This window comes from Colletotrichum abscissum (assembly GCF_030869225.1).
Source record: "Colletotrichum abscissum strain IMI 504890 chromosome Unknown Scaffold_13.1, whole genome shotgun sequence".
NCBI lineage: Eukaryota > Fungi > Ascomycota > Sordariomycetes > Glomerellales > Glomerellaceae > Colletotrichum > Colletotrichum abscissum.
Window position 1 is genome coordinate 1 of NW_026850021.1, and position 1074920 is coordinate 1074920.

General features: G+C 51.1%; 383 protein-coding genes across 383 annotated transcripts; 196 read left to right on the forward strand and 187 right to left on the reverse strand.

Annotated features, from left to right (window-relative positions):
* Window positions 1-4494: 4494 nt before the first annotated feature.
* On the reverse strand, window positions 4495-7228 carry CABS01_06149 (uncharacterized protein; the record flags this gene model as incomplete). Its single annotated transcript, XM_060539515.1, has 2 exons — window positions 4495-6907; window positions 6987-7228. 2 exons carry the CDS (start codon window positions 7226-7228, stop codon window positions 4495-4497), a joined length of 2655 nt encoding a protein of 884 aa, XP_060404052.1.
* Window positions 7229-12653: 5425 nt separating this feature from the next.
* On the reverse strand, window positions 12654-13022 carry CABS01_06150 (uncharacterized protein; the record flags this gene model as incomplete). Its single annotated transcript, XM_060539516.1, has 1 exon — window positions 12654-13022. The coding sequence occupies one exon, from the start codon at window positions 13020-13022 to the stop codon at window positions 12654-12656; it is 369 nt and encodes a 122-aa protein (XP_060404053.1).
* Window positions 13023-13467: 445 nt separating this feature from the next.
* CABS01_06151 (potassium transport protein 1) lies at window positions 13468-15942 on the reverse strand (the record flags this gene model as incomplete). Its single annotated transcript, XM_060539517.1, has 3 exons — window positions 13468-14262; window positions 14324-14448; window positions 14508-15942. The coding sequence occupies 3 exons, from the start codon at window positions 15940-15942 to the stop codon at window positions 13468-13470; spliced, it is 2355 nt and encodes a 784-aa protein (XP_060404054.1).
* Window positions 15943-17364: 1422 nt separating this feature from the next.
* CABS01_06152 (aspartate aminotransferase) lies at window positions 17365-17913 on the reverse strand (the record flags this gene model as incomplete). Its single annotated transcript, XM_060539518.1, has 2 exons — window positions 17365-17826; window positions 17881-17913. 2 exons carry the CDS (start codon window positions 17911-17913, stop codon window positions 17365-17367), a joined length of 495 nt encoding a protein of 164 aa, XP_060404055.1.
* A 630-nt stretch (window positions 17914-18543) lies between these two features.
* On the forward strand, window positions 18544-19443 carry CABS01_06153 (uncharacterized protein; the record flags this gene model as incomplete). The annotated part of the gene is made up of 4 exons (XM_060539519.1): window positions 18544-18689; window positions 18722-18962; window positions 19073-19132; window positions 19168-19443. Coding segments are annotated over 4 exons (723 nt in total), but the record flags the coding sequence as incomplete, so codon positions are not given.
* A 3718-nt stretch (window positions 19444-23161) lies between these two features.
* On the forward strand, window positions 23162-23862 carry CABS01_06154 (uncharacterized protein; the record flags this gene model as incomplete). Its single annotated transcript, XM_060539520.1, has 3 exons — window positions 23162-23341; window positions 23403-23702; window positions 23785-23862. 3 exons carry the CDS (start codon window positions 23162-23164, stop codon window positions 23860-23862), a joined length of 558 nt encoding a protein of 185 aa, XP_060404057.1.
* Window positions 23863-25820: 1958 nt separating this feature from the next.
* Window positions 25821-26354, forward strand: CABS01_06155 (uncharacterized protein; the record flags this gene model as incomplete). The annotated part of the gene is made up of 1 exon (XM_060539521.1): window positions 25821-26354. The coding sequence occupies one exon, from the start codon at window positions 25821-25823 to the stop codon at window positions 26352-26354; it is 534 nt and encodes a 177-aa protein (XP_060404058.1).
* A 640-nt stretch (window positions 26355-26994) lies between these two features.
* CABS01_06156 (uncharacterized protein) lies at window positions 26995-27610 on the reverse strand (the record flags this gene model as incomplete). The annotated part of the gene is made up of 3 exons (XM_060539522.1): window positions 26995-27288; window positions 27439-27493; window positions 27555-27610. 3 exons carry the CDS (start codon window positions 27608-27610, stop codon window positions 26995-26997), a joined length of 405 nt encoding a protein of 134 aa, XP_060404059.1.
* Window positions 27611-28900: 1290 nt separating this feature from the next.
* CABS01_06157 (uncharacterized protein) lies at window positions 28901-29164 on the forward strand (the record flags this gene model as incomplete). Its single annotated transcript, XM_060539523.1, has 1 exon — window positions 28901-29164. One exon carries the CDS (start codon window positions 28901-28903, stop codon window positions 29162-29164), a length of 264 nt encoding a protein of 87 aa, XP_060404060.1.
* A 3294-nt stretch (window positions 29165-32458) lies between these two features.
* On the forward strand, window positions 32459-33348 carry CABS01_06158 (uncharacterized protein; the record flags this gene model as incomplete). The annotated part of the gene is made up of 4 exons (XM_060539524.1): window positions 32459-32561; window positions 32619-32834; window positions 32887-33183; window positions 33242-33348. 4 exons carry the CDS (start codon window positions 32459-32461, stop codon window positions 33346-33348), a joined length of 723 nt encoding a protein of 240 aa, XP_060404061.1.
* Window positions 33349-33583: 235 nt separating this feature from the next.
* CABS01_06159 (uncharacterized protein) lies at window positions 33584-33975 on the forward strand (the record flags this gene model as incomplete). Its single annotated transcript, XM_060539525.1, has 2 exons — window positions 33584-33732; window positions 33816-33975. 2 exons carry the CDS (start codon window positions 33584-33586, stop codon window positions 33973-33975), a joined length of 309 nt encoding a protein of 102 aa, XP_060404062.1.
* A 1131-nt stretch (window positions 33976-35106) lies between these two features.
* Window positions 35107-36192, forward strand: CABS01_06160 (fatty acid hydroxylase; the record flags this gene model as incomplete). Its single annotated transcript, XM_060539526.1, has 1 exon — window positions 35107-36192. The coding sequence occupies one exon, from the start codon at window positions 35107-35109 to the stop codon at window positions 36190-36192; it is 1086 nt and encodes a 361-aa protein (XP_060404063.1).
* A 1169-nt stretch (window positions 36193-37361) lies between these two features.
* Window positions 37362-37797, forward strand: CABS01_06161 (uncharacterized protein; the record flags this gene model as incomplete). The annotated part of the gene is made up of 3 exons (XM_060539527.1): window positions 37362-37450; window positions 37506-37700; window positions 37755-37797. 3 exons carry the CDS (start codon window positions 37362-37364, stop codon window positions 37795-37797), a joined length of 327 nt encoding a protein of 108 aa, XP_060404064.1.
* A 2066-nt stretch (window positions 37798-39863) lies between these two features.
* On the forward strand, window positions 39864-41120 carry CABS01_06162 (major facilitator superfamily transporter; the record flags this gene model as incomplete). The annotated part of the gene is made up of 1 exon (XM_060539528.1): window positions 39864-41120. The coding sequence occupies one exon, from the start codon at window positions 39864-39866 to the stop codon at window positions 41118-41120; it is 1257 nt and encodes a 418-aa protein (XP_060404065.1).
* A 93-nt stretch (window positions 41121-41213) lies between these two features.
* On the reverse strand, window positions 41214-42831 carry CABS01_06163 (short chain dehydrogenase; the record flags this gene model as incomplete). The annotated part of the gene is made up of 5 exons (XM_060539529.1): window positions 41214-41850; window positions 41968-42136; window positions 42234-42286; window positions 42374-42465; window positions 42829-42831. 5 exons carry the CDS (start codon window positions 42829-42831, stop codon window positions 41214-41216), a joined length of 954 nt encoding a protein of 317 aa, XP_060404066.1.
* A 1304-nt stretch (window positions 42832-44135) lies between these two features.
* CABS01_06164 (uncharacterized protein) lies at window positions 44136-46766 on the forward strand (the record flags this gene model as incomplete). The annotated part of the gene is made up of 1 exon (XM_060539530.1): window positions 44136-46766. The coding sequence occupies one exon, from the start codon at window positions 44136-44138 to the stop codon at window positions 46764-46766; it is 2631 nt and encodes an 876-aa protein (XP_060404067.1).
* Window positions 46767-47357: 591 nt separating this feature from the next.
* Window positions 47358-47747, reverse strand: CABS01_06165 (uncharacterized protein; the record flags this gene model as incomplete). The annotated part of the gene is made up of 2 exons (XM_060539531.1): window positions 47358-47608; window positions 47672-47747. 2 exons carry the CDS (start codon window positions 47745-47747, stop codon window positions 47358-47360), a joined length of 327 nt encoding a protein of 108 aa, XP_060404068.1.
* A 1453-nt stretch (window positions 47748-49200) lies between these two features.
* On the forward strand, window positions 49201-50327 carry CABS01_06166 (uncharacterized protein; the record flags this gene model as incomplete). Its single annotated transcript, XM_060539532.1, has 5 exons — window positions 49201-49432; window positions 49495-49589; window positions 49857-49941; window positions 50004-50210; window positions 50260-50327. 5 exons carry the CDS (start codon window positions 49201-49203, stop codon window positions 50325-50327), a joined length of 687 nt encoding a protein of 228 aa, XP_060404069.1.
* A 565-nt stretch (window positions 50328-50892) lies between these two features.
* On the forward strand, window positions 50893-51133 carry CABS01_06167 (H/ACA ribonucleoprotein complex subunit 3; the record flags this gene model as incomplete). Its single annotated transcript, XM_060539533.1, has 2 exons — window positions 50893-51067; window positions 51123-51133. The coding sequence occupies 2 exons, from the start codon at window positions 50893-50895 to the stop codon at window positions 51131-51133; spliced, it is 186 nt and encodes a 61-aa protein (XP_060404070.1).
* A 445-nt stretch (window positions 51134-51578) lies between these two features.
* CABS01_06168 (uncharacterized protein) lies at window positions 51579-52946 on the reverse strand (the record flags this gene model as incomplete). Its single annotated transcript, XM_060539534.1, has 1 exon — window positions 51579-52946. One exon carries the CDS (start codon window positions 52944-52946, stop codon window positions 51579-51581), a length of 1368 nt encoding a protein of 455 aa, XP_060404071.1.
* A 2120-nt stretch (window positions 52947-55066) lies between these two features.
* Window positions 55067-57545, forward strand: CABS01_06169 (uncharacterized protein; the record flags this gene model as incomplete). Its single annotated transcript, XM_060539535.1, has 3 exons — window positions 55067-55782; window positions 55842-57066; window positions 57123-57545. 3 exons carry the CDS (start codon window positions 55067-55069, stop codon window positions 57543-57545), a joined length of 2364 nt encoding a protein of 787 aa, XP_060404072.1.
* A 646-nt stretch (window positions 57546-58191) lies between these two features.
* CABS01_06170 (cytochrome P450) lies at window positions 58192-59835 on the reverse strand (the record flags this gene model as incomplete). Its single annotated transcript, XM_060539536.1, has 2 exons — window positions 58192-59404; window positions 59528-59835. 2 exons carry the CDS (start codon window positions 59833-59835, stop codon window positions 58192-58194), a joined length of 1521 nt encoding a protein of 506 aa, XP_060404073.1.
* Window positions 59836-60893: 1058 nt separating this feature from the next.
* Window positions 60894-63359, reverse strand: CABS01_06171 (uncharacterized protein; the record flags this gene model as incomplete). The annotated part of the gene is made up of 1 exon (XM_060539537.1): window positions 60894-63359. The coding sequence occupies one exon, from the start codon at window positions 63357-63359 to the stop codon at window positions 60894-60896; it is 2466 nt and encodes an 821-aa protein (XP_060404074.1).
* Window positions 63360-64586: 1227 nt separating this feature from the next.
* Window positions 64587-65558, forward strand: CABS01_06172 (uncharacterized protein; the record flags this gene model as incomplete). The annotated part of the gene is made up of 2 exons (XM_060539538.1): window positions 64587-64619; window positions 64677-65558. The coding sequence occupies 2 exons, from the start codon at window positions 64587-64589 to the stop codon at window positions 65556-65558; spliced, it is 915 nt and encodes a 304-aa protein (XP_060404075.1).
* Window positions 65559-67854: 2296 nt separating this feature from the next.
* Window positions 67855-69489, forward strand: CABS01_06173 (adenosylmethionine decarboxylase; the record flags this gene model as incomplete). The annotated part of the gene is made up of 2 exons (XM_060539539.1): window positions 67855-67969; window positions 68036-69489. 2 exons carry the CDS (start codon window positions 67855-67857, stop codon window positions 69487-69489), a joined length of 1569 nt encoding a protein of 522 aa, XP_060404076.1.
* Window positions 69490-70305: 816 nt separating this feature from the next.
* On the forward strand, window positions 70306-71594 carry CABS01_06174 (uncharacterized protein; the record flags this gene model as incomplete). The annotated part of the gene is made up of 3 exons (XM_060539540.1): window positions 70306-70551; window positions 70611-70852; window positions 70916-71594. The coding sequence occupies 3 exons, from the start codon at window positions 70306-70308 to the stop codon at window positions 71592-71594; spliced, it is 1167 nt and encodes a 388-aa protein (XP_060404077.1).
* Window positions 71595-72233: 639 nt separating this feature from the next.
* CABS01_06175 (uncharacterized protein) lies at window positions 72234-73614 on the forward strand (the record flags this gene model as incomplete). The annotated part of the gene is made up of 4 exons (XM_060539541.1): window positions 72234-72383; window positions 72486-72726; window positions 72842-73076; window positions 73299-73614. 4 exons carry the CDS (start codon window positions 72234-72236, stop codon window positions 73612-73614), a joined length of 942 nt encoding a protein of 313 aa, XP_060404078.1.
* A 151-nt stretch (window positions 73615-73765) lies between these two features.
* Window positions 73766-75065, reverse strand: CABS01_06176 (thymidylate kinase; the record flags this gene model as incomplete). The annotated part of the gene is made up of 3 exons (XM_060539542.1): window positions 73766-74240; window positions 74299-74407; window positions 74504-75065. Coding segments are annotated over 3 exons (1146 nt in total), but the record flags the coding sequence as incomplete, so codon positions are not given.
* Window positions 75066-75436: 371 nt separating this feature from the next.
* On the reverse strand, window positions 75437-76859 carry CABS01_06177 (uncharacterized protein; the record flags this gene model as incomplete). The annotated part of the gene is made up of 2 exons (XM_060539543.1): window positions 75437-76557; window positions 76775-76859. The coding sequence occupies 2 exons, from the start codon at window positions 76857-76859 to the stop codon at window positions 75437-75439; spliced, it is 1206 nt and encodes a 401-aa protein (XP_060404080.1).
* Window positions 76860-78908: 2049 nt separating this feature from the next.
* CABS01_06178 (uncharacterized protein) lies at window positions 78909-79325 on the forward strand (the record flags this gene model as incomplete). The annotated part of the gene is made up of 1 exon (XM_060539544.1): window positions 78909-79325. The coding sequence occupies one exon, from the start codon at window positions 78909-78911 to the stop codon at window positions 79323-79325; it is 417 nt and encodes a 138-aa protein (XP_060404081.1).
* Window positions 79326-79676: 351 nt separating this feature from the next.
* CABS01_06179 (uncharacterized protein) lies at window positions 79677-79996 on the forward strand (the record flags this gene model as incomplete). Its single annotated transcript, XM_060539545.1, has 2 exons — window positions 79677-79759; window positions 79852-79996. The coding sequence occupies 2 exons, from the start codon at window positions 79677-79679 to the stop codon at window positions 79994-79996; spliced, it is 228 nt and encodes a 75-aa protein (XP_060404082.1).
* Window positions 79997-84210: 4214 nt separating this feature from the next.
* On the reverse strand, window positions 84211-84495 carry CABS01_06180 (uncharacterized protein; the record flags this gene model as incomplete). The annotated part of the gene is made up of 1 exon (XM_060539546.1): window positions 84211-84495. The coding sequence occupies one exon, from the start codon at window positions 84493-84495 to the stop codon at window positions 84211-84213; it is 285 nt and encodes a 94-aa protein (XP_060404083.1).
* Window positions 84496-87336: 2841 nt separating this feature from the next.
* Window positions 87337-88427, forward strand: CABS01_06181 (tat pathway signal sequence; the record flags this gene model as incomplete). The annotated part of the gene is made up of 5 exons (XM_060539547.1): window positions 87337-87730; window positions 87788-87918; window positions 87974-88073; window positions 88126-88289; window positions 88350-88427. 5 exons carry the CDS (start codon window positions 87337-87339, stop codon window positions 88425-88427), a joined length of 867 nt encoding a protein of 288 aa, XP_060404084.1.
* A 149-nt stretch (window positions 88428-88576) lies between these two features.
* CABS01_06182 (short-chain dehydrogenase/reductase family Oxidoreductase) lies at window positions 88577-89738 on the reverse strand (the record flags this gene model as incomplete). Its single annotated transcript, XM_060539548.1, has 4 exons — window positions 88577-88719; window positions 88782-88895; window positions 88960-89134; window positions 89199-89738. The coding sequence occupies 4 exons, from the start codon at window positions 89736-89738 to the stop codon at window positions 88577-88579; spliced, it is 972 nt and encodes a 323-aa protein (XP_060404085.1).
* A 2143-nt stretch (window positions 89739-91881) lies between these two features.
* On the reverse strand, window positions 91882-93420 carry CABS01_06183 (acyltransferase; the record flags this gene model as incomplete). Its single annotated transcript, XM_060539549.1, has 1 exon — window positions 91882-93420. The coding sequence occupies one exon, from the start codon at window positions 93418-93420 to the stop codon at window positions 91882-91884; it is 1539 nt and encodes a 512-aa protein (XP_060404086.1).
* Window positions 93421-93804: 384 nt separating this feature from the next.
* Window positions 93805-94488, reverse strand: CABS01_06184 (uncharacterized protein; the record flags this gene model as incomplete). The annotated part of the gene is made up of 1 exon (XM_060539550.1): window positions 93805-94488. A coding segment is annotated over one exon (684 nt), but the record flags the coding sequence as incomplete, so codon positions are not given.
* A 239-nt stretch (window positions 94489-94727) lies between these two features.
* CABS01_06185 (uncharacterized protein) lies at window positions 94728-94938 on the reverse strand (the record flags this gene model as incomplete). The annotated part of the gene is made up of 2 exons (XM_060539551.1): window positions 94728-94831; window positions 94863-94938. 2 exons carry the CDS (start codon window positions 94936-94938, stop codon window positions 94728-94730), a joined length of 180 nt encoding a protein of 59 aa, XP_060404088.1.
* A 3151-nt stretch (window positions 94939-98089) lies between these two features.
* On the forward strand, window positions 98090-98476 carry CABS01_06186 (uncharacterized protein; the record flags this gene model as incomplete). Its single annotated transcript, XM_060539552.1, has 1 exon — window positions 98090-98476. One exon carries the CDS (start codon window positions 98090-98092, stop codon window positions 98474-98476), a length of 387 nt encoding a protein of 128 aa, XP_060404089.1.
* A 416-nt stretch (window positions 98477-98892) lies between these two features.
* On the forward strand, window positions 98893-102780 carry CABS01_06187 (linoleate diol synthase; the record flags this gene model as incomplete). The annotated part of the gene is made up of 5 exons (XM_060539553.1): window positions 98893-99645; window positions 99703-99923; window positions 99970-101031; window positions 101092-102129; window positions 102186-102780. Coding segments are annotated over 5 exons (3669 nt in total), but the record flags the coding sequence as incomplete, so codon positions are not given.
* Window positions 102781-103652: 872 nt separating this feature from the next.
* On the forward strand, window positions 103653-104648 carry CABS01_06188 (uncharacterized protein; the record flags this gene model as incomplete). Its single annotated transcript, XM_060539554.1, has 4 exons — window positions 103653-103697; window positions 103750-103767; window positions 103828-104031; window positions 104088-104648. The coding sequence occupies 4 exons, from the start codon at window positions 103653-103655 to the stop codon at window positions 104646-104648; spliced, it is 828 nt and encodes a 275-aa protein (XP_060404091.1).
* A 540-nt stretch (window positions 104649-105188) lies between these two features.
* CABS01_06189 (amino acid permease) lies at window positions 105189-107070 on the reverse strand (the record flags this gene model as incomplete). The annotated part of the gene is made up of 7 exons (XM_060539555.1): window positions 105189-105310; window positions 105382-105462; window positions 105522-105952; window positions 106012-106361; window positions 106415-106569; window positions 106641-106854; window positions 106915-107070. The coding sequence occupies 7 exons, from the start codon at window positions 107068-107070 to the stop codon at window positions 105189-105191; spliced, it is 1509 nt and encodes a 502-aa protein (XP_060404092.1).
* A 432-nt stretch (window positions 107071-107502) lies between these two features.
* CABS01_06190 (uncharacterized protein) lies at window positions 107503-107935 on the forward strand (the record flags this gene model as incomplete). Its single annotated transcript, XM_060539556.1, has 2 exons — window positions 107503-107683; window positions 107742-107935. The coding sequence occupies 2 exons, from the start codon at window positions 107503-107505 to the stop codon at window positions 107933-107935; spliced, it is 375 nt and encodes a 124-aa protein (XP_060404093.1).
* A 50-nt stretch (window positions 107936-107985) lies between these two features.
* On the reverse strand, window positions 107986-110227 carry CABS01_06191 (fungal specific transcription factor domain-containing protein; the record flags this gene model as incomplete). Its single annotated transcript, XM_060539557.1, has 6 exons — window positions 107986-108375; window positions 108436-108683; window positions 108736-109013; window positions 109071-109493; window positions 109619-109936; window positions 110190-110227. 6 exons carry the CDS (start codon window positions 110225-110227, stop codon window positions 107986-107988), a joined length of 1695 nt encoding a protein of 564 aa, XP_060404094.1.
* A 483-nt stretch (window positions 110228-110710) lies between these two features.
* Window positions 110711-112583, forward strand: CABS01_06192 (aldo/keto reductase; the record flags this gene model as incomplete). Its single annotated transcript, XM_060539558.1, has 5 exons — window positions 110711-111550; window positions 111604-111774; window positions 111836-111979; window positions 112036-112122; window positions 112185-112583. 5 exons carry the CDS (start codon window positions 110711-110713, stop codon window positions 112581-112583), a joined length of 1641 nt encoding a protein of 546 aa, XP_060404095.1.
* Window positions 112584-112912: 329 nt separating this feature from the next.
* On the reverse strand, window positions 112913-115537 carry CABS01_06193 (uncharacterized protein; the record flags this gene model as incomplete). Its single annotated transcript, XM_060539559.1, has 2 exons — window positions 112913-115312; window positions 115376-115537. The coding sequence occupies 2 exons, from the start codon at window positions 115535-115537 to the stop codon at window positions 112913-112915; spliced, it is 2562 nt and encodes an 853-aa protein (XP_060404096.1).
* Window positions 115538-118781: 3244 nt separating this feature from the next.
* On the forward strand, window positions 118782-119471 carry CABS01_06194 (cell wall protein; the record flags this gene model as incomplete). The annotated part of the gene is made up of 1 exon (XM_060539560.1): window positions 118782-119471. One exon carries the CDS (start codon window positions 118782-118784, stop codon window positions 119469-119471), a length of 690 nt encoding a protein of 229 aa, XP_060404097.1.
* Window positions 119472-119869: 398 nt separating this feature from the next.
* Window positions 119870-120761, reverse strand: CABS01_06195 (uncharacterized protein; the record flags this gene model as incomplete). Its single annotated transcript, XM_060539561.1, has 2 exons — window positions 119870-120240; window positions 120290-120761. The coding sequence occupies 2 exons, from the start codon at window positions 120759-120761 to the stop codon at window positions 119870-119872; spliced, it is 843 nt and encodes a 280-aa protein (XP_060404098.1).
* Window positions 120762-120800: 39 nt separating this feature from the next.
* Window positions 120801-121250, reverse strand: CABS01_06196 (uncharacterized protein; the record flags this gene model as incomplete). Its single annotated transcript, XM_060539562.1, has 1 exon — window positions 120801-121250. One exon carries the CDS (start codon window positions 121248-121250, stop codon window positions 120801-120803), a length of 450 nt encoding a protein of 149 aa, XP_060404099.1.
* An 865-nt stretch (window positions 121251-122115) lies between these two features.
* On the forward strand, window positions 122116-122507 carry CABS01_06197 (uncharacterized protein; the record flags this gene model as incomplete). Its single annotated transcript, XM_060539563.1, has 2 exons — window positions 122116-122203; window positions 122272-122507. 2 exons carry the CDS (start codon window positions 122116-122118, stop codon window positions 122505-122507), a joined length of 324 nt encoding a protein of 107 aa, XP_060404100.1.
* A 708-nt stretch (window positions 122508-123215) lies between these two features.
* On the reverse strand, window positions 123216-124289 carry CABS01_06198 (GTP cyclohydrolase I; the record flags this gene model as incomplete). Its single annotated transcript, XM_060539564.1, has 3 exons — window positions 123216-123521; window positions 123584-123888; window positions 123953-124289. The coding sequence occupies 3 exons, from the start codon at window positions 124287-124289 to the stop codon at window positions 123216-123218; spliced, it is 948 nt and encodes a 315-aa protein (XP_060404101.1).
* Window positions 124290-125139: 850 nt separating this feature from the next.
* On the forward strand, window positions 125140-126161 carry CABS01_06199 (uncharacterized protein; the record flags this gene model as incomplete). The annotated part of the gene is made up of 2 exons (XM_060539565.1): window positions 125140-125736; window positions 125802-126161. 2 exons carry the CDS (start codon window positions 125140-125142, stop codon window positions 126159-126161), a joined length of 957 nt encoding a protein of 318 aa, XP_060404102.1.
* A 294-nt stretch (window positions 126162-126455) lies between these two features.
* Window positions 126456-128485, reverse strand: CABS01_06200 (transmembrane amino acid transporter; the record flags this gene model as incomplete). The annotated part of the gene is made up of 4 exons (XM_060539566.1): window positions 126456-127374; window positions 127428-127778; window positions 127832-127903; window positions 127959-128485. The coding sequence occupies 4 exons, from the start codon at window positions 128483-128485 to the stop codon at window positions 126456-126458; spliced, it is 1869 nt and encodes a 622-aa protein (XP_060404103.1).
* Window positions 128486-129887: 1402 nt separating this feature from the next.
* Window positions 129888-131882, reverse strand: CABS01_06201 (UV damage endonuclease UvdE; the record flags this gene model as incomplete). Its single annotated transcript, XM_060539567.1, has 2 exons — window positions 129888-131210; window positions 131265-131882. The coding sequence occupies 2 exons, from the start codon at window positions 131880-131882 to the stop codon at window positions 129888-129890; spliced, it is 1941 nt and encodes a 646-aa protein (XP_060404104.1).
* Window positions 131883-134302: 2420 nt separating this feature from the next.
* Window positions 134303-134980, forward strand: CABS01_06202 (uncharacterized protein; the record flags this gene model as incomplete). The annotated part of the gene is made up of 1 exon (XM_060539568.1): window positions 134303-134980. A coding segment is annotated over one exon (678 nt), but the record flags the coding sequence as incomplete, so codon positions are not given.
* Window positions 134981-135245: 265 nt separating this feature from the next.
* Window positions 135246-136200, reverse strand: CABS01_06203 (uncharacterized protein; the record flags this gene model as incomplete). Its single annotated transcript, XM_060539569.1, has 3 exons — window positions 135246-135759; window positions 135895-136065; window positions 136130-136200. 3 exons carry the CDS (start codon window positions 136198-136200, stop codon window positions 135246-135248), a joined length of 756 nt encoding a protein of 251 aa, XP_060404106.1.
* Window positions 136201-137157: 957 nt separating this feature from the next.
* On the forward strand, window positions 137158-137585 carry CABS01_06204 (uncharacterized protein; the record flags this gene model as incomplete). Its single annotated transcript, XM_060539570.1, has 2 exons — window positions 137158-137179; window positions 137248-137585. 2 exons carry the CDS (start codon window positions 137158-137160, stop codon window positions 137583-137585), a joined length of 360 nt encoding a protein of 119 aa, XP_060404107.1.
* Window positions 137586-139791: 2206 nt separating this feature from the next.
* CABS01_06205 (potassium/sodium efflux P-type ATPase) lies at window positions 139792-143270 on the forward strand (the record flags this gene model as incomplete). Its single annotated transcript, XM_060539571.1, has 4 exons — window positions 139792-140049; window positions 140118-141000; window positions 141063-142525; window positions 142584-143270. The coding sequence occupies 4 exons, from the start codon at window positions 139792-139794 to the stop codon at window positions 143268-143270; spliced, it is 3291 nt and encodes a 1096-aa protein (XP_060404108.1).
* A 381-nt stretch (window positions 143271-143651) lies between these two features.
* On the reverse strand, window positions 143652-144644 carry CABS01_06206 (uncharacterized protein; the record flags this gene model as incomplete). Its single annotated transcript, XM_060539572.1, has 1 exon — window positions 143652-144644. The coding sequence occupies one exon, from the start codon at window positions 144642-144644 to the stop codon at window positions 143652-143654; it is 993 nt and encodes a 330-aa protein (XP_060404109.1).
* A 1934-nt stretch (window positions 144645-146578) lies between these two features.
* Window positions 146579-147937, forward strand: CABS01_06207 (serum paraoxonase/arylesterase; the record flags this gene model as incomplete). The annotated part of the gene is made up of 2 exons (XM_060539573.1): window positions 146579-146905; window positions 146969-147937. 2 exons carry the CDS (start codon window positions 146579-146581, stop codon window positions 147935-147937), a joined length of 1296 nt encoding a protein of 431 aa, XP_060404110.1.
* Window positions 147938-148264: 327 nt separating this feature from the next.
* Window positions 148265-151239, reverse strand: CABS01_06208 (C6 zinc finger domain-containing protein; the record flags this gene model as incomplete). The annotated part of the gene is made up of 8 exons (XM_060539574.1): window positions 148265-148511; window positions 148573-149151; window positions 149204-149365; window positions 149420-150226; window positions 150402-150476; window positions 150573-150601; window positions 150924-151112; window positions 151192-151239. The coding sequence occupies 8 exons, from the start codon at window positions 151237-151239 to the stop codon at window positions 148265-148267; spliced, it is 2136 nt and encodes a 711-aa protein (XP_060404111.1).
* A 755-nt stretch (window positions 151240-151994) lies between these two features.
* CABS01_06209 (MFS monosaccharide transporter) lies at window positions 151995-154149 on the reverse strand (the record flags this gene model as incomplete). The annotated part of the gene is made up of 10 exons (XM_060539575.1): window positions 151995-152153; window positions 152212-152691; window positions 152747-153062; window positions 153133-153226; window positions 153286-153355; window positions 153418-153493; window positions 153546-153716; window positions 153781-153827; window positions 153885-153925; window positions 153981-154149. 10 exons carry the CDS (start codon window positions 154147-154149, stop codon window positions 151995-151997), a joined length of 1623 nt encoding a protein of 540 aa, XP_060404112.1.
* Window positions 154150-155177: 1028 nt separating this feature from the next.
* CABS01_06210 (glycosyl hydrolase family 2) lies at window positions 155178-158427 on the forward strand (the record flags this gene model as incomplete). Its single annotated transcript, XM_060539576.1, has 3 exons — window positions 155178-155757; window positions 155816-157205; window positions 157272-158427. The coding sequence occupies 3 exons, from the start codon at window positions 155178-155180 to the stop codon at window positions 158425-158427; spliced, it is 3126 nt and encodes a 1041-aa protein (XP_060404113.1).
* A 1191-nt stretch (window positions 158428-159618) lies between these two features.
* Window positions 159619-161742, forward strand: CABS01_06211 (GMC oxidoreductase; the record flags this gene model as incomplete). Its single annotated transcript, XM_060539577.1, has 5 exons — window positions 159619-159739; window positions 159793-160136; window positions 160199-160757; window positions 160821-161528; window positions 161591-161742. The coding sequence occupies 5 exons, from the start codon at window positions 159619-159621 to the stop codon at window positions 161740-161742; spliced, it is 1884 nt and encodes a 627-aa protein (XP_060404114.1).
* A 451-nt stretch (window positions 161743-162193) lies between these two features.
* Window positions 162194-162939, forward strand: CABS01_06212 (uncharacterized protein; the record flags this gene model as incomplete). The annotated part of the gene is made up of 2 exons (XM_060539578.1): window positions 162194-162417; window positions 162477-162939. The coding sequence occupies 2 exons, from the start codon at window positions 162194-162196 to the stop codon at window positions 162937-162939; spliced, it is 687 nt and encodes a 228-aa protein (XP_060404115.1).
* A 280-nt stretch (window positions 162940-163219) lies between these two features.
* Window positions 163220-164797, reverse strand: CABS01_06213 (mutanase; the record flags this gene model as incomplete). The annotated part of the gene is made up of 2 exons (XM_060539579.1): window positions 163220-164599; window positions 164654-164797. 2 exons carry the CDS (start codon window positions 164795-164797, stop codon window positions 163220-163222), a joined length of 1524 nt encoding a protein of 507 aa, XP_060404116.1.
* A 2305-nt stretch (window positions 164798-167102) lies between these two features.
* Window positions 167103-168605, forward strand: CABS01_06214 (mutanase; the record flags this gene model as incomplete). The annotated part of the gene is made up of 5 exons (XM_060539580.1): window positions 167103-167198; window positions 167261-167801; window positions 167854-167985; window positions 168042-168066; window positions 168125-168605. 5 exons carry the CDS (start codon window positions 167103-167105, stop codon window positions 168603-168605), a joined length of 1275 nt encoding a protein of 424 aa, XP_060404117.1.
* A 1828-nt stretch (window positions 168606-170433) lies between these two features.
* On the reverse strand, window positions 170434-172537 carry CABS01_06215 (uncharacterized protein; the record flags this gene model as incomplete). The annotated part of the gene is made up of 2 exons (XM_060539581.1): window positions 170434-171698; window positions 171754-172537. 2 exons carry the CDS (start codon window positions 172535-172537, stop codon window positions 170434-170436), a joined length of 2049 nt encoding a protein of 682 aa, XP_060404118.1.
* Window positions 172538-173380: 843 nt separating this feature from the next.
* On the reverse strand, window positions 173381-173611 carry CABS01_06216 (uncharacterized protein; the record flags this gene model as incomplete). The annotated part of the gene is made up of 1 exon (XM_060539582.1): window positions 173381-173611. A coding segment is annotated over one exon (231 nt), but the record flags the coding sequence as incomplete, so codon positions are not given.
* A 4767-nt stretch (window positions 173612-178378) lies between these two features.
* Window positions 178379-179920, forward strand: CABS01_06217 (adaptor complexes medium subunit family protein; the record flags this gene model as incomplete). The annotated part of the gene is made up of 4 exons (XM_060539583.1): window positions 178379-178417; window positions 178483-178611; window positions 178686-179783; window positions 179840-179920. The coding sequence occupies 4 exons, from the start codon at window positions 178379-178381 to the stop codon at window positions 179918-179920; spliced, it is 1347 nt and encodes a 448-aa protein (XP_060404120.1).
* A 543-nt stretch (window positions 179921-180463) lies between these two features.
* On the reverse strand, window positions 180464-181480 carry CABS01_06218 (uncharacterized protein; the record flags this gene model as incomplete). Its single annotated transcript, XM_060539584.1, has 3 exons — window positions 180464-180588; window positions 180655-181408; window positions 181463-181480. The coding sequence occupies 3 exons, from the start codon at window positions 181478-181480 to the stop codon at window positions 180464-180466; spliced, it is 897 nt and encodes a 298-aa protein (XP_060404121.1).
* A 2358-nt stretch (window positions 181481-183838) lies between these two features.
* Window positions 183839-185427, reverse strand: CABS01_06219 (SET domain-containing protein; the record flags this gene model as incomplete). The annotated part of the gene is made up of 4 exons (XM_060539585.1): window positions 183839-184291; window positions 184350-184583; window positions 184642-185243; window positions 185295-185427. The coding sequence occupies 4 exons, from the start codon at window positions 185425-185427 to the stop codon at window positions 183839-183841; spliced, it is 1422 nt and encodes a 473-aa protein (XP_060404122.1).
* A 1052-nt stretch (window positions 185428-186479) lies between these two features.
* CABS01_06220 (uncharacterized protein) lies at window positions 186480-186911 on the forward strand (the record flags this gene model as incomplete). The annotated part of the gene is made up of 1 exon (XM_060539586.1): window positions 186480-186911. The coding sequence occupies one exon, from the start codon at window positions 186480-186482 to the stop codon at window positions 186909-186911; it is 432 nt and encodes a 143-aa protein (XP_060404123.1).
* A 284-nt stretch (window positions 186912-187195) lies between these two features.
* On the reverse strand, window positions 187196-189771 carry CABS01_06221 (uncharacterized protein; the record flags this gene model as incomplete). The annotated part of the gene is made up of 4 exons (XM_060539587.1): window positions 187196-187613; window positions 187683-189114; window positions 189184-189558; window positions 189612-189771. 4 exons carry the CDS (start codon window positions 189769-189771, stop codon window positions 187196-187198), a joined length of 2385 nt encoding a protein of 794 aa, XP_060404124.1.
* A 1116-nt stretch (window positions 189772-190887) lies between these two features.
* CABS01_06222 (uncharacterized protein) lies at window positions 190888-192850 on the forward strand (the record flags this gene model as incomplete). Its single annotated transcript, XM_060539588.1, has 2 exons — window positions 190888-192697; window positions 192798-192850. 2 exons carry the CDS (start codon window positions 190888-190890, stop codon window positions 192848-192850), a joined length of 1863 nt encoding a protein of 620 aa, XP_060404125.1.
* Window positions 192851-193123: 273 nt separating this feature from the next.
* On the reverse strand, window positions 193124-194353 carry CABS01_06223 (2OG-Fe(II)oxygenase superfamily protein; the record flags this gene model as incomplete). The annotated part of the gene is made up of 3 exons (XM_060539589.1): window positions 193124-193183; window positions 193251-193638; window positions 193692-194353. The coding sequence occupies 3 exons, from the start codon at window positions 194351-194353 to the stop codon at window positions 193124-193126; spliced, it is 1110 nt and encodes a 369-aa protein (XP_060404126.1).
* A 1066-nt stretch (window positions 194354-195419) lies between these two features.
* CABS01_06224 (NCS1 nucleoside transporter) lies at window positions 195420-197132 on the forward strand (the record flags this gene model as incomplete). Its single annotated transcript, XM_060539590.1, has 2 exons — window positions 195420-196577; window positions 196632-197132. The coding sequence occupies 2 exons, from the start codon at window positions 195420-195422 to the stop codon at window positions 197130-197132; spliced, it is 1659 nt and encodes a 552-aa protein (XP_060404127.1).
* Window positions 197133-197402: 270 nt separating this feature from the next.
* Window positions 197403-200448, reverse strand: CABS01_06225 (uncharacterized protein; the record flags this gene model as incomplete). The annotated part of the gene is made up of 5 exons (XM_060539591.1): window positions 197403-197701; window positions 197756-198899; window positions 198953-199174; window positions 199225-199631; window positions 199761-200448. 5 exons carry the CDS (start codon window positions 200446-200448, stop codon window positions 197403-197405), a joined length of 2760 nt encoding a protein of 919 aa, XP_060404128.1.
* A 709-nt stretch (window positions 200449-201157) lies between these two features.
* On the reverse strand, window positions 201158-202163 carry CABS01_06226 (ribosomal protein L27; the record flags this gene model as incomplete). The annotated part of the gene is made up of 2 exons (XM_060539592.1): window positions 201158-201828; window positions 201935-202163. The coding sequence occupies 2 exons, from the start codon at window positions 202161-202163 to the stop codon at window positions 201158-201160; spliced, it is 900 nt and encodes a 299-aa protein (XP_060404129.1).
* Window positions 202164-202513: 350 nt separating this feature from the next.
* On the forward strand, window positions 202514-202931 carry CABS01_06227 (uncharacterized protein; the record flags this gene model as incomplete). Its single annotated transcript, XM_060539593.1, has 2 exons — window positions 202514-202676; window positions 202738-202931. The coding sequence occupies 2 exons, from the start codon at window positions 202514-202516 to the stop codon at window positions 202929-202931; spliced, it is 357 nt and encodes a 118-aa protein (XP_060404130.1).
* A 541-nt stretch (window positions 202932-203472) lies between these two features.
* CABS01_06228 (uncharacterized protein) lies at window positions 203473-204379 on the reverse strand (the record flags this gene model as incomplete). The annotated part of the gene is made up of 2 exons (XM_060539594.1): window positions 203473-204212; window positions 204310-204379. The coding sequence occupies 2 exons, from the start codon at window positions 204377-204379 to the stop codon at window positions 203473-203475; spliced, it is 810 nt and encodes a 269-aa protein (XP_060404131.1).
* A 3966-nt stretch (window positions 204380-208345) lies between these two features.
* On the reverse strand, window positions 208346-210790 carry CABS01_06229 (uncharacterized protein; the record flags this gene model as incomplete). The annotated part of the gene is made up of 5 exons (XM_060539595.1): window positions 208346-209953; window positions 210021-210048; window positions 210102-210432; window positions 210627-210650; window positions 210769-210790. 5 exons carry the CDS (start codon window positions 210788-210790, stop codon window positions 208346-208348), a joined length of 2013 nt encoding a protein of 670 aa, XP_060404132.1.
* Window positions 210791-212562: 1772 nt separating this feature from the next.
* Window positions 212563-212736, reverse strand: CABS01_06230 (uncharacterized protein; the record flags this gene model as incomplete). Its single annotated transcript, XM_060539596.1, has 1 exon — window positions 212563-212736. One exon carries the CDS (start codon window positions 212734-212736, stop codon window positions 212563-212565), a length of 174 nt encoding a protein of 57 aa, XP_060404133.1.
* Window positions 212737-212853: 117 nt separating this feature from the next.
* On the forward strand, window positions 212854-214156 carry CABS01_06231 (uncharacterized protein; the record flags this gene model as incomplete). The annotated part of the gene is made up of 2 exons (XM_060539597.1): window positions 212854-213106; window positions 213162-214156. 2 exons carry the CDS (start codon window positions 212854-212856, stop codon window positions 214154-214156), a joined length of 1248 nt encoding a protein of 415 aa, XP_060404134.1.
* Window positions 214157-214637: 481 nt separating this feature from the next.
* On the reverse strand, window positions 214638-216544 carry CABS01_06232 (uncharacterized protein; the record flags this gene model as incomplete). The annotated part of the gene is made up of 3 exons (XM_060539598.1): window positions 214638-214936; window positions 215007-215299; window positions 215352-216544. The coding sequence occupies 3 exons, from the start codon at window positions 216542-216544 to the stop codon at window positions 214638-214640; spliced, it is 1785 nt and encodes a 594-aa protein (XP_060404135.1).
* Window positions 216545-217940: 1396 nt separating this feature from the next.
* CABS01_06233 (platelet-activating factor acetylhydrolase) lies at window positions 217941-220700 on the forward strand (the record flags this gene model as incomplete). Its single annotated transcript, XM_060539599.1, has 5 exons — window positions 217941-217953; window positions 218066-218279; window positions 218353-218799; window positions 219492-219952; window positions 220018-220700. The coding sequence occupies 5 exons, from the start codon at window positions 217941-217943 to the stop codon at window positions 220698-220700; spliced, it is 1818 nt and encodes a 605-aa protein (XP_060404136.1).
* Window positions 220701-221015: 315 nt separating this feature from the next.
* On the reverse strand, window positions 221016-222773 carry CABS01_06234 (xylosidase/arabinosidase; the record flags this gene model as incomplete). The annotated part of the gene is made up of 1 exon (XM_060539600.1): window positions 221016-222773. One exon carries the CDS (start codon window positions 222771-222773, stop codon window positions 221016-221018), a length of 1758 nt encoding a protein of 585 aa, XP_060404137.1.
* A 3377-nt stretch (window positions 222774-226150) lies between these two features.
* CABS01_06235 (uncharacterized protein) lies at window positions 226151-226837 on the forward strand (the record flags this gene model as incomplete). The annotated part of the gene is made up of 3 exons (XM_060539601.1): window positions 226151-226498; window positions 226561-226701; window positions 226757-226837. 3 exons carry the CDS (start codon window positions 226151-226153, stop codon window positions 226835-226837), a joined length of 570 nt encoding a protein of 189 aa, XP_060404138.1.
* Window positions 226838-227675: 838 nt separating this feature from the next.
* CABS01_06236 (uncharacterized protein) lies at window positions 227676-228956 on the forward strand (the record flags this gene model as incomplete). The annotated part of the gene is made up of 1 exon (XM_060539602.1): window positions 227676-228956. The coding sequence occupies one exon, from the start codon at window positions 227676-227678 to the stop codon at window positions 228954-228956; it is 1281 nt and encodes a 426-aa protein (XP_060404139.1).
* Window positions 228957-229326: 370 nt separating this feature from the next.
* On the reverse strand, window positions 229327-232016 carry CABS01_06237 (RecQ family ATP-dependent DNA helicase; the record flags this gene model as incomplete). The annotated part of the gene is made up of 9 exons (XM_060539603.1): window positions 229327-229362; window positions 229428-230252; window positions 230313-230636; window positions 230695-230820; window positions 230874-230985; window positions 231042-231183; window positions 231236-231269; window positions 231340-231672; window positions 231720-232016. The coding sequence occupies 9 exons, from the start codon at window positions 232014-232016 to the stop codon at window positions 229327-229329; spliced, it is 2229 nt and encodes a 742-aa protein (XP_060404140.1).
* Window positions 232017-233187: 1171 nt separating this feature from the next.
* On the reverse strand, window positions 233188-234942 carry CABS01_06238 (uncharacterized protein; the record flags this gene model as incomplete). The annotated part of the gene is made up of 2 exons (XM_060539604.1): window positions 233188-234488; window positions 234561-234942. The coding sequence occupies 2 exons, from the start codon at window positions 234940-234942 to the stop codon at window positions 233188-233190; spliced, it is 1683 nt and encodes a 560-aa protein (XP_060404141.1).
* Window positions 234943-235646: 704 nt separating this feature from the next.
* Window positions 235647-236690, reverse strand: CABS01_06239 (uncharacterized protein; the record flags this gene model as incomplete). The annotated part of the gene is made up of 1 exon (XM_060539605.1): window positions 235647-236690. The coding sequence occupies one exon, from the start codon at window positions 236688-236690 to the stop codon at window positions 235647-235649; it is 1044 nt and encodes a 347-aa protein (XP_060404142.1).
* A 1717-nt stretch (window positions 236691-238407) lies between these two features.
* Window positions 238408-240134, forward strand: CABS01_06240 (uncharacterized protein; the record flags this gene model as incomplete). The annotated part of the gene is made up of 4 exons (XM_060539606.1): window positions 238408-238804; window positions 238888-239204; window positions 239266-239399; window positions 239459-240134. 4 exons carry the CDS (start codon window positions 238408-238410, stop codon window positions 240132-240134), a joined length of 1524 nt encoding a protein of 507 aa, XP_060404143.1.
* Window positions 240135-240557: 423 nt separating this feature from the next.
* Window positions 240558-241228, reverse strand: CABS01_06241 (uncharacterized protein; the record flags this gene model as incomplete). Its single annotated transcript, XM_060539607.1, has 2 exons — window positions 240558-241073; window positions 241124-241228. The coding sequence occupies 2 exons, from the start codon at window positions 241226-241228 to the stop codon at window positions 240558-240560; spliced, it is 621 nt and encodes a 206-aa protein (XP_060404144.1).
* A 1158-nt stretch (window positions 241229-242386) lies between these two features.
* CABS01_06242 (endoglucanase-4) lies at window positions 242387-243814 on the reverse strand (the record flags this gene model as incomplete). Its single annotated transcript, XM_060539608.1, has 1 exon — window positions 242387-243814. The coding sequence occupies one exon, from the start codon at window positions 243812-243814 to the stop codon at window positions 242387-242389; it is 1428 nt and encodes a 475-aa protein (XP_060404145.1).
* Window positions 243815-246127: 2313 nt separating this feature from the next.
* Window positions 246128-246571, reverse strand: CABS01_06243 (uncharacterized protein; the record flags this gene model as incomplete). The annotated part of the gene is made up of 1 exon (XM_060539609.1): window positions 246128-246571. The coding sequence occupies one exon, from the start codon at window positions 246569-246571 to the stop codon at window positions 246128-246130; it is 444 nt and encodes a 147-aa protein (XP_060404146.1).
* Window positions 246572-247471: 900 nt separating this feature from the next.
* Window positions 247472-249022, reverse strand: CABS01_06244 (uncharacterized protein; the record flags this gene model as incomplete). Its single annotated transcript, XM_060539610.1, has 2 exons — window positions 247472-248072; window positions 248133-249022. The coding sequence occupies 2 exons, from the start codon at window positions 249020-249022 to the stop codon at window positions 247472-247474; spliced, it is 1491 nt and encodes a 496-aa protein (XP_060404147.1).
* Window positions 249023-249719: 697 nt separating this feature from the next.
* Window positions 249720-250401, forward strand: CABS01_06245 (2Fe-2S iron-sulfur cluster binding domain-containing protein; the record flags this gene model as incomplete). The annotated part of the gene is made up of 3 exons (XM_060539611.1): window positions 249720-249943; window positions 249996-250102; window positions 250166-250401. 3 exons carry the CDS (start codon window positions 249720-249722, stop codon window positions 250399-250401), a joined length of 567 nt encoding a protein of 188 aa, XP_060404148.1.
* A 380-nt stretch (window positions 250402-250781) lies between these two features.
* Window positions 250782-251639, reverse strand: CABS01_06246 (uncharacterized protein; the record flags this gene model as incomplete). Its single annotated transcript, XM_060539612.1, has 1 exon — window positions 250782-251639. One exon carries the CDS (start codon window positions 251637-251639, stop codon window positions 250782-250784), a length of 858 nt encoding a protein of 285 aa, XP_060404149.1.
* A 99-nt stretch (window positions 251640-251738) lies between these two features.
* Window positions 251739-252116, reverse strand: CABS01_06247 (uncharacterized protein; the record flags this gene model as incomplete). The annotated part of the gene is made up of 1 exon (XM_060539613.1): window positions 251739-252116. One exon carries the CDS (start codon window positions 252114-252116, stop codon window positions 251739-251741), a length of 378 nt encoding a protein of 125 aa, XP_060404150.1.
* A 2505-nt stretch (window positions 252117-254621) lies between these two features.
* Window positions 254622-256345, reverse strand: CABS01_06248 (uncharacterized protein; the record flags this gene model as incomplete). The annotated part of the gene is made up of 3 exons (XM_060539614.1): window positions 254622-255266; window positions 255327-255807; window positions 255876-256345. The coding sequence occupies 3 exons, from the start codon at window positions 256343-256345 to the stop codon at window positions 254622-254624; spliced, it is 1596 nt and encodes a 531-aa protein (XP_060404151.1).
* A 1703-nt stretch (window positions 256346-258048) lies between these two features.
* On the forward strand, window positions 258049-260213 carry CABS01_06249 (uncharacterized protein; the record flags this gene model as incomplete). The annotated part of the gene is made up of 5 exons (XM_060539615.1): window positions 258049-258146; window positions 258252-259755; window positions 259829-259857; window positions 259924-260043; window positions 260105-260213. 5 exons carry the CDS (start codon window positions 258049-258051, stop codon window positions 260211-260213), a joined length of 1860 nt encoding a protein of 619 aa, XP_060404152.1.
* Window positions 260214-260428: 215 nt separating this feature from the next.
* On the reverse strand, window positions 260429-261994 carry CABS01_06250 (cytochrome P450 oxidoreductase; the record flags this gene model as incomplete). The annotated part of the gene is made up of 1 exon (XM_060539616.1): window positions 260429-261994. The coding sequence occupies one exon, from the start codon at window positions 261992-261994 to the stop codon at window positions 260429-260431; it is 1566 nt and encodes a 521-aa protein (XP_060404153.1).
* Window positions 261995-263575: 1581 nt separating this feature from the next.
* On the reverse strand, window positions 263576-265472 carry CABS01_06251 (CFEM domain-containing protein; the record flags this gene model as incomplete). The annotated part of the gene is made up of 6 exons (XM_060539617.1): window positions 263576-264093; window positions 264140-264207; window positions 264269-264651; window positions 264719-264786; window positions 264851-264887; window positions 265248-265472. The coding sequence occupies 6 exons, from the start codon at window positions 265470-265472 to the stop codon at window positions 263576-263578; spliced, it is 1299 nt and encodes a 432-aa protein (XP_060404154.1).
* A 1220-nt stretch (window positions 265473-266692) lies between these two features.
* Window positions 266693-267112, reverse strand: CABS01_06252 (fungal hydrophobin; the record flags this gene model as incomplete). The annotated part of the gene is made up of 3 exons (XM_060539618.1): window positions 266693-266734; window positions 266796-266881; window positions 266941-267112. 3 exons carry the CDS (start codon window positions 267110-267112, stop codon window positions 266693-266695), a joined length of 300 nt encoding a protein of 99 aa, XP_060404155.1.
* Window positions 267113-268737: 1625 nt separating this feature from the next.
* On the reverse strand, window positions 268738-270141 carry CABS01_06253 (the record flags this gene model as incomplete). The annotated part of the gene is made up of 1 exon (XM_060539619.1): window positions 268738-270141. One exon carries the CDS (start codon window positions 270139-270141, stop codon window positions 268738-268740), a length of 1404 nt encoding a protein of 467 aa, XP_060404156.1.
* Window positions 270142-271109: 968 nt separating this feature from the next.
* CABS01_06254 (taurine catabolism dioxygenase TauD) lies at window positions 271110-272288 on the forward strand (the record flags this gene model as incomplete). The annotated part of the gene is made up of 1 exon (XM_060539620.1): window positions 271110-272288. The coding sequence occupies one exon, from the start codon at window positions 271110-271112 to the stop codon at window positions 272286-272288; it is 1179 nt and encodes a 392-aa protein (XP_060404157.1).
* A 5538-nt stretch (window positions 272289-277826) lies between these two features.
* Window positions 277827-279695, forward strand: CABS01_06255 (uncharacterized protein; the record flags this gene model as incomplete). Its single annotated transcript, XM_060539621.1, has 1 exon — window positions 277827-279695. The coding sequence occupies one exon, from the start codon at window positions 277827-277829 to the stop codon at window positions 279693-279695; it is 1869 nt and encodes a 622-aa protein (XP_060404158.1).
* A 1345-nt stretch (window positions 279696-281040) lies between these two features.
* Window positions 281041-281295, reverse strand: CABS01_06256 (uncharacterized protein; the record flags this gene model as incomplete). Its single annotated transcript, XM_060539622.1, has 1 exon — window positions 281041-281295. The coding sequence occupies one exon, from the start codon at window positions 281293-281295 to the stop codon at window positions 281041-281043; it is 255 nt and encodes an 84-aa protein (XP_060404159.1).
* Window positions 281296-281371: 76 nt separating this feature from the next.
* CABS01_06257 (uncharacterized protein) lies at window positions 281372-283504 on the forward strand (the record flags this gene model as incomplete). The annotated part of the gene is made up of 1 exon (XM_060539623.1): window positions 281372-283504. The coding sequence occupies one exon, from the start codon at window positions 281372-281374 to the stop codon at window positions 283502-283504; it is 2133 nt and encodes a 710-aa protein (XP_060404160.1).
* Window positions 283505-284063: 559 nt separating this feature from the next.
* CABS01_06258 (uncharacterized protein) lies at window positions 284064-287110 on the reverse strand (the record flags this gene model as incomplete). The annotated part of the gene is made up of 3 exons (XM_060539624.1): window positions 284064-284543; window positions 284608-284831; window positions 284890-287110. The coding sequence occupies 3 exons, from the start codon at window positions 287108-287110 to the stop codon at window positions 284064-284066; spliced, it is 2925 nt and encodes a 974-aa protein (XP_060404161.1).
* A 2098-nt stretch (window positions 287111-289208) lies between these two features.
* CABS01_06259 (uncharacterized protein) lies at window positions 289209-290465 on the forward strand (the record flags this gene model as incomplete). Its single annotated transcript, XM_060539625.1, has 1 exon — window positions 289209-290465. One exon carries the CDS (start codon window positions 289209-289211, stop codon window positions 290463-290465), a length of 1257 nt encoding a protein of 418 aa, XP_060404162.1.
* Window positions 290466-290690: 225 nt separating this feature from the next.
* Window positions 290691-291889, reverse strand: CABS01_06260 (RNase III domain-containing protein; the record flags this gene model as incomplete). The annotated part of the gene is made up of 3 exons (XM_060539626.1): window positions 290691-290840; window positions 290945-291180; window positions 291292-291889. The coding sequence occupies 3 exons, from the start codon at window positions 291887-291889 to the stop codon at window positions 290691-290693; spliced, it is 984 nt and encodes a 327-aa protein (XP_060404163.1).
* A 362-nt stretch (window positions 291890-292251) lies between these two features.
* On the forward strand, window positions 292252-294003 carry CABS01_06261 (H3 K56 histone acetylation protein KAT11; the record flags this gene model as incomplete). The annotated part of the gene is made up of 1 exon (XM_060539627.1): window positions 292252-294003. The coding sequence occupies one exon, from the start codon at window positions 292252-292254 to the stop codon at window positions 294001-294003; it is 1752 nt and encodes a 583-aa protein (XP_060404164.1).
* Window positions 294004-294268: 265 nt separating this feature from the next.
* Window positions 294269-297651, reverse strand: CABS01_06262 (uncharacterized protein; the record flags this gene model as incomplete). The annotated part of the gene is made up of 2 exons (XM_060539628.1): window positions 294269-297095; window positions 297152-297651. 2 exons carry the CDS (start codon window positions 297649-297651, stop codon window positions 294269-294271), a joined length of 3327 nt encoding a protein of 1108 aa, XP_060404165.1.
* A 787-nt stretch (window positions 297652-298438) lies between these two features.
* On the forward strand, window positions 298439-300179 carry CABS01_06263 (uncharacterized protein; the record flags this gene model as incomplete). The annotated part of the gene is made up of 4 exons (XM_060539629.1): window positions 298439-298632; window positions 298730-298880; window positions 298945-299272; window positions 299344-300179. The coding sequence occupies 4 exons, from the start codon at window positions 298439-298441 to the stop codon at window positions 300177-300179; spliced, it is 1509 nt and encodes a 502-aa protein (XP_060404166.1).
* A 784-nt stretch (window positions 300180-300963) lies between these two features.
* Window positions 300964-303293, forward strand: CABS01_06264 (uncharacterized protein; the record flags this gene model as incomplete). The annotated part of the gene is made up of 2 exons (XM_060539630.1): window positions 300964-302465; window positions 302549-303293. The coding sequence occupies 2 exons, from the start codon at window positions 300964-300966 to the stop codon at window positions 303291-303293; spliced, it is 2247 nt and encodes a 748-aa protein (XP_060404167.1).
* Window positions 303294-303764: 471 nt separating this feature from the next.
* CABS01_06265 (uncharacterized protein) lies at window positions 303765-304945 on the forward strand (the record flags this gene model as incomplete). The annotated part of the gene is made up of 3 exons (XM_060539631.1): window positions 303765-303961; window positions 304032-304321; window positions 304395-304945. 3 exons carry the CDS (start codon window positions 303765-303767, stop codon window positions 304943-304945), a joined length of 1038 nt encoding a protein of 345 aa, XP_060404168.1.
* A 288-nt stretch (window positions 304946-305233) lies between these two features.
* CABS01_06266 (quinate permease) lies at window positions 305234-307031 on the reverse strand (the record flags this gene model as incomplete). The annotated part of the gene is made up of 4 exons (XM_060539632.1): window positions 305234-305391; window positions 305457-305978; window positions 306044-306862; window positions 306932-307031. 4 exons carry the CDS (start codon window positions 307029-307031, stop codon window positions 305234-305236), a joined length of 1599 nt encoding a protein of 532 aa, XP_060404169.1.
* A 665-nt stretch (window positions 307032-307696) lies between these two features.
* On the reverse strand, window positions 307697-311247 carry CABS01_06267 (uncharacterized protein; the record flags this gene model as incomplete). Its single annotated transcript, XM_060539633.1, has 2 exons — window positions 307697-308954; window positions 309560-311247. 2 exons carry the CDS (start codon window positions 311245-311247, stop codon window positions 307697-307699), a joined length of 2946 nt encoding a protein of 981 aa, XP_060404170.1.
* Window positions 311248-311802: 555 nt separating this feature from the next.
* CABS01_06268 (D-isomer specific 2-hydroxyacid dehydrogenase) lies at window positions 311803-313068 on the reverse strand (the record flags this gene model as incomplete). The annotated part of the gene is made up of 2 exons (XM_060539634.1): window positions 311803-312524; window positions 312606-313068. 2 exons carry the CDS (start codon window positions 313066-313068, stop codon window positions 311803-311805), a joined length of 1185 nt encoding a protein of 394 aa, XP_060404171.1.
* A 1343-nt stretch (window positions 313069-314411) lies between these two features.
* Window positions 314412-316413, reverse strand: CABS01_06269 (glutamyl-tRNA synthetase; the record flags this gene model as incomplete). The annotated part of the gene is made up of 3 exons (XM_060539635.1): window positions 314412-315906; window positions 315961-316128; window positions 316193-316413. The coding sequence occupies 3 exons, from the start codon at window positions 316411-316413 to the stop codon at window positions 314412-314414; spliced, it is 1884 nt and encodes a 627-aa protein (XP_060404172.1).
* A 673-nt stretch (window positions 316414-317086) lies between these two features.
* On the forward strand, window positions 317087-318044 carry CABS01_06270 (ribosomal protein L1p/L10e family protein; the record flags this gene model as incomplete). The annotated part of the gene is made up of 2 exons (XM_060539636.1): window positions 317087-317325; window positions 317387-318044. The coding sequence occupies 2 exons, from the start codon at window positions 317087-317089 to the stop codon at window positions 318042-318044; spliced, it is 897 nt and encodes a 298-aa protein (XP_060404173.1).
* Window positions 318045-318253: 209 nt separating this feature from the next.
* On the reverse strand, window positions 318254-319189 carry CABS01_06271 (uncharacterized protein; the record flags this gene model as incomplete). Its single annotated transcript, XM_060539637.1, has 1 exon — window positions 318254-319189. One exon carries the CDS (start codon window positions 319187-319189, stop codon window positions 318254-318256), a length of 936 nt encoding a protein of 311 aa, XP_060404174.1.
* A 3638-nt stretch (window positions 319190-322827) lies between these two features.
* CABS01_06272 (bZIP transcription factor) lies at window positions 322828-324801 on the forward strand (the record flags this gene model as incomplete). Its single annotated transcript, XM_060539638.1, has 1 exon — window positions 322828-324801. The coding sequence occupies one exon, from the start codon at window positions 322828-322830 to the stop codon at window positions 324799-324801; it is 1974 nt and encodes a 657-aa protein (XP_060404175.1).
* A 912-nt stretch (window positions 324802-325713) lies between these two features.
* On the reverse strand, window positions 325714-331059 carry CABS01_06273 (uncharacterized protein; the record flags this gene model as incomplete). The annotated part of the gene is made up of 1 exon (XM_060539639.1): window positions 325714-331059. One exon carries the CDS (start codon window positions 331057-331059, stop codon window positions 325714-325716), a length of 5346 nt encoding a protein of 1781 aa, XP_060404176.1.
* A 3001-nt stretch (window positions 331060-334060) lies between these two features.
* On the forward strand, window positions 334061-334603 carry CABS01_06274 (uncharacterized protein; the record flags this gene model as incomplete). The annotated part of the gene is made up of 1 exon (XM_060539640.1): window positions 334061-334603. One exon carries the CDS (start codon window positions 334061-334063, stop codon window positions 334601-334603), a length of 543 nt encoding a protein of 180 aa, XP_060404177.1.
* A 3050-nt stretch (window positions 334604-337653) lies between these two features.
* On the forward strand, window positions 337654-339019 carry CABS01_06275 (1-aminocyclopropane-1-carboxylate synthase; the record flags this gene model as incomplete). The annotated part of the gene is made up of 2 exons (XM_060539641.1): window positions 337654-338924; window positions 338974-339019. The coding sequence occupies 2 exons, from the start codon at window positions 337654-337656 to the stop codon at window positions 339017-339019; spliced, it is 1317 nt and encodes a 438-aa protein (XP_060404178.1).
* Window positions 339020-339264: 245 nt separating this feature from the next.
* On the reverse strand, window positions 339265-340512 carry CABS01_06276 (glycosyl hydrolase family 88; the record flags this gene model as incomplete). Its single annotated transcript, XM_060539642.1, has 1 exon — window positions 339265-340512. One exon carries the CDS (start codon window positions 340510-340512, stop codon window positions 339265-339267), a length of 1248 nt encoding a protein of 415 aa, XP_060404179.1.
* Window positions 340513-341241: 729 nt separating this feature from the next.
* Window positions 341242-342079, forward strand: CABS01_06277 (uncharacterized protein; the record flags this gene model as incomplete). The annotated part of the gene is made up of 2 exons (XM_060539643.1): window positions 341242-341488; window positions 341841-342079. The coding sequence occupies 2 exons, from the start codon at window positions 341242-341244 to the stop codon at window positions 342077-342079; spliced, it is 486 nt and encodes a 161-aa protein (XP_060404180.1).
* Window positions 342080-344315: 2236 nt separating this feature from the next.
* Window positions 344316-346465, forward strand: CABS01_06278 (F-box domain-containing protein; the record flags this gene model as incomplete). The annotated part of the gene is made up of 2 exons (XM_060539644.1): window positions 344316-345864; window positions 346356-346465. The coding sequence occupies 2 exons, from the start codon at window positions 344316-344318 to the stop codon at window positions 346463-346465; spliced, it is 1659 nt and encodes a 552-aa protein (XP_060404181.1).
* Window positions 346466-347382: 917 nt separating this feature from the next.
* Window positions 347383-349714, forward strand: CABS01_06279 (uncharacterized protein; the record flags this gene model as incomplete). The annotated part of the gene is made up of 3 exons (XM_060539645.1): window positions 347383-348180; window positions 348238-349533; window positions 349592-349714. 3 exons carry the CDS (start codon window positions 347383-347385, stop codon window positions 349712-349714), a joined length of 2217 nt encoding a protein of 738 aa, XP_060404182.1.
* Window positions 349715-350066: 352 nt separating this feature from the next.
* Window positions 350067-350952, reverse strand: CABS01_06280 (uncharacterized protein; the record flags this gene model as incomplete). The annotated part of the gene is made up of 2 exons (XM_060539646.1): window positions 350067-350601; window positions 350681-350952. The coding sequence occupies 2 exons, from the start codon at window positions 350950-350952 to the stop codon at window positions 350067-350069; spliced, it is 807 nt and encodes a 268-aa protein (XP_060404183.1).
* Window positions 350953-352255: 1303 nt separating this feature from the next.
* On the forward strand, window positions 352256-352978 carry CABS01_06281 (uncharacterized protein; the record flags this gene model as incomplete). The annotated part of the gene is made up of 1 exon (XM_060539647.1): window positions 352256-352978. The coding sequence occupies one exon, from the start codon at window positions 352256-352258 to the stop codon at window positions 352976-352978; it is 723 nt and encodes a 240-aa protein (XP_060404184.1).
* A 495-nt stretch (window positions 352979-353473) lies between these two features.
* On the forward strand, window positions 353474-354817 carry CABS01_06282 (uncharacterized protein; the record flags this gene model as incomplete). The annotated part of the gene is made up of 1 exon (XM_060539648.1): window positions 353474-354817. One exon carries the CDS (start codon window positions 353474-353476, stop codon window positions 354815-354817), a length of 1344 nt encoding a protein of 447 aa, XP_060404185.1.
* A 242-nt stretch (window positions 354818-355059) lies between these two features.
* Window positions 355060-356281, reverse strand: CABS01_06283 (short-chain dehydrogenase/reductase family Oxidoreductase; the record flags this gene model as incomplete). The annotated part of the gene is made up of 4 exons (XM_060539649.1): window positions 355060-355699; window positions 355759-355831; window positions 355894-356126; window positions 356208-356281. The coding sequence occupies 4 exons, from the start codon at window positions 356279-356281 to the stop codon at window positions 355060-355062; spliced, it is 1020 nt and encodes a 339-aa protein (XP_060404186.1).
* An 806-nt stretch (window positions 356282-357087) lies between these two features.
* On the reverse strand, window positions 357088-358143 carry CABS01_06284 (uncharacterized protein; the record flags this gene model as incomplete). The annotated part of the gene is made up of 1 exon (XM_060539650.1): window positions 357088-358143. One exon carries the CDS (start codon window positions 358141-358143, stop codon window positions 357088-357090), a length of 1056 nt encoding a protein of 351 aa, XP_060404187.1.
* Window positions 358144-358883: 740 nt separating this feature from the next.
* Window positions 358884-361356, reverse strand: CABS01_06285 (uncharacterized protein; the record flags this gene model as incomplete). Its single annotated transcript, XM_060539651.1, has 6 exons — window positions 358884-359428; window positions 360277-360451; window positions 360519-360611; window positions 360856-360948; window positions 361039-361250; window positions 361302-361356. 6 exons carry the CDS (start codon window positions 361354-361356, stop codon window positions 358884-358886), a joined length of 1173 nt encoding a protein of 390 aa, XP_060404188.1.
* A 1641-nt stretch (window positions 361357-362997) lies between these two features.
* Window positions 362998-364207, reverse strand: CABS01_06286 (uncharacterized protein; the record flags this gene model as incomplete). The annotated part of the gene is made up of 2 exons (XM_060539652.1): window positions 362998-363642; window positions 364058-364207. 2 exons carry the CDS (start codon window positions 364205-364207, stop codon window positions 362998-363000), a joined length of 795 nt encoding a protein of 264 aa, XP_060404189.1.
* A 3027-nt stretch (window positions 364208-367234) lies between these two features.
* On the forward strand, window positions 367235-370845 carry CABS01_06287 (potassium/sodium efflux P-type ATPase; the record flags this gene model as incomplete). Its single annotated transcript, XM_060539653.1, has 3 exons — window positions 367235-367638; window positions 367756-368364; window positions 368421-370845. The coding sequence occupies 3 exons, from the start codon at window positions 367235-367237 to the stop codon at window positions 370843-370845; spliced, it is 3438 nt and encodes a 1145-aa protein (XP_060404190.1).
* A 1109-nt stretch (window positions 370846-371954) lies between these two features.
* On the forward strand, window positions 371955-373171 carry CABS01_06288 (metallo-beta-lactamase superfamily protein; the record flags this gene model as incomplete). The annotated part of the gene is made up of 2 exons (XM_060539654.1): window positions 371955-372320; window positions 372473-373171. The coding sequence occupies 2 exons, from the start codon at window positions 371955-371957 to the stop codon at window positions 373169-373171; spliced, it is 1065 nt and encodes a 354-aa protein (XP_060404191.1).
* Window positions 373172-389674: 16503 nt separating this feature from the next.
* Window positions 389675-391509, forward strand: CABS01_06289 (uncharacterized protein; the record flags this gene model as incomplete). Its single annotated transcript, XM_060539655.1, has 4 exons — window positions 389675-390513; window positions 390568-390801; window positions 390852-391074; window positions 391183-391509. The coding sequence occupies 4 exons, from the start codon at window positions 389675-389677 to the stop codon at window positions 391507-391509; spliced, it is 1623 nt and encodes a 540-aa protein (XP_060404192.1).
* Window positions 391510-391882: 373 nt separating this feature from the next.
* Window positions 391883-392128, reverse strand: CABS01_06290 (uncharacterized protein; the record flags this gene model as incomplete). The annotated part of the gene is made up of 1 exon (XM_060539656.1): window positions 391883-392128. One exon carries the CDS (start codon window positions 392126-392128, stop codon window positions 391883-391885), a length of 246 nt encoding a protein of 81 aa, XP_060404193.1.
* Window positions 392129-392789: 661 nt separating this feature from the next.
* CABS01_06291 (uncharacterized protein) lies at window positions 392790-393540 on the reverse strand (the record flags this gene model as incomplete). Its single annotated transcript, XM_060539657.1, has 2 exons — window positions 392790-392844; window positions 393308-393540. The coding sequence occupies 2 exons, from the start codon at window positions 393538-393540 to the stop codon at window positions 392790-392792; spliced, it is 288 nt and encodes a 95-aa protein (XP_060404194.1).
* Window positions 393541-394633: 1093 nt separating this feature from the next.
* Window positions 394634-395861, reverse strand: CABS01_06292 (PAP2 superfamily protein; the record flags this gene model as incomplete). Its single annotated transcript, XM_060539658.1, has 2 exons — window positions 394634-395599; window positions 395655-395861. 2 exons carry the CDS (start codon window positions 395859-395861, stop codon window positions 394634-394636), a joined length of 1173 nt encoding a protein of 390 aa, XP_060404195.1.
* A 13988-nt stretch (window positions 395862-409849) lies between these two features.
* Window positions 409850-411540, reverse strand: CABS01_06293 (signal recognition particle protein SRP54; the record flags this gene model as incomplete). Its single annotated transcript, XM_060539659.1, has 2 exons — window positions 409850-411358; window positions 411406-411540. The coding sequence occupies 2 exons, from the start codon at window positions 411538-411540 to the stop codon at window positions 409850-409852; spliced, it is 1644 nt and encodes a 547-aa protein (XP_060404196.1).
* A 1063-nt stretch (window positions 411541-412603) lies between these two features.
* On the forward strand, window positions 412604-413968 carry CABS01_06294 (carboxypeptidase A; the record flags this gene model as incomplete). The annotated part of the gene is made up of 1 exon (XM_060539660.1): window positions 412604-413968. The coding sequence occupies one exon, from the start codon at window positions 412604-412606 to the stop codon at window positions 413966-413968; it is 1365 nt and encodes a 454-aa protein (XP_060404197.1).
* Window positions 413969-414226: 258 nt separating this feature from the next.
* CABS01_06295 (cytochrome P450) lies at window positions 414227-415952 on the reverse strand (the record flags this gene model as incomplete). Its single annotated transcript, XM_060539661.1, has 3 exons — window positions 414227-415476; window positions 415534-415569; window positions 415625-415952. The coding sequence occupies 3 exons, from the start codon at window positions 415950-415952 to the stop codon at window positions 414227-414229; spliced, it is 1614 nt and encodes a 537-aa protein (XP_060404198.1).
* Window positions 415953-419177: 3225 nt separating this feature from the next.
* On the forward strand, window positions 419178-420728 carry CABS01_06296 (chitinase-1; the record flags this gene model as incomplete). The annotated part of the gene is made up of 1 exon (XM_060539662.1): window positions 419178-420728. The coding sequence occupies one exon, from the start codon at window positions 419178-419180 to the stop codon at window positions 420726-420728; it is 1551 nt and encodes a 516-aa protein (XP_060404199.1).
* Window positions 420729-421751: 1023 nt separating this feature from the next.
* CABS01_06297 (uncharacterized protein) lies at window positions 421752-423750 on the forward strand (the record flags this gene model as incomplete). Its single annotated transcript, XM_060539663.1, has 3 exons — window positions 421752-422272; window positions 422332-422504; window positions 422582-423750. 3 exons carry the CDS (start codon window positions 421752-421754, stop codon window positions 423748-423750), a joined length of 1863 nt encoding a protein of 620 aa, XP_060404200.1.
* Window positions 423751-423926: 176 nt separating this feature from the next.
* Window positions 423927-424406, reverse strand: CABS01_06298 (uncharacterized protein; the record flags this gene model as incomplete). Its single annotated transcript, XM_060539664.1, has 1 exon — window positions 423927-424406. One exon carries the CDS (start codon window positions 424404-424406, stop codon window positions 423927-423929), a length of 480 nt encoding a protein of 159 aa, XP_060404201.1.
* Window positions 424407-425048: 642 nt separating this feature from the next.
* CABS01_06299 (uncharacterized protein) lies at window positions 425049-425397 on the reverse strand (the record flags this gene model as incomplete). The annotated part of the gene is made up of 2 exons (XM_060539665.1): window positions 425049-425100; window positions 425150-425397. 2 exons carry the CDS (start codon window positions 425395-425397, stop codon window positions 425049-425051), a joined length of 300 nt encoding a protein of 99 aa, XP_060404202.1.
* Window positions 425398-426861: 1464 nt separating this feature from the next.
* CABS01_06300 (fungal specific transcription factor) lies at window positions 426862-431848 on the forward strand (the record flags this gene model as incomplete). Its single annotated transcript, XM_060539666.1, has 12 exons — window positions 426862-426902; window positions 427165-427217; window positions 427499-428061; window positions 428114-428238; window positions 428297-428445; window positions 428519-428694; window positions 428776-428947; window positions 429008-429596; window positions 430039-430370; window positions 430425-431455; window positions 431513-431742; window positions 431800-431848. The coding sequence occupies 12 exons, from the start codon at window positions 426862-426864 to the stop codon at window positions 431846-431848; spliced, it is 3510 nt and encodes a 1169-aa protein (XP_060404203.1).
* Window positions 431849-433870: 2022 nt separating this feature from the next.
* CABS01_06301 (uncharacterized protein) lies at window positions 433871-435520 on the forward strand (the record flags this gene model as incomplete). Its single annotated transcript, XM_060539667.1, has 1 exon — window positions 433871-435520. One exon carries the CDS (start codon window positions 433871-433873, stop codon window positions 435518-435520), a length of 1650 nt encoding a protein of 549 aa, XP_060404204.1.
* Window positions 435521-436542: 1022 nt separating this feature from the next.
* CABS01_06302 (glucose oxidase) lies at window positions 436543-438548 on the forward strand (the record flags this gene model as incomplete). The annotated part of the gene is made up of 5 exons (XM_060539668.1): window positions 436543-436741; window positions 436796-437061; window positions 437114-437243; window positions 437305-438464; window positions 438516-438548. The coding sequence occupies 5 exons, from the start codon at window positions 436543-436545 to the stop codon at window positions 438546-438548; spliced, it is 1788 nt and encodes a 595-aa protein (XP_060404205.1).
* Window positions 438549-438702: 154 nt separating this feature from the next.
* CABS01_06303 (serine carboxypeptidase S28) lies at window positions 438703-440660 on the reverse strand (the record flags this gene model as incomplete). The annotated part of the gene is made up of 3 exons (XM_060539669.1): window positions 438703-438752; window positions 438953-439395; window positions 439447-440660. The coding sequence occupies 3 exons, from the start codon at window positions 440658-440660 to the stop codon at window positions 438703-438705; spliced, it is 1707 nt and encodes a 568-aa protein (XP_060404206.1).
* Window positions 440661-441535: 875 nt separating this feature from the next.
* On the forward strand, window positions 441536-442540 carry CABS01_06304 (uncharacterized protein; the record flags this gene model as incomplete). Its single annotated transcript, XM_060539670.1, has 1 exon — window positions 441536-442540. One exon carries the CDS (start codon window positions 441536-441538, stop codon window positions 442538-442540), a length of 1005 nt encoding a protein of 334 aa, XP_060404207.1.
* Window positions 442541-443576: 1036 nt separating this feature from the next.
* On the reverse strand, window positions 443577-444172 carry CABS01_06305 (uncharacterized protein; the record flags this gene model as incomplete). Its single annotated transcript, XM_060539671.1, has 2 exons — window positions 443577-443664; window positions 443739-444172. 2 exons carry the CDS (start codon window positions 444170-444172, stop codon window positions 443577-443579), a joined length of 522 nt encoding a protein of 173 aa, XP_060404208.1.
* An 848-nt stretch (window positions 444173-445020) lies between these two features.
* Window positions 445021-445296, forward strand: CABS01_06306 (uncharacterized protein; the record flags this gene model as incomplete). Its single annotated transcript, XM_060539672.1, has 1 exon — window positions 445021-445296. One exon carries the CDS (start codon window positions 445021-445023, stop codon window positions 445294-445296), a length of 276 nt encoding a protein of 91 aa, XP_060404209.1.
* A 175-nt stretch (window positions 445297-445471) lies between these two features.
* CABS01_06307 (TfdA family Taurine catabolism dioxygenase TauD) lies at window positions 445472-446792 on the forward strand (the record flags this gene model as incomplete). The annotated part of the gene is made up of 3 exons (XM_060539673.1): window positions 445472-445775; window positions 445831-446166; window positions 446227-446792. The coding sequence occupies 3 exons, from the start codon at window positions 445472-445474 to the stop codon at window positions 446790-446792; spliced, it is 1206 nt and encodes a 401-aa protein (XP_060404210.1).
* Window positions 446793-450909: 4117 nt separating this feature from the next.
* CABS01_06308 (uncharacterized protein) lies at window positions 450910-452463 on the forward strand (the record flags this gene model as incomplete). Its single annotated transcript, XM_060539674.1, has 2 exons — window positions 450910-451258; window positions 451313-452463. The coding sequence occupies 2 exons, from the start codon at window positions 450910-450912 to the stop codon at window positions 452461-452463; spliced, it is 1500 nt and encodes a 499-aa protein (XP_060404211.1).
* Window positions 452464-453009: 546 nt separating this feature from the next.
* On the reverse strand, window positions 453010-454338 carry CABS01_06309 (ATP-dependent RNA helicase FAL1; the record flags this gene model as incomplete). Its single annotated transcript, XM_060539675.1, has 3 exons — window positions 453010-453068; window positions 453122-454162; window positions 454233-454338. The coding sequence occupies 3 exons, from the start codon at window positions 454336-454338 to the stop codon at window positions 453010-453012; spliced, it is 1206 nt and encodes a 401-aa protein (XP_060404212.1).
* A 529-nt stretch (window positions 454339-454867) lies between these two features.
* On the forward strand, window positions 454868-456424 carry CABS01_06310 (splicing factor 3a; the record flags this gene model as incomplete). Its single annotated transcript, XM_060539676.1, has 1 exon — window positions 454868-456424. The coding sequence occupies one exon, from the start codon at window positions 454868-454870 to the stop codon at window positions 456422-456424; it is 1557 nt and encodes a 518-aa protein (XP_060404213.1).
* A 1083-nt stretch (window positions 456425-457507) lies between these two features.
* On the reverse strand, window positions 457508-458515 carry CABS01_06311 (serine/threonine protein kinase; the record flags this gene model as incomplete). Its single annotated transcript, XM_060539677.1, has 2 exons — window positions 457508-458330; window positions 458391-458515. The coding sequence occupies 2 exons, from the start codon at window positions 458513-458515 to the stop codon at window positions 457508-457510; spliced, it is 948 nt and encodes a 315-aa protein (XP_060404214.1).
* A 2843-nt stretch (window positions 458516-461358) lies between these two features.
* On the reverse strand, window positions 461359-461646 carry CABS01_06312 (uncharacterized protein; the record flags this gene model as incomplete). Its single annotated transcript, XM_060539678.1, has 1 exon — window positions 461359-461646. A coding segment is annotated over one exon (288 nt), but the record flags the coding sequence as incomplete, so codon positions are not given.
* A 2093-nt stretch (window positions 461647-463739) lies between these two features.
* On the forward strand, window positions 463740-465404 carry CABS01_06313 (GIY-YIG catalytic domain-containing protein; the record flags this gene model as incomplete). The annotated part of the gene is made up of 2 exons (XM_060539679.1): window positions 463740-464446; window positions 464720-465404. Coding segments are annotated over 2 exons (1392 nt in total), but the record flags the coding sequence as incomplete, so codon positions are not given.
* Window positions 465405-471868: 6464 nt separating this feature from the next.
* On the forward strand, window positions 471869-477613 carry CABS01_06314 (PLU-1-like protein; the record flags this gene model as incomplete). The annotated part of the gene is made up of 6 exons (XM_060539680.1): window positions 471869-472291; window positions 472415-472463; window positions 472522-473355; window positions 473606-473697; window positions 473752-476402; window positions 476455-477613. 6 exons carry the CDS (start codon window positions 471869-471871, stop codon window positions 477611-477613), a joined length of 5208 nt encoding a protein of 1735 aa, XP_060404217.1.
* A 641-nt stretch (window positions 477614-478254) lies between these two features.
* On the reverse strand, window positions 478255-479065 carry CABS01_06315 (DJ-1/PfpI family protein; the record flags this gene model as incomplete). The annotated part of the gene is made up of 3 exons (XM_060539681.1): window positions 478255-478647; window positions 478706-478924; window positions 478988-479065. 3 exons carry the CDS (start codon window positions 479063-479065, stop codon window positions 478255-478257), a joined length of 690 nt encoding a protein of 229 aa, XP_060404218.1.
* Window positions 479066-480904: 1839 nt separating this feature from the next.
* On the reverse strand, window positions 480905-482152 carry CABS01_06316 (methyltransferase domain-containing protein; the record flags this gene model as incomplete). The annotated part of the gene is made up of 3 exons (XM_060539682.1): window positions 480905-481663; window positions 481728-481750; window positions 481819-482152. 3 exons carry the CDS (start codon window positions 482150-482152, stop codon window positions 480905-480907), a joined length of 1116 nt encoding a protein of 371 aa, XP_060404219.1.
* Window positions 482153-482820: 668 nt separating this feature from the next.
* Window positions 482821-483966, reverse strand: CABS01_06317 (uncharacterized protein; the record flags this gene model as incomplete). Its single annotated transcript, XM_060539683.1, has 3 exons — window positions 482821-483318; window positions 483379-483886; window positions 483944-483966. 3 exons carry the CDS (start codon window positions 483964-483966, stop codon window positions 482821-482823), a joined length of 1029 nt encoding a protein of 342 aa, XP_060404220.1.
* Window positions 483967-485092: 1126 nt separating this feature from the next.
* CABS01_06318 (TATA box binding protein associated factor) lies at window positions 485093-486542 on the forward strand (the record flags this gene model as incomplete). Its single annotated transcript, XM_060539684.1, has 2 exons — window positions 485093-485483; window positions 485548-486542. The coding sequence occupies 2 exons, from the start codon at window positions 485093-485095 to the stop codon at window positions 486540-486542; spliced, it is 1386 nt and encodes a 461-aa protein (XP_060404221.1).
* Window positions 486543-487179: 637 nt separating this feature from the next.
* CABS01_06319 (succinate dehydrogenase cytochrome b subunit) lies at window positions 487180-487954 on the reverse strand (the record flags this gene model as incomplete). Its single annotated transcript, XM_060539685.1, has 3 exons — window positions 487180-487624; window positions 487761-487842; window positions 487915-487954. 3 exons carry the CDS (start codon window positions 487952-487954, stop codon window positions 487180-487182), a joined length of 567 nt encoding a protein of 188 aa, XP_060404222.1.
* Window positions 487955-498530: 10576 nt separating this feature from the next.
* CABS01_06320 (multidrug resistance protein fnx1) lies at window positions 498531-500794 on the reverse strand (the record flags this gene model as incomplete). The annotated part of the gene is made up of 9 exons (XM_060539686.1): window positions 498531-498855; window positions 498929-498982; window positions 499036-499101; window positions 499158-499515; window positions 499568-499767; window positions 499833-500008; window positions 500115-500364; window positions 500420-500553; window positions 500615-500794. The coding sequence occupies 9 exons, from the start codon at window positions 500792-500794 to the stop codon at window positions 498531-498533; spliced, it is 1743 nt and encodes a 580-aa protein (XP_060404223.1).
* Window positions 500795-501992: 1198 nt separating this feature from the next.
* Window positions 501993-503851, forward strand: CABS01_06321 (cysteine synthase K/M:Cysteine synthase B; the record flags this gene model as incomplete). The annotated part of the gene is made up of 4 exons (XM_060539687.1): window positions 501993-502378; window positions 502451-502574; window positions 502630-503193; window positions 503252-503851. The coding sequence occupies 4 exons, from the start codon at window positions 501993-501995 to the stop codon at window positions 503849-503851; spliced, it is 1674 nt and encodes a 557-aa protein (XP_060404224.1).
* Window positions 503852-504167: 316 nt separating this feature from the next.
* CABS01_06322 (uncharacterized protein) lies at window positions 504168-505638 on the reverse strand (the record flags this gene model as incomplete). The annotated part of the gene is made up of 6 exons (XM_060539688.1): window positions 504168-504293; window positions 504348-504825; window positions 504881-504910; window positions 504979-505097; window positions 505153-505265; window positions 505323-505638. The coding sequence occupies 6 exons, from the start codon at window positions 505636-505638 to the stop codon at window positions 504168-504170; spliced, it is 1182 nt and encodes a 393-aa protein (XP_060404225.1).
* Window positions 505639-506196: 558 nt separating this feature from the next.
* On the reverse strand, window positions 506197-509743 carry CABS01_06323 (uncharacterized protein; the record flags this gene model as incomplete). The annotated part of the gene is made up of 6 exons (XM_060539689.1): window positions 506197-507614; window positions 507697-508189; window positions 508258-509113; window positions 509174-509453; window positions 509525-509605; window positions 509671-509743. The coding sequence occupies 6 exons, from the start codon at window positions 509741-509743 to the stop codon at window positions 506197-506199; spliced, it is 3201 nt and encodes a 1066-aa protein (XP_060404226.1).
* A 1608-nt stretch (window positions 509744-511351) lies between these two features.
* On the forward strand, window positions 511352-513761 carry CABS01_06324 (aminotransferase class I and II; the record flags this gene model as incomplete). The annotated part of the gene is made up of 2 exons (XM_060539690.1): window positions 511352-512127; window positions 512186-513761. 2 exons carry the CDS (start codon window positions 511352-511354, stop codon window positions 513759-513761), a joined length of 2352 nt encoding a protein of 783 aa, XP_060404227.1.
* Window positions 513762-516579: 2818 nt separating this feature from the next.
* Window positions 516580-517014, forward strand: CABS01_06325 (uncharacterized protein; the record flags this gene model as incomplete). The annotated part of the gene is made up of 1 exon (XM_060539691.1): window positions 516580-517014. The coding sequence occupies one exon, from the start codon at window positions 516580-516582 to the stop codon at window positions 517012-517014; it is 435 nt and encodes a 144-aa protein (XP_060404228.1).
* Window positions 517015-518055: 1041 nt separating this feature from the next.
* Window positions 518056-518514, forward strand: CABS01_06326 (uncharacterized protein; the record flags this gene model as incomplete). Its single annotated transcript, XM_060539692.1, has 1 exon — window positions 518056-518514. The coding sequence occupies one exon, from the start codon at window positions 518056-518058 to the stop codon at window positions 518512-518514; it is 459 nt and encodes a 152-aa protein (XP_060404229.1).
* Window positions 518515-518941: 427 nt separating this feature from the next.
* Window positions 518942-519308, reverse strand: CABS01_06327 (uncharacterized protein; the record flags this gene model as incomplete). Its single annotated transcript, XM_060539693.1, has 2 exons — window positions 518942-519145; window positions 519225-519308. 2 exons carry the CDS (start codon window positions 519306-519308, stop codon window positions 518942-518944), a joined length of 288 nt encoding a protein of 95 aa, XP_060404230.1.
* A 1387-nt stretch (window positions 519309-520695) lies between these two features.
* Window positions 520696-524133, reverse strand: CABS01_06328 (uncharacterized protein; the record flags this gene model as incomplete). Its single annotated transcript, XM_060539694.1, has 2 exons — window positions 520696-521463; window positions 522334-524133. 2 exons carry the CDS (start codon window positions 524131-524133, stop codon window positions 520696-520698), a joined length of 2568 nt encoding a protein of 855 aa, XP_060404231.1.
* An 894-nt stretch (window positions 524134-525027) lies between these two features.
* On the forward strand, window positions 525028-526371 carry CABS01_06329 (uncharacterized protein; the record flags this gene model as incomplete). The annotated part of the gene is made up of 2 exons (XM_060539695.1): window positions 525028-525054; window positions 525127-526371. The coding sequence occupies 2 exons, from the start codon at window positions 525028-525030 to the stop codon at window positions 526369-526371; spliced, it is 1272 nt and encodes a 423-aa protein (XP_060404232.1).
* Window positions 526372-526592: 221 nt separating this feature from the next.
* Window positions 526593-527459, reverse strand: CABS01_06330 (fructose-bisphosphate aldolase; the record flags this gene model as incomplete). The annotated part of the gene is made up of 1 exon (XM_060539696.1): window positions 526593-527459. One exon carries the CDS (start codon window positions 527457-527459, stop codon window positions 526593-526595), a length of 867 nt encoding a protein of 288 aa, XP_060404233.1.
* A 592-nt stretch (window positions 527460-528051) lies between these two features.
* Window positions 528052-529419, forward strand: CABS01_06331 (oxidoreductase; the record flags this gene model as incomplete). Its single annotated transcript, XM_060539697.1, has 1 exon — window positions 528052-529419. The coding sequence occupies one exon, from the start codon at window positions 528052-528054 to the stop codon at window positions 529417-529419; it is 1368 nt and encodes a 455-aa protein (XP_060404234.1).
* Window positions 529420-530135: 716 nt separating this feature from the next.
* Window positions 530136-530738, reverse strand: CABS01_06332 (uncharacterized protein; the record flags this gene model as incomplete). The annotated part of the gene is made up of 2 exons (XM_060539698.1): window positions 530136-530583; window positions 530638-530738. The coding sequence occupies 2 exons, from the start codon at window positions 530736-530738 to the stop codon at window positions 530136-530138; spliced, it is 549 nt and encodes a 182-aa protein (XP_060404235.1).
* Window positions 530739-533144: 2406 nt separating this feature from the next.
* CABS01_06333 (ketoreductase) lies at window positions 533145-533474 on the reverse strand (the record flags this gene model as incomplete). Its single annotated transcript, XM_060539699.1, has 2 exons — window positions 533145-533278; window positions 533336-533474. 2 exons carry the CDS (start codon window positions 533472-533474, stop codon window positions 533145-533147), a joined length of 273 nt encoding a protein of 90 aa, XP_060404236.1.
* Window positions 533475-535110: 1636 nt separating this feature from the next.
* On the reverse strand, window positions 535111-535484 carry CABS01_06334 (uncharacterized protein; the record flags this gene model as incomplete). Its single annotated transcript, XM_060539700.1, has 3 exons — window positions 535111-535119; window positions 535181-535246; window positions 535317-535484. The coding sequence occupies 3 exons, from the start codon at window positions 535482-535484 to the stop codon at window positions 535111-535113; spliced, it is 243 nt and encodes an 80-aa protein (XP_060404237.1).
* A 1444-nt stretch (window positions 535485-536928) lies between these two features.
* Window positions 536929-537776, reverse strand: CABS01_06335 (uncharacterized protein; the record flags this gene model as incomplete). Its single annotated transcript, XM_060539701.1, has 2 exons — window positions 536929-537248; window positions 537341-537776. 2 exons carry the CDS (start codon window positions 537774-537776, stop codon window positions 536929-536931), a joined length of 756 nt encoding a protein of 251 aa, XP_060404238.1.
* Window positions 537777-538598: 822 nt separating this feature from the next.
* Window positions 538599-539846, forward strand: CABS01_06336 (uncharacterized protein; the record flags this gene model as incomplete). Its single annotated transcript, XM_060539702.1, has 1 exon — window positions 538599-539846. The coding sequence occupies one exon, from the start codon at window positions 538599-538601 to the stop codon at window positions 539844-539846; it is 1248 nt and encodes a 415-aa protein (XP_060404239.1).
* A 1781-nt stretch (window positions 539847-541627) lies between these two features.
* Window positions 541628-541789, forward strand: CABS01_06337 (uncharacterized protein; the record flags this gene model as incomplete). Its single annotated transcript, XM_060539703.1, has 1 exon — window positions 541628-541789. One exon carries the CDS (start codon window positions 541628-541630, stop codon window positions 541787-541789), a length of 162 nt encoding a protein of 53 aa, XP_060404240.1.
* Window positions 541790-542258: 469 nt separating this feature from the next.
* CABS01_06338 (major facilitator superfamily transporter) lies at window positions 542259-544429 on the forward strand (the record flags this gene model as incomplete). Its single annotated transcript, XM_060539704.1, has 3 exons — window positions 542259-542426; window positions 542482-542879; window positions 543145-544429. The coding sequence occupies 3 exons, from the start codon at window positions 542259-542261 to the stop codon at window positions 544427-544429; spliced, it is 1851 nt and encodes a 616-aa protein (XP_060404241.1).
* An 812-nt stretch (window positions 544430-545241) lies between these two features.
* Window positions 545242-546371, reverse strand: CABS01_06339 (transmembrane alpha-helix domain-containing protein; the record flags this gene model as incomplete). The annotated part of the gene is made up of 2 exons (XM_060539705.1): window positions 545242-545787; window positions 545847-546371. The coding sequence occupies 2 exons, from the start codon at window positions 546369-546371 to the stop codon at window positions 545242-545244; spliced, it is 1071 nt and encodes a 356-aa protein (XP_060404242.1).
* A 6940-nt stretch (window positions 546372-553311) lies between these two features.
* Window positions 553312-554669, forward strand: CABS01_06340 (uncharacterized protein; the record flags this gene model as incomplete). Its single annotated transcript, XM_060539706.1, has 5 exons — window positions 553312-553512; window positions 553579-553615; window positions 553678-553748; window positions 553810-553991; window positions 554048-554669. 5 exons carry the CDS (start codon window positions 553312-553314, stop codon window positions 554667-554669), a joined length of 1113 nt encoding a protein of 370 aa, XP_060404243.1.
* A 1935-nt stretch (window positions 554670-556604) lies between these two features.
* CABS01_06341 (uncharacterized protein) lies at window positions 556605-558632 on the forward strand (the record flags this gene model as incomplete). Its single annotated transcript, XM_060539707.1, has 1 exon — window positions 556605-558632. One exon carries the CDS (start codon window positions 556605-556607, stop codon window positions 558630-558632), a length of 2028 nt encoding a protein of 675 aa, XP_060404244.1.
* Window positions 558633-559421: 789 nt separating this feature from the next.
* CABS01_06342 (uncharacterized protein) lies at window positions 559422-559676 on the forward strand (the record flags this gene model as incomplete). The annotated part of the gene is made up of 1 exon (XM_060539708.1): window positions 559422-559676. One exon carries the CDS (start codon window positions 559422-559424, stop codon window positions 559674-559676), a length of 255 nt encoding a protein of 84 aa, XP_060404245.1.
* A 529-nt stretch (window positions 559677-560205) lies between these two features.
* On the forward strand, window positions 560206-560938 carry CABS01_06343 (uncharacterized protein; the record flags this gene model as incomplete). Its single annotated transcript, XM_060539709.1, has 2 exons — window positions 560206-560541; window positions 560654-560938. Coding segments are annotated over 2 exons (621 nt in total), but the record flags the coding sequence as incomplete, so codon positions are not given.
* Window positions 560939-562795: 1857 nt separating this feature from the next.
* CABS01_06344 (uncharacterized protein) lies at window positions 562796-564660 on the forward strand (the record flags this gene model as incomplete). The annotated part of the gene is made up of 5 exons (XM_060539710.1): window positions 562796-562844; window positions 562903-562971; window positions 563030-563136; window positions 563211-563855; window positions 563908-564660. 5 exons carry the CDS (start codon window positions 562796-562798, stop codon window positions 564658-564660), a joined length of 1623 nt encoding a protein of 540 aa, XP_060404247.1.
* Window positions 564661-565873: 1213 nt separating this feature from the next.
* CABS01_06345 (uncharacterized protein) lies at window positions 565874-569943 on the reverse strand (the record flags this gene model as incomplete). The annotated part of the gene is made up of 2 exons (XM_060539711.1): window positions 565874-568812; window positions 568872-569943. The coding sequence occupies 2 exons, from the start codon at window positions 569941-569943 to the stop codon at window positions 565874-565876; spliced, it is 4011 nt and encodes a 1336-aa protein (XP_060404248.1).
* Window positions 569944-570621: 678 nt separating this feature from the next.
* On the forward strand, window positions 570622-571479 carry CABS01_06346 (uncharacterized protein; the record flags this gene model as incomplete). The annotated part of the gene is made up of 1 exon (XM_060539712.1): window positions 570622-571479. One exon carries the CDS (start codon window positions 570622-570624, stop codon window positions 571477-571479), a length of 858 nt encoding a protein of 285 aa, XP_060404249.1.
* Window positions 571480-571548: 69 nt separating this feature from the next.
* On the reverse strand, window positions 571549-573264 carry CABS01_06347 (uncharacterized protein; the record flags this gene model as incomplete). Its single annotated transcript, XM_060539713.1, has 1 exon — window positions 571549-573264. One exon carries the CDS (start codon window positions 573262-573264, stop codon window positions 571549-571551), a length of 1716 nt encoding a protein of 571 aa, XP_060404250.1.
* A 683-nt stretch (window positions 573265-573947) lies between these two features.
* Window positions 573948-575840, reverse strand: CABS01_06348 (uncharacterized protein; the record flags this gene model as incomplete). The annotated part of the gene is made up of 5 exons (XM_060539714.1): window positions 573948-574031; window positions 574087-574733; window positions 574799-575015; window positions 575070-575345; window positions 575457-575840. 5 exons carry the CDS (start codon window positions 575838-575840, stop codon window positions 573948-573950), a joined length of 1608 nt encoding a protein of 535 aa, XP_060404251.1.
* Window positions 575841-583035: 7195 nt separating this feature from the next.
* Window positions 583036-583185, forward strand: CABS01_06349 (uncharacterized protein; the record flags this gene model as incomplete). The annotated part of the gene is made up of 1 exon (XM_060539715.1): window positions 583036-583185. One exon carries the CDS (start codon window positions 583036-583038, stop codon window positions 583183-583185), a length of 150 nt encoding a protein of 49 aa, XP_060404252.1.
* A 101-nt stretch (window positions 583186-583286) lies between these two features.
* Window positions 583287-583562, forward strand: CABS01_06350 (uncharacterized protein; the record flags this gene model as incomplete). The annotated part of the gene is made up of 1 exon (XM_060539716.1): window positions 583287-583562. The coding sequence occupies one exon, from the start codon at window positions 583287-583289 to the stop codon at window positions 583560-583562; it is 276 nt and encodes a 91-aa protein (XP_060404253.1).
* Window positions 583563-587864: 4302 nt separating this feature from the next.
* CABS01_06351 (YidC/Oxa1 family membrane protein insertase) lies at window positions 587865-589499 on the reverse strand (the record flags this gene model as incomplete). The annotated part of the gene is made up of 3 exons (XM_060539717.1): window positions 587865-588371; window positions 588433-589356; window positions 589428-589499. 3 exons carry the CDS (start codon window positions 589497-589499, stop codon window positions 587865-587867), a joined length of 1503 nt encoding a protein of 500 aa, XP_060404254.1.
* Window positions 589500-590188: 689 nt separating this feature from the next.
* Window positions 590189-590688, reverse strand: CABS01_06352 (mitochondrial import protein 1; the record flags this gene model as incomplete). The annotated part of the gene is made up of 2 exons (XM_060539718.1): window positions 590189-590299; window positions 590419-590688. 2 exons carry the CDS (start codon window positions 590686-590688, stop codon window positions 590189-590191), a joined length of 381 nt encoding a protein of 126 aa, XP_060404255.1.
* Window positions 590689-591338: 650 nt separating this feature from the next.
* CABS01_06353 (SEP domain-containing protein) lies at window positions 591339-592714 on the forward strand (the record flags this gene model as incomplete). Its single annotated transcript, XM_060539719.1, has 3 exons — window positions 591339-591419; window positions 591472-591899; window positions 591955-592714. 3 exons carry the CDS (start codon window positions 591339-591341, stop codon window positions 592712-592714), a joined length of 1269 nt encoding a protein of 422 aa, XP_060404256.1.
* A 403-nt stretch (window positions 592715-593117) lies between these two features.
* CABS01_06354 (uncharacterized protein) lies at window positions 593118-594310 on the reverse strand (the record flags this gene model as incomplete). Its single annotated transcript, XM_060539720.1, has 2 exons — window positions 593118-594069; window positions 594147-594310. 2 exons carry the CDS (start codon window positions 594308-594310, stop codon window positions 593118-593120), a joined length of 1116 nt encoding a protein of 371 aa, XP_060404257.1.
* Window positions 594311-594867: 557 nt separating this feature from the next.
* CABS01_06355 (uncharacterized protein) lies at window positions 594868-595176 on the forward strand (the record flags this gene model as incomplete). Its single annotated transcript, XM_060539721.1, has 1 exon — window positions 594868-595176. One exon carries the CDS (start codon window positions 594868-594870, stop codon window positions 595174-595176), a length of 309 nt encoding a protein of 102 aa, XP_060404258.1.
* Window positions 595177-596114: 938 nt separating this feature from the next.
* On the forward strand, window positions 596115-599042 carry CABS01_06356 (uncharacterized protein; the record flags this gene model as incomplete). The annotated part of the gene is made up of 4 exons (XM_060539722.1): window positions 596115-596764; window positions 596823-597428; window positions 597480-597772; window positions 597823-599042. 4 exons carry the CDS (start codon window positions 596115-596117, stop codon window positions 599040-599042), a joined length of 2769 nt encoding a protein of 922 aa, XP_060404259.1.
* A 1135-nt stretch (window positions 599043-600177) lies between these two features.
* On the forward strand, window positions 600178-602240 carry CABS01_06357 (uncharacterized protein; the record flags this gene model as incomplete). Its single annotated transcript, XM_060539723.1, has 2 exons — window positions 600178-601850; window positions 601910-602240. The coding sequence occupies 2 exons, from the start codon at window positions 600178-600180 to the stop codon at window positions 602238-602240; spliced, it is 2004 nt and encodes a 667-aa protein (XP_060404260.1).
* A 325-nt stretch (window positions 602241-602565) lies between these two features.
* Window positions 602566-604396, reverse strand: CABS01_06358 (uncharacterized protein; the record flags this gene model as incomplete). Its single annotated transcript, XM_060539724.1, has 3 exons — window positions 602566-603216; window positions 603299-604013; window positions 604077-604396. The coding sequence occupies 3 exons, from the start codon at window positions 604394-604396 to the stop codon at window positions 602566-602568; spliced, it is 1686 nt and encodes a 561-aa protein (XP_060404261.1).
* Window positions 604397-605828: 1432 nt separating this feature from the next.
* On the forward strand, window positions 605829-607622 carry CABS01_06359 (amino acid permease; the record flags this gene model as incomplete). Its single annotated transcript, XM_060539725.1, has 5 exons — window positions 605829-605937; window positions 605990-606298; window positions 606361-606761; window positions 606824-607122; window positions 607187-607622. 5 exons carry the CDS (start codon window positions 605829-605831, stop codon window positions 607620-607622), a joined length of 1554 nt encoding a protein of 517 aa, XP_060404262.1.
* A 716-nt stretch (window positions 607623-608338) lies between these two features.
* CABS01_06360 (glucosamine-6-phosphate isomerase) lies at window positions 608339-609593 on the forward strand (the record flags this gene model as incomplete). Its single annotated transcript, XM_060539726.1, has 5 exons — window positions 608339-608402; window positions 608468-608616; window positions 608680-609051; window positions 609153-609326; window positions 609390-609593. 5 exons carry the CDS (start codon window positions 608339-608341, stop codon window positions 609591-609593), a joined length of 963 nt encoding a protein of 320 aa, XP_060404263.1.
* Window positions 609594-609787: 194 nt separating this feature from the next.
* CABS01_06361 (uncharacterized protein) lies at window positions 609788-611891 on the reverse strand (the record flags this gene model as incomplete). The annotated part of the gene is made up of 6 exons (XM_060539727.1): window positions 609788-610032; window positions 610097-610664; window positions 610719-611121; window positions 611189-611499; window positions 611570-611642; window positions 611722-611891. 6 exons carry the CDS (start codon window positions 611889-611891, stop codon window positions 609788-609790), a joined length of 1770 nt encoding a protein of 589 aa, XP_060404264.1.
* A 620-nt stretch (window positions 611892-612511) lies between these two features.
* CABS01_06362 (hexokinase) lies at window positions 612512-614261 on the forward strand (the record flags this gene model as incomplete). The annotated part of the gene is made up of 2 exons (XM_060539728.1): window positions 612512-612641; window positions 612694-614261. The coding sequence occupies 2 exons, from the start codon at window positions 612512-612514 to the stop codon at window positions 614259-614261; spliced, it is 1698 nt and encodes a 565-aa protein (XP_060404265.1).
* A 482-nt stretch (window positions 614262-614743) lies between these two features.
* CABS01_06363 (uncharacterized protein) lies at window positions 614744-615543 on the forward strand (the record flags this gene model as incomplete). Its single annotated transcript, XM_060539729.1, has 3 exons — window positions 614744-614835; window positions 614964-615229; window positions 615266-615543. 3 exons carry the CDS (start codon window positions 614744-614746, stop codon window positions 615541-615543), a joined length of 636 nt encoding a protein of 211 aa, XP_060404266.1.
* Window positions 615544-616792: 1249 nt separating this feature from the next.
* CABS01_06364 (uncharacterized protein) lies at window positions 616793-618064 on the forward strand (the record flags this gene model as incomplete). Its single annotated transcript, XM_060539730.1, has 4 exons — window positions 616793-616801; window positions 616852-617671; window positions 617744-617888; window positions 618007-618064. The coding sequence occupies 4 exons, from the start codon at window positions 616793-616795 to the stop codon at window positions 618062-618064; spliced, it is 1032 nt and encodes a 343-aa protein (XP_060404267.1).
* A 473-nt stretch (window positions 618065-618537) lies between these two features.
* Window positions 618538-619810, reverse strand: CABS01_06365 (uncharacterized protein; the record flags this gene model as incomplete). Its single annotated transcript, XM_060539731.1, has 2 exons — window positions 618538-618838; window positions 618891-619810. The coding sequence occupies 2 exons, from the start codon at window positions 619808-619810 to the stop codon at window positions 618538-618540; spliced, it is 1221 nt and encodes a 406-aa protein (XP_060404268.1).
* Window positions 619811-620682: 872 nt separating this feature from the next.
* CABS01_06366 (uncharacterized protein) lies at window positions 620683-622551 on the reverse strand (the record flags this gene model as incomplete). Its single annotated transcript, XM_060539732.1, has 1 exon — window positions 620683-622551. One exon carries the CDS (start codon window positions 622549-622551, stop codon window positions 620683-620685), a length of 1869 nt encoding a protein of 622 aa, XP_060404269.1.
* Window positions 622552-625182: 2631 nt separating this feature from the next.
* CABS01_06367 (amidase) lies at window positions 625183-627153 on the reverse strand (the record flags this gene model as incomplete). Its single annotated transcript, XM_060539733.1, has 1 exon — window positions 625183-627153. The coding sequence occupies one exon, from the start codon at window positions 627151-627153 to the stop codon at window positions 625183-625185; it is 1971 nt and encodes a 656-aa protein (XP_060404270.1).
* A 2137-nt stretch (window positions 627154-629290) lies between these two features.
* On the forward strand, window positions 629291-630403 carry CABS01_06368 (NAD dependent epimerase/dehydratase; the record flags this gene model as incomplete). The annotated part of the gene is made up of 1 exon (XM_060539734.1): window positions 629291-630403. The coding sequence occupies one exon, from the start codon at window positions 629291-629293 to the stop codon at window positions 630401-630403; it is 1113 nt and encodes a 370-aa protein (XP_060404271.1).
* Window positions 630404-631296: 893 nt separating this feature from the next.
* CABS01_06369 (uncharacterized protein) lies at window positions 631297-631977 on the forward strand (the record flags this gene model as incomplete). Its single annotated transcript, XM_060539735.1, has 1 exon — window positions 631297-631977. The coding sequence occupies one exon, from the start codon at window positions 631297-631299 to the stop codon at window positions 631975-631977; it is 681 nt and encodes a 226-aa protein (XP_060404272.1).
* Window positions 631978-633505: 1528 nt separating this feature from the next.
* Window positions 633506-634441, forward strand: CABS01_06370 (uncharacterized protein; the record flags this gene model as incomplete). Its single annotated transcript, XM_060539736.1, has 3 exons — window positions 633506-633638; window positions 633696-634050; window positions 634105-634441. 3 exons carry the CDS (start codon window positions 633506-633508, stop codon window positions 634439-634441), a joined length of 825 nt encoding a protein of 274 aa, XP_060404273.1.
* A 477-nt stretch (window positions 634442-634918) lies between these two features.
* Window positions 634919-635935, reverse strand: CABS01_06371 (alcohol dehydrogenase GroES-like domain-containing protein; the record flags this gene model as incomplete). The annotated part of the gene is made up of 1 exon (XM_060539737.1): window positions 634919-635935. The coding sequence occupies one exon, from the start codon at window positions 635933-635935 to the stop codon at window positions 634919-634921; it is 1017 nt and encodes a 338-aa protein (XP_060404274.1).
* Window positions 635936-637048: 1113 nt separating this feature from the next.
* On the reverse strand, window positions 637049-637969 carry CABS01_06372 (uncharacterized protein; the record flags this gene model as incomplete). The annotated part of the gene is made up of 1 exon (XM_060539738.1): window positions 637049-637969. The coding sequence occupies one exon, from the start codon at window positions 637967-637969 to the stop codon at window positions 637049-637051; it is 921 nt and encodes a 306-aa protein (XP_060404275.1).
* Window positions 637970-640116: 2147 nt separating this feature from the next.
* Window positions 640117-641788, reverse strand: CABS01_06373 (uncharacterized protein; the record flags this gene model as incomplete). The annotated part of the gene is made up of 5 exons (XM_060539739.1): window positions 640117-640744; window positions 640801-641003; window positions 641243-641354; window positions 641601-641654; window positions 641718-641788. 5 exons carry the CDS (start codon window positions 641786-641788, stop codon window positions 640117-640119), a joined length of 1068 nt encoding a protein of 355 aa, XP_060404276.1.
* A 1265-nt stretch (window positions 641789-643053) lies between these two features.
* CABS01_06374 (uncharacterized protein) lies at window positions 643054-644415 on the reverse strand (the record flags this gene model as incomplete). The annotated part of the gene is made up of 1 exon (XM_060539740.1): window positions 643054-644415. One exon carries the CDS (start codon window positions 644413-644415, stop codon window positions 643054-643056), a length of 1362 nt encoding a protein of 453 aa, XP_060404277.1.
* A 1449-nt stretch (window positions 644416-645864) lies between these two features.
* On the forward strand, window positions 645865-646794 carry CABS01_06375 (uncharacterized protein; the record flags this gene model as incomplete). Its single annotated transcript, XM_060539741.1, has 1 exon — window positions 645865-646794. The coding sequence occupies one exon, from the start codon at window positions 645865-645867 to the stop codon at window positions 646792-646794; it is 930 nt and encodes a 309-aa protein (XP_060404278.1).
* A 5876-nt stretch (window positions 646795-652670) lies between these two features.
* On the forward strand, window positions 652671-653585 carry CABS01_06376 (uncharacterized protein; the record flags this gene model as incomplete). Its single annotated transcript, XM_060539742.1, has 2 exons — window positions 652671-652850; window positions 652935-653585. The coding sequence occupies 2 exons, from the start codon at window positions 652671-652673 to the stop codon at window positions 653583-653585; spliced, it is 831 nt and encodes a 276-aa protein (XP_060404279.1).
* A 3898-nt stretch (window positions 653586-657483) lies between these two features.
* CABS01_06377 (uncharacterized protein) lies at window positions 657484-658532 on the forward strand (the record flags this gene model as incomplete). The annotated part of the gene is made up of 2 exons (XM_060539743.1): window positions 657484-657555; window positions 657615-658532. 2 exons carry the CDS (start codon window positions 657484-657486, stop codon window positions 658530-658532), a joined length of 990 nt encoding a protein of 329 aa, XP_060404280.1.
* Window positions 658533-658972: 440 nt separating this feature from the next.
* CABS01_06378 (uncharacterized protein) lies at window positions 658973-660286 on the reverse strand (the record flags this gene model as incomplete). Its single annotated transcript, XM_060539744.1, has 4 exons — window positions 658973-659398; window positions 659627-659889; window positions 659980-660052; window positions 660113-660286. 4 exons carry the CDS (start codon window positions 660284-660286, stop codon window positions 658973-658975), a joined length of 936 nt encoding a protein of 311 aa, XP_060404281.1.
* Window positions 660287-660603: 317 nt separating this feature from the next.
* CABS01_06379 (uncharacterized protein) lies at window positions 660604-662130 on the forward strand (the record flags this gene model as incomplete). The annotated part of the gene is made up of 6 exons (XM_060539745.1): window positions 660604-660661; window positions 660846-661100; window positions 661160-661291; window positions 661346-661621; window positions 661679-661800; window positions 661864-662130. 6 exons carry the CDS (start codon window positions 660604-660606, stop codon window positions 662128-662130), a joined length of 1110 nt encoding a protein of 369 aa, XP_060404282.1.
* Window positions 662131-663661: 1531 nt separating this feature from the next.
* On the forward strand, window positions 663662-664552 carry CABS01_06380 (uncharacterized protein; the record flags this gene model as incomplete). Its single annotated transcript, XM_060539746.1, has 1 exon — window positions 663662-664552. The coding sequence occupies one exon, from the start codon at window positions 663662-663664 to the stop codon at window positions 664550-664552; it is 891 nt and encodes a 296-aa protein (XP_060404283.1).
* Window positions 664553-665782: 1230 nt separating this feature from the next.
* Window positions 665783-666673, forward strand: CABS01_06381 (uncharacterized protein; the record flags this gene model as incomplete). The annotated part of the gene is made up of 2 exons (XM_060539747.1): window positions 665783-665993; window positions 666045-666673. The coding sequence occupies 2 exons, from the start codon at window positions 665783-665785 to the stop codon at window positions 666671-666673; spliced, it is 840 nt and encodes a 279-aa protein (XP_060404284.1).
* Window positions 666674-667310: 637 nt separating this feature from the next.
* On the reverse strand, window positions 667311-668489 carry CABS01_06382 (base excision DNA repair protein; the record flags this gene model as incomplete). Its single annotated transcript, XM_060539748.1, has 1 exon — window positions 667311-668489. One exon carries the CDS (start codon window positions 668487-668489, stop codon window positions 667311-667313), a length of 1179 nt encoding a protein of 392 aa, XP_060404285.1.
* Window positions 668490-670652: 2163 nt separating this feature from the next.
* CABS01_06383 (uncharacterized protein) lies at window positions 670653-672537 on the forward strand (the record flags this gene model as incomplete). Its single annotated transcript, XM_060539749.1, has 3 exons — window positions 670653-671038; window positions 671109-672068; window positions 672123-672537. 3 exons carry the CDS (start codon window positions 670653-670655, stop codon window positions 672535-672537), a joined length of 1761 nt encoding a protein of 586 aa, XP_060404286.1.
* Window positions 672538-674657: 2120 nt separating this feature from the next.
* On the forward strand, window positions 674658-676603 carry CABS01_06384 (major facilitator superfamily transporter; the record flags this gene model as incomplete). The annotated part of the gene is made up of 4 exons (XM_060539750.1): window positions 674658-674924; window positions 674988-675301; window positions 675353-675788; window positions 675842-676603. The coding sequence occupies 4 exons, from the start codon at window positions 674658-674660 to the stop codon at window positions 676601-676603; spliced, it is 1779 nt and encodes a 592-aa protein (XP_060404287.1).
* Window positions 676604-678281: 1678 nt separating this feature from the next.
* CABS01_06385 (carboxylesterase) lies at window positions 678282-680507 on the forward strand (the record flags this gene model as incomplete). The annotated part of the gene is made up of 5 exons (XM_060539751.1): window positions 678282-678309; window positions 678370-678397; window positions 678480-678644; window positions 678708-679352; window positions 679418-680507. The coding sequence occupies 5 exons, from the start codon at window positions 678282-678284 to the stop codon at window positions 680505-680507; spliced, it is 1956 nt and encodes a 651-aa protein (XP_060404288.1).
* A 1020-nt stretch (window positions 680508-681527) lies between these two features.
* On the forward strand, window positions 681528-684568 carry CABS01_06386 (uncharacterized protein; the record flags this gene model as incomplete). The annotated part of the gene is made up of 10 exons (XM_060539752.1): window positions 681528-681577; window positions 681764-681886; window positions 681961-682031; window positions 682136-682306; window positions 682368-682945; window positions 683069-683121; window positions 683176-683324; window positions 683390-683562; window positions 683614-683794; window positions 683865-684568. 10 exons carry the CDS (start codon window positions 681528-681530, stop codon window positions 684566-684568), a joined length of 2253 nt encoding a protein of 750 aa, XP_060404289.1.
* A 1039-nt stretch (window positions 684569-685607) lies between these two features.
* Window positions 685608-689195, forward strand: CABS01_06387 (vault protein inter-alpha-trypsin; the record flags this gene model as incomplete). The annotated part of the gene is made up of 1 exon (XM_060539753.1): window positions 685608-689195. The coding sequence occupies one exon, from the start codon at window positions 685608-685610 to the stop codon at window positions 689193-689195; it is 3588 nt and encodes a 1195-aa protein (XP_060404290.1).
* Window positions 689196-689495: 300 nt separating this feature from the next.
* CABS01_06388 (uncharacterized protein) lies at window positions 689496-690185 on the reverse strand (the record flags this gene model as incomplete). The annotated part of the gene is made up of 1 exon (XM_060539754.1): window positions 689496-690185. The coding sequence occupies one exon, from the start codon at window positions 690183-690185 to the stop codon at window positions 689496-689498; it is 690 nt and encodes a 229-aa protein (XP_060404291.1).
* A 732-nt stretch (window positions 690186-690917) lies between these two features.
* Window positions 690918-693065, forward strand: CABS01_06389 (glycolate oxidase; the record flags this gene model as incomplete). The annotated part of the gene is made up of 8 exons (XM_060539755.1): window positions 690918-691211; window positions 691274-691466; window positions 691536-691644; window positions 691704-692234; window positions 692292-692521; window positions 692595-692776; window positions 692840-692943; window positions 692999-693065. 8 exons carry the CDS (start codon window positions 690918-690920, stop codon window positions 693063-693065), a joined length of 1710 nt encoding a protein of 569 aa, XP_060404292.1.
* Window positions 693066-693395: 330 nt separating this feature from the next.
* Window positions 693396-694149, reverse strand: CABS01_06390 (uncharacterized protein; the record flags this gene model as incomplete). The annotated part of the gene is made up of 2 exons (XM_060539756.1): window positions 693396-693677; window positions 693757-694149. 2 exons carry the CDS (start codon window positions 694147-694149, stop codon window positions 693396-693398), a joined length of 675 nt encoding a protein of 224 aa, XP_060404293.1.
* Window positions 694150-694860: 711 nt separating this feature from the next.
* CABS01_06391 (uncharacterized protein) lies at window positions 694861-696905 on the forward strand (the record flags this gene model as incomplete). The annotated part of the gene is made up of 4 exons (XM_060539757.1): window positions 694861-695102; window positions 695167-695748; window positions 695804-696670; window positions 696755-696905. The coding sequence occupies 4 exons, from the start codon at window positions 694861-694863 to the stop codon at window positions 696903-696905; spliced, it is 1842 nt and encodes a 613-aa protein (XP_060404294.1).
* A 186-nt stretch (window positions 696906-697091) lies between these two features.
* On the reverse strand, window positions 697092-698476 carry CABS01_06392 (epoxide hydrolase; the record flags this gene model as incomplete). The annotated part of the gene is made up of 4 exons (XM_060539758.1): window positions 697092-697184; window positions 697237-697525; window positions 697580-697769; window positions 697828-698476. 4 exons carry the CDS (start codon window positions 698474-698476, stop codon window positions 697092-697094), a joined length of 1221 nt encoding a protein of 406 aa, XP_060404295.1.
* A 2492-nt stretch (window positions 698477-700968) lies between these two features.
* CABS01_06393 (uncharacterized protein) lies at window positions 700969-701361 on the forward strand (the record flags this gene model as incomplete). Its single annotated transcript, XM_060539759.1, has 2 exons — window positions 700969-701194; window positions 701276-701361. 2 exons carry the CDS (start codon window positions 700969-700971, stop codon window positions 701359-701361), a joined length of 312 nt encoding a protein of 103 aa, XP_060404296.1.
* An 802-nt stretch (window positions 701362-702163) lies between these two features.
* On the forward strand, window positions 702164-703522 carry CABS01_06394 (short-chain dehydrogenase; the record flags this gene model as incomplete). Its single annotated transcript, XM_060539760.1, has 4 exons — window positions 702164-702230; window positions 702363-702596; window positions 702780-702995; window positions 703128-703522. The coding sequence occupies 4 exons, from the start codon at window positions 702164-702166 to the stop codon at window positions 703520-703522; spliced, it is 912 nt and encodes a 303-aa protein (XP_060404297.1).
* Window positions 703523-704516: 994 nt separating this feature from the next.
* Window positions 704517-708807, forward strand: CABS01_06395 (uncharacterized protein; the record flags this gene model as incomplete). The annotated part of the gene is made up of 8 exons (XM_060539761.1): window positions 704517-704794; window positions 705026-705505; window positions 705557-706245; window positions 706308-707097; window positions 707153-707496; window positions 707565-707625; window positions 707683-708305; window positions 708404-708807. 8 exons carry the CDS (start codon window positions 704517-704519, stop codon window positions 708805-708807), a joined length of 3669 nt encoding a protein of 1222 aa, XP_060404298.1.
* Window positions 708808-709472: 665 nt separating this feature from the next.
* Window positions 709473-710408, reverse strand: CABS01_06396 (uncharacterized protein; the record flags this gene model as incomplete). Its single annotated transcript, XM_060539762.1, has 2 exons — window positions 709473-710053; window positions 710138-710408. The coding sequence occupies 2 exons, from the start codon at window positions 710406-710408 to the stop codon at window positions 709473-709475; spliced, it is 852 nt and encodes a 283-aa protein (XP_060404299.1).
* Window positions 710409-712158: 1750 nt separating this feature from the next.
* CABS01_06397 (oxalate decarboxylase family bicupin) lies at window positions 712159-713842 on the forward strand (the record flags this gene model as incomplete). Its single annotated transcript, XM_060539763.1, has 4 exons — window positions 712159-712539; window positions 712644-712851; window positions 712951-713336; window positions 713402-713842. 4 exons carry the CDS (start codon window positions 712159-712161, stop codon window positions 713840-713842), a joined length of 1416 nt encoding a protein of 471 aa, XP_060404300.1.
* A 220-nt stretch (window positions 713843-714062) lies between these two features.
* Window positions 714063-715180, reverse strand: CABS01_06398 (DNA-binding protein; the record flags this gene model as incomplete). Its single annotated transcript, XM_060539764.1, has 3 exons — window positions 714063-714186; window positions 714245-714847; window positions 714921-715180. The coding sequence occupies 3 exons, from the start codon at window positions 715178-715180 to the stop codon at window positions 714063-714065; spliced, it is 987 nt and encodes a 328-aa protein (XP_060404301.1).
* Window positions 715181-716121: 941 nt separating this feature from the next.
* On the reverse strand, window positions 716122-717058 carry CABS01_06399 (lipocalin-like domain-containing protein; the record flags this gene model as incomplete). The annotated part of the gene is made up of 4 exons (XM_060539765.1): window positions 716122-716205; window positions 716326-716420; window positions 716544-716715; window positions 716804-717058. 4 exons carry the CDS (start codon window positions 717056-717058, stop codon window positions 716122-716124), a joined length of 606 nt encoding a protein of 201 aa, XP_060404302.1.
* A 1111-nt stretch (window positions 717059-718169) lies between these two features.
* Window positions 718170-718841, reverse strand: CABS01_06400 (isochorismatase; the record flags this gene model as incomplete). The annotated part of the gene is made up of 2 exons (XM_060539766.1): window positions 718170-718355; window positions 718434-718841. 2 exons carry the CDS (start codon window positions 718839-718841, stop codon window positions 718170-718172), a joined length of 594 nt encoding a protein of 197 aa, XP_060404303.1.
* Window positions 718842-719365: 524 nt separating this feature from the next.
* On the reverse strand, window positions 719366-720786 carry CABS01_06401 (peptidase family M28; the record flags this gene model as incomplete). Its single annotated transcript, XM_060539767.1, has 2 exons — window positions 719366-720297; window positions 720372-720786. 2 exons carry the CDS (start codon window positions 720784-720786, stop codon window positions 719366-719368), a joined length of 1347 nt encoding a protein of 448 aa, XP_060404304.1.
* A 690-nt stretch (window positions 720787-721476) lies between these two features.
* On the reverse strand, window positions 721477-724152 carry CABS01_06402 (uncharacterized protein; the record flags this gene model as incomplete). The annotated part of the gene is made up of 1 exon (XM_060539768.1): window positions 721477-724152. One exon carries the CDS (start codon window positions 724150-724152, stop codon window positions 721477-721479), a length of 2676 nt encoding a protein of 891 aa, XP_060404305.1.
* Window positions 724153-725235: 1083 nt separating this feature from the next.
* Window positions 725236-727021, forward strand: CABS01_06403 (C6 zinc finger domain-containing protein; the record flags this gene model as incomplete). The annotated part of the gene is made up of 3 exons (XM_060539769.1): window positions 725236-725799; window positions 725863-726235; window positions 726300-727021. 3 exons carry the CDS (start codon window positions 725236-725238, stop codon window positions 727019-727021), a joined length of 1659 nt encoding a protein of 552 aa, XP_060404306.1.
* Window positions 727022-727124: 103 nt separating this feature from the next.
* CABS01_06404 (uncharacterized protein) lies at window positions 727125-729545 on the reverse strand (the record flags this gene model as incomplete). The annotated part of the gene is made up of 5 exons (XM_060539770.1): window positions 727125-727828; window positions 727905-728274; window positions 728346-729011; window positions 729074-729228; window positions 729413-729545. The coding sequence occupies 5 exons, from the start codon at window positions 729543-729545 to the stop codon at window positions 727125-727127; spliced, it is 2028 nt and encodes a 675-aa protein (XP_060404307.1).
* A 951-nt stretch (window positions 729546-730496) lies between these two features.
* On the forward strand, window positions 730497-731605 carry CABS01_06405 (aldo/keto reductase; the record flags this gene model as incomplete). Its single annotated transcript, XM_060539771.1, has 3 exons — window positions 730497-730601; window positions 730675-730953; window positions 731015-731605. 3 exons carry the CDS (start codon window positions 730497-730499, stop codon window positions 731603-731605), a joined length of 975 nt encoding a protein of 324 aa, XP_060404308.1.
* An 858-nt stretch (window positions 731606-732463) lies between these two features.
* Window positions 732464-733960, forward strand: CABS01_06406 (sorbitol dehydrogenase; the record flags this gene model as incomplete). The annotated part of the gene is made up of 4 exons (XM_060539772.1): window positions 732464-732741; window positions 732863-733150; window positions 733227-733695; window positions 733754-733960. The coding sequence occupies 4 exons, from the start codon at window positions 732464-732466 to the stop codon at window positions 733958-733960; spliced, it is 1242 nt and encodes a 413-aa protein (XP_060404309.1).
* Window positions 733961-734312: 352 nt separating this feature from the next.
* Window positions 734313-735958, reverse strand: CABS01_06407 (uncharacterized protein; the record flags this gene model as incomplete). Its single annotated transcript, XM_060539773.1, has 2 exons — window positions 734313-734994; window positions 735573-735958. 2 exons carry the CDS (start codon window positions 735956-735958, stop codon window positions 734313-734315), a joined length of 1068 nt encoding a protein of 355 aa, XP_060404310.1.
* Window positions 735959-738680: 2722 nt separating this feature from the next.
* Window positions 738681-740143, reverse strand: CABS01_06408 (uncharacterized protein; the record flags this gene model as incomplete). Its single annotated transcript, XM_060539774.1, has 5 exons — window positions 738681-739185; window positions 739248-739707; window positions 739771-739807; window positions 739886-739911; window positions 739969-740143. The coding sequence occupies 5 exons, from the start codon at window positions 740141-740143 to the stop codon at window positions 738681-738683; spliced, it is 1203 nt and encodes a 400-aa protein (XP_060404311.1).
* Window positions 740144-742291: 2148 nt separating this feature from the next.
* Window positions 742292-744376, forward strand: CABS01_06409 (uncharacterized protein; the record flags this gene model as incomplete). The annotated part of the gene is made up of 3 exons (XM_060539775.1): window positions 742292-742388; window positions 742460-742826; window positions 742879-744376. 3 exons carry the CDS (start codon window positions 742292-742294, stop codon window positions 744374-744376), a joined length of 1962 nt encoding a protein of 653 aa, XP_060404312.1.
* Window positions 744377-745653: 1277 nt separating this feature from the next.
* CABS01_06410 (metalloprotease MEP1) lies at window positions 745654-746628 on the forward strand (the record flags this gene model as incomplete). Its single annotated transcript, XM_060539776.1, has 3 exons — window positions 745654-745875; window positions 745929-746488; window positions 746553-746628. 3 exons carry the CDS (start codon window positions 745654-745656, stop codon window positions 746626-746628), a joined length of 858 nt encoding a protein of 285 aa, XP_060404313.1.
* A 1136-nt stretch (window positions 746629-747764) lies between these two features.
* On the forward strand, window positions 747765-750544 carry CABS01_06411 (uncharacterized protein; the record flags this gene model as incomplete). The annotated part of the gene is made up of 3 exons (XM_060539777.1): window positions 747765-747821; window positions 747893-748278; window positions 748384-750544. 3 exons carry the CDS (start codon window positions 747765-747767, stop codon window positions 750542-750544), a joined length of 2604 nt encoding a protein of 867 aa, XP_060404314.1.
* A 1171-nt stretch (window positions 750545-751715) lies between these two features.
* On the forward strand, window positions 751716-752282 carry CABS01_06412 (uncharacterized protein; the record flags this gene model as incomplete). Its single annotated transcript, XM_060539778.1, has 2 exons — window positions 751716-751833; window positions 751930-752282. 2 exons carry the CDS (start codon window positions 751716-751718, stop codon window positions 752280-752282), a joined length of 471 nt encoding a protein of 156 aa, XP_060404315.1.
* A 534-nt stretch (window positions 752283-752816) lies between these two features.
* On the forward strand, window positions 752817-754078 carry CABS01_06413 (uncharacterized protein; the record flags this gene model as incomplete). The annotated part of the gene is made up of 2 exons (XM_060539779.1): window positions 752817-753496; window positions 753583-754078. The coding sequence occupies 2 exons, from the start codon at window positions 752817-752819 to the stop codon at window positions 754076-754078; spliced, it is 1176 nt and encodes a 391-aa protein (XP_060404316.1).
* Window positions 754079-757236: 3158 nt separating this feature from the next.
* Window positions 757237-758675, reverse strand: CABS01_06414 (uncharacterized protein; the record flags this gene model as incomplete). The annotated part of the gene is made up of 4 exons (XM_060539780.1): window positions 757237-757336; window positions 757533-757737; window positions 758190-758384; window positions 758537-758675. The coding sequence occupies 4 exons, from the start codon at window positions 758673-758675 to the stop codon at window positions 757237-757239; spliced, it is 639 nt and encodes a 212-aa protein (XP_060404317.1).
* Window positions 758676-759463: 788 nt separating this feature from the next.
* On the reverse strand, window positions 759464-760123 carry CABS01_06415 (uncharacterized protein; the record flags this gene model as incomplete). The annotated part of the gene is made up of 2 exons (XM_060539781.1): window positions 759464-759871; window positions 760103-760123. 2 exons carry the CDS (start codon window positions 760121-760123, stop codon window positions 759464-759466), a joined length of 429 nt encoding a protein of 142 aa, XP_060404318.1.
* Window positions 760124-761523: 1400 nt separating this feature from the next.
* On the reverse strand, window positions 761524-761811 carry CABS01_06416 (uncharacterized protein; the record flags this gene model as incomplete). Its single annotated transcript, XM_060539782.1, has 1 exon — window positions 761524-761811. One exon carries the CDS (start codon window positions 761809-761811, stop codon window positions 761524-761526), a length of 288 nt encoding a protein of 95 aa, XP_060404319.1.
* Window positions 761812-767367: 5556 nt separating this feature from the next.
* On the forward strand, window positions 767368-768414 carry CABS01_06417 (uncharacterized protein; the record flags this gene model as incomplete). The annotated part of the gene is made up of 1 exon (XM_060539783.1): window positions 767368-768414. The coding sequence occupies one exon, from the start codon at window positions 767368-767370 to the stop codon at window positions 768412-768414; it is 1047 nt and encodes a 348-aa protein (XP_060404320.1).
* A 680-nt stretch (window positions 768415-769094) lies between these two features.
* On the reverse strand, window positions 769095-769230 carry CABS01_06418 (uncharacterized protein; the record flags this gene model as incomplete). Its single annotated transcript, XM_060539784.1, has 2 exons — window positions 769095-769139; window positions 769174-769230. The coding sequence occupies 2 exons, from the start codon at window positions 769228-769230 to the stop codon at window positions 769095-769097; spliced, it is 102 nt and encodes a 33-aa protein (XP_060404321.1).
* Window positions 769231-772089: 2859 nt separating this feature from the next.
* CABS01_06419 (chromatin assembly factor 1 subunit A) lies at window positions 772090-774129 on the forward strand (the record flags this gene model as incomplete). The annotated part of the gene is made up of 3 exons (XM_060539785.1): window positions 772090-772246; window positions 772316-773644; window positions 773699-774129. The coding sequence occupies 3 exons, from the start codon at window positions 772090-772092 to the stop codon at window positions 774127-774129; spliced, it is 1917 nt and encodes a 638-aa protein (XP_060404322.1).
* Window positions 774130-775568: 1439 nt separating this feature from the next.
* CABS01_06420 (exo-polygalacturonase) lies at window positions 775569-776975 on the forward strand (the record flags this gene model as incomplete). The annotated part of the gene is made up of 3 exons (XM_060539786.1): window positions 775569-776649; window positions 776732-776823; window positions 776880-776975. The coding sequence occupies 3 exons, from the start codon at window positions 775569-775571 to the stop codon at window positions 776973-776975; spliced, it is 1269 nt and encodes a 422-aa protein (XP_060404323.1).
* Window positions 776976-777738: 763 nt separating this feature from the next.
* On the reverse strand, window positions 777739-778227 carry CABS01_06421 (uncharacterized protein; the record flags this gene model as incomplete). The annotated part of the gene is made up of 2 exons (XM_060539787.1): window positions 777739-778134; window positions 778219-778227. 2 exons carry the CDS (start codon window positions 778225-778227, stop codon window positions 777739-777741), a joined length of 405 nt encoding a protein of 134 aa, XP_060404324.1.
* Window positions 778228-778916: 689 nt separating this feature from the next.
* Window positions 778917-780765, reverse strand: CABS01_06422 (platelet-activating factor acetylhydrolase; the record flags this gene model as incomplete). Its single annotated transcript, XM_060539788.1, has 2 exons — window positions 778917-780360; window positions 780434-780765. The coding sequence occupies 2 exons, from the start codon at window positions 780763-780765 to the stop codon at window positions 778917-778919; spliced, it is 1776 nt and encodes a 591-aa protein (XP_060404325.1).
* Window positions 780766-783415: 2650 nt separating this feature from the next.
* Window positions 783416-785035, reverse strand: CABS01_06423 (endoribonuclease L-PSP; the record flags this gene model as incomplete). The annotated part of the gene is made up of 1 exon (XM_060539789.1): window positions 783416-785035. The coding sequence occupies one exon, from the start codon at window positions 785033-785035 to the stop codon at window positions 783416-783418; it is 1620 nt and encodes a 539-aa protein (XP_060404326.1).
* Window positions 785036-785341: 306 nt separating this feature from the next.
* On the reverse strand, window positions 785342-787392 carry CABS01_06424 (uncharacterized protein; the record flags this gene model as incomplete). Its single annotated transcript, XM_060539790.1, has 3 exons — window positions 785342-785422; window positions 785485-785534; window positions 785604-787392. 3 exons carry the CDS (start codon window positions 787390-787392, stop codon window positions 785342-785344), a joined length of 1920 nt encoding a protein of 639 aa, XP_060404327.1.
* Window positions 787393-789281: 1889 nt separating this feature from the next.
* Window positions 789282-791075, forward strand: CABS01_06425 (aminopeptidase I zinc metalloprotease; the record flags this gene model as incomplete). The annotated part of the gene is made up of 1 exon (XM_060539791.1): window positions 789282-791075. The coding sequence occupies one exon, from the start codon at window positions 789282-789284 to the stop codon at window positions 791073-791075; it is 1794 nt and encodes a 597-aa protein (XP_060404328.1).
* Window positions 791076-791429: 354 nt separating this feature from the next.
* Window positions 791430-794786, reverse strand: CABS01_06426 (EXS family protein; the record flags this gene model as incomplete). Its single annotated transcript, XM_060539792.1, has 5 exons — window positions 791430-792229; window positions 792288-792582; window positions 792638-792727; window positions 792782-794670; window positions 794747-794786. 5 exons carry the CDS (start codon window positions 794784-794786, stop codon window positions 791430-791432), a joined length of 3114 nt encoding a protein of 1037 aa, XP_060404329.1.
* A 1382-nt stretch (window positions 794787-796168) lies between these two features.
* On the forward strand, window positions 796169-796542 carry CABS01_06427 (uncharacterized protein; the record flags this gene model as incomplete). The annotated part of the gene is made up of 2 exons (XM_060539793.1): window positions 796169-796470; window positions 796506-796542. The coding sequence occupies 2 exons, from the start codon at window positions 796169-796171 to the stop codon at window positions 796540-796542; spliced, it is 339 nt and encodes a 112-aa protein (XP_060404330.1).
* A 1746-nt stretch (window positions 796543-798288) lies between these two features.
* CABS01_06428 (uncharacterized protein) lies at window positions 798289-799792 on the forward strand (the record flags this gene model as incomplete). Its single annotated transcript, XM_060539794.1, has 4 exons — window positions 798289-798526; window positions 798695-798920; window positions 798981-799473; window positions 799700-799792. The coding sequence occupies 4 exons, from the start codon at window positions 798289-798291 to the stop codon at window positions 799790-799792; spliced, it is 1050 nt and encodes a 349-aa protein (XP_060404331.1).
* A 178-nt stretch (window positions 799793-799970) lies between these two features.
* CABS01_06429 (methyltransferase domain-containing protein) lies at window positions 799971-801428 on the reverse strand (the record flags this gene model as incomplete). Its single annotated transcript, XM_060539795.1, has 8 exons — window positions 799971-800433; window positions 800486-800623; window positions 800680-800717; window positions 800780-800934; window positions 801016-801057; window positions 801119-801212; window positions 801284-801313; window positions 801390-801428. 8 exons carry the CDS (start codon window positions 801426-801428, stop codon window positions 799971-799973), a joined length of 999 nt encoding a protein of 332 aa, XP_060404332.1.
* A 545-nt stretch (window positions 801429-801973) lies between these two features.
* CABS01_06430 (methyltransferase domain-containing protein) lies at window positions 801974-803470 on the reverse strand (the record flags this gene model as incomplete). Its single annotated transcript, XM_060539796.1, has 8 exons — window positions 801974-802010; window positions 802061-802478; window positions 802599-802693; window positions 802830-803013; window positions 803083-803124; window positions 803178-803271; window positions 803340-803369; window positions 803432-803470. The coding sequence occupies 8 exons, from the start codon at window positions 803468-803470 to the stop codon at window positions 801974-801976; spliced, it is 939 nt and encodes a 312-aa protein (XP_060404333.1).
* A 1640-nt stretch (window positions 803471-805110) lies between these two features.
* On the forward strand, window positions 805111-806258 carry CABS01_06431 (uncharacterized protein; the record flags this gene model as incomplete). Its single annotated transcript, XM_060539797.1, has 2 exons — window positions 805111-805543; window positions 805666-806258. The coding sequence occupies 2 exons, from the start codon at window positions 805111-805113 to the stop codon at window positions 806256-806258; spliced, it is 1026 nt and encodes a 341-aa protein (XP_060404334.1).
* A 1479-nt stretch (window positions 806259-807737) lies between these two features.
* Window positions 807738-808726, forward strand: CABS01_06432 (metalloprotease; the record flags this gene model as incomplete). The annotated part of the gene is made up of 3 exons (XM_060539798.1): window positions 807738-807986; window positions 808084-808598; window positions 808654-808726. The coding sequence occupies 3 exons, from the start codon at window positions 807738-807740 to the stop codon at window positions 808724-808726; spliced, it is 837 nt and encodes a 278-aa protein (XP_060404335.1).
* Window positions 808727-809202: 476 nt separating this feature from the next.
* CABS01_06433 (uncharacterized protein) lies at window positions 809203-810953 on the reverse strand (the record flags this gene model as incomplete). Its single annotated transcript, XM_060539799.1, has 4 exons — window positions 809203-810169; window positions 810246-810602; window positions 810693-810704; window positions 810766-810953. 4 exons carry the CDS (start codon window positions 810951-810953, stop codon window positions 809203-809205), a joined length of 1524 nt encoding a protein of 507 aa, XP_060404336.1.
* A 794-nt stretch (window positions 810954-811747) lies between these two features.
* On the reverse strand, window positions 811748-813545 carry CABS01_06434 (cytochrome P450; the record flags this gene model as incomplete). The annotated part of the gene is made up of 6 exons (XM_060539800.1): window positions 811748-811867; window positions 811927-812431; window positions 812494-812619; window positions 812683-813041; window positions 813103-813299; window positions 813359-813545. The coding sequence occupies 6 exons, from the start codon at window positions 813543-813545 to the stop codon at window positions 811748-811750; spliced, it is 1494 nt and encodes a 497-aa protein (XP_060404337.1).
* Window positions 813546-814411: 866 nt separating this feature from the next.
* On the reverse strand, window positions 814412-815340 carry CABS01_06435 (uncharacterized protein; the record flags this gene model as incomplete). The annotated part of the gene is made up of 3 exons (XM_060539801.1): window positions 814412-814551; window positions 814627-814889; window positions 814955-815340. The coding sequence occupies 3 exons, from the start codon at window positions 815338-815340 to the stop codon at window positions 814412-814414; spliced, it is 789 nt and encodes a 262-aa protein (XP_060404338.1).
* A 483-nt stretch (window positions 815341-815823) lies between these two features.
* Window positions 815824-816638, forward strand: CABS01_06436 (uncharacterized protein; the record flags this gene model as incomplete). Its single annotated transcript, XM_060539802.1, has 2 exons — window positions 815824-816012; window positions 816099-816638. The coding sequence occupies 2 exons, from the start codon at window positions 815824-815826 to the stop codon at window positions 816636-816638; spliced, it is 729 nt and encodes a 242-aa protein (XP_060404339.1).
* Window positions 816639-819751: 3113 nt separating this feature from the next.
* Window positions 819752-824623, reverse strand: CABS01_06437 (WSC domain-containing protein; the record flags this gene model as incomplete). Its single annotated transcript, XM_060539803.1, has 4 exons — window positions 819752-821068; window positions 821129-823128; window positions 823197-824356; window positions 824514-824623. The coding sequence occupies 4 exons, from the start codon at window positions 824621-824623 to the stop codon at window positions 819752-819754; spliced, it is 4587 nt and encodes a 1528-aa protein (XP_060404340.1).
* Window positions 824624-826418: 1795 nt separating this feature from the next.
* CABS01_06438 (uncharacterized protein) lies at window positions 826419-827061 on the reverse strand (the record flags this gene model as incomplete). Its single annotated transcript, XM_060539804.1, has 2 exons — window positions 826419-826792; window positions 827013-827061. The coding sequence occupies 2 exons, from the start codon at window positions 827059-827061 to the stop codon at window positions 826419-826421; spliced, it is 423 nt and encodes a 140-aa protein (XP_060404341.1).
* CABS01_06439 (uncharacterized protein) lies at window positions 827022-827475 on the forward strand (the record flags this gene model as incomplete). Its single annotated transcript, XM_060539805.1, has 3 exons — window positions 827022-827114; window positions 827152-827297; window positions 827406-827475. Coding segments are annotated over 3 exons (309 nt in total), but the record flags the coding sequence as incomplete, so codon positions are not given.
* A 777-nt stretch (window positions 827476-828252) lies between these two features.
* CABS01_06440 (uncharacterized protein) lies at window positions 828253-828531 on the forward strand (the record flags this gene model as incomplete). The annotated part of the gene is made up of 1 exon (XM_060539806.1): window positions 828253-828531. One exon carries the CDS (start codon window positions 828253-828255, stop codon window positions 828529-828531), a length of 279 nt encoding a protein of 92 aa, XP_060404343.1.
* A 745-nt stretch (window positions 828532-829276) lies between these two features.
* CABS01_06441 (uncharacterized protein) lies at window positions 829277-830598 on the reverse strand (the record flags this gene model as incomplete). The annotated part of the gene is made up of 2 exons (XM_060539807.1): window positions 829277-829960; window positions 830110-830598. The coding sequence occupies 2 exons, from the start codon at window positions 830596-830598 to the stop codon at window positions 829277-829279; spliced, it is 1173 nt and encodes a 390-aa protein (XP_060404344.1).
* Window positions 830599-831284: 686 nt separating this feature from the next.
* Window positions 831285-832388, forward strand: CABS01_06442 (uncharacterized protein; the record flags this gene model as incomplete). Its single annotated transcript, XM_060539808.1, has 1 exon — window positions 831285-832388. One exon carries the CDS (start codon window positions 831285-831287, stop codon window positions 832386-832388), a length of 1104 nt encoding a protein of 367 aa, XP_060404345.1.
* Window positions 832389-832882: 494 nt separating this feature from the next.
* CABS01_06443 (trichodiene oxygenase) lies at window positions 832883-834810 on the forward strand (the record flags this gene model as incomplete). Its single annotated transcript, XM_060539809.1, has 6 exons — window positions 832883-833129; window positions 833198-833324; window positions 833386-833754; window positions 833814-833865; window positions 833942-834588; window positions 834648-834810. 6 exons carry the CDS (start codon window positions 832883-832885, stop codon window positions 834808-834810), a joined length of 1605 nt encoding a protein of 534 aa, XP_060404346.1.
* A 328-nt stretch (window positions 834811-835138) lies between these two features.
* CABS01_06444 (uncharacterized protein) lies at window positions 835139-835910 on the forward strand (the record flags this gene model as incomplete). The annotated part of the gene is made up of 2 exons (XM_060539810.1): window positions 835139-835744; window positions 835809-835910. 2 exons carry the CDS (start codon window positions 835139-835141, stop codon window positions 835908-835910), a joined length of 708 nt encoding a protein of 235 aa, XP_060404347.1.
* A 37-nt stretch (window positions 835911-835947) lies between these two features.
* CABS01_06445 (uncharacterized protein) lies at window positions 835948-836340 on the reverse strand (the record flags this gene model as incomplete). The annotated part of the gene is made up of 1 exon (XM_060539811.1): window positions 835948-836340. One exon carries the CDS (start codon window positions 836338-836340, stop codon window positions 835948-835950), a length of 393 nt encoding a protein of 130 aa, XP_060404348.1.
* A 3402-nt stretch (window positions 836341-839742) lies between these two features.
* On the forward strand, window positions 839743-840561 carry CABS01_06446 (uncharacterized protein; the record flags this gene model as incomplete). Its single annotated transcript, XM_060539812.1, has 1 exon — window positions 839743-840561. The coding sequence occupies one exon, from the start codon at window positions 839743-839745 to the stop codon at window positions 840559-840561; it is 819 nt and encodes a 272-aa protein (XP_060404349.1).
* Window positions 840562-840997: 436 nt separating this feature from the next.
* CABS01_06447 (uncharacterized protein) lies at window positions 840998-841744 on the reverse strand (the record flags this gene model as incomplete). Its single annotated transcript, XM_060539813.1, has 5 exons — window positions 840998-841036; window positions 841090-841145; window positions 841291-841356; window positions 841409-841492; window positions 841573-841744. 5 exons carry the CDS (start codon window positions 841742-841744, stop codon window positions 840998-841000), a joined length of 417 nt encoding a protein of 138 aa, XP_060404350.1.
* Window positions 841745-842751: 1007 nt separating this feature from the next.
* CABS01_06448 (uncharacterized protein) lies at window positions 842752-843198 on the forward strand (the record flags this gene model as incomplete). Its single annotated transcript, XM_060539814.1, has 1 exon — window positions 842752-843198. The coding sequence occupies one exon, from the start codon at window positions 842752-842754 to the stop codon at window positions 843196-843198; it is 447 nt and encodes a 148-aa protein (XP_060404351.1).
* An 834-nt stretch (window positions 843199-844032) lies between these two features.
* On the forward strand, window positions 844033-845871 carry CABS01_06449 (uncharacterized protein; the record flags this gene model as incomplete). The annotated part of the gene is made up of 2 exons (XM_060539815.1): window positions 844033-845739; window positions 845797-845871. The coding sequence occupies 2 exons, from the start codon at window positions 844033-844035 to the stop codon at window positions 845869-845871; spliced, it is 1782 nt and encodes a 593-aa protein (XP_060404352.1).
* A 621-nt stretch (window positions 845872-846492) lies between these two features.
* CABS01_06450 (heterokaryon incompatibility protein) lies at window positions 846493-849411 on the forward strand (the record flags this gene model as incomplete). Its single annotated transcript, XM_060539816.1, has 4 exons — window positions 846493-846541; window positions 846595-846939; window positions 846993-848582; window positions 849365-849411. The coding sequence occupies 4 exons, from the start codon at window positions 846493-846495 to the stop codon at window positions 849409-849411; spliced, it is 2031 nt and encodes a 676-aa protein (XP_060404353.1).
* A 624-nt stretch (window positions 849412-850035) lies between these two features.
* On the forward strand, window positions 850036-850923 carry CABS01_06451 (glycoside hydrolase family 16; the record flags this gene model as incomplete). Its single annotated transcript, XM_060539817.1, has 3 exons — window positions 850036-850700; window positions 850764-850816; window positions 850874-850923. 3 exons carry the CDS (start codon window positions 850036-850038, stop codon window positions 850921-850923), a joined length of 768 nt encoding a protein of 255 aa, XP_060404354.1.
* Window positions 850924-852412: 1489 nt separating this feature from the next.
* On the forward strand, window positions 852413-856391 carry CABS01_06452 (UbiD family decarboxylase; the record flags this gene model as incomplete). Its single annotated transcript, XM_060539818.1, has 2 exons — window positions 852413-852529; window positions 852978-856391. The coding sequence occupies 2 exons, from the start codon at window positions 852413-852415 to the stop codon at window positions 856389-856391; spliced, it is 3531 nt and encodes a 1176-aa protein (XP_060404355.1).
* A 448-nt stretch (window positions 856392-856839) lies between these two features.
* CABS01_06453 (uncharacterized protein) lies at window positions 856840-857487 on the reverse strand (the record flags this gene model as incomplete). Its single annotated transcript, XM_060539819.1, has 1 exon — window positions 856840-857487. One exon carries the CDS (start codon window positions 857485-857487, stop codon window positions 856840-856842), a length of 648 nt encoding a protein of 215 aa, XP_060404356.1.
* Window positions 857488-858854: 1367 nt separating this feature from the next.
* On the reverse strand, window positions 858855-859672 carry CABS01_06454 (uncharacterized protein; the record flags this gene model as incomplete). The annotated part of the gene is made up of 2 exons (XM_060539820.1): window positions 858855-859477; window positions 859567-859672. The coding sequence occupies 2 exons, from the start codon at window positions 859670-859672 to the stop codon at window positions 858855-858857; spliced, it is 729 nt and encodes a 242-aa protein (XP_060404357.1).
* A 583-nt stretch (window positions 859673-860255) lies between these two features.
* On the reverse strand, window positions 860256-862321 carry CABS01_06455 (peptidoglycan binding domain-containing protein; the record flags this gene model as incomplete). The annotated part of the gene is made up of 3 exons (XM_060539821.1): window positions 860256-860926; window positions 860983-861321; window positions 861379-862321. 3 exons carry the CDS (start codon window positions 862319-862321, stop codon window positions 860256-860258), a joined length of 1953 nt encoding a protein of 650 aa, XP_060404358.1.
* Window positions 862322-862961: 640 nt separating this feature from the next.
* On the reverse strand, window positions 862962-866372 carry CABS01_06456 (uncharacterized protein; the record flags this gene model as incomplete). The annotated part of the gene is made up of 5 exons (XM_060539822.1): window positions 862962-864668; window positions 864733-864798; window positions 864856-865007; window positions 865087-865706; window positions 865852-866372. The coding sequence occupies 5 exons, from the start codon at window positions 866370-866372 to the stop codon at window positions 862962-862964; spliced, it is 3066 nt and encodes a 1021-aa protein (XP_060404359.1).
* A 799-nt stretch (window positions 866373-867171) lies between these two features.
* On the reverse strand, window positions 867172-868221 carry CABS01_06457 (chitinase; the record flags this gene model as incomplete). Its single annotated transcript, XM_060539823.1, has 1 exon — window positions 867172-868221. The coding sequence occupies one exon, from the start codon at window positions 868219-868221 to the stop codon at window positions 867172-867174; it is 1050 nt and encodes a 349-aa protein (XP_060404360.1).
* A 485-nt stretch (window positions 868222-868706) lies between these two features.
* CABS01_06458 (uncharacterized protein) lies at window positions 868707-869468 on the reverse strand (the record flags this gene model as incomplete). The annotated part of the gene is made up of 1 exon (XM_060539824.1): window positions 868707-869468. The coding sequence occupies one exon, from the start codon at window positions 869466-869468 to the stop codon at window positions 868707-868709; it is 762 nt and encodes a 253-aa protein (XP_060404361.1).
* A 544-nt stretch (window positions 869469-870012) lies between these two features.
* Window positions 870013-873234, reverse strand: CABS01_06459 (uncharacterized protein; the record flags this gene model as incomplete). Its single annotated transcript, XM_060539825.1, has 3 exons — window positions 870013-871246; window positions 871307-872891; window positions 873012-873234. The coding sequence occupies 3 exons, from the start codon at window positions 873232-873234 to the stop codon at window positions 870013-870015; spliced, it is 3042 nt and encodes a 1013-aa protein (XP_060404362.1).
* Window positions 873235-874222: 988 nt separating this feature from the next.
* CABS01_06460 (FAD binding domain-containing protein) lies at window positions 874223-875719 on the forward strand (the record flags this gene model as incomplete). Its single annotated transcript, XM_060539826.1, has 2 exons — window positions 874223-874294; window positions 874355-875719. The coding sequence occupies 2 exons, from the start codon at window positions 874223-874225 to the stop codon at window positions 875717-875719; spliced, it is 1437 nt and encodes a 478-aa protein (XP_060404363.1).
* Window positions 875720-876885: 1166 nt separating this feature from the next.
* Window positions 876886-878151, forward strand: CABS01_06461 (uncharacterized protein; the record flags this gene model as incomplete). Its single annotated transcript, XM_060539827.1, has 4 exons — window positions 876886-876993; window positions 877052-877432; window positions 877490-877694; window positions 877754-878151. 4 exons carry the CDS (start codon window positions 876886-876888, stop codon window positions 878149-878151), a joined length of 1092 nt encoding a protein of 363 aa, XP_060404364.1.
* Window positions 878152-878706: 555 nt separating this feature from the next.
* Window positions 878707-880123, reverse strand: CABS01_06462 (NADH:flavin oxidoreductase/NADH oxidase; the record flags this gene model as incomplete). The annotated part of the gene is made up of 4 exons (XM_060539828.1): window positions 878707-879085; window positions 879149-879422; window positions 879480-879951; window positions 880016-880123. 4 exons carry the CDS (start codon window positions 880121-880123, stop codon window positions 878707-878709), a joined length of 1233 nt encoding a protein of 410 aa, XP_060404365.1.
* Window positions 880124-881302: 1179 nt separating this feature from the next.
* Window positions 881303-883117, reverse strand: CABS01_06463 (major facilitator superfamily transporter; the record flags this gene model as incomplete). Its single annotated transcript, XM_060539829.1, has 3 exons — window positions 881303-881535; window positions 881598-882820; window positions 882912-883117. The coding sequence occupies 3 exons, from the start codon at window positions 883115-883117 to the stop codon at window positions 881303-881305; spliced, it is 1662 nt and encodes a 553-aa protein (XP_060404366.1).
* Window positions 883118-884441: 1324 nt separating this feature from the next.
* Window positions 884442-886531, reverse strand: CABS01_06464 (FAD binding domain-containing protein; the record flags this gene model as incomplete). Its single annotated transcript, XM_060539830.1, has 3 exons — window positions 884442-884734; window positions 884847-886327; window positions 886401-886531. The coding sequence occupies 3 exons, from the start codon at window positions 886529-886531 to the stop codon at window positions 884442-884444; spliced, it is 1905 nt and encodes a 634-aa protein (XP_060404367.1).
* Window positions 886532-887295: 764 nt separating this feature from the next.
* Window positions 887296-889392, forward strand: CABS01_06465 (amidase; the record flags this gene model as incomplete). Its single annotated transcript, XM_060539831.1, has 7 exons — window positions 887296-887516; window positions 887611-887632; window positions 887690-887697; window positions 887801-888065; window positions 888150-888344; window positions 888432-888791; window positions 888844-889392. 7 exons carry the CDS (start codon window positions 887296-887298, stop codon window positions 889390-889392), a joined length of 1620 nt encoding a protein of 539 aa, XP_060404368.1.
* A 437-nt stretch (window positions 889393-889829) lies between these two features.
* Window positions 889830-891141, reverse strand: CABS01_06466 (polysaccharide deacetylase; the record flags this gene model as incomplete). The annotated part of the gene is made up of 6 exons (XM_060539832.1): window positions 889830-889940; window positions 890002-890129; window positions 890206-890258; window positions 890322-890877; window positions 890963-891042; window positions 891116-891141. The coding sequence occupies 6 exons, from the start codon at window positions 891139-891141 to the stop codon at window positions 889830-889832; spliced, it is 954 nt and encodes a 317-aa protein (XP_060404369.1).
* A 1070-nt stretch (window positions 891142-892211) lies between these two features.
* Window positions 892212-893086, forward strand: CABS01_06467 (short chain dehydrogenase; the record flags this gene model as incomplete). The annotated part of the gene is made up of 3 exons (XM_060539833.1): window positions 892212-892220; window positions 892273-892976; window positions 893035-893086. The coding sequence occupies 3 exons, from the start codon at window positions 892212-892214 to the stop codon at window positions 893084-893086; spliced, it is 765 nt and encodes a 254-aa protein (XP_060404370.1).
* A 439-nt stretch (window positions 893087-893525) lies between these two features.
* CABS01_06468 (cytochrome P450) lies at window positions 893526-895043 on the forward strand (the record flags this gene model as incomplete). Its single annotated transcript, XM_060539834.1, has 1 exon — window positions 893526-895043. One exon carries the CDS (start codon window positions 893526-893528, stop codon window positions 895041-895043), a length of 1518 nt encoding a protein of 505 aa, XP_060404371.1.
* Window positions 895044-895795: 752 nt separating this feature from the next.
* CABS01_06469 (zinc-containing alcohol dehydrogenase) lies at window positions 895796-896915 on the forward strand (the record flags this gene model as incomplete). The annotated part of the gene is made up of 2 exons (XM_060539835.1): window positions 895796-895957; window positions 896007-896915. The coding sequence occupies 2 exons, from the start codon at window positions 895796-895798 to the stop codon at window positions 896913-896915; spliced, it is 1071 nt and encodes a 356-aa protein (XP_060404372.1).
* Window positions 896916-898063: 1148 nt separating this feature from the next.
* Window positions 898064-899704, forward strand: CABS01_06470 (acyltransferase; the record flags this gene model as incomplete). The annotated part of the gene is made up of 2 exons (XM_060539836.1): window positions 898064-898450; window positions 898577-899704. The coding sequence occupies 2 exons, from the start codon at window positions 898064-898066 to the stop codon at window positions 899702-899704; spliced, it is 1515 nt and encodes a 504-aa protein (XP_060404373.1).
* Window positions 899705-899847: 143 nt separating this feature from the next.
* On the reverse strand, window positions 899848-901064 carry CABS01_06471 (2OG-Fe(II)oxygenase superfamily protein; the record flags this gene model as incomplete). The annotated part of the gene is made up of 3 exons (XM_060539837.1): window positions 899848-900201; window positions 900284-900951; window positions 901028-901064. The coding sequence occupies 3 exons, from the start codon at window positions 901062-901064 to the stop codon at window positions 899848-899850; spliced, it is 1059 nt and encodes a 352-aa protein (XP_060404374.1).
* Window positions 901065-902214: 1150 nt separating this feature from the next.
* CABS01_06472 (Rieske domain-containing protein) lies at window positions 902215-903588 on the reverse strand (the record flags this gene model as incomplete). Its single annotated transcript, XM_060539838.1, has 3 exons — window positions 902215-902418; window positions 902482-902707; window positions 902777-903588. The coding sequence occupies 3 exons, from the start codon at window positions 903586-903588 to the stop codon at window positions 902215-902217; spliced, it is 1242 nt and encodes a 413-aa protein (XP_060404375.1).
* A 1094-nt stretch (window positions 903589-904682) lies between these two features.
* On the reverse strand, window positions 904683-905125 carry CABS01_06473 (uncharacterized protein; the record flags this gene model as incomplete). Its single annotated transcript, XM_060539839.1, has 2 exons — window positions 904683-904968; window positions 905022-905125. 2 exons carry the CDS (start codon window positions 905123-905125, stop codon window positions 904683-904685), a joined length of 390 nt encoding a protein of 129 aa, XP_060404376.1.
* Window positions 905126-905566: 441 nt separating this feature from the next.
* Window positions 905567-906227, forward strand: CABS01_06474 (uncharacterized protein; the record flags this gene model as incomplete). The annotated part of the gene is made up of 2 exons (XM_060539840.1): window positions 905567-905759; window positions 905815-906227. The coding sequence occupies 2 exons, from the start codon at window positions 905567-905569 to the stop codon at window positions 906225-906227; spliced, it is 606 nt and encodes a 201-aa protein (XP_060404377.1).
* Window positions 906228-907171: 944 nt separating this feature from the next.
* On the forward strand, window positions 907172-909550 carry CABS01_06475 (uncharacterized protein; the record flags this gene model as incomplete). The annotated part of the gene is made up of 1 exon (XM_060539841.1): window positions 907172-909550. One exon carries the CDS (start codon window positions 907172-907174, stop codon window positions 909548-909550), a length of 2379 nt encoding a protein of 792 aa, XP_060404378.1.
* A 1628-nt stretch (window positions 909551-911178) lies between these two features.
* Window positions 911179-912801, forward strand: CABS01_06476 (amidohydrolase; the record flags this gene model as incomplete). The annotated part of the gene is made up of 3 exons (XM_060539842.1): window positions 911179-911879; window positions 911931-911983; window positions 912041-912801. 3 exons carry the CDS (start codon window positions 911179-911181, stop codon window positions 912799-912801), a joined length of 1515 nt encoding a protein of 504 aa, XP_060404379.1.
* A 653-nt stretch (window positions 912802-913454) lies between these two features.
* On the forward strand, window positions 913455-914445 carry CABS01_06477 (uncharacterized protein; the record flags this gene model as incomplete). Its single annotated transcript, XM_060539843.1, has 3 exons — window positions 913455-913718; window positions 913782-914249; window positions 914308-914445. The coding sequence occupies 3 exons, from the start codon at window positions 913455-913457 to the stop codon at window positions 914443-914445; spliced, it is 870 nt and encodes a 289-aa protein (XP_060404380.1).
* Window positions 914446-914891: 446 nt separating this feature from the next.
* CABS01_06478 (uncharacterized protein) lies at window positions 914892-915392 on the forward strand (the record flags this gene model as incomplete). Its single annotated transcript, XM_060539844.1, has 1 exon — window positions 914892-915392. The coding sequence occupies one exon, from the start codon at window positions 914892-914894 to the stop codon at window positions 915390-915392; it is 501 nt and encodes a 166-aa protein (XP_060404381.1).
* A 781-nt stretch (window positions 915393-916173) lies between these two features.
* CABS01_06479 (NADP oxidoreductase coenzyme F420-dependent) lies at window positions 916174-917162 on the forward strand (the record flags this gene model as incomplete). Its single annotated transcript, XM_060539845.1, has 3 exons — window positions 916174-916213; window positions 916277-916789; window positions 916858-917162. 3 exons carry the CDS (start codon window positions 916174-916176, stop codon window positions 917160-917162), a joined length of 858 nt encoding a protein of 285 aa, XP_060404382.1.
* A 2577-nt stretch (window positions 917163-919739) lies between these two features.
* On the reverse strand, window positions 919740-920780 carry CABS01_06480 (phosphotransferase enzyme family protein; the record flags this gene model as incomplete). Its single annotated transcript, XM_060539846.1, has 1 exon — window positions 919740-920780. The coding sequence occupies one exon, from the start codon at window positions 920778-920780 to the stop codon at window positions 919740-919742; it is 1041 nt and encodes a 346-aa protein (XP_060404383.1).
* A 2678-nt stretch (window positions 920781-923458) lies between these two features.
* Window positions 923459-923875, forward strand: CABS01_06481 (uncharacterized protein; the record flags this gene model as incomplete). The annotated part of the gene is made up of 1 exon (XM_060539847.1): window positions 923459-923875. The coding sequence occupies one exon, from the start codon at window positions 923459-923461 to the stop codon at window positions 923873-923875; it is 417 nt and encodes a 138-aa protein (XP_060404384.1).
* A 2229-nt stretch (window positions 923876-926104) lies between these two features.
* CABS01_06482 (uncharacterized protein) lies at window positions 926105-928517 on the forward strand (the record flags this gene model as incomplete). Its single annotated transcript, XM_060539848.1, has 2 exons — window positions 926105-926581; window positions 926649-928517. The coding sequence occupies 2 exons, from the start codon at window positions 926105-926107 to the stop codon at window positions 928515-928517; spliced, it is 2346 nt and encodes a 781-aa protein (XP_060404385.1).
* A 913-nt stretch (window positions 928518-929430) lies between these two features.
* Window positions 929431-929919, forward strand: CABS01_06483 (LSM domain-containing protein; the record flags this gene model as incomplete). Its single annotated transcript, XM_060539849.1, has 3 exons — window positions 929431-929478; window positions 929541-929601; window positions 929681-929919. The coding sequence occupies 3 exons, from the start codon at window positions 929431-929433 to the stop codon at window positions 929917-929919; spliced, it is 348 nt and encodes a 115-aa protein (XP_060404386.1).
* A 764-nt stretch (window positions 929920-930683) lies between these two features.
* On the reverse strand, window positions 930684-932660 carry CABS01_06484 (uncharacterized protein; the record flags this gene model as incomplete). The annotated part of the gene is made up of 1 exon (XM_060539850.1): window positions 930684-932660. One exon carries the CDS (start codon window positions 932658-932660, stop codon window positions 930684-930686), a length of 1977 nt encoding a protein of 658 aa, XP_060404387.1.
* A 471-nt stretch (window positions 932661-933131) lies between these two features.
* CABS01_06485 (ubiquitin-conjugating enzyme E2-18 kDa) lies at window positions 933132-933706 on the forward strand (the record flags this gene model as incomplete). The annotated part of the gene is made up of 2 exons (XM_060539851.1): window positions 933132-933378; window positions 933453-933706. The coding sequence occupies 2 exons, from the start codon at window positions 933132-933134 to the stop codon at window positions 933704-933706; spliced, it is 501 nt and encodes a 166-aa protein (XP_060404388.1).
* A 316-nt stretch (window positions 933707-934022) lies between these two features.
* CABS01_06486 (UBA/TS-N domain-containing protein) lies at window positions 934023-936788 on the reverse strand (the record flags this gene model as incomplete). Its single annotated transcript, XM_060539852.1, has 2 exons — window positions 934023-934124; window positions 934179-936788. The coding sequence occupies 2 exons, from the start codon at window positions 936786-936788 to the stop codon at window positions 934023-934025; spliced, it is 2712 nt and encodes a 903-aa protein (XP_060404389.1).
* A 7800-nt stretch (window positions 936789-944588) lies between these two features.
* Window positions 944589-946307, forward strand: CABS01_06487 (uncharacterized protein; the record flags this gene model as incomplete). Its single annotated transcript, XM_060539853.1, has 3 exons — window positions 944589-944757; window positions 944865-945024; window positions 945083-946307. The coding sequence occupies 3 exons, from the start codon at window positions 944589-944591 to the stop codon at window positions 946305-946307; spliced, it is 1554 nt and encodes a 517-aa protein (XP_060404390.1).
* A 1901-nt stretch (window positions 946308-948208) lies between these two features.
* CABS01_06488 (FAD binding domain-containing protein) lies at window positions 948209-950212 on the reverse strand (the record flags this gene model as incomplete). The annotated part of the gene is made up of 5 exons (XM_060539854.1): window positions 948209-948489; window positions 948623-948831; window positions 948940-949385; window positions 949485-949970; window positions 950063-950212. 5 exons carry the CDS (start codon window positions 950210-950212, stop codon window positions 948209-948211), a joined length of 1572 nt encoding a protein of 523 aa, XP_060404391.1.
* A 2299-nt stretch (window positions 950213-952511) lies between these two features.
* Window positions 952512-954623, forward strand: CABS01_06489 (alpha-galactosidase; the record flags this gene model as incomplete). The annotated part of the gene is made up of 4 exons (XM_060539855.1): window positions 952512-952646; window positions 952911-953304; window positions 953455-953538; window positions 953689-954623. 4 exons carry the CDS (start codon window positions 952512-952514, stop codon window positions 954621-954623), a joined length of 1548 nt encoding a protein of 515 aa, XP_060404392.1.
* Window positions 954624-955829: 1206 nt separating this feature from the next.
* On the forward strand, window positions 955830-958736 carry CABS01_06490 (uncharacterized protein; the record flags this gene model as incomplete). The annotated part of the gene is made up of 1 exon (XM_060539856.1): window positions 955830-958736. One exon carries the CDS (start codon window positions 955830-955832, stop codon window positions 958734-958736), a length of 2907 nt encoding a protein of 968 aa, XP_060404393.1.
* Window positions 958737-959094: 358 nt separating this feature from the next.
* Window positions 959095-960095, reverse strand: CABS01_06491 (uncharacterized protein; the record flags this gene model as incomplete). Its single annotated transcript, XM_060539857.1, has 2 exons — window positions 959095-959701; window positions 959755-960095. The coding sequence occupies 2 exons, from the start codon at window positions 960093-960095 to the stop codon at window positions 959095-959097; spliced, it is 948 nt and encodes a 315-aa protein (XP_060404394.1).
* A 514-nt stretch (window positions 960096-960609) lies between these two features.
* On the forward strand, window positions 960610-961208 carry CABS01_06492 (uncharacterized protein; the record flags this gene model as incomplete). Its single annotated transcript, XM_060539858.1, has 2 exons — window positions 960610-960622; window positions 960685-961208. The coding sequence occupies 2 exons, from the start codon at window positions 960610-960612 to the stop codon at window positions 961206-961208; spliced, it is 537 nt and encodes a 178-aa protein (XP_060404395.1).
* A 2275-nt stretch (window positions 961209-963483) lies between these two features.
* CABS01_06493 (FAD binding domain-containing protein) lies at window positions 963484-966118 on the forward strand (the record flags this gene model as incomplete). The annotated part of the gene is made up of 5 exons (XM_060539859.1): window positions 963484-963779; window positions 963850-964121; window positions 964241-964611; window positions 964673-965349; window positions 965407-966118. The coding sequence occupies 5 exons, from the start codon at window positions 963484-963486 to the stop codon at window positions 966116-966118; spliced, it is 2328 nt and encodes a 775-aa protein (XP_060404396.1).
* Window positions 966119-966279: 161 nt separating this feature from the next.
* CABS01_06494 (fungal specific transcription factor domain-containing protein) lies at window positions 966280-968629 on the reverse strand (the record flags this gene model as incomplete). Its single annotated transcript, XM_060539860.1, has 3 exons — window positions 966280-967333; window positions 967406-968471; window positions 968551-968629. 3 exons carry the CDS (start codon window positions 968627-968629, stop codon window positions 966280-966282), a joined length of 2199 nt encoding a protein of 732 aa, XP_060404397.1.
* Window positions 968630-969246: 617 nt separating this feature from the next.
* On the forward strand, window positions 969247-970947 carry CABS01_06495 (major facilitator superfamily transporter; the record flags this gene model as incomplete). The annotated part of the gene is made up of 4 exons (XM_060539861.1): window positions 969247-969405; window positions 969464-970298; window positions 970358-970496; window positions 970569-970947. 4 exons carry the CDS (start codon window positions 969247-969249, stop codon window positions 970945-970947), a joined length of 1512 nt encoding a protein of 503 aa, XP_060404398.1.
* A 1597-nt stretch (window positions 970948-972544) lies between these two features.
* On the forward strand, window positions 972545-973499 carry CABS01_06496 (RTA1 like protein; the record flags this gene model as incomplete). The annotated part of the gene is made up of 2 exons (XM_060539862.1): window positions 972545-972560; window positions 972622-973499. 2 exons carry the CDS (start codon window positions 972545-972547, stop codon window positions 973497-973499), a joined length of 894 nt encoding a protein of 297 aa, XP_060404399.1.
* A 124-nt stretch (window positions 973500-973623) lies between these two features.
* CABS01_06497 (uncharacterized protein) lies at window positions 973624-974598 on the reverse strand (the record flags this gene model as incomplete). The annotated part of the gene is made up of 1 exon (XM_060539863.1): window positions 973624-974598. The coding sequence occupies one exon, from the start codon at window positions 974596-974598 to the stop codon at window positions 973624-973626; it is 975 nt and encodes a 324-aa protein (XP_060404400.1).
* Window positions 974599-975207: 609 nt separating this feature from the next.
* On the reverse strand, window positions 975208-976588 carry CABS01_06498 (inorganic pyrophosphatase; the record flags this gene model as incomplete). The annotated part of the gene is made up of 7 exons (XM_060539864.1): window positions 975208-975564; window positions 975615-975679; window positions 975735-975801; window positions 975867-975927; window positions 976002-976185; window positions 976245-976404; window positions 976463-976588. 7 exons carry the CDS (start codon window positions 976586-976588, stop codon window positions 975208-975210), a joined length of 1020 nt encoding a protein of 339 aa, XP_060404401.1.
* Window positions 976589-978443: 1855 nt separating this feature from the next.
* CABS01_06499 (uncharacterized protein) lies at window positions 978444-979421 on the forward strand (the record flags this gene model as incomplete). The annotated part of the gene is made up of 1 exon (XM_060539865.1): window positions 978444-979421. The coding sequence occupies one exon, from the start codon at window positions 978444-978446 to the stop codon at window positions 979419-979421; it is 978 nt and encodes a 325-aa protein (XP_060404402.1).
* Window positions 979422-980354: 933 nt separating this feature from the next.
* On the forward strand, window positions 980355-980594 carry CABS01_06500 (uncharacterized protein; the record flags this gene model as incomplete). The annotated part of the gene is made up of 1 exon (XM_060539866.1): window positions 980355-980594. One exon carries the CDS (start codon window positions 980355-980357, stop codon window positions 980592-980594), a length of 240 nt encoding a protein of 79 aa, XP_060404403.1.
* Window positions 980595-982586: 1992 nt separating this feature from the next.
* CABS01_06501 (GPI-anchored cell wall beta-1,3-endoglucanase EglC) lies at window positions 982587-983706 on the reverse strand (the record flags this gene model as incomplete). The annotated part of the gene is made up of 2 exons (XM_060539867.1): window positions 982587-982834; window positions 982902-983706. The coding sequence occupies 2 exons, from the start codon at window positions 983704-983706 to the stop codon at window positions 982587-982589; spliced, it is 1053 nt and encodes a 350-aa protein (XP_060404404.1).
* Window positions 983707-986787: 3081 nt separating this feature from the next.
* Window positions 986788-987798, reverse strand: CABS01_06502 (uncharacterized protein; the record flags this gene model as incomplete). Its single annotated transcript, XM_060539868.1, has 2 exons — window positions 986788-987503; window positions 987582-987798. 2 exons carry the CDS (start codon window positions 987796-987798, stop codon window positions 986788-986790), a joined length of 933 nt encoding a protein of 310 aa, XP_060404405.1.
* A 3328-nt stretch (window positions 987799-991126) lies between these two features.
* Window positions 991127-991750, forward strand: CABS01_06503 (uncharacterized protein; the record flags this gene model as incomplete). Its single annotated transcript, XM_060539869.1, has 1 exon — window positions 991127-991750. The coding sequence occupies one exon, from the start codon at window positions 991127-991129 to the stop codon at window positions 991748-991750; it is 624 nt and encodes a 207-aa protein (XP_060404406.1).
* A 186-nt stretch (window positions 991751-991936) lies between these two features.
* Window positions 991937-993226, reverse strand: CABS01_06504 (nucleoside diphosphate kinase; the record flags this gene model as incomplete). The annotated part of the gene is made up of 7 exons (XM_060539870.1): window positions 991937-992136; window positions 992206-992271; window positions 992328-992372; window positions 992427-992485; window positions 992556-992599; window positions 992662-992692; window positions 992883-993226. The coding sequence occupies 7 exons, from the start codon at window positions 993224-993226 to the stop codon at window positions 991937-991939; spliced, it is 789 nt and encodes a 262-aa protein (XP_060404407.1).
* Window positions 993227-993815: 589 nt separating this feature from the next.
* Window positions 993816-995927, reverse strand: CABS01_06505 (lipase 2; the record flags this gene model as incomplete). Its single annotated transcript, XM_060539871.1, has 8 exons — window positions 993816-993946; window positions 994004-994227; window positions 994288-994693; window positions 994739-994897; window positions 994954-995069; window positions 995142-995287; window positions 995374-995589; window positions 995670-995927. The coding sequence occupies 8 exons, from the start codon at window positions 995925-995927 to the stop codon at window positions 993816-993818; spliced, it is 1656 nt and encodes a 551-aa protein (XP_060404408.1).
* Window positions 995928-997072: 1145 nt separating this feature from the next.
* CABS01_06506 (glycosyl hydrolase family 31) lies at window positions 997073-1000119 on the forward strand (the record flags this gene model as incomplete). Its single annotated transcript, XM_060539872.1, has 2 exons — window positions 997073-997157; window positions 997268-1000119. 2 exons carry the CDS (start codon window positions 997073-997075, stop codon window positions 1000117-1000119), a joined length of 2937 nt encoding a protein of 978 aa, XP_060404409.1.
* An 857-nt stretch (window positions 1000120-1000976) lies between these two features.
* Window positions 1000977-1002443, reverse strand: CABS01_06507 (uncharacterized protein; the record flags this gene model as incomplete). The annotated part of the gene is made up of 6 exons (XM_060539873.1): window positions 1000977-1001192; window positions 1001284-1001657; window positions 1001732-1001916; window positions 1001976-1002003; window positions 1002064-1002198; window positions 1002308-1002443. The coding sequence occupies 6 exons, from the start codon at window positions 1002441-1002443 to the stop codon at window positions 1000977-1000979; spliced, it is 1074 nt and encodes a 357-aa protein (XP_060404410.1).
* A 1031-nt stretch (window positions 1002444-1003474) lies between these two features.
* Window positions 1003475-1006862, forward strand: CABS01_06508 (uncharacterized protein; the record flags this gene model as incomplete). Its single annotated transcript, XM_060539874.1, has 4 exons — window positions 1003475-1003593; window positions 1003662-1003944; window positions 1004054-1004534; window positions 1004614-1006862. 4 exons carry the CDS (start codon window positions 1003475-1003477, stop codon window positions 1006860-1006862), a joined length of 3132 nt encoding a protein of 1043 aa, XP_060404411.1.
* Window positions 1006863-1010610: 3748 nt separating this feature from the next.
* CABS01_06509 (uncharacterized protein) lies at window positions 1010611-1011108 on the reverse strand (the record flags this gene model as incomplete). The annotated part of the gene is made up of 1 exon (XM_060539875.1): window positions 1010611-1011108. One exon carries the CDS (start codon window positions 1011106-1011108, stop codon window positions 1010611-1010613), a length of 498 nt encoding a protein of 165 aa, XP_060404412.1.
* Window positions 1011109-1013499: 2391 nt separating this feature from the next.
* CABS01_06510 (mechanosensitive ion channel) lies at window positions 1013500-1016100 on the forward strand (the record flags this gene model as incomplete). The annotated part of the gene is made up of 1 exon (XM_060539876.1): window positions 1013500-1016100. The coding sequence occupies one exon, from the start codon at window positions 1013500-1013502 to the stop codon at window positions 1016098-1016100; it is 2601 nt and encodes an 866-aa protein (XP_060404413.1).
* A 1898-nt stretch (window positions 1016101-1017998) lies between these two features.
* On the forward strand, window positions 1017999-1019325 carry CABS01_06511 (uncharacterized protein; the record flags this gene model as incomplete). Its single annotated transcript, XM_060539877.1, has 4 exons — window positions 1017999-1018253; window positions 1018375-1018460; window positions 1018528-1018888; window positions 1019002-1019325. The coding sequence occupies 4 exons, from the start codon at window positions 1017999-1018001 to the stop codon at window positions 1019323-1019325; spliced, it is 1026 nt and encodes a 341-aa protein (XP_060404414.1).
* Window positions 1019326-1019803: 478 nt separating this feature from the next.
* CABS01_06512 (uncharacterized protein) lies at window positions 1019804-1020931 on the reverse strand (the record flags this gene model as incomplete). The annotated part of the gene is made up of 1 exon (XM_060539878.1): window positions 1019804-1020931. The coding sequence occupies one exon, from the start codon at window positions 1020929-1020931 to the stop codon at window positions 1019804-1019806; it is 1128 nt and encodes a 375-aa protein (XP_060404415.1).
* A 1944-nt stretch (window positions 1020932-1022875) lies between these two features.
* On the forward strand, window positions 1022876-1026805 carry CABS01_06513 (uncharacterized protein; the record flags this gene model as incomplete). The annotated part of the gene is made up of 1 exon (XM_060539879.1): window positions 1022876-1026805. One exon carries the CDS (start codon window positions 1022876-1022878, stop codon window positions 1026803-1026805), a length of 3930 nt encoding a protein of 1309 aa, XP_060404416.1.
* Window positions 1026806-1027678: 873 nt separating this feature from the next.
* On the forward strand, window positions 1027679-1028346 carry CABS01_06514 (uncharacterized protein; the record flags this gene model as incomplete). The annotated part of the gene is made up of 2 exons (XM_060539880.1): window positions 1027679-1028194; window positions 1028266-1028346. 2 exons carry the CDS (start codon window positions 1027679-1027681, stop codon window positions 1028344-1028346), a joined length of 597 nt encoding a protein of 198 aa, XP_060404417.1.
* A 906-nt stretch (window positions 1028347-1029252) lies between these two features.
* On the forward strand, window positions 1029253-1030323 carry CABS01_06515 (cellulose-growth-specific protein; the record flags this gene model as incomplete). Its single annotated transcript, XM_060539881.1, has 1 exon — window positions 1029253-1030323. The coding sequence occupies one exon, from the start codon at window positions 1029253-1029255 to the stop codon at window positions 1030321-1030323; it is 1071 nt and encodes a 356-aa protein (XP_060404418.1).
* Window positions 1030324-1031209: 886 nt separating this feature from the next.
* CABS01_06516 (uncharacterized protein) lies at window positions 1031210-1031878 on the forward strand (the record flags this gene model as incomplete). Its single annotated transcript, XM_060539882.1, has 3 exons — window positions 1031210-1031603; window positions 1031675-1031731; window positions 1031832-1031878. The coding sequence occupies 3 exons, from the start codon at window positions 1031210-1031212 to the stop codon at window positions 1031876-1031878; spliced, it is 498 nt and encodes a 165-aa protein (XP_060404419.1).
* Window positions 1031879-1032447: 569 nt separating this feature from the next.
* CABS01_06517 (NACHT and WD domain-containing protein) lies at window positions 1032448-1038223 on the reverse strand (the record flags this gene model as incomplete). Its single annotated transcript, XM_060539883.1, has 6 exons — window positions 1032448-1032479; window positions 1033782-1036110; window positions 1036167-1037132; window positions 1037187-1037477; window positions 1037534-1037584; window positions 1037639-1038223. The coding sequence occupies 6 exons, from the start codon at window positions 1038221-1038223 to the stop codon at window positions 1032448-1032450; spliced, it is 4254 nt and encodes a 1417-aa protein (XP_060404420.1).
* Window positions 1038224-1039656: 1433 nt separating this feature from the next.
* CABS01_06518 (uncharacterized protein) lies at window positions 1039657-1040809 on the forward strand (the record flags this gene model as incomplete). The annotated part of the gene is made up of 3 exons (XM_060539884.1): window positions 1039657-1039818; window positions 1039872-1040635; window positions 1040689-1040809. 3 exons carry the CDS (start codon window positions 1039657-1039659, stop codon window positions 1040807-1040809), a joined length of 1047 nt encoding a protein of 348 aa, XP_060404421.1.
* Window positions 1040810-1040901: 92 nt separating this feature from the next.
* On the reverse strand, window positions 1040902-1042649 carry CABS01_06519 (formate; the record flags this gene model as incomplete). The annotated part of the gene is made up of 4 exons (XM_060539885.1): window positions 1040902-1041989; window positions 1042055-1042186; window positions 1042272-1042365; window positions 1042503-1042649. The coding sequence occupies 4 exons, from the start codon at window positions 1042647-1042649 to the stop codon at window positions 1040902-1040904; spliced, it is 1461 nt and encodes a 486-aa protein (XP_060404422.1).
* Window positions 1042650-1043325: 676 nt separating this feature from the next.
* On the forward strand, window positions 1043326-1044662 carry CABS01_06520 (uncharacterized protein; the record flags this gene model as incomplete). The annotated part of the gene is made up of 4 exons (XM_060539886.1): window positions 1043326-1043431; window positions 1043479-1043600; window positions 1043656-1044419; window positions 1044485-1044662. The coding sequence occupies 4 exons, from the start codon at window positions 1043326-1043328 to the stop codon at window positions 1044660-1044662; spliced, it is 1170 nt and encodes a 389-aa protein (XP_060404423.1).
* Window positions 1044663-1047098: 2436 nt separating this feature from the next.
* Window positions 1047099-1047872, forward strand: CABS01_06521 (uncharacterized protein; the record flags this gene model as incomplete). The annotated part of the gene is made up of 5 exons (XM_060539887.1): window positions 1047099-1047331; window positions 1047420-1047456; window positions 1047516-1047585; window positions 1047645-1047785; window positions 1047841-1047872. 5 exons carry the CDS (start codon window positions 1047099-1047101, stop codon window positions 1047870-1047872), a joined length of 513 nt encoding a protein of 170 aa, XP_060404424.1.
* A 156-nt stretch (window positions 1047873-1048028) lies between these two features.
* On the reverse strand, window positions 1048029-1049494 carry CABS01_06522 (acyl-CoA dehydrogenase domain-containing protein; the record flags this gene model as incomplete). The annotated part of the gene is made up of 4 exons (XM_060539888.1): window positions 1048029-1048439; window positions 1048499-1048607; window positions 1048660-1049133; window positions 1049193-1049494. The coding sequence occupies 4 exons, from the start codon at window positions 1049492-1049494 to the stop codon at window positions 1048029-1048031; spliced, it is 1296 nt and encodes a 431-aa protein (XP_060404425.1).
* A 1020-nt stretch (window positions 1049495-1050514) lies between these two features.
* Window positions 1050515-1051498, reverse strand: CABS01_06523 (uncharacterized protein; the record flags this gene model as incomplete). Its single annotated transcript, XM_060539889.1, has 5 exons — window positions 1050515-1050614; window positions 1050667-1050868; window positions 1050931-1051041; window positions 1051097-1051292; window positions 1051358-1051498. The coding sequence occupies 5 exons, from the start codon at window positions 1051496-1051498 to the stop codon at window positions 1050515-1050517; spliced, it is 750 nt and encodes a 249-aa protein (XP_060404426.1).
* Window positions 1051499-1052379: 881 nt separating this feature from the next.
* CABS01_06524 (methanesulfonate monooxygenase) lies at window positions 1052380-1053600 on the forward strand (the record flags this gene model as incomplete). The annotated part of the gene is made up of 2 exons (XM_060539890.1): window positions 1052380-1052432; window positions 1052481-1053600. The coding sequence occupies 2 exons, from the start codon at window positions 1052380-1052382 to the stop codon at window positions 1053598-1053600; spliced, it is 1173 nt and encodes a 390-aa protein (XP_060404427.1).
* A 114-nt stretch (window positions 1053601-1053714) lies between these two features.
* Window positions 1053715-1055528, reverse strand: CABS01_06525 (cytochrome P450; the record flags this gene model as incomplete). The annotated part of the gene is made up of 4 exons (XM_060539891.1): window positions 1053715-1054123; window positions 1054180-1054261; window positions 1054327-1055058; window positions 1055120-1055528. 4 exons carry the CDS (start codon window positions 1055526-1055528, stop codon window positions 1053715-1053717), a joined length of 1632 nt encoding a protein of 543 aa, XP_060404428.1.
* Window positions 1055529-1058886: 3358 nt separating this feature from the next.
* CABS01_06526 (uncharacterized protein) lies at window positions 1058887-1060520 on the reverse strand (the record flags this gene model as incomplete). The annotated part of the gene is made up of 8 exons (XM_060539892.1): window positions 1058887-1058911; window positions 1058963-1059095; window positions 1059180-1059351; window positions 1059411-1059597; window positions 1059681-1059798; window positions 1059868-1059994; window positions 1060078-1060164; window positions 1060221-1060520. 8 exons carry the CDS (start codon window positions 1060518-1060520, stop codon window positions 1058887-1058889), a joined length of 1149 nt encoding a protein of 382 aa, XP_060404429.1.
* Window positions 1060521-1061101: 581 nt separating this feature from the next.
* On the reverse strand, window positions 1061102-1062088 carry CABS01_06527 (uncharacterized protein; the record flags this gene model as incomplete). The annotated part of the gene is made up of 1 exon (XM_060539893.1): window positions 1061102-1062088. The coding sequence occupies one exon, from the start codon at window positions 1062086-1062088 to the stop codon at window positions 1061102-1061104; it is 987 nt and encodes a 328-aa protein (XP_060404430.1).
* Window positions 1062089-1065674: 3586 nt separating this feature from the next.
* On the reverse strand, window positions 1065675-1066891 carry CABS01_06528 (uncharacterized protein; the record flags this gene model as incomplete). Its single annotated transcript, XM_060539894.1, has 2 exons — window positions 1065675-1066627; window positions 1066702-1066891. The coding sequence occupies 2 exons, from the start codon at window positions 1066889-1066891 to the stop codon at window positions 1065675-1065677; spliced, it is 1143 nt and encodes a 380-aa protein (XP_060404431.1).
* Window positions 1066892-1067683: 792 nt separating this feature from the next.
* CABS01_06529 (C6 zinc finger domain-containing protein) lies at window positions 1067684-1068623 on the reverse strand (the record flags this gene model as incomplete). Its single annotated transcript, XM_060539895.1, has 2 exons — window positions 1067684-1068344; window positions 1068490-1068623. 2 exons carry the CDS (start codon window positions 1068621-1068623, stop codon window positions 1067684-1067686), a joined length of 795 nt encoding a protein of 264 aa, XP_060404432.1.
* Window positions 1068624-1068642: 19 nt separating this feature from the next.
* On the reverse strand, window positions 1068643-1069515 carry CABS01_06530 (C6 zinc finger domain-containing protein; the record flags this gene model as incomplete). The annotated part of the gene is made up of 2 exons (XM_060539896.1): window positions 1068643-1068986; window positions 1069089-1069515. The coding sequence occupies 2 exons, from the start codon at window positions 1069513-1069515 to the stop codon at window positions 1068643-1068645; spliced, it is 771 nt and encodes a 256-aa protein (XP_060404433.1).
* Window positions 1069516-1073079: 3564 nt separating this feature from the next.
* On the forward strand, window positions 1073080-1074678 carry CABS01_06531 (tannase and feruloyl esterase; the record flags this gene model as incomplete). The annotated part of the gene is made up of 1 exon (XM_060539897.1): window positions 1073080-1074678. One exon carries the CDS (start codon window positions 1073080-1073082, stop codon window positions 1074676-1074678), a length of 1599 nt encoding a protein of 532 aa, XP_060404434.1.
* Between the last annotated feature and the right edge of the window lie 242 nt (window positions 1074679-1074920).

A 1074920-nucleotide genomic window follows, 5' to 3' on the forward strand; every position in this document is an offset into this window, starting at 1 on the left:
TCTTTTCCCATTACGTTAGCTTCTTGCTTCTGGAGTCTTTGCGCCACGCACACAAGAGAGAATTGCTAAATGAGACGAGATTTGAAGCAAACACATAGGCCAGGGCAAGCAAGCGGTTTTTTTTTTTAACCCTAACCCTAACCCTAACCCTAACCCTAACCCTAACCCTAACCCTAAGTGTCCCGACTGGGAGCTGGGTTGATAGGCGCTTCTTTGTGTGCTGCTTATTAGAGCTCGACCTTGTTGCTTATACCTGCCTCGATCTACGGCTAATTATTCTTATTCGACAATCCGAACGCCGATGGTACTAGCTACTGATGTTGATTTAATGTAATATTACTGAGGTCTATTGATTAAAAGGTGATTGTTGTATTTGATTTGGGGATTTTCTCTTATCTCGGTCCGAACGGAGTTCTTTTTTATATCTCCCTATTATTTTATAAATCCTGGCCTGTATATGTAGTTATTAAAGTAGTGATTATAAGCGGTTAAATTTTATAGGCGAGGGCATTCCTGGTTCTGTTATAACCGTTCCTTATGAGATATTTCGATGCCCGTAGTGCGACTATACGATGGAAGTATATGCGGAATGATAAGCGGTTTAATTAGTCCGTCGTTTTTCTTTTTGTAAATATCGTTGCGCTCCTAAGATATAACTTAATAAAGTGACTAAGTTATTGCTTTTTAAACCTTAGGGAGACTAAAGCCTTACTAGGGCAAGGGCCTACGCACTCCTTTGGATAGTGAAAATGCTAATACTGAAGCCGAAAACTGTCCTAAATAGACTTAGATATCTACCTGAAGGTTGTTTACGAGGGATTTAGTATAACGCTAACGATTCGCTAGTAAGGCTTATTAAAGTAAAGGTGTGGGTGCGAGAGTTACTGAAGAGGCGTTGAGACCTCGGCATTTTATTTTGAATAATTTATTATCCTTATTACGCCCTATAGATTATTACCGACGTTACTGTTCCCCTCGTTGACCGATTCCTAGCTCAAGGCCCTATTAGTTATTAATTAGATCGTAGCGATGGCCGATACTAAGATAGATATCCGAGAGTCCTAAACGCTAGTTAAAGCGACTAAAATGTTTACTAAGCTCTTAGATTAGGTTTATCTTTTCCCGGCGCTAGAGCGAAGTCTTGGCGGAAAAACTAATGAGTAATATGGACTAGACTTAATACTTGTTTATGGCTGGGGCGACGGCCGTTTTAAGTACGTAGCGAAATTTGCCGATGGCTTTCGGGTCCTGTTTCTGAGATCTGATATTATAGTCGTTCTCGTACTAATGTTTAAAGTATTACTTTTAAGCTAGAAATAGCGGATTAGCTGCGTATAGCCAATTATCTACGCGGTATTGCGGCTTAATTCTGAAGGTTATCTGCCGGCGAATGACCTATCTATTCTAGTCTATGTGCTTTTAAATACGGGATGCCTGTACTTTACGGCCATACTTGAAGTATATAAAAACGCCTTTGGTTATGTAATGCTATATTCTTTGCTGGTTATGGATTCCGCGCCCGGATCTGTGGACTACGATATTAATAATATTGGGAAATTAGCGAATGCGATGGCTATTGATGCCGGGGCTAAAGTTCCGTTACTTTTATAAGTTATTAAAGTTATGTGTATTATGACTCTCTATTTCGTACGCGCGATAGAGCTGGCTTATTTATGCGAGAACCTACTTCTTGTCTTTATTAAAATGGTAAACGACGAGGCGTTTGAAACGAAACTCGTATAACGTCTGTATATATATTTTAAAGAGGACCGACTTATTGCGTGGGAGGCTGTAGAGAAGCACGCGAACGAGGTAAAGGCACTCGGCTATAGGGTTAATAGTAGCTTGTGGGAGGGGAGTGGGCACGTTGGGCATATGCGAAAGTGGCCTGGGAAATATTGGATTATGATTAGGAAGGGCTGGTAGGACGCGGTTGTGGCTTTGGTAGTAAAAGCTCGTTTGTAACATTCGGGCGCGCAATTTGGAATAAATATTACCTAATAGATATCCTTCTTCTATTGACAAATATCTAGCTACTATTAGTAGACCCTATTATTAAAAGTTTGATTGTAAGAATGAGTTGGTATTGAGATGGGAGTAAGTTAGATATAAGAAGACGAAACTGAGAAAGGAGAATGGGTGAGTTAATAACCTTTAGTAATGGCTATCACGTAGCAAGTTACAACCCCCCCATACCCCCTCTACCTCTTTCTTCTGTTAACGAAGCATCTTAGTAGATGAAATATTTAAGAAATTATTGCTAGATTTCTTGTGGTTCTTACGTACTGAATATAAATTTCCTCCTCGGGTTTATATTAGCTTTGTATTTATAACGGTTGGTAGCACTTAAGGACTCTTATTAACTTAATTATCTTCATTTCTTAACTCTAGTAAACATATTAGCCCCACATAGCTCTGAGGGAACCTCACGCCTTCCGGCTTAGTGGATTATAGACTTCCTCTTAATTGTAACTATGTACTTCAAAAAGATTCCCTCCTCTTCTGACGAGGTTCTGAGACACTCCTCGGTTAGCTTAGAAATTTGGTTATTAGAATAACGACCGCTCTTGCTTAAAATCTGCCGGATTAACTTAGGGAATGTTTTGGGTACGGCGCTCTGTACGTAGCGACTAATAGCCATACTTGAGGCCGATTTTTCTGATGGAACTATTGAAAATTTGTAGCAACGTGTGCTGAGTACTTCAAAACCCGCACCCTCTATGCGTTCTATTAGGTGATCCGTAGCGCAAATATCTAACCTTACGATGGCTGACTCCTCTAACACTGCGCGATGCCATGCCTAGTTATTACTTAACTTTGTAAATGTTCCCTGTCGATAGTATTCCTATGAACAGTCTTGATGCTTAACAATTCCTCTAGGTTTAAGCAAATCATTCACTCGTTTGAAGTAACCGGGCTAGTCGTCAATGGCTAGGAACAGCATGCGCCTAAAAACGTAGTCGAAGCTCCTATTGGATAGCCCACGCTTATCTTCACCATCCAAGAAATTACCTTGAATGAAAGTGACATTCTTTGGTGCTGCGGCTTTAGTTGGTTCCGGGACCGAAGACAGATCGATGCCGTAAACTTGTTCGGAGAGCGGAACCTGTTTCGTAAGTTGGAGAGTCGCGACACCTATACCACAGCCTATATCGAGAATCTTGGGGGAGCTCGGGAGGAGTCGTAGGTCAAAAAGGAAAGGTCTTCCCCCAATTATTTTCTCGATAGCAGACGCCTGCTTGTCAAGTCGAGACTGTTCTTGGGCGCTGTGACTTTTAACGTCTGTATAGAAGTGAAACGGTCGATGTAGGGCGGGTGTAGAGCGGATGTAGAGCGAGTGTAGAACTTACTTATTTGGTAGTACGTACGGAGAAGATGCGTTGTGATAAGTACGAGCTGGGTAGGTCGTGTGAGTCGCCATGATGACTGAGTGATGGTCCGAGGTGGCTATCGAATAGTATTGATGAAGGTATTTTACCTGCGGAGAACGTGGGATTCCAAGAGGGTTATAATTCACTATTGGGTAATATTATGCTCGAGGCTGTAATTTCCCTTGTTCTGGACCTGGAGCCTTTTAATGTTTGTGACTTCTAGGCCGCTAAATACTCATCGATACCCGTAGCAAAATCTCCTTGTCTTGTCATGCCTAGCCGCAGCAAACGTTGTTTGTTCTAAAATTGGTTAGAGATTAATTTCCGTTCGTGGTAGAAGAGGTTGCTTTTAGCAAACCTTCCGCTCGTCTAGCGATCTCCTTTTGCGCCAGACTAACTAATTGTAGTATAATATGTCGCAACTAGACAAGACGGTATATCGACGGAAGCAAAGTTGTTATTGATTGCCGAAGCTAAACATGTGACTTAAGGAAATAACGAGGCTAATGAGAGGGTCCAAGGGAGTTGAAAGGACAAATGGTTGACTGGTATGGTCAGTCAAAATGTGGTAGGAGACAAATGCTGACAAGCTCCGAGCCGAACTTAGAAAGCTCTTCTTACTATAAGTAGCTCGGCAAGACTTAGAGTAATACATACCCTCAGCGACTTTGGCTCAATGTAGTCTGAATTATGACGAGGACTTTCCCAAGAACGTGAAAATCCCTCGTATGAAGCCGTATCTCGATTGTCCCTTATAATTTCTAACTTTGCTACTCCTCGCTGATGTCTGCTCTCATCCGTACGCGGTGCTCTTCTCGGCGCTACCCAACGTAGTGACAAGGTTGTTAAACTGAACGAAGTGATTGTTAGAATAGTGCTGCTCTTTACTCTCTCGTTGGCGGTCTGCTTCCGGTCTGCTACCCGTGTCCCTTATGAAGTCCGACTGGAACCCTTTTTGCCTCTTCCCCTAAATCGGACACCTGAGAAAACTCCACCCTTTTCCCCATTCCTTTTAGTAGAAGATTCTGGTAGTACCCGTATCACAGGGTGTTTTATGTAACAATATATGAGTTGGTTATTAGAATACTAGATGACTGATAAATAAAACCCGACGTAGTCGAGATTAAGCGAAAGACATGACAATCCTACCCGGCGTGGAATCAATTAGAGTTAAAGTTGCGGCCACAACCTTATTACTCAGAAAGCTAGAACCACCGCCACCTCCGGCTGGTGTACGCTGAACTGTTAAGTTATATCTGTAGTAGCCTGTCGCTCCGCTACCTCCGCCGCGGTAGCCTCCGCCACCCGCACCAGAACCATCGTTAAAGTCACCACCCGCGCCAGCGGTACCGTTTCCACCAATTGAACCGCTTCCAGCGTTCCCATTCGCAAAGGTCCCCAAGCCGGTCCACACACCGCCAGCCCCGGGTGCGATCTGAGAGCCCGGAGAGCCTCCGTTGGAGGTGGACGTCACAGCACCAGTACCTGCTAGTGTAATATTGGCAGAGACACCCTTGTCCCCGGCATTGTTTGTTCCGCCAGCGAATTTGGAGTCCAACTGGGAAGCCCCGCCGTCAAGGTTGGAGGATAGGATAGTGCTGCCTCCGCCTCCGCCAGCGACCACAAGGAGATCCTGGCCGAGATAAAGAGCGGAAGCACCACCACCTCCACCACCGTTATTGGAAGCAGATCCACCGTTGCCGTACTGACTGAGACCAGCCCCTCCGACAGCACCTCTCGTACCTTGGCCACCTTGACCACCGGCGACTAAAGAAACTGATTGACCTGGGGTGACGGGTATGGAGCCGCTGATTGATGCACCTTTGCCGCCTGTGAGACCGCCTCCACCGCCGCCGCCACCACCCGTAACAATGAATCGCATAACAGTAGCGCAAGTCGGGACAGTGACTGCGCCTATCGCACCTGAAGGACTGCCTGCGGAGACTGTGCTCGTCAGGGAGACTACACACGAGATTGTGGATGTTGTCGAAGTGGAAGTGTCAGTTTTCGTAGAGACAAGGGTGGTGGAAGAAGTCGATGATGCAGACGAAGTTGTAGTGCTTGGTGTCACTAAAGTGATGAAGCTGGTGGTTCCAGCAAGACCTGTTGGCATGATTGTAGAAGCTCCCGTCTGAGTGCCGGTCGACGTCACAGTCGTCAGAGCACCCGTGACGGGAGGCACGATTGACAGGACAGTGGTCGTGCCGAAGGGGTCGGTCCGGGGCGAGGTCGTCACGCCCGTTTGTGTGCCGATTGAGACGACAGTTGTTAGCGTGCCCTTGACCGGAGGCACGAAGGTAATGACGCTTGTGGTCCCAGCAGGTTCCGTGGGAACAATAGTAGTGACTCCAGTCTGTGTGGCTGTCGAATTAAGCGTGGTGATGAAACCTAAACGCGGAACAAATGTGATGACCGTAGTAGGGCCACCACCGGGTCCTGGCGGAACAGTGATCAAACCGGTCGTGCTAGCTGTCGAAGTGATCACAGTCACTTGTGATTGTGGCGGAGGGCCAGTCACTGAAATACCGGGTAGCGAGTTGCTGGATGGTGGCGATATGGTCGAAGACGATGTAGGAATGGGGTTGATTGTTGTAAGAATGCCTGTCACTAAAGTAACTACAGTTGATGGTCCTTCTGGGCTTCCAGCAATCGTAGTCAATCCGTTGGTGCTGCCCATGGACGGCGAGCCAGTCGTAATCGTGACAATCGTAGTCGGGCCTTCTAGTCTACTAGGAGTCTGAGTGATCAGGCCGGTTGAGACTCCTGTCGATGTGACGGTTACAAACGAAACGCCGGCGACGGAAGTGAGATCTATTGTCGGATCTCCGGCTATTCCAGGGGACAAGGTTGTCAGACTGGTAGTGATATTGCCACGACCGATGGGTGTTGGGACGATGATAATGACTGTAGTCGGATCTCCGGGACGACCAGGAGTGCGAATAAGGAGGCCTGTACTCGTACCGGTCGACGTAACAGTCGTGAATCCTCCCGGAGGGGGCACGATAGTGACTACAGTATCCGGATCGCCGGGTCGGCCTGTCGTTAAGGTCGACAGACCCGTCTGGCCGAGCTGAGTTCCAGTTGATGTAGCGGCTACCGAGCCTCCCGTTCGCGGCGGCACGAAGACGATCAGGGTGCCAATGCCATCAGTCTCGAAGGGCGGCAAAGTCAGGGTCGACGAAAACGTCCCGGGAGCTGTGATCGTCGTGTAGGGTCCTTTAAAAGGAAGCCTTCTTGTCTTTGGCGTAGGCGTGAGGATAAGGGCCGTTCCGGTGCGGTCGCTGCCACCTGGGGAGACGGTCAAAGTCGTCAAGGTTGACCCTGGATAGGGGGCTCTGGCTGTTGTGAAGCTTCCACTATTCTGAGAGTTCGACCCTGGTAGCCAAGTCTTACTGGACTCGAGAGGAGAGCAGACGTACTTTGTACCAGTGGCTTGGCCACTTTGCGGAGGGATAATAATAGTTGTTGGCTGAGATCCCGCAAGAATATTCGCAGTGACCGTAATACAGGGCCCGTTGTAAGGGGACTCGGTATTGCTGAATGACAAAGCATCAGCACCATTCTGATTACAGAAGGGGATAACCATCGGTATTAGATTTTGATTAGACCACTTACACAGCAGAGCTGTACGTTACAGTAGTCGCGGTGAGGAAGTTAGACTCGACCACAGTCGGAGCATTGGTGACCTCGAAAGTTGTACCAGCCACGCTGAAGACCGTCGTTGAAGTAAGAGAAGTGCTGAGATAGAGCGGTATATAGTGAACGATTTCGATGGGCTGAATAGTGGTTGGAACAGCCTCTGGTCCAGTGGTGGGACAACCCACGCTTGCCAGTCCAGGCCATGGGAGACTGGACATAGTGCTCAAGATTGTAGTCAGAAGCGAATTGCGCCTCATCTTGGTGTTGCTTGGTTCTTCGGGGGACGAAGCTGGGTGCGTTGAAGGATGCGTAGCTCCGAGATCTAAGATGAGACTTGGGAATGGAAGGCCGGTAAGATGTGAGGGTTCTAAGGATTGGTTTTGTGGGAATTCGAGCCCTTGTTCGTATCCGAAGTCCTGAGGAATGTCCGCTTACAGGTTTGAAATGGTTACATGGCGTCATGGGCATTCGAACACAAACGCGGCTTCTCCTCGATTCCTTACTCGGCTTGCTGAGTCGTCGGTAGCTCTCACTATCGACACCACGCAGATCCATGATCAACTCCGAAGCAGCAGATCTGTTCAATGGATGAGTAGAAATTGTGTTTTCTCCGCCACTATGGCGCGACAAAATCTGGTCTAAGATCCAAAGTTCCTTCTTGTCAGTCTATTACTACAGTTGCACCCCGCGCCGAGATGTTTTCAGTGCTTACCGCTCATGAATGTTTCACAAAAGCAGCCGGTGGGGGGATTCCATCTAAGTGGATATGCGACGACATCACGGCGGCAAGTCAGTGTGCTGAAGTGCTAGGGTAATAGTGATGGAAAATGGATGAAAAAGACAAAAGTTTGGGTCTCTTTAGGCTGTTCACCAAGCATTTACACCCCTATACCAAAATTTATACTTCAATGATCTGAAGTCTGTTTGAATCCAAACTTCTGTTTGCATCCTCTTTCAGCTCAGATTGAATCAGTCAACCTTACCAAAGTCTTGAAGAAGGAGAGCTAGATCAAGATGACCGCTGCTTGAGGCTGCCCTCTCGGCATGTTCTATCAGTCCTATCAGTAGTCAGGTCCCAAGGCAGAGAACAAGCATATGCGAGGTGATGACCCGCTCGACTGATCCGTCGCTTCTCTGTCTGCAAACATGCTTGCCCTCATGACAGAGCCATTACATCCAAGCCCCCGAGGATATCAAAAATCATACCGGGGTAAAGGTTGCTGATTCCCAAAAGCAGGCCTGCTGACTCCCGAAGATAGCGGGGATGATAATACTGAAGCCGAAACCCGTCCCTGAAAGGCCCATTTCTTCACCTGAACATTGCCTGCATGTGGTTCAGCACAACGCTAAGAAGATCTAGGCAGAATAAGCTAGGCCGATCAGGGGCCGGGCGCCGTTCTTCTTGACTGGACTTGACTGCAAGAGTGATTCAGGCCATTCGCTTGCGCATACCCCAAATTCCTACAAAAAGTTAGTAAATATAAGATAATCTTCAGTTCATAATAATAGTTTCATGCGCTCCACTCTCAGAAAGTCGCTCTCTAGAGTAACATCAGGAATCATGATCGCCTCCAACTAACCTTTTGGCGCTATCACGTCCCACCCGCAACTTGGCCCTTACATGAAGAGGACCTCTTTCTTGCTGCTTCTGCCTTTCGCACTTGCTGTGACGCCTCACGTCCATCCATATCTAAAGATGTGCGATGTATCCATCGCATTCTCCGCCATAAAAAAGACTGTTCTGCTACCACAGCAGACGATTTTTCTTTTCTGGAAAACTCCAGGCCGAACTGTGCCATCCCTACCGCTGGTGCGGGGGGACATTGTCCCGCAGCCCCGCAGGTCATGAAGAGCCAGGCTCTAGGAAGCAGTCCTCCCATTAAGCAACCGTCTGATGGCACTGCATCCAGTGGGTCCAATGGCAATTTGCTGGACATAGCAATATCTTCCTCGGCGGGCTCTGATAAGCCTACTTTCGTATCGACATTATCCATGCATCGGGTGATTGGGTTTAAATAGAATGGCATCTGTATCATGGGAAGCACGGGAGCAGTCGTGCTATCTCTGGGTCTGATCAATCCGAAGTCTATTCATCCTAATTCAAGGTGGTTGGCTCTGCGGCAGTATGCCACGGTGGCGGAGCACCTCATCGTCTCAAAACACCGTCGGGTCTTTTGACCAATTGAAAAGACTTGCTGGGGGGATTCCGCGAGCTTCCTCGCCCCTTCCCTCCCTCAGCAGTATATGTCTCAGATGGTCCTTCATTAACAATCTCTTGGTTCCGCGAACTAACTCTAAATTTGGAATAGCCGCCGTAAGCAGGCAGAGGTGATCTAGACGGGGATGCTTTCTTCATTCAGTCGTCAATTCATTACGTGTCACATTTTCATGGCAGTCATTATGAGACATCACTCCCTCACACCGGCTTAGACATATGGCGGCCTGGAGTTGAAACATTGCCATCAAAAGTAGAGTGCCCTGTATTGACCCTTGTCCGGAACGGGACTGGCTTACATCCGTATCTGCTCCACCCCTGCGCCGGTCCTCCGAGTTCAGGCATGTTGAGGGGACGACGACCGCAGGCGGCGGGCATTGAGCGCGCTCTGCCATGACTTGACAGTCCATCTATCTCCTCCACTCCCCCATTGTTGGTCAATTTTGTCGCTTCGGTCCATCTCCCGCGGTCCACACCTCTTCCCAGATCCGTTTCTCTGCTCCATCCCTTCAGTGTTTCGTGCCAGCAAAAGCGTGCAACCACCTGCCCTCGGTCTGTCATGGACGTAAGATGTTGTCCGGCAAACTATGCCAGGACCCGTCTTGAGGTGTTTCTGTACCTATTCCGGGCCCGATCGAGAAGCTGTGCGGGCGTGCGTTCAAAGAGTAGCCGTAGAAAAAGTGCCGTTTACCTACCCTTGCGAATACAGGCATCGATAAAGTCAACATTCTCCACATTAACGTTGAATCATGCTCTGCCACCATCTCTAGGCTGCCGTCAACTCCAAACTAACACTCGCTTCCCCGCAGCGACCGGCCACGACTTTCATCCGAACCCCCACTCTTCCATATATGAACCACGACTTCTTTTACAACGAGCCGCAATGGACCATTGACAACAGCCCAAAGCCAGGGTTTCTACTTCAAATTGTCGTATCCTGTCCCCTGGACCTCCATGCTCTGAAGAATCGAAGTAGGCGCATTAGCCCGATTTTCGCAGCCGGTTGCATCGTGTGGGAATGAGTGATGTAGTGGGCAGACCAGACAGGGGTTAGCTAGTTACGCCCTATATCTTTCGATCAAACAAACGACAAGCGGCCGTCACTAGCCTATTAATAAGCCCATAGTTAAAAGTAATACGTAAATAAGATTTTTTATATTTAAATAGATTATAACAAGCTTAATACTAGGTTTTAATAAACGTATATAAGTAATTAAAAAATACTAATAAATAACCTTTATTAACTAAGTTAATTACTTTAATTATATAAGTTAAATAAAAATATAATAATAAAAAGAGGGTTATATAGAACTTATCTTAGTAATATAAATACGTAATATTAATAAACTTCTTTAGTTATTTAATTACGTAGCTTAGGCTTTTATAATACTTATAGAATTAATATAAAAAGTAGCGAGGGCTCGATATATATATTAATATATCTCTTAATATATTAAATATTTAATTAGTAAGGGAAAAAGGCTTTATTATAGGTAGTCTTTTATATTATATTATCGCCTCGTATAAGAATAAATAATATAATAAGTAAACTAAATAAGGGTTAACTAGTTACGCCCTATATTTCTTAATTAAATAAACAATAAGCGGCCGTTACTAGCTTATTAATAAGCCTATAGTTAAAAGTAATACGTAAGTAAAATTCTTTATACTTAAATATATTATAATAAGCTTAATATTAAGTTTTAATAAATATATATAAGTAATTAAAAAATACTAATAAATAACCTTTACTAACTAAGTTAACTATACTAGTTATATAAGTTAAATAAAAATATAGTTACGAAAAAAGGGTTATATAGGACTTATCTTAGTAATATAAATACGTAATACTAATAAACCTTTTTAGTTATTTAATTATATAACCTAGGCTTTTATAGTACTTATAGAATTAATCTAAAAAGTAGCGAGGGCTCGATATATATATTAATATATCTCTCGACGTATTAGATATTTAACTAGTAAGAGAGAAAAGCTTTATTACGGGTAGTCTTTTGTATTACATTATTGCCTCTTTTATAAGTGTATATCTCACGTACACTGAAAAATTCTCAACAATAGTAAGAGAACGTGCCAGAGTCCGCGATGGCTAAGATAGTCTACTAATACTAGAGTCGGTTCCACAGGGTGTCGCCCCAGATCCGTTTGAAAATGCCATCGCAAATATTTAGTTTCGGACCAGCGAATGAGTGACACAGACATTATGCAGTATGCAGGTTGTCACTTGTTCGAAAACCGAACTTCGATTTGTGTAACCTAGGACCTGAGTCCGTAGGGTTTTGTGACTTGAGGTACAACCTATTCTTGACACACCCACCCATCTTGCCTGTTGTGAACCGTGCGATGAGTACTACAACATGACAAACTCGGTGACATGCCAACCATTCATAAGGAGAAAAATGATATTATTGCCGATCTCGACTAGATGACGAGCTTGCCCATGCAGGACAGAGTACATTCGATTCTCAGTCGCCCGGTGAAGACCAGCTGCATAATTGATCTCGCCTCGTGTATCCGGATGCGGCAAACGTGTCGCGGGGATAAGGATCTCTAAGAATGCCCAGAGAGCCGTTGGCCTCATCTTCTCGGCAGAGAACACGGTAAAGGCATGTCTGTGGCTATTCTCAGTCTACCCGAGATGAAATGCCTAGCTCAGAATGTTGTCCCCATCTTAATACGGTCTGTGCCGCTCTCACGAGGATAATGGCACTAAGGGGGATTCATCGCGAGCTTGCTTACTCGTGCGCCAACCCCTCACGTCAGGACTTGGCATTGTGCTTCCCGTCGAATTCTAAGTCGCAGCTGCCATTCTTAACAGAAGCAAGCACTGTTGAAACCATTCCCACGAGACGTGCTCATGGAAACCTGTGTGACCGCGAGCTGCTTGACCAATGCTTCACTATGACTAATGCTTCACTAGAGGTATAAATCAGGCTAGCGAGAGGATCCTGATATAAGGGGATCATCCGCTCATTATTAAAATTCTTTCAATGACCATTCATTCATTCATGATAGTCGTCAATATACATCCAATGACCCCTGCCTGCCTAACTACTGCTCAATATGTATCTAGGTTCGCTCTAGGAGCAATAAATGCATTGGAAGGTCTAGACTGATTCGTTGGTCGGCTGATTGGTCTGTGCAGTCGGAGTCAGTTCAGGTTTCGCGCAAATGTGGCCCGTGGATGATGGAGGGAGTCTCAACTGGCTGTCCACAGAGACTTTGCGTGGCCATTGTCAGCTCGGGCTACGTCTGGCCCATAGAGTTCAAAGCATCTTCCTTTCAATTCGACGATCCGGTGCGCCACTTCTTTACCTCAAATCACAGCCCCTAAGCTATCCTGAAGCCCTACGATGTGTTGTTGGCATCACGACTCTCAAATCCAAACTCTGGGCCGCACGACCGCATTATCAGCAGAGAGTAACATAATCGATGTCTTTCAGCAGGCGACCTGCTACGAATCGTGGTCGAGTCACAAACCTTCCTGACGAGTACGATGAAGCCGATCGTTCAACGCTGCTAGCGTACAAGACCGAAATCACAGATGATAATGCCGGCACCGAAGCTGAACTTCCGGACGCTGGGAGAGCGCCCTTGCGTTCCGCTAGCTCGACTATCATCGACTTAAAACAGCCTCTCATCCAGGCTGAGAGAGCTGCTGCTGACCACGCCAGGCCGTGGTTTGGTATAATGGCGTCTGTCAAGGCTTTCTTTTGAAAGATCAACGACAACCTAGTCAATAACAGCTCGAATAACGCTCGTCTTGACTCTGCTAGCATGACGCCATGCGTGCAGCGGACCGTCACACGCTCTCATCAGGATCCGCGGTCTACACACGACGACGCAACAGTGACCGTGGCTGGCATTTTGGACGAATCTATATTTGTTACTCCGCGCCCACACCACGACGCGACGTCTTCGTCGGATCATCTGGAGGAGCATCGTTCTATAAAATCCTTAAACTCAAACGAATTTTAGTTATTTAATATATATCAAAATGTAAATCGGGATGATAGAATTAAAAGGGTCCAGTTATTAATCTAAATAATTAACAACATAAATACCCAATAATTGAAATTCAACATTTTAAGAATTGAAAATATTCAATCCCAATGAGCTTCTTACATACAAGCTAAACTTTTTATCAACTAGTACTCCATAGAGAAGTTTCGATTATTTTTCTATATAACTTATTAGATAAGAGCTTACCTCATGAAGGGTAATCTAGATATCTAATGTAGTCCGACTCCTACCTAAACTTCGTCTAATCTCAGCGTCCTCATTCTGTTTTCTAACATTGTCCCAGCCGGGCAGCTTGACGGCATGGTCTAGTGCGACCGGCAAGCCCCTATGCCTACCACGAATCATCATAATAATCATTACCAGCTTTGAACCTGTGTACCAGCCGCCCACGAAGCTGAATGAGTAATTTGGCAGTCCCATAGACAGTCCGATATTGGTATATCCCGACACGATTTCGAACAGGAAGTTGAATACGCTATAGGATCCTGGGTCCGCAATTGAATGAGACGTCTCGATAAGTGTGATTAAGAATAGAGAAAACGCAATGGCCCAGATATCGTGTGACAGCTGTCCTCGAAGGTGCTGCGACACGAGGCTTACGTGGCCCTCGAAAGCCGAGGTAGATCCTGACGCCTCGTTTGGGTCGTTGAAGTTAATAGCAGCAGACCGCTTCAGCCGGGGCCTCGCCGTTACGCCTACACCTTGGAAGTTATTCATCCTACTTTGGATCTGCTTGCCCACGAAGGAGGTGCCACGCCTGCCGATGGCGGCTATTTTCTTAATTGGCTTCGTAGAAATGCCCGACTTTTCTTGTGACGCGCCTGGTGCTGAGACTGCTGATCTTTCTAGGCCAAGGGTATGGCCAGACGTCGGTCGAGATAGGAGGGGCCCAAAGGTTGGCAGGAGCTCCTCTGCCGACTCGTCTGGAGTTGAGTTCAACTCCTCGGACTTTTCAGATTGTGTGGTGTAAATTCCCAGTGACCGTTCTTCGTACACCTTGAATTGAGTTAGTTTTGAGCGCAAGTCTCGACTAGACTAAAGAAGTAATGCCACTAACATTTGAGTTTCGCATGACGATGATCTCCGGGTACGCGGAAATATACATTACGATGACCCATAGGACAAGAACGTCGAAATAGAGGCTTGACACAGAAACAACTGCGAAGCCTGAGGAAGGAATGCCTATAGGCAAAACAGTCAGCCAATCTCTAGAATAGAATGGCATCGCCCTCATGACTTACTTAGTGCCTGAAATAGGGCCAGCCCGACTCGCTTTCCAACTGGGTATGCCTCGATAGCAGAGTTGCCAATGCTGAGAACCAATAGAAGGACCCAGTCCATAACAGCAATGGTGCTGAACATTGTGACAAACACCAGATTGGCCTTGGAAGGAAACATCATCATGTACAAACGACGAGGGTACTTCAGGATGAAGTCAAAAGCTTCCTTCCACACGGTGTATTCGTCGCTGTCAACAGAGACTTTCAAGACCAGACTGCAGAAGTAAACAGTGGCTCTGAGGAACGCAGGAAACGCAGCGTTTCCGGCTAGAGAGAGGATGGTTACAATAGTTAAGACGAAGGCATCATTGTCAAAGGCTGTCACGCCTGCGTCGAGGAGCGTCATTCCAGCATTATTGAATGAAGAGACGGCTAAAAAAATGCCAGCCCACCAGGAATTTTGAGCGTTTACGGCTGTTATACTTTGGCTGTGCACGTACGACCAGGCGCCGAGCGTGATGGCCCCAAGGATCTGCCAGAGTATAAAGTAGATGCAGACAATGGTAAACAGAATCTTGAGGGCGCGATATTCGACTCCACCCAGGTATTCGCGCTGTTCTTCTGTGAGGTCGAAAAACTGGCCGTTCCTGCCGACGGACTCCTTGTTCTCGTGGATGAAAGTCTTGAAATCGAAGCTTTCTGAAACGGACTGGCGACTGTCGTCACGACTGAAAGGCCTCCTCCTCGTAGCGGTATTCGACTTGGGCGAGAGCGGCTCGGTGGAACTAGTGGAGAAGCCAAGCCTTTGGCCTTCTTCGATACGTTCCAGCATGCCGGATGGTCCAGACTCTTGCTGGTTTGTCTGGCTATGGCTCCGGCCGTGGCCCTGGGATGTCGATCCCGTCAACTGGAAGGCATCAGCCTCAGCCTGCCGCTCGTGTCTACTCTTCTTTTGCTTCCGCTTGGACCCCTTGAAGGATGACATCACAGGAAGGCCAATCATGGCTCCAGCCATGCCGACTATGGCGCCAGTCTTAGGTATCCTCCTGTTTCGTTCGGCCTCGACAATGTCCTCGAAACGCTTTTCAAAAACGCGAGCACGGAGCCAAATGGTGAAAATGGAGACGAATACAGGACTGCCAAGAACCATCATTAAGGCAATGATAGCCTGCTGGGCGGTAGTGAGTTTGCTGATGTCCACTGTGTTGAGTCCGGATGTGGTAAAGGCAGAGATGACGAGGAAAAGGCTGTCAATAAAGCTAATGCTATCAGCCGAGTGCGAAAGCCCGTGAAAGATGCCGGCAAAGATAAGCCCAGTGAATATGAAGTAGGCGTAGTGGGCTGTGATAAAGTTGACCGGAGGCAGGTATGGACGGACGGCAGCGCATGCTTCAGACATGTGGTCCGCCGTGACTGGATGGTCGACCTTAAACTTCTCCCAAAGTTGCCATGCCATCGTTGTCGATACTCGCTCCGAGGGCAGTAATGGTTTGCGTAAGTGACGCGAGCGGACAAAGACACGAGCAAGCTCACGACTGACTTCGTCGTGAGAGGTTGTCGTTACTTGATAGGAGAAAATTGAAGGATTGACCTTGCAGGTGAGAAGTTTGGCCGGCAACCAAAGAGGAAGCGTTGCACTTCCCCCTGATCGACTCATGCGCAATGATGCCTGCTCTGGAATCATATCCGGTTGGCAGTCTGCAGGGGCGGCTTATCCCGGGCCCACCCGTTTTAAGAACAGCTCATTACCCGTGAACAGGGCTCAACGCACCACCTATTGGGCATTGGACAAGCTCGCCGTTTCGTACTAATTATACCAACCATCCTGGTTAATTGTGTCTCTTCTTCAAGAGCTGTCAACAGCATCTTTTTTTTCTATCCTCTACAGTGAGCCAGTCCCTCGTGTAGAAATTCGTATCCTTCCTCTATACGACTGGGCATTGCCTGTGCCGTGTGTTCAGGTTCAATAGATTGATACTAACCTCCTTCAGAAGTGAAGACATTGCGACCGATGCAAAGGAAAATACCAGGATATTGTGATCTAGCCAGATTACATACATTCGCTTGGCATTCATCCGGGTCAAAACCCGTTGAAATTTCCCTCTTCATCCGATAGAAGCCAGGGGTATGTTGCTGTAGCCATTCGAAATGAACCTTGAGACCACCTCCAAGCCGTCTTTAAGCCGTTGAGATGGCATGCCAAGACCAATGCGGATCCATCCTGCATATTCCTTCCCAAAGCAGGTTCCTGGAACCAAGAGGACCCCTTCCTTCTCATGAAGTACTTTGCACAAGGACAAATCGTCCACAAGTCTGTCACCTCGCGTGAACTTCATGAATCCCAAGGCCGCTCCTACCGGTGCCACCCAACTGCACACATCCGAATGATGGTAAATAAAGGCCTGCACGATGAGTTTGTTCCGCTTTGCTTGCGAAATATTCTGGTGAACGATAGAAGCAGAGCGTTTTGAGTCCAGCGCAAAATCTGCGACATGTTCGTCTAATTGACTTGTGGCGATGAGGCAATAAGCACGAGCGTTAACACAAAGGTCAATGATGTCTTGGCTTGCCGACGCAAGCCAGCCGATGCGAATTCCCGCAAGAGAATAGCTTTTTGACAATGCACTGGTTGCTATGGTTTTTTCATAGCCTAGGGAGATGATAGAAGGCGGTGTTCGACTTTCGCTAAAAGAAGATGGGTAAAAAATTGGCCGGTAAATCTCGTCGCTGAAGACAATGATAGAGTGTTTTCGGGCTATGTCGATGATTTTAAGCAGCGCCGCCTCAGATAGAACTGTGCCCAGAGGATTGAGAGGATTGCTTTGATGCAATACCAAGTATCAGCTCGACTCTGTGCCTCTCTTAAATTGAGGGGAACTCACTTGATGACTATCATTTTGGTATTTAATTTGATAAGTCCTTCCAGCTCATCAAAGTCGAAGTTCCACTCGTTTTGGGGGTCGGCCTTCCAGAAGCTTACTTCTGCGCCCAACGACCCAGGAATAGCCTGAAGCTGAGGATAGCCAGGAGAAGGTACGATGACATGATCTCCAGGTCCAATCAAAGAATAGAAGACAATGAAATTGGCAAGTGACCCGCTGGCAGTGGTCAACACTTTTTCAAAGGACAAGTCCTCTGAATAGAGGTTTGCAATTTTGGATCGCAAGGAGGCGAGACCGGAGAAATCTGCGGGATAATCAAGAGGTTGAGATCTAAAAGAGGAGAGGAAGTCGTCGCAGTTCTCTTGGCCGGGAACAGCTTCAAGATCTGAGATAGATGCCGGATGCGCTGAGGTATGAGCAAGGTTGTGGCGGGTTGACGTTGATCGCTCCGCGAGCCACTAAGATAAACGATGAGTGCCGTTGCTTTCGATTGGAAACACAAAGACACTTACATGATCCACTGCGAAAAATTCGAGCTTGACCATGATTCTACGATTCGATACCAGGAATGGGCGCAAAGAGAGGAGCAGGAAGAGATGCAGGGCAAAGGTAATGAACAATATTTAGGAAATGATCAAGCGATTAAAACAGGCCACAGAATTTTAATGCAAGTTGACTGGTATATATTTCTTTATATAAAGTCCTTCCTAGGGAGATGGCGAGTGTGCTCTGCTTGCATATATTAAGGCGCGCCCTTTTTCCAGCCCCGTGGGGCGCGCCCTTCTTGAGACCAGACATACGGGCCTCGTATATCATCAGGGCGCTAAGATCGCCTGACGATTGTTAGTGGGCTTCTTGACATCCTTCAATTACTGTAGGCTGTGGGCATGATAGTGACCCGCGGGGCAAAAGCTCACCAGAGAAAATTTGTTTGTTTTTCATCAAGAAACTTCAAGTCACTATCAGATCCCCAGCATATCAAGTTAAGGACTTTTCGGCTCGACTGGCGCCGAAATCTCAAACTTGGGCGGGACGCGGCTCTTTGAATAACTAAAAAAGCAGCTTTAATCATGGCTCTGCAAGAGAACAGTTGTCTTGTCTATGAACATTTCGCTAAATTCATTTTTTCCAGAGCAGTTTATAATATTTCCTCTTAACCGTGACAATAAATTATACTGCGGACAATTCTTGATTCGGCGGCAGATGCTTTCGGCTGCACACCTCTCGTGCGCCTAGATCGAATCGCGTCTGCTCTCGGCCTCGATGGAACGATTTTTGCTGAACTTGGCTATCTGGATCCTGGTGATTCGAAAAGGGCCGTGTCGCGTTCGGCATCATAGAGGAAGCGTAAAGGTTGAGCACACTCAGGCTCGGCCAGCCAATTGCTGAGCTTACGAGTAGCAACGCGGGCACTGAGCTTTCGATTGTTTGCGCCAACAAAGGCTACAGATTCGTCGCTGCCATGCACAAGGGACTTTATTGGACGTGCCGCAAGATGGCCGCACTGGGCGCTGAGGTTTTGCTCATTTACCAAATGCCAGACTCGGTACCTAGAGAGGTTTCGAGACCTTATCTGCAACCTGTGGGAGAAAAGGTAAGACAGATCGAAATCAAGCTCAGGGCGTTCCGTGCCGACAAGTGGTTCACTCGCGACGGAAATTGGTAGACCCATTACAACGGAACTGGGACGGAGCTTTGGGACAGAGCAATGGCAATCTTGATGGGTTCGTTGATTACGTCGGCTTAGGAGGCGCATCTGCTTGTGAGGCAAAACGACTCAGGGCACTGAACCCATCCAGCAATGCTTCACTGTCGAACCTCACGAAGCAGCCGTCTTGGCTGATCAGCCTGTTTCTCGACCAGTGCATCCTATTCAGGGAAAAGACTATGTGATGACTAGCGTGATTGCGCGCAAGGAGGGATTATTTGGAGGGTTCTCCCGCGGCGCGAACATAAGCGCGGCTTTTGAATTGCTCAAGGGGCCCGTGCAAGGGTTGACGGCTTCAATCGTAATTTGCAACTCAGGTCAAAAGTACCTGTCAACCAATCTTTGGGCTGATATATCAAAGAAATGATGTACAGCTAGCTATTCTCTGCGAAATACGCGGGAAAAAACTAAGGAAGGCCATTTCCGCCCTAGGAACATCTCTTTGCTAAGTTCGACGCCAGTTGCACGCTTTTCTGTTCTCTTGTTCACCTGAGTCGATTTGACATGATTATCTCGCATCATCCTCGGTGATAGGCAAATATGTCACGAAACAGGAATGCTATCGCTTTGTCCCGTGCTACTCCGCGTGAACCTCACATTCGCTCAGCATACAGACTGCTCTCTTTTCTTCGACTTAGATGAGTTGATTCAATCCACTTTGAACCCACTCCATGTGCCCATTTCTGCGTTCCATAACTCTTGACAAAAGAGTTGCTGGTGACGTTGCCAGCCTGACTGGAAGTAAGTGGACCATACAGTAAGGTAGCCACGTGCTATCAGTACCCTAAGTAGAACTCATACTGAGAGCAACATCGCGCGGCCCTCAAACGGATTGTCTGTCCTTTGTACATTGTCGCAAGTTGGACAAATGCACCACACACCTATGGCACCATTCGTTCCTAGCAAAAGTGGCTAAGCTCTGAGAAATGGCTGCCCATTAACAACAGCCACGAATGGCCACGTAAGCGTGATTCATTTTGAGCGAAGAATGTATCATGTGGCTAGCTGAACACAATATCTCTACAGCCCCGCCTCAAGAGAAGACCTGGAGAACGTTCTTTGACTGTTATCTCAAGAAAGCTAACAACGATTAGAATTTGACCCCCTGTAAGACTTAGCGTTCTCCATGCTGGAGGCCTGGATATTGTCAACAAGCTAGGGAATGCATTTCCCCTTATGCGTTAAATGGAGCACAAAATCTACCTTAATGCGGAAACCAAAGAGCAATAAGAAGTTGCATTCTCCTCAACAAGCCTTGTCTCGCACAGTGCAATTGATGGTTGTACTACATTCGCTATTACTTTCCCTATTCGAATTGTATTTTAAGGATACACCAAGCTTCGTTTATGGGCTTAAGTTGTGGAGTCTGAGGATTTTAACCGTCTCTGGGACGCTTCAAAAGGTTGACAAGCCATTGGAGAAAGTACCTATTGACGAATGTTGGCCACCTAGCTGAAATCCTAGAAACTCAACGCCAAAAGCTGATCAATCAGCACGGCTATTTCAGGCTTTGGGGCTGCATATTTCAATAACGGGCCCATCGGAAACCTGCATGCCTCTCACCGGTATTGGAACAGAAAATGTCAACGCCACTGCACCCAGTCTATACGCCCAGAGAGAAAGAGTTTCCTTTGCCTGACAAGGCAGCATGCCTCGATATTACTATCTGGCTGTTCGGATGGATCATCGAGCCCGAAAAAGAACTGCGCTAGGCCATTCCCTTTCTCAATCCCGATCATCAAATGATGCAAGGCTCCGACTTTGCAGCAGAGGAGTCTACAGGCTTCACGCGGGCAAAGACCAAGGCTCATTTCTGCTATTCCCACTCATGGACTCGTGACTTAGGGACACAAAGGACTTACGTGTGTTGAATCATGGTTTGTTTATCTAATTTTGAGAATGCACACAACTTCGGTATCAGAAGAGCTTAAGCTCTCAATCTAGTCACTAAACTCCAGCAGCTCTGACATCGATGCTTTCAGATGGCATGTTCCATGCATGTTACTGTTCACATCCGCTCAATCGGAGATCAACGGCCACAGTTGATGTTCCAGGATGTGATGCCATTCCCAAAGAGATCGTCGAAATGAGGAGTCTCCCAGGTTCCATCTTGGTGTAAGGCTTGGAAAGAGTACACTGGTACTTGCGACGGCTCAGTCGAAGTTGCAGAGCCGTTGGTCTTGACATTTCTATTCAGTCCCAGCGTGTGTCTAGCACTTCGAGGAAGCATTACTCCAAACTCGCACCCTGTTGTGACGGTAGATGAGCCGGGATCGCCCAGAGCCTGAAAGCCCATGAGCGTAACCGGAGCTGTCGGGGTGGGATCTCCGGAAGTAAAAGATTCTTCATTTCGTTTTCTTGCGCCTGTAGCATACTCTAACCTTTTTACCGCGTTCTGGATGACTATCATTAATATATGAAGAGTTCTTGTTGTAGCTGGCTCCCAAAAACTCTTGAAGCAGTAGGAAAGACTCATATGAGGGCAAAGTCTGCAGGCAAGGATCACTCTGTTATATTTTACATGATACAGATATAAAGAGCTATTATCGCGTTGATAAAATAGGGATGAAGCCATTTGGTAGGAAGATTAGTGCTGTGACCAATGGGAAGTTCAAGTACAGTCAAAGATACGGGAGACAGTGGCAAACAACCTGAGCTTCTTAAAATGATTGGTGTCGATCATTGTATTTACAAGCTGGGTAATAGAGCGGGCAGCGGCTGAGTACAGTATGCCATAACTTTTCATTCTCGTGACCATCGAAATCATGGAACAGATCAGAAGTCTTGAGGTAATTCAAATTTAGTCTCAACTTAGATAGCACTGAACGTTAAGGGGGAACATGCACACTGAGCCGCAATACCAGGCACCAATACTCGACATCACCTTGTTTCTGAGGTTCACCTGGAGGAAATTGGAGTCTATACGAGGTACATGAGGTCAGGCAAATGGAAAGGGAAGTTAAGGTGAAGGGCCGGAACTCGGAGATGATTGTCCAACAAGCCGCTCATAGCCGAGTAGAAAGGATTGAATCAACCAATCAAGTTCAACTCCAAGTATTCCTGTGGAGCATTCTCTGTTGGTCATGTCTTACTGGTTATGACAACCTGCTTCAATCGATTAGACCACCCCGCATAGTAGTCTGGCAAGCTCACTTCGAAAGGCTCTTGACCTATCAACCGCTTACTTCCCTCGATAGGATCCATTCGGATACGGTTGATTCACTCAAGCTGATTGGACTGACCATAGTAAACTGGATGAAGGGGAGGCTTTCACTTTTTTGTCGCTCAAGTATGACGCTTTAGTATGGTGTCGGGCACAGAAACTGCGGGATTTACTTTAGGCTAGCGATCCATCATCTGCGATGTCACATCGTATGCGCCTGGGCAAGCCGTTGTAAGAAAGAGATGCTACGAAGGTTTCCTCGGCGTAAGCGCTATAGGCACCCAAAAGGGCAGTTTATCGTAAACTTGCAGGCCAATGCTTCAAGGATCAATGCCAAGAAGCGGGCAGACTAGAGGCATGTCTTGCACGAAAGGACTTCCCGAGCTCGTCCTATCCGCCGGGCACTTGCCGGACTGCGCGCACAAATTGATAGTAGTTGAGGACAGTAATTGCAATATGCGATCCAGCAAGATAGATTTTGAGGGACCTAACTCGAAAAGATAATGAGAATAGCACGGCACGAAGAGTCTCATGGTTTAAGGCTTCCACTCAATGCCGATGGGGGAAACGCCCGCGAGCGGTAAAGAGAGTTTCACCGGGGCGGTGGCGATGCCCTCACATGTTGTCTAGATATGCATAGGATACTTCAGACTGATGTCAGCTAGCAACTGGCGCCCCATCTGCGATGTAGTAAGACGGCACAGGAGGGGCCACCTTATCATGACTCCGGGCAGTCATCGGCACCTCTTTCTCTTATTTAGAATAATAGAGCTCATAGTACAGACAACTTGGAAAAGAGGGGGTATAAAGCCAGGTTACTTCCTCATCGACGATGGTTCTTTTTCATTCTCCTTCACTATCAATCTCTCATCATTCAAACTCAGTAGTATCTTGACAAACACCACCGCCGCTCGAACTCAATATGTACTTCTCATCACTTCTCGTTGTCCTCGCGGCCACCGCGTCAGCCATCGACATTAGGGCCCATGTTGGCGATAACTGCGCCGGAGGTTCAGTCGCTTGTACCAACATCAATCCAAACGTGTGCTGCTCTTTCAGTAGCTCTGCAAGCAGCGGCAGATCGAGCATTGCTGTGGTTGCCGTATGTAAAAACCTTTTGTTTTGCTATCAAAATTGTCGGAACTAATGAGTGCCGAGCCCAGATTCCAAGCAACTGGCGCATTCGCACTGAGGCATACACGGGCGGTGGATGCTCATTCTTTGGGGGTCAGCGCGATTCGGGCGGTAGCACAACCGTATGTCTGCCTTACACGACGCGCGGCGACCGCACGGGGGGGCAATACTGGTTTCTCAACCGCAAGCGGGCTGTCGACGAGTCTTGCCCCACCGAGCAGCCTGGTGCCGGTAAATGCGAGGCTGTCGTCAAACCTGATACCCTCGGCCTCGCAGACGGCACTGAGTATGACATTGTAGGCCTGACGGATGAGAAACTTCAGGAGCTGGTGAGTTGAATTGAACTCTCAAAAAAGAACACTGTATGCATGAGACTCAGACGAGATGCTGACCTATTTCCCCTGTTTCCAGGAGAATATTGCCAACACTGGTGCTGGTGTCGACGCCGTACCTGCCGAGTATCAGTCTCTACGTAAAACGGAGTCTTGAGGCTATGCACAAGCCCTTGACCAGGATCAGGTATGCTGAATGGAAGCTTGAATCAAGCAGGAGCAAACTGGAAGTATTTTACTGGGGTTCGGCCATGCGGGCTTGTAATGATATATGTACCTTATCTAACAAGGTCCCGGCTAACTATATTGAACCAAATAAACTCAAATCTTGGCGGGAAACGGTGTTTCTCGCTCATATGTGATAGTTTTTATGATTGGAATGCTACCTGTTTACTAGCACAGATCAAGGCTCCAGAGGCATAGTGGCAACCTTTCAAGAGCATCAATATTATGCGCAACTTTGTGCGAAAACCAGAGAGCACAGTTTATAGCCCAGTTCTATGGGCGTGATGCAGTCTTCTGGCTTGTATGGAGCCGCACGGAGCCATCTCAACTCCTTCGCAATAGATATAAATGTCTCAAAGCACGTCACGATACACGGCACGCCACTGTGAATAGGTAGGATACGGCTCGCCTCTATTCAATCCAACTTGAGGAGGTAGCGGGCAACTTTATATCAAAAAGTTGTACATGCTGTGGCAACTCTGACACTCATAGAAAGAGGACGCCATCCGTCCTTTGGGCATTCAGAACGAGAACGGTTAGCTCATAAAGGTCGACCAAACACAGTTAGTCAACCCATAGCCAGGCAACAAAGATTTAGCTTTGCATGAGTGGGTCACAGCACTTCAGTCCTCACACCTGACAGACCACCTCCATCTCCGATAGCCTCACGATCATTACAAAGACGAAGTTGCTCTCCTCGTCTTCGGGAGAACTGGGAAAAACAATTCATACCCTCTCACCCCTATCGAGTTTCAGCCTGTTTATCCATCTCACCTGGGGTACCAAACACCATCATGTCTGCACTATCATCACATGTGTCCATCATAGATTACTCTCCCATCTCGCCCGAAGACACCTTTTTCTTCCAGGAAGCAATCGCCCTCGCCGACCAAACTCTCAAACTCTCCTCTACCGGGCCCCTTTGCCTAGCTATGAAGAAGAAGGCCAAGAACCGCCCACGAGGGCCTCTTCCCAGACTCCAGAACAAACGAGCGCCACACCACAGACGACTATCGCTGCGACGTACGCGATCAGACGAAAGATATACTGGGGTATTTAGCAGATGAAGCTAAGTATCACGATCTCATCATCAAGCTGTGCCAAATATTCCGCGAGCATTATGTCCTAGAGTACACGTACTGTCATGTGGATGACTTGCCGGTAGCGCTTCACAAGCTGTGCTGGGCCAGAATTTATAGTCGCTGCTTGGTTCTTGTCGTATAGTCACAATAGGGGCATCGACGTTGAATGTAGAGAACGGTTGTCTATTCAAAGTAGGAAATGGGCACGAGGTTTCGCCCTGAAATAGAGAGTGCAAGCGAGTTAGTCCTCGGTGATTATGTAACCTGGGTCACGTGACATGCGGTGAGGCCACGGATGGTTGAAGCCACCACGACAGATTTCATACGCACGCGGATGAATCCAACCTGGGATGAGCTGGTGCGGGGAATGCAGGAAACATTACTCATGTCGAACTATGAGTCCGCGCTGAGGGAGCGTGAGCGAGAGTTGGAAAGGAAGCAAAAGCGAGAATTGGAAAGGGAGCAAAAGTCGACTCCTAGAAGTTGGAAATCCACGTACGTGAATCTCCATGTTCCAGCAGTGAGGCCGTGGAATTCCACTGCACCTGGGCCGTGGGACTTCCCAGCGTCTGTAATCCCATTTTCGGAGCTATGTGGTTCATTTGCACCTGTATCATGGGACTCATCAGCGCCTGGGCTGTGGGATTCAACAGTGCCTGAACCCGAGGATTCGACATCAACGGAGCTGTGTGATTCTTCATCACTTGAGGTTTCGGATTCACCAGCGCTCGGGCTTTTGGATTTAGTTGGGGACTGGGACCCAATGAATAGCAACCAGAATTCGATACTGCCTCTCACAAAAAAGCCAATGTCAATCGACGCTGTACCGACGACCGGATTTTGGGAAACAAACGAGGACTCTGAGATAACTAATAGCAAGCAGGATCCCTCCCTATCTCCCACTCTGGGGACAAGCCCCCCTCTCTTCCGTTCACTTACCCCATCAACAGACACCATCAAAAGGATCGCACACCTATTCTGTGAGGACGGATGGACTAACAGGGAGTACGCGCAAGAGCGTGCCGACTTCCTCCAATTCCTTAAAGAAAACACACCCAGCAGCCGCAGGCAAAGGGACTTCAACCGCTTCACGGAGAAGCTCTTGCGTGGAGAGTTCAACGAGATAGCCGGCCACCTCTGCCGCGACAAGAACCTTCTCAAGACAAGGCTACACCGCGCAGAAGACACGAGCCTGCGATCGGCCTTCAGCGACGCAATTCACAAGAAGGAGAAAACCTTGTTCTTGGTGAACAAGTACGTATTCAATGGTCACAATGACCCGTTCTGGAGGGTGTACTCGACAAAGGAGGCGGTAGAGATGAGCGTGTTCCAGGACTACTAGGAGCAGAGGCTTAGACGTCGCACTGACGATGAAGATGACTCCTTTGGAATATTTGACATGGGTCTCAGGCCATTGAGTTAGTGAGCAACGAGTGGTAGTTACGCCGGACAGGACTCCGTCGTGTGGCTGGGAGTTGTGTGGCTGGGAATTTCGGTAGTTACGAATATAAAGACTATGGCTTTCAATATGAGTACAGGCATCGTTGACAAGTCATCGTACCTTGGAGAGGTTCAATCCGGATCTTCCAGACCGGATATGGGGCATGTTTCATACGAAGCGAGTTGAATGTTGGTCCCGGGGTTTGTCGGTGGTAAGCAGTAAATCAAGCTCACGTATCAATCTGTTTGTTCCTTAAAGTACTATTTCCGAAAATTCTTTCTTCCAAGGGCCATCCAGATTCTTTCATTGCGCCTGCAGCCCATCCTTTTTGCCCCAGTAAACATTTCTTCCTTTGAACATGGATTGAGCTCGATATGGGAATGCTTTCGAGAGCTATGTCATATCTGCTAGCCTTCTGTGGTGGGTTGTTAGCATACATTCATGTCAAGTGAGAGGAAGACACGTACAATGGCCACAGACGCCGTAATAGCGATGGTCGGCATCATTGCATTGACGCGAGCCGATACCGTTGAAGTTTGGATCAGGTCCGAACAAAGTTCAACCTTGACGATACGTGTAAAATCCTCTTCATCCCGTGACAGGATAGGTTGAGTGTAGTCTCGGAGGTAGTCCACGTCAACATTGGCGGTGCTCGGATCGAGAGAAAAGTGGCAGTGGTCGCGCCCGTTGTCGTTGTTGATGAGGCACAGTCGTAGTCGGTGGCGCAGATAGTAGACCGCCCAGCGTGTGTTGTGGCGACCTTGGCGTCTGAGCTGAGCTCGTGCTCGTCCATGTACATGACGCACTGATTGCGAACTCTATCCACATCGTCAAGCTAGTTGGGAGTGTAGCGGATATCAGTGTTGGAAGGGAATTTGAGGGCGGGAAGAACGGGGGTCAGGGCCTCGTATTCGCTCCTTCTGTCTTAAGAATCCATCAACGTTCCTTTTGATTTCAGTGTTTAGTACAGCTGACTGGTTCCTACCTGCCCGTCCTGCTTTCTGAAGTAGGCAACCTGCTTATACACGCCTCCTGCCCATCTACGCCAGACGTGTCGAATTACATCAAGGTGGCGGTTGACTTCCCCATCTACCAGCTTACGGTCCCCTACCCGTCTGGAAGAGCGTGATCAGGTATCCGCTCAGCCTTCCAGACATGTACAACGGTAGTTCTGACTGTAATGGAAGTGCGTCTCTCCATTGTGCAGTAATAGAAGGTGGTCGTACCGAAATCGCGAAAATGTTGCTCCAATGTCCAAGTGAAGCTGTTCACCAGCGAACGCAAGCCAGTCGTGGTCGAGAATTCACGCATTTACCACCGAATTTGAAAAGCTTAGAAGTCAACATTGCAGACAAATATGGCAAGACGGCGCTCCATCTGGCTGATGAGTTCAGAGTCCCGAAGACGATCAAAATGCTGTTAGACTACGGGGCCGATGCGGCTATTACTAAAATTCACGAATCTTTGACCAGTCATGTCTTAAATTTACCATCAAAGGAACTCGGAACTCAAGCACTTCAAGACACTCAAGACAGAGGCCGGTATAAAGATGTACTGAGGCTGCGAATGCCTGTGACTAGGAAACATATCCCGTTGAATAGAGCCTGTATATGAGCAGCGGGTGGGAATACATGCAGTACTAGTAGCACTCTCGGATCGCCGGGAATTGCAATTTTAACTGCCAAGGGAACTAGAGATTCAGAAGCGACGCTAAGAACTGAGTGATTGCCTTAATGGCGTTGGCGTGAACTTGAACGACTCGCGCAAAGCCCCAGTTGAGACGGGCACGCGCTCAGCTTCGCAATCGATCCCACTCGGCCCGGAATTTCCAGGTCCCCAATTCATTTGTTGCGTCTAAGCTCTGACGGGCCTAACCAGGCCAGACCGCCGCTGTCGCTGGTTCTGTTATCTACGACTAGATCTCAGGGCGCAGCTGTGCTTTACACGGCCCGGATAGCAAAACTCAATATTATTGAGAGACGATGTGTATGTACTTCAGTATCAACTCCAATCTCATTCCGGAAACACGTTGGCGTGAATTTCCATAAGGGGGTTCCAGCTAACTAGAGAATCGCTGTCAGTATCTGGTGAAAAACTGTTTTGGGAACTAACATTAGGGTAGTTACATATAAACTTTTCGCCGGCATGCAGGGCAGTATCAGATAACGAGTCTGTTGTATCAGTGATATTACACAGCGAGTCAAACCCCATGAACCTCTCTCAAGGCTGCGAATTTAAGCCTCAATTTTCGCAAATAAAAAGCGGATAATGCCAGACCTCAGACGAAGTTGTAAATACCACCACACACCAACAGTTCCCAACTTACTTATCTTTATTAGCCAATCCTCCCTGTCGAAGTATTAACCGACACTCGTTAGGTATGATGAATTCCGCCGCTCATTCCAAAATCGTCGTGTAAACTGATCAAAAGACTACTTAAAGTCACAATGCAGCCCTTCACCTTCGTCCTGACCACCGTCTTCGCCGCCACGGTAACGGCACAGGGTTGCCATTTCTGGGTTCGAGAGAAGTCGACCGGGAACAACGTGTTGCAGAAGTGTCTCCAAAAGAACGAGGGGACAACCGCCTTGATCAATGGCGCATCAAGCGTGTACCTCCAGGCCGACTCCAACTGCCGGGTGACGGTAAGCAATACCGGATACAACACGGCGCCCGTGGGATTCGACGCGTACTACGACGGCTCTTGCTAAAGTATGTTTTCACTCGCCTGACGTTGGATCACTAAAGTTGTGCTGACGTTGTTCGACACAGTGCAACGCCTGTGCCAATATCGTGGCAATTTCTGGTGTTCTTGCGAAGTTTATTTGTAATTTTTTTCCCACCATGTACATACAATTGCGAAGCGAACGGCGTTGAGCGGGGGAAGGATTCGGGGTCGCCAGGGCCAACCTGCTGCCGGATAGAAGCTAAGATACTCAATGTGCTCAATTGGCAAAATCTCCAAAGTGTACGGTCGTTGGTGCTGAACGTTTCCCTCGTGACAATATCTAATTACCCGAAGTCTACTTGGTGAATGGAACATGCCAGCAAGACAGTTTTGCGAATGACATGAGTATGCTTGGAAGCCCGGTTCGAGCGGAGAGACGTCATCCTTGCCCGCCCTGGTTGGGACTTACACGCAGAACCAGGAGTCGTCCACCACCGTAGAATGCTGCGCTCCATCCCTTGTGTAGTAAAGAGCTTTAGATGAACGCTCTCGTTACCTTGGTGCTGGACCTTACTTCAGCCCTTTCAGCAGCTGTTCGGCTGCCCTTCGACTAGATGCATAAGAACCGAATGAAGCTAGAATGTTTGACTTGGTAGCTCGGGCGATCGACGAGGCTTTGATGCGGAAATGTCTCGGCTTGACTTTGCCTCGGAATCTGGAAGCTGGCAAAAGACATGCAGCCAGGAGCGGTCGAATTAAAAGCTGCCGTAGTCGAAGTGATAGGCTTAGCCCACCTGCCAGCTACACCAAGGGTCTTCGAATAGCCGCCGATGGATGAAATGTATCCACAGCGAGGATGCCTGACGGTGCGCCTGGGACGGTCCCGCGTGTCCTAGTGCATTTGCGATGGTGTGAGATCTTCCCTTTTGCCAGGCTGAGAACATCCCCTCTAATTCTGTTGAGTTGGTGGTCATGTAACATTTCATGCCCAGAATAATATTCAATATTTCAGTCGGAAGTCGCGAAGATGGATTCGTCATCCTTTCAACAAGCGACATGGTACTCTTTGCGGGGTTGGCGGTCAATTATGGCGACACCATCGATGGGCAAACCAACAGGCACTTGCGAGTGGCTTTGCAGTGGCTCTGCAGTGGCTCAAATGCAGCAGAGCGGAGCACTTGCGTCCCTTGTCTGGTGGACATGGCTATGGGAGGGCTCAGATCGCTTCGAGCACCAACCATTACATCGTAAGAATATTGCGTAAACTAGGTAGGATTAGGGAGTTCCATGGTGGGAAACGTGCTGATTGATTATTGGTGGTTGGAATGTGTTTGTTGGTGGGGTCTTAGCTATGGCTGGTGGAATTGAGGACTCCCAGTGCTCGTGCTATTTCAGTATTCAATTCAACACAATTGGCGAGCAGTTCGCAGCGAGGTGGCGGCATAGAAGGATCACCACAAATCGAAGACTCTGAGCCTGGGGGCCGCCGCCTGATAGATGGATAGATGGATAGATGGATAGATGGATGGATGGATGGATGAATGAACTTGAGGGCAGCCTGAAATAAACTGATATAAGCTACTAATATAGCACGCACCGTCCGACTATTATCTGTAAACGTCTTCTCAATAACATATACTAACACGCTGTAGCCTGTGAGTTGAGATCCTGTACTCACTCACCCTACTCACCTTGCTCGCGTTTCTCATGCCACCCTAAGGCGGCGGGTGATCTGGCCGCACCTGAGCGACATAGTGGTGATACATTTATCTATAAGTGTGTTTCTATCAGCGGCATACTGTTGAAATGTGCCACACAACTTCACTCAAGGTACATCGACCTGGCTAGTCCGGTAGGTTTGTAAGAAACTGGAGGAACTTCCGGGTGTTCATCCCCAAAGCCTACTTGAAAACAGCCTGAATATGCGAGAGTGGAAACTAAAACTCCCCGGATCATCAACAAGGGAAGCTGCGTATCGCCCGCAAAGATCACATTAATCGCACCTTTTTCCTGCGCTGCCGCATTCTCCTGGCAGCTTACTATTGTTTCCAAAAGTCTTGGTTACTTGCAGTATCAAATTTGTCCAATTTGCCTCCAGGGGATATGTCTACTTTGGTTCTCGTCTACGGGACGTATGACTCTTCATGGTTAGGGAGAAGAGTCCACGCTTGGCATAACGTGAGCCTTACAACCCTAGGCTATGTACTAAGTGCTTCATGCTGGAAAAAGCAAGTCTACTTCGTCGGCCTTTTTTATTGCTCTGAGAACACAACGATATCAGCATAATCGCGGTTCTTCTTTCATCGAGAAGCCGAGGCTGAAACGTTGTGTGACATGAGAGGCATTCCGAAAGAGATGTCCGACCTGGTTGGACATTCTGAAGAGGTAATTGGCCGACATGCCGACATGAGTTCTACGAAATGGTCTTTATGCAATGCGTTAGTGACGAATAGTTTTCTCTTTACAAGTGAGATGGCCCGTCGTGGACACGACATAGACATCACGACAATGCGCTTAGAGATACCTTACGGAGATAGGAGTGACGGTCGGCGTGATACCACTATGAAATCCCAATCAGTAGACAGGCGTGACTTGGTCGAACGAATCTGAGTCCATTGTGAGATTGACATCATCTTCATGATTCTGTACTTTAATAGAGTTTCAGATCATCCTTCTAAGCATTGCGGGCCGAGCCTATGACAGGCAAACTGTGTTATACCCATGGGATTAGGCCAATGCAACTTCAGCTCGGTCAGCCTACGCACAGATCCCTCAGAATGCTTCGATACGATACACCGGCGGCATGTCTCTTCCGTACTAAAGCATGGACACTGTGCCATTCTTTCGGTGAAAGCCCGAAAACAGGCTATTCCGATTTTACCGAGGCCATCGTTGCACATATGCTGACTTTTGAGGCTTACTCATTGGTCAGTCTCAATCAAAACCCGGTTCCGAGCTTCCCCGCTGAAGCTAGGGTCTCGGCACAGGCCCCCTGATCGGGAACATCTTCCATCGTGGGGTTCCCTCAAGAAGAACGCAGGGGTCAGAGTCAATTTCGTATCGCGCAGCTGTAAGCTCGTTCTGGTACTCAACGCGGCCTTACATACGGATATGGAATCGCGTCAAGTTGATCACCATGACAAAAGAACTTCAGGGACCACAATGCTTACTTGATCCCTAGTCTGGGAAGAAGACAAGAGAAAGACTTATCTATGGTCGGCCACCCGGCCAGTTGAACGCAGCTTTTCAAGCTCGAAGTGTTACTTTTTTTGCTCCTCCTCTACGCGTCACTCCTTTTTGCCTTCTCTATCCCTCGCTGTCTCTCCTTTTGCCAATCATGCTTGTCAAATCCACATTCGTTCTCTCTCTCGCTTTCGCAGCGGACGCATTCGCTGTCAGACGCGGGTCCAATGACTGGTTTGCGCCTACTCCCGCCGATCGTAATACTCACAATCAGATGAATATACGAATCTGAAGCTCCTGTTGACACTTCTCAGGTCGTAGCCCCTGTCCAATGGTGAACACTCTTGCCAACCACGGATACCTCCCCCGTAGCGGCTTGAATGTCTCTCTTGCAGACCTCATTGCCGGCTTTACGGCAGCCGTTAATCTGGATCCTGCTGCTACTACTTTAGTGGGACAAAAGGCTCTGCTCACGTCCACGACTGGCAACAACGCGACATTTAACCTGGACGATCTCAATACCCATGGCAGTGAGTCAACTCGACCCTTAACATTGTGTGCATACCCTAAAGTCAGTGGCAGTCATTGAACACGACGGTAGTCTAAGTCGTAATGACATTTACTTTGGCGACAACCACTCGTTCAATAAAGACATTTGGGAATCGGTAGCGGTCGCCTTTACAAACACTACTATCAGCATCCCAACAGCCGCCAAGGCGAGGGTAACGCGTCTGCAAGCCGCTGCTGCTGCTAACCCTGTCTTCAACCTGACGGCCGATGGTACCCAATTCAGCTTCATTGAGACAGCTCTTTATCTCTCTGTCTTTGGAAATCTGGAGGATGGAAATGCCAATACCGAATGGGTGAAGGTTTTGTTTAGTATGTCCAATCTTGCCTTCTTGTTGCCATGGTTCGTATGCTTACACATAACCCTTAGCTCAAGAACGCCTGCCGTTCCGGGAGGGATTCTCAAGGGCAAGCTCGCCAATCACTGCAGCAGGAATCCTGGGCTTAGTTGCTAAAGTGGCCGCTGCAAGTGTCTAATTCAATATCTTCAATTGTTGCAGCTGGTAATTAGGTAATGCAAGAGCCTGCTAAAACAATGTGTGAGTTTCCTTATCCGCATATGTAAATCTATCCAGAAATTTGATTTCACATAATTACCTCGGTGTATGAACTTTGCCTCCCTAGGCTGGAGACGGAATCAAGAAAAGGCTCTCGTCACTCAGTGTATTCCATGCGTTCAAATGTAATCGTTGACGGATCTATTTAAATTACGATGTGTATTCATTTTTATGTTCTGCCTTTGCTGGCTGCTCGGGCGGTTCTCGATATCGATTACACGGTATTAATACACAGTATTAGTGAATACTCTCACTGTCTCGATAGACTAATTATGATGTGCATATTTGATATCCTGGAGCCGTAGTAAGTGAGTAAGGTAGCCAACACAACGTATATGAATATGTCGACTGGAAAACCCGAGGCTTGGGGGTGGAACCATACCCTAGTGGGGCAACTTTTCCCTACAAACAATGGGCTTGCCTCTTATATTGCAAGGAGGAGGTCCATGTCGTGTTAACATTGAGGGATTCATGCACAGAGCTCAAGAAGCAGACCATCCAGGTCCCGTTCCAGATGCAGCAGAACTGCGTTTATGGCTCCTCTTGAAATCTTTAGCCACCTGAACATTGACTTCTTACATTTCGCGGCAAATTCCGGCGACAAGACATCAAGCTCTGTGTGGCTTCAATCTTTTTCTTAAAGTGAGAGAGCGAGAAAGTGAGTAACAGAAGAGGGGTACCACAAACATGAATAGAACATGACTCATTCGGTTTAATTCCAGCCATCGGTACGTCACGCTGTCACGATTTGTTGAGTAAACATATTGACATCAGCAAGGGTAATGCCTTAACGCCTACAATCTACCCCGGCCGTGTCCGCCACAGAGGTTTATGATCTAACAGGTTCCTTGAGATGCGTTAGCACTTAGTGTGTTAAGAGAATCGACCCGCCGGTGTTCATGCGCATGTGATCAGAACACCAGAGTTCTTGGTGCTCCCAATATCTTGCACATGGCCTAGGCGAGCCTTATTTGGGGTTTGAAACTACAGGCTATCTTATGTTCATGTCCTCTGAACAGTTCGGTCCCTTGTCTCCGCCAATGCAAACCAACATGTGACGGAGCATCATCCATTCGGCGGGAAGGGCTAATGTCATCCGTGATAGGTTTTCTGATGGTTAGATGAAAGGTCCCTGAAAACTTCTTCCTACTTGCTCTAGTCTAGCCTACGGGCCAAGGTACATCTTTCATCGCGTCTCATGTGCTCTGACTACGACAGCGCCCATAGCGCTCAGCTCGCACATAACGAGTCAAAGAGACTTCCGCATCGAATGATGCCGATCTTCGATAGCCTCGGCTTTTGATCGACTCGGCTTGGATGTGATGCGTCGCATAGCTTCGCATAGCTTCGCATAGCCACACTGAGCCTCGGAACCATATGAAACACACATTTCTGTACCTACCTGCAATCAAGATGTCGACTCTGGCCCAAGCGCAATGGCGCTTCAATCAGGTGTCAAAAGAAGAAGTCTTGTCAATACTACATAAGGGTCTGACGTGTTGTCCGAGCTTATTTCAATGTGGGGGTGGGACACGTGAATGTGGTAGTGCCGAGGATCATCATCAGATGAAACTATATATATCGTGATTGTAGATCCCCTACCTGGTTGATAATGATAGGGTGGTACAACATTCATTGCTATCAACCTTTAGGCATCTCTGATGAAAAACCTGTCAGTATGTCTTCTACTCTCACGACAACTACGGCGAGCCAAGGCCAAACTGTTAGGATCGAAAGCAAAGATCCTATGAGGTCAACCTGGCGTCGCAGCGACAAGCGTACGTGGAAGATCGGTCACTGGATTATCGAACGCCTAGGACTCTATCACGATGAGCTTGACCGACCTGCGCCCGTCCACTCCAAAACCGAATCAGTGCCTTATGTCCCACACTGGCAGTTCCATCGGTGGATACTGCTACACGCAACAATACCTCTCCTACTTCATCAAGGTTTTGTATCCTTGACTGGATATAACGTTCACCCCGTAGCGGCTTTCGTATTCTACAGCGTGGCGATAAAGGCTGTCGCCATCCACCAAATCAATACCATGCGCGGTCTTGGCCAACGCTACGGATTCCTTGATGGCGACAAGCATGAACGCGACGGGGTCCCCGACAAAAGTGTCAAAACAGTACTCGAGTCACTCATATCTACTGCCACATTTCGATCAATGATGGCTGTGATTCTTTCGTATCGTTCGAACGAGGCTCCGGCCACAATAAATTGGATGCTTCTTCCTCTCGAGATTGGTCTCTACGGTGTTGTCTTGGACTTTTGGTTTTATTGGTATCACCGACTTATGCACGAGGTCGACTCGTTGTGGAAGTACCACAAGACACACCACCTTACGAAACACCCGAACCCTCTTCTCACGCTTTTCGCGGACAGTGAACAAGAGTTCTGGGACATCGCCGGTATCCCTTTCTTGACGTGGGCGACGCTCAAGCTCGTAGGGCTGCCAATGGGCTTTTACGAATGGTGGTTCTGTCAGGAATATGTTATTTTCACTGAATTGACGGGACATAGCGGGCTGCGTCTTTATGCCACAACTCCGACACCTTTCGCATGGCCGCTTCAGTTTTTTAACTGCGAGTTGGTGCTTGAGGATCATGATCTCCATCATCGGAAAGGCTGGAAGACTAGCGGCAACTACGGCAAGCACACTCGATTGTGGGATCGTATCTTCGGGACCTGCATGGACAGAATCGAATGTGCTGCCGATTCTGCTGACTACACGAATACAGCTGTCATTCCACTCTTGTAAGAACAGAGGTAGCTACCCCATAAGCTAGATAGATCCTTTGATCTTACCGTGATGGAATAACTCAAGCCCATCACGGGTGGTGGACGAGAATAAAAGTGTCGTTAGAGAGAAACACCGAGAGGGGTAGGAACCTAGGAGGTAGTGACGTGTTATCACATAGCGAGTAGTGCAATACAAGACTAGAGTATCTTTCCCAGAAGAGCAGCGCATCTAAGTAGAGAGGCTGTTGTACATCACACTGCATTTCTTGCCATGCATAATCGTACTAAGCTAACAAGCAGTGATTTTTCGCACATGATGAGCAGCAACTGTGTCGTGGTGACAGATACACCTCTTCTTGATTGAATCTGAGCGTATTAACCAGACGAATGTGTCAACGCGCAATTCTGACAGGGTTTCTACCCTCCGACGGCTTACCCTATCAAAGTATCAGGGGACCTACGGATCAAATGGGTGTGAGGCTGTGATACTTTTCTCCAAATGAAGACAACTTGCCATATCCCTGTTGGTTGCTTCCTGACTCGGTGCCCGAACCCCTCCCAAGCAGACATGGACTTCTGCAGCAAGACTTCTTCCAAGAACAGCCCCATGCAGTATCTCGCCCTATGAACAAACTACTTATCATTTGTGTTTCAAGATAACCAGATCCTTCAAATACATTAGTCGGTTCGCAGTTTACGTTCACCATAAGCCACTTAGTGTACTCATTCGGCCTTCTGCGAAGTTAGAATTGGGGTAATTACGTGCGCGCCATTGGCAGAGGGCCGTGCTTTCGACCCAACATGAAGGCATTATAATATACCTTCGTATAATCCCTAGCAGTCATAATAGGGAGGAATTTGTTTCCACGCTATGCGACAAAATTACACCTGTTTAGAGTTCGGACTTAGAGTGAATTGCCGCTGAGCTGCTCCCTCGTTCGGAATCACCGGGCACTGGTAACTTTCGGCGGCGGTCAGGGCATGATAACGAGGCATTCAGAAATTATAGACCCCACTACGGCCCGTAAACGTGAAAGTTAAGACTGGTACTCAGAGTGCGACATTATAGTATAAGAACCTCGAGACAATGCGCCCGCGGATGTAAGATATCTTTGCTTGCCATCCGCAAATCGTCACTCGTTGATCTTCATTCCGCTTTACATCTCTCACTCTGAAATAATATTCAAAATGCGTGCCTTCACCGTCGCTGCTGCCCTTCTCGTCGCTGGAGCCCAGGCTGCTCCTGCTCTTGAGAGCCGCCAGGTTGTTTACGGATGGTAAGGGGTCCTATCTCCGGATTTCAAGGCGACCGAGCTGATTAGACGTGCGAAGTTACTTCTCCGGTGAGGGTATCAACAACCAGTACGTGAGCGTCGGCCACGACATTGATGTTACCGATGCCAACGGTAACACCCGCAACCTTGATTGCGGCACAACTTCCCAGCAGCTTGTTCCCAACGTCTTCGCCAAATGCACAGTGGACAAGAAGCAGCCCGCGGGTATTACCGCCAACGAGTCCGACAAGAAGTAAGCACAGTAGCAACCAAAAAGAGACTACGCAACTAACACAAACGTTCCTAGCGCTATCAACTGCCCCGTTTCCAAGAGCAAGGCGGACTGCTAGACACCTCACTACCAAATATCAACCAAAGGGTTGGTAGGAATATAATCATAATTAAAGTACTTTTCGAACGTCGAACTGAAGTCTACAGTCATCAGTATTGTTTTCGGGCCATTTGGTTTCATGCGCGACACTCGCCAGTCTCCACGTATGTGTAGTGCCAGTCCGAAAAGAAATACCATCAACTCCAAGCTTGCCAGGCTTCCAATGCTCTCGCCAATCCAGTCGCTGCAGAATGACCTAATATGAATTCAAAGACCTGCAAAGATTCCAGTGAAGCTCGTGCGATTTGTCTTGATTCTGCTAGGGCTTGAGGTTACTCTTAAAGGTCCATGAAAGCGCGTTCCCTTGCTTCCGCATGTGAGAGGACTAAAGTTAATCTGATTATAGCTACCGTTGGTCTGTGGGGTTAGCATGAATTCGAGCATCCTGATCTAATATTCCGAATGGTTACTTGCTTAGAGTTATACCCCTATCACTTGGAGTGTAAATATGTACGTTCATGAATTTCCGACATTCAGTATAGCAAGAACGTAGTCTTAAGCAATTCACATGGTGACTGCATGGGTCGTCGCTTAGTGTCATAAACCATGCAAAATCGAATGTCACCATGGTTGACTTTGGTCCAATTGAGCTTATGCTAGAGGCCTTATGTGGAGATCTGCGTACTCTACAGATGTTTCTGCAACCCGTACTTGACTTCTGCATCGATTAATGGAGTGACTCCTTCACGTAAGAATATCCCGCCTCGTGATTTCTATCGTGGTGCAAGTCCCTTCCCAAACGGAAACATTGTTTTTGTAGTCTAGAACTTTTGAAGCAATTAGCGTATAGCAACGCACTGTTTCAATTGACGCATTGAAGCATCGGTCCAGGGCCTCGGTTCAATCCCACTTTCCAAAATATGATTGACTTCTTCCGGGTAAATTTGGTAACTAGCTAAATTACATTACAGGCAATACTTCGCAATCAGCAAAGAAATAACGGTCTAGATCTTCTTACCATTCGTGTTCGGATCGGAATCATTCAATAGCACTTATTGAATAGAAAGTCGAAAATTTGCTACTGGCCTTGGGTAATTTGGACCAAAGCAACATTTCAATCCCTCCGGCGAAAGAAGTACAATGCTTTCTGTTTTATTTCAAGGGTTGAAATGGGTCGCGAAGGTGACCTCTCGAGTCTACCCAAAACTGTGCTAACTAATTACCGCTTCCGCGATTAGTACTCCTCCGAGCTGTAAGTGAGAGCCTGAGAGGTTGTCTATCGCGTGATCCTACTGATCCTCGATGTGAAATCTAATCGCTGGTCATTCTGCCTTCACAGATTGCGAATGAACTCAAGTAAAAGAAAAACGCCCAGCCTCGTATCATTGGTGAAGAACGCCGAATAAAGGCCTCCATGCCGGCAAAACAGTGCCAGTGCGTTTTTCCTGAGGGCACCACTACGTATGGAGGCTCAGTGTTTCAAGTGGAGCACAGTGCAATTGGCCTCATTCTCGCCATGTGTAACCTTGACTCGTAGTCAAGGCGGAAGAGCGGCAATGTTGAACAGGGGGCCGACGGACGAGAATAAAATTTTCCTCTGCCTGTGGTGTATTCTCCAGAATTTAGCAAATAATAATCACGAAAATGTTTCGCCTCTCACGTCATATCTAGCGGCCTCAAACACGTGACATTACTCAAGTTTTGCAATAGTTTGGCTTAAACCGAACTTCTCCGACCTCTCCACTTGTAACTCCGAGCTCACAGCCCGAGCAAACTTCACATCGACTGATACACTGTTCGACTTATAAGTCTATCTAGCGTCCACGTTGAAAATGAAGACATTCGAATAGTCCCTTTACGCACGGCATTATTCATTTGGCTACCATTATGTCTTCTGGGCCAAATCATTGGTTATCGCGGCTTGGCGAAGAGAGCGGTTTCGTGTCGATTTCGCAGTCATGTCGCGATACCAAAGTACTCTGCTTACAGCGTTTTGTTCGCCTCTTTGCATACGGCGCATCATTTCTTATCTTAGTACACTTCCTCTCAAGTCTAGGCTACTCGGATGAACGAATCGGCCTTTTCATGACTTTAACTCTTCTCGGAGATGTCGTCATCAGCTTCTTGCTCACCGCCGTTACCGACCAGGTTGGAAGACGAAAAGTCCTGGCCACTGGAGCCGCATTGATGGTTATGAGCGGTCTGATCTTTGCTATGGTTAGAAACTATTGGGTTCTTGTCATTGCCAGTATATTCGGGGTCATCAGTCCCAGCGGCAACGAAATTGGACCCTTCCGCGCCGTTGAAGAGTCAATTCTAGCGCAGCTTACGCAGAAGGAAAGGCGCAGTGATATCTTCGCATGGTACACGCTCTTTGGCTCAGCAGGGGCCGCTCTAGGCACACTCACCTGCGGTTGGGTCGTGCAGGCCCTTGAAGACAATGAGTCTTGGACCCAGAACGAAGCATACAGAGTCGTCTTTCTTATATATGCAGCGATCGGCTTGCTCAAGCTATTGCTTATATTTGCCCTCACCTCTGGTGTTGAGGCACCGCCGGCAGAAATCAACGATTCTACTAGTCCAAGAAACAACGAGACTCAACCTCTACTTGGCGATGTCTCGGACACCGAGCAAAGCCAATATAGGCGGTCACAAGGATCAAAGTCCCATCGGCGAACGGTCACGCAACGCGCAAGGGCTCTACTCCCTTACATCTCTCCCATGTCTCGGTCGATTCTGTTCCGGCTCCTCATTCTGTTCTGTCTCGACTCTTTCGCTTCCGGCATGGCATCACCATCTTGGTTAACTTACTACTTCACTACCGTTCACTCTCTTCAGCCTAGCTCCCTTGGAACTCTGTTCTTGGTCACCAATCTTCTCGCCACAATCTCGAACCTCGTCGCACTTCCTCTTGCCCGCCGACTAGGACCACTCAAGACTATGGTTTTTACACACCTGCCGTCGGCTGTCTTTTTGGCAATGATTCCTCTTCCATTGCCTGGTTCTGGTGGAACATGGACGGCGATGGCATTCCTGTCCTTGAGAGCATGTACCCAAAGCATGGATCAAGCGCCCAGGCAGGCATTCCTTGCAGCAGCAGTTCTCCCTAATGAAAGAACGGCTGTATTGGGCGTGGTCAATATTGTCAAGACGTGGGCTCAAGCGGGTGGTCTAGGTTCTGCAGGCTATCTTGCCGGAAAGAATCTTTGGATCGTAGTATTTACGGGAGCAGGAATCATGAAGGCATGTTATGATCTGTTGATGCTAGGATTATTCTTGGGTCTTAGAGATCGCGAAGATGACAGCTCGAAATCCCGTTCGAGGGATGAGGAAGAGCCTTGAGCTCAAGATGACTGAATTGCAATAGACTTGACTTGGGAAGAATATGAAGCTTTCTAGGCTAACAGATTGGACTAATGAAATACACGTATTTGCCTACTCCACTTTCTTCGCATTTTGCCTACGTACGATTGCCTCAAGTTTGGGCAGATCAAATTTCCGGTAGGCCAATTCATCCAAGAGCCATTCGCCGAAAAGAAGTCTAGCCAGCCAGACTGACCCAGCCATGCCACCAGCCCAGAACCAGTTGGTAGCTCCTCCGACCCAACCACCAAGCCACCCCTCTCCTTTCAGGGCTTCTGCTACTAGTTGTTGGGCAAAATCCCCCGTGGACACTGTTGCGTTGTTTTGGGAAAACGTAAGGCGCTTTGCGTATATCTCTTTGACACGAGTATATAGCGAGTTAGGCGGGAGCTCACGAGTGAGCTTAGCAATCTGACTCTTGACAGTACCAGTCATAGAAATCATGACACGCACACCAAACGGACGAAGCTCCTGGCGAAGTGTACGGCTGTACGAGTTGAGGGCACCTTTGGTCGCAGTGTAGACTGAGCCGAAGACATAGGGAGAGATGGCGGAAAGGCTACTGATCATGATGATGAGACCGCGGGCCGGGATCAGCAGCGGCACAAAAGCCTGGACCATGGCCATGACGCCAAAGACGTTTGTCTCGAAAGTCTGTCGAACTTCGTCCATATTGATGTCGGTTGCAGGAACAGTGTGTGTCAAACCACTGGGAGATGGTCAGTAAGCAGCGCAGCCGTTAGGAGTTGCAAACAAAACCGAGTCTCAATGAGCAATAGAAGCAACCGTCTGGCTCAAAATCACCACGGCATGAGGTAGGCCTTACGCGTTGTTGACCAGGAAATCAAGGCGGCCTCCAGTCAGTTCGGAGACCCTGGCTTTGCAGACTGCGATACTGTCGCTGTCAGTAACATCGAGTGGTAAAGTCGTCAATCCCAAGTCGCTCAAGTCCGAGAGAACTTCGGGCCTGCGGGCTGTTGCGATGACATGGAGTCCTGGGAGAAGAATGCTGTGAGCAAGCCAAATCTCCAGTTCTGGTTCGTTCCATTTACTCGAACACCAATTATTCGTCCTTGGATAGTTGACACCAACCTTTGGAGTGAAACTCTTTTGCCAAGGCGTGGCCAATTCCCCCTGGGGTACAGCTGCAGTAAACATGTCAGCACTAACGCCTCCAGCGATCAGCTCGGCGAGTCAGAGTTAAAACTAAGTTGGTAAGGGGTGTAGCGCACCCTGTGATCAGGACTGTCTTTTTGTCTGCTGGGATGCCCATTCTGTCGATACTGCACTGGAAGTAGATGTCGAACGGTGGAGAACGAGGAAGCTGTGGTGAAAGCGTTAAACGTGTCAGCTCTCAGACCATTTTACGAGATGAATCCCGAGGTAAATTGAGCTTAAATTGGTCAAGAGAGACATGTGGGCCGCTCATGTCCGCAGCCCGCGGATTTCCGCCCAGTACCACATTATTCGGCCGAGTCCTTAGTAATCTACTGGATAAGTCCATGCAATAGGAATCAAGAACCCCGGGCGAAGGGTTTCGACGCTTCGACCAGTCGCATGGCAGAACGACTCCAGTGCATCCTATCGAATGTGCCTTAATTACTACATAGCTACATGTATGGATCCATAACGTGCAAGCTCCAGTGCCACAAGAGCGGAATGCAAGGTGGTCTTTTGAGACACTCACCATAAGGACTCTTGAGCACCCGTAGGCCGTAGCATGGGCTGAAGACTCGAGAAGACACCAAAAGCTTAGCAATATGCTGTTATGTGCTGAGCGGTGACTAGGTCAGAAGCCTACAGTTGACAACTTGTAAGGTAGCGAAGATGACGTGCTGTTAGCTCCAAGGCCTTGTGTGACTTTCTAGCGGCAAAAGTCGTGTTTTTAACGGGCCATTTGTGCCGGTGCGACAAGGTCGGAAAGTCGGGGAGTTTCCAGGTTTCCGTGCCATCATATGTTTTGCCAGCCGACGGGATCAGAGGTTCGCCGCGGAATGTCGGCCACGATCTTTGCTCTCGTGAGAACGTTTTGCGATTGCCCCTCTTGGCTCTTGGCTGGCAGCCTGGCTGCGGTCTATCCGCGTATCGAATGCACCGATAGATCAGCTACGACTGCACACAATCAAAAGTACCAACTACGAGTCTGGAAAACATGGTCGCGTCATGCGTCAGCTGTGTGCATGGCCCCCGCACGTCACATTGCGGAGAAGCTGGGGAAAGGGAGCATGGTGACTGGGTTCTTGGAACTACCGACAAATCAATGCGGGGTCGCGAGTCTCTTGGGTTGCATGCTAATTGTTTGGACATCGGTTCATCCCATGAGGTTCAGAACTCAACCGTTATGCTTATTTGTTGCAAAGCAAGCAATTCTGCGATGGCAGTTGGTCCAGTCTTGACTTACTAATCTTTGCTTACACTTGTGAGCCTCCAAATTGCCAATAAGACGCCAGCACTCGCGTGCCATTGTTATTTGAAGGTTTGGGCAGTTAGATGGGACAAGTACCTTGGTGAGTTCCTTGCCGTGGGCCGGATTATCCGGCTTTTGGTGTAAGGCCAAGAGCCCCCATTAAGATCAACACCCGATCCTAGATGCCGTCAGAAGGTGTCAAGGATCCTACCTCACAGTCTGGGGACCCCGCAAACTGATGGCAAGATCCACAGACTTCGGGTTGATTAAGACGAGCAGAGGGGTTAGGAATTCCTAGCTAAGGCTAGCACTCAAGCATAACTTCGACAACGGGATAGCGACGGCCGAGTAACTGCAATAATGTTTGAGTTATGGCAAGTTCAAGGGTATGGATACACGGGTGAATGCTCCCCGACAAGCCTCGGTGGACTTGGTATAAAATTATATTATTTAATGTCCTCCTAGGGCCACAATATATATATATATATAGCCTAAATTGCGGCATCATTTAGCGGTTGTCGATACAAGCCTTTCTAAGCCTTTATTCGCTAAGTTAGGTGGAGTTATTGAAGTACTCTCTCTTCATCATGGCTGTTTTGATATCTCAGCTTTCTTTCGAGCACCATCGACAAGCTCTTGGCATTGCCGAATCAGAGCCTCGCATCTCATGGCGATTCTCTGGCAATGCCGTTGACTGGGAGCAGAGCGCCTACGATCTGGAAATTCTCAAGGGGTCAGATCCCCCAACCATCCACAACTTTAACTCGACTGAGTCTCTCCTTGTTCCATGGCCAGCGGCAGCTCTAGAATCGGCCGAGCAAGCTAGAGTACGAGCTCGGGCCCACGGTAGACCTGGCCAACTGTCTACGCCCTGGTCAGATTGGGTCACGGTCGAGACCGGGCTCCTCAACTCTTCAGATTGGGCCGGGGCTGTCCCCGTCGCTGCCGAAAGGGAGACTGAAGTTAAAGCTCCTAAACGTCCGGTCTATTTCAGAAAACCATTTCTTGTCAACGCCAATGTCACTCGTGCACGGCTCTACATTACCGCATTGGGGCTTTACGAAGCAGAGATCAATGGCCGTCGGGTAGGTGATTATGTTCTTGCCCCCGGATGGCAATCATATAACTACCGGCATGTGTACGATACCTACGACGTCACGGAACTTATTTCCAATGGAGACAATGCAATTGGTGTTGCAGTCGGTGAGGGATGGTTCTCTGGTAGACTCAGCTACGGTGGCGGTGTCAGAAACAATTATGGAGACACCATCGGCCTTCTCAGTCTCCTAGTCGTCACTCTTGAAGATGGCACCAAGATTATGGTGCCGAGCGACGCGACCTGGAAAGCTAACACTGGTCCACTTATCACTTCCGAGATTTATAACGGCGAACATTACGATTCCACACTAGAGGCAGAGCTGGAGGGGTGGTCATCTGCAGGATTTGCCGCCGACGACTGGCTGGCGGTGCGAGAGTTACCCGCACTCAAAGGCGCTTTAGTCCCTCCCGATGGACCTCCTGTCAGACGACTTGAAGAAAGAAAGCCCGAGTCCATCTTCGCATCTCCGTCTGGTAAGACGCTTATCGACTTCGGGCAAAATCTTGTGGGCTGGCTGAGACTTACGGTCTCTGGGCCTACCGGTACGAACATCACTCTCCACCATGCCGAAGTTCTCGAAGATGGGGAGCTCGCTCTTAGACCACTTAGGATTGCCACCGCGGCCGACTCTCTTATCCTGCACGGTAACGGCACACAAACATGGGAGCCACGTTTTACCTTCCATGGTTTCCGTTATGCTCAAGTCGATGGTTGGCCACAGGAAACTCCTCTTACCGCTGACTCCGTCACTGCTGTTGTTGTCCACAGCGACATGGAGCAAACCGGCTGGTTCGAATGTTCCAATCAGCTTCTCAACAAGTTCCATCACAACGTGCGGTGGTCCATGAAGGGGAACTTCTTATCGATCCCCACCGATTGCCCGCAACGTGATGAGCGACTTGGATGGACTGGTGATGCTCACGCCTTTGCTCCAACGGCCAACTACTTGTACAACGCTGCTGGTTTTTGGAGAGGCTGGCACAAAGACATCTGGTCAGAAATGCAGCGAAACAACTCAATGGTGGTTCCATTCACCATTCCAACGATCCCCCCTGGAGGTCCCGCTACTCCTGCCGCAGTCTGGGGAGATGTAGCTGTCGCGAACCCCTTCAACATTTACCAAGCATTTGGTGATGTTGGTCTTCTCGAAGAGCAATACCTTCAGTCTCAAGCCTGGATTGATACGGGCATCAGCCGTAACGACGTTGGGCTTTGGAACCGCAGCTCTTTCCAATTTGCCGACTGGCTTGACCCCAAGGCCCCCTCAGATGCCCCGGGGAACGCCACCACTGCGAAGCACCTGGTCGCCGATGCGTATTTGATCCATATGACTGATTTCCTCGCCAACATGTCTGCAGCTTTGGGACGTGACGAAGCGGCCGACCAATACCGAATTCAACGGAAGGATCTTATCTCAGCGTTTCACGACGCCTGGATCCAGGATGGTGTCCTCGCAAACCAGACTCAGACTGCGTACGCCGTGGCTCTCAACTTCGGTTTGTTCACTGATGAAGAACAGCAATCAGCTGCTGCCGAGAAGCTGCGACAGATCGTTGCAGACAATGACTACCTTGTTGGCACAGGCTTTGCGGGCACTCCGCCTCTCGGGTTTGCTCTCAGAGACATTGGCGCCACTGAAGACTTCTATCGCATGCTTCTTCAGACTCGAGTGCCTTCTTGGCTATATCAGGTGGTTCAAAATGGGACAACCACTTGGGAGAGATGGGACAGTCTTCTCGCAAATGGTAGCGTCAATCCTGGCGAGATGACCAGCTTCAACCACTACGCGTTTGGCTCCGTTGCCAACTGGATGCATCAAGTCATTGGTGGTATTGCTCCTGCGGAACCGGGCTGGAAGCGAATCACTGTTGCCCCGATTCCTGGCGGCAACATTACCAGTGCTGATTCGAAATACATTTCACCTTATGGAGAAGTTAAGGTCCAATGGTGGTTCGAAAATAATGAGGAAGAAAATGCCGTGCATCGTGATGGATTCCACATGGTCGTCGAAATCCCTCCTAACACAAAGGCTGACATCACGATGCCCAATGGGGGGAAGTCAACTGAAGTGGGTTCTGGATACTATGAGTTCCATGACCCAAGTTATGTTTTAGTTTGATTCTGTCCATCCAAATCCTGTTATTGTCTACCCGTCAACGAGTTCTGCGGTTCGCCCATTCAATTCTGTTTTGTCTCAGCGGGTGAATGATACAATTTTAGGCAACTGAGGTCTGTACCAGCTTGGTGAACCAATGTCCCATGTGCCTCTGACTACCGCCAGTATTTTGGTCTCACCTTGAACTGACGTACGAGTTTAACACTGGTGTAAAGTAGTGAATTGCCCGGAAACCCCTCCTCAGCAACCTGTGGCCTAAGCCCGTTGAGAAGGGGTTTTCATGAGTATTCGGGCTAGGATTTGGAATAATTCAATAGCATGATCGAGCAGTGGTCTTAGACCCCAGTACTTAAGACTTGATTGGACCTCAATCGAGACTTCAATGTGCAATCGTGGTTGTATTCAGTCAACACTTCTCGTTCTAGAGGGAAACACCAACGTAAATATCGCGCTGCGCCCCCAACAACTCAGTATTTGCGATTGATCCCGAGTGATCTTGAGCCTCATTATCCCTGGTTTGTGTTCTCTTGCTCAGACTTACATCGGAGTTGAGAGACCCGGAAGCCAACAGAACCCATCTTGACGTGAGTCTGTCTACATGGGAAGATAGGACTCATCGGCGCTGGTTTCAGCGCGCTTCATGGGGTCATAAGACTCGTCGGCACTGGTTTCAGCGCGCTTCATAGGGTCGTAAGATTCATCTGCGTTCGTCTCTGCCCGCCTCATTGGGAGGTATGATTCGTCGGCGCTGGTCTCGGCCCTCTTCATCGGCAAATAAGACTCGTCGGCACTGGTCTCGGCCCGTATCCTCATGGGGAGGTAGGATTCATCTGCACTGGTTTGAGCTGTTTACACTTAGCTTATGAAACCAATCTCCAGCCAAAAACTCCAGTCTATCACCGACGTACCCTGACCTGAATGAGGAATAGCAGGCAATGCAGCAATGCAAGCCGCCAGTGCCGTTAACAAGACGATCACCTTCATGTTGTAATATACGTAGACTTCGGCGAGTCAAGAGAATGCTTTAGAATTGTAGTGTGAATCAAAAAAATAATTGGTCTGAAAGAACAGGAAAGGTCGAGGTCTTCTAGTTGGAAAATGGCGAACAGCGTTGGAGCTGTCTCTTATGATCGACTCCCCGTGAGACAAATCGGTCACGCTTGAAAATAGTGGAAAGCTTTCGGTTCGTATACAATGCCATCAGGAGCTGGAACCTTGCAAGCTGACCTGCGAGATAAAAGAGGCAGGTGCATTTAGATGACTCTCGCAACTGACGAATCGTGGTTTCACCAGTCAGAATTAACAAACTGTGGCTTCACTTGCACAACTTCCAAGACTCAATTTTACAGGGTAGTCAATGGTGGCAAAAAAGTAAGCTAAATGTTGAAGGATCTGTCCAGTCTTCATTGGCATTTGAAGTAGCCGTTTAGAGTCATGCTTACGAGCACCTCCATCGTTGACCTTCCGAATTGAAATTAGTTTCCCGCCCCACAGCCATAGGATCTAGTTGCATAGAGCTTGAACGGAGACCCAGAGACTTCGTGGTCTTTCAGCCGGCGTTCGAATTCTCAGCCATGCTCTCGACATCGAACTTGCTGCCTTCTCTTGTCCGTACAGGTTAAACTTATCCAGGTCGAGATTCTAATCCCGAAGGGTGGAGCAATCAGCCTTCATTCAAAAGTTTGTTTTCCAGATTCGGGTACAAACGCAATGCGAATTGTTTCGTGGTATAAAGGTTTGTTTACTATGTGGAAAGTGGTTTAGTTTTGTCATACCCACTGAGCGCCAGAAACTTGCTTTCCTCGCTGACTTCCCATTGATCTTCATCGAAGGCAAACTCCATATGCAATGCGACGACAGGGGCACACGTAACAGGATGGTGTATTGGTATCAGATTGGTTCGTCCGGACTCGAAAAGCGAGCCACTGTCAGACATTGGACTTGGTCAGCGGGGGTTCTTCCGGCTGGGTATAGTGTTGACGCTCGAAGGATTTGGATGCACCGACACATTCGTCGTCCGGCCATTCAAGTCGTCTGTTTCACCTCTGACGGAGGTAAGCTCAAAACGCCATCGCAGATAAGATGACCTTCACTGTACAGACCTTCCAGATCTGGCGGAAAGGATTATCATCAGCACATGTCCCGCTTGGGTCGTTAGGCGGGACATGCCCACATCTGTGACTGTGGCGGAGTTTACAGAGCTTTGTGATCCCTCACGAATCCTTCCAGCTTTGATCTGAAGACGCTATCTCGTAGCAATTTGCAACACCCACTCGGCGTCTTCCCTTCATCTGGTTTCGTCTACCATTTGGTCGTTCGGACGGCTCAATTGTCCTAGTCTCCTTCACCTGCAAATCTCATTCTCTGCTGTTGTCGGGCCTTTGACAGACTTCCTATCTGCCTCACCTCCAGACGCTATCGAGAATTCAGCTCAAAGATGGGCCGAAATCACAAAGAGTACGCGCCTGTGTACTCTGATGAGAGTCTAGCATCGAGTCGTGAAGCTGTCGAGGCCGCAGTTGCAGCAGCAAACATACGGCACACATCAAAGCTTCATAGATTCGGGGTGTGGACTCTCCATGCCGTCTTGATCACCATCTACACCGCAATCTTTGCTGTTTCATTATTGCCCAACAGACCATTTTCGGGAGTGTTTAGTTTGATAGATGGTAGGTTTCACATTGTTGAAATGTCTGCTTGATCCCAGGCCCAGAAACTCACTATGGTACAGCACCGCCAAAGGCTGTCGGCGAGAAGACTCATCTCGAAGTCTTCCCTATTCAAGGTCCGCCACATGGCAAATACACGGGTGAACCAAGACCAGAGGTAGATCAAGCATGGAGGGACTTGTTACAGTGTAGGCCACTACTGAATCTACATGGAAGTACATGTACTAATCTGAGTCGCCTACCTCAGATAACAATATCCGAGTTTCCGAAGAATGGGTACATCGTTGGGGACGGGAGCATGAAGCGGTCAAGCTACCCGATGGCGGGTATCTTGGCATGCTCAGTGTCTTCCACGAATTGCACTGCATTGCAAGTTATCTTCTGCCCACGCCGATTATCTGAGTAGAGTTAACCAGATGTACAGAAGCGTCTCTACCAAACGCTGTCGCCCGACTACTACTTTCCCAACGCAACTAAGCAAGAAATCGCTACGAATCGAGAGCATAACCGTGAGTTTGTCAACGAGACCGCGTAGTCGTCGAACCTGGGATAGTACTAATCAACACCACAGAGCACTGTCTTGAGGTCCTCCGCATGGGTGCAGCCTGTCGTGGTGACATTTCCATCATCACCCACATGTGGACTGACATCGACGCGAAGCCCATCGTGAACCAAACGGCGCCTCACCAATGTATTGACTTTGACAAGGTCATGGACTATTCTCGGGACAATACAGTAGATGTATACAAGGACAACTATATCGTCCACCCGAAGTTTGGTGCGTTTGTCACTCCGCAATGATTAGAATGTGCGCTCACCATTAGTAGGACCTTCCTTCCCCAAGGGCAATAGCATCAAGCCCTTTAAGGAGCAGGGAATGGGGCACCATCATTAAAGGCAGGGAGGTTAGGCAGTCCCTACACTTGATCAAAAGTCGGATGGGCCAGGTTCATGGTGCCGCAACTTCCGATTATAGGTCATGCCATTCAATGCTGCAATAGTGGCCTCTAGCCATCAGATTTGATATGTCCATTACCTTGAACATGGCATCGTTTTTCGATTTGCACGATAGATAGCGCCGAGAGAACTCCACGTGTGCGTTAATTGAGACTTCAGCAAGGCAATGTGGCGATTTCCTAACAATCTATAAGCATTCATGTTGGGTTGTGACATTGGGACTCTGACAATAGGCAAGGTACCTTGGGCACTTAGCTCATTACTGTGCGGAATCATCTTTGAGGATCGGGCAGGTAAGGTACCTTTTAGGCTGCCCCACTCCACACCGAGAAGATACCCAGATTAGCCTTATCTATTGGTTGTTGACCGATAGTCACGTGACCTCGAAATGTCTGCATCGCAAAGCCAGAAAAAAAAAGTTTCTCCAGCCCAGGCGTTGCACAGTGATCACCACCCACCGACAATTCTACGCTCAACCCGACCACATCCACCCGATTTCCACGATGCATTTGATGTACACTCTCGATGAGGCGGGCAGCCGTGTCTACACCCTCAAGAAGGTTGTCGACGGCAAGGTCACCAAGTCTGCTCACCCTGCCCGCTTCTCTCCCGATGACAAGTGGTCGCGCCAGCGCGTTACGCTCAAGCGTCGCTTCAACCTTCTGCTTACGCAGCAAAGTAAGTTTTGCGCCTCTTACTCGACCGGAAACCAATCTAATCATGATTTTTCCAGAGGCCGAGTAAATGTGTAAATCGCACAAGAAGCAATCGAAAAACCATACATCCGTCCACTCGATCCCAGCTCGTTCACGACACCATGCGCCGCTGAGAACGACTCATCCACAACAAATAGAACATGAGACATGGTCTGGCGCGGAGGGAGGGTCAACGAAGCCCTTGACAGCTGTTCAAGGCTCGTGAATACAAGCCCAGGTATACAAAAATCGGCGTTGGGGAAAGGCTTGCATTCAGGGGATCATCGGAGTCTTTTTACTAGGTCCGTGTTACGATAGATTGCTCTGCAATTCCTACAATCAGAGCGACACATCCAAAATCCAACCTCGTTTTTTTCTTGTTCCCATTCCGTTCGACTTTTTGCGTTTCGCGGCCCTCTTCCTGCCTTTTAAGGGGTCTATCATGGTATCATGCAGAACATATAAACATCAGCTTCCAACCCACCTACTGCCTCTCATCTCCTCCTACGACCGTTAATGTTTCTTCCTGGACCCAGTCGCACCTTGCCGTTGGCACCGGTTTGGCGGTCACCTGTGAGAATGCTCGGAAGGTAATCCTCGTCCATAAGATCTCTCCGCCGAGCACGGCGATTGTCACCCACAGCCCTCTCGTACTCCTTTTGGTCTTCCGCGAAAATGAGGTTGGTACCCCAGTTGTTCTTGCCGCCGACGTTCTTGGAGAGCTTGCCGCTGGCTGTGCCAGCTGAAGGCTTGGGAATACTGAAAACGTTGCCTCTGTTGTTCCACTGGAAGTTGCGCTTCAAGTGAATCTTGAAGGTGCCGTCCTCATCGGTCGTGCAAGACGTGCGAATCAGAGTGGCCTGTCCACAGCTAGGGCAAAACTGGCGATCCATCTTCTTGCAGACCTGGAAGCACCCGTGGCACCGCAGGACCCACGTCTTGAGTTGGGTGATGCGCGACATGGACGGCGAGAGCAAATTGAGCCCAATTCTCAGAGCGACGTTCTGCATGGCGTAATCGGAGGTAAGGATTCCGACCTTGATGTCAATTGCAGGCGCAGTCGGCTGCAGCAACTTGCTGTCCTTCTCCTTTTGCTTCTTCACATTGGACGGTGTAATCCAACCGTCTTCAGAATCTGATTCCTCTCCCTGGGCCTCATTGGCGCCAGCGACGCTTGTTACAGCTGGCTCGGATGTTGTCTTGTCGTCCACCTCGAGGTTGCTCATATCTTGTGTAATCTGTGCCGTCTCAACGTCCGATGACGAGGCTTCCACTGTCGCACTCTGCTGAGTTTCGATTTGTGTCTCCTCAGCGCTCTGTTCGATTGAAGTGTCCTCCTGGACGTGAGTGGGCTCCGCCACTTCATCGGTTTCGGTCGCGGGCTTTCCCTGCGACTCACTTTCAGCCTCGGCTTCTGGTACCGGTGTCTCGGCGCCGGATGCCTTGTCGTTAGAAGACCGCGCACCCGGCTGTTTCCTCAGATTCTGGTCGCCTCCGGTCTTCTCAAGCTCAAGCTCGTAGGTCAAGGCAAGCAAGTGCAAATCAGGTCTGCTGAGAACCTCGAGATCACCAGACCGGCGTGCAAAATCGGACACGAATTTGACGCTGTCGGGGCGGGGGTTGCGAAGTTTGACGAAAGGCATGAGGGTAGTCTGAACTCGAGTGCGGGTGCTGACATCGCGAATTTCGTCGACAATGGAGGGTAGCATGTAGAGCTCATCGGCCTGTGCGATTAGAGTGCTGACAGGAGGGTCGTTCTTGATCAATGGGCCGGTATCCAGAACAATAGCGTGTATGGGTTTGCGCTCCTCGGCCGCAGTTGGGCTTGCGACCGCCGGGGCGGCCACGGCATCGGTGGACATGATGGCTTGTCGACTTTTCGTTTGTGGTGGGAATGTTAAGCGCCGAAAAGCGGCGAAAAATGCTCTTTCGGTGCAGACAAATCGAGAGTGTCGAGGCAGCAGGCAGTGAGTGCGGCGAATGATTTTGAACGAAATGGGAAATTTCTCTATTATCGCGGGGTTGTGGTGGGGTGTAGTTTTTTCTTCGATAAGACAGCCGCCCAGGCCACCCCTCCCTTTTGGCTCGGTCAAGCCCCGCACCGCCACCCGGCCACACCTTGACCGCCTCATCTCACCGAGTATCCCTGACCGCATTGTCGGTGTAGCGCATCCAAATTCGGATAGAATGTGAAGCATTTGTCCGGTCGTTCAACCAACTCACACACTGTGTCTTATGTCATTGTCATAATTGATCAGGCTCTTGTAACTTACTTTTGCAGGAGGCTGTGATAAAATAGGCGCCACGGATTCGTGTAGACTGCCTTCACTACCTAGACTAGACTGTTTTGTCGAGAATCAACAGAAAGACTTACATTCTCTATGCGAAGCACATAGTACAGAGTTATTACTAGACAATCGAGGCAGAAGTTGACCGCCGTTAGATCCTAGAGGGCGCTACATGTCTACGACACATTCGAAGGATAAAAGAAGCCAGATTCCATGTGACAAAGAGAAGCTGCGGTGAAGCGCTCATACTCCTAGAGTACAAGAGGGGCTTGACTCGGCTCTCGGCAATACTAAGCTTCTCTCTCCATGAGGCAACCCACGACAAAAATTAAATGACCTTGTTGAAATGTTCTTATGAGTCTGGTATGCCTTCAAAAAGAGCGTCCAGTATTGGCCCCAATGCGATTGCGTGCGAAATGCAGAAACAACGTATTTTGGAGGTCACTCATTCGCGGCTTTCGGTGCCGGCAATCGGTATCTATCTCAAAGCCGACAGCCGGGGACTGTCTCTTACACGCTGTTTAGCCTCTAAGAAGTGCACATATTCAGATTGTGTCGCGTGACTGTAAAGGCTCTAATAAGTCTCTACAGCTGTGGCTAGTTTCAAGAACTGCTTCTCGACGCTCGAGCACAATTGAGCGTTCAGTCCCGTTCGCAAAAGTCTCAGAGATCCAAGTTCATCTAGGCCCACTGGGTGCCGACAGCCGCCCCTTGTGCCGGAGTGGTGTTGTGTGGATGGTTCTCCAAATGACGGTGGTCTCTTCACCGTTATGTTGGCATAACCCATGGACAAGGGACAGTTTTGCAGGAGACTCACTTTTGCCTGCTAAAGTCAAGATATTCCGAGCTCAGCCTATCGTTGAATTTGTTGTGTCAGCTTGAGTGGAATCGCTGCATGGCTTTTACGTCTCACAGACTCCCAAGGTCTCTTAGGGTATTTGTGGCGTTGGGTGTTCTAGAAACAAAGTTCCTCGCCCTAACATCCCACCGGAGAGATTTTCGGGGAGCTACGTTGGCAAGTTGGCAGTACCTTAGAAGGGTAGCACACCCCACTGATTAATGCCCAGCAATGATGGATCGGGGTTGCTCAGCTCCGATACCAAGGAACTAATGTCACCTCCCAAGGCTCCCAAGGTCAGAGACACCCCCCGAAAGGGCCCGGTTACGGCTATGACTTGTGCCAGGAACGTACATGGAATGGAGTGTAGGTATTGTCGCCTGAGAGGGACCGTTGCCGGGGATTGAGGATTGAGGAGTGAGAACAAGTGTGGTGCCGAGAGACACATGCACAGTTCACAGTTCGGTCACGGAGCGCCTCCCAGAGCCAATCTCCTCCGTCTCCTTCTCTCTTCCCACGCATTCCCCGTCCTCCGTATCCCCCAACTGACTGCCAGTCCTCACACTCTGCCCTACCTTACGTCAAGTGAGCTGGGACAGTCACGCACAGTGTGATTGTTCCCCGGATTTCTCCTGCATAATTACCTAGGCATAGCTCGGAACGAATACAGTAGCTAAGTAGACACGCTGCCGGCTGCGCGCACGCATTCAAAGAGAGAGACCCACGCCGATTGTTCTCCGGAATGGGCAACCCATGAGCCCTAGACTGAGCCTCATCTGTCTCTCCATGTCTATTGTACGCGCCGCCGAGTTCCGGTGAGCAACGAGGGCGCGCGCCTATCGAGGTAATTGGGAGAATGGCAGACCTGTACGGTAGCAACACCATCGGCAACAGCAGCGTCAACAATAACAACAACGACAACCTTGGACATCACCTCCGACCCGACAGACCACCGACAGCCGCTGCCACCACCACCGCCGCCGCCTCAACGACGGCAAACATAACCGCAGACCTGGCCGCCGCCGCAGCTACCACCGTGACAGCATCAGCCGCAGCCTCGTCCGTGTCTCCGAAACCGACAAAGCGGTCCTCGGCGACGACATGTGTCACCTGCCGGGCCCGTAAGGTCCGCTGCGACGGCCGACGCGACATTTGCAGCAACTGCGAACGCCTCGGTTTCTCTTGTACTTACGAAGACCCATCTTCTGATGCTAATGGTGTTGCTGCCGCTCCCACCTTTCCCTTACCAAGACGCCGTGTCCGACAAGCATGCCAGAGCTGTCACTCACGTAAAGCTCGGTGTAGTGGTCACACACCGGCTTGTGACCGATGTCGTACCCAAGGCATCGAGTGCGTCTACAGAGCTTCCAAGCGCACCCGGTTGAGCATCAATCCCCCAGGTCTCGTCGACCAAATAGTCAGATCACCGACTTCGTCGAACTCGGCACTCGCTACCAATCGTGACGCTCGAAACCGTCGGTCATTGTCCAGGGATGATGTGGCACACGATTCCGATGCCGCCATGGCCGATGCTATGGCGTCCAACACCCCCAGCACCTTTAATCATGATCTGTAGGCTCACTCTTACTGTCCTTACTCACCCTCGTGCCTCATCCACTGACTGAATTCAGCTCGGCACCTGATCCTCAGTTCGAGTCTCTGATAAGTCGAGCTCTGGACAATTTCTTTCGCCATGTTCATCACATTCCCATGTTGTCCTTCCTTCACCGGGCCTCTCTCATGCAGCGGCATAATGTTGGCGGTCTAGACCGGCCGCTGCTGTTGGCTCTCATTGGCATCACGAGCATGCTCACTGACCTTGGGCCGGGAACGCGAGAGTATGGCGAGAAATGTATTGATGAGTCTGAGGGACTCATTTTGAAGGGCCTCGAGAATGCGTCAACGATCAAAGTGCAAACACTTGCTCTCATAATCAAGTATCGGATCTTGACACGACGCTTCTCGAGCGCTTTTATGCTTGCTGCTACCGCGGCCAGATTCGCTACGGCTCTTCGACTCAACTACGACAACCCAGATTTGTGCTTCCTCGCCCAGGAATCAAGACGCCGTCTAATGTGGGCATTATTCATGATTGACCAAGGCATGGCTGGAGGATACCGCGATCTGACCCTGTGGACGCCCGAGACGATTCACATTTCACTTCCTTGCAACGAGAGAGACTTCGAGTTCGATCTTGCGCCGCCATCGTTACGACCGCTGGTCCCTAGTCCCGATGAGTCCGAGAATGACGATATTGGCAGCTTAGCATTACACGTCCGCATTCTCTGGCTCCGCGGCAGAATCCTCAAGTTCGCCAAGCGAGCCTCAAATTGTTCCAACGACGACCTTGGCCGCCTTCAGGAGCAACTCCAGTCGTTTGCAAAGGAGCTCTCGGACTTTGCTGAGCGCTTGCCTGTGTCGTTCCGCTGGTCTGACAACAGCCTGCGGTTGAGAGCATATTCTCCACGCCTTTGCGTCTTCATCATGATTCATGTCTGGTTGCGGCAGTGCAACTGTGATCTCTTCAGGATAGGACTTGTTGGGCTTCGCGATTCTTTGACTAGATCAGCTGCTGAACGGCTGGGGCCCGAATTCATCGCTGGTTGTCAGCGCCAGTGCTACGAGCATGCGATGGAAATGTCAAATATGTTCACCTCCATCAGAGCGCTGGACCACTACCCCGTTGCGGACCTCGATATGCCGGTGTGCGCGTATCAGTGTATCCGTATGCTTTATTACATCTACCATTTGAACGCGGAAGAGTACGGTCTCACGCCAGAGATCCTTCGTAAAAAGGCTTCGGTTTGTCTCGAGGTGACCAAGGGCTGTTGCTCTGGAACAGCTGCAGTCTCGATTGTTAGTAACACTGGCGCTTTTGTCTCATCAAGGAGTTTACTGATCAGTGATAACAGCAAGCCGATCTTCAACGACTCATGGACCACGGTCTCTCGATACAGGCTACCCCTAGTCGGCTGCTTAGTGAAGAGCCCCAGGACGAGAGAAATGGCAACGGTGCCAAGCGCATCCGCCTTGCTCGCGCGAAGCAGGTGCAGTTGGCGGACGATCCAGATAGAGGCGCGCCGGCGGCCGACGAGCTCACCAATCGCCCATTTGGCATTGGTGCTTGGGAAGATATACAGGTTCCCGAATCCAACAAGCCAGACGAGCAGGCGCCTGTGCCATCACAACCCACTGCGCTCGGCTCACTGGAGGTCAATAATGCATTCGAGGGAGCACTTGACAGTCTTGATTTCAACATGGAACCCATGGGGTTGGATTCCTTGGCATGGTTCTCAAATGAGTGGGCACAAGGCGATTTCCAAGGCGAGTTCTAGTGCCGGAGAGGTACACGGGGATGTACACCGGAATCCATGGGCCCTGGAGCAAACTCTAAAGAGATATTTGATGCATACGATTGGTCATTGTATAAACACTTCAAGCTTTATCGACTATATTGGCCAAACCTCCTTTGACCTGAACCCTGAAATCAGACGTTGACCCATCTTATCCCGCCGGCGTGTGGACCATTTCCTCACCGTCCGAGGAGGTCGGGTTATTAACTTATCAACAAGCTTGAAGCTTTCCGGGTGTACGGCAACACTCTTGGTATCTCCGCGAGCCAGACTTGTCCAGTGGCGGCTAACGGTCCAAGCATTTGCAACGTTGCCACAGCTTGGTTCAAAGTGAGAATGGTCGGTATGGTTCAGCATGCATTTGAGATAGTACATTGCAGGAACCATTTACAGTCCTAGAAACTTAGGTAGTAGGTGCTGGTTATTGAAGGTGGCTTTTTTAATGAGACGATGTGACCATTAATACCGCGTGGCTTGAAAATCCTGGGACATGAGCTTGCGAGCATTGAGGAATGAATGAGCTCGAGAATATTGAGTTACAACTGAAAGCAAGTGCAAACGCTAGATACCCTGCCGTGACAATCTAAGAAGCTTCAAGGCCACATTTCCAGCCAAAGAGTTGCGTAATTCACCGCCTCTTGATGTTGATGTCGAGTGCCAGAGGCTTCCTCAGGAATCCCTCGTTGGTCTCCATAATCTCTTGTCTCAGCTCAACTTTGTACCTCCTAGCCCATGTCGCGACGATGAGCTTCATCTCCATCTCGGCCACGTTCCTTCCGACGCATGCCCTGGGTCCGGTGCTGAACGGGATGAAAGCATTTTTCTGCCTCGCCGTAAGCGATTCCCATCTCTCGGGGCGGAAATCGTCAGCGTCCGGTCCCCAAATCTCCTTGGAGTGGTGCATGGTGTACGAAGGAACGCTGAGAACGGTGCCGGGAGGGAAGAAGTGGCCGCGAATGGTGACGCCGGGTGAGTTTTCGGGGATTTGGCGTGGTAGACCGATGCCAGAGGTGGAGTGGAAGCGGAGCGTCTCGTCAATGACCATGGCGAGGTAGGGGAGATCCTTGATCATCTCGTAGGTCGGGACATCGACGGTGGGGGCGATGGCCTCGTCGAGTTCCTTTTGCAGCCTCTCCAATACGCCAGGGGTTCTAGCAGCGTGGTACAGAAGCGCGCAAGAAGAGTTGGAAGTCGTGTCGCTGCCGGCAATCAGCTGCGTCAAGGCCTCGGCAGTAAGCTCCTCTCTGCCCAGAGGCTCTCCCTTGTCGTCACGTCCCTCCATCAGTCGCGCAAGTAGATCTAGTCTGTCGATATCGGGAGGGTTGTCCAGTCTAGCCTTGACACGCGCGATAGCCATGCCCGCTAGATTCTGCACGGCCTCCAAGCCTTGGCTGAAGAAGGGATCCGGAATGTACTTTGCCCAGGGCTTCAGGTCGGGGAGAATTCCCAGAGTGGCAGAAACCTCGCCTCTCCGGTTCAGAATTTCAATGGCGGGTGCGTATATGGGCGGGCTGTTGGGGGATTCGCGAACCTCGGCGATATCAGCACCGGATGCAAGCATGCCAAACGGCGCACCGAAGGCCAAATCGCCAATAATGTCAAATGCCAGGTAGTTGAACCATTTCAAGCAGTCAATGGTGGCGCCAGCTGGGTTGTTCTTGGCGAGCTCATCCCACTTTTGGACGAAGAGGACCAGGTTCTCGTGCATATAAGGCTCGAATTGGCCAATTGACTTGACGGAAAAGGTGTGCGACACAATCTTGCGCTTGCGTGAGTGCTCATGACGGTCTCTGGTGTTGAAGAGTCCTCTCCGAATGGAGACAAAGGCGTCGTAAAAGTCTCTGGTGCGGGGTCAGTATGTCTCGAGTCAAAAATTGAACGGTCTTGGCTCTGGCGACTAGAGCTTGAAGCCCACCACCAAAGGACAGCGCATAGCCCATTTTTGAGTGAGCGAGAACACTTACGACTTGAGAAAGCCGTTGCCGTGACCATAGATGGCCTGAATGGCCTCATCGTCGGCAATGCTCACATGGTTGGGCTGGATGCGAACCACGGGCCCCATCTTCTTGTGGATTTCATCGACGGTTTGGTATCGCGTGCCACGCCGGACAACGGAGAGAAGCCACAGATTGGTGAATTGTGCGGGGAACGGTGCCGGAATTCCACGAAGGGAGCCGAATGTGACGAAGAAAGGGTAAAGGTAGTAGACAACTACGCCTACGACCACCAGGGCCGGTGCCCAAGGCGTGATGAGAAGCTCTAGGATGGCCATAGTCAAGCTTTTCTCGTCATGAATGAAGCTGGTCCACCTTTCCAAGATTCGGACAAGGGAGGTCGAGAGGAGTTGATATCTGAGTAAAAAGGGTCCCAATGGACTTCAACAAGACTTTAGAGTTCCACGGGAATAATCAAAAAGTTGTCGACATGTGGACGCCGGGGGCCCTTCTTGTACTTGTTCTCTCGTGAGTGTGGGTGTGGGTGTGGGTGTGAGAGAGAGAGTATCCGTTCCAAGGTGCTAAGGTTAGTTACGTTTCCCAAAACACAAGCAGCAGCCATTTAAAAAAAGATGATAACAAACCGAGACACCCGTGACGCTACGCTATGCGTTAAGCTTTCTTTGGGACCCTGTCCTGGTGGATATCGCGGGGCGCGGAGAACCGACACGCCTCTTCCCCCGTCCAAATCCTTTGGCTAAGACCAGACGACGCCCCCCTTGACACAGCCATCCCGCAACGAGAGCCCTAATCCCCCCCGCGAGTCCCCGCACGGCACTGAGTACGGCAATCACGGTCGAGACGGCAGTCAAAGTCGGGATCGCGAGTCGGGGCTCTGACACGGGGGATGCCCATCCTTTCCGGTCAAACGCCCCGCTGGCATAACCCACAGGTGGATGTGCTCGGCCTCACAAAACGGCTTGGCCGCACGTCATACGCCTCCGAGATTTGCGTTGCCTCGGGTTTAAACACGGAGCTCTGTTCATCGCGAGCCATACCGAGGCTTGCAAAAGAAGACGTGGTTGAGTAAAAAAAATACTGTCTAAATTGTACAACCACTCCCTATATACGATGTATGTGTGCCAGAACAAGGTCCTTGTCCAAGGTGCCTTTACCATCCGGCCCTATGGGATTTTCCAATGTCCACCAAACGCCAGAATGAATGCAACATACATGTAAACTTTAAGTGTATGGCCAAATGATGAGAGAATGAAGGAAGTATGAGTACAGCAAAACGCTACCTGAATGCCAGCCGTCCTCTCGTGCTTCTACCGTAGCTTACGTCGAGGTCCTTTGTATGAATAGTGACAAAAATGGCCAGAAAAAACAAAACCGCTCATCTAAGCATATACGATAAATCTGGCAGCTCACGCACAAATTGTTGCACAAAATCATAACCCTCGGTGCTCGTCTTGGGCGGTTGCGCCGTGGACGGCGTCTGGAAGCCCGTTGTGCGTGGGGTTTCAGCAGGCCCTCCCGCAGATACGCCGGTAATACCAGACAGCAATGGGTCCGGCGGGTCGTTGAGGTTGGCTGCGATGGATATATTTGCTGGTCGCTTAACCGTAGACGCCGGTCTGAATGTGTATGTATTCGCAGATGCTGGCGGGCTGAGAGGGCCGTCTTGGCTTTGGGGTATACTTGCTGCCGCAGACATTGTGGAGGCGGGGGTGGGGCTGCTGATGACATTGCCAATATCCCACAGTCCTGATTTGTTACGGGAATCATTTTCTTTGTTATTCCCGGTGCGGAGTGCATCGGCTCCCGGGTGACTGCTAGTCAGGAAGGCATCGGGAGGCGGCATGCTCGTGACTTCGGCTAGTGGGTTGGTCGAGAATGAATCCCAGCTAGTCTTGGGAAGGGAAGTGGAATCCGTTGCTTCAGCCGTCGTTGGAGAAACCATGTCTCCCCATTCATCGTCATCCGCATCTACACCCGCATCCGCACCCTCAATCTCCTTTAAGCTCGTAGCGCTGAGTGCTGGTGGAGGTGTCGGCGCGGTCGGCTTGATGAACGCCGGGAGGGACGCATGTGACTTTGGCGCGTTGTCAAACCCAGTGAAGGCCAGAGGTAGTGGTATACCCGTAGCCTGAGGCTTTTGCATCGCCGTTCCCGATGGTGGTTTTATATCCCCAGGCCCGCTGCTCCAGCCAAACGTCGCCAGACCCTCCCAATTGTCGTTGCTTTGTCCCATGGCTGGCGTGCTCCCCGTAGAGCCAGGGAGAATAGGAGCTGCCGATAGCGAGGGCAGGCCGCTTATTGAATGTGTTGGACGGTGGATGGACGCTTTCCGCTTTGCCTTACGGCCGAATACTCTGTCGAGATCGACCGGAGATGCTGCTGTAGTCGCGTCCCAGCCGAAGCTTTTGCCGCCCGCATTTCGTGCCAGTCCTCCTCGGAAAGGTCGTCCTCCGAACGAATCTTCCTCTATCCAACGACGAACAGTTTTCAACGTTTCTTGCCGGAGAGTGGAATTCGTCCAGTTGATTCGGACATAATTGTCGTCGTCTCCCGCATTGTGCTTGCGCAAAGACTCATGGCGGGACAATCGATACCACATCTTGCGCTCGGAGATGCTCACGAAGCTGTCGTGTATGACTCGATCCGGTACATCTTCGGGTGAAACTGATTCATGCAAGGAGACGTCTAGCAGGAGAGCTTCAAGGTGTTGAAGGTCAACCTTGAAGGGCTCGTGTTCTGGGCGTGTTGGCTTGTCAATCTTGATGGTCTCCTCTTCAACTTTGCTCCCTTTATCCAGTGATTCCTTTGCGGTCGGCTCCAGCGTGTCGCGAGATTCCATTTGCTCCTGATCCTCTTCTGCCAGGTAGTCTTCGGTAGTTCTCTGGCAGGGTAAATCTCCTGAGCCAATGTCGGGCCCTCGGCTTACACTACGGCGTAATGAAGGCGCCCTCTCGGGGGAATCTGTGTTTCGCTTGGCAATGCCGTCGTACATCTCAACGAGCTCCAGAACCTTGCCAGAGGCTTTCCTCTGCGTAGGTTTCGGTAACGTATTGTCTTCGATAGAGGTTATAGGGGAGTCAGCGTGCCTCGCGCCTGTCTGTCCGTCGTGTTCGTCATCGTTGTCAGACGAGGCTGAGGCCGAGGCTGATGAATGAGCGACATCGTGATCGTGCTTGGGAGTAGTTGGGAATCGATCGAAAATCGGAGTATCGCTGAACTGTAGGTATTCGTGTGAGGGGTCGGCAAGAGGTTCGGCGAATTGTGTAGTTATTGGCGTATGGGCAATGAATTCCCTTTCAAACGCATTGGGCGTATTCTTTAAGCCCAGACCGATCTGCGCTTGCTCGAGCACAAGCGGCGGGACGTCTGGTATCTGGGGAAGATCGGCCAAGGGTTCGGGGTCGTCTCTTGTATAGGTCGATACGTGGTTCGCCCAGGGGTCAGGTGAAGGCTGGCCGGGGGAAGCGCTGTGAGGGGCGGTGTTGGGAGTAATGGGAGGTCTCAGTCCCGGCGAGGGTGATCGGCTTCGAGGCCACCTGGGTGTGCTGCTCTTCCTTCTAGGCTTGGGCTCATAGCTCGGTGTCAGACCTTCGATTGGCGTGGCATCGTTGCCCCAAGTCCACGGAGATGCATTCGCAGCCTGTCCGGGGTCAGGGGATGCCCAATCGCCAAAGGCATCGTCGTCGAGCCAGGCTGACTGGCTGGAAGGTAGGTTCAGGTTGCTCGGGGTGGAGAGGAAGGCGGGTGGTGGAGGTTCGATGATAGTCTTGGAGGGACTGGTGGAAGGCGCATTTGTATTGTCGGTAGATGATGCCCACGGGGAGCCCCATGGATCGTCCATTGTGCGACACTACAATTCATGGTGCTGAGGAAGTCGATATGAGGAAGTGTGCGGTCTTCCGCAAGTGAGGTTGTTGCGATTGAGGGGCAGACTAGATAGCCATGTTATTGTCTCTTGAATTCGCGAGCCGCGACTCGGTTGGTCGCAGAGCGATTCCCCAAGCTATGCAACAGGAACAGAAGCGAGACTGGAACAAAGAGGGAGTTCCAAAAGCGTGAAGCGGATGGCGTTGTCTCAACGAGTGGACGCGCTAGTGTCAATGAAGAACTCGACAGTAAGGACAAGCTTCGCGAATTGGATTGTTTAAGGTATGGACGGAAAAAAGGGAACGGAGAATTGCGAGATTTGAGATGGGAGATCAGACTGGGAAAGGTAAGGGACGCACTGATTGTTGCAGGCACGGAGATGGAGACCCAGAACCAAGTCCAGAACCAGAAATGGCATGCAGTTGCCAGACGACCTGACCCCGTCGTGGATTCCGGACGTGTCGGAGAGCGTCTGTGCGCGACCAGTAGCCCCTTCAACTTCAACTCACTGCGTGTCTGGGATTGGAGCTTGGCGTTCTACCGGTGGGTCCCACGGTTCCAGCCGCGTCCCTTCCCCTTCCCCTTCGAGTCCATCACCTAAGCACGCTAAGTAAGGTACGGGCTGCACGCACTCCATTCAATGACCCGACGTTTAGCCACACGGAAGTAAGATACTTTATCGATAAGAAAAGGATCACAGATAAGATAACATACCTAAGCACCTACCCAGAGCCACAGCATTCCATTCGCGCCGATTGCGGATGACAGCATGTGAGTGAGTTGAGTGTTGGAGGGGCAGACCAAAAGTCCATGGGATGCCATGGAATTCTTATAGAACACGTCAAACGTTACCAACAGTACCATCCATGATCTACTTACCTAGGTATCTCCAGAGTCGATCAGTTCGGGCATAGGTAGACAAGACTTTTACTCACGGCCAGAGGCAAACTTTCCCCTTCCCTTGGCTTGGTCGTCTTTTTTGTGCTTACCAACCCCGCGGGCTCACACAGTCACACTGCCATTAGGTGGGGAACAAGCATAGCTTGATTTCAAATGATGCCCATTTGACTTGCTCTTCAACCTCACCTTCATCTCTGGTGACATAGGTACCTTACTTACTCGGTGCACTTCGCTTTTCCGACGACTTCTTCTATGCAGCAACTCTCACTCCCATACTTCAAAAGATTCCATTGTCATCAACATGTCGCTTTCTAAAGTGAAGCACATTGTGCTGGTATGACCCCTCATTTTTCTCTCCGTGTAACTGAATGCCGACTGACTGGCCATGCAGGTCTTGTCGGGCAAAGGCGGTGTCGGAAAGTCTTCAGTGACGACGCAACTGGCCCTATCCCTCGCGCTCGCAGGGCATTCTGTGGGTGTACTCGATGTCGACCTTACCGGACCTTCGATCCCTCGCATGCTGTCGATTGAAGCAGAGAAGGTTAAGCAAGCGCCCGGAGGCTGGCTCCCCGTGCCTGTCCATGACGCCGTCGAAGAAAAGGGTATCGGCTCATTCCATGCTATGAGTCTCGGATTCCTTCTGCCCAGACGCGGCGATGCCGTTGTCTGGCGCGGACCCAAAAAGACGGCCATGGTCCGGCAGTTCCTCTCCGACGTCTTGTGGGATGAGACGGACTATCTACTCATTGATACGCCCCCGGGCACCAGCGACGAGCATATTTCCCTTGCCGAGACGCTGCTGCGAGATGCTCGGCCTGGCCAGGTCGCGGGTGCCGTTGTAGTTACGACACCGCAGGCGGTTGCCACGGCAGATGTCAAAAAGGAGCTCAACTTTTGTGTCAAGACCAATATCAAGGTTCTCGGTGTGGTTGAGAACATGAGCGGCTTCGTCTGTCCTCACTGCTCAGAGTGTACCAACATTTTCAGCTCTGGCGGAGGAGCCGTCATGGCCCAGGAGTTCTCGGTACCATTCCTCGGCACCGTACCCATCGATCCTCAGTTTGGCGAACTTGTCGAATCCGGCAGGAGGCCGCAGTACCCTCAGGGGACGCAAATCCACGGTCAGGATATCGGCCAGGCCGAAAAGGAGGGCGAGACAAAGGGCGACACTCTTGTCGAGAAGTACCAGGACTGTTCGCTGTCTCACATCTTTAGCGACATTACTTCCAAACTCACAACAACGGTAGAGGCACAAGCACAAGCACAGTCATAAGCAAAATGAGCCATCTACGGATACAATGTCAACTCAAGGAGTAGACGACAGGCTCAGTCGCTGCACCGTGCCACAAGTCTTTACCCCTGGCGAGATGAAGAGGACGCTCGGCTTGGTGCCCAATTCTAGGCACACAACGTACCAGGGGTTGAGAACAGCCATAAACCCCACGACGGTAATAACTGTGAGGTACAGAAACACTGGGCATGGCGAAGTCAAAGCAGCATGCGAAATTCCAGCTCAACACGCATCTGAGGGATACTAGGGATTTCTAGAGACCGGACAACATACAAAACACCATGCCCGCTCCACGCTGACCGGGCCCGACTCCGCTGTCGTTGACGAAATCCGATGGGCGGCCCAGTCATCGATTCGCAGAAAGGTTGGAAGCACGTGAGGATGCATCGAGATTGGTGGCATCCCGGTGCCTCGGACGGCAAAGCCCCGCAAAAACATGGCGGTACCTGTCAATCAGGTACCTTGCCTAAGCCGCTGTCAAATCCCTGGTACTGCGCAAGAAGCCGCAAGAAGTTGAAGCACGATGACTTTCACCGCATGTCCCACCACTCGTATGTATTTACCGGATATGGTATGAGGAAGAGATGCATTGCCTTTTTCTATCAACTGATCCTTACAATGCGATGCATCGCGATTCGAGCCTATCTATCTCTCAGAATCCTTCACATTTGGTGACTTTGCTGTGCTTACCTTACCTACGTAAGTGTATCCGTACAAGTTACCCCTCCATGACAGGTGGTGTTAATCTTAGGTCCAGGCCTGGGGCTGCGAAAAATGACGTCTGGGTCCCGTTCTTCAGCGACACGTCCCCCCCTGCAGTGTATCTAAGCCACCAATGTCTTTCCCTGTCTGAGCTGTCTCGCAACCTCCAGGATGTCTTTTCCGTCCTTTCCCGGGCATAGCTCTCCACTGGCAAGTGAGTTCAATTGAGTACCTACTACTACCTTACGCGGAGCGATACTTCATATGGTTTGCAGCAGAGTCGAAGGTAGTGGGAAAGGAACAGGTGTTTTTTATCAGCAGGGAGACCTTGGGCATTCCCAAAACGGCTCTCTGCAGCGGACAGTCGGTCAAGAAATACCGCCAAAAAATGTTGCCATCTGAAAAGTGCGCAAATGGAAGTATCCGTGAGACCTGGACTTGGTGAGGGAGGTACTTTAGAGCAAGTACCGTCATGTATGTTTTAGCCAGAATGTCCTCCCAGTTGGCAGTGGCAGCTCCTCGTACCTCACGTAGTAGCTTGGGCTGAAATTTTTGTGTGGAGAGGCCGGGGAGGGGTCGCCCCCATGCCGCCAATTGTCGCTCAATTTGCAGAAACAACTTTTTTTATATATTTTTTATTTTTTTCTTAACCCACCCAGACAACGCTTCCCCTCCACCACGAACCACAACGAGCACATCCACATCCACCACGACGGAATCCCTCCCGGAGCTTCAAAATTGACAGCCTACCTTTCCACGCCGAAATCTTTCTTCGGTTGTGCGACCTGCAAACCTCGTCTCTCGACCCGACGGAAACCTCATGATCAATACACAAACCTAGTACCTTGCGACGGTCATCTTCCTACTGGTGGCATTCACGCTGCCCCTCGTTCTGCGACTTCAGCCAATTTCTGGCCATCTATGAACCAAGTCGACCTCCTCCGCTTCCTCTCCAAGCCCGCAAAGTAAGCCCTTCACTCTTCTCTTGGGTTCCTCGGTGGAAGTATCATCCATCGCATGCTCTATCTACTGATCGATTCAACCCGACAACGATTGACTACCTTCATAACATCGGCGCATCCCGCTAACGTTTCCCTTCCCTAGGCCCAGATAACACCTGCTTAAACACTAGGCACCAAACACTTCCATAGAAGCATCGCTCTTCTACTAGACTCCGTTTCCCACCATCCAACCGACCTCCCATCGCGCAGATAACCTCGTCTGCCGGGTCCGATACTCCACCACAGGTATCGGTTTCTGCCAGAGCGAGGCCCTACAACAAGACACAATTCCGATCCTTAGGGTTATTTTCCTACCCCTCAACGCTCGACCCCCCTAACGTCCTCAAGTGACGTTGCACCTTCTATACACTGTTTGCTGCTGGCTCCGCCAGCCTCCAAAATTGTCCACCCTCCTGTGGGCCTACTCTCTCAAACGAACGCCGCAAAGTTCGTTTGAGCGGTAGCTAGTGTCCCGCGGACTTCTAGCCCTTTACCGGGAAAGTCATCAAACATCCAAGCCTACTCTTTCTCACGCGAGCTCCCGGGTTGCGCCCAAAGAGCTAGTCCTGCAGAAGATGGTCAACCCCTCCGTCCCCAACGACTACGCCCTCTCCCCGGCTGAGGCTACTCCTCATCTGACAATCAATCATGATGTCGCTGCTGACCTAGACTCCACCAACGCCTTTGAAGGTAATACCGCCTAAGCAAAATGACAAGCCTCTAATCCGACCGCTTGCTGACAGACATACTCTCTAGGCCCGGAGAAGCTCCTCGAAGTGTGGTTCGCCCCTGGCCCCGAGTCCCTCCCCGCGAGCGCCCAGCCCAATGGCCTGAAAGCCGTCTCCGCCGACACCTGGGTCACCATGCTCGACATGGTCAACTGCAAGATCCTCTCAGTCCTTGAGTCTGACTCTGTCGACGCCTATCTCTTGTCCGAGTCGAGCTTGTTTGTGTTCCCCCACAAGCTCATTCTCAAGACCTGCGGCACGACCACTCTCCTCCTGGGCTTGCAGCGACTCCTCCACATCGCGGCTGAACACGCCGGCTTCCCGTTCCATAACGCCAAGGAATCCACAAATGTCAAGGCTGCTGCAACCCCCTACCGAGTCTTCTACAGTCGCAAGAACTTTTTATTCCCTGACCGTCAGCAGGGTCCCCACCGAAGCTGGAGATCCGAGGTCAAGTACTTGGATGACCTGTTCGAGGGTGGCAGTGCCTACATGGTTGGCAAAATGAACGGCGATCACTGGTACCTCTATATTACCACGCCGAACAAAACCTTGACGCCCCCTAGGACTCCTGACGAGGCAGAAGAAGCTGCTGCATTCGCCGCCAGGATTCCCACAGGTAGCGTGGCCAGTTTCAGCAGCGGCTTCGAGGAGCGCAGTGACGAAACTCTTGAAATTCTCATGACCGATCTCGACCCTGAAAATGCGAAGCAGTTCTACTTGGCGGACGCGAGTGCGGTCGCTACCGACAAGTTGCACTTGCCGCAGACACAGGCGGCTCGGGACGATGCCCACCAGAGTTTGGGTGACATGTCTCAGGTTCATGAGAGGGCGGGCGGCGAGGACCATGTCGACGTCTTTGAGAACATCGGCGAGTCTGACCTCAACGATGGCGAACGTGCCGCCACTGAGGCTCTGACAACCGAGGGTCACGCAATTGGTACTGTCGTTTCCGAGGGTTGCGGTCTCTCCAGCGTGTACCCAACCAGCAAGTATCCCGGAGCTCGCGTCGACGCCTACCTCTTCAGCCCTTGTGGCTTTTCCGCCAACGGTGTTGTTCCTGCCATTGCCGACGAAGACGATGACTCGAAGAATGAGAAGGGCGGAAATGCTGCTCATTACTTCACTGTCCACGTCACCCCGGAGCCCAACTGCTCATTCGCCTCTTTCGAGACCAACGTCCCTGGAGGCCAGAGTGGCCGTACCACGGCTGAGATCATCGAGCACGTCGTTGACATCTTCAAGCCTGGCCGCTTTAGTGTTACTCTGTTTGAGGCCAAGGGCAAGAGCGCCAACCCCTATGGCATGGGTGATTATGCTTCTCGTGCGACTGCCGTTCAGCGTCTCGTTGACCCTGTCCGCGGGTACCGTCGCATGGATCGCATTGTCCATGACTTTGAGGATTACGACCTCGTCTTCCGCTTCTACGAACGGGATGACTGGGCTGGCGACCGTGAGGCTCGCCTTGGAGAGGAGATGTGAGTTGCCCTCCATGAGGCGTTGGCTATGTTTCTATTCTTCGAACGCGTGATGCATCTAGCCATAGTCTGTCCGGTAGCCATCCCGTCCAAAAACGCTCGCTATATATCATACACATATCTTTGCAAGGTATTTTTATAGTCAGATACTGTCAATCTTTGGATTTAGTTGCAGGATTTGTTTCTGAAAACAGATTGTTTCGTCAATAAATCACGAATCAGAGCCCCCTACACGTCGTCCTACCCACGAGCTTTGTCACTTTATCTGACATCCTGGGCCTGCTCCACTCATTGTCTGATATCTCAATCGACCATGATCCCGATGCGCTCGATTGCTGGGCAGATTTCTTCCACACTCAACGAGGCCGGCTGCAAGCCACAGCCATCCGGTTCAGCTACAAATTCTTGACCAGCCTCGGGCCGTTATTGACATGTCTACTGATTTTGGCAAGGAGAAGCCCAGGCTTGAGTTGAGTCTGCCAACCACGCACAGTTTTCCGAGGCGTTTATGGCTGCTCAGTAGCAGCCGGGCTCTGGAATGCATCAGATCGATAGGCCTTTGAGTCCCGATGCAGCGGTGCTCCAGCCCACAACCACCCCAGATGGCCGTTGGCCCCCAGCGACCAGTGCCTCGATTTGTCTCGGGCTGGAATGTTGAGAGCCCACCCGCCACGCCAGCAAGTGCTGGCAGCCATCGCAAAGACACCAGCCATCCCACTTCAAGTGATATATGAACATGCTCAGAGAAGGATATCGGAGGAGGGGCGATTTGGACTCAAGCAACAGTCAAGCATCAGATCAACCCTCGCCGCCTTCTGCCATGGCTCCTTCTCTCAAAGGCGACGACACCGTCAGTGTCGTCGAGTCGTTGGAGACAAAGTCCTCCATGTCAGGAAGCGATGTTTCCACAAAATCCCCGCCCAAGCCTCTCCCGATTGTTATGATCGCGGTCATGTTCTTCATGATCGTCGCGTCCGGAGGAGGCCTTTGTCTTTCGGCTCTTCAGTTTCGGCCCTCAAAGACTGGCGAGCGTGACTGTCTCAGTCAGAGCTTCATCCTGTTTGGTGTAAGTGCTGCCCCCAATGCCTGTGGCTCAGTCGAATGCAGGCTAACAATTCTTCACAGTCGATGATCTCCCCCATGTACGTGGTGCTACATATTATCGTGTCGTTCCGCAACTACCAGGTTGTCAAGAGGCAGTCACTGCAATCACCTTTGGTGTCATGGGCTGTCATTGTTGCCCGCTTGGGTCTCTTGCTCTGGATTCCGGCCGTGATTCTCTCTTCGGTAGCTCTATCACATTACCCCGGCTTCGTGACACAAAGCCCAATTACTGAGCTGAATTTCTCAGTATCCGTCATCGGAATGTACGTCGCAGCCTGAAAATGCATGCATACAAAATGCGCCTGGGACTAACACTCTTCGACTAGCATTTGCAGCATTGTCGTCATTCTTGTCCTGGAGATTGCATCGCACCCATTCGAGTTGCCCTGCTTCAGACGGCGGGACACGGTCACTTGTCTAGTCAGCGCCTTCGAAAAGGATCTCAAGGACGAGGAAGCCAAGCCTGCAAGCCGGCCAAACAGTCGTCCTCCGACCCCTCCAGCCTACTATTATTCTCCCGCCAACCACCGACACACGATCCCGGCCCCAGCAAGAGCCAAACTCGTCCGCAAAGCCAGCTACCCCCGGCGCCGAGAGCAAATCCCACCCGTCCCGCCTATCCCGTACCCGCACCCGGACTCCCTCGGCATCATGCTGCCCATCGCAGAGCCCCTGCCTCCTCTTCCCGAGCTGGAACAGACTTCCGTCGCGCCGGCCATCAAGATCACTCCCGCCAACGCGCCCGAATGTCTCTGCCCCGGGAACGGTAAGCTCGCCCCGCCGGCGAACAAGGACAAGCCGTGTCCCCCTCCCCCCGGAACGGCGTGGGCTAAGGATTGGGAGCAGCTAGCCGTTGATACCGGCGTGCGACGAAACGGGTCATTGAGCGACTATGGGTCTACCGTCGGAACGGATACGCTTGATGGAAGGTTCGATACCCGTGGAGTTGCGTTGAAGCCGCCTCTGCCTTCGATCATCGTCACACATAGTCCAGAGCAAGTCTGACAGTCGAAATGTTGTGGAAAAGTTGGATAAAGTTCCTTCCTTTGAATGCTGTACTGATTGGTTGTCTGGATAAGGCGAGGTTATGGATTACGGGTCATGGGTAACGGATTACGGATCATGGGTTATGAGCAGATGAAGCGTTTTTTTGTTATCTTTACGAGTCGTCTTGTTGGATTTCTTTTGTAATGAATCTCAATTCCATTCTCTCGAACACTGTCCTCGTACAATCTTTTGAGAGCCTGGTGATGATCTTCTTCCTGGGATCGAAGTTATGCTCCTCACAAGTCTGACGCCCGAGCAAGCAGGCCAGTCATCCCGCGCGGGAGGTCATCGCAGGCTCCGTAGTGAATAATGTGACGATCTGCAAAACACGTCAGATGCCCAATATACTCGGAAAAGCAGACTCGCTAGAGTTGGACGAGGCCCTCCATGCTTCTGGTTCATGATCCTGTACCAAGCAGTCGTGGAGGCTGTTGGGTGGATAACGAAGAGTATATAAACGAGGTCACAGCATCAAGCACATTATAGCCGTTCTTATGCTTGGTACCATTCTTTGACTCCTCGATCTCTGCACTTCACAATCCAATCCATCATCAGAAAGGAGATCGAGCAGGTTCCTTCGCCTGCGAGTCTAAATCCATGAAGATCCAGAAGTTGCTTCTTCTACCTACTGTCTCCTCGGCCACATCGACGGGCTTTCCTACCTGCTTGCTCGGGCGCGGCGGATGGCAACTGGGTCACGGCAGACTCGATCTTTCTGCTTTTGCGGCATACGAAAACATCATTGCCGTAACTCTCAGCTACCGCACAAATGGTAGGATACGCTCAATCTACAATGATCATCATCTACACAGGCATGTATCCTCTAGAGCTAACGCATGTGCTCTATAGTCTTTGGCTTCCCTACTTCACCTGAGATCCCACTGCTGGAACCAAAACCTGGGTTTACACGACCAGCGTCTCGCTCTCACTTGGGTACAAGAAATCATCGCCTCCTTTGACGGCGACCCGTCCAAGGTTACGATCTGGGGCCAGTCCGCAGGCTCCTTTTCGGTGGACCACCACCTCAAAGCCTACGCCAATGACACGCTGGTCCCATTTCGAGCTGCAATCATATTTAGCGGCCAGATGAGTTTCTGAAACCTCGCCCATCCACCGCCCGGAATCGATGCCTAGACAGGGTTTTCCGCGTTCAGTCGGATGTGTCAACGTGACAGATGAACTAAGGTGTATGAGGGCCGTTCCAGCGGAGAATCTAATCAGCGCCATGCGAAAGTATCGCATCGCTTTCGGATCACAATGCGATAACGTGACGGCCCTCAGCAAGCCGAGTGATCTCTGGAGAAACGGGATCGTCGTCAGAGTTCCTCTTCTGACGGGCGCAGTGGAGGAAGAGGGGGGTGGGCTGGTCAATGACAAAGTCAACATGACGGCCTTCTTCAATGCATATCTTCCGCCGGCTCTGATATCATCCGAAGACCTGTAGACGATTGTCTCATTGTATCGCTCTGATACCCGAGTCAAGAATGACTTTGATCTTGCTTCGGCCATTGACACTGATTTGCTCTGGTCTTGTGTACGTTTTCTCCTCAACCGAACCTCCCCAAAACTTGAAGTCGCTGACGAACAGGCGCGGCCTCAATCCACCCTTGCCTCAATAGCAGCCTCGAATAATATCTCTACCCGGCTCTATCACTTCAATAGCTCCATTCCAAATCTCTTCCCTAAAGAGTACGACTGGCTAGGCAAATTTCACGGCTTGGAGATTGTTCTTCTCTTCACCGATCCGGATACCACACCTTACACCCCTCAGACATATGCAGTGTATGAATACTTCAGGGGCGTCGTTGCGCGCTTTCTGAAGAATCCTTCCGCAGGTCCTGGGTGGCCGGCCGTGGGGTCGTCTTATGCTCCAATCGACGTCGCGGTTCTGGGGGATGTGGGTGATACCTCGAGCGTCAAGACGGTGTTGAATTCTACGGCCCTGAATGAGAGGTGCAAGCGTTTCGACATGATATAGCCCAAACTCGAGGTTATATATCGCTATACTCACTCTCATAGGCATCGATGAACTCGGTTCGTGCAGATAGATTCATACCGAATCTCGTATTATTTGACAACTCCTAGCCAAAAGCGCCCCCCCCCCCCCCGAAGCGCTCAAGCAACTTAGCTCACGACACAACCCTCACCGTGCTCCCAGCCTCCCCCTTCTCAACCGCCTCCACTCTTGGCCCAATCTTCCTCCAAATCTCCTCGGCAACATCCTCAAGCGTACCCCCAGCATCGACCACAACCAAATCCTCCTCCTCTTGCCGAAACTCCCGATCGACCCTGCCCTCCTCGCCCAGCCCACCATCAGGCCCAACGCGCCCCAGGCTCAGGCCCCAAAACAGCTCGCGCACCCGCTTCTGGAACTCGGCCTTTTCGTACACTTCGCCGCCCCAGCCCCCGCGCTCCCGGGCGACGGCCTCCTCGAGGTCGAGGAACAGGACGAGGTCCGGTCGGGGGAGGCCGATTTCCGGTTGACGCGCCCAGTGAAGATTCAAGGTGGGGTTCTGTTTCGCGGCGGAGTAGACGATGCCCGAGTGGTAATACCTGTCGCAGATGACGGTGTATCCTGACGCCAGGAGATTTTGGATGTTTTTTCTAGACAGGTGTAAGCTTACTCAGATATAATGATGTACGGGAAAGGGGGACGACTTACACTGCTTCCCATCTGTTTGCGCTAAAGAGAAGGTGGATGACGTGGTCTTCCATCTCGACTGAGCTCTTGAGATATGCATCAATCATTTGACCAATAGGCGTTGTTCTATCTAGAATATGAGTTGAATTAGTGACAACAGTTGATGCGTCATCCATATACAAGTATGGAAAGACCATCGTTGACGTTACAAAAGCTGGATACGTACCCGGAAACCTCATAACCTTGACCTTCTTCCCCTCTTCAATCAACCGCTGTTCAAGCAGCTTCACCTGCGTGGTCTTGCCACTCCGATCGAGACCTTCAAATGCGATGAAAGTCCCGCGGACGACACCCGCCGGCGGTGTGGTGACGGGGAGAGCATCACCGGCCTGTCCGCCGCTTGCGGCCGACGTCGCTATTGCCGCCGTGGCAAGGTCATTGATCGATGCCATTGAGTCTCGATATTCCGCTTCACAGTGAATCCCGGTGCTCCAATCGCAACTTCTATGGTCCAATGAGCGGATATGAGTGCGGGACACTGCGATGGTGTGAGATGCGAGTGTCGCCGAGTGGTGCGGTTCTGGGTGCGAAGGTGTAATGAAGTGGACACATGCGGGCCGAGTGGAGCCCCGGAATACGGGCGTTGGAGCGACCGGGTACCTAGGGTGAGGTGAGCGGCTGTCACGTGGGAGCACATCGCGGACCAACGACACCAGATTGCCCGTCTTGAAGCACCCGGATGGTGCGAGGGATGATGTGACGATGGATGGCAGTGTCTTTCGTAAATGGGCTACACGGTTGCATGGTCAAAGTTGTTGGCCAAGAGGCATGGTGGGCGTGGTGACAAAAAAGGCTCCAAAACGTTGCAGAAATAATAGCTTCAATAGTGCTCTATTGATAAGGACATCAATCGCTCAAACACAATCAAACAATAGCAATACTCCGAACCCAGCTTTGTACAAAACAAGACACCCGAATCCGTTGTTCCTACACCAAGAGTGTCCCAGGGTTCCCCGTCGCTTAGTCCTTGCTCGTCCATCCGAAATCCCGAATAACCGTTGCAAACGCCGCATTCATCATGGACCCGTAATTAAAAGATGGTGAATAGTTGGAAGCGAAGTATAGTCGAGTCAAATGACCAAAGTGAAGCACGCCATCATCAGCATTCAGCAACCACCACCTCTGATTCATCTTTGGCGCTTCCACTTTCCCACAGCTCAAAGCTCTCACCGGTGCCCTCCATAGGCTCCAAGAGCGCAGCCTTGGCCGCTGTCTCTGTAGATTTGCCCATGAGCTCGTCTACACCTTGTTGTTCCAAAGGAACCTCGGGCGGGGCTGCTATGAGTTCCGGGACAGGCTCTTTGAGTTCGGGCACTGCGGCTTGGGGGGCCACCTCGCTCTCCTCCTCTTCCTCTTCGTCGGCGGGGACAATAATGATCGATGACTCGTCGCAGCCAAACGCATAAAACTCGCTGGCATCCATCTCGCCCAGAGCTATCCTCTCCTTTTCAAAGATCATCTCGTCCTCGCTGGTACGACGAGCAGAGCGACGTGCAGATGTCTGGCTCACATCATCGACAGGCGGCACGTTTTCCTTGTCACGACCCTCTGCGCGGTCCCTGCTGGCTTTGCGTTCACTCTCCTCATCAGAGCTTATGTCGAGGACACATGTGCCGTGCTGGAGCATGTTGGTCATTTCCTGCTCTGGCGTATCCTCATGGATATCAAAGAACCAAGATGCCTTCAAATCAGGCTCGTCAACAAGGTCCTTCACGGCATTCCGCGAGGATGTGGCAACAGTAGAACGGGCAGCATAGCTCGGGATAGTCCCCTTGAGAGCAGCATCGAGGCTGAATGGTGCCGAGGAGGATGAAGGGAGGTTGAAGGCAGGCGGATCTACGCGCGTGTAGGGGCCAGCGGTTCTACGGCGGTTTGAAAGGATGCCGGATCTCTTGCCGCGAGTTGGCGAACGACCAGCGGGAGCTGAGAGTGGGGAGGACTTGGCGATAGCCGTATTGATCTTAGCTGAGGGCGATTTGGGCTGGAGTAAACTGCGAGGGCGAGGTAGGGTAGGCCTTGAGGAGTTCAACATAGGGCTGGCAGCGAGAGGCGCGGCCTTGGTTAGGACGAAAGACGAGGGCTTAAGGACATCCTTTGACGGGTAGAAGGTTTCGGAGCTCTTAGATCGCTTGGAGAAAGCAAACGGGTCTACATTTTCGCAATCGTCGGTTTCTACGCTCTCTGAAGCTTTGCGCTTACCGCCAGTAGCTGATGGAGCAGCTGTTGAAATTATTAGCTACCATTTGCGCAAGGATTTTGGACATGTTTGGGGCAGGTGCTCAAGTTGGTGGTTTAGGCGCATTCTAGCGGTATGGCGGGCTGATGTCCTTGAGAGAGCCACATGCAGCGCCCGCCATGTTGCGAGTACACAATATGAGAACATATGAATTGCAGGGAGGGAAACGGGCGTGCTTGGTCGTGGTTTGATCAAACATACCATTTTGTCTATTCTTAATGCTCGTCAGATTCTGCAGTCGGGTGCCGTCGAGGGGCGCAAAAGGTTGACGTGAAATGGACGCCATCGTGTGTGGATCGAAGCGGTTGTGCGCGCAGCAGGGCGAGTGGATGTGGTGTTGTGGTTCCGCTGTACGGTGCGATGGGGTGCGGTGCGTCGGGAATGGGGGCAGCCCAGCCAGCGGCTTTCAGTTTGATGCCTGGGTCCCAGTTGCTCTGTGATCGACAGTCGGCTCGATTCGTGGAGAATGGGTACTCGTGAGTGAGTTCCTGCGTTCCCTCGTCGGTAAATTCCCTGGGAAAGCAAGTCGGTGCCAGACAGACTCGACGGTGTTGAAGCTTTGGGGGCGGCGGTTAGGCGTGCAGTGGAATAGCGTAGCGAGTGTGTGTATTCGTTGTTTATTTGTTGTTCTCTCCCGCGCAGTGGAATCGAGAGAGTTGGTTGCAGGAAGAGAGTGATCGAAACGCAGTCGACGAGCTGGCGTGGGGTGGGAAGGGGGGGATAGAGAGAGAAAAGAGTGCGAGCGAGGTGAGCGTCGGTAGGGAGCAGGGATTACTCTAGGCTGAGAATGAGATGCGGTCTCTCTTGAGTGGGAGAGAGAGACGCGGAGAGGGCGCGCGCACGGAACCGGGGGTGGGATAGAGAAGGGCGTGTATCGGTAAGGCCTGGGTTTGGGTCCTGCCGGGGCCTGGTCTTGGTCGTGGGTTCGACAAGTGATAGCGCAACTACGGAGCAGCAGAGTAGTCTGGCGGTATCTGTTGGACGGATGCCGATGGAGACGGTAGCAAGCGGCGTTGGTCGCTGAATGCAAGGCCCTGGAGCCAAAAAAGTGGTTTGAGGTTGAGCTACGCTACTGCGCGAGGAACAGAGATGGGCCACTCAGTGCCCAGAAAAGCAAGCGACGGTATGGTATGTCGAGGAAGACGGGTGTGCGAGGGGCCAACTAAGGACGTGTACAGATAGTATACGCAGTAAGGGCTAGGAATCAAAGTCTAGGCGTCTTGTCAGCAGTTGGAGAGAGATACTTGGATGATGGGATTCGTAGGAGGGGAAAGAATAGGGCAGTCTAGGGATGGCGGGTACCTTGCTCTAAAAGAGACGCGGAGGCAGCGCAAAGCAAACACGGTCTGGCGTCTGGGTGGAGCAAGAGTTAGTTCTCAGCCGATGGAGACGGAGATGGGACGTGGATTGTGGAAGATGGTGTGCGGCGTGCCAGGGCAAGGGGGCGAGGGATGCCGGGCAGGGTAAGGTAGGACAGTAAATTGATCTGCCATCTGCGGTGTATTGGATCATGGGATGCTTGTTCACTCACCTCGAGAAGTTGGAAGTCGAATGAGTTGGGTCGAATGAAGGCTCAAGTCTCGAAACGGCGATGCGCGTTCAGCTGTGTGCGGGTGCGAGATTAGGTGGTTCCGGGAGTCGAACGATGAACCACTGGTGCCTCGACAGGTAATAATGGGAAGCGTTTGAACGGATAGAGAGAGATGAAAGACTGAGAGACTGGAAGCGCCAGAGACTCGGAGACAGAAAACGACGTGGTAAAACGCGAGAGTTCCGTGACAAGACCAATGGAGACGTCGTATTGCTGGCGTGTCGAGATGGGCCAATGCAGGTGAGAGACACCAAATCGTCCAAAGATCAATTAGGGAAAGTCAGATGCAGCTTTCCTTCCCTTTTCCCTGCGAGTACTGCGGTACCTCACCTCACCTAAGGTACCTAGGTAGTCTGACCGGGCGGGCACGACGGGCAGGCGGGCAGGCGGACAGCTGTGATGGGAGAGTGGAGCAGGCACGTATGTATGTATGTACTTACCTCATTGGCGTGCTGGCGTCCTGCTGAGGAAGGAAACATCACACGTAAAATCCCGTCAGGAAAGAGAGACTCGTCGGGAAAGTGGATCTACGGGAAAGCGACGTTCATGCGACGGGCTGTGTAAGTCATATGATTGGTCGCCGCGAACAGGAAAGGCAGCAGCGGCCTGGCGCACCTCGGCCAGGATGCAACTTCCCTCTCCAGTCTCCACTCTCCGTACCGCGATACACGGCCAATTAAACGCGTCTGCGATAAGCGGGGCAACGACTTGCGACCAGCCAGTCATGTCTTGCCTGTTCTCAATATGGGCGACTGTGCCCTTCCGTCTCTCCCTCTTTACATCAGTACAAGTTTAGGCTTCACCAACTGGCAAGCGAATATCCCTAGAGCGCGGCCTGATTCCAAGGGAGAGTGCGAGACATGCGAATTTGCCCTACGCGCTCATAAAACCCACATAGTCCGTCAGGTTGCCCACTATGCATCCGTATCTGTTCCGTACACTACAGTGATCCTCATCCATACGGCCCACAGACCGGGACCCCTCGCACCCGTCGGCAGTGCGTGTGGGCAGTGGCATTTACATACCTTCCGAAATGACAGCTGCCCATGCAATTGCGTCCTCTCACTCATTCTCAACTTGGGAGTCTGTCACTGCAGCCCATTCAGCAGATCATCTTGGCTACGGATATCTTTACCTTACCTTGCTCTAGTGGGTACCTGATCTGACTGCCATCACTTTCATCTCAACTCACCCCGCGAAGCGTGAGCGAGCACTGTTGAACCTCTGGCCATAGCTCCCACAGCTCATCCATACCTACTATGACTTACATTCATTCATTCTTCTTCATTCTTCCTCCCTTGGATGAATAGGAACACTACTTACTTTTGTCCCGCAAACCATCTCCAAATAATGTCAAAGCACAGATTTGCCACATTGCTTATTTCTCCTCTCTTTCTCACTCACTTCACCTCGCAATCAAATAGCTCCCCTCATTCCAATATGCCTCGCCCCAACCAATCGAGCTTCCAGCCGATGTTGGCTTAGAGCCTTAGCCGCCCTCACTCACACATTATGGCCCTTCCGACGCAGGGGGTAATCCCACCTACCTCAAACCTCTGCTCTGCCACTCTCCCCAACCTCGTGTTGGGACCTTCGTTCGTCAGTTTGCTGAGCGCACATTCTCTGGGTGACCTCATGTCTCGTCCATGGACTTACTTGACCCCACCTCTCATGCTGGACTTGACAGCTGCTCGCAGAACCGCGAGAACGGCACGCCAGGTCTCCCATCATGGCCACCCAACATCACGGGTGGCCAGACGGTCTTTGGCCTCTCGCCTCCCGTGTTCCGGGTCTCTTGCGTTGCGGGCCTCCGCGCTTCTCAGGCGTTCTGATAGCGCAAGTGTTGCCTTAGGATGCACCTCAACTCTCCTCATGCCAACACAACCCATTGGCCTTTGATCATCGAGGTGACGCCGGCCTTTAACCATCTTCGCCGCTAATGGGGAAGATATCTCTTCGTCCTCCATTCTCTGGGCTTTGGGCTGGGCCACGGCCATCGTCCTAGCACTTCGATTCGTCGGCTTGGAGCGTAGCTCTTGTGTTGTTGGCCATGATTCCGGGCCTCCCTCGCACTCATCCACCAACTCGGCATGAGGATTGCATGAAGATTAAGCCTCAGAGTCTCAACATCGCCACGTCAAACACAACACAACGTGCCGTCACAGTCGACTGACGTGAGGCACATCTGCTTCTTCTTCGCAATGTCTGCTGAAGCCTATTTCTCGGATTCATAAGCAGGGCTCGACTATCTAGTTGGTCCAGCAGGCTCCCCCATATGCCTCGCATAATCTGATGCGAAACATCCACCGGCGCCTGCTGAACTTCTGTGAACGAGTACTCTGACAGCATGATCATCCTCCAGGTCTCTTGCAGACACCCAGCGCTATTATTGGACGTAACTGGCAAAAGTCTTTGCCCTCGCTAAGGTGGTTCATGCATGCACAAGAAGTCGACAACCTGATTGAGCCACGTCTACAACCCTAATCCAAAATCACCAACCTCACTGCCGCGCTTCCCCAGACTAACAGATATGACGCCTGTGACATGCAAGGCCCTGACATCGATGCGTCGGACGTCCAAGAGAATGCATGTTGCCCTTGCTTCGAGCTCTCTACTCGGCTACTGAAGCTATTCTTCGCTTCTTCCCCGTCAGGTGATCGAGGGGAGAGGCTGGTCATTGAGACGTAAGTTTGCACCGTTCATTCGCTCCTTGATTCATTCTTGCCATTTTTTTTTTTTGGCTTCCTGCAGGTCGCAATTCCTTCTACAACAACCGATGAACGGTCCACCAGAAGCAATCATCTTATTTAGATGGCGCTGGTGCCGTTGACGCTATAGCGCGCCGAGTAAAGGCGGAGTCGTAATTCGCCTATCCTTTACAAACTTTTGAGACATCTATTGTTCTTCCAACTCATCGAAGATCATCTGGATCAAGAAGTCACACAAATGAGACAGCTTTCGTCTCATTGTGTCCATTGCGGCGAGACATGTTCACCGGCATTTCATCCAGCGGCTGGGAGATGCATCAAGTGGCATAGCGAGACATGGCAACAACCACCGAAACACAATTGCGGTGGTTGGATATTAGCAATAGAGTTTCACTATCAGCTTCTCTTGTGTATCATTTTGAGTTTCCATTCCTTTTGCCTTTTGCTCTACATCTTCATCGATACCCGCTGCGCTACAGTCAATGAATAGTCCCGGCGGGCAATCGGCGCCACGGTGGATCCCTTCGCTTCCGATGTTAGCGGGCGACGTGCAGGGACAACGGTGTTTCAGACGACATCTCGGCCGATAGGGGGCACGAGGGGAAACAAAAAAAATGAGGAGGCTGGGAGAAATTTCAGACCAGGGGCGAGGAATTCCCAGCCTCTTTATTTTCTCGAAAAAGGTCTGGAGATTTGCTTGAGTGTTTAGATATCTTCTACCCCTCTCTAAGCCCCCCTGCTGCGGACGTGTAATGCGGGTTTGTTCGCCCCCTTGCATGACACCATTGGGCTTACACCGGTACACCGTGACGCCGTACAACGCCGCCGGCTATGAGAAACCTGGAAAAGATGGAAACATATGTTTAGTCAATCCTATGATGAGTGACACAGGTCTGCATAATGTTGGACACGTGGCTAGCTTGTGGCAATTTGTGAGACGGAGCGCTCGTGGCTGGAACCTGGCAGCAGTGCACTGTTGAGTCCAGGGCTGCGAGTCTCGGTTGATTTCACTTGACTAGATGATATGAGTGAAATTCGGCTCTCATAATTGATGAGGTAAAGACACCTTGAAACAAGATGGCTGGCCGAACCTTTCCAGCTTCCAGTTAGTGTGGGTTTGTCGCGAAGCTGTCGCCAAATCCACCGCTGTCTCGGTGATTAATAACCAGACTCTGTGATACCGTATAACCCAAGTTTATCACCGCTTGTAACAGTCCCAATACCGAGTCAAGTGAATGTAGCCATCAGCACCTGCCCACAGAGATACCTCAAACAGTAGAGTCAAGTAATCAGGCAAAGCGACCTCAGCGGAGCATCAGTGAACCTCAATATACGCGCTAAACATTGATAATATTGCCATAGATGAGAATGAAGACACAGTAGAAATCGTTAAAGGACAGGCTCCATGACTTCACGAGGCGTCGATCTTGGTAGATGTCTTCGAGATTTCCAACGTCGGTAGTCAGTCCTTCATTGGTGGCTGGTTCAAGCGCTGATGCCGGCATTTTTTGATATCGAGGGATGGTTGCTTGCATGTTAAGACTATTCATCTTGACATCACCCCGAGTGGACATCTACTTCGAGCACATGATTGCATTTGCCTCACCAAGTATCTTCTAAACCTCCACCCGCCACGGTTTCATCCACATTACGCAGGCTATATGGCTGAAGTGAATATCCAGAGCGCGCACAGGACTTTGAAACTTGAAAATTGTATGTAGTTGGTTCTCTCAACTTCAGCTTACTCAGTTGAGCTTGCCATACAGCCCTCAGCCAATACTCCATGGAACGGAAATGAGTAATATCGTTGAATCCGTACATACCTACTCATATTCATCATGGCAAAATGCCTTGGTCTAAGATTAAGTGAGACTAGGTGGATCACCATAACCAGGACATCTGAACATACGTCGTTCATTACCAAGCTTAAGAATCTGCATCTACTAATTATTTCCTTCTCTCAACGCATCTTCAAGCTAAAGCTACTCACACAGAACACCTACGAGAGTCAGAACTAATATATTTGTGTCTTGAAATCCTGTATATTTACACCTTGGATTATACTAAGAGCCTGATACTGTACCTTGTAAGCTCTTTGATACACGGTGGCCAGATGAAGAGTTCCAGTGCTAAGCACCATTGCCGCGCTTCGAAGAGGCCAATCCCAGAGCTTGTCATAAGGACTTCATAAGCGGTTATCAAAACGTGAGTAATAAGACAAAATGGTTGGGTTTATATTGACCTAATGAAACTCGAGACAGTTTCTCAAACTACATGTTCATCTGTTTCTCTGTTGGCATTACGTGTTACAATCATGAGCTTTCAGCTCGTTGCAAAGATGCAATGCAAATAACAGGAGGCAGTAAAGACTTTCCCTAGAACCATTAATACGAGGAGTACATTCCGTCACCTTTACGTTTTCATTTCAAAGTCTGCCTGCTTACCTCTACCGGCTTTAGGTGCCGCCGGTATAACATTTGGCCGCATTCTCAAATCTTGAGTCATCTTGACAATAGCACGTAATCGTATATGTTTAGAACTAACAAGGAAGATGAAGAGTTGACGTGGCGAACAAAGTCAGGTATGGCGACTTAGGTGTAAGATTGAATGACGGTTCAACAAGACGAACCCGAAGTGCTAAAAGTTATGGAATACGGAATCGTACAGCTATAGGATACGGTGTGAGTCTTATTTGCTTGTCAAGATTACAAGAACCCGCAACTAAGTTCCAAGTGAAGTAGCGATTCATCTTTCTAGTCAAAATAAACGTCGTAAAAGCACTACTGAAACTTCGAACGAATTCTCTCCTTCAGGAGCCTTCATGAAAAAGAAAAGTTGCAAGAATGCTGGACAAAATGATTTAGGATTGAAGATGGAGGTTGCATTTGGAATGCCGATTACAACTAGTCCCCGTTGCACTACGCGCCGATGAAATGCCACGAAATCTACCTCATGTATGAAATAATCTGGGGAGGTTTAAGTACCGTAAATTGAGAACATTATCACCAAGTCATTGAGATGTCACAGGCTGTCACGTGGGAACGTCATTGGCAATACCTAAACTCATGACACATGATTTATTTCATTGAGCCTACTGTATGTGGACTTTCTATTATCATTATACCCCCATACCACACAGATCCGTCCCTCGACCATCTCTTGGGTTACATATGGTATGAAAGTCGCCAAGTACCGAGGCCTTGTTGTTGGCCGAGCCAGCCTCGCGTCCAGTAAAGGGTGAGGGGAGATGTGTGGGTTGGTGAAGTGCGCTTAAGGAGTGAGATTATTGCGTATTGCGTATTGCGTAATGCGTAATGTAGAAGATATGTTTGGTGCCTTTACACGAACCAGCTCTTGACCCAGTCGGTGGCGCGCTTGTAGCCCTTGTAAGTGCCATAGGCACTGTAAGTCTGAGGGACCGGCGTGGGGCTCGGGGTTGTGGCCGGCGGGGCACCGTAGGTGCCGTAGCTTCCGTACTTGCTGTAGTCGTACTTTCCGTAGTTGGTGTAACCCGATGTGGCTTGAGGGGCAGGGGCGGGAGCGGCCTCGGCGTTGGCCTCGGCAACAGGTGCGGCGAGGGCGGCCGAGGCGGCGGTCAGGATGAGAATGGCGGAGACCTTCATATTTGCGTTTGGTGAAGAAGAGAAGTATGGAGACGAAGCGGCTTGGCTGGTTGAAGTTACTTTGGCTCTGACGACTTGATTATGTGAGATAATTGTTTGATGGGTGATGAGGATAAGAGAGAGAGATCGTGGGATTGATGGTGGGATCACGGCAATACTTATGGCAGAGCCAAGCTGAGATTCAAGTTGCAGACGATGGTATTGTCTGGCACTCTTCCATGACTACTATACCGGCCACCCTTGAGCCCGAGTGATGAGGGTATACGCGCCGCATCTGGGATCGTGCTGATGACCTAGTAATCGTTGAGATGGCGTTTCCCTTTGGTGGATGAAGGGTCTACAGGCTAATGTGAACGGCTGCAAGGGAGCCCTTGAACCGAAAGCTCGCTAAGATGGAAGACACAATGCCTCTGGAAGCGGGGGTACGCCTTGTAGGCAGAAACTTGCAAGATTACAGGGTAGGCGGTCGAATGGGTTGTGAATGGCGTCACAAGCTCATCCGGATGCGTCCGGGACGGCCTCAGGATGTTAGGAGTAGCCTCACGATGTCTCGAAGCCATCGGGCGATGTGTATACCACGCTAGAAGGGGGGCTCGCATGGCTTAGAGGACTTCAACAACCGGCTAAGAGATCGTCCTCGTATTCTTGCATCTCTGATGGTGTAGATGATGCAGAGATCATTGCATGTGGGTGTCATGACCGGGCAAGGGAGCTCCGAAAGGATCAAAATGGGCTGTTAGTCAAAGCTCACCTATAGATCAAAGATCACGTTGACTGCCACTGCTGGAAATGGAGCTAGGATCTAGTCTAAGATGTGAGTTCTTCACTTAATGCTCGAAGGTTGAACTGCAAAACATGTCTTGTCATCCGGTCACAGACAAGCACGATGCAAGCTCGAGGAAAATCCGATCCGGGCCGACTTCCAAAATACCAGTGACCGACACAATCGCGGACGATAACACGAGTGGAACCGTCCTCATGGCTACCAGGCTGAACCCGCCGTGTCTGAGAAGAGTGTCTGACATTGATGAACATCGTGATACCTATGCGAGGTCAAGCACGCTGAGAAACCCAAACAGGAATAGCCTCGCAGCCTCAGTCCAAGTCGAGCAAACTCCGAGGTGAAGTCTATGGTGGGGGAGCTTTTTTTCTGATTCTGCACGCTGACGGAGATCAGCCCTACTAACACGGAATTGGCTGCGGGACAAGCGGTTGCGTTAGTGTCAGCCCCCGCCCTTCTTACCATGCTATTTTGGTGACTGATTTTCGAAGCTTCGGTGGCTCCAAGACATGGTAGCGTGGATAGCCGGGAGTGGTCATGGCGGGTTCATGATGAGAGGTTGTCTCTTTACTGTAAACTTGAACTTTCCCATCCCGCTACCTCATGCAGATCCATGAGTCGACATAACCATGCAGGAGTCCATGCCTCTTTGGTACACGAAGGTCTCTCGGCAAGGACCGCTTAACTCTTGTCCTTCTCACGCTTATTCCGACGGCATGGTCTTAGCTCAGTTCGGCTCAGCGTAATTGCGACGGCGGCTGTGCTTGGTGCCGGAAACATGGACCCGGACACGACCGAAGGAAATCAGAAGGCCGTCGTGCCGTGATACCTAGATGACCTCTTATAACTTTGCTAATGTCAAGAGCAGATTTTGGGTAAAGTGAAAACTTGACTGAGGCCGGAAACTTGGAGGCTGCCACGTTGGGGGCGGTGGCTCCGTGGGCTGGAAGTTTACTATGTGGATGGCATCTAGCGTTGAAAGAATCCAGTCAGGCCAAGTTAGGGCTGGTGGTTGAGATTCGGTCTTATCGGAGCACGACTGAAGTCGATCTACCGCGAGTCTGCTTGAGCTGTCTGTGTAGTCGATGATCAGGTGCTGTTCCCATCTCACACGCAAGGGATGACACCAGATCCTAACGGATTGTGCAATTGCGCGAGAGCTGCCTTGTCGGAAATGATTCTCGATACGATGCCCCAAAAGTCCCTCGACATATACGATGACTGTCGACAGTGTAGACTGGTAAGCTCCCTACAGATACGAGATCTTACTACCCCAGACCGTCCATCTGGCATCACGTCAGGCGTCGGGGGAAAGGTTCGGAAACTTTGCGATTGGTGCCCGCAGGCGTCGAAGCTGCAAACTACCAGCCTAACAGTAGACAAGCGAGACAACCACCACGCTAAGCATGAGGATCCGTTCGAATTCCTCTCGTTTTCCCCTTCTTTCTTGGGACAGAGAAAGAGTTCGTGCCGAATTTCCCAGCCTTGGCATCGTGTGAGTTGCTGGGATGCCAGCAAGACCGGCGGGCAGCAATTCCCGCCTCGCAGCCCTCGCTGCGTGGGCGTAGCTGCCTCCCCTCCTCGCGCAACCATCAGCCGCATGCGCCGGCGGATCAGCTGCAGCCAAACTATCGACGGCGACATTCCTGCCGCGGATGCCGTGTTCTGATGGGTACCAATTCTGGTGTCTTGGATCGTGGCAGGTGGGGGTTATGTTATTCGTATGGTAGTGTTGGCGGGCGATTGAGTTTTGAGCATTCCAGCTGCTTTCGGTAATCGCGTGGCAACCTTGACGGCGCACCAAATATACAGACGCCTCATCGTTTTGTTTAGCTACAGGGACATGTGTGAGCCGTGCTTGGAAGGCTAGCGAGCATTCCTCATGTCAGACAAGAGTCGTTGGGTAGTCCGTCTTGCCCGTTGCTCCCTCGGACGAGCTTCCCTTGGATCACGATCGCTCCATATCCTTCCCCTCTCTCAAGTTTTTTCTTGACGCGTTGCTGGCGGTTCTTTTATTTTGTCTCTATCTGTTACATCTTGATACCAATTTTGTCGAAACCATGATGCAAGAAAAGGAAGACGAGTCGAGCTCGAGGCTGCTCGCTGGCCGTGTGCAAGAGTCCGAAGAGGATCTCGAGTCCCTTCAGTCTGTTCCCGACGCGAGGCAACATGATACACAGAGGAGGCGAGATTGGAGAAGGACTGCAGCTGTAGTTGTGGTCTTCGCCCTTTCGAACCTCTTTTCCATGCACTTGGGTGCCCATATGAGATCGACTACAGCGGATCTAGATGGCGCTTGTGCTGCTCACACGACGCAATGGTCGCCGGTATTGAAAGACGTGGATGTTGAATACAACTGGAAGCATTTCAACGGATCGTTCCTACAGGAAGATATCTTTAGGAAGGAAGCTTCGCCAGAGGTTGATGCGGCGTGGGAGTCAATGGGTGTAGATTGTGAGTAACATCCATTTTCACGGCTTCTCGCCTACCTTAGTAGCTAATAATCTCGAGATCGCGCTGGGGTCATATCAATTGAAGACGGCTTGAAGAGCGGCCTCGACATGTCTTTTGTAAGAAGGTCAGAAAAGTACGGCGCGGGCTTCTTCGTCAACGTCGAGGGAATGCATCACCTTCACTGCTTGGTAAGTCAACAGCAGCGACTCAGCGTGGAACGTATGGTGCTCATGATTGATACAGAACTTGGTTCGGAAATCCCTTTACTACAATTACGACTACTACAAGAAGATGGGCACGCATGCTTTCGCCAACGAGGAGCACATTGTCCGTCTCCATGTTTGTAAGTGGAAGCCATTCTCTCAACGTCTTCAACCATAGCTGACCCTCGGCAGCACATTGCCTAGACACCATCAGGCAAGTCCTGGTCTGCAACGTCGATACTGGTGTTCTGGGTCAGGTCTGGGCCGGCGACCCTCCGGCGCCATTCCCGGACTTCAACACCAAGCACATGTGCAAGAACTACGAGGCGATACAAGAATGGGCAGAGAAGCTTCAGGTGAGTAGAATTTGGTGTCTGATTTTGGTAGTATGAACGCACGCTGACATCGACGTACAGGCTCCTCCCGTCGATACCCTCCCTGGCGACTATACTGCCCCTCCCGAGCCGAGTGATGTCCTTCCCACAACGCCATAGATACCAGAGTGGAGAGGTAATATTGCTGTAGGATTCAGATAGATGAACGATACTAAAACATAATGACGAATAGAGTTCAAAGCCATGTTGGAGATCCTAGACTTCCATGTGAGACGCCTGCAGCCTCAGGACTACATGTCCCTTGGCTACTAGTAGTTGAATTCCTGGCCAACAAGCTTCTCGCTCAACTTCCACAACCTATCCGCCTCGATTTTGTTGTTCGCCCAAGGGTAGATCTCCTCATCATACTGGTCGGCAATGCGGCAATCATTGAAGTACTGTCCGTTGAGACCTGGGCAGCATTAGCTTTCCGGTACATGACCTGCGACTCTGAAGCACTGCTGATGAACTCACTCTTGATGTCAGGACTGAATGCAGTGTACACATGAGTGGCGATGCCCTGGTCTTCCGTCTTTGGGTGGAACTCCGTCCACATATTCTTGGTGCCCATGATGATTTCCGTCTCCCCTGTTCGCACCGCGATTAGCGACAAGTTCTTCAAGTACCGCGTCCTCACAAGTGCTTTACTCACGCAGTGAATCAAAGCTCTCTAAATGGCCACCTAAATTGGTGAAGATGACGCCCGGATGCAGGCTGAAGCTCAGGAGACCCTTGTCGCCCAGCTTCTCGGCGAGTGAGAGAGCCATGAGGCAATTGGCCGTCTTGGACTGCGCATAAGCGATCCACTTGTTGTAGTGCTTGCCGTCCTGTGCCACGCTCTCCAGTCAGTGTCTGCAGCCTAGGCGCGATTCAAACAGCATGAGTACTGACATTGAAGTTGTAATCCGTCCACCGAATACGGCTCAAACGGTGCCCATCGCTGCTGACCGTCACGACCCTCGGCTCCTTTGCAGCAAGAACCTTTTTCAGAACCAAGTTTGTGAAAAGGAAGGGGCCGAGGTGATTCGTTCCAAACTGGCTCTCAAAGCCATCTTCCGTCTTGCTCCAGTCCGTAGCCATGATGCCCGCATTATTCACCAAAACATCAATGTGAGGCACATCCTCCCACCCATTCACAGTCTCCGCAGCCGCTCGCGCGCTCTTGAACGAGCTCAGGTCCAGCTCAAGCGTCTTGACAGCAACGGCCGGGAACGATGACGTCACGGCGTCGGCGGTCTGCTGGACTTTGGTGGTGTTGCGGCCCGCGAGGATGAGGAGGGCCGGAGAGGCGACGGCGACTGCTTGGGCGAATGCGGCGCCGAGGCCGCCGGGAGAGACACCGGTTACGAGGATTGTTTTCCCGGCGATCTGGGAGGCGTACTCGGCGACGAGTTCGGTGCCCGTTGTTTCACGGCCTAGCGTGGGAGCCATGGCTTCTTGTGTCCTGGTCGTAGTAGAGGGATTGCTGGAATGCCTAGAATTTTGTATGGCAATGGTTGCACGAATTGATGATGTGGAAAGCCGTTGATGTTTCGTTAGAGACAGCATCAGTTGTAGACAAGTGGCATGTTTGTCTTTATAGAAGCTTCATGGTCATCTACATTTCCCGTCGCACTTCCGCATGTGGTAGTACAAGTCGAACGCCGTCATCTGTAGACGCAAGTAAGAAGCCTCTTAACTCCAGACCCAATGGGCATGAGGCGAGTGGGAGCCGAACGCCCAGAACTCATCTCGAGAACCATGGGGCTATGAAGCTGAAGTCCGCAGCTTGCGATCCTTCACGTTCGGTTGCAGCTCACAAGGGACAAAAGTCCAAAACCAATGGATATTCAGGGGAAGCCTGGAAGAACTTTGGTTTAAGTGGCCACCAAATGTAGCCCGGTGGGATGACATTGCCTGTATAGTGCATACTCATCCGGTCTTTACTACTACGAGAATTGAATAGCGGCACGCATCTCGTCGGCGTTAGGTTCAAAGATGCTATCAACAAAAGTTCCGTCTTGTCAGTTAGCTTCCAAATCATCTATCGCCGAAATATTTGAGTCTCGTTTGTCGGACATTATTGCGAATCAAAAGGACGTGAGTAAATAAGAGGCGCCCGAGCCGGAGTTAAGAGATGGAAACCCCTTTAACGCCCGGGTCTTGGAGGAGCAAACGGTACCATAACTTTTCCGTGTGCCCGTCTCCCAAGGCAGAGGGATCAACATTTAACTACGGAGTACACAGCACGGATTTGCGACAACCTGAACCCCATCCCGTCCACACGGCATGCATTCCTTGGCACACCGGCGCAGACACCGTGAATCATTGAAACACGACGGGCCGCCCCGATGGTCCCCCACTCCGGAAACCCACGGACCCCGTCGCAGCACCGTCACTTCCCCCGGGGCGCTTACCAGGTATGAGCTACTGATGGCACTCTCTTCTGGAACAGACACTAAGACTAGGAATCGGTGTTGAACAACAAAACGAACAAATCTCAGTAGTACTTAGGTACCTTCCTCCTTGATAGGTTACTGCTTCACTGTACTTGTAAATGTTCATGGGCGTGATTCTCCGCACTTGAGCAAGTACCAAGGAGTAAGTGAACGGATGGGCTTCCTGGCTGCACAGCCCTGCCTTACTCCCGGGCGTTCCTATCCGCCCATTGTAGGTACTGTACTTTACCTTGAGTACTTCGTGACGGGAGGCTGGAAAAGGCAAATGGCATCTCGGCACGGGAGCACCGGCTTCTATAGTGACACCGCATTTCAATCCTCCAGTTGAGACTCGAGCCTCTGCTAAGGTATCCGATCTATATTCTCACTAGTGCCTCTACTTCGTAATCCCCCCCTTTTCACCAACCAAAAGCTCTTAAAACGTCCTTCGCCCTGATTTAAATCGCCGCAGCCCAGGCCGACTCATCCGTCCGCCATTGACCATGCCAACTAAACTTGCTTCAGCCTCCTTATCAACGCCATTGAGACGTGTTTTCTGGGTCTTGGCAAGGGTACAGGGGGGCGGGTGGGATGGGCCTAGTGCTCCCCGGGTCCAATGAAGCCTCCGTCCCGGGACCGGCGGATCGCTGCCCACTATCTCATTCCCATTCCCATTCCCATTCCCCATCCCACGCGGCCCATCTTCCCGGTTACCCACAGCTATCCGAAGATGCTTGAGCTGTTTATTGTCCCTTCAAACCTCCTTCGTTAAAACATCCGCTTCCCCTCCTTTTTTCTTGTGTAGCCAAAGCTTTTCCGTCTCACGTTTCTTCGTACCTTGTGGCCGGTCATCTTACGTTGGATTTGTGCGACCTGTCTGTTAATCGAAACACGCAACGTCAGGAGACTCTCACCAGTCTACCTTGGGGCGCAACAACTCCTCTCCTCACCTCCCACCTGCTTCACAGAGAACCGTACCCGAGACTTAATGACTGAGAGCTGTACGATAATATTTACTCGAATGTCATCATGACTCTAGGTGTACCCGAAAACCAATAAGATAATATATATCACAGTATTCAACGCCTCCAACGCCGATATGCCATCTACACCGTCACATCCGATGCTGTCCGCCTCGTGGCTCGTTACTCCGACGACTACTCGTCTCGCGTGCAAAGACTCTCGATCCAGCGTGCCAGCTCTACGCTCTTGACGTCGACGGTTCTCCAAAAGACGTCGCTGCCCCAGACAGTCGGCACACCAAGCAAGACAATTCCGAGAAACCACGCCACGAGTCGCCCAATCACGCCAGTCTCGTCCCTACCGCCAACAAGCGCCCATACGTACGGCATCCAGCGATGCGAAAACACGTCGAGAACGGGTCCGTGGACAAGGTAAAGCGCGTAGCTGATGTCTGCGAGGTACTGCGCTAGTGGTGTCACGAACAGGTTCTGCAACGCTTTGATATGTTGCAAAGTAATGACAATCTGGAATGCGCCAAGGGCATACCAGGGGAAGGAGACGAGGTCGCCGCCCATGGTGAAGAAAGGCTCCATGGTGTTGTGCCAGAGTGGTGACATTCCCGGGGTGATGTCGGCCTTTTGATTCGGCCAGCCAGCCACAAACAGGGCAAAAACTAAGTTACCGACGAGAAAAGTCTTGAACACGCGAACTGCAAGGGAGCTTGAGGACGAGTCCGACGCAGTCGAGGATTCCATGTCGGATGCCTCCTTGTTCTGCAGAGCGGCTGCTTTGCGCTCCTGGCGAGCTTCCTCGATCAAACCGACCTCGGCAAGGAACATGCCACCCAGGAACTCAAAGCCGGCCCAGTGGCCGCACTTGAGGCAGTAGATCATGATGGAGAAAACCGAAGCGAGACGCAAGTACGTCTTCATGCGGCTCACGCCAGTGAGAACGACAAACAGGAGTAGCGAGTGGGAGAATTCGATGGGGATGGTCCAGAGGTGGACATCATAGGGCAGAATCTGGGTAATATCCCACTGCCAGCTGAAGGTAATCCTCCACACTGCGTTCTTCCAGTCCACCAGCTGCTCCCACAGTGTAGGCAAGGGCTGTCCCATCCATCCCAGGCGAATCATGACGAGGATCATGAAGGTAGACGCAGTGGTCGGCAGAAACAGGCGGAAACCACGACGGAAGACACTGCTTGACAGGGTGCGATGCAGTCCATCGTAGTCATGTTTCCTTGCCTGCTTCAAAGACTTGAGAGACAGAACGAAGCCCGAGATGATGAAGAAGATGTGGACCATGGGCCGACCGCTGAAGATAACGCGGAAGAAGGGCAATTGCAGCGGGGAGGAAGCGACATGGTCGTTTTCATCGGGAACGCCGTATGCCCTTGCTGTGAACCAGCCAACATGTTTCTCGGTGAAGTGGCAGAAGAAGACAATCAGCGATGCAACGCCGCGCAGACCATCGAGCCACGAGGTAGGATATAAGCGCCGGTGTTTGAAGTCGTTGGGTCGGAGTCGGCGCTGGACGAAGGAGGGCAGCAGGAAAAACAGGATTGCCGTCAATCGTGCGAACAGGGAGCTGGATTGCGCGGGAGGGCTCGAGCCACCAGGTGATGAGGGTTCTGAATTGGAATTGACGTTTCCCAGAGGGGAGTAGGAGTATGCGCTCGGGGAGATACGGGCGACAGCTCCCCGAAGGGAGCGAACGACGAGGGGGATCATGGCGATGATGATGGCTATGTCGTCGGCATGCCCTTGAAGAGGAGTTTTTCAAGGATTTGACGTCGGCTCAAAGGAGAGGTAGTGTTTGCGGAATGTGTAGTTGTCGGCGCGCTAGTCTTAGGTATCGTGGGCGGGCTGGCTGTCGGTTGAACGTGGACTCGATGAACGGCGGATCGTGTGAGGCGTCGGATGTCACAATCGACGTGGCTCGGCAGAGTTCCAAGACCACCCAGACAGACGGACCACAGAGTCAGCGAGGTACGACTGAGGACGAGCCGGGAGCAGCCGGCAGTTCGGCGACGAGGCACAGGCGGAAGCGAAGAATGTTGACGATCTAGAAAGGTGCGTAGAAAAGGTTGAGGGAAAAGTTGAGGGGAAGGAAAGCTAGCCGTACCGGCTACACAGAAGAGGGAACTCGACTCGAGTCGACTCGAAATTGGGTTTGGCGGCAAAAAGGACGCCAGAAGGCAAAGACGGCGGGAGCTTGGCGAGCTTGGCGTTGCGTTGCTCCTTGACAGATGGCGCTAATCTACCCAGGGACAAGGGGGTAAACCGCCAAAACCGCAAGGGGGGAATAGGCCGCTGGTTGGAGATGTCGTACGGATACTCGTGGGTGTGTGCAGGATCGGAATCCTTCTTGCAGGTCGGATGCGTGCTCAAGTGGGAATGGCGGCTTACTGACGCGGGCTGTTGTGCTAGGCCCGAAAAGTGAGTGTTGGAGAAGGGAGGGACTCGGGGAAGGCGGCGAGTGGATGGATAAATGAGCGAGGATTCCCCTTTTTTTTTTTCTCTTTCTTTCTTTTGGAAGCGATGTTGCTCAGAAGCGGCCGTTTGTTTTGATCTGGAGCATTCAGTGTTCAATGCAGGTGGGCAGTCAGAGATGCGATGAATTGCGGCACAGCTCGTGTTTGCAGCCTGACTTGCAGTGTCTGCAATGGCGAGAAGAACGCGCGAATACGCAGTGCCCTTTACGAATACAACGACAAAAGCTGCATTGGATTCCGAGGTGCTTGCCTCGTCTTCGGGTAGGTAGGTACGAGATAGTAAGGCAAGATGAGATGAGATGAAATGAGATGGGGAAGCTACGACTCGCTCAGATTATCCCACTACGAAGCGTCGAGAGGACAGAACAGACGGGAAACGTAATGGAAGGTACCTAAAGTAGGAACAGACAGTGGAAGGGAAAGAAAACCTTTGCCTCAATACTACTTACCTTACTAATTGAGATATTGTCCCCTTTGCATTCTCTTCCTCTTTCTGTTCTATTGACCTTGGTGGTGCAATTATTCTGAGGCAGAGGATGAACTCTATAAGAAAATAGGAAACAGCTGTTGTGTGGTGCTTCCCCAGACATCTCCACCCATCTGCTCCTTCCTTGTCTGATGGATTACAAGTACGCCCGGCGTTGCCCCTTCTGATTTGAGTTCTGGGCAGCTTCCCACCTTCCCACCTTTCCAAGATCCATCCACCGAGGCGGGAATCCACTGGTGGCTCCTGCTTCCCGAGTCCACAGACCATATACCTGTAGCGGTCCTCATCTCTGGACTCTGGAGACCCTGAGTCTAAACTCAAAATGTCCTTAGCCGATGCCACCCTCAAAGTCAATCTCCATTCTCATTCTCTAATTTCGTAACCTTCCACCCAGACACGTCAGAGTAAATGAAATATCATCTTGGTTGTCAGCCAATTTTCTCACAGACCTGAGTTTTTATGCGTGAAGCTGAGTACCTGAGAGAGAAGTCTTGACGAGGCTGATAGATACTCGTTGAGCACATCATGATGACTGGAGGAAAAGCCAACAGAAGAGAGGAAGGTAGCGCGCTTGGGTACGTGTTATTCGTACTTGCCCGGGCGGGTGATCCTCCTTCCCAGTTGAACTGAGGTGACCCGCTGAGACGAGGTACCTTACTTAGGTACTTGGGTTTGTACCTATCGCCGCCCATCTCGGGCAGGCACTCAGGCAACCCAGGCTGCTAGGGAAGGAGAGGCATGGAGGCAATTGAGTTTCACCACCGAGTTGTTTGCAGTGAATACCTAGGTAATTCCCAACTTCAACGACACCCCACCCATCTCCGTCAGGATGTTGCACTTCTTCATGATCAACAATGGACAACTTGACCCGACCAATGTCAAATATCCCTACGGAGCCCGCTCTGCAACAGTCGCATTGCTTGTAATAGCGCCTCGACCCTGCGCCAACGATACCGACGCGTCCCTCGCATTCCTCCAGACCCGGCCCCAATCCCCTTTTCATGCCTCATACCCGAGAACTGCCTTGGCGACCCAGACATAACAACTCGACGTTCGCTGGTGCAGGCTATCAGCGCAAACAGAACCCCAGCGCCGGACTTAGGTGGACCTACGGATACTGTCCACTGCATTGAGTCGGCTTGCTTCAGCCATAGCCATTTCAGACACGCTCTGTTCGAGATGGGTCACCCACGCCATCATCTGCCACTCCTGGGCCCTCAAGCACTACCACCATGCCAAGACTTGACTTCCGCAATACCTCATGGGTATAACTGGGAATATGTCATTCAAACTTTTCCATAGGAAATATTCTCTCTGTCTTGTTAGACTGACTGACATTTGCTGAGCCATGGCCAAGCGCCTCATAGTCAGTCGCACACGATTATTCCTAGCCACCCTTCTCTCAACACTGGCCAGCAGTTACAAATAGCTACTAGACTCTGTCACGCTTTCTCGACGCCTGAAACGGTCTCAGGCTCTATAATCACTGTTGGGACTCTTCAAAACGCCATGCATGGCTAGAGAGAAACCAGCCACCATAGCCCCCAGCGGTATTGAGCAATTGGGGTGGCGGCCAGGTGGTCAACGTTTTGCCCGGAAAAGGCATCCTAGAAACCTGTCTCCCGCCGCACCATGTGCTGCACTGCACTTCTTCTTTGGCCCCCATCTGTCAACCGGCCTATGCAAGCAACTTACGATCCCTCGCCTCGTGTCTTCAACCTGAGCAGCCAGCTTTGCGTCATATCATAGGCCTCCCAGTCAGCGGCCAATTGATACAGACTAAGGTAGTGCCCACGCATCTGCTGCTTGTAAGCTGACTGCAGTCTTGAACGGTGTCATCCCGCACCGGCTCCCCCGAACTGCATGAAGCCGGCCTCTGTGGCCACGCACTCGACTGCTCGCCAGCAGGGTTAAGACAGGTTCGACAGGCACCATCTCAGCCCTATGAGTATACCTACTGACATGGCCTCCAGGACTGTCTGCTATAAGCGGGTTGCCCATAGTGCACTGGCCCCATCGCAACATCGCATTCCTAGCCGACTTGCACAGGTCAGCAACTGGCACTCGACTGGCTCTCAAAAGGCACGCGAGATGTTTGCCCATCATCACAATCTGAGTCGGACCATTGAGGCTACTATGCCAATCAGAATTTGCTTAAATTCGGCGTGTTCTGCCTCGTTCGAACCATTACGTTGTTTTTGTTTGTCAAGCTGGGAGACAATGCCTCGGAGATTTGAGTTCCAATTCCATCAACAAGCCTCTCATCAATTACCCCGGATTCCTTCCATTTCCAATCCGCGGAAAGGAACTGTCGACGGCTGCGGTAGCCCGTGTCTCAGACCCCGCAATCCAAGGGAGTGAGACCACCCCTCCCGACGGAAGGACTTGGACATCTCATCAAATAGTCGGCATTCTATGAGTCTCGTAGATTTGATCGATGCCGGTACGGTCCGGCCAGTCTTTGTGAAATGAGGCACAGGAGCAGACAGTAAGGGCACCAGATCTTTATCTTGTGCCCTTTTTCGGTGACGACGTCCATGGCGGGTTATCCTTGATCTTTGAGTACGACCAGTCATTCGCCAATGCGGATACTGTTGCACCGCCCAGCGGCACAGGACTATGTATGTACTCCGTATCGTCCAGTGAGATGGAGGCGGACGGCTGGAGGATCACTGCGCATTGGTCCCAAATGCCCCCACGCAGAAAAGAAATGGTGGTGCGCCTCTTATTCGACTGGCTTGCACAGAGTGCTGACACCCATCGCCAAGCAGTTGACTTGACCAAACGGGCTCTAGTCGACCTCAACGACTTCACCTCTTCCGCGAGCTATCGAAGCACGTTGGTGCAGAGTTGCAATATCTCCTCACACCGGGCAAACGCAGTGCTACCGTGCAGTTTGTCAATAACTCAGATATCAAGGCTGTTTCCGGAACACAGCAGAGCAGGCGGGGGCCCCTCCGGTAACATCGTAAGCACAGTTGCGGCCGCATAACATGTTCTCACCATTCCAACAACGGCCCCCCCAGCCGTGGTCAACTCCAACTGACCCGAGCCAAACCGTTCCAGGCATTATCAAGTCCCTGCAACTCTGTCAAAAACCGGGGACCGCCAATTCGCAATGCACTACCAGGCCCTAAACGGCCGGGAATGGCGTGGGCTTGAACAGGGTCAACAAGGCAGCTCCCGTGGAACATACGCATTACGGCAAATACGTCCGAGAATGAAGACAGCAAGTTACGAGCTAGATTGGTCCCTGGTAGCCTACGACATTATCACATGTTGACCAACTTCAGCAAGAGATCGACTCATAATACTTGTGGTATCCGTAGGTGTCGCGCAAATACGATCTCATCTCCCCCGCCGGCGCCCATACATTCACCGAAATCCCGGCTGAGACAGAGTCATCGCTCCAACTGGCATGGCACCAAGAAAGGAGGCGGCCTGGCATACGAATCATCTCTTCGATGATTGGTCATTGGCGCATCTCGCTGGCCTCATCAGGAACTCATTGACTTCAGCTACTTCTCTAGTAGCATCATGTCTTGCACAGTGCTTGCTGTTTTCGTTCTCTTCTTGCTCGGCGGAAGAGGAAAGCTCTGCAACTCTTTGCTGCTTCTGTTGTCCCATCCACCATACCCGGAGTCGTAGGCAGGCACGCAGGGGACATTCAGCTGCGCCCTCGCAGCCCCCACGATGCAGAAGTCGGCCTGCGATATCAACCATTATTGGTTCGGCGCCGCACGACAGCAGGGGGGGTTCGTTGGTCCCTAGCTTCGCATCCCGGCCAATCGTCTCCCATGTTTAGTCAACAGACGCATTTCTTCATCACCGTCGACTTCTTCATCAGGCCAAGCCTGGTCAATGATTGGCGTACCTCCATAGTACCTCGGGAGCGAAGCCCTACAAGACGACCAAACTAGTAGCGGGAAGCCTAGGAATACATTTGCTTCATCGTCTTGCGCTATTGCCTAGCACAAACCCATGACGGCCTTGTGGAGCTTCGAGAGCTGACCTCAGCGCCAACGAGGGGACTAAACGAGAAAAAGTATCCCAGCCTGATCCTCAACACCATGTCGCACAGTGTCTACTGGCTCACCCGATTCCACTACGCCTCGTCATGGAAGGGGTATCTGTAATTCCATATCTGCTCGCCTCGGACAATGTTGTCCGCTGTCAATTCCATGGGGCAAGAAGCGGCCTGCTCACACACATATATGAAGGAACCCGTCGCCCCAAATCCGAGCCTGCCTGTGTAAACGATACCTTCCTTTTCCCTTCAAGTTCAACTTTTCTCTCTCCTTCAACTTGCAGTCGACTGGACTATCCGCCAGCATGTCTCAAGCCCAGGAGCAATTCCCCAAGCACCAGCCTCTCCTCACGGAGGTGTCGGAGAAGTTGGCGGCTGCTCGCAACCTCGTTCAGAAGTCCCTTGCGGCAGTCCCACCGCACCCTGAGCCAGTTCCAGGTACCGCTGCGCAGCAGCCTGTACCGACACATCTTTTGCAAGATGTCAAGAAACTCGGCTTCCAGGACTTCGAGACTTTGGCCGAATTCGGCATCACTGCTGTGCAAGGCAGGATCAACGACAATGATTTGCTCTTGGAGCACGTCATCCAGCTTTTCGCTAAGTTGCCTCGCGGCACCATCAATGGCAAGAAACTCGAGTATGGCTTGATCAACCAGCTTTGGGATGGTATCGACCATCCGCCTATGACAACTCTCGACGAGAAGTTCAAGTATCGCGCAGCCGACGGCTCCAACAACAACATCCACAGCCCGGCCATGGGCGCAGCTGGCACAGCATATGCTCGGTCAGCTCCGCCAATCACCTATCAAACCCCCAATCAGCCAGATCCCAGCCTTCTGTTCGATATGCTCTTCGCTAGAGGCGAGGAATTCAAGCCTCACCCCAACAAAATCTCAAGCTTCCTCTTCTACTTGGCTACCATCATCACTCATGATATCTTCCAAACCGTGAGACAATACCCCTCGCGCTGGTGAAACTCGGGTTGCTAATCGAAGACACCATAGGACGGCCTCAGTGGTATCAACAAGACATCCTCCTACCTCGACCTTTCTCCTCTCTATGGTCGCAACCAAGAGGAGCAGGATCAAGTTAGGACAAAGCTGGATGGAAGACTCAAGCCTGACACATTCTCTTCCAAGAGAGTCCTTGGTTTCCCTCCCGGCGTCGGTGTTCTTCTGATGATGTTCAACCGCTTCCACAATTATATCGTTACACAGCTTGCAAGGTTGGATAGTCCATCCCGAAATTCGATCTATACTAATGGAAATTAGCATCAATGAAAACAACCGATTCAACAGACCTCCTGGCGATGCCATCGATCCCGAGGCTGAGGCCCCCAAAAAGCCAACGGAGCCGGAGGAAGCCGTTCCAGTCGGTCACCCAAGATACCTGGACTGGATTGAATCCCCAGCCTACAAGGAATATACGAGCACCCCCGAGTACAAGGAATGGACCAGTTGGACTGCTTGGGTCAAATTTGACAACGACCTTTTCCAAACAGCGCGTCTCATCACTTGCGGTCTCTACGTCAGCATCGTCCTTCGCGACTACGTTCGTACCATCTTGAACATGAACCGCTCGCCTTCTAGCTGGGCGCTGGATCCCCGTACCACTGAGGGCAAGAGCGTTCTTAGAGCTGAGACCCCCGAGGGTACCGGAAACCAGGTCTCTGTTGAGTTCAACCTTATCTACAGGTGGCATTGCACCATTTCCCCCAAGGATGCCAAATGGACCGAAAAGGCGTTCCGCGAGCAACTCAAGATTAAGGGAGTAACCAAGGATGTCAAGGACTACACTCTCATGGAGTTTGGCCACGCTGTGAGGGACTGGGAGAGACGTATCAGTGATGACCCCGTCAAGCGCGACTTCGCCGGCCTGAAGCGTGGCAAGGATGGTGCGTTCCGCGAAGAGGATTTGGTCAAGATCTTCAAGGAGTCCGTCGAGGATGTTGCTGGTTCTTACGGCGCGAACAGAATCCCCGAGATTATGAAGCCAATCGAGGTGCTCGGTATGATGAACGCGCGAAAGTGGAATGTTGCCACCCTCAACGAGTTCCGTGACCACTTCGGCCTCACCAGACACCCGACATTTGAGGACATCAACCCGGACCCCGAAGTCGTCAAGAAGCTGAGATATCTCTATGGCACTCCAGACCAGGTTGAACTGTACCCTGGATTGGTTGCTGAGAAGGCTAAGCAGCCCATGTCCCCCGGAAGTGGGTTGTGTGGCGGCTTCACCATGACTAGAGCGATCTTGTCTGATGCGGTTGCCCTGGTTCGTGGCGACCGATTCTACACCGTCGACTACACGCCGAAGAATCTGACCAACTGGGGGTACGTATTTCTGATTTCTGTTGCGCAGATGAATTCGAATAGCCACTAACTTTTGCATAGTTTCAACCAGTGTAGCTACGATCACAACGTTGACCAGAGCCATGTTCTGTACAAGCTGGTGTTCCGCGCTTTCCCCAACTCATTCGAGCAGAACAGCGTTTACGCCCATTTCCCTCTCACAGTGCCCTCCGAGAACAAGAAGATTCTCGAGGACATCAACAGAGCCTATCTCTACTCCTGGAAGGAGCCAGTCACCAAGCGCAACATGATTCCCATCTTCTCCCACAAGGCTGTCAGCGAGATTCTGTACAACCAGACAGACTTCAAAGTTGTCTGGGGCGATGCCATCCGTCACCTGGTCGCGCAGCCCGGCAAGGAGCACGGCAAGGACTTTTGTCTGGCTGGCGATGGCAAGGCCAACACACAGAACCGCACTCTCGTCAGGAAGGCTTTGATCACGGGTCCTTGGGAGAAGGAAGTGTTCAAGTGGTATACTCATATGACGCCTCGGTTGCTGGAGCAGAACAGTTTTGCCATTAGGAAGGGCGTCAGGGAGGTTGATCTTGTTCGGGACGTCATCAACTTGACAAACACACGATTCAATGCCGCCCTCTTCCACCTGCCCATCAAGAACGAGGACTCGCCACTGGGTGTTTACACTGACCAGGAATTGTATGTGGTTGTCGCCACCCTTTTCCAGTCTGTTTTTCTAGATGCGGACATTGGCAACAGCTTCAAGCTGCGGACGATTGCGCGAGAGCTCGGTCAAGGTTTGGGCAAGCTCATGAGCCTCATTTGCCTGACCATCTCCAAGGCCGGTTTGATCACGAATATTGTCGCCAAGATCAGAGAGGGAGAAGCCTCGCTTCCCACCTTTGGAAATCATCTCATTGAGCGCCTTCTTGCTGACGGCAAGGACATTGAAGAGGTCGTTTGGGGTACCATCATGCCAGTCGTCACCGCCAATGTTACGAACCAATCGCAAGTCATGGCTCTTTGCATCGACTACTACCTTGGAGAGGGTCACGACCACCTGAAGACTCTTTACAAGCTGGCTCATGAGGATACACCTGAGGCGGATGAGAAGTTGATGAAGTAGTAAGTCTAACCTAAACACTTCCTGCATGTTGGAAATTCCTCTAACGTTGTCTCAGCATGTTGGAGGGTTGCAGACTCCGCGGCACCGTTGCTGTTTACCGTGAGGCCGTTACTACCCAGGTCATTACCGACTACGCTCCTTGCCTCCTGGACCCCAATGACCCGACCTCGCGCACGCCCAAGATCAACGACGATATCGACGGCACCAAGTACGAAGTCAAGATCCCCAAGGGCCAAAAAGTCCTGTGCAACCTGATGACGGCCGGTCGCGACCCGACCATCTTTGAGGCCCCCAATGAAGTTCGTCTCGACCGCCCTCTCGAGTCGTACGTCCACTACGGTCTCGGCCCCCATTGGTGTGCTGGCAAGGAGATCAGCCGCGTGGCGCAGACGAGTCTGTTTAAGCAGATTGTTGGACTCAAGGGACTGAGGAGAGCCGACAAGACGCCTACTGGAAACGGAGGCCGTGGGAAGCTCAAGAACATGCCTGCCGGTGCCTGGCCCGGCCAGGTCGGTCTTCCTGTTGGCAGCAACCAGAACGGCGCCAGCAAGAAGGATGAGCCCTGGCTGGGTCTGCGCACCTTCATGACGGCCGATCAGAGCTCATACTGGCCTGTGCCGACGACGATGAGAATCGAGTGGGACGAGTAAGAAGGGAAATTGTTGACTTGATTTGTACGAAAAAAGGGTGTAGGATTATTCATGATGGAGTACTGTATGAGACTGGGTACCGATTACTTGGGTTTAATCAAAGATTCCTTAATTGGCTTTCCATCGTCGTGATCAGTTGCAAGTGAGTTAGGTAGACTTTGACCAGTGCCCGAAGAAACAAGGGACTAACGACAAGGAACAACTAAGCCTGTCTAATTCATGTATTCGGATGGAAACTTTTGGTTTAATAACAAAATCAGTACATAAAGCAGGCTGAGCACCATGAAAACCCCAGCACCGTAACCACTACTCGGCACCTACTCTGTAATGAGATAAGGAGTCACAGCATGAAGTATCGTAGCCAGTTTCTCCGCAAAAGATCCATTTTCATTGCATCATCTTGAACATGAGAGAGATACTTTCTTTTGCCCTTTGACAGACTCCTCCCAATAAGTCCCAATATTTTTGACCGCGCAGTCCAGCTGTGTTGACTACCTATGTGCCACTACCAACAAGAAGTACCTGCTAGGTACCTTGGGTGCAGGTGTCGATTCCTTGCATACATGGGGCGGCTGACTCTAGTTCGATTCTGGAAAGGGAGAGAACCTTATGTTTGGCTTTTTTTTTACGACCGGTCATCCATGTGTTGGGCCGAACTCATTTCCTGCACGTTGCCGATAGCGGATTGATTAATGCCCGGACACGGCAGTACCAATATCTCTCTCAATTGGCAATGGTGTACGTATGTCTCTTGCCCATAAGTCTAATCAATTTGTCGCAATCGAAGGATAGTCTTTCTACAATTGTCATTACGACTAGCATCCTTAGCACTCAACGGAACGTTAGAGTGTCTTTACATGTACGTTGGTGTCATGGACATACCAGCCGCAGCCAATGCCCTCGGCACACTTGGGGCAGTAAGTTCCCGTCGTCACTAGAGGTGAAATAAGAAGTACTCACACTCTGCAGGTCTGCTGGTCTATTCAGGTGCGTTTCGGTCGGATTGAATTTTTTCGGATAGCGTCCTGACGGTCGGCCGTTGCGTAGCTTATTCCACAAATTGTCATCAATTACCGACGCCATAATGCTACCGGTCTGCAGCCTTCGATGATGATGCTCTGGGCGTGGGCCGGCGTTCCGTTGGGCGTCTACAATATCGTCGAGGACTTCAACATTGCCCTGCAGATCCAACCCCAGATCTTGACATTCCTAAGTCTCGCTACTTGGACCCAGTGCTTCTACTACCAAAGAGTAACATCTCCCATACGATTCCTCACCTGAAATTGCCTTACTCACCTCATTCATAGAAATGGTCTATCCTCCGCTCTCTCGCTGTCGTGGCCCCTATCGCAACCGTCATGGCCGGAATCCAAGTCGCCCTCGTCATTGGCCTCCGCATTGTCAAGGCCCGCGGCACAGATTGGCCCATGATCCTCATGGCTTCCCTCTCCGCCGCCCTCCTGGCCGCCGGAGTACTCCGACACTACTGGGACATCTACCTTCACCGCACCGTTCGCGGCATCTCTTTCATCTTCGTCAGTATCGATGCCGCGGGCGACGTATTCTCTCTCGCGTCCCTCTTTTTCCAGCGCCGGCTTGATATGTTGGGGGTCGTCATTTACGCCACTGAGTTTGTGCTCTGGTGCGGGGTGTTTGCGTGTGGAGGATACTTCAATTTGTTGCCCTGGGCGGGGAAGAGATTGCGGGCGAGGGAGGAGGCTGGGAGGTCGAGTGAATTGGAGTCGCCGGGCTCAGATGCTGTGGCCAACGGCATTGCTTTGCATGATTTGCCTTCTTCGACGTCCGTCTTCCGGACTGCGTCCGGAGACGATTCTGGGCTCCGATCTAGAACGGTGGCTTCGCTGTGAGCCCGGAGAAAGCCGACTAGACCATTTAATGCAACGTCTGCCGTGGAAAGCCGAGACCAAGGCAACTCTTCGCCACCTTCATAGGCGTAAGAGACGGTATCAACGCCATCGATGTCCCGGTGGAGCGCCGGGTTGGGGCAACACCAAATCCTAGCTTCTTCAACGAGACCGTATCTGTATGGTTTGGCAAGAGATGTTGTATACTAGTACTGGGGTTCTCAGCACAGGTACTTAATAGGTCGGTACTAGCTCTAAAAGCATTGTATTTTAGCTCTATAGTATTACTGGTTCCTGCAGTACATTGCATTTCCCTCAAGCAATCCCTATTTATTTTCCTATCTTGGGTTCTGTACCTAAACAGCGTGTATTATTCTACGAATCGAATGCTTGAAACCCGACTTCCCAGGCCCATACACTTCTTCTTGTGCCTTCTCATACCGGATTGAAGCGAATTCCGTTTCAAAGTCCATCTCGCCTACCGCAATCACTCGAGACTTGAGATAGAATTTGAAGAAGATGTACAGGACTTGTGACACAGCATTAGCCCATGACCACGGTGTTGAGGAAGGGAGCAGGCAACTCACTTGCAAAGATGAAGACATTGAGATAGCATGTCAAGAACCCCGAGGCGGTAAAGTTTCCGGTTGTGAAGACGTCGAAGCCTGAATGATGGTGTGAGTTGGGAATGACTCGAAATGCTGCGGTGGTAACACGAATATTCGCGGAGGCTTACCTGAAAAGAAGACAACAAGAACAACCATCACTAAGGCCGCCCATGATATATAGGGCTGCCCAGAAACCTTGTATGGAAGCTCTATTTAAAGGTGTAAGCGTAGCATGCACAGTGAACGGTCATCACGAACAGTCTCTTACCATTTCTAGAGTAGCCTTGTGCCTTGAGCCCAGCGAAAAACCGAAGATACGTGATCTCAATCACAATCCAACCGATTAGACCGGCAACCGTTGTAATGTTGACGAACCATCCAAAGACGACAGAGGTGTTGTTGGCCACGTTGAGATAGACAAGCGGCATGAGGACGCAGGTCAACCCTACCGCGTAGTGAGGTGTCCCGAACCTGTTGCAGCGCTGAAGGACCCTAGGCGCGTGCCCATCGCAACTGAGACCGTAGAGGGTTCGAGACGCGATGAAGACGCAGGCGGAGCCGCTGCTAATGGCCGAAGTGCAGACCACGGCGTTGATGATTGACGGCAATACAGAGACACCGGAGCGGGTGAAGGCGATGACGAAGGGGGACTGCTGGGCGGTACCGGTCGAGATGCTGAGTGACCGGTCGTTGGATGGCCTTCTTCTCGTTAGACAAGTCCCTCAAGTAGTGTCCCTACACAGATACGAGCTTCTTACACAATCATTCCCACAATTAGAATGCTAAGAACATAAAAGAAGAATACGCGTAAGAAAGTCTTCCTCGTAGCCGCTGGAATGATTTTTCTCGGCTGCCGAGTCTCGGAGCCCGAAATAGCAACGACTTGAATATTGCCGTAGCTGAAAGCCGCCGAGAGCAAAACTTTCCAGAAAGCCAGAAAGTTACCAGATGAGCCGGTGACTAGATAGCTGTTGAAGGCGCCGGGGTTCTGCCAGTATCGGAAACCTATACGGTCGCCATTGGGGCCGCCACCGAGATCAATAACTAGGCCGCCGATGATGAGGCCGATGATTGTCATGATCTTTAGAGAAGCGAACACAACTTCGGTCTGTTTGTCTTGTAAGTTGCAGAGTTCTTTTGAGTTGAAGAGTGGTATCTTACTTCACCGTATAGCCGGACGCCGCAGAAGTTGACTGTGATGATAAAGACCAGAAAGATTGTGATCCAAACCCCTCGGTTGACGGAGGTATTCCAGAACTGGATTAAAGTTGCAGCGGCGCTGATCTCAGCAGGAACAGAGATCGACATGGTGTACCCTATTCTCAAGTCAGGACTGTGCTTAAACTATCAGCACTTACAAAGCTCATGGCTTTGCACTTGAACTTACAAAAGTTCCAACCAGTGGCTGCACCGAGTGCTGGCTCAACAAACTTGGTCGCATGTCGAATGAAACCACCAGTCGACGGCATGAAGGACGTGATCTCCCCCGTCGTATACGAGACGCCGGCGGTGACGAGCCCCATAACGATGTAGGCCAAAAGTGCTCCGGCGGGGCCTGCAGTGGCTATGGTTGTACCAGAGCTCAAGAACAAGCCCGTTCCCTTGATCCAGTATCAGGCGACAAATCATCCCACCAAATGGTCGATACTGAGTAGACTCACAATCATTCCCGCAATTGCAATCATGTTAATATGCCGAGACTCCAAGTCACGCCTGATCCCCTCACCATCTCCGGGGATAGAGGTGCTCTGGCCGGAGCCGGAGTCCACTTCGGGAGTTGCACCAGTAGTGGTCTCGCCCTTTTCCTTCCCCTCCATGATGGAAGAGTTGAACAGAATAATAAGGATCTGTAGGGCTCAAATAGGATGGCCTCGTAAATCTATTGAAGTTCCAGGATGCATCTCGCTGCGACTTCTTCCGAGTAACAAGACGGGTTGATCAACATTATGAATGACACAAGTGTAAGCACCCAAAAGTCGGTCCTGATAACGCCCCCGGAGCTGCCATTCAGGGTCGTAGGATATCCGCAGCCAATCGGGCGCTGGGTCGCTGTCAACGATCGACTTTGAGTTGCCGGTGCCAGGATCAAGCTTCGGTTTGAGACGCCGGCCGGTTGATAAGCCCCGTTGCGCGTGAGTGCGGGGATAGAACGGCTTCAAAGATTGGATAAAAGCCTGGGGAACGCGATCCCTGACTTGGCAGCTCTGTCACAGGGCATTCAACGATAAGACTTTCCTAGGTCAAGCATCATGGCACCCATTTCTTCTTCAAGTTCCGAGGACGCCTTTCAGTTATTCGACCTGCGGGTCGAGGTCGTCTGTCCACCAGGCAAGAGGATTATGTGTGGTGCCAAAGAAGGGGATTACTTCACGCTGAAGGGTGAGATGTTGCATTTGCCACCAGATCAAGGCATCAGCATATACAGCTTATGTACGCGAATACCGACCCTATCTACTCCAGAGTCATAATTGCTGATTCTCGAAAACAGCATCGGTGCTACCCCTACTCGCTGCAAAGCAACGAGTAACTGCCAAGAACGACTGGATGACAACCGATGCGTTGATCGCATGCCCGGATCCCTGCTGTCCTTCCCAGCTGAAGATTGTCCGAGAAGGCATCAGAACGTTCCGTCACTCAGAGACTACTGCCGTTCCTTTGAGCAACGCCGATGCGCCCAAGTAGAAGTCTTACACAGACACACGTACTCAACCTCATCTTGGTCTTATCGATGTTCAAGCAAAAAATACACCATCTTGAGTATTGAAACCAGCTTCAGCCATGAGTCCAACCCAGGTCTCATCATCTGCGAAATCCAAACTCAGTGCGCCTTCCGCCTGGCCGAAAGCTCGACCTGAAGTTGCGGCATACCCGATCTCGCGTGTCGTGTCCCGCTCGCCAGCCCGAAGCTGGTCACGATGCTCAGGAAGATCTGTTACCGTCGACGCCTCGGCTGAGGGCTTGGAGATTCTAGCCAAGATGTTGTCGAGAAACCTTGACTGAAGTGCGCAACTCGAGCCCGGCGGCGCAGCTTGCTGGGAGAAAACCAAGGCTGCACCCGAAATTGCACTTTGAATGGCTGGTTGAATTTGGCCGGCGATGGAATGGGACGTAGATAGCATGAGCTAGATTCCAGTCAGCCTTCAAATAAAGAAGAACAGTAGAAAGTTTCCCAATGGTCTAACCTTGATCAAGAATGCTGCACTATAGGCAGTCATCACATGAACAGAGTCTTGGGTAAAGTAAAGCCAAGAAGAGTGACGGCAGATGAGATGCAGCATCTCCAGGGCACTTGAGTAGCTAACCCAGAGAGCCTCCATATGGTAGGTCATGTTTGGATCCGACTGTGCTAAGATGTCCTGTAATGGCAAAGAGAACAGTTGTAACTTGAGATGTGTGCCATAGAACTGGATTAAAAAAGGATGGCAGCTGTCTAGTTGGAGGCTTTAGCTAGCTAACTTTCACGGCTTGGGGTTTGAGCATACCTGTATCTGCGACCCTGAGCCACCTCGACTCCCACTCCTCGATTCTGCTCTTGATAATTGCAAGGAGAGATTCGAGACTGTGTAGTTGTCTGGCGCGAACTCGACTTGACCTCGGTCCCAGTAGCCTGAAAACCTCTGAACTCAACAGTCGTAGTGTTACCAGCGCACCGAGCAGGCAATCACCAGTAGTAGCCATTGCATCTTTACACCATGGCTCAATAGACTCGATGAACTCACTTCGTTCAATCATCCACGGCTTTCCAGTTTGTAAGCTCATGCTACGCCCTGTTAGCTCTTGAGCTACCATCTTCGCTCAGTCTTGATCTCCATCTTACCTTCGATCGTAAACAAAGAGAATCAGCCAGGTTCTCTCGATGTTCCTGGCTTGACGTCGCTCCAAGTCCATGGCCGCGTTTGATTGCGGCGAATAAGGAGCCAGCCGATGCCAGCCCAATTCCATGCCCATCCTGATCACGTATCCCAGGAGCATCCAGGCACGTGTGTCTTCAGACTCTTTCCAATAGGTCAAGATCATCACCGCTTGGGCAGTCTCAACTGATTTGGTTCCTTTTCTGAACGTAGAGGCAAGGATACCTTCTGCATGGTCGCGGAGTCTCTTGTATAGAGCAGGATTGAATGCCTTTGAGGCTGCGGATAGGATTGCCGTCAGAAGGAATGAAGACTCCTGTCGGATCCGGCTGAAGGTGTGCAGGTACGGGTCCAATTGGCTTATGTATGGATTGAGAGATTCCATGAAACTATTCACAGGTTACTCTTGTCCTGTCGTGGCGAGAGCGGAAAGGGAGAAGCTAGAGACGAAGATGCTTCAAAGTGGCGGGGTGGAACAGGGTTGTGACAGGTGCGTTGGCATTCTTGAACTCACTTTTCGAACAGAGACGAGGCGATGGAAGAATTGAGGAGACCAAGTTGAATTGGATCATCTGCAGGGACCCGCGACTCTTCTTGCTGTGCCTCTGAAGTGGTCGATTCTGAAGCATTCAATATGCTTCCAAGTGAGAAACTGCCTCGAGTGGCTGCACGACTGAACAGCCCAGCAGGCTGCAGGCTTCCGTTGCTCCAGTCTGGACTTCGTTGAATTGCCTGCGCCAGTTCACTTCTCTCCTCAATCTGCCTTTGTTGTACCGACTGAGAAGAAGCGGCTGGTGCTGTCGAGATCTGGGCTTTGCGCTTGGGCGTGATTCTTGAACTGTTAATCGCTATAGCACTGTTTCTCCAGGTGGTACGCACCGAGTCCCTGGTTTTCTTCCACGGCGGTGATCTTGGAAAATGCACGTTAATGACTTCCGGGTACATCGATCGCAAACCGTTGCATCATCTGCGGTGATGCATTTCATCTTGACACTCCTGCATTGAAGGCACGCCTTGGAACTGATCGAAGGCATGTCTGTCAGTCGGCGCAGATGTTGCTGGCATCACAGACCGCTGCGTCTTACACGGGCTTGAGAAATGGCGATGCTTGGGTGTGTTCCATTGTGTATGCTGCTTTACTCCTGCTTTACTGTGCTAGATCGCCGGCTACCATTCGTGAAGTCAACACTAAGGATGACCGGCAGTTGGACTCGATAAGGCTAAGGGATGGAATTCGCCGGCTTCGGGGGTGCTGAGAACCCTTTTCGGATTTCTTTCCCTATCTTCACCCACTTTTCTCCCCGCCGTTCCCTGTGGTGTGACGTGGGTAAAGATAACCGAGTAATGAGCCGGCAAGCTACCGTCAGAGTCATTGATCGCCGATGGCTACTGGTAGTTGAGATGAATGCCGGCGTATGCTGGCTCGAAATCAGGGTTCAGCTTGTCCCTGCAGCAGCAGCAGCAGCATCGTCCATTTCGTTGGACACCGAAGAGAAGGCTTACATGGAAGCTGTCGAAATCGAAGACTGAAGAGAGAACATAAATTTTGTCAAGAGACCTTCAGAAACACATAGTCACTCACCTTCCAGAAGACAATACAAACGAAATGGCGGCAAAACCAGAGGGCCAAAGCGCCAAGACGGCGCACGTCAACATGATGACGGACACCATTATCACGAATCTCCCCGCTGCGAACCTACGGGTCATCATGCGCTCACTGTTGGCTGCGCACCCGGACGTCACCACAACTTTCGAGGCCGAAACCCGAACTTATGTCAGAGATGCAGCGTTGCTGTCAGCTCAAGGCGAGTTGTCTTCGGAAGCAACTTTGAGAAAGACTCAGGCAACAATTCGTTGCATGCTGGGATGCGGGCTCAGTCTTGAGAGCATTCCGCTCATGACCAGGGTGGTAAGGGGCGGCATTAAGCTTCTCGTCGATCCAGAGACTACCAAGGAGAAAACGCATGCTGTCTTGGCATCCGTGGATGGTGATATCGTCCAGATCATGACCGCCGTTGAGAAAAGGCTGCTATCTGCTGCGCGCGAAAGTCTGCTAGACGATGAGCGCGACGCCGTGACCAATTTGCACGAGTCTCTTCTCGAGTGCAGAGCCATAATAGAAGAGAAAGGAATGGAATATCCCTATACGAGGGCACTTTTTGCGACTTCAATGCTTCTTGGAGTGCCACTTCCAGTCCTCGATATGCCTTTAATCGGTACATCGGGCCTAATCGCATCTCTTGCAGGCCCTGTGGATGCGAGGGAGACGTTTGAGATGAATGGCTTCAAATTGCCTAGATTATTCACCGGGCTTTGGCAAATGTCTAGTCCATCCTGGGGCTCAGCACCTACATCCAAAATCATTGCCCAGTTCTCCAAGCACATGGAAGTAGGTCTTACAGCCTTCGATATGGCGGACCACTACGGTGATGCGGAAATCATCTTTGTGAGTCTCATATTAATACCATTTCCCCCGAAAAGTGATACTAAATGAGTTAGGGTCGTTTTCGTTCGGCGTATCCCTTCAGCGACTCGACGTTCGCAGCGACCAAGTACTGTGTCTTCAACCCCATGATCGTTACACGTGCCGCCGTGCAAGCCAACGTAGCTGAAAGGTGCCGGAGATTACAGACAGATAAGATCGACCTGCTTCAATTTCATTGGCAATTCGTAAGTAGCCATATAGGCCTGCCCGGAATTTTGATGGTGGCTAACTGAGGCCCCATGACAGTATGAGGACCCTCAATATGTGGAGGCGTTGCGATTTCTTGAAGAAGACTCGCGCGTCAAGGCTTTGGGGCTATGCAACTTCGATACTGAGCACATGCAAGTCGCCATCGATAAGGGCGTCAGAATACATTCAAATCAAGTACAGGTATACTGAACTTCCGCCAACTGAAAGGCTAAGGGGCTGAAACTGATGGGCCCTAGTTTTCGTTGATCGATAGCAGGCCCGAGGTCCGCATGGGCAAGGTCTGCCAGGAACATGATATCAAACTCTTGACATACGGAACACTGGTAAGCTGCAGGAGATGACTGGCATGATTCGTCCGCTTGAAGGCTAACAGCTGTCGATGTAGTGTGGTGGGTTCCTCGCCGAGAAGTGGCTAGGAAAGGGGCAGCCGGATCTCTACGACGAGGCGATTACGCCGAGCCAGCGCAAGTATTACGCTATGATCCGAAGCTGGGGAGGCTGGGATCTGTTCCAGGATCTCTTGAAAGTGCTTAAATCGATCGCGTCAAGACATAGCGTCAGTCTTTCCAACGTGGCCACTCGTTGGGTGTTGGACTTCCCCTACGTTGGGGCAGTTATTGTTGGGACTAGGATGGGTATCAGTGAGCGCGCGGATGAGAACCTGGCGAGTCTGGGATGGTCTCTAAGCCAGGAGGATCGAGACCTGATTGAAGAGGTATTGAACAGGAGCAGGAGGTCGGAGATGTTTGACGCGATGGGAGACTGCGGAGGGGAGTATCGCTAGTACTCAGTTGTTGATACGGGTCTTACTTAGGAGCCTTTCGATGGCGAGAAGAGTTTTATAGCTACCGTGAAATTATTCATCCCTGTTTTACATAAGACCCATCTGATTAGAGGCCCTAAAGACGAAGATAGTGTCTGGTCGGGAACTCCCTCAATCGCTGGCAGGGATGGGCACGTGAAGGGTATCAGAGGCAAGATCCTTGAAAAGTAAATGATTTACATTCTGTAAAATCACACTCTGGTAGATATTGATCTACCAAGTTCCTAAACCATGCTGCGTTGATTCGAGGGCAATCAATCTCAACATTATCCACTCTCAGGAAAAGGACTCTAGCCTCGGCTTAACTCTACTACCTGTCTCTCCTGGATACTTCCCGCCGAGAATCCCACGAGAACCTCATATTGACCATCTACAAATATCCAGGCCTCAGTCAAAGTGTCCCACACCATGAGATCCTCAATCTTCACCAACAACTCCACAGCCTTGGTCTCCCCAGCTTGGACCTCTACTTTTTGAAAAGCCCTGAGCAACTTTGGTGGCTCCTTCGCAGCGTCCGGGAATCCAACGTAGAGCTGAACGACCTCTTTTGCCTTGCTATTTCCTTGATTCAACAAGGTCGTTCTGACGAGTATAGCGCTGTAATTTGATGATACCTCCAATCCGGATAGACTAAAGTTAGAATACGTCAAGCCATGACCGAACGGAAATAACGGTTCGATTCCGCTCTGATCATAAGCCTTGTACCCCACATAGAGGCCTTCTTCGTAGGGCACTTCGATGTTGGTACTGATACGTATAGTGTCGTTGAGGTTCTTGGGGAAGGTCAATGGCAACTTCCCGCTCGGGCTTACATCACCGAAGAGAAGACGCTCTAACGCAAGCCCAACCTGTTGGCCAGGATACCAAATCTCCATGACGCCTTCGACTTGCTCAAGCCAAGGCATCAGAACTGCCGAGTTTGTGTTCAGGACCACGACGGTTTTCTTGGAAATACTGGCGAGCCGGCTGATGATCACGTCCTGGTCACCAGGTAGAGAGAGTCCAAGGCCGCTATCAGCTCCCTCAGATATCCGGTCTGAGGCGAAGATAAGGCTGATATCTGCCCACTTGGCCAGCTCGTCGGCAGTTGTGTCTCGGGTCTGGTTGCCGATGTCTACTCCAAGACTGATCCCATACGCACCAGTAGACAAAGAGTAGCCCATGTCGTATTCCAACCGAAGCTTGACCTCGGATCTCGCTTCAAGATACGCTGCGCCTTGGATATAGTTCCCAAAATTGGCATAGGACATGTTGGCCACGAGTTCGTCATCCAAATAGAGCATCGCAGTACCCTGACCATACATGGAGAAATAGTACATTCCTGTCGTGTTTGGAAGAAATACCGCCTCATAGACAGCCGAGAAAACGTCTGGATATGCTTGCCAGAGAGCTGTCGGATACGTAGCGATGGTAATGTTGGGAATAAGGTCGGTCATGTCGACAGGCCCGGTGAAGTCGGTTGTCTTGTAATACGTCACGTTGACGCCTCCATCTTTAAACATGTTCGAGGGAATCGTGGGAAACTGTCCAGTGCCAGGGTAAGCCATGGAGTACTTGGCTGTGATATTTTCTGCATCTCCTCGACGTTTGATCGCATCGAAGGGTGCTTGAACAACCATGGTAGAGTCAATAACAAAGCCACCGTGGTTTTCAGAGACCTGGTTCTCAGCAGTTGCTCCAATGCCAAAGACAGCAATTTTAGAATACTTTTCAGGAGAGAGAGGAAGGGTACTTTCGTCATTCTTCAGCAGAACTGCGCCCTCTTCAACCATTCGCTGCGCGAGATCCAGATGCTCCTGGGTACGTACGTGGGCCGTTGAGTCTCCAGTCACCGGATCGTCGACCTGTCCAAGCTTGAACATGTACCGCCAGACCCTTTGAACCATATCGTCAAGTCGCGCATGGGGTATCGACCCATTATTGATGGCTTCCACCAGTAGCTCGCCGTAGTAAGCAGGGAAGCCGTAGCTATCCGTCAAGTCTCCGCCGGGCATTGAGATGTCGAGCCCAGCCATGACAGCAGCAACGGTGCTTCTTGTAGAGAAATACCAATCTGCGACCACAAACCCTTCAAACCCCCAGTCTTGACGAAGAGTCTGGTTGAGGAGCCAGTCGTTCTCACAGGTGAAGAAGCCATTGAGTCGGTTGTAGGAGCACATGACGCTCGCTGCATCTGCCTCTTGCACACTGGCTTTGAAAGCCGGTAGATAAAGCTCATGCATCGTCCTTTCGTCGACCACCGCATCGACTGTTACCCACTCCGGACCGTTGCCGAAACGATTCGTATCCTGGTTATACGCAGCGAAATGCTTCGGGCACGCCAGAGCTCCTTGACTTTGGATGCCCATCGTACCGGCGACCGCCATACGGGCTGTCAGCCATGGGTCTTCGGACAGAGTTTCGGCAGCGCGAGCCCACAACGGAGAGCGAAGGATGTTGATGGTAGGCGCAAGGACGATATTGCGGCCTTTGCCCATGTGCTCTTGTGCGAGTGCCTGGCCAAACTCATACTGTATCGATGTGTCCCAGGAGCTCGCCGCGACAACTGGAGCTGGGAAAGCGGCCACATTATCGAGCGAGTTGCCGACACCGGCAGGCCCATCGCCCATGCAAATGCCGGGAATGCCAAGAGATGAGTTTCCTTGAATGTGCCCGATGCAGGCGTTGACGCCGGTTCCGTTATCTGTCAGCTACGGGTTAATTAGCATGAGCTCTCTCACTTTTCATGGGTAATATGGAGTTGAAAGTCTGACTTCAGTATCGCCTTGAACCATGGCATGCTTTTGGGTGTCATTTAGCTGGGCGATGAAAGACAGGAGACGCTCCTCGTAAGGCAGGGTCTTGTCGAGCCAGGGGTGGACCGCGGAGGCAGGTAATGCCAATGAGGCTATCCAAAATGCAGAGTTTACTCTCATCTTCATTCGCGTACACAACTCATGAGGGAGGATGAATCAACAAGAACCCGCAAAAACATTCACCGGCGTCGGTACACTTTCATACTTGAGAGCTCTTGCAGGTCCCTTCACCGTGGCTCCATCTCCCATCTTATCGCGTTACATCGCATATCATCACTTGATCAGCTTCTTTCAAGCTTGTTCAGATACCTAGCCCTGCATCGGTCATTAAGGGATGGTCTGGGGCAGTAGTAGAAGGCCGAGGTAAGTATCTTCCTTTACTTTTGAATGCCGGCGAAGAAGAAACTTCACCGATAAGCCGGTATCGTAGTGAAGATACTCTGGAGATTGCAGTGCGGGGTACATAACTAGCAGTTAAGAGAACGCGGAGATGACTCTGTGGGTCTGGCCATCAAAAAAACCCGGTCGAGAAATATCCTGAGAGAAAGCGATCTTGGAGATTCGACCCTGGTTAGTGGGATTAAGAGAACCTGTTCGTTGGCTGTCTGCTTCTTGTCAGCACACAAAACGGGGGGTTTCCGGTCGGAGATCCACACTTCGGCTTCGACAAGCCGGCCCTGAGGCCAGACACCCGGGCTCGCGCCGAGAGCTAATCGGCGGCCAAGGGGTTCCGTCTCGGGAGTAGCATTCTAGAAGACTGGAAGGACCACCCACGAGCTTGAGTTCGTTCAGACCTCGGTACTAGGACTAGAGCTGTAACATCTCTTGGATAGGATGCTACGCTGCTGACTTGCGAACCAAACATGGATGAAGCCCGCAAAAAGTATCGAGGCGAGACCGAGACGGGAAGGTCTGCTGGGGTTTGATATACCAGAAACGACACAGAATACTCAAGAAACCAGCAACAAACAGGCACAGGTTCCCTTTTTGGCCGTCCCGATGCGAAGGGGCGCGGAGTTGAGCAAGGCACGACTGGTTTGAATCTCGTAGACTGACACAAGGGTGACAAGCGATGGCTGCTGGCACGAACACTTTGACGCGCCGTGCGTACGGTGCTGCAGATCCGGAATCCAGTATATCGACTCATCCCTTCCCCCCTCGCGTTTCTAGCGCGGCAGAGTCGGTCGAAAGTCGGAAGTTTTCTCAACCACGGGCACTCTGATCGCTTCGTGTCTCCGTGGGGAATGTGGTCTAAGCCGCAGCTTGTTTCACCTGGATTCTGATACTCGTACAAAGATCTTTTCCCCCTCATTATTCGCACCAAAGGTTCAGATTGTTGAGTCTCCCTGCCTCTCTTGCAGACTACTGGGGAAGTTCTCTCGCTGAGACTCGAGACACATTGGCGCGGTTCGTCTACGATTACGGTTCTCATTCCACTCAATCTTCTTACCCTAGCACCCCCGCGGTCGTACGAGCCGTCGCGTAAGTGGTCCACCGCCTGGCCACACCCACTGAGCTGCGGGAGAGTAAAAAAAGACGAGTTCATACGAGACTACACACCATTACCAGTCTTCACGGAGACAACGCGAGGTCCTGCGGAAGGAATCTTGGCTTCGTACGCCGGGCCGCGGGAGTGAATTGAGTGTTTCCTGAATCGACTCGTGGGACACTACTGATTTGCGGGTCTCGGATTGCACTCTACCTGAGTTTTATTTCCGGGCGTCACCTCACCTTAGGCTTTCCAACTAACCCAAATTTGAGCGGAAGGCCGTGTGGAAGGCAGACTCTGACTTACACGCTAGGCCATCGTCAGTGCCGCACATGAAGCTATGCATCGTGAAGACGCCAAAGACGGCCCGTCCTTTACGTCAATCAACCGGTCGGTCATCTGCCATCAGGCTTAAAGAACGTGCGATATCCAACGTATACTATCGCTTTGAGAATGAGAAGAGGCCTGAAAACAGTTTGATAGGACCCTCGAAGAGACCCTTCACACACAAGGCAGATGGCCGGCCGACCGAGGAAGAATTAAGCTCGCACCGACGAGCGGTCTGACCTCTGCCGGCGTATCCCGCTCTCGTTAACAAATCCTGCGACGGCTGGCCTGGATGATCCCAACAACCCCCGGTTGACTTCTCGAGGAGCTTTTTCCTATCAGAGGCCTGGAGAGAACTCCGCAGCAAAGCAAGTCGGAAGTTCACAAGCGAGAGGTTTGTCTTCTTTGGTAGTGGTGCCGTGGGGGATCGCCAGATCCGCCAGCGCGGGAAGAGAGTTGAGCAGGGATCCGTCCGCACGTTTCACGTTTCACTTCGGCGAGCGACGTCGTGTCAGGCTGTGCTTGGAAGGGGGAGGCTCATGGGCTGGAGAGTGTTTAACACCCCAGCTTCGGGGACGAATCCGTTTTATATCTTTGTTTTAAAATAGCTCCGCCGCCCGGTGGTGGTGTTGGTTGTTTGGCTGAGGGGCAATTCGAAGAGGCTTGGCTGCTGAGAATGTCGAAGAGAAGACGGAGCCCCGCGCCTCAAATATCAGTCGAGCAACGCATAGAGAGCTCGAGGGTTTAAGGTAGTGCACAGCCTCCACCATCGAGAAAGTGAGGCTTGAAGGAAGGCCAGATACATCGTCAATATTGCCCGAACCCGCAAGTACGGGTCGAATTTGCGGGCTACCCGTCGAGCTTGTGTGAAATAAGCGCCGGACCTTAAACAAGGATGCCATCCCCCATGTTGACGATCAGCCTCAAAGGTTCATCCATCGGCAATGGGATGCGGGTCACGCCGATTCGCGCGATGCGAGTGGCCGAACAAAGTCATTCATATCCCATCCTGCCTCGAATCTGAGTAGGCCTGCCGTGCCAGGTACTCTTCCTGATCCATGCATTGACGTCAAGTACAAAGACAGCAGTCAATGCGAATAATGGCCAGAGGCATGCCCCGGTCGAGGAAGACGTGATGGAGGGCCAGAAGAAGCGTCGAGTCGAATCTTCTTCCTCGGGCCTCTCGCCCCCTCCTCTACCTCCCACTCCCCCAAACCGTACGAAGGTGGGCAAATAGGTACGGGGGTGAACCGTGAGTAACTTGTGAGACGGATTACGCTTTTGGGAAGTCGATGAGCTGAGATTTCATATAATGTTACTGTCTGTGCGAAGGTTGTTTTGCCCCTCCCGTATGTGAGGGTCTGATCTAGTCTGTGCCAGTCTATAAGCCTCCGAGATCCTTCTTCCCTCACTTGCCTTCCAGTTCTCTCATGCTTGCTGGCCAAACACGTCGATATACCCTCCGTACGCTATACACTTGAATCTCCGGAAGATCATCACCATCAACACCAACTACATTCACAACCCCCGGTATCCTCGACCGACAAGATGAAGTTCACTACCGAGATCACTCTCCTCACTCTGGCTATGGGCGTCTTCGCCGAGCCCCCCACCAAGGTCGTCGCCGAGCGTGACTTGGCCACCATTCAGGGCGTCATCCAACAAGTCGGCAACTCACTGAAGGACCTCAACAAGGCTGTGGAGGGCTTCAACGGCGACCTCAGCGGCCTCGCCGGTGCTGCTGGCGCCTTCACCAACACCCTCAACCAGGGAACCCAGCAGGTTATGGGCACGAGCGAGATCACCCTCAACGAGGCTCTCCAGCTCCAGCAGTTCGTCTCTGGACTTCAGAGCGACGGCAACGCCCTTACCAAGAACCTCGAGAAGAAGAAGCCCGAATTCGAGAAGGCCAGCCTTTGCGGTATCATCTCCTCACAAGTCGGCTCCGTTGGCGATGGCGCCAAGAAGCTCATCGATACCGTCGTCACAAAGGTTCCTCAGAGTGTCCAGTCCGTCGCCAGCCAACTTGCCGGCAGCTTCGCCACAACACTCTCATCAACCCAGCAGTCATTCGCCGCAGGCAACTGCACCAACGCAAACGGCATGGGTGGCGGCGGCAACGGAACCTCCAACAACGGTACACCCAAGACTTCCTCCCCGGCCAAGGCCAGCGCTGCTACCCTCTCCGTCGGCCTCGGCTCTATCGCCGCGGCGGCGTTTGCTGTCATGTTGCTGTAAGCGGGTTTGGCGTGGAGATGGGATCGGAGTTTGGGGTTTGGACCGAAGATCAGCGGAGGATATGTGGGAGATTTCAAAACTTTGTCTATGATGGCCTTTTTTCCTTTCTTATAGGCATGCTGAGAGTTGTATCATACGGGCTCAGGTAGACAATGCGAAGCCTGCTTCTTTGCACATTAAGTGTACGCTGACGTCTACCTTACCTCCTACGTTGCTGATAGGTTGACTATTACAGAGTGTCATGTGGACTGCGGTAGCTAAATCACATCGGCGGTTTACGTGTATGGGTTAGGCTCAATGCACGCGTTGAGGCGTGAAAAATTCGCTGTATAACCCTGAACCTTTGTCCCCATCTGAGGACCGCAGACAATCTACTACTTGTTGGTTGGTGTCGTTGCTCACTCTATGAACCAACTTGCCTCCTCGTTACCGTCCTCCTCCTCATCTTCCACCTCGTCAAGACCTCTGGCGATGGGCATGTGCCCGATCCAACCTGAAGACATATCGTTCAGTGTCTCCTCATCGATAATCATCTCGTCATCGGCCTCGTCATTCTGTGGATTGCTCTGTGAAGCGGTGGGTTCGCTCTCGCTCTCCTTTGACTGCTCGGCCACGATGCGAAGATACTCCTGATATTGAGAATCGCTCATCAATTCGAAGTTCGACCATGAGAGATCCACATAATCGTCAGGAACCCCGACGGGTTCCCAGAGACTTGCTTCAAAGGTGGCGGCATCCTCATTCTCGCGGTCGTCATTGTGGGACTTGTCTACAACCGGTTGCTTTGGAGTTAGGCTTCTCGGTAGCAATGCCCTCACCCTTCTCAAACTCGGCGTTGGGGGGCATTTCATCGACCTTGCGTCGACGCCCTATGTTCATAAGGTTAGATTCATCGCCCTCGTAGGCCTTGATGAGCTTTTCTGCCCACATGAGGTATCGGAAGTGGGCATGATTCTTGACCACGAGGAGTGCCTCATCAAGATCAGTCTTTGACAGCAGCCCCAATTTCCCAACCCCATAAACCTGGATACTCGTGACTTTTTGAATGAGATCCCATCCCTCCAGTCCAATCAACCTTCTCAAAAAGTCTACCCACGTCGTGGAGTCTGCCGGTAGACCAAGGAAGGGGCTGATGGGATTGCCAAAAGCAGAGACAAGATCTGCTTCTGCAATTGGCACCGATTTTGCTCCCATCTTCGCAAAGATCTCGTGCCAGACATCTATGGCCTCCCTAACTGGTTGTATGGCATCCTCGAAGTCTTGCTTGGCGACAGGGTATCCATCTAGCATTTCTGCCAAATCCCTCAGCTTGGTCAGAGATTCGTGGTATCAGTTGTCACCCGACAGCTCCTTATCGAAGAGCTCCTTCAGTGCCTTGATATGCTGGTCGGCTACTGTTTTGGATTTCTTGTTAGAATCGTGCGAGACTTTGCCATTACCCGACCACTTCCACAAAGTCTTCCCTTCGCCCGGCTTCAGATCCACTGGATCAATTCCCTCCCACCAAGGAAGGCACCATTCAGCGTCTAAGTAGATGTCGTTCCACTGTACACCGGCTTCGTGCGCTTTGGAAAGCTGTAGTACCATTTGTCTGCGATACTCGGGAAAGTCGTCCGGAAGAATACCTCTGCTCCATGGACGTTCTCTGGCAACATGTGATCCATTGAGAACTTGCCTTGAGGGGGTTTCGACAATGCTGGGGCGTGGCTCGCTTTCCTGCAGGGGCAGACGTGGTGTGCCGTCCAGAGAGGACGGGTCCCTTGTGTTGGCGTCAGTCATATTGAGGGTGTCGAAGAAGTGAGGATGGGATTCCTGAGTCTTGGGTTCGTCAGTACACCGAGCACGCCTTACAAATATGATACTCACGTGTATTTTTGATGAACGATTACTGGGGATAACCGGTCTATTGGTATGGAAGTAGGTAAAGCTGAAGGAGCTGAGCCTCTCAAGCGCGGAGAGGATTGGTGAACTCGTGAGGATATGGAAATGACAAGATATCTTCATCTTTGACATTAGTAGGATGTGTTGAAAAAGAAAAGGAAAATGAAAAACATACCTTGGAGTGCTTTCCTGCCAATTATTGTGTGTGTGAGGCTGGAAGGGGCCCGTTGACACCAGACTCCTTCTGTGGGTAGAATGTGAGGAGAGGAAGACGAAGAAGGAAAAGAAAGAGAGAAGACTCGAGTATTAAATCTCTGAGCCTTCTCCGGGCAGGACCTGAAGACCAATTTACACTATTCGAGGAAGGAACCACCCCACATTTCACCTTGAGTGAGAGAAGAGGGAGGGGGTATGGACTATAGTCTCTACTTGACAAGTAACTCTCACCTCGCTTTGACTAAAGAGACTGTTATCAATCTTCTGCCTCGAACCCCTATCTTGCCCTCAACCCGGGGAAAGTGAACAGTCTATATTGAGTACGCTTATTGCGATACGCGCAGCTTGACTTCTAAACACATTGCCAGATGACATCAATTCAAGGCCTAAGAGTTGTCCGAGTTGAGAGGAATGTTGTCTCTATCTTGCTGCTTGTTGAGGTTCAGAACCGTGCGCTTTAGCCGGGTGGAAGCAACTAGTTGAACACCACTATTTCTCTTTGCCGGTCTACTTACTCTCTGCTGTCAGTTTGGTGTCCATTTCCGTGATGGATATTGGTTGCTCGGGAACTGCTGTTCAGCTTATACAACTCTTGGTCTGGTTTCTCGGTCTTCTTGGTGATAGTGTCCTCATTCGTGTCAGGTTTGGCCTTGAGAGACTTGAAATAGTAAGTATTTTACCGTTGAATACTTTGCCTCGGTAGAGATCATTCATTCTGTCCCACTCATATGTAACTTTCTTACCTTTCTGGCCTTTATTACTCTTGTTATCTCTATTATACTTATGACTATCATTGCTCTAATTGTCATCCTTGTCGCATTTCTTACTTCTCATCTTTCAAATATTCACCAAAGATTGCTCTTGAAGAAGTGGGTTATAGTAGTTCTAATGATACTGGCGATATTAAGAACGAAGTTGACTTGTAACGTTCGACTGTAATGGTTCCATTGTTATCGAAAGGTCTCTAGTTCGATTCTGGAAGGTGAGATGTCTCTCATTTTTTGGCTTTTGCGGTGTTGTGTTGTGTTGACGATGCCTTCACCAAGAGGTTTGTGGGTGGGTCGTGGTATGTGCGGGGTTCACTTTTGCTTTTGCTTCCTTCCCTCAGCGACACTGTTCCCCAACTCGACTCGCTTCCGAGTCAATGCCAATTGGCCTTGTTTCACTGCCCCTCCATGGCGGCATGACGGCATAGCTTGCGCTCCCTTGCAGCGCATATCAATGCAGGGAGACGTCTCACCGCTTAGGTGCCAGAGCACGATGACGGACTACTATGCCGGTAGGCGTGAGGATACGGTGGATGTACATAGTACGTAGGTAGGCGTGGTAGGCAGGCTTGAATAACCCTTGGCTGGACAACGAGCAATCTAGCCAGCCCGCAGCCAGCAATGTAAGTGTTGTATTTTGCGCTTTGAAAAATTCTTTTAGTCCAGAACGAGCGTTGAGCTCCCTTCTCATGAAATCTACCCCCCCAATAATCGCCAATGCTTGACCCAGTGTTAAACATGGTCTTTCCAATTCGTGATGCATGCCCGTGTAAACCAAACGCCAAGAATATGTAGAACAAAATATCAGACGGGATCATTGCCGCTCGGAAGATGTTCCTTTCGAGGAATGTCTCAGAGTGCCTCTGCGCAGCATGCCCGTCTATGTCTTCAACCCCACCAAACTGAGGAACTCGTTCCGGGTCTTCTCCTTCTTCTCGAAGGCACCGAGCACGCAGCTAGTTATCGTGCTAGCCGTCGTCTTCTGCACGCCGCGCATGACCATGCACAAGTGACTGGACTCCATCACAACGGCGACGCCCTGGGGCTTCAAAATCTCCATGATGGCGTAGGCAACCTCCTTCGTCAGGCGCTCCTGGATCTGGAAACGTCTGCTGAACATTTCGGCAATACGGGGCAGCTTCGACAGGCCAATGACCTGGTTCTTGGGAATGTAGGCAATATGCATCTGCAGACACTTGTAAGCCGGGGGTCGCAATTGTCAATGGGCGAATATCGGGGTCTACAAACCTTGCCGGTAAACGGAACGAGGTGGTGCTCGCACATGCTAAAGATCTCAATGTCCTTGACAATGACCATCTCGTTGTGGCCTTCTTGGAAGATGGCATTGTTGACAATGTCCTTGACGTTCTGCTGGTAGCCGCGGGTCAGGAAGAGCATGGCCTCGGCGTAGCGTCTCGGGGTGTCGAGGATGCCGGGGCGGTCGGGGTCTTCGCCGACGCATTCGAGGATGGTGCGGACGGCGCCCTTCATCTTTTCGAGACGAACGGCAGCCTGCTCGGGGGACTCGTCGAGACGTTCACGGGTTCCGAGGCCTGAAAAGACATTGCGCATTAGTCAATTGGGGTTGCGCGGGGTCGGGAATGGCGTGACTCTTACTCGGGCGACTCAGGCCGTCAAAGTCGATCACCGGGCTCGGTGACCTCGTTACGACGCCCTCGGATTTGGGCTTGGACGACTTCTTCTTGGACTTGGATGTGGTGGTATCACGGGGATCGCGCGCAGGCTGGCTCAGGCTTGGGCGGCGCTGCTTCTTGGAGTGGTTGCCGTTGACTTTGGCATCGTCGTCGCCCTTGCGCTTCCTGCTGCTTCGCTTGCTTGACTGGCTCGCGGTCTCGGCTTCACTCCCGTCGCTTGAAGCGCTGTGGTGGCCATTCTGGTGCCTGCTCCGGCTTCTCTTCCTTTCTTTGACGGCTGCGCCCTCTGATTGGGTCATTGTGATATCTGGATCCGAGGAGAGGAGAGGGAATTGGTTGTCAAGGTCGGTGGTTGTGGTTATGAAGGTGGGAGAATGGGAACATTTGGGTGCTCCAAATGAACAAAAGTCCGTACCCAGGCGGCCCCCGCTGCGCTCATTCGAGACTCTGGAGGGAAATCGGAGCAGAAAATTCGGTTACGGCCGGCGTTATCTTATCGGGTGGTTTAGCGCGATTTCAGAGGTACCTCCCCCAGGATTCAGGATTGCAACGTGCTGCAGCAGTGCATTTCTGCCAGTCACCGGTGCAGCGGCCAGCCACGTTCAGCGCTCGCTGCAGTGTAAGCTTGGTACTGCGAAAAATGGCTAGTTACCTCAGGTATCCACTTCTCCGATTCCCGTCTGACGCAAGGGTCCATTCCGGGTGGTACGTGCCTTCAGTGGAACCTCGCTCAAACATCCGCCCGTTTGTTTCTAGCCTGCCGTGCACGATCTACCTTAGGTACCTCAGTGTAGCTCAAACCTTGACACTGCCAAGGGCTGGCCACGGTCATGTGACAGCTGGCCGGGGAAACTCAGGAAACACTCGACCTTAGTCATCCGGGATCCCGTGCTCCACTCTTTCCAGATCCATCGACCGCAGCGCGCCTTTACACTCCAGACTTTAAGCTGGACATGATATTCGACGACCTTGCCGACTTCCACCAAATTTGAACCCAAGCAAACGTAACGACTCCCCTACCGACACCTCCCTCGACTACACCCTATTCTCGACTCTTCCGAAAGGTGCCTTCCCTCGCTCCGATATAGCAACTGCGCTTGCCGGCGCTCACCACTTATCTTGCGATCCACCTAGAAAGAAGCCTTCGCGATGGCTTCCCCTCCATACTCGTACTCTCCAACCGCACACTCACCACCGTATCCGTCACCCGCGCAGCTCCCCATGTCGAACAAGAAGCGAGCATCAGATGGCGCCCCTCCCGGGTCTGCCAAGCGCCGAAAGGCCTCGACACTCTCCGTCACCTCCGCAGCCGCCCACCCCCTTCGTCAGACTTCTTTCCCACCCGAAGCCGGCTCACCATTCCCACGTTCACCCTCGGCCGACAACGCTAGCGTCGTCAGCGGCAGCCAAGTCAGTGCGCCTCCTAAGAAGAAGCGCGGCAGGAAGCCCAAGAACCAGACCAACGTTGAGACCAGAGAACAAACGCCCTCTCTTGTAGGCGGACGCGCACCTACAACTGTCAGCGGCGCAGGCGCTGGAGGCGACGCACAGGAGGAAGGCGCCAATGATGATGAAGACGATAACGATATGCGCATGGCGCTGGTGGATTCTACAGTCAGGACGCAGGAGCAGAAGCAAGAGGAGATAAGACTCCGTGCCATGCTCGTGGAGTCCTTTGACCCAGAACAGTATGATCGCTACGAACTCTGGCGTGCGGCCAAACTCACAGAGTCCGTAGTCAAGAGGGTAAGATTCCTCGACCCGGTTGCCGGCTGGCGCTATGCCATTGTACTGACGAAAATACCACATAGGTCGTCAATGCGACAGTATCGCAATCCGTCCCACCGAACGTCGCTCTCGCCGTCAAGTCAGTATCGAAGCTTTTCATCGGCGAGCTCATCGAGAGAGCTCGAGATGTGCAAGGAGAATGGATCAAAGGTACTGGCGAAAAGCAGGCAGACGTACCCACGCCGCCGCCCAAAGACGACGCGACGCAGACAGAAGACAGAAGAGGCCCCTTGCGACCAGACCATCTCCGCGAGGCATGGCGACGTTACAAGCTATCGGGAGATGGAGGCTGGGTGGGAATTCAAGGCTTGTGGCATGAGCAGCAGAGCAGCGGCGTGGAGAGATTCCCTGTGCGAACTGGTGGACGACGAGTTTTCCGGTAATGCCATGGCAGAGAGTCCATTTGTGACATGACGGGATGGCGGGGGCGCGGAAGGCAACGGAGAAGCTTGGGAGCCCACTTACATGATACCCAGTCTAACAAACAGTTAGCTCATCGATGGCTCAGCGCTGTCATAATGAATACAGTCTTCAATATGAGAATCATGATTAAAGTATCATGGACTGGTGCAAATTCACAAAATAGTACATTTCCAAGTAAGTAAGATGTACGCTCCCTATCCAGCAGCAACTGAGGAATCCTCACAAAGCATCATTCCCAAGGCAGCCTAAATTATCTAGACTGGACTTCCACACCCAAAGCTCGTAGCCTGGGATTTGCCATTGAACGCCGCAATCAACCCTTCAATCGACGAGTACATGCCCAACGCCGTCGTGACAAGCCCTCCCAGCATGTAGACGATGTTCCAAACATTGAAGAGAGGTCTCTTCATGAACCCCCGCCGGTATCGCTGAAATCCACTGTCGACATACGCATACCTACCAGTGGTTGGGTCAAACGTTTCCTGTTCCGGCACCATTGCATCCTTCCGAATCCAATACCCAAGGCCCAGCAGCGCCGGCAGAGTGTATGTGAAGCTCAGGATGAACAGCGCCCCGATGAACCCAGATACCAGCGAGAATTGCGGCACAGCGGCGCCGATGATGAAGGCGAGAGCCCAGTACACGGGTATCACCGCCGCCCACAGCATCTTGCCCGCAGACTCGGTCAACGGCGGCGCCCCAAAGATCTCCTGCAGCAGCTCAACGTAAAGAACCTTCATGCCGATATTCCCATACAACCCGGCCGCGATCAAACCCGTCACCAGGCCCAGAATGTTGGTCGCCGTCTGCCACCAGTACGGCGATAGACTCTGCATGGCGGGGTTGAAGGCGTACTGGCCCTGGAAGGAGTACACGTACAACCCGAAGACAAGGTAGCACACGTAAATAAAGACCTCACCGCAGAGAAGGGCCTTCCAAAAGTCCATGGGGTGCCGCATCTCCGCCATGAAGGCCGCGAAGATGAGACAGCCGCCGTACGAGTAGACGGCTTGGTTGAGCCCGTTCATGGAGCCCAGGAAGCCGGAACCGCCCGAAGCCATGCCGGGCGGGGGCGTGCCGGCGTAGGTGATGACGGGTCCGGGTCCGAAGGTGTCGCCGAAGGAGGCCTGGGTCGCGGCGAAGTTGGGAGGGGAGTGTGCCACGACGCCCATGCTGGTTGTCTTTGGTCAACATCAACCCGAACCGAAGACCATTCCAAGACTTACCAGATGAAAATGATGAGTAGATTCACCCACACGGCCAAGTTTGCAATCCACGAAAACCGCTGCAGCGTCCGAATCTGGCCCAAGATGAACCCGGCCGCCATGAAGATGACAAGACAGGCTACGAAGCAGATTCCCGCATTGCCGTTGGGGCCCTTGCTGATCTGCGAGATGGACTGCCCGTTCGCGAGGATCAGGACGGCCACAAACAACATTAGCTGGAGGCCTTGGGCCAGGTTGATGGCGTGTCTTGCCTTGGCGCCAAAGACGCGGAAGTAGAGGTCACCGTAGCCTTTGAGGGGGTATCTGTCCGAGTCGAGGCCGAGGAAAGCTTTGTAGAGGATCCAGCCGGAGCTTTAATTGGTCAGTCACTTGTTGTCCAAGAGGGCGGTCTTTGGGAGACTTACTACAACGACATGACGCCGAAGACAGTGTAGAGCGCGATACCAGGGCCGTAACCCATCTGAGCAAAGGCCCATCTGGTTTCTCGTGTTAGTTACGCTTCAGTCAAGGTCTGAGAGTAGGTGAACCTACGGCGTAGAAAATGGCCCAAGGATATCCGTGGTGATGAGGTAGAACACGGCGCCCCAGCCAGCAGTCCTCACCGCCCTACTCGCTGTCTTCCACTCCTCGAGCGTAACGACACCGCCGTCCCTGCTCTCCGCAGATTGCAAAGCCTTATCGCTTCCAATCCCGTTCTGCTTCTCTCCAACACCAGCACCGACATCCTCATTTCCACTGCCCTCGCTGCCCCCCTGGAACCTTACATGCTCATCACCCTTCCTGAACCGATCTTTCACAACACTCTTGAGCGTCAAGGGTCCTCGAGAGTGTAGATACCGCTCGTTTGCCAGCTTCTCCTCGGCACGCGTGACTTCGGCCCAGTAGAGGTACTCTTCAAACGTCACGTTGGGGTCGTGCAGGATCACCGCCGGCGGCTCCATGGTGTAAAAGGTTTGTCCATCTTGGCGGGATGGGGTTTGGTCGAGGAGGGGCTGTGGTTTGTTTTGAGCTTTCTGGATGTCGTCTGTGGGCGCGGGTGCAGTGTGATGGGCAGACATTGTTTGTGTGGTTTATCGTGTTTCAGGGTTGGGACGACTTCAGGCGCGATGAGGGTCAAGGAGGCACTGATGTCGGGGAAGGAGATGTTTGATAGACCACACATTATCAAGGCTCATTAGTTCAAGTTGAAGATGGGGAGTGGGTTTCTTATGAGTTCAATCGATCGTAACGTAGCAGTTCTGATATCGGCCAGTCCAACTATCGCCGCCGATACCACAGTCGCGTAGGTAGGGAGAGTGACATTTCATGGTATCACTTCAACTCAGCCAGAGGTCAGATACCCTGAACCCCCTCGATATGCCTCATGTCTCTGTCAATCTTCCGGAATAGATTGGAGCCGTTCAAGGATAACCCCCCCCTCCCCCTCTCGCCATCCTATCTCCTCCCGAGCTAAGCTTTCTCAACCCCCCGGGCCTGCTGTAACCCTGATAAGGAAAAGTCGTTGCAACCCTCCTTGGCGCGAATTGACGACAGACGGGCAGTCGGCAAAGGTGATTTGATGACTACAGTGCCAGGGGACTGTTGGTTGTCAATTTATCCCGCGTGACTATCACAATCATCTGGTCATTGACTTTTTTCTCAGCCCCCTTCTCGAAGCCTGAAGGTGTCAGTTGTGGGGTGACTCGGCTCAACTGATCCGTCTTCTAATCTACGATGGGATCAAGACTTATCAAAGATGTGAAGAGTTCTAGCGACTGCTGGAGAATTGTCACGATTGTGATGAGCTGAGGGGGTGGGTATTCGGCAGTTGTCGACATCAATGACGTTCTCGATGGCAGGTATATGAGAACACGCAGATTGGTTGCGTTGTTATGCAGCCAAGTCTCATGGGTCCTACGAGCTCATATCTTTCATTGGAAACACTTCCACCTCATCATGGTCCCAATTGATATATGAGTGCGATGGGTGGATAATTTTCAAAGGGCATCTATCTCCACGGTCTACAAATCCAACGTCGAGGTAGGTCGCTTAGAAGCTCGCCGATAACGACGGGCCGATGATTCTACCAATCGATGTCGTATGCATCATCGACTTTGACTATACAATTATTATTGAATTCCTTGACGGATGCACACACGTGCCCAATTATCATCCATGCTTTGTACTCTACCAATGTCGGAAGGGGTGGTCTCAGGACCTCCTTTGCCAATACAAGCCGAGGGGTGCCCTTCATGGTTGACCACATCAAAGACATAAACACATCATCGCATAGATCTTATTACTTCCTGTTATCATTCATGGCTAGTATGATTGAGGATGTTTCTCATCTTCCTTGACATTATGATTCAAACTTCATTTCTGCTATGTGGACGGATGTCTCGATGATGATGCGTCAGCCTTGTCTTTATACAGATTGTACATGGTGAACCCCTCCAGTCGTCATGCCATAAGGTTACGGCATTAATCATCTTCCTTCTTGATCTCCTCTTTGATTTGCGTTGATTTTGCTTTCTTGACCTCCCGCTTCTTGGGCCTCAACCATTCCTCCATACCCTCAGGCCAATACACCCTATGTTGCGGTCCACCCATGCCGAAATCCTCAGGGGCTATGGCTTTCTCTTCTACAGGAACGGATTCAGGTTCCTCTGGTTCCTCGTCTTCGTCGTCGTCATCCTTCTTCTTCTTGGATTTCTTAGGCTTCTTTTTGCCATCCTTCTTAGCGACCGCCTTGTTCGGTCGGATTTCATCCAGTCGCTCGTGTGGCACCACGTTGTTGGATAAGTCCCATCCCGGAAGCCTGAATGTTCGCATGAGTTCAAAGACAGCCTGCTCCTTATCTTTGGCCTCGATCATGAGATCTGCGTCAGGAGGGCACGGTGGAAGAGTGCGCACTCGCGGAGAGTGTTTTCTTCGGTCCCGGGGTGTGGTAGCGCTCGGACAGGATTCGCTATAGTGCATCTTTTGCTTGATGTTCTTGCGCGTCCATGTAGCACTGATCCTATCGTAGATCTTCGTAATATCCTCGGTACCCTCACGCAATTGGCTTGCGTCGAAAATGATGTTGTGGTGATGGAAGTCCAGAACCATTGGGATGTTCAACTCCTCGCAGATAGGTAGTAGGTCATGGACAGACCAGGCAACATCGTCGTTCTCGAGGACAAGTCGGTTCTTGATAGACTGTGACAGCTTAGCATAGTTGGCACGGAATCGATCCAGCGTAGATGCTTTGTCGCCGTAAGTGCCACCCATATGCAATATCATGATGGCGTCCCTATTTTGCTGCTCCGGGAGACGGAGAAGGCCGAGCAACTCATCGTGATATTCAAGATCGCGAATTGCGGCTGTGATGACTTCTTTGCGTGGTGAGCCGAGCTGAGTAAACTGGCCGGGGTGCGTCGTCAGTCTGTGGCCTAGTTGTGCAGCGACTTTCCCGGCTTCTGCAAGAGGCTCCGCAGCGAACGGGGTGAGGCGGTAGCCGTATTCTTCATGGCTAGCAAACGGAAACATTTCTGAGCTGAGTCGCATGAACTTGATGCCGTACTTGTCGTTCCAGCGAAGCATTTTCACAATATCCCGAGCATTGGCCAAGCCCAGTTCCTCAACATACTTCTGACCGCGTTTGATATCGGCGGGCTGGTTTTCGTCGGGGCGATTCTTAGTAGGGTGTTCAGGCTGAGATGGATCAGCAAGCGGGTGACGATGTTGTAATATGGAGGCTATGCGGCAAGTTCTTGAACTGAAGACGGGTGGATTTGCGGCGCGGAGATAGGTATTGAGACAGGCCTGATCCAGTATTAGTCAACGACAACCAAAGCTAGGATGTGGGAAAGATCATACGTAACCCAACCTTCCAGTCCATGGGAGAGGCAGGTAGCTGCTGTTTACAGGCGGCTCTCGTCCAGCACCTCTCTCCGGGGCGTTCTCGAGGCGCATCTTGTCGTCCTCGACGTCACCGACTGCGCCTTCCCCGTCCGGACCTTCGATTGGGGCGGCATCCAAATTGGGGGTACCGGATCGCTCCTCTTCAGCCATCCGGGCGAGCTTCTCTGGATCTGACGGATGGACTGCCAAGTGAGGTTTATACGCGTTTTTGTCTGAGTGAGGCTTGGTTGAACCAGGCGGGACATGGCTCGTCTCGATGGCAAGACGCTGGTTCCTGGTGGAATTCTGTAGACGGTTCTCCATCTCAGTGAGCTCTCTTATGGCACGGCGCACGCCATTCTCAGACTCGGCCTTCTTGCGGCTAATCTGGCGGCGCTTAGCCGGTGGTTGGTCTTTTGCAAGATCGGCCTCGGTGGGACTCATGGCGGCGCCGGGCTTGGTGACTGTTTTCACGTCGCTGATGTTTCTGGCGGATCGGCGCGGAGCCGGAGTGTCGGGGACAGGGTTTGCAGCCTCGGTGGTAGTAGGTTGTCCATTTGTTATACCGGACTTCTTTCGCTTCTGTGCGGCCATGGTGATGTATGGGCAGCAGTTAAGTAATATAAATGGTCGGCTGAGCGAGTACTGATGGGGGTGGGAGACACAAGCGAGCGATGAGCTCAGGAGCGGGATAAGTGACGGCACGAGGGGGCTCGTGGCACGAAGAAGTCGTCGCGGATACAACAGATGATTGGCCGCGGCGGAAGAAAAGGTCCTCATGCAGTCAATGACGGGAGCAGCGGGCGAATCTGTCGAGAAGTGGCCCGGCAAGGTGATGGATACGGAAGCGCGTAGTAGTATAGAACCCTAGGATAGTTATGCTCTAAGGTGGATGTTTGCCATGTGGGAACTAAGGTAATGCGGATGGCCGGGTGTCAGATGGATGCGAATTACGTAGAGACGCTTTGGCGTAACTGCAGGTGACCGAATTTCGAATCGAGTGAGGTACCCCGAGGGATGAAGTGTGTGTAGTAGGGGTGCTCTGTTCAGGATGATGCTCTTCAGCGAGGATGGGAAGGAAGACGATGACAGGGACAACGAGACTGTAAGGTATGGTTGTAAGGTATGGTTAAGTAAGAGAGGAGTATGTGATTTGATATGAGTTGAGGCTGAGTTGAAGTGAGATTTCTCAAATCACTTGCAATGCGCGTCGAGTGAAGCAAAGGAAGAGTGTGTGAGAGGGCGGAGAAAGGAGAGGGAGAGAGACGGGAGTGGGAGAGAGAGAGGCAAAGACGAAGAGATGGAAAACGTCGATGAGGTCAACGGGGCCACAGACCGAGCACTGCGCGCTCGAGAGACAGACGTCGGATGGGAGTGAGGTACAAACGGCCATGTATCTTGAAGCGAGCGGGCTAGTAATAGAGGCGAGTATCTACCTGAGCCCAGCTTGAGGTAGGTACTCCGAGCTAAAGTAGGTACCTAGGTAGGGTAGGTAGGGGAATAGACGGGAAGGATGGGAATTGGAAAAGGAAGCTAAGACGGATGCTTTCTACCTGACCTTACCTTAGGTACCTTAGGGTCCCGATCGTGTTACCAATCACTTAGTTTGACTCTCGCTTTCTTATGTTTGTGGCGGAAGAGAAGAACCTAAGGGACGATATGAGGTAAGGTTAGGGCAACACGATCTCGAGGATGCCTCCCCTCTCCATGCTATGCGAGACTCTACTTTCTTCTCTCTTATTTTTCTTGTAAATATGGATCAGGTCCCATACGGTACCACATTCCGGGTCGAAGCTCGCCCCTTGAGGTATGACGCGTGGGATCAATAGAGTCGGGCAGGAAAGAAGACAGCCGAGTTGAAGAGAGTACGCGAAACCGCCACACGAGTAATGAGGCAGTTGAGACGCCACAGTCGACGCTCGACTAGAGATGAGGAAGGCGCTTACCTGATGAGTAAGGATGATTCCTCACTGTATCCCAGCAGATATGCAAAGAAGAAGGAGAAGAAACAGAAAAAGAAAGAAGCGCGGGAGGGAAAAGCGCGTTCGCAACCGTGGATGTGGAACAGAGGAAGGGACGATACAGAGCTATGAGGTAGGTGTGGAGAGCACAGACCACACATCGTGCGTCATTCCTCCAACAGCGCAGACGCACCTCGATTAAATCGACGGCAGGAGCTCCCGACGTCACCACCACGACACCTCTCCTGAGTCCTGTGCCTTCCTTCTGCCTCACCTACCAGTCAGTACCTTACCTTACTATTGAGCCATGTGCATGGCAAGTGCGCAACCAATTTTTTTTAGATTTAGGAAAGAACTTGTCATCGTACCAAATTTCAAATAGCAAGCACCTTCCTCTCCTCCTTTTCTTCAACGTAGCGTCCGTACCTTAGAGGTAGGTAAGTACCTTGCATCAATGGCAGGTGAGAGCCATCTTGGTCTACCTTAGTTCCTTCTCCAGTCTAAAGTAGGTATGAATGAAGCATTTGGAGACATCCGTTACACCAAGCAGAAAGTCAATGGAGCCAAGCGGGTAGAATTTGCATAGTTACCTTCCAGTTCCCCGTCTACAATTCTCCATTTTGTGACATCGCGACATTCCGTCTTCATTGTAGATTTGCCGCACAACTTTGAACTTCTATTTCGGCACGCATCGGTAGCAGACATTGCAGAGTCCACCCAATTCCTCCAGTCTCTCCACACATCTTGCGTATGCGGAGTATTGCCGGTATTCAGCCTCACGGACATGACCTCATCGTCCCATTGCCAGAGACAGAGGCTGAGGCAAAGACTTTCACTTTGTTATTCACCAATGTCACCGCACGCGCTGCAGTGTAGACAGCTATTCGAGCCGTGATTGGAATCTGCCACACTCTGTCTGCTCTACCTGAGGTATACGAATGCCACCAGGGAACACAAGCTCCGTCGTCCACTCACATTCGGCTTGTTCCATCACTAATTCATCATCCCAGCAGATAATGCGCGCCTTCTTGCTAGCTCCGCCCAAGTCAAGCTCACCGAACCCAGCCAAAGTCTCACCTCCCTTGTCCAAGAAAACAACCATTCGGACTTGGGACTCCACCTCAAACGATACACACCGAGGCTCGCGGCTTGCTTTGCAGTACCGTATCGTATTGTCTACCTACATCGCCGCCGCTGTTTACTGAGAGAACTGCAAAACAACGGCTCCCATGGCACTCTCGATGCTGGGCTGATATGTACGACACTGTATTCTCTATGTTTGATTACCTATCAGCAATCATGAACACAAGCAGCCATCCGATCGTGGCATTCTCGTATCAACTGTACATCTTACCAGCCAATGTACCATGCAGCCGACCCCTGCGCCTCCAGCTTCACCGTGCGCCACCCCCAGACCGTCTGGTCCGTGAGCTGAGCAAAACCTCCGGCTCCATGACGATGCGATCTCGATGTCATCCAACTCCCGCTTACTGGCTTCCCCGTGGTTGGGTTGCGTTTCCGATATTTTTCTGCAATATCTGCAATCTTCGAGACGTTGCCAGTCCTCTCGTACGAGGAACCAAATACCTAGGTATCTGCACCGACGAAGCCCCCATGTATCTACTTTCTCGATCATGGCACGATTGCCATCCATACGCACCCAATGATTGGGCGGCTCCCTACCTCAGACTCACTCGCCGCATTGGAGCGACGAGATACCTGGCTGGTTGAATAATGCCCAACTAGCCATGCCGCGAGATCATACGTAACAACATAGCACCGCCCGTTGGCTCTTGGTAAATAGACTGTTGCAGAACGGTTGCACAATTGCGATTACACATGACGACTGGCAAAGGTGCTTTGAATTCCAAGATTACATAGTGAAAACTAAACAACACCATAATGCAAGATTCGACGCCTGCTCCATCGCGCTAGGGTATCTGGAAGGCCACGTAAAGAAAGGAGGCGGACTATCTTCCAAGCCAGCACGGCCCGGTCACATCACACGCACTGCCATCCGCCCGGCCGCAAGCCGAGCCGGGACTGGTGGTGTGATACCGGGTCCGTCTTCAGCGGACCCGCCCTCCGGTACCGGCGGTGCCGGTGCGGTCGCTGCCCTCGCTCGGGTCTCCCGCGTCTGCCAATATTGACTTCGGCAAACGGGACAATCAAATCTTTCAATCAAGAACCACGACGAGAGACACTTGGCGTGGAAAGCATGTTGGCAGTTCTTTAGCGTCAAGATATCATCATCTTCGGACGGTTCACTTGCAGACGCGGACAATTTTCTCTTCCACGGCCACGGCATATTCCAGCTTCGCAGTATGGCCTTCACATCACGAACCTCATCCGTACCTCCGACCGTAGACCGGCTTGTCTCTTCCCCACTTCCTTCTAGAACACGGGTGTGCCCACCGGAATCGGGGGCCTTCAGGGTGATCCCTTGCGTCGGTACTGCTCCGGCAGCATTGCAGTTGCTTGAGACGAACAGTGGACCGATACAGATGGGACTATTGGTGGCAGCGTTAGCGACCTCGGTGTATTATGCATTGGCGAACTCTGTTGTCGGCTTCCCCCGCGAAGATAGCGCACGCCTCATACCCAAGGCTTTCCCCGCAGTGACCAACTTGGCGAGAGATACTCACCATTCCGGTTCCGAGTCATGCCGATTGAGCTTCGACTCGAGATCCAATCCGTCGAGGGTAGTGCTATTGCACTCGGAAACTGTGCTCAATTTTCGTCGGGCGTCTTGGAACTTTGATGTCTTGGGATGATATTTGCGACGGTCTTGTATGCGCAGATATGTGAGGCGGACTCTAACGACACGCATGCTCATCAGCTCCTCGTAGCTATCTTGCTTCGGAGAGGGGGGTTCAGTACGGTCTGTACAGCGGCCCGCAGACGAGAAGGACCATGAAAAGCGTAAGCAAAATTATGCCAAGTTCGTCCATGCAGCCGGTGGGTGCCCGACGAGGGGCATGCCAGACTCCTAGACCGACTTGAAAGTGATAACGGGCACTTCTTGCGCAGGTTAATCGCGAGTTCTTCAATGCCAACAACAGGATGTGTTGTGGCTTTCAAAAGCTGCACATCGCATCTGTGGTGAGAAATGCGGCGACGGCGACCATTTAACTCGGCAAATGTCGACAAGCGGCGGCGCAACCAAGGCTGATCAGATGACAACAAACGCTACATAGGCCGACGAGGCACACCTACAGAACCCTCGTGAATGGCTGGAGTCAAGAGCCGAGTTGGTGATACGCCAGATGCGAGCTCTCTGCCATCAGCCACCAATACCCCTCATTCACCCAAGAGCACCGGCGTTCAGCTATGGTGTTCTCACAGCTGGGCGCCCAGTCTTCCTTGCAAATGGCTGTTTGCTTGAGATAACAATGAGTCGACGAGTTCCAACTTCCAACAAGGCCACACATGGCTCATTATCTTTGATTTTCTCTATCCATACCTGCTCAAAACCCTCACGATATCGTTCTTCGTGGGCCAAGAACCTTGGCTGCAAATTACGCCGAATCAGACGCCTGTCCAGATGCAACTCTTTCTGGGGGTTAGATAGAATGGCCCAGGTTTGTGACGTAAAACTGGCGTGTGATACTGGTCTTGGTATCCTTGGTAAGCGGCGGGACGCCTCTACTACCTTGCCTCCGTTTTCCCAAGAGAGGCCGATGAGTCTGTCTGGACTCCTGGGCAAAGAGACTGAACTGCAACGGGGCAGGAAACGAAACGCAAAAACGAAGCAACGGAGGGGTTGATTGACCTTACACAGTAGATACCCTAACCTTTTCAGTGGATGGGCGGGGGGATGTTGGGGTGACGAGGACTTTCACCAGGGAGTGCCCCTCCATATCCCCTTTACCCCCTCCGGAAAGTTGGAAACTTTTGAATGAACCGCCATGGAGACCCCGGGATTTGGAGGTGAGAAACATCTACGGAGTACTCCAGACTCCAACTATCCAACACCAAGACGCATCCACGAACCCCAGGAGAGCCGGCGGCGGCGCTGGAGGAGAGGAAAGTGGACTTTGGAGGAGCGGCGCCGGCGCCCAGCAGGCCGGCCAAGAACCGCCAAGTTGCCCGTCATCCCTTGGCTGCCAGACTGACCTACCAGAGGTTCAACTCTTCTCATTTGCAACCCACCTCATATGTCCACCTCGGGGCGGCCAAGACGTCCGCCGTCCAATACCATCAGCTGACCAGTGTCTCTTGCGACACCGAATGGAGAAATGCGATCAAGCATGCTGGAGAAGGGTTTGGCAAAGACCCTGCTCCGAGTATCCCGCAAACGTGCACTGGCATGATGAGCTGGAAGGCGTGGTTGTAGCTGGATAGGCCGGGCTATTCGCGGCCTTGTTTTCTATGCCCAGAAAACATCGGCCTATCTGAGGGGCTCACGATATCTCTCTACACATTTCGATAAGTCTCCGAATTGGGCTCCTACACTTCTCGCCCAGTATCTAGGCGTCTCACTCGGGGTGGCTGTGTTTCTGGGCGGACCCGTTCTTCCCCCGCCCGTGTTGCGCCCGAGTTGTCGTGAGTCGGTGATAGTGGGTCAAGATCCCGGTTCATGTTCGTCCTCTCCACGTTCCTCGCAGCCGTAATTTGTGTAGACTCTGGGCAGGCGTTCTCGTGCGCGGGGTTCAAAGCAAACCATGAGGGGAGAGAGGTTGAGAGGAATAGCGACGGAAGACTTCGACTGACGTTGTCAAGTGTAGATGGTGTGAGTTGAATATGGTCGTCCGGATTAACGGAGGTTCGGAGCCCACCGATCAAGTTCGAACCCGCATATTTACGGCGTGTGAATCTTCGGAGAGTGACCGAAACTATCGGGAACTTTTGCGACTTTGACGGTGCCGGCGTCTTGCCATCGGCGTCGAAGACGTTCAATAACGCGTCCGCTCACCTTGAACGACCTGGACAACAGACGGCGCTTTATAGTTGTGCAGAGCACTGAGAGGCCTCCCAAGCACATGGTGCGGCAGTTGTCGTATGCTGTGTGCGTCACCTTCTGGCGCCCGTCACTTACAACTCCGGATCTGGCATGTCTAGGTCCTGGCCATGAGAAGGAGCCGGAAGAGCAGGATGAGCCAGTTGACCGTCGTGCAGCCGGCAGCAGGGAGAGTGGAGAACGGCGGGGGAAATGGCACAGAGAGCCCCTCGTTGAGTCTTGAAGAGCTGTTTCCGACGTACGAACCGCGCTGCCCAGGGAACATGTTAGCTTCTGGGCACTTTCTTTGGATGTACACATATCCCTGCGACAGCTATGATCATCACCCGGCGGCGTATACCATTTCTAAATCTATTGTCCCTATCCGTACATATGGGACACCCCGGAGTCAGCTCAGCGACACTGAGCTAGACTCGGCCTTACCGCAAGCCCGCCAGTGTTACACTTCAAACCTGTCAAGCCTACAGCCTACCTTAGACTTTGAGAAAATTGTACGGGTACGGTCTACGACCAACCACAGTATACGATCTTGGCGCTATTGCAGATACACTACTGCAGAGGTGACAGCACCCCTGCAACTGGCAACCTTCTAGAAGGAGGGCACCCCCACAATGGATGTTTCTTGGAAGGCAGAGAGATGTCTTACTGGCCGGAGGCGTAGTGGAGAAGGCAGAAACTCTCGTCTTCTGTCTTTCTGGGCGCAGCCAAATTCATCACCGAAAGCATCGATCCCTCAACCTCACCCACCCCCTCCTCCATGCTCTTGTCTCTGGCGGGTCCAATTGTATTCTCCATTACAATGCCCAGCACCGCTCTCAGCCTCTCGAGGAGCGGGCTGCCCAGAATGAGGCCCGCTGCCCAGAGTCTCGGCAGCTCAACATGGCAGGCGAGGGCGTCGAGATCCAACCAAGATCTGGATTGCGTGCTATTGAATCGCTCGCGTGTTCACGACCGATTTTCGGTCGAACAGCTTGAGATTGCCCCAACATCATGGAAAGCCTGAGGGTACCCTTGAAAGAGCCCCGCGCAGAGCCGCCAAGGCTGAAGGAATGCGCCCTCGACACCCATGAGAACGCTTGTCACGGACCGCGAGGAAACTGATAGATGTGGGCGTTTTACGCCCCCCTCGTACTGTCCGTCTATCTTGTTATGAAGTCATAACGCCCAGAGATGATTCCCGTCCCGGGGCACCAAGTACATGTATACATGTTCTCCCAACTCCCCTCTCGAATCTTTGGCTTTTTGTTCCTCGCCTCTCTCGACATACTCTGAATCAAGTCTTACCACGAACTTTTTTTTCATTGTCTCATCTTTCCTACTCATGCTTGACTGTTCTCTTGACCTTAAGGGGGTAGAAGTGCTTGAACCTGGATAAGAGCAGAGCACTCACACCTTTGCCCGTTACAGCTCGTATTTGTCCAAAGACTTACACATCCCTCCACTCCGGTTGGTCCCAGCGACCGCTCTTGGAATCTCTTGGAGAGCTTCTACCAGGTGATTCGGAAGTTGGTCCATCGTTACCTGTCTTCTTGCTGTTCACACTCAATCGATTCAGCCTTTCCCCCGGTGAACAACTGTCAACATGGGAAAGAAAGATCCCGAGGCTGAGGCTATGGCCAACCACATCTCTGGACAGTCTAATAAGCCCATGTCCAGGCCGGCACATGCTTTGGCTACCGAGCAAGTTGTCCAGGAGCTGAGAGCCAACCCAGACGACGGCTTGACACCCGAGGACGCCAAGACTCGTCTCGAAGAATATGGCCGCAACGAATTTGGCGCCGATAAGGGCGTTCAACCCGTCAAGATCTTCATTGGACAGATTGCCAATGCAATGACCTTGGTATGGCTTCTTCGCCTTCTTCATTCTTCCATACAAAGAACGACAGACTGACGCAGACATCAAATTAGGTTCTGATCCTGGCCATGGGTGCTTCTTTTGGTATCAAGTCTTGGATCGAGGGAGGTGTCGTCGCTGGTGTTATCTTTCTTAACATTACTGTCGGCTTCCATCAAGAGTTCAAGGCCGCAAAGACGATGGATTCCCTTCGATCACTTAGCTCGCCTACTGCTCAGGCCGTACGAGAGGGCCGTAACATCACCGTTCCCACCGTTGAGATTGTGCCTGGCGACATGGTCGAGCTCAAGACTGGTGACACCATCCCCGCCGATGTTCGCATAATCGAAGCTGTCAACTTTGAAACAAACGAAGCCTTGCTCACGGGAGAGTCTCTCCCCATCCGCAAGGAGGCTGCTCAGACTTTTGATGATGAGACTGGACCTGGTGACCGCCTCAACGTCGCATACAGCTCCTCAACCGTTACCAAGGGGCGTGCCCGTGGTATCGTCTTCGCTACTGGCATGTATACCGAAATTGGTCAGATTGCTGCCGCCCTTCGGGGCAAGAACTCACGCCGCCGAGAGGTCAAGCGTAAGGAGGACGGCTCCGCCACCTTTGGGCGCTACCTTCAAGCATGGACTCTGACCCTTTCCGATGCTGTCGGACGCTTTTTGGGCGTCAATGTTGGAACACCTCTGCAGAGGAAGCTGTCTAAGTTGGCAATTCTTCTCTTTGGTACCGCTGTCGTGTGCGCCCTGATCGTACTGGGAGCAAACAATTTCAACACAACGCAGGAGGTTGTGATTTACGCCGTTGCTACTGGTCTTGCGATGATTCCTGCCTCGTTGGTTGTGGTCTTGACGATTACCATGGCTGCTGGCACGAAACGAATGGTCCAGCGTCACGTTATTGTTCGCCAGTTGAAGAGTTTGGAGGCCCTCGGTGGTGTTACGAGTAGGTTCACCCCAAAAGCACTGATGATATTAAACCAATGACAGATGCTAATCCACCCGTAGACATTTGCTCTGACAAGACCGGAACTCTTACTCAAGGGAAAATGGTTGTCCGCAAGGCCTGGGTTCCTGGAAAGGGTACATTCTCCGTTAGCAACACTAACGAGCCCTTCAATCCTACAACGGGCGACCTCGGTCACAGTTCTGGCCAGCCCAAAGACATCAACTTCGGTTCCAAGGAGGGTGATGGCGAGCCATTCTCCAATGCCGAAGCTGAGGATCGTGTGAAGGAGAGTACCGTTCTCACGGACTACTTCAACGTCGCATCCCTCGCCAACTTGGCCAATGTCCACAAGACCCCTGAGGGAGAGTGGCACGCCCGTGGTGATCCTACCGAGATTGCCATTCAGGTTTTCGCATCCCGTTTCAACTGGAACAGGCTGCGTCTCGCTGGCGAGTCCAACCGGTGGCAGCAGATTGCCGAGTTCCCCTTCGACTCCGATGTCAAGAAGATGTCCGTCATCTTCGAGGACACTCAGACAAAGGCAGCATCGGGAAACAAGACCTGGCTCTTCACCAAGGGTGCCGTCGAGCGTGTCATCTCTTCTTGCCCTACGATTCAAATGGGCGGTGATGTCGTTGAGCTTACCAAGGACATTGAGCAGGACATTTTGGCCAATATGGAGGCTCTTGCCCGCCTTGGACTCCGTGTCCTGGCCTTTGCGAGCAAGTCTGACATCGGTACCGTTGATAACCATGATAACCTTGATCGCGCCAACTTCGAAAAGGACCTCACTTTCCGTGGCCTCATCGGTCTCTATGACCCTCCCCGTCCCGAATCCGGTCCTTCGGTCAAGAAATTCCACGAGGCCGGCGTCAGCGTTCACATGCTTACCGGCGACCATCCCGAAACTGCTCGTGCCATCGCCCTCGAGGTTGGTATTCTGCCCACGCGCATGAATGAGATTTCCGCGAGCGTGGCGAAAACGATGGTCATGGCTGCCCACGACTTCGACAAGCTCTCAGACGACGAGATTGATAAGCTGCCCAACCTCCCGCTGGTCGTCGCTCGCTGTGCCCCTCAGACTAAAGTTCGCATGATTGAGGCTCTTCACCGACGTGAGCGCTTTGTGGCCATGACAGGCGACGGTGTGAACGATTCTCCCAGTCTGAAGCGAGCTGACGTCGGTATCGCTATGGGTGAGAGCGGCTCTGATGTTGCTAAGGAGGCGTCCGACATTATCCTCACTGACGACAATTTCGCATCGATTCTCAATGCCGTTGAAGAAGGTCGTCGCATGTTTGATAACATCCAGAAATTCGTCCTGCACGTGCTGGCCTGTAACGTCGCCCAGGCTCTGACTCTTCTTATCGGCTTGGTCTTCAAGGATGACAGCGGGCTTTCCGTGTTTCCCCTTGCGCCTGTCGAGGTCATGTGGATTATCATGATTACCTCCGGTCTTCCTGATATGGCTCTCGGGTTCGAAGTCGCTGCCCCGGATATCATGGACCGACCTCCGCAAGACGTAGGTTTCTCCGGGTCATTTCCTTTCATGCCCGTCGCAAGACACTAACCTAGTCTAGATGAAAATCGGCGTCTTCACCTGGGAGCTGATGCTCGATATGCTTGTCTATGGTGTCTGGACTGCTACTCTCTGCCTTGCGTCTTTCGTGCTCGTCATGTTTGGCTGGGGCAACGGCCAATTCGGTAGCAACTGCAACAACACATACTCGGAAGAGTGCGATACTGTGTTCCGCGCCCGCGCAACCTGCTTCGCGAGTTTGACCTGGTTCGCCCTCTTCCTCGCCTGGGAGATGGTCAACATGCGCCGCTCTTTCTTCCGCATGCAACCCAAGAGCACAAAGTACTTCACCCAGTGGTTCTGGGACACTTGGCGCAACAAGCTTCTCTTCTTCGCCATCCTCATCGGCTTCATCACCATCTTCCCCCTCACCTACATTCCTGTGCTCAACACCAAGGTGTTCAAGCACGCACCTATTACATGGGAGTGGGGCATCGTCTTCGTCGGCGCGGTGCTCTTCTTCATGGGCGTAGAGTCGTGGAAGTGGGCGAAGCGCGTCTACTTCCGTCGCGTGGCGCACAAGGCTCACGGCGGCACCAAGGACCTTGAGAGCCGTGTGTTTGGCCACTACTATACCATTGGCGGTGTTGCGCTTGACTCGTCGCCTACCCTTGGTAGCCGGACGATGACGAACGAGAAGGAAATGCGGGATAAGGGCTACGGGTACTCTAGCGGAGGCAGCAGGTGATTATGGGTAGGTGATGCACATTCTCGTTCATAGCGGAAGATTGCAAATTTGAGGAGAACAAAGTGTAGGAGGCGAAGTGATGATTCAATGAGTTCATATTAGATTTTCATGGATAAAGATAGGCGGTTGACAACAACCAAGAATGAAAAGCATGTTTTTTTTTTAGTACGCCTGCCGCAAAGCACACGCGAGAAAAGCAGATTTTTAATTATTACTGAATAGATTACTATGAGACTATCAAACCTATTGATCAAAGGTAGAGATATAATGCTCCTGACGGTGAACGGACATCAAAACCACGGCACTTTCAACCACTCCTAGTCATCGCTCGCGCATACAATCTTCTTCCTCCTATCATTGCCATACCCATGTTCGATATGACTACATGACTGTCAAGAACAGGACCTGAATACCGATCCACGCCACGAGCATCGACCACATGATGGAGGTAGATGAGCCCTTGGAGGTTACATATATGGTCCTGGTGGGCTTGACCGAAGAAGTAGTCCTCGTCGCCTTTGCTTGCTTCTTGTCCGAGGTTGAACGGGCTGTCGGTGTAGGCGTGGTGTCGCTATCAGCGGTCTTTGTAGTTGAGTTCTTTGCTGACGACGAGGATGAAACGCATTTGGTGACCAGCCTCTCAACTGTCGCAGTGACGGTAGCAGTCTTATCCACGGCGGTAGCTTTGGCGTCGTTCAGCAGGACGCGGTAGTTCGAGGCTTTTGCGTTGAGGGTAGACGCAGCTGCCTGCAGTGAAGACGACAGCGCGGCTTGGATTTTGGCGTAGCGGGGGACTCTGCGTGCGAGGGTGCATAAGGAGTCCTGAGCCGAGCTCTCCTCGGGCTTGCAGGGTCTGATTGGCGTGTTTGCCATCTTGAGAGCTGCTGCGGTAGGGGCCGGTGCTGCTGTGATCCCACGAGGAGAGAGGTTCTTCGCAGGCTCCTCGGGAGGAGTTGGCTCGATTTCCATCTTGGCAGTTTCCGTCGCCACGGGGAGAGCAGGAGCCTGAGATGGATCAGGAGTAGTGGTATTATACAGAGGAGGAAGGCCAAGCTTCTTCGCGAGGGCTGCCATCCGTTGCTTCTCCCGCTCCCTCTCCTGCAACCTCGCCTTCTTTCGCGCTGTCTTTTCGAGCTGATGGATGTTGGCCCATTCGTAGTAGGTGGGGAGGTGATCGCACGAGACCCTGCAGGCGCCCGTGTTGGAGACGTGAAGCCCGACGCGGATGCACTCCTCCTTGTAGCGCATACCGATGTTTTGGGCGTAGTTTTCGTAGTCTTTGTTGAGGGGGCTACATCTTTGCTTGTCTCCTCCGGCGATGGCGGAGGGTGTGAGGCTTAGGAGAGCCAGAAGGAGGGCGATAGGGGCTATCATGTTTGTTGTAATTTGAGGTTGCTCTTGAGGTGATTGTGCTCGAGATGAGGTTGGGAAGACTTTGTATAGGCAGCTCCGCGTGAGGTCTAAAGATTGTTAAAAGAGGAGAGGTTCATCGAGCAGAGGCAAAGAAAGGCGCTCTAGATTTAAATATGCAGAGTTTTGTGCGAATTCTTCACTCGAGGCTCCTTGATGGCTTACTCCGGTGTATGGTTCTCATCGCAAGGGTTCATGATGCCGGAGTTGACTTTTGCTCACAAGCGGCAAACATCAATCAAGGTACTTTGGCGTCCCGCGATGGACATTCCGAAATCCTTTATCTTGATCTCGCCAAGTTTCTCAAAGATGGACTCGTAGCCACACGAACAGTTGGTTGTGGCATGAACAACCTCATCCATGTTCTCTTCTTGCAGCCACAAGGTCGAAGCATGTCAACTCTTGTCAGTCAATGTAAGACTCTCACCGAAAACCTGACAAGGTCAGCGAGCGCTCCACCTCAGAGATTTCATCTTGTTGGGCAGACACCGTTGGTCAAGAGCGGATAGAGTTATCGCACAGAACAGACTGTTGGCCACAGCTCCCCTAAACCTTGGACCAACCAGGACTTTGGCCGTTCCCCAATGGGGCATGTGAGCTATCGCATCAGCCGTGGGCCCTCTAGTCTCGGTGCTCCCTCCATCCCTCCGGAGTCCGGATAGAGTCTGTTTAGTCCCATTTAATTGACTCTTTTCTCATGAACCTGGTTCATCACTGCTCTCAAGGTCTTTCATCTTGTCTTTGTGCGGGAGCTAGCCACCGCGCCGGCTCAAAGTTGGGGTTCTTGAATGAACTCTGATCCTTAGCGCGTAAGGAGTAGGCAGAGATTTTGATCGCATTCTTTACCACCACATAGGTGACGGAACCTTGATGTTGCACTGATGTTGGCTTTGCTCCCATAACATCTTTCCATAAGGCTACAATTTCTACGTTGACTCAGTACTACACAGCCAAGCAGAAAGTGGCGCCGATGGAGCAGAGACAACGCAGACGGATTTCGTGAAATTAGTGTGCCCTGATTTTTTCCAATCTTCAACCCACTTCATGCTGCAAATGGCTCGCAGATCTCGCCGAGGGGCCGTCCGTCACCCACCAAACCCACCAAACCCACCGAGATCGTCCAGCCTCTCCCAATCCTCGCTGACTTCTTCTCATTCCCAAGAAATGTGTACATCAAGCTTATCCGATATGGTGTAGTGGCCAACATGATGCCCTCTCATCACTGTGAGAGGTTAGGCATAGCCCCGAGTTCGATTCTCGGTTTCGGAAATATCATTCGTTTTGACCCTTTTGACAACTTCGCCGACGGTACGGTTCGCAGACAAACGATATGATTCACCATTCTAACCTTCAAACCGAATGCATGCAAAGGTGGCTTACTTTTGATCCTCTTGCTTCCTTGGCTTCCATTTGTTTCGTAATCAGAGACAAGGCAGCATTGACTAGGTAAGCCGAGGTTAATTTGGACTTTGGAGAAGCGATCTACCTATCCGTAGCTAGCTTCTCAGACGTTCTCCTTACCGTGTTCTGCATAGCCGGGAGAATACCCTCAAGCTTGGTGGGATTCCTCCGCACGCGTGACGTATTCAGTTCCCAGACACCTCCACTCCCGCAACCTTGAACGCTATTTAGCGGATCTTACCTGGTCCCCGAGCACATCTCTCCGTCCACATCACGGACTTTTCCCCCTCACCGTGAGTCCTTGACTGCTTGAAACCCGCGAACCCGGATTTCGGCGACGGGCAACCATTGAACCGCCGGAGCAGAGTTGTGGATACGACCTCAACTCTTCATTTCTTATATAGCATACCTTGAAACCGAGTAAATCATTACCTCATCATACACTACCCTTCTTTCAGTACCTTGCCTTACCTTTAACATCGTCGTCAACGAACAACATGGCGGCATTGGTTCCCGTTTTGGTAGCCGGCCTCGCCATCTTCGGAGGCTTCAACTATGCTCCAACAGTCAAGAGGTCAATCGCCCTTGCAGGAATCGGACGCGAGAAGCTAAACACCCCCGTGGCTCAAGCCGGAGACTTGATCTACATTGACGACACAATTCATTGCGAAGATATCCATTACCACGAACCAAGCGGGCTCCTCTTCACGGCTTGTGAAGACAATGAAGAGAACCGTGCCAAATGGTTCCCTGGCCTCGGAAACCTCAATGATCCACTCGTGGGAAGCAAACAAAAGGGCTCTATTCACGTCATTGATCCTAAGGTATGAACATGAGATGCCAATGGAAACTCATGCCTTGTGCATTTGACTTACTCGCTGAATTAGGATATGACCCAAAAAAGACTCAAGTTTGAGAACTTTGACTCGACCTATGTTACCCATGGCATCGATGTCATCACGGACCCCAAGAGGGCCGATGCAGTTTACATCTTCGCCGTCAACCATGTACCACACCCAGACTACCTAGCAACCAAGATTGGAAGCCAGGACTCTCAGCAAGTCACCCAAAAGTCTCAATCGCGCGTTGAAATCTTTCACCACATCCTCGGATCATCCACCGCCAAGCACCTGCGAACCGTTATTCACCCGCTGATCAAGACTCCCAACGACATCTTCATTAAAGACCCGTACTCATTCTATGTAACTAACGATCATTATTATGCCGACGGTGTCGGAAGACATGTCGAGGATATATGGCCAGGTACAACCTGGACCGACACCATCTACGTTCACATCGAGGAGATATCATCTTTGGTTGCCACAGAAGGCATCAAGGCCGAGGTAGCTCTCTCGGGGATCCGCAACAATAACGGCCTAGGCCACAGTCGCAAGACCGGAGAAATCCTAGTTGTCAACTGCGCCGGCGGCGAAATGCTCATTGGCGAGCTATCTTCAGACCCGAAGAACACCACCATCAACATCATTGAGTCCGTCCAAGTGGACTCGTATATCGATAACCCCAGCTACTTTGATGACCCATATAAGACTGACGTCTTCGACGCTAGCGGCTTCGTTCTCCCTGGCCTTACGCGGCCTGTCGATATCCCGAAGCAAGTTCACAATACTACATCGGACATTGGGTCGATTGTGTGGTACGCCAAGCCAGCTGCGGGCAGCAACGGAGGCTATGAGAAGAGATTAGTATTCGAGGATGATGGCACTAGGGCCAGATCCGCAGCGGCGGCTGTCTTGGTCGCTATTGATCCGGCTCAAGAGAAGGGAGAAAGAAAGGCATGGCTCTTTGTCACTGGCTTCATGGCTGGTAGTGTTGTTGCCGTCAAGATTGATCTTTGAGGGCGCGACGGATGATCAAGGAACACGCCCCATGTTTACAGCACCCATTGAAGACTGAAGCAATGGGGCTAGTATCGATCGATTTGCATGGTTTGAGTCACTCGTTGGCATAGCTCAGGGGCGAGGATTTGCAGGGTCGGGGAACATTGGCCGTATTTCAGGATTGAAAAGCGCAATGCCAAGCTTGGCAGACGACGATGAAGCATACTTGCATGATTTCTTTAGTTTTGTATTCTGCCCAATTTCCATACCCTACTCTGTATGTACCAGACAATGAATATTTACTTTGACATGACTTGCTTTGTCAAAAACCTCTCCTCACTTGAGCTATGGATGCCGCCTCATGGAATAGGAATCCCCAGCCCGATAGACCTCCTGAATGAAGCGGTCCACGTCGCTGATGATACGGATCGCCTGGTCGACGCTCGGAGACGTAGGCTCGCCCATAGTACTCTGCCAGCCTTGTAGTAGCTGCTTCAAGTGGTCGCCAGCTCCCAACACTTCCGGCCCGATCATGTCTTTTAAAGCCGGGATACGGCACGCTGCGAGCAGAACAAGCATTGCACCAGCCATACTGCAGCCCACACATTAGTCATGATATCTCAATGCAGAACAGTCATGAGTGACAAACTTACGAGAGGGAGCAGATCCACGTGTCGACCATGACTGTCTGCCCAAAGCCCCTCAGATTGAGGATATGGAGCAGGCAGGCATCCAGGCACGCCTTGCAGTTCTTCAGCGCATCTTGGCTGACCAGCAGCTCAGAGCTAGCTCCATTCCCACCAGCCATACCACTCAGCATCCACATCAGGTACGGTCGGTAAATCACACTCCTGCAGGTGAGATACCTCTGCCGCAGGAAACCGCCATGCTCCGTCGCGGTACCTTGGCTGTTTCCTAATTCGTTAAACCCGACACTGAATGCAAACGCCGGAGGAAGCACCTCTCGCCAGTCGTCGAGCTGGTGGTTCAGCTCCGCAACGACATAGGGGAAACGGGCGTGGTCGAGGGCAGCGCCAGTCCCGCGTGCGTAGAGGAGCTGATGGACGCGGTTGAGGAGGCGGCGCATGGAGATGCAGGCGAGGAAATAGAGGGAAGATTGCTCCTCGACTTGAGAGTCTTTATGTGTGCTGTACTCTCCTGGGAGAGGCGTTGTAGACTCGATGCGGGCGACACCCGATTGTGGAAGCCCAGAGAGCTCTGCAAGATAGTCACTTGAGATTTGTTAGCTGCAGGCACGGCAACGTACTGGGTCACGGCTCGTACCTCTCAAGGATGTAACAAGACCAAAAGATCCTTCGGATTCGTTCTTGGTCCTCCGCGGACTCGGACTCTGGCGGGTAAGACAGAAGCAAAAGGCATTTTGCGGATGCTGCGTTGATATATTCCCACGCCTGCAAAGGCCGACGGAGGAAGGCAAAGTACATCCTGAAGTATCATGTTAGTGACTTTCTGTATTGAGAGACGATGCTCGATACTCACGCCGTGAAGAACAGGCAGTGGGTTGCAGTGCTTCCAACATTGGTATGCACCACATGCAGCTTCTTCAAGACACTGTCAAAGTACATGTCACCCATGGCCCTCTTGGAAGCCCTCCGTTTACGGTCCTCCTCGCTCAAGGAAGACGTGCTCGCCAGCCCCGTAGTCACTAGACCAACACACCCCAGCGCCATTGTGAGCAGCGCAAGACAGACAAGAATGCTGTCTCCCTCAGGAATGCCATCGGCGATTAGGTTGCGGACCTGCTCAAGCTGGTTGCGAGACATGGTCGGATACCAAAAGTTGATGGTGTGCTCAAACGATTCGATGATCTCGTCAATGTCCTCCGCAGTCACGTAGGGGTACACGGGTGTTGCACGCGTCTTTACTGCCGGCCGTGACTGTTCGAGGTGGAAGATGGGGACATATCCATCCCTCATATTCGGAAAGGCGTCAAAATGAGGCCATTGTAGCACAGATTCTGTGGTACTCGTGTGCATAGAGTCGAGCACGGCATTCTCAAAGTTGTTCTGATACTGCGGCTCCGAGATGGGGGTCCGTTGTGGGTGATGGATCTCGTTCAGAGGCGACCCGGAAAAGGAACCCCGCGAGGCGGATCGGAGGGCCGGAGAGACCACGGATGGACGGTGGTCGGCATACGGCGCCGTCCCCTTGAACACACCATCGTGAGATGGGTTCGGTGGAAAGTGGAATGTAGAGGAGACGGGACTGACGATGGTGGCCTTCATCTCATGAAGGAACTTCTCCACCCGGAGTACACCCTCAAGGATGAGGTCGCTCTTCCCGCGCCTAATGACGTGATGGTCAGAACTTAGACTCACAGCAAGAAAGCAAGTTTTCCTCCTACTCTCCTCGCGCCCCCGAGCTTGCGGAAGTCGGTGTTTTGCGCCGGGGATCACGGCTCCGGGAGGCGTGAGGAGACGGACGAGTGTGGTTCTTTTGAGGGCCGGACTCCTTAACTTACGAATTAGCTTCGGACCCATAGGTGCATTCCTGATGCGACGCAGAGCAGGATGCGCATGGCGTGTTGCCATTGCATCTGTGCAGTGAGGTCTCGTTAATCTTGATGCTGTCCCGAGAGACTGGTTCGGTCTGGGCCTGGGTTGCTTGGCCGGCTTGTCTTGGTTCCACGTACCTGATCTTCCTTGCGCGGCATGTGTCGCACTGAAGTATGCGGTGCGTTGTCAGCGATGAGCTTTTCGGGGTTTCGGCTGGGTACCCGGCCAGAACATGTGGGGAGAGAAGAGTTTAAGCTTAGAGAGATGACACTCGGAAATGAGAGAAGATCTTCGCGATGGCGGAACGAAAGCAGTTAAGCGTGCAGTGTTTTTGGTAGTCGCAGTGTTCGTGAAGAACTCTTTTGGCGGTTCAATGTGACAGTGAAATGATAGACACGAGTTGTCACTTTGTCCTACGCCAAAACGATACTTACGAAAGAGGTGAACTGTGTTGCTTGCAGGATTCTAAGAAAATGCAATTCACATACCGCATGACTTGTCCTCAACCTCTTCCTCGACGGCTCATTGATCGTGTCATTATCCAGTGACTCCATCGCAACTGCTGGGTGGCATGGCGTAGCAACAGCGTCCGTAACAGCAAGAAAGCCTGGTTCCGCAGTGAAGGGGATCCTCGATCCGAAGCGGACCGAGTCGGAGCAGAGTTTGGGGGCAGTGGACTGGAGAAAAAAAAGAATGGACGGCACAAGGGGGTCAAAGGAGGAATCCCAGCAGCAGGACATGCATATATGCACCCACGTGTAGTGCGGGGGAAGGGCGATGATGTGGAGAAGGGGGTGAGTTCATTAGGAAGAATTTGGAGAAACGTAGACGGGGGCTTGGCTAGGAAGGGGAAAAGCTTGTGGGATCATGAGATGGTGGGATGCCGGGTAAAAATTGGACTCAGTCTAGGATCTCTATGGCTTCCCGTGGTTTCGCTCCGTGCAGCCCCGGCACGTCTATGAGGGGAGCCCACAAGGTCCCAGGCGGGGGAACATCAACATCGCTTGGGTCAAAGACGGACGTATGTCCCATCGTGGCATTCGTCTATTACGAGTTGGAGAGAAGCACATGTGACGATGTGACAGGTGACTCTCAACTCCTTCTAAGCTGTGCCGCTTTGCCAGTTTTCTGTAGGGATACAATAGGCGATTAAGCTTTTCCTTCATTCCTTCAGACGTGACCGCGGTACGAACACTTAAGTAAGACTGTTGGTTGGGTTCGCCTGATGTGGCTGTTCATAGAACATGGCGCCGTTAGCCCATTTTCTTAGTCCAAACGGTGCCGCCCCAATCATAGTGAAGGACGCTTTTTTGCACGAAGTACCATCAACAGACAGACGAATCGACTGTCTCCATGAACACTGGTTTTGATGTTGCACTTCGCACATAATGGAACATTTACATCGCAGATCATCTGAACTTTTATCAGAAACATCTTGATTAGAGTCTTTAGACAGCGAGATAGACGGCAAATGCAGGTGAATCCTAGCTCTAGACCCAGTGTCCGGACCGGTATCGCCCCACAAATGCCGCTCAAGCCCGGCCCGGTACAGATATCTACTAGACATACGCCACCTTTTCGTCCTGGCCGACCTGCATAGTCTTCAGGACAGTCTCGGCCGAACGAGGCTCCAAGCTCTTCTTGACAGGGTTCGGGGCACTGAAGACCTCCTCCAACTCCTCAAGCGTGCGATCCTTGGTCTCGGGCCAAAAGAAGTACTGGTAGTCAATCAGCGGAGTTCTGGCATATCCAGTTAGGGACCAGTGCGAAACTTACAATGATGACTGCTTCAAAGAGGTCCCAGAAGATGAAGACAATGTAGAAGTAGTACTTGATGTTGAGGAAAGCCGGTCCACTGGCGTACTGGATAACGGTGCTTCCGACAGCACTGGCAAAGTTACCGACTGCGGTACCCTTGGCGCGAGTGGAGGTGCTGAGGGTCTCGGCAATGTACATGCTCTGAAGAGGAGTCCAGCCGAAGCTGAAGACGATGCCGAAGATGTAGATGAAGGCGATGGTTGTGTTGGCAGCAGCAACGTTGTTAGCATCGTCTGTTGCCAATTTGGAAGTTCCCGTGATGATTGCAAAGCAGAACGAGCAGAAGATGATGGAGTAAATCAGGAGGGGTCGGCGACCGACAACATCCGTCATACGAGCTCCGACGAGAGATGCGAAGAAGCACAGAATCGGGTTGATCGCATTCAATGCCAAGACACGCTTCTCGTCTGTAATGCCGGCGTTCTTCAGTACAACGGTCTAGAATGATGTTAGTCATTTCCAAGTAATGGAAAGAGAGGGAGAACGGAATTACCAAGTAGTAAGAACTCAAGCTGTTACCACTGATCTGGCCAAAGAAGGCCATGCCCAACACGCAGATGAGGCGGCGACGGGCGGAGTGGGTGCTCCAGAGCTCACTGTAATCATACCAAGACTTATCCGATGCGTCTGTGCTGATTTGAGATACCATCTCCTTCAGCTGGAGCTGGACGATAGGGTGATCGATAGAGCCCTCGCCATGGTACTTGGCAAGGACTTTCGCGGCTTCTTCGTGTTTGTCGTTCGCCATGAGCCATCGCGGAGATTCGGGGATGAAGAAGACGCCAACGCAAACGATACCAGAGGTAACCCTGCAAAGAAATGTGTTAGTGCCTGAAGAAGGATTACACGAAGAATTATTTTTTTGTTGAAGAGACTCACATCTGAAGCCAAATGGGCAGGCGCCAAGCACTGGTGCCCTCACCGCCATCGATGTAGGCGCACCCATAGATAACCCAGGAAGCTATGATTGAGCCTGTATGTAATAATTAGACCTGGAGTCAGAGAATGTGCAAGCGACCAAGATAGACATACCTATGTACCAAGTGCAGTTGTAGATGCCAGTGATAGTTCCTCGCCATGCCGGGTGTGCCATCTCAGAGACCTCAACAGATGACATGTTAGTTGACATGCACGACCAAGACAGACGCGATCCATAAGACTTACATAGGTCGGAGCAGAAACGCAGCAGAAACTGACACCAAATCCGAGAACGAATCGTCCAGCAAGGAATTGGCCAGAGCTGAGAACCATTAGTAACCGGTATGCAACCATAGTAGTAAAGGATTTCGTACGTTTTGGTTGTAGCCTGAACACAGGTGCCGATGATGACAATGGCAGCCCCGATAAACATGCCCCATCGGCGACCGAGGAAGTCGTTTGCAGGTCCGGTGAAGAAGACAGCGGCGACACTTCCGATGTTGTACATGGCGAAGATGATTCCGGTGCTCTCGTCAACAGTTTCCCTGACGGATTCGCGTCAGTCTTGTCGTCTAATGCTTAGTGAGTTTTGTTTTCTGGGTGACTTACTTGTGGAAGTAGTTCAAGTAGGACTTCAATCCGTTCAAACCTCCCATCTTTAAAGGTGCTTCGTTAGATGATGATGATGGTGCTCAGACTCTGGGTTTACTTACCAGGGAACCATCGTAACCGTTGAGAGCTCCATTGAGGTAAGCTGTCGGAATTGTTGTTAGTAGGCCAACACTAATAAGAAACACCAAGGTGCGAACCAATAAAGAGGACGGCGTAGAGTCGGAACATGTGCGGCGTCCAGGGCGAATAGGCGCCAGACTGCGTCTGATGGGCAATGTGGACGGCAGTGTCGATCTCGGCAGCAGCATCGTCACGGCGCTCTTCGGCGTGGCCCTCAACCGTGGGGTCTGTCTTCTCGTCGGACATGGTGGAGGATGGACTGCAGACAAGCAATACAGCTCGGGAGGAGTGGACCAAGAATTCTGGAACAGTGGAACGGTGGAGAGATGGAGGTCTTGGAAGCCTTGGGAGGGTATCATCGATGGAGACGAAAGAATGGAGAGGCGATAACACGGCCGTCTTAAATGTTCTGACTGCAGACTCTCAGGCTTCTCTGCAGCCCATCAGAAGGCAAAATCTTCTCCCCGCATTCGGGCCATCATACCATCCAAACGAAGGTCCCAGGAGGCAGAAAATACGAAAGAACCTGGGGTGACATGACGGACCATCAGCCATGAGCCAACACCACGGGCGCGCTTGCAGTTTTCAGTCAACGTTAGCCGGGGTCTGGACAATGTCAATCCGGGGTAACAAACACACAACAACCTTTCGTCCATCCAAGAGATGGGGCCCATGGGGGGAGCAGACGAAAGGGTGGAAATGGCTGGCAGGGTTGCATCAACTTGGACCGGCTTGTATCCGGATGGGTGTGCGGGGCCGGCCCCGACTTCCCCGGACCCAATCAGAACCACACGGGGCTGGGGGAGACTATCCCTCATGCGTCCTCGTGGTGCGGAGTTGCCAGGAGTTGCCGGGGCTCTTGTAGGACAAGAGTGAAGAGTCTCTCTGGCAAAAGAAGTCGAAGGAACGCCAGGATAGGATGGCCTCGGGGTCGTACTACACCGACACCACCTGACTCGGAGCTACCCCGAAACTGCTCCAGTCTTTCTGCCCCACGCTCCCTCGTCATATGGCGGGACAAACTTGAGTGAGCTTCACGAGAGGGAACGGGTGCTCGCAGTCTGCAGATTATTTCTGGCGTTTCCCTCGGCCTTGCGTCCGACGTGTTACTTCGCGTGGAGAAAGTGAGGACGAATAAATAACGACTCAACCTTGGTAGCTGGCAAACTGATTGTACCCTCTTGCTTCTCTCTCTTCACATTCCTTCTCCCCTCTCTCCCTCCACCCCAAATCCGTGTCTCAGTCTATCGTTACCCCTCATCCAAACCGCCACGATGGCCTCTCAAAGTTTGTCTCTCCAGGCCGAGGAGGGAGTTCACGACTACGAGAACCCCTCCGTCTTCAGGCGCAACACCCTTCCTCCGCGCGCATACTTCATCCCAGAGACGTCCATCCTTCTCAATGGCGTTTGGGACTTCCACATGGCCGGCACTCCCGAGGAAGCACCTTTGCCAGAAGACAAGGAGGACGAATGGGGCACCATCAACGTCCCTGGCCATTGGCAGCTTCAGGGACACGGCTTTCCGTGGTATACCAACACACAATTCCCTATCCCAGTGAACCCACCATACGTTCCCAGCGAGAACCCTACGGGCACCTACAGACGAACATTCCACGTCCCTTCCACGTGGGATGAGAAGTCGCAATTGCGCCTCAGATTCGATGGCGTTGACTCCGGATACCACATCTGGGTCAATGGCACGCTCATTGGCTTCGCTCAGGGCTCGCGAAACGCGTCCGAGTTTGACGTCACAAGCATCCTCAAGAGGGATGGACCCAATGAGCTGTTTGTGAGAGTGTACCAGTGGTCCGATGCAACTTACATCGAAGACCAAGATCAATGGTGGCTTTCGGGTGAGTGGCCGCTTCGTTGTCAACCTGCTTGAACAATCATCTAATGAGCTAATCACAGGTATCTTCCGCGATGTCACTCTCCTCGCCGTACCCGAGCAAACAAGAATCGAGGACTGGTTCCTCCGCACTGATCTCGACGAGAAGTACGAAGACGCGACTCTCCTGGCGACGGTCGACGTCAAGACCGCCGAGAAGAGCACCGTCAAGCTCACTCTCAGCGAGCTAGGCAAGAACGGCGGTGCCGTCATTGCGACCAAGGAGGCAGAGGTCACTGCCGACAACACCAAGGTTGACATCAGCATCCCCGTTACCAACCCCAAGAAGTGGACTGCCGAGACCCCTTACCTCTATCGGGTTGACATCACCCTGGGCTCCCATGCTGTCTACCAAAACATTGGTTTCCGCAAAGTTGAGCTCAAGAACGGTCTGATTTCCGTCAACGGTACCCCAATCCGCATCAGAGGTGTCAACAGGCACGAACACCACAACAAGTTTGGCCGCGCCGTGCCCATCGAGTACGCCAAGCGCGACCTGCTCATTATGAAGAACCACAACATCAACTCTCTGCGATGCTCGCACTACCCGCCCGACCCCCGAGTCTTCCAGCTTGCGGACGAACTCGGCTTGTGGGTCATGGACGAGGCCGATCTCGAGTGCCACGGCTTCTACGATGCTGTTGCACGCCCTCAGGATGTCGACGAGGCGTCAGACTACGAGGCGCGCAAGGCCATTACCTTCCCCCTTGCTGGGAAGTACACCAGCGAGAACCCTGAGTGGCGTGAGGCCTACCTCGACCGCATGGTTCAGCTGGTTCAGCGCGACAAGAACCACACCAGTATCATCATGTGGTCGCTTGGTAACGAAGCCTTCTACGGTGAGAACCACAAAGCCATGTACGAGTACGCCAAGAACTTCGACTCTGGTCGCCCGGTCCACTACGAAGGCGATGTCAAGGCCGAGACTGCCGATATGTACTCTTACATGTACCCTCCCATCGACCGCCTCACCAAGCTGGTTGAGACTGAGGGTGTAAAGGAGGACGGCAGCTACGAGAAGCCTGTTGTTCTCTGCGAGTACGGTCACGCCATGGGCAACGGTCCTGGTGGTCTCGATGACTACATTGAGGTCTTTGAGAAGTTCCCTCGTCTTCAGGGTGGCTACATCTGGGAGTGGGCGAACCACGGTATCTGGAAGGAGGATGCCGATGGCAAGGGCTACTATGCCTACGGAGGAGACTTTGGCGAGCGTCCCCACGACGGCACCTTTGTCATGGATGGTCTTCTTCATAGTACCCACGACCCTACTCCCGGTTTGATCGAGCTGAAGAAGGCCTACCAGCCCCTTCAGCTGTCAGTTGAGGGCAACCAGCTTGTCATCAAGAACAAGTACGACTTTGTTGGCGTTGACCACCTTTCCTCCACCTACAAGGTCGAGGAACTCGGCGAAAAGTAAGTCATTCTGGAGGAAGCTCTACTGATCTAGAGAAGCATGATTACTGACAATTTGTAACACAGCTCCGCTCTCGTCGCTGCCGGAAACCTCGAAATCCCCAAGATCGCCGCCGGCGAGACCGTCAAGGTCGGCCTGCCCTCGAGCCTCGCGAAGATTAAGTCCGACAAGGAGGTCTACATCACCGTGACCTTCAGTCTCAAGGACTCCACAAACTGGGCCGAGCCCTCGCACGAGATCGCTTGGATCCAGCACAAGCTGTCCGGTGTTGCGGCAGCCTCTAAGCTGCTTAACAGCACCCTCACCTCCAAGTTGCAGGTTCAAAAGTCTCGTGCCAAGGCCACCGTCTCAGGCTCCGACTTTGCCATCACCTTTGATACCGCCCGCGGATATATCACATCTTGGACGGCTGCCGGAGTGCCTCTTCTCGTGAAGGACGAAGCCACTGGCGCGGCCATTATCCCCAACTTCTGGCGCGCCCCTACCGACAACGACAACCCCAATGATGCCCCCTACTGGGTTCGTTTCGGTGTTGACGCTTTTGACAGCTTCCTTCGATCATTCAAGATCAATGAGTCGACCGATAAGGTTGAGGTCATCACAACTACCTACCTCTCCCCTCGCGTCCTCGACTGGGGCTGGGAGACCACCACTACTTACACTATTGATGCCACCGGTCGCCTCACCGTCGCCGTTGACCTGAAGCCCCGCGGCATCAAACCTACCCACATCCCCCGCGTGGGCCTGAACCTGCGCCTGCACAAGTCGCTCAACAACGTCAAGTACCTCGCTCTCGGCCCCGGCGAGTCCTACCCAGATAAGAAGTCCAGTCAACATCTCGGCGTCTTCAGTGCCACCGTGCCGGAGTTGCACCAGCACTACGAGGTACCCCAAGAAGGCGGCAACCATCTGGAAACCCGCTACGTCAAGCTCACCGAGGACCACGGCCGCGGCCTTCGCGCAACGCCGGCTGACGCTGCTGTCTGGTCTGAGGAGGAGTGGCGCCAGTTCAGCTTCCAGGTCAGTCGCTACACTTCCGAGACGGTGCACAAGGCCGCGCACCCGTGCGATCTCGTCGAGGAGGATGCAACGCTTCTGCGTCTTGATGCCCGTGTTGCTGGTGTTGGTACTGCCGCTTGTGGTCCTAATGTCAGGGAGGACTTGAAGGTGCATGTCGGAGAGTTCAAGTTTGGATTCGTTTTGGAAAGAGTTGGATTTTAATGACTTTGGGTTACGACGAAATGGTTACACTGGTGTCCTGAGACTTGGACACATGTCACGGACAGCTAGAGCTAGAATTGGAATGAATGATTATGACTTTAACAGCCTCTTGCAAAGCTTCTCGAAATCGTGAAATGCTGCCAATTTTGAAAACGCAACACGCCTGTCTCTCAGGTTGATCGAGCGCGCTCCGAGGGTCCTGGCGGGCGGTGGGCCTCGCGCTGGTGGCACGCCGCGGCGCTACAAGACAAACTTTCAGCCCCCCTCAATCACAACCGGCCGGTTGGCCCAATGGCAAGGCGTCTGACTACGATTAAGCGGTTCCCCGACTTAACATGTTATCAGGAGATTCTGGGTTCGACCCCCAGGCTGGTCAGTTTTTTGACTTCCCTCGGGTCCCTTGAATTTTTGTTTCTTCAAATCAAGTTGGATAGAAATTGGGATTTCTGCTTGTCTTTGGCGCCCCTCGGTAAGTTTTCATTAGAAACCACTACTTTTCAGCCTGGAAACGATCTAGACTTGTGGTCGAATTCAATAAGCGCATATGTCATGTTCTCTTGAGGTTCTTCCTCATTTGCACTTGTCATCCCGTTAGTTCCATGCAGAGGTCATCTACGACTGGAATTAAGATGGCGCAATCAACAGAAGCTGAAGAGCAAAGTTCTGAGCTCGCCTGCTGTTCGTCAGCTCGGACTCAAGTCTTTAGTTATTCGACTGAACAGCGGGGATGTTACGACGCTGACCGGCGATCGACATTCCTGCAGGTGGCATTCGACTTACATTCCTGGACTTAGTATACCATTAGTAAACTCTTTTCATGAATCCAAGCAGTAAACCTGGTATTATGCACCTGAAGACTATGCCAAGTAAGCTAGGAACCTTTTCTACAACGTCGGATGCATCCCCCGCCTCTGCGATACGACACTACTGGGCCGTTCCGCCTGGGCCGCGCTGAGCGTACTCCAGACCCGGAAGTTATTGAAAATCGGTTGGAAGTGCTTAAGTAGACCTTTGAAAACGTACTTCGTAATGGAAGCAGCCGACACCGGAATGTCTTTCAGGTAGCCAAGCACTATTTTCTTCAAGCTACCGTCCAGCTAGACAAACTTCGTCAACTCTTCATTCCCTTTGACAACAACTTACAGCGCTAATACTTGTTTCACTTACTTCACCTGTTGCACACATTCAATCATGAGACTGAAAGCCCTGGAGATGGCTTCTGTAGCCGCAATAGCGCTGGCGACTGCGTCTGAAGGGTTGTATACTGAACTTCCAACTAATCTCACAGAGGTCGACGTCATCATTGCTGGAGGTGAGTCTATTCTAAACAATCCTCCAGTGGCCAAATTCTCATTTCGCACGTAGGAGGCACTGCGGGCAGCATCGTTGCCTCACGACTCGCTGAAGCAGACCCCTCCCTATCGATTCTTGTTATCGAGCAGGGAAAAGACAGCTTCAATGTCACAAACGTCATCTACCCGGCCTTATTCGAGCGGAATACCCTGCCCAATTCGGATACTGCTCTGTTCTGGAAGGCCAAGAAGTCATCGCAGCTGGCGGACCGTGAGCCGGTTGTTGAGACAGGCGGCATTCTCGGGGGTGGATCAGCTATCAACTGGATGGTGTACACCCGTGGGCAATGGGACGATTATAACTCCTGGAACACGACGGGATGGTCAGCAGAAGAATTGCTGCCGCTTCTGCGGAAGGTTTTTGCTCCTCCATCTTCTCATTGCTTTAAACTATTCATGATAGCTGATGCATATTCAAGATCGAAACGTATCACGGCGCAACTAACAATCAATCCACTCACGGGTATGATGGACCAATCCATGTATCAAAGGGAACACACCAAGCGCCTCGAGCTGAAAGAGGTTGGATTGATGGGGCCGTAGAAGCAGGTTGGTCAGAGGTAGAAGACCTTCAAAGTCTGCACTCCAACAATGGCTCCGGGCCCTGGTATCGATATGTCTCGCCTACCGACGGCCGCCGCCAAGATGTCGCACATCGTTACTTGCATCCACTTCTGCAAAGTGGCGACTATCCTAATCTGAGTGTGCTAGTAGAAACCCAGGTTCTCCGTGTTCTGTTTGAGGGAGAAGAGAACCGCGCCACTGGGGTGGAAATCCGACCCAACCCTGCATTCGCGAAGGATGCCGGAGACAATAGCACGACTAGAGTCAAGGCGAGAAAGCTAGTGGTTGCTTCCTCGGGGTCTTTTGGAACTCCATTGCTTCTTGAAAGATCCGGAGTTGGTGATCCTGCAGTGCTGGAAAAGGCGGGATTACCGATTATCGAAAGTCTCGATGGAGTGGGCAATGACTTCCAAGGTAACTCTGATCTCACTCTTTGGGTGATTGCTGGCGTTTCAACGGCTTCCTAATATCTCATAGATCATCACTTTGTTGGGTACGTCTACCGCACAAACCTCAATCGGAACGAGACCATCAACGGTATAGCCCGAAATGATAGAGGACGAGACGTGGATGCGATGATTGCCGCCGACGACAAGCAGCTTGGATGGAACGGCCACGATGCCTCCAGCAAGTTTAGACCATCCCCTGCTGATATTGCAGCTTTGGGGCCAGAATTCCAAGCTGCTTGGGATAGGGACTTCAAAGACTCGCCCAATCGTCCTCTCATGATCATGGGACTCTTTAATGCCTACTTTGGCGACCCTGCCACTCTTCCCGATGATGCCGAGTACGTTACCACAGCACCCTGGGTAACATACCCATACGCGAGGGGCCACATTCATGCTACTGGGCCGAGTATAGATGATGAGTACGACTTCACCACTGGGTGGCTACTTGACGAGAATGACATCGACCTGAGGAGCCACATCTGGGGGTACAAGACACAACGAGCCATCGCCCGTCGAATGGAAATCTTTCGAGGCGAGCTCGCACTGGGGCACCCTAAGTTCGCCAACACATCGAGCGCCGCTGTCATCGAGGTGGCCGAAGGACCGGTCACTGATTCGATTGAGTACTCTATCGAAGACGATGCTGCAATCATCCAGTACGTTCGTGAAAACATCGGGACATCAAGACATCCTCTTGGTACCTGCAAGATGGCGCCCCGGGAGAATCGAGGGGTTGGTAAGTAGCACAGCCCTGCTTAGCTTTGAGGTTGAGCCTTATACTGACGTCAGATGTCACAGTCGACCCCCACCTGAACGTCTACGGCGTGTCCGGGTTGAAGGTTGCGGATCTTAGCGTGCCATCTCAGCAAGTCGCTGCTAACACTTACAATGCTGCACTGCTGGTGGGGGAGAAGGCTGCAGAGATCATCATCACAGAGTTAGGACTCTGATACGTTTACGTAACGTTGAAGCACATTTAGCAATGACACCTTGAATGAAGTGCGTGAGAACAGGCTGACAGGAAGCGTAATCGCGTGATGTGATTGAAGATGAGAAGTTACACCGTTAAGCTCAGAAGCCGTAAGACGACTGACTATTCACCCTTCAACTGATAGTCATCTTGCAAACATAGAATTATATGACAATAAGCGCTTACTCACATTAAGTGTGCAAAACTTCAGGCATCAATTGAAACGTCAATATGTCCGAGTGAGATACAGCAATCGCTGCCTACACCCCGCGTAAGCAGTTACGAGTCGAGCTCAGGCATCCATTATGCGCTTCTAGTTCAAAAGAGCTGAAATGCTGTGGTTTAATCTGAACCCAATACCCTCGATATCTTCAATCGCATCTCGTCTTCCATATATCAACTAAATACACTTCCTCCACTGGTCTTTCGCAATGATCGTCACCGAGTTTGGTGCCGCGGGCGTCAAGCCCGGCCTCAACATCATGGATGAGTCCACACCAGAGGGCCAGACATACATGAGCGTCTATCGCAAGATTATCGTGGCACCTGGCGCTCCCTATCGATTGTATCTGGCAGTCGAACTTGAAGATTCATCCATGTCCTGGGGCTTCTTCGATTGGGACTCAATTGAGCACCACGAGAAGTTTGCCAAAGAGTAAGTCAAGCCATTAACCACATACCATTTTCCCAAAAGTCATTTCTGATGAGTAAAAGATATGGTGCAGAGCTGTGCAAAGACTTGCACAAAGTTCTGACATACGGAGAATTCTGCAAGCACATCAACGCCACGTCAAGCCTCCCAGATGCGCTGAAGTCCGTCGTGACTGATGTTTTCATCATCTACTTTCCTTCAGACATCACCCCTGAAGCGAAAAACGTGGCGACTACACGGTTGCAGGAGATTATTAAGGAAGGTTTCGGACAAGTGCCTGAGGTGACCGCCACCAGCTATGGTTGGGGAGTTCAGGACAATTTTCCCGTGAAGGGAGGAGACCCCAATCAGACAGGGTCCATCTTGGCAGCTTTCGTCGGCTGGTCCAATCTTGAGGCAAATGATACCTTTCATCATTCAGAGACCTATGAGGACATTGAAAGAAAGCTTGAAGATATGGAAGGGTTGATCAAATTGAGACCTTTCCGGCTCAGATGCACTGTGCTTGAGAAAGAGGCACAGTAAATTTGGCAAGGAAATTGGGAGGCAACAAGTGATTGAGAAATGAGTAGCTGCAAGGGAATTACACAGTCACTACAGATTATGCATTGTTTGAATCTCTCCAAATTCTATCACACGGTCATTTACATACATTCAATATAACAAAACTCAGCTGAAAGCAATCAGTGACGCAATTCATCCCCAGCTATGTGCTGCATGAGTAAATACGTAAGGCAATCTGACCTCCATGCTATCCCATATGCCTTCATTCCATTGCCTCCCAGAGTAAGTACACGAAGACACCTTAGACCGTGGGTGTGGCCATTGCAGGAGCTACCATATCAGCAAGTGGAACCGCTGTTCTTTTCATCCCATTCGGCCCGCACGTGCTGACCTTCAAACCAGCATAGATGGAAGAATAAGCCGCTGGGAGAAGGTTGTCTGCGCTTCCTGCTTTGAGAGTTCCGACGTAAGGGTTAAAGTTATAAATACCACAAGGGCAGTGGTCCAGAATCTGCATGCCAGCAGTACCAGAGAGAATGGAAGATCCTCCTCGAGCCATATTGAAGGCGACAGTTCCCGGCTTCATATCAACAGAGAACTTGGCAGCACCAGCAGGGGCTTGGAAAGTCTGACTGTTGCCGGCAACATTGACAGTCAAAGATGCGGCCTCTTTCAATAGCGTCACGATGTAAACCTTGTCCTCCATAGTTTGCCATCCATCTGGCCTGCCCTTGAAGTAATTGCCAGAAGAGTTGTTGGCATCGCTCATTGTAGTGTCAGTCGCGTCGCAGTTGATTCCTCGGAGAGTCGGGCGGAACCAGTAGACAACCTTTTCCTCGGTGATGTAGGTCTTGGGATCACTAGCGCCGGCTTTGAACGCCTTGATGAACGGCTGTGCCATGTCGAGCCATCCGTTGTGGGGGAATCCGTAGACCCATTTGGAGTTCCCGTCATCACCGTGCGGGCTGTCAAGACGTCCGACGTAATGACTTTCGCCGTAGTCATTCCAAGTCACAATCTCAAGGAAGCGCGGCTTAAGCAACAGAATCTGTTGCCACCGATCGTACCAGAGGGTATCAGAGGGAAAGACCCAATTCTTGGAATAGGGGACCTCGGGGCCAAAGTGGGTGAAGAACCACGGTGATACTGGTGCAATGTATGGCTTGCCTTTGAGTGCCGTTGTGTACGCCGCGTCGCCCTGTTGGACCGAGACGTTGCCTCGACCGTCGGGAGCCTTGTTGAGTCCGTTGTTAGGCCAGCCGAGCCAGTTGAGAGCACCGTCAATAACGCTGAAGTCTGTGCCAAATTCTGGATGGAAATTGGGTGCCCAGAAGACGGGAACGCCCGCAGCACTGCGCATAGCACCGACATCCAGGCCGTCTCCCGCAAACGAAGATGCAAACGCCTTGCCGTCAACGATGAGCTGAGCGGGACGAGAGGCGTACTTGGCGATCATCTGGCCGACGCGAGTTGCCTCACTAGTCTGGTACCAGTTGAAATCGAACGAGATGAAGACCTTCATGCCATTGTTGGCAGCAGACTGGTAAGCCAAGTCGAGCTGGGCCTCTGTGTAAGGGTCAACGCCAATATTGAGAGCAAAGGCGTCGATGCCAGCCGCCTTGGCGTTCTGCATATCAGCATCGTACTCGCTGGGCGAGCTACGTGCACCGACGATACCAATCTTTCAGAGTGTTAGCTAGGAACTGCAGAGATGGAAAGACTGGGTTAAACTCACCATGAAGTGACAGAAGACAAGCTTCTCACCACTATCTTGGCGAAGGCTGAGGGTGTCGCCATGTGTGGATGGAACCGTCAGGCAGGTGGCCAAAGTCAACATGGCCGTAGCCAGAAAGGCCTTGAAAAGACGAGTGGAAATCATTCTGGATCGTTGTGATGGCCTCAATCCGAGCCTGCTAGTTACACAGAAGAGAAATGAAAAAATCGAGGAACTTCCCTTTATAAGCCCGGATTACTTGGCGCCTTCCGAAGCGCTCTGTCTCTCGCTTTGGCTCTTTCTTCGTCCGTTCTCCCGTTTCCCCTGCTCATTCCCGTCCGCTGACAAGCGTGGCAGGCCGCACTGGCATCCCGCATGATTCTAGGTCAATGTCATGGAGCTCTGCATATCGATTTTGTGCCTGAGATGCTCCGCAGATCTGTTACCTCACTCAAAAGAGAAGGTCCGAATCGTATGTCTGTCATAAGCCTGATGATGCCACAATGTCCACACCGACAACCCTCTTATTCCGGTTAATTGCTCATGGGATGCCGGCAGTTTGCATGATCAGGCACAAAGCCTTCCTGCGGTCAACTGCAGCCAAAATACCAGTGGCATTAAGAATCTTATGTCACGTTGCAGCCATGCCTTGCTCTGGCACATGTAGTCTCTCATTACATACTTGTTCTCGGAGAAAAGGGTTGAAGTGAGGATAAATCTCCGTTTGACGAACTTCGAGAGAACAAACAGAAGGGTTTGCTCTTTTCATACATCATTCCGCACAAGCGACAAATCATGGGCAACCACATATGTCACAGGGCCCTAGATCACCGTCCCTAGAATCTTTGAAGTCATGCTTATTATCTCCTCTGGCCGCTGAATGGGCAGTTGAGAATCCATGTCATTCGGCCCGCGCTGACTGCTGGTCTCCGAATACAACCCTCCCAACAACCCGACTGGCGTCTCCTTGGCCAAAGTCATTTATCTGGGGTGCATACGGAAAAGGTGGAAACTTGTGTCCAGACCGTGCCAGATGTCAGTAAGCACCACATGACGGAATGTCTCGTCGGCTTGCCACATGGTTGGTGTCAACATCCGGCAGTGCGGAGTAGTCGAGACAAATCACAAGCACAAAACATGAACGACCCTCCAATCAACATCAAAATCAGACCCTACTGCGGTAGTTGTACTCCCTGCAGGTGGTATTATTCCGACGCCAAATACTCCCAAGATGGGATGATTGTAACGGAAAAGATTGGGGGGTTCCTTAAACCGACTTCAACTCTGCGCGCCGTCGGGTTGGAATCACAGAAGAGAAAACAAAGAGTATCATATGAAAGAGATGCAGAATTTTCGTGCTTATACAGTATTAGAGTTGGCCAAGATCTAGGACCGCGTATAGCATAAAATTGTGACGAAATCCCGTCATCATCTGCAAGACTATGCCCGGTCATCATAGAAAATACCACTGACTTGCAGTAAAACGTAAGCACATAACATGCAAACAGTGAGTCGGTCAGGAATGCCCACTCCTCGACAAATCATTTTGTGGTTTGGACCTTTGGTAGAAATGGTGCCCTTGAGATGTAACCCTCTTTTGCTGAAATCTTGTGACAACGATCAGGCCGCACAAATATCGCAGAGAACCCGCCACAAGCTCCTCGGTCTTTTCCAATATTCCCTGTCCTGATAAAAAGTTTCATGACATCTCTTAGAGCATGGTGCATGTCGAGGACGAGGACCTTCTCTTTTGGGAAGCTTGAATGCGCAATTACTGGCACATCATCTCTCTACCCAATCGTGAGGTTGATTTTGACCCCCTTTGACCTCGTGAGGTTTCACGGCTCCATCAAGCAGAGTGATTGACAAACTTCGGGCCTTTTTTCTTTTATTTTTTTTTCTTTTATTTTAGAAGATCGTTCCATGGGTTACTGTCCAAACAACATGTGGCACGGTGAAGCTTTCATGAGAGTAAGGATGTCAGGCGGCAAACGCGCATCTCTATTGGAGGCATCCTACCAACAAGATCTTCATTTCATTCAATTATTCCCCCAATGATGGAAATGCCGCTGATGATTCTCGCAGTGTCTGATGATGTTAAACTTTCGGCCCTTCAGAATCTGGTCACATTTTGTACTTGTGATTGATGCAGTCCGCGCCGTGACCGCCCCGGACTTCCGTCCCATCTGCAGGTGGTAGGACTCAGAGGCTGTACCATCACACTTTATTCGTCATGTCACGTTGTCTCAACTTCAACGACGGTTGATGAAGTTGTTGAGGCTTGTGTTGTGAGTCTGTGGAGTCACATTTCGAGTCTTATTACTCGATCGGACAGTAGAACGACAAACGTTGGTTATATATCGTTGATCTAGACGTGCAGTCCTGGAGGAGATTAGATTAAAGGAAGTTCAAATCGGAAAACCCCTTGGAATTCATTGAATAATTCAGAATCGTTCGATAGGCTTTCGAAATGGCGCCGGTATCTCAGATATGCCTCTCTCTGCTGGCGTGGATGCTTTTGCCGGTATTGGGTCAAACGGCGAAGCCCGTCTATGCGCACTTCATGGTGAGAACATCACCTACTAAATTGACGGGCCCGCTAATAAATCTCTTTACCTCGGTTTGAAGCTCGGTATCGTCGAAAACTACACCATATCAGACTGGCACGTCGACATGACCCAAGCCAAAGAGATTGGCATCGACGGGTTCGCCCTAAACTGCGCTCCAGCCCGCATCGACAGCTACACCCCCAAACAACTCGCAAACGCCTACCAGGCAGCCCAAGACCTCAACTTCACCGTCTTCATCTCCTTTGACTTTGCGTACTGGTCCACGGCCGACACCGCAGAAATCACCTCCATCGTTGGTAACTACAGCGCGCACCCGGCCCAGGCGCGGTACGACGGTGGATCCATCGTGAGCACCTTTGTCGGCGACAACATGAACTGGACCGCGGTGAAGAATGGCATGCCACCCGGACAGAAAGTTACTGCTCTCCCTATGATCCAAGATCCAGCATGGCTTTCTGTTGCGAATACGGGGCTCGATGGCGCGTTTTCGTGGTATGCGTGGCCGACGGATGGGGGTAATAGTATCATTCCCGGTCCGATGACGACTATTTGGGACGACCGGTATCTAGCAAATTTGGGGAGTCGTCCGTACATGGCTCGTAAGGAGGCTCTCTCTACCAAGTACAGACATTATACTGACACACTGCAAAGCCGTTTCGCCCTGGTTCTCAACTCACTTCAACACCAAGAATTGGGTCTTCATCACGGAAGAGCAGCCCACCATCCGCTGGGAGCAAATGCTTGCTATGAAGCCTGCACTCATTGAAATCATCAGTTGGAATGGTGAGTCTCATTGCATGCATGCCTTGTCGTCGAAACATGACTGAAGGTTTTGATAGACTTTGGTGAAAGTCACTACATCTCGTAAGTGAACCCAAGATAAATCAAATGATGCACAGAATTAGGAGCTGACATCTTCAAGCGGCTCACAACCAAATCACTCCGACGACGGCTCCTCCGCCTGGGCAACCGGCTTCCCCCACGACGCCTGGCGCACCCTTATGAAGCCCTATATAGCAGCCTACAAGTCCGGAGCCGACAAGCCCACCGTTGTCAATGACGAGCTGGTCTACTGGTACCGCCCAACGCCCAAGAACACGGTATGCACAAACGACACCCTCGGCGCCCCCAACGGGATCCAGTACCTCGCCGACGCGGTCTTCGTGGCCACGATGCTTACGGAGCCCGCCACGCTCACCGTCACCAGCGGCGGCCAGGCGCCGGTCACGGTGCCCGTTGGCGCGGGGATTCAGACCACTAACTTCACCATGGGCATCGGTGCCCAGAAGTTCTCAGTAGCCCGGAACGGAGTTCCGATTCTCGGGGGCACGAGCAGCAAGGAGATCAGCGGTGCTTGTCAGAAGTATAACTTCAACGCCTTTGTGGGCTCTCTCAAAGCCTAAGCTGACTGTGGCGTTCTCGATCTGTCTGGAGAGTAACGTGATTCAGTTGAAGCAATGTTGTGTCTTTTCGGGTTATTAGGGACGAACTGTAATTGCAACTCTTTGTCTAATCTTGCAGCCGTATTTCAGGTAATCATTGAAAGAGTACATGTGTCAAAGAATCGTGGGTAAGGGCTCTGCTTTCTGTAAGCACTGAGTTGTTGTTGGAACGGCCTGTTGGCTGAGTCATTACGTGTGATCTATGCAGCTAGGTCGACGGAAGCTTATCTCAAAGAACATTCACCTCCATTTCACGTGTCTCTGTCGAACTCTAGAGGATAAAGTCCATATCAAGTATTCCCACGTTCCGTTTACTGTACAGTACCACCGTCGCCGTGCCTCCTCCAGTGGTCATACGTTCGCCGACCACGCTGTCAACCTTCTCTGATGCCACGAGGCCAGCGTTGATGTCTGTCCACTTTAACTAAGGCTCTTGTGCTCGTTTCTATTCTTCTCATCTCATCAAGACAATATCCCTTGGCCACATGCATAAGAATCTGATAGTCTGGATTCTGAAATACTTCGCCTGGGGTAGACGAAAGCTGTTTGATCCACCGAATCCGATATCCGCCCGTCAACAGACGAGAATAGAGCCCCGGATTCTGAAGAAGCTTTCTTTATTCCGAGGTTCAGACAGGATAATCAGACTATTTAGGAGCCTTCCGTATCTGGTGGCAGACAGGACAACGGATAAAGAGATCGCAATGCTCAAAAGGTCTTTTGGACGGAGGTTTATGAAACCTCCGCGTGCCTTGCCCTATCAGAAGCTCAGAAAAGAGAATGAGAAGGCATGGTGCCGCGGAATAGCCCTTCAATCGCCTGGTCCGTCCGGGACATCAATGCTCTTCCCCGGATCCCGTGCACCAATCTTGGCTCGACTACTAATCTCAGCCTCGCAGAAACTCTCAGGACACCGGTCTCAAATTGCTTCCCGTCGCCGTATTCGCAATCCTCGGATGCTAATCCCTTCATGGGATACTGCATTGCTGAGTTTAAGGTCGCAAATACCCCTGGACTCTGCCGCGCGCTGGGTTCACCAGATGATGTTTGGCCTGCGAGGAGGGAACACGTTTGACGGCACGCAGCGTCCCGGCAGGCTTCGGAACCATGTTTCGTCGAAATCATAGGAAGGCTATCGTAGCCATGAACATATCTAGCGAAGCCTTTGGGGGAACCTTACTTGGTCGAATCACGGATATCGTCGAGAACTCAGTAAAAGGTGTTGACAAGTGTTCATATTCTTGACACATAGATTGGCTTTGCTTTGTGCAAATATTGCGCAAGCTCTGTACATAGCGAATCCAAGCTTGAAGCTAAGTGCAAATACGAAGACGCCCCAGGACTCTGTAGACCGTCCTATTAATACCGTGATCCAGAAAATGACACATTGAGAACCGGGCAACAAAGATGAACTGCCAAATGAACAAGAATCATAGCATAATCAACAAAATATGAGAAGGAAAAAAAAAATGTCCGTGTTGGATGTGTTTGTAGTTTTGAGGAAAAATTGATAGTAGTAGGATGTGATATGGTATACTGGAAGAGAAGTAGTAGTAGGTAATGGTGAGGGTGTCCTCTGTTTGGTATCATTGTTGTGAGTCTTGCGTCTGCTGCGGCAGCGCATTTTCGTCCACGTTTTGCTCTTGTTTTTTCTTTTTCCATGTCCATTTCTGCGCCGTTCAAATCATCCACTTGGTGGTTTTGGGAAGAGATTATAAAAGGAAAGAGTAACCCGACCGCCTTGTCATTTGTGGTTCTTGGACCAATGTCGTAGGAAATCGTTGCTCACTCAAACAAGGGCAACCTTGACATCACCCTCTTGAGGTTGAGATTGCGGTAGGACAGCCTCGCGTTGATCCCGCTTCTTCCTCCCAAGTCTTTCACACCATTCCTCGGCACTGACAATGGTGCCATCAAGGACTCCACTGACTTGCGACATCATGTCGAGACCCTCTTTAGCTAGAACAAGTACACGATGAGCGCCTTCGCGCATCGCCTCCTGGTCACTACCCTTCTCTCCCTGTTGGTGTTCAACCATGCTAGCATAACGGAATCGCTGTGGCAGCGTAGTCAGGTGACGGCGAACCAACAGACGAGCGTTTTCGGGGAGGGCCCCGCCAGCGTATTTGGAAACGGTGACGATTACATTCTGTAGTGTCTTCAGAACGTCACCTTTGAGTGAAGCAATCTTGGCGGCCAGGATTGTGCGCTCCTGCTCAGACATTGGCTCGGGATGGCTGTCAGCCATGACATGGTCGCCATCGTTAGTGACTGCAGTCTGCTCTTCCTGTTGGGGCTGACCCGGCTTCTCGAATTGTTCAAGAGTCGTCTTGAGATTGTTGATAACCCCACCAATATGCTCGTTCGCCCACCGCAGCCATCGTAGACAATACTTCAAGCTCCTGAGACTCTCGTCGCTCATAGCAACACTGAGACCCGAGGTAGACATGATTAAGCGAGACTGCCAAGCAGCATTTGATGATGTGGGTCGCTCGGCCTTTTCGTTCTCACTGTAGGCCGGGGACCGGTAGTCGTCATACGCCGGCAGGGTATCGATTGTGCTAGCTCGCGAAAGTCGACGGTCGTGCTTGAACACATATGGATCACGGGGAGAGTCCACGTCAGGCATCATGTTGCTCTGTGCATCAATCATGAGCCTAGCCAAGTCTTCTCCCGTGTCAACCTTGCGCCGCTTATGAGACCCTCCGTCGGCAGCTTCAATGTCATTGGACTGATGCCGTCGACCGGCGCCGAGAAACCAGCGTACGCCACCTTCAACACCTGTCTTCCGTCCAACCGTGCCGACAGTGTTGGCAATGGGCGTCAAGTAACCCTCCACATATTCGGCGCTAGATTTGAATCTCGGGGAAAAGTTTTTGGAGTTATTGTAAGCCGATGTGGCACCTTCGATAGTGGTCGCGAGTAACGGGTGGGATGTTGTCAGAAGTGAGAATAAGGGTTCTTCAGACTTGAGTTGTGGATTCGAGGTGATTGACACGGCCGGCGAGGCTCTCGGTAGAGGTGTGTGACGGGCGGGAGGGGAGTTAATGAAGTCTAGACATGTTAGCTTTCGTCATTCGGCACAAGAGGAGGTTCGCAAACGACGAACCGGCTCGCAGATCCCCAAGCGCTTCAGCTGCCATGCGCACGTCGGGGTCGTCCAGACTGACACTGGCAGCGCGTCCTTCGTAAAACCGGTCTGGGGATGCTGCGCTCATGGCGCTATTGCTGACTACGTCGAGATCCATTCGCGCAGGCGAGTCGGCGGACTGGGCATGACTAGGTGTATAATACGTTGTGAGGGGGTTGAGGCTCGGCCAGTGGGTGAGGGGTACTGTTGTCGTCGAGGACCGCTTCAGGGAGGATGTAGTTGGTTGGGGTTGTGATTGCGGCTGGTGATGCTGATGTTGATGTTGCTGCTGCTGCTGCGCTTCGATAGGTTGAGATTGGGCGACGATGGAAGTGAACCGCGGGGGCGGGGGACCTGTCACGGACGAGAGAGATGGCAGGTTGTGACCGACGTTATCATTGTGTTTGGCGGCAGGAAGGATGGGTGCAAGCTCGGTAGTCGGGGCGTCGGGAAACCTCAGCAGGTTGGAATCGTGGGATTGGGCATGCGCATAGCTCGGGGGAGCATATGAAGGCAGCTGGGACGGGAGATGTGTCGGATCAAAGCGAGCGTGAGAGAGGACGTGCTTGTTGGGTTGAGAGGTGGTGGAGATGGAAGCAGAAGCCGACGTAGAGGTAGACGCAGAAGCAGAAGCAGAAGCAGGTGGGCGGAAGTGGTGCGTGTGGGTGAGGGATGAGGAGGATGGCGGCAGCTGGCGGTCTTCAGGCGCAGGCCCGTGCAGCATGTGATTTTGGCTCTGGCTCATGCTCTGGCTCAAATCCATTTCGCAAAGTATATTCGGACGGCGGCTCGAGACTTCGCGGGGAGGGGGTCGGCAGAGAAGCAGCAAGAGAGGGAGGAGCGAGACCGGCGCGGCTGTCTCAGCGGTCAACTATGGACTGGCATGAGTGGAGATATGACTCTCGTGTCCCGAGGCCGTTGTGGTTCTGAATTTTTTGCAGATTTCCCAGTCGACTTTAGGGAATGTTGTAGTCTGCCTCGGTGCAGCAGTGTGCAGGCGCGCGGGTCAGAACGAACGTGAGGGAGAGCAGACGAAGGGGTGAAAGTGGCTTCGGGCGGCGCAAGAGAGGTTCATGTAGTACGGTTTGGGCCAAAGGTGGCGAAGGACAGGCAGGAGGATGGAGCGGATTTCGAAGCCAACGAACGAACAAGGGAGCGAGGCGGCAGGAGATGTGGTTTCGGGGGACGACCGAGTGGAGGGCGGATCTGGAGAAGCGAGGTAGGGAGGGATGGTGGTGGTAATCGTAGGCGTAGCGTGTGGTGGTGGGATGAGTCCGGTCCGTGTATCTTGTAAAGTAGCGCGGAGCGTAGCGCTGGGGGGAGGGTTGGTGTGCGTGTACCCGTTGGAGGGCACCTCTATTATTACTATACGGTAAATAGTATGTTCCCTCGATCGAGGGGAAAGGATTGCGTGTGTTTGGAAAATGCGTGTGTAGGTATGTGGGTGTAAGAGTTGAATGGGAGTGTGTGCGGCAAGCGGGAGACCAGGAACCGTAGTAGATGTCGAGGGTAAGAGATACCGAAAGGTGGAGGGAGGTATGCCGGGGGGTGGTGGTGTTCTGTCGATTTGGGTGACGGGTGATTGATGGATTGACGGATTGATGAATTACTTGATTTGATTGACGGGGGGTGGGAGAGAAGAGGTGGATGTGGTTGTGGTGGCGGTGGTGGGAGGATGATGCCGCACCAGAGCGCACCCAGGGTGAGGATGGACGGACGGGACGGGCGACGATGGGGGACGGGGGAGGTCGAAAGACTCGGGACAGGAAGGGGCGACGCTCACAATGCGAGGAACGAGGTAGTCACGTACCTCGTGCCTCCCCAAAAGCGAAAGAGAGGCAGGAGGCAGGCGGCGACAACACCGCAGCTGGCAGGCACGCGGGCCACACCCATTGCGGCGGGAACGAGAAGGGGTCACTGGCGCATGTGGTGGGCTGGGATACTTGAAGGTACCTTGGTTTCTCAAGTCACTTCTGTCTTTGCTTCACACTACAAATTGCCCCCATCTGGAAACCACATGTACTTGGCTTGCAGTACCCGGCTCTGTACCTTGGCCAGTCTCATGGTTCCAGATGGTGAATGGATAAGGTACAAATGGGGGCCGGGGGGGACCACAACGGAGTCGGTCTTGGGTAAGGTACGGGGCCTTTGGGCACTTCAGTACCTAAGCAATGGAAACAATCAATCTGTTATATTCAATCAGAGCTTGCTGTGGAAAGTCGCTCTTGTATTGAAAGCTAGGTAATCACTTGCCCCTTCAGATCTTGCGCCAACTAACTTTCTCCAGTGCTAAACTAGAAGCTTTCCCGTGGGGAAAAAAGACATGAGACGGACACGGGAAAGTGTCCGTCAGCCGTACGCATACGGGGGGAAACAGGCGGCTAATTTCCTCAAGCTCTGTCACTCGGCTTTGGTCTCTCGCAGTACGGAGTAGTGCTGGTTGCTCCGACTTCCGAGTTCCCCATGTGAAGGTCCAGGTAATAGGTCATGCTATGCGCTGTTGTTGGTACTGTTTTCTGCCCGTCCATCTCGCTGCCCAGCCAGCGAATTGACCAAGGTATTGTGCCTCTCGCTTGAGTCGTTCCGTGGGGGGCCTGACCGGAAGAGACTTCTCGGCACCGTGATTGTGGCTGACTTGACTTGGGCGGGTACATCGCACTCACACTATTCGTCTATGTATAAGCAGATCATGTGTGAGAACCAGCATCAAGCCAGCCCACATCCCAAGGCCCAAGCATGGCCCTGAGGTTCCTATCTCGTCGTCCTGTGTCTCGAGCCTTTCGACTCCTCAGTGACGGTAAATACAGTGCTGTACTCCGGATAACGCGAACTACGCCGCTCGACGAGCAGGGGGGTCGACGGCAGACGCAAGACCCAATCATCGCCCACACGCGAGTCCACGTTCCCGTTCGGGACAGGTCAGGCGGCACCGTCTGCGGTCCATGTCGCTGGAGTCTGCAGGGTCCGAGGCACTGTTTCGCACTGGCAGCCGCTAAACTCGAGACAGAGATACGGGCCAACGCTACGGAGTACCTTGCTGCTGACATCTGTCAGTACTCTGGAGACCAATGGAAGGCAGTTGGGAACTAAGCAGACAAGCCGCGACTCAATAGTGTATCCTAGGTACGGAGTAGATACTCGCAGTCTCGCGCAAGGTAGCTAGCTCATCGTATGGATTTGTACCCCGTACCCATGTAGAAGAACTGAGGTGGTATTCGTGCTGGATATCCGTATCACTATCCAGTATCCGTTGACCATATGCTTTGCCCGGGCCAGCAGCAAGAAAAATAGCCGACGATGATGGGTGGGAGTCGGTTACAGAAACAGACACGAACCTTAGCAGATTCAAGGCCAGACTCTGAGTCTGCAGGAATGCCGTGACAGAAACGGGATTCAGAGAGTGCCATTGCCACAGCTACCGTTGGGGTAGGGGTACAGTGTGAATATAGCCATACACCAATTGGTGTCTACATAGGTTGTAAGGGTGTGCTGTCGGGTTCGCTCTTGTCTGACGATGCGCCGCTGGCTGGCCTGACGTCTGCATAGTGCAGACCGCATTTTGGGTTTGCCGACCAAGACCAACTGACCTCGTTGTCGCATGGAATATTGTCTTTCTTTCTTTTTTTTTTCTTTTTTTTTCTTGAGCCACCATCAGGTTTTGACTGCAATGACCGGAATGTGAAGACTACTAGGCTGAGACCTTGGACTTTTAGTTGTCAGTTTGCGCCCAGACCGCTTGTAACAAAAGTGAGGATGACCGTTTCGCTGATCGTCCAACAACGAATCCTGCAAGCTATTCTTCCAGCCAACAGCTGATGGCCTCTTCCTGGTTGTGACTTATAGGGATTCGTACTGTGGTGCACCGGGTGCCTTCGCCAGTAAGAGACCCTACCTTTAGCCTGTGATCTGGGACACACAACAGGGGGCAAGCCTGGGAAAGACTCGAGGGGGGGAACAGGAGATCAGGGCCAAAGTTGGGGAAGCACGTGTCAGAGTTGTTGGGGCCGTCATCACATGCATCTGGCCGGGTTGGACGGGATGAACAAGTAACTTAGCATGTGCAGAAGTGGGTTGTGTTAAGCTTTCTGCCGTGTTTCTCACCTTGATGCTACCAGGTTGGACTCCCGGATGTCTATGTCACAAGGCATCAACTGACAACGGGCGGTGGCCGGGTCGCCCAGCCGGCATTCGGCCCCAGGCACAAACGAGGCTTCCTCGCTGTTTGATTGGACTGTCGCTTTCTTACTGCTACGTCACCCTGGGGCACGGACTCACCCTTTCCATGTGAAAACGAAGGAGAAGAAAAAAACTGGAAAGAGACATACGGGGCACACACAGAGGGGAAGAACCCACGGCTCAGGAGCCTTCCGCAAGTTAGGGATTCCCAGCCCGCACTTGAGACGCGTTTCTGGTCACCTGTCTCTCCAAAAAGGCATCCGCAACTTGCAGCTTCCGCCCTACCTACCTTGAGCCTCGCAAGTTTAGTTTGGTTCTTGCCTTTCACTGTGTGTCTGCCAGTTTTGCCTGCCCCAGAAAGCTTTCTCAACCCGGGCCTCACAAATTCGCGATACCGTATCCGTAAGGTAGCTCAGGCAATCATCCCACAGCTGCCGTTCAAGGCCCATATTCACGTGCGATTTGCTGCCACTCTGCTGACTCTTGATTCTTGGAGGGGAATTGGTGGGACTTTGCAGAATAGGTTGCCGGATGACCATGGTAATTTTCTCGAGATCCGCCCAAGGGTCCAGTTGTTCCCGCTGACGTTCTTCTCTGTGACGCCTTCTTCATGGATCTACCATGCCCTTCTTCGTTTTTTTCTTCTACCACTCCGTCATCCGAGATTCTGCCGTTGCCGTCTGTACGTAGTACACCAACACCACATGCAAATCAAGGTACACCACCACACGTCAGGTGTGTAGCCGTTGTGGTCTTTCCGATTTGCTTTGCAAGAGTAACAGCCGGTAACCTGTATTGGCTGATTGGATTGCAAGATCCAATTTACACGAATCTTGCGAAACCGACGCCCAATCACGCACTTGAAGCACCAATGCAACCTCTCTCACCTTAACCCACCAGGCCTTATCAGTATTCACCATCGACATCGAGGTGCCGAGCTGCGCTGATTCCCACAATGGAAAACCCACAACTTCCAAGCTCTTCTTTCAAGTTCCCAGCTGCTGCCCGCCGGCTTACTTGCCTGCTCGCCTTGCATCGCACGACTCAGTTCTATCTGCTACCCGCCCGTCCTGACTAGTTATCTCCCACAAATGGTGGCCATGTGATGGCATCTCAGACCCGAGCTGGTGGATCAGCGGCGTTTCCACGGCCCTCGGCGCACGCTGCACGAGCTCAGAGCACGCAAGAGCCAGCTGACATCGTCGAAGACTATTCAAGCCTTTCTCGTACCTTTTGGCACTTCCCCGGCAGTACGTAGTAGGCTTCTTATAACCCCCCGAAAGCCGAGAGACATTAACCATCTTGGTTCGGGAGGCGTTTGTGTTTTTTGACTGGTGTCTCTCTAGATCTGACAACCGGCGAGCCGGTCGTGCATTGCAACCTTTTCCTTGTCGTAGAGGCTGTCAGGAGGACATGGCATGAGGCTTCCCAGCTTAAAGAGGACCCTTAGCTTCAAACAAGCGTACGAGCACCTGTCAAGACTTGTTGAGCTTCGAAGCAGGAGCCTCGGCGATTGCTTCTGTCAGGAACACAAGATGTGTTCCATGCATGGAAGCTTACTCGTCAAGTGCGTCTACCGAGATCTTGTCTTGATCAAGATCTCCTGCTAAGATTTACCCGAAGTAACTGCAGTCCAGCAGTCGGTAAATGTAGCAACCGTTTCGTCTCGTAAATCACAACAGAAATAAGACATCATTTTGATAGTATGTATGGCACCTCTGACGCCGCCCTGGCAACTGTTCTCTTCACTCGAAAGCGAAGAGAAATGCATGGGCAGCTCTTATGGAACCGGAAGGTTTCCTCTGCGCGTCACGAAATCGCAATTCACATCAACGACGACACGAATGAGCCCAGCAGAATGCCAGTCCAAATGTGGTTGTAATAATGCGCTGCACTGTCTAAAAGGACGCGGTAGTGAGGAAAAGAAGGAAAGGAAGAAACATCGTGAAAATTTTGGCCCGATGTAAGCAAACCACAGACCCACTCTGAGAGCTGCAGGTCATGTGACTTACCTCTGAAAACTTACCTTACGTAAACCTACTTTTGCCCTTGGGATGTTACTTACATAAGACAAGCGGCAACAGCCACAGTCTGACCCCCAGCCATATGTGGCTGCACGACAGCTTGCTTTCCCAAGAGGTAAGGCTGTCATTGTGCTGGTCCGTGCCCTTCCGACTCCAAGGAGACATCGTGGTTTCAATATCGCCAGCTATCTGTCAACGCGCGGTTCATCAACTGCACGACCCGCGAATAATGACAGCGTCCACCTCCACCATTTGATCATTTAATACCATCACGAGCTGCCCTTCTGTACCAACTGCATGAAAACATCCTCCTCACTGCCATAATTCCTCTGGCCAGCGTGCCAATTGACTCCCACCGCCTCTGCGCCTGCCCCTCGATCCCCCGCCTTGGCAACCACTTCATCATGGCTTCCGCCGTGTTCTTCCTCGACTTGAAGGGCAAGGTGCGCACTACGAAACTGACCTGATATCTGAGACGTTCAAAAATGCTGATACTGGCTTGCAATAGACCCTTCTTGCCCGAAACTACCGCGGTGACATTCCCATGTCAGCTGTCGAGAAGTTCCCCGTCCTTCTCAGCGAAGCAGAAGAAGAATCATCAGCTGTCCCACCATGCTTCTCGCACGAGGGTATCAACGTACGTGCCGAATTGTAGCTATCTGCGCTCCAGCGTCGCAAGTGGCATCTTGACTGACGAGACGCGAATTCCAGTACCTTTACATCCGACACAACAACCTATACCTCCTTGCCCTGACGAAACGAAACACCAACGCTGCCGAGATCCTCCTATTCCTTCACAAGATTGTCGAAGTCTTCACCGAGTACTTCAAGGCCCTTGAGGAAGAGTCCATCCGCGACAACTTTGTCATCATCTACGAGCTTCTCGACGAGATGATGGACTTTGGCTACCCCCAGACTACCGAGTCCAAGATCCTCCAGGAGTACATCACCCAAGAATCCCACAAGCTCGAGATCCAGGCCCGCCCGCCCATCGCCGTCACAAACGCTGTCTCATGGCGTTCCGAGGGTATTCGCTACCGCAAGAACGAGGTCTTCCTCGACGTCGTCGAGAGTCTCAACCTTCTCGTTAGCGCCAACGGCAACGTCCTGCGCAGTGAGATCCTGGGCGCCATCAAGATGAAGTGCTATCTCAGCGGTATGCCTGAGCTCCGCCTGGGCCTGAACGACAAGGTCATGTTCGAGACAACAGGCCGAACGACACGCGGCAAGGCTATTGAGATGGAGGACGTCAAATTCCACCAGTGTGTGCGGCTGTCACGCTTCGAGAACGATAGGACCATTTCCTTCATCCCCCCGGACGGAGAGTTCGAGCTCATGAGCTACCGCCTCAACACCCAGGTCAAACCCCTGATTTGGGTCGAATGTGTTGTCGAGAGCCATAGCGGGTCGCGAGTCGAGTACATGCTCAAGGCCAGATCGCAATTCAAGAGGAGGAGTACGGCCAACAACGTTGAGATTATCGTTCCAGTCCCCGATGATGCCGACACTCCTCGCTTCCGCACCAACATTGGCGCCGTCCACTACGCCCCTGAACAGAGCGCCATCGTGTGGAAGATCAAGCAGTTTGGAGGCAACAAGGAGTTCTTGATGAGAGCAGAGTTGGGACTGCCTTCGGTACGAGGCGATGACGAGCACGGTGGTGGTATGACTGGTGGTTTCGGCGGTAGTATGGGTGGTGTTGGTGCGCCTGGCAAGGGAGCCAAGAGGCCGATCCAGGTCAAGTTTGAGATCCCCTATTTCACAACGAGTGGTATCCAAGTGCGGTACCTCAAGATTACAGAGCCAAAGGTAAGTCTTTCTCCTTCGAGGAGTTCCAGTGGTTGTCATTTGCTAACTTGTCACAGCTGCAATATCCCTCGTTGCCTTGGGTCAGATACATCACCCAGTCAGGAGACATAGCTGTGAGGTTGCCTGACGCAGTATGAGGCGAGCGGGTATCGGCTTAGTTGTAACGCAATACGAGCTCGAAGGGAGTACATTTTCCATCGATGCATTACTATTTTATTGAGCGAAAAAGTGAATTGAGGTTACACAAAACACATGTTGGCTGGTGGGCATGGGCCATAGACACATCCGTTGGGGGCGGGGTAGATGCGTCAACGCTTCGTGGCTCTCAAGAGCCGTTGGATGAGTACCTACTGGGTCAAGTAGATAACCCGCGTTCACTAGGACAAGAAGGAGAAAGCTTTCAATGATGACGTAAAGTTCAATATTTCAAAGATGCGTGCGCCTTAGGAAACATGTCCCGCATGTGCCTGCCCCTGAAAGAGCATCATCTCTCATTTCCGATGCCATTCATTGAACCTGAGCATCACAAGATTTCCTTGACGCTGAGAGCACTATACTTGATAGTTGGGAATTCGTTACTGCTGGTTGAATTGGGTATATGTGCTGTCGAGACAACGCCGGGCCAAAAACAGAAGACACGATGAGACGTTGTGAAACGGCATGAATGAGAAAGGGGGAGCTCAGCCGAAGATGACGCAGCATCTGGCCTCGAACCCTTCAATCATCTCCGTAGTCGAGTTGTCATTGCAGGAATCACAACAGATCTGCACCATTACACCTCTCGGAGAACCAGTGGGATCAGGGTCTATTATAGTCAGCATATACTTTGACGTGTGTAATACGGCGTTCCGAGAAGAAGCAATTTACTGACCAGCACGAGAAGATCGCCGCTCATGAAATCCGTTCCTATTCCAGAGCCCATCCCAGAAAACTCGCTCTGTGTCTCCCGGCCTTTTCATCAGAGCCAAGAGGGCGAGGATGATAGGCAAATCACCGCCCAAACCTATGGATCGGGGAGCTGAAGAATCCGGCGTGGCGAATGTGTGTGGCAGGAGATGGGGTATCCAAGACGGCTGGGTTCCAGATACATGTCTTTGGGGGCCGCCGGGAGAGACGATCCGAGTAACACCTGGGGCTGTTTGGTCTGGCTTTTCAAAGGCGATGCTGTGAAACCCACCTGGATAGGGCTCGTCCACAGCTGATATATCAACGTTGGTAACCAAGCAAGGAAGGAACCGCCAACAGTTGAAGACGCTATAAGTCTTGTATTCCTGCAGGGCAGTCGGCTCTTCCGCTCCAAGTAGCTGAGAACAAATTGCCCCAGGACGTCCCATTGCCTCACGGTTCCAGAAGAATTCATTTCCAGCCGGAGCGATGACCCCGTCCGTATACCGCCAAACAATGCCCGCTCTCTCCTCACCATAGCCATCGGCGGAGTCAGGTGGGCGAGTGTTGCCGCAGGAATCGCCAAGGTTGTATCCATCAAGAATATTGAGTTCGTTCACTACAAAGAGAAAACTGAAGTAGATGTCAGGGACGGCCTCCTGTCTCCCACTGGATTGTCTTGGCTTGTGATCTTTGTCCTTCTTGTCACTTCGCCTCCCGTGCTTACGGCTTCCACTCCGCTATCTCTGTCAGTCATCGTATTAGTCCGAGGTAGGCAGGAGGTGGGCACTTACACTCGACTGAGAATGCATTTCTTGTTTCCACAAAGTTTCAGCAGGCAGTGGCTCGGAGTGCTAGCGCTAGAGGCTGGATACCAAGCCCACGATGTTTGCTGCTATTCTAGCTGGATGACAGTCGCTACTGTCAAGTGAGATTTCAGTGATCTCGTCAGAAATGACAGAGATGATGGATTCCCGGGTATTAAGCGACTATTGCACCTTGGGGCCTGACGACGTCGTCGACCATGCCCGAAAAGGTGGTCTGATATTCTTCAACTTGCGATGCGTCAAGGATGCAACCCATATCCTTACTTGCAGCGCCGAGCATGCTACAAGTCCAGGCTTCGATTGGGACAACCTGGTTTTGACGATCACAAGTGCCCAATCCAAAGTTTCTGACGCCTTGTTGACGACAATGGACACGCGTGAGACAGAAACGCAGTGTTCTGATCGACCTCAAATTTCCTGATCGCGACGGAGGCGTAGGTCCCGTGGTCACATGTCGTTTGGTCTGCACTCGGCCACGTTGCGCCGGTGAAGAATGACTGCATGGCGCACTGCAGAGACACAGGTATGCGATTTCAAGATGAGAAGGCATGGGATTCTCGAGAATGCGGGTTTCGCTGTTTCCTCGGCTGTGGTTGCCTTTGAACCGTCACAACCCAACGAATAGAACTTGGCTGACTCTTGTGCCGCCAGTTGCTCATTGGGGCACGTCTGTCCTGGAGTAATACAATGGCCTGCTTGCTGTTGGGTTGAAATCCAGGTCCAAGATGCTCAAGTCCTCCTGCAACTCCAAGTGTGGGCGTTAACATCGTCGAACGTGATTGCAGGAGTGCAGGCATCGACACTAGATCAAGCGTGTAAGGTTGTCACCCATGAGGTGGATGTTGGTATGACTTGCATGACGCTAAACCAATCAGGTCCATGTGTGCGATTGGGATGAACGAATCTGGAGCCAATGAGGTTGTCGACGATTTTACTTCTTTGGCCCAGCTTCGGGAGCTCGGGCTCGGTCGTCGACGCTGGAGAGGTTCGGACAGAAACTGAATCGAGGTGGGATCCGTGAAGGATTGTGGCTGTCGACTCGACAGCCGTATCGACGAGCTGATTCTTCTTCGGTCATGGATCCCTAGTCGAAGGAAACATAACACCTCCTTCCCTGGCTATGACCTGGCCACAGTCGAGGGGCCAGATTCCGCCATCACTGCAATAGAGTGCAGCGTTATTCGTCCAAATGTCCCTCAGATCATGATGCCCAACAACCACCGGCTGCCTATTGCACCGAATGAAACCTTGAAAAGCGTGATCGGTTAAACATTCCATTTGTTGTGAAGGCTCGACGTGGCATCTCTGGGACATTGCCGAAGACGCGAAGTAGGCAAGGTTGACGCGCGGTGGGGAGCGTGTAGCGGCCGCAGGAAAGATTGGGTACCAAGCAGTGCATACGACCTTTGAATCGCACCAAACGCCAGTTGGTTTCGTCTATCTCGTGGACTAGCATAGGAGAACTTGAGAAGCGAAATCAGAATCATGCTCGACGCCACTGTCTATAGAGTGCGAAATGACTTGTTTTATGTCCTCCTGGTATTTGATGAGATCAAACGTCTCTCTGACATCGTGGTTTTTGAACTCATCCGGGACGAGATATTGGAACAACATTGGATGGGCATGTCTGTGTGATCTCGGTGAGAATCCTCCTCGTAGCACTTCGCTGAGAGAAAGAGGTGGCACAAAGCCTTCAAGGCCTCGTCCTTCAAGATTCATAGGCCTTTCTGGAGCAAGCGCCATCGATATTTGTTCCAAGATCCTATCAAAGACTCATGTATTCATGAACCGGTGTGTGGCAGGCTGGCTTGGAGTGTCCCGTCCATCCGTAGTCCTTCGTCATCGACTGTAATCGGACGATATCGGGCGTCCAGAAGGGCCTATCGGGTGGAAACATCCCCCTCTAAGCTAAGAACCGGTCAGCTCAAGTGCGGGGGTTTATTTGGAGTGACGCCAACTGGTTTCGCTGGCCAACAGCAAATTATGGCGGACCAACGCCATGTTGGGAGGGCCGCAGTTGGTGGGCATGTCTCTGACTACCGGTACGGCGACATGGCCAGTGGCTTGGTACGGCCAGGATTTCCGATATATCCGACGAAATGGGCTTTCGATTGCGGCACAGAGTCGAGAGAAATGCACTGCCAATAAATAATAGAGGGAAAGGAGACAACAACTTGCGTTTCCGGAGGCACACACCATCAAGCGGTGTAAGTTGGAATGTTTGTGTGACGTTGAATTTGACATTTCCCAGCCAGGCAACTCCCGGCCGGTTGAGTACAAGGCAACTACATACTTTCCCGCCTGGCTTCGTTCCTCTACTCGTTCTGTGCGTGCGGAAAGAGACTAATGCCGCACCCTCTTGGAAGCTCTGTCCGCCTCTTCCTCGCCAGCAGCTTCCTCCACAGAACCGCTGGTACCCACCACTTGAAGGGCCTCCTTCAGAAGGCGCTTCTCGCCGAGTCTTACCTCAACAGCCATTCTCTGTCGAGTTGTCAAGCTGCCCGATGCCAGCAAAGCCTCATCTTGCTCAGCTGTCGTCGGGTACTGCGCCAGAAGCTTTTGCAGGGTGGACACAACAACGTGCTGGTAAATCTCATCGCGTTTCCGCTTGTCGGGAATAAGATCAGCATTCATCTTCTTGAGAAGCTTCAGGATACCCTTCAGCTGCTCCTCAAGCTCAGCAGAAACCTCTTGGACCTTGGCGGGTGTTGTGAGTCGCCCCTCCGAGTCTGGCTCTCCTGACTCACGCTCGAGGACAAATACATCCTCGAGGTCTTCAGGATCTATGTATTCTCCCTGCACTCCCGTTAGTTTGATTCATCTTTTCCTCTGATTGAACATTTTCCACACGTACCACTTGCTTCCAGACCTCGTCAGTGAGCTTCAACTGTTCATTGAGCACAGACTGGACCAGGTCCCACGGAATCTCAACCACATCGTAACGAGAATGCTTGGGAGTGACATAGCCGTATCTTCTGAGCAACTCAGAATTCGGGTGAGGCCCGTAATAGTTCAGAATCTCCTCTCCTGCACGAATTGTTCGCAGAGCGGTGACGCTGAGGTCATCATCACCGTGATTGACATGAGCCTGCCAAGACATTAGCGTTGGTAAAATGTCAGAAGGACGAAAGAAGAGAACTACTCACGTTGAACTCTGCATCAGCGTTCAAAATATCAGCCATGGGTACCATACCCAGCATTGACTTGCCCTCGCGGTCCTCAACCCATTCCTCTTCCTCTTCTTCCGGCTCCTCTTCGTTCTCCAAGTCAAAGGCATAAGCCATGATGATGCTGCCCATGCGGTGAGCCAATTGCAGAAGCTCTGCTTCGGCCATTTCAGAGGCACCTGCAGGGTAGAAGACGGCTGGGTTGGCTGCGATGACCGACAGGATACGCGAACGGAACATATCATCGGCTTCCTCCTTTCCAATCTTTGACAAACTAGCGCTTCCTTTGAGATATTCGAGCTCAGAAGTCTCCCAGAACATGAGTGTGTCAAACTTTTCGGGAAGGACCTCAAAATAAGGCTTCCAGGGTGAAGCATCGCCCTGGAGGTACTCATAGATCATGACGAGGATAAGAGAACCCCACGAGTCGAGGGGCTCATTCTCCATATCCTCGTCGTCTCCATCGTTGCCGGTAAAGACTTGAGGAATCTTCTTGGGAAGCTCAGACGTCTCGACATTGATGATGCTTTTTCTCGGGATGGTGAAGAGGACCGTCTCAGGTGCGATGTCCTTTGTGGCCACTGGGAGTTTGTTAGTCAACAGCGTGACGAGAAGAAGGCAAAATGACCTACTGATTCCTCGCCCGGCGTTTTGGCCTCTCAGGTCAACGATCTGAATGTCATCATGGAAAGTGGCGCCCGGCAAAGACTTGAACCACGACAAAAATCTTTGCGATGTCGTCTGAAAATCACCGCCTGCAGCCATGACGCCAACCAATTATGAGTACGAAGTCAACAGTGCAAGTAGGTGGAACCTGTGTTATAAGGAGGACGGCGTGGCTGATGTATCGCGATGTTTCTTTTCTTGCGCCAACGATTCTATTAGCCTCGGGAGGTCTTGCTGTCTGGTAATTGGAGGCCAGAAATTTTCACTGGGATAGAAGTACTGTGCGCAAAAGACCTCTTTGTCTCTCACACCGTGCTCGCTGAGACCCACTTTCCTAGAGTCTAACAGACTAACACGATGTTCAAGCCCCATCAATTAACATTTAATGGTAAGACGATTTAATTGCCCATGACCTAGGAGATTGCGTTGTTGTCAATGAGTTTTAAAGTATTATTTAATGAATATTAGGAGAAGGGGTGAGAGTGTATGATTTCTGGGTAGTTCCAAAGATATCAGCAGGAGAGCGATGAGTCAGTGGTGTCTGGCTGATGAATAGTTACCACTTCAAGACGAATGAACAAGAAGACGTGGCCTTCTATAAGTCGATTGCCTTCAAGATGACCATTCTCATCATCTATTTTCAGGTAGATTATGATCTTTCGTCCACTAACTATCTGCTTCGAGGGTCGAAAGAGGAAAGGAATGGAACAATGTTTGCTAACCGATGTTTACTCAATGTTAGTTAGCCCGAATACTTAACACGGCATTCAACTGCTTGAAACTTTGGATCATTACAGGAGCACTAAAAAATTTCAGTGGTCGGATTTATTTTATGCTTAAATCCTAACTGCAACTACACCCTACAGAATGATGGTATGACCATAAGGTAGTCAGGCATCCAAACAGGTGCCTCAGACAAATGGGCGCATGTCAGCACTTGTGATGAGAGCTGCCTCATATGGCCTAGCAAAGCTCCACCACATTGCTAAAAATCCATTGGATGCTTGGAGAATTTCATGGAAAGTGATACGAGTTGGAAGATTCCCAAACATCAAACAAAAGCCAGCAGCGCCATCATCATCGCTAGGAAGCTCAGCTAGCATCCAATAGCAGCACAAGAAGTATCAGTCAATCCCTCTTTACTTAAGAATATGCGTCCTACTCCTCTCGCACTGCCAACTTTCTTGTTGACAGTTGGCTTCGACCAGCCGAACCCAACCGCAACTCCGCCACCGCTTCCATCGGACGCTACGCCTTGGATACCCCGTGCCAAATGCCTACATCGAATGGGTGACGCCATCATCGCTGAAACTCATTGCGGTGACAAAGAGATATTGCGACCATGTTTTCTCGATGCGCCTAGTAAGCTTCCGGAAGGCTACATCACTCAATGCTTGCTGGATGCTGGTTGCGGTACCGGTCACGCCAGCATGGAGGACTTGTGGATCACCGTTGCTTGTCTTCGAACATTCGGCAACGACTGGATCCATCTTGAACATCCCGATGATCATGACGCAGAGTTAAAACTGGGCTACGATGATCTGAAGCTCAAGCGGGAAGATATCCTTGCTAGTGAGTACTGATTCAGCTCGATCGCAGCCTAGGCGTCAAAGACAGATGAAGCTGACCTACCAGTAAGAACATAATACATGAGCTACCATATATTAAGATGTTTGTCGATGCGATGTGCTGCTTCCTTCACTTCGGGTGTTGATAGTATTACACGAAAACCATGGTGGCACACGGGGCATTGTTATTATGGAATGCCATGAGCCACTGGCTCTCCTTCTTAAGGTGCTAGTAACTTCCATGCAAAATGCTACATATATATCATCTGGAAACAGACCTAAATTTCTCGTTGAATACACTAAATGACACGATCGCCGACTTCCGAGGTTTCGATAGTCATCTCATCAGCCGTGACCATTTGGCGACCCTCAAATCGAACCTTTAGAGCCTTGGAAGCGCTTTGAAGTTCACCCAAAGGCCGGAGTCCACCGCCTGCTCTAGCACGAGAGTCTTCGTCCAGGGCGACTAGCATGGCCAAAGACGAGCTCTTGGCTTCCCGGAATGCACTACGTTCTTCTCTGCTCGATGCCTGTCGACCATTCAGTTTCATTTGGCTGACGATTGTAAGGGCAAGAAATAGCAGAGCCATCACGATCTCGACTGCAAGCATAGATATCCATCCCCAAGTGATGTGAACGTATGAGACCTGCGTTAGTGCTTTGCCAGAAATGTTGAAAGAGTTGAAGGCGTAACTCTGCGGTTGATTGACTCGCATGCTGGTAGCAAAGTTCAGAGAAGTCCAAGCTTTAAGAGCAATGCCACAAGGGGCTAACGAGCAGACTTACATTGTTGATACACTGGTCGCAACATTTGTGTGTATATTGTTCAAGGCGATTTGTCGAAGAGTAGAGTTGGCGATGTTTTTCAAGTCATATATGACAGTTTGAAAAAGAGTCTTGAGAAACTCTTGTCCACGGAAGAAAACGGCTGTGTCCTGATACTCTTCGGTGACGTAGCTAGCACTCGCATAGCCCATGATATCGGTCTTTAGAATGGTGGATATCTTCTCTAAAGAGAAATAGCTTGCACTGTAATGTTCCTCCTCGAGAGTCGATTCAGCGTCAAGCTTTGTCAAAAACCTCGGATCCTTGAGATGCAATGTTTCGTGCCAACGGTCGATGCTCTGGTTGCACGTACGCGATGCTTCTCCAAGGAGTGGCCGGCACCGCATGTCCAGAAAGAAGGGTTTCTCTTGTTCAACAGGTACAGCAGACGTCTCGACAAGAGTAGTTCTTTCGATACCCATAGAAACCCTTGTCTCGAACGTTTGAACGCACAGATGATACATGACCTCCATTGCTTCATGTCGAAAATTGTAAATTGCGCCGATGAGGTCGGACGCAAACGGCGCTCCGGCGACTTTAGAGAGCCCGTTATACCACGTCTCGTTCAGCTCGGTCGGGTTGGTGTAGATGACGGTGAAAGAAGATATCCTAGTTTGCTTGAGATCTTCATCGTCTTGGAATGCAAAGGTCTCACTCCCGTTGAGCATGTCAGTCATGGCCGCCAATGGTGTTTGATGAGCCATTTCCAAGCCACTAGGGAGAGATGCTCGCCACACCTTCGCATCAGGCTTTGGGAAGCCCAAGACAAGGGTGTCGATCATGTCTGGGGAATCGAACTCCTCCACTTTCAGGTGTTCGGTGATGTTCGCCGTCTTCATGCAAATGCCCAGAGACTGATACCGATCAAAGGTGCAATTACCTGTAGAGCAGAACGCGCCTGCGGGTGCGATAGGCTCCATGAAATCGGTGCTGTCAGACAAAGTGGCTAGCACTAAAGCTCGGCGTGCCCCTAAGTTCATGCGGTCTTCGTCCGACGTCATGTTGCGTACAGCCGCAGCTTTGGCTTCCTCGTGCAGGGCCACAGAGTCTCGGACAGGATATTTGATGGCGAGTTGCGTTACCGGTGAAGTTAGGGCGCTAACGATCATCAGAAGGGCACCAAGAGAAACGAAGTGTTTGTATCTGATACGTTTCAACAGCATTACGGAGCCCCATGGCCCTCTGCTCGCCTGGTCGAACAATTGCAGGTCATGAAGAGGTCGGTCTTTGAGGAACCACGACCATTGCGTCTGGCTTATTGCGACAGATACAGGAAGCATGAAGGCTGCTTTTGCCAGTGTAGTAAAGAAGGCGAGGAAGGTGTTGAGCGTGATATGCAGCGGCCAGTCTGGCAAAGGTTGTTGGTCATAGCTGCAGAGGACCGCAACGATCACTAGAGTCAAAATTGTTAGTACGAAGTCTTCGACGGTATTCTCATAGAGCCAAACTTTGGAAAACGTACAAAAGAAGGAGGATATGCTGAGAAATATGTAGAACACCTCCCAGGCCCATATTCGCCAAAGCGGCTTGGCCGTAAATGGTTCACACTCTGATTTTCTAGGCGGCTCATCACTTGAATAGCCCCGTTTCAAACTTTGATAACCTTGGCTATCGATGGTGTCGAACGTAGATGTAGCTACTGGCTTTCTGTTGATTGATACGTTCATAGCAGGCGTGCCAGATTTTAACCTCGCTGTGGAAGGCTGATTGTCTGGAAGGCCTGTAATCAGGGGATTCCCCTCAATGTTGTTAAGCGAGCGTCTGGGTTGGAACTGTTCTCTTCTCGCCATTGCTGGGCGCATAGCGCTACCAAAGTCGTCGCTTGACAAAAGGGTTCCTGTTAAGTTGTGAGCAGTAATTCAGTCTGGTCAACTTTTATTGAGCGCATACCATGCCCTTGGTCAAGGTCAGTTGAGCTTTGCCTATTTCTCGAGACGAATTGTGGGACAGCTTCTGCGGACACTGGCCTTGAGAGTCGTCCACGAGGTGCTTCTTCGGGGCCAGAGTCTAGCCCACTTTCTGAGAAATGGCTGTATCTTTGGCCAAACATGATGGATTTGGGTACGGCGAATCGGGGGCAAGATTTCAAGTTGCAACGCTCAAGACGGTGCCAGGGCAACTTTTCAATTCTTTTTATGACAGCGAGTTCTTGTTGAACGGGTGTTGGACCGTTGTGGAAAGACTCAATGAAGCACTGCAAACGGGTCCTCCCGTGGTCGCCAAGTACAACCTGCAGTACACCAGCCCCCAAACCGCAAACACATCTGCGGTAGAGTGCCATTTGCTCTCGACTCCCACCAATGAAGCCTATCTACTATTGCCCCACCTAAAAATTCAAGGTTGAATTGCATACGAGCAACCGCAAACTGGAAGGCGATGAATGCAGGCTGCCACGGCACGAACAAAAATAACAATGTCTGCGTTGAGGGCAGGTGCCGGGATGAGAGAGAACCGTCAGTGGTTGGTTATGGCCAAGCACTCAATTCGGACAGAGGTTCGACTTCTAGCCGAGTGATGCGGTTGGACCTCAGTCTACCTGCCCGAATCGGCTCGTGGCAGAGAGCTGAAGTCAGACAAACGACTTACGAGCGGGAAGAGCTGATGATACCTTGATCCGTGATGACTGATGAATCAATCGCGGTGGAGAAGAATAGACATTCATCTCTCCTTAAAGAATGCACCGTTTACATTTCCTCTGTAGCGGTTCTTCACTTAGTAAGGTGTGATATCGAGTCAGTTACCATTATAGCTATCCGGATTCAGTTAACGCAAGCTAAGACAAGAGACAACTTCACAGCAACTCACCTGGTCGCAAAATGCCAAGTCTCTATGCCGTTTCCCCTTTGATTTGCATCTATGGGCCGGCTATCAGACGGATAGATTGTCAATCAGCACTACTGCAATGCCAGTGTCACAGCCCCACGTGATACCACCCTCTTCTGCAGATGTAATGCAGGCATCGAGCCATGGAGAGTCTGCGAGCGGGGTAGTGATTCTAAAAATTGTTCATGTTCAGCAGTCATTCTTTGAAATCAGGCCCCCGATAACCGACTTGCGTTGATTTTCGGAGTGTTTTCTTTCAGCCCACATCAGGCAAACCTATCCATACCCGAGTTCCAAGTTGTCAATTATCCCTCCTGGCTAACCATCTTGTAACTGCTGCACCATGTCATCGCTGAGGCAGCGGCTTCTGCCTGGTTGGATCTACAAGACGGAAGAATGCCCGATATGCCTGTCCTTCTTCTCCACTGACATACCACCCGGCCCGGACCCCCGAACCGGACTGGACCCCAAATTCAAGCCCGATCGCCGCTTACTGCAACCAGAGTACCAAAACCGTTGTCACGGCTGCTGGATAGCCCGCTTCACAATCTCATTCTTCAGTCATGTTCTCGACAACGTAGACTCCAATAACATGCGAGATGCCCTGTTCTACATCGACGCAGACGTTGACGGCACGAACATTGTTCTTACCGCAAGGAAAGGAGGGCCAAGAGGCGGTTATATACTATCGAAATTGCAACTGCTTAAAACAACGCTACCACCGGCCCAAGGTTATATGCAGTCCTGTCTGCGATACTTGATCTCAGTCCTTGACCCCAACGCTTACAACCCGCTGCCGGTGTATGTAGCCCATGCCTATGAGTCTCCACCCATCGTAGGCCACACGGGGTCTCCAGATACTTTCAAAAAGATCTTTACGTGGTTCGAGGAATGTGTCGCGCAGCATCCGGACTGTGGCAGTGGACTCAGCATACACCCGATGCCAACTCGTCTGATTAATATCTCAGACAAAGGCAATATGCGATTGGTTGAACATGTCACCACAAGAAGCCACTACATCGCGCTCAGCCACCGATGGATAGAAGCTTCCAAGATGCCGCGATGTGTGAGCACCAACATCGAATCGCTGAAGAAGAATGTTCCTTGGTCTGCTCTTACCCGGAACTTCCAGGACGCCATCATATTCATCAAAGACTTTGCCTCATGGTATGCGAAAGACCACCCAGAAGAAGAACCCATTCGATACGTCTGGATCGACAGCCTGTGCATCATCCAGGATAGCGTTGCAGACTGGAACGCAGAGTCAAAGTTGATGTGTTCTGTCTATGAGGGTGCACTCCTCACTGTTGCAGCAGCGGCCGGGCCCGATGGCTGCTTTGCTGAAGCTGAACGCGTCTACAAGGGATTCGATGTTACCAATCCTCAACGCCAAAACCCGAGACTGATGCTGCGAAAAAGCCTACCGGATCATGAGAATGAGTATGAGATGGCCGGGAGGGAACATGTCATGCAGCAGAACGGTCTTCGTACGCCTAGCAGATTGGATCTGATGACAAGAGGATGGGTGATGCAAGAAAGACTACTTTCTCGCAGGTTCGTCGTCTTCGCCCCAAACGAAGTCATGTGGGAGTGCTACGAAGGCTCCCGATGCGAATGCGGCAGACTCTCTGGCATGACGGGCCACTTAAACCTTGAGGGAGAGGAAGGCAACATGAGTCAGGTTAACCAAAGATCCTATCGTTTCCACGACTCTAAGCGGGTAGAGGATCCGAATTATGCACTCCTGCCGATGCCGCTCAAAATGGCGTACTATGCCTCATTAGACGACATGGGTGAACATGCGGCACGGAACCTCCGCAACTGGTGGCGCCGGCTGGTTGAGAGATACACGACATTAGACCTAACTCAAGAATCAGACAGGCTGCCCGCGATAATGGGTCTCGCAATCCAATATAGCCGCCGAACTGGGCAAGAAATGAAGGATTACGTTGCAGGGATATGGAGGAAGTCACTTCCCTTAGACTTGCTATGGCATACAGAAAATCCCTCCAGTGAACCTATCTCCAAAACTTCGAAGGTCAAGGAAACACCATCGTGGTCCTGGGCAAGCTGCCGAAGTCAGGTCAGAATGCCTCGAGAGGGGAGCATGGAGAAACCGATATACTACGCTGAACTGACTTATGTCAACGATGGTATGACTGTCGGTCTGAGATGTGCTGTTTTCACTGACTTGAGTGAAAGAGCAAGAGACGAAACGTTCCCGATTACTGTGTTGCATGACTTTCCTGACAGAGCGGCAAGTCTTGCTCCTTCAATCTGGGAAGCTGGGGCCGTATTTGCTCTAGTGCTCAGAGCGGGTGAAGGCGAAGATACTACTTGGATGTACCTTCACATCAAGCCCATCAAGTCTGTCCAAGGTGACGTGATCAAATACAGCCGGGTAGGACTTCTTGAACTAGGGAGGCGCAGATATTTGCGAAATAAGATCGCTTGCTCAGACGAATTGGTAGGATCTTGTTTCAAGTCGGGAAGAATTGAAGAGTTAGAGTTAATATAGGTAATGTATAGTAACATGCAATGAGGTCATGAATCAACTGAGATGGCCCTTTCAACAAACATCATTTGGAGTCTTTAGACCTTGAGAACTCATATGTTCTCTCAAACCTCAAACGACACCACTGTGACCAAATCAGTCTCACCACTCAGTAGTCTAACATTGTATCAAAGGGGGGCTTTGTAACGTACCTCACCACAGCTGATCGGCTCATATTTGGGCGGATTCTTCTCATCCGTGCAAGTAGGAAGCACAGAACACTGTTCATTATGATTAAACCCAAAGAAAAAGGGCATAGAGTACCGGTCCTCGGGAGCGTAGTTGAAGACCCGATGGACCGTTGACTTGAATCTATCGTTGGACAACCGCTGCAAAAAGTCGCCAATGTTGATGACAAAGGTGCCGGGAACTGGCGGCACCTTGATCCACTGCCCGTCTTTTGTGAGTACCTGCAACCCGCCCACGCTGTCCTGCCAGAGGAGGGTGAAGCACTGCAGGTCAGTGTGAGCGCCCAGGCCAACGTCGATCGTGGCGTCTTGCGCTTCAGTGTTCTTGGGGTAATAGTTGCAGACGCTATCACTGTAAGGTTGTCAGTCTATGCTCACGACCTCGTCAAAGATATTATCACGTACCTTCCGGGATATGTAATAACATCGTCAAAATAGTTCTCAGGAACATCCAACGCTAATGCGAAAGCCCTGATCAAGCTCCTCGCAAGCGTCAAACAGCCCTGCCAGTAGGTAATCATATCGTCCTTGAACCCGGGCAAATGGCTCGTACCCTCCCACACAAAGTCCTCATGCTTCATCCATGGCTTCACCTCCTCTGGCACGGCATCCGGATCCTTGGTCTCGGGGTCATACCGCGGATCATACCGAAAACTGAACCCCTCACGATGATCCTTTGTCTCCGTCGGCGAGATCTGCGCAGCGCGTTTCTCAGTCCACCCGTTGAAGAATTTGCTCTTCTTTTGCGTCGCCAGCGCCTTCTTCTCATTCGGCTGCGAGAAAAAGGCCTGCGCCTGCGAGAAGGCCGCGTCGATGGTGGCCTTTGGGATTCCGTGATTCTTGATGTAAAAGAAGCCCGTGTTCTCAGCCGCGTCACGGATGGCGGCGGCGAGGGCTTTGCGCTCGGCCTCGGTGCCGTGTATGGTGGAGAGGTCGATGACGGGGACCTCAGATGCGACGCAGTCTCGGGGCGGGGTCTTGAGCACGTCGCGGTAGACGGGGCCGTAGGCGGACATGAGCTCGAGCTTGTAGCTCTCTGGAGCGGTCTCAGTCACCGTGGTAGTCATGGTTGCGGGTCGTGAGAGTGAGATTAGTCCAGTCGTCGGGTTGTTGAGTTGAGCTATCTTGTTCTTGATCTATGTTGAACAAAATAGTGGTCGGCAAGCTTCAGAGTAAAGGCAAATGATCCCCTTTTGAATTACGCAAATTGTCTCTTTCTTGAGATCAACACTCAAGATAGGTTTCACTGCACACGAATTAGATGTGTCAACTCCGATTAAAGCCTCCGGATGAATAGCGTGCTCAAATGGAACGGATCACCCGCTGTCGGGTAGTTGAAATGTTTTCCGCCGGTCTTAGCCGGAAATCGTCTGAGATTTGAACGACGGCGAATGACACGATAGCCAAAGATAATGGCGTGCGACACGGTTCGCTGGAGACAATCTGCAAATCCGCCCAGCACGGCCGCTTATCGCTCTCGGGACAAATGCGCCGACAACGGACCGTGTGGGGTACGGGGTTGATCCCCGTCTTCGGAGCCACCAGGGGCCCTTTGCTTCCCGGGGGCTTCTGTTTTCTCCGGTCGACTCTAATACTTATATGATGCCGATCTACCAAGATGCTTGGCATCAACTGAGAGGTCTTGGTGATGCTTGAGTTCACTTCGCTGTCATCTTTCCAACAGTAGAATATCTTCAACCAGGATTATATCCACTCTATACACTGGCGAGACTCCATACAGCAGTGCACAAATCTCTTCTGTGAAAGGTTGCACAATGTGTCGACTATTGAGACTCGTCAGCATCCCTGCAGTGCTTATCTCCCCCACATGAACCGCACGACCCCGGTATCTTGAAGAGTATCATGGCTATCAGCACGCAGCAGCCGATCGCGACTCCGTAGCCGATATTATTACCATTATTTGGTATAAGTCTCTGTCATGGTAACGTTGAGCTCCTCCGGATATCTCCCGTTTGCTATTCAGGCAACTTGTACGGGTGGGCGGGCATTGCTTCTTCAACGGTGATCATTACAGCTGAGTTTCTAGAGACGAGCATCAAGACTCGAGAATCTCTGATCGCAAGCCCACCCTCGGAGCCAAGTCTGCCGACACCGGCAAGCCGCATACACAAGATGGGCCTCCTCAACCGCCTCCGCGTCCCCGCCGCCGCCGGTACCTCGGACATTCACGGCCGCGACGCCCTCCTCAACAACGACGACCTCCGCCCCCTCAAGCTCGCCGACCGCACCTGGACCCAATGGACCTATTTCACGTTCTGGTTCTCCGCCACCGCGACAGTGTCCAACTGGTACGCCTCCTCCACCGCCCAGGCCCTCGGCCTCTCCATGTGGGAGTCCCTCGCCTGCGCTTTCGGCGGACAATGCCTCATCGCCGCCATCATCACCCTCAACGGCCGGCCGGGCAGCTGCTATCACGTGGGATACCCCGTCGTGTGCCGTGCTGCCTTTGGCATCTACGGCGCGTGGTGGCCAACCTTTAACCGCGCCGTCATGGCTATCGTCTGGAACGGCGTTAATGCCGTGCAGGGGGGACAGTGCATCTACGTGATGCTCCACGCCATCATCCCGGGTATCGCAAACATCCCAAACACCATGGGCGAGGGCTCGGCGCTCACGACAGCGGGGATGATTGGCTTCGTCATCTTCTGGCTCATCACCTGCGCGTTCCTCGTCATCCCTGTCCCAAAGATGCGCGGGCTCGTCTACGCGAAGCTGTGCGTCTTCATCATATCCGCCGTAGCTATGCTTGCGTGGACGGCCACAAAGGCAGGTGGTCTCGGTCCTGTAGTACGCCAGGGCGGTACGGCGACGGGATCAAAGAGGGCGTGGCTGATCGTGCAATTCCTGATGCTAGGCGCGGCCAACTGCGCCACCTTTGCGAGTAACGCCGCGGATTTCCAGCGGTATGCAAAGAAGAAGAACGATGTTATTGTCGGTAACCTCTTCTGCTTCCCTGTTGCCAACTTCATCGTGGCAGCGGTGGGAAACCTCGTCTGCGCCTCTAGCGAGTTGATCTTTGGCGAGTTGATCTGGAACCCCGTGACGCTGCTGGATAGCCTCCAGACGGCCGAGTACACGGCAGCCAACCGAGCCGGGTGCTTTTTCATCGCCGGCTGCTTCGCATACTGCTGCATCTTCAGCTCCATCTTTGAGAACTCCTTGCCGGCTGGTAACGACATTGCGGCGTTGTTCCCCAAGTACCTCACAGTTCGGAGGGGCTTCTTTGTCTGTGCCGTCATTTCGTTCGCCATCAACCCTTGGTTCTTGCTGGTAAGTCCTACTCCAACCTGCTCGAGTGTGAGTATGATTGCTAATGAGCACTAGGGCTCTGCCTCCGTCTTCGTATCCTTCCTCTCCTCTTACCAAATCTTCCTCTCAGCCATTACGGGCGTCTTGCTGGTAAACTACTACATCATCGGCCGCGGTCGCATCAGCATACCAGATTGCTTCACGTCAATGAAGCCAGGGGCTTACCACTACTTCCACGGCTGGAACATCCGTGCCTATGTCGCCTATATTGTTGGCATCATCCCCAACTTTTACGGCTTCCTCAACAACATGGGTGTTTCAGCCCCCGTTGGCGTCACGAGGTTCTACTTCTTTGCGTATTGGGTCGGACTGTTCCTGTCCGGCTTCATCTTTTGGGTTTCCTGCAAGATTTGGCCACCTCCGATCATGGAAGAGGGATGGGTCGAGCCGAAGGACTATGTCAGGCCCGAAGAGCTGGAAGGCGAGGGGCAGGTCATCGAGGCTATCGACATGCCCCAAAGCGGCGAGGTGGTGGACCATGAGAAAGGTCTTGGTGAAAAGGTGGCCAAGGTGTAATGTGACGAACCAGAGGACCGCCAAGAAGATAATACGGCAATGAGATAGATCCGTCCTGATAATGCTAGTACGAAAAGGTCGTCAAGGTCTCAAAAAAGCATTGCAATACGTTTAATGATGGGAAGCTACCTGCTAAAGCTCAGCAAGAAGACTCCAAGCAAGTGGCTTGCGATGCGTAAGGCCTCAACCGTATCGTCATTGAAAGACTGGGCAAGGTATACGGGCCTCTGACTCCTAACGCCTCCTAATCCACGCTCGAACCCTAAGAAGTTAAAAGGACGAAACAGTGGTGACATGCACCACCGCGTCGATATATAGCCGGTTCAAAACAGTGCACGTTGTACCGGGCTTCATCTTGAACATTCCGTTCGGGCCCATCGAAAATGGCTCCGTATTCTCGAGTTTCACCTTAAGTTTACCCGCTGCCAAGGAGCAGATTCGGACTTTCTCTGGTTCGGCGGCCCATTCATGCGACTCTCCGGGCTTGATGACGATGACGTTGAAGGATATCTCCTCAGAGACCGTCACAGCTTGATTGCTCGTGAGATAGGAGTTGGAGAAGGCTACATCTGGGACAAGATTAGCATCGCAGTATAGCATCATATGGACGGTACAAGACGTACTTGTAGGGGATTCGCTGCGTTCATCACGAATCCGCCCTGGAGCAATTTCCCAGTCTTCCATTTCCAGAGTATTTAGTGGCATGGCGTTGCCGCTAAGTGAGGAGGCATGTCCGACGGGCGTCGATATTCTAAAATCGGCAAGAGGCTTTGCGATAGCCGCTGAGTGCCTCGTGGTGCGTCTTGGCGGGCTTTCAGGTGGGTGGCTATCGACTTTGTGGACGCTCGGCGCCGGTTGCGTGGATGGCGGCAGGGAAGAGGCAGACACCGGAGTTGAGGTTTTGGGAGGTGGTTGAGATGCTGGAGGATATGGCAGGGCATAAGCGTCAGCAGCCGTTGTCGCAGATGCGGAGCGGGTTGCGATCGTAGATCGTGTAGGGGGTGCTATCGGGGTCACTTGTGGGCTTGATGTTCCCTGGCCCGAGGACAAGAAGGAGCAATTGTTCCTTTCTCTGCGGAAGTTAGACCGCCACTGACATCCAGAGCAGGCCTTGTTTCCAATCTCCTTTAAGAACCCAGGAGCTGCGGCAGACATGACGACGCATGGCTGCAGAAAGTTCTCAAAGGGATCATTGTGCTTGTAACAAAAGTGGCAACATGGCATCGCAACATCGCCAGTAAGGAATATCAGAAGCGCAACTGTTGCGAGGGGTGGCAGGTGTCCGATGCCACCGTACTTCAACTTCCACGTCTGAGGTAATGGACGCCGTTGGGTGAGTTTCAGCAGCGCCTTCACGTCCGGTCTTTCTACCGGTATCTTGTAAGCGGGCGAAAGGCAGCCAGAAAAATACGCAAGGAGCGAGCCATTCGAGGCAGAAACGCTTTGACTTAGAGGCGGAGCCACTGAAGGTGGTTTGATAACCGTCATATCGTTCTTCAAGTATGACTTGGGGATGGCCCGGGACGGGGCTGGGTTCACAGGCTTCGAAGTCGGGCCCCACGGAACAGGGTTCGGAGCAGTGGCCGGGGCCGACACCGGCTTATAGCCTGCAGTCGCTGGCTCCGCCAAGGGTGGCTCGTCGCCTCGGAGGGGATTCTGGGAGACCACGATAGGGGCCGCGTACTTGGTGCCTGCCCTCTTATAGTAGTCCACGAATGACAGGGTCCCGTCGAGGTTGTCGTTGAACTTGGAGCTACGATGCTTTATCTGTATGTTGTCAGTGTCACAGGACTCTGGGATCAATCGAAGAGAAGACTTACGCAGAAGTGCGCTCCAAGCCCGTTCCACTTTGGAAAAATGACGCGACAGTTGCGGACTGGACAGATGTAGGGGATTTTTGGGTCCGAGTGAAATTTGTAATTCGTAGGTATGATGGCGCCGCAGGTGGATTCTATGCCCTGGGGCGTTCTCCATTGCAGATACCCGCGAGGATGCGGGCTTTTCGTGAATGTGAACTCTTGATCGGTGCCTTGAGATGGCGGCTGTATCACTGTCAGTCACAGTCTTTTAGGTTAGAAGGCACTTCTCTTACGAGGGCGGCTTTTGCAGATGGCGTGCCTGTAGTATTGATCTCCAGGTCTCCTTCAGTCTCTCCGCCTTCGTCTTCGTCTTCGTCCGTCATATCATCAGCATCTGCTTGATCCTCGTAGTCCATATCCTCGTCCGAGGATTCGATGACTTGGGCTTCATGCGTTGCTCCTGTCGATGATGAGGCGCCTTCGGTACTTTTCAGGATGTCTGGCCTGGAACCGGGTTGTCCAAGCCCGAGGACGTTCAGTAAGTCTTGTTCCGTGGCAGTTGAACTTGTTCCTTCTTCGGGCGATTTCCTAGTCGATGGGCCCTTAAGACCAGTATCCGTTGCCTGCCGCTTAGCATCACCCCCAGCCAGATTCTCAATCAGAGGATGCTTTCTCTTGGACGATGCTTCGAATGCAGATCCTGTAGACGTGTCAGCAAGTGGCAATCTCTAATGACTTCCTCCATGAAGCGCCGTCAAGAAGGGCGCTCAAATAGAGTATGCTTGTGAGACCCAATCTGGCAAGAGCTGGAAGGAGCAAGTCAACTCACCACCAAGCCAGTCCTTTGCGTTCGCCGACTGTCCAGCAGAACCCGATTGGCCTCCAGATGCGTTACTAGAGGCCCATGAATCTTGCAGAGCCTGAATCTTGGAATGCTGCGCAAGACTCTTCTTCTCGCGCGCCATGTCTGATTCTGAACCACCTTCCGAAAGTACCGCTTCGAGCTTGACTGGTAATGGATCTTCAGGATCGGGCTGAGCAATGTCGCTCACGATGCGAGCTGGTTCCGGGCTGCCTGACCTCGTGCTGTCACTGTCGTCAGAATCTTCAGTGCCCGAACTTGGTTGAGCGGATTTCAGCTCTGGTGTGTTGATTTTGCTTTCGGCTTGAGCCTGAGCTTGAGCTTGAGCTTGAGCTTGAGCTGGGAGAGGCGCAGAAGCTTGAGCAGGGGTGGAAGGTGATGGAGCAGGCCCCGTAAATGGCTTCCCGCCCAGTAAGGAAGTCGCCCAAGGTGGTGCCTGTCCTCCGTAAAGACTCGGTCTCATGAGCGGTTTCGATGCTCCGGTCCTCTTCATCTTCCTGCCTGAAGTGTCCCCGCTGCCGGAGGCTGAAGAAGGCGACACTGTGCGGGTGGCATTGTTTGCCTGGGTTGTCGAGGTCGTATTGGCCGGTGACGAGGTGTGCTTGAATGAATGTGAGAGCCCCGATGGTTGTGCGGCCTGAGCGTTGGATGCCATTGTTCTATTCCTTTGACTTGAGAGACGAGGTTGCTGCCCACCTCATGCAGCTGCACGCGCACTTCTAGATTGGAGATGCTGCTGCGGGGGTCGAGTCCGAATTTCATAACTTTCAACTGCTTCGCATCTGGGCGTCTGGGCGTCTGATTGTGAAGAGCAACGAGAGAGTGAAGTGAAGGTTGAATGAAGATTGAAGATGGACGTTGGAGGAGACGCGACGGGACACGCGACTGCTGGGGGCGCAGGCCAAAGGTTCAGGTACTCCTTCCCCCAAAATTGGTGGTTCAGTACATTGCAATTCGGCGAGTGCCTCCCCCACACGCGACCTCGACGGGAAGTCATTAAAGAAGCAAGTGCCTACGGCTGCCCCATAAAGCCCCCTTTGCAACAAAGCAGACCTGCCGTTTAGGTAAGGCAACTCAAGTTGTCCAAGTTTCGATTTTGAATTTCTCAATCTCTCCAAGTCGAACACCTTAGCCAGGGTTGATAGGAAACTGTGGATCCTAGCAGCACTGTAGTAGCAGTCAAAGTCAGAGAGTATGACACCAAATCGTGGATGCTAGTATGGATTTGTACAAGATATTCTACACTCAAGATGACCCCCATGACATTTACGCCTCGGTAGCCATGACACAAATCATCCCAATTCGCCTACTCTCACACGTATTTCTCACCCATGCCCCCAAGCAAGCAAGACATAGTTGATCGATTACCGCTTCTTCTGCGACTTGGCAGCCTTGGCCGCCACCCTCTGCGCCTTCTGCTTCTGCTTCTTCTGCTTGGCCAACACGGCGGCGTTCTTCTGCTCCGATAGCCTCTTGGACGCAGCAATCGTCCACTCGTCCACCTCCATCTCGGCAAACTTGGCCTGCGCTGCCCTCTGTCCCGACAAGTTACGCTCCTTGGCGTATCTCTTCTGCCTCAGCTTGGCCTTGCGGCTCATGCCGCCAATGTTCATCTTGACCAGCCGTCCGATGCGCCAGTTGTCCTCGCGGTACGAGTAGTCGTCCCGCAGCTTCAGGATTCTGGCCGGCTGCGTGGGCGCGCCCTTGGCCGTCCGGGGCGCGGGCCGCACAACCTGCGTGGGGATGCCAGAGGCCGAGATGGCGGGCGTCTCGACAGGCTTGGCAATGGTGTGCGCCGACATGTTCAGCTTGCGCTTGCGTTCGGCGTGCGTCGGGTAGGGGAGAACGTCGTCCTTGTTGAAGACGACGCCAATGTATTTCCGGTCCGGGTGGCGCGCGGGATCGCGGTAGTATTTGACGTAGCCCGTGGCCATGGCGTGGATCGTGTGGTCGCGGCCCATGATGCAGTTCTCGCCGGGCCACCAGAGGGAGCCGCGCTGCTTGTAGATGATGTTGCCGGGGATGACATACTGGTCTGCAAGCTGTTAGTATCGAGCTCTTGACCGGCCGTTCTGGTGATGAATATGGAGCTCTCCACTGAATCCAATTCGAGACATATGAGGGAGATGGAACAAACGTACCACCAGTGCGCTTCGCTCCCAGCTTCTTCGGTATCGTCCTTTTGGGTGCAAGCTTGTAGGCACCCTGCGACTTGACGGAGGCGTATCTTCGTCCGGCCACGAGGGCATTGGCGGCATCGGCGCGGAGCAGCTGCGCGGCGGTTGAGGCCGTGGACTGGATCGGTGCGGTCGTCCGCAGGAGACCGGCGGCAGCGGCCATCAGGGGCCGCTGCAATTGAAATAGACGCATCAGGTGTGCTTCGTGGACGAGTTGCCCATATGTCGTTACTGGCAACTCAATTCGGTATTGCGTTCTCGCCAATTGAAGCTTTGCGTGCATCAAGGAACGGGAGATGGGCTGAGAGTATTTTTCCGGCTGAGTCAGCGGTCTGCGATAGCGATAAGGATTTTGGGGTGGGTCCAAGGTGGTCTTTTGGACAGCTATCCGTAGGCGCACTGGCGCATACCTACAGTAGAGGGCCACATTGAGCAAGACGACGAACACCTCGAGCGAACACTACGAAAGGAACAACAAGGGTAAAGCAAGGGAAATCTTCTCGCCTTTCTTTCATATTCGCCTGATACCAAAAGACCGACGAGATGCGCTTCTTCGCCTCCCTCCCGCTGGTCCTCCTGACCTTGATCAGCTCGGCCCAGGCCCAGTTTGGCTTCTTCGACCAAATGTTCGGCGGCCAGCAACAGCAACAACAGCCTCAAAATGTCCCAAGTGACCCGTCACAATACCAGCAACGATATGATGGCTGTAAGATACCTCCTTCATACCTTCGCAGCTTTTGCAAGCACATAATCACTAATTTTTGTAGCCTACTGCGAACACTACCTCTGCCCCGACACCCTCGCCTGCGTCCACTTCCCCCACCACTGCCCTTGCCCCTGGCCCGCGAACCAGGACAAGTTCGAGCTCACAGACGGCAACCGGATCTGCGTTTCGAGAGGTGGCTTTGCCGCAGGCGAGGCGGCGAGGAAGATTGAGTTGGCGCGCAAGGGTCTTTTGTGAGGAATGAGTTGGATGGGCAGCAAAATGGATAGGCATTGCATGGCGCATACATAAACACCAAAGTTGTTTTCATTTTGGGGCTTTGGACTTCTTTTCACATGAGCCACAAGAATGATGGATACGACGAGATAAACAGAGCTTGATAGGACATTTCAGACTCTATTGAAAATGCCAGGTTCTGGCCGAAGCAAAAAGCCTACTTAGTCGTGCTGAAATACTTCTCCCCCTCTCTGACGGCGGCAAAGGTGCCGACGATGAAAAGGAAGCAGGCTGCTGCAGTGACTGCGAAACGCGACGATTACAGACACGAAGGCCCCGGAACGCCGCTAAAATTCCCATCCGTGATATCCACCCAGAACTCCTTCGTGTGCCACGCCGTTGCCGGATGCTAATCTCCATCTCAACCCCAAAAAGCGTCAACAGTGCGTGAAAATGCTCGTAATGCGTCTCCCGTGTAATCCTCCTCGGGACGGCGTGCCGGCTAAAGTTGAACTCAGCCAGTGATACCCGCCGCCACCCAAGCTCAGACTTAGACTGAGGCTCAGGCCCGGCCGTTGGTAGCCTCGCTAGGCCTGGGAAGAGCAGGGACGGGAGGCGGCCCGCGGGCGGAACGCTCCTCGTCGTCTTCCTCCTCCAGTTCTTCGGGGTGGCCCAACAAGTGGGCCACATCCTTCATTTCGTAGTGCTTCTTGCGCAACTCCTCAAAACGACGATGCTTCTCCCGTTCCTCGGGCGAAAGGCCGGCCAGCTCATCGTCGTCGCCGTGGGCGCTGGCGCTGTCGTCGACGTGGACGGCCTTGAGGGCTTTTTCCTTGGACGACTCGCTTTCCGGGACCGCCTCTTCCGGCTCGCCAAGCGACATGATAGGGATATCATCTTCCACGCCAGGACCAGCACGAGCCGTGCGAGGCTTCCTCTCAACGTTGGGGTCTTCCGACATTTCCTCGTCGTCCGAGGGGTCTTCGGTGGGATCGTAGTGCTTCGCATAGGGAGTCTTGGGCTCGTCAATCTTCATAGTCGACGAGCGCTCTTGCTCGGTCAAGTAAAGGTTGGCCTCGTCCCACTTGAGGCGCTGGGACGATTCGAGATCTTGCTCGTCGTCGCCCTGCTGGGAGGGGGTTCGGCTGGATTGGCGGCGGGAACCTGAAGGGCGGGCTGCGGAAGAAGAGCGGCGGTGGCCAGCGTTGTATTGGGTGTTGACGAGAGTGAGCTCCTTCTCGGTGAGGTCGGCTTCACCGGGTGATGTTGGGGGCGACTTTTGGTACGAGTTCTTGAGAATGCCTGCGATGGGTGGTGGTCAGTAATTGCGAGCTTCTTGTTCAAGACCAGCTGGCGTTGAGGTCTCGGACGACCGGCGCCTCGCAAAAGTATTACTCACCTCTGGGTCTCTTGGGATGGGGACCAGGAGGGGAATGCGTAGGTGGGCTGCGTTCGACGATGGCGGCCATTTTGAAGGTTTAAGCAACAACGACGGACTAAGCTAAGGTAGTGTGTGCGAAGAGCTGGAATTTGGTGAAGCAGAGGTAAATGGTCGTGATACGCAGTCTCGTGAGATGTGTCGGTCAGGACGTTGGGTTTTAGTTGGGGTTTGGATCAGTTTGGCTGTGTTGGTATTAGGTGAGGTGGGTAGAGGGTAAAATAGCGGGGTTTAGGAAATCTGGTGACGAAAGGCGGTGGTTTTGTTTGCTGCGTGTTGCGTGCAGGCTCAGGCTTGCAGCTGGGTCCTGAGGATGACGAGGGGTGGTGGTTCGTGACCTGCAGGGTGCGGGTGCTTGTGCGGATGCGCCGACCAGGGGTGGGCTGAGCTGTGCTGGGGAGCTAGCACGGCTGGGTAACCGTACAGAGTAGGGAACTTGGGACGTCCCTCTTTCTTTTTTGGGGGGGGGGGGGGGGGGGGGGGGGGGGGGGGGGGGGGGGGGGTGGGGGGGGGGGGGTGGGGGGTGGGGGGGGGGGGGGGTGTGGGGGGGGGGGGGGGGGGGGGTGGGGGGGGGGGGGGGGGGGGGGGGGGGGGGGGGGTTGGATGATAGAGGGGGCTCGTGATGTTTGTGAAACAGGGAGATTGTTGGATTAGGACGAAGATTGTCGGGATGTGTCGAAGAATGTGTAGAGGTTGTCGGAACGATCAGGGTTGAAGAAGATTCGGCAAAAAAAGGAGCCTAGGACAAGCAAAGATGATGAGCAGATAGGTAGAGGCGTACTGAGGGACTTTGTTGCCATCAGGAAGTGGAATGTTGGGCAAATGACGGCGGTGAGGGGGGCAGGTGAGCAGATGCAGCCAGATGTGCTGCCTTTTGAAGGTTGCCATCTTGTCTTATACCACCGGGCCACAGGCAATGGCAGATGCAGCTCTCTCTCACCCCTCACTCCCTTATTGGCACATGGAAGAGAAGTCTGGACTCGGAAGCCCCCCCCCCCCCCCCCCCCCCCCCCCCCCACGCCCCCCGGACTGCCGTTGAGCAAACACGCTCAGGACGATTTCTTTCTGGTCTTCTCGACGCTCTCGCCCTCCCCCCCCCCCCCTTTTTGCGCCAGGGAAAGGAGACTGGGCCCGGAGACCCCCCCCCCCCCCCCCCCAAATGGCAGATGCAGCATCAGGTAGGTAGCTCATGAGCAAGGTTTTGTGGGTTCACTCTGTGACTCTGTCACCTCGGGCTCTATTCTCGACTACACAGCAACAATGCCTCCATCTTCCCAGCTGAGGTTACATCTTCAGACTATTTCATTCCGGCTTGCCTGCAGGAGTGCAGACACACGTAGTACCTTGGGTACATAGGTAGATGGTGAAAGATAGCACAGGACAGGTACGGATACTTGGTAAGGTACTTTGACTATACCGGTAGATGCCTGGCACTAGTTACTTTTGCTCGTGTGAGTGAAGTGGTGTGTAAGGTACCTATCTGAGTTGCGGCATGCGGGGATGAGAGAGAGGCTGGGGTGGCCTTGGAAAAGAACTCTACGAGTCCAAGTTACCTTTTTCGGGGTCGCTGTCCCCTCGTCCCACTCGAGTCGCTTTTGGGGGCCTCTCACCGGCTCACGTACCAAAGGGCCGCGTCTTCCGCGTCTGTCGCTTCCGACAAGGTGATGATGGATCATTGACGTCGGGTGTCACTGCAGCCGTAATTCGCTTCGAGCGTCTTCCTAAGCGACCAAGGCAAGGCACAGCCAGGTAAGGCAGGGCATGTAAGACACATCAGACCTGCGCTGCGAGTGTGCTTCTCACGACGTACCCATCTATCTACCGTACCATACTGACCTGTATCTTCAAGCTTGTGTCGACTACATTAGCCTATTGCGAGGTTGGGCTTGCTCGGGCGTGTTTGGGCTGGGAGCCGCAGAGAGGAAAAGGCCGCCATGCGTCAGGAAAAGGCGAGTGGTGGAAATGCCGGAGCTCTGGCCGCCAAAGGTAAGGTACCGAGTACTCTCGAATCGATAAGGCACCCATCTTCGCCCTGAGGTATCCATTGGGATGTGCCCTTCCATTGTACCAAGGTAGGTACCTTGTGCCCTGATTCATTCCTGAGGTTCGAATCCTTCCAGGTTCTCCATCGTCTCCATCTGGAAGTGGCAGGTGCAGGTGTGGACCCCGACCCCTGGGTCACTGCTTCGCCGTTGGTTGGTACTCGACGTGCAGCTGGTCTTAGCGAGGAATCGCGATCGGCCGCAGGCAGGTGCAACTCTCATTGCGCGCATTGGAAGCAGCAACGTGCCAGAGACACGGAAGGAAGAGGCGATGAGCGGCTTCCCGTTGCTGCTGCCTCGTGCTGTGTCGTGCACCGCCCCGGTGTTGTTCCTATTTCCAGATCTCAATTGCGTCTAACTCTCACTCTCACTCTCACTTACACACGTCGTGTAATTCACTTCAGCCTCTCACTCCGGGATCCTGAGCTGAGCCATATTATTGATTTCAGCTCACTTGTACCAAAGGTAAGACGTAACTACTCAACAATCGTTTCTTCTGCGACTTATGTTATGGTGATAATGGAAACCAAGTAACTCGAAACTTTTCCCCTCATCTCCCAACCTCCAAACTCATTCCGCTAATGAACTAATGAAGACACTCTCTTGTCTGACTTGCCCCCTAGCATTTTACCTACTTTCCGTGACTCTAGAGGGCTCCCCACCATCGTGACGACGTCATCCGACATGCATCACCCCTCGTCAACATCCAGCACCATCCACTCACCTTACCACTTCACCCCGATGGCTCGCTTTCTCCTCCCTCACTTTTCGCACTTTCCCCTCACTCTGCTCACTCCGCAGAGCAACCCGCGCCTGTCATCCCATAGAGTGACCTCATGCCGCATCTTACAAACATACACATCAACCAATCCAATTCCCCCAACCTCACCAGTAAGATCCCCAGAGTTCATGCACTCCAGCTCAGACCAAGGTCGCGCAAAGTCATGATCGCTCGCTCCTCCATGGACCATTTGGACTGAAGCCCATCGGTCCATCGCCCCGTCATCAAACGCCTCTGGCGCGGCCCACTAGACTCCCGTCGCATGGCAGCGTCATTCCAGAATCCGGGGTGCATTGGTCCTAGTGCTCATCCACAGTAGTTCTCGCGTGCATCCGTAGCTCCTCATCAACCAACTTTGTTCAACGTCAAATCTCACTCATCGCCATCTTCTTCACCGTTCGGCGTTGAGCGAGATCATCTCACAATTGCCGGGTTCCCTATCCGAAGCAGGCAGGGAAAGTTCCAGTGTTCTACTACACTCCCCTCCCGGCATCCAAACTTCTGGCTCGCATTCCTTTCGTCAACGTCGTTGCACCTCATCTCTCCGAAACGCCGGGCCCCTCTCAACACATGTTTGCTTTGACCTCCGATGAATAGAAACCCTAAATGATCCACTTCCCACACGGCCCGGTCTCGGCCGCCGTTGACTTTCCCGCTTCCGGCTTCCAACCCCCGCGTGGTTTGTCCTGCTTGATTTCTCCGATGCCCGCTGTGGTAGTTTCGAGGATTCTTTTCTGGAATGATATAAGTCCACAAAACATTGGACGAACACAAACAAACAAAGATACACTTTAGTTTGGTTGTGAGCGAAGTGTTTCGGCTCTCACATCGAATTTTCGAGACCCTTGGCAAGAGGAAATACAAACATCATGTCCTTCACAGGCTCGAGCCTGTTGGAAGCGAGGCTACACCAAACGATGACGAGAAATCTCACTTAACCCCATCGACATGGAGTGCTCTGACCTATTAGGCAATCTTCAATATCTAATGGCGCCCACAGCGCAGTCATTCAATCTAAACACACAGCCCTATAGATATTTGTGAGACAGGCCGGACAGGCTACCTACTTCCGGCGGCTCAGTAAGACCAGGTGGCTAGGTATGCTCGTTCATGCAGATTTGCTTACACCATCACACTGTGCGACCCTAGCCTCTGTCAAGATCCTCCGATAAACCTACTCTTTGGTTGATGCAGCCTTGACGGTGACCGTCAAGCCATCTCCTCCCGCTTTGACCTGGCGAACCATTGCCTGGAACTGGCCCTCATTCGCCAAATCCTTCATCACAATCTCTCTTGTCCTCTGAAGACCCTCCAACTCATCGAGTCTCTCTAAGCTGGCTTCAAGAAGCTCATCGAATCCTTCCTGCGCGCATATCTCCTTGAAGGCGTTGTGCATCGGCACAGAGTCCGCCCGAACCATGGAATTGGAATCGATTGAGAAGATGTTGAAGTGGTCATGCTTCTGGATAAAGTCGAATCTCGTCATGAGATGTCTTGCCTCGTGGAGAGGCATCTCCGGCAGCTTTCCGGCCAGGAGCTCTTCTGGCTTCATGTCCTTCTCCTTCTCAATCAACGCCTTGGCCAGTAAGAACGCCGTGGTGGCGTGGTCTTGTTGATCCTCGGCATCGGGATCCATGTCGGCGCCCAACATCCAGCACTGGCCTAGGAGCCAGCGTTTTTCCCTGTCACAAATGAACTTACAGGCTGCGAGCATGTCTTTTGATCTCGCAACGTGGTCAAGGAACCTGACGCGCCCGCCAACCAACTTGTAGACTTGGTTCAAGATATCGCTGGACACATCCTCCTTGAAGACCTTTTGCCGGAATTCGTGAAGTGCTTCAACAGCAGGATCGCGGGGCACATCGCGGACGTCTGTCACGGATATCCGCGTGGCCTGCCATTTGAGGTGCTCAGTGGTACTGTGGTCGTCGCTGGTGAACACCACAGTGACGAGGCGACTTGCCGCCCACATCTCCGCCCGCTGTTGGATCAACTCCAGCAGCTCGCGTCCGTCGTCGTCGTCTCGGAGTACGTGGACGCGATTGATGATCAAGACGAGCGGCTTCCGGATGTGTCTCTGCCGCATCAGAGCCACTTTTTCCATCTTGTTGAAGGCTCTTTCAATGTCCAGGATGGCGGTCGAATCGCGAGGGCCCTTGAAGCTGAACAAGCTTCCGATATAGTCCTCGTGGAACTCAAAGTCGAGAGCTTTTCCCAGGCGGAGACGGAAGACTTCGAGATCGCTATGGGCTTCGAGCATGGCGATCCCCGAGCCGTTGACCCTGCGCATCGCCTTGAGGATCATTGAGCTCTTCCCCGTACCCTTCTCTCCCGTGATTAAGTGATACTGACCTCGGATGGACCCGTCAATGATGCCGTCAATGTGTTCCTGCTCAGCCCGAGGGATCCATTCGTTCTCACCCTCCAAGCCCGTGAAGTCATCAATAGTATGGAGCTTATGAGGAGCCACGTGGCGTCCTAGAGCTGTCAGCTCTGGTGTCGAGAAGCCAACGCCAAAAGCATTGTCCATCTTCCGCAGGACAAGGTCCTTGTAGTAGGCGTGATAGGAGTAGCCAGCCAGACCGAGGACCGCGATGGAGCCAAAGGCCGTCGCGCTGCCCTCGACGACCCTCCAGAAGGTAGGTTTCCAGCCATGGGGTGAGTCTTCAGGTTCACCCTTTTCGTGCCGTTGCTTATCGTAAGAGGAGCCGTACGTCGGACCTTGTTGCTCCACGACGATGAAGCGGGTCCGCGTATGGGCTCTGCTAGATGCCTGGTAGGCCTGACCATCGATGAAGGCATGAGATTAGCTAGATGCCACGTGAGATAGTTTTGGCGGATGTGCTTACCCTCCATTGTTTCGAGAGAAGGTAGCGTCTAGCCATCCGTGAGTTGATGTCGTATTTCAGGCTGGAGCAACGGGATCTCACGCGTTGTCACGCGGAGGTGTCACGAAGGTGTCACGGAGGAACTTGGCACTAAGAACGGTGGCTGTTTCCAGAATCCACGCTTTCTCATCAATGGTCCCAAAGACACACACGGACGTCGACCTGCTTTGAGCAGATGTCGGGGTCGACACAGGTTCCAGGCCTTTCCAAGAGAAGTCTTCCGAATTTCTTGGCAAAGCATGCGCGTCCTGCGATGGACTTTGGGCCAAATGGCCGTTTGTGTCGTCAAAAAGGACGGAAGGTGCAGAGGCACGTTGACGGGGCCCGCCAATTTGGATCAGGGCGATGATGTAGAACCTTAACGGGACGTGGCCTGGATATAGTGGCGGAGTGGTAGAGGCTACCCATGGGCGGGTTCATGCGACAAGCCAAGTAATTACAGGGACCTCCCGCGGACCGCCTCCTGGAACGTCTATCGTTAGCGAGGATCCATAAACCCCGTCTTCGCCATCCAGCTTATGAATGAAGAACACCCGACGGGATATCCCATCAACTGCAAATACGTACTGTTTTGGTTTTCATCTTGGGTGACTGTTGTTTCCGTCAGTTTGTGAAGGCATTTCTGTCTTTCATCTTCAATTTGAAGAAATGCTATGCGCCAAAATTTATGGATCATAGTGAACCCGCCTTGAAGGTGAAACTTGCTTACACGTAAAATCAAGACTACGCATCGTTGTCGAAGGGGAGTTGGGCGGTGAAGCTTCAGATATATGATGCTCACTCTAGCATTGACATATTACATAACTGGAGATCAAATCCTACCGATAGCGGTTGGCTGTCAGTTTAATGTGAGATATTGACATGTTGACAACAAGCCAATTCTTAGTTAACAACCACCCTATGACAAAACTTCGGCTATCGCAGGTATCAAGAATGAACACAGAAACTTCTACCACAGATCTAAATATATGGATGGGGTTCCATCGTGAATATGTCATTGGTGAAAGCACTAATGTCCTGGTAAAGATCAAAATAGAGCCCTCGGACAGTGGAAGGACTGGCTGCCGTGGCGTCGTCACCAGCTATCCGCAGGGAAATCCTCAATCACGCACCCAGAGTTCTGATAACATCTGCAAGCTAAAGAGCTCTATGACGGTGTGATTTAAATGGGCTTTCTGCAATCAGGGGCTTTGTTCCAGCTGATTGCAGACGGTTTCTTATATCCGCTTGGCGATACGTTACACGTAAGCTTCCTGAAAGCAAACTCCCCAGGAGGGCAGCCGTCAAGGTCATTTAATACGACACATCAGTCACAATACGAACAATTCCCTAGAAGACAGCGGCATCAGAGTTCACCAATATTCAACTTCTTGAAGCTTGTAGCTTGTGAGCAAGTGATGGTTCATGATTCAACAGTTTCTTTCGAATAGATGTTACAGAGAACTGGGTTTTGTGAGGGTAAGTCAGGTTTTTATCGTTGTTAAAATTATCTAGGTAAATATATCGTGGAATATTTGCGTTAGTCAATGGGAACGCCTACAGCTGATGCTATACTACGAACTGCCCTAGTCATCATCTCTACCTCGGCTGTTGCCCCGGGAAGTGTTCCACGATCAAGACAACGTCAATGTTAATAATTTGTTGTCGCAAGAAATGTTCATCAAAACTCCACGATAACTGATATTCGAGGAGAACACAAGCTCAGAGCACTTAATGCTTCTTGATAGAGACTCACTATGTGTCTATGATATTTCGGAAGGTGGTGCAAACATACTGAAGTCACAAAGGTTACAGGCGTACTGAACGTGGTCGCAGAATCTCGATTCATGAATACGCAGAGGCTTCAGCTGTAAGGAAATCCACCGCGGAAAATGACTCTCACCCGAGGAACCGATTGACTCTTAACCTTTACCGTCACTTGCCGGGCCTGTAAAGTAGGCATACGCGTACAAGACAGAAACTAGGCCTGGTGGAATCTCTGTGTACCCCTAGCTCCCGAGATCAAGGTTGGTTAGGTGCTCCTGGCATGTCGGTGGCTATGACGCGAGACACGGCTGGACCACCGAGGGCGCGATAACGTCCGCAATGCAAACGTCCACGTTGAATATTTCTGGCTACTCACCCGAGACAAATTGAATCGGTAGAGACTAGCAACGCCACAAAGGGAACCGCCGACGGGTTGCTAATCCATAATCCATTAATCCACATAGACCCCCCCACATGGCATTACGCTTGATTTTATCTTTAACCCTTGGCTTAATTACCCCTTAAAAGGTCCGAACCATTCGGAAAGGAGAGGGTGATTTGATTGAGGTCTCTGTGATTCGCCGGCCGTTTCCCCGCAAAGTAGCAGCGTCGCACTAAGATCTGCCCTCCGCCGCCCAAGCTCCCACATACCGGGGCTTGGCATCCGACTACAGCCTCAATCCCTCCGGTAGACGGTGCGTGACTGCAAGTCGATGTGAAAACCCATGCGTTGGACCGAGGACTGATGACGAGTCACTCATACGTACGCAGTTTGCAAAAGATTGCGATGTTGTTGTTTGCCCTTGTTGTGTGATTCGGAGGCGTGAACGATCAAGCGTGACGATATCTTGTTCCCTCCCGGAGATGGCATACATAAAGACGTTGAGCCATGGCGAAATTCAACAGTTCTTGTTTCTTTTCTCACCACCATCAGTCATTCCAGGCACTTCTCCTTCACTTCTTCACTTGAGCAAGACCTTGAGAACTTACATTCTTTTTTCACTTCACTTTCGCTATTTTCAACTTTGACATCTCGATTCAACAAAAAATGGTTACCGTTTCCCGCCTCGCGTTGGCGGCCATCGCCCTCACCGGTGTTACTGCGCACCCAGGAGAGAAGCATGATCCTCACGTCCATAAGCGCGAGATGGCCCTGCGCCGATCTGTTGCCGCCAGCACCCGCCGGGCTCTCGACGCCTGTGCCGGCTCGGCTGCCGACATCGCCCTCAAGCAGCGTGCTATCCAACGTCGCGAGGCCAAGCTCAAGGAGCTCCGCGCCAAGAGAGCCATTTCTGCGACTGGTGAGATTCCACGGGAAAATCTTTCAAAATTCCTGGCTGACATGTGATTCTTTAGCTCCGATCCGCCGCCGTGCTGAGAGTGACTTGACCACCTGGGCAGCTGTCGACCACAAGTCTTCCGCTGGATACACTCTCGATACCGACCCTGCCACTCTCTTCGCCCAGAACACCACCTGCGTCGTCGTTCCCGAGACCACGATTGGTCCCTACTGGGTTGCCGGCGAGTTGATCCGCAGCGAGATGACTGATGGACAGTCCGGCGTGCCTCTGCATCTCGACGTCCAATTTGTCGACGTCTCCACCTGCGCGGGTGTGCCCGAGATCCTGATCGACGCTTGGCACTGCAATGCGACGGGTGTGTACTCTGGTGTCTCTGCCACCGGCCAGGGCGGTCTGAACTCGACCTTTGGCCGCGGCGTGCAGCAGACCGACGACGATGGAGTTGTCCAGTTCGATACCATGTTCCCGGGCCACTACACCGGCCGTGCTACCCACATCCACGTCAAGACGACGACGGGCGCCACTGTCCTGGACAACGACACCTACGTCGACGGCGTGACTAACCACGTCGGCCAGCTTTTCTTCGACCAGACCCTCATCTCGGAAGTCGAGGCTGTCGCGCCTTACAACACCAACACGCAGGAGCTGACTCTCAACTCTGGTGACAGCATCGCCTTTGGTGAAGCGACTGCGGACTACGACCCCTTTGTCCAGTACGTCCTGCTCGGTGACGACATCTCCGAGGGTGTCTTGGCCTGGATCACCGTTGGATACAACACCACCGCCGACTACTCCAGCTCTGCTAGCGCCGCTGCCCACTACTATGCCGACGGTGGTGTCGATACCTCTTCCGGAAACGGCGGCGGTGGCCCCGGAGGTGCCGGTGGTCCTCCCAGCGGTACTTTCCCCAGCGGTGCCGGTCCCAGTGGTGCTCCCCCGAGCGGTGCTGCTTCTGGCGTTCCCCCTGCTACCTCTGCTACTTCTGCTGCCGCTTCCACCACCACGACCGCTGCTTCCAAGGGTGGCTGTGCGCGCAAGCGTCACTTGTAAAACTTGGTGTGAAGAATGAAGTCTCAAAAGGTGGCGAGTGACTCTGTCGGCGATATCATATTGGTGTCTGCCGTCAAGGGACGTTGAAAGAGTCATTCGAGGGTTGATGCGGATTGATGGTTATTGCTTTCTGAAAGTTGAGTTTTGGCGAGAATTTTTGTTTGTACTTTACCAGTAAGATGGAGGAAAAGGCGGTAGAGATCAGTATGAATCTTGCCTGACGCCGTCCTGTTTGATTTATCGAATCGATTGAATGCGAGTTCTCTAGCATTGGAAAAGCCCACAATCAGCTTTGAATAACAAACGGCTACACTATCCAAACATTTGACTTTTCGCTTCCAAAGTTCCGAGTTCCTCATTAATCATCTTGAAATACATGTGTGGTTGAAGGGGAGTTGTGAAAGACAGCAATATCCGTGCTCGTACTTTCCGTTGCATGGATGCTTGGCTCACTCGCGCTGGTAGCCATCGTAGACATTGTTCAGCTATCGCGATACTGACGCACGAACTCATGCAGTTGCACAAGAGAATCGTGTCCAACTTTCTGCATGTACGCAGAACTCTTGTCTCCCGAGATGGAGACGTGAACGAGCTTTCTTGCTATCCAGCACAGCTCGCTATTGTACCGGATCATGCCTGCTTTTTCGAAAATGGCGGGCTCCATGCGACCCCTGATCGTGTCCCACATGACTTCCCACCTGGAAACGGCACGCAATAGGGCTGGTGCACACGCAGGTAAGACGCCCATGAGATTGGCCGATGCCAACATACCGTTAAGTGCTATTGTCATCAGATCCGTCCACTTCTTGCGTATGCTTGAATCCAAACGAGGCAAAGGGGCCGAACATACCGAAAATTAACAATTGTAGGTCGGATCCGCTGATATCTTGGAACGGGAAGCTCCCCATGCCGACCCAGTTCTCAGCCATCAGCGCGTCGGTGCATTGTTTGACGGAACAAATCCGCCTAGAACCGTCGGCCCCGAGAGCGTTGGCCGCTTCATAGTACTCCGCCGCGTCTTTAGCATCCCAAAGTTCCAACGGACTTGGCAGATCACAAGTCAGCTCTGCAGGCGTCATCGATGGCGGCGTATTGAACATGCCGCATTGCTGCCAGTCTCCTAACGCCGTCCAAATGGCTAGTCTGCACACCTGTCAGCAACGATGTGTCTACTGAGGGGGAGGAAAAGGCTTACCTGATTTTTGACTCATTGCGCACGAATTCTTCATATTGGAATATGGGAGCATGTTTGGTCTGTGCTAGACCGAGAACCCGTACGGCCGATACAAGCTGCGGGAGTCGCTGGGTTCTGTTCTTCCGCCGCGATGCTACGTCGTTTCGGAAGAACTGAACAGAGTGGATCATGAGGGCTGCCTGTAGTGTCTCTTCAAGCTCATGGGTGAACTCTGGCGCTGAGCCTGGGGGCATCAGACGCTCAAGGCAGCGAAAAATGTATTCCTCGGCAAGCGTGAGATAGCCACGGGCTGCGAGGGCATCGTCGCTTGGGGGTGATCTCAGAGACCCAGAGAGTCCAACGGCCAAGAGCAGCTGTTTGGTTGTATAGTCACTGCCAAAGTCTGGCCGATGAACGATGGGAAAGTCGAGGTGACTGACTCGGAAGTAGGTCGCAGCAAATTGGCACAGATTGCCTGCCGAGAACACCGAGTTTGCCGTGTCAAGATCAAAGGTGCCGTCATACCATTGATTTGTGGCAACCAGAGTATGATGAAGTTCTTGCAATCCCGAGATTATTTCGGCTGATCGCGGTTCTAGGCTTTCAGGCACAAGAAACGACATCCTCGTGTTGGATAGTATGTTTTCTGACAAGACGTCCAAGGAATTGAAGTCTATCAGCTCGGGAGCGAATGTTGATGCAAACCCATAAGGGAGGAACGTGAAGTCATCATCGATCAGCATGTTTGGAGGGTATTGCGTGGGCACATGCATGTCCTTCATTGTTGTATCGATTCCATCGCCCTCGGTTCTCGCAGCTGCTTCACTGGCGAGGAACTCGAGTATGTTCTCCGAGTTGGGATTTGTCAGACCGAGAAGGAAAGCGACTGTGATTTTGGTGCGGTCCTTGTCATTATCAGGTGTGCCTACCGCGGTTGTGGCCAATGATGAGGATGGTGTGGATGAGGATGCATCTGTGATCACGGATGTGCTCTCTTCCAACCGGTGATATGTGCATTGGAGCTTGCGAGAGACGCATCGCACGCAGGGATCAGAAGTATCGCATGACTGCTTGCTCTGAAAGCAGGCGTCGCATGCGCGGGGTTTCTGGCCGCGCTTGAGGTTTGGAACGGTTTCTTGGTCTTGTTTCTTGGGGCAGTGGATTGTGTGCTTACGGCACACATCTCTGTCACGCTTTAGTGTGATTTTCGGCATGGATGTGCGCAAGATGATACGAACCGTCTGGCGAACGCCTTTTCGCAGTACAGGCACTTGTACCTAGCGGATTCTACGTCTGCGAGGTTGTGAGTACCGAGGTCAAAAGAAAAATCCCGAAGAAGTCAATCAAACGCTAAAATGTAGCTCGGGCTGGTTGATATACTACGCAAAAGCTTGATTGAGATGAGGCAAGGTGAATCCTGTCACGTTGAATGCTGGAACGAACTGACAATACATTGATAACGACAACCGATAAATCCGGGCAGTCATCACTGTCAGGCGGGAAGTAGGCGAGATCGCCCGGAACAGAACAGGCTGTAGTCCCAAAAGGGCAAAATATTGACACAAAAGAAGAAATACGGAAAGGATGAAAAAACGAAGAGAGGAAACAAGGAGACTGACTACCTACGCGTGGATTCGTGCCGGCGTAGATGAGCACTTCTTTGATACTGCTTCCCGCAAATAGCACATGTATGGCCACCGGTTGAAGGAGCGGCCATGGCGGGTCCGGCTGTCTACCGGCGGCGTAGTTGAAGAATCCCAGTAGTGATAGCGGCGGGCTATTCGAATTGGGCTTAGGATTCTCAGTAATCAGGTCGCGTTGGTTGGCAGTGGGCTTGGATGAACGACAGAGAATGTGAAGATGGTGGGTTTAAGCCGATGAACGCGTTCGGAATGACGCGGGATGGCAGGATGGAGACCCACAAGGCCGCGACAAGGGGCTTGAGGGCAGTCTGTATGTATGTATCTATGCGACCGGAGAAATCCCACCCCCGGGATCTCGGTGAGCCCCGGTTGTCCCGCCCTGAGGTCAGGTGGAATCACTATCCCGATTGGGACAGAACCCTCGCTGTCGCAGCCCCACAATCCACCTTAGTGGATCCCTTGGCGAATCACAGCGTCTTCGGCCTTGGCACAAAATAAAGGGAAAGAGGCTACTCCCCCAACTTCAATCTGCATTTCGACCTCTTCCTTCCTCAACTTCTCACCATCATCAACGTCAACTGCAGCACCCGGAAACCCCCGCAATATGAATTTTCTCCTACAACCATAGTATCATAGCCATATGTATCAAGTGAAACAAGTCACTTCATCAGTAGCACCTTTTGCACTAGGAACCTCTTTAAGATACCACACCCTGCACCCACTTTGCGGCTACCGCAATATAATGCATCGATGGGGGGTTTCCGTGATTCGAATACCGTATAAAATGACCAATCTTCTTGATGTTTGACGCATTACTCTCGGCCTCCGGTGGCCTGTTATAATGTCCGAGGCTGCGCTCTTTCTTGCAAATGATTGAATTGACCTATCTGATACCTACCCTTCTGCCTTGCTTAGCTTTCCCTCTGCTCGATGATCGATCTTGACCGACCCTATTGAATCGTATAAGATGTCCAGCCTTTGTAAGTCCGTTCTATCTCCAATACTTCCTCGGGCTCTCAGGGTCCTCAGTCGTCAACGGCCACTTCTCTCGCACACGCATGGTCTTAATACCATGGCTCACCATCTCACTAGCTGTTTTGCGGTATCATCCGCTGAGACTGGCACCTCGAGCACAAGTTTATGCCCTTCATCTTTCATCTACATCATCTATACTTGGACCTCAGCATCATCGCCATCAGAGCCATGCGAGATCACACTCTACGAAAACTAGCATCGTGCCACAGAACACTCTCCCCTTTGACAGCCAAATCATCAAACCACCATCCAACGCCGTCGAACATGTGTTGTAAGTCCATCAGAACATCACGTCTCGACACTCCCATCTCGACACTCCCATCACTGGCTAACAGCAATAACAGAACGACCTTGGATAGCATCGTCAATTGGGCCCGCCAGGGTTCCTTCTGGCCCTTGACCTTTGGTCTAGCCTGCTGCGGTATAGAGATGATGCATGTATCCATGCCCCGCTACGACCAGGATCGTCTCGGCATCATCTTCCGCGCCTCACCTCGACAAGCGGATGTTATGATCGTTGCTGGCACGGTCACGAACAAGATGGCACCTGCTGTTCGACAATGCTACGACCAGATGCCCGACCCGAAATGGGTTATCAGCATGGGCAGTTGTGCGAATGGAGGTGGTTACTACCACTACAGCTACTCAGTCGTCAGGGGAGTGGATCGGATTGTACCCGTCGACATCTACGTGCCCGGATGCCCACCCACTGCAGAGGCTCTACTACATGGCGTGTTTCTCTTACAGGCAAAGCAGAGAAGGACGAAGATCACGAGAATGTGGTATCGGAAGTAGGCTTATGGCTGATGTCATGTCCTTTACAGAGTAGTACATGTATACCATCCCTGTTCCTCTCTCGATCGCAACCTCCCCATCTCTCATGACAGCCATCGTGCTGGCTTGTTGGATCTGTCTTTCATTTGTCCTGCCTAGCAGAATCCAGGACGCATTTGATCACAGCCTGCAGCGATTCAGATTTTCACTTCGCACAATTCCTTAGACTCAACTTGAAGCCTTACACCTTGGCTGCGCAACATGGAGCTGAGTGCCGGGCAAGATATAAGATCGTCAATCCATGATGAGGCTGACAATTATCCTCAACTAGCAACGGGAATCTAAGGCAGAGTGACCACCCGGCCTTATATCACCCGACCTGCTGTCAGCTTACTTGCACTCTGATTGCCAAGACGCTTCGCAGGCCGTCCCCCACACTACGCGCACAATCAGTTGCCCGACGTTGCACATTTTGACTCCTGTCAGCATAACGGTTTCCCCAGCTGCCTGATTGAGCTAAGGCTAGTTCTCGTAGAGACTGCAAACTAAGCTGATTTGACTGCGCCGCTGCATTGCGTCTGGCAATGAATTCCACCTCTGCACCGAGAGGGGTTCGCGAGGCAAAAGCTCTATGCCAAGAACGACGCCCATATCAGAAAATATATTTAAATTCCCCAATATCGCATCAGGGAATACTGATCTTGCTCAGTGTATTGAACGGCTTCACTGCGCCGTCGACCGCCAACATGAAGGTTCAAACCCCCAGAGCCCTGGCGATTTGGTTCTGCGTGTCGCTCGCATGTACGGCCCTCGGAGAACGACTCCCTGATCCTACGGGAGGATACAACGTCGGCGCTCAGCGTTTCGTCGTCCCCTTCTTGGAAGATAATGATGTCGTGTGGCCGAACGGTGTTTCGACTGAGTACCTCGTCACGCTGTACTATCCTACCGAAGACGAGAAGCCTTGCCCAAAGCCGTACCTCGAACCCGAGCTTGCCGAATTATACACCGACCTGTGGAGCTACAATATTTCTCACTTGACGTCAACGCTGAGATGGAACGCGACTTATCTGAATGAAGAGAGCGGCCCAACACTTCTTTTCGGACCTGGCGGTTGGGGTGTTCCGACGGATGGCGACTACATAATCATCTCGGAACTGATATCACATGGTAAGCTCGCGATCCCTCAATGTGTCGCTGCTCAGAACTCCAGACTAACTTTGCATCATCTGAAGGATATGTCGTTGCTGCGTTTGATCACGTTTATGAGCAGCCTTTTTTGCGGTACCCCAATCGCACGGGCGTCTACGGACTGCCACCGAATTTCAGCAATTATTCCCTTGCCTGGGTAAAGGACTTGCATGCCGTCAGGGTCAGACAGCAGCTGCACTTCATCGACTACTTCCCCTCACTCGTGGCAAGGCTTGAAGCTCCCTTTAGGACCACCGACTTCGGCACATTCGGGATATCGTTAGGAGGCTCTGCTGCTCTCACCGTAGCTCTCGAGAGCGATGCAGTAGCAGCCGCTATAAACGTCGACGGTGCCAACTGGGGTCGATTGAACAGCACATCGGACTCGGATCTCAAGAAACCCTCGATGATTCTAGGCTTTCAGGGCCACAACGCGAATTCGGACCGCACCTGGAACAACTACCGAGCCTGGCAGACTGGCTGGTGGCGTCTGTTCTCGGTGGATGGAAGCTTGCATCCTGACTGGTCTGACCTGGGGTTCTGGAAGACTTTCGGCACGACACGTACACAGGGGCCAATTGACGGAAGGAGAATGGTCCATATCTCAAGGACGTTCATTCGGGCCTTTTTTGACGACATCTTGCGTCATAATGACCAGCCTCTTTTGGACAGCCCTTCTGAAGACTTCACTGAAGTGCATTGGGACGAAGTTCACAATGGACCATGAATCCAGTGGGTTTTCAAACTGTACATGGAAAGATTGATAATGAATACACCCACCGAGGTTTTGCATTAGAAGACGTATCGATTGTCAGCGAAGGGCATCATAGCTCTCCAGCCTTTTGCCAGCATGATTGCGAATATCAGCATACACAGCGATTTAGCTTTGGTCTTAGGGATTGCCTTGGGAAAAGCAAACGGATAGTCTTGGGCTTATCGGAGACGTGTCGATTTCGAATTTCAATCTTGCTTGGGCAGAGATGCACATAATTCCTGCCCTCATACATTTACTATTAAGACTTAGAGAGGATTACACCCATGCCTACTGTCGTTTGGTTGATGTTGGAACAAAGACACTGTAATCCACCTTCTGGCCAATCGGTTCGTATCTCCACCTTCCAACGTACCCGTTGAAGGAGCCATTCCCACCATTTGTAGTAGCATAGACACCGAGCAAACCACCGGTTGTAGCTCCATCTCCGGCCAACAACGCGTTATTGAAGACCCAGAGCGACTGCTCAGAACCTACATGATCTGCCGAGCTTCCAAAGAACTCATTGTGAGTCTCATTCCTCGGAGAGATCCTAATCCTAATAGCTCGGCCCAACAGTTCTTGCGGAATTGGTACGATCTTTGGATCAGGAGCTGTTGAGTTGTTGATTGAACGAGCCCTGAGTTGGAAGTAAGGCTCGAGCTCGTCTCCCTTGTCAGACACAGTGGCTTGGTAAATGATACCGAGATCGACATGCTGATTAGGATTGACATAATTGGAGACTCCGACTTCGTCACCGACAGTCTTTCCAAAACCTAACTCGATATCAACAGTAAAGTTGAAGAAAGTGTGTTCCTGCCGTCGAAAGACAGATGTGACACCCTCAGTGGTGACATTGAAGACAGCATCTCTTGTGAGATTAGTGCGAGAGGCAGTCATCTGAAGAGCATTCTCATGACCCTGGGGAGATACGGTGAAGTATGAGGCATTGAATGGAGCTCTCCAATAGACCCAATGCGAGGGAATCGTGGACCCCGGCTTGAAATCTTCCACATCTGCTTCTCCAACAAGAGGGCCAACTCCTCGTTGAACAGAGGACTTGTTGGGCAACGGTCCGCTCATGTTTCCGCGAACTGTATCTGCGATAGGCCAGCCTCCTGCCAGCCAAGAGACTGGAAAAAGAACAGTCTCTCTGCCCATGGGATAGTTAAGACTGTTGTAAAGATCCGGTCCTCCGCGAGTAGACAAAGCAACCCCCCACCAGTTTCCAGCCGAGTCTTGAAAGAGATCAGCATGGCCAACAGTTTGAAAGTATTCCTTGGTGCTTCTATTGGAAACAAGGGGGTTATGGGGTGCCGCTTCCCAAGGTCCTTTGATGCTCTTAGATCGTGCAATAGTCGCCGAATGATTTAGTTGAGTGCCACCTTCAGCAATCAATAAGTAGTAGTATCCATCCTTCTTGTATACATGGGGGCCTTCGGCATTTGCGCCTCCAGTCCCATTCCAAAGGTCCCAAGGCTCACTGGTATTGCCGGTGGAGAGATCAAGGTAAACTGCCTTGATGGGTGTTCCGGAAGAAGCAACAATAACAGAGCCGTCATCGTCGAAGAAGATGTCTGGATCAATTGTGTCGCCTGGTGTTTCTGGCCATATCGCATCGGACCATGACAGGTCGTCAAATGGGTCCTTTGTAGTGAAGATGACAAACTTTGGTCCTCCGAGCTGGGCACTGACCCAAGTTGAGATCAAGTAGAACGTGCCATTGTTGTAACGTAAAGTACTTGCAAACATGCCAAGGTCTTCACCTTGACTTCCGTTGCGAATCAGAGGGAACTGGGACACCCGGTTGACTGCATTGCTTGCAAGTTTCCAGTCGATAAGATCTTTGCTGGCATAGACAGGATTTCCTGGGAAGGTGATGAATGACGACGTCGTGCAGAACAAAGTCTCATTCCACTCAGGGACAAAAGCACAACTAGGATCTGAGTGCCACCCTGGAATGATTGGATTTGTGTAAGACGTATTTGCCAGAGAGCCTAGGACACCCAACGGGCATGAAACGAAGGATATCAAACGCAGAAACTGCATATTCAAGGCTGAAGAAAGCTTCCTGTCACTTTGATGGCGAAGGATTCTATGAACATGCAGCTGCCGCCTGCTTTATTTCCCAAACAGTTTGATTCCACCCCGGTCTGTGCTAAGAGCTTGAGTAACATTGATTTGCAGATTCTCTCGTTTGCCCGCCCCGCGTTCCCACTTCCCCGCCATAGTCTAAGGCGGACTTTCCGAGATGCGGATATCCCGGGCCTTCCCCGAACTTGCAGCTACGAAGAGGACAACGGTGGGGCCGAACCGAGCCGAACAAGCCCCCGTTGGCTGAATTTATCATTTCAAAGAGCATAGGGGAAAACAGAGTTTTATCGGAAAAGCCTGGAAAGAACTTCAGACTGGGTTCCAGTTTAAAGAGCCTCTGGGAGATAACAAGCTGACCTGGAGCACCTTCTTTGAACAAAATTCGCCCACGTAACATTGATATAGTATTAGTGCAGGTGGTGGCGTCGGGCGCCCAACATCGCCGTCAATGATCCGCGGTTGTGAACTTTGCAGGAGGGAAAGTTGGAAAGATGGAAAATCTAAGAGAAAGAGTCTATTGAGACAGTGAGAGTATTCACTGATACTGTGTATTAATACCGTGAAAACGATATCGAGAACCGCCCGAGCCGCCAGCAAATACAGAACTTTGAAACAAACAAATAGTATTAGTGCGAGCGAAGTCTCTCCAGCTAGCCTCACAAATGTAGACCCTCACTCCAACGTTGAAGGAGTCGGGAGATGAACTCAACAAGGGACTTGGCATAGCAGTTCTGCAGTCTATTGGCCACTTAGTCTTGTTTATGGCATGCCATGATGGAGTTTGGCGATGTGGACCAAAAGACATGCTTAAAGACAGATTTCTGCGCAACATCTAGGGTTCCCTCGCGCTACACTATCAAATTGGCATAAGCTCCTCCGCTTGCCTTTGGCCTGCCAGTCTCATGATGGCTGCATCAGTCATTGTTGTGATGCCGTATCTGCATGTGTTGACGGAAAGGGGGGTTTGATATCATCTACCTATGTAATGTGTGCATCATCTTTTGGAGTCGGTAAACCTCCATATCTGAACTGGCCACGTTTAACCATAAAAGTATTAATGCTATCTCCTGCTGAGCTAGCTACTTCATCCTGGTGACCACAGTGATGTTTCAAGCTAAGTTGTCTTTAGTGACTCAAGTGACGACGGCGAGGGGAATGAGCAGGTTTGTTATGGGCCTGCGGAAACGAAAATGAAGAACCGAGTCTGGACGGAATCTTTAGTAAGGTTGTCTGAGTCGGCGAGGCATAACGTGTCTCAGCTTGATGATGTGTTAGCCCACACCATCCCACCGGAGGCGATCTCCGCAGGATATCTACCGATAGGTAGGTACAGCCGGCATATGATCGACTTGGTCTGGGCTCAGTGGGTTGGACGACCAGCTTGCCGGAATTCCGACCACGCGTCAAGCCGAAAGCGGTAGGGTGATCCGTGTGTAAGCCTCAAATCCTGCTCGCCTCGTCGCTTTCATAGTATTAAGCGTTGAACAGCCGCGGCAAGTTAGTGTGCCGATGTCCTGAGACTCAAACGTCGTTAATAAGCTCTTGCTAGTGCCGGGTCTGCCCTAAATCCAACCTTCTCTAGGCATGCGCTTGGGATAGCCTAGGGCTAAGAATAAGGCCGATGACCCGTCAGCAAGGCTTTCTACGGACAAGCTACCGGAGAGGACTTGATGGACCCCCAATGCACTTTGACTGCTACCTGTGATTTGAGCATAGATTATGCGGTGTCTGTGATGCGTGATGGTGACAGCCGCTCAGACAGTGTTCTTTGGCTGTGCCGTGCTAAAGGCAGCTCTTGGCGATGTACTTCTTGGCAGCGCTTTTTGGACGACGAAGATCATATTGCAAATCATCTAAGGAAATGGTTTTCAGACGATGATCTATGATTGACGCAGGGGTTCCCTAGGGATCCAACCTCAAAACTGACTGTCGGACTTTATTTTCTCTCTGGTCATTCGTTTCTCCATCAGGATGTTTTGTTGAATAACTCATTAGCTAACTTTAAGCCTCCAACGGTGCTAAAACAAAGATGAAAAAGAAGCTTAAGTATTCCGGCGCTAGTCAGGAGTTTCGAGCAAATTACCGCATGTCAAGAGAGCTTAAACTTTCTTTTGTTCCACCTAGCGCGGGGAAGTGGTAGTGCGGACAAAAGGCGGAGGCCGGCCCCGCTGCCCGCGCCTGACAAGACGGGAAGAGCAAGCATCGTGGTTATAGGCTGCCGCAAGCTTCACAAGCTTTCTCCTCTTTTATGCAAGTGTATGGTCTCAAATTGATCCGCGTTTGGCTCTTGCAATGTCCGCGAAGCGAAGGCCGTTTTCTAGATGGTAAAGACATGCACGAGCTTAGATCTACCTGCAGTGACACGGTGAATGAGGCGGACAAGACAAGAGACACTTCGTTTTGCCATGTTCTTACACCATCGTAGAGTTCATACTAGTTGGATGATAATCTGATCGGTGTGTGAACTTGAGACGCAGGGGAATACCGTAGCAGCCCTGGAGTGGTTCCAGCTCCATGCATCCTTCGTCTTGCGTGCATTCTGACTCTCTCAAATTTACCCGAAGCGGTAGTTTGCCAGTTTTGGCTCGAATATAATGAGAGGTTCTAAATACTTTTGTAATGACTGTGGGATAGTCTCGAAGTACGACGTATTCGTTCTAAGGGCCGAGACATAGAACATACAGGTATCGTCTCTCCAGGCACTTGGTGTAAGAACCATAATCGTTCTTCCCATGTTCCTTTTCCCTTCCGTTTCCGCGTATAATCTGACCAGCCTCGCGCTAAACGATACTTACAGTCGAGTCCGATCTATCTTGGCATCTATTGTGGAATGTGACCCGAACATTCAGCATGGTGTAAAAGGTCTTGGCATCTAGGTTCAGCCCAAAACACTTATGCGGCTAAACTTTCTTCGTTTCGACCCCACCCAAAAGCTTGTCACTTGTCAACAGTCGTTTGACTTCAGATGGCTCGCGGGCGTAATTGCTCTCGTATGCGACACAAGAAAAGCTTCCTCTGCTGCAGGGCGAAACGATCACGAAAGCATCACGACTTCGGGCAGAAGAACGTTGTCAATGTATGGTGGCTAGATCCGTCGACATCCCTCGGACGAAGCGCAAATACCTAGGAAATGGGATGATGACTCGCAATAAGCTCTTCCATTGACCGTTGAGTCCAAAACTGAGCGTATATAAGCTGCTCAAAAGTGCCATCACAATCAGTAGTTCTCATCATCATCTCCTTCTCATCTCAGTTCATCGAGTTACAGTCTTGACGGCGTCGACCCTTAATACCTTATTCAAATCATTCATTAATACTACAAAATCGCCAAAATGCGCGTTCCTCAGCTCATCCTCTCTCTCTTCCTCCTCTTCACCTTCGTTGTTGCTCTGCCCGTGCCGGCACCGGTAGACGCACTTGTTGAGCGGGCGCAAAGCGCATCTAAGAAGGGTAGCGCGGCGGGAAGAAAGAAGGAGGCCGCTGGCATCGACAAGAATATTAATATTCAAAAGCAAGAGCAAAAGGACGTCAAGAAGGTCCAAAAGGCCGAGGGCACCAAAGACTTCAAGAAGCAGTCGGGCCAGCTCAACAAGGACATCGCCAAGGGACAGAAGCAACGCGAGAAGAACCAGAAGAACGCGGATCCCAAGAACAAGCAGTTGAATGACGGTCTCAAGAAGGTATGGCAAATGTGTTTTTCATTGTCATCTCGAGCGACCTAGATCTAATTGTTCGTCTCTAGGTTCAAGGTGCACAGGCCAAGGAGGCAAAGCAGGCCAAGGGCCTGAAGGGCAACAACTCTAAGCAAGACCAGGCTACTCTCAAGAAGCTCTCTGGCGAGTTCAAGGGTGGTGAGCAACAGAACAAGAAGAACAAGCAGGCCGTGAGTGTAAACGTCGACTCTTTGAGCAGAAATAAATGCTAACAGGAGACTGTAGGCGCTCAATGGAGGCAAGGGTGGCAAGAAGGGCAACAAGAGGGACATGGAGGAAGCCGAGGAGATTGAGGTGATGGAATAGGAAATACTCTGAAGACCTTCACCGTCAAGACACATGCCACTGTGGCCCAATGTCCTTTGACAAGTTACAATCCACAGGGAAATGGATTATACTGGAAAATTGCTGACATGGACATGTGGGGATGGTACTGAGATCGATGAACTGAGAAAGGAATCTGCCACCAGCCAGAACCATTGCTAATACGAAACATACTCTGCAGTTGCAGTTGACAACCTCGGAGAATAGTTTCATAATGTCCAAGAAAAGCCAAATTCCTAGCCTGGTTGGCGCGCAACGTTCAATGTGAACAAAAGTAGGGGAGCTTCCTCCCTTAATTCCGCAGAACCATAAAAGTGAATATGGCAGAGCATCCATCGACGATGGTAGCACGTCCCCGTTTTGGCCGTGGTTTGAATGTACGGTCCTGTAACGCACTTCTGAAAGTAGATCTACGATGCAAATGTGAGCTGGCCACAGAGACCAGAAGATCTTGACGTTATTCATAGTTCGAAGCTCGGATGCTAAACTTTGAATGCCAGTACGTGTCGGCATGTATTAAGACCGATGGATACCCTAGATTCGCGGACCTTGAAGACCAGAAGACTACACAGGTTACTGATTTGACAGAAACAGCTAAGTGACTTGTACCAAGTCCATCTTTATACGGTCGGTCCGCATAACAAAGTTTTCTGAAATACACGCCATAGATGGGTCATGAAAGAAAACATCTTTGACGAACAGCTCCTCTGAATACGTTCACCAACTCTTTTACCTCCAACACTTACTGCACTTCACAACATAACTAAGTTCCACACGGCATTTCATGCATCTACGGGAAGATACCTTCACAAAAAAGGCAATGGTGGGGATTGCAAAATTACCGCCGGAGGTTATCCAGCATATTTTTGATCAGCTTTCGACTGCGCCATCGTATTCGCACCTGTACTGGGTAGACGCCAGTTTCAAGAGCAAGCTGTCAGATTTGGAGGCACTCAGTCGAACATGTCGAGCTTTTCGACAGCTGGTCAGGCGAAATCTATTCAGCTACGTCTGGCTGGTGAAACCCGGACATAGCCACCTGATTTCTCTCATTAGAGGTTGGGACTCCCGCCCATATTGTACACAACATGTGCGACGTGTGTGCATTCCTATCCACGCTCCAGAGCAATCTCCTCGGCAGCAAGAGATGAGATTGTCAGATGACGAAGTTCTGTTTATTGAAGAGACACTCAGTAAAATGAGGCTTGCAGTTCACCCAAAAGGATGGAACCGTGGCGGCCATTTCAACATACTCGCCATAATGGTTCCTCTCATGGCCAAATCGTTGAGAGAACTTGAGATTGAGTACATCTTGAGTGAAAATCACCGAAACCATGATGTCTCGAACAAACTTCTCCTGATGGAAGATGACGTCTTTCCAAACTTGGAAACCCTACGCATCAAATGCACACCTCACGTGGGACGATTTCCAATGGAGCTTGTCAAAGCTATCTCAAAGAATGCCCCAAAATTAAGATCTCTCAAGATACAGCATTTCGACGACGCATGGTTTGACGGATCGCAAACTTGGGAAAAGCTCACCGATATTTCCATCTGGTCGAGTTTAAACATGCAACCGTTCATCATGGAAATTATCTCGACGCCAAAGCACTTATGTCATTTCGGACTTGACAGATGTGTGTCGAGTGTCAGTCAGATGGTGGATATGATTGACGCGTTGGTCGAGCACAAAGAGACACTTAAAGCTCTAAGTGTCCGGTTCCCCGATCGATCGACTGGAGAAACAGCGAGTCTGCTTCTACACAAGCTCTGTAATCTGGAAACCTTCACGACGCAGTTACAGGACGCCGGCACACAGGACGAAAACATTCTGCGCCAGTTCCCAAAATCTTTACGAAAGCTGCGTATCGTACGAGCACGAGACCGCCACCATAATCATTCTCCATATCGTTATTGGTTGGAGGAGCACCTTCGGAGACTCAGGAAGACGGGCAAATATCGTAATTTGCAAGTGTTTGTTTGTGATACTTGGGAGGAAAAGGAAGGAGAAGAAAAACTCGACTTTGATGGACGAGATGAGGATTCCGTCGAGAAAGGTTATTTGGGAGAGGCAGTCGACTGGCTGTACTTGATGCCGTGATAGATTCAGATCAAAGACTTGATTTCCTTTGAATCCCCAGCAAGGCTTTCTTTGATACAGATATCAATGACAGCGAGTGTACTTCAGTTTTTGTACTTGGTTTTCAGTTCTTGATCTACCAATCACCCCACAGGCGTTTATGATTGAAGTTCAGGGCGATTGATACCTTTAGGATACACGATATAGTTGAGCATTCTAGTTGAGTATTTGCCAGGGCCTCGTAGTCGAACTAAGGTATCAATACATACATAGCTCGGCAATTCATCGTAAAGCCAGGCATATTGCCGCTACTTTGTGAGCCTCCAGCTGTACTTGACGTTTGTCTGATAGTGGAGCCATCAATTGAGACCTCGGAAATCTATTACTTCATTCATTTTATCATGTCTTCGAATTTCTGAACGAGATCCTGATCCAAGGTCAGTTCGATGCTCATAGGGAACGTTACATCTTGGCTTTCCCGAATGTACTTACGTTGAAGTTGCAGGTGCTCATTGTCTCAAACACGGCCTTGTTGTTGTGCAGGCTCATGCTACTGATGCGGGGTGTCCGGATACCGAAAGCCACGCAGGCCATGAATCGGGCATCGTCTTTGGCTGTGCTGTTGGCCAGAGCCTGCCTAGTCTGAAGTGCTGTGGTCTTCGGTTTACCACCTTTGGCCTTGCTCGCCTCTTGTTGACATGCTTCTTTGCATACGGCCAACACCCTTCTCATGGCCTTTTCATCTAAAGGTTTGGGGGTAAATCCCGGTAACCTGACCTGCTGATGTGTTTCGCACCATGTGCAGTGGCCACATTCCTTGACTGAAGAGTGAGTCGTATCGGCAAAGTAAGTTGCAAGCCCACGAGTAAGGCAGCTTTTGCCTGTCAGCAGGTTGACCAGGTCTTGAACGCGCTGCAAATCCTGCTTTTCCTTCTTCACAATTTCCTTGTCTATGTCGTCGATGATTTCGTCAATATCGGCCTGCTGACTTGGGAGTTTCTTGCTGACGCGGAAGACCTTTTGGACACCGGTCTTACTGAGCTTGATGATGCCAGACTCGGCCCACGAGTCTAATTTCCGCGTAATATCAGCGCGACTTACTCTGCCGTTCCCAATAGGAACGTCAACATCGATATTTGTCCAGGTTTGCGCTTTTCTGGAGTGGGATAAGATGTACTTCGATGCTGGTGAGCCGTCGATCTCAAGAGCACGATGCTGCAGCACCTGATATTTATATTCAGAGTACTGAGGAGTGCTAGCCCGGAGAAGGCCGAATTTCAATTCTAGGTAGGCGTAGATGATGGAAAGTTGGGTCTCCTGTCCACCATTAGTTGAGATGAATGCCGACTAAAGTCAAGGAAAATAGATTTGACAAACCCTAATGTCTATCCGCCGTGATTGCGACGTGATAGCCACGGAGAAGGGGTCTCCGGGCTTCAGCTGACAGTTCTCCTTGCTGCAGATCTCCTCAAACAGTGCGCGTAGAGCCAGCATGGATGGTCGTTCGCCATGGATGAAGACGTTTCTGACAAAGAAATCTTTGTCCGAAAGATAGAGCATGCACGTGCTTGGCTTGCCGTCTCGTCCAGCCCTTCCAATCTGTTGGCTATAGGCTTCAAGGCTGCCTGGAAGATCGAAATGGATGATGGTCCGCACGTTCTCCTTGTCGATACCCATGCCAAATGCAATTGTGCCAACAATCTGATAGTAGATGTTAATGTCAGAACTTCCTCCTCCGGAGGCTGTCGGACCAACTCACGATCATGTTTTGACTCTTGAGAAATGTGTCTTGTATTCCGCCCCGTACGTCTGCGTTTAGTCCTCCATGATATGCGCGAGCATTGAACTTCTTTTTAGACAGTTCATTGGCTAGAGTTTCTGCAGCCTGTTCGTATCAAGGTTAGTAAGTTCACCGTTGTGAGGTGAGTAGAAGCTTACCGCATGGGTTGTGACGTATATAATGGATGGGCCGGGGTGTTTCTTCAAGAATTTAGTGCATATCTCGACTTGGTCGTCATCTGTAGTGATAGGCTCGACCAATAATCGGAGACTAGGAGATGTGAGCATGATGCTAACTAAAAGAAGTATTGTGATTGCCTGACTGACTTGGGTCGGTACATGCTTGTCACGAAAAGACCCTCGGGCGGGATGTCGAAAGTAGTTCGAATGTCTTTCGCAACGGCTGCTGTCGCGGTCGCTGTGAGACAGATGACTCTGTCCACATTGGCTTCCTTCGCAAAACGAGCGACTAAGAGCTATCGTCAGTCAGAGCGGAAACAATGGCCGCGTTAGAAACTGACTTTTCAGGTAGTCTGGGCGGAAGGAGTGTCCCCACTGCGATTCTGTCAGATGATGGAATTCGTATTAAGTACTAGTAGGGGGTTTGTGACAATTTGAGACATACTTCTGAAATGCAATGTGCTTCATCAATCGCTAATAAGCGAATGCCACCACGGATTGACTTAAGGGACGCAAGAAAGCCCTCGTTGTTGAGCCGCTCTGGTGCGCAGTATAGGAGATCGAGTTTGCCGCACGCCAGCTTGCTGTGAACATCGACGAACTCTTCGCGACTTTGCGTCGAATCCAGAACGGCTGCAGCGATGCCTCGGCGTCTCAGGGCATCAACTTGGTCCTTCATCAGTGCTATGAGGGGAGAAATGACGACCGTGACACCACTTTCTTCTGGGCTGCGCGATCCTGTTTCCTTGTCGAGCTCCTTTATAGCCACGGCGGGGACCTTTTTATATTAGACAAAAGTAACTATTCTGAGCAGAGCCTCCATACCTGATAGCACAAACTCTTGCCTCCGCCAGTAGGAAATACTACAACAGCGCTGTCGCCACTGATGATGCGATTGATTGCTGCTTCCTGCTCCAGACGAAAGCTTTCCAGGCCGAATCGTTCTCGCAAGACTCTGCGGGCCAGAACCGAGTGATCGGAGGAACCTCTCTGTCGTTTCGGTCCTGGTTCTTCACTCTGATCCGTATCCTCATTAGGTCGCTTGGCTGCAGAGGGAGCAGCGTCCACTACAGCGAGCAGATCGGCTTCATCGGCCGAGTCGAAGCCGAAGTCGTCATCCATTGTCGGCGACAATGGAGGCCACGATGGAATCAATCGTTCGTACAATTAAGGTAGTATAGACCGTGGAATCCCTTGGCGGAGGATGATTGAGGTCGGAATCGATGACGTCCCAATTGGGAAAGTACCTATGCGTGCTGGACTTGCCCGGCAATTACGATTGAAACGCGTCGACGCGTCCTCTGTAGGAGGCCGCATCGCGTGGGTCATGTGACTACCACGCCGAGACCCACTTATGTTCACTCACAATGGAATGAATCTCACCTCATGAATCTCATTTCACAACCCACTCAACGTGTCTCGATGCGCTCGCCAATACTGGTCAAAACTTGCAATAAGCGGTAAAGTTCAATCATTGTGATTCTTTGACGTTATCTTTTCATAAATATCCAGCCAAGCTGGAAGCATTTGTTCCGAGGGCCTGCTGGGGCCTCCGTTCCGTGCCAAGTGTAGGATACTGTACGGGTCGGTCACCCTCACCTACGACTCATCATGGAGACAGTGAAGAAAGTGGACCTTTAAACTGTGGACCAACAGAAGAAGACTTGCCATTATGAGGGAGGGCTTCTTCCCCTTTGCATTCCGTCACGCCTCGGCCGATGTTCCCTAAGGTACCTTAGTAAGTACTTGATGAAGGGCAGTGGATCTCTCGGCTCGGGAAAGGCTGCCGTGGTGTGAAGAGCCAAGCCGAACCGAGATTGTATAGGGCGACGATAGCGGACCGGGAATCTTGAGTTGCGTCCAGCAACCCAGATGAACGAACTCGATCAACCTTATGGTTCACTCTTCTCTTGATTGAAGACCAGGGCCTGGGTGCATGTTACATTCCGATCTGAACCGACCTAAACCAGAGACGTCCTGTCGGGTCGCCGCACTCCCTCAGTCAACAGGTTCATCCTGCTTACATGGGCACAACTTGGTCCTGAGGTTATGGCCAAGAACAGCCAGGTTCCGTCAAGCGCGACTCTATGGCTGGCGTCGATGTGTGAAAATACGAGCACATTGTTTGGACATTAGTCTTGCAAAGAAATGACGCGAGTCTCGCAATCTTGTCCATCATTGTAAAGTACATTGTCTACTAAATCCGGCTGTACCCTATTGGAACCGTGGACCTCTCAATAACGTAGCTGGGGTACACTCAAAGTCATGGATAATGGTAAGTGACGACCTATTTCTAGGCTCTGGTCGATCTGCTCTCTCTTTCTGACATGTAAGCACGCCACCTCGGATTGAGAAGATAGACAGGCACTCCGAGTAGGAAGATGAAGCCAAAGATACCAGCCAACGCACCAAAGGCAGTTTGATACCCCCATTTCTCAACCATTGGAGTCAACCCATAGGTCACACCGAACGAGACCACGTTCTTAGTTCCCACAACCACGACCAGTGCCGGCCCGGGATGTTTGGGCGCGGCTTCAGATGCGAAGCTAGTGGAAATGATAAGAACAGAGGTAAAGGAATACTGGAAGATGGTCCAGCCGATGTATGGACCCCACCATGTGTACCCTCCTGACGCGGTGTAGCCATACAGTAATAGCATTCCCACACCGATGACGGCAGGTAAAGCCAAGACGACCAGGTGGTGTTCCGGGATGTGAACGCCTCGATTCCGACGGGCGAGGTACATGACCAATGGATTGCCGACGAATGTGCAGAACAACATGCCGAGAACGGCGCCAATGACGCCGCCAACATTAATCAACCCAACATCTTCCGACTTCCACTGATAGTTCGTCACCAGAACAGTGTTGTAGGTCAGTGACATGCCAACACCGCAGCCAAGAGCAATGGAAGATGTCAACACCGCATAAATGATTCCCGGGGACGAGAATGATTCCGCCATGTGCTTCCAACTCAAGACCATTACTCGCATTGGTTGGGGATGCGGTGTCGACCAAGGTCTGATGCGCTGTAGATACGACTTTCTCTCCAGAGACTCGGCCGCCTGATCGGCGCCCGGAGCCGTGAGTCCAGACCGATTCATCTCCTCGAGGTAGGCCTGGGCTTCAGAGTCTGGAATGACACGCGTGACACCAAACTCGTCCGTGATGACGACTTGTCCATCGAGCGACTCGGGTTGACGGGTGAACTGTGTTTCAAAGGCGAAAAAGAACGCAATGACCAGTCCGACGGCAACGGTGATAACGAAGACCCAGTAATACCAACGCCATCCCAGGTCATGGTTCAAATATGACGAGGTCAAGTTGATAGTAGAGGATATCGCGTTTTGTGCCATCCAGTAAAGACCAAAGATTTTGGAACGCTCGTGAAGAAAGGTAACTTCAGTGAGCATCAGCGGGAGAAGAGACTCTGAGGCACCCGTAGCCAAGCCTTGAACCACTCGGGCAGCAAGATGCCCGTTATAGCTATTTTGCAAAGCGGCAGCAATTGTCGCTATCAGAAGGATGACCATGAATCCTAAGAATACTGGGCGTCGACCGTATGCCAGAGCAAGAGGAAGGATGATGTAGTTGCCTAATCGTGATGCCTTCGTTAGTTCACTAATCAACCTTTAACGGCAGCTTTTTGAGTCAAGATGGATCTTACCGAGACCAATGCACAAGGTTGGAATAGTAATCAGAAGAACAATGTCTTCGGAAGAATAGCCTTGAGGGCCATACATCGCAAAGAATTCATGCAAAATTGCACCGAGACCACTTGCAATCGACAAACCCATACTAGAGAACCAGCAGCAGCAGAAGACAATGCCGTACTTCTCCCAAGGTCTGAAGCGGAGGGGATCGTTGGGATCCGAAGACGGAATTGGAATCCTGCGAACCTCTCCATCTCGGTTGATGAGAAGTGCGTTGCCTTCGACATGGCCATCGTGTTTGTCCTGCAAGCCCGGCTTGTTGAGGTCTTCGAGATGTTCGATTTGGCTGTTGTGCTTCGCGTCGCCACTGCTTCCGGGAGCCAGAGATGAAGACATCTTGAAGGCCGGTGGAGTTCAAGTGCGTTGAAGATTGTTTAGGTGATCTGAGGTGTTGGTGAAGAAGAGAACACCCGCGGGTCACGACTGCGAGCAACCGTCGCAACTGCAGGGAAATTTGATGCACCCAATGTTGTCTTGATGGTGATGATTGGGGATGGACGTCATGATTCCTGTGTATTCGTCGCGGCTGACAGCCTTGTTATTTCAATATCTTGACCATCGTTGAAGATGTTGACCCGAATGGAAATCCGGGGTAGACATGGGCCACCCCGTTCCCCGGAGTGGGGGGTTGCGAGGTAGTCTTGATTCCCCCGCAATCTCTCTTCGGTTCGGCTGGGAAACAAAGCGCCATTCGGTTCGGGATCTCAAGCTTTTGAAGAGACCACGGCGCGATGAACTAGTACAAAATCAACGTAGCTCGTATCTTCTCTTGACTATTTCTTGTTCATGAATCCACAGACCAGTCGACAGTCTCGGGCTACGACCTCTCAGTATCGACCTCTTCCACTACGATTATTGAGTGACTGTATCCCACCGGGGGCGGGGCCGGAACTGGAAGCCAACAACACATACGGGGCGCGAAGTCCCAGGGTTCCAACATGGTATTCCGGCCAAGTAATTACGGCAGGCGGTCCTTTATTTCTCGGTCTATGGCTAACTCCCAACATATGAATGTTTCCGCCTCAGTGCCTCGGCGCTGACTAGGACTCGATATCAGGGACATGCCATTGGTCCCCCACTCTGAATCCGGTAGGAAAGGGGTCCTCTGGATCCAAGACGACCTGCTTGTAGCTAGTGATCCATGCTCTGCCCTTGATGATTGGTACCACAGCATCAATATCTCCGACTTTGACAGTCCGAGAGATGCGGCACTCGAAGGCTGTGTCAATGACGCTAGTGTGCTTGAAATATTCTCCAACCGCCAGCTGGCCCTTGGCATGCAGCAGAGCCATCCGCGCACTGGTGCCGGTGCCACAAGGGCTGCGATCAAGACGCCCGGGAGACACAACTACAGTGTTCTTGGCGACCTTCCCAATGGTATCTTGGTGAAGCGGCTCTGTGAATTCGAGAACCGAGATGCCCATGATTTCTGGGTTCTCCGGATGATGAGGCGTGTAGGCAGCTTTCAATGCTGACTTGATCCTTTCGCCAAGCTCCACAAGCTTCGCGCCCTTGCTCGGCTCGATGGTCATCCCGACAGATGCCGCATCCACGATAGCGTACCACATTCCGCCCCAGACAATGTCGGCGGAGACGGTCCCGATCCCCGGGACGTCAACCTGCAGATCGAACCGGTCCACGAACGCAGGCACATTTTCAAAAGCCACGGATTTGCATTTACCACCTTGGCACTCCGCAGTCACGCCGACAAGACCAGCCGCCGTATCTAGAGCGAACTTGGTGATTGGCTCTTGCATGGGGATCATCCCTGTCTGCAAGAGTACCGTAGCCGTGCAAATGGTGTTGGATCCGGACATTGGCGCATATTCTTCACTTTCCATAATCAGGAATCCTGCAGCGGCTTCGGGGTTGCATGGCGGGAGGATCAAGTTCGTATTCTTTGGCGATCTTCCTCTCGGCTCATTCAGTAGTAGCTGACGCAGCTCGTCTTTATGCGTCAAAAAGTGTTGTAGTTTGTGCCACATGCTCGGGGCCGGCACATCTAGAACACCGCCGGTGATTACATCGCCAACTTCACCCTCCGCGTGGCATCCGACCACGTTGATAACACGACCGGCGCTCATCCTTCTGTGTCGAACAAGGTTGAAGTGACTGGTGGCTAAGTTTGTACTTCAGGTGGTGCCGTGGAGCTTGCGCTTGAGGTGATATTAGATGACCAAGAAATGATGAGTTGAGATGAATAACAGAAGAATGAGGGTTCTGACCATCTCAGATCAAAATCAACTGTGCTTGATGCTATTTAACAAAATGGCAATGGAGCTCTTGTCACCTACAATGCCCCGCGTTCGCGTGATACCCCGCAGAGCATCGCGGAGACTTGCCCAGTTTCTTAATTTTTGCTCCAGAGATGTTTGCTTGATATGTAAAGCAAACCAATTTAATTCCCAGCAAGTACCAATAATTCGAGGGAGGAGGAGCTAATTGGCTATCAGTGATAGATACACGGGTTATCAAACCGAAACCAAGTGAGACTGCTTTTGGGTTGACGTTCAGCTCTCAAGCTCGTCCACGCGACCGAGGAATTGCTGCCTGCCCTTTTTACTTTCGTAAAGAAATTGAGACGATGTGGATTGGAAAAGCGTCGGTCAGTCATTTTCACCTCTGCCAGTTCAACATGATTTAGAAGTCAGAGCAATCATCTCAATGGCGTACTTCCCATGTCCACGCTCAAGACCTTGGGGGAAACATCTCGAACCCATTAAGCGATGTCATTTGATTGCCGCCATTGGCGGCCCACTCTCGCGCGGTGCCAAGAGAGCCATTCGCTGACAATCGCATAGCTCACAACCGCCAAGGTAAGCATGTTCGTGGCCACGCTTTGAGAGTGGCTTGCAGGCAAACCATCTTCGATCCAATTCCTCATCTTCCATAAATAGGTGTTGTCGAGGTGTGAAGTCCCGGGACGAAACCCGAGACGGCCGGCGTTAGGCGCAGTTTACATGGCGCGCGGGTACTTATCGTGTTGATCTTGCCATCCCCCCTTGAGTACCAGGGCTAACTTTCAGTGCATTTCGACACTTGTTGTCTGGGCCTATTTGATTCATGTGTGGCGAAGTGTTTTCAGATCATATCAAGAGCTCACTAGTGTTTAGCTCGACCGAGGTCAATTGGCCATATTCAAGAGTATCCGCCTACCGCTTGGGTTGAGAGTGGGAGCAGCAAGCTGAGAACAGGGGTCCTTTTCTTCCCTCTAATACAACCCACTTCCGCCACGAGAACCGATGCAGTAGGTCTGCGGATTGCTTCTGCCTAACTAACCCGTCGGCGGGCCGACTCTATGGCGGAGAAAGACAATGATATCATCCTTGAGACATGAGCAGGCGCCCGTGATGCTCAGTGATTTGTCGGTTTGCGATACCATAAGCCCCCACATGTCTATCATCCCTCCCGCATTGGCTACAACGTTGAGTCCTCTAGGGCTGAGGGGATGTTGATCAGCGGTTGTACCTGTTGCCCCCAAGGCGAAGCACAGCATGACAGTCTTTACCCAAATAGGAAAATACTCTGGCCAAGACCTTTTGCCAAGCGAATCGTCTTACCTGGTGTTCTACACTGGGGCTCAAGCAAGGCAACCCGCGCACCCGGAGCATAGGATACTTAAGATATCCAAGCCTATGCGGATGTGGCCTGAGTTGAGAGCCCCCTCCGCAATCAAACCCTCGACCCCTTCGTCCCATCGACTTCTTCTTACTCAATCTGGTAACGCTGGTGCATATTAACCTGTCACTCGGGTAGGGCTGAACTGCACCTTTTGGGACCTGATCCACGCCTCGCAACACAATGTTACCGGCGCCTCAGCCATCATTATCCCCGGAGATTCCAGGGAAACGACGTTGCTGGGAGTGCCAACGTCGTCGACTTGTTTGCGACTCTGTCAAGCCAGTCTGTAACAAGTGTCGTGCTTCCGGCATCGTTTGCCCTGGCTACGACGACAGAAAGCCACTGACTTGGCTCGCACCTGGGAAAATCACCTGCCGTACTCGACGCAAAGGGCGCGTGGCAGACAAAGACACAGCGACGAAGAAGACCATGAAGATAAAGCCAAAGCTGGATAGCCGAGGTAAAATCGAAGGTACCGAAGCCTTGACTAGAAGCAGGAACAAATATGGCGGAGAGCTCGTCCTTCATTCAGCTCTGAGGACAGACATTTGCGACGTATTTGAAGCCGTACAGTATTGTGAGTTGCAACCCACAGAACTTGAAAAAATATTCAGCTGTTACCCAGATTTATCGAACATCTCTAACATCACAATTGTTCAGTCAACGACGTGTTCTACCCATACACCAAGTCAGGCCATCCGCCAACCAGCAACGTGTTCATCGCCGAAATTCCCCTCAAGGTCGTGAAATATCTGCCGATCTCGATTGCGCACAACTTGGTTGGCATCGTGTACCATCATCGCATGCATGTGCAGAAAGAATGGAAGAATGATTGTCCTTCTATATTGTATGCCCAACACCGAATGCACCATCATCGAGGCCTGTCGATACGGGCTATCAACGAAGATCTCGCCAATCCGAAGACGCAGAGTAGCGATGTTGTATTGACAGGGGTCATCCTCCTTCTCCAGTCCGAGGTCAGTCGAAGTCAACAGTGAGGCTTCTTGTCTACAATGATTGCTGACCCAACACCAACAGATCAACGCATGCATAACTCCTCAGTGGCGACAGCATGTAGACGGTCTCCTGGCTATTCTCGCATGTCGAGGCGGTGCCCGGGGATGGGCCATGTCGGAGCCATACCGCCAAGCCTTGCTCCTGTCTTTTATGATGTAAGTCTAGATCCCGTGGGTAAATCAAAGCATTGATGCTGACCTCGACAATGACACAGTGTGATGACTTCGGCGAATACAACGAGTCCACCTGACAACCAAGTTACAATTTGTGATCAACAAGAGTTCATTAATTTGATCCAGGAGATATATCCACTCGGATTGCATCCACACATTCCTTGTCCGATGCCGCTATTCTTGGAAATTTCGCGAATTAACCATCTAAGAGCTGAGGTCTCAAAGAAGTCGATGGACAAGTCAACAGCGAATGCAGTTGCGGAGGACATTGTTGCAAGGATCGAGAGCTTTGATGGGACGGACTGTGACTCCTTCTACGAGGACAGGGATCACCGTGATCTCATCGCTGCGATATTTCACTCTGCAGTGGCTGTCTTCTGCATTTCTTCGCTGCAGAGCGTTGGAGCCCTGCCCAGAGTCCACCGACTGACAATGCTGAGAACCATGCATGGAAATCGCCTCTATTCTCTCATGGAGGAGACAAGAAAACATCCACAACTGAAGAAATCCGTCCAATGGCCTTTAGTTGTCGCTGGCATCGAAGCCTCGGTTCGGGTAGATAAGCGTCGGCTTGTTGCAGAGCTTTACTTGGAGCAAGCCAAGGACATCGCCACGCCATTGCCTCTGCACGCTAAGAATGTTATGCGCACCTTCTGGGACGGAGACGCTACAGATTGGGATGCATGTTTCGACCAGCCCTACGCATTTGTTTCATAGCATGAAGTGGGAACAAGGCTTAAGTTCAGAGGGACAGATAATTGGGAAGGGAACACGATATCATTACTAAGTAGGTAGTGTGATGGCCTTTGCTCAGTTACATCAAAGGAAGAAATGGTACTCTGACAGCAGTAAGCACTTGTATTTGTGTTTTAAGTTGATTAAATGAGTGACAGGTAGTGCCGCTGGCGGCTTAATATTAAGGAAGGTGATGATGCCGCCTGGTCCGGACCCCAACGACAGCTCTATGAACATATTATGTCGTCCAAATGAGTTCAAAGTCTGATTCATATATGTGTACGTTGTCTTGTCTTCAGCCCTAAGAATCAACGGTGTTATTCCCGAAGTTGAAGTCTTCTTCTCTATTCTATTGACCAAGACTTGACTGTTCTCGAATGGGGTGACGTTCCTTATACTCCATCATCAACAAGTTGACGCCTTTACGTTGACCTTGAGGTTGTCCATGGCCGTCAAGATCGTGATAGTGGTTCCTGTAATGGGACTGGTGGTTTCAAAGCTGACGCTCTTGAGATTCTTCTCATTGACAAGGTTGCACTTTGCCAAGCTTGATCCAAGAATGTCGGGATTATATGAGCAGAATTCAGTGATGGTGTTACCGTTCACGTCCACTCCCTTCACGGTGAGCTTGCAAGCCCTCTTCATATTCTCGAGGCCAGTGCGAACACACTGGAAGTCGAACGTCTCCAGCTCAAAGCTCGCTACCTTTGATCCACCGTAGTCTTTGGTGATCAACGGGTTTTCCAGTGTCGAGGCTGTGGTGATGGTGCCGTACACCAGAAACTCGTTCTCGCGGAGGTTGGGGTCGAGCGCCCCACCAACGGACTTGACTCCGAGGCCCGAGTACTTCAGCTGTTTGTAAGGGGTAGGCGGGAACACAGGGTTCAAGATAGGAAAAGCACTCGAGCCAATGTCTTTGTACTGGAGTGTCGGTCAGGAATACAGTTCTTTACCAGGAGAGAGTGACTTACGGTGAGCACGTAAGGGGTGACTTGCTCGCAGCTGTTCCCAGTAGGGGATGCCATGCTACTTCCCAAAAAGAGAATGACAGAGATGATTTGGGCAAGAGGAGCCATGATGGATGGAGTGACAGAGTTGAAGTATCTGATGCTGGTAGTTGGGTCCTAGCTGGTGATGCTGATGGTCATGTTGACAGGAACAAGATGAGAGTGTAAGGACGAGCGAGAAGGCAGTGTCTTTATATTGATTCGTCCAGGGAGATCATATTCCAGAATTCAAAAGTTTCATCTCGTCAATATTAGTCTATTTGCCAGTATCGAACGAAGACATGATCAAGCAAACAACAGTCACGACAGAAGCCTTGATATTGCCGTATGCCGATCATCCGATGTGAAGGCTTTCGATGTTCACGACGCCTGCAGTCACATACTGGGTCTTAGACTTATTGGTAACACAGGCAGTTGTTGCTGCATCATGAATCAGATCGTTAAGTACATGGATAACTAGCCTCAACTTACTACTTCTTGTCTCTTGACTTGCTTCAGTGTGGGCTCCCACCATGAATTCGTTCAACGATGTCAAGGATTTCCGCTCTCTCTATGGTTCTAGTTGAGATATCAGATAGCCCATTAGGTGAATATTCTTTTCCTGGTACTAGATTCAGTGACTGGAGCATAGAAGGCCAAAGCAGGTAAAGTTACTTGTGACACATGCGATCTGAGACGTGTGGCAACGACTGGAACTAACTGCCGTGTTACACTGTTCGACACCAAGGGTTAGCCTGCGAGGCCTAGAACACGAATGGCTTCCTCATCGACGATCGATCTACAGAGCTGGGGAGGCCACTAGCAGCGGTTCCGGGTCATTAGCATATTTCGATTACTCGTAAAGTTTTGGTCTAAGTCTGTATACTTCTGGACTAGGACATCATCGAGATTTCTCCATACTTTTGGTGGACAAGATCTCGACTGCAGACATACCACGTAGACTGGCATACACCTGAGACGGAGGTTAGGTATCTACAACGGAGAAGACCGAGATTGACTGACATCAGAGTCTCAGAATAAAATAAGAAGGGCGAGTGAGATACAGATGATCTCTTGGAGTCCGATTTATTGAAGAATAGTTCATCTATTAACATTCGATGACTTTCCGAAGAAGAAACAAATAGCTGAAAGGAAACAACACAACCGCCCAGGCTATCATGCAACGCTGAACCACATCAACTCTCATACCGCAACACCATCCAGTGACACAAACTAACTCTATACCACTCATGCCGGAGTACATTGGGCGTAGTACGGGTTGGCCGTCTTGCAAGTAGCGCCAGGGACACAAGACGTCGGGCTCTCAGCAGGCCAGTTGATGCCGCCACACTGTCCGTACAGAGACTGAGCTCCCGCAGGTACAGGAGCCGGAGAACATTGCGCGTAGTACGGGTTGATGGTGGTGCAAGTCGCGTAGTCTGGGCACCTGGTCGGACCAGCGTAGTTCATGCCACCGCACTGGCCGTACAAGTTCTGACTCGGTTCTCCTGCGGTTGGTGCCGTCGTGGTCATGGTCTGGAAGGTGGTTGGCGATGGTGTCTGAGACGGTGTTCTCGTGGCGCTGGTTGGAGAGTTGTTGCTGGTGCTGATTTTACTACTTGAGCTAGGGCTTGAGCTAAGGATCGAGCTGGAGCTTGAGCTTGAGGTCGAACTTGTGCGAGTGAGAGTGATAGTCGTCGTAGCAGCAGTAGTAGAAGTTTGGATCAGGGTGGTAGTATCCGAAGTAGAGTTGCCGAAGCTGATTGTGCTTGAAGACCTGCTGCTGACAACAGCAATAACAGAACTTGAAGTTGGGGCACTAGCTGAGGCCGTGATAACTGAGCTTGCACGAATCGTTGTACCGTAAGGGGTAGCACTACCAGATGCCGTGATCTGAATCCTAGATTGAGGGAGCATTGAAACACCACCTGAGATGATGGCACCACCAGGAATGACGTAGTCGTTGAGATTGTCTCGGTAGATGTTGTACAGGATACCGGGGTCGTTGGCGCCATAGAGAGCGGTTCCTGGTACTCCAGCAGGATTATCCGTTCCGGAGCCGGTGATCTCCAGGTTGATGCACTGAGGGTAACTTTGCGCTCCATTCTGCTGGCCGGCACTGTGAAGGGCAATGATGTCGTGACGAAGAACGTAGTGGCCTGGAGCAACATTGGGTGGGATACGGACGGACCAGGCGTTGCCGTTATTGATCAACACGGTTGCTGCCCACTGGTTTGTCTGCTGAGGAGGGTTGATCAAACCTGCGCCGTCAATCTTGAAGAACTTGAGTGCTGTCTTATCGATGGCGTTGCAAGGTCCATTACAGTTTGCCAGGAAGTCCATAACGGGGCCCTTGTGACTGTCAGGCCATTCCGTCCATTGGAGCTGCACAGTATCACCGGCAGCAACTGTGATTCGACCCTTGCCAGACACTGCTTGTCTGTGGCAGATGATGTCCGGAGCATTATAAGCGTCAGGTGCGACAAAGCCGTTGTCGCGTTGATCTATCGTCCAGCCGGCTACGAGAGGAGGGTTGTTGGTGTATGGGTCCTGGACGGGGATGTAGTTGCGGTATGAGACGCCGTTGACGACAATGTTGGTGACATGGCCGTGAGCAGCGACCGAAACAGCAGATGCCAAGATGGCGAGAAGGCCACGTGTCTTACGGTTGCCCATGATATAAAAAGAATGTGAGCCGGCGTTAAAGAACGTCCGAAAGAGGAAGGGATGAGCAACGAATGAAAAGAACGAGTGTGTGTAAACGAAATTAGAAAGAGTGATGATCCTTTCGTTCGGAGTCGACGCTTCGAGAAGCGTTGATCTTGATACTTTATACTCGATGACCCCGCTGAGCACTGAGTTTATTCGCGTGAGATCACCATGTGGGAGCCAGGGATAGGGTGAGTCAAACATTCCAAACATCGGTGTTCCCTCACATGGTCTTATATTTTGCGAAAGGGAGTCTCGCCGTCGTCTCCCTGGCTAGCTGAAAGCTCAAGGCGCGCCATGAGTCCGCCACCGATTCTAGGCTTCTTGGGCGTGCCTCAATGTTGCCCTCTTCTGTCACGACCCATGAGGCACGATGAACTCTCCAACATGATGCCGGAAGTAGGGGCAGCTTGAAGCCCATCACACGCCACGTGGATCAGACTAAGCGCCTCTCCATCAACCTCAAAAGAGAGGCTACTGGCATCAGAGAGGTGGATCAAAGTCCAGATCAAAGTCTAGCCGCCCGTCGCAAACGTCTTGACTCCGTGCCGCCAACTGCGGAACCGGTCCGCGGTTGGAGCAGAAGCTTGAGATCCACGGTCTTCCCGGAATCACGTTTAGCTCCTGGATAAGCGAGTGTTCGATGTGCGGGAGCTAGACGCAGCAAAATCTGCAATCAGGGATGCAAGGGAGAGCGTCCCGAAGAACCCTTTCCCCAGAGCACGTATTCGCAAGTGGAGGTTGGCGGGCAGTGAGAGGCAACCGAACCCAGGTTCCGAGTAGTAAGATATCATGACCGACCAGTGAACAAGACAACTCTGACCTTCCCAATAATTGTGTATGTGCCCTCGAAAAAGCTCAGTCAAGACATATGGGGCAGCTAAATCTGTGCCGTGAAGTCTGAATACACGACGAAACGCTGCTTAATGACTAGCGCCTTTGCCCGACAGTCTAGCCTCCTGTCAAGCTCGATAGCGTGAAGATATGTAACCATTTGTCTTAAAAATGCTCATCGGCGGCTTGTGTGACTCAATCGCGATTCCGCGGGCTTCTTCGGACTTTCTTACTCGATCAACTTGGCAGGGCGGCAAACCCAGGCCATTCCCTCGCCGAGTAAATGGCAGGCTGATTCTGCCCACAGAATCATTGCAAGCTACTGGAGTCGAAGCCACACCTGAAGGTTGTCAGATCATGGTGGAGATGTCTTCAATCTTCATTCCATTTGAGACACTGGGAAAGAAATCAGGAATCACAGCCTCGACATCGTACCTCAAGTAGGACGATACGAGGACGTGGCTGACCCTGACCATGTGAGCTCACGTGAGAAGATGCACTAGGAACAGGCGACAATATGCTATAGAGCACCCCTTGGAATGACAAAGACTTTAACTTGTCAGTCTCCGCCTACTGCTGATCTTATCGGCTCATGGGCACACCACTCGCCCAGTCCACATGTTGCGCATAGTGCAGGGCTCAGTGAGAGTGTCTCTCTGCGAGTCCCTACCGGGGACTGAACTGAGCTGCTGCCTGAATCACTCATCGGCCTTGCGATTGGGCCTATCTCAAACGAGAGAACAAGCAGGCTAAAAGGGGGACAAGCGGACCTTGGCAAAATACTTTGGCCAGTCATGCACGTAAATGGTTGTTTATTGTTCAAAGTAAGACACATCCAATGCCCCATGCTCAGTGATGTTGAAGAATTTCAGGTCACTTCTCCAAATTGGAGGTTAGATTGCTGAACAACGGACGTTTTCATCCAAGAATGGCCCAGCCATGCTCAGCGGGTGCTAACGTTAACGCCTCCTTGAAATTGAAAGCTGGAAAAGAAAACCCCCCCAGCAAGGTGTAGATTGCCTCCGAGAACGGGCTCTAGCTTCCCAATTCCATGGCCTTGTATCGTGACGGTACCTCGAAACAGGCGGTGGCCGGCGTTAGGAGTGCAGCGATGCCATGTGGATGGCCCATGGCACAGGTTTTCGGCGGAGCACTTCCTGGCGGATTGACACGCGGGAGCGTTACGGACCGGGAAAGCAGTGGTACCACCGCTGTTGATGCTGCCTTATTGTTGACAGGTAGTTGAAGTATGCCCCGTTGCCTATGTGGATGGAAACGGCGACGCCTCGAATCCGAACAAGGGGTGGGATGTGATACGATGTTGCCGATGGGCGTATTGGTGATGTGCGTATGTTTGTTTACCAAGGAAAGACACATCAGTGGCGGTAGGTCCTCAATGTTGTCATCTCCGTCTTACACCGCGGGCTTTCGCCCACGACTGGGGTCTCAGCCTTCGATGATGGCAATGTGGAAGAACATGAAGGGCATGAGAACAACCAAGCAAGCATTGCGCATTGTAGAACGCGCGACGCCCAACGCAACATGCTTGAGGATGATGCAGGTGAGGAGTATAGCGTTCAAGGCAGAGCTAACGCGGAAGATTGAAGTACGTGCCATGGTCTTGGTTTGAGGTGAATGGGGAAACTGGGGTGGTTCGCAATACGTGAGAAAGCGAGCAAGAACGAGTTGAGATGTGATGTGTGAGATGATTGCATTGCAACAGGACCGTTTACGAAAGGACAGGCCGCGCTGGTCCCTTTTTGAAGTTTCTGTCTCATCCATCGGACGTCGTCCCCCTTTTGGGCGCCTCCTATGAAAGAAGACCAAGCAGGCGGACCTCCTATTGCAATAAACAACCACGGTAATCCAGGTACGATGACATCCTGTCATCGGACGAGAACCCACGATACCGGCCCTTGTCTGCCTTAGGGTCCATGTCCCCTCGGATCCTGAGGGAGAAGGCTTGCAGTGTGCATGAAGGGCATGTAGACAGCTGCTGGGTAATCTGTGGCGCCCATCTTGCAGACGGGCGCTCGAGCATCCGGTGCCTGAAAGCAGAGGAAGGCTTCGGGGGCTCTGCCTCTGTCACAGGCGCGGAAATATCCTGACATTGACTCATCGGCGTTCCTGGAGGCCGGCGGGGAGAGAAATGCCCAAAATCCTCAGATGACCTGCCACGATGAGCCCCTTGGTGCTACTGACAGCTGCATTTTCCATGCAGGCACCCTGCACGACCTGGTGGATAAATGGGTTGGCACTCTCCTCGAACCCAGTTTCTGGCGTCGTACGAAGAAAGTTCTAGCGAAATCCCACAGATACGGACGTATTTAAGTCTGACGGAGGGGTAACACAACCTTGGAATTCGCACGTAAATTGGGATAAATGGGAGAGTGTGACGAAAAGGACTAATTTTAACGCAGAATGTTCTATTAGGAGTAGTGGCTCGGTGGCCCCTGAGACTATGGAGTTTGGATTCCAGCAGGACGAAATAAAGTACAGAGAGTACAGCGTTTCGATGGTTGGGTTTTCCTTTGCGTCGTCGCTTTGGTCAAAATTTGAAAGGAGGATATCATACCGTATCTCATCATGGTCGTAGAGGAGAGAGTTGTTCAGAGTTTCGAAAGTTTCCGTTCCCCATAACGCCAAGAATCTCGTAGCCCAAGTACACTTCTAGTACAGCAAAATTACATTTGGATGTGTTGTTGTTCGCGCTCGCACTTTGCAGTCGGCCGTTGGTTGGATGTGTTGTTGCATATCGACCGTTGGACGGCTCGCTTGAAAATCCCTTTTCTAGAATTCTCCCTCGGCACTGTTCCCGATGACCCCGGCAGTCCAAAGTCCGACCAGGCCCCACCAGGAGACCTTCCAGCCGCGCCATAGGCCGTCGAGTCCTTGACCCTTACGGTAGACCGTTTCTGCAACCTTTGGCTTGCCGCCCCTGGCTTTCTTTACCGGTGCGGGTGCGGTGGGGATCGCCCGGGTGCCTTCCTCATTCATAATGTAGAGCATGGTTCCGAGAACACCTTTGTAAGGCCCAGCCGGGACAATCGTCTCGAGCTTTTGGTCCTTGCCTGATAGGGCCCGGACGTGTGCGGGGGTGGACAGAACGGCAACTTGCCCGCGCCGGAGAACCGTCTCCAGAGGAAGCTTGACGAACAGTGCCACCGAGGAAGCGCAGAATTTGGCAACTGAGAATGTCGTGGGAGAGACGCGGCTGTCGATAAGGAATCTAGTGCGCAGGACAAGTGGTGTCGACAGGGTGAGGATGGGGTGAATGAGCGAATGGAAGATCGTAGGGATGGCGAGCGAAGAGGGGCAGACGTAGGATGGGAGAGTACGCAGGGTCGAAAGTGTTCTCCTAGATCCCTTTGAATTTGGTGTGACGAGAAGTCTATGCCGGAGTTAGCACTGCTTTGGGATCCGAATGAATACGAAACAGCCAGTGACATACCTTGTGCGCACCAGGTCCAGAGGTGCGAGAATGAGGCCCGTTGCAACAGCCGCAGCAGCGGCAACGCACAGGGAGGCCCACGGATAGGGCGAGGCAATATCAATCAGCCGATCAATATCCTCCTTGACGCCGAGATCTGGCACATTGAACAAGGCGCTCAAAGCACTTCTGGACCAATTTTCCAACAGCGAGGAGAGCACAGAGTATAAAAATGTTGCGTTCGATCCCTTCCACACGCCCCAAGCTCCCTCCTTTTGCCACAGTTGGCCAATAACTTCCATCAACGAGTCGGATCGACGGATTGTGATCTGATGAGCCGGTACGGCCTGCTGCTTCGCTGCTGGCGTCTGTGGAGGCGTTGAGGAGGAGGGAGACTGGCGGCTCCGGTGTTCCCTGGAGTAGGACGGGGTCGGCGTACTCGGGACGTTGGAGGTGAAGTAGGCAGGTTCGTCGAGATCCGAGTCGGAATCGGCTTCCTCATATGCAGCGTTTCCATAGCCAGAACGCTTTCTCTCGGAGACAGGCGTGGCCAGGGGCGTAGGTACTGCTGCCAAAGTCACGTCATCGTGACTTCGGACCTGCAGAATCGTCTTTGCAACCTCGAAAGGCTGGGCCATCAGGACGGAGGTGTACTTCCATAGTAGCTCATCGACGAGGTCCTTGACAGTCTGGACGACTGAAGGAGATGGCTCACTGATATAGTCCTTGTAGTCGATGTCGGAAAAGATGTCGCGTGCTTTAGACGCGTACCGTTCGCTCGTTGCATTGGCTCCATGACGGGCAAAAGGGTTCGGTGCGGATGAGGCAGATGTCGGATCAGGAGGCTCTCCTATAGTCGGCGGCTTGTAGTATGGTCTCAGGGGATTCACCCCTTCTCGATGAGTAGCCATGTTCTCGTTTGGCGTTTGTTTATGGCTCAACTCCCGTGATGCATGATTTCGTGAGCTTTCCACTTTTGCTACCAATTTTGCATGATGAAATGGAAATCACCTCGGAGATAAAGACTAGCGGGGCCAGCACACGACAGTCAACGCGCCTTCCCTGGTGCTCTCTGGTGCTCTTGCTGCTTGGTAACAGCTGAAAAGAACTCCGCTGATGAACCGACCAATGGGATTCGCCCCTTTGAGGATTCTGACGGCAGGAAAGGCCCATGGCACCTTCTCCGTGCCTTAGGTACCTCCGCTGCAGTGGGCCAGGGTCTCCGGAGGCGGAACATTGCGAATCGCCGGCCGATAAGCCCGAGGGGTGGGGGCCTTATCGGAGCTCCTGCAGGCGTCCGAGCCTATAGAATTTTCGCTGAATCCAATGCATCTCCACAGTTCCCTCGCGCATTTATCGAAGCTTTCCAACAACTTTTTGTCATTGCTCGCGGGCACCCACCACCCACGAACCGAGCAAGCCAAACAACTCATCTGACTGCTGAACCCTGGTGTTGCTGTGTACAATTGCCTCACAACTCTGCGTTTTTACTTGTTCTCCTTCCACCGTGCTCCCGAACTCGAGGGTGGCTTCGATCGATTCCCTTGACACTGAGAAGGGCAAGCAATCCCGGCTGTGAAGCCGAGAACGGACTCAAACCCAGCAACCATGTCTTCAACCAGACTCAGCACAAGCCTCCGCAGGATGGCTGCCAGCGCATCCCGACTGGCCCGCCCAGTGCAACGGCAGACCCGAAGCATTCACAACCAGATCACATCCAAGAGGACAACACAGCTTCCCTCCAGACAGCTTCAGTGGCCCTCAGCGCGTGCTTTCTCGGCTTCGGCTGCCCAGGCGCATGGCCACATCACCCCTCCGAAGGCCGGCGAAGAGTGAGACCGTCCACAACAGTCTACCGAGACTTATACTGATAATCTCCCATAGGTTGTGGGTAACATTCGTTGACAAGGACGGAGACGAGTTCAAGATCGCTGTAAGCGAAGGGGATAACCTTCTTGACGTTGCGCAGGACAATGACTTGGAGATGGAGGGTATGTCACAACGCTCTTGGCGGCAACGTCAGGGCATGTAATATGCTAACTGTGTATCTTTAGGTGCTTGCGGAGGCTCTTGCGCTTGCTCAACGTGCCACGTGATCGTTGCCGAAGAGGAATACTACGAGAAGATGCCCGAGCCCGAAGATGACGAGAACGACATGCTCGACCTGGCCTTTGGATTGACCGAGACGAGTCGATTGGGCTGCCAGATAACCATGACAAAGGAGCTAGACGGCCTCAAGATTAAGCTGCCCTCGATGACACGGAACCTTCAGGCCAGCGACTTCAAATAAACAAGCACCCTCTTTCAGCATTGCGGCGTTGGAAGCGGCATACCACACAATTATTTAATCATCTGTACTATATCATACATACACCATGTCAGAAAAGGAAAGGAAAGGACAGGGAGGGTTAGCGGGGAGAAAAAGCTGGGGAGGTGTTCTTCATCAATCAAGCGCGGCATCACGGATGGAATACATCGGCTCGGCTCGGCTTATGCTAGATATTGGCGGGTATCGAGGGACGGTGGGAGGGAATAACGTCACTCCTCTTAAGCTCATAAACCTTGACAAGTCTGGTGGACCAATCTGGTGAACGAAGTGATGAAAAGAAACAGTCACGCCTGTACAAAGGCGTTGCAGAATTTTGGTTTGCCATTGGTATCCTTTTTGAATTAAGCCTCCTCCAATCCGCCCTTCTTCAGGCCTCCTCCTCCGGACGCAATCAAGTCCAAGAATCCCTTCTTACTCATCTCGTTGATCTTCTCCTCCCTCCGCACAACACCCACGACGCCATCCTTGCGCGCCTTCTTCTCCGCCTCAGCAGCCTTGACTTGCGCCGCTCTCACGGCGTTGAAGAGCTTGACAACACCTCTTTGCGCGACCTTGCGCAGCCTCCGCTCCGTCTCAATCATCTCCCCCGTTGACGTCTCCTCCGTCTCCGGCGCCACAAGGACATTGCGCACGCGGCCCTTCTCCATTGCCTCCTTCTTCTGCGCCCTCATCTGCTTGCGCGCCTTGGACTCGAGCGCCTGGTCGACGGCCGCCTGGGCGGACTGGTGGGCCTCCGCACTGCGGGCGAGGACGGGGTCTGATCGTTTCGCGTTGGACAGTTTGGTAGACAGAATTTTCGACATTGACGTTGAGAAGGCAGACGGATCATTGCGTTTAGACTTGATGAAATTGGGATTGCCACCATCGTCGCTCTCGTCTTCTTCTGAGTCGGAATCCGAGTCGGTGCCTACGGGCGCGTCTCTGCTCTTCTTGGGCTTGGGGGCAGGTTTTGCCTTCTGTTTGGGTGCTGCGGGCTTTTCGTCGCCTGAGCTGGCTGAATCATCGTCCGAGGCAGCGCCGTCATCGACAGCCGCGTTATGAATATCATCGTCAGAATCGAGAAGGTTTACCGCATCGAATTCTTGTTCTTCGTTATCGGAGGCGGATTCGGCTTGCTTCTTTTCTTGTCGCTTTTGCTTCTTGGTTGGGGGCGCAAGACGGCCATCATTTGTCCGCTTCTTCGTAGTTGTTCCGGCCATGGTTGTGGAATATGTGTCACAGTCAATTGGTGTTGATGCAGTGTGGTGATTCGGATCCTCGACTTGGCTGGAAAAAGTTCCCCATGCCGTCTTGCAGGGTCAAATTTTTGGGTTCGGCAGGTGGGGCCATCTTCTTATCGTCGGTGTACTTCCTCCGATAAGCCTGTTCTCACCGAGACGCCGAGCGACCCTCACCGAGTCTACCTTGGTCCCACCTGTTACGCCGCAAGACCCACACAGCGGTCGAGCGCCGATGTTCACCGCATAGTGCAGCAAATTCGTCGCATTGATGCGGCACTCACACCGAGGTGAAGGCGCCCTCCCCATCGACAATGTTTGAAAAGTCCACCTAGGCGAATCCTCAAGCAGTCGACATTGTAAAATGATCAACGTCGAAGCCGGCTGCAAGTCAGTATTATCCTGTAGACAACGGCCCAAAGAAGTCACACAGTTCTTTTGGAAGCTTACGCAACTCATTCTCTGTCTGGAGAGCCGCTGACCAAATCATGTTATAAAAAATAACAAAAAAACAGCAGTGACCTAGCTGCCTATCCTCAGACACTATGGATGAAGCGGAAGGGCAAGACCACATTTACTCGGGCAAGTATTGCGGCATGTTGTCATCGTCGGCTTGACTTACCCTCCCAGAGATTTTTCGTACAACTTATTCGTAAAAGTCGGGGAGGTTCGAGCTTCTGACCTTACCATTTCGGGTCCCTGAAGCCGATAGAACACTGGGCACACCAATAGCAACATTGGATGACCCCATGTTTGTCGGCGACGCATGCCATCACCATCTGAAGCCAATGTCACTGATTTACGCCAAACTTTTTGAACAAAAAAAAGACACCAATCTTAAACACAGTTTCGTTTACCTAGCTTGGGCCCGCCCTTACACTGAATCTAGGTTCTTGTCAATTATAGCATGTTTTGTAACGATGGTTCTGTACATCGTAGCCAATCAAATGCCCCTCTACGGAGTCGGAGAGCTTTAGCATCCATTAGACAGAGCGGATCGGGTCAGTCTTAGGTCTCGCTTCCGTTCGACTCAAACTTTATGTTCGGCGAAACTCCTGCTATACATCACGTAGAGGGAAAGCTGTGCTTGCCGAATAGACCGCACTGACGCATCCCGCGTGCTTGCTGACTGGTCCTCCCATCGATCGCTTGTCATGGAAGGGCGTGATCGGTACGCAAGCCATGTTCTCATAGCCATACACCCCCTGGTCTCATCTGTACACAACAGTTCATGACGTTAAACTATGGGAATCCTTATCCACTATTGTATCAAGACCACAAAGCCCTTGGAAAGTGCCCCGATCCTGAGATCCCACAGTACTTCGCCTGCTGGAAGCTTTGATATTCCAAAGAGTTGCGTCGACGATGGATCCAATCTCGGCAGGATATAACTGATGTCTATCCCTGTTTGGCATGCTCTGTACGCTGTCTCAATCAGCCTCGGGGCAAAGCTACCTGTGATGACCACCTCAGTCTAAACATGAATATTTCCAGCCATGAGGCAGGTGGTTCACTCGTGACTATCTCGGATTTGGCTTGGTTCAAGGCCGCTTTGAGTGGAAAATAACAACGTATCGTTTTTCTTGCAAGGTGGATTTGGGCACAGAGGGTCGACTTTCGTCGTCGACAACCATGCTAGAGCCAAGCCTTACAGAACTCGGCTCGAGGCGCCTGGGTTCTGCATATCGAACGAACCATCCAGAACTGAATGATGTAAATGCCTAGTAGCTTCAGGTCGGTGAATACCCCTGAATTATGGATCTGATTCTAAAAAATGAAGACCCTTCTTCGATCCTTTGCGTTCAAGAGGCTTAGGTAGTATGTTGATCACATCAGGCAGGGCACATCAATCTTTATGCTTGCTTCTAATTCCCTCTTGTAAAATGGATTAGGTGGTACCCGTGATTTCCTAAGACTAAGGTACGAGAGGCTAAGGTATGAACTACGACGGCAAACCTCTCCGGTCTACAGTCGGCATGGCTTGCCGTGAGTGCATGACACAGTTCTCCTGCCTGGCAACCAGCTTTGAGCTCGCGTAAAATTGGTGGAGCAATGCGTAAATGTCTGGAACTGTGGCATAAATTGTCTGAGACTACGGAACTGCAGCCGAAGGAGGTCTACATGTACACACCCTAAGAGGTAAGTCTTCTACTCTGGGTAGCTTCCGCCTAGAGCAAAGAGGAACCCCTGTTCGCCCGCCCCCAAACCCGTGCCGGCAGCGGACACTAGGGTGATAATGTCGCTCGAGGTAGGGCGGAACATTGTAGATCTCGGACTCATGGATCACCCAGCCCGACCTTGGAAGTGATATTACAGTGGCTTGAGGTCTCTCACAGGACCGGATCAAAGATTGCTAGACCGCCAACGGTGATGGTGTGATTCCTACAAAAATCTCCCTGACCAAAGGTCTCTCACAGCCTGCCTGTCATTTGATACTTGCTGGTTGGGTTCCGCATCCCCCCCCCCCCCCCCCCCCCCCCCCCCCCCCCCCCCCCCCCCCCCCCCCCTCCCCCCCCCCCCCTCCTTCACTCCCCTCCCCTCTCCCCCTCCACCCACGCTCTTGCTCCGTTTCCTCTCCGTGGTTGTGGCCCCCCCCCCCCCCCCCCCCCCCCCCCAGCGTGCTTTACTCCCTTCTTCGTTCTTCATGAACATACTCGACTTCATGATACCGCTGGAGACCATTTCGTCGCAAAACTTTCGTCCGTCTGATTTGGTCCAAGGCCCCGGCCAATAACACAACAGATGCGTAGACATTTTGACTTTCTCCATCGGTAGGTGGGTGGCTAGCCTTTATTCTTTCTATCCGCCATTTAACTTTAAGCTTTCGGGCTCTACAGGAGTACAGATCACAGACCTTCGGACTCACCACGTTACCGTCTAAACCATCTCGAAACGTAATTACTCCAAGAACAACTGTCGCTTCGACCTTCTGCAGACGCAAGCCCCAAACTCTGTCAGCTCTATCTACACCTTGACGTTTTCATCCGAAACCGATGCCATCTTTCGATCAGCCTTCATCTGCTTCTGAAGCTCCCTGGCCCGTTTTACACCGAACCCGTGGCTGAACACCTCGCGAATATCCTCAAGCGTCATGTTCTTGACCTCGGGGTAGCAGAAATAGATCGAGACCCACCCGAGCACACAGATGGCTGCATAGAATCCAAACGTTCCAGAGGGTGTGGTGTTTTCCATCTGTGTCAAGAAGGTGGAGGCGACGATAATGTTGGAACCCCAGCAGCTCATCGTCAGCATCATGGTGCCCATGGCGCGCACCTCCATCGGGAAGAACTCGCTGCTCAGCCAGGCTGTGTTGCCAATACCCGAGGAGTAGAATCCGACAAAGAACACCATGCTCACGAGAACGATGATGGCCGGCGGTCCAACTGTAGTCCCCTCCGCAAGGGATAGATCATGGTTGACGGGGATCCATTTAAAGGCGATCGCGGCCACAACCAGGAATAGACCCATGAACTGCACTGTGCAGAGTAAAATCCTGCGACGACCGATTCGGTCTACGAGTAACAGGTTGACAAGCGTAAAGATGAAGTTGGTGCCGGCAATGATAGTGCCAACTGCCACAGGGTTACTGAATCCAACAAGGGAGAAAATCTGGTTTGCTATTAATCTATACTCTTTTCAAGGAATTAGGGACTTGGAAACTTGACTTACGGTCGGCGAGAAATACATGAGCGAGTTGAAACCGCTAAGCTGGCTAATGGCCATGAGTCCACACGCCGCAATCAGGGCGCGGAGGTTCGCTGGGACAACATAGAGTTGCTTGAGCACCCACCATTGCGACTTTCCGGCGTTCATGTTCTTGGCCTCTTCGACGTGGATGGTGATGTGACGGACTTTCATCCGGACTTGCTCGTCCGTTCCATTGGGGAAAATCTTTCGAATAACCTTCTCGGCCTCTTGTTCCTTGCCGTGGTAGATCAGCTGTCTTGGCGACTCTGGGCAGAAGGGCAGCATGCACGCCAGAATGATGGCTGGAATCGCGCCGCCGCCAACCATGTAACGCCACCCGCCTTGTACGTGCGCGAAGCCGGCACCGACGCCATAGCTGACTAGTTGGCCGCCCGTGATGCACATGTTGTCGAGACCAATCATACGACCGCGGTATTTGGCAGGGGACAGCTCGGCAATGTACCTGTTTTTCATGTTAGCGAGGGTCCATCACCATCGAATCTTGCGCCATTTGATGCTATTGTAACATACATCGGAATGATCATGGCTGCGGAGCCGACGCCAAACCCAACGACCAGACGACCGACGGTCATCAAGGCCAGCGAGTTGGCGGCAGCTTGAATGATAGCGCCGGCAGTGAACAGAAAGCTGCCGACGTAGATGGCAATCTTGCGCCCGAAGCGGTCTGCCGTGGCTCCCGCAAAGATGGCACCGATGAAGGCGCCACCGGAGGTGATAGACGTGATGAGCTCCTTTTCAGACGAGGAGAGGGTGTGCCCGAGATCATTGTCGATGTAAACCAACACGGCTGATATGATGCCGGTATCGTAGCCGAAGAGCATGCCGCCGATGGCCGCGGTGATGGACACTAGCCATGAGAACTTGCCCGTCTGGGTCTGTTCGATAGAGTCGAGCCCATCAAGGCTGACTTGAATCTCAGAGGAGCCGTCAGCTACGGTTTCCTTGTGCTGGGTCAATTCTTTGAAGTCTTTGGTTTCCATAATGGCGGTGCGTTGCGTACAAGTGGCCGAGTCAAGGTATGAGTTGTTTTGTGTTTGAATGGGGATGGCAAAAAGAGGCGATTATGACTACGAGAGAAGGAGGAAAGGTCCCAATTGGCTTGAGGGGCAGTACTCCGTAGATTGCTGTGATAATCTGGGGAAGAGCTGGGGTAGAGTGAAGTCTTTATATCAGCAGTCGGAGTGAGGACCTGAGGGCGTGCAGTGAAGCAATAGGATTGCCCCGAGTAAGGTGTTGGTTCATCAGTGGCGTCTTGCTAGACTTTGACGAGGGCCCAATTAGCTGGTAAGAAAGTAGAAAGCTCTACTCGAGTTATCTTCAATGGCACCCTAGTTCGCGCAGGTTGGCTGATCTCGAGGGAGATGGAAGGTCACGATACTGTGTGAACCAATCGTAGGATGGCAAACACCGAGAAATACCTTAGTCCTTCATCCATGTCGGTAGAAGTGCCAAGCCAAGTCGAAGTCTAGACAAGCCCAGCCATTGAAGCTTCCCCCGGATTTTCCCCAGATTCGTGTAATGAACAAGATAAGTCGTATCCCGCGGGACTCTTGTCCCAGCCCGGTATCCATCCGGAAGTTCAAACCAGCCTAGGGGTATGTGTAGAAACCTCCATCTCATCACCACGAGGGCGAGTTAGTCTAGTGCCGGTGCTGTACGGCGCTGGTGGAGTTCTTAGCGGTGTATGCAGGGCGCGTGCGGGGGAAAGTTGCCTATCCAGTTTCAAATAGGCAAGTCGGTCTTATTTCGCTCGCGTTTCCTATTTGACCTGCTTTCATCCATGTCCACTTCATCGTCTCCCATGTCTCCCGCCTACCGCCAAAACCCAACGACTTTCCCGCTTTGGCCGGGTTGCCTAAATCCAATGTCAGTAGGCCATTGTTGCAAGTTGCCAACCTGGAAAGCAGCCGTTGTAGCAGTACTCGTCAGTCGCCGTTCTACGTTTCTCGTCCCCCCCGGCGCCCCCGACACCAACTCACCACTCTCACACAATACCGTTTTGAGTCTTTCTCCCCCCTATGAACCGTCAAATCAAGGCCCAGGAAATCTCTGCCCACCGGCTGGTTTTGTTGTATGCCACTGTCTGCGCGGAAACCACACGTATCAGCGCATATAATCGACGCTGGACAAGTCCAGTGCGCGGCGGGTCCAGAATATGAACCGAGTACAGACCCGGACAAATCCGTGTAACGTCAGTATTCTTTCCAATTCTGTCACTTCCCTCAACCCCGTCGCGTCCCCTCGTCTGTCTTAGGGCCGGCGAACATGTCCATGTCTGCGTGGCGTAGGATCACAGTTTTTACCCGATGGAGCCATCTGCGGTTTGTGATGCCACCAGGAACAGTTTTGTTGACACGCGTGCTGTTGTAGATCTGCAGGTTAAGGTAAGTTTCGATTCCGAAAGTTGTGTATTCCGGCGAGATGGACCTGGCAAGGCTCATGGTTCACGATTGTTCCCGCACGCCTTCCAAACCCGGTCTTTCTCAGCTATCATGAATGCCTATCCTAACAACATGCTTGGTTCTCCACGCTAGACACCTCAAATGTAAGCGACCCGATTATCCATTTTGCGGCTCCTTTACCTCCCGCCGGTATCTGTACCATCCCACCGGGAATTTGTCTGTGGCTGAGGCCCTTTGGCGCCGTATCTCAAACTCGGCGAATATTTCCTTGATTGCGGTCCATGCTTGTCACTAACCGAGACCACGTGCAGGTGATTCAAGTCGATCAACGTGTTCCAATTGTCGAAAGTCTGGAGTCGAATGTACCCGTGGATATAGTGTACGCTTTAGGCACACACTGAACCCTAGGTTCGTGGATCCAAGTTCAGTAATCATACCTCAGCCGAGCCCCTCCAGCTGACTTGAACCTTGCTTCTGCGATTAGTGTCCAGCCAGAGAGAGGAACTGGGGCTGCCAAAAGCGAGTACAGCTTCTCAGAACAGCAAACTTGGGTACGAACAACGAACCGCTCTTTCAGCTTTGTTGACGAGACCGAAGATGTGGTCAACATCCATGCTGTTGTCACCGGGGAGCCCGGGGCCGACGACGGCAGCGCGAACACCTACTTAGGGACTCCACATAGACATGAAAGTCCACAGGACTACCTTGCTTTACTATCTGCTGCTTCTTCTCCAGTTCCAGATTTGCTGTCTCACTCTCGAAGCTCAGGAATAAAATCGCACGCCTCACATGATGCCCTCTACGGCCGGGATGGCATCAGGAAGCAACGAAGACACTTGCGACCCAGTCCAAACACGAGCTCTGCAACACAAGATGCCAGACAAAATCCAGCCAAAGAGTTCCATCATCACGACGACACGTCTGCATCGAGCGGTCATACTGGAGCCTCGATACAATGGGATCTACTTCACCTTGGAGAAGATTTGACACTAGATTTTCCAAACATCCAACACATCTTTGAAGCGATAGATCCCCAACTAGAAGACAAATCCACCGGCAACGACAGAACCTACGTCGAAACACCACTATGGCCCCTTCAAGACCGTCAGGAAGCCTTCCTCTACAGATACTTTGTCGACAACCTCGCACCTCTCTTCGACATGTGCGACAACGATAGACACTTTGCCAAGGTGGTGCCGAAGAGAGCAGTCTACTGCCCGACACTACTGAACGCGATGTTTTCAGCTTCCGCAAAACGTCTTAGTCGAACAATTGGCGTTGATGGAGTCATTGCCGACCGATACCATCAAATATGCCTTCGCTCGTTGATCCCGGCGCTCTCGTCCTCTACCGCCGTCGTCGACGACAACCTTCTGGCTGCTGTTGTAATCCTGCGCTTCACGGAAGAAGTCGATATCGGTTCCATGACCCTCGAGTCCCATCTGATGGGTACTAGAATCCTGCTGGCCGCCCAAGAAAACGCCGCCGATTTTAGCGGTCTGCGACTTTCTGCATTCTGGCTCGCCCTGAGGCAAGAGATATATATGGCCTTCGTTCACACACGCCCAGTCTATCACAGCTTCTTCCCCAGCATCAAACGGATACAGGAACGCGGTAACAGCGACGAGAATGCCGTGGATTGCCATTATGCCAACAAAGCCGTAAGCATTTGTGCAATGTGTCTAAGCTACTGTTACGGCCAGGAAGACAACCATGTAAGGAGTTATGCGCAATTGAAAGAGGACCTTGATGTATGGTGGAAAGAGAAGCCATGGTACTTCGACGCCATGTGGGCAAATCCAGAACCTGGTTTTCTGCTGGAAGAACAGTACATCACCGATGCCGCTGTCGCTGGGTTACAGCACTATCACCTGGCGCGGATGCTCTTGATCGCCCACAACCCTAAGGTTGCGAGGCTTGGTACGGCTTTCCGGGCAATGGAGGAAGAACTCAAACAGACCGTTCGTGTGATATGTGGCCTTGCAGTGGTAAGCTTGCGGTTCATCAACGCCATCGATTTAGGGGAAGTTGCCCGCTAACTGCCTGCTTCTCCGTAAACAGGCGAACGAGAGAACACCTCCAGCATACGTGTAAGTGCCATCAAGTGGCAAGCAAACACCCTCCTCAAACATCTTTTGACCGACGCGATACAATAGGAACGCATGCATAGCAATCACCATGGCGGGCGATCGTTTTACAGATCGGAAAGAACAAGAGGAGTTGTACAAGATCCTTGTCAAGACTGACAGGCGGTTGGGGTGGCCGACTCATGCAGCGTAAGTAGACCCTCGCGCCAGCCCTTTGGCCACTGCAACACAACACACTAACAGCGAGCAGACAGTCTCAGATCAGAGAGGCTTGGGGCTGGGAAGACTCCCCATCACCCCCTGCGATGCCTATTGCGGCCATGTTAAACGCCCGCGCACGAGCTGGGACGGCGGATTGATCAGAGTCAACCAGCGAGCAAAGCAAGCTCTAGCGTTCTGTATAAACCTGTTAGTTGATAACGACTCGCACTTGCTCAACCCTTGCAACTACTTCACTTACTTGCGTAAGGGGTCGAGAAACAATTTACTTGGCATTGTCTATCAGATGACCACACTCTTTGCAAGCCTTGCTCCGTCTACCTAATTACGTGTTTACATTGGTGACTACATGTGATTATTCTTCCTGCTTTGACTCCCTGCGCCAAACCTTCAAAGGCATTGGACTCGGCATCAGGTTCATGGCCTCCCGCCTCTCCGGTTCCCACGCGGGGAAGGGCAAGGCGAAGTTATATCTGTGCAAGACACTCGCCAACAAAACCGTCTGCTCCAGGTAACTGATATTCCGTCCGATGCATCCTCGTGCGCCGGCACTGAAACTGACAAAGTACGGTTGCAGTTCCTTGCCCTTGTCACCGAGCCAGCGCTCCGGGATGTAGGACTCGGGTTCCGGGAAGATCTTGGGATCTCTGTGGACGATGTAAGCCGAGATGGAAACCGTCGTACCTCCAGGGATGAAATCTCCAAGAACATACGCCCCCTCAGGCGGCGTTCGTCGCGGAAGACCAAAGGTCGTTGGCGGCACTATCCGGAGAGACTCGTCGAGACACGCCCTGAGGTACGGCAAGTGCTTGACCTTGTCGTAGGGCGCAACCACCTCTTCAGGGTCCAGAACGGCATCAATTTCCTCGCGCAACTTTTCCATGCATCTGGGATTCTTCAATAGCCAGTACATGACGTTGTTCATGGCGATGGCTGTTGTGTCTGAGCCGGCATTCATCATGATGGACACCTCTGCGACAATCTCGCCCCAGTCGAGCCCATTAGGGGTTCCGTTTTTATCCTCCATCAAAGCCTGGAAGAAATCTTCCAACTTTTCACCAGCCTGGTAGCGTTTCAGTCGTTGGGTTGCGCGGTGGTAGACGATGCCATCCCATCCCTTGTTCAGGTTCCACCATCGACGAAAAGTTGGCGAGATCAGAGACGTCAGACGATGATTGAACTTGTACCAATCACCAGCCCAAACGGTGATGGACTGGGCGACGGCAGTGGAATGCAGGCAGGCTCTGTAATTCACCTCGTGAATGGATCCGTCCATGCGCTCGGCGCGCACGAGATCATGACCCTGGTCTAGAAATCCCAGTTTCTCAGACAGACCTATATCAGCGATAGCGTCGAGAGTGAAGTAGTTCGTCCACGCTCGGTAATCGAAAGTAAGATCGGCCGCGTCTGGACGAAGGACCCCCTTCAGAGGTTGGGTACAGGCCTTGTCGCAACCGACGATGAAGCGTTCAGTCTTGTCAGCCACTTTGTGTTCCCAGTTCTCGAGGTTCTTCAATGCGTATGCCGCCGACAGAACCTTGCGTTTCCGGGCGTGGTCTGCCTTATCGACTACGTCGGCTAGGTGGAAGTGAGTTCCAGCCAACGTCTCGTAGAACTCGCCCTTGAGACACTTGGTTCCGTGCCCGTAGATGTCCTTGATTGCATCAATGGTACCGTACGAAAGCGAGTTGGGCCCTGTCCGAAGCACCGGATGTTTCTTGTGCTTCTCATAGAGAGTCTTGGATCGGAAGCCGAGTGCAGCTTCGCGCATGAAAACTAGATTGGTCACGCCGGCTAAGGGCTTGAAAGCCGGAAATCGACGAAGTCTTTTGGGGTCTCGGAAGTATTCGATCAAGGGATAGACGATGAAGTAGAATAAGACGCTCAGCAAAGCTGCCAAGGGAAGTACAATTGCGTACATGATGAGGTCCTATCTCAGCTGGCTTGGAAGGCTTGTTTGCAGAGGTCTGGTGTAAGGAGTTTGATACTTCGATTCCGACGCTAGCTAGCACATCAGCACGGCATCTCACTTGTGATAGCGAGCTTTGAAATAGTCATTCTGTCCAGTGCAATCAGCTGACTTCAAGATCAAACACAAACGCAACGGGATATGTATCCCGCGGAGTGCCAGCTTTGGAGACATCACAACAGTCATTCTCATGCTCTTCAGGCGCCTCTAGTGCAGGCGGACAAAAGCAAGAGGACGACAAATTGCCTATTTCGTCACCCAAGGGGTCCCTGTCAGACGAAATTGGCGTCTTCTGATGGGTCCAGATCAATGCTCACGGCACATGGCGACGTTGACCATCTCTAGTCTCACGCACTCCCCGCATGCCAAGATCGAGTTGATCGGACCCAACTTTCCTATCCAAGACGTCTCGGATTGGAAGTTGCCTATTTGGAGAATACCCCACGTTCAGGCGTGGCGTTTGTTCAGGAAAGGAAACTTGTCAGCCGCAGTAGATCGCGCGACTTGCCTATTTGACTTCAGATAGGCAAGCCCAGTTCCAGTCTAGGCAAGTCGGCAGTCATGCATCGCGCCGCGTGTTTCCAAACTCGATGTCCCGCCCACATGGATAGTTACACAAGCGCCGGGAAGGTTTGGATGAAAGCCCGACGACAACTTACCTTGGAGACCTCGATTTTTAATCCCTAAGTACAGGTACTTGATGACGGGAGGTAGCTTGTTTTCACCCCCTCCCCCCGATGTCCAACTAGCCACTTGCAATCGAAGGGCTCTTTACGTTTTTGCTATCAGCTCAGATACGCCAACTGGAGAAGACAAATCCAATAAAATCCTTCACGAGTCCATCGATACCCACGCGTTATTGGCCTTTTCTCATTCGCTATCAGATGACTACTGAAAAGCCACAATTGATTTCTTTCCGAAAAGACTTGTCACCCGTTGGAGTGGCATTGGCCTAATCCTTGTTGTTTTATTGCACCTGAATAGCGTGATGCTGACCCATCGAGTACTCGCCTTTCTAACACGGGCCTTTCCACTCAATTCAGGTTTGTTATAGTTACGATTTCCGACACAAGATCCTATTTCGGGACCTTTCGCCGACTTTTGTAGTTTTGTCTCACCGGCTTGAGTACCGGTCAATAATGATTTGCCTCCCCTAACCTAAGATATGATCACCAACTCTTCCATACTGAGTGAGAGTCATCTCCTTTCAAAACAGTCTTCATCTTTCTCATCATGAAGTCGAGCTTCTAAACTTATTCCCATCACCATTTGTCTTGTCAGGGTTGCCGAAAGCCATACTGACGAGACCTCTAACTTCCTAGAGGAACAACTGTTCCAATTCCACACATGATACTTATCCGCTGCATTCTTATAGGTACCTTGATTATTCTGGTTATTGCCAATTCCCGGAACACCTTCGCTTAGAGAGTGTTACGAACTCAGCAAAACGATGACTACAACTCCTCCACAACACTGATCTGCCTTTTGTTTCCTCTTTTACCAATTATCCCAGCCTTGATGGTTGTGAGTACTTCATCGGGGACTCTCACTCCTCCTCGGGAATTGAGCATCTGAGCATCCGCCATTTTGTTTACGTGTTCCTTCAGAGACCCACGGTGCCAAATGCTTCAAGTCACCAAGATCCACTTCTTCGGGCTGCTCGTCCGGTGGCCTATTATCACCATCCCGACTTGAGTGATTTGCAGCTAGTGCTTTAGTATCGCGTTCATCCTTTACGGCGGGCAAAACACCGGTTGAATGGTGTCCGATTCCCAGATCCACATGGCTTATATCCCGAAGAGAATGATCAGGCTCACCGTTGTCGTTGTCAACAGAAATTAGTTCGTGCAACCGATCGCTCGGTCGCAAGACACTATCCCCAAAAGTCCTCATTCTCGGCCTAGCACCAAATATGGAGTTTAAATGTTGAACTGTTCGTCTCCGTCGTAAAAATAGACGACGGAAATAGTCTCTAAAGGCAGGCATGCAAGAGCAGAAGATGAAGCCGTTTAACTCGACGAATGACCAGTTAGAGATTGGCACAATGTCCCCTAGTAAGCGTCAGTACTCGCGTTTGCAACAAAACAACCAACTCACATGTCGGATTCGAAGTCTTCATGAAATCTTTGATAGAGCTGAGTCTCAGAATGGAGACAAAGGTGATCCTACAACGTATATTAGCTCTTATCAATCCCACATTTCCGGGTTCCGCAGGGCACAACTCACAACAATGCTACAGCGAACATCATACCGGCCCCAACCTTCTGTCTCCATCGCCAGTTGAGCCTGACGATTTGAGAAATGGGCATCGCTACTACAATAACATCAAGAGCAATATTGACCGATGCATGGGCCCAAGTCTGAACATTAATATCGTGGCAACGGCCTTGGTGTTCTCCATCCCACTTAGTCCAGGTGTAGCTGATGGGCCAGCACTGAACCGAAGTCGCAACTAGGAATGAAACGGCTGATATGACGCATGCCCATATGACACCCCAAGTCAAGCGCCTAAACTTTTCATCGGAAAATAGGCGCAAGTAGAAGAACAGGAAATTGGTCTTCGCAAACATGACGGTGAATGCGTAAAAGTGCTCTCCGATGTAGAACAGCTTGCCGAGTCGGGTAAGCTTGGACTCTTCTCTTTTTGCGAACCTCATTGTCTGCCATTGCACTTACTTTGAAGAACTCGTTGATTTGCTCCGGTGTGAGTGTCCAGATGTCTTTTCCGAGGCCATTTTGAACCGCTGCAACACGGGTTAGATTCCATTCCAGGATTCTTTCCTCCGTGTATGGCTGAGGACGGCTTACTGAACACAACAACCACGCTCATAGGTACTGACATCAACTAGACCAATTTTACTTTAGTCAAGGTACAGGTCAAGTCGACATTTTGTCGTCATAGAGAAACATACCATTGAGAAAATCAGGGCATAGTCATCCAGTCCAATTATATAATCCAACCGTGAGAGTTGGGAGTACATGCGGACACCAACACTGAATACAGCCACAATAGCCCCTGCTACGGCACTCGCAGTGGCTGAGGGACCTCTATCTCGATTGGGAAGTCCACAAATGTCGAATATGATTCTTTGGCTCTCTGCATTCATCAATATGAATCCTGTTAAAGGCGTCGAAGGCGGAGAGGCACATACTTAGTCCATCGACGACAGAGCAGTTTTGATAGCTGCAACCGATTATTCCGTACAGTTGTTGCTCTGCGCAAAGAAATTTGATGGCGGCTTGTGCACTCGTCGCTGATGCGATTATTGTCGAGACGCAATGACTCTGAAAAGCGGCATAGCATTAGTAGTCGCATGAAGACTCGCGACTTTGGCGTGACGATCAGGGAACTTACCGCGCATTCCGGCAGAAGGCTCTCGATACCCAAGCCCTGGGGTATGGCACTTGACACTAGAGTTGAGTCCATCATTCATCTCGGTAAGTCCGGCCAACGACAACTTCGACAAGACTAGGGATTGGCGACAAACCAAGCACATTGGTCGCAACGTCTTTCGATAGAGACGTTGATAGTTGCAGACGTACACAGGAGCGTAACTGGGCCGATCCGTATTTGAAAGATCTTTTCTTCGAAGAAGATTCCCCCATGTTCGCCCTGAGATTCCACATGACGTTGCTTCTCTATTTACGGCGGTGCTTGAATCAGGGCTACCCCATTTCATTGTTGACATTTGGTCAATCTAAGCTCTATTGAGATTCAGAGTGCAACGGCTCAGTCTGGATCAGGCTCTTGCGCCAATCAATCATGTCCGATGTGCACTTATAGTTCAGCCGGTGCCATCTTAGCTGAGTGTCGGATCACTTTGAATTTCAGTAGTGGGCAAAGTTGGGACTAGCACGCCATAGCACAGGGGCCAGCGTGCTGTCGAATGCGTGCTTCAGGGGACAGACAGGCTTCTCCGCAGGGCAGAAAATATACTAAGAAAGGAGAAATAAGAGTTCAACGTTTCTACAAGCATCAATCAGATGACTCTTGGCAACACAACCAAGGTCAACCCATATCGTTCTAATGTAGATGCAGCAAAACAGTCGCTGTTCTGCGTGTTGATCTTTCTAGCTAGAAATTGCACAAGTTGCAGGGCGAATGGGCACAATAGCGTGATTCTTTTTTCCCTCTGTAACTCTTCCACCTTAGCGACAACTTGATGGCAAGATGGCAAGACGAGGAATTCTAGACTTTCTAGATTGCAACGCGTGCGTAGCTAGAAGTAGTGCAGCAGCGAGATGTATTTGGTTTTGACCAAGTTAGTACCGTCATACAATTGCTTCAGTGACATGTTTGCGTTCTTGTTTACCCTTCTACCTGAAACCCGTGGCTGACTCACTTTTAGCTACGTTGCAGAGGACAGCGACAAAAGAAGCCATGCATAACGTCACAACAATTCGAATGATGACTTCGAGCAAGCCCTCTGAGCGGCTACACGGTAATGACTGAACCTTCTGTATAAAAGCTAGCATAACGCTCTTGAGCTTGCAGCCTCAGAGCCAAGTATTCCCCTCCGTCGATCCCGGCACAACACGCCATCTAACTATATATATTGCGGGGGAAGAAGAGGTGTAAAAGTTTCCGAAATGTGTTGACAGATCATCGTGCTTTGATAATTCTCTTGGTCTCTACCTCTGAACACCAATCTAAACACCAACGGGAGTCTGGCAAAGGACAGCCTGGCCGAGCTGTAGTAATAATTGTTAGAAAACGAGAAATAGACGTTGATCTTCGATTTATACTACTCACAACGGAAATGACACAGCAGCGGGCACGCTGACCAACATTGGCACAGATGCTTCTGAAATTGCTGGCCGAAGTCGGCACGTTCGTAGCTGTTGTCGGAGCTATTAGCATCGTTCACTTCACCTCTCTCTGATTAGTTCTGACTTACGAGAATGACAGTCAAGATCAGCAGCTCCCAGAACATCGGTGGCACAGCACTGAAGGCTGCTGTAGAGACCAGAGCAAGCAACATAGGGAGCAGAGCCGCCGCCAGTGTTGCCGGTAGGAATGGCGATGACGGCAGTGGCCAAGATCGAAACGAGAGCGGTAGTGAACTGCATTTTGAAAGAGATACGATGATTGAGTGAGAGTCTTGAGTGACCGAAGAAGAGCTGGGAGCTGCAGGTTGCTTTGAGTAGGAGATAGAAGAGATGGTTAATTATGATGACTAGATATTGATTGAGAAGCCTGGCAACTGCAGACATTATATATCTGAGTCCAATTGCCGCCGTCACTGCTCATACGACTAAACAGATCAACTTGATAAATGGTCCTCTTGCATTTCCGCCACCATGTCACTGTTTGTGCAAAGTCCTGCGGCATAACTTCACCTCACCATTGACACCATTTCCCAGTCATCGCCGGACCAAAGGCACACGATGGGGTTCGTGAAGCTTTCGGCAATTCGGTAAGAAGAACTCATTGCCAACGACTTGTGTATGCTTGGCAATATTGGCTTGGCTGTCCACTTTTAGTCCGAGAAACTGAGGTGTAGGTAAATCCACCTAACACGAGCTACATAAGACGGGAGCGGCTGCTCCCGTGCGGGTAAAAACGTGAGAAGTGATAAGGAATTCTGCAAAATTCCCGAAAAAAGTAATGTCCAACTTCATGATGTTGTTCGGGGATGCAGTTCGTCTGAATCCGGGTGGTGTGAAGGCGTTGGTCTGGTCCGGGATGATAATGGAAATTCGCCTACAGCCGCTCCCGCCTGTCAAATGCAACATTCCCCGCCCTCAGCTCGACTAAAAGCGAATCAGGGGAAGAGGCGATTCTCAGCCCAGCCTTCGACTGGGAATAAATCACAATTGTGGCGCTGCAAGTACAGGCATGCCTGCAGATGATCAGCGCTGTCTACTGCCTCGTACCTTGTTTAGTGAATCAGGAGAGTCTTTCCGCAGGCGAAGTATAGTAGAGCAGGAAGGTAGGTATATGCAGCTAAAGTAACTAACCATTTGTGCAACGGGTATGCTAATGTGCATAAGGCTGGGCCCGTTGCTTTGAAGAACTTACTAGGAATGTTGAGTATCTTTCAAGACGTATTATCATTGTAATTAAACCTGCGCTTTGGGACTTTGCTGCTGCTGCTGTAAGCCACTTTCACGTTGCATAAGACTACGAACTGATGCGATGAGCTCTGAATCTGGGTTCCCCTTGGATACCACCACTCCCTTTCCATAAAGAAAATGCCCAAGGTATGAGATATGTGCAAATTAAGCCAAAAGTTCAGAGATGTGTTGGCAATTACCCATCCTGATTCATCAATCATTTCCGTGGAAAGAAGTCCTGCATGTTCGACATTGAAATTTGAAGATCCACACCGGTTGTTCACGCATGATCAGTCACACTACTATGCATGGGTTAAGCGTTCAGTCCTAGTAAACGGTGCTTTACATGGGTTGTGGACGACGCGGGTAGAGGCCTGCAGCAACCTAGAACCTAAATGCAACAATAATATTCCCAATGCTACCGAATCAATGATCAAGACCCAAATTTGCAGCGCAAAGATTTTCTAGGCAACGCACAAATGAACCAGGTGATGTAACATAGAGAGAGCTAAAGCGGAAACCACTGCGATATCTGCAGACCATGGCCATCTGGTCCTTTTCCGTCTGATCATTAATCGTCATGCTTTTACAACATATTCCAAGAAGTTGACAGGCAACTGAGACCTGTGGATCATGGCCTAGGCTTTGTGTCCCACAATTTCCGCCACCTCGTGCATCCGGTCTTGCATCCGGTCCTGCTCTTCGAATTTTTTCACAACTTGCAGAGTGGCAAAGTAACTGAATGGTAGAGCGATGAACCAAAGACCGCAGTTGATGCTTGCTGTAGCAATAAGGGGGGTTGGAACGGCTTGGATCCCGAAACCCACTGCTACCGCTGCCGTCTCGATGCCACGAAGCAAAGAGCTATACCGAATCTGGTCGCCGGGCGAGTCCGACAGATTTCCGATTGCCCAGTAGATGAAGTTCTCAATCATGCCAAGAGACGCTCTTTCCAGCATATAGAGCCCAAATCCGCGTCCGAACTCGCTCTGAAAGGCCCAATCCAGGACAGGGAGCGTGAATCGATACTCATTTTGGATGATGACAGCCCATATCCAGGTTGCAGTGTTGAGACAGACTATCAGCGAATATGTTGCTAGAGCTCGTGTCTGGCGATTCTTGGACCACGGGAGATCCACAAGTGATCCTCCGAGCCATGTCGAGAAAGTGCTTACGATAGCTGCAACGAAACCACCCAGCGCTCTCGAGCGCACGCTGAAGTATGTTGCAAGGTAGGTGCCAGGGTATGCTTGAATCCAGCCAAAGTACCAGAATAGAGGTGTCAATAGAAGAATTGAACGGCTTCTGACTAGCTTCCACATCTCGAGGAGCTCTGTCCGCCAATGAATCCCTGTCGGCGCTTCGATGCGACTTCCGTCATCCCGTATGACCTTGTCGGGGTTGGATAAGAAGAGACCCAGGAAGAAACCGAGACATTGTATGCCGATGAAGGCAAGGTACAGCTCGTATCCAACCTTGCCCTTCTGATTAACCTTGTGGTTGAGCGCTAGCGAGATGGCGCCACCAATAATCATGCCAAAGTTGCGGAAGGTGAACCACGTCGCGACGTAACGGCCTCGCTTGTGGTTTTCAGGATATCCCGTGGCAATCGCTCCCTCGACACTGTAGAAGAATCCAGCACTTATGCCGCAGGCAACCGAGCCGAAGTAGACGAGCCATGTTCCACCTGTCCGATTGTTGACGTAAAGGCCGGCTGCATAGAGGGGATACCCAAGAGCACCAACTGCCAAAGTCCAGCGGAATCCAATCAGGTTGGTAAGGAACGGGCCAGCGAAGCAAGTCAACGTCATAAAGGCGTAAAGGAGAGCATTCGCTGCGTTGACCAGATCTGGACTTTGTGAACCGCCGACGCCGAGTCCATTCATAGCACTCCATATTCCCGGTGCACAGAAAGCACAGAGACCAACGATGAGTATCTGAAAGAGAGTGCTCCTGAGAAACGATATGGGTTGCGACGGAGGCAGCGGCTGGTTGCCGGGCTCGATTTCTGGCTGGCGAAGGTCGGCCACCTCGATAGACATGACTGGCTAAGTTGCTGACTGGTACGATGGTCGAATTTTGACTCGAATATGCTTGATGATGAATTGAAAAGGTTTGACGGCAGCGAGACAAGACCCCCTCTTCGAAGACCTTGATGGTTGCAGTTGCTGGAGGGCCAACCTTTATGGGCTGGTGTAAAATCGGAACCTCCTCAGGCAACTATTTACTTCACTTAGGGACTTGAGATAGACCTCAAATCCGCCTCTGTAAAATTCCCACTGCATGAGATTTGCTTGCAGGGTCACGAATTACGTGCTCAATTTTCGTCCCAACGTCGCACCAATCGACAGTCCTGAACCAATCTCTTGAGCCTTACGAATGGTAACGCAGACCCCGCATCAGGGGCGGTCGGAAGCAGTCAATACGAATGTTTATCCGTTGGGAAGACTTGTTCGTCGTAGATCATATAATTATGGAAGAGCCGGCGTGTAGCCCATTCGCCGTCGATGAGTTGCCTAAATGCTAGCAACATGGAGCTAGCAACAGGATCGCATGTATCCATCATACAAAAGAATTTGCGTTCTCTCTTGCTTAGAATACGGCACTCGGAATATCGCGATATCGTTTCAAGCATGTATGAACCCTGAGTCCATAACGAAGAGCGAAGTTAAGCATGTGTTTGGGCCTTGATACATTCAACCTCAACTGAGGTGCAATGAACCAATCCTATCGGAGGACGCGGGTATTGATAACCGGGGTAGAGATATCGATGCGACTCTCGCCAATTGGCATGAAGCCCAAAATAACGTGATTTTAGCTTCGAACGCATCAAAGCACATGCTACAACTTCCTCGGATAGGTATATAAGTTCCCGTTCAACCAATCTGACGTCGCGGGCGCTTCCATCAAACCCATCCTACATCCAGTACCTGCACGTTGTCCCAGATTGCGATCATCGGCATCGAAGCGAATACTTCCTGCTACAGTTGCCGCAAGGCACGCAATCACAATGACGACTTCACTCATATCGAATGTTACCGAAGGCCATAAATCAACCAATCAACTCAATCCCTCCATCGTATTTGAACAATTTCAAGATTTACCCCAGACAAATCAACGACTTCTGGGCGAGCCCCATCCCACTGGCACTGTGAAACCACTGGCATTGAGGCCTTCTGGTCAGCACAAAGATGTTCAGTTGCATGAGGTCGTCCATGCTGTAGAATCTCTTCAGACGAAGGGCGAACTCACCAAGAAACTCGCCATTCACGGGGTGCTTTTGTTCAGAGGTTTGCCAATCCATGGCGCCGAGGATTTCAGCAAGTTCGCACACGCTTTCGGGTACAAACCACACGAAATCATTGGCATTGTAGTCGACAGACCGTTGTTGGCACCAAACGTGGCACCTGCGAACGAAAGCCCAAAAGAAGTTCTCATCTACAACCACAATGAGTCACCCCAGGTCCCGCATGCGCCCGAATACGTTTTCTTCTATAACCACAAGGCGCCCGCAAAAGGGGGCGAGACCCCCATTTCTTCATCACTGGAGCTCTTTCAACGAGCCAAGGATGAAATCCCGGAGTTCATCCAGGCACTGACGGAGAAGGGAATTCTTAGCAGAGTGACCTATAAGTTCGACCAGCAATACACAGGAGGCTCAACCCTAGCGCAAGCTTTTGGAAAAAACTTCTTGGACGGTGACAGTGCGACCATGAAGCGCGAGAAGATCGAGGCACAGATTGCTAGATATGGAAGAGGCCAGCATACGACGTGGGAATGGATAGACGACGGCGTGATCCTGACGCATAGGCTACCCGCGATTCGTACCCAGCCAGGCACGGGACTTCCGACGCTCTTCACCGGATTAGCCGCCTACTGGAAGAACTCTCAAGGCGGACAAGGGGCCAGAAAGGAAGTCACCAAACAGCTCTACGGCGACGGCACGCCAATCCCAGACAGGTATCTAGAACACTTGGCGAAGATCACAGATGAGATCCGAGTACTCCACAAGTGGCAACAGGGCGACGTTCTCGTCTTCGACAACGTTATTGCTCAGCACGGCAGACAGCCTTGGGAAGGCGAACAATCGGATCGTGTGGTGCTAGCTAGTCTATTTGATGGAGACAGTGTGCCTGGAGCATATGGTGACGGCGACTGGGCCCAGGTCGTTCAGGCCTTGGACGGTTGACGATGTTGAAATTGGATGGGTATCTTGACAAGAGGCGACACACTTGACTTGTCTTCACGCTTAAGTCAACGGAGACTCTTTGAAGAAAAGAAGAAGATGGGGTGACTATGATTATATTTCGACTGATGACCACATTGCTTTCTTCAACAAAACATGAACGAACTGAACCCAAATGTGCTGTTGAGGCTGTCAGAGGTGGTTGGCAATTTGGGCCATGGCCCAGATTTTCGTGCAGTCTAAGGGGCTACTACTGTCAGACTAGTCTCCTCGAGCTTAAACCAGGTGTGAAATTTTGATTGGAACTGAGGGAGTCGACTGATATCCCAATCATTCTCCCTTGCAGCACCCTTTCGTTACATGAAGTCTCCATTAGGATTCCTAAGCTCACCCCTTGCCTCGACCATAGGAATGGGGAGCTCACACCATTTCCGAGAGCTCAGGCACCAGGCACGAGGACGGTTGAAATCGTCCCGTCGTCAAATTTTACAGTTGGAGCTTTTTATCCATCATACCTGCTGCCTAGTCTCTCTTGTTCCCTTTGCGAATTGCACATTGGTGATCCGGTCTCTCAGCCCCTTCATAGTATGGAGTAGAGCTCAGCCTATGCTCCCTAAAAGCCTGCGACACATCCTGGAAGCTCCAATATCGAGACGCAAGAAGAGTGAACTTTCATTATGTTTTCAATGCTAAAATGTCGGGGGCTTAGAGAGAGCCACAGCCAGTTGCTATTGAAGAATATGAAATAACGACCAGTAGCTGTTCCGCACATCATTAAACTACTGAATACTTCACACGGGGCAACAAAATGAAAAGTAAAGAATAAAGCAATTGATGTTTATTGTGTTGTCGGCTGAGTCTGGATCTACTACGGGACGCGGGTTAAAACCTGTACAAAGAAAGAGCATTCAAGTTCACATTTCATGGTTTTGCTACGATGAGCTCCCTACAGAAAGGGCTTGATGCTCTAATTGGCCTTTCTGGTGCGCTGGGGTAGTACAGATCATATCTTGTTTCCAGAGCAGGACAGTCCTTCATCACTTCAAGGCTTCTTCATCGATTCATGATGACGACATACTAAGAATCCTAGACCGGAGACGGGCATTGATCCATAATGAATTATTCAGGAAATCTTTCCAAAAACGACAAGATATTAGTAAGATCTTAACTGATCATACTTTGAGGTCCCCGGATGTACACTGGAAATTCAGTAGACAATTCTTCCATGGGCTCGAGAATTGAGTTTCTATCGTGGCTATGCCAACAAGGCCGTACCTTACGGGGTTTCTTCACATAATTACAGGCAGTGGCGGCATGCCGTTCCCAAGATACCAGTAGTTGCGGATGGCGTATCGACCTCCTTCTCTGTTCCAGTATGGACCAGACGATAGATGCATGATTCTACTGAGACCGCATGAACCTTGCTGTGAAAAGTCTGAAAAGCGTTCGGCCTAGCGAATTGGGCCGTGACATCGGGACAAATAGTTATCTGCCTCAATACAATTGGTATCGCAATCCAGTAGCACCCGACATGATGTTTACCCTGTTGTCGTTTAGCGTCGTTTCGAGCTCCAGGTGCGAGATTCTTCCGCGAATGTGTGCGTGGCTCAATGGAGGCCGAGATTGATGGCTACATGTACAACGACTTCAGAGGTGGTCTAGCTGAAGATATTTGGGAACAGTGGATGAAACTGAAATGTTCAAATAGAAGGAAATCTTAAGGACTCGACCGTCGATCTGACACTACGGACAGGGCATATTCCGCAGTCGACTGCACCGCCAGGGTCGTGAGGACACGTTGAGTAAACACATCTTGCATTGAGATGGTTTGAGGGAAGAGAGTGGTTATTTATGTCTGAATACTAAGTGTCTCCCTTGAGTCGTGGTAACCCCAGTGCCCTGAGGCATCTTCTTGGATGTGGTGGGGGCTTCGGCTAGGAGCAAGGGAGGGACGAGGCGAGCAGTCAGCCCGTAGCTCCACGGACGACATGTGCCAAATCAGGGAGTGCACGTGACTTTGAGGCTTGGGAAGTGTCAAGAGATGCATATTGCGAAGGCGTGTACAGGATTTAGGTATCAGAAGATGAGAAGGGACATCGAACTGTTGTCATTACCCAATCTTGTTTGTGATATAGGTAGTCGCTTGATGAGATTGCTAACAGTTGAATAATATCTATCTTAGTTGATTATGAGAGTTGATGTGCATTATCTGCAATGTTAAGATATGAATAGTCACCCAGAATATTCTCCAGGGATCCAACAAATACTACTCAGATCATGATTCACTCGAAAGCTGTCCAAGCCAATACAAATATCAGACCTAAACAATTGAAACAGCACTCACTATGCCTGGCTTCATCGACGAAAGGATAAGCGGCCGATATCAGATACTGAGGTTATACCCAAAACGTAAAACCATCAAGCTCTTTAGCCTTGCGAGACCAGGGCATAGATCTTTCATGGTATATTCTTTGAGAAAACATTATTCCTTGACTTCTTGTTTTAAGACGCCATGACATCCTTCCGTTGTCTCGGATCACTTCAGGTCATGATAGGTGACTTGGGGATCTGCCTACTTTATTCGATGACCAACATGGTAGGATATGAAAATCGGCGTCGTACCAAGGTTCATTCGATTGAGTATATGAGAGGGTCCCGACCCTGGCATTTTTTCAGGATCTTCTCGACATTTCGATGAGACCCCTCAAAGGTTTGGTCGCAGCTGCCATCTACACCAACATGCGGAATCCTCGGACATCAAGAAATTAGCATGTGCACAACACCCCGGAAGCCTATTGATACGTCTAATACAAATTGATTAATGATTCTGATACCTGTTATCTATATATGAGGACCATAATCGGAAATCACCTTCGTCTATTGTCAAATTACAGGCTTTGACTATCTAGATTATAATTATTGCTACATGTGCCTCAAGTTACACGTCTACAAGGAAATGAAAGAATGGTTGAATTCTAGCACAATTAAGCAGCCATCTCAAAATAACAGCTGCCTTAACCAGAAGTCTTGCAAGCCAAGCTTCATCGGTGTTTGGACTCCGTTAAGATGGTACCCTCAACATATTCGATCCTCCACCATCGACTTCATAGTCAGATGCCAGCAGAAGCCTTCGTGATTATTACCTTGTTAACAGGGCTGAATAACATCAGTTTACATCAGGTCCATGTAGTTACAGACAAATGCGTTGGTTTGTGATATGAATCGACGAATTAGGAAAAGCTGTCACCATTTTGTTCTCGAATAACAATGGTCATGTGCACGTAGTCCAAGGATTCTGCCAGGGGAGCGTAATTCTTCATGTCACCAACAAATACTGAGGTTTCCAAAATATCTCATCTTATCGCATCGTCATGCAATATTTACATATTAATTTACGTTGCAGCCAATATGTACTTTGCATATGTATAAGAACTTCTAACTTCACAGAAGTCTATTTTGATGCGAGCAATAAGCGGACCTGAAGGCTGGATGCTCTCATTTATGCCTCAGTCAAAGCTCGATGGTCTCTAAACCAATGTATCTCGCAAGACTTCTCGTATACCATTGATGTCTATCAAAAAGTCATAACGGAGAATAGGGAACGGCAAACTCAGGCTTTCTATACCTCACTACTTTCTCGTCAAGCCTATTCCCACGAACAACATTCGGCAAGAATTTCCAGCAATGATATCGATTCCAGGATAGTGACGCAATTTCTGTAAGCTTGAGTTGACCCTTTCATATGGATTCTACATCTGACATAACATTGTTGAGAGGTCACTTATGGCTCTCAAGAGAAATGAACAAAAAAATGGCTTATGTCGATGAAACCAGGGAGCAATAGAAACACCATGATTACTACGTATACCTTTCATATTCATCCTACCGACCTTCCAGCGATTTGAAGAGAATTCTTGGACTTGCACCTTTGGTTGGGTTCATGTATCTGAGTTGATATTGTTGTCTTCCAGACCGGCCTCCGGTTTTCAGGTGCCAAGCGTCAAGTGCATGCACCAAAAGGGCCATGTCTAGATGTGGACCGTCAAGTTCTCACTCCTCACCGGTATTTCGAGGCGATCAAACATGATGCAAAGACACTCCCTCCCTCTTGTGTAAGAGGAGTTGACTCGAGCATACTCCATTTGTCCACGACCTGAAGCTATTCTTGTCTTATGCCCTGCATTCGTTGAGATGCTGACAATGTGGATGTCGAGGCATCCACAATCCATTGCAAACACTGGAGACTAACAATGGATACGAGCGAAATAGGCTTTCCTGGAATCTCAAATATGTCACTTCCGCTTTTCGAAATTATCCAAACATTCAATGGCCTGCATCCGGAATCCAAGGTTGGCTCAACGAGGGACAGAGTGTGGGGTAGTCACGAGGGCAACCAGCCTTTATAATGGCTCGCTTATGCAAGGACAACAACAGAATCCTCTCGTCTCGTAAATTTAAGTCTGTTTGGGGAGAACTAATGCCGTCATGTTCCCTCTCTGCCCCATTTAGTGCCGAGAATAAGAAAGAATGCACCAGCGAGGGATGATATCGTGCATTTTGCCGCTGCGGGCTCCGTCTCCACTTGATACACTCAACGGGCCGAGACCATCAAAACCAATGTATGACTCGCTGACCGGCGGTTGGTTCCAATGGATCGGAAGATCGAGAGCCGCACGGTGATAGACAGGGCCATATCGGTTTTGGGGACATGACTGGAGTCACCGGGGCGGGGCCGGTGCGACGAAAGGAGGTCGGGTGCCCGAGACTGAGAATGGATACGGGCAATTTGGCAGATTCCAGGTGGTAAGATCTGGCCCAGGGATTCCGAAAATGTTCATTGTCGTCAACGAGAAAGCTCGGGAGGGCGCCGGGCGGAACGCCACAGACAAGACCCAATTTCCAAGCTTAGCGGACGGGAATGCACGCTTATTGAAATTTAGCGATGTTGGGTTTTGTTTTTTTTTGCTTTCCTTCGTCGGACCTATTGATTGGTCCCTTGTTGAGGCGGTCTCCCTCGTTGGATTGCGGAGAAGGTGAGACATTGCCAGCTGATGAGTTCCTGACCGAGGTGATCCATTCCTAACCTCCTGACTAAACTCAATACGAACGACGAGGAACGAGACATGAGAGCGGAAGAATGGGAGAAACGAGACACGGAGACTGAGTTTGGTGGCGCTTGCTGTAGGAAACTCTGTGTTCGTCCAAGGCATGCAAACTCATCTTGTCACTCAGGAGACAATGCCCCATGGCAAGGGAGAGAGGCATGGCCCAAGGGCAGACTGGAGTTGCCAGAGACGCCAGAGACATCGTTTACGATGAGATGAATATTTGCCTGACATGAGGGACCCAAAGGGAGTTTCCAGAAGGTATAAGAAAGACAAGATTCTCCAGCTTCTATCCAACTTTCCTTTCCCTCCTCACCCTCATCATCATTACACTCCGCATCCTTAGCTCCTCTCTTCCTCTCTCTTTACCTCGTTTCACTCGTTTACGACCCGAGGTCTAGTCATTCTTTTACTTGCTTTCGTCACTCGCTTAGTCATGCGTCGCACGGCTCTCGTCGCCCTCATGGGCCAGTTGGTTATGGGACAGAGTTCTTCTCCCTTGTTCCCCAACACCACCACGACCTCCACCACTCGCAGCTCGTCGGTCACCACCTCGTCCTTCTCCACAACCCTCTCGGGTTCCACGTCGGTGACCACCATCCAGACCACCTCAACCGGCCAGACTACAATCAGCAGTCTGACCACCTCCACTGGCTCGGACACCACTGCGACGACCGAGGTCCCCATCACGACTTCCGACATCGTCACGACCATTGACACCACCAGCAGCTCCGAGGTGCCTCCCATCACCACCGATGGCTCCGAGACCTCCACGGTTGACACCACCTCCGCCACCACCACTGGCACCGAGACCAGCTCGACTTCGTCGTCTGCCACCCCGTCCGCCACGGTCATTCCCAACCCCAGCAACGTTGGCAACTTCTCTCTTCTTGGCTGCTTCGGCTCCACCACTGGTTTCCCTACCTTCGACCTGGTCCTGTCTGCCTCTTCCATGACCCTTGAGCTTTGCGTCGCTTCTTGCCCCGCTGGAAAGCGCTACGCCGGTCTGTTCGGCTCCGACTGCTTCTGCGGTGATATCGTCAGCGATGCCACTGCCACCCGTGTCTCTGAGGATAGATGCGACATCACTTGCCCTGGCAACTCTGCCGAGCGCTGTGGTGGCCGCAACACCAGCGGATCCCTGAAGCGCCAGCTCATCTCTGCCGAGATCCTGTTGACCATCTACATCCGTGTTGATGGCGGTATCGATGTCACAACCACTGCCACCGTCACCACCACCTTCACTGCCACCACCACTGCCACCATTGACGGTACCGCTACCACCGGCGTCACCACTGTCACCACCACCTACTGCCCTCTGTGCCAGGACTGCCAGGGTCCCTTCTGCTACAAGCCCACTCCCAACCCGTGCTCCAACGGCAAGTGCTTCGGCGTTCCCTGCTACGGTGATGACTGCTACAAGAAGATCGTTGCCTACGGTGACTACTGCGGTTACGACTACCCCTGCTACGGTCCCGACTGCCAGCGCCGTCTCGTCTGGGTTGATGGCACCTGGCACCCTGAGGTCTGCTCCGGATACGACTGCGGCCGCAAGATCAAGTGTGTCTCCGGCAAGTGCGACTATGTCATCAAGGGATCCGACTTCGATTCCGAGAAGATTGTCTGCTACGGCAACGTCTGCAAGGTCGAGTCCTGCTCCGGTGATGAGTGCAACAAGAAGTACGTCTGCAAGGACAACTCCTGCGTCTTCGAGTCCTGCCCGTACGCCGATGCCAACAAGAAGTACGAGTACAAGAACGACAAGTACATCGAGGTCAAGGGCTGCAACGGCTCCTGCCCTGTTCCCCAGCCTCCTTGCTCCGGCGACTCCTGCAAGATTGTCATCCCCGTTCCTCCCGTCACCACTGTTGGCTGCGACGGCACTACCTGCAGCACCATTGTCATCCCCCAGCCTCCCGTCACCAAGACTCCCTACGTCCCGGCTACCGAGACCAAGCCCGCCGCCAACCCCCCTGCCACTGGCGCTCCCCCCGCTGGTGCTCCCCCGGCCGGCACTCCTCCCGCCGGTGCTCCTCCCGCCGGTGCTCCTCCTGCCGGTGCTCCTCCTGCTGGCACTCCTCCTGCCGGTGCTCCCCCTGCTGGAGCTCCCCCTGCCGGTGCCCCTCCCGCCGGTGCTCCTCCTGCTGGAGCTCCCCCGGCCAACTCTGCTGCTCCCCCCGCGGGCGGCAACCCCACCGGCACTGCCACTGCCAAGCCCCCTGTCGTCACGGCCGGCACCAGCAAGTTCGCTGCCAGCTTCGGCGCTCTTGCCTTCAGCGTTCTTGCTGCCGCTGTCCTTCTGTAAGGGACTCGCCTGAGCATGGATGGATGTTCTCTTCTCTTGACTCTACTATGGGTCTGTTAATGGTTATCAGTGGTGGTTTGTGGTAGGAGTAGTGGTTTTCTTCGATAGTGGCCTAGCGGTTTTTGGGAGCATCTTCGGATCTCTCTGCTCGGCTATGGATGGACCTTTGACAAACGATTTGACGATATAGATAATAAAGCGTGTGTTTCGCCACATAAAATACTTTGCTTGTTCTGTGAAATCGGCCTCGCCTGTGACTCTATGGATGGCAGTTACGAAGCTAACAACGCCTCATCCTAGACCGGAGTGTTTACAGGCAACATGGTATACATCAACACTGAGAAGTCTATCTTCATTTGCAATTACTGCTCTGTGGAATCAAAGCTCATCCTGGTTGCGTACCGAATCAGTCAGTATGTAAGTCGCCTGTCTTTCCATTCGGCGGTCGGCCCCGATTCCGGGCCCACTTCCCTGTGCAACACCCGGGATCCACACGGGTCCGGGTGCCCGGCCGATCGAGGCTTGGTTCGGCAATATAATGGCAAGAAGACCAAGACTTCAAGTTCTTCGACGGCAAACGTCCGGCTGCTGCCACTTAAATATTCTGGTATCTGCATGTTCGATCGTGCTCATGTAGGTGAGATGCTGCTCTTAGAATTTGTGTCTGCAGCGGCCGGCGCTCCAAGCGTGCACATGGCCATTTATCCATTTTATGTACAGACAGCAGCAGGATATATATTCTTCTCACCACCGCAAAAAGTCGGAAGGCAAGAAGATGTAGGCATCGGCGTCATTCTTCCGGCCAAACGTCGCATCCGCCCCCTTTGCACGTTTCAGCACGTGGGAGGTCCAGGCGGGCGCTGTAACGGCGTTCCAAGGTTGAGATCAGGCACAGATGGTCCGTACTCTCTCGATTCCCTTGGAGACGCTCATGTGAGAATAGATGGGTAAATCGAATGGAAGAAGCAGCTTGCAGCAGATGCCGGACGCTATTGGAAGGGGCTTCGTTTGACTAAAGTGTACTAGCAAGACTTGGCAGGCTGACAGGTGAACTGTTAGCTACTTAGTTGATGGATTAACTTAAGCCTTGAGTTGTCATCAATGATCAAGCTGAGGGAGGCTGGGCACTTGGAAGAGCTGACTGCGAAGAGCTGACTGCGTCTCTGGTTGGTTGCAGTCCCAAACATTCCCCTTCTCCGTTTCCAACAAAAGCTTGTCTCAGTGCGCGTTCCCCCTCAGCTGGCCACGGCCTGCGACCAAACGACTGTCAGGCCAAGGAACCACAATGTGGGAGGAGGCCACAGAACGACCCGGTACTGCAGTGATCGCACCGCATCTCGGACGGTCATGCCTGCATGTCGCAAAGCCAATTCCTTGCTGTGCCTGTGCCTGTGCCTGTGCCTGTCTTCCTTCTTCGAATCCTGCCCAGTTCTTCTGTCACATATCCGTCAGTCCGACTCTTCATAACCGCCCAGCGCATTCCTGTGAGCTGAGCCGAGCCGTGAGCACGGCAGCTGTTGAGTTCCATAACCGATGAACATGTTCTGTGCCTGGGAGCGTGCGAGCAAGCTGTTCCGAAGACGACCATTGACCACCACATCACATCGGCTACACACCGACACCACCTTACGACGTGACTGAACATTGACCTTTCCAGACGCGGCCGTGGCTCATGGATGAACTTTAACTTGACCAACATGTCCTCCTCCTCCCCCGCGTCTCCCACCCGCACTACTACCGCGTCTCCTCCCCATCATCCTTTTACCACCCGATTCTCGCTTTCTAGCTCTTCTTCCCCCTCGAATTACCCAGAGGAACCCCACTTCTCTCATCCAGCCTCACAACAGCCATCGGCGGCAGCGTCAGCACAGCGCATAAGCAGCGACTACGGCATTCGCCATCTGGGTTCTCAACAAGTCACTGAAAAGCAGAATCTGACTTCACCACCGGCGAAGCTGTTGCGCTTTATCGCTGTTCTCACAGCACCAAAAGAGGGCCATCATTGGCGGTTCGGGAATACGAGGGAACACCGACGGGAGGACGCTTCAACCGGGACGAGGGCTCCTCGCCCGACTCACACCGCCATGGCGCCCGACGCAAACAGCAACTTGAACGGAGTCACATCCCAGCTTCGGACCAAAGACCAGAATCAGGATGGCGACCAGCAGCAGCAACTGAAGAAGAAATGGAAGAAGATTTGGCTGAAGGGTCTTTCTGTTCGTATCCGGTCACGCAAGGATTCGCCGCGAGCAGCAGGAGCAACAGCAACATCATCAGCAGTACCACCGCCACCTGTAAATGTAGGAGGGGAGACGGACCAAAGCGTTGAGAGAGGCACCCAAACCGCAACACGCAATCACAACCAACACAATGTTCGCAGCAGCCAGAGTCGCACGCTACGGCATTCAGGAACGCTTGCGCACCCGAGCGAGTCAGACGCCGTGACGGACTCCGGCCTCTCCTCCTCAACCGCTGCCACCTCCGCCTCGCACTCGCCCGCTACATCAACCACCGCTCAGACCACCGCCGTACCCTCGAGTTCGTCGTCATCCTCGTCCACTTCTCTCAGTGTGAGTGTCGGTGCTTCCATCGGAAACTTCCCATCGTCCTCCGCGCCGTGTCCCACGTGCGGACAGCGCCGCCATGTTGACCTCCATCGGCCCCCGACGCCGGTCAAACCCGAGGACCGGTTCCAGTTCCGGTCCGGGGTCCCGTATGGGCCTTGGACAATCACACACCCTCCTCCTGGTCCGCCGCCAACAGCTGCGCCATCGCAGATTTCCTTTGAGCTCCCCGTTGTCCAGCAAGTGGCCTCCTGCTGCTCTGCCGAGACCCCTGGACCCCTCACTGCATTCCATCCCTTCGCCCGCCTACCACCGGAGCTTCGGTCCAAGATCCTGCGCTTCTATCTCGAACGGCCGCGCATCGTTGAGATTCGATGCATGAACGACTTGAAAAAGATTCATTTCGCGCCAAACGCGCTCGGGAATCTCGCCTCCAACATTGCATGGAGCGCAGACAACACGCTCCCGGCCCTGATGTGGGTAAACAGGGAATGCCGCGCCGAGACACGCGCATTTTACCGCGTTCAGCTACCGATGCACCCAACCAACAAGATCGCCTGGCCCGTCATCATCAATCCGGACTTTGACACTGTCATTTTTACGTTCCCCTGGAGCAGCGAGATACCCCTCGACATCTTCCTGAGCGACTGCCTCGCGTTCGACCCGCTCGGCGTAGGGATCCGACATTTCGGCACCCGCGACAGGGGCGGGCCGGAGACGTGGGACCTGACGCCTGTTCCGGGGTGTGCGCCGCTTGCAGAGAGCTTGGCGAACCTGGAATCTTATACGGAAGCAATCCAGCTAATGGACGATCGTGCGGCGGCCCGGTTCCCGGTTTGGATGATTCACGAGGGCTACCTCACCAGCGGCATCCCGGCCAAGAACGCATTCTACCGCGATGTGCCGCGGCTGCTCTTGAGCAACGACTACGAGCCCCCCGATGCGATGAATCAGCGCACGGCACTAGAGGCGTTGCGGACGCAGCTTGGGGACTATCTGCCCAAGAACGTGGCTGAGAACCTGGTCATGCAGAGGATGTTTTACCGCAAGTATTTCCGCCATTTGAGGATGAAGTGCACAAAGACGGATCTTGCTGGGCTGGGGATGGTGAGGCAAATACCCGATTGCGAGACGGAGGAGTTCTTTTTGAGTAATGGCCGTGAGGTTGCGGGACCGCGGAAGAAGAGGAGATCGGTACTGGATGTGAGACCTAGTAGCAGCTGGCATTTATGGGATGACGACTGAGTTGACGAGTGGTGAGCGAGAGAGTATGAGTTGACTCTCTCTTGACAGAGTCTTCGAGTAGAACAAGAGCTGTGTCCAAAGTACCCAAAAACAGCAAGGTGCGGGCAAAGGGAGATTTACCAAAATACCAGAAGAGATGAGTTTAGAGTTTTGAAAAACATATTCTGCGATACATATGCCTGTGTCCCTTCACCAAGCGAAAGAAGCAAGACGTTCTGAATCGGCCAATTGGGTATGAAATTCAAAGCCTGCCTCCTGAAGCAAGCTTGGGTATAATGAGAGTCAAGGCCGCCCCGTTTTCCGCAGCACTAGAGTCGTCAGGAGTATCTCCGCCGTAGTCATGTCCGTTATGTCAGAATACATGTGCCCTGCATGCAGTCTCAGCGCATCCAAATTCATACTCCTACCCGTGATCCCGTCCCATGTTACATGATTTTGCCCATCCGCAAGACCATGCGCCGGTGGGTTATGTAAATTACCAATGAGATAAAAAACAAAATAAGGGAGACTGAGCGCAGCTCAGAGTCTCTCAAGCTCGAACGAACGAAAGCCCGGGCAGCTATGCAAATGCGCCCTTCTCGTCCACCATCGTTGGCTGCAGAATCTTGCTCTGCATGACACCACCTCTCTCCACGCCTCTTTCGGCGGCGTTCGTCTTATCGTCACCTTTCAGGGCCTTCTTGTATCTCAAAAAGTCCCGAACAGTAAGCGCAATATCGAGTCCGGAGACGGTGGACCCTAGGACGAAGACTGTTGAGAGACTAAACCCAATAACCAGCGCCAGGTCGAAAGGAACAACTTGCGTAAAGCATAGAGCCACTGAGCTGAGATCGGCAAATCCAGTGATGACAGAGGCAAATGAGAGAATCAAGAAGAGCTGATTGACCATGACGCGGATATTGGGGAGACTGAGGAGGGGCGCCGGTGGCGTGGGGCCGGAGCGGGAGGTGTGTGGAAGTCCCGGAGGTGCGCGGGCCTTGATAGCGAGGTGCATCAAGAAGGCTGCCAAACCGACCATGGTCGTAAAGAGGCTTATGATCTGTTGAGACGCGGGTTAGGAAACGATGCTTACCGCACCAAGGTTGTTGGAGGGGAAGACATACACCGTGGGCAGTGCGAAAGTGAGATGACTTCGCAGTCACGAGTATGCCAAATATGAGAACGACAACCGCTGAAGGCCCCATAATGAAGAGCCACATGATGTTATTCCATTTTTCGATCTTTGGCAGAATTGGAGGGGCGTCGATGCGGAGCAGGAGGTTGCGCATGTGCTCCAGCCCGATGGCCAAGGGCAGGACGTTGATGTAGGCGATGATGGCGAAGAGGACTAGTGAGGTGCGGATGTTAATTGAGCAAAAAGAATCCAGGGGTGGATTCAGACTTACTATGAAAGACCAAGAAGGCGATCCAGCCTGGTAGCTTGAATCCGTTGACTACGATGCCACTCGCAGCGTTGATAATCGAGTTTCCAAGAGAGTCCCGGATCACCTGTCCGTCAATGGCGTACGAATGCCCCTCGTTGGAAATCTTGATGATCCCAGTCGGAATCACTTGCTTCGCAGTCTTCGTCACGTTACCATTATTGAAGGAATCCAATGCGATGGTCTTGCTGCGGATCAATCCAAAGCCAATGAGGCCCAAACCACCCACGCCTTGACAGGTAAGGGCGTTGACTCCGGCTTGAGCAGCCATCGAGATGGTCTGCGCGTTGATCACGACGGACAGGTTGAATCCCTCGGTGGTGTTGACGGAGACGACCGGCGGGGGATCCTGTCTCGAGACCAGTTCGACATCTCGGCGTTGGGCGGGCGTGCTGGCAACCGGTGCCGCCGGCGCATTCGCGGCAGACTGAGTGTTCCCCCGCGGCTTGCTAGCCAGTCCATACGCGACGAGGACGCCCTGCCCACCGATCCCAACTCCAAAACCACTGGCAGCTCCGCCGAGCGAGTCGTCGAATTGGAGCTTGGCATCGGGCATCGCGCCGGTGGGCATGGTGGCGTTACCCTCGAAGAGAGACTGCACCCCGCCCATGCCCTGGATCGCATCGCCCGCGCCCTGGAGGAACCCGCGAGCGAAGCCCTGCGCGACTTTGCTGACTTGTATGTCCATGCCGTTGAATTTGATGGTCGCCGGAATTCCTCCACCGTTCTGGTTCATGTTCATCGACCCACCCACCTTGTTGAGCAACTCGGTCGCGGTACCGTTCTGGAGGAAGCTGCTCGTCAGACCCTTGGCGAAGGTCTGCGAGATACCGCCAAAGTCGATCTGGTCGTCGGGCATCTGCTGCATCGGTACCGCGGTGTCGGGCTGTAGGCCCAGTCCTACCGTCGCTCCTTGGCCAAGACCCTTGCCGAAGCCCGAAGCCGCGGCCGGGAGGATACGCATGATTTGTTTGGTAGTGTTGGGGTTGTTGGCCGAGTTGAAGAGCTGGTTGATATCGAGGTTGGCTGTCACGGTCTTTGTGAGACCGAATCCAAATGTACCGATTACGTTGGGGATGGACGAATCGTTTACGGGTTCGAGGTTCGCGGCGTTTGCGTTCAGCTTCAGGCCTGCGACTGTGCCGTTTCCGAGACCTGTTGCGAGAGACAGAGCGATAGGTTGCAGCTGGTTAGTGAGATTGCCGCCTAGGCTGTTGAAGTCGATGGCGCCGATGAGGGTGGAAGTTAGCCCGACGCCCAGGTTCTGGATGGCTGGGTTGAGACCGGTGGCTTCCATCTTGTTGTCTGCGGCAACCTTTGCTGCCACTTCCATCGTCTTTGCTTGTGTGGACAGGTTGAGCCCCTGAGCCGCTCCGGCCCCGACACCAATGCCGAGGAACATGCCTGGACCGTTGAGGTTGGCGACAAGTTGGTTTCCGACGTTGCTCAGCCCGTCTTTCAGGGGTTGGAGGAGGCCACTGAGTATACCGGCTGACATTCCCCCTCCATCGGCACCGCCGCCGCCTGGAGTTGGGAGGCCAGGGAGGCCTAGGGGACCGGTACCGCCTCCGGGAGCGCCGCCTGGAGAACCACCCGGTGCCCCAGGGAGAGGAAGGTTGAATGGGTTGGGAAGTCCACCGCCTCCTCCTCCTCCACCACCACCATCGGCGCTACCTCCAGAGACGGCAGCTCCAAAGAGTTCTCCAAGACTCGGAAGCTGTCGTTTGTGTAGTTGAGGCGAGCTTTGTTCGTCGTCTCTCAGACCTTCGAGGCTCCTCCTGATCTGCTCCTTGTATTCTTGCAATGCTTCTCTTGTCTCCTGGAGCTGAGGAGATTCATAGCGGGCGGCTAGTTGATCTGTGAGGTCAAAGGTGTAATCGACCATGGACATTAATGTCCTTCGTAGCCTTAGGTCGTTGCCGATGGCTTCGACAGTGTCTGGGGTTACAATTGCGTCGATGGCTTGGCCCCAGGAACCTAGGTCCCGTCTTGCCATTGATCGGCTGCTGAGGCTGTGGTCTTGATAAAAGTAGTCTTTGATATCCCTGCCGACGCTGAAGATGGAGAATATCATCAAGAAACCGATACAAAAGGTTGTTAGTCTCTGGTGCCTTGGGGCTGGTGGAGGTGGAGGAGCCTGGGATCTCTCCGTAACATCCTCAGGTGATGATATTTTGTCGTACATATTCATGTTGATGTGAAGTGTGAAGTAATGGACTTTGCTTGATAGGCGTGAAAAGAAATTTCCCGTGGCATTAATAGAAACAGGGTGGGGTATCAAAGGCAGTCAACTAGAAAGAAAAAGGGCTGCCAGCAGTCGTGTACGAACGAAACGAAGATGTGTTTCTTGAACCAACACCTATGGGAATGATGACCAGATGGGTGAAAGAACCAACGACATCTAGTAGAAACATCTAGAGACGGATAGGGACGTATCTATACAAGAAGCTCTGATGGTCATGGTCCCCTCGAGCCTAAAACATGGAGCGTCGATCTTTCTTCAGGGTAAGTCGAGATGCCACTTGCCATATGCGGCGGGATTCCGCTCCACTCAGACCCTGACATGGTCCGCACCGGGGTGGACTGGAGTGGAACACGGAAAGGTGGGAAGCTCCTTGCGAGAATCCCAGACATTTCTAGCCGGAGCCAAATCATTGAAGGGAGTGGCAGAGTTGCAGCCACGGCCTCGGGTCTCACGACGTTAATCGTCCAAGTGGCAGAGTCATCTTTGGAACTTGCAGTCATTATCGGGGAGAAGCTGGGGTATAGCCTACAGCCGCGAGAGTTCTGTCATTTTCAGGCTTAAGAGCGCACAGGTCGAAGCCAAGAGCGTTTCTGCAAAGTTACAGTAAGCCATAGGCTTGTGTCAAACGAAGTCAAAAGAAAGTCGTGTTCAATTGGATCGACCTCGACGGCTATGTTGTTGTAGCATGGTGTCGATGCGTACGAGTACCGACAAGGGCCGCGTGGAAGACATTGAAGCTTGAACAGAGTAGTTTGGAGCGATGCGAACTAGAGAGGGAATGCGTATACGAGATACGGGCCCAATAAGGCAAGTCGTTCATTAGGATACTTGGTACTAGTAAGTGAACGTTGTAGTTAGGAGCGTGGCGCCAGGAAGGGCAAAAGGGGGATGAGCAGAGTTTGAGATGGGAGCCACAGACGATGGAGAAGCAGGTTGTCAGTTGAAGATGCTGGTGTTTGCAAGTTTCAGACGGTTGTGTGAAGTTGCAAAGACTCTGCGGTGATTGGCTCATGGCCATGCCCATCGTCCGTAGACTGTAGCTGTAGCCCGGCTGAGAGTACCTAATGGCGATTAAGGCTGTTTGCAATCATTCCAAGACGACCAAAGAGGAGGTTAAAGCCTGGACAAGGGACCCATGTAGCACATCATAACGGTTCCCGCCGTGGCGATGAGGATGGTGTCGGGCAGACACATGCTTGTGTGCCGAGTCTGTCTGTGAGTGCTTGATGGGATCTGACACAATCTGACAGGGGAAACCAGCAGACACAACTCATGAACAACAAGGAATGACTTGGGCATTGGCGGGTCACAGCGTCATTCAGGCGCTAAGATGCAACTGCCAGACATGTCAGCCGGGCCTCTTCCTGGTTGCCCCTGGCTTGCGGTAGAATCTCTCCCATCAGTTCTCGCAAACTGCCCGCAAACCATTTCCAAAAGCGGTAACTCCCTGCAAAGGGGTCTTTTGCTGCAAAAGACGGAGCCGAGTACGGTGCCTCTAGAGGAAGTTTAGTCAGCCGGTTGACCGCAGAGGTTCCCTTCTAGAACGAGGTGGCGCTGATTATTAACTCATCGACAACTCCCACCATCCCCGTCTCTTCAACTCAAAAGGGGAACCACCTCATCGTGTCCGCGTTCGTATTGTGAAGCCCAAACGCATCACGCATTTCACTGTCGTGGAACCTTCTCCAACTGTCAGACACACGTCGTCCCTTATTTCCACTTCCAGTGCCTTTGCCCCCCACCCCACACTTGAGGCTACACCACGATACAGACTGGAGACTGAGGCTGTACGGATACACTCATATTCAACTTGATACAGTTGATCCAATCGCCAATCGGCATCTTCCATTGCGCAGTGAAGCACTTTACCTTAGTTCAGAGGTCGTCTGAGCTCCCGCTAGCGTCGTCCCCCGAACTTTTCAGAAACTTAGCGTTTGTCTGACACTTTGATCCCGCGGACGCAATAAGGCCGACTCTCAACGCCGTTGACGCTGGCAGTCTATCAAACTCAACGGCGTCTGCCCCGTCACATCAGGCGATGGATCTACCAGTTCGGTCAACATCACGCCAGCTTCCGCCTCCCCAGGCTGAAGACGAGCATGACGCCGAGGTGTTTGAGGCCGAGCACCAAGATGGGGGCCTCCGAATCACGGACATCCATGCTCCGCCCGCCGTCCGGGAAACGCCCTCGACACCCTGGAAGAATTTAGAGGCGTGTGAAGGTTTCGACCTGCGGACCTGGGTAGCCGCTTCGGGAAGCGAGCCGAGGACGACTACTATGACCACAGCTACAGACACAGCATCGCTAATCCCCAACAGTAGCCGCAGCAGCTGCGGGTACGAACAAGATTCAGTCTTTCATCGCTTCCCAGACCTGCCTTATGAGCTACGACGCAAGATCTGGCGCATGCACCTGGAACGGCCACGCATCGTCGTGATCAGAGGCGTACCAGACGGCTCGGGCGTTCAGGCCTCCGGCAACAACCTGGGCAACATGGCATGCAACGCACACTGGTACTGCGAGAACAGGAGCCCGGCGCTCTTTCGCGTGTGCGACGAGTCACGCCGCGAAGCCGTGTCCTTCTTCAGGATTCGGTTGCCGATGAGGTCATTGGCGCCCGACAGCCACGGGTTCCCGGATCTGAAGCATAGAAACCCGGCGTGGGACCGGATCTACATCAATCCTGACTGGGACCTCGTGCTCTACCAGGGCGCTACCAGGTCTCTCACTATGCCCATCCTTGCCAGCGACCTGCTCGCCCACGATCCATTGGGTAGAGGGGTCGCGCATTACGGATCGAATGACTGGCCCCAGAGCATCTGGCAGGTTGATCCAGATCCAGGGTTTGGCATGGCTACCCTGAATGAATCCTTTGCCTGCCTCGAAACCTTTGTCCTCTGCACGAGATCCACGTCTGAGATAACCCGTCCACTCGGCGAAGGCTATGTACACGCTGTGGCCGGCGATGTTGGTCTCGCTAGTTTACGTGACTCTGGCTCTGGGTCTCACATATTTGACTGGCACCGTGCCTCATCCGGCATGGCCGCAAAGACCCCGAACAACAGTATGGTTCGAAAGGCGCTGGTCTTTGGCAAAGGCGTCGACCAATCGGTTGTGAATAACCTCGTCACGATGGAAATGACTACCCGTATCCGCGATGGAGACCTCGCCTGGGCCCTCCACTCGACAACCGACGGATGGGTCATTAGGCTCGCCTGGCAGCCCCCGGACTGCACCATCTCCCACGTCATGCACCTGACCACGGGTCCTATCAAGGAACCCAGAGTAAGTTGAGTGGCAAAGCGTCTTCCACATTGGGATATACTTCTATATTCGTTCATCTCTGATCCTTTTGTTACATTTGTTATGCGCGGTCCGGCGACAGCACAGCGTCATGACTGCGGGAAAACGAGGAAAATATTGCTTCCGCTGCCTCTCTTGCGCCGCAGCTGGGATTGATGTCCTTTTTGTCAAATGTTTTACACCTATGATACAACAGACGTCTCTCTTCTAGCGGCTTTACCGGTTCGCCGAGAGCGGCCTCAATATTCTGTCCCTGATAACTCTACCTGCCACTTCGGCGCCGTGCTGGAGGGTGATGGCTCCGACGATAGCAAAGACTGCCGAGTTGAGAACAATTTGCTGGCCAGAGCCAGAAAGGTTTTCGGGCTGGAGACGACAATTGTTAGAAAAAAGAGCCAGGAGAGGGTGTCGTCGCCTCCTGAGGGAAGCCCGATGAGGCGGAGGAAGGGAGCTATGAGTTTTAGGCTTACCTTTGCCGGCTTCCATCGCAAAACTTTGTCAAGACCGGCAGCGAGCGCCAGCGCCTCGACCTTTTCTTTCGTAACGACCTTCTGGGGCTGCTCGGCGTTGAGGTTGTCGACTCTCGTGAGAGCAGGGTGCTCAAAGGGTGTTCGCTGATACGATTTTTCCGGAACGATTGCCTTCTTCGAGGAATCGGTCCCCGTCACTATGCGGTTCGTGGTCTCGAGAATAACCGCCTGTCTACCTGTAATGCGTTGCCCAACGGCTCGAGTCAGCTTCGTGTGCCTTTTTTTCCCCCTCCGCACTTAATTGTCGCAACTGAAGCTTGGTTGGGAGTAAAGTCGTGTGTCCTTACCCAAGTATGCCAGCTTGTCGTTGAATCCCCGGCGACCCTGGTCGAAACTCTTGTGCGTGACCGCCAGCCACTTGGTCTCATCCGGCAACATCTTGTCTCCATCTCTGCCCAAAAGCTTCACGTACATCTGATCCAGCTTCTTGGGATCCTCGTTGACCTTCCAAACACTGCGCGCCGGGTTCTTGGTGATATGAGGCGAGAAGGGTGCCTTCATTCCCTCGGGAGTGTATGACCATCTCGGGCGCTGTCTGATCTCATCGGGCCGCTCAGCCTCTTCGGTTTTCCGTGACAGTTGATCGAATTTGCTCTCCGCCTCGACCTCCTTTCGGGAGCTGGTCGTCGCAAAGGATCGGGAGAGGCATTGGATAGGAGAGACGACTCGTGAGTTTGCCACTGATTGGCAATGCCTCGCGGCTTGCCTCGTGAGGCTATATGCTGACCGGGAGCCGTTGATTGCCATTGGGGGCGGTCGGCGAGGGAGGGACGACGGTGTGGTGCGAATTTCGGTGTGGGCGTACCGTCGTATAGCTAGAGCTCCTGATGCTGGGAACTTTTTCGCGATGGGCGCTCGGAACAATTTCTCGACGTCACGTGGCATCGCGCGGAAGGCGGATCGGGCAGCGACCGGCGCTAGTCGTCATGTGGCCTAGTACCTTTCCGAGTCGAGCACGGTCCCCAGTGACTTAGTGAGTACGTCCCTTACTCCGTGGCTTAGGTAATGCTCGCAGCTTCCTTTCAATTAAACCCAACGCGTTTCTCCACTTATTTCTGACACGCATGTGAAGAGCTACGACGCGTCCCTCAAAGGAAGGGAAGGGACGGTCCTGCAGCTTGCTCAGCCTGCTTGACCAACCCCTCAAGTTCAATTCCTTTCAGTCCTCTCCTCAATTGACAACTATGGCATGACAATCTCTTCGGGAGAATCAATTCCAACTGAACAGCTTCCCTTTCTCAAGCATCATGGCGACTCCAAGCCGAACCAAGGCCACCGCCCAGAGCAGTGCTCTTCTCCTTGAGAAACTGTCCGCTGTTCTGCCCAAGGGCTACCGCTTTGGCATCTACCACCTCTCAACTCCTCCGACCAAGACGGACGCCCTGTACTCAGCTCCTCCCGAAGAACGAGAAGACAAGACCTTTTGCGAAAAGCATTTTCTTGCAATATCCATCGATATTCCCTCAATCACTACCGACGCTGCCCTTGAAGCAAAGGAGACTACCTCGAAGCAAGTTCTTGTCCTCGCGCTAGAGGTCTACATCTACACGACTGCATACTCCAGCACTTTCTTCGTTGCCAAAGCCGATTCAACTGGCTACCTGAAGCTTCTCAACCTTCCCAAAGGCACCTCATCGCCAGTCAAGGAGATTAGCAGTGCCTTTGTTTCGTACCTGGTCGAGCAGCGCAGGCGCAAGGGCATTCAATCCATCGTTAGTCTCTTCGCTCGGGCTCAAGATCAATACCTCTTCCCTGGCTCTGTCGAGTACAGTGGCAAGCATGTGCTCGATGACAGAGGACTAGTGAAGTGGTGGTGCAAAGTCCTAGACTCTCTCTTGGAGAACCCTCCCGTGGGAAAAGGAGCTCCATGGGGTACTGTCAAAGGCTACCTCGTCATCCCGGGACTTGACAATTACGAAACCAAGGCTTTCCTGCCCAAGACCCCAAAGAGCGCGTCAAATTGGGTCCTGGGTCACGCTCTCGAGAAGATCTCGCATTACACTAAGGAGTACGATTGGGTACCCGCACGATGCCTTATCCCCCGGTTCCCAGACGATCCGAAATCCCGATTCCGGGACGAGCTGGATGAAGAAGCGGGCAAGTCGAAGCAAATCAAGACCACTGGACAATGGAAGAGCGTGAAGAGCTTGGATACCTTCTGGGAAATGATGGCATACAGACAAGAGTGTTCGAGCGGTCGGCTCACGGGCTTCATCTGGGTTGTCTTTGATGAGGAGGCCGAGCAAGTGCATACTGACAGTGCCTCTGCAAATCTCCCAACGCCGAACCCTTCTTTCGATGCGTCCAACCCGCCCGTCACGCCTAGCAAGCAGAAGGCAGTACGGCCCGTCACACCCATGTCCACCCCTCGCAAGCTGTTCCCCGTGCCACCTTCCGGCACACCGACTAAGACCAAGACTAAGCCAGAGAAGCCCGAGAGCAAAAACAAACATAAGAAGAACAAGTCCAATTTGACGGGAGTTGTTAAGTCAAGACAGCCACGCATCAAAACCCAACAGCGTAACTACCTGCTAGACAAGCCAATCTCGACTGCCTATTACTTCTGGCCTGCTGAGGGTAGGGGCCGCAAGATTGTCGATGAGAACGATTACAAGAGAGTCAATGAGCTTCTCCTACGCCTAGACTTTGCCAAACCAGAGATCGCAGCTAGCGGCACGCGGCGATGGATCAGCGAGGTCGGCATGGGAGACGATTGGGGCATGCAGGTTGTGGGTAGGAAGGAGACTCCAACGCCAGCGTCAAATGGCTCTTCGGCGAACGCCGTGAATGTCATCTCGGGCCTTATTAAGCGCAAGCGCCCGGAGGACTCCGCGACTCCTACTTCAGATGAGCCGCCGACCAAGGTTAACGTCCTCAGTACGGGGCTCATTCGAAAGAAGTCTAAAGACGAATCAGCGGCCGCAGCGGCGAACGGAGGGGAAACACCGCAAGTCAACGTGTTAGGAGCCGGTCTCGTCCGCAAGAAGCGTGACGTATGACTTCGAAGGACAAGGAGTCAGGCATCTTATGGGTACTAGCAAGGCGTTGGATCAGGGATACCAGGTAACAGGATGGTTTGTGTTTACCTACGGATACTGGGATAGGTTTGGGAAGGCCCGATGAGGACAGGACATCAAGGGCACATTATTACGTTGCCCCAAATTGATCAAAATGTTGTATTGAGGCAGCAAGTTTACCGCATTTGTAGATCTTCATTAAACACGAAATGGTCTCGATTCGCATAAACCACAGTGCCCATACTCATCACAGCCATTGCGTATCATCTGAACCTAGCGGCTTCGGCATCACATCCCAACCAACCTCGCAACCTTCGACCCGGGCACTATGTCTGATTGCAGTCATGGGGCCGAAACCCGTCTTTCGAGTCTCGAAAAACTCGCTGGGGACGTCCTCAGGCTTCTCGTAGTCACCAACTCCTTCAAATCCGCTAGCCCCTGAATACTGTCCCAGACTTCGCAGGTATTTCATCACGCCCGCGAGGGAAACGTCAACCTTGTACGATCCGCCCGACTTCGCCCTCTTGTATAGAGCTGCAGTGACACCTGTTGCGAGCAGGTATCCGCCAGCATGGTCCAGAGCTTGACAGGGTGTCGGGCGGGCAGCTTCTCCCTGCCCGGCGTGCTCTGCCTCGGAGACATTCATGCCCGAGCAAGTCTGCACCAAAGAATCGTAGCCTCGACGGTTGGACCAGGGTCCTTGGGGCCCGAATGCAGACATGTTGGCGATGATGATGGACGGGTTGATCTTCACCAGCTCCTCGGACGACAGACCGTAGCTGGCCAGGCTGCCGGGGCGGAACCCCTGGACAAATACGTCGCACGTCTGGATCAGCTCGATGAGCTGGGCCTTGTCAGAATGGTTGTGGATATCCAGCTGGACCGTTCTCTTCCCTCTGCCAAAGTCACGATCCATGGTCGGAAGGTCGGGCAGGTTCGGTGAAGTGACCCAGATTACGTCCGCGCCATGAGCTGCGAGCGTCTTTCCGCACAAGGGCGCGGCGATCACTCGGCTCATTTCGACGACGCGGAGACCTTGGAGGCATTTTGAGTTGCCTGCTGCCATTCTCTCGGGAAGACCCTCAAACCCGGCTGATGAGAGTTGAGCAATTTCGATGGGGAAGTCACTGATGGCTTTTGACTGTGGAAGGGCGTCCCACTGGCGATAGGACCTCAGAGCATATGCCGCCATCTTTCCCTCCACTGTGGCGGCCGTCTCAAGGTCGATGCTGGCCCAATCGACAACCTTGTCGGAAAGTTGTTGTCTGTTCGATCCAACAGGCAGGCCTACCATCTTAAGAATCCCATCGGCATGATTGGGAAAGGAATCGTGGATCCGAACATGGCCGTCCGAGGTCTTGTGCAGTCCGCCAATGGGACCCCATGGTGATGGTGTCGGCTTGCCGTCGAGGGTGTAGAGTCTCTCTGACTTGAACTCAACTGTGGCGTGCTGAAGGGGAACGTCGACCTTGGGAACGGCAGCGGCATTGCGCAGGGCGTGAATTTGTGATGCGGCAAGAGCTGATAACGCGATCGAGCTCTGTGCGAGGATGCCAACCTTGAATGATGATGGCAAGGTCGGGGCACCGCCGTTCTCCAAGTTCACTGAGCTCAAGGAGTCGGAAGGGAGTCCGAGGCCTGCCCAGATCTCCTCCACAACACCTTGCGCCGTGAGATCTCCTCGCGAAACGGACTTGGTCGTTACATTGACAGCGCTATTATAAGCCCCTGTGACAGATTGAACCCCATTTGTTGTAAATCCATTGACTTCTTTTGCCGCAGGAACTCGAATGCTAAGAAGAGGTGCGTGCTGCTGAGTCCCGAGGGTATCGCGCTCGCCAACGCTGCCTTGGGGCCATGGTCGCTTGATCGTGCATTTCCAAGCAAGGGCTGGGTCAAAGTACATATTTGTCAAGATGTCGCTGTCGTCGACGCGGTACAACTTCTTGATCGTATCGTTGGTGAAGATATTGGAGTCTTTGACGCGCCTGTAAGCGGCAGGGTCGTCAAACATGACATCAAACGTCATCTCAAACGGTCCAGAGTTCTTGGACCGGATAATGCGTGCAACCTCATTGAGCGTGGTCTCCTCTGTTGTCACCGTCTTCTTCGTTAAAGGTGCAAGGCTACCATTTTCAAGTTCCCCAAACTTCTCCTTGGAAAGACTCGGCTCAGGAGTTGCTGATGACTTGGAAGAGCTGATGGACGTATGCTGAACGGGGAAGATTGACGACTCTTCGCCGACGTCTAAGTCCACCAAATGATACAGGCTGAACTTGAACACAGCCCCGGCATCCTGTTCATGCGGCGACAGGGGGCTGGCAAAATTTCCTGTCGTCGCGACTTGATCTGGATACGCAAAATGCAAGATGGAAGCCCGAACGTTGTTCGCGATCGTGTGTGAGAGTTCAGACGTGGGTGCAACGACCTCTCCCAAGACCGCAATCTCGTGGGGACGGCCCTGGACTGGCTCTAGAGGGCCCATCACACCATTCTTCCCGTAAACGTGGTACAAGAGTTGGCATTGTTCCGTCTTGTCGAGCTCCGGGAACAGATTCTGGGAATACTTGCGGACTCTCTCCAAAAAGTCGTCAATTTGGTCGATCAGAATGGGATCTCGGATGCCACCGATGAAGATCGTGCGATATCCTAGATGGGTAACGCCTTCGAGTTTGACTTGATATGGCGTCGTCTCGAAACGGGCCCCGGATACACGACACGTCTTTGGCGTGATTTGTTCGTACTTGGCATTGTCGAGGTTTAGGATGCCGCCTGGGCCGGGAAGGCGGTCTGGTCTCGTCTTCTCATAGAGAGTATGGGCTGCAACGGAGAGAGGAGTGCATCGTTCTGCTGGTGACAAGGGTGTGAGGTCAAAGGACTCCTTTCTCATGGTTGCTACCATTGATCGTCCCTTGGGTACGGCACAGATGCCGCCGCATTCCATAATCTTGCCCATGTGCCACGCAACGTCGGGCAACACTCCTCGGGAGATTGAGAACGCAGCAAAGGGGGCAGGGTCATAGGATCTTCCGCCTATGATGATGTCCGGGTCTCCCTTCAATGCCTCGATGTATCTTCAACTCCATGTTAGTTAAGAGTATCCAATCCCCAATTCCATAAGCAGACTCACGGCTCAGATCCCATTTGCGCAACAACATCTACAGCACCATCCACAACCTCGGAGACCAAAGGTTCCACAGGACCACACGGCCCGACTCGATTTTGAGAGATCCTCGACTTGATCCATTCGCGATCCATTCCCGCCTGGATCGTCGCCACTTTGAATGAGTATCCGTTACTTTCCGTGATTTCCTTGACCAGATCGAGCATCTCAGCAACATGCTTGTTGCTGCCGTCACCTCCGGCAGAGCCAATCAGGACTTTGATCTTATGGTGATAACATGCTGCGAGAATGGGCTCGAGGTCTCGCGTGTAGGAGCCGCGGCCGCACGTCATCTTGCCCATGCCGAGCTTATACGGCCCGCCATCGGTGGAGCCGCTGTCGACAATTATGGCGCTGGGCTTGTACTTGTTAATACCGTACCAGAAATGATTCGAGTCATATCCGTAGCCAAGCATGGCATTCGGGGTGAGTATAGTGAACTCATCTGATGGATTAGAGGTCGCCATGGCAAAAGCGAGCAATGTACGCTTGACAGACAATTGAAAAAGGTTGAAATCCCGATGCACTCAGGAGATCGTTGAAACCCTGGCAGGACGCGTTCTTTTTGACTTGTCAAGTTAAAACCGCGCCTTCGAGATCAGTTGAGCGAAATCGGGTAACGCTCATGAATGCCGTCTTTCGGAAGCTCTCCGATGTCCTCAGCCAGTCTATTGGAGGATATGACGTTCTTGCTTAGCCTTCCATTTGCCCGCCCGAGGGCTCAGATTATTCTGCGAAAGCCTGCGCTACAGGGCTGTTCGGAATCTTACACAGCAAGCTCGGTAACTCAATCCGATCTGCGGGGTTCTCCTCGGTATCTCCCCCTCCATCTCTTTTGATTATTCGGTATCTCCCATGGACACATTTATTTGACCAAATCTGTATTACCAAAAGTTCGTGCCTCCTGGTCTGCAGCACATCACTCGGCATTGATACCGAGACCTAGTGTGATGGCTTTCTTAGTCTACCCACCTAGTATGAGTTGGCTTGAGATTTTGGCGGGGGAACCTTCCCCGTGGGGTAGGCAAACCTCTCTCCGGATGTCTGGATGATATTTTGGTCCACTTGAGACAAGCTCACAATGACTGGAATAAGTTGAACATAAGTCCATTATGATCTCCTACGAAAGTGTGCGAAAAGCCGTCCTCAAGAAGCTCAAGTTGTAATTTTGAGAAGCCCTTCCTCGGCCGTATCGACTCTAACCAATTCGCCCAAGAGTTCTTCACGGGTTCTTTACAAGACTTTGCTGTTACCATGTCAGCTACGCGCCAAGAAGCGAAGCAGGATCCAACCCACGTCGAAGACGCCAAGCCTTCTTCCGGCGGTCGAATGGAAGAGATTGATGTTGTTGACGACCTGAAGTCGGGAGATGGTACAGCCACGGTCACTTGGACCAGCGAGGAAGAGGGCTCTGCCTTGAGAAAGCTCGATTGGAGTCTGATACCCCTGTGAGTACTCTTGGCCAGCAGGAAAGCTCTGGGCGTCTTCTTGGCCAGGACCTTGCATTAAGACAGTTTCTATTTACTGACAACATTGTCTACGCAGGCTCGGAGCCCTTAATTTCTGCTCTTACATTGATCGCGGCAATGTCGGGAACGCATACACTGCGGGCATGGGGAAAGACTGGGGTATTACTTCGGACGATTACTCTTGGATCGTGACCGTTCTATACATTGGCTACATCTTGTTTCATTGGGTGAGACTCTCTCTACAGACTCTCCAGTCTCTGGCTTCTTGTCGCTGACAGTCGAATCCCCCAGTTGATTATTGTCTGGACTTTCGTTCCCTTGCCATTATGGACTGCAATGATGGTTTCTGGATGGGGCGCCATGAGCATGCTGCAAGCAGTCACAACCAATCTCGCAGGCATGATGGCTCTGCGCTTTTTGATTGGAGCTTTCGAGGCTGGATTTATCCCAGCTGTCGCACTATACTTGACCTTCTTCTATCATCGTGGTGAGATGGGTCTCCGATACGGGCTTTTCATTTCATTCGCACCGCTTGCGAGCTGTGTTGCCTCTGCAATTGCCTACGGCCTGCTGCACGTGAAGGCGTCTATTCACAGCTGGCAACTCCTCTTTCTTGTGGGTAAGTGTGGCAAGAACCATGTTCTACCTAAGTGATACTCAAAGTTATTGACTGACTCATTAATATTCTAGAGGGCGCCCCAACGATAATTCTCGCCGTCGTGGCATACTTCTTCCTCCCTGCCTCCCCAGCCGAGTGCCGTTTCCTCAGCTCCCGCGAGAACGAGATCATCAGTCATCGCGCCATAAAAGGCCGCGGCGAAAAAAGAAGCGGAAAGCTAAACGGAAAGCAAGCTTTCGCTGCGTTTTTCGACTACAAGAACTACTTGCAAGCTATCATCATCTTCAGTCTCAACACCGCCTTTGGATCCCTTCCGGCATACCTACCCACGATTCTTGAGGCCATGGGCTTTACTTCACTTCGTGCTCAGGGTCTATCCGCTTGCCCCTACCTGACCGCGTATGTGGTCTGTGTCTCTGCCAGCTTTGTTTCGGATCGTCTTAGGAGTCGAGGTATCTTTATCGCCTTGTTCTGTTCCGTGGGGGCCATTGGTTATGTCCTGCTTGCAACAATCCACAGCACTGGGGTCCGCTACTTTGCAACTTTCCTTGTTTGCGCGGGAGTGTTCCCGGCGGTTGCCATCACCTTTACGTGGGTAACGGATAATCAAGGCTCGGCATCTAAACGCGGCGCAGGTTTGGCCTTGTTCGGTATGGTTGGACAGTGTGGGCCTATTCTTGGAGCTCGTTTGTTCCCGAAATCGGCTCAACCTTGGTATTCCAAGGGTATGTGGATTTGTGCTGGACTATTGTTTGGCGCGGCTATCATAGCTGCTACTCTCAGTCTTTGCTTAAGATTGCAGAACAAGAAGCGTGACGAGAAGTACGGCAAAAGCGATCTGGACTATGTTCCTCCAGAAGTTTCCGAGGAGGGCGATGACCATCCTCTGTACCGATATGTTCCCTGATCTCAGCTGTCAAGGACTACATAGAACACACTTAATCAACTCAGAGGTGCCGAAGTGCCTGGATACATGATCTTGGTGCAGAGCACATAGTCAGGAAATCCAACTTGGTTACAACGCTCTTGAGCACTGTGTAATGATTTCAGTCACATTCGCTCTTTAAGCTTTATTGGAAGGAGTAGTAATTATGTCCGAGCTGTCTACATGGGCACCAACCTTGCTGGACCTTGTATATATTGATAGGACGTAGTGCCTAGCCTGCGGCGCCAGGCATGAGGATATGCATCACGTACAATAGATGTAATATGTATGATCGCTTCGGCATAAGGATGATGAAGTTCTAATATGTGCATCAAATTCTCTTTTGCTTGACACGGCCCCAGTTCTCAAAGCTACTATGTGAGGATACACCTCTTCGCACTTCCCCTTCTGTCTCTTAAAGCCCATGCTAGTGGGGTTGTCAGTCCCTGATGGTTCGAGCTGCTGAACAAAGAAATTGGAATCAGTTAAAAAGGAGGAGGGAGCGTTTATGTTGGCCTAGGCAAATAGGATCACGTCTACGTTGTGTGTTAGCGGCATCCCGTCGGCATCTCCTCGCTTCCCCGCAATGAGGAGGCGGCTTGTGGGGAAATGCCGTGAATACTGTTGAGACTTCACATCTCACCTTCACAACTTTGCCAGTATATTCGGCTCGACTTGCCACATCTTTGCCTGATCTCGGTCTCCTCACTTTACAGTAATACTGGATACTCCTCAGAAAACCACCGAATAACCTTCTGTCCGGCCTATGGCAGGCTCCGACGGAAGTGAAGATGCCGAAGCCGGTCTGCAAACGCCGAAAGCACAGATAGCCTCCGCCTCGGCATCTTCTGCTGCCCGGAAAGCTCGCCGCTATGGATTTGCGTGCTCAAGCTGCAAAGCTCGCAAGGTCAAGTGCAGTGGGAATCGGCCCATCTGTACGGGATGCCGCCGGTCCGGGGAGACTTGCAGCTGGCCGGCACAGAACTCGACCGAGTTCCGACTTCGAGAGGCAAATGCTCGCATTCGGAATCTAGAGGCATCAATGAGGAGTCCGATTCGGTCTTCCAACGAGCCTCAGCCAGACCTCGAGACACCTGATACCGATATTACGAATCCCGGTACGGCTCGCAGCCACCCATTATCTCACGATGGTAGTCGTGCTGCTGAAGCCAATGCCGACACGGAGGGTTCGCTTTGGTTCCAGGTCGGCCTCGGAGAGGACGGTACTGTCATCTACAATGGTCCGACAAGTCGCTTTCATGCTGGCTCCCTTGAGGAAACCCACCTGACCGGCGAACATCAGGATAGCGACCCAAAGCGAGCACAAGTAGAAGTTTTACAGTCTCAGTATGCTTTGATGGACTCGGTGTGGCTGCCTCTGATCGCTGCGAAGCCAGCAATGAACGGCACCGGCATCGACACCACTCTCGGCATGGCTCTTCTTGATATCTATTGGACGTGGCTACATCCACTTCATAGCTGTGTCTACAGACCTATCCTAATGATGGATCTGGCTCTCGGAGGACCATATTGCACCGATTTCTTGCTCCTATGTATCTTCGGTCTAGCAGCTCGACATCTGCCTGAGCAAGTTACCGCAGCAGCTGGAGTGGGGAGAGGCGACCAATTCATCGCACGTGCAAGGGAGCTGTTACTGAAGGAAATGACGGCCATGAAGCCAGCGATTCCTACAATTCAGGGGTTGCTGATTCTAGGCGGACGCCAGTGTGCCATGGGGAAAAGCTCCGAAGGTTGGTTATACACCGGCATGGCAGTACGGATGATGAAAGACATTGGGCTTCACCTGGACATCACTAAGCTCTCCAGGCTTGAGAGATGGACAGCTGCTGAGATAGAGACTCGAAAGAGGCTGTACAACTCAGCTTACATCTGGGATAAGACACTCAGCCTGGCCCTAGGCCGTCCGCCTTCTCTGATACGACGTCCTTACCCTGCTCAGGATATACTGGATAAAGTTGACGATCAACGCTCCTGGAAGCCTGTTCAAGCTACCGAAGTCTCCGAAAACTTTGTTGCTTCGCCTTCCTGGACGACATCAGCCTTTTGTGCGTTTTGCCGGCTTCATGAAGCCACTACAGATATGATGTTGCTGTTCTCAAGCACAAGCAGGAACGAGGAGTTCACTACACAGATGGAGGAGCTTGACAGCAGAATATGTCAGTGGTATCATGAGATTCCGAGTCCATTGAGAATCGAGGACGCATCCATGTTGGATCAAAGCCCTCCCCCACATATTGTGTCATTGAAGTAAGTTCTCGTCGCTCTCTCTCAGTAGACCCGGTTTTGACACAAGGAAGTCTCCTTTACCATGCTCTACACATTCTCTTAAGAAGGCCGTATTTGAGCTCTTTCGACACCACAATCAAGGAGAAGGCGCTCGAGGTCTGCGTACGCCATTCGAAGAAGATTCACTCGATTCATTCACTATTCTCAACGACTTTCCCTCATCGACTAATGACGTATCAAGTCAGCTACTGCATATATACAGCTGCTACAGTTGAAGCCGAAGAGCTGAAAAGAGCATCAACTGGTATCGAGAGAGAAAACGCGGCAGCCAGGCTTGCAGCCGCATGTCGTATACTCCAGCAGGAAGCTTCACATACCCCCGGAAGCGGAAGAAGTCTCGATACCATTCGTCGGCTATTGAGCAACGGGCAACCCCGAGTTGTAGACGTTGGCAACAACTCGGATTGCAGACACAATGCTATCTCGAATTCTTCTAAGAACTCCCATCAAGTCGAGCCGCGTCAGACAGGGTCACTGAACCCACGAATGGGTGGTGTGCAAAGAGGCAGTATGGGCCGTCATATCACTTCGACTAGAAATCACCCGGCGGCACAAAATGCCTCACAGCTTTCTTCTGCTGTTGATCCAGAGATAGATGAGAATGCGTTCTTCACGGAGGGGGGTAGCTGGAGTAACGATGTTAGTTACGGTGGGACAAATACAGGGGCCGGATTTCAACCGGACGCGTTCCCATGGGGAGTTGCAGATCACATCTTGGGCGATTCCGGCATGTCGTTCTCCGGCACGAGTCTAGTTTGGCCATCTGGATCCCACCTCGATGGCTTCTAAAGGGAAAGCTAGCATATTGCCGTCAACTACTTTGTAATACAATTGATACTGTAACATTGAAGCCACTTTCAATGGAGAGGGGATGATAAGCCGGTGGGATACCGGTAAGCTGGCTTGTTCCCATAGCTCCCGGAATTGTGAACGTGGCGGAGGTTGTCCGAAGGCGTTGAGGCCTCGAGTTCCTCTCTGCGGAGCATTCGGATGCATTTGAGAACATGCCGAATTGCCTTGGACTTGGAGGTTGGGGGTTGGTGTCAGTCGGAAAGAATACCGATCTTGCCGAGATCGCCGTCACTCCTTTGTCGCAGCCTGCGGGTCTCCCCAAGCCGATCTCCAGCTGACCCTCGGCCTGTGATCTCGGTCTACCTATGAGCATGTTCAGTCTTGGGCATTATTAAAAGCTTCTTTGGAATAGATACAATGATGTTTGAAACACAAGGGAATTCACTGTCTTCTCCAGCTGATTCAGCCATGGGCAACTTTAATTCAACCGAAGTAAGCACCCGGCCAAGCTTTGACTCTTTGCCGCTCCATGTGGGAGATCCGAAAGCATCGGCGTGGGGATTATGGGGCGATGAAGATGAACTCGGGGCTCTCAATCTTCTGAACCCAGCTTTGGTCAAGAATGCCACGAGTGAGGTGGTCATAGGCGAGACAATAACGCTCAAGTAAGGACACTTGATAGGCCATGTGAAAGCTCTCTTCAGTTTCAGCGCTAAACAAGCTCTCATACAACAGTCTTCCATTGGATGCCTTTATACAGCCAATGAACCCAGTTCGAAAGCCGTGCGAACACCGTATCATTCCAAAAGGCAACGCTAATGACGACGAGGTTAGTCTTCTGAGCCATGGCTCGCGGTCACGAGTCTCTAACAAGTTGCGGGAACAGATCTCCATCAATACGCAAGGCGCAACGCATTGGGATGGGCCACGACATTATCCTTACCAAGAGCATATTCAATATTACAATGGCGTGACTCAAGATGATATTTCAGGGCCCGATAACAACACTAAACTCGGTATTCAAAGTAAGAAGAACAACGCCCAAGTCCTGCTTCCTTCACAGTCTCTAAGACCGCTTCCTAACGCTTCGCTCACTAGATATGGCAAGGAAGTCCATCACTGGCCGCGGTGTTCTACTTGACTGGTACTCCTGGGCAACCGAGAAAAACATCACCTTTGACCCATTTTCAACCTTTGGCATTCCCCTGTCTCAACTCCAGGCCGTAGCAAACGCTCAGAAAATCGAGTTTCAACAAGGCGACATCCTGCTAGTCCGAACAGGCTGGCTACCGGCGTACCGTGCGCTCACCGTCGCTGAACAACTTGCTTTACCCCAACGGCAAGTGCGAGCAAGTTGTGGCGTCGAAGCAAGCGAAGAGGCGATTCGCTGGCACTGGGATCATGCGTTTGCTGCGGTGGCCTCGGATACTGTTGCGTACGAGGCCTGGCCGAGCCCAAAACCATGGGGCGTTAGCATGCATGAGGTGTTCCTGAGTGGTTGGGGCATGCCGATTGGAGAGAGTTTCGATTTGGAGAGGCTCGCTGTAAGGTGTAAAGAACTCCAGAGATGGTCCTTCATGATGGTCAGTGTACCTTTGGATATCCCTGGCGGGATCGCTAGCCCGCCTTCAGCAGTGGCTATCTTGTAGTCTAGGCACCTGAAGACTTCGGTGACCATCATGTCTTGAAAGTATCGGCGAACAACAAGATTTCATTGCCTCATTCATTTCGCTGCCATGCCTTTGCCGTGAACAGTGGTCTTATGATAAGATCTATATCCACGCACGTATCATCTAAGTCAACCGCAGATTGATAAGAGACCTAATTGCTTGTGTCTACGCGTAAAGCGGACTTGTGGTAATAAATAGAGCGTCTTTCGGTCAGTAATGCCAACAGACTCTTCTTGGAGATGAGAGGATGCCGTGGTTGAAATCGCACTAGGCCATGTCAACCACCTTGACTTCGCCTTTGTCTATGGATCCTCTGGGCGACATTGGAGTATTCGTCGACAGGATCGGCCTTCCCCTGAGCTGTGCCCAAACAACCATATGTGTCGGCCGCGAAAACAGAATGTCCATATCCTCCAGCGAGCGACCTATGGTAAGATTGTCAGCATAAAACATGAGCGTAGAGGCATTCTTGGCGATAAATAGAACTGACCTTTTGTCTCCGGAATGAAGAAGAATGACCAAACGCCGATAAAGATCAAGAATCCTCCAAACATGAAGAACGTCCCGTACCCGAGGTCGGTAATCATGAAAGGAGTGGCTCTCGCGACAATGAAGGAGCCCAACCACGTACACGCGGTAGACATAGCGACACAGAGCATCCTGATATCCAAGGGGAAGATCTCGGATGCGTATGTCCACGTGATTCCCTGGATAGTGGAGCAGATGATGAAGGCGTTGAGGTAAATGCAGACCATGGCAAGATAACCCCACGCATCTTGTTGAATGACACCGCTCGCTGCTTTGGCGGTCGGATTAGCAACCATGACATACCCGCCCACATACCAGAGGGGAATGCTGCCAACGAAAGCACCCCATAGAAGTCCGCTGCGACGGCCGAGGCCCTCGATGACCCATACTGCGAACAGAATCATGCCCAACATCTTTGCGATCCCGTAGATTCCGGTGCTGAATAGCTTGTTGCTGGTTCCAGTGATTCCAAGGGTCTCGAAAACTGATTTAGGGTGTCAGCCTCGGGTACGGGGACAGAGACAGATGGTTGTCCTTTAGAGTCATTACCGTAAACGCTATAGTATGTCATTATGTTGACACCTGTGTAACTTTGCAGAAACATGAGAAACGTCCCAGCACCCACGCGGTTTCTCGTGCCAGGAGCAAGGAGTTTCTTTAGTTGTTGCTTCTTGCTGAGTCGAACGGTGCTTCGCTCCTCAACTTGTTGTCTTATTTCGCTCATCTCATTTTGGATATAGGGATGATCGGCGGGGAGGCTTCGCACGTATACCAGAACCTTTTCCGCGGCCTCGAAGTTATCACCTCGAGCCAGCCAACGGGGTGATTCTGGACAGAACATGATGCCAACGAAAAGAAGAAAGGCCGGAAGGAGCTGTAAGGCCAGCGGCACGATCCATTGCGCCTCATTCTCAACTTCGATAGTACGGCTCGTGCCGTAGTTGATCCAGAACCCGAGCATCCCGCCGCCCTGAGAGAAGATCTCAAAAATGCCCACGAGGCGTCCGCGGATACTCGGCGGTGACGTCTCAGCGATGTAGACCGGAACCGTCATGGTAGCCATGCCGATACCAAGGCCGCCGATGGCGCGGCCACCGATGACAAGTTTGAGGTCGCCGTTGGCTCCGGACATCATGGCTCCGCCTACACAGAAGATGAGAGCCGCCATCATGATGGCCTTCTTGCGACCGTACTTCTCGGCAACGGGGAAGGTGAGGAGAGCACCGAAGAAGGCGCCGACTTGAAACATGGAGGCGATGTTGGCTAAGGAATTATTCTTTTCTTGGATGGTCATCTTGTCGATGCCAAAGTCGCGGACGAAGGAGTCGAGAGCCATTGTGCCTCCTATGACGGCCGTATCATAGCCCACTGCAGATTTCTATTGCGTTAAAGAGGGCAATGAACTGAATATTCGGGTTCTCCCAAGACCTCACTTACTGGACAAGGCCGCCATGGACGCAACGAGAGCAATGAAGTGGATTCTCCAGTTGCGAACCTCGGGGGGGTCGTTCGTCCCCTTTGCTGAAGCGAAACCCATGGTGAAGAAGGTATGTGCCTGAGATATCAACACGATTCTTTGTGAAGTCGTCCGTCGTCACGTTTGCGGGCTGATGGGCTCAGATAACCAAGACGCCCCTTTACGATGGCTGACCCATATTTATAGAGGTGGCAGATACCAAGACAGAAATCTAGACCTGGCATCCAATCGACACCAGCCAATTAACCTTGAACGAGGATCCGGGGACAGATCTGGGGCCCCCGCGGGGTATCGTGCGGAGAGAGAACATGCACCTTGTGAGTTTTCCCCCCGCAGGATTCTGTTTCGCGTATGAAGAGTTCGAAGAGTGGCTGTAGTGCCATGTTTCTCAACGGTATCGTGCGTGTGATGTTGGCCAAGACAAAGATACCGACGCTCATAACCGGACGAAAGGCGTTGCTTGAGGATTGGGCGGGGAACATCAGGAGTTGGGGGGGCTTGCATCTTGTGTATCTTTCGTTGAGTAGTGATTCCGAAGTGTCGATGTAGATCAAGATGCCGAAATGCTTGGCCAAGGCGGACTCTTCGGCATTGTAAAGACTCCTCGGGAAAGAAGCTATCTACGCATGGGAATAGATGCGAGGGAGATGATTGCAAGGAAAACTGTCACCGCGGCGATGAATGAGTGTCGGCTTGTATTTACTTGCTGCTATCTCGTCACACAATCAATGCAATAGTGGTGTCTCCTCGCTAGCCGAAGCTCTGCCCTCTTCGTTAGCCTCTTCTTGACTTCCAACGACATCAGAAAGCCACTGCTTCAGACTCTCACGAATCTCGGTATCTCGGTATATCCATGCGATACAAATACCGGCACCCGGTCCGAGTGGGATGGCGCCAAGGACTGCGACCAAGGGGACCTTCCAGCCAGTCTCAACGAAGAGCCAATACAGGACAGTCAAGCCGATGAAGAACATGTCAATTTCAACGAATTTGACTGTAGCACGTGTCATCTCCTTCCTGTCGTCCCACTGAAACAGGCTCCAGATGAAGTAGACGTGAGAGACTGCGGAGCAAAGAATGGGGATGAGGTAGACGAGCAGAAGCGAGACCGTGTGAGACTCGAGGTGGAAGCTGCGGTGCTGGCGCTTCTGAACACGCAAGACGGCCCATCTGACGGCTTGGCGGATCAGTGACACCCAGACGGGAAAGAAGAGCCAGACAACGATGATGACCGGGGAGTTGTAGATGAGCATCAGCAGGGAGGGCAGAATGAAGCCCCACGCGACACTGACGGGGATGGCGATAATTTCCGCATCGACAACGAGATGGCGCGAGTCCTTGCCAAAGTCGGGATCCTTGGATGCGGCGCTCTCGACGGCCTCCTGTCCGGCCCTCTTCCGAGCGAGCAGGATAGATCGCGAGCGGTGGAAAAAGGCGGGTAGGATGACAAGCTGCCAGACTACAGCTCCACCGATGAGGTTGAAAACTAGCCATGGGCCAGTGGGGTTCGCAATAACGACGTTGGGCGCGTTACAGACGCGTGCGGCCTCGATGGTGGTAACGGTCATGAGGCCTGCGATGAAGGAGAGGATGGCGGACATGCTGGCAAAGGTCCGCATGGAATCGAGCGCGCTCTGGAAGAAGCTTATGGCGAAGCAGACGGGCGGGCCGAGAACGGGGACTTTGCTGACAGCCGGCAGGCGAGCCCGGGCATCGCATTGTGAGTAGAGGAGGGCGACGTTGACATCGGAGTGGATGAAGAGCGCCGCGAAGGTCGCGATGGCGAGGATGATGGGCACCACGAGTAGGGCGCGGTAGGAGAAGACGTGGATGGGCGCCGGCCAGCGCTTTGAGGAGGCCATGATAGTTGACGTCAGCACCGATGAGGGTACCAGAGTAGTCAGTATGTTCTGGATGAGTCCGTAGAGTCGCAAGATGATGCCGTCTCCTGTCTGGTTCACGACATGTTCATTCCAACTCTCACTGTCTGCGCTCAGCTCAGCTCAGCTCAGCGCACTTTGAGCTGAGGCTCGTGACAACATTGGCGCACGTGCCGCCTGCTGCCCCTCATTCTCAGTCATCTGCCTACGCCTCCCTCTGCTGCACTAAAACTGAATGAGATGTCTCTCAAGAGTGAGATGCGCATCACTGAAACCCCCGTGGATTTCACATAATAATCATCAATGATTGTCGCTATGAAGTAATTGGATGCTCTAGCTAAGCTCCGACGTGAAGACTCACACAGCAATCTCAATCGTCTGTAGGTTTCTCAGAAGACATTGGGAGACGGCCGCTGAAAATACAGTGTTTAGAAGACGGAACGCAAGAATTACGCTGTCGTTGATGCTGCACGAGCGAATGACGCCTATTGTTTGACACAGCTGTTGCATTGTAAGGCAAGCCTTGACGCCAAGTAAAATTGTCTTATGAGATCTTGATCTCATACCCAATGTTATGCCCCAAAGCTAGGACTGAAGAAACACGTTAAGAGATCTTTCCAAGCACCGATGGTAAGACCATCATGAGAGCGGCGTCAACACAAGGTTACGGACGAGAGCTGAAATCCACCAGAAGAGGCTTCTCCGTACATGATGCCGTAAACGAAGCAATCCCCGACGAATTCCCATAAGTCCGCATTACCCCTTCTCTTTGAGACTTGACGGAGTAAGAAGGGATGGTTCCCGCCCGAAAGAATCCAAACATTGTCTTCTGGCTTCAAATTAGGCGGACCAAGGCCAAGCCGATTCTCCTGCGTGATGAAAAGAACTTGGTAACAGAGCATCCTGTCCTCCCACCACGGACCCCCGTGCCAAGACTCGTCCGTGACGCGCTCACGATTCTCGCCAAATTTGCCCTGGATAAGGTTGTTATATTGATACATGATATCGTCTTTACCGGCTTGGTCCTTGATAGCGTCTTCAAATCCCTGTCTCCAAAGGGACCGTCGCGTGTGCCTCAGGTCCATCAAGATCGTAGCCACTTTGTCAACGCGAATGCCGTCCAAAGTGAGCAATGTGAGATCTTCTGCTTGCTTGACTGGTGGCTTGAATCGTGGTAGTCCACTACTGGCATGAAATTGCCTCCAGGCAATGTCATGTGTCCAGAAATCGCTGGTGCAATTAGAGTCCTCCGGCTGGGCCAAATCCAGGACCCAGGTAGGCAGACCGGCCGTCTCTCTTTCCCCTCTCCAGCCAATAAGAGGCTTGAGGCTATCAAGAGATCTCAGTAAACTGACCATGAGTCTTGAGAATAAAACCACAATATCGAGGACGTAATCCGTTGGCCTGATATCAGGCAAATATGTCTTGTTGAGAAGCGCCCAGATGCCAAACAGCTTGTCTTTCGGATATGTGGACCTCCTGTCTCGGAACCGCCATAGTCTATACAGGGAGTCGGTTCTGGACTGGTTCCAGAGTCTGGCGTGAGCAATGCTGAGGACGGGTATCGTGTATGGACTTGTATGAAGCCTTGGGTACATAGCGGTGCCCTCTTGGAACAGATCGAAAATGTTGTTGCGTTGCGGGTGCTCATCTGGTTGCACCATGTGGCTCGCTGCGTCCATGATTGCTTGGAAGCTGATCTCGAGTGGTCCCCAGAGAACCGTGGCTTTCGGAGGCAGACAGACTTCCTGGACTGTCCAGATACGCTGCCACCATTCGCAGTCCATCATCGATTGTAATGCTGCCCCGGCGGTGAGACCATTGCCAGCAACGCTTGTAGCAATTGGGTTCTGTCCAGGCCAACCGAGATCCTCGTCGTGTGGCTGCCTTGCGATGATGCGCAAAGCGTTCAAGGCCGCTCTTGCAGCCAGTTCCGCTGCGACGCTGCTATCCCCTTTCACTACTATGTCTCCCATCCAGACCAAACAATTCTCGCACTCGCCATAGATGCGATGCATGAGATCGATCTGATACTTCTTTTCGTCTTCGTCATTTTGGTTGATACAAAGAGCATCTGCCCAGATAACAATTGGCTCTCGATCATGGCGGATACGTCTCAAAGCTCCTGCCAGACTCTTGTTGATGGTAACTTGAACGCCGTTCACAATTACTTGAGCCTTTGCCTCACGGTTGCCCCAGACATACGACAGGGCGTTGTACTTTGGCCTGTCATCAAGTCTGATAGTGCTGCAGGTACAACGAAGTTCCTCTGTCTGTCGACCTGAGAGGATCGTGAGCAGGCGAATGTGGGTTTTCGGATCGGGCAGCTTTGCGATCCAATCAGTTGGATTGCTTTGCACATTGCTGCGCTCAGTATACTTCTGAATGTTTGCCATTATATTTCGCAAGATTCGTCGTGTCCTTGCCACTGAACAAGTTTGATGTGCTTTACTACGAGGCGTGTGTTTAAGGCATGGGACAGGGCTCCCTTTGAAGCCTGAAAGACAGGCTTTTGCTCACCATCTCCAGGCAGACACGCAAGGCAGCCTCGTTGGGCTGAGGAAGCTAGTTTGAGTGGCTGAGCGAGCTGAACAACCGAGATCAAGGTCTAATCAAGTTGAACAGGATACTTGAGATCAATGTCTCACCAAAAATAATGCCTATGTAGCGGATATGCGAGGTCCTTACTCGCGTTTTCCGAACCTATGAACAAACCTCTTTCGGGGACTCACCTTCGATATGTTTTGCTTCTCTTCTAGATTCAAAGTCCACGATATGAACATGATTGCTCTAGCCGTCATGTAAGTCAGCAATAACTTTGCGGGTACTAAGTCGTATGTATCATCATTCAAGTTGAATAAGTAGCTTCTCTCTCCTGCAAAGATCAAACCCTCTATGCAGCTTATTTGACTCCAAGGAAAGACAGACCAAGTCGTATTCTACCTCACCCTTCACTGCTTCAGATAATGCAGATTGACAGGCGTAATCGGCTGCCCTCCCCCCAACACCGCCATGATATTCCTCATACTCAACTCCTCGAACCCCTTGTGCGTCTCAACCGTCCCTCCAGCATTGTGACATGTCAACATGGCCTTCGTCCCCGCCATCTTGAGCAACCGCGGATGCGGCCTCGGCTCATCAGCATGCACATCCAACGCAACAGATCCAATCTGCCCAGACTCCAACGCATCCGCCAAAGCCTCCTCGTCAACCAAGCTACCCCTTGCGATATTCACAAACCTCGACCCAGGCTTGATCCAAGCCAATGACTCAGCAGTGATAACCTTACCACCAGCAGGTGTGCATAGCACAACACAATCCGAGACGCGCAGCAAGCTCTCCATCGTCTCGTGAAACGTCGCGCCAAACTTGGCTTCCACGGTGACTGGGTCTTTGCGGACGACGTCAAAGTAGTGTACTTTCATACCAAAACCGACGCCGAGACGCTGCGCGATCTGCTGGCCGATGTTACCCATGCCCACGAGGCCGAGGACGTGGCCGCGAAGGGTGTGCGAGGCGGCCGTGGCGCGAGCGTGGCAGTCTTGGAAGGCGGACGGGTCTGCGGCGGATGCCGTGCACCAGGGGAGATGGCGGAAGGTCGAGACGACAAGAGCGACGGCAAAGTCTGCTACTGCTTCGGCGGCGGCGAGGCCTGAGTTGCAATAGATGATGCCTTTTTGTGTTAGTATTCCCAAATCATATCTGATATGTTTCACTCAATAAAGAGCGACCTGGGAAAAGGGGGAAGGCCCACCTCGTTCACCGAGAAGTTGCGTGTCAGCCCAATCGAACCCGGCACCCGCACTCGCAAAAACCCGACAGCTCGCCGGCAGCAGCGGAATCAGCTCGGCGTCCCACGTACCCATCTCGCCGCCCGTGCCCCAGAAAGGCCGGAAGACGGCGGAAAACTCGCCCCACTTGCCGTCCCGTAATGCGGCAGCGAATGCGGGGCGCTGTCGTTCGGGCGTCGAGGGGCGGATGATGTCGCATTGCGCGGAAAAGGCGGCGTAGGTTTCCGGGTTGTACTTGATCGGGTCGCCGATGTGTAGGACGCGGAGCTTATGCGTGCCGTTTTTCGTTGCTGCTGATGCTTGCGATGCTGCCGTTTTGGGTTCTACTTGACCGCCAGGATGGGGGCGGAGGACAGGCGACGCGGAGAGAGGGGATTGAGATTGTGGTGTTGCTGGGGGCCAGGGTGTATTGTTGGGTTCGGCCATTTTGACTGAAGTTGGGTATGTGTTCCTGAAATTCTTGTAGAGGGGGTCTCGTTCCCGAAGAGCTTGAGTTGACTTGGACGGGATTGACCTTAATAAAGAGCGGTAGTGAATTGGTGGACTAGGGTAGCTCATTAGCTGCAGGAGATAATGCGAGATTCCAGCAAGATACGTGTACAACTCGGCGTCTGATAAGGTTATCAAGAAGTGACCCTGATTTCCAGGATTGCAAATCCCAAGAAAAATTGTCACGTATATAGCATCTATATAAAGTGGCACAAGACACTGGTGGAGGATTGGTGGAATCTCATGCAAGAGTGTCGGTGTGAGGATGAGGCGAGATCAGGTACGCTTCGTGGCACGATGGGAGCTTCTCCCGATCTTGGCCGGAAATGTCGCCCCACGCTTCCGGTTCGGCTGCATCGAAGGACTACGCCTTTATTATTCTGGGGAATTACGAGGTGAAGAGTCGTTTGGCTGGGTAGGCTCCCAGACATGTATAATTTGGTGCGCGGATTCTACAACCGGACCGGAACCGGTGTCCTCAAGCCGGTACATCCAGACTGAAGCCAGACATGAATGAGCCGGTCCAGTAGAGTTCGAAACATTCAGTAAATGGCTTCTCAGTCTAGTGTACAAAGCTGCTCGTCATCAGGCAGCTTCGAGGCACGAGGATCGAGGTAGCTGTTGGGTCACCGAGGCTAGCCACCAACGGCTCAACCCAACCCACCTGGCTGTCAGTGTTAGACCCCACGATTGGCGATCCTTGCAGAAGTCATGCGGGAAGCAGTGGGGTGAGAATAATGAACGTTCTAGGCCGCCTCAATCGCGGGGATGAATGTCTGGGGTTAGAGTTAGCTGATGAAGGCGAATGGTCTGATTGTCTCTCCATGCTCGCCATTCACTGCTCAGGGGTCTGCAGGACACGCAACAGACATTTCTTACTTTTCGGGCGCAAATTCCCCGTCCATACAACTATGGTTCTCACTGACAATATACTGCTGATGCAAGGAAGAGTAAATAGAATGCAGACATGTAACCTAACTCCAACACTAGAAGCGATAGTCTCGAAATCGATCTCATTCTCTCTAGATATTCATTCCTCGGCGAAACGTGTGACTCTGCTTGTCTTTGTTTGTGCCTAGCATGATAAAACTATGGAGCGACACACAACAAGCACTAGATGACGAAACACTTCACAGGAATGTATCTTCTGCGATATTTAGTACGCATACAGTTACGAGGCTTCAAGAGTCACAGTGACCAGATCATGCTTTTACTTCATACTTCAATTCTTCATGTCTTTCATGGCCTGAATCTTCCTACAAATGAAAAAGCGAAATAACTTATTTGGCCTTGCCAGTGGGAATGTTGAACAGAACAACCACGTCACCCTCATCCAGACCCTTGTCCACGCGGTAGAAGCCCCGTCTCTCGAGCTGGATAATGTCGTCCTTCTTCAGCTCACCGACACCAGCATCGCACAGCGCCGTCTCCATGGTCGACGTGTTGGGGTTGAGCACCTTCTCAAGCACGTCGTCCTCCTCGAGCTTGTCCTTGTTGATGAGATAGTCAAAGTCCCAGAGCTCAGCCTTGACGAGCTTGGTGCCGGCCGTCGACAGCCACGTGACCTTCTTCTCGGTCGTCTTGAAGTCGCCCTTGAGGTTGAGCTCGACGCTGAGGTCGGTAATGGGGTCGGTGGTGCCAATATCGCGGGCGAAGGCGTTGCCCCAGCCCATGAGGGTGAACTCCTCGTCCTTCTTGAAGCTCTTGACGTCGGCCTGGTCGAGGATGAGCTCGTTGGAGAAGACAACCTTCTTGGTGCCGACATCGGGGTTCTTGGGGTGCTTAGGCTTGTCCTCGGTGCGAGGAGTGGCGGGAGCGTCGGCACCGGTGACCTTGACCTTGACGGCATCCTTCTCCAGAATGGCGGTGTGGCGGGGGGCGATGGGGTCAATGACCTTCTTGTTGATGTTCCAGAACGACGCCCAGTCCATGTTGACGACGTTTCGGGAAGGGCCCTGCTTGATGATGAACTCGCGGAGGGCGGGGATGGTCATACCGCGTCTGCGCACACCACGGATGGTGGGCATACGAGGGTCGTCCCAGCCCCAGACGGTGCCCTGAGCGACGATCTTGGCGAGCTTTCTCTTGGAAAGGAAGGTGCGGACGAGGTTGATACGGCTGAAGTCGTGCATGTAGACCTGGCGCAGCTTCAGGGTGTCGATGAACCATTGGTAAAGGGGGTTACGGTCAGTGTACTCGGTCGATCTCAGGGCGTGGGTGACGCCCTCGTGAGAGTCGACGACGGGGCAGGCGAGATCGTACATGGGGTAGATCTTCCACTTGTCACCGGTGCGGTGGTGCTTGTTCTCAACGTTGCAGCGGTAGATGACGGGATCTCTCAGGGCCTTGTTGACGTTGTCGACGGAGATCTTGGCACGGATGCAGTTATTCAGGCCCTCGGGGGTGCCCTCTTTCATGGCCTCGAAGATGCGCAGGTTCTCCTCGACGGAGCGGTTACGGCACTTGGACTCGATTCCATCGGTTCGCTCGTTTCGCATCGTCTCCTGCTCGGTGTCGTCGGCGTAGGCGTGACCCTCCTTGATCAGGCGAATGCAAGTCTCGTACAGATAGTCGAAGTAGTCGGAAGTGTAGGAAAGGGAGTCGGGGGTGATGCCCATCATCTTCAGGTCCTCAACAATAGCATCCTGGAACTCCTCACTCTCCTTGGCGGGGTTGGTGTCGTCAAGACGCAGCAGAAGCTTGCCCTTGTAGGCCTCGTGGGCGAAGTAATCGCTGAGAAGGGCGGCCTTGGCGTGACCGATGTGAAGGTATCCTCTGTTACATGGTTAGGAGGTTGTCTATCAGGTAATGTTTTGAGGGAGGACCAACGAAGGCTCGGGAAGGAATCTGGTGACAACTCCGGCCTCGGCGTTCTGAAGAGCAAGAGAGTAGCTGGCACCCTTCTTGCTAGCGGCAACGACCTTGGCCTTGCGCTCAGCATCGACAGCGTTCGTCTCGGCTTGGATCTCGGGGTAGGTGACTTCGACAAAGGTGAACCTAGCAACGCGAGTTAGCGCGGGATGGACATTGATTGAAGCTAGGAGCACGAATCACGACGCACCAACGAGTAAGGTTGGCCATAGTTCCCTTGCGAATGAAGCCCATAGCGACCTTGTTCAGCTTCAGGGTCTGCCAGATCTTGGTCTCGGTCTCTCCCAGCGAGTACCCCTCAACAAAGGTGCGCAGCGTCAGGTGCTTGTCGAGGGCGCGGAGGTGAGGCTCGATCGACTTGAAGTCGCCGGCCAGGGCGGTGGGGAGGGTCTGGAGCTCCTCGGCCTTCATGATGGCGGTGTTTGGTCCAATTGAGGCGATGAGACTATCGGAGGGAATCGGTGGTCAGGACGGTCCTGGTGTCTCGTGAGTCAAATGTTTAAAGTGGCTGATATTTCGTGGTGGGGTTAAAAATCATGGAGGGGTAACATGACGGCGCACTCACCGAGAGCACTCGGCCGAGACGGTCTGATTGGTGGCACAGCGAGGAGCTTCTCCTGTAAGTCGTTGTGGTCTGAGGTACCTCAATGTTTAATAGCTTCGTAAGGCTCTTTCTCTCCCGTAGTCACGAAATAGTTGATGCACTTGACAGAAATTAAATGAAAATGATTGCACCTTATATAAACATCTTTCCAAGTTTCTTGAAAGCCTTTCAACTGATGGCAACTAATTATGACTCTTCATCCAAGGTAAAGCTCTGATGACAATGGTGTGTTTCGAGGCAAAGTGTACGTATCTTCACACCGGGACCGGACCGGTCGTAGATACGTACCTTTTTGGAGGTGACCGGGAGGTGTGGGCACCACAGCTCGATAAGATAGCCGATAAGATACCGACCTTGTGCCTGAGCGGTTAGGCCATACCAATTTTTCTGCAGTCTTTGGCCAGAGCTTCACGCGAGACGATCCGAGGTCAGCTCTGGCGTAGCAACCCCAAAAAGATCACAGATACCCAGAGCCCCGTGATGGCGTCAACGAACCAGTGCATGGCCTCAATGGCCCGGCTCAGTCTCTCAGCTTCAGCAAGACCGACAGCCTCCACGATACCACGGTTCCTCATCCCTTCCGTCGCTCAGCAGACACGATGCGCGAGTAACCAGGGGGGGAACAAGAAGACGGACAAGAAGAAGAAGAAGCTCTCCAAGGACTTCAAGACCTACAACGTCAAGAACTGCCCTCAATTCTCTCTTTGCGATGCCATGCGGTGTGTATATCCTGTGCAAAAGATGTCTTCCAATTGGTTCTTCCAACTGACCTCGACGTAGCTACCTCCGCGCATTCGAAGTCGGCCGCCCTCCCCAGTCCATCAAGTACGAGATCCACGTCCACCTCAAGACGCCCAGAAATGGCGCCGTCGTCAAGAACCGCATCCGCCTCCCCAACCCCGTCAAGTCCGATATCCGCGTCGGAGTCATCTGCCCCGAAGGAAGCCCCATCGCCCAGCAGGCCCTGCAAGCCGGCGCCGTCGTCGCGGGCCAGGAGTCCGTGTTCGAGGCCATCAAGAACGACAACATTGTCTTCAACCGGCTCATTTGCCACACCGACAGCGAGGCGGCGCTCAACAAGGCCGCCCTGGGCCGCATCCTCGGCCCCAAGGGTCTCATGCCCAACCGTCGCATGAAGACAATCACCGACAACATTTCCAGCGCCATCCGTGAGACGATGGGCGCCGACAACTACCGCGAGCGTACCGGTGTCATCCGTATGGCTATCGGGCAGCTCGGTTTCACGCCCAAGATGCTGTCTGCCAACGTCAAGGCGTTTGTGGCCAGCATCAAGTCTGATCTCGCGGAGCTCGAGACGCACAAGGAGGTTCACGAGGTTGTGCTGAGCTCCTCCCAGGCTCCGGGCTTCAGCTTGAACGGAAACTTTGACTCTACAGATGAGGAGGTCACGCCGGCTCACCTCTCCAACGTCATGTAAAGATGTATAAAATCCAGATGAAAAAAGGGCAAAAAGAAAAGGGAAGGGTGTTTAGATGAACTGTATCATAGGTGTTTGTATTACACGTGTATCAAAGTGGCATAGCGCTCTAGAACATGTTTGGAGACTTTAATTTGGGTATCATACGCATCGCTACTCTGTGACTGCTGGCCTTTTTGTTCTGTTCGTCGTCTGCTGCTCCGATCGGCTCAGCTGCTCTTGAGGGCCCTGATCGCCTCAGCCTGGGCGTCAAGCAATCCGTACAAGCCCAAGTACTTGACTGTCCTCGCCTGGCCCTTCTTGCCCGCCTTGCGTGCTTCCTTCATCGCCGTGCCGAGATCCAGGAGAATTGTGTTCCGACACCTCACCATTCGAGCCTCAGCCTTGACCACAAACGGGGTATCCCTTCCAATAGCGTCCGCCAGAGCTTCGACGATGCAAAAGTCTTGCGTAAAGCCAGCCAGCTTCGCAGGGCTGCTACCCACCAGCCCGCCCACATCATCATCATCCTCTTCCTCGTCAGACTCCTCGCTATCATCCGCGTCCCAGTCATCATCTTCTTCCTCTCCCTCGCCGCCGTCACCCGTCTTTGCCTTCCCAGGCAGACTCGCAAGCGAAAGCCGCTCCTCGAGCGAAGACACTCTCTCATCCAGCTCAAGCATCTTCCTCCCGGTCTCAATACCCCTCCTTACCTCTCTCAACTCCCCGCTCAACCCCTGGACCTCCTCCCCGCGCGTCCTCACTTTCCCCTTGATCTCCTCCACGGCCCTCCGGAACCCGAGCATGGCAACACGCACATTCTCAACCCTCTCTTCGCCGCCACGCAGCTCGTTGCCCAAAGACAAGAAGGCGGTGTAGTTCCCATTGACGAGCTCCAGCAGCTCGGCGCTGATGGCGGCGCTGCGGTCGCGGAGCTCTGCTTTGAGGTCGTCGAGGGTCTGGTGGCGGTGCGGGAGGGCGGAGAGGTAGTTTGCCGGGTGGAAGCCGGGAGCGAGGAAGTCGGATCGCGGGAGGGCGGCGGGGAAAGGGAGCGGGGCGTCGTCGTCTTCGTAGCCGGAGCCGGAGGCGACGGAGGAGGAGGATGAGGAGGGGAGGTGGAAGGCTGCTGTTTGCCGCGTTGGCGATTGGATGCCGAGATTGGCCATTGCTTCTGTGTGTGGTTCGCCGGTTTGCCCGTTGCTTTGGGGTTGGGTTGGTTGGTTTGTGCTTGCAGCCTTTCAGATGGCGACGGCGGCTCGGTGGTTGAGGTTCGGCGCAGAGATGTCGTAGCTCGGAGCAAAAGCGACGTCAAATCTAGGCAAGGTAGCTATCTCGAAGCTAGGGGACCGGGATCGGGAATTGTTGAGGAGCGTTGCTGTCGAGAGGTGGGTGGTTCGAATTGCAGCTGTTGGTCGATTTTGGGCGGGATGGAGTTGGATAGGTACGGATAGCTTAACGCAGCTTTCTCAGAGGTCCACAGCTTGAGTTTCGCGGGGGTCACTGTGGGAATTGGAAGTGGTTGAACAGTGCGTGGGCCACACGTAGTGAAGTAACTGAGGTAAGGTACCTAGCCCCCGCCAGGATTCCCACAGTTCTCACTGCAATGTGGACACGGTTGCGCAACCTTCAAACAACCCAAGTGGTCACTTTTAAGTCTTTGACCAGTCTTGAATGAGGATTTCGAGTGAGCGAGAGATAGTCACAACGGAGAGTTGGTTCAGAGATGGAGTCGGTGCTGGGATTGGATAAATCCAAACCCTGCGGTCTCTCTGGCCGTGACGATGCGGCGATCAATCTGCTCGGCTCTTACGACGATGACCGCACATCATCATCTCTGATGCGGTCATTGGCGAGAGACAGTAAAGTCATTATTCAAGACGCGCTCACCCAGTTACTCCTCGAAGTCTGCTTTGTGTAGAGCATAACAGGTAGTCACCTCAGGTAAGCGGCTAGGATAAACGACATTCCCGTTGTGAAGAGCTCAACTGGACTTGGAAAAAAAACAGACGGAGGCCGAAGTGCCCGCTGCGCTTGGCGTTGCCTCGTAAGAAGGGGATCCCTTGTGAAGCCAAAGCGTTCTCGGAGTCCACCCTTGGGCCAGCCTGTCAGCCAAAGACAAGTTCGTGTAATTAGTGCGAGCCGATTATTGCCGCCGTCAAACCTCGTGAGATGCGAGGTACCGCGGCAGCCATAGACGGACGGGTCCAGTAAGGGTAGCATTGTAGTACCAACCTACGGATACCTGGCTCTGAAGCACTCCACGATGTACGTAAATGTTGCTCTTTTTTCTCGCGTGGCTCGCACCCTCCCATCACCCACTTCCGGGGCCCTCCACTTGAGATCAGCCTATGTGGGATGAAGGGCCGATCTGATTACGCACAGTCACGAAGTGGGAAGTGTTGGGTCACGGGTGGTTGGCTCGTCAATAGTATCCATACAGCAATGGAGACTGGGAGACTGGAGACAGGGTGTAGACGATCCCGAAAGCAGACGTTTCAAGCGATTCTCCTAAGCCTTAAAAGTAGACTGGGAAAAAAATGAGCGTCTCATGTGAGCCTGCAGAAAGGAAGCGGCGGCTGGGGGTTCGGGGGGTGAGAGATCAAATGGCCCAATGACGGGCGAGTGACACGAGGTGTGAGTGGGATGAAGGATGCAGGCAGGTAATACGGATTGGAGCTGGAGGCGATGGTGGGTGGTGACATCTTATCAAGTACCTCTTGATCTCCCTGATGAACTGCTCCAAGGCCATTGGACGACTGGCGGTGACACCTGAAGCAGGTTCCATTGAGGCATAAATCCCCGATTATCAGGTACCTTTTTTTTTTCGGCTCAAGTTACTGGATGGATACAGATCTTACGGTGCCATTGATTGTGTGTATTTTATGCGACTGCATTGTGCAAGTTCAATCAAGACCTCGGCGATCCTGACTCGTTGGTCTTCGCTTTTGCACTCCGTAGACACTGCCGAAAAGCCTCATCAAACTTTGTGTCAAATTGATTTCCCCCGCTGGTTTTTGTCTTTACGGTTGTTTACTCATGCCTTACGGAGTACTGCAAGGTAGATTTAGAGTAGAACCACGGGCGTCTCGGCTTACGAGGGAGTCATCGGACAAAGGGCCGCTCTCATTTGTTGATGGAGCGACAGGCCTGTCCTACACTGTGGTATTAGATGCAACTTTATCCCACGGTCATCACTGGTCACGCACATCATGCACTCGCCCGGTGGGCAAGGGCAGCGACATCGGCAGACCCTGAGATCAATTCCCTCGGGATGTGGCTACGCTTGGCACCCACGCAGAGTAAAAGACACAGAGTCAAGTGGTAGGTAGTTAACGGAAGAGTGAGAGGCTGGCATGGATGGGTGTTACGACATGGAAACTCAGCCATCAAGGGGATCAAAGCCCATCGATGGTGGATCGCGCAGTCAACCAGGGCAGTGATCCGTGGGAGAAGCCGGGCTGTGTAGCCCTGAAAGTCCCTACATAGTAACATTCATAGTGTGTTGTGGCCAGCCAAGCCCAAGAAACAAGGTCCGAGATCGCAGGGTCGGAATGGGGATGGAAGCCGGAAAGCCACAGGAGCCATCGAACGATTTCCCCAGTGTGGGCTGGAGTGTGTGTTTGTGCGAGACACTGAGAGTGAGTAAAAACTATGAGTGAGAGTAGTGCATTTACTGTGCGGATGTCGGGGGCATTTTCCGAGTGAGTGAGAGTGTGAGAATACTGTGACTGAGGTCTGCGTGAGACTGTGAGTGAGTGAGTGAGTGAGTGAAATGGATGAAATGAGTGGGTAATGACCGGGCGAGTGAGAAGGCGACGTACCTCTGGCAGGCAGTGCCCGGGTAGGAAACAGCGAGAGAGAGAAAAAAAAAAAAAAAGAGAAAAAAAGGCTAGCGCAGGCCCTGGTGGGGGCCTTGCGAGCAAGATAATCTTATCAATCAGATCAAAAATTCCTTTTTGAATGTCGCCCTCCCCCCCTTCCCCCTTCGCCTTGGGCCCTTTCCCCCTCCACTGTCCAGTTCCGCGCTGTCGCTCCAATCCCCTCCTTCCTCCCCACTATCCTCCGAAGTGTCGGAAGAAAGAGGAACAAGCCCGCAATCCAAACATATCTTCACCTCATCAACATTGATTCTCCCACTTACACATACCGACTTGACGATTCTATTTCCTGGCCTCACTTACACAGCCAAGTACCTATTACAACAAAGTCAGCTATCCGAACCTCGCTGCCGACATCATCTTCCGGAACAGTGTCTGTTCTGTCACCCACTCGGCAACACGCGCGCACCACCACGCCCGTCTGCATAACACTACTCCGTACAGCGCAGACAGACAAACAGACAGACCTATCAGCTGTGCATCTCGCTGTAGGGGTATCTGCTCGATTCTGCTCGGCATCAGCCCAGATCGCCAAACAGTAGCATCATATCAACTTATACAGCGCCGATTGCTCTCCGAACAGGTCAATCAGTCAAACAGGAAAGCAAGCATCACAACTAAAAGACGAACAAGAAGAAGGACACAAGAACAGGAAAAAACAGAAGACCCAGCACCATTCAGCACGTCTCGGTCTTACAACCATCAATTCGTCCCATTTTCTTATCAGATCTCAAGAGCCGAGAGAGCGCCGAACCGCACCCTCGGATTTACCAGCTGGCAAAAACCTTAGCAACCCACACCCCGCCAACTGGCTACCAGCTGTTAGCGGCGATATCCCACCACCTGACAGCGAATGAGCGGCCTTAGCGGACCCCGCCTGCGGAACACTGCTGCTCGTTAGGTCGTCCCTCTTCCGATCCACCAAGATGGCCGCCTCAGGTGTTTCCACCACTGTTCCCTCCTCATCTACCACCACCACCACCACCAACAACTCCTCCTCCTCCTCCCACAACCAGACGTCGCAGCAGCAACACTCGTCGTCGACCTTTTCTCCCGTCACCTCACCTCCCGCAACCGACGCCCGAAGCGTCTACTCGGCCGCATCTCGCTCCAACTCGGTTGTCTCGACCCCCGTTTCCGCCGCTTCGCCTGCCGCGAGCACACCCGGCGGTCCTTCCACACCAAATCCGAGCGGACCGACAAATGCCTCCCACGCCCCGCACCAACTACCTGCCATCAGACCGAACGCTGCACAGCAACCCATCTCAGCCAGGCCGCCTCAGGTCGTGAACAAAATGTCCATGGCCTCCGTAATCAGTCCCCCGCCCGTCACAGAGGCGCCCAAGATGTCCATGACCACCAAGGAATGGGTCATACCTCCCAGGCCCAAGCCCGGCCGCAAGCCTGCCACCGATACGCCACCCACCAAGCGCAAGGCCCAGAACCGTGCCGCTCAGAGGGCATTCCGCGAGCGTAGGGCCGCCAGAGTTGGCGAGCTGGAGGAACAACTAGATGAGATCCGCGAAGGTCACGAAAAGGTCGAAAAAGACCTCAAGGACAAGGTCCACGGCCTCGAGATGGAGCTACAGTCCTTCAAGTCCCGCTGCCTCGTTCTCGAAAATATGCTGGATCGCGAGAGAAAGGATCGTGTCAAGGCCGAGTCCGAACTTGAAAGTCAGAAGAGACGCTGGAACGAGCAGCAGGCCGTCGCCGCCCCGAGACGCCTGCCGTCTCCCCAGCGCCGAGGTTCCCAAATCGCTCACCACGAGCATCCCCCCACCCCATCGGCTGGCCACGCAAACCAGCCCTTTTCCATCTCACAGATCGTCTCTCCCCAAGACTCAACTCACATGGAAGACTCTCCTGCCCCGTTTGGATGCGGGTCATGCGGCCCTGAAGGATGCTCCTGTGCCAACGAAATTCTTGCCGACACCGTCACAGGATGTGGCGGATGCACTCTCGGAGGTAGATGCCAGTGCCTTGAGGAGACTATCAAAAGCGCCATCATCTCGGATCTAAAGAGAGCTCCCTCGCCCTCGGCGCCGACATCCTCCGAGAAGCGTGCCCGCGTCGAGCCCACTCCGCCTGAGGAGGAGACGGAGATTGACTTCACCGCCATGTTCTCCAAGAAGGCACCCGTGCAACAGGTGCAACAGCACCAGCACCAGCAAGCGAACCTTGCCATCGTGCAGCCCCAACCCCAGCTGCCTCCCGTGGCCTTCAAGGACTCGTGTGGGTTTTGTAAGGACGGAAGCTACTGCCTCTGCGCCGACACCTCAATTCTCGGCCCACCCGCCACCACCCCTTACGGACCTCCTCCCGCCTATTCCCAGCAGGTTCAGACTCCCCCTCCCTCAGAGAACGATGCCGTCCCTCCCCCCATGCCAATGGAGATCGACGCCGACGGCGCCGTCAAGCTCCGTCCCCGTCCCCAGACCACCCAGCCCGTCGCTCCCGTCTCTCGCGGCTGCGGCCCCAAGGGCCCCGGATCCTGCGCCCAGTGTCTCGCCGACCCCAAGTCGGGTCTCTTCTGCCGCGCCTTGTCCGCCAACTTTGAGCGAAGTGGAGGAAGCGGCTCCGGGGGTGGCTGCTGTGGAGGTGCTGGTGCTGGAGGCGGATGCTGCAAGTCCGAGTCCGCGCCGGCGCCGCCACCCCGTCTCCCCTCTAAGGGACGCCTCGGCCTCAGCCTGAGCTGTGCCGAAGCCTACCAGACCCTTTCCAGTCACCGAAACTTCGAAAAGGCTGCCGACGACATTGGCTCCTGGCTTCCCAAGCTTCGCGCCGCGCCCAAGCCGGGCCAGACGCTGCCGTCGCCTTCTCGTCTACCCATTGAGGTCGAGGCGGCGAGTATCATGAGCGTGCTCAAGGACTTCGACATTCGCTTTGGCAGAGGCCAGTAAATTCTTTCCAAAGTTTCTCTTGCCTCGCTAGAGGTAGGCATGCATATGTTCATGAATCTGGGTCGGTTATCTAAAAGCTCTGTATGGTTTCACACACATTACTTGTGAGACATGGTCGATGTGGACATGAGCACTTGAAAAATTGGGCGGCGTTTGGGGTCCTTCGAGACACTATTTGATTTTGTAACACTCAAACTTCCAGAAAGTGAGGGCTATTCATGCAAGAGGAAGCTATTTTGAAGCTTGCTCGTCAGGGGGAACAAGAGAGGAGGTCATCTCCTTTCGGTGCATCGACCCAGGCCAACGGGGCCGGGCTGTCTTACCGTAGTACGCATTCTGATTGAGGCCTCGAACGGGGCTCGATGCGAATACATTATTGTTTGAATCATCCTAGCCTGCCCTATGATTTCCGTGGCGTAAGTGAATGTCTTAGTTTTTGAAGAGAACGTCGTACCTCAGAATGATGCCAAATGCTGTTTGTCGATATTGGACATCAAAGACCTGTCACGATCACCACAAAATTGAATACATTTGCAAATCAGGAATCATGGACGGAGTATGAATGCTAATAAATGTCATCTAGATTGGCCCAAGCCTATACTTCATACCCAAGTCATAATCGTATGTAGAAAAGTGGTATATCCTCCATAAAAGGCCGAGTGCCTGCTACCATAATGTCCCTCCCTTTCTACTGTAGTCATCTAAGAGGGGGGGGGGGGGGGGGGGATACATTGAAAAGATCCCGCAGCTTCCCAATATGATCAAAGAAAACCCATGTAAATGCCCACTGGATATGCCCGCGTCGTACTAGTGAAAAGGAAAATGTTCAAAATAAATATGGAAAAGAGCGCCCCCGGCGCCCGAAATTTGGAAAAGAAATTATCGCCGGGTGCAAATCACACTCTCAACGCTTCAGCTCATGGCATTAAACTCATTCTGTCGGAGGAAAGACGTTGCGAGCTCATCGCCGCCTTGTTCTGCTGCCTGGAAGAAGTGGACTGCCACGCACATCAACGCGGGATCACTGCGAACATCCCCGTCTTTGGAGCCCGCATCTTGTCCGGGATGTTGGGAGCCAGCAGAGCCACCGAGCCCTGATGCGCCTGCCGATGTGCGACTTCTGTCTCCAGGGTAGAGTCTGGCACCTGGGCCTGTGCGTCCAGAAGGACCAGCATACTTGTCCATGACGGCCTGCTTGAAGACCTCGCGTGGCTTCGAGAGGGGCAAGGTGGTCCGCTCCACGAGCTCAGGGTTCGACAAGTAGAAAATTGCGAGCTCTCGCTGGGCCGTGGGCAGACCCTCTTTGGCGGTGATGGTCCACATCTTTCCTGCTTGTGCCAAGCTATAGGCTGTCGTGACAGGAGGGGGTGACTCTGTTTCCAGCCGCTCGGCGTCTGGAGCAGGCGCATCATTGGTCGTCTTGCGTGTACTGGTATACACCCCTTGGACCTCGTCCGCCACCTCAATCATTGTTCGGCAGACCTCTTGCTTCAGATTCAAGGCGGCGAGACCAGTGTCCCAAAACGCCGTGCCCTTCTCTGTGTTGTCAAGGATTGTGGGGTTCACGAATGCCGCAATGAACTGAAGATCGCGGAAAAGTGTCTTTGGCCGGATAGACGCATCCCGGAACAATGTTCGCAAGACGTTGGTGACGGCATCGGTTGTTGTCGGGTTGCTTGTAGCGCCAGAGCGAACATCATTGTTACCCTGACGCATTGGACGGGGTCCAACCACCGGTGGCGAAGTTGCGGGTGCTTGCAAAAGGGTATGCGAGCGTCGTCCTCTGACGTTGTCGATAGCCTCCTCCAACGGATTGGCGCGGCTAGAGCCTGTGGGGTCATCAACGGCGCCGGGCAAAAATTCTTGTCGATTCCAGCCCATTCTTGACCTTTTACCACTCGCCAAAGATGCTACGATGAGTTGCTGCAGCTCGTATAGGGCGTTTAACTTGGCATGAGGGTTGGGATGAACACTGAACATGCGAAGCAAGCGCTGGAAAGCCTTCTTGAAAGGAAATTCAGGAGTTGACTCCTTAGAGGTGGCCTTGCTTCGCGCAGGCACGGTGTCGCTTGTGGAAGGACTGTCGTTTCCCGGAGCACTGGCAGTTTCCGTGGTCTCGGAGTTTTTGTCTGTTTCGCCGGCACCTCGCAGATTCCCAAAGCTCTTCTTCTTCTCAATGACACGAGGTCTCAGTGACAGTTTGCCAGACTTGGCAGACCTCCGCGCGCGTCGGTCTAGGGAATCACGCCTGTCGATGCATTCCTGGCCCAACGAGGAGAACCAGTCATCTGTCTCGGAACCGCGGGAAAAGACCAATGTGCCCAAGTCGGACAGAAGAAGACTGACTAAAGTCTGACGGAGCTCGTTGAGGAAACGAGACTTCTCTTCCGACAATCGCTGTTGATGAATCGTCTCGTTGGACGATGCTGATGTGCCAGGTCTGCCGGTAGAATGACTCGCATGCGAGCCTAGATGGGAATGAGGTGACTGGAACACACTGGACAGATTTGTCATGCTTGTCGTGGGAGACTGGGCGCGGGACGTTGTCGAGCTCGGGGATATCGCCGACTGGAAGGGCGACCAAAACGTAGAACTGGAGTCGATGGTGTGAACTGGCGACGAGACGCCAAAATAGTCCTGTCCATCAATGATGTCGGACAAGACTGTGCTTGCCCTTGAAAAACGGTAGCTGCCAGAGTCAAATGACTGCTGGCTAGAATTGTGAGCTGACATTGCCCGCAGGTCCCGAACAGAGCTTGGACGACCGGTAGACATGAACCTTCGATCTGGGTCGCTCATGACGCTGGCCGTATCGTCGAATGCGTGGTCTCTGTCTCGGGGGCCTCTGCTGCCTGTCTCCAGATTGCGTCTGTCTCGTTGGTAAAGCTCACTCGACCACAGAACAGGGCTGTCCATGATGGATTCGCCAACCAATTTCGAAATGCAGGTATCCACTTCACAGCCGAATCTGTGAATTCGCTCCTCCCCACAGCAGAAGTTCTCAACGCCAGCTTGTTGAAGCCATCGGGAGGTCTTGTCTGCCTGATCGTCACTCAACTTGTTAGGCCCGCCCTGCTCTTCTGATGCTGCAAGAAGATCCATGATCTGAGTCTCTGTGCGATACAGATAGCTTGACGCCGGTCCCCGTGCGAGGTGGGCGCGGTTGCGTTGGTAAGAATTGTAGCGTCTCTGCATACCCATTGTTTTGAGGGCAGCGCAGATGTTTCGACTCTGCTCATACGGTGCAGAGTTCCGTACGTCTGTCACATACCACATCTTGTCGCGAAGAGCCCTGAGTCGCTTCATCATGGCGTCGATGAGCCCCTCGTGTCGTTCTTGGCTTTGCTTGAGCCAGACGAGCCAGGCGTCGTATTCTTCAATGGCCGAAGCACAGCGGCGGATTGAATCGCGAGGCCCTCGGGAGAAAATGTTCAGAAGTATGGCAAACCCGTTTCGTCTCAGCGACCCTGAGCTGAGTGCATTTAGTTGCTGTAGTGTCTTCCAGTAGAGGTGGGCCGATACGAAGTCAGCTTGCGCTCGCGACTGAGCCGAGGCAGCTGTAAGCATAGCAATGAGAACTGAGGACGGCTCCGGATCTGCATCCCCTGTCTTCTCTGCCGTCGTTGGCGGTGAATCTTCCTTGGCTTGCGAGTCATCAGCCGTGGCACTCGCTTGTACCTCAGCGTCTCGTCTGCGGTAGGGGTTTCTGCTTGGAGATGACTTTTCAGCGGTGATGATCTTATTCTTGGATCGGTACTTTTTGATGCCAGTCGCCCGGTTGCTGAACTGAGCCCTCGTTGCCTCTGGCTCAATGCTGGCTGGGATCTCGAAATCCTCGACAAGCTTTAGGATCGAATCTCGCAATTGATGGTAGTCTTTATCGAGCTCAGGCTTCTCATCAATCTCGTCATCGTCAGTCTCGCTGGTGGAAGAGTGGTCCTCGTCTTCGACATCTTCGTCTGGGTCGTAAGTCATCTGGCTTGACAGGCTATTGCCATCTGCCGAGATAAACAGCACGGCCCATCGTTCGGCACATGGGTGACATGAGCCTTGGACAACATCCATGCCGACCTGGGTGCCCATTTCGCGGAGGGCAAAACGAAGACGATACCCGTCGTCCTCATAGTTACTAAGACGTCGCTGAGCCAGTGGATCCAATACGGGGGGCGAGTACCGCTGAGGCGAGCCAGTCCTTTGATCATCCATATTTGTTTCTCTGGAAGTTGTGGCGTCACTGAGAACAGACGAGGCACTGGTGCTGAGGATCGATGCCGTGTCAAAATTGCTCCGCGCGGCGCCCATCGAGATGGGCTGTGAGATTGCCGAGAACCCAGAGATGGAAGGTGCTCCGGATCTAAGCCCGCTGGACTGAGCTGACATGGGCCGTCGCTCCGGGAACAAGGCGTTGACGAGGGTGACTAGATCTGCCGGACTCACCACGAGATAAGGATGAACCTCGACTGTTTCTCGAAGTGATGTGATTGAGCGGGCCGGAAGGAGCTTCGCTGGAGGTCTCTGGGAACGGTTTCGTTTGAAACGATTCAGGATGCTCTCCACGTGTCCTTGAATCTTGGGCGGGGTTGAGACCGTTCCCTTCTTGTTCCAGGTCACCTCGACTACAAGCTGCTGTGCTCGCATGGCGACCTGCTTGAGGATCTTCTGCCGGCCATACTCGGTGATGTGGTAATCGCCCATGAGTCCGTGGCTTTCCGGGTGGATGACAACACCAAGGAGGAAAACAGAGAAGAGCCACTTGTAAACAAACCAATTTCGGGTACCATCGACGAGCTTGGAGTCAAGCTTCTTCAAGATGGCATTGCCTAGCTCGATGAGGCCTTCCGGGATGCCAGTCGCATCCTCGTCGTCAATGATCTCAAAAAGCTCGTTAACGGCCCGATCGTAGAACTCCTCAGCCGCAATGCTGTCCTTGGCCGTCCAGTCCGCGAGATTGAACCTGGTACCGTGTTGGTCCTCGGCCTTGTCCAAAAGAAAGGCACCATCCTCGAGTATTTTCATCAGGTACCATTCCATGTTCGACTTCCCGGACCAATCCCGCATGGCCGTCCAGACATTAAGAACAGAAATAAGCATGGGCTCGCTGCTGGCCTTGGATTCAGTGATAAGTCTTGCTAGAGCTGTGCCCCATATCTCGGTTCGACGTCGATCCTCGGCGCTATCAGGACCAGCCGAGTTGGCGAAGCATGTGTGAACCAGGGCGGACAAGGGATCGTGTCGTTGGAACGACAGCAAACGCTCGATGGCGTTGGGGGAATGGGCGGGCGCTCGACTACTTGGTCCACCAGCATGACTCCTGGCTGTAGAACGGCCGTGGTAGGGCAGCACGGATTCTACAGGTTCCAGTCCCTGATGGAAGCCGGTAAAGACATTGAGTTCTGTAGGGGTTAGAGAACATAATCTTGTGGCCAAGTAGTCTGGGTTGGTCCTGATCTGGTTCAGAAAGTTAAGAAAGATTTCCCGGACAGAGGCGGGCAACTCGGAAAGAAAGGGGGTCATGGATCCGAGAGAACTAGAGCCCGAGGTCGATTTTGGTGGCGTGTCCAGGCTTTCTGAGGAGGCCAAGGCAGGGGACTGGAGAGAGTCCATCTCGGGTTCCAACAGGGCATAGCGGCGCAGTTCATCGCAGCTCTTACGCACATCGTGAATGGCGTTGAACAGAGAAGCAAAGGTCTTCTTGTCATCGGAGCGAAAGCAGTCAACCAAATTCTTCCGGGCAATCTCACCGCAGCGGTTCAGACGAGCTGACAAGGCCGTGGAGATGAGGTTCCTCTGCAGACGTATGCGTGTGTTTGCGCGCTTGCGCTCCTGGTACTTGGACAGTCTAACCAAGTGGGCGAGCTCCTCCAGGGTCGTTGTATCAGGTTCGGGCGCAAGATGAGGGTTCGTGTACATGGATGGATCTGGGAGCAGAGCCTGGGGGAGCGCAGGCGAAGAGGCCGTTGCCGCGGTGGAGGCGAGTGCCGTATCGGATGAAGAATCCATGGTGGCTTTTACGGGAGAGGTGGCAATGGGTGTTGACGCTTGGGCAATCACGGGCTTCTGGTGCGACCGAGAGGCGGGTCTCCTCGGTGTGTCTTCGCTACGACGAACGGGCAGGGTTACGGCCTCAACGCTTCGGGTTGGGCTTGGAGACCTCTGGCGGCGGGATCTGAAGGACGTATTGTACGTTTCGGAAGGAGGATTCGAGGATCGGGGCTGGTTCGCGTCATCTTGAGAGGCAGCTGAGGCGCAGAAGAACATGAACAGTCAGTACCTTTCAGGTAGGGTGGGAAGCGGGAGGCTACGATAGAACAGAGCGCTTTGTGGGCGATGTTCAGGGTGTTTGTTGGTGGAACATACGGGCAGAGACTACGCGAACTGGCGAGGATAGGGAACGCTGCATGGAAATCATAATGCGAACATGAGGATTCCGGTCGAAGGGCGAGCGGGCAGCTTCAGCAACAGCTCTCGAACAAGCTGATAGCTGTTCTGTCGCAATCGCGTGATGTCGTCGATTGTGCGCTGTTGATGATGGGCGCAAGCGGGTGGGTACGGTATCTGCTGGAGCGGGGCAGACTCAGCGATAAAAGACGGCGGAGGCAGAGGGGGAAGGAGAGAAGAGGTCGGCGCAATGCCAGTGCCTCGAGAGGTGAGGTAGATGTCGTCGTGTAGAGGTTGAGTGTTCACTACCTTTTCCGATATGTTTACATGGAAAGGAAATTCTATTGTCAAAGAAGAGGAAATGAAAACAAATCAGAAACCCAAGCAAGGCGAAGGCCATGGGAGGTTTGGACGTGGTTTAAGGTAAGGTAAATGCGGGAGGAAGGGACGGAACAAGAAAGGAAGGCAAGGGTCGCAAGGCGAGGAAGGCACAGCAAGGCAAGGAAGGCAAGACCAGGCACGACACGAGGGTGGGCTGGTCGGGTCAGGTACGTACTGTAAGGTACCTCACCTCACCTCATCTGCCATCTGCCAACAGCCTCCCACGCCTCCCAGTCGCCAGGTTTCTCCTTCCACCTCCCATCCTACCTTAGAGATACCTGGATACATCATGTACCTTGGTACCTATACCTAAGAAGGCATCTGTGTACAACCACATGTAAGGTGTCTTGATGCGGAAGACAATACGGTAGAGAAGAGGACAGCAAGACTTCCATAATCGTGGACTTGTTGCAAGTTGCATGCTGTTGCTCCTCAGTTGCTTGGGTATCGGTACTTCTCACGCTGACCGGGGTTAGAGAAGGAGACAGAGAGAGAGAGAGAGAGAGAGACAGCTGCAAGTAACAGACACTGGAGCTGGGCGTGGGTGAGCCCTGAGGTGCCGGCAGGGAGACTCCACGTCCACGGCCACGACCGACTCACTGGACCGACCCATAGCCATACTCGGTACGGTACGGGTACCCAAATAGCCAAACAACAGGCCGGGAGGAAGATGGAAGCTATGAGCTGGAAGACAGGGGTGGGACGCTGGGGCCGGAGACAGGACCGACAGGATAGCCAGCGAGCGGCCAACGGCCAGCGGCTAGGAACCCAAGAAAGACTTTGATTGGGTTTGGTGCGTGAGACCTATGCGATGCGTCCAGTCCCGTCTCTTCAACGTAGAGGCAATGCGTGGCAAGAGAAACGGAGCAAGGTAGACCCAAGGTGCAAAGTTGTGCCCCAGTTGCTGGTTCCCTGTATCCGTAGCTGCGAACCGCTGGATGATCCTCCCAGCAGCAAAACAGAAAAAAAAAGGAGGGGGCGAACTGCTGACAAGGATGGCCACACTCGCACATGGCAGCTTTCTCTCACTCCATCACACACACACACAAAAACACAACACACATGCACACACACATACACACACACGCACCGCAAGTATTGAAGTCAGATGATGACTTATATGCGTCGAGTATGTCTATCAGCACTCATAGGCTCGCGTCCTCGGTTCCTTCGGAGCAGTGGGTTTACCTAAGACACACGTTCCTGTCCTGACCTGACCCGCTGCCTTTGCCCAAGTACCGTCCATCTACCTCCCGTCGTTCTTTCCATGAACATTCGTTACATCAGGTACTTCAGGTAGAAAGTGTCGAGGCGGGCAAGCGTGGGGTAAAAGGCTGGAGGGGAAAAGAAGGAAGGAAGGAAACACGGAGGAGGGATGGAACTAAACCAAACAAAGCTAGAAGGAACGGACGGGGCACGCCTCTCCCACCTGCCACCTCACACAAAATGCAAATGCGATCCATGAAAGTGGGAAAGAGGCACCAGCTTCAATCAGTCTATCAGAGAAGGTGCAGGTGGGACAATCAAAAGGGTCTAAACATTGGACGAAAAAGACGTTGCCCGCCAACGCACACCCAAACACACCCCCCGTCCCAGTCACCCAGTCTTAACTTACTGTCTAGCACCTGGCTGCTTGGATGAAGCCATCCCCGTTGTCGTTTCCGCCGCCACTCTTATTACTGTACACAGTCATGAGTACGCTATTACCAAGTATCACTCGTTGCCATTGTTTTTGTTTCTTCTCATTGCCACGCGAACCACATCCAATAAAAGCAACAGGCCGGTGCCTACCTACGAGTCTAGGACCACCTAGCCATCTAGTCCGATATCCTCAGCTCCGGCGGATACTGCCAGGAATACCAATAAAAGTCCCTAGATCCAGCTGGAGCTCAAGATTCAAACCAGGACCGGGATCGCCAGACCAACAAAGATAGCCAACCACGGCCACTGCACGCCATTGCTTCTGATTGACTTTAGCATCGTCATCTCCCCCTGCTCCAGCTCCAACTAGTCACTCGCTACGTCGAGGTTTCCAACACCTCGGGAGAAGCTTCTTCTGGCCGGGCAACGTTGGCAACCCTCGCTCTTGAGGGCTGCGATGTTTCCTACACAGGCACAGGTTCGCGACACTGCGCATGCGAACACGCACACGCACGCACAACAAGACCAGACCCGATCGAGTCAATGTTCGCTCGCCTTATTGCCTGTTCCACGACACGAGCCGCCGCCCTCGTGCGTCGTTGCTCGGCGTACCACGTCGGACACAGCTGTCACTTGAAGAATACGTACTGCGCAATCATTCGCCCGCGATACCGAGCATGCATCGAGCATTGCCCTGCAGCAGTGCAGAGAACACCGCCGCCCGCCGCCGGACACTTGCCGCCGACTTTTACTTCTTGCCCACCGAGAGACCTTTGTTGCGGCATATCTGTCCCGTCAGCGACGGTCAACCCAAGAAGAGAAGCGGTCTGCAACATGAGTCCCGTTACAGCGACTGACCATGCCATGCCGTCCACCTCATCAGCGTCTCTCGTGTCGCCCCAACAAAAGTCGGACAAATCACTACGCACACCGACGGGCCAGTCAACGCAGCGACAGCGACAGCGACAGCGGCACAAGCAAGCAAGCACCGGGGAGGGGCAAGCAGAGTGAAAGCAATAAAACAACTCGGGAGAAAAAAGAAGTCACCTCTGCTTCCGGCCGCCTTGATGAGTTGGCATGCATAGCCTTTGGTCCTGTTGTTTTACATGCTCCAGTACACCAACAGAGAGAGGCCCATTTTCGACTACCTCACGGCTTGCCCGCCGCTCGAGACACTGCCGTACAGCGCAGCGCCCCCCTGCTCACCCGCCGTCCAATCTGCATCGTCCACGAAAGCGGGCACGCCATGCCAACGCATCACAGGGCCCCAATCGGCCACCCCTTGACCAACCCAGCGAGCTTCAACCAGCATCAACCCACACCGTCTGCTACACCACATCCTTCTCCAATCTCCATCAACAATTCCCGTTTCCAGGGGGCCAATCGTCGACTACCAGACTGAGTCCTTCCTGCCACTCTCCTGCAGCAGCTTTTGAGGTACCGCCAGCCCCAGCCGTTGTCCTCAAACCTGTCCAGACAAGGTCGGCAGACCGTCCCCCGAATGCCACCCGAATTCCACACCGCAAAACGGTCAGCTCATCTACCCGCGCGCCGGATGGGTTGCATTCTAGCTCTCTAACCACATCATTCGTTGCACTCGCTGCATCGTGTACAACTTGCTCGTACCCATTCAGCGCCGCACGAAAACCTTCACGATCTTGTGTTCGTCCACTACCAGCAAGTAGCCGCCTTCATTCTCACCGTACGAGGTGTCAACTACCACTGCTGGTCTATTCGGTGTTGGTTTGACAAAAAGTACATCCTGTAGTCCTTCGAGGCTGTCGCGCTGAAATCTATATCGCCTTGCCCAAACCAAGTTCGCCAGCTTCGCATACGAGGTGCACCTCGACAACAAGTCGGGGGCACTCATTCCAAAAATCAGGCACTTTGTGCCATCCACAATGACCAGAGCGGGATTTTGGGCCTCTAAATTGGCCTCTACCGCGTAGCTGGGTAGATCCAGCCACTCTGCGCCGCCAGGCTGGTATCACGTTGATCCCGTACCACTGCCGCCTGCCAACCCCTCGATGCCACCATCGATGGTACCAAAATACCTCTCCATCCCGGTTCTGGCCGCCCACAGATCGCTCATCCCCATGCACGTCAGATTCGCCAGTCAACCAGTCTTATTCGTCTCAACCTCAGACCCCCATTCGCTCCGCTGACCCCATGTCCACCTTGCATCCCGCCTCCCGCCCGCCTATTGAGCCCCAGCCGTCATCGGTCCCTGCGACTCAGGCGCTGCGTCTCTGTTGCCTTTCCGGCTTGTATTTCGTCCTCCTGGTGAGGCCAGGCGGTCTTCTTCTGTGATAAGCTGTGCGTATCATGCCTTTGAACTGGGCCTAGCAGAGATGGAGGACGATAAACGGTGAGTACTTGACCCGAAAAGATCCGGCTGGACGGATAATACAACGTAGTTCTTGTGTGGGAGCAACCAGGTATTTGCCCAGGCCAGGTTGTATCAACACGTGGTAGATATCACGCTCGGAAAGCTATTCAACCAGCGCGCCGGTGACAACAAACATGTTGGACCCATCAGCCAACGCTCGACCTTTGGTCCTTGGAGGCAATCCTGCCGGATTCCCATTAATGCCGTCTGCTAATGGGCCACTGGGATTAGGGCTGCATATGCCATCGTGGCTTAATCTGCGCTCCCGACACTAGTGCGCAGGCATGAGCCCAGTTGACGGCCCCGTTGTCAGCATGCTGTGTGACTGTTTGTTGTCATTTCCGTATAAGACGTCTGGCCGCTTGGCCGCCTTGTGGCCACTTCCGGTGTTATTTGGGCTCTTCTAAGCTATGGCCATAGTGCCCAGCTGAAGCCTGACAGCTTCTTTCACCCCTCGGTGGCCATTCTTCTTCTCCCTTGGCGTGATATTGCCAAGTCACTGGTTTATGAGAGAGATCCTCGTGTATTTCCTTAGACGTCTGACTGCTTCTTGCGCATAAAATGATGTTGAAGCTCACTATCTTTCGCTGAACATGGAAAGGCGTCGTTCATTGTGTCCCGTCATTCTTCTCGTACTTTCGGACGCGTGAACATGAGAACATAGACACGATGTATGTATGTAGGTATGAGAATACGAAATTGAGGGCAAGATCCTTTATGTGACAAGCTTCCTTGGTACACAAGCTGGCTGTAATAGCACTCCTTCTTGTGAGTATCTCCAGCGTGTTCTTTCTTGTGACCTCACATGTCTGTTTAGCAAGCTAGAGGGTGTTTCTAGACCAGGAGACCAGCCAGTCACGCTACTTGACTAAGCGAGAAGTGCGTATGGATCAACTAGGAGGCTTCATTTGCAGCCTCCCCATTGCTTTTGGCGGTGAATACATCCCGGTGAGCCTTTGGGCGCTGCAGGATTTGAAAGTTCCTAATGTGTTTATGTTCTAGAGGTACTGACATCCAGGAAGACTGCATGTGTTCATAGCTGCTGCCATTTCAGTGTAAAAATTTGGCATTTTTCGATGATTTTGAGTATACAAGTTGATTGAGTATACAATCTTCCTAGTTGCGCCAGAATATTAGGCTCAGGTGTATTTTTTCGGTACAGAAAGTCTGGAAATATCTCTTCGTAGCGAGCACGATAATTCTGGACATCTCCTCAGACGAAAGTAAACTTTTGCCCGGACTCGGCGGTCTAGGTTCACAGTCTTTTTTTGCGGTATTCAAAAAGATTACTGGTGGACGAAAAATATCTTTTGATTGCGTATCCTTTTCCAGTCTCGTACAAAAGGTGGTTAAAAACAAATTTCATGAACTATTTTGTTTTACTCTTTTGATTTCACTAAATCGGGCAGCACTCCCCAAGCACTGACGAGAGGCAAAGAGAGAAAGGGACTCGAGCCTCCTAGTAGATAGTCGCTTGATGAATAAGACTACCTTACGTCAGGACAAGGGTAACACGAGGGGGGCCTTTGGTAGCACGCTGGGGCTATCGACCGAATGCCGGAGCCGAGACCGGCTGCGGGGCCGCGTCTGAGCATCAACCGCCGGCCCGGAGTTCCGTGCAATGTCACGTCCTCATACCGTCAAAGTCAGTCCGTCTCTCCCATGAAACTCATGAATAGAGCAGCAATTGTGAAACGTGGTAAAGCTTCACAAATACCTTAGTATGCAAACGCATCGCTTCAGAGTGGGAATTGAGTGCTTTTGCGCAAGTTGTAACGAAACACATCAGCGCCCATCAGTGGAACCCGTCGGCCGGTCATGGATGGGTGCTGAGAGGCCGTAGAGGTGCGCAAAATATGAACCCTTCTCTTGCCCCGCGCCGGATGCCGGTCGCTCGGCCGGAATCTATTCCTCCGAGGCGCCCTTCCGAGTACATCAGCAACCCCAAGTCTCTCGAAAAACCCATTCTTGGAAAGACAAGCTGATTCGGACTTTTTGTGAGATAGTTCACCATCAGCCAGGCTTTCGTTTCCCAAAAACCACACTTACGCAAACAAACACAAATGACCTGCACCACGTCCCCCAAAGGCGCGATGCTCTCGCCCCGCGCCGCCAAAACCGCCTCGGCCCTCCATCGGCCGTGGCGCTTCGCCCCCGTCCAGACCTACTCGGCCTCCACCAATCCCTCGGGCCTCATCTCCTTCGGCAGCGCAAGCAACGCCCTCATGCAGCCCGCCGTCGCCGCCTTCGCCGCCACGGTCCCGCTCCCGCCCGACGTCTTCGGGTACGGCTACAGCACCGCCGGCGGCGCCCGTCTCCGCGCCGCGATGGCGGGGCATTTGAATGCCACGTTCAGTCCCCATGCGCCGCTGAACATGGAGCATGTGAGGGTCGCGGCGGGGGCGACGGCCGTGCAGTGTATTCTCGCGTTTGCGCTTGCGTCGCCTGGTGAGGGTGTGTTGGTGCCGAGGCCGGTGTATGGGCGGTTCGAGCTCGATTTCGGGAACGAGATGGGGGTGGAGGTCGTGTATGCCGATACCACGCCCGAGACGTGTTTCCTGCCGGACGTGGTGATTGAGGAGATGGAGGCTGCGGTGCGGAGAGAGATGGGGAAGGGGGTAAGGGTTAGGGCGGTGATGATTGTGAATCCGAGTAATCCGCTGGGACGGTGTTACCCCCGCGAGACGCTTGTGGCGATTATGCGGTTTTGTGGGAGGCACAAGATTCATCTTGTCAGTGATGAGGTGTATGGGCTTTCCGTGTTTAGGTCTTGTGAGGAGATGCCCGAGTTCACGTCGGTGCTGTCTATCGACCCGGCGGGCATCACCGATCCGGACCTGGTGCACGTGGAGTACGGCCTGGCCAAGGACTTTGCGTCGTCGGGACTGCGGCTGGGCGCGCTCGTGTCGAGAAACGCGGCGCTGCACGAGGCGTTTTCGAGCGTGGTGAGGTTTCATAGTCCTGCCGGGCCGTCCGTCGCGATCGCGGCTGCCATGTTTGAGGATCGGGTGTGGCATGATGAGTTTATTGCTAGTTCGAGGCGAGCCATCGCGGGCGCGTATGGATTTGTGACGGGGAGGTTGAGGGAGATGGGGGTTGGGTATGTGGAGGCGAATGCTGGGTTGTTTGTGTATATTGATCTCTCGCCGTGGTTGCCGCCGCCGTGGGAGGAGGGGGAATATGAGTCAGATCGGGACAGAGAGTTTGCGTTGGCGGAGAGGTTTGTCGAGAGGGGTGTGTTTTTACATCCGGGGGAAGAGCATTGTCTTGCGCCGGGGTGGTTTCGGTTGGTTTATACGCAGGAGGAGGATATCGTGGCCGAAGGGTTGAAAAGGTGAGTCTACGGGGAGACGTGCTTGAGAACTTGGCTAACATGACTACAGAATCGACGATACTTTGAAGAACCTGCCTTGGCAACTGTCACACTAGGCACCCAGACAACAGACAGAACATCACGCATTACGGAGACGATCAACACATAATCAGGGAGAAACGAATCTATGTCCAGATAAACGAGGGAGAAGAAAAAAATGTACAGACGCCCCCAGAGGAGGGATTAAGAAATTAAGTTTAATTCATGTACACGCTTGAGGGCCATGACTCTTTGATATCATCGACCGTATGCTTCCGTCACGTCTTTAGGTTTCCTCCTAGACACTTCCACCCCTACTCTCTTAAAAGTGGTAGCGGCGGTTGAAGGTGCGGGGACCGCGGGGGCCACGAGGGCCACCACGGGGACCACCACGACCGGGGCCGCGGGGACGGCTGCCACCTCCGGCGGAGGTCTGGTTGAAGGTCTCCCACTCGTAGGAGGCGAACATCCAGGGGCCGACGCCCTTGTAGTCGTTCATGGCGATGGGGACGGAGGTGTAGTACTCGAAGCTGGCGTTGCTCTTGAGGGAGCCGACCTCAACGGTGCCGTTCCAGTTGACGGTGCCGTTGGCGTTCTCGACGACAAAGGTGGTGAGCTCCTGGTAGCCCTTGGCGGCGGCGGGGAAGAAGCGGCGCTCGGGAAGGAGGCCGAGGCGGATACCCTTGAGCCAGGAGAAGACGAAGAGGGCGGAGGCGGAGGACTCGATGTAGTTCTTGGGGCGGCCGACGTAGGGGCTGTCCATGATGAGCCACCAGCCACCGGTGGTGCTGTCCTGGGCGTTCTTCAGGCCCTCGGCGAGGGTGACGAAGAAGCGCGAGAGGGTGGTGACGCCGGGGTGGCCGCGGGGGAGGAGCTCAAGGACCTCGAGGAGAGCGACGGCGTACCAGCCGACGGCACGGGACCAGGTGAGCGGAGAGGCGCCGGTGATCTGGTTGGCCCAGACGGCCTCCATCTTCTCGTCGAAGCCGTGGTACAGGAGACCGGTGGTGTAGTTGCGGGTGTGCTTGTCAATGACCTCGAACTGGTTGACAATGTCGTTCCAGGCGGTGGTGTTGTCCTTGTCGAAGAGGGAGGTCCACTTTGCGTAGAAGGTGTCGGCCATGAAGATGCCGTCGAGCCACATCTGGTAGTCGTAGTCGGGGCTGCGGTGGAAGAAGCCGCCCTCGTCGGTACGGGGGTGGCGCTCGACAAGCTGGTCGCGGATGGTTCTGGCGGCGGTCTTGTACTTCTCCTCACCGGTGCGCTCGTACCACCAGAGGATGTTGTTGCCGATACGGTACTCGTCCAGGGAGTAGGTGGTGGGCTTCCAGTTCAGAATGCTGCCGTTGGACTGGACGACGAGATCATCGATACGGCTGCGGTACCAGTCGACGAGGGCGTCATCCTTGGTGAGCTCGATGGCGGCCTCGAAGCCGTCGTAGAGGACGGCCTTGGTGTAGTGGTACGGCTTCTTGTTGTCGATCTCGTGCTTGGTGAACGAGTCGGCGGTCCAGGCGAGGTAAGGACCGGCGGCCGCCGCGGCGGTCGCGAAGAAGAGGACGGACTTCATTATGGACTTTGGTATGAGGGGTTTTGCTTTGCTTTGGGAGGTTCAAAAGAGTGACTATGTCGAGATTCGGAAATCACGACAGGAGGAGTGAGAAGCAAGCGGATGAAGGAGCCAGATCTGAGTCGCCAAGCTTCCTCAAAAGACGGCTAAGGCTGGGGGGAAGGGAGCTCTTTTGAATCCAAGATCGGATACAAGCCGGTTCGTCTGCGCCTCCATGTTTGCTGGAGAGCACCCGACGGGGGGGGGGGGGGGGGGGGGGGGGGGGGGGGGGGGGAGGGAGGGGGGGGGGGGGGGGGTGGGGGGGGGGGGGGGGTGGGGGGGGGGAGGGGGGGGGAGGGGGGGGGGGGGGGGGGGGGGGGGGGGGGGGGGGGGGGGGGGGGGGGGGGGGGGGGGGGGGGGGAAAGGTGCAACGGTGCAACGAAGGATCCATCGACGGGGTTCTGGGATGAGTTGGAGTGATTAGGGACGACAGTGGGGGGGTTGCGCTTATTGATCATCACCAGAATGATCAGATGGGGATAGCCAAGCAGAGCATGGCGACTGCGAGGACGAGGGGTTTGCAGATTGGAGCAATGAACAGCACTGGGCTTGAGGCCGGGAGATCAGGGAATCAGGGGTTGGAAGAAAGGCAGAGGATTGCCAAGTGGAAGCCAAGGGCAGGGCAGAAAATATCCAGGAACTAGAGATCCATCATGGTCATCTTGTTTCTCATCCCGCACCGCCCGCACCATGTCGGACAAGTCCACCGCTGTCGAAGAGGAATATGATGTGCTTCTATGCCCTGCCCAGTACTCTGCAAAGACAGATACGCCAGCGGCTATCTCGAGGTCGTCGCCAGCACAGTGGGAGCTTGTTTACGAGCCAGGTATCGTCGCATCCCACCCCCTCTACGGTTCATCTCCGCCTGCTTGGCCCGTTCTGGCGAAGAAGTGGATGGGATGTTGGACGGAGGATGGAGAAATAAGGTCCGGATCCAGTGAGTGATGAGAACGACGGTTGAGGCTCCCCACGTACGCGTCTTGGCAACGTCTTGGCACGTCTTGAGAAGATTGAAAGACGGCGGGCCTGCTTCGCTTCTCAAGTGCTACGCCGCTCCGTTGCTAGTCGTGCTAGTCGTGCTAGTACCTGAGTATCCGTAGAGACTAGCTAGCATTCGTAAGAGCAGACCCGTCCGCAGTCCTAAGCGGCCCCGGGAGTTGCAGGGCGTTCACCTTCTCTATCAGTTTAAACTTATGGGTCCGTCGCCGCGGATAAAGGCCAACAAGTATTGACTTTCTTGGGCATTTGGACAATTGAGATGACCTTTGATCTTTTCTGCTAGGGCCAAGCCCGGGCGGGATATGCCCGACACTGGATGACCGTTGGAGTTGGCATGGACGAAAGGGAATTTGAGGAGCTCAAGACCACAATAGGCACAATTTTTGCGCGTGATGTGGGCACCGTCGGGGGCCCTGGACGTTGCGTTGCCAAGCTGCGTATTCGCTGCACCCCTTCATCTCAGAGCTCGCTCAACGGGATGGCCCCACGTCGGGTGCGACTCTTCAGCCCGCGCTCATTATCGATGTAAGACTGTAGGTTCGGGATGAGTGTTGGTCTTGCATGTTCTTGGCTTGTTTGGTTGGCCTCCCGGGCTGATGATTGATGGATCATGGAGCGCCCAGCCGGACAAACTCCCAATATGAAAACATTCGAAGAGAGATATTCGGCGACGCGGTGTGGATTGTGGACTCTGGCCGAAATGCGCTGCATGGGCATGAGTGAGCCTCCAACGACTGTTCTATTAAACAGTCCAACGGTCAAACAGTTCAAGAGATCAGCTTTTCTCGGCCGGCTGCAAAGATGCCTGGTATTTGATAACGATTGCGCAATATTTCATGGTCGGCCAAGTTCTGTTGATTCTTTTTGAGAGCTTCCGCCGAATGGTCCTGTGAGTGGTCAAATAATCACTTGATCTCGCCGTACTATGATAAACTCCCTGCGTGTCTTTTCGCGCTGTTGACGCCGGCACGTTGTTTAATCGATGAAATTGGCCATGTATTTTAGCTTCATTGCCAAGACAGTCGCATCGAGGTGTTGAAGTAACCCTGCTGGGGACAGATGTCAGCAGCGATAAATCTGCGACACTTCCGAGCCAAACGTCGGCGCGATGAACCGGATCTCCAGTCCAGGGCAGAAAAAAAAACAAAGAGCATGAAAGAAAATCAGCCACCCGTTAAGCAAACATGGCTCCCGTGCCGAATGTGACTTTGGCCGGTTGATTCCGAGAGAGCAGACCAAACACATTCTGGTCCATCGTGGCTCCAGTCTTCGGGAGGCGAGGTATGTCATTCAGGGGCACAGGGGCAGCAGGCTCGGTGTATATCCGTACGGATACTGTGTGATGAGTGTTCTGCGTGGCACGGTGGCAGTGATGTAATTCGCTTTCGTTCTGAGTGAACTCACTGCCCAGTGTCAATCTGTATAATCAGACAGAGTGAGGCGTAGTGGCGAAATCTGCGAGTCGCCATCTCCGCCAAGGAACTGAGTGGGTGGATTGGTGGTCTTTGCTTTTCCGTTCCCTCTCCTGTGAGTCTGATCGGCAGATAAGACGTTCTTGTCTTGAGTCGAGTGTTGGTCACGCTGTCTGTGGGTGAAAGTGAGACTGATTCAGACGATTGAAGATGTTCGTTAGTGCGCCAGCCGACTGCCTACCCGTCAAAGTCAAGACGACGATGGATTAAGCTCATATGGCGTCAAATAGCCGCCCCCGAGAGTCTGTTTTAACCTGAGATGAGCAAGCCGACGGGCTGTTCAAGGATCGCTCGATTGCTGAATTGCCTTGATTATGCAAAAAGGGCAAAAACGACTGCTTTTGCCGACGATAGAGTTTGAACCCAATTTGCCTAGGAAGCATGAGCCACATGGTACAAGCCACCTGTTCTTGTGGCTTGACTACCTTATCGCCTTGTCCACAGGCGTGTGTGGCTGGTGACTGAGGTGGGGACCCGAAGACCGCCCGACTCGCAAGTCATCAATGGAAGGTGCGCTGCAGGTTGGAGTTGCTCCGTGCTCCCGGCGGGAGGGCAGGTGGGTGATGGCCCAAGCTTCTTCCATGTCAATCTTGAATGTCACTGTGGTCGCCCTTGCCAATTGGACGCAGCTTCCTTTGCCAGACTGGAGGCACCAAACTTAATGATGCCTTACAGCAGCTTTCCGGCTAACAAGGTCCCTAAAAAGGGCAGACTAGGACAGCCACAAGCCAATCAGCAACAACGACCCAGCGCAGTCTGCGCCATTGGTCGCACCTTCCAGCAGTTGTGCGACGTCCTCATACTGCACGTCACCTTCCAGAACTCGACTACCATTAGGCAGGAACGACCCAGAATTATCGACATACGGGTACCGACAGGCAACGATCGGATTTGGCAAGGCTGAAGCAGCAACAGCTCCTTCCTGCCCGGCATCTGCAACTAGGTAGGTACCTGTCTCGTGTATACTGGTACTGAATTACTTTGAGTTGTGCGAATCTTCCAATCTCGGCCAATTCTTTCCCGCTTCTGACACTTCCGAAAAGCATCAGCAACTCACCTGCGAGTTCCCCGCTTCTGCCTGGATCGTGAAGCTTCGCCCCACCCACTCTGATTCATTGGACTTCCATACTAATCATTACGTCCATCGACCCAACTATCGGGAGCTGCTGGCAGGATATCATTGCCCTTGGTATTTCTCGCGTCTTTGAGTTTCTTCTGTTTATTCTCTTTGTTTATTCTCTAGAAAAGAGAATACTCTCTAGAAAAGAGAATACTCAGCTCTCAATATCAGTCATGGATGCGCCGGCAAACCCTCAGTCCAAATCGCCCTTCAACAAAGTGCCTCTCGAGGTTCTCATTCGCATATCGGATCAATTGTCAACTCCCGACCTGGGAAGCCTTCGTCTGACATGCAGATCCATAGAGCAGTCCATGTTCAATATGTTCATGAAGGAGTTCTTTACTCAACGCCAATTCATGCTCACCGAATTCAGCCTACAGACCCTCATCGACATCAGCAAGTCGCGGCTGAGTGATTGTCTCGACTATGTCATCATCGGCCTTAATACATTCACACGCCATTACTTTTCCCCAGGAGAAGAAGCCCAGGAAACCCGCTATCGCGAAGCCCAATCCGATCACCACACCCTGGTCAACAGCGGTCAAGACGTCGCTATGCTGACGGAGGCTTTCAAAAACCTCAAGAACCTCAAAACTGTGGGCATTCGTGACTACCATTCCGCGGGAAGGGGCTTTCGGGATGGCTTCGAGGTCAGCTGGGCGAGTTACGGCGCCACCACACTCCGCCAGGATACCGGAGTAGATCTTCTGCGCATACCTATCGATGAGATGGTCGCCTACACCAACAAAGTCTTCATCACCCTTTTTACCGCACTTGGTCATGCTGGTGCCCGGCCCAGTGCCTTCGAACTGCTCCGCCACCAGCAAGGCGTGCCCTCTGACGACGCTTACAACCTCTTCACCAAATACCTCAAGCCCAAGCTCGTCCCGGTCCTCGAGGGCATCGAGACCTTTATGAGCGTTGTGAACGTAGCGACCGGCCCCTTCCGAGTCACGTCACTCACAGGCAGCGCGGGAACTCAATTACGACGTCGACACGATTATTCCCTGCGTCTCTTCTTGGGTCACATGCCGAACCTCAAGCATCTGCGGTTGAACTTTGCGCACCCAGGCCATAACTCTGATGCTGTTGATGAATTCATTGACTGGCTGGGTACACCTGTCCTCGGTGCTCATTCTGAACCGGACGACAACCAGCTACCGATGCCTCCAGCTCCGGTAGCGTTTCCCCATCTGGAAGAGATCAACTTGGGCTTCGTTGAAGTTGAGCCGAAGCGGCTTCTCCAAGTCGTGCGAAAGCTTACACCAACACTGAGGAATCTCGAGCTGTGGAAGGTCACGCTCCGCAGCCGTACAGGAGCTGTTCAAGGGGACTATAACGCGAGAGGCGACATTTCCATTCTCAACATGTGGGCTCGATTTCTCCAGAGTCTGCGCGACGTCCCCGACCTCGATCTGAAACATATCATGGTCGGTTGTCCTGCTCAGCGCATGTCTATGACGAGCGCCAGGGTATGGGTTCAAGCCGCAGACGGGGTGCCGGACAAGACTGTGAGCAGACGCGAGTACACAGGCATCGATTGGAGGCATTTTGTCGGAGACTTGGCAAAGCAAATCATGGTTGATATCCCGCCCGAGCGTAAGCGCAACCCGGAAACGGACGAAGAAGATGACGAAGATTCGAACGATGGTATGGACGATGAGATTGACGATGACATGGACAACGACATTCTGGAAGATGACATAATGGACGCGATACAAGGTCAGTAGTTACGTGCTGCAACTCCCTTTAGCTCTTGCGTTATCCCGAAGTTACGGATCTGTTTTGCCGACTTCCCTTATCTACATTGTTCTATCAACCAGAGGCTGTTCACATTGGAGACCTGCTGCGGTTATGAGTACGACCTGGCGTGAGAATTATTCCTTCCCGCGGATTTTCAAGGGACGTCGAGAGCGCACCGGACCCAACAGAAGTGCTGTATTGACCGGCTTCCCTTTCACCATACGGGGCACAAGTGCCCCTTTGAAACGGAACTTCCCTATGGTTTAGGATCGACTAACCCATGTCCAACCGCTGTTCACATGGAACCTTTCCCCACTTCGGTCCTTCAAGTTCTCATTGAAGTATTCGCCATTCTCAGAGTACTACGGTCTAGTCAACGTGGTCGCTGCTTCAGTGGCCGTGGAATAGGATGGCGGAGCTGGCGAGGGGTGAATACTACATAATGGCTGACGACTTGATACTCGATCCAGAACAAATGGAGTCAGGAGGCTACTTTCCAGATGGAATTGAGGAAGCGCTGGATGGCCTCGAAGACACGATAGCCTACGAGCAAGGCTTTTACCCGATTGTGTTTCAGTAGACGATGGTATAGGAAACAATTAGGCCTGGGTCGTAATTCTGCTCGACTTTTCTTCCTATGATGGCCACTTTTTTGGGGGGGCAATTGGAGAATCTTGGTGGCTGAATGGGGAGTCTAGCCATCGAGTCGAAGACTTGAGGTTTCCCGTCTGGTGATGCTGGCCATGCATTTGCTTCTGGAGGTGTATTACAGTCGGTATAGAGTATGGAATTGGGATGAAAGGACCCACCATGTAGATATCTAGGCAGCTGGCCCGCTCAAGGAAGTCAATCAGGGTTGGCATACGGATGGGCATGAAGCGATTCGGATACTTCAGATGGCAAACTTGAGGTACACTGCAATTTGAAGCCAATACCTTGCTCCAGGCAGGAGCTCCTCTAAAACTGAAAAGCGTCTCCAGGGGAGAAACATCGTCAAGTATCTAGGTACCTTGATTGGCACCTAGAAGTGGTTGACAGTGAAGTACTCCGTTACTTGTGGTGGTACGGCGGTACCTTGATGTTGAGACGGCACGTGAACTCGCGAGGACCTCGACCAGTCGCGGTGGCTCGTGCGCCAGGCACCAGCGGCGTTGGTGCCTGCAGGACCATGTTGGTTCGTCCAGAAGGAGCTGAAAGCGTGCGGCACCTTCCACCCAGGTCCCAAGGCACTAGGTGAGGTAACTCCAATTGGCAATGAGCTGACTTGCTTTTCTGATCCAAAGTCAAAGGAGGCACAGCGAAATAAATCATCTCGACTCCCTTTCATCTTTTCGTCTTTCATCTTCACTTTCTTTTCCATCTTAGAATCTCACACAACCACCATCGATTGGACTCGGTCACTCAACACGGGGACCCCTGTCATACTCTCCAAGCTCTGTTTCCCTGAATCAAGCTCCCCTGTATACATAGCCGCATAACCTCCACATCCCACCCACAATGTCCGCTCCAAGGAGATCCGGGAGAACAGCTGCAGCAGCTACAAGCGCTGCTCCCACCACCCCTGCGGCCCAGCCATTGGCTGGCACTGTCATTGCCATCAGTGGCACCTTTGACAAGAAGCGGACGGATCTCGAGTCGTGGCTCTCCTCCCTCGGTGCCGGCATCGCCAAGTCAATCACCAAGAAGACTACTCACCTTATCACGACACTCGAGGAATTCAAAGCTGTAACCACCAAAGTTGCTTCCGCTCAGAAGAATGACATCTTCATCGTCACCCTTGATTGGGCCGAGAAGTCCGAGTCTCAGGGGTCCAAGGCCGCCGAGAGCGATTTTGAGCCCGGCAAAACCACAACGACCAAGGCAAAGGCCGCCCCGGCTACAGCCACCAACGGCTCGCAGCAGAATGGCTCGCAGTCGCAGTCTCAAGTCAGCGCTGCATCCCAGACCAGTGCCGCGAGCAAGAAACGCGCCAAGGCAGATGCTCAGTCTGACAATGACAGTGATGCTGATGCCAAGCCCGACGTCAAGAAGCAGAAGGCTGCCGCCGGTGTCAAGGGCAAGAAGAAGGCTGCTGGTTCTGCGGCCGTGGCCGACGATGCTGACGACAAGACCGACGTGAAAAAGAAGGCTGCAAGTGGCGATGCCCAGACAGCCTCCAAAGGAATCGTGGTTCCTCTTGACGAGGGCTGCAAGGTCCAGGGAACCGTCTACATTGCACCCGACGGTGTCATCTACGACGCATCTCTGAACCAAACGAATGCTTCAAACAATAACAACAAGTTCTATCGTATTCAGGTATGTGCACGCCGACTGATGGTACTAGTCCAAGCCGCCATCTAATCGTACCCGCAGCTTGTTCAAGATGGCAAAACGTTCAAAACGTGGACCCGCTGGGGCAGAGTCGGAGAATTCGGCCAGTGTGCTGTCCTCGGCAATGGTAGCCTCGACGACGCGTTGAAGAACTACGACAAGAAGTTCAAAGACAAGAGTGGTATCGCGTGGGCCAAGCGCGCAGACCCTCCCAAACCCGGCAAGTATGCCTTTGTTGAGCGTAGCTACGAGCCAGACTCGGACGACGATGAAGAAGACGATGAGGAGGGAGCGGCCGGCGACGTCAAGAAGGAAGAGGACGACAGCGACGACGAGATGGCAGACCCAGTCAAATCCTCCCTTCCTCAACCGGTGCAGGACTTGATGGGCCTCATCTTCAACCAGCAATACTTCCGCGAGGCCATGACCTCCATGAACTACGATGCCAACAAGCTGCCTCTCGGAAAGCTCAGCAAGAATACCATTCTCAGAGGTTTCCAGGTGCTCAAAGACTTGGCCGCTCTTTTCAACGACAGCACGCTTGCCGACTCCGAATACCACATGTCGGTCCCGGCTGCGACTGAGCACTTGTCCAACTCGTACTACTCGCTGATACCCCACGCCTTTGGTCGCAACCGTCCGCCCATCATTGGATCTGGTGCTATGCTGAAGAAGGAAGTCGACTTGCTCGACAGTTTGTCTGACATGAAGGTCGCAGCGGACCTTATGAAGGTTGATCGCAAGAATACGGACGTTCACCAAGCCGACAGACAGTACCAGGGTCTCGGAATGGAGGAGATGACTCCCCTTGACCGCAAGAGCGCCGAGTTTACCCTTCTTGCCGAATACCTGAATGGATCCAGGGGCTCTACCCACGGCCACACCTACAAGATTGAGGACATCTTCCGGATTGAACGACAGGGCGAGCTGGAGCGCTTCGAGAAGAGCGAGTTCTCATCCATCAAGTCCGACCGCAGATTGCTGTGGCATGGCTCCCGAGTCACCAACTATGGTGGTATTCTCAGCCAGGGTCTCCGAATCGCCCCTCCTGAGGCCCCCGTGTCGGGCTACATGTTTGGCAAGGGCATTTACCTTGCAGACATGTCGAGCAAGTCAGCAAACTACTGCGCCTCCTATAACTCAGGGGGTCAGGCGTTGCTGCTGCTTTGCGAGGCTGAGCTTGGTGACCCAATGCAGAAGCTTACGAGAGCAAGTTATAACGCGGGCGATGATGCAAAGGCAGGCGGCATGTGGTCCACTTGGGGTCAGGGTAACACCGGGCCGAGCAAGTGGAAGGATGCTAGCTGTGTCAACCCGGACCTTAAGGGAATCCAGATGGTGAGGACAAGCCGCACCTCAATTGCAACGCAAAGATCTATTACTAACGATTTCGCAGCCCGACGTGAGCGTTACGCCGGGCCCCACCAATGTTCCAGGCGCATCCCTCATATACAACGAGTATATTGCTTACGATCTTGCTCAAGTCCGTCTTCGGTACTTGTTCCGCGTCAAGATGTGAGGTAGCAGGTGGAGAGGCTAGAAATATCTAACAGCATGGCTTCAAATGAAAGTTATCAAGACCCTCGAGGCAGGGTTGCATATTTGCAAAAGAATCGACCAAGGTAAAAGGTTTTTACTTTCTATTTCATTACCACTGACAACTGGCGTTCGATGTAGCTAGGTAAATAAAAGGAACAACTAACTTGTTAGTATTTTACACGTTGTCTGCTTGCCCATTGCCAGTAGATGTGAATATGCTCTGACAATATCCGATATCGCCGTGCCTATGGGCGGCTCATTACCAGCCATTTCATTGACTGGTCCCCCGTGGGTTTGACGAATTCAATTGAAATGCAGGAAGCTACTGTCTATCAATTTTCCAAGTGTCTCGATCTCTGCCCTCCAGACTCGACGAGATCATCCACTTCACCAGTATCTTTCCCACGCACTGCCTCCACCTGCTCATACACTCTATCCAGCCCCCAAATAGTCCACACAACACACCCCAGTACTGCAAACTCCATCAAGACCGTCATGAACAGATATGTTGTCGTATCCCCACTCACCGCACTAAACCTCCTCTCCCCGGTACTCACATAGGCAATCGTATACGAGATCCGCATAACCATGAAGGGGAAACACCCCGCGAACCCGACCATGGCCCGCCTCTCTGCCTGCGGAATCCGCCTCCACTCCTTCGCTAGAAGCACGAAGAGGAGGACGCCCCAGAAGTAGAGCGCGGCAAAGAGGCCTACGCCCGCCCTCGTGAGCGTGCCGGGCGCCGTGGCGTCGGATGTCTTTTTGGCTGCGACGATGTAGTCTGCGATGGAGATACCGAGGCCGGCCCAGCAGATTAGTTCGGGGATGCGGAAGTGCCATTGTGTCAGGACCTGGACGAAGGCGTTGCTGTTTCGTGGGTGGTGTGTGTGAGCGTTGGTGTTCTCTTTTGTAAAGCAGTGGACACTGGATAGAGACGGGGACTTACACCCTCTTGAGCAGATCAAGCAGTACAAAGGTCAAGAGCACGAGACCGAGGGATTCGCAGACAAAGATGGCGGCCCAGACTGCGCGCGAAGAGTTTGTGAGTGTTCCCAGCATGCAGCCGGCGCCGACGATGCGGATGGCGGAGATGAAGGAGATGCCGAACCAGCCCATTTTCTTTTGGATGCAGAAGAGGACGCCGAAGGCGAGGTAAACTAGGAAGACGATGGTTTGGGCGATTGCTACGCCGTCGCGGTATCGAAGGGAGCGTGTCATTGCGGTGTTAGTGCTGATGTTGCCGGGTGTAGGTTTGGCGATGTCGAGAGTAGCGGGAGAAGGGCCTCTCTGAACCAGCGTGAAGGGAAAAGCTACCCAAGCTCAATAACGGAAATCTTTTTCAATTATCTGATTTCATGGCGCATTTTTGTTTGAACGTGATGCCTCCGATCATGTAAGCTCTCGCCGGACGGACCTTCGGCGCAGATCTGCAATGTCCCCCGGCCCCCGTTCGGGAGGCCGCTCATGTGGGACCCGGTTTATTGCGTTAAGCGAGTGCGAGTGCGCTATGGAGTGTTCGCACCAGGCAAGGCAGTGCTGCGGATTTCTTGGGGTAACGATTAAGGTCCAATGAAAAGCAATGCGACATACCAAGACGGATTTATGAGGATTTGATCTGCTAATTTGCTGACCTTTCAGCCCCTGGATGATGGGCGGATCGTCTGCTCAGCCCTGCTGTAAGGTTGGACAAGCGTCAAAGGAACATGACAGCCATCATCCATCCCTCAGCCAAGAAGAATTTACCATGAGACAAGTCGCTTTTCAGATGAGATGAAAGCCGCTGCCTGTAGTTGATCGAAAAAGTTGGGCTGACAGCTAGCGGCTTTGGATGGAAGGGCAGTATTGTTGAACACCCGCCCTCTGAGTCAGTCTCATCTCGTCGTGCACCAACAACTGAACATCCAGAACTGGCAGGGTTTTGGCGGAATATTTCATTTTTCCCAACGAAATTGACTGACGATCCTGCTACGATTTCAACAACTTCTAAATTTGCCGACATGGCTATTCCAACCATACCTTAGCTAGGTCCTACCGTTGAAAGACAACATGGATGGGGCTAGTAGCTATTTCCACCAACATGCCCTTTCCTTATGAAGTCATCGCGGGGCATCGGACGCCGGATTTAGGCCCGACGCTAGAAACTCTAAACTCTAAACGCCGGCAGTGGCTTCCGATTTCTCCTTTCCACCTTTCCACCTTTCATCATCGCACCCCGTCTCAGTGATTGCCACCATCCGATAGTCACTTAGACTTTTGCGACAACTCGAATTGCTCAACATCTAGGAACAACCGTGCCTGTAGTCGTGCGGGATGCTTTGCGACATTTGGGAGCCTAGCGACAATTGGACTGGCATATCTAATCAAGCGCGAAGAAAGAAGTTGCAAAATAAGCTCAACCAGCGCGCGTATCGTTAGTACTGCTCCGGAAGGATGCAAAGTCGCAACAAACTCACCCTGGCCAGGTAGGAGACATGGAAAAAAGGGCGACCAGGCATCATCGGGTTCAGGAGAATCAGATGACATGGGCGTGATCTGCACGATAGTCAGAGACACGGCCATCAAACAGCACGAGGCTGGAGCTGAAGCCGCCAGCCTCAGAGGTGCTTATAGAAACGACAAGAGCATTTTGACTACGCTATTGGCCGGATGCAAGCTCATCAGGTGTCCTCGACGGCAAGCTTTAGCTCGAACACGCATACAGCAAGTATACGAAGACTACTCTCTCCACGCTCCTAGGCCAAAAGCTTTACATATACTCGTGCGGCTTCGAGTTCTAGCCGCCCTCGCTCACAATGCCTCCTGCATGGGGTTTCCTCCAGAAGGCTTGTGCCGAGCAGACTACACCTCACCGTATAATTCCTACGGCCCCTTGATGCCCTTTCAACCACGCATGGCCAGTTCAGCCCTACAACCCACTCCTTTACAAAGAACGGTCCTTCACCATCCCTGGATCGATCTTTTTCCTTTTCCCCGACTGCGGGACAACGTTCTCGTCGGGCTCGCCAAAGGCGATCTGGACGACGACGAACTATGCGCTGATATCTTGGAGGTCAAGGACGAGGACCTCAGCGACAAGCCTTCGCTAATTGTATGGGGCGAACCCTGGGACTGGAAGGCATGGGAGGCGAACGAGGACTTCTTTACGAAGTGGGGATTCTTGGTTAAGGGGTGTCCGGAGCTGTTAGAGGCTACAAACTCCTGGAGGGTCAAGCGGGGTGAAGAGAGGCTTGTATTTGAAGTCTGAGCTCAGCCCGGAGTCGATGGCGTGGTTGTCAAGGCACTGTAAGCCTAGATTACGGACAAGAAAGGTTTTGCCAAATGGGATACTTCCGAGTTCTCAATTTGCATTTCTTTTGCTACTTGTTGCATTGGAAAGCTTCAATATGTTCTTCTTGAGGCTTATGAGGTAAAGACCATCACTGACAACATTGACTGACTACCAACTTAAGAGCAGGATATCGATGTAAATGTTCTTCGAGTGTACGTGTCAGGCTTCCAAGGACGATGTTCCATGCAAAATCGTCAGGCCGCGCCTCGTTGGCCCGTGGGCACGCGATTGATTGAAAATAGGAGTTGCATCTCCGCAGGCAACTCCGCCAGATCTCCGCGTCTGACTTAGCCCCCGTAGCTAAACCTTGTTTCGGACAACACAACCTCTCTCGAGACCTCCAACATCTCAGTCTTCTCGACCACCAGAGGATTAGTGACCTGTTTGGCTTCAACAACCCATCAGCTCACCATGGCCCGCAGATCGAAACAAAAGTCCTGCTTTGCTTGTGTGGAGGCAAAGAGGCGTTGCGACCAAAGTCTCCCGGCCTGCTCACGGTGTCTGGACAAGGAAGTCGTTTGCACGTATCCCACTGTCCGGCGAAGTAGACAAGCGCCTATATCGAGCCATGTCAGCTCGCGACTGGGATCCGGATGGGATATCGAGGCCTCGTGGCCAGGAAGCAACATCGACAATATCGGGGTCGTGCTGGATGAGGCCCTTTTTACTCCGGTATCCGCACCCGGGCCGGCAGCAAATATCGCCGCAACGACGATGACAGCCACGTCGTCTTCCTCCACCTCCTCCGCCGTCATGAGCCAGATCACCTCCGATAGCGCTTCGAGGCCTGATGTCCCCAACGCGGAAGGCTTGAACTGGTTTCTCCAATCCACCTCCTGGACCATCGACTACCAACGCGAAGCGCCGGTGTCAATTCCGCCAGCCGCAGTCTTTACCAACTTCATCCGCGGACTGCAATCTTGGCTCGTCCGCTTCCTCCACAAGGGGTGCAATCCTTTCATCCACCAGCACCTCTACTCCGAGACGACCATGCCCCAGTGTATCCAGGATGCATACGCAGCTATTGCTATAGCACAAACCATCACCCCGGGTAACGAGCACGTGGTAGACGCAGTGTCGTCGAATTACATCATGACCCTCTTAGCCGCCAACTCCGCAGACGAGGCTCCGTTTCTCCCGATTCTCTCGACAAGGCAACACCTGGCGCGCACTCAGGCTCTTTTGATCCACCTGCTCTTGTGCCTCTTCTCCCCGTCAATACCTCGGAGAAGCAAAGCGGAGAACTTGATAGACACCCTGCGTCTCTGGGCCCGCCAGCTGTGGGAGTCGGCAGCGCTAGATGCAACGACGTCCCCAGTTTTTCCCAACTTTCTATCGAGGATGTCATGTACTCAAACCATTGAGACGGACGTAGTCACCAGCTTGTATCAAGCCTTCATCCTCTCCGAGTCCATCCGTCGCACGTTCCTTCTTACGAGTATGGCTACGGGGGTATACACCAGCCTGAAAGAGACTTGGACTCATGACTGTGCCGGTGACGTCTGTATCACGCTCCGCGGCGAACTCTGGGAAGCTTCCTCCCCTGCCCGCTGGGAAGCCGCCGCGCGGAAAGAGGACCCTTTATTTCTGCATAGCCTAAAGGGACAGTCTCTGGTGGCCCGAGGAATCCGGGCTGCTGAGGTTGATGAGTTTGCGCGGCTGATGTTCACTCTTCTATGGGGATTGGAAAAGGTGGATCAGTGGGTTGTGAGCACCGGAGATTGTGTTTCTGTAAACTATGGGACTTGTGTTTGAGCTCTACCGAGTTTGGCGTTATGGGTTAACTAGCCTATTGCTCATCATTGCAACGAAATCAGTGAAGTGGTGCAGTGCTCATCTAGTTACAGTGAGACGTGCATGTGGCTTCTCTCGAGGATCCGAAATAGCAATTTGTTTCTAAGTTGTTGACTGCATACATATACATACACATGTACTCTACATGGAAGCACAGCAACAAGCGAGCTACCAAAAGTGATTCGAGAGACTTCAGCACCTGATTACCATGGTTGAAGACCAGGGAGTCCGTGAGCGCGAAGCTGCGAATTCACTTCCTCATTGGCGTTGCGCCATAATCCAGTAACTTGCTCCTTATTCGAAGCGACTGGGTTCGGGTCTCCGATCTTCCCACCAGGGAACACAAACTTGCCCTTGTATTTGGAGGCATCCTGGCGAATCTCCTTCGAGACAGCTGCAAAGACGGGCGTCGCAGCGCCCTGCTCTGGGGAGATGAATGTCCAACGCGCAATCGTCTTGATCAGACTAGGATTGACTGAGAAGACGCCCTCAGTGGCGACTTCGCCGGGGTGTACTGCCATGGATAAAATCGGCAGTTTCTGCTCATCCATCCGCTTCTGCAGTTCCTGGGCGAGTATGGCATTGGCAGCTTTGGATACGCCGTAGCGGATCGTGTCGAAGCCGAATATGAAGCGACCGACATAGCGCCACTGCCAGGGAGGCGAGGGGACTGGATTACAGAAGCAGTCGGGAGAGTTGAAGTTGAATGGAAATTTGCCCGGTACCAATGCGACTTGAGCACTTGAGCTCATCGTGACCACTCGGACGTCGGCGTCTTCATCCTTGAGGGCGTTCTTCAGCAGCGGGAGCATGCGGTTGGTGAGGAGAAAGGGGCCGATGAAACTACAATGTTTAGTACCTTATGCTCAACTTTTCCAACTAATCGAGACTGGTTGACATACTTGGTAGCCATATGTACCTCCCATCCAGGTCCAACCAATTCCGTAGACGTTGTTCCTGCGGCCGCATTGTGGACTGGACGATCTGCATGTGAGAACCAGGCAAGAAGGAGAAAAAGGATCAGTGATGAGACGTACCTAGAATGTCGACTTTGTGCTCCTTCGCCTTGAGCTTGTCCACTGTCGAAGTTACACTACGCATGTCGGTGACATCCATTGTCATCCACTGCAGATTCTCGGGGTCGATTTCGGGATGGGCGTCCAAGATTTGATTGCGTGTTTTGATTGCTGTTGTATCGGAGCGTGTGGTGAAGTAGACCTTTGCGCTCTTCTGTGCGAGAAGTCTTGCCATTTCGCGACCAATATCGCTGCTGTTGACCGTGTCCTGTCAGATACCCGCCTGAGGGACGAGGATTTTACAACACTTGGGTGATTTGGAGATAGTTGCGTACTTGCCGCCCGTCACGACGGCGATCTTTCCTTTCAAATTAGGCATATCCTTCAGAGGCATCCACTGATTAGCCATTCTGAAAAGATTGTGTTGAGGATGCCACTTGAGGGAAGACTCAGTTTCCAAAAGATCTGGAGAGTTGCAGGGGAGGGCTGTCTTGAGGCTGAAAGGTTTGTGATGCGATGGAGGTCTGGTGATGAATTTGGCATCGGTCCATCGTCATTTATACTTGATGCGCTGAAATAGTTGCATAGAATTGAATAAGTGCCTTTAAGCTTTAAAGCTGAAGATAGAGTCCGAAGTCCGGAAGTATCGGGCTTGAAGTAAGCGCGCGCGATGATAGTTCCTCCGCTCGGTACTATTGGAACTTTGTAAATTCTTGAGACGCACACGCGAAATGCTTCGGAGACATGTAGAAAGCATGATGTCAAGCATGGAGGCTGAAGCTATATCGGTAGACTGTCAGAATGCCGACTGTGTATCACGTCAGGCACAGTACACAATGCGGCGGAATTGCTCCGGAGCACTAGCGGAGGAACGGCGGATGGATAGTGGAGGAAAGTGGGGACCCTGGCCGTCCGCCGACCGGGAAGGGAACCTGAAGATTCAAGCACTAAAATTACTTCAAAGTCCGCTGTCCCTGTATACCGTATAAGTCAGCACCTTATGAACCGCCTCTTCTAAAATCTGATGACTACCAGATTGTGAAATCAGTACGCATCGTTTCCTGCTTCTGACATCCCATTCTTCCCTCCCAGGATTTCCTTCACCTCTGGGATGTTCACTTCCATCACTTTCCTGACTTGTTCTTCGAAAGAGAGAGATGGGTTTGGCAGCCGCCCCGGACTATTTGCATGAAAACACCAGCCCTAGCGTTAGCATCACTGAAGGGGATGCTTCAGCACGAGCTTCCCAAAAGTTCCTTGCTTGGACACCGTCTCCATCTCTTCCAGCGCCTTTTCTCCCGTACCCTCGAACACACGCACGACAGGAAGCTCGAATCCCTTTCCGTAACTCTTGACTACCCAGTCGAGAGCAGCCCACATGTTGGAGGCCTTTCCAGGTTCTGCGGGGATGACATGGCGACCACCGGCAACCTCGAAGACAATATCGTAGTCTCGGGATCCGAGGACTGATTCGCTTGGCGGACGCTGCGCACCCGTTGCATTGACCCAAGAAAATTGAGTATCGGCATTGATGTTGGTAAGCGCACCGAGCAGCAGCTGACTTGATTCGAGCGACCCCGCGGTCTCGAATCCCCATACCCGAGAGTGGCCTGTTTTGATGACCGCTTGTCTGACCTTGTCTGAGACATCGGCATCCTTGTAGTCGAAGCATTCGGTTGCACCGAGTCCTCGGAGAAGATCATGACGGGGGAGAGATGCCGTAGTGATGATGTTGGTAACCCCGCTAGCTCGGGCCAGCTGGATGGCGGACAGGCCGACGGCCGTTCCTCCACCCCATACAACCAGCGTGCCCTCAACAACATCAGTACTGGATCCTGGGAGAGGAAGTTTGAAGTTGTTGTACAATGCGTCGCTGGCGGTGTGGCTGACGGTGGTTATGGCTGCAGCGTCGGGGCGGGGCATGTTCTCAGGGACTCTGAAAAGGCCAAGTTTCGGCGTGGAGATGCGCGGCTTATGAGCGCCGTACTCTTTGGAGTATTCACCATGGGCAACACTCTGACCGGCCACGATGTCGCCGACTTTGAACCCAGAGTCGACGAGCGCGGGGCAGTCTAGGACCATGCCGCAGAAGTCGGTTCCCGAGACAGAGTTGCGGAAGTTGGTGAAGTGTACTATCTTGAGATCCGCAGGGTTGACTCCCGAGTAGACGACATCAATGAGAATCTCGTCGTCTCGTGCTGTGACTGGAGGGAGGTCATGTCGAGTAACGACTTGTCCATCACTTCCGACGAAAAGAGCAGCACCTGTCATGGTTAAAAGTGAGTGTAAGGCGCAAAATATCAATGGAAACGCGAAATGATTGTTTGGTAAAACATTCAACGTACTAAAAACTCTCGCGCAAGTGTTATTTATCTAATCTTCAAAGGTGCAGGTGAAGATACTTAGTTTCAGCAACAGGATTGCTCAAAGTCCGCCAAGTCCGCCTCTCGGCAGTCATGCTACATGCAGTGTCACAATTGCGTTCAGCTGTGACTGCCACAGCCACATTTTGGCTTCACTGAGAGGGACTTCAGTTGAAAGTCCGCAAAACCTGTCGGACTTTGTCAAATACTACGGACTTGAATCTGAGCTATGGAGCTAGGATGTCTATGTTTACAACCTACACAGGTATGACCTTGCGACACGGAGAGGTTTCTGCAAATAGAATTCTAAGCCCAGAGAGCGACTGAGAGAAGCAGCAATCTCTCAATAATGTTTCAATACATGATACATTCATTGATATCTACCTATCAATAACTGAGTAGTCATCGAAACATTACTTGCGACAGGGTTGGTGCAAGTTGATGGTGGCTGATTTAGCATAGGTACCTTTCGCGGGGACCGCATCGAACATGGGATTAATGGCTGGTGGAAAAGCCTCGTGTAGTCGCCAACATCTTGGCCGGTGCCGACTGACGCGCATCCCTCCGGACGACCATATCTAGACTTTGATATCCATCCTCTCAGATGCCACCAATCTCGTTCAGAAGCGGTTCGTCGAAGAGGGTCTATCAGCCGTGGAGCGGAGGTTGATCTTCCGGAATGTCATCTCCAATTCCATTATTCTCATTCCACTCATCGGGAGCCTCAAACGTCTCATCCGAGATCCAGTTTCTCGAATGAGGAGGTCGAATAGGTTGACGATCATTAGGCAACCAGTACGCCTTGCGATAGCCATTGAGAAGGTTCATGCCCTCCTCCTTGACATCGCTCCACTCGCACATGTCCCAGTGCCAGACGGCGAGGTCGATCCACTGGATGCTGTTATCGCACTGGTGCTTCTTGCACTCGTCCAAAGCTTTGCCGAAGCTGATCCAGTCCGGCGTGTGTGCGGCGGTTTTCGCGCACCATTCGCCGGCGAGCTTTGGGAGCGTGGCGCCTTTGATGCGCCATTGGGTCTCTCCAATGCAGTATTGGATGCAAGTGGGGAGTCTGTCGATTCTGACGTGGCGTGCGCTGGTACGTTTGGGGGGTTTGGCGAAGACTGCCATGGGGGCGAGAAGAATAGCGAGGGTAGTTGACAGCTTCATGCTTGCGGTTGCGTGGGTGTACGTAGCTGTGTATGTGAATGAATGGATGGCTGTGAGTAGATTCTCTTGATACGTTAGTTATACCCCTGACAGGATGGAAAGGAGTATATGTACCTTGTCCAATGTGGTGCAATGGGTGAAAGCCAAGACCAGTGTGGTATGAGGGAGATGAGAATGAGATGAAGCATGGGTGGGAAGAGAGCTCCAATGTTATACCAATGCTCAGATTATCTCCGGTAGCATGGGAAGGAAGTTCAAGGAAGCAGAGTAATTAGGTTGAAGATTTCAGGGAGTGGGCACGCTGGACATCGTAAATTCGAAGGCGTTGCGTTTCGGAGATACCCTGAGTGGGGGACCATACCTGACAATGGTTTGATTAGAAGCTTGGGTTCTTTGATAGGCATTCTTCGATAGATATCAAGGTGTCTACCTCGCGGACTAAGGTAAGTAGATATAGCATTTACGTGCAGGAAAATAGGAAACGGGGTGGTAAAGAGCTATCAACAGCTGTCATATTGATGAATGCGGCAGTAATTGAGTCCTTGTATCAATGGCGCTCCTGGATAGACTGGCCTGAATTCTGTTGAACGCGTAATATGTTCATATTATCAAACTTCCCGTAACCGCTGTGTCGGAGAGTAGAGCAGAATACAGGCTGTTGGTGACATGGAAAATCAAGCCTCCAACGGCACTGGACCTTATTTCCCTGCACAAGCCTCAAAACACACACCCTTGAACGTTTTGTGGCTCTTGTCATCAGTAGCCACCGCCGAGCAACAAGTCTTGTCTCTTCTCGCACACTTCTTCCCCTTGCTATTCTGGCAATCTTTATCAGAATTGCACATATCCTGACAATACTGCCCATCGAACGCACCGCAAAACGGGTCGCCTTCAACAGGCTCCATACAGTCGCACAATTCGTCTTCGCCAGCACCGCAGCTTGATCCGCTGACGATGGGGTCTTGACAGCTTTCGAGAAGGGAAACGCCTGCTTTGCAGGTGTGTGGTTCGAGGCAGTGGCCTGAGTGGCAGTTGAAGGTTTCAGGGCACTATTGTCGTAGTCAGTCGAACCGTCTTGTACTATGGGTAATGGACCGTGTTGGTCAAGAGCCTCACCATGTTTCCGCATTTGCTGCAGTTCACGGGATCGCTCTGAAATGTGTCATTGGGTAGGCACTCGGAGTTGCAGCACGTCGTGCCCTTGCCGCACTAGTAAAGTCCAATTAGCCTTCAATACTAAACCGTGATACTTGCATCTACAAGATGGGCTTTATGTCGAGGGTGACTTGCCTTGGTACCGCACTTTCCGCAATTTTTGCCATCACTCTGCAACTGCGTCGTGCTCATACACTTGGAATCGCAACAAGCTTGACCTTCGTCACACTAAAGAAAATGAGTAAATGATTGGGAACGTCGATTTTAGAGGAGAAGATGCAACAGAATATCCACGTACCCTGACGCCGCATTTGCCACAATTGTTGACATCGGCCTGAAAGTTGTTCTCGGGGACGCACTTCGAAGTACAACAGCTTTCCTTTTCGCCGCACTTTAGTGTTCAACATGTCAGTCCAAATACCGCATATCTGGCTACAAGGTAAAAAGGATGTATGCAAGTTATGTAGACAATAACACCTACCTTGTTCCCACACTTCCCACAATTATTGACGTCAGTGGACGTATCGATACACTCGGCCGTCTCCCGAGTCTTGCAAAACATCTTGGGCTTCTCGCATGTCTGGCAGAGCGTATCACAGTTCGGGAAGACGAGTTTGAGCGGTAGACAGAGTACTGAGCAAAGGGCAGGAAGCTCGTCGGTGGATATGGTGTCTTGAGAGAGCTCTTGAGCATCTGGAAAGTGTATCAGTTTTTGTCCAATTGAGGATATTGCGCAGGACTTACAGCTCACCGTCCTGGCGATGAGAAGACAGAGTGCTGTGGATTTGGGGATTCTCATTTTCACTGCTGCAAGCTGGCGACCTGGCAGTATCTTCACTATCCTGGCCCTTTCTAGTGAGGGAAGGTACGTAGGTATCGGTCAATGGCATTGGAGACTGGTTGAATAATACATCTGCACACCTTATATAACCGACATACTTGCGCAACTCTTAGCGTTCTGACCGACTTTTCCTTTGTGGCGTCAGGTATTACACCGTGAAACAGATTCGTAAGTGCAATGTTGACCATGAAATAAGTTGCACCGTACTCTGGAAACCATCTACCTTGAGCAACGCATCCGGAAGGCGCAACTAAGCTCTGTTGCGATGCTTTACTGGGCAAGCGACAAATGTCTCGACGCTCGTCGAACCCAGGAGCTTCAGCAATGATCAGTGGCCAATAGAGACGAGTTGTACCAGTCAACAAGTATCACATGAACTGGCCAATAGTCTCAGATAATGTTACTCAATCAATAACCTGGGCCGATCCTTGGCTTGGACGGTTGAACCAAAGCCAATGGCTCACAAGCTTCATACCCCATCGGCAATCTTGCAATATAACAAGACCTACATCAAAGACTTGTTGACAGATAAGGTGTGGCAACACAATGGAACCAAGCATGTAGATCTATAGCTCAATCTGTTTTCCCTCCTGCTGGATTTCAGCTGATCGCCTAATCTTGGCAAAGCCGTTTTACAACCTTTTGATCTGGCCGTTGGTCAGCTTCGCCAAGGCCAAGAATATCCCAAGAGCACCAAGCCTTGGATAAAGTCACAGGTGGAGAGGAGGGCGTCGGCGCAGCAAAGGACCCCTCAAAGCAGCTCCGGTCTGGTCCTTTGAGAGATCCTTCATCTTCTGATCGAGTTGCGACTCGGTGGATACTCGTCTCTGCTGCTTTATGTATGATGACGGCGCTGCGGCCAAGCGTCAAAGGCAAGGTATACATTCTGCATGCCTCCAACCCCGCAGGACCGGCAGACAGACGCTTGGGAATGGGGTTAATTCCATCATCCAAGACGTGGGTACATGCATAGTGCCGTAATACAAGCTCATGGGAGGTGGGAGGATAAGCAAAGGTCAAGCTTCGCGTGGACCATTCCGGGAACGAGGAAAGGGTAAGACGGGCAAACGGATAGCTAGAGGCTTAGGTCGTGACTGCAGTACCGACTATCATCGCAAGCGAGTTGCTGCTGTAGTGACCACCCTCAAAGTGTGTTTGTGATGGGCGAGCATGCTGCCACCCACCGGCTAGGTGTCTCATCCCAGCTATGTTGCTACAAACGTGCGAGCAACGTGTTGTTTTCTCCAAGAGAAAAGTGACTTACGCTAATAGCGCCGTAGGGGAAAATCGAAAATTAGAGTCTAACATAGGCCGTTCCGAGGGGTTGGTTCGGGACGATGGCCGGTGGCGCGAGATGACGGCATGGAGAGTGTCAGTGAGCATGATTTGGATTCTCTACGAAGCTATACACGAACCCGATCTGTGGTTTCGACAACACCAGGGACTACGGCGACGGCTTGGCGAAATAGTTTCGTTGCCAAGAGCATGCGAGGAAGAACTAGTGGTGTTCTGGCCTGAGCGAGCGTGGAACGAGAGAACCGAGGGGCTCAAAGGGGGGGGGGGGGGGGCGGAAGGGCGCTCTGGGTTGAACCTCCTACGTCACTTGGCCCGGTCCACACCATCTTGCGCGGTCGCGAGAAGCCAAGCGCTTGGCGACCCCACCGAGAAGATTGTGACCGTGTCAGACCACACAATGTTGCACTTGGTGAACAAGAATGACAACAATTGGAAACTTGAGCTCGGCGTTGGGGAGGACGTCGGTTTGAAGCAGTTCGGATGAGGAAGGGGGAGTACACTAGCCGCCGGGAGCGATAATTCGATCTCGGATGCCTCGTGCGCATATACGGGCGCCGAGCGCGGGGTGATGGGCGACAGACAGCACAGATGAGGAAAACCGACAGAAGGGACCAGCATTGCGCTTGGATCGTCGACGCAACCCCTCCATGTGTGCGATGTAATGTCTCTCGTCCCCTCGTTCTGGTCTGTGTGTGATGGGTGGTTTGGTAGTGCGAGCTGCGATCCTGTGTCCTCGGGTTGCGGGCTGCAGGCTTCGGGGCCGTGAGTGGTCAATTGACGGCGATGTGGGATGATGGGGTTAAGGGGGATTTTCTGGGGTCTAGAATGCCTGGGCCCAGCTTCGGTCATCCCACGTCGGAGCTGATCCAACGTCGTTGAGTCGTAGGACAAGAACCGCCAAGGGCCGCCAAGTAGAGCCGGCGCAAACGGAGTCGCAATGGTGGGTAGCTAGGTCCTGACTGTAGTCATGCCATGGTAGGTATATGATACGCGCGAAGCATGGACAGGAGGCCGTAGGTAGAATAGTTGTCGCCTTGCCAGTTGATCAGGATGGGTCTATTTCTAGAGGATTCGGTATCGATGGTATGTAGGCTGGGCACGACTGCCAGGAACCCACATTCCAGCGTGAGTGAATGGTTGTAGCGGTTGCAGAAATGGCAGGATGGCCATCACATTCTTCGCTTGCAGTCGGAATAGACTTGCTTTTTCTTCTGCCCATGTCCGGGGCGGCACGGCGACGTTCGCCGGCAATCGTTGTCCGGAGGATGGAGATGTTTCCTACATCGCCCGCGCCGGCGGCTCGCGGTCGAACCCCGGCCCACCTTGTCCAGCCGTCCAAGTCTGCCTAGCCAGACCTTCTGATTTGCAAGATGGCGTTAGATGGTGTGAAAGATAGTGTACGACCGACGGCGCGGACGAACTGGTGTGGTAAAGGTCGGATTCTTGGCAGCGGACGGAGTTGGGCGAAAAGTGATTGAAAGTGGCGTGCCGTGTTGCCATCCGGTGTCGCCATCTCGCTCCGCCCGGCGGAACGCGAAGCCAGCGTCTGGCTCCGGCTTTCTTCGGGTTCGGTGATGGAGTAGACAACGTGTTTGGGTTGCAAGCATCTTCCATACGAAGAAGACTGATCAGCTGACGCGTAGGGAGGGTACACGTGATATCAAAGCTTGCGAAGAGTCAGAGCAGAGCCTCTCTCAGCCTCAGCGCTCGGAGATATACGATGAGTGGGTTTGGCATGTCGTTCCGGGGTGCAAGTAGGAGTTCGGCATCTGGAGAGGCGTTGTTGAAAGGATCACGTTGTTTCGGGTCTTTTTTTGTTGAGGTGAAGCCGAGAGTTGTTCCATTTGGGTGTACCTCCCCATTCGTATCCAGGCAAGTACCTATGCGTGGCCGGGAAGGTGCAACGCAAACGGCCAAACAAAAACATGACACCGCAGCGTATAGGCGTCCAGTCCCAGCGGCTCTCAGGCTCTCAGGGCAGCCAAGGCGCCATGATTCGCCCCCTTGCAACCAACTTACGGCGGATAGTCGCGGCGAGTCCGCTGAGGTGCGTAAGTACCAAGGCTGTGCATCTTGGCTGGCAAGATACCTCCACCCGCTGTAACCAGGTGCTGTGGTATCTGGACTAGCTGGAGGCAAAAGCCAAGAGAGAAGGAACCCAGTGGCCAAGAGATGACAGGCCAATCACACAACATGCTTGTACCAAAGACCCCATATAAAATGTGAAAATGTCTGTGCGTCTGGTTCGAGCATGTCCAGTAGCACGTGATGCATGCCCCCATGGCGCAGTTTAGACTGTCCATTGGTTTATCGCATCGAATAACTTTATTCGCCGAGAGGCGGCCAATGGCGTCACTGACATGAAATGGGTTCGTTCCATTCCATTGCCTTCGCAGCGAGAAAAGCTGCAGAGTCACACTCAATTTTTAAATATGTGTGCACGCTACAAACTTTCTGTCTGTTTGCAGCTGCAATGGTCCGTTCGTTTTATAGTCATGTTTCTGCTGTTTTGCATGGAGGCTCCAATGGCAGAACACCGTCCTCCTGCTACTGCAGCTCACGATCTGTTGGCCGCTTGACACAACTGGCCCATATGAGCAAGCAAATACCATACCTCCAGTCTCTCCTGATGAAGTTCCATTCTTTCGATAAGATGTCATAGAGAAACAACCTGCAACCTGCCTTGATATATCAATGAGTAAGGCAAGAGAGCAAATACTCACATTGCGTACCCCCGGGCCACCCTCCGGCCCTTCTCTCCAAAGTTCCTTCTTTCTAAGTACCTTATTATTAAAAAAAGTTAATTCTTTTTAAGTTATAAATATAAAAATACAGTTTTAATAAAATAGTATAGTATTTACTTAGTATTTAAATTAAAATACTTTTTTAAGCTCGCTATAAAAAAAAGATAATTATATTACTAATTACTTATTATTAAGGTTTATAACTAATACTATAGTTTTAATTATAATAGCTTTATTTATAATAAGTAAAAAGTTTAATTATAAATCCTTTAAAAGCCTCTTTTTAAGGGCTATAAGAGCCTCTAAGTTAAGTTAAAATACTTATTAAAATATTAATAACTAAACTAACTTTATAATAACGGCCTTAATAAAGAAATTAAAAAACGAATTAAGAAATAATATTAAAATCCTTACTAATATTAAATATAATTTATAAAAAATAATAACGTAGCCGTAAAGTATTAATAATATATTTTATATTAAAAAGACTATTATTAATACTAATAAAATAAATAGAGCTATATTAATATAATACCTCGGCTTTTTTTTATAGCTTAAAAACTATAATTTTAAATAATATTAAAAATTTATTAAAAAGCTTTTTTAAATACTTTAGTATATTTATTACTATTTTTATAATAATAAGACTCCTAGTACTTATATATAAGCGTAAGTTATTTATTTTTAAATAATAATATTAGCTTATTAATAAGTTATTAAAATTATAATTCTAACAATCCCTTAATAAGGGAGAGGGTAGAATAAAAGAAAAAATAAATAAAAAAAGGGTTAAGGTTAAATAGTGCGGAATTTGAGGGTAGGGTAGCGTCTATATATACTGCGGTAATCCTCTAGTAATACAAAACGATAGAGTTAAACAGTGGAGTTCCTTCCTTCTCCAGCGCCCCCTGCTCTTTCCCTACCTTAATCCATGCCCCACCACCGGACCCCACTCCCTCTGGGTGCCCCACTTCCGTCCACGCCGCTTCCTTCCGCCAAGAGCTCCGCCAAGGTCATCGTCACCCGAGGACCACCACCCAACCGGACCGTCTTTGCTCTCAGTCTCTCTTTTTTTTTCTGCCTTTTCCAATTCCAAACCAAACTTCTCAGGAAACTGGAACGGTCTCCAAAAGCCAAGAAGCTCACCACCCGCCAAGTTCAGCCAAGTCAAGCTTCCATGTCTACCGCCTTGGTACAACCACCAACGCCCAATCACACACTTTCAGTCGGCACAATGACCGAATGCCTTTTTTCTTTTGCAAGCTCTCGTGCCAATGTTCCCTTCACGACAACGCCCCTCTACGAAGGGGGAGGGGGGGCGTGTTATCATATGCCCAGACCTTGGCATCTTTCCCAGCTTTTTCTTTCTCTTTCTTTCACTTCCCCAGTCTGACGCTGATGACCTTGTGGGTTACGAGGCACAAGCTTCCAAACTTTTCGAAACCCTGCGCATTTCCAAGTCTACCAGTCTCCCGGCTGTCAGTCTATAAAGGTAGCCTTGTCCCCCCCTCAACCTTTGTCATCTCAAACTCTAGATCTGTCGGTCAGATAGCTTTCCCTCTCCTTCCTTCCAACCACACAACGGAAGAAGAAGCTTTTCCAAGGTTACCAAGCCAACCATCAACCATCCTCTCTGACCTCATCCGCGAGTGAGAGGCATCATCACTACAACCGCCTATCTCCAGCCTCGATTTGGCAAGTTCTACAGCTGATTCAAGCTTCTCTCCACCTACCACCCCGATCGTGAATGGAAACATCCTACATCGCATCAACGTCGCCAGCTCAGACACGACACAATGTCTGGTGACTACCCAAAACACCCCTTCTTGCTGACGGTCCAAGAGACCGCGCAGGCGCTCGGAGTTGACCCCGACAAGGGATTGTCTTCGCAGCAAGTCCAGCAGGCTTCGGACAAGTACCCTCCCAATGAGTTCGAAGTTGGCGAGTCGGTGCCATGGTACACAATTCTTAGCAAGCAGTTGTTCAATGCCATGGTGCTCGTTCTCGTCTTCGCCATGATTCTGAGTTTCGCCATCAACGACTACATCGAGGGCGGCGTTCTTGCCTTCGTCATTGTCGCCAACGTCACCATTGGTTTCTGGCAGGAATACCGCGCCGAGAAGCAGATGGATGCTCTCCGCACTCTTTCTGCCCCCTCTGCCAACGTTCTCCGCGACGGAAAGACCAAAGTTATTCCCAAGTAAGTATGCACAATGCGTCAACGCGCGGTCCCCCCCGCTTCCTCTCATCTTGGCTCTCTTGGCTCTTAGCCGCCTTGCTTGTTTTCCCTTGGCAAACATGCTAACCGTTGCAACAGCGCTGAAGTCGTCCCTGGTGACATCATCCTTCTCAAGATGGGTGATACAGTGCCTGCCGACATGCGCATGTTCGAGGCTATGAACCTGTCTTGCGATGAGCAGTCTCTTACCGGTGAAGCTCAACCCGTCGATAAGACCACCGAAGCCAACATCATGGTCCCTGGCTCTGAGAAAAAGGCCACGGAAGAGGGCGAAGTCGGTATCGGTGACCGCCTCAACATCGCATACGCCACAACAATCGTTCGCAAGGGCCGTGGTCGCGGTATTGTGGTTGCTACTGGCATGCAGACCGAGGTCGGCAAGATCGCTGCATCTACCCAAAAGAAGACGCGCAAGCCCGGTCGCTCCATGAACTACAAGAAGTACGGCAAACGTCAGCCCGTTGTTGGACTCTCTAGACGTGTCTACGATGCTGTTGGCAAGTTCTTGGGTCTCACTGAGGGTACCCCTCTGCAGAAGAAGCTGGCCGCTCTGGCCTACCTTCTTTTCGGTTGTGCCATTATCCTGGCCATCATTGTCTTCGCTGCTCACAAGTTCGATGTTACTGGCGAAGTCATCATCTATGCCGTTTCTCTCGGTATTGCCATCATCCCGGAATCTCTCGTCGCGTAAGTCCTGAGTACTTCTTTGCCAATCAAAGTCACCACTAACAGTAGCCTAACAGGGTCCTCACTATCACAATGGTTGTCGCCGTGACGGTCATGCGAAAGTCTAACGTCGTCGTCCGAGACCTTTCTGCTCTCGAGGCCCTTGGTGGTGTCACCAACATCTGCTCCGATAAGACTGGAACCCTTACACAGGGTGCTATGATTGTCCGCAAGGCTTGGCTTCCCTTCTCCCACACCTACACTGTCCGAGACTCGCAAAGCCCCAACGACCCGACCAAGGGTCGCGTCACCCACTCGGAGTCAAAGGAGCAGGAGAAGGTCGTCGATGAGGCCCCCAAGCGCGACTACGATCAGGAGCGATCTGCCGCTGTTCTCAAGTTCGATGTCCCCGAGGAGAAGCTTCAGAACAAACAGCCTGCGAAGGCGCCTGAGACTGAGAATGAGGCCGAGATGACCCCGCGCCTCAAGGCTTTCCTCCTGTCTTCCGCTCTCTGCAACCTGGCCACTGTCCGATACGATGAGGAAGAAGCCAAGTGGCAAACTACGGGCGAGCCCACAGAGATTGCTCTTCAAATCTTTTCACACCGCTTCAAGCTCGGAAAGAAGTCCCTCGAGGGCCTGGGCTGGAAGCAACTTGCTGAATTCCCCTTTGACAGCTCCATCAAGCGTATGTCTGTCATCTACGATATCCCCGAGAACGACGAGACTGCCGATATCTGGAGCCCCGAGAACAGTTTGGTCTTCACCAAGGGTGCCGTCGAGCGCATCCTTGATCTCTGCACCCACATCGGCTTTGGCGAGGACAGACAGGAGCTCACCGACGTCTTGAAAGAGGACGTTCTCAGCCAGATGAACGAGTTGGCCTCCCAAGGCCAGCGAGTTCTCGCCATCGGCTGCCGCGACTGGAATGGAAAGTTTACCACCAAGCAGGCTGACGTCGCCCAGGAGAAGGAAGATGCTCTGCGTACCGAAGTTGAACAGGGTCTTACTCTTCTTGGTCTCGCTGGTATCTACGACCCTCCCCGCCGAGAGACTAAGCCATCCATCGCCGAATGTTCTTCAGCCGGTATCAAGGTCCACATGCTTACAGGCGACCACCCCGAGACAGCCAAGGCTATTGCCAAAGAAGTCGGCATCATCCCCAAGAACCTGGGTGTTCTCCCCGACGAAGTAGCCAAAGCTGTTGTGCAGAAGGCCACGGATTTCGACAAAATGACTGATGCCGAAATTGATGCCATGCCCGAGCTGCCTCTGGTCATTGCCCGTTGTGCTCCCGATACCAAGACTCGAATGATCGACGCCCTCCGTCGCCGCAACGCCTTCATGGCCATGACTGGTGATGGTGTCAACGATGCCCCTTCCTTGGCTCGTGCTGATGTCGGCATTGCCATGGGCTCTGGTTCTGATGTTGCCAAGTCGGCCTCCAAGATTGTGCTCACGGACGACAAGTTCAATTCCATCGTTTCCGCCATTCGCCAGGGTCGTCGCATGTTTGACAACATCCAGAAGTTCATTCTCCATCTTCTCAGCTCTAACGTTGGTGAGGTTATTCTTCTGTGCTGCGGTCTTGCTTTCCGCGACGGTGCCGATCTGTCCGTCTTCCCAATTTCTCCTCTTGAGATTCTCTGGATCAACATGGTTACCTCATCCTTCCCCGCCTTCGGTCTGGGTCGTGAGCAGGCTGCTTCCGACGTTATGCGCAAGCCCCCTCAGAATAAGAAGCGCGGTGTCTTTACCAACCAGATCATCATTGACATGATTGTGTATGGTATCATCATGGGCGCCTTGACCCTGGCCACTTTCATCATTGTCGTCTACGGAGCCAACGGCGGAAACCTGGGTTCCGAGTGCAATAAGACCTTCACCGAGGCTTGTAGACCCGTCTTCCGTGCCCGCGCCGCTGTCTTTGCCGAGCTCACCTGGATCATTCTCATTTCTGCCTGGGAGTTCAAGAATCTTCGCCGCTCCATGTTCCGTCTCAACCCCGACAGCAAGAGCAAGTTCCCCTTCTTCAAGGACATTTACGGCAACAAGTTCTTGTTCTGGGCCGTCATCATCGGTGCCCTGTCTGTGTTCCCTGTCATCTACATCCCGACCCTCAACACCACACTTTTCAAGCACATTGGCATCACCTGGGAGTGGGGTATTGTCGTCGGATTCACTCTCCTGTACGTCGTTGGCGTCGAGGCTTGGAAGTTCGTCAAGCGCACCTTCAACCTTCTCGACGACCACCAGGTCGTTCGCGGTGCCTTCAGCCAGGGTGGCGAAGACGAGGGCCGCGACTTCAAGAAGACCATCACCTTCAGTTCTTTCAAGAGTTGGCACTCTTTCGGCCGCAAGGATACTGGCGAGTCGACTGGCCGCCGTAGCCGCTCCCAGCACCGCACCAACACCAACCTCTCGGGCGATACCCACACTGCTGATGCTTCCCCGAGCAACAGCAATGACGAGAAGGCGCGCATGGCGGGCGGTGAGTGCTGAACGGCGCAGCCTATTTTATTGTTTTTCTGTGATTTGATTCGCAAAGAGTTAATGATACCACTGTCACGAAGAGGATTTGCCGCATAGCGCAAGATCCATGATTTGACGGCCTAGTCAGAGGAGGAAAGAGGCAGGTCGTGTTCCAGGTGGAGGATGATTGTTTTGCACCCTTGAGAGGGCTTTTACACGGTACTAAGGATTAGCATCACGATGGATCGATAGACCGTCCTGATTTTGATAGGCTAGAATAATAATGATCTTGAAACAATCTTCGTCTGTCCAAAGTGAGTGCACATTAATCCGCATTTGAGTACAAGCGGCGGTGGATTAGAGCCTACACAGGTGACATTATATGTGAACATCTTAGATCTCCAGATCCGCTCGGAGGATCATGCAGAAAATAACTGGTCCTTGTGGAAAAGACTTTCATACAATTGCTGTGTGATTTCATAAATAAAAAGAGGACAAAGCACCAGCGGAAGGGTGGGCGAGTGCTCTTACTTCGAGAGCCCAGGTACTGTCACACCGGTACCCGCGGAGGTGGACCCGACCAGTCACCGGTCAGCGGGCACGGGGTTGGCCCGACTGGGAAACGGTGGCTGACGGCCGGCGAGGTGAATTGGCCCGGGCAGTCATGGGGGATCTCCGATTGTTTCCACGGACGTTTGGCGTCATTTGCCTTTCTCGAATCCGATTGACGGGATCGACGCCACGGATACGGATGACCCTTTTGGGGCTTGAATTGCGGATGCCTTGTTAAGCCGCGGATGATCCGCGGATCCGCCGTCTTGGTCAGCCCGCATGTTTCCGTGGCTATGGTTCATGTACCTGTGCTATGGTCCGAGTTCGTCCGCCTTGTCCGGATTAATCATCGCCGGCGCTTGCTGTTGACTGCATGTCGTTCGGCCCGGCGAGCAAGCTATGCCTGACTAGGGCTGACAAAGAGCAATACGACCGCTATGGCGCGCGTCCGCGCTTCTTGGCTTGCTTGGGCCTGAACCTTTGAGGTGAGATTGGTGAGACTCATATAAAAGTCCCATTTGCCCGGTACAATGTTGTTTCTATCACACTTGCTTGAGTCTTTGAACTAACAACAACTATCCGCAACCATGTCTGCAACTTCTGCCTTGAATATCCCTCCTTCAAAGTCGACGGTCTCTGTTTCCATCATCGACACAACCCTCAATGGCGACCTTCCCACGGCACCCTTCATGGGCCCTACCATGAACGGCTTCGAGAGGTGGTACGGCGTAGGCTACGCATTTCTGGTGACGCACCAGGACTCTGCTGGAAAGATTAGACGCGTAGTGTTCGATCTCGGTCTGCCGAAAGACTGGGACAATGACTTCTCTCCAGCTGTATTGGAGATGGGGAAGAACTTGGATGGCACGATGGTTGCCCAAAAATACGTTTCCGAAATTTTGACCGAGGGCGGTCTTGACTTGAGGGAGATTGAGGCGCTCTTCTGGAGGCACGTAAGCCATGTTTGCTTTTTTGTGCGCAACAAAAGAAACTTGAGAATGTGATGGCTGATATTGCCCATAGTCACGCACACCCGGATCACATTGGCCGCCCGTCACTCTTCCCCTCCACGGCATCGCTGATCGTCGGCCCAGGGGTGAAGGAGGCCTATTTCCCTGGCTACCCAACCATCCCAGACGCACCCGTCCTCGCTCGCGAGTTCGAGGGCCGCGAAGTGCGTGAACTAGACTTTGCTTCCACTCAGATTGAAATCGGGGGGCTCAAGGCGCTGGATTACTTCAACGACGGGAGTTTCTACCTCCTCTCGGCGCCGGGCCACGCTATTGGGCACATCAACGCCCTGGCTCGTACGACGGAGGATAGTTTCATGTACTTTGCAGGCGACTCCTTCCACCACAGCTCCGTCCTGAGACCGCACGGCGGCGCGACGCTACCAGAGGAAATACAGCTGCCGGGCCACAGTTGCTGTCCCGGACGGGCGTTTCACGCAGTCCACCCCGTGGCTGGTAACTCTGCCGCCCTGGGGCCCTACAGCAAGGTCCTAGGGGAGGCGGGGAGCGACGCGAATGGGATCCCGTTTCATGCGCTGCCTGAGGGTGGGATATTCATGGATTTGGAGGCTTCGAGGGAGACGGTGCGTGCTATTCAGAGGTTTGATGCGAGTCCGGATGTGTTTGTTGTGGCGTCGCATGATAGTAGTTTGGTTGGCGTTGTGGAGGTTTTCCCGGCGGATGGGAGTGAGTGGAGGGCGAAGGGGTGGAAGGAGGGTGGAAAGTGGGTATTTCTGAAGGATTTTGAGAAGGCGGTTGAGATGGCTAACTCTAACGAGAAGTTGCGAGGGTGATGATCATGGTATGTTTTAGTAGCTTTGTATTTGTAGACCTTCTCCTCTTTGATCCTATGTCTACTTCCATGTTGTCTGTGTTGCAGCGTATGCTGAACCTGATACCTAAGCCTCATTGTGATTATATTTTAGGTGTTCTCTTATTTTGACGTAGGCTGCCTCGATCACATTTACACCAGCAACATTGAAGATTCTTTGCCAACCAAATACTTCTGGTTCTTGATAGTCGATACAGAACCCCCATTCTCACTTGACGCGCCCATTGGTCTAACAAGTAAAAGAACATCCTAACGCTGGCTACGATAATTGAGGACGGTGCCAGCACCCAATCGGGGATGTTGTTGCGCTGGATGTCCAGCTCATAAACGCCGTCGATCGTGCCAGAAGGGCTAGCGCAAGCCTCGACGCGGTCATCGAAGAATTGTTTGAAGGCAATTCGACCGAAACACAAAGTCGGCGTAGTTAATGTGGCAGAATTTGGCCGTGGCTATGGAGGCCGGTACCGGTAGAAGAGTAAGACTTAATGGTTTCACTAAAGTAAGAAGAGGACATATAAGTTGGAATGTGACCCTATTGACTGCGCAGGACTTACAACTATTCCTGCTGCGTCGATTTCTTCTTAGAGACATGTTCATCGGATTAGAAATTCGACTACTCTTACCATTCGATAGAGGCTTCATCAGGATTTATAAAGGAGGGAGATGATTAATTAGTTCCCGTTAGAGTTAATAGGAAGTCGGAATTCTCTCGGGCCACCTCAAACATATATATGATCCAAAGGATTATGATATATTAGTACTAGATATTAGTTCGACGAAAGTAGTAAACGAGACTCGGGCGTAGATCGAGCTTCGTAAACAGCGAGCAATATATTTAGTAAAACACTAAGAGATCAAAGCTCTAGTCCTAGTTAATCTTAAATTCGTTATATAGCATAACTAATATAAAGAGATATAGTTATAAACAATCTAAATCTCGGACTTATCACAACACCTATTAACATTACAAAAAATGTAGTATCAAAGAAATTAATTTAATCATACAAAGCTTTATCAAATATTCTTTTCCGCAATTAATCCCGCCTAATTACGTATATAGGTAGACCTTTAAGCCAATTAGACAACGGTCCCCGGTCTTATTTACGCCCTTTAACTTATCAGTACTAACCCTTAAGGAGTAATTTAATAAACTAATAATAACCCCCCCTAGTTAAGGTAAGAGTCCCGTATATAATAATAAGTACTTAGTTATTAATAAATCCCTAGGTAAATTTTTAACTAATTAGGGGCTAAAAATATTTTACTATATAATCGCTTTATTACTAATTTAAATATTACGAGTTTTATATAATAAGGGAATATACTACTTTACGCTTTATTAAATTATTTTAAAAATATTTTTTAATTATATTTCTTCTTAATTATACTAAAATTCGCTTATTATAACTAGCTTTATAGAATTATTTTTATAAGACTTATTTATTATATATAATAATAATATTATTTTAATACTTTTACTTTAATAAAACGAATTTAATTTATTATAAAATATTTAAAAAGATTTAGATTACGATAGTATATTTACTTTATATCTTAATTTTTATAAATATTAAGCTCTTATTTATAAAAGGTTAATTAAACAAATAAGTATTATATAAATTAAACCTCTATACTAAATATTAATATAATACTTAGGTTATAAATAATAATTCCGATAATTATATTATTATTTTTAATAGCTTAAATATCCGTACTAAAACTTAAAATAACCGAGGTATTATTATAGTATAATAGTTTTAATATACGGCCAGTATACTTAAGTTTTTTCTAACTATTAATAATAGAGTTACGCTTATTATTTTAACTAAAGCCTTATTTATAAAAGAAATTAAGTAGCTATAGGATATAGTATATTTAACTTTCTATTTTTTAATATTAGGAATTATTAAAGAATAGTAAATTTAATATAATACTTAATAAAGTATTATTAGTTTTCTAATAACTAGTATTATTCTAAGAGATATACTTATAACGTAATACTATTATACTTATTAAAGTAGTAAAGCCTATCTATATATACCTTATAACGACTTTTATTATATAATTATTTTAAAAAACCTCGTTAAGAAATATAATATATTACGAAATAGAGTTAAGATATTTAATATTATAAAAAAGATTATTAAGTAAGTCTAGTTATCTAAAAAACATTTTAAAAACGTTTTAAAAACGTTTTAAGAACATTTCTAATCGTTTTCTTTTTAAATAAAGTATTATTTATGCTATATATACTAAATTTAAAAAAAGTATTATATATTAAAAATAGAATATAATATACTTTTTTAAACTAAAAAAAATATAATATAGTATATATATAAGATTACTTAATAAAATAATATAAATAACTTATAAAAAACTTAATAAGAGCTTATTAGTCTTTAGTAATAGATCTTAATATACTAAAATTCGTATCTTTTATAAAAACTTATAAATTACTACTTTTATCTAATTTTATTAAATTAGAAATATTATATATAATATATTAAAATAGCTATAAATAAAACGGATATATAATTTATAACAAAAAGGGGTTAAGAATACTATATATTTATATCGAATTATTAAAAACGTCCTATTTATAATAAGCTTATTAAATATTTTATTAAAAAATAAGGCTAAGTTATTACTAATTAGATAAAACTTATTTTAAACTACTACCTAAACTTAAAATAATAAAATATTTTATTAAATATCGATATTTTATTTTAAAAGATATTAAGATAATATTATTTATTATCTTAATATTTTATAATAAATATAACTATCCTTTACTATTACTAAATAAAACTCTAAAAACTATTATTTAAAGTATTTTTTAAGTTCTCTAAAGGATTAATAAACTAAGTACGAGTTTAAATACCTTTTTTTAATCTCCTTAACTCTAAGAATTCTTAACTAAAAATAAGGGGTAAATAATTATAAATATTTATTAAAGCCTTATAAAAATAGACTTTTTATAATATATTATTTATAAATAATAGATTCTTCTATTTTTTAAGAGAAGTTAGACCTTAGCTTTTATATTATAATAATAAAGAGAAGTAAATAAGTAAATATACGTAAGTTTCTTTATAAATATAAAAAATAGCTATTTTAATATTATAATAAATATATAGTATATCTAGTATATATACTAATCTAATACTAATTATATAGTTATTTACTTTTTTTAAAAATAAGCGGAATAATAAAAGTTCGATAATATAAAGTCGTTTATAGTTAATATAAACTATAAATATATAAAAAGTATAAGTTAATAAGAAATTATCTAAGGCTAGTATAGCTAGAATAGCGAAAAAAATATATTATAATATTAGAAATATTTCCGAAATATTTCTTAACCTTTATTCTAAAATTACTAATATATTACTTATAAAGCTTTATTTCTTATATAGGTCTATATAAATACTAAAACTATAAATATATACTATTATATATTTCGAGCTATATTTAATATTTTAAAGTAAAAGTATTAAGTTTAGGTTTAATAAAAATACGTTTATAAAACCGGCCTTTTTAGAATTACTTTAAATTAAGTAAATATAGTAATTAAGAGCTTAAGTAAATACTTTATTAAAAGGTTTAATTCTTAATAAATATAGCTTATATAAGTCTAAAACTATATATACTTATATTACGTATATTTTAAAAAAGGTATTAAAAAACTCCTAGGTAAAAATTATTCTCGTAGTATAAACTCTATTTATAATATATTAATATCTTTCTTAAAATATTAAATAGTACTTAACTATAACGAGCTATATAATACAATTTATTATAAATATTATATTTTACTATATATAGTTTATAATAAAAACATTTTAAAAATATTTTAAAAAGGGAAAACGTTTTTAAAATATTTTTAAAATATTTTTTATTAATACCTTACTTAATTAATAATAACTTATTATTTTATAAAAAACTTTTCGTAGTATATTAACTAGGTAAAATATAAACGAGAATTATATATTATAACCGGGTTTTATAATAAGATAACTAAGGTTTTTTTAAAAAACTAGCTTTTAATACTTAATAATATAAATATAGTTAAGATCTTTTATTTAGTTTTATATATTTAAACTAGCTAGTATTTCCTTTTACTTATTATAATTAATAAGTACGTATTAATAATTAGCTATTATAAGTATTAGCTAACTTTAATAATACTCGTAACTAAGATTAAAATTTAATATCGTAAGATTTTATAATACGTTATAAGTATATTATAACTTTATATTAAAATATTAGTATTATAAGCCGTTTTTAGTATTTAATATAACGTTAGAGTATATTTAAAATGCGCTTTAATAGATATTTATTAATTATTAAATTAAAAAAAAAAAATAAGAGATCGGGCTAAGAGTTTATAAACTAATATTAAAGAACTATTTTATACTTAATAAAAAACTCGTAAAGATTTAGTTATTAATTAATAAAATAGTTCTTAAAATAAGAATTTTAATAGCTTTAGTTTTAATAATTATAATAATCTTAATAATACTTAGTTTTAACGCGGAGTAAGTATTTTATTTTTTAAAATACTTTTTTTATTAAATAAAAGTTAAAACCCCCCGAGTTCTTTAGTACTTTATAGCGGTTTATAAAAATAAACTACCTAATTATAAACGTAAATAAGTATAAATTATTTTATATTTAAAAAATAATAAATAAGGGTTAATAAGATTTAAGAAAATAAAGAATAAAAAGAATAGGAGTTTAAGCTTAAATAAGAACGTAAAGAGCGTAAGTTTTTAATAAACTAGGCCTATAAAAAGTATAAGTTTATTATTAAATAAAATTACTTAAATAGGGTAATAAAAGTAAAAATAGTACTTAATTAACGAAAATAAGAATAAGAAATAAGCTAATAAAATAAAAGCTTTTAAAATATTTTTATATTTTTTTTTTAACTTTATTTTTATTTAAGTAATTTAAAATATTTTTTTTATAATATTAATATAAAGTATAAATTAATATTTATAATATTTTATTAAATTATAAATAAGAATATTTTATAGGTTTTTTTAAGTATTAATAATAAGAGAAATTATTTTTTTAATAAAGTAATTTACTAGGGCCGTACTATATATTACGTATTAAAAAACACTAAATATATTACGCTCTATACTTAATTATTAATTAAAATTAACTAACTCGACCGTTATTTTCTTTTTATTAATAACTTTTAACCTTTTTTTATTTATTTAAAAAGCGAGCTATACTTATTTAAATATATATAAAACCTCTTAGTATTAGCTTATATAAATAATTAAATCTTATATTATATATTCCTTTTTATTAAGGGTTAAGGGGCCCTTTATATATTTACTTACGTTTATAATATAGCTTATATTAAAAGGACTTTTAGCTCTATAAAGTATAATTTTTAAGTTAATATTAATATATTAAATCTTAATATCCGTATTAACCTAGCTATTTATAGTACTTATATTATTACTTAGCTAAATTTTATATTATTAAAAAGTACTTTATTAATTCTTAAATATACTTATGTTAATTATAATAATTATAGTATTAAGCTAACTAAGGGTACCTAGCTTAAGAAAAGTAGACTTATTAATAAGTATTTTTAACTTACTAATTACTAACTATATACTAAGAAATTCTTATTAAAATAATATTTTAACTAGCTAACTTCTTAATTAGTTATTTAACTAGCTATTTAAATAATAATTTATATATTAATAAGTTTATTTAATAAAGTTATTTAGTAAATCTATTTAATTTAAATAAAGAGTAGCTTTAGGTAATATTAAAAGTAATAAGAATAAAAAAAATCTTTATAAACTTCAAAAAATAATAAATATTAGCCTATTTAGCCCTTTTTTTTAAAAACCTCTACGTTATTATTAAAGTTTAGAACCTTTATAATTAAAAAAGGCTGCTTTTAACTATTATAACCGATTATTATAATTAACTATTATAACTAATTTTTATTATTAACCTTTTTAATTAGTATTATTATATAAATATATTACTTAGCTTATTATTAATAAGTAGTTAAAAAGGGTAGCTTACGTATCCTAAATTATATAGTAGGTTTTATATTAAAATTATTATATTACGTTAAGCGCGTACTTAGGGTATATTACGTATATTATATAGTTAAAAAATATACCGTATTATATAACTTTTTTTAAAGCGTAATCCCGTTAAAATTAATTTTTTATATTTATAAAGTTCAAGAAAAACTACTATATAAGAGTTAATAAATTTAATATTATAAAATAGAATAAATATAAAGCTTAAGGCTAAATTATTTAATATACTTTTTAATATAATTAGTTTAATAAGCCTAGGCTTATATAAAGCGCTAGTATTTAATAATATAAGTTTCGTAAATACGGTTATAAATAATAAATTATTATTAAGGCTTAAGAAAAGAATAAGTAGTTATTATATTATTATTTAAACCTTTAGTATAATTAATATAATTATAGCCCTAGTTTTAAAGCCTTTATATACTTTTTATATTATAAATTTACTAAAGTAATTAAAAATATTATTAAAACTATAAGCTAATAAGTTAGGTTTTAAGCTCGTAATATACGTATTATTATTTAAAAATAGTTCTTAAAGTCCTTATTTACTTAGCGAAATATTTATAATACTAGGGCTTATATAAACTAAAAAAAACTAGCTAAATACTTATTAATTATAATATTAATTAAACTATTTAATAAATAAAATATTTTATATATAATAAAATAGGTAAACGACGAGCTAAACCGCCTTATTAACTTTAGTTAAACCTTTTTTTACTATTTTTAAATATAAAAACGATTTTCTAAAATAATTAGCTTTAATAATATTTATAATACTAATCGTTTTAAGCTCCTTTTTTTTAAGTTACTAAGTAAACCTATTTTAAATCTATTTATAACGCTATATTTAGTTTTATTAATAATAAAAAACTAAAAGGTTTCCGGTTTTTCTTAATAAATATTTACTAATTTATAAACTAATACTTAGTCGGTTACCTTATTATTATTATTATTATAAACTATAATAAATAAATAAAAGCTATACTAAATAAGTAGTTTTTAAATATTTAGTAATAATTTTATATTTATTATATTAATTTTAATATTATACTTAGGGCTAAATAGAAGTAGGTTAAGGACCGTAGTTATAATAATAATAATAATAAGTTTAATAATAAAAAATATTAATTATTAATATAAATAATAATTATACTAAGTAATAAGGATAAGGCCTATATTAATATACTTATTAATAAGCCCCCCCTTTATATATATTATAAGGTTTTTATAATATAAAAGCTTATTATTTTTATTAAAACTAAGTATATTTTTAAAAAAGCCTAGACTAAGTTTTATAAAAAGTTTAATAATTAATACCTAATCCTCTAGTACTTTTATATAATATACTTATTTTTAAAAATATAATAAGCCTATTATTTTATTTAAAAATACTAAAACTTTAATACTTATATTACTTCTAATACTAAGTTAAGTAATAATAATATTAAAAGTTATTTTTTAAATAGTTTTAGTTATTTATATCGGCTTATTAATATTATATAAAATATAATTAGTAATTAAGAGCTATACTTTTACTAAGCTTATATAAAAAACGAGGTATTTATAAATTAAGAATATATAAATACTCGTTTTAAGTACTTAAATAAACTTTAAATAATACTTCTTTTAAAATATTTTATTTTAATTAAGATATAAAGCCGGCTTATAAAAAAAGTAATACTATTTAATAAGAGGTTATTTTTAAAACCTCTCGGATTTTATAATTTAAATTATATTATTTTAATTAAGATAAGTATTTTATATTACTATAAAATCTATTTTAAAATATTAAATTTAGCTACTTTTAATAAGTAAGAAGTATATTTTTAATAACGTTTTTAAAAAACGTCTTTTTTAAATTTATATTATTAAATTCTTAACCTTAAGATTACTATATCCCTCTATAATAAGCTAAAGAATATAATATAGCCTATTTTATTATAACTAACTTTATTTTAAAAAGGCTAGTTAATTAATTAAGCTTATATTACTTATAATAACTAAAGTATTAATAATAAAAAACAAGGCCGCTTATTTAAAAATAAAAATAAATCGATACTAACTAAGTTTATAAAAAAAATAAGTTAACTAAGTTAAAACTAAATATTAAGCTTATTTTAATAATAAATAAAGAGCTAGTTTAGCGTTTTAAATAAAAAGAGGATAATAGGGAATTATATAAATAAATAGTTAATATAACTTAATATTTAAAAAAAAACGGAGCTAATAAAAAGTAATTTATAATAATAATAAATTATTATAATTATATTAAAAAAAGTAGTTAAGCGGACGTTATTATAATTTACTTTTTATATATTTTAAATATATAATATAAAAAAGCCTTATTTATTTAAAATTTATAAAAGCTTAGATTATTAGTTTATTTAAAATTTATTAATTTTAAATAAGTAATATAGTAGTTCTAAACGAGTATAGGTATTATAATAATATTCTTATTTTTAAAAATTTTAAACTAAAGCTTAAATTAGAAAGGATAATAAAAATAGCTATATTAATATAATTACTTTTATTATTTTTATAAAAAGGTACTATTTTTTTAAATTAATTAAAAATAGAGAATATTATACGTCCTTAAGAGTTATACGTTTATATTAATTCGTTATACGTCCCTATTAATTCCTAAAAATATTTAGGGTTTTTTTTTTATAATATAATAAATAACTATTATTATTAAAAGATTTTTTTTTAAAAAAGTTCGAACTACTCTAGGGCTTACTTTTTAAAAAAGGTTATTACGTAAATAATTCGTTTAATTTTATTATAAAAATTAGTAATATAAAACGTTTAATAAGTTTTATTCTAAATTAAAAATCCCTTAAGACGTTTAGTAATTATATTAAAAATAATAAGTATATTAAACTTAAGTTTTTTTTTATTTATTTATAAAAGTTTTAATAATACTAATAATAGCTTAAAGAGTTCTAATTTTTTATTTTAAATCGTTTACTTCTTTCTTTTTAATTCCTAAGTTAATTATAGCTTCGTTAACTATATTTTAAAAAGTAATAATATATTTATTATTTTTAATTAAAAATATAACTATTTAAGTAGAGTTATTATTAAAAAGCTTTATAAGTTTTTTATTTTACTTATTATTTTATTTAATAATACGTCGTATTTTTTTATAAGAATTAATAGGGACGTATAACGAATTAATACGGACGCATAGCTCTTAAGGACGTATAATATTCTCTACCTCTAATTAGTTTAAAAATTTATTATTAATATACTTAAATTTTATTACTTTTTTTTAAAATACTTATCCCTTTTTATAATTTCTTTTATACGATTATACTTTAAGAGAGCTTTATTACGAAGCTATTATCGACTTAACGTATCTTACGTCCTCTTTTTTTTAAAACTATACTAGTTTATATAATATAAAATAGCTCTTTTAATAACTTATATACTAAGCTTATATTACTAAGCTTAATTTAATAGCTTAGATAATTAAAGCTATTTTATAAAACGCTAACGCTCCGATAATAATAATATATTATTATCTCCTATTTTAAATAGAATGTAATCTTTATATATATAATAACTTAATAAACGATATTTTACCTAAGCTATTACGAAAAACGTAACTATTATTTTACTATTTATATTAATATATTAAAATAGAACTAACCTTCTATTTTAATTAGAAATTCTTTAATAAAACTAATACTCTCTAGCTTTTTACTATTCTCCGATTTTTATTAGTACGTAGTCCTCTCCCTTTTAATAAAGAGTTTAAATAGCTTATATTTTACTTTACGTACTATTTTTTAAAAGGGATATAAACTACTTAGTATACTACCCTCCCCTAAATATTACTAAAGCTTAGTCCCTCTCTTTTTTTTAATAAATCTTAATAACCTACTTAGCTTATTATAGAATAGTTTAATAATATTCTTTAGCTTATTATATAAGTTATTAAGACTAATAAAAAGTTAATAACTAGCCTTATTTAATAATATAAATAAAGCCGTTTATAATAAAAAACGTAAAGTTCTTAAATAAACTTATTACCCTATTTACCTCTATAATAAAACCCTTTTTTAAGTTTATTATCTTTTTAAACCGTAGTTTTTTATTATACTTAAAGTAATAAATCCTCCTCTCCTCTCTTAAATAAAACCCTAAACTTATTAATTCTTAGTAGCCTAGAGCTAATAACAAATACTCTTTTCGATTAAGTTAATACTTTTACTAAGGCTAATAGCTTTAGTATTATAAAATATTACGGGTATAAGTAAAATAAAAAAAATATTCAGTATATATTTTAATATAATTAATATAAATATCCTAAGCTTAGCCGTAATATAAGTTTAAAATAACGGAGATCCTAAAAATATAATTATAAATAAAAGTTAATTACTAAGGCTAAGGTCGAGGGATAGTAATTATTATAATAATATAAGAATCCCTAATATAGCTAATATAACTATAGGCCTAGTTTTAAAATATCTATATACCCTTTTTATTATAAACTTACCTAGTTAGTTAAGGATATTATTAAAACTATAAGCCGATAGGTTAGGATTTAGGTACGTAACGTACGCGCTATTATTTAAAAATAGTTCTTAAAGTCTTTATTTATTTAGTAAGATATTTATAATACTAGGGCTCGTATAAACTAAGAGAAACTAGCTAAATACTCGCTAATTATAATATTAATTAAGCTATTTAACGAGCGAAATATCCTATATATAATAAAATAAGTAAATAACGAGCTAAACTACCTTATTAACCTTATTTAAACCTTTTTTTATTATTTTTAAATATAAAAGTAATTCCCTAAAATAATTAGTTTTAATAATACTTATAATATTAATTGCTTTAAGCTCCCTCTTTTTTAAGTTATTAAGTAGACTTATTTTAGATTTATTTATAATACTACGTTCGGCCTTATTAATAATAAAAGACTAGAGGGTTTTTAATTTCTCTTAATAAGTATTTACTAACTTATAGACTAATACTTAGTCCGTTACCCTATTATTATTATTATAAATTATAATAAATAAATAAAGGCTATATTAAATAAGTAGTTCCCGGACGTTTAGTAATAACTCTATATTTATTATATTAACTTTAATATTATACTTAGGGCTAAATAGAAATAAGTTAAGGACCGTAGTTATAATAATAATAATAATAAGTTTAATAATAAGAGATATTAGTTATTAATATAAATAATAGCTACGCTAAGTAATAAGAATAAAGCTTATATTAATATACTTATTAATAAGCCCCCTTTTTATATATATCGTAGGATCCTTATAATATAAAAGTTTATTATTTTTATTAAGACTAAGTATATTTTTAAAAAAGCCTAGACTAAGCTTTATAAAAAGTTTAATAACTAATACCTAATCTTCTAATACTTTTATATAATATACTTATTTTTAAGAGTATAATAGGCCTATTATTTTATTTAAAAATACTAGAACTTTAGTATTTATATTATTTTTAATACTAAGTTAAGTAATAATAATATTAAGGGTTATTTCTTAAATAGTTTTAGTTACTTATATTAGCTTATTAATATTATATAAGATATAATTAGTAATTAAGAGCTATGTTTTTACTAAGCTTATATAAAAAACGAGGTACTTATAAGCCGGGAGTATATAAGTACTCGCTTTAAGTACCTAAGTAAACTTTAAATAATACTTCTTTTAAAATATTTTATTTTAATTAGGATATAAGGCCGGCTTATAAAAAAAATAATACTATTTAATAAGAAGCTATTTTTAAAACCCCTCGGATTTTATAATTTAAACTATACTATTTTAATTAAGTTAAGTATCCTATATTATTATAAGATCTATTTTAAAATATTAAATTTAGCTATTTTTAATAAATAAAAAATATACCCTTAGTAACGTTTTTAAAAAACGTCTTTTTTAAATTTATATTACCGGATCTTTAACCTTAAAATTATTATATCCCTTTATAATAAGCTAAAAAATATAATATAGCTTATTTTATTATAACTAGCTTTATTTAAAAAAGGCTAGTTAGTTAGTTAAGCTCGTATTATTTATAATAACTAAGGTATTAATAATAAAAAGCGAGGCTACTTATTTAAAAATAAAAATAAGTCGATACTAGCTAAGCTTATAAAAAAAATAAATTAGCTAAGTTAAAGCTAAATATCGAGCTTATTTTAATAATAAATAAGGAGCTAGTTTAGCGTTTTTAATAAGGGGAGGATAATAAGGAATTATATAAGTAAACGGCCGATATACCTTAGTATTTAAAAAAAACGGAGCTAATAAGAAGTAGTTTATAATAATAATAAATTATTATAACTATATTAAAAGAGGTAATTAAGTAGATATTACTATAATTTACTTTTTATATATCTTAAGTATATAATAAAAAGAAGCCTTATTTATTTAAAATTTATAAAAGCTTAGATTACTAGCTTATTTAAAATTTATAAATCTTAAATAGGTAATATACTAGTTCTAAATAAGTACGTAGGTTATAATAATATTCTTATTTTTAAAAATTTTAAACTAGAGCTTAGGTTAGAAAAGATAATAAGAATAACTATATTAATATAGTTACCCTTATTATTTTTATAAAGAGGTACTATTTTTTTAAACTAATTAAAAATAGAGAATATTATATATCCCTAAGAGCTATGCGTCCGTATTAATTCGTTATGCGTCCCTATTAATTCCCTTTTTTATAATTTACTTTTTTAAAAACTATATTATTATTAAAGTTATAAGTAATATTAAGTATTTTATTATCCTCGGCTTTAGCTAGTTTATTAATTAAGTTAATAAGTTTTTTAGAATTAAATAAAAAAGTACTTAAGGTTTTAAAAAATATCGTCGTTTTTTTTTTATTATTTAGTAAGTTTTATAAAGTTAACTTATTAAATAAGAGTAATTAAAATATTATAACTAGCTAATTATAATAAGTATATTAATAAAAACTAAGACTACGAGTACTAAGTAAATAGTATTATAATTATAAATAGCTTCTCTAAAATTATATTTATAAATTATAAAATAAATAAAGCTTTAGTAATTAATTATAACCTTATTAAAAGGGGTTTTTAATAAGAATAACTAAAAATAATTATAAAATTTAATACTAAGTTAATTATTAAAAAAGCTATAAAAAGTCTATTCTTAAGCCTAGCTTAAGTTTATATTATATATAAGTCCGCTTATAAATATATCTTTTATTAATAATTACTTTTATTTATTAAATAATTACTTAATAAATACTAATAAGCGATTACTTAAAGTAATTATAATAATTACTTTATTACGTAATTACTACTTTTTATTTATATATAACTTATTTATAATTTTTTTTATTTTATAAGAATTACTTTATATTCTTATATTTTTATATATATAATATATTATAACTATTATAATTTTATAAAGTAAGTCTTAGTTTTAGTTATATATATTAAGTTATAATAGTTATTATTAAAGTTTAAAAAGAGAATAAGTAGCTATTACGTTATTATTTAAACCTTAAGTATAATTAATATAATTATAGCCCTAGTTTTAAAGCTTTTATATACTTTTTATTTATTTTTATATTCTACTTTTATTAACTACTCGGGCAGTTCTTAATATTAACTATATAGTATTAATATATAATATTAGTAAATATTTATACTATTTTAATAAATTTTATATACTTTTTATATTATGAACTTATTAAAATAGTTAAGGATGTTAATAAAATTATAAGTTAATAAGTTAGGATTTAGGCTCGTAATATACGTATTATTATTTAAAAATAGTTTTAAAATCTTTATTTACTTAGTAAAATATTTATAACGCTAAGGCTTATATTTGTTTTAGTATTCTGCTTTTACTAGTTACTCGGGCGATTCTTAATATCGGTTATATAGTATTAATACACGGTATTAATAAATACTCATACTATTTCGCTAGGCTAAGGCTTATATAAATTAAAAAAAACTAGTTAAATAATTATTAATTATAATATTAATTAATTATTAATAATAATAATATAATAAGATTATATATATATATATATATATATTATTTATTATAATAATAAATATATATATTATTATATAATATTAATATTTTAATTATAAATAATTAGTAAATTATATTAAATATATAATTATATAATAAGCTTATAATTTATTAAAATAAGTTAATAATTTATTATTTTATTATTTATTAATTAATTTATATTTATAAATACTATAGAAATTAAAAAAATAAAAATATTTAAAAAGTATTTAAAATATATTAAGGAAATATTTAAAATATATTAAAGAAATATTTAGGAAATTCTTTAGAAACTTTTTAAAAAATTTTAAGAAATTCTTAAGAAACTTTTAAGAAATTCTTAAGAAACTTTTAAAAATTTTTTAAGAAATTCTTAAGAAATTTTAAAAAATTCTTTAAGAAAATTTTAGGAAAATTTTAAGAAGATTTTAGGAAAACTTAAAGAAATTTTTTTAGGAAACTTTTAGGAAATTTTTAAGAAATTTTTAGGAAATTTTTAGGAAATTTTTAAAAAATATTTATAAGTAATATATTATTTACTTAGTATTTATAATCTTAACCTCTATTTATATATTTATTATAAATATTTATTTATAATATTATAGTATTTTTAATTTATATAATACTATTTTAAAAAAATAAGTAAAATACTTTTATTTTAATAAACTCTTTATTTATAAACTTTCTTAAACTAATTATTCCCTATTATCCCTTAACTTTTAATTATACTTTTTATTTATTTATATCTTTAATAAAAATTTAAATAAAAATAGCGGGGTTTATTTAGGAATCCGTTTTATTATTATTAAAATTATTAGTAGGGGTAAGTTAGACCGGCTTATTCTTAATTATTTTATTATTCTAACTTATTTACTTAGGGGTCTTAAAGATTTTTAAAAATAATTAATATTAAATATAATAATATATAAATATTAATAAAATAACGTATTAAAAATATCCTCGTTTAGTACGAGTTTAGGGTAATAATACTTGTAAAATACTAAATAAGTTAGCTCGTATATATTAAGGGGAGGATAGGTTATAAAATCTAATTAAGAAGAGCGTTAATTAAAAAATAAGTTATACTTATTATAATTAATAATATTTTACGATTTATAAACCTTATAACTCTTCTCGGGGCCGAGCTTAATATTTATTTTTATCTAAATAACGTCTTATTAAAAATAGTTAGTCTTATAAATTAAAAATATTTTAAAAATATTTCTATTTATAGTATTATCCTTTTTAAAAAGGATAGTAAATAATACTTTATTATTTATAATAACCTTAGGCTTTTAGGGGGTATTTAGGGGCATATCCTAGCCCTTTATAAATAATATTATTTTAATATAATATCTTATAAAAAACTATTAATAAGGCTAAAAATATTAATATATAATAAAAAATAACTTATAAATAACTTCGAGGTTAATAGTAATAAAAAGGGATTTTTTATAAGAAATTATAAAGTTAATATAATAACCCTTTTTAAAGTACTTTTTAAGTATATTAAAAAACGACTAATAATAGTTATTAAAATAAAAGCTATTAGCCTCTAAATAATAATAATAAAGTTCTCTTAATAATAGGATTACTTAACCTTATTATTATAAAAGTAAGTAAATAAATCGTATATTTAATTATAATAATAAGGATAAAACTTATATTATCGGTCTCGAATATAAAGAGATTTTAAGGCCGGCCCCTCTTATTATTAATATAAAACTTAAAACTATTACTATTATAATAATAAAAAAGTATTATAAAATTAATTTAAAAATATTTCTAATTAATTATTAATAAATTTTAAGTACGATAGTAAGTTTTATAATAAAAATTCTTAATAAAAGTCGTAATAAAGGGTAGAAGTTTAAAAAAAGGAACGTAACTTAGCTAGGATAAAAGAAAAATATAGGTCGGAATTATTTCTTATTAATTAAGTAGTAGTACTCTAATTAGTTATAATTTATTTTTAAAATATTTCTAATCTAAGTATCTTAAAAAAAAAAAAAAAAATCTAATTAGTTAAATTTAGCCGGGATTTATTAATATCTAAGTACTTATTATTATATACGGGACTCTTACTTTAACTAGGGGGGGTTATTATTAGTTTATATATAGACTCCCCTTAAGGGGCGGCGTCTCACTTAACTTATTAGTAAAAGAACTTCGGTAGCAGGCTCGCCAGGGCTTTTGACTCACTCGGCATCTTTGAGACTTTGTACATGTACTTTGCTCTCATCCAAATTCCGTCGAGTCTGCTTAACTTAAGCTCGTTCACACAACCAAGGGGTTGTGGAGGTATTGAACTTTAACTACCAATCAACATCGACCTCTATAGCAAACATGGCAACGCAAACCGCAACGGAGTTGCAGACATTCAAGCCTGCTCCGTCAACACCAGTCACCTTACTGCGAAAAAGCCATGACGCGCCACCAGACTTCCAACAAGCCCCCGGCGGCCTAATGACCACCGACTCAGAAGAGGAAGCAGCAACGAACGCCCCCGTCCTGCTCTCCAAAACCCGAGCCGGCATCGTCATCGCCCAAGTCTGCGGTCAGCTCTTCTTCAGCAGCTTCTGCAACGGCATCATCGTCGTCGCCCTACCCGCCATGCAGCACAACATAGGCCTGGACGAAGGTCTCCTCGTCTGGCCTAGCTCCAGTTACTTCCTCACGGCCGGATCGTGTCTCCTGCTCGCCGGCTCCGTCGCCGACGTCGTCGGGAACAAGCGGGTGAACCTGACGGGCTCGTTCTTCAGCGCCATATTCGCCATGGCGTGCGGTCTGGCGCAGACGGGTGGCCAGATCATTGCGTTCCGGGCTCTTCAGGGTGTGGCGTATGCTGTCATTACGCCTTCGTCCATCTCCATCATCTCGACCAACATGGAGGAGGGGCGGCCGCGCAATATGGGATTCGCATGCATGGGCTTTTCCCAGCCGCTGGGGTTCTTGTTTGGGCTGGTTCTGGGTGGTGTGTTTACTGATAATGTTGGATGGCGACCGGCTTTCTACCTGGCTGCGGCTGCAAGTGCGGCTTTGTTCTTGGTTGCCATCTGGGCATTGCCGCGCGACCTTCAGACAAGAAATGACCTTTCTATCTGGAAGCGACTTGTCAAGGATATTGATACCGTGGGAGTAGTCCTGGTCAGTACTGGCCTAGCGACCTTGTCATATGTGTTGGCGTAAGTACCTGATCTATGCACAGCTCGGTGAACGAAATGGTTAACCTGGCACAGATCATTGTCAGCCGACATCAACAATATCCGTAAGCCAACTAGCATTGCGCTTCTGGCAATAGCCGGCTGCTCTATTCCTTCATTTGTCGGGTGGATGCATCATCGGGTGAAGAACAATAAGACAGCTTTGATTCCCAACTCGCTTTGGAGCAGCTATGTGTTCACCAGTTGTTGCGTCATGGTACTTCTTACCAACGCTCTCACCAACTGTATGGAGCTTTACAGCAGTTTGTTGTAAGTCGTAATGGCACTGTTTGGCGGACTTCTTGAGTAACGTAAACCAGCTTCCAGCAGGTCCAGGGCTTGTCAGCAACGGTGGCATCAGTCCAGGTCGTTCCATCTCTCGCCGCTGGTGCACTTACAAGCATCGCAACCGGTATCTTCGTCCATCGCATGCCCGTCTTATGGATGCTATTGATCTCATCGGCAATGAGCACAGTTGCGCCGCTTCTCATGGCCCTCATTCGCACCAACCAACTGTATTGGGAGAACGCCTTCTTCGCACAGGTAAGCAAAGAGAACGCCCGTAACCTAGACTATTTTCAGGCAACACCCATAACCTACGACTTTCATCCGTTCAGTCTACTTTTCGGCAACTAAGATATCCCCATGTAGATCCTCACCCCCATCAGCTGCGACATTCTCTTCACAGTCGGCCTCCTCATTGTCTCCGACGTTTTCCCCAAACGCATGCAGGCCCTCAGCGGCGCCGTCTTCAACACGTGCGCTCAGCTCGGCACAGCCCTCGGGCTCAGCGTGGCGCAGGTCATTGCCTCGTCTGCGACTAATGCCTCTTCGTACGCTGATAAGTCGTCACCTGATGCCCTCATGGTAGGTTACAGGGTTGCCTTCTGGGCCATGTTTGGCTGGATGATGTTTGTCTGTCTCGTTTGTGTGTTTGGAATGCGCCGGATAGGTGTTATTGGTGTGAAGCGGGATTAGACTCATCCAGTCTATCACAACCTGCACGGTTCAGCCACCTTAAGGAGCACATATAACGAAGTTTCAAAGCATGGCTGGCGTCTTTAGACCTTGCGGACAAGACAAAAAGGCATATTGGAATCACAAAACGATAGGCAGATCAGATGCATGATACTGGAAATACAGATGACGCATGTAGAAGTAGGATTATTTTGAAGCAAAGCATGGAGCCTTTTGCGTTTCGACCTGAGTCGATTCTAAAAGTCCAAGCAATACTAGAGAGTTGACTCGGTAGAAACATGTAAATCTTCTGACCTAACACTCTAACTGCAGACATAACCCCTTCCAGAGTAACTCGAACATCTGTCGCCATACTGCAATTCCAGTTGAGGCCTTAGTAGTAACGACGACTGGCCTCACTATCCCGGCTAGTCTCAGTGCTCTGCTGACTTCCCCCGCCGCTCACATTGACAACAACAAGCGGTTGCGACCTTTGCCGCTCCTGCTCGCGTTCTCTTTCACGCTCGGCTTCGCGGTCAGCTTCTCGCTGTTCATGGTAGGCATCTTGGCTGCATCCATAGACGCAGTAGGTCTGAGAGTCCTTGATCTCGCGGTTGCAACCGGGGCAGCCTTTCGTCATGGTTGCGGTTTGGTGTTGTAGGCAGGATTGAAAGGTTGAATTTTGGATTTCAGTAAGGGAGTAAGCAAGACTTTTAGCAAGTTCAAGTCGAGCTCGTTGATCTGGGCTTGAAGATGGGAATTTGACTTTTTGAGGAGAGGAGGCAAGTTTAGTTTGACGACTTGGACGGGACTTGTTGTGGATTATATACCCTCAACTTCAAGCTGGATACGATTAATTACATTTTCTTCATCCACATGATTCCTGGTATGTATGACAAAGGAGCACAGAGACAAATGTACCAACCACCACACAGGTCCAGGTACAACTTCAAGTGCACACGCGGCCTCCCAGCCTGATCTTTCAATCAGGCTATGCACTGTTCATTGATAGTCAGTCTGCTTCACCACTGATAAGATGGCGTGAGGCCAAGGAGGGATCGACGTTCATCTCTCGGGTATTAGGTGCACCCGAACCTCTAGACTCATTCATGTCGGGCGCTGTAAAAAAAAAAAAGAGGTTCGGGTATGAATGATATATCCGATGCCCGGGATTTTCATGTTCTGACGGCTCTGAGCTCACATGGCAAGACAAGGCTAGACGATAGGGTAGGTGGGTGGGTGTTGCTGCCTACGGTAGGCTCTGGCGGTGCGATTGCCACAAAGTCACTAGAGAGGGGTAGTTAAGGTGGTGGAGGATCCGCAGAGGACTGGATGCGGTGTCCTTTTGTAATCAGCCTATGAGGCGTGGCATCGAGAAGGAGGTGTCGGGACTACGTTATAGGGGCTGCTTACTCTCGACACGTCACAAAATACGACAGGATACCATTGAAGTAGAAAAATGACCACGTGTGATTGAAGACCTCGGCGAATTCTGACATTTTATATACGCTCTCTACATGTTAACACTTTGAGATTCAAATGATGCGAGTACGTATCTTAGACAGATAATGTTGCCGATTTGACACGAACATAAGGGCAAAGTTGGTTCAGCTTCCAAGACAATTAGATTACGGTTTTCTATCGATTTCCCTTTGAGCGAGCGCGAGGAAGATCAAATTGAGAATCTTTCAACGTCAACATGTCAAACGGCAGGTTCGTTTCGTTCTCGAACCAGGATCTCCACCATTTTGCGAAATTGACAATCAGGTCCTAATAATAATGACGAGATCCATGATGTCCATGATGCCCATAACCATACCCGTGTCCCCGATTATACCCTCCTCCTCCTCCTCCACCACCGCCGGAACCGAGGTAAACAAACACAGGCGGCACCCTGCTCCGTTCCCTCTCCCGCATCCTCTCCATCTGGCGCTGGCGTTCGCGCTCCCGCCGACGTTTGTTCTCATAGTAGGCGACCTGGCTGCATCCGTAGACGCAATAGGTCTGGTAGTCTTTGATCTGGCGGTTGCATCCCGGGCATCCTTTCGTCATGTTGGCGAAGCGAGGGTATGTTGGCGTTTGAGATTTTGGAGTTGGATGTGTGTTTGGTTTGAGGGATTCTGGTGGTATGATAGTTGGCTTGATAAATAAGCTTTCACTCTGAGCGATATTGTTTTGAGCGTAATTGACTGTTTGTGATTACTAGAAGAGTTTCGGGGGCATCGACCTTCGCATTTGGGCGGAAGTCTCCCGGTCTTTATGCCCCCAAGACCCGACCCTTCGACGCAAACGCCAACAGCATATCCCTCACGCAGGATCTTTAGACCCGACCATGTGCCATCGATCCGCATGCCAAGCCTGAAACGAAATTCGAAGCGTCCTGCCGTGAATACTTCCCTTCTTGTTCTGGCCAGGATGCGTACGTCACAAGCTAATACAGCAAGGACACATGCTGGGTACACTGCGGCTGATAGGAGCCGAACGTACGAGGAATCTATGCAAGCTGACCGTCTCAGACGACCGCTCGTGTAACACCGCATGCAAAGACTCAAGATATTAGTAGGCATTTTGAGGTCGTAGTGGTGTCTCGGACGAGGCTGTAGGATTCACGGAGTGTTGAATAACCGCGCGGGCTCTTATGTGATTCTGACCAATGTGACACGGTACAGCTAACTGCCAACGTGCGACGTTCTGTCAAGAAAAAGGTGAACAGCAGCTGAATGATCACCCAAAGATGACGGATGTATGAACCTTACTAAATGGTAACGTTACCGTGAAGCAAGTGGCTTGACCCGATGGGTGAAGACTTGTCCAAGTACATCCACAGACGGATGTGATCACAGGAGAATATTGTTCGCAAGAGATTTATTCTCTTGACAACATAAGGTCACCAAGTACTATTGTTACACCAACTTAAAACGAATGTAGATCAAGTATTAAAACTTCCATTAGGTGTAAACACCGGATAAAGACTAATGTACAAGCTTGTGCTGTAGGGTATTGTAGTTTCTTCAGCGAGGCCGTTAATCATAACTCTCAGACTCCAAGACTCCAGCTGAGCTTCTGCGGAGATGATAGTCTCCATTCCTGTATTTCATGGTGTCAAAACCATTTGCCATCTAGGCATGCATTTCTCAAGATGGGATTAAACCATCGCATCGGGGTGGCGAGATCCAGAGCCGACGGGCTTGCGGGATCCAACGGGCTCGCCATAGTCGTTCACACCGGCGCCAGTGGAAGCACTGTGGCCGTGGCCGTGGTGCTTCTCGCGGTGCAGGATACCACCGCCGCCACGCTTGCCCCAGCCGGCCTTACGAGTGAAGACAGCATCGTACAACTCAGCCTCGGCACCATAGTTGAGGGCCTGGCCGCGGTTCAGGGGGATGTGGTTGAATCGGAAGTCCCAAATGGCAGCGTAGGTCATGCGGTAAGAGGAGAAGGCGAAAGTGATACCGATGGCGGCACCAGCGAAGATGTCGTACCAGTTGTGGAACTCGTCAATTGTGAGGGCGCCACCGATGAGGACGGCACCGAGGATGGGGATGTAGGTGATGATCAGCTTCCACATGGCAGGGTGGTAGTCGGAGAAGACCTTGAACTTGGCGTTAAGGTACAAGTAGAGGTATCCGAAGCCGGCGAAGGCAGCAGTGGTGTGTCCACTGGGGAAACTCTCAAGAGAATCGTTGATCTCCTTCATGTCGCCGGTGCAAACCTCCTTGGTGACGTACAAGCTCTGGAACCCAGCGGCGCTGTAGCCAGTACGGGCGATGCCACCCTGGCTGCTAGTGACACGGGACAGGTCGGGCTGGCAAGCCTCCAGGAAGTGAGGGCGCAGACCGCCGATCAGGAACTTGATGAAGACCTGGAAGACGGCGGCGCAGATGAGGGAGTAGAGGAGGCCGATGACGGCGTTGTTGACATCCCAGAAGGAGCGGATGCGGATTTGCATGAGAAGGATGATGCAGATAGGGATGACGGAGGCCAGGAAGGCAGCAAGCCAAATGGGGACGACTTCGTTGCGCATGGGGTAAGCGAACTGGGGGTAGACGACTTCACCATCGGCGAAGGTGACGGCGAAGGAACGGTTCGGGGCGGGAGGTGCCATGTAGATCTAAACATTGTTAGCGATGCTTGGAAATGCGATGTTGAGACGTAATGTAACTTACTCCGAGACCGATGGCGCCCATGCAGATCATGGTGATAATGTCGATGAGGGTGCCCTTGAGCCATTGCCCGAAGCTGGGACGGGTAGACATGGAGTAAGGCTCAGCGCCACGACGCTTGCTAGAGACGCCGTTATGGTGACCGTTGGCATGGCCGGTAGCAGCAGCGCCTGCGGGTGCCGCCTCGCGACGTTTTCCAAAGATGCCCATGGTGATGTTTTTTTTGATGATGTTGGTGTTGTTATTTTTGGGTGTTGTGCAGTGTCGTATTAGAGGTCTTGCCAAGCTTTGGTGAAGAAGATGCCAAGACGGGATGGCTGTGCTTGACTGCTTGTGCCTCGCCGGGAGCTGCAAGAAGTGTCTTGGCGAGCTGTGATGGATGGGAGAGGGTGGCTTGACTGTGAGGGATGAAGGGAGAAGAGAGGGCAGAGGAAGGGGAGGGAGGTCGACTTTAAGCTTAAGGAATAAGGTCCGGGGTCTACAGTCTGTGGCAGGCAAGAACGATGTTGAAGTGACTACCGCTGGTGTCTTCCTTCCTCTGAGTGTTCATGGTTAGGTACCTTGGTACCTCGCGAGTTTGGCTTGACGTCATGTTTGTTTAATCCCAAAATGGGACGAAAAACTTGGGAAGGCGCACACTGTTGGAGGAGATGTGGGATGTGGGATCGAGGGCAGGCGCGACGCACGGCGCACGACGCACGACGGAGCCATACGCAGCCATACGCAGCCATATGTCATTCCAGCCGCGGCTTCATTTCAGGCTTTTGCTAGGGGCGGTAGGTAGGGCGCTGGGCCGTTTGTTACGGTACCTCACTTCTTGAACCACGGAACCAGTCGAGACCCCAAGACATGGGGTGTTCTCTGTGTGTACCTTTGGACTGTAGCACGACGGACATTGGTTCACTTTCAGCTTCGGGACCTTTTGGGAGGGGGGACATTTCAAGCCAGGGCCGTTCCTGTTACGCACTAAAACCCCGGATTGTGGCTAGTGACTAAACTGGCCCAAAAAGTGACTTGATTGTCTTAGACATTTTGGTCGCTGAATGTATGTATCCGTACCGTATCCATACGAAATGCCAGCAGAAATGATACGAAAAGAGAGAGCAAAAAAAAAGTCAAGCCACGCGCCAGGTACTTAGCGAAAGTAACGTACTGCATCACAAAAAAAAAATAAAAAACACCAACGACGTCATGCCGCCTCGGACGCGTGGGCGGTGGGCACATCTACACATCCTTGGCAACGACCGGGTCTGTTCCCGCACTCCACAGAGTGAGCGAGCTTCTCAATCCCTGTCAACCGGCACCTCAGATCCGACGTCTCCAATCAGAATCCCGGACGACATAAGATTGGAAAAGGTCTGGACTTCCATAGGATGGTGATGATGCGCTACTCTCTGCCAAAGGGCAAAGGCGTCAAGCCACGCCATACGAGATGAGGCGTAATAGTAGGTACTCCGTATCTGTTTTTCTTCCTCTCTTGCGTCTGATTCACAGTGGAGAGCATAGCATAGCATAGCCATCAAGATGTACATGTACTCAGACAAAAGTCTACGAGTGGCATAGGGCAACCTATTTCCAAGGACGTCTGTCTGCACCTGAACTACGGCTGACTGCATTGGGCTTGACAGGGTAACGGGGCGCCAAACGTCCAGAGACATCTCCCGCAAAAGCGTCGCCGATCCCTTCAGCATGTCCTGCAACCTCCGTATCAGGCTTTACAGGCATCCTTTTGGTCTGTTGGCTCGGCGGGCCTATCAAGACATACATGTATCCACTGTCCAAAGCAGACATGTCATCCTCGGCTCCGCTGTGACGATTCTCGTAGAGGCTCAATCGTTTGTCAGATGAAAACCTCAGAGCCAGGACCTCACGTACTCACGTAGCTACTCAAAATTTGGTTCTAATCCCTGGTGACCGGACTGGGGGAGGGTCGTCCGTAAGGCATCGTGGTACACGGGCATTCCAGGGGTCGCTCTCGAGGGGGACCAAAAGGTCCGGGACGTTTGTATCGACGATGGCCTGTGTTGTTAGCGCCCTCGTGCCACCTAACTACCACTTTGATGTTGCACCACCGACAGGGGAACTTTGATGACCTGAACACATTCTTCTCCGAATGGACACGGCAAAGATTCTTCTTGCTGGTTTCGCTTTTTTCCGCACTTTGCATTGGCAAATGTGAACCTTGAGGCTCACACTATTGGTTGCTGTTTCATCAATCTCGAAAGGGGTGAGCCGGTCACAGTTTAGCTCCAGCTCTGGTAGCTTAAACCAGCTTCATGCATTCATGATTTTAGACATTTTCAGCATTGAGACCTGGGCAACTACACAAAAAAGCAATTCTCGATAGCACGTAACAAGTTACCTAAGCCATTGATTGTCCTTGCTTTCACTGAGATTGATCAATTTGGTCAATATCTAGAGAGATACAATCGGACAGCGTTCTAGACAACTATAGCGCTTTCGTTTAGACTTCGTTGCATTCTAATTTCCGAAAGATAATCATGGCTTGTTTCAGTTCGGCTGGGACTGAGATTCGCTGTAGGAGTAAATTTCCCTACCCATGGTTGATGGGCTCTACATTGTACATTGTACGATATTGAACTCGGAAAGTCAAGTTCGCCAAATAGCAAAGAAGGTAATGAGCAAGCTCGGAAACGCACAACTGATACATGGACAGGAATTCCTCACGTCAAAAATCGCGACAGCGGAGCAAATCGACGTCATCCCGCCCCCAAATAAGGCACCCTCCTCCATGTCACGGCACACGAGATCCGACTTTACCAATCACATCCTCCCTCACCATACCTTAAGGGGGAGGATATTCTGCCAGCAGCTCCCGCTATTCTGCCACTAAGTGTGGCTACGGCTACTACACAACCGCCGGTCTCGGGTATATATATAAGCTAAGTTTTACGTAGTTAGTATTTAAATAGATTAGACTAATTAGAGGCTATTAATTAACTTATAGTTAATTAAATTATTTTAATAAAAAGTACGGTAATTAATAAATTAGCTTAATTCGATATAATTAACGAAGTAGCCTAATTAACTATTTAATTAACTACCTAATTAACTACCTAATTAACTACTTAATTAATTATTAATTACTTTATATAGCCTATAGCCCGTAATTTAGCGACTTTTTTTACTTTAGCCTCGTGCTCTATTTTAGTTTTATACTTATTAATAAGTCTATTTATTTTACTTTTTATTATAAGATTAATATTATAAATATAATCCTCGTTAGTTAGATTTTATAATACGTCTAATTATATAAGATTATTAATTAATTAGGATTACGACTTTATAAGTATTAGTAACCGAGGAGCCCTTATAAAATTAATCGTATTATTATTAATTATATTAATTACCTCGTTAATAATAGCCTATTAGTACCTTTACTATATTTTTATACTAAGCTCGTATATATTAAAATTATATATAATCTCGAGGCCTCGTTAAGTAAAAGTAGCCCTATTTAGTATTAAAAATATTATTAATAATAGCGGCGCTAGTACGGGTACTACTTTTACGTATTTAGTAGCTTTTTTATACTTAAATATAGAGAGCTTTTATTTAAAGGAGGTATTTTAATTAATAACTAGCTTTTTTAACTTACTTATTATAACTACTATAATACTTATTATAGAGCCCTATAAGTAACCCTTATTTCGGATTTATAGGGGATTAAATAGGGGGATAAAAGTATTATTATTAATAATAGGCTCTAAGCGTTACTAAAACTAATATAAATAGATCTTTTTTAATAATATTAAGGTACCGTTCTTAATATATTACTAAAGGACGTAATAATAAAGTAGCTTATAAGTAGTTTAAATTAAATAGTATACGTACTTTTTTAATAGCTTTTTTAATAAACTTAAATTTAGCTATTTACTTAGCGTATTAAGTTTTTATAAGGGTTATTTAAAGGTATTATAGTATATATATAAACATAGTTTTTTTTAAAATAATTTTATAATAGTACTTAATATTTTAGCTTAGTAACGGGTTTAATAAGTACTAATTATAACTACTTAACTTATTTAAAAAATAACTAATTTATTAAATACGGCTTTAAAGTTACTTATATAATAATAAACTCGTATTTTAATACTTATATATAAGGATTTAATAATTAACGTAGTTAAGTAACCGAAGTACTTAATTTAGTTAACCTAAGTAAGTATAAGTTTTTTATATTATAACTTAAACTAAGTATTAATAATATAATTAACTACTATTATAAAGTACTTAATAATTTAAAATTTAAATAATTAGTTATAGTATATAGCTATTAATTAGTTATAGAGGAGATTATTTTAATTTATAAGGAATTATTAAAAGTAAAGGTTATATATAATTATACTAATTTCGTTTTTCGTAACCGGGCTAAAGTAACGCTAGGTCTAAGCTAGTACGTTAAGGTTAACGTATTAATAATAAAGTACGTATAGTACTATTTTAAATTAGGTATTATTATTAAAGGTATTAAGTAAAGTAATCTCGCGATTTATATACGTAACTTATAAAAAGGGAATTTTATAGGCCCGGAATAATACTAATAACTAGTTAATAGCTTAACTATAATTAGCTTCTTTTTTATTAAATAAAAAGTAGCTCGTAATTTAAAAAGTATAATTATTATTAGTTATTTTATAAATATTAAATAATAGTATATTAAATTAGTTAGTTTTATATATAGAATTTATTAATAAAATATCTAGATATTATTAAAGTAGGGAAATTGTAGTAGTAAGTATAATAAATAAGCTCGTAATATAGCCCGCGTTATTATATTAGAAGCGGTACTAGTACTTTATTAAATTACGTAATTAGTTAAATAATTACTCAATAAGGGTCCTATTATTTAATTTATTATAGTAATAAGTAGCTAATATATTAAGTATATTATAAATAATAATATTATTATAATTATTATTTTTTAATTATAAGCTCGAAAGGATTTAAATAGATCGAATACCCTTATTTTATTAGTTAATAATTTAGTCCTTTTTACTATATAATAATACGTAGTAGTAACGTATAAAAGTATTAGTATTACTAAATAAGTAGTTATAATAATTACGGAAGTTATTAATAATAAAATAAAAGAGCTAATTACTATTTAAAAAGTTAATAATAATTTATTAGTAGTAGTTTATAAATAAGGTTAAGGATTTATAATACTTATTTAAATAGGTTAATATTACGACTTAATACGCATAATAAGGCTAGGGCCTCGCCCCATAGGACCTACAGTAGCTACTATACTATATATATAAAAGTACGGACTTAGGGTAACTCCCCTTAGGACGGAAGAATTATAAATAAGTTACGTAACTACGATTATATAATAAAATAAAGAACGGACGCCCGTAAATAAGTAAGATAAATAATCGTAAATAAGTAGGACGGATAACCGTTTAATAAATAGTTAAATAATAATAAATAAAAATATTATAAAGGATATATTTAAAAATAAGACTTATATATAATATAGATTTAAGCCGGGCTTAAGGATAAACTTCCTATAGCTTCTTTAATAATTAACTTAGTATTAGATTTTATAATTATTTTTAACTATTTTTACTAAGAACCCTTTTTAATAAAACTACGATTAATTACCGAAGCCTTATTTATTTTACGACTTATAAATATAGTTTTAAAAAAGCTATCCCCGATTATAATACTATTTACTTAGTATTCGTAACCTTAACTTTTATTAATATACTTATTATAACTAGCTAGCTATAATACTTTAATTACTCCTATTTAGTAAGTTTATTTTATAAAAACTAACTAAATAGTACGAACGATATTTTTTAAAATAACTTTATTTACCTTCTTAACTAGCCCTAAGGGTAAGGGACCTACTCCTCTTAAAAGCCTAAATAAAAAAATAAAAAATACTAAAGATTCCGAGGAAGAACTTAACTTTATTTTAGAGATCTATACTACTATATAAAAACGCTTTAAAAAAAACGACGAAGATATTACCTAAATATAAGTTATACTTAACGAAGCTATAAGCTATTTAAAAACTAAGACTAGGGAGGCTAAATACTTAACTTAATAAGTTAATACGCTTTAAAAAGCTATTAATATCGTTACTACTCCTTTTTAAAGAGGACGATAAAAACTTAAGCTTAATACGCTAGTTACTTATAATAATACCCTAAGAACCCTTAAGGGATTTCTAATCTAAGTTAAGAACTATTAGAACTTCTATTACGGGGATTTTACTAATAAAACTAAAAAAGTTATATATGCCGCTAGCTTCTTTAAGGGACGAGCTTTTAAATAGTTTAAACTAATTTAAAAAGAATACCTTAATAAAAAAACGTTTAATAAATACTTTACTAAAGTACGTAATATTTATTATAGCTTTAACGGGTTTAAAAAAGCTCTTAAATCCTTATTTTAAGATCCTAATAAAAAACGATAAGCTAAACATAACCTTATATAGCTACGATAGACTAAATTAGTAAAGGAATACTTTACTAAGTTTAAATATCTTAGCGTTTAGCTAGATCTTATAAATAATACTAAAATATTTATATTTTACTAAGGACTAAAGGACGAAGTTAAGGACGAACTAATCCGACTTAATAAACCCGACGACTTCTTTTAGTATAGCGAGCTCGCTATTAAGCTTAATAACTAACTCTATAAAAAAAGAAAAGAAAAGAAAGAACGTAAGTAAGAACCTAACTTAGGACGTAAGTACTAATAATAACCCTAGCGTAGTTTTTAAATAAACTAATAACCCCGTAATAATTAAAATAATAATTAATAAAACACTACTTACAGATAATACGGAGGACCTATAAACCTTAGTATTACTAAATATAAAGAACTATAATAAAAAAAAGACTTTAAGTACTATAACTATAATAAGCTAGGATATATAGCTAAAAACTATTAATAACTTAAGCGTATCTAATACTAACCTATTTTAAAAAAGCGAGCTAATATTATAAATAAAGAAGTCCCCTATAAGTAACTCTCGTAAATAGCTTATTACGATAATAACTATCTTACTTACTAAAATAGTAAAAAATAAATAGAATAATACTTAAAGTAACTTAAGAACGACGGACGATTAGGGTATAATACTATACTATTTTTTATTAAAACCCTAGCGGTAATAGTAAAAGAAGTAAAAATACCTACTTACCGACCCTATACTTTTAAAAAAAATAATATTAAATATATTACTATACTCTCTTAGATTTATAAGAATATAGAAAAGAAAGCTAAGACGGACCCTATTATAAAAAATATATTTTACCTTTTTAAAAAACGAATTAAATAAAAACTCCTAGCTAGTATAAAAAAGTAACTCCTTAAATTTAAAAAAAGAGGACCCAATACTAAAAAAATTATAAGTAGCCTCGTTTATATAGCGTAACGAAACTATATAAACTAAGAATAATTTATTAAGTTTAAAAAAGAGCTCGATTTAAATAAAATCCTAACTAAATCTATTTATATAATATAAAAAGTAGATAGTAATAAAAAATTTATTTATAAAGTTAAGGAATAACTTAAGGACCTCGTACGTAAAGATAAGATCGAAGTACTTAAAAAACTAACTCTTAACTTCGGAGTTATAAAAAAAAGAAAAATTAATTTTAACTTTAAAAAAGAAGATATTAAAATAAGAACTAGCTCTTTCTATTTTAATAAAATAAAATTATTTTATAATTTAGACGAACCTCGTAACGTTACCCGATAACATACTTAGATAGAAATCGATTATAAAGTACTACTTAGTATTAATAATACTAGTTCTAAAGAGGATAACGATAAACTATAGTATAAATATATTTATTTATTCGAGGATAACTAAACTATTTAGTTCTATAGAACTAAAGAACGTAAAAAGATTATAATAACCCCCTATATAAATAAAGATTATTCTCTATTTAACCCTAAAGACCCCTTTTATAAGGAATTGTTTTGGGTAGAATACTTAAATAATAAATACTTCTTATACCTCGTATATAAATAAAATAGCCGTTTTTATTTATAAAAACGTAATAATAAACCTATTAGGGATATTTATATAGAGGACTAACTACTTAGCTAGATATTACTAAGCTTTGATAATAATAACTAAGTAATATTTAATCTAGACCCTAACTTCTTTATAAAATACTTTAATAGCGAATATATAGAATAGGAAGACTATAGATATAATTAATACTAAATTTATTATATTAAGAAAGCTAAGGTATAGAGGGAATAATAAGAATTGTGCGAGTAAGGTACTTAATAAAAGAAGCGTATATTAAAAAACTAAGAAAACTAATCGTAAAAGAACGATAAAAGGCGAGAATAGAAAAAAAGTTCTTATATATAACTAGATAACGTAACGACGTATACTTACGAATTAACCTTAATATTTACGAACGAGGATTAAATACTATTATTAATAATAGCGTATAAAAAACCTATATCTTATTAAGAGTAATAAATAAACTTAATCTACTATAAGTATAAAAAAATAACTTATATTGATTATAAATAGTAAAAAGAGAACGAGTTAACTATAACTATAGATATATTAATCGAGAGACTATATACCTCTCGATATATATTAATAATTAGCTAGAATAACTATAATATAATATTATAAAAATTAGAAATATCGACGTTATCCTAGGAATCTTATAGTTACGAAAGTATAACTTACGGATAGATTAAATTACTAACTAGGTCCTCTAGGAAAATCTAATTATTAAACGACCTAAAAAAAAAAAGGGTTTAAACGGATTTTTAATAACTCCTAAAAAACGGGAATAAGTACGATATATAGCTTTTATTAAAATAATAAAAAGCTCTAAGAAGTTCGCACGTAGTAATAACGATCGAGGATTATAATAACTCTAAACTATACCTAAAGAGTACTAAATATATATAAAACTATTTATAAAACCTAAAGAAATAGAATTATTAGAATATAGTAGCTAGGATATAAAAATCGAACTTAAAGAAAGAGCGCAACCTAGGTTCTATTTAATATACTTAATGAATTAAAAAAAACAAGAATATCTTAATAAATATATTAATAAGAAGCTTAAAAAAGGACATATTCGACTATTAAATTCTCTTATAAAATTCCCTTTATTCTTTATACTAAAGAAGGGTAAGAAATTAAAACCTATTATCGACTATAAAAAACTTAACGAAATTATAAAAAAGAATTATTACCCCTTATTATTTATTACTAAGCTTAGAGATTTATTTTACGGAGCTAACTAGTTTATTATTATAGATTTTAAAAAAGTATTTAACTAGATTCGAATTAAAAAAAGAGACGAGTAGAAAACGGTATTCTAAACTTATAAAGGACTCTTTAAATACCTCGTTATACCCTTCGGACTTACTAATACTCCGGTAACTTTTTAAATAATAGTTAACTACGTACTCCGGGAGTACGTTAATATCTTTATTATTATCTATATTAATAATATTCTTATCTTCTCCCCCGATTTTAAAATATATAAAAAGCATATTTATATAGTATTTTAAAAACTCTAAGATACTAAGTTATATACCGAACTCTCTAAATATAAGTTCTATATATAAAAAATAGATTTCTTAAAATATACTATTATACTAGGATAGATCTATATATAAATATTAAAAGTAGAAATAATTAAGGACTAGCCTATACTATAAAACATTAAGGACGTATAAGGATTTTTAGGATTTATTAATTTCTATTAACAATTCCTTAAGGACTATATTAGCATAATTAGACCTCTTAATAACTTAATATAAAAAAATACCCCATTCGTTTAGGATCTTAAGTATAAAAAAGTATTTATTAAAGTTAAGAATATAGTCGTTTTTAAACTAGTTATTATAATCCTAGACCTTCGAAAACCTTTTAAAATCGAGACTAACGCTTTAAACTTCGCTATAAGAGTAGTTTTAAAATAATAAAATAAATAAAAAAAGCTTTACTTATATTACTTCTATTCTAAAGTATTTTATAGAGCAAAGTTAAATTAGTAAATTTATAATAAAGAACTTATAGTAATTATCGAAGTATTTCGAGAATAGAGATTATAATTATCTAGAACTAAGTACGAAGTTATAGTTTATATAAACTATAAAAATTTTATAAACTTTATAATAAATAAAAACCTAAATAAACGATAAGTTAAATAGAGCGAGTTCTTATCCGAATTTAACTTCCGAATTATTTATTAAAAAAGTTTAGAAAATAGTAGAGTAGACGCTTTTAGTAAAAGGCCCGACTACGAAGTCGTAGTTCCTAAAAAAATATAAGTTATTTTTAAATAAAAAAAGGACGGTAGCCTTATACTAATTACGAAGCTTTTTATAATAGTTAAAAAGATTAATATTAGCCTGATTAAAAAGATAACCCCTAAGCTTATTATAAAAATTTATAATATACTAGTATACGGTTACTAAGGAATTATTAAAACGTAAAAACGGATTCGCTAATATTATAATAAATCCACTATACGTACTAAAATTATAGAAATAATTAAAAATTATGCGACTTATAAAAAGAGTAAGAATAGCCCGTATAAACCTTATAACGAGCTATAACTACTATAACTATTAATAAAAGCATAGTATTTAATTATATAGGACTTTATTATTAAACTACTAAAGTTTAGAGAACTATTTATTAAAGTATAGTACGATAGTATTTTAGTTATAGTCGACCGACTTACTAAGTTTGCGCACTTTATTCTTTATAAAGAATTAAGTACTATAAAAGACTTAGTATACGTATTTATTAAGGTTATATTTTTAAACTACGGTTTACTAAAAGAAATTATCTCAGATAGAGATAAGCTATTTATTTCGAAGTTTTAGAAATCCCTAATTTCGTAACTCGGTATAGATTATAAACTATCGATATTATTTTATTTATAAACCGATAGATAGATAAAAAGGATTAACTAGATCCTTAAAACATACCTCCGTTATTACGTAAACTACGACTAGGACGATTAAGTAGTACTTCTATTAATAACCTAGTTCGTATATAATAATATAGTTAACGAAAGTACGAGAGAATTTCTATTTTATTTTAATTACGGATTTTAGTTAATAGTATATAGAGAAGTATAATAAGGACTATAAGCTATAAAAGCTATAGTAGACGTAAGTAAATTTAAAAAAATCTATAGGTAAGCCTTACTAAACCTCGAGTTTATATAATAATATATAAAAAAGAACGTGGATAGATTAAAAATTAAAGGACTATTTTTAAAAAAAGGGAATAGTACCTATTTCCTTTACTATAATATTAAAATAAAATAACTAAGCGATAAATTAAACTATAAAAAACTTAGACTTTTTAAAATTATTAAAAAAGTCTTATTAATTAATTACGAATTAAAATTACTAAATACGATATAATACTATCTTATTTTTTATATTTTACTACTTAAACCTATACTAAAGGGTTTATATATAGAAGATTATATTATTATCGAATTAAACTAACTAGAGTACGAAGTCGAACGAATTATTAACTATAGAATTAGGAATAAAATACGAGAATTCTTTATTAAGTAAAAAAACTACGGATATAAAAAAAATATATAAAAACTTATTACGAACTTCTAGAACTCCCAATAATTTCTCGAGGAGTATTAAAATTAAAATTAAATTTAGAACTCCTAGCTATTACGGCATCCTAATTAATAATTTTAAAAGTATTATTAACCTATATTTTACGGGCTACTAAGGAAGTATTTTTAAAATCCTTAGGGAACTCCTCTAATATAATACGACTCTTTTTAAATACTATTCGCTTTTAAAAACGAAGACGCTCTAACTTAGATAATAACTTATTTAATTTAGCTTAGGTTTATTAATAAGCCTTAGCCTTTTTTTATAACTCCGTAACCCTTTTTTAAAACCGTAACTTTTCTACTTTTTCTTTACGATTAAAATAATTAGACTCCGTTACTAACTAATTAACTATATTTAGTTAGCTAAGACTTATAAATAGAAACGTAATACTTATAAGTATAGATAGTATTAATAAACGTATTATATAAAATACCTAAATAATAATACGTTTTATAAACCTCGAAATTAAAAAGAACTAAATAACGGACCCCTTATGAACGATAATTTAAATAAAGTATTATTTTTATACTTTTATTAAAAAAGCGAATAATACGTAATAATTTATAACGAGACATAGTTATTAAAGATTTCGATTTTTTAATTCGACCTAATATTATATTAGTATATTTTAAAAAATACTTAATAATTCCTTAACCTAAGAATAGACGACCTACTTATAAACTTAGAAGACTAGACTTTTAAAAAAAGAAGCTAATATTACGACCTAATATATATAATAAGGCCAGGGCCTCGCCCTATAAGACTTATAGTAGCTATTATACTATATATATAAAAATACGGACTTAAAGTAACTCCCCTCGGGATGGAAAAACTATAAATAAGTTACGTAACTATAATTATATAATAAAATAAAGAACGAACGCTTATAAATAAGTAAGACAAACGATCGTAAATAAGTAGGATAAACGACCGTTTAGTAAATAGTTAAATAATAATAAATAGGAATATTATAAAGGATATATTTAAAAACGAGACTTATATATAGTATAGATTTAAGCCGGGTTTAAAAATAGACTTCTTATAGCTTCTTTAATAATTAACTTAATATTAAATCTTATAATTACTTTTAGCTATTTTTATTAAAAACCCCTTTTAATAAGACTACGATTAATTACCGAAGCCTTATTTACTTTACGACTTATAAACATAGCTTTAGGGAAGCTATCCCTAACTACAATACTATTTACTTAGTATTCGTAGCCTTAACTTTTATTAATATACTTATTACGACTAGCTAGCCGTAATAGTTAACTTTATAAAGTATTATTATTTTTAATTATAATACGGACTATAAGTATAATAATAAGTAATAATAGTTAGTACTTTAGTAAAGGGCTTATATTAAATAATTTAGACTACGAAACTAGCCTCGTAAGTAGCCTCGTTAAGTACTACTTTAGCTTTAAATAAGCTAGAGAAGTACTAATTATAAAATAAGTAGTTATACTTTACGTAACCGTAATTATTATAATTAATAATATATTAATAAATAAAGGGATTATTAACTTCGTAATTATTCTCTTTTTATAGTATATTAACGTTAGGAATAGCTTTAATTAATGGCGGTAGTAACAGCGAGGTTAACGAAGTAGTAGTTATAAGTAGGTAGGTAGGTAGGTAGGTAGGTAAGTGGGTAGGTAGGTAGGTAAGTGGGTAGGTAGGTAGGTAAGTGGGTAGGTATGGGTAGCTAGGCTCCGTGGTCGGAGGTAGGGCCTGCCGCAGCCACACTTGGTGGCAGAATAGCGGGAGCTGCTGGCAGAATATCCTCGCCCTACCTTAATTGCTTGTCGTTTTCTCTGCCCATTATTCCCGTTTTGCTACTACACTACTTGCTACCGCACGCGCCACAAATCTCGATGGAAAAGTCTTGCCATGGCTCGCCTGGCTAATGCGGCACCGCCACACCGCCACAGATTCAAACGCGGCCGGTTCACTGTGACGTTGGTACGCTATGCTGGCCGCGGGTGATGGACCCAAACGCACGTTGATCGATTGACAGAATCCACCGGTCTAAATTCTCCGTCACAGCAGTATCAGGGAGCGCATCGGTGATTGCTGGTGCGTTGGTGGTTGGTTGAGCCAAGTATCTCTCGAGACGCTTGCGGGCTCCACTGTGAAGCAATACATTGCGCGGCTTCGTAAGATCTTCACATCCTTCTTCCCAAAGGTGATTTTCGCTCGTCACCTGCTACTGGAGAGCAAGGCGGGCAGGCCTACCAGCCAGAGATGCAACCATCACGTCAATCAAGGGAAGCCGCTGAATTTCACTATGGCAGCAGGTTTGGATCAACATGGCAAAAGATTGGGAAGTCTTGTTGTATTTCCACCCTCTTCGTGCTTCTCCTCCCAAAACGCCAAGCCTATGAATAAGAGGGTTCCGAATGTGATCCCGCCCCTGGCGACTCCAATAAATCCATCATGCCTTCATCCATGCCTCCCCACTCGCAGTTGCTTGTCATCATCGACGAAGCATCTTTTTGGTACGGATTACTCTTTTTTTCTTTGGTTTAGACATCATCATCTCTCCTCCCCACAAGATTACATCAACGACGTCCGCCGCGGCCCCGGCCGGCACCAGGCATTCCGCCGCCCATGCCCGGCATACCACCCATACCACCCATACCCATCTGCTGCATCATGGCCTGCATATCGGGCATGCCACCGCCGCCTCCGCCGCCGAGCATCTTCATGAGGCTGCCCATGTCCGGCATCCCGCCCCCGCCCATACCTCCGGCGCCGCCCATGCTCTGCAAGCGCTTCTGCATGGCCGCCATCTGCTGTGCCTTGTTGCCGCCGCCCATGGCCTGCTGCGCGCGCTGCATGTTCTTCATGTTGCCGCCCATCTTCTTGGCCATGCCCGCCATCATCCGCTGCTGCGTCAGCAGGTCCTCCACTTCGCGCACCGAGGTTCCCGACCCGTGAGCGATTCTCGTCATCCGCGTCGGTTGCTCGATAAACATCTTGCCGTCCGAATCAAGCTCCTTCTCCGTCATCGAGTCGCAAATGTAGATCATACGCTTGAGCTTGGCGCTACCCTCCTCGTCGTCCATGCCCTGCATCATACCGCTCATGCCGGGAATCATGCCCGCCATCTTAGATAATGGACCCATCTTCATAATATTGGATAGCTGGTCCCGCAGGTCGCGTACCGTAAAGATACCTTCCGTGATGTGTTTTATCGTGTCCTTCTGGTCGAGCTTCAAACTTTGCACGTGCTCCACCAGTCCGGCCATGTCGCCCATGCCAAGCAGCTTCTGTACGAATTGTTGTGGTGCGAAACGCTCAAAGTCGAGCATGTGCTCACCCGTACCGATGAATACGATAGGGGTATGTGTTGCTGCGACGGCGGAAATGGCACCACCACCCGCTGCGTGACCGTCCGTCTTGGTGATGATGATGGCTCCGAAGTCTGCTGATTCCTTGAACGCCTTGGCCTGCGACTCGGCCTGCTGACCGATGGATGCGTCGAGCACCATGATCGTCTCGTCGGGTCGGATTGCCGTCTGGATGTCCACCATCTCCTGGAACAGAGCCTCCTCTTGCCTGTGACGACCTGATGTATCCACGATGATGATCTCGAACTTCTCCTTCTTGAACTTTTCGACACCGTCTCTTGCTACCACCGCCGGGTCCGTCTCTGTCAGGGAACCGTAGTATGGAATCTTCGCCTTGGTCGCGTTCTGCTTCAGCTGGTCAAAAGCACCAGCACGGAAGGTATCAGCGCACACCAGGCAGGCCTTGAAGCCTCTCGCCTGGTAGTGACGTGCGAGCTTGGTACATGTTGTCGTTTTACCGGCACCCTGCAGACCGACAAACATGATGATGTTGGACTTGCCCTTCTTAGGCTTGAATGGTTCGGCATGAGGATCGACGAGCTTGACAAGCTCATCGAAAACGGACTTTTGAATGAGGCGCTTCTTGTTGACGGCGGGCGGGAGCTCCTTAAAGTTAACGGTACTCTTGATCGATTTTCGCAATTGGCCGACGAGGCGCACGTTGACGTCGGCTTCGAGAAGGGCGGAGCAAATCTCCTTGAGCATGCCATCGAAAGCCTGCGACACGGATACAGATCTTGTTAGCAGCTGCTGATGCATCTCACGGCGGCATCGTGTGGCGACGGCGACGGATGGTTCTGCGGGGTAGGAATGCGGCGCACCTTTTCGTCGAGGTTGGGCTCTCTGGTGAGATTTGTGACGGCCGTGTTGATGCGACGACCGAGATCTTGAAGAACCATGGTGAGCGGTTTGCGGCTACCGAGCCGACTTGGGGTATCTCGAAGGGGGTTCTTTTGGCGATGCTCTCGAGTAACGGGAGGACGACGTGTTGCAATTGGGAATTTGGCTTCAGGGTGGGATGTGGATTGCTGCGCTAGCCGTCCAGTGCCACCACGCCGGAATCCATGGATGTGACTGGTGAAGCGCCCAGTGTGGGGTTGGTGACCTCAACCGCGGGACATCGGATGCACCGTTTCTCCAGACCCCAGGTATCGCCGTATACTGTGCCTAACTATCTGCACTGTAGTGCCTGGTACTGTGAAGCTATTCCCAGATATCACAAACTTCGTCAACCTTTGGCCATTTATGACCCCTCTCTTTGGAATCTAGGCCTAGTATTTCTCAAATTCATTTAAAAAAGTCTCCTCGCAGAACAATGGTCGTCAAGGTATCGATGTCAGCCACCCCGTCTAGAGTCCTACAAATTCCATCGTCACAAACTCTCAATTAAAAATTCAGCACCTCGACTACTAACGGAAAGATTTGTCAATGTTCTGGCCTGAAGCCTTTTAGGTGGCGCTCAACCTGCGGTCGTTTTGCATACGCCTCCAAACCTCAACGGCCCAGGGTCTCTGCACATGTCTAAGGCTGCAAACTTACGCCCACATTTGCTGGTTTAACGCCCCCTTTCTCCCTCGACGGCGTCTGCAGGAATATTATCTCAAAGTATAAGTCAGCTCAAGTGATCTTACGATACTTTCTGTCGACCAGCTTGAGCGTGTTGGCTTTGACTATCAACCATCGGGAATTGGAAACACACATTAAACTTTTACCTTTATTGCAGAAAATCCTCGTCGACATGCAGCCACACGATTTAAAGCCAGCAATGTTCACACACATAGCTCCATACTATCTCGGAAAGGTCCTGTGTGAGAATCGTGCAGACCAAGACAGAGTAGACTTCCGAGAACACTCGGCTCATATATAGGTCATCATGCTCTTTTCAAACAATACCTACAAGATGAGAATTCTTGAACCTAGCTCTTCTCAGTCGTCAAATCGTTACACGGAAATTCCAACAAGATGGGAATTTACAAGGGTCCGGTGACTTCTTTCAAGAAGATCACCAAGCTTATCGTTACGGCCCTTCTTTCTAATGGAAAAACCATCCAAGACTATCGCCTCATGGATTCAGCAAAAGTCAATACCATTGACCGCTTCCATGAAGGCGCCAGATTCCCTAGAGGCATCGGCACCAATCAGAGCAGCTCTCCCGATGACTACAGGACCGTCTTCAACGGCTGGGAGGTGAACAGCGCCATGAAGGGCCTCGAGAGGGAGTACGGCGTCCAGCTCACTCAAGCGCCCTTCGATACCTATTGGAAACAAAAGTCCACCGTCGCCTTCCTCCCCGTCCCCGACGGTGTCAGCCGCGTGGAGCGCAAAAATTACCGCGTTTACCTCACCGCCGGCGTCCAGGCCCGCGAGCGCGGCGGCCCAGACAGTCTTCTTTACTTCATCTCTGACCTCCTTTGGGCCGACAAGCACAAGGCCATGCTCGTCTACAACACAACCACCGTCTTTACACTCGCGCAAGTCCGACAAGTACTGTCCCTCGGCATCGTCATCTTCCCCCTGGTCAACCCAGACGGCAAACTATGGGACGAGCGCTGGAATAACTGTTGGGGCAACAACATCAACCCTACTTCCCGCCCCTCTGAGAATGGCATCAACGGTATCGGCGTCAACATTGATCGCAATTTCAACTTCACTTGGGACTACCGCAAGATCTACAGCCATCAGGCTCTCGACGTCGCCTCCGACAAGCCCGAGCATGAGCTCTTTCACGGCCCCGCACCCTTCTCCGAAGCCGAGTCGCGGAACATGGCGTGGGTCATTGACCAGTATCCATCCATCAAATGGTATCTCGACGTCCACACGAAGAACCGCATCGTGAGCCACGCGTGGTCGGACACTCCAATCCAGACCACCAACCCCGAGATGAACTTCCGCAATCAGAGCTACGATGGCAAGCGCGGTGATGTGAACACACAGTACGGCGAGTACATGACCCCTAAAGACCACGACATCTACAAGGATATCTCGAACAACATGGCCGAGCAGATGGAGAAGGTCTCTGGCGAGCCTTTTTACAGCATCGACAAGCTCCGCAAGAAAGGACGGGTCTTCCAAGGCTCTTCTGGGGCTGCCATCGACTGGGCGTACAGCAGACATGTCGTGAACGAGGCGGCTACCAAGATTATGAGCTTCAAGCTCAAGTTTGGCATTTCGGAGGAGGAGGCGGCGGAAACTGGGCAGAAGGGCGGGTGCCAGTACTACCCGTCGCGCAAGATATACAAAAGGGGTATCTCGGAGAGTGCTGTGGGATACATGACCTTCCTTCTCAATGTCGCCAAGTATGAGAACATGAAGGGTCCTTGGCCTTGAACTGAAAATCGTGAACCAAATAATACAGCTCGGGCCGCACATAGAGCAGGAATCAACTACTCATCCCCTCCACTTCATTTTATGGCTCTGGTTGATCATTTTGTCTATCCTGGTACCTCTATGTAGTGTCTCATGTCATTCGTGTCATCTCTCATGTCTCAGCCATTCCAACATAAGCCGTATCGATGGTTTACGCATGACACTGTTCATACATTTCATGAGGGCGCCTGTCCAAAGTCTAGCTGCTGTAACAGTCCGTCATGAATTTCCTGCTTTCTTGGGCAAGAACCGGGCTTTCACCCCAGTGAGCATCGCCATGAAGTAGTACTGTATCTCTGCTTCAGGCGGCATCTCAACCTCCAAATCGAAGTGCTCCAGAAGCGCCGGTATCGTCTTGTAAACGATCAGCTCCGCAAGGTGTCGTCCGGGACACATCCTTCCGCCCCCGCCCCAAGTAAGATTAAACCGTTCCATACCCTTGAGGTCCCTTTCCGTGTCCAGCCAGCGGTCCGGATGATATTCTTCCGCGTCTGGGCCGAATATTAAAGGGTTCCTGTGTAGTGAGACAGGGTTGCAGCCGACGGTAGTCCCGGATGGAAAGGTCTTTCCATGGACTGTAAGTCCTTCAGGGGGCACCGTGCGGGGCAGAGCCATCCCGAGGACAGGATATAACCGTTGCGCTTCTTTAATGGCTGCTTGCGTATAGTCTAAGCGGATGGCGTTATCATACACCTTTGGGTCTTCGGCCGCGGAGCAAACTTCCTCGGAAATCCGTTTCTGCGCCTCAGGGTGTGATCCGATCATGGACATGATGGACGTCAACGCGGAACACATGGTCTCATGTCCGGCCCCGAAATTGGTGATGGCCATCCGACGGAGATACTGCTCCGTGAATTCGGGCTTGTCCTTGTGTAGCTGAATCAGATCCACGAGGAAGTCTTCTTTGCGATCCTTCTTCGAGACCGGCTTGTTCGCCAGGGACGAGGTGACCCTCCGCGAAACCTGCCGGTAGACGCCGGTGAAGAATGGCTTAAAGTTCTTTGGCGTCTTGTACGTCACGCGCCAGAGGTTAGCAAACGTTCTCCCGCATGCTTTGGAGAACAGCTCCGCCTTCACGGCAACAGGGAAGAGCCCAAAGACGGATTTGCGTCGCCAGCCGAGGTAGCCGTGGGTGCTGGAAGAGTGGTCTGTGTGGTCGCGGAGGTAGTTTGGTGACCAGGTTAGGACGACAGCTGAGAGGGACTCGACGGCTATGATGTGCATCCATTCCTTGAGGTCTACTTCGGCGCCGTTGAGAGAACGGAGCGTGGCTATCACTCGAGCTAGGACTGCGTCGAGAGCAGGTTCGTGCCGTTTGAGGTATGCTGTCTGGTAGAGCGGTCCGATGAGACGCCGTTGTAAGCGGTATCGTTGCGTGTTACGTTCGGATAGTAAGTCTAGTGTATCTGGGGACGAAAAGTTCGGAAAGGGTGTAAAGGTGATGTCTGGTCTTTGGAGGGCAGTTGACACTGTAGACTTTGTGTAAGCTGGGGGAGTGAAATGAGATGAGGATTGTCGTAACGTACAATAGAAATCGGACTTTTCATAACCACTACCGGCTCCTGTAACCGAGTAAGCATGAGATGAGACCTTCTTCACAATATACAGTCAACATACGATAAATGTGCTTGAATGCATCTACAGAATCGAACCAAACGTCATTCGGCCCAACTCTCACGACCGGCCCGTACCGCTTATGAAGCGTCTTTCCCAGCGTGAGCATACGCCCGTTGCGAACATGGTAAGCATACCACACATTCGAAATGGCAGCGAGTCTGGGTCCAGGTACGCGAGCCAAAGGGTGAAGAAACAGACGGTACCCGACGACAATGAAAGCGACGAGAATGAGTGAGGATGACGTGAGTAGCACTACGTTACGGAGAAACGATACTACGCCGTAGACGCCGAGCAGCGGGCTGTATCCTCCGAGCGCCGGAGAAGGCATCGCAAACCCGGCGCTTCGGACGGGAGCGCGCGATAAGGGGTTGGACGGGGGCGAGATGTAAGGTAAGGTAGGATGAGTGAGGTAATACGGATAATGTGGGTGAATATGTAGGCAGGGTGCGCGTGATGCGGCGGTTGTGGCTTTGCAGCAAGCGGCGCGCCGCAAAGCAGAGAAAAATTTCGCGGGGGGCGCTGGTGGGAGAGCTGCGGCGCGCACACGCCATTCGGACCGGCCCCACTGTCCGGAACGGGGAATCGAATAGGGGGCTGAGCCAATTGGCTTTCGGGCGTCGCCGCTGGGTTTCCCTTGCATTCTTTACAGATACAATAATGCCTACTACCTTAGTCTCGACTGTGTATCCGTAGGTAGTGCTACGGTGTATTGCATCTTTACCTCAGCTACGACTTGAATGGCAAGGCAAGGCGGGAGAAGGGCTTCGCTCGGGGCTAGATTTCTTGGTCTGCTTTAGAAGGGACCTGGGAAGCTTACGCTTGTGCAGCTGGGATCACATAGGGCTCTTATGCGCCGTCTCAGGGGTGGACCCTGCCGTTTCGCTGCTGGAGAAGCCCCCATGGGCCATAGCTCGCTCGATGGACCGTCTGTGGGTTGCCTCCGGCTTTGGATGCCGAACTTTCACGCTACGCAGGCCATGATGGATCAACAGTACTCATTGTGATGCAATTCCTATGAGAATTATAGTCGGTCTCTAGTGTTGCTATTCCCATCGCTGGTTTTGTCGGTTTATGAAGTCCAAGTAAGCACTACCCTTCTGCAGTCGTCGTATGTCCGGGGAGATAGGGGATCCAACAGACCATGAACAATCAAGTTACTGACTTACTCGAGCTGGCGGCTACAAGGCAAGTGCCACTTCCAAGTTTCGATGACAGCTCCGTTCCCGGTTCATCCTGGATCGACCAAGAAAGATTACCGTTGCAGTGAGATTCGCTCTCAGACCTCGTTCGTCCGTCTGGAATTGATCATCGATCTGGTGTGCCACGTCAACTCGCCTCCAATACCCAAGTACTCCCGAGACCCTGGAATGTTCAAAATAGCTTTATCTTTAAGATCCCGTCATCCTAGGATGTTTCAAAACTTTAGCCGAATTATAAGACGGATCATATTATCTCTCATCACGCCTTTGATACTGGCTTGAAAGATTGGTGGAAGAACATCTCTGATCTCTCACGTATCATCGTGGCCAAGTTGTTTTTTGTCGAAGATGAAGAGAAATTGCTAAACGGAAGCCAGCTTCCGTAAAATGGCACTTTGTTGGCAATGAAGAAGAAATTCGATGAAACCTCCTGAAGATCATTGGAATCACATGTACTCGTAGCCTCCGTCGAACATTACCTTTGGCACGCAGAGTCTAGGTTGGAACGGCAAATCCCGCTACGGGGAGACAAGAAGCTGAAAATCATCATCTAAAGAAAACCCGCAAACGGGGCAACTATTGGATGGAGAAACTTTAGTTGTCGATCTGAACATGGCTTCATATTCTCCGTAATGGTGTGATGCTCCAGAGACTGCCGTCAATTATGCTTCAACTGCACGAGGCTAAAGCTCTACACAGATAATACCACGGTACAAACACCAATGATTGGCGTGAAAGGCGGACACTTGCAGACAGCTCCGACCCATGTCTCGTCAATTTGATCCCACATCTCGGTTGATCGACGCTTCTTGGTGAGCTTGAATCAAATTGATTGTGGTGTACGTCGCCCTGTTGGAGTAAATCAAGCTAACGGTTTCATCGACTCTGCAACTCCACTGAAGCATCTTACCACAACTGGATACAATGATTGGAGCACGTCAATCCCAATCGGGATGAGCCTTTCGAAAACCAGCTCAACTTTGTGACGAACATGTTCTCTTCCAAGAATAGATGCACGCAACATACGTACGGCAGGCTGAGAACATCAGGCTCAGAGGTGCGTACGCAAAACCTAAAGCTGGACAACTGGCTGGTAGGGAGCTGAGAGTCCACGTCATCGAGGCAAGCTCCATTGTAAGGGAGCATAGGGGGGCGATGGCATCTTCCGTAGTTTCTAGCGCTTCTTTTCCCAGCCTGTCTCACTCCCTTTGATCTCGCTTTGAGTCACAAACACGCAAATGCTAGTTCTTCTTTTTCCCGGCCTCAAGGGTCTGGTGCATGACAACTCCGAAAACTCCCTTTTGGGAAACTTCGGCCATCATCGTCCGATGTCTGTACAATATGCAAGCAATTTGGAGGATAAAGTCTCCAAAAAAGTGACAATTGGTGTCAACGCAAGCAATTCCGTCGCCACATTCCTCAAAGCGGTCGACTAATCCGCCCCTGGCCCCGGGCCACCGGCGCAGCCCTTCGGGGCGCTACCCGGGATCCTAATTCGGGAAGTGGGCGGGCTTGCGTGTCCCAGCCCCAAGTGCTGTCTCGGGAGAGCTTTTTTGGCCTGTTTGTCCCTGCATAGGATTAGGGGGCCAGAACAACTTGTCAGTGACAGGCGTTAACAGCGTCGAAACCAGACGTTTCGAAACAAACGGTCTCTCAAGGCCAATCGTTACCAAACTTTCAGACGCACTAGACCCGACGAACACCTCCTGTAGTCCCCCGTTGCTGGATACTACCAGGCCCCAAAGTGGCTTACTGTGCTGTGTAAACCCTGGTGTCCCTTGTCGGGGCTTCATGGAGCCATCTCACTCAACTTGACACCGCCCTATCGCGGCTGGGCCAACGATGAACCAAGACGGAAAGCCGCGCAAGCAGACATGCCACAGCATACTATGTTCAGTCAAGCATTGGAACAGCTCCCCACAGTGACAATGGGGCTTTTCTCCGTGCTTTCTCGAGAGTCGATCATAGCGTCACGGAATATTCCCTGATGGGCCCAGCCCGCGATGGAGCCACTGGGACATCGAATTGCGGAGCTGAGCCGCGTTGTCGTCAACTCCTCGACTCGAAGACGTGCTGAGCATGTCACTTGGGTGTAAGTCGAGAAACTCGAGCTAAACCATCCCATCATCGGTGTCAGTATAGTATCGAAAAAAGATATAAACGCATCGGATATCCAACTAATCCAGACTCTTCTTTTCCTTCTCATCACCACACTCATCTCATCTTATCTCTTCTGCATCTTCTTTCTTTTCCTCAACAACCTCACTTGTTCTACCGCAACCCCCCTTCTTTCTTTCTTTTTTACCTCGACATCACCCTTTTTTTCAACAACTTCACTTCAATCATTCGCCAGGATGCGTTCCAACCTCATTTTCGCCCTTGTTACCGCCATCGCGGCCATCAGCTCAGCGGCGCCGGCGCCCCAGGCTTCTGGTGCGCCCCCGTCCGGCACTGGGCTGGCCCCCCCGCCCCACGGCAGTGGAGCTCCCCCGAGCGGCACTCCTCCCCCGCGCCCTTCCGGCACCGGCCTGCCTCCCAGCGGTGCCCCACCTTCCGGCACACCCCCGGCTCAGCAGCAGCGCCGCTTCCGTGGTATGATGAACCGTCGCCAGAACTCTGCCCTGCCCTCTGGGCCCCCGCCCTCCGGCGCACCTTCCGGTGCTCCCCCGAGCGGCACTCCCCCTCCTCGCCCCAGCGGCGTCGCTCAGCCCAGTGGTGGCGGCCACGGCGGCTTCGGTGCTCAGGAGGCCGGTGCTAAGCCCACTGGTGCTCCCCCGTCCGGTGCACCTCCCTCCGGTGTCCACCCGAGCGGTCCTCCTCCCTCTGGAGTTCCTCCCTCTGGTGCTCCCCCCAGCGATGCACCCGCTCCTACTGGCAACGCCAAGCGTGCTGAGCCCTCCGGTGCTAAGCCGTCTGGACCTCCTCCTTCCGGCGTCCGCCCCAGCGGTCCTCCCCCGAGCGGCGCACCCCCCTCCGGCCTTCCTCCTTCGGGCCCTCCTCCCAGCGGTGCCCCTGCTCCTACCGGCAATGCTCGCCGCGCCGAGTCTGCTCCCGCAGGCCCCAAGCCTACCGGCCCTCCCCCGTCCGGAGTGAAGCCTTCCGGTCCTCCTCCTTCTGGCGCTCCTCCTTCAGGTGCCCCGCCTTCTGGAGCTCCACCCTCTGGTGCTCCCGCTCCTACTGGCAATGCTCGCCGTGCTGAGTCTGCTCCCCCAGCCAAGCCCTCTGGCGAGTCTGGACCTCCCCCTTCAGGAGTTCGCCCTAGTGGCCCTCCTCCCTCTGGTGCTCCTCCTTCTGGTGCTCCTCCCAGCGGCGCTCCTAAGCCCACCAACGCCAAGCGCGCTGACGAGTCTGCCCCCGCCGGTCCTAAGCCTACCGGTCCCCCGCCTTCTGGAGTGAAGCCTTCTGGCCCCCCTCCTTCCGGCGCTCCTTCCGGTGCTCCTCCCTCTGGTGCCCCTCCCTCCGGTGCTCCCGCTCCTACCGGCAATGCTCGCCGCGCCGAGGACGCCGCTCCTACCGGTACCAAGCCCACTGGTGCTCCTCCTTCCGGTGCTCCCCCCTCCGGCGCTCCTTCTGGAACTCCTCCCCCTAGACCTTCCGGTGCTCAGGCCGAGGGTGCTGCTCCCTCCGGCACCCCTCCCCCTAAGCCCACTGGCACCCCCACCGGCCCTCCTCCTTCCGGCGCACCCTCCGCTCCCGCCCAGAAGCGCGCCGAGTCCGCCCCTCCCTCCAAGCCTTCCGGCACTCCTCCCTCCGGCGCTCCTCCCTCTGGCACCCCTCCTCCTCGTCCCAGCGGTGCTCAAGCTGAGGGTGCTGCTCCTAGCGGAACCCCCCCTCCCAAGCCTACCGGCACTCCCACCGGCCCTCCTCCTTCCGGAGCTCCTCCCGCTCCTACCCAGAGCGCCTAAATAGCTCTCTCGCTAGAGAGTCACGAAGACGATCATCAACGATAGACTTGAAGTCATCGGTTCAGCCCGCACAGCAGCAGCGAATTTGATACCATCTTGAGTCTGGGTTTGTCTTACCAGGAGACATTGGGCCATGGCTGTCAAGCATTGAGAGCAGAGAAAGAAAGAAAAGGTGGATGTTGACACGAGACATGGGACAGTTGACGACGATGGCGGTGATCACTTGGCTAGTCATTTTTGCTTTGTAGATATTGGTTGAGATTTTTGTGGGCATTGTATCATAGCATTTCTTTGAGAAAATCTGAGAATAACAGCGCTGTTACTCGAAATCGCTTCTTCCCTTTTCGGCTACTTTACTATGCAATGATGACCCAATTGATGTTGAGCTGCACTGAACTTGTGGATACATCCTTAAACTGTTGCCTGAAGGTTCCCGGTTTTGTCCTACGCGTGGCTAGCAAAATTGGGTTACGACGAAAAGATAAAGTCTCAGCTCTATCCGTACTGCATTGTGGAATAAGAGGAAAAGGTAGGAGGGTCGTATTGCCAGCCGTTGTACTAATGCATGCAGTCATCAAGGGGCCCCGGAATATCAAACTCTTCTCGTCTTGCATGATTGGTAGAGAGGTACGAATTCCTGATTTACAGGGGACCTGGTTGTCAGCTTGTATGCATGCGCCAGGGGTAACAACCCATGGTATCACATGGCATCATTAGATCCTTCGATTCCTTCAGTGCGATAGCTGGCGGCTGTCGCAGTTCAGCTCGGAATCTGGCTAGGGTTCTCAGAGACACAGTGACAAGCCCATCAGGCCATGTCCCAGGCAGCAGGCTTAGCCAAAACTCAAAAACTTTAAGATAGACACTATCCTCGCAAAATACGCTAGGGAAGAGGTTCCTTCGCGTTGTGGGCTTGACATCTTTAATGATCCCTTCATGAATAACCTTCCACGACCCTAGGTTCTAGCTCCCGCAAACGAGCAGCCCTGACTCGGACGATCGCGCAGTTCAATAATATCGACAATGATTTCTCAAGCTCATCGGTCGACGAACGGCCCGCAGAAGGATGAGCTGATCCATCAAGATGAGGCAGGGCATCGAACTTCTCACAAAACCGTGCCCAAAGTCGTGGAATCTCATCTGGGTGATTATGACATTTTGCCAGCCAGAGAGAACACCCTTGACAGCGTGGGGGAGCCTGACACATACTCGACTTTGAGATGGTGGTACATGGAAATAGGATGTTGTTTTCTCGCCGTTGCAAGTCTCGTCGCTCAGGCAATCGTCCTGTGGCAGTACGATGGCAAGCCGCAAGATGCATGGCCAAGCACGATCCTGACCCTCAACGGTCTGATCGCGATTCTGTCTACCGTCTGCCGCGCGACCTTCATGATTGCTGTGGGTTCCATTCTCAGCCAGGCGAAATGGAATCATTTCTCTGGAAAGAAGGGTGGATACCATAGACTGGATGACTTTACGTTGATCGACGACGCCTCGAGAGGTTCATGGGGTAGCTTGCAGTTGATGTGGAGGTTCAAGGGAGCGTAGGTCTTGAATCGTATTAATTACACCAGAAATCTACCAATGCTGACAAGGATTTTAGGCACATTGCTTGCGTTGGAGCTGTGTTGACAATGTTGTCCCTTGCTTTGGGCTTCTTCTCCCAGCAACTGATCACTTTGAGGATAGACCAGGTTATGAGCAACACGCAAGGCGAAGCAGGTACCGTTGCCAGAAGTCAATGGGCAAGCACGGTGTCGGGATACTCAAACTCTTGTAAGTCGCTCTCTTCTAGAGTTGGAGACGCAACTCTTCTGTTCGTCGCATGATCATAACACTTTATTTTTTCCCAGGGAACCCCCTATCACCCACGAAACTTGCCATGTACACCGGATTCATGTCTACGGAAGTCAACTTGCCGCAAGTGACCTGCCCCACTGGTAACTGCACTTGGCCCATCGTTCCGACCGTCGGTGTCTGCGGCTCCTGTGTCGACCTAACATCGGAGATCAAAATGAACCGAAGCTCTTCTGCGAGTTGCGTTGTGACTGCGCCTGACGGTGCGCGTCTTAGTGGTTACTGCGGCACAGGATCCGACTGGATGCCCGTGTTCAACATCAGCACTGGCTCGAACCGCACCTTCGAATCCACAGATCCTCGAATGATCAAGGCGGACGCGCCCAATCTGATTGCGCAATTCAGCGGTCTCGGTATTCCTGGCGGGATGCCGGCGACGACCCCACTTGATGACTCCCACGCGGCTGAGTGTGCTCTGTGGTATTGCCTCCAGGCGAGGAATATCAGCGTAGAATCTGGACAGCTGAAGGACGAGATTGTCGATACCTGGAGTGAGGTGGATGAAGGCTCGACTTCCACCGGGAGAAATGTCACATTCGTGAACATCCCGGCCAACTTCAATACCGAGGCAGGCAAAAGCTACGGAATGGGTCCATTTCAGATGTACGCCATGAAAGCATACGCAAAGACAAACATTATAGGAAACGTCAGCGCCGATGGGACTTTGGGGATTGTCTTCACCTCGGCGTCTCCCTTTGCGGACGGAATGCACGCCAGTTTCGGGGACGTCGGCAGCTGGATGGAGAGACTTACAAGAAGCTTGACCAACGACGTACGCCTGAACAGTAACGACACTACAGGCAACGACGCTTTCAGAGGTACCGTGATGGCTACCCAGGTTGTCATTGTAGTGCGCTGGGCTTGGATCGTATACTCTGTCGCCCTGGTCGCTGTGTCGGTGATTTATCTCGTAGTTGAGGTTCTGCGAACGAAAAGGAAAGGGCTGCTGCCATGGAAGTCCGACGTACTTTTGCCAGTATGCATGAACATGGACGATGAAATCAGAGAGAAAGCAGCCGGCGGCATAGTTGAGCCTGGCGGCCTCAAGAGACTGGTCGGAGATGTTCCGGTTCAGCTCAAGGCCGATAGGACAGGCGTCATCCGGTTCGCGCAAGAGGTCAAGACCGATGGAACCCATTCGCCCAGAGAAAATGCGAATGAGTGACTTGTTAGGTATACCTGATCCTGTTCTAGGGCTCGGTTTGAGGACACGATGCGGGCATGTCAAGTAATTGAGGTATGGAGTGCAATGATATCAAGAATTCATGATGGAGATATGGCATGGAAGCTCCTACCAAGAGATGACTCTACAACGATCTAGCTAGCCGTACAGAAACCTCATCACGCCTTAGCATCTAGGACGTGCGATTCGTTCGCACTGACCTTGCTATGCATGAGCATCACTGAATCCTTGTCGCAGAACTCGATAACCTTCGTGACCTTGGAACCGTCCTCGTTGAAGTCAAAGAACCAACTGAATTCCAATTGAAGATTCTCCGAGCCGTCTTTGAACTTAATATCCGAAGAGGACGTAAGTGCCGCCTTTCGAGCTTCGGAGTCGACGACGAGGTTCGAAGTAGTAGTGGCCCCGACTTTGAAGACGGCGATATCCTTGGCGAACTGTGTTTGGTAGGCCGCGTTGTCGAGGATGAAATCGCCCGGTATACCAAATGCTTTGGTCATGGAACGGGGGAGCAGTTGGCGGGTGCAGTCTGGGCTGACCTCGCGGTTGATGATTGAGGCGTCATTATGCTTTTCGCCGTCTGTGTATGCCTCGAAGAAGGACTTGATGGTCGCCTCGACTTTTTTTCGGAATGCCATATTTGAGGACTCGGTACAGCGATTTGCGTTGAACTGAGAGTGGAAAAGTGAAGGAGAATCACCTGCGAGTGCCTTCGAATATCACTGATGTGTTGGCATCTTCTTATAATTATGCATTCCTGGCAGGTGTCTCAATGATCTCACAGGATTCAGACTCCTTTCATCTCACGTCAGCCTATCATTAGCTCCAGAACCATTAGCAGTCCACACACCCCGCGAAGTGGTGATTAGCGTACCAATTACGCCTCCTTCTGCATTAGGCATGAGACACTCGGCATTTTATTCGAGGGCTGCATACGATGTTCCTTTGAGAACTTTTGTCAACCAAAGGCCCTACGGCATACCCGGTAGGATTCTTGATCACTTGATATCAAGCCGCCTGCAATTACTTTTCAAGGAGAGTTAATAACATGTTTTTCAGTTGGCGTATTGTTCGACACTTGCATAACAGGAAACCTGTCAGGATTGCTTACTTCTTCCCTGAAGCCGTCTAATCACGGGCCAGTAAGACCCATATGCATCACGTAAATGCATGATGAATGGCCATATTCAACAGATATGTGTCAAGTGTCAAGTCAAATGACACAGTGACGTTGTGTAGCTGACCAGATCTACTTTCATACCAATAGGCTGTTTTCAGCGTCATCTTACTCCATTGGCAGATGATCCGATGCCGAGAGTCAACTTCGATGAGCTGTTCATAATAAGACAGTCCAGCGAACATGTCCCCTTATAGTTATTACCTTAGTCTCAGTGAGATATGATGGCTAGGGTGACGTACAGCACAAAAGCGTTGTTGGACCTCTGTCAAGCCTCGGGGTAAGAGATTGCGGCCAGTGGCATTCAATGATACAACAATGGCTTTGATACGGGCCTGAAGAAAATGCGGAACTTCACTCAGAATATTAGTGCAGTGTTTGCCGGCCTCAATGGCTTTTGGGATCAGCCCGGACTGGATACAGATTGATGAGTACGTAAGTTCGGTGCCCATGAGTCGTCTTGTTGCTTAACAACAGTGTAGCCTCAGGCTATGCCGAGTTCATCCTCGTTATTGGACCTGAGACGTTGCATAAGCGATTCAGTGAAATTGAATGCGGCAGACAAAGTCACTACTGGGCTCGTCTTCCCAACTCAAGTTCATATTGTGAACTTGGGAGTTACGTCATGTAGCTCTGTGATTTACGTGCGTATGGCTTCGACTACAAAACGCCGACGAAAAGTTCAAGCTGTATCATCATGACCTGCAAGTGATAGATGTGATTGACTTGGGATTGCAATCCTCCGTGCTTGCAGTGAGGTTTGCGACATCTACCTCTACGTTAGTAATCGACACGTGGAGTGCAGGATACCTCTCGAATCTGCAAACATAAGACTAGATATTCTACTTGCGTCACTCACGGTTGGTTTCCACTTAGGCCGGTAGGTGCGCTATGACAAGCGAACATAAAGGCAACACCAAAGATACCTATTCCCTGGCCGAATGTCTCGAATAGGCCGAGCATAGTAGAGTGAGCAAAATCTGTGCACAGCAGTTGCTTGCCATTGAGACCACATAGAGCAAAGATAGTCGGGAATATGAACCATACGAGGGAGAACGTCGTGTTTTATTTGCGATTTGGTAGATTGATCAATACCATGACAACTTTGGTAAAGGAGATCTCCGGCTATCCCCACAAGACAGTGTCGGACATCGGCCAAGACCGGCAGTCTGTCTCTCGGAAGGGAACCGACGTTCAATCATTTCGGCTTCTCTGCCCTTGATCTATCTCATCTATAAAAAGGGCATCCCGCGTCGTAAGAAATCAGGACTAAGGTCGAGTGTCCTTCAGAACGGCATTTTTTGTTCAAGCTCTCTTCCAGCCTACCTTATTGGCTGGTGCGTCTTATCAGCGATGTTCGGAGCTGGAAGCCGATGGTGGGTCCTGGCTACAAGCGGATCGGATGGCTGCCGAAGGGCGAATGTTGTGATTAAGACAGTCTTGCCGCCTCTGTGCCATGTTACGTCGCGGATCTTTCTTTTTGACAAGCCAAGTGCTCCAAACATTCCATTCAGTACACTATCCTTTTGGGAAGCTACACAAATAATACAGTACTTTGTTGAAGATTCTTGACAAGATCATCGCATCATTCTCCAGCGCTCAATCTTGAACTCAGTTGCTGCATCAAGTGGCATACATACATGACTTGCAGTAACCGGGTTACCGAACCGCATAGTAAAATGTCGAGTAGCAGCTACCGGGGGTCGTTATCGCCGACCCCAGACCCCTCATCCAAGGCAAGTTCGGCTCTTATCAGCCCCACACTTCCAATTGCCGCAGCGACCTCCATCACATGAAGACTTTGCAAACTTACCGGTGAACTGAACGGGCAGCAGTCTCACAAGGTGTCAGGAGCCTCTTCTTCGAGCCGGAAGAGGAAAAGACGCATCAAAGACGAGGTCGAGGAAGAAGGCGCGATGCCTCAGCAAGCTGCCGCCAAAGCACGGTCCGCGAACGCGTCAGTCACCACCACCCTCAATTCGCCCGCCCTTCATTCACCCCCACCAAACTCCACCGCTGTGACGTGTTTGCCATGCTGACTGCCGGCTTAGATGCAACACATGCCGTAGGCGCAAGGTCAAGTGTTCGGGAGAGCAGCCTTGCAGGAATTGTGCACGAAACAACCTAGACTGTGAATTTGGCGATGGGAGAAAGAGATATTCAGAGGCGTGAGTCTGCTCCGAGGTCGGACTTCTCCAACTTGCTAAGCCAGTGAACAGATACGTCTCGGAATTGAGAGCCACCTTGACCCGATATGAGGACCAAATAAAGGGTAAGTTATCACGGCTGATCCCTTTCAGGCAATTGTAGGCAACTGCTTGCGGTAGGAAGAACCCGGTCTAATATCAAGCAGAGCTCGCCAGACAACCACGAGCACAACCTTCGCCACCCGCCCGGGGGGTCTCAACAGGGGCATCAAATCCGAGTCCACCAGGCATTGCGCCCTTTGAGCCTACTGGTGAGGTACCGCCTCCGAGTTATGGTGCGTAGATCTCACCCAGACTGCAATTGGATCCTGAACCAAAACTGAAGCGAAAGCAACAGCATCCATAGAACGTGCTCCCGGCCCGCTCTTCGAGCAACGGTTGCGGAGTCTCTTCCACGAGAACAATGGCAAAGACCCAGACTCTCCGGAGAAGGATGCTCCGGAACACCTGGAGAACGAGGATCCGCGTGACCTGCCATTTACCCCTGAATGGACTTCAACAAATGAGTTGATCAAGGGCATCCCTCACCAGGCCTTCCCCAAAGAGGCCGAGTCTAATCGTCTTCTGAACCTCTTCAACTCCTACATGGGTGTCACACAGCACTTCTTAGACCAGCGGACATTCACAGACAACATGACGCTGCTTTTCAACAGCCAAGCATCTCGAGCTCGGCAGATGGACACGCCCTGGTTCACATTGTACCTTCTCGTCATGGCCATGGGCAAACTGATGGAGGAGGATCCGCGCGAGGTTCGCGGACCCCCGGGAGCGTTCTGGTTTGCTGAGGCCATGAGGCGGCTCCCGCCACTTCACAGCATCAGCGAGTATGGCATAGTTGGGCTTGAGATTCTATGTCTGGCGACGACATATCTGCAGTGGAACGACCGGAAAAATGATGCATACTTTTTCGTGAGTCCCGATTCTTTCATGCTGGATGAGATGAAATACTAACAAGCTATAGGTGGGAACAACAGTCAGACTTGCCCTGACTCTGGGTTGCAACTTGCCATTTTCAGAGCAAAAGTGCCTACCATCAGAGAGAGCACACAGAATGCGGGTGTGGTGGACTGTCTACATGCTGGATCAGTAAGCCTACCACCCTAATCCACCAAGGCTTCTAAGCTAATCGTCTATGCACAACTAGGCGCATATCGGCAGGCCTCGGGCGTCCAGCTTCCGTTGATGATAGGCACCTTTCGTTCGATCTCCCTGGCCCCTCTCCAGGGTTTGATTCTCCAGAGCCTCTCAATGTCAACGTCAAGATTGCCCGGACAACGGGAGAGATCATGTCATGTAAGTTGACTTCACAACATGTCCGTTTTGGTTGTTACTCGTATGGCCCACAGCTGATCATCGTGATCAATAGCATTATATAGTCGAGGCGCACTATCGCAAGCCGATCTCGTCAGGAAGATGAGAAACTTGCTCCAATCACTACACGACATTGGCGGATCTATCCCGGCAGATCTTGCCATTGACTTCAGCAACAAACAGTTTGAGGTCACCAGAGCTGGTGCATCACTATATCTGAGGTTATTCCAGGTAAGCACCAACTGCCGTGTCTCAATGGGCAAATCTTGTGGCTTTATCGAGGCAAACGGGTGCTAATACAACCCAAATTAGTCCATCATTCTCTGCATCAGACCAATTCTTCTCCAAAAGGTCAAAGACAAGGTTCAGAAAACACAGAAGCAGGCTGTGACCTCGGCAATCTCTCAACTGTGCCTTCTGTGCAACGAGTCGGCTCTGAGAATTATCCGCATCCTCATGGCTATGCAAAGGCAAGAAGAAATTGGTAAGGGCTTGATTCTCCCCGGGTGGCAAATTTGAAGAGCGAATTACTAACAAAGGGAAGCGCCATTTGCATTCTTCGATCTGGATGCTGCCTTTTCAGCCGCCTTCGTCCTAATCATGCGCGGCTTCGCACACAAGCAGGATAGTCAAAAGCCGCCACCGCAAGAACTGTTCCAGGCCATTGATTTCTTGGAGTATCTGTCTTCTGCAGGAAATCAGGCGGCAGCGCAGCGCCTCAAGGATGTTCGGCAGTTTTCTGCACACGTGTGGGCCAATGTGGTAGCGTTCGATAAGGACCATGACGTGCAGATGGGAGATTCCGGGGCGTCCCATGGGGTACCCCAGGTGGGGAACACACCCGGAGCCGGACTACCGGAGCAATCGGGACCTTCACCAGCCCAGATGCCCTTGACTACGCCGACGCCCAGTTCCTCTGTGCCGTCTTGGGAGGGAGAAATGTTTGGAGGACCTGCTGACACCTATGGATCAGACACGTTGTTCGGTCTGAACTTGGATGAGAATCTGGAACAAGCCTTTGGGCTGGAAGCGGCGGAGGGTATCTATAATAGTTTCAACGACCCTACTCTCCCCTTAACGGGAGTTGACCAGCTGGATTGGGCTGAGCTGGAAAAAATGATGGCACCGGGAGGGTATGGTTCATAGTCGCTACAAATAATGTTAAATGGAATCGAAACATTATCAATCAACGCAAATAACTCGGGAATTATCGTTCGCCAGTGACGTATGAATTGCCTCTGCATTGAGACAGTGTCCGAAGTGTAACGTCTCCGTTCGACCGTGGTGGACGATCTGGGCGAGTGGGGCCAATCGGATGACGGCCGCCTCCGGTTCGGGTACCGAGCCGAGAATCTTCACCAAATTCCGCAATGATTCAGAACACCATCGGAATAGAGCCGAGCTTTCAATGATGCGCCATTAACCGTGAGAAGAGTACTTAATATCTGGCGATAGCCTCTTCGATATCACGAGTGACTATAGAGCCGTATTATGAAGTTAAAATCAAACGTTGAATAGATCTGTATTCAAATATCCACGTCGAAATTTCACAATGGTTCAATCAATATCAGACAGTGTCTCCATCCTTGGCGCCGGCAACGAAGCTTCTCGCCGGATCCTCACCAAGGAAGCCGTCAACTTTCTCGCAATCCTGCACCGCAGTTTCGAGCCGACTCGCCAACACCTTCTCAAGCTCCGCCAACAACGTCAAATCGACACAGATAACGGACACCTGCCAGATTTCCTCCCTGAGACTAAGCACGTTCGCGATGATAAGAACTGGAGAGGCGCCCAGCCAGCGCCTGGTTTGGTAGATCGCAGAGTTGAAATTACCGGACCCACGGACAGGAAAATGGTTGTCAACGCGCTCAACTCTGATGTTTGGGCCTACATGGCTGATTTTGAAGGTGAGATAGGAAGCCCTTGAAACAGTCAGTTGTATTTTGACTTACACCGATCAGACTCAAACGGTCCTACATGGGACAACATGATTCAGGGCCAGGCCAATCTCTACGACGCCATCCGCCGGCAAGTTGACTTCAAGCTCGGCGAAAAAGAGTACAAGCTCAGAACTGATCGCACACTTCCGACTTTGATCGCCCGCACGCGCGGATGGCACCTGGACGAGAAACATTTCACCGTCGACGGGCAGCCCATGTCCGGCGCCCTGTTTGATTTTGGACTGTACTTTTTCCATAACGCCAAAGAGTTGATTTCCCGCGGCGCCGGCCCCTATTTCTACCTGCCCAAGATGGAGTCGCATCTCGAGGCGAGGTTATGGAACGACGTGTTCAACATGTCGCAGGACTACATCGGTATCTCACGAGGTACCATCCGCGCTACCGTGTTGATCGAGACCATCAGCGCTGTTTTCGAAATGGACGAGGTTCGTATCACTCAATCATTGCAAGAATCAGTCCCTTCACTAACATGCTCTAAGATCATCTACGAGCTCAGAGATCATAGCTCAGGCCTCAACTGCGGCAGATGGGACTACATCTTCACTTTTGTCAAGCGCTTCCGCAACCGCCCCGGCTTCGTTCTCCCCGACCGCTCCGACGTAAGCATGACCGTCCCCTTCATGGACGCCTACGTCAAGCTCCTCATCAGCACATGCCACGCCCGCGGCGTCCACGCAATGGGCGGCATGGCGGCCCTCATCCCGCGCAAGGACGATCCGGCCGCGAACGCCCAAGCGATGGACAGCGTGCGCGCCGACAAGCTGCGCGAGGTCAAGGCCGGACACGACGGTACCTGGGTTGCGCACCCGGCGCTTGCGTCGATTGCGTCGGAGATTTTCAACGAGCATATGCCTACCGCGAACCAGATCTTCAAGAGGCCCGAGGTGAAGGTCACGCGCGACGATTTGATCAACTCTGTTGTTCCCGGAAAAATTACCGACGAGGGTGTGAGGAAGAATCTGCATATCACTCTGGCGTACATGGAGGGTTGGCTTCGTGGTGTGGGCTGCAGTGCTATCAACTATCTCATGGTACGTTTCAACTGCTGCTTTCGGCCTCTCTTGGGGCATAACTAACCGGACTTGCAGGAGGACGCCGCAACAGCTGAGGTATCGCGCTCACAACTGTGGTACTGGGTACACCACGGCGTCAGCACCGCTGAAGGCACAAAACTCGACAAGACAACAATGCTCAACATCCTCGACGAGGTCACAAAGGAGCTGCTCAAGTCTGCGCCGGCGAACAACAAGTTCGAGCTGGCGGCGAAATACCTGCGGCCGCAAGTTACGGGCGAGGACTACGCCGACTTCCTGACGACGTGAGTTACTACTGCTTCTGTATGAATGCCGTTCAACGCTAACAGCTCCATTTCTAGACTACTTTATGATGAGATTACTTCTGTTGGGCCGTCATGGAAACTCTAGATCTTTCTCCAGCGATGCTTTTGTATGAATAATGAAACCGGTTGAATGGCGTTGCCCTCTGCAATGGATGCTCCGAATGACTGAAATATGAGTGTCGGAGCACTTGTGAGTAAAATTAAAGGTTGCTACCACTTCTTCTCGCAAATCCAAGCCAAGTTGATTGCTAGGAATGGCAAAAATCGACTTGGGCCTGATTCGAACAGACGCTCCCGAAGGAACAAGATTTCTAGTCTTGCGCATTAGACCACTCTGCCACCAAGCCGTGATCTCAGATCCGCTGATGCGGGCTGGTTGAGAGAGGAACCCAGTTTCGCAACCTTGTATCCTGGTCGGCACCGACTGGAGGAACAGAAAATGTCCCTGCGACTGTAGCGTTGATTGCCACAATGTTCCAACACCCGAGATGTGACTTTGCCGTCATGTTAAACCAATGATCATGAAACTTACACAGATTTTAATTGGCTTTTCTTTTCCGTCCAAAGTAGCTGGATTGGGCCGTCTGAAGTCTGGAATGGCTTCTATCGTGCATGCATAGTCAAGGTACTCGTGTTCGAGCACTGCGGACACTTTGACTTCTTCAACGGGGCTTCGAGGAGGAAAACAAGTGTTGAAACCCGATGTTTGATTACAAATTCATAAGTAATAAGTTGAGAAGAATTCTCATAAAAGAATTGGCTCAATAAGCAGTAGGCATTATTCAGAAAGTAAGGCGGCCAGGGCAAAAGTACTGAAAGTGAGTAAGTCGAGATCAAGTCGAGAAACGCTTCTGAAAGCCCCTGTCAAATCACCACGTGGTAGACCTTAAATGTGGAGACCAAAACCCCTACCGACTGAGTTCTTGAGAACCGCGTTGGGCTTAGTTTCGTGACACTCACTTACCGACTCCCAGTCTTATGCGACAATCAACTAGGCTCTTCAGAGGCCCTCAATCGATATCAGCATGGCCTCTTCTTCATCCCAGTATTACAGAAAGTTTCAGAAGCTGGAAAGAACCGTCGCTAAAGCGCGCCAACTAGGCTTCGACTACGATTGGGACAGTGGCCTCCTGATGTTTGGGGATTATTGGTGCATGGAAGTCGAACAAGGAGTCGTCTTTTTCGGGAGAATCATCTACATCTGAAGAGCCATCTACGTCGGGTAACTCTTGCACATCGGGAGACTCATCTTCAGAGTCTGGGGAGTCATCTTCAGATGACGACATGACCTAAGGAACCTGCAGGTTTCAAGTTCCAATGAGGAGAGCTGAGTTATGATGCACTTTTCTTTGGTGGATTCATTTCATGGATGTTGGTGTACTATGCCCAATTCTGAAGCCTCGGTCAAGACGGGGTTATGGCCTAAAATGGCACTTATGAGGCGTTAAATATGGTGCTCTTCTAACCTAATTGTCGTTTCGTCTGGCTCTAGTGTGCAACCTCATGCTCGGGTTTGATTATCTCTTCTCGATGTTACGAGTGTGGTAGCTTAGGCGTCGATCCTAAGCATTCAAGAAGAAGGATATGAGGATTTATGTCATAGTATTTCAAGCAGATCCTGTTCATATATGTAATAGGTTAAACTGATCGAAACTTACTAAATACAGATTTCGCATACCGTTGGGTGATGTCAACAGCCCTTCTAGGTCATTTGTTCCCTTTCCTGGAGAGTAAATTTGTCATTCCGACGATTCTTGACTTCGTGAGTACATGTAAATTGGACAAGACCCTGATGTCTTATTAAGTCGAAAAGCCGCGCATTAAAAAATTCGAAAAACTATGTAACCTGGCTGGTAAAACCTTCCGTTCAGGGACCAGAAGGGTAGTGAGAACCAATACCCATGTCCCTTGCGGCTGGTCAGGAAAATAGAAAACCAATGTTTCAACGTCTTTACATTCTGTCTCAAAAATCGCACCGTTGACTGCAGCTAGCAATCAACGTCGTTTCTACCCTACGATACATCCAGCCGTGCGCGTTCCTGCAATGCTGCATTCATACACGATTTCCAACTAAGCTACTCCCACTCCGCCGCTCCCCTTCAGAAAAATGCGCAACCAAGACTTGAAGAAACCGGCGAAATGCGTCCTTCCCTACAGGAAAGGTGATGAGCATCAAGACACATACGAGCTTATGCCCCTTTCAAGTCCGCCTCCAGATCCGAATCATCACAGGTTCGCGGAGGTTCCCATAAAGATCAAGTCCAAACGCGCCAGACTCGTGAGAAGGCTTCAAAAGAAACCACAATTATACAAACTTGTGCCCATCCCAGATTCGACTTTTCACCAATTCGCGAAGTTACCTGACAAGATCAAGTCCAAGATTTGGCGCGAGTTTTACTTGGAACCTAGATACTACATCGCAGAGCTTCATCCAAAAGACGATGAGATAGAAGGCAAGGATTACGACTGGGGCCTCGAACCTTGCGATGAGGAATTGTCCGGCGAAGAGCCTTGCGAAGAGGAAACGGCCGAAGAGGATGCTTCCAAGAAGATGACCCCGGAGGGTAATTCTTCAAAGAACAGCACTCCGCAATCCGACGCCCTACATATCAATACTCCCAAGGGGCAACCATATGACGAGTATCTATCCGATGAGTATGGTTCCGAAGAGGAATCTTCGGAGGATGAAGCTGCTGATGATGGAGAAGCTGAGGATAGAACCGCAGAGAATGGGACGGTTGAGAATGGGGCTATCAGGGATAGAGCCATCGATGATCCATTCGACGAGCTAGGATTCGACCAAGTAGATGATGAGTTAGACAACGTGGAGGGCCGCGACTCCACTGATTCGCTCATCCGGCCATCAAGCAACGGCTCAAACTCATGCAATAAAGAAAACGAGGAAACGGAGAAACCAACACATCGTACGGTGTTTTGGATTCTGTCCAGACAGGATGCAGAGTACTCGGATGGCTACTACGACTCCATCGACCTGAAGATCGATTCTTTGTCGAGATCCGTGGCCCAAAGCGTCAGGTCGCCGTTCTGGTTTCCAGCATTCACCAAGGACGAGCTTGAGGAAGGCGAGGAAGGCCCCTGGATGGCGATCCCTCCACCGAAAGATTTGGCATCAAAAATGGGAGAGAATGTTACCATCAACTGGGACATCGATTTTGTCCACGTCAAGGTGCGCTTCCGCACATGTGTCACAGAAAGCATCGGCTGGATGCAAAACATCCAGAACATCGTCGTCGACACGAAGCCTTTCGTAGCGCGACGCCCGCACCATGTCACAAACACATGTTTCTGGATGTGGACTAATAAAGCAACACTCTCAAACCTCAAGACTATCCGACAAATCGCCGCGCCAGAGCACCAAGTTCCCTTCTGGCATTCAGAGTGGTGTCACTACCAGATGAGACATCTTCTCCGTTTCGCGCCCGGAACTCCTCCCCAGTGGCGCGATATTCAGTCCAAACTGGTGTCTGATGAGTTCTGGCTTCCACCTGACAACTTACCACGACAACCCGAGTGGAAGAAATTCGTCCGGGACTTTTTCGGCAAGTTAAGACACGCGGTTGGGAGTCGGACCTTCAAGAATTACATGAGAGTCCCCCATCGCTCCGATAAGGATGAGGCGAAAGGCGCACGTGTGCTTTTTGATATCGTCAAGCGGCATCCAAGCCATTTCCACGGCGTACTCTTCCACTCGCCTGATAAATGCGGCCATAAATTCACTGCAGCAGAAATAGTGTAGATCCAGGGCTGGCTGTAGTAATCAGGAGAGGGATGGTGTTTTCAACGAATTTCAATATTGATAACGATTTATGAGGAAACCCGGCTGCTGTATACCTATACACTTGAAGCACTTACATCACCTCGAGAACCTCACGTATACCTTCTACGCTGGCTCTAGAATTAATATCTTAGTTGAATCTCAACATTATCATGTTTGGGTTCATAGGCTTTGTTCCTGACCCATTCTTGATTTTATTCGAGGTGCCTGAGGATGCTGCTCGAAACTAATTCCTGCCAAGAGTCTCTGAAATCATAAAGTATCACGCCTGTCTCTCCTGCCTCATCAAAGTACCAAGTCATACATCCAATGATGATACTTCTCGATCTGCCAGACTCTGTTCACTTAGCCGACACCTCGCTCTAGGCAAAATGAGACCAGTCCGGTAGCTCATGACTCTAGGTTCTGCTTTGATCCGGCCTTGGCAACCGGATTCAATCAGGAACGATATGAAGTCGTCGATAGGATCCGGCTCTTGGCTGCAACGTGGCAAGTCTATATACCCGATTGAGGTTGAGCGGCGCCTATTAGGTCCCTCTTCAGTGCTTGTCCCCGCACTTTGTATATTAGGGGCTGCGGCTCATACGACTCTGGTGCGCACTGCCGATTCGCTCCCCGCATGTTGCTCACTTGCCTCCCTTGAGCCTATTATAAGCTTAATGAACCACGTAGATAGAGCCAATGGGATAATCGTGGTACTCCTGGCTCGTGTGAGACATTGATAGAACCAAGGAAGGTGATTCCTCCGGAATGGTACGACTCACGCCCGGCCAGGTCTGGTAGTTCAACATCTCCAGCGGGACTGTATCTGGGACTCCAGGTCGTACAGCGTGGACTATTTTCTTGAAACGGTGAAGTTTTAACAGCGCAACTCAAGTATTGAAGTTATAAGATGCCCATCTTTCCCGGTTCTCTGCCTTTTGTCTCCATACCTACGTCAATTCCCTTTTTGCACAGTTCTTTCTTCTTCCCAAAGGCTAAAAATGCCTTCCATCAGAAACTTCACATTATACTGCCTGAGCGTTGCCACGCATCTCACATCAGCGTGGCCAACCCAGCATCCCGAACACGTCCAGATACTCACCCGAGCGGAGCAGCTTGCCACCGAATACGACTATGTCATTGTCGGCGGTGGCACGTCTGGCCTGACAGTCGGCGATCGACTCACAGAGGACGGCAAATGTCAGTTTCCAATGTGTCTTGTATCGCACAAAGCTTCAATCTAATGCGGAGAAGACACCGTTCTCGTAGTCGAGTATGGCTACTACGATAGCCAAACTGGCATGAACCCATGCCGTATGTTCAACATCACGTCCAAGCCGTGTCCCAATCTCAACGGCCGAAGCTTCGATGTGGGTATTGGATGCGTCGTCGGTGGAAGCTCTTCCGTCAACGGCCAGGTATTCCTGAGAGGAACCAAAGATGAGTACAATGCCTGGAAAGAGCTTGGTGGACCCGGATCTACCTGGGACTGGGACAATCTGCTGCCATACTTCAAGAAGGTTCGAGCTATCAGGCGAGGGCATGAGAACATACGAGATTTACAAGTCCTAGGGCATCACCCTCGCGCCTCCTGACGCAGCTCAAGCTCAGGAGTACAACATCACCTACGATACCAAGTACTGGGGCACAACTTCCAAGATCTATGCTGCCTTTGGCAAGGGCCCTCTTCAGTCTGTCCTAAGTAGGTCCCAGTTCACATGAACTCCTACCGTCACTCACAAACCACTGACCATAGTTCAAAGAGATCCTCTACAACGCAATGGCAAAGATGCCCGGCATGACCATCCCCGTCGATAGCGGCGCGGGCGAGGCCGGCCTCTACTGGTACCCAATGTCCCAAGACCCCGTCCAGTTCCAGCGATCCTACGCCCGTACCGGCCACTGGGACGGCCTCAACCGCGCAAACTACGAGATGATCGTCGGTGCCAAGGTCAACCGCATTCTCTTTGACGGTGACACAGCTACAGGAGTGCAATTCGTCTCTCGTAATAACACGGGAGCCGCTCCTGTACAGATCAAAGCCCGTCGCGAAGTCATCCTGGCCGCCGGATCCGTACACACGCCGCAGGTCCTCATGCTCAGCGGCATCGGGCCACGCGCACACCTCGAGCAGGCGCGCATCGCTGTCAAGGTCGACTTGCCCGGCGTCGGGTCAAACTTCCAGGATCACAGCTATATCCCAAGCATATCCTATCAATGGGGCATCCAGCCACCCAACTCAGGCGGCGGTGGCTGGGGCGGCGGCGGTCCGCCCTCCCTCGCCTCCATGATCGGCCTGCCCGTCGTCAGCCCCGATAGATTTGAGGCCTTGGCCAAGGCATTTGAAGCTCAAGACCCCAAATCCCACCTGCCCTCGACCTACACAGCCGAGCAAACAGAGGGCTACAAGCAACAGCAGAAAGTCTGGGGCAGGCTCATGCGCTCCAAGAACGTCGTCTTCTCCGAGATGATGATGTACGGCCCCGGTGGCTCCGTGCAGAACCTGCACTGCATGTCCCGCGGCAACATCCTCCTCAACACGGCGCAGCCCGAGAGCGAAATGGTCGTCGACTACCGCGCTGCGTCGAACGCCATTGACTTGGACGTTATGGCGGAGATTATCAAGTTTATGCGGCGGTACATGACTACCGGCGACCTCGCGCAGTATCAGGCGCGCGAGACGTCGCCTGGCACGGGCGTGTCGTCCGATGCGCAGCTTGTGACCTGGGCCAAGGGGCAGATTATCCCGTCCGTGTATCATCCTGTCGGTACCACTGCCAAGATGCCGCGCGAGTGGGGCGGAGTGCTGGATGAGAATCTGCTGGTGTACGGCGTGAAGAAGTTGAGAGTTGTTGATGCTTCGATGATGCCTACGACTGTTGGTGCGACCACGTCCATGACCGTTTACGCTGTTGCTGAAAAGGTATGTTCTGATGATTCAGGGTTCATGGAGTACTGCTAACAGGGATGAAAGGCCGCCGATATGATCAAAGCGCAGACTCAGTAGTTGATGTTGGCCTTGTGTGGAACTTCTGAAAGGCTTTGATGGGCAGACACGTTGGATTTGGGACACATACTGCGGTTATCTTATCACATTCGTTGAGGGGGTTTACATACCACGCAGACGACTCTACCCCGTTTTCAAGCCCGTTGTTAGAGGGTCAAATGATGCGCAGCCATTCGATCGAGTAGTCGTATATTGACAATACTTCTAGTTTCATTCAATGTAAAGCTTTTATGTTTCTAGTAACTAAATGTTCCAGCCAAAGGCAATGGAAGCATGAACGTAATGATGATTCGACGGGCGTTGCCATCTCAAGTCCTCACACACTGACTTCTACTAAAGCTCCTCGGAGACTTCTTTCGCTCTCGTCAGCTTACCGAATGATACATGACTGATAGAAAACATACCTCCTTTGGCGCTGTCCTTGCTCTGCGCCTCCTCCCACTCCTTCATCCAAGCTTTGACAAACTCAACCTCCTGAGCCTGAACGTTCTTGATGGACGCAGGCGGGAAATCCGGCGTGACATCCTCCGGCTTCAATCCGTTCTCATCCCAGTGATGAACACCCAAATCAATGAGAAGGAAGGGTTCGCTGGTCGTGGACTTGCGGTTCAGGCCAATTTTGTGGGGTGTGGCAGCTCTCCAGGGATCAGCTTCGCCATCGACGATAGCGACACGCGGGTAGCTAAAGTTGAAGCCGCCGTGCTTATTGATGGCGTCCACGTTGGGGGGCTCAGTGATGTTGAACGCTTCGCGGCAGTAGATGGAGCTGTAGTCGACGTCGATGAGGCGCGAGATAAGGGGAAGCTCATCGTCGGGCACACCCGATCCGGTCTGAAAGTAACCCCATCTACGAGAAGTGTTAGAAGTTGATCGAACTCGCTGACTTGGAAACACTCACTCTGTGCAGACCTGGTAGATCCAGCTGCGGCCAGGGCCTTGGCGAATAGAGGTGTTTTGGTGTTCTTCACTGTTGCGGCCCGAGAAGCACTTGACCAAGTCTCCGCTTTTGCAGCCCTTCTTGACGTAGTCCTTGACATAACCGACATAGTTGAGCATGCGATTCGTCAGCTTGGCGTCTGAGCCACTGGCGGACAGCAACTCGTCCACTGACGACTTCAAATGACGGGTGCTGCCAAAGAGAACACTGTCTGAGCTGACAGTGGCACAGTACGTTCCAAAAGCGGTGGTATCCTGGGCAGGGTCCCAGTTGGTTGACTGCAGTCCCGAAATGCCGTACGACAGGGTGCTAGCAAAATCATCATCTTCAAGAGGGCCTAGACCGAAGAGATCCTTGAGCTGGCTCTTATCAGTTTCAGACTTTCCAAGCAAGATCTTGTCGACGACCTCAGTAAGCTTCTGGGTGGTCTCGGCGCAGTCACCTGGCGAAAAGAGCCTGGCACCTTCGTAGTACTCCCAGTAGTCGATGATTGCTGCCGTGACACCTGACGACGAGATGCCGCCCCAGAAGACCTCGGGATAGAGCTTTCTCAGGAAGGCCGCAAAGGCTCCAGCGTACGAGCCTCCATAAGCAAGGTAGGGCGTGTCAGGCGCGGTAAGGTTCAAGTCCTCGTGACCAGGGAAGCTAATGTGCTTCGCGAAGTAGGCCGTATCGGCGAGGGCCTGATCGGTGCTTAAGAAGCGGAGGTTCTTGGTGCTGAGGTCGGGCACAGGGAAACTCTTGCCATAGTAGCGATGTTCAAGAACGACACCGACGCCACCGGTGGCCTTGGCAAGGATGGAAAGGATGCCGTGGTCGAGGAACGGCAGACGCTCCTTAGCGTCCGTCTCCCCGGCCGCGAGGATGATGACAGGGCCTCCCTTGCGATAGTGCTTCGCATCGAACCAGTAGCGGAGGTCAAAATACTCGTCCGAGTGCGGCTCGTATCGCGAGTCGTTGTGAAAGTGGTCAATAGGAACAGAGAGGTTGTACTCGGGGTACTGCTCCGCAAAAGCAGCCGAGGCGATTTCCACCTGAGACTCTGACTCCACCCGGGCAGCCGACTGCAGCGCGTTCCAAGCCTCGTGGCCCGCCAGATGTTGCAGACCGAGTCCGGCAGCAACGGCCCGGCCCGCGGCCAGCATAAAGCAAGCTCCGGACTTCCAATTCGTCATATCGCCGGCGTGTGATGGGGAAACCAATGATGTCCGTCCCGCAGTTGGAGGCGGCGCCGGGTGTTGTTGTGACTAAAGTTGTGGAACCCGGTGTGAGTGGTGCGGGGTCGTTTCTGTGTGAGCATCGCGCCCAGGCCCATCCTCATTTGAGCTTACCTCATCACCTGTTGCTCTCACCGAAAGTCATCTCATCTCATCTCATCTCACTCTCACCATCATTCATCTCGAGAGACCACATTGAATGGGGCCACATCAAGATATGATCCCATCCTTTTGAAATGTGAAACTTGTTCTTGGTAGATTGGGGCACAAACAGTAGTGGTGATGCATACGATTAACTGTCTTTGACCAAGATGACTCCGAGAGAGAAAGACTTTACAAATTTTTGATTTCCGCATTGAGACGCAGAGCTACGCTCAACATGCCAGAACGTTTGGTTCAATCTCATTTCAGTCTGCCGGCTGAGTCACCGGCCATAGACCCAGCGTAACATGCCCCGCTCGTAGGCTGTTGGCTCATGAGGGCTTCAATCGAGCCATCAATGCTGCAACCCGATGCAAGTATGGAGTTGTGTGACAGAACAGCTTCAAATTCGACGGTATTTGAAGGTCGATAGTGCTTACAGTTCATTTTCAATGGCAACGTGACGCCCTCGGCGTGAGATTTGTGCCCTTGGCTTGGATCAGTAGGCCGCCCAGTGGCACCACACCAAGAGTGAAGCTTTGAAATCTGGCCCACAGGGACTGGGTGATGGAGTCTTGCTTGAGCTAGCTATACTCTGAAGAGGCTCCCCAGATAAATCATCTTCATTTCGTTTTTGATGGCGACCTCATTTGGTCAAGCTAGACCTAAGAGACCCCATCTTCAATTCCGAAATGGCAGCTCTGAACCTTTCAGCGCTGGCCAAGAAGACGCTCGACGTCTCTCGCGGCTTCACCTACACCTACTACACTTCGCCCGCTCGCAACTCCAAGGTTACCCTCCTCCTCTTTCACGGCTGGCCTGACACGGCGCGTCTCTGGGCCGGCCTCATCAACAACTACCTCGTCCCAAATGGCTACGGCGTCGTGGCACTAGATAACCTCGGCTTCGGTGATACCTCGAAGCCCACCGACCCAGAAGACTACGCATGGCACCGTCTTGCAGCCGACGCTGTCGGGATTCTCGACGCGGAGGGCTTAACCAAAGTCATCTCCCTCGGCCATGACTGGGGCTGTCTCATCGCTCAGCGGCTATACAACTTTCACCCCGATCGCATCTGCGGTCTCGTCACGTTGAACGTCCCTTACATGCCGCCCACTGGCCACTTTGATCTCGAAACAGTCAACGAGATGACGAGAAAGGTATTTGGTGTCGGCATCTTTGAGTACTGGCACTTTTTTCTCGCCGAGGACTCGGTAGACCTCATGAATCAGAACCTCGAGTCTGTATATAGCGTCACGTTCGGCGACCCGCAAACCTGGCTTGAGAACTGGTGCACGCCCGGCAAGATGCGTGACTTCATCACCCACGACCGCACGCAGCCAACATTACCCTTCGCCACATCGGAACACAAAGCCGACTTCATAGAGCGCTACGGCAGAGACGGCGGGTTTGCTGCACCAAGGTGTGTTTACACTGTGACGGGCTCTGGGATCCAGGACAAGTCAGAGAGGATGTTGAGTGAGGAGGCGAAGACAATTCGGGTGCCGGTGCTCTATTGGGGCGGGGAGCAGGACTATGTGTGCAGACCTGAGTTGCTTCAGCAGAGCATAGCTGCTGGCGTGCTGCCGGATGTCAAGAGTATCACGAGGGAAGGCGGCCATTGGGCTCTTCTTGAGAACCCGGTTGTGTTTGGAGAGGATATGTCGGGATGGTTGCACGAGACTTTTGACTCTTGAGCCTGGACGGGGAGAACAGGGACAACCCCACCGACAGCACAGAGTTACCTAAACATCATCTCACAGTGAAAACAAAATACAACCACATCAAAAAAGCAAAAGAATGATCATCACGAGTTGTGGTGAAGTTGTTCTGGACGATCAGGGGATTGAACCCTGGGCCTCCCGCAGACACTAGGTGAATGCAAAGCGGGCGCTCTACCACTGAGCTAAACGCCCTGGATGGGATGCGACACTTGATGCCGCTGTGGGATGCTCACGATGCTCGCAAGCGGGTTTGAGAACCCCGCCAGACACAGCCGCATGCATGCGGGCGGAGACAGAAGCCATGATATTAGTAAGAGAGCAAGGAGACAATCGCTGATTCCACTTGAACCCCCACAAGTTCCGCTGAAGTTGCTCGAATGATTAGGAACATGGCAGAGAGTAGAGATAACCACCCGAGAGAGATGCTTTGCTACAAGAGTGATGGTGCCGCCTCTTGAGGGTGTTGAGCAACCCTGTAGTTATGGGCCCTGTTGAAGTACTCTCTTCTGCCAGTCTATAGTAATAACTCCGGAACTGCAAACTCTATTCTTTCGTCGACTAGTTTTTAACACTGGAGAGAGGAGAAGATTTCTTGATTGCTGAGAAAACACCTGATGGCGTATCACAACTGAAGGACAACTCGAATTGAATTTGATGTGGAGAGAACCCCGCTCTGGAGTTGAAGCTACTTAGGTCTACCGGTCCCCCCAATTTTCAACACCGAGCGGAGCAATAGCTCCGATCCTCCCCTTGGTGTAGTTGGTTCATCACGTTCGACTGTAATGGTTACATTGTCATCGAAAGGTCTCTAGTTCGATTCTGGAAGGGGAGAACAACTCTTTTGGTTTTTTGGTTGAAATGTCTCTGCAACTACTATACTGAAGACATGCGTTAAATTTGCTTTTTAGATGATCATCTAACGTAACACAAACATGGCACGGTGTTGTAGTTGTCTAGGCGGCAAGTAGGTGATGCTTTCTTTACATCGCAGCGTCCCTTATATATGCTTTCATGATTTCCCAATACCATCGACATCCACCCCTTCGCTCCTTGCCTTCTTGATCGCATCTCTCGCCTCTTGTTGTTCCTTCTTCTTCCTTTTCAATAGGTTAATAATCAGTAACTTGGCTCACGTGTTTCACCGTCCATGACTAATGAAGGGCATACTCACTCCTCAATCCCACTCCCAAATTCCTCATTAACTATCTCTTGCCCCGGCACCTTTTGCGTACCACTCTTCCTCTCCACCGCGTCAGCAACCTTGCCCTCCGCAAGCGTCGCCATCTGCTCAGCCTCGACGTTGGGGTTCTCCAGCTCTCTGCTGCTGCCGCCCTCAGACACGTACGCGGTATTCCGCCGCTCCGTCTCGTCCACGGGGCCGGAGGAGTGTACGCCCGCGCCCAGCGAACTCGGCGTCGCCTCGTCGACGGAGCGGGACTGGGATTGCGGGAAGGGCGTGCGGCCTAGCGCTGCATCGCGCGCGGCAGTCTCGCGATCGGAGGCATTGTGTGCTGCTGCGTTTTCGGCGGGGTTGCGAGTTGTCGGATTCGAGGGTGCCTTGTAGGCTTCTGATGTTGGGGGTTGGGGTGGTGCTGAGGGTGACATCTTGGCTTCTCCGGTCCAAGGTGAGATGATTCTTCGGGCAAGGTAAGATTTACAATACTAGAAGTGCAATGAGTGTCTGAAAAGTCAGAGTTTCGCGACTGTAGTTATTCACAGGGAAATTCCGTGTCGCAAAGTAGTCTGTTGCAGAAAGCTCAAGAGCTCTAGAGCAATGACATCGGTGACAGGTCGATGACGTCGGCGGGCAGTCGTGGATCGACGCTTAGTCTCTCCCCGTCTCCGTCATCGTAAATTGTAAACCCGCCTTCAGTGATTAGCATGTCATCAGTCATTGTCATAAGGGTTCGTTTCTTTCATGATAAGACTGCTGTCACTGTCGAATTAATAGACGTCGGCTGCTGCCATGCCTGCTCACCCTGGACTGATTGAAATATCAGGCTGTGAGGAACGGTGCCCACGACCAAGACCGGAGCCGATGTAGGACAATGCCAGGCGTTCCGTCAACCGCTGTAAGATGTTGTGCTTGCTTTACTCAATTTCGAATTATCAACTCAGCTCGGTTAAGATGCAATTGCGCAACTGGCATCATATTTGATAGGGTGCTCGATTGAGCCCAATGAATTTAATGTCATTTGCAATGCGACCTTAGTCCTCCCTCAATGGTCCCGTTATTGTCTAAAGCCTCCTCCGGTCAAGCTCAGCCCTTTCTCTCTCACCTGAGATACTCCAAATGAAGCTCCCATAAGATCGCGCATGGCACGTTATCCTTGGCACAAGCTTCATCTGAAGAACTGAAGCCTCGCGATGAATACCACAACGGCGCCGATTTGTTCAGCCACAGGCAATGCAACCTCCAACTCATCCCATCTCCACAAACCATCTCGCTCCAAATGTCGACGCCGCCCAGATCTTATTGGTCTACCCCGCCCATCGACACCGAAGCCAAGACAGAAAGCTACCCCAAACGGCATAGAGAAATGGGCACACCGGACGAGGGGAGGGCAACACACGGCTCCGATTCGGCCTCGACATGTGCCGCCGAGCTCCGGCGACCCGCCATTTGCCCGTTTCTACCGGTGGTCGTCCCGTCTTTCCTCTGGAATCCTGCTGACCCCCGCATGCATACCGTCAACCCAATTAGAGGATCCGAGTTGCATATGGTGTGATGTCGCGCAAACTTTCGCCTTTTTCACGGCCCGCGCGGTGGTGGTGTGGTGATCGATATCGGAAGGGCGTATAAGACGTGTCCAAGACCCCTCTTCGACCCCGCGATAGAAAGTGTCCAAGTGTCGAAGTCGCAGTAAACAAACTTCCTTCTTTAGCGCCAGAAGACATTCAGAAATGGCACCATCCGCAACAGAGACAGCTGCCGCCAAGCAGATCGAGGATCTCAAGGAGAAAGACCCCCCAGCGAAGGAACAAGTCAAGGAGGCAGTATACGCAGACGACTTTCCGCCCCTGGATGAGGAGCTCCCAGAAGTACGGATAGGCCACAAGGAACCTCTCAAGACGACGGGGGTTCTCGACCAGTTCGAGCATTTCGAAGTGACGCCCGTCATCGGCCGCGAGTACCCGACTCTCGATCTCAAAGAGCTGCTGCGTGCGCCCAACTCTGATGAACTCCTTCGTGACCTAGCAATCACCAGTGAGCCGGGCCTTCACCGACATACTCATCTCCCATACTGACACAAGTACCACAGTCTCGCAGCGCGGTGTCGTATTCTTCCGCAAGCAAGACAACATCGACAACGACCTCCAAAAGGAACTCGTCCAACGTCTCGGCGAGCTATCCGGGAAGCCCTCGACTTCGAAGCTCCACATTCACCCCGTCAACAATGCCGGCCGCGGCGACACCAATGATGATGAGATCAGCGTCATCTCGTCGGCGCAGGCCAAGCGGCTGGGCATACACCGCTTCCTAAACTACACCAAGAAGCAGACGCAGAGGTCACAGTGGCATTCCGATATCACGTTTGAGCCCGTGCCGAGTGACTATGCGCTTCTTCGTCTAACACAGCTGCCCAAGACGGGAGGAGGTGAGCACTTTCGAGCTTTCGCCGCCAACTTTGGTGTACACTTGTACTGACCAAACATAGACACGCTCTGGGCCTCGGGCTATGAAGTATACGACCGAATATCGAAGCCGCTCCAAAAGTTCTTCGACGGCATGACAGCCACGTACGCCCAACCAGGTTTCAACGCAACCGCAGAGAAAAACGGCTTCAAACTCTACTCGGAACCGCGCGGCGCGCCCGAAAACGTGGGCGAGCTCCTGGAGGCCATCCACCCGGTAATCCGCACGAATCCGGTGACGGGCTGGAAGAGCGTCTTCGCCGTCGGCCTCCACGTCCAAAAGATCAACGGCCTGTCGGACGAGGAGTCGAAGCACTTCCTCGACTGGTTCGTGCAGCTCATCATCGAGAACCACGACCTGCAGGTGCGGCACCGCTGGCAGAACCCCAACGACGTCGCCATCTGGGACAACCGCTCGGCCTACCACGCCGCGACGCCGGACTACATCGTGGATGACCTCGGGGAGAGACAAGGGTCTCGTGCCGTGAGTCTCGGGGAGAGGCCGTACTTTGACCCCCAGAGTCAAAGCAGACGGGAGGCCCTGCGTGCCGAAGCTATTGCCGCTTTGAAGGCGGATTACAGCTCATGAAGATTGTTTGTTTCCGGAACCAAACGACCTGTTTCTCTGGATGGTCGTGCTCTTGAGCTTTGGTATGACAATTAAACGACGATGGACTCTTTTTCCTACACGGGAAGAGGTTACCGTAGCAGTCAAAACAATGATTCTCCCCAGAAAAGAGGAAGAGGCGGTTTCACTCTGCCCTATCGTGGCTCGGGAGTTGCTCCCGAGCATCTTTCAGCTGTGCCTGTATCAAGTAGACTTTATCCCCACTTAGGGGTTGAGGCATAGATCAGACGAGGTCGTCAACAGTGGCCCAGCACGAGACTTCTGATACTGGACCCTCCCATCGGTTCTCTTTAGAGTTCAGAGCCAATCTCGAGACCGTCGCATCTGCCGGTCAGACATGGCACGGGCGTTGCATCCAGACCCTGAGAATGGTCGGCCAGATGATCTTCCTTCTTCTCTTCTTCTCTGCATAGAAGGACCTGTTTCCTGTCGACTAGTCAGTCGGCAAAGGCCCCGACGCATAGGCGCTGCTGACTGTCGCAGCCGTCCCCGTCCTAATACCCTCCAAGCTTAACTCGGCCGGCTGGCTAGGCATCGAATCATTTTGCCGTTCGGCAACGCGTGGATCATACGCAGACCTTGAGTCGAGTGGTTCAGACGGGCGATCCAGACTTCTTGCGACGTAGGCTTGACGCCAGACGCGCGCGTTTCAACGGGCCTCTGAGGGTCTTTGGTACGTTCCTCGAGTCATCGCTATGGGCCTTTCTTCTTTGTCGTTAGATGGGAGATGCCGTTTTGGCATTGGTCCGGCGGCCACGTTGAAGCTTTGAGCGGTACTATACGAGGTGGTATTGGCGCCTTGACGTGAGGTTTTGTTCTGCTCGGGTCGTTTCTCGTTTCTGCACCATTGTGGAATAGGAAGAGGTCAAAGTCCATCTCCCATCGAAGCCGGGCACTTTTCACCGATGGCGATTTGTTCTTGCAACAGTCCTTGTGTTGGAGGGAGACGTCGGCTAGCGTCAAGCGAATCTATGGGTAGTAGATCCCGTTTCCATCCACAGAATTCTGAGGACGTCGTAGAAGAGTGGCTGAATAGGCTTGTCTCCTCCTCCACAGCCATGGTTGCTAGGCGGCAGTGACCCCGTGACAGCAGCCAGCAGCACGTAAGCGGTTCATCAATTCTCTGCGGCTGGCGTGTGAGAGATGGTTTGGGACAGATGAGCACCGATCCCCTGGCGGTCCCTCCGTCAGCCAGTCTTAGTCGGCAGAACCGACATGGGTGAGGGTTGTGAGTCGTGACTGTTCACTAGTCTGTCACTAACAGCATTCAATGGCAACCAATGTTGGGCGAGTTTTACCGAGCAGAAAGCCGCGAGAGTTTTGGGGGACATGTTCTAGACGCCTTGGATGGCACCGTATCCGGACGCTCACGCACCTCCATTAACTGCATTAGTCTACATGATAGAGAATTAAGCTCGCAGAGACGCGTCGATGAGACGGCGTTGTCTGTGTGGAAGTCGCAATGGCAGGACTCAGCCAAGCGTAGCGGCAACTGTAAATCGTGAAGCTAGCAGCAATAAGGTAAGCCAAGGTGTGAAGCAGAATACGAGGCGGAAAGTTTCAGTGGGCAATCTTCATGTCGCTTGTGCCGTGAGTTACCTTATTCGGAAGCTTATTGGAGAGGGGCCCGAAAGAGGAAAAGATGAAGAGATGAGAATTGAAGAGGCAAACTGAGGGAGAAGAGAGAAAATGAAGATTTGCACATTAGTTAGCAACTGTGACTCTCGTGAGTGATCATCTGCTCCTTCCGTTGTGATTAAGATAAGGCAGGTACAAGGTACGAATACGGTACGTAGTACGTACGGTGCTTACCAAATCACCCACTGAGCTGAGGCCATCGCCGCGTTATTTTTGGTCGGTGGGTTGCTGCAATCCTCCCGAACCGACCTGCAGAGCCCCAGGAAGGGAAGAATGCATACAGGTGCAGCCCACCTATCCGTAGTTCAAAAGCGTGAGTGAGCACCCCGCCCGGAGCCTCGTCCGCGTCGGTCGCTTAGCTTCAGGGGCATCGCAGCCAGATGCGTCCCGAGACAGCCCAAAGAAGGGGGGGAGACCCCTGGTTGCACAGTGTCTCGCCTGTCGCTTGTCTTTTCTTCAGGTAAATTCGGCAGTGTCTCACCTCTGGCTGGCAAGGTCCTCCCTCACCCTTCACCTTGAACTCACTCACTCATCGGGGGCCCCCTCACTCAAGCACTCGTTACTCACTCGCTCGCTCATCTGACCTGAAATCCACACACTCACTCTCTCACTCATTAACCTCCACCATTCACTGTATTTTCCGTCCCTTCGCCTGATATTGGCACGAACACACACTTTCTCATCGGCACACCATCCACGTCCTCTTGCTTGACCTGTGCCCGTCTCACTGCGGCTCAAAGTCAAATGTATTTCAGGCCTGCCAGACGACCCGAGCGTAACAGTAGAGCCCAAGACAGGTAGGGCAGACAAGATCAACTGAACCGACGACTCTATATACCCTCCTCTTCGATGCCTCCCCCATGTCGGACCCTGTGGATCGCAGGCCGGAGCTGAAACGCTCTCACCACGCAAGGCCATTATCACCCCTAGGCCCATCTCAAAAAATGGTCCGAGAGGCACACTCTCCGGCCGAGTGGTCTCATACCTGCCCTCCGTAACTTTTCTCTACAGTCTTTACACCTACTGTCTGGCTCGAATACCGTAACTCTGCTGATCTGGTCTTGGCTTCGACCCAAATGCCTGGGAAACTATCTTCACTGTCTTTCCTAGGATGGACCTCGCCATAGACGACAACAAAGTTGTTGTCGTTGCCGCCCGTCTGACGCGTCCCAACTTCATGGCCCGTCGGTGAGAATGTCTAGTCTTTCCGGTCTACGAACTAGTCCTTTGTGAATCATCAGCGTTGCTTGAGTTTGTCCGCAATTGGGAAGAAAATGAGAAAATACTGGTGTATCCGTGCGATCACCTCGGCACATATACCCGCCCAATAACTCTCGGCGATGCTCATACTCAGTCCTCCAATATGGGGAGGGCGAGAACATCCTCCAGGCCTCCTCATCGGTCACCACTTCACTCAACGCACCAATCGCTCGCATCAATACAGACTAGTCCAGACTGAAAGATCTGCTGCCCTCATCCATGATCACGGCCCGGACATGGCACCACGACCACAAACATGTAACCAAACCGGCACCCATCATTACAACCCCCTGCCAAACACCCTTGAGAGAAGTGGCCAGTGACCAGTCATCATACACAAAATCTCCGTGCCCTGGTGTGCTCTCTCCACCGTCCGGCGCCTGCAACCACTTCAGCCGCGGCCATATTGGTTCATGGGCCGGCTATCCAAATCCAACCAATGCTCTGTCCCTCTTCCACCCCCGTCCAGCGGGACACTCTCCCGTAAATCTGGGGCTGCCGGCGGCTTCCAAGGCCGCAGAGACCAGAATGCGGCCACCAACGGGGGGTGCTCTCACAGTGAGAGGAAGAAAGTACATGGGTTCCTACGTCTGTCGCCCGTCACAGATTCTGATCCACTCCTCCACCCCTGGTTCATCAACCCCTGGCCCGGTGCGCGGCCACATCGCGGCCACTTCTTGTCTCCCACTCTGTCTGTCTCTCTCCTCTCTCCCCGGCCCCCTTCACTCTCAGTCTGCCTCGTCTCCTCCATGGGGCCTGGTCGAGATCAACAGGGGCTGTTTGGTGTTGGTGGTTGGATGGCCCTGCTGGTATAAGGTTGAGTGACCCGCCATTTCGTCTCCCCCCTTGAGACATTTCGATCGTTTCTTTTGTCGTCTTTTGGATCTCAGCATCTCTTCTTGATATCGACATTAGCAATGACGAGCTAGATCTCGCATTGGTCGACGGGTTATCTCCAAGTGCGAGCCACCGGTGGCGTACGAATCGATATCACAGCAATAATCCAACATCTTACCTCGAAACATCAACGTCTCTCACTCAATCTCTCTCAACTCATACAAACAACTCATCAAACGCCGCTCAGAACCGCTCTTCACCAACTCAACCAACAATGTACTCATAAATAAAAACATCTCGCATCAAATCCAGCCCCTACGGCAAACCGCTCCTGAACGCAAATATGCCGCCCCGGGCCACCGGCAACCTCCCCTACCTGGTTGACCGCTCCATCATCCCTTATGTCTCCAACTCAGCCTCTACCTCTGCCTCAGCAGCAGCAGCAGCGACAACAACCGTAGCAGCAAACACCACGATCCCGCCCTGGCTCATCCTCCCGAGACCCGACCCGAACGAGTGGAATGGCGCCTCCGTCGTGCCCGTGGCCGTCCTCTCGGCCGTTGTGGCCACCGCTTTTGTTGCTATGCGCTTCTACACCCGCGCCAGGATCCTGCGCTCCGTCAAGTGGGAAGACTGGACCATCCTTGCCTCTCTCATCTTTGCCATCGCCACCAGTGGAGGCATGATCACTCGTAAGTAGAACTTACTGTCAGTAGAGGAACGAAAACAGAACTAACACCCAACAGAACTCAACTTTGGCCTCGGCCAACATCTCTACTACTCCTACCCCTCCTTCGCCGCCTACATCGAAGCAGGCATATTCACAAATCTCTTCTACTCCGTCAGCCTCACCCTGACCAAGATCTCCATCCTCCTTCTCTACATCCGCATCCTCACCTACGACTCCATCCGTCTCCTCGGCAAGATCCTCCTCGGCGTCGTCGTCCTCTCCCACGCCTGGATCATCGCCAGCATCCTCACCACCTGCGTGCCACTCCACTCCGCCTGGGACTACGACCCTCTTAACCCGCCCGTCTACTGCCACCCCATCTCCGTCTTCTGGGGCAACGCCTGCCTTCACCTGGCCACCGACTTTCTCATCTTCCTCCTACCTCTGCCCGTCATCCACACCATGCGTCTCCCCCGCCGGCAGAAGACAGGGTTATACATCGTCTTCTGCCTCGCGTTTCTCGTCTGCGCAATCTCAATAGTTCGTCTCGTCCGTCTTTTCCACACAGACGAGACCCCCCTTCAAGTAATGGACGTAACCTGGTCCGCCGTCCGCATCGCAAACTTGACCTGCGTCGAGGTCCACGCTGCCATCGTAACAGCCTGCCTCACCACCCTCAAGCCTCTACTTTGCCGCCTCTTCCCCCGCTTCATGGCCTCTGCTACCGGCGGCAACACCACCGGGGGCGGTATCATGTACAGCTCCTACAGCGCCTACGCCGCGGCGGCGGCAGACGCTGCCCGCCGCGAGGAGTGGGAAAAGAACTTCTCCCACGGCGACCCGGAGATGCACTACCAGCGTCCCCTAACCATCGGCACCAAATCGAACCGCCCACGCGTGCAGAGGGACACCTTTGCCAGCCTAGACGACCTCAAGTTCTCCCCCTACGAAGAGGCGACAGAGCATGAGGAGCACATCGACGTGTTGACGGCGATGAAGCCGCTGGCGCGGAGCAGCGTTCGGGGCGACAGCCGAGGCAGCCGCGACGAGTTCCGGCTAGCGGAAGTCGATGCCGGCGCGCCGTTGCGGTGGCCGTCCACGCTCGTAAGGAAGTCGAGGCTTCAGCCGCCGCAGGGCGCAAAGACGCGCGGGTCGATGCTGCGGTACGCTCAGACCGTGCGGTCCATGCGCTTCAGCTCTGCGCCGATGCCCGAGAACCGGATCTAATGAATAACATGTATAACAAGGAAATGGCAAGGCGTTCATGGGGAGTGATGGGGAGGACATTTTGGCAGCGAATACTTTTATGATTCGCCAGCACAACCACAGCCGACCAAGCAACAGAAAACCACTGAGCTGTCCTGCAGTACCAGCTTCACATATTTCAAATGGCGTTGGAACGGCAAAAAGAAACATGCGTGGGAGGGTATCGTGTGTTGTATACCCATTCGGCACAGAGCGCGGCTGTTCATAGTACTACGAATAATGACATTTTCCCAAAGCCATCAATCCACTTCCTTGTTTTGTGACGCCTTTCTTCGCCCGCAATCCTATCATTGACTGACAATCTAGATTTTTCACTTTGAGGGATGTGTAAGTCAATCATGCATAGTCTTCCAAGACGGGCTGTATCTTGCTCACCTGCTGTTAAATCAAGCCCCCTTCCTCCACAGTCTCATTGGCATGACGACCTTTTCGTCTGCCTCATTTCATTATCCTTGCCGTCTGCTGGCACAGGATCTGAGCATTTTGGGTCTTCTAACAACCATTTGCTTAAGAGATGAGATCGGCCACGTTCATGGGCATCTCATCGATCTGGGTAGAGTAGTACACTATTATCGTAATTAGCATCTTAACGCTTGACAACTTGGAGACAAGTACTCACACTCAATGTCCCGCAGAATGCGCACATCCTCGCTAGTAACGAAGTTGATGGCAACACCCTTACGTCCAAAGCGACCACTGCGACCGATACGGTGGATGTAGTTCTCACGGTTACTCGGCAGGTCGTAGTTGATGACCAAACTGACCTGCTGCACGTCGATACCACGCGCCCACACATCGGTAGAGATGAGCACACGGCTGTTGCCCTGGCGGAAGTCCTGCATAATGCTGTCGCGCTCCTTTTGCGGCATGTCGCCGTGCATACTGCTGACGGTGAAGTTGGCCTCGCGCATCTTGTCCGTCAACCAGTCGACCTTTCTGCGGGTGTTGCAGAAAATAACGGCCTGGGTAATGGTCAGGGTGTCGTAAAGATCGCAAAGGGTATCAAACTTCCAGTCCTCCTTTTCGACGGCGATGAAGTACTGCTTCAATCCTTCGAGTGTCAACTCGTCACGCTTGACCAGGATACGAACGGGATCGGTCATAAACTTGGTCGTCATGTCGAGTACATCGTACGGGAGGGTAGCGCTGACGACGACGACCTGCGTCGCAGGGGGCAGGTATCGGTAGACGTCGTAGATCTGCTCGCGGAAACCGCGGTTGAGAAGCTCGTCGGCCTCGTCGAGAACGAGCATCTTGATGTGACGTGTACGGAGATGACGGCGACGGATCATATCGGCGACACGGCCAGGGGTGCCGGAGACGATGTGCTGGCCGTAGTCGAGCTTGCGGATATCCTCGCCCACGTTGGTGCCACCGATGCAGGCGTGGCACTGGACGTTCATGTAGTCGCCGAGAGCCATGACGACGGACTGAATCTGGGTCGCGAGTTCGCGCGTCGGAGAGAGGACGAGGGCCTGGGTCTCGCGCACCGCCGTGTCGATAACCTGGAGCATGCTGATCGAGAAGGTGGCCGTCTTACCCGTACCGGACTGAGCCTGGGCGATGGTGTCGCGACCCTTGCAGACCTGGACAATGGCGCGGGACTGCACGGCCGAGGGGGATTCGTAGCCATAAGCGTAGATGCCGCGGAGGAGGTTCTCTGAGGACGGGATGTCAGTAAGCGCCAGTTCCATGGCATCAAGTGCAGTGATAATACTGGGCAGCCTTACCCTTGAGGGACATGGACTCAAAGGTCGGGTGAACCGTCACTTCCTTGGAGGTCGAAAACTCCATCCTCTCCTCCGCCTTGCGATCGATTCCGCTTCCTTCCGCCATGATGATGGTTTAATTCGGTGGTGTGGCGGGTGATGGTGCTGCTTAGACAACGTGTCGCGATGATGTGTGTGTGGTGGTGGTGGATTTGCAGGCGGACGATGCAAGCAGATCGATGGAAATTTTAGAGGGGCGCGCTGAAGCTTCTACAGCGCGACTGCATGTCAGTGGCCACTGCCTGTATCTAGCGCTGGAAGGATGTCTTCCATCCACTGCAAAAGCCGGGACGGAAAATCACATCCGCCGACACTGTGAGAATCTTGTTGACCTTTTCACAGGGTATCAATTGTTCCACAGTGTGCTGAGTGCCCCGAGCAGCTTGCCATCGCAAAAAACCCAAAGCTAACGCGACCTTATTCGGTGGACCGCTCACCAGCAAACGTGCGTCCAGAAAGGCTGCGATATCGATTTTTCTAGAGCCTCGTCCTCTCAGCCTCTACCCTGACCCCGAAATCGGCTACAGTCTAGCCCAGCTCAGCCCCCTTCCCCCCTTGGATATTCATCGCGCGCGACGGCGGCGAACGACGACACAATGGGCGTAATCGAAGAGCAGCGCTACCTCCACGAGGACCTCGAGCGCCTCGAGCAGGGCATTGCAGACCGCATCAGCGAAGAACCAAAACACATCCGCGACCGCCTGAACCGCGACCACGAAATCGGCCAGCTCCTCGACCAGATCCAATCCCAGTCCGTCAAGCTCCTCGACATCTACCGCGACGTCGACGGCTCGCGCAGTCGCGAGATCCAGACCATCGGCACCGGCGACCCCTTTGACGAGTTCTACAGCCAGCTCAAGACGGCGCGCGAGCACCACGCTAAATACCCAAACGAACAGGCCGAGAACTCGGAGGTGCGATACCGCGTCAAGAAGCCCGACGACGGCGACGTCATGCCCTACATTGTCGACCGCCTGTTTACTGGCGAGGAAGGCTTCGGCCGCTTCTTTGACCTGCACACCGCCCACGAGGCCTATCTCAACCTTCCCAACGTGAAGCGCCTGTCGTACCTGCAGTACCTCGAGGTCTTTGACAACTTTACGCCCGGGTACGGCGGCCTGAAGCGCGGCGACAAGCTGACGGATCAGTATTTCAAATACGTCGGCGAGCTGGCGTCGTACCTCGAGTCCTTTATGCGTCGCACGCGGCCGCTCGAGAACCTCGACAAGGTGTTTCTGGGATTCGATGGCGACTTTGAGGCGGCGTGGGAAAAGGATGAGGTCCCGGGCTGGCAAAAGGAGACGAGTGGCGGCGGCGCGAATGGTACCGCACGGGAGACCAGTTCAGCAGACGCCATCTGGTGCGACGACTGCGAAAAGGAGTTCAAGAACGAAAACGTCTACAAGTCACACATGACGGGCAGGAAGCACATCAAGGCCGCCGAAGCGAGGAAAGCGCGCCGCGAGGAAGAAGGGGAGGAAGAAACTATCGGCAGCAGCACGAACAAGGTATCAGCAACGAGGCTGAAGGAACGGGCCATCGCGGAGCGCGAGTACCGCGTCAAACGCCTCGCGGCAGCAATGAGCACGGAGCGCGGCGACACGCGCGTGAACGTCGAGCGCAGACAGGGCATGACGGAGCGCGAGCGCCAGCAGGAACTGGAAAACATAATGAACCTGTCGTACTCGGCGCCCGGCAGCGGCGTAGCGCACCACAACGGCGGCGGCGCGGACGGCGAAGACGACGACGAGGACGGTGAGGACGGCGAGGAGAAGATTTACAACCCGCTCAAACTGCCGCTCGCGTGGGACGGCAAGCCGATTCCCTTTTGGCTGTACCGTCTGCACGGGCTGGGCGTCGAGTTCCCCTGCGAGATTTGCGGCAACTTTGTCTACATGGGCCGGCGGGCGTTTGACAAGCACTTTAATGAGGCGCGGCACGTTCACGGGTTGCGGTGTCTCGGTATTACGAACACCAGTCTGTTCCGTGACATCACGAGCATCGAGGAGGCGGTGAACCTGTGGGACAAGATCCAGCGGGAGGCCAAGAAGACCAAGGTCGACGAGGGGAGCGTGGTGCAGATGGAGGACGCCGAGGGAAATGTCATGCCTGAGAAGGTGTACTACGATTTGCAGAAGCAGGGTCTTTTATAAATATGGGGTCTCTGAAGAAGGAAGTAAAAGGGGCAAAGGAGATCAGATGGTCCGGCGTGGTGTACAAGTATTTCAAAGGACATGGAGACGCGTTGATGCCAAGACGCGCTACGGAGATTGTAAATTGTAGAAATCAAAAAGACTTACATCGAGGTTTACTTGGATGGGGGATAATCGTATTGCGGTGATGACAGTCATAGAAATGATATCCTTGAGGAACCTCGTGAACAACGATTCTTGATGGCGGCCTGAGCCTTGGTTTGGCAAACTCTTCGAGACAAGTGCGCAACAAACGTGGATACCCATCCAAATATCCCCAATATCAGCGGAACTAGAGACTTGCTTGCTAAAGACGGTTGCATTCATTGACTTGGAACTTGCACAATCTGCGTGTCATGGTATGCTAAACATCATCTTCAGACCTCACGCCAGAAGCTACCGTACAGGCAATACTATGCTTGCAGCGCTTGACCTATCCTCCCAAAACGGCCTTTGCGGACCTATCTACTGAGATAAAGATCAAGGATTGTGAAACAGATTTGATCAGCAGAGAATCACTGATGCAAGCGGAGGATGTGTGTATGGTTTCAAAGTGAGCCATCCTTGGAGGCCACTGTATATATGGGTTGTTAGTCTATGTGGTATGGCCCATTCTAAGGCATCTATCTCTTTGTACAGTACCGCCTGGGTGGTTTCTTTTCATCGCTCCGAAAACATTCGCTTTCCCCTAGTTGCCCCGTGTAACTTTTCTGTCTTCCCTTTGCGATCTTTTTTCCATGTTGACCGTGTGACCCAAATCCCTGAGTAATTCCGTTTAGGCGATATCCAAATGCCGTTGCTGAAAATGACAAAAAACCCCGCCTGTAGTATCCAGGTGCCCCAAATACACAAAGGAAATGGAGCTCAATGGCTTTCGCCGCTTTTCATCCTCATTAAGTTCTGTCCTGTAATTCTTCCCCTGGTGTGTATAATGCTGGTGTCCGTCTGCCGGTACACGAAAAAACAAAATCGTCGATTATCCCTTGTGGGGATGTCTGTCATGCGTCTCCAATAATCGTGAATGATCGTCGAGGGTCTTAGAATCTAGTCCTCGAAGAGACCAGACATCTCCTCGAGAAGCTGGTCGGCGGTAGGGCGCTCGGCGGCGTCCATGCGCATGATGCGGTTGATGAAGTGAGAAGCGGTGCGGAAGTCGAGAGGCTCAACCTTGCGGCCAACAGTCAGTGCCTTGGCAGCCATAGCCTTGCCGGGACGCGCCCGCTCAAGGTAGGTTTCGGGGATGGCACCGAAGCGTCGAGACTGTTGGCGGAGGACCTCAAAGATGTAGCTGCGGTCGTGATAGCGAGCATTGGTAGGGCGGAAGGGGTTGTAGTCGCCACCGTGGAGAAGAGCAATCATCATGGAGCCAAAGGCCCAGATATCGCTGGCAGTTCCCCAGGGAACCTCCATGAGCACTTCAGGGCTGGTCCAGATGGGAGCGCCGATGAGGAAACCCTTGGTGGCGACGTCAGAGTCAACGGAGTAGGAAGCCCCCAGGTCACCGATCTGAACGTCGGAGAATCGAAGATCGGGGTCGGCTTCAGAAGCCGAGGCGTAGTTGACGAGAATGTTGTCCGGCTTGATATCGGTGTGAACGTACCCATCCTTGTGGAGGGTGGAGAGGCCGCGAAGAACAGCGCGGGCTACGAAGCGAATCTCGCGGTTGGTCAAGGGCTTCTTGATGGTAGCGTTCAAAAGATGGTCGTCCATGTGCTGGAGCACAATCATCGGGGCATCTTGCTGGATCTCGTCGATAACGGGGCGGAGGAAAGGGTTGCCCTGGAACTTGCGGAGGACGTTGTGCTCGTTCTGGGCTCCGGAGATGCCCTGAACACCCTTGACGATGGACTTGTTGCCCATGGGGTTACTGTTGATGCCGTTAGTATAATGCTTCTCTCTGAACGATGCTTGATTATAGTAAGCTTACGTTGCGATCCAAACGCCCTCACGGATCTTCTTCTGGATGGTGTATCGGCTGGCATTGCCGAGCAGGATCTGGCCGATCTCGAGGGACGGGGTCCCGAAGGCGGAAGTGAGACCTCTGGGGATCATTGTGTTGTTGTGTGTGCGTGTGAGGATTGAGAGAATGAATCTCTGTCCAAAAGTTGCTGCGATGAGATAGTCTTCGGCGGGTTCACGTCGTCGAAGTTGACTTCTTTATGTGACAGCTTGCAGAGGCTGTCGAAGAAGAACCAGGTCGATAATGGTCATTAGGTGATATATGCCCGATCGAAGGTTGTGGAGAAAGCGTCTAGCACGAGATTCCAGTCATCAGGGTGGAATTCTTGTCTAGACAAAAGCCGGTTGAGGTGTCTGAGATGGGCGTAATCGATGGTCTCGAATCGATGTCGAAGTAGGTCGAGTTGGTTGTCGGAGTGAGAGTGACAGAATCGAGGCAAGCTGAGTCGGAGGAGCAACGCTTCTTTAACGGGCAGTCGGGCACTTTCAGGCGGTACCTTGGAATAAAAAGCCAAGACAACCACCTCAAGGGCAAGCCGCAGACCGCAGGGCAGGGGGCGTGGCGTGGCGTGGGAGGAAGTGGGTGGTGTGTGATGGAAGTGGTGGGGGCGTGTTGATGTGAGAAGACCGGGACCCCCACCACTCTGCATACACAGTACATAAAGGTGAGGTATCACCACCCCCCCACCCCCCTAAGAAGCAAGCTTATTAGCAGCAACTGGCACTTTTACTTCCGACTCTCTCACTGGTAACCTGTGTGCCTGTCACTGTCACACTGTTCCTCTCTCGTTCTCTCTCGTCTTTCTCGGTGTGTGTGTGTGTGTGTGGCACACGGATCACCCAAGTCCCTTCAGCGGTTTTCTCCCAAACCGTTCCAGTGAGTGGAAGGGAAGCAAAGACGAAAAGAGTCCAGACTTCTGATTGCAGCGGGATGTGCGAGCCGGACTTGGCAGCGAGCAGCAGGGGTGGCAAGGTACGTACTCATATTCGTGTTCACTATTCGAACACAGTATTTTAAGTAGAGATTCATCTCAGATGGTGTTTGACAAGACGAGACGAGGGACAGTCTCGCGGGAAATAGAAATGATACGTCTCTCTCTATAGTCTTGACTCTTGACTCCTCTCGCTCAGATCACACACAGACGGACGGACAGGTGGATGTGCCGGCTGGGCATCGAGGGCCTCGAGGGCTGGAAATAGGACTTTAGCAGCTGCCACCATCTCACCACGCTCACCTTACTTCGACTCTTACTATTCGTAACAAAGCTAGCTATGCGTGCCACGGGTCGAGCGCGGCGGCGGTGAGGCAAATGAGTTCGCTCCAACTCTTCCTAGTTTCAACTTTCAGTGAGCCAGGGGGGGCAGTCACCCGGGTCCAGAATAATCACGGCACCTCCACCCACCATTTCATGGAAGGAAAAAAAGATTTTTCTTAGTGCGACGGCACACTCACCTTATCCGCCTGCCGCCTGCTTCATCCACCCCCACGGGTCGTCTCCTCTCCTAGGGTAAACGTGCATGGTTGAGGGGGGCCGAACTGTGTACCTACTGAATGCTGGTGGAGGGTGGCCTATCGGTCTGTCGGTCTGTCGGTCTATCGCCATAGAACGTGCAGCGGCCGTGGACAGTAGACTGCGGTCTAGATCACTCCTGGTGCTAAGTCGTTCCCTCTCGGCGCGTCGACAGCTTCTAGATAGACAAAACGATGCCTAGTCCCAAGCTGTTCTGTGTGCCCAGCAATCGACAGAGACCAACAGAGACTGAGGGTAACCCAGGAGGGAAGGTCATCTGCGTGCGGCTTCTGGATCGCAGGTCTAGGACAGGGAATTTTGGCGTCTCGAATAGCGATGGTGACAAGTCCTTCTCCAGCCAGATCCAGTGTGCTCCATGATTGACCTTGGAACCCTTGGCCTAAGGTAGGGATCGGCAAGGATGGACCGTATTTGGAGGCGCTCCCAAATCCCATTATAGGGGTCCCCTCCTCCGGCCCAGGTACGCGCCCACACCCCTCTAGGTTGCGAGTGCTGACTGGCTTTCTTTGCAATCCACAAGGACACCCTCAGTGACCATCGGTGTGTCCAGGTGGTGAATTGGTTGGCTGGCATGTCGCTGCCACCGAAGGGCCGGATACATGTGTCTGCATCCGTTGCCTGCCTGCCCAGGTGGCCTGGTGGTATTTCAGCATGATAAGACGTCTTCGGCGCACGGGGAGCTTAGAGAGCATCCGGCCTCTATTGTCACGCAACTGCAGGTAATTGCCCGTTCGAAGGGTGGTGTGCTTGTCTGGTGCTTCCTTTGCTGCCGCGTCGTCTCTGAATCAATCGGGTTCGGCTATCAACTGCCACAATGGTGTGCTGCAGTGCTGTACACCAACTGCAGGCTGACTGCCTTAACGGTGCGAATAGGCGGGTGATCTGAAGTGTTCAGAGGGTGGGTTGTTGACTGATTAACTTCCAAAGTTAGAGATGAGGTGTGGGTAGCAAGCCGCACGCCGCACACCGCACGCCGTAACCCGTATTCCACTACCCAAGCCATCCCAGCGCCTCCAACGCCGTGGTCGGCAGGCCCAAAGCCGTAAAGCCGCAAGCGTTACGCCAGTCAGTTGAGGAAGCTGATGGCTCTCTGGCCGTACAGTCGATGGGCTTTTGCCAGGGAAACAAGCTGACGAGTGTTGTTTGGTGGCTGTTTGTTCGGCTCTCATAGCTTCGAAGCAGTGAGCCTGATGGCTTGGATGCTTCAATGCTTGGCTGCAGCTGTGGTCTACACTCGCGCATGCATTACTCACACAGAAGGCCTGCTCGCTCGCAGCAGCGGAGCACAAGGGGGAGGAAGCTTTTTCATGTCTCGGAAACTCGGTCAAGACTCTCGAAGGCACAGTCGAAAACGTGGGGTGCGAGGAATGGCACTGGTGATCCAGCATACTGTGTGACTGTGTATTACTGTTGCTCGCTCCCGAGTCGGAAATAGGCGAACGTGGCAGACCTCATCGGATCAGCGAGAGCAGAGGGACCAGCGTCAACCCACGCGTGCCACGGGCATTGTGTGCCAATCGAAGACGCCAATTGATGGGCATTCTGTGGATCTGTGACGGCGGATGCGGATTGAGCGGCGATTATGTCTCGAGTCGTAGGGCAGGAGGCGAACTGATGTGCGCTGGGAACGACTGAACAGGACACTCCGTACGTAGTTTGTCTCCGTACGGCTCTAGCGCCAGCTCCAGTGCTTCACTCCATGTATCTGGAAGCCTCCATCGGTGCCTTTTGGTTTTTTGTTGAAGCAGGGAATCTTTGCTCGGGCATCTGGGGTGCGTGGCTCCTTGACCTCTGGAGCTGCACAACTGCAGCCGACAGTCGCAGGTCGGTCAATCAACTGCTCGATTTCTCTTCTGTCGCACAGGCTGTGTCACTGCACTGATGCAGCTCTTGGGTATGGCCGAGTGTTGTGCGAGGTACTAATTGGCACAGCCAACGAGGTCCTGATGGCTACGTGAGTACCTGAAATCCACAGTATACGAATGTGGCTCGGTAATCAACGTAGGATGCGTCACTCTTCGTAATGGCAGGTGATCTATGCTCTTGTCAGCATCAGTGAGATCTCGTGCCCTCGATTCGTCTCGATTCCCATTTCATTTGTACACCTTGGCAATCTGAGAAGGCATTTGGTCTCTCGAGTGACACTTGGTAGCCAGGCGTGCCCAGGCAGAAGATTGGTGGTTCTGTGAGTAATAACAAGTAAATAGCGGTATGAAGGGGGTTTGCTCATGTTGAAACCGGTATCGTCAGGCACGCATCCGCTTGAGTAGTTCTGAGTGCATGCAGGTGGTTAATTAGACGGAAGCTTGGGAGCTTGGAGGTCCACGATTGCGGTTGCGGAGTGCAGCATTGGCTGAGTTCCGCGGTCGGTGTCGGTGCTGGTGTCGGTGTGTCGTGACCCCAAGCTGGCGGGAAGCTGGGGAAGCTCTGCGTAAGGCGGTAAGGTGGTAAGGTAAGGTACGAAGTACATCGTGGACAGCTTCACCCCCCGAGCTACACAGCTGACGAGGGTGGCATTTTTTTGCACATCACGGGACGAAATGTTGCGACACGGGAATCTAAAATTGAAAAACATGGGGGAATGTTGGGGCCCTTGGCGGGTGGAGGGTCCGGTAGCCGGGGGGGGACGAGGGACGAAGCCGGGCGACGATGCTTCAGCTGGGGGGAAGGCACGAACGGTACGAGACAACAGGTACCTCCCTTTGGAGGCAGGAGGGCAGGAGGCATCGTCAGGAACAGCAGGAACGGCAGGCACTCACTGGTACCTACTGGCGGCAGGAGGCAGGAGCAGAAAGTGCGAAAAAGTGCAGGTGCGAGGTGCAAGTGCAACCGCCAACCGCCAACCGGAAGGAACCACGAGGCGGAAGACTTGGGGTCAGCTTCCCCGGTGTCTTACCCCCTGCTCCCGTCACCGGCTGGCCCTTCACGCCTTCCCATGGAAGCCCAAGCCTCCCATCCTGGCATCCCCCGACAAGAAAAACATGACTGGGAAAAAAAAAAAAAAAAAAAGCAAGGTGAAGAAGGTGAGGTGAGGCCCCAAGGTGAGAGCAGGTGAGCAGCCACAGCCTTCCCCGTGTCCCAAACAGGACTAGCCTCTCCTCAACTCCCGACCGAACATTTCTATTTTCAATGCAGCCGTCAGCCATCCAATTTACACACAGATTTGATCCAGATTTCCAAAGTGAATCAATATTGGGTCCCACATTATTGTTCTAGGTAGGCCCCCTCAAATTTTTGACACTTTCGACACTTTCCGTGTACATTGCTTGTTTCCTCCGTGAGTCGTGACAACATCCCGTCCCCCGTGGCCAATCTCGATTCCCTTTCCATCTCTTGACTCACCTTCATCTCTCACTCCCTTCCATTCTGCGCCAACTTCCCTGCACCCTCGTGCTACAGTTTACGGTGCTTCACTGCAACTTTTAACCTGGAGTAACCTGTGGCTGCTGCCGCTACTGCTGCACTCCCACCACCCACGTCAATTCGTCTCACCGTGACCTGCGTTGCATTCTTAACCCCCCCGACCTGGCCTCGTGCTCTCACCTGACCAGATCCAATTTGTCGGTCCCTGGCCGAATGTCACCCTGACGCCAAAAAAATTCCGTCTCCCCCCCCAAACTTGGGATTCACTTTACTCAAACTCCGCGACCATCCCACGCTCCCACGCCCTCTCCCACGCTCTCAATCAACAGCCTGCAGTTACCCGAGTCTCCGACCCCTCGGCCGACATCGCTCTCTACGGTTAGCCTCCAAGAATTCAACCAACCTTGGAGCCGAATCCAGACCTGGAACGCAACTCGCCTCGCCTCGCCTCACACACCGCTCTCTCACCTGGCCGCTGCGGCGCCGTCCAGTATCATCGCCCCGCGGTGCATTGCCAGCAGCACCCGGAACCACCACAACTGACGCCAAAGTTCACCAACAATAGCACAGGCGTTCAAGCATCGCCCAAGCCTGGCCTGGCCTGGCCCGGCCTGTCACCCATACCTATCCTTCTCTCTCCCTCCAGTGTTCGCCCTGTGGTCCGACACCCATCTATCTGGACAAACTCAGTCACAGACCCAACCCCGACCGCCCCGACACACGCTCAAACCCGAGTCCACGTATGCGCCCATAAGCAAAAGACGAGTCTAGACTGCCCGGCGGCCAGCACAAGCACTGAGTCTCGAGTCTGCACCGCTCTCTCTCGTCCCTCCATCCCAAAACACGTCGCAGAACAACATGTCCTGACTTCGTCCACCGTCCCCTGCCGAGTCATGCCTGTCCAGTCCAAGCCCATCCCCGCCCTCTACACGGTGTACATCCTCCGTTCCACCGTACGCCACGCGTCTCTCTACATCGGCTCGACGCCCAACCCCCCGCGCCGTCTGAAGCAGCACAATGGCGAGGCCCGCGGCGGCGCTGTTCGCACTTCTCGTCTAAGCCTACGGCCCTGGGAGATGGTGGGGCTGGTATCCGGCTTCCCGGGCATGGTTGCTGCTCTAAAGTTTGAGTATGATCTCCGTCCCGTTCACGATCCACCTTGACCTTGAGGCTGTTTCCCTCTTACCATGCTTTCAAGCATGCTCTCAAGCAAGGTGCTCTGCTTCAGATGATGTTTCCCCGCTCCTCCTCCCCACCACCCCCCTAGCTTGCACATGCTCAGGTTCTCCTGCATGTCTAGATTTTGCATATTGCACCATTTCGATTTGATTTGATTTGATTTGATATCACATTCTGTATCAACATCAACCTTCTCAACCATACGCTGACAAAGGAACAACAGATGGGCGTTGACGAACCCACATTTGTCTCTGCATATACCCTCCACGTCTCGCATCACCGTCTCAAACGGAGTAAAGAAGAATGGACGTCCCCGCCGACCTCGTGCTAGCCTCTCCTCGATATTGTCCAATCTACAGCTCCTGCTAGGAGTACCGAGCTTCCGTCGGTGGCCGCTTACACTACACTTCTTTGCAAAGGATGTACACAAAGCATGGGTTTCCTCCTCTACCAAGTCAACCGAGCCTCTGCGAAACACCCTCAACATAGTCACCGACTTCGGCCCCGACCCCGCCGCATCTTCAGACGACGTCGCTTGGGGCATCCATGCCTTGCCTGTGGACTACACGCACATGAAGCCATACATTGAAAAAGCACAGTCCGTCATCGCCTTTGAAAGAGAGGGCAGCTGTGTAGTCTGCAAAGAGGCACTACCTCAAGGTCAGGGATTACACGCCGTGTGTCCAAACGAGTCCTGTGAGGCTGTTGGGCATCTTTCATGCTGGAGTCGTCATATGCTCCACCATGAAGAGGATCGAGAAGTGGTCGTCCCTATTCAGGGCCGTTGCCCACAATGTGGGGGCCACATTCAGTGGGTCGATATGATGAAAGAATTGTCACTACGGGAAAGGGGTGCGAAAGAAGTCGAGGCTCTTTTGAAAGTGAAGAAGAGGCGAACGAAGACTTGATAAGATCCACGTGGGTCTCTGTGTCAAACACGGATCTGCAAGATCCATCTGCGAGATAACATCTTTTCGGCCCACAAAGCCTGTTTCTCCCAAATGCTGCGAGTCAGCCTGGGTCTCTACGAACCAGACGGCCAGCGTCGAATTTTTCGCATTGTCGTCATACCAGTGTAGTTCTACATTTGCGGTAATATCGAACTGTTTTCACATCTCGGCTACTGTCGATTCGGAGTGTTGAGAGCGAGCATCGCTTGGGGCTCTGAGGGTTGGTCTAGAAGCGATTCTGCATGCAAATACGTTTGCCCAATTCTGCAAGCTCAATGGAAAGCTTGGATTGTTGTGCATCTCCGCAGGCTTGCCTTGACTCTTGCGTACGCTGCGTTCTGGCTAAAGTCTAACGTTCGGGAAACCCACCCCAACAGTGCTGGAACGCACCGTTGAGGTTGGTTCGGGAAAGTTGACCATCCAGACTACGCCCAACGCGATGCACATAGCCGGATGCAAATAGCTTCGGGCGGTGCATGAACGCGGATAATCCAGCATCGTTTCTCGGCATGTCTGGCTCGAGAAAAGGTCAGACACTGAGCTGGCGCGAGGCTGGTGACGGCCTGGGGATCTGCGACACCGGTAGACTCTGACGCCACCATCGAAGACAACGCGACCAGCTCCCGAGAGCTGTGGCCGCAACCATGGGCTTGATGGGCAACAAAGGGGTCGACTAGCTCAGAGTCCTGTTTTCCATGGCATGGCCTAAATTGCCAATCTGGCCCGAGAGCAACCACGCCGAGGCCCTAGTAGCTGTGATATTCTCGTTATCCGACTTGGCTCTGGCGGGATAGTAGTACATAGATGTCTGTACCATGAAATTGAATTCGGATTATGTCTTACCTATGAGCTCTTTGCGTGCTTCCGTATTGCATATAGATATGGTTTGATTGAATGTGATCTACAAGAAACCTGCTCAACCCGTAGCCAGATTGTATCTCAGTCTCACTGTTTGTGAAACCACATCGGTCTTGAACCACCATTACAGGTCGAATAACGAGATTGAATTGTCGTGTCCGAGGTCAGTCTTGTAAGTTGACTTTGATGTCTTCGTAATTTACAGACTTGGTCGATGCTGGATCTGCACTCCCGCGAAACCAGAACTGTGAATTACGCCAGGAATCGTGCTCACATCAGTAAGAGCCGTGAGCTACTTTGAGCTCTCCCTCATCAACTCCATGACTGGCTAGCAATCCTGTGAAGCTCTGTGCGAGGCCTCGCCATGCCAAAACCAAAGAGAATGTGCCATTATTGTCAGTATGTATGCTTGACTGCGTACGACGTGTTCTCATGGGATCGAGCGAGCGAGCTACAGGGCACGGTATTTCTGGTCTGACTAGAGAGAGAGAGAGAGAGAGAGAGAGAGAGAGAGAGAGAGAGAGAGAGAGAGAGAGACTGGGAACCCAGAGTCGAAAGTCCGACGATGCCCAAGTGGTTTCGTACTAAATCATTGCCGGACTACGATGCTCTAGTAATCATCTCTCCGAGTTGAACCGTGACACCATCTCATCGATAGAAAGAGATATGCACAAGAAATTTGCAATGACAATGGCTGATCTTGGTGATGTCCCCTGAATCTTTCTGCTTTTCAAGAGAAGAGCCCCTTGGACTCTAGAATAAGAGGTGGGAAATCTCCTGAGAAGCTGTTGGCCTCATAAAGCTCATCCCACTTTCCTAGACGTACACGGGTTGTTACACGTCCACCTTACGAAGTAGAAGATCACTGTCCTCGCAGCAAACTAGGCTCCATATGCCCGCTCCACCTCAGAGCTGTGAAGGAACCTCTTAAAGAAGAAGGGGTGTTGTCTACGTAGTCGGTAGACCTTAAAGCCATGTCTGGCAGGCATGTCTCCTAGACTTTGGAGAATTTGGGAGTCTAGGGGTGATTCTCGTCTGTGGCCATTGCTTCTTTGAGTTTGGAAAGAAGCTGAAGAGGTATGGTCAGAAGCAGATGAAGCAGCTCGAAGAGAAGACGTTAGATGGGACCGCAATCCCGACACAGACTTAATCTCTCCGAAACCGAATCCCGCTCTCCGTTCTAACGGAGCATATGACGTCTTAAGCGAAGCAGTGTCTTGTAGATACGAGCTGCTCAGTCCCGTGCCACAAGCCCAAGGAACGTCAACTGCATAAGATACACGAGTCCAGCTCTCCGAATGATGAATACAGACCCAGGCGACTGAGTACAGAGAACATCAGTCGTTTCGGTATGAGCCAGGAGGTTCTTCTTGCCATCGTGGACGATTCCGAAAATGCTGTTCAAACGAACCACCCCAATTAAATGAACGCAACAGCGGTTTCAAAGAGAACCCCGTGAGCATGGGTACAGATTGTGAGCTTCAAGGTGCAAGCCCACCATGAATTCAGGCTCCAGGCTATGTCTTGCGGAAGTTGTTGAATGTAGAGCGGCATCTGGCCAATCTCATATGCAATAATCACTTGTAGTTTTGTGTGTGTGGTTTCCCGGAGCCATTTCGCTCAAGACGAAGAGAACTCACAAAAGGCCAATGTCAATTGTGTCTCCAGCATGCTACTTTCCGTGTCTAGGTACACCACCAGCCATCACGAGTGCCTATATCGCAACATTGCAATGTCTCGTACCTTTAAACTCTAGTTTTCATATGAAACTTCATGTTGATGTCCAGTTGTCTGTTACAGTTGCGGTAAATATCTGCATCTAAATCATTAATAAAGGGGCATTTGGCAATGACATGGAGAACAAGCAGACTAATTCAGTATTTTCAGGCAGAAACGTGAATTATTTGGGTATGCGAAAATCACTGTCAGCCTGATCTTATCGATCTGGCCTACGGATAACAGCTACTCCATCTGGATTGCGCCTGCTTTATTTTAGATGCAGGAAAGAGGTGGTTTACATGAGCATAATTATGATGATCAACCGAGGGAAGTATAATCAGTTTCTCTGAATGCTGGTATCTAGCAGTCCTTGGTGGCCGATAGTTCATGATACTCAGAACAGGTTGAGAGGAACTTTTTTTCTTTCTTGCTCGCGTATGTTGGAACTTCAACATGATTTCTGTGCAGTGTCTCAACAATGCTGGGGGTAGTAACCCTCTAGACTCTTTTCATAATTGTATGAATGGCCGAAGAGAATCTACCTTAGAGATGGCAGGTCTGCTGTAGGTCTCATCGTCACCTCTGGCTTGATATTCACCCGTGATCAACGTTGTATACTGAGCTGACTGGTCATTCTTGATGGAGTCACAAATGGGAGCCTCTCAAACAATCTCCAATAGGCGTGCCACGGAAGGAACTAGACAGATAAGCTTGGCGGGACTGGTTCAATCATCTTCTTGATAAAATCATGTTGGTAATGTGAAAAGAATATTCAATCTATTCTGCCAAAGCTGCCGGGATCACGAGATCCTCTTTAAAATCAGTCTTTGACGTCACCTAAGCGTGCAAAGCGACTTCCATCTCCTTTATCCATCTCATTTCTCATTATCATCATGCTCAAGACTCGATGTTCGCGCAAGTTCGTTGTGATTTCTGCTTGTCATTCTCTACTTTCTCAACGAGCCCTGATATGAAATTTATTTCTGAGAAAGGTACACGACGTGAGCTCAACTTAAACTACATTTCGTGAAGATATCATTCTGGTGATAATCAGTCGTGATATCAGGAGTTGGCGGATGACTAAGCCATGGTGGTCGTCAAATTTCGTGCAGGTCATCTGAGGAAAGAACAAAGGAGAAAAAAAAACAATCAGAAAATGCTAAAACTGAGTCGCCCGTCCAGCGCCCGCCCCCGCAAGCAGGGATGAACCTCGCCCTTGAACCGATCTGGGACGTCAGGGTGGGTTTCTCCAACGTCATACTGTCGTGATTGGCTCGCTAAGCGATTGATATTGGCGTCCCCCTGTTGAGTCAGCGCGCGATATCAGATGTTGGTTTCTTGTGCATGGGAAAAGAGTGGGCGTGCAGCAAAGTCTCATGGTCCGTGGCACTGTATCCTTTTGCCTCACCCAGGCAAGCCAGGCATTCATTCACCTTAGCCAGGGCATGCCGTCCTGGCAGGGCAGAGTTTAGGCGTTTAGACGCAACACTGAAATGCAGCAGTGGCAAAACTGTCACAGGCTGGACAATCGGAGACAAAATGGTGCAAATTCGGTAAGGCAATATGACTTCTCGAGGAATCCCATGTACAGAATTCCGTACTGCCAAGTGTAGCCTCGAAATGCCATCCGAAGCACGTAAGGCTCGGATGTCGGAATGACAGCGCTGGCGATGCATCAACGCCTTGCATGCATCCTTCTGGTCTAGATGACAATGCGCCAATCACTGGAGACATGTCGTACGGCGATTGAGGGATGGCCCTGTTACGAATGTTCGGTCGATGATCGAGAGCAATTCCAGGCTTTTCACTTAGCCCTGGGCGATGCGGAGTTTTTGCGGCCGTGCACTCCAAACCAAACGATTCATGGGCCGGCATTTGCGACGTCTTCGGGCGCTGCTGCGATTAATTGTGTGCGAGCGCGCGCGCGAGTGTGTGTGTGTGTGTGTGTGTGTCTGATGTCGCATGTCGACCGACTTGGATGTCAGGATTGGGGGCCATGTACCGGTGTACCTGAGGACGGTCGGACCACAATGTACCTCGGACTAAAGACCGTAGAATGACACCAGGGCAAGTGCATCCTACTCTCTTCCGCCCGTCATCAAAGGGAAGCAGGAGGCTTAGCCGGGGAACTAATGGATCGCTCCCTTTGAAGGGTAAAGTCATATTGGCCGTCAAGTAATGCCAGCCGAGCATCCAGATCAACAGAGTCGTTTGGTTTGATCTTGGTTGACTGTTACTAGCATGGTCCTGGTATGGATTCGAGGGGTCGTCAGGAACAGACGATGATATTGGTAGACAGACAGTCTTCTGTGGTTGGGCCAGGATGCTTGTCAGCTCAGGCTTCTGTTGGTGAGGGAGGGAGAGCGACTCCGTGGACGTCATGGAAAAGGCACCCGAGGAAGTACCGTGTACTTCCAGTGGGTGGCCGACGTCCAGTTCGGACCCACTTGTAGTGGGATTTTGCACCGACAGACGTGAGCTGTCCCTTCCGTTCCGCCCTTGGTCACCCTCGCACCTGCCGTTCGACGGTCGTCCTTCTTCCTCAAGTTGAGGTACCTTGGCAGGACCCGTGGAACTTCCGTCCCCGTCGGTGCCTGCCTGTCGCACCCTCTGCGCTTTCCTCTCTTAGCTCTCACCAGATGCATGTATTTTCCTCAATTTCTGCTGTTGGTTTAGACTTTTGCAGAGGCACCTTATTGAGCAGATAAAGTAGTCAGAATATTGAAAAAAAAATGAAGACAATGAAAAACACGAGCTCTCGTTATTTCAATCGCTACTGCTATCGCTACACTACGGGTGCCATGCCGATGCATGTTGTCCACGTCCCATGTCCACTCCCACACTTTGCATCGCACCTGCCTTGCAAGTTGCCGCGCCTGGCCTTGCCATTTTCCTCTTGGACGCACCGGCACAGCACATTTACTTCAGGTCCCATTTCCGTCCATTTTCGCCCACCCCAAGTTCAGTTACCTCCAGGTACGGAGTAGGTAGGTACCTCGAACCCAAACCTGCCCGTGCATCTTTCCTGACCTGAGGTTCCCTCTCTTTCCTCCCACGTTGCCGGCCATCTCCATCTCTTCTAAGGTAGGTACTCGCTTTTCCCCGTTCATTCGGTTCTTTCCCTTCTGCGTCCACTTCCATGTCCGTCCACCCGGCCCGCCGTTCAGTTCCTATCCACACCACAACCGACCTGCACCTTCCCTTCCCCTTCCCTCACCTTTATCCACACTTCCCACTTCACATCGTTTCCTCCCCCCGAACCCCAGCTTCCCTCCTACATCTCATTCTCATGACTCGGATCCTCTCCTAATCCGGTCATCAAAAGGTGCTGAAGACTCTCGCTCGTAACATATCGCTTGTGCGCCATCACCATTCAATCTTCCATTGTATGCAACCACACATGGTAGGTACCAAACGCCTCCCCCAAACCCCAGCTTCTTTGCTTGTCGCCGCTAGGTACCCCGTTGGTCACCCACATCTTTAGCCTTTAGCTTTTCCACCGCACCATTATATCTGACATATCCCGCTCACCCCCCAGATCATACTCTCCCTCGCAACCGATCTCTGTCTGATGCGCTTTATCCAGTGACGACTCTCGAAGCAACAAATTCGTCGATCAATCGAACCGCGTCTATATTCTCACCGGCGAAAACCAACCTCTAGGATCTGTCATGCGACAATATCCATAGCCCGCCCGTCTACATCCGCTCGAATGATCTCTCACGGAATCCGCCGTCTACCCGAATACCTGTGACTGCGACAGAACCGAAAACCGTCGATCGTTTTTCACCTCAACCCGCCATTGTGCCTGTTCCACAGGTCTATCGGCAATCCCTATTTGCAGTATGGTGTCTGCACCTACAGCCGGCGGCACCGCTGCCAACGGCACGGGAAGCGGAAATGCGAGCTCGCGAGGCTCTCCAGCCGTCGGCTCGAACACAGCCTCGGCCAAATCCAAGGCCGCCCAGGTCAACTCCAACGGCTACCACCCGACGAACCCTCAGGTTCCTCTCAGCTCGATGCGAAGCACTCCTCTAGAACTCACCTCAGTCGAACGACGGGGCCAACCGACAGCGATCAAGGAGCCGGTCAAGAAGAAGTCGCGCCCTCATGGCCTTGAGGATGCGCCCACATACTGCCCGACGGAGGAGGAGTGGAAAGACCCGATGGAGTACATCAAGAAAATCTCCCCGGAAGCTAGGAACTACGGACTGTGCAAGATCATTCCGCCCGACTCTTGGAACCCGGACTTTGCAATTGATACAGAGGTTCGTCTTCATTTTTCGCACCCGAGAGGGCCTGCTCAGATGCTGTTGCGATGCCTGGTCGCGAAGCTGCCAGCCAGCCAGCTCGATTGCGAGCCGAACTCATACTGACCAAGAACTGTGCAGAGATTCCATTTCAGAACCCGTAAACAGGAGTTGAACTCGGTCGAAGGAAGTCAGTCACGCATGCCCACCTTGTGTTTTTTGTAGGGAGGCAATGCTAATTATACTAGGCACCCGGGCAAACATTTCGTACTTGGACGCGCTGGCCAAGTTCCACAAGCAGCAGGGCAGTAACCTGCATCGTCTCCCGTATGTGGACAAGAAGCCTCTCGACTTGTATCGTCTGAAGAAGGCCGTTGAGGCTCGTGGCGGCTTTGACAAGGTCTGCAAACTGAAGAAGTGGGCCGAGATCGGTCGTGACTTGGGATACAGCGGCAAGATAATGTCCTCACTGTCCACCTCATTGAAGAACTCATACCAGCGATGGCTTTGCCCATACGAGGAGTATTTGAGGCTCGCCAAGCCCGGAGTGCACCAGCAACTCGAGTACGAGAATGGAGGACCCTACACCCCAAGCCCAGCGGTCACTCCGATGAAACGATCCAACGTCAATACTCCATCGAGCGCCCGAGGCGACTCGCCGGCCCGCCACGCGTCAGATGCCCTGCAAGCAAGCATCAATGGCCTCAAAAAGGAGGCTGACCGAGATACTCCTATGGCCGATGCACCCCCGACACCCGCGCCCGCGCCCGCCCCTGTCACCTCGGGCTTCAAGGCCATCAACACGGGTGGCTTTACTGCGGTAAATTCCGGCTTCAAGAGTGTCAATCGACCTGCTCCTCAGGCTCAACAGGATGAGGTGGCTAGTACTCCGCCTCCGAAATCGTTCAGTCCAGCCAACTCGGCAAAGAACACGCCCGACTATCGGCCTTCAAATCTCGGTCCAGCCGCTCTCAAACGGCAAATCAGTTGTGAAAGCCTCGATCTTGCAAAGAAGGATTCTGGAACAGACAAGGACGACGGAGACGGTGGAAATAGCAGACGGAGTAAGCGTCTGAAGAAAGGTGAGTCCTTCCCCTCATTGCCCACAAGTACCGGCCAGCACCATCGTTCCATGTTGGTGGCTGTGTTGCTAGCTGTACTTGACCATCACGGCGGGCTCCGCATGCAGCGATGAACCACATGCATGGAATTTACAAGGATTCCATTGGCTTCAAAGACTCTTTTCCCCAATTGAGCGAGGCAACCTTTAGATTCTGCTACCAGCCGTACGATGATTGGCTGTTATCCACATGCTAATACATTGACTTGCAGATACTGTGCCTACCGTGGCAGGATCTCACATGTCTCTGTTCCGTCCTTCCGTGCCCAGAATTCCCCGAGATGAGGCCTTGGCTCCTGGCGAGGTAAGCTACGAGGCATCATTGCGTTCTCTTTTCCAATACACTGACTTGAAGCAGAAATGTGAGCAGTGTGGCAAGGCGGAAGAAGCCGGTGCCCTAATCGTCTGCGAGTCCTGTGACCACGCATACCATGGGACCTGTCTCGATCCTCCCCCTAAGCACAAGCCCGACTCCGAATGGAACTGCCCGAGATGTCTGGTCGGTGACGGACAGTACGGATTCGAGGAGGGCGGCTTGTATTCCTTGAAACAATTCCAGCAGAAGGCGGCCGATTTCAAGCAGGGCTATTTTGAGAAGAAGATGCCCTTCGACCCCGTTCTCAACTGCCATCGCCCAGTCACGGAGGAAGACGTCGAGACTGAGTTCTGGCGTCTCGTTGCCGACATTGAGGAGACTGTGGAGGTCGAGTATGGTGCCGACATTCATTGCACAACTCACGGCTCCGGCTTTCCAACCGTCGAGAGACATCCCAACAATCCTTATTCGACCGACCCCTGGAATCTCAACCTGCTCCCTCTCCACCCTGAAAGTCTGTTCAGGCACATCAAGTCAGACATCTCTGGCATGACCGTGCCGTGGGTGTACGTCGGCATGATCTTCTCGACTTTCTGCTGGCACAACGAAGACCACTATGCCTACTCTGCCAACTACCAGCACTTTGGCGCAACCAAGACTTGGTATGGTATTCCGGGTGAGGACGCCGAGAAGTTCGAGGCCGCGATGCGTGAAGCCGTTCCTGAGCTCTTCGAGACTCAGCCTGACCTTTTGTTCCAACTGGTCACCCTTTTGACCCCGGAGCAGCTGAAAAAGGCTGGCGTCAGGGTTTATGCACTCGATCAGCGCGCGGGTCAGTTTGTTATCACCTTCCCCCAGGCTTACCACGCCGGCTTCAACCATGGTTTCAACTTTAACGAGGCTGTCAACTTTGCCCCTTGTGACTGGGAACCCTTCGGGCTGGGCGGTGTGGAGAGACTGCAAGTATTCAGGAGACAGCCATGTTTCTCGCACGACGAGTTGTTGTGGACCGCCGCCGAAGGTACGACAAACAGCGGCTTGACGATCCAGACGGCAAAATGGCTTGCGCCCGCTCTCGAACGCATCAAGAAACGAGAGTTCGCGCACCGGACCGAGTTCGTGGCAAAGCACCTCGAGCCACAGCTGCACGATTGTGCGTTGGCTGGCAAAGAAGACACCTCCTGCCCTCTGAAATTTGAAATTGACGATACGGACGTGCCCGAAGAGGAGTATCAATGCTCGTATTGCAAAGCCTTTACGTACCTCTCTAGATTCAAGTGCCTCAAGTCCGGCAAAATTCTTTGCCTGGCACACGCGGGTTATCAGCCATGCTGCGAGTCAACCGAGCACCAGCGCTTCCACGGCGAAGGACATGCTGTCATCTACAGACAGTCCGAGGAGGACATTGAAGCAACATACGGCAAGGTTCTCGAAAAGGCGCGTACGCCAGAGGCCTGGGAAGAGAAGTACGACAAGCTTCTGGAAGAAGAGGCCACGCCTTCTCTTAAGACTCTTCGGAATCTCCTACACGAGGGTGAGAAAATACCCCATGACCTACCCTCGCTCCCTTTGCTTCGGGAATTTGTCGATCGGTGCAACGAGTGGGTGGAGGAGGCCACCAACTACACGATCCGGAAGCAGCAAAACAGGCGCAAGAGCGAAAAGTCCATTCACAACCGAAAGAACTCGCTGGACCAAAAGGAACGCGATGCGCGCAATGTTTCCAACGTGTACCGTCTTATCAATGAGGCGGAGCAAATAGGATTTGACTGCCCTGAGATCACCCAGCTGAGGGAGCGGGTCGAGGCCATCGAGGCCTTCCGAAAGAATGCCGCTAAAGCGCTGGAACAGATCCACCTCGCCGAGCTCTCCGAAATCGAAGACCTACTTGAGGAGGGCCGGACTTTCAATGTCGACACGCCAGAAGTCGACCGACTCTCGCGAGTCCTTGAACAACTCAAGTGGGGCGAGAAGGCTCGTAACAACCGAAACAGCCTCATGTCACTCAACGAGGTGCGCGAGCTCATCGACGAAGGAAAGAGATTGGACATTGCTCCATACAACGATCATCTCGTCTACTACATTGAACAGATGACTGCTGGTCAACAATGGGAGAAGAAGGCTAGAGAGTTGATTATCGCAGAGGTCATCCATTACCCACAGCTGGAGGCCTTATCGGTGCAGGTCCAGGCCAATTTCCTACCGGTCACTGCGGAAACCCTGAATGCTGTCGACCAGATTCTTTACAAGCAGAGGGAGGCACACCGTCAGATCATGGACTTGACTGAAAGATCACGAGACCGGGACATCCGCAATCGACCCAAGTACGCAGAGGTGGCTGAGATCATGCGCCGACTCGACGAGCTGAATTCGAAACCCAATGGGACTTTGGACCTCGAGCGGGAGCAGAAACGTCACGAGGACTGGATGCGAGAGGGTAAGAAGCTGTTTGGCAAAACCAACGCACCGCTCCATATTCTCAAGAGCCACATGGACTACGTGTTGGAACGCAATCAAGACTGCTTTGACATTGTCAATGACAAGCCTCGCATGCCTGCTGAACCTGCATCGAGGGAAGCCAGTCCCGACCAAAAGGTGCACCGTTGGGAGGACCCTCGGTTCCGCGAGGTATTTTGCATTTGCCGAAAGGTGGAGGCTGGCATGATGATTGAGTGCGAGCTCTGTCATGAATGGTATGTTTTGATGTGGCCTTCTAAGATCTACTCAATTAGCTAACGTCTCTAGGTACCACGGCAAATGTCTGAAGATTGCTCGCGGCAAGGTCAAGGACGAAGACAAGTACACGTGCCCCATTTGCGATTGGCGGGTTAAGATTCCGCGAGATGCGGCGCGACCCAAGATCGAAGAGCTCATTGCTTGGTCTGATAAGATTCCCAGCCTCCCATTCCAGCCCGAGGAGGAGGAGGTCCTTACCAAGATCATCGACAATGCTCAGGACTTCAGAAACCACATCACCGGCTACTGCAATCCTGTGGTCTCCACTGAGTCTGAGGCGGACACCCAGCGCTTTTACTTGCGGAAGATTGAAGGTGCTGAAATCTTGCTTGCCTACGAGACCAACTTCTTCAGGCAAGAGTTGCACAAGTGGTGCCCTGTTGCACCAAACGCACCACCGGTTCTTGAGGTCTCCAAGAGTACTCGGAAGCCGCGACCGACCAAGCTTCAAAAGCTTTTGGCGCAGTTTGGGGTGGACGATGCAGAGGACCTCCCGGAGAACATGAAGGCCAAGGCTGCCAGCTTGAAGCGGAAGGCTCAGAATGCCGAAGCCGCCGCTGCCGCCGCTGCAGCAGCGGCTGCCACTTCTGCGTCTGGCGCAACTGTGCTGCCACCTGGCCTTCAACATGGCCACAGTCGGAAGTCGGAACAATCGTCTGCAACGCCTCCTTCTACCTCCCACGGCAATGTGGGCCGTCAATCCATTGGAAGCAATCATGATCCCATGGACATTGACAGTGCTCCGACACTTCACCCAGGCCTCTTCATGTCTAATGGTGCACCGGGCCCCCAGCTTGTCGGCGGCAACTCTTCGATGTCTCTTGAAGAACGCCTCCTCCAGGGTCAAGAAGATGGGCTTAACCTGCACACCGAGGCTGGAAGGAACCACGCCCTTGACATACTGCGTCGGACAGAAGTTGGCCGTAAGAGGGCAGTAGAGATGTTCGGTCCCGACGTGTTCAAAGGGGACGTTGGCATGCTCAACGGCAGGGATGTTGCGCCCCATTCACAAGAAGATGAGCGAGTTGTGAACAAGATGTTTGATGACCTTACAAACCAAGATGATGACGAAGTCAAGAGGAAGCAGGAGACCTTTGATGGCCCCATCACAGCGGAGAGCCTTGAAAGTGAGCGAAACGGCATGGATGCATTGCTCGACGGCGACTAGGACTTCTGGCCTGCTCCACCCTGCTTCAGCTTCTGAACTCTTCATTGGCGACAAAGGCCATTGAAACCAAAGGCTTGGAGTTTTATTTCTTATGTCTTGGCGTTTGTGGACAAGCTCTTGGAGCCCCTGTGAAGGAGGGGAAAGTATCGAATGGGTGGACTGTATAATCAGGTGTCCGGAGATCAAGGCATACCACTTTGCATTAGATGGAAATGGGCGTTTGCGAGTGTGCCAGATGCATCACTCAGTTTCAGTTATCGTTCGTAATGGTGTATCGCATTGTCAAAGAAAAGTTAGTGACGAATGGAAAAAGTACTAGTAGTTTGTTTCTTTTGGACTCCAATGATACAATCAATGTGCGCCGTATGAGTTTATTTGTCAAGTATCTGAGTTTTCCAGTTGCCCAGGCCTGACGATGCATGGTGTGTGTTTTCTGGTCAGCCCGAGAAAAAGACTCCTTAACACTCTAAGCTATAGGAAATCCGCAATCACGAGGCAACTTGACGTGATCCAATTGAGTTTGGCAGAGGGTCCCTTTGTGGTTTGGCAAAAACGCTTCAAATTTTGACATAATTATATAACCTTCCCTAGATCCCATTCATGATATTTCATACGACACGTTTTCTTCCAGAGGGCTTTCCTTACAAGCCAAGAGCCTTGGCAATGGCCTTGCCGACGCCGTGAGCGGAGGCCGGGTTCTGGCCAGTAATGACGATGCCGTCCACGACTACCTTTTCGCCCCAGGGTTCGGCGGCGAGCTCGTACTTGCCGCCGTTCTCCTTGAGGCGGTCCTCGAGCATGAAGTTCATCTCGGGGGTGAAGCCGGCCTGGTCCTCCTCGGTGTTGGAGAAGCCGGTGACGGTCTTGCCGGCGACGAGGTAGGTGCCGTCGTTGAGCTTGGCGTTGACGATGGCGGCGGGGCCGTGGCAGACTGAGGCGACGGGCTTGTTTTGGGCAGCGAACTCGGCGATGAGGGCGTGAGAGGTTGCGTCGAAGGCGAGGTCGTACATGGGGCCGTGGCCACCGGGGTAGAACTGGTTGTGGTGTTAGCTGTTGGTTCCCAGGTAAAATTGTATCGAGGGGGAAACATACAATAGCGTCAAACTCGGAAGCGCGGCCGACAAAGTTGGAGAGCTTCTCGGTGTTTTCCCAGATGGCCTTGTGGTTCTCGAGGAAGTTCTTGGAGGAGGGGTCGCTGGCGAACATCTCGACAGAGGCCTGGTCGAGGGGCGCGACACCGCCCTTGGGAGAGGCGAATGTCATCTCGACGCCGGCCTCCTTGAGAACATCGAAGGGGTGGGCGAGCTCGGGCTGGATAGACAGTTAGCTCACCGGAACTTGACGTGGGAAGACCAGCGGTTGATGGGAACGTACCAAGTACCAGCCGATGGGCTTGCCAGACTTCTCAGTCTTGTCGACGGAGGTGAGAACGATGAGAACCTTGGGAGCCATTGTGTATGATGTTGTGTGTGTGTGTATGAAAGGGTAGATAGAGAGTTGATGAAAGAGTTATTTGATTTGGTTTGAGAGGGTATCTTGGGTATCAAAGTTGAGTGTACTGAGTTTCTGTTCCAAGCACTCTATTCGCGCGGGGCATCTAGCTCTTTTGTAGTTTCGTCGCATCCCCATCATACACATGGGTAGCTCCATCGACGGTCTGGCCATCATGGTAATCATCTTCAGGCCATGACCCCACAATTGGGAAACAAGCAGCTTGTCCGAGATGCCATTGAGCTTATCCCCCTAGCACGAAGCGGAATGTGCTGGCTAAGGTGCGGAAAGGGGGGAGGGAGTGCATGAAGAGCTTCACCCCGCCAATTGGTCAGGTTGACGTCACGGCAGTGATGGATTTCTCTGAGTTCTGCCCCTGGCATATGCTTCGCCCTCTTCAAAGCAGAATGATGACTGAGTGACATGTGTCGGGGTTGAAATTCGGGCCTGACAGCGTGTACCTTTGGCTCTTGGTATGACTCGCTCATGTCTGTAAGCTGGCAGTGAAAGAGAGAGACTATAACCCCGCGCCAACAAATTCTTCACAGCGGTCCCACGGAAAGAACTCCACAGCTTCTTTTTCGAAGAAGTGCGGCGTACGCCCGCGGTATGTCTGTCAATCAGAGTGTTTACGCCGGGGTGACAAAGCAATGCGGGCGAATAAACTCTCCGGCTGCTTCCATGCCTTGCCAGAAGGGGCATCCGAGCATTCTGGAGGGGGGTCAAGGGTCTGGGGTTAGCATGTTGCAAATACGACGAGCCGAGTGGATGAATCGGTCAGAGCGAGTGGAGTTTGAACAAGTTTGACGAAGAAGATCGTCTCTTTTGATCAAGTTGGCCCTCGTTACATGGTGGAAATTGGAATTGGCAAGTTGATCGAAGACATGGCTTACTAAGAGTCTAATAAAAAAAGTCTTAATGCCGATGGGCCGAGTCGCTGTAACGCCGATGAATGTATCTCGTACCGCTGCGTGGAGAGGAGGCAAGAGCCAAGATGCGCCCCTCCCCACCGGCGTTGATGCCCTTTCCGGCACAGATTCGCCGGACCATCGGCCAACTTGGCATGAACATCACGGAACCCAACGACACAGTGACACGAGTGATAGCACCGCCCTTTTCCTTGTCGGTTTTCCCAGTGTTTCCACGGCGGTATGGGACCATCGGAAGTGGATCACCTACTCGACGGCCTCGGCTCGAATCCACAAGGCCAGACGGCATGACGGATAGCACTTCGGGGGTGCCGCGGTATGCGTGTATCGCGCGCACACTTCTTCACATACCTGAGGATACCAAGACTCTAACCAATACTTCAAAGGTGTGGTAAAGGTCGTGTTTGCAGCTAGGTTTTTGGTTGGCTTGGGTTCACACATCACTATCAAACGCTCATTCTTCAGCCAAGGTAGCTCTTACATGAGACGAACGGAACATGAATCGTGTTTGCATAATAGGCTGAGCAACTGCCCCAACGTCTTGGACGACAGCTGTCGCGGCAAGTTATTAACAGCAACTCTTTTTCATCTTCGACTCCGCAACATGGCGGAGTTTCAATGCGATGCGAGAACGAGATGAGCTTCAACACGATATGATGCATGTCCCCCATACGGATACTCTAATTCGCGACGGATTTGAGGACATTTCTTCTTCCGCCTCCTCAGAGACCTGAAGACTACCCTGAAAACGACACTGTCTCTTCAGACGGCCGACCGTCCCGGTTCCTGGGGTTTCTGCCCCCAAACCGACATACTACATCCATCATCGTCAGCGCGAGTAGCAGATAACCATCAAACGCGAAGGAAGGACTCACGTCGTGATATACGCGTGGATATTCTTATCCGCCATATCCTTCCTCACATCCATCAGCAACATCTCGGCGTCCTCTCGAGTCCAGCCCAGCACCTGGCAAAAGATCTTCATCGTGATACCCTGCACCCCCTCAAGGTTATTCGTCATCTGCATGGCGCCCAAAATCTTTTGGTTCCTCCCCTTCGCCCAAGGCGACGCCGGTACCGCGAACCTCTTCTGCTCAACGTTATGGAACCCCGCGTCCGTCATGTGCCGCGCGTACTCAAAGGCAGAGAGCGCGTCCCGCCCGGCCTTGCGGATCCCCTCGAGGAGGTGATCGTTCCACCGCCGCAGCGCCGTGCCCTCGAGCGACCCGTCCACGGCCTTGAAGTCGATGACGGTCTCTTGGAACTCGACCCAGCCGCCCGGGTTGAGGTTCTCGTAGATCTGCCCAAAGAGTTTAGGAAGGTCAAAGATGGAGGTGCACATATACCGGCCGTGGACGTAGTCGAATTTCTGGCTAAACGCCCACTCGTCCTCGGCGTCATCGATTTCGAAATGGCAGTTTGCCGGCACGTATTCCGGCTGGATGGGGCTCAGGTCCGTGCCGAGGACCTCCGATGCCGGGTACCTGTCGGCGAACTCGATGGCCCAGATGCCGGTGCCTGTGCCGATGTCGAGGACGCGGTGGGGGTTGGAGACGGGGGCGAGGCCGAGCTTGTCGTTGAAGATGCGCAGGGCGATGGCGTGTTGGAGGTCTAGGCGGCTTTGCTCTTGCTCGGGGGTGTGTTAGTTTCACTCACGGGCTTGGCAGTATCGCATGTAAGGGGACTTCGCAAACCTCATCGTTGGGGAGGAAGTATTCTGCGGGCGAGGTGTCAGTCAACAGGCTTCCAAAAGGTAAGTTTCTGCATGCGGTCGCGCAGACTTACTTCCTTCTTTATATGCGTGATACGTCCTGCCAAACTCTTCCACGAAGCGATACACGCTCGATGCTACCGAGGCGGACGAAGAGGCGCGGCCAGGATCAATTCCCATGGCCGAGTCGGCGTCGCTGATGTCTGTGTCGATGCTTAGCGACACAGAAGTGCTGCTGTCAATGTGCGACGCATTGAGCTCGTCGAGCGCGCTCGACGTCAGTCTGCTGGATCGATCATCGTCAACCGTCGATTGCATCGTTCGGAGGCTGCCTTGCTCTTCGTTGGGTTCGTTGGATCCCTCTGCCGGCGGCTCATGCCTCTCATCTGTTCCGCTTGAAACTTCCATTGTCACTTATATCAATGACTACAGATGTTGCAAGTCGCGACACTTCTGAAGGCGAGGCTGAGCTAAACAACAATGTCGCAAGCGCAGAGCGAGCCTGACCCCCATACCCAAAAGCTGACCTTTTCCGGTGTCTATTCGACCATGGCGTCAGATTCCCTTATCTGGCAGTGTCTGTCTGGTTTCCTCCAATTCCAGCCGAGGGGTTCTGCTGGTACCGAATCCGCTAAGAGGTCAAACCCCCGCGAGACTCATCTTAGCGGCGAGCGAGCCCGGCGAATCAACATCCGAGACATCAAGTCACCATTGTCTAGATGATGACGCTAGACTCGATAGTCACTCTTGCAGGTTGGGGAATTCCTGCTGAGCTGCTGCTTCTGTTCAGGCGCATGACGTGCATTTTGCCGATGCCGATGCGGGACAAATGTGAGGATCTGCCTGCATGAAGGGCTTTGTGATTTTCTTGTGTTACCAGTTGTCGGAACTTGCTGCACTTACATGGAATTTCTTGGAACTTTGATAGGTATGGGGAAAGTGAATCCCATGTAAAGACCATCCCTACTTGCATACTGCCCACGCGTATGAATCTTGAAGAGAACAGGACAAAGGCAATTAGCTGACTCGATTGACAAAACTTATCCCCAAATGCGGCACCACAGTAATTGCAACACCTAGAAAGGCATGGGCAACTTCGGAACGTACACCTCCTCGAGATAGTCGACCTCCTCCTCAGACAGCTTAACCTTTGAAGCGCCCACGGCCTGATCAATCCTCTCCCTGGTCTCCAAACCGCAAATGGGCATGCACCCCTTTGAAATAAGCCACGCCTGGGCAACCTGCGCCATACTCACGCCCTTCTTCCCCGCCAGCTCCTCGACGCGCCCAACAATGGCCCTGTCGGCGCCGTTCTCCGCGCCGCGGAACAGCATCTGCAAAAAGGGGTCCTTTTGCTCGCGCGGGTCCGAACGGTCGGTCCACGCGTGCGTGAGGACGCCGGCGGCGAGGGGTGACCAGGGGAAGAGGCCGACGCCGGTGGCGTTGCAGTAGGCGTTCATCTCGCGCTCTTCTTCGCGGTAGAGGAGGTTGTAGAGGCCTTGCATTGAAATGAATTGGTGCCAGCCGTTGCGGGCTGCTACGTTTTGGAGCATTTGGAATTCCCAGGCGGCCATCTGCTGATTGTTAGTAACTGGAGGGGAACAGTGAGAGAAGCGTCCTTGTCGAAGACTCACTGAGCTGGCGCCAATGTAGCGGACCTTGCCACTCTCAATAACATCGTGAAGGGCCTTCATAATCTCCTCGGGGGGCACGTCGCGATCCATCCTGTGGATCTGGAGCACGTCAATGTAGGTGCCGAGACGCTCAACACTACGTTCCACGGCCTCGAAGATGTGCTTTCTGGATAGGCCGACCTGGTTCACGCGGGGCCCCTCGTTGCTGGTCAAGTTGGCCGGGTCGATGGGTCCCTTGTTCTCGTCGACGAACTGGAAGCATTTGGACATGACGACGAGCTTGGAGCGCGGGATGTTGTACTCCTTGATGGCGGCGCCAACGATTTCCTCGGAGCGGCCATTGGAGTACGTGTCGGCCACGTCCCAGGTGTTGATACCGCGGTCAAAGGAGTATTTGAGAATGGGGAGGGCCTCGTCCTTGTCGAGAAGCCAGGGCTGCCAGTTCTTGTCGCCGAAGCTCATGCAGCCGAGGATGATTTGGGAGACTTTGAGGCCGGATTTGCCCACGCTATTGAGAATGTTAGAGACAGTTGCTTAGGGCAGTTGGAACATGTGGAGAGCCTACCGCACATATTTCATAGATTCCATGGTGAAAGCAAGCTAGATATTGATGTGGAGAGCAACGTGAACGATAGAGGAAGGCGATCAGAACAAGCTCTTGAGCGTGTAAGAGGTTGTAAGAGGGTGTGAGTGTTGTGAATGCTGGAGTTAGAGAAGGGATTCTCATCATGGTCTAGCAAGCCCTTTATACTTATCAGTCCAACATAGAGCTCCAAGAGGAAGATAATCGAATACACCAAAAAACCAACCCTCTCGTCGACTTACACGTTCGCTCTCGGCATCACAGCATGGGTGTTGCCCGCATCTCCGGGCCCGGGCACCGGCTCTGGACCCATAAAATAATCCAATTGCATTAGCGCCGTTCCGCTCTTTGTCATGACACGGCGCAGTTACAAGAATCGGAGGAACATGGAGTTAGGGGAGTTGGCTGACTCTCGGCGAGATTTGGTCAGTCACAAACTGATATACCGGAGACACCTTACGACAAGTCATAATGCCTGACTTCGTTAGGCCTGGAAGCCATGATATCGTCGAGCCAGCAATACTAAGGCGAGGCATATCCCCATCCAGGATCACAGACAGTGCCAAGAACGCCAGAGATACGGGATGAGTGGTTGTATTGAACAGGTACGCAAGGCTTGCAAATTCTGCAATACCGACCTCGACATGTGAAGTCAATAAGCTTGGTCGTCTTCTGGCTGACTTGATGAAGCCAGAGACGAACAATAGTGGTGTAATTCCTTCCCCACCATCCTGATAGCGTTCAGTCAACCCTTGACCAATATATTCATAAATATGATTCAGGCACTCTACGAAGCAGGATCGGCGAGTATTACGCAAGAAAATAGACATTTCTGCTAGATAGGTACTATCTGATTTGAAAGTGATGGAAGAGTTACGTATCTGCATGCTTCTATAAGGTAGAACTTGCTGACCGCACCTTCCGTTGCCGATTCCTGTTGGCCCCACACCGAGGATCTCACCTTCCACCGTGCAGTGGGCTGAATCTGCGCTGCGGCGTCTCGAGCTCATCCCCTAGCTTAGCCGTGCCCCGTCCTACCCCAAGTTTCCATCACTCAGCCTCGTCTTCTTCCTCCACCACAAGCATCTTCGTCGTCGCGTTCACCATTTGAACTTATATACCACCGGCGCGATGGCGCAACAGGACGCGCCAAAGCTCCTCTGGAACCCAGACAATGTCAAAGACGTCGCCGAGTCCGTCGGAATTCCCAACCTTAACGACGATGCATTGCGCTGCCTGACGCAAGATGTCGAGTATCGAATCGGACAAGTCCTCGTCGAGGCGCTGCGCTTCATGCGTGCTTCCCGTCGCACCACTTTGACCGTCAACGACATTAGCACTGCGCTCAAGGCTCTCAATATTGAGCCTCTCTACGGATACGACTCGACGCGTCCACTGCGATATGGCGAGGCTAGCTTGGGACCCGGGCAACCGCTCTTTTACCTCGAAGACGAAGAGGTCGACTTTGAGAAGCTCATCAACGCTCCTCTGCCCAAAGTGCCGCGTGATATGAGCTTTACGGGTATGTTACTTCATCTTCTTTAGTTTGTCTCCAATGTATCGTCTGCTAACTGCTGTATTTCCAGCACACTGGCTCGCCATCGAGGGCGTCCAACCCTCCATCCCGCAGAACCCCACCACGGCCGAATCACGAAGTCAAGAACTCGTACCAAAGGGCCAGGGTGCTAACCCTGCTCTGGCTGCCCTCGCCGGCAACGACAATCTCTCCTTCCGTCCCGCCGTGAAGCACGTCGTATCCAAGGAACTCATCCTCTACTTCGAAAAGGTTCAAAACGCCGTCCTTGATGACAATCCCGACGAAGAGGTGGTGCGCCTTCGTCAGGCGGCCCTCGAATCCGTTCGCGACGATCCGGGTCTGCACCAGCTGATCCCTTACTTTATAAACTTCGTCGCGAATCAGGTCACCCATCGTCTCGACGACGTCTTCACACTTCGCCAGGCCATGGAGCTTACGGCCGCCCTCATCGCAAACACCAAGCTCTACCTTGACCCCTACGCCAACTCCATCGCCTCCCCTGTGCTCACGTGCATCCTTAGCCGTAAAATCGGTGCCGAGGATGGTGCGGACGCCATGCGTGAGCAATACCAGCTTAGGGAATTCTCCGCGTCGCTCCTTGGCCAGATTGCGCGCAAGTACGCCGCCTCGAATAATCTGCTACGGCCCAAGTTGGTGCGCACATGCTTGAAGTTCTTCATGGACCCCGATAAGCCGCCCTCGACGCACTTTGGTGCCATCACGGGCGTTGCCTCCGCTGGTGGCCCCGAGGCGGTGCGGGTTTTGGTCCTCAAATGCCTGAGGGCCTACAACGATAACATTCTGCAGCCCCTCAAGGACAAGGGCGAGAGCATCGAGTTTGAGATGCTCGTCGGTGGAATTCTCAAGGCCATTGCTACAATGATTGAGGACGACAGAACAACCGTCAATGGCATAAACGGAAGCGCCAATAGCTATGCTGCTGAACTCAACGAGTTCATCGGACCCATCCTCGGAGAGCGGCTGAATAGTCTAGGCAACCGGAGACTGATCAAACATGTCTTGGATGCTAGGAATATCGAGTAGCAGTCCGGCTAGTGGTGACGATCTTTGGAAGGCGTAACGGCGTTTGGATCAGGCATGGCAAAACATGGTTTTAGGGAGGCATACCACATAAATTGAGACCCTTGGCGTCTGGCAGTTAACCCATGATTTATTCACTGTCCCTCGAATGATGCCTGTGTTTTGTAGTCCGTAAGAGAGGCTGACGATGATGTTAATTTGATCCACTCTGCTGATATCATTCTGTCCTGGCGCGAATCTTGCCCTGGACGTGGACACAAGCTTGATATGCTCTTCCATTTATGATGTCCCCGAGGAAAGAGAGTTTGCAGCCAATACTCAGTGAACGACCACACAGAATGTTTGGAACAATTGATTAACATGCTTGTTACTCAAAGGAATTCGTTTTACAGCTTTCAGTCTATACAATCCCTCTCGCTTTAAGCTTAGGGAGGCCGAACGCCTAGCAATTTCCAGGCGCCAACCAATAAAACTCCAGGTTACCCCCCAAATCTCCCATCACTCTTCGTCTTCCTCTCGTCCCCCTTCAGTCCTTATGACCAGCCGTCGTCTCCTTGCCGCGTCCCTGTACCCGATTACCACGTGCCACCACATCTACTGATCCTTTTGGCGCTCTCTGACCCCCAACTTCCTACTCAATTTACCACGCAAAGGCGAGGCCGACAGCCGCGACGAGCGAGCTGGACCAGATAACCCAGCCCCACTTGACAATCTCAGGCTTGGCGAAGCCGAGAGCAAAATCGTAGGTCAAGTGGCGGATGCCGTTGAAGAAGTGGAAAGTGAAGGGCCAGGCGACAAGGAACTTAAGGCCACCCTTCGCGGCGAGCGGGAGGGCACCGAAAGCAGCGATGAGGGATTGGCTCTCGACGTGCCATCCCAGGAGGGGCGCGACGAGGTAGGTGCCAAAGTAGACGTAGAAGGCGGCTGAGAGACCGCCGCCGGTGATACGGGTCCAAATGGAGGCGCCGAACCAGGTCTGCTCCATCTTGTAGATTGTCAGGTGCGGGGAGATGGGGCGGCTGAGGCGCTGCTTTGCGAGGAGCTCGAGGCCATCTTGGGGGGTGAGCTTGGTGGTTGCGACGGGACTGTGACGATGGTAGATCATGTTAGGATTTGATACTGGTTTATCGAGTGTCTGGGTGTTTGACTCGTTTGTGAGGGAATAGTCGGAAGCAAGTGCTTCAAAAGCAAAGGGAAGACGTGGGAAAGCCAATTGCGTACCGAGACTGGCTCGTCGACATGCTTTGTGAAGCAACGATCTTGGGGATCTGCTGGTTGAAGAAAACGGAGGGCTTCGCTGCCGCTATCGATTGCATCTCTCGTCAGCCTTCCATTGTCCTCTGATCCATTCGGGGCATCGATGATGTAAACGAACCTCGGCGCATGGCCGACACGCCCACCCTTTGCGCAATCATTGTGTCGGTATAAAGCGTGATTACTTGGTGATCGGTACGATTTCGATATCGGGGAGGGCGCGTAGGGAATTCGGCCGCAGGCGGAGGGGATTCGAGTCGTCGGGGGTTTGAGGGTGTTGATGTCAAGCTCCTTGCACCAGAGAAGAATAAATTGGAGACTCTGCACCTTGGATCGCTGGACTCTCCGATTGAAGCGAAGCACGGGAATCCCCTCGGCTTTTCGGCTACCCGTTGACCAATCAGCGCAGACCACTTCCTAAGCTTTCTCGACCACGTGATCTTCGCCGCAAAGGGACAGGAACCTCGCTGGGCGCTGACCGGAAAAAAGCTTAGACGAGAACCTCAGGGTAAGGACGGGACCCACTGGGCCATTATTAGCTAAGCACCACCTCCCGCACAGACCAGCCTGGAAAATTCTCTCGTGGCACACAAAACCGCGTCGACCTTGCGCGTGTTTTCCTCTCTCTTTTCCCTTTTCCTCTCCTCAGATAGCAACGGCCGCCCGCCGCAGCATAACTAATGGTGGCCTTCTCTCCCTTGGGAGAGAATGGTTCACCCATGAAAGGCGCTGCTGGTAAAACCCTTGGGTTGTGGGTGGTTGGAGAGTAATACTGGGATTGGATCCTTCGTTGATCTCGGGTTCTGGTTTGCACCGTCTAGAAACCGTTTCATTTATAGGCATCTACATACTTTTGTCCTTGACGTGATGTATGTTTCTGTGGTCTTGTGAGGGCATGCCGTACGCGCTTGTCTTCCTTAATTGAGTTCAGCGGTGTTGAATTGGTCCTTTTTGGCAGCAGCTTCTGTCCGGGGCTTATTATCGTCGGTTTCCATGAGGTCAATCTACCCGTGTACTGCTGAAGCAGACAAGTGCGCCTGCCTCATGAAGTTAGGAAGGCTTTCGTACCTCCAAGACCAGGCGCTACCGATCTCGATGTCGTTAGAGACATGCTGCAGGTGCTGTTCCGCGTTGCCACCCACCAGAGGGCATGCTGAGCAAAAAGCATGAACCTATCGATCATCAGTCTGGCTACCATATAGTGGTCTCGACATATCTTATTTCGTTGAATGCCTTGCACGTCTACATGCGTTGGAGTAAGCCCAAATTGAGGAGTAATTCTTCAAAGAGGCCAGCTATCATTGGTGATGGCTTCCTTCTTCTTGTCATGGCTTTCCCGACGTCTCAACTTCACGTGAATACTCCCCCATTTCTGATCTCGGTGTAATATGGATGATCATTGACATGTAGGACCGTCGGTCTCGGACTTTTCCCAGGTAGGGGCACTACCAAGTCGTAGTGGCAGTTCCGTCAGCCTCACATCTTTGGCCAGTAGCTTAAGTCAGGAGTTAATAAGAATAAGCTTCGAGGGACGATGGTCTAACTGAGTTTGCGGCCCGCGTTGGCTTAACATGGGCTTTACATCAACCTATATCCAGGCGATATGTAACTGAGCCCCTAGAGTTGTGGCCTGTGCAACTTCCCTTCGCTTGGGGCTTCATTCAATTCTTCCAAGTATTGGATTGTGGTCAATACGCTACACTGAGTGATCGATCGTGTTGACTTGCGGCATGAGTAGAGGTTGTCCTATCGGCAGTGCCGAAGATGGCGCCGCGCAACCGGTAACGCGGACAATAAGGTTTGGGTCTATGGAGATGCCTACGTCTTACATCAATCTCTCATAAAGATCAGGAGTAATGATGAACTGTGCGAAACAGAGCGATCTTCAGGGAATACGATATTTAGCTGTTTTTGGTACCGTGAGCGAGTCAGAGCGACCAGCTGGACCACAGACGCAAAGACTCTGGTGCCGTCAATTGATGGGTTGCGTTACCAGATTTCGGCAACTTACGCCGTGCGGTGGCAGCTGGTGCTCTGCTGTAGGTACAGACCGTTACAGCGGACCCTACAACTGATCCCCCGATCGCTCCTTGTCGATATTTCAATGTTGCGAGAAAGTGCCCACGCATCAGAAGGAAATAGCCCGGTTCACAAGCCTACCGAAGGAAGCTTGTATGACTGAGCATGTTTCGCAACCGGCTTAATTCAGTTAACGTCGGTTTTGGGCTGGGCGACATGTACATTTCTATCAATTGACGAAATAATCTCGAATCATGGTACGGATAGCCCGCACTCTCTGATGAAGCATAATGTTACGTAACAGGGATAGTAATCGCACCTCACGAAGTGCCTGTTACGTACTAAATCACGTATTTATCTTAAATATCGTATATATAGACCTTTTCTTTTTATTTATTTCTATTTTAATAATTAAGCTACTTTTATTATATTCTATATACTTATTATTACGTACTATAACTCGTAATAGTTATAAGCTTAGTTCTTAATTAAGACCTTATATTATAATAACGTATTTATTAATATAATTCTTATGATTTTTTTAAAATAATTAACTTATTTATACTTATTTTAGCCTAAGCTAAATTAACTAGTTACGATAATTAAATTAAATAGTTTAACGTATTTTATATTATAAATAAGAGCGTTAGGGTTTAGAAATACGTTAACCTAAACGCTCTAAACTTTAACGTATTTTTTAACCCCTTTATAGCGCTTATTTTACTTTTTAAATTCGGATAATTAGTTATAACTTATAATAAAAAAAAACTACGAGCTTATTAAGCCCGTTATAAAGTATTTAAAAATAATTAAAAAAACTAAAAAATCCTTTATTAATAATTTCTAAATATAATTCTTAATATAAACTTTTCGACTTTTTTAAATACGAGTAACTTATAGGACTAAGCTAAGTTTCTTTTTATAAAATTAGTTATACTACTTATTTTATATAAATAAATCTATCCCTATATTATACTTATAAAAAGGATTTATATACTCGAGAGTATTTAGAAATAATAAGAGCTTAATACTAAATACGAATAACTTATAGCTTATAAATATAATATTATTAATATATATATTAAAGTCCTCGCTTAGTAATTAATAAAATTAGTTAATATTATACTATATAAATACGTATTTTAAAAAGCTATTAAAAACGGCGCTAAGTTTAGTATAAAGTAAATCGTTAAATATTTAAAATAGGAATTTATACCCCCCGAATTAGTAATAAAAAATACGGTTCGAAAAGAATATTAATAAGTCCTTAATAAAGCGAAGATTAGAATTAACCCTTAATATTAGTATAAAGAGTAGTAATTTACTTATTTCTAAGCTAAAACGTATAATATTTTAAAAATTAGTAAAAAGATTATTATACTTAATTTCTTAGTTATAGTTAAGTCTAGACTTAACTTTATATAAAACTAACGTATATATAAGACCTTTAGTAAATTAATAGCTTTTAAAACGTATATAAGGACCCTTAAAGAAATTACGTATATATTTAGCTTAGTAACTTAGGACGTATATACTAAACGATTTTTAAGTTAAAGAGGGGCTTATTTTACTTTTATTAAACGCTCTAACTTAGTTAATAATATAAATAATAAGGGTAACGTTATATACCCTTATAATTATATATACTTATAGCGCCCTACGGCGTATTAAAAATTAAAATAGGTATTTATAAACTAAAATACTAATAAGTTATTAATACGAATATTAAAGAGCTATATAAAAGAAATCCTCGCTATTATTAAATTAAGTAAATAGAAATTATTTTATAATAAGCTTAAGAAAGCTAGTTAGTTAAGGAATAATAGAACCCCTAAGAAACCTAGACTTTTAAAAAGATTCTCTAATTAACTTATAACGAGCTTATTAATAAACTAAGACGAGGGCTACGTAGTTATTATATTTATAAAAAATTAGGATTTAAAAATAAACGTAATCTTTAATACTTCTATAAGTAATACTTACTCTCTTTTTTAAAATACGGTAATAAATAGTTATAGAGTAATATATTTAGTTAATAATAAGAGCTTATTTAAACCTAAAAGTTATGTATTATTAAGTAATAAAAACTATATTAAATTAGGAACTATTATACTATTTATTATTATATATAGTACTTATATTATAAAGGGCGTTTTAAATAGACCTAAGGGAAAGGGAACTTATAATTTAAAGCTCTAGAACGTTACTTATATTAAGGGATTTTATATTAATATAGTTTTAAAAACTTTACTAAATAGAAGCGTACTTTAATACTACGGTTTAGATTATACTTTATAATAAGGAACGCTTTATAAAAGTACTATTAAAAAGTAGCTTATTTAAAAAAATAATCTAATCTTTTTTAAATATAAGCTCCTTTAATCCTATCCTTTTTTTATAAACCTTAAGTATATCTTATAAAGCCTAGTTAGTATTATATTATTAGTTAGTTATAGAAAATTCCGTTACTTATATTAATATACTTATAAGAGGTTTAATAGTACGCTCTTCTAGTACCTTAAAATAAGTTATTTTAGACCTAATATTCTTTATTAATTATTATATAAGACTTAAGGTATATATATTAAACCTTTATTATAAGTTAAATATAAAGTATATATATTATTTAAAGCTAAGATAGTAGTTTTAAGAGGACTATCCTTAAAAAGAACTTTATAATTATAGTACTATATATACTAAGATCTCTTCTATTTTAAACTATTTTTTAGTAAATAATAATATATATTTATAGTTTTTAATAAATATAGTAAGTAGCTTAGGGGGTTCCTTTTAAGGACTAAAATAGAAAAAAAAGTACTTTTCGTACTATAGAGCCTCGAGGTAATAATTCGTTATTAAAAAGGGATTCTAATTTACTTTTTTAAAAATAATAATAAAACCGCCCTCTTAACTATAAACGTTAGACGCGTATATAAAACGTAGTATAGTAAGTTAAAAATCGGAATAGAACTTTTATTTTTATATATAAAAGAACCCGTAAGGAACGCTAAAAGAGTAAGTTAACTCGTAATTATTAAAGCTCGTAAGATATACTTTTTAATAAACCTCCCTACGAATTTATAAGATAAAATAGTACTAGTAGTAATTTTTATTTATAATATTACTCTACGGGAGGCTAATAAAAAAGATTTGCTTATTATAATAAAAATTAATTAGTAAAAGCGGTATTAATATTAATAATAAACGGGTTATTAAGTATAGGATTTTAAATTAATTACCCCGTATTTTAGTAATTTTTATATATATAGTTACTAAGTATACTCTTTTTATAAGGATTATAAAAGGGGTATATGTTAAAAAGAGTTTAAAATACTTCCCTATAAGTATATAAGATATTTAGTTAAATATATATTAAAAACGTATAACTTATATAAGGTCTAAGTACCCGTACTTAAATAAGTATTTATTATAAAGAATATTAAGTTTAATAAAAAAGTCTTTTATAATCTTATATATAAAAAGTAAGCTATTATAAGCGAGTAAGTAAATTTAGTAATCTAAGAAATATAAAAACTTTTTAATATTAATAATAAGCTAGTTCGAGTACTTAGGGAAGTAGATCTAGACTTTAAAAATACTAATATTTAAAATAACTTTATAATTAAAGATAGTATTATTATTAAATTTTTAACTATTTAGAACGCTAAGTAACTAATAAACGTACTTTAGGGTATAGTTAATAAGGTTAAAGAGGTTAATATAGTCTTATTATTATTATTAACTCTTAAAATAACCCCTTTATATAAGCTTAGGGATAGAGGTAAAGAAGGGGATATAATAACTAGGTTATAAACGGCTCTATATAGTTTATAATCCTCTTTATAAGCGCTTATATATATTATAAAAGTTCTTAAGTTTTTAATTTTTAATAGTTCTTAATAAAACGCTAGAGTACGTAATAAATAAGGTACTAATTATAAGAAAGTAATTCTTAATACTAAAGTCGACGTTAGTAAAGAACCCTTATAATAAACCTCTATTATTATATAAGAATAGAGCTTATAAAAACTACTTTATTAAGTACTAAGTAAAGCTTTATTAGGTCCTAGATATTTAAACCGGGCCCGTAGACCTCTATAATATTTTAATAATAGTATTTTTATAACGCTCTTATATTTAAATATAAAAAATAGTAATTATTATAACCGTTTTTAAGACTATTTTTTCTTTATTTTTATATTTAATTAGTAAAAAGCTATAGAGGAAAATAATATAAAATATATAATACTTTATTAAATAATAAAAAGAGTAGTTTATAAGACCTACTTAGAGCGCTCTAAAGGAGTTTAGAAACTATAACTTATTAAAGTTAACTTTTAGAGCTTACTAAAAAAGTTTAGCGATATTAAATATTTCTTATTATAATTATAAAAGCTACTTAGGAATATTATAAATATAAAAATAAAAAAGCTAAGGGATATTAATATATAAAAAGAGGTCGATTATAATCCTAAATAAAGGATCCTATTTTTATTAAAGTAGGTATATATTTATAAGTACGACGTTAATAATAAGGTTAGTAAGGTAAAGGTACGTATATATATAAAGGGGGATATATAATTACTTAACCCCTTATAAAATACGTACGCTTTAACGCTTATTATAAAAGCTTTTAAGCTTATAATAATAATAACTACTTAATTTAACCTTAAAATAAATTAGTATAATATTATTAACGTATTTTTTAATACGCCTCTTAAAAGCGAGAGGCTAGTAATTATTAAATTTTTAAAGGGATATAAGGTTATTAATAAAATAAATAAGCTCTAACGCGCTCTATATAGCCTTTAAGACTTATTAATTTTTTAGTTCTAAACTTTTATTTTTATATTTTATAATATAAATATAATATATAACTACGAAAAGATCTATATTTATTAAACTATAGATAGGAAAGTAATATTAATATTCTATATTAACGACTTTATTATTTTATATTATTAAGACGATTAAAAAGCGGCTTAGGGGATTATTAATAATATAAAAGAATATATTAATTTTAAAGAGAATAAACTAATTAATTACTTTTTTAAAATATAGATTTTATAAAACCGTATTATTTATAAAGTTTATTTTATTTATAATATATATATTAAGCGAGTTACTAAGCGCTTCGACCTTATAAATTTATTATATTTAGCTACCCCTCTTCTTTAAAAAGAGTTTAAACTAAACGAGGGGTAAGTAATAAAAAAGGAAATAAAGAGTTACTAAGAAAAGGTTAGGAGTATACTTTATATAGTTATTATAATTAGACTAGACGTTACTTTTACTTACTCGTAATTATTATAGTTCCTAACTAACCTAAGTATAACTTATATTAAAATAATTAATTATTATATTTAATATTTTTATATAATAAGATATTTTATATTTTATTACGGTAGTATACTAAGTACGTAATTATTATTTTTAATTAGAAATACTAATTTTATAAATAACGAGGTAATACGATAATTATTTTAAAAATATATAATATTCTTTTTTAGTAGCTTAATTTAATAAAAATTAGTACGCTAAGTAACGGTTATAATATTAATTACTAAAGCTAAGCTTTTTTATTTTAAAAAAACTATAAAAGAGATTATAGTTCTAAAGCGCCTTTTTAAGAATATTACCCTTAACTTAAGAGAAGTATAGTTAGTTAATTACGATAATTAGTAAATAATTTAACTCGTCGTAAGGGAAAAAAAAAGAATAACTACTTAACTTTACTATATTAATATATAAAATATATAACTAAGATAAAAATATACTAAAAATAGCTTTAAGGTTATTTATATATTAATAAAAGATATATTAATAAATAGACTTATTAAAAACCTTTTACGAGCTAAGTTCGAATATTTCTGTATACTTCTTAACCTTTATAATACGCGAGAAGCTATTATAAATAACTAAAATAGTTAAAAATAATTAATTTAGGCTATACTTAAAAAAACTTAATATTTAAAAATAGATAATAAATAGAACTTAGAGTGCGGCTTAGAGGCTTAAAATAAATAAAATAAAACTTTTTATAATTTAAAGGCCTAAATTATTAAAATAACTTAGCCCTATAGAGTATACGTATATAAAAATAAGACCTAGGCTTATATTTATTATTTAAACTCCTAGTTTATAAAGTATATAATTACTAAGAGTATAGCGTTATTAAAGAGGAAGGTTAGTATATATATTAAAAAACGCGTCTTATACGCTTCGAAGTTTACGAAGCTAAGAATAGTGAGGGTAATAAGTAATATAAGAGCTAAAATAACTATTAAATTAATAACTTAGGGTATAGAAATAAATAGTATAATAAGAAGTTAGTTATAAACGATTATAATAAGTATAAAAAAGGACCGGGGGCGTAGGTTAAGGAAGTCCTCTATATAAAAGTTAATATAGTTCTTATATATCCTCTAGTTTTTATTTATTTAATAAACGATATTACGGAGCTTAGTAATATCTTATTAAAACTATAGTTAGAAGTGCGCTTTTTAATAATAAAAAAGGATAATATATTTATAAAAAAGGGAGCGCTATTTATAATAGCCTCGGTAAAGGCCTAGGCTATTAGCTATAAAACGACTAGTATATTAATATACTCTTTAGCTAAATAGCTATTAAAGTAGCGCGTATACCGGCTACTACTTTTTATAAAATAATAATTATTATTTTTAAAGTCGGTATACTAAAAGGCTATTTTAAAATAGGGTAGGTATTAAATTTCTTATTCCTTAAGAGCCTCTCTTTTAAGCTTTTTAAAGACTAAGTATATATTAAATAGGCCTAAAATAGTAAAAAGAACTATATTTATTATAGGGGGTATTTTTATTTTTTAGCGTTTTTTTTTATTTTTTATTACTTTTTTAAAAAGAGCTAGCCTTATATTTTTTAAACCTTAGAATAATATTAAATATAAACTTTTAAAATAATAAGTATATAATATACCCTTTTTAAAGGGCTTATTATCTAAACTAGTTTTATTTTTATTTTTAAACTCTAAGGGGGGGATAAGTAAAAGCCCGTTAGAGCTTTTATTATTACTATTTATTTTATTATTACTTTTATTATAGTTATTAAAAAGAGCTTTAAACTTAATAAAGTCCTTAGTATTTTAATTAGTAACCTTAATATTTTTTTAATTAAAAAAAGAGAGCTTAATAGCCGGGCCTTAGTAAGTAAATAAGAAGTTATAGGGGGGAAAGACGACTTAAAAAAGCTCGTTAGTATTATTACCTATTTAAACTCTTAATAAACTATATAATATATATATAAAAAGTATTATAAAAATTGCGCAAAACTTATTATTATTTCTAAATATATTAAATATTTATATTTAAAATAAAATTAATAAACGATTTAATAGTATAAGCGCGCGCGTAGTAAATAGGAGTATTTATAATAATTATAAAAGATTAAAAAGAGAAAGAAAAATAATAACTAAGCGACGCTATAAGAATTTAGATATATATAAAGTAACTAAATAGCCTCGCTCTTAATAATTTATATATTAAAAATAGTATAATACGCGCTATTTTAAATTAGGATTCTATTTATTTTAAATAAAGGGATATATTTATAATAAACGCGGTTTAAAAGATATATATCCCTTACGCTTATTTTTTTTTTATTTATATTTAACTAAATTAGGCCTTTATAAGGGTATTTAAAGATTCTATTTTAAATATAATAGCTCTCTAGCAGTAGTAATTAGGGGGTATATTACGTAATAAGGATAGTAATTATACCTTACGAAGTACTTATTACGTACTAAATTATATATCTATTTTAAATATTATATATATAGACCTTTTCTTTTTATCTATTTCTACTTTAATAGTTAAGCTACTTTTATTATACTCCGTATGCCCATTGCTGCGTGCTATAACTCGTGACACATAACGCCAGATGGGTCCACAAGACCAGTCGTTGACAACCTGGGACCTGGTTAGTGACAACGGTGGGAACAGCTGAAATGACCATGGCATGAGTCCGATCACGACAACTCGTATAAACAGAGTTTCTCTGACTTGGACTCAGCAAATTAATGACCGAAAACCTTGGGTGCTAACATCTGGTAACGTGAGTCTCACTACGCATTTAAATAAAGGCGTCTCCTTGGGGCTATGAGTTTACACTGCCTGTCAACCTTACATCACCTCTTCAAACAGTCTCATAAACCGTCGATTTTGACCCAATATCTTTTCTGTAGGTCATCCGCCAAGAGGTATAACTTTCCACAGTATGCTGTACTGACCTGAAGACAGAAGATGAAGCTGTCTCTCATCCTCACCGGACTTTACGCAGCCGGTACTGTCACGGCAATCACCAAGAGCTGTCAACCCTTCACATTTTCGTCCGCGGGAACTGCTTGCACAGACGACAACGGTGCCTGCACAATGGGAAGATGCAAGGATAAGTTCCTATGGCTCAGGTGCACTTGCCCCGATGACTACCCTCACGTCCACTGCGGCCAGAAGTGCAAATAAGCGCGATTGTGAGAGAGATGTTTTCGAAGCTTGTATGTTTGGATTCCAGGGTGTATGACAGATGTGAGGATCTGAATCTAGAGCGAGCGTATCATTGCATTACTGTTGGGAACAGCTCTGGAATTTCGAGTCCAAGGGAGCGGATGCAGACCATTGGCAAATACTCGACATGAAGTCTTTGCCTCGTTGTCTGTTCACTTTTTAGAAATTACAGAAACTTTCAAGCCTTTGTTTCCGTCTCATCGACTGGCGTTTTGTCATCCTTTCCACGGGCCTCCTCCTTCAACTTGGCATCGTCAGGCCTGCTCAATTCTACTTGTGGCATCAAGAAGAACGCTACAAAGAATGCGACGGCCGCAAGCCCTGCCATGACCAGGAAGATGATACGAAACGCCCTTCTGTAGCCAGGCAAGATTGCAGCCCTTAGCCTTTGTGCCTCGGCTTGAGGGAGGCTGGACAGCACTTGCTGAGGATTTGCGAGCAGCTTCCGAGACTCGTCATCTCCCAGCCCAAGGCTAGCTATATTGCTTGCCAGGATATTATTGCTGCAAAGCATAAGTCAGTTATGCTGGAGGATATCGTGGGTACTTGTGGAGTCGGAAGAATGTGTAGACTCACATGATGGTCCCGGAGATGGCAAGCCCAATAGTGCTTCCGAAATTACGTATAAAGCTATACATTGTCAGTCATCTCTTACCACAAGGAACGATATGAAGATGGCTTACTTCCTGAACGAGGTAACCACAGCCATGTCCCTTCTACTCACACCGGCCTGGATCGCGATCAGTGCCCTGAAGGCGCGTCAATTAGCTTGACTCAGTGATTCGAAACGGGCTTTTTCACTTACGGCTGTAATGTATTGCCAACGCCTGCACCAACAAGTAGCGAGTATCCAACTTGCTTCCCCACGCTTGAAAACTCGTCGAGTGTCGACATCAAACCGATGCCTACGGCCCACATCACCCAACCCAGCAGGATGCACTCTCGGTAGCGCCCGACCTTGTGTACTACGAGACCTGCCAACGTGCTGAAAAGCGTCTGCGTCAAAGTGACTGGGAGAAGCATGGCGCCGGACTTCGTTGCCGAGTACCCGTAGGCTAGTTGGTAGAAGGCGGGGATGTAATAGACCTGGACAACAAAGTTCCATCCGTTGATTGCCATGGTGATACATGCGCCATTCACGATCTTCGACCTGAATATGTGTACTAAAAGCCTCGATCAGTTTCAACCCCTCGACAGTCAATGAACTCAACTCACATGGCACGAGAGGGAACTTGGCGCCTTTCCACTGCCAAAGGATGAAGCCGATACAGACAAAGAATCCCACTACGAGAGTGGCAATGACGTGCGCTGAGTTCCAAGGATGGTCACCCCCACCCCACGTCAAGCCGAGCATGAGTACGGTTGTTCCAGCCAGAGCAAGGAAGCTTCCAACAAAGTCGACAGCTTTGAGCTTGCTGGGCATTATGTTAGCAATGTCCCGGATTCAACAGGTTCCGTTCGGATAGGAGTAGGTACACACATTTTCCAGTTGCCTTCCACCTTCCTAAGCGGCATGAAGAAGATGACGCAAAGTGTACATAGAAGAGTGAGTGGCATGTTGAGTCGGAAGATCCATCTCCATGAATCTTTGGACTGGGAAGCAAGAGCTCCGCCGATGACTGGCCCTATGCCATTTGCAATAGCAACTACAGAACCCTTGAATACTGTCAGCAATTGCAGAGAATAACAATGATCTTCGTGGCCCGTGGAAAAATAATATTCTCACTCAAGCCCTTGACTTCCTAGGTAGCGCAAGACTTACCAAGATGCCCTGATACTTGCCCCTTTCCCTGAGCGGCACCACATCGCTCACGATCATTTGAGCGACGGTCATCAAGCCGCCGCCTCCGATACCCGTCCAAGCTCGGAAGACGATGAGTTGGGTCCCAGTATTTGAGACTGAACTGGCGAGAGACCCGATGAAGAAGATCGCCAAGCCAATGAGGAGGATTACTTTCCGCGACCAGATATCCGACAGTCGTCCGTAGAGGAGCTGGCCGACAGTGGATGTTCTGGTTGAATCAATCAATTACCTTACTGCTGCGACAGATGATCGCCTGTACTTACATGAAGTATCCGCTGGCAATCCATGCTGTCTGATTACTGGCATTGAGAGAGTTGCCGATGATGTTAAGACTAGCTGCGAGCGTGGTCTGGTCCATGAGAGCGACGAGATCCACGCTGGCGCAAGCCAGGAAGATCTGGAAAGTGATAATCAGTCTCAAAAAGCGTTCAATACGTTTGGACTACAACTTAAATTACTGTGATGATAGTCCTTGGACGAACATAGTTTGTCTGTTCGTTGAACTGATGCGTAGGTTTCTCATCTTCGGAGCTATTCGCCAACTCTTGGCTAGGCCCAGCTGTAGGCTGTCCAACTGCTGGAGCATCAGGAGCAGCTTCAGTCAGGATGCCACTTGTCTTTTCGTTCGAAGCGGCCATGTTGAAGATAGAGCGTAAGCATCGACTTACTCAAGAAGGAAAGAAGAAAATGTGGCTGCGTGCGCCCAGCTCAAAAGATGCGAGCAACTAGGCTAGGAAGAAAGCCCCCGGCTTCGGCCGTTCGTAGGATCGGAGACCGAACCCCCGGCCATCAGGGTAAATGGCGACATGCCCAAAGTCGCCTCAGTGCGTTGTTAAACACGAGAACCCCTGATCTGTGTCTCTATACTGCCGAATGCCAAGTTGTGACTACTGCTTGTTTCCAAGACTATCGTGACGGTAAGTGGTCCTGTGGAAACAGAACCCCTGCGCGGACATCTGACGATCTGACCCCGTCCGACAGGGATTGGCTTGGCAACGAGAACCCTTGTGGATTGGCTGGATGCTCCCGCGAAACATGCTCAACTTGGGGAAACGAGCGCAAACTGACTCCCCCAAAACTTCGCAATTGAGCTCTTCTTATATATCGTCGAAGCGTAACGGTTTTGGATCCATTCAGCACGGCACCTTTGAGCCGGATTACGACTTTCTTTAATTGTCTCTTGGGGTCTGTTGTTACTCCCCAGGAGGATGATCGGCACGATGTCGTTACGTATGCCCTTGCAGGACGCAAGATGTCGCCCGTCTCACAAGGTACCTTTATGACAAACATACCTGGTGTCAGCAAACGTGAATAACCTTGATGACTCGTGTCGATCGGCTTTCTTTAGTGTGGTGTTGACCAATGTTGACAGGGGCATCGCGTTAGCATAGGCTCTGAAGGTTGTCGACGTCCGTCATTATTGGAGAATGGTCGGGAACGTGGGATGGAAACGAGCAGAAAGGATGCCCGACATTACTGACAGGCTGAGTTTCATGCGTCTTGATTTCATGGTTACCCTCTAAAAATGTCACAGCAGAGTTACATTGCCAGATGACGGTCCACTGACCGCGGGTATACGCGGCGTGTAAGAGTGGCCGCGCCTGGGAGGATGATCAAGCGATGCTGTCGAATCATAACTTGAGCTGTATAGCTGAGTTATTTCTCTCTTCCGTTGACCCCTCAGACGATGGGTCAGGTAGTCCGAGAGCAATAGAGACTATAAAGTAGCACTCGCAGTCTCCGATAATGAGACCATCTGATAATCAGTGCCGTTCGATATCACCCTTCTTTGTTTCATAATTCTTCCCAAAGTCCTCCGAAGGAAAATCAGAAGTAATGGCCCAACCCAATCACTTAAATGTCTATACAGGGCCAGATTCCGTCAGGAACTACTTCGATCCTGATGTTGCCCCGCCTCTGCCACTAGTCGAGGTACCTGAAGCCTTGAACCCCTATCGTCAGCATGGCGTCCGGATTTATGCCAAGATGATGTCGATGCATCCTGCGAATAACGTCAAGGCTATGCCAGCACTCAATCTGCTCCAGAATGGGGTTGTACCAGGAAAGACAGAGACCATCGTCGAGTACAGTTCCGGCTCGACGGTCATCTCTATGTCATTGGCTTCCAGAGTCTACTACGGTGTGCCAGATGTGCGGGCCTTTCTCAGCAACAAGACTAGTCAAGCGAAGTTGAGGTTGATGCAGTTCTTCGGACTGGACATGTAAGATATTCTGCCTCTATCATTAGGGGCTCGGTGATCCATGAACAGCATAGCTGACTACTTGGTCGTTAGTACCCTGTTTGGTGGCCCTTCTCAACCTGAGCCTCTGGACCCACGAGGAGGCATTTGTGCCGCAAGAAACATGGGCAGCGATAAGGGCACTGCGCTCAACCCAAACCAATACGAAAATGACGATGTAGGTGTAACCTAGCGCCTATCAGTGATGAGGAGGCACTGACAAATTTTGGTAGAATTGGAAGTCTCATGTGCGGTGGACTGGACCCCAAATCTTCAAGCAACTGCCCCAAATTTCTCTTATTTGCGCAGGAATGGGTACTTCTGGTAGGAAAGATGTCAACTCCGTCTCGTCGACAACGCCTAACATACTAATAGGCACTCTAACTGGTCTTGGAACCTACTTCAAGCAGGCTAAGCCGTCAGTATACCGGCTGGGTGTCTGCACCGCGCCTGGCGATCGTGTTCCTGGCCCCCGATCCTACGCTCTTCTTCAACCAGTAGAGTTTCCATGGAGATCCGCAGTCGACCACGTTGAGCATGTCGGTTCTCAACACTCCTATTCGCTCTCGCTGGATTTGTGCAGACAAGGCCTCATCGCCGGTCCGTCTTCAGGTTTCAACCTGCAAGGCCTTTACCAGTTCCTTGATAAGCGTATCGCGGCCGGCAATCTGAATGAACTAGCCGACGATTCTGGCGAGATCCACTGCGTTTTTGTCTGCTGCGATTTGCCTTACCAGTACATCGATGAGTACTTTGCGAAATTGGGACCTGAGCATTTCCCTGCAATCCACAACGAGGTATGGACGATCACATTTTCCATGATATACTCAAATAGAAGACTGACCTTTCTCTTAGAACCTTACAAAGGTTGACCTTCACCGCTATGATGAGGCATGGGAAAAGACTGCGACTGAAGCCTTCATGCAAATTCCGTCTGCAGGTGCTATCCGGACCAACGAGACCCATTTGCCGAGTACACCACGCTATGTCGATACGAGTAGTGCTGCACTTATCCCCCGCCTTCCAAACACGATCATTCTCGATCTGAGACAATCCGAAGACTACCAGATGCACCATGTCGCAGGTTCCGAAAATATTCCGATCGTCGAGTCCAGTGACTGGAAACCGTTCTCTGACTCAAAGGTTCTGGAACAACTATGGCTCAAGCTTGAGACGACATTTGACTCGAACAAAGACGTCGGCAAAGAGTTGGAAGAATATCGACAGAAGCCTATTCTAGTGTTGTGCTACGACGGCGACAGCGCCAGGGTAGCGACCAGTGTCCTGCGTGCAAAGGGCTTTGAGGCTGATAGTGTTCGAGGAGGCTTCCGTGCTTTGAAAGAGCTTGAGAGAACTACCAAAGCTACATCGGGGGGTTGTTCCAAAGATATGCCCGCCACCTCGAGCGTTGAAGAATTGGTTGGTCATCGCCAGTCGCATCTCCAGCTGGCGTGAGACAGAGGCGTATTCATGATTTGCTATTACCTTGACGAAGACACGAAATGATGGTCTGAAATATTTACATGAACAAAGGCCGGGGGGGGGGGGGGGGTCAATTGAAAAAGGGGCATAACGCTTGGGCATTAGCATTTTGGTAAAAAGAACATCGAATCTCTGACCACACCAAATTTGCTCCGATGTATTCCGACGACTACCTAGTAAACCTCGAGATCCCTTCCCCCATGTTTGCATGTGCAATTCGTAAAACTTCCCCACCAAGTGATCATAGCTCTCAGGATTACCAGTGCAGCCTGCAGAAACACAAAGATGCCTAAGCAGCAGCAATGGGCCAGTCATTATAGTTTTGATTTGGTTCCTCAAATGGTCCGTAATGAACGTTATTGCCTCGATTGTTCTCTGCAAAAGGAATGCTATGTTGAATTCGAAAGATGACATCCTGTGACAAAGTCAGAATGCAGCCTGGAATTCACGATGAATTAGACACTCTCACTGGGTTGTAAATGAAGGGCCGGCCAAACGTGATCAAATCCAATTTGCCTTCTACTACCAGACAATTCGCCTCGTCGACTGTATAATCGTAGTTGGCCATAAGCATCGAAGGACTTCCGGGAAACTTGACTAAAGGTCCGAAGTCAATAACCGGATCGTAACCCAGTGGTAAAGGGAAGCCATCCGGCCGTGTGGTGTTCCCAAAGAAATCTCCTGTTCCTGTATTGTGATTTGCACCGCGCCGCGAAAGATTGATGATGCCAATCCGCCTTTTGACAAGCTCTTTGATAAGGTGGGTATAAACATCCTTCATCTCTTCATAAGTCACGACAGAGTCATTTGTCTGATCTGTCGGACAGATTTTAATACAGACGAACTCGGAACCGAACACTTCGGCCAGAACATCCGACACCTCCAGGATGAATCGGCACCGGTTTACGACAGAGCCACCGTACGCATCGGTGCGGATGTTCGCGCGTCTTTCGCTATGTCAGCGCGATACCACAATGAAAAACAGTGGGCAGGGGCACTTACGAGTTGAGAAACTGTTGGGGAAGATATCCGCTGCGCATGTGTCAGTGATCTTCATCATATTCAGCGAGGTATCGTGCCACGACTACGCCGGCGCTTACCCTTGAGCTAAGAGCTCAATACCGTCGAAACCTGCCCTTTTAGCGAGGATGGCAGAGTGTCGATACATGTTGACGAAGTCGCGCGGATTTTCAATTTCAGTGATGTTATGAGTGTGCCCCTGAAACAAAGTAGATTAGTCAATAGCATTTTCTAGAACGTCGTGAGACTTATACCGGAGTGCCAGGAAGATCACGGTATTTGCCCCCTCGAGCCGGGATCTTGGAGGGTGCAACAACCGGATGATTCTTTGCTTGCATAATAGGAATCTGTTCATTTTGGCAGCGACCTAGATAGTCAAAAGTTAGGGACTTCAAGTCGTTACGTCTCCAGTGGTTTCACTCACCAAGATGCCATGGCTGGAAGTAAATCTTCCCACCCTGCGTATGTACAGCCGTCGTCACTTTCTTCCATGCTTGCGCATGATCCTCGGTGATCATGAGAGGTGCCCACTTCCAATCACAGCCTTGCCAGTCGATGAAAGTGCCTTCTGCGATGATAAGTCCTGCGCCATGTTTCGCTCGTTCTGAGTAATGCTGAATTTGTTCACCGCCTGGCTTGCAGTCATTCACGCAGCGGTTGCGTGTCATAGAACCCATAACCACGCGATTGGATAGATGGAGTTTGTTCCCGACAACAACGGGCTGAAGGAGACTAGACATGGTGGTATGCGGAGCCTAAGATGATATTAGAATGGGTGTTGGTTGAGGCGAGTTATTGGGTATTATTGGCCGGGAGTTCATGATAGCAGTTGAAATTCGACAAGGACTAGATGAGAATTCGTGCTTATATCTATGAATTGGCCTTGATTAGGCGGGATCTCGAAAGTAGTGTGCATTTACTTTTGCTGACGTATGAGTTTGTCGAGTAAAAGGCGTCATGGCGGATCGGCGGCAGGGCGCTAGTCGGATGAAGGGCGCAGGTCTTCGGATGATCGGTCAGCTAGACAGAACGTACGACTGAGCATTGGAAGGCTATGAGAAACTGAGAGTTGATGTCATTCTTTCAGGTCAGCGCAAACGAAATACATAATTTGCAAAGTAAATGGGTCGCCTCTACGAAGGCTTATGAACATCCACGGTTGTAGATACTGATGGACCTTCAAACAGTTCTCCTCTATGCTGCATTGATTGTGGCACGTCATGTTGCGCGCAATAGCCCTGTCAGATTAATAGGCCTTAGCATTGGAAAGTATGAAGAAAACGAGCAGTATAATCTACTCAATTGAACACATCTACAACGTATCTGCTCTTCGGAGCCATACCAAAGGACTTCTGGACACTATTTGCTGCACCTGCCTCTTTCCCTGTATTTTCCTCATCCTTGAACAAGGCGATGCGAAGGACATCGAACACAGAATCCGAAATCTTCTTTCCACCGCATACATATAACTTTGCCCCTGCTTCCCACAGAGCGGAGACTTCCCCTAGATGGTCCCGAAGCTGATCAGTTACATGCTTGCATGACATATCTCCGTCTCGGCTGAAGGCGCGGAAGACTTTGACAGCATTTTCAGTCTCGAAGTCATCGAGTTCATCTCGATACATGTCATCGAGAAGCTGTCCATGGCAGCCGAAAAACAAAAGCGCCGGCGCCAACGTAGCACCGGAACGTAGTGAGATTGCGCGGTCTTGTATGAAGCCTCTGAACGGGGCTAGACCAGCCCCCGCAGCAATCATGATGACCGGCGTCGTTGCTTGAGTCGCTGCGCTTGGAAGGCAGAAGTGAGGTGTCGACGGCAAGGGTGAAACGAAGAGTATACTTCCTGAGCGGAGTGAAGCCAAGTAATTTGAAGCTACACCCTTTTTCTCAACAGTGTAAGTAAGGGTGGCGGAATTGGGTTGCCAAGCAGGGGAAGAGGAGAAAGAGTATGTACGAGGACGCATCCGAGGTAACATGATCAGGAACTCCGAAAGCGGGAGATTGAGATCCGGATAGGACTCCAGTACTTCAAGGACACTGAGGCCCCTATTGCGCGGCTCCGAGCTAAGCAAGCCTTTTGACAAGGTCTCTAAGGCTCTGCGGGTCTCATCTGAGACTGCCAGCTCACTCATTACCTGAATATTTCCAGGAGTTGCCGCACCTGTCAGCTCGACATAAGATGCAAACAGGTCCCATGCTGTCACAGGGGTATTGCTTGGGACCGGGAGTGGGCGTCCAGATTCAGACTGAATCGTGAGGACAACATCGCCGCTCAACCTGAAATACGATAGAGCTCGGCGCACTAGCTGTGCATTATTCACCGGCAAGATGTGGACGTGACCACCAGCCTCATAAGATGTCCCAGGTGGCAGCTCTAGCTCAAGATGTCTCTTTGCTGGGACTCCCTCGGCCGACAAGGCTCGGGAATCCTTGACTGTGGCTGCAACAAAGCCACTGCGCAAAGTAACCCGTGGGGGATCTTCAAGCGTGAGCTCCACATCGATATCCGACTTTGGCCTGGTCGCTCTCATGGCAGGATATCCCAGGAGAATTGGCCACAAGTCGTTCATCAGCCACTTCTCAACTTCGAAGAAGACATCAGTAGCTGCTGTGTCTGCGACTCCCAGTGTGCACAGCCTCTGTCCTCCGGCTGTTTCAAGAATCGAATCAAGAGACCTGGGAACTTTGAATAGAGTCGCTGGCCAATCTCTGTGACCTGTGAAACTTATCGTCAGTTTGTGTATGAATACGAAGCCACCAGTGCGTATCTTCAGGGGCCTGCGGGAACTAGAACATACCACAACCAAAAACGGCATACTTCAAATGCTGCAAGTCTCCGAGCTTGAGACCTTGAACCCAAGGCACAAACATGGCTGCGTTGCGAGACGGTAGCCCGTTATAGGAAGCAGAGACAAGAATGACAGGCTGATTTTGCGGTAGCTGATCAACTGCGTCATTCATAGGCATGACTACTGGGTTGTATCCCTTCGACCCAGCTTCAACGGCGATTCTCTGAGCCACTGCCTCGCAGGTGCCTGTATCTGAACCAAATAGAATGGTCATTGGGCCGAGCAACGAAGGGCTGATCACCGTAGGATTGGCAATGGGCTTCGGCATGGGCTCCGGAATCGTTTTCAGGCTTTTCAGGAAGTCCGTCGGGCGTTTGTCATTTCTTAAGCTAACACGAACTTTGAAGTTGGCGGGCTTGATGGTGAGAAGATGCTTGACCTTGAGTCTGTAGTCGGGGTCGCCTTTGGAAAGGTCGAAGTTGCGCAAAATCATTGAGATAACCTACAACAGTCGTGAGCCACCAGGAACATGAGGAAAAAAGTCAGGATCTGAAGGATTGGGCGACTTACGAGTTGGGCCTCCTGCCAAGCGAAGGCTCGACCAATACAACCACGCATACCGTTGCCGAAAGGCTTCCAGGCATTCTGAGGGATGTCTTCCAGGTTTCTCATCCTGTCAGGCCTGAATTCTTCCGCATCGGAACCCCAAACTTTGGGATCACGGTGAAGTGTGTGCAGGAGAACACACAAAGCTTCACCTGGCTTAACCAGATACTTTCCACCGATGATCTCGTCCTTAAATGGGGTAACATAGTATCCAGGCGCTGTGGGCATAAGACGCAATGTCTCTCGAAAGACGGAGTCCAAAAAGGGGAGTTGCTGAAGATGGTCCACATTGATTGGACCATGACCCACGACCCTGTCCACCTCCTCCCGTGCCCTCTTCAACTCCTGGGGATGCTCTACCAAGTAGTAGATGGCGAAAGACAGAAGACCTGAAGTAGTCTCGTGACCAGCGACCAGGAAAGTGATGATATTGTGTACGATTGCCTCTTCGCTCAGAGAGTCACCAGTCTCCGCGTCCTTGCCGTTGAGCATAGCATCGAGGAGGTCGTTGGGTATCTTTTTGCCGTTAGCCTGACGCCTCTGAGCAATGATATCGCGACAAGTAGCCTGCATCTGCTCGATGTTATTTCGAAACTTGGACATCGCTCTGGGCCGAAGGAGGCTGAAAACGTCAGGAAGAACGGCTTGTAGATCCGCTTCAGCGAGGACTTCCACCATGCTCTCCACGAATGGATGAGCCTTCTTGTCGAGATAGAAGCTATTGAAGCGATAGTCCATGGCGCAGAGAGAAATGGTGTCCAGTGTCAGCCGAGTAAAATCATCGGCCACCTCAATAGGTGCAGAATGACAATGTCGGGCCCTATCGCTTGTTAGCCAGTGGGTCACGAGATGTCCGGATGTTGCATCGTAATCTGCTCACCACTTGAGACATAACTGCTCAGAAAGATCGTTCATATCGTCAAACATGCTGCGAATTTTCAAGGGTCCAAACACCGGCATGAGGATGCGGTGTGCCACACCCCAAGTATGATTATTGTGCTGCGCTGTGAAGAGCCCGTCGCCGGCTGCTGCTCGCATTGTCTCAATACCACTCGTGACGATCTTGCAAAACCGGCTCTCATCGCTGACTTCATTCACAAGCTCGCGACTTGAGATCGTTATTTCCCTCGTGCCGGCGAAGGTAAGAGAGAAAATGGGGCCTGGAGAATCAGCACCATGAACTCGCACAAGTGTGTTGGATGGAAAAGAACAAAAAACGCCAAAAGTTCACCGTATTCGCTAACAAGCCCAATAAGGGAGTCCAGAGGGCTGACGAGATCGATGTCCAAGATGTTGCCGAGGATAGGCAATGCTAAGACCTGATCAATATTGTGTCTCTTGATTCAGATGGAGGACTGTTTGTTGCAAACAACATACGTTTTGGCCCGGGAATAGGGACTTCAATGCCAAGAGAAAGCTTGGCTGACTCTTCATCAATACCTATGTGCATGGCTGAGACTCGGCAGGAAATGATCTGTGACAGATTTGCTCTGAGGATATCAAGATATAGAAGAGACTGGATAGATATTTCACTTGAGATGGTTTAGAATCCCAAGGTTTCTAGACCGTGGGTTGAGGAAAATGTCAGGAACAATGCCGAGATTTTACACAATGACTTCACTGACAGCTTCGCTAGGGGATGCGCAGGATGCCTTCGAAGGCTCTATTCCGACGGAAGCCAATATGCTAATTATCAGTCTCTCCAGATGCTTCTGCGCTGCGCGGAATACGTCTCATGATCGAGACAAAATAAAGTTTTCAATGAAGGAGCAAATAAAATCAGACCATCTCAGCTTCGGCAGCTACAGCCGTTAATGGTTTCTTCAGACCCACGAGGGATTTTCGCCAAAGGCGTAACCTCCAAACCTTCCCGCGTTGAAAGGATACATGGGAATTCGACAGAACCACTAACTTACAGCACCGTTTGCGGAAATACTCTGTCAGAAGGTTTGTCTTCTTGGATAGGACTTTGAGCCGTGTTCGAAATCCCGACTAGTCAAGCCGCGGGTCACGTTGGCGAGAGAGCATATGTCGGAGCTCGCACAACGTCCGGCTTCACTGACAGTCATACGCGAGGTCATATCATTGTGACGAGATTACTAAAGTCAAGTTGAGGTATCTTTCAAGATGGCCTTCTCATGTGAAAGGTATTTTTTCCTTCTAGGAGAATGGCTGTTTACAACGCGGAGGCCTCCAGATACACAAAGGAAGACTTGCCAGGGCCACCGCATGGAGAACTGCCGTCAGAGCTCCAAAGACGTTGGAGATTAATACCGCATTGCATATACGCACAACTGCCCTGCACTTTACCCCAGACAGGAAAGCCGACAAGGAGTTGACTGGCGAATGGGGAACATGCTAAAGTCAGAAAAGCTTACTGCTCCCCATAAATAAGTAGTGTCAAGCGCCCGTCCCCCGAATCCCCAATTGACTAGACCGCCCAGACAAATCCCTCATACATAACTCGCCCAGATGCCCCCGTTGTACTTGTGTGAAGTCTGAAGAGCTCGCGATACCTTCTCTCGAACAATTATGCTTAGGCTGGTCATTTATGAGCAACCGCACTATGCCAAACAAGTATCGACTTGCGGGCGCACTTCGTCGGTAGCATGTGGCACTGCTCTATCCTCACAAATGTGTCAGAAATCGCTCACGCGACATCCACAATCAAAGCAACAGAGCCACAGAGGGAAAGGAGGTCAGTATTGTGAGGAGAAAGCAAAAAGATGGAGGATGTGGCGCTTAGGGACTGAATGAATACCCAGGTGATCAACTTTGTGTCTGATGAGGATGGATCCTGGGCCCTTTCGCTCGCTCCTGCGAGCACTGAGTATCGTGGAGCAGTGCCGTGTTCCACTGCCTCGACCGTATCTAGGGTGCGCGTCCGGCAGGCGAACTCACGATAATTAGAAAAGGCTCTCTGTGTCCCCGAAGGCAGTATTCTACCGGCACTTGGATCGCCTGCCTCGTCCCAACCTATCCTGCCTTTCGATACATACCTTGCTCACTCTCTACATTCTATTCTTCAGAGGGCGACTGGAAAGTTTCTGGGCAAGAAATGGGTGATATCAAAAGTGTCGTTGTCTCGATCTCAGCTGTCTCTGAGATTTCGGAACGCAAGCGTACTTTCTCAAGTCTCTCGACTAGTACCACGTCATCCCTCGCCGCCCCCAAGACACGTCGACCTCCGCGTGTGACAAGCACCGAGAAGGTCCGCGAGCTAGTTCGATTAGCAATCACAAGACTCCGAGTCCTGTTGAACGAGAACAAGGGCACGCGCAGGCCGATCTCCCAGAAAGGCCTATTCTCCTACAACTACGTCGAGCCCCTTTTCAATTGGTGGGGCGCAAACTATCGTGTTCTCACCACGCAATGTCTCGGCCGAGTCGAAGCCTCCGACGCACTGGGTTCCGTGACGAATCTTGTCAACGGAGCTTCTCACAACTATGCTGGCTTCTACAAGGCTACTTCCCAGGCTGAGGAGTTGCAGCGGCTGTGTTTGGAAGCACTGCCGGTGTCCGACACACAGGCTGTTCCCCTTCTCCGAGACGAAACGAATCCTGCAATCGCAGACTTCTTTGGAGCAGACTTTTGCTTCACCACTAGCACTGGATATGGATCTAACTATATCGCGCTGCCGTCATTGATCGATTGCTCCACTGTGGTCATCATGGATGAGAATTGCCACAACTCGATGTTCACCGGCGTGTTTCTGGCCCCCTCACCAAACTTGCGAAAGTTCAAGCACAACAATATGGAGCACCTTGAAACCTTACTGAGCGGGTGTTTTGATGAGTCTGTCAATGTGATAGTGGCCATAGAAGGTCTTTACAGGTCTGTGAAAATCATCTTGTACCTTTTGTGGGTTGGGTACTGACTTAAGACACCGCAGTATGGAAGCCGATGTACCCCCCCCGGATCTCCTCCATCGTTTGAAGAAGGACTACGAATTCACTCTTTACTGCGACGAGGCTCACTCCTTCCTTTCTCTTGGGAAGACGGGTCGCGGATGCCTCGAATACTGGAACGACCACCACCCAGAGAGCCCGTTACCCTGGGATCTGATTGACATTCGCACTGGAACACTTTCCAAAGCTGTCGGTGGTATTGGAGGCATAATCGTCGGGAAGGCTGTCTTTCAGGACATCATCCGTGAGCACATCGACGGCCTCGACGACCAGAACAATGTCTCCTTGCCCAGCTCGACAATGGTCCAGACGTTATGGGTACTGGGGCAGCCACATCGAATCCGTCGTAGCCTCCAACGGCTTGCTGAAATTGCCCGATTCTGTCGCGAGGAACTGGAACGCTTCGGTATATTCGTTTATGGTGACGTCGGTACACCGATTCTGCCTATCTACACCGGCAGGCCTAGCCTTTCTGCGAAGCTCTCTTACGCCCTGAGATGCGCCGGACTACTGGCGACACCAGTTTGCACTCCAGCAGTGCCTTTCTGGGAGAGCAGAGTTCGAATCAATCTTTCGGCGGACTTCACAGACGAGGAGGTGAACAGGCTTGTTGATGCTGTTATCCGCGCTGCAGCAAGCGTTGGTATGAGGAGGATGAGAAAGATATCTCGTTCTTTCTTCAAGACCAAAGTAGAAGATTTCGATGGGGAGGAGGATTGCAACGAGGCCTCCAAGGTCTTTGACTGGGTACGCAGCTTGATCAAGATGGACGCTGCCATGGGACCGCACAGCGACCAGAGGCAGCTTTTCGATAGCACTTGCGGTCCTCGAATTCTCGACATAGGTCATGGATCTCGTGCTCAGTATGGCATTGGAGCAGGCGGTGCCAGATGGATCTGCGGCACGTTTCCTCCCCATCTTGTGGTTGAGGACCTCATTGCTCGTGCCACGGGCATGGAAGCCGCCTTGACCTATGCGGACGCCTCTATCGGGTTAGCTTCCACTATAGCAGCGCTTGCACGCCCTCTGATAGGACATACGAAGCATTTCATGCTGTTTGAACGAGGCGCATCCCAGTTTGTTCGGGATGGCCTTGCAATGGCATCAAAAAAGGATGCCCCTACTTTACTGGGTTACGTCGATCTCTTTCAACTTGTACAACAGGTTAGAAAGCTCTATCGAAGAAACAAAAAGCTATGTCTTACGGTCTATGTCCGCGTTGGAGAGGATTCGGCACACCATCTGCTTTCGTCTATCCTCGAAGAGATTGCTGCCATCACAGGTCCAGAGTCCGTCATGACCATCCTCCTCCACTGCACTTCTCAATACTTGGACCCAAGGCAACTCATCTCTTTCCCCTCGCGGACGAACATTCACGTCTTGGTCTGCGGATCTTTCAACCGAATTTTTGGCTTGCCCGCGGGGTTTCTCACCGGACCACAGAGCTTGATTCGAGAGCTCCGATACACGAGCAGGGGTTATATGTTCACTACATCTCCACCGCCCTTCATCATGGACATGTTGCGAGGTGCCCTAGAGTGGAACCTCACATCTATCTAACAGCTCTCAAAGAGGCTTGAGACTCATACTGGTGTAGGGCGCTGGGAGCGAGGAGAATGGCATCACTATGCTCTGCTTGATGCGAAGAACCTACATCTTTCTCTGGTCATCCATTTTATTGAAACAAATCTATATTTAATCCAATCTCAAAATCAGTCGCCACTGTTAAGTTGAGTTGTTTCGGGAAAACACCATACCGTTTGATTTAATGTAGTCTGTGATTCTTCCTAGTGAGTTCGCAAATGCCCTGAGGGGCAAAATGTCATTATTGCCGCCCACGTGCCGCCCAAGAAAGGTTTTGACTCCGAAGTGGAGAGACCCAAATCTCCACAAAGTTTCAGTAAGGCAAGCATAGAGAGTTGAGTTGAAGACACAAATATAGACATGATAGCCAACTAGTTAAGCCAAACTATCGCTCAAGCCACACCCAGCTCTGTCCAATTCGGCAATCGCCACATAAAAGCTACATCTAGCCAAGTTCGATCGCCCAGTGTAGTCCAGTGTGCCAATGTGTGGAATCAGAATAGTTCTTCTGAAGGCTGTCGAAGTTTCAGATACTCTTCATCAAGAAACCGGAGATCGATGTTCCGCAGAGATTCTGACCAGATGAGATCTACCTTTCACCGATTTCTTGAATTAAATATGGAAAACTATGTCCAAAGCGGGAGATTCATAACCTGGCAAGCTTCGAAAGGGGTGTATTCAGATAAGTATGATCGTTTGGCAAGATAAGTTTGCTGCCTGCCTGGCAATGGCGGTAAGCACTTGGTCGGCCAGCTGTGGCAGACGACTGCAGCTTAAAAAAACAAAAAATGCTTAGGAAAAGTTAGCAGAACTTGAAAAGCGTGGATGGATTTGCCGCACAATCTTGAGGTGGTACAAGAATTGGTCGAACTGACAATGAATGTTTAGCTGCATCCCCATGACGATTGGCGACTACTACAAGATAATTCTTGGTCCGGGCAAATAGTAAGTCTCGGCCGACCGCCTAGCCGGGCATGTTGCGTTGACAAATTCACGACCCTTGATCCCAGACACAAAAAAGCTTAACTGACACCAAGCGGGCGTGGTCTAAGTGGCGGGGTTACAGGCGGGGACTACGGGGATTTCAAGGACTCAAACGAGGAGCTAAGAAGTGTTTAAAATGATTGGGGCACTGGCATTGGACGAGGCTAATAGATTGACAGGGGGGTAACAAATCAGACTCCTTCATGGCATCGGCGACGCGTACGTGGAAGCTGGAACTCTGCCTTGCTTTACAGGAGTCAAATGACAGCAAAGCATGAGACGCATATCTGGCAGAACTCTGAGCTCGATCTGGCAGGTCGACTCTTTTCTCAAGGACAAGCTGAGGGTGACGCCTGCTGAACAAAACATAGGCATGGTTCTAAGTGTTATGTTATGAGTTATGGAGAAAATCGAACGAGCACGCCTGAACAGCGTACTAAGTAAGTGGGCAAGGTGAATCTCGGACTCGTGAACCGACAGCGAATAGCGTGTGGTTCCGAGCTTTACTATGAAATAAGCATACAATTAGAGCACATTCGGCAGCACCTCAGTGCTACCCGCCGACAGGGCAGATCAAACGCCGAAGTCATCGTGTAGCAAAGCGTGGTCGCGTCGGCAATCGGTTGGGGGATCGCCCATTGGGTTCCAAGGCGGAAGCGCACTTCGATGATCGACGGCTTCCCGTCTCTACCACCCCGTCGGGATCGTCGGCAGGCCCTCGCTATCGTTAACTATCCACGGAAAGTTACGATCGAACCGGAGACCGCGTGGGATGCCCGCCAACCAACATGTCACGCATCGACCTCTTCTAGACCGCTGACGATCACCCGTTAAGCTCTGGGCTATGCAAGTTATGTCGGCAAAAGAGACCCTGTGGAGACTAGCGTGGCGTTTCTAGAAATGTCGGCCACTTGCCGCGTACGACTACTAGGTGCTCCGAGCGAAGGGAATCAACGTTTCGCCCACTACGCCGAAGTTTCCGCCTCGTTTGCTCTAACCCCATCCTGTCTCCCCCCCTAGAGAACGTGTGCTGCGCGCAGCCCGTTGGTATGTGCCAGCCCTACCTGCCAAGCCTTATCCAGTTTCGTTTCCATCTGTCGGCGGGAGTCATGCACGGTCGTCGACCGGCATCCTGCCTGAGTCGCGAGCCTCCATGTTGCAGTCGTCACCCCATACCTAACCGTGTTGGTCTATAATCTGGCTGTGCCCGGAGAAAAAAAGCTTAACCCCTCGCCCACGGGCTTTCGCTTTCTGGCTAGCCATGAGCAACTCCAAGGGCTTCATCCGAACTTGCTACTGGCACAATGGCAACTCACGAACGACAACGGTCCGAGCGAGGCGTGATGTTGTATGTACCCGAGCGTGCCGTCGGCCTGCCCAACGCCCAGTTCCCTCAAGGCATACTGGAGATGGAAACTTTCGTGGTCGCCCTCGTCGCAACAAGTGGAGAAAAATGGTTACCGCCGATGGCATGCGGCCGAATTGTGATGGTGTCACCTACCTCACCATGCCGAAGCTTGTCGGCCAAGGCCACTCGATGTGCATGATAGCGTCGAACGTACTCTGCCTAGTCAAAAGACTAAACGGGGAGATTTTGATGTGTCGGTCTCGGCATCAGTAGTTTTGACTCTAAGAACAGAAGAGGTACATAAGGAGAGTGTATTTCCACTTTCATCGATAATTTCTGATCAGCAGCCTCATCGAACAAGCTCATCTCACTCAAGACCACCTCACCTAGAAACATCTCCGTAACTAATCAAATCCTCCTACACTTCGCCTCGAGCACTTGCCTTGTTATAACTCCAAGAAAATGGTTGCCATCAAGAACCTCTTCATCGCCACCCTCATCTCCAGCGTTATCGCAACACCACTGTTGAGTGGTCGCAACGTCCCAGACATTGAAGTCGATTCCGTCGCTTCCATCGAGACCCGAGCTGAAGCTGCCAAAAATGTGAACACTGCTGCCACATATGGCAACGGCGGATCATTCGGAAACGGCGGAGCATACAAGAACGGAAACAACGGTGGTGGCTTCAACTCTGGCGGTGGTTTCAACTCTGGCGGTGGCTTCAGCTCTGGTAATGGCGGCGGTAACTGCGACTACTCCGAGAAGAACAGACTCGACCAGGAGATTCGCAACAGGGAGCGCATGAAGGACCGTCTCGATGACGAGATCCAGAGACGCCAGAATATGAAGGATCAGCTTGACCAGGAGATTCGTCGCAAGCAGAATGGCGGGTGGTAATTGGCGCTACGGGAATTTTGGAAAAACCCAGGCATTTTGCTAGGTGGTGGCGTTGAGGATTAATTAGGAGTTTCAGAGAGCGAATTGGTTTCTATTCATGGGGCAGTCGATTAAACATGGTGGCTTGGAGGATTTCCTACTAGAGCCAGTCCTTACAGGCAGACTAGGACCGTAGGCATAATGAAAATCTTGAAATAGTATGATTCACATAAAGTTACAAATTTCGTCCTATTATCTCCGGATCAAATTGATCTTGAGATGCTGCCTTCGGCTGCTATCCCGTCACGCCCGACTCGAACATTGGCGCCAAATCAGCTTTTACTAAGCGTGGCCCGTCACCACTTAATCTATTCAAAATGTAAATATCCATGGACAAACGCGTGACTCTGCATGTAGTTCCTTCAAGTCAAAATCCCTTAAGAGATTATCTTCGGCCCTTGCGGTGGGTGGTTGAAGGTATCCGGTTCTTCAGAGGTGGCCAGTGGCGGGTTTAGTTCAACAACCTCAGGCGAAAGACAAATTGGGGAAATATTATAAACCAAGCCTCTATTGATAACAGATTCTCGTAAGGACATATTGAGAAGGAACCGAATGTAAGTGAAGCTATTAAGCATACATAAGAAGTCATCCGAAGACAAGTATGTTCCATGTACTTGTGTTGGTATCCCTATTACAGGGTAATTGGTTCGAACCGTGGGTTGACGAAGAGATCAATTGAACTATATGAATTTCTGCGTAGGTGTAAAAAGGAGGTTCCAACCGTAGGTTGGGCTGGCTACGATAATCGTAAATAGGGCCCCTAATTGGCCCCTGCGCAGTCGGCCGTACGCCGCGGTCGAATTGGACTTCCAATCTGACAACTTGCTAAGACTTAAGAGCATGTTTTGAGTGTTGATCTTCACTGCGGCTACTTCTCGATATTAAGTATGGCTTGTTACTGGTCTGAATGGTTGACAAGCTTCTCACGAGGATCGGAAACACTCGCCAGGCTTTGGGCCTTGTATCCTTGTTGCCACTTCAAGCTAACGGCAATTACGCGAGATGGCGAAAAGATTTCTCATGAAAGCCTTAGCCCGCATCAACGGGCAAAGTGCCCCAACAACCAAAGCCCAGGAAGAGAAGATTGTCAAGAAGAGCTCATTGCAGCCGCAGCTGCTCACGACGGTGATTCATATGGCCAAAGAGATGGTCTTGGCAGAATTCAAGGGGCCTGTCCCCGTGGCGCGGATCAATCACTTTGCCATCTTTGACCTGTGTGTCAAGGTCCCCGAGAACTTTGGCAAGATCATGGACGAGAGCGATTTGAAGGATGCAGTGAAGTTTATTCCGCCCATTGAGATCCACGCAATTCGTGGAATGTCCATGGTCAACTCCGTGCTTGACATCGTTGTTGAATATTCCAAGACTTACCGCAAGAGAAAGAAGCTGTCGGAACTTCAACGGTTGGTGCATGCAAGGAAGGCATTTGACGTTGTAGATAGGGACGCAACTTTGTCGTAATTCTTGTGGAAAGTTTGATTAAGACTTTCTTCTCCATCATCGAACGCCATTGGGGAATCCAACAGTCATAAATAAGATGCAGGTGGCAAAGAGAAACAACAACCGTTACGATTCTTGCAGAAAGCCCAATGGATACTGGCCTTTTCTGTGACTGAGCATCATTAACGTCTTGAGAAACTTTCCAGCCATAGGGAAGAGTTATAAGGCGGAGGGAGCAAATGGTATGATTCAGCAGGTTCGAGGCCTAGACTTTTGGGGGACCTTACATACACCTAAAAGACACAGGTAGTAAATGGAATCCAAAGTCGTTGCAGACTCGCAGTACTGTTGAATGTGCTTTTTACATTGCTTTCGTAATCCAAATATCGAATCTTACTCGTACAAGCCCAATCGTAATACAACATCATGGTACCTTATGCAATGAGCCCTACTCCTTCTTACTTGCAGCACCCTCCGTCTTCATCCCCTCACACCCAAACGCCTTGCCAGCAATCTCCTCCGCCTTGCCGTATCCCTGTGTTGATGCATCGCGTTGCTCGCCAGCAGCCTTCATCGTCGACGCGGCGTGCGCCTTATCTTGCTCTCCAGACGAGGTCCAGGCGTGCGAGCCCGTAACGCTGCCAATTGCGGCCTGATTCCATTCTGTAAGTACTCCTACTCGCCTAGTCGTTGCAGAAGAAATTTAATGCGTTGCACGTCTGTGAACTTACCTCAGCGGCGCCTTTGATGTACTCGGCATGGCCGGCGATGAGGCCGGGTTGTTGGGTGTTGGTGTTGGTGTTTTGGGAAGACATTGTGTGGAAATACGTTTGTTTCTTTCCTTTTGAGTTATGGGGAAAATTTGAGAAACTAAATGGACAGTACAATCAAGTCGAGTATGTAGATAAAAGCAGATGAAGTCTTTCTTGTATGCATTGATCTTTGAAGCAGTGGGATTGGACTAGTTGGGGATTGACTATAGTCGAGCGACACCCAAGAGATGACGTCAAGATACACATCGACGTCATTCATTGACAGCCACATCACATGATTCCCTTCCTGCCCCGAAACGCAAGACCACCGCAAAAACAGCCACCGCTGCTCCGAACTATTGTACGGGTACTGATGTAGCAAAAGAATGAATCACCATTTCGGCCGTACGTCATGAAGAATACCCGGATTAGATAGCAGAGTCGAATGTTGTCGTCAAAATCACCTACATTTTGGCGCAAGGCAATGTAGGAGTAACTTGAAGTTAAGAGAAATTGACTAATAGGTAGATCATCATTGGCAGGTCTCAACAATGCCCTGCGAGCCTCAAGAGCAACTTACGTTAGTTAGGTACATACCTTAGCGAGGAAACAAGCAGGACGGGAAGCAAAGTTTCCACATTCGGAGCATTTGATGGAACAGGCACATACGTCTTTGGTCGCGACGCCACGCTCCCGTCGGTCTCCTTACTCGCGGCAGGGCTACCTTACGTGATCCACGTTGGCCCGAGACGCTCGGAGAACGTGGAAGGTAGGAGGCCGGCCCAGGCTTCAGCACCTCTCCTCGGACCTCCCGTCCCCCGTTCCAGGCTCTCCTTCGATTCCTCCCGGCTTCCATGATTACTCAGCATGGCCACGAAATGAGTTGGTAAGCAAGGTGCTGAGATAGTTCTGCTGCTCAAGAATGAAACAAAGGTAAGGTAGATGGTGTCAAGAGATGCGAGGAGTCCCTTGAGCAAGAGCGCTGGGGCAGGCACCACGGAGGCGGCCCCACTGACACCTTCCGCCTTGCTTTGATCCCTCCCGAAGAGAATACGTGTTGGCAGGAGCATTTCCTTCCATCACCATGGTCATTCCTCAAGGGACAGATATTGCGAAGCATCGCGACGGCTGTTGAACGGAGTCAAACAAATTTCATTTGTTATGTCCTAATACCCACCTACGAACTTCTTGAAGCCTACTGCGTCTCTGTGGACGTTGTTCTTACCTCTATCCCAAATAAGTCATGCTATCGCTCAAGCCAAACTCCATCCTGTAACGTGAACCGTGTCTGATAAATCTCTCTTTCTCATACTCAGGCAGCTGGGGCAGATGGCCCAGGGCCAGGCGGCCTAGGGGCACTGTTGGATCCCGCCGGAGCAGCACCATAATCTCTGTGATACTCCTCCAACCATGCATCAATCTTTGCAATAAGAGCATCGATACCCTGTATCTAACGGTCAAAGCCCCTCATCATGTCATTGAGCGACCCACTCATCTTCATAATCGGCCTGCTCTGTTCTTGACCTGAAAGTTTTCTGAAGTCGTCCTCAATACGAGCCTGTTCAGCGACTGCGGTATGTCGATTCACCATCATGGTGGTCTTGATTCGGCGAATGACCGCGTATTCCAACGGGGTCTTGAAGCTTCCTTCGTCGCCTCTGGCCTTCGTGTTGCCAAGGGCATTTGACAAGATCTCTGCCTCCATTCCCTGGCAGATGTCCGTCAGGCCTTGAAAGCTGTAACGGCCCCTTGGACCGGGATTGGGGGGAGGCGGGTTGCCCACGTGAGAGGGATCGGCTATCTGAGGAATAGAAGGGCCGGGTTGAGTTGGAGGTGCGTTACCACGACGCGTAGGAAGCGGCGGTAACACGGCAGGAGGATTCAACGCCCGTGCTTCGATGACGGGGCGAGGATTGACAGCGGAAGGGGTCCGGTCCACTGCGTTTATGAGGGGAGGATTCTGGTCCAGAGGAGCAAAAGCCCGGACTGGGGGGATGCCTGGATGATGGAAATGAACCGGAGGCGCAATGACTGAAGAAGCCTGTGCCAATTGATCAAAGACTGGAGAGGCCTCAGATGGCGCGTTGTCGATTGCAGAAGCCTCGGCCGGAGGATTGTGGGGAGAAGAAGACAGGGGAACAACGTGAGGAGAGCTCTCAACCTTAACAGCCGGAGAGGAGAACTCGATCGAAGGGAGGATAATGGGATTCTCCTGTTCCTGCCGGCATGTTAGCACCTCTTCCAAGATGTCTGCGACTCCGAGCTTCGAAAGTTGGGGATGTTCAAACCTCTCTTGACTCAGCCATATTTAACACGATGTTTTTTGCGCGACTTGACGATTCGAATTGAGTCTGTGTTTTGCCGTTAGGATAGCTGAAAGAGCTGTTCCAAAGATGTTGGGAGTGGTGGAGGTGGTTTGACGAGATGAGGTTGGCAATCGCATGCAGTCAAGGATGTAAGCAAAACGCTGTTCAACGTGTGGCTTCTTTCCAACTTGAGAACTATTTTCCAACTACGTTCTTCCCTTTCCAAGCCCAACTGATGATAACTTGACTCTTGCTTCACTCCTGCCCTGTAATGATGGAAAGACGTAATGTCATGAACCAGAATGACCAGGAAGGATACTAAGGGAAGGAGCAAGGTGCTTTGAGTTTCAGCGGGAGAAACAGCAACCAAGCCATGCTCAACCATCGAGGCCAACCAAAGCTTAATCAATCCCTACGAGCTTGCCACTGTCTGCATACAAGTTTTGGCAGCAGCTGCTGCGCATAAGCTAGTCTAGGTCTACAATCATCGTGACGAAGGAAGCTCAGACAACATCATCATTGAATTTTCACATCAAGACTATCTCATCCATGCTCTGGCCATCCTGAACAGCCTCTCCTCTCATAATCCCATGCACGTAACACTCTCCAACTAGTCGATGCCTCCTGCCCTCAACTTTCCTCAGAAGGTATGGAATATGGCACCCATCCAAAATGTGAATTTCGTCCCCCACCTTGCTTGTCTCCGACACTAGCCCCAAGTAACCCTTAGCAGTGAAGCACAGCCTGCGATTCCGCATAGCATGCATCATTGAGGTCCTTACATCCTGAAACGTTTTTCCTGCTGTGCGTGTCTTGAGATTAGCTAGCTCTAGCTTCCCCTTGCCTGCCGGCCGACTTTGTCGTGCAGAGTACGTCTGCCCTGGAAGCGACGGGGACAGCCCCGTGGATGCGTCGAGGAGAAGGGAGATAATCTCCTCATAGGCTATCGGCGCCTTCGCCATTTCGGTAGCATCTTTTCCGGCGACTAGTGTCTGCCAGAAGGCAGAGAAGACGGTTTCGTTGCCTGGATATTCTTGTAGCTCTGCGACAAAGGAGCACATGTCTTTCAAGTCTCCGTTGGCAGTGATTGGATCTTCGAGACTCAGCTCTGGATTCGTAAATACGGTACTGACTTTTGCGATGGCGTCAACCGAAACACCATGCAGTCGCAGTTCGTCCTTATTTTTGCGTTCCAAAGGTGGATGAACTCTGCCGATTTCGATCGTAAGATGACCGCATGCCATGTACGGTGTTGTTGTGGTAGTAGAGTGTCCCAATGAGTGTGTTCGACGGGGGTTTCTCCAGTCTGGTACCCACGATGGCAGATCGATAGACTCATGGTCTACGCAGGTAAGGACCACGCCGAGTCTCAAGCTGCCTTTGTTGTTATCCAGGTGACGTATCGCTATGTCGCGATAGAGATGAGTTACGGGAAATTCGTCTGCGTAGCTTGGTCTAATCGCAGACCTGTCCTGATCTTGACAGACACCAAGTAGACCATACACCTTGTCCCGATTGTCGTAACACTTGGCTTCTCTGGACTCTACCAATAGGTCGAACAGCGGCATGGCCGTACTGTGGTAGCTTGACTTCATGCTGCTGAGGTGCTGTACCGACTCACAAAGATCCCTCTGATGGTCAAGTGCGCGGCTCCCAGAATTGAACTTCTCCCCTAGCCATCTCGAGATGCCACAGGTCCAGAGATGCAGACAGGCCAATGACAAGACGTCCCACGTAGCCATATGATTGCGGCATACGACCCAAGAGTCAAAGGAGAGGATGACTTCCTGAATGATCCAAAGTCGCGTGAACCACGGGCGCGAGAGAAAGTCCCACAGGGCTTTCCAAACCTCCGAACTTTCTGAGGGGAGATTAAGCCCCTCGAATTCGTCCGGCCCAAAAGTCTTCTCCGTAAACTGCAAGAGCAACCTAACGTCTTCCAGCAACTTAATGGCGGAAGCAGAATTCGAAGTTGATTCACCCAACCAAATGACGGTGTTCATAGCATTCTGATAGATCCTCGACATCAAGGGTATCTGCTGTGCCTTCTCTTCGTTGTCGTCTTGGTTGATGCAGATCTGGTCTATCCACATCACAACTGAGCGGTCATCTTGACGGAAAGCCCTCAAAGCAACCGCGAGAAACTTTGTGATATTCTTGACGTGACCTTCGCACTCGATTGCCTCATCGAACACGTTCGGGCCCCATGTGTAGCTGAGCGCCGTGTACACTATCGGCGTGGCGGATCCATCGACAGCGAGAGCAAACCTTGCCTTGAGTTCGAGTGAGCAGTGACGAAGGCGGCCACGTAATCTGTCATCGCCGGTGCCTGGCAAGATCTCGAGCACGCGAATCTCGAAAGGATCGAGTATGGGACGGTACAGGGACGAAGATTGAGTTTGGCCTGGGGCTGTCTTGGTTGCACCCTTGGTAGATGCCCATGTCCGGACCAGTTCCTTGTCCTCACTATCGAGCTCGGGTTCATCAACTCCGGCAAGACTGAACTTCTTGTCGACATTGAAGTTGATCCAGTATTCAGACCTCAAGGATTGTTTGAAAAACTGCGTATCGTTGGCCGACATCTTGACGGTCCAAACGGGAGTTTCACTCGGCAAAATTTGGCTGCCAGATTCATGTAGAGGTAGGAAATGCAGCAGGTGTCAGCTTCGTGCACGAAATGATCTGGCGGGGATGGGGGGACTGTAAGCTGCAGCCTTTCCTTCGCTGTGAGTGGACAGTTAAGTCTTAGCATCGCTTGCCCCTGCGATCCAACGCCCATGCCACCTCAGGCAGACTTAGTCCAGGATGCCTAACATCACCAGATGACCACGACAATTGACGCAGGCTATGACTAGCACCATCGAAGTTGGGATAGGCATTTCATTTGACTCTAATTTTCTGAAATTTCCCTCGGGCATTTTGGGCGGGGACGGAAGACGTGCATGGTTGTATATCCTCGGCAGGCAACTTACCACCAGAATAGCTGGTTTACTGCACCAAAAGGTCCAAGAATCACTTGCCTTAACATGGAAGTCACGGAAGCAAGGCCTCAAAAGTCAGCTCAGTGTCAGATATCAAGGGGAAAGAGATTCATAACATACACTTGATTTTGACTGGGAAAGCTTGACATCGGCCGTCCGAACGCCGAAGGTAGGAATCCGAATCGGAGTTTTTGGGATCGGCGAAAGCCCGACGGTGTGAAGCTATGATATAGACCCGTCCCGTGCAACACGGCAACAGGGCAGGACGGTGGCAATTTGGTTCCCGGGTTTCGGCATTAGGTTTCCTTCAACGATCTACAATCGCATGATTTGGTGTACTTGCGAATCTGCGGAAGGCGTTGGACTTGTTGTGAAAAGGCCGACAAGAACCATCATGCGTGCCAAGGAAGGGATAAAGGCAACTTGACCACTCGCATCAGACGAATGTCAGAAGCAACTATTCCAAGCAACACAAACTTACCAGCCATAAACAACATGACTGCAGTAAAGGAAATCAGAAAGGTAACTACTTGATGATCTTCGTGTTTTTACAGCCCGATCCGTTGGAGTATTTTCTGACAACAACATGCATAGATCATCATCATCGGCGGTGGCCCAGCAGGCATACTTGCTGCGCTCCAGCTGAAAAAGGCCAATGGAATCACGCCGGTAGTCTACGAGATCCGCCGCCAGCCAACAACACTCGGCGGAGCAATTGGCATTCCTTCCAACGGTCTACGACTACTCGATCGCCTTGGACTGTACAATGACGTTGCAGCTCGAGGTGCATTGACGCCGAAGCTCGTCTTATACGCTCTGAAAGGCTGCGTTATGGGTGAGATGGATCTATCATCCTGGAGTGAGCAGCAAACCGGCTTCGGATACTTGCGCATCCAACGAACCGACTTAATGGACGTCCTGCTAGGCGCCGCCAAGCAAGCAGACATCCAAATACATTACGGCAAAGCCGTGGAGAAAATCGAAGACCAAGGCCACACCGTGACCGCGCGGTTCGTCGACGGGACGGCAGATACGGCCGACTTTCTCCTCGGCTGCGACGGGATCCACTCCGCCGTGCGGAAACTCTACATCGATCCCGGCTCCGTGCCCGAGTACTCCGGCTTTGCAAACATGTTCGCTCTCGTGCGACCAGACGAGGTGTGCCCCAGAGCCACGTCTATCGATACCATGAGCGCGACGCTCACCTCTGACGGACTTTTCGTGATTGCCCCCACGACACCAACCCGCGATCTGCTCTACTGGTTTTTCTCCCGCGAGGTTGCTCTTCCGGCTTTTGGCAATGTCCGTGACGGATGGGAGGAGCGCGGAAAGGAAGCGGCAGACACATTCAAAGCTACCCTTCTCGATCTCTTGGGAAGTCAAAAGTCTGACTGGATGGACATGGTGCACGAGATCATCAACACCACGAACGCTGTCCAGTTTTATCCGATCTACAAGATGCCGCGGGGAAGACCGTGGTCCAGGGGCCGTTGCATGGTTCTTGGTGACGCTGCGCATGCGATGCCACCGCACGCCAGCCAGGGTGTTTCCATGGCTTTAGAAGACGTCTTCTTGTTCTCAAAGATGTTGAAGAGTAACACTGATAGCTTAGAAGACGCGATACAGGTATATGAGAAGAAACGAAAGGTGAGGACGGAGGCGATGCTGGACAAGGCGGAGTCGAATGGATCCTTGCGCAAGTCAACTGCACCTTGGCGTCTTCGAGCTATGGAGTTGGCTATCTCGGGGGGACTGTGGGTCTCGAAGACCACAGGTATCGACAAGATGGGCTTCGGACAGAAGCCTCTAGCTTATGATGTCGAAGAGGAACAGTTTTGATGCAGAAATTGGAGACATCAATTGCGTGTTTGAGTTCGTTATGATGGGTTGTATGGATACCTCATGTCACTGTAATAAGTTTTGACTTACTTTTGGTCGCAAATATGTTGTTTGAATACTATCATGTTGAATAAAGCCCTTAGAATGGCATTACCCTCATAATACGATGAGAGAGAACACATCATGTTGATATCTCCGAGGGAGGTAGTCCGATAACTTCTTCATGCTTTTCCTGCCGAGCCAAACCAATGCATGTAAGTTTCGCACGCCTTCTGCATTTCCTTTGTACCAGCTTCAATCGTCGCCGTAATCGGGCGACCTCTTGCTGTTTCTTGTGTCGGAACATAGTGATTATTGATTCCCTTGTTGATGTTGATCTTTGTCACTCCAGCTTTGATGCAGCGATTGTAAATCTCCTCCGTAAATGGATCCGCCCCGTGAAGGATGAGCCTAACCCGATCTCCGACAGCCTTGTTGGTATTTTCGAGCCGGTCATACTCCAGCTTGATCCCTCGCGGACCATATTCGCCATGAACGTTGCCGAAAGCGGGTGCCAGCATCTCAATCCCAGTCGCAACAAACTCTTCAGCTTGCTCTGGTGTAGTGAGAACACCTTCAAGATCTATCGTCTCAGCCACACCGTCTTCGCCGCCCTCGATTCGCCCAGGCTCTGCCTCCGTCGCGATACCGCGTTGGTGGCAGTAATCAACCAGCTCTCGAGTAAGAGCCAGGTTCTCTTCCTTCTCGTAGTGGCTCATGTCGACCATGATACTGTCAAAGCCGTCGGGGATGTCCGCAGCACGGCGAACCAGCTCTGGTGTCTGACAGTGATCGAGATGCAGTGATACGGGGACTGAGGCACTGTGGCAGAGTTCTGCTGCGGCTTTGACAAGGGCACTACCTGCGTACTCCATTGCCCACGGAAAGAGCTGCACGACTGCGGGCGAAGAGGTCGCCTCTGCTGCTCTGACGGATGCCACCACAGCTTCGAGGTTGTAGCAACAGAACCCCGCAACTGCATAGCCGCCTTCATTTGCAGCATTCACAATTTTCATCGTTCGGTTTTCGGCGAGAGGAGGTCGAACCATCTTGAAGACTGGAGTTACTTGCGAGACTCGGGGTAGCTTGATAGTGTTCAGTGAGTTATATTGGTAATAGTGGTGTCGGATCGGCGAACTTTGTTGAGTCCTTTAATTCAACTTCGGCAAGGTACTTGAGGATGTTGACAACCACTATAACGGGGGTAGAGAAACGGCCTTATGTTGAAGTTTCAACGATGAAGCACTCAGAGAAGCTAGATTCGCAACTGTTGTCGATGTGTGATGTGGATTGCGGGGGATTCTGGGATTGGGGCGGAAATGGGCCGATTTTCCGCGCGAGCCGTGGTTACGGAGTGAAATCGGAGCAGTACTCGGTTCGGGAAAAGGCCGTTGTCACCCCGAGCTACCGACTTCTACCGAATCAACGGGTTACCTGGATCCGAGGCCATCCTTCATTCGTGGTCACTCATCTGTCTGCTCTTCCTACTAGTACTTAATCTTTGGGGCCCACGTCTCCGGTCACGGATTGCAAGATCCGGTACCCCCATCAGCATCCTTGGCTCCTCGAACTGGTCTCGACTCTACTCTTAGACATTCTAAAACACATACACGCAACACATTACCCTCCGTCGAAGACACAATGGACCCAAGCAAGCAGCCCACGGCCTTCATTGGTCTTGGGGCGATGGGGTTTGGAATGGCGACTAATCTTGTCCGCCTTGGATATCCAGTCACAGGATTCGATGTTTATGGACCGACTCTGAACAAGTTCAAGGCAGCAGGCGGCCTCACAGCGACAAGTCCAGCCGAAGCTGTCACGGGCAAGGAGTTCTGTGTTGTCATGGTTGCCACAGCGGAACAGGCGCAAGGCGTCTTGTTTGAAGGTGACGCTCCGGCCCTATCGGCCCTTCAACAAGGAGCAGTGGTGCTGCTGTGCTCGACAGTTCCATGCGCTTACGTGCAAGGTCTTCAGAAAGAGCTGGTTGCAAGAAATCGAGGTGACATCGCTCTGGTGGATTGCCCGGTGTCCGGAGGTGCTGCCAGAGCTGCGGCCGGTACTCTATCGATCATGGCCGGCGCAGAAGAGGAGGCTATCCGAAGGGGCCTTCACCTATTGCAGGCTATGTCGGATCCCGAGAAGCTTTATATCGTCAAGGGCGGCATCGGCGCTGGAAGCAATATGAAGATGTGCCATCAGGTACTCGCAGCCAACCAAATCCTCTCGTCGAGCGAAGCGTTGGGCTTTGCAACGCATCTTGGCTTGGATCTCTCAAGTACTGGCGAAAAGATCATCAAGTCAGAGGGTTGGAGCTGGATGTTTGAGAACCGGCTACCACGCATGCTGGACGCTCAATTCGGACCTCTTGCCAGTGCGGTCACGATCATTCTCAAAGACACTAGCATCATTACTTCAGAGGCGCGTCGGGCCGTATTCCCCACTCCGATGACCTCTACGGCGGAGCAGGCCTATTTCGCCGCCCTCGGTAAAGGCTACGGCCCGGACGACGATGCCAGTCTCATTCGACTATACATCGAAGGAGCGGGAAAGGTTGGACCGGTCAAGCCTACCGTCACGTCCGAAGAAGGCAAGCTAAGCCTCGTCGTCAACCTTCTCCGTGGCATTCATCTTTGCGCGGCAGCCGAGGCAATTGCTTTCGCACGCTTTGTTGGTTTGCATTTGGAGCAGGTCTTTGAGCTCTGCATTAACGCTGCCGGCGGTAGCACAATGCTTTCCGGCGAGGGCCGGCGCATTGTGGATGCCATCGCGGCCGGTAGGTCTACACACGATTGGGCTGCCTCCGGCAACGAAAGTCTGCTTCAGACAATATCAAGCGATCTCCAGGAGGCGGTCGATGAGGCACAAAGACTGAAGCTACCGCTATTCCTCGGAACGCAGGCTCTCAACTTGATCCGCAGTGTTTTGCTGACTGCCGGGCCAAAGGCGCCTGGTTTGGCACTTGGATCCGTCGTTAGTGGTTGGACCGCAAGAGGTAACCCCGCGGCATAATGAGGGATTACGTAGATGGCCCACATCTTGGCACCATTTCAGTATCTTGGGGCATGTTTTGGACGTCAGCGTTCGGTGGTTGATGCAACGAGATAGAGCCACTGGTTCCACGCGGAAAAGTGTTATCCGCATTTCCGTCTTATACACGAGTCATCTCAGAGCTGGAGAGCAACATTGCCAACACACCGTTTGACTTTGGCAAGTTTTGATTTTACTGAGCGCGATCATCAAACAGCTGCACTAGTTCAATTGTAAATCAGTTATTTCCGGATTCCTACAAAATAACTTTGAAAATAACTTGCACTTTGGGCCTGTTGTCACTAGCCAGGTTTGAAATTTGCAACAAGTCTTTATCGAAGCAGAACTTTGCCCTCGAGTTTCAAAGCCTTGAGAGAAGTCCTCACATGTTCGGTGACCATGCGCTTGAGGTGATCGTTCCACTACAAAGTTCACATACACTAGTAGATTTATATGGCCGCTGGTAGTTGACTAAAGTACCTTAGGCAAGGTGAGCTTTGAGAGAAGGAACTTTTGTATAATTATTAAACGACAATCCTGTATCAAACAGTATGACATGACTAGAGAAGAAAACCGCCCGACACCTCTACCAAAAAGCCCTAATGTTGAACCCAGCAACTATCGGCACCCATGTTCTCCAGTCTAGCACCAGTTCTCCAAACTCCAACTAACTCAATCTTGTCAAGAATGAAATGCGACTAGGCCTTGAATGCCTTGGCAACCGAGCGAGGAGCCGCCGGCGCTGGGGCGGGTGGGGGAGCAGCGGCTGCAGGTGCTCCGGGAGCTGGTGCCTTGGCCGGGGCAGCGGCCGGAGCGGCACCGGCTGCGGGAATAGGCTGGGCACCGGCTGCGGGCGCAGGTTGAGCGCCAGCAGCCGGCGGTTGAGCTCCATCAGCCGGGATGGCGTCCGGCTTCTCGGGCTTCTTCTCCTTCTTGCCCTTCTTCTTGCCCTTCTTCTTCTTCTTCTTCTTTTTCTTGCCCTCGGCTTCGACCTTTCCTGGATTCGTGACATCGTCGACTTCCTCCACTTCTTCGAATTCATCCATGTCGTCTTCAGGTGTTGCGTCGGGAATCAAGGCCGATGGAGGAGGCTGAGGAGGCTGGGCCTGGCGGGCTATGATGCTGGTTTCATGCAGAGACATGTCACTAGCTTAATGTTAGTAAAAGAATACAGAAGGGGTGCTGGAGTGATAGACTTACTGGAAAGTCTGGGCATCCTCGTCTTTAGTTACCGAGACTGGAAGGGCGTCGATGCTGACCGCCAGGGCCGACAACGTGAGAAGGGCGTTGAGGATCTTCATCTTGAAGTATCTCGCAGTCGAAGTGAGAAGCTGAGGATGGTTGTTCAAGAGAGGCTGGAGTGTGAAGTGTGTTGGATGATGAGGAAAAAGGACCGACTTGAGGTGGAAGGTCGTCTAGATCTTATAGAAATCCTTCCAAGATACTTCACGACGAGATAGCATACAAATTACGACTTTGTGGCGGCCACAAGGGAACAGCAACGGCACTGACGACAGAATCAGTCGTCTCAACACGCCTCTCAAAGGTTGTCGGCGGTCCAACTGGCTGAGGAACTCAATCAGAGAGCACCGGCCGCCCCACGGAGCCTCCGTGTAATGGTTCGCGAACTCGACAAAGTTCCAAGGCTCACGGTCACTTGGACCCGGCTTCTCCGTGAGGGCCGTTGCTGAGCTGGGCAATTCTCCTCGAAGACCAGTGTTCATAGGCAGCCCATAGCGTGACAGTTCACCACCTCTTTGCGAGACTGTGGACGCTGGGGCCACGGCTCTGGGTTCTACGACCACAGACATTTGGGAACTAAAAGCCGTTCGTCCAGTCTCAAAGTCACTTGACAGACCGGTTTTCTATCAAAGGTGTGCTCGCCGCTCGTCCGCGCGGTGTGAAAAGCTTCTCTTATCCGAAATATTGCAACAATTCTTCGGCGAATACGAGCACGCCGCACAGGGAGCTTTCGATCCCCATCATGAGTTGATGTACATGTCCCCGCGAGAGCCCGAGTGACGTCGTAAGCTCACGTTGGAGCCGCCCTACATGAGCTTCCATGCATAGTTCTATGCATCTTAAATCCATCTTGCAGACCAACTTCCGTCAAGACGTGCACAGTCTTCCCGCTAATTAATCTCGACCGGTACCTTGCGTGCTGCCGCCGTTGAAAATGAGTTGGCTTACGTTGTGTTCAGATCAAAGTTTGCAAATTTAAATGGGATTTTCCAGCGGCAACGGTCTCTTCCGAAATGTTCGGGAGCGCCGTGGTGTCCAAGCCACCATTAAAGCCATCTCCTGAGCCAAGTCATCGGGGAAGGCTTCCCGACTTGACCGCACGGTTTGACTCTTTCATTTTGGGGAATTTCAATTGATGATCAAAGAGCTTGCGACTGAGGGACTTGAAAACCTTTTTCGCGACATCTTGATTTTATCTCAGTTCCTACAGGCCGTCCACCAAACCCTAGCATCCAGATGACTAAGGGCAGAGTATCGACCGAGGTGGAAGCATTACCATTGGAGTTGGTAATTGTACATTTGCGTCTAGCCCGTACGTTACTTCTTTGTTGCCAGGTTGTAGGGAGGCTGCCTCTTTCATTGGGAAAGTGTGTCTGTCCATCGTTCTGACTGAGGATGTCCCGAGCGTCATAGTACCGGACAAATGCCTTTAAGAGGCCTTCTCGGGACGACTCAAGTAAAGTACTAGCCATAGAAATCTTAACTAAGATTTAAAATCATCACAATTCTGAACTTTTGGTGTCCTGAAAGTCGGCAGGAAGCCGAATAGGTGGACGATGCCCACTGATAGCTCACAGACATAGCCGCATGCGCTCAAGTTTCGCCACACGAGATGATCTGGATAAGAGCGAATGGGATCACAGGAACACTATGCAAGATTTTCAATGGTCTGTAAATCGAGCCATGTGTGCATGACGCTATGTGTGTTTGCAATTCATCCCCGTTTAATCCCCCGACTTGAGTGTATGTCCATCTGCACGGTTCGGCCCGAGAACACGAATGAATCAGGATTGCTTGCAACGTGGAGGCAGAAAACAGCCAGAGGCTCTTTTTAAGAAATGCACGAGCGACGCTGCAATCAATCCACGTTGCCCGGATTGAAACATCACGCGATGTTGATGTTTTCATCATTTTTGATTGAGTTCTAGAAGAGTGGCTTCGGAGGAATCCGCTTCGCGTGTGCTGCAGTCAAAGAGTACATGATGCATGGATCATCTGATAGACTGAGCATATGACAGAAGCGGCCGGTGAGCTTAAGTTCGGAACTGATTGCTTTACTTTCGGGTTCGGTATTATATCATCAGCAAAGCCGTTGGCATAACCTACGGTCTTTACTGGGGATCTGCGTGCCTTCTACTGATTCAAATCCATGACGTACCTTGTCGAACGGCTTTCGTGGGTTGTTGAGATTTCTTGTGCTTAACATGGGTTTCCCTTTCGAATGAGCGATGGAAATATATTGTTTCACCTTCTACGTTTTGGTGTTGTCGGAAACAGCTTGAACGTTGTGGTTGATTAAGCTTAGACATGATAGCGGCCCAAATTTTCGAAGTATAATTACTGGTAATCTAAAATTCCAATCATCAAGTGAACCATAACCCTGAAAGTTTATGGCCGGTCTCCCAGCTTCCTGTGTCGAGCTCGTACAGTTTCCCCCACGTGTGCTTGTGCTCTTCAGTCCTTGCCTAGGTGTCTCGCGACTCTACCGCCGCGAAAGATTCGACAGTGTCGGCAATACAGTCCTCCAAAGTCCTACATTCCATTCCTAAGATGTTCACCGAACGTTGGGTGTTGATAGAAAACACGTCTTCTGGCAATTCTATGCTGTTGTCAGTAGTTGTCATTATCACGGAGCCTGTGTTCTCATAGCACTTACCACCACCTGGCAAATGTTTCGATGGCAGACTGACGCGGTATTTGGCAGATCTTTTGCGAATTATGCCGATGATATCACGGTTCGAAAAGTGGTCGTTGGCGACGAAGAAGCGTTTGTTCCCGGCCTCGGGCTCTTCCATGGCCCGTACGTGGGCCAAAGCTATATCACGGACGTCGGCAAAAACGGGATATCAGTAGACATGAGCATACTTCTTGGTGAGTTAGGGTAATATGGGAAGCTAGACCTCGGCAGCGGGTATTTCGTTGTTCATCGATCCGTTGAAAAAGCTTCCTATGAACTGGTTTGACTCGCTAAGGGAGTCCAAATTGTTCAGACGCTGCAGCACCGGACCGAAAACAAGATGTGGCAAAATGACGGACAGCGTGAAGCTCGGAAACTCTTCACTCTGAAAGTTCCATGCCGCCTCCTCTGCCAATGTTTTGCTTGCTGCGGCATCTCGTTAGGGGCAGATGTGCGGGCTGTACATCCAGTACAGTAGACTCAGGATCGATATCTGAGGAGAAACGCGGATTTGATTATCTCCATGGTGGTTATCACTGACTACCGGGTTGCAGCGACGGCGAAAGTCTTTACATCCGGATCATGGGCCCAGTCTTGGAGGGGCAAGCCCGGACAAGGTGTCCAGAATGAGGACAGGGACGGAGCTATCCGCACTCTAGCCTACCTTTACTGGCTGCTTCGGTTGCTCGGGCCTGTTTCGAATTACTGCCATCGTACAAAGACATCCGCCATCTTCACGATCTAAAGTACGTTAGCGTCTGCAACAGTAAGGTGGACAAATCTCTTGGCTGTTGGGTCGGATTGCGGCGGCCATAATGAAGATCTTGCCATCCCCCAGCTATTTACAATCCTGATATTCTTCTGTCGTCTCTACCAATACTATGCATTGAGCTAAACGTTTTATTTTATGTATCATGTATCAAGCTTATCTCTTGCTGGACACTTTTAGGGACTGGAAATTTGCCTCGTGGGGTTGCCATGATGAAGGTTCGACATGAGCAGAAATATTGCTTCATCATTCTAGGAGCAAGATGCAGCTGGAATTTATCCTTTCCACGTCGCGCGATTGTCCAGAAAACCCCGATATGTACGGAGTCGACACAAACATCGTCCGCAGATGTCCCATGGTAGCTAAGAGAAGTTCACTTTAAAAGTAATCCTAGAAGTCGACAGAAGTGCTCGGTCTATACAGCATTATCTAGGACTTCCGGTACCGTCATCGTGCCCAGGCCTGATCCAGCGCAGTCTGTCTCGTGCGATGTGCGACGCAGCGATACTTGTTACCCTCCTACATCCAACTGCCCCCGAAGATTGCGGCGCGCTGTGGATCTTTTCAGCAACAGACAAAGATCAGTTCGTAAGCTTGCTACTGGGATGTTTCAGGGCTCAACGCAATAAAGAAATACATGTACTCGTCGAAGCTCATCAACTAAGGTAGCGAAAAAGGAGCTCCGATGATAATGCTCTTGTACTTCTCAGGTGTTTCTAATGGCTAAATATGTCGGTGAGAAGGTTTGCACCGTAGGATAATAGGTGAATATATCGCTTGTATAACGCTACACGGCGAGGGCATCTCCACGCCATCCATCGTGGCTCCCCTGAAAATATTTGTACAGGATAGTGAACGCGGCGTGACAACTTGGAGTGGAACCTGAGCACCATTTGGTATCTAGTATTTACAAACTCAAGATGCGATCAGGGGATCCCGGGTTGACCGCCCATTTCGCCATAGAGGGTATTAGTGGGCAATCAGCTTAGGTGCACTAAGAAGCGTCCAAAGTTAGCGGCCGTTATGGTAAGTCACAAAGACGAAATTGTTCTTACGCTGTAGTAGGGAAGGTCAGTCTTCCACGAGTACTTAGTGCAAGGGCCTGAGGGGGTTTCGTAGCACTGCAATAACGGAGTCATTAGTATAGGGCCTGCATAGTAGCTTCTGTAGGGGACTGGAAGCCTTGCGTACAATCCATCCACCGCTACCGGGGATTTGGCCCGTGTTCCAGGTCAACTTCTGGTTCGAGTAGCACGGGCTAGGAGCCGCTCTCGCCTCAATAGGGGCGGCGGCCACATCCACGGCGGGAGCAGCAACTGCCAACGAGGCAAAGACGAGGACTGTGTTGAGGAACTGCATGGTTGCGATAATGACCGTGATGTAATCCAATGGTTTCTGATAGTGGGCTGGAGTGAAAGAGGCCCTTCAATGGGAGTAAGTATCCTCTTAAATATGTGTACTTGGATGTTAGTTGAAAAGCCCGAGGCGACCTCGGAATGCCAAGAGGAGTAGCAATTTAAGTCATCACGAGGATCGCAAAGTATAAATTATGAGCCTCATGTCCCTAGTTTCACGGGGGAAGCATACTGAATGATGTACGCAGTACTCCGTACGGATAGCTCCTTCTCACTACCGCTTTTAGTCGAGGCGGTAGGGGTATTCCGGGAGTCATGAATCGCACTGGTGGGGCTAGAGCGATGGGCCTCCCATGTTTTTGCGATGGTTTGGCTAAGCCTAGGCGTGTGAGAGGTCTTCAGCGCGTACTTTCCCCGCCTTTTGCTTTTTAGTAAGTGTGGCCGCAAGACGGCGAGTTCATCCCGACCAAGAGGGCTAATCCTGGAAATAGGTCGAATCGTGGAAATGATCGCGGGGCGAACCCGTGTCGCTAAGCCTGGCCCTTCATCTAAGTGAATAAAGTTAAGTTGTTCGGGCTCTGTAATTCTTGTAATAATATATTTACAGTGCCTATATTCACAACGAAAGTGTCGACAAGTGAAACAGGGGAGAAAATCGCTGCGTACGAGTCGCAACGTGTGGAATACACTACTCATGGTGGATTTGGAAGCTTCGGTCTCGGATTCCTGCAAAAGGCCGTCGCTACCGGCTCCAACTCGGATTTGGATTACGAAGGTCTCCTCATTCTGACATATTATCGCTCCGCAGATCTGTATTTTCTGTTAATTACACCATGATACTATACCCTTAGCCTCTTGAGCCGTGGTTTACTAACCCTACTATCGCCGGAGTGTGGAAGTCCAGTTCGGCCATTGAGTTAGAAAGCCCGCAAGGACCACTTTCATGTATTCGTTTATTTCACGACTCACGGGACATCAAGTGACTCCAACGTAATGATGGAAATAGCGAGACGGATTAGGTTTGGGTCACAGGCTGTTACTCGATACTGGAAGCCATCACCTGCCATCTAGAGCTCAGAGGTCGTTCTCGCAAGCATCCATGTCTGCACCAAGCAGAAGAGGGAGACCGCCTACAGCCACAACTATACCAGCAGCACAACTCACCTAGCGAAGGGAATGCAAGCTTATTTAGAGGCAAGACTAAGTACCTTTAAAGGTGAAAAATCAGCAGAACACAGTCCTTCTCATCGACGGAAAGTCCGGTGGTAGATAAGGCTGTGCATCTTTCACAATCCTGGGCAAAGATTGCCAGGACCATACTACCAATTGTATCACATTTTTAGGCGAGACAGTATTATTCGCTTGCCAGTCTCAGATACTCAGATTAGCGCCAATCTGTACTTGGTTCGCGTTCCAACCTTATGAAGGTGGCGGAGAGGGCTACCGGATCATTGCTTCTGAATGATCCATCTCATCATGTACTTCTCAACCTCATGTTTCCCCCGATACGTTTGCGCCAAGCCCTCATTGCCCATGATTCCAAGCTCGTCCTCATGTCGGGCAATCTCCTTGGACCAGTAGTCGTTATCGATGGTCCAGGTTCCAAGGTCCTCAAACCCCAACTTCTTGTACAGTCCATATCCTTCAGCCGAAGCAACAAGGAAAGTCGGAATCTTCTCAGCATCACTGATGTCGATGACTGACTGGAGCAACTTTGCTCCAATGCCCTTTCTTTGATGATGAGGGTCAACCATTATGTTCTTCACATCTGGCACCGATGTCAGCACTCTCATCACTCTCGTCAACAACAAGTTGGCGGCCGGATCATGCCCTGGCCGGTGCTCATTCCGTAGTGCCTACAATTATGTTTCCGTCCATCTACTGCCTTTTCGTAACATTCATCCATCTCTTCCTCCCTTGGGTGGCCGAAGCGCTCCCACAGATCTTTCATGTGAGGTTTAATTGCGAAAATGGACGGCACGGTAGGTTCGGTATCCGCACTTTCCGTGGGCTTCTCCACTGTGGTTGCAGCAGGCGGCTGCATCGCATCGACGACGTGGTATCTAATGAAACCCACGACGGCATCTGTGTCGGATGCGACAACAACCAGGAAGTGGTTTTTGGGATTCTTCAAAGCGAGTCGCGTTGAAAGTGGGAGGATTTCCCTCGGATGACGCTCGAAGAAAGCTCCATAGAAGTCGTGAAATTGCTCTAGGGCTGCATAATGTACGGCAGCGATGGCATCTGCGTCTATCGTGGTCGCTGGCCGGACGTGCATTGAAGTTTCTGGTGTCATCGAGATAAGCGCGGCACAGTCCCTGATCGAACAAGACGCAATCTGGGAGTTTCTTGTTGAGGACTCTCGGGGCTTTTAACGCGTGCTGAAGTTGGGGCTTTATGTAAGGCGTGAGGCTCACGCACGACCAAAATGCTTAGTGTCGCGGAGTATTATCGCGCCAATCACTTTACGGTTGGCCGCTCCTGCCGTTTCGAGTGCAGATTGGTCCGGAACCGGGTTGTGGAGCATACCGGGTGACTCACCGGCCGAATATCCGCACAGCCGGAGGAGTCTTCCAGACTCTAGACGGACCTTCTCAGCTAAGATGGATCACGTGCGAGCTGAAGTCATGTTGCAAGTGAAATTCTCTTACTGACCAGAACAACTTCCGGCTTCAATATTCATGAGTTATCTAAACAACGTTTCGTGATGGGTTAAGAAAGGTCACAAATCGTCGGGACCCGGGACCGCTCACGTATCCCATCCTGACTTTTAAGGCGGCAGTGTCCAGTCTTGCAGTTGAGACTATGTCTTGAGAACCTTGACTGTCTGTCTTCTGACTAGCTAAGGATACCTGGAACATTTGCTTGAGAACCTTGATGTAGGGCTTTGCAGACAAGGTTCGAAGCTGCCTCAGGACTGCTAACGCCACGTCTTTGATGCTACGTATTTCTATCTCCGATTCTTTACAAACATACTATATAGATAAGTGCTTCCTTCTCAAAAAAAAAACCATTTGGCAGGTCAGGCCCATCAGCTCCATTAATTATTCTACCTCACAACCTCGAAAATTAGCCACCGCTGTTCTCATTTGACTTTGATCGAATCCACCACTCCATCATGGATAGCCCGACAAAGAGCAAAGATGAACGGACACATGCGACTATTAGTCACACCAAAAGTCAAGAAGCAGTTGAGATGTTGTCTTCATACCTGTCACTTTCAACACGACTTGATTCCGATTCACTTCTGAGACTGCAAGAAGGCCAGGTTACTGAGCGACGAACCGCAGAACTTGAACACATCGGCGAAGGATTCTGCGCTACCATCTATGATTTTGGGAGCACAGGTCAAGTCATCAAACAGGCAAAAGAGCTGAGAAAGTTTCCAGAATTACTGGTCGACTATGTCGCGCATCAGAAAGTCTATGCCGCCGGCCTCCACATGGGCGTACAAGTCTCCATCCCCCGTCCAGCTGAATTCGTCAGACCTGAACAGCTTGGCCAGTGGTATAATGAACACAGGGAGTCGGGCAAGCTGCCAGATGATCGAACCCTCATCAGCAGGAACATGGCAGTCCTCATATCTGAGAGAATCCCAGCACTACCTATGGAGGTTCGCAGAGCCCTCATCGAAGTTTTCTGTCCTGAGGAGCAGAGAGTAGCAGCTCGTGTTATTCGAAGAAACAACAACTGCCTTGCTCGATTGTACCTGGGCCGGCGTCGACAAAACACCAGAGTCGAGGGAGGATTCGAGCTGCGTAACTTCGAAATGACCTTGGACAAGATGGAGATTCTCAACATCGATCCACTTCAATATGTGGCACCCATGGCAGAAGCATTGGCAGTCATGCACTGGGAAACCAAGCACGATGCGTTCGACGTTGAGTTCGTCCTCGCCTCATCGCCAAAACCAAGAACTCGAACTGCGGAATGGGCATCAGTCAAGACCACCCGGGAACCAAGCGAAGGATCTGAATCTCAGCAAAAGGCTGTGAATGTATGGCTTCTAGACTTCAATCAGGTTGGAGAAATCACAATGGACAACAAAGGAGTAGGAAAAGCAGTCAGAGGGTTCTGGGACAATGATCCGTATTATCCCAGGCCAACAGTGGAGGAAGACTCGCACACTATTGAGGCAAAGCTGTGGCACAAATTCAAGCAGGTGTATCTGGCAACCTCATCAAAGATCTTGAAGGACGACGCATTGGCTATGACCTTCATCGAGGCGGTTGAACTGGAAGGGAAGAAGAGGTTGGCATGCCCTCCTGTTCTCCAGGGTCCACCGAAGGCATTGGCAGCTGTATCTATACCACCAAGATCTTCTGGCAAGAAGAAGCAGAGGAGTTACGTTGACTTCAATGAGTAGAAGTGGCCGTTACATAATCGGCGTGTCTATTCGGGGCCGGGCCTAGAGGCAAGTCGAAGACCCGGGCTAGAGTAACTTAATAGCTCAAAAGAAAAAAGGCTCTACGAGAAGTAGTCTCGAACCCCAGACCCCTACAATAATATGAATCAACATTCAATCCTTCAATGCTCAGCTTTACCACTTGACTAAATGCCCTGTCACCTGACCAGGAAGGCGCGAGGTACCTGGCCGGCCGGCGGGGCGAGATCGTGCAGTGGGGCCGGGAGACCGGATGGAATTTACTCCACCGCCGTGAATCACCAGATGCCGAACAAAGGTTCACTGGGAGGTACACCCTCAGTCAGCCAAACAAAAGTAAATGGACAAGTATCTTTTGGAGTGAACATGTTAATAACACAAAAAAGAAAGGCTTGGCTGGAATTAACTCACCCTCGCCGCACTCAGCGCTGGATCTGCTCCCGGCGTACCTCAAAGCATCCCGTCGAAAACTGAGGCCAATGTTGAAATTCTCGCTCCCTTTTGCAATTAAGTACCCCCTCCTGGCCATCGAGGAGTCGCTTCCTCAGCTTCCGTCTCTTGCCATAATAATGATTGTCTTACAGCCCCACCATACTGCCTGCCCGATAATATTAACGTTGCATAGTAGTAACGCATTTTTGGGAGAATGCGCAATACAAGCTATATTGCCCTTTGTTTGTCACCATCGCCATCGCTAGGTGCTTTGATTGATGATCCTGTAAAATATAATGATGTCTTATATTCTCCGGTCTGGCTCAAGACCGCCATAGGCAAATAGCTACATGCCATATCTTCTCCGTCATCTTCTCTATCAATATCCTGTAGTCGTATTCGAGTGCAAGAGTCCTTTGTCACACACCAAAGGCATGCATTGAGATGAATGCTATTTGATATGATTTGACCAGTTTCTTTGTGTCTATAGAAAATTAAGCTTCAGTAGAACACGTGTAGACTCCCGCAAAACTGGGGAGCTGCTCTGATGTGCTGGGACACCTGACACTACCTAATCGGACAGCCACCCCTGCGACAACAAGTACCCATAGTACTGCAGCTGATAACATTATTGGTATCTACGGAAAGGTAATTGCACCACTTCTTCTGTTACTCCATTCATTTTGATCTCTGACAACGCGAGCTCATGGTGCTTGCAGTCACCAAGTTTGCCAAGGAGGTGATCAGATAGGCCAAATAGAGACAGATCTGCCGAGGACCACCGGCGCCTTTTTTTTGTCCGCAAAAATATGTCATACAGCGATAGAGCGAGACTTTGGGAATATATGAAGCTGCTCAATGCGTTGTTGGCAACGGAAGTCAATTTCTGGCAAACCTCTAGCTCCACCGACTTGGCCTTCTTAGCACCCGGCAGTTTTGAAGCAGAGATCGCATTCTCATTGAAACGTGCTGGCGACCGATACTAGTTCCACAGCCAAACTAGTTGGAGTATCAGCAAGGCTGGTCCCAGTAAGATTTCTTTAAGCCAAGGTGTCCACTTTCTTACAGCAACGGCAGTCAGCTAGGTCTACGCCAAATCCTTGCCGAAAGACTATGTTAGAAGACCGTACAAGATTGTCTCCCAGAATTCCTAGCACATTCGCATAAATCAGGTTGCCGTTGGCATATGAAAGACTGAATCAGTCAACAGAAGCGACCTTTCTTGTCTGTGGTTGATAGAACTTCCCCTCTTACATCAGCGATACGATGTAGGCAGCGAAAACTAATCACTCATCTGGCAAATACGCAATCTGCACCTCGGGAGAGACGGGATGACACAGCCCATAGAAGTCGAATTCTATCCAACTTTCATGGTGAATTTGATCAAAAGCGGACAACTGTCAACGCAACATCGACCAATGGAACACCATACAGGCCATACGATCCCATTTCCAGCCGAACCAAGAAACCCAGTGAAACTATCAATCAACTAGAGCGGCTGCCGTCCCCGACAAGAAACTTTATTGTAAGAAGGTTTTCATGTAACAGTCGAGGTTTTGCAGTAGTCGTATCTGCCGGCCCCTCCCCTCCCACATCGACGTCGTCGCGCTAATCAATAACAGCTTAACCCCCCCAGGTTGCATCGAAATAAGGGGATCAACCCCGGTCCCGTACCCTTCTTGATGGCACACTCGACGTTACTCCAATCACACGGCGACGTCTCTTCAAAAGTTCAATCAGCATTGCTGCTTGTTGTTAAGCTTCTGAAGTGTTCCCCCGCTCGGACCAAAGCTCGGATACTCTGAATCCAAATCTGTATATGAATAGCCCGTGCCATGTCGCGGCTTCTTCGAGATGAACCTTTAATATTCCAACCGACACGCTTCTAAACTACTATTGAACAGAAGCAAGCCGGGTTTTCTCATTATTTTCAAGAGTTCAGTCTCTTTGCGCAACTTCAAAATGTCATATAACGAATCATCCAACATGGGCCGAGACCGAGAGATGAAGATACGGATGGCCCAAGAGGCCAAAGCTGTCATCGAGTTTGAAGAGGATCCTCACCGCGCAGCACTTGAGGATAACCCGTCCGAAGCAAAAGTTGGCATCAAAACATGGATTGCAATTTTTGTAAGACCAATGCATCTCTGCAGCTTCTCTGGCGCATCTTGGCTGACATACATAGTCTATGGCTCTATCCTTCGGTCCATGTGTCGGACTTGCGTTCCTCACGGTTGCCGCCGTCGTCGTGCAGATTGCTACAGAGCTCGGTGGGCAGGACCAGTTGGCTTGGCTTGTAGGAGCATGGTCTCTTTCGACAGCATGCTCCTTCTCCCTCGCGGGACCTCTCAGCGATGTTTTCGGCCGGAGAATGTTGGTCATTGGTGGCCAAGTCACAGTTGTCATCGGCTCCATCGCCGCGGTCGCCGCGCAGAATATAGGAACGCTCATTGCCGCCGAGACACTCATCGGCATTGGGACTGGCTTCGTTTTCGTCTCCTACGCAGGTGTCCCGGAGATGTTGCCTAACAAGTGGCGTTCTCTTGGTCTTGGTATCTTGGAATCTGGCATCGCTGTTCCCTGGTAAGTCTGAACATCTGAGCATCTGACCCTTCTTTTCCCGTGTTCCATGTCGCATGGTTCGAACGCCTCCCCGAGTCAAGGAACTTTCTTTCTTACCCCAAATCCTCGGCACATATATCTGGGTGCCGACTCCAGGCGCCCTGCCGACCGCACCTCCTACACAGATCTGAACGTGGGGAACCCCCGCACTTCGACTAATCGATCAAAACCTGGGGTGTTCGTCTGCCGAGAAAGAGCCAAGGTAGCTGACATTTAGAATTCACAGGGGCATCCTCTCCGTCCTACTCGGCAATGCGTTTTTCAAGTACGCTTCGTGGAGATGGATATTCGGCCTAAGCATCATCATTGAGGTCATTTCCATCGTCGGCACTTGGTTTTCCTACCACCCAACCCCGCGGCCCCGGGGCGACTTTGACAAGACTCGCATGCAGCAACTCAGGGATGTAGACTGGATTGGTCTGTTCCTGTTCACGGCCGGTCTGGCCATTGCTCTCATCGGCCTGACATGGGGTGGCACCCCGGCCTACCCTTGGAATAGCGCCGGCGCCATCGCACCCATCGTCATCGGCTTCGCAGTCTTAGCCGTCGGCTTTGCGTACGACTTCAAGGTTGCTGCTCATCCGATGTTTCCGTTGAAGCTCTTTGTCATGTTCCGTCGTTACTCTGTCCTCCTTGTTGTCCTCTTCGTCTCGGGTATGAACTTCAACTCCATGTCAGCCCTCCTACCTCAAGGATTCCTCTACATGTTTACGACGGATGGCATTGAGATCGGTGCGCTATCACTGCCCAACACCTTGATGATTGGCTTCACTGGTGTCCTTGCACCCCTCATCGCCCACAAAGTTGGCTACATCAAGTGGCAGCTTGTTATCGGCATGGCATTCCAAGCACTGTTCATTGGCGCTAGTGCTGCGACTGTATACCCGAACCACAAGTTTGCATATGCTTTCGTCCCTGCTTTTGGTGTACCTATGTTTGTCTGGGTCACTATCTTGTCTTATGCTGTTGCTAGTCTTCACGTTCCGCACTCAAACCTGGGAGTGGCAATGGGCTTGTTGGGTACCTTCAGATCAGGAGGTGGCGCCGTCGGCAACGCCATCTTCAACACAATCTTTCAAGAAAAGTTCCGCGAATTCGCTGGCGAAGAAATCGCCAATGCGGCCATTAGCAACGGGTTGAATCCATCTGACCTTGGTATCATCATTCCTGCGGCAATCGAGTTTAACTTGGGCAACCCTCTAGCATTGGTCAATGTTCCGGGCATCACTCCAGAGATTCAAGATGCCCTGAGAGAGGCCGTACGAGAGGGCGCAGGCCATGCCTTGAAGATCGTCTTCTACATTACGATTCCCTTCAGCGTCATTGCCTTGATCTGCTCTTTGTTTATCGAAGACCCCACGGCATATATGACGAACCACATCCAGTCTGCTATGGGTCAAGAGATGGCCCAAAATCGCGGCAAGCGGGCCACCACTCCTGAAGAGGGCCAGGCAATCGAGTTCGAAACTGTGAGAACGGTTCAATCTGAACAGATTGTGGTGAAGGAATAAGAACTCGCCTGAAAATCAAGACGTCCTGGATCTAGGACGCTGATTTCATTTGCGTTCAGGTCCTATAAGACAAGGGGGGGGGGGGGGGGGGGGGGGACTTAATGTTTAGAGTCAAGATTTAGGTTGGTATGTATTTTATATGCATGAGCAAATACACTGTATATGATTGTCACATGGCAAAAACCCTGGACATATGAATAATGAAGCTGGCATGTTAAGGCGATTCTCGCTCCGAATCAGACTGCCAGCGTGTGGGACCGCGGATGCCGGCCGCTGATCGGCGGTCGTGACCCCACTCGGAGGTCATCTACGGATCGGTTCGCGCCTCAGCCTATTTTCATGGGAATTCTATGTCATAGCAGGAGTAGGTGTGCTAGTAGATAGAAGCTCGCTCCTACTACTCATTCTGGTTTGGGAACCTTCAAGTGACAGTACATGTGCACATGTACCGCTGGATAGAGAAGAGACACCGCATTCGAAGCTGTCTCTAATTATTATCTTAAGCATGATCTAAAGATCACAAGTCTCAACTTCCAGCAACGACAAGCAATACCTGGTAAACTGATTCAAAGTTTTCATCGATGGGAAAGGAGGAGCGTACGTCAAAAGAGCCGTAAAATACTCGGCTCAAATTCATTATCTGCGTGTCCAGCGAATCCTAACGCCTGGCCCTCAATATTCACATGGGCCGTCTAGCCCTCTCGACCCGCTGGCACTGAATGGTATATAAAAAGAAGAGAACGCTCTTATGCCCAAGTCCCCACCACGCCCATTCCATCGTATTGCGGTTTCATTCCATCGTTCTGTTTTTTTTATCTTCTTCCATGGTCGTCAGGGAGTTGAGCTGGGCCAGTGGGTGATGTGTGGTGTCCCGAGTCTAATTCGTACCGGGCCTCGGTGGGAGCTTCGTAGATTGGATTTGCGTTGGCTTCGGCGGCGTATGAGTGCGGCTGTGTATGACCAAGAACCTTCGACTCTTGTCCGCCGTAGTAATCGTTTGCTGGCGAAGGCGAAGAAAGTGTCGAGGCGTTGATGGTACCGGGGCTGTATTTTCCACCGACCGTGCTGCCATCGTGGCCAAGCTCGTGGTGATGTTCGCTCGGCTCAACGACTGCCTCCTTCTTGGCCTTTCTGCGACGCCACCAGAAGAAGAAGCCAGCACCTAGGAGCGCGATAGCCCCGAGAGAAACACCCACACCGATGCCGGCGGCAGCGCCCGACGACAGACCTCCTGAGGACGACCCTGCTCCCGCGGTGGAGCTTGCGGTGGCGGATCCGCTGGTAGCTGTAGGGGTGACGGCGCCCGATCCTGTTCCGGTTGCTGTGGCTGTTGCTGAACCAGTGCTAACGGGCGTAGTCTGAGCTTGTAAGTTAGACTAGAAGTCCATAACTTCGTTGACAGTAACGAGAGACTTACGCCTGCTGAATAGATGGTGGAGTAGGCACCATCGTTGACAGCTTTTGAACTTGTCATAATCCAGTGCTGAGCAGGTTGACGAGCCGACACATTATCGGAGCCCTCAATTTCGCTCGACATGAAGAGATTGGATCCTGGGTGAACATCGAGCACATAGCCTGTGCCATTTGCAACATTGGTGAACTTGTATGTGCCCGGTTCGCTTGCCCATTCAGTAACGTCCCATTGCTGAGTCTCATCCGACTCCGTTTTTCTCAAGCACCCTCTTGTGCCACTAGGATGCACCTCCGCCGAGCTCCAGCACACGGAAAGCTGTTGGCTCACGCCGGCCGAGCTCAGTCTCATGAGATACCGGCCGGTGTGATTTGGCACTGGCTGAAATTGCCACACCGCATCTGTCTTGCCGAAGACCCTGAGACCATTGTTGGTATCTTGCAGGTTGTTGTTGAGTGGTGTTGAGACGTTCGCGACACGCCCCTCTGAGATGGCGTACCAAACGTTCGAGTCCAGCGTCACGGCCGACATTGTCGCTGTCTCGTTCTCGACTCTGTAAGCAAATGCTACAGTAACTCGATTGTCGTTGTCGACTGGCTGTTGCTCTATCCGCGTATATGCAGTGTTCGCAAGACGGCGAGTGAGGCTCCCAACGTCAAAGTCAACCAATATTCGAACGATCACTCATCAAGAAATAAATCCCCAAGAGACAAAAGATGAAAGGGAGAAAGAGGATTCAAAAGGGCAGAAATGCATACAGACATGCAGGGGGCCCCGGACGAGGTGCCGACCCCATTATTAAAAGGCATCAGCATTTGAGGCAGCAGGGGGTCAGATTGACTACACCATCTCAGGCGGAGAGGAGCGGGAGAGAAACGCCAGTCAACGGGTGGACTGGGGATTGGCTTATTTGACACTCCGCCCCTTGACGCCACGAACCAATTCATGAAGGATCATCGTCTCTTGAGGTGGCTCTGCAGCGGTAAATTAGGTTCCTACTGGCCGACGAATGGTTGGGTACAACGCTGCCGGTGCATCTGCGAAACAATGTGGCCAGGTCTAGGAAGATCGAGACTGGCGACATAAGCACACCAAAAGCTCACACCAAAGTCCCCTTAGGACGGTGAGACAGCATAAGATGGGCGTGACTTTCAGGCTTCCATAGTGGTCGATGGTCCTCTCCCTGTTTCGCGGAAATCCTGCAGGCCCACTCGCGCCGGCATTTGCTTGGCAAACCTGGGCGTCATCCTGTATACTAAAAGAAGAAAAGATGGACGCGGTTCTCGTGATAACCGCGACTTAGAAAGGGAAAGAAATTTCACCAAGAGGCGCCAAGTTTATGTCGAAGCTCCACGGCGTCAAAGCCAACTCTAAATTCCGATAACCTTAAGAAAGAGTCAGCCACGCGGCCGTTGATGACAAGAAGTGAAACAAAACACAGAGAAGCCAGAAAACCAAAGGTGGGCGATAGCCGCCACTCGAAATTTAGCAGCGGGAGCTCGAGAAACCGAGCCAAACCGCTTGTGGGCGCAATTATAAGATAGTAAGCGCTAGCAACTCAGCCCTGTCTATTTGGGGGCGCGAAATGGTCGTCAAGGCAAACCTGCCACCAGGGAAATCCCAGCTGGGTCGTCATCCTTCACATCCGGCCTTGATTGGATAAGATGGGCGACAACCGCGCCCGTCCGCAGTCGGAACTTGGACGCTGATCAGTCTGCTCGGATGCCAAAGTCCGACGGGCCTTCAAAGTTCAAAGAATTGAGGACGTTGTGGGCACGGGAATACCCCCTCGGGATCCCGTCGGGGTCAATCACGTAAACTGTGCTGCACTCTCGAGGCTACGAGGAAAAAGATCAGAAGGCCTATCCCTTACTTAACATGTTTATCCGTAGGGCCCAGGTTCTCTGCCAGGGCCCAGGGGTAGGTACCCAACAGCCATATGCATGCTCGTGCATTTTGGTTGCCGAGGGCACAGCAATATCCCGCAGGCCTGCCAAGCTCGTGCGCCATCTTACTGGGTTCTGCCCACACGTTGAGGACCACGCGAGAGTTGAGCTTATTGCCGCCCCAGCGAGCTCCATGAACTTGTGCCGGATCGTGCTGAGCTTCAAAAAAAAAAAAAAAAATCAGCAGCATCTCATCATTGATTGTGTCTGCTAATGATCATCCTTCCTTGTGTCCACCTCACTTTCGCGCGAGAGGTCAACGAATTTCGACGGCTCATAATTCCAACCTTTCTTATCTTCTGTGTCTACCAAGTTCCGTTCGACTACCTACCTTTCGAGTACTATTGCCATGTCAGCTCCTCATATGACTTCCCGTCATTGCCGCTTATTCCCGGGATTAATCCCGCTCCCACTATCACGAAGCGTTGCGTAGACAGCTGCGAAGGAGAGGCAAATGGACTGCGTACCTTTGTCGGCCCAGGGTTTGTGTAAAGCGTGGATTAGGGAAGCAAAGGTCTTGGTTGCTCAACGGCATTGGCCTGCTCGCATTCGTCAGATCCGACGAAGGAAGGCTTTCGCGACTGATCGGCTCCTCCTGGAGTGGCCAGGCGGAATCGGACAGACACGGCTTCCGAACAAAAAGGGTTCTAGAGTCCAAGACAGTAGATTTTGGCCCCTGGAGATTGGTGTGTGTTCTTGCCAGCGTCCTTCCTCTTCAAGAAAATTCAACTCTACTTTTGCAATGGAAGGCGGATTCAAATGAAGCTGTCTACTTGTAGCTCGGTCTACCTCGCTTTTGCCCCATTTTTTCAACTTCGCTTGCGGTCTGGAGGAGTCCAGGATTTGCAGAATCATTGACTTGGCATCAGCTCCAGCGGATGCTCTTCCGGCTGACTGCATTGCTCATGTCCACTGTGGTCATGGAACTTGACTTCACAATAGCGCGCGGGCTCTCAACGCAGTAGGTAGATTTGTCATCGTCGCGAGCCTGATGTCATTCTCTTTGGCGCGGTTTCATCGTGCAGGTGGGCGAGCTCTTAAGTTAAGTTCTATGGCCTCAACCGTTTGTGAAGTTTGGAAAACACATTGACCACAGCAAGACTCTCAGAGGCAATCATCCCTTCAATCACTGTAGCTTCCTTTCAAGCTGGCTTGAGCAGATTGTCGGCGCTTTCGCAGTGCTCTTGTCTTCTTTTTCCTTTCTGAGATATCCTTTAATCTTGTGAACAAGCCTTGGCGCTTGGAGGGTGTGGCATCAACCCGTGGAGCTGAGCTCACCAGATTGACCCATTTCAATGAGGTTCATCAGGCAAATCCAGTCTCTCTCATAAGGTACCCGCCAATAGCCCTTTCAGATCATTAAAAACGTGTATTTGATTGAAGTAGGTGCGGAAGTAGGTGCGAAGGATCTCCACGTACTCTCGTCAATCCACTTATACACTGGATGAGACGGATTCTTCGTGGTGAAGTGAAAGTCCCAGTCAATCTCAGATTGCACGCTTTCATTAGGTAAAAAACGGGAAAAAAAGAAAAAAGAAAACTTTGGACCGGCTGCACCAGTAGACCTGAAAAAACAACGTGTCACCCATATTTCAGTCATCATCCACATCACTGGTACATATCACTGCATACAGGCTTGATCGGGCAGAAGTAATGTCTAAGGCTACAGAAGAAACATAGATTCTTGACTCCGCCGTTAATGTCTGTCGTTCTATTGAACTTCTCTCCTGTCGCTGTCACCGTCACCGCTTTTGTATCGTTATATATCGAAGTGACTATGCAAAGTGTTGTTTTCGTTTCCCTCTGTTTCTGATGCATGTACCCACCAGGTAGGTAATAACAATTGTTCAAGGTTACGGTGTTGTAAGGCCTCGATGTTGATACGTCATACAGTTGTAAACACTGAGCTAGGCATTTACGAAGTACTTTATTCCTTGAGCATAAAGACTTAGAAACCGTCCTAGCGCATTTTGCTCCCAGAAAGTGCAGCATTCATTCCGCGGTGTATCTGTGGTCGACCTGATAGCCTCGAATATCTTCTTGTCTCGGCATCTAGACTTCCTCGGCATGAGCTATGGGTTCAGCACTCATAACCTCAGCGGGACTAGATACAATGATCGTGAAGCCCTATTCCTTGTCGCTGGACTACTAGCCACAGGTTAATTACATGTTTGTGGTATTACTTATGATAGTACATGTAGATAGGTAAATCAGCAGGCATGGATTTCTTTGGTCGCTCAAAAGGTTCATCGGCAACGGCGACTGAAGTGGTCCGCTCGGCAAGGTGTCGGCTAGAGCAAAGGTCACAAGATTGCATCTTTGGAGATCGATCAAAATCCGCTATCAAACACTTCAAAGCAACCTAGTAGACAATATTACAACTTGATGATGAAATCATGATTCAAAGAGGACTTGACACTCACGGTGATGAAGACTAACCATGTACGAGCTCGAAAATGGCATTTTGTCTTAGATCCTGTACTTTGAAAGGCTGTATCTGTCCGAAAGGGTCTTTTTGAATCTTACCTTAGCTTGAATCAATACCCCGGGACCAGGAGATTGCGAGAAGAAAGAGCAAGTTAAACTGCGCGCCTAGGTACTCTATGTATAACCGGGAGAGATTTAAGGTTCCCTTCTGTTTGCTTCACCACGACCTACCACTTCCATTCATATAAAATTGATTAAGGTACGTTCAGATGATCCTAGACACCGCATTGAAGGTACGGATGTTTGTTGGACATGAGCTGCGAATGGGGCGGATTTATAAACCCTTGAATAAACTTCAAGTATGCACTAGCATCGTGAATTGAACAAGTAGGTAAGAGCGCGCCGGAAATTTGAGATGCTGTTCAAGCCCGTTTCCCAAAGGCCAGGCTAGTTTCGGGCGACATGCTCACACTTACACTAGAGCCTGAGAGCTTTGACGGAACAGCCAGCTTCTACATCCTATTTCATCTTCCGCAGTCAAAACTGGAGACTATGTTCGCAAAGGTCACAGAGCACTGAAACCCGGAGGAGTTTCTTCGCTTAGCCTTGCAACTATCGATGAGGAGGAGATAAATGGCGAGTTCCTGGATAAGGTATGGAATGTTCTGGAGCAGCTATGGCGTGGGCGGGAATCAAGCACTACTGGAAGAGGTCGGATTCGACATCATGAAGGTGGAAGTGTGTAAACAGGCGATGTGAAGCTTTGAGGAGGACGACCGAGACTTCGATGCCGAGTTTACGTGGGCTATGCTGTGAAAGAAAGATGCTCCAGCTAGATGTAGTGACGGTAAAGCCGGACGAATAGCTCACATGTAACTGAGTATGGACACAATTGAACTGAGATCTAACAAGAACAATGATCGGACTTTTTGGAGCACTGCTCTCGACATTTTTGCTTTCGTGGTGCAACATCAACGTTCTTTCCAAGTGAAGCAACTGCTAAATGCCTCTCCGTGGGTTGGGCTTCTACTCAATAAAGTACTTCTGCAATTGACAATGCCTCAAACTTTCGGAGACCGCGGAAAGCCGCTAGGTACTATAGTGTCAATTTCGTCTGCCTAGGATTTGATATAATTTAGCGTGATTCGTGAAGAGCTCCGCCAACATTCTTTGTTCACAACCTCTTGTTTCAGCCATTAGACCATCTACCGTTCTTAGCTAAAAGTCTAACACCGACCTTCAAGACCTGCTATCAAATCGTAGGCCTCTCTATTCGTGAACCTGGCCGTGCAGTGGTTGACACATGTCTACCACCAGACAGTTTTGGGATATCGAGTACTTCATCGTCAGCTGTCTGTCAAGTTCCCTGGTTCTGGCCAATGCAACGTTCTGAAAACGAATTTACCCAGGCTAGTTCAGAACTAGCGCTGTTGGTGTTTCACTGTTCCCCCACGCTTGGCTCTGAAAGAAACACTGCAGGCCAGTGCAAAATCCCCACATCTTCAGTTCGTACTCCGTGCTGGTCGAGCTTTTGGACATGGCCCCTGGTAAGTTGCCCCCTTAGAAGGGAGAAATTCGACACAGATCTCGTCTGTGGGCAGGATATTATTATCGTACTAGCTTGGTCTGTAGAGGCACATGCACTTTTACGCCATCCGAACAGTCACATGCGCGCACCGTCACCGCCCTTGTTCAGGGCTTCCTTCGGCGTGAAGATCGTACAAGTAAAGTGTTGAGGTTTTGCCTCGACGTTGATCTGTTCGGAGCGACAGCCCCGATCGAGAAAGTTTGGAAACTTCTGGAGCTCAAATGGAATTATGGCCGCGTGGCACGAAGTTGTAAACCTTATAATCTGTAGCGCAACGAAGTTGAGCCGTTCGATTTGCCGGTCTTTGGACTAAGATAGCTGTTAGCGGTCCAAGCCGTGGCGAAGCATCTGGTTCCTAGCTTACGGCCAACGGCTGCGGCAGTTGACAGTTCGCGCGTTCGACTGTGTGGCCCGTCGCCTCCCGGAATACGGAACGCAGAGTGTTCTTTGTCATGCAGTTCGTTGCCCCGTGCATCCTCTGACTCTTTTGCAGCTTCAGGCTCAGGCCATCCGGAAGACCGGAATGTTTTTTCTCCCAACGAAGCTGCCTCGGCTGGTATTGAAGACAGTCCGGCGCGGTAATGCTACCTTATGAGGGCCCTCATTTGTCGATCAGTGGGGGAGCTTAGACTGCGTTCTGTGCGGCATCGCGAGGGCCTATCCGGGTGATCATGGTGCCCAACGAGGGCTTTTTTCTTGAACTTCAGGTCATGACGCAGCGATGCCTTCCACATCTTCTTGTTCTTGAATTGAATTTCTCGTCACATCTTTATACGATGAGGCCAGAAATTATACATCCTCAGCTTGTATCTCGAGGAAAAGCGCCCTCCCTGCGTTGTGAAAAAACCATTGACCACTTCAAACCTGCCAAAAAGAAGAAGATCGACCCTGCAGCTGTACCAAAAGCTGAGAGTTTAGACCCTCGATTCTCTCGCAGATGCAGGGTCATGACGCGGGACGCCACGGGGTTTGTTGTAATGGTGTCTACTAGCGTTCTTTCCGTCTCAAATAGGGCGGCATATCCTTGACTCGAATTTGACTCAAGAGAGACAAGCTCCAGCTTAGACCGCCATAACTAGCTTCTAAGTGGGACCTCGACAACCTCGAGGCCTATGAGCTTCATCTCTGACCACAATTAGCCATACAATTTTGGAAAGCAAAACGTAGCGTGAGCGACGGTAAGGTTCTGACGGGATCTGTCAAGTTTGCCAAGCATGAGACATACTAGGCACGGAACAGGGACAGCGTCTACCGGTGTCGAATCTAAACCGTTGACACATTGAAGGATTCCTCACTCCCAGGCACACCCGTCTCTGTCCGTTTGGCCCTCTCGATTATTCTTTTACATAAACCACCCACACCACCTCTACCAAATCGTCTCTGCAATGAGGGTTTGGGGCTTTTCTCCCTCTTCACTATCGTTGAACCCGAAGAAACATTACACCTGGATCCCGACAAAACTGGACCTTCAAGCTTGGACATGTGACCGCCTTCAATCTCGATATCCACGATGAGATTCCCCCCGGCTGAAGTCATCTTATCATGGCCGGCTCCGAACTACATTGATCCCGTGCAAAGGGGACCGGCACTTCTGATCATCGAGCTGACTTCGCTGAGCGTGGCTTTGATATGTTTGGCCTTGCGACTTTACGTTCGACTCTTTATGATACGCAGGAGCTGGTGGGATGACTGGCTGATGGTTGCTGCTGTAGTAAGTACGACATGCTTGGAAATCTTCACGTCGATAAGAGCCAGGGACTGATTGCCTTGCTTAAAGGTATTCTGCATATCCGTTACAATTTGCGTAATACTTGGTAAGATTGCTTCCTATTTTCGGTGTTATTCCATAGATGATAACTGACATTACCTGCTGTAGCAACTTCACTGTACGGATGGGATCTCCACGTGTGGGACCTGACACCCGTACAACAGAGACTGGGCCGCCAAGTAAGGTTCATCGGGTTTCAGCAGCTCGAGGTTGGGCAAAGAGCTGACAGGAATAACGCAGGTGTCTATCGCTGGCCAGACTCTCTTTCTATTCGCATCAGGCCTCTCGAAGCTTTCCATCCTCACAAGCTATCTGAGAATAGCCCCACTCGGATCATGGTTCCGAAAGCTGACATGGGTCACCATGGGCTTTGTATTCGCCTTGATATGGATCTTTCTCATCGTTCTATGGACTCAGTGCATGTAAGATTTCTACTTCGTGCCATGAATCCTTCGGAACAATGACTGATTTCTTGCAGACCCGCGTGGCACTACTGGGACCTATTCGTGGAGAATCGCCACTGCATCGAAGAGTGGCCCCCTCTGGCGGGTCAAACCATCACCACAGTCTTGACTGATTTTGCCGTCTACATCCTGCCTATGCCTACGCTCTTCAGACTAAGGCTACCGATGATGCAAAGACTTATTCTAATAATCCTTTTTAGCCTCGGCACAGTCGTTGTTGTGGCTGGGATTATGAGGACATATTGGGCCCATTTCGTCGAAAGGGAGACTTACGATGTGACATGGGATGGGTTTGAACTTTGGATCTGGACGGCTCTTGAGGCGAATCTTGCTGTGGTATGCGGATGCGTGCCCGTTCTAAGACGTCTGCTGCCGTCGATGTCAGACACCAAGGACTCGCATGTGTCTGAAAGTGCAGCTCCGCCGACGATCGGATCCGGCAAGAGGCGTCAGCAAAAGCTGGACGATCTCGAAATTGACGTAGAGAGCCATGCGCTAGATCATGCCAGTGCACCATCAACTACGGATGGCGAATCTGTTGAGATGCAGCCAGCACGTTCAAGTCCTGGATGGTCCCCAATACGGGATCCTTGGGGCAGGTCAAACCTTCAGCAAACTCATATGGGAATGCACTGATACTACGTATTTGAGTACATATAGCGCTAATAATCTTGTAATGACGAGTCCTTACTGTTTCTATGGAAGGAGAAAACAACCGAGACATCGTTTTGGAAAGACAGCTTACGGACTTCTCTGTGCAAACTAGCAAGCGTATTGAGTCTCATCCGATTTTCTGTGTTCGAGAATTATGCAATGGAACCCCCTTTCCCAAGGGAGCTGCTCCGAACGAGGAATATATTGCAGCTCTCGGATCCTTCGGAAAAGTGCACCGCGGTCCGCGGATTAGAAACAGAAGCTTGTGTTACAATCATAACCAAGTTGAAAAGCATCCAGCTTGGAGATTCCAGCTCTAAATCAATCACGGCTTCATGAGAACAGGAATTGGTCGACGTTCTCATTTCCTCTTTTCGCGCGCACAGGTCAAGATGTGGCTTGTACGATAACTGCGAGTGTGCGTGGCGAAATAAAAGTCCATCAATAGCAATTGAGGAGCTTAATTCTAGCTTCCGTCAGTCTGTCTCGTTTTCAAACCCAGCAGTGATTCCAGGGATGAGCCCAAATCAGCCATGGATTTTTGAAGTCTATGAGAACGCGTGGCATTAGGAGATGATATTCCGAGTCAAGGAATCTCCTACGGTTTTGCGATGTTTGATGGGCTTTGATAGAAGAAATACGTCCACCACCCTCAGTCCGCATGTAGAAGCCCATCTACAGCATCCTCCAGTGTCGGAGCCATGTGCAGAAAGTTAACATCCTTTCCATAAGTAGTGCAAAGTGTCTGCAGACTTCTACGAGCAGCGCCAGCATCTCATTCCCGTCCTTTACTTCAACACAATTATAGGCTCGATCTTGTACTGACTTCGACGTGCTTGCTTGACCTCTCATGGCAAGGTCACTTGGCCCGAGGTTAGCACCTGTCGGCTAGCACGAGACACGCAAACCTCACTTGGATGAGGTAAAATAAGAGTTATGACCGCTAGGGCTCCAACAGAGGTAGCCAAGACACGTGGGAACAACGTCGATCCGTAACTGTATGCAACATGTTCACGCATGCGCCATCCATGCCGAATGCAGGTAGCCGCACGGGTTGACCCGACTGACTTAAGCGACGGCTCACTGCTCAGGTGCAAACTCCCAATGCCGCCAACGTCTAGTCCCACAGGTTTGATGATGCTACGGTATGTCAACAAATTAAAAGGCAGCGCATGCGGCTCGTACAAGTATATGGTTGCATTGTCGCTTGAGGATTCCATGTCCGTCTTGAAGCAATCACATTGATGATTGCCTACGGTCTACAGACCTTTTCGTATTGCCCCACAGCACAATTTCTCGTGCACCCATGCCCAGAGAAACCGTTCGTGATAGCCTCAAACCTACCTCTGTCGTCTCGTATCTATGAAGGAGTAAACGTTGATCTTTTCCTCGATGACCGTTAGTCGCCCACCCCCGCGAAGACCGCGTCTGAGTCGGTAGCGTCCCATTCGCGCGCCAATCGACCGAGATGCGGGGACCCCGGTCCCCATAATCACCCCAGACCTGCCCCTGCCAGTCGCCATCGTCATCGGTTCTGCCCGTGTAAGGTCACGGCAGTTCTGGATCCCGTCAGGGGAAGCGGCTCAGTTCGATTGGTACGGGTGTGGTTTTTCAGGGCAATCTGCAGGCACTATGCAGGTTCTCATTAAGCGCAAGTCTGTTAGACACGGAAACTTGAGTTGCGAAGCCAAGACAGCCGGATCATGGGACCACGAAGACGAAGTGGCCCAGTTCGTGTAGCATTCACGAAAACATCGATCTAATCAAGTGATCTGCCATCAACAGCCGCAGTGCGGGCTGATATATAATGATGGAGCCACCTCCTTGTCGAAAGATCTAGAGCTTTGGCCTCAGCAACCTCAAGCATTTCACTCGGCTCTCTTGAATCAGCTCAATTGCCTTACCAATTCTGACAAGATGAGGTTCTCCGCAACCCTAGCTGTGGTCCCTCTCGGCGCTCGCCTTGCGCAAGCTGCCTTGGATGTCGACGCCATTACCGAGAAGTACTTTGGCAACGACGCGCCTTGGTACAAGAACCGCATCCCTCTTTTTGAGTCGAGCGATACGGAGATCACCGACGTCTACTACTACCGCTGGAACCTCTTCCGAACTCACCAGCGCGATGTCGGCACCAAGTACGGCTACATTACCACTGAGTTCATCGACAACGTTGGCTGGCAGACGCAGCCATGGGCCTCCAACAATTGCGCCGCCATATTCCACCTGTCCGAGGGGCGGTGGTGCCGCGACCCGCGCTTCAAGCAGGATCACGCGACCTTCATGTACAGCGCGGACAGCAACCCCCGCCAATACTCCGAGAGCTTAGCAGACGGCGTCTGGAGAAATTATCTGGTTGACGGCGACCCGGCCCTCGCCATCTCCCTCCTCGACGATATGCAAAGGGTCTACAACCAGTGGGTGGGAGACCACTTTGACGAGGCCAAGGGACTCTTCTGGATCGAGCCGATTGCCGACGCGACGGAGTACACCATCTCGAGTATCGATGCCTCCGGCGGCTACGATGGTTTCTTCGGAGGCCAAGCATTTCGCCCCACCATCAACACCTACCAGTACGCCAATGCTCGTGCGATTGCCAAGACTGCTGCTCTCAAGGGCGGCCTGGATAGCGTTGTTGAGGAATACAACACTCGTGCCCAGAACATCAAGGACACCCTCCAGAGGGATTTGTGGAACTCGACCTTCGAGCACTTCATCGATCGGTACCAAGTTAACAACGAGAATGTCACCTACTGGGACTTCATCCGCGGCCGTGAGCTCGCTGGTTTCGTTCCTTGGGCCCACGACCTGCTAGATGATGATGCCAAGTTTGGTGAGGCATGGAAGCACGCGCTGAACTCCGAGGAGCTCGGTGGTCCATTTGGCCTGCGCACTGTTGAGCCTTCGTACGAGTACTACATGCGTGTTTGGAGATACGAGGGCACTCACACCGAGTGCCACTGGAACGGTCCCTCTTGGCCGTATCAGACAACCCAAGTCTTGACTTCCCTTGCTAACGTTCTCGACCACTACCCCAACACTGCGGCCCACGTTACTGTCGGAGACTACACTCGCCTTCTGAAGCAGTACGCCAATCAGCACTACAACAAGCACTACGGCAACATCCTGGATATTGAGGAGAACTACGACCCTGACACCGGTGAACCGATTGTTGGCCTTGGACGTTCGCACCACTACTTCCACTCTGGTTACGTTGATCTCATTGTCACCGGTTTCGTCGGCATTCGTCCCCGCGAGGACGACGTGCTTGAGGTCAACCCCCTGGCCGACCCCTCCTCCATCTCTTACTTCCGCGCGGAGCGTATCCTCTACCACGGCCGTGAAGTTGCCGTTCAATGGGACGCTACTGGCGAGCGCTACGGCGAAGCAGGTCTCCGAGTTGAAGTTGATGGACAAGTCGTCGCCTCTTCCGACAAGCTCGAGAGACTTACCGCCGAGGTCACACGCGCACCAGTCTCCGTCGCGCGTCCCTTTGACCAGTCCGTCCAGCTCCAGGCTACCGAGCCCCTGCCCATCATCAACGCCTCCGTCCCCAACTACGACATCAACCGTGTCCACGATGTATTCGACGGTCGCATCTGGTTCTGGACCCAGGACACCATCGCCAACGGTTTCGATACTCCCGAGGGCAGCACCGCCGAGGAATGGGTCAGCATCGAGTTCGGATCCGCTGTTGAGGCTGCCCGAGCTGAGATTGCTTTCTTCGCGAATGAAGAGAAGGGATTCGATGTGCCCGCCAGCTACAAGTTGCAGGTTTTGAGCGGTGAATGGACCGATGTGGCTGATGCGACGTACGATGCGCCGTTGGCCAACGGTATTACCAATGCGAAGTGGACTGGAGTGTCTACCCAATCTCTCCGCATTCTCGTGAAGCCTCAAGATGGCAAGCGCGTCCGTCTGGTTGAGCTGAAGGTCTTCACTGAGTAGAGCATTAGACTTCATTGAAGTTTACAAACGAAAGGTTCAAGGGGCACATAAAAGTAGATATTTGGATGGGAGACCAGTACATGTTATTAATTCTAGTATATAATAGTTGAAGATGGAGTATTGATGCAAGCGCTTTGCCATGGGCAATTCCCTAAATCCTCCAGGTACACGGTGAGAAAGATGTAGGGACTTTCGTCAGGAGATTGTCACTCATGAGATTGCAAGGCCGGGCAACAAGTTCGGCTCCTTGAGCCTTTTGATACGGGCCTTGGAACATCCCTTGCCCAAAAGCTGTGGCCCGAGAGCGAGTCGCCCCCTCCATGGAAGTCAGTGGGAACCCCGCTTGTGATCATCAACTCCGGGGTATAATGAATCCATTAAGCAAGCGAATGCCAACTCTATTATTCACTGCGCCAACATTGGAGGTTGCGGGACCCATATTCGCGAACATGAAACTTCAGCCGAACTATAAAAAGGCCACCAGATGGGTCCGACTGACGAACGACACTCATCGCATTAATATCTGTAGGGCTTTGCCTCGCTCGACCGAGTCAGCCAACATTCGGTCTGCTCCGAGTTCGTCCTTATCCCACGCGGAAGGCCGCCTATAACGAAAAGATTAAGTCGCTTCGGAATTAATTGACAATTCTTACTTAAACTTCAGTGTTCCCATTTCTAAGCTTGACTGCGTAGTACCACATTTAATCACCTATTTCCAGCTTCCACTTCCGAAAAGGGCACGGTTTTCTCAGCAATCAAACATCCAAGTAAACCCACTTTCAAGTAAACATGAAGACAACATCTTTCTTTCTCCTTGCAACCCTCGTCTCGAGCGGCCTTGCTCTGAGCATCCCTTTGAGACTGCCATCGAGTCTCGACAGTCGGGCCGAAACATACAACGCCATCGCGCCGGAAGACATACTCAACCCCGTTGTTCGACCACGAGAGTGTGAGGAGCCAGCTGAGCCCGCAGAACCGAGCGAGGCGGATAGGAAGAAGGGTGCCAAGAGACCAGCGAGGCCTTCGCGACCTACAAAATGCTGAGATCTGCCCTAGCACGTTAATTTGATCAAGACAAGGAAGGAACCTAGACCATCGAGGATTAAACACAAGTCGCTGATTATCGCCACCCATATCTCATTGGAATTAGCGGCTTGTCTCTTCTCGTAATAGTTCTCTCAATACCTTCAGTCGAGTCTTCGCAATTCTGAGCATCGACCAGAAGCCTGCACGCATTTGATGATCAGCTGAATTTTCGGTGAACCCATCGGTGAAAATTCGCTTTTTGTTCAAGTGGAAGCGTACAAAGCCACACACAGGCGCCCACTGGAAGATGCTGCCCTTTTCATCAAAATGTTTTCTTCAACACCTGAAAGATGCATCAAACCGCCAAGCCACCAAAGCGCATCATAGTGTTTAGTACAGGCAGAATATGCAGGTCACACCAATAGGGTGCCTGACTGTGACTTCATTCGCTCACGCCACGGTCCTCCGGTTCAACTGTGCAGCCAACCCGTGTAACCCGCTGATCACGCCTCTTTTCCCGCCACACTAAGGACACATAAGGCCTAGGTCCTCCCCCCGCAGCCCATTCTTCCGATTGATTCCTCAATTGCCTCGGCCAGTCTCTCAGCATCAAACGTTGCTCTTTGCTTCGCCGCAAGCATCCGTTTTCAGTCGTCAAATTCACAACACATTTGAACTGGACACGAACCGAACGAACATGGAGAACAAGGTAAATCCTTCAATGGAGTCCATCTCATCGCAAATGGACACGGAGGGGAAAAGCCGGGAAGAAATGATAGCCGAATCCGTCAAGAAAAACGAGGACGTCCAAAATCTTTATCCTCAAGTCGACTTCAAGGGAGCCGTTCTTGAACCTACCATTCATTTGACTTATGATATTCAGGTATTTGTTTTCAGTCCGCTCAGGTTCTGTGTCCATCCGTCGTTCTCGAAACAAAGATGGCTTCCAGCATCAGCCTTCTTTGAAAGCCTGGTGTTATTCTGACTTGTTTCAGGAACACGTCGACGAACCGAATCAAAGGAGGTACAACACGTTGATCGCGGAGATGCTAGAACGGACCGCAGAACCAGATCTAGCTGAAAGATTGCTTTGGGAAGCGAGGGAGTGTCTCACGGGCTACCCAGACATCTTGGCTCAGTTCGATGAGATATTTTTGGGCCAGCGATCTGCGTCAAGCGTGATAAGGGAATTGCATGAGTGCATGATGATCAAGAAGACAGTAGAGAGGAGAATGAGCCAGCAAGTGAACGACGCGTCAAACGAGGAACTTATCCAATGATGTTCTATGGAAGGCGCGGGTAGGTCCCCAAACACATTACACCACCGTGTCTGTTAACACTGGTACGATATTCAGCTGACCATTGTCATTCCATCAGCATTGAAACATGCTTGGGAAATGAAGTACAATACCTGGATGCTAGTAGTTCGAAAGCTCCATGCGAAGCTCCGAATTCTATCATGTGCCCAGGTGCGCTCTTGAGGATTCAGATCGCAGATGCCCATGATATATGTTCTCAAAACAACGCAACTTATGGAGTGGCTGGTTCCTCAAAGACCTTAGAGAAAGGCAAGTCGTTCTAGGTGCACTTCTCATCAAAGCAGATCCAAAAGGCTAGAGGAGGTGATTGCACTATAGTTGTAACAACAACAGGTATTATTTTGGATATCAAATATCATCGGAGCACCCGACTTATTTAATCCCTGATCACGCATCGATATCTCCTTGGCTATTGACCCTAGAGATCTAAGTCCTCGGCTTTTTTTAATCATAGTCTTACATACGAGCTACGCCCCTCAGGCATCTACTTGACGTTTCTGATAGGCAGGAACCAACACCCAGACCATTCTCATTAGTAGGCGCTTCGATCGCGAACGAGCTACGGCACATACTTGCATCGCTCAATAATAGAAAGAGTGGCACGCGGAGCAAATGTACTTCTGCCGATGGTGACAGAAGTCGCAATGAAAGTAATGGCATTTCCAAGCAAACCCCTCGGACTTCTTGGCTAAGGGCCTGTGATAGGCTCTTGTTTACGCTTGGCGGAACTTATCTCAATTTCTTGGCCTGCGTAAAAGAACGGCGGGACTCGGCATCCTGTCTCTTGGCGACATTTCCCAATTACGCGCCCTCCTGCTGAATGATCACCGCGCGCCCCAACTTGGCGGAATTCTTGGCAGTTTTGAATCCGACTATCGAAACTCAAGGCTCCCGCCTTTTCGTCTCTGCCCCTGATTCTCCTGATTTCATCCGCTAAGGATACTTTGCTAACTCTGGTAAGTAGCTCCTCCTTGCTTCATACCTACCTAATTACATGTCAAACTCCTCTAAGGTGATTTTGGTCAATCAGTATGTCTTCTTCAATGACACGGAAACTTTTGAAGAAGTTCCAAGCACGAAAGCATTTCTAGACCTCCTAAGCAGCTTCATTCATCCAGTTTGCTTTCCCATCTGTTGCTGCGAGCTTAAAATCATCAACATGCCTAGACAAGTAAACGTTTCTGCATGTCTATCCCTCAGGCGGGCAGGGCCCAGAAGTATTCGTTTGGAATCATGAAATCATTTATTCAGAACTACTATTTTGAGAGACTCGGGGTGCGCAGCCGCCAATGAAGGCCTTTGTGGCGTCGGTTCCTCGCTCACAAGCCGTCTCACCGCGGGCTGGGCAGTACGGCCGGTCTTGGTCTTCACCTACTAGAGGTATGATCGGCTGCGCTGAGGTCAGTGCCTGTCAATCTGTGTAGTACTTTACCAAGACCTCTCAATCCGTCTATGCCTCGAGCGAAGATTGCCCGTTCTGGTTGTGTCGGGTTGATGTGGGCAACGAATTCGACATGGTGGGTGATCCACGATCGATACCACTTTGGTCTACCCCTGAAATTCTGTCTCAGCCTTCAGAGCTGGAGAAAATCCCAGTCTTTCGAGAGCGACTTAAACACCCACACAGGGCCACTTGGCTGACTTAATACGATCTCTTCCTTTGTCGTCTTGATTTCCTGTTGTTATTTTTTCGGCCCGCCTCTCTTTGTCTTTGTGTTCTGATTTACAGCGCATTCCCGAACACAACATCAGCCGACCTACCTTGCTGGCCAAGGTACAACATTGCATTCGCGTTCATTCCAAGAGAATCACGCCAGAATGCCGACTCTCGATGTCAGCGAGCTGAACATTGTTCTAGGAGTATTCGGTAAACTTCAACAACAAACGCCCATGACATGCTCACTCTTGTTTCTGACCTCAGATAGGCCTGTACATCCTGGCCTATGGCATCATTTCGGTCAAGATCAAGAGCAAATGGTATCTTGGCGAGGCTTGTAGGTCTTTCATCGTCACGCTTTGGTATTCTAAGAAGACGAGGCTAAGTCTATCCAGTGCCTGCTGTCGTCATAGGAATTTGTCTTGGTCCCCTAGCAGCCAAGTTTATCGATAGCGACCGATGGGGTTCCGCATCCGAAGGGCAGACCAATGCTATTACTCTAGTATGCCATCCCTCTTCCACCTTTCTAACGATTCACTTCCGCCTGTCGGCCCATGACTGACGAGATTTGGGTAGGGCCTTGCTCGCGTCATGATTGGCGTCCAGCTAGTGATTGCAGGCTATCAACTTCCCGCCAAGTATCAACAAAAACGCTGGATGGAGATGGCCCTGTGCCTGCTTCCCATCATGACCATCATGTGGCTCTGCACTACCCTCTGCATGCTCGCCACGGTGCCAAAGATCAGCTTGCTAGCTGCACTCGTTATCGCCTCCTGCGTCACCTGCACCGACCCGATCCTATCACAAGCCATTGCCAAGGGCCCATTCGCAGACAAGTTCGTGGCCCGAGACCTGCGTGAGATTATATCCTCGGAAGCGGGAGCCAACGATGGCTTCGGTTTTCCGTTTCTTATGCTCGCTGTCTATCTGATTCGCCATGCCGATATTCCTGGGGCCGGTAAGGGAGATGAGACCGATGCTTCGGTGGTGGAAAGGGCAGTCCAACTGTTCAATCGCCAAGAAGAAGGAGTCGGTCGCCTTGGTGGCGGAGTTGGCGTTGCTCTGACTAACTGGGCCGTGGAGACTTGGCTGTACATCGTCCTGATGTCGGTGGCCATTGGCGCTCTTGTCGGCTTCGGGTCTGGAAAGGCTCTGAAGTTTGCCTTGCGGAGGAAGTGGATCGATTCCGAGAGCTACCTACTCTACCCAACTGCTATCGGAGTATGTTGCATCCTCTTAACTCCAGTTCATCGTACTGATCATCTTTGTTTAGTTGTGGCTCGTTGGCATATGCGGCATGCTCGGCACCGATGACCTTTTGGCATGCTTCGTGGCCGGCAACGCCATGAATTGGGACGGCGACTACCTGGCTGAAACTGAAAAGCGCCATGACGAAGTCAACTCCTCGGTTGACGTCTTACTCAACTTTGGAGGATTCATGTACATCGGCTCCATAATGCCTTGGGACCAATTCAACCAGCCTGATATCACGGGACTGACATGGGGTCGTCTCGTCGCGCTAGGTGCGCTAGTCATCGTCTTCCGTCGTATCCCAGCCATCTTCATGTGCTACAAGGCCATGCCTAAGGTATGCAAAAGCTGGAAAGAGGCCCTCTTTATGGGCTACTTTGGTCCCATCGGCGCTGGGGCGGTCTTTTACGTCGAGCATACGCGCCATCTGTTTCCAGAGCTTGGTCACGGTGATACGGAGGAAACGGATCTCGTCCGAGTCATGATGCCAGTTGTCTACTGGCTGGTGTTGTTCTCTATCGTGGTACATGGCCTATCGATTCCCGCCCTGAATCTGATCTACAAGTACGCTGGCGTCAAGCCTATACAGGAGGATGCCGTCGAGCTGCGGCGCGCATCCATCTATCAACCAACCCCCAACAACGCTCTCGTCGGTAATCGAGATACCTTCATCGCTTACAACCGCTTCTCTCGGCCTGTTTTCAACACAGCCGAGCTGCCCTACATGGGAAAAGACATAAGGACATACAGCGATGCCAAGCCACTCGATGACTAAGGAGACAACTTGGATACGTGTACAGGAGGAAAGCATGAGTTGATGGGGTGCAAGCTAGGACGTTGGCCGGGCCTGGATCATGTTTAGAATTTGGCCAATGATTGACTGCTTGTCACTTCTCGGACGTGTATGCCCAGCGCACATTAGAAAGTCGTGATCGTACTCCATCCAAGTCGGGTCAGCGGGCTCTTGAACTATGATTCGATTTTGTGTTAAATGAAATGAAAAGAGTAAAGCGTTTCAAGCCCTGCCAAGGAATATACAGAGTTATGGACAAAAGCTCTGTCTTTACACAAAGTTCAACACGAGCTGCGAAGAAACACGCGCTGAAATATCGCACATGTTACCAAGGCTCTATATCAGCTTATTGCAGCATCAAAACTAGGTCTTCAGATGAGTTTTCAACAATTGCAATGCTTTTTTACCAACTGCGGCATTCAATATCCTTTTTGGGAGGCCAGTTTCCGAGAAAAGTAATAACAAGTCCTAGAAGTGGTCCTCAAGCCTGTATTATCTACAAATCAAGCGCTTACTCAATGCGTCGAGATGTGACACTGCGAGTCACCGTTTTTGCACCAGTGGCGTGTTAAGAAACTTGAATACTCTGGTTTAGGAAACCATCGTTGGAACAAAGAAAGCCCAAAATGTCGTCTATTGCTCCTCGACATCACCCGAGGTCTCAAAACATCGACTCACCTACCAAGCTCAATTTTTCATCCTCGTTGCCCTCGCCTTGGCCCTCACTACGATCGTCGCCACACCTACTCCGTCCTCTGTCCCAGAAACTACTCCTTCCAACAACCCTCACTAGCTAACGAATTTTCATGGCATAATGGTTACAAACACTAGCTATTGGTTCTCTTTTCACTAAGAATCGAGTACTCGTAGATTTTCGGGTATATTCTTGACGGATCTAGGGCAAGATGAGCACATGAGCTTCTGTGCCACATCTTGTCTTCAGAAACGATTCTATGGCCGATTTGTTGTATCTTCATCGTCATTTGTACAACTAACACAAATTTAAGGGTTCAGTATACATCATAGGTACAGTAAGTTGCTACATATACGGTACAACGGCTACGGGCTGACTACCTTGTCGTGGGCACAATACTGCTTGACATTTCTTTTCCTTCAGGGCTTTGCCTCACTTTCTCTAGGACACAACATAATCCTTCTGATCACGGTGTTTATTTTATATCTACTTAGAAATCCCTCACGTATCGCTTAGCCTTTGGAGAAGCCTAATCAGCCAAGCACTGCATCCGACCTCCCTTGCTGCAGAGAGTGGCGTCATGCCAGCCTGTTTTGAAAGGTTCACATTGGCCCCATGCTCGACCAGATCGACAGCCATGTCTTCATGACCAAGAAGTATGGCCAGAATCAATGGTGTGTACTTGTACCTGTTTCCTGTCAGGTCAACATTTGCTCCATTTTCAAGGAGCAGCTGGAGCAGTTTCCTATCGCCAGCGGACACAGCATTGGTCAAAGGTGTCTCGTCTACATCGTCTACTACATCGAGAGCTGCCCCACTATCAAGAAGAACTTTGGCAGTAGCATGGTTATCATGTTTCCGCTCGTCCGACAAGTGTGCAGCTCGGCCACCTTTCGCCACCTCAACAGAAGCATTGTCCTCGACGAGAAGTCGAACGATCTCTTCATAGCTAAATGACGGAGCTAATTTTGATTTTGAGTTGCATCGGTTGGCGCCGCTGTTGACATTTAGTTCAACCTCAACGAGAAGTTTGCTAATGACTTTGTCGATTTTTTGAAGTGTTGCGTCGGATTCACCCGGCGTGTCGAGAATGCTAAGGCTAAGCGGGCCCCTTTCTTTAAGCCTTTCTTCAATGAGAATGTCCGTTACCGTGTGTGCGCTGCAAACGCAATGCAGTGCTGTCATTCTGTGTTCATAGTTCTCTGCGTTGACAATTGCGCCATTTTCAATAAGAAGCTTGGCAATCCTCTCGTTGCCTGCTCTCGAAGCTGCGTGTAATGCTGTATCGCCGCTGTCGCATCTAGAATTCACATACGCTCCATTTTCGATTAGAAGTTTGACAATTGCTTCTGGCGGGTCCACCCTCCAGCCTGCCTTTGAGGCTTCGTACAACGGCGAAGAGCCATTTACGGCGTTGCTCGCGTTGGCGTTCGCGTTGTACCCAAGGAGAATCCTTACTATCACTTCCCGACGATGCACAACAGCAAGATAAAGGGGCGTACGCATACATTTGCCCGTCTGGTCGATTTTTGCCCCATTCCGTATGAGGAGCTTAACAACCGACTCGTGACCTTGCTTGGCGGCCCGATGCAGTGGGGTGTATCCACCATAGTCAGATTCATTCACATTGTAGCCGGCTCGGAGGAGAAGCTTGACCATTTCGAGCCGGCCATCTTGTGCAGCCCAAGACAATGGCGTTCTTTGCTTGAAGTCCAAAAAGTCCCTCCTGTGTGTCAGGCCTTCCATGATATTCGTTCCGTTGTAGATCACGGACGGCATCCCAAAGAGCGCGGCTACCGAGTTGCAATTTCCATTGGCCAAAGCAGCAAACAATGGATAGTTGTATCGGTCCTGAGAATGACGTGCCCAATTTCTACTTGGTATCGTGCGAATGAGCCTGGAGCAGTCCATTTCTGAGAATATGTAGACAAGGCTCGCTCGAGGCCCGTAGCGGCGGATCCTATGCTTCTCATAGCGATTGTAGATGCGAATCCAGTTCTCGAGGGGAAACTGAGACAAGAATTGGAGTTGAGAAATGCCGGCGGCTGCGGCATCGGCATGGAAGAACACCTGCTGACTTGCGTATTCCATGAATGGAAACTGTCTTAGAGATTCCTCTGAGACCGAACCCGATGCCAAGTAGTATTTTATGTACTTGATGCAGCAGGCTTTCAAGTTTTCATGACTTGAGAGCTCCCAGTCAAAGCCTAGATCAGGCCACAGCTCCGCAAGTCCACCAGCTTTGAGAAGATAGTCTCTGACAGACTCATGTATGAATTGGACCGTTGGCTGTGTAGATTTGGTAATTTCAGCCAACCCCTTAGAGAAACCAATTACGCATCTTGTGGCGCTGTCTTCGTCTTCCGGGCTGGTGACGTTTGGAGGATCGGGGTCCACGAGGTCGCTCTGAGATAGACCAGACCAAAGTGCATGGTAAAACTCTCTTGGTTTCAAAGGTCGCTTGGCACAGAGAATCCAGATGACGCACAAGAACAAGTGTTCAGTGTTCTTGCTATCACGCGTTAGGATATTCTTGAACAGGGCGCCCAGGTCGCTCGGTATCTCAACAAGCCTTTTCTTTAAGGCGAGCCCACCCTGCGAATACTCAGTGTTGAGGATGTCAACAACTAGTATGATCCAGAGAAACACGCCCGCAGCCTTTCGGAGTATTTCTGTTTGCAGTTCTTCGACAAGAGGAGGATTGTTGAACCGGAGACGACTTTTGATGTAATTTTCCATATCCTGCGTGTGACCTGGCTGGTTTTCGAGAATCATTGTCGCCCCCCTTTTGACGACTATGTATGGATAGTGACGGCTGGAGAAGCAAATTCGGAACGCAATCCCTTCTGTTGATGCGTCTTCTGCCAAGTCCTCAAAGTCTCGGACCATGTCTGTGACTTGTTGCTCGTCACACTCGTCCAGAGCATCTATGAAGCAAGTCAACCGAAGCTGGCCAAGGCTAAGGACAGCTTCAGAGAACATATCTTTCAGGACTTCTAAGCTTGGACAAGCCTCATACTCTTGTTGATTTGAGTACCGTTCGTTAAGCACAGATCGGAGCTGAGGGTATCCCTGAAAGAGCTGCCACAGTAAAGAACGGTACATCCCTTCAATCGATCTTTCCAAATAGTCGCCTCGGGCATTGAAGAAGAACGAAATGACGAGCGGGGACCAATGGGAATCCTTTTGCATTCTCGCCAAGGCAAATTTCATGATTGTTGACTTTCCTGCGCCCGGCTTGCCGCGAATCCAGAGAAGCCCGTGGTGCAGCTTTAGCTCGTCTTCGTTGAGCCATGTTTGGAAATCTGGATGTTTGATGAACCATGCGCATGTCTTCACATGTGCTCTTTTTACAGTAGATCTACGGGAGTCCATTTGATCAAACTTGAGAGTTTCCAAAAGCTGGGCTTGTCTTTGATGCTGGTCCGGTAGGGCTCGGGCTACGAAGGGCTGTCAGTAATACATTACGATTACCAAATGATTACATCTGAGTACATACGAATTTCAAGACGAGGAACAGCTCGTGTTTCATGGTCGGCCGAGGGAAGTACGGAGAGTAGTTCTCTGGCGCATGCTGCCGCCGCAGCTGCGGCGTATCTCTGCCAGGCTTTATTCTTGTGAGAATCCGCGTAGTCGCAGATTCCGCGGATTGGCAGGCAAGGAACAGTGTCCATGATTCCAGCAGCCTCCATTTCGAAGCATATAACGTCAAGGGAACGAGCAGCAATGTCCCTCTCAGTAGCATTCTTCATGACTTGGTTGCCGGACGCAATCGCTCCATAGTGAATGACGAGATCGTTGTCCGATCGCGTGCGTCTAGTCATTCGCTTGGTTTGATCGCAGTCGTCACACGTGGCTGCTGATTCCGGGTGGTTGTAGTTCGAGAGGAAGAGACGATCAGCGTCTGTGGGACGACCGTAATGTGGGAGCGTCTTGAACCTTTCTTTGAGAATTGAGGGAACTTGACTGGGAACTCGATCGTGCTTCGCTCTCAAGACTGTGATGGCTTTGCCAAAGGAGTGGTGAAGAGTCCTAGCAATTGCTGTGCGTTGAATCTCGGCACCTGCGACAATCTTTCCTAAGTCGTATTGCATCGTTCTTGTACCAACAACAACGTCACCCAGTCGAATATCCCTAGCACTGCTCGGGACGCCACCTCCAATGCCAACCATCAATGCTAGTCGAGTTGACGGAAAGGTACGAACTAAGTTGGTCACCACGTTCGCCGCATTGTTGGTACCATATTGGTCCGCTGGCAGGCATGCGATGATAACATTATGGCCTTCAATACTTCCCAGCGTGTAGGTGTTGGTGTCGATCGTGTAGGAGTTGCCATAGAAAGCGCCAGACGGGAGAGTGTCGTGCTTCTCGTCTAGCATAGCCTCTGCAGCTACCAGCTCCGTGGGCAACGCGCAGATCCAGGCGATTGTGTAGCGGTGATACTCTGGCGGGACATCATCTATTGGCCGTCGAGTCTCGCCGTCCCATTTGCCGAGGAGCATTCGTTGCCGCTTGGGTATGGCAGATGGGCTACAATCACCGTCCTCGGACCCTCGACGCTTGCCGTCCATCGCGAATGATTGACTGAGAGTCCTCTTGTCACCAAGAAGACATCAAGAATCAGTTTTCGTCTTTGTTCCGCTAAGCATGTAGTAAGTAGTTGAGAGAGCAATCGGAGAAGGCGGACGGGATGAGCAGGTGTGAGGAGAAAAGATGAGCATGAACGCGCATCAGGCTGTGAAGACCACAGCCACGCAGCAATAGACAGTCTGTTGGTATCTGCCACAATCCAATACCTGCCAATCAGCCATCCAGGCGCAGCAGGGGTAAGCCAAGGGTAAGAGTGAGATGCAGGTTAGCCTGCATGATGACCACTGGGTAAGGCAGACTCACCAACACGGAATGCCTTACTAGCCTATAGCAGAAAAAGAAGGAAAGAAACGTTGATTGAAGATGAGAAGACGTGAGAATGAGGCAACATAAGGAAGCGCCTTGGTTTCATTGTTTAACGCAATCCTCAATTCCCTATTGGGGGATTCGGTCCTTACAGAGAGTATACCAAGAAGGGAAGGTCATCAGCACAACCAACCAAACAGTTCCCCGCCACCATGCACGAGGAATCCTTTCTCCGAGATGTCGCGAATGGCACATGAATGCTGACTTCCGCCGCACTCTGATTTCACTGCTGTCAACTCTTCGTATTACCAACACGACAGATACAGATGGTAGATACTGGCGGATGTAACTCGATGGAGCATCGGAGCGCATCAATACCACGGCAATCAGCCTGGGAGAAGACTCGAAACGCCGAGGATGACGACGATGATGTGAATCTGTCCCTCGAAGCAACATCCAACGACCCCGAAGAAGCATCGCAATCCCTCCTCTCCTCCCACGACACCAAACCCTCTCGCCAAGAACATCACCAGCCTCGGCCGAACCGACGAAGCATCACAACAACCTACGCTCGTCTCGCCCTCCTCCTCGCAGCAACCCTTCTTCTAGGCGCCGCCCTCTCAGCCCTGGTAACAATAATCCTCACAACCCGCCTCCGCACCGCCAACACCTCCCACAGAAACGACAACACCCTCGCCTCCCCCAACGACCCCTCCTCCCGCCCAGTAACCTACCTCCAAACCGCCCCCTGCGGCTCAACACCAGCCCAAGCCCGCGCCGCAGGCTGCGAATTCGACCTCATATCCTTCAACTGGCTCCCGCCGCAATGCCACGACGCCGCCCTCGCCGAAACCTTTGAAGCGGAGCTCGTGGAAGCGGGACAACTCGCCTGGTTCACGGACGCGAACCGTACGGCGCCGTCGTTGACGAGGGAGCAGATTATGACGGGGGAGTATAGCGGCGTATATGTGAGCTTGGGATACCATCTTCGGCATTGTACGGCCATGTGGAGACGGATGCACCGCGCGTTGATGCAGAGTCGCGGTGGGTTGGAGAGGGTTGATAGTTATATTTGGAGTTATCATCATACTAGGCACTGCGAGGAGGTGCTGTTGACGAGGTTTGGTGAGGTTGATGTAGGAGAAGTGTTTACCACGGAGGTGAGGATCAAGTATCCCGACTGCGGCGTCGTCTTGGGGCCCTTAGATTGAATAATGATGATGGTGAAGTTGTTTCCGAGATCGGTTATGCTGGGTGAAGAATTCCACAGAATATTAACCTCATTTCCCATCATCTATCGTCATCTTGGCAATCGTCTCCGCCCCCTCACTCGAGATCCAACTCTGCAAACTCGCCTCCTTCTCAACCTTCCTCTCCTGCCTCGTCTTCAACCTCCACCCCTCCCCGTCCTTCTTCTCACCACCACCAGGCGGCATCACCTTGGGCTTCGCAAGCAACTTTCTCGAAAACGGTATCCGCCAAATATGCGGCCCGACCTCCGTCCCCGTCACCCGGTTCGTCTCAATCACGGTCCTCAGCCTCTTGGCCGCCTCCCAGTTAGACGTCACCGTCGTCAGCTTCGCCTTCCACCCGTACAGGAACGACGAAACGTTCATGGCGTTCAGCCCGGACCCCTTTTTCCCGACGGCCAGCGCGACGGCGGGGAGTTGACCCTCCGCTACCATCCGCTGCGCATCATCCCATGAGACAGAGTCAACGATCTGCACGGGGAGGCGTAGGTCCTCGGGGACAGGGTAGACAGAGAGTTCCTGGAGCAACCTCACTCGCCGCGCGCGATCTCGATCTGTCTCCTCTGCCACGGCAACCTCGCCCTTCTCAAACAATATCCTCGTCCTAGCCTTCTCCTCTTCCGTCCCAATATCCCCCACGATCTTGAGAAACGTATCCGCCGCCTCCCTCGTACACACCAGCGTCCGGCCAGTGATGGCAGGGTACAGCGTATTCACCAACCGCGGCCCGTTCTCCACCTCATCCGTCGCGTCGATCCGATGCTGCTTCGATCTCAACAGCTCCGAGTCCGGTCCAATAGCCATATGACTGAAATCCGACGCCAACGCCATGAACACCGAACAATCCACATTCACCGTCGCCGTGAAATCCTTGTAATAATCTGCCTCCACAAGATTCGCAATCGCCCTCTCCAACGGCGGTGTCGCCTCCGTCAAGATCCCAGGACCATTCGCAGTCTCAACCACAAGATCCACGTCCCCACCGCCCATCTTCCGCACCAACCTCAACAAATGATCCACGGCGTCATTCTCCCCCTCAGATACCCTCGACATGAGTATCCTTACCCTCGGCCTTCGATAATCCTGATACGACGTCCTCGCCGCGGCAACCATGTGCCTCGCGACCTTGGCGACCTCGATACTATCCTCCGTCTCGTCCCTCAAAATCTCCAACATGGCCTCGTCCGCGCCCTCGTCCTCGAACTCCTCCTCCCAATCCCATCCGGCGTCCGCCATCTCGTAAAACAGCCTCCGCTCCGTCGTCGTCACGACTTTGACCCAGTCCGCGCCGCCATTCACGACTAAATCAATCACGGCGCTCACGCTCTTCCCGCCAACAGTCTTGTAGCTCAAGTCCCTCCTCATCCCCGTAAGCTCGCAACACCTCTTCGTAACCTCCCACACCGTCTCATAAAACTTGTAATTCGACGCATCGAGCCTTAACCGGATCCGACTATCCAGCGCCTCAGTATCAACTCCTTCCTCCTCGCCACCACCATCATCATACGCCGCCACCATCTTCTCAAGATGCTTCTTCTCAGAAACGATAAGCCGTTCAAAGAACCCAAGCCCCGGAACAGCCTGGTTCCACGCCACAGGCTTATGCCCCGAAGCTGGCCGCCTCTCGATGGCGGCCTTCAGCTGCTCAAGCTCATCAAGTAGAACCGTGATGCGGTGGATGATGAACTGGCATTGCTGAAGCAGTGAAGTCTCGGGATCCGGCCCGAACTGCGGAAAGATTGCCATGCCTTCTGCTCGGCGACGGAGATGCAGGTGGGCAGATTCCCGGTGCTGGCGGGCGTAGATGCAAATTTGATCCTGCGCGGGGTCAATGATGGTCTTTCAAGGGCATGGATGATAAGTTACCTTGGCGCTCTTGGAAGAGAGTTTTCCTATGCCCACGTGTCAACTCCCCGTGCCTTGCGCAGTTGGACAGTCAAACTCCGGTGAAAACTGACGGGTATGACTGATAGATAAACGTTGATACAATGGCACAGCGCCGGGCCCGTGAGCAGAATAGGCAGCTAAAGTGTGTGGGTCCGCCTGTGGGGCTCCGACGCGGGGCCGAGAACCGGACCGCGAATGGAAGTCTGAGCATGGGACGGTGAAAAGGAACACTTCTCTCACCAAGCATTCCACACTCGGCAGGCAATTCATCCATATGAGCGGTTGAATGGCGAGCAAGGCTTTACGCCGAGGTCTTCGCATTGCATTAATCTTCCTCGCTGGCGTCCAGCCAAGTCATGTTCATTAAGGCGCATAAGCCGCCATCCGATCCCCATCATACAATGCGCCCTTCATCCACTGTGGCCATGCAAGGCGAACCTCAGCGCCCATCATCCAATGCATAGCGGCGCTGTCGTCTAATCAATGGCAGAAAAGGTATAATGTCTTGGTCCAATGCTTCCATCTCAAACATGAACCACAGTCTAGAAAACAGTACCGTCGCTATCGATCAAAATTGGCGGTTCTTTCGTGTTGGGTCTGCTAAACTCTGCCATCTCACGACCTCCCTGGAAGATTGTATTAGCGACACGTTCGAAAATCTAACAGTTCGGGCGAGCTTACCTTCCAGCTTCCGGCTTCGAGTATTTGCGCGAGAGTCAACTGATTGCCCTTCAGGTCGTTCTTCATGTGCTTGTTGACTTCTGCGCAAAGCCTATCCAGGAAGCCGACCGTGACACCACGCCACTCGACTATCACGTCGTCGCTAGGCTCAAACATTGGTGCAACTTCAACTGGCTTGACGTTTGTCCTTCTGCAGTACTCGTCGTAGTGCTCGAGGCCTCTCTCGGAATCGCCTGCCTTTAGCGTAAGAACTCCCAAGTCGATGAACAAACCGCCGTTGCGGTACTCAGGCAGGCCGGTGAGGAGTTCAACGCCAGCAAAATGGATGCGAAGTAGTGACTGCATAGGCTGCATCAGACTGTAGCAGAGCCACTGTGTAAGCTTGTGGAACGGCAGAATAGACTCCCATGCCGCGGTCGAGTTCTGGGCAGACGGCGGGAATGGTGAGAATTGTGAAGTCGTCGGACTCTGCGGTGGTTGCGGCATTGATTGGCAAGGCCAGGCATCGCCGAGAGATACGCCATTAATCGAGGTGCGGGAAGCTGGCCAGATGGGCATGAGGCCATTCATCAGGAGATTCCACAATGTAGGGAGAATCACAATGGGCATCGAAGAAGCTTGAGTCGAGGGGTGCGATAGGAGGTAGTCTGAGGCGGGTCAGTCCAGTCCTGGCACATCATTTCCACCGGACTCGGAGAGTTGTCAAACTTACCAACCATGTGACCTGGCCGTCCGCTATCGCCAAAGTATTCCCTCTTTTCGGTCAGGGCATTTGCTAGCCGTTGGAGCAATTGTGTCCTGCCTTCAATGCCTGCCATTTCGTTGCCCGGTTTCGACTGCAAGCCTGCAGATACCCTCTCTACGGTCAGGTTGCGCAGTCCCTCCTTGTCAACCTGGAACTTGTTTCTGCTGTCGCTGGAGAAAAGACCCTTGACGACTGTCAGTGAACGCACGAGTCCACCAGAATCGTGAAATAGACTTACACTCTTGAACATCTCCAAGCTGGCTACGGCGATGCCTTCTGACCGGCGGTATATGCGTCCGTTCTCGGTGCTCTTGTAACTCCACTTTGTGCCTGCGCCAGCGTCGAGAAGCACACTCACGAGGAAGAGGTCGATCATGCGCCGACACTTTTCGCTGTTGTCGACATCTTCGGGGAATGTGGAAAGAAGCTGTGCAATGCGGTCACGACCGCCGACACAGAAGTGCTGGTGTCTTCCGTGGCTAGGAATCGAATTGTACGGGGCGTCGTAGTCTCTCTACAGGGGTTTGCAAGGTCAGTATACTGCTATTCGCTGACCCAAATAGCGTGTTGGTGGGCGGTGCCAGGGCACGCAAACACCTGCAAGCGCCCCAAGGCTGACTCGTACCTTGATGATCTGAGAGACGAACGTCACAACGTCTGGGAACTTGCGCATGTCCACGTCAAAGTGCTTCAATTCGTTGCGGATCGCCTTGTCCGTGACGATTTTGCTTCGTTCTCTAACCGCCCCCAAGCTTCTGAGGTATCCTGCCGGGTCAAGCTGCGGGTCAGGAGGACGCGGCATGTCGACCTTGGGTATCGAGGTAGGCGAGAAGGGCGTCAAAGGCGTGCCGGGCGTCGTGCTCGTTCCGGAAGACCTGTTCATTGTAGTGCTGCGTGGCGGTGGTGATTTGATGCTGGAAGCACCAGAGGCGATGCTCACGTTTGACGTGTTGATCGATGGCTTGCCCGAGGCTTTGGGGGCCTTTTCCTTGCGAGAAAAGAGGCCCATTTTGGCTGAATGGGTGACCGCTGGGTCGAGGGGCTCGTGAGATGGCGGTTGGTGGGGTTTCGCTGGGGGGGGGGGGGGGGGGGGGGGGGGGGGGGTGGGGACGAGGGGGGGGCGGGGGGGGGTGTGTGGGGGGGGGGGGGGGGGGGGGGGGGGGGGGGGGGGGGGGGGGGGGGGGGGGGGGGGGGGGGGGGGGGGGGGGGGGGGGGGTCAGGCGGTGCTGAATTGAACTGAACTCGGTTCAAGGCGAAGCTTCCGAGTGGCCAGCTGGTGGTTCGAACTTTGGCCAGCTACAAGCTGTGCTGTGGCGACACAGGCCTGTTGCGACGATCACCGTGGCCGGGGGGTGCTTCGCTTCCGGATCCGTCAGGTGAGTGGACAGGCGTGTTGTCCTTATTCGCTTGGCCAACGATGCTGAGATGGCGAGAGAGAGAGATTCGGAGGTGGACGACGTCGATTTGCAGCAGCGGCGGCGACAGCAGCAGTGGGAACAGCAGTAGGAGCAGGGACAGAAGGGAGGGGAGACCAGAAGTTGATAAGTCGAGGGTCTGCCACGCAAGTTTAATAGGGGGCGGTTTTCTGGACTTGCGGGGAACAATATCAGCAGTCTGCTTCTGGAGCCGTGAGCAGCTGGTTGCGCACGAAATGTCCAGGCCCTCTCTTGTGCTGGGGGGGGCTTGTCTTGTCGTGCTTGTCGGGGGGAGGGCTACTCTGGGCTCAGGGACCGATTCCCTTATTGGTGTTAGAGTTCTGGCCGACGTCGATCTGGATCAGGGATACCCGCTGGAGCTAGATGAACTGCTTTTGGCCTGGTTAGCTGGAAAAATGTCGAGCCACCTTGAGCCATTCCCACTGCGCCCACGCCGGACACAGACAATGAACAGACACGCAACCGCCGGAAAAATAGCACATGAAGAAAAAGAATTGGGGCTAATTGGGGTGGCATGGCAAGAGGATAGTTATGCAGACAGTGGCAGTAGAGGCGTGTTAATGAGTAAAGGGCGACATGCGGTCCGTAAAGTAGATAAGGCAAGCTGCTGCCGCGTTTCCTTTCTTTGTACACTTTTCATGTGTCTGTCTTGTACATGAAATCCTGTATCCGTACATTCTGGATCTGCCTCGGACTCTTGAAGTTCACCATCGTGGGGCACACTGGCTCGCAACCTTGTTGTCGGCCATCTGGCACACCCCTGGTGCCCCCTCGCAGCGCTATGCAAGCAATGATCCGGGGCATTTGCCAGGAACGCAGAGCATAGACATTGGGTGCGAATTGCGGCTTTGCGGGAGGCGGGGAAATGACTGGAAGGAGGGTCTCAACACTTACGGATACTTGGATCACCTCTGACGTGCTCGTTTTCAGTCTTCTCTCAGAAGGTGTGGGTCAATGAAGCAGCAATTGATGTTTTCTAACAGGTGGTCTGTCGCAAAGGGTCTCGTCCTGTGTCTCGGTGGTGTAGCTGGCTGCCGTGGCGCGTAGAGAAGGAAGCACGCAGACCGTTGGGGCGCGACAATGATGAGTGCAGCAGCAGTAGTAGTATATTAAGACTTGAAAGTGAACGCCGAGACGGGGTCGATATTGGCGTTGAATGTCGAAGTCCACCGGGACTGTGAAGCTGGATCTCGGACGGTGGGGTTGGCTTTGCGGAGAGAGATTTGGCAGCGGGAGCGAGGGCGATAAAAATGATATCCGTCCGTCGACCGGATCTGAGCTAGGCCAAGCGGGATCTCAGAGGCGTCCAATGTTTGCGGTAGTGGAAATGAAGATCAATATGCGGCCAATCTAGCAGGGGATGCAGGCGCGGCAGAGTTGCTTGACACCACGGAACTTTCAGAAGCTGAGTGAGAGAAAAAGCAACCTCTTGGAGACAGCGCGGCCAACAGCACAACGTCAATGGCCAATCGGGCTCGGGTAAGAGGCGAGCGGTATCAAGCTTAGCCTCTCGGAGGCTAACCGCCGTCTATATCGGGTGAGGTGGTAGCGTACGTGTATGATGTTGAGACAAGGCGACAGACGGGCCAGGTGGGTGAGGCCAATGCTGCTGCTGTATTAGATGGAGTTAGATGACAACGTCTCTGGTGTAAGGAACTCTCTGAAGAGGCTGCAGATGCTCCGCGCAGGGTGTATCGTGTTGACAATGAGGTAGGAAGAGAATGCCCAGGGAAGAGTACAGAGGACAAGAAGAGGTGCGAGTCAAGAGGGAAAGGCTCCTCCAGCAAAGTGGGCGGATGTATCTGCAGAGGGACAAGATGAATGAAGGAAGCTCTGTGTGGCACGCGGATTGTCGATTGGGGACGATGCGCGGCCCAGGCGAGGCCAGGAACGTGGGGACAGCCGTGGGTGTGTGAGGTGGGCGTGGATAGAGAAAGCTGCGGCGAAGCAAAGCAGAATACCTCAGGTACTCCGTACTCTGTGTCCGTACGGATATTAAGCAGGCAAGTAATGTACCTTGCGCCGTGCGGATACCTCTCCCTACCTTACCTCAAAGCTGGGACAGGATGGGGCAGAAGGAGGAGCAGAATGACGGACGAGGATCGGATGGCATAAAGGCAAGCCGAGGAAGACAAGGAGCAAGATGGGGACGGGGCAAGATGGGGACGGCTGATGGGATGGCAGACTTGGGGGTCGTCGCGGCAATAGAGTCAAAAAGACGAGCGAGAGAAAATATCGAAAAAGAGCCACCTTGACTTACTGCGTACGAGTTACGACCTTGCAACTGAATGGATCTTCTTGGGTCGATAGGTCGGGGTCTGTCTGCAGCTCTGACGACCGGGAATAGCCCTCCCTGGTCTACGGTCTTTTTGCTTTGTTTTTTGTCTCCTTCCAACGGGAAAAAGAACTGTTTGCCAGTGCGCTCTCGGCTTGGTATATCTCGCGTCAAGAAGAAACAAATGGAGCGTACGATGGAGAAAGTTTCTGATGGAGTGAAATCGAAAACTTGGGATGAATCTTGGTAATTTCAGACTGAATCAACCTGAGAGATGGGAAGGAGAGAAGGAAGGAAGGCAGCACAGTACGTACCGGGGACTTGCCTCGCACCCGACTCCATCCTTCCCGTTCTTTCCACACCACGTAACGTACCTTCCTACCTTCCTACCTACCTTCCTGAGATGCTCCATGAAGCATTCGAAGCACCTTCCTTGGGATATGAGGACGGCCGAGATACCTTACTTGAAGAAGTTCCCGGGTCCTAGGTACCTTACCTATTGAGACGTGAGGAGGTACCTACACATCCAGTAACCTTTCACTTGCGTCAAATCCCGTACTTTTTCCATGCCTGATTTCTTTCTCTTCATCCCAAGTTCAATGGACTCCGTGATCTCACCTAGTAGGCTACTATTACAGACTCATCTCGCAAGGGACAGACAATGGTCCCAAGGCCATCAAACCGATCTTCAGACAAGTCAGACTCGTCCCCGACCTTGGGGACGGCACGGGAAGGAAGCCACAAGACTCCAGAGTCTGGCGGGGGCGTTGCAGGGAATCCTGGACCAACATACAATGAGGGACTTTACCGTCTTGCGTCTGCATCCAGGCATATCCACCAATCAATACTCCATACAAAGATCTTGGTAAATGTACATCTCGAGTTGAGTTGTCATGGAAGTATGCTGCCGTCTGCATATGCCTACCTTACACTAGAGACTCGCGAGTCGCAGAGGGCCCATGTCGAAATTTCGAGGTACGAGGCTCAAGGCTCTAGCTGCTCGGACATGGAGAGGGTCTCCACTTGATCACTGTACCTGAGAAGCTGCCACAGTGTGTCGGTTCCGATTCTCCTCAAGCTTTCAGTGCATGGAGCCACTGGATTGGAATTAGGCGAAAAAAGTGTCGTCCAATGTCTGCAGCCCGCTAGACAGCCCCGGCCAGGGTGGGTCCTCGGCTCCACCAACGCGGACTTTGGACAATTGAACACCGGACGGTCTGGCCAACAGGCGGAAGGCTTGCGGTCCCACACTTGTCCCGCGAAGTACGTTCAGGGTACTTCAGTACTTGCCTCTATGTACCTATCTTTACTGAGTGTCCACCTTTCAACGCGTTTTCCAATTCAGATGAGTATTTTCTTCCATTTCGCTATTTATTTCCAGACGCAAAGATAGGTGCATATTACCAAAGGCCCCTTTCATGGTCAAACAAGTCGTTATCTCCGCTACTCATCTCTACCGCAACACTTCCAGAATATTGAGGCGCCATTAGCTTCCACATTCAGAAACATGGCATCGACGCCCGAGGGAAGCCACCACTGGTGCACCTTCCATCACCTCCCTCACCTCAATGAATGCACAGACCGATTGACCGAGGTACTCACAGTGTCTTTTTGGTGCCGTCATCTTCCCCAGATCATCACCTAACGGATACCCATTCATCCATCACCCACCCGTCCATCGTCATCCTCAATCACCACGCCACCAACAACCACCAACACCACTATCGCTGCGACCTCACTGCTGATCTGGCCCACCTCTGCAAATCACCAACTGATTCAGTTCCTCATCTGCACCCAAAGCTTACTCTCCAGCCAGCCTCCAGGGGACCTCATCTCTTCTGCATGCGCCTCGTCAAGCAAGGGACCCCCCTCCGGAATCACTCCCGGCGGCCCATGACATTGTCTTGACTCTGACTACTGCAGCATCATCATGCTCCCTCCTCGTTGCTCAACCACGCCTCATACCTGCGAGACTGCGACAAGTCATATCAACACTGCGGCGCCCCAATAGAGGGCCACGATCCATGACACTTGCTGCAACGCCCCAATGACGGCTGCTGTACCCATACAGTGTGATCGATAGACGTGCTACGATAGAGCCCGGCAACCGATGCTTTTCGTCGAGATTTTCTCTCCTTCTTTCTGAACCCATCCATGCTTTGTATGGATGGACAGACTCCAGTCGAGCTGTAATCATGGTACGATCGTTCCATAGGTCCCATATTCAGAGCCGGGGGCGCTACGGAAAGCTCCCTAGTCACCAGTGGAACGCAAAAAACCGACCAACATGGGGCTCTAGAGGCCGAGGCGAAAACGTGCCCAAGCACACAAGAAAACGCCTAGCTCTACACAGCTGTAGCGAGTTTGCCGCTGCCTGCAGCCCAGCATGCCCCTCGACTTCGCTGTGTGCTCATCATGCTCCATTACGACCATAACTCGCCCGACCCTTGGGGCAATGTCGATTTCTAGTGGTCCTTAACGAGTCGATTGCTGCCATGGCAAGCTGGTAACAACGCAAAGTCGTGGAAACCAACATGGGGGGTTTGGGGGCCAGGCGTGGCAGAAAATCACATCGCGGCGCGGAGAGGAGTAAAAGCCCTGCTAAACGTACTTAGGCCATGCATTACCTACATGCGCCCACCGTCCTGTGTGAGCGTCGCCGGCATCTCGGAACCACATCCTGCTCTCCGGTCCATCAACCACGGCTCACACTCGCCTCCTTGCCTGCTTCGCGGCTTCGGTTGGTCGAAAATGTGATGCCCTGGCTGCTCAATGCCTATGCAGTACGGATCACAGTCAGCTCCAGTCTGGTTCTGTCCCGTAAAGTCCCCGGCCAATCATTCGCAACGCGTCTTCGCACCGGGCCGAGCAGCAGGAAACCTGCGAAATAAGCGTACTCCGTACCGAGGTCGAGAGAAGAGAATTCAACCAAGTCGGCTGCCTAGAGTTGGTCGCCGGCTCGCCGTTACCCCTTCTCCACCTATGTCTGCCATTCTGGTTCGTGGACGGTGGTTGGCAAAGGAGAAGGTTGTTTGCTCCCGAGTCCCAGATGCAACGTCGGCCGCCGCGCATACATGCAAGTCCCAGGTCCATCTCACTTCGGCTACTTGGTCCTGCAGCTGACCGCAATCGACACTCGGGCTTGCGGACAGGCAAACAGGAAAGCAAACGACCCGGTAGGGAGTACCCTCGAGGGTCTCTCCCAAGAAAAAATCTCAAAAAATTTCTTCTGTTGTCTCTGGGGGCCTGGAAGGTTCAAACTGACAGTCTCCTTACCAGGGACCTGGGCTCTGTGGGATGGGAGGATGGCCGGTCTGTGTTGCAGTGCAGCCGAAGTCTGCAAGGTACGGGAGACTGTGCACGTTTCTGGAATGGCCCGGACTTTAGCTGCATGCCGCAGTGCGCCGCCCTACAGACTCGAAAGTTGAGAGCCAAAGAGCAGACTTCAGACGTTCGCATGGTGGTTGTGGACAGTTGGCAGCCATTTGCTCTAGTGGTGCCTCGCAACGTTTTAGCATTGGGCCACGGGCCGCAGCGAGCTGTTCGCAGAAATGAACCAACTGCCAATCCCTTTTGCTAAAAGCCTGCACTACGGTGTACACTGGCAACCAAGTAATCGTACGAAGTACGTCTGCGGCACGGCGTAAGGTCACATCGAGATGTGCATGCGCAGACAGACTCTAGCAACTTACCGTCACATCGAGGACCTCGATTGCATCAAGCACCTGCTTTCTCTACCGGATGTTCTATGACGCGACGCAGGACGGCTTCACCTCTTCTGTCACAGCCCACGGCCTTTCCCGGTTCAAAAGAGCCATGGAGCTCCCACCTCGTCCTTGGGGATTCAATGGAGGCACAATTAGTCAAGTACATCCCTAGAACGCGCACCAACCAACCAAGTGCCAACCAACGCATGAGACGCCACAAACTCCAAGGGACGGACTTGAAAGCACAAAAACGTGTCGAGACCGGGATGAAAGGAGCCTCGTGCGCACTTTGCCTCGTGTTCTCGGCACACAAGCACGGACATCCGGACCCTTGGGCGTTTGCTCAACAGCAAATAGACGTCTCAAAAATCAGTTTCTGCAAATTCGTACTACGAAACCGAGGTGAGAGGACCATGATGATTGACTCCTGATCATCTTGTTACTCCGTAGAGTGATGGAGCTTTACCCCTATTGCCTACCAAGTTCATGACTCTCTGGCTTTCACTTGCGCTCAGGACCTTCGAAGAGGATCCCTCCGCTGTGGAAACACGTCGATCCGACCGCGCTTGGCGTTGCTTCTGACAGCTTGCTCGGTGGACGCCAAATTCAACGACAGATCAGGACAGTCCGTGTTTGCGGCACGACAGCCTGACATAGTTTTTGCTGCTGGGCCCTCAACGCAGCAGCACGGAGACGATATCGTATCATGACATCTGGTAGAGCCTCAAACTAGAGAAAACTCAGTGTCGCTCATCGGCTCGTGCCACTTTCTTCACCACACCGAGTATGATCAGGCCCACTGCACTCCTCCTATATCCTTTCAATGCTCCCATCACGACGCCGCCCTTGGCCCGGTCATCGAGGAGCTTAGGCCCAAGGATGCTCAGTGTTGCCCTGGACCCGGCCCCCAAGGATGGCCCAGCTTCTCGAATTTGAAGAAGAGCCCCAGACCGAAGGCGGCTAGCCGGAAAGGGAAGCTGCAAAACCAATCTTACAATTTAAAATCGCCTGTTGAACTTTGCCATGTTCTTTGTCCCATGCGCACTTCAGCATGGCTCCGCTCCCGGCCTGCCTCTCTATCGACGATATTTCTGCTTTCGGGTTATCTCGCTGGGCAGCTGGACCTCCTTTTCGACTCCCTGCCAAGCCCATCTCGAATACGCAAAGAGGCTTGCTGGTTGACGAGGGCGCACGCCTCCTCTAACACGTTTCCGGAGAAAACTCCGCTTTGCCCGACGCTGCCACGAGGTGGCCATGCTGAGCGCACCGAGGGTCTGGTTCGATGGCGCTCGCTCCCAAGTACTCCGTTATGACATTGCGCATTTGTGAGATCAGCTGTGTCCTATGCCGGCAGTTGACCCAGTCGTATGCGGCGCTGGCATGGCTGGCCAGTGCAAAGCCTGTGAGACATATCCAGCACGATGAGTAATTAGTCACCGGTCGGCGTGACCCTACGATCACCAGGGAGAAGATCTGCCAGTTTAGTGACCAAAGGTGTTCGGCGTTCGCCCGCCGGTCCAATTTGACGTTGTTCGGTCATTCGGCGAACGCCCAGTCTATTGCTTGGGACATTTGACGTCGTCACTAGACCGTGTCTCATTTGTAGCCGGAAGAAGCTCAGACCTTTGGTGTCGTCGATCACCACGGTGTGTGTTTAGGGATTATGACGGGATGCCATGTGAACAAATTCCTCGATATCAGGACAACGAACGGTCATCAGAGCACCCTGTGCCAGAATATGTCCTATCCATACTCCCGTCAAAGTTTCGGAGTGCCTGTTTACCATGGCAATACGGGATTCAGAAAGCGCGATGGCATCGCCTCCCGGCTTGCGGAAATTCAGAACCACATCCTACGCCCACAGAAACCATTACGAGGTCGAGATGATCAAAAAGATGGACGATCTGGGAATCGAACCCAGGACCTACCGCATGCTAAGCGGTCATTATACCACTAAACCAATCGCCCATGGCATGATCTAGCCCGGACTTGAACCGGAGACCTTCAGTGTGGCAGAGCGGAGAGACACAAGGCTCTCGTACTGTTAGACTGACGTGATAACCAACTACACCACCAGACCAGTTATTGTTGCAAGCGGGCGCCGGTTTCTGCGTCCTTGGCCGCGCGAGCGCGAGGTGGTGTGGGTTGAGGGTTGCAAAAATTTGCAAACGGCTTTGGCAGGGTGGGTCGGGACGGGAGGTCCCTTGCGGTGGAGGTCGGAGCCGACCGCCGCCGACCGAAGTGGAGTTGAGTTCCGACGAACTTGTCGCTATTTTTAGGAGTGACGGAACGACCAGACGAAGGTTAATGTCGACGCGGCATGAGGATATATTACCAGAGCGCCTTTCTTCTCTCAATGTTGGAAACACTACTGGCTTCTGGACTTGGGTATTATGGTATCGACTTGACTGAAATGGACAAGTAACTTTGTTTGATGGAAACGAATGCTGTGAGATTAAATTGCTTCCAAGGTAGCTTAGGATATCATGCGCAGCATTACCGTTTAATGTTGGAGACGACACCCTAGCATAGTCATACTTGTCGCTCTCAGTAACTTCCTCAACTCGGTTACTTTGATCACGATAACGTATAGGCCAGCGTTCAGTGTCGGAGTGGTTGGTTCTTCTTGATACACCGCACCAGTCTTGCCACGAATGGCTTGCTAATGGCTCGCCGCCTCAAGCCGTTATCTCACTTCAGCGATCAAGTCGACCACGTTTATAGTTTGCGAGACTCGGATAGACTAGCCCCGAAGACCCTGTGCTGCTACAAGTATCAATCGCAGGTGCTCTGCTGAGAAATCGGGAGCAGGGCAGTCAACGGGTCGGCGCGTCCAAACGGCGGACGGGTAACAGGCGATGAAGCTAGGGCAAAGTCTCCACTGAGAGAGGGCTGAGATGGTCGTGAGATTTGTACATGGACATATCATGGCATTTCACAGTAAAAGATCTCGCCCATCGTTGACCAGTGGAAGTCTCTGTCGGGCTTTAGTCCGAAATGCCAGAAGATGCGATATCTCGTTTACTGGTGGGCCATGGAGAAAAGTGTAGTACGGAGATAACATTAGATAATAGGTAAGAAGCCCCATGCCATGTTCTCGCCTCACGTACCTATTCGTTGCCAGTGAAAAAAGTCTGATGACTGTGGTGGAAGGAGCGTGGTAGAAGGGGTTGCCCAGGTGACGCGCCGGGTACCCAAAACAATCACCACCAGCACCCTGAGGGATCACGATCTCGTCTCCGCTACGTGTATTCATCCTATCCCTCTGCACTAGGCCATTGCCACAGGCAGGAAGGGTATATACCCCCCTTCAAGTCCAATTCCGTCACCAGCACAGCAGGCGCCCTCTAGGTCGGGGGTCAGGTCAAACTGTGGCGTGGGTGGTGGAATGGTTCAAGGTCGACGGTCAACTTTAACGCCAACCAGCCTACTCGACGACAGGCTTAGCGAGTACCCGAGTTCGAATCCCAGCATGAGCGCCAGAGATGTAGCCCCCAAATCGGCACCGGGGGGGTGAACTCTTTTGTCAGTTGGTATTAAGTGTTTTGATTATTTTTAGCTTCTGTAAACTCTAGATTAGATGTTTATGATGAATGTGACTCGGGGAGTTGATTCCGACATTTGGCATTCTACGTTTCTCCCGCGACTTGTCCACGGTGGTTACCTGATGGTGACTGGTCTAGCGGCAGGTGCCTTGCAGTATGCCCTTATCCCATGGAGATGCTTTCTTATACACTCATATCCCAGAGCGTCTGCTGCATCATCGCCGAGTCTAGTAAAGTAAGGCCACGCAGCTCGAAGTTGAAGAGAGAACCACGGCCGATGTCTTTCTCGTCACGTCCAACTCTTGTGCCAATGTATGATTTCTTAGCCCAAGAAAAGTATGTTCGAGTCTCCATAACGACGGGAAAAGAGCTGTCACCTAAGAGCGTTGAGCGAGAAAAGGGGGAGGGGGACTGCAATCAGAAGGTGACGCTTCTCATTGATGGCCTTTCATCTATGGTATCCAGAATTGTCAGTGACATGCAGTCGTCGCTCGGAAGACTAGGATTAGACCTGGAATTTCAACATGGATGTATCGTAACGGCTATCCTCGCCAAGACGGCCAAAGCCAGAGAAGCCCGCGACCTGAAGGCCACTGTGACGATGTCAGTACAAAGACCAGAGGCGCCAAATCCGTCCGCATGCGCATCGAATGGAGCCGGGCCGATGGGGAACTTGGCTATGGGCTCGAACATGAAGTTGACGACTCTTTGTGCTTGAAATGTTCATTCGGGACTAGACGAGGTGTGTAGAAACATCCATGACTCCAAGCACCTATTATCCATCGACGAGATAATGCGAAAACATCACTTCTGGCGGCCATCTTTGCTGATGGGTATCTCACAGCGGTGAATGAGTCACGTGCATCAAATTCTCGTGAGCATATACCAAAGATATCCTCAGATGGAGCGAGTTTGAAATATTCGCGTGTGAGTACCTTATGGGCCGAAGCAGGTCCGAGAACCAGAGGGCAAATACACTCGAACTACTTCACATATCTTGGTGGATGCCTTGAATGGCACATATCTGAAAGTCAAAAGGAGCAGAAAAGCAAAAGCTCAGGTGCCCAGTTCGTGAATTGAACTGGACCCCCTACGAAATCCTCCATCTATTGCGACTTCTCGAGATTTCATACCAAGTTCGTTACTAACGGACCAGGGCGTTATACCGCTCGACCATGGGGATCGATTGGGCTTGGTTGACGAAAGAGCGACCTCGATCTGGATATAAGGCAAGGCAAGGCAGGCACCAGGGAAGTCATAGGAGATATAGAAAGAACGATCCTATTGGAGGCGCGGGTTATAGATCGAGGCAGGTACGGTCAATGAGCCACCACCTCTCGCTACCTTCCTCATATGCCTCAGGTACCTAGCAGGAAGGAGATGGGAGGGTAGTTGATCGTCCTCTTGTCTCATGCTATCACAAGCGAAAGGGGCAGGTGGTCAAGTGGTTAAGGAGGCGCCAGTGGAATCCATTCTTCCTTGACCGCCCTCAACCTTCGCTCAATGCTTTTGGTTCAATTCCCTATGAATGACCTTTTTTTGCCCTCTGTGAGTATTACGCCCCAGGAATAGCCCTCGAGTATCGAAAGTATGCGGCCTAGTGATATTCTAGTGCATGAGACGTCGAGAGCAAGGAAGGATTGGGCTTTGCATTAGCCGTGACGCATCTGAATGCTGACGACAATAAGGCTTCAATACTTCATATTATTGCCATACATATCTTCACTCCAAGATGAGAAACTAGCCGAAACGTAGTTTTGGAGTCCTGGATAGGTAGTCCTGGACGTTTCATGGACATCATTAGTCGCAATTCACCGTGATCGGCGACATGAAATTTAGGAGAGTAATTCTCTATTATTGCATTGTGGCAGCATGGTACCCAGATGATTTGTCTTTGTTCTACACCCATATGGTACAGTATCTCGAAACTCCTTCTCTTCCACATGACTCGGGAGTTTTCCGTCCGTCTTCTTTTTGATATATTACAAGTGCAAGGTACGGTGATCCCAGTCAATGCTCTTCCACCGTCAGGTACTGATCACCAGTATAACAACCCCAAAACGCAATCATTTACTTCTTCCGTGTCTCGCTCCAGAACTTCTGTCTCTCCTGCTCGCCTCTCTGCTCAGCGTACTTCTTAGCAGCCTTCTCCGCCTCGCGCTTGCGGCCGGCCTCGAGGTGGTTTCCGGCACCGCCCTTGGCGTTGTGCACGGTCTGCTTCAAGTTGTCGACGATGCCCTTGATGCTGCCGGCGTCAGCCGCAGGGGTTGCGGGGGCAGGAGTCGTGCGCGGGGCCTGGTAGTTCAGACGTGTGGGACCGGAAGCGATTCTGGTTGGGCCGGCAGTGGTGCCGATGGCAGGGCCGGGAGTGGCGATGGGTGTGAGGTTGAAGAGGGAGCGGAAGGCGGCCTTGGAGAAGAGCCAGTTCTGGGCGACACCGATGAGACCGGTGATGAAGAAGTAGAACTGGACGCCGGCGGGGAGGTACGAGGTGAAGATTACGGAGAGGGGTCCGAGGATGTACATCATCAGCTTTTGCTGGGCCTTGGCCTGAGGCGTGGAGTACTTGGAGCCGAGCTGAAACTCAACATGTTAGCATCTAGATTGAAGCAAGCTGGGTCGCCTGGGTTTCACGTACCTTGACCATGGCAAACATGGCCATCGGACCGGCAATAGGCAGGAGGAAGTAAGGGTCAGAGACGGTCAAATCCGTGATCCACAGGAAACCACCAGTTTCCATGCCGGGGACGGGGATGCTGGCAGCGCCGTTGAGGACACGGAACATGCCGTATCCAAAGGGGATCTGGAGGAGACCCCAGAAGGCGTTGAGGGGGTTCACGCCGGCGCGCTTGTTCAGCATGGACAGGTCGCGACGGGCCTCAGTCATGGCGGCCGAGTTACCGCTCGCCATGGCCTCCTGCATCGCCTTGCGGGTCTCGTCGTAGGCCGGATCCTGGTGGAGCTTCTGCATCCTCGCCGAGGTGTCTTGGGACTTGAGGAGCGGCTTGAACATGATGAGACGGAGAAGGATGGCCGTCGCGGCGATGGAGCCCCACCACGGCATGCCGGAGAGGACGTGGACGTGTTCGATGGCCCATTGCATCACGCTCGAAGGGCCCCAGCCGAAGTCGAGGCCGAGGGTCTTGAGGAAGCCGATTTGTTCGGGGAGATCGAGGAGGGAGGCGGCATCGAGCTCGGGAAGGGAAGAGGTCGAGGGGGCTGCGGCCTCGGGGACGACGGGTGCGACAGGTGCGGCCGGTGCGGAAGGAGGGATAGATGAAGCGGATGCTGAGGCTGCGTCGACGGACCCTGAGGGCGCAACGGGGGTAGCCGGTGCAGCTGGTGCGACTGGTGACGGTGCTGATGGTGTCGGCTGGGGCTCAGACTTGTCCCAGAGGGAGATTGCTCTTCTCGTCTCGAGGGAGCCGCCGATGGCTACTGTGCCGGCAAGGCCACCTGGTCTGAAGTTGGTCGATCTCAGTGCCGCCCAGGGCGCACTGCCGTTGCGAATCGAGGTTCCAAATTGCCGTCCATCGCCGAGTCGTCTGGGTGCCCGGGAGATCTGGTCACTGCACGTTAGTACTTGATGCGCATTGGATTCCGAAGGCAGAGGGTGGGAGAGGAAGAATGTACACTTTGGCGGGTTATGCTGCTGGCCGCTCTCGTGGAGGGCAGCGAACGAAGAACACCTCTGCTGGGCAGCATGGTGGGCAGTTTCTGAGGGAGGAGGGTTGGGAGGGTGTTGAGAATTGCAGACTGACGCTCCAGTCAGCGTCTTTCTGTCTTCAGCGCGAGTTGCTGGAAATTTTTGGGGACCTCGCCATTGGAACCGCAGACGCGCCGGGGAAATGTCGGGTGGGACGGGAAGCGGGTCCAAGCTCCGGCTCCGTTCCGCGGCCAGGGGAGAGTCACTCAGGTTGAGTCTGGGGGACGAGACTCAGGAAGGTCAGCATTGGATATCCATGACACCGGAAGGCTCGATTGTAGCTGTGTAGTTATGGGGAAATTCGCAAAGCTGACATTGTTGGCTAACCATCAATAAATGAGGGAACATGCTGTATTTTGGTTTCTTTTGATCCTTGCATATGTACGACCCTCGAGTCTTGAACTCGTCACTGTAACCTGGTCCACACCAACACCATCTGTCCAAGGGCCGTACTTTGTAAATGCCTCTACTCTCCCCGTACGCCGATGTATGTAGCCTTGCCTAGGTAAGTAGTATATCTGGCTGGACATTGTTTGTAATGATTCCGACACCGCTTGCAGTAGCTTTCTGTCACTGAGGGATGCCGTCGTTTCTTGTTGTCTTCCTTAGAGCAGCTTGCGACCTCACACGCGGTCGGAAATATCCCGTCTTCATAGGTGCACTCGTGCTTTCATTCCCACCCGCCTAGTCACTCCAAGCTCGTCAAATCGTCGAGACCGGTAGAGGGCCTCCGGTGCTTGTCGCGAATCTCAAGGCCGGGGCCAATAGCGTGCGCCGTTCTCCGGGACAAGGGGAACACCTGTAATATGTGTGTTAGATACTATTGCAACATGTGTCGCCATCTTCGGCTGAAATCTCGCAGTATGCGCATGCTCTGGGGATGCATGTATGCGAGCGTCTAACAAGTCCGTTTCGTACCTTGGTGCCGCCCCATCCTAGCCTGAAGGCAGCCTCGTGTGCAAATAGCTCTCCGAATCCCAGCATCATGCCATTGATAAAGGGGAGGAACAGGTTGATAGCGGCCCCGCGAACCAGGCCCCAGAACGTAGGCGGCTTGTAGAGGATGATGGGCGAGTTGGACGAGGGAGGTGATTCGGTGAGATCCTCGCCTTGAGAGTACTGCTCGCTGTCGGACCGGATCGTCACGCCGGACTCGGCAAGGGGGTGGAGGGAGTCGTCGGAAGCCATAGTCGACGCTGGCTTGGGGGTTCGGAAGGTAGTGATCGTGGGGATGATTGGAAACTTGGTCGACGAGCAGGTTTACCGAGATTCGGCGCAGGGCAGTTCGATGATGGGACGGGGAGCTACGGCTACGGCATCACCTCGGAAAATCACACCGCAGCTGCCACCTCCCCCAACGTGTTGCTGCAGTCTGTGGGGTCTGTGCGTAAGTATTCGACTTTCTTGTCGAAGCTTCAGCCACAATCTGGAGAGATTAGATAAGTTGCAAATGTGGCGGTGTACCTATGGTGGGGTTGGGGCAGTCGGTATGGGCGGTGGCTCCTCCCTCACGTCACAGGGAATGTGCTAGACGGCCAGGTACCTTTCGTTACGGATGCAGCTCCAATGCCCGTGGAAGCAGTTACGACCACTAAGCTGCCTGCTATTCGTCTCCCACTTCGCCTTTCAACCACTGCACAGCGCAACCTTCAAAGAAAACTGAGCTTCAAAAAGATCACGGATTCACTGTTGATATCTCTACCTACCTTATTAAACGACCACACCGTTATACACTAGGTTAAAAGACCACTCCAATTCTCTTTTCATCTTCCGTCCATTTCATCCTTCCCCATCGACACCTCACCCTCCCCCGCCATACCACATCCAGTACCGCCAACATGTCTGGGAGCTCCAACAGCGCTTCGCGCAACAATATACTTCGCGACTTCAAGAGCCTGACAGGCATGCCCGAAGCTAGGGTAAGGTGTTTGGGAAGAGCGTGGTGAATTACCTGACTAACTTTGCGTTAAGTGCACAGAGTACCTCGAATCCGCAAACTGGGACATCGGCCTTGCCGCCCAAGCCTACTACGCCGACCACGACTCCGGTGAGGAAGAAATCGAACCCGTTGCGCAGGCTCAAGCTTCTGCTCCTGCTCCCGCCGAATACACCGGTCCCCGAACCCTCGATGGACGACCCGCGCCCGAGTCGGTCGGCAGAGCGAGCACCGCAAAGAAGGCAGCGCCTAAGAAGAAGGGTCTCGCAACGCTTAGCTCTATTGGAGGCGGCCACGCACACGACGACGATGACGATGAAGATGACGAGGACGACGATGACAGAGGCCGCGGCGACCTCTTTGCTGGCGGTGAAAAGTCTGGACTGGCTGTGCAGGACCCGTCTCAACAAGAGGGCGGTGGTGCTAAGAAGATCATCAGCGACATCCTCGCCAAGGCCAAGGCGTAAGTTCACAATGCAAGAGAATGCTACGAGGACGACAGGACTGACGCAGATCAGGAACGCATCCCGGCCAGAGACTGCATCACCCGCGGGCCCTTCGCGCTCCGGTGCTTTCCGCGGAAGCGGCACCACGTTGGGTGGCGAGGGCTCCGAGAGCCGCAGTATTCCCGACCCTGATGCTCAGGAGGGTGCGGGTGGCTCAGCGGGCGCGACCGGCGAGCCTCAGGAGCGTACACTGCACCTGTGGCAGGATGGCTTCAGCATTGACGATGGCGAACTTCACCGATTCGACGACCCCGAGAATGCGATGGATCTCAACATGATTCGGGCTGGTAGAGCCCCTCTGCACTTGATGAATGTTCGCTACGATCAGCCGGTCGACGTGAAGCTTCATCAACACCAGGAGAACTACCACCCGTTGCCCAAGACATACAAGCCGTTCGGCGGAGAGGGTCGCCGGCTCGGTAGCCCCGTTCCCGGTGAGGGCAGCTCTTCGTCCACCACAGCCGCCCCTGCTGCTTCGGCCTCGGCCAGTGCCAGCTCGACTGGCCCTCAGCAGGCTGTCGATGAGTCTCAGCCTACCCTGACCCTCCGTATCCAGTTGCCTAATGGCACCAGACTGCCTGCTCGCTTCAACACTACCAACACCATCAATGACGTCTACGAATTTGTGCAGCGCGCTTCTGCGGATACCCGCAACAGGTCCTGGGTATTGGCCACGACTTTCCCCAACAAGGACCACACCGATCGCAGCTTGGTGTTGGGCGAGATGTCTGAGTTCAAGAAGGGCGGCACCGCGGTCGTCAAGTGGGCTTAATGCACGAGGCAGACGGAAAAGAAAATGGCGGGAACCGGGCGGCGTTTGGTACTTTGGGGCCCTGACCCGCATTATAGCCGGGTGGCTTTGGGTCTGGGCATTTGAGGCCGTTTGCCTCTGCGTGGAATGTAGACTTTGCTTGAGAAATAGACACGCCCACATGAAACAGTAACATCAGGTCGGCAAGTCCTTTATTGCTTGCTGCCAAAGTACCTTTGTGCTAAGCGTACATGTACTTATTTGCTGTACAGTTTTGAGGTCCTTCAACGCCCCTTCAAATGGTATCATTAATCATCCCTTGCCATACGCCGCTGCGGCAAACTGTTTGTTGCCGATACGTATAAACCAACTAGAAACAGATCCGCGAGGTTCGCATTATTTACAGCCCCTCTTTGGAATACTCTCATGCTGTGCTGCCGCCGCCTTGCGAGATCATGGTAGCCGGACCGTCTAGGAATTTGAAATGCTCAATCGCGATCTGGCAGTTGAGCATGGCGGCGTTGAACCTAGCCTCGCCGGGTGGCAGAATGACCATCAGGTAGGTATTCGTCGTGAATTTGAGGATGAAGAGGTTGAAGCGCGTGCCGGCTTTATGCTCCATGCGCACAAATTGCTCTGCGTTGCGCGGGGTGCCGGTGAAGCGGCTGATGGTCTGCTTGAAGTGCTTCATGATGTTGGACATGCGCTCCAGCCTGTCCTCGGTGGGGTTCCGCTGGCCTTCTTCCGAGGTCCAGGAGGAGACGGCGAGGAAGGAGGTGCGCTCGAAAAGGAGGAGCTCCTCTGCCTCGATGGCGACGCCGAGATTGGCGAGGTTGCGTTCGATCGTGGCCAGGTTGGGGACGAGGTCGTGGATGATGCTCGCCCAGGCCTTGTAGAGGCTCTGGTCCCAGATGCTGGTGGCGAAGGGAGTGATGTCGAAACCGCCGGCGGGGGGCGCGGTCGAGGGGCTGGTGGGGTCGTCGGCGGCGTCTGGATGCTGCTGGTGGAGGTAGCCGATGCTGTTTGCGTACTCTGCGGTGCGCTGGCGGACGACGCGAACGCGGTCGTCGTAGACGGATTCACGGTGGGCGGGGACGACGAGGTCCATCTTGTGGATGAGGACGTAGATCTTGGCGCCCGGGGAGAATTGGAGGAGGGCGGAGATGATGGAAACGTAGGTTGCAAGGTCGCGGTCAATGTCGCGGGACTCAATATCGAAGACGTAGATGAGGACGCCGACGTTGGAGAAGACATGGACGCGCTGCTGGGAGAGGTAGTTTTCCATAAAGGCCTCTTGGCCGCCGCAGTCCCAGAGGTTGAGGGTGAGGTTTCCGAGGAATTTGACGTGGGAGAGGTCGATGTCTATTGTTGCGCCGCTGTTTGGTTCCGTGGTTAGTCTCTACACGGACGAAATAGCTAAAAGAACCACCAGGTATAGGAGAAGAGGGCTTACAGTCTCCGGGTATCACGGGCAATGTAGTTGCTGAAGATGATGCTTCGCATGCTCGACTTTCCCGAGCCACTCTTTCCCATGAGTAGGACCTTCTTCTTCTTGGGCTTCTTGACCTCAGCCAGGGGCGTGTTGCCTGGGCCATTGGTATAGCCGGCGTCAGCCATGTTGTATATAGGCTACCCTGTGCTCGCGATCTGGAGAGCTCTTCAGCACGTGGTGAGGAGGGGTTCGTGGATTGGGTGTGGTGGTGTTCAGCAATTGGGAATTTCGGTGTCGTCGGATTCTTGGTTACGCGATTTGTTGCCGGGGAGTCCTGGGGCTTGCGTGGAGATCGAACACTTCTGAGGATCAAAACGAGTGACTGGTATGCGGTGCTGAAGAAGATGGCTCGATATCGATTGAGTTTGTGTAGCCTCGTTGCGATGTTGGATTTCCCGATGGGCTTGAATGTTGATCATGGCCGCCTATGGGATGGGCTCTCGCGCATTTCCAGGAGCCTCGCAGTACGTACCTTTACGGTGACCTCCAGGTGAACCGGAGCTTGCGCGCTCCGATAAGATAAGCCGCTGCCTGCCTGCCCTGGAAGCCCCCCACCACCCACCAACACGACGGCTGAGTGCTGCGAGACTTTGCTTTTCGCCATTGCTCGGTTCTCCATCTTTCAGCCCCAGGTCTACTCGTTCATCCCGTCTATCTGTTGTTTTACCCGCTGAGGAATACGATGTCGCGGGACTACCGAAGACTCGCATCCTCACGGCCGGATTTCGACACAATTTCCTACAAATTCTGGTGTAACTTGCAAGTTCAAGGCGTGCGCATCCAACACTGGGAATGCCATCACTGGAACGGGTGCGACTTTGTCGTCGATGAAACCAAGAGCATCTTGACTTACACCAATGTCGAGATGTCTGCCAAGGAATCTCGTCAATGGGACAATGGGGTGACACGAAGGGCCACGAAAGCGCAAGATACTCATGGCCTCAAGATGCCCGATGAAAAAGTCTATGCCGGCGAAGACGACATTGTGTAACGGCGCCTTGCTGGTCATTCTCGACAGAGGTCGGCTTGACAACCATCGCACGCTTCCCCCGCGACAACACCGCCGATGATCTGATCATCAGATACGGCGGAATCAAACTTTTTTTATGCCCATGGGCCACGGGACATGATCTGTCATCGAGCGATGCAGGTCTTGGTTGTTGCTACTCTGCCACAAAAGTCAACATCGTCATCTGGAAGATGAATCTCGCTGGCAAAGTTGCCCTGCACATGGTCTATGGTGTGTCGAGGCCCAGCCATCGAGGGAGTCCAACCTCTTCTATTGTGTCGTGCTCAATGGAAGGGATATGCTAGAGCCTAGCAGTCCAATGGTCACTGGCTTGACTGGCAAAGCTGTCGAAAAAGGGACTGTTTTGGGGTGCCACAGATGCCCCGCCGCAGGCTGGACTTTGAGACCTTGTCTTGGTTATCGACCCTTAGACTCCCGTCTTAGTTCGGCTCGCTTCTCCCTTCGACTTCGGGCCAATGGGTGCGATGCAGTCAACGAGTCTCGGGATCCCGTCTTGCGCATCAGTGTCTGAAATGATTTTGACTAACGATGGGACTAGTGACAGGTTGTCTGTTGGATCCGAGTCGTGCCGTCCGCCCTCTTGAGCATGTTCTGCATGTTCATCCCTCCAAAGCATGAAGCTGCCGGCGTACACAAAGCGAGGACATATGACTGTTCAGATCCCCCACCAGGCTGGCCCTGGCCATGGTGTTTGTTGCTTCGTGAAATTCGGTTTCAATCTACACGCTGTTCGTTTCGTGATTCGTCGCTGTTCTTTCTCGAACGAGTCTTTCTTCACAGGCATAGTTGTGCTTGGTTGTGCCAGCGGTATTCTGCGCTGAAGATTTCAAGCTCATGTTCAATACGCAAGACGTAAAACAACAGGGATAGGGGCAAGAGACCATCACAGGATGCCCAACATGAACCCCCTGCACACGCATCAGCAGCAGATCCCGCCACGCCGGCCGGAACACCCATCCAGTAGTCGATCACGGGGAACAACTGCGCCAGGTCAAAGAACCAGAGTCGAAACGCAGTACCGCCCACCGCTGCCAGTCAGCAGACCTACCATTCGATCAAGGTATACCTCACCAGAAGATGCACCAAAGACTGCTGTGCCGCCTGTCCCACTTCAGCGGTCGAGTGCCTCTTCGGGACGCGTCTACAGCTCGTCGACGAGGCCATTTGACAGAAGCCGAAGCCCGGTTATGACGCTGCGCATCCTGTCACATAGCAGAGAAGGACACCGAGACAAGAAGAGTCAGGAGGAGGACCAAGAGAACCGGCTGGTTCACGACTCCTGGGAGTTTCCCGTTCCGCCACGGGGCCTTGTACGATCTGGGAACGTCAAGCAGACTTCACCTAAGCGTCGACGTCTGCCGCTAAGAGACTCGATTCTCTTGAAACGCAAAGACTCCTCTGATTCTTCTAAAGCTGGCGGCGTAGAGACGTCAGCCAGCACGCCTCGCAAAGCTCCCCCTTCGTCGGAACCACAGACACCGTCTAGGCCGACGCACTCCATGAGCATGCCGGCGACCCCATCAAAAGGAAGGAAGCCGGAGATGCCTAGGTATGCGTGCCCATCGAGGACAACATCTTCAACGTTGGCCAGCTAACCTGGTAACTAGGCTTGGAGCCCATCCTAAACATGAGCAGCCCAGTGAGAGCCGTTCACAAAATCAACCTGCACGTTTGCCGCCAAGAGACTCCAACCTGGAAAGCTATCGGAAGGACATCAAGGCGTCGAACGATGCTCTACCAGATGGTGAGAAGCCATTGGTGTCTCGTATCTGTTCCATGATATTGGACGAGGAATTTGGCGCTGGCGCCGACAGATCCTCGACTCCCCTCAAAGTCTGGGACACTGTAGCACGATGTCTCGAAGACATCTCCCGTCTTGCACAGACAGGAGGCGCTGACAGTGGGAGCGGAGGGCCTGCGCAAGCCCGTCTGGCTCTGGAATCGAAGTCGCTCCAGGAGACCGCAGGCAGAGCTGGTGGTCAGATGAAGATGGCCGCGACAGACGAACGCAACGCGCAGTCTTCCAAGCAGGATACAAGGTCCAGCGGGGGGTCATCGATTGTCGACTACTATTCCTCGAATAATCAAAGAGAAAGCAGTGGCCAAGGTGGATTGCTGCCATGCCCTTACAGGCTGCGAAATCCGGCACGATTCAACGTCAATGACAAGTGGCACTGCGCCAACGGAAAATGGAAAGATTTCGCAGACTTGCAGTAAGTATCAAATCATTGGCAGAATAGCGAGCAATAACTAAATGGCATTAGGAAGCATATCGCAAAGGATCATAAGCGTTGCGGCGATGCTCACCTCTTTCAGTGCCCGCGGTGTGAGGATGGTTTCTCGGAGCCCAACGTATTCAAGCAACACTTGATGCTACCTAGAGAGCAAATGTGCGAACCAAGATCGGATGGCGACTCTGAATGGGCCGATCCAGAAGATGGCCTCAGTAGTATGAAAGCACAGAAACTATCTGAACAGATGGGCAATAAGGTTTTCGACTCGTGGGATGAGCTGTGGAGGTGGCTATTCCCTCTTGACAGAATGGTACCGAAGCCTGGTGAGTATTCTAGATCCAAGAATGCAAACATATTCACTGACAGGCTTAAGTTGCCTTGCCCGCCGTAGAGCTGCCGCTGGTAGAACAGGAAGTCTTTGCTGCCGGCAACATGTCCAACTTGAAGGCTAGCTTGGAGGAACGGCTTCGGTTTCTCGCCTCGCAATCGGCCGACAGCGGCTCGTTTTCCGCGCAGATACCCGTTATCACTGCGTCCTTATCCCTGGATGTTGAAGCGCATCTCAGAAGCGTCTTCATCTCTTGTCGCAATCAGCCGCCTGTTCACGCGGGAAAGTCATCAGCGTCACTGGACACAACAACTGGTCGACCACGTAACCTGTCGTCTGCATCCAGCTCCAGCACCAGGAGTCTACAACGATTCATTCAGCGTGGTCCTACGATTGCGGTCAATGAAACCAAGGGTGCGGCTTGGGACGGCCCCGGCCTCGAACGTCAACGTCAACGCCAGACAAGCAACAGCAACGAAACGAGGCGGGAAAAGCTGACACGGGCCGCAACGCTTCCAGTCCCAACAATGCTCACGATACCGTTCCCGCGCATATCAGCCTTGACAGAGCACTCTGACATGGGCCCTAGCCCAGTCTCGGAACACGACACCTCACCGAAAGCCCACTCGGACGCAGAGTACTCTTCAGGTGTCGAGTCAACACCGAGCAGCGCCGGCGGCTACCGTGAATCTAGCAATAGCAACACGACAGCAGACATCCGGTGCAGCAAGTGCAACATGAGAGAGAGTCTCCGACCGGGCGAAGACATCTTCTCAGACAAGCGCCACTTCAGCAGTTCCTCGGCTGCGGCGCAGGGAACACTGAAGTTGACGTGTAGGTTCTCCGACTCGGGAATTGGGATCCTCTGCAAGAGTTGTCGGATGCTTGAAGAGTTGATTAGTTCGTACTCGCGGGCTTCATCACAGGCGTCGGCAAAGTCTGAGCGACTAAGTCTGCCGATGGCAGGTGGTGGTGTTGGTGGTGTTGCCGGTACCACCGCGAGGAGTACCACCACGAGCGCGACAACCAATACGAGCTTGAATACAGCCCCGACGACGGCGCCGCCGTTCTCGCCGAACCCGTCTGTCTCGGTGGACGAGAGCGAAGAGGAGACGCTGTTTGATTTGATTCTCGACTCGGCGACGTACCTGGATGAGGACGGGCAGCGCAAGACAGAGATTGTGTCGCCCATGTTCCCGCCTCCGCAGATTGGGTTTTCAGAGTACGATCGATATGGGGGCCACGGCGGCGGTAATTGGTTTTGATTCTTTGCCGTTCTGCTCTGTCTCCTTTTAGGATGTTTCTTTTGTTCTTCATCGGGTTGGGGGCGCGGAAATGGAGTGGTGTTTGGCGTTTGGGAACCGGCGTCGCGCACTGCTTTCGGTTTCAGCCGGTTGGAAGTAAAATTGTTTGATTATTCCCCATTTGTTATTGTTTGAACATAAGCTTTGATTTGGTATTTGCTAGGTCATATGGGATACCGAGGCTTCTATTATGACATTGTAGATACCCAGAAAATCCGTGTGATATTGTTCTCTGCCTCTTTGAATACCACATTTCCACTCGTCATTCGGTGCGACAGTGATCTTTTAAAATAAGTATACAGGTGCTCTTGTTATTTTACGCCAAGCACAGCTTTTTGGAGACTTTGACTATCCGTCATGTCAGATATTGTACGAAACCTGGGGTTGGATACCCGCCGTGTCCGAGCAGAGGATCCGTCAGCCCATGTTCCTGGCCAAGAATGCAGGTGCTCGTCGATCTGCACCAGCAGACCCCGCAATTTTAGTGAACTCCTGTGCGTACGTACCTTGGGTAATGAAAGTATCGTGTGAGTCGTCTCTCTCATTGAGAAGCCTCACAAACAGCATCCGGCGCAATCCCTAAGCTATGTATTGAGCTAGACATCTAGAGGATCCATACAATAATCTATCAGTTTTCGTATCATGTTCAATTCTTTACAGAAGCTTTGCTGTTTTGAAGCGAGTGACGAGAAGACTTGCAGTGGTACTACCCAGACCTGCGAAGCTAACCGCATCAGCCAATTCATCGGATCGGGACGCCCAGTGACGTCGAGGAACAAGGGGTAACCCGCCCTACCGCGGGGTAGACGTCATCCTTACAGCACAGCTTTAGAGGCGAATTGGGGGAGGTAGGTAGCAGTTAGCTGTAAGTAAGCTCAGAGCTTCCAGCTTTCAGATGTAAGGGCCATTCGGAAACATGCCACCACAGCTCGTTCCGGAGCTTCCCCTCCTCCCTGTTTACATGTGCCATTCAAATACTATCTAGTACCCTCTGCCCCTTCTCTTCTTCTCCCTTCCCATCGAAAGTTTCATTGACGGTTTCCTTACGTTCGTCATACGATACCATTGAGTCCAGTCTACGACAATCCAAAGCACAATGACGGACCGGGGAGAGGGCTACAATGCCCGCCTAGGCGTCAATACTAACGAAATCCCCACGGCACAACACTTGCCCATGGCATCAGGCGCCGAGCAGGATCGGTACGGCGGCTGGTTCGGTGGCAAAGCCGATAAAGCTACCGAAAAGATTGAACATGCCGCCGACAGACTCAAGGAGAACCTCACCCGCGGCGCCGGCGCCGAACAAGAGCGCTATGGGGGTTGGTTCGGTGGGAAAGCTGACAAAGCCACCGAGAAGCTCGAGCACGCTGCGGACAGGATCAAAGAGAACCTGCCCCGAGGCGTCGGTGCCGAACAAGACCGCTACGGAGGCTGGTTCGGCGGAAATAAGGGAGACCAGGCTGCCGAGAAGCTGAGACAGAACCTCCCGCGGGGTTCTGGGGCCGAGCAAGATCGCTACGAGGGCTGGTTTGGCGGCCACGAGCTTCCTTCTGTCGACAAGCTCGGCGAGAAGTTGCCACGTGTGTCTGGCGCCGAGCAAGATCGGTATGATCGCTGGTTCGGTGGTAACAAGGGACAGCCCGCCGGCACTTGGGTCAAGGAACACTTGCCCAGTGCCTCGGGCGCCGAGCAGGACCGGTACGCTGCGCACTGGGAGGGCGTTGTCGATCAGGTCACGGACAAGATCAAGAAGAAGCTGCCTTCTGCCTCCCAGATCAACGAGAAGCTGCCCAAGGGAACTGGCGCAGAACAGGATCAGTTTGGAAGTTGGTTCGGAGGCGACAAGTTGCCGTCTGCCTCGGACATCAAGGACAAGATCCCAAAGACGTCCGGGGCTGAGCAGGACCGCTTCGGCGGCTGGTTCGGCAGCGACAAGCTGCCCTCCGGATCCAAGGTTAACGAACACCTCCCCCACGCCTCGGGAGCTGAGCAAGACCGCTTCGGAGCCCACTTTGGCGGCAAGGCAGGTCCAGCTGCAGAGGGGATCTCAAGAAGACTGCCGAGAGTCTCCGGTGCCGAGCAGGATCGTTACGGCTCGCACTTCAGCCTCCACCCCAGCAACCCCGTCAATGCGGCTACAACATCAACCCTCGGCCTCGTACAAAACGCCTTACTCCCATCCTTTGGCCTCCACGCCGGCTTGAGCACCGTAGTCTACGCCGTCGCGCGGTACACCGACCGCGCAGACACGAAAGACTGGCTGTGGCCCTCTGGTCAAGTCGCCAACGCCTGGTGGACCGCCATCGGCGCCCGCATAGTTCACGATGGTCTGTCAGTCCCCTCGGCATGGAACTCTCTCGGATACACCCAGAAGCTGCTCCTCACTGGTATTAGCGCCTGGGGTGCCCGTCTATTCTACCGCATCGCCACCCGCAGCGTGAAGCGTGGCAAGGACGACGACCGCTACGTCGCGTTGAAGAAGAAGGACCCCAAGTTCTGGGACAAGGCCTTCTTCAGCATGTTCTTGCCCGAGGCTGCGCTGCAGACACTCATTGCTTTGCCGTTTACGTTGCCTTTTAGTGCGCCGTTGACTAGCGCGCGGTCGTCTGCTTTCACGGAGTTCCCCGAGACGTTCCATAGCTTGGCTGTCTTCCTCTTCACCGCTGGTCTTGCCCTCGAGACCATTGCGGATAGCCAGCTTGAGGAACACTCTAGCAAGAGCAAGGAGATCAACCGCGAGGGCGTCTGGAGCATTGTCCGCCACCCGAAGTAAGTAATCCATGGGTCTCAACTTCTATCATTGAATTATGAAAGTTAACCAAGCATAGCTACCTTGGTGACGCCCTCGTCCACCTGTCCTTCCCTGTCCTCCTCTACAGCGCCGGTATGATGCACCCCCTCGCCGCCCTCGGCCCCATCGTCAACTACATTGTCCTCCGCTACCTCGGCGGCGATAAGGTCACTGAGGCCAGCCAGGAGGAGCGCTACGCCAAGGAGAACCCGCTCAAGTTCCAGCAGCTCCAGGAGTACAAGCGCGACAAGAACAGCTTCTGGCCCAGTCTTGGGGAGTACGATAACCAGTGGGTGTGGATTGTTGCTGCTACTGGCGCAGTTGGTGTCGCTGTTGAGCGAGGCCTTCTTGCTTACTTGAGGGGTTGAGTTTTATGAGAAGCACGTGTAAAACATAAATGTAGTGTAATACTCTGCGATTGATTGATAATCGCATCCAAAATTGAGGAAATCGTCAAATATCATCAAGATTACTACTTTCTCATCGACGACGAAGAGCATGATGGAATTCAATTCCACCCATTTTGATTGCGTCTATCGACGACCTTTGTTGACGGTAGAGGTTCCCTGCCATTACTACCAATATCATTACTTCATTATCATGAACATCCCAAGCCGGAATGCTCAACTATGTACACCATAAACATGCCTAGCCTCAAGGAGCCTGACATCTAACCCCCCACCCATCTCATCCTTACAACAAGTTCAAGTCGAGGACAATGCTCGGCGTGCCCTCGAAGCCCTGAGGCAGCGTGTATGTAAAGTTCCAAAACTCAAAGTCGCGGATGGGCGAGCTGGTGCCTCCCATGGACCCAGCAAACGACAGCGCGTACGTCTCGTTGACGTTACCCGAGACATTCACAGACAGGCCCTGAACATCAGCCCAGCTGGTGATGGTGGGCTTCTTGATAAAGGTACCGACGACAAACGTAAAGATGGAGTCGGCGGTGCCGTTGGGGTAGCTCAGGCTCAGCTTGTTCGGCGCGACCTCGACGTCGAGCGACATCTCGGTGGGGTACAGCGAGATAAAGGCGATCTCGGCGCCCGTGTCCCACTGCACGACGGCCGGGTTGAAGGACGCCTGGTTGATGGAGGGCCCGCCGACGACGTTCTCCTTGAAGGATTCTGCGCCGATGGTGAGGTTTTCCGAGAGCCAGGTGCTGATGTTGCGGGGGACGAGGTCGTAGGGCGGGTAAAAGGTTGAGGCGGAGAAGGTGCGGTCTTCGCTGCCAAAGGTGGTGAGGTTCGCGACGAGGCCTTCGGGGAGGAGGCTTGCGTGGAAGTCGGCGAGGACGGCGAAGAGGGGGGCCCAGGCGTAGTCGGCGGCGTGGGACATGACTTGAGGCTATTCGGAGTTAGTATGCTGTTTTTATACGAGTGCGCTCCTGGGGCCTTGGCCTGAGGAGCCACTTCGAGGATAGACTTACAGCAGAGATGAGGGAAGAGTTCTCCTTGCCAATCAAGGTCCAGAACCAGAGCGCCATCAAGCTGACGTAGCGGTTCATGTCGTAGCCGTAGGCGCGGTCCCAGGGGCCGGCCATGTTCTTCATGCCCGGGTGCCACAGCTGCGCGACGGCCTTCCACGTGTCGGCGAGCATCTGCGGGCCCTTTTGCGTCATGACCGAGTCCTCGGGGAGGTATTTGGACCAGAGGATCAGCCCGAAGAGGGAGACGCCCGTGTAGGTGCCCGAGTTGAACTCGGAGAGCGTGTTGGCGCGGTCAAAGAGATCGATGATCTCCTGGGCGTAGGACTCGCCCGAGGCCGTCATGTTGGCGTCGTTGAGGCGGCGGCCGGTGTAGCCTGAGACGAGGGCGCGCATGATGGCCTTGGTGGTGTTAGTGCCTGCATTACAGCTGTTGTCAAGAAGAAAGGCGCTTACAGGATTGCTGTAGGCTGGGTAGAGGTTGTCGTCGTCGACGCCGCCGACGCGGTACTCGTCTCCCTTTGTGGTGTTGTGCAGCGACTCGAGGATGAGATCCTGGGTGTCGTTGCTCAGCAGGTGGGGGAACTCCTCCAACGCCATGACGAGCGTCGTGCCGACGAAACCTCTCCAGTTGGGGTCCCACGAGTTGTAGATGCTGTCCTCGTAGTAAGGCGATCCCACGTACGGTTCCCCGTCGTACTTTTGGTAGTCTCCGTACCTTTGTGTTGAAAGTCAAGTCAGTCTCTTGCGCCCGTCAACTCAGATGTGAAGAAGCTCTCACCATTGCTCCGAGACGTTCTTGAACTGCGCGCCAATGGTGTTCTTGATAATCTTCTCGGCCTCCGCAACGTCGTCGCCGTCGTTGCGCGCAAGCAGACCCAGGGCGTACCAGACGGAGCTGCGCGTCTCGTGCCGCAGCGCGGACGCGGATCCAATGTCGTAGAGGTACCCCGCGGAACGGTCGTAGTACTGGTCCATCCACGTCATGGACTCAGTCAAGAGGCCTTGGGCGTTGGTGGAGAGATTGGCGACGTATGGCGACACCGCCATTGTTGAGCTGGCGAGGGCCAGGATGCCCATCGCCTTGAAGGTGGCTGCCATTGTGAAGAGAGGAGAGGACGAGAGGGACCAATTGACGAATGACAGAGGAGTTGGAAGCTCAACAGAGATCTGGGGTAGGGGACTCAATTGCGAACCCGGGGATGCGGTCTCAGGCTACCTTAATATACACCATCATATCGAATCTCGCTCTCTCTCAGTCTCTCTCCGCGGCCAAGACCGCGGCCAAGAGTTGCCCATATCGCGCTGGGCCCCCGGAAGATCGTCGTCATTACACAGATACGGATACAAGCTGCGTGACCGGCGACGAACGGGCAGTGGGCGAGTACCAAGAGATGTCATGTTCAAGCAGGAAAACCCCTCCCCCGGGGTCCCGACCCGGGTGCGCAATCAATCAAGCAGGACAAGCTACTTTAGCGGCGGTGGCTGGGTGGGTTCCTCTCTCGACTTCGGGTCGGTGATGTTGGCCAGGTTAGGTAAGAATGCGGAGGTGATAACGAGGGTGGGAAGACATGGAGACCTTTGACAACCCGTCGTCCTAGCTGTGGAAAAGGCGGGATGAGAGTCGTACTCCGTACACTAGTCTCTTAGAGAAAGAACATGAAGGATTCGAATTCGTAGACCTTGGCTCAGTGGGACGTTGTAATTCCCAACGGCGCGAGAGACCCCCTGTAGCCGAGGAAAGGCAGCACGAAGAAGCATTTCGGGGCATCCCCGAGCGAAGAACAGGTGATTGCCCGGAAGGACAGTGGTATCACTGGGTTACGGGCATGAACCGGGGTCGTGGAAGAAGAAAGCCGGGGGAGATGCGAGATGCCCGGTTGGCTCTAACAAGGATCGTCCCTGACCGATGACTCGGTGCCCCCTGCTCGCCTCTTCTCCGCACTTTTGGCAGTCCAGAAGGGCAGAAAAGAAAGTGTTCAGATGGTGTGGTACGGTTTAAGGTCCGATGAACGGGGGAGCTTGGCCTCTTGGGAGAAGTTGGAGGACCCGGTCCGATGTTTACCGGGTGATCAACCACGGCTCTAATGCCCGTATCTTTGCACTAATCAACTCCTACGAATACTGGCAGAAGATCTGACCGGGACTATGATTTTATCTGCCCCATAGCTTTAAGATGGACCCGTGGTATCGGATCGCGGCAAAGCACGGCTTGTTTCCGGGGGACACACGAAAAACTGTAAACACAATCGTTCTTCATTCTCAATTGATGGGGTAAAATCATCTGATGGGTCTGGCTGAAGCCAGACGGACCCCATACGTACACTATCAATTGTGGACTAACGGCATTCTGGGGGCGAAAAACACCGTAAGGGTCCTACGGGTCTGCATGGGTATATGTTGACGATATCGCCCACGCGTGACTATGGCACGCGAAGACGACTTGTTGAGGTGTCCTGTCGACAATTGACAATTGAAGAGAGCTTGCAATTGTGAACGAACATCACCTTTGGCAGAGTTCAAGAGAGACATCATGGCAGACGTCAAGACACCCACCGACATCTCGTCGAGTCCGAGGCGGAGCGTCGACGCTGCTCCGGAGAAGAACCTTTCCGCAGACGAGATCCGTTTGGCGCAGATGGGTGAGTTTTCTCAGCATCATATCCTGCAATCATCTACTAACACACGCACCAGGTCACACCCAAGAGCTCAAGCGCCATTTCAGCACCCTCAGTCTCATCGGCCTCGCCTCAACGACGACAATCTCGTGGACCGGCCTCGGCCTCGGCCTCATCACCGAGATCAACGCCGGTGGGCCCGGCGCCGTCATCTACGGCTTCATCCTAGTCACCCTGCTCCAATGCTTCCTCGGCGCGTCGCTGGCCGAGTTCGTCTCGTCGTATCCCACCGAAGGCGGCATGTACCACTGGATTGCTGCCGTCGCGCCGAGGAAGATGACGGGTGTCTTGAGCTTTTTCACAGGCTGGTTTAGCGTGCTTGGCTGTAAGTTGTCTCGCCTTTCAATCGCATGTTGGGATGGGGAGGCTGACAGGCGTTGACCTTAGGGATCTTCACGACTGCGTCAACGAACCTGATTTACGCTCAGGTTCTCATGGCCCTGATCGCGCTCTACCACGGAGACCTCGAGATCCAGGCGTGGCAGACGTTCATCGTCTACCAGGGGCTGAACCTCATCACCGCCGGGATCGTCATGTTTGGTAACAAGATCATTCCTGGACTGAACAAGTTCTCCCTCTTTTACCTGCAAATCGGCTGGTTCGTGGTTATGGTCACCGTGGCGGCGTGTGCCCCGACGCACCGCAACACCGAGTTCGTGTTCCGCACGTGGATCAATAACACTGGTTGGGAGAACCAGGTTGTCTGCTTCATCACTGGGCTAGTCAATCCTCTCTACAGTCTTGGTGGACTTGATGGAGTCACCCACATCACGGAGGAGATGCCCAACGTGAGTTTCTTCTTGTTCCTTCATTTGCTCAACTGTCAGAGAGTGTGCTGACCCTTGCTTAGCCATCTCGCAATGCACCCCTGGCTATCGCCATTACGCTTTCCATCGCCTTCGTCACGGGTATCACCTACCTCATCACCCTCATGTTCTCCGTCCAGGACTTTGACGCCCTGTCTACGACCAACACCGGGCTTCCGCTGGCCGAGCTGTTCCGCCAAGTCACGCAGGGGGCTGGGGGAGCGTTTGGTCTAACCTTCATTCTGTTCGTCGCTCTGGGGCCCTGCGTCGTCAGCTCCCAATTGAGTACTGGCCGTGTCTTCTGGGCCTTCTCCCGTGATGGCGCGATGCCCTTCTCCCGGATGTAAGTTGAGCCTTACTCAACTACTACACCATTAAACTTAGTGATTCTGACATGTTCGTGATAGTTGGTCGAAGGTCCACCACAAGTGGCAAATCCCCTTGAACTCCCAGCTCGCCGTCACCGCAGCTGTCGCAGCTTTGGGATGTCTGTACCTGGGTTCTTCCACCGCATTCAACTCTCTCCTCGGTTCCGCCGTCACCATCAACAACATTTCCTACATGTTCCCCATCGTCACGAACCTCTTGACGCGCCGGAAGAACATGCACCGCGGCGTATTCCACATGGGGCCAACGTGGGGCCCCATCGTCAACGGCGTCACCGTCTGCTGGCTGACGTTTGCCATTGTATTCTTCTCTTTCCCGTACGTGATGCCCGTCGAGCCCGCCAACATGAATTACACCTGCGTTGTTGTTGGCGGACTTACGGTTCTGGTCGGCGCATGGTGGTTCAAGGCTGGCTCTAAGTATAGCGAGAAGATGCTTCAGGCGAAGGAGGAGTAATTAGATCCAAGTCACCGAAATTCTATCTTCCGGAGCCGTGGAGTGACTGAGAGTTTCCTCGTCTCTGTCGGACTCTCTTTAAAATGCGATGGGGTAAAGGAGAGGAGCACATAGTATAGACAAGGTACACCAAACGTTTCCAGAGCCGGGTTAGGGTTACCGGATTTCAATAATTTGTCCCTGCGGGTGTCACGTTAATGCATGCAACTATCGCGTAAACTCACGGTCCCACAAAGCTCAAAGACCAGAACCATGAGGTACCACTGCACTGTTCTTAGTTTGCATGGATGAGGTAAGGAATTTAGTGTTCGAGGTTGATGCCACCCAGCTACCGGATCCTCGGGTTGCACCACGTGGGGTTGACGGGTCCAGAGGACGCCCCCCCCCCCCTTTTTTGCAATGTGCTACCGGTCAAGTCGGAGAGCGAACACCGGAGGACAAGAGGAAGTCGGCGACGTCGGCGGGTAGAATTGCCGGTGTGATTTGTGAAGCTTTGGTTGTTCACTATAGGTATAGTTGCGTTGACTGCATGTGGTGTAGGAGCTGGTTGGCTATCATCTGAGGATTCATATACCCCCATTCACCATCGCGTTCCACATTCACTGATTCCCTGAGCGATAACAGCCTTAAGAAATATCAAAACTCACGGTTCCTTTGTCATTATCGTTGCTATCCTTCTATTCTGAATCAAGTTGTTCAAGACTACAACCGACACAATGAGGCTCATCATCAGGCCTGATAGCGCATCAGCATCTGCCCATGTTGCACACTACATCCTCGGTATGACCTCTGCATTGATTGGGGCTTTGGAGATGATAATCCGAAAGAGTCCTGACACCTCTTAGATCGCATCAGAACCTTCGAGCCAACGCCAGAGAAGCCATTCGTTCTCGGTCTGCCTACGGGCAGCAGTCCGATCCAGATCTATGAGATCCTAGTTGCAGAGCACAAGGCCGGCCGTATTTCCTTTCAAGATGTCATAACATTCAACATGGTTAGTCCTCTTTTTGTCAATTCACCAAAGTTCGAATGCCGCCGTCTGACACAATGACCAAAGGACGAGTACGTCGGCCTGCCACAGACGCATCCCGAGTCATACCACAGCTTCATGTTCCGCCACTTCTTCTCACATGTCGACATCAAGCCCGAAAATGTCCACATTCTCGACGGCAACGCGCCTGACTTGGATGGCGAGTGCGCCTCCTATGAAGAAAAGATCAGAGCTGCCGGCGGCATTGACCTCTTCCTCGGTGGTGTCGGTCCAGACGGCCACATCGCTTTCAATGAGCCTGGATCAAGTCTGGCGTCTCGGACGAGGGTGAAGACCTTGGCGATGGATACTATTAGGGCGAATGCTCGATTCTTTGGCGGCGATTTGAACAAGGTCCCGCAGATGGCTTTGACTGTTGGTGTCCAGACAGTAATGGAGGTGTGCATTTGCTCCTTTCCAACCACAGCCCCCCTTTTTTTTTTGGGGAACATGAGACACTTGTGACTGCAGAGAACACGCTTGCTGACAACTATGCACAGGCCAGAGAGGTGGTCATCATTGTCAACGGAGCGAGCAAATCGATCGCTCTCCAGAAAGCGATTGAGGGTGGGGTGAATCACATGTGGACACTGTCGTGTTTACAACTACACCCCTATTCCATGATCGTTGCAGATGAGGACGCAACATTAGAGTTGCAGGTCAAGACTGTGAAGGTATGGATCTCAAACATTAGAGCTGTTTGTGTTGATGTTTTGCTGATTTGTACACCTCCCTAGTACTTCAAGAGCATTGAAAAGGTTGGCCTTGGAAAAGGTTTCGAGCAGAAGCTGCCTTTGAGACTTAGAACGACGTCACTTGTCAGCCCTCCTCAGACGCCCCGGACACCGTCTAACACAAAGCCGACATTTGACGAGGATCACTTGGTGGAGTTGACGCCAGACAGCATGTCTTCTCGTATTGCTTCATGGCCTGTCATCTAGTTGACGATGATGCTTCGCGCGGGGTTATACATGCAGATTGGGAATGGATGGGCATTTGTCATTTGAACACCCATAGTTTAGAGTGCAGACAATACCAAAGTCAATCAGTCAATGAAGTAACAGTTCTATAAAACCTTCATCACGACGTAAGTGAGCCGCTCCAGGATGATTGAATGAGTGAATGAATTCAAAGGCTATCCTCCCTGGTTCTCGTACGACCAAAGCTCATATCCTGCTTGCAGACTCGATTGGTCAAAGATATACCATGAATTATCCAAGTTCCGGATCTCTTGCTCGAACACCTCGGCGTCTCCAGAAGCGGGCGTATGAAGGCCCTGAAGTTTCTGTTCCAGTCGTGTCGCTAAAATGCCTCGCAAGCTTGGCTTCGGCTCGTGCATTTCCTTCAGCTTTTGAAGATGAACTCCAACGTTCTCAAGATCTAAAAAGTATCATCAGATAAGTTATGGACCCTTACATCAGTCACGAAGTGGGCATCGACTTACCGTCTGGTTCTCCTACTCCACCGTCTACACCTTGAAGTACGATGAGAGCAGCCCAGGTGATCATGACGAGATCCCAATTCGACCATATCGAAGCATCTAGAATTTGAAGCTTGACCGCCGCTCTTGCTGACACAAGCAGCTCATGCTGCTCTTTCGGCGTCGTGTTCGAAAACAGGTTGCATCCTCGGGCAGGGTGGTAGATGGATAGCACGAGAAGCCTGTGCAGGATATACTGCCGGAACACCAGCTTCTTCTCGTGCTCCGACTCAAAGTCCTTGTCGCTGAACTCAACGAGCCAGTCGTCTAGCTGCCTTGCCCAGTCGCGAATGACAGCGCCGTCGACGCCGCTAAACTGAACGGAAGAGATCTGTAATACGCTAGGCTCGCTCTCGAAACAGGACCATATCGTTGGCAGACCTCTGCCTGTGAAGTGAGTTAGGCCGGTGTGCATCATCCTCGAGAGCCGATAGAGTTGGTCCTGTATTGGGATCTTGAGTCGTGGGAGAGGCGCCTCGATTGGTATGACTGGGCATGAGAGATGTATTGAGGCGTGCTCGAGGTCAACGATCTACTTGATGTTAGAAAGATGCAGAAAACCGCTGGGAAAATTTGTCCATTTTACCTGAAGGCCAGAAAACAGGCGTTGCCACTCGCGGGATCGCTCATCGGTGTTGGAGGGACAGTGCTCGAGGATGAGTCTGTAAGCGAGAGATATCCAGACCCCCGTCTCTTTAACGACGGCTTCTCGTAGCAGTCCGGCGAGTATGATTCCCAGAACGGTTTGAAAGGCCCATTCTTCAGCTGAAGCTGGGTCATCCGGGGCTTGACCGACTTCGCTCTGTGGTATGCACAGCTGTGAAATGGCACTGCACAAGACATTGAAGTAGTCTGGCGCCAAAACTGCGACTTCTGGCAAGCCTCGTATACTTGAGCAGTATAACATTGAAGCTAGCATGAGTGGTCTCGGCGATGAGAAGGTTTGCTTGGTTGGGAGGAAGTGGAGCCCTGGCATGGACTCGTGGAAGCTGGAGGAGTATCAGATGTGTTGGTGCAACTACGAGGTATGGTGTCGAGCATCTGGGGCGAACGTACGATAACCATAGTCTTTTGATCAGGGATTTCTCCCAAATATTTGAGCTTGCGTTTGATGAACATGTCCTTCGCAAGACAGATACAGCGCTCCATAGAGCACCAAGCGATGTCTCCCCTGGTGTGTCGGGTTCGAATGTTGGTACATCTGGGGACACGGGCGAGTCTGCTTCTTCCAAGTTGGTGAGGACTGGCAGACCCAAGTGATCTTCCAGTCGCTTCAACCGAAGAAACACGGATTTATTCAGTGCTGGGGCATGCTCATTTGCCTGAATCAACGAAGCCAGCGAGAGACTTTCACGATGAGACGCGGACTAGACGATTCGTCAGACACGTCTTGGGAGGGTTACAAACACAGAATGAGACGCTGGGATAATTGCCTACATTGGCTCTGGGCACGAACACGCACGGCACTCCCGCACGGAGGCATCTTCGACATGTGGCCCCATTCTCAATTCTACATTTCATCTGTGGTCACGAAAAGGTCGGTTAGACTATTCGCCTTCACCAGAGGGCCAGGTCCAAGGCCGACATACCTTTTGCCTTCTACAATTGACTTGAAGTGGGCACACCCGTCAGCGTCTACAGTCGCATGCAATGAGACGGAGTCCACCATCTGCTTACCGCATGCCTTCCGGGCCTTGCTCGGGCCCGACTCATCCGGCCCATCGGCCGACGCTTTGTCCCTCATCTGGTGAGCAGACATTATGAAAGCGGTATGTTTGTGCACTGATACTTCGATTGCGTTGTTCGAGTCCCACTGTATCAATTGCGACAATTGCGAGAAACACCGGTGTCCATTGGCCTTGTTTTCGGCCAGGTTCGATTCACTGTTGCTTTCTTCGGCGGGTACCCGGTGAAACAGGTGGGATCGGGGTAGAGTTAAGATTCACCGGTCGCACCGGGGAACCGGTCTTTTTGAAGATTTGGGTGACGAGTGCTAACGTGGGGTCCTGGACCCGGTCCTTGATAGGCCGGGGGTTTGTTATTGGAGGGATTTCTGGCTAATTCCAAGCGGTCCACCGAGCCAACCCGGTCCGGATTCACCGAGGCATCGATGGTTGTGGTAGACTGCGCCAGCTCTGAGTGTTCTTAGTTCTTACAGTACATGCCGAAGAGGTGACCTTCCTTTTCTTTCCGAACGGTTGTATCCTAGCTGCAGGAGTTGGTTCAAGTTCCGGTGCCAAAGTCGTTCTTTTTGCCGCGGGGGTTTGGATACTTGATCGGTTGCCAACCTGCTGATAGGCGCTGGCACCCATGAACCTAGCTTTCCCACCAACAACAGCCCACGACTAACATTGTGTGTCGGAAGAGTGGTGTGTTTCAATGTCTTCAACTGATTTTCAGCATGACAGGGCGTCTGAGTTGATAGCTCAGGCCCGAAAAATCGTACATGACTTCGATTTTCCAGCGGAGGATGTTCGTCGCGCCACAACTCATTTTTTGAAGCAGCTAAGTGAGTTTAATCAACTCTGGGTTGTCGCGCAGCGTACTGACACCACTGAAAGATGAAGGACTTCAGGAAGATGGCACTTCAATGTGCCAGATCCCTTCATTTGTGACCAAACTTCCCAATGGTTCCGAAAAGGGCGTCTGCTTGGCCATTGATCTTGGCGGTACCAACTTGAGGGTATGCTCTGTCGAATTACACGGAGACTCCACCTACTCCTTGACTCAGTCCAAAGTCGTCATTCCCAGACACCTGATGGCTGCGCCAACATACAAGGATCTCTTTAGATTCATCGCGCTGCAGATGAAGGAGTTTCTGGAGACGCATCACCCGGAAGACCTCACAACATGGTCTCAACTCCTAAAAGAGGGAGATGCAATCACTGAAGAAATAAGACAGAAGCACTGCAAGAGCCTTGGTTTCACTTTCAGTTTTACTTTCGATCAGCATGCTATCAATGAGGGAACACTACTGTACTGGACAAAGTCATTCGGTATCGCTGATGCAGTCGGCCGCGACCCGTGTGCCATGCTGCAAGAGGCTCTCGACGAGCAACACTTGCCTCTTCTGGTCACAGCGCTGGCTAATGATACCGTTGGCACTTTGGCTGCACGAGCATACACATCTCCGGGACGTTCTAGTAATGTGGTAGGCGCCATCTTCGGAACCGGCACCAACGGAGCCTACATGGAGCGTGTTTCTCGCATCACCAAGCTGCACTCACGTGTAGAGTTCTCAACTTCGGCATCGGACGCAATGATGGCGCTGAATACCGAATGGGGAGGATTTGACAACAAGTTAGAAGTACTACCTTCAACACGATTCGACCGAGACTTGGACAGAGATTCTGTCAACCCAGACGATCAGCATTTCGAGAAGCGCATATCCGGCATGTATCTTGGTGAACTACTTCGGCGCATACTAATCGACCTGTCACAACCTGGACAGAGCCTATTTGGCTTTCAAGTCTCGGAAGACTCCCCGCTTTACACGCCGGACAGCATTGATAGCTCTTTGCTGTCAGCAGTTGTCAAGGACTCAGGCCCAGCGCTTGAGAGCGCGCGTGAAGAGATTTCACGAGTACTCAACGCTACAGGTGTATCGACGGACGATGCAAAGGCTATACAGATTCTTTCTGCGGCCATTGGGCGTAGGTCAGCCAGACTATCTTCTGTCGCAATCGCTGGTGTTGCTCTCCAATCTGGGTTGTTTACGCCCAGAAGCGTCAGCAAGCCAGCAGCGACGATATCACGAGGTCTCGGAACCAACCTTCTCAGACCTTTTCTCTATGGGGCACGGAGCCTGTGGAACCTGCTTACGAGTTGGCTTCATGTAAAAGTTCGATTCGCGATTTCATCAAAGGGCACATCGGGCGACTTCTCTAGACCCGGGGACGGGGATAGCTCTCCGGCGGACAATGATGGCGAGGACTCGAACGAAATCATCGATGTTGGGGTTGATGGTTCTTTGATCGAACATTTCCCTAATTTTGAAGAGAATCTGAGGGAAGCGTTGAGAGAAATTCCAGAGATTGGTGTCATGGGTGATAAAAGAATCAGGATCGGCATGGCGAGAGACGGTAGCGGAGTTGGGGCTGCTTTGATTGCATGGGCGGCGAGGGCATAATATCTGAGGTAACTCAATCAATGGACGTTTGAGGTTCTGAAACATTAGAATAAACTGATTTACCATCATTACTAACTGACTAAATCATGGGGATATGATGCGGCCCGGTTCTAAGGCAAAGCAATGGTCTATGGCTTTAGCCTTTCGGGCGTGTTGTGATGCTGATTTCGCAGGGAGACTCGGATCTTCATTCACTGTAAGCCGCCAATATTATTCGAATACAGATGAATCAAAGTAGGCCCTCGAAAATCGGCTCATTCACGAATCTGATTTCTCTATACAGGCTCTTAAGCGAAGATTCTTCACTCTGCAGCATAGGATGTGATGGCATCTCTGATAGAAAGTTCGAACCTTACTTACAAGACAAAGGTCAAGTCGAGCAAGTCACTGAAACTGCTGCTAGAAAGAAAATCTACTTTCTTCCACTTCGCAACAAAAGGCTTCGCGCTTTGCATTTGAGATACTGGTTCGGGCTAATGTTCATGGCCGGCAGAGGTTATGCACACATGGCCATGACTGACCAGCCCCCAATCAAAGCTAAAGGAAATCCGAACACCTCACCTGAAAATGCCAACTGCAGCTACACACCCCATTATCCTCAAGCGGTTCTGACTTTCCTTGGAAGGGTTACTTGAGCCTTCTGGGCTCCTCACAGGCGGCGCCCGTCAACAATTGGACTGCCGGCAATAGCTACTCTGTTACGATTTCTGGTCATGCTGTGCACGCAGGAGGATTATGCCAAACCAGCCTCTCACTAGACGGCGGCAATTCATTCAAGGTTCTCCGCAGCATCATCGGGGGCTGCCCAAGGGGCGATGCAACCCAACTAGGATTCAGACTGCCAGACGACACGCTGTCTTCTGACCATGCGGTGCTCGGCTGGACGTGGTTCAACAAACTTGGAAATCGGGAGATGTACATGAACTACGACATCATCAGCATCGTAGGCGGAGGTGGACATGACCATGGTGAGAGTTTCAACAAAAGACCGGAGATGTTCAAAGCGAACGTGGGTAATGGATGCAGGACGGTGGATTCGAGAGACGTCATGATTCCGCATCCGGGGCCGGATGTGGAAGTCAACAATTTCGATGCTGTGCCGCCGATTGGTGAGTGCGAATCCGGGCCGGGAGCGACAGCGGGGTCCGATTCGGGGCTAGGATCGGGGAACGGGGGCAATGGAGGCGGCGGTGGTAGCGGTAGGGGAGGAATCTACAAGCCCGGCAGTGACTGGCCTGCAGACTTCAACCCGAATTGCGGCAAAGTTGTGGCCGATGAATAGGTACCTGACCTGATTTGCACATGCTTTGTAGTCATTTGAATATGTTTATATTGGGACATTTGGACGATTGGCTTTCTTACAGGCCTGGTCTTGCTAAGACGTTAAATTACCTTCGCGTCGGCACTGCTACTAATTAGTTGAAGAAACAAGTGAAGAAAGGAGATTTTGGCACCAAAAGATTGCGGCTTAATCATCGATCCGCCCAAAGCAACAAGATGCATGCATCTCATCGCTGTCGGGAACCAAAAGGGAAAACGGCAAAAGAATGAGGTCGTACCCGGGTTCGAACCGGGGTTGCCGGAAAGGTTCGATTTTGATGTTATCAAAATCCGGAGTGATAACCACTACACTATACAACCCTTGATGGAGGACCTGGGTACCTTCTGCAGCCTGTGTAGGGTGTGGGGGAAGCGGTCGCGCGAATTTGGGGCGCCCCGTTGGGTGTGGCGGTGGTGGCTGATGGAGAGAGGATCCCAGGGGCACCTGACCAATGGACGTTGGCATAGCTTCAATGATGACTCATCACAATTTCCACTTGCGCCACAACCCAGCACCCTCAATGTTCCCCTTCTCCCCTGACTGATGATCTGCTGGCTGTTCTATTCGCCCCATAGACTCAGTTTTCCCCTACAACGGCGTGGAGATCTTGACCGACTGGTGATGTTAATGATGTGTTTCAGATCCCTGGCGACTCTCCATGCGAGAAATAACGATTTACGAATGACGCCTTGAGCTTGACCGGATACGTGAGCAAATCCGACAAGGCAATCTCGGGGCGTTTAACATGAACTCCGGTAGATGCCCCGCCGCTACAAGTTTCTGTGGGGAACATCAATAACAGTCCGACGGTATGCCCTTCTACATGGCATGTAATCGCGATATGTGAAGATGATGGCTCGAGGGATATCAAACCTTACGGATCACAAGATGTGTGCAGTAACGTTGGTTCCCCGCAAGGTACTTGTGAATGCAACCCCCGCATTTTACCCCAGATGTTGTTGAACTTCTGGCGCGTAGTGACTTTCTGGGGATCTCCGAAGCCGTGAACTCTCGCCATTGCACTCCCGGCCCGCAACCTCCCCCGGCGCCGGTTGTGGTGGAGTCAAAGGTGTACCCCGTGAACACTATGAAATACCCGAAAAGATCTCAGCCAGAAGTGTCATGACGAGACGGAGCTTCCAATTCCACGACTCAGCATCGATCAACTCCAAAGACCCGCTTACTGAATCTGTGTCTCACCAGTTGCAACATGATGAGGGTAGGTCCCGCTCAGGATTCTCGAAATGGTAACGTGCTCATGACTCCTAGGTCTTCTCATCACTGTCAGCTCTGCCATGGGTCGCTATATTCGCACAGCCATGCCTTGCCACGGTAGCCGACATCCCTGGTGTGTTTGGGTCAGTGCCACTTGTATCCGCGTCTCCCGTGGGTGATATCTCATCATACCTCAAGAGCCGGCCAAGTGACTTCGTTCATCCCGGTATCTGGCATACGCACGAGGATCTAGAGCGCATCCGCAATGGGATACTCGAAGACAAAGATCCTTGGGCGTCAACCTATGCGGTTTTCAGCAAGGACAGCTACAGCTTGTCAACCTATGAGATGAAGGGACCAAAGCCGGTCATCTCACGTGGCAGCGTCAGCAACTACACGTCCTTCGCCTCCGACGCCCGAGCCGCATGGCAGAATGCCCTGATGTGGTACATCACCAAAGATGACGCCCATTGGAACCGCAGCACGACCATTTTGGATAGCTGGGGGTCTACGTTAGTCGACATTATCGGCACGGACCGGTCCCTCCTCATTGGCTTGGATGGCGATCTCTTCGTAAATGCCGCGGAGATCATGCGCTGGGAGGGGAACTGGACTGAGTCTGGAGCACGCTGGCAAGGCGGATCTGGCTTCAGCATCCAGCTCTACTGGCTATTCTCACGCCAGTCTATCCCGATTGGTCAGGCAAACTACGGAATGGCTAGTATTAAGGCGCTCTTGAGCTTTGCTGTCTATCTCGACGATGTTACTCTCTACAATTATGCCATCAATGAGTATTTGAACAACCCCTGTGCGGGGCTCTACTCCTTCTTCGACCCCGAGACGGGCCAAAGCTCGGAGTCCGGCCGCGACCAGAGTAAGTCACCCTCAATTCTTCGACGAAAAAGATGACTGCTGATCGTCAAAGGCCATGCAATGTCCGGCTTAGGCTGGATCGCTCAGGCTGCGCGGGTAGCCCAGAGTCAAGGTTCCGACCTCTACAGTCAAGGCGACAACCTGCTTCTGAAAGGTGCAGAGTATACGGCCAAGTTCAACCTGAATGAGACCGTTTCATATGATCCAAAGTGGTATAGGTGCGAAGCAGTTCTTGTCAATGGGCCTTGGGCAATCATCTCCCAGGACAAGCGAGGTGTAACGGCTACGAATCCAATGTGGGATATTCTGTACTACCAGTATGTTGTAAAAAGACAGCTCGAAGCGCCTTGGATCACAAAAGCTAAGCAAGCTGTCGGAGCTGAGAGCCGTTTGACGAGCAATGATCATCCTAGCTGGGGTGGGTTGATATGGGCTTATTGACCTATCTAGGATATGTCACATGTTGGAATATACATACTCAACGTAGCAATCAAAGCAAGACAGATACAGTATAGTCAACGTTGATGAGATCGTTGCCTTGACAAGGAAGATTCGTTCTTCAGAACCATGTATTTTGGCAAGGTTATCGTAGGCCTTGTGCGGACACGCGTCTTCCATAGAATGGAGCCAGACAGTCAAAAGTGGCAAAATGTAGAACGAAGGTAGATGAACACATCTTATGGTATATATGGGAGTGACAATAGAATATAGACAAGAATTATATGCCGTCGGAAGGACAGTATGAGCAATCGAAGAGACAATGGAATGGAAACTAATGAAGGTGGCTACCAAGGTGGCAGAAAAACGTGAGGGATGCAGATCAGTGCCAAGCCGAAGTTCCCAGAAATAGAGCAACTGGCTCCGATCCTACTCCAATCTGTAAAGAAGGGTACCAAATCCTAGCTGGTCGTAACCGCCGCTGGTTGTGCCGTAGTCGCCGCCACCTCCCTCGGCACCACCGGCTTCTTCAACCACGTGGTCGCGCATTTGCTCGGTCCAAGAAGCATTGAGCCCCTTGATGACACCGTAGTGATTGTAGAGCAGCTCCCAGATGGGTCGAAGACCGCCACGTCCAGATTCGCTGATATTCACAGCCGTGCCGTGACTGTTGGTAAAGTTGGTAAAGGGGACATCAAATCCGAGGTTGTACTTGGCGGCGTACTCCGACCTTGGTCTCGTGTTAGTATTCATCTCATGTTACTGTGGTAGACCTTACTTACCCTGCCAAAATTCTGTTGTCGAGGTACGAAAACAAGTCATCACCCTGGTTGTAAGACTGTTGCGCAAAAACGCCCAAGAAAGCAAAGTCCAGCAGAGCATGCCCTTGGTCACGACCAGCCTCTTGGCCTTGACCAAGGACCTTGCCAGACCCTTCCTCTTCATGCAATTCCCAGATAGCAATCTTGATGGCGCCATTGCCAGCACCGTTTTTAAAGTAGTTGACTGCCTCATTGTACATAGTCTTGTTGTCTGACAAGATTCCGATAGCCTGCATGGTGCACATATTGGCCAAGTCCCAGTTGGCCCAGTAATGGTCGATGGATGCGCCATTGTGGTTGACAAGGAAGTTGTGGTTCATGGGGTAGAAGACTCTCTGCAACATCTCGGTCATCGCAGACAAGCCGTCCCATCCCTTCCACTCACGCAAGATCTCGGCTGCGTTGGCGAGCTGGAAGCCATAGATACCGGAAGCCAGGAACTTGTCGGAAGAGCCATTGATGTAGACGAGCGAGTCACTCCAAGCATCAAGAATGCGAGCCGACGCGTTGGCGTGTGCCTCGTCGCCGGTGATCTTCCATACAATGGCATTGGTGTAGGCGGCGTGGGCATCGCGGTAGAGAGACGGATAGTTTTCGGGGTTACATTCGCGACCTGCGCCGCCACGGCACACCGTTTCCTTGGGATTGGGGGTGTAAGCAGAGTTTGCGCGTGTCTTGAGTTTGCTCCAGCCGATCGTCCATGGCTCCTTCTGGGCGTTGACGAGACCGGTGATGCGGTCAAAGTCTTTGGCAGTGTGAAGTAGGCCAGGGTGTTTAAAGGTTGATCGGGAAGAATTGGAGCAGAGGGCGTTTGCCTCTGGAGCCCATAAAGAAGCCCCCAAAAGGATGACGAGATGACTGGAAATGGAAGTGAACTTCATGTTGTCGATAATTGGGGCCTGAGACCAGCCCAAACTCTTTCGTGAACAAGAATCCAAAGAACTGAAGGTGCGATAGCCAAGATAATCCTAGAAACCCAAGTGATGGCTACGTAAACCGTTGGGTTATATAACCTAGCTGCTCAATCACGAATCAGAATGGACCCATTCTCAGGACTTATTTCGATATCTGATATGAATTTACTGCCCATTTCTAGCGCCCGGGACTTATCCCGACCATAGTGGCAGTATGTACTTTACTAAGGTAAAAGAACTGGAATGTGATAAAGAACACATCAAGTTTTCGTCGGCCCCTTTCCAGGTAGGGCCCGACTGATCCTTGCATGCCGAGAACGAGATTTAAGGGGTGTGTCAGCTGAGACCCAAGGTCTATTGTGTGGAGTTGAACAGAGTGCCGAGCAGCCTAGTTGCAGATCCATGTGGCTGTCAACGCCATTGACGACCGGGGTCGTACGCCGGAAGCTACCCCGGACAAAATATCCACCGTATAACAGACACCGAAAAGACAACTGCGACAGTCTACATGAACATTCAATCGAGTAGATGCGTTGTGTTAGATGACTCACTCCACCCGCTAGAACTCTCAAGAATGCATGAAAATTATACAAGATATTATAGCGCTAAGTCTAAATTTGCAGCTTTACCAGATGAAAGAGTTCATCACGATTGGAGTCTTAGTTACGGGATTTGGAAAACATTAACCCATCAAGAGCTTGTCTTGAGAACGTGGCAATGCAAAGCGTCTTAGACAGCTGGTGTTCATAAGTGTTATGAGAAAACGCGCGTGTTTAATTGAGTCTACCTGATAGTGGTATGATGAATCGAAGATAACCAAGGAAATCATGAGTAAATATCTAGTACTGGTACAAGCCAGACCCAAGAAGAGCAGAAGGTGCCAAATGAGCAGCCGCCGAGTTCAAAGTTCCAAACTTTTCCAAGACTGCCGAAAGAGTGTTGTGAGCCGGCTGGAGGCCACCGTCTACCCATCCACCAAGGAATGAAGTGCAGTCACTGTTGATCAGGACCCGCGAAGTCTGGGTCTGGTTGATTCTCTCCCAATCATAGAAGAGAGACTCAATGCTAACATCCTGGCCCGGGAATCCCAGAGAGAAGGCACCGTACGAGTAGCGGTCAAGAGGCCAGTGAATGAGGTAAATATCGTCATCAGTGACGGGCTCAAGGAGGCTGGCATACTCAGGGAAGTCAGACTCTTGCATGATTCTGTCAATCTGAGTCTTGAGTTCAGTGAGAAGCTCCTTGGGATCCGAGATAGCCGTCATCTGCAGAGAAAGGTCCTCCCAGGCGTAGGTGACGAGGACCATGCCGTAGTCGGGGTGTCCATAGTCCAGAGTGTAGGTCTGCGGCAGGTTCGTGTCCGAAAGAATGACACGAGGGAAACCAGCCCCCTGAGTTTCCCAGAACTTCTTGGTGCGGATGAACAGCTTGGATGAGGCGGTCATGTGGAGATCATTAATGGCTCTCTGAACTTCCAAAGGCATGATCGGGTCCTCAGTGGTCTCCGAGACCGGAGTAAAGGCGTAGTTCATGGCGCGGTTGCTAGTCCCGACAACGACAAGGTCGTACTCGACGTTGGTGGAAACACCTCCAGAAGTCTCTCTCACACCAACGGCAAGGCCTCCAAGAGCATCACCGCCGCCGCTGGTAACCTCGGCGACAGTCGAAAATTTGGTCTTGACACCGAGCTCAGTCGCCTTGTCCCAGATTGTCTGGGCAAGATCACGGATGCCGGCAGGCTGCAGACCGGAGTCGGTGACCTTGGCAAAGACAGCTTGGTCCGACTCGAGGCCGTTGACAACCAGGCGGAAAACGGAGTTGAAGCCCGCAGAGTAGACAGCGCCAAAGCCGCCAGAGCCGATTCCAAGAGTGCCGAAGCGCTGGAAGTCATCTTCGGTCCAGACTTCACCCCCCGGAACGTCCCACTCGTGGCCCTCGCCGAAAATGCGACGGAGTCCAGTGTAGAAGCTGTCGTCGCCGAAGGTGTCCAAGTACTTTTGCCACTCAGGAACAGCAAGGTTACGAGTGGCAGTGTCATTGGAACTGAGCCAGGTCGTAATCTGACTGCCAGCGGCTAAGGTGCTGCTGCCGCCGGTCAAGCCCTTTGAGATAAGCTGAACCCAGCCATTGTTGACCTTCTCAAAGCCGGTGGGAGCAGTGTTAGAGTCGGTCCAAGAAGTAGCCTTTTCCTGGTAGTAGACGATGGTAGGGACCTTGCCGGGGTCGGGAAAGTTCTGAATGAAAGTGTAGTTGAACTCATTGGCGTAGTAGTAAAGAAGGTCTTCCGAGGGAGGGAAGCGCATAGCGCCCATCTCCGCCACGTTGACGCCGTCAGCCGTGGGAAGGGACCGAAGTCGGCCTCCGACGCTGTCAGTCGCCTCAATCAGAGTGACATTTGCGCCGGCCTTGGCCAGGTTGAAGGCCAGAACCACATTGGTGATTCCGGCTCCGACAAGACCAATCGAGAAGTTGGAGGGTAGGCTGCCAAGAGGCTGGTTGATGTCGCCGGCTGCCTTGTTCCACTCAGAGTAGATGAGCTGAGGCGTGTCAACCCAGGCTTGAGGACGAGCCTTCTGTTCGGCAGCGCTGGATGATTGCCTCTGAGCCAGACGGGAACCAGAAGTGCTGCCAAGAGGAGAGAAAGGAGTGCGCTTGTTGGCAGAGGCCTTGGAGGCGTCCTCGCTCTTGAAGCTGAAAGAAGGGAGCATTTTGATTGTGGTACGTGAGTTGTTGAGGTGCTGAGGGCCTTGTGAATGAGAGTGTTCTGAGTGAGACTGTGAGCGTGATGTCCTTCAAAAAGATGATATCATCTGGGTGGGAGATGATCTTCTACTTATACATCGTGAGAATCATACATATAAACATCAAACTCCAGGCTTTTCTGACAAAGACGAGAATGCCGACTGGATTGCCGGCGGTTAAGCCGGCAATCGTCTGTCTCGTTTCCGGCTGGAAGAGATATCGCCAACATGCTACCTCGCCTGCGTGCAGCATGAGTTGCAATACATTCCACATCAACATACAATAGGCAAGTTTTGACCTTGCCACCTAGGTTGACCAGCCTTCTCATGAAGAAAACGTAGCATTCTCTGAATAATGTCATTTTTCTGCCCGCCGTGGCTCAATCCTGGGTCGCTCATGGTTCGAGAGAGAATTTTCGGAATTGGGTTCGCGGCGAGTCATTGCCGTAGAACTATGGAGTTGAGTCAACGTTCATTGAGGGATATATCTATCAACTTCGTAAGTCATCTCGCTTATTGGGACGTCGGATTAGCGAGTCTCCGAAGCGTAGGACGGGTCTACTTGTTTCCGGTAGTCGAATGGGAAGAAGAGCAGAGGTCAAGCAAAGGTCAAGCCATGTGATGATGGTAGGTCAGTGTTCAGTACCAAGGCATTAATAGGCTTCGATAATTAGTACATCTAAACTAGTACGAAGCATTAAGTGACTTAGAATAGAAACCAGCTGTATGACGTTTCCCGACCTGGTAAGACCCAGAGATCAAAGCAGGTTGTAAGATAACGGAAAATAGTTTCACGAATCCTAAGCTGGAACGGCCTGGTAGCTTGTCTCATTGAGCTTCAACCTCTCAGACGAATGCATTGTTTTCGCAGTCTCTGTTACAGAGATGACCGTCATCGTTTGCTACCTCGTTGGTCTGCAAGGAATGCTCAGACCAGCTTCGGGTTTGATGAGCGCAGACCACTTCCCCATTGACTAAGATGCTTCGTCAGGCCAAGGACACCTGGGGGCCGAGTTGACAATACTTGTGGGCACTTGTGGAAGACTATGAAGTTTGACCCTGACTCTTGACATGGATTGCTACATCTGATCCATTAGGCACATCCTGAACATATGCCAATCCACTAAGTAGATATCGTTCGACATATTCTCAGAAGAGAATTTTGGTCGTCTGACTGCTCGGGGGATGTTGCTTGACATATCAAATTTTGGTATCCTAATCATGCGATGGTCTGAGGGCTGAAGCTGGTGATGAAAACGATACGACTTCAAGTGACGAAAGTTTGTTTGGCCTTATGACGACGCCCGATCCCTAGGTCTTCCCCTGACCTCTTTCATCGTTCCCACAAGATTGTGCCAACTCATGATTCATAACTTGTTTCTCACTGTGAGTGAAAAGTAGAGTATCATCCCGTAGCGAGTGGGGCATACCCACGCATAGTCTAGGGGCATGGCAATTATAAGGCGGTTGCTTGTTTGCCCATACCCCCCGAGCAACGGACTTGGAGTATTGGATGAGATCCAGATTAGGGAATTACGCCGAGCTGTCAGATAACTATGTCTAGTGGGACCTATATCCGGGAGGAGCCGTTGCGGACCATCGACAAGGGCACCATGTGCGTGCGAAAATAATAACGAGTGGAAGAGCGGGCCCGCCCTCCATCAGTTCCCGACACGCGCGCGGGGTGTTTTAACTATCGCAAGACATCGTGGCAGCGGTTATTGATATTTAGGCTTGAAAGACGGTCAGTAATCGGGAAAATCAAGACCATCTGTGTCATACTCCTGCATCTTGCAGGCATCTCGGATTCAAGCCGGAGAGCACCCAATGGCCTCCACACTTGAGTTATTAATCGTCAACTTGAATCCCATGCGCTTTCCCCATGTTAACTTCCAAGCCCCTGGTGAACATCCTGCTCTTTGATTCTTGTACCAGCGTCAACGGACTTCAGATGGTTGTAGTTTACATAGAAAGTGAGGAATGCAAGGTTGGGTTATCGTCGCGTATGTGCACGTGAACCTTCGACTGTGGGCAAATGAATGGGCCTGATTCCAGGCCGTTTTAGATTTGATACGACTCATGTTGAGATGACAGCCTCTGAACACCCACCTATCGCGGTTGTCCAGATAGAGTAACCCGAGCAAATGCAGAGGTCGGATATCGGGCCATCAATATCTCTAGAGATCAAGACTCTGACAAAAAGGACGAAGACCGGAAAAGGAGCCGTAAAGGTTATCCTGAGGAGCCTGAGAAGTCATCCTATAGCTCATTTCAAGAGACAAGTATTGTAAGTGAATAGAAAATGCTTTTCGAAATGAGATTTTTTATTACAAAGCTGTCTTCTTTCTTCAATCATATGGACACGTGGTATTCACTGCAAAAATTTCACGAAAGAGTCGCCAGACATGATTTAATTGGATGGCTGAATGATATTTAACAGATTTATGTGGGATAGGTTTGGTGACATTGGAAGGATTTACGGGCTTGTATAGTCCACAGCACAATCCGCAGTAACCATGACCATGGCAGCCACCTCGTGGCCGCTCTGAAGTTCACTAAAAAATCTATGGAGCCATCTATGAGCTACCTATTCTAGACCTAAGAGGCAAAAGCCTGCTTTCCTGTTAAGACCGTCTTCAAGATGCCCTTGTCGGCCAAGTCATTGACCAAGTTGAAGAGAACAAAGTCGCAGCCGCGCTTAGCCACGAGATTCACAGTGACAGGCATGAACTCTTCCTGGAAAGTCACATTGCTGAAGTAGGAGACTTGGCCAATGGGAACAGTGTAATCGGCATCGCCAAAGTAAGACGCCACAGTCGACCCAGCTTGAGATGTTGTAGGGTTCACAGGGGCTGTGGAACCAGGGTCGCTGTTGAGGTCCTGGGATCGGAACGTAGGAATGCCGCCAGTTCCGACATCATAAACAAAAATTGCCTCAGAACAGGATGTGTCCGTGGAGAACAGGGTCTTGTCGTGCCACAGGGCCGCATCGCGGGTCCGGTTCGCCATTGCCGCCTTGTAGACGTTGTCGTCAATGGTCAGGGAGTGGAATGCCCCGCGATACGGTTGGTCAAGGGGCGGAAAAGCCGGAGCATACTTTGCCAGGAGGGGCTGGGCAGTCTCCGTGATCAAGTCGTGTGTCCACAGAACAAGCAAGTCTCCGAGGATTTGCGAGATGGGTCGTCCGGTCACATTCTCGATCGTCTCAGTAAGGTTGACCTGCTCCACAGTGGCGCCAAGAGATGCCGACGCGTCGCTTAGGAACTTTTGAAGAATTGTCTCAGCGGCGGGGTTCTGCAGCGGGAGATGGTCGACCGGGTACAGAATTCGCTTAGGGAACGTACGCTCGTCGGGAACTGAGAGAGCAGGCAAGCCGTTCAACGACGTGTCCTGATGGAGTGAGGGGTCGTACCAAGCCTTCGCGAAGGTAGTCCACTTGACAGGGTCGCGACAGAAGACTCCGGCAGTATCGGCATTGAAGGCATTTGTGATGATGTTCTCCATTAGGATCATTCCCTGAGAAGGTCTGTTGCCATATGTGCCCGAAAATGCAGCCGGCTGTCGCACCGAAAGACCAGTATCGGTACCAATGGCAAAGTCAAGCCAGTCGTAAGCAGCGATGGAGCAACCCGCTCCAGAAGAAGAGCCTGAGCAGCTTAGGAAGGTGTCTCCGCGAGGGCTGCGGGGATAGAACGCATCATTCCAGTTCCAGGGGCTCTGAGGGGACGCGAACTGGGCAGTCTTCTGCTTGCCGACGACAACTCCGCCGAGGTCGAGAATTTTCTGGAGAGCAGGTGCCGTCTTATCTGCGACGTCGTTGACGGCAGCGTAGGATCTGCTCCCAGCGGTCGTCTGGATCCCCTCAAGATCGTAAATGTCCTTCACTGCAACACGCTGACCAGCCAAAGGTCTTGTGTCTTCCGTGCTGTAAAGCCTGGAAGGAACGGGAATCATAGGGTATCCCCAGTCAGCCTCGGACTGGGTGAATGCCTTGTATTCTCCGTTTGACTCGTACGTGCCAGTCACAAAGGTTCTGTACATATCGACGTACATGAGGAGGACCTTGCTGAGGTAGAGACTGTCTCCATCTGTGATGGCAAACAATGGACAGGGAATAAGCGTGGAGTTGCCGCAAGTGGATGGCCCATCACCAGCACCGTAGATAATGTTGGATCCGAGACCTTCCAGATAGCTGATGACCGAATCATCGAGGTCTTCGGAGCTGCTGGCACTAACAAGAACATTGCTTAGAAAGCCCTGAACGAAGACATCATCCTTTCCGAAAGAGTCATTGATGACTTGTTTCAGCTCATCTCCGGTGGTTGTGGCAGAAAGGGCGGAGATGTATGTGAGTGGTCCCTGAGAGGGGTCCAGGACACAGGAGACGGTGAATATAGGATCCGAAGTCACAGCCAGATACTGAGTGCTCTCAATGAGGAAGGACTGGTCTTGAGTGTTTGACACAAAGGTAGATTGGAAAAGAGTGCCATTTAGGGGCGTAAGCGCTTTTGCTACCTTGAAGTAGAGTGCCATGAGGCAGAACGCGAGGAGAAAAGCAGGGAGCTTCATGATTATTCTCAATGTCTTGGTTTGATGATCTGAGATCTGATGCTTGGAGGAGCGACTTTGCCATGTCTTTATAACAATACCTGACTGCTTGCTGAAGACCTCCTCATCTCAATCACTGCGGAGCTTGCTGTGGCATCTCATGATGTGCTGCCTGTGACACCTTGGAATAGTTCATAACAACAACGAAAATGCCTCACAATTATGAAAGACCCAAAGCCTGGTAATACAAAAGTTGAACAAAGACAGTGTGTGCGTGTAGCTTGAGCATAAGTTTAGTAAAGTCGCACCGAAATCACTATACCCCGCCTACCAGCCCCTGGATGAGTTGAGGGAATTACATCCATAACGGACTTCTCCGCCATGTCAGGGCTGTTCCACAACAGTCGTTGTGATACCCTGAAGTCTAGGATTCCACTGAGAGAACTTTTGGTCGTATGTTGTTTCCTTTGTGAGCTGCCGACTCGAGGCATCCTAGATGTGGTAGCTCAAGTACTACAAGGCGTGGCTACTTTGGAAGCTGACGTGTCGAAGATGAGTATCATGAGTCTCCTACACCTTTCTCAATAAGTCTGATCCAGGGCGGTATGTGCAATGATGTTGGCTGTCTTGGCCAACTCAGATGACTCGCACTGTTGTTTGGACCCTGCATGAAACACCAAGATGAATTGGGCTTCGTGCAGAACGAGCCACGTGGAGTGTCCCCTAGTCCCAGTAGTTAATGGTAATCATTTTGATGAACCCTTGAGTTAATCTGTCAAGGTTAATTAAGTACGATGGCAAGCTCGTTCTTGGCCCATCAGTACGTAAAATGACCACGTGCATGCGAGAATTATAACGGAGTTGCGCCGAGCTGTCAAGATAACCATGTCTAGTGGAGACTTCGGGAGGGGCCGCCAGGGACCGCTGCAGGTTGGGCGGCTATCATTATGATATATCCACCTTTGACGCTTACGTGAGAAGTTGTAAGAACGCCTTGAACTTTATTGGATAGCGGAAGCTTTTCGATCTCATCAGATTGAACTGCGCAGATGCTCTATTTCCCGGTGCCAAGAGAGGGCGAGCGGGAGACGGCATCTTGCCGGGTGTCACCTACTCAAATACACTTTCTTGCCCGGCCGCGATTACGTGCTCCGTCAAGCGATTCTTGCACGAGGCTGGAGAACGACTACAAATGGTACAACTGATAGAGTTTATTCAGGCGGAGAGCGCGCCAACAAAAAGTCCTTGTATAGAAATTTGCCTTGCCTAAGGTTAGTTGTCCTTGGTGAGAAACTGGTCTCGGTGAGTGTGTTCGGTGAAGTTTGACCGGAGTGGGGCCGGATCGGCTCAAGACGGCCGGACAGTGCGTTGATACGGACCCGATGTATGTTGCCTGGTCGGAGCATTGCTTCTTCGATGAGCCGCATTTGAGTAGTCCATCCTCCTTGATTTGCAGAAACCCGGGGATTATCTAAGGAATTTCAACGGACTCAGACTGGACTAGCCACATCACTTCATGTACTAATCGCGTCAATACTTCATCGCTAGATGCTTAGCAATCAGGCATCCGTTCTCGGAGGTCCTTTATAACGTTATCACCAAGCGATATCAACACAAGGGCGACCCATTGACTAATCCATCTCTTGACGGCTATGTCGCTGCGACTTGAATCATTCGCAGCTATCACGAATCAACTGAAACGACTGACTTCCTGGGTGCATGAACTCGTCCGCTGCATTGTGGCCCATACTGAGAGGCGCAATACGTCAGAAGTCTTCACTATAACTTGTGAGAATATATCAAACGAAATGCTACACCGAGATAAAGAACGGACGGCGACGAACTAAAACCACCTCCCTCGGCAATACGCTACATTAGCTGGAATAAATCATAATGGCACAAAGCAATTTTCCACTGGGGGCCGGTTCCCTATGACAAATGAGCATTTTCGTCGGCCATGAGTTGCGCCGTCTTTAGTCACTTATCCCACCGGTTCACCGCTAAATATTTTCCGCCTTTACCTTGTACCGCCCGATCTGCACTCTGGGCCCAGGGCCGCAGGCGAGACAATCAAGTCTAGAGGCAAGACTACAAATAAAAAATGTTAGGATCGAAGAAGACAACTACAAATAAATAGCACATCATTCAAGATCTCAAGATGACGAGACGGAGAGCATCGAAATCAAACCAGGTAATCAACATAGCACCCAAAACTGTTTTTATCACTGGCGCAAACGGCTACATTGGCAATGCCGTAGCCCGCTGCTTTGTGGCCGCTGGATGGACCACCTACGGTCTTGTCAGGTCTCTTTCGGCGGCAACAAGTCTAGCTCAAGAGGAGATCGTTCCTATCATCGGAGCCATTGATGACCTCGACGCGCACGCCAACATCCAAAGCCATCTTCCAGCAAAGCTCGATGCTATTGTCTCAACCACGGAGAACATGATGGACTACATCCCGCACTATCAGAACACCATCAAGTTGCTCCGTACCCTCGGAGCCGCAAGTTTGTTGGCCGGCACAAAGTCAATTGTCATCTTCACTTCTGGATGCAAGGACTACGGCATCGGTCCGCACTTCGACGGAGCCCCGGACCTGGCCCCACACACGGAGGAGTCACCCATCGGGACAGTTCCCATGCTCACCAACCGAGCCACGTACGCACAGAAAATCGTTGAACACAGCGACGTTTTCACTCCGGTTCTCGTTCGACCTACAAACGTCTACGGACGTGCCTCTAGCTACTACCAAGCCTTCTTCAATGTCGCTTCCAAGGCCGCCGCCGAGGGGAAGCCGCTCATCTTGACCGCTCCGCCCACCACAATCCTGCATGCTCTCCATGTCGACGACTGCGGAGACGCCTACGTTGCCATCGCCTCTCACTCAAACGTAGCCGAGATTGACGGCCAAGCGTTCAACATCTCGGCCCAGAGCTACGAGACGCTTGACAAGGTTGCGCAAGCACTGGTTAAGGAGTACCAAATCAAGATTGGACTTAGATACATTGACGAGGCGGATGCGAAAGAAGGGGAGACGTGGCCGCCGGGCATCATCAACTTTCCCCAGTGGACAGACTCCACAAAGTTGACTAAGCTGACTGGGTGGAAGCATCGTCGTCCCTTGTTCACCGAGTCTATCCACGACTATCGCCTAGCATACGAGGCTACCAAGGCGGCCGGGCACGAGAATATCAAGAAGGTTGATGGCCTGTTAGAGGCTTGGACTAAGACCAAGACAAGACTGAACTTGAATCCAGGGAAGATGGGCTAAGGAGGGAATGCGAACTCAAGAATAACCTTACATCGTCTTGTCAGGCCGCAAAGATAAATGTTCACTTTTTGGGCTAAGTTCATAGTCGCGAGTTGATGAATCTCAACCTCCGTCAGAGCAATTAGACATCTGAATTAAAACCTCTTATTCGACTTTCTCATAGTCCTGTCCCAAACTTGGAGAAAGTTCTGTAAGGCGTGAATCTCAATCAGTCAACACGTACCTCGTATTGTTGAATAGGAATATGAGGTGCTATCGTAGTAGAGAACGTTGGAACTATGTGCGAAGGAGCTTACACGGTGAATCTGTTAGCTATTTGATGATCACGGTTTGTACGACCCCCGGCTCACGATGACTTCCAGATTCACTCAATCAGTGCCCAGGGCCCGCTATTACCAAGTATAAATCAATATTCTCACCAAGTCCTCTCGCCATGTGTGAGTGAAAGATCATTGAAGTCATTTCAAAAATTGTAATAACTCCGAATCAACCTCCATCAGTAACGGTATGTCGTTGACTTATGGGTGTAGCTTGTTGCCACTGGAACTTGTATGTTTAATAGTCTCCGCTCGCAAGTCCATTCTCTGGGCTAAAGTGATAAAGCAGTCTAAAATAATCCAAACAAATGAGAAAAAAGAGATTCATCTCCCTCACTACTTGTGCACATATGTAACGTTGAGGTCATCCTGGGCGGCATTCCCCACATTTGTTTTCACTTGAGGACTGATGCTCATGCTCCCGGAGGTTTGCATCCACTCTCTTTCTTTATTGTCGAAGAATCAGAAGATGTTCATCGCACAAAACCGCTGGTTGAGATGAAATAAGATGCGGCATGGCTTATGATGTCTGAAGGAAAGCGCAAAAATGTGAACTCAACGTCACAGTTGGACTGAATGCAGAAAAGGCTCCACCCCCACCATCCGGACATGCGACACCTTCGGCTTCGTGTGCCAAGCATTTCTTCGTCTTGTATGCGACTCTCGTATAGCCCCAAGCACGCTTCTCGTCCGGAGGGCGCGGCATGCGGATCTCTTTACATCCCAGCAATGATGTATGCGTGGAATACTAATTCCAGATTCAAAGACTCACGAAGCAGCACCATCGTCAATAGCTATTGGCAACATAGCGCAATATTTCAATCGACTTTCAAAGATCGTCGATCCTACCAAAGGCAAGAACAAAATGATTGCCATAGTTCACATAATCCCTACACAGCAGTTCGGAGATTTGATAAAGCAACCATGACAACTGCTGTTGGTGTTGTTTCGATATTTTGTTCATTACATGTGTTCTTAGTTGCCGCATCTCCTGGTGCTGACAGTTCCATTGATGCGGCCGTCTATCAAGACATGGCAGCTGTGTTTTTTTTTTTTTTTTTTTTTTGGCAGATGACGCCGATAGGCCTGCGGGCTCACGTTGGAGATCGGATCGTACCGGAATCAGAATGCCTGATCCAAGCTAAGGCGGAGTCAGGCAGCTTACAAACCACGTGTCTCATGAAGTCGCAGCTCGTCACTGGCTCACATCACCCTTCCCCGTTGGACCGGCTGTTGGAGACAATGCTCATACGCTAGGGCTGAGGTCCGGACATTCTGCGAAAAAACCATGGTGCCCAGGGGTCTCCTCGTCAGCGAAAAGCATGGACATTGGTGTTGAGGAAACAAAGGCCGAGCGACGACAATCCGAGTTTCGAGTTGCTCAACTAAGTCCGACAGGTCCAAGTTGACTTGGCAAATCAGGGCAGGTGGGGCTGTTGCGATGGCGCAAGAGTTCTCAAAGGTGAGATGGCAGCTCTGAAGTGTTTGTAGACTCGTATTTGAGTCATCAGCGCAAAGCCTCTCTTGGCTATGGACAAGCCGTCGCACCTCAGAGGTGAGGACGTAATCTCGACGCGGCCTCGTGGCTGTGACAGGCTATAGCACTGAGCGTGCGAAAGAGCAGAAGAAACTGATACGGCTTCAGCGTCGATCGTCCAAAGTGATGTACTCGGGGTCCCGTCGATGTTTTCAACTTTCGATAAGGGAGCCCGCGGGCATTTCAATACGGCCGAAGCGCGCGCGCTCTTCGGGATAACGCCGAATAAAAGGTTCTTCGTCTCATCTAGTCTTCGTTTCGCCCAGCGTTGTGGCCTGACTAAGCGGGACAGTGAGGCCTTTTGGCGCCCTGCCGACGCTTACTGCCGAACCATTGACCTGTCCTGGACGGTGAAGGATGTCAAAGGCCTGTCACTTACACACTGACAAGCCATGACAAGCCGTCGCAAAGTCCAGTAGTGGAGTAGACAACCTTGAGAACTCTTGGGATGTCCGTTACAGAAAAGTCCGAAGGGAGGGTAGAAAAGAACTTGTCAACGGTGAATGGGGTGACCTGAAGGCGAGATGAAACCTGGAAAGCTACCGAATGGCGCCCCCTACCGGCTCCATGCGCCCACTCCGGCCCCACTGACATCTCAACTCGGAAACACAGACTTACGCCATCCCATGATCCTCGGTGGGGAGAACAGACGGCGACGATCCAATCGACATGATCTCCCGCTAGATCGTCACCCTCCCTGTGAGGCTCTGACTTCCCAAAGAGGTATCGTCTTAAAGAGCCTCAAACCATCACGGAACATCATCAGACAGCTTGGCAGCACGAGCCTCAACGATGCCCAGCATCGCCAGTTGGAAAAAAAAAAAGTCTGGTTGCGCTGGTCAACGTCTTGGAGTGTCTTGAACCTTCGCATTCTGCCCCTCACCTCCACTATCTCTCGGCACTTCATCATCATTAGTAAAGCCCCCTAAAGCCCCGGACAAGAGCTTCTCGTGTCTTGGCTTCGCGGGTATTCCGATGGCAAATATGTACTACAGCCGGTGCTAATCTAATTCAAAATTTAGACTTACTCGAACTCTAAGTTCTGTCTCCATTCCCATTCCTTTCTCTTTCCTTCAGGTTCCCTTTAGTCAAAATTCCTCCTAGTGAGGTCTGGCCGTGATTTCTGTCGACACCGGCATTTCCAGTCATTTACGCATTTTAATCAATAGGGGAAATTCACTGCTGAGCAGTGTTCGCTTCATTCATTTCAAGAATTTTACTTTCAATACTTCTCTTTCACCGCCCAGTATGAGAGTCTCTTCGGCTTGGGCCCTTGTGGCAGCCGCCACGGTCACTGCCATGCCTCAACCAGTCTCCAAAAGAGATCCTTTCCCGGCTGACGGTACTGTTGTGGGAGGTGTTCCCCATCGCCCATTCAGGAGTGAGTCTTCTACGCCTTTCAAACTTTGTTTTTCGCTTTCTAATGACGGAACCATAGTCCGAAGACAAGCCGCCGCACCAGCGACCCCTCAAGGCAATCAACTCATCCCGGTGGTGGTTGGGGGAGCGCAGGATACATTCGTCCCGAACTTGATCATGGCTCAGGTCGGCGACGTCGTTCAGTTCCAGTTCAGCAATGGCAACCACACTGTGACGCAAAGTGCCGAAGGCGCCGCATGCCAACCTCTTCAAGCTCAGGTTCCGACGGCTATCCACAGCGGTCATGTGCCCTTCAAGGACGGACAGGCTATGGTTGGAACGTTCAACATGCCGATTACGAGTGCTGATCCAATGTTCCTATACTGCGCCACCGGACCTCATTGTCAAGAGGGACAGGTCCTGGTCATCAACCCGTACGTTGCAGAGACAGATTGGATATGTGAGTTTCTGCTAACATCAGTGAATAGCACCAATGCGAACCAAGTCGTCCAGTACTCGAAGTTAGCTGCTGCCGCGAAAGCAAACGTCGACGGAACCACAGTGAGTGGCGGGGCCGTTGGACAGATTCCCCTCGCAAATGCCGCCTTTGTCCCAGCACCGGCCCAGGGAGCTGGCGGTGGCGGTCCTCCGGGAGGCGGCGCTGGCGGTGCTCCCGCTGCAGCCCCGGCGGCTCCAGCTGCACCGGCTGCACCGGCAGCGACACCCGCGACACCGGCAAACCCGGCTCAGGATCCTGCGGCAGCACCTCCAGCCGAAGCGCCCGCTGCTCCTCCGGCAGAAGCTCCAGCAGCTCCCCCGGCTTGAATAGTGTGTGATTTGCGACCAAACTCAGGAAGTTTGGGCCCCGCGATAAACAATCTTCACCTGGTTGAGCAATCGTAGACAACTTTGAGCTGCGCGCTCGGAAGAACCAGTGCGGGTGTGCAGAAGTCGCGTTTTGTCAATGGAGGGAGGAGTAATCCATGTGTATGTAATATCAGTCTTGTACATGCTATTGCCGCCCGCGGCGGGGGTTTTGACGTTGATCGTTGTTGGTTCACAAACGTACCACGACAATCTCAGGATGGGCGTTGTGTTCTGGGGCCGAGGAGGAAACCGAATACCATACACGAATCAACGAAGCTAGATGCTTGAGGATTTCACTTATTTTGAAAGTTGCTTCAAGGTTAAGTATTTGATTACCATGGCATTCATTATGCCCCGTTTTCCTTCCTAGCCAAGTATCCAACCAAACAGCCCATCGCCAGAACCTTATCCCACAATCGGCCTTCCAATTTGTATTCATGGCTCCACGACAACCTTTAATCCACTGACCCCCTTAAACAGCACATCCACAGCCTTGTTCAGGCCATCCAATCCATCAATCTTCTGAGATGGCAAGCCGACAATCTTGTTTGCAGCGATGGCCTGAGCAAAGTATGTCTCAAAGGACCACTTTAACAGACCGGCGTTTTTCTCTTCTGCGAGTGGTGCCGACCAAGACCCGAAACTAACGGTGACTTCCTTGGGAACACTCTCTGGATCAGTGGGAGGTAACAACGCATACACCTTTCCTCCGCCCTGAGCAGCCAGGACTGCGGTGGTGATAGCAAATGTCGGTTTCAGTGAGATGGAGTCCACGACATATTCGTAAGGCCCTTGAGCAACGAGTTCTTTGATAACAGCGTCTTGTGATTGAGTGTGGTCGACGACGTGAACGGCACCCAACTTGGCTACAAAGTCCTTGTGCTGTGGGGATGTGGTGGTGACAGCATCGTATCCAGACTGAGACACATATTGTGTCGCAAAGCTGCCAAAGCTAGATGTGCCGCCGTAAACCAAGATCTTCTTGCCCTTGGAGGGCAGCTTGTTGGCCGGATCGGGCCTGTCTAGGCCTAAGTGCTCGTTGAATAAGCCAACGATGGTACTGAAGTTGCCTAGCAGACCGACGGGGGTGTGTAGGTCGACGCTGCTTGGAACCTTGATCGCAGTGACATCTCGCGACACTACTTGCTTTTGGAAGGCGCTGTACTTGTTACCGTTTGCACCACCCGTTTTGACGGCAGCTACTTTGTCGCCGACCTTGAAGCCGGTGACTTCGGAGCCGACGGCCGCTACGGTACCTCCATAAGATGAGCCGTGGATGGCGGGGTATGGGATGGGAAAGATGGCGAGCTTTGCGATTTTGGCGTCAATGGGGTTAAGGGCGACTAGCTCGTTCTTAATGAGGATTTTGTGGGGCCCAGGCTGCTCAGTGGTCACATCTTGCACAGTGAGCGGGGCTTTGGGTTCGAGTTGGACCGCGGCGGGGTGTGACATCGTGGAAATCGGACGATTGTGGATGCTCGTGATATTGGAAGTATGGCCAATAGCAGTGCTGTGAGTTGTAGGAGCTTGTTGATTTGGTACGGTAGTTTGTGAATACCGGTAGTAAGATCTGATATGTTAATGAGACTGCTTTGCTCTTACTTGACGAGATGTCTGATGGCCTTAAGTATCTCTGCTTCGACTCGGATTTAGACTATCGGGGAGATTGATCGTGCACCTAAACGCTATTATTCCGAGCGATTGCTAAGCGCACACAGCAGTCGAACGCAATTGAAGGCGCCATCTGCGACATTCTTCACGATGAATCTTGATTGCTAAGCTTGAAAGGGTAAATCCCCACCACCGGGACACCCGGAGGTGGCGTAGCCTTTCGGTGTCACCAAAGCGGAAACAAATACCGAGTGTAGATTTAGATGCCGCCTACCTACTTACCAACTTATATGCACAAGGAAGAGATGGATTACGTGCTGCAGTAACATTTCGTGTTTGTCACACATCTTTGAGTGCCTGTTGGCGCGCGCATAGACCCCGCATTGTGTGACAGCTTTGGGCTCTCATTTCGCGCAAGACTGAGTTCGTCCTTACAGTGTAAGCTCAACTCGAATGCACCATAAATCGCCCATTCGACGAATGCCGTTGGAACGATAGCGAACACTTCGGCCAAAATCACGTCATCCGTAACTCAGGTTTCTAAGTGCGATATCATGAGATTGGTCTGAAAATCGGACTGCGAGGCTAGACTTTATTCAAATCGCATATGACCCATTTGGTGACATGAACCAAAAGTTTTCCAACTCAAACGTGACTGCTATCAACAGTTGCGTAGGCGGATTGCTTGCGTGGAAGCTTTGAAATGCTTCTGGTCCCAAATATGGAAGGTCGAACAAGTCAGAATTAGACAAGAGGGATTAGACAAAATCAGTGCTTGGGATAAACATGACTGTTGCACATGTACACTGTCATGACTTGTAATTTCCACATCTCAATTGGTAGAGATGGTTGATGCTAAAGCCAAATATAAAGCGACGCGTGAATCACAGCATGGAACTTTGATGATTTGTATCTGCAAGTCTTCAAAGTGCAAAGCCGATGCGGCTGGCATGATTATATTTCGTTGTCTCGTAAAAAGTCTTCGAGAGACGTGGCTCGAACATCCAGCTTATCGTTGTCGACTTTCGCCATATCCCATGTGCCGTTGTTTGTATAGAGTTGGTAAAAGTACGACATGTACTGGAAGAATTGTCTCGGTGTAGCTGCCTTTCGAGCCTCAAATGCAAGAGTTTTAAGGTCTTCATCAGTCCCCCTGATTTTAAAGCTGACCTGTTTTCCCTTCACCCTTTCGTAAGCAGCAGCAAGCTCCCTGACTGAATGGATACCGGAAACTGTATCCCAGCATCCGCCCTCCTCAGCATCGTCTCTAGAAACAATCGCAGCAGTGAACTCCGCCGCGTCCCGCTCCGTGGTCCATGGAAATGGCTTATTTCCATCACCCCAGAAACTCATGGACTTGTCTCTACCGTCCCAGTAGCCGTTCAGCTCGACAGCTCCATAGGGGTGATCAGGAAACACCCAAAACACCTCAGCTAAGACGCCTGTGAAGATGTATATCGGCCTGATGGGCGAGCTGATCTCGGCAATCCGACGGAATGCGATGAAAGGATCGTAGCTCTCATGCATGCCTAGTGGATCGCGACTCCAATCATTGTTCCACGTAGAGAGGACAAATCGGCGAATGTTGGCGCGCTCAGCGGCCCGGAGCAAGAGAAGCTGCCCATCGAATTGTAGCTCAGTCGGGAACACTCCATAGGCACAGATGACTGCGTCGGCTCCTTTGCAGCCGTGATCGAGGGCCTCAATGTCATAGTGAGTCTTGGTAACGACGAAACCCTCCAACTTGGCTCGTCGGGCATCTGTGAGTTTCGCGGGGTTACGACCTAAACCACGAACTTGATGCCCTCGAGCGTGTAGGGCGTCGACCAGTCTTTGGCCGATATTGCCAGTTGCGCCAGCCACAAGAACAAGCATTCCCACGACAAATGTTTTTTGATTAAAGAAGTTCTAATGTTGATATAGGTATGGTGAGCTGGAGTTGCAATCAAAAACCGTTGACGTAAAGGGTGTAGTTTCTCAAATCCATCAAGAAGGATGGGGAATCCAGTAGGCCATTCTTCCGCATCAGTGCGGGGTTTTACTGATGAATCGGGGTCACATCTTGATTGATGCAATTTCAGAAGAAAGTGGTCACCATTGCATAAAAAGATGGAGAATAAAGGGCCTCTTGCGTCACTTCGACATCGTGTTGGTGTTGAACATCTAATGTTTGCATCCCCCCCATGTCTAGCGCCGGGCGGCAGACCTTTTGCAGCATCACGTCCCGGCATGAGAGAGGCACATGTGAGACTAATACATACATGTAGGAATAAGTCTTAGAGCCTGAGAATGCTTTTAGGCATCCCAGAGAAAATCAAGTCTTACTCATTTGGCAATATAAAAGAACGGAGAAAACTTGGGCAACGAAGATTACAGTGCTTCATAGGGTCTTCATTGGCTCTTGTGGGGTTGCCATGAGCGGAATGAAGAGGAGATAGTATATTAAGGGATAGGCTACGAGGGTTGTTGTGCCCTGCGTGACGTGAAAAGGGGTTGAAAGCTTACTAAATAAGTCCACGTAAATCTACGAGGTGAACAGTTCAACTTCTTGACGGACAAAGTGGGGATACATATGCTTGAGTTTCTGGGCTAGACCTTGATACGGTCGACGAGTGTTGACTTTCATCATACTCTCAGCATCTCATGAAATGCCTTAGTGCAAATGACATGACGTAGGTATGATCCTTAGGTCTGGGAATACGATAATCACCTAGTTTTCTTTTTAAAAGTTGTCACATGTAGCAAATGTGCGGTGCTCCTCCATTCATCGACTCCAGGAGAAACTAGTCACCGACCAGCTGGTATTGCAACACCTAGAAATCTCGAGCAATTATGAAGCGGGATATTGGGGAAAGCTCGACGCTTGGATTAGCTACTAATCTAAGTACTGTGCTTAGTAGTCGAGGAAGACAGGATGATTCGGCCGTTTGAGACTCGGTTGCCAATAACGCACTCAATACGTCAAGATGCATTTGAAAGACCCAAGCCAGAGAGCTATGCGGAAAAGGTGAATTGAAACTCAATCGACCCATTTCACCCCTTGTACCGTCTCTCCAAGCTCGCGGATTTCTAGTCTTACGCACGAAAAGATTGACTCGACGGTTTACTTCTGAAAGATGTGACTATGCCCAAGACATATCAGGCAGCATCCTGTGAGGCAATTTCAATAACACTTAACTTGGCAGACTGATTGGATTACAACTATTGGTTCTTGGCTATGTGGTGTCACCCTGGAGATAGAGTGGCATCTGCAGGCTTCCATGTTTTCGACAATGCAAGGGAGCTGGAAAGCAGAACTTCTCCCAAAGTAGAAGGCCACCTAAACATTGCTTGAAGGGCAGTTTGTCGAGAAACAACAATTATACAGACACGCTACAATTCATGATTATGCAGCTCGAACACAAACAATGCAGTGCCTGTAGCGATTGCAACATCCAGGCGAAAGATGGCAACATCGAGGTTGATTGAACGATACTTTATGTTGGAACATACTGATACTAGGTATGCATACTTCAAATCTAATTAATGCAGCCTCCTATGCACATCAAGCAGATTTAGATGAAGAACAAACACTGAAGGAAACTCCCCTGCCCACGGATGTCGCCGCGGACGATCACTTCCTCTCCCAGCACATTTGCGAATAAGAAAGCCACGTGTGAAATCTTAAGGAACCGAGCCAAGGCAAACGTTTCTTTTCTCAAAGGAAATGAAAGGGGATGGATCCCCCAAGCCCTACAAACCGGATCTGATCCGAGCTTATCTTTACGATACCCTAACTGCATGTCACAAATTTATGGTTGAAAGCTTGAGTGGCGGCAGAAACTGTTGAGTCAAAATGTGTCTTGATCATTTACGAGGAATAAGCAACTCCAAGGCCGCCAGTGCGGGCGAAAACAGAGTTTTTCGGTAACTGCAAGTCTATGAAGGGTATTTCGTTTTCTCGTGTATGTACAAGGGTGTGCCAAACATCTCCTGAATCACCCAATCAATCTCCCCAATTTGTTGCGCATGGCAAACAGAACTTAGGCAAGCTTCTCGATGTCAGCATCGTGGGGTACCAAGCTGAGGTGCTGAAGGTCACCGCGAGCCTCCTTCTTGACCCACGCGGCATTGCGTCTCTTGAACATCATCTTGGGCAAGGCCTGGTTGAGGCAGACGTCGACCTTCATGCAGGTGCCGCCGGAGCAGCAGCTCTGCTTGATGCAGACCTCGCCGTTGCTGCAGTCGTTGGTGGTGTCGCACGAGGGGCTGCAGTCGTTGGGCTGGGCGCAGACCTTGCGGCCCTCGACGGTCTGGAAGCAGACACAGCCGGTCTCGCTGGAGCACACGGGGATGACGCGGTCGCCGCAGTTCCAGGTGTTGCTGCACTCGAGAGCCGGACGGGTGACGTTGACAAAGGGGGCGAGGGTGGTGGTGGAGACGAAGGTGACGGTCGAGGTGACGATAGGGGTCGGAGCGGTGGTGGTGGCCGCGGAGGCGCCGAAGCAAGAGCAGGCGGAGCTGTAGCGCCTCTCATCGACGCAGGCGGAGGCGTAGGCCGGGATGGCCTTGGTGGCGGAGATGGGAGTCTCGGCAGCCTGACGCTGGTAGATGGTCTTGGTAGAGTTGGCTGTGATGGTCTGAATGCTGCTCTCAGTGATGTAGACGGTGCTGTGGCAGATTGGTCAGCTTTTCTGATTGGAGTGATACTACTTGATGAAGCTTACGACGTGGCCGGAATCTGGGTCACGGCAAGGAACGAGCTGCATTCTGCCATGCGAAGCTCCATGGTGGCCGTTCCGAAGCGAGTTGCCCGCACGGCGCGGAGGCAGTTATCGGCGTTGCAGCCATTCTGACGGCCGGCAAGGTTGGCAACCTCGGGCAGGGCCGCAGCCGCGGCGGCGAAAGCAGCAACAATGTAGCACTTCATCTTGGAAAGAGTGGGTGAGTGTAGTGTTGTAGTGACTGTGAAACTCGTGGTCGAAAACGACAAGAGACCTGTGAGCAAGTGAATGAATGAAGAATGAAGATGTTACTCTGTGTGGCTTGTCATCTCTTCTTGTTTTCAAAAGTCGGAGACCAACACATCTATCTTATATTCCTCCGATCGTCCCTAGCTCAAGCTCCCTCGCCGCGTGGTATGCAAACCTTAGGGAAGATAGGACACACTATGCAAGGGGAAGACGGGTCTAGTAGCGCCTCGGCAACCAACGAGAAAAGCAAACGGCCCTCAAACCTCGACGTCTTAGGGTTGATAACATGCGTGTCGCCGTCATTAGTCCTGTGTCCAAACAAGCTTAGATGGTTTAGCAGCAAACGAGACATTGAAAAAAGCATCTGAGTGCCCCCTTTCATTAGTGGGATAAGAAAAAGTGGGAATACGTCTTGTCCCTCCTCCGGAGCTTAGGACGGCACGCTGCATAACTGACGGGGAAGAATTCGACTCCGAGCCGGAATGGGCGCCGGGCGTTATGTTTGCTGTAGTGAATGGTCCGAGGGCGTGGAAACGTGCAGCTAGGTAACTTACATGAGAGCCTCACCGCTGAGGTCCTGAGCTCTTCCGCGGTCACCCCTGGCTTGCCTGGCTCATTCCCGAAGTAGTGCTGTTAAGTTGAATGTTTAGAGGCTCATGTTTGCCAAGGACCTGCAGTAGCGCGGCGCATCGATGTCGACGGCGCCGTCGAAAGCCCACCGAAGCCTCCCGCTAACGCCCATTTTGGGCATTTTTCATAGCCCGCGGCTTTCAGGTATACTTGGCCGTGCGTTTTATGTTGAAGAGGACGGAATCACCAAAATCGTCCGTGGGCGATAAGCTCACCTCAATCATGTTCCCGCGCAACCATGGACGAGAACTCACACCGCTGTCTAGAAATAAGCTACCGGAGCCTCCAGTTCTGGGTTATGCAACTCTGAGTATAGTCTGTCGGTTTGCATTTGACTTGTGCCCCTTCTCCCTAGTGTCTCTAGATCAGTAGACTGACGTCACTCCCAAGAACCCAATGTTCCATGACAGACAGAAACATTGTTTCTGACTTTGATCGAACTCCCTTAGCTTCTCTGTCGGCACTACTTCGCATCGCGGGCCTACCTGCGACTCGGTGACTTGGCACTTTGTCTACCCCGGTATTACGGTTATTCTAGGAACCATTAAGCTCGCGGATCTCAAGAGCACCCCCAAGCACTAATGTACCCCTGCTGGGACGTGGCCAATACGCAAGTACCGATATGATCGGCAAGAAACCCCTGCTTACCTTAATTGACGACCAGCATCAACCAGCGAAACCCCGACCGATATGCAACCCTTCAATATAACATCACAAACCAGACAAACACGGAAAAGGCCGCTCATGACGCGGGAACAGACGTTCGTATCGAGCGCGACTGCGGCAACGGGACAGCACGGTCCAGAACAACCAAGACAATGCCAGCTGGAGGCCCCCAACATCTCCCGCTTAGCGCGACTGTGGCTGATCTAAATCTGAGCGAAGACTACCGACCTGGCGAGAGACGGTGACCATGAGCCGTTGTGGCTGCCCTTAGTGTCGTTGACTAGTACCTTGAAAGGTTAATCACGAAGATGTTCCTTGGCATTTGGAAGCAAAGTAGTGAAGTTGAGAGTTCCGTGTGCCATGCGGCGGCGCGCTCGTTCAGTGTCGGTTAGAAGCTCTTGCGTCGCGGCTGGGAATGATGGCATTGATGCAAACTTCTGCTTTGTGGTAGAGATCAGAGTCGTCTTGGCAACTGAAGTCATCGTAATGCTGAGTGACTATGTAGGATTGTGGTCTGCAGCGAAACCGGCACTTTTGGATGAGTGCCCTTTGTTGCTTGTAATCAATATGAAGAGGGTAGGATTAACTTGGTCATGGGTGTTATTCAAACAGGCAAAGGATGAAATTCTGATTTCATCTACAATCTCAAACTAAGTACTCACTCGAGACTAAGGATCAATAAACGTAAGAAGTTCCATATTGGAGTAATTTTCAATTTAACCCTAGATCAGCCACGTGCAGACCCAAGCTGTTTTCTGTGCTTGACCCAGCCAGAGACTGAGAGGCATTGCGGTAGGAAAACGCATCCGCATGAGCCCGGGCAGGTGAGAAGGGCCACGGTAGCTTAGCAGCAACCTTTCGGACTTCGAAAATCAGACCAACAGGAGAATGTGACTTGGCGGCATCTATCCACGCCGCTTTTGTCGCTTCTTCAATCTCGAAGTCCCATGTACTCTCCCATGTGAAAGTTGGGGTATCACCTTTCTCAATGGAGTAACGGAAACAGCCTGCCGAAATAATATATTGCTCCCGCGCGTTCCAGAGCTCCATCACTCTTAACTTTGGCATCCGTCGGGCAGCTCTCGCGGCTGACAACAGGAGCTTGTTTGTCATTTCGGGTGCCTTGTCCCAAATAGAATGAGACGTCAGACTGATGACCTGTAGTTCAGGCCAATCAGGGCCAGCGACGCTGTCCTGAAGGGAAGGGACTTCGTTCTTGGGCTGGTCCATCATGTGCGAAAAGAAGTCAGTAGCGTCGATGGCAAACGAGACACATAGGTTCTCCAGCCCGCGGCTCTGACGATACAGTTGCTCGGGGATGCCCTGATGCGTGCGAATGTATTCGATCCAATCATGTTGCGTGTTCAAGTTGCTCTGGTCGCAGGATTCTCGGATAGTGAGCGACTTCAGTTCGACCGGCGCAATCTGCCAGTCCGTGACTAGGCAAAGCTTGTGCTTATATCCAGGTCGGCAACCGATTTCGTAGTTGTAGTCCAATGTGTCCAGACCAGGCGCAAGTCCAGTCAAAATAAGGTCGGCAAGCTCGGGCCCAGTACTGCGGGAAATGTAAGATTGTGGTTTCACGATGCGGAGCGACCGCACGCAACCGATTGACCACTTTCGCTGCCGCAAGAGCTCTAGTCCGTACTTGAGCAGCGGGGGACCGCAGGGCCGGACTTCGACGATTTCCAGGCCGATCTTGGCATCTTCCGTCCTCCAGGTCTGCAACAAGTCGAACAAGGAGACTACAACCTCCGCAAACGCCCTCCTGTAGCTTTTGGACGTGTTGGTGGCATCATAGTCGATACGAACACGGAGTCGTTTGAGGACTTTCTGGCGAGTCTTGGTTAGGATGTTGCGGGCCCGGAGAACTGTTCGTCGGCTAGCGGTGGACTTTTGGGAATGAAGTGAGATGTATATCTCTTCAAAGACGAAGGGTTCGATGATTTTCTGCCATTCGGAAGAGATGGAAGCGTAAGAGGCCAATGGATGGTTCTCTTCCCGGCCGCATTTGAGGAGATGGCCCCAAATTTGGTTCTTAAGCTCATTAGGTAGATCATGCCACCAAGCCATTGTAACAAAAGGCCTTTGTGGGCGATGAAACCGGTACTACGTGTATCAGTGAGAGCCGCTGCCGAGTCTGCGGACATGTAAAGAAAGAGGGGATGGTATCATGGGAAGCAGAGCGCGACAAACGATAAGCTTCGAGCTGTTCCAACATGGCCACTTGGCCACCGAGGGTCAAAGCTCAACGGCTCTCGGGTACCTACGTACCATCAAAGTGATTGAGTAATCAACATCCCTAAACAAAAATCTGCTGATGCTCAACTACCACGGTAGGGCAGACTTGTGTACACCCACTTTCTTTGTGTTGGGGTGATGAATGTGAGATTCTGATGCCGAAGTGGAGTCTATTGGTGAACGGCTGTTCAAAAGATAAGGCAAAGCTTATACCCGGTGATTAGCTCAGATGCAGTCATTTCCATAGCTCATGTGCCTTGTGCATGTAATCTGAACAGTTTTTGGTTGAGCCTTTCTACGAAACGATGTCGCGATGAGCTTGTCATCCGGCTCACATTCCATAGACACTCGATGAAAGACACACAATCCTAGGGAAGTAAATTCTGGATGCATGCAGATCCCCTGCTGGTCTTTGACGCGATTTCTCGCATGCGAATACCTATCAGCGTGCTTGAGGGGCCGACGGAAATCACAAGCCACTTCGGTCTCTGGCACCCTCCTTGCTCACGGCTGGCTGTTACCCAGTTTCTGTCTACACTGCGCGTGGTCAAAGTCAACGGCTAGGTATGGGTTCTGAGGTGGCTACATCAATGATACTGTTCAGTCATGGTCACCAAAGGTCTGAAATACCAATGATGTGGTCGCTGTTCAGTAAAGCGTTGATGAAAGCTACATATGTTACGTTGGACTAGGTCATCCATGGTGATGCAACGTTAAGTGGGCATCACCAGCATCAACATTCCTTCATCACAGCTTTCATGAAAGCTTGAAAGCCCCCATGAAGCCAGTTGTCTTTCAGAATTCATGCGAGATTTCAAATCTCATGCGAGAGCAAGGGACGGAGGGTTTACGGGTCATTTACTGTCTGCACTGGTGTAAAGAACATGTTCAGAGCTTCAGAGTTGGGACCCTGACATATAGAAGTCCCAATGCAAGCTCAGAAAAAATTGATATAAACCTCCAATGCCCGTATGGGGATTGCTTTATGATTTGGTGTCATCTCCTCACTCTTTTACATAGCTTGCTTAACACAGAACTTGATCTGCTGGGTAGATCGTCGTACTCTCACTTCTTATTCTTTACTGCGATTACCGCGCGTATTCGCGACACTTTTCTGGGTTATTCGATTCGGGTTGAGATATCAAGTCGAGGTCCATCTCTTGATTCGTTTTAAATCCGTTGGTAAGCCGCATTCCTGACGACACTTGGCTCATATCTATCACCAAGAAGTCCCGCTCATGACCTCCGTTCTAGAAAAGAGAATACCCTCAATCACGCATCATGGCTGATCAAGATAAAAATCCACGAATTTGGACCATCGAAGAAGGTCAAGCATACTTTGACGACTTGATAAGACTTCTTCGTAATCCAAATGTAAGTGTTGACGAAACGGCTGATACTGGGCACATCAACGCAACTGCGAATCATTTTCCTTTCCAATTCCAGAAGGGAGCACCTGTCACAAAAGCCAAGGCTTGTTGTAACAATCTCGTCAAACAGGAGCAGCCGGGTAGCTTGTTCATTTACGATAATTCTCTCTGTCTACAAGCTCCCAGAGAGTCGCAGAACTCTGATGACACCCATCGCATCTGGACCTTGTGCAATGGCCTCAGAGTGACTTCATTGTCAGTGGCCTGCAGCACTCTGGTACAGGAGTTGCGACGCGGTCAAGGCATACAATATCACGAGTATCGGAATATCATCAGTCTTGTCTTCTATTGCGGTCGGGAACCACATCAACGCGGCGTCAGTACAGGACTGCTCATGATACGCTCTCTCTTGGCCCAGATCTTTGAATACATCCGCGTCTTTATAATCGAATACAAAGATGTCATATCGGGCGGACACGAATTCCGCGAGGAAGTTGAGACAGATGATCTCGGTCAACTATGTGGAATGCTCGACATAGTGATCCGGACGCTCCCTCCAGTGAAGGATCATGAGCAGCCAGAGCGAAGGATTGTCTGTTTCATTGATGGTGTGGGTTCTCGCAGTGATGTAGAGGATTCTTCCGGAGTGGCCAAGGTCATACAGACCTTGCTGAAGATGGTCCGTCTAAGTCACACTGGCAATGACTACGTACCGACATTCCAACTGATCTGTACGAGTCCTCGTCTAGGCGACTGGGATGATGCACTCTTCCCAAATGGAGACACTTGCCAAATTATTGATTTAGCACTACCACTGCTGGCATCTGCACCCTCGACCTGAGGAGGGTTTCAAAAGTCCTGAAGGGCACCAGAATCTGTGCTTCAAGGTCGATTTCGGCAAGCATGATGGGTTTCGTCCATAGAATTCCTTTCTTTACATCCTAAATTTCAAGACCTGAACAGATCATCATATTTGATCGACCACAGAATCGTATCAATTAGAACATTCTTGATTTGCTACAGTGTTTCTCCAGATGTGCTATATATTAAAGAAGGAAAGTAACCAGTGTTCCCCATACTATCTCTTGATCTCTTTCAAGAGAAGAACATGCCGGTACCTCTGTTGACACTCCACCATCGACTGCCCCACTAATTCGTTGCCCCATCGACAGCGAATGTGCATTAGGACTCTCCATTCATGTGTTAATTTTGTGACTACCGCCAAAAGAATTAAATAAGGGTACTTGGATAATTCAATCCAACCTAATCTCGAATTCGTAAGAGAATGCATAAATATCTGAGAGCAAAACAAATAAGAGGCCTTCGCTAAGGCACTTCTTGCTACGTGGAGTATCATTCTAGGTAGCTACACCAATGAGAAATTAGGTGTAAGTGCATCCATCTCAAGCCAACGTCTCTATTGCTAAGGCGCTGCAACCTGTATGCTGCCAATAGCCGGATTACTTGATTTCAATTCCTAGCGTTATCACGAATAGTGGTCAGAAGTGTGCAATGGCAGCAATAGTCCGTTCGCCTACAGGCGGGTTGTAAGGTCGGTTGCCGGTGTAGTGATTGAACATTTACTAGACAGAGAGGGGAGGGATGGTATTATCACAAGCTCCAGACTGTTCATCACAGCCACTCCGCCACTCTCACACGTCCAAAGCTCAGCCAATCATTGGAAACTATACATCCAATACTAGCGTGGTGATTTAGTAATTAACTCCTCTGAACGAGAAGGTCGCGGACGCTGAACTATGGCGGAAACGCAGACATGAACCTTGCCCTTCCCCCAATGTGCTGTAATCATGAAGTTGAGCACCCAGACATACGACGCGGTCTATTTGTGATGGTCTGTTCAAACTACAAAGAGAAACGCGATCTTGGTGTTTGGTGGTTGATTTTCAGGGGAGCTAAATGCAATCTCTCCAGTCCTATCGATCCAACTACGTGCATCATGGACGTACTGAAACAAACATCTGTCGATCCACCTTTTCAAGAGAGCAGGCAAAAGTCTCATGGCAGTTTATCTTCGACTCACCGCCGACAAACATTGTAGACAAAAAGAACAAAAATCATGAGGCCTTATCTGTTCCTTACCGCCTCCAAACACTCCATGCTAAGAGACGCTAATGACAAAGGTGGTATTGCAGCTTGGATACTCTCATATCCGATCTTTGTTTACAAGGCTCCATTTGGACTGCAGCACAGCAAGAGTGATTATTACCTTCTAACCGCCAGGCTTCAAGCAAACCTTTTCCCAGTATTCTACTTCACATGGCCAAAATTACATTCGAAACAAAAGCAAAAAAAGAAAAAAAAAAAGGCCCGAGCATGACATTGAAAGGCGTACCAAAGACTTTGTTCGTTCTTTACCTTGAATTTTGAAGACTTTGCCACCGTCTCATGGAAGGACTTTGGTAAAGAGTGTCATGCAGGGAAAGATTCCTTCTAGCCAAGATTTACATCGCCGCCATGTATCACAACATGCTTTGAATGGTGTGAATGAACGCAGTACTAGATCAGATTTGAACCCATGACATTCAAAGTACACATACCTTGGCTTTGATACAAAGAAAACATTCAAACTTTATACTTATCATTATTTAGAGCAAATCTGACGCACTTTGAAAAGTAAGTCTGCCTCATCACGCTTTGAATTTGTGAAAGTTGTTTCTTGCGGAGACTTTAGCCCTCAGTCTTCATTCGACTTATCTCATATTCACCCTTATATCAGTCATACAAACGCTCTTTCCCAAAAACCCTTCTACAAAACGGCAACTAGCGTGCCACAATTTCAAGTACCAATATTGGAGTTATTGGTAGTCTCAACTTTCTCAACAAGGTGTGTGATGGCCCCTATACCTTGTGTCATACTGTCAACCTAACTCAATCGATAGGAGAAAGTATCTTGAGGTTGCTCATCATGCCCACCGAGGCGGAATACTTCACATCATTGCAAATCTTGCTTGCCCCTGATTATGGTTACACAGGGACATGCTACCTTGCCTTGAAGGAACGATACAACCAAGAACGTGTATTCGTTGAGCTCGGTTTGGGCGGCTACGAAGATGACAAAGGCTACGAAGCAGGTCGAATGCTAGTCGACAGGATCTTCAATCAATGTCAAAATCAAAACTGGCTTGTTAAGGGTTCGGATCGTAATCGTTTTCTCTATGATAAGTCGCTTGATATCATGAACGCTCCCCGAACCCATCTCTCTGGCTACACTTTGAACCAATTATACGGGGTCCATGTGTATGAACTTGAGCTGAACGTCTCGATTGACGACTATGTTGTCACCCCCTTTTCAATACTCTGCGCTAAGTTGATCGACGACGTTCGAAGCAAGCATAATGTCGGCCTTATCTTCTTCTGTGGCCTACATATAGAAAAAGACGGGCCCCTTAGGGGAAGCACTATAATTCGGGCCCTCCTGCACCAGATATTCCAAGAAAAACTTGAACTACTTCTCCGCGGACGATATCAAGTACATGTATACCGACTTTAAGGCAATGCTGGAAATACCGGAAATTGGATCCCTCGCATTATGTGAGATGTTCTTGAGGGTAGTTCAACTGGCAGAACCCCGGCTGAACGAGCGCGACAAATAGATGATCTGCACTATTGACGGTCTCGGTACCCGCAACAGCGATACGTACTCTGAAGATGTGATGCAGGTTGTGCTGGCCTTGGCTAAAATCAACGAAATCGCGCCCTTCTTTAAATTGATCTGTACAGGTCCTGCCGTTCCGAAAGTTTTCACTGAGAAATCTTCCTCTCAACCTTTTGACAAACTTTTTTATTGGTACGATTTCCCTCTGAAAGAATCTTTGTAGAGGGTTCCTGCTTGACATAGACGATATCATTCGGCATATTATTAGTAGCGGCGCCAAGAAATTGAGTCTAGATACAAGATTTTGTGTTGTTTACATGACTATACATAGATCTTCAGTTAATATACCTTACTATATATTAAAGTAATCAAACGGAACAGTAGCTGCTTTCCTATTTTCGACGTAAAGCGAAGGACTGGGATGTTTGGCGCTTTTCTTACTTTCACTGGGAATTATGTGGGTCGGCTTTCAATAAGATAAATCTGTTTATAGTAAGCTTCTAGGTATTGATGATACCGGTGCTGGCTATTCTTAAGTAAAGTACCTATGTGGTAATAGGTGACACAAGGTAACAAAGAGTGTAAGACTTTGAAACTTTGTAGGAAAGCCATTCATCAGACCTAGCGTTCGATTGTACATTAACCATGGATTTAGTAGAATGTCACTGAGCTCCGGTCCTAGGACAATGAGAGCCACAGTAAAACAAGGTGCTTTGAACGTTACTTACCTAGGATTCATATTGATTGAGTGTCTGAGCATATTGCGCGTAATATGTACCTTACTCAACGAGTGTACTATAGTAGGTACCCCGTGATTTTCGATCTTTTGCGCTTAAAAAAACGAAAAAAACAAATATGTCTTTCTTATTATAGTGATCGACACTTTTGTTTTCCCTCGAGCTGCGTGCCGTCCTTGTGTTTGGGATACTTCGATAAGCATAAAGAGTCTTCCGTAATATACGTCGTTCTTCGTCGTGTGTCTCTTTCTTGGCTGAATTGGTCAACAGATTCATCGCCTAGGTGTCCCGGCTGCTGTGGCTGCAGTTGATGCACGGACGGGTGGATGGCAGTTGAGGCTTAGGGGCGACTGTGTCCTATGACGGGCGGTAGCATCCTTGTTACACCAGATCTTTCAGCGGGTGGGCATGCCCTGAAGAAAATTCTCTGCATACCTAGATCAGGTACCTGTACTCTGCTGGGTTCAAAGTGGATAGGGATGTGACACCCGCCAATCCGCCTATTTCATTGCAGGCAAAAAACACCAAGACGTTGTCCATTTCTTTGGCCGGAACATACTCGACCAAATGTTTGCGCAACTGCAACCTCTCCCGCCCACAGACAACCCAATGGAGTATCGACCAGTGCGCGCATGACTGGAGACTCGAACACTGACTGTTCTTGTCTTTGTTGTAGCCGTGTGATCAAGACAATGCGACGTTGAGCATGCTTCCTCTACCGCCAGTCCACAGTCATGCCTCAGTGTGGGCTTTGAGACCTTGGGTGTCTGATTTGTTTGAATCAGCAGTAAGCTAGGAAGAATGGGCATGGGAGTCGGCAAGGGTCTGAGCGGTTAAGATTCAAGAACGAAGCTAGGGCCAACAAAGAACTGCGCTGTTTTTTGACCCTGGCACGAAATGAGTATCTTTGGCACAAAGGCATGTCCATTTGACAGCCTGATCACTAATACCTCGGCGGTGCGAACAAGTTGTTTGATGATTCCACCACAAACCTGTTTCGGCTTTTCCGCAGAACAAGCTGGCCAAAGTCCAGGAAAATACATAGAATAGGTCGCATTCCGGGATTGGAGATATGCCATACATAGAATGGACAGCCCTCGGACTGATGGACTCTCTTTGCAGCGCCCATGCATACCGCAATTGCTGCCACTTGCCGGTAATTGCTGCGTTTCAATTGGTGCAATATGCTGAACAGCCAACAGGTCACACACATCGTGACTTCGCAGGCGCTGCCGTACTACAATAGCTCTTATCTGATCGCGATGGTCTTGCCGTCATGTGGCGACGACGGCGCCGAAGGTGATGCGATGAGCGCAATTGAGTCGGGTGTGGGTTAAGATTATTCAGATATTTGGGCAGGCGCCTCTTTGCGAATTGTCTCCACTCCAGAATGAGGTGTGCCAACGACATGCATTATCCACATTGACTTTGACATTTCTCTGGCTGAACTGTCGTCCCGAAAAAGACGTTTGAAGATGGAGGTTTGCATCAGATTGAATGTGTGCTTCAATTCAGCCCGTATGACAGGTCCTTTGAGCCAAAGGTTAATGGGACTTTGATGTGACTTTCGCAGTCTACCTTGCCAAACCTTTCATGTCAGTTTTTGTTGCACATTGATCTCTACCGCCGATAGCCCGCAAACTGTCTATCAGCGGTGCGAATGAACTGCCAGGTTTCTCACTGTTCCTATCTTTGATTTGGCCTAGTGAAATTTCGCGCATATGCACTCTTCTCCTTACTTACGTACACAAATGATCAAGTCACAAGGCAGCATTGACATCATGTCATGAAATGTAGATTCCTCAATATCGACCTTTCGGACTTCGCAATCTTGGTATCCTCGGTTCTAGAAACGTGCTAGCGGTAAGCTCCTTTGTATCTATCAAAGCTGGGCCTGGTGGTCAAAAGTGAAAAAGGTAAAGGTTTAGAGTGAATTGCAAAATTTCACGACTCACGAGAGGTGATCATCTGCCCGGAGGCAGACAACACATGGTTTCTTGATGGATATATCTCATAAGAAGCGTGTTTTTTTCACCAAAAATAATTATACTCAAAGGACAGTCCACCATGACTCTTCGCAATTCGATTCGTGTACTCTTGAGGGCATTTGAGCATAAGTATCTACAGCTTGATCGTCTTACTGCTGGTGAAAAGAAATTCGGTCGACAACCTCGTCTCATCAGAGCTACCAGAAAGCCCCAGAAGCAAAAGTCTTCACTACCTACAGCCTACCCATAGCATCAAGTGTCGATACATAGCGCCGTCAGTCACAAGCAGTGAGTTCTGTATGGCAATTATTGATAGCCCCGCGCATTCTGACTTTTGATGACTGTTCTAGGACGAGGGTATACTTCATCGCCCACCATGACTGCACCTGAACCTACCGATCCGAAAGGGATATGGGGTACAATGCTGACGATGATCGGCGATGATGGAGATATCAAGACCATAATAGACCGCGACACGGAAGATTTGGATTGGGTGGAAAAAAATCATACACAACATCGAGATACCCGTGAGCCACTGTATCTGAGATATGAGGAAGTAAGAGAGATTAAAACATGGAAGGGGAGACGAGGGCCAGGCGTATTGCACATCAATTGCAATGACCTGAACAGTACTCCGCAGTCAGGAAAGCGACACGCAACACCATTATCAACCTTTTGCTGGGGTTGGATTAACGACGTGCGGGATGACTACGCCGGCCCGACGGACAGCTCCCCTGGTGCCCTCGTCTTCTTCATGGGAGGATACTATCGCCGGGAGCGGGAGGGTCATGAATCGAGGCCCGTTGGCTTGACCTTGATGACATCCCTCATCTATCAAATGATTGACCTCTACGGGAGAAAGATCTGTCCAGATAAAGGAGGCGAAACTCTGAGCTTCGAAAGGAACAAACGCAACGATATCGAATATCTCTGCGACTTCTTCAAGACGCTAGTGCAAAGAGTAACCAAGTTGAGGTCACTAGACTGTGTTATCGACTTCCTTAACTTATATGAATCAGAGAGCGAGGTGATTACTGCCATAGGCAGGTTGATCACATTGGTTCAAGATCAACATGCGGGGGTGCCGGTTCCACAGCCATTCAGGTTGATCCTCACTGGTCCCGGGCCGTCTGGGACACTGTTAAGAACCCTTGAAGAAAAGAAGGCCATTGCATCATCCTATAATTTCATCTCGATAGGATCGAAGCATGCTGATAAAGCTATACTGAAATTAGATCTGGCCCGGAGTTTCTCAATATTCTGTAGAACTGACAGCTGCGATAGTCCATAGGTGGCCCCTTTAGTCTAGTCATGAATTCACCTTACCTTAGGTAGGTACCTAGTCTACACAAAGATCTACTACATCATTACATTCTGGAGAAAGCCAACTACAAAATTCTGTTACCTGGAACGTCTTCATGCACTCGAGTACACCGCCCATGGACCGGCTTGTCTCATCCTCCGACAACTTGACTTTCATTCTTGCCTCTGGACTTCATCTCATCTATGTTATTTCCCACTGAAACTTAGGGTTGACTTTTTTTCACTCTGCAAAGAATTCCAGCTTTGATTCAGATAAGTACTTATTTAGCCAATGCCGCACAATAATCATCGAGAGCGAATACTTAGTCTCTCAGCCTACAAGCTAAGATTGCAAGTGCGGCTGCAAGTTCCGACTAGCCCACGAAAATTCTCTGGTCAAGTCTTTCCGATTAGCTCACGCCTAGTCACAAAGTAGACAGGAACTAAGATAGCACATGGTCACGGTGACCCAAAACAGTATCTTCTTCCCTGACGAGATAGCACGATGTAGTCTAATACCCTGGGGACTCAATGTCTGGATCTCCCACAGATCAGCACCATTTGTACAGATCTTTGCACTGTGAATAGAGTGTCTTGAACAATCAGCACTAAAGCTGCAATTCCTTGGAAATATAAGTAGAAGGATTTGTAGCCATGACAGGATTCCTTAACCTAGAAGTCAGCGAAGTAATCAGAGTCGACTCGTAAGATGAATATTGCCAATATAGCTTATTAGTGCTGGAACACGTCAGGTAGAAACGGCTGGTTCTGCCTTCATTGGGAGATATGGTAAGCCGGCAAGTGGCCAGCCTGATGGATACAACATGAGTCATGCCAAATGCAATCTTTCCTGGGGTGGAAGCACCACAGATGAATGTGTGGTGACAGGGATCATTCAACCAAGTAAATGTTTTCTCGGTACAAAGGATATATCATGTCATGAGATCTTATCTTTCTAGTTTACCGCCCGTTGATATTGACAACGTCTTGGCAATTAAACGTTGGTAAACACTACAAAGCAGGACAGGAGGGTGTGTCACAACGCCAAAAATTTCTTTAAAGCCTTTGCAAGGCTACGAGAACAATCCCCGCTACCTTGGCGAATCCAGCACACGTCTGACACTCAGAATAGAACAACTTGACCGACACGAGAGCTTCCCTATTCAACGAAATCGTTTCCTTGGGTATTCTGAGCTTCCAATTGCACCTAGGGTCTTTAACGATGGGGGTCTGTGTCACCATGAACATACAACGAGATTGTTCACTGAATGTCACTGAGGTCCTCACTGCGAAAATGACGCGGATAAGATGGTGTGTTTCACACGTGCAGAAATAACGCCTTTGACGCCGAGAGCATGAATACCGTCGCTTACATCTTATCACAAGTTATTCATGAAATTCTTTAGCGCCAATACCATGTTCACTAAGCTTTTCTTTTAGTTGCATGATGGCATCTGGACTTGAGAACTATATACATGACTGGGCCTGACAGACTCCAAGATGGGTTCTTGTTTCGTAGATTTCCAAAGTCTAGTACCAATTACTTCTAAAGCCCTGATACAGATTTCTTCCCGTCTCTTGGAAATTGATCCTCAACACGTTATCATCCTCATCGGTAGGAGTCTCCCGCGACTACAATAAGTACTTATGGATCACTGCTAATTGCCACATGAAGACTGAAGGACAAAACATCTCGTTGAGAAACCCCGGTCGAATTTTCGCTTTCAGTAAGCTCATGGGGCCACTTCTCTCAATCAGCATGCAATTTTACTTATAGCTCTTACTTCAGAAGCACTACTCTGGCAACCGCTCACCATGGCAAATCCGGGACATTCACCTGAGCGCGTGCCAATCGATCGTGCTGATCTGGCATATTTCAACCACAATACCACATCTTCCCGCATCTTCAACGATTACGGGATACCAGGGCTCGAAGAACATAATGAATATTCCGGAGTATCGGAAGAGATCGCCATATTGCTTTCCGACCCCCAGCCGTTGAAACGTCTCTTTTACGAACCCTTGGGTTCCCCAGTCAATAGCCAACATTCTTCGATTGTTAGAGAAACGCCACTATCTGTAATCTGCGCCAACTGGGTGGACTCCTTTCGAAAGTCTATGGATTCTGGACTGCCAATTTTGAGTCTAGTTTTCTTCTGTGGCCGGCGGCAAGAAATTTGCCAACATGATACCGGTGGTATTATGATTCGGTGTTTTCTCGCTCAGATTATCACACTGGACCGGGAACACAACTTGGGGTTATTTTCCCCGAAGGCGCAAGACTCCACGCTTCAAGCAGCGTTCAGTCAAGAAGGCAGTGTCGAAGATCTTTGCCGCAGGTTCGAGAACGTCATCAACCTCTTGGGCCCAGCGACAACTATAGTCTGCTTCATCGAGGGGCTCGGTTTTTGTCGGGAGGAAGTCTCCTACGAAGACGTCGGTAAAATTATGTGGTGTCTGAACAGGCTGGTCAACGAAAGCAAAGAACAGCCCAACGTCAAAGCAAAGTTCAAACTCATTTGTACAAGCCCTCGAGTCAAATGGCCTAGCTTATTTTTCCTTGACCAGGCGGGTTTGCCGGCATTCGATTGACAAACGAGACTTAGCTTTAAGATGCACCGTTTCAACTGCACTCGTGCCAAATCGATCAGGGCTGAGAACAGAAATCATCCGCTCTTATTGAAAGTCTATATTAGTACGTTTGCATTGATTGTTGGACATGGGATATAAGCAACATGAAAAAACAATATAAAAAGGGAAAACGAAAAAACAAAAGTGAGAAGGAACAGAAACAAAGGATTCAAAACGCGGAAAAATGAATTATGTTAGTATGAGCTAAGCTCTAGTCTTTGCTATTAGTGTTTTGGTAATTTATATTACTAAGAAAAAAGTGTCGAATTATAATCATCATTATCTACTTACTTTGTGCACTACAATATGAAAGAGTGCTGGATAATATGACATACATATGTTTTCTATACCACTAGGAAGTTTCAGCACGTCTTGCGATTAGTAAACCACGCGTGCGATGAAGACTCTGGATGTTATGATGGACCAGTATCGGCTCCAAACAACTTTGTTATCTGCATGCGGGTTGCTCAGAGTACGTCTCTCAGTTTTACCCGCAGCCTAAGTATGACGTATCACTTGGGGTCAAAGATCGATCATGATGTACGCCTATCGGTGAAGCCTTCTCAAGATATCTAAGGTAATTAAAACGGGGAATTTCGCGAATAGAGCGGTGCAGTTCCCCGGAGTCGAGACCATAAGACTATAAGCGAGGGGCTCTCGCCGATAATCATACATTGCAACCCTTAGTACACCATCGACGTCAGTTTCATCGTCTTGAGGCAGGAGCTCATCGCCCCAGAAATGGTTCAGAATTATGCACACCCTCTCTGCTTTGCAGAGGGACGCGCACTAAAGACTGATTCAATTGTCGGATTGTCAACGCGATTGTGTCGTCTACGCGCTACGATAGTGAACAGGTGCACATACTTTGCACCCGTTTCCCGCCCTGTCACTATGAGCCGAGGTGCCAAACCCGGGATGGGTCCACCCCACCGGTTTGCTTTCCCACGCCGATGCGAGATCCATTGTTCAAAACTAGGATTGCAGGCAATTCGACCGACTTTCATCCGATCGGCCGACCATTTTGTAAGCCAATACGTAGATTCGGGCTTGAGGTTCGTCCGCGACGCTACAAACTTGGAAAAGGAGGTCTTTTGGATTTTATCACTCGTCCAAATTGCTTCAAAGCTGAAGTTGAAGAATATTACATGTATGAGTCTGCTTCATTACAGTTGGAAACCATCTTTCCCCGTGTCTGATATCATAGAATATTCCGAAGAAAAAGAAGAAGCAAAAGAAGAACGATTCTAATCACTATGGCACAAAACCTCACCCATTCCGATAAGTCCCCGACATCTAGTCATCCCCGGCACGTTGCAATTGTTGGTGTAAGAACAATGTTACCCACATATACCCAAGGTCATTACATAATCTCAACGCACAATAGGCAGGAGGAGAAATTGGCTCGCATATCACTAGAGAGCTCTTGAGAACTAAGAAACACCAAGTCACTGCCTTGACTCGGGCGGAAAGCACTAGCACAATTCCTGATGGGGTGCTTGTTAAGAGAGTCGATTATGAAGACCGGTCCTCTCTTGTCGATGCTCTTTGTGGAAAGGATGTCCTGATTATCACTCTTGCCGGAAATGCCCCGCCGGAGCAGGAAGCCAAACTTATTGAAGCCGCAGCGGAGGCTCACGTCGCCTGGGTCATTCCCAATGAATGGGGACTCGACTCCGACGATAGATCTTTGGCCGAAGATTCGATCCTCGGCGAAATGAAGCAGAAGACACGCCGTTATATCGAGAGTCTCGGGAAGAGTTCTTGGATCTCACTGGTCTGCGGCTTCTGGTATGAGTTCAGCTTGGCCGGCGGCGCAGAGCGTTTTGGCTTTGATTTTCCGAATCGTACAATTACCTTCTACGATGAAGGCTCAACAAAGATCAATACCAGCACCTTGGAACAGTGTGGTCGAGCCATCGCACAAGTACTCAGCTTGCAGGTACACACCGCAGAGAACGAGAAAGACGGCCTCACTCTTTCGCAGCTCAAGAACCAGCCCGTCTATGTCTCATCCTTTTTGGTGAGCCAACGAGACATGTTTGAATCTGTCCTCCGTGTCACTGGTGCCACTGAGGGAGACTGGAAGATTAAGTACCAGGATGTCCAGCAGCGTTACGCCGAAGGGAAAGCAGAGATGCAGAGGGGAGACATGACTGGGTTAGTCAAGCTACTCTACGCAAGAGACTTTTTCGTCAATGGCGGTGGCAACTTTGAAGCATCGAGGGGTCTGCATAATGGCACTTTGAGCCTACCGAGGGAAGACTTAGATGATCATACGAGGACTGCCATAACGAACGTGTAATGTGTCGCAACGCCGCCCGTGGTGCTGCCCACTTATCACCGTACGAGACTGCTTGCTACGAGACGAATGCCTTCTTAGTACGGTAGTTAGTTACGACCCTTTAAGGGTGCCTCACTTAGAAGAACCAAGCCAATTTCTACTGTATATGTCTTCCACTTAGATCCTCGCTTTGTAACATAATGATCATAAGGTCGCCCCCGATGATGCATGCGGGGACGGCGGATATAGCGCCCATAGTGAATAGTTTAGCGATGCAGACAGCGACGTTGATCAAGGTGTGACACGTCGCTCAATCCAGAATAGCGGCTCTGCGAATGCCAAATGCTGAGTGCCACAAATTTGCGACAATACCAATGTGACCGATCACCCATATTTCACATCCAGAGCTCTAGTGTCATAGCTAGAGCGAGTAATCAAGGTTTTTTTGGATGTTATCTCAGCTAGAGGCTATTCTCTCGCAGAAAGTCCTCCCAAGTGCCTAGCGAATGGCTGCCTGGAACCCCATGTAGTTGCTCAAGAGTCCAAACCACATCTGTTGGCCCTGCGGGTCCAAAATACCCAACCTCTTCTACGAAAGCAAGCCCTTCTTTGAAATTATGAGCCAGCTCTTCGGGGAAGCCAGGAAGGGGCTCGTCTGCACCAAGTTGTTTGTAAACAACTTCTGTTCCCTTCACTCTAGTCCAGGCGGCCGCCATTTCATTCATGCTATAGTATGCGGTCGCGCAAGCAAGATTCTTGCCATGGAATACTGCCGGATCAAGAAGTGCAGGGGCTAAGAATTTGCCAGTGTCGCGGATATCGATAAGGGGCAGTTGAGTCGATGGTGACCAGGGCTGGCTAAAGATATAATAGGTCCCGTCGCTAACCTAGGGAGGATGGTGTTAGTCAAGAACAATGGTTTTAGGGCTGCGGCTTTCTTCCCGCGTGTTATACTCGTTGGCCTCAGCTTGAATCCCCTCATGTCGTTGGAAGAAATTGCAGCAGCTGGGCTTTCTGCAGCGTTGTACGAGCTACGCGCAATGGCGTGCGGACTTTTTGAGCGACTTTCAAGGGAGAGAGAGAGGTGGAGGTGGGAGAGGAAGGGGGCGTCTTACAGGTAGAAGTGCTGGGACCTGCGCGTAATTCTGCATGAACCAGCCGGCCATATAGAAGGTGCTCATGATTTCGAGACCCCGAATGTATTCCTCAACCACAGCCTTGCTTTCAAAGTGCCGAACCACATCAATCCGGCCACCAGAAATCTTAGAAATGCTGGGTAGCGAAGACCAAATGATTTGGTCAACCCCAGCGGCGACGCAGGCATCGGCGATGGCCTTGCCTTGGCGAATCTCTCTCTCAACGCCAGGCTCTTCCCAGTCTGTGTTTGCGTCAAGCAGTTAGATTCGGGCGCTGTAGGACATGAAGGATTTGACAGGCTTGAGTAGGTGATGGATGATCATAGACATACAATTCGTTACTGCAAACACCACCTGTGCACCGGCAACTGCCTTTTTCAATGATGCCGGGTCGTCCAGGTTCGCCTTGGAGAATTGTAAATAACGTTAATAACGCCAAGTGTTTGAAGATCAAGGACTACTCACCTCCACTAAGTCGACACCTTGACGTCTGAGAGCAACTGCTGCGGGCTTGGAGGCATCTCTGGACACTGCTCTCAGCTGGAAGAAGGATGAGAGTGCTGGTGTATTGAGCACGTGGTTGACCAGAGCACCACCTTGCTGGCCCGTAGCTCCAAAGACCGTGAGGAGCCTAGTCATAGTGGCTGGATACACTGGACTGTCTGTGTTCAAGACGAGTATCGTGGGGTCTCGTACACAAGGTTGACGAAAAGGCTACTCATGACTAGAGGGACACAGTGTAGGGCTTCATGCTATCCATATCATTATATAAAGTTGAGGTTCGTTGTCTGGGACCAGACGAGGCTAGTTTTGGCCAGTCATGGCGCCTATCACAGGTGGTTTACCCAATCAATTACACAGCGTGGATATCCGTAGGTCAAAATTTTATTTATCAGCATGGCGATCCAGTTCTTCCGTGAAGATGCCTGGAACTTCAGAATAGGTGCCGACTACAGATGCCGAGCCCGGACGCCGAGCCCGGACGCCGACCACCGGCCCGAATCCCGTTTTTACGTAAGATATTGGCGACGACACTTTCTCCACAGGGGATCGCTTCCAAGGTCCTACAGAAACCTGTACCACTACCTATAATAATCAAGCATGATTGCATCTATCAAGTCCCAAATATCACGGCCAGCTCTTGACGTCTGGTATCAACAGTCAGGACGACCTTTTCAAACGCTGCAAGTTTCCACAGTTCACACCAAACGGCTTGTTTCCAAGATGCGGCAGCCGAAAGTTTTCTTAACTGGAGTTTCTGGTTACGTTGGAGGGCACTTATTTGTACGACTCGTTCAAAAACACCCAGAGTGGAACTACTCAGTTCTCGTTAGGACAGAGAAGCAGGCTGTCGACATTTTGGCTAAGTACCCAGACATCGAGGTCGTAATTGGTGACTTGGACAACAAAGATATCCTGGTCAAGGCTGCTTCGACTGCAGATATCGTTTTGCGTTCGTGGGCACCCATTCCTTTCAGATAGGATATGTGTGCTAATTCTTTCTACCGGCAGAGCTTGCATCAGCTGATCATCTTTCTGGAGCTGTGTCTTTGGTCGAAGGCCTCAGCCAAGGGCAGTCAGCTCCGGGGAAACTGATCCATATTTCCGGAACAGGAATGGTTCTTGACGTCTCCAAGGGATTTGGTAAATTCACTTAGGCTCATCTAAGCTAGAATGAACTACTCACCTCTCTACTAGGCGTTCTTAGTGACAGAACATGGAATGATGTCGACGATATCGAAGAAATTTCATCCTTGCCGCTTGAGGGACACGTACACAGAGACGTCGACGAAGCTGTCCTCGAGGCTGGCGAACGATTGCACGTGCCAGTGGCAATCATCTCGCCCTGCACGATTCACGGCCTTGGTCAAGGCCCTCTGAAGAGCATGGGCTTCTCTGTTGGTGGATACATCGAGAAGGTCATAGATCGGGGCAGAGGTTTTCAAGTTGCAGAGGCTCAAAATCAGTGGCATCGTAGGTCCACGTCACCTTTATGGCCTTACACACATCCAAATGCTCACTACCGCGCAGAAATCCATATCGACGACTGTGCGGATGCTTTCATCCTGCTTGCTGAAGAAGCAGCAAAGCCTGATGGAGGAAAGGCGCAGTGGGGGCGTAAAGGATATTACTTTGCTGAAAGTTCGCCATATGTAAGTGGCTGGCATGGGCTGTGCTGAAATCTCATTCCGTTTCATCGATTAACAATTCCATAGGATCTGAAAGACATAGCCGAAACGGTTGCACAAGTACTTTATAAGCTAGGGAAGATCAGCTCACAAAGAGTTGACAAATTGTCAGAGCAAGATGTGTCCGCTATCCACCCCATTGGACATTTTGTCTGGGGTGGTAATTCCAAGGCCCGAGGGGATCGTCTCCGCGCTTTGGGTTGGAAGCCCACCGGACCAGATATATTAGCAACCCTGCCAGAAGTAGTGAAGCTTATAGTGAAGTCGAAGGAGGTGAAGTCTACCATCATGTAGATCCACCCCTGTCGAAGCTCATGTCGCTATCAGTGGCTGCTGTGGGTGAATCACTTGTAGCCCTTAAGTTATGGTCAATAGTCACGCAACCTGTCATAACACTATAACACTTCTCTTGCCCACACAGAAGCTTTTTGCCAGACTGGGCAGTGCAAGTAATCGAGTAGGCACTGCCTGGAAGCAAAATTCGGACATGAGTGTGACTGATATTCGCTCGCACCGAATCGGCTAAATTTCAGGCAATAGGGTCGCATTCTGCTTTCGTCAACGTGCAAATCGTCTTTACGCTAAAGTTGAGTTCAATATGTAATCAATTCACAGCTAACACTAATGCAATTTATCCCCATATGTTATCAATTTAGTTTTATTCCTGAAAGAATTCTCGAAATGAAATTCTATTTTCATCACAATCTTCATAAGGCTGTGGTTTTAATCGCCTAAACGTTCAAATAAATACTTTATGTCCCCCTATCACATCGTCGGGTTTACCAAGACTCGAGATTATACTTCTTCTCGAGGAACAAACCGTTTTTGAAAGGAAAGACAGCTGCTGCCCGAATATTTCATGCAGCCAGATGCCGTGCAACCTCAAGTCTTACCACCTGCTACTCCTAAAGAAGCATTAAAGAGCTATTGCCTTTGTTGCCTGATACCGTTAGAACCGCCTGAGATAGACCTAGGTACCACACCCAAATTGAGCATGAACCCCGATCTAAGGCAGGCCTTGAAACATATCACAAGGAACTGACTCCCGCGAGGCGCTGCGTGGGCTTTTTGGACCGCAAAGACTTCTTCCTATTGGACCGAGAAACGCCCAAAGACAAGCAAACACGGTTGAGAGCGCTTAGGGGTCTGCACAGGTGAGGAGGAACAGTGGCTATCAATGAACCATGCTGTTTCACAATACCAAGGAGAATGGTTACCGCCCCCAAGTTGACATCAATGCTGGTGAAAAGGAGATTGGAACACGCGTAGATCACTCACTGTACTACCTTACATCAAGCCATCACCGCCATCGATGTTCGTGTTCAGAGCAGATGTTCACAAGGTTCTAGTTGAGCAAATACAGTGTGCGCTTTTAAGCCTAGTCACTGCTGGAAAGGTAGCTCAACATCAAAAGGTCAGTCCATCTTGGGATTTGGTATTTGTAGGATGGGGGGCAGCCGATTTGGAGCAGAGATTACTATAAGTTTCAGCAGCCGATCTGTCGACTTTTCTTCCTGATCAAGCCTCAACCAACGAATCTTCACACCTCCACTGAAGACATTCTCAGTGTCCCAGGTCCATATCTTCGCAGCTTGCCAGTCCTTTCGCCGGTGGTAGAAGACCCAACAACCACCTTCTCATACAAGAACTGTCAGAAAGCCGAAGCCACGCGACCCAGCTGCAAGTTAATTTCAAACCCAAATTTACCTGAAGACATACTGCCGCTGGTCAATTAGTGGTGAGCTCGCTGCAAGATCTTTCCCTTTAATGTCTCCTCACCTGATGGCGAACTGACATGTAAGACCAGGACATTGAATTGCCTATCATGTCGTCTCCGGAGTCCACCTCTGAGAAAGGAGTCTGGGATAACATGCAGGACCTCATTCTCGAGAATCAACGTCCCGACATTTGGTGGGTCCACGGCCGCGACGAGCAGGATCTTCAATGGGTGGGAGACAATGAGGTCAGGTTGTACCATGCTTCGCGTGAGGTTTCTGGACCACTTTGGTCTCAAATTCTGGCCTCACGCGAAATAGCCGCATGGGAACAAGTCAGAAAGTCATGCATAGTGCTCATCGACTGCGACATGGACTCTGATCTTCTGTGGGACAAGTATCATTTGAGTGAACTATCGGTGTTGTGTCGCAGGTTGGCCGGGCAGAAGCGGAGAGAGTTCGCTCAAAAAAAGCCCTTCGGCTCTCTAGTCTTCTTTATGGGTGGCTCGGAGCATCATCCTGAACGCCGGGAGGCCGAGTCGGGAATCGTTGCTCTGACCATGATGACATCCCTAATCTACCAAATCCTTGAAAGGTACGCCAGACAGTGCTGCTCGGATGAGGGTGGTAAAGTCCTTGCCTTTGAGAGCGCTAAAAAAGACGATGTCGAATACCTATGCAGGTTCTTCAGAGATTTGGTTCGTAAAGTGTCCTTGGAAGTCGAACTTACATGTTTTATCGACTTCATTGGTCGACATGACACAGAAGATGGAATGGACATTGTCACAGAAAACTTGATCGGTCTGGTCGAAGACCAAGCAAACCTCGAAAAAGAAAGAAGTCCGAAACGTCAGGCGTTTAAATTGGTATTCACGGGCCCAGGACCCAGAGGGGGTCTCCAGATTCATAATCTCCTCTACGAAAAGCGGCACATTGCTGCCTCCTACTACGTGAAGCTTCCAGTTGTAACTGATGAGGATCGGAGCTTCTCAATGACATGAGAAAGGTCGCTTCCGACGGGTCTGGCCTCTGGAGAAGTTCAGGCTCACAGGGACAGTGCCCAAATCGATAAAGAGCATTAGGCTTCACAAATATCAATTGAGTCATTTCATACTTTACCCTTAGAACCGTAACGACCACCATGCGTTCATGCCTTAAGGTGCAACGACCTCGAGCTGCGACATTGCTTGTAGGCAACATCCCCCTCCCCTCCCTCACCGAAAAGGTCAATTTCGTTCTTTTAGTTTTGGTACTTGTCTCTATCAACGCGTATTCACAAGTGAGGTAGGTTGCCCTAATCATCGTGGATGTATAAGCTCCCAACTTATCGAGTTCCCTTCATGTTTCTTTGAATCACTTGCCCGTGGATCTGGTCTATATAATAGTTCCAAGAATCACTCCATCGTATCCAAGATAAACCTAGACGTCGTATTTTTAATATTGCAAGGTGGCTACATTGGAGTTCAGCTTACATCCAGCTCGCCAACGTCGTAAGTAAGAGTGGCGCTTTGCAGTCATGTGCAGCTGAGAGACTACTCCAGGAGGTGCCTTACTTTTCTAGTGAGACTCCAGTTGGTAAGATCAGCCGAGGATAGACCAAATGTCATTTGAATCTTTGTTGGATAAGAAACAGCTGCCATGCTTGAATGTCTTTCGCCGTACTTACCTTTGGCTCTTCAAACTTCAAGGTCAATGGACGTCTGTGCGGTTCAGTATGGTGTCCACCTGCGGCACAAAGAAAAGTCTTCACCGCGTTCCGGTTAGACAGAATGATACGGATCAGCTGTTCAGGAGAATTCAGAAATGAGGGCACTCTCCCATATTCTAGGTACAATAGGACAGCCCCGGCTAACGAAACAGCACACATACAAAGAAGATGTTTGGAGCGAATAGATCACCGCCCCGGAAATCATGGTGCATTCATCGAAGCCTGGCTACGGATGTCATTTATTTCATTCCTACTTACAAGGAAGTCAATCAACTTGTCTTGGCGCTGTACTAGAGATCACCTAGTAGATATATATACCGGTCACCGGAGAGCTTTTTAGCTTCCGGCAGCTTCCATCCTCAGCAGCTCACTTTGAATCTACCTGATATTTTGCCAGTCGACTAGACCTTTGATCAAGACGTACACCTACTATTCATTTAAGGTCACGAAGTATGAAATTCTTGCCATCTATATCACTCTACCCTCTGTACTAACTACCTTACTGAGGATCAAACACAACAGAATGCTCCGAGTGTTTGACCTTCCTGATTATGTAGACCCAGATGCGGAACGAAGACGCAAACAATGGGAGGGGATGTCGCTTAACTTTTGGGCTAGGCGCTTCGATACGCGTTGTTTGGAGGATGTGGGACGCCACGTAATTGGTTCCGCGGAGGATCAAGCTAGAACGATCTCTGCAGATAAGAGGATCGTGTTCACCTACACCGGCTCCAGTACGACATCCGAAACTTCAAACCCAGTGTTGATCATCAGGAAACATTCCTGTCCCGATCCCGAGACTGCATGGACGGAAACCGCATTATCAATGGTCTGCAAGATATATGTCGAAGACAGTCGAACGCAGCTAAAGAACGAGGGTATTATTCGCGGACAACCAAGAGACCAGTTCCTTAGTCTTGTCATCTTCTGTGGCCACGAGTTCCCAAATGACGCAGAGATCGAGTTGACGATGGTTCAATCCCTCGTTGGCCAGATCTTGAGGCTATGTGGGTTCGACTTTTTTGACAATGACGCGCAGTGCACTTTCAAATTCTCGGATGAGTCCTGGCTTGACCATTATTGGGACGTTTTCAAGCGCCTGGTACGACAATTACCAAGACAGATGACCGTCATCTGTTATATCGACAACCCCGCCGAACTACCAGCCGAAATCTTCGACTCTTTCATTCTAGGAAAGCTGGTGGCTCTATACAAAGAACAAACGGAATTGGCGAAGGAGGAAGAAAAGGCGCAATTCCTAATTATCGCCACGGACCCGTCTGAATTTGGGGATTTTCGCATTTCTGAAGCGGTAGAGAAGGTGGGGTTGAAGGTGCAATCATTCTTATATTACATGGAGAGCACAGAGACCGGGGAATCACTTCGTCACTCACAAGTTATTGGATCCAAATGAAGTACGACTGGCACCATGTTCCAAAACATCACTACCAATTTGACAAGAGGCTCAAAGCCAGTATCACGAGTTATGGAACGCATCGACAGCTATACTGAGTGGCCGGAAGGAGCGAATACCAACGACAGACCCTTTTATGGTGCAAACATAGGTCCAGTCTCATTCCGTCGGTGAACTTCAAGTCGCTATTTCAAGTAGAATTATTTGTCTGTTTTGCTTCAAGAAAAGAAAAAACAAAAGAAAAACAGCAGAAAACCTAAATTTAAATAAAAAAAAAACTATCGCATTATTATAATTTTAATTGTATTGTTATGAAGCCAGCGCTCTGTTGGATTTCTCAACGTACATTTTCAAGCATCCGCGAGTGTGATTCAACGTAGTTTAGAAACCTCGCCTTTCCTAACTATTTTACGTAGATGACTTTTGTAATAATTCACTGTCTTACATTTACCACCTTAAGGTTTATGTCGAATTAATCTCATAGCGTATGGTGGTAATGTCCTTGGTATATTGATTAGCTAAAAGCCTTGATGTTACTCCTCGTAATACTGCAAAACAGGGCTAGGTTTATCTAAAGTAGATACGTAATGAATTTCAGACATGTCCGTTTAGAACAACCAACCTATAACAACTGCCTTCAAGGCTCTGCCTCTACTTTGAGATCGGAAGTCTTCCCTTCTTCACTTTTGATCTTTTCATGGCGGAAAGCCTTTCTCAACTCGCATTTTCCAACACTCTTACCACCAGCTTTGCACTCGCTGCATACCTTGCCGTGCTTTACAAGCAGGATGTGAAGCCCATACTTGTCTTCATCTGGGATTCTAACATCGAGATGTGCGTGGGTTTCGTCCCGCGAGGCGCTCTTCGGCCGCCACCCCATGAGACCGGTGATTCTCCACACATGGGTATCCACTGCGAACGACTCCCTCTGCAGACAAAAGAGAAGAACGCAACTAGCAGTCTTCGGGCCGACGCCCTGAAAGCTAATGAGCTCCTGCATCGCGTCTTCATTGCTGACATTGAAGAGATGATCGAGAGAATACGAGCCGTACTTCTCCTTGACCTGGTTCAGGATGCCGACAATGACCTTGCTCTTGACTTGGCTCAGCCCACCGCACTTGATGGCTTCCTGCAGCTTGGGGATCCCGCCCTCGACAATCTTCTCCCACTCGTCGCTGCCACCGTAGACGTCGTCCATGCTCCTCTTGGCGCGGGTGGAGTTTGTGTCGCTCGTGTTCTGGCTCAGGATGGTCCTGACCAGCGCATCGAGGACGGACGGCGAGTCTCCGCAGCCGGCGCGGGTTGAAGATGCCTTGACTTCGGCAGGGCGTTCTCGTTTTCCGTGCAGTTTGGCCAGAATGCGGTGGGCCAATTTGCACTCGTCCGGTGTCGGGTGCGGGAAGTCAGGAAAGGGTGACTTGTCAACGTATTGAGAGTAGGCCTTGAGCTTTTTGGACTTTAAGTCTGCAGGAGACTTTTGGACTTTTGCTTTAGTGTCTGGGCTTTCAGATTTGACGTGTTCCTTCTTGAGTGGTGTCAGGGCTGGTACGTTGGCGAAATCCGGGGACGCCGTGTGGTCCGCATCCTCCGTCTTGACCTTTTTGGCCGGTGTTGAGCTTGCAGCTTTGCTTGTTGTCCGTTTCCTTTTCTCTGGCTGAGGCGTATTCTCCTTGTCCGACGAAGTCTGCTTCACAGACCGACCCTTTTTTGTTGCGCCATTGGTAGCACTCGGGGTGTCTGATGGCTTCGTGGCAGTCGAGGCCAAACGAGCACTCGAACGGGTTGCTCTCGCCATCGCGATGAAGACAGGTCGCATGCACTGATATGAGTGGATTGATGAGCGGTACCTTGAGGCAATTCGATATGAATTATACACGAAGCGAAGTAGTCAAGATGAGTGGATAAGGCAGGCTGGAAGGTGAGTTTAACGCTGCATGGCCGCTGTCGCTGATCCAGGGGTCGAGCAATGACGATGCAGAAAAGCACGTTGCCGACGCCATCACCGCGCCCTCAGTGGTGATGTCAACGAAATGGACCCACCGAGATCCACCACCCGCCTCGACAGTCAATGAAAACGCGATGGTTCCTGGCCCGTGCCTGGTCGACACGCACAGACCATGCGATCATGACCACCAGGTTGAGCTCCGAGGGAAGGAACCTACCTCAATTACTCCGTAACGAACGTAGGTAAGGCAGGAACATCGCGTCGTGACTTCTTCATCGTGTTTTTCGTTTACCATTAAGTTTTCGGAGTTGCCATTGCACCTTCCTTTCTCCAGTTTCTGAGACTCCACCCAATCTACCTATGGTACCTGAGGTAAGGTACCTTTAACGTACCTACTTGTACGTCTCTCTCAAACTGGAAAGACGAGCAACAAGAAGAAGGGGAAAGGTCCCCCCGGCCTCCGGTACATACGGATCGTAAGTACGTACCTCCACCTTGCTTGAAGGCTCCCGTCCAGCTCCTCTAGTCCTCCTCCAATCTATCCATCAAATGAATATTTGCTTTTTTCTTCTTCGCGCGACCAGCACTTGCGACTTGGCGCATTCACGACCAGCTGATGCTGCCCTCGAGAAAATCTGTGCCAACGAGTGCAACCTGAGTGCAGCATACCCAGGCCGCAGCACCCTAAGCCTCTGAAGCAGCCACTCGCATCTCGGCGAATCGCCCTCGTGCCTCTCTCAGCCCTCCATTGCCAACGCATTCCACTTCTTGGAGCACAACCTGTCCTCCACGCACGCACGGCATCATAGGCACTTGGGGGTCGGAATTGATACCTCACCATCAGTGATCACAGCCGGCGACGGGCCCGGAAGGCATTCCCCGTCCTTACGCCGTGACAGACCCCCCGCATCATACACCGGACATCCCTGAGGACTGGCACGTCGCCCACGTGCATGATGGCCCCCTCAAGTGGACTCGCCTCCATCCTAACGGACGTATCTCGTTCAAGAGGGTGTGCTGCAGGGATGGAAGAGCACTCGAATCTTTCCTGAACAGGACCTCCTCTTGCAAATACTCAATCGATCTGTAGCAGAAGGCATGGATCTCCCATGCTATCGGCCGAACATCCAACTATTTCCTAACCCACCCTGAAGATCAAAACCGTTTTTTTATCGCTTAGAAGGCTGATCGCTTCGGCGTACTGATTCGAATGCGTTTGAAGATGTCTTGCGCTAGGCCTGCGGCAGAGGATCATCGAGAACGCCTCAACAACTCTGCTGTGCAAATCTTCCTCGTCTAGAGACCAGATCGATTGATCAAGTGCCTGACGCAGATCGCCAATGGATCATGGGCGCCTAGAATATGGCGAAGCGTCCAAGTTGCGCTACGCAGGAACGTGCCATGTACGGATTCGAATTTCGACGCGCCGTCACAAGATTCGCGAGGAGAACAAAAGGCCAAAATGCCATGTCCAACTCTAAATGAGCCGGATCATTTGGCGCAAAGCTTCGCATTCGAGCAAACAATGAGCGGCTAGCCCCTACAAGCCAGCAAGTTTGAACACTCGCTCTCGACCTCGTCAACCGTAAGCCGAGGCAAACGCAACCTGCAAACGACCTGCTGGATGGTGGCCAGAGGACTGTTCCTCTCGTCGTCAGCTGGCCGGTTCGCCCCGTATCTTTTCTATTTCCACATCGGCATTCTGCGTGTCGCAGGCGAAAGAAGAAACTCCCCCTCTCTCAACAACGCGGGTGCCAGCATGCCAATTTCATCCACCTCGATTCATTGGACAGTCCTCACCATCCCCCAAAGGAACTTTCCCCGCCACAGGCTCTGAGTTGCAAATACATGCTCTTGGCGGTGGTGCAATGCAACCTGGAAATGTCTTGGACACATGCGGATCACACCTAGCAGAGTCGCCAAGATCTGGAAGCGGCTTAGAATGCCAGCCTAGCTTGTATTCGGCCAGCGTCGTGGGCGCAATAAGCGTGCTACTCTCTTGAATGAAAATGCTGCCGCTCCCTCGCCTTCTAGATGCGCTTCCCATCGACTCCAACAACCATTTCATTGTCGGCAGTTCTTGGACCAAAGACAAGCCATCACAAGCACCTCACAAAGCCCCGAGAAACCGTCGAAGCCTCACCCAATCGCTCGGGCCCGCCAACGAGATATGCCGCTGACGACTTGTACAACATGAGTGTCAAGTCCGTGAACGTCGGCCGCTTGAACGCCGTGAACAGCATAGCAAGTACGAATAATTCGGAACCAGAAACCAACCAGCATGGCCACCTTACTCTGTGGCAGTCAATCAAGAAGTGGCGTCGCGTCGTTCTCTACTGTATCGGCATGACTTCCGCCATCCTGATGTACGGCTACGACTATGTCATTGTTGGCACAGTTTCAGCAATGCCCAGCTTTCAGTATGTTTCCTTGCCCTTTGAGGCTCCCTGTCCTTGGTATTGAACCGTCTGGCTAACAAAACCTTACCAGGCATGACTTTGGTCAACAGCTTAATGGAAAGTGGATTCTGCCTTCACTCTGGCTCGGTCTCTGGAACTTCGTCAGCCCAGGCTGCTCCATGATTGGCTCTTTGATTGGAGGTGTATTCCAAGACAGATATGGTCGTCGAGCGTCGCTTGCATTGGGATCCTTTCTGTCAGCCATTGGTGTTGCTGTCTGCTTCGTTTCCAACCTCTCTCATGATATCCATACCCGGCGAATCATCTTCCTTGCTGGCAAAGGCTTCCAAGGAGGGGCCATCGGCATGGTCATGACGACTTCCCAGACGTACATGTCGGAGATCCTACCGCCTAATCTCAGAGGACCGCTGCTGGCCTTTTTCCCAATCTTCACGCTGCTTGGCCAGTTGACTGGTGCCGCAGTCATCTTCGCGTGCCTTAACCTGGCGAACGGATACACTATTTGCTTTGCATCGCAATGGCCATTTTCTGCCCTTCCATTGTTAATGGCGTTCCTGATCCCCGAAAGCCCGACGTATCTCATTCGGAGGAACAAGAATTCCCAGGCTCACAAGGCTCAACTGAAGCTGGATCCCGCTGGTGCCGACCCTGAGGACACTCTCGACACCATCCGCCGCAACATCGAGCATGAAAGGCGACTGACCAATGCGACCTATGTCGACTCATTCCGCGGTGTCAACCTTAGGCGCACCTTGATCATCATGTTCTCCAACTCATTGCCAAACATCTTCGGTCTGACGTTGCTGTCAAAGTCGAGCTACTTTGTGCAAGTCGTTGGCATGAAAGCCAACCTAAGCGTCATCGTTCTTATACTCGGCCTCGTCTGTGGTTTGGTTGCCAACATCATGAGCGTATGGGTTCTCTCAAGGGTGGGACGTAGGCGGCTCATTCTAAGCACGCTATCCGTCTTGTTCATCATCTGGACCGCCATGGGAATTGCCGGCTGCTGGTCGAGTCCAGTGATACCATGGTACGTTAACCATAGCCTCGTGGTCGTGAACACCGCCCTAACTGACTGCAACAGGTACACATCCATGACATTGATAGCGGTAGTCATTGTGGCGGGTCTGGGAGTTTGGCCTGCCTCACACGTTGTCGGTGCCGAAACCTCAGCGCTGCATTTGCGTTCCAAAGCCCAAGCTATCGGTTGGTTTACTGCGGGAGCAAACAACTCCATCTTTGGATTTGTGTTGCCATACATCTTCAACCCCGACAAAGGCAACCTTAAAGCCAAGACCGGTTTCGTGTTCGCTGGTCTTTGTGCCCTCGGGCTTGTCATTGCCTTCTTCCTGGTACCCGAGATGAAGGGACGAACGCCGGCTGAAATTGATCGCATGTTTGAGTTGAGGCTACCGGCACGACAATTCCGCCACTGGACCAACTCAGCCTCGGAAGGAGAGAAGAATGGTTCGGCTAGAGTTGAGAACTCTGCCGCGTAGTATTCGGCTGCTTTCTCCCTTACCCTGAATGAACATACCTGCATTTCCATCGCCATCCAGCGACTGCAATGAAGACCAGACTGCGCCTCGCACCCGCCGGCCCCATTGACACTCACCTCAATCCGCAATGAAACCTGTCTGCACGCACTGGCATGGCGTTGCTTTTCATCTGATGATGTCTTTCGCCAAGCTTTGCGCACCGGCCTTGGAATCATCTTTGTCCGTGACCATGAGCTTCTGTTCAACGGCTTTCCACCCATCGAGATTATTGATTAGGCCCCTAGTTCATTTCACCAACGTAATCAAATCAATCGATGCATTGGTGCCGTGAGATATTTCCAGTCATCAGCACAATCTATGCCACGGCATGAAGTAGACCACAGCTCTCTCACCCGGAGGTCAGCAGTCGTGCAGTGTCAGTCGGGTATAAAGCCCGCCTCTGACAGCGCTAAACCTCGACTAGTGACCGAGCGCCCGAACATCAGATCAACATCGTACGTGTGGCTATCGAAGGCTAGTGGTGCATGTTGCCGCGCGCGCTCAAGCAATTGGCGACTGGGGAAAGGAGGACTCTCTGCAGGATCCTCTCGCTCAAGCAGTATCAGTGGCTGTGTTCCGTTTCTGATTGTCAGTGACGTGAGACGACATGGTCGGGCATCCACAGTCAGCAAACATATTTGCGAATAGCCAGAAGTGGACAAAGCGAGCCTTAGCTTGAATGGAGCAATTGGACAGCACGTCAATTTGCAAGCTGGCCGCCTCTTGCGCTTGACAGGCGCCGGATAACAATACTTACCAACCAACGGACCCAAACACCCTCAACAACCTTGCTTTGTACGACTTACCCGCATCTACCCAGAAAACATATCTTGTAGACAGCCACGTTATCATTGAATAAGCGCACGGAAGCGACCGCCCGCTCTCCTCAGTCACCCACCGTCCATGGCCCAAGCTAAGTTCGATGAAAGGGCACATGCCATCAGTTCTCACTTTTGCCGGTAATCCCATCCGGCTGGGAAGTTCCAAGACTGTCTGTTCGAGATCCCGGCCCGATCGTCTGATATCGGAGACAGAAGAACAATAGTCTAGGCCGACTTTCCCATAAGACAGTTCGCGATGAAGCACCGCCACTTGATAGCTTAAAACCACCATGCACCAATGAGGCACGCACGGGTCCCGTCTGTCGGGTACGGGTACGACGTCTCTACCCGGGCTAGCCCCGTCCAGCTTTTTGAGGTCGCATCCCGGTGCTCAATTCCAGTGTCGTGCTTACACCCGCTGGCCTGAAGAGGATAGCAAGCGTCAGGATGGCCGTCATGCTACCGAAGAAGCACCATGCTTGTCGAGAAAGGCGTGCTGGCGTCGCTGTCAGCACTTGAACAGACACACGAGGAAGTTTACACACAATACTGGCCACAGCTGATGTGAGAATAGCCTGTCAACGGTTATTTCGTGAAGATATCAGCTCAATCTTATCAGAACTCCTGAGCGACCCGATTTGCAGGATCCTACCAAACGCTCAGTGGCATGAGTCCGAGGCCTTGGGACCAGGATTTCAAACTCTGTGATTGCGTATGCCAGAATCGGCGGTACGTCTCCAGACACCCAAAGCTACCGCCTTTCATATCAGTCCAGCCCTGGACTGTCGATATGGTATCAAAGAATGTTGTTCCGCACTGATCCGCGCGGCATCAACCAATGAAACAATCGAGAGATGAGTGCGGACGACAGCAAAGCACTCACCGAGCTGCAAGCAAGCAGGCTCGCAGCCCGGCAACGTTGGTTAGCTACTCGCCCCCGAGGACCCGACTGCCCTTTATGGCCCGAACTGTGATACTCTTTGAGGCTCAAGATTCTGCAGTCTGCGGTGGGGCGTCAGCCGGTATGTACCTCGCCAATGTGAGATGCATATGCCAGCGCACGGCAAGCCGGGCCTCGAGCTTGGTTGCCACCCTGAGATGCGAAGCAAGCACCGACAGGGCATGTGCTTCCCAAGATACTAAAGAAGGGCGAGCACCTGCAGTTCTCGTTTCTATGCTCCCTGTGTCTTCAGCTTGTAAATTCTCTCGATATTCTTTGCAAGTTTCGTGCGGCATTCGTCTTGAGCACGATTGCCCAAGATGGCTTACCGACAACAACATGAGAGCGTCCTCTCGACGTCGTCTTACTCTTCGACGGCGTACGATCCGGCCGCCGCTTCGTATACCGCCCTCAAGGAGCCGAAGGAACATGACCAGCGAGGAATCTCCGATCCCATGCTCGTCGACGAGTCGGACAGTATACCAGAATGGAAACCTTCCAAGCACCAGATGGTCATCATCACGACGTTATCCATCATGTCGTTCGTGATTGCCTTGGACGCGAACGTGATTGTCACGTCTTTGAGTGTAAGTCGGCCTTCGTAGCGACGATTTTTGGTAGCTTGATGCTCACATGCTTCTCTTGCGCAGTCAATCATCCAAGATATTGGGGGAACATCCACGCAGGCTTTCTGGGTTGGCACATCCTACCTGATATCTTGCGCAGTCGCAATGCCTTTCTTGGCCTCCCTGAGTGACATCTTTGGCCGTCCCATCATTCTGATTGGCAGCTTGGTTTTCTTCACTGTTGGAACTATCCTTTGCTGCGTGTCGAACGGTATCGGGCTGCTTCTCGGAGGTCGTGTTATTCAGGGTATTGGTGCCGGCGGCATGTATGTGCTCAGCTTGGTTGTCTTTACCGACATTGTGCCACTCCGCCATCGCCCCAAGTACTACGGAATCATGTGAGTAATGATCTACCCTGCGTGCGCAATCATAACTGACACCATCTTCAGTCAGATGGCGTGGGCTATCGGCTCCCTTACCGGCCCCATCATCGGCGGTGCTGTTGCCGAGCACACTACCTGGAGATGGATCTTCTACCTGAACTTCCCCATCTGTGGCTACTCCCTGCTCGCCATCCCTATCCTCTTGACCTTGAAGCCTCCCACGGCAACTTTCAGCGAGAAGCTCAAGCGTGTCGACTGGCTTGGAGGTTTCTTGTTCATCGGCTCCATGGTGACATTCCTCGTTGGTATTTCCTGGGGCGGCAACGACTTCCCCTGGCGCAGCGCGCAGACCTTGGTGCCTGTCTTCATCGGCGCTGCCGGTTTGACAGTGACTCTGTTCTACGAGCACAGCTACGCGAGATACCCGTTCTTGAAGAAGATTCTCTTCACCGACCGCAGCGCCATCACGGTTTACGTCCTCGGCCTTCTTCAGGGTTTCATTGTACGTACATAACACAAACACGCCTCCGATGATCATTCGCTAACCCCTCGTAGCTTTATGGCCAGCTGTACTACATCCCCTTTTACTTCCTCTCCGTCTCGCAGTACAGCCCTACCATGGCTGGCGTAGCCATGCTTCCCGTCACCCTTCTCCTCCTCCCGGGCTCCATCATCTCCGGCATCCTCGTCTCCCGTTTCAACGCGTACCGCTGGTCCATCTGGATCGGCTGGGCCCTGATGTCGATCGCCTCCGGTCTCCTCATCTACTGGGACGTGGACACCTCCTTGCCCGTTCACATCGTCACCCTCGCCATTGGCGGTATCGGCCACGGCTTCGTCCTCAACGCCCAGACTTTCGTCACGGGTGCCATCGTCGAGCCCGAGAACTCGGGTCACGCCGCGGCCATGTACCTCTTCCTGCGCATGTTGGGCTGCGCCATCGGCGTCAACGTTGGTTCCACCACGTTCCAGAACGTCATGGCTATGAAGCTTGAGCGCAAGGGTATCGCGCAGGATATCGCTCAGCGCGCCGAGGAGTATCTTCTCGTCATCAAGGGCCTAGCAGACGGCACGTTCAAGGATGCTGTCTTGGAGTCGTATGCGTTCGGCTTCAAGGGCGTGCACGGCGTGTACGTCTCGTTGGCGGTGATTGCCTTCTTCGCGAGCTTCATGATCCGTCACTACGATTTGAACAAGATCCACGAGACGGCGCATACGTTGCACCAGAACCGGGTGTCGAGGATGTTTGATACCCGCAAGAGCGCGAGCCAGGGACGACCTCAGCCTATTCCCTCTTCGCCCGGTGACAGTTCGTAGACTTCCTCGGGGTTACGATCATTGAGCTGCGTGAGTGTTATCAGACGCTCAACAACCAGCACCCTTTGCAATGGTATGCATGGATAAGTAAGGATACTTGGGGTCGGGAATACGGATACACGGACACACTTGGCACTGAGCATGGAGTTGCGGTATCATAGACACAGGATATGCTGACGGGGTTGGAAGGGATTGTCATGGGTCATTAAGTCTTTTACACGGATAATCTAGCATCATTCATTTACTTGCATATCATCTCATCGCTTGCTGCGTCTTGTACGTGACGATTGTTCATCGCTCTTGAGCATCTGGCTGCCTACGATCCTCGTGATGTCTTTGCGCATTACGGTGTTGTTAGAAACACTGCAATCCTTGAGTGTTCTCTCAACAGGTGGAGAGCACTGAAGGCTACAAGTAGCTGTTTTAAATCCTTACGGATACTCGCCGAGCTGCAAAGACGTCGACTGCCTTAAGCAATACCAAGACGACGATCTCTCGTAATCATAAACTTTATACAATTGACAACGATATGCGTGGCAAAGGTTTGGTATAACAGCAAGCCTCTGACCTTCCGAGGTCCATATCCGGAGCAGCCCATGCTTCAAGGCACATAACTAAAGTAGTGTAGGAACCAATTGCCGGACCGTTCTTTTCCCCTGCCCTACGGATACAAAAAGTAAGGCGGAAAAAAGGGACTAGCAAACGCATAAGTCTGAGTACCTTATTATCAAAGAAAGTTAATTCTTTCTAAGTTATAAGTATAAGAATATAGTTTTAATAAAATAGTATAGTACTTACTTAGTACTTAAATTAAAATACTTTTTAAAGCTTATTATAAAAAAAAGATAATTATATTATTAATTACTTATTATTAAGGTTTATAAGTAGTACTATAATTTTAATTACTATAGTTTTAATTATAATAGCTTTGCTTATAATAAGTAAAAAGTTTAATTATAAATCCCTTAAAAACTTCTTATTAAGAGCTATAAGAGCCTCTAAGTTAAATTAAAATACTTATTAAAATATTAATAACTAAACTAATTTTATAATAACGATTTTAATAAAAAACCTAAAAAAAAATATTAAAATCCTCGCTATTATTAAGTATAATTTACGAAGTATAATAATATAATTATAGAGTATTATTAATATATTTTATATTAAAAAGGGTATTATTAATATTAACGAGACGGATAAGGCTATATTAATATAATACTTTAGCTTCTTCTTATAGCTCGAGGATAATTATTTTAAATAATATTAAAAGTTTATTAAAAAGCTCTTTTAAGTATTTTAATATATTTATTACTATTTTTATAATAATAAGATTCTTAGTACTTATATATAAAAATAAATTATTTATTTTTAAATAATAATATTAGTTTATTAATAAGTTATTAAAATTATAATTTTAATAATCCCTTAATAAGGGAGAGGGTAGAATAGAGGAAAAGATAAGTAATTTATAAAAAAGGTTAAGGTTAAATAGTACGGAATTTGAGGGCAGGGTAGCGTCTATATGTACTGCGGTAATCCTCTAGTAATGCAAAACGATGGAGTTAAACAGTGTAAACGCATGAGTCGGGCGGGATTGAGTTATTCACATCCTGGCTGGGGTTGTAGTGCGTTTGATGAGCTACTCAAACTCTATTGCGTGTTCCCCACGTTCATCATCATGGATTCACCCGAAGGCGCCGATGTCCGTACGCCGTAGTCGGGGTAAAACTTCAATGAACTCTCTCGCTAGGCAGGTCTTTCTGTAGCTGTGGTCGCCTTTTTTGCGTCGCTTTCGTATCGTCCCATGGTCCTCTGAGGTGGCGATATTTCACTCGAGGCACACATCATTAGGCTATTCAGTCGCTACCTAGTCCAGACTCATCGGGGTAGCTACGACAATGAGAGTCCATTCACTCTTCCACATTGCCGTGCCTCTATTGGCAACTGCAGCTTCGGCCGCGGACGGTCCGATAGTCGACCTGAAATATGCCAAATACCAAGGAACATTCAACTCGACCTTGAACCTCAACATATTCAGAGGGTAAGCCCTCTCAAACAAGCTCTCTCAAACAACAACTCCCTTCACGATCTGACCTCACCCCAGAATCCGCTACGCAGCCCCTCCAACAGGCGACCTCCGCTGGAAACTCCCCCAAGACCCAACATCCAGCGGCACAAACGCATCCAACGACACCGTCACCCCAGCCACAGCAAACCCGCCGCGATGCCCATGGGCCCGCCGCTCCCTGCGATACCCCAAAACAGCAGCCGAAGAAGCCGCCCTCCAGAATTTCGCCTTCGCCGGCGACGAAGACTGTCTCTTCCTCAACGTCTTTGCTCCGGCCGGCGCCACGGCCCTGCCGAAACCTCTCCCCGTGGTGGTTTGGATCCACGGCGGCGGGTATAACCTCGACTCGGCGTCCTCCTTTGACTTTTCTTCGCAAATTGCGACGAACAATAACAGCTATGTGGCGGTCGTGATACAGTACCGTCTGGGCGCGTTTGGGTTCCTTTCGTCGGAGGAGCTTCTGAAAGGCGGCGGGGTCGCGAATGCTGGGTTGTGGGACATGGTCCACGCGTTGAGGTGGGTGAAGACGCATGTGGGCAAGTTTGGAGGGGATCCGAGGAGGGTGACGGTCGCGGGACAGTCTGCTGGTGCGGGAGGGGCATTGTTATTGGCTGCGAGTGATGAGGCTGTTGGATTGTTTGATGGTGTTATTGCGAGCAGTCCGTACTTGACTACTCTGCCGTGAGTGACCCCCTTCACCCTTATTGAGGTCTATGTGTAAAGCAAGAACTGACACGTCACAACAGAAAACACGACGGCGATAGACCGACGAGAGCATACAAAAGCCTAGCAGAGCGTATAGGCTGCTCTGCAAATGCTACATCCTCATCCCTCCTCTCCTGCCTCCAGAAAGCAGACTCCCTCACGCTTCAGAATGCAAGCGACTGGGTAAGCACCCAAGGCCGCTACGGCCAATGGGAATGGCGGCCCGTCATCGACGGCAAACTCATCAGCGACACCCTCACGCAGGAGTTGTCGCAGGGGAAAGCCGGCGTCAACGGGCGGCGGGTCCTCACCAGCAACGTCGCGGATGAAGGACCGTATTTCACGTGGCAGAATATTACCACCCAGGCACACTTTGTCTCGTTCCTGCAGAGCAACTACCCCGCGCTGTCGGGGGGTAACGTGACGGAAGTCCTCGCGACGTACGCGCAGAAGCACGAGGCATTCTTGACGGCCAACTCAAAGGACGCGAACAACACGGACCCAGGCTTCAGCACCAACGGTCTCGAATCGCCGTACGCAACGACGGTGTCAGACTACGCTACGGGCTGGCAGCAGGTCGCCAACAACTTCTATGCTGAAGCGACGTTCGTGTGTCCCTCGCACTGGCTCGCGAACGCGTACGCCGCCAAGGATGGGGCGAGAGCGTGGCGGTATCAGTATAGTGTTCCGCCGGCGTACCACGGCGTTGATATTGGTTCTGGGTCGGCTGTTGATGTGTTGCTTGCGCCGGTGGATACGCCTGGGACGGCGGTCACGACACCTTTGCGGCTGGGGTTGCAGAATGCTTGGGGGCAGTTTATCACGCGCGGGGAGGGGTTGGTTCTTGGTGGCGAGGCTGGAGGAAACGCGACGGTGTGGGCGCAGTGGAAGGAGGGCGGGAGGGGCGTTGCGAGTATGTTGAATGCGAATATGACTGGCGGTGTACCGGTTGGTAAGGCGTCTTCGTTTGATGGGATGGTGAGTCTGAATATTACCAGCTATGCGCCTGGGGATGCTGGCAGTCCGCCGCTGGAGGCTGTGTTAAAGGTCGTTGATGGGGATAGGTGGGAAGATGGACGGGGAGAGAGGTGTCGGTTGTTGGCGGATTTGAGCCCTTGGCTGGCTGATTGAGTTTAAGAGTCGCAGACTAGTTGTGATATCTATCGATCATGACATTCAGAGCCGATGAGGAAATGGATTATGGTTCCGTCAATATAAACCTCTGAGTTTGCCCTCGCGTCAACACCAAAATATGCTCGCTAGCGAGGTCTCTCATGAGCTCAATATGCAAAGAACTGACTCAATTCCAGCCAACGGCCCCAAAACTCCCTTCTCCTTCATCATGTCTCCAAATTTGGACGCAGAGGTTACTCTCTAATAGGCCATCTTTTGGTTAGTTGATGCAGTTGAAGAGTCAAAGGTTCGTTGCCGTTGCCTTTGTTTTGATTCGGCTAATTACCTAATTAGGCATAGCTCCGGATAGTCCCCTCGGCATCTCGGCCCCGCGCCAACGGCCCTCGATTCTGTATTTGAAGCGCTACATGCCCTTGACGGTAAACGTAAAAACGCAATCCTCTGAGTGGATGTTCGTCTTTGATTTACTTTCAAGACAGCAAAAGGCTTGCCCTGTGTGGCGATGTTGACGTGGGCTCTGCCATCCCGCTGGTTCGAGCGGATGAGTCGAGATAGGTTCATTGCAACTTGAAGTCTCCTAGGTTCGATCTATACGTAGCCATTGCTTTGGACATAATCGCCAAAAGTAAGAAAGTGACCAAATGATTTGCGTCTTCGTATTGTATCTCGAAGATCGAATCTGGAATGAGCTTTATAACATGACTAAATCAACTTTGAATCGATACGAAGAGGGAAGCCCATTGTTGGCAGCGATAGGACGATAAGCCTTAGTACCGGCGTGCCACTCCCCGCTCCGAGGTTCGGCGAAGCGTCCCTTATCTCCCGTCCCCTCCACCTCCGCGTATCTCCCCTCACCACACTTGCCTGACATCCAGCCCCCAAGACTTCGGGGTCAACAACCATAGACAGGCACAATTCGGTCAGAAATCATCAACCGCGCTGCTTGAATACGTTTCATTCTGTAATATTAGAAAAACCATGGATTCGGGATCCCATGCGTCACCGAGGCGCCTGTCAATGAGCAGCAGACACGGCGTAAGTCGCGAAGCGGCCAAGACCATTTCGGCGTGAGTCTCCGAGACCCCTTCCAGCCCCGTGCCCGTCCGCGCACCCGGTCTCGATCACCTCGGGAGCACCACATTGCGTGAGCCTGGACCGTCGAGACCCATTGTTTCCATCTGCTTTTCTAGGCTTTGCATGCATGCGTGAAGTTGTTCGATTGTTGGTCACTGACGTATTGGGGTATCCGGCAGATGTCTTACGTGCAGACGGAAGAAGGTAAAGTGCTCCGGCGAGGCGCCGTGCACGTATTGCAGCAAGCGGGATCTGGAGTGTCAGTTCCCCGAACCGGGGAAGAAGCGGGTCTATTCTGTTACGTGAGTTCATTGATACCCAAAGTGTAGCGTATGTTTATGCACATGCACTTCTGTGTGCTGACGAATCTCCATAGGAGGATTCAAGATCTCCAGGAGAGACTGGCACGGTATGAAGGCCAGGGGTTCGGTCTCGGACCGACGCTATGTAAGTGACGCTGTATAGATACCTCCCAGTTGGCAGTATTGACGGAGTTGTAGCTCGAGACAGTGAGACTATCAGAGTTCAGACCACTCAAGGAGCGTCGCCAGACCGGCCACCGACGAGGGCGACGGCGCAGACACCCACGGATAACGCCACGCAGGTAAATGCTGCCTCGACGCTTCTGGGATTAGCCCTAGATCAACTCACGTCACCGACGCCGACCAATCCAACATCTGGAGGCCATGGTAACAACCATGTTGCATCATCTCCTGGCTCCGGTGAGTCCGATGCTTCGCCTCGCATATAGCCTTGGTTCGTGTGCTAACGAAACTTCACCAGCCATCGCGGCCGACTCGTCACTTAGCTCAAGCCACACCTTTGGCTCACGGCTGCAAAACCTCTTGGAGCATCCGCGTCTAGGCCGCCGAGAACCAATGCAACCACCCGCCCGCTCCCTCTCCCAAACGACGACCCTAAAGCCCCTCGACGATGGCCCCGCCGGCGTTGGAGGCATCGCCCTGCCCTCGGAAGACGAAGCCCGCCGTCTCTTCGAGAGCATGACCTTCTTCATCGGGTATACACAGCACCACATCGACACGCGCGAGTTCTCGGACCGCCTCGCCTTCTTCTACGCGAATTTGGGTGATACGTCACAGGCTATATCACAGGCGCAGATGCCGTGGTATCTAGAGATGCTACTTGTTTTTGCCATTGGAAAGCTGTTCTCGGGCGGCTTCGATGGGGAGGAGAAGGGCGGGGGCTCGCCGGTTCCCGGGGCGAGCATGTTTGCGCACGTGCAGGCTCGGTTGCCGAGCTTGAGCGAGCTGTACGGGCTGGGCAAACTGGGGATCGAGATTCATGCTTTGGCGGCGGTGTATTTGCAGAATGCGAATCGGAAAGAGGAGGCATATCTTTATGTGAGTTGTCCCTGTCTTCTTGGTTTGTTATGGGGATACTAAACTGCGTAGATCAGCTCAGCCCTTCGACTGGCGACAACGCATGGGTATCATCGCAAGTCGGGGACGCAACACTTGTTACAGTCGGAGAAGGTGCATTTGAACCGTCTCTGGTGGACTGTGTATATGCAAGAGAGGTGAGGAACGAGGCGCCGAGGAATCGATGGGGGATGAGCTGACGCGGTGTGTAGACGACTGGCGGCAGCAACTGGCAACCCTGCCGGGATTCTGGACGATGTTATCGAAATCGATATGCCGACAGACTCCCCAGGTTTCCCACCGGCGCTTCCTCTGCGAACCAATATCAAAATCGCAAAGGTTACCGGAAGAATCCTATCAAGTAAGATGGCTGTCGTGTTCGAAGCAGACGGTTGGAGCTAACTCCATCAGCGATTTATGGACCAGGGAACCACCCGGAAGAGACGTTCGTTCCAAACGTGCAAGAAATTGTCCAGTCGTTATACTGGATTGCCAAGGAGATCCCGGGCGAGTTCTCGCCCAAGCTGTCTGATATGCCATCCATGGAAGGAGACGTCTCTTTGAGAACATCGGCGTATCTCCACATGATGCTATATCAGGTAGGTTATTTCTGCAGCATTGTGCCTTGACATCGCTAATGACTCGTGTAGGCGATTCTCTTGACGATACGGCCTGTGATGCTCCACGTCTCGAAACTGATCTTTGACGAGGAAAGTGGAGGAAGTCTAAGCTTGGGGTCCTCGCCACTTGGGAGATTGAGTCGAACGTGTTCAGAAGCGGCCCGTCGACTGTTGGAGGTCCTGATGCTGTTACGGAAGAGGAACATCCTAAGTACGTCGAAGCGATTCCCGATCCATGAATCCTCTTCTGGGATCTTGACTGACCGATGACCACGTTGTAGCAACTTTTGGCTTCTTCGACCTCGACGCCATCTTTTCGGCTGCTTTCATCATGATCCTGACGATGACGATCGACTCGACCTGCGAGGAGAGCCAGAAATTGGCACCCAGCCCAGGATTATCAGAGGCACTAGAGATACTCGATTACCTGGTAGGTCGCGGCAACGAGTTCGCGCTCCAGCGAGCTCGAGAAGTCAGGCGAATGCGAGACCATCTGTCGACGTTTCTGGACATTCCCAAGAACAGCCCAAGCGAGTTTCGTTCACATCCCCCAGTGGCTACAGGGTCAGGGCCCAGCGGTGGGCAGCAGTCGCCCGCAACGATGGCGGTGTCTACGTCGTCAGAGGATAAAGGTGCCGGTGAGGATGCTAGAGCACGTCAGCAGAGCTTCAGAGATTTGACGATGCGGAGTTCGGTCGAGAGAGGGGGCCTGACGCCGTCGGGGAGTAGCAGGGCGAGCCAACTGGGATCGCGGAGTCTGCTGGACTCGAGTTTGTGGAACGATATCTCGTATCTTTGGATGCAGCCCGCCCCAGGAGCCGAGGATGCACAGGCGTTCGAGCAAGCGGAAGGGATGGCTGATTTGTTGCCCGAAGATGCGTACAATTGGAACTCGATCTACCACAATCAGGATCTAGCCCTGACGGGACAAGATCTGGGGGATTTTGGAGAGTTGGAGAGACATATTCTAGGGTTTGGCGGATAAAACCTCGGGATTTGCTGTAACGACAATGATACCTAGTATAAGATGAGTCAACAAGAGTCAATGGGGGTTGATTGTGCTTGAAAGAAGATACCAAGAGTCTCGAGCAGCGTCATTACTTGCTTGGCTGCGTTGTTGAGCACCAAGGGCAAGCTGCAAGACACATCACTGCGCTGGATGAGTCATCCTTTGATTCACCTGTCAGGCAACCACATCAGTTTATGCTTAACTGGGAGCCTGGGCAGCCAGACGAAGCCATTGGCGAATCAAAGGTCGAGAATGAGAGAAATATTGACGAAAGAGGGAGAGATGAAGTTGAAAGAGCAAAATGCGAGAGGGCGCATTACAAAGCAGGTGGCAGAGAAGAGGTCTGATTGGCTTTGCGTGGTGGTGGAAAGTCAGCCTTGGGGCGGAATACGCAGCGGCGCACAACGTTCTGGCGGACAAAAGTGGGGATGGCAGCCGATTACGGGGCGATGACACCCCTGTACGTCAGTGAATGCCCCTGTACGTCTCGGTCTTCCCCTGCTAGCGTCAAAACTGCTTACCAAAGGCAGCTTTGGAGCTGATCACCTCGGCCAATCATATTCTTTCATCCTGTCTCAAAGCGAGCGATGATTGGCTCTTTGTGGTAGGGAGCTGTTGCCTGCAATTGCCTTTGGTACTTTGGCAGCGCTAAGTGACGCTTGACGAACGACCGAGAAGGAGCGGCCGCCAACGACCGGTCCTGCCTTTGGTGATGGATGCATATAAGAATCCTCAGGTTCTCTGGTCTCTGTGTGTCTTCTCTTCTTTTTACTCCTGTCCATATCAACCTTGCACCAAGCTTCATCACCGCCTATCCTTTTGCGGATATTCATCCAGACGTTCCTGGTATACGACGACACATCCCAGTGGCATCTCAGTCAACAACACCATACGGGACGTTCCCAACAGCTAGCAGAAAACAACTCAATCTTCTGCTACTCACGGCCACTTAGCCATCCCGATGAGTCTTTTTCATCATCCCACATCAAATCGACCCGACGTACCTAATCCCATCATGCTCTTCGGTCAACCCCGCCCCAGTGGCGGACCCGGTCTGTTTGGGGTCCAGCCTACATATCAACACATTTGCGGTCTCTACTACATCGACCCGCATCGGCATCAGAAACATGCGCGGCAATATCTTCCCACACTTTCACAGTCGGTGCACGCTCGCATCATTGCATCGACATCTCGGACAACTCTCACCCAAACCTTTGTCAACCCCTCATCGACGGCGCCCATCCCCGAGCTTCGCTACACCTTTCCCCTCTATGACGGCGTGTCCGTAGTTGCTTTTACCTGCACCATCAACAACGATCGTGTCATTCGTGGCGTTGTCCAAGAGAAGACTGCTGCTCGCAAGACATACAACCAAGCTGTTTCCAAGGGCCAAACTGCTGGTCTCTTGGAGCAACTCCCTGATGCGAGCGATGTCTTCACCACCACCATTGGCAACGTGCCCGCTGGCGCCCAGATTGCCGTCGAGATTGAATACCTCGGCGAGTTGAAGCACGATGCCGAAGTTGACGGCATCAGGTTCACCATTCCCACTGCTATTGCCCCGCGATATGGCGCTTTTCCCGGCGAGTTACTGGCCAAGCCCGCCAATGTCTCTGCAGAGGACGGTATTCGCATAGTAGTTGATGCCCAAGTGCCGGCTGGAAGCTTCATCAAGTCGATCCAGTCGCCTTCACATCCCATTTCTGTCTCTATCGGCTCAACGTCCACTATGCGCGCCAACGCTACACCATCTCTCCAGCTTGCGAGTGCCACACTCTCTCTAGGCACTGCTCAACTGGAACGCGACTTCATTGTCCAGGTCATCGCGACAAACACCTCCAACCCCGTTGCTGTTCTCGAGACGCACCCCGCCATCCCTCATCAGCAGGCCCTCATGGCCACCCTTGTGCCCAAGTTCAAGATTGCCGCCACCAAGCCCGAAGTTGTCTTTATCTGTGATCGCTCTGGTTCTATGGAAGGAAACAAAATGCAAGATCTCAAGAATGCTCTTAGAGTCTTTATGAAATCTCTACCTGTTGGTTCCATGTTCAACATCTGTAGCTTTGGCTCCAGGCATGATTTCTTGTTCCCAAAGTCCGTCGTGTATGACCAGAACACCATGGAAACTGCCATGCGACACATTGACACCTTTTCCGCCAACTACGGAGGCACCCAGATCTATAACCCCATCGAGTCAACTTTCAAGCGACGCCACATCGACCTTGATCTTGAGACTTTCGTCCTCACTGACGGCGAGGTTTGGGACCAAGATCGCCTCTTCGGCATGGTGAACAGAATGGTTAGTGAATCCAAGGGCGCCATTCGTCTCTTTACCCTCGGTGTCGGCAGCGGTGTCAGCCACTCTCTCATTGAAGGCCTCGCTCGAGCTGGCAATGGCTTCTCGCAATCTGTCTCCGAGGGAGAGAAAATGTCTGGCAAAGTCGTCCGCATGCTCAAGGGAGCTCTCACTCCCCATATCAATGACTATACCCTCGAGGTCAAATATGCCGATGCCGAGTCTGAGACGGAGCCTGAAGATGACTTTGATATCATTGAACCAGAAGATGCGGCTCGCGAGAAGACAGCCGATGGCAAAGAATCCGGAAATCCCGCCAAGCCGATTTCCCTCTTTGACACCACCGCAGACGACGATGTTGACATGGAGGATGCCCAAGCTCAAGGCGACGGCTCGGGCCTGGAGCGGTACTCACACATTCCGACAGTCAAGCCTCCCAAGATCCTTCAAGCTCCCTTCCAGATCCCGCCTCTTTTCCCTTTCAGCCGCACTACTGTCTATCTCTTGCTTTCTCCCGACAGAGAGCTGAGATCCAAGACTCCGGAGGCTCTGGTTCTGCGCGGCACCTCATCCCAGGGTCCCTTGGAGCTCCAAATCCCCATCACCCTGCTTGACGATAAGGCCGAGACGATTCATCAGCTCGCCGCTCGCAAGGCTGTTAAGGAACTGGAAGAAGGCCGTGGCTGGATCTATCACGCCAAGGGTAAAGATGGCAACCTTCTAGAAGCGCAGAATCCCGGCCGTTTCCCCAGCATGGTTGAGCGAGAGGCCGTCCGACTTGGCGTCCAGTTCCAGGTAGGAGGCAAATGGTGCTCCTTTGTTGCTGTTGAGCAGAACGACACTCCAAACATCCCCGCCGCCAATACAAAGCAGGTCAACCCAGAGCAGGCCAAACCTGGAGCACAGAATCTGTTCTCAAATCTCCAGAGGGGGCCAGATCCTAGATTAGGTGGTCGGGGAGGCATGGTTTCCCGATCACGGTCCCGAGCTCCTGATGATGGTCAAAACTCGTTATTCGGCGCCGCTTCCCCATCATCAACACGCGCATCAGAGTTCGGTATGTCAACCTCAACGGCTTCCTCAAACCCATTTGCACCACCCAACGGCGGTTCGTTATTCGGCGGATTCGGTTCTTCCACTCCCCAGCAACAGCAACGCTCGACAGCGCCTACGGCCTTCTACCAGTCCACTGGATCCTTATTCGGCCACCCTGTAGCCCCTGCCCCGTCGTCTACCTCAGCTGCCGGTGGCCTCTTTGGTGCAAGTTCGTCTGTCACTGGTGCCTTTGGTGCTGTCCCGACCGCTGGAGGATCTGGACTCTTTGGTGGATCTGGCGGGGGCTTGTTCGGACATCCCACGGCTTCTGCGCCACCCAATCCAGCTTCCACCAGCCCCTTTGGCTCACGTTCTTCTACCACTGATGCATTCGGCGCATCCCCAGCCAGTGCAAGGCAAGCTGGAGGATCTCTGTTTGGTGCAACTGGATCTGGTGGAGGTTTGTTTGGACAACCCATGGCTGCCAATTCTGTCTCGTCCGTGCCCCCGACTGGAGGTCTGTTTGGTAGCGCTTCTCATCGGTCTGCCAGTGACGAGTCTACATCCTTCGTTCCACAAGTTGGAGGTCTCTTTGGCAGTGTATCTCAGGAGTCTGCCGGTGACCAGTCCATTTCCTATGAGACTGAATGTCTCTTTGGCAGCTCAAGCGTAGCTCCCCAATGGTCTGACAGCGGAGAGCCTCCCATCGTCCAAGCTGCCGCGCTGGCCCCTCCCACGGCCCAGGTTGATGCCGCTCTGCTGGATCAATACTGCCGGGAGATGTCTGAAGCGGCAAGCATGCCCCTCCCTGGTGAAGATCCTGATGATGATTGGGAAAATGAGACTCCTTCAGCCGCTGCTCCTGTTGTGAAGTCTACTCTTGACCTGTCGATGAAGAAGAAAAAGTTCAAAAAGGGCCAAGATTCTCCCAACATTGTGCTACCGGGATACGACAACTTCTCATCACCTACCGATCCGTTCTCTGCCATAGTATCGCTCCAGAACTTCAACGGTAGTTGGGACTCTTCGAAGGAAATCTTCAACATCATTGGCACTACTTTAGAGGTGGTGAAGAACGCTCTGCGCTCGCTTGGTATTGATGACGAGGGAGTCATGTCTACCTCTGCAGTCGTTGCCTACCTGCGCAAGGTCCTTCCAGAGGAGCGGGACAGCTGGGAGATGCTGGAGGAGAAGGCGGTTGCTTGGCTCGAGGGGGAGTTGGGTGAAGAGAAGGCCCAGAAGGTTTTGGCTATTGCCGAGGGTCTCTATTGAGGATGTTGTTTTGGACATGATAATGAGGTATTTGGATCTCGTGGGTAACCGAGAGGTGCGACGGACTGGTAGATTTCCAGCAAGTCAGGGATTGATGAACTAGTACCCAATTAATATAATGCTTACCAAACACAATGCCTCTCATAAAGTGAATTTGTGACATGACGTACATCTATCTACAATAATGCTCTCTGCCTCCGTCTATAGTCATCGGCAGCGACCTTTTTGCTGTCCAAGCCAATGCTATCAAACTGATGTCCAACAAGTTATTTGGGCTTTTTGGTCCGCATGCAACGATTATCAAAGGTCAACCGTCATAATCGCCGCCTCGGTCCTCGGTTCCCTTCCCTCACGGTAATCATTAAACCAATACCGACGAACAATCTCGAATCCGCACCTCGCATACGTCTTGCGGGCGGGTTCATTGTCGTAGTCCACGATGAGTGATATCCGCGCCCTCTCCTTCTCCTTCCCTTCTGCGCGAGTAGTTGCTATTTCTGAAGCGACATGGGCTTTGGCGAATTCGAGTAGCTTGGTGCCGAGTTGTTTTCCTCGTGCCGAGGGTGTTACGAACATGCCGTTTATGACGTATTGAGATATGGGGACGTCTGGTGAGGATTGGTGCGGTGGACCAAAGTCTAGGAGGGAGGCTGAGAGGGTTTCTGAGTCGAGGGGGCCGGTGATTGTTAGTGTTGCTAGCCATTCTGCGATGAGAGCCTTGTCTAACGAGGTGGAAGGGGATTCATCGGTGGGAGACGGTGATGAGGCCGCATCCTCGTAGATGATTATTGTTGTCGCGCCGGGGTTCGTGAGGCGGGAAACCCATTTTTCTGGGGGGAAAGCGACTTCGCGGGCGTGGGTTGAGCCGAACCAGGATGGGGAGAGGAGGAGGGATGAGAGGCGGAGGGATTTGTAGCGGTCGAGGAGGGCTTGGAATTTGGTCGGAGAGGGGTGGGATTTTGGGAGGATTAGGGGGGTTGAGGGCGGCATTTTGAGGTTTGAGATTAATGATCGCTTTGAGTTATGGGAGTAGAATGTGTGAGATTCGTGGTGAGGTGAGAGAGTAAGGGATGGTGAGTGAGGTCGTGAGTGAGTCACTGCCGTTGATGACATTCTGGCTGACTTATTCGTGATGACCTCGGCGTCTCATTGGAGCGAATTGGCGACGGATTCTCATCCCAGTTGAGGTAGCATGAGTACTGATGTTATGCTGTAGCTCGAACGCTTCTTCATTCTCTCATAAAGATAAAAATTTTGACGTGTCACACTTACTTTATGAGAGAAGAAGCCTCGGATAGTCAAAAACTGGTCGATAACGTCTTATAGACGTTGAGCTACTCTGAATGGCTGGCCCTCGCTATGAGCACGCGCGGCTTGCCTCGGCCCAATCCTCGTCCGGTTTCCGGGGCTAGGGGAGGGAGATTCCCCCCTTGGTAGTTCCGGCACTCGTTGCGCGCGGCCATCAACGTCGCTGTCTTGCGACTCGATACCATCAATCAATTGACAAGCCTTCATATACATGGGCCTTCATGTTCCAGATTTTGCAATTTGCTCGTACCTGAGGGTCTCCTGCTTGAGTTGTCCGGGGGAACGCGTCATCTGAGCCCCCTCAACCTGTCCTGAGGGCGGACCGTATCGCGGCTCATCAACGGGGCATTTGACTGACCACAACATCCTTCAGTCAACTTAAGAAAACACACCGGAGCATAACAAGTCGAATCAATGGCGTTCCGCGGACTCACTCGCTGTCGCGCTCTGACGAGCGGCACCGCTAGACGCGCGCCATTCCGGTCGATTGGTCCAGGAACCAGTTCATCAAGAGCCAAGTTCTTCCGATCAGCTCACACGGGGCCACAATCCAAGAGAAGCGGTAAACTCATACCTCTCCAACTCTTGGTTCTCGGCGCAATCCCGCTCTTTGTCGGATACCTCATTGGCCGATCCAGCACCTCGGGACCAGCCGTCGAGGGACAAGCGAAGCTATCTCATGTGGATTTCGCGAGCCGGAAGGAGATGGTAAAGGTACTGTGAATCCCGGGATCACAAACCACGAAGATCTATGCTAAATGAGGATCAAGGCGGCCCAGGAGATCTCAAATGCTCTGGGTGAAGGCGCAGTCAGCTTCGATGAAGATGAGATTGAGGTGCATGGACACTCTGACTGGTCTACGTCCAACTCGAGCGGTCGTCCTGTGGCTATCGTGTACCCCAGGACGACTGAGGATGTTTCGCAGATAGCCAAGGTTTGCAGCAAGTACAATGTGCCTATGGGTAAGTCGCCTCTCTAAACATGGCTCTATGGGTTATCACCACTATCATCGAAGTACTGAAAAGTCCTAGTGCCTTTCGGCGCTGGATCTTCCGTCGAGGGAAGCTTCTCATCGCCATACAGCGGAATCTGCGTTGACTTTGTGCACATGGACAAGATCATTGCTTTCCACCCTGACGAGTAGTTCCCCTCCTCCTTCTATCTTACCACGGAGTTCTCCAGTCCTAACACAAACCCAGCATGGACGTCGTCGTCCAACCAGGCGTGAACTGGGTAACCCTCAACAAAGAGATCCAATCCTCTGGCCTCTTCCTCCCGCTCGACCCTTCCCCCACAGCCTTCATCGGTGGCATGGTCTCCACAAACTGCAGCGGCACAAACGCCTTCCGCTACGGCACGATGAAGGACTGGGTCGTCAACCTGACCGTCGTCCTTGCCGACGGGCGCATCATCAAGACGCGCAGGCGGCCGCGCAAGAACTCGGCCGGGTACAACCTGACGAGCCTATTTGTTGGCGCCGAGGGCACGTTGGGTATCGTGACGGAAGCGACTGTGAAGCTGGCTGTCGTGCCAGCAGATACAAGTGTCGCCGTGGTGTCGTTTGGGACGATTGAGGAGGCGGCGAGGGCGGCGACGGGGTTGATCAGGAGCGGGGTGCCGCTTGGGGCGTTGGAGTTTTTGGATGAGGTGCAGATGGAGGTTATCAATCGGCATGGGAGTGAGGCCGTGAGGAAGACTGCATGGGATGAGAGTCCGACGTTGTTTTTGAAGTGAGTTGTCACTTTATTCTCTACCTTCCTTCATAAGTGCTGACTTTGGTTGCTCAGGTTCGCGGGGACTACAGACGGCATCAAGGGGGATATTGCTAGGGTGAAAGAGATTGTGCAGCCGTTCAAGCCCCGCAAGGTCTTCTTCGCCAGAAACAAGCAGGAAGAAGCCGATCTATGGGCCGCGAGAAAGGAAGCCCTTTGGACAATGACGTCGATCAAGCCAGAGGGGTACTCTCTCTGGTCTACGGATGTGGCTGTGCCGATCTCGAGATTGGCCGAGATAATCAGTAAGCCTTGGAAATCTGCCAACGTTTTGTACTTAGTCTCGAGACACATCCGCTAATCAAAAACGGTCTACAGCATTGTCGAAAGAAGACTCTGGAAAGCTCGGTCTCTTTGCGAGCGTCATTGGACATGTTGGAGACGGCAATTTCCACCAGGCGGTCATGTATGACCCGAAGAACAAGGAGCAGCGGGCTTCGGTTGCCAAGTGTGTTCATGATATGATGGGCAGAGCATTGGAGATGGAGGGTACTGTCTCAGTGAGTAATCTTTTTCTGCGACGATGAAAGATTTGGTAACTGCCCTGCTGACTCTATCTGTAGGGAGAACATGCCATCGGCATCGGGAAGAAAGATTGTCTTGTTGATGAGCTCGGCGTTGATGCTATTGATTTCATGAGGACCTTGAAGCAGGCAGTGGATCCAAAGTAAGTCTATCGACGGTCCGAACGCTACGCTTGCGCCATGCTGACTATTTGTTAGATGGATTATGAATCCTGGCAAGGTGTTCGACCTCCCGAGCAACTCGAAAGCTGTTGCTGCATCATGATATCTGTACAAGCCTTTATTTAGAAGCCCGGCATTTAGAGCCAATGAAGTTAAAATGTCTATTTTGCTATCAGTCAGTAAATCATTGACCCCGTTGCTGGTAAGATCAAGACAACTTCGTGCGAAAACCAAATGCTGTTCCAACACCGATAATCACAGCCCGCTTCCCATGCAGTTGGTCGCGTTGGTCGCGACTCATGAGCCACCACCAAACCTGCAATAAACGTGCCTGAAACATGGAGCTGCATACGTGCGACCCTTGAAATGCGAAGCGATCGTTGCAGTAGGCTACAATCAAACAACCAACACAACGTGGGGGCCGTCACGGCTCCTACGTCTCCATGTCTTCGTTGTTATTCTGGCCGGCTGGGGTCTCCATGTCCACTTCATCCACCTCGGCCTCGGCCTCGACGTCTGTCCCTGCTCCAGCTTCTACCACTGGTTCGTCCTCCACCTCTGCCTGACTTCCCGTCACTCCTCCAGCTTCTGTCGTTTCTCCAAGCTCTGTCACTATTCCAGCTCCTTCCCCTGCCCCATCCTGTGCCGCTGCTCCAGCTTCTATCCCTGCTCCGGCCTCTGCCTCTCCCGTTGCCTGTGTCTCTGCTACCTTTCCCTTCTTATACCTATTCCCATCGTTCCTCAGTGACTTCACTGTGATAGTAGGATGCCGTCCCAAAAAGAGCTCAATCCACCTCTTGCAGCCCGCGGGTGTCACTCTGCGCGGCGAGCACCTTCAACACAAACTCCTTGATCTGAGGACGGGTGACGGGGAATCCCAGCTCCGCCTGCGAAATGGCCCAGGCAGCCGGAGAACTCTCCTGAGATACGCTGAGTCGTTGGTACTCCTGCTTGGCCTCTCTGCACGTCTTCCTGCCGGGCGTGAGCTGGTGGTAGAGGGTGGTGTAGGGGATGACCCAGGCTTTGGCGGCTTTGCGTCGACACGTCTTTTTTCGCGTTTTTGATGTCTTGTTCCGTCCAATTTGGCATCGGTGATGGTGTTGAGAAAGGTTAAAAAAAGATTCGGCTGAATGCTCCTGCAGTGATCCCATGTGGCCAGTGGGGTGGTACCGTGGTGTGCCCCTCATGCGGTTTTAGTGCAGCAAGCCACTCTTCTTAGCCTTGTCGAACACAAAATAGTGTGGTCACGACATGCAGGATGCGACGAACTAACCTGACTCGAGATACTGTTGCCTATCACCACTTCACGTTTCAAATCTGACGTCCCTACGAGGGTCTTTTTCTTCAATAAAACGATAGCTCTAGATTCTTCACAGGAATGCCACTACCAGGAGCATCTTATGTTCTCGTTGGCGCCCTAGCTTCGATTGTCATCTTGTTATAATCTTGCCCATCGCTCCACGCCTTGCGAAGACGATGAGTCGCCGACTAGAAGTTAGCTGTGATTAACCCAATATTGGCTGCAACCCGTCTCCGCCTGGAAGAAGGCTGTGACATTCTGGAATGTCCAAGGAGATTGTGACCCCAGTCATGCAGCCATCGCAGCACCAAGTTGCCCCCCTGCGTCCGGCCGAGACATGAGTCAAGCCGGGGTTCTGCTACTGCGCCGACCGGCGAACTGCATGGGTTGAACCAACAAACTTCACGTTTTGGGAATCAGGCTCGTGAAGCTCTGTCGGGAGTATGTACCTCTTTGCACATCAAACCATAAGACCGGGGATGGCAAAATAGTCAAATTAAGCATCATTTCCACGCCTTCTCCATGGAGTTCAACCTCGAGAAACAAGTAAACTCCTCTCTTCGGCCTCTCACTGTCAGAACCCAGTGAAGTGTACACAATGTTGCCACAACTCACACCAATTCTTTTTTGGACACTTGCTGTCTGTTGGCTTGTTGCCGCTAGCCAACATGCAGCACCGGTAGGTCTGGTGGTGCGAAGCAACCCTGGCAAGACAGCTTCCAACACACTGCTAGCCATCCGACGGTATCTCTCCAGCGCGAGGCTTGAGAGAAGAGAAACCAAGTTCAGTAACAGTACTTCACTTGACACCGGGTTTGACAATGCGATCCTCTTCAAGTAGTAAGTAATTACACTTCAAGCAAGCAACTCATCGGGTGCACCACACTAACAGTCTCAACCATAGTGAGCAAAAGGCTGAGGCTGGTGCCAACGTTACAGCGAGTGCGGGCATTGAAGTAGTGTGCACCAAGTGCTACATCAAAGGCAAAGCCAGTGCTCACCTCACGATCGACGGCACTTTCAACGCAACGAAGGTCGCAACTGACATTGGAAACGAGTTTGAAGAGACTTTTGACAACATCACCGCTTACGCAAAGAACTACGTTTCCGGAGTGGTTAATAACTTGTCTGACGGCCTAGATGCTAATGACTTTGATTTTCCACCATTGAACATTACATTTGACCTCGATGTGCCTTCATTCCCCGAGGCGAGCCTAGGCTTTGGGTTTGAAGATTTAGAGATTTACATGCAGCTTGATACCACCCTGTCAGCTGGCTTGTCGTACACGCTCAACCTCTACACATCAACTACACCCCTAGGCTCAAAGATTGGAGACGACTTGCTTCTGGGCGTTGTCTTTTCCATCGACCTAATCTTGAGTGTTGAGAGTGAGCTTCAGATGAGTAGCGGCTTCCACCTTCGGATGGACGATGAAGTCGGCTTTGATATCGCACTCTTTTCGAAGAATGTTTCCAGTGTCAACTTGTGAGTTTCTCCTTGTTTCGCATTAATCACCCCGTCGCTGATCCAATGACTTTAGCAAGGGTGGTCGATTCGAATTCCTCCCCGTCATCATTGAGAGCGCCGGCGTAGAGCTCAAGGCCATCCTCCGCGCAGGCTTCAGTGCCGGCATCGAGATCTCGTCTCCTGTCGACAGCAAGGAAATTGAACTCTTCAACAACACTATCAAGGTCCCAGGTGCCTCAGCCGGGATAGAGGTCAGCGTATTTGCAAATATTGCTGAGTTGAGCACCAACGTCACGGCCCTGTCGACTCCAGACGAGAACGGTTGCGTCTTGCGAGCCGTCAACGCGTACCAGTTTGCACTTGGTGCTGCGGCCGGCGCTTCGGTCCAGATCGGTGACCGCATCTGGGGTCCGGTACCAAACACCCAGATTCCACTATTCTACACCACGCTCGGAGACGCTTGTGCCAGCACGCGTGTTCCGACTACAACAGCGACCAGTGTCTCTGCCAGTGCGACTGATAAGGAGAAGCGTCAAGAGGAGCTTACCACGACGACGCTGAGTAAGAAGGTGACGTATACTGGTATAGAATGCGTAACTATTGGCTTGATCAACTGTCCGCCGCAACTTCAGACTCTGCGAGAGTTTGTCGCTACAGAGACATTGATCACGGCCGTCGCATCAGGGGTTGAAGCGGTCTTCCCGGTGGCAACGAAGGCTGTTGTCCAAGACGTAGTCAGCTTCGGATCGAATGCGCAGTCGTTGACCTCGAGCAGCGGTGCTCCGAAGGAGTTCACGCCGAGCCCAAGTGCATCCTCCACTAGCACAAACCCTCCTGGCGTGCTCGATGGCGATGTTGGTGGTGTCAATAAGAAGACAATTGTCGGTGTCAGCATCGGTGCCGGTGTGCTTGCCATGGCTGTTATCGTTGGTGCCTGCATGTAAGTCGCCAGCAAGCTCCAGCCTCTACTTGAACTTTCGGGGCCCGAAAGATTGAGCAACACTAACAAGGTTGACTATCACAGGTTTTGGCAACGGAAAAAGAGATACAGCCCCGTTTCAAGGACGAACGGAGAAGTTACTTATGTCCAAGACTTCCGTCCGTCGGAATTCCACGACCCTATCAAGAACCAAAAGCAACCTCAAGTCGATGTGGTCAATGTACATGCAAAGTGAGCCACGACGCTCCAGCTAGCAGTAGAAAGGGCATCGAATTGAAGACCAAGTCACAGGCAAGACTTCAAGTGCAGGATGATGCACGGAAGAAAGTGGACAGATGATTGAGTACTTAGTAGTTTTCACGGTGTTTACGAATTTACGACTAGATATACCAAATGTGTTTCGATGTCCTTAAGGTTTACGTCAGAGCTTGGAAGCGGCTTTGAGAGAAGCCAGGAAATCCTCCACATCTTGCAGCAACAATGCTGGCTGCTCAAGCGCCGCAAAATGTCCTCCCTGATCACACAATCAGTGTCGCTCCATTAACACAGAACTTTTGATGTCTTACCTTCTCATGCGTGCGATACTGCGTGAGATTGGGGAATGACTTTTCTGCCCACGCCTTTGGCATCAGGCCAATCTCGGCTGGGAAGCACGAGTATCCCAACGGCGTTTCCTTCGAAGTAGGGATGATTGTGCCACCGCCTTCACTAGACATGGCCTTGGCCAATGGCCGATACGGGTAGATACTCCTTGGGAACGTGTCCGTGTACCAGTACAGGCTCACAAGCTCGAGAATGGTCTCCAGCTGAAGCGGGTAACGCGAGTCCACCCACTCGATGTACTTTTCGCCAATCCTGCAGATTTTCTGTAAGTCTAAGATATCAGATGAGAAAGGAAGGACATCATACCAAGCCAATAACGCCAGTGGACTCGCTGACAATACCAAGCCGATGGTTGCTGGTCGGAGACCATGCTCTAGGGCATATGACATTCCAGTTGAGCGCCATTTCAACATCCTCCCAGTCTGTTCAAGTTCTTGAGGCGTCAATCCATCGGTGCCACCAGCAGCATCCTCGGGTGAAGGCATCAACATGTTCACTATATCATTGTCAATACCTTACCCTAGGCTTCGCTCGATATTGCTAGTTTTACTCACAGTGGAATGCTTTGCACTCCTTGTAGCCGGACATGATTCTAGCCATGAAACTTCCCACATCACCGCCTTGGGCAGCGTACCCGCTGCCGAACCCAAGGTCAAGCATCAGTTGATGCAGACTGCGCGCGACAGCCTCCTGTTGAGTCTCTTTCTCAAGCGGAATCGAGCTAGCAGAGAGTCCATAGCCCGGGAGAGACGGCACGATGACATGGTACGGCAGCGTATCCGGGGTGTACTTGCTCACGAGCAAATCGATCATGGGGAAGAACTCGAGGAAAGAGCCGGGCCAGCCATGCATGAAGATAACTGGTGTTGCGTCCTTCTTGTTGGAGAACAGCGCGGCGAAGTGGATGTCCAACGTTCCAAGATCCGCATCCTCGACTTTAGCTTTGAAGTTAGGTACGGAGTTGATGCGAGCCTCTTGTTTGCGCCAGTCAAAGTTCAACCAGGCTTCTTTGGCGTCAATGAGCCATTTGCGAGATACGCCGAATTGGCCGTCTTCTTGTTTGTTGTACCATGTCTCCGGTCCGATTTTTGATAGCTTGAGTAGCTGCAGGAACTCATCCACGCTCTGGTCTGGCACATTGAGGGTGAACTTCTCCGGAATCTTTACGACTCCGTTGGGCAGGTTTCCGAATGCATGGGCCATGGTGAATGAGGGTTGGATAGGTACGGTGATGCTTTGCCTCCCACAGTAAAGAGATGAACAGGTCGACGACATTATAAACTTGAGATGACTGGGGCACCAACACACGAAAGACACGGCATTGATAGCATCCCCGCACCGGGATTGGGCAAGGCCTGTCTCTGTAGTGTAAGGTTTCGAGGTTCCGTGCCATCATGAGTGGAACTTTGTCCCACCCGGCATGCAGTTGATCAGCACCCGTCCCGCTTGTGCATCACCACCGGGGCTATCCGCCTCCTCTCATTCGATCGAACGTCCCGAATTCCGCGGAGTCGAGGTGGAGCAAAGGCGACAAGACGGACCGGACGGGTCAGTGTTAGAGTCCGGATGTGTTAGTCATGAGCTTAGACATGCTTGATTGGGGCCTCGCTTGGGCCCTGCCATGATAGAGTTTAGCTGTCGGTTGAGGTGTACGACCAAACAACGTCGTATGTGCGTGGGACTGTGTCGGACAAGCAAAGGAGCCCGAATTAATAATCACCCAGCTAGGTAGTTCGGATCCGAGTACGAGAATCTCCAACACTGTGAGGAAGGCTCTTCCAATATTCGTCCGTCGAATGGAGTTTTGTGGAAAGGCTTGGCAATCAATATCAGTCCTAGCAGAACGTTGTACGAAAAAGCACTACAAGCTGTTACTTGACAAACTAGTGTACATCCTTGCTCAGCATGCGGCTACCTTCTTGTAGGCGGTTGACTTTCGGATGAGTGCCTTGTGCTTCACTGGAAACCTGGTCGCACAAAATCGAACATATACGAATGGACGCTCAAGGATAGACTTACTGTGAGAGATCCAAGTAGACAATGCAGTTGTCCGAATAGCAACTGCAATTATCTACTTTCGCCATAGTTGTTCCCAACATTGAGGAAGCAGGAAGTTAGGATGAGAGGTGTTAGAATAAAGCTCTTCTAATTATGATGTATAAGGTAAGGTACCTAGTTTGGCGAAAACGACGCCGTTAGTTGCAATGGGCTCTCAACGACATGCATCGTGCCGTTCGTAGCCATTGTGACGAAGTAATCGATTTCTTTTGTATTTGATCACCTAAGGGGATAATGGAGGCCTCAAACTTTAGTCAACTTTTCCTCGTCTATCGTATCTTCATGATCTGTTGTCACCTAACTGCTCAAGCTATGACATAGCTTCACGCAGCTATCTGAGTGAACACGGGGAGAAGTAGATGGGAAAGTGATTGCTTGTGAGTGTAATGTGTTCGGAACTCAGGTCGAGAAAGAGAGAATCTGGAACCTCAAACCCGGAGTTTAATCAAAGCCAGGCGCTTCATGAGTTCCACTCCCTCAATTCGATATGTGCAAAGATTGGTGGTGAACTAATCAGACTCCCAGAAATATGAGGAGACTATGACCCGTGTCCGAACCCCAGTCTCGATATTCTCCCGTTCGGAGATCCAATGGCATCTATTCACCAAACGAGCGAAAACAAGGCACTTTAAGTAGATTCCCAAGTAACTACCCTGTCGAGATCTTACGCTTTCAATGTCTCTGTGACGGGAATTATTTCCCAGCCTGTCTGAAAATAATCTCAATAGAGTAGAGCGTGAGTGCGTCTCTCATCCGAACTTCCTGCAGAGGATTCAGAACTAATGGTTGGAACAAGTGAAATGATCGTAGTAATAGCTGCCGATAGCGTCAATGGGCGCGGACTCGTAGAGACGGCGATGCTCAAAATGCGAGCGGAAACTAACCTCAGTCTAAAGCCAAAGCCTGAAACTGCACCGAACGTTAACATCCGGCAGTGCGGCATACGCATTTTGTCGGACTTCAACTTTGTCTAGGGTAAGACTTGTGCCGGTGTCGATCGATTGAATGGGGGGCTCCGCCAACCCATCTTCGGCCTCTCAGCTGAGCAGTATTTAAGATGATCTACACCATGAAGTGTTAAGAAGTGGGAAGTTGTGGAGCTAGCATTAGCAAGGCTTCAGCTAGGCTTCGGCAAATCTATGCTGAACCCGTTTTAAGCAACCTTATTGAGTTGAGCCAATGACTATATCCGTGCCAAAGCCTGAGAAATCGGAGGATAAACGACCAACTTGCTCCTAATTTGGCCCACAAGGGTTAGCAAGAGAAATGATTATTCTCACCTTCTGCGAGGAAGACAATCCTTGAGTGGATACAAAATAGTTTGGACTGCTAATTTTACACATATGAACCAAGATGCGATACACGACTTGGTCAAAAGTTTGGATGCTATCACATCAGACTATTGCGGATTGAGGATGCCTAGGAAATCGGAGGGTATGATGTCCATATGTACCTCATGAGACAATAAAGACTACTATAAACATCTCGTATCAAGACCACGGAAATGGAACAATTACAACGACCACATCACACTTCAAATCTCCTCGGAAAAGAGACGTCTTAAGACCCAACGGCGCCAACTTCACACTAGCTTTGACATTAAGACAGTGTCACATCTTTGAACGATATTACCAAAGATGGACATCATGTGTTCCTCCGTCCGTTTCGTGTTCTTCGGAATCTTGGGCATCTTAACATCTGCGTACGCCGAGCACCTTCGAGTTGTCTGGTCATCCGGCGCCTACGGCGCTATTGGTGGCCCCAGCGGATCTGGCACCAATGGCGGCTACACCGGCTTTGCCATCATCAACGACGCCGGTGAGGCTGTCTACGATCAAGCTTACCCCAACGATCACTCTCCCTGTTAAAACACTGGCGACGGCCGTACGTTCACCATCGAGGGCGACTGCTGGGACACTGGACAAGTCTTATACTGCAAGTCAGACCTTGGTGGCGCGCCCAAGACGTGCGAGGTGAAGGATAGCAACGGCAATGTCCTTGGTAGCGGCACGTACATAGCAAAAGGATAAGCGAATCTAGCTTTATTCGTATGAAAATCATTTCCCTTGTGCCACCTAGTGCTGTTAGACGAGGAGCGCATGCTTGAAGGCTTCAGCAGCCAACATTAATATTATACAGACCAAACTTGATTTTTTCTGGCAACCTTAAGCATAGGAACTACTTCTTAATGTCTGAACCCAAAGAGTACGATTCCAGCGTCGTCCTCTGGTATGGTTTGCAGGTTCCTTCCAATCTGAGCCTATCGATCTTCCAGCTTGAACAACGAAGTCAGAAGTCTACATGTACCCTTACGTCTAGTATCTTGAACCAGAAGATATAGAAGCAATCTACAAATTTGTAAGAACCTATCAAAGCTGGAAGTGATGAAGAGACGAGAGGGCAAGTGGTTGTTATCTCCTGCATTCCAATCTCCCCGAAGGCCCAAAGGGTCCGGTGATTCTGCCACCACCCGCTTCGGAAAACATCGTAGCATTCTTGCCCACCAATGATAGTGGTTACAAACTCAATTTTATTACTGACAGCTACTTAGTCCCTGGATTCAGTGGCGAGATCTCGAGGAAGCGGGGTGTGCGGGGTGGACAGGCACCTCGGCAGGCCGCGGACGGGATGAAACAAGGTTTCTGTGACAATCATCCGGTCTCCCCATATTCGCCGACGGAGTTCTTTAAGCGCAATGATATCAGGTGCATTTGTATAAAACGCCCAAGGCGGTGATATGAAGCGAGGTCTGAGGACATACAAAACGCCAGGCCATCTACTACAGAAGACTAACCGAAATAAAGCTGACCAACTCAACGTTATATCGGATCAATGTCGCGCTTCGAGATCAACGAAAAAGACCTCGTCGGTCTCAAAGACAAGGTTGTCTTAGTGACAGGTATGCACACCTAGCGACTGTCTTGTATTCTTTTCTGAGGTTGAACTACATGATGGTGCAACCAGCCAAAGACTCGAATTATCATATCAACATCTGTTTGAGGAGGATACATGCTGACCAAGCAATCATCAGGCGGATCCTCGGGTATCGGCCTTGGAACGGTCAACCTTCTTCTCTCTCTGGGTGCGCGAGTTACCAATGTCGATCTGAGTCTTCCCAAAGCTTCGGAGCCTGGCGATCCGTCTCTAGTGGAGTCTCGTCTAACCTTCGAGCCATGCAATGTTTGCGATTGGCAAGCTCTTCGTGGCGTATTTGCGCGAACCGCAGAGCGAGAAGGTCGCATTGACGCTGTCTTCGCGAATGCCGGTAAACATGCCCACCTGGAGATATCTTTAGCTTGTCCTTGAAATTGCCATGACCACTTAACTGTGAAGTCATTGAAGCCGCTGCTACTGCAATCTAGCCAGAAGCTTCATTGAACCCGGTGGAATGAGGGCAATACAAAGAAATATTCTGTATGAACACGAGGGCTGACAACGGTGGTATTAGGAGTTGGTGCCCGGACCCGGTTTATCGACGACGAGATCGATCCTACTGATGGAGAGTTGAAGGCACCAGACCTGAGTTGCGTCGAGACGAACCTTTTTAGCGTCATTTCAACAGTCAAGCTCGCTGTTCACCACATGCGCAAACAGGAGACCGGAGGTAGCATTGTTCTCACTGCATCTGTCAGCTCTTGGTCAAGATTCAAAGCTGTTGATTATAGTAAGTGTCATTCTCTTCATGATCTTACCTCTGCGGCCAGGCAACATCTTCGTTTGCCTTGCAACAAGGATAATGTTGACTCGAGAATACTTCCAATTTCGTTCGCAATACTGATACAACCTGTCACACTAGCCACGTCTAAGCATGCTGTGCTTGGTCTTATGCGCAGTCTTATCCCGCATCTAGAAGAGCTCCCTGTTCCCATCAGACTCAATTCTCTCGCTCCAAACTGGACTAAGTCCGGTATTGTCAACGAGGAGATGGTGTCTCTCACGGGACTCGCTCTGAATACGCCTGAACATGTGGCTCTATCGGCTGCTTTACTCATGAATGACAACAACAGAAATGGAGAGGTTATTTTCATCGACGGCGGGAAATACTGGGAGATTGAAGAATCTCTGGGCGGAGCTGGGGTCGGTAGCTTCGTTGGATCCTCACTGCCGATCGGTAGCGACCAAGGAACGGACTGGGACCGCTACCTGGAGTTTTCCAGGAGGATGAATTTAGCTCTGAAGGGTCTTCAATGATATGCAAAAAGTTTTTTGCAGATGGTACATAAGGGGAAACACACTCACGCTATTCAAGGCATCACGGCACGGATTGGTGATGAAGGTACGTACAAAGAGCTTTCCTCTTACCAGTACATGTAGGTAAGTAGGTCAAGAAATGAAGCTGCGAGGTAGCCCTTTAATTCAGGAAACAATTGAGGATCTCCGGCGAATTACCTTTCAAATCAAGTCAATCCCCTCCAAACGTACGTGCATTCGTTGGCGTGAGCAAGTACAGCTGTGTATATCCACTTTCGCAGAGTAGGATAGTTCTAATGTCTGGGTACAGCTACGAAACGCTCGTGTTCATTTCTTAGTGCACGTACATAGAATGTGAGCTGTGAGTGTCGATCTTCAGCCCTTTATATTCCGTGTAACTCGGTATTCAATCGGTATTCAATCAGCGTGGCTGAAGGTAACAGCAAGGCCGCGGACATACGACTAAGCAATTGGGCTCGTTACGTCATTCCAATGTGTACAAATTGGTACGGAAGGGACAGTTCATAACAATTTCCAGAACGCCGGGTTTGAACTTGATTACCAAGAGATGAACATCAGGCTGGGTTTCCACACGAGCTGAATCTTACATGCATACTGTGGTGACGCGCCGACGAGGGTTCGAAGTTCGAACCACTCCTGCTGAAGACGCCACAACTCTGAAAGATGGTGGGCTGAGTCTATCAGCTCAACACTATTGGGTAACGCTTTCAGCATCCAAGACAAGAAAGCCTCACGGCTTCCAATCAGTCTAGTTTTAGCCCTCTTTTGCTGACCCAGAGGCACTGGTGGCTGCAATATTGCAGCAGGCGCGAGAATGCCCGCGGCCGGTTGCCTCACAGCCTTACTTCAAGTGTCGAGGTTGCGGAAGGGATGTTCCTGAGTTCCCTCTTTATGTCAATCCGGGCCTCTCATTCTTCTTTGTTTCCTTCGACAAGGCCATTCAGTCCTTGGAGACTGCAGCGCACTAGGCACCATGACAGACACAGCTCGCAAAGCACGCTCGGCAATCTGCCACAAGTGTCGCGCTACGACCAAGAAGCTTTTCACCTGTATTCAATGCAACAATCTAGCATTTTGTGATGATTGCTGGTCCGAATGGGAGCTTCACGAGCCGGGCGCCGTCGGCTGGGATGGTCGACCGCACGAGAAGTCCAATCCCCAAGTTGTCCAGAGATTGCGGGAGATCCTGGAGCCCACCCGCTCGGCGACAGAGCACGAACTCGAATTCCAATCGGATGAGGATACCACATGGTTTGGAGTTGGGCGAGACTCATCCAACCAACCCATATTGCAGGATTATGGTCGATTCGCCACGTTGATGAGCGATAACCTATCCTCAGACCATGGGAACCGCTATCCTCAGCTCGTGTCCTTCATTGGACAAACAGGCTAGTACTCTCGAAGTTCTGTTTTTATTAACATATTTTACTGATGATCCTTAGGGGCTGGGAAAAGCACGTTGATCAAAATGCTGATTGATAGGCTTGCTATGCTTGACCGCGGGGCAAAGTATCCGTCGCCCGTTACCTCGTCCAACAACGACCGCCTTCCGACGACTGGCGACGTCCACCTGTATGCTGATCCGATGTCTTACAATACCCAAGCGCCTGTGTTATACGCAGACTGCGAGGGCTTGGATGGTGGGGAAGCTGTACCGGCAGGTCTGCGACATCGCACAAAAGGGAAAGAGGAGGCTCTGGGGATCCTTAACGATGTCACAAATGTCATGGGCAAGACCGGTCTAGGCAGATCGCCGAAACCATCAACTGCTAGCCGTTCTTCGGGTGTCATTGATACATCCTCGAAACGTAAGTTCGGAAAGTCGCGCTACGCATCTCAGCGGGACCTCGAATGGGCAGTCACCCCAGAAACGAAGAAAAGAGAGTACGCAGTCACGCAGCTCTATCCCAGACTACTCTACACCTTCTCAGATGTGGTTGTCTTCGTCTTGAGAAACCCTAGGTAAACTTTCCTATACTCCTTCTTAAGGAATACGCTCATGAATTGATATAGGGCTTTTGAATCTACCGTCCTCGACAAACTTTTGGAATGGGGCTCGGCTTCGATCGACAAATCGCTGAACCAACCGGCTCTTCCCCACGCAGTCATTGTCCTTAATGCAACTGACAACGTGGATGATGATGAATGGAATATTGAGACCGCAACTGCTCGTCTTCTTAATGATATTAGTGGAGCGATTTTCCGCGAGCCCCGATTCGAAGAGCAAGCCAGACTTTGGCAGGCAATTGGTCGAACCATCAACACGACCAAAGACTTACTCGACTGCTACTACGCTTCTATCACCGTGATTCGAGTTCCGTCTCGTGGTCGCTACATGCTCATGGACGATCAGATGGGAAAGCTCTTTGAGCTGATCAACAAAAGATGCCAAGCGTCTCTGCTTACCAAGAAGCGTGTTCGGATGCTGGCCACTGCAGACAAGTTGCAAGTCTACCTCCACGCTGCTTACGATCATTTTTCCCGCGATCTGGATACTCCTTTTGACTTTGTCAAAGAAGCGTTGAAACACAACCCCATTCCACAAGATTTCAGTGGCAACATCTTGAACTTGGCGATCTCCATTGGTAATAATTCGACAAAAATTTCGCAGAATGGCGGCGGAACGCAACAGATCTTCGAAAACATGGTGCCGATGATATCGTCTTGCATTATGCTCGACTCAGTTCGCCAGAACATTCTGGGTTAGTAGCGATATCTCTCTCTGGTCTTTCAAGTAAGGTACCTTAGTATTGACAATCTACAGGAACCCCTGTGAGACTTCTCGACGACGCGTACGTGGATTTCTGCAATGTTGCCCTCGAAGGCTATGCAGATTTCTATGCGCCATGCACCTTCTCTCATCCCAAATATGGAAAATGCTACAACGTCAAGTTTGGACACGATCCGAAAGGTCACCAAAACAAACATGGACGTATATTTGCAGCGGGAAATTATCAGTCAGACGTTGACCTGCAAGACTTTGCGGGTCAGTGGATTGATCAAATTCGAAATCACCTGCGTCAGCTTCATGCCAGGTTCCAAGAAGCCACCTCACGAGTGCGCGAGCAGAGCGAGCAAAAGGTCGCTGCTGATCTCCACAGGTATCAACTAAACGACTTCTACTTCTCTTTGGGTAATGTAGGGGACTTTATCAGTCACTCCACTTGCTTTTCGTGTCTAAGAGAGCTCCCTGAACATCCATTGCCCTGCGGTCATGTTCTGTGTCTACCTTGTATTCAAGCCTACGGTATCAAGGCTCATACGACAGTTGAGATGAAAAGGTGTCCTCTTCACGAAAGGGAAACAATGTGGGAGCCTGCATGGACGGTTGTGGTCAAACCACAATTTGCGGGCGCTCGAGTACTGTGTCTTGACGGGTACGATGCCCCCTCAGCTGCCATTCTTCCCGAAATAAAGCTTTGCTCACTAGCTGACGTTTCGTATAGTGGTGGAGTCCGAGGGATTGTAGAGCTTCACGTTCTCAGAGCCATTGAAAGAGTCTTCGGTGAGAGACTCCCGATACAGCTTTTTTTCGATCTGATTGTCGGTACAAGGTATGCTCGTCTCATTTTGGGGTCGTTACGGAAACCTACCTAACCTTGGCGATAGCACGGGAGGAATTATTGCTCTTGGACTAGGAGTCAATAATTGGTCCGTGGAGGAATGTATCAAGACATTCAAACACCTTTGTGCAGACGCCTTCAGGCCACGCGAATTGTCGGGCATTCCGCTGCTTGAGAAGCTTGTCACGATCAATCACGGAAGTATCTACAAGACCAAACCATTTGAGGCTCTTCTGCGGGAGAAGTTCCAGGATCGGCCACTCTTCGGAGGAGCCAACGACCATAGCCAGAGCGAAATGCTAACGAAAGTGGCTGTAACCTCGACAACTTCTATTGACCAGCACTCAGTTATTCTCACGAATTACAACAGACCTGATTCGATGGATGATGGTAAGTACTCCCCCCATGTGCCGCATGACTCTCTCGGCTCGCATAAGATACAAGACTAATTGAGGCAGAGCTTCCTTATCGGCTCTTTCGATCCAACGAGCCAAGTCAAGAGTTCAAAGCATGGGAGGCGTAAGTACCATAGACTCCATGCTAAAATTCATGGTCTTGAAACTGAACAATGAGAAGGGCTCGAGCAACATCCGCTGCACCTCCATTCTTCAAATCATTCACGAAGGCAGACACCAAAAGTAGCTACCTCGATGGTGCGCTCTACCATAATTGCCCAGTACTCGTGGCTCACCATGAAAGACGAATGATATGGCCCGACATCGCCGACACTGTGCCTGACATTCTCTTATCCATCGGTACGGGAATGAACGGTCTTGATAATGAGATCCAGTCTACTGCCCATAGAACGGAGATATTGAAAGGTGGCGAGACCGTGACCAAGCGCAAGAGAACCTTCTTACCTGTACAGCTAGCTCAAATTGCTGCCGATCGCTTCGATCGAATACTTTCCTGCAACGCGATATGGTCCGATTTCAAGACTGATATCCTATCGCAGAACTCACATGTGACCAGAGATAGTCACCGCAGACATATCCGTGTCAACCCTGACCTGCGGTTCAAAGTCCCCCGTCTAGATGCGGTCAACGAGTTGGACAGCCTAGAGAGAGCGACAAAACGGTACCTCAATTTGAACCGGGGCAAGATCAAGGAAATCGCACACAGACTGGTCGCAAGCTGTTTCTTCTTTGAGAAAGATGTGGGATCAGTGAGACAAGTGAAAGAAGGTTTCGAGTGCACAGGTAAGCATATCATGGATCCTGTTTACAGAATTTTGACCTTGTGGCGTTTTGATGGCGCTCAAATGTATCATTACGAAAGACTGACATATGTACCGAAGGCCGCATCCACTGCAGATTTGCCAATTCGTCCAACGAGATGAAATATTTAGGCGAATTCCTCCGCACATGTCTGAGAGGCGACTTTGAACCATATTTTGTCGTAGAAGAGGCGGGGACGCTGCCTGACGATGCCTCGAAGATACCCATGCCGGAAGCAAACATCACTGACATGTATCTCCGAGGCACATTCAAGCTCAAGAGGATTCGTGTCGTGGTCAGCAAAGAGCTATCAACCACAAACATATTTCTGTGTTTGCGGACAGAGCTATACCCCCACTCCAGCAACGCCTTCCTCCCAATCAGTGGCTTTCCTAGAGAGATGATGAGCGAAGACAGCCAGAGAAAGAGTGAGTTCCTTTCAGTCCGCTTTGTGTCAATGTTCACAGGCAACATGAGTGGCTAAACAACTATTCAATCTATAGCACAAACGCCTCGTTCAAACAAGCTTCTGAAGAGTGTCGCTGAGCTTCGCAAGGCGAATACCCAACGGTATAAAAGTATGAGGGAACGTACTGGCGCCGTGTCAGGGTTACATGATCATTTGCATGACTCTAGTTCCTCCTTAAGCACCAAATCGCGAGCATCAGGAGATTCAAATCGCTCAGCTCCAATGACTCCAAGCGACGTTGGCAAATGGTCGGCAGCGAAAGACGAGTTGCTGAGCCCTGAGAAGTTCATATTTGAATTGGAAGCATAGCTGGTTTGCTAGGAGCTTGGTGTTTACCCAGTTGAAGGAAGTTGTCGAGTAGGGGTTGGCTTGTCCAAATTTACGAAAAATGCGCAAACAGAATAGAGGCGGAATAGGTGTAGAGTCATAAGAAGAAGATGCAAATAAAGAGGACCGCTCATTCATTCAGTTTTGGAGTAGCTCAGTTCTTTGATTCATCGCTGCACACGTTGTAACATATTTCAATAGTTCGTGTTATCTATATGCCACTACTGAAGTTTTGTGGGCTTAAGTCTCGAGATCGAGCTCCCCGGGCTTGACTTTCAAATCATCTAGCCAGCAAGTGAAAGAGAGATCATTTTTCAGATGGCAACCTACATACAGTCCAGTATACACTTTATCTACTCTTCGTCCGAAGTCGGTTCACCCGGCCAGAAGAACCACGACAAGACGATGAGGAACTTCAAGAAAGCGGCCGTCCACAGAGCGCCAGCAATTCCCAGGGAACTGTGCGCAAACAAGCCGCCGCAAATGGCACCAACAAGAAGCAATACAGGCGCGCCGACTCTTCGGTTTCGCTCAGCATTGTGAACGCTAAAAAGCTCAGCGTCAGAGAAGAGGTCGCAGTAGATACTTGTCAATACAACGCTGGTGAGCGCGTTATACTTCAGCGCGCGGCTGGTGACAGCCTGACCGCAGCTCTGGAAGGCGATGAGGGCGATAGGCACCAGGACGTTCCAGGCGATCTCGTCCTTGCCGGCCGCAGGACCAACGGTCAGGATGACGGCGGCGGCGACGCAGAGGAGGGTCTGGGCGATGAAGGAAGCGCAGAGGACCCAACGCTTCTTGGGGGAGAAGAAGCGATGGAATCGGCTGAAGAAGAACGAGCCTAGACAGAATGAGATGAGCGAGGTGGCGGATTTGATCCAGCGGGTGGATTCGGTGGGCGCGGCGAGGCCGAGGCCGATGTAGACTGTGTTTCCTGTTTTTTGTTCCGTGTCAGTGATGTGTAGCACGATGCTTCGGGCCGTTATTGTGGGTAACGAAGGCTTGGAAGGGATCTTACCTGTTTGCATAGACACAAAAGATCCCCAGATGGAGATGGAAGAGCTGTCGAGCAGGCCGGTGATGATGTAGCATGCCAAGAGAACCAGGTCGGCCCAGTCGCGCTGCACGTCTGTAGTGAGCTTCTTTCGCAGAGACTTGGAAGCTGGTTTCCGGGCGCCGCCTCCGCCGCCAAGCAGGGGCTGCTCTTCATCGGCGTGGGCGTGCGAGTCGCCGTTCACGACCGGAGCCGAGTTGGTGACGGAACCGTAGCTGCCGCTCGTTGAGCTCATCTTTACGGTGTTGTCGGTGCGTCGTTCCGATAGGGCGTCTCAGATCGCGACGTAGAAGGGTGGTTGAGAAGCAGTAGCTTTGGCTTCACTGAGAATGGGATGTTCCTCCAAGAGACTGGAAGCTCTGGCCAAGTGACGTTGGCTGGCGAAGAGTTATGCGGATATAAATAAAACTCTCTCTCAAGTTGGCATGGATGTGCCGAGGATGGGGGAGAAAGACAGCCGGTGGGTGCTGACGCGCAATGTTTGTAGTATCCGTTAGCACTTTGCAAAAACTGAAGAAAAGCCCAAAGGCCAGAAACTCGAGCACTTCGGATCTGCCGTGGTCCACCCGCGAAAAGTTTCCAGGTTTCCAGCCTGGTTTATATGGGCCAAAGGGCGGAAAGCAATGCCGAAAGAAAGCCAAGACCAAGAGCGATCTATCCCCGCTCGTAAATCTCTCGGCGGACGGTTCTCGCGGATTTGAAAGATGCCATTCGACGGACCCGGTATGATCTGTGACTTTCGGGCCTTTAGGGGGCGTGGGATTCGAGCAAAGAGAGTGAGGGGGAAACGCGAGAAGCTGGGACAAGCATGAGCAAGCCCATCAGAAATAGCCTTGAGGGACTCGAGCTAAGCTCAGTCAGAGAAAGGATATGCAGAATGTCACTGCAGTCACGCAGTGAAACCGGGGGCCTGACAACGCCTGGCCGCGGAACCAGCTTTTTCTCCAGGATCTCCGACATATGCCCCGTCCAATCGATGGTTCTGGAGTTGCATTGGGAGCAGAGCTCAAGGCGCAGGAACCTGCGTCATGGCCTGCTGCAGACATCCCGCCAACGTCGCAGCGAACCGAACGATGGAGAAGAGCTTCAGCAGCTCACCTGAAAGGCCAATTGGGTTTCGTTGAGTGAAGAGCTTAAACGCCAGGCCACCTCAGTGCGTCCAGATTCTCATAATAGACTAATCAAGTAGTCTGTTACTACTCCTCTTCCCCTCCCTGGCCCTGGTCTACGGCAAGCGTTCCTCTCTTCCCCTGGTACGCCGGCTATCACTGGGGAGGCAGGTTGACTGGTTCATCCCCGCATGCGCAAGACGTGCTATGCCCATCGCTCTACCGCGTTTCAGCCAGTGAGGGGGAGCTTTTGTTGAACATTCCATGCAAGGTGGCATGCAGCAGCAGCAGCAGCAGTGCCAGCTCTTGAAGCTGCTTGGTTTGGCAAGGTACCCTACTACCTTGCCATTGTTGCTACAGCTGTGGGGGAGCTTGAGTCTCGGGGGTGGTTCGGCATGTGCGTCGACGGATTGGTGGGTGTGTGGCAGACGTGGGATTTTGGTGTGTGGTGTGTGTCACCGTTCGCTTCAACCTGCAGACTGCAGCGATGGGCGGGTGAGGTGATGCGCCGATGACTATGACGGAGGGATGGTTCCCTTTGTAAGCTCTCCGTGTTTACGTACTACGAGTTGGTTGCGACATTGGCGAGGCCGAGGAAGAGGTCAAGGCATTAGTATTGGCATGGCTAAGTCGGATGATGAGCTTTAGAAAGGGGGTATAAAATAGCCTCTGGCTCCCAGTGTCACGAGCTGAACGTCTTGCTTCTTGAAGACTTTTATTCTTGTGTCTTATTCTCAGCCATTGAAGAAAGAGAAAAGTCAATTGTAGACCCAATTGACCCCATTCCCATTCTCTGCTGCGAGCTACCCTCTTGGCACATCGCATACCTCCAGTCCCGTCGCATCGATCCCCATCACCACGAAATCTTGGCCCAGCATGCATCTCACCCAACCCACGGCAGCCAAGCTGTTGCTTCTCTGGGCGTCAGCCAGCGAGCTGTGCTCGGCGGCACCGCACTTTGACAGCCCTCGTGAGCGTCTCCTCCGGGGCATGGACATCCCCGCGAGCTACAAGAAGAAGAGCACCAGCAACCCGTACGTTCCGGGCTTCAGGGATCCCAATGACGGCGCCGTCGACTCGGTCGGCGACGGCCTCGACCCGCTTCCCTACCGCAATGGGCTCGGCGCCTCAGTGCTGGGGCCCTGGAACAGCGAGCGCTCGCGCCAGAACCCGGATATGGTGCGGCCGCCTTCAACGGACAAGGGAAACATGCCCAACATGCGCTGGAGTTTCGCGGATTCGCATATTCGAATTGAGGTGAGTACTTACTGATTCGAAGCCAATTGAGCTGTCAGAGTGGCACTAAAGCCACCACGCAAGCCCAAATCCATCCCAGACTAACAACATTTGCCAAATAACAGGAAGGCGGATGGACCCGACAGACAACTGTACGTGAGCTGTCCACCAGCGTCGAGCTCGCCGGTGTAAACATGCGTCTTGGGGAGGGCGTCATTCGAGAGCTTCACTGGCACAAGGAGGCCGAATGGGCGTACGTCTTGGACGGCGAAGTTCGCGTTACAGCGCTCGACTACGAGGGCGGTAACTTTATCGACGATCTCAAGAAGGGCGGTAAGCATATGCCTCCATAACCTTTTCGATTGCTTGAAGCTGTTATCAACATTGATCTTGCGACGATGGCAATGAAAGCTAATAATCAATACCCAATAGACCTCTGGTACTTCCCGTCAGGCGTCCCTCACTCCCTGCAAGGACTGAGTCCCAATGGCACCGAGTTCCTCCTCATCTTTGACGATGGCCGTTTCTCTGAGGAATCGACCTTTATCCTGTCAGACTGGCTCGCGCACACGCCCAAGTCAGTCATTGCCGAAAACTTCCACCTCGAGCCCGAAGTCTTCAAGCACCTCCCCGAAGGCGAGAAATATATCTTCCAAGGCACGCTCCCGGGCCCCATCGATGAGGAGCGGCCCAAGGGCAAGCACGCCAAGAAGTCCCGCTTCAACTTCACCCATAGGATGCTTGATCAGGAGCCCGAGCAGACGTCCGGCGGCGAGGTCCGCATCACCGACTCCAAGAACTTCCCCATCTCTAAGACTGTAAGGAATTGAAACCTCGACACGCTTCTAAGGATGTTCGAGACTAACAATCATGTCCCTTACAGGTTGCTGCTGCCCACCTCACGATCCAGCCTGGCGCGCTACGCGAGATGCACTGGCATCCCAATGCTGACGAGTGGTCCTTTTTCATCAAGGGTCGGGCCCGTATTACCATCTTCGCGGCTGAGGGCACTGCCCGCACTTTCGATTACGTCCCTGGCGATGTTGGTATTGTGCCTAAAAACATGGGTCACTTTGTTGAGAATATCGGCGATGAGCCTATTGAGATGCTCGAGATTTTCCGGGCTGATGAGTTCCGCGATTTTTCTCTCTTCCAGTGGATGGGTGAGACGCCCAAGAAGCTGGTGATTGATCACCTGTTCAAGGATGACAAGGAGAATGGTGAGAAGTTCTGGAACCAGGTGAAGGAGGCCGAGAAGGATCCCATCACCAAATTCCAGAAGGATACGAGTTCCTCGCAGTCGGAGAGAGTGGAAGAGTTGTAAGATGGATCATGTACGCCGTGTAAAATGTTGTATAGGAGTGTAGAATTGTAACATCGCATTTCAGATCAGGTTTCATTGTCCATTCAATCACAGCACTTCAATTGAAAAAGGTAGTACACTAAACAATAACAGTACACGACGCATCTATACATGCTTTCTGACGTAAAGCAGACCGATCGCGGCGAAGAAGTATGCCTTCTCTACGGCTCCGTAGCTCCCATCACTCATTCAACTCGTGAGCAGACTTGATTGCTTTCGACTTTCCAGTGTCAATGACAACGGCCGGATCCTCAGGATCTCCATCGCGAGACACTTCGTTTCCGCGTTTCGTCGTGATAGACGTCCTAAGTATCGCGTTAGTCCTGTCTTCATTATGACAATGAGACCTCTCGATTGACTTACTTTTCGCCCTTCACGTCAAGGACCTTGCCCTCAGGCTGACCACTGCCCCAGTTCCAGCTGACGGTATCGCCCTTCTTAGGTCCTTTCTTGGCCTTACCACCGCCATTCTCCTTGTCGTCGCCGTCCTCCTCCATCTCTTCGTCACCATCCTCATCCTTCTCCTCAGCCTCTTCTTCCTTCTCATCATCCCCATTCTTCTCATCCGACTTCTCAGTCGACTTGCCCTCGCCCTGGCGCGTCTGTCGCTTCTTGCTAGAACCGTTCTCCTCGCTAGCATTCTTGCGCTTGTCACCGGCCTTCTCTTCACTCTCGTCCTCGGCCTCTTCGTCAGCAGCCTCCTCTTCCTTATCATCTTCGGCCTCTTCTTCGTCCTTCTTGGAACCGTTTTGCTTCTTGGACCCATTCGACTCGGCCTTCTCTTCGTCGCCGTTCTCTTCCTTCTTGGTGGACTTTCCATTCGACTTTGATGCGCCATTCTCTTTGCCCTGGGCCTTGAGGAAGTCGTGCCCCCAGTTCTTCAGTGAAGCATACGACTTGCTCTTCTTCACTTCCTCGGGCGACTTATCACTGTTCCCCTTGGACTCTTGCGCCAAGTGTCGCTTACTATTGTTGCATCACTCGATTAGCTTCTAACTCATCTCATGCTTCGCCCCGTCTCTCGCGAAAGTATACTCACCAGTACGCCACGACCTTGCGCATGTGCTCAATCTGCTCATCCGTGTACTCGTCCTCCTTCTTCTCGGGGTTGGCTTGGAGGATCTCGACAATCTTGCGCCCGCTGTCATGTCCGACCGACTCGCCCTCGCCCTCGGCGTCGTCCTTGGGCCAGCCCGCGCTGTTTGAGTCGTCCGACTTGAGCCAGGACTCGAGGTCCTCGGCCGTCATGTTGACGTACTCATTGAACTCGGAAATAACCTCTTCCTTGGCTTTAACCATTGTTGCGGTGGTAGAGTGAAATAATGGATGATATAGCAGTCGTGGTAGGGTGCAGCTACTGTTCAAAGTTTCGTTATATGACAATGATCAATTTCACGTAGTAGTAACAACAGCAGGCACTCGTGAGCAAGCGTGAGCAAGGTGCCCCTCGCAAGGAGGACCCGAGAGCTATTTGAATCAAAGTCAATTCATTACCTCACTCATCATCATCCCCGTCCTTGACCTCCGCTCTCAGTCCTAAAGCTCAGGTCCAGCCTTTCCTATTTTCTTTTTCCCAGTCCTCTTCCACAATTCATGGGTGCCCACAGATGCGTTCACACAAACACAGGCCGGACGCGGCCACATTCGTCATGATGTCTCGGGCTGAGGGTGGTGTCGTCATAGAAACCCCTTGCATAAGTGGCACAACTTACGCCGTGGGCGCGCCTGGTGGTCGCACTGGTGCAACATGGGGGAAAAGTCAATGAAGTTTATGGGGTCATGGTGTCGAAGCTACAGCTCCAAGCTCCAAAGTTTAAAGGTGAGCTGATAGCTGAGAGCTGGAGCTGGAGCTGAGCTCCGGGGGCTTGCTGTGAGATCTACGGCCATTGACCAATGACTTAGAAGCCTCGATTATGAGCTCTGACTTGTTTGTCTGCTTCAACATCGAGGTCTGAGCATATACGGTCAGTTCTCACATCTCAGTCCCCCCAGTTTATGATCCTGCTTGCGAATGTCACCGGCTGCGACACTGACATTGACAATGACACGAGACATCCGGCATTTGCATGGAATTCTCGTCTGTTTTTGTAGGAATACCACTCTTTTACCTTTGGCCCCAAAGACCGCTCTGGGACACTCGAAGACCCAAAGTCTCACCTCAATTCTTCCGTTCCAGGCCAAGCGCCAGGCACAGATTCTTCGCGATCCCCAGATGCAGCCTTTGGCGCATTCCCCATGTCTCATGCGAACTGGCAACCGGTCTGATCCGTCTTGACAACGTCTGCGAGATTCGAGCCGAGCTGACCGGCGCGCGCGATCCAAGCCTGTTGAGAATTTATCCCGTTAGCAATTACATGCGCCTACATTACTGGTTGCAACGCTTGCGGAAGATATTGTACCATTCCATTGCACTGTATGGGAGAGAAAAGAGAGGAGAGACTTACATCGAGGACCGCGTCCTCCGGGTTCCGCTGGCGACTGAGCACGAACAGAGTCGTAAAGTTGCTAGCCTGCACGAGCGCAAAGTCTGGGGTGTAGTCTGTGCAAAGGGAATCACATTGTCAGCTTATAAGGACCTCGACAAGGTTTCGACCCCAACGTGGAAGAGCAGCTCTGTGCCTGAGTACGCTCTCCCACAATTATAGGGGCGCATTGCGCGTACCTTGAACAATGTAATTTGGGCCGGCGCAATCGGGCCCGGGCTGGCCGGGGAACTGAACGCGAAGGACACCCTTGGCTCCGTACGACGGATCGGCTGGCGCGGCGGTGCCTAGGATGTTGATGGCGCGGCCCCCGGCTTCGCAGGTGTTGTTCACCTTGACCGTGCCGTTATCCTAAACAACGAATAATAGTTAGACCGTCACACATGCCCTCAAAGACAGCTACTCAAGTCGCACAGAATGGGGAAGAGCGTGTGCGCACATTGAGAGAGTACTGCGCAAAGATGCACTTGCACCCGGCAGTGAAGGGTGCAACGGTGCCGGCGACCTGGTACCAACGGCCGAGGTAGGAGTCGAGGTCGAAGGCGGCGTCCGGGGTAGGGTAGAAGCATTTTCCGTCCCAGGTAGACTGGACGACGTTGGGGATGCTCGGGGAGGGCGAGGTCTCGTTTGTGATGGCGACGGCGGACGCGACGGCTGCCCAGGAGAGGATCGTGGAGAGGGTGGACAATCTCATCGTGATGGCTTCGTCGGGGTCAGATGTCTAATAACTAGAGACAAGTCTAATAACTATGGCCGTCGCGAAGAATGTGTGGCACTTGATATTGATTTGCAATGATAGGGTGATGCCATCGCGAGTTCATCCCATTGTGCGGCTGCTTATACCTTTTATCCAATTCATCTTCCATCGTGGGGCCGTCGCAAGACAAGAACAAACAACAGTTTTCTCAGATGGTGATGAGCGCGCCAATGCTTCGCTCGCAGAACTGAGTTGTCCGAGGTCCGAATCCCAAGCTGTTAAACCCGCCGCTTTGCCCTTGCAACTTTGTGAGTATTCGAGCTATTCAGTGGGACATTGAGAGCCCAACAGCTTGCTCCAGCTGAGCAGCACAGAGTGGTGACGACACTGATGCCTCTTTGGGCTATGAATTCGTTCTTCGCCAAGTCGGTTAGCTGCGCGGCCCTGCAACGATGGAGTTCCTGTGGGCTCTCATAACTCTTCCTCGGCACTCCATGTTTGTTCTTGAAGAGCGTAACCAATGTCCCGTCAGTATTCGAATCAGTAGCGGTTGCTGTGCCTCTTTAGTGGGCTTCAACAGCTCTGGGTACGCCGCGCCGATCGTCAGGGCCTTGATGGCGTGGTGCCGTTTTCTCCGCACTATGGCGCCGCCAATCGGCGATTTCAGCTATGGATCTGAATTTGGATGGTTCGATGTTTCTTCTCTAGATGCTGAGCTAGTTATCGATTTGTTTTCTCGATGCACCTTGAGAACCACACGGCTGGGACCGCGTGGAGGAGTTCGACTGTTAGGATGGGGCCTCTGTCGGGCCTAAAAAGACAGGCCCTGTTTACATTAGTATAAGAGTGAGTGGAACAGGTTGAAAGAGCTCCTTGACAAATATCGTTGTTAGGAACGTCACATATGGTAAAGTTGAGTCGCAACTGTTGGCCTGTCCGTACTAAAGTATTGCATTCCCTAATCGTTACCTGGACTGCTGCTTCGTCGCCATGGATATTGTTGTGTCTTTCCCAGACCACTGGAAGTCAGTTGTAATCGTCGACCAAGTATATATAAATGTCAAGTTGAACCAACAAACTCATAATGTACTTCAATTCCTGAACAAGGCTAAACAATGTCTTTGCTCTGCACAATAGTACCAAAAGCATCACCAATCTCACTCAAAGCAACCTTGACGAGCTGCGCTGCATCGACGCCAGGAATATCACGATCGCCGACCGCATCCTCAGCGATCAGAACGTCAAACCCACGCTGGTCAGCTTGTCTAGCGGTAGTAGACACACAAACGTGAGCCTTGAAAACCACACATCAGCATTTAAACTTGTCATCTTGCAAGGGTAGATTCCCGCATGCGAAATGCGCCAGACTCACCATGTACCCGGTCAAAACAACCTTCTTCCCCCTCGCTCCCAACCCCTCCAAATGCGCCTGCAAATCCGTTCCCGCAAAGGAACCAGGAAACTGCTTCCTCACCACCTTTTCACCGTCCTTGGGCTTCAGCTCGTCGAACTCCTCGGCCAGCTTGGTTCCAGGCGTAAAGAGGGGAGCGCCTTCGGGCGTATCGTGGACGACGTGCACGATGCTGCTGGGCTGGCCGGCGTCGCGGTACTTTTGCAGCAGGGCAGCGATAGCCTTGCGTGAGGAGGTGACGTCCCGGACGGCGAGTTTGCCTTCTGCGTACTCGTTTTGGGCGTCGATGATGATGAGGGTGCTGTCCGTGGGTGAGGCCGTCGAGGGCGGGGCGCCGACGATTTGGCGGAAGGATGTTGCTGAGGCCATCGTTGAAGTGAGTCGGTAACGTTTAGTGTGAAGCTGTATTTGCTAGAACCGTTGGATTCTTAGCTTTCGTAAGACTAGGAGAGTTCCTTAGCTTGATGAACGAGGAGAGATCAAGATTCACTTCATGAGATTCTTCAGCTTGTCTTGCTCAGCTTACGATTACATGTGGGAGCCGAAGGCGCTGTTTGTCTCCGCACTTTGTCATTGAGCCCCCCGCAATTTGTCATCGATCGCATTATGCATATTCAAGCTATTGTTGACGCCATCAGCTAAGGCTCTTGACAAGCTAGGTGGGCGAGAGCTCTTCGGAACTGGCTCGGAATGCGATGAGGAACTGGCCGCGATGCGAAATTGGCTTCCTCAAAAATCAAAGTACTCGTACACTGAACAGGAAATGGGCGGTTGTGATTGAACTTGCTCGAATCCCTCCACAATTATCATGGCTCTCAAAGACACATCATCAAAGCGATACTATCATCAGAACTTCGCTAGCATCAATCTATGGTCCTCCTTACTACCGCCCTTTACCTCCACTTGTTGTCCCACCCAGCCTGCTCAATAGCAAAGGCAATGGCCAGCTCAGAGAACCTCGCCATGTGATCAATAGAAAACACACCCGTCTCATCATCGACATCCATGGTATCCTTTTCCGTATGCACGTACGGGTCAAACTCGCCAGGGAATCCACCCGCAACGGGATTGCCCTCGGATGCAAATGTAGCAGGGAACCCGAGCTTGGTGTATGACATGTAATCCGATCCGGCGCCGGGCATGAGCTCGTAGACGCTCGTCGTGATGTTGATGTACTCCTCGCTCAGATCCACCGCCCACTTGGTCAGCGGCGCGTCCGCATCCGTCTTGATGAACCCAATCGACTCGGTAGCGTTACGCGCGATAAAAGCCGTCATGTCGAACTCCATCATGGCGCCAATGTTGGCACCCTCCTTCTTCTTGTAGGCTGCAACGGCCTGGCTACCCAGCAACCCGCCCTCCTCAGCCGCGTACCAGTGGAACTCGACAGGTCCCTCCTTGGGCACATAGCCGCTCGTCGCGAGAACGCGGAAGGCCTCGAGAATGCTTACGGTACCGGAGCAGTCGTCGTCTGCGCCGGGGGCGGGAAGCAGAGGGAAGAGGTAGTTTGCCGAGTCTTGGTGGGCGCCGATGATGGTTAGGGGCTTGGAGAAGTCGCGGACCTTGGGCTCGAAGCGGGCGATGATGGAGGATTGGGGGAACTCGTGGGTGAAGTACTCGAGCGAGATGTGGGCGTGGAAGGGCGACTGGGCAATGATCGAGGCGACGTGGTCGTGCAGCCAGACGGAACTCTCCTCGCCGGTGACGCCGCCGTAGTATCTGTTGTAGTAGCTCGTCATGTGCTTGAGGACGTTGTGCATGTTTGTCTGGTTGACTTTGGGGAAGAGGGGCTTGATGAGGCTTTGATGTGTGATCTTGGGAAGGTCTGCGGTTGCGACGGCGTCAGCTGTCCGTATTGTACGAGGAGCAATCTCGACGAGTATTATGAATTGGACTCACTGGCTTTGCCTGCAAAGGTGTTGACGTGGTCGGCGTAAAGCTCCTGGAAATCAGTGATGTCGCGGAACTTGCGTCCCTTGCGCCGAAGACGAAGCTTATCGCCCTCCGTCATCCATTCAGCCATTTTCTCGCCATGAACGTGGATCAGTCTCGGCTCAGCGAGCGTGTCCGCCATATCGGGCTGAAGAGAAACGAAGGCGTCGACGGGGTCAGCGTATCTCTTGAGCGCCGCGAAAATTACGTCTTTGTTCTCGATCGTGAACATGGGGGCCTTATCCCAGCCTAAGTCCGCGGCAATATCGTTTATCGCCTGTTCCGTAGCGGGAGCGAGTACGCGTTGGTCGTCGGAGGAGCTGAGCACGAGCTGAGAAGAGCCCAGCAGGAGGAGCAGCTTGGCTGAGAGGGAGTAGCGCATGATGGGCAGCTTGACAAATGGGCAATGTCGATGGAGGAACTCGAGGAGAGAGCAATCCTCAATGGTATATGAGAAGAGGAGGAGGAGGGTAAGCTTTAGTTTATCAGAAAGATGAGCAAGTGGTTAGCGAGTAACCGAGCTCGGAAGGTCACCAGCGGCCGCAATGATGCAATTCTACGGCACGGAGATCCGTCAGACGGTCAGAGTCAGAGATAGCAGGGGTCTGTCGCAAAAGTCCCCTACTCAAAGTCCCCGAAGTCCCTTTGGATGGGCGCATTATGCGGTGGTCACAGCTCCAAGTCAAGGTTTCTACAGCAACAAAACGGCAGTCCACCTGAGCAAACACTCATAAGACGAGCTTCAAGAGATTTTTGCAGCCTTGGGTAGGACAATAATACAAGAATGGGGTGAAAAGATAGGTGACGCTTATAGCAACCATCGCAATTATCAATAAAAACCCAACAAAGGTTAAGTTTACCGTGCAACAAATTTGTCTTGCAATGATGATTACTGTGAGTTGCGTTAAGTCACGGAGTACCTATCCAAGTAATACGCGGGCTAACTAGCAGCCCGTCTTACAGTATTGTAAGCTTAAGATTTAAGCATGTCGACATTCGCGTTGCGAGTTGCAAATCTACTGAGCCTCCCATCAGAGGCATATCAAAGTCAATATTGTCCACTCAAACGACATCACAGTCCAAACTGCGTCAACAGAGCTTTGGGAGGCCACGCTTCCCTCAGTCCCGGAGCCAGACGGCTCTCGAATACATGACTTCCAGACCCAACCGTCCTCTCCTCCCCGCCATCCGGCAAAGAAACTACAGCAGACGTATTCAGCGGCACCGTCAGCTCTAATACAAACTCCTCATCAGTTACAATCTCCCATCGACTCCGGACCAAGCCGTGCGGGCTCAGGTACTCGACGCTGGCGTGTCGCAGGTCCCCTCCGGGCCGAGGCCGAACCCGGAACCTCTTCCACCCGGCCTCGAGCGGTGACAGCCCCCCAATACCGGCGTGCATCCAGTCCGCGACGCTACCGAGCGCGTAGTGGTTGAAGCTTGTCATCTCTCCCGGGTTGATTGTCCCGTCTTCCAGCATGCTATCCCATCTCTCCCAGACTGTGGTGGCACCCATACGGATGGGGTATAGCCAGGAGGGACACCCCGTCTCGAGGAGCATACGATATGCGTGCTGGACGTATCCCGTCTCTGACAGAGCGTGAAGGATCACGGGTGTGCCGGCGAAGCCGGTGGATACTCTGAACTTAGAATATTGCACAAGTCGCGCGAGTCTTGCGGCTGCGGCTTCGCGTTGGGCGGTGGTGTCGTGTAAGTCAAAGAGTAGGGCCAGAGCCAGCGCCGTCTGGGAATCCGCGACGATAAAGCCCGCTTTGGTGATGTACTTGTCCTGGAAGAGCTGCTTGAGCCGTTTGTGTTCGCCAGCGAGTTCCTCAGCCTCAGATGGAAGATTGATGATGGTGGCGATCTGAGAGACGATGCCCGTGACATGAACCAGATACGCGTCCGCGACGAGGGTACCGTCCGTTCTAGCTAGACCTGGCTCGGCGGGCGGCGCATTGGGATCGAGCCAGTCACCTAACTGCCAAAGCGAAGAATCCCATAAGCCGTCGTCTCCACGCTTGATGGACTTGAGGTAGTCTCTCATACCCGGATACGTCTCTTCCAAGACGCCCGCGTCGCCAAACCACTTATACAAAGTCCAAGGCACCAGTACAACAACATCATCCCACACTGCCTGCGGCACAGAAGGCCAAGGTCCGTCCTTCATAACATTGGGCACCACAAGCGGAACGATACCGCCGGCGTCCTTTTGATCCAGGAGCACGTCTCGCATCCAGTTGCTCAGCATGCCCGCACAATCGTACAGAAACGAGGCCGTTGGACTAAAGATTTGGATGTCGCCCGTCCAGCCCAGGCGCTCATCGCGCTGCGGACAATCTGTGGGGATAGAGACGAAGTTCCCGCGCATGCTCCAGACGACATTGTGGTGGAGCGTGTTGACGTCGTCGTTGGAGCAGGAGAAGAAGCCTGTCCGCTGCATATCCGTGTGCATGACGACGGCGGACAGTGAGTCTAGTGTCACATCGTCCCAGCCGTCCAGCTCGACGTAGCGGAAGCCGTGGTAGGTGAAGTGAGGGGACCAGTTCTCTAGGACTCGACCGCCGCTGAAGATGATCGTATCGGTCGCCTTTGCTGCTCGGAGAGGGCGGGTTCCGAGTTGGCCGTTTTCGAGGACCTCTGCGTGGCGGATGGTGAGGCGGTGACCGTTTGGCTTTGCGAGCTTTGGGATGACGAGTTTGCCGACGAGATTCTGACCAAAGTCGACGAGCGTTCTGCCGTTGATGTCTTTGAAGACTTTGATGGGTTTGAGGGTCTCCGTCGTACGGACTGGTGGAGAGGATGCTGCTATGAGTGTGGATTTTGGAAATGGTAGCGTCTCGACGGGGGTCCATTCGCTGTGGTCGTCGTGATGCCAGTCGTTTACTTCGAGGCCGAGATCGTACGTCTCACCGTCGTATATGTCGCTTCCGACGATTGGCGAGGACCTGCACTCCCATGAATCGTCGGTCACAAGCTTCAAAGCTGGTCCTGTTCTATCGTCGTCGCGGATCTCGAGCTGAGCCAGTACACCGATGCGGTCGCCGTAGAAGCAGGTTAAGCCCTCGCCCCAAAGAATTCGGCCCGCATACCACCCTTCGCTGACTTCCACTGTGAGAACGTTCCGTTGTCCAGGCTTTAGGAGATGCGCTACATCGAAGACCTGGTATTGAATGCGATGTTGGTAAGCAGTCCATCCGGGGGCGAGCCACTCGTTTCCGATGCGGTGGCCGTTGAGGTACGCTTCGTATAAGCCTAGCGCTGTGATGTAGAGTCTGGTAATACCGCCGCCTTTCACATCGGGGCAGTCAAATACTTTACGGAATCGGACCGGCCGGATTCCCCGCTCATCGGGGTGTGAAGCGGTACGCGGGGGCGTGGTGATGGGCGTAGCTTTCCAGTCATCGAGGGAGAGCAGAGCGGTCTCTACTGTCGCCTCCGAGGACCATCCAGAGTCCAATTGGGCCTTGTCGGAGGTTCCGTGAGACTTCACGACAACTATCGCCCTTTCGCCTGTTGCCAAAGGAGTGTCGGGCCACGGAACGAGTACTGTCGAAGCGCTCTCGATGTGAAATTCCCGGGCCGGCGCAGAGCCACGTGAGATTTTGATATCGTACGATGTCTGCTGCCAATTCTTTGCTATAGGGTCGGACTCGACGCGCCATGAGACGCAAGGGGTAGGAGAAGAAACACCAAGTCCGGTGGGATGGTGCTCGAAGCGCAAAGACGTGATCTTGAGTTGAGCCATCTTCACATTCTGGGCAAAGGGTGCAAATGTATGTACTCGACTTTTAGGGACACACAAGGTTTAAATCAGCCAGGATTGCTCTCCGGGCTTTACACCAACGGCTTCTCCTGTAGGGTCCCGCCAAGGGGGGGTGAACGATGGTAAACATGATCCACGCCCCCCGGGGATCGGCTCATGGCTTCGGCTTCCCTTTTTGACTAAAGAGTTCATCGAACCCCGCGGCCGGTGACATCAGCACCGAAACCCCGAGGTCCTGGCCCCGCCATGCCGGAGAAGTTGCGGCCGAAGACGAAAACACGTCGGCCGATATCAGTAAAGACTCTCTCACTTATAGAAACCCTCTCTCACGTATGACACCGTTGGGTGACAAACTTCAGCTATAAGATATAAGTTCTAGCCAAGGGTACGAAAAACTATTGGTAAACTCTCACCCTGTGAGTTCTAGAGGTTCATATGGCAGTGCCAAGAAATCACATCTGAATGTTGTAGGCCATGAAGCCCGATCAAGTTGGCTCATCGTAAGTATCAAGAACCCATACGATTCTTGACGTCATGTGTGGGTTACACAACCTGGCAATGTTGCGAAAGAAACACCCTTCTTCCCACCGTCTGTCACCGACACTCACCGTCACAGCCTCTCGGTAATCCCATCTCACCGACATGTCGGTCTAGGTCCGTCCCTGGAGACTTGAACACATCAAAGCCAGTAAACGCCCCCTTTCTAAACCCCAAAGGCCAATCATCAGCGGTTAACTTCCCCGCAAGTTCCGCTAACTTGGGTTCCCCGCAGCAATCAATGCGCCATCTCCCCCAGGGTTCGGCGCACTTAGCCATTGGACGCCAGCAACATCCGAAATCCGCTAGTCGGGCAATTTTCGATGGAAGCAGAGCCCAGAGGAGGTCAGAGGTGAAGAGGAGATCCAGTCTTTTTTCTCCTCCCGCATGACCTACCGAAACCTTACGATCCATGAGGTGGACTTTGGCCGATTTCACGATACTTGGTCTGGGCTTCACTTCCATGTATTCAAGACTGATTTTAGCCGGTGAGCAGTTGCATCAGCACCATCAACTACGTTTCTCACAATGCTCTCGCCCATGGCTAAGGATGACGAATCAACCGCGGCACCCTTCGACCGGGTAGAGAACACAGGCTCTCAGTCTCAGTCACAACCTCAGTCTCAGTCTGAGTCTCATTCTCACTCTCAGCCTCATTCTCACTCTCACTCCCGTTCTCATGCCCAATCTCACTCCCAATCCCAAGCATTTTCACACTTCGGATCAGCCGTGACACCAGGTGCCTCGTCAACATGGGGCCTCGGCGAGCCAACACCCTCACACCATCTCTCATCCGAAGCATCAACGTCGCCGGCCGAGTCGTGGAGGCTGGATGAGTTCGTCACCGACCCCGGCTATCTCGCGTACCAAGAGGAACTGAGATGCCTCATCTTCAACACGGCGCAAACGGCAGCTCCCACGCGAGAGGGGACGCCGGAGGCAGCTGATGGCGGCTTTTCTGCTGGGGGCTTCGCGGCGCCGGGTACCATCTTAGGCGACGAGGGAGCCGCGCGACGGCAGGCCGGCCAGATTCTAGGGACAGGTCGGAGGTTGGAGTATTTGAAAAACTACGTCGGAGAAGTCGCGACATGGGTGAGTTTGCATCACATCTAACCTATTTACCACACCGTTGCCGATCCTCATTCTTCACAATAGCTCGACATGTTCGACAGCGACAGGGCTTTCGGCATACAAGTTCCTGTCCTTGCCCGAAGCTCCCCTGCACTCCTCTACGCCGTCCTCGCCCTCTCGGCGCGACAGATGGAGCGAAAAGAGGGGAAACAAACATCGTTTGACAGCCTCGAGCTGTACCAGGAAGCTATCCGCCTACTAACGCCATTGCTGCAATCACGAGACCAAAAAATCATTCCCATCTGCACGATTCTATGCTGTCTCGAGATGATGTCTGCCAGTGCCCAGGACTGGAGGAAACACCTCGAGGGGTGTGCCGCGCTCTTTGAATCATTCTACGTTCACGGTTTCAGCGGCGGACTACTTCAAGCCGTCTTCTGGTGTTACGCACGAATGGGTGTGTTCCAGTCCCTTGACTTCTTGATTCTACAACTGAATATTCTCTCTAACACAGTCAACAGATCTTTGCGGTGCCCTCATTTCTGATGGAACAGAAAGCACCCTTCTCACCCCCTCAAAATGGCTCCCCAATGGCGCCTCACACAACGAAGCAAGCGAGCTCTTCCACCAGTCCGGAACTCCCGACATGCACGCCAACTACGCCGTCTACCTCTGCGCCAAAGTCTGCGAGCTCGTCGCCGACAGGACGCGCTACTTTGAGCTCGGCGACGCCAGCAGCTGCAGTAGTCCTGGCGAGCTTACTGACCGCTGGATCCGCCTTTGGGAAGACCTCCAAGCCTGGACGCGCGACCGCCCGCCAGAGCTGCTGCCAGTTCAGAGCATCCAGAGCAGCCCGTTCCCTCAGATTCTGTTCCTGCACTGGGCGGCCATCTCTTCGAATCAGCTTTATCACACGGCCTGTACGCTCTTGCTCGGGTCCATGCCGCGGCCGCTTAACCTTAAGCTGAGTGGCGTCACGGGCTCTGCCATCTGGCATGCGAAATGCATCTGCGGTATATCGCTCGCGAATCCGCACCAGGGCTGCTTGAATAACGCCATCCAGCCCCTTTGGGTCGCGGGTCGACTTCTCAGTCACAAGTCGGAGCACGCTCTTCTCGTGAAGCTTATCCGCAGCATCGAGGCCGTGACGGGATGGGGTACATGTTGGAGAATCGACGATCTGGAGGCCGCTTGGGGCTACAAAGTCCGCAAAGAACTCAGGATCGCGGACATGGTTAGGTGATTTGATTTTCATTATCATGATAATTACTTCAACTGCTTGTGTGGTAATGGTTACCTTGACTGGAGGGGAACGTGGTGTGCCCGCGTCCACAAAGCATGACTATCTACATCAACCCCCAATCCTCTCGAACTTTCGTCGAGAAGCCGTCGACGTTCCATCCAGTCATGGATTTGATACGATCAAAGCACCCCAAAATCGCCTTTTGCTGAGGCTCGTACGTCATCCGCTGTGCGGCCAGGTATAATGACGCGACCAAGCAAAGATCCCAACTATCTCTCCGGTCATTGTTCAGCGCGATCCCACAGACGCGCTGAGCATGCCAAAGCGGCGACATGGACGAAGACGACGACTTCTTACCCGCCGCCGTCGCCGCCTGTAACGTCCGTGGTTTATTCTGAAGCAGCAGCAACATGGCCGTATGATATAGCTGATTCGCAAAGACCGCGGCCCCGTTGGTGAAGAGGACGACGGGGAACAGCGTCTCGTCGCCGCCATCCATCTCCACCATGGGGCGAAATTCCTGCGCCCGGTTGGTGTACCAGGACCCGAGGGCGTCGCTGAGTATAGTCCAGCGGTGGACGGGCGTGAGCGGGACGCCGCCGCCGAGGTCGAGATCGGCTGGGGTTTGTGGTGGGAAGCTGCCTGAGCAGAAGTTGATTACTTTTGCGCAGAGGAGGAGGGGTTCGATGGTGTATTGAAAAATTGTCTCCGCGATGGTGGAGGAGTTCCACTGTTGTGGGATGGGCTTGTAGGATAGATGTTCGGGGATCGAGATGGGAGCCCCGGTTACGAGTGCGGCTGCAAGTTCTACTTTTTATTAGCCTTTGACTAGCTGTGATGTAACTGATACATCAAGAAAGGGATGTTGGAACGGCGAGTATACCTAGTCGAACCAAGACTGATAATATCGAAACGGTCTTTGGAGTTGCTTCCGCCAGTGCCACATTCCAAAAGTTGTGATCTATGCTACTCGACAGGCTATTCCAGCTGCTGGGGATGTCGGAGATGAATTGGCATGCCTTAGATAGAGTCAAGTGGGCCAGATCGCTGTCGTTGATGACCGGTCCGCTGAGCTGAAAAGCTTTCGTCTCAGCCAGAGACTTGAGGTGTCCGGCGTCGCCGGATACGATGCGCAGATCGGCCTGCTGTGCCGTTGCAGCAACGGCAAGAAGCGAGTGAAGCACCGATTCGGATTCGATGGCGAGGCGAGAAACGTAGAGACCAAAGGTTTGTCCCATATCACACAAGTCAAGCTGCGAAACAATCATGATTAGCAATTCAACGACCAAACCCTCATACACACAAGGCTTGGTGTTGGACTCACCCATGGCGCGAGTTGATATCTAAAGTGACGCAACAGCTGCAGCAGGCGATCTTGCGAAATGCCGCCAGCAGCAGACACGCCAGACCCTCTGCTCTCCTTCGTTGAGTTTGGCGACAGCGACATCATCTCTCCGGGGCTCACCACACCGATACTATCACCACCAACAACCGCAAAGGACCCGGAGCCATGATCAGGCGACTGACCTAGCCCCGCTGGCCCTTCGTTTCCGAGCGACAGCAAGACATTCAAGGCCGTCTCGTAGGCAGCGTCATTATTTGGTGATGGCCCCGTCAGCTTCCCCGTGATATCAAGATTTCGCACCGGTGATGAGAGGCTCTCATGACTCCCGAGGCTCAGACTCTGGGGTGGCCGCCATTGCTCGAGCGGTGGGTGCTGGCGGCTGTGATTCAGCGTCGCGAGGCTCGGCTCGAGAGGTGATGGTTTAGTCGTCGCCGCTGGCGATGGTTCTGGGGGTTGGGTATCTGCGTGGAAGGTTATCACCGTTTGCGTTGGTGTTTGCGAAGGCGGCGGTGGCGGTAGAGATGAGTGGTTGCGGTTCAGATCGTTTGCGACATTCCCGTTGACTCCATGTTGCTCGCGCGGCGGAGACGATGCATGTAATGACGGATCTTTGGCGGCTTGTTTGGACGACCCGGCACCTACGAACTAGATCTATGTGTAAGTCGAAAAGCACTAAGCCGGGTGATGGTTCCTAGTAGTTTACGGACCTGAAGGCGCGAGTATTTTGGCGTTGTCGCATCGGGCACCTTGGGCGAAGGTGACACCGTCAATGCATTCTTATTCAAGAATGTCAGTCTGGGGCCGTAGTGGCACTCAAAGTTTCCGTCGATGCAGCGCTGACATCGCGGCTTTCCTTCATCGCCTACATTTGGTCAATAAAGAGTGTCAACAGTAACTTGATGAAGCGTCACCGAGTAAACATAGCTAAGCTGCAGTGTCATGCGACGTCATGCCAGCTCTACTCGGTGAGATAACATCTCAGTGGGTCTTGAACAACATTTACGAGCATTACAAAAAGAGACATGGAGAAAGTGAGAGAGGCTTACATTTGCGGCGTCGGACCCGACATTTCATACACCCCGTCCGCGTCCTCTTGTGCCTCTGTTTCGAACCTCCTGCTCCTGCTCCTGCTCCTGCTCCAGAGCCGCTTGCTGATACTGCATCCGTATCATCCGTCATTATCGCAACCGGCTGCTATGTTTGGGGTGCTTGTTGTGTGCCCATGGCTGAAGAACGGACAACGGCGGCTGGAGGGGATAATCTTGTCGGATTGGGAAGGCGGAAAAGGTCCCCAACAAATAGTGGAGGGTTTCCCGAGGTACGGGCTCGACTCCAGGAACTCTGGGGCTATGGATGGGGAAGAAAGAGCTTTGCTGGAGTCTCTGGAGAAAGTTGGTGTGTGTGGAACAGGGGAAGGACGGGTTTACAGCGACAAGTCGGGGCTTAGTTGACGCGAGTGCGGTTCGGGATAAGTGTTTGCAGGGACAATGCTGTTTGTGGATATTACCCGTGGGGCTTGATCACTGATGGGATGATTCTCATGCTTTGGCGGGTGAGACGATGTTCAGTAAGTCTGCGGTAAATACGCGACGAGTCTTAAATCTGAGATTTACTCTGGCCGGACATCTTCCGATACGATCCGTGTATACTTCTCTTGAGTCTGTATACTGATAACCACTAGACACTCAGCTCACAATCCCCATTCAACTATGAGGTGGACGGCAGAGAAGCTCATCTCCTTGAAGCGGGCTTCTAACCCCTCGTAGAACCCAGTCGAACACGAGTCAAACCGGGGGACGCTAAGCGCGGGGATACATGCTCTTTTCTGAATCATCAGTGCTTAAGATTGCCATATCCGGTAAGCTCTGCCACCTTGCCTCTCAGTCTCAACCCCTCCATGATGATGCTCAGAAGAACAGCCGGAGGGATGGGTGCTCTACTGACGGAGGCGGGGTTGTGTGCGCTTTTTGACTGAGGGCGGGGTTAAACGCAAGAAAAAAAAAGTAGAATCTTGTCACAGAGCATATTAGAACTCAAAGCTCGTCATTCTAGAGCAACCTCATCTCATACATCACGCAACTTCACTTCCTGTCACTCTAGTATCTATACCCCCTTTTCAAAATCTTCATAATGGGCAAGGACACCATCACTCTCGCTTCCGGCCGTGAGATGCCCCTCGTGGGCTTCGGTCTGTGGAAGGTTCCCCGCGAGACCTGCGCCGATACCGTCTACAACGTGAGTTTCATCCAAGCGCTCAGCTCTACGCACAAGTGAACATGTTTTCTCATCCGTGACTGTAATCAATTAGGCTATCAAGACCGGTTACCGCCTCTTCGATGGCGCCTACGACTATCAGAATGAGAAGGAGGCCGGCGAGGGTGTTCGCCGCGCCATCGCCGACGGTCTGGTGAAGCGTGAGGACATCTTCATCACCACCAAGCTGTGGAACAACTACCACCGCAAGGAGCATGCCGTCGCCATGGCAAAGAAGCAGAACGAGACCTGGGGCCTGGGCTACATTGACCTGTTCCTCATTCACTTCCCTGTTGCCCTCAAGTACATTGAGCCCTCCAAGCTCGAGTACCCCGTAAGTTCATGAATGCCATCATCATTTTCAACCAAAGATTTGCTGACTTGGAGACCCCAAGTGCTGGTGGATGGACGCCGCGCAGACCATCGTCGAGCCCGACAACGTCCCCATCCGCGAGACCTGGGAGTGCATGGAGCAGATCGCAGACGAGGGCATCGCAAAGTCCATCGGCGTCTCCAACTTCCAGGCCCAGTCCCTCTACGACATCCAGTCCTACGCCCGCCATCCCATCTCCGCCCTGCAGATCGAGCACCACCCGTACCTCGTCCAGCCCGACCTCATCTCCATGGCCCAGGAGAACAAGATCGCCGTCACGGCCTACTCCTCCTTTGGCCCCCAGTCCTTCCTCGAGATCTCCAACAAGCGCGCCACCGGCGCTCAGGGCCTCTTTGAGGTCGATGCCATTAAGGCGATCGCGGACAAGTACAAGGTCACTCCCGCGCAGGTCCTGCTGCGCTGGGCTACCCAGCGCGGCGTCGCTGTCATTCCCAAGAGCAACAGCCAGCACCGCCTGAAGCAGAACCTCGAGGTCAACGGCTTTGACCTGACTGCCGAGGAGATCGAGTCCATCTCTGACCTTGACCGTGGTCTCCGCTTCAACGACCCTGGGTTCTACCTGCCCCAGCGCCCTCTGCGCATCTTCGCATAAACGAAGTCTGAGATGAGAGTTGCGGTATTATATGGATCTGGATAAAAGGAACCTTGACGGGATTGGTAGTCATGGAACCTGCTACGAATTAATGAAAACAATTTTGCCCAACTATCACGCCCTCGTTCGTCTTTTCTTGTGCCTGTGTCTGATGAGCGACAAGTATCCATTCCAACAACAAGAGTGAATGCACTTGCTCGTCATCTTCAAGTCTAGGCTCTGATACTGCCGCGATTGCGTCGAATTGGCCATGCTGTCTGTCGCCGAATCCGCATCGATGCCGGCTCGGAACTCGGCGGCTTCGGGGTGACAAACCCAACCGCTTTCCATAGGTAGTCCAGAGCCAATCATCTGGACGAACTACACACAGCCGGCATGTTCCCCGGCGCAACGATCTAGAACTGCCGGGCGGTGCTTAACATATCCAAATCAGGCAATGACTTGACAAGGCGCGACAGAAGAGGCATTCTTAGTCGCTCGGTCGGTTCCCCGCATGTTGCCCAGACCCTTAGCTAGGTTGAGCTGTTGGAAATTCGGACATTGTTACCGGCAGAGGGGTATCACACGACGATGAAAAAAATAATAATTGTTTGACGGGACAGTACTCATAGAGGGTTGTAGACTAAGAGCGCTTCCTCAACGAATCCTGTCAAATTGAGATGTCTAGCCGTTTCCCCTTTCACATCACGTTTCTTCCAGCGACTATCCTTAAACATTGGTTTCTCTCTTCCGTGTTGATCCCAACTACATCGTTTCGACATTGCTAGCAGTTGTCCATATACTTGTAAAAAGCAGTCGTTCCTCTAAGTCACTGTCATCTCCCTTGCATTGTATTCCCGGAGGCCAATCACCTGCAAGATGGTCGCTACCACGATATCGCCAGAGGCGCCTGTCAATGGCATTGCGCCCGCAAAGTCCAATGGCGTTGTCGTTGTAACAGAATTGAAGCAACACGACCACCACCATCACCACGAGCCTACCGCGGTCAGTGCCAACCAAGAAACCATCCGGGCGCCGCTACCGAACCCTTCGCTGGTAGTCACAGCCGATCACCAGCTCAAGGCAGAGGAAGCGCCCGTTCTCGCACCAAAGGCGGGAGAGGCATTGGTCCACGTCAAGGCTACCGGAGTGTGCGGGTAAGTCTTTCTAGTCTCGTTCAAATGCGTCGAACACGCAACCCGCCTCAGTTCGACAGAGCTCAGCCTTACTTTGCGAAAGATCATGAAGGCAAACGCTGACTTTCGGAACGCTCTGCAGGTCTGACATCCACTTCTGGAAGACGGGCCGCATCGGAACGCTTGTGTTCGAGGGAGACTGCATCATCGGCCACGAGGCAGCAGGTGTCGTCATCCGCGTTGGCGAGGGCGTCAAGAACCTCAAGGCGGGAGACCGCGTCGCGATCGAACCAGGCGTGCCCTGTGGCGAATGCTTCCTCTGCGTCGACGGACGGTACAACCTCTGCGAAGATGTCCAGTTCTCTGGCGTTTACCCATACCATGGCACGATCCAGCGATACAAGTGCCACCCGGCCAAGTGGCTTCACAAGTAAGTCGAGCTTGCCCTCTAAGAAAAACTCAATTGGATATATGTAGACATGTACCTAAACCCGGACTCTGTTCAGGCTCCCCGACAACATCTCCTACGCCGAAGGCGCCCTCCTCGAACCCTTGAGCGTTGGCATGCACGGCATCCGCACCGCAGGCCTCTCTCTCGGCGTCGGCGCTGTCGTATGCGGTGCAGGCCCCATCGGCCTTGTCACCCTCGCCGCGGCGCGGGCCTCGGGCGCTCACCCGCTCGTCATCACCGACATTGAGCCCTCCCGCCTCGCCTTCGCCAAGACGCTGGTCCCGAGTGTCATTACGTACAAGATTGACCCCGCGCTTGGCAACGAGGGCAACGGCAAGGCTATTCGCAAGCTGTTTGGCGACGACGAGTACAGCGCGCCCAGAACGGTGCTTGAGTGCACCGGTGTCGAGAGCAGCATCTGCACTGCCGCTTTCACTGTTCGTCGTGGTGGTACGGTTATGGTTATTGGTGTTGGAAGGGAGATTATGAACAACTTGCCATTTATGCACATTTCTCTTGCCGAGGTAGGTCGACATGCATACAGACTTGAACCAGAGCTGGGGACTAACAGGATTTCTCTAGATCAAGCTCGAGTTCATCAACAGATACCGCGACACATGGCCTGCGGGTATCGCCTGCCTGAGCAGCGGCATCCTCGACCTCAAGAGCCTCATTTCTCACACTTTCCCTCTCGAGAAGGCAGTCGACGCCCTTACCCTCGCGTCAGACTACAGAAATGGTAGCATCAAGGTTCAGATTGTAGATGAGACTGACTCGCCCATCTTCTGAGGCGATATGCAGGGAGTTGAGGGTTTAATATTAGGGGGCATGGGCTAGTCTAGCCAGGTAATAAGAATTGCATGAATTAGCATACTCAGCGTATATGGCGTTATGATTTATCAGTTATATATATACAAGCAATTTTCTTACGGATCCATTCGTCACAATTCAGCTTTGATCCACGTTCCATGGTCATGTTCTTCATTGATACGGCTGGAGACCTCGGGGTTTGGGCTCAGATGAGCAGAGCTTCTTGCAACTTCATGCTACCCTGCTACGCTTTCTATTGAACTACCTTAGACTGTGGATCACTACTGGGAGTAACTTGTTGTTCCTCACCTACTCATACTATGTGTTGGCCTCACTGACCAGGCCTGTCCTCGCGGATGACATGGACGTCCGACCCATTGTATACTGCAACCGCCAGAACCTCCCGGTGACGATAGTCAGCCCACCCTTCGGTCCATACCATGGCATGCATTGGGGGGTGTGGGTCTTCAAATTGGTCAATGATCTGGCACTTCCAGGGCCTATCTGACTGTTCCAAGTGAATTTCTTGCGACATCATAGTGTGGATAATCGCCGCGTCAAGCTGTCTGAGCACTGGGAGGAAGTGAGGAGAAGCCTCAGGGGTCGGAGACTCCATCCACAGATCTTCAAAGTGCTCTAGATATCTCTGTTCTGCCCGTCTTCTTCGACTGTCCGGAAACCGTGAGACTGGAGGCGGGTACCAGTAAAGGATGAACTCGCACATCTTGGTGCCGTAGCGGATCTTATAGACCATGTCCATTCTCTTCCTTTCCGGGTTTGACGGCCAGTGTTTGTTAAGTGCCATATATGGTGCTGCACTATCCGGCCATGTTGATAAGCCAAATGTTACCGATTCTATGATTGGGACCTGCCGATACTCATCTTGGGTAGGAGAGGTCTGCACTTCTTCATAAGCAGGAGGGGGTGGATCGTCAGGCTGGCGGTGTTGAGGAGGACGGCGAGGAGTGCCATCATTCTCGTGGCCTAAGCCAGGGTAATTGGGTGGTCGTGCGCTCATTGTTCTTGTTGGGTTAGAAATGTTTGATGCCCTTTCTTAGGGCTGCATGAGTGTGGTCATGAATTAAGTCTTTATACTTGGTTTAAGGTAGTTCATACCTCAGCAACTCGGTGTTGGTGAATCAAGGCAATACTGGGTCATTCAGTGGCAGTGGACAATTTCACTTCCTAGGAACTTAGCCTAGTTTCCATTCACGACATGCATATATCTCAGATAATCAGGTTTGTTTCAGGGTCTGATTAGATGAAAGCTTCTTTCCATGTTGCTTTGCAAGATTCAAGCTACTTCAGGTAAGTTGGCATCGAGTGTAGCTGAATTAGACTCGCAATATAGATGATATACGGGCCATTTGACAGAGATTAGAAGGATTTCATGAGACCGTACATGATTCTCCCAGTTGCTGGGCAAGTACAATCCAATTTCCAACGGAAGTGGCATTAGATATCAGCCTTGTCGCCAGATCAATTCGGATGATATCATTTCCGGTAAACGCAACTGGAGTTCCAGCCGGTACCGTTCTTGAAGCAATGTTAACCATCTGTTTTCTCCTTGGCTCATAAGCGTCAGACTCACGAGTTATAACCAGTTGTAACGGCGGTGTACTGCCAGTTGTACGCAATCTGGTCGCATGCATGTAGCATAAAGTTAGGCGTCTGCGTCACGTTGGCTGTCGTCGCGTTGCCAGGTGCTGTCAGGGCGGCCCAGAGTCCATCGATGCCGATAGTTGGAGCCCCAAATGCGTCGTCGTAGCTCGTGAGATTTTGAGAAACGATGGTCGCTAGCTCCGCCTTGCTAGAAACGCCAGGGGTTGAGAAGACGCTGAGCCATCGTCTTGTGATATCCCATGCTTCGTCTTCGCAGAGACACAATGCTATCTCTTTTCTAGGAGATAGAAATGACCCAGTGGTCACCGCTGCAAGAGCAGTGAGTAAAGTTGATACTAAAGCAAGAAGACGCATGATGATCAGGATAGGTACCAGAATTACAGACACTAGTGGTGTAATTGATTTTCTCTCAAGGAGGCCCGTCCTCTTAAATTTCCAACATCTTCCTTTCCACGTGGCATAGATTGTAAGCTCATTCCTAGAGCGGAAACGAAACCATCAAAACAATACCGCGGGAATGCGCAAATTCAGTAGCTTTCGGCTGGTCCCGCGAGAATATCAGTCGATACTGATTGAGAGGAATGTGGCGGTTGAACTTGCCTGCATCCGGAGGTCCTCGAGGCGCCACAACAGTAGACACCGGGCAAAATGAACTTGACTGGCAGCCATTTTGCGTTTCCGGTTATTTAATACATATCTTGAGCTAATCAGATAGGTAGCAATCATGCCATCTGTTTGGTTCAAGTACGAGTGAGACATCTTTTGGCGTCTCGTATGATTCTGGGAGTTTCTATTTTATTTTCAGCCGCACGACAAGACATAACAGCGAATCATCATGTGGAGATTAATACTCTAGAGACTGAAGACAACGGTGCTATTTTCTACGGACTATGATCACGTCTAAGCCTGCATACAGAAGTACCTTTGAGATCTGGATTGCTCAATGTCAAATTACTTTTGTATATTCGAGACTCGTATGAGCATCAGCGAGACGGTCCTTGGAGTTGATCGTCGATACTGATATGGGAAAGATCCGGCTGTAGAACGCTTATGTATCGTAAAACATCGGCACATCATGGATGACACACCTATTACCCATAGGCTTGTCTACTTTACGGACCCGTTTATCAGAAAGAGATTTTGGTTTTTTCTCTTCTACTAAAGTATGGCAAGTTGGAGAATGCAGAAATTCTCTATCTCGCTCGCGGGAAGGTAATTGGGGATCCATCAGCCAACGCGACTACAGGCCCTTGGGTTCTATCAGTCACGACTGTGCAAGATCTCAATTGTGCGGGGATAGACTTTTCAGTTAGACATCGATGGATAAAGCCCATGTATCCCGGGTCGCCTAACCAAAGCCTCAGTTCGATGCCCTTGAGACGCTGATCAAGCCAAGCAAAGATCAACAAAAGCCTGTTCGCTTCGCATTCTGATCTGCCCTGAGTCCTGTGCATCTGGGCATCGCAAATGCAAAAGCCATTCAGCGGTCAAGTTCGAAGTCTCTGGACCGATCCCCACGAATCCGTGGGAAGGGAACAGAGGGAAAGATCAGCGGCCTTGGCCTGCATCCCAACCTTGCAAGTTGTACGGAAAATGGAGACTATCGATCCCCAACTGCAGGTTTGAATTTCGGCAGCTGCACACCGGAGCGGACTACGCATGCTGTTGTCTCTTTGGCTGGATGCTTGTGAGGCCCAATAGGCTTCCGGACGTTTGGTCGTGTTAGTACTGGCAGGTTTCAGCAGTCCACGCAACATTGAAACCGCGAGATGCGGGCGCCCGAAGCATCACGGCCAACCTGTCAAGTTTCCGCACGGAATAGTTCGTCTGAACAAGGTTAAAATTACCCTGGTCTCCGTCGACCCCGTCGTAGTATCCCTTCTTTCTCCAAAGCCCAATGGCACCGAGCGTCTGCCCACGTCGGCGCCCGCCCACCTGGGCAGCAGAAAATAGGTGGCCAGTCCGAAGAACATTCGGCAGGCAGGGGAGTTCCATTTCCCATAATCCCAGGATCTAGGTTCTCTGCACCGCTAGTCGTGTCAGACCACAGCGGGGCCGGCTCTTCTAGTGTCGGGGTCCTGGGCCCGTCGCGGGCTGTCATTGCCTGTCAAAATTGGCTAATTCCTTGGGCCGACACTTGACAAGGACCCTCTGCCCATGTCCATGTCAATCACTGCCAGAAGGAGTCTCACTTGCGGAATCTCCATCGCCTCATTTTCTCTGAGTTGGGCGGGATGGGGCCGAAAGCGCGTCTTTCTTGACGAGAAGAAAATCGCTCCATTGTGGGAAGGTGACTAGCCAGAGACTACGATTCAGGTGAAGACCTCTTTCTAAGAACTCCTCAAATCTCAGCCAGTGTGTGACAGTCTGGTTCTATCACGTCTTCTCTAGTGTTATTGAAACCTTCGTTGGAAACCCTTCTGCCGGGACTATGTAGCTCCTAGCCCTGCCTGCGGTCTAAGTGCTACCCAAATACACTCTGTCAGTTTTCATAAAATCGCTGACTGCACATAAGGGGATCGCAAAGGATGGAGACAACGCGTAGACCCTGTACCAATCCCTCCACTAAGCGTTCGAAGGCACCGACGCCAAGCCCGCATCATGTAGTTAAGTTTCGACCTAATAAGAAAAGCCAGGATGGGCAAGGGCACAACCACTGAGAAATCGAGAATTAGAGTTGTAGTCGGGAGGGAATGGAGTCGGACTCCGTACCTCTTTGGCAAGGGAGAACGAACTCATATCATGCACTCACGCACTATGATTCAGTCAGGTTTTTGCGGAGTAGACCGCCGAGAGATTCAGGTCCACTGATAGGCAAGATCACACGATCATCGATGGCGTCTTGAATCTCAGCAGATCAACAGTAAAACAAAGTGAGATTATAGAAGGGTATCCAAGGTATTCAGTATAAACGTGCAAAAAATGGCAGCGAACTGCAGCCGTGCATGGTGCAGACTAGTAAATGGTTCCTTGCTCGCACCCGGCAGATCCAAAAAGTGGTATTATTGAAACCCTGGCGGGATGTCCCGCGATCCACAACGCCCAAGAATATCGATTAAAGTTTCAAGCATCGTCTTCAGAAAGCTGTCCCCTTCGTTGGTTTGTCGATCGTTTTGTACTCGCTTGAGTGTCGAGATTCCAAATCGTTTACGCTGGTGTTGGATTCGTACTGGACGTTGACGTTTGTGGTTCTGACGATTCCGTTGTATGTCATGATTTCCTCTTCAGAACCCGATGGAGAGACACTGCGTATTTCCGTGCAGTGCGCTCTTGAGCGCATCTCTTTGAGGGTAATATCGTTGCTCTCTTGCACCCCAGTTGGATTTCGCAATGAGCCGGTCGCGTATTTCCCGTAGTATCCTTTACCGGTCGTCTTCTTCGTCGTGCCGCCGAACAGCTTCGGCATCCATCGGCGGAACAGAGGGCGCAATGCAGGAATACAGGCACAGAAAATGGCCAGATTAACCTCAACGGTAGAGCTCACAAGGCCAATGTTGTGGAAGTGATCGGTTCCTGGAGGTGATGGGACGAAGAATAGCTTGTAGATCTGGATGACTCGGATGACAGCAACAACCGTTACTCTATTAATCCGAACACAATCAGCTTTGACCAAGGGTTATTGTCACTTGAAATTATCACTTACACAAGACCCATAAGGAAAACCCCAATGACTGCCATTTTGGCCGCCAAGGGCATTTTGAGCCCGAGAAATATCCAAAAGGGCAAGGCGAGTACCAGAAGGTCCGAGACGATCGTGATACAAGATGCAATGACGTGAAACGAGTTGTCGACGCATTTTGTGCCTGGCTGGCCTCGCAGAGAAAAGTCCCAGTTGGCTTCCATAGGTAGGCATTGGAATAAGGCGGTAAAGAATACGGCGACTGCGTGGCATGCGTTGAAAATGTTGAGTCCGATGATAGCGGTTCGAACGCCTCGCTTTTGGCCTCCTAGTCGAAGTAGAAATACCAATACCGATGCTTTGACCAAAGCAAGCACTGGATTGTAGGCCATCTGTACCAAGAAGTTCCACCACAGCCCGGCCTTGTTATCGAAATCCTTAGGGACATTTACAGCTCTCCATCCGAAATAATTGAGTTTGACAACTGAGTTCCGGCAGTGTCAGCTTGCTGGCTGGGTCGTCATTTCTTAAACATAGTTCTACTTACACATGAACAGAGGAGGTGTCATTAAGACTGCAAAGAGCTGTTTAACCATTAGCTACATCTTCACCCAAAATCACCCCCGTATGTTATATGGAGAAATATAGAGTGAAGCTCGTACCAAGGCTAAGCCACATAGCCAGTCATCTAATAAATAGTCTATTGTAAGCTTCAAGCAACAACGAAGTTATGCTGACATCGTACCTAGTCCCCATTGACGCGTGCTTATCCGACCGTATGCCCGCAGGCCAAAGGTGCAAATCGATAGAGCTGGAAAGAAGAAAATGATGATGATTGCAGTCTCCTGGAGTGGAGGTGTGGGTATCGTCAAAACATCGGGATGCGGCGGCGCGCCTCGAGGTAGTAGATGAAATGGCATCTCGGCCGGCCAGATCTTTGACGGGATCCGCTTCGGAAAGGTCGATTAGTTGCAAGAACGCGCAAAAGACTCGGACTAAAGGTTTGCGGCAGGCAGTCGGGACGGAGCGACTGGGACTAAGATCACCAGTGGAAGAGGAAATCCGGAGAAGAGGCAACAGATCCCATCGCAGCCTTATGGGAATCGGGAAATCTTTTAATGTTCTATACTCCGTACCGAAATCTTTTTGCTGCCCAAGACTTTCTCGTTTCGTGCGGATTAATAGCACCAAGGCGAAATACGACCTTTCTCTATATTAGCCAACCAGCACCAAATGGCAGATCTCGACACACGGATCCGACAGCCTGCCGCCTAGAGGAGCTGAGCAAGTCAAAGTTTTCGGCTGACCCGCGGAAGGATCCCCTCTTCGGTCTCTCCCTTCATCATCTCTGATCAAGAGGGATCGCCCTTCCATTCCCCATATTCGCTTGTTATGCAGAGCGCCTCACTTCCCCGGGCCAATGAAGTATGCCAGCACATTCCAAGACACGCATTGTCTGGAGGGATCCGAAATCTGCAGTGGGCAGGGTTCAGAAAGTTACTCAGAGTGGTTTGAGATGAACAGAGGGCAGACAAAAGGGCCAAGTTCGACCAACCAGTTCCCAACCTGAACCAACAGAGTTTACAGGCAACAGAGAGTCAGTGACTAGAAATGCGTACGTCTACGGTTGGGGTGTGTATCTTTGCAAAGAACAGGAAAATGGATCCTAGCTGCGCCGAGCTTGACTAGCAGCCGTGGCGTTCCGTTGAAGAAGGCAGACGGGCGGCGCAGAAATCCTCCGAGTTCCCACCCGTTCGACTGCCTTGAGCGGCGCAGATTTTCCAAACGGCCGGTGGGCAGTATGGTTGCTCGGTGTGATCATTGTCGGGGTCCGGGAGACCAATTTGGGCTGCTCATAGATCAAAGAAGTGTTCGAGTCGTTGTCAAAGGCGCACGGTTGTTGACGATATTACTCTGATCGGGTCTATCCCGAGAGTCTTGGTATCGATGAGGGGCCCTCAGTGCGTGATTTTGACTTCACAAGTGCATTCTAGAACGATAAGAAGCTCCAGAGCACTCGCTTCCAGGTTCAAAAAAACCTCCCTGCGTTGCCGACTTCTCTTTGACGTGGGTGTCAAAATAGGCGGCTTGGCAAAGTGGCAAGGGAATAAGCTAGTGCCCCTGAGATGATGCAGGACCGGCGGGACATTGTGCCCCGAGGAGGGGCCAGTAGGCAGCCAATGCCATTGAAGAATCTTTGGATTCCACTCCAACATTGAACTTTTCGGCTGCTACGTTGCAGTTGCGAGAGGAGCTCTGATAGGCTTGACGAGTTTGCAACTTTTGGAGTTGGAGTTGTGTGTAGTAAGGTAGTTTCATCTCATATCTAAACGAACCACAGACGTTGAAAAAAGGATGGCCTCCGCAAAATAAAGCCCAACATCTACAGCGCGGCTCCAGGTAAGGCTATTGAACCAACCCGCAGCAAACTGCCGCGAGTGCCGTGAATATGCCGCTGTGTGTCGACGGAAACGGCGGTTTACTGCGTACTAGGAAGACGTTGGGTGTGACTTGGGGGCTAGACAGTAATTAATTTCGCCCAAACCCTGGCCTGCCAAGTCTTCGTATACAGGCATCCCTGCTAGGCCATTGCGAAGCCCCAAGGAAGCAGAAATCCCATTCTCCATCGGCTCGGCTGGGAGTGAGAAGCCACCCCTCGAGGATGATCATCCTGCTTTTTGGTCCTTCCAGGTGCCGCTTCTTTGATAGCAGCTCCTGGCGATGGGGTCTTCATTTTGCCTATACGGACATAAGATGCGCATCGGGTAGCCAAGGCCATGTTCCTCGTGGCGATAGCGTGGATCCCGGCAACCTGGGAGGCATCATGCGGCTGATAACCAATAGCTTGCAAATGCTGCATGTAGCCACGTGTGGGGGGAGACTCGGGGGAGAGAACTGACAGGACATGGAATGGCCCGAGGCCGTTGATGATCGTGGACGTATATATCTCCAGATGAGGAGCACGTCCATCGTGAACTCTTTTTCTTGTCCTTCTCCTCATCCCACTTGCATCCAACTTGCAAGGATCCTTAATCCTCTTCGACAAGCAGATTTCCCTTCTTGTCAAGATGCCTTCTCTCGGAAGAGCTCTGCTGCTCGCCGCGGCCATGCCGCTGGCCAACTTCGTCGGAGCCCAGAGGCTCGTCGTCGATGGTGAGACCATTGGTAAGCTGCCTCCTCCCCCAGAGTCACCCTCTGCCGATCTCATCAACATCCATACTGACCACGTTTCCCAGATGCCAACGAGGCCACTGTTGCCCCCGCCGCCGAGGAGTTCCCCGAGGCAGACATCCCCGAGGAGACCATCCAGTTGACTGATGCCGTGCTGGCCAACCTCACCCAGCTCGAGCTCAGCAACATTTCGCTCTTTACCTTCGCTGACGCGACAAATATCGAGAAGCGCACTGAGCCCAACAACAAGTGCAAGCTCTTCCCCGGCGACTTCTTCTACCCTTCCGAGCCCGTGTGGAAGGTCTTCAACCTCTTGACTGGCAACTCCCTCATCAAGACGGTTCCCCTCGGAGCTGCTTGCTACGCTGGTGAGCACTACGATGCCGAGAAGTGCCAGTACCTCCTCGACAACTGGACCAACTCCGACACTCAGTAAGTTACCTTGCCTTGACTGATACCAGCACCTCAGACTAACATCCCAAAGCGATGAGGATCCTACTTCAGTCATGTCCCCTCTCTACCAGGGCTCTACTTGCCAGCCCCAGAACGCCGCCAACAACCGTACTTGCGAGATTGGTGGCTTCCCCCTCTACTCCGTCAAGGCTACCAACGTGGCCCAGATCCAGCTTGCCGTCAACTTTGCTCGCACCCTTAACCTGCGTCTCGTTGTCCGCAACACTGGTCACGATTTCTTGGGCAAGAACACCGGTGCCGGTTCTCTGTCCATCTGGACCCACAACCTTAAGGGTCTCAAGTTCATCAAGAACTACAAGTCTGCTGGTGGCTACGAGGGTCCTGCCTTCAAGCTCGGTGCCGGTGTCCAGGTCTCTGAGCTGTACGAGGCTGCCAACAAGGAGGGCTACACCGCCGTTGGCGGCGAGTGCCGCAGTGTCGGTGTCACCGGTGGCTACATTGCCGGTGGTGGTCACTCCCCCATGAGCCCCGTCGCCGGTCTTGGTTCCGACCAGGTCCTCAGCGTCGACATTGTCACCCCCGACGGTCGCCACATCACTGCTGATGACAAGACCAACAGCGAGCTCTTCTGGGCTGTTCGCGGTGGCGGTGGTGCCACCTGGGGTGTCGTCACCTCCATGACCGTCCGGGTCTACCCCAAGACCCAGTTTGCCGGTCTTACCTGGAGCCTCAACACTGCCGAGAAGAACATCTCTTCCACCGTCTTCTGGGCCGCCATGGAGGCTTACTGGCGCCGCTTCCCCGACTTCTCTGCCAAGAAGACCTACGGATACTCGACTCTCTTCCCCGCCGGTAACGGTGCCTACCTCTGGAGCATGCGCCCCTGGTTGGTCCCCGGCATGAACCTGGCCGACTTCAAGGCCATGGTCGAGCCTCTCTTCACCGAGTGGGCTGCCCTCGGCTTCAGCGTCGAGCCCGAGTACTTTGAGCACGACAACTTTTACGCCACCTGGAAGAACCACTTCCCCATGGAGAGCGTCGGTACCGACACCGTCCGTACCGCTAACCGTCTCATTCCCAAGGCCAACTGGGAGGACCCCGCCCTCCTTAACGAGACTATCGCTACCCTCAAGGGAATTATCACCGAGGGCTCCGCGCTGATCCAGTACAACATCAACGCCGCTGCTCCCTCCGACGTCACCGCCAGCTCTGCCAACCCGGCCTGGCGTGAGGCTCTCATGTTCGCCATCATTGGTGGTGGCTGGAGCGCTACCGCTACCCAGGAGGAGATCAAGACCGCCAACGTCCGCATCACCCAGGACTGGATGGGCCGTCTTCGCAAGATCACCCCCGGCGGTGGTGGCTACGGCAACGAGGGCGACGTCATGGAGCCCGACTTCGGCCAGGCCTTCTTCGGCTCCAACTACGCCAAGCTGTACGCTCTCAAGAAGAAGATTGACCCCTGGGGTGTTTTCTACGCCCCCACCGCCGTCGGCAGTGAGGACTGGTACATTGCCCGCCAGGAGGATTGGCTCACCAAGCAGACCGATCGCCTGTGCAAGAAGTAAATACAGCTTAATCTTAGTTGATGATGACGGACGTAGCAAGCACGGAGTTAAGGGGCCGGCTTTAGTGTATATACCTAAGTAGACTCATGTATAATCGCCTTCTCTTCACATGTCTATATCGCTCGCACGTCTATATTGGATAAGGGCATGTGTCCTGGCATGGACTGCTCATAGAAACGTTTGTTATCTGACCTGTATTCATTGGCATCTGAAGTCAGTACCTGTGAAAAGAGTTTCAAAGCCGATGCTAGTTGGTGTGACGTCTTGAATTATCCAGTGATGACCATTGCCCTCAAGCGTTGACGCTGGGCCAAAGATTCATGTCATGGCTTCGGGTGGGGTGAAATGACAGTCGTCGAAGGCCTGAGAGGTGCCATGAACCTCCCTCGCTGTGAATCCTTGACCATAAGAAGTCCTCGTTTGGTCAGACACCCGATTCAGACTATCAGAGCGCTATGAATATCCGGTGCCATTGCACGGCTTCATCGGTTCGTGTCCGGATCCGTTCCGGACCTCAAACTCCAATGATCTTCGTCTCCTCCGACATCCGCAGCCCCGTAAACAAGGCTTAGTCGGTCTCGACTGTACATATCTAAGTATTAATAGGATAATTGATGTGCTCAATGGAGCTGAACGGACCTTAACCTGGCCTCTTGGCTACCTGTATGCAACAGGCGAGAGCGGCACGGTGAAAAGGCGATCAAAAGAGGAAGCTCGGAAAGATTTAGTAAGAGGCCAAATTTAGACTTCAATTGAGTTTCCGCGGTGACAGGATTATCATGGTTGCAGCGCTCGACAGTGCTTTTGATCATTGGAACGCATGATTGAAAATTACACCATCAATTGCCGTTTCCCTTCTTGTCTGTCCCTCGACTGACCGTCGCCATCCCCAATTGCACGCACGAGACTCAATACGAGAGTTGATGCGGTTCTCATGCGCGTTGACTCGGGCGACGTTGCTCATTTCGGCAGTTCACTGGAGATCCTTGCTGTCCTGGGGATCCGAACGTTGCCCTGGCGGTGGAGTGGTCGACCTTTCTCGCGATTTAAGCTTGTCCGCCAAGCTTCCAAGGCCTCGTGTTCACGATGGACTCCTCCAGTGTTGGACGTCTTGCCTTGGCTCGTTGCCGTCATTTCCCTCTTTTCTGGGAATATTCTATGTATAAGTAGATGAGGTAGGTAGCGATGACGGGTTTGGGGAATCGTGGAGATCTTCTTAGGGTGTCGCTCCTCTGCACGAACCGCACACCCAATTTCCACCGACTTTCGATACGATGATGTCGCGTGCCGCCGCAGCGCTGCTGCTTTCCTTTGGAATATCGTCGGTTTTCGGGTCGCTCCGATGCTTCAATGATGACTTGGCCGCTATTGAGACGCCGACCATCGCGCTTCCGGCCTACGTCAAGCGTCAAGAGTCCAAGCCGGTCGACGTGTACTTTCACGTCACCAGCACCGTGGCCAACAAGGATAGAATCACCGACGCAGTCGTCGATGCCCAGGTAAGACCTACTCACGCTCTCACCAAAAGCCAGTACTGACCGAATCCCACAAGTTTGAGGTCCTGCACTCAACCTATCTCAAGCACGGCTTCGAGCTGAACCTCGTCAACGTTTCGCGTATCGTAGATGACGTCCTCGGCAAGGGCTTCTACGAGGAATCCGGCATCGGCATCCCCGACTTTGAAGGCTACGTCGCCTGGCGCACCGCCACACGCCGCGGGGGTTACGATGCGCTCAACGTCTACTTCTTCTCGGATCTGGGTGTCAGCCTTGGCGGGCAGTGCGCGCTCGCGGGTGTCGTGCAGGAGGGCAGCCAACAATTCTATACCGATGGATGCTGGGTCAACGGCGACTCCATGCCTGGCATGACGCCCCGCAGCGGCAACGACACGACACCGCGGAAGGGGCATGTTGCTATCCATGAGGTCGGGCACTGGTTTGGGCTGCTCCATACGTTCCATGGGCGTTTCTGTGAAGGGATCAATGATCAGGTTGCCGATACGCCTGCGCAAGCTGGTGGGAGCTCGGGGTGCCCTGTTGGAAGGGACTCTTGCCCCGATTCGCCTGGTTTGGATCCCATTCACAACTTCATGGATTACTCGGATGACACTTGGTGAGTGAATATGCAGTGATCGAAGCTCTCCCATTGGTGTTGAAGATACTGACTGTTAATCTAGCACGACTGAGTTCACTCCTGGACAGGAAGAGCGTATGCACCAGCAGTTCGATGTGTATAGAAGATGGCAGGGTTAAATTTTGGTGGTATGATGGCGGGATGCTGCTATTTTTCTACCAGTGTTCGGGTTTCTCCATCACTAGCTTCATGCTCCGACCCGAGAATAATGAAGCCATGAGTATTAATGCGTTAAGCAACTCAAGTGACCGGGTTCGATGCTTGGACTGTACAACTCTACCTATCTCTCAAAGTCTGCAACGCCGTCTTCAGGGCCATCATTAAATGTCCCAGTGTAACTAAAGTGCTATATTGCCGCGAGCAAAGATTACAGAACGTTTTGAGAGAATATCTTCATCGAACTTCGGTAAGAAAATGCATTGCCAAGGATCTTCTCCGCGACTCTAGGCAGAGAAAGGAGGACGGGATCGGGCTTATTCGGGCCCGAAAGCATCGTGGGCCTCGCCGGGTCGGCGTGACCACCATTCTGACGGACGCCCAAGGCAGCTCAGGCGTGAAGAGAATCCTTCCAGGTTCTGAGGCTGGCAAGTGTAATAAGTAATACGAAACTTATGCGCAGTGCTTGTAGACTTGCAGGTTTATAAGTACTAAGGATGCGCCCGCAACCTTCGGTTCTGCCGTGTTGCGACACAACGATAGCAGCAGCCAGGGGGCGAGAGATGCTTCTGGGTTGCAATATGAGGGCTGCTCTCGTAACTTCAGCAGGTCAGAATGCCGGCTTGCGGCGTGCGTCACACCGAAGACTCTTGGCCGTGTACACAAAGTGAGTATGCAGCGAGAGTCCGATGCGCCACTTCTAGCCTTACGTCGCCCTATGTGGCGCCTGCAACAGAAATCATTGGCTGTGTAGTTCGAGGCATCCGATTGCCTTTCCAAAGATCCTTTCGTTTCTGCCTTGGGATTATGGAATATTTCACGACTGACATTTGAGTCATTCACCTTGCATGCGAGGTATTTCAATGCGGGCTGGATGGTTTTCGGCTCTGCATTTCCCGGGACGACTCTCCCTCTTAGGGCGTTCAGGCAGAGTCGAAGGCATACTTTTCCAGAGTCGCACGATTAAAGAGGTCTATGATGTTTCTGATCGATATACTCAGCGTAAATCCTTCCTGGAAATGGATTCTTGATTCTTTTGCTCGTAGTGACAGGGTCACCAAGCCAACTTGCGTCTGCCAGTCTCTCCTCCAACGTGAACATGGATCCGCTGTCTATCACAGCTTCGATCATCACCCTGATCGAGGCATCGGGTATCGTGAGTTAATTTGAAAGTCTAAAGTGTAATTTCAAAATGTAGGCTAACGAGGTGTATTTCGAACATCGCAGCTCACAAAGTCCTTGCATGGCTTCATTCATGGTCTGAAGACGGTGGATGCCAGGGTCACTAGGCTCTGTGAGGAGCTCAAGAACCTGACAAATCTGCTGGAAGCAGTGGAAGGAGCCTTGAAAGATTGCCGATCCTACGACCTTGCAAAGGTTGAAGAAGACCTGCTGCAACAAAGCGATATCGCGCTTGCAGACTGCCAGACTACCCTGAATGACTTGAAGATGCTCATCGAGAAGATCAAGAAGGCGGCAGGCTCTCGAGCTCTTGGATGGAAGATCAAAGCCATGTTCGACCTCTCAGTCCATGGCAATGAATTAGTGGCATTCCAAGAGAAGATTCACAAGTCTAATGGGGCTCTGCAGACGATATTTCACACCATCACTGTGTCAGTATTTCAGTCAATCTGTTGATTTATACCCCCCTCCCTTCCCCCAAACCTAGTTAGAGCCGCCTTGTGCTGAAGCCGGTCAGCTAATCCGTCAATTCATAGATCGCTTTCTCTCAAAAGCAAAATGTCCCACACTCTGATCATGGACGAATTATTCAGATTGAGGCAGTCTATCGACCGAGCTCATGAAATATCGGCAAAGCCATCCGAAGTGTTTACGCACAGCTTCAGTCGCCTATCCGACGCAAGACTTTCTAGAAACCTGAAAGCTCTGGCGAAAGCGGCCGATGGCTTTTACTCTACTGCAAGCTCATCTGCCGGCACATCCCGAGGAGACCGTAGCGAAAGAACCTGGAAACCCTCGTCATCCGCCGGTTTCAGTGGGCCAGGTCATCTTTCATCGTTTCAGCGAGAAAGAATAGAGCGATTCATCGTCGACGGTCGAACTCGAAACGGATCCATGACTCCACAGCTGCTTCCGCAAGTAAATACTTCGTTCCACAACCCGTCACCTCCAGAAACTTGTTTTTCACCAGTCAAAAGCAATCCTCCAGCTCCAGATGACGGGGATGAACTAAAAAGTCTGGAAGTTGCTGCTAGTGGAGACGACAAACCAGAAGAAGAAGATGAAGATGATGATGATGACGAAGCTGCGTTCAGTAGGGAATACATCCTCTGCATTCGCCAGATTGCGATTGAGAGCATCAAGGCTCGAGACTTCACCAAAGCTGGTGACCTGTTGGAGAAAGCTCTCGCACGATGCGAGAAAGCTACCGCAGACAAGGAGGAGTACTGCCAGAGTAGCTACATCTCGATGCGCAGCCTCAAGGTTCAGCTTGCCATTTGTTACTTCTTCCAGGGCAACCGGAAGTTGGCTGAACCTGTCGTTATGGACTTGGCCTCTTCCAAGTCCAGCAGGGATAGTGTGGTGTGCAACTTATTGCATGCTCTGGCACTTGCGTACTTGTCTGAGTATTCCTTTGACATAGCTCTTGACACCTGCAAGCAAGCACTCAGGGGACACGCACGATTATCCAAGCTACGCAAGACCGATGTTATCATGCAAGACTTGAATAATAGTTTAGGGTTGTTGGCTACGACGTACGACATGACTAGCGACTACCTCAGCGCAGAAGTCTTTCGACGCAGGCTATCACCGGGATTCAAGTACCGGCATCCGGCCAATGTTGCGGATTTCCTTCAAAATCACTCTGACTTTCTCACTGCGGCCCTGGGCCCGTATACCCTTGATCCAGCCTGTGTGGTTCTACCAGACTCTCCGATAGGACAGCCCAGTGAGCAGGATGCCACCACGAGCTCACCATCTGAACAGGAGGTGTCACAAGTCCGATGGGATGGCTGGGGGACCATCAACCATCTGCCCTCGAATCTACGACTCAACATGGCAAATCACCGTCGGCTCGAAGTTGATACGAGCAAAATAGTAGTCGCACGTTCGAGATCGTGCACCATCGAAGGCCACACAGTCGATGGGAGTTCGCCGACGGAAACAATCCCGACAAGCCCTGCGACAACAGCATCTTCACCCAATACCACACCTGAGAGTTCTCCTGTGTATGGTCGAATCGCTCGTTCATTCAGTGCCATGGGGTTGAACAGGTCAATAGCTAGGCCAGAGCCTGGTCTTGGCACCGTTTCCGAGCTATCACTGCCATGCGATTCTCGCCGACAAAGCACCCGAGATACCAGACTGCCTCTGCGTTTGAACCGAGAGACCTGGAGTGCAATCGAACTGGAACGCCCTGCAATACTACCAGCGGCAAGGCATACAGAAAGGTGGGCATGGATAAGAAATTGGCGGATGCCTCAATCCGACGGTGTGCTCGAGGAGAGACGCCGGCCCACCAAGCTCCAGAGACGATCTGCGACTCGAGTCCCGGGTCGAAGTGTGACTGTTGGCGAGTGGTTCACTCCCGCAAAATGGTTCCGTACTGGTCGAACCGTTTTGAGACAGGCAAGTTCCTATCATCGCGTTGTAGTAGCTGCGGAACCCCGGCGTATGCCTGCCGGACCAGAATTCCCAGAACTCAACGGCAATGCTGTATCGGAGCTGGGAATTACTAGTCCTACTCCGGAGCTCGAACAGCATCAGTCGTCGCCAATCTCAGCTACACCTCAACAGGTACATTTCTACGTACCACACTCTCGAGACAGATCAAACGCAACTGCACTTATGGAAGTCCGTGAGCTGGATGCAACCCCGGCGATCTCATGCGTGTCGAACAATGCTACCCAGATATAGGCACAATACGCCTTGGGAATTTCGAGCTCAAATTCAATATTGGAAGGATAATGAGGTCTCCTTGGAAGTTTCACATAGATCAGTCACCATCCAGACGATGCAGGGCATCAAACCAAAGTAGGGGCTTGACTATGAGCTTAAAGTCATGATTATTTCAATAGTCAAATACATAGCCGGGGGTTTTCTGTAGAGAAACCACCCCGATTTTTTCATAATGCTCAAGTAATGATTTCTCGCATGAGGTGATAGGCACGTACTTCATTCCCAGCGGTGCCGCATCGTGATCTCGAACGACCATGACGGCCCGGAGAACGCCGGGCCCCACCAGGCCGTTGCAGCCCGGTTCGCTGTCTCCACTCTCATCGGAGATGGCCCCACACAGCGGCGGGATGACGTCGCAACCCGCAATCTCGATCTGGGCCAGTCTTTTCCCATTATCTTTATTTTCTTTTCGCCCACTTGGATACCACGTCCCATCCCACCATCTCTCTCCCACTGGGTCTCTCTCCCCACGTGCTCCATCACGAAACCAACCAACTCGAAGAGTGTGAGAAGATGACTCTAGCTCGGCCAGAGAGGCATTTTCCCACCACTCGTTCCCCAAGGCGTAATCTGAAACCCAAAGCCAACAAGAGAGCAGCTCGCTTGCGCTGAGTGGTCAAAGCTAGCCAGGAGGACTCCCCCCCGCGTGGCGCATCTTTCACACCACTCTTGATGTGGCTGCCAACTTCCAGGATTTGGTCATTGCGCTTGATGATGCCGCTGCGCAGGGGTCCTCGACGGGGGTCCTCCCCGGCTGCCTGACAGCACCTCGAAGCACGGCAGCCTATGGCATCGCGCCTCGACGCCTCCATCACGGACCCGTATGACGTATCCATGGGCATCTTCAGCCACACGTACGCACATGCGTAGTAAAGTAGGAGAAGGGATGAGCGAGTGACGACTCTGATGATGAAAGTGTGTGCGAGAGAGCTGCTGGTGGTGCTGGTGCTTGGGCTCGGCTGGGCCTTTTGGATGGACGTATATCAGGCTGATGGTCCACGTCGTGTTTCCCATCCGTTTATGGTGTTCATCTCGTTGATCTTATTGCATACTTGATTGTACTTTCCATCATCATACAAACAGCCAATATTACCACATCTCTTAGTACTCTTTATCAGAATCATTCATAATGGCAGAGTGGGCAAAGCAAACATACAACACCCAGTACGAGAAGTGGGTTCCATGGCTCGAGGACGTCTACCTGAGATGGTTCACCAAGGACAACAAGGCCAGCTACGCGACTAAGGGTAAGCCACCAACGCCTTCACGAACCTCTCCCATCACACTAGTACCTGGGCTAGTGAGTAGCCGTTAAGAATCCGTGCTAACGTGTTCGTGTTCAGATACCCTCGACAAGAGCAAGGTCACTGGCGTCGAGCAAGTCGACACTCTCCAAGACGGCGTGCACAACCTCGCTGCCGGCCAGGTCGGCCAGGGCGGTCTCCTCCAGCCCGTTGGCGATATGGTCTCCAAGGAGGGTGTCAACCGCGCCGAGCGCCAAGGCAAGGATGACGAGGGCGGCTACGTGCCCACCGCTGTCCCCGGCTCGGGTGCGCTGAACCAGGCGGGCAGCGGTGTGGCCGAGGGCAGCAAGACCGTTGCTGGCAAGACCACTGAGGGCGTCAAGGGCGCTGGCGGCTTCGTCGGTGGCCTGTTTGGCGGTGGTGCTGGCAAGACCAAGCCTGAGCAGAAGTAAATACCCCATCAACAACAAATATCGACTCTGCGAGGCCGGAAGAGCTTGCACCTTGTTGGCAGCCTCTCCACTTGCACTTGAACGGGGGAACGCAGCGTTTTGATGCTGTCCTTGGATTACTGGCGTTAGATTGCAACGGAATTTTGTCGATTAGCTCTGACCACAATACCCACATACGGTCTTTGAATTGAAACTCATCATAATTACAATGCCTTGTCTTAATAGCTGTGACATATCAAATTTGCATAGCCCATTTTAAGCAAACATTATTCCCGCTTCTGGATGCGGCATTGACGAAGCAGCTATTGGTTGGCTTACTCTCATAAATAAATTGGTAGAGACTGTTTTTGCTCCTCTGCATGTCTGGTTGGCGGGACTGAATGTTGGTTCATGACCGTTTGCTAGCCTTCCAAGGTTGTAACAAACAGGCTCATATCTCTAGAGTCTTCTCATTTCAAATTTCCACCATCGACCTGATTCCTTCTTCCTTCTCCCTTCACTGAGCCTTCCGTTTCCGATTCACTCCCTCCCAAGATGAGTGAACAGGTCCATCAGCCCGGCCATACTGGCGCTCGCTCAATAGCAAGCCCAATCGCCCTGGCTAGAAAGCTCAAGAGGAGAATATCCTACATTCGATCTGATATCAAAGCCAGAATGTCTTCGAGTGCGGCCGCTCCCAAGCTACATGTATTCACCGGCAGCGATTCCTCAGAGACCCTCGTGGCGCCCGACGAGATATATCGCGCTTCCGTCGAAGACCTATTGGGCGACGTATCTCACCATCACAATCACAACTTACACAGGCAATCCCTTGTTGACCGATCGAGTCTGGGTTTACTGGGCAGGCTTCCAAAAGAGATCCGAGAGATCGTATATCAAGAACTATGGCGTATGTCTGGCTTTGGTCTGCACATCATCTTGACTGAAGCCGGCTTTGGGCATTCCAGGTGCTTACTTGAAAGACTCGAGTCTACCATCGTTGAGGGAGATGACGCCTGGGAATTCACTTGGATGGGCTCTGATTCTGATGCCAGAGGGTCAGTATCGCTTTGGTACAAGCGAGAGATGTCAGCGTGGTGTGATCACTGGAAATGTCAAGAGGCAAGGGATGAAAGAGAGATATGGCGAGATATTGCGCGGCGCCGAATAGGTCACGGAGTCTCGGTCGGCGCTTCTTCGCCGTATCTGCCCATGATGCTGACCTGTAAGACGTTGTAAGTTGGACTTTCCACTTAAGAGTATGAAGAGGGCTTCCAAGACTCCCACACATTATTACAGTCACTTACATAAAAGCATATAGATATGCCGAATGTTCCTCATCAATCTACAGGTCTACCGAATTCACCATCACCGACATCAACCTAGCACGGAACCTCTTCGGTGTCCGATGGAAGACGCCCATCAGTCACCCACTCCGGCGCATCAACTTCTCTTTCAGGCGCCAGGCAGACCAAGGGAGCACGTTCGAGCAGTGGGTAGAATCATGGAGCGCGATCCTGAGGCTCCTCGACACTCCACAGCTGATGACTGTCAATCTCTGGCTGGACAGTGACATCTACTACGAACGATACTGGTTATCCGTGACCGGCAACGTCCTCCGGCGGGTCCCGGAAGCGCTGGCCCACAAAGTCGCCGTCAGCCTTCCGCCGGACGGGCATGGCGACCGCATTGCGGGGGCCGCGTGGCTGACGGGCCTAGACGAGGTGCCGTGGGCGGCCTCTAACACTGGCGTGCGCTCGCTGAGGCGCGAGGGAGGCGAAGTTGTTCATCCTGATGTGAGACGGGCGCGGGTTTGACTTTGCGGGAGAGGACGGACGGGTCTGGAACTTTTGGGTTTCTCCTACCCGACCTTACGTGAGAGGAGGGAAACATGTGAGATTGGCCCGACGGGATGGGTGCCTTTTGAAGTGGTGATGGGACGACGCATGGGATGTGATAGCCTGGGGGGGGGGGGGGGGGGGGGGGGAGGTGGGGCGGGTTTGTGGTGGGCGGGGGGGGGGGGGGGGGGGGGGGGGTGGGTGGGGGGGGTGGGGGGGGGGGGGGGGGGGGGGGGGGGGGGGGGGGGGGGGGGGGGGGGGGGGGGGGGGGGGGGGCTGAGAATCGGTCTAGATTTGTGTAGCCCGGGAGATGGACGGCGGGATAGCCAATGAATTCGTCTCGTGTATCTGGGAGATCTGCTCTGCCGGCATGCGTTGGACGTCGATGATCCCCGTCGTGAAACTGCGAAACGCCTCATGGGCTGAAGTGCTGTGGCCTAAGAGCTTGCGAGAAGCTTGCTAGGGAGTGCCGCGGAGGGGATCCCAGGTATCCATCATCACACCCTATCCGGCGGAAGCGAAGGAACACTTTGTCGCGTTGGCGAAGTGAGCGAAAGGCACGGCGGGAAACTCTAAAGTCGGTCCATCGTCCTGTCAACGCCCAGAGGTTCGATTGACGTGCGCGTAAGCTCTGGATATCATCCGTACTTAGTGAAGTGTAGTCTACATGTAGTGTTGTGTAGTATCTGTAACGAAAGAACCTTTCAGGTACCGCGAATGTAGCCCGGTGCGTCTTCGGCGAATTCGCATAGGCAACTTCGGTATTCATTGTCAATTGGTTGGAGGCCGTAGTCTCGGAGCTTACGCCGCCTCATCTCTCGGTCGAGTAAGAGAGCTTGATGGTGGTGATGTTGCAACGATGCGGGGTACAGGTAGCTTCCGGTCAGCGACAAGATTGCAGAGAAGACTTCGTCGTTGCCAGCCTGTCAGGATCTTGGCGTGAGCTTGTCAACACGTTATGGGACGGTGTTTCTCGTTCGTTTGCATAGCTGATCCGTCACTGCCTCGTTTCGACACGGCAACGGAAGCGGACGGAATGTTGTAGTTCAGTATCCGTACAACAGTATCCGTACGCGGAGTTCACATTATCACCGGATAGCGCGGATCATAATCGTTGTCTATCAAACTCAATGCTGAAAGTAATTGGCCAGGGGTTCGGGGAGCATTTCCTCCGAAAGCGATAGAAAAAAGCTTGGGATATTGAAAACATCGTGAGGGTCCGAACATCATTGATTGAAGATGATCCACCGGACAAAGTGGGATGGGGAGGGGTCCCGGCCGGTGCAATTCATATCCTGCCCCAAGTCTCCGGAGCTCGCGACATGTGTTCGACGCCCACCGAGAGACTGGGTGCCCGGCCGATATGGGCCGCCATGATACGACTGTTTGATGAGAGTTGATAATCACGATGAGTTAGCCTGTCAGCTGCATTCATCGAACCATTTCTTCGCACTTCCCGGTTCTTCCCCGTTCCAAGAACCTGCATTAACGCGTTCGGTTCTTCGGAAGGGGGACCGTTTTGGAGACATCTGAGGATCTCGGATAGAATGCCAAAGACTCTCTCACAAGCTCGCAATTGCCTCTCTTCTACTCCGTACAGGGGAGAGAGAGCTTTCGGTTCACGGCCGAGAGTGGGAAAACGGGGTTCCATGCGATAGACAAGACAGCACCAGCGCAGGCGGGACACCCCGGGGGCTAGTTTCGCGAAAACTTCCATCAGGGACGGCCGAAGTGGGCACGACAGGCTCGACAAGATCGGAATCCAGATGGCTGATCGGCGTTCTGACAGCAACTTTCCTGGTCTGGCAGACGCAAAAGCGACAGGAGGCTCTGCTTGGGTCTTCTTCTAGCGCCTATATCGCTCTCATACCCGGAGCCGGGGGCGTTGCTTAGAAGCTGCATTTCGAGCTAGTATAGTATAGAAACCCCTCGAAAGTGGGAATTCTGCCTTGGGTCAGAGCTTCTATGCATATCTGCCGACTTTTCTAGAGAGCCATGGAAATCAGGTTTTCAATGATCCGGACGACAGAGGAAAGAACCGGCCTAGCTCAACACGGCGAGGGGTGATGTTTCGGGACGGCGTGAGCCAGAACTAGACATGCAAGCCATTGGAATTTCCCAAGTTGGGCGCAAACACTGTGAGAAACTAGCCAGACCCAAGATTCTGTGCCTTTCTTGGCGAGTGTACAAGGGACTTTGGTGCAGACCCCATCCTTCTGGTGGGGGTCGCAAAAGCGAAGCTATTCACAGTTTTGGAGCATTTCGACAGAATGTAACCTCACCCTGACCACTAGCCTTAGCACCAGCAGCAGCACCTGCCACCTCACCGAACCCATAGCAAACCTGTCCACCAGGGGGTCGATGGTACCTCGCCATTAAGCTACCTGCAATCAGATAGGGCCGCCGAGGATCGAGACCGCGCGGAGGCTGGAGGCTTGTCTTGAAAGGTCCCGAAAGCAAGATTCTTGCTGCATGGCCATGACTACGCCGCGGCGACTTCCTGTCATTCTCTCACACATCGTGACTCGAGAGGGATCTCATCTACATCTCGCAACATCGGACCATATTGGCCTTATGCTTCTAACCTTTTTCTTCCTTGCTGGGCTTGCTGCATGTAAGCCTACCCTGTCGGCCGTTGGCTCCCACATGAGCTACGTTGCCCCGCGGCGTGGGCCCTCTGCCCGCCGGAGAGTATGGACGAAAGTTGGATATAGCTGCCGTATCCGGATGTACCGTCCAAAGCGAGGAAAGAAGCGGGCGTGTTCCACGATGCCCCGAAACCGCGTTGCCGGATATGGTACGAAGCAGAGGATGGGGGAGTTGCGCCCGCCACGTTCCCCATTTCAGCCACAGCCGACAGCATGTCGTTGGAGGGGTTAACAATTACACTAAAGATATGCCTCGCGCATGGGCAGCAAGGAGTATAAGCGGCGTGCGTTTGAGTCCCTTGAAGCTCATCCTCCTAGTCGGAGAATAAAGGCAAGCTCTGGGCTGGAACTTGGAAGTTGGAAGGGCTGGACCTCTATAGACCTTTGAGGGACCCTGCGACTCGCGAGAGGCATAGGTATCTGTATAATCAAGTTACACAATCCGGAGGAACCAGGTGCATCGAAGCTACGGATTCTAGGAAAGCTGTGTTAATCCTGACGCTGGTACTGCACGGCCCAACGATGTTTCGCAGGGGTCTCAACGGCGCCAGTCAGCAATGCGTCAAACATGAGTGTTCTGTGCTCGACTCTGCATCAACCATGTTGCCCTCCGAGCGTTTGTCAGTTTCCCGCCCAAGACACAGGTGAGGCTGGCGCAAGAATGTGGCACAGAGGCTATTGCTTACGCCATCACCTGTCATGTGAGAGGAGAGGCACAGAGGGCAAGCGGCATGAAGCAAGATCCGCAGATTCGTGAGCATCCGTAGAGTCAAAGATTCCGCAACCGTGTACCGGCGCCGGTTTGTGCGGGGAGGGGCTGCTGCCGACAATCCACCAGCCTCCCCTCTCCGTCCGTGTAATGGAAAGGATCAGGGGAGCAGCGGAGGAACAGAGTTGTGGCAGGTAGCTTGCTGTCAAAGTCGATGTCTGGATCACTGGTGCGGAGGGCTAGCAAGTTGTGCGAGGCCGGGATCAGGAAAGATATTCGGTCTGGCATATAGCAAAGAGGGAGTGAGAGGTGAGGTCCTGGAGTACTGGGGGTTGGTGTCATCGGAAGGGTATGGTACGACGCCTAATAATCTCTATCTCGGACTAAGCTCACGATGGCTACACTGTATCCGTGACAAACAGTGGCAAGCCGAGTGCGGGGGAGCGATATCCCTGGAGGCTTTGGAGATATCCGTACAAATAACTTGGTATTAGCAAACAAAGATGCGACGGACGAGCCCCTGTCGGTTGGCGCCGAAGGGAACGTTCACTATTCACTGCAACTGGGCTGGTCGGTGCTTCTCGAGATTCGCGCCGTTGTGACGATACTCTGCCCTTACCCTGTTCCTATATCACGAGGCATCTATAGCCTGGTGGGAATTTGACGACAGTCGACACCGCATCATTCATCAAGGTCCACGTTGCGAATCTTGTTCTGCGGCACCCACGCGCACCGCCAGGGCCAGCGAAGCTGGAACCACTCTGCCAAACGCCGACGATAGTGAGGTGCCATTGTAACCCCCTTGACGCTGTCATGACGTCCCGCCTGCTACCTTCTGCTTTTCTGTCAACGATGACACGGGCCAGGTTAACGGCAGCGAGGATGGAGAACAGGATGAACGCACCTCCCGTCGTCGCCTGGCTGTCAGCTCTTGTGTGAGATCAGCCTGCTGTCAACAGTGTCGCATTGTGAGGTAGACGATGAGCAGTCAAGGACCGGGAGGGCACGGCGCGATACGTGCCATCAACGGAGTGGACTTTGACCGCCGCCCTGTCAGTCAACCGGTGCTGCTTTTCCCACCGCTTTTGAGGTCGATGACGGGTGATGTGACGGCCTGTACTGTAGGAGACAGAGCGAGAAGCCCCGGGATCCGCCAAGGTCGCGCCTCCGGAGCTCTTGAGATGATCTGATTTGCGGCATGGCGCTCGCCTTGCATCATGTGAATGCAATGATGAGGTTAATTGTCTCTACGTTGGATCCTCCCAACACCCAAAGCCCTGAATCTAGAGCTTCTTCTCCTACAGAGTCTCAGCTTGACTTGCATAGCTGAGTTGTCTCTGCGCCGGCGATGGAAAATCCCGCTGCTTAGGCCAAAACTTAGCTCAGCTCACCCAGGATGAGGGCTGCTGCTAATCGACGTCGCATTGGGGGCGGCACATTTAGAAGTCTCCCCGCGGTATTTGTTTGCTTGTGCTGGTTCTGCACCGCTCGGCCCTGTGCGAGTCTGGCCAAGATTGAAGACCTAACACCCGGGAGGAGGGGACGACGAGTATCTGTCGACTTAGACTTCAACTCCAAGGCTGCATCCTCTCAATGGGCTGGTCTTGGCACTTTCAAAAGTTCGAATGAACGAACGATAGTCGAGGCAGAGCTCTTGTTAACCGTTGTATATGCTTGCCATGGAAGCCTTCTCCTGGCGATGTTTCCCTCTAAAACGACAACCTTCCCCCGTGAAGATCCTTGCCATGCACCGCCCATGTCGTTCGGGCCCATGCTTTCTTGGCGTAGCTCTCGACAGAGTATCATTAAAGGAACTCCGTCGACGAGGATGGTGACGAGCGGACAAGCTTGAGCCATTGGGCCGCCTCTATTCGGTGATTGGGATTCCTTTCTTCGTCTGTCTGACAACTGTGTAAGGATGTTGCAACTACACCATTAGGGCAGAGCAACGATATTTTTTTTTTTTTTCAGGATTTCTGTCCCACGCTGAGACATGCGGCAGCCTCTTCAGCCCGCGGCCCTCGTGGCAGCATCTCCCAGGAGGACAAGCGTGGGAGTGGGAGGAATGCAACGTCGGCGAGGGGGGATAGAGGTCTGACTATTGGATGCGGGCGGGCTTACACCGAGGCGGTGACTGCGTAGATTCAAAGTGCATAGTGGCGGCGGCATTGTTGAACAGGTTTGCGTACACCAAGACTCCCAAATCGTCTTCGCCTGGTATCTGCTCTCGGTATGCTTTACACCCGAGATGAAATTCTCGGCGTTTTTATTTCTCAAATCAATGACATCGGGACTAAGAGGAGGTACGGTGACAATAAGCTTCATGTACGGAGTAGCGGCTTCAGGCAAGGCATATAGTTTAGTAGACAGCATGGGAGATTGCGATGAAATAAAACCGCGCTTCTCTTTGAACCACTGTCGGTTGTCGTTAGACCACTACGCTTCTCCGAGTCGGGCAGCTAGAAAGCGGACATGAAGGGGGGAAGACGAGGGGGGAACAGTAGCTGTCTTGGACTCTTGGTATCGTCGAGCGTTGCTTAGCATCAACGAGAACGAACGAGAGTGGTCGCTTGATTAGCGTCGACGAACCCAATGTGCACAACATTGGCATAGCGTGGCATCCTATCGCATCTTGCCTTGCCTTACCTTTGCCTTGCCTTGAACCATCCTACACAAGCCAAGCTAGGTATCTGCATGGGCAGAGATTCTGTCCCTCCCCGGACCAGTAAGACACGTCCTCTAGGCAATGGAGGGGGAGGGGTTGAACCAGATAGTTTAGCCTTCATTCCTCGTGCTTGGGGAGCGGGTTGGAATGCTGCCGGGGGTCCGGGGGAGGAGGAGGTTATCGTGGCTTTCCCCAGAACGAGGGGGAGAGGTTCCGCATGCGTCGGCGGCAGAGGCCAAGATAGAGAGTCAGAGTCATGTCTTGTTTCCGCATGACCCCTCTGCGATAATTGTATCTTCTGCTTTAGGACAGAGTGCCCTCGACGATGGAGTCTCTTCTCCTGCTTCAGGTAATCCATCAAAGGTTGGGTTCTGAAGGGTTACTTTTCTGATAATGCACACGGATAGGACTCTGCAGCTCAGCCCCTACATCCAATATTCAATATTCCACACCGCATCGAATGGTGGCTCGTTCAATGGCTTGGTGTAGGTTCGCCGGGGCCGCATGGATCGCCGACGCAAAAGCAACCAGCCGCGCGCTATTCATCTTCCCCAGATTCTGGAGCTGGCAATTGTGGCCGTGCTTGCAGCAGAAGTGCGCCCATACCGGTATCCTCTGGATTACCTACATCCCCCTCAGCTTTCAGGAATGGAAATCATAGTTCGGCCCCTCCCCGCCATCCCCGGGCAAGCCGGGGTCTCATAGCCGTCTGACCTGGTCGCAGCCGGGACCCGGGGCGTCTGTTGGCCGCACGCAGTACCACGTTCGGGCGCTATCCTGTGAGACTTGGCTTGCTATGTGTGCTACCACGCTGCAACATGCTGTTGGCTGTTGGCTGAGAGGAATGTCACGGGTGGGTGTGTTCGTGCTTCAGCCTGCTTGAACTGGTGATCAGTTACACTCCACTGATGGATGATTCGGGATGGGCGCGCTGCTTTGTGGTTTGCAAAGTGAAATGGTCAAAAAGCGGCCACGACGATTGCTCCTGATGCGGGTGTGACGTTCGGGTGTCATTGAACCAGCAAACCCGTTGAGGCTGCAATGACTCTGAACAACTCATCGTATGTGACCTCATATGGCTCGAGGCCGTGGTAGACGGGAGATTTGTTGGTCGAATAAGATGAGCCTGGTTAATATGGGAGACGTATCATGACTAAGAAGCGAAGCAGAAAAGCCAAGTTTCTCCCCTTGTCTTGACCTCATGTCTGATCAAATCGCGTGTGCGGTTCGTTAGTCGTCGCACGGGGGAGTCCAATCAATGACCGTTTCGCAATTCCATTTTCTCGCAGTCCCGTCAATGCCGTCGGGACTGGAGGAGCTGTAGAGTAGTGAATATAGACAAAACGCATACGTACCGGCGTATTTGTACCGCACTGTATTTCTCCTACGTCGGTCACAAGAATCAAGGTCCTACGTCTCTTCTCAAGGTCCGTAGGGAACGCGCCACTTGGCCAGCCGAGCCGCCCTGTCTGAGTCCTGAGCACTTGCAGTATAAATGTGAGCCGGTCCAAGAGCGACTGAAATTGTTCGGAGGCCAAGAGGCTTGGAAGACGAATACTCGGAGCGCGGCCGGATCGTGGTGCCTTGGCGGGTATGGGCGGGGTGGAGTCGACAGAGTCCGCTTCGGAGGAGCAACACCACCTTCGGTTTTGGTTGCTTGAATATTGTGCAAGTTCGCCGCTGTATCCATAGCGGCCGTTATTGAGCCTCAAGGTCTGCTTCCTGTTGGTTGGCCCGGGGCATGGCGCGCCTTGTCTTACATGATGGACTCTCACCGGAGGACCGCACCCCCCCACACGAGCTTGCACGTTTCTCTCACCAGCATGGGATTGTGGGCCTGGAGAAGGAACGTCGAAGGCATGGAATCATGAATGGAGACGGCGGCGGCGGTGGTGGTTGAGGCGGATCCGGAGTCGGGTGCTGTTTTGAGGTCCTATGCGGCCATGCCAGGCTTGAGCTGTGGAGTTTCCCTGCAAGTAAGGCGAGATAGTTGCATGTCAAGATGGGCCAATGGCTTTACGATGGCTTGAGAGTGCGTCTTAGATATCACGATGCTCAATCGACTTGGTGTTGTTTGTAGACAGTGCCTGCCTAGGGTGAGATACTAAATCCAATAGCCGCATATTCGTACATAGGTTGGGTCTCTCCTATCGCGGAGCAAGGCCTACATGGAAGCAAACATGCCGTTTTGGGCCTTGGCAACCAGAGAACGGGAATTAGAAGCCGAGACTTGTGATTACGGTTCCGAGTTTCGTGATAACGACTTCTTGACTTGCATTGGCGCTGCATTACGGCCACATTATCTGGGCCCCCGAGCAGGGATCGTGTCACTTGCCTCTCCGCACATCGCAACGCAAACATCGGACGTGGCACTGGAAAGCAAATATGAGATTCTTCGCGTTGTTGCGTCGGTTCTCCAAGCATCATATGTCATTCAGGATTCGGATGCCGGATCAAACGAGAACAGCACTCCTTGGCTAACGTTCCCTAATTTCGTTTTTCCTCATAGCGTCCGGAAAGGGCATACCGAGAGTGCGGGGGGAACATAAGGTCATGTCCATGTTCATCACGGTCGAGGGGGCCTTCTGCTCGAGATGATCTGAGGGAAAATGGTGCTTTGAACGCAGTGCTGTCATCTGTCACATTATTGGCGAATGGACGGGGCGACATCACTAAAGCTCCCCGGCGGACGGGCGATTGCCGCATCTTACATCACCGCCGTCGCAACTCGCCCCTGACTTGCCCTGTTTGGCCAGCGCTGGATGTTGTCCTGAGCTTTTGCCGGCTGCTGGAAGTTGCTGCCCTTCACCGCAAGCCCTTTCGGCAGTGTGATGGAGGCTTTGGTTCTCTGACCGAGCAATATCGAGAACCTGGAGACGGCAAAAAGGGGGGTTTGCATAACGGCACGGAAGGATCTTGTAGGGGTAATAGTGCGAAGATCACTCGAGAAAGCAAGGTAACAGAGCTCAGAGACCACTTAAGCTCCAGCGGTGACCACACCGATCCAATCTCGTGGGAAGGATTCAGCCCTCAAAAAACAGGGAAAAACAGAAGGAATGAGCAAAGACTACGGGGTTGATTACTGCATGTAGGGGGTTGTTGTAGGACAGACCAGGGGTACCAGAGTGGCAGAGAGTCACTGGACAAGGGGACGGACGGCAGCCGAAGCGAGGGGGATCATTAGTGACGAAGAGGAAAATAAGGAAATAAAAGAGGGCAGAAGAAAAGGCCCTGGAGATCATTACATACATACAGAGTACAGGACAGGGCCATCTCCGTACGTGCGTTGAAGATCAATAATGGGAAACCTGGAAAAACTCGGTGACACCAGGCACGCCGCACGACAGGACGGAGGACATTGCCATTGCTAGTAGACAGCGCGAAGGCGGCAGAGCATCAGTGTCCACTGGCAAGACTGGGCCGTCAATGTGCCCCGGAGAACTGGGAATGTGTGTCCTGGAACTGACCCCGACTCCTGGCTGGCTATGGCGTTGGTTATCCCACTCTGGAGACTCGAGTTTGGTTCCTTGGATTTTCTGGAAGGGGTAACTTTTATTACATCAACGTCCATGGGAATGATTGGCCGGGCCAATACTCCGCGACCTTAGGGGGCGATGTGAACCGTGAACCTGTTCCGGGCTGAATCCTGACGCGACGGGCTGGGATGAGAAGCGCGTTGGTGGGATTTCTTCGGTGGATTAGGAAGATCGATCGAGATTTGGGGGTGCGATTGTACAGAGAGGAGCGTAATTGTTCGCTGCCTTGATGTCTGGCCCTCTAGTTTCTACGCGGTACTGTAGTGTACGCATACTAAAGACGGCGCTTGAGGGAACCAATATTGGCGGGCACTAGAGCGGCAGACAGAACTATTGTGTCGGATAGGGACTCCATAGCTTGAGCGTTTAAACTTGTAACTCGCAGTAGAGCCGAACAAGACGGCAGTCATGATGGTGACATATTCTCCCGGCATAGTGTAGTCCGGAAGCTTGGGCCAGGCGAGGGGTTTACGTGCAGCATAGCAGTACAACAGTAGTCACGGATGTGGATGTGCGATGAGTGGAGAGAGACGGGAAGAGACTGAGAGTGGGAGACGGTATCCAAGAGGCTTTGGTGATTCCCATTCCCATTGTCAAGCTGGTGGTGAGAGTACGCCAGCGAGCAACGACATCACGACGACCGCAGCGCCGCAGACTGACAACCATTGTGGACACTGGAGGCCCGCGAGGGAAGGGTAAGAAGGTGGGCTATGGCGCCGTGGGAAAGGCAAGCTGAGAGAAGGACTCCATGGTAAGGATATCCATAGAATATCCAAGATAGACACAGGGTGAACGAAAGATGGCCAGGAGAGACAGACGGGTTCTCGTTGAACTTTGTGGATCTACCTACGAAAAAGTGGGACCCGGCGATGACAAGAGCGACGAAAGGCCCTCTCTCTCCTCAAGAGGGGAGAAGGCTACGGCGGCAGCGAGCCAATAGAGGAGAGCGGCGCGAGCACACATCCAGAAGACAGAGTGGGAAACATGGGAGAAAGAGACACAGACAGAGAGTGAGAGAGACATGGGGGAGAGGGAGAGACACTAAGCAGCAAAAGAGCTGCCCCGGGCGCATGCAACGTTGGACCGGGGCCCTTGTCACCATTTTGTCACCCTGTCCAGTGTCGCCTTGTCACACTCGTCCTTGGCCTGTCCCTGTCCCAGTCTGTCCAAGTGTCGTCCTGGCCCCTGGTCCTGGCCTCTTTTGTGCTTGCGGGTGCGGTACGTGCTTGCTTGGGCTTTCTGTCTCGTCCCTCTTTCTTGTCAATGGGTTGTGTCACTCCGGTATCCGGATGGATATGTGTATCTCCAACAAGAAGAGTTGGTCATGATATCAGCTGTTGTGCTTGTTTGCTCTCTTTCAGTCACCGAAGCTATATTACGGTAGACATATACGCTGTGTGGAAGTTCATCCCGCATCGGCGACTTACCATTCAGTCGTCACCATGCGGTACCACCATGTTGGGCATTTGATTTTGATCTGGCAGTATTTAGTTCGTAAAGTTGGTAAATCCTGCAGCTGCTTGTTGCTTATTGCTTCGGCCGGCCCTTTGCATCGCATCGCATCGCATTCAAACCCCAGTTCTGTCCTGTCCTCAACTTCTTTGGACAAGAGTGCTAGTCCCATCTTGGAGTATCCGTATTCGACTCTGTGGTGTATTCCCGCACATCCGTACAAATCCCACGTTCTTGGGTTCGTCATCCGAGTTCGACGCTTACCTAGCACATAGTTCTTCCTTGGGCACCACCACCATCACAACCATCGCCTCCTCCACCTCGGCGAACCGCACCCCTCACGAACGGGATCAATTGAGGTTAATTCTCTCAAGAGTGTGGTGGGTGTGAGAGTGAGTGAGTGAGTGAGTGAGTGTGTGTGTGTGTGTGTGTGTGTGTGTGTGTGTGTGTGTGTGTGAGTGGGCATACTATACTCTATCTCAGGTTTTCATCTCAGACCTGCAGCGTCGGTCTGCCTTATCTCGGCCGTGATCTCACACCCACAAGAAACAAAACAACAGACACCAACACCGACAACAACATCTGCGCGTTAGGATTCACTTCTCCCTCGCCTCGTTGTTGTTTATTGTTCTCTCGCGACTCTGCATCTTGGCGAAACGGCATCGCCCCTGCGACTCTTGATCTCCCTCCGGCCTCAGCCCTCCTTCAGCCCTCAGCTCCCACTATCGACGAAACGTGCCTCGTCTAGCATCATCCCTCTCTCTTCATCTCGCGCTCCAGCACGCTACCCGTACCCGAACTGCGGTGATCCCACGGATATCAATTCTTTTAGCAATACCAAGACAGGAAAAAAAAAGGGCACAGACGATCGTTGGCCGCCCTGTCGTATCGTTCCCTTGGGTTTTCCCAAATTCCCCTAGCTTTTCTAAGTACGGAACTGGCACGACTGGGATTGCCGACTCTTCCATCATCATCTGTGCTCCACAGAGGGTCTGGCTTTAAGCGCGACGACGGACGGCGGACGGCGGACACGAGCAAAATAGAAACCCGAGACCCTCTGGTTCGTTTATCAGCCTCTCTCACCGGGCCATTGTCATTGTTCCCCGTCGTTTCCATCCAGGTCGCAGATCGGGTGCGAGGACCCGAAGTGTGGTGAACAAGTTCCTTGTGTCTTGTTGTTCGTGTTTACTGCGTAGCAGCTCGACAGGCTCGATAAACGATCTGTCTTTGTACAGAGTCGGTGTCTAGTGACAGAGTTACTCGGTGTCTAGCCAAAAGTCTAAGTGGGAGACAGAAAAATAGAGGCGTTGTTCAAGACGCGAAGAAGGGAGGAAACATCACCATCATTCATCGTCACCGTGGTGCTGGATCCCTCTTCAGGCGTGGCTTGGCTCGCTCTCACTTTCTGAACCCACGACTTGCCGGAGGGGAGAGAAAAAAGGTACATTTACCTCGCAGGCTCCCGAGCAATTTTAGCACTTGTCGCTCTCGGCTTTCCCGACCCAGGGAACCTCCCACTCTCCCACCTTCTCTCCACCACTCATCCACCCACTCACTCTCACTCTCACTCTCACTCTCACACAGGCCTCACTCCTGTTTTCACACACCCCTCTCACCTCACTCTTCTGGCTCTCTCGCTCTCAGTCTCAACTCTCACACCTCACACCTCACTTCACCTCACACCCCCCTCCCCGGTCACTCACTCTCACTCCCACTCCCACTCTCTCTCACTCACAATCCCAGCCAAAGGGGACCCCTCCCAAAAGGCCACAAGGTGACGGAGCGCTAAAAGGCACCTCCCATCCGGCTGCCGCTGGCCCTGAGAGCTGAGCTGAAGCGCCCAAGAACTCCCCTCAGGTCTTCCCCCAAGTACCCAAATCTCAACATTTCGCCCCGTCGACCCGCGCGAAACTTAAGGTGCCTTACTCGCCCGCACGGCGCCTGGGAACCCGACCTATAATCTCCCTCCTTTGCCCAACTTCCCGCTCTCGGATTATTTCTCTCCAAATCCCACGACAGCCTCTTTCTACCTCACAACCTCACCCTCCTCCTCTTCCTTCTGGTCCTACTCTTGTTCCTACTCCTACTTCTACACGCCATCCTCTACAGGTGTATAAGACTCCATCCTATCTTGACGATCTTGAAGGAGCAGCAACACCACACAACCTCCACGAAAGACACCACCTATCCGAAGGAGGACGACGACAACATCGACAGCAGGATAGAGCCTGCCTCACAACCTCACATCAACCGCAGTCATGCTGGACCCGTCAGCGAGCCGGCGGTATCAGCCGATGGACTCGTCCACAGTCTACTCCCACTCCCGCACGCGCACGACATCCTCAAACACATTCCCTATTCAGAGCCCGACGCCGATGCACCTCCAGCAGCAGAATGCCATGAACCCTCAGCAACATACCCGCCGCTCACCGTCAGTAAACACCTTCAGCACCTCCTCGAGCATTCCTCCACCCGCCGCCTACCGCACCTCGCCCACCACCGATCTTCGTCGCTCTACCTCCTCTCGCTCCGGCGGCGGCAGCCCCCAGCCGACGGGCTATGTTGCCCTTCTCCGCAAGCAAAAGGCCACCGTCTGGTGCGACCGCGCCCAATATGAGGATCCTCGCCTCTTGGCCCAGCAGCGCGCCGCCAAGATGCGAGCTACCCTCGAGGTCATCGGCGGCCAGCGAACCGCCTCTGGCCTCTCCGCTCCGTCCGGCGGCAGAACGAGTACCGGCATCAGTGCTACTGGCAAGGTTGCCGCTAAGATCCGTCACCACGGGAAGCCCGCCGTAGTGGGCTACGCTCCGGGAGAGCACCACGTTGGCGTCGGCGGCGTTCCCATGCGGCTGAGTGCTACCGAGGTTGAGGGCGAGGACAGCGACGACGACGACGCGCGCTTGCATCACAGACGGACCGGTAGCAGCGGCCGCAGTAGCACTGCGAGCCGTCGTGGCCCGGGATACCGATCATCCGGCGGCGGGCGCAGATGGAGCCCCGGAGATACGCCCGAGAGGAGTGGTAGCATGGTCGAGGACGTACCGGAGGACGCCACGCTGGGCGACAACGCGAGTGGTAGGGCCATGACGACGGGCTCAGGGAGCAGCGCTGAGCGGGCGGACAATGTCGGCGAGCTGGGCAATACTGCGGCGGCGAGATTGGCGAGCAACTCACTAATGCATTCGACCGTCACCCGCGAGAAGAGCGTCAAGGGCGCCGATGACCTACGCAGGAGGGGCAGCGTCGACGAGCGCACCACCACGCTCACCGGAGGCCGTCTTTACATCGCTAACCCCGATTTGTGAGAGGCCACGCTGCCCTCGCGGCCCCATACATATGTGTATGGATAAGTCGCCGACTTTCACAATACGTTACGAGCCCATCGGGATGGGCTTCATTCGCTTTACCATGACGTGCGGAAAACGATTCGACATCTCTCCGACTTTCCTGTTCCTTCCTCGTCATCGCCAATCTGTTCGAATGTCTCTTTAGGCATACAAATACGGTCGCTAAGGGGGGGTGGGGGTGTTTGGTGATTTCTTTTACTGTGACAAACCTGCATCACTCGGCGTTTTACTTGGGGATTGTTTTTTATTATGGGTGGGATGATACCATACAGAGACCATCCCGAGATGGCACAGTTCGGTTTACCGGATGTGCCGGGGAGAGGGATCGAAATTCGAGTCTCCTTGTCAAAGATTTTCCAACATTGTTTCCGCTCTACGATCGCTTCCTACGGGCCTCTCTACCTTTGTTCCTACCATTTCCTTAGCTCGGACTCTTTTTTTTTTTATTTTCCTAGGCCGCGACGCTCCTCACATGGACAGACCATACTGCGATCTGTTCCCTAATCTGTGGACAAGACATCAAAAGCGAGATGGGAGGGGGAACGGATGTCAGGCAGGACAAGGGGAAGACAAAACCAAAGACGAATTGGGCAGGGTAAAGGGGGCGGAGGATGATACCACGGTTGAGGTTGAAGGCCCTAGTGGAAGCTGTTTGGAATCACGGGCAACGGGGAAGGCGAGAGAGAGAGAGAGAGAGAGAGAGAGAGAAAGAGAGACAGAAAGAGAGGCTGAGACAAACAGAGAAGCTCGAAATGCTCGAATATGAAAAGCCATTCCTGGGCATCACGATTGAACAACCCTTTTTTTACCCGTATTGACTTATGCCATCCTGTCAAGTTGGGTGTGTGGCCAATGGTGCCCAGGAACGTCAATTTCGGGAGAATTGCTTACCGAAAGGTTGATTCAGCCCAGCCAGCCGACCTTCTGGGGGTCAGAGACATTGTCTTCAAAGCTACGTAGCTGTACCTAGAGGGTCGTCTTGGTTCGTCACGGAGTAAAGGGAACACCTTTCAGCCGACCCAGTAATATGATATTACCGTAATGCTTCTTCAGCCGCACGCCGTTTTCATTTGCCACATTTTCTTAGGGGGTTTTCCGATGGGGGATGGTTCAGGCTGACTTTCCAAGCATGGCAATCTGTAGAAAACTCTCTGTTGGACCAACCCATTCCCGCGTGGTTGAAATGGGAGACGCCAAACCCCATCCTGCAAGATCCGGGGTTGGGAGGAGGATGTTTGACTCGATGGGCATGTGGTGAGCCGCTTGCAGTGCTACCTTTTTACTTGGTCTATCCGTAATGAGCTACAGATACACTAAACTATCTAACTTACCGGCCAAACCTGTCATGTGTTCCAAAGATAGTACACTTTGATAGATCTAACCTCTTCCTTAGCTTTCCCCCCTCCCCTTCGGACTTGAGGCCGCCTCTCAGAGTCAATCTCTCTACTCCGTACGCTATCTCTTACCGTAGGTTCATAGGTCAGGGATTGCCATTGCTACCATACCATAGGTACCATTTTAGACTATCGCAATGCGCAGGAACTACTGCGACACTGTCAGTTCGTCTTTGACACACATGCGACCTCGTGTTTCGAGGAGTTTCTGATGGTTGACTTGTCCCAACTTTCCGTATGGTTGGCGCCCCCCTTCATTCTTTGGGTTCGAACGGAGACCCCGTACCCCAAAACTTTGTTTCTCAGGGTCTTTTGGCCTGTGTCTTGTCGATGACATGCATATCCTGGCTCCCGTGGCTATCTTCTGTAAACAGTACCAAAGAGTGCCCAAAGCGACAGGTGGTGGGATACGAGAACTTCTCAAGGCAGACGATCGCCAACGTCGCCTTCGAGTGCCCAGCAACACCACCCAACATTGATCTTCAAGAGGTAAGTTACATAGCAAGGATGGGCGCCAACGCCCAGCACTCGGGAAACGCGGCGCCGCAAAATCAACCACTTGAGGAAGTTCAGCACCCACGGCACTATACGAAGTGACTGCGTACGGGATATGCCTCCTTCTGCAGGCCATCCCGTCCCTGGCATGAAGTCCTCGCTTCTGCATCTCGTGCGTCTGCTGATTGCTGGCTTCCTCTGTACCCTCTTTTGTTTACCTGCATTTTTTGAGCGGGTATCGCTGCGAAAAAAGAACCACCGCCACTTACCGACAGGCAGGGATCCTTTTTCGCAGGCGGCAAACAATCATCATCATCAGGGTCCTAGTTGACAGAGGGACCTTACGCGCAGGGCGGGCGGCGTTGTCGATCACTTCGTGTTTTTGCCCACCAAAGAAAGAAGAACAAGACCCCTAGGTTTTTTCTTCCATTTCCACCTTTCCAACTTTCCTTGGTGAAGATTATCGCTCTTGTCCGTCGACTCCGTCTGCCCCGATTAATAGTGATAGGCAGAGACAGGCACAGGGTCGCGGGGACATCGGGGTGAATGGAGTAAACGTGATGGCAGGTGGGAAAGGATAGCCAGAGGGTGGGAAAAAGAGAAATGGCATCATGATGTAACGTTCTGACTTGAGCCAAGACCGATTGACACCGAAAGGCGGGTCTCCTTTTGCTGGTGAGGTGTGGTTGGATGGTTTTGTCTTCTGTCTCCATTAAATGTTTGGTGGTCCTTGTCAGCGTCTGCCTCGGTGTAGTGCGAAGGAAATGTCAGACCGAAGCTGCAGACCGAGATCTCACCGAGAATGAGGTAATGCCGCACTGACCAACGCAGGCCTGCTACATACCAGCCACATAAGGCTAGTGAGAATAGACCGTCAGCCACAGTGCGGCCTTGGTCGTCTTCCTGCTGACATAAGCTCCCAGCTGAGCGAAACGTGTGCAGGTAGGGGCTGCGTTTAAGAGGTTTTGTTAGTGCGCAACTCGCGGGAGCATTGAAAGTAGTGTACTTGAACAATTAACCAAAGCAAAGGTGATGTCTCTGATCTAGAATAATGCCTTGAGTAAATTGTTTTGGAGTCTCTTCTCAGATCAACTTCTATGTTTACTCGAAAGTAGAATCGAAATTACTGGGAGTGTTCTCTTCTACGGAGTACTATGATAGTTGTTTAATTGATTCTAACAATACCTATAATTCACACCCGTCGTCCATTTAACAGAGTTTCCCCTTAACGCGTCGCCCAATACCCTGTCGCTCACCATTGGCAAGGCCCAATCTCCCCTTTCTGCACCAAGAAGGAGCCCTGCCACTAATTCAAATGGTAATGGTGCCTATCGGCCCAAAGACACGACCCCCCGGCCTCCTCAACGCCAAATTTACGCGTCAGTCGCGTCCCGGCGGAACGTCCCAACCTTACCTGTCAACCTCCACTAACGGTCTTTTCCACTTTGCGAGACCGACGACCTGACCTGCCGCCATTGAGCCTGCCATCACGGCCCTTTCCTGAAGCCGAACGACACCTCATTCATTGTTCGAAATACCTGACTGTCGTCCTGCCAGCGATTCACTCACCAAGTACCTATTCTCTGGTCTGGTTGCGGGATACTCGATCCATTTCAATCTTCCCCACCACACCAACTGCCACGGACACAACTTCAGCCTCATTCTACACTTTACACGAACACGACCAACCGACGAGCACTGTCGCGAACCTTGCGACACCCGGTGTCCGATGCCTCTATTCGAGATGTCATCCAACATCAAACGAGAATCAGACATGGAGGCTAGCGGCCTGAAGAGAAGTCACGATGATTTCTCCGGTGACGAGGTCACCATTGAGGATCGTGGCTTGCAGAACGGCGTCAAACATCAGGCCACCGAGGCCGTTGTTCAACCCAGCAAAGGTATGAGCTACCTAACATGTCCACATTGTGGCCATCATTTTGCTCCGATCATCCATCTAACCTTCGCAGCTGGGTCTCCCGCCCGCCAGATGCCTACCCGCGATATATCGCCAGCCCCCAGTAGCCCGAGCTCACTGACCGATGCCGGCACCCTCACACCAGAGCGCGGCTCGCCCTCACCCGACCTCACACCTAGCAAGAGCACGACTCCCCTCAAGCAGACCACAACAAGTGCCAATCCCGCTTCATCATCAAAGACACCTGCCTCAACAACCCAACCCACCAAACGGAAGCGCCGGACCGCAGCCGAAAAGGAGGCCGAAGAGAAGGAAAAGGCACAGAAGAAGAAGGAGCGTGAAGAAAAGAAAGAAGCCAAACAGGCCGAAAAGGCAAAAGCCGACGCTGAAAGACAAGTCAAACAGGCCGAAAAGGCAAAAGCCGACGCCGAAAAACAAGCCAAACAAGATGAGAAGCGCCGTAAGAAGGAGGAGGAAGAACGCAAAGTGCAACAGGAAAAGGAGAAGAAGGAGCGCGCCCAGCCGAAGCTCATGTCCTTTTTCAAGGCACCCGCCACGCCCAAGAAGGATACATTGGTGCCTATCATCAAGTCAGGGAGCCCTTCCAAATCCGCACTTACGCCAGACGCCAAATCTCCCGCAGTCAAGAAGGAGGAGCTATCAGAATATGAGAAGCGGTTCAAGCCGTTCTTTGTGCAAAGCAGTGTTCGCCTGGCCAAGAGCCCCTTCGAGATGGACGACGAGGCACACGATGCCAAGACGAGGATATTGGGAGAGTACTTTGATGGAAAGAGAAAGTCAACCCAAGCGGGCGGCTTTGATGCTATCGAGGTTTTCCAGCTTCCTGGTCGTCCTGCTCCGCGAGGCAGAATCTACCCGCCAGTGCGGTTCAGCATTGAAAAGATGCGAAAGCTCACACAAGAAGCAAGCAGCGAAGAGGACAAGAAGGCGATTGTAAAGGATATTGCAGATGCGCTGAGGAAGGTCCCTACAAAGTCGCTCAAGTTCTATCAGGATGTGCGGCCTCCTTACAGGGGTACCGTCACCCTCAGACCCTATCAAGCAGGCAAATCTGGCATGCGACGCCTCGCCCGAAACCCCATCCGCCGCGACCAACTCCCCGTAAACTATGACCACGACTCGGAAGCCGAGTGGGAAAGTGAAGGCGAGGACGTCGATATCGACGATGATGACGATGAGGATCTCGATGCCGACGGCGAAGACATGGACGAGTTCCTCGACGACTCGGAGGACAACGGCCCTGCTCGGTTCGTGAGTGCCAACGGCCTCGAACCGGAGAGCACCGGCCTCTGCTGGGAGGATCGCACACGCAAGGGTCCTAACCGCACCGTGTACGAGCACAGGATGGAATTCATTCTGGGTAAGCTATATCCCGTCTCCCGCTCATAAAGCAGCGTTAACACATGTTTTGAAGAGAGCCTCGAACACCACCACAGTATCGATCCCTTCTCGACGGAATACTGGGAACCCGAACCGAAGCCCAAGCCTGTCGGTCGTCCACTTAAAGACAAGACTGCCAAGGCTCAAGCGGCAAAGGACAAGCCTGCTGCAGACTCGAAGCCGGCCGATGCCTTCAAAGCAATCACCTGCGGCAGCACAAAGAACAGCGTACAGTCGCTGCCGAAGAAAATCTTGGAGAACAACAATCTCCAGGAGCTCAAGAAGGTTATCGAGGCGAATCCCAAGATCGCCAAGGGTGGCCTGGTCGACCTTTCGTACGTTGCACTTGCTCACGCCAAGATTTCCCGCAACGACCTGAAGGAAGCCATCGCCATGATTGCCGAAAAGGTCGGCGGTAAAGGGCTTGCCGGCTCCTGGGCTATCAAGTCAGGTTTCGACGTTTGAGAGAGAGAGGGGGAGGGAGAGCATTGGCATGCTGTGAGAATTCGGCGTATGAAAAAAAGGGAAGGCGTACTATTCTGATTCGATGAGGATACCTCGGCGGACATGTTTATCCCACCCACAGTTTATTGTCCGCCATTGTTCATGTTATTTGGGAGGAGTATGGACTTTGTTTCTTACTTTTGTTCCGGGTCTTTGAAATTGTTATCGGTTGAGGGAAGGCACAAGCCGGATGTGCGAAGGCCCCAGCATCTTTTACGAGCCACCCACAATAGTGGTGGATTCTATTGCACGTACTACATGCCTTTGCGCCTTTCGGGCGGTTATGATATGATGGCATAAGGGCGGCGTATAGTGGATTATTCCATTTTCTTTCTCTCGGACGGTATTTCGCATGGATGCATAATTGCTCTCTGGGCCACCGGTGGCAGCGGCGTTAGTAGGCTTAGTAGATGGTAGGAAGACAAAAGTCTCAACATGCCTATGTCTCTTCGTGTCTTACGCATGAGATTCCCTTCGAGTACTGGTGGCCGTTAGTAGTTTATCTGCTTTGATTTTAAGCCACCGCCCAAGCTTCAACAGCCGTCATCCGATAGAGTGCTGCTGAAACGCCTGCTTCCTATGTGAGAGAACTCGATGCTTGTGTAATATGGTTCATGACCGGGCTTTCACAATTTGACTGGGCACGTGTGAGAAAGATAGGTAAGCGTCTAAGTTGTCGGGCCCGGGAAGTCGGCAAGCGGCGAAATTGAAGTAGATTACATCGGTAGTGTCGGATTGAACAATACGAAAAAGGCTTCTCGAGAGAAGTCAGACGAAAGAGTCAGGCGAAGGTTCATTCGGCTGCGTAACATGTAGATTGCAGTTGGTGCGATTCAGAACTACGAGTCGCGCACCGCTGGCGGGCTGGCCAGGCGTCGAACCCTGCAACTCGGGTTTATGAAGACGAGACAAGCTTTCTGCGTGAGTGCTTCTCATCTGGGGCACCTGGCTGCGCTGCGCCTATGTTGCCTACTTTGGTCACAGACAACGCTGTTTATTCACCGTGCTCTCCGACTCTCAGGCCGATTATCCGGAGAACTTCTGCCATTGGGTTCCGGGCACTCCACACGTGTAATTCGTAGGCTATGTTGACTCGTGAGCGATGAAGGGAGGCCGCTTGGGTTGGAGGTGTCGCAGCCCGCGCGAAGACTGCTTGGGATGAGGGTTCGTCCTTTGCTTCTTTGACGCAGGTGCTCAATCTAACCCAGGGAAAACCTACGCCCACGTCGCGCCAGTGAAAGTTAGTTAGAGGAGTTCATCATGGCTTGACAAGATGATGGACTAGAAGACCTTGAGTTGCCAAGCATGCCAAGACATATATAAGCCAACATGCGTAGCGTACTGAGATGTAGTAGACAGCAGCTCTCCAACCACGCCTTTCTTTAACAGTAGTTGTCACCATGCAACATCCACTCCTTAGCATTGCATTCCTCGCCTCTCTGGCCTCTGGCTACTGGCTACCCGAGACACTGGGCAAAGACCAGTTCAAGACCTGCGTCGTCCCCAAGTCCAAAGGCGACGACGCCCCGACCATTCTCTCGACAGTCAAATCCTGCGGCAGCAACTCCCGCGTCGTCTTCAGCGCCGGCACGGAATACAGCCTCCTCACCCCTCTAAAGTTCTCCGGCCTCACAAACGTAGAGTTCCAAATCGAGGGCAACCTCACCCTCTCAGACGACCCGGCCGCCGTCTCCGCCGTGGTCAACAACCGCTCCATTTACCCGGGCCACTGGATCACCGTCGCCAACAGCAAGGGCGTCACTTTCACGGCTTCGAATGCCCAGGGCGGCGGCTGGATTAACGGCCACGGCGATAAGTGGTGGTCCAGCGCCAACGTCAGCAGCAATAATGGGCGCCCGCACATGTTCTCGTTCGGTGTGACGAGTTTGCGGCTGCGGGGGCTCAAGATTCTTAACCCCGTCGCGTGGTGCTTCTCGATAAGCGGGCAGGATGTCTACATGACTGACACCGTGCTGGACGCGCGGTCCAAGACTGCGTTCCCTTTCAACACGGACGGTATTGACGTTGGCGGTTCCGATATTGTCATCGATGGGTGGACCAGCTGGAACGGCGACGACATCATCAACGTCTCTCCGCCGGCTGTGAATGTGACTATGCGCAACGTCGTCGGATACGGCACGCACGGAATCTCGGTCTCCTGCGCGTCTGGCTCGGGTAGCGGGTACCTGTTTGAGAACGCAGAGATCCACGACTCGCTGTTGGGAGCTCGCTTCAAGGGCTCCGTGGGCACGACGTGCCAGATTTCTGATGTTACCTGGCGCAACTTCACAATCACCAACACTGCTTACCCCATTCACTTTATCGAGGACTATGTCGATCAAGAAAAGGGCGCTGCCGGGAAGGATGCTTCGCTGGCTGCGTTTGCCAAGAACTTCCGCTGGGAGAATATCAAGGCGCATACTGGCTCGGGTCTCAAGGACGGCAGCTGTACCTCTAGCCCATGCTGGAGTCAAAGTCTAGGTGAGTACTAACGAGTTCAAACTATACCTTACTCAACGACACATCTACGAGGAAATGCTAACACGTTACTTTTGATTCTCAGGCGCCTCAACCAAGAAGGGGTTGTACCTTATGTGCAAAGACGCGGCGCATTGCCAGGACTTCACCTTCAAGGACATCACCCTCGTCGCAGCTGTAAGTCTTCACAGGGGAAACTATGATGAGGGATTAGTCTTGCTAACAGTATATAGGATGGCAGCGCAGGTGAGATGGAGTGTGTTGGACTGGAAGGAGCTACAGGCCTCGGCATCCCTTGCACGAACGGCACTTTGACCGGAAGCAAATAGTTGATCCCTGAACGATACTTGCAGACGTCGAGTCTCGAGTCCTTTTAAGCGAATAAAGCAACGTAATTCGAATCAACTAGTGACGCAAGAGTTAAGCGTCTCGCGAAGATCGAGTATATGCGCATCGACTGATGGTGAAAACTTGTTGTGTTTCTGTGCCGCACCCGCCGACGTCTTAACCAGTCGGAACGAATCCACTGTCCGTCTCTCAGTTCCGTTGTCTGCTGCGTATTCTTGTAGGTATACAAAGAGAGGGAGCTGAGTTGAGAAGATCCATCAATTGTCGAAGTAGGTCAGTTGTTTGCATTGAGACCATCTATGGGTGAGCGTTGGAAGGTGATTCATCACAATCATACTAGGTGGGCAACTGGGATTTCGGTAGAGACTCAGAGAGGAGGACATGTGTTGGAAGGGAGCCAAATCGGCGTGAGCGCCTGTCTTGGTTGGCGGTGGGTGGCGTGCTAGCTCGAGGCCTACCCTCCGAGATGTTTATCATGAACACAGGAGAAAGTGGCTTGGCCAGCCCGGAGCTAGTTAGAGAAGTCAACCCTTTTACTGTGCGGCGATATATTTCTCTTAATTACAAAGGTAACGGGAATATCGGGCGAAGAGAACATAGCCTCATATGGCCGGCTCCAGCGCGGCCAGGCTTTGAGCCTATCCCCAAGTCACTGATTAAGTGAAGAGAAACGAACACTGAAAACGACCAAAAACGCCACAGATAACCGAATCATAATCAATTGCTACAATACCACGAAACCCATCACAGCTTAGATTTCTCAACCCTCTGCCCATCAGCCCTCCCCGGCGCCGGATCCTTCTTCGTAACCTCAGCCTTGAGACTAACGGGATCCCCCAGCTGCGACGGGTTTCCGCTCTCGAGGTCCTCCTTAGCAACGTCCTTCAACCGTCGCTTGTCGTAGTCCTGGACGGGGGATCCATCCGAATTCTTCGCGCCTGTGGGACCACCGTCACCGCTGCTGCCCTTGGACTGCGTGCCGGAGCGCGGTTTCGAGTCCGCTGCCGCGCCGAGGTCACCTTCCGTCGGCGAGAGCTTGGAGACTTCGGCCTTGAGGGAGACGGGATCGCCTAGTTGTGATGGGTTGGAGGAGTTCGCCTTTGCGGCGACGTGTTTGAGGCGTTCGGGCTGTTTTTGCTGCTGGTGAGGTGGTGTTGGTATGTAGGTACGTTGAAACGTGGACCGAGTGCAAGCCGGAGATGTGCTTGAGAGTGAGCAACTTACGGGAGCCATTTTGTCTATTTCTGTAATCTAATCGTCTCTATCGATAAGTAGAGATATCGAATTCTAGCAATAGGGAAACCAGCTCCGTTTTAAACTACTCTCCTACCAGCAGACGAGGCCGTTGCAGAATGACAGAATGCCAGCCATGGCGTCGCGCGGTCTTTGACGCCTTCATCTTTGATGACGTGTATGACTTACAAGCCGAGGGCCACAGCGTGGGACACAAACCACACCTACAGTACCTTACCACCTTACTTACCAACGCGGATGGTCCCGTCATAGGTAATTAAGTAGAACAAGCCTCATCGGATCTTCCAATTGCGGAGAAATGATCTTAGATTGATAGTAGATGGGATTTGAAGACATGTGAAGACGAGCTAGTGGATTGGACAAGCTCCGGGCTGCAGTAGACTTACACGAATTCCTCGTGCATTTCATCTGCTTCGCAACACACGTGCAATTCCACCTTTACAAACTAACATCTTCAAGAAACGAGATGTATATATATACTATTCTAATCGTGGTATCTGCAGGTGCTCTTCAAGACGCACAGGATGCTAATTACGCTAATCTCCTAAAAATACAACAATAATACTCTCGTGATGCAGTCAATCGTGGACCCCGTGTGGTTTATACAACTCACCACCTCGTACCGAGGTCTCCTTCTCCCTAGTCATTGCTCACAAGCGCACACGAAGTCATGACCTCGCCGCAATCTGCGCCGCGCTCGCAACAGCCTGAAGCGGCTCCAACTCATCCTCCATATCGCGATCCGTCTGCTCCACCCCCGCAATCTGCGCGTTCACACCCGACCCGCTACCACCACCATTTGCCGCTGTCGTAGCAGTGGCTACCGTCGAGCCGTCGGCCGGCGGTGGCGCCTCCTCCTCTTCTTCGTCAGGTTGGCCCATGCCAATGACGTCGATCCAGTTCCAGTACTGCACTTTGCCCTCGCAACGTTCAAAGATGACTTTATCGTCCATGACACCATCATCAGGCCCGTTATCGCCGTCCTCGTCTGTAGAGATACCCAGCTTCCCGGACCCCGTGCCGTCGACGAGGTCACCTATCCATGTCCGCGCCACGGGGACGCCGTTTGCGCGCATGAGCTGCAGTTGCGCGCGCAGGTTCAGGCGCAGGGCGCGCTCCGGCTCCTCCGAGTTGAAGATCTTTTTGGTGAGCCAGGGGAAGAGGATACCGAAGTCGGACTGAGATAGATGCGCAGAGGAGCGGACGTAGAAGAAGTTTGGCTCGGGCAGGCTGACGCCGCTGCGGCGGAAGATTTGTGGCGTGATCACCGACGCTGAGGGTTGCGGAGAGAGGACGCGGGCGGTGACATGGAGGTGGTCTGTCCATTTGTAGAACGCGTCGGACTCGACGGCCAGGATGGCGTTGCCGCCCGGCGCGGTGGACGTGTTTGCGTAGGCTGGGAGAGGCAGATTGAAGAGGTCTGCGGATCCCGGGGCGAGGAGCGGGAAGCACCACATGTCGAGGAGCATGGTGACGTTCTTTGGTGTGATTTGCCTGCACAGGGCCGAGTCCGGTCGCGGTGTGAAGAGGGGTTTCTGGACGTGTGCGAGGGCGGAGGACTCGGCGTAGTAGGTCGTCTTAAGAAGCTGGACAATGGAGGCGGAGCCGAAGCTGTGGCCGCCGAAGATGATGCAGCCCGGCTCATGGACGTGGAGCTTGTTCTTGAACTGGGTCAAGCTGGGTGTGGACTTGTTGAGGTTGGACATTGCGAGACCGAGGTCCATGTTGAGGGTGACCATATGGATCATGCCGAGCTCCCAGAGACGGATCCGCAACTGATCTTCACGGGCTTCGTAGATTTCGGGGCGGGCGTCGTGATCTATGCGGACGTAGGGAATCACGCGGCGGGTGTCGCGCATGAAGTACTGGTCTTGTTTACCGGGGATGCGTACAAAGGAAGCCACGGCGCTGCCGTCGCGGTGTTCGGGGCAGATGACGACGATGCCGTGGGAGGCGAGGGAGCCTGCCAGGTGGGAGTATGTGTTCCGGTTGCCGCCGAGGCCGTGGGAGAAGATCATTGTCGGCCATCGTCGGTTCGGGGTGTCTGGATCGAGGATCTCGGCGTTCTTGTGGACGGGAATGGTGGTATAGTGCAGATGTCGCGGGAGGAATCTGGAGGCTCAAGTCAGTACAGCACCTTTTGCGCAGGCACTAGAGGAGCGTTCGAGGAAGAGGGGATACATACGAGACAATGTCTGCGAGCATGGGCCGGATGCCAATGAACTGGGTGTAGGCAGAGACATGTTGCCGTTGGGGCGACGGCAGCCAGTTGATGCGCTTGCCGTTGGATTCAGGAACCGCGGGGTAGAAGACGCGGCACTGGACGGTGTGGATGTCTGTTGCGCTGTAGGGGGTCGGGCTGGGCGACTCCAACTCGGAGACGGGGATCTCAATGTCGACGGTGCCGACCTTGTGCGGGCCGGTGTAGTCGGGGAAGGACGGCACGGGGCTCATGCGGGAGAAGAAGGACGCGACCTTTTCGGCGGCCGTCGGGGGCGCTTGCGCGGCAGGCGACATGGCTGTTGTGGTGTCGTCTTTCTGTGTTTCTGGTTATTAGTTTTCGAGATGCGACTGTCGCTATGGTGATTGCTTTGCGCTGGGTTGCGTTGCGGTGCGTTATGTTGCACTCTGCGCGTTGAGCTGTCGGTCTGAGGTGTGGGTGAACGCAAGGGATAAATCGAAGCGCAAGCCGACGTTGGGAGGAATTAGGACGCAGGGAGGGGGAAAAAATCACGGGATCGAGTCCGGGGGTATTCGTAATTAGGTGAAGAACCAAGGTATTCATACGTATGGGATTGCGCCGGCAGGGTGAGTGGTTCGTTCAAGGGTTGAAAGAGAAGAGAGTTTCACGTTGAGTCCGACAAAGTTATTGCTGGTCCTGTGTTCTGTGTTGCTGTGTGCCCTCTTGCAAGCTCTTACAAGCTTTTCGCGGTCGGATATGCGTGTGTCGCGATGGTGTTTTAAACCAATGTTTCCGTCGATGCAAGTTGGTCCCGTCTTTCAATGCGGTGATCAATGCAAGCCGTCGTCAGCTGAGGTGCTCAGATGTATCCGTCTAGACCGTTGACAGCGTGTACGAATAGCAGGCCGATAGCAGGGATATTATAATAGGGGTGGGAACCGGCGTATTCTTTAGGGATCGATCGAGATGGGATTGCTGTAGCCGTACTTCGTCGGAAACAGATGAAGCTTCGGCAATATCCGGCGGGAGCTTGTATAGCACTAATGTATTCCGTCGTGTATTGAGTTTTTGCAGCTAAGCAAGCTCTAGATGATGTATCTGTAACGAGGCGACGAATAAAAAGTTGGAACTTATGGTCGTGGCAGCTAAAGGATTGAAAGTCAAGCAAGGTGGGAGAGCGGAAGCAGAGCGAATTAGTCGACAGAAGCGCAGTGTCCCGATGGGATTTCGAAACCCGATGACAATTAGCTCGGAGCAGTGTTCCCTGTTGGCAGCCAGCCTCACTCCAAAGTCAACAAGGTACTTCGTAAGCTGGTGCTCCAAAACTTGTCTGTTGTTGATTTCAATGCCGTAATGTTCCTTGCAGAAAAGTTGCAAAAGTCATTTCAACTTCCAAGGTAAGTGTGAGCCAACAAGTCAGACAGCGGACAGACCTCCTTTTGAATATGAGAGACGGCACGAACACCCCCTCCCTTGAACCTCTAGGAAGAGGCCAGTGGAGAAAGGCAACTAGCAAAGCAGAGAAACCCGACAAAAAGGCTGCTTTCGTCTCTCTGGAGCCAATCACGCACTCTGGACCGAGATGGTCTTGTGGCCACTTGCCCGAGGGGGAAACGTCATCCATCTGTTCGTACTTTAGGTAAGGTACGGATACCACAGGTGTGTTGAGTCGTGCGAGCTGGAGCTTTGTGCGCCAGAAATTTCTTGCCTCGGTCAGCCAAAACGGATTAGCAGACAGAAATGAGGCGAAGCTGGAAAAAGCTCTGGCGTTGGTTCATCGCGCTGCTGCTCTCTGTATACTGTGTAGTGTGTACTCTGTGGACGAAGCTTCTTCCCATTTGCGGCCATCCCGAGACCGAGATGATCAAGGCACGTAGGAACGAGTGGGACGTGAGTAACGGCGGCTCCGGTTCCTTTTCCCGCAGAGTCTATGTATCCATCGAATGAAGAATATTTCTTGGCGGTGCTCTAGTTGCTATCCGCGATTGACGTGTTGTGGCGTGTGTGGTTCCTTTTGGGGCGGCGCATGAACGTTGGGTTCTTATTAATCTCGGTCAGGTATTACTCTCAAGCTTCTAAGGCGCGCATAGACTCGCTGGACTTAAACGTCTCGTCGTTCAAAAATCGCCAACGTCTTATCGCTATCTCGATCGCGATCAGTTTGGTTCCCATACCCAAAAAAAGATGCGACCACCTTAAGACTCCATCACGGCGGGGAACAGGGAGGTTCCTTGGTGGCCGAGGTGCGTGATTGACGGCCGAAGCAGCCCAGACTCTTTTGAAGACCTGGCATGTTGAATTTGGTCTGTATCGATCGCATTCTCGAACTAGTAGTCCTCTCAATTGTCGAATTGAATTGGTCGATGGTCCATTCATTCAATCAAAGTGGACTGCGAAAAGGAAGACTGACGAGAAAAAGAGAGAAAGCGAAGGTGACAGGGAACGAACGTCATCGTCGGTCCCTGCAGCCTCCGACCCCCCGACCCGCCTCCCTCTGTATACGTACCTAGGGCATTGGTCTCATTGGCTTCTCGCTTCGGTCCGGACGAGGACCCACTCAGCCCCGTCGAAATTTTCTTTTCTTTTCGGCTTTGCCCCGCCACGGCCAGTCGGCGGCTTCTTTTCTTTACGCGGGCACTCGAAGATCTGCGCACAAACGTGGACCACTACAGATTCCAGGAATGATTCTTGACTCCTGATTTTCGTCTGTCTGGCATCCAAGATCACCTGATTATCGTATGGAAGGGTGGCCGAGTTGGTTATGGCGCCAGGTTAAGGTCAGCTTAACATCTGTTTCCTGGTGGGGCAACCCGCGCGAGTTCGAGTCTCGTCCCTTTCATTTTTTGATTCTTGACCTTCTATCATGTTTGTATAAGTCATTTTTGACACAAGAATGGCTCCGGCCAGTGACTATTTGTAAGGTGTGCCAATACGACCATCTTGTGAAGTATAAACCGTACGTGGACGGATATCTTGCAGGTATTCTCAAAGAGCTCTACGATCCTCTCCAATCACCAAGACAGACTTGCCACTACCCACCTCCGCCTCAACTTCAATTTCCACAAGCACCTCATCCCCAATCAGTCCAGCCGTGATCGTAGTATTAGCCGGCCGAATCCCATTACACTTGAAAGCCCACCCATGGGCCTCTGATACCTCCAAAACATCCTCTTCCCGCCGGAGCATCACCCTCGTCCGCACCACATCCGCCATGCTCCCTCCCAACCGCTTAAGGCTTCCTTCGATAATATCCAGCGCTGCCACCGCCTGAGCCCGAGCAGAAACTCCTCCAACCACCGCAGCAAGCCCAGGCTGGAGCTCAGGTGGCGGGTTCGCCGTCGTCCCAGACACCCGTAACACGCTCCCAAATCTCACGGCACGCGAGTACCCAGCAACGGGCTCCCACTTCCCGCCAGAGCGGAATTCAACCCTCTCCCCCCTAACAATAGCCTTTTCCACCTCGTCCAGCTCGTTCTTCCTCGGAAGGTGATGATGGCTCAAATCCCCCGAAGCCGTCAAGAACGGTGGCCTCCTGTACTCGTCACCGCAATCACCCGGTATATCCTCCAACCCTTCCTGCGCAGCCTCAATCTTTCTCCTGTCTTCTTCATCCAGTGAGAACCCAAACGCCGCGAGGTTCGCCTCGGCGTACTTCCCGCTCTCGGAAGTCAACCTCCCCCCGATGATGACTGCTTTCACGACAGGTATATCAAGCACCCACCTCACCGCCACCGCCGCAACAGAAACGCCATGCTTCTTCGCGATATCGGCAACGGCGCCCAAAGCACGCTGAAAGGCGTCCCAGCCTCCCGCGGCGTGTATAAAGCGAAGATACTTTCTCAGACTCCAATTCATCCCCTGCCCGTCATCCTTAGGCTCCGGCTTGCCAACCCACTTCTCACTCAGAAAGCCTCCAAGTAATGTCCCATACGTCAAGACACCAACCCCGTGCCGCTCACAAACCCCCGCCATCCGGCCCCTCGTCAACCGGCGATCGATAACGGAGCACGAGACCTGGTTCGTGGCGATTTCGTGGCCAGAGTGAAGGAGAAGCTCTAAATGCGCCGCGTCGACGTTGGTGAGCCCTATATGTGCAATTTTGCCCCGTTGTTGGAGGGCGCGCAGGTGAGATAGGTTGTAGAGGTACGTGTCGTCGGTGTAGTCCCAAACATGGTACTGCATCAGCGCGATCTGCTTCTGGCCCATTCTTGTGAGGGCGAGATCGACGGCTGCCTCTGCTGTCTTGAAGGACCTGTCGCCTGTCTCAGCGGGACACCATTTTGTAAAGGCCGTGATGGGGGGTAAAGTGTAGTTGTCATTGTGGTTGTGGTGGCCGATGACGAGCTCTGCGGGGCCGTAGTGGTCTGCCATGTCGAAGCCATCGAGGCCAGCTTGGATTCTGCCAAAGGATGTCAGTAAGCTTCCGTACAGTTGAATTTTAGGATGCATGTCGTACAAGGGCTTCATCGCGTCTGCTGCTGCCGCGACGTTAATATCTTGGTCGTGCCCGCCGGCGAGTTGCCAGAGGCCGTTTAGGATGCGGGGTATCTCGATTGACCCCGCGATGGTCGTCCGCTCGACTTTTGGCAGCGATTTCGCAGTCATTTTTCTTGATGTTTCTGGAGTGTAGGCTTGCAAACTGACTCCCAAAACCAGAGTGTAGTGAGGTGAAAGGTTGTCATGTTTGAACCAGTCACAAGGTGAGGGGAAGTTGTTGCTTAACAATAAAGTCTGCCCAACTCTGGCCCCCAAGTGGCCTTCATATCACATCTCAAATTCACAACTGTGAGTAAAGTTTCATCAATGATTCTATTGACAATATCGCATACAGCACCATCGCAAATCCCGGGATTTCTCATGTTCTAGGGATATTCTCCGTCGGTCAGAAGCCGCAGAATTGAGCGCTGAGCCTCACTTCAAGTAGCTACGATTATATCTCTCCGGAAATTGTCCAATGATATCAGCTAGCACCTGAACGGCCGTGTATCTGGACTACAAATAACAAAGTCAGCCAAGATCATATCGCTAGTGTTTCTCCGTGAGTGAGGACTTACGCTGGTTCGGCACTGAGAAATGGCCATGCCGGCAAAGTAGAGATTCGAATCTGTTCAAACTCAAGTTAGCACCGTGATCTTTAAACACCAACACCAGAAAGAGAAGCAAAGATACTCACGGCCAGAAAACGTTGTAAGCCCAGGAACCTCGCCCTCCTCATCCACCCCAAAAGCACTCACATTCACCAACTTGCCCGCCGTCTCCTCGTCAACGAACCCACTCCTCTTCCACCTAGCAGGCAAATCCACAACCTCATACCCAGTCGCCAGCACCACCCCATCCGCCTCAACAACACTCTCGTTCCCCGTCTCCCTATCCCTCACCACGACACCCTCCTCCACGAACCCAACAGCATCGCCCCTCGCAATCTGAATCCGCCCCCCAAACACGAGATCAAACGTCCCCGGCTGGTCAACGTAGAACGAGCTGCCTCGCTCCTCAAACACCTTGGTCATCAAACACGTATCCCGCTCAACGGCGTACCCCAGCCCCTCGAGCGCCAGACTCCTATCCTCCGCCCCCGCGATCGCCATCCCGATCGCCCCGCGCGCCATGTCCCGCATCATCCCGACCGGCAGCGACTCCTGCAGGAAATCCGCCGTGTCGACGGGTATGTCGCCCTGGTACCGCATCATGAGGATCGGCGCCACCGTCGCGAAGTCGAGGAGCACCGTCGGGCTGCGCTGGAGGATCGTAACGCTTTTGACGTCCGGGTCTGAAGCGAGGTTGCCTGCGACATCGTGCGCCGAGTTACCTACCCCGACTATGAGGACGCGCTTGCTTTTGTAGTCTGCCGGGTTGCGGTACTCTGACGTATGCTGCACCGGTCCCGTGAAGAGTTCCCTGCCTTTCAGCTTCGGGACGCGGGGGTTATCGTTGCCGACGAGGAAGCCGTTGGCAAGGAGTAGATTCTTCGCCTTGAGCGTCATCTCCTCCCCCGTCTTCACGTCCCTGACCTCCACCGTCCAGACCTTCTCCTCTTCGCTCCAGGTGTTCTTCGTCACAGCGACCCCGCCGAAGAAAGGCAACCCGAGCTCCTCAACCGCCGACGAAAAGTACCGCGTGAGATCCGTACCCTTGAGATATTTGGGATACCCCTCGGGCACCGGGAACCGCGGCAGCTGGATCATGAAAGCGGGGTGGTGGAGCGTGACGTTCTCGTACCGCTTCGTCGACCAGTTCCCGCCCGCCTGAGGCTCGGCGTCGAAGACGGCTACGTTTGCGCCCGCGGCGTCGAGCTGGATTGCGTTGGCGATACCGGTGCAGCTTCCGCCTACGACGACGGCGTCCAGGACTGCGTTGCCGTCGAGGCGGGGGAGACCTTGTGCGTGGGGGTTGCCGCGCTGAGAGGGCTCGATTAGGGATGGGCTTGTTCGGGGGAGAGTGCCAAAGGGTTTCTCGTCGAGTTCGACTACGGCTGTTGTCAGGACGCAGATCTGCCAGCCTTTGTTATCCGGCCCGGGGATGAGTTTGGCGAGGCCGATGCACTTTGACGCCGGCGCCTCGGTACGGAAACTGAACGGCACGTCTAGCGTCGCGAACACGGGGCCCAGACGCGCCCATACGGCGTCCATATCCATGTCCTTGTCCTTGTCACTCGAGAAGGCCAAGGGCCGCCGTGTTTTGGAGAGAGTCTTCCACGCTGCAACGACATCGTCCCGTGTATGGATCGTTCGCTTGTCAAAGGTGAGAGTCAAGTGGTCTCTCCAGAAGCACTTTTCGGCAAAAAGGTTTCCAAAGGCGTCCCAATCGCCCTCGCGGATGGCGGAGGAGAAGATGTTGAGGAAGGAAGCTGCTTCCTTTGCGGCGTTGATGTTTTCTTCGCCGTCGAGGGGAGGGACTGCGGGGATGTGGGAGGGGAGGGTGCGGACTGGGACGCGGGTTCGCTGCTTTGTCTTTGTCGTCATTGTCGCTAATGGGACTCTGGAAGTTTGAAACTGTGTAAGTTTGTATGGTGAGTAGGAAAGTTTTCAACTGTGGTTGAGTTTCGTGTAAGTCTGTCCTCGGAATCTTCAAGAGCGGGAGACGGCAGCCCCTTTTATCGTTTCCTATCAAGACACGTAGTCTAGTCCAAGGGACTACTATGCCCTTACATTTTCGCACCGTCCAAAGCTACCAGCAGTGAGACTTCCATAATGAGGAAACGAGGGGGGTTGCGTTCGTCAGATTGGAAAACGAACAAAGCCACGAGCGTTTGGTGGCTTTCTCTCACCCGTCGATCCCCTCTGTACGGAAATATCGGAGGTATCACAAGAATCTTACACGCAGCGGCCCTGCAAGCTGTTAGTGTGGCGGGGAAATGGGGTTGGTGGTTCGAAGCTCCTACGGGTTGCCCGATTCGGAAATGGGGACGTATCATGTTTGAATTTGGTATGTGTGTGTACCCTTTCCAAGGTAGGGTGTGTAAGAGATGACTGCCGCTGGTATAGTCTAGGTGAATGAACGTCAAGAGCTCATCGTCCATGCCCGTAAAAAGACTTCTAGAAGGAACTTCGTGAGGGACCGTCTTGGAATACGAGTGCGGGTTAGTGCAAGCGGAGGAAGAGTAACACTGCAGAGGGGCCGATCCGGAGATACCCACGCGCCCCGCTTCTCCGCCCGGCCGCCGGTGCCTCCGCCCGCATTTCTCAGTGCCATTGAGCCAATCGCCTCCGACACCTTTCCTTGGCTCGTATTCCTCCCGGGCTTATGACGCCGGGCCGGATTATCAATGTCCATCCTGATGCCAACAGCTCTAAGCGTTACTGTTCACGCAATACACGTTGTCTGACAAAGGTTACGTGGAAGGTATCCAGGGACCTACATAGGTACCTTACTCTAGCATGAACTTTGTCATCAACCAGTGCTTCATTGGATAGCGGGATCATTTCTGGAGTAGGTGCAGTTAACGCGCTGCTCGGATACTATCTGGCCTCTAGATGATGGCTTTCCCCTGGTCCCATACGGACTTAAGATGGAGGGACCCATTCAAGAGAAGAAGACGAGTAAGGGATTACGAAACAAGAAAAAAAACATCCACCTTGCGATTGCTAATGATATCAGTAGTAGTGGATGGCTACTTGTTCAGAATGCATACAATCCATTGTTTCCACGCGAGGTATGGCACCTCTACCAGTCAGGTGTTTACGTGATGTAAGGTACCTTAGTTCAAGATAAATTAATGAAGCTTCAGTGACTGAAATCGAGGGCGATCATGATTGTCCACCTTGAAGTACTGCGTAAAGGTACATCACCTTGCGAACTTGAAGTCCAATGACGCCATTGTAACCCAAATTGCGCAGAGTCATTATCGTGGCTTAGCTAATCATATTACCCGCCAGCTGCGGCGCAGTGACCTGCTTGAAATGGCCAAGCTCTGCCCCGTGCCCCCTCACTGGGCCCCATGGCAACGGATCCAACGCTGTGCGATAAGCACCTCTTCTGCCTGCTTAGGTAAGAAACCGCGGGCGATAAGACCAAAACCCCAGACATGTCGGCCCGTATCGGCGTAGGCTCATTCGTCGGAGCCAATCGAAGCTTCCGGCGGGTCGCAGATCCGCTCGGTTCCAGCTGCCCCGTGCCTCTCGTTCCTGCGCCTGCCGTGTTGTGCCTGTGACTCGGACGGGAAGCTCCAGCTGAGGTGTCTTCAACGGCCAACCTCTACGATTCCCACTCCGCCTCTTTCTACCTTGTCACCTTGACTGTCTGACCTTGATTCTTCTACTCTCTACAACATCAACCACGCACCTATCCTCCACAGCATCGCGCAACCTCACCCATTCCAATCCTCAGGCAGCGTGCATCGCATTGAGGGTCAATGAACCGCTTCCTTATCACCAACTCAAACGCCACCGTTCAAGCAACACATCCTCTCCACGCTTCGCCCGCCATGACCAAGCACACCCCCGACTCCCTTCGCTCCCGCGTCTCTTCCCTCTCTCTCCGCCTCCAAGCAATGGAGCACGCCGAAGCTCTCTCGCGCTCTCAATCTCCCGCGCCCTCCATGTCCGCCTCCACTACCACCACCCTCGCCCCCGGCCCGGCTTCGAAGCACTTCCTCCTCGCCGACATGAACGGTCGCCCAGCCTCCCAGAACCCCGTCTGCGAGTCCTGCTGGAACACCCTCCGCTACAGCGAGGTCCGCCAAACCGTTCGCGCCGCCAACCCGGCCGCCTGCAAGCTCTGCGCCGTTGCCGCCAGTAAACCAGAGGCCTATACCCAGCCCTTTGTCGACTTCCTGTCCGAGAACCCCACAATCTTCCACGCCGTCTCCTACTTCAAGGACAAGCTCGCTGCTGCAGGATTTACTGAGCTTCCCGCCCGCGAAAGCTGGGCCTCCAAGGTCCAGCCCGGAGGCAAATACTGGACCACCCGCAATGGTTCTGCCCTTATCGCCTTCTCCGTCGGCGAGTCCTACAAGCCCGGCAACGGCGTCGCCATGATCGCCGGCCACATTGACGCCCTCACCGCCAAGCTCAAGCCTGTCAGCTCCAAGCCCACCCGTGCCGGGTATCACCAGCTCGGCGTCGCCCCTTACGCCGGCGCTCTCAACCAGACCTGGTGGGACCGCGACCTCTCCATCGGTGGCCGTGTTATCGTCCGCGATCCCGAGACCAACAAGACGTCTACCAAGCTCGTCCGCCTCGACTGGCCCATCGCCCGCATCCCCACCCTCGCACCCCACTTCGGCGTCGGCATGATGGGCCAAAACAACCCGGAGACCCAGGCCGTCCCCATCATCGGCCTCGACTCTTCCGACCCGGACGCTGCCTCCGCCACCCCCGTCGAACCCCTCGGCCCCAAGGGCGCCTTCGTCAACACCCAGCCCCCCAAGCTCGTCAAGCTCGTCTCCAAGGAGCTTGGCCTCGCCTCCCCTACCGAAATCGTAAACTGGGAACTCGAGCTCTACGACTCCCAGCCCGCGCAGACGGGTGGCCTCGATCGCGAATTTATCTTTGGCGGCCGCATCGACGACAAGGTTTGCTCCTGGGCCGCCCTCACCGGTCTCCTCGCGGCCGACTCGGACCCTAAGGATGGCATAATCAAGCTCGTGGCTCTCTTTGACGACGAGGAAATCGGATCCCTCCTCCGCCAGGGCGCCCGAGGCAACTTCCTCCCTCTCACAATCGAGCGCGCTGTTGAGGCCCTGAGCGAACACGCCGACGTTGCTTTTGGATCAAATGTTATCGGCCAGACCTTTGCCTCCTCCTTCCTCTTGTCCGCGGACGTGACCCACGCAGGAAACCCCAACTTCCTGGGCCTGTACCTGGACGAGCACATCCCCAAGCTCAACGTTGGTATCGCCATCTGCGGCGACAGCAACGGCCACATGACCACCGACGCCGTCTCCACGGCCATCCTCCAGCGTGTTGGCGAGCTGAGCGGGTCCGCGACGCAGACGTTCCAGATCCGCAACGATACCCGCAGCGGCGGCACTGTTGGACCCATGCTCAGCTCCGCCATGGGTGTAAGGGCTGCCGATGCGGGATTGCCGCAGTTGAGTATGCACTCCATCCGCGCCACGACCGGTGCGTTGGACCCTGGTTTGGGCGTCAAGTTCTTCAAGGGGTTCTTGGATCTCTTTGAAAAGGTTGATGCGGAGTGGCAGTAGTTGTTTCGTGATTATACCAAGATGGGACGGAGTAGAAGTGAACGTATATAAGTACTCTAGATATTTGTTAGGCGGGGGGGTATCAGTGGGTTGTTCAAGCGTGGCGTACTGCGTGGGCGTCACCGTAGAGGAGCACGAAGTTACGATTGCTTGTAGATTTATACAATATGTACCAGCACAAATTAGACGCATCATTTTGGATACGTTCCGAGTCAACATTCACGCAGCCATTTCTGAAAGACTGTTTCTGTTCCTCCTGTTATCCTGACAAGAATGCTAATGCGAATTAATAATGCTCCAAAATCTACTCATTTAGCCGTAAGCAGACCCTAGACCGAGACCCTATACCAACTCCTAATTATGATGGATCGACCGTCCCCCACGATCGCGCACAAGACTGTTCACCTGCCGAATCTCCATTGAATCCGCCTCCGACCCGCCCGACCGGACCCCCTCCTCATCATCGTCAGAAGCAGACCCTTCGTCGTCGTCATCGCTCGCCATCCCGCCCGCCTCTTCGAGCTGCTCCGTCTCCGCGTCGACGGGCTTCCTCCTCTTTTCGAAATCCTGCCTGTGCGCCTCGGCAATGATTTTGGAGAAGCTGCGCTGGATGGGCGTGATGCCGGACATGACTCTCTGTCTTAGCGTGCCGGATTCCTCGGCGCGGGGGTCGGATGATGCCGCCGGTCTGGCGGTTGTGGTAGCTGATGTGGTCGTAGCGCCGCCGCCGGTAGAAGCAGCGGGCGCTACTGCGGCCTCGCTGGTCGTTTCCTCTGGTACCTTGCCATCTTTACCAGCGTCACTTTCAATCGAAGACCGGGGCGCGACGAGGGGTTCGATGCGATAGGGGAGGGGAACGTCGCGGGAGGCTTTATATTGCGCGACGTTTGCGCAGTGTTCGTTTTCGACGCGGAAGAGGGTCCACATGCCGCGGCGGGAGACCTCGGCCATGGCGACGAGGAAGGAGACGATGGTGGAGTGTTGCGTGTCGTGGGTGAAGATTGCGTAAAAGATCCAGGCGAAGCGGAGGATGGGGTCGATGACCATGATGAAGTAGTAGGGCCAGCGTTTCTTGAGGGCCGTGATGTCGCGGAGGAGCCAGTGCCGGGATTGGGGTTGGAGAAGGGAGAAGTCCATGAAGAGGTCCCAGATTGCTGGGCTTTGGTTAGTATACGTACGACCGGCGATGGCATGAGGAAGAGGAGGGCTTACATGTGTAGATTGCGTTGATGGAGGAAAAGGTTATGAACATGGCGAGGTGGCCGTGGGTGTTGTTGATGCGGTACATGGAGAGGGAGACGGCGGCCATGATGGACATTGTGTATTTGCCGCCGTTGACGAGGTGAGGGAAGATGTTCCTCGTGTCCTTGTAACGACGCAGACATTGTAGGAAACGCCAGATCGGAGGCAGGGCGCCTAGGAAGCCGAGCAGCCGGGAGTGGCTGGAGTTGCACTGGGCTGGGTTCTCCCAGGCGTTGGCATATATACAGAAGAACAGCTCGACGTTCTGATAGAGGGTCAGTCGAGAACATCAAGGGGGGGCCAGATGGATGAGAACTTACACACATGGCGTATGTCAAGGAACAGTAGATATCGCCGAGGAAGAAGTCTCGGAACTCGACTGGGTACAAACCAGCCAGCAACAGGCGCCACTACATGTATCATTAGATTATATCTGTAGCAGAGAGAGGAGGTAAACAACTTACATGAGCGTACGTGAACCACCTTCGACTCCTTGCCATGAAAATGGGCGCGGGGAGGAAGATGATGAACACGGAAATAGCAATCAGGACCACGGGATAGTATTCATACACCTCGTTCGTCCCGTACTCGCTAAAGTTGAGCCATATGAATACCCCAAAGATGAAAGTGAACAAGCTAGGGAACTCGGCGAGCTGCCGCCAGTCGAGATTGTGCCGGGTATCGAATTCGAAGATAAAGGGGTAGTTGATCTTGTTCCGCGTCCAGATGGCACAGTTGAGACAAAACATGCAGAACAGGAGCAGCATCAAAAAGTACCCTCCGTAGATCTGCAAGAGGTAGCTGGTGCGTGACCGTACCTCGGGATCCTTGTCAAAGAGCAGCTGGCCACCAAAGACGGCGCCCTGGATGGCGAAAACCAGTCCAGTACCAAGGAGGATTCCGCAGCGGAATGCACTCCCAGATTCGTCTCCCGGTCTGCGGCTCAGACTTCGCAACTTGCCGGCCGCGAGTTTGTGGTTGCCACGCTCAAAGTACCGAGCATACAGGTCTTCCACCGCCTTGATATGGCCGTCCACAGCGTCACTGTTGACGAACCAAGACTTGCTGACTTTTTCGTTCATGTAGCGGTACTGGGGCCGGGCGTTGACAGCCTTGTCGTACTTTTTGTTCAGTTTGCGGAACGCAGTCCGATTCAGGAGAGCATAGGACTTGAGCAGTTCGAGCCCGCGGTAGAATTCCTGCAGAGCGAGCTTGAGCTTGCGTTTGGCGGTTCGGTACGGGACGTCATGTTCGTGGGGTCGTCGGATGTAGTCCCGTCCTGCGTCGCCGCCTTTCGGGCGCATGACTGGGGTCTGGGCCATTTTCGATAGTGCTTTGGAGTTTGGCCCCGGGCGGAAGATCTTGGACTTTACAGGATCGATCCAGCCGAGGGGGCCCTTTTGGGGACCGTCCGAGACGCCGTGTCCGCCGTTTAGGAAGTCGATCTCTGCCTGTTGCTTCTGGACATGCAGCTCTTGGGTCCGCCGGTTTCTCATCTCGTGCAGTTGGTCCTTGAGCAGACTCAGCCGTTCTCCGGCCTGGTCCTCCTTCAACTTGTAGAATGCCTCCACCTTTTCCAGCTCAGAGTCCAAAAAGTCAAAGAATTCCTTCTCCTTCTGCCGGACTAGGTCGATAGCCAGCCCTTGAAGCCCGTACTCTGGGTTCGTTCCTGATCGGTTCAGAGGTGACGCGTTCGAGAACAGGCGCCTGAGACCACCCCTCGGCGACGCATTATATGCAGATCCAATTGTCGCAGAGTGGGGGAGCCGTAGCGATGAAGGCGTGTTCTCGTGTTCGGTCGGGGGCGGGCCAGAAGAGCGAGGGGCATCGGCAATCATGGAGGCGCTTCTCTGCAAAGCCTGGCGGGTGGGCTGGTCGTCCTGGGCAGAAGCGGGCTGCGGGCTGGCATCACTCTGGTGCGACGGCACGCGCATTGCCGGCCCGGGCAGCTCAAAAGTCGCCTTGCGGTCCAAGGGGGCTCCAGTGTCATGATTCGGAGGCGTATGGACAAAGCTCCCGTATTGTAAATCGGTCGAACCGTTGTTTAACCCCTGACGTTCGTGGCTGGTGGAAACGGGAATCGCTCGTGCTGGTGTTGCGGGCTTTTGCCGTGCTGAGCCAACTGGAGCCGGGCTGTGGCGGAGCGACGTCCGCTCGTCGGGATTTCCGCCCCTCGAGTGTCCATGTTTCTGAGTATTGAATGGCGAATGGCTGTGGAAGAAGTTGGCGGCGATGCGGTTTTCACTCTTGCTGGCATTGTTTTGGGGGCTGCCGTTGGCGCGATTGATGGCGCGGGAGACGGCCTTGACGTACTTCTTGCCGGCCTTGTAGTTGAGGTACTTGATGCGCCATTCTATTTGAGATAATTGTCAGTAAGAGTAGAAGAATAGCCGAGAAGCCATTCGCAGAGAGACAAGGGCGGCGCGCACCTGGTACGAGGTCCTGCTCGAGCTCCTTTGCGAACTTCATGACGTAGTGGCGCCCGTTGCGCAGCGCGGCCTAAGTAAAAGGTACAGGAAAACAGCGTTTACCCAACGAATGGAAGAGGCAACGCCATGTAAACTCTATGAGGTGTATTGAAGTAGGAGCATGTGTGTATTTCGAGTTGAGTCGCACCGCCTCGTTCTCAGGTCGGCCCTTGTTTTTGTCGACGGGGATGGGGGAATTCAAGGTGTTTTGTTTTAGTCTTGTTTTTTCTTCGAGGTGCGCGCTTGGACGAAGCGTTCGCCTGCAACTTTCGGGCAGCCAAGCTTTTCGTTGCATCGCTTTTCAGTGCTTGCAGCTGCCAATTGCCCCCCGCCTTTTCTTTCGTCTGGTGTTCCGTTCCCTCAACTCTCATGTCTTATCGTTATCTGATTGCCCGAGTCAGTCCCAAACTGTCGATAAGGTACCAGTAACGGCTGTCGCCAATCGCAATCCAGTGTTACAGCACGTCTTTGCTATGACTGCCGATACCCGGCGCTGAAGGTCGCTGTATCCCGGGCTCTGGTGTTACCTAACGGTACCTGATAACGCTCGTCCCAGGCGACGGGAAGGTAAACTCAATTGACAAGACCCAAAAACGGTGTTGCTTAGGTCAGCTCGGAAAACGCGCCCCGAACGGTACGAAATACTTCCGCTTGCCCTGTAAGTGCCGTCCGTGCAACTGCCATTGCTTTTCCTCGCTGCGGCTTGTGATCCCTTCATCTTGACGTTTGACCACCCTTCCCAACCTCCCTGCCGACTTTCCATTAATGTGTCATCACAATGGGCTCAGCGGTCGGGGACACCATAGATCTATGGTTTTTCCTCAAGCTTCTCACTTCATGCCACTCAACAAGACCCATCTTGCGCGTACGAATTATCTCATTCAGAGAGCACCATGATGAGACCTCGGATCAGAGTTCAAGGGGTTCATCCGACCTCAGCAATGCATCTTTCAGGGCCCTGGACTGTCACGCTACCATCGCCATCTGGCACTGCTCTTCCCTGGTCACATCTTGGCTCGATCTGGGCTCGGCATAGACGGCCTGCTGATATGTGACTTGTGCTGCAACCAACTAGCAAGCAGACAAGGACCTGCCGCCTGCATACATGAAGCATCCATGACCCCGTCACGCCAGCAATTTCCTAGACGCTCTGGCTCCAGAGATATTGCCTGAATGGCCTCATGCGAGTCCACTGCTGTGTCAAGCAGCCTGTTGATCACAATCGGACTTTCTTTCCCAGACACAAAGGATGGACACATATTTACGACGGGGAGACGGCGAGGAGCTGTGGCTCAACGACCCATGCAGTTTTCACGATACGACGCCCTCAGCCGTCTGAAGAAAGGCAGACTAACCATAAACCGAGACTTGGCCCTTTTCAATATGCAGACTTCCAACAAGCACTCAATACGGCCTGCCCATCGCCAACTTGCAGCAAGCCAATGCACGGGTCGTTGGGCTGTCTCGACCCATTCGATCCTCTGGGCGCTTTCTGCCCCCAGTGGTCTCCAGTGCACTCCACGCATGTCGACGCGGCCGGGCGGAGCTGTCGTCAAGGATAAGCCTCGATGCCCTGCACTTCACCACATCGGGCAGCCCGTCGACCGGGCGGCCCTCCCCCAGTTCCCCGGGGCAAGGCAGCCTAAGCCTAGGTCCCTAGGACTCAGGAGGCCAAGGCCACAGAGGGTGTACGCTGTATCGAATGGTCCACTTGACGCGGTTGCGCCGAGAGGACATGGGAAGTCGACGGATACTGAGGAGAAAAGAACGCTGTCGACGGGAGCCGGGCCAATAGTCGATTCCCTTGAACGCCTTCGGGGCCGCCATGGGCAGGGCCAAGCCTTTCAACGGTCTGACGGCGGCTCATCATCAACTACCTACTCCAGTGCACGGAGTATTCACACATCTATATCCGCATGTGCCAACGGCGAGGTGGCAATGACAGCTTGACGCCATGCAGCCTGCACATGCAACGGGCGTGATCTCACCAGAGGTATTGGCTTCCAAGTTGCAGCTGCACGCAAGGCCGTTGCCCTTTGAACTCGCTTAGATCCAGGAATGTCGAGGGCGGAAAACCATGCGATTTCTATCCGCGAGACACACACACACATATACACACACGGCTGTGTCATGCTCACGAGGCGCGGGATCACCCAGGCCGAACCAAGACATTTCTTGCCTGTTTCGGCGCCTCATTCCCGGGCAAAATTGTCACATTCGCCGACGAGCATCACTCACTCATCTGATTCGATAGTACTGGCCACCTTCTGAGCTGTGAAGATAGCTGCAGACTCATAGCTATTCCGTTGCCCAGTATCTCGACATAAGAAGCTACAGGTGACCTGGCTTATAAGTGGGCGCGATTTGTGGGCTTCAAGGGGGGCACGGTCTCGCCCCCGACTTCGCGGTGACACCAACCATGAGTTCGCAAGTTGAGCAAGTTGTCACGGTCGTCAAGTCTCAAGGACTAGAGAGGTGAAGCGAACACAACCGATGATCTTTGTCTCACCACGGGAAGCGATCCGCAATGAATCCCGCGCCAACTCGCCCCCTTTCGTCAACAAGGTACGCGATCCTATCGCTGTGACAGCGCCTGCAGCGAGATGGCAGTTGCGCGGTCTCAATGTGCCCTGTGTGCGCATGGAAACGAATGTGCGGCAGACAGCGGAGACTCTCCCTTTGGGTACCAATTTTGTTTGGATCTGGTTGGGCTGGTTGGTTCGTTGGTTGTAACCTTTTTCCCCTTTTCTATCTGTTGGAACTTGGGGCTTTGGAGACGAGCTCCCCAATATGGGACAAGATGGACCCCATGTGCCGCATTATCGCATACGCCGCATTCAGTCCGCCCAACCCCATCACAAGGAAGAACCGGTCGCACTCAGAGGGTGGGCTCTTTTTGTTAGGAAGAGCCTGGGCAATCTTTGATTGTCCTTGCTTTTTTATGTACGAATCGGCGCATCTTTCTTTATGGAGGGGGAGAGATGGGGCGTGCCATGGCCCATGGGTAATGTGCAAGGCGTGTTTGTTCCTTTTCCCTCTCCGCAACACCCCCGTCAAGTTTGCTCGAATTCCCATAACTGCAACTCTGGTTGGGCGAAGGCGAGGGCTTCTTTACCAAGTTACCGGGTCAGTTGAACATCCCACAGCCTTGATTGGTTGCATACGGCTTGCCTCGAGGGTGCAAGTAGCTATCCGAGACACTGCGAAGCACACAACCCATCTATATCTGGTCTGGCTTCCCTCTTAGCCCCCCAGAGATACCCTTGCCTTGCCTGTCCTCACGTCCTCTTCCTGCGTCTCTCCGCACTCTCTTGTTGAGAATCAAGACTCTTGAAACGACGACAACTCTTCGACCTCTCTTGATCCCTCAACTCCATACTGTACGGCGGACCACCAAGATGACGCTCGAAACCAAGACTACGAATCTTGATGAGGCTATGGATCAGCCAAGTCTCTTACATAGAGCCTCTCAGAAGTGCCTGCGGGTTCTCAGAAAAGCTTCAATGAGAGAAAAGTCACGGCCTGACGACAAGTCAAGTACTAGCGCAAGATCTTTGGCCAGCAGATCATCGTTCAGGTCATCGTTCTCAACGTCATCTCTGTTCACGACGAAAACTATAGAGGAGGATCGTATGACCTTGGACCGGCCCATAGCAGAGGAACCTATAAGGGAAGAAGTCAGCTGCGATGGAAACAACTTGAACGAAAACCCCGCCGACGAAGAGTTTATGCAACAAGCGAGTTCAAATGCACCGAGGAAAGAGCATCACCAGGGCCAGTCGACCTTCTTTCGGCAGCTGCCCCCCGAAATCCGGCATCAGATATATAGACATTTCTGGGTCTCGGCTGGGGTCGAACGACATGCTTTTCTACGAAATAGGAAACTCTTGTTCTCTCCCTGTATCACAGATCATGAAGCGCCTGATGAGCGTCAAATCGGGGTCGCCAAAGACTTCCAAAAGTCCTCTTCCACAGCGGAGGTCCAGCCTCACCCGAAATGGTTCAAAAGGATGACGTCTCCTTGGTGTAATCACTGGAAATGCGAGAGGTTATGGGAGGACATACGAGACGGACGCGAAGTAGACGGGAACAAGAAGCAAGCTTACATGTCTCTTCTCCTGTCCTGTAAGCGGATGTGAGCTTACCCTCCTCTCCCTGCCCCGACGAGCAGTCCACTAATCATGACTCCCATTAGATACGACGAAAGCATAGAGTCCTTTAGGGAAGCCAAAACCCTAACAATAACCGACGGTCAAACCCTCCACCGCATTCTCCGCTGGCCCCGCCCCAGGTACCTCCATCAAGCTCGCCGCCTCAACATCTCCCTCCGCCACGACAGCGGCAACTTTCTTTACCTCAACGGCGCCTCCATGTGGCACATACTCTCCGAGCAGGAATCGTGCCAGGCGGAGAGCATCTACCTCTGGCTCGACGCCGACTGCCCCGTCACACGTCGCCTGCTGCCCGAGTTCCGCGAGCTGTACAACTGTGTACCGCCATCCGTCGCGGCCCGCTTGACTATTGATTTCCCCTGTGACGCCGAAGACGGGTTCTGGGCGTGGGAGGACGGGGTGGAGGTTGAATCGCGGGAGGGCGGTGGACAGCTGGAGAGGTTGGGTCCGCTGGTGCCTGAGTTCCGGGTCGTTGCGAGGGGGCGGCAAAGGTTTAATGAGACTTCGGCCGGATATGTTAGTTGTGTTGATCGGGGGAGCCCTAGGAGGAGAGTCTTGAGGGCGAGTAATCCGTTTGAGGATATTTTGCTCTATGGGAGAGGATTCGTTGATGGGTCATACGTCTAGTCGAAATTATGAGTCCATCACCGGTATTGATAGAGGCTACTAGGAGTTCTAATCTATGTTTCGAGGACGAAAGTTGCACCAAGGCTAAACTGGTAAGTTTCTGTCGGAACGAAAGCTTATTGAGAACCCTGAGCAGGATGGATCTAGCTCATTGCCCGAAGTGAACGAGAACTGCGATCTAGTCCCAGATTTCAACGCCATCTTTTAACTACTCTACCTTGCACCACGAATTCTCAGTCAATAGACATTTGTCACCTTGAGCTATTTCAAAAACACAGTCATCATCCATTCGACACGGCACCAACAGTCTACGTTCAGGGACTATTCAACAGATGGCTAGACCTATGTAGTCGTCATTGGCTTCCTTCCATGGATAGACCAACTACTCAAGTTAGCTCAATGATAAGCCGGATAGTAAGAATAACCCACATGTTATAGTAAGCATGAATGTTCCTGTTCGCAAAGTCTTTCCGAGCCTCCATGGCGAGGATAATGACCTCTTCTTTCGTCCAGTCGAGAGCTCGGGTCAGCGGCGCCATAAGAAAGCCCTCCCAATTAGGAGCAAAGTTCTCGTAGTTCCAGATCCCAATCTCCTTGTGCTTCTTATCCTTGGGCCAACTGTTGGTGGGCCATTTGAATCGCTGGATGTGCACGTCTTCGAAGCCAATCTCCTTGAGAACGCCCTCGAAACGGCTGAAATGCTCGTAGGGGACCCCTAACTTGGCGATCGCTTCACAGCAGAGACGAACGCTTTTCATCAGCGAGGTTTCCTCCGTGAGGGTCCCGTCGTCTGAGACGGGTACGGCGTCGATGTCGTTGAGCTCAAGGTAGCCGCCGTGGTTGAGGTTACTAGGATCATTTCTCAGCGTTCACAACTGTCTAAGAGAGACGTGGGGCTCACTCGAAGCAGTTCTGGAGGAATTGTCTCCAGTTTCTGATGCTGCCCGTCATCATGCGACTATGGATGTAATCGAAGGGCCTCGAGAACAGCCACGGCTCCTCGATGTCGTCAATTTCGAACTGCACATTCGGTGGCACGCTGAAATGCACTCGTCAGCTGAGAGCTTCGCTTGGAGGAAGCACCCTTCTTCCTACAATAGAGGCTGTATCGCCGACAGATCAACACCAATGACCTGTAAAGGAAATAAGCTTGTGTGAATTCTCTTACTGATACTGAGAAGATAAGTCCTCCTACCTCGGATTCTGGGTGTTCGTCGCCAAAGTCAATGGCCCAGATTCCGGATCCGGTGCCGATGTCGAGAACTCTGCCGACCTTTGCGTCTCGATCGTTTGGTGGCGCACTACCGAGTCGATCATCAAACGTCCGGATGAACAAATTGTGTTGAAGGTCTGATGCGGTCGTATCAGTCTCATTCTCGTTAAACTGGAGGCATGTACTAATAGCATCAGTCTAATGAGCAGATGACGTACCAAGGCGATCACTTTCTCTCTCGTCGTTAGGGGCGGCGTACTCTGGTAAGATCATAAGCATATTTCCTGATTGTTCCACTCTTTGCGGAGACTTCAAACTCACTGCCGTCCTTATACTTGTGGTAGGTTCGCCCATTTTCAATACGATACTCCAGAATAGAACTGGTCACACTCGTTGTAGACGAAGCCAGGCTTGCCTGTTGAAGCAAAGATGAGTTCAGAGTGTATATTGCTGAGGGATCAGTAGTAAGGCGTAGTAGTTGCTTACATTGCTCACCGATGAGCCATCGGTGTCAGTCTGGAAGGGAATACAGTCTCAGAATATGGAATCTCTACACCTTTTCGAGCACTTGAAAGGTCGCGAGAAATCATACCTCGTCAGCCGCCAGATGTTCATCATTCGTTGTTTGCATGGTATGACTTATGTCTCTGGTAGTGGGATGGCCTGATGGATTCTAGAGATAAGAGTGATTTTGCTATGTGTTGAAGAATTCCGTGGGGTTCCAACGAGGAAGTGGGAAGAGGTTCCACTGAAGAAGCGGGAGCGAGTGAGTATCGGTTCATTCGGCAAGGTAGCATGCAATATCTGCTCTCCATTGCTACCCCTCTTCCGCTAGGGTAGACAAGAAAATGTAATGTTCGATGTCACCCCTTGGTTGGTCGTGGTTGTGCATATCACCCCTGCAACTAGGAACAAATGCATGCGACTATGCGCCTGTGCGGCGTAGATACCAAACCTAGTGTCAGAAAGGCCACACACCGAGGTTGCGATGGTGGCTATCTATGTTGAGCAAAACGAAATCGAAGCCAACTTATTCTCCAAGTTGAGATCACCGCACCTGCACACAAGGAGAGAGAACAATTCTAGGTCCAAGAAAATTTTCTCATGTTGGAGCCTACGTTTTCCATTTAACACCCGTAGAGAAATGAGATTTCTCGCCCATTGTAAGTTGAATTCTCAAGCCTTCACGGGCTTCTTCCCATAGATAGACCAGCTATCAAAGTTAGTCATACAAATATCACGCTATCAAGAGAGCTCACTTACATCTGGAAGTAAGCATGTATGCTCGTATCATCAAAGTCCTTTCGCGCCTTGACAGCAAGTTCGTGAACTTCCTGCTCGGTCCATTTCAATCCGCGGGTAATCCCAGCCATGAACATGCCCTCCAAGTGCGGCGCAATATTTTCATGATTCCAGATCCCCAGCTCCCTGAACTTGGGGTCTTTTGGCCAGCTATTCGTCGGCCACTTGAACCGCTCAACGCGAACGTCCTCGAACCCGACCTCGGCCAGGACGCCTTCTAGGCGGTTAAACTTCTCAAACGGGGACCCGAGGATCGCGATAGCTTCGGACCAGAGGCTGAAGCTCTTCTTAAGGGTGCATTCCTCGGTGAGGGTGCCGTCATCGGAGGGGGATTGCATCAATGTCGTTGAGTTCGAGGTAACCTCCTGAGTTGAGGTTGCTGCGAGAGTTACGTGTGTTAGACGGCGGAGATGCTTTGTGCGTGTTTGTAGGAAGGAAGATGTGGGCAGAACTCACTCGAAGCAACGGCGGAGATAGATCTTCCAGTCTACTATGCTACCCGTCATCATTCGGCTGTGGATGTAGTCAAAGGGCAGCGAGAAGTGCCAGTCCTCTTCGATATCTTCGACCTGGAACTGCACATTTGGCGGCACGCTGTAGTGCAACGTTAGTTTTCGCATCAGAGACATGATAGTTGGTGTGGACTTAGGGAGGCTCATACAATGTTGGCTGAACAGCTGATAGGTCGACGCCAATGACCTGCGCATTGAGCGGTTATCATCTGTAAGACCTCGTTCCGTGACCCAGTCTACGACTTGCCTCGGCATCGGGATGCTCATCACCAAAGTCGATTGCCCAAATACCCGAACCGGTGCCCACGTCCAAGACCCTCCTGACGTTAGAGTCTCGTGCGTTGGGTGGTGCGGTTCCTAGTCTGTCGTCGAAGGTCCGGATGAAAAGGTTGTGCTGTAGATCTATTCCCCCGCGTGCTAATCAGTACCTAGAATTTGACCTCGATGTGTTGTTTTGAGGGAGAGCCTTACCGAGTCGATTGATTTCTTTACCGTCGTTGGGCAGATTATACTCTTGTCTTGTGAGTGATGCTGCAGCATGAAATTAGTTGCGTCCGAGAGCTTACTTCCGTCTTTGTATTTGTGATACGTCCGGCCGTTCTCGATGCGGTACTCGAGAATTGAGCTGGCTACGCTTGTTGTCGATGAAGCGAGACTTTGCTGTTCGATTATGAATGAGTTCCATGACAAACACGCTGATGAGGAAATAAGCATGGACGCTGGCTTACATGGCTCACGGAGGAATTATCGTTGACATTCTGTAAAGGAGACAAAGAATTAGTATCGGCATAGATGGCTGAACGTTTACATATCATCCTACCTCATTGGCCGCCAGTACATCATCGTTATTAACTGCCATGGCTGTGCTGAACCGCCAAAGAGCTGAATATTGCGAGCCTCTGGGATGCCGAAGGCGCGGGCTTTATCAAGTTGGTGGGGGCGTTGCGCTGAAGATATAGGAGTCAACCTGCATCTCGCATCATACCATTGCTCTCTGACCTCGGGGATTTACCCCCATCAAGAGTTGCCCTTCGCCCTTCCCCTCTTCTTGTCAGACAACAAATGCATGTTGGTTGTGAACATGCTCTCGATTCTGCATCTCGACCCTGGCACGTCCGGTGACAGGGACTGGCTGCATGGAATAGCATTTGGCGAGTGGCACGGGCAGTACCGGACGGCTACGCGGCTTGCACCCGCAAACCCTCGTTCCTCACCCGTAACTTGACACTCCCATCTTTATGGACTCGTATTAGGGTATTATACACTCAAAATACTGTGCTATCAATTCACATATGGCTCGTAAAGCTCTTTCATTCATTTTCGTGCGGAGTCCCAGGAGTCCAGGGAACTCCACTTCATTCTCCTTGAGTTCTGAAGGGTGTGGGACAAAGGTGCCTGGGCATGAGATGGTCTCTAAGAAATGCATATGAGTTTGGTCGTGGTAAATACATGGTAAATTGGGAAGTCATTATTGAGCCTTGAAGCTGTGATAGCAATTAAGTTGAAGGAAAGTTAAGTGGTGGCATCTTACGGGGGGAATGATAGTCGGCCGACATTCATATGTTTACCTCAGTAAGGATACGAAAAAATTGTATCCACAGGTTCGGCTTTCTAGATCACCGACAGATTTCTAGAGAACACAAAAATTGATTATTCGTAGGCTACAACTCAGTATAAGCTATCATTGTAGGCCAAATTGGGATTATCGAGTTTTAGTTCCACTCTTAGTCTTCGAGTCTCAGTGAAGGTCTTAATCTCGATGTGTCAAGTGGCACAACTCCGCATTCGGCTTGGCTTCCGAAGTCTTGGTTGCTATGCGAACGATACGAGCACTGCCTCGCGGAGCTCCATCGGCTTTAAACACCGTCCACCCATTTCTTCGGCCGGCGTCAACGTCAGCATCAGCGAATGGAGGCTCGGAATCTTGAACTCCCCGCCCTTCCGACTTCCCGCCAATCTTGGATCATAAACTCGAGATCTATAGAAAACCTGCTGAGTGGGTGTGTCTGCTGCCGGTAGATCTCACCTCTCTTTCCGGTAACATCACATAGGTGCTTCCAGGGGTTCGTCCGCGACTTCGGATAAGAACCAGGCCCATATCCGGCACGGAAGTGTCAAGGAGCATCGGACGGGATGGAGATCCTTCCGGAGCGGAGGATCGCAGCCAAAATTTCGAAGAAACCGCACAGGAAATCCAAGCTTGGATGCCACACTTGCAAAAGACGTAAAATCAAGGTTCGTCTGATGATATATTGCTACCCTGCACGCCATCTCTTCTTTTAGTGATGGATCCTTGGGCCCTACTGGGCTTAGTATCGTCCATACACCAGACCACAACACCTCGGCCGAATTCACACAATATGACCCATTCGCGCACCTCATATCCTTGACACTGCTTTACCTGCTAATGCTGGCTTTCCATAGTGTGACGAACTGAAGCCAGCATGTCAAAACTGCGTGCGTCACCTGGTGACGTGCGACTTCCTGCAAAGTCGCTCGATGGCGATATCGATGCGCAGCATGCAAATCACCTTGCAAACAAGCCTTGACGCCAGAAGCGCAGACGACCCAGAGACACCTATCAGACCGGCGCCAGCTATCGATCAAGCCCTCAACTTTGTCGATTTGGAGCTGATCCACAACTTCACTACCGCCGTATACATGACACTATCAACAGATGACCTCGTCCGCCAGATGTGGCGAGTCTCGGTAGTCCGCATGGCGCTTAAATGCGAGTATGTCATGCGAACTTTGCTCTCCATATCGGCTCTACATCTAGCCCACCAGCGGCCAGAACGAAAGGAGGCTCTCGTGGCTAAGGCCCTGCTTTATCATCGATCAGCCTCAAGAGAAGCAATGGAGTTGATGAGCGCTCTTGATGAACGAAATGCAGAGAACTTGTTCTTGTTTTCACTTCTTACAATATTTTTCGGTAAGTGATCACTACGTGATCGGATCACGAAATGAATTGTTGCACCTCGTTTTCCCCTTCCTATCTTCCAGTCAATTCGAAATTTCGCCTGCACGGGCAGTACGCTTACTTACGAAACTCAGCTCTGGCATCGGGACGCTATCTGAAGGAATCAGTGGTTGTCTGGGAATCCGCGTTCCCGGACTGGACATTCCTCCTATCCGGAGCTTGTTCTCTCATCAAACTCCTCAATTCGAAAAACTACGAGGGTCCCTTGACCCCTCTGTTGACATACGCAAAAGAACGATTCTTTACTGCGCGTGATGACTTGCGAGCTCGACCAGCCGCCTTGGAAAGTCTACGAAAGCGTGTCAGCAGCAGCAATATTGACAAAGAATTGCTACGCATCCACAATTTGGCCATTGACGAATTAGGTTACCCTCTTTCTCTTGCTCTGCACAGTGGGGGCCGTGGTATGGACATCATGGATATGTTCATCTGGAAATACTTCGTGTCGGATGAGTTCCTACCTTTACTTAAAGAGCCGAGGGCGAATCAAGAGGCCATTGTTATCTATGCCCACTTTTGTGTTGTGCTGAAGAGATTAGAGAGTCAGTGGTGGCTTCAGGGCTGGTCGATTCATCTTATATCACAGGCGTGGGAGTTGCTAGATGAGAGCCACAAGCCTTGGATCCAGTGGCCGATGGAGGAGCTAGGATGGGTGCCCCCAAGCTAATCATAGGGAATAACGTCATGAGCTATGGGACTTGGAAGCCAGTTCATGAAGATGAAACGGGTACCAAGCCGGGTAGTCGTAGCTTGTGTAACTATGGCAGCATCATGTAGGCGAGGCTGTCACCACAATCTTTGCGAAACCAGCAATGTAACGACTCAACGAAGAGACATATTGATAACTCAGTTGCACACAGAATAACCAAAAATCCGTGAGCGCGGTGTAATAGCGAATGCTGTGCCAGTTAAGGGGTTTACGGAATATACAATCAAGCACCACACACTGAGGAGCCAATGAGGAGTTACGATGCCTCCACTCCTTACGGCAATCAATTCCCTCGTATCGCATATCTTCCAACCTTGTTCGGCTAGGACGCCGCATATTCGAAGGAGACACCTGCTAAGCCGTCCATTTCTCTTATGATTCAACGGGAAACCATCGAGAACCACGTCCTTTTATCTTCCTGCAAGCAGCTCCATTTTAGGGCAAGCAGTCGCTCTGCTTCAGCCTGATACGCGGAAATCAATACCCTCATAGTTACCCCGAGACATTGATTAGTTTTTGTCCCGTTCCCTGCACCAACGGCCGATAATGGAAGAAGCAAGCTCAGTCATCAGTGTTACCAAGTTATTGCTTAAATAGGCAGGTTCTATCGTGCTTCTACAGTTGGACGAAAGGCCGTCTTGGCAGCGCTTGGCATACTAGCAGTAACAAGCAGTTGAATTAATACAGTGCAACCACACACCGCTAGCGCTAGTTATGAAGCTTGTCTGCCATTCGACCAACACCAAGACTCATCCCACGTCTTCCGCCCGGCCCCTCATGAAGGCCAGGTTGATCAACAGATCAATTTAAGCTTATCGGTCGAAGCCGGCGCCCGACCGTATCACGACGAGCATATTGTCCCCCTCAGCCTGATCGCTTCATGCAAGGAGAGAACCTCTGCCGGGCCACAGGACAAGTCCCCACACTAATCTGACTCTCTCTCGCTTGGCTATCAATAATACTTACTAACTTGACCACAGAACGGAGAAGGTAGCAGATATCGAACCCCGCGGTTTCCACGGGTGCTTTTTTGGAAACCCCGACTCAACCTCAGCTGCAACTGAGTCTTGGTATCAGCCAGATGAGGAAGGCGTATGAAGCAATGGAAAGACAAGTCTCGGGCTCGTTTCCGGTTTCCTTCTATCAGCTGACGCGCCTTTTTACTTTTGTAGTACAGTTGTCATTGGGCTTCCTGTTAGGGCATCGTTCCAAGCCGATTCAGCTCGCTGCAACGTACCAGGCAACTTTCAGAGCCCCGAGAATAGAAGCCCAACAACGACAAGATGACTTACATCAAGAGAGACTTAGGATCGAGTATATATAGCCTAGATCTCTTGCCATCAAGGTTCCCCTTCTTAGCTCGACATCCCTCTCAGTCTCGCAACTCCTATCCAAGTCGCCTGTTCGCTCCCCGGTCCCCGGCTCACTCTTGTCAATATGCACTTCAACCTCGCCCTCGTCGCGGCTCTTGCCGCCTCCGTTTCTGCCGCGGTCACCCCCGCCGTTAGATTCGGCTGTGCCACCGAGGAGCCGTCCGCCGAGCACATCGAGATCTCCAAGAAGCTTGCTGAGGAGGAGGCCGCCAATAACGGTACTGTCAGCCTGGCTGCTCTGGCCACCATCACCGTTCCTACCTACTTCCACATCGTGGCTTCCTCCCAGACTGTGGCCAATGGATACATCACCGTAAGATCTCTTAGCTTCATAGCTTCATGTTCTTTCTCCAGCTTCACTTTAAGCACGTTTCACAGAGGACGGTCACTTACATGGGATATGCGTGTAGGACAAGATGGTCACCGACCAGTTGGCCGTGATGAACTCCAACTTCGCCCCCCACGGCATCCAGTTCAACCTGGTCGAGACTACTCGTACCATTAACTCCGCCTGGGCCGGCTACAGCAGCCAGACCGCCATGAAGACTGCACTCCGCAAGGGTGACTACGGCAGTCTCAACCTGTACTTCCTCAAGAGCGTCGGAGGTGCTTTCGGAATCTGCACGTTCCCCACCACCGCCTCCCCCGGCTCCTCTGCTTTCATCGCCGACGGATGCACCATCCTGTCGTCCACCGTTCCCGGCGGAAGCGAGACCAACTTCAACCTTGGAAAGACTGCCACCCACGAGATTGGTCACTGGTTCGGTCTGTACCACACCTTCCAGGGCGGTTGCAACGGTGGAGACTCCGTTGCCGATACCCCTGCCCAGGCTAGCTCTTCTTCCGGATGCCCTGTCGGCCGTGACTCTTGCCCCAGCATCGCCGGCCTCGACCCCATCCACAACTACATGGACTACTCCTACGAGTAAGTTACTACCCCGCTTGGAATAACAAAAGCTTCTTGCTGACTTATGAAACAGCTCTTGCTACGAGGAGTTCACCGCTGGCCAGCAGACCCGCATGCTGAGCTTCTGGAACAACTACCGCGCCTAAGCTGTCCGCGTTTGCGCACCTAATTGACTTGGACACTGGCACGATATAACTACAGCTTACACCATGTAGCTTCTCTTGTGTGTATGTAGTTTGAATCCAAAGTTGTGCCTAAAAGAGCCTGAACTTCACGTTGTCAAGTTCTGTCTTCAAGCCTCAGACTATTGTCTTGCGTCCAGAATTACGGGGTTCCCGATGACCTTACCTTGTTCGTCGATATCATTGCAGAGTTCAACAGTAGACTTTAGGAGTTTTCTGAACAGGGAAGAGCAGAGGCAACTTGTAAGTTGCATGCCTCCCAGACAGGTGCTCTACGCAAGTTCTTCGCGTTTTGATCCACACCTTCTAAGTTACTTGAGGCTTTATCGCATCTTTTTGAATCACACAATATGAACTGCCGACGGAAGCTACTAAGCGCATTGAAATATTTGGCATCAATTTCCTTAGAGACTCAATGTCATTCATGGCTTGTTTAGGCTTTAGCCTACGGATAACTGCAACCTTGTCCCTGGCGTGCCATTCTCAACTCTCCACTTGCCTTCAAACTCTTTCCTCGACCGTACCGTGATAGGAATCGGCTCAGCAGGAGAATGCAACGCTACAAAGAGACCTTCAACCTTGGGCATTCTCCACTCCCTTCCAGACGGGCCTTCGCCCTTGAAATCTGGCGCAATTTCAAAGTCGAGTTTCAAAGTCATCAACGCAATCAGCGTCATAGTACCAGTAGTCGCAAACCACCGTGCAGGACAGACGTGAGGTGCCACGCCCCAAATGGGAAAGGAGTGAGGTGCCAAGTCCCCTGGAGAGGCTACGCCCGGCGCATCAGGCTTCTTCTTCATCTTTATGAACCGGTAGGCATCAAAGGAGGTAGGGTCTGGACCCCACGTTTCCTCGTTGCGGAGGATTGGAATGCCGTTGATCTGGACATAGTTGCCGCTTTTGAGGAGCTGAGTCTTATCGTCTACAGTGATTGTCGTGTCGCGAAGAACCTCTCGGATGTGTGCGTGGATGGTGTGCAGGCGCTGCGCCTCCTGAATCGAGGACAGTAGTAGCGGACATGCCGACTTGATGGCGGAGATGTCCAAGCTGAACTCGCCATTTTCGTCCTTCTTGACTGCCTTGCGTACTTCATCGCGGATCGCATCGACAAGCCACGGGCGAGAGAACACCTCAAAGACGGACCACCACGTTGTTGGGACGTAGTTGGCCAGCATGGCAATGTCAAAACCAACATTGATACGCCCAATATCGCGCGGCGATACTCCGTTTTCGGCCATAATCCGTGATCGACCCTTGAGAAGGCCTGAGGCTGTCTCTGTGCCCCCGAGGCGAACATATTCTTCGTATCGTAGACCGTTACGTTCCCGAGCTTGCATTGCCTTTTTCGCAAACAGCTCTGCAATGATACCTCCCGGAAGAAGCAAGTGTGCCTTATCAGCGAAGGTCCTGTAGATTGTCAGCTTCTCATCTAGAACTCAGTCCCCTCACACGAAGTCGTCAAGGGCTATCAGAAAGTACGTACCAAAAGTCAGCCTCATGATCAGGATTCTTGAAGGGGTTCAGAGGGCCGAACATCCCTTCCGTAGCTGATAGCCCAACGGCATGCTTCACCCAGGCGAATAGATCGATCGGAACACCTGTTTCGGGTGATTCGAGGGCATTTGCGGCTAATTTGTCAACAATTTCGAGTTTCACCTGGGTTGCAACGAGGCTCATGTCATCGAGCTCGGGACCAGCTGCCAGCGTCGTGCGCTGGACTCTATCGAATTCCTTGGCCTCCGGTCCACCTCCTAGGTGATCTTGCAAGTTGGTGGCCTTATCATCGGCACCGCTAAAGTTGTGAGCCGCCTTGGCTGCAAAGGGCGCAAAAGAGATTGTCCTAGCATTGCGCTGGATCGATTAGATGAATTTGCGTTCTGCGATAATGTAGAATTTGAAGGAGAAGATAGGTGCAGAAAAGATCTTTGACTTGGCGTCGGCCCTGTCGTATCAAGTCAGCCATAGGGTCACTTAATCCTTAAATCAAACAAGCGTGAACTTACCCAACCTTGGTAAAGTAGTTGCCAGAGCCGTACTTGTTCAGACCAAGAAGATGACCAATCAATGGTATGCGAGGTCTGATGTACTCTGGCTCTTGCGGATTTTTGGAGAGGAAGAAGAAGGACTCGAGCAAATAACAGCCGATGACGACAACCGCGAAGGCCGTGCCGGCTAGCGCAGGGAGCTCCATTTTGCAATGTTCTAGCCGTAAGATCTGTCGCGAAGAGAATGAAAAACACCAGAAAGCCAATAGGGACAATCGGGGTCATATATCAAAACCATTGACCTGCCGCAGATCCTTCAAGGGGCCATTCGTAATCGTATTGGGAGTTCGGCAGTCGGCTGTCAGCATCCTAAACCCTGTCAGGCATCGAGGATGCTCATTGATATCCCACTGGAACGTCTACACGAAAGCTGCATTTAGTTACTCCACAAAGCAGGGGTTGCGCTAGTTCGATTACCGGGCTGCGATAGACTAAGGAACCAGTCGAAGTCAGTAATTGCGTAGGATTGATTGGCTTGATGGACCGCCAGTCTATTGTCTCACGTCAGAACTTTCGAAATGACTGAATCCCCTTAACAGGCAACTGATATGGTTTGAATCGAAATCCGGATTCGCACATAATTCTGTAGCCACATGAGTGACTTGCCGTAAGTGCGTGTCTTGATGGTCGTCGAGTACTCGAGTCGAACACTAAGACTCTGCAATGCACAGGCCCTTCGGGACATTTCGCTTATAGACGATGTGACTCTTAAACTTCCGTCACGGTTTCCGCGGTTTCCACAGGCTGGTTGTTAGTTTCGCAGCAGTAACCACTGGCCGCAGCCCCAGCAAATTGTGTAGCTCGTAATCCATGCGAACCCAAGTAAGCTTGCGTCTTGCATCACCCTAATTATATGGTCACCTATAAGATACTAATCCATCATTTAGGTATTAGAATAAGATATGACTGGAAGATAGGAATTTCAACTATCGATGTCTAGCTACCACCTGCCTCTCTGCGTAATCTTCAACCAGAAGTCATGCGTTATCCAAAATCCAGCACTCCACAATCTCATCGGCTTTTCAGGCTTTGCAATAGCAAAATCGTACCTGCGCAGAAGCTGCAGGTAAAGACGTCAGCAAAAGGTTTGATACAATAAAGAAAAAAATAGGACCTTACCTCAACGAAGATCTTGTTCAACTCCATCAACGCAATATTTCTCCCCATGCAATAAAACTTGCCATACCCAAAGACCATGTCGGTAGTTGACATCATCGCCTTATATCTTCCTTCATCATCGGACATTGCTGCCTCTATCCACCTCTCTGGCCTGAACAGATGTGCGTCAGGTCCAAAAATGTCCTTCGATCGGCCGATGCTGCACACGTTCTCCCCCAGTTGTGTATTAGGGGGCAACCGATATCCATGGACGATGTCTCCTTCTGATGGGACCTGCTTGCTGACGATGCCAGTAGACGGTGGGTATAGACGGAGACCTTCGCGGATTACAGCTTGAAGATATGGCATGAATCTCGCTTCCGAATCTTTGATCGGAGAGCTAATCATCTTCTTCGAGACTAGTGTATCAATCTCGGCTCGGAGGGCTGTGAAGGCTTGCGGGTTGGATAGGAGTGACAAGAGAATCATACGGATCGCCGTTGCTGTGGTATCGGAACCAGCAATGCTATGGAAAGTCAGCTTCTGAACCTCAACCGATCAAGCCCTTCATGTGAAGACAGCACTCACGTTTCAACGTAAACTTCCTGTGTAAGCTCTTCTCTTGTCATACCAGCATTTATAAATGACTGGATCATGTCCCGGCCGGGCTTCGTATCCGGAGCCAACCGTCCATCAACAAAGGTTTTGGCAAACCTGAGCCAAGTATGTCAGTCCTCCCACTTACTCAAATGATCTAGGTGTTCAACATCCACTCACCCCATAAGCGCCCCAAATCCAGCTGCGTCTCCGGACTTTGGCAGCCCCAGATTGAGAGGCCAACTGTGCATAAGCGTAGCCAACCATGGCACGTTTCCCATAGTGATCATGACCGGAAAGAAGGCGTCTTTCGTGGCAACATACTGATACAGATCTCGATCTTCTTTCAGGAAGCCGTATGGGGTGCCGAAGCCAAGCTCGCTGATAACATCAAGGGCAAAGTAAGTTGATTTACTAGCCATGTCCATCGGTCTAAAGTCCTTTGCAGTGGAGATATACTTGCGGTCGATGAGGTCAACGAACGCGGTGATATTCTTATCTATGCCGGCTTCAAAGCCTCCGTTCTCCAAGCCCGAATACTGCAATTTTCAGTCAGCAAAGAAAGAGGTTCTGACACACGCTGAGTACAGCGAAACTTACACCAGGCCCCATTCTGCTCTTCAAATACTTGCGCTTCTCTTCATCGCGCATCGAGAACAAATGATCCTCTCCCGGAGTGGTTCTTCCGACTGCATACCACTCGCCCTTGGTGTACTTACTGCGAGTGCCGGCGATCTTTTTCAACGTGTCTCCATCGCTGAACATGACGGTATTGGGACCGATACGAACCAAGGGGCCTTGAATTTTGGGTCAGCTTATCCGCCGCATCGGGCATGAGATGTGGAAATGCTCCTACCGTATTTCTCATGCAGTTCCATATAGTACTCATGAACCGACCCATTTAATGCAGCTCGCGCCATCGAAAACCCAGTGATTCCATGCCAGAATGGCCCAGGGACATGGGACAGCCGATACCAAGAGTAGAATTCCTTCGCCAGCAGCCCCAAGAAGACTACGACGGCGAGTATCAGAACAACAGCCATCTTTTCGGTCGTGATATCCTCAAAAACTCGATGGATTTGATGGATATTGTAGATGTTGAAGAGTCAAAGTAAGGTTCTCTGGCAATGGAAAACGGCGGAGGGGTTGGAGTCTCAGCTGCTAGTCGAGAGCTACCTTAGTGCCATGTGCCATCCATGCAGACGCCGCTTTCGGTGTAACCCCACGTCTCCAAAGCTTCAGGTCGTCACATTTCGCTTCTGAGCCGCTCAAGTGACACCTCATTTAAGACGCCTCGCTGACTAAAATGAGACGTTCGAGAGGACCACGAGACCTACCCGCCAGCCCAGGCCAAAAGAGGTAAAGCTGAATAAGATAAGATGGGATTTCCTGCACTCGAAAACCGCCAGAAGAATCTCGACTGAACATCAGCTGACGCTTCTGAGTGTGCGCGCTTATCAGTCCTCCAGCCACGTCAGGTCTTAAGAATTCCTTCGATACTGTAATCATGAGACCTGGTTCGACTAAGTCAGGTTGAGGATAAAATTCGAAAGTCCTGAGATAAGGCCCTCACAACAAATTGTAACAACAACATTAAGGGAGGAATCTGGCATCAGTGCATCAATGCCTGCCGCCGACAAGGGCCAGAAAATCGATACAGGACTGGTTCGCCGCATTATTAACAGAAAGGTGAGTTTTGAGTTTTCAGTCGAGATTTATTGCAGTTATAGTCAAGCTACCGCCAACACGTCCCTTTGGCCCAGCGACCCGAAAATTCCATATTAACCTCTCGATGCACACCGATATATAATCGCCGTCCCCACTCAGGCATTTCATCCTGATGATTTCACACACAACCTCAATCTCGGCCCGAAGCTCACCGATCTTGGTCTCCTGTGCGCGCGCGAGCCTAGTATAGGCCAACGAGGATGTCACCTCGGACCCGAGCCGTGAGGTGAACCTCGGCTTCAAGGTCAAGCTTGATACCGACCATGAGGCCGGCGTCCTTGAGCTTGCCGTTGTCGTCAACGGGACCTTTGAGGAGGTTTCCTGCCAAAGTGTCGTATCAGTCTTTTGTTCATGGACTATGAGAAGAGTGTGAGATAGTAGAGGGGAAGACCTTACCGATGGGTCCGTTGGCGGGGCCGGAGAGACCGGGCATGGGGAGAGAATTACCGAAGCCGCTGTTCTGGTTGTTGGTGTTGTTGTTGTTGATGGACTTGGTGTTGTTAGTGTTGTTGAGAGACGAGTTCGGGTTGCTGGTGCTGAGAGAGTTGTTAGGGTAGCTGCTGTTGCTCGTGCTCGAGTTGAGGGGGTTGCTGGAGCTGGTGGTAGTGGTAGACGGGTTAGAGGTGCTGGTGCTGGTCGGGGGAACCGAGTTCTTGGTTCTAAAAGGGGAGCAAAATTCAATTGGTCGTGGATTCGGACCTGTTGGGCTGTTGGTCATACTTACGGGGAAGACATGGTTGCGGTGGTGGTTGACCGGGGACGTGGAGGGGGTAATAGAGGTGGAGTGGATGGACGAGGGGTTGAAGGTCGAGGAGACGAAGGTCTAGGAGACGACGGGCGGGAGGGCTGTGAGAGCGAAGATGGCGGACGGGGCGAGGCCGGACGATCAGGAGATGACGGTCGTGAAGAAGACGGCGATCCTAGGCTTCGTACGTGGATGAACTTGAGCGATGGTCTCTGGCGAAGCTCAGGCTTTTCAGGCGGTGGCTGCTGGTCCGGCGGAATCTTGTCGAGAGACTGCTCGGAAGGAGATCTTTTGCGAGAGTGCCTGGAGGCCGAGGTGCTATGAGACTGAGGAATCTTGGTGCTGCCGAGGAAGAAGACGGCCATGACAGCTGGGCATCTGCTTCCTCTTTTATCCTCTGCTCGACGGCCATGAAGTGAGACATTGTCGCACAAGACTAATATGAATATTGGAGAACATCATCCAATTTTCCTTTCGTCCGGACGTCGCCGTCGTACGCTGCTGTAGCCCTGCTGCTGTCGCCGCCGCTGGGGGGATTCTCGACAAGGATGCCATAGGAACCTGGCGGTGGAGATTTCTGCGATGGAGAGACAGCTCATTGACTCTCTGTCCGACGGGATATTTCCCGCGCAGCTCCCAACAAAAGAAAGCATATCTTCGCTTTTAGGGGTGATGCCTGCTGATCGGTGAGCTTTCCACTCCAGGGGAAAGGCTTGAGCGGAATACATCGGGAGCAAAGTTCTGCCAGACACTGGCATAAATCCATCCTCCGTTGGGCTGCATTGACACCCTTTTCCTACCTATCGAATACACAACAGAGACATCACCTAGACGATTGGAGAGAAAAAATGGTAGCACAATTTATCGTCGCCTTCTCGGCTGTCTTCGGCATGGCGGAAGCTATCCGACACACACAACAGTCAGCCAGGAGGAAAGAACATCGCAGCCGGAAGAATAATCTCATTATCCGTTGCCGCAAGTCAACTTCTCACTCCCCAGATATCCACGGGAAACATGTAGTCCTCTCAGGAGACAAGGTATCTCAGATTCCAGTCACACCAGTCTCGTTCCCTTGAGTCCTGAAATAGATTTGCTAATGAAGGCTGCTTGCTCTCTTTCTTAGCTATTTGTCGACACCGGGACTGATCCCGATTCTGCATTTGGACACCAGTTTGCGGGCTACTTCCTGCCGTACCCAGACAGCCAATACGCCGGTCTGGTCTCAACTATTTGCGACGAGCCGCCCATCATGAACTGGATTTACGTGGATCGTGACACGTACGAGGTCAAGTTCGGGACCCGGCCGTACGCTCAGCACAACTACACGGGCCCCTTCGATTGCACTAGGCAAGACAAGCGACTCACATTCGCCAGTTGGGAAGGATTCTGCGTCGTGAAAACAGGGAACTTTTGGTCTCTCTACTTTGACGTCGAGCAGGATGGGCTCAAGTCAAAGCTCCCTGAGGGCGTGACTGCCCTTGAGGTGGATCTCTTGCGCGTCGAGGTGCCTGTTAAGCCGGTCAAGCCTGAGGAACAGGAGCAGACTGACGGCAAAGAGAGCAAAGAAAACGGTGGTAGTGACAGCAGCAACAATAACGACAGCGGTACCAGCCCGCAAACGGGAGCAAATGAGGTGGAGTTGGAGTCTCCCGAGGTTGACTGATGTGTGGAGATACCGGGGGGCGAGGGCAACAAGGGAAGGCCGTTCATTGCTTTGAGGGAATCTTCCGAAGTAGAACAATCAACGTGTTGTTCAGAACAGCTTCATGAATGGAGAAACAATTTCATGTCATTAATCCCAGCTAATGCCTTGCCAAGTCTGAAAAGTGTGGTCCATCGGACGATTCCCGCTCCCGATTCGCAAGGATCCATGTATCACATCTTTTCCACGGCGAAGAAAACCACGATCTTCAATGGCAAAAGGGGGAAGTCCCAGCCGCCCCAACCCCGGATTCCATATAGGTACCTTTCTTGAGCCTTGCCCCATGGGTGTTTCACCCAAACTTGCAGTTGCCCGCCCTGCCACGGTGAGATATCGCATCCTTCGTCGAGACTGGATTTACGACCCGGGCGCGGTCTGCGAATGAACAGGGGTCATGCAGATCTCCCGCTGCTGGTCTTTGCTCGACTCCATAACCCGCGAGCTGAAGTCGGGACGAAGCAGTCCCTGCGGTCAGGCCTTATCCCAGCACCGATCATGGAGCCGTCATCGTAAATCTGAGCTTGACTTCCGGCTTTTACCTATACGACACGCACATCAAAGCTGGTCTCCATACCCTACCTTACGGGCACCTCACATCGCGGCGTTGTGGAAAGTTCTTTCGTCCTCATCTTGCCGAGATGATACCCGCCCTATTGTCCGTTGTCCCTGAGACATTAATGGCGCCAGCCCTGCTGCATGGCGTGACTTTGAAGGTTTGTGCCCACCTTTTCCCGGTTCCGCTGCGAGTGCGGCCGACGGCTGAGGCTCGAGAAAAGCAATGCCGCGGCGCTTAGTCCTTACAATGGGGGACCCGCATTGTAATATCGTGCCAGCTAACCGGAATTTGAATTCGCTGTAGAAGTCACGCCACATTCGAGGTTGATGATTTCAATTTCATAATTTTTGGGCGGTCAAGCTGAACTCGGGGTTTCCTAATCGACTCATTCATCTTGTATTTGCAATTCACTGGACCCTTTCCTTTTGTTTTTGTTATTCAAGTCCTTCATACTCCGTGCGAAATCACAACTCTTCGCCTTACTGCTTGCAAGATGATCTGGTCTGACAAATCCACGTCCGAAGAGAATGAACCATTTTCCTCGCAAAACCCAGCAAATCAACGTTGAACAGTCGCAAGCCTGGTGTGTTGGCAGATACCCACCTAGATCGTTACCCCACACCCAGCCTCACCCGCACTACCTGGCGGGATCAACCTCGCGCATGCCGGGTCCCTACGGCGGTGGAAGCTCGTGGGAAGTATTCTTAGCGGGACCAAGACTCACGACTCAAAATCCAGGAGCAGGAGAGGAAAACAGAGAGCGGGGTGAGACCTCAACCCGGGCCGGTCCAATGTTTACAAGCCTGAGACCGGGCTGTGGTCTTTGCACTTCGCAGAGGCATAGGAGTGGACTTGCCGCTGCGCTAAGAGATGCTACTATTGTTCTTGTACGATTGAGAGCGCCATTGGGAAACCACGACGGACCTCTCAACTCCCTTTGCAAAACTCTGCAAAATTTCATGTCTTCACAACAGCCCATTATGCCAGACAGAGCCGTCAAACCCAGACTTTAGTCTTTGCCCGGTGCTCAATCTCCTCCGTGCCAGACTCCGCTGGATTGAGCCGGCTCCTCCCGGCCCTCGACCCCGGCGCCGCCGAGAGGCCCCAAGATCCACTTCTCGGGATGTTGTGCAGAAACTCTAACCCGTTGCTTAGGGCTCCTTACCTAGCATCCCGGAAAACATCTTGACTATGCATCCACCTCCAACGTGCGTAAGCCGTGGCAGCTTCGACCCTGCCAGAAGCCTTTGGGTTCAGAGAGTTTCGGGGCTTGGCGGCTCAGACATTGGGAAGCATTGCAGTGTCCACACCGGAGCCCGGCGAGATCCAGCCACACGACAAACTCCCAGCAAGGCCCAGCCTTGTCTAGATCTTTCGCTTCCCGCCTCGTCGGACTCGCTGGCCTCGCCGTCTCAGCCGAGTGACTCGCAAGGCCGTGGGAAATAAGACGAGTACGCTGGGCCGACATCACCCGAGCGGCGAGCTGGAGGAGGGCCCGCTATTTGATCCTGCAGCCTGCCGCAGTGGCCTGATTCCCCAAGGCTTCGTGGCCCTTGGCAAATGGTATATCCTGGTTGTGTCTCGAGCCTCGAGGCCTCGAACTTGTATCCTTGCCAAGGCTTCGTAAATATTATCCAGAGAATAACTGGCATTGAGTTTTCTCCGACAGGCGTTTAGGTGAGACGCGTACGTGCTGTTGTACTTGCCTCGCTGATGCAAAGTCATCATCCAGTCTTCACAGTTCACATCTTGAAGGGCCACTGCATGATCATGCGATCATGCTCGGGTAGATTCAAGACTCCCTAGAGTCTCCCTTCTTTGCTTGTTCCTTTCTGTGGTCATATCCCAGCCAAAGTTGAATGGGAATCAAAGGTGCCAACCGCGCATAGCGGGCTCACAACCCTGTCTACAGTATTCTCCTTCCAAAGGGGCGGGACTCTCGCCGATCACTTTCGGGAGATTTACATGCTCCCACATGAGCATGATCTGATCTCGGGTAGGTACATTAAACACTTGCACCCTCATTGGCCCAACAGCTGTGGAATTTCAATGACGAGACCATAGGTGCATATTCTCGTTAATTTCCAACGTGTCAATGGCGCACCTGCAGCTCGGATAACTGTCGATCAAACAGAGATCGTCTCCCGCGGCAAGAAATTCGGCAGTGACCGCTCTCTCAGGTCTCATGGTAAATCGTAAGACGATGTGAGCTTCCGCAGTGAATAGATACATGTATATGGCAACATCTTGATTGGGTGGCCATCAAGGTTGCCTTCACGGCGTAAGGGGTTCTCTAGAGGGGGGTTAGAATGTGGTGCAACAGTCATGAGCAGAATCGTTGTGGAAGAATAAGGGTCAAAGTGGACTAAGACCACTCTTTATTAAGACTAGAAGGTAGTAGGTATCAATATTATATTTTAGGAAAAGGCTGCATTCGTTTGCCGTGCAGCACGGAGACCGTGGTCCTCTATAGGTAATTACATAAGAATAGACATTAGACCCCCCGCTCAATCGTGATTTATGTTGACTTGAAAGAAACCGTCGCATTGGACTTTTGCAACTTCTCGAGCTCATCCTTGAGGATATACAAGCTCAATCTCACACCGGCACCACAGTACTCGGTACTGTTGCCAGGACACTTGAACGAGCAGTCCTTAGCCGTTACGTTGGCCGCCGGGGTGGTGCCACCTCCGCCACCGATGTTGAGGGCGTCGCCGCACCAGCACTCACGACCGTACTCGACACCAGCGTAGTTCTTGTTGTAGCAGGCGCTCAGACACATGCTGATCGTCATGTTGTCGCGGTTGATGATCTGGGCCGGGAGGAGACGGCCGACTTGCGGCTCGGAGAAGCAACCGTAGTAGGTAAAGTTTTCATTGCCGGTGGAGATGACTGGTCCGGTCGGGGTGGGGGTCGCGGAGGAGGAGGTTGATGTCTTGGTTGACGATGTGGAAGTGGAAGGAACCGAAGGGGTGGCCGAGACCGATGAAGTAGCTGATGTGACAGACGAGGTGGCCAAGAGGCTGGTGGTAGAAATAGTGGATGAGGTGGCCGAAGCCTTAGCAGTCGCTGGGACGGACGAGTTGCTTGCTGAAAGAGTGGATGCGACAGCCTCGGCCGTCACTCTAGCACTAGAGGTGGTAGAGTTGGATGGAGTCAAGGAAGTGGTCGTGCTGATGGTGCTGTTAGACGCTTGCTTCTCGGCCAGAGGAGTTTCGGTGGCGGTCGTGGTCGTGGTCGTTGTTCCATTGGACGCGGGTGCCAAGGAGGCAAAGGCAGCGGCAGTGGTTGTAGTCTCGGCCGATGTGGTCGTCGCAGCCACCGGCGAGTACATGTAAACTTGGAGTCGGTCACCGGCACCACAGAATTGTGTGCTGTCGCCCGCGCAGGGGAAAGAGCAATCTTTCTGGTTCGCTGCGAGAGCGCTGCCCGTGCCGAATTCATCGCCACACCAGCACTCCCGTCCATACTCCGTACCGAAGTACTTGAGGCCCTGACAGAAACCGCCGCAGGACTCAAGGGTCATTGAGTCATTAGCGTACGTCCGAGAAGAGAGAGCGCGGACGCCAGTTCCCTCGGTATAACAACCTTGGAAGAGCCAGTCGCCAACCCTCTCGTTTGCTGGAGGAGCGGTCGAAGTCGGGGCGGCTGTAGTCGTCGTGGTAGTGCCAGTCGGGACTGCACTGGTAGGCTCAGGCAAGGCGCCATCGAGCTTGTACAGGTTGAGCCTGGAAGGTCCACCGCAGTACTCGGTGCTATTATCCGCGCAAGCCATGCTGCAGTCGGCAGCAGGGGCGGCAACTGAGGCAGCGGCCAAAGTGTTTCCGCACCAACACTGTCTCATCGTTAGTTGAAGTGTTCTCAAAGTCATTTATGGGAAAAATTTATAACTGACCTCTCCACCGTACTCCAAGCCGACATAGGTATACCTGCTAGCGGCACATGCTTCGACACACAGAGCAACAGTCTTTCCAGTTGTTGTGACTAGGTTAGGCAGGGCGCGTGTGTCGGCGGGCTCAGTGTAGCAACCCTGGCTCACGTACTGACCGACACCAGGGTTCACCTCAGGGCCCGATGGGTTCGGGTTCGGCGTGGGAGTTGTCGTGTTACCGTCCCATTGTACAGAGTCAGCAAAGACGGAGATGTAAGCTCCACCTTCGTTGGCTCCGAATCCGTTACCACCGCAGATTTGGTTGAGGTCGCCGCCGCAGTCGAAGTTGCAGTTGCGATCGTCCACCTTCAGCGTGGGGATGTTGGGGCCACCCCAACATTCAGTGTGATACTGAGTACCGCAGAAGACGGACCCCTTCTCAGCACAAGCAGCGATACACTTGCCGTTGGTGCTCGTAGCGTCGCCGTACAACTGGTTTGCAAGCTGGCGGCCGGGGTTGTTTTCCTTGTAGCAGCCGATGTAGCGGTACTTGCCCTGGCCATTGCCGAGCAAAGGAGGTGCTTGTTCGGCAACAGCAGTACACTCGAAAGTGAAGAAATGCTTCTCAAAGTTGGGGTCGTTGGTGTTCATGGTCCAGGGCGCCGTGCCACTGTACGGGTCGGTGTTCCATTGTGCCTTAGGAACAGTGCACACCAGGGTTGCCGTGGCACTCTCGCCAGGGGCCAGAACAGTTCCTTCGGCAAGATCAACAAGGTTGGCGGCTTGGATGATGCCGGCAACACCAAAAGGCGGCTTGGAAACGGTGAGGGAAAGCTTGGCACCACCCTCAGCAGCAGCGTTGGTGACACGGAACTTCAAAGACCGGGACGTGTTCTCGGTGACGTTGCCAAAAGTGAAGTTCTTGGTCGCGTCATACTCTACCCATCCGGTGCCATCGGGCGTCTGGAACTCGACGAGCGCCACAGGCGCAGGGCCTGCAGAGCCAGCAATGGTGAACGCCTTGGTTCCGCCATTGGAAACAACCTGAAGATACGCGCCGAAGGTGCCGCTGACAGAAGAGTCGAAAGCGATGCGAACGGTAACAGCAGTATTGGCAGGAATTGTGGCCGGAACGTTGGTGAGGGTGAACTTTCCGACGGTAAGGGTAGCAGTGGCTCTGTCCCAGCTGGTGAAGGGACCCTGTGCGCTGCTGGTGGAGAATTGGACGTCTGTGATGGAGAGGGCCGAGTTACCCTGGTTGGACAAGATGACACTCTCATCGGTTCCACCCGCTTGACCGGCGATGACGCCCTGGAAAGTGATGGTCGGGGGAGTGATGGACAGCAAAGGACCTGAGCTCTCGCCAGTACCAGTGAGTCTGATATGGGTACCTTGGCTGTAACCCTCGGCCGTGTTGGTTGTGTTGACGACGATGTCGGAAGACACCAGACCAACGGTAGTAGGCTTGAAGGACGCGCCGATTGTGAATGTTTGACCGGCAGTCAGAGTGAGAGGCAGGGTGGGAAGTCCGGAGAGGGTAAAGTCTTCAGCCTCATCTAGGCCGATGTCCGAAACGGTGACACCAATGACGGCCGTGCAAGTAATCGTGCGTGGGTCGCTCGTGGTTCCAACATCAACGACACCAAATTCGTTGGTAGCAGTGCAGTTGATAGGTGTCGTGACTGGCGAGCCAAAGGCGTACAGGTAGCCTAGGGTGGTACCTTGGTACATGATGCCATCACCAAAAACGGCTCTTGTGAACTTGGTGCTGCCCGGAACACTGAAAGACTTGATCATGTTCAAGTAGCCATTCTTGGGGACGGCTTCGAAGATCTTGAGCTGAGAGCCCTGTACATCCAAAGTCCAGAGAAGACCAGTGCCAGCTTGGCCGTTGAGAGTAGTGACAGTGCCGTGACTGACACCAAGGATGTAGGCGTTGTTCTGAGGGCTATCGGCCACCTTGGTGAAAGAGGGGACTCCGGCCTCACAGGAGAACTTGAAAACGTGGGTAGGGTATTGAATGACTGTTCTTGTTAGTGGCTCTGTTCGAATACGCGGATGCCATGAGAGGCAGAAGGGGGCTTTTGCTTACCATTGATGTAGATGTAGCCACCCTCGCCTGGGTACACACCGGCACCGGCGTACACCGAGTTCTCGTTCTGGTACACCTGGATCACGTTATCAAGGCCATTGGCGCCATTGCGGTAGCCACCCAAGTCGTCCAAGTTGAGCCAGTACGTCTTGCCACTCTTTCCAGTCACCACACCAATGCGCTTGACGTCGCCACAGGAGAACGTGCTGGGCAGAATTTGCAGAGGACTCGTTCCCAAGTCCTTGTCGGCGCCGTCTAGAGCTTGCTTCTCCCATGGCATAAAGAAATCGACCAAGCTCAAACTTCCATCGGCGTTGATTGTCATGTGAACAGCGGCTTCTTCCAGAGATGTCGGGGGCGTGCGGCCGTTGACGGGAATGGTGCTGAGCTGGGAGGCGTATCCGTTACCAGTAGCGTAGAACAAGGAACCTGCGTCGTCGGAAGCGAGACCGCCGCCAGACATCCAGACACCACCGCCCTTGACATCCACGGGGACACCGTCACCTTCGGTAGCGAAACGCTCGACGTTGGCACCGCTAGTCTTGTCGAAGCCCATGATCCAACCTGTGAAGTTGTATTGGACACAGTGAGAAGCAAAGCCAGCATAGATGTAGTTGCCGACGTGCAACAGAGCAGGTCGCTGATGATGGATACCGCCATTGAAAGAGCGGATAGGGTTGTTTCTCGCTACGGTGCCTTCGAGGTTGACGGGGAAGTTGGGTTTCTCGCTAAGGTCGTTGACATCCAGGGCATGGAGATAGTAACGGCCGGCGGGTTTTCCTTGAGCAACGCCGGTCAAGGTCTGGTCGACGTACGTCTTGGTGGTGAGGTAGAGGGTGTTGGTCGAGGCATCAATCACACCAGTGGAGGTGACTCCGACGTGAGGTTCGATATCATAGCAGCCATCCAGATCGGCAGACAAGAAGGGAATGGCGAGACTGCGGGAAGCGATGATGCTGCCCGTCTTTGCATTAATTTTGTAGACATTATTTTGTGTAGTCGCGACGTAGACGTATTGCGTGCTGTCGCCGTCAGGCGTGTAAACGAGTGGCTGAGAAAAAATCTGCTCTGCGACGCCGCCATATTTACCGGGCAGAGGTGTGCGGAAGAGCTGGCCGAACTGGGAGCTCCCCACGACGGAAGGGTCCATGTTGTGGTTTCTTCATGATGGGATGTTGCGTTAGATCTGTTTTCTTGGTTTTCATGACTGGCCTCGCTCTTCCCCCACCGAGCGGATCGCCAGAGGAGACGATCGACGCCGGGCAGAGAATGTGTATAGAGAGATATGGGGATGGAGGGAATGGATCTTGAACTTACGTCTGGTACCCGGCTCTCGAATTGTCGCCTCCCCAGGTGATGGTGTCTGTTGAGGCCAGGCCATTGGCAAGGCCAATGAGGGCCGTCATCACCCACGTCTTGAAAGCCATGATGAGTGGCTTGTAACCTTCACTGGCGAGATGGCCGGTCGAAGTTGCGGCGGTTTGGCTCTAAACGAAGGAAGCACAAACTGGTGTGAGGGGATGGGAAAAAGCAGAACACCATCGGCCTGGAGGGAAAGACGGGAGGGCGGCTCTCGATATTATCTCTAAATTGGATCTTTGGCTCTCGAGCGCGTTCGGCTCCAAAAAGCTGCTGAAGTACTGCGCCCACGGGCAACGAGAAGCGTGGGACCCATGCAGGGCCGACCCATGGATGATTGGCGTGGCATCAGCAAGCCCACCCATGATGCATCGCATCCCGGCCCGTTCTCGAAAGCTAGCTGACAGGCCTAAAGTCCTAAACCACCCCGGACGGTCAGTCGATGGGGACGGCAGCACGGATCTGACCAGTGAGCCGGCGTCTTGTCACCAGGCCGCAGGAGCTGGGCAAGCTAGATAGGTCTGGGATGCAATATGCGGCAAGGTATGCGCAGGCGAGGCCGGGGATGGAGGGGATGTGCCAGTCGTGGATCTGTTCGAGGCTGGCCTCGAGCAATATTATCATTGGCTTGGCCCTGTGCCAATGCCTTTGCCATTGGAAGTCGCCGTGCTGCTCTTGAGTATTTTGATAGGTGTCTGGAGAGAATGACAGAGCACAAAGTCTCGATCTGTGATCCGAGCTGCCGGCTTGTCACTCGCGAGAGGCGACGAAAGGTGAGCAGGCCCCTGACGACCGCACTGAGAGCCTATACTACACAGTAAGAGCCTAAAAGGTACCTAAAAGTAGGTATTGACACCGCCTCGTCTGCCCTTGGATACTGGAAGGGAGCACGAAGAAAGTCCAGCCTCAGCACTAGAAGGCGACACGAAGGCCATGCTTGCTGCGATGCAACGACAACGACAACGGGTGTCGGCTTCGCTGGCGTTGGCTGGCGCCGCGCGCGATGCCGCGGTGCAATGCTGCAGTGACATGGTGGTATCTTTTATTGGGGATCGGCGGAAGTATGCAGGCTGCCAACGCCACGCCGTCCGGTGTTTTGGGGCACACTATTCCCAGCCAGGCCAAGGGTTGGAGCTCGAGAAGGTTCGGATGATTTTTGCTCGTTTCTCTGGCTGCCTTTGTCTGCCTGTCCCTGGTGAGCCTGGCTTGAAGCAGCGGCTTGGAAGGGCGGACAGACATGGAAGACTCGGCAGTGGCCCGAGCGATACACGATGTGAGGCTTGGAGGCGTCCGACGGCGCCCGGCGAGACGGACGGGAAGGAAACGGCTGCTCAATACGGTTACTTGTGGATAGATGACGCGAAGTCCAACTGGCCATCAACGCAGGGCATGATGGATAGATGGATGGACGGATCTGAAGGGGTGTGATGATAAGGTAGTCAATGATGGGACGAAATTCAAGGATCGAGGGATTGACGGATTGCGACTCGCCAGCTGGTGCAGCTCCGAGGCGTGAAAAGACACCGGCGATGAGAGATGGGCATTGCGAACCTGCATTCGTTCGTATTCGTCGTTGGATCTTCAGAATGTAATAACACAGGAACAGTGCTAGGTAGGGACTGGGAAGAGCCCAAGTAGACGGGAGTGTTGGTGCCGGGATGATTCAGGTTGTGTGTGTGGGCGAAGAAATGCAGCGTTTTTGACGACTTTCCTGAAAGAGAAAGAGGCAGCAGGTACGTACCCACCCAAGATACGGTTAAAATGAGGCACCGTGGACCGTCTCCACTTCTCACAGTACGTATCTCAGTACGTCCCTGTTCTTTGCCCCACATCACCACCTGCGCGCTGCGAGAGTGGCTCGGTCTAATCGCCGATGACCCGACAGACTCCACCAGCCCCCGCCAGGATGTTTTTTTGCTGGAGTCGGCCCTCAATCGCCCTCCTGCTCTTTGTGCTCCTCTCTGAATCCCTCCTCACTTCCATGTGGCTGACCTCCTCGTCCCTGTCGTCCATCATCAGCCTGACAGTCTCCGAATCTCCATAATCCACAATCATCGCGCAAAAGTGGTTCGTGTTATGGTCCGAGATGTCCTTGTCTTTTGGCCTACCTTGCTCATGTTCATCTCTAGATACCTTGTACACAGTCCGAGAGTCGACCTTGGTGTTTGCTTGTCTATGCCAGCACCCGAATGATCCTCCCTCTTCGCTGCAGGGACCCGTGAAGAAGACCCCAAGGACTGGTAGCGAAACAGGGCCTCGTCGAACAAAGCAAGAAAAACAAAAACCCAACAAAACAGACAAGCAGATAACAATATCCCATCGAGCCTGAATCACCAACGGTTTGCCAAGCACACCAGCCAGACACACCTACGTAGTATACGGATACACAGTACGCATACGGCAGACATCTTCCCAAGAGTCAATACATGATGCCATGCCACCGGCTGCGCGTCTTACAGCATAAAGCAGGCTGCTGCTGCTGCTGCTGCTGCTGCACGACTGGCATTGCAGCCAATCCCCAAAAGCCAAGGCCTCAACGCTGGAAATAGCACTCTCCAAGTAACCTGACCTGCAGCTGCCCCTAATCTCCCTCAAGCCTAGCGCCACACGCACGCGAGTCTGGCAGAGACAGGTCCATTTTGCAAAGACAATCTCGACATGCAATGCCAACGCCCTTGTTCCTGGCAAAAGTCTTCCCGGTGACTCTTGTCGGTTTATGGTGTCAGTTATTCTTGCTGTGGAGTGAGTGAGTGAGACTTCGGCGCCATCAAACTAACGACACATCAAGAGCCCAAGGCCCCGTTCGTTTCAGGCGGCAGAGAGACACCAAACAATGCACTAACAGAATAGTACAGGTACCCACGACGCCAACGAAGGAATCCAGGAACAGATCGGACCTGAAGATGCCGCTACTCGCTAGCAAGACGCCACTTATGCAAACTCAAGCCCCTTTGCCTTTTGCCGTTTCTTTCTCGCTGCCCTCTCTGGCTCTTTGAGAAGCGGCGTTGGCAAACAATCAGACCGTCGCCCACGATAAGCATACAGCATACTCCGTACGGATGGATCGAAGGCATAAAGGTACTTCGCTAGCGCTTCTCGTATTCCACCCATCGCCGAGACGTCACCTGTCCTTAGCTGTTCGGCGTTCCTGGCTGCCGTATTCTTGCTTTTGTTCGCTCTATCTGCTGTTAGTTCCCACTGCCAGTATCTCTTAGAGCGTCAATTTCTCACCAATTCCCCATTGCCGGTCTCAGTTTGCGTATTCGTCGAACCCCCTAATTTGCGGTGTTTCCTCATCCTGTTCCTATTCTTTCTTCTGTGGCAGAGAGTCGCTATTGTCTTGACTCCTGTCTCATTGGTCCCCTATCATCCGCAATGTCTAAGGGTGTTCTTTTTTTGTCTTTCCCCCTTTGACTTTCCTCCGGCCGGACATGTTCCGCCCGGACAATATCCAGCGTCGCCAAGAGCTTGTCAAGCCTGACTTGCAGTAGACCATTGATTCCATGCCTGGGGTTTGCAGCCTGTCACCCAAAGAGACCTCACCGAGCGACCAATCTCGGTCAGCAACACAGTCGAAATCTGGTGTTCAAAGTTTGCCCGGTTTTCCACGACTTGCTAATTACAATGGGTGCTCCCACTACAGGATGATGATCTTTCTCTCATCAGGCCACACAATCTCACGAACCTCATCTCCCTAATGCACTGCCTTTTCTCGACCGACGCAGCCTCAGCTCCCCTACATCGCCTCAGCCGAAGTTACCCAGCACCACCCCGGCTCTCCGTCCTTCCCAAAATCGACAAGCACCAACAAACATCGGCACACCCGCACCACGGGCCGGACGGCACGGCGCCCGGCAGAGAAGAAGCGAAAAGCCACCCAGCACCACCCTACCAGCACTTCTACGAAGCGCTTCATGGACAAGAGGCTAAGAGCCCAATCGAACGCCTCATCGCAACCCTCACCGCGTGGCGTTAGAACACTGACCAGTGACCCTATCAGGCCTTGCTTCTTATTGACTCGCAACGTGGTGTCGCTCAGACGCTGAGGTTTACGGAGGTGCTTGTCTGCCCTAGCGTTTCTGACTTTCTTCTTGTCGTCTTTTTCGTCACCTATTTTAGGTGCTTTCATCCCAAAGGGACGGATCGACCGGCAATCTCTAGCTAGGCTAGCTGAACAGCTGACACTTTGGGATGGGACCAGACCAATGCCAGAGACAAGCGACGACAGCTTCACACGCGTCCTTTCCGTCCCTGCGGTTGTGGCTGTCTTGCACATTTGCTCGTGCACCTGTCTGCCTCCCTGATGCCACGAGCTCTAGATCACGACCCGAGGTGGATTGAGATTTCCTGAATGGGCCAGTGCCGATTCAATTAGCCGACTTTTGCCGTAAGACGGCGTGGGTTGCAGAGTGCAGCACTGCAGACTGCAGCACTACAGATTACAGGCACCTTCACTGTCTGACCATGCGGTCAGCACGACCCTTGGAGGGTTGGAGCCTGCTTATCACAGCGTCTCACTGCCAAGTGCCTGGACCAAGTTGGAAGTGGCGAGTGAGCAGTAGATAGGCACTTCAGGTCCGGCCGTCTGATTGTTGGACGTCTTTCTGACCGCCTTCGATCTGAGTTTTTGATAGAAGGGGTATATCTCGCGGTCCATATGACTTCAAGACCTGCCAGAACTCATGGCCGGATCGTGCGTCCAACTTCTACCCTTGCATCCCTTACGATTGACTGGCGGGTGAATCTGAATCATCACGATTCACCCGGTGGGCGATCCGTTGGAAGAAATTGTTGAGTGAAGTATGGCGCGTCGCCTCTCGATGCTGCTGCAATGCCCACGTATCGTAGTGCTCCTCCCCCACCTTTTCCAGCAGCGACAGGAATCGGTCTTCCAAATCCCCAAAGTTCACGTTCAGATGTCCAGCCTCGGTGGCGGAAGAGAGCCCGCCACGGTAAAAGAATAGAGGTGCAAGCCGATCCAAACGCATTGCTGACCCTCGAAGCGGCCTATCCGGATGAGGGTCGCACTCCAGAGGCTCATCCTCCCGCGTCGGCCTGCTGAGATCCAGGGCTCCGAACCGCGTCAGTACGCGCTGCTCATCGACCAGGTTCGGGATGTTCTCGCCGCGGTTGAAAGGCGTGAGGAGCAACTCTGGGATGCCGAGGCGCTTCCACTGCCCTCCGAAGGGGAAGGCGTCCCAGTACATGGGTAGAATACGCTGCCTGACCATCATGTAGTTCTTTTCCCAGTCTATGAACTTGATGTTGAGGGTTCCTATGGCCTTGAGGGAGCCGAGGAGGCGCGCCACGTCGTTGGCCTTTGCCCAGTGGCAGAGGAACGGCGCGTTCCACTGGCGCCAGAACTTTTCGGTGTCGAGGATGGGTTCACCTTGGCATCCTCGATTCTGGGGTATGTTAGTCGATATGATGTGACATGTTGAATCATGCATGGATTCGGGACCATGAAGTTAGGCGGAAACGGAAATCAAGTGAGAGTGTCGTGAACTCGAAAACATACTAGTGAACTTCGGATCTGGGTAGAAAGATAACGTACATTCTTGTCAATCATCATGAAGCGAAACCCGCTCGTCTTTCTAGGAACATGGTGTGGTGAATACCACGGCGCATCAGCCGGAAACCACGGCCCCCGAAACTCCACAAACACATTCTCAATCTTGTCCGCGTCTCGCAGCTCGTCGAACACGGGGTTATCCATATGATTAACATGAATATACCGCGGCGCCGGGAAATCCGCGCTCTTCACGCTATGCGACGCGGCGATGGTGATCCACTGGTCCTTGCGACATGTCGCCGTGATGCGGATGGTGAGGCAGGGTATCTCGCCCGCTTTGCTGCGGGGAAACAAGTGCGGCGCGAGTTCGCGAGCTGTTTGCTTGCAGGTGTTGATGAGGCCTAGGACGGGCTGCTCGTCGCAGTTGAATTCAAAGTCGACGGGGAGGGGCGCGGCGACGAGGGCCCAGATTGTGTTGCGGAGCTCTGGGGGGAGCTGGAGGAGGGGCGAGTTCTGGGTGGTAGAGCCCATGTTTTGCGCCTGGTGTCAACTTTGTTATCAAAGATTTGGCTCAATTTGCTTTCCTCTCTGACATGGAGATATCACAAGATGCAAATGAAGCATCGTCGTTTCACTCGTGAGTGAGCACTCAGCTTCGGTTGGGAGCAGATTGTGAAGGTCACGTGGCGGGCGGTCGCCTGCTGCTAGATCACGTGGGGGCTCTGCTGCCTGGAGAGACGTCTCACAAGAAACTTCAAGAGCCACAGCATTGCACTAACTTCAAGGAACATCTGAAGACCTCTGTTTGTACAGACTGTTCCAACTTTGATTCGGACTCATCTCGAACTTTTAGAGAAACCGTAGAAGTCAGACCGGATCGTGATGGACACCTGCCGTGTAGTTGCCGGTTGACTTGGACATCTCCCAAACGGCTTCTTTAACCTTGATAGTTGAAAACTGTCCTCAGTCTACCAAGGTGGACAAAAAGCTAGAGTTTAAAGTTTCTGATTTATTGTCATGGACGCGAAGATGGGGGTACCTTGGGTTTCTCATATACCTCTCGAGGACGGGGCATTACTTGTTCGATATCCTAAGCGCTCTCTGACCTCAACAACAATAATCTTCGGATCACCCCGATATCGAAAACATATTCTCGCACTTTTTGACCCACAAATAATTCATTTTCTTCGATACCAAGATACTCAGACATCGCAAACATGGCCGAGACTTCTTTACTGGACAAATTACCTGGAGAAATCCGCAACAAGATATGGAAACTGATCTGCACCCCGCCACCATGCCCGCCAAACCGAGAGAGGTCCGGGCCGACAACAGGCATCCTCAGCTGCAGCAAACGCCTCTCGCAAGAATTCTCCTCATTCCTCTTCCACCAAAACTCAAATGGCGAAATCCCGGATCTCACCATCGTCATCACGACTACGTGTCGAAGAGACGCCTGGCTATCGTTGGCAGTCGAGCCCGAGTGCACAGTGCCCGAAAAATGTATTCACTTTTACGAGCGTATCGACAAAGCGCGATGCTTCGACGTAAACGACATGGACAACCCAGTCTTTGACGTTCTCCGCGAAGCACAACAGATCAACATGGTTCACGTCCGCTTCGACGGCCCCTGGTTCGTCAACGAGGCGCCACTGTATTCGCTGCCGGGGACGCGCAGAGCTCGATTTGGAGAGGATCCGATTTACGATGTAGAAGCCTTCTGGCGGCAGTGGGACGTTCCGTTTCTTTGTCACTGGGCTAAGGCCCGGGACGTTGCTCGGCTACTCGGGTCGTGTCAGAGGATCGGGGAGATGGCGATACATTTCAACGATTGGCGTCGGGACGGTCGAAGGGACGGCAAAAAGTATTGGCATGCAATACCGTTCTACACTTCTATCAAGGACTCGGAGCTGAGGACTCCGATCAGGCTGTGGCGGCTGCTGATAGATTGCTTCTTGCAAGGGGATGGAGACGGAATGAATATGCTGAATCTGGGTTTCATTGAATGCGAGACCCGATTCGGCATCATCAAGTTTCCCACTAAAAATCAGCCTGAGGGAGAGCTGACCCTCGACGATGACCACGGCGATGGCTTGGCTAATCGACTCGAGGGGCTTGGGCCGATCAAGAAACCACAAACTCTTGAAGAAGCCCCCAAGCACCGTGTAAACCGTCTCTTCGCCGCGTTTACATCGCTTTTGGAACAACAGAGTGACGACATATACGATATTTGGGCCCTTCGAGAGCACCGAGCGGCGACATCGAATTCGTCGGCCAGGAACTTTTTCCATCGAATGCAACGTCAAGAAGGTACTCGATAGTTTAATTTCAAGTAGGATAATGACAAGATCACAAGACTCTGTGAAGAATCGCGGTCTACGACCGGTGTGAAGAGCATGAACGATACCGTGCATGTATTTGGATACCCCCGTCTCCACGTGCACGATAGACAGTCCGCCTGCCTCGTTCAGGCATGCTATTCATGTCGCCAATCCTCATGCAGCGGTCACATCTACGTTTTCGGACTTCTACCCAGCGGACGAATACGCGATAACCAATCCGACTTTCCTCATTGACGGGCACCCATGTTAGCTCCGCAGTACAAAGCGGACCGCAGCCCGGAATGCAACGTTTTTGAACCCGCTGTCATCCTTAGCTCGCTTACGTTCCACAACATCGCCTGGCTTGCATCAAGTCGTCTCCTCGTGATGCGGGGGGCATCGAGGGCTTGTAAAAACATCGTGGGAGAGGCAAATCGTAGCAGAGTTTAGAGAATTGCAACATTTCTGGGCTTCCATCTCACTTTTTCGTGAAGATGAGTTCCATCCCTGAGGCTATCACGCCGACGTCCGTCCTGTCGTGGCAGTGTGCAGCTACGCTCCTCGTCATATGGATTACCTGTTGTCTAGGGCGCGCCATCTACAATGTCTCGCCTCTACACCCCCTCAGCAAGTTTCCTGGTCCCAAACTGGCTGCCGCTTCGTATGCTCCCGAGTGCTGGTACGATTTCGTGAAGAAGGGGCGGTATACCTATGAGATTGTCAAGATGCACCAAATCTACGGTACGTGATTCATGTTGTCGTGAGACTCAATTTCCCTCAGATACATCGGCTGATGGAGAATAATCTAGGACCCATAGTCCGTATCAACCCTGACGAGGTGCACTGCAACGACGTCCGCTTCACCGACGAAGTCTACGCCATCAACGGGAGAAAGAGGGACAAGCACATCCACCACATGATCAACCTACCAGACCCGTATAACTCCCACCAGTAATTCTCATGCATCTAGCTTGCTCGACTCTGACTCCCATCACAGCGCAACCTTCGCTACATTTGGCACCCTTGACCACGATCTACACCGCAGACGGCGAGCCGCCGTCGGCAAGTTCTTCTCCCGGCAGCAGATGCTCAAGCTCGAGCCGCAAGTCCACGCATCAGCGCAAAAGCTCTGCGACAAGCTTCTCTCATTTGCTGGTCCTGATGGCGAGGTCGTGCCTTTGCAAGACGCCTATAGCTGCTTTACGACGGACGTGATTACCGAGTACTGCTTTGGCGAGTCGTTTGGATTTCTTGAGCAGAAGGAGTGGACGCCTAATTATCGTTCGGCTGTTTATGGGGCACTGGTTCATACGTTCCTATTCAAGTTCTTTCCGTGGACGAAGATCGTTATGAATGCTGGGCCGTAGTAAGTGCAGTTGCATACCTGCAGGAGCGAGAGTCATCAATAACAGCTGACTTATCTAGTCTCATGAATTACCTACCTAGGGACACGGCCATCTTCATCAATACCTACGCAGTAAGTTCACTCGGGTTCCTTGGTCAAAACGTATGAAAGAACTCCGAGAACGGCGATTGATGAATAAGCACCACAGACCGTCATCCCAGCCCTCGTAGAGAAGGCGAGAGACCGCAAAGTGACAGGCACAGATATATACCAACACTCGCCTAACGTCTTCGCCGCCTTATTCGACTCCGATCTCCCGCCCGAAGAAAAGACGGTTCCACGACTCACGTCCGAGGGTGCCATCATGATAACCGCAGGAACGGAAACAACAAGCTACACGCTTACAATGATCAGCTTTCACCTCCTGTCGAACCCCAAAATCTTGGAAAGGTTGACACAAGAGCTTCAAGGGGCGGTCAAGGATCCGAAGCATCTGCCAAACTGGCCGACGTTGGAAACATTGCCGTATCTGAATGCCGTCATATCTGAGGGTCTACGGCTGGCGCCCGGCGGGTCGATGCGCACTGGCAGAGTCGCTACCGAGGAGGATCTCGTCTATCGCGGGAAATGGAGGCCAGAAGGGTCAGATGTCGATGTGGATGTGTGCCATGTCATTCCCCGCGGGTGGGCGGTTAGTATGAGCGCCATCATCTCACATCTCGATGAGAGGATGTTTCCGAACGCCAAGGAGTTTATACCAGAGCGGTGGATCGATGAGAACGGTCAGAGGAGGAGGGGGTTGGAAGCTGGGTTCATCCCCTTTTCCAAGGGAACGCGACAGTGTGTGGGAATGCCGTAAGTTTTTGACTACCCCTTGCGAATTCCTTGTTCATCTGTACTGACCTTCTGCGTAGACTCGCATACTCTGAGTTATATATCGCTTTGACTTCATTGGTGCTGAGGGTCTTTCCGCGTATGAAGCTGTACGATACTACTTTGCGCGATGTTGAGTATGACCATGACTTGGGCGTGCCGATTCCCGCGACCGAGAACGGTGTGAAGGTCAAGATCATTTAGTCTGTTAGAATAATTGAGGATGAACTATCAAGTAAATATATTTGTTGAGCATGTAAGGTGAATTGCTCATGGACTTCCATTCCCACGGGCCAGTTGAGTGCAACCACATCACCAAAATGTCGATTGAACTTGAAAACTCACAGTCTTTGTGATTCACTACCTAAATATAGCCAAATCCCATCCTCAACATTCACTCAATCCATCTCCCTGCATTTATAAAAACAAAGAACTGCAACCTTGGCTTGATTCTCACAACATTCTCCGCTCCACCGTCTCTTTAACCGTCTGTTCAAACTTAAATTTCCCAGTCTATCTAACTTCCTTCATCATGAAGCTTAACGTTTGTGTTGTCGTGGGGTTGACTGCCATCTGTCAAGCCGAACAGCTCTCAGTAATCCCCATCAATGAGACGACATGTCACTCTCTTCCGAAGGCTTCTTCGATTGAAGTCATGCCTATAAATGTGACTACAGCTCACTCAACCCTCAAGCCTTCGTCAATTGGAGTCATTCCCATCGACGTGGTGACAGGCCACTCCCTCCTCAAACCCTCGCCAACCCAAGCCCCGTCCAACTGCACATGCACGCATGAGGACACGAACAAACCAATCACCCATAACCGCCCGGCTGAAGTCCCGTACTGGGGCTTTAAGCAAAGCTGCACCGAAATCCACGGCGACGGAGGCGAAGCAGCAGTTATTTGGGCCTGCTGCGACACGACCCACGGCTACGGCATCCAGAATCGGTTTCGTCTAGGCCAGTGTATCGAGAACGCGCGCGGGAAGCTAATCCCGCGCAAGAATGGGGGGTTCTGGCGCACGTGTGAGGATTGTGGGCTCAAGGATCCAGAGAAGCCGACCGTGTATAGCTGCAAGTGCTGGCCTATGCCTAGGCATGGGGCGAAGCATGAGCGTGTGGAGGCTGAGATCGAGTTGGTAAGTCACGGGGAAAAAGGTTTTAAGAGTGATGATATGATTTTGGTGCTAAAGATATGTGTAGAACGACTTTATCGGTAACGACCATGGCAAGTTGGTTTGCTTCGGCGTCAGGGAGCAGCGCTACTGGGGAAATTGCACCAACAACTTTCCTTGGGATAAGTAGACTTCAAGATAGCAGATAGATACACTGAGTCTACTCATTAAGATTCATAAGCGTGAAAAACCTTTGCGATAATTTTCCAACCCCCATCAACCTTGATCAACGTGTGAAAGTCTGTGTAGGCCGGTCCATCGGGGGTGTTTTCCATGTCCACCTTGACGACGGCGGTCGTGGGCGTAATACCAATGACGTCGCAACGGGTCTTGAGGGACGCGCTTGTGCCGTATGTGTCGAAGAATGCCTGAAGGTTGGTGTACGAGCCTAACGAGAGCGTGCCGTCGGCCGGGATCCAGCCGGTCATTGTTGCGTCCTTGTGGAATGCAAGGTCGAGCAGGGCGCGATCTGCTTTTGCGACACTGTCGACATAGAGTTGGACTGTCTTGATGACTTCGTCATATTCTGACGTTGAGATTGTCTTGATGTTTTTGGACATTGTTGAAGGCTGGTGTTTTGGATGTTTGAGGTTCGAGGACTTGGTCATCACACGGGGTGTAGTTAATTATTCAAGCTTTGGTGTTTGGGTCTGACTTCTGTACACCACTTGGCGTTTCTTTTAAATACCGGACGTAAAAACTGTATCTTCTTTCAGACTAGGTTTGCGCAACCAGCCGGAGGTGCTTTCAAATCAAGCTCCGTGGAATTCCACATAAGGTAATGTTCTTTTCATGCCAAGGAAAGCACCTTGATGGTACCACAACGAACCCCTCCGAGGCCGTGGAGCAGCTGCCGATTGTTTGGTGTTCATCCGCGGAAACCTGCCAAAACCGGAGAAGGACAAGAACCACCTCCACGATGTGCTAGAATACTTCAAACGAGTGTCGGTACTTTCTAAGCTTAAGTTACAGCCAAAGGGATATTTCACTCGATCGAGAGAATATATCTTGTGTAACTCCAGAGAGTTGCGAGATAGTGATTAATGGAAAAGGTTAAGAGATCAATAGGTATTTCGACAATTAGGCGTGTTTACGGAAGCCCACAAAGCCTTGGAGGCCATGTCATGATTTGTACAAGTACCTCTCTCGCATCCTTCAGTTGAATACCACACGGGCGGTCATACAACATACGACGATCATATGGCTTGGCAAGTTAATCCTTCTTCAAGAGAATCCATCAATGGCCACAGGTACCGTCAGAACGTCCAGACACATGGGCTAAGGTAATGTTGGATTAGGATTAAGACCTCTAGATCAGACTGGAAGGATCAAGACTTACGTCTGCATTCGGCGTTGAGACAGCAATCACTACTTCCAACAGTACAATCGCCTGTTATGCAAGTAATTAGTCGGCCAGGATGGGTCGAGGCCATCGTCATCTGCGATGGCACGAAGGAAACCTACCGCCAGCTGGCGTGCAAGCTAATAGAGGGAATCGAATTAGCAAGGGTTCAAAGACCTTAAAGATAGTGGATGAATCCTAGGTAGTTGCCAACTTACCCAGAGAAGATGCGACGAGAGCGCTCATAACCGTGAAGATGGAGAAAATGTTGACCTACATGGTGTCCTAGGTTTCGTATTGAGTTTCTTGTCGAAGGCGGGTTGTAGGGCAAGTTGAGGTCAATAGCAAAGGCTCTTTACAAATATTTGTGATTCCGCTTACTACTAGAAGCTTTACTTGGCAGACTAACCGCCCTACTTATAGATGTGAGAACTGCCATTTCTTCCGCATCCACATGTTCGGAAAGAGCGGACTTGAACATGCTCGTTAGAAGGCATTATGTTGACTCGAGTCATTGGTTCGTGATTTGACTTTCAAACGGGGTGGATAGCTTCATGATTCAGTGGACAAAGGTACTAGGGAGTCACGGAGGAAAGCGCAAGCATCATCGCGTATGGGCCAAAATCCCTGGGGTCTATTGGCGAATAACTGACCTCGGTCTCGCATTATTACTAGTGCGGACACAATGGCCTCGTCAGAATGGTGTGTAGAGTTTCAACCGCGTAATACGGGAAACCTTAATAGATGGAATTAGGCATTTGGACTAAGGTAATGGCACTCAGGGAGTACAATCTCACTGTGAAGCTCTAGGTACGGAGACTTAGTTGAGGATCTTGTCTGCAAATACAATCCCGATCGGGAACTATTTCCCGCCCGATTTAACATCTCGCTACGTTTATGTGATCACAACACCACTGGCACCGGTTATATCCTTTGGTAAGAAATGAGAGCGCCGTCTCTGGTGTCTCAGTAAGGTCTCTCAAACTTCGCCATAAAAACAAACCATGAGCTCCTGAGGACGGTCCTGAGCCATCCGAGATGGTCTTGCATATATTGTGAAAGAGCATCAACCATCAAAACTTTACAGCTTTAAATTCAAACTTGAGAAGATGCCGTAGTCAAAATTATAGTCATCATACTCACATCTTGCCGTTGTATTCAAAGTGTACATAAAGTAAAATTCACCGACAGCCTGGCATAAGGTAGGTGAGTAAACACACAGCATACTAGCTTGAATAAACACACTCCGCACTTTTAGTTCTGAAGAGGGTTGGAAGCTAGCGTACGGGCCAGTGGGTTGCAATTAAGACAATACGTCCAGACTACTCAATGATACTTGACGAGCGATGCAACCATTGTTTGGGGGAGATCCGAAATATGGAATCGCAAGTTTGCCCACACTTCTCCTGGAATTATTAAGTTTTTGAGTACTTCAGCTTCAGAATGATATCGTCAAACACGTCTATAGGGGAGTACTTTGTGCAAAACACGTAGACGGAGGTGGAAACCTATCAAGTGAAATCTGGCACCGAGGTGAGAAAGGATTTATAAAGAGAAAATCATCATCTAGATATCACCAATACCTGATGTAGGGAAAAAGAAAAACAAAATATTGCACGACCTAGGTCGTGATGAAACAATTGGAGATGGAGGCGCGCCACGAGTTCATCCATGATCTGGTCAATGGCGGCGAGGATTTCATGATGCGCGCCAAAGAGGTGCACAGTTCAGTCATCCGACATACATATGTTGTGGATATTAAAGTTCTCGGCGCTTAAGAATCACTCCAAAACTTCCGTCGTTAGTATACACCCGCATCTCCGATACTCAATCTTTCCGCACTTAAGCACCTTACCTTTCACGAGCGACCACGTTTTCCAATACCATTTCTTGTTTTACTCATTACAACCCTAGCCTCGGCGTCTCAAAATACTTCCATCCTATTTTGTGACCTCGACAGGAACTACAACCAAAAATACCCGAAAAGTTCAACGAGATGGACCGCCAGTGTCCCCAGAGCAATGCACTGCATAGAAGTTCCCTGGAGAGACTCCCACCCGAATTACTTATGGAAATTTGCAAAAGCCTAGACAACGTATGTTCTACAGATTCGCGTCACTTCGGGAAACCCCTCAAAAGTCTTGCGTCACTCTGTCGAGCATCGAAGCTTTTGCACGCTATTGGAACAGCTGTGCTCTATCAGCGATTTCAATTTCGCATCAGCAGAGAGGAACCCAGCTTGAGAAGACTGATACAATTTATATTGACGACCCGGCGGAATTCTCTCCTGGCTGTGCATGTGAGAGACCTGACTCTTGAGATACATAATGCAGACTATCTGAGCTACCGCCGAACGACTGTCCACGAATCATCAAGAAACCTAGACTTGGAACTTGTATCGTTGGCACCCACGCTTCGAATGCTCCGGTATTCCACCTTGACCTTGCAGTTCGCCATTATTCTAGCGCAGTACCTTATCATACGGCTGACACAACTGAGAAGACTATCAATGAGGTCTCATTGTCCTAGCTCAACGCACATAGTAGGTAATTGGGCCTATCTTAGGACAAATGGACGACCAGGGAGCTTGCCACATTTACGAATCGTGGCAATCCAAGCAATGGAAGCACCCGCAGCATCCCAAAAATGGAGCTCTAGTATTTTACAAGCTCTTTGTCAAATCGCGCCAAACATCACCTATTTAGATACTGAGCTGGTTATACCGTTGCCAACATCTATCGACATGGCAAACGCAACCTTTCACCTGCGCAACATTGAATACCTCAATCTAAACGGGACAGAGATAGGACCTGAGATGTTGTCTTCATTGGTCCATTCCTGTGGACCACTGAAAGGTTTCAAGTATCGACCAGCCACCTGGAACATGTATGGATGGCGTCCTCGGACGCGAGAAACTGCCGATATCACCGCTGGGTCGATACTGGATGCACTCAGACCTCACGCAAATACGTTAGAGTCTTTGGAATTAAACATTATGGAAAATGTCTTCCGTTCAGGCCGTCGGGAGCAGCTGGAATCCATGCGACATTTCGAAACTCTCACATACTTGGGACTGGATAGCTTCTGCTACGACGGGCGACAGTCCCTAGGCAACATTCTCCCAGGCAGACTGGAGACTATAGAAATCACATGCATGCATGAAACGATGCATGAAGATGTCTTGGAGCTGGCGCGTTTAGCCAATTGGCTTCCCAACCTCCACACGGTTAATTTATATCCTTGGCCCAATAGCACGAGCTGCCCTACGAGTATTCTCAAAATCTCGGCCATTGCTGAGAAATTTCGACAAAGAAACGTAGTATTCTCATTCTCTCACGGAACTTACCTCGATCGCGCATCCAAATGGGGGTGTGCCAGCTTTCTAAACCGCTTGGCCCCGTGGTACCCTCCTCACGGACAGCTTGAGACAACAGCTTAGCTAGAAAACGATTATCTGTTTGGGCAGCACTGATGGAGAATAGCCCCGCTTCATAGCTGCCGAGCCGAATAAAGGCCGGTATGATGATTTATCTACAATGGACTAATCACTTTGTCCTCATCATCCATGGTATAGACTATGCACAATTATTGAGGCAACATCGGCCCTAAATGGTATTGGTAGTTGGGTAATCGGGATGAATTGGTTGAGCTGCTAATTGATAGAAACTATGGCCCAATACAGCATGTTCATAGATGTTGAGATTTAATTGCAACAATATCTTCATGTGAAATCACAAATAGGGCTGATGAAATCAGCAGAGAAGTGTATGTTGAGCTCCAAACGACCAGAATCGCAAATCCAACCCTTTCCGATCACCTACTTCATGAAAACTTTCAATCACGGAAATACTACCAAAGGGCCTCGAAACCTCTTTTCAGAGGTGACCATTGACACACAACTTGCAGTTGTTTGACTAGAGAGTTTGTAAGCCTTCTGACTGAATCGAGAACGATCGAGATGACTAACAGCTGACAAAATAGTGGCTACAACAGCGGCTGAGCATTTGGAATCTTCCTTCACATCTGTTTTCAAATTCCAGATTAGCAATTGGCAAGAGGGATTGTTTTCCGCTGTTGTTATTGTTTCACCCTGAGTACCTGGTTAAGGTGCTGTCGGAGGCGTGAATCCGAGTAAATAGAGGGGCGACATCACGGTGGAAATGCTTACCGAGTCCGCGAGCAGCGATCGCCCACATGCAGGTGACACCACCCGGGGTAACAGATCCAAGGCAGCCTTAGCAGGTGTCAGTAAAGGACAGGAAATGTGAGACGAGGGACTCTCTTACTAAAAAAGCGACGCCAGCCACAGTGCATGAACGGCACGTTGCTCCTCTTGTCGAGATCTCTGTTCTCAAGGTCCAAATCGGTGTCTAGCAGAGTTGTCAGTTTTGTACTCTTCAAAGGATCTCTTCCATCACCAAAACTTCATTCCAATTTGAAATGACGATACCTTTGAAGTAAGCCTCGAGGGCAGTCTTCCAATCATCAGGGAGGTCCTTCGGGATCTCAATGTTCTCAGCAGCTCTCAGGGCCAAAGCACCTTCCGCAGAAGGCAACTCAGCTGGGATGGCCAGAGCCAGGGGTGCCAAAACAAGGCAGGCGATGAAGGAGCTGAAATGCATTTTAAAAAGTTTGACTCGAAGAAGATTCAAATACTTTGGTGATGAGATTGTGGGAAAGGTTGTTGTCGATGTCGAAAAGTGTTCACGAGGAAACGAGGCTACTGGTGCTATTTATATTAAATCTTTGATATATCGCGATACTTGCAAGCTCAAGACAACTGATATGTAGTATGTTCTACCACTATTGGGAATGTATGGCTGGTTGCCATCATGTCGCTGCTCCATGGGCCCCGACGTCTGCACTGAACTGATTCATCACGAGATGCTTCCTTGCCACGCGCATTACAGTCCACTCCTTATTGGCCAACAACGCTCGTTCGTTCTATTGAGCTTGTTGTGGAACTTCCAAGAGAGTTTATCGGAAAATAAAAAGCTTCTCACATTTAATTTCATTCCAGAATTAGGTAAATCAGTGTGTAGCTAGCCAGTTGACATGTCGGCGAGTCAAGATGCAGCCGAACATCCGAGCCGCAACTGACTCCTTGACGATCCATGCGCGAACTCAAAAAGTCAAAGACGGATGAACTATGGCCTGGGCTTTGTACTGTCCACTCAGAATCTCTCAATAACTCCACGAGGACTTGCTGTCATCAAACTCTGTCATATTTATCGGCTGCTCGGGATTCAGCCATATAATAGAGAAGAATTAGCCATAGTCTTCACGATGACTGAGTTCGGGATCGTTGTGAAGCAACGCAACAACGTGGACACTGGCGAGAATCTCATAGGATGTTGGGCAATCAAAGAGAATACGAGTTTGGATTTGAACTCGGAGAAGACAATTGTGTTCGTGGAGTTGCGCTTACGATTTGTCAAGTAATGATCATGAGTGTCATGAACAGATTGCATACAACATTGCATAAGACCTGCGTATATAACGCCCAGAAAGCTCCCAACGAAAACAAAAATATTGTCCATAACAGCAGAAAACTACCACCGCACACTCCCAACTCCAAGCTTTACTCAAGATTTCTCTTAACCCCCCTACCTTACACAACAAAGTCACAATGGCACACTTCAGCCGCCCCGTTCTTCTCATCCTCACCACTCTCTTCCTCTTCTACGGCTTCAGCACCGCCTTCCCATCTCTCGCGGGGGCTCTCGAGCCCCGTTGCTGGCGCAAAGCCTGCGATCACTGCGAGCGTGTCACTGTCACCATCGATCACCCGGGCTCCTGCAACAGCGTCAACCGCGATAATCTCAAGGCAGCCATCGACAGCACCTTCGTCAACTATGCCGGCAACTGTAGAGGCGAAGAGGCCGGCTTCAGCAACCAAGCAATTGCTGGCATTCAGGGAATCGGTTGCAGAGTTACTGTCAACTTCCCTCGTGGCAACAAGGGTGTCGACTGGGGTGGTTTGATCGGTTCCAACCTGGTTGGAACGGGAAGCTGGGCTGTCTCTGGCACCTCTACCGATGGCAGCGTGCACTGCGGCGGTTCATGCCAGTGGTAATCACATTGACATCACAATCCTTCGGCTTGATCACTGCATCATTGGTTTCCGGAACGATAGGTCCAATGATTGCGCAAACAGCGCTCACATGGGATGGGGTCCGGGTGTTGAAACCAAGTTCCACAGACAGTTGGACTTGACTGAATATGTTTCGCTTTTGTTCAATACGCATTTCAATGCACCAACTTGAGTCAGATCATCATTTACATTTAGTTTCTCAAATTCACTATTATCATCAATCGTTTTCCGTTCTTATTATCGAGACAAGTTTGCTGCATTATTGAAATTCCAAGTTACTAGCACACCGAGAGTTGGAAAAAGGACACCATAATGCAGTCCCACACTTCCACCCAAGTCGATCTGATAGGAAGCTGGGCGCCTAGACCAGATCGAATGACCTTATTGTGGACTATTCGGTGGCTCTATCCCCTGCCGCTTGTTGGTCCCGTCTCCGCATCCCGCGGACTGCCCATCACTCTTGGCTGCTGACATGCCAAGCAGGAGCTGATAGGGTGTCAACCTCGAGATTTGCTGCAAAAGCGAGTGCGAATTCACAGCCACAAAGGATGCTGTTACCTGCACGTTACCTAAGGCAGTTTAAAAAACTACGAAGTTCCTAAAAACACAGTTTCGTACAAGACCACTTCACCCTCTAGATTGACGAGTGACGCGATATGATCTTGCAATCTGACTAGCAGATTTCACCCTCTTCCAGTCTTCAATCTAAAAGCAATCGACCTCTCTGCAGTATTCACCAACATTTGGAGACAAGCCTTCCAAACGTTCCAAAATCACGGTCTTTCTTTCCCAGATGATACTCAGCCGAGTACGAATATGTTGGCTACCATAGGTAGTGAAAGCAGAAAGGTGGCCTCCCAAACAGCCGCCAGCTTGGTGCAAAGCGTTTTGAAAGAACGGTATAAGGTCGTCGTAAAGACTGGAGGGATTAGCAGTGGAAAACAGCATGGCCTGGTGGAAGAGATTGCCCAATCGGCGGCTGCAGGTATTGGTACCATCTCTGAAGCCTTACATCACAGGAAAGAGAAGAAGTCCAGAGTACTAAATCCAGAAAATCCCTCAAGCCAGCCAGACAGTATCAGCAACGCGGAGTCTACCCCGATACAGCTTGATGAAGGAACGGGATTAGCGAACACCACTGACCTTGGAGCAACAACGCCCGAGTCAACTTCGCCACCTTCTCAAGACACAGATGATCTTGCATTGGCTTTCATCAAGCGACACCCGTTGAATATTACTGGAAGTTCTGAGGATGGGCAGAGACTCTCTTTGCCAGTGCTTGTGCCCCAGAGACGGCCCGAGAAGCGAGCGCGGGGTTTCATACAAGCCTACGCACCAATGCTAGTCGACTTTAATATCAATCAAGATACTTTCCTCGACTTTATCGATACCCTCAATAAGTCACTGGAACCCAACCCTTGGATCAGTGCCGTCAATTTGGCGGGCTTTGCAGGAGAAGCACTGCCAGATCCTGCATCGCTGCTCTTTGGATTCGCCCTTGAGGCTGCCACCGTGGCCGCCATGGAGGGACAAAGTCTATACTGCTCCAACAAGTTCTTGAACTGCGTCAATGCAGACTTCTTTATTCCACGAGGGTTGGTCTGCCTCGTTGTTACATGGCAGCCCGACAACGACTGCGGCCCATTCGCAAACAATTTTGTGGAGGAAGTGAATGCGCTACAAACCAAGCCTGATTTAAAGCAGGAAATCTCAGATGTTGTCGCAGGGAAAAAGAAGCCTTCAAAGGGCTGGCAAGAGTTGAAGACACAGATGGGTGACTTGATGAAGCCCACTCGTGGCGACTTCAGTTGGCCTGAGCCGGCGCCCCTTATCTTCCCGGACCCTAAGAGCAATCCCAAAAAGGCTGATGTTGAAGCAAAAAAGAAGAACACTTGGGACAGAATGGAAGATTGGATCAACGACCACTCAGACAAACGCGCTCAAGCTACCTGGATCGACGAGAACAAGGATCACTCAAGGATGAACTTGATGCCGCAACCAAAGTTCAAGTCACGATACGCTGACCCGAATCATCAAGTATCTAGTGGTGACCTTGTCTCTTTATTCACAGGAGGTCGCTGGAAGCTTGCAAGTACAGATGAGAAAGCCGAGTCCAGCAAAAAGCCGGAGAAGCGGGTTCAGAAGGATTCTGAGAGAGTGAAGAGAGACGAAAAGAAGAAGAAGGAGGAAAGCAAGAAGAACATAAAGGAAGGGGAAAAGAGAGGTACATGCATTCACAATGCGGAGCAAGGAAAGAAGATCGATGACGAAACCAGCGAGACGGCAGACCATCAGGAGAGGGCGGATGAGATCGTTGGCCTAAGAAGTCACAAAGTGAAGGAGACCAGTACAAACAGTGTTGAGAAAGATGATGGAACGAAATCAAACAGCAAAGCCAGAATTCACGACGTGGAAGATGACCATGTTGGGGGACTCGCGGGCAAAGGTCAATCCCAGAAGGCGAAGAAGAAAGCTGGTTCTTCAAGCATTCCAAGTGATGTCTTCAAGGGTCTTTTCCAAAAGGTAAGCGCAGCGCCCAAGTATGTATTGACTGAATCATTCAGCTAATTGAGACGAAAGGATGTACTCTACCTGGCTATCCTCGATCTACCATGCAAAAGGGCGATTGAAGACTTGGGTGATCAGCCGCAGTAGTGAAGTTCGTGCAAACCAACAGAAATCTCAAACTTTGATGTGTTGTGATGGACGATGGAGACCAATGGTGTTTTTTTTTGGTTTCTGTAGGCGCGCGCGGATGCGTAGCGCTTACGGATTCAGACCCTGTCAGTTGATTTGATGTTCTTACCAACAGTCAACATCATGTCGAACCTCTTGAAGCTAGTCTGGATTTGGACGGCGCATCTTGGTCAAGACAGCTCTTGATTGGGAGAAGGGGCTTGTTTGCTCCACTAAAATGCATTTGATGAGCTGGAAGTTGGAACTAACAACAACATGAGACATCTTGAGTCTGGCGGCTAAACAGAATTCGATTTGGCGGAAACAGTGTCGTAAGAGAATGTTGGATCAGGCCGGGGACTAGCTTCGCTGAGATCTCTCAGCAGCCAAGTGGGATTGATATAAATTGACACAGCATGACATGCTTGTGGTTGCCCCTGTACTAGAGTTGTGCAACACATGAAATTCATCGATACAACTCAAACAAGTCATTTCACTGTTGTAACATTCTGAAGCATACTCTTTTCGTGACTTTGATCTACAAGCTATTTTCCAATTTTCAACCGTTGCTTCACCGCGTCGTCTATTTCAGCTCTCGAGATGTCGACTACTACCTTGATAGCGAAGGTCGGAGGCCCACGGCTCACCGGTACGTACGATGTTGAAGACTCCAGTCAATCTCTTTTCCTAACACACTCCCAGCGTCGCAGTTCTGGACTACCATCGCGTGCGTTCAAAAGCTTAAGTTCGGTCCAGTTACGATTCCGAAACCGTGCGAATGGTGTCACAATCTTCGTGTCAAACAAACGCCCGTCAAGGCTGGGTACCAGCGCACCGAGTTCCGTACCTTCATTCGCTCAAAGCATGACTTTGAGACTGGTTCCGCCGATGGATGCCGCTGGTGTACTGCTATTGTTCAAACTCTTGACCGTCTTAAACTATCTCCTTTACATTGTCAGCGAGTTGTTCTCTTCATGTTCAAGAGAGGAGGTTGTCAGCTGAGCGTGCCCATGGCACGTGTCACTGTACAATTCTACACCCCTACTGGTAAGCTTACTTAGCATGGCAGCCATATGCACCGGTCTGACGATGACTCTTAGGATACCCTCCTGTCTGGGATGGCATCACACAGGGCTACGAGATGAGTACCTCTGGAGATGTTGATCAAACGGCTGAATTCATTCGTTGCTGCATCCGGAACTGTGACGAAAACCACCCTTTCTGCAAGCCTCAATCCCCAACGATGCCAACAAGAGTCATATATGTCGGCAATGCGGAAGATACCCAGGTACGACTGGTTGAAACCGCTGGCATTCACCCAACTCCCTACACCGCGCTCAGTTACTGTTGGGGCAAGAGCGGGAATTTTGTGACCACAAAAGGAACTATCGACGATCACAAGAAAGTCCTCAATGTAGATGACTTTCCACAGACGGTCAGAGACGCTGTGAAAATCACAAGAGGGCTTGGCTTGAAATACCTCTGGGTAGATGCGATTTGTATCATTCAGGACTCCGCTGAAGACTGGGAAAAGGAGGCCTCGAAGATGGCTTCCGTATACAGTGACGCATATTTCACCATTTCCGCTGCAACAGCTCACACCTCTACTGAGGGGTTCATCTCTCAGAAACACGAGGTGGCCCTTCAACAACAGCCATTCCGTATGAAATGGCGCACCGATCGAGGCAAGCTGTCCATACTTGCAGCTCGAGTCATTCCAGAGGCAGATGATCATGTGAAAACCATTACTGGAGATCGCAAGCCGAAGCTTCCGCTCATGACGAGAGGTTGGACTTTGCAGGAGGAACTTCTCTCACGCAGGACTGTGACATACACAGAACATGAGTTGTGGTGGACCTGCCAAACTGAGAGAGACTGCGAATGCCACACCTTCAAAGAAGTTTCTACAAACACCCAGACGACTTTATTTTCCCCCAAAGATATGACCAGTCCGCATGTTGCGTTTGGACAGTGGCGTGATATTGTCAGCGAATTCTTTCAACGTCAACTTACGTTTGGAAGTGACAGACTACCTGCGTTGTCGGGTCTGGCAACCGTTTTCCAACAGAAGACAGGGTCTCCTTACATTGCCGGACTCTGGAAAGACAAACTCATCAACGACCTTTTGTGGTACACTCCAAAGAGAAGAATCGAGGAGTTGGATGATGCGAATACCCAAGACCGGGTCAACTGCCACATACCAACATTCTCATGGGCATCAGCTGGTGGCCAGGTCGACTTTTTCAAAGGACCGTATGCTGAACCAGGTTCAAAGGCAAACCAGTGGGTCTCTAAGGCTGTCGCTGTTGATGCCAGCACTACTACCAGCAACAATAACCCGCTAGGAAATGTGACGGCCGGTTACATTACTTTGCGTGGTCGGATCTTCCAAGCGACCCTCGAAGTAGTTGCCACACGCCGTGGCAGGTTTAGGTCGTATGGAATCAAGAATAACGGAGACTCGGTCGAGTTCCATCCCGATGCACGTCTGGAGAGGTTCCAGTTGGGCTTGAACGATACCATGAAGGGGGAAGATGCCGCGGTTCGTCGCTCGCCAGCTCGCTCTGAGGTTAAGCCGGCTGACACAGAGTCGCCACTCATATTGCTCCATCTTGGAGACTGGGCTGTCGCTGAGGAAAAGCTCGTAGACATGACCTATCTTGTTTTAGGAAGATCTCCAGCGGATACAAGTAAGTATGAGAGGCTGGGTCTTGCGTATCAAGAAGTACAGCTTGGTTGTGAGGAAGATGCCGTCAGGGATGCATGGGAGGGAGATGTCACTGTCTTGTGACGGGCTGGATGGGGACGGCTAGAAGATAGCTTAGGAGATGGAAACCTATTGGCGTTGGGTTAGTTTAGGGTATATCATTTCCGAAGATTCGAGACATCAGAGTGTGGAAGGTGAAGTGTTGTTTCCAGTGTATAGATGACTGCAATACTGGTGATGCCAAAGTCTCTTTCCATCTCTTCATCATCGAGGTCCATGAATCGCCTTGGTGTGTGCCTATTGGACTTGGCGAGTGACTTCGTGACTTAGGTCTCGGACCGGATGTCAGACAGTAGGCTGCAAATAACTTCTGGCGACAGAAAAAAGCAGTTCTCATGTCAAGTTCATCAGGCTCATCATCTTCGCATAAGGCTAATGTCAAATTACCATTGTCTCCTGAGCTTGCGTCCAACAGCAAGCAGTCTCTGCCGCCTCAAGTCCAGGCTCGCTTAGACGAGTGGAGTCGTCTCAACTCAAACCCCATTCAATTTGCTTGAAACAACCTTCTCCCAAAGGCTCGTCTACCACGAACATTGGACAACACCATCCAAATTCATATTCGAGGACTTATGATATGCTCTATTGCCCATGAAAACCCCCAATCATGCAACTCTCGGGTGAATTGTCGGGGTTCTTGTGCCGGAAGGGCGCAGGATCGTCCGGCCGCCCGTTGACCGGTCACCCGAGCTGACATGGCGATCACAGGCACAGCCGACGCATCCCACGGGAACCTGAAGAAGCTTAACCGGTGATTTTATATCCTTTGCCAACGGCGACTGGTGCAAAATCCAGTCCTGCTTTACCGCCAAATAGGCAAGTGCCGACAACTCCTTCACGATACGACGTAGCAATGCATGGTTGCGGGGGCTAGGTGCAACCTTCGGCCTGATGTGCCATTAAGTTCGGACGACCATCGTTCCCACCCCGGTTCAAAATGACCCTGTTCAGTTCGTGTTTACCCTGAGGCTTTTGGTTGGAAATCCCGTTTGAGAATGAAAGTGCCCTCCAATATCCCTATGTTGTTCGCCGTGAGAGCCGTCTAAGTTTAGCGGCCCTCGGATCGTCATGTCATAGGGGGGCCCCTGCGTCGGAGTGTTTCGCCTCTTTCCAAAAGCGATGTTTCCAGTCCCTGGCAGTGGGTGGAAAAATTGACGGTGTGGAGGTAAGTTCATCTATCTCGAGGGTTTGGCGGGGCTTTGACAGGGAACGTGAAGCCGAGCTAGCAATAGACATCAGCCGACTGCCATCAACTTGAAGCTTGGTTGAAGAGGTATTTGACCAAGCCCGTTTCCCGCCCGTTCGTCTGGTCTATTAGTCGAAGGAGCTTCATCGCCCATCTCAAGCGCGAACAAGTCTTCAGTCTCTCTTTGAAAAAAATGGTCTGGTTCAACCAAGCCGCCCTCTTCCTGGGCAGCGCGCTGCTGGTGGCAGATGTGCTCCCCGTCGGGGCCGTCCGTACCATAATCCCTAAGACGAGCTTCGACTCCCAATCCAACTTCGACGCCGACTGGAACTACCTCTACCCCTGGGGCACCGACCACAACGGCGGCGCTCGCATGACAAAGGACAACGTCAAATTCAGCGGCGGCACGTTGACCATTACAGCCAACAAGGTCAGCGGGCAGCCTCAGGCGACGCACGGCGGGCAAAAGATCAACATCAACTACCTAAGCGGAGCGATCCATGCAAAGGAGCACTTCAACGTCTCACGCGGGGGCGGGTACGACTTTAGCGCCGAGATCAAGGCGACGACGACAAAGGGCACGTGGCCCGCCTTCTGGCTGACGGCCGTCCAGGGGTGGCCGCCAGAAATCGACATGGCGGAGTGGAAGGGCAGCGGCAAGGTCAGCTTCAACACGTTCAACACGAGCTCCATCGTCGCCGCGAAGGACGTGACGTACCCCAGCCCGGGCAACTTCCACTCGTTCAAGTGCGAGACGAGGGACTTGAACGGCAAGGACGTGCAGGCCAAGTTCTACATGGATGGCAACCTCATCACGACGCAGGTGGGCGCCGGGTATTTTGGGAAGCCTATGTACTTGTGAGTAAAAGCTTGGTTTCTAAGCGTGAAGTTTAACAGATTGCTGACACGAGCGGTAAACAGGATCATCAACTTGCAAATGGAGGGTTCCTCCGGTTCGCCCGGCCCAACGAGCAGTAAGCTTTCCTTGCCAATTTATCCGCGAACTCAAATGGCTGACAACCCCACCACAGACACGGAATATCAAGTCCGAAACCTCGAGGTACTGAGTTACAATCCTTGAAATGACGGCATGAATGATTCGAGCGAAGCGGCATAGTTCATGAGCACATTTTGCGCTCTACCTTTCCTGTATCTATTTCCATACCTAGGAGCACACTCCACGTACATATCTCTGCCATAGGAAATACCATGGATGGCGCTGTCAAATGCAGTATTGAGTGACGTGAAGTTATATACCCGCCTGTGGTAATAGCTGAGGCTTGCTTGATTGTACATGTATCTACGGCTGTCAGATCGTAGATGTCAGTCCCATGAGTGAATATTTGGCTTGCTCAGCCGCGATGCTTGGCAATTTTCTCTGCTGCGATGAAATCCCGGTGATGGTTTACATGCCTTAGTCTTGCAACTTGATTCGGTCAAGGCCATGTAACTTAAATCTATAATACTTGTCACTTCCGTGGGTGAGAGGCCGGCCGACAGCGGCCAGGAGCATTGCTTGCTGGTGTAATTTGTCCTGTGCTCAAGATATTAGCATATTGACATATTGACAAGAGGAGTAGGAGGAGTAGGGAGAGCATAGCCGGTTTGGGACTGGCCACCCTCCTAATGATTCTGCTTTCGTCGGCGGTTTTCCAGTGTACTTGAAAAGGTCTTACGTCCTTTGAACGTAACCTTCTGTTTGAGTAACGTCTTACGCTTGCTCAAATATCTATGTTGCATGGCTGAGGGACTGGTCAACTACATATTGATATGGATGCGGTTTCTACCTCGTCATTTCCCCTATCGCGCATTCAGATGTCAGACTTGTGGGGATACTTACCTGCGAGAGCGTCTCCTCTGAATGTCAAGACAAGTCAACAGCAACTCTAGGTTTCTGCGTTTCTACTACCTGAGATGGCCGGCCTTGGCTTAGTTATGTTTGCATTCCGATACGTTGGGGCTTGCGCTGCATGGCGAACATAAGAATTCTTTGAACCATGATTCTCACCAATGATCACTTAATGCTTTGAAAGATTTACTGTCAAGCCAAGGACCCTTTGATTGAGCTGCGACAAAGCCAATCCGTGATCTGCTCCTTAATACCGAAGCCTTCCACCCTTCAGTACAGCTGATAGGGGCCCCATCAATAGACGCAAAATAAGTAGAATCCAGGCTTCTTTGTGCCATACAATGATCTATGTGATTGCCTCTCCATTGTGAAAGCTTTTGGATTTTCAAACATTCGAAGATTTCTCCGTCAAATCCTAAGAAGCTCTTTCCTGGCTAGCAAGGTAAGGTACCTTCCTCACTTTATTCAAAGGAAGGAAGCGCTGAAAGACGCAATGGCAGGAGCGAGTGGTCTATGCAGCGCCGGGCTTACGTAAGTGAGCTCCGCCGCCATTACGTAGTGAGGCTGGTCACGTGATACCGTGTTGGTCTCGTGTCTGATCCGCTCGCGTCCTCGACCCCTGCCACCTTTTCCCTCCCCCACCATCTTTGAATACCTGACTGTCGCGTCATTCACATTGCTGTTCACCAAGTCAAAGCCGGTTCGACAATGGAATGTCACGATGCCGCGGTCCAAAACCCTTCAAGCGGCAGAGAAGAAGGCTATCGAGGGCAATAACGAATCGCAAGACAGCCAAGCCATTTTCGACCGATATGTGGCAGAATACGGGATCGGCGTGGTACGTACGGCCATGTTTGCTTTTTCTAGGGTGGCGTTTCCCCCAGTGGAGGCGTATTTTCTGCCTGCCCTGAGCATGTCTGGTGGCTCTGCTGCTGGGCAATGGATTGGATTGGACTGGATTGATGGCGACAATTTAGCACTGCTACGACACAGGCCTTGCTGCGACTTTGCGCTAACTATTTCGGGCACCACCATAGACAAGCAGCTCGCCCCCAAGAGCCTCGTCCACCGCGTCGCGATACACTTCGAGAGGCAATAAACGACATCGCGACAGTCTTCTTTCGCGCCATTCCGATCCGTTAAGCCAAAGCGAAAGTCAGCGCACTGCCCAATCTTTCCCCAGCACTGCTCCCCTGGTAACGAGTACAAAAAACGCGGTTTGTCACACCCCCACCGACTGGACAAGGATGTCTCACATGGGGCTGGGATGGCACTGACCAGAATAGCTACCCCAGCACGACCTCGACCACGAAACTCCGTCACCCGCGTTGCCTGTTGTCGCTACCGCTGCGGATGCTGCAGACCCAGATTGCGGCCCAGACTCCGACACAATTCCTGCGAGCCTGGCCTTGACAAGACTCAACATTCGAGACCACTCGAATTGTCTTGCAGCAGACCCAAACCCTCATGTCGACTACGACGCGATAAATCCGATACCTGAAGAGGTCCCCGCATCATGCACTACCGACAAAACCGCGAGGAAAGTCAATGCCCTCCCTAACGCTTCGGGCCCCGCGCTCTACACGAAAGTCAAGATGGACGTCTCGCAGCAATCCCCGACGCAAGATAACAACGATCGGGACTACGAGAACTACTACGAAGGCCCTTCATTTGTCGAGACGAGTCCTATTTCGCAGGACCACAGCGCCGAGCAGCCAGCGATACACGAGGAGGATTCCGCCGTTGTCGACTTCGGCAATCTCGACCATCTGATTCAAGGCGACACCCAGGGTGATACTCAGGGCGACGAAGAGCCTTCATCTTTCCCTGACCATGCCGCCCCTGTACACACCCGTGGAGCTTGGCGGAATCGCACTTCCAGTTCTCAACAACAATCCTCTGTTCAGCGTACCGACGGCCAGTCCCCTTTGCTGCCGACCGTCCCTCCGCCACAGACCCCAGCGCAACGTCATAACCCTTTTGCTGGAAAGAAGCTAGGTGACCCTGCCTTAGCAGGATCCCAACTTTTTGGCCAGACGCAATTTTCATCCGCAGTGAAGCATTTCAGCCCTACCTCTTCGAGACCATCGCCACACGTGTACGCCCACAACTCCATATCACCCAACATAGCTGAGACGTCGCCTCTTAAGAACCGGTACAACGTCACATCACCTCCCGATTTGCTTTCTTCGAGCCCTCAAGCTTTGCGAGTCCAAGGCCCGGCGCCCTACGACCGCCAACGTAGCCCGAGTAACTCTGCGCCTCTCGAAGATGGCACCATACCGGAGTCACCGCAAATGCCTGCCACAAACACACGGGGCTTACCGGAACCGATGGACATTTATGAAAGCATGATGGAATCACAAGAGAGGAAAAGAAAGAGTGCTGAGGTCCAGCCCGAACTTTCGGGAGAGGAATCCGACGACGTGGCCACGAAAATGGAGCGGAGGAAACGTGCTGCAATGAAAAAGAAGGCAGCCGCGCAAGATCTTACAGCTATTCCTGTGCAGCGCGAAAGCTCTAATGCGTCTGTCGAAGTGCCCTCAACGACCAGAAAGCCGAGGAAACCCCCGCCGAGGAGAATGCGATACCGTGCTCGACGTGCTGACGAGGACTCGACTGCATCCGAAGATGAGGGCGACGGGTTCACAGTAGCCGATTCCCAGGGCCACGCAACCGATCAGCAAACTCGTGCCAGAAAGTCGCCTGACACCGTGGAAGTAGGCAATGGCACGAAGAATGGCCTTGTTTCGAGCAACGATGCGGTGCCCGACAGCGCCGGGCCAACCCAGAAGTCTGCCTCAAATGGTGGGGTACCTGGAACAGAAAGTTCGGGCAACGGATCTCGGCCCAAGGACCTCCTTATACCGGAAACCAGTCCCAACAATACTCAATCTCGGCCAGAAGGGAGAGATGATGTACCGCTAGACGTGTCAGTAGACATTAAGAAGTCACAACAGGAAGAGGAACCAGGTGCACCGATGATCCAGCCAAACGATGTAGAAGCCGAGGCCGAGCTTCTACCCGAGACCCCAGAGCCCTCTCTCCCTCAGCCTTCTCGCCGCTCGAGCCGCAAGCCCAAGCCAACCCTCAAGGCACAGGTTCTCAAAGGTACTAATAGTGCCGTCGTGTCCTCAGATGCCGCCGCAACCAACGTGGCTACATCGCCAACTAAAGAGGAGCCAGATGAACGTCGACTCTCGCAGCGAAACGGTGCTAAAGTGGTCGACGAGGCGATAGCTACAGATGTAATCCATGCAGTAATGAATTCGACGGTGAACGGCGAGCCGCCTATGCCATCTTCACCGCCCCTACCAAAGGCTGTCAATGGTGTTGGGCCTCCAGGTACGATTCTTAGTGAGAGTCTTGCCGAGCAAGGTCCGGCAACGCCCGACAATCGTATCAATCCCGCCGCTCCAACAGCTCCTGGCTCAACAACATCAACACTCAGCGTACTCACAGCCACGCCGGTTCCATCCTCCAAGAGTCCGACCGCATCACAAGAATCGGTGGAATTACCACCTCTCTCACCAGATAAGTCCAAACGTGGACGCCAGCCTGCCAAGGCCTTGCCTAGACTCGTCACTGGATCGAGAGCTCCCAAGCAAGGAACCCGCAAGCAGGTCCGGAGGGCAACTCGACTTGATTCGGCGTCGACAGATGAGCTGCATCGATCACCATCTGTCAACGGATTCGAGAACAGCATCATTCAACCTCCGAAGACTAGCGTCAGAGGCAGCCGCCTATCGATGCTCTCTCACACATCGACGTCTAAAGACAACGCTAGCAAGCCTCCTATTTTTGCTGGCATGGCATTCGCGATATCTTTCCAATCGAAAAAGGACGGGGAAAAAGCGGATCACTTCGAGCAACGAATGGGTCAAAGTCGCGAGATAGAGAAGATGATTCTACAGTGCGGAGGCTTGTTGTTGAGCAATGGCTTTGACGAGCTCTTCGAGCCCAACGCTCTCGGAAGCATGGCAACCAGCCCAACCTCAGAAACGAGGGACGAAAATCCACTGACGCTGACCCCGTTTGCGCAGACCATTGGTTTCACCGCCTTGATCGCTGATGGTCACAGCCGCAAGGTCAAGTACATGCAGGCTCTTGCTCTAGGGCTGCCGTGCATTTCGGACCGTTGGATTGCTACTTGCGTTTCGAAAGGGACTGTGGTCGATTGGCTCCCATACCTGCTCTGCGCTGGTCAGTCCACTTTCCTCCGCGATGCCATCCGATCGCGATATCTAGCGCCCTATCCGGCCACTGACGCACGACTTGTGGACGTCATTGAGAGGAGGCCGAAGATGCTGGAAGGGAGCCAAATCCTTCTCGTGATGAAAAGATCTAGGGCCGAAGAAAAGAAGATGCCATACGTGTTCTTGGCGCATGTCCTCGGCGCCACACTCTCAAGGGCGCACAGCGTCGATGAAGCAAAGGAGACCTTGAGGCAGCGAGAACTACTTGAAGACCCGTTTGATTGGGTCTATGTCGACGAACATACCGGATCGGAGGAAGGATTGTTCAGCGCTGTTGCTCCCGCATCGAAGCCTTCGAAAGCATCGAAGAAGCGAAAGAGGGCTGCGACATCAACAGACGACGCTCCCCGGCCGCCAAAGAGAATCCGGACGTTGAGCAATGAGCTTGTCATACAGAGCCTCATTTTAGGACGGATGATTGAAGAAGGTGAAATGGAGGTCTAAGTCACATGAGTGACCTGAATTGTATTACTATGTGAGATCTGGGATGGAAAAAAGGACGAGGGGAGTTGTTACAAGGCACTTTGACGGCGTTTGAGCATGGGACGGACATGTTATGGGGATGATACCTCAAAGCGAGAGGCAAGCCTTGATATACTTTTGGTCAACGACCATTATCACCATAGTGATTCGAAATGAATCAACAGGATTGAAGTCATGTTTCCTGCGAGATGATGAGTGGGTTCAGCAGTGTTTCACGACGAGCACAAAGTAAAACAAGTTATTTAGCGCGAAAACAGTAATCAATTCAGTGAAGTGATAGAGCCAGCCATGCCTTGTTAACAAAACGCCAAAGAACTCCTGGTAGTAGGTACTTAGTTGCCCATCATTCCTGACCAATCTCGACACCTTTTGGCATTTTATGCCCAGGTCGGGGTCCCAATTCCCACGATTACTGCTTCCTGCTCACACTCGAGCCACGGCTGGGCGTGGGCGAGGGGGTGGTCATGCCAGTGGCGGCAATGGTGACCTTCTTCTTCTTCGGCTCCGCGCTGCCCTTGGCGCTCGTCTCGACCTCTCCAGCCTTCTTGACTCGGAGAGGGACAGGGAGCGCCGTGGGCAGGAGGCGGACGTTGGACTTGCCCACCCCCAGCTGGGCTCGGTGGGCTGCTGCCGCGGAGCCGAAGGAGCCGATGGCCACCAGGCCCTTGGGGAGTTCCGTTCTCTTCTTGGTGCGCTTGGTGACCCTGTTGCTTGTCTTTGTACTGGTGGGAATAGGGGCAGGGTCACCAGAGGCCTTGGCGGATGGGTTCTTGCCCTTGGTCTTGGGCTTCGGCGTCTTGGGATCGGTCTTGGCCTTGGGCGACTTGGGCTCGGTTGACTTGGCCTTGGTCTCAGCCGAGGTCTTCTTAGTGGGTTTGTCGACCTTGGCAAGAGCCTTGGGCGACGACTTGCCCGTGGCGGAGGAAGGAGACGACTTGGTGACGTGACCGGGCTTCCTCACTCCGGATGAGATGGGCTTCAGGACGTTGATCTTGACCTTGGCCACTCTCTCGATCCGAATGTTGGTGGATCGAGGGGCGGGCTTCAAGAAAGGCATCTTGAGTTGAGGTGAATGGGTATGGAGAGAATAGAAGAGAATAGGTATGGTTGGATGGAAAATCGTGATCCGGTTCTTGAGCTCTGTAGAGTAGAAAGATTTAGTCCTGAGAAGAGTGGTGGATGTGCGAGCAGGAGTAGCAAACCTTTGGATGGGATGATGCTGAATTATATAGGATGATCGAGGGAACCTCGATGGCCGACTGTGAGGATAAACTCGGGAAACGCAACGGGCTGGCCGTGATGGCGCAAGAGTACCAGACTCTTGAAAACTATCGCAGAATATTAGCCCTCCCGGTCTAACAGGGTATCGTGGAGGGGATGCTTGTGATACTTACGACTGAGGATGAAGAAGGAGCTTTGGTACCGGACCGAAGCTGAAACGGTATCGGAGAAAAGTAGCGATTCGGAGAAGACACTGTACGGCTAAGTTAGGTTTGCTCTTTCCTTGGTAGCTGATATGGTGTATCTTACCTGGTTCCCGGATGGGTGAGGATATTGCGATGGGAAGTAGGTGAAAGGGCAGGTACCAGACCGGTCAAAAGTATCGTAGAAAGGGGGAATGAGAGAAGGCCAGTCAATGATCTTGAGAAAAGAATTAGTTCTGGAAAGCTAGGAGACTGGCTTAAGACTTATTGGCGTGGAAAGTTGGAAAATTGAAGGAAGAGGGAGAGGTACCTGCTAAAATTGAGGAGAATGGTGAAAAGTCGACGGAGGAAGTTGAGGAAAAGAAATTGGGACGGGAGAAAATTTCAGGAGATCGGACTCTAGACTGTTAGAAAATGTGATTTCGGAAGCCTTGGTGAATGTGAACAAGTTGTGGGATCGCTTCTCGCTCGAAATTTTACGGTAGCCTGAGTCTTCAGGAGGCCATCGACAAGGGAAGGAAGGAGCGGAGTAGCATCACAATAAGGGAAGGGGCAGGACGGATACGCGGTGAATATACACTGGTCCCAGCCATCACCTTCTGATATCGATGGGAACACTGCCTGAGTGAAGCCAGAAGCTCGATTCGGGAAAAGGCTGCATGGGGCAGCAAGTGAAGGAACACGAACATGATCGAGGTGACTGAATTTGGTATCCAAGGGACGTTTGCGAAATTTCCGTGAGGCCCCTCACGGTACCGAGCCATCTCGCAGTGGCGGCCTTGTCTCTATCGTGTCATTATGACCAGAGCAACCTGTGATGCTCTCATTCTGGTGAGTTGGCATGGTCACTTCACTTCGTGAAGTGAGCCTCAGAACCTTGCGCCCAACTGGGGCAGGGCCTAGATTGATGATTACAAAACACGAAGGATCCAATCGAAGTCACATTTTCTCCGGATGCTTGCCATAGTCGCCATCTTAGTCTACGGTAAATATTGTACAATTAGATAGCAACCTCATTGAAGACAGTGAACATCTCATTGTCATCCGTAACACCCCGGCGGGCCTCATCATCCTGCTCGAAGAATCTCATCCAGTTCTCAATAGCTCCGATGAGCTCCTTCGTCTTCTTGGTGTAGACACCCTCCTTCATCTTTTCACTCTCAACCAGATCGCGGAGATACGCCTTGCGGCCTCTGATAAAGAGCTCGTGGAGCGCCTTACAGGTCTTGGGCGACACCTCGATCGTGTGTGAAGCCTGGCCGAGACCGCTACCGACGATGTCCTTGGCCCAAATATCATCCGAAACGGCCTTGAAAAACTCTTGGTTCTCCATCTCATAGTCCTTATCCGTCTGGACGTAGGACGAACGACAGGTCCTGGCTGATCCGTAGATCTGGGTCACGAAGCCCTGGATTCGGATGCTGTCGACGCTGTATTTGCCCTGAAGCCACAGGGACGCGGAGAGGTTGCTAGCCTCCTCTTCAGGGACGGAGTCGTAGTCGGTGAACTTGAAGCCCACGGAGAAGGCTGTCTTGACCGTGGTGGTCAGGCCAAGCATCGCCTTGGTGGTCTTACGGAAGTTGCGAACCTCGGGCTGGACTTTGGCAGGGAGCATGGCTTCAACTTAACCTTGGTCAGAACATGTGTTGAAAGCTTCCAGGCTTGAGATAGGATGAGGCTGCTATGAGAAAAAAGAACGAAAGATGACTTACGCTCACTGGGCTTGTGTCTCTTCTCGAGCTTCCAGGCGACGCGTGTTACAGCACAGAGAATGTTTCTGGACTTTAAGTCTTTGAATTTCAACCGCGTCGGACGCATGATGAGCAGTTGTCCTTCGCGAACCTTATTCGCTCACTAGAAATAGTTGGGATAAGTCCACAGCTTTGAAAGGTTGAGTCAAACATGCGAGTAGGTCTCGTGGTAATATAAAAGATACACGTGAGAAACTGAATTCTGGCATGAAGAATCCATCTCGGGGATGATGCTGCTGGCAACGCACTGGACTGCCGCTCTCGTTGAGTTGGTGAGCGCAGCCGTGGTTGTTCGAGAAATGAGGACTTGATCGGCCCCACCCGGCGCTTGGCACGCGCCGGGTCCGCCGATGCCAGTTCCACTCTTCGGCTTGAGCCCTGGAAGCTTGAACCCTTCAACGCCCAAGAGGATCCTACGGCTTGAACGACATGCCTCAATCTTGTGGGAATTATTCCAATCATTTGGTTTCGAATATATCTCTTTCCCACGCCAGATGCACACTGAACACTTATCTAATTATCTGTTGTTCGCCGGAGAATGAACATAACTGTTCAGCGTTGACCCGAGCTTAAAAGCGTCTGCGCACGGAAGCTCTTTCAGATGATTTCGAGAGGAAACACAAAACTTTTGGAAGCAAGAAATCATGAGATCAGCTACGCTGCAGCATAACCTCGGCTCTTTTTACCAGGGCGTCAACAAACTTATTGCCCCCTGTTGAAACCTCGGCCAGGCGGCGTGCGATCAGATCGGCCGGCTTGATCACATACTCCGGTACGACAACGTGACCCTTCTTCCACTCATACAGGAACTCGTGCTTCTCTCCCTTGCTCGCCATCTTCTTCGACCTGATGAACCCCTCCAGGGATCTAGGATTGTATGTGGCGTGATTCGCCACGCGGTAGTTGACAGACGGGTGGATCTCCTCATTTGTCTGGCCGAGATCATTGCCAACATCGTCTTTCTTATACTCTCCAGGAGTTCTAAACTTCGAGAAGAACGGCATGGCTCTCATGATGGGCGCGAATATGTCGACGATTGGCCCCGTGGCCCAGGCGTCTTCCGGGTCGTACAAAGGGGACTTGAAGAACATCTCGTAAATTTTGTTGTAGTCCAGCCCCTGGCGCACGCGCTGCACCACCCAGCTCATACCGAAGGATTGCTGATGGTGCGAACGATGGATGAGCCGGTTTCGAGATAAGATTTCGCGATCGGCCAGCGTCGACATTGTATACTTCCCATCCTTGTATCCGTGCTCATCGTCGAGCTGGATGAAGGTCTTGATCTGGTCGCACATCCACGTGAACGAAATCAGAGCAATTTCTGCGACATTGTCAGCTTACCCACTAGGTCCGGCAGATGATCGTCTGAAAACTCACGCTCAAAATCAAAGGGGAAGCCGTAGAGAAGGCCTGGATTACCGCCTCCGATATTGATATGTCCGCCAGGGAACCAAACCTGCCGCAGCTCAGGCTGATCACCGTTGAGCTGGTCCGCCATCTCACGCTCGATCAAGGACTTCCATACTTGGGAAAGCTCCTCTTCTGTGGCCTTCGAGTTCGCTTTCAAAAGTGACCTGAAATTCTTCGCAAGCTGATCTTTTGGCTGTTCATGGCAGCCGGGACATTGCTCGTTCTTCAGCGGGAGACGCCAGAGCGTTGGCGTAAATGGCTGTCGATGCTCGTCGAGCGCGAGTGCATGGTAAGCATGCCTGATATCTACTACTGATCAGAGGTGCTCGGCTTCCGAGGCTCGCAAGCTTGCGCTAGACTCACATCTACTCAGGGATGGGTTGTGAAATCCAAGGTCATCGACGCCAAGCCAAGGGGCAAGTCTAGCGATTTTGGTAGTCGCGCCCTGCGTCCAAGTCAAGCCGGGAATTCCCAAACTACCGACTGTATCAAATACTCCGACGACCTCAATGGCTCTAGTAAACTCTGGGGGAAGATTATGCGGCTTTTGGTCCCAGTGATGATCTTCTTGCTCGTGACCTTGCCAGTCTTCGAGAACCTTTGCACGAACACCGGTGATCCACTGTCGGTACTCCTTCGATGAACGGAAGTTGAAGCTGTCATTATGGCCATGTCTTCGGTAGAGGTCGTACAGAGCCGGGAAGTCGTCCATTTCCTGGGGCTGAATGATTCCAATATCTGTAATAAGACCTGCAACAGAGCGAGCCGTGTACGCCCCTCGGGAGAAGCCAAAGAAAAAGAGTTGGTCGTGCGGGGCATAGTTCATAACGATGAAGTTGTACGCCTCGATGACACTGGCCACAAGACCGTCGCCAAAAGTCGCCTGCCTGCCCCTCTCGAGGATATTCACGCCACCACCCGTGCCGACGCCGGCGCTGTAGAAGACGACCTGCTGACAGATGCTATCCTCTTTACCATTTTCTTTGACCGATCCCGTAAGCGCGACGGAGCGGGCTAGGCGGGTCACGTTGGATGGAATGTTCTGTTGGCCGCTGACGGAAGATTGCCAGGTCCCGTCGCAGCAGATAACTATGCGCTTGGGGGTAGATTTCTGGCCCTTGTCTGGTACGAGAGTCTCGCGAGAAACTTGCAGTTTATCTACTTCCTCGAGGTAGTTGGCGGAGAGAAGGGTGTCTTTGGCTTCATTCGTCGCCACTGTGTGGTGGGTCTTGACGCCTGTCGTCCCTTGGACGAAAGATCGCCAAAGGTTTGATGAGTTTGTACTTGAAGGCGAGTTGGGCGACATGTTGAACTTTGAAGAGCGGATGACTGGCGATAATCAATTGTGGCCTACTAGGGGTTAGATGGCCATGGCGCAGAGGTGGATATCTATCATATACATGTATGAGAGTGGAGGTAGGAGCTCTCCAACAGCTGTATGAGCCTTTCTCGCGTACGAAGATAAGTTATTGCAGCTAAGGCTGAAGAGCTGAAAGAATTCCGCGTAGATGCCGTTCCCAGTAAAGCGAATCCAGCCGAACGCGGTGCGGACACAAGAATTAACAGATGACTTGACACGTGAAGATTACCTTCTTGTATAATCTTACATGACCTTTGTCAAAAACAGGAAATCTTCTTCAAGTTTTGTTTTCATAGCCGATAAGATACCACATGTGAATCAAACAAAGACAGCCTCGAGGGCCGAAGCAATCTGAGACAACAATGCCGGTTGAACACGGCGAGAATTCTTCGCAAGGACAGGTAAGTTTCCCCCTCCCTATCTCGGAACGGCTCGTGGCTAGCGGCAATGGCATGCTTGAGCGCGTCTCCACCCTCGCACCAAGTCCCGCGTTCGGCACTCCGTTATCTCAACTGAACCCGTGCTTCCAGCTCACCAAGCATTCCACGACGCGTACTAAAATCATGTGTAATTGAGGCCGACCACCTCAAAGTCCTATTCCCGTCTCCGGCGGCCCAAGATAACTCTCCGCACTGGTCTTGTTCACCGCCAAGACGATCTTCTCAAGATAGACCTCTGGCGAATTAACCTGCCAACGAAGAGTATGCTTCCCCACGCCCATCCGCGGCAGCTGCACGACCTTTGTCCACACATGATCGGCCACATTTTCATTCCACTCTGGGGGGGTGTCACCCGGCGTAGCAGGGTCGCCAAGCACGCGTGTGAAGTTCGCGGTGCCGCTACCCTCAGCACCGTCATCCGCCAGTGCGAGGGAGAATTCCATTGGGAGGTTTGGGTCTGTGTCGAGCGCACCGTTGATGTAGACCGTGGCGTTGATTGTTTTCGAGATGTTGGAGAAGATGTAGATGTCGTAGTCCACCCATGCGGCACGAGCTACTTCGCTGGACTGTCGAGCGGCAGTAAATGGTCTCAGGGCGACGGATCCTGATTCTGAGCGGGAGCCAAGGTGCTCGATGTGCGTGAAAGCCACGCCAGCATCACTCTCAGACTCGGCGGATACGCGTTGGTAGTGAGGCCCCTCGATGGATATGAGGCCGGCTGTCTCAGGGAACCCGACGAAGCCCTCAGGGGCATGATGGTTCAGCACGGGAATATGGATCAAGTCAAAGTAAGGAGCCGGATCCCACTCCACGCGAATCGAAACGGTCTCGTTGAACTCTGTAGGTACCGAGTCCCAGTCAATGGAGACTTCGATTCTCTCCTCAGGTTTGTCATCGGATAAGACGCCGAAAGTACTGGGCACAAGAACCCAAGGGTAAGGGACCTCCAGCGTCCAATTGATGTACTTTCGGTGATCGCCACGGTGAAACAGCTCGATAAGTCGGGATTTTGGCCCGTGAGGTTCCATAGCCGGCAAGACTGGGGAAAAGCCCTCGTCGGTTGGTAATGCCGGATGGATAGAGCCACAAATCCGGCCTTGTCGGTAGGCGCTGAGGGAGTCCTCGACGTATATGCCGAGCTCGCCGACGCCCCAGTCGAATGCTTGCCGTTGTTGGACATATGAAAGGTTAGCGACCACGTCGCTGGATGAGGGCCGCCAGTCCGTGAGATCCATGTCGTACTTTGGCGTAGTGAGTAAGCCTTTCCATTTGCCGTCCAGCATCGTATCGTATTCTTCAGTGAGGTCAAAGTCATCGTCAAAGTGCTGTAGAACCTGTTCCGCGATCAAGTTTGCAGAATTCCGCCTCTCATAGCTGTACTGTCTATTTCTTCCCGAGCTGATCACGATGAAATGATAATGATATCCGATCAAGGCGGGATACGTGAGGATATGGAACAATGCGATGCGACGATCCTCTGGCATGGCCTCGTGTAGAGCCTTAGCCTTTTCTGCTAGCTGTCTCCAGGCCTCGAGAACGCGTTCTGCCTCGCGGTAGTTAAGGATAGAATATGTAATGGGTTGTAGTATCTCGAACTTGCGCATCCCGACCAGGTGGCTGTACGTCATGAGCGCAGAAGAGATCTCTTCGGCGTGCTCCGGACCAAAGTCACGAGTTGCGAGTGCCGTCAGGTAAGAAGGTATTTTGGCAAAGCCGAACCTGCTCGTGTTCCATGCCATGTCCATGGCAAAAGAAAGTGGTAACTCGTTGGGCTTGATGTCGCCTACGTTCATGACCCAGATTCGTCGGGTGCCGCGCTCGTAAGCTTGAGATAGCTCTTTGTAGACTTTAGGCTGAATGCGAGTCAGAAGTCTTAGTTATCCTACGATATTTTCCTCGACACTAGAGTGGACTTACAAAGTTTTTGGTGTTTTGAGACTTCCAGCTCTTTGGTTTGCCAACATACTGGAAGTGGAAGTAGACCTGTATAGAGACGATATCAGGATCTGATTATCTCATGAAATTCAGGCGACGACTCACTCCAATGCCTCCGACTCTCTCACTCTCTAATTCGGTCGGGAGTCGTTGAATATTTCCCCAATTGTCGTCAGTGAACATCAAGGTCACATCTTCAGGAGGATTTAGGCCAGCTGCATAGTATGTGGCAACTTCCTTGTATATGGTCCACACCTCTTGAGCAGTAGCCAAGGTCAGTCAACAGGCTTGGATGTATAGCACAGGCAACTGCTGGAAGGGGGTTTTTGAACTCACGGTTTGTCGCCGTGACGTTTCCGTGATACTTTGCCAAGATCTCTCGTTCTGTGGCAAAGACATCCTCAAGGACCGCAATCGGATCATCGGCATCGATGGGACCATCATCAGTGCCTCGCATTCCCAATGTAAAGTAGGACTCATTGTTGCCCGCTCGGCGAATCCCCTCGTCCATGAAGGCGACCACGTTCTCTTTATTGTTGACCCAGTCCCAGTCGCCCTTTGGATCTTTCTTCCACTCATTGCTTGCTCGCTGCATGGGCTCATGGTGGCTAGTAGACACGACAATGCCATAATCTTCCGCCATTTGCTGATTCCGTGGGTCGTCGGTGAAGAAGATCCTTCCCGGCTTAGGAATGTAACTTGCCCACATCGCAGGCCAGATGAAGTTGGCCTTCAGTCGGAGAAGCAGGTCAAAGACGTGCTGATATAACTCGGAGTCAAGAGTAAAGTTGCCCACGTTGTTCTTCTTCCTCCCCCACCAGCCGGTGAGTGCGGGTGCTTCGTCATTGATGAAGAGACCTCGGTATTTCACGCTGGGCTCGCCATGGGTTGTGATCTTGTTGAGAGCGTAGATTTGGGTGTGCTTGGTTGTCGGCACGTCTGCCCACCAATGTAGACTAGCAGGGATGTAATCAGCTCGACAAAGTCTCTGGACAGATTTCTGATGCCTTCCTTAATCTCGCAACCCTGCGGTAGGGATGTTTGTCATTCTAGACGTCGGATCCTTGCTTGAATGCAGAAGAGGAAGGCTAGGAGACTTACGGCGACTGTCCACTTTGCTCAGAAAGGGTATAAATGCCAAAGATTACAGCTCTCTTATCGCTTCCCGCAATGACAAGAGCGCGGGAGATCCCCGGTAGAGGACTCTCAACGACCTGGGTTCGAAACGTTTCCCACTTCCCACCAATGTCCTCGACTTCTATCTTTCCGCTGTTGACAAGTTCCTGAATAATAGCTGATTCGACTGTTCCAGCAATGATTGCAACATCGGCGATGATTGTCGAAAATGCTGCCGTTGCCCCGGTTTGATTATCTCCTTCCTGGGCTGTCCACAAGTGGACGGATGGCTTTGTTCCTGTGATTTGCTCGAAGTCGCCAGCCAGGTTATTGACTGCAATGCCGATACCTACAGGGTCGTCGGCGTCTTGGATTAAAGTCGCGTCCTGAAGCTCGATAGATCCTTCCGAGGCTTCAAACGCGATGAAAGATTCTTCCAGTAGAGCTGTGATGAGGCTAGCGCATGCCACCAACCACATCCATGGGATGCTACTGTGTACCTTCATAATGGATCATCGGCAAGCCTTACTGGAATATAGTAAAACATACATGGATGAGATGAATTTGATAGAACGAAGGTGGTTGCGTTACTCTAGCTGTGCAACTTGGATATATACACATGAACTGTGTTACACAGCATCGCGTGATGACCGGAATACTATGTCGTGACAAATGCCATTTGACGACCTTCGTATCTTCCATGATGTGTCTGTGCAGTTGAACGTAATGGTAGCATGGAAAGCCTGATGACGTCCATAGCGGCACACCTCATGAGGTGAACGGGGAAGGGTAAGCATTCCCGTGGGAACAAGGCGACTTCATTTGTTGACCGAGTGAGTATTTGCAGCTTGACAATCTTGGCGCGGGGTTGCGGGGTTGAGGACGAAGCAAGAGGGCATCGCGTGGTCTTGGAATGATCCATTGCAGTTGTGCAAGCGGACGAATCATTTCCTACTTGAACTCAAAGGTTGCAGATTGCCAAGCCAGATCAGAGCTTATTTACCCGGAAGGAGACCTGCATGGCCTTCATGTACCCCGACAGGATTATCCCGATGTCCGAACATCTCTTGGATCAAGACGATCATTATTGGACAGTGTGGGTATGGCCATGAACAAAAGCAATGCTGTTCTTGTAACGCCTCCTCTATCTCACTTGGACGTTGACGTTTCGATTCTATCATCGGTTTGTGCGGTTGTAGCTGCGCGTCGCTAATCTTTGGTCTCGTCATGTACATCTCCTCTCTTCTGAAAGACATCACTGGTTGTGAAGAGACGTGGTTGGCTTCTAGGAACACCCGAAGTATCTCAATCATCATCCACGTTGCCATCCGAATAGTACTCAAAGGCCGTGGGCAGTGGTGCGTCTTTGCTGTTGGGGCCGTCCGGATCAACTTCATCCACCAAGTGCTTCTTGACTTCCTGCGCGACAGGCTGGGTAGAGTCCACAGGGGCAGAGCCTTGGACTGGGCCCGGTGAGTGGTGGGTATGGTCTGCTCGCAACATCGTTGTCATCCACTTTGCCCATTCCCAGGGCTTCTCTCGGCCAGATGGCAAGCTGTTGAAGTACTCCCATCCCATGACTCCTCCAAACCGCGCATAACGATTTCGGAGCGTCAGAAGCACAGCGCCGAGCATTTCCCATGGGACCCATCCACCACCGTTCTCAGGATTCGTGACCAGGCCCATGACGACCTTCTCCGGTGCCCAGCCCCTTGCGAGGATCATCTCGTACATGATCGGGTTACTGACGTCGCCCCATCCGCAGTAGAACTGAGCATTGTACCAGGCAATCTCTTTCCCTCGCATGACCTCCAGAGCCTCGTAGTCGAAGCCACTCAGGTTGTTCTCGGAGTTCAGCAGTGCCGCGGCCACGGGCGCCATAGAAATGAGGAAGTCCTTGCCAAAGTCTTGTCGCACGCGGTCAATGAGCCGTATAACACCGCCTAGGCTCATCTCCTCTTCGACGTCGAGATCGATACCATCCAGCCCGCGTGAGCGGAGCATGTCGCGCAAGGGTATGTAGTATTTTTCAAACTTCTCCTCGTCCCCATCCAGCCTCTCGTAGGAGCCCTTAGCAGCACCGCCGAGCATACCAAGTACCTTGACGCCGCTGGCCTGCAGCACCCGTAGCTCAGCCCATAGTGTTAGGAATCGCGGGTTATCGGGGGTATGGTCGTTCAAGGTAAGGCCGTGGGGATCATCGTTAATGTGTATCGCCGCGAGAATTACGTGGGTGACGCTGATCCCTCCTTGGGTAAGGAGGGGGAGGATCGAGATGGGCTTGCCGTCGGGCGTGTGATGTGTTTGGTAGTAGGTGATTACCCGTGGGAGAGGCTGAGGCGGTACGGGCGGCATTGGAGCGAAAGAGGTTGGCTGCCTCGATCCCGCGAGGATCGAGGGCTTCCGTATGGGATTGGAACGACAGACGCGACGCGTGGGATGGTGGAAGATCGGGTGGTTGCATGCGCCAGTGCTTTGGGAGAGCTAACCATGCGGGGGTGGAAATTGGGAGGTGTTCGGATTGACTGCCCCTCCGCGAGGCCCTGCTGAGAGCTGCGTCATCAGGGCCCTCGCAGCTGACATAAGCTCATTTCTATTTCATCCCTGCTTCACTCACTCTCTCGCTCACTCACATCGACATCTCATCTCATCGACCATGAAAGTTGCGCTTAAGTCATGCATTTTGAACCATTTTCTTGATGAATCCTTGATTCATTGGAACTGATACTCGAATACTTGCATTCATCTTTCTACCGTGTCACCATCTCCACCCACTAGAGCTTACAATCTGAGGCCGCCGCATAGATGAAAAGCCTATTAACAACGTCGATCAACTACTCCTACCAGATTGGCTGCTTCCCACCCTTATCCATGACTCTAGTCTTGCTCGGATACTGGGATACCACGTGGAAGCACCCAACGGAATACACTGTGAGAATAACCCCAATGACATAGTACAACTGTTGATCGAAGATTTCCGGAATAGTGAGCACAAAGAACCCGAAAGGCGCAAAGGTCCAGATGGTGCCGATGATGTTGACGACGCAGAAACCGAGAGATAGTCCATGCCGGGACCCAGCCCTCAAGTAGTGATGCGTAGGCCCAAGGACGATCAGGACGTTGGTGAAGCAGAACCATTGCATGACGGATCCCTCACCCATGAACTCAATGGCCAGAAGCACGATCGAGTACATGCCCATCTGCAGCGCCAGGGCGTATGTAATGGCTGCCGACATTGATGGCTGCTTTCCGAGGACATTCCCAAAGCTGGCATCGCGCTCTTTGGTGATGGATCGATGGATTGTCCATACTTCCAGCATCGTCCAGAGGAAGAGCGCTATTGACGTGCCTCTCAGGTACCAGTGCTCCCCGTACTGAGAGGCGGCCTTGCCAAGGGTATAAGACCATGTCGAGTCGTGCGCGAGGTAAAATGAATGCATCCAGAAGGGCATCGGGCCCTTTCCTTCACGTAGGGTGAGCCTGACAACGTAGGTATACTGGAGGTAGCCGATGATGAAGCTGACGGCAGAAGCGATCAAGATTGGAGTATTGTCCAAACGATAGACCTCCGTTATACGCTCATAGTAGTTAATTGCCGTCATGTTGCCGATAGATCCACTGAGGTGAGGTGATAATTGTAAGTGGAATCTTGTACGGAGTTTGGAAGAGATTCGACGCCGGCAAGCGGATTCAATCCAGCACTGAAAACCAAGTAGAAAGAGATGATCTCCAGCAGCATTCTGACAGAGTCTTCTTATAAGACTTCAGAATCTAGTCTAAGGGAAGGCAATGCCCAGACCTTCATAGCATGATCTAAGTCAAGGTTTGAAGACATCGGCGCCGAGATTCCAAGTCGAGACAGTCTAAGCCAGCGCCAACGCTATGGCCCCCCTCGAAATACCGGCAACCAGGTTCTCGACACGGATGTCCCTGGTTTCTGGGATTCTAAGAATGCAAGTGGGATGTTGATGTCTCCGCTTCGTCAGGGTCCAACGCACACCGCTTGAACTCTGACATGGGCATCTCAATGTTGTCAGCCAAGCTTCGGCCGAACACATCGCCGCTCAAGCTGACTGTGCAGAATGCACTGGCCAGTGGCCAGAAAATGAAATCAGAAATCACGTAAGATTCAAAGCTCATGAAGACCTAGATAACCTCTTCATACTGGTTGATCAGGCGCTGAGGCACAAGACCCCGTAACACCACCACGCCAGCGTGCACAATCCCCCATCTCACCGTCGTCAAAACGTCCGCCATAATCCAAACCAAGCCATTCGTCCTCTTCCGCTCTCTCCGTAGAGCGACCTCGCCCCGTACCGCGCGCTCCGACATGCTCGCAACCAGAGCCTCCATCTCACCTTGCGGATCCCAAATCATCTCGTCGTCCTCAAAGTCATCCTCATCATCAAAGGCGTCAAACGCCCGCCGCGAAGATGCCCCGTACGATCGACTAGGTCGCGCGTGGTGATAGGCCCAGCAGGTAAGCGTCGCCAGGTACAGACACCACGGCACGTGGAAGAGGTTCATGGCCTCCATGCTGTTCAGCGTTCTCTTGGTTTCGACTAGCATTCTCGCCGCGTGCCATGCTGCTTCGGACGCGGATTGCTTGGATTGGTCGGCGTTGGTGTCGGCAGCCCCTCCTCGATCTTGTCTTGGGACGAGTGGGTGGTTTTGCTGCTGCTGCTGTGTCTCGCAAGCTGACGCAGCCCATTTCTTCACAACCTGTGCGGATCTGTGGTAGTCTCGTTGCTGTACTGGCCTACCGAGGATGTGACGAGCACCAGCGTATATCTGAACATCCAAGAAGTCCATGTTGAGTAAAGCTTGTGCTGAATGATAGAGAGCCTTGTATGCTGCCGCGAACGACTCGAACTCCACTTTCCGAGTCATATCTTCGTCGCCCTCCTGCCGTTGAACTCCCTGGGCCTGGGAGGCAGATCCCCGTTGTAATTGGGACGCGAAGCTGCTGCAGAATGCATCAAAGTCGTTTTTCCATGCGTCGTAGGCGGTGCTCAGCAATTTGCGCCAGCCCATCCCGAAGCTATCTCCCGAGACGACACCTAGAGCCGTCTGATCACGCCGGCCCATGTCCCAAGAGATGGACATCAAGCCATGAAGAACAAGAATCCTCGAGAATCCAGTGAGGCCAGCTGGTCGCGGGGCTGAAGGTGTAAGATAAGATTTCAGAGTGGGCAAGTAGAACAACCTCTGGTCGCTAAGACTTGAGCGCCATGCCGACGCCCATGATGCGGCATCCCGAGCTTCCCATATGCTCTGGCTGCACGGTAGTTCCAGTCGGAGCTCAAAAGCTGACATGCAGAGACTCTGGCAGAAGAGAACTGCGTGCTGCGTATCCCACATAAAACAGAGCAAGGCCAACCTGGGCTTCTGTTAGCCCTCTGCTGACTACAACGAATGCAAAGGGAACGTCAAGGCATACCTTTTCTTCTGCTCCGCATCGGCCCACTTCCTCCATGCCTGGTCCAAGATGCCGGCGTTATCTTCGCCCGAGACTGGTGGCGGACCGGGCGGTCGCACAGTCTGGCAATCGGAACGGCGAATGAGATTGATCAGAAGTCCATGGAACAAATGGCTCATGTCGTGTTGTTTCTGACCGGCACGCGACTTGCCAAAGCACTCGACCAGCAGGATTGTCTGCAATGTCCAGAGCTCTGGCCTAGGTGAGAATCCGGCATGGGCAAAGATGCTCGGCCGGATTACATCATGTATGCAAACAGCAAGTTGATGACAGTCTTTGCTCGAGTACGTAGCACCTAACAGCAGGATGGACAACAGTAGCAAAGGTTCGGTATTCTTGCAGTCAAATGTTTCTAGGTGGATGAGTGGGTATGCGGTGTTGAAGCGAGTGAAGAATAGCTCCAGATACGACTTTAGTGAGTCCGCTGATAGTAACGGGTGCTCCCATATTGTGGCGCGTTGGTCAGGCAGGTTGGGCTTGGCGCCGTCAATGACGTTTAACAGCCTCTCTCTCACATCTTCGCCAATAGGAGGGATTGTAAGCGGCTTCCTCAAGGAAGACAGTGGTCTTTCTGGTTCGGTCGGAGTTGGCCGGCTGGGTGCAGGGTAACGCTGCCGAGCTGCTGATGGCGCATCGCTAGGTCTTCGAAACTGCGCGATATCTGAGCTCCTCTCCCTGGAGTTTCTCATCGCTTGCCGTCTGGCAGCTTCACTAGCGGTTGTTGAGGTGTTGCTTGGTGGATCGGACGACCTCTGTCTCTCCTGATCCTTGCTAGTCATCTCCATGGGCTCTGTCCACAGCTGTGCGCTCTTCATCGACTCCGGTGTGATGGCGACGTTTGCTTGCGATTTAGGTTGGGATTGATTGTTTGCCATGTGAGTTCCAAAGTCTTGCACTAGGTTCGAAGGTCTCGATGCTGCGGTGGGGGCTGAGTTTTCTTGCATGTTGAATAGCCAGTTGTAATCCAGCGCAGTCGTGTATGGCATATTAAAGGAGCTGGCAGTGTCGGGTTGGAAGATCTGATCGTAGTCCAACTGTTCGCTCATGAATGATGTCTCACCCCAGCTACTGGACTGGGTCGTATTGATATCGAAGTGGCTCTCCGATCCTATAAAATCGGAAAACTGTAAAGAAGGAGGGAACCCCGAGAAGTTGGTGACAGGTTCAGTTGGATTGAAAACGTCTTGACGTCCAATGGAATACTGTTGAGCGTCGCTCTGGCTTCCTGGCCGAAGATCCAAGGTTGAGCGCCTGTGAAACTCTGGTGATATGTTGTCGATGGAGTAGTCTTGGTCTGGCTCAATGTCTAAGCCGGATAGACTATGATCCCCGTCGTGGGGTTCCGGGTCAGGTGAAGGAACTTGTTGAGCTTGAGGACGCTCTTTTCCTCCCGATGCCCGGCCCCGTCCAGACGGATTCGGGCAGGGCCGCTTTTCTACAACAGACCCGTCCGGGGCCTTCCAAGATCGCTTTCGTGTGTCTAAAACGCCGCAGCCTGGTCCGCCTGCTTCGAGATCTTTTTGGCGGTGACGGTCCATATGCCGTTCTGATTGTAGATGAGTATGAAGTCAGCGGACTATTCATTTTCGAAAGACTCGAGATTGAATTACAAACGGTAGTAGTTGTCGACATATTGCTTATTTGTTTCGTCTTTGAATCTACTTACTCAACAGATCAGGTCGCTTGAAGTGAGCATTGCACAAATCGCAGCTCAACCCGCCAGGCATATGGTTGAGAGCATGACGTTGCATATGCTCAGCTCGAGTGAAGCGTCTGTTGCACCCAGGGTGCGTGCAAGAAAAGGTCTTGTCTTCGCCCATCAAGCCTTCTGAGCTCTCTGAGCGACGATGGTTCTCACCAGCACCAGCCATGGCGTAGGAGTCGTTCATAGTTTCACCGCCGAGTTGCAAATTACACCAATCCACTTCCGAGAAAGGAACCTATGTCAGTCGACCCCTGGTACAGCGAAGGAAAGAAAATTTCGATAACTCGGGTCTTAGGAAGAGACTTGGAAAGACTGGCAAAGTTGGCAGAGTGAAACCACGGTTCAGGTGTCTCGCTCGCTTCGATAGGAGCTCATAGATGGGGGAATGGGGATGGACATAGCATCCGAATGTGCCGTCCCACTTCTCCGCATTTCCTCCGGCTTTGAAGAGTAACGATACCCGGCTTCCTAGGCCGAGTAGAATCTCCATACTAGGAAGTATGAGAAATCTCCGATTTGTTCATCGCACAACATCCCGGCACTAGGTCTAGGTGTCGCCCCTCCCCCACTCTCGAAGACTCCCGCCACCACTGATAAGCATCGTCTCTGGCCTCGCAATCCGTATCCGACAACACCAATATAAGTCCGAGGAGATAAGAGTGGAGTACAGGCGACTTCGGCGTCCTGGTAATATGCTCCAACTGCGGGCGTATCTTATCTGGCTGCTCTAGATATGCGACACATGTAGATACGAATCGAACTTTACGTAGGACAATTGATGTTCGCGGAGTTGCATATCCGGAGAGAGGAGATGCATCAATCATGGCGATCGCGTTGAGTGCACCGAGTAAAGCCGGCAGTGGCCGTGAACTACGCCGCTAACGACAGTGAACGGATGATGCGGCCATTCCACTCTTCGAGAACGCTGTAGCATGCATTTGTAAGAGCTAAAATAGTATCTAGCAGCCATACAGCTGGATTGTTGTATACAAATTTGCCAGTGTACCAACAACATCTAACATAACACAGTCAACATCAGATGACAGGAAGTTGCATAAGGCCTATGAGTATATGCACTAAAGAATTAGTTGTCTCCTTCAAGACAGCATAGAACAGCATAACATTTGCGACCCCAAGAGTAGACTGGAGCTGTGCAACCAGACACCAGCATCATGTCGCCGTCGACTTCGAGGAGTTATTTGATTCAAGAAAAGCAACAGCGCGATGCGAGTACTAGGCTTCACGTGAGTCTTCATCTACCACACGGTCAATGAAAGTCGCCGAACTAATTTCTCCTATGCTAGGTGATAATTGTGGGAGCGGGTCTAGGTGGCCTAGGCGCCGCCATCTCGACGCTGCTGGCTGGACACGATGTCACGGTTCTAGAGGCCGCCTCAAATATCGGCGAGGTCGGTGCGGGCATCCAAGTCCTCCCGAACGCCGCCCGCGTCCTATTCTCCTGGGGCTTGGAGGAGAAGCTGGAAAAGTACGCCACAAAGCCCCAGAAATGCAACTTCATCGGCTGGAAAGGCAACTTCCTGTCCGAAATGGATTATCACAAGTACGCCGCGGCGGCGGGAGATTTCCCCTTCTGGGATTTTCATCGCTCCGACCTGCATCGGTGTCTCCTCGAGCGCGCAGTAGAGCTTGGCGCGAAGCTCGAGACGAATGCAAAGGTCGATACTTTTACAATCTCACCGGATGACACGACGGCTACGGTGTACCTCGTTGGCGGACGCAGCCTGACGTGCGACCTTCTCGTTGGCGCGGACGGCATCAACTCCAAGCTGAGGGAGGAGTTCCTATGCAAGCCTGATCCACCTCAGCTGACAGGGGACCTGGCATATCGACTGCTTTTGAACACGGCCGACATGCTCAAGGACCCCGAATTGAGGCACTTTGTGGAGAACCCCCAAGTCAACTACTGGGTTGGACCGGACAAGCACGCGGTGAACTATGTTCTCAAGGGCGGTCAGCTCTTCAACATGGTGTTGCTGGTGCCGGACGACATGCCCGTCGACGGCGGCAACACCCTGCAGGGAAACATTGAGGAGATGCGGGGCCATTTTGCAGGCTGGGATCCCCGCATCGGCAAGATGCTCCAGATGTGCGATGAGGTTCTCAAATGGAGACTGTGCATCCGGCCAGGCCTGGAACCAACGTGGTCCCATCCGTCTGGCGCCTTCACGATGCTCGGAGACGCCGTGCACGCGACGCTGCCTTACCTGGCCAGCGGGGCGGGTATGGCGCTCGAGGACGGAGGGGTTCTGGGTCTCTGCCTCGCTCGACTGACCGACACTTCAGCCGCATCAAAGCGACAGGCCCTAAAGGTCTACGAGGACTGCCGACGGGAGCGGACGGAGAGGGTCGTCCGCCGCGGAACATACAACCAGTGGATCTATCACCTCCACGACGGGCCAGAGCAGGTTGAGCGAGACGCGAAGTACAAGGAGTTTGAGGAGATGGACGCGAAGTGGCTGAGCGGGGATTCAGCCGTGTTACCCGCATCTCAGGAGACAGGAGATGACCCCTTTCCGTGGAGGTATCATGGCGTAGGGAGGTGGTTATTGACATACGACATGTGGAAGGATATCGAATCGAAATTGCCCTCCGACTCGGCCGGCACATCGGCAAAAGGAGGAAACCCAACCCCTCGGGCAAGTTTGTAGAGCATAAGCTTATTAACCTGTAAAAAAGAAAGAACAAACTTTGAATAATACGAGAGCCTTAAGCCGTTGTGGCCTGTTAATTCCCGGCTGGATCGGGCCCTTGTAGGTTAGCTGCGATCCTAATTATGCGAAAGGAGGAATAGTAAACAATAGTCGCAAAGCCTGCCTTACCGTTTCCCCTGCTACTTTGTTTTTGGTTCGATAGCCTGGCGGCTAGGCTTTAACCAGGATGGAAAACCTCCGGCGGGGGGGTTATGGAAGCTAGACAGTTTTGGGCAATGTTATTAACCACATCAATCACCAGCACACTCGCGAGAACGTCAAAACGGTATCGCCCTGCGTGAGGGCGTGCAGGTATTGGCAGTCCCGAGGATTTGGTTCGTTACCAAGGATACAAACAACTCAACCCAGCCAGCTGGGCCAGCTGAAGCAGCTGAGCGTTATATTGACTCTAGCACAGTGGAGAAGGATGCCGTATTTCGTCCAATAATGGCTTAAGATGTCTTGAACTGAGAGAGATTAAGCAACACCGACCCCGTCTTACCGTCCCCAGGCCGCGTTTCCCATCCCATGTCCATGTCTGAGGGGTAATATCCTCGGAGCCCTCGAGGACTTCAACACCACCAGAATGGAAGAGCCGCGTACGAAAATAAGGTCGACTAAGGAAGAAGCTAAGAAGAAAAGGGGTACGAAATCCGGAGGGCTGGTAAGCGCGCCGCCTAGCGAGCCGGCGCCTGAAACCAACTAACATAGGCCGGCGCACGGTGCCTGGCAGTCCTGTCCAGAGGAAAACCTGGGAACATCAACATGCGCGTGGCACTCACGATAGTACGAGGAAGCTGAACGACAGCTCGCCTAATCAGCGCTTGGTCAAGCTTTCTGGCATGGAATAGGGTGACGAGGAGTCCAGAACCATGGGCTCGCCCACGTGGAGGCTTGCCCGGGAGGCAGATTCACGGCGGCCGCTTGTTGTCATTTTGCTGAATCGTGAGCTGAAGCATCCTGAATACATAAGTCTGCGATCTTCCTCCCCATCTCCCGATTCAGATCTTTTTATCCATCCTCATCATCTCAGAAGCTCCCGAACATCCTCAGCTTCCTCAACCGGGTCATCAATACTCTCTTCAGTCTCGCCACGTGCTCCAGACACCTGCCAATACTTCAAGATGCGTTCCGCTATCCTCGTCGCCGCCATCTCTGGCCTTGCTGCCGCCGGCCCTGTCGCTCCCCGTGACACTACTGCCCAGAACGGTATTGATCTGAGTGCTTTCGATGTGAGTCCACACTGCCGGTAAAGCTTCTTTTCTCGCTTCAAGCTGACCCCCAGTACAGGCCGAGCCTGTTCCTACCAAGGTTGGCCCCGCTGTCGGTGCCACCGTCGAGACTCCCACCTACGACCCGGCGGTCGCCAAGGCTGAGGCCTCAAAGGATGCCGCGGCCAACCCCATTGCCGTCTCCAACTCCACCCTGGCCGCCCGTACGGTTACTCCCGCCGGCTGCGGAGCCAAGCAGCCCGACGGCTACGGACCCGTGTCCAGCCCGGATGACTATGCCACCTTCATGAGCGACCCTCAGTTCACTACCATTGCCACCAATGCTCAGGTGCCTGCCGGCTACAGCCTGTCGTTCTCCAACAAGCAGGGCGCCACCGAGTGCAATACCTACTTGGGTCTCTACACCATGAAGACCTTTGACACTATCAAGTGCCAGCAGGTAAAGACAACTTCACCCAGAACAAACATCAAGGAAGCAATATCTAACCCTCAATAGTACTGCGATGCCGCTCCTGCATGCTACGGTATCAACGTCTACATGGAGAGAGACCCCAAGTGGGACCCTACCGATGCGTGCCCCAACCCTGCCAGCATCACCAACTACAAGTGCACCCTCTGGGGTTCCGCCGTCACCGCGGAGACCGCCACCAATGTTGGACAGTGGAGAAACCAGTTCCACGTTGGTGTGACTGGATCGAACGGTACGCAATCCTGATCTTTCCAATGCCAGCTATCGAGAGGGCTAACTGACTCCAAACAGGATACTCCAAGCTTGCGCCTCCCCCTTCTTACCCCGACTTCACCGGCCCTGTTGCCTTCGGCGGCGCCACCCAGGCCCCCAAGTCATACATGGGATCCAAGTACTACCCCGGTGTCTACAACCCTGAGCAGTGCGCCGTCGCCTGCAAGGCCAACACCAAGTACGACCACGACCACCCCAGAGCTGACGGCACCTACGATGCCTGCAACTTCTTCAACGCCTACGTCCTCAGCAAGAACAACGTTCCCCAGGGAACTTACTGCTCCCTGTACACCCAGTCCTGGGACAAGTCCTACAGCACCAATGTCGGACAGTGGAGAGGCAGCGACTACTACTCCGTCTCCTCCAGCTACGGATATACTCTTACTGTCCAGGACCCCGGCGTGATCGGTGTTTAAAGGGTCGGTCTTTTTGATGAGCGTCCTACGCTTCTCGAGGCTCTAATCACTTTTTATACTTTCAATGCTTATGAGACCATTGAAAAGTTGGACAGGTCTTGTGTGGCGATGCATAGATTGATCACAGACCGATACGATTGCAAGAATAATGAGGCGGAATGCAGAGTGCATTACATACCTAGGCTATAATTAGTAACGGTAATAAATATTGATGATAATTGCAGATTACAAACTCTCAAAATGACATTGTGGGCCTTCCCAGAAAGTTTTCAGTATTAGTGATTATGCTTTCGGTCTCCATCTAGCATTATTGTGGAATTCGGAAGAGACGATATGGAAAGGAAGTCGGCAAACACCAAATAAAAGGGCAGGTGGCGTGACTATTCACTGTTCCCTTGTTCCCTTGTTCCCACGTTACGCAAATCAAACATCTCTATTCCCCAGATCTTCTGCCTCATTCGACGTCGTGAAATCTTTTCCATTCATAATGATGCTGGAATTGAGACTGCACATGCCACCTCTAGCAATGATCATTACATGTAGGCTCTAATGGGTCTAAGCATTCGCTGTAACCTCCGCATTATCAACCTTATAAAACTCATAGTCATTGTATCCCTTTTCCGGAGGCTCCGCCCCGTAAAAGGTCGTCCTGTCGTATGGGTTCAACTCCCACCCGTTCTTCAACCGCTCCACAAGATCAGGGTTGGCAATGAAATATCTGCCAAATACAATCGCATCCGCCTCGCCGCTCTTCAACTTCGTAACAGCATTGTCGCGGTTGAAGTTGCCAGCGGCGAAGAAGTGGACGCCTGCTGGCTTGAGAATGTCCCTGAATTGTGTCAGATTGTTCGTCTGTGTCGCCTCGGACTTGGTTCCAGACAGCGAGGCAAGCTTTTGTTCCTCATCGAGGACTTCGTCAAAGCGAGGCTCGATCCTAAATCGAATCATCAGTAGCTGTCCTCTCTTGGAGTGGTTACTTATAAGCAGATAGTCTTACATGTGCACATAGGCGGGCCTCTCAGTCTCTGACATCTCTGCAATCTTTTGGCTAATGAATGACCAGTGCTTGTTGGGGTTGCTGTCTCTTGTGCCTTGGAAGTAGTTGTACGGTGAAAGGCGGACGCCGACCTTCTCGGGGCCAATGGCGGCACTGACGGCCGACAACACTTCGAAAAGGAATCTTGAGCGGTTCTCTATCGATCCACCGTACTCGTCTGTGCGAGTGTTGATGTTATCGTGGAGGAATTGTTCAAGCAAGTATCCATTAGCCCCTATCTTCATGTTAGCTTATTCGTAGCAAGCATTCAATGCGCGCGACATATTCTTACCATGAATCTCAACGCCATCAAAACCCGCAACCTCAACCGCGCGCTTAGAAGCCGCAGCCCACTCTGCAGTCAAGCCGTGGATCTCCTCTATGGTCATAGGCCTGGGAGGACCATCTTTGCACGCAGTTCCATCAAGGTAGTTCCCATCCATTGGCTGGGTTCCCGAAGAGATAGGCGTTTCGCCTCCACGCATTCCGCCAGAAGAGGCTCTGCCAGTGTGCCAAAGCTGAACAAAAATGAACCCGCCCTTGGCATGGACGGCATCAGTGACCTTGCGCCATCCTTGCAGCTGAGAGTCGGTGAAGACGCCTGCGACACCGGGGTAGGCGCTGGCATTGAGGCAGATGTCGGTGGCCTCTGTGATTTGGAGACCCCCGGCACTGGCTCGCTCGCCGTAGTACTTTGCTACACGGGCCCCTGGGACATGAACACCGCGAGACTCGAACTCACTTCTCATGCGAGTTGTGGGTGCCTATCAAGTATGTTAGCACTACATCATCGCCATCGCCATGTTGTGGGTAGCTTGCTGGACTTACTTGCACGATGCGATGCTTGAGGCTGATGCTACCCAACTTCAGTGGGGTGAACAGCACTGTATCCTTCAGAGCGGCAAAGGCCGGGGGAGGAGTGGTTGCTTTGGGCATGGTGTGAAGCTATTCAGGAAATATGGTCAAGACCTAGTATTGGATTGGTGTCTTGATAGGAAGGGGGCTTGCTGAGGTCTGTTGAGCACTAAGAAGCCCATTGAGCGTCGTTGAATGTGGCAGGTTATGAACATGTCATCTGAAGCCCGGAACCACATTTGCAAAGTCACTATTCAGTGACCCTAAGGGTACGCGCTGGCTAGTCGTGATCGCCATGTTGATGCATCGTTGCTAGTGCCTCGAGATGCCCCCCATTCCAGTGCAAGAGTGGAGAGTGGGGGACTTCCTGGTTTGGGTTGTGGTGAGTGGGATATCTCGGAAGTGGGGGTGCACTTACACCGAACCCGTCCAGTCGACAACCTTGACTTGCCGTATCTATTCGTATCTGTATGGTACCTATTCTAAGAGCATAGCCATCAGTCCACTTCTAATCACCAGTAGTGTTATCCCCCCGGTGTGTTACATTCGGCAAACCATGGTTTAGTGCAGTCTAGACACGGGGAACTCGGGAGTACGGGAGACCGCGCCTTTCCCCCCACATGTTCGCAGATAGACATGGGGAAAGCTCTCATGGGGCTGTCATCTCATAGGAGCAAGGGAGACGATAACAACATCTTCAAGTCATCGCTTTGGTAACAGATTGATGTGAAGCGGGTTCGGGAGAAGCAACTTTGATGGGAGAACACCAACGACTGGACTGGTATTGGTAAGCAGTTCAAGCATGGCGAACTTGTAAGATGAACGTGGTCTAGGTGGGCTGGTTCATTTTGCCGGGGAATTGCATGATGCTTTCGTCTGACACAATTCCATCTTCTCTACAGTGCATCAACTCTTGCAGGCCGTGATGATTTTGAGGACTCTGCGTGCGTACGAAATTGAAGGATAGTCTACGTCGTAGTTGTGGAATTTCAACTCTACAATTTCCTGCATAAGACATTCCCTAAGACGGGTAGTTGTGGCAAATCTAGCCCAAGCTGCCCCGGCACCTGGACCTTGGTTGATATAGAAACACTTGTGCGCTTCGGCGTCGTATCATCAGAGTTGTAGACAAATTCAGAAATTGCGCCGCTTTTTGATTATAAGTCTGGTGAGGAAATTAATGTTTTCATTATCGTGAAGCTCTGCATCAAGTCTTCTAGCCAGGAGCCGAGTTCAAAATTTGCAAGTCGGTCGCAAGATCTAGAGAGAAGCGTGCCCGTGGGTCTCGTAAGGCAATCCGATGCAAAACAAGCCCACCACAATCCATAAAGCAGCACTGGCATAGATAGGCACAACAGTGTATCCCGCATACGTCGACACAAACGAAGCCGCAAGGCCACCGACGCGAAGAAGAGTAGCGGCAATGCCAGTGCCTGTTCCGCGAACTGGGCCAGGGAAAGACTCGGGCGTGAAGGCATACATGACGGCGTACTCTGCGAATATTGGTTAGGAATTGCACTTGTATAATCAGAAAATGACTTGAAGACCAACTTACCAAAGTTTCCAAGAATTCCGGTTGCGCATTGGAATCCGATATCAGCCGCTTCCGTGCCCACTGCCGTGTAAGCGAACAAGAAAACTCCTGTCAAGACCGCAGATGCAGCCATCATCCAGCGGCGGCCAAAGCGTGTCTCAACGCAGAAGCCGGCCGCGATGGGTCCAAGAACACCGGCCGCAGAAACAATGCAGTAAATCATGTAGGTGTGGTTCAGCGAGGTATTTGCAGAGTACGTAGACTTGGTCGCGAGGTATGACGGGATGAAGGCGAAGTAGAGCGGGTACGCCACACCGACGGTCAGCCAGATGAGGAACGTGACGGACGTGTGCTGCGCCATCTTCCGGCCGGCAAACAGTTTCTTGTAGTTGTCGGCGTTGTAGTCCCTGAAGCTTTCCTTGAGGATCTCCATGTGGGATAGCTTGGAGCCTCGAGGCGCCATGTCGGGGTCGACCGCCGCGGCGGCGGGGGCAACGCTGCCTGCGTCTGACTCTGAAATACCGGCGCATTGTCTGTCGATGGCTTGCAGCATTTCGAGGGTGAGGGTTTCCGGTCGCTTGTTGTAGCGCGCAATGTAATTTACGGCTTCGACGGCCTCGGCATCGCGACCCTTGGAGATGAGGAATTTGGGCGATTCGGGAATCTTGAAGGCCACGATGCGGATCAGACCAAAGGCAATGGCGATACCACCGAGAGTGATCATAAGGTAACGCCAGCCCATGTTATCTTGCATGCGGCAAGGAGCTTCCGTAGAGTCGCAGGCAAAGTTGGCCAAGAAAACCCACGCCAGGAGCGACACGATGACCTGTCCCAAATTCCACCATCCAGACAAGCTTACGAGCAGCCACTGATGGGTCTGGGGAACAAACTCCAGAAACACGACGCTGTCCACGGGTACGTTACCGCCCGCCGCCGTACCGATAATGGCCCAGATGATGCAGAAACCCGTAAAGTTTTGAACGCCGGCCACGGCGCACGCAAAGACGCCGCCGTAGAGGATCGTGGCGTTAAAGGCGGGCTTGCGACCGATGAGATCGGCGGTGGTGCCCCAAAAGGAGGCGCCGACGATCAGCCCGACGTAGTACGCTACGGAGCTGAAGCTCAATTTCGCAATGTCGGTGAACTCGTTGCCGATCGGTGGCCGGATCGCTGTGATCCCCTGGGACCAAAAGTTGTCGACAATCCAGCCGAAGCCGTTGACGACGAAGAGGATCCATTGGAATCTGAGAAGGAGGGGGGAAACGGTCAGCTTTTCTTCCACCTTGCGCCGGTAGTATGAAGCCAGAAAGCGAGGGAGAGGAATCTCAAACATACTTTCCCATGCCAATCTCGCCCAAGTGCTTCGCGATTAGCTCCGACTTGAGACGATAGTTCTCGTTCACGGCGCCCGTGTAAAAATCACGGAGGACCGAGTCGCCGACGGAACTTGCATCTCCCTGGATAACGGACCCGGAGGCCGTCTGCCTCAAGCTCGACTCCGTCGCATCCTTTGTGACACTCTTCTCGCTCGGAGCAGACATGATGAAAATAGCCTGGTCAATTCGCAAGGGGGAACAGGGAGAATGACTGAGGGAAAGAAAGTGAAGACGATAAACAGCTTCTGACTTGGGCCCTTTTCTCTCAAGAAAGAAAAACGAAGAAACCTGGGGCCTGACTTCTTTCGGATCCTCGAATGAGATGAGCCTTGTAGGGCGCCTGGTCCCTCAGCTTTATTCAATCCAGGAACACCAAGGGACGAGCTCTCTACCTGACATGAGAGGGCCAATCTTGCAAGGTACCGGCAGCCAAGGTCGCAAGGTCGAATGGATATCAGCCAACACGTTGTACTTGCTCACACTCCACAGCTGGCATAATGAGCGTCCCCGTACATGTAGCGCCAGGGGTATCTTTCTCTGGGGTGAAGGACAAATCAAGGGTCCTGATTTCCCACCGGGGAGACACTGTCTCTCACCTCAGCCTCAAAATGGGGATATGGAGATGATTGCCGTGCTATCACTCGTCCGCGGCCGGTACGAAGTAAGGGTATCTATCTAAAGGTGCCGCATGGGCGTGGGCTCTCTATCTCTGCCCTTTCACCCGTCACCGACGGTGTGTGTATCGCCCCAATCCGAAGAGCTCTATTCGTCTATTTCCTTAAGGGACGAGAAAGAGAGACTTGTACCAGGGATTTATCCCAGAGATTACGGGTCCCCACCCCCACTTTGGCATGCACGGGCTGTTCCAAACCTGACATTGACTCCATTCCGGCTAGGATGTCTGACATGGCGCTCTACCAATCAACACTACCACGCACCGCGTCAAGGCCGCGTTTAGAGTTCAGAAAACAAGGAAAAACGATTCGACAAACCCTCCCGCACTGCATAGCGTGCGAGTGATGATTTCATAGATGCGGGTTGGCTGTGGTCCGGAGATGGGCACGCAATTCTGAAGAAACCCATATTAAAATGTCTGCAGAGGAAATTTCTGCAAAATCGAGGGACTAATGACATAAGAGAAAACGACATGAGACTTTGTCAATTGCGTCTATTTCGTTTTGAGGCCAGAATGGCCGATGTACTTTCTAGTAATAGCCGCAAAGACGACTCATGCTTGTTGAGCTAACATAACAGTCTACATAGGTCTCGGGCCATGTCTCGCCCGAACTAGATGTAGCTCACTATCAGTCTGATATTCCAAAGTACATACGTCACATATGTACGCCCAGCCCTCTCAACGGAGTAACTAACTCAGATCGACCGGTCTCACTGTAGGACCAGCTGATGCTACATGTACATACATACTGCTTCTCGTTTGCCCACACCGCTCTGCCCTGAAGTCGCACCGCATGAAGCGCGATTTAATACACTACAAGTCCGGCGCTTGTAAAAAACCGCCAAAGTAGTTATCCAGCCATTGCGCCGCCATCCCACCGTTGCCGCTTTCGCTTGCCTGCCAGCGGCCGATGGTACCCACGTAGCCGTCCGGGCGGACGACGATAAGGGAAGCTTCGTCCGTTGCGAGACCACCAAGCCACTTGTCTGTACAGGAGCGTCCTTGTGTATCCAGAGGTGCTACATCGTCGAGATAGACGGTCCAGGCACTCTGTGAGAACACGGGAGGAAGCGAAGAGATTTCAAAGTTCTCCTTTTCCGTAGATGCTGGAACACAGAGTCAGCAGCGACACTTCATTGGCTAGGGGGAGGGCGCGGAGCCTCCTCCGACGTGGAGAACTGGATAAAGGATACGAAAAGAGGAGCGCGATCAACTTACTGACGAGCGCAAATGTGCATAATTGACTGACAGATGTATATCTCTCAGGGCGTACATGAATATCGTCCGTCCGACTGGCGCGTGGCTTCACCTTGTACGACTGCGCCGCTGCTGCGGAAAGTCTCGACACCAATGAAGACGCAGATGCTACGCCGGTGCTGAAGTCACGCAGAAAAGAGACACCTGCAGCGCCAGAGACGTCGTCCAAGACTGCGTAGATGCGGAACTGACCCAAGACCGGAATATCGAGCTGCACGTCGATAGGGCAAGCATCGATATATCGGGTAGCCTTTGCAGGCGGGAGGTTGCATCCCGGCTTCGCGGCGCCCTGAACGCCGTCATCCCGACCCCGGTTGAGCTCGTTCTCGCCATACTCGACCCCGACGCCAGAAATGAAGCGTGTGTTCGTCTTGAAGTTATCTGCCAGCCGCTTCGCGTCGCCGCGAGCGATCTCGTTGGCGTGCTCAAAGTCGAAGTTGATGAGATCGTGCGCAATCTTCTTGCGCTCGTGCTCATAGGTCGCAAGCAACACGTCGCCCTTTGCGAGCCCGCGCAGAGCGAGGTTGAGTTTCCACCCGAGGTTCCAGGTGTCGTGGATGCTTGTGTTCATGCCCTGCGCCGCCTTGGGACTGTGCGTGTGGCTGGCGTCGCCGGCGATGAAGGCGCGCTGGGCTGGGTCGGAGAAGCGGGCGGCCACGCGCTGGGCGACTTGATAATTGCCAAACCACTCTACAGAGCGCCATTTGACGCTGTAGGGGGATAGGATAAGGCGGGCTTGTTCCATGACGTATTCTTCTCCTAGGTCTTTTGAGGATGTTGACGATTTCATTTCGATGTAGAAGCGCGTCATATTGCGTTCGCGGGGAATGATGAGGATGGAGCCGTACTTCTCAGAGAAGACTACCGTCTTGCTCCAGAGGTCGGGGAAGTCTGTCTCCAGTTCGCCATCGAGGACGCCCCATACCGAAGCATGCGGTGAACCTTGGGCGAATGTGTCGGGGATGCTCTTTCGAACGAGAGATCGCGCGCCGTCACATCCCACCAGAAACTCCGAGTTGATGGATGTCTTTCCTTCCCCTTGCCGATCGCATTCAATGCTCAATGAGCCATCGTCCAAAGTGCTGTAAGCCTGGAAGCTGTGACTACGTTTCACTTCGACGCCGCTCTTGCGAAGGTCATCAATGAAGACACCTTCAATCATGCCCTGGTGACATAATAAGATGTAGGGTTGCAAAAGATCCACGACAGAGGGAGGGTAGTGGATCGAGCGACTCAACCGGTGCAGGTCAGAATCGCTCGAGCTCTGCCACATACAAATGTCATGGACCTTAACACCGGTGCGGAATAGCTCGTCGCCGAGGCGCAGCATCTGCAGCGTCTCAATCGACTTTGGCTGAATTCCATCGGCGCGGCCTACTGTAGTCTGATCTGGCCTTTCGTCAATGACTTGGACCTTTTGACCGAATCTTGCCATGAGAGACCTGTGTTGGCATGTTAGGACGGAGGAGCTGGCCGGGTGTGCGGGGCGGATGTTGGAGGGAGTGGGGCACAAACCCGAGCATTAAGCCGGCTGGTCCGGCTCCGACGACGCAGACGTCGGACCTGAATGCGTGCCCATTTTGGTGCGAGCCGTTTGTATGGCCATTGGTTTGTGAGCTCACAGGAGTTGATGAGCTTGTTGTCATGTTTGCTGTGATTGCTGACCCGAAGTCGTTGTGTAGCTGTAGTGTCTATGGACGTCTATGAAGAACGGGACGTTTTCTTGTGTAGATATGGTTGGAGCGTGTATGATGCTCTCACTACCAATATAATTGTTCGTTTGAACCAAATGAGACTGTATAAAGGTACTCAGTCTTGCCTTATCCTCGCCTGAAAAACGAATCGTCTCATCATCTAGGGTGGTTCGATGTTCGGCCGATGTCGATGCAAATTAACATCCCCCATCATTCAATACAGAGGAGGCCAACTTTTTCCTAACTGCTGACTGATGAACAAACATAGCACTATTAGCTCCAATTTCACCCACTCTCCTAGCTATGGCTTCATGTTCCCTATCGGAACCCCTCTCCATCCCCCACTTACGAACGTGTGTGTTCGCCGCACAAGCCAAGTCGCGGGGTCAGGGGAGGAATCCGCGGGGAAACATACCAAAGCAATGGCGGGCTATCCAACAGGCGAAGCTCCACTGATAAGCCCAAGTGGCCGATGGAGACATTCCGAGCGAGGGCGGAGTCGGACGACGATTCCGCCAATCAAGTGGCTTATGCTCCAAAGATCGGCATCCCGAATACCGTCGGCAAGCCGGGCCCGCTTCGGCTCAGCATTTGGGAACATCGTGACAACAGCTTTGCGGTGTTTCTATGACTCGGCCATTGATTGAAGATACTGAGAGACATACCGCGAAGTGACAAGAACATTGTCCAAGGAATCTTGGAACAAGGCACAAACAATGACGCAAATCACGATCCCTGATCCGGCACAAGTTTGGCAAGATGTCGTATCTAAGAAGAGACAGCTCCGGGCTGAAGCTATCTCAGCATCCATTGGAGGCTCGACAAACAGTCCTAAAGAGCTTGAGATCACGGCTATAGCTGAAGCCTCCCAACTTGTCTCGGAAATCTCACGTGGTGAGTTGACGAGCGAAGACATTGTGAAGGCCTACATTCGGAAGTACGTGAAATACGCGCCCGCAATTGCAAAGCCTCTTCTCTTTCTGTATATCTAACGTGGAAATTGATACTGATGAGTCTTCAAATATTAACAGGGCTTCTGAGGTGCACAACAAGGTATGGCTCTCATCCGAAAGTGACGATCTCTTCGCTAACTCAAGCATGTCTTAAAAGACGAACTGGTACGTTTCGAAATTTTTGAACTTTGGCGAACCTTCTGCTTAGGCAGATATGGTACGCCTTTTTGCTCAAGATTTCGCTAATATCTGTTGCACGTCAATGTAGTCTGACGGAAATTGTGTTTGATGATGCCCTGAAGCGGGCTAAGGAGTTGGATACTTACTTCACCGAACACGGGAAGACCGTTGGGCCCTTGCATGGTGTGCCAGTCACTCTCAAAGACCAGTTTAATGTCAAAGGATATGACACAACTCTCGGCTACGTAGGGCGGTCCTTCAAACCTGCTGCAGACGATGCCGTTGTCGTAAAGATGCTTCAATCGCTGGGCGCTGTCGTCGTTGCTAAAACAAATTTGCCACAGAGCATCATGGTAAGTAGTTGGACATGTCCTTACTCTCCCTTACTACGAGTGTTCCTGCTTTGGTAAGATGAAAAGAAGCTTACATTGTAAAAGTGGTGTGAGACCGACAACCCTCTTTGGGGCCTGACCACCAACCCCAGGAGCAGGGACTATACCCCGGGTGGATCAACCGGCGGCGAGGCAGCCTTGCTTGCTTCCGGTGCAAGCATGCTTGGTTGGGGGACTGATATTGGAGGAAGCATTCGTATTCCGTCTCACATGATGGGAACTTACGGCTTCAAGCCTAGCGTGAGTCTTATTACTGGCAACTTCGGAACTCACTTGGCTCCACGTGAGAATTGACCCAGTATGGAGCCTCACTGACATCCTATTCAGAGCGGACGCCTACCCTATCGCGGAGTTCCAGTATCAACCGAAGGGCAAGAACATGTGCCTTCGTCAATAGGTCCCATGGCCCGCAGTCTGTCGACCATCCGCCTCGCCATGGAGCAGCTCATTAAAGCCAAGCCCTGGGAGCTAGACGCTCGCTGCGCACCGGTTCCGTGGCGTGAGGACTTATACAAGGAGACTTCCTCTAGGCCCTTGACTATTGGAGTCCTCTATGATGACAATGTTGTCCAACCTCACCCGCCATTGACGCGTGTTCTCCGTTCTGCTGTAGAGCGCCTGCAGGCAGCGGGCCACGAGGTCTTGGAATGGAATGCAAGCTTGCACGAAGACTGCATCAGAACGATGGTAAGTTAAATAAGTCTGTATTTGAGCGACGGTGACTGACTGTCTTTACAAGGACCTTTTCTACACGGTTGACGGCGGCGAAGATATTCGGAAAGACGTCTTGGCTGGTGGAGAGCCCTTCATCCCCCACGTCGAGAAGCTTCTCAAGCGCGGAAAGGCAATTTCAGTGTACGACTACTGGCAGCTTAACAGGTGCAAGTGGGATTTGCAGCAAGCATACCTGGAAAAGTGGCAATCCATTCGCTCGCCCAAGACTGGCCGCATGGTTGATATCCTACTGCTGCCACCTATGCCTCATTCAGCTGTACCGCATGGGGGTTGTCGATGGGTAGGATACACCAAGGTGTGGAATTTCCTCGATTACCCTGCCCTGGTTATTCCTGGAGGCCAGGTGAGTCGGGAAGACATTGATCAGCCGTGGGCGGAGGAAGCGAGGGGAGATGAGAACGAATGGAACAAGAAGTTGTGGGAGGATAACAAGGAGACAATGGCTTCTCTTAGTTTGCCTGTGGGACTTCAGATTGTTGGCCGCAAGCTGGAGGAGGAGATGGTGCTTGCGGCTGGGAAGATCATCGATGGCATCCTCAAGCATAAGAGCTAGAGTGCATATTGATATCAAAGTAGGAACTTCAAGGTTGATCGTGATTCAGAAATTCTGCTTGTTTGAATAGAGTGATACTTAGTAGGGGAATCTTAAATCTCAACGCGCACATGTTCTAGACTCATGTAGCTAGTTTAACCGACAGAACATCGCCATGGGCACATGCAACGAATAATTATACATCGGCGCGATAATTTGTGCTTTAGTTTCAGCTGAGCCTTCCTTGTGCTATAACAGGTATCTGCCAGGTAACTACTCCATCTGAAGAGTCAATAATTTGGATAGTGGTTGAACCAGTGCGCTGGCACCAGCAAAGTGGACTCGACGCTTCCAATCAAAGGTCGTTAGGAATCTTGTAACATTGCGTATCATCCTCGAAGGAGCAGCTCGGTAATAGTTTAATATTCAAAACTTGGTATTCATGAGGCTACGTCAATCTATGATTGTGTCTTCTTCCATTCCTCGTACTTCTTCATAACCTCTTCCTGGCTGGCAGGCATCAAGCCACCTTCAGGCGCAGGATTCTTGGACTTGAAATAGTCGCTCATCTATTGACACATGAGCATCAGCATACACTCTTACACATCAAAGAGTGGGGGTGGAATTTACCTCTCCCATGGTCACCCACTCAACGCCTTCGTGCTTGTTAATGTGCTCAATGATCCGCTCGTGCATGAGTAGCACGTGGGGCCGACCCGAAACATCTGGATGGATGGTCATTGGGAAGATGAACTCATCTTCGAAAACAAGGATCAGTTCACGAAGACTTATTCGTCAAACAGGAAGGGGGGGTGGGGGGGTCCCTCAACTTACCATATTCTCGGTAAAAGTAGTCGAAGTGATCTCGCCAGATGTCTTCAACATCCCTGTTGGAGGGCAAGATCAGCCAGTGCCCTCATATTCCACATGGATGTAACTCAAAGACTTACCTCGGGTTCACCCAACCGTGTGAGTTTGCGGAGTTCTTCATGAACATCATCGGGGGAAGGTCATCAATGTACCATGATCCGGGAATCTCGACCAACCCCGTCTCTTTGCCCTTTACCAAAGGCTTCATCCATTCCTCTGCCTTTTTGGTATAATCAATCTTGGTCCAGCTGTCACCAGTCCTCAACCAATATGCTTGGCAGTCGTGGTGCGACATGGAGTGATCATACTCGATACCGTAGCTCAGCATCAGCTCAGTACCTTCTTCGCTCGTCTCCCACCACGGGGCAACGCTGCCCTTGGGCGGCTTGCCGCAAAACTCTGTGAGCATCTTCCACGTCTTGTCCAGAACGTCGCGCTGCTGTTCTAGCGTCATGTCGACAGGGTTCTCATGGCTGTATCCGTGCAGGCCGATCTCGTGGCCTGCATCCCGCACCATGGCGCATTCTTCTGGGAACGTCTCTAAGGAGTGACCAGGAATGAACCAAGACGCTTTGATGTTGTACTTTTCAAACAGCTTCAAGAGTCGACGTGTACCAATGGTTCCAGCCCATAGACCTGTTCAAGCGTCGCAAGGTCAGCGGTGTAAGCCCCAACTGGTGGTGAGACTTGACGACGAAGACCCTCCATGAGTGCAACTAACCTCGACTGATGTCACTAGTACTGTCTTCACCACCATATGACCCGAGCCAGCCGGCAACGGCGTCGATATCTACACCGTAGCTACGGTAACGGCCAGGTTAGTACGCATGCATACGTGACAGCACTACCGTGTCTTGCTCGAGGGACCACTCACCAAACGAGAACCTTCTTCTTTCCCATTGTAAGTACTGATAAAGGATTGTCTTGGGGTATGATTGATTAAGTGGAAGTGGTGAATTTGTCTCTGTGTATAACCTAAACACTCTGTACCTGAAGGTAGACTTTATGCTAAGAGCTTCCTTAGTCTGTATCACTCCAGCTATCCCATGAAGCACCACCTGTCATTACTTTGATATCCAGACCAACTCGGAGGCACCAAAGCTCAAGCTCGTGGAAGCTTCCCCGCAGGCAGAAAACGTCTCCACAATGACTTGCCAGTTCGCCGTCGATTCAACTGCATCTACGCTTATCGACGCGGCATCATGTAAATTGTCCCCATTCTTGATCTTCAATGTGTGTCCTGCAGCTTCTAGACGTACAAATGCACCCACCAATTGATCCTCTAATTGGATACTGTCCTGGTTACACTGCTTGAGCATCTTTGGCTGTTGGTCATTCCACTTCTGCATTATCGTTGTTCTACTGACCAACCCCGCCCCCACTTCCACCCTTGACTTCCCCATTTTCCACTTTTGAATGTTCCCATTCTTTAAACCCAAGCAGCTTTTCGTATCTTGCAGCAAAGATAAGCGAGAGATGGCCGACTCCTTTCGATAGCCCCGCATACTCCAGAAAGGAGACCAAGGAACTCAAGATTGCGAGCATAATTTGACTCATGGAGAGTGAAGATTGGCGTTGTTACAATGCAGCGACATTTGAAGTGTAGGATGGGGTTCGGCGGCAACCCCTTGCAAGCGTTTACGTACCTGCACCGATGCTAGGCGCTAGAATGGGGGTTGAATTTGCGACCGGGTTGAACACTCGGCAAACTAACAATGCAGTGATAGTTGTGGAACGGGAACAACCGCCATCTTAAGTAATTCGCTGATAGTGTCACCAGAAAGGCACTGAATCCATGAACGTTCCGAGCTCGTTGCAAGTTTAGTTGTCAATATCGATACGCGATCTCATCTCACGCACACCGAGGCCCTATTCCGACTTTGGGAACATTACTGGAATCCTTACAAACCCCCAATCTTCTTTGCTCATTGAAACTTGCATGAGCCGTAAAGCCATCCGTTAGTATTGAAATGTCCAAGGTATGTCAAAAACTCAGTACCATCTCGAGCTAGCCAATATTGATGAATGAAGTTTTCGCTTAAAGGCCGGGTTGCTGTAGTCACTGGCGGTGGCCGAGGTTGTGGCTTGGCATTCGCCCAAGGTCTCGCCGAGGCTGGGGCAGACGTTGCCATTTTTGATCTGATAGACCCGGAGCCATCTGCCTTTGAGGAACTGTCTTCTACGAACGGGGTGAAAGCAAAAGCATATGTCGTCGATGTAACATCGATCTCCAGCTTGGAAAAGGCCTTTGCCGCTGTGGCAGCCGACTTTGATGGCAAGCTCGATATCTTCGTCGCTTGCGCCGGTGTGAACAAGAACGTTGAGTTTCTGGATACTGAAGAGGCAGACTTTGACAGGCTGTATGGGGTCAACTGCAAGGGCCTCTACTTTTCAGCAAAGATGGCCGCGAAGGCAATGATTGCCAACGGCACTAAGTGCGGAAGCATAATCTTTGTTGCAAGTATCGCATCGTACATGGCCATTCGCTCCCAACGATCCACTGCGTATTGCGGTACAAAGGGAGCAGTACGAGCGATGGTCGCTCCAATTGCTGCCGAGCTGAACAAGTACGGGATCCGGGTCAACTCCATCTCACCTGGCTATGTGCGAACAGAAATGACGGCTCCCTTTCCTGATCTACTTGAGGGGTGGAAGGACGAGATTATGAACGGCAGGGTAGCGGAGCCTGACGATATCAAGGGTGCCTGTGTTTTCTTAGCGAGCGATGCCAGCAAGTAAGTCGAACCTTTGATGAACACTCATTCACAACTGAAGTTGCTAACACTCAGAAAGATACTGCCAGGGAAGCGATATCTTGGTTGATGGTGGCGTGACCAAGTGGTAGATAGACTTTTCTCAGCTTAATCTGAACCTAAAGACATGTTCCTCTTTCTACGAGTTCGGGTGATCTACATTGCCCAGTAAGCAGTGCCACGACAATTGAGTCATTCAGTTACTACCTTGCACGTGAACAATATGCGAAATCATAACGAAGTCATCGACGATACCGAATTGGGCGCAGATGTAGTGTTTGGACATTTATTGCCTCTTTGAGACGTCTGTAATGCAGTTCCATCACTATCACTACAGCTGCATGCTTATCTCTAGTAGCATCACGTGCCGTTGACCTGCATATTGTCTCTTCAACTTTCATGACGTCTGTGTCTGACTCATCAATGCAACGAATCATCGTACTTAGTTTACAAAGAATTGCCATCCTCATCTCTCAACCCTTTTCAAGCCGCCGCTTGTCATTAATATTCGGGTTCCTAGACTTGATCGCAATGGGCCTTTTCGCCAACCTGTTGGCCATTGCCGCCGAAGAATCGCTCAAAATCTTACTCGTTGCTCCGTTGGCTACGCTTTCTATCTATTTCTTCTTCAACATCTTCCTCCACCCACTACGCAAAGTTCCGGGACCATGGAAAGCAACAATTTCTCCATTATGGCTGTGGTACCATTCATATATAGGGGATGAGACGACCTCGATCGAAGCTCTGCATCGATTCTATGGTCCAGTCGTCCGAATCGGCCCCAACGACGTTGACATTAGCGACGGCTCGGCTCTTGCACCGATCTACTCCGAGAAAGGCGGGTTTCTGAAAACAACATGCTATAGCAATTTCGACTTTGACGGTCACCCGACAATATTTTCGGCGCTAGATCCTGCACACCGGGCCCTTAGATCAAAGGCTGTTGTCAGCATGTTCAGCCCGGCCTCTATCCGAAAGGAAGGCGACCAAATACTGAGATCCTGCGTCGATAGGTTGATGGCGCATATCGAAAATGCAGCAGCTTCTGGCAAACCCGTCAACATGCTCAATATGGGCAGATGTCTAGCTCTTGATGCAGTGACGGAATACCTCCTAGGCAAGACATACGGAGGTATTGCGGAGCTGGAGGCAAGCAGAAGCACCAGGGACTCAAGCAGCCTCTCTGCCAGCGAGTTCGTGGACACCTTTGTCGCAGTTGGAAGATTCTTCTTGCTTCCTAGTTGGATCTTTCACGCCCTCGAGTGGGCTCGCCCGAAGTTGTTTCCGGATCAGAAGGTCGACCAGTCGATGGAACTCGTAACAAAGTTCTGCGATCAGGTCGTCGCCGAGGCCGACTTGGAGAAAGACCAAACGTACCAGGCTCGTTTACTGCGAGCTGGCATCAGCGAAGAAGAAGCTGCTGTTCAGTGTATGGATTTGATGTTTGCCGGCACAGACAGCACTGGCATGAATTTTGGTGCTATTTGCTGGCATTTGGCACAGTCGCCCTCAATCTATCAGAAGCTCAAAGACGAGCTTGCATTGCCAGAGGTATCGCAAGCCGACCCGCAAACTCTTCCCTACTTACGTGGCGTGGTGCGCGAGGGTCTTCGAATGTCAATGGCAAATCCAACTCGTCTTCCACGCGTTGTGCCGCCCAGCGGATTCACATTCGCAAGTAAGATGCCTTCTGGGGAAACTGTGACTTTTGAGTTCCCAGGCGGAACCTGGATTGGATGCGCACCATTTAGCCTGCATTTCAATGATGCTGTCTTCCCTAATCCGCATGAATTTCAGCCAGAACGATGGCTTGAGCCTAGCGAGGAAATGCTACGCGATGCCATCCCATTTGGACTTGGACCGCGGCAGTGTATTGCTCGGAACCTTGCTTCAAGTGAGCTCTTCTGGGCAGTCAGGGCACTAGGTATATCTGGGGTGCTGGATGGGGCTAGAACAACAGGGCTGATGAAGGATGGGATCATTGTTGACGAATGGTTCAACTCAAAAGTTCCTGGGCATGCTATTGAGCTGATATGGGAATCATCGTAGTATGGACTTGTAACACAACGTCATTAGGATGAATTGGGAATATCTTGGTATCAGCCTCGGAGACAGTCCATCACCTCTCATTGTCAAGCTATGTTATGAAGGCGAGCGGGGCCAAAGGCTAATCGAGTTTGTATTCACATCCAAGCTGGTCTGCAATCGAAAGGCTCTGAAATAGGTTCGGGAGATGAACTATACAGCCATATACTTGTTAACAACGAACGCAAGGCGTCCTGCTGGTCCGCCGCAAACCCCTTGACCGAACTTTCGGACGGAAATTAGATCGGGGCAGTTGACCGCGAAATTTCGATTTCAAGTATTTGACGCTCTGCGTCAAATATCCTATGTAGACGTAGGATGCTAAGGATGCTTTGACCATACCGGCTAATATTTCAACGCGAGTCGTGTGGGTTGGCCCGAGTCGCCCGAGTCGCGGGACCGGCTTCACGGCCCCAGTTTTACGTTTCGACACGGACATACGGACCGAAGCGGACGAAACCCGGACGAAAATACGGGCGAATATGGGACCATGAGGCCGCAATTATGCAAAAGCTGGATCTTTTCTGTGTTGGCCCCCACAGCTAACAAAACCGCTAAAATCGCTCAGGGCCAAGATGACGGGAGGAACTCACTAACTGTCACTACTTGTACAGCAAAGATCTCGCATCCATACACATCTTCCGCCCAGGAAAACAGGAATCACAGCTCGGAAGCCGTATCTTCCCTATTCACTACTATCAAAGCCCCAGCCCTCCATGAATCGCAGGTGGATCTTGACTGGCCAGAGAGGCTTTGAGAAAAGCCTCAAGTACGAGGAGAACGTGCCGCAGGCCGATAAGTTGGCAGCTCACGAGGTTCTGGTGGAGCTGCACGGTGCTAGCTTGAACTATCGCGAACTCGCAATCGCAGACACAACAGTAAGCGAATCTCAGCATTGCGGACATCCATGTTCTGACAGTCATATAGGGTACGGCAGCTACCGCCGGCGTTATTCGACAACACGTCGTGCCTGGTTCTGATGGTGCCGGCATTGTCAAGGCGATTGGCAGTGCCGTAACAGCCTTTAAGACCGGTGACCATGTCGTCACTCACCTAGCTCCCAAACATGCCGAGCGTTGCGGGGATTATGAGTTGCCGGTTTACCAAGACATTGTGGATGGTCTTGGCCAGACTATTGACGGAACTCTACAATCAGAAGGCAGATTCACAGAAAGCGGGCTTGTTCATGTCCCTACATCTCTTGGGTGGCCGGAAGCTGCAACTTTGACTTGCAGCGGCCTCACCGCCTGGAACGCACTCTTCGGCCTCAAAGGTAGAGAGCCTCAATCCGGTACATGGGTGCTTGTTCAAGGAACAGGTGGTGTGAGCATTGCCGCGCTTCAATTGGCGGTAGCTGCTGGAGCTACCGTCGTCGCCACGACATCATCCGCAGAAAAGGAGGAGAGGCTGAAGGCACTCGGCGCAAGCCACACTACTAGCTATCGAGACAACCCCGAGGACTGGGGTGTCAAGACGAGGAACTTCACTCCAAATCAGGATGGCTTCGACATTGTTGTCGATGTTGCCGGCAACGACTCACTATCTCAATCGCTCACCGCGGTGAAGACAAATGGTGTGGTTGTCTCTGCAGGCTTGGTCGGAGGCAAAGCCGAGGCTGTGCCCATGCTGGCTGCTCTCATGCGCCCATGCATTGTCAGGGGCGTGATCTTGGGAAGTCGGGCACAATTCCAAGATATGATCCAGTTTATCGAGGAGAAGAACGTCAAACCGGTTATCGATGACAAGACTTTTGAGCTCGCGGAGGCAAAGGCTGCTTATGCGCGATTGAAGGAGAAGAAGCACTTCTCCAAAATTGTTATCAAGATTGACCACTGATGTGTGCACTGGCCGAGTTTAAGTATAAATAGGCGCAATCTGTTTCCAGTTCCTGATAGACTCCTAAAATATTTGGGAAGCTTCCATTGTCCTCGGAATACGATTTCCCTGGAATCCCACATGAACGCCGGCCATTGCTGTGTGATAGTTCCACACGGGTTGCTGTCGTTGCGCTTAAAACGCACCAGACACGAACTCAACCCAAAACATGAAGGGATATCCCTTCCATCTGTGAAGCTGTCAAACGAAATCAGTAGAAGAACGCGAGAAAAGATGTCTGCTTCCGCATCAATGGCAGTCAATCCACTCAGACACATGAAAGACATTTAAGACTTCTGCATTCTCCGCTCCGACAAGGGCTGTACCGTGTACGACGCGACAACAACACTAGGAAATTCACCACGTTTGGTGTGACCATCGGTAGCTTTGTCGCGACTTCGGTGTAACCCAATCAGCCAATGGTAGACTACAGGAAGTCTGTATTTGCCGTCGTTGGAAAGTTGACCGGGTACATGGTGTTCGTGGTGCTCGCGGGTGTGGTCTCACTAACCGGGTTCGCACATTTCTCACACTCGGAAAGTCGCCGTCTTGGCATGCCCAAGGAAAGTATGCATTCCGTCTGAACATGTTGAGAATATCCAGAGAATGCGACAGTTGACAAGCGCGTATCCTTATTATATGCATTTCCAATTGATCAGGTCAGGTCTCAATGAGGGCATTCCCCAGTAATTGGGGCTGAGGACCGGACCAGATTGGTTTCTCCCTTGAGCGACGATAAAGCTCCAAGAAGATACGAAAGAATGACCTAAACAGGTATAACGGCTGAGAAACTTTGAGTGTGAGGCCCTCGACGGTTTTCCAACTCAGACAAGTGGCGCAGGGCAGTAAAACTCCCTAGCATTTGGAGAAGCTTCAAGTGAAACATTGTGGCATGCAGAAAGTGCACCCTGCGCCCCGTGTCTAAGTCGGGAAACTCTTGTGACCTTTATACTTTAAGCCTCGCTTTCGAGTCTTATCATCGCCTTTCGGGTCTTTAATTCTCAGTATTTTCCCCACGATTCAGCATTACCTTGGACACAATCAAGAACTTGTCCGCAAAAAGGTCCATTAGTCTCTACTTTTGTTGACATATCTTCCACATCGCGAAGATGGAGAACATGAAGCTTGAGGATCCGGAGGCGGCCCATCCAATGCTCAAGCAGCCGCTTGAAAGGGTACGGGATTGGTTTTCCGGAGTCCGGGCTGGGGAATCGCATTACGGCTTGCTTCAAGGCAATGAAGCGGGCTCATCGACAGACCTGCCGATGGCAGAATCATCAGGGAGGTCATCGCCCTTTTCAAGACTTTCGACCAGCTGGCGCCCTATGAGTCCAAAGGCCTTCTTCTGGGTACTGGTGCCATCTTACATCGCTCGCATTTTTGGCCACGCCACGGAGAACTCGATAATCCCAGCTCCGAACAAAACATCCTATCTAAATGGTCTTCGCGGCATCGCGTCACTTATCGTGGCCCTTCAACACACGATAGATGGAGATGTAAGTGATGAAGAACTCTTCCCGCCCAACGACATTTGTTCAGATGCAAGCGTCTGCATTCATCTGCTATCTGAACAGTTTGAAGCTTTGCTTTGAATTAATTTGACTGACCATGATATCACGCAGTATCCGCTCATTCACCGCGCATGGGGCGATAGCGAAGAAAGTGTCTACGTGGTCCAGCTCCCGTTCATCCGCCTCATACATAGCGGAGTCTTCATGGTATCGGTTTTCTTCGTCATCAGCGGCTTTGCTCTCACGTATGGGCCCTTGAGCAAGTCTTACGCAGCCCAAAGCGCGCCAGGCGTTCAAGGCCCAAACCCCATCAGCTCTTTTCCATCTAGCATCTTCCGGCGTCCGTTCCGACTCTTCCTCCCGACTATACCTATCATCGCGGTTTCTACCGCTCTGGTTCCCTTCAGCGCATTTTATGCCCTCAACAGCACCGAACCTATGGGTCCTGTTGCCGATGGCTTCTGGAGCCATGTATACTACGTCTGGACCACGTTGATAACCATCATCACCTCCGGCTCGGCCAATACTGTCATGCCTCAGGGCTGGACTCTGGCAGCCGAGTACCAAGGATCGCTGCTTGTGTTCCTGGCTTGTATGGCTTTCATTAGAATGTCACCTATGGTGCGATTGCCAGCCACTGTCCTACTTCTCATCTACTCCTTCAACCTTCAGAGAGCAACGAACTGTCTGTTTATCGCGGGAATGTTCATCGCCGATTTCCGACTTTTCCGGGCGAAGCTGCCAGACTTACCAAAAATGGTTCGTACGGCCGTCACCGTCACATCATGGCTGCTGCTTGTGCCCATTATCTTCTTGGGCTGCTGGCCGATGCATGGCGACGCTACCCAAGCCCCTATTTATTCGTGGTTTGCTGGCTTCAACACGTTTGGCTTCGGTGTGCATCCATTCTTCCAAGGCACATGTGCCGTAGCTCTGGTACTAGTATTGGAGAACCTGCCTGTCTTACAGCGTGTTCTCAATACGAAGCCGGTACTGTACCTGGGAGAAGTCAGTTTCAGTTTCTACTTGGTGCATTGGGGCTGCGGTAAGAATTTCCTCAGTTATGGTCTGAAGCTGAAGATGTTGGCAGCCGGGTACAGCTTGATCGTTTCGTGGAGCACGCTTTTCGTTATCGCCATGCTGTCGATCATAGTGCTCGGGGATCTTCACTGGCGGCTTGTTGATCAGAAATCCGTGACCTTTTCACATTGGCTAGCCAAGAGACTTGGTGTATCGTAGACTTGGGGAACAGGACTGGACAAAATGTTTTCTTTGTGAAATCTCAGCATTGCCATCAATGATCCTTATCTCAAATTTCTTTAAATCACACTTTGCTACATGCTTTTGAAAATTTGTTTACATGCTCCTCTAATAGCGACGCTTCACGCAACAGCGATTTGCGCTGGTTGAGCCTCCTGAGCCTTTACCTTGTTAGCCGTCGCTTGCTCCAGACCCTGTTTGTACAGTTGTGCCCTTCCATACGACTCTGCATACGAAGCAGAGACTGCTTGCTCAACCGTGACCGGTCCAAATTTGGCTGGCTGCGTCGCTGACTTGCAAGTGGGGATGCATTCAACCAGGTAGTCTGGGTTGCCAGAAACGAAAACGGGGATTGAGTAGCGCTCCTGGCCCGACTTGTTGATGACCCTGTGAATGTTGCTCTTGTACAACTCGTTGGTCCATCTTGCCATGAGATTGCCCAAGTTTACAACAAAGGCACCTTCCGTTGGTGGGACCTAAGAGTGGCTGATTAGCATTATTGAAATATGAAGTGATTAAGAGCGGTGCTCTGCAGTAGGGAGTGGGGGTTCCACTTACGTCGATCCATGTCTCGTTCTTCTTGTCCCATACCTGCAGGCCGTCGACCTCATCCTGAAGCAGCATGGTAATGGCTCCGAAGTCAGTGTGGGCACCGATTCCGCGAGTCAACTTCTCGTCCGCATCCTTGGGTTGAGACGGGTAGTGCAGAAGTCTCATTGTCGCTACAGCTCCATCCATGAACTTGGAAAAGTAGGTCTCCTCCAGGTCCAATGATAGTGCAATGACCCGCATGAGGTCCGAAGCAAGTTTGAGAGCCGAAGAGTAGTACTCCATTGAGGAATCCCTGAAGCTCTGCAAGTCGCTACCCAGACCCTCGGGCCACTGGTTTGGTCCACTGTTGAGCTTCTTGTTGATGAAGTAAGGGTGGTCCTCAGGGATCTCGGCACCAATGTAGAAGCCTTCCTTGAGTTCTGGTTGAGTTCCCTCCTCAAGGATCTGTGATCTCAACATCTCGTAGCCGCGGTTCCATGTCGTGTTCTCCTTAGCGACCTTTTGCTTTTCTTCGAGAGGCATAGCAAAGAACTTCTTGGCACCGCTCATGGCAGCCTTCTGCTGCACCAGAGGCACGGAGTGGCCAACTATCTGGAAGAAGCCATTGTACAGGCAGCTGTCACGCACTTGATCTACGACCTTTTGTTTCTGAAGAGGGTCTTCAGAGTAGAAACCTAAGGGTGGATATCACTGTTAAGACCAAGCTAACCTTTTTCGGCTGCTGCAGCACGAGGTTCTTTGCAGACTCACCAGAGAAGTCAATGATTGGAATTTCGAGCGCTGCCATGTTGCCTTATTGGAGTATTTCCAGACGGAAGATGGTATCGTCTTTGAAAATACCTTGATCTGATGCTATGATGTTGGCTGATCGCAAGCTTATGGGTGCCGGTGTCATATGTCTTTAGAACATCACTCAATCTTGTCGTAATAGATCTTTGCTGATATAGTTGAAGTTGCTTCATGAGATGCCTGGAACCCTGCTCACTCAATTCATGTGAGCCTTAAGGTCATCCACCCCTCTCCCTTCGCGTCTCGGCTCCTCGTGCTCGCCCAGACTAGACTCTTGAAGAGTGGGGTGCAATGATAGCATCTGGTGTGGTCGCACCATCTCACGGCATCGCCCGAGAGTAAGTTCGACAGCTCGAAATTGATACCACCTTACTCACTGATAAGCGTTGGTCACACTAAGGACGATTACTCGCCGTGGATGGTGTTCCGTTCTCGGCCTCCATTTCTCCCCCGCCGGAAAACCCACTTTCCCCTCATGCTACGGATAGATAAGATCTACTCCAAGATAGCTCCTCCGAGGGCCCAACAATTTCTCCTGCATATGCATACTCATGCGAAGAGTTCCTTTGCAGGATCAGAGGTCATAGTAGAAGCATGTTGATCGCCATGCAACCCGGGCTTGCAACTACGTCGCACTAAAGATGGATTGGGAGTTCGGTGAGGGCTGTAAAGTTCAGCGAATCGTAACCGCAATTTTCGATGCTGTGCATGCTTGGAACCCCACTCTTGGTGATAGTCTTTCTAGAGTCATGTGGCGACTGGACTTCAGGCCAGAATCCCATACGAATCTGCAACCAAGCTGGAAAGCTGGAGACTAAGTCCCAGTCAATTTTGAGAGGGCAGGGTTTACAGTATTTTTCTAGAAGCAGCAACAAGACCTGACTGACCTACGCACACACCAATGCTCTCGCCGCCGTAGCTCAGTCATCGGCGCTACATCACAAACAAGTCACCAACCTAGACAGAGGAAAGGAATGCTGTCGTAGAGAACTGGATTGCAATTTCGTTTGAAAGGGTAGAAACCCAGATGCTAGGAAAGTCACGAGGCTAAACCAACGCTGAAAGTTCCATATGCCATCATACATCGTATTCCGTACAGCCAGGCCGTGCCGATATTGATCATCACATGCACCAACAGAGCGTATGGCTCACCAGGCTAGTTCCTCTCGGCCACCACAGTTAGCTTTCTCGAGTTCCGAGCAGAAAGCCTCGTCTTCATTCAGTTTCCCTGTGCCCGTCTGGCCGAGTAGGTTGGGCGTGGCTGGCCAGATTTCTCGGCCTCCTTGCTCCAACTCCCTTTGCCGGTGCTTCATCACCTCCTCTCGAACCGTGTTTTGAAAATGAATCGGACCCTGAGCGAATGTGTCAGTATCGGACTGTAGTGCTGGGAGGGTATCAAGAGTTCCTTGCCGTACCCTCTCTTTTTCTGGATGAAGCTCGCCGCTAATGAAGACGCCAGCACTGAGGTTTTCCTGTGCGCCAATGCACAACTCTCGGTCTTCCTCTAATACCTGCTTGTAGAACGCATTGATGGCGGCGAAATCGGCATCGGTGGAGTCGTGAGAGCGATACACCTCGTTCTCGATTCGGGTTTTGGTTGCGCTGATTGGAATCATTCGCTGGATGTAGAAAAAGTTCTGACTACAGGTTTCGTCAGTTTCTGCCCTTTTGTGACTTCTGAATCTTGACACGCGTTATAAGGTCACTTACGTGATCGTCACTGAAGTTGAGGGGTAAAAAAAGGTGATCGAGCGTCGAAACTCGTCTTCCTCGTCTTGAGCCTTCTTGTTGATGATCTCGTGCTCCAAGCAACCTCCACTTGGCTTTACTTGATATTTCGTCAAGTCCGACACTCCCGCAATCAAGGGGTGTGATGTTGGGCAATGGTAGCACTCGTTGTAATTCTCAATGACGGCCTTCCAGTTGGCCTCCAGCTCCATATCCCAGACGTGGTCATAATTGTAGCCTCCTGCAAAGTCAAAGTTTTGCATACGCGGCTTCTGGTAAACACCGCCAAACTCGTCTTCCCACTTGACGTCTGGTTCGCCTGCTTGGAGGTTAACCCAAATGAAGCCAGCGGGATCCACGCGAACGTGGATTGGGAGAAGGCCATTTTGGCTCTTGTCGAAGCCGGTTACCGTATCGAATCTCGGCGCTTTGGCAAGATTGCCCTTGAACCCGTATGACCAGCCGTGGTACTTGCAGCTTAGTATGCTCGCCTTGCCAGACTTCTTCTCGACGACAGGATATGCTCGGTGGCGGCACACATTGTGAAAGCCGTTGATATTGCCATCGCGGTCTTGGACGAGGAAGAAAGGGAAGTCGGCGTAGACGAAGGAGACAAACTCGCCCGCTTGTTTGAAGCGTAGCGAATGTGTCACCAGGATCCACTTTCTTGATATAATTGCTCTTCTCTCGAGCTGATGCAGTTCTGGAGACCTGTACCACGAAGCTGGAAGACTTCGTGAAGGCTCTGGCTTGGCGTCGTTACTTGCCGAAGAGAATCCAAGGAAACGCAACATGTCGTTGAGGCTGAGATGCAATGAATTGTGGGTACTTGTTATAGAAGACGCAAACAACTGTTGCAACGAAGTCTTTGATTGGGATCACAGTCTGAAAACTATGGGTACTGCATCTCTAATCCTGTCTCCCCTCGCGTCTTCATGTTTGATGACCTCTGCTACTTTAAGACCGCAATTCGGAGGCATGACTTTAGGCCAAGAATTAGTCTAATCCGTATGTATCAGAGGTGGGGAAGATGCTTTGGTGAGTTGCTTGATAATGCTATTGAGAATGGGGGTGGGGTTGGTGGCTATTAGGCTGAGGGGGCCGGACACAAGCATCCGGATGTTGATAAGGGGGCCTATAGATCCGATAAAGGCAAGTCGAAGCAGGTCGGGCGCCGGAATTCAATTGCGATGGCCACCCAAACGCGCGGGGTATCGACAAGGTGGCAGATAGTGATAGAGTAATTTTACCTATTTCAGTCGAAAATGGTGAGTTGACACATATGATAAATAACAAAAAGATCATATTGGTCGCTGGCACGAGCCTGGGAAAGGAGAAGCCGCGTCTAAGCGAAGATGGCGACGATTCGAAGTGCGCAAGACCAAGTGTCGACCTCGATTATGGCTAGATTGAGGCTTTACCATTTCCTCAGTCTGAGACTACTACTGCTACCCCACTACAAAGACCAGCGAACATTTCTTTTGATCCCAGTCGTGGAAACATGTGATATACGGGAGTAACTACATGCAAGTGCCTACGTTTAGACGACCCATCTAAGTCCTATGGTGCTTCTCGAAGTAATCACCACATGACACAGAACCGTAGTAGGCCACATGCAATGATTTTAGTACGCGACTCTATGGATTGCACTTAGGTAAAGGCTGATCTAATATGAGGACTTGCTCGAAGTATAAGACATCAATGTCAAGCTCCAGCAATCAACTATCATCAGAATTTGACGCATCTACTTAAGTAAGATCATTGTCACCAAAATGTCCCCGGCTCTTTGCCCAAAAGACCGAAGAATAGCACCACTAGACTTGGAGCACAGTCTCTGCATTCTTGCCACTTCAAACTTCGGAAAGAGGTCTTTGATTGGATGAAGAAGTCAGTCGGTCTCCCTGAAAAACTGGAATCTACTATCCTTCAGTCTATGAACACGTGCACAAAGTCGGATGCGGGCGGCGCAGCCTGAAATGCCCGACCCGCATTGGAATTCCATAAGTTTGAAATTGGTATCACAGGCTGCCTCCCACAGGTTCAACTTAGCCAAATTCTGCGACAGAAGCCGTTTTGTGGCATCAGGCAGAATGGCTTTCGAATTGGGCCGCCAGGCTCGATGGTTCGCCCGCGTCCAATACGTCAAGCTAATGTGATTCGCTGTGGCACCAACTCTCCTCATATGTAAGCAATGCGGACGAAACCGCTGACAGGAGCTCGCGCTGACCTGTCATATGACATCTCAAGAAAGCCTGAAGCAGGCTGCAGCTCGGTCTCGTGAGCCACCGCCGAATCGAGCCACAAGTTGTTGTAAAGGTTGCCATATGTCATGATGCAGGCGGTGCAGCGGCTTTGCTTGGACGGCTGGGCTTGAGAGCGCCTTTGATTTGGCAAAAAGTGTGGCTCAACTATTAACAATGCCCAAATTGTTGAGATCTGACTGCCTTGCGCGGTGATTCGCCAATGGACGAGACCAGATCGAGCCAGACGCGTGGTTTCACTGCCCGGTTCCAGCCCAAGGTTGCCTTGCCTGATTTGACCCTCCACGTTGGCCAAGTCGGCTTTTTATTCCATTTCGCATTGTGACTCTCATGTAGGGGCGCTGTTGTGCTCTTGAGTCATCAAGGACCGGATGATTTCGGGGGCGTTTGATATTTGGCTATTATAAGAACCCGTTCCCCTCTTGACGAGGCCTTCCTTTCCGCGAAGAAACCGCCTAAGAGCCTTGCGTAAGGTATTTCACCATCAGATCGACCAGTTTTAGACGACAACATGACGCATCGAAAGCATGCCACCAAAGGCTCTCGGAAGAGTAGTCCGACTCGAGAGTCGCCAGCAGATACTTCCAATGTAGGAGCAGCCTATGAAGAATACTATGCGGCCCCAACTCCCGGCCCTTGGTCGTCATGGGTCCGCGATGCTGAGGGCAGGGGATTCTACTACAGAAGCCGAATGAGCGCCATAGGTTTGTTTGAGTCTCTTTCACCAAAGCATGTCGCTTATTTCTGACAATGTGGTAGGAGATATTGAGTGGGACTTTTCGCGCTCGCCAACGTATCGGAGTTATAACTACATGCAGCCATTGCCACGGATGTCCTACTATCAGCAACCCATCAAGACAAGCCCGAATCCAGCAACTGCATTCACATACACGTTCCGTTATCCGTCCAACTCAGCACCGCGGGAAGACCGGCCGACAGCAGGATCTGACTTTTCCCACGATGCAAGCGACGAAGAGTCATTTCCAGCCGCGAGCTCCAGTGTTTTGATACCCGCCATCATCGACGTGGACACCAAGAACAATGTCAAGGTTATGGTTCCGGATCCCAGAACCGGAGAAGCGAAGACAATTTATGACAACAGGCATAAGCATTCCCATAAGAAGAAAATGAGCCCGCAACACAAGGTTGAGAACTGGCTGCACAGAGGGTAGATTAAACTTGGAGAAGGCACAGTTGCTGTCTTTGATATCCATGATCAGTGGATTGATCTTGTCAATACCTTATGTACGAACACCGATTTACGGGAGCAAAAGCAGGGATTTGACTCACATTAGTAGAGATGTCCTTTGCAGAGTCAATGGTTTTAAGATAGGTTTGAATCGCATAATAAAGTACATACAATTTGGACTCTTCCTGCAATCATCCCATACACAGGCGGTTCAGGCATTACGGCCTCCCAGGACACGCATTCATTATAGCTCGTGCATCGTGACGACAGAACACCGTTGATTACATTTCAACGTGTGACTTCTTGATCTCGCGTCCTCGTGAGACCGACGTGATGTGTGGCTGGAGTCCGGCCCCCAGACTAAACGCGCTAAGGTGCCCCATCCAGTGGGTTGGGCTAATCGAAGTTTCTTGGTCTATAGAGAAGAGGCAGCTAGTCGTGAAGATTGGTGGTCCACAGATCATAGATCCATAGCCTATCTTGGATAAGGCTTTCTCCCAGACCTTATTATTTTCTGAGATATTGGTTGGCAAAATTCCCAGTTCGGGCCAGTTCCCTATATTCACTGCGGTGCACCCGTACTGCTAGAAACCGTTCTTTAAATAAGACTTGGCCCTTAAATCTGACTCACATTTTAGTTCGCGTTTATTTTCAATTGGTTCTAGGCGTAATCCTTCGTCGATACACTTATCCAATGCCTGTAGCCACACCATTCTGTAATCAGGATGGCCATAATGGCTCGTGCCAAAATTTCCAGGTGCAGCCTATTATCCGCGCCCAGAGTAGCCTATTCGAAAGGGCCTTCTGTCAGACCCTTAAGTATTTGATCCCTTCGACCCGTCCGTTCTTCGAAATATTCCCGAAAGGTGTCTCACAAATCTGCCACAAAAATTCCTGTCCTAGGTACTCGCCTTTGAACTTGCGACCATGCCCGGAGGCTTGTCTCCCGCGGGCTTCCGCCCACGGAGCTCAAGCCAAGTGAGGGTGTATTCCCACGAAGAAATCATCTTTCCAAAACTCTACGAAGAGGCATGGGGCAGCGATGGGTTCGGCGATAATCGAACGGAGCTGGAACGAGCCAGAATCTTCCTCATGCGGTTTGCGAAGATGAATCCTGATCCATTTACGAGCCAAGAGCTGCAATCAATCGTCATGAACCACGAAAATCGGACGATACCGGCGCTAGCTCTTGCAGTGCAGATGAGGATCTTTGGAAATCGCCACGATAGCTTTGCGGCGACGCCTCTTCTGCAATGCATACGATTTATGCTCTTGAAAGCCAGGGTCCCAGAGTTCATATTTTCGGACAAAACGAAGCTTATTATGGATTTTTACTTCGATCCAACGATGGCAAGAAGCATTGAGCCTCCACCACCAGATGGTATCGTCTACAAATATCCCTCCGGTCGTCTCAAGATTGCTATTGTAGGCGGTGGGCCAACAGCGCTAGCATCAGCAATATCTCTCGCCGAGAAGGGTGCTGGGAAAATTCAGGTTCACGTCTACGAAAGGCGGTGGGTCGTCAAAGATGGGCCGAGGGGACCTTATATCGACTACCCCTCGACAGCCAGGCGTCGTGATCAGGTTGTCACGCTACAAGAGTCGGTCACGACGTTGATGAGTAAAGCAACTCAGCAGGCATTGTTTGAAGGTCGTCCAGAACGAGTCTGGCCGGGCTCAGCCAATATTCAGATTCGCAAAGTCGAGGATCGTCTTCTCCGGAGATGTCACGCCGCTGAATTTCAGGATCTCATTCACCTCCACGCGGAAGGTGTGACGCATGAAGATATGGTGAAGATTGGCGACTTCCATGTTCTTCTGGGAGCCGACGGAGCTGCATCGTGGGTCCGCAAATCGTATTTCCACGGATATGAAAATGAACGTGGGCGAAGTTATGCCCTGGGCCTCGCATTTGATCGGCCGGCCGGTCTGCCATGGTCGCAACCCCTGAACGTCTTCTTGACTCTGGGTCAGACTCGGTATCTCCTGAACGCTAGTGACTACGATGGACGTGGATACCTCAACATGCAACTCACAGAGGCAGAGTGGCACAAGATGCTCGCCAAGGATGGCCAGCCAGTCACCTTTGGATATCCTGGCTGCCTCCGAAACCCCGATGGGACTATACCGAAAGGCTTCACAGAGAACCAGGTCTTTGCACCTTCAGAAGACAGAGAGAGTTCACTATGGAGGTCAATTTCTGACGGCCTCAAGCTCTTCGGCTTCAAAGAAAGCGAGGTCATCAATGTCGTCCGGATTCCAATTGTTGTCCAGGCTGTACGAGAAGGCATCCAGTATCTGCCGCCTTGTGACTCGGGGGCGATCAATCGGCCACATGCCCTCGTTGCAGTGGCAGGAGATGCTGCTATGACAGTTCACTTTTGGCCAGGCCGCGGCCTCAATAGTGGTGTTAAGTCAGGCATCGCTCTAGGAGACGAAATTGTCCATGCGCTCAATGGGGGCAAATTCGTTGGGTTGCCTCTTACCGCTATGAATCAGTACAATGACTTCATCATGAAGTTGCAGGACCGCGAGCATGACAAGCGCAGTATCCCGATACTTAATCAGTCCGGTACACCAGAGACCTTGGGCTGGCTACTCAGCAAGGCAAATACGGTCCCGGACAACGTTGCAATCGAATGGCTTGTGGGTGCAATGGCTCAGATTGCGGAACGACTTGAACAGAGAGGCGACTGGGCCTTTGGCCCCGTGGCTAACGTCGAGCCTCAACTTCGGATAGTACTACGACAGATGGACTCTGCAACGCTTAGGGAGATGGCAGTCAGCTTCCCGTGGCCAACACGAGAAATGGGCGGTGCCGAGGTTCTCCCTCTCCGGTCTATGAAGCCAGAAGAGAAGCAAAGATGGCTTCAGGGTATCTGGGGGCTATTGCGAGACGAGGTCGGCCGAGACTCGCAAAAGCGTCCTCCCTCCCGTGGAGATCGAGGACGGCCACAGTCTACATCACGATTTGAGGCCCCGCGTGGTGCTGCCCTGCATCCGCCTAGAGCCGTTTCGCCGTCGACACAGTTCCTATCGCCAACGCCTGATAACGCTGCACCAAGCCGCTCAGAGTCGACATTACGGAGAAGCAACGCCAATAGAGGAGGCATATCACCAGGCCCCTCGGAGCGGACACTAGCTGTGCCCAATGAGCTAGATGGTATGTCATTTTCACGGCCACGCTCACCATCTATGGGTGGTGAAATACCGTTGGGAAGATTGCTTAGCGTGAGTCAGCGTCCGGGCCGCGCCGTTTTGGCCGATGCTATGTCGTTGGCACTATTTCGTGTCGACGGGGATTGATAGCTGAAGGGGAGAATAATGAACCCGTATTCGTGCTGTTGAATAGCCATGATCGTCGGAATCATATCGCAGGCATGTAGAGGCGACCTAACTTGGACTTTTGCTATGCTCTTGTGCCTGAACTTCTAAAGAGTACATTCGCGAGAATTGGTTATATTGCGATTTTCTCACTGAAATCAACTACCTAGATTTGAAACTGTCTATCCTTAAGTGAAATCTACAAAGAAATCAGATAGATTTCTCTGTCAATGTCGATGTGCAAGTAGTATTCCTACTCCGTCATGACTCGATGACTTGCAAGCAAGATGGCGCCTTAGCTGGCTCGGTCTCGCGACTTTGATTCCTCGGACGACTTTGAAGGAATCTCTGTAAATCATGCCGGAGGATACGAGTGTCCAATGCTTTTAGTATTACGAACGATCGGTGAGATCTGGATGTCCAAGAAGCGGTATGTCCGCATAATTCCGAAAATCCGTATGTCCTCTGGCCGAACCCTTGGGTATTGGGCTCCACCATGACTCAAAACCCACTTCTTGCCCGCTCTGCTATAACTAGAGAAACAGAGGGACACGAGCATGTGAAAAGAAACTTGTGACTCTATGTTAACTTGAACTGGGGATAGAAGATCGTTATGAACTACGCTGTTTTGACACGGCTGGCAATCACATGCTTCTCTCCTAGACCTTCGGTAGAGGGCAGTCCAAATCTGAATCACTTCAGGAGGCCTTGGAGACGCAGAAAACGTAGTTACGTGCAAATAAGCCGCCCAACGAGTTACCAGGTTAATTTGCCCCTGTCCCGGTATTGTGAAGGTTAAGTCTGGAGTGACCCGTTCGCAAAGGCCCCGACCCGGGGTCCGGAGTGGAGCCCACGAACTGCCGAAGCGGGTCCGGTTCCATTATCCGTAGTTACTGGCTAAATCCCGTCGTCAACCCGTCGGTTGAACATTCAGTTTAATTATCCGGACGAAAACGAGAAGCTTAAAAATAAGGAGTCTTTGTGTCAGCACTGACGGCTGTGGGGGTCATCTAAGATACCTTCATTCTAGCCTAAGCCAAGCAGCCGTCAAGGAAGGGGCTTTCACGATGACAACTTCCGACCTCTCCGAAACACGACGCCAGAAATTGAGATATATCCACAATTCCCAGTCGAAGTAGCGTCCGCTGGGAAAGCATGGGCGCGCGATCCACGCATAAGTGGTTCCCCTCTAGTCTCCGATTTTCAGACTCCATGACGGCATTGTCAGCTATTCTTCAGCACGTCACGCGAGCCAAAGTCGGCCGTCATTAGGTTGAGTGGAGGGGCGCACGGCATGACGGAAGTCCATGATCGTGGGCCGAACCTACGAGAAGACTAATCCGAAAGTCCCATAGTTTCGCGGCTTCCCGTCCCTTTAAAGCAAAAAGTCCACAATGGATTCCACCTCTCAGAATGCCAAGTCGGACTTTTCCCTGGTTTTGGCTTTTCTTGCTCAACTCTTCAATTGCGATGATGGTGGGCGTGAGATAGCGAGATAAACGCGATATGACTTGTACTTACTTTAAAACCCGCGTCTGCGCTGTCGTGGAGGAGTTCCTGGAGGTGGCCGAACAGGCTCAAGCTCGCTCGACTGGTTAACACCTTGAGAAATGCCTTCCATCAGCCTAGCAGCGGCCGTCGCCGCGTTCGTCGCCCTCGCGGATGCGTCTTCAGTACTTCTTCGTGGTGGTACGATTATTGGCTTCGACGAGTCAAGCAATTCACTGAACGTCATCCGCAACGGCTCTCTTCTCATCACGGACGACCGCATCACTTCCATCTACACTTCAGATCAGCCCTTGCCGCAATCATCCAACGACACGGAAGTCATCGATGTCACGAACAAGATCATCACACCGGGCTTCGTTGACACCCACCGCCACGGTTGGCAAACAGCTTTCAGGACCATCGCCTCGAATACTTCGCTCGCGGAGTACTTCACGCGCTACGGCGAGTACGCTGCCGCTGGCCTCTTGAGTGCCGACGATGTCTACATTGGCCAGCTCGCGGGTCTCTACGAGGCCCTCAATGCCGGTGTCACGACGACGCTTGATCACGCCCATCACACTTGGTCTGATGAGACTTCGGAAGCAGGGTTGAAGGGCAGCATTGACAGCGGCGCGAGAGTCTTCTGGTCGTATGCCTTTCACAACGTCACAAACTTTACCATCTCGGAGCAGCTGGAAAACTTCAGAAGCATAGCGACCAAAGCCGAGTTTGACGGTACTCCTACCACCTTGGGAGTGGCGTGCGACTTTTTTGGGACCGACGGTGTTCTCGCGGATATTACTGCAGTTATCGATCTTGCCAAGTACGTCGTTCAACACAAGTTGACAGTGGAAGTCATTCTAACAGGCGGCAGAGAGTTCAACGTCTCAGTGATTACAACGCATAGTCTGCAGGGCCCTTGGGGAAGTAAGTTCTTGGCCCTAACCACATAATAGTACAGCTCTCATATTGACCACTTCATAGACACCAACAGTCCAGAGGATGTCCATGCTATCGGAGCACTCAATACCAGCATTCCGGTCGTCTTTTCGCACGCGTCATTCCTGACCTACAAGGGCGCATCTCTTCTCCGCTCCACCAACCAGTATATCTCAATCACGCCAGAATCGGAGATGCATTACGGTCACACACATCCTCACAGCCACCTGATCCAAGATCAAGGCTCCCTCGGTGTTGACACTCACTTCACTTTCTCAACCGATATCCTTACGCAAGCCCGCCTATGGCTTCAGAGCACCCGCCGCCTACTCTATCAGCAAGTCCTCGCAAACTGGCGCGTACCTACCAGCACGCCGATGACTGTCAATCAAGCCTTTCTCCTCGCTACAAGGAACGGGGGACTTGCTCTTCGCCGCCCGGATCTGGGCGTCATAACCGAAGGCGCCAAAGCCGACGTGGTTGTCTGGAATGGCGAGAGTCCCGCCCTCCTCGGCTGGGTTGACCCTGTCGCTGCTGTAATTCTACACGCTAGCGTCGCCGATGTCGAGCACGTCCTGGTGGACGGCAAATTTGTCAAGAAAGACCATAAGCTAGTGGTGCCTGACTATGAGGACGTCAAGACGCGGTTCCTGGACAGCGCAAGGAAGATCCAGCAGACTTGGAGGGATATCCCATTCTCAGCTCTCGAGGGAGAGTTTAGCAGCTCGGAAGCTCCCTATGAAGCTCCTCTATCGGTCGATGTTCTGCCCGGAGGTGAAAGTGGATACGGTACCACGTTTGTTTGAATACCGGTGCCGCGGTAACAGGCTGAAAGCACATATGCCAAGCCTGTGCTCCAAAGGTTTGAGGGCGTACCTTAATAAAGCCAATGATATTAATGTAGTATTTGCGAGTTACGAAAAAACGCTTCATAAAGCTTGAGTGTATTTGATGATAATAGACAAGATGAATAAACTCTTCGCTATACCGTTCAACTCGCCTCCTGAAGTTTCAAACTTACATGTACAATACATAGTTTACTTACATTTTGGTAGGTTTGAAAGATTTGATGTTGCAATAGAGTCTATCATGAACATTCAAGCTATCTAGTCCACTTTTGAGGATCTAGAGTCGTCGGTTCCTTGATGCCGAGATGATGCGCCGGCGGGATACCGGGCGGTTTAGATGGCGCGAGACACCTTGCCAGTCTCCACTTACATCTCCTCATCTCCGCCCGCCGCCTGTCGCGTTATCTTTTCCGGGATCATCCTATCTGCCTGCCAAGTCGAGGGGAAGCTGGAGGCTAAGACAACTTCAACCCACAAGATACTCCATCATCAACGTTACCCAACCCATCAATAGTGTTGAACTCTCTGTCTTCCTGAGTTTCACCCAGTCTTCGGGTGGCGCAATTGCCAAAGGTTTAGCTCCTTGCATCATAATCATTAGTGTCTCTCAAATGGTCCAACGACTTCATCGAGAAGCCGGGTTGCAGGCCTTCATTAGCGCAATAGAAGAGGATGGGTGCGCTGTCATCAAAGACTTCACGAACCAGGCTTCACTTGATGCTGCGCATGAGGAAGTGCAGCCGTATCTCGATGCGTCGCTTGCGCAATCCGGAAGTACCGTTGGTGCTCTGAACGGTGGGATTGCGACTTGTACGAGGCTCGTTGGTCGAAGCAAAACTGTCCGCGAGAAGTTTTTCTCAGACTCTTTATACCAGGTGCGCTTACAACATCTTTATCGTGCTCATGAATCCATTATTGACTAAGACCGGCTTCCACAGGACATTGCCGATCACTTCATTGGGCTTAAGACCGAACTTTGGTACGGAGATGAACCCACCATCCACAAATCCGAGCCTTTGCTCTCGATCTCCATCGCAATGTCCTCCCAGCCGGGAGCAAAAGCACAGAAACTGCATCGCGACGACAAAAACCATCATGCGAGGCACATCAAGGCTAGTCACTACACAAAAGGACGCGATATGCTTCTTGGCCTATTCGTTCCGGAATGCGATACGTTTGAAGCAAACGGTGCCACCCGGATCGTTCCCGGGTCACATCTGTGGGGCGATGGAAAGCCTGACTTTGGAGAAGATGGCCAAAAAGGTGTTGAAAACGCGGAGTTGAAGAGAGGCGAGGCATTTGTGATGTTGGGCAGTTTGTACCATGGCGCTGGACAGTATTCCCTGGAGAAGGGATGTCGAACAGTGCACATCATGTTCATGTGCAGCGGCGTTCACCGTCAAGAGGTAAGAGACTGTAGGCTTCAACCTTTACTACAAAGTACGGTTACTCACGGAAATGCAGGAGATTCCATATCTAAGCTACCCGATTGAAGATGTCAAGACATACTCAAAACTCGTGCGTGACCGTCTTGGCTGGAAGCAGTCGGAGCCCAACTTGGGATGGGTTGATTTGAAGTCTCCAGAGTACCTCCTAGAATGATGCTACAATGATGGAATAACTGATTTTACTTTCTTCGATAACAAGGTAAGGTAGTTAGGAATAACTAATAGGATAGTTTGAGTCACGGGTTCGCCAACCTGTATGGTCCCGGGGTGACTGCGATAACCCTAAAGGTCCAGGCTCATTTTCAGTGACACATCAAGGTAGCCAGCCGCAAGCACGAGGTTTCAGTTCCCGCGAGAAACGTCGAGAGGCAAATGTTTCATGGCCTATTATGCAGTCAAAGTCTATTATGACAGCAAGCAAGACGTCTAACATGAGCCGCTCCAGAGGACCCTTTTTACCATGTCTACAAAGGTTTTATGGAAGACTATAAAATGGGACGGTGATCGCTTTTGAGTCATGAAAACTTTTCCTCCTTCTTCCGTTTCCAATTTTCAAGCTATCCTCAGCTCGAAAGCCTATTCTTTGCCCACACTTCCAGCATGAAGATCCATTCACTCCTCTCCGCTGCTCTTCTCAGCGGCGTAATGGCCGCCCCAGCACCCACAGAAGACCAAATCGCAAAGGTACCAACGCGCATCTCTAGACAGACACTCTACAATATTCGAAAGGCCTGTCCGACATGCACCATCACAGCCACCCATGTTCTCCGCAGCAACTCAGATCCGAACTGTCCTGAGATCAACGACTGTTGCAGCGCCAAGGCTCCGATAAGCTGTTACGAAGACGGCAAGTTCAACATCGCACAGAAACCTACACCAAAACGGGATCTCGAGCCGATAAGCAAAATTCAGAAGCGGCAGTGTCACCCCTGTTGCACCGATGGCGATGCTTGGCCACCGGAAAAGCGCGGACGCTGGTGGGGATGCAAGAACGTCCCGGGATTGGATTGCAGAAAGTGCATGAGCCCCCCGGAATGGGAGTGGATTATTCCTGGGGGTGTTAATGAGAAAGAAAGGGAAGATACTGGAGACCTACCTTGAGTCCTTGAGCATTCTCGAACTCTATCACGTCGACAAAGGCATGATGCGTCACAGCCTCGAACGCGAGACACGACCGCACTTACACTGGAAGATCAGGGGGATGAGTTCAGCACGATTTACTTGGATAAACATTATGTGTTTCGAGACTTGGAAAGACATATCGGTAGAGAGCGCTTAGTACGCACATGGTCAAAGTCAGTAAAACTTAGTCAACTTTCTGAAGTCCTTCCCAAATTCACAAGTCAAGGTTCAAAGCAAAACATTCGGCTCGATAACAGGCGTCGGGTATATTTCAGCTCTTATGCCTTCATTGTCCAAGCAGGCTTTTTTACTCCAAATAGCTATCTTGCCTTGAATTCTGTTGAGAAATTTTCTTTTAGCGACTCCACGCCCTCTTGATGGTTGAGTGACATCTGGGCCATGAGCCCCTTTGCCACAATTCAATATTTTCAGTAGTGATTAGACTTCTTCTTATTGGTCACCATTTCAAATGAAACAGTTATGACAGTTACTCAGCATTTCTCGATGGAAAAAGTTACAGAAGTGTCCATCGAGGCCGTAGATTCGGACAATTGGGTGATCGGGAATTGACTCACTGGTTCGGCTTTTAGACGCCACACTTTCCAAAAACAATGGGTCCGGTAGCGGCGCCACAGTTTCCGGCCCCAGTCAAACTCATCGACTTCCTCAAGTTCACTACACATATCTCAGTAGCTCATCTCGTCGTATTGCGGAATACCCTAACGTCAATTAACTCAATTGAAACCAGACAACATCAAACATGGCACCTGCTTTGGAGTCCAGCAAGATCGCCTTCATCGGTACGTCCCATGCAACACTAAACGACCACCCACGATGGCGGGGCTGACGCGGGGTATTCACAGGCGGCGGCAACATGGCCGCAGCGATCATCGGAGGCCTGGTCGCAAAGGGCATCGACAAGCAAAACGTCACCGTCTCGGAGCCCTGGGATGTGAACCGTGAAAAGATGGCCGCCCTCGGCGTCAAGACCACCACATCCAACGCTGAGGCCTTTGTCGGCGCCGACATTGCCATCCTGGCCGTGAAGCCCCAGGTTGCAAAGGGCGTCTGCAACGAGCTCGGCAAGGCCGTCTCGGGCCAGCAGAAGGTGCCTGTAGTCGTCTCAATCGCCGCTGGTATCACCCTCGAGGCCCTGCAGAAGTGGCTGGCGCTCGACGACGGCCGGTCCCCGCACGTCGTGCGTGTCATGCCCAACACCCCTGCCCTGGTGGGCGAGGGCGCATCTGGTCTGTTCGCGGGCAGCAACGTGACCGAAGACGAGAAGAAGTTGACCGAGTCCCTCATGGCGAGCGTCAGTAAGGCGACGGAGTGGGTTGACAAGGAGGAGCTAATTGACGTTGTCACAGGCTTATCAGGTGAGTCATGCCCGGACACAATGCATCAGTCGTCAGCGAAAGAGGACAAATCCAACAAAAGCCCATAGGATCTGGCCCTGCATACTTCTTCGCCATGGTCGAGCATCTCATTTCCAGCGCCGTTGGCCTTGGCCTCTCCCCCGAGCAGGCGAAGCGCTTGGCCACCCAGACCTGTCTCGGTGCCGGCAAGATGCTCGTCGAGTCCCCCGAGGAGCCCAGTCAGCTTCGCAAGAATGTCACCAGCCCCAACGGTACCACACATGCTGCTCTTCAGAGCTTCGAGGCATCCGGTTTCCAGGAGATTGTCAACAAGGCTGTCAAGGCTGCAGCGGATCGCGGTGAGGAGCTCGGAAAGACTCTGGGCAACCAATAAGGCAGTTGGTCCGCAAGAAAAACTGCACTTTTTCCAGATCTTTGGGACGCTATATCAAGGGCAACAAAAACTACGCTAGGTACGGGTTTAGACCTCAAAATGGGAGGGTTGGGTCTGGCAAGGTAGATACATGAATAGATGTAAAGATGACGACCAAAGCGCGCTTAACACCCAATCCAACGAATCCGATGATTCATGGATTCTGCAAGTGAGTTATTTGGTTGTGCCATTGCCCAATTGCCACGTTTCTCTTCCTCGCACTTTAGCCTGATGTTCACCGTAAGGACTCGACAGGTCTAGTCGCGGGGGGGAGCAACATCAGTCCTATTCTTCACTCAACGTGCCAGCTCCTTTGAAGATGAATCACAATCGGCTACAACACCAAAAGACCCAGAGATCCCTAGTCGGAACATTCAAATTTCAAATGGTGGCACTGCAACTGGGCAGCTTATCTGCCCTACCCAAAGGTGCCAACAGATCTCAGAGCCTTCAGCTCAGTTGTCATATCGCGAACCACCTGGCCATATCTCTTAAATCCCTATACGGCATAGATAATCCATCCCCGTGTGGTCTAGCTCGTGTCACATTCCAACCCCAAGACCATCCAAATTGAAGACAATTGGTCAGGGTGTAGCTTAGTTGCATTTCGTATCCCAAAATTGACTTTGCTGTCTCAGTCGCCTGATACATTAACGTGCCCCTTAGCTGTCAAGGCTGTCTAGGGTGTGACAGAAGAAGCCGTTCGTTGTGCCCTTACATTTTCGTGGCGACATGGAGCCATCACCGCCAAATCCCGTGACCATCTCGCAAGGAGTCCATATGGGTTTTGATGTCTCTTATTTCAAGACTTTGCTCTCAAGAGCCCTTTTCTCGTTTGTAAGGTTGAATACTCTTTCTCTCCCAAAGATTCCAAGAACTCAGATTAGGTCAATATTGCACCATCCTGGGTCCATGCAGAATCAATGTGTCGATCGCTCGCAGCGTAAAGTTAACGTGGTTGCGAAAGTTGCGATGTTACCGTTGCTAAGCAAGCTAGCTAATGAAATGCTTATGATGCTAAGGACTGCACCATCCTCGTTGAATCGTATGGTGTCGATCCCTCTTTCTACGGGCGCAGCTCAATCGATACCGAGACTCAGGTACGGGTCTTGAGATCTTAACGTTTTGCCGTATCTACCTACTTTATGGTGGCTTTGCGCTAGAGACGTCCACATTCCCACCGTCCGCCTCACGATCTGTCGCAGAGGAAAACCAGATACAAGGCGGTCGCGGCACGAAAAGTTCATAAAGCAATAAGGACTACACATACTGAATTACCAACGGTATTTCTTATGGAGGTTTTCTTCCGGTTGCTAATCAGCTTCATTTATGCAGGTGGCCGTCTATCAAGGGGGGGGGGGGGGGGGTTACAATTTGCCCGTCGGTTGGCCGGCAGTCAAGGATGATGAGCGGGATCATCCGTTCATGTAGCGATTCGACAGGCTTTCACGGTGCCAAGACGTTTTCAAGAATCTTCGTCCCAGCAAAAGTATACTTGGCTCCCTGGGTAATCAACATGTTGCACTTTAATTCAGTTCTTCAACACTTGTGGCGCGGAGTGGGTTTTTGGCGGCCACGTTCACGATTCATCCATACTAGCGGAGGATTGTTGAGGGTATGAACGCGCGGCATTGGATCTCTTAAGGTATGCATACAAGGTTGCCGATATTATTCGACAGCCTCACACGCCTCTCATTGCAACTCAAGACCGGAAGAACGGTTTGCCGTGGCAGTGGCTTTTTTACATCTCTCGGCCGATACATAAGATGCGATGTGGGTTACATGAATGTGGACCTCCTCTCCCACCGGCGCCTGAGACACGTTTAGAACGCAGGGTGCTGATCCACAGGGCGGGATGGGATGGCAGAGTTACAATTTCGGGACAAGATCATCGCCTTTTTACAGGATGGGAGAACTTGGCAAGGCATCGGCGTTGGGCCTGGATCGGGGCCGCAGTCTTGGGGTAGTGGTGTGCGGAGGTCAGTCAAGACTCTGAGACCGCCCCTTTGGCTTAGTGTAAGTTCTCAAAACTTTCAGATTCCTTCTGTAAGTTCCTATATGTGTAGGCTCAACAACTCATTGGAAGGGAACAGAACTGCGAGTGTCCCTTGTCCAGTCACAAACGGGAGGCTGGCTAGGGCGAGGGAAATGGGGTTGCTCCACCTGAAGGAATCGCCTTTGACAAAAGCAGAGTCGCTTGCGACATTCTGCAGCAAGCAGGGGTTCTCTGCCTTAGTGTCTCTATTCTTGGGTCGCCTCTTTCACAAATTCAAACTTTATGCCGAACTTCGCCATCAGTCTGCGCTTATGGTGACGAAGATATGGTCATGATGGGCTTCTTACGCTTAGAGAAGTTGTCAAATTTGAGGATATGAGGAGAATGTGTTGCTTAAAAAACAAGTACTACTGTAGTAGGGTTCCGAAGGAGTTCCCTCTATGTATCCTCCGCCGTGTGATTGCCCCAGAAACTCCATGTCCCTGATGTTACACCGCTTTGTGTAAGTATGCCCAAAATGCAAAATTCGTAGTCTCGTAGCCCTAGCACAATTGCTTGCGCCAAAATTCAACCACCTCGTTCAACTCAGGCCGGTTGTTAGGGTCCCTCTCAACACACCGCATGACCTTGTCTTGCCACTCCTTCGGGACGTCCATCGCCATCGCCGTCCATACCGTAGGGTCGGGGGATTGCTCAACCTGCTCGAGCAGCATCCACATCGTCCTGCCCAGACTGAACACCTCCGCCAGCTCTGCGGCCCGGGGGCACGTCGTCTTCCACTCCGGAAGGACGTTCCAGTCCGGAAATCCCCACTTCTGATTTCTCCGCGGCGCGCCGGTGTGGGGGGTATAAATGACCACCGGCTTACCGTTTGCGCCGGTGGAAACGGACGACTCTTCGGCCTCTTGGTCGATGGTTACCTCGGGTGGATGCGTAAACATGGAGAACCCGCTCTGCTCCCAGTCGATGAGTCGGAGGTCGTTGTAGTCGTCGACGAGGATGTTGCCGGGTTTCAGGTCCATGTGGAAGCTCTCGGCGACCTGGTGGGTATGCTGGATCGCGAGGGCCATCTGGTAGCACCACTTGGCCTTGAGACCTAGTGGGAGACGGTGTCCGGCTCTATTGGCGCGCATGACCTGCTCGTCCACCGAGTCTTTGCTCATGACCGGTTGAAGGAAGCCGCAGATGCGGTACTTCTCGTCCCCGTCCTGCACGACGACGAGGACCTTGGGGCAGGGCATGATGTTCGGGTGGGGCGGTAGGGTGCACAAGGTACGGATCTCGTGGAGAAGGGTCTTTTCTTGGTGTTCCTTAAAGTCTTTGCTGTCTCGCTTGTACTGGTCAAAGTCCATCCCCTTGAAGACGAAGGTGCCCTGTGGGGTAAGGCCGGAGGCTTTCTTAGTGACAATCCTTGCTCCCGTCTTGCCGGGGAGGGACCCCAGAATTTCGAGGTCGGCGAAATCCACAAGCTGGAAGTCTGTCGGGCGAGCGGTTTTGCCGAGGCTTGCAATGAACTTGTCGAAAGGTGTGAGTTGGCTGATGTAGTGTTCCCTGATGGGAGAGATCTCGCTTGCGACGGCCATTGTAAGTAATATTGGATACAGTCTATCGAAAAGGTTGAGATTCCTACTCCTAGAAGAGTTCGGCCTGTGAAGTCGAAAAAAAGTCGTTTTTTTTATTTTCCAAAATAGGTTCTCTAATAAGAACGGTGAATGAGTATTGTGATTCACCAAAGAGACGAAGCTGAATAGAACGGTCGAGTTGGGACGGAGGACTACATGTAAACTGGAAGACTTGAGGGTTAATACCTTTGACCCATCATCAACTCTGATTGGGTGTCAACTCGAGCCTGCCACGGTTGTGAGTCCCATCTCAACTGATGGTAGCATTTGCAAGGCTCTCTTTTCTTCTTCCGCTGATTGACAAAGTCCCTGTCGAGAATGGTCAAGGGAGCGAGGCAACTTCGGTGAATGAGGGAAAGGGCCCCGGTAGATGCGATTGGGGGTATCAATTGCATTTGAAAGTCGTTACGGGAGCGCACGGTGAATGTGCTCCGGGACCATTCCAGACCCCTTTTTCCAACTCCTGGTGTGAGACTTGAGAAAGAGAAAGGAATTTTTGAGATATTCTGAAGAAAAGCGATATCACTGCCACTATTCTTTCTGTCACCCCGGCTAACCCAAAGCCCTAGGGTCTAGCTTGGGACATTACCTACATGTATGATGCTTCGTCAACGATGTCTTACCTCGCTCTCGCCCATCCTGGTCATCTGACCGGGCGAGAAGTGAGGCGGGCGTGAGATGATATCACGAACGCCATCATCCACGAGAAAGAGTCGACCGAATCCATGCGCGGGCAGGATGCATGCCACTAGGCGGGTGGTGATTGGTGGCATCCCGCAAAGTGGCAGGGTGCGTGCTTCTTCATCCCTCACATTCGATATCTGACAGGTAAGAAAATCCTCCGTCCGGGAAGGGTACGGCCCTAGCGGGCTGGCGGGAGATCAGATATCACGAAATACCTCGTGTGCCTGTTGGCAGAAAAGAAGACAGACAAGGGGAGAGAAGGAAAAGAAGGGTGTGGCCATCCTTACCCAGGATCCCCCGGCACGCCAGAGCGGCCAGACACCCGCTGTCGAAAATGGGTAAAGGCGTAGGCAATACCATGCAGGCGGCAGATCGAAAGCGCTTTGGATGGTTCCCGGAGGGGCTTAGCCATGCGTGCCATGCTGTTTAAGTCACATCCATCGATGCGTGACGTAAGACACTGGCATGAGACAATAGGGACGCTACAGGTAGGGGGCGCGCGCGCGCTGTGAGTGAGCCTGTACTCCGTACCAAGTAGGTCTTGCAAACTGAGGTGTTCAGGTGAGCGAGGTGAGTCGACTGGCGATCTTGCCGGATGGAGGCCGAGGGCTGAACGTCATTGGGGGGTTGAGGGTCGGACATGGGTTTAGATTTATTGATATGTGCCGCGGGAGCGCTTCGACCGGGGTGAAAACCCATTTTGCCAGTTGATTTGTAGGTATGTATGTACATAGACGAACATGCGGGTTTGTGTTTGCTCGGACGGTGTCTCCGGGCTGGCTGAACACACAACGTTGAGGAGGCGTCCCCCCAATGCCTGTCTTGGCTTACCGGCGGTGGTATGATGAGGCGTATTTCGAGCATGTCATTGAGACAATCGCAGGTGAGATGGGGGATGTGATATGATATGATGGATCATGGGGGGAGGCCGGGGTTGGACTTTGGAGGGGAGGGAAAATGTGAGATGAGAATGGTCCATGTCGGCTCCCAGCCCGTTCCCACAGAAAAAAGGAGGTTATCGGGGCGATCGCCGATGTCCAATCGCTGTGGGGTGTCCTGCCGGATAACTCCATAGATTGACCCCGAACCAACTTGAACCCTCGCCGATCGTCCCATCTAATGTTTGTGAGGTGACAGTCTAGCGGGAGCACCCTCCCTCCAGGCTCGACCGGGGAGAACACCCCTTGCCTTCCGTGAAGTGGAGGTTGGTGCTTACGCTCGGGTTGGCAGTTGATGATGTCTCACAGAGATCCGGCCAGCTGCCAGCCAAACCACATGGGTTACACTGCGCCCTTCCACTGGTAAAGTGACTGCCGAGATCGGGCCGTATGTCTTTCTCGGAAGGTCGCGGTCGAGATGAAGACGGTTGGGCTAGCCATCTACTGCCCTATTGTAAGTGGTCGAGTATAGTAGTATCCCATTCTGGCCCCCCTTTCAAACCACCTTTCAAACTTCAAAGTCACCCTGAACCCCAGACCTTGAGCGAAGAATTTCTTCTTTTTCCCCTATGCCGCCCCGGTAATTCTGTCTGATTTCTGTTCCGAGTCGCACAAAAGAAATCGCCAGAGACAATACAGCTCGGAGAGAATGCACTAGTGCGATACTCGAACATTGTTCCGAAGTCACAGGGTCAAAGCGAAAGCGGGCGCCAAAATCAGACCTGGTCACTAATTTGACAACCAGCGGGGCTTATTCCCGGCTCACTCAAATACTCAACCAGGCCATGTTGGCCTCTAATGTGTTGGTACTTTGGGGACTGGAAATCATATTCGCCTGTTTACAAAGGCTCCAAAGTGTCTTTCGACCTGGCTGTTCTCCCGGTCAAGAAGGATGCATAATCCCTGAAGAGTCAATGCCGCAATGCGTCTTGGCAAGACACAGCTCGTCCCAGTATCACCACAGAGCAAATCAGAATTGATATTGCCTCTAAGTCAAAGGGATCTGTGTGGAATGATATGGCGGCTGGACTACACAGAAAGGGGCAATCATCTCGCCTTAACCTTTCTATAGACTCTCTCTACTGGTTCCGGTATTTTTCCGCCAGCCCTCTGGTTCCAAAGTTGGGAAATCTGATGGACGTATTGACACCCCGTTACACTGAAGCTTTCGTGATTGGAGAGGTATCAAAGGGGTCTTGTTATCATGGCAGAGGCCCGAGAACTCGATTGAAGATCATCATAAAGCAATTACCTGATGCGGATGGGCAAGTACCACTTTGTTGGGGACCCCTGAGAAGGCTCTGGCAGGCATGCACCGATGCTGACCAACTGCACTGTCATAGTCCCAGAGATCTGTCGGCGCCGAGCTTCCAGTCTTCAATGCGTGTGGCTGTCCCTGATGCTCGGTCCTTCGCATCAATAGAGACTAAGTAATGTGGACAGCAAGCACCTCACGACTCGACTTGGCAAAGCGTGCCAAAGTATCAAGAATCGCACGGGAGGGATAGCTCCCTCGTATTCCTAGGGCTAGGTAGCACGTCAATCTTACCTTAATCTGAACTTTTGGGGCAGAGTCTCAGAAACTTGGAAAGCTCGGATGTGACGGGCTGGCCCGCGTTTGCGGTTGACAGCGGGAACCAAAAGCAGCACCCCCTTCTTAACTGGGCTGGAAGGCGATCCGAGATTTTTCGCACGAAATACGTGACTAGCTTACATGACTGGCTTCAAGCTTCGCTACATTTGGGTAGCATTGTAGTATTCACGGATAGAGTTCAGAGTCCGTAAACTACCAAGCCAATTGCTCGTATAGTACTGGAGCAATTTCTATCACTTTCATGCAACCAAATTACGAGTGCTCAAGCCTCAATAACGATTTCATCTCAGGCAAAGTCAGTAAGCTTCTTCAATGAATGTGACCATCAATGGGGCGATTGGTACTTGTTCCATTCTTGATGTAGAAATCTGGAACAAGACCATATATTAAACGACCATATAAAGTTGATAGTAAAACCAAACGACCAATACATGTTCTTACTCCACAGATTTCCATTGTCGACGCTCTAGCTGACATTCATCGGGCACTCGTCAAACGATAAAACCAAGTACTTGACTCAGATTAATTGCCTAGAGTTGAGTATTTGCGATTGTGACTGCCGGCCACGTTAGGCACAAAAAGTCTACCTAGACGTCACGTAAGGTAGTTGCTGGCTTCACATCATGGATACTAGATAGTAACACAAGAGTTGAGTTATCGGAAGGTGGGTGGCAATCCGCTTGTTTCGAAAATGCTAGAAAAGCAACCTCGGGGAAGAGGCTTATGAGTAATGTGATGAACTGCCTGCATACATCTCACTTGAATAGAAGGAGTACATGAATGAGTGTTATCATTACCAACAGCACGTTCGGGTCTCGAGCTCTATCAATCAATCCGAAGATGCCGTTGAGTCAGAAGCCAGTCCTGGAGTGTCGCTCGCCGAAGCCGCCGAAGCCGGATTGATACCCGAACCCGAGGATTCCACAGTTGCCGACGGGATTGTGGGGTCCGGCGCCGAAGGTGGTGTTTTTGAAGAATGTATGTACGGATATAAGATGTGACAACACCGCAGAGGTTACCGCAAGAGGTATTAAGATAGTCTTTGCTTAGCATTTCTTTTTCTTGAGAAGAGCATGCGGGAGTGAGATCTCTTCAGTTTATCTGAAGCACCTAGCCCGGATGTACCTTATGTAGCATTGTCACACTCACACCGAATTCATGGGATGAGATGTGCCTTGCATTGCCCATCGATCCTCTACGATCCTCCAAGACCAATTGCCGGCACTTTCATGTCTGACGGAGAAAAAAAAAGGAGTGGGTGAGTGAACGAGTGGGCAGAATCGGCAAGTTTGGGGAAAAGCCGTGAGAGGCCGGGCGGCATGCCGTGGCCCCGCAGCGAACCCCGGCGCCAGTGCCCACCGCTTGTTCTCCGGTCCAAGTGCAACCTTCCCGAAGAGGAATGCACCTGTGCAAGCTCGTCTTGGCCTTCACTTGGCTTTCATCGCGTCAATTTCTTTTCTTCCACACACACACACACGCGCGCGCAGACAGTCACACATAATAGTACACTGACGCTCGCCATTACCACTATTACAAACGCCAATGACCCCCGCTTCTCCATGTCGTCAATATCCAGACTTAATCACGCCGTCAACCCAACTTTGGCAGGTCCATAATGATCCCCCCGGCTCTCCCCGTTCGAAAACTCCGTTCAATAGACCACTATGAGCACAGCAGCCAGTCAACATGGCCGTCGAGACCAACAGTCGGCAAGAAATCTGGAGAAAGCAGCGGGCCCGACTCGTTGATAACTTGACAACTTTGACCGCGATCCATGTCGCTCTCTTGGCATCCGAGCACAGCATCCAACAATGCCGCCAACGATGGACCATTGCACCGTCACTCGGTGATCTCTCGCCTGCACTGCAGTGGAACACGGCCCACTGCGACGCGCACCTGCATGGCTATCGACGCATGCTTTGGTTCAATGGCACCGCACGGCAAGCTGGTATAAAGTAGCGGTTGCCTCTCCAGGTTCCTACTACGCGGCCTTTCTCGCCTCTGTTGCTCGCCTTGCCCTGCATACCCATTCTTGGATACCAGAGAAATCGGGACACCGGATACTCATCATGGCCCGCCAATTTCTCAAGGTCGTTGCCGCTGCGGCCCTCATCTTCGGCGCATCGGCCATTGAACGCGAACCGCACCAGCCCACCGGAGGCGGCGATCGCATTGTCACTTGGAACGAGACGGTCGCTTCCCCCCGATTTGGCGCCAGCTCGCGATCCGTCAGCTGGCTCTCGGGCGTTGAAGATGGCCGCTTCATCTATCTTTCCAACAATGCACTCGTGATCGAGGATATCGTCACCGGCGCAAACGAGACGTTTGTGCCCGCAGACAAGATCCCTGCCGATTACGCCGAGTACTGGATCCGACCGGATCTGAAAAAGGTCCTCTTTGCCACCAACTACACCAAGCAGTACCGCTACTCGTACTTTGCCGACTACTCCATTCTTGACGTCGAATCTGGCGTTGTTGAGCCGCTCGTGGATGACCAAGCTGGAGACATTCAATATGCCGAGTTTGCGCCCGTGGGAGATGCAATTGTGAGTACTCCTGACCAGCACCACACAATCCAGCTACCCCCGGATGCAGCTAACACTGACCACTAAGGCCTTCGTTCGCGGTAACAACCTCTTCCTGAGCAAGAACGGAACCATTTCCCAAGTAACCAACGACGGCGGACCGGATCTATTCCACGGTGTTCCCGACTGGGTCTACGAAGAAGAAATCTTTGGCAGCAGAAGCACCTTCTGGTTCTCCCCCGATGGAGAGTACATTGCCTACCTCAGCTTCAACGAAACGGGTGTTGAGACCTTCACCATCCCCTACTTCATGGGCGGCGAGAAGATTGCACCCCCGTATCCTGTCGAGTTGGACCTGCGTTACCCCAAGGTCGGCAGCAAGAACCCAACCGTGGCACTAACGCTGCTGGATGTCGAGACTGAGGAGGCCAACCCCGTTGAGATTGATGCATTCCCCGCCGACGACCTAGTTGTTGGTGAGGTCAAGTGGTTGACCGCCAATCATGCCAGCTTCGCCTACCGAGCCTTCAACCGTGTCCAGGACCTGGAGAAGCTCGTCCGCGTCGATGTCGAGGGCTATGCTTCCGAGGTCATTCGAGAGCGCGATGGTTCCGATGGATGGCTGGACAACAACCAGGGCATTGAGTACATTGGTCCCCTGCAGAACGCTACGAGAAACTCCACCGACGCCTACTTCTTGGACCTGTCCGACGAGTCTGGTTGGAACCACATCTACCTCTACTCGGTCAATGGCGGCAGCCCTATTGCTCTGACCAGTGGCGAGTGGGAAGTAACCTCGGTACTCAAGGTCGACACTGAGCGTCATCTCGTCTACTACCTGTCCACTGAGCACCACAGCACCGAGAGGCATCTCTACTCCGTCTCCTACCCTTCCGGCGTCAAGACGGCCCTCGTCGACGACACTGTCGCGGGATATTGGAGCGCCTCGTTCTCGTCCTCGGCCGGATACTACATCCTGTCCTACCAGGGTCCCAACGTCCCCTACCAGGAACTCTACGCCACCAACTCAACCACACCGGTCCGCACCATCACCAGCAACGAGGCTCTCGTCACTCGCCTCCAAGAATACAAGCTCCCCAACATCACCTACTTCGAGCTTGCCCACCCCGACGGCTACACCCTCAACGTGATGCAGCGCCTCCCCGCCAACTTTGACCCATCCAAGAAGTATCCCGCCCTCTTCACCCCCTACGGCGGCCCCGGCGCACAAGAAGTCACAAAGCGCTACCAGTCCATCACCTGGCGCGCCTTCATCGCCTCCGACCCGGAACTCGAGTACATCACCTATACGGTAGACAACCGCGGCACAGGCTACAAAGGCCGCGCCTTCCGCTCCACCGTGGCCGGCCACCTCGGCCGCCTGGAGCCCCTCGACCAGATCTGGGCCGCCGAGCAACTCTCCTCGCAAAACGCCTTTGTCGACGCCGCAAAGATTGGCATCTTTGGCTGGTCGTACGGCGGATACCTCTCCGCCAAGGTTCTCGAAGCCAACTCGGGCGTCTTCTCATCCGGCCTCATCGTCGCGCCCGTCAGCGACTGGCGCTTCTACGACTCGCTGTACACGGAGCGCTACATGAAGACGCTCGATGCCAATGAGGAGGGGTACAACGAGACGGCCGTCCGCAATCCCGAGGGGTTCAAGAATCTGGCGGGCGAGTTTACCATCCTCCACGGCACGGGCGACGATAACGTGCACTACCAGAACGCTGCAGCGCTCATCGATCTGCTCGTCGGTGCCGGGGTGCCCGTGTCCAAGATGAAATGGCTGAGCTTCACGGATAGCGACCACAGTATCGCGTACAACGGTGCCAATATTTGGTTGTACAAGTATCTGACGGAGGCGCTGTTCAGGGAGAAGAGACGGTCTGGAGACCCGCTGGTTCACCAGTGGAGTAAGAAGAGCTTGCCCGAGACATTTGACTTTGAGAGATCTTAGGGGCGTGGTTTCGTCTTCGATGTAGATATTGTAGTATCCTTTTCGAGAAGAATTAATGTGTCATACCTGTCCAGATTAGTCTGTACCGTGTGCAAACGCAATACTGTTCCCTCTGGCTCATTAAACGCCGGCCAGTGATTGAAGGTGCAGGCGGTTATTATGTTGTCAAATAAAAACAGGATACCAACTAGAGGGACGAGAATAAAAAGTCCTGGAGTTCTGATCTAGTCTGATCTCATGTACGACAAGAGCAGTACAACATGCTCTCGGTGTGGTCTGTCATAGATTTAGAGTGTATTCGCACCACTTTTTAAACTACTTCACTTACGTGATGGTGCGTTTTACGGAATTGAAGGCGCAAAGTCAAAGAGTTGAGTAATCTGAAAATACGAAAGAAACCACTACTCGGAGCTTGCGCTTGCTTTCAAGGTTACTCGTCTTGCTCTGGCAAACATGAGTTACCGAAGCGCTTCCTCTCTGAGCTCTCGGAAAGCAACAATGTCTTTGCAAATCGAGCCTTAATCTTGTCATAGCCCTCAACCCATGGCGACAGATATAGGCCATTGTTGTATTTAAATAAGTCACGATTGTAAGTAGCATGGGTTTGAACGAACTTGGCATCGAAAAAGAAGGAGGCTTGCTGTGATTATAGACGTTCTCAGAGCTCCGCAAGGCGAGTGAAGGCAACGGCCCCACCTTTCCACCCTCACCTGCCACGCTCGGTGAGGCCAAATTCCGGCTCGGAAAAACACCAGCTTCCAGCTACCTGTCTCCCCCAGAGCCCGCCTTCACTTTTCATCATCCACCACCCAAACCGCCCTGGCCCGCGATCGCGACAAGCTACTCCCCTCCACCCATCTCGACCTAAATCCCCACGACAGCTCGCCCTCGACTCTCCCAAACAACCACAATCATGACGTCCACAATTGGCATTCCCATCAAGCTCCTCAACGAGGCACAGGTGCCTACAACCTCGCCCCCTCATAAAGACCACGCCAGAAAGCTAACCATTCGCGCGCGCAGGGCCACATCGTCACCCTCGAAATCACATCAGGTCAAACCTACCGCGGCAAGCTCCTCGAAGGTACCCCCTCCCTCCACCCTGCCATCCCCTAACTCAGTCACAGAGAGCAGCCCGCTAACATCTCACCTCTCCCCAACAGCCGAAGACAACATGAACGTCCAGCTCAAAGACATCACCGTCACCGCCCGCGACGGCCGCGTCTCCCACCTCGACCAGGTCTACATCCGCGGCTCCCACGTCCGCTTCTTCATCGTCCCAGACATGCTGCGCAACGCGCCCATGTTCCGCTCCCGCAACGTCCGCGGCCGCGGTGTCGGTATGGCGCGTGGTCGCGCGACCGTGAGCAGGGCGAGGGCCAGCGGGCGCGGAGGACGCTAGGATCGGAATCCGCATTCGCAGGATGCCTCTTCGACTCGGCCTTGAAGAAACATAGACCGCCCGCGATATGGACTTTTGCGCGTGGGAGAGAGAGTGGAAGAGAGCAAGAAGACACCAAAGGGGAAGACTTTCGAGACGAGGCACAGCGCGCATTTTTCCTTTCATGACGGACGCTACTCTTCCGTCTTTTGAAGAGCCGGAGGAAAGGTCGGGTGAGGGGACTTTGGATTCTCACTCCAGGGGAACCCGGAGGCTGTTCAGCATCGTACTTCGGGGACAAAAAAGTTCCAGGCGTTTTAAAGGGGTTTTGAATGTTTCACGGGGGAAAGTCCCCGAGTATTGCAAAGGCGGATACCAGCCGAGGGAGGGCAAGGGAATCATATGAAACAGTGCGAGGCACGATACTTGAGGCCTGATTTCTCCCCGAGGAGAACAATACCCGGGCAGTCTGAGGATGTCACTGGTCGGCCAGCATGGGGGAAATGACGGTCGCTAGGGTAGGCCTCACTCTTTCTATAATCTTGAAGAGCCAGCCGTCATCCAACCCTCAGCTGACACAGAAAGCTAGGTGTCACAGCCAAAGATACCGCAGCAATAGAATGCAAACGCCCCTCTCGGCGCCCAATTTCTCGTGTCTTTTTGTCTGGTATCGGAACTTCGTGCGTGCATGTGCATGTCTATCATGGACATTGTGTTTATACATTATACAGATGATGATACAAACGTCGTGACATGCAATCCCCTCCCTCTTGCTCATATCACTTCTACTTCAACCGCTCAAGCGCATCCTCGGCCTTCTCAACAAGCTCCTTGGCCCTGCGAAGCTCCTCCGCGCCCTCAACAGCAGCCCCTTCCCTTGACCCATCAAGCGTATCCGCAACGCTCTGCTCGACACCCCGTACCGCCTTGCGCCCTTCCTCCCGCACCTCGCCCTCCCAGTACGTCCGCGCCGTCTCCCACTTGGTCTGCAACCTGCGCAGGCTCCACATCACGCCCAGCGCCGCGACGGCGCCGGCCTCGTAGATGGAGGAAGCGTACTGCGATACGTAAAGCAGACCCGCAAGCGCCGTCGTCAGGGCCGAGGTGCTCGAGGCCTGGAGGACGAGCTTCTGCGCGAGGGCCTGTAGTGCGGGAACGGTTTCTTCGTGGAGGTAGCGGCGCGTGAAGGCGATGTGCGTCGGCCATTTGGGCTTCTGCGTCACGGCCTTGGCGACGGTGCTGCTCTCGGGCAGGGATTTCTGAAGTTCGGATGTCGGCTGCGCGTACACCGGTGGTTCAGTGGTGGTCGAAGCGACGCCGGACTCGGCGATGCGGCCGGCTAGGTACACCAGCTCCCTCTCTGCGCCGGGGAGGAAGCGCTGGCTGAGCATGTCGGTCGTGAGGACGCCCACGTCGTCGACTCGCCAGAAGAGCTTCCACCAGCCCAGCTTGCGCCATCTCGTGCCCGCGAACGCGAGGTCGAGCTGCTGCTGGAGCTCCTCGTGCGCGAACTGGGACCACTGCGCCAGTCTCTCGTTCATGACGGTTAGCCCGGATGACGCGGCCTCCGTGGACAGGCGTCCTGAAAGTAAGCGCGATTCCTCGGCTTCAATCTCTGCGAGGGCGTTGCGGAGTAGTGAGGCGACCAGGAGACGAACTGCGGGCTTGGTAGCCGGGCCCTCGTCCGTCTGCACGCCTGTCTTGAGCCATTGAATAAGGACAGGCACATTACTCTTGTACCATGCCCTCTCATACTCCATAGCATTGGCAATATTCTGGCGAATAAGATCAAGTCCCTCGCTGCCCACCGACACATCAATCGGCTGGAACGTGACGCCCGCCTCCTTCTCCACAGAATACTCTGGCAAGTTGACAGCACCAAAGACGGTATCACGATGCTCGGCCAACGGCAGAGCCGCAACTGAAGCAGCGCCCATAACGCCCCCAGAAACAACCAAAGCCTTGTGCACTGGCGTCGTAATAGGCGTGTACCGCCCCGTGTTGGACGGGATATCCACCGTCGGCACAAGAACAGCCTCCTCAACATCCTGCACCGCCTTCTCGCCCGGTCCCGGGACAGAACTAAAGGGGTTCACCTCCATAAGCAAAAGCTCAATCCCGTGTCCATTCAACGCAGGCGACGACACATCGAGCTCGTGCAGCAGATTCGTCTTTGATATCGTCACGCGCGGCGCGGCCTCCGCGGCGTTATGCTCCTGCCCGATGCGCACCACGAGCGGGTGCGACGGGTCATGCTGCGCTAATTCCCTTTCCCACTCCGCCTCGTCGCCCAGGGGATCCGCGAGAAGTAATCGGAGAAGGTCCTTTGCCGCCTTGCCCTGCTCCGCGCTGCCGTTGGCGAGGGAGAGGATTGCGATGCGGATCGACTCCTGGCCTGGATCCTGGCGCAGACCCTGGAGCGCGAGCTGTAGGCGGGAAAGGTTCACATGGTTGACGGCATGTTTTTGGAGCTCTAGTAGGGTGTCGATGAGTTCTTGCCTCGGGTTCTCGGGTGCGATGGTCTCTTGTGGCGGTAGTGATGCTGTCGACTCGGTGGACTGGAAGCGGCGTTGTCTCAATGCCTTTCTTGCTTGATTGCGGCTGTTGGTGGTGGCATTGGTTCTCGTCGTAGGTCGCGAGGGTGCGGAAAGCGAGCAGAACAGGCATACTGCGCGCGAAGGGATCGCGGTGTTCTGCTTTGCGGCCGTCAGGGAAGAGGCGGCGCGGCCTGCGATTGGCCTCAATGGGATTCGTGGAGGCATCGTAGAGGGGCTGCAAGAGAGGAGGGGAGTGTGTGTCCCGTCTCTTGCTTTCCTGGGTACGACGGAACGAAAGGAGTGAACCGTCGAGAATTGGATTCGTGGTTGAATGATGTCGGCTGGGCAGACGGGTGGACAGAGCTCCCAAAAAATGCTCGGTGAACCCGACCCAAGCTCCGATCCATGTACAGCCGTCGGGCTAAACTTCGGAGAACCACTGGAGCAGGGAAGTCTCCCCCCACCCCCGCCAATCTGCCACCACTATGACCACCACTAACCGACCCGGAGGTCCCAACTGTTCACTTCCGTGCTGTGTAAGTCACCGGAGATATCAACCCGACAACCATCTTGATCCCTGGCCTTCCCTCGATCATTGCCTACAAACCTCGCATCTCTCCCCATCCTTCTTCAGCTCTCCGCGACTCTAAACCTCTCGATCCGAGTCAACCCGAGACACGCAACACTGCGCCAGCCATGGCCCAATCCACCGCCCACCGCCGGCTCCTCCAAGAGTACCGCGCCCTGACAAACAACCCCCCAGAAGGCATCACCGCCGGCCCCGTATCCGAAGATGACCTCCTTCACTGGGAGGCCCTGATCCAAGGCCCCGAGGGAACACCCTTCGAAGGCGGCGTCTTCCCCGCCGAGCTCAAGTTCCCCAAGGACTACCCTCTCGCCCCACCGACCATGAAGTTCCTCGTCGACATGTGGCATCCGAATAGTACAGTCTCCTATTGCGCACCCCTGATATGGACCTGATAGAAAAGTGAAAGGCATTGCTAACCACAAACCTAGTCTACCCAAGCGGCTTAGTCTGCATCTCCATCCTCCACCCCCCAGGCGACGACCCAAACCACTACGAACACGCCTCGGAGCGCTGGTCCCCGATCCAGTCGGTCGAGAAGATCCTCATCTCCGTCATGAGCATGCTCGCCGAGCCAAACGACGAGAGCCCCGCCAACGTCGAGGCTGCAAAGATGTGGCGCGAGCGGAGGACGGAGTACGAGCAAAAGGTTCGCGACGGCGTCCGGCGGTCGCTGGGTCTGTGATGTGGCAGGCCTTCCTTCTGGCGATAACACATAAATACCTTATCCATAGAGTACCACTCGGCGGACTACTTTAGTAGAGAGAGAGATTTGAAGGATCAACGTAGGCAGACATAAGAGGGTGCGGTCGACACTACAAGCATAGCACGGCGTTTGGGGAATCAATCAAACATGGCTTCGAATATTCACTTCCTTCGTCAATGCTTGCTTGCCCGCTTGCATTCGGGATAAATGCCCCCAGCTTTCCTGCCGTGCTTGCAGTACTAAATCCGCTCCTTCACACGTCTAAGCCCTCTCTTCCATGCAGCCCCTAAAGTATTTACAATCCGTTCTCGGACTTGAACTTATCCCAACTCTCATTCAACGTCGCAAAGACCGTAGCAGCGATAAGTCTCACCTCCGTGCTAGCGTCTTGTGGAAGCTACACATTGTTAGCGCAGGCCCATAGTCACCAAGTAAATCAAAAATAACGTACCTTATCGGGATGACACTTAGCAATGGCCTTCATGTAGTGAATTTTCACCTTGTTGGCCATGACAAGCTCGTGCAGCCCAACCTTCTTCCATCCGCTGTTTTCCCAGAGAACCGAGTCCAAGCTACCGATGAGAGCACGCAGGTTATCTCTCTTCCCATCTCTCCATGCCGCAATCTTGGCGTCAACCTTCTCCGACAGCGCAAACTTCTCATCGTCTTCTTGCGCCGCTGCTTGATTCTGCTTGCGCAAGCGCTCCACGGCTTCCATGTTCTTAGCAGAAGCTGCTACAGGGCGTGATCGAGCAGGAGCAGTAGCGGCCGGTCTAGGCTTAGGCTTGGGCTTGGGAGCCAGGGCTGACTGGCATCTTTGTCGGCCAGAGATAGCGGTAGGACCGCCGACGCCGTTCTTCACGCAGGTTGACCAGACGGCGTGGGCATCGCCCCATCGCTCCATCTGTTCGAGGGCCTCGGCCTTGCGGCTCAATGCCTTGCCGTACAGATCCCGCATATCGCGATTCTCCTGGGTGCCGGTGTCGCCCACAACAGGCACCTGCTCGCCTTGACCTCCACCAGGTCCAATGATCTTGAGTGCAGCATCAGCGTCTTCAACAGCACGCTTGGGTTCGCCGTTCTTCAACGATGTCAACGCGCGGTTTGTGAGGATAACAATCGCAAGAGGATGCGAAGATGGCACGGCAGATAGTGATGACGTATAAGATGAATGAGCTGCGCCGTAATCTCCTCTCTTGAAGTGAGCAGTTCCATCGAGACGGTGTTTTGTTGACTGTTGTACCGCCGCAGGTGTAATGGGTGGGATTTGACGAGCGGGACGAGGGGCTGGCTTGGGAGATGGAGGTCTCGCAGGCCGCGAGGCTTGAGAGGGCTGGACGGGTCGTGATGGCTGCGATGATTGAGCCGGGCGATGAGGGAGTGACTGCGAAGGCTTTGGAGCTTGCGAACCAAAAAGCAGGTCCGGGTCCTCCTGCTGGGACGCAGGCGCTTCCGGCTGAGGTGTCGCCTTCTTCCTCCTAGCAGGGCTGACATACGAAGCCGCGTTGTCGTCCGCCATTGCCAGCTTGCTTGCGCGACTTCTTGAATCCGGTATTGCTGGGCCGCTCTGCTGCTGCCATCTGGGTACCGGAGTGCCTCTGCCGCTTGACGGGGCCGATACCGCAGGAGACTGGTCTCTTGGGGATGCTGTCCGGCGAGGGGCCTCTGGTCTCGAAGACTGCGACGATTGCCCGGCTTTTCTTTGCGGTCGACCGCCAGACTCTAGCATCATAGCCTCGTCTGTAGCCTCGGCCACCCGCCGCTCAGGCTGAGCACGATCAGCTTGTGCTGAGCGCATCCATTTCGGCTGGCTGGGGTCGCCCTCCGATTGGTTGAAGTCTGCCACTGCAGCCGCCACCTGCTTCTTGCTAGTCTTCCAGAGAGAGTTGGCTGTTTTGAAAAGGCTATTTCCCATAGCCGCCGCAGTCTTTGAGAAGTCAGCTTCACCGGCAGGGGATCTGGTATCAGCCCGTCTTTGACTATCCTGTCTGCCACCATCATCTCGTCCTCTCCTTGAAGCAGCGGCTGGATCCTTTCCTTGAGCCTTCGCCTTGGCTTGTCGGTGAGCATCGTCCAAAAGCCAGTTGGCGGCTGCTTGCACATTCAACCCCGCACCACTCTCTGTCAGACCCCTTCGAGCGTTTTCAGGGGTGAAGCCGTAATCGACAAGCTGCGCGACAGCCTTGTCAAATTCGGCCATCTCGCCCCCGGGAGCTGGCTGCCGTTCATCATCTGAGCTGGAGTCAGATGCCTCAATGGGTTTTCCGGGCTCAGGCCCCTTGGGCTGTGGGGTGGGTTGCTTGCGCCGAACTTCTTCGACCGGACGGGCTAGGTCTCCGAGGAAGTCGTCATCATCATCGTTCGTCGGAGGGGGTGCTGGAGATGCGGCCTTGGGCTTCAGCTGGTTCAGACCAAACGGATCGTCGTCGTCCCCAAAGCCGCCATTGGCAGGGACAGGCGCCTGATTCCATGCGGTTGGGTTGCTGAGGTCCAAGCCAGAGGCGATCGCAGGCGAGAGGCTCTTCTGAGGAGGCGGAGGGTAGTGGCTAGCATTGTCGACCTTGGTCTCAGAGTTGAACGCCGCGAAGAGGTCGTCATCATCACTGGCCTTCTTGCCCGTAGAAGAGCCAGGGGACAGTATGCCAGGGGACGTCGTCCTCGATACTGAGCCCGATCCCAGCGTATCCAAGAAACCACCGCCAAATTGCGCCTGCGCTTGTTTCTTCCTCTCCTCCTCCTTCTTCCTCTTCTCAGCCTCGAGTCGCTGCTGCTGTTCCAGCAAGGTGAGTTTCGATGTCGGTTTCGCAGCCCCGGCACCACCAAAGCTCATCAAGTTGCTGAAACTATCGGCTGGCGGCTTCGCGGGTGGAGGTTTCGCAGCCACGGCTCCTGATCCTTGGGCGGACAGAGGCGTGTTACGGCCAGAGGGAAAGGGGGATGGCGTTGAGTTGGCCGGTCGCATGGAGCCGAAGTAGTTGGCGCCCGAGGGGTTCATCGGCGGCGGCTTGTTGTTCGTCGTGTTGGTCGACGACGACCAATTCAATCCCGAGAGATCATCCATCGTTAAAACTTGGTGAAAGTCAAGGTGTAAACTTCATTTCATGAGCTTCGTGAGGTCGTGAGGGCATCGAAGGTGGCTCAATGCATCGTTTTCGGCTGCTTGTTGACTTTCGAATGCCACTTGTTCCTGCATCGGGCTTCGTTGATTGCGTGCGGTTGTCGTGTGCACGTAAGGTGGCATGTGGGACAGGTGTGGCTGAAGCTGAGGTCGATTTGGCTAGTGACTGCCGACTGCGCCACATGGGGCGGAGTGAGGAGACACATCGGCGTTAAGAGTTAGGTGCCATTCAGAGTGCACGACCCAGCAGATTAGATTTCACGGGTGGCGCCGAAAGCGAAGATAGGGGTAAACAAATGTGCCGCGTTTGGGATGATCGCTGCTGTCACTTTGAGATTGTGGCATAAACCCAATTGCTACTTACTAAGTTACTGCTCACTCCGTCCGCCCATTTCGATGAGCTCCTTGGCCTTGGCCAAAGTCACAAGCTTCGGCTGCATGAAATGAACTCCACACAGCTTCGGAACCCAAGCCACATCGAACACTGCGCCGAATTCCAGTTGCTGGCGAATTCCAGCAAGCTATTGTTTGCACATTCCTGCGAGTCGCATCTCGAACTCCCCGGGATCAACATGCCTCGGGCGAAGTTCAGCTGGCAAGTGATGGTGGCCGTGTTTCCGACACTCTTCATTCCCGGCTCTGTCTTCTGTGGTTCATATCCCCAGCTTCCAAATGACGTTCTAGCAAGTCTACCACTAGCACCAGGTCTACGGCTTCATCAACTACCGCGATATTTGCTGAGAAACGGAGCCCCGGGTCGGATTAACCCCATTGACAAGTACGTCATTACCTCTGGGATGAATAGCGAGAGTCATGGTCAAGGGATAGGAGCGCATCTCAATCACTTCGAAACCCCCGGCTGACGGGTCTACTACCGCGGCTGTTCGGCCGATAGTCCCGCCCAATATGTGGGTCTTGAGTAGGATTCGGGTCCCTGAGATTTGTGCCCCTGATTGTTCGGATGGAAATCACTGTCTTACGTGTCGTCGATTTGCTGATGGCTCCATCCCATTGTCTCTTGATTCCTGAGGAGCTGGGAGCACAGGAAGGAAGCATTCCTTCACTGGAACGAGCCATGAGAAACTTTGCGGGGTATGTCTTTTTCTAGGGTCATGAAAGGGCAGACGTGACTTGTTGGACGATCTAATGGTCGGTCCGAACAGCGAATAGAGGCAAACGACAGGAACAAAGATATGGATAGTGTGGCATACGGAGTGAGGTCCGCACCAGAGGACCACAGTTCATGTCTCCAAGCTTATGCGTTTCCGAATTGCAAGCATCATTGAGTTGCTTGCCTACGTAGTATGGTTGTTCTCTGGTCAATCCGTGGATGCAACTACTGTTTCCTCGCTTGGAGAAACAATGAGAGTAAGCTTAAGAATTGACTCCTGGAGACAGGCAGACAAACCTCTCGCGTTTGAAGGGCAGCGCAAAAGTCGGAAGTTTCTGGGAGTGTGGTGCAACGCACCGCAAATCATTGGGACGACAAGTCTTGGCTGTTGGTGCCGTACTCTAGAAGTTCAGGTGGTTGGCGCACCGCCTCAATCGGTCAAGGTGCTGAAACTCGCTGCATGTGTCGCGGCCTGGGATCTTCCCTGGAAGTGGTGATCAGGGGAAGAAGATCTCGAGAAGGCTGAGCTGAGCTGAGCTGGTGGTGTGTTCGTACGGTGTGCTAGCTAGTGCATCCGTACGGCGGTGGCGACGGTAAAACCGTCGTGGATCAGAGGAGCTTCTTCCAACATCATTGCCACATGCCAGTGTGCTTCCTCAGTTCGGACTACAGATATGTGGCTCTTCCACAATGTCGTCACCCAGAAGTTCATAATACGAGGATGAAGAGCTGGAGATGCCGATGAGCGCTGATTACGGGCAACTTTATTTTGGTTCGGAGCTGAGTCGCGAGGCGCTGCTCGGTTTGCTGAGCGGGCCGTGTCCATGCCAATCTGAAGATCTGGCAAACGGACCCTTGCTTTGGGTTATGACGATAATCTCAAACTTGACTCGTAATTGATTAGCGAGAATAGCATATAATTTGCGATGAAAGGCCCGTCGGGAGCTGAACAGGAGGTCGCACATGGCGAGACATGCTGTTCGTATTAGCAAGTGCGCCGCTCATCAGACGAGGAATAACAGTGCTGTTCGGGCACTATTTCTTCTTGGTGATAGGGATAAAGGCCGCCAGGCGATCACCCGAAGACTGCCGGCCGTTGAAGCGGAAGAAGGAAGCAAAAAGCGCCAGTGTCATCTTGACATGGCTGAAATGTTTGCTTCTGTCTCGTGCGATTAACGCCAGGCTTGAACAGCCACCGAGGGGGGACAACGCGCTGTCGCACGAGGGTGCCAAGTGGCGACCGTTGCCTCGAGTAAAATGAGACAGGCAGTTGTGTGCGTCTCTGGATTAGGGTCCGGCCCAAGGATGTCGTGCGAAGGAGGGGGGTTCAGATCTCGTGATGGAATTGTTTCCTTCTCGATGTTCGCTGCCAAGAAAGAAGGTGAAGGCTCAGCTAAGTGCCTGTAGTGCGAGGGCTCGTTTTGACTGCTGTGTCTGCATGTTAGTATTCGTACATTGGCTCCTCATCACTGGGTAATGGCGCGAGGCTCAGCCGCACGAGGAATGTTTGTGGGCGCTGAGCAGCAGCGGAGCGTTGGTCTTTCCGGGATCCATGTGAGGATGCATGTGTCGCCCTACAAATAATCTCCTTGGATCGCCAGAATATTCGCGGGGTTTGTTCTCTTGTTCCTGGCGCACAGAGAGCATGGTGGCCGGTCATCCCGATGACAGCTGAGCCAACTTCCAAGCGGGTACGAATATCCGTAAGGTAGCGAGGGTTTGCTCGGTACCACGGCCGAATGACAAGGAGAAGAATAGCAATCTCGTGGTTTCATCGTTTCTAGCATCTACGCGGCGCAAATTTGCCGCAAAAATGGGCATGATTGCTTCGTGAACCGTGATTGCTTCTTTCGTCTGCGCACCTTTACGCAACAATGGAACCAGATTCCAGAGCTTACTGCGCATGCGTAGAGGTGCAGAGGTCTGGCGCAGCTATCCTGCCGTGGCTGCCGTGGATTGATCCCGATATCCATATTAAAGATGGCCAGCAGATTATAGGGCGAAGATGATCCGGGGTCGGGTGGCCGGAGGATGGATGATAGGTTGAAAGAGGCAAAGACAAAGCGTCCGTTGCGGCACCGGTGTGTTATCCCCTGGTTCAAATTGAGAAGTCGCTCTCTGTGGACGTTGATTGTGACTTCCTCGTCGGAGCCGGCGCCTGCTGGGAATTTTGGCTTCCAGAGGGACTTTACTCCATTAGGCGGGCAGCTTGCAGATGCCTGACGTTAGCGCAGATCCCAGCCGCCCGTTCGGCCCCATCTGACCTTCTGGTCTGGCGGCGGACACCATTTCCATTGGTCAAAAATGTCAAGAGCTGTCAGGGGGGAAAGGAGCGTGATTGGCTTTTGCATTGTTCCATGCAATTGGAACCCACCCGGGTGGAGTACGTACCTAAAGTGAGATCTCCTCCTGCCCCTCTCTCGACCCCGTTCCTGCCTTCCCCCGAAGTACCTTTCAAAAGGGGGCAAGAGGGACGCACAACCAACGGCTCAAGTACCCAAGTTCCTTCCCAAGTAAGGCAAAGTACCATCCATACTGCGCTGCTCCTTCTATTATGCGCTGGTATGGAAGCTACAAGACCAGGGGAAGGAATGGAACGAACGGAGTAACGGCAGTGATAGCCAGTCACAGTTGGCGCGTTCGTCCCTCCTTCTCAAGTAAGGCAGGTTTGGTTCTCTTCCTCCTTCCCTCCCCCCACACCGGGACAGGAGCATCCCGTCACACCGTGTCATTGGCTGCAGATCCTCAGACGAAAGAAAGAAGGGGCTCTGGGATTCTTGCCCTGGGGAATCGAGGTGTCTCTTCTCTTGGCTTGACATTTTCTTCTTGTCCATCTAAAAGACTCCAGTTCATCATCTCCATTTTCTACTCCATACGACCACTCGGCTTCGGGTCCATCTGTGATCATCTGTAATGCGGATATTTGGCTGCTCCTTTGGGTCGTTACCCAAGTGGCCCCCAATTTGCCCATGCCCAGCACGGTGGCTGCGGTTGTGGATGCAACCGCCGGTACCTGCATATCGCGTTTGTCAATTCTGGAGCCATTCGCGGTATTTCCATGATTATCTTAGTTACCTTACTCCGTACGGCACATGTACTGATCAAAAGTAGTGTAATTCTGCAGGCTACGCCGGTACACCCCGAGCTATCGCATCACACCGTCCTTCACATCTCCCGCCAAACCGTTGGTGCTAAATGCTTGGTGCCATGCACGATGCGCAACGATGCAGCCGTAACCCGAACGTGGACTGGCCAAACAGCCTGCAATGTGGTGTCATCGCCGTGATCCTCCATTTCGGCTGGCTCGTAAGGCCAGCGATACAAACGTGAAGCAGCCACAAGTTTCCAACAGCAGTGTCTGACCAGCTTCCGCCGCTGCGCCGCCAGCACCGGCTGCCCGACACATCGAAATGCATCGCAGCGGCGCATCGCACGGCGCAGCATGATCAACATCCCCCATCCGCGCTTCGTCATCTCACCTCTCCGCTGGGTCTCTCACAGTCATAACTCATCTCGTCCCATGCTCAGCAACCCAATTCCATCTCGCAGACTCGCACTGGCATTACCGGCCATCCTCGCATTTAGTCTAACCCAGTGCTGCAATGGTCCATCTGCAATGTCCGTACCCATATGGGTCGGTCTCCTCTTCTGCGATGGATCCAAGGCCGCCGCTTCGCCTCTCTGTTCTGGTCATTGCTTCATGCTTCTTTTACGCTATAGTCTGTCGTTGTATAGACTATAGAGTAGAGTACAAGAAATTCCGCCTTTTCGCCTCTCGCTTCTCGTATACCCTCTACTCCTGCGTCCGCCGTCGTCTGGAGTACAGCAGAAAGGCGTCGTGGTTGGCTCCATGGAGTCAAGCATCAAGCATTGGATGATATGCAAAGGGGGCAAGGCCGCGAGGGGCCAAGCGGCAAGCGGCAAGCCTTCAGGTACCTTTTCCTGTGGTAGCCAAACGTCGAGGGGTACAAGCCACCTCCCACACCACCGGTACATTCGCCATGTACCCAGCCTGCCCACGTCACACGGCCAGCAGGATCCTGGTCGCGTCGCGCTGGCCCGGCCCCTTGAAGCAGTGCCTTAATCTATTCCAACCCACATCCAGAGCGATCCCGACCACACACACTGTTCGCCCGACCACTGCCCTGGGGCATATCGCCGTTCCATGCTGGAAGGATTGAGGGCACATACGGAGTACCTTACCACCCTACCTAGGCTGGCCGCCAGAGCCCTGGTTCAATCGTTCACAAGAAGGAGAGTTTCAAGAGACCCCTCAATCAGAGGCCAGAGAAGCAACGACGCTTACCCACCAGAAGCCCGGTCATGAGGTCCACGACTTCTTTGTAGCGACAGTCAGTGCCCTCGTCTGGTCTGAGCATTGGCGCAATGAACAGATGAATTCTAAGGTAGGAACCACCAGACGAACACCTGTTACTGGCATTTGCAGGCGCAGCGTTGCTCAACCCCAGACCCCTGATAGTGAGGGCGAGAGATAGAGAAAGGTGTACTATGTATGTTCTCAAGGAGAACGGGAAGAGAATGCGCCATTTCTTCTCGTGACCCCATGCTCCCCCATTTCCTTTGCCTTTGCTTGGCTATCCTCGTCGGAAGGTAGAACCAAACCAAACGGGGCCAAGAGCGAGGAGAGAACAACTTGAGCAAGCGCTCCATCTCATCTCATCTGTAAGAAGTCACTGCCCGCTTCCCCCGTTTGTTCGCTCGTTCCCCCCCGGTGGCCAAGAACGGGGATCAATGGAGATGAGCCATGGCATGGTGGTGCCTGCTTTCCAAAGTAACCTACGCAGTACGGGTAGTGACTTCTGCGTAGCGTCCAAATGAGAGTGCAAGAGGAATAGGAAGACCTGAACAAGGCGAAAGGGGAGTGGAAGAAGTTGCCGTAAATTGCACAGCAAAAAGGGCTCCAGCAAGTTAGCAACCTCGTTCGGCATCCCATCCCTCGACCCCTGTCTTGCGCCCCCCGTTCACCCTTCCCACCCCCCCTTGAGAGTTCCCGCCTTGCATCCCACCACCAGAAATGCCATATCCTCTAGCCATGTCTCTCACTCCACCTGCCCACCCGTTTCCTTCTCTTTAGATGCCCTTTTTCTGCATCACCTTCATTCCAGTGTTCACCCTCTTGTCCCCTCGTTTCTCCCCCTCCTTTCGTCACCTACACGGGGTCTTTCGACTGTCACTCTCTCAAATCACGCTCACTCTCAACGCTCGCTCTCTCGCACTTTGTGGCCTCGCCCTTCTTCTTAGGGTCGTCGCACTCAGCCATTCCTTTTTCTGTTTTTTAAACCTTGACAAAAAAAATCCACAAGCTGCGGATTACGCTCCTTTTCTTGGCTTTCCTGCTACTCGTAGTCAGGACTAACCAGCACATTCATTTCTCTTGGACCCCGTTTGGTGTGTGTGTTGATCGCATTTGTTTCTCGCCTCGAACTTTCGGGCAAACTCATAGGAGGATCGACAAGACGAAAAGCCGAATTCGCCAACTTCTGGTATCATCGTAACGGTTTTCCAACCTCCCGCTTCCGCGCAACAAGACCTTCCGACTAGCGTCTTTACGACATCGTCTTACACCGCGCATCGCCTCGCAACCACCTCGCGTGTCGATCTTTCGACGCCAACACGAATAGATCAATCAACTTGTCGTAGTAGAAACGTACTTTGTGACGATATAAGAAAAGGAATCAGCAATTTCGTCGCCAAATTCGCCAATCTGACTCACGGAGATCTGTCTAAGCCATAGAAACGCACTCACTCAACACATCCCGAACCTGAACTCTGCCGGTGGTGCTGGACATCGACGACGGAATATCGTAGGATCTCTGTGTTGTAGCAGCCTCGAATCAGCATTGCTGAGGATCAAACCCGAAGTCTCTTAGACATTGCCGAGCCCGGTCGAAAAACATCGCCAACTCTCTCACCGAGCCACCGCCGAAGCCTCCACCATTGAAATCCGTCACGTGTCCAGGAAACCAACTCCCAGCCACTGGAAAGCGCAAAAGCTGACGGAAGAAAATCACCTGGAAAGATCAAACTTTTTGTCGTCATTCCGAACAGATTTGCAGGACCCTTTTGTCTCTGACATCTGACCCTGATTTCATTGTTGAAGAGTCCAAAAGAAGAAGTCACAGGTGAGTCGGGTTACACCTGCTCCTTCCTTCCCTCCTTCCATCACCAACTTCACCAACGACCCAATCAGCGCCTCGCTTAACCCATCGCACCTTCCCTTCACTTTCTGTTGCTTCCTGCCTTGCTCCTTCCTCAGTGAATAGCAGCCGGGCCTCTATATCCCACGCGTCGCATCTCTTCTCTGCCTGAGAAACTTCCTCACCCACAACACACAACACACCACACCGCACTACACCTCGACGGAAAACTCACAAATATCGTTTGCGCAAAGCTGACCTTCTCAAAGATCTCTCATTCTCCAGCCTTCCTTCAAGAATCCAACTGGGCTTGGACTTTCTTCAGATCTTTTTCAAGACCAGCAAACGGACTTGTCTTTCAGTCGAATTTTCCTACTTTGATACCCATTCAACCCTTGCATCACCTTATCTCACCTCGCCCTTCACATCTCATCACCACAACCTTCCCCTCGACAATATTCATCAATCGCCACGATGAAGTTGTCCAACACCCAGGCTCTGGCTCTTGTCAGCGCCCTCATCAACAGCGCCGAGGCTTTCTGGCGCATGGAGTGCCCTGGCCGTGTTGGCCTTGCTCGTGTCGACCCTCTCATGTCCTTTGGTGGCGCCGCTCCTCACGTTCACGCTATTCACGGTTCTGGCGGTAAGTTTAATGAATCCTTCTGATATTTGAACTATGCGCCTGCCTTCTTATCACCACAGCATCACTATTTTTATTTTATCTGCATGGGTCGCTAACTCCAGAACCAGGCATCTCTCCTACCGCTGACTTTGGCGACCTTACCGCCAGCGACTGCACTTCCTGCCGTGTCAAGCAGGACAAGTCGGCCTACTGGCACCCGGCCCTGTACTTCCAGGACTCTGCCACTGGAGAGTTCGAGCTTGTTGATCAAGTTGGAGGATTGCTTGCGTAAGTCTCTCATTGCTCTCGGAGCAGCACACAAAGTACTTGATACTGACTGCACCAGGTACTACCTTCTTAATGGAAAGGATATCAAGGCATTCCCCCCTGGCTTCCGCATGATTGCTGGCGACACCAACCGCCGCAACTACACTGCTGGAGACCCTTCTAAGCCCGACCCCCAGAAGTCCGAGTGGGCTATCCTCGGCCAGACTGACCAGTCTGTTCTTCGTCAGCGTGCCATTGGCTTCAACTGCCTCAACTATGGCCGTGACCCCGAGGGCACCCTCTACCGTCACTTCCTTCCCGATAAGACTTATCTCGATGCCAACTGCGCTAATGGCGTTCGGTTCGAGATGATGTTCCCTTCGTGCTGGAACGGAAAGGACGTCGACTCCACTGATCACAAGTCTCACATGGCCTACCCTGACCTTGTCATTGATGGTACCTGCCCTGATGGATTCGAGACCTCGACCCCCAACCTTCTGTACGAGGTCATCTGGAACACCTACGCCTTCAAGGACCGCTCTGGCCGCTTCGTCATTGCCAACGGTGATACTCAGGGATATGGATACCACGCCGACTTCATTTCCGGTTGGGATGAGGACTTCCTCCAGTCTGCCGTCGACACCTGCACCAACCTGTCGGGTCGCATCGAGGACTGCGCCGTCTTCAGTCTCCAGGATGAGGCCACTTCCAAGCAGTGCGAGATGAAGGTTCCCGATCTCGTCGCCAAGGACAACGTTACCGGCCCCGATGCCCAGCTTCCTGGAAACTGCCCCATCACCTACGCTGACGGCTCGTCCGAGGGCGGCAACGCTGACCCCGTGAGCTCCACTTCCACCATTGCGGCTCCCACCGTTCCCACTCTCACCTACAAGCCTGGCAAGACCGCTACCTCCAACCCTCTCCCCGGTGAAGTGTTCAAGGAGACTGGCAAGATTCCCTACGGCTCATCCAGCTCTGTCTCCGAGACGGTTGCTGCTGAGGCCGTGGCCACCCCTACTCCTGAGCCTACTCCCACTCCCGAGCTCACTCCCACCCCGGTCTTTGAGCCCATCACCACTTCTACTCCGGCCAGCTCCTCTGCTCCGGGTATGTCTTGCGTGTCTACTCAGACCATCACTGCGGTCAACACCGTTTCCATCATCTGCTGGGAGGAGGACATTGTCTACGTCACTGAGTACGAGGATATCACGTCTACCCTGACTGTGACTCCTACTCCGTCGGCCTCGGCTCCCGCCATGCGCGCCAAGCGTCACCTCCACCAGCACCGTCATCACCACGTCTAGGTGATGAAAACGTGTTTTCTCAATTTCTGGAGTTGAGACTCCCTCTTGTATCTGGGTGCGAAAAAAATCAGGGTGGCGGACGTTGTTTTTAAGGGACGCCACATCAGGATGTGGCGGTCTTATTCTCTCTATCCAGTGGAAAACCTAGCCCATTGAGATGATTTGGCTTCCCATTGGTTCTCTCGCATCTTGCTCAAGGACATTATCGTTGTTGTCTGGACATTCTGAGCAGACGGACACTTTTTTCCTTCTTGGTGGTAGCTAGCAAGGTTCGGGCACGATATGGCCTGCGTCACGAGTTTACGGCAATCATTAGGAGGCAAATCATCAAGTTGAGTTGGTCCTTATAACGTGTTTCTTCTTTTCATGGTAGTCCGAGTGAGGCGGGCGTCGTAAGGGGGGGATTGCATTTGCATCGCATTGATTGCGTCCATGTTGTAGGCGTTGTAGGTTGATGTTTGAGAGATACCTATTCGCATTAAGGTTATTCCAACGAATCCATCCACAAGACACTTCCCTCCCGGAGCCATTGCGTGAGAAGTTATCGCCAGTCTAACACCAGGTCGCCTCTCCACTTCTATCAGTAGCATATGTGACAGAAGCCCACATCGCTTGATGTTCGGCCTTGCATGCCATTAAGGTTTCACTGTTGACTGACCTCCTGATGAGTCGATGATAAAATGTCAAAAATAAAGCATGGTATAGGCAGAGAAGCAGTACGGTAGTCCATGTCTGAATATGGCCAAATCTCGCGCTGGCAGACTGAGTCAACGACAACTAGAAATGCAAAGGACGAGCAACATCTAAATAAACACAAATTCATTCTTACTCCACCTTTGCCTGGCACCTTTCATAAGAACTCAGAATTCTGCCATCTATACAGTTCCCCTAAATGCATTCTGGAGAATATGAGCGTGGGCTTCATCATCACCGTTCTTTCAGTAGGGGAAGATACCTTGGGAGGAGGTACCTTATTCAACTCGACCCGTGGTCTAATCGGGGCGTGCCTGTCTACCATCAGCCATATCGCCTTCCCACAGAAGGAACCACCCGACCGAGGGAAGGCGCCGACTGGGTATGATGGTTAGGAAGGAGAAGGACGATCTGGGCGCCCACCTCCCCAGGTTACAATTAAAGTATCAAACCCCTTCCTGGCAGATTGTGATGTTTTGTCTTGAGGATTTTGAAAAAGTTGGCAAGAGAACTTCAACACATCACGTCAATCGGATCAGAGGAAGGGTTTGGGATTATCTAGCATTCGGCGAGGGGGGTATCTCTTATGATCTCATTGATGGACTGCATCCATAGTGGTATCAGAACGAAGTGCTCCTGTCAACATTAGCTTCCATTTTGCTACCGTTTGAGTTGGTTGTGAGTCATATGACATCGTGGAAAGGGACTTTTTTTATTGTCTCAATTGTGCGCTCATTCCTGTGGCTTTACGCGATATGGATGTGAGATGACCTAAAAGATAGCCATTAGGTGTCTTGCCTAATGGAAGTGAATTGGCAGGGTCTAGAAGGTTTCGTGACAATCAAGGTGGAGCAGGAAGCAAATAAGGTATCTAGAGAAGCTCTTAAGAGTTGTCATCATCGGGTCAGCTGTGTGCTGTGTCGGATAAGGTAAATCCGCTTGCCAAGGGTGCACAAGACGTCAAGAACGGTGATGAGAAGCCCACGAGCAGCTCTCCTGAGTCATTCGGGAAGTTGGACAGGTGGCAGATTTCCGAGTTCTCTATAAACGGACTCCTTTGAGGGCATCAAGCGGGGATCAAAGGAAAAGAAATTATTCCTTCTTCGTACAGGCGGAAAAGACTCAATCTGCTGACATGTGTAGGTATCTACAAGATACATAACCCCCCGGCGGCCGCAAAACCAAACGGCTTAATAGGCGAGCTTGCCTCACAACAACTTAACAAACCCACGCCAGAGACCCTCGGACGAGAAGACACCTTCCGGATCGACCTCGCGAGCGATAGTCTTGAGCCGACGCACATTCTCCTCGCCGTACCCGGCATAGACCTTGTCCGTCTGCGCTGCGGACGCGTAGTTGATGTACAGGTAAGGGTGCGAGATCTCAGACTCTCGGGCGTAGGTTTCCATGCGGGAGAGGACGTTTGCCGTCATTGTTTCCACGGCTGCGTCGTCTTGGGCGTTGGACCAGGCTGTTGAGACGAGGAAGACTAGGGGGGAAAGAAGTGGACGTTAGCCCAGGGGGAGGATCAAGTGGAGAAAATTTAGATATGTGATGGGTGAGGGGAGTTCAGAGGGTGTTCAAAGGAGGGAGGGAGGAAGAGCGAGTATTGGACCACTTACTGTAGAGTGGCTCATCTTGGTCGATGCCGAGTGCGTTGCCGCCGCGTTGCTTCATCGCCTGGATGGCGGTCGTCGAGAGAGGGTAGCAGATGAGGTTCGGGGCCAGGCCTTCGACGCTGGAGATTGCTGAGACTTCTTCTCTGAAGATTGCAAAAGCCTGGGTGAGAAGGGCTCGAGAGGGGAGGGTGCTAATTGTGCCGAAGAGGTGGCTGAGAGGGAAACATCAATAGTCAGCACGTTTCTTGCAGTCCTAGTAGGTGAATGGAATAGGGACTTCAGAACATGGTGAAGAAATAAACAGAAACAGTAAGACATACCGCGTGGTACCTAAGATAGGCGGCTGCAGCGTCCCAGTAAGATTCGCCATGGACCCCAACCTCGCGGTCCTCGTTGTCGAGGGAACACTACGAATAGCCCTAAAGACCGCCGGCTCTGCGACCGCCGGGTCAGCGTACCACTCCGACCCCATGAGCGAGAAGGCGCCCGAGGCCTGGTTGTACATGTAATAGAAGTCATAGGCCATGTCCATGTCGGCGGTGAGTTGGGGGTTCGTGAAGAGGTCGTGGATGGCGTCGAGGGCACGCTCGGTTGTGTTTGCGGAGGTGTATGTTGCGCGCTGGCTGGATACGGCATCTTGGGGGAAGACGCGGACGGTGAAGGCTGTGACGATGGCGAAGTTGTTGCTGCCGCCGCGGAGGGCGAAGTAGAGGTCCGGGTTGCTTGTTTCTGAGGCTGTTGTGATTGTGCCGTTTGCAAGGACGGCCTTTCGGTGAGCTTGTTAGTGATGTTTTGTTCTCTCCTGGCTTTTCTGATGGGGCGAGAAGGAATGCAAAATATGACAGGGTGTTATGTTTCAACTCACCTCGTACTCGTAAACGTTATCCAAAGCCCAGCCGTACCGACTCGAGAAAGGCGACGTTCCCCCGCCGAGCGTGAACCCGCCGATACCAACAGTCGCGGACCGGCCACCCACGTAGGACAACTGCCTCCCCTCGAGAGCTTGATAGACCTGACTCACCGTCGCGCCACCACCGATCCTAGCACGCGTGGGGGCTTCGGTGCCGTTACCGACGACTTCGACAGAGTTCATGCGGTCGAGGTCGATAGTGACGCCGGCAATGGAGTTGGAATCGCCCGCGTTGCGTGAGTGGCCGCCGCCCTTGACGGCAAAGTGGCACCAACTATCGACGAGGGTCTTGAGGATGAGGGAGACGTCGGGCGCGGTGATGGGTTCGACGCGGCATGCCGGGCGGACTTCTTGCTGTTTGGCGTCCCAGATTGCAAAAGTTGTGTCGTTTTCTGGGTAGTGGAAGCGGGAGGGAGAGAATGTGGCGGAGAGCTGGGCGCACTGGTTTGATGGGAAGAGAAATCCTCAGCTTCATGTGCCTTTTATGGAAGATAGAAGATAGACCTATAAAAAGAAAGGTTTAGAAAACTTACGGCTTGCACGCATGATGCTGAGACTGGTTCGGCAAGCTGGGATCTTCTTAGATGCCAGTCGATTGGGATATCGGCTGCTGCAGCTGGTACGCCAATGGCGGCGGCGGAGCCGGCTAGGAGGCAAGAGGTGAGTAGTCCGGTAGGGTGCATCTTCGCAACTTGAATACTTCGCGGATCGAAAACGATACATGGCGACGGCTGTCCGCAGATCTTATACTTTTGAGTTCTGGGTCCTTCTCTTGGAGGGCCGCCATTGAGGTGCAGCGGAAAATTCAATATCAGAACGCTGACACCACACAGAGAGTCGGAGACCTCGTACGGGACAGCATATTGGGATTGCTGGTGACTTTCGGCGGTATGGAGATTATGTCCCTTGCTGACAAGATCCTCGGGGATTGAAGAGGAATATAAACGCTTGGCCTCGGAGTGCCCAAGAAAGAAGAAAAAAAGCGATGACTGAGCCTTGTTCATCCAACTTGGCAGGTGACATTGAATCGGGAACATAACTCGCTACATGCAGATCAATTTCAAAAAAGGGAACTACCACCAATTTGCCTCCTTCTGGTTATCAACATGACGTTACGGCGGAAGTATCCGAAAGCGGATTTCCTACGAGGAGGCCCCTAGGGACGGAGTCTAATAATTGGTTCAAGACTTGCCGAACCATAGAGGGTATCTTGTTAGACTTCGGTCCGGTTGCTACTTTTTTGTCACTGGAGAGTCTATGCTAAACCCAGTCTATCAATCATCACATTGGCTTCCCATTATGGGGTACATATGGAGAGTAACTACATGTACTAAAGAGACAGTCGGACTTGCCGTAAGAGTACGTCACCTCGAGGCTATATTAATGCTTAGTGAGTGAGGTGAAATGCCTCGCGGAGGCAGATCCAATCAATGGCTGTAATTCCAGGAACTACGGCTGAATTTCTGCGGTGCGGCAAGAATACCAATGGAAAGCCAAAACAAAGCTCCATGTGTCTGGTAGGATAGGAAAGACGTGCCGCTCGCCAATGTCTCCTCGCTGTCGAACACATGCTACCTAGATGACGAATGCTTCTTAATCTGAGAAACTGTATCAGCCATTTTGGTCATGAAAAGACAATCACCCTTACGACGGCCTCATTCGAGCTTTCATCTTCATTAATTCTAGTGTCCTATAACAGACCCGAATGATAGTGGAGATATGCGGGAAAAGAGAAGAGCTGGCGCGTCCAAATTCCACTTACGGTATCTTCGGGGCGGATCAATTCGCTTCGTAGTATTGCGGAAGCAAATGAGAGCTTGTCGGGGGCAACGAAGTCATCTAGATGATCCACCTCTGGGCTTAGCTACTCTTGGAATTAAGCTATGGTGGAGGACCCGGGAGATCGGCGAGTTAAAGGAAACCTAGCAAAGTGGTTGTCATCAGTATCTAGAAGGTGTTAGGCAGAACTATTGAGTACTTACGCAGCGCCATAACAGGTGACAATCTAAGCATGGCTGGAGTTATCAATAAGTCCGGTTGTCGATGACACCCCCGCTTGCTGACATGAAGGTTGTGGCCCTTGGCGTTCCTCATGCTTGTCTTGCCCCCGACCTCTTCTCTATAATTTGAGTCCGCACGCTTGTAAGTAAGAGTATCAAAGCAATTTATTTTTATTCAAACGGCAATAATCACTCCGGATCGCCTGGCGGTCGGTGAGAAGATGACTTTTTTCCTCCTTAGAACCCCACCTCACTAATGCCAAAATTGCTTAGAATGTGTTTTAAAGATTTCTTTACCACAACGGCTCCGACTAGCAACATTCATCCCAATCTGTGAGGCAAGCAATAAACTCCATCGCAGAGGGAGTTCACCGAAGCATTTGTCCCACAATCTGTGTTTATTTGGAAACAATTTGCAGGTGATTGCAACAAACAATCAAAACCACCATAACCGTCTGCAGATCTCGAGTGGGATGAAGGGTAGTTGAGAGTAGCGACACTAGGCGAGACCAAGGTTGCCTACCAACGTGCTTCTAGAAGCTGCATGCCACCCACGCCCAACAAACACAACCCCGCCGTGGTGGACTGGCCCGAGAATTCCGTGTCTGGCTAGGATTCTCCAACTTTGTACGAACAGGCGGAATTGGCCTCTTGTCGTTGGACGACTATTCAAAGGATTCGAGCTTTCCCCTCATTCTTGTCATGCACGCGGCCCCATCTTTCTTCGGACGGCGATCCTCCGCGTATCTGGGGCCTCACCGTTGATGGCGTCGTATTTCTCCTGGATGCGACGGTGGCAGCCCACCAACAATTGAAGAGTATTTTGTTTCTTTTGAGGTTCCCCCTCACGGCCTGGTCCAACGAACCTAGATTCGTGAGGGGACGTTGAGCTTTTCCGTGTCACTACAAACTGCGGGTTGGCCGGCAGGGTTCGTCTCTAGATCAACTTTGGATCATCTACCTTCCACAGTAACCTTACGCGATGGGCCCAGGATTTTGGAATAGCCGGCCCAAGATGCGTCGTGAGCGAAGAACGGCGATCGGCGCTGTCACCTTATTCTTGGCCACCGCGTGGCCATCCGCCCATGCCCAGCAATGGAACTGGGATGAACTTGGGGTATGTTGCATTCTTCCACTTCGCGTTCGATGCGACTGAGGGGTTGTCGGATGGGATGGTGGTGGGTACGATGAAGTTGGCAGATCATGTTGCATGCGTCTAGGATGTTTGTCTTCCCGTCTATATGATCCCTCAAAGCCACTTTTCGGGTTCCTTCTTTCTCATCCCGCCGGCTCAGCTCTTCTCCAGCATCGTCTTGCAAATCTTGTGGAGAAAGTATAGCTCTGTAGCGAGGTCGCGATAACTGAGAGCCTTCGATACCAGACCTGCCATAAGCCGGAACCCCTCGACGTATTCGCAATGCGCTCGGCCATCCTCGCCGCCGTAGGCCTGTCCTCTACGGCCGCGGCACTTGTCAGCCGCGACGGCAAGACCGGCCGTCTTCCCGCGCTGGGGTGGAATTCGTGGAACGAGTACGGGTGCGACATCAACGAGACGGTGTTCCTCACTGTCGCGCAGCACATTGTGGACTTGGGGCTGAAGGATCTGGGGTACGAGTACGTCAACATTGACGACTGCTGGAGCGACAAGGAGCTGCGGAGGGATAACGTCACCAAGGAGATCATTGTCGACAAGGTGAAGTTTCCGCAGGGGATCAAGCATACGGTGGATAAGATCCACGAGTTGGGGTTGAAGGTCGGGATCTACAGTGATGCGGGTGAGTTGAATCTCTGCCGTCTTTGGTATTGCTGAGGATGCCGAGTTGCGCGAGGACTTCGTGAAGGCCGTTGGTTGTGATCCATGTTGCGAGAATGCTGGATGCTCTAGTGTTCGGTCTTGCGACAACGTGCTGACGCAACTATCATAGGAACTTCTACTTGCGGCGGTTTTGAGGGATCGCTAGGCTACGAAGAAATCGACGCCGCCACGTTTGCGAAATGGGGTATCGACTGTAAGTTCCATCACCGTTCGCCGTTCCACTCTCCCTGCGTCAACGTCATCCCTCAAATTAACCCCTCCAAACCCCTCCATCGTCCCTTAGACTCATCGCAAAACACATTATCGGATCAACGTTCTAACAGGCAATTCACTTTCTCCACAGACCTAAAGTACGACAACTGCAACGTCCCGAAAGAATGGTTCGACGACTGGAAATACGTCCCCGAACTCTGGCTCGGCGGACCCCCCAACGAAAACCAAGACAACGGCGACCCCGTCAACTCCAAGACGGGTCTCCCGGCCCCCGCAGGCTACGACTGGTCGACCTCCTTGACGGCAGAACGCTATCGCATCATGCGCGACGCCCTCCTAGACCAGGAAAGGACGATCCAGTACTCCCTCTGCGCCTGGGGCCACGCCCACGTCGAGGCCTGGGGTAACGAGACGGGCCACAGCTGGCGCATGTGGGGCGACATTTACCCAGAGTGGTACGGCCAGCACCAGTGGTCCTGGGGCCTGATGCCGATTTTGAATCACGCTGCCTTCTGGAGCGGTCCCGACGTGAACGGGTTCTGGGGCCACGGGGACTGGGACATGCTCGAGGTCGGCAACGGGAACCTGACGCTGCAGGAGAGCAGGAGCCATTTCGCGTTTTGGGCCGCGCTGAAGAGTCCGTTGATCATCGGGACCAAGTTGGAGGGCATTCAGCCCGAGATTTTGCAAATCTTGTCCACGAAGGAGCTGGTGAAATTCAATCAGGATCCGGAGTTCGGGGCCGCGGCGCAGCCGTATAAGTGGGGGGTGAACCCGGACGGAGCGTGGAACATTACGCACCCTGCCGAATTCTGGTCCGGGGCTTCAGTGGAGGGGACACACGTGTTTGTGCTCAACACGCTGGGCGGCACCGAGAAGAAGACGGTCGCGTTCAAGGATGTTCCCGGGCTGGAGGCCGGGAAGAAGTATGTTGTGCACGACATGTGGACTGGCAAGGATCTCGGCGTGTTCGAGGACGAGTACATCGTGGAACTGGAGAGTCACGATACGGCTGCTTTGAGGATCAACGAGGTCAAGTGCGTGAAGAGGGCGGCACGGGGATGATGGAAGAGACAGGGATCCGGCCCGAGGGGGCAGGGATGGGTTGGTCACTTGGGTTCGGGGCGTGTTCAAGAGTCTATTGGGTCGCGGATGCAAGGGGCAGAATAGACGTCAATTGCGATGATTCGGCAGAGAAGAAACCGCACAATGAGCCATGATGCGACTCCTGAATCGAGAAAAGCTGGTTGATTTATGTTCAGCGCCGATGGATAACATGAAAACATCCACCATGGAAAACTTTCTCACAAAATACCAGGAAACGCAACGGTGTTATGTACGACCTTGTTTACCTCTGCCGATAGCACGCAATCTCATCTCGCATTTGATTAAACCCGCCGCCCAGCTACCCGCCTCGCGCATACCAGCAGTCCACGAAGCTATTCCCAAAACTCACGCGTCGCCACTCCGCCGACCCGGCAAATTCATATTACCTCACGTTCCCGCAGCACCACCTCTGCTGATCCTCGCTTCTAGCCCTGTTCTGCGTGTAAGGTAGACTTCGGATGGGTGACTGGCCGAAGACGAGGACGTGAGCACCCAAGGTGGATTTTGCCCTCCTCCCTTCCATTGGAATGCATTCCCCAGGACGACGGGATGACAACGCATTCCCGGTGGCAAGATTAGACTGAGACCTCAACCCACCACTCGATTACCCTTTCCAAACAAAAAACCAAACATGGCTACAGTCATCATCACGGATGGCGGTTGGTTGGGTCTGGGCAGCGCCGCAACGAAAGGACCCTTTGAGGCAGAGGTATGCTGCCAGCCATTTCCATTTTGTGAGGCGGAAATCCGTGTCATCCATCTTTTCTTCGTCCTCGTGATTCACCTCCAGGCCGTGTTCAATCTCCTCTCTTTCGCTCTGTACGAGTGTTCTTACTATTCTGGATTTGGTTCTCATTCTTTCCTACACTTGTTTACACACTACTTACCATTTGCCAGAAGTGCTCACCAGACCGTTGTTCACTTTCCATCTTTCTTGACTCTTCCTAATCTAATCCCTAATACGAATATTTGGAGACAGTAACACAGAAGACGAAAGAAGGGGGAAGCCGACTGTGAATACCCGAGAACACACTCACGCCATGAGAGACCCGATATCTGGCCTGTGATCTCATCACCTTCAGTCCCTCAGTCAACCGTTAGATCTCGTCTTCAGAACACCAAACCCACACAACCATATCACAACATCCCAGTCTCTTCCCGGAGATGTCGAGCCTGCGACTCCGCATCCGCGAGGAGGTAGATGGGGGAGGGGGCGGAAGCGGCGGCGGCATGACCCTACCACTCGTCCTCGCCATCGCCATAGGAGGCGGCGTCCTCCTCTTCATATGCCTCGCCTTCTTCCTCATCGCCCTAGCAGGCCGCCGCCACCGAGCCCGCGCCCGAGCCCGATCGACGACGCCCAGAACAAGACTCGACCTCGACTCGGATGGCGGCTCCATCCGCACGCCCAGCCCGCGTCCGCGGCGCCTCACGAAGCCGAAGCCGGGCGAGCCGTACGCGGACATGGTCGAGGTCCAGGGGAAGAAGCAGCCTCCCCACCGCTCCCTCTCGTCCATCATCAGCGTGCCCAGGAGCAAGAGCTGGAGCGTCTTCAGCAGCACGCCTTCGGAAGGTGCTGGCGGGCAGCAGCGTGGAGGACACCTGAGAAGGAATAATAGCTGGATTGACGAGGATGCGATTCACGGGCCCAGAGTGCAGAGTGATGGTCGGCGGCTGAGTATCCGCGACAGCTTCATACTACGCACGCCGACGTTACCGGATCTGTTTGGGCACAAGGGCGAGGGGGATGGTCATTTCGACGACGACTGTGTAAACTACTCCATTGAACAGCCTCGGCCGGTCAGCATGCCGGCACAGCGTGGCCAGCCTTTGCAGATGCCGTTGCCGAGGACGGCATCGTACGAGCTGGCCGAGAAGCTGGCGGCTGCGGCGAGGGGGGGACCGCCTGTACTTCCAACCCCCCAGGGACCGGTACCTCGACCGGTGCCGTTGCAACGGCTGCGGCACAAGACGACGGAGTCGGATCTGGCCGAGATTTTGCGTTCCACGGAAGAGAGACTGCAGCTCGGGACACCAACAAATAGCCGGCCGGCCACACGACAGAGGGCTGCATCGGCATCAGCTGGGTCCAGCGTCAAGACCCCGCGAGGGTCGCCGACAAAGTCGCAATCTCCCATTAAGGCTCAGTCACCGATCAAGATCCCGTCACCAGTCAAGAACCAGTCGCCTGTCCGGTCACGATCTCCGGCAAAAACTCAAGTGCTGTCACACGTTGGCCAGGCGTTAGACCTTAACGCCCAGCGAGCTCGAACACCCAGCCCGTCGAAGCGAATGGTTATTCCAATGCTTGTTCAGACTCCAAACCACCACAATAGGAACACTTCACAGTCTTCGGCTGTCTCAGATGCGGATAGTCTGTTTGGCGAAACGACCCCGGAAGTTGAACACATCTTGCCAACAGGACTTTCGAGCCCCAGCAGACGATCCGAGCATGAGTCCCCGACCAAGCCCACCGACAACGGCGCATCGATAGAATCCCCTGGCAGCGATGCCTCATCGTCTCTGTCAACCTTGTATAGCGTTAACGAACCCGAGGATGACAGCAAGACCGGCGGTACTGGACACGCAGACAGCACCCCCCGCGGCAGGAAACCCAGGAGCCTTGTCATTGATACTCAAATATGTGATCCTTTCATCACACCAGGCCCGCCAGAAGTGCCTCCAAGGAGCCCCAAACGCCAGTCTTCCAGCTTGCCGCCTCTCCGACGCATGACGCCGCCCGAAGAGGAGATCCTGAACCGAACACCTACGAAGGTGACATCTGTTGCCAACTCTCCTATACCGAGACCGTTGGACGTCATCAAGCGCAGCAGCACGGCCGACCAACTCCAGACGCGGTACTCCATCATGATGCAACCATCCGACCTGGCAGCATCGCCTGAGACCATTCGCCCGAAGAGCGTCATGTCGATGAAGCCCGTCTTCCTCGTCTCAAGTAACAGCGTTGTGAGCATGAGAGCCAGCCCTGGCACGTCTCCTGAGGATAATGGCAGCAGGCCAGCGATGCCGAATAACAGGTTGACGTTCGGCCCAAAGGCACCTGTCTTCCCACCGCCCTTGGCCTTGAAAGCTGGCCTGGGATCGCCAAACCGAGAGGCCTTGAGAATGGGTAGCCCAGGCGGGAAAATATCGCCATCACGCGGCAGTCCTTCCCCTTCAGGTCGTGCTGGTCGTCAATCGACCGACTCCGCCGCATCTCCCGTTCCTGGCTCGCCAACTCGAAGACCACTGCCGAGCCCCGACCTGTCAAAGGGAGGATCTCCGACACCAAGGCGATATAAGCGTGGGATGGCTAGTCCAATTCGTGACCGTGCATTGTCCAGACAGCCGACGCCCAGAGAATCCCGCGTCGAGCGCGTTCTCTCGAGCTCAGATTGCCCTTCGATCGTGCTGAAGCCATCCAGCTCCCCCAAGCGGAACTCATACCATCGCGACTTCGCGGTAATGGGGCTTCAGTCAACCGTGGCTCAGCTTCGGCGAATGAATAGCCAAATGAGTACCTTCAGCGCCGGTTCATCTATTTCGGATCCGGATAGTCCGACACTACCAAACTTGAGAGGAGGCGGGTTCAGCCCCGACAGGAGCAACAGCCGCGTAAGCAAAATGGGTCGACAAAACTACTTGTCTTTAGGCACGAGCCCAGGCTCAGCGAAGCGGACCAAGTCCATCAAATCGGCTAGAAATTCAATCGCCGTGCTCAAGAGCCGACCAGGGGGAAACAAGCATCTTGATTCGCTACGCGCTGCAGTTGAAGAGAAGGAAAATGAGAGAAGAAACGGTTCTCTGATTCGAGGCCCCCGGCCGCTCAACCCGACACCCAGAAGTGCCGGACGAGGGTTGGCTAGAGACAGCGTGGTGACTGTGGAGAGTCCCACGAGGAGAAGAATCTCCAGCGTCGATACCGAAGACCAGAAACGTCTGGAGAGGCCGATCAAGCATCAAGATAGCGGTACCAGCTTGGGTGCATACGGGAAAGAGGACTACCTGTTAAGCTCCCCAGACAGCCTCACTGCAGGGGCTGAGAGACAGAGCCCAAACATGAGGGTTTGAGTCCCAGAGTCTGGGGAATTTTCTTTTGTCCCATAGTGATCCATATTGATTAAGGGGTGTTGCGTTCAGCGACGGTTAGCGAGCACTTTCTTCAGGGTTGAATATTTCTAAGCTGAGCACGGCGTCATTGTAATACCTAGGCAGTAGGCCATTAGCAAAATTCAGATACAAGCATCACTCAAATCAACGAATTATACCACAAAAGAAAACCATATTCCCTCCAAACTAAAACCTAATAGTTGATTGGGATTTTATGCGAAAAAGAATGGTATTCTTACGTCGGTTTTATGAGCCCGAGTCTTATCCATGGTATCAAGTCGTCCCTCGTCAACTCCCAAGCCTCATTCGCGGTATGCACTTATGACTCGTCGACCCGCGGGCGCTTATTGCCCGGGTCGTCATGGCCATTGACGCCGTTGTTGGCCTCATCGTGACCGCGAACCCGACCTGCTCCCTCTCCTAGCTGGCCGCTTTCCTGATCCTCATTGCCATTCTGACCGATCCAGTTGCCGTCGGCGTCGAAGTGCTCGTGGACGTTCTCGGCCGTAATCCAGCCTCCGCTCCCAGGGAAGGCAGGAGGCAGGCCTCCATCGGCGGCGCCGTACAAGACTCCTTCGTATCCCTCGACTGGCTCATGCTCGCCCTCGAAAATGATCCGGCCGTCCTCTTCCTCATCATCCTCGTCGACAGGGTCGGGGTGAAGATCTGAGCAGGCTGAGATAGCGTCGTAGAACTTCTGAATATCGGCCTGGGCGCCATCAGTGACCGCAGGGACGAGAGTCAGATCGATCGTATCGAAGTCGTCATCGCCGTCACCGCCGTCGGCAAGTTGCAGCTGCATCCAGATAGCCTGAAGAGGAGCATCTTCGGAGATGGATCCGACCGACTTCACGGCGTGAATAGAGATGGAGGGGTAGGGGATCTGAACGCCAGCTCCTTGGGTCGAAGAGAAGATGGTGAAGGTCCTATGACGCAAATTAATATAGGGTAACGCCCGTTTCGGTGGTAGCAAACATACTCTGAAGAAACAAACACGGAGACATGCTGCTCCACGAGCTCTTCAGTGGTCTCCTTCAAGGTCGTGCCATTGGGAGCAGAGGCAGCAGTCGAGACATCAGCCGGGAAGATGGCCAAGCTGCCCTTTTGCGACGCTGGGATCCATGCCTTCGCATCCTCGAGATGGAAATGAAGGACGGGCTTTCCTCCGAAGAAGGTCGCAGGAGTAGCCGACTGATACTCCTCAATTGGAGTAAAGTCTCCAAGAGAGGGAGGAGAGCGAATGGTTGTGGGCAGCATGTTGATGAAGTGTAAGAGATCCTTGAAAGGACTCTGCTTGGGCTGACCTGTGAGACCCTTCATGGTGGGGTGCTTGCCTTGGAGCTGGAGAAAGTGAAGCTCTTATCGCTATCACCACGTGATGATATTGATAAAGGAAGTGACATTCAGCAACCTGGAACTTTACCAAGAAGGAGTTGGGGGCTGAGGTAATCAGGGCGGTGGAACGGTCAGGTGATTGATCATTGGTCAGCAGGGTCAGGTCGATCCGCAAGCCCCACCTGAACGCTCGGTGGGGTCTGAGCTCTCCACCGACATTCTCCCAGAGTCCGATCGCACTCCGTTGCCTCGGACAGCTACGCACTCGCATCGCACCTCTTTCCATGGCGCAGAGCTGACGAATCCCCTCCAACCGGCGCAAACACTACAACCTGCAATCACGCTCTTGATCGGCATTTCTGAGTATCAGAAAACTCTAAAGAGGCCTATTGCTACCCTGAACGAGCTTGTATGACCCTCAAAACGGCTCATATAGTCCTGTTCCACCCTCATTTGCACACTGACACCTACGTACTCAAGGCCAGACTTGCTACCCACCATGTATAGCAACCGTACGTACCCTTCCGCTCCCTTTGTGTCTTTACGTAGCTCGAATTACTTATCATCGCGATAGGCTCCCATCCGCTCCTCGAGCAGGTCCCCTTGACCGTCTCTCCGTTCATTTCCCTCCCCACCGCGACAACACTCTCCTACAACTACAAGGCTATGCCCTCAGCCCTGCCCCCCTCAGCAATAGGCGTACCAGCCGCAGTCACCGACGATTCAGCAGCTGGAGACGCCGCCGCAAATAAACCCAAGTATGTGATCTCGCAGTCAGGACACGCAGCCCATCCGGATGATATCATCGCCTCGTGTCGCGCGCTACAAGCACACATTACAAAGATGCAGGAGGACGCCGAGCGCGACCTGCGGGACCTCGAGACCAGGATAAAAGAGCGAGAGCTGGCTGAGAAGAGAAGAGTTGCGCCCGGCTGGCTGGACAGTGAAGCCCGGATACTCGAGCCGGAAAAGGTCGGCGGGCCATCCGAGGAGGAGGATGGGCATCAGACATCAGCTGTAGCGGGGACCAGTGAGATGCCGTTGAACGATCAAGGTGCGGAGCTAGACCGAGTGTTTGGCGGGTTGAGCATGAAGTGAACCCTCTTCGGCTGATTGAGATCTTTTGTTTTATTCGCGGGCGTTGTGCATGAAAGCCGGGGCGGCCTCATCTATTGATATCTTTCACACGGCCAACTTGCCGTTGCCGCGACGGATTTGGTTGAATTGGCGAACCATCTGCATGGGGGGGATCAGACAATGCTTTGGCTACTGATGTTGCGACACGGAGTCGCTTGCGCGAGCCTGATCAAAAGCCAAGCCAAGCCAGCCAGCCAGCCTGGGTGGAGCGCGGCTCCCTGAATACTTGTACACACTGGGCAATCTATTACACCGACTATAAGGAAAAGTATGGAGAGGGTCCAGCTGTATACAGTTTAAGCTGCCTCCAGGAGATGGGAATATCGTGCAAGCGGCATCTCTTCGTACGCCGCACTCCTAAGGATACTCCTCAAGCTGGTTGGACTTGTAGGTAATGACCTTCTCTCAATTGACAAGAGCGGAAACGCTCCGTCACAAGTTGTCAATCTTTCCGTATTGAACCGAATACATACAGCCTCACATGCAAATCACTAGACCACATCATCAACCCGTCCAACCATCGTCGTTGTTCCTAAGGCTTCGTGCCTCGGCGCCCCCAGGGCAGAAGTAGGCGAACACCTGGAAGGCCGGATGCTAAGGAGACTCGATAATCGGGCCAAGTGTAGTAGTTTACGTGACAACATGATATCGGAGTTTCTCGCCAAGCTTGGAAAGCCAAACCGAGGTCCCTGAGGTCATAGTTCACCGTAGAGCCTTGCTCCATAGGAAATCTCTCAGCGCCAAATGGGGCTGTGCTTTTCTAGGGGCCGTTTGAATATCATATTCAAATGAGCTCTAGATCTAAGGCTGGGTTATACCTACTTAGCTGGCGATTGGGGGGGGGGGGGGATCTCTGGCACGTTTAGCAGCTTACTTAACTAAGAGCAGGTCTTTGTGAAGCCAACGTACTAACATGAATCAAATGTCCCAACCCGATGCCTGACAAGATACCGACCCGGCGCAACCGCTCTAAAGACCTACTAGCGTAGGAACACTATAGCCGATATGACTTCATGGATAGGATGCATCCGGAGATTACTTCGCCGAGTTATCTCAATAGCAAGAGGCGGACACGCTCGATACTGCATCACGCCTAAGTAATCCTACTGTGATGCTTTGGGCCATCAACTATCCAATGCACGTATGTATCGAGTTCCGGAAAGAAGACGTGATCAGCAGAACCATCCCAGCTACTTGTACGGTACCTGAGAGCGAGACTACGGCCTAAGAGTCGGGCTCTTAAGCCCCGTCTACCGTTTTCAATTTCTAATAGAACACAAGATAAGGTGAAAGGACGGAAGGTGGGCAGGGGTCGCAATCGCCCTTTGATTTGATTTCGCTCCGCTTGTGTAGTCAGTCGCTTCATGATTTGAGAGCCTAAAAGGACACCATTTGAACATGAGGCGTACTTTCTACACACCCCTCAACCCTACGCTCGGCAGGTACATGAGCTGCTATCGCGTCGCCAGACTTGCTTTTCCATTTACACCAGCCTGGCAGCCATGATAATGCACCGATAGGACTGAAATCAGGACCCTTGAAAGACTAGATGAACACTACACAGGCTCGTCTAGAACTAGGTGATCAGTAAAGGTTGGCGGACTAGCTCGCCGAGGTATACGTTCCAAGTTTAGGATACCTCTCAATTCTCTCAAGGGTAGATAGCGAATAGTCTGAGAACCTCGGGACCTGCTGCCACATATAGGCCCTACTTCCCGAGATCTTGCTGTTCCGCTTCGCGTGGGGGAGCCACGCTAAGACCTTGTCCCCTACCGGCAGTGGCCCCCGCGCCGCCGCTTTGCTCGGCCGGGAATGAGGAACGACCCGAGTCGTGTATGACAAGTTTCGTTACAAGTTCGGCATACCGATATTTGCGAAGGCCGGCACTTATAGTTCGCCCTTCGTCGTTTTGGCATCCAGCCGTGTGGTCTAACTTGCGGGAAACGGACATTTTCGGTGAACTTGACACTCGTTCTTTCTGCTTTCTTGGGAGGAATCACCGTGGCATTACTTCATCTTCTGCCCAATAACGATCTTCGAGCTATGCCATGTTCCTTTTCGGCAGTGCGGCACTTGGATTGCCATGGTGCCAAACGAGGCACTGATGATATATAGATGAACCCTCGGCCAAACCCTTCGAACAACCTTAGATGTTTATTATCATCCGCTTGATCTTGTCTGAGATACCACTCTATGATTGGAATCGGCATCAAATCTTCCCTTCAAGAAAATCACAATGGGCTTTAAAGTCATCATTGTCGGCGGCAGCGTCTCGGGCCTCTCTTTGGCTAACATGCTGGAGAGGCTCGACGTCGACTACACCCTCCTCGAAGCATACCCCAATATTGCGCCACAGGTTGGCGCGAGCATTGGTTTACTACCCAATGGATTTCGCATCCTTGACCAGCTTGATTGTTTTGAGCCAATCCTTGAGATGGTTGGGGAATACCACCTGAAGAATAGCCTCTGCGGCCCAGATGGCAAACCACTAGGCCCGCCTAGCATGGCGAATATCCAACACCTAGAAGCCCGGTAAGCTGAGGCCGGAAGAGGATGCCGAATGAAAACGTAGCAGAAGAATGACAATCGGTCTTTGAACTAGGCTTGGTTACCCTTCCATCTTCATCGACAGACAGATGCTTCTGCAGGTTCTCTTCGACAACCTGAAGAACAAAGATAAAGTCATACCAGAGAAACGGGTTGAAAAGGTAGAGCTCCTCAAGGAAGGGGTGCGTGTACACACCAAAGATGGCTCCGTTTTTGAAGGCGACATCGTGGTCGGGGCAGACGGCATCCATAGCACCGTCCGGGAGGAGATGTGGCGCATCGGCCATGAAGAACGACCAGGCTACTTTCCTCTTGATGAACACTCTCGTAAGTCGCCGATTGCTGAGGCCTGACCTGAAAACTGGCTGCAAGTCCCTTAAGAAGCGTAGCTACAGTAGCTCGTATGCTTATTGTGTCTAAACTGAAGCCCTAACGATGTTGTCTAGGAGTACCCGTCGCGACGAAATGCATCTTTGGCATCTCCAAACGCCCGAGCAACCTCCCCATCCATAATCAACAGATGGTCTTCAACGAAGGCAGAAGTTACCTTATCATTAGCGCACCTGGCAATCGGACCTACTGGTTCCTGTTTTCGGGCGTCGGAGACACCAAGTACGGAAAGGACATACCAAAGTATTCGAAGGAAGACACCGAGAAGCTGGCTCTGGAGCACTGGGAAGATCTAGTCTTTGAGAACGTCACATTTGGCGACGTCTACAAGAACAAGATCATGGCTACTTTGGTGCCACTGGAGGAGTACGTCTTTGAGAAGTGGCATTACCAACGAATCGTATGTATCGGCGATGCTAGTCACAAGGTTGGTTCAGATCCCCCGCTTATCGTTGAGACTCTTACACTGACATTGGATCCCTTCATAGATCGATCCCATCTCCGGCCAAGGAGGTAACGGCGCCCTGGAAGCCGCGGCGCTTCTCACAAATTCCCTGACCGACATGTTGGAAAAGAACCCCAAGTCTCAGCCGACAGAAATTGTCGAAGCCGCCTTGGCCCAAGTCCACATCAACCGCCACGAGCGAGCCAAGACCTTGGTAGCGAATGCGCATACGCTTCAGCAGGTCTTGACTGGAAGATCGCCGTACTCTAAGATCGTCACCAAGTACCTCGTTCCCCTGTTGGGTGATGAAGGCTTCCTCGGCACAGCGGTCCCCATTTGCAAAGCAAGCCACAGGGTTTACAGGCTTCCCTTGCCCCAGCGACGCCGTCTTGTGCCTTTTGACGATGAACTCCCTGCCCGACCCATAACAACTCAAGCAGCATCGAGAATGGCTCTGGTCTTGGCATCCGGGTTCTTCGCGGCGTTGCTCTACTATTCTGGCGGTTTCACCCACTTTTCCGAGTTGAAAAAAAGCGTCAGACTATGGATGGCTGGAGCATGGAATCTTGGCCTCGCTAAAGCAACTTCAAATCTGACAAAGACATCCTCGCTTGGTAGCCTTATTGAACAGATCCAATTCAAGGCAAGTCTCTTCTGTGCTATAGTCATCTGGCTTGCAGAGAGTCATCGATTTGGCAACAGGCTTTCGGTCCTTCTATGGTAGGTTTCCCACCGCCAATGTCCCGCCACACACCGATCTAATGTGAGGAACTGTAGGCCTTCGATTTCCGCTGCCGCTTTCACGGCCTTCGGACCCAAAGCCGTTATGCCACTCCTGGGTCTCGGCATAGTCACTCGAGGCACCAATACTCTGCCTGGTAGACACGTGCCAGTCAAATACGCCAAGGCAATACTGCCGTCGGCCATCGTTGGCTACGCCATCCCTACGATCCTCGCCAGCCAGCCAGTTCAAGACCCACAGATCCGACAGACCCTCGGTCTCGTTGCATCTGCCGCTCCAGTCTTCAGCGCGGCTCTACTTAACGGCGTTGCCTCGGCCATACAGCAGGTGAAGGATATAACTTCGTTCATGAAGGCCACCAAAGACGTAAAGGAAACAGACAAGGACGAGTTTGTTGAAATGTACGACAAGAAGGATGTAGTACCGCTCAAGATGGCATACACATTCGCGGCGGGCGCCTGCGCTACCGTTCATATCGCAAGCGCGGTGTATCCCATCCTGGCGACAACTTCATTCAGCAACTTGGCAGGTGGTCTTAACACGAGCATCGGCTTATTCGGACTCGCTTCTGCTGCTTTGTCCCTCTACTCGGCGTGGAACTTGCGATCAGAGGGTTTTGTTACAACTCAGCAGGCATTGCTTGGCTCTCTGGGGTCCATTGCTAGTGGCTTTGCCGTAGGCCCTGGAGCAGCGCTTGCAGGCTTCTACTACTGGCGTGAAAGCGTTTTAGATGCCTTGGGCAACTAGTCATTGGTACCCGGAATCCAGTTTCAAGCTGGACGACGTTGGGAGGTGTAGATAGTAGAACACAAGCTAGATTATTCCCCATATTTTAGCAACATAGTAGCAGAATCGCGTTGTAGCTTACATCATTTACTATCATCATACCATTTGATGGCTTACATGTATCAGAAGTCAAAGTTGTTTCCAGCGCCTGCCAATAGGAACTCCAGAGCCGACGGAAGCTGCAGCATATCCATAGTATCTGCATCAGTGAGGCCCATATCGTCTCCCACGAAGCCAGTGCCGTAAGCCTGCCCGTCTTGGGACATATTACCAACTACAGCTGCCGCGTACTGCTCCACCGGATCTCTAGCTAAACTATGCCCTGGTGCCGCATCTATATGCTGTGAGCCATAAGCTGGGCCAGAAACTAGAGGCCGCCCTGGAACACCATTTCCCACGGATGCTGACGATCCGACGATGGTGTGATCGTTATGTCTCAGAATGTCGGTCGGAAGAGAGATCCTGGAAGGATTCTGCTCTCCAAAATTAGCCACTCGATCGCTCGCGCCATCAAATCGGGTGGATTGCTGGTCAAGATCGCAACTCCTTGGTCGTTTCGGCTCGAATAGATTCAGCAGACTTTGCGCGTACAACCACTGGGATTTCATTGCATGCAATGTCTGTATCATGGATTCAGTATGGCGCTTTGACTTGGCTGCGACGATTGGATTGCTAGAGTGCATCTGGCTTGCTGTGTGAACCAGAGCTGTGAAGAGCATGTGAAGGCTTGGAAGCCACAAGCCGGCCAGCATCTCTCTCTTCCGCAAAGACTCAAAGATGGAGGCGATTGTAGTCGCTGCGTCAGAACATATGGTCAGATCGTTGCTTGCTTCTACTGAAGAGGGTCCCGATACTGTCCGAGGAGGCGGCCGATGAAGGAGGATGAGAAAGTTGTTGTATGTGATGTGGAACATTGACTGCCAAATGTCTGGAACCCCTGAGGATAGCTGGAGTCGTTCGGGCAGATTGGTGACCAACTCAGCGAGCGCAATATCAGCTTTCCTTGTCGCCTCAGCCTTTTCTCCTTCTTTGCAACGTAGAGCAACTCGCTTTTTCATAACCTTTGCGAAAATGATGCACAGTTGTGTATGCTGAACTATGAAAGACGCTTCGGCTTCCGGTGTATCTTCTAGATGACACTCTTCGATAAGTGGCACATCGGAATCGTCAAGGCTTCTACGGTAGAAGTAGAGAGTCAGTGTGGGGATATTCCAGATTGCGGGGTGATTGGCCGAGCAATCCACTTACATGGCTTGAGGTCTACCATGAGCCATAGAAACCAAAACGTCATATTGATACAAGGTCCACCATAGCCTCCGCCATAGGCGCTTATCCATAACGTTAAGACCTGATGGTGTAGCATCCCGATGCATGCCCATTCCGTACGCCGTTCGAGCAGCAATACCGATCCAATACCATGAATTTGAGATGACATCCTCGAGGTCGTCGCATTGCCAAGTCAGAAGGATAGCAGCTTGTAGGTACGTTTCACGATGTTGCTCGAAACGACAGTCAAACAAAGCTTTCGCCCGCTTGAAGAAGACCGCCTTTAACGCCTTGAGCTCATCACGCTCGCTGGACAAGACGTGCGCCCCGACGAGTAGGATAGCATTCAGCAAAAGTAAAGATAACGGCCGTTGCCTAGCAAAATCCTCGCTGGTCTCTGTATTGTTGTACTTCTTCATGAAGAACTCTTCATCGACAATGGGAATGCCACGGTTGATGTGCATAAAGTAAGCCTGAACAAGTTTATCAGCCAAGGCCTTGGTGGGTAGTTCCAACGCTTCGGGCGGCACTGAAGACATCCTCGGGGCAAGAGGGTGACTCCCGAAATGTAGGACATTCTGATCGGGCCGTTGAGACCGCTGCCGAACGAGGTAGTTCAAGTTCGAGAACTCGGTCCCGATGAAGTAAAGTCTACCGCTTGGTAGAATATCTTGATATCCTGTCTCTTCTCGGTCAAGAAAATCAGCCAAATTTCGCGTTGCGACCTCAGTAGCGTAATGGGTCTGAGCATTGAGCTCGTTTCCTGGAGCCGATGCTGGCCGCGAGTCGACGTTGACTGGTACCCACGGACTGGCGGCATTCGATGCTGTTGGCGTGGTTGTGGGTCTAGAGCTCGGTGCTATTGCTGTCTTTGGCTGAATAGAGACATTGGGGCTCCGAGATACCCTTGTCGAGGACCTAGTCTTCTTCTTCTCAAAGATCCGACAGTCGGAAATGTTGTTTGCTTCGCATTTGGAGCATGGCGTGCCCTTTTCGAGGATGTCGCAACGCACTTTCCGTTGATGACACGTCACGCAGGCCCTGCCATCTAATTATCAGAGACAAGATTGTCGGTCAGAATGCCTCTTGAGAATGAAAAGAGAGTTGGGGGACAGGGGGTGCCATACTGGTTCTCGCTTTCTTCGACGCCTGGCCAGACGCCGATCCTGTCGGAGAAGATGCGCCTCTACGCCCTGCGGCTGACATGACTCAGTATTGGCGGTAAGCCGCCTTCTGGAAACTTATTTTCCGAGCGGGATCTAGATTCAATCACAGCATCTCAGGTGTGATGGCGCGCCTTTGACTGCGCTGACGCAAAGCTTGACGGATGTGGAGGCAATGTGGACTGGACTGGATATAAGTCGGAAGTTGTGGTGGATTATTCAAATACCGAGCAACGTGGCCTCGGGAGTTATGTCAGCAGAATTTGCAATCCCGGAAATACAAACCAATCAAATCTCTTTTCTCTTTTCACATGCCCTCAATCTCTTGTAGTGCGGAAACTTGGGCAGCTTCTTGTCGGACACTTTAACCAATTACAACTATGGAAAATGGCTTGTTCTACTTCCGAACGACTTGCGAAACATTGAATGCAGTAGGAAAATGGAACCAAATACGTAAAACAATCTAGCAGGGTCTTCCAGAAGTTTTTTCTTTTGTACGTTCGGGTAGCAATGGGCAAATATGGAGTTGCTTGGACATATAAGAGGAGCTGGGCAGTTCAGTGACAGTCTGAGTGACCAGGACTGCACAGACAAGACCACAACCACTTGGACGAACCTCATTGAGCAGACTTCAGACGCAAAGTACCCTCGAGGACTATAATGGATGCACGTCCGTTCGAATACGCAAACGAAGAAGATGGAGACCGGAAACAAGAATCCACCATGGCACGGGATGTTGAGTTGAGCGGCGACACTTCCGATGGCTCATCTCTGAAGGACACAACGGAGGATTTGCTGAACGCTACGACGTTATCGCCTGTAAGTGGCTCTTGCGTGGAGAAGTTTGGTATAACGATGTTCTTACTTTCTATTCTAGCTGCGCAAACTGCACATTGTTGTAGCGGGCTTTACCTGCACTTTCAATGGCAACCTCGGGTCATCCATGCCTTCAGGCGCACTTGACGCCATTAGCGAGCAATTCGGAGTTACCGACCGCGTCCATCTGATTCTTCTCAACTCGCTATTTATGTGCGGGTACGTGCTTGGGCCTCTGCTATTTGGGCCCTTGAGCGAGTACATCGGCAGACGACCGGTGCTGATCGGGACATACTGCGGATACATCATCTTCATGCTGGCCTGTTCTGGAGCACCAACCTACCCGGTGCTGTTACTTTTCCGTCTTCTTTGTGGCATCAACGCGGCAGCGCCAACAACGGTCATCGGTGGACTCTACGCCGATATCCTCGATAATCCCGCGGTTCGAGGAAACGCCATGGCACTTTACATGACAGTCACAACTGTCGGCCCACTCATCGGGCCCATTGTTTCGGGCTTCTCTTCTCCGATGTCCTGGCGATGGCCCTTCTGGATCGCCGGCATCCTTGGAGTATGCGGATTGCCTCTCGTTCTTACTCTGCCGGAGACATACGCGCCTGTTCTCCACAACAACGCAGTTAAGAGGCAGCTGAAACGAAACAAGGGTGCGGTTGATGGCAAACAGCAACAGCAACTGCAGTTACAGCCTTTCAACGTACGAAAGATCTTCCTCCGGCCCATGAAGCTCCTCTTCACCGAGCCAATCCTCATGGCGACATCTGCGTATCTGACGATGGCATACTCTGTATTTTACCTGTTATTTCAGGCCTATCCAGTCATCTTCAAAGACTTCTACGGCATGTCTCCCGGGATGGCCGGACTTGCGTTCCTACCTGGTAAGACGACGCCCATAATGCTACAATAGACGATGAAATGAGCTAACATATCTGCGAAGTTGTTCTTGGGGTGTTCTTTGCCCTTGCCATCTTCTACGCATGGACACATTATCACGATAAGCAATTTAAAGCCGGGGTGGAGTGGGCCTTGAAGCCTATTAATCGCAGACTACCTCTTGCATGTATTGCCGCTCCTCAGTATGTTTACCCTCCACGATCTCATACCTTAAACAAATGACAAGGAGCCACAACTAACAATCGCTTACGTAGAATGGTCATCGCTCTGTTCTGGCTTGGCTGGACCGTGTGGCCATCCACCTCCCCTGTCTTGCCTATGTTTAGCGGTGTACTTTTTGGCTGTGGATTCAATCTGCTCTTCATGGGCATGATCAACTACCTCACAGACGTTTTCCGGCAATATTCCGCTTCAGCACATGCAGCAGCCAGCATGACGCGCTCAATCGGAGCTATCACCCTGCCTCTGGCGGCAGGCAAGATGTATGGCAACCTTGGAGTTCATTGGGCTCCATCAGTTCTGGGCTTTATTGCCTTAGCCATGGGAGTAATCCCATTCATCTTTATCAGATTCGGCGATAGCCTCGCTCGGAGTAGCAAGACAGCACGAGAGGCGTTTGCCATTGGAAACTGAGATGGATAATTAACGAGCACATGATTATAGAGTAGTAATGATTAGACATAGACGATAGACATAATAATACTTATTCCAAAGCCTGAAACCCCCTTTCGAAAACTTCCCTCAATAGACTCACCTCAGAGAGTACCCAGCTCCGCGATTCCATGTTGGGAGATGCGGTCCCCCACAACATGATGCGTTGCTCCACCTAAGGTATTGTACTGTGGATAAGCCATTTTCCCGAAGCCGTTATTCTCCGAAGAGACACCATGGAGTGAACCAGACCTTTCATTTACTCAAATTGTTCGAGCTTGTGCTGCGATGATGAAGCTGTGGCTCAATAATCCTATACATGTCGTGGTTGTAGACACAAACACTATTGGAAGGGCGTTTCAGAGCACAAATGGCCTACGCGAAACACAATATACATCAGGAGCAATCGCACCATCATGGCAATACCTTGAACTATGGTCAGAGTAACCGATACGAGACTCTGCAGTAACGCAGGTCTCTTCTCTCATAGGGTATCAGTAACCTTTAAGAGCGAACAACAGGAGAGACTCCTTAATGTCAAATATCACATGGGTCTGAGGAATCAGAAAATGAAATTGGATGAACCGCTGAACCAAAATCTTTCCATTCTGTTCATCGACGCTGCCGTGCGCCGCATCGGGAGCGGGTGCCGTAACGGTCTGCAGACCCACTGAAACCCGGACTTCGGACTTCTTGGCATTGCCGAGGTGCGAGCTCATACACGGAGGACAGTACGGAAATGGTAAGTAATTCGCCGGATGGGCCACTTAGACCATAGGCCTAAGACTAATTACTTGATGGCTTAATCGTGACTTACGTATAGCATCTTCGTAGTAGTCCGCTGGAAAAACTGAGAATTATCAAGGGTTTGGCGTAGGAGAGTGAGAGTTCACATTAGGCGGTTCTTGCCAGGGAGACGAAGAGATATGTATTGTGCAGCTGAAGAACCTTTGTTCGGCCAATTAAATGAGCTTCTACATGCAAGTTGGCCGAGAAAGAGCTTCCAGTAGGCTCCCAGCCGGACAGATACCCAGAAGAGGCATGCCCATGTAATGCAGGTGTTCAAATAAGAATGTGGCTCAAAGACGGAGCCAGGATATACGGAATGATGATTCATAGATATCAACTCTGCTCTAACGAGCTAGAATTAGCGACATGCGTATAGTCTGTCTCTACGCTGACAGGTATCCGTCGCCAATGCGGATATGGGACGAGAGTACTTGCATATTATCGGGAAAGACTAGGGGCATGTTCTGCAAACCCCCATTCTCCACCCGCTAGTGTCGGAAAGGGATGTGCTGCCACGAGGTCTCAGCTTGGCAGACCGTTCCGAACCGTTATTCTCGATCTGCGTGTCAACATGCTCCCTAGGCAGATCGTTCAGGTAGCGATGTGGCTGATATGTAGCAAGCCCCTTGTCGCCAGACAATACCCCTGTGACCATCTCGTCGATGTTAAAGCTCAGCCTTTCCGTCCAACACCAAGGTTTCTCATGTACGCCATCAGTACGCAATATTCCTCTCCTGACCTAAGCCTCCAATCCAAAATCGCTTTTAGGCGAGGGCCTCTTGACGAAACAATGAGTGAAGGAAGAGGTGAGACAAAAATACTCAACCGCTCAAGCTTCTAGATTTAGTACTAACACCACCGATAAAGCTACATACGGATATGTCGACCCAAATTTCGTCAACCCTGGTGGGAAATGGGACACGCCAGTCATAATCTACGGCTACACTCCATCCTTCATCCTTACAGTACTCGCCGATGTCCTCTTCTTCCTCCTTCTCATCGTCCACACATGGCAGATCATCCGCTACCGCAGCTGGTACTTCGTAACCTTCCCAATCGGCCTCCTATTCGAAATCGTCGGCTACGTAGCCCGCTCTCTCTCCGCCAAAGCGAACCCGTATAACCTCATCTACTTCATTCTCAACTACTTCTTCATCGTCACGGCACCAGTCTTCCTCGCAGCCGGCATCTACGCGATTCTATCCGCTCTCATCAACCGTCTTGGGCGACAGTTCACGCCTTTGCCGCCTAAAGTGGTTTTGTGGTTCTTCATCACCTCGGACGCCATCGCAACCATCACGCAGATCTCGGGCGCCGCTTTGATCGGAGTCAAGCAGTCGCGCCGCGAGGACCCTACGACGGCCAACAATATTTTGCTTGGAGGACTTGCGTACCAGGTCTTTTCAATCGGATGTTTCGTCATCACTACGTCCATATTCCTCTTCAGAGCTCGAACAGCGATCAAAGAACATAGGCTTACTACTTTCGTGGCTGTGTTTTCGGGGGCGACGTTGTTGATTTACCTGCGTACCTGCTTCCGTCTTGCCGAAACTGCGGAGGGTCTTGGGGGTTACCTCTACTCGAATGAGGTTTTCTTTGGCGTGCTTGAGTTTGCGCCCGTGGTGTTGGCAGTGGTATTGCTTTCCATCTGGCACCCCGGGAGATGTGTAGCAAAGAAGGTCTCCGGTGGCGTTGATGATGCAGAAAAGGCTAGAGTACGCAGTCGTGAGTCTATTCAGAAATAGGTTCTTTAGCAAGGTCAAAGAGATAGAACGGGTTTCACTGTTTCTCGCCCAAAAGATGAGGGTAGCCGTTATTGATAAAGCTATTTATGCTCTGAATACCTAGTCCGAATCATCTACCCACACCTCAACACGGTGGATATCTTGCTGCCCCAGTCGTTTGCGCATCTACAGTTGCCCATAGCTTCTTCTCAAGCTCGGTTCCCTCCTCCACTGCCGCTTGCCCAAAGATTCCAAAGCCAGGCATGGGCTTCGGCTTCGATTCTAGAAACTTTCGACGAGCATCGAGAACCCAGTCGATGAGCTTCCGCAAATCATAGCTTTGACGAAGCCGTCTCTCCATAGTTCTCCGCGCGCGCGAGAAAGATCTAGATGCGGGCGACTTGTCGGTAGTCGACTCCATTTCTCTGGCCAAGATAACGAATCCCATGGGAACGTCATCCATATCATTGGACTGCGGATGGCGTGCGACAATATTTTCCATCGTCTGAAAAGCAAGCAAGAGGAACTCTTCAAGCCAGACCTTGATTGCGTCACGCCCACCTTGCTCCATGATCTCGGCAAGGCCAAATAAGACGCGCCGATGCTTTCCAAAAGTGACACTGTCCAGCTCGTCGTCGAATGAAAAGCCAGGAAGACCCTGCAAAGCGGCTCGTAACGGGTGCTGAACCTTGTACGCTGTAGGTGATTCTCCGAAAAAGGATCCTTCAGAGGTGTCCTCGCCGACGAGAAGTCGATCCAATTCGGAGGAAAGTCTCGAGTCCGCAGTCTTACTTTTCCACCGCCTTGACTTCTGCTTCTCCACCTTCGCGGATGTCTTGACATGTCTGTAGTGTTGCGCTGGGCTTGGCTTTCGGCTGGGCAGTCCGCGCGCACCTCGCTTGATGTCTCGCGTGATATTTCGCTGTGTTGATCCGTCTCGAATCAAGTTGCCGGTCGAAGCACCTTCTATTACACTGACTGGGGCCATGTAAGTTGACTCCGGTGCAGCCAGTCCTACGCTAGGATGAGAAGCAACAGGAGGCACAGCAGAATGAACCGGATTTTGGGTATTGCCCATGTCCATTTCGAAGTCTCTCGAATGACCAGTCGAGGCATTCATCTTGAATAATGTCTTAGTGTGGACACTGAATGGCTGACGGTATGAGTCGGTGGGGGTCAATGGTAGATGGGCTTGACTCATGGGCTAGTTTTCGTTTGTCGCATGCAAATTTTCCAGGGTCGTTTAACTCTGCCTGCAAATATGCGGCGAGTTCGACGCAATGACTAGCCGATCTTGGAAGTGAGAGATAGAAAGGAAGGAGGTTTCTCCCAAACCTTGGAGTGCGGTTTGGCGATAGTGCTAGTAAAAAGAAACGACGTTGAAGATGGGCGGGAAAGATGTCACATCGGGGAAAGTCAGAATTAAGCTCGCGGGTAGGGCTGTGGAATTTTGTGGGTCTTCGGGCTTGAAGACTCCACGGAAGAAGGGCGAGCCAGAGAGCCGGAGCTTAAGGAAGTGTTGGAAGAATGAGCAAGAAATGAGCAAAGGCATTCAAATAATGAGAAATTGGGTAGATGTTTGTGCTTTCTCATTTCATTACTCGTTATTTCTACCTATTTGACCATAGAATGGACCTGTCATGAGTCAATGGTGGTGGTGCTGGAAGAAAAGCAGACCCATATCGTGCTTAACCCAGTTCAAAAGAAAATGAAGTTTTGTTCAAAGAAGCTAGACCTGTTGCCTATTGAGAAATGTTTGTTGTGTCTGAGGAACCACAATCAAGTCGGCGTCACTGTCCAGGTAATACCAGCGATCGGCCTTTTCTGGCCTTGGAGCAGCAGGACCGATTCTGCTCTCTGCTGGGATGTTGAATTCGGCGGTTGTTGTCGCTTTATTTATAAAGCTGTTTGCGACGTCTGGCCGAGAGGTCTGGTTGTAATTGATTTCATTGGAGTCGACCTCTCCTCTAATCAATTCCGCCCAAGTCTTGTGGCTTTCCTCGACCACGCTTTGCATGTAGGTGACATTCTGGTACCAGTCCCCGATGATGTTGATGACTGGATCCCCCCGAGCTACTTTATAGTGCTGCGAAGTATTAGTTAGCACGACCTTTCACGGAATATGATAGGGAAAACCACAGTCCACCAGTTTCGGAATATCTTGATGGTCCCAGGGCGATACTTTTCAACATCTTCGAACGCTTTGTACAAGTCAGCTCACACAACTCTGTCTTCATAACTGGCTAATGGTCTTACTATTGATGATGGACGCCATGGGATCTTTGATGTCGATGCCGAGAATCTTCCAATCGGTTTCGTTGCCCTTTGCCAGACCCCCATTAGCACATCTCACATGACGGAACGACAATCCAAGTATCGTAGACTCACATCAGCTAAGGCAAGACCACCGAGAATCTTGACTTGTTTCACCTGACCAACGTAGCCGCGGCTGGATAAAGAGTTAGTCACTCAATGTTTGGTAGACGCAAGGCCTGATGAAGCCGTAGTCTGCCTATGACTTACTCTTGACCGATGTCGAAGAGATCTACGGGGTCGTTGTCCCCCAACAGGCTGGTAAAAGAGTGATTGTAATTCGGACTTTCCCAGGTTTGAGGGATAGACCCGTAGATGAAAGGGTAGGATTTGTGTGGCCACACATTCTCCACATATCTAGGAGCGCCATTAAGAGAGTCATGAACGATAGGATCTGGAACATAATGGCCATTAGCATAATGTGGTGTTTTCCTGTGAAAGATACCTACTCACTTAGAGGCTCGCTCCTCTTGAGTTCAATTTTGCCGTCTTGCCATCTGGGTACTTCAACCACAAGATTCACCACTTGCTTGTTGCTCTCATCCGGCCAGACTGGCACATCATGCCAAAAGGAAATGGGGTCACCGTCCTTTTCGAGCCAAACCCTCCAGTCCTAAAGTCGAGTGTTCAGCATGTAGGATAAGCTAAATTCGGTTGATGGGGCTGATCACCTCTGTGTTGCGGGCACCAACTTCCCTCAAGCTAAGGGCGTTGTAGTTAAAGCTGTAGGAGCTAGTCCAAGCAGCACTGCTCGAGACCGAAAGCGCCGCAAGGGCGAAGAAACATCTGCTCGACATGATTGCTCTCTTTGAATCAAGTCTCTATCGTGAGGTGGGATCATAAATCGTGTGCTCATGAGATAAGGTAGCGCCAAAGAAACACGCCACGGACTTGGAGTATTTTGTATGTCTACTGTGGCAAACCCACACTGCTTCAGTCTATCAAGGTAAGCTGTCCCCTACAGGGAAAAGGGGCTGAGAAACACGTCTATGTTTCTGTGGCGGGGACTGCCAGCAGGGAGGAAGGCTTGGCATAGGGACAGGCGTGAGAAGCTCTGACGTGAGGATTGGACGGGCTTGACGGGAAAAGATCAGATTGGAGATTTTGCATTGCAATCCAGGGATCCGCGCTGTCACTGTTGATGAGTTGGTGCGGAGATGGTTGGTTAGAGCCAAGGATACAGGGTTCATGAGACAGGCCAATGACGTAGAAAATGCAACGCACGTGGGAACGCTGTTGTTGTTCCAGCAGCAGAAAGGGGGATTTTCGTCATCGCGAATGAAAAATCCCATATGCTCAATTTGGCGGCCTTGTAACTGCAATGCATGGAGAGTCCTGCGAAAAATCGCCTATTCTTGCCCTCATCTGTGCTGTGCCGGCATTGATTGCCACACTGACGAGGATAGGAAGGTTACGGATGTACCGGTGGGTCTGCAGTAGGATTGTCTTGATCCCAATGTCCTCGGCCCCTAATCGGCCATGATGAGTTCCTTAGTATGCGTCTCTGATAGAGTTGTCGCCGTTCACTTAACCGTCAGATTGTCACTGACGAAGATTCTTCCAAGAAAATTCTTGATTGTGCACGTAACTCGAAGCCTGAGGCTAGCAGTTGACCACGTCTCCCGCAGGTGTCAACGCGATGGACAGAAAAAACCGCCAATATCACTGGAGAAAGTCGTGACTGATTGAATCACCAAGCAATCTTAGAGTCGAACATCTCAGTAGTGCCACTAGTAAATTTCTGGGCTATCGCTTGAGGCATGCGGCCATCAGGAGGCTACCGGGTATCAGAGAGCTGGACCTTCTTTTGAATATCTGACAGCAGGCTATCACTCACTCTGTGGTACAGATTTTGGATAGCACAGCAGGTCGTCTCAATGCCTTCCGCATGAATGTTTCACACAGAGACCGAGATTGAACACGTTGACAAGGGGTCCAGAGAAGCCTTCAGCATCGGTATCTGCCAAGAAGTCGAATGTGGTATGAAGGAGACTATGTTCATAATTATTTTGAGTTCTCTGGTCGGATCGACTTTCCAATTCAATCCAACCCACAGAACTCAATCACATCTGCTTCCGCCGTTGCTTAGCGTGGCACCACGACCCTGAGTGTGGGTACAACTGACTGAGCTTTGTTCCGCTCATAAGGCATGGAAGGCGTTATTCTGGTGCCGGTCAAGACTGGACTATCACAACTTTCGTCCGCATGTAAGACTGGAAGGAACAATTCATTTCGGGGAATCTTGTTCTCCTTCAGTTGCAAGAGCGCAGAGTGGGCAATGGCTACACGCCGCGGATGCCATCAAATGGTGACGTCAAGGCAGCCATGACGTGTTTGGTTTAGCGCACCATTGTCTCGCAAGGCATCACACCGGTATTTGCACATCATCCACGACATCCTCATCTCCAAAATGCTTCGCCAATCCGTTTCAACACAGAACATATCGATTCGAATGCTCAGGCGAAGTAATTTAACGTTACGAAGGCTCTGCCGTCTTGTGGTCTGGTCCCGCAACCCGCTTTCCCGTCGGCGGTTGCCACACAGTCTTGAACGTCTTAGCAGCATCACTATACCTACAGCATGGAAACACACGATAAGCCAAAAACTAGAGAAACATTCGTTTTCAATGAACGGCACGATCGATCTTTACTCATGCTATTGCTACAAGTCGCCATCAAACCCCTCAGGCCTAGGCTGGCATCCCCATCTAAGCTGCCGCCCAACGCGGAGCGTCTGACGCCACCCAAGAACCCACGGAAATGCCATATAGAAGAGAGAGAATTGGAGGGACTATGGCTGTATGACATCACTCAAAAATCGAATAGCAGGAGTGACAGAGAACTGAGTCCGCGGCGTCAGCGACGAATTTTGTACTTTGCCGGGGGAGGGTGGCAGATGCCACCGAGCAAGAATCATTGGACTTTCTGCATGGAACTTGTCCGACGGCTCGACAACACAACAGTTACGATCATCTCTGCACCTCTCGCACCGAAACACCCTGTCTCAGTTGCATTCCCTTGCATTCAAAGAGCGTACAGTTCTCTTCTAAGCGAATCACATGACGCCGGCGAAAGTGTGATTGTTGCCGGTGATAGTTCAGGCGGTAACATTGCACTAAGTCTCGTGGCTTGGACTTTGAAGCACCCAAATAAGGAGGTTGCGAACCCACCTGTTGCTGTAATAGCCATCAGCCCTACGGTAGACCTTCGTCATGAACTCCCAGAGATCAGAGTGGTGGAGAAATCCGATTCACTCCACACTTTCGAATCCATCAAAGCCACTGCTGAGGCATGGTGCCCCAAAGAGTCGAGCAAAACTTTGCAACGAAATCAAGGGGGCAATCATGTCTGCTACGACTGGGGATTGAATGATCCAAGAGTATCTCCCATACACGCCGATCTTGGGGTCTTTCTAAAACACAACGTCCGCATATATGGAGTATCTGGGTCATATGACGTGCTAGCACCCGAGGCTATTGCTTTCCGAAATAAGTGCAAGGAGCATGGGGTCTCTGGAGAATGGCTATCATGGGAAAGACAGATGCATTGTTTTCCTCTCATGTTCAAATATGGGCTCAAAGAGGGTAAGGAAGGCATGGACTGGATGATTCATGTTCTCGACAAGCACTGATGAGATATGGGCCTCAACAAAATACAGCAGTGACCAAAGCTGAGTCTCAGGAATCCCAACATGTCATGGGCGACTCACCAACCCTTCCTAAGTATCTACCTCGATAATATTTGGAATGAAAAAGTGCTCTTGATCCGATCTGTTCTTATTTAGGGCTCAATTTGCATGATGCCGAGCTACAATCCACTGGTAGTATTCTCTACAAATCTTTCCGTGTTCACCTTATCCATCCTTTTCGTGCTGAGTCGCCGTTCCCCTCTTGACATTCCCTTCTAATGGAATATTCGTAACTTTTGCCGCTTCAACGTCGAAGATGATCGCCACTTCTTCTCACGTATGACCTCGGGTTTCTGGGTGGAAGAAGTGTTTGATGATCGACCCAGCTAAGAAAATCATAAGAGATACAATGTAATGCTTCCAACCAATATGTTCGAGTGCAGGAGGATTGACTAAAATGTTGAGGAAGATTCTCAAGTACGTGGTCATTTGCGCCAGAGCTGCACCTCGAGCACGAAGTTCGGATGGCCAGATCTAGGATACAAGTAAACGTTAGCAGGCCACATACTTCTGTTGTGTTGCGTCGTCAACTTACAAGGCAATGTCGTAGAACCCGTGGAGGATAACAACACTGGGACCAGTGCCACACCGACTGATGGCGATTCAGTATCATCAAAGCTACCAGACAAGTCCGTAATGTCGGCGAAACTGACAAACGGTCCACCACAACTGGCAAGGAACAGCGGTCGACGCCCGAGTCGGGAAATCGAGAGAGCAGCTGATACAGCTAGGATGAGGTTCCAGATTTGCATGCAGCCGTTGATGAGCGTTTGATCTCTGACAGAGGTGATACCAATTGTATCTAGTACAGCCCCGAGGTAGTAAGACACGATGTTTTGCCCGGCCCACTGTCCAAGTACACCCAGCGACATTGAGATGAAACCTCTGTATCTCTTTCTCGGCGTGGAGAACAATCCTATCTTTGAAGAACTCTTGGCCACCATCTCATCGTCTTACTCGTTCGATCTCGGTCATCTCGAAGTCCACGAGAACAGAGCTTCGGTCTCCCCCGCCATGCAACTTGGCCAGTATGCTGCGAGACTTTCCAGTCCGGTTTTTGGAGACGAGAGGACGGGGCGAATCCGGGACGAGAATGGCGGCTGGGAGTACGAATAGCGGGATGGCAATCTGTAGCAATGATGGGATGCGCCAAGACCAGCAATTGTCGTGATTTCTGGTTCCGAAGGTCGCCCACGCCGCCAAGCTAGGTCTAACAAATCATCCAATGTTATAAAGCCTGTAGCACCATATCTCAGCGTTATTTTATTGACTTGCCTGAAGCCTCATGGTCAGAGCCAGCACCTACGCTCCGAGAATTCCCCGGTGCAATGGGTACGCCAACTCCGTGATAAGACCAGAGGCAAGACAACCCCACCAGATGCTCGGCTCGCCGAAGATAATACGACCGATGATGAATTTAGCCTTGTTCGGCGAGAAAGCTTGGAAAAAAGTAATCGATACAAAGAAAATCGATTCCTACAAAGAGTCCTTTTTTCCGGCCCCAGCGGTTAGCAAAGTAAACCACCACAAGATAAAGTAGGAAAGCATGGACGAAAGCGCCGGGGCGGCGTTGATGGAAACCGAGCCATTACCTCTTGGGGCAGTCCAGCAATGTCTGCCATCGAGGAAGAGTCAAGAGACCGTTCATCATTGATCCATCGCAACCGTTCGCTGCGCAGAGTAAGGCTAGAAAGATGCAATAGAAGTTGAGGTCTACGAGGTGTCGTTGCGTATATCACAGGGTTCCGTCGTCTGGGAGAACAGCGACGAGTAACGGGCTGGTGCCTAGGTTCTTACTGAAGAATCGAAATCTGCCAACCATAATGTCTACAAGTCAGAGTTGAAGAGTAAAGCTTTAAAGCTAAGGTATATGAGGAGAATGCCGACTCAACTGAAGGGCCTGGAAATGCGAGGAAGCGCAAAGAGAAGAAGACTTCTACGAAGTGTTGGCTTCTTTGCGTGAATCGTACTTTAGTCAAGTGCCTTCTCAACTCTGTGAGTGAAACTTTCTTAGAGTAGTAAAATACCAAGCGCCTTCCGCGACTTGATTGAGGTTTCTCTCCGGAGATATCTTGAAAAACTGAAGTCATGTCCGTGGAGTATCGGCATATTGCACCTTAAAGACGGGGTGTCGACCTGATCAGGGGTACTCAGTGTTACATGTCTACCAACATTTCCCGGTAGCCAACAGTCGCGTCTCCCAGGAAAAAACATTCTGGCGGGTAGTGTATCCTGAACTCAGAGCATGCGCACTTGTCAGTCTTCGGATGAGAGGCATCCCTGTAGCAGATGGGTGTTGTGGCGCGGGATGCGGGGGGTCTACAAAACTGTGTGGGGATTGATGTTGAAGAATCCCCGTTACATCTACCAATCCTGCGTTCTTTAAGCAGCAAGCATACCAGGGTATAATCATACCGTTTGAAAGACACATCAAGAGGATATGCAAAGTGACCGGGGATGAGCTGACTCGGCAAGTTCGGTCGTCACTAAACGTCCACCCCTGTCGTCGATTGGGAATATTGGCGTACCTCCTCTACGACGATGTCAGGAGATTTTCGGATCTTGCAGATGCGAGAACGGGACTTTAACAACGGCGGTGTGGGAAACTCGTCGCATCTAGCCGTATCCAAGCCTGTGTTTTTGGTATGCTAACCATAGTAAGGCAGTCTCTGGGCCCAGATGATGGTCAAACAATAACGAAATGAATGCCTTGAGATTAGCCTCGTCAAATCATGTCAGCTTGTGTCTTCATGTCTCGATGAGTAAACAGAAGCCGTAAGTATGCTGCCAGTTTGTCACAAGAAATCAACAATGTCACTTGAATCACTTCATAGTAACTTTACTTAGATGGAGAGCGTACTCATAACATGATACAGAGCAATCCTGATGGGGTTCTTCACATGTTAGAATTAGGGAAGACAAATACATGTTAGTCAAGTGTTGAGTTGGCTCTGCATCAACAAAACGGTATCTTGGCTCAATGGGCTGAATCTTCGTTCTCAGTGATATTTACCCCTGAGATGGTCACAGCGGACCTCCTGAGTCGTCGCTCGAGGTAGAGCCCTATTACGACAGCTTCCGTATCACACAGGAAAATGAAAGTATCTGCTAAATGTCGCACTTTCCCCCTGACGAGTCTGGCAAGCTCGAGCAACTAAGATTGAAGACAGGCCGCGAAACATCGCTATTCCTCGTGAGACCAAACTCTATGCCGTTCCTGACCTGATCAGCATTGGAGTCGATCAGAATGTACCAAAAGACATTCAAGCTCGTTTGAAAGAGGTCGCAGCCGACGCTGGTCCAGTAGAAACGAGCGTTCTCAACTGAGGCGACGGCAGCCCCTTGAGATTCGCCGGCTTGGGGAGGCAGTTAGCGTCCGAGACTATGTAAATCTTGAGATGTGATGCTGAGCGGGAGTCTTACCATGCGGCCATCCAGTTTCGGTGACCCACACCTCCTTGTCCTTCCCACAGACACTTGAACTTTGGGCAGCGATTTGCCTTGTTTGATCAAGAGCAGATATGAATAGGTCAGGGGCGTTTTCAATAGTATTGTTTTTGTCGGACTCCCAGTAGGGAAAGGAGTTGTGGCCGAGCCAGTCGGCGGCTTCCACAACGGCGGCATTTTCGGGTAGAATCCATGCAGTGTATGTGTCGACGTGTCCAATGGGTTTGTTTGCCAGGGGAGGTATGCTTTGCTTGATCAAACTTCGAAGGTCCGCAATGTACCCTACGATCACTTTCGCGTCGGCGCCCACGCCAACATATTTACCGGCCAGGCCGCTCGCATGCCGGTACAAATCTTCTGAGCCGACGGAAATGCCGATGACCAGGTTGGTGAAAGCCTCACCATACTGCATGTATGCGGCCGTAAGAGATCTTAGCTCATTGGTGTACATTTGGCTGCCGGCGCTGGCCCAAAGTCCGACCAGAATGTTGGTGTTGGTATCGATGGCAGCCTTGTAAGCCGAAGTGGGTTCAGCCCATGATGAGGTCGGATCATATGTATTGTTACACTGGATGGAAGTATATAGACGAGCCGAGGTGAAGTTTTTTCCATCCGCGCCGGCAAGTGTCTTCGCGTTCTGGAAGTAGCGTAAGAAATCATCGTAGCCCCTGCATGACCCATCTTCGTTTGTGGCGCCATAGTTGAATCCCAGGAGGCCCGGCTGGTTTCCTGCCAGGGCGGTAGTGGCCAAGGACACGGCAACTGCGGTCATCAGATACATCTTAGATAATCAGTTGGGATGGAGATAGCTGAGGATCATTCGAGAGATGGACGAAATCCGATTCTCTCCTATTCCCCCAGCAAGAGAGTACTAGGCAAGCATCTTAAACATGGTGGCCATCTCGGTTTTCTTTGTTAGCCACGAACAGAGCTGAGTCGAACAGTCTTCTTTGCTTGAAGCCCCACAAACTGCCACACCTTTGAACAGACCCCTTTTCTGTTGTATCTAGGAACACCTTCTTTGCTGTCGTTCTCTCAGTCTTCCGTGCGACGAAACCGTCAGGGCTAGTGACCCGAGCTACCTAGGAATTCATGCATCGTCCAGATCATTCCCTGAATATCGGCCAAGTTTCCTTGATCATGTCTCGATTGTAACATGGTTTTTATAAGGTAGTCAGCTGCTCAAACTGTGCAGGTGCTTCATCGAACCTTATGAGTGAATAAACCTTCGACACTGTACGAGTAGAGGAGTGAGAGATCGGGCCGGGTGAACATAAGGAAGGATCATCCGACGCGGGGCTAGCTCAGCGCATCTCGGGAATTGGCGACATCACAGGGCTTTGGAAGCAGCTATCGGAACAGCCAATGATGCATTAGCCGCACATATCATGCAAGGACGATGACCACAGTTAGCGCAGCCCCATACCCGAAGTGAAAAATGTGTGCTCCGAGAGGGTGTGAGAGGGCACATCCAGTCTTTCAAGGGCGCGGCCATCCGAACATACCTGAACTGATACATCTCCACGCCCGCCCCTGATTATACTTCGCGATGGCCTTGGTCCCAGTCGATGCGGACGCGCGGAAACATGGGTATACTTAGTATTACTCCATCATATACCGGGCCCTTGTCGGGAATTCCTGAATTTGAATCGTTTGACATGCCTCGCGGAGTCTAGGGTGAATTGGGAAGGTGAAAAGACATTGAAAGTCTAACGCAAAGAAAATTTCACCTGGATGAAGCATTGAAAGAGAGGCGAGTGGGCAGGAATGTGACAACAGAATCGATGTGGGTGGGCTGCGCCGCTGCGGGCGCTCTACGCTGGCTCTGCGGCCATAACGCAAGAGTCGCATATCTTTCTATCTCTGTCGGCACAGAAAGCGGAAGTGGATTCTAGTCGTCTCATCGACCACATTGGAAGTCGGTGAAGAGTGAGAAGAGGCCGCTCTGAAATACTGCCAGCCCAGTGATCACGTAGCGATAGGTAAGTAAGTAATTAATTAGATACTCAACACCATCGGGATGGTTACTACGGAGAAGCCACATAGAAGAAGAGGTGTGTTGGAAAGCAACGTAGTGCAAACGAGTATTTCCACGCCTTGTTATGGTGTTTAATCATGCTACAGGAATATAGAGAGCGAGGGGTGTCAGATTTTAATTTTAGTCTTTCCTCTCCTATTGAATTCGGGACCGTCTTGAACATCCAGTCATTAGAACCAATAAGTAAAAGAGTTCACCCCCCGGTGCTGAACTGGGTGCTACATCTCTTGGTGCTCATGCTGGGAAATTTCTGTTGCTCATTCCGGGATTCGAACTCGGGGTCTCGTATGGGCTTAGATTGTCGTCGAGTAGGCTGGTTGGCGAATTCAATTAATGGCCATGAACTACTTCACCACCCAGCCAGTTTGACCTGATCCGTCGACCTAGACAGGCGCCTGCTGGCTGGTGACGAGAATGGGCTCGAGGGGGGGTATATACCCTTCTGTCGTGGTAAGATGCGGCAAGGAAGCTATACACAAGGTTGTCCTGGCCGTACCTTCCTCTCCAGGTCCTCGACGAGCAAGGTGCCTAGAAGGATCATCACAAGACCGGAAATATCGCCATCAACTTGGATAGAATCGGGAAAGGGAATATAAAGCCAGCCTTGTGTGATACTAGTCCTGGGGAAAACTGCCCATATCTGTCCAAAGGTTTTGGGCAACACCCAGAGTCTTGGACGGAAGAACTTCGACCAAGGCAGCGAGATAAGGCGGTACCATGGCAGGTTAGTCACTGAAATTTGGGAGCTCTGGGCATGAAATCCCGTTGCCGACCTGAATGACACAAAATACGAAGACGACACAACATCATCCGAATTACTGTGGCAAAGGAAGATGGCAAAGCTTAATATCAATGGCTAAAGAGCACTCACCCGAGATGCGATAGCGAGCCTGTAGAGTATTTCAAGACCTCTAGAACGTTTTCACATAGACTGACTCTTCGTTAGCTGGCCGCTCTGACAGCGGCCAAATTTATACGAGGTCAGACGGCGGCACAGCAACTTGCCGACTCCCCAAGCGTCAAACTTGGATCAGAGGCGTTAGTGGGTGACACTGCAGCGACTTACTCGATCCTGTTTCTACATTGATTAGCCTCCACTGTTGGAGATGGTGCTGCTCCAATGCCGATTCCAGGTACTGCTACGCTGGCAACTGTTCTAACACAGCCTCTTTGTCCCGTCGGCAGCCTGTGCTGCATCACGGCGAGCCAGACCTCTTGGCGGCAACGAGGCCTCAGGTCTCGGTACACATTTTAAAGAAACGTTGGTTTCAGATAAATAAGGTTCGGGTGAAAGGAAAATGGTCACCAGATAATATCGAACTGTGAAGGTTTGTATTCCTGTTTATGGACGATTCGCCGGAGGTCAGCGATTCTTCTCCTCACTCTCTGCTGTCAGTCACCTGTAAAACACTCTAGTCCACAGGGCCTCAGCGCATCACACGAAGACTTGAACTGATTTCGATACGTCTCCCAGTTGATGTTATATGTTACTACCCGTCTTGAGGAAATATTGAGAAGACGCATAATGTATGATGCGAACGCCGAAAGGTGCTACAAGAAGGGCACAAACTCGCGCTCGTTTATGGAGTGTATGTAGCATATAAGATACGATGGCAAATGTAGAGAGACACTTCTTTATTCATTAAATAATCATGGGTTTTTCGATTTTAGGAGCCTGATAAAGTAGATGACAGGCAATTCACCTGGAGCGAACCTATGGATACCGTATTGGACTCCTTACATCGTTCTTCTTTGAGTCCTTACGCCAGTATCTCCATAGGCCTTTTCGCACAAATGACAACACCCCCATAGCCGGCCGATATCTCACATCTGGAAGCGATCGATGGCGAGCGCGAGCTCCTTAGCCTCACGCTTCTCCACGTTCTCCTCGCTGAAAGCAATCCAGCTGTCGACAGCCCGAATCAAGCCAACCATCTTCTTCGTGTATGTGTCCTCAAGGACGCTGAAACTGCTACCAGCGCCGCCATCATCACCATCAGCACCACCCTCGCCCTCCTTGGCCATCTCTCGCAAGTAAGCCTTCCGAGCTCGGACGAAGGCGCCAAGTATCTCCTGGCAGGTAGTAGTCTTGATGATATCGTCGGCCCAAGTTTCGGCTGGCCTTCCCTTGGCAATGGTCTGCTTGATGGAAACCTCGTGGGCAATGTTCACCCAGAAGCCCTGCGTGAATCCTCTCTGCTTAGGCAGCTCCCTGAAGAGGGTCTTGTCGGTGAACTGGTACTTGAATCGCTCGCACTCGTTCAGAATCATGCGCATGAAGTCGGCGATGCGGCCACCTTCACCTTGGAAGTTGGTGAGCTTGCCCTCGAGCTCGAGGTAGCGGCAGACATCGGTGGCGGCCTCCTTGCTCATGAAGTCGAGGGGTGAGAAGGAGAAGCCAGTTTTGAAGACGATGTGAACGATGGTCGGAAGACGGTTGGTCGCGATGAGGAGCTTGTCCCCGGCGGTGAGCATCGAGGATGGGACGTCGTACCAGTCCGTTCCGCTACCCGGTCTCGGGCCAGTGCTGGGTCCTGAGACTGTAATGTTCCCAGGGTGGTCAGTCCGATGCCTTGATTTTTTGTTGGCACCGAACAGGGAATGGGGCTGTTACTTACTTGCATTTCTGCGCAGGTGACGGAAGCTCTCCTTCTTCTCGCGGCGGCTGATGTAGACTGCGTTGTTTGGCTTCGTGGTCTTGCGGTAATATTTGAAGCTGTTGAACTTTGCGAACTGACGATCCATGGCGTGGCCATTTGGGATGGGAGAGTTTGTCTGGACAGCCGCGTTGGTGGCTTCGATCTTGTCGACTTCCATCTTTCCGGTAGAAGCCATGATGTATTGCGATACCTGCGAGTCTGATGAAGCTGGAAGCAATAGGGTCGAGATCGATGATTCTTCGTTGTGATTGTCTGACTCGGCAGTCTTCGAGTCTTGAGTACCGACTGCTGTGTGGTGTGACGGAAGAAAGGAATTTTTTCAAGAAGGTTCTGCAGGTTATTTCAACAAAGAAGGAGCTCAAAGATCTTAACCCTTCCCGCGGGACTGTTCAAGCACAAAGTCCATCATTCCTCGGGCCGTGGATGAATGGACTGATTGTCGAGGGTCCGCCAAGGCAACATCGAAGTGATTGCTCTGGAGAGGGGTCAGGGTAGGCGTGCTCGCTGCACGGTCCGAGAGTAACATTCGGCAGTAGGTTCAGACGACAGTTGTCCATGAAAGGTTGGTGATGATTTGGAAGACTTGCCGAGTGCGATGCTTTACAGTGTTGAGTTTTCACTTTGGCTTGGCGCAATGAAGGACAAAGATAGCTGAAGGTTCTCGAAAGTTGCGCCCACTTTCGGCAGATTATCCCTCAGCGTCGAAGAACCCCTGGGGGAGGAGTCCCAGACTTCAGGGGCTGGGGAAAAACCTTCAAGGAGTTCATCGATCAAGGCTTAGCGTTGTGCGGGCCGCCGCCCTGAAGCTTCGCCATCGATCCCCGAAGCCGCCGGCCTTCACTAAGGCAGTCTGCCGTTCGAGATCAGGCAACATTGAGTTACGCTAGAGTAAGAGAGCCCCATGGTCGGACCAGACGGATGGACAGAGGTGACCCAAGTGGAAGGAGACCTATCCGGGAAGGCTTTCGAGTTGTGATGAATGCCGGCCATTCTTGAAGATGAAGACAGATTCAATGGAACCAAGCCAATATGCCTTGCAGAAGTCTTCTTGGCAGTCTCTTTGATTGAAGCTGAAACTCGCGGGCACAGCAGGCCTAGACTAGAGAGCACGGTGCCGTTGTGCTAGCACTTTTAGGGCATACAAATCGTACCCAGAAAACGTTTTCATCCGCGAGACTTACAAAGGGGGCTTTTTATGGTAAAGGTTCAGCTACGATTGCAATCCAGAGCAGATAATTTTGATGGCGAGAGAGAGTAAACAAACAGAAACATGAGATCCATCTTTCTTCGCCGATTTCAAGTCCCTTTAAAAGCGGTTTACTACAATTCATGGTTCATTGCCGAGATAAGTGACATCCTTTACTGCGTCTAGGGCGCTAGATGTAGAGACTCGGCGCACGTGGGAGGTAAGTGAACCACCTAACCGGCCTATGAGGCTTCGGTTTCGATTATCTTGATGCCGATATAGGCTGCATTACATATTTACGAGTCCCTGACTTGTTGCTCAAGGTAGCGGCACTTGGGTTCCATAGGCATTGTTTGTGTTTTGCTAGAAGATAGGTAGACGGAGGTCTGTCAGACTATCAGGACCGTCAAATACCAGTCTTGGACGGCGTTTAGTGACTGTGGTGCTTACCTATCCTAGGTACTCCTTGCCACCAAAGTCAAGGGACTGGCCTAAGTATGTGGGCAACACTGGTCCATGGCGCAGCCCTCGGACTGCCAGGCTGTCCAAATAAAGGTAAATTTACCGACGTACAGACTTGAAGCTTTATTGTACCTAGGTAGCTAGTAGTGACTCGGAAAGTGGGAAAGCGACCCGTAGCAGTCTTGCCGAATCACGAGAATTACCTCGGGCATCATCTCAATTTCCCCTCCTCTGGCGATATAGATATTCGGTTTACCTTTTTCTGTCATCGGAGGATTTATTGTCTGATGAATTTCGAGCTGTTTTCCGGTGATTGAAAATAACTTTTGCTTCTTCATTTCGCCCCGCGTTGTTTGCTGACTGAGGTGCTACAAGCACGTTCACGGAGTACATCAAAGTCGACCTGGGCACAGATCTTCCGCAACGCCTAAGGGGGATCGCTAGTTCAACTGTCTCTGTTTGTCTACCCATGGAATAAGAGTAAGTTTCTGTATACATTAAGATTTTCGGAACGCAACCCAAGCAAAACTACCCGGTCTCCGACGAGGAGCAAGAAATAGAATGAGACCGAATAGTGAGGAGCAAAAGCAAGGTCAGCAAGCACCAGTGCGAGCCGTGCCGTAGTTTAGCAACAGTCCAGGATTCAAGACTTGGCCGCATCTGGTTCGTGCGGTTTGCCTAGTAGAATGAACCGTGGTCATCTGCCACTCCTCGCAGCGATAAGAGCGCCTGTTTGTCATATATCAGATTTCGTACACGAAACATCCTAGGATTGGAGTCGAAACTCTCGCCATTTCCTTCCTAGTTGTGCCATTTCTATCCGTAGACTCTAATGAACACGAAGGCGCCAGCGGTGTGGCTGGTTCTGCGCCCGTGAGAAACCTCAATTGGCATTTCCAAATCCCGATGCCCGTCTCTCAGCCTACGCCATACCTTTGGGGAAGATAATTTATTCACAAGAGTCAATGCTGTCAGGTCGGCCATTCGAGTAGTGGCACGACCCGTCGAGTGCGCACTGATGATGGCATTTGCTTCTCCGACGGCAACTGAACTTCTTCCTAGGCCCGGACTTGATGGAATTAGGGTGGGGCAATAACTCCGGGTAGGGCAGTCAAACGGATGTTAACAGCATTTCCCCTGCCGTCTGGGAGCGTGGATGGCGCGAGAAGAGTTTGAACAGCTTCGGCAAAACGGGCACGGCTCGAATTCGGGCTGGTATTTGTCTGCGGGCGACCGACACGCGTCAGCAGGTTAGCCTAGGTGTATTTCCCTCGACTGGAATGCTCAGGTAATTCGTTCGTGGCTTTTGAAGAAAACTACATCATAACAAGCCTCAAGTTGGACGGAGGTAGGCATACAGCGAACTTTAAAGCGAAGCCCTTATGCCAGTAGAGACACTTGCCCGTGGCATTCTGAAAAACGTTGAGTGACTTACCGTCAACGACATTACGTTCACTCATGAGAAATTGGGGCAATGTCTGATCAACAAAGAAATAACCTCGGATCGTAGCGCGTGTGATAGGTTGCGTAGCGTGTGACGGGACGTCGTTGGGGCGTCCAAGTATCGGCCCGCGGCGGCCCGCACTGTCAAGCACCGACGGCGTCTTCACCTTACCTACCTCGGTGAGTCCGGCACACCGAAGCATGGACACCTCACCCATCCGCCCCACCGAGAGCTCTTCTCGAGCGTCATCTCCCATCGATGAACCCGGCCAAAGCTCGTCGCGTCAGTAAGCACTACTCTTTCTGCTCTTGGCCACGCGAAGTTTGCAACTGCCCCGACAATATTTACCCAAGACTTTTTCTATCCAACGGACTTGAGCCTGCAAAGGTTACCGCCCGTCTCAACAACAAAATGTTTGCAAGCCGCGCCACCACGAGGTCGCGGCTAGCTCTCCGCACAACTCGTCCACCAACAACGAAACCATCCTTGCGTCATACCTCGACGAACTCTTCCTCTTCTTCCTCTCGAGCGGCAGACCGCATCCTCGATCGCGTCCCCCTCCGCTTCCAAAAATACACCACCGGCCTCCGCAAAGCGCCCGTCTCGCACGTTGTCGCCTTCCTGATCCTCCACGAAATCACCGCCGTCGTGCCCCTCCTCGGCCTCTTCGGCTTCTTCCACTACACAAACTTTTTACCGCTCGAGTACGTAACGGGCCACTGGGCGGGATACGTCAGGGATGGTGTGGGTATGGCGGAGAGGTATTTTAGTAGGAAGGGGTGGTTTGGGTTCGAGGCCCAGGACCGCGGAACGATGACGGGGCAGTTGGAGGGGGACGGTGAGGTTGAGAGCACGCAGGATGTGCTGGAGAAGTGGCAGAGGGATGGCAAGTACAAGGTTGTGGTGGAGGTTGCTATGGCTTGGGCTATTACGAAGGCGCTGCTGCCAGCGAGGATCCTCGTCAGCGTGTGGGGGACGCCGTGGTTTGCGGGTGTCATGGGCAGGGGACGTGGATTGTTCAGATCCAGTCGGTAGTCACGGTTGAAGGTCTCAAAAATCACATTACACTCCTGGAAGCATATGGGCTCTTTGATTGTGCTTTTTGATTGACCTATAACTTTTCCTTATCAACCTAACATGGCGACATGCATCCCACCCGTGCGGCAAGCGTACGGTGGACGTCTACGGCTCGTGTATAGTGGCGGAATAGAGAACAAGCATTTAAGGCTTCTCGTAGATCCAGTCGAACTGGGAGGCCTTGTAGGAGACGACATCGCCATCCTTGAACCAGAGGGCAATCTCCTTCTTGGCGTTCTCGACGGAGTCGGAGCCGTGGCAGACGTTGCGGCCGACGTCGATGGCGTAGTCGCCACGGATGGTGCCGGGGGCGGAGGCAAGGGGGTTGGTGGCACCGAGAAGGACTGTGAGGTGTGTATTAGCATGAGGTTATTCGACTGAAGGGGTGTGTAGAGGATTGGTGAGGGACTTACCACGACCGGTCTTGACGGCGTCACGGCCCTCCCAGACCATGGCGCAGATGGGGCCAGAGTTCATGTCTGCGAGGATGTAAGCTTGGAATCACGCTGGGCGAGGCATTGGGGATGGAACATACACTCAATGAGACCAGCGAAGAAGGGCTTGTCCTTGAGGTCGGCGTCTATTGGGAAGAGTTAGTTCTGCTTTGCGAGGGATGCGAGAGGAAGTAACGAACAGTGGGCCTGGAGGTGCTCCTTGCCGGGGGTCATGAGCTTGATGGCGACGAGCTTGAAGCTGAAGGAGACATGTTAGAGATGACAAACTTGCCCAGAGTGAGTAGGGCATCATCTGGAATAAAACTTACCCACGGGTCTCGAAGCGAGAGACGATGGGGCCGATCAGGCCGCGCTGTGGGAGAGTCAGCTTGCTGTGCCTGGCAATTGGCAAGTACCAGATGAGAAGGAGCGTACCTGAACGCCGTCAGGCTTGATGGCAATGAAGCTATTTCAGGGTCAGCTTTTTTTGTTCTGTTTCGTGGTGGTGATGTGTGCCCCTCTTCTGCCCGAAACCTCCCACGATGGCGGGGTAATTTCAGGGTAGTGACAGGAGCTCAAAGAAAAGCAAGTAGCATTGGAGTGCATTGCTAGCTTAATGGGCAGGGAGTTAGAAAGGGATTGAGGTGTGTACTCACGTCTGCTCGGTAGACATTTTGGGAGAGGTATCAACGACGACTTTGGGAGTTGAAGATGGTTGATGTTCTTGGTAGATTGTGGTGGTGACAATGGAAGGGGCGACGGGAGGAGAAGAAAGGTCTGCTGCTGACCGCTGGTTTTGTTGGCTCGAGGAAAAAATTATGTACAAACCGAAGAGGAGAGCGAGAATTATGAAAGTTGGTGGGGGCAGCTTCTCTGCTGTCCTGCGGGCGTACTCGGGGAAGCTTGCATTTGCATTATTCTGCTGCGGCTTCTTGTGCTTCGAGGCGGGGTCGTTGTCCTGCGCGCCGCCGCTGTGGTGGTGGGGTCCCGAGTCTGCCATTGGATGAAAGCAAGTACTATGTACCTAAGGTGCTTAGGTAGAAACGTGGTGAAAAGGTGTGGAGATTGCTGTACCGAGCTTCTGATACGGCAGTTTTGGAACTGTGAAGCCAGACCGCCTAGTTTTTATTTTGACAGCTCAGCACTCATGGCAACCAAAAGGTGGAGGTTCACCGTGATTCTAAAGAGAGGGTGAGGTGGGTGAGGTGTGAAATGGCATTGAACCAAGGGGAAGGTTCCTTACCTATAGCACTTGAAATACAAAACGCCAAGCTCAAGTTTCTTTTCTTTGGATCGTCACATGCAATTGATCTTGCATTTCGCTCAAGAGAAGCTCAAAAGTCGTGCAGTTTTGGGTTGATACATAAGTAAATAATCATGGTGCGGGTTGATTGAGATCCTGATTGTCAGGTACGAATCAGGTACCTATCTTCCGGCTTACCGCATCTCGGATAATCTCTTAAGTGACACAGCGGGACCCATGTGATTTAATCGGTTATCCAGGATAAGGCACCTCTATGTCTTTTGTGGGCCCTGCTCATCCTTCCCAGTCCCACTATTTCAATCTGTCACTGCCACTTCACTTGACATCAAAAGAGACTTGACAGAAAGCTGATTTCCTGCTCACGCGTATCGTCGTTCTCGACATGACTAGTGACGTTACCAGTGAAGACAAAGTTTTCCTTGAACTCATTATACAAAGGCCAGTTTGTACCGTTGACTATGAAGCTCAGCGTCAGCAGCCATGCTGTCGAGGCCTGCGGTAGACCACACTTACCTGATCCATTGCTATTCGGGTCACCAGTTGCCACAAAACTAGCCCACGCCGTTGCCATGATGGAAGCTAGTTCGGAGAAAGACTGAGGCTTGTCTTGCAGAGGCCACACGTCGTAGTCGTCTCTGCTTTGGTCGTCGAAGACGAAGAAGATCTCTTTCGCATGCGTTGCGCCAATGTAGCGAGGCAATCCGCTGACGATGACATCCCATCGATACTTGTAAAGACTGAATGCCAATTGGTTGATAAGTCAGCAATTTTTATAACATCAGTGCGGGTATACTTACGGCACGTTGTACGCCGCCCACATCTGAGCCGTGTAACGAGTGGGCGCGATGATGTTAGAGTCACCAGCGAGCGTAACAGCTCTCTTATATTGGTAGCCGAGTTCAGCACCAAGATCGTCCGGGTATGTGGCTAGAGCCTGGTCCGTTGCGTTTTGGCGGTATATGTCGAACACTCTACTTGCAACCGTCTCGTTGGCTTTGAGCGAAGCAATGTAGTCCCTAAACTGCTCATCCGTGTCGATCTTGGACGTTGGATAGAACGTGGCATTATCAAAGTTGTTCCCTGGGATAAAGGCAGATCCTTCGTCTGTGTTGTGGCCGATTATGTATGGAACTTTGACGAAGTTGCCCTTGGCCAGCTGCGCTCCTGGGGCATCGGCAACAAAGTCGCCATCAAAGACTTGGACTTCTTAACCCAAACTCGATAACAATCAAACATGTGACTACTCACCTAGTCCATAGGAAGCCCCTGAAGTGGCTGTAGAATTGACCACGGCATTCAAAACCTCGATTGGGACGTTCCGCAGACAATTGAGTGCATCTGTCGTGCTGCAGCCTATGCCGACTGTGATGTTCTCGTAGACTTCGTCCCACTTTGCGACGTCGAGAACTGTAGCGGATCACTTCATCAGTCAAAGAGTCGTAGCCTGGCAGATTGTGACTTACATGGGGAGAATGGCGAGAAACCAGCAGGGGCTCCCGACTGAGAAATGGCACCTCTGAACAGTCCGTCATCGCGCCCATTGTACGCCAGAAGTTGGGCACCGACAGAACCCGCACCCCTAGAGACAAAAATTCATATGCTCAGTTTCCATGTTTTCATTGAGGGCTCTCGGAAAGTCCATAGAACATACGCGCTGTTACCGAATATGGTTACTTTGGTAGGATCTCCTCCAAAGGCAGCGATGTTTTCTACGGACGAGTTAGCTGAGAACGTCTCATCAAGCACTTCAACAGCTACGACTTCCCTTGTACCCAATTTAGTGCCAATCTTTGATCCCTAAAGCCAAGGTTCGCAGCTCCAGCAGCCACGATTTCAGACCCTCCTAGAAAGCCGAAGGCGGAAAGACGATAGTTGAAACTAACGCCAATGATGGGCTTCCCAGCTGCAACAGAGTCCCGAATGATGGACGAGAAGTTCAACCGGGGATCGGCGCTGCCACCTTGGAAGTAGCCTCCACCGTAGATGTACACGGCAACTGGCAGCGACTGGTCTGTATAGTTGGAAGGACGAGCGACGTTGATGCTCAGACAGTCCTCAGAGATCTTGAAGCCAAGTGCCGCGAGCCTGTTGTTGTCATTCTATGGCAAGGTTAGCAAGCCCATCCTGTACATGTGGTTGTTTCAGCGATGAGTATGGTGATTCGGCCGCGTAAACGTACACCATAGCCATAGCAAATGTTGCCGAATTGAGTAGCGTCTCTCGATCCAGTCCAGGAGGTGTTCAGTGAAGCTGGTGGTGAGAATCGAAGGGGACCTTGAACAGGCGGCTGGGCGAACGGCATGCCTAGGAAGTAGTCTTGGTTGAGTAAAGGCAGATGAACGCCTGTATAAGAGCCATTTCTAGTTTGGACTTGTGGTGCCTTTTGACAGAGGCCACCAGACAGCCCGGCGAGTAGCAAAAGCAGCATGCGCGCCATGTTCACGTCCGGATGAATGATTCTAACTATAATCAAGTACGATTTCCACAGAGTTTTGCGTCTATTATATTGCTGTCATTCGTGCATCGTGGGCAGAAGATCACATTTCATCGTAATCGCTGTCCTGAAAATCGTCACAGTTCTTGACTCGCAACCCTGTCTTGATGACTGTTTCTTGGTCATTTCCGTATCGCTTAGAGCAAGAACTACTGGATCTCCTTCTCAATCGAGCAACTTGCAGGCTACTTTGATGCTTTCGAATGATAGCTCATCAAATTGATCAACCAAGCCTTTCCGAGACGTCCGCTTTGTGCCGCCATATCCGGCAATTATGTCCGGCAATTGTTCGTGGAATCGTATCAGACGTTCTTGCGATGGTGATGCGGATCATGAGATGGTGAACGACCGAGCCAACCCGGCTCTGCTGGATCCACCCATTCCACAACCACCGCGTGGGCCAGCATGAACCAGATCTCGAAGAACGAGCATGTGTAGTAGTGAGGACATAACGTGATATCATCCCTGAAGAAGCTCACGATCTCAGACAAAATCAGGAAGGCGCTCATAGACGTTTCGCCCTCAAGCGTGCCTGACCATACCATCCATCGCAGGGGTATGACATTGCCCAAAAGTATCGTGTAGGCGCATATCTCGCAGGTTTATAGATACAAGGCACCATCAGCCTTTCCTCATAGAAAGTGGCCGAGACCCTACGAACATTGCCATCCGTATGTGGTCTGGAAGTTGTCTACTTCAATGGCGGGGTAAATATTCGGTCAGTAAGGTCTATGCACCTATCCGTTTTCCAATATTCGATTAAACCTGTCTTCTTCGATAGGCCCCTGTCTCCCGCAGCAAGCGACTCGAGCTAAGCCCAAAGTGGAGCTAGTCAAGGGGACAGCTGTTGAACTCAAGCGGCGTCTCACCTTCACAAGTACCTTCCACCCAAACGTCACCAATTCCTCCCACCCAACCCGATTCAAAGTGTACCAAAACCAACCACAAACGCGCGACGCGAGAGCACTACAAAGAAGAACCGCCTTCTTTTTGCTCTCATCCCCATGTTCGCTTCTTGATTCCAGAGTTTCTTGCAGCAGTTCGTTCAATCCTTTCGGACAAACACACAATCACCACACCCCTCCGCCATGGGGACCATCGGCAAGTCGTCCTACAAATGGACGACCTTCTTTGGTCTACTGGCGGCACTTAGCTGCATGATCCAGCCCGCAGGTAAGGACTCCCGTGACGCAATGACCTTTCTTTTACCTCACTTGTGTTGAATTCACGCTGCTTGGTTCCCCCAACTGCTTGACTTAGTGATACTGACAAGACAATCGCAGTCATGGTTAAGGAAAATGACTTCAAGAAGTGCCACCAATCTGGCTTCTGCAAGCGCAATCGCGAGTATGCCGATAACGCTGTCTCCCAGTCCTCGACCTGGGCCCCTCCCTACAATATCCTCCCCGACTCTGCCTCACTCAAAGACGGCCAACTCCAGGCTGTAATCCTCAAGACCATCAACGATGCCCAGGAAACCGTCCGCCTCCCCATCACCGTTTCCTTCCTCGAATCCGGCACCGCTCGTGTGACCGTTGACGAAGAGAAGCGCCAAAAGGGAGAAATCGAGCTGCGAAACAACAGCCCTGCCCGCAAGGAGCGCTACAATGAAGCCGAAAAGCACGTCATTGTTGGTGGCTTGAACCTCGACAAGGAGGCCAAGATCGCCTACCAGGATAAGGACCAGATCACCATTCAGTACGGCCCCTCTTCCAAACTCGAGGCTGTCATCAAGTTCTCGCCCTTCAGTGTCGACTTCAAGCGTGATGGATCTTCCCACATCAAGCTCAACGATCGCGGTCTGCTCAATATGGAGCACTGGCGCCCCAAGGTCGACAAGCCCGCCGAGGAAAAGAAAGAGGGCGAAGAGAACGCTGAGAAGGCCGAATCCACCGAAGTCAAGCAGGAGGACGAGAGCACCTGGTGGGACGAGACGTTTGGCGGCAACACCGACTCCAAGCCCCGTGGTCCCGAGAGTGTCGCCCTCGACATCTCATTCGTCGGATACGAGCACGTTTTCGGTATCCCTGAGCACGCTGGTCCTCTGTCTCTGAAGGAGACCCGTGGCGGTGATGGCAAGTACTCCGAGCCCTACAGACTTTACAACTCCGACGTCTTCGAGTACGTCCTCGACAGCCCCATGACTCTCTACGGAGCGATTCCTCTCATGCAGGCGCACCGCAAGGACTCCACTGTCGGTGTCTTCTGGCTCAACGGCGCTGAGACCTGGATTGACATCACTAAGGAGAAGGGCTCATCCAACCCCTTAGCTCTTGGCGTTGGCTCCAAGACCAACACGAAGACCCACTGGATCTCAGAGGCCGGTATTCTCGACGTCTTCATCTTCCTGGGCCCGACCCCTAAGGATATCTCCAAGACTTATGGGGAGCTCACCGGTACCACCGCCATGCCCCAGGAGTTTTCTCTCGGCTACCACCAGTGCCGTTGGAACTACATCTCCGATGATGATGTCAAGGACGTTGACCGCAAGTTTGATAAGTTCAAGATCCCCTACGACGTCATTTGGCTCGATATTGAGTACACCGATGGCAAGAAGTACTTCACCTGGGACGCCGACATGTTCAAGGACCCTATCGGCATGGGCAAGGCTCTTGATGAGCACGGCAGAAACCTTGTGGTTATCATCGATCCCCATATTAAGAACGAGGGGAAGTACGATATCACCGAGCAAATGAACTCCAAGGGCCTAGCCGTCTTGAACAAGGAGGGCAAGCCTTTCGAGGGTTGGTGCTGGCCTGGTTCTTCGCACTGGGTCGATTGCTTCAACCCCAAGGCCGTCGAGTGGTGGGCTGGCCTCTTCGACTACGCCGCTTTCAAGGGCACCATGGAGAACACATTCATCTGGAACGACATGAACGAGCCCTCTGTGTTTAATGGACCTGAGGTTACCATGCCCAAGGACAACATTCACCACGGAAACTGGGAGCACCGTGATGTGCACAACATCAACGGCATGACCTTCCACAACGCCACCTTTGAGGCTCTCCTCACTCGCAAGAAGGGCGAGCTCCGCAGACCTTTCGTCCTTACCCGCTCCTTCTACGCTGGCTCTCAGCGTCTCGGTGCCATGTGGACAGGAGACAACCAGGCATCGTGGGAGCACCTGGGCGCTGCCGTTCCCATGATTTTGAACCAGGGCATTTCCGGATTTCCCTTTGCTGGCGCCGATGTTGGAGGCTTTTTCGGTAACCCCGAGCCTGAGCTGATGGCACGCTGGTACCAGGGCGGAGCTTTCTACCCCTTCTTCCGTGGCCACGCTCACATTGATGCTCGTCGCCGCGAGCCTTACATGCTTGCGGAGCCGTTCAGAGGCATCCTCACTGCCGCCATCCGCCTTCGCTACAGCTTGATGCCTTCGTGGTACACTGCCTTCTTCCACGCCCATCGCGACGGCAGCCCGATTGTTCGTCCCATGTTCTGGACCAACCCCACGGAGGAGTCTGGCTTCGCCATTGACGATCAGCTGTTCGTCGGATCGACTGGTCTTCTCCACAAGCCCGTTGTTGAGAAGGACAAGGAGTCTGTCGACATCTATATTCCTGATGACGAAGTGTACTACGACTACTTTACCTACGAAAAGCTTGCCACCAAGAAGGGTCAGTATCTCACCAGGGACGTCGCCCTCGACCAGATCGCGCTTCTCATGCGTGGTGGCCACATCTTCCCTCGCCGTGATCGCCCCCGCCGTTCGGCTAAGCTCATGCGCTTCGACGACTACACCCTCGTCATCAGCGTTGGCAAAGATGGCCAGGCCGAGGGTGAGCTGTACGTCGATGACGGAGACTCTTTCGACTTCGAGAAGGGCCAGTACATCTACCGCAAGTTCAAGCTTGACGGCAAAACCATTGCATCCTCTGATGCCGAGGGCCGTGACTCCAAGTCTACCAAGGAGGGTTCCTGGCTCAAGGCCATGAAGGAGGTTTACGTCGACAAGATCATTGTTGTTGGTGCTACCAACCAGCTCAACAAGAAGGAGGTTACTGTCACGTCAGAGGGCAAGAGCTGGACTGTCCCTGTTCAGTACCACGCTGCCGAGAAGGGCCGCGCCGCCTACGCAGTTGTAGGCAGAGTTGCTGCCCGTGTTGGAGAGGACTTCAGCATCGCGTTGGCTTGAGACCGTACAAGGATACGAGTCCACCGTCCGAGGATGAGGAGACATACTTGAGCTGGCGCAACACCTCTGACGTGCTTCATTGTTGGATTCTTCGCCTGGGATGTCCTGAACGGCAGACTCGACGATCAGGAGACGGGAAAACGACGAAGACGCCTGAGCGGTGAAGCACACTAAGAATAGACACAGTGAGCTCCACTGATCGCCACAAGGGCTGATGATCGAGAGACTTCACAAGTCATTGGAGCGCTCCATTAGAGAGAGAATTGACGAACACATTCATAAAGATTGCTTGACTTGAGCATAAACCCCTTGCCCCTTTGTGACTCCGTGCGATCTCGGTTAGTTAATCTAGAACTGGGTCGGTGGCTTGTGGGTGGAACGGTGCAACATCGGTCGGGGCTCCTCCGCTGCAGTGGATAGACTTCGTGGAGCCTCATTCCCAAGATTTTCCGCTCCCCTCCGCCCCCGAGTTCCGCCTGGAAACAATCCACGATGGCGTGAGTTCTGGCTCTATAACTCCACATGTCCGAGGGGCCTGTTAAGCTTAGCACAGCCTCGCTCGCTTGCGATGGGCTTGATTTCCCTGGTGGACCTCTGCATGGCGAGATGCTTAGGGGTAGCGGCTACAGCCTACAAACATCTTGTCCTGGATGACGACTTGGTTTCTGCGATGGGAAGGGCTCGCTCAATGCGCTAAATGTTGAGGCCAACCTTCTAGAGGGAGAGCGAGTTGCTCGCCTAGTTCGTAAACATTAGAGAATCACCTGTAAGATGCTTAGAATTGCGATTCCTACTCCATAGGTAACCCGAGCACCGACTCGTTGTCTGGGGCTATTTGCGTTTGGATTCGGACCAACTTACACGCTCTGCTCACTGAAAGCAGAAGAGACATCAAAGCAAAGCTTCTCTGCGGATATCTTTCCTGCACGGTTCAATTCCATTGCTTCATTGATTGCCTGAGGGCTTAATCTTCCGAGCACCTTCACCGGAGGCGGTTTGATGGCATTCCTCTCAAGCAGACTTGGGAGCCGCTCGTACAGCTCAGCACTTAGCAGGTGATTCGGCATGGAGACCTATGGACACGACCTGTGAGCGACTCGCACGGCCTGGCGAGATCTCATGATGGAAGCCGAGCAGGAAAGAGGGAGAGCGGGAAAGACGTACAGGCCAGTGCACTAGTCCTCGGTACGTATGGGCCGTCGGAAACGCGGTGAAGACGAACACATCAGTCACTTTGATGTTGCTTGGCACCTCCTCGGTGTTTGCCTTGCCCGGGCGGACTGTACAGAGAACTCCAGGTCTGCCGTTCAGAGCAGCGGCTGCCATCGCCGAGGAGCTTGCGTTACCGATGGTGTCGAAGACGTGTGATAGCGTCGGTGCTGCGGTCTGGAGTTTGGCTACTACATCGGCGTCGTTATAGTCAAAGACACAGGTAGCCCCGGCATTCTTGACGTAGTCGAAGTTGTGGGGGCTGCAGGTGGTGACTACGGGGTAGCCGTGAAGCTTGGCTAGTTGGATGGCGAAGTATCCGACGACGGCTATGTAAGAACGTTATCAGTGGCCTCAATCTTGTTTATTGAGAAACGCTGTGTCCGGTCATCTCATGACTTACAACTTCCGCCCCAGATTAGCACAGGAGGCTTTGTGGTAGATACATCCCGCGAGAGGCCGAGGCAATCTTCGGAGAATAGTGCCAGGTACGCAGTGTTTGCGGCAAGTGGAACGGCGCTGGCCTTGGGGCCCTCGACGGTTTTCGGAACCTTGAATGAGATGCGCTCATCGGCGATGCAACGGGATCTATCCAGTTCAAAACTTGTGAGCAAATCTACTTGAAGCGACCGTGAACGAAAACCTACGAGTAGGCCCCAACACCCTTTATCTCCCCTATAAGTGCAAGTCCAAGGTCAGTATTGCACAGTCTGTGAGAACCATGGGAAAACTTACCACCCCAAACTAACGCGGCGATTTTATCACCAACTTGCAACCTGCTCACATTTGGATGAGCTTCAAAAGCAGTGCCGACAAAGTCGCAGCCTAGGACAGCGCCATCTCCGAATGCATCGACGTCAAACGCAAGTCCTGGTGTGGAATGAGTAAGCTGGGCGTCAAACACAAAGCTGGAGTCGGGGATGATTGAGTTGCGGGTTGCGAGACGCGGGGTTTGAGTGGTATGGCTTGCATGACATACCGTCCGTGGGATTGAATGCTGCCCATTCGACGCTGACGTAGACTTGGTGAGGTTGGAGCGCCGGTAGCGCGACGTTTTCCACAACGAGCTGTCGGTTCTTTTGAACGACGGCAACGGCCCTGTCCACGATACTCATGTCGCGAGAGGAAGGCTTGTCGAAAGTTTCAAAGTAACTCACAAGCACAACGGTGATGGAAGACAGATGAAGTTGAAACTGACTATGTACTTACTTAAGCGTACCTTACTCTGGATGAATAGTAAGCACACTGACACCAGCAGCTCTGTCCCTCATTTACCCCTCTCGAACCCTGTTCCCCACTAGATGGTTGACGGCCGGCTACTCTTCCTTTCTTCTCGAGAGCCATAGTAGAAAGTCAGAAACAAGGATGCAAACAAGCTTAGGAAGACTAGTCCTCTGAGAGATGTCGAGTAATTACAGCGCGGCGGAAGAGATCCAAGAAGCGCGGGTTCTGATTCCATCCACGGGGCTGCGAACCCGCGTTTTCGCATTCGTATGCCCCGCATCGCCGTTGCATCGCCGGCCCTTGCAGGGATGGTCTCGGCCTACATTATGACGACGGTATCATCTTCCTGGGGAAGTGGCCCCTTCAAGCATGTAGCATGGAGAAAGCACGCACCTTTCAACGATTCCGGCATAGCTGATGACGATGTCCTGCAACCCAACTAGCAGTACTGGCAGATTGGACGTATGATGGATCAATTTCACCACCGCCTCAGGCCATCACCCGCGGAGTTGATCCTCAAGACTCACACAAAGTCTTCTCTTCCTGGTGTTGTTCAAGCCATCTCGAGAAAGGCCCAGTGCTGTACGCGTATAGGCCGCCATGACTTCGATCTCGTATACACCCAACCTTGGTGAGGCCGCAGTACAGGGTCTTGGAACTTTGATGTAATTTTGCACGCGTAACTCAATCTACAATCATAGATCTGATCTGCATCGTATACAATATTCCGCAGCCACTTATTAACTACGATGACTAGTATGATACTACTGGAGAGTTCTTCCGATGAGAGCAGAGATGCGGTTCAAGTTCCGCGTACCTGCTCAATGGCGCCCATCTTAAAAGGGGGCTGGAGCCTATTCAATTTTTCAGTAAGACAAGAATACCGACACTCCCACGGGCTATATCACCACAATAGGACATCATGCGCGGCCTAGGAGCCCTTGCCGCGCTCACAGCGTCATTATCAACGATATCCCAAGCCCACAGCCTTGACGACTTCGTCTCTCCTCCGAACATCTACCGCCCAAAGTTTAGATACTGGTGAGATCTACTCTACCCAAACTAGCCTTCCCTTAATTTCTCAACACTAACATCTCACCCTAAACGAGGCTCCCAGATGCCGAAGTTGACATCGAAGCCGTCACCGGCGACGTGGCCGAGATAGCCTCCGTCGGCGCCGGCGGCCTCGAGTTCTTACCCTACTACCAGTTCCGCTCGCCTTCAGCAAACTGGTCCACCTACGGCTACGGCGCAAACGCTTCTCGCGCCGTCTTCCGCGCGGCGATGCAGGCGGCCGCGGACGATGACATCCTCTTTGACTTTTCAATTGGCGCGAATCAGGGGCAGGGCGTGCCCTCGGAGCCGGAGAGTGTTGGGCTGGCGTTGGAGTTGGTGAGTGTCGATTATTCTGCTTCTGAACTCACTTCGCGGGACTTAGATCCTTGGCCCTCTCGCGGAAATTGTGGCATGAGGATCGGGATGGCTAATACCACTTTACTAGGCATACGTCAACATCACAGTCGCCCCAGGACACGTCTTCAACGGGACCCTTCCCCTTTCAACTCAACCCGCGAGCCCCTCCCTCCACTTCTTCATGCACCCCTGCGAAGAATTCGGCCAGCAGAACCTCTCCTTCGTCCTAGCTGTCGAAGAAACACCGGCATTCAATGCTTCATCCACAGCAGTCAATCTCAGCCGTGTCATGGACATCACCACCTCAGTCGATCCCTACACGAGATTCATCTCATGGACGACCCCCAAAGACTCACAAAACGCATGGCGCATAATGGCCTGGTATACACGCTACACCAACCAGCGCTCCGTCGAAGGCGCGCCCGATGCCGCGACGTGGGTGCAGAACGGGTCCTGGGTCACCGATCACTTCAGCGCCGCGGGGGCGAAGAAGCTGACAGACTTTTTTGACGAATGCATCGTCCCCGAAGGGCAGGACAGAGAGCTCCTCGCGCGGGTTGGTAAATACGGTATGTAGAGCTGCCATCATCCACGGAGTCAAACCCCCATCAGGTCCAGAGGCCGCTGCTAATGTCTCAATCTTTCAAGCCTGGGAAGACAGCATGGAAATGGACACGGCCCTCTGGTGGACGCACAACTTCGCCGATACCTTCCGCGCACAAAGAGGCTACGACATCGCAACCTGCCTGCCCTTTCTCGTCCAACGTGAGAACTACTGGGCAGCCCAAAATCTCCCCTACGGCGAATCCTTCCTCTCACAGGACAACAGCACCATGGTCTCCCGCTGCAACGACGACTACCGCCTCACCCTCCAAGCCGGATACGAAGACTACATCCTTACAACCTCAGCATGGGCTCGCAAACGGGGACTAGAATACTCCAACCAGCCAGCCTACAACCTGCCCCTGAACATGCTCGACTCAATCCCCCTCGTCAACACACCCGAAGGCGAGTCCCTCGGCTTCAACGACTCTCCCTCCCTCTACCGCCACGTCTCCGGCCCAGCTCACATGGCCCGCAACCCCGTTGTCTCCTCCGAAGCCGGCGCCGTCAACGGCGCATCGTACACCCAGACCATCGCGGACCTGCTCCGCACCGTCCGCCGCGGTCTCGCGGGTGGTGTGAGCATGAATGTCGTCCACGGGTACGCGTATTCTGGCGTCTATGCGCAGACGACGTGGCCTGGGTATACCGTCTTCGCGTACACGTTTACCGACATGTGGGGGCCACGGATGCCGGCGTGGAGGGGGAGTAGTCAACACGTCGACAGTAAAGGTGACAACGATACCAGTGATGGGTTCATGGCTGATGCGATGGCGTATGTTGCAAGGAACCAGTTTGTCAGTCAAGTTGGTACCGCGAGGGTTGATCTTGCGTTTTATCAGTACGCTGCACCGTTCGACAAGGTGGTCTATGAGAGCGACAATCTTGAGGAGATGGGCTTCACGTACGACTATCTCGGCCCTGCGAGCTTCTCCTCCACGAACGCCGTTGTCGGCGAAGAGGGCATCTTTGCTCCGGACGGACCTGCGTATAAGGCACTCATCTTTGCCAACCAGACAAAGTTGACGCCGGAGATGGCGGAGCGAACGAAAGTGTTTGCGGAAGCAGGACTGCCGATCTTCGTTGTTGGAAGCCCGGATTTCCAGAGCGTTGGTTCAGACGGGGCCGCATCCGTTCCGGACATCATGGCTCAGGTTCTTTTAGTGGAGGGCGTGCAGGTACTTGCATCCGTGGAGGAGTTGCCCGCTGCTCTTGCTGCTCTCAACATCCGGCCTCGGGTCATGTTCTTGAAAGATGATGCTGTTGAGAAGTGGTATTCCTTCTCGCGAAGCACAGAGGATGCGGAGGTTGTGTTCTTGTATAACGACGGGGAGAAATCCACGACTACGAATGTTAGCTTCCTCGATATGGCGGGCAGGACACCGTACGTTCTCGATGCCTGGAAGGGCTCGGCATCACCACTTTTGCAGTACGTCGTCGAGGAGAACGACATCGTCGTGCCGGTGACGCTCGTAGCAAACCAGACTACCATACTCGCCTTCTCCAACCAGGCCTCATTCGCAGATGATGAACACAACAGACCCTTCCTGCCTCGTCCGCCAAGCACTCACATAACATCGACCTCTGGTCTCCTCCAAGGCTTCTTCTATACCACGTCCCGAGACCCCAACACAAATGCCACGGCCAGCAATTACCGCATCACAGCACACCTCGCCCCCGGTACCACGAAAATCACCCTCTCCACCGGTAAAACCCTCACTTTCAACACCTCTCGGCTCCCAGAAGCAACAACCCTCGACGTATGGAATATCACAGTCAATGACTGGCGCAGCAGCAACGACTCCCTCTCCATGGAAACCTCCATCACACCTTACTGGTTCCTCAACAGCCCGCTAGCGCCCTGGAAAGATCTAGACCCCGTGAACCTGGCCAACACAAGCGGCACAGCAGACTACGAAGCCACCTTCCAAACCCCATCCTCATCTACCGCGGCACAGCGCCTAGGAGCCCATCTCCACCTAGGCGCCATCACGGACGCAACGGCACTCTGGGTCAACGACGAGAAAATCATTCTCGACGTGAACAGCTCGCCTGACGTTGTGGTGGACATCACAAACTACCTGAATCCCTCCGAGGGCGCCGACAACGTGGTCATGGTAGAAGTTGCCTCAACGTTGTATAACCGCGTCAGAGCTGAGCAGGATAGCATCATGACGTCTGGTGGCGCTGCTTCTGTTGCGGGTGCGAGTTACTTCAAGGCTTATCCGGCTGAAGAGTATGGACTCAAGGGACCGGTGTCTGTTCAATGGGTCGAGATTGTCAACGTCCTTTGAAGCAGAATCGTCAAAAGTCTGGACAAACGGATTGTGGTGGTGGCTCATTTTCTAGTGGCTATTTCACTGCTTCAAGGCAAGTTTCGAATTCTGAAGCCAACTACATCTTTCTTCTTCTTGAATAGTATTTCTCTTCTGTGAATTGCACTTGTCCGCATTCGCAGGCAAACTCATGAGCTACAACTAATTATCGCTGAATTTGAAGATTGGCCTATTGGATCTTACATACGGGTATCCGGAATATGTTGTTTCGACGTCTTTCTGGCTACTTTCATCTCGTAGCCCACACAAGTCACAACAAACTTTGAGCTTGCAAGTGTGTGGTCGCGTTGCAGGAGTTGCGACGCCTCATTCACTATGGATTATGCAGCAACTCAGGGGTAGAGTTTGATTTACGAGAAAGTATGGCAAAGTGTCGTCTCCTCTAACCAAATTGCATGGCAGAAGAAAAGCGAAAGCAAAAGCATGGACGGCATGGACCCGAGACAACGCCAATATGATTCGCATTAGCGGTCTTGTCGAGAGATAAAGCAAACTCTCTTCATTGGATCCTCTCATTTTCATTCCCGTAATCGCCGCACGGGGCACAGGCATGGTGGTCGCACGTCGTTGAAAATCAGGGGGGTTCAGGGTGTTTCGCGCCAGGAGCCTTGCATGTGAAGAAACGTCGCTGTCGCGTCGCGGACTCGCGGCGGCTGTCCTCCGCTCCGGCACTCCATAGACCGGTGGGCTGGCGTGCGTTTGCTCCCATATGCGCTAGGCGGGCGGCTGCTGGTCCCCGGAAGGGAGCCCTGAAGCGCAAGGTCAGGGCACGTCGTCGGCAAGGGATATTGGATGGATTCTGGCTTGATATGGGCGGTCGCGAGCGATAGCACGGGCAGCGGATGGCGTGTTGATTCGTCTAGAACGTTGAGCAATTAGCAGGGCCAAGGAGCGGTCTGGCTCTTCTCAATCTTATTGCGCCTGGTTCGAGCGGCTTCGCAATCAAGGGTACGGGGTTGTGGAGGTCAAGGGCTCGCTGAGATCGCTACGAGAAAAAGCGGACACGAATTGTGGCGGTTGGCGATGCTTGTCACTCTTTTTCCCAGTCGGAGAATCGTGGGTCAAGGGATCTGCTTGCTCTGAGTTGTCCTCCCGGACTGATGCCGATCACCACTTCGATGGGAAGGGAATCTGCGGGCGTAGGATTGCTATTCGGGAGATGCGCGTAGACGAGCTCGGGGACCGAAAGCTTGAATGTCGAATCTGAGCGTGAGCAACGCGCCAGCCATCGCAGCCTCTGTATGGTTCGCTGGTGTGCGGCAGAGCATGACGACATGCTGGCAATTTTCTAGACGCGTAGTTTGACGGTGGACCAACTGGGTGCTAGACAACTTCGATCATTCGACGCCGATCGAGTTTTCCGACCGGCCTAGAATTTCTGGAATGGTTCTTGAGGTCCTATTGATTTAGGTTACTACTGACACAGCCACTGAAGAGTTGCGATGAACTGCGGCTTTCGACGATGACCCTGATTTTCTTTGCGACTGTCACTGCCAAATGCTAATCGACAACGAAAAAGTCGTGTAGCTATTTTGGGAGCCCAACACCATCAAATCGAAGAAAACTTTTCGGTGGCTGCAGCCACTATGGGTGAGTAGAGTGCGTGGTACCTGCATTCAGCACTCTTTCAGCGGCGAGCGATGTACCGTCCGCTACCACTGGAATGGGCAATGGCGGTGGTGGCAATCGGCTTCAGGGCAAGCTTGAGAGAAAACGGACAGGCGGAAGTCTCAAGAGGGCAAGCCGGAGAGTGACATGGTGATCATTTCGGGTTGGTGTGTTGTGTGCTGTGTGTCGCACTGCGTCGGAACCCTTCTGACACTAAGGCAGCTAGAGACGTGGGAAAAGAGAGATTTTCAGGAGGGTCGGAATTCCAAGGACGCTAAAAGGCGTTATCGCCGTGATGGTGTTGAGGCGAGATAAGGCATGTCTCAACGCGTCAAATCGTGGTGGTGAGACTGTGAGACTGTAAGGTCTTCGTAGCCTGTGGTGTCAGTACGGGTAAACGAGTCTGGTCAGTGGTGAAACGGCTCAAGGTCCGACGGCAGCCTGTGAATTGCGGCCAGCGATATTGGTGTCCTGGAGTCTGAGTGGTTGGTGAGCTACCCTTGCAATTGTCTGATGTTCTGCTGTGGCTGCAGTCATCTCTCTCTTGTCCCATCTGCGAGTGATCCATGACTCTGTGGTATCGTCAATGAGCCCGACTGACTGACTTTCACCTGCTGACTGGAGTGTACGGAGTACTCCATAGCCTGTAGAAAGCTTGACAAGATGACCCTGCGGAGCTTTGAGAGCTCAGTTTGGAGTCGAGAGTCCAGACCAACTCAACGATCCGGGGAGAGAGCAGAAATTCTGAAAACTCTTCTGGACGTTCTGGAGTCCGGGACATTGCAGACGAGGGGGGTTATCATGGATGCAGCGATACCATGGACAATTGGAGGTGAACGAGGTTGGGCTTCGTGTCTGAAGGTTCGGCAGACTGTTAGTCGTGGGCCAAATCCAGCGACGTCGGACAGTGACGGCATCGAGCGTTGGAAACAGTGAGCCTCGAAAGACTCGGGGGACGGTGGGCCGAGCTGAGGGTTAGGGGCTCAGCGGCCGGGTCTTGGAGTCTTGGCAGGGGAAAAAACGGGTGAGGAGGACCCGTTTTGCCGTCGTCGAAGGCGGAACATGGAAGGTCCAGGAAAGACGCCGTGTGACGTCAGCCGTGGCGGGTGGGGCCATGTTGGGAGACCATGAGAGTGGGGGTCCACCGTAGCAAGAGGAAAGAGCACCCACGCATGTCGCACCTGCACCCGACCGTCGGTCCATAGGCACAAACCGCAATTTGAATGAGAAGGAAGGTGCGTGTTTTGTTGGAGGTGACCCGACGCGAGGAAGGGACCGACACTGTAAGTTCGAGATCAGGAGGAAGGAGCCTAAGGAGTCGTCCTTTACGGCCCACCTAGCTGAATGACCTGAGGCACAGAGAACCCTTCCATTGGCAGGCGAATCATGCAGTCCGGAATCCGAGGTGGATTGGTTGGTTGATTGATTTGCATGCGTGTTGATGTGACAAGGGCGGGTGACGGCCACTTTTTTGCATCAAAAGATCGAATGAGCCATCCGCTGATTAGCCGCTGCAGACACATGCAGGATTGCCAGACAAGGACGGCAAAATCAGATCAGGGCAAACTTCAAGAGTATCCAGAGGGTGTACTGCCGCTAAGACACACCGGTTCTGCCATGGTTTCCGCTCGTGGAATGGATTTGCGGTAGTCCCTCGTATCGATACCAGTTTGGCCCGGCCTTAGTCTCTTTTCTACCATTGGCAGTTGTTCTCCCGCGCTTCGGGCTTCTGTAAGTCACCGTCGTCCTAGTTAGTGCCAAGTATCTTGCATAACCTCGAGGGAGGACAGGTGTGCTAAGAGCCTAAGAGAAGGTGCTGAGAGCATCTGTCGTCACTGGTTGGTGCTGGCGCTGGTGACACAATGGTCTCTGGTCTCTTCGGCCCTTTCCACAGTAGATTGGGCATTGGCGACAGGCACGCACTACAGTCATCGGACACTATTTCTGTTGAGGGTGGCTTGCAAACTTGATGCTGCTAAACACCTTACTTAAGGCACTTGGTAGTATTCGCACGACAGTAAAGTGCAGCAAAGGATGCCGTGCGCCGAAAGTAACGGCCATGTGCTTATGTGCTGGTGGTTTACCCGGCCGCCCGTCTTCATGCCCCTCCCCTGGCGTATACGTATGCCGGCATGACATGGCGATTCGGGCGGCAGCGTGTGTGATCTGCGACCGTCTGTTCGCGGGATCGGGCGAGACGGTTCAGTCGGTTGGTGGCGTCGGTTCGTTGCGACGCAGCGGAGAGCCTCACTATGCGACTGCGTCTCGGTGTCTCAGACGACGGCCACCACTCGGGCCAGGGATGCGGCGTGCGGATGGACAGGCAATATCGCAGTGGAAAGGCACCAAAAGGATCGCGATGACGGGCGATCGTGGGTTCGACCCAGTGGGGGTCTCCCAGTTCATTGTGTCCCATTAGACCATATGGATGCGCAGCTGTAGTCTCCGGATTCTCCCCAGTACCAGTCATCTGCCATTCGAACGGAGAGTCGGAGACAATGTGAAGCTCGAAAGTGACCCATTGTTGGTATGGGGTTCCGATCATGTGTGGCAGGCACATCTCAATAGGGAATCGGATTCGCATCATCTTCTCCATGCGCGCATGTGCGGTGATGGATGTCTATGGGGCATATGACGATGAGGACAATGTGTAAACGACGACGACGAAGACGCTAGCCGCCATTCAGTTTAGAGCTGCCGCGGACCGAAGATGAATATTCGGCGCAAGGGGCGTGATGTGAACTGAGGAAAGCCAAGAAAGACCTTGGTAGTGCGACAAATCGATCAATGAGTGATGCTGACTATCCGCAGCTTGCAGTGCACAACAGTGACCACTTTACAATGCAGTGCAGTGCAGTGCAGTAGTTGCCGTGCTGCAAAACACAAAGTTTCGGTCGAGAGCGAAGTGAAAAGGCAACGGGGCTCTGCAATTCAAAGTTAATTGCAATGTTACAGCGAGAAAACCAGCCATGGCCTTATCGCCCATTGCGGTGCTCCCGAGTAAGGTAATCAACTTGACGGAGAGGATATTCAGGGTCCCTCCCTTCCCCCTTTGTGCCTTCCGTCTATAATACCTAGCACGATACGGCAGGAAGCGAGTGGGTGTGGTCGTTGAGAAGGCAGGAAGGCAATTCAAAGCTCCGGGGGAACAACTTCAATCTCTGGACCCCTGGACTCTAGAAGACAGAAGGACCCTTTCTCAGTCCTTGGAAACTAGCAACATCCGTCCTCACCACCACACAGAGAAGAACAAGAAAAAAAGGGAGGGGGGAAGGAACGAAAGCTTCCTACCCGTGGAAAACAGCTACATCCCAGTGAAGGAGGCGCTCGAGATTCCAAGGTTTCCAGGTTCACGAATTGAATGTTCCCTGCAGCGGCTCTCCTGTCAGATAGCACGGACCCGGTTTTGAGCCCAGTGCCAGCCGGCATATCGCTGTCGCATTCGCTGCCACTGCCACCCTCCGCGGGTGCAGCTTGCCCAAGCTCCCACTCCGAGAAAATGTCACTCAAAAACATGTACAGCTCCTGCTTCAGCTATCGTAAAGTACGTATTCAAGGTACTTTTTCACTTACCTTAGTTCTCAAATTGAGGATTTCTACAAGTTACCTACAGTTCCAGTATATGCTTTGAGCAGCAAACACCAAGGGGAAGAGATTCAACCACCAAGAAATGCCATTGCCATTGCCAAAGCCAGATGGGCCAGATTGATGGCCCCAACATCCAGGTCCAAAGGCCCACGCCCAGCTAAAAATGGAGACCCAATTTTTAAATGTTAATGACGAGCAAGCCCCCCAAGCAAGATCATCGCGCGTCGCCCCCATTCTTTTTCTCTGGGCACCGACGTGGCGCCGCGGGTCGAAGCAGCGATTCACAAGCGCCACCACTGGTCAACGTGAACAAGGCTCGGACGTGCAGATAGAATTCTGGAGCCAATTCTTGGAACCGTCACTGTGGTCAAATTCTTGGTTCCCACCCCGTCCCTCTATATTTCATTGAGCTCAAACACCACCCCCGGGGGCCCCTCGCGCCCTCCAATGCCAGAGAGGAAACAGAGGTCCAGTTTTACTCTACAAGTCCCTGTTTCTATAAAATGACCGAGAGAGACCGGGGAATCGGAGTGTCGGGGACTGAAGCAGTACCCATATCTTTGCTGCCATTGCCTGCCAAAGCTCCCATCCAATGTCACCAGGAGCGTGAAGAAAAAGAGTCCAGACTGCGCGACCGCTTGCTGATTAACAACTGCAAGCACATGGAAGTGCTCGTGCCTGCCATTTCTGCTGATTGCCTTTTCGGTCTTGGCCCCCTTGCTCCTTCCCTGTTCACTTATTCCCAAGGTCTCCATCTGAATCTGAAGAGGTACGGGGATACTTGGTGACTTCCATCGAACCTAAGCTTTCCCATCGACAAAAGACGGGAAGGTGCACCTCCCAAGAAATATTTCATCCAACCCTCCTCCCCTCGACCTTTCAACGTGAGCTCCATCCCCAGCTCTTTCCCTCCCATTTCTTTCCCCAGCTTTACCGGCTCTCCAGGTACATTTCACCCACGGAGAAACAGGAAGGTACCAATTTTCGACTGGAGTCTTCTTGACTGAAGAGTCTACCGTCCTCCTCTCTCCTGCCCATCCTCGTCGCAGTTCCTGCCGGTGGTCATAGCTACCCACCCCGGAACACACACCGCGGAGTACTTGCGCCTTTGTCACCGCCAACCGGCGGCAATTCTCCCTCACCGAGAAAAAGAGCGAAACGACCCGACCGCAAACGCCAATCGCGAATTTACATCATCTTGCTGGCATTCTTTTGCCTCTGACGGCATTTATCGGGCCTATTCGCCTTTACCTACACAAAGCAAAAGGGAGGACTTCTTGATCCCTCGGAAATCCAAACGACCACAACGTTTTACCTTGGACACACATATTCCACTTACACCACATAATCTTGCCCAACTCAACCGACGGCCCCTCGCGGCCTCTTCATCCCGCCCACCATGACGACGCCAACAAATAATCGCGATCGCGCCAATTCAGACGAAAATGAGAAGCATTCTCAGCATACGGACGATAGTCTCCAAACCGCAACTGATCCCAATTCTCAACCAACTCACCCCGAAAAGTTGACGAGATTAAACACCGACAACCACCTTCATATTCCCCAAGAGACGCATGGCGGACCAATGTCACCGCAAGACTCACGAGAACAAGCCTCACGCCTCAATGACGATTTGGAGTTGTTGCGCGCCGAGCGCCTCATCTCCAACCAAGAACATGAAATGTCCCAGCAGCGTTCTCGCCAGGGTAGGACCCGCGAGATGGAGCCCGAGGATGTCTTCGCTACCAACGGTCCAAACCCTGCCGATGCCGCTAAGCCGCCGCCTGAGAAGAAGGCCGGTGCCTTCGCCTTCGCATTGTGGAAGTGGCTGAGGAAGTTCCCACGTGTTTTCCGATACTTTGTCTATCTGATTCCCGGTGCCGCGCTTCTTCTCATTCCGGTTCTCATCGGTCACTTCGCCGTGGACGCCGAAAGCGCTACCGTTGGTGGTGCCTACGGCGTTTATCTCACTTGGTTCGGAATCTGGCTCGAGGTTGTCTGGTGCTCATTGTGGGCTACGCGTATGGTTACCAGCTTTATGCCCCTCACCTTTGGCGGTATTGCCATTGTCATGGGCTCTTCGAACCATAAGAAGTGGAGGGATATCGGCCAGGGTCTGGAGCTGCACACTGCCCTCTTCATGTGGATGCTCGCCATTCTTTGCTCTTACTCGCCCATACTCGAAGACCACCGCGTTCTTCCCGACGGGTTCAACCCGGACACCGACACCAAGCCGGATCTCAAATGGGTCGATATCGTCCAGAAGGTCATTATCGCTTTCTTGGTCCTGGCTGCTCTCAATTGGGTGGAGAAGATCTGCATCCAATGGATTGCCACATCTTTCCATCAGCGCACCTACGTCCAACGAATCGAGACGAACAAGAGCGATATCGACCATTTGGTCCACCTTTACGAGCACTCCAAGATGCGAATCAATCGCGAGGACTCTATATGGCTCACAACCGAGAACGGCAACAGGTCAGGCGCCCGTACCCCAATGGGTGTCGTCGGAAAGAATGTTCGCACTGCCTTCAACAAGGCCGGTGGCGTTGCGGCTCGTGTTGGAAACGACTTCATGGGACGAAAGGTCGCTTTCAACCATGCCCGCAAGATCACATACGAGATGTTGCGTAACACGGGTTCTGCTCATTCTCTTGCCCGCCTCATCTTCCGGAGTCTCGCCAAGGACGGTCAAGAGACCATCTACCTTGAAGACATGCAGTCCGCCTTCAAGACCAGTGAAGAGGCCGAACACGCCTTTAGCATTTTCGACAAGGATCTCAATGGTGATATCTCTATGGAAGAGATGGAACTCACTTGCAACGAAATTCATCTTGAGCGCAAGGCCATCGCTGCCTCGTTGAAGGATCTCGATTCCGTCATCAAAAAGCTCGATAAGGTCTTCCTCGTCATCATTGTCATTATCGCCATCATCGTCTTCATTTCCATTCTCTCAGGCTCTGCCGCTGCCGGTCTCGCTTCTGCCGGATCCAGTTTCCTCGGTCTCGCATGGCTGCTCCAGGCCAGCGCCCAAGAGTTCCTGCAGTCCATCATCTTCGTATTCGTCAAGCACCCATTCGATGTCGGTGACCGCGTCACTGTCTACGGCAACACTGGTACCACCGGAACTGGCGACGATTACTACGTTACGGAAATTTCCCTGCTGTACACCGAGTTCAAGAAGATGGAGGGTCACATTGTACAGGCACCCAACAGTGTGCTGAACACCCTTTTCATCCTCAACCAGCGCCGTTCTGCCGGTCTGGCCGATCCTATCGAGCTCAAGCTTGGTTTCGGCACCGATCCGGAGCTCATCGAGGAGCTCAAGTCTCGCATGCTCAACTTCTGCCTCGAACACAAGCGCGACTACCAGCCTCGCATTATTACTGAAGTCCGCACTCTTAATGAGGTTCAATCTTTCACCATGAACTTGATCTTCTTCCACAAGTCCAACTTCCAGAACGAACTGCTCCGTCTGCAAAGACACAACAAGTTTGCCGCCCAGCTTATGGCCGAGGTTCGTGCTGTTGGTCTCCAGGGCCCTTGGCAGGTGCAACCTGGTGGTTCCCGCAACACACCCTTTTACTGGGCAGGCGGCGCCCCTCCTTCGTACGACTCTTCCAAGAACGGTGGTCCCAGTGGCATCGAGCCTGCGACGCCTGGAGGCGACTCTCACTCCATTCACTCTACTACTCAGCCTACTACAGCGGGGACTGCGGTGGCCACTCGCGCTCGCGCCGATTCCCGCACTGGTATGACGCCTTTCATTGACAACAACTGGAGCGATTTCCAGGACGTGTTTGAGGCTCGCAGAGAGGTCCACCAGCCGCACGTCGCTCGCCTCCAGAGCATCCGCGAACGAACCGACCTCGAACGCCCAGAAAGCGCGACGTCAGGCGCCGCGGCTTCAAGAGCTAGTCACGACTCTGGATCTCAGCGCCGACGCTTCTTTGGCCGACCGCGGAGTTCCAGCAGAGCCAAGACCGGCGACATTGTTTAGATCAAACGACAGACGATGAGATCTCTTTTTCCCAGCAGAACAGAAGTCCTTTCCCTTGCACTCAGGCTCGGGACACCTACACTCTTTTCATAATGCGATATTTGTAATCAGCGAAGCGAGAAAAGCGACCTAGAGAAGGAGAAGATAGAGAAGAGTTTGCATGATCACCTGTGCGTACGAAAGGATCTGGGTAGAACGCCCGAGTATCTGTCGCAAGGTGTCGACGGAGTTTTATTTCACAGAAATTGGCATTAGGAGCGAAAAGACGCTTCCCTTTGGACAGACAGAAATCGGGGTAAAATACCCAAATAGAAGCCTCGATTCGTAATTCATCTCGCGTATACCCATTCCGCTCACTTGCTGTAGTTGACAGCTTTCGACTCATCTTCAGTTGCTGATTGTGTCATCGTACGAACAGTGTTTCTATCGTGTTCCCCCTTACTCAAGGTAATTCGCACCAACCCAACGCAGGTTTATTTTCTGATGTCAGGTAACTTCTGCGTTTGCCACGCGACATAGTTCGAAAGGCGCGCCCCGGCGCCGCCTCTTGTATGCTTCGCGATACTGCACTTTTCCCCGTTCTTTGTCTCTTCAGCCGAAAACCGCATGACCAGCGAGCACGTCCTCTTCTCCTGAGAAGATTGTTTACCAGGAGAGGTTCGTTCCGATGTGGACCGGTAAGTGGAGGTTGGAGAAAAGACTTTCAACGGCGCAACCCCTCCACCAAAATAATTCCCCTAGAAAGGTCCAAACTGAGACATCAAGCTAGGGAAATAACGTCCTTCTCAGGACAATTCAGCAAATGTCTTTTGATATCATCTGAATCAAGGATACTGCGCCAGGATTTCGTTCACGTCCCGCTCCCTTCGGCACCCTCTTCCTCCCCCGTACTGCGATGCCGGGTTATCCGGAACAGGGCGCGGCGGCTTTCCCGGTAAAAGATGCACTCTCTGTTGGTGCCAAGGATATATCAACATACCTTAATTTTAAAGGGCCGGCTTTACTTGCCATTTCGAACAAGCCAAACCCGAGCTTGCGGATAAGGTTTTGGGTCCTTTCGGTCCCAAGTCTCAAGCTTGCTTCCTCGGTTAACCGGGAAAGTCGGCATGCTGGATGGATGTCGTTTCCTAGGTACGTAAGCTATTCGTGAGGCAACTCCTCAGAAGACGTAGTTGGGCTTCGATATCTTCACCTAACCGTCTTTTCGCTTGGCATAGTATGCTCCTTGAACTGAAATAGACGTCACAAGGCTTCTTGCGGAGTTTTGGTGCACCACCGGATCATGATTTCCTTAATCAACATGAATCCCTGGGTCGTAAACTCAATTCTCAAGACGTCAGTTGAAGCGGGGCCGTAATGGGACAAGTCCGGGATGGGAGGCCCGAAGAAGTCCAAAAGGGCAACTTTACGTGGTCATTTACAGGGAACGGGCTGGTTCTATGCATACTCGCCAAGCATTATACACTATATTTTCTAGAGGCATTGTTAGAATCTCAGGGTAAAATCGTGGACCAAGAAAGTCAACATGAAGATATCGGACCATCTGATCTCTATCTTAAATCGCCAAGACACGGGGCTCTACACAAAAATGGACGATTTAGGCACGAAGAAGAAGACCCTCTAGCGCAGGATCTTCTGAGTCCTGCTCGCAAACGGTTTCTCTTATTTAAGAAAAAGGTGAAGCGCAAGTCGACGATGGCCTCAAGTGGCTGTTGGCAAACTTACTGGCTGTCTCTGCCAGATTCTACCAGCCGTTCGTCCACTACACAAGGGCGACATTCCATTCGTTTCTGCAACGCCCATCCCCAACTCTCATCCCGCGAAGGCATCACACGACACCCCTCGTTCTTCTCACGCCCCCAATTCCGCAGGATATCTCCTCGCGTGATACCGGAACCATGGCGAGGATACTCCTCGCTCTAGCTGCCCTCCTCGCAGCAACGACGGCCACGTCCGCAACCTGCACCAACCCCTCGGTCCGCAAACCATGGACCGCCCTGACGGAAGACGAAAAGGCAAGCTACATAAACTCGACGCTCTGTCTAATGGACCCGTCGCAAGCGCCAGCCAAAGTCGGAAGCTGGGGCGCGACGAGCCGTTGGGAGGAGTTGGTTGTCGCGCATATTGCGCAGGTTCGGTATATCCACACAGTGGTACGTGCAAACACAACAAGTGTCTGGATACATGCCGTCGAACTGTTTGACTTCCGTCTTGAGAAGTGTGTGCTTGAATATTGTTATTCAATGAGGCTAATCAGACCGAGTAACCGAAAAGGGCGCCTTGTTCCCCTGGCATAGATGGTACACCAAGATCCACGAAGACCTCCTCCGTAACGAATGCGGCTACACAGGTCCATACCCGTACGTCTGCCCTCCTCCCTGGTTCTCTCTCCGCAGGAATTCAGCACCCAACTCACACCTCCTCCAGCTACTGGGACCAACAAACAGATCAGTCCCTCTACCTCATCCAAAACGCTTCCGTCTGGGACACCGCATCCACAGTCAAAGCCTTCGGCACAGGTCGGACCGACGCATCCACAAACTGCATCCTCGACGGCGCCTTCACGGACTACCGCGTCCGCTTCAACACGCAACTTGAACGAGACGAGACAGGAGGAGGCGGCGTTTGTCTCACACGCGCCCTAAACCAGACGGCGTTCGATACCGTTTCCCAAGCGAACGTCGTAGAGCCCTGCATGGCGCTTGAAAAGGGTGATGATTACGGGGAGATGTTGGGGTGTCTTGGGAATACACCGCATAGTGGTGGGCACTTGGGCGTCGGTGGCATCGTGAGTTTTCTCTTTTCCATTGGTCCATCTCCTGCTCTCCCAGCATCGAGCAGAATGAAAGGACTCTTCTCGGCAAAAAAAGTCATCGAATCCAATGCTGATTAACATCACAGATGCGCGACCACGCCCGCTCACCCGCTGACCCAATCTTCTACCTCCACCATACGAACTTCGACCGCCTCTGGTGGGAGTGGCAGACTTCCTCTCCCGGCAGGCTCTACGCGATGGGCGGCCCCAACGTCGCGGCGAACCAGATCTTTCTCGACGCGCAGCCAAAGATCCTGCCCGAGGACATGTTCCTCCCGTACTTTGGGGATGGAGGCAGCAACGTCACGACGCTGGACCATATTTTGTGGATGCCTGGGTTGGCTGAGAATATCACCATAAGGGACACAATGGATGTCCGTGGGGATAAGATGTGTTTTGAATATGTTTGAACGGAGGTGATATCACCGGGATGGTCGTCTTGGGATCGATGAGATTGTGATGTCAAAAAGGTCGAGGCCCGGAACTTGTGGAAAGGTATGCAGCCCTTATACATCGGCAACTCAGGGAGAGTAGAGCGGGGAGACCACCGGAACATCGCCATGAAAGCAAGCTAACGAACGCTTTCGTTAACAGTTCAATGGGGAAATTTTGATATGATGCTTTATTTGAGGTCTATGGTATACATGAGACCTTTGAAACAATATTATAAGGTCGCCACCAAAAGAGATATAAGGTTTGCTCGTCCGAAGGGCCGTTTGATGAACCGCTCCTCCCAGTATCTCGCATTGTTCCCAACCCTTCACTTTTACCTTATGATAAGCAGACTTCAAGCTCGACCTTGAGCCATACACGTCATAAAGTCGATCCCATCCATATCGATACAGCAACAAATCGTCATATCATAGGGACAAGCTCCAAACAACATTGTTACCAACACAGTGTAGCAAAAGTACAGTTGCTTTCGATGACGACCTCGGAGTACGCAGGGTAAAGTACGTCAAAAGCGGAGGCAATGGCGGTGTTGTATTCGTCGTTGAATTTGGTGGCGTTGCACTCGCTGCAGTGGATTCCCATACCGGGCTCCGGCCACTGTATCTCGTACCCAATGAAGCCCTTGAGCTCTCCAGTAGCCATGTCATATGCTGTGAGATTGAAAGTTGCCGGTAGGGTGAGGGTGTCGTCAGAGGTGTCATTGGCGAAGGGGGCTGGCCCATGATTGTAGACGAAGTAGCCATCAGAGCCTGGGACGGTACCAAGGTTCTTGAGTGCGTTGAAGAAGACAGGCAGAAAGTTGAGGGGAGTAGCGTTGGTGCCTTGGCAATGGGCCGTGACGGTCGAGTTGAGACGGTTCGAGAAAGGGTAAGGACTGCAATAGCCGTCTGTGGTGAAGAGGATGCTGCTCAGGAAATGGGCAATGGTGCCGTACCAGATGGCAGGGCGAGGGCTGACCTCGACCTTGACGCTAAGAGTTCTTCCTTCAGCTGAGGGCTTGTTGGTACCACCTGTTGAGCCGGTTCCGTTGTCCGTAGGAACCCAGACGCCAGGAAGTCTGGCCCAAGGAGTTGGACCGTTCTCAAGGTGGTTGCAGATGAAAGCTGAGATGCAGGTAGAGTTGCCGGAAGCGCTCATACTGATAGGGCGTCCGCGATAGGTGTAACACCAGAGGGTGGTACCGCCGTCCTTGGTGCTCATGGCCTTCCCGGCACGCAAGAGCTCTGGGGTGCCGTCTTCGATCCAGGTAGACCAGGTATCGCCGTTTGAAAATGTTGCAGAGGCACCCTCGTAGTTCCAGGGATATTTGCCGTCATTGTAGGGCATCTCGACAACCATGTCAGGAGGAGCAGGGTCGGTCTCGGCTGGAGTGGACCAGATGGCACCTTTATACCAGTTCATCTGGCGGGATGTGGACCAGGTTAGGTTCTCTGGGTTAGAGCCAATGCCGCAGTCAGCTAGAACCAGGTTCTGGTCAGCGTTGCTCGGGGCGAGGCGGTGCAGATTGAAAGGGTTCAGGGAAGATATGACCGTAAAGGCCTTGAGAGTGCGTGAGAAAGTCATCTTGCTGAGGGAAGAGAACCAAGGTAAAGACGGACAATAGGACAGAACCAAGAAAGAGAGGATTGAAGTTTCGAGGTGATGAGGTTTCGGTCCAAGATTTGTGGTGCTGTTGAGGTGTTTAAGAAGAGACGGAGAAGAGAAGATGGAAGTGAGCAACAGGAAGTGTACCGCGTATGGCAGAGAAACTCTAGAAGAGCAGCTGGAAGGCGGAAGGAGGGCCCAATGAGTTGAAACTTGTTCTTTCCGTCCATCAATGTTTGAGCCTTGGAGGTTCTTGCTATGGGAAAGAAGTAGACACAGTACCTGACACTTGGCGGGTAAGTGACCACGTTGTGACCGAGTGGTAACTCCCCTCAGAAACCAAGGACTCAGAGCAAGAGTAAGAAGGAAGGAAGGAAGGAAGGAAGGAAGGAAGGAAGGAAGGAAGGAGAAGCGGAGGTCAGAATTCCATTAGAGAAGCAACGGTGACAGTATCCTCGGCCCCTTCCTGGCACGATGGGTACAGTCTGTACATGGTGATGCTTCACTTGGGCATGGCAAACTTGAAGCTACGATGGCGCTGCCAGAAACTCGGCCGCCTGCAGCAGGAAGGGCAGAGAAAAGGTGACAGCAACCGTTCCTCTCATGGCATTCTCAGAAAGAATTGAGACTATTACCTTACACGTTCCCCTTTGAAAGCTCCCATGGTGACTCAGCCTTGGATCTGATTGGGAAGAAGGTGGCATTCGGGATGACCCTTTGGCTTCTGAACTGGAAACGGCGAGTGCACCTCATGCACTCCCAAATGATTCCTTGAAGCTTCGTGACACGTGGAATGCCGGGTAGTGCCTTGTTCCATCGGTCGGTTCATGGGATGGCATTCGCGACTGGAGCTTAAACAGGGATGGACCTTGACGACTGGGTGATGCCTCTCTCTCAAGCTACCATTGGCTGTCGAGGGAGGTCGGATCTTCAAGGCACTAAACAGGGTAACAATAATCATGAAAATCATTTCTCAATCCTTGGTTTTCCAGCTCCAAACACCATGAATTCTCAGAATCATCCTTTGATATTGTCGTATTAGGCAGATGTGTGAGTCGGAAGTTAGTAATCAAGGAGTCCGAGATGTAGAGGTCGAACAGGATGCACAGTCAGCAAACGTCGTTGTCCAATAGAACAGGGCAGATTGCCGGAGATCAGCCACCATCACCACACAGACCCTGCTGAAGCGGTCCGGGGGATGCTACCCAAGCACCGAAGACACCCCCGGGCAAGGCCCAATGGACCCCAAAGACCCCTAAAAATAAAGCCAAGCCGCATCGGGGGTGGAGTGACCTGCACCTGGTACCCCGTACCCTACAGGGAACTTGAAGGGAGCAACTAGTTCGTTGCTTGGGCTTCAATGTACTGCGGTACACTATCTGTAGCTGCCCGCTCCATTCCTCTCTCATCACACACATCCTCGAAAAGACAGACAGAGACAACGCCCACGCCCATGCAGCTCAGCCGCACTGCAGCTCAATCTAGTCTAGTCACCTATTCGCACCTCTCTGCCACCGTTTATTACCTTGTCCAGGTGCTATGCCGTCGAAGCCATGTCGCAGAAAAACAACGCCTGGCGCCACGTTCTCTCCCCTCTTCCCCTTTCTCTCTCTCCGCGACCATGTCGTGTCGCCATCGCGAACAACCTTGACGCGGCTATGAACCTTCGTCATCCTGCTTGACGACTGGCTCTTCGAACCGCTATCCGCAACAACAACAACGAGATCCCCGCAGTAGGCTCACTATCAAATACTCCGAGAATCGGACCTCGCCCGTCCGAAACCGCCCAACAGTGCTGTTGGTTGTGTCTGCCAATCGGATTGCGACTCTGCCCGAAGTCCTACGAAGGGAACCCCTCCAGATTCTCGAGGCTCTACGATCCCACATCTCCCCAGAGCGAGAACACTCGTCGCCTCGGGCATCATGGCGGCCCTCCCCTCCGGTTGGGAATGGGACTACGATGGCTCCCGCTGGTTCTACCGCTACAAGCCCAACGGCCATGTCCAATTTCACTTCCCGAAAGAGGGCGACGAGTTTCCAGACTTTGTCGATTGCTTTTCACCAGCCCCCGAGCTTGCCCCCGAGGAGAAGCTTGAGAGCCAACAACAGCTCAAAAGACGAACCACGACCGATGCCAATCCAACATCCAAGATGCGCGCTACTGGCGGACCCATGTCCGACTTTGGTATGAGTCGAAGTGGTTTTGGAGGACCCATGAGCAATGACGATGACGATAGCGACGGCTTCTTCTTCCAGCCCGAGAACTTCATGTACCTTGGCCCCGGCGCCTACGACGACATCAGTCCGGAAGCTGACGAGGACGATCGCGAGGAGGCATTGGGTAGGCCGAATGTTGGTGAAAGCGGCGAAGGCAGCAGTACCAAGAACCATGCGATGCTCGATGTTGCCAGCATGAAGTCGGGCGTATCGCCGCTACAAAGCGAGACCAATACACCCTCTATCATCAACAGTGTCCCTGTACAAGGGGCTGAAGCTACGTCCGAGGCACGGGCAGAGATGACTACTGCAGAGCAGCCTCTCAGCGTCAACACTGATACCAGCCCGGATCCCAGCCAGGCCCTCCCACCCTCTCCTGGCGTTCCGCTCCTTGATTCAGTCGAAAAGCCTCGGCCTGGATTCTCAGCCAATTTCTACAGTCCGCCATGGGACCCAGTGGGTACCATGGCCGAAATGGCAACGGAGCACACGGCGCCAGCTCACATCGAAACCCACCCTGACCCGGTTGAGATGGCCGACACAGCAGTGCTAGCACCCATCGAGACGAATTTCGCCGACCTGGGTATTGCCGAGTTACCAGAGCGGACGAGTCCGGCGGAGGCAAAGCCGCCATCTGCTCAGTCTACCCACGATTTGCTGCATCAGACGAACATGAGTGATGCAGCCCTCTACGGCGCTACTTTTGGAACCGGATCTAGGCCGCAAAATTCATCACCCTCTCGGAGATCTACAGCATCTCAGGGACCTCGACGCGATTTAGGTACAGGGATCACAACTCCTGATCACTCTCTGCCAGAGGTGGTGCCTCCGCCGGCGCCGCAACCAACGCAAAGCCCCTCACCAACTCCGAGCGGAAGTGGTCCTTTCAACATCAAAAGAAAGCCTTCCAAGTCGGCGGGCAAGCAGACTCAATACCACCCTTATGTACCCGGAGCAGTCAGCAGCATAGCTACAGAGCAATCGAGCACGACTGACTACAAACCCCGAGAACATCGTAATTCCCTTGCTCGGGATGGGTCCCTAATGATGGGCCCACGAAACAAGTTCGACCAGACAAGTATGCCCTCTGTTCTCAAGCCTCCTCAGCTGCCGCCCAAAGTTCCCATGGACTCGTCTCAAGCCCCAAGCCCTCCCGCCAATCACCAAAGAGCCCCCGGCACAGCCAGTCAAACTTCAGGCCTCGTCACACAGGGGCCTCTGCAACACTTCCCATCAGTGCTGAAGCCAGCAAGAGGACAGCCACAGAGCAGAGCCCAGGACCCGTCGCTCCCGCAGTCAGCATCTTCTGATAGTCCAGGCAAGAAAGGGACAGGCAAGGAAACGCAATACGCGGCATTCCAACCAGGTCTCGCAAGCCAGAAGGCACCTTCACCGTCTCATCAAGACAACACTCAAGCTTTTTCCTCCTCCGCCACAATCTCGCAGACATCTTCTAGTCGCCAAGGCCCGCAAGTTCAACGACCCGAGACGACGCCTATTCAGTCATCGCAAGACCAGTATGGAATAGCAAACCAAAGCGGTCAGCTTCCTGCAACAAACACCCCATCTGCACCCGCCTTCCTTCAGCGTCCGCGAGCCCAGAGTGAAATTCGCCAACAACCATCTTCCGCTCTACACCGAACATCGATAGACTACCCTCGCGATGATACGCAAGGATATGACTCTAGACCAGACGGGGGACGACCTCGGCAGACGTCGTATGCTTCAAGCGAGGTCTCGTCCCTTGGGCCCCCGACAGGCAGCCAGTCATCAGTTCCCCTCCAAACTCCATCACCGTTGGAGAGCGACGGAAGACGCCATTCTTCCGGCTTCTTCCATGGTGCAAACTCGAACTCTTATTCCTCACAATCCGGTGCTGGGTTCGGTACCGCAGGTTTGAGGACAGCATCAACTTCTGGTCCCTCTGCTGCGCCGACGACAATAGAAAATTCCCGGCAGGCCTACAAATTCGCAGAGAGCCAAGGTCCTCCAGCTCGACCAGGGAAGATTCCAGTATCATCGCTGGCCACGGCTCATCCCAATCAAGTCATGGAGTCTCAGACTTCTCGCGAAACTTACACCCCTTCCTCGAATCGCCGTCACTCTCTGCCGCCTGGTAGCACGGCGAGCCAAACAGCGCTACCGGCGTCTCAGCAATCGCAGCCAGAAAGGTACGAGTTGTCAGATCAGATTCAAGGCCAAACGCGGCCTCATTTCGACTCGGTGCATTGGGAGACAAGCGGCACTAGTGCTGCTGAGGCTGCTCATGGCATTTCAAGGCCGTATTCAGTGCATCCTATGGGGATGCAATCAGGACAATCTAGTAGTCCAGCCTCAGGAGCCAAGCCCGTACTCACTTCACAACCACCATACCCAACCGATGATAACCGCCAACCCGTGACACTGACAAATCGCCCATCTCGTCCCACAGTAACTCTGCCTCCCCAACAAGGTCTTGGCCCAATGAGCCCTTCCACGCCTATAAGGTCTCCCGGTCATCTACTTCACCCTATTCACGAGCACAACGAGATCGAAAGTGTGATGAACTCTGCTCTTAATCCCTCAGGAGGACGAATTTCCCCAAATACCCGAGGGTATACTTCTGAATCGAGTTTCGCTCCCTATCCAGCTTACTGTCCAGTGGCGAGTAACACCCCACCAGATCAAGCTACAGTCAACATTGCAGGACTACCTCAGTCAAGCGCACTGCGCCCCGGATCAACCCCGCCCGTCATGCAACATTCGGCAAACGGAAAGGAAAAGGGAGGCTGGCTGTCCAAGTTCAAGAAAGGAGCCTCTAGCAAGTCCGGTGCTCTTCAAAAGGCCCCGCCGCCACCACAAGGAATCCCGATAGCTCAACAGCCGATGCATGGTGCACCTCCTCCGCTAGCTTCGATGTCGGGAAACCTTATGGCTGCCGGCGTATCAACAGATCCGAGGTTAAGCCAACAAGCGGTGCCAGTCATGTCTGGACAACCAAGCAATGTGCCCAACGCCCAATATACGCCATTTGCCCTGTTAAGTAGGCCAGAATCTTCGAGTAACCAGGCCTTCACTCCAAACACTAGCAGTCTTCAGCAAGCACCAGTTCGCCAGAATTTCCCGGTTCAGAGCAACGCGTCTCTACCTGCAGGGCTAGCGTCTCAGCCTATCTCTCAAGCTCAAGGACACTCCATGGCCGGGGAACAGACCCAACAACGTTCAGCCAGCGTGCCACCTGGAGGCTTGGTACTGCCTTCAGGTTCACCGATGGACCATATGGATAATCTCTCAGACGCTGCTTCTGTTTCGACAATGGACGTATCTGAAGCCCAAGCACAGCCGGTACTAAGGCCGCTCCTTGTCACAGTTGAGCGGCATGCTGCTCAGCCAACTCGAGAGCAACCCGTACCGCACAATGTCGGCCACACTACTCAATCGGCCCGGCCGACTCTTGAGGGGCGTCCTCTTGATACCAAGGCGCTCGCAGACAGCGAATTGACTGTCCCGCCTCTGTTCTCGAAGCCTCAGCCAAAGACTACCGTCAGGACCGTTCCTGTAGATCAAGGTCCCGCTGCTCAGAACAAGTGGACGAAGAAAGCTGCCGTGGACTACTCTGGAGACGACTGGGGCGATGACCCATGGGACTATCAGTAGAATCGTGAATGAAGTTCAGCTATGCTATTATGAGTGGCCCATATCGGCCACAGGAGTCTTCTCTGAGTGACAATATCTAGATGTAAGCAATCTGTACGTGTGGATACCACGTCGATTCGGGCTCAAGTAATGTATTTGTATCAACCCGTAAATACTGCCATCGTATTCATATGGAATACAAAGGAATCTCGCCATGAGCAGCAAAAGAAGCAGAGCCGGGCCCAAGTACACTAGTAGAGTATCTCCTTGTTTTGCAGACCTTGGATCTACCCGAGACTACCATCGGCGAAGGGTAAATATCAAGGTAAGCTACGATGGGAGACTGAGCTCCGGCTGGCGCTTGTTCTACGACCGAGAGAATTTAAATTTCCGGCATGATTGGTAGAAGGAAATAGAGTGAAGATGCGGATGAAAATTTGCGAATTCTTACAATGCTTTGTTGGCTTTCACCAGTGATGCGATATTAACTGGTCAATGATAATGCGTCCTCAAAGACTTTGTATTACTGTTTGAACTCCCTTTGTGGATGGAACGGTCGCCTTTATTCAATGACCAACGAGGTAGAGACCTCGACTACTGTGACATTGTCCAAGGTCGAGAACACAAACAGGTCTTTGTAATATCGATGGCATTGTTCTGAAAATTGCTAGCTTTGAGTTCAACACTGTTGACTGACCCTCGAGCCTCCGTGCCCGTCATTGGGAGAATACTTATTTCGTCTTCATCCTTTCCAACGTCGATTGAAATACAACATCATCATTATCCCAGCACAGCCGATCACCAACATCTTAACAACAGACAAAGTTCAGTATACCCCAAATACCAACAAACAACCTACCCACAAACTTGATATCTACTAAGTTGACTACAGCGATGGCGCCACCGTTCCTTAGCCGTCCCGAGATTCAACACCTCGTTTCAAACTTTTTGATCGACTTCTACAACCGCGAAGACGTCGAGAACTGGGAAGATGTACAAAGAGCGACTATCGACGCTATGGGAGATATTATCGTCCAAATTGCTCGGGGGCATGCGCAGGCGCAAGTAGAAGGTACACACCCCTCTCCGGACCCGATGGACTTGGACGATGATGGTGCTGTACAACCCGAGGAACAAGATTCAGATGACACTTCGGACCCAGATGACTTTGTGAGAGACGACATTCCTCCCCAACCACCCAGGAAGAACTCCAGCTCCTCAGACTCGGACTTTGAGGGCTCTGGGAAGAAAAATCCCCGCAGCGGTAAAGGCTCAATCAAGACTAGGGATACTCCCCGGAAGGATACCAAGGTAAAGTCTGGCCGTGTTGCAAGCCTCGAGGAACGCAAGACGAACCGATGTGTGCTGGGATGTGGCTTGGGCTACACGACGACGGATCGCCTCAAGAGAGTAAGTTGCTTTTCACTTCCCCTTTGAATATCAACTCCTTGTGAGAACAAATCAGCTAACAGCATGGATAGCATTACAAATCTCACCACCCCGGTTGGGAGACCGCAGTTGTGACTGCTGGCCAGACCATTTTTGCCAATCAGCGCAGCTAGACGAAGTGAGAAACATGAGAGGTGGCATGGATTTCCAATATGAGAGGTTTGTTGTCTGCATAATTTTGCTGAAAAGAGTACAGAAAGGGGGTTTTTAGTTTTTGTCTGACTTTGATTTTCAATATTCGGGTTTCAGGTCTTGGGCGCTGATGTGAGGAGAAGGAGTGCGATATCAAGCAGAATAGCGTGAGTCAAAATTGAGTCAGGGGGAGTTGAGCGGTTGATATGTCAAGAAACTCCATAAAGCTCGCTTTTCAATCCTAGTTCCTAATGTGCCTCGCGTAGATAAAAGATCGACGATCCGTCCGACTTTATTTGCTACTCTTCTGTAATCCTCGCCGGCACCCGATGTTGCGGTTGCGCCAAGGCATGTCCCGCCGCAAGGGGGCTACCGCACCACTCAGGTGAGTGCGCGTAAATTATCCCGATCGTTGACAGCTTCCTAGACACATTCTAACTCTAGCAGACGCCTTCGACCAGGGCCAATGTGACAAGGTGATGTTGGACCATTCAGACGTCCGATAGCTACGGAGAATTTCATGGGTGACGGCGGCGTCTATTCGTCCACGCCATCCCACCGGCCCGTTGAAACAGACCGTCAAAGTTCAAGGGATGTCCCGTTAGCTTGCCTGATGACAGGACCACCGGTTCATCTTAGACTCGGGGCTAATGGGCTTGGCCCACTTACAAACGTCAAGTCGGCGTTCGGCAGTCAAAGTCGATGTCGGACTCCTGCCGGCAGCATGGCGAAGTATAAGGTGATGTAAACGCCGGCGCTACGTGAGCTGTCGCAGTCCAGTGCGTTATTCTTCCATCTTCCGCGGGTCGTAACAACTCAGCCCATTCTTTTTTTCTAGCACTTTGGCAAATCTGCCTTTCCGTTCCTTATTCCATTTCTCGCCCAACATGCGGAGCTCAACTTTCCTCGCTCTGGCTGCGTCAGCCTCCGGCGCGTCCGCTCATTACTTCTTCCCCCACCTCATCGTCAACGGCAACTTCACCGGCTACAACGAATACGTCCGCGACAACAGCGCGGGATACATGCCTTTTAAGAACGGCTACGACAGCACCGACCTCCGATGCCGTACCGGTTCCATGGAGCACGCCGCCACCACGGGCGTCTACAAAGTCAAGGCGGGCGACGAAGTGGGCTTCGGCCTCAACTTTGGCGGCACGATTCAGCACCCGGGTCCCATGCAGGCCTACCTCTCCAAAGCACCGGGTGATGTTCGCGAGTACGACGGTTCCGGTGACTGGTTCAAGATCTATGAGCTCGGGCCAAAGTCCTTCTCCAGCGAAGGCATCGAGTGGGGCGTCACCAACGTTGGCAACTTTACGTTCAAGTTGCCTGAGGAGACGCCTGCTGGGCAGTACCTCATGCGAATCGAGCACATTGGCGTTCATGGAGCTGGTGACTTTGGTGGTGCGGAGTTCTACTTCAACTGCGCCCAGATCGAAGTTGAGAGCGACAGTACCGCCGTCCCCGGCCCGACTGTCAAGATTCCGGGATTGTACGACGGCCACGAGCCCGGTATCGAGTTCTACATGTATCGTCCGTGGATCGTCAACTTCACGATGCCGGGGCCGGCTAGATGGCCCCAAGCTCTTGTGGAGAACGTTACCGCAGAGGGTGTTAGCGTGGCTCCGACAATCACCCCTTGGACACTCCCGGCAGTCACGTCCACAGTCGGGGGACAGGACATTTCGTCCTCAGCGGCGGTAGTCGTGCCCACAAGCCTTGCCTCCGCGGCAGTGCCTTCTGTCAACGCGACGTACTCGTACGCATCTACGACTGCGGCTGGCCTAAGTGGATCAGCGGCCCCGAAGAGCGAGATCAGCGAGTTGGTGGTGTCAACAGTCAGCTCAGCCGCGACTTTGAGTGCAACGGCTGTGCCTTTCACCACCACTTCCAAGAAGTCTCGATGCCCACCACGAAGCACAGTGATCAGCACGGTTTACGTAACTGCAAGCGCTTGATTCAATCTCAGGGAGTTAAATTCCTTCTTCTGCTCTTTATATCTGTGATGACAGATGAGCCATGCGATGCTGGGAGTTGCAAAAAACCAGGGCGCTTTGTGCTGCAGCCTAGTTGCCGCATTGTCGGACGTAAACACCGGGGTCAATGCAATAACTGGACACGCCGCAATAGCATTGAAGGCCATTTTCTGAAAGTATGACTTGAACTTGTTTTTGTTCACTTCTGAATGTATTATTATACTTTTCCAATCAAATATCAAACCCTTAGCAAGGTGCCCAGATGCTATAGATAAACAGCCGCATTACCCTATCTGGAACTTGTACATTTAGTGAGAAAAGGCAGAAGCCTCTTACACTTCGAGGTGCCTTGAGGTAGTCAGCACAGAAGCGTCGCCTAGAGTCGCAACTTCTTGAAGACTGTTATAAGAAACAGTGGTCAACATCAGCGTCGCACAATGGACCTAGATGTACGTACGTGAGCCCGCCGGGGGATGCGACCAGGGTGTTGGACGATTCCCCGAAACGTAGTCATTCTCCTCATTTCGGTCTTGGTCATTGAATTATTTGCCTCGATCACCCAGTATACACAAGCGATGGGTAGGGTGGGCATAAAAAGTAAGCAAGCAAGCGCAGTAAGCGTTGGTATGCGCATGTTCTGCCTTGTGGTCTTGGCTTTCAAGCCACATATTACCTTCTTGCAGTCTGCAGCTGCATGACTGCATCTCCGACTTCGGAAGGGAGGAAATGCGAGCCCACAGCCTTAGATAGATAAATGCCTGCCATCCGACCAGATGCATCTACTGCCTGGTCCAGTCTTAAATTGCATCCACAGCGGGAGCTTACACACCTGTTACTCAGACCAATCAGACGATCTTTCCCTGACACAATGGGTGTTGAGCGCTTAGATCAAATTTCTAGCCCTCAAAGACCAGGACGATACTCTGAGTTCACTAAGATCGAGAAATGGATTATCATCTCCGTTGTATCCTACGCGACTTGGTTCTCAGGACTGAGTAGTTTTATCTACTACCCGGCCATTAACGCACTGTCGGAGACATTATCTGTTTCTATCGAAAAGATCAATTTAACGATAACATCTTACCTCGCTGTCGCCACAGTGGCCCCTGCCATGTTCGGTGACTTCGCTGATGTCCTTGGTCGACGTCCGGTATATTTGATGACGCTCAGTCTCTATTTCGTGGCAAACGTGTCGATTGCGTTGTCAAAAACCTATTCTGCACTGATAGGCCTGAGAGCACTACAGGCATTGGCAATTTCTGGTAGGTTTACATGTAGTCACATGCTATCGAGTGTTCGGGCCACGGCAGTGGAAATTGGCTGATGCTCACAGGCACAAATGCTTTCGTGTATGGTGTTATCGCAGATATTGCGTCGCCAGCTGAGCGCGGTTCTTTTGTCAGCGTAGTATCTTTCAGGTTTGTTCTTGTCTACTTCATGTCTATGAATGCATCAGTCCAATTATCGTCAGATATACTGACCCTTATCAGCGTCACAATCGGACCGAGCGTTGGTCCGATTATTGGCGGACTCTTGACTTATGCTGCGGGATGGCCTTGGATATTCTGGTTTCTTTGCATAGCCGCAGGACTATGCCTTGTGTTGGTCATATTTCTATTGCCCGAAACTTGTCGACAGGTCGTTGGCAGTGGGTTGACCCCCCCGCCAAGATACTCTCGACTGCCGTATCAGGGTTTCATGCACCATTGGAAAGGAACGAATGACCAACAGAGTCGTCAGTCGAAAACGAGAACGCCAAATCCATTGAAATCCATCACGATTCTTTTCCGTCGAGATAACACCGTTGTCATATTTGCGGCCGGCCTTCTCTACCTGGTTTACACGTGTGTCTGTACCTCTCTATCGGTATTATTCATCGAGGTTTATAGCCTAAATCAGTGGCAGACAAGCCTGATTTATTTACCTTTTGGTGTGGGCTCTATAGTATCGACCTTGATTTCTGGTCCGATGCTAGATACATTTTATCGCAACGCCCGGACAAGACAAGGACTGCCTACAGATAAGATCGCTGGAGACGACCTAGGTAACTTTCCGATTGAGAAAGCACGTCTCAGCGTCATGTGGACACCGCTTGCTATTACAATCTTAGCACTTGTCGCGTATGGCTGGGTAGTGCACTATCGCCGGGTATGTCAGCCGATTGCTGAGATCGTATGTTGCCCGAAACTGACTACAAAAGCACATTGCACTACCTCTTGTTCTTCAATTCATTCTTGGAATGTCTTTACAATTTGTTTTCAGCGTAAGCATGTCACAGAGAACATGAGCTTTTTTGAGAGAGTCTAATTGAGTACTTGAACAGATCTACAACACACTGTTAACAGACAAGAATCACAATGCAGCAGCAGCCGCTCAAGCCTCGAGCAACCTGATACGATGTACTCTGGCGACTATTGCTGTGGCTTTCTTGCAGAAAATGCTGGATATTATGGGCGCTGGATGGACATATACGTTGCTAAGTGCTTTAGGTTTGATGGCAATGGTCCTTTTTTGCATTGATTATCGTATGGGGACAAAGTGGCGGCAAGCTGCCCTCGAGCCTTGCAATCCATGAAACGTTAAGTCCGCCAAGAACGCCCACGTAATAGAAGAGAACAAGAGAAATCGAAAAGAGTTAATATCTATCAGTATAACATGCCTTTTATAATATACAAGTTGACGAAGTTGTTGAAATGTGAGAGAAAGAACCAGATGAAGATGTCAGTTCAAAGCAGAACATTTGACAACCGCAACCTCCCCATTTCTTGGGCATAGAAGCGACTTTTCTTCTAGCCATACCGAGCATGACGCTAAGCACTCTCGACTGATCCAGTCTCCTGGAAATGAGAATAATTCTGCTACGTTCTTCACCACTAGGGCCTTCATCTTTGGGCACCCCGAGGTTTTTGGTTCCTCTTCAGCAAACACAATGCTCCCTGAATTATCTGCGTTGCCAGAAGAAGGTATGTCGAAATCAAAAGAAATATGTACCGAACGGACCGAGAAGGATTTTGAAAGAACAATGAGACGGTCTTTGGTCAGAAAACAGAGTATGATAGATGTGTCCAACACCAGTTCACCGGGTAGCTCTAGCGCAGAAACGAACGCCGGGGCTCGCTCCTGTTGTTGAGTGGCAGAATTGAATGACGTTGGAAATGCAGAAGTTGGGAAAGCAAGGAAAGATCTCTCTCTCGAATTCTTCTCTGCTGCTGACTGCTGGCACATAATATGCTTTTTGTCTTGAGTTACGAGGACCCGATCAATGACAAATCTACCTGTTGGAGAAGAGTTTGTGCCTTGAGCAAATCCTTCATTGCTCGGCCGAAGGTTGTTGAAGGCGATGATATGAATTACATCCAAATTCCAGTCAAGGACATGAACTATGCCAGGCCCGAAACCGATGACAAGGTTTGGGTCATGGGGGTGAATAATCCACCTACAGCCGCTCGTCTCCGGGACAAAAGAATGGATGATGTCCCTAGATGAGATGCAAATGATGTAGGCCCTACAATCCGTGTATACGAGCAGAAGATCCGAGGTCTCCTTGAACAGGAGCTGACATATATGCCCAGCTGTAGTGCTTGCCATCGCTAGTTGAATGCTCGGTTCAAGGGACACATCGCGATCTTCGGAAGAGGGCAGCGAAACTACAAAGACAGTCTTGCTGGAGTCAGAGAAAGCCAGATACTTTCCGTCACTGCTCCAACACATTGCCTCTATACTGAGGTAGCTTTTCGAAGCTTGATAGTTGCGAAGCTTTCCGAGATGTATGTCATGCAATTCAACCATTCCCTTCTCCGTTCCGAAGCAGTATCTTCGTCCGGTTGGTGAAGTTGCAAGAGCTGTAACAGAGTCTATCCAATGACAAACATTTGCCGAAGCAGTGAAAAGCTGAAGGCTATCTGTTTCACTGTCGCTATCGGCGCCTTTGTGGACTTGCTCTGCATATCGCATGAGAACGTTAGGTTCCCAGGAATTGCCGTAATAACCTCTTATGTCGTAAATCCGACGCGAATCGGGGCTGAACGTGAGCCCAAGTACAGGATCTTGCGACGCGAGCTGGTATATCAACTTGAAATGCGACGTGGTGTACACTTTTACTGTTCCATGTACATCCCCAGTCGCAAACAAATTGCCATCTTTGCTGAGTTCAAATCTGGACACTCCAGTGACGCGGAACTCTTCGACCTTATCCTCGTAGGGTCGCCATCTGAAAACCACCCCTTCCAGGTAAAGTCCCCACAGTTCTGGATAGTGGGGGTGCCAACAGGCATCAATGACCTCACCATATGACATATGTTCTCGGCCTGGTTTCCAGCAGTGTCCAATGTGAAGATGGCCATGAAGGTCCCAAGCTGCGACTGGGTGACCCCTGTAGGCAACGGATATGAGGCTCGCATCTGGGTTGAACGCCATATGGCTGGCAGAATTCAACAGATGACCCTCAAGCTCGGGTTCATCAAGCGTAGCGATCAATTTCCAAGTTGTCGTGAACTCTGAAATATCGAGAGACCGCACTCTTCTGTCATCTGTGCCTATCAAAAGAGTGGCATCAGTGTCGATAAAGAGCAACGCGAGTGGCCTCGATCTTGACTCGTCGTTGCTGACAGATACTAGGCATTTGCCTGTTGGAATATGCCAGACCTTTGTTGTGCGGTAACCATAGGAAGCTAGCAATGTCCCCGAAGTATTCAAGGCAGTTCTATACACAGGCTCATTGTGCTTAAATGGGCTTGAAGAGCTTTCCTCAAAAGTTGAAGAGTCATACAAGAAAACATTCCCTGGCGACGTAAGAATGGCGATCTGAGCTCCAGCAGCCGAGATAGATGCAGTGTATGTTCCAATACCAGTAGAGAGTCGAGCAAGCAAGTCATCCCACTCAACAGAGGATAATCCGGAGACCGCAAGAGACATGCTTTCAGACTTGCCGAATTGCTGAAAAATTGATGAACCTTGAGGACAGAAAGGAGGGATCATTCTGTAGATGGATTCCGAGTCTCTCTGTAAGAGGGCTCCGAATTTTCCTACGATCTTGACGAAGTCCATGGCCCAGCTTTTGAACAGATCTGTGATCAGAGGATTTATTCTGGACTCTTCGAGTTGACCGCAGTATCTCAGAAGGTTCTTTGATGCCTGGACAAGTTGTCGGAGCTGTTTGTTGATAGCTAGGATTTCGATCCATGTCAAAACTGCCGACCCACGTAGGAATTTTTGTAGCTCCTGTATGACGAGATGTGATTCCACGGAGGTGAAAGCGAGATGAAAAGACCACCAATTTGTGGCATAGTCCAAGAATACGAGCTTCTGTTTCCTTCGCAACTTTGTTCGCAGACTCGGATCCATCAAGTTCCGGATACAGCTCAAGAACATCTGCTCGTGTGCAGCGGCGCGATCGATAGATAACACACCCTCTGCATTCAGTAGGTACTCTCTTGCTGTCTCATGAATCATGGACACATTTGCCCCGTTATCAATCACGGTAAACCCAGCACAAAGACCCACGATGGAACGTTGTATGTCGAGGATTTGTGACGTATCCTCGGGCAAGGACTCTGATAGTTCGGCGACTGTCAGAAGTCGAAACGAGCATGATACGCGTTGCAATACACTAAATGACAGTTTGCGGTCTCTTGAGGATAGACTGTTTGCTATCTTCGCCGCCATTCGATCGTAGAGTGCCTCCATGCCCGAAGGCAGTTCATGAAGAACGAGTTCAACATCCTCGTTTGTATGGCATGAGTTGAGTTTGTCGATAACAAATCGCACCCACTGATCGATTAGTCATCTTATTCTCAGTACTCGCTGATAATTATGAAAATACTCACGAGGAAGATGTTTTGAGACCCATCTACAATTCTGTTGGAGATGCTCTCCCTGTACTCAATGCTGCCTGGCATACTAAGTTCTTGACGAATGTAACATCTCAAGTCTTCGAGATGACCTTCCATTCGTATCTTTCCGACCATCAGGGTATTTGACACTCTCTGTATGGCTGTCGCAATCTCTAACGTGTCCCTACTGACGAGGAGAATGCGTATCGGTACGTATGATGACTTGATACCGGAAAATTGTCGTATAATTGCTCTAGAACTATCCGCTTCATCGAGGCCATCCACAATCCAGTATAATGGGGGAAGATCTCTCATCTTGAAAAGCAAAGATTTGAAGATGCGCTCCCAAATGGTATTCGGATCCGCAGTGCTAAAGTCAATGGCGTGGTCCACAAGCTGGAGTACCTTATCAGAAAAGACCGGAAATGCTTGCGCTATTTGGTATGCGATAGTCCGTAGCAGTAGGCTGAGGGTTTTTTTCTTTTGGTCTCCAGACCTTATGAAGAAGTATTGGCAATTAAGACCTTTATCAGCCAGTGTGTTGATAAGGAATGAAGAAAGAACCGACTTTCCTGTCCCGGCACCGCCATTTAACCACAGCAGATGCGGGCCGGAGTCAATTGCTTGTAGCCATTCTGAAAAGAGATTCTCCTCGAAAATCCATTGTCCTGTTCCTTCGGCCCACTGATCTTGAAAAAAGATGAAGTCGACGTCCGGTAACTCCATGACACCGAGGTAAGACTTGACATCGAGCGATTTCCTCCGGTTAAGCAAAGGTGACTCTTTTGATCGATTGGATGAAAGGATTTTACTAATGAGAGACTTCAAGACATTTCTGACGGTAACGTAGTTGGGATCTCGAGGACTTTCATATTTGCAAATCCCATGATGATCAGCATCCAAGGCTTTCGAAGTTTCTCCCGGGTATCCTAATACAGAGGATTCCTTTTCTAGAACCATCTGTGCATTCAATAGTCAGTAGGGAAGACTGTAGAGTAACAAGAGTCTACTGACAACACGAAGGTTCTTGACGCCGATTGAGGTAGATTGGGTCTCATAGAAGGACACTATGTCTAGTTTTGGTGCGATATGACGAAATTGCTCGTTGAGCTTTTGCAACATGAACGAGTTATTGGACAGTTCGGATATGTACTGTTTCGAGCTATTGACAAAGGTTGACTGCAGTATTTTGTTAAGGATCTCAGCCAAGTTGGTACCGCGATGAGGAGTTGCAAGGAATGTGATCGCTGAGATTGACTTGATGATAGCTTGATAATCAGGGTCGTTTTGTCCCTGTATGTAGGCCTAGTGCTAAACGTCAATTTCTGAGAAAGCCTACAATCTCTTGTGGAATTACTGACCTCCTTGACAATGAGGCCACCCATACTATGGACTACAAAAATCAAGGGAACCTGGGAGTTCAAAAATTTAGTTTCTCACATGTAACAATAGCCAAATATGCTTACGTCGCCCATTCTGAGATCGTTCTTCTGCCCGTCTTCGGAGAATCTCATATCGAACAAAAGGTCCTTGGCAAAATCGAGGATAGATCGGCTGATGTTTCCTGCCTTGCGAAAATTGGCATTATAACCAAATGTGAGAATCCGGGCTAGGCAAATATCAGGCTCCAGGGGCAAGAATGTCAAGGGCCAAAAAAGTTCTGGATTCTTGTGCTTCGACCAAGTATGCCGGCTCGTCCCCCCAAGGCCATGCACAAAGACAATATCTGCCTTATGCCCATGGTCTGGACTGTAAATGACGCTTAATCCAACGGATCCAGCATCAGATCCAGAAGCAGCGCCCGATTCTGCGCGATATGGCACGTATTCATGGCTTGAGGTGCTTTCGAGAGGCTTTGATTCGGATGCGACGGTTGTGGATTGAATAAGCGTTGACTGGCGTGAAGGGAGGCTGAGGATCTCTTGCTGTGACAAGGTATCGACTCTCTGGGTCTGTCGATGCCCATGGTTTGGCGTTGAATCTCCTGAGGATTTTGACTTCGATTTGAACGGATTTCGGAACTGATGAGTGCAAGGGATGTGGTGAGCCATGTGCCCTATTGAGATAAGAAGACAAAATGAACTGAGGTGCCTACTATCTTTGGCATCGTGACTTTTGAGCGACTGATAAGAGCAGCTTTTAGCAACGCTATCTTGTGAAAAGTCACGCGCGGTATATCGTACACAAGCTGAATGAAGTTTTAGCCGGCCAGACTCTGAGTGGCCTGTCGTCAATCTGCGTACTACACCAACGACACACCGGGGTACGACAGTCGTTAGTGGGTTCGCGAGGTCGTAATTCGTCTTCTGTGGCCACAAAAATAGGACAGAAAAGCAAAAGAAGAGTTCCCCCCTCTGGCAGAGTCCTTGCAGTCGGGAAGTATTGATATAAATTTTGGCGAATCTATTCACCGACAACACGTTTTAGAACGGTCATCTCGAGACAAAAACTGGAAAAGAAGTCACTGTGCCAAACATTACGAGTAAGGCTAATGGCTAGCAAGGCGCAATGCGAGTTCACGGGCGACTGTGCTCAGGGAAGAATAGGGAAGTGGCTTCGTGGTTCGGGAAACCTCATAGACCCTGAAAAATGCGGCTCTGAGCATCAGCTCCGCACGACGTACTTCCGCGTCTACTTGGTAATTTTGGCTTACATCTGAGGCAGGCTGCATCAATTTCAATAAGCGAACGGACTCGAGATAAGGGTATTATGCTGAAAATCAGCCATATCCACCAATTGTAGCGCGGATCTAATCATCGGCTCCCATTGATGGTCTCAAACCAGCCTTGGAGATGCAGTCATACATGCACGAGACAATAGATATGCAGAGAGGTTGCCACACTTGGTTCATCATCTGTCTGTATGTGAAGTGTGCAGAAGAGTGCATGTGGTGTGGGTGGCGCCTGAAACAGGATGCAACCAGCTGGTTATGCACTAGGAACACAGAACACGACTGACCACCTCCCATTCTCACAACATTCTCATAAGGCAGCGAGATCTTATTGATGGGCATCACCAATCAAATCATTCTTCGGTGAGAAGCCTGCTACACTACCTATGCAGCGGCATGCCCAAATGGTCCCACAGGGCTTATTACCTTATTCATCACAGCAGAATCGGCCATTGGCATATGCAAGGCCGCCAACCGGATTATCTTCGTATTCCATGTTTTATCATTTAGTCGGATACTGTTCTACCGAATCGAACTTTGTATCTTGATTTTAGTTGGCGGGAAACTGTGCTTGTCAGGATAGCAGTTCATCACTCAACCCACACTTTAATTAAAGAGGCCGGACGGATGGCTCATCATTATTTAAGTAGCCCTTAGTTTAGTAATAGGTTTGAAGACATTTGATTTCCCTGTTTGGGATTGCGCAGCATCAAGGACCGCAAGATGCCAGACGATTCGAAGTGGTTGCGAGATATCAGTGGAAACTTTCCGCTCCACATGACTGTGGTTTCCGGTAAGAATCCTTAAATATTTATGCAATGTTGCAGACGTACTGATGGAAGTTCAATTTTGCTAGCTATGCCTATTGGAACAAAGGTTCTATCAGCGGAATCTTGGGGCATATCGGCTTGGACAAAGACAGCCAAAATATGCGTCATATTGCCTGGAGACACTCCAAAACGTTACTTTCTCAAGGTCTGTACTGCAGCTTTCGTTGTATTTTATCAACGTACTCATTCACCATATAGCTAGCCACAGGCAAGGGAGCTCGGGCCTTGACAGAAGGCGAATTGCATTCTGCAAATTCAATCAATGAGCTCATCACTGGATTTGTGCCCAAAGCAGCTGGGTGGGGAATGTATCAGCAGGCAGAAGTCGCAGTTTACTGGTTCCTGGGTGACTTTCACGACATGGAACTTTCAAGAGCCCCTGAACCTATGCGTTTCACTTCGCAAATTGCAGAACTTCACCGCAGAGGGGCCTCTCCAAATGGGATGTTTGGGTTCCAGGTCGCCACTGTTTGTGGAGTGATGGTCCGCACAGTGACTTGGGAGAAGAGCTGGGCGGCATCATTCACTCATCAACTCAAAGACGTCATTAAGTATGATAACGAGGTTAATCCTCCCTGGCCAGAGTATGACTCGGCCTGTGAACAACTCATTCAGAAGGTCATACCAAGACTACTGGGTATTTTGCAGGCTGACGGACGAACCATAATTCCAACTTTGATCCATGGGGACTTATGGGAGGGTAACGTTGGCATTGATATGGAGACTGGGGAGTCCATTGCCTTCGATCCAGGATGCGTCTATGCTCACAATGAATGTGAGTTCGGTACATGGAGATGTCCCTGGGCTCATCATTTCAACGCACCAATTTACCAGCGACTTTATCAACGTCACTTTGAGCCCTCTGAGCCAGCCGAAGAATGGGATGATCGCAACCGCCTCTACAGCATCCGTGCTCTCCTAAATCAGGCGGCGGGGCATCCTGGGAGTGTTGCGAGAGAGATGTAAGTACCTCCAATCTACTGCCAAATCAGTGAACTTCAGACTGACTTATCAGTGCCTATAACGACATGCTGTATCTGTGTCAGGAGTATGCGCCATTAGATACCCTAGAAAGATATGATTCTGAGAAAGACATCACTGTTACTGGAGCACGCCCGCATGTAACCTTCCCTTAGCGATGTAGCAGAATGATATTGTAAACTGATTATTCAATATGAATGTGTTGTTTAAGAATGATCTTTCGTTCTCGACTTCCAGCATCCACGTGCTATGAACTTCTCTCATGCCAAGGGGGCGGATGTGCAGAGACGATGAATGCTACCTGTGATTTGAGATCCTCGATCATTGAATGTTTCTGCGCGATGGCCACGAACTGCTCAAGTATCCTGACACGTCTTGATTGGCGAGAACAAGCGCTCGTCTGTTGACAGGGCACCATCTCTGCCTGGATCTTATGCGTAATCTCTAGTGCTTGATGTATCAATACTGCAGCTTTGTTGAATGCAAGTAGTGGCATACCCCTGAGGACCATTGGGGGTGTTCCTAGACGCAGACCAGAACAATTGCCACCCTGGTCACCTGGAATGCTATTCTGATTGCAGATGATGTTGATCAATTCCAAAGCTTTCTCTGCTACAGCTGCATCGATCTTGCGGGGTCTCAAGTCGATGATGACCATGTGGGTGTCTGTCCCACCCCCGACGATGGTGTATCCAAGCTCGATGAGTGAAGCTGCGAGCATGCGGGAAGCCTCGACAACCTGCCTCTGTTGCTCTCGATAGACCGATGATTGCGATTGCCGCAACGCTACTGAGATTGCAAGAACGACACTGTAGTCGCGCGCGGCTTGATAACGAGGGAAAACGGTGCTGTTAATTTTGTCTTTCATCCAACTTCTGTAAAAGATGATTGCCCCTTTGGGCCCACAGAAAGACTTGTATGTTGTTGTCGTGACAACGTGGCAGTGTGGAAAAGGCGACGGGATTGCGCGACCGGCGACCAGTCCGCAGAAATGAGCCATATCACAGTGAAGCAGAGCGCCGACATCATCGGCAATCTTCCGCATGGTCTCGTAGTCTATCAAGCGACTGTAGGATGACCCACCCACGGTGATGATCTTCGGTTTATGCTGCTGTGCCAACTCGTGGAGCCCGTCGTAGTCAATGATCCCGGTTTCGAGATTGACATGGTACGCTACTGCGTTGAACTTAAAGGCACTCTCCGAAACCTTGCGTTTTGACGTTTGATGCCCATGAGAAAGGTGGCCACCATGTGAAAGGTCCATGTGGAAAAGTGTGTCGCCTGGCTCCAAAAGAGCGGTGTAGGTGTACAGATTAGCCAATGAACCAGAGAACGCTAATACAAGTCAGCTTGTTGTCAGTCGGAATCATGGTTCTGAGATTTTCTGAAACCTATCGTACCCTGAACATTTACGCCCCATGTCTCTGCTGACAGGTCAAATGTCTCCAGAGCACGTCGCCAGCAGAGCTCTTCAATTTCATTGACTATGTGTCTTCCACTATGATAACGACGATCTGGGTAACCCTCAGAGGCTGTTGTCTAACGTTAGAGCATTTATCACACAACATTCAAACAACTCAGTTGGGTCATGTGGTGCACAGAAAGTCCTTTTCTTACGCGGCAACGGTGCACCCAAAGCTTCGCGGACCGCGAGTGTCATGTAACTTTCAGGTGCGCTGAGATTGAGCGAGTTCATGTCTCGTGACATTTCCTAAGCATAGATTTCTGTCAGAAATCTTTCAGATCAGCACAAAGGGGTTCGGATCATGGCCCACTCGTCGTAGCAGCAAGGCTCCCTCCGGATCAGCCTGGCGTAAGTGCTGGAAGCGGTTCATCTGTACGGTTCACTCTGTTCAGCGCCTGGGTACGCAAGAGGGGAGCGTCTGAAATGCTCACATCTATGCCAGTATCCGTATAAGAACTACCAGTAAAATGGCTGTTAGCACGGCCATTGGCATGACTCTGGGGGCTGGCGAGTTGCGAGTCACGATTCATTGAGAAGGTTGGCCGATTAGCAGGAATCTGACTGTAGCAATGCAGGTAGTCGAATGTTGCTGAGAGGTCCAAGAAGCTATGAGCTGGCTGGAGGCTTTCTATTGAAGACCTATGTATACTTCGGTAGGTATAAAAGACAATCCCGCGGGTGAGTTTTAACCTCACACCTGAATATGTAGGCGCAAGCTCTGGGGTTTTCGCCGCAGTCACCAAAGCGACGTGAAGAGCCGCAAAAAGGTCCTCACTTCATGGCCTTGATCTCCTGCCTGATTAGTATAATGCTGTGCACCCGCACACTCTGCAGCTCGCCTTGATCACGCGAGCATCCAGGCCATTCTTGCAGATTTCGAAGCAGGCTGCGAGGAGCCTGTCTTAGGACTATGGCTTGGCTGACAAGGACCAAGATAAGGGAATATTAAGAAGTACGACATCGGAAAAACAGTGCCCCTTCTCTATGAATAACCGTATTTCACGCTGTACGTCATCAAAGTCAAGCCACAGCGATACCGGATGGGCCGCCAGAGCGGGGTAAATCAGACAGTAGCTGGTCAATGGTTATGATAGACCAGCCCTCTCTTCCTTACAAATAGTGAGATGTGATTTAGCAAGGTGATCTACACAATGAGACCCTCCATGCCCGATTAATTGAACAGCCTCGTCGTGAAGTTATCGAGAAATGGTGGCTCATGAATTGACGCCGACTTTCGAAAGCGATGATCCATCTCATGAGAACTTTCGGCTCATTGAGGGTGGATTCCCTCTATTCAACGCGGTTGTAGAAGGTCAGGCTGGAATCCCTTTGAAGTACGGATATGCTAACGAGGCCAAGCATTGCCGGCTGGAACCACTGTCTTGCGGGCAACTGACTACGGTGACCATTGCTCATGGTTTCGTATCGGTCGCATAGAGACGCGAGACCAAGACAATGAAGAAGTTCACTTCTTCACAAAGGTAAGTTTGTCAAACTACTTTAAATCGCCATCATGACTGAGGTCTTCTTTCTTAGTATGGCACCGGGGACCTCGGGAAGAACCTGCTTGGAAGCGAATACCAATCCCAATGTAATCTGTACTCGTTGATTCCGGACCATGTGCCAAAACCAATCAGCTGTGGGAGTCTGGGAATTTCAGGGTCTAACGAAGGATGCTTCCTCCTGACTCAATTCATCCAATTCGACAACCGTGATTTGCCGGATCCTGACTCGACAGGTGCTCTTATCGCTAAGCTGCACAGTGCATCCAAGGGCGCTTCGAAAAACTATGGGACAGCTGGCCGCAACTTCGACGGAATGTTGTGCTACCTGGAAGGGTGGGAAAAGCACTGGCATATCCTCTTCGCCAAAATCTTGTTTCAGGTTTACCACTACAACGTTCTAGCCAATGGCCTGTGGGAGGATCTCGACACTGCCATCGTCAAGGTCATACACCATGTTATCCCAAAGCTTTTGTCTTCTTTGCGCGACGGAAACCAAGGAATCGAGCCAACTTTCATTCACGGAGACTTATGGAATGGAAACTTTGGCACCGCGGATGACACTGGCAAGCTTTACGTATTTGACTCCAGTGGGTACTACGCCCACCACGAGATGGAGTTTGCCTACTGGAGAACAGAGCATCATCGAATGCACCAACAAGACTATTGTGGGGCTTACTTCAAACACTTTCCCCCAAGTGACCCAGCTGCTGAGTTTGAAGATCGTATGCTCCTGTATACCCTCAAGCCGCTTCTATTATATTCATCTATGAACCCGGGGCATATCACGAGGCAGAGGTAAGCAGCACATCTGCGAATACCACCGTACCGATGTCATCTGAGAGTCAACTAACATTGCGAAGAGCTCTGGCCAATATGAACTCCCTTCTCCGAAAGTATTATCCAGCGGGAGACATGGATATGAAGACAGATAGTACACTATTAGATATCACGAACGGAAGTCATTTATGGGTCCGGGATTTTCCTTCGGAAGTGGGCAGGTTCATCAACACTCGCAAGGCAAGCAAAGGGACCCCGTGATGGGACAGGCCAGGTTGGATTTGCTGACATGATGTATGATGTATGGAATTAATCGCGGCAAGGTGTGTTGGTGCCTTGCACACTCATTCAATCTTTGATGAATCTTACCTAAATCTAAGGAGTTTCCATATCGAACTACGAACTATCGCACTTAGTTTATACCGAAAGCATCTCAAATTCGTGATAGTCTTCCTCTCCATCCTCATCTGTTACGGACCGCACGGAAAAGAACACAATCAGCTCTGGAAGCTTGGGGATCGTGTTTAGTTGTTGTAGTTGTCTTTGTAGCGGACACCATTTCCAATGTTGTCACACCGCTTGTAGTTGAGATTTTACTCGTTGGTGGAGATGGTGGAATAGCCTTCATCCCAGCGTTGAAGTAGACGGTCGTCGAGCTGCTTGTGGACGTAGAGAATGCGGGATTGCTTCCAAAAGCTTAATGATGTGGGCTGCAAAACCTAAGCCGATGTTGACTAAACCGTAGGTTTCTAGGCTTTGTGAAAGTAAGGGACGTTTTTTTTTGGGTGCACAGGATGCTAGAAAGCCCAGAGAATAACATCAGACGGAAGCGGTCGTTATTGATTTGACTGATAAGTTGAAAGCAGCTCCCAAAGACCGGTTATTCAGACACTGTGAGAAATTGTGAAGCCTCATATCAGAGTTGAGGCAGCTAGAGGCCGCTCGCAGGTAGTTTGTCTGCGTGCTTTGCCTGTCGGATTGGAAGTCCACGACCGCGGCGTACGGCCGACTGCGCAGGGGCCAATTAGGGGCCCTATTTACGATTATCGTAGCCTGCCCAACCTACGGTTGGAACCTCCTTTTTACACCTGCGCAGAAATTCATATAGTTCAATTGATCTCTTCGTCAACCCACGGTTCGAACCAATTACCCTGTAATAGGGATACCAACATTGCCTAATAACCTGCCGCTGTTTAGCGCCGGTATGATTTATCGTTTGGGTGACATGGTCGTTTGGCTGAAATGCACCTACTTTAGTGGGTGATGAATGTCGAGTGCCCACGAGTAGCGTAATATCCGTTGCATCTCCGTTGCAAGTCCCGCTATTACCTCCGTCTCCGCCTCCGCTTTAGTGCCTCCGTTGCCAGTTACTGCGCATGGAACGATGCCGATCTACAACGACACATGTGACGTAGCTTAGTAATTCGATAATGTAACTGGCGGAAATATGCCCGGAACAACGGAGTAATGCTCGAGTAGCTGCGAACTCGCATCTTGACAACATTGAGACACGTTGCCGCGTTGCGGCTCGTTTCACTGCGCACTATCACGGTTCAACCGCTATGAATTGACAAAAACCATCGTGAACTCTAGTACAATTCCTTCGCGAAGTGTTTGGAAGACTCTGTTTCGTCACCCTAGGCCATAATCATGCCACGCGCCGAAGGTCAATTTCTAGTAGATTGGGATGATGGCGATAACGATCCTTTATGTCCGAGAAGCTACGGTAAGACAAGAAAGTGGTTGATCACCATGGTGGTTTCGCAAATGGCGCTCTGCATGTAAGATCTATGGTCACTAGAACCCCTAGGGGTCTGTGTCACTGCTAACACTTTACACCTGCAAAGCACATGTGCGAGTTCTATTTACACTTCAACATACCCCAACTTGGAGGCCGAATTTCACAACTCGAGGATTGTTTCGACTCTGGGACTATCAACTTTTGTTCTCGGTTTGTCGCTGGGGCCGATGCTCTTCAGTCCTCTCAGCGAGTTTTATGGGCGGAGGCCGATATACTTGATCTCGTCCACTTGCCACCTCCTTTTTCTGATCCCCCAAGCGACAGCAAGAAACATCACCACACTAGTTATCCTTCGCTTCTTGGACGGTTTCTCAGGGAGTGCTTTCCAAGCTGTATCCGCTGGAACCGTCCGAGATTTGTTTTCAAACGACGAATTACAAGCGCCCATGCTGCTGTTTTCCATATGTCCGTTCATTGGACCAAGCCTAGGACCCTTAGTAGGCGGATTCATTAACTATTATACTGGGTGGCGCTGGACGTTCTACGTTCTCATAATGTGGTCATTTGTACTAGAGCTGGGAATAGTCTTTCTTGTCCCCGAAACTTATCGTAAGCTTGATGACCCCCCTCCAAGAACTCGCAACTGACATGGCTTATTAGATCCCATTCTTTTACGGAACAAGGCTCGCAATCTTCGGAAAGAAACCGAGGATGATCGTTGGAAAGCAGCTTCGGAGATGCATTCCAAATCTGTGCTCGGTGCAGTTGGGATATCATTACTGCGGCCCATCCAGCTCCTCATTTTTGAGCCAATGTGTCTCTCTCTTTGCCTCTTCTCGGCTTTGCTACTTGGCATACTATACTTATTCTTTGGAGCTTTCCCTCTTGTTTTTAGAGAGACTTATGGCTTCAATCTCTATCAAATTGGCTGTAGCTTTCTGGGGATCTTGGTTGGTATGCTGCTGGGTATTGCCACCGATCCGGTATGGCATAAAGTCAGGATAAGACTCATTTTGAAGAACAAGGGCCAAGGCGAAAATGGAGATGGCAGCGAGCCTGAGTTCCGACTTCCACCCGCTATGTTCGGGTCTATTCTTGTTCCAGTGGGAATTTTCATGTTTGGTTGGTCCATGTACCCTTGGGTGCATTGGATAGTTCCCATCGTTGGTACAGCCATGTTCGGGGCTGGGTAAGTCTTGTTGAGCTTTGACATATACATGCAAGCGTTGGCGCCCTCTCAACAGTAGTTTGGACTAACACAATGTTCTTCTCAATAGAAACATCCTTCTTTTCACTGGTATCTGGACCTTTCTGGTGCGTAGCACATCTCGAGAAGAATTACCAAGACATAGAAAGTCACTAACAGAGAACAGGTTGAAGCTTATCCCAGGTATGCTGCCAGTGCGCTAGCTGCCAATTCTTTTGTCCGTTGCCTGGCGGCTGGTAAGTGTCCCCTGACGAGTTGCAGAGTCTTCGTACATAATTGACTGATTCCTTCATAGCTGCATTTCCGCTGTTTGGAAATCAGATGTACGTGAGGCTCGGGTTTCAATGGGCCTCATCACTTTTAGGCTTCTTGGCTATTGGAATGATGGTCTTTCCTTACCTATTCTTCAAATATGGAAAGCTTATTCGTGGCAAGAGTAAGTTTGCCGATGCGTCGATCTCTCTGTAAAATCTCTATATGAAGTTATCAAGCATTTTCACAATTCCACGATATGGACCTGTAAGTATAGACATCTAGACTATTGGTTCAAGCCAATAAGAGGGCAGTGGGGAAGGTTCATATTTCACAAGCTCTGAGCGATGATTAGTCTAATGGGGATGAGAGAAATTTAAGGCTCAAAATGCGTTATATTCATTGATACTTCCGCCTGGTGTCTTCTCTAAGTGTACCATGTCGGCTCGGGAATCTCGCCCAGCAGCTGATATCTACCGAGCTCACGATTTTTGTAAGACACAGGATCATGCAGACTGTGTGTCCTGATATCCCTCCAGAATCTGTCAAGGCCAACCTTAGTTCCGGTGGCTTTCGCGCCCGTCACCTCGAACACACCGGACGTAACCCGAAGTCCCGTGTCAGTTGCCGTGACCTTGACACTAGCAACCCACTCCGCTGCTTCTCCTCGAGCCTTTGCAGTGACCTTAGCCCTAGTTGATGGATCTCCAGAGTACTTGTACAATGCATCAATCTCGAGACCAGCCTTGTCGGCAAGTGCATCGGCTGCACGGAGGTGAGCTAGGAAGTTTCCGTAAGTGGACAGGATATAAAACTCATCCTCGGCCTTCTCCTTGTTCTGAAGTCCGCTGTGAGCATTTTATGGGTATAATTGATTAGAGCTGTTCTAACACTTACGTCACCGCCGAAGGGCCAGGCCCGCGTGTTTTTTCTAGTGTAGGCTGAGGCAAAATCCAACGCACCCCATGCAATACCGATGTAGAAGTTGCTGAAAACGAGTTGAATCCTGTCCCTAAAGTCAGATTTTGCTATTCAAGTGTTGAGAACTGGGTTCTTACGTGGGAAGAAGCAGACTTGCAAACGGGATTTTGAGAATCGAGTCATCTGGCTTTTTCTCGGCGGCATTCCATCCTAGTGCATCAGACCAGGGCGCAGTGACGTTCTCAATCTTGACGCTTCCCGACTCACTCAGACGCAGGCCAACATTATCCCAGTTGTGAGAAAAGATAATTCCCGGCTGGTCAGTCTTCACCAACGCATACAGGTGGTCATCCGTACCCTCAAGTACACCTTCGAGAACAGTCAAGTCGGAGATAAGTCCACCGGTGTTGAAGTTCTTGAAGCCATTGAAGATGACGTTGTCGCCGTCTGAAGTGATCTTGTGATCGCTGTCGCGAGGGTTCACGGCACCACCGACAAAGTAGTTGTTGGAAATGATGAGATCCTGAGTGCGGTCTGCCTGCTCAGAGCTGCCAATGACGTTGGCCGTCGTTGACCAGAGCAAATGGTATCCCAGAAGCATGCCAATTGATCTATTCCAGTACATCAGAAATTCAACTCGCAAAAGTACTCAATTTTCGGTCAAACTCACCCGTCTCCCTTGGCAACCTCGCGAATCACCTTGTAGCCGACGCTCCACGGCTGCTCACCACCGCCATACTTTTTCCATCCCAGGACTTTGAGAAGACCAGAATGCTTCAGCAGCGCAATCTCAGCTCTAGGTGACTTATTCTCCCTCTCACGCTGCGCGGCATCTACGGCTAGCACATCTGCAACGTCTTTGGCTCGCTGAAGCCACGCTGCTTCGTCCGCAGGAAGTGACGACCACTTCTGCTGGTACTCGTCGTACACTTTGGGGTCGGTTGCAGGAACCGAACGAGCGTTGCTACTCATTTTGTACGACCTATGAGATTAGATTCTTGGGTTCTCCGAAGGAATGGCTGTCTTGTCGCATGAATTTGGGGAGGAATAAAAGCGAGTAGAAATCCGCAACAGGCGAGAACGGTTGACTGACGTGTAAGAGGACTGGATGAATATTGTCTCCCTTCTATCTTTGATGTCAAATTGCGCCAACATGTATCTAAATATGCTCAAACACGCCCGCCCGTGCCGCCTCCGCAGTCTAACGGTTCAGCGATAGCCGGCACTCCGTTCCGCCGTCGCCAGTGGCGCGAGGGTCCACAGCTATGTTGTCATATGTCGCAATCGCAACGACTTAGGATGCGCGCGTGGGTGTACTTCGCACCTCCGCGTCTGGCCCCCAACCCCATACCGACAGGTAATGAGGCATGCAGGGATAAGGTCACATTGGAGCTTAACTACCTTTGTCCAAGGACAATCTCCTGTTCAGAAGACTTTCGTGATCGGGCAGATATTCTATCTGATGTTGAAAGTATCATTGTTTCGGCAGCTGCTCTGACTTGTCGCAGAGAGTTCTCGAAAGAGGGGTCTGCGAGCACCAGGATGGCACCATGTACGCTATTCTGCAGCAATCGCGGCATATCTTTGCAGTGCACCAATCAGGCTTCATTGTACAAGAATTCTATTCAATTGAGTTTCTGACTATGGACTGCTCTGAAACCCCGAGGTTAGTCGTCAATCTTTGTCACCTGTAACATCAATCCAGCCGGCCAAGGAAGATGGATGACAGAAGATGTCATGTCCCGTTATTTTGTTTTCCTCTCCCGCCAAATCGACTCTCTGAGATTTAAGGACTTAAATGAATATAAACAGCTGACACCTAGATTGAACCGTAGGATGAATGTTAATTCCTAGAGGAGAGACACAAATTTTGCAATTAGATAACGTCTGGTATCTACATTTTGACCATATGACTAGTGACTACCACTTCGATACAAATGCCCAATTCATCAGGTCTATCAATAAATTGCACTGTTGCCTCAATCTGGCAACCTACTCGGTCTTCTTCCGAGTCTTGGGGAAGTACTGAGAAGTATCACCCAATGGTAACTCTACCAAAGAGTCCTTTAGCAAGAGGTGGAAAGTCAGATACCTGAGTTGTGTTAGTTGAGCAAAATTGTTCTCTGCAACAGCTAGAAACCTACCATCCAACAAGCCCAGCGAGGAACGCGAAAACGCCACCACTCTTCTTCAATCCAACCGATGCGCTATCATGACCATCGGCAGCAGCAAAGTAGCTAGCAGCAACCAGTACGAAGCATAACTCAACGAAGATGAAGATCAGGATGTAAACGATATTTGTCGGTATGGTGGCGACTAGGTAGGCGAGAACGAAGACACTCCAAACTGCGCGAGAGTCATTGCGTTAGTCTTAAATTTTGACTGCAACGATTGATAACATCACTCACTGATCATGAAAAGTCCGAGAGCATTGTTCAACTGCTGGGTATCATCGCCATATGCTGCTGAAACCCCAAAAGAGGGAGTTAATATGGCACCGTAACCTGCGTAAAAGAGGCCTGTACGCTGATTGTCAGTCGAGGAGGCGTTGAAAGCCATCTCATTCGAGCTTACCGAAAGCACTGAAGACACTGTAACCAAAGCCGTTTCCTCCCGTAAGCTCCCACTGCGCAGATATTACTAGGCCAAAGGCAGCTAGAAAGAAAAAGTTTGCGATGTAGACGTTAGTTGTTGTCACTCCTCGCCACTCCATTAAACTCAGGGAAAGCGTCGTCAAGGTTGTAGAGAAAGCTCCGATCGGAAGTGAGGTCTATAGGCTTTTTGATCAGTCAACATGTTTGGAAGGATCGCAAATTCGCGAAAAGGGGTACTCACCGCTGCTGTAGGAAGCGGTCTTGGTGCAGTGAATCGAGGCCCATGGTTAAGCGTCTCGAATCTCTCCAAGGTAGGCTCTGGCTTGACAGACTCGACCCCTTTCTCGCTTGCCCCATTGGGGGGTGAAGAGTAAATGGACATTGTAGTTGAAGTAGGACAACAGACGAGAGAAATTGAAAGAAGGAAGACAACAAGGAGAGTTGCAGGCGCGGGTCTGTCTTTCGGATCCTTCAGCAGATGAATCAAACAGAACTTAGTTATGAACCCGACGACATGGCCCTGGTCTCAGTGAGTTTTCCGAAAATTTGCGCTATCCTTGCTCATTGCAATGAGACCTTAGAAAGCTCAGACTCGTCTCAATGAATTGATTGAGATTAAAGTTCGCAGATCTTGGTTCAATCCCACATCGCGCCATGTTGGGGTGGATGCAGCCATCGAAGCGTGGGGAAACCCCAGTCAACTGGGATCTGGCGATCTCGCCATTGAGTCGATAATGGTGCAATTGCCGCACTTGGAGAGGACGGGTGAGCGGCAAGGCACATAGCCTTTCCCCTCAGCACCACATGCCTCTTCAAGTGCCATGACTGGCTCCGATTGTATCAATTTAAATTCCGGCATGCGTCGTAATGTGGTATTTGGAAATCACGTCAGAGCTAGGCATAGGTTCGCCAATATCGTCAATTCGACGGAACTTCCTCCGCAATGTCGATCTGGATATATCGCGCAGAACGCGCCAGCATAGCTGCATCCTAGTAGATGCAGAATGATGGTTTGATATCTGCTGGTCACATCTCCTCTTCTGTCATTGTTGCTATGTCACCGTCCTTGATGATAGGATTTGAGAACCTGCCACTCTTCCGTTCCCCGTCTCCAAAGTGTGCTTGGTCAACATCGTTCAAACTCGATCTACTTCAGTGTTACCAGCTCAAAGTGAAAAGGGACTTGATCGCTTCTTGCAATCACAATTGACGTGCAGAATTGGCAGCCACAGACCCTACGGTTTTCACATCGTCGCAGCAAAAATGACCGCTCAACCACATCCCCTCAATAGCGACCCTGAACGACTGCTTTTCGCGTAGGTATCCCCTCCTCAAAGGTTGCAGACAAATAGCTAACTTGACAGATACTGGGTACCCAATGTCTCGGGTGGCTTGATAATCAGCAAGATCCCGCAGAGGACAAACTGGGACCTAGCTAGCAACGTCAAATACGCCAAGGCTGCGGAGCAAGCTGGTATCGAGTACGGCCTCACGCAGATTCGCTTCACGTCTGGATACGGTGCTGCAAACCAACATGAGTCTGTGTCCTTCTCTCAGGCAATTCTCCAAGCCACAGACACAGTGAAGATCATTGCTGCTATTCTCCCTGGGCCCTGGAATCCCACGACGGTGGCGAAGCAGATCGCCAGCATCGACCACTACAGCAATGGCCGCATTGCCGTTAACATCGTGAGCGGTTGGTTCAAGGGCGAATTCACAGCCATCGGCGAGTGGTGGTTGGAGCATGCTGAGCGTTACCGTCGCAGCAATGAGTTCATCCGCTGTCTCAAAGGCATCTGGACCGCACCCGAGGACACAGGATTTACCTTCGGCGGTGACTTTTACCGCTACAGGAACTATGTGCTCAATCCTAAGCCAGTCCAGAAACCTCATCCCGAGATCTTCCAGGGCGGCAACAGCGACGACGCCAGAAACAATGGCGCCGAGGTCAGTGACTGGTACTTCATGAACGGCAACGACCTCGATGGTTTCCGTAACCAGATTGCGGACGTAAAGGCCCGCGCGGCAAAGGTCGGCCGCGAGGACCAGGTGCGCTTCGCGGTGAATGGCTTTGTCATCGTTCGTGAAACAGAAGAAGAGGCCGTTCGCGTGTTGCAGGAGATCCAAGGCAAGGCGGACAAGGAGGCCGTCGAGGCGTTCCGGGCCTCTGTTCAGGAAGCTGGGGCCAGCACCTCAAACAAGAAGGGCATGTGGGCCGATAGCAAGTTCGACGACTTGGTACAGTACAACGATGGCTTCAAGACAAAGCTCATTGGTACTAAGGAGCAAGTTGCTGAGCGACTCGTTTTGTTGAAGAGTTTGGGTGTTAACCTAGTGCTCACCGCCTTCTTACATTACGATGAAGAGATTGAGCAATTTGGACGGGAGGTTTTGCCCCTCGTCAGACAGTTCGAAAAGGAGGGTCGTGGTAAGGACGCGAACCTTGAAATTGAAAGAACAGGAGATGTGTACCGTAAGAAATAGCATCGCAATACCAATTGAATATGGACTTGCTGCATAGGTTTGTTACAACATGACACTGTTCTCTACTTTATCTATGTAACACAATCTTGGATCACATCATTGCTTTAGACTTGCTCAAACCTTCAGAGCATCCCTGACGGCATTGTACCCCTCAAACACCTCTTTAGCTCGCTCAGGGCTTCTGATCTTGAACTGCATTGGGAACGGCAGAGGCTCCAGAATGACGTTGGAGTTCGTCGCCTGCGTATCAAACGTCACGTCCTCGCCAGTGGAGGGGCATTTCTTGAGGCTCATGTCAAAGGCCCAGCATACGCCTGCTCCAGCGACGAACATCTCGTCATCTACTAGGTTCTGGCCCAGGCATGTTCGACGACCCCACCCAAACGTATGCATGCCGACACCATCGCGGAAGTTCGGGTACCGGCTGAGAGGCTCCTGATACGTGGGAAAGCTGGGGTCTAGGTAGCGATCCGGGCGGTAATGTTCTGGGTCGGGGTACTTTTCCGGGACACGGTTGATGTTCCTGCAGTTGGGTCGCGTCAATCAAGGCTTGGTCAAGATCAGCGCGGGGTGACATACCACTCGCATGCAAGGATAATTGTTCCTTTCTCGATTCTCACGCCGCGGAATTCAGAATCCTGCTCGCATTGATGGGGAACCCCTGAACAGATGTAGTCAGTACTCATATCAACTCAAAGCTCCTCATCTCTGCAACAGTCTACTTACCAAGAGGCACCCCAGACCTCCACCGGAGGGTCTCTTTCAAACAAGCCCTTACGGTTGGAAGTTCGGCGAAGTCGTCACGAGTTGGCATCCTATCGCCACAGGCCCTGTCAATTTCCTCTTGGCATTTCTTTAACCACTCGGGATGAAGCGCCATGCACATCAAGAAGAATTGCATAGGCCCAGAAATAGTGACCACTCCAACAAGACACTGGAAGCCAAGCATGCAGGCTGCGAAGTCTTCAGCCTTTTCAGTCTGCTTAAGAGTCTCATTTCCACTCTTCTGTAGCTGCTCGAAGTACCGGTAGGTCCATGTGTCTGATGGCAAGTCTCCTCTCAGATATCTTGCCTTGGAGAGCCTGAATGTTTTCAACCACCAAGCACGCTGGTTCTTCTCGCGGTTCACTTCGTACTTGCGCCAAGGATTGTATCGAACGAGGTCTGCAATGTGCCATAGTGGTGTCATGGTGTTGACAATGGGGCCAGAGATGGACATCCTTGTCAAGGTCTCAATGGCACTCTCGCCATAGGCCCGTCCTTGTGTGGAGTCATCCCAAGCAAGGCGACTGATGATGCGCCCTGTCAGCTCGCGAGTGTTGCCGTGAAATTTCTCTGGGTCGACAAGGAGGGTCACCAGCCACCGCTTGACCTCGTTCTCGATATGACCATAGAAGTGATGCTGATGAGCAGCCGCCATAGCCGCATGGACCCATTTTCTTTGATGTTTCCAAGTGTCTGTTGATCAACTCAGCCTCGGGTCGATTGTCAAATTAATCATGGTTATTGTGTCACTCACCATGGCGGTCCATCAAAGCAGAGTATGCCGGACCCAACTTATGATCAATGAGCGCCCTGATCTGGGGTCTTCCGGCGAATTTGTTGCCATCTTTGATGAGGAGATCTTGAGCCATTCCTTCGTCAGAAATGATTACGAACTTCTGGCCAAGCATGCTGGTTTGATAGATTGGCCCGAACTCATCTGCCCATTCCTTGAGCTTGAGCCACATGGCAAATCTGGGCAAGTCATGTACACGGCCGACGACTGGGTATTGCTTGGGACCAGGGAATCTGGCAGGAGACTTGGATGTCTTGCCATCTACGGAGGTTTTTGTGGACCATCCTAGCAAGCGTCGGAGGGAAGAGAATAGGAAACCAGGCACCACTAGGATGCCAAGATAAAATATGACGAGAGTAAAGCTCTCCATAATGAGGCTCTCAAAGTTTCCTGCTTGAGAAGAGGGTGACAGTGAATGCTCTTGGGAGCCAGGAAGGGGAAATGGAGACAGTGGATGGGTGGCATTGCAGATAGATATACTGCTACGTGACTACCCGAGATTCCGAGAAGCAGTTACTCAACCTTGCTGCATGTAGGGCTGGCAAACTTGCCGGAAGACCTTTGGGTGGGTCGACTTGGTCGAGACCATCCAAAGTTCCTTTCTGTGAAGAGATCAGGATTTGAATGTCATCGGCATTCCCAGCTGAAAGTGCGGGAAAACAACAAATGGGAGCGTTCAAACGCACTTCATCACGCCGGAGACCGCATAGCGATGCTTGTTACACGGCGCGACGTGTACATGAGTTCGATTCGGAACGCCTTAAACGGGCATCAAAATCTTGCGATTGCCTGCTTTCGGAATGGAATCGCACGATATTGACTCCGTGAAGTCCGAAGCAGAGCGAGCTATGGGTCTGTAGGATAAGCCTCCCTCGCATCTGTGCTTCCTTTCAGCCATGAACATCGCCGCCAAGTGATAGCTTAGCTCTAGATGCTCGCACGTTTCGTCGCTGACTTCCCCGATCTGGCAAATAGACGCCCTGAAAGGTGCATCGGCCATTCTTGTGTAAGCAAAAGATGGCAGCCTGTTGTTGCGCTCAGATTTATCGCTGAGGCAAATCAGTAGGGCGGGATATGTCTCAAGACCCCATTGACAGGCTCAATCGTTCCGATGAGAGACCTGCAGGATTTACAAGCAGGGATAGAAAAGACGCCTGCGCCGCATGGCAGGGGCAGTGTCACATCGTGACTTGGCCACAGCCAATTCCGTCTAGGACCCTTGACACCATCCAGAGTTGCGCTAAAGGTCTAGCAAAATATTCCGTCACATGCCTGATTCTCTCACTTTGTTTACGTTTATCAACTTCAGATTCTTCTCTGGTTATACTAAACTAATTCAAACATGACGTTGGAATTTTCGAGATAGCTTGTACGAGATTGGCTCGTTAAATTCGTCCGAGCACGCGCGGGAACGAGCCATCAGGAGCGCGGGTATGCACTATAAGGGCTTACTACGTGCACGACATGACACTGTACCTGTAGTTTCGTGCCAGTGAGAGTCTCAGGACGAACTCGCGCTTTTGACGCAGTAAGATACGAGATTGGACAGTAGTCTGCTAAAACAGGCGGCACTCTCAGTGCCGTGCTGACATGCAGTCATGGCGCCCGATGCCCCGCGGGGCAAAGATCGCCGAAAGATACTTCTTAACCTGTGGGGGCGAGCCGCTTGAAATGTTCATTGGGTTGTGTGAGATATTCAGCGACTGGCTACATCAGATGTCATCCCGCATGCTAGTGGTTGGACACATCGGATGACATCGAACTCGCGAGATCGCGAGACGGGACGAACAGACTGGTCGCGGAAGCCTCCCGCGTCGGCGCACGCGCCAGGCAGCGACTCCCACTCTAGGGGGTAATTGACATGAACGAGGCAGAAGGAAGCAGCTGCAAGGGGGGCCAGAAGTCTAGGTAGCCGGTCCAAATCGCAGTCACTGTGATGCCAGAATTCGGAGCGGGGACTGGGGAAGTCCGGAGATGTGGAACCTCAACGTTCTTAGCCGGGGTTTTGACAGCGGGATTGCCCCATTGGTTCGTGGGCTTTCTTAGTGTCTTTAATTCTCAACGATGTCTTGAAGCCACATTCAACTCCATACGAGAAGATTCGACTGTCGCGATCTTCCTCAGGATTGGACATCCCGCGAGAGCTCGCCACACAAGTCGGCTTCTGTCGTAATTGTGCCTTATCAGCGTCATTTCCATAAACCCTGTCCACCTCAAAAGAGTGAAGACCACGTCAATACGAGACAATTGACATTAGTTTCTGTATTGACGACGCCTTTTTGCTAGACAGAATGCGTTCGGCATTTCTTGTTCTCGAAAAAGATTCAAACATGGTAGGCACAGGAGATCACGAACCGGATCCGGCTCCAGTTCGATCTACTTTATCTTGCGCCTCTGATTGGGACATCCGAGAAGGAAAAGCCACTGTATCTGATTGAATACAAGCTTCTCAGCTCCAGTTGATCACCTAAGTCTCTGGAACAAAATCCGAACAAGCTGCCTGATGTCTCTCTCGAGGCAGCCCCAACTTTCTTCGCACATCGAAGCTGGCCTGGGTTACATTGGAATCAGCCCAGAGACGCCTCGTAGCATGCAGACAAAGCGACTAGCAAGGATCTGGCATCTTTAGAATCAACAAACCACGGCTTTTGATTTACTTCGCAGTGCTCAAAATTTCAGTTGACCACAACTGTTATGTGCCAAGTAGCTCGCTGCATATCCCGGCTGTATGTGCCACCAAGCTACAAGTCGGGGACTAATGACTATGTACCTTCCAAGCAAGGCTCGAGTGAGATAAATATCCTGATTTCTATCGCTTTCCGTATAAGCGGGTCAAGCTCTTTCGAGAACGACGGCCAACGGAATTCTCTTTGTTCGGGACGCAAGCCCAAGTGACGGACTATGTACTTGTGATACGACAGGAATGAACGGAACCTCTATCCGCACTTTCTCACTGTGACACAATTCATGCATGGGCTGAGTTTTCTAAAGTAAATGGGCGCATATACTTGCCGAAACGTGCTTCCGAAGGCGTTCAGAAGTGGAAGATATTTTCGAGGACTAGAAGACTGTCGATCACCCTTACCTTGCACTCTAATTTCAACTAGAACCGCGGGTATAAATCAGGTCCTTCGGGCCCGTCGGTTCGGTCATACTCTCAGGTCAGACATACATATGTCTTGGCTCTAGGGTGGGTTTCTTTGCGGTATCAAGCTGCCACTCACATTTGTCTCTACATCTGATAACAAATTACCACGTCATTAGTAACACAAAGTTGGAGGAGGGGTTGATGCATAAGACCGTGGACTGGTTGAACTTTCTTAGGACGGACACCAGCACCACTCACCCACTTACTATAGGATGTACTTGATTGGAGCAGTTTTCGCGAGGGACACTCTCCTTTTTCGTCTTTTGCTACACCAGAGGCCCCATGTGTGCCAGCTCGAGCTGTTGGGGTCGAATTTGCTGGCCAGGCTGCCGGATAGCAAGAAGCGGCTGACTTTGAGGCAGGAGATATCGAATGAGCTCCGCACCAACGCGAATGCACACTTCATACTCCATGTAAATACAACTCTCATACTCAAATTATGACAATGCCCATCTATATTGCCCATTCAGGGCATTCTTCGTTCCTTCTCTATAACGATTGCTCGCAGAGAGCTAGATGGTTCTCAAATTCCTCCTTTACCTTATTCAGGGCTGTCCAGCAAGATCCAATGTGGTGAACACTAAGAGTGTGTCTTCTTCTCCCAGCTGTTCAGAGTTAGAACTGTCATGTAAGGGGGCAGCCGGCGTGTAACTCACAGGTCGAGGAACAACTTCCAAAGAATAGAGAACAACACGCCCTGAAGACCGTTGGCCAAGATTCGGGTCTTGAGGCCACGTCCGAGGAAGCCGAGGAAGCCTTCTCTTTGTATGACGATCTTTGCGGCTTGGGCTGCAATTTTGGCGAGGTTCCAGTCAGTAAGACAAGCACATATAGAATGTTTGACAGGGTTCATCAGGAGAAGCGTTGACGTACAGTACGATATCTGCGTGTCGTTGACTTGTCTGTAGGTCTTTACCACTCTCAACGAGTTGGAAACAGAATCAGAGATGACGGAGGCGCAGAATCCAATGAAAGCAAGACGCAAAAGCCAAACGAAGATGTCACTCTTGTCCGGTTCGGGAATGTTGGCGGAAAGGTAATTGTACTACCAACGATCGTTAGTTTTGACTTGCACCTGCAGTGTAGGAAAAGTCTTGAACTGACGGTGCCAAACCAAGGATAGTGGCCGACAAATGTGGCGGCGGCAGTCGCAAAAGCTCCCCACCACAAGCTACCGATGCCATTTGTCTTGACGCGCTGTCTCAAAATAGCGGTACCCTTCGCTCCCTGGGCCTGCAACGTCGTCTTCAAGGTATCGATGGGAGTTAAGATCATGCGGAAGGCAGCAGCACTTCAAAGTCACTCTACATCAGCATTCGTTCTAATGATGGCTTTACGGTTGAGCGAATAGGATGAAGGTATTGAAAAGCTTACCAAAGAGAGGCAAAGATGGTCTTGATGAGGGTAGGGAGCTGATTCAAGAACGAATTCGACTCGAGGAGAGCAAGGATACCTGCGTTAGCGGCAGTGTCGCCGAAGCGGGAGACCGGTCCTTTTCACAGATATGTGAGCACAACTCTGACATGATGGCGTCAAGAAAAAAGGTGCATGCGCCGCATACCCTGAATCAGTGCGGCTCCGATTCCCTGGTAGTACCTGCGCACTCCTCCATCTTCATAAAGAGTGCGAGTTGCCTCCCTGAAGCCAGATCCAAAACGATACTGATAGTTCATGATAGTTCGGATGGGCTAGTGGTAATATGCAATTAGTAACGTCCCTACTCACTGGCAACAAAGCCTCGTCTTCCGCCTATTCTCACTCAAGTACGTACCATGAGTGTTAAAACTTGCAAGACCATAGCCGCGGCACCACTCAAGCCACCACCTAGAGCTCTCATAAGAGCTGCTTTGAGGTCAAACTAAGTGATAATGTGTCAGTTATTGGTTTGCTTGACCCATCGTCCAACCGACTTACGTTAGTATCTTTGGCATCAATCCAGCCTTTGATAAAGACAGCCAGGACGAAGATGGCGAGAACTGCCCAGAACGCCCGCCATAACCACCAGCCAGTCGTCCTCTCTTTCTTTTCCACGCCATCCTGGCCCGTGATGAGGGGCACCTGCTCCGGATCTTGAATGCCTTCGTTGGCTCTGTTATCGTCGTTCCGATGCTCTACCGGCTGCTGGCTTGATCCGGCCTCGGCGGATGTCCCCAGGAGCGGGGTCCGCTCGTCCGACTGCTGCGGCTGGCTTTCCAAGTCTTTTTTTGCTGCCATGGTTCCAACTCAAAGATGTTGACACTACCTGGTTCTGCGGTTGGTATCTGTGATTGTGTCGTTAACGTTGATAAAGGAAAGTCGCGGCTCTCGGGGGCTCTTACTAATTGATAACTGTTTTGCTATCGCGTGCATGCGGGGGGTTATCGCGTGCTTTGAAATCCGTGGACGCCACACCTTATTTTCAGCCACATCCAACTGTCACAGGGGTCAACTTGGGATGATCAGGGAAGTCTTGACATCATCAATCTCATGCTCGGATTTGGTGGAACATTTTTCGGTGGCTTGTCAACTGGGAAATCATTAATTCAATCTAAAGCGCCAATACATTCTCAGGACTCAGTAGACAGCGTTTCCTAGTACCGTCACCCCACGTCTGGACGGACTTCCAAACTCCTGTCGGCCCCGATCACGTTTCCTCCGAATCGAACCTCAATGACCTTAGTAGAGCGGTATGTTGACAAGCAATCGCTTAATGGATTGACATGTGGTGAGCAGCTTGCTAGCGGAAGGTCGCCTCTGGCCTTTATTAAGCCCCCATTGACGCAGCATGGTAACTAAGTAAGGTACATGGAAGGAACCTAATAATCTGGGTCCCACGGTGCCTCATCAGCTTTCTCCTGCCAATGATAGTTAGGCCACCGAGTGAATCCGTCGTAGTGGGAGTTGCGAGGCTCGGCTTTTGCATCAGGGACATGGTCGTGGAAATGAGATGACCACTTGGGATCATTCGTATCCATGCCCTTGCCTAGATTTTTGTACGAGATGAGAAAAACGATGCGACTTCCGTCCTCGGTGTCCTTCCATTCGTACTCGTAATTCGTATAACAAGACTCGCAGTGCGTGATCGATATGTGGTTTTTGGGTCCATATCGCGGCTTGACGGCTGGGTTCCAAATGTCGCGAATTTTCTTCGCCGGATCGTATCCGTACCCTTTCGAAGCGCGGTATGCGTGAAGTTTGCTCTGATCGGAAAGGAGTCCATCGTAGTCGAATATGAAGGGGTATGTGTCTATCCAGTCAACGTGTTTGCAGCATGTTGTAAGCTCGGCTCGTTTGAGAATTCCAGCGGCGAATCGAACTTTATCCTTCGTCTGGTTTGGGTCGCGGCAAGCAAAGAGTCTCGTAGTCGTCTTCACTAGCAAATCCCCTTCGCTTGACACCCTACATTCAAAGCCTTGTTGGACGTTGGCTTCCTCTCTTTTATAGCAGTAACCCCAAATAGTACCCGGTTCTAGGAGTATTGATTGAAAGAAGCCCCTTTTATCGCGTTTCGAAACTAGGAAGGCCTTGACCATATTGAAATGAAAATCGTATGGAAGGTAGGGAGACGACAATCTCTGGTGCTGGTCCTCTGAGACTGCTTTGACGCAGGGGCGATCTGATTCGGTCAGCGCCCAACTTGAGCTGTGGTCGACTGGCGGAACCGATAAGACGGGATCATGGAAAATCTGACAGGGCAAACAAAGAATCTCCCTGCGTGTGTTGATGGCGTCCCTCTCTAGTAGCTTCAACAGATCCAGACGTTCACTAGACCCCCGATTTAGCCAAAACTGCTCGTTTGACATGATTGCCAGCATTCTTTTGCTCGTCAATGCCAAGGCCACGCGTTCGGCCATACTGAGGTGTTTGGCGATGGCCAGGTGCAGTTTGAGTGGCAGGGCGTGATCGAGACCGGGTCCTAAGTCCGGTTTCTCCTTCTTGGGGTGACTCGGCAAAGCTTTTATCCATCGAAGGAAGCGGCGCAAGACTAGAGGCTGCGCCGGATCTTTTTTCAGCCCATCGATAGACTGCGAAACTTTGGCGTTCGAGTCTAATGCTTGTAGTGACTCTTCACATGCGTTGGCTGTTGTGTGTGGAGCTGAAGATAAGTTTTGCGATTCAGCTTGAGCCTCATGGAAAGGATTTGTTTCTGGACAATTGTCTTTCCGTCGAGCTGCAATTTCTCTGTACGATCTATTAGACCGAATGAGATGCGGCATTGCCGCTACGAGTACATTCAAAGCCATGTGCCGTTTCTGAAGCGGTGAATGAATAAGTTAGGTAAATCCGACAAGGCGAGACGGCTCTTCAGTGTAAAAGCTGCAGTACTAGGAATAGCCACAAATTATTAGGGATATGCTGACCATAAATACCCAAATACGTAAATGTGAGCTTAGACGGCGTTCATCAGGGCTCATGTGACTCGTCACCTGTATTCATTTCGTCAAACTATCAGGGTCTTCGGAGATAGGCTTAACATTTGGCTTTTCAAGTGACTCTTTCCTCAGGCTGTCAAGATGTCAAAACGTAGATTGGGCCCTTATTAGTTTCAAAGTTTAAAGCTACTTTGAGCACCTTGAAACAAACATCTTGACACTCCGTCGGTACCTGGATAGGCATTTTACAGGTGTAGCGACTTGTGGACTGCGCATGCCGCGAGAAGGCGACTTTGGCAGCGTAAATGACAGGACTAGCAGTTCAGGCCAGAGATTCTTCAGACTTCACGACCAAATGTTCAAGACAGTTCAAGCCAGTGCAATCAGAAAGCAAACGTCACATTAATTCCTGGCCTTTTGGCCGATAGGCCGGCCGCACGCGAAGGCAAACAGCAAAAACATATACAGCTCAACAAGAGCACCCCACGCCCACCAATACAGCTGCCATGCCAGCCCACGACTCCCAAGCCACCCGCATGGCCTCCCGCTCCGCCTCGGGGAGGGGGCCACTGTTGTTGCTGCTGCTGGTGCTGTTGGTGTTGTTGCTGTTGCTGCCGCTGTTGTTGTTGTTGTTGCTGCTGCCGCTGGCAGGGGCCGGAGGAGCTGGAGCTGTTGGCGGCGGCGGAGGCGGCGACGGAATCGGGGCCGGGGCCGGGGTCGTGGTCGTGGTCGTGGTCGGGGCGGGGAGGGGTAGCAGAGGGGCCGAACCCCCCCCCCCCCCGGAGCTATCCCCGGCGGCCCGGGCTGCGCGCGACTTGGCGGCCTTGCTTATCATCGACCCGTTGTAAAGGGGGAGAGTGGGACTACCTCCATTGTGAGGCATTTTTGGCGTATTGCGTCGGAATAGACGGAGAGCTGAGAGAGACGAGGCGGGAAAGGCGAGGCACGGCCAGGGGACGGAGAAGACGGGAGAGACAGGAGATGGTGGAGACTGATGAAGCTGATAGGGTACTGGCTTATATAGCACGGGAGACTGAAAAACAGCGGCGAAAGATTGGATGAGTCGGCGGCTGAAGAGGAGAGAATCCGAAGAAGGGTGGTTGGGGGCATGAAGGGGTTTTAAAGGGTGTCACTCACTCACACGGGCGCCATCAACTCTTGCTCTGCTTGATATAAATGAGCATTGTGAGAAAGAAGATATGGGTCTACAGCTATTTCTTTCTTGCCTTGAAGTAGAGAGGGAAAGTGGTCATCCAAATAAGCGCATTTCACGATGCAGGTGTCAGTGAAGATGAAAGCAGGTCGCGACTCTCCGTGTCGAAATCTTGGGTGCGCGTCGCGAGTCACAGGATGGAAGGCCGGGCTCCTCAAAGGATGAACAAGGCAGCCTCTGACGGGATGTGGCCCCGAGAGGAAGTGCGCGCTTGCTTGCAGACATTACAAGACAGTTATGTAGGTTAGTTGAGGTGGCAACGCAAGTCGAATGAGTGCATGAAATGTTTACACTCGAGGGCTACAAAAGACAAGGTGACGATTTTCAGTATCATTTTCGCGGAACTGTCCTAGCTGAATCTCTGAAGCTTAATGGCTAGGCACCGTGGATTCGTCTCCCTGTCTCATGTCAAATCACCATGTGGCTAATGTCGGGGCAAGATGCTGGTGCAAAATGTTTCGATCGTGTTCTTTATTTAGAAAGCTGGAAAGACCTCCTAAACGGCCTGTGAACAACGGATGTTGCGTTACGTACCTTACTATACTTAAGTGGAAAGCAGGATAGACATACATCTTTCGCCGAGCGGGAAGCTGGCAGGCCTCTTTCCCGTGGGTAACCTGGAGCTGGGACCAGAAGGTCCTATGCCGGGCGGCGGTGGTTTTCAGATCTTTAAGTAAGTAGGTATGTGTCAAGAGCAAGGCAGGCTGCCCAGGCAAGGAAGGTGAAAACGCCATTGCGTCACAAATGAAAGACTGATTGGCTTGGCAGGCACACGATCTTTCAAAAAGGCAATGGACTTCTACGTGTGGAAGGACCATCATCTACGATGTGAGAGTCAATATTAACTCGAGGCTACGACTGCCAATCTGAATCTCACACAGTCCAGTCGATCTGTTCTCCAGGGGGGGCAATTTTGCAGAATCCTTTACGACTGAGAATTTGGAATTGTCTGCTCTACTTGCCCATCCTTTTTCCTTAGTTTCGTAGGTGGACTTTGTTACTACTGCCGACATTGTCCGCGCCACACTCATCCTTCTTTTCGGCTCAGGACCGTCGTTGATTCAGTGGCCAACAACTTATCTCCAAGTCATCTATGCAACAGTAATCTGGGCAGAATCTTACGTAGGCATGAAGGGCAAATGCCGCATGATGCAAGCAGCTTCTCTTCACTGCTTGCTCCCGAAACGCAGCCTTAGCTGTCGGAAAATAGCCAGACCTCACTCATGATTCTTACATTTCTAGACGAATAAGAACTTCGTGACGTTTTCTGTACCGATTCCTCTCTCATGTCCCCTTACCTACTCTGGCATCGAGGCTGTTAAGATGACTGGAAAGTAAGTTGGGATTACCGGTCCATTAGCTCCCATAGGCCCAGACCTGAATACCTTTGGACAGCTTGACGCCTTGACACCTTAACAGTGATCTATCCATTAGGTGAGCGTATTTCCAAAAATGATCTCCCACTCATCCCTAACTTCTCGCCATACTGTCTCATACCGAGGTCTCCTTTTCGCCCTTTTCATCATGACCTCCACCTATACCAACATCAACACCACAATTTGTAACGGATTAGGCTATTTCTTTCGGCGAATTCTGCAAGTCATGTAATGAAACTATCTCAGTGGTATACCGCTAAGGATTGGTTTGCTTGTAAGGATAGCAGCCGTCATGTGATTATGTGATTAATTACTTTACGTGTGCATTGGACGGTGTGCCATTTGCTACCCATAACATAGGGCCAACAAGTCTTCGCGGTGCAAAATACTAAGCTGCTCCTGAAGCCTAATATCATAAGGCTTACCACTACTGCTCTAGTGTGAATAGTATCTCCGAAGGGTTGCCGTCTGTTACAGAGATTCCCGCGATTCCCTTGCCAACCGCCTTAGCCACTTCTGAAGCCACCACTCCGTAAGGACTAGCCATCAAGGTGTTCCAGCCCTTCGTCTCACCGAGGTCATTAGTCGTAGTGAAACCTCCGGCACTCTCTCCAAGCTCAGTGCGTGCGTTGCTAATCGCGGTTTGGGTCGCCGGGTCGACGATTTCGGAGAACTTGATGGACGTAACCTCGTTGATATCCAATGTCGTGGCTGTCCAAAGCTGTGTAATGACCGAGCTAAGACTGAGGCCGAGGGGAACCTGGCTTGCCCACGCTTCATTGGCAACAATTCTGTACCCGTAAACATCGCAAAGGACCTTCATAATAGCTTGTTCGCCGTTTGTGAAGCCATCGGTGTAGATCGCCTTCCAACGTCCAAGATCCTTCACGGAGTAGTCTGAGCCGCCAGTTGCGCTGCCCTCCTTTGCCGTGAAGGTGAGCTCATATCTGGTAGATTCATCTGCTGTAGCCGAATTGTGGAATGCTTGGCGCATGTCTGCCTTCTTTGCCGGCTTTCCCGGAGGCTTCAACAGCTCCGCGCGCGTATCGTCGACTGTGAAGCCCTTTGGTGGTCTAGGTCGGGGCTCGGTCGGCTCGACTGTTTCAGTAACATTTCCCTTGTACCAGTATACTGCTCCGCCATTGCTGAGTCCGAGGGGGATCAACGAGTTGATATCGATAATAAGACCTCCTTCTTCCTTTGACTCTCGCAGTACGCAGTCTGCGATAGACTTGTCCGACCTTGAATCATATCCACCCCGAGGCAGAATGTAGCCGACCTGGTCGAAGTTGCCGTTGGCGGGAATCATCCAGATTTTGTCTTCCTTGTCGTAGCCAACAACACCGCAACGGATACGGTTACCAGTAGCCTTTTGGAGGACTTGAAGAAAGGTTAGCTACGGGATACAGCTTTGGAGTTTGGCCTCGGTGGTGAGGACTGGCGTCAAGACTTACCAGAGCCATCTTTGTCGCCACCGTCAACTACATCGGCGGGCAGATACCAGGGATCAACCTTTCCCATCGGTTTCCAGACAGCTTCGCTGTCATCTCCAGGTAGAAGGTCATCGGTTTGAGCCTTTACAGCAATCAGGCTGAATGCGCCCCAAAGGGCCAACTTTTGAACGTTGATCATGGAGTACTGCATGCTGGCCTGGGTTCAATGTTCAAGAGCAAATCTTTGAAGTCTCGCTCAGATGAAGCAGGCTATTGATGCTCGGGAATTCAAGAGTATTCGTATATACTTGTGCCCCTGCCATATCCGTGCATCCTCTCAGTCAGCTTAAGGCCTCATTTACCAGCAAACCATAAGAATGGGCTCAGGGCCACTATGGCGTAACTTTCTTTGAGTGCTTCCATACTTCGTCACTTTGGTTTTTTGACATCACTGTATTTGGGTTTGCCCAGGAATTAAAGGCAACTGTCAGGCCTCCGTTATAGCAAGTCAACCACCAAGCTATGAGAGGTTTGGTTGAAATTGCCTATGGGCCTAATAGCGAAGGTAAGTTTTAGTCCCTTGGTCGCCTCACTGTGTTTTACCTCGCCAAGAATGCCGTTCGTGCTATTCGCTGACTGGGCGCTGTGAGTAAGTTTGTCGAAATAGATAGTCTCCGGTTCGGATATAGCCGCCAATTTGGGTTTCAGCGATTAATTCAACTACACTCCACTCCTGGTGCGGCTCCCCCGAATACTAAAGAGACGCTAAATGTCTGATTTCGCCTTAAGATGAGCTGCTCCCAACTTCCCAACTACCACCTGAAGCCAGAATAGAGTTTGCACTGCTTCCGAGGTGCCGAAAAAGTATGACTCGGGCGTGTTTCCGGTGAAGCCTTTCCCAACATCATCAACTTTAGTCACAGTAGCCCAGGGCCATCACTTGGCCTTCTGCTAAGGACTCATCGGTTATGCATGTTTGATTGGTTTACTTATTGCCTTCATCCTACGTGAACAACGCATGAGGACTGTCGAAACAATCGTCCCAGGTGTTTCCTGCAGAGGCATAAAATTTCTCTAGGACCTCTTTAGCTGCGACTGGAAGATAGATTCCCATCCTCTGACTGTCTTCCTTCATACGCCCCAGAACGAAGCTCTGCATGGACAGGTTTCCACTCTTCGCCTCGAACCCGGCTACAATCATTGGCCATGTGGTGCAGATCTTCAAGGCTGAAGAGGCAAGCGAGGCTTTGAGAAAAGAAAACAGCCTGTCACGATGGATTTCCTTGACAGTCATCCAATCTTTCGAGAAAGGAATGATCTTCACACTTTGTAGAGAGGAAACACCGAACAGTGCCACGGCTGACCGATAGGTCTTGGCCATTAAGAGGTGTTCATCTGCTAAAGGTTCCGCGCTACTAGACCAGACTTCAGGTGAATAGTCCAAAATCTTATCTAAAAGACGCTCTGCTTCAATCCTGATCGAGGTGAGAGGTCCTCCAGATTGAATGCACGTTGCTTGGAAGCGAAGGCGGTTGATGTGAATGATGTCGATGAGTAAGTCGACTGGACATGGAAGCTGGGGATAATATCCAATCGAGAATACGTCCCTCACTACATTCCGTATCTTAAAGTTTGCGACTGGCGATACTTGATCGTGGGCGGGGCTAGTTGTATTGGCGAGATTCTCGATGCTAGATGACGGGCTGGAGTTAGTAGCAGGTGACGTATGCCGTGATGACTACGCCGAAGCAAGGCTAGTATGTCCTAAACCTGGTGGCCTTGATAACAAATTGTACAGGAGACACTCACACTTTACAGAATAACACTAGGGACTTGAGATGCGGCGACTTTTGACAGAACGCATCCCAACCGCCACGCATAGCAATCAACGCAGCAAACCCATTCAAGTGGACACGCCAGTTAGGCTCTGTTGCACTCCCCATAAGCTACATTCCATCAGTGTCAGGTTGCGCATGGGTGTAATAGCATTTTCTCCCTTACATCACCGAAAAGGAAGACGATTACGCCAGCCAGAGTTGCATCAGAGCATCGCGTACTCTCGTTCTCGATGTCCTTATTTAAAGCCTGGATCGCTGTAAGACGATGCTGATAGGCCCTAGCTCTGACCTCAATTGCGTAAGCGTCATTCCTTGCAGGCGATAGGCGTGACATCCGGTGCTCGATTGCCATAGTGACTAGGCCATGCCGTCGGTATGGTTTCATAGCGTGAATGTGGGAAATTGGTACAACCCACGGGCTCTTAGTGAGCTGGTTCTCGTAGAAGTATGGGTAAACCTGTTCGTTCCCTATGGGTACCGAGGTGCTTGTCAGCCCAAATCTTTTGGCATGCGCAGGTAGATCCATTGGGATAGCATGGTTCCAGAGCACGGTTTAGAAGTCTGACTAACAATAAATTGAAGCCTCAGCAATGTCGCATGTTTCCGTCCGGAGCTCTTGTCCGGGAAATACATGGATGAGCTTTACCCGGCGACCTTCTTCTTCTGGAATCTTCGGTATCGCCTTGTTTTTGCCGCTGCCTTTCAAACCCTTCTTGGCGATGTCGATTTTATCAGTTTTCGGTTTTCGTCCGCCCCTCCATGTCCGCGTCGTGACCTGATTAGGGGTCACCCAGGTCAAAGGCTTCACGTTCTCATACCCAGGGCACACTATGCCGCTAAGCTTGCACCTGGAGCATACCGGACGTTTAGAATCGCAGACCAAGCCCCGGCGCTGACATTCCCAGCAAAATCGCCTGGTGCTGCCGCTGCCGGCGCTATTGTCGTCGAGGCTCTCTGACGCACCAGTAGAGGTGCGCGGCTCTGGTGATGGCGCCATCGATCTGACTGGGAGGCGGGAAATTGAGGGGAAAGACTTGTACGTTTTAGGTTATTGGAGGTATTGATAGGAATCGCCCGTATATATTGCCGGCCCGGGGTCGTTTCGTAGTACGTGTGCCTCCTGAGGGCGGGAGAGCTACCCGCCCTGCCCGCGTAGAAGAGGGGACGTTCCGCGGACGCCGGTGACTGGCGATGCGAGACACTCGGTGGATACTTGCAGCTCTTGGCTCACTCCTTCTGCTGATCGGTCAAGGCCTCACAAAAACCGTGTCTTTCCAGCTTGATCTAGGGGCTGGCTGCAAGGGACAGCCAATTGTGCGAAGAACAATGTCTGAGCTAGAGCCGGAAGAGGCACTTTTCACTTTGTGGCAGTACAAAGCAGTATTGGGCTTCTCACTTGCCTTGAAAGACTGGGAATACGTATCTAGCCAGTTGGTCCCGTGAACCAGGGTTGTTGCGATGCATATTGGTTGCTTCTCTAGCTTTAGTGAAAGTCCCAATAGGGCCTGCAGCATTCGATGTGTAACATGATGACGCAAGCCTGATTCTTCCAAGCATTTGTCGTAAAACCTGTTCCGAGATGTAAGTAGTCAGAAAACACCTGACGTTTTCGGTTAGACCTGCTTCACAAGTGTGGATGAAGCTTTCAACTTTTAATGAAATACCGGGGCTTATCAGGTTTTGGAAAATCATTTGGAAGTGAAACCAGCCAGTCAGTAGTAGCGCACAAGACGGCGAAGATGTATAATGTCTGGTAGGACAAAATGGCTTCTTTGCATTTAGACTCGGAGAAAATCTATCTGGGTCACGCCCATAAAGTAGTACAGATCAGTAGATACTACTCTCCTTCCTTCTCGAATCATGCATCGTCTTGATTTGACTAAGTGCACGAAGAGCACATGCACGGAAGTCAACATCGACCGAACAACCCCGAAGATAGAACTTCGAGGATAGAAGGACTGTAACTTTGATTGGACCCGGCACCTTAGCACCCCAAAAGACAGTTAGGAGTATTTTCGTAGACTCGAGCAGATAATTGCTACAGACCGCCGATGGCTCTTTACCGGAACCTCAGCCCATGGAATCAGCACATTGTTACCTGAGGCCAATGCTGCAACGGCAATAACAGATGGGTCTGATAACCCCATCAGACTCAGTAGGGGTGTAAGTTATTCGATCGTAGAGCCCAGAAAATGGCTAGAACGCAGTCTTTACTTTTGTCAGCCATGTGCAGAGAATTAGCCGGCCCTTTGCACACAGCCGCGCGCGAAAGGACAGATGGTCTCCCCTGCCAAGGATCCGCGAAATCAGAATTGGCAAGTTGGATCCGTGTAGATCATTCCGAAAAGCGTCGCGTCTCCGGGGCATGACACATGTCAGGCTTGCCAGCCCACATCAGACCCTTTGCAGACGGACAGAGTCTCCGAGCTACAGCCTCGGCATTGACAGAACTTCATGTACTTTGACTACCATATCTTAGAGGGTGAAGAGATCATGCTTCTTTATCCGTGCTCAGAGCCGCTCCTCGTTCATATGATGGCATTGAGGCTTGGAAGGTTACATGGGCACCGAAGAGAAATCATGAAGTAGGAATTTTCCTCTCAGGGAGATATCCGATGTGGCCTGTTGTCAACTAAACTAACACCTGTTGCAAAGAAAAACACTGTAGACCCAGCTTTCTTGGCCATCGGCGGTGATTCTAAACTTGGTCTTGTCTCTTGAAGTTTCTTGAGGCTGTGCAGCATTTCGGGCACGGATATCAGCCCATCTATGTATTTGATACACTTCGCAATGGCCGCCAACAATGGAAACGTTATGCAGCAATTGGTCGTCGAATGGCAAATAAGAGAAACAGAAAATAGTACAACGCAAAAGCTGAAGCGTGAGTTCTGGCCTTAGCTTAGATGTGGGATGGTATGTACACAACTCATGGTAGAGCATGTTGTACCTTATTTTTCGGCATCAGGTTGAGAACATAGAAAGGAGATACAAGCCGAAAACCCCATTGCTCTAGGTTTGAGAACAGCGTGTATGTGGGTAAAGATTTGCCCGCCCCTTACAACTGTACGCGGAAGAGCTCCGACGAGGTCCTTGTCTGTCAAGGTTAAGCATGCCATCGCGGGGGTGGGTACACACCTATTTACAGTTTAGCATCTGGCTAGGGTTCGTTTAAGGTGTCAGCCATCTGCATCTATCTCCACTATGCTGGTAAACTCCGGCTCTACTCTTTTGCGATCGTCGAGAGACGACGTAATCGCTCTCCTGTAATCTCGTCATTCCCTCAAGGACTTTCGGAGAGTTGACTAATCCGCCCGGTCTACAGGAAAGCCCTCTTCAGGTGGGCAAGACATTGTGACAGGTCATTTGTCAATATGTAAAAGGGCTTAAGCTTAAAGAAAGTGCCGTCTTTTTTCTCATTTGCGCGATTCATACCTTTGAGTTGAAATCCCTTAACGCCAGAATTCTGAACGAAGTAAACTTTGGGTACGGGTGGGATTAGCCCTTCGGAAACGCCTTGTAGCAAAATAATGCTCAGCCTGAAGTATCTAGCCGCAGGTCTCGCATAGTAGTTCGACCGGGTCCACCGTCCTCTTCACCGTTGCACAACGAGGCGGTAATCGAGTTCCGCTGTGCCGCGTTCCGAGACGGAAGCATATTGGCCCCGGGGTACTGAAGATCTCTGAAGATCTGACTGCCTATCCCGGTAGCCCTATAGCAGAAAACGTCCTCCCCGGTATGCTTACGTGAACTACTGCCGTGTCGTCGTTGTGCAACGATGTGACAGATACTTGATAACAAGAAGTGGGCTGTCCAGTAAATTGCCAGGGCTGTTCCACCCAGCAGTTGGCGCCACCTCAGGGGCAATGATGGTGGTAGGTAGAGCGTAGTCAAGGAGGGTCCCCATGCTACAGACAAGAGTTGGAGGCTGTGTGTCTCGTTGAAAATACCACCCTCGTCCGCGAATGGCAGGTAGACGCTACACCGAACGAGGATCAGATGATGGTATTGCTTAGTCCCTACGGTTCTAGTCTACAAGCTTGAGCTTTTGTCTACCAGCAGCTTGTCAAAGGGGCAGGAGCATGCGACTTTGTGAAATACTTAGGTAGATACAGGCAAGGTCTGGGCCCTTTGGGCCCGAGTTTAGGTCCGGCTGTTGCACCCAAGCGCGTTTCTATCCACCACCATGTGCGCTGGGTGCCAGTAATTAGACTGTTTTATGCGGGGTGCAGAACGGGACTGCATGAGGTACAGTACTTTGCTCGGCTTTTTGACCTAAATTGTAGGATCCCTGAATAGCATCGATATCGACAGACTGTACAGTCGTCCACATGTCGGTGTTCCCGCTGCCCTAGCTATGACCCAGATTTAGGAAGTTTTTGATGAGGGCATGAATCGTTCAAGTTTGAATTACGCGTCCTTGCTCAACTTATTGAAAAGTACGATGTCTTGAAGTGTACAAAAGGAACGCGGCTTCGCATCCTGCACATGATGTTGTTTCATGGACCACTCAGCATTCTTTACACTCACTCAGTCTTTCATTCACAAAAGCTTGTCTCTCATTATGTTACCACTCATGCTTCTTGGCGCCCTGGCGCCAAGTGTTCAAGCCGTTGCCCTGACCAAGGGTAACACGACCTTTGAGCAACAGTGCGCCTCTTTTGCAACTTCTCTACGTATCAACGGGGCCAACTCCACCGCCTCCGAGTACGTCCCAGCAGGAACCACCTTGCAGTTCCCGAACGCGGATCCCACTTGCAGTCGTCCCTCTCAGAATGTCACGGCCAACATCTGCCGTGTCACCGCGCGCATCGCTACCTCGCCTCGCTCTGGTCTCAAGTTCGAAGCTTGGCTGCCCGAGAACTGGACCGGCCGCTTCCTCAGCACCGGCAACGGCGCCCTCGGTGGCTGCGTTCAGTACGAGGATCTCGCGTATGCGTCTTCCCTTGGCTTCGCTTCCGTGGCCACCAACAACGGCCACGATGGCATGAGCGGACTCCCGTTCCTGAACAACGAGGATGTGATCGAGGACTTCGTGTACCGCGCCCTGACGACTGGTGTCGTCGTCGGCAAGGACGTTACCAAGTCGTTCTACAATAAGCCCCATACGAAGAGCTACTATCTCGGCTGTTCTACTGGAGGCCGTCAGGGCTTCAAGCAGGCTCAGGCTTTCCCCGAGAACTTTGACGGCATCGTCGCCGGAGCGCCGGCCTTCTCCTTCAACAATCTCACCTCCTGGAGTTGCCACTTCCTTCCCCTCACCGGCCAGCAGGGCGCGGACACCTTCATTCCCATGACCATGTGGCCGACTATCCACGATGATATCCTGGCCCAGTGCGACGAGCTGGACGGCGTCAAGGACGGCTTCCTCGAGTCCCCCGACCTCTGCGACTACAAGCCTGAAAGCCTCCTCTGCGGCGTCAACAGCAACCAGACAGACGCCTGCCTCACCCAGAAGCAGGTTGAGACCCTCCGTGGCATCTACGCGCCCCTGATCGACGCCTCTGGCGACCTCGTCTACCCGCGCATGCAACCCGGCGCCGAGCTCAGCGGCGCACCGCAGACCTACTTCAACGGACAGCCCTTTGGTGCCTCTGACTGGTTCAAGTACGCGATCCTGAACGATTCGACCTGGGACCCGGCCACGATTACTCCCGAGGACTATGTGCGCTCATCGAGCCTGAACCTCTTCAACGTCGAGACCTGGGACGGCGACCTGTCCCCTTTCCAGAACCGCGGTGGAAAGCTCCTGCACTACCACGGCCTCATCGACGGCACGATCTCCAGCGATAACTCGCCCAGGTACTACGAGCACGTGTCTCAGACGATGGGTCTGGCCCCAGCCGAGCTGGATGAGTTTTACCGTCTGTTCCGTATTTCCGGCCTTGCTCACTGCAGTGGTGGCACCGGAGCTGCGTTCATCGGTAACCAGGCCAAGAACATGGCGAGCCTTGACCCTGAGGAGAACGTCCTCATGGCTATGGTCCGCTGGGTCGAGGAAGGTGTTGCCCCTGAGACTGTTACCGGCACCGCTTTTGTGAACAACACGGTGAGCGCTGGCGTCGACTACAAGCGTCGCCACTGCCGCTGGCCGACACGTAATGTCTTTAAGGGAACTGGGGACTACAAGGATGAGAACAACTGGGAATGTGTGCCGATCTAAGGAAAAGGTCTTCGTGGTGACAGGAATTGATCCAGTAAGTCAGCTTGTCGATACGTGTATTTACCAGATGGCAGTTCCGTATGTTTGTGCGAATACTTAAAATACTATCCACGTACATAATGTTCTTCCAACTCCCTAGAGACTTTCCATCGTAGAAAGGGAACTCAATAACTTTGAGGAGCAAATGACGCGGTGATACCCTGTGACACTTCAATATGATGCATATTGTTTCAGATGAGTTC